Genomic DNA, 994,271 nt, shown 5'->3' on the forward strand with positions numbered 1-994,271 from the left:
GTATGGGGCAGGAATTGGGACCAGAATCCTTTTCAGTTGGGGGCTTGTCCGCGATGGGCAGATGATATCACCGGTATTTTGTGAGTATTTCTGAATTTTTTCTGTTCTTTAATACTCACTGGGTAGTGGTGACCTGTACCCACCCTTTATTTTAAGTTCAAGCTTTGGGTTCTATTATGGAGTTTTTTTGGGAAAAATCTCGGGGTACTTTCGGTAAGCACCCCTCATAAATATAAGCAGCTGCCATTCTTTCGGGAAGAATGAAATTATTTATAGAACCCCCCTGCCCACTCTGTCATTTGTAAGGTTAAAACTTTTATAGAGTATAAGATTTTATTGTCTCTTATTACTGTACCTCGCTTATAAGGTAAGATAAGCGAATATTTTTGCATTGTTATATTGGGCTTTGTAATGAGTCATAAGGCACTTAGGTTACTCCTAGACAAATGAGACTTGTACGGCTGTGTGTATGTATGACATTTTTCCTTCAGCTCCCATCTTTCTGTGTCACCAATGTTTAATACTGAGGTAGGACATGCTGTTATGTGGAATGAATTGAAAGCGCTGGTTGAATCAGTCTAAGATCTTTCCCTTGTAGTTTGTACACAAGCACTATTTCTTGTCTTCCTTTTGATCCTGACTAATTTTGTGCATTTCTTCTACGGCTGCTTTCTTTGTGTTCTGTGCTGGATCATAAATAAAAAAAAAAAAGAAACAAGAAAAAGAAAAAATTCCGTTTTAGAGGTTTTCTTTCTTGTGCAGAGCAAAGCTAATCTGTTCTTTGCTTTCATTATCAGGATCCGTGTATGAATGTTTTTGTCCCTTCCCCCAGACTTCTCTGTTTGGGCTTCCACTGACCCCCTATAGTGCTTCTTTGAAGTTACTCATTCTTGGTTTTATCAAGCAGTAAGGTGAGATTCCACTGTTTGTCTCTTGACTTTTCTCCGGCATTATCAAAACCACCATCTCTTTTTATAATACGCCCATCGCTCTTGTTGTCAAAGCTGATGGCATTCCCCGTTTCGTGTTTTGGTAATTCTCATTGCACTTATGTTTCTTCCACCATTCCATCGGCAGCCAATGATTTTTTTCTGTCATTTTCCTAAAGAATGTTTTATTTTTAGTCCCTTTGGTGAGGCTGCCTTCACCTTTAAGCAACAGTATACCTAGTGTGGAATGTCCTTCGGGCTATTCTACAAGTCATGCACTGCCCCTCATGGTCCTATTCTTATTTTGTACAACTTTTTGTGTTCCATAATTCAGGAGACCTGTCAGGCTGATAGTTTGCACCTTTTATAATGGTTGTCTGTGTGTGGTCACAAGGTGTCACGAAATAAACTGCACTGGTGTACATCTGAAGTGAAATACCTGGGTTTTGTCCTGTCTCATGGTCAGAGGAAAATCTGCACTTTCTGCATTGCTGCTGTTCTGGGTCTGCCCCGCCCAGCTACCAAGAAAGACATGCTTACTTTTCTTGCTATGATTGGTCACTGCCGCCAATGGATCTCTGCTTGTTCCTTCTATGACCAGATTTTGAGACAGACCCTGGTTTCTGAAATGACTGCTCTTATCAGATGGACTTATGAAATGTTGGACATTTAAGATGTGCTTTGGTTTCTAGCTCAAGTTTGGGTTTTCCTGCTTATGCCCACATGTTTTATCTCTTTGTTTGGGACTATTGTAACACCATGAAGGGAGAACATGGCGGTAAGTTACGCTCTGTTGCCTTTTTTTTATAGTCACTCATGTTCAAGAAAGCCCTGGCTGCTTGTGCTATGGTGGTAGAGATGGTTACTTCTCTGACCCTAGGTCACCCCATTACCCTTCATACTCTTCACGATGTTCAAGCCCTTCTTTTAAATGGGCTTTTGGGTCTCACGGGTGAACAGGATTCTCTTCCTCTCTTTTTTCACAGCTTCCTCTGAATTTGATGCCTGGCATTTGGCAGGTGCCCAAAGCCGCCCTTTTAGACGGACTTTGGTGCAAAGAGGGGAAACCCTGGATACTAGCTGCTAGCTCTCCCTTATTCATTGCCCAATATCATGGTATTGGTTATCGTAGTGCTTGCTCGACATTTTAACTTCTTGCTAGTGATATCTTCATTCTTGACCTTTTGCTCCTTGATACAGAGATATATATAGCTCAATAATTACAGCTGGCATGGTTGTGAATTGAAAATAAATTGGAAAATACAATTCCTTTCTATTGTTTTAGCTGAAATTAGGATGTTGCTAATTTAAAATGTTTTTTCCAGATTTATACATAGCCATCCCAGATCAGTTTTGGCACAGATATTTCTAATGTTTTCCATGGGTCCTCTTTATCACTGCAGAGATAGAGACGCTCCAAAGAGACATTAGCTTTATGCCTTTTTCTAAATATGAGATGGTTATGATATACATTATTTGTTGTTTTGGTTTTTTTATATCAATGTGTTTATTTGCAGAGTTAAATTCAGCCCTGCACACTTGACAGATGGAGTAATAGCTCCACGCTTAAAACTTTATGTTTTGTCTGTGTCATGTCTACTTGTTTTAGTTTAGTGGGTACCCCAGGATACATAATATTGGCCATTTCTAGAGCTCTTTTTCCACTTCTTACTAGCCTAACTGCGCAATGTTCTTTTACTTTTAGCTTTTATATTCTGAATATAGTTTAGTTAGGGGTTATAAGAAAAAGCTTTATTTTATACAGCATTTATTTCGTGGTGTTGAAACTTTCAAGTATATTACTGGGCGTATAGTGGTGAAAGATGATATCTTCAGTCTTACGGGGCCCTCGGTAACCAGAGGACATTCGCTGAAAATCAGAGGAGGGAAATTTCAGGGTGATGCTAGGAAGTACTTCTTCACCGAGAGGGTGGTCGATCATTGGAACGAGCTGCCTCAGCGGGTGATTGAGGCCAGCAGCGTGTTAGATTTCAAGAGGAAATGGGATATTCATGTGGGATCTCTAGGAGAGTAAGAATCAGGGAGTGGGTCACTGGTATGGGCAGACTCGATGGGCTATGGCCCTTTTCTGCCGTCAATTTCTATGTTTCTATGTTTATTTCGTGGTGTTCCCTACATATGATCCATACATTTCTGAATACATTCAGTACATCAGTATGGTCTCTCTGAGGTGCATAATAGTTATATGCAGCACACAAAAACATATCCTTTTGGATTGTTCAATTAAGAACCTTAAGTAAGTGAGTATTGTCTCTCTTTTGCCATGGCTATGCTAAGTGAATGAATTGGTATTGTTGCATGTTGCCACGTTCAGTACAGGCAACATGGTTTCTCTTGTTTTCTATCTCTTATTTGGATCACATTGGAGTACAGCTGCTGAATGATATTTGGAATGCTTTTCAAGCATTTCTTTTCAAGTATCTCTTTCTGTATGCACAGACATCTGGATGCTCTCCCTTTGAGATTCTCACGGGATGACCTTTCCCCGCCCCATGGGTAGATTTTCCCTTGATACAGGAGGAATACGTCCAAAAGCTAATTGAAATATTAGGGCTTGTTCAAAGAAACGTGTCTTGCACTTCTCCTTTCTCTCCACAGATTCCTACCCATTTTTTCCAGCCTGGTGATTATCCAGCAGCTTTCCAAGGATCGGAAGCAGACGGATTTCCCCTTTGGCCTTCCCACTACTGTGATCGCTGTGACCAGGCCCGCTGCACTCACTGAGGAGTTTCCTGTTTGGATCCACGCAAGTCGCTTGAAGAGGGTTAACCTAAAACCCCAGAAGCAAGTCTTCCCTGCGCAGATTTCACCTCCTCCAGTGGAACAACATGATGATTTCATTGCAGCATTCTACCAACTTTATCATTCTCTTACTGGCACCGCTGCTGCTCGTTTTTCTCCCTGTATGGATCATTTCTAACTGGGTCTACAGGGATGATGTGTTCTGGGTCCACGACACTTTCTGCCCATACCCATCTGTAAATGACACTCCTGCTGTAAACAGCACCCCCGACACCTCTTTGCGAACACGATATCAAGCTGGACTACTCCCTCGCAAAGGCTGTCCTTCAATTGGAATCCAGAAAAGACCGATGCTACCCTTTGGTATAATTCCAGCAGTGTGCAAGTTGCCACCTTCTCCTTTGAGTATTGTGACATTGCGGACTGTTCATCAATTGATATCCCAAGGCTGTGCCATTGGTCCTCAGAGATTCCTAAAACTAAAGACATATATATATATATATGTTACTGACTCACGTTGGGGGGTTAAGTGTGCATTCTGGGGAGTGGTAGGGTGGAATATTTATACTGACTGGGTTTATAAACTAGAAAATACTCTGAAAAACAGTGGACCAAAATGGTAAATCACTGCTTACTTGTATGACCCTTCATAAGGTTGGACACTGTTATAGGAAAAGTGTTCCTGCACAAATTATTAAGCTTTCTCTTACTATTGACAACCCTAGACCTACTGATGAAGGTATGTACATTATGGACATGTGGTTTAAGGGTGGGTCTAGCTATCCGACCCATCAGTTTTCTTACGGGATCTATCTACCTCCACTCATCCTCTCCCGCCATTTTGTGGGGGCCCCAAAAAATACTAACCCACTGGCCCCTACATTCAATAAACTTACTGACATGATGGCTATTGCCAATCCCACTTTTGAAGATATTGTGGCTGTTAAGGTAGGGTTTTCAGAACGTAACCTTTGGTTAGAATGGATGAAATTCACTGCTGATCAACATAATAAGAGTAATTGTTACATATGTGCTCAAGCTAGACCCCATCTAGGAACCGTACCTCTGGACCTCCCTCCTGGTATCCAACCATGCTTTTTTGGGTTATTTACCAGTATCTCCTCTAATTTTACCTATCCTCTTTGTGCACTGTAGTGTTCTAAATACCCTTTGTTGCCAGGACAGCAAAAGCTTGATATTGCCGTTACCATCTATAAGGGCAATTACACATGTCATGTTTCTAATCTGACACAGAGTAGTTTTGTAGAGAATTTACCCCAGGTTATTGTTCTGTCTTGGCTCATAGGTATGCCCCATTGTTGCTGCATCAGATTTGATATTTACTGGCTTTATGGAGACTTTTGGCTCCCTGTTAAACTACCCAGCCAGTGGATAGGCCAGTGCACTTTAGTTAAGGTTACTATGCTTCTGCATATTCTTTCTGAAAGGCATCCTTCCTATTCACATGGTTTTTCCTTTTATTTGTCTTGATATAAATCTGATCACATGTATACTATAGGGGTCCCAAGAGGGGTCCCAGATGACTTTAAGGCCCGAGCTCAGGTTAAGGCTGGGTTTGAGTTCCTTATTCCCTTTATTACTATTAATAAGAATGTTGATTGGATTAGTTAAAATTATTATAATCAGCAACGCTTTGTGAACTATTCTAGGGACGCCTTGCAAGGTATTACTGATCAATTAGGCTCCACTTCTCAGATGGTTCTCAAAATCATATGGCCCTAGCTAGGATTCTAGCTGAAAAATTCTTCCCAGTATTTTATGCTGTTGTACTTTTCTTTTTGACAATATAGGTCCTACTATGGACATTCAGAAATTAGCAGACCTCTTTGCTGAGTTCAAATGTAACTCTGATTTATCTAATTCTTGGGATCAGCACTTTAGTTGAATGAAGGGTTGGAAAAAAAAACCTTTTTATTGTTATAATCTCTTATTATTTGCACTCTTGTCTTGACTGCTCATGTACTGTGTTATTCGTATTACAGCTCCTAAAAAGACCCCTCCTTGAGAGACATACCTAGGGTATCACTCCCTTCCAGCTCATGCTGTGTATTTGTGACGTCATTTACATGACGTAAGAGGGGAATTGAATGGACACGTATCAGAACTTTAGTAAGTGTCCTTAGGCATATGTTGTTTAAAGATGCAAAGGTAGGCCCTGTTTATCTTTCCCTTCTTTGAAGACGGTATAAGGACATGAATGTTTAAACAGAGTTGTAGTGAAGTAATTCAATTGTTTTGTTAAGCCGTATTTACAGACAGATTTAGATTAGGGTCTCTGCTGGTTAAGGCTTTTTCTGACCCTCTTTGGACTTCAATCTCCAGATAGGAAAAATGCTGATGTGTTTAAAGTTTCATGTGACCTTCCATATATGGTTTGTATTTACGTCACATGCTGACACATGCTGGCAAACCTGATTCGTATAAAAGATGTGAAACTCATAATAAACTTTGGACATGTTTTGGAAGACGATTTCTGGTCTTTAAGATGTGTCCCCAGGTACCTGACTTACAAATGACAGAGACAGAGAAAGTATGGGGCAGGAATTGGGACCTGAATCCTTTTCAGGGACGAATTACAGGACTCAACTAACCCAGAAGAGGAGGTTAGAAAGATTGTAGCAAAAGAGAAGACACTAAAGACCGAAGCACAGGGAAAGGAAATGAAGACAACAAAATGCCAGGATATAAATTGCATATATACTAATGTGTAAGGAGCCTAAGAAACAAAATGGGGGAACTAGAAGCCGTGGCTAATGCAGAGGACATAGACATCGTTGGAATCTCTGAAACATGGTGGAATGAGGAAAGCAAATGGGATACAGCGCTGCCGGGGTACAAGCTCTATTGCCAGGACAGGTCAGGACAGAAAGGAGGTGGAATAGCCCTATACATAAAAGAAAGCATACAATCGACAAGAATAGACACAGCGGAGACGACCAACAAGCTGGAATCGCTATGAGTTAAAATACCGGGTAGGAAAGGACATGAAATAAAGATGGGCCTATACTATCGTCCGGGCAAACCGGAGAAATCGATAAAGAAATGGAAGCTGAGATGAAGCGAGAATGCAAAAGCAGTTACACAGTTATTATGGGAGACTTCAACTACCCCGGGATAGACTGGAGTCTTGGAAGCTCAAGATGCGCTAGTGAGACAGAATTCCTGGTGGCTACACAAGATTGCTTCATGGAGCAGCTTGTTAGAGAACCGACAAGAGGAAATCTGGATCTAATCCTAAATGGGTTAATGGGACCTGCAAAGGAAGTGGAAGTAGTGGGACCATTGGGAAACAGCGGATCATAATATGATCAAGTTCAAGGTTGAAGTAGGAATATCGAAAGGAAAGAGAACCATAGCAACAACTTTCAACTTCAGGAAAGGAAACTATGAAGCAATGAGGGAAATGGTAAGAAAGAAACTTAGGAACACTTCCAAGAAATGCCATACGGTAGAACATGCCTGGTCTTTTTTCAAGGACATGGTGAGCGAGGCTCAAAATCTGTACATCCCCAGATTCAGAAAGGGGTCCAAAAAGAGTCGAACAAAAGACCCAGTATGAATCACTAAAATAGTGAAGGAAGCAATAGGTATTAAGAAAAATTCATTCAGGAAATGGAAAAAGGACAAAACTGAGGAGAACTGGAAAGAGCACAGGAAGTATCAAAGAATGTCACCGTGTGGTTCGTAAAGCCAAAAGAGAGTATGAAGAGAGGTTAGCCAGGGAGGCACAAAATTTCAAACTGTTCTTCAGATATATTAAAGGGAAACAGCCGGCTAGGGAGGAGGTGGGACCGCTGGACGACAGAGACAGGAAGGGAGTAGTGAAGGAGGAGAAAGAAGTCGCGGAAAGACTTAACATGTTCTTTTCGTCTGTATTTACGAACGAAGACACAACCAACATACTGGAACCTGAGCAATTCTTCAATGGAAATCAAGCAGAAAAATTAACATCCATGGAAGTGAGCCTTGAAGATGTGCGCAGGCAGATAGAAAAACTGACAAATCCCCGGGTCCGGCGGAATCCATCCAAGGGTTCTGAAAGAATGAAAGGAGGAGATAGCAGAACTACTGCAGCAAATTTGCAACCTATCCCTGAAAATAGGAGTGATTCCGGAGGATTGGAAGATAGCCAATAGAGAATGACACGGTGAAAAAATTGGTCCCCGTCACCGCCCCGTCCCCGTCTCACCATCCCCGTCACCGCCCCGTCCCCGTCTCACCATCCCCGTCACCACCCCGTCCCCGTCTCACCATCCTCTTCACCGCCCCGTCACCGCCACTGCAATCCCATTCACTTTTCTTTATTTACGTATAAAGGAAACATTCTTTAAAACTTTAAAACTTAGTTAAATATTAGTTAATAACTATACAAAAACAAAACACGCAGAGAAAAAATTAATTAATAAAAATTCTCAAAACTGACACATTTTGATCACTAAATTTAAAATAGTTATTTTTCATACAGTTTTTCAATCACTAATCTTCCACCACCCCTGGGGCTAGCAATGCAAAAACAAACACGACATGTACTTTAAATGCTGCCGTGATTAGCCTAGTGACCGCGGCTACGGCTGCAAGTCTCCCCTCCCCCCAGCGATCACGGCAGGAGGGCACCCAACCCCTCCTGTAGACCCCCCCAACGGCCCTCCCGACAATCGCAGCAGAAGGGTACCCAACCCCTCCTGCCGGTCCTCCCAATGGCCTCCCCTAAGATCGCCGGCAGGAGGGTACCCAACCCCTCCTGCTGGACCCCCCCCCAACGAACCCTCCCACCCCGGAACCCCCTTAGTCTTACTTTCCAAGTTGGACCGGACGGCTCCTCACACGTGTGGCCAGCAGGCTTGCCTCCGTCCAAATGAGGCGGGCCCGCCCCTACCCTGCCCAACCCACAGGATCCTAGGGCCTGATTGGTCTAGGCACCTAAAGCCACTCCCGCTATAGGAGGGGCCTTAGGTGCTTGGGCCAATCAGGCCCTAGGATCCTGTGGGTTAGGCAGGGGAGGGGAGGGGCGGGCCCGCCTCATTTGGACGGAGGCAGGCCTGCTGGCCAGACGAGCGAGGAGCTGTCCGGTCCAACTTGGAAAGTAAGACTAAGGGTGGTGTTTCGGGATGGCGGGGTTTGTTGGGGGAGGGACCGGCAGGAGGGGTTGGGCACCCTCCTATTGGCGATATAGGGGGCCGTTGGGGGTGCCGGCAGGAGGGGTTGGGCACCCTCCTACCAGTGAGGGCGATCGTCGGGGGGGGGGCGGGTTCTATTGGCAGGAAGGGTTGATATGACAAATGAGGAGCACGGTGAAAACACAGGTAAATTGCGGTTCCTAGAGGGGGGGACATTGGCCTGCGGGGACAAATCTATTCACCGTTTTTGTGGTCGGTGAAAGGATTTGTCCCCGCGTCTGCGGCGATTTGCTAATGAGGTCACCATAACCCGCAGCCAAACCGCAGCCACGCAGCGGTTCGCTGCGGGGATCGCTCCCCGTGTCATTCTCTAATAGCCAACGTCACGCCCATCTTTAAAAAAGGATCAAGAGGTGACCCGGGAAACTATAGACCGGTGAGTCTCACCTCGGTTCCGGGGAAAATGGCGGAAGCACTGATAAAAGAAAACATCGATGAACATTTGGAAAGAAACGAACTGAAAACAAGCCAACATGGTTTCTGCAGGGGGAGATCGTGCCTAACTAACTTATTGCACTTCTTCGAAGGAATTAACAAACAGATGGACAGAGGAGACCCCATAGACATCATATACCTTGATTTCCAAAAAGCCTTTGACAAGGTGTCTCACGAACGTCTACTCTGGAAACTGAAGAACCATGGGGTGGACGGAGACGTACATAGATAGATCAGAAACTGGTTGGCGGGTAGGAAGCAAAGGGTAGGAGTGAAGGGCCACTAAATTGACTGGATGAGGGTTACGAGTGGTGTTCCGCAGGGCTCAGTGCTCGGGCCGCTGCTATTTAATATATTCATAAATGATCTAGAAACAGGGACGAAGTGTGAGATAATAAAATTTGCAGACGACACCAAACTATTTAGTGAAGCTCGGACTAAAGAGGACTGCGAAGAATTGCAAAGGGACTTGAGCAAACTAGGGGAATGGGCAACGAGATGGCAGATGAAGTTCAACGTTGAGAAATGTAAAGTATTGCATCTGGGAAGCAGAAACCCGAGGTACAACTATACAATGGGAGGGATGTTAGTGAACGAGAGTACCCAAGAAAGGGACTTGGGGGTAATGGTGGACATGACAATAAAGCCGACTGCACAGTGCGCAGCGGCCGCTAAGAGAGCGAATAGAATGCTAGGTATAATCAAGAAGGGTAGTACAACCAGGACGAAAGAAGTTATCTTGCCGCTGTATCGGGTGATGGTGCGCCCGTATCTGGAATACTGCGTCCAATATTGGTCGCCATACCTTAAGAAGGATATGGCGTTACTCGAGAGGGTTCAGAGGAGAGCGAAACGTCTGATAAAAGGAATGGAAAACCTTTCATACGCTGAGAGATTGGAGAAACTGAGTCTCTTTTCCCTGGAGAAGAGGAGACTTAGAGGGGATATGATAGAGACTTACAAGATCATGAAGGGCATAGAGAGAGTAGAGAGGGACAGAAAGAGAGAGAGAAAGGGAGAGAGACAGAAAGAGAGATAGATAGAGAGAGATAGAAAGAAAGAGAGTGAGAGAAAGGGAGAGAGACAGAAATAGAGATAGATAGATAGAGAAAGACTGGAGAAATTGGGTCTCTTTTCCCTGGAGAAGAGGAGACTTAGAGGGGATATGATAGAGACTTACAAGATCATGAAGGGCACAGAGAGAGTGGAGAGGGACAGATTCTTCAAACTTTCAAAAAATATAAGAACAAGAGGGCATTTGGAAAAACTGAAAGGGGACAGATTCAAAACGAATGCTAGGAAGTTCTTCTTTACCCAACGTGTGGTGGACACCTGGAATGCACTTCCAGAGGACGTAATAGGGCAGAATACGGTATTGGGGTTTAAGAAAGGATTGGACAATTTCCTGCTGGAAAGGGGGATAGAAGGGTATAAATAGAGGATCACTGCACAGGTCCTGGACCTGTTGGGCCGCCGCGTGAGCGGGCTGCTGGGCACGATAGACCTCAGGTCTGACCCAGCAGAGACATTGCTTATGTTCTTATGGGGGAAAATGGGGAAAGAAATACAAGTTATTGATAGTAAATAAGACAAGTAAGGGAAAAAAACAATAGGAGGAGGAGAGCAGTGGGCTTCAAAAAAGTTAGGAAATAAGATTCAATTGAGGCTCCTAATCTAGCTTTCTAGCTGTCAAATGCATCTTTAAAAAGAAAGCATTTTAACTTGCTCTTGAATCTGTCTAAATTGCGTTCTTCCCGTATGTAAATAGAGAGGGAATTCCATATTTGGGGGGCTGTGACCGAAAAGATGAATTGCCGCCGTGTGTTAATGTTATTAATAGATGTTGGTCGTTAGACCTGAGTAATCTTGTGGAAGTATGGGGAATCAATAATCTATGAATAAATTTAATAATAATAAATGCTAATAATTTTATTATTGATTTATTTTTAGTATTTTTGTTTTTTTTAAATTGAAATTTTACATTTTAAACAAGCACTATTTTTAGTATTTATTTATTGAAAACGTTTCGAATCCGCCTTTATCCAAGGCGGCTCACAGTATCACAAACACAATTCAGGTTTGAATATCTTAAAAAGTCACATACGCCAGTAAAAATCACAAGATTATATCATGCTTCTCAGCCATTCATCGACTACCGTTGCTTCACAATAAAGCAAAACAGATCTAATTAGCTGCAAAAGAAGATGACATTCGGAAGATTGAATATTAACTTAAAAAAGCAGGATATTAGCTAAGAAAAGCCTGCACATACAGATGGGGCTTAAGCAGCTTTCTAAATTGCATTAGATTTTTACAAAACCGTAAGGTATCCGTCAACGCATTCCACATAAATGGTCCAGCTATAGAAAAACATGAATTCTTGGTTCGAACATGTCGTAAAATATTCCCCTTTGTTGTGTCTAACAACCAACAATTCTGTGACCTCAGCATCCTTGGCGGACTATATAGAATTAGGCATTTTGCCAAATAATTTGGCAGAAAGTCAGAAACACCTTGTTGGACAAGTTTTAAAACTTTGAATTGGATGCGAAATAATATCGGCAACCAATGCAATCTTTTTAAAATAGGTGTAATGTGTTCGTATCGAGATATTCCACCAATAACGGAGCAGCTGAATTTTGTATCAATTGTAACGCTTAAAGCGTACTTGAGGCAAACCTAGATAGATACCATTACAGTAATCTATCCCGATTTGACAAGATATTCTTCAAATGAGACAATTTTCGCATGATGAAGTAAGCAGACTTCACTACTTTTGAGATCTGTGCTTTAATAGATCTCCGCTGGTTCATTATGGAACAATTGTTTGATGATTACCAGGGGGACAAATTATCTTGGTTGCAACGGAGGGAACAGTATTGGATTTTTGAACTCCAAGCTTTGACCCCCAGTGGACTTAATGATTACATCGAATGGCAATATACCTACTAGTATAGGTTACTAAGGGGTTTAGTTTAGCTTGTGCTGTCCCTGTTATGGCAGATACTTACCCTCCCTTTTTCTAGTTTTCTTTTTCCAGTTTTCTTTTCACTAGTGTTTTTCCAGCGTATTTTCTTTATTCATTCATTTTTCTGAATAGATGTGGATCTGGCAAGTCAGCTGTTTTAGTCAGCTGACCTATTCAACCAATTATATTTGTGTCTGCAGTTTAAATCGGAGGCGTCCTCTTCAGTTGAGTGCCATTTTCTACCTTGCTCTCCAAGCTGTGTCGGAGGAATTGAGAGACTCAGCGCAGTCAAGTTGTTCCTGAAGAAGGGGGTGTGCACCCCCGAAACGGAGTCCCGTAGGACGAAGTCATCGTTTGCTGGCTGTTTTCACACGGAGAAGCTAAGTACTTCCAGATTGTGTTTGGCTTGGCTAGATTTGGACACTTGTTTTTCCTTTTGGCCCCCTGGTTAGGGGACAGAGACAAACTCAAACTTAGTTACCTGTGTGTGTTTTTTTTTATTTATTATATATTTTTTCGCACATTGCACGCGATTGTTGCACTTTATTTACTTATTCACGCGGAGAGAGCCCGGGGATGTTTCACAGTTAACACTCTTATAAGCACATAAGCACATAAGCATGGCCTCTGCCGAGTCAGACCATAGGTCCATCATGCCCAGCAGTCCGCTCCCGCGGCGGCCCCCCAGGTCAATGACCTGTAGTGATCTATTACTCAAGAGCATTTTGTCTTGTATAGTAACCCTCTAATTGTACCCCTGGATTCCCTTACCCCTCAGGAATTCGTCCAATCCCTTTTTGAAACCCAAAACCGTACTCTGCTCAACCACCCCCTCTGGAAGCGCATTCCAGGTGTCCACCACCCTCTGGGTAAAGAAGAACTTCCTAGCATTTGTTCTAAAACTATCTCCCTTCAATTTTTTTGAGTGTCCTCTAGTTCTTGTTGCCCCCGCCAGTCTGAAAAATCTGTCTCTCTCTACCTTCACTATACCCTTCATGATCTTATAAGTTTCTATCATATCCCCTCTAAGTCTCCTCTTTTCTAGGGAAAAGAGCCCCAACTTCTCCAGCCTCTCAGCATACGAGAGGTTTTCCATGCCCTTTATCATTTTTGTCGCTCTTCTCTGGACCCTCTCGAGTATCGCCATATCTTTCTTTAGGTACGGCGACCAGTACTGGACGCAGTACTCCAGATGCGGTCGCACCATTGCCCTGTACAGCGGGAGGATAACTTCCTTGGTTCTGGTAGTGATACCTTTTTTGATAATGCCCAACATTCTGTTCGCCTTTTTTGAGGCCGCTGCGCATTGTGCTGCCGGTTTCATTGTTTTATCCACCAAAACCCCCAAGTCCTTTTCTAGGTTGCCTTTTCCCAATGTCATCCCCCCCATCATGTAGTTGTACATCAGGTTCCCTTTCCCTATGTGCATAACTTTACATTTCTCCACATTAAAACTCATCTGCCATTTATCTGCCCACTCACTCAGTTTGTCCAGATCCCTTTGGAGTTTTTTACATTCCTCTACAGATCTAACCTTACCGGAGAGTTTTGTGTCATCCGCAAATTTTATAACTTCACACTTTGTCCCTGTTTCCAAGTCATTAATAAATATATTGAATAGCAGCGGTCCCAGCACTGACCCTTGTGGGACGCCACTTGTGACCCCTTTCCAGTCAGAATAGTGTCCCTTTACTCCTACCCTCTGTTTCCTGTTTGCCAACCAGTTTTTGATCCATCTGTGTATGTCCCCTTCCACCCCGTGGTTCCACAGTTTCCTTAGAAGGCGCTCATGAGGTACCTTGTCGAAGGCTTTCTGGAAGTCTAGGTATACTATATCTATGGGGTCACCTTTGTCCAAATGTCCGCTTATCCCCTCGAAGAAGTGCAGTAGGTTTGTTTGGCAGGATCTTCCAGTACAGAAACCATGCTGGCTTGTTCTCATCAGCTTATTTTTTTCTATGTGCTCACTGATACTGTTCTTGATCAATGATTCGGCCATCTTCCCCGGAACTGAGGTCAAGCTGACCGGTCTATAATTCCCCGGGTCGCCTCTGGTTCCTTTCTTGAAGATAGGTGTAACATTTGCTATCCTCCAGTCTTCCGGTATTACCCCTGTTTTCAGGGATAGGTTACAAATCTGTTGCAGTAACTCCACTATTTCGTTTCTAAGTTCTCTTAGTATTCTTGGGTGAATTCCGTCCGGGCCTGGCGATTTGTCAGTTTTTAGCCTATCTATCTGTTTGAGTACGTCTTCGAGGCTTACCTCCATGCACGATAATTTTTCCTCTTGGTCCCCCTTGAAGAATTTTTCCGGTTCCGGAACATTGGATGTGTCCTCTTTTGTGAAGACCGACGAGAAGAACGTGTTTAGTCTGTCCGCCACTTCCTTTTCCTCCTTTACCACTCCTTTCCTATCCCCCTCATCCAGGGGTCCCACTTCCTCCCTCGCCGGCTGTTTCCCTTTCACATATCGAAAGAAAGGTTTAAAGTTCCGTGCCTCCTTTGCAAGTTTCTCTTCATATTCTCTCTTTGCTGTTCTGACTACGCGGTGGCATTCTTTTTGGTGCTTCCTGTGCTTTTTCCAATTTTCCTCAGTTTTATCCTTTTTCCATGTCCTGAAGGATTTTTTCTTATCTCCTACCACCTTCTTAACTTCTCTTGTTAACCATGCTGGGTCCTTTGCTTGATTCTTTCTGCCCCCTTTTCTAAATCTGGGTATATATCGGCTTTGCGCCTCGTTCACTGTGTCCTTAAAAAGGGTCCAGGCTTGGTCCACCGTCAGTGCCTTTCTGGTGCTGTTCTTGAGTTTTCTCTTTACCATGTGTCTCATGGCATCATAGTTCCCTTTCTTGAAGTTGAACGTTGTTACAGTGGTTCTCTTCCCCTTTGGCATACTTAGTTCCACTTTGAATTGGATCGTGTTGTGGTCACTGTTCCCTAAAGGTCCCGCTACTTCCACTTCTTGGGCAGGTCCTCTCAGCCCATTAAGGATTAAATCCAGAATAGCTGCCCCTCTCGTTGGTTCTTTGACGAGCTGTTCCAAGTAACAGTCCCCTACAGCCTCTAGGAACTCCAATTCCTTTGAACAATTGGAAACTCCATGGCTCCAGTCTATCCCTGGGTAGTTGAAATCTCCCATAACTATGGTGTTAGCGTTTTTACATTCTCGCCTCAACTCAGCTCTCAGTTCTTCATCTATTGCTTCTGTTTGTCCGGGCGGGCGGTAGTACAGCCCCATCTTTATCTCGGTTCCCTTTCTTCCTGGTATTTTAACCCATATTGATTCCAGTTGTTCATTAATTGTTGGTGTGTCCACTCTGATCGATTGAATTGTATCCGTTACATAAAGTGCTATTCCTCCTCCTTTCTGATGTGTCCTGTCTCTTCGGTAGAGCTTGTACCCTGGTAGTGCTGTGTCCCATTTGTTGTCCTCGTTCCACCATGTTCTGGGTGTAAGCCCGTGACCGCCTTTCCCCTGGGAATTCCCAGTGGTGGCTGTGTGACTGAGGGCTCTCCCGCTCTAATAATTTATATTAAAGCTAGCTGAGTTCTTTGTTTGTCTTTGTCTCTTCCCCCTATCCATTTTCTATTCTTGGGGATTTGGGAGGTTTTTGCTTGTTTTTTAATAGATAGATGCACATCAACCATCGCGCCAAGTACTCTAATTTCTTTACTGATCTTAATCAAATGATCACAAACATTCATCTCGTTAGGTCACAGATGTTCATTTGCTTCACCACTTATAGCCTAAATGGTTTATATTCAGGTATTCAAGCAATTTCCCCTATCTGTCTCGGTGGGCTCACAATCTATCTAATGTACCTGGGCCATTGAGAAGATTCAGTGACTTCTCCAGGGTCACAAGGAGCAGAGTGGGTTTGAACCCACAACCTCAGGGTGCCGAGTCTGTAGCTCTAACCACTGCACCACACACTTAATTGTTTGTTAAAAAGCCAATTATTGAGCATAAGAACTGCCATCTCCGGATCAGACCTTTGGTGCATCAAGTCCGGCGATCCGCACACGCGGAGGCCCAGCCAGGTGTACACCTGGCGTAATTTTAGTCACCCATATATCCCTCTATGCTTCTCATAAGGAGATGTGCATCTAGTTTGCTTTTAAATCCGCAATAACCTCCTCTGGGAGAGCATTCCAGGTGTCCACCACTCGTTGCGTGAAGAGAATGTCCTGATATTTGTCCTGGACTTGTCCCCCCTTAGCTTCAGTCCATGTCCTCTTGTCTGTGTAACATTGGACATTGTAAATAATTTTTTTCCTGCTCTATTTTGTCGATTCCTTTCAGTATTTTGAAAGTCTCGATCATATCCCCTCGCAGTCTCCTTTTCTCAAGGGAGAACAATCCCAGTCTCTTAAGTCGTTCCTTGTATTCCAAGTTCTCCATACCTTTTACTAACTTCGTTGCTCGTCTCTGCACCCTCTCCAGCAATTTTATATCCTTCTTTAGGTTGAGAGACCAATGTTGTACACAGTATTCCAAGTGTGGTCTGACCATTGCTCTATAAAGCGGCATTATAACCCTCTCCGATCTACTCGTGATTCCTTTCTTTATCATTCCTAACATTCTATTTGCTTTCTTTGCCACTGCCGCGCATTGGCTCATTATTGAATTAAGCTGCTTGCAAAAATTAGGTGTGTGCCATTTGCCAATGTCCATGCATGCACAGACATGGTCCCGAGCTCAGGAAGGTTCGTGTGAGGGCGAGGCTGGGGGCAGAACAGGGCGAGACTGGGGGTAGAACAGGGTGGAACCAAGGTGTCTTCTTATTTTTTTTTTTTTTATAGAGGAAATCTGTCAACCCTACATTTATAGAATTCAAGAGTAACCCCCCAGATTCTGTAAAGAATCATGATCCTCAGATGCAACTAAACTGGGACATGACTTCCTGAAGTAGATGTAGTCTTGCGTTAGATGGAGTCTCTCTGGAAGAGACTTCCAGAGTGTGGGGCTACACTTGAGAAGACTTGTTGGTAGGTATCAAGTTGTTAGATATCACATCATGCTTGTAAACTACAATTTTCTACATTATGAAGCTCTGCTTTTTTATTTATTAAAAATGTTTTATTGAATTTTCATTTTTGCTAAGAGCAAGCAAGAATAATAAAGGAAACAAATTGCAACACCCATCCCACCCATGGAATATTGCTACACCTTGGGTTTTGGCCAGGTACTAGTGACCTGGATTGGCCACCGTGAGAACGGGCTACTGGGCTTGATGGACCATTGGTCTGACCCAGTAAGGCTATTCTTACGTTCTCCTCGCCCCCCTCAATCATTCAAACTCTTAAGGCAACCTCGAGACGTGGAGTACTCTTATCCAAATCTAGAGAAATCAGTGTTTGGGACCGAGACAACCCAAGATAGTCAACAATTAAAACTTCATAGCGGCTCACAAATTTTATTGAAATTTCTTCCTTCAGTTAGGATGGTTCCAACCTGCTTTACGGCACTCCAGAATTGTAACGGCATACCAAGTTCAACCTTTGTGTCACATTGGGAGCTGATTTACTCAGCCATTGTAAAGTATAGTGTGTTGTGGCAACAAAAACATATAGAACAATAAAACCTATTTAGCTCTATTTGGTTTAGAACAGACATGGGCAACTCTGGTCCTTGAGGGCCGGAATCCAATCAGATTTTCCCAATGAATATGCACTGAAAGCAGTGCATGCAAATAGATCTCATGCGTTTTCATTGGGGAAATCCTGAAAACCCAATTGGATTCCGGCCCTCGAGGACCGGAGTTGCCCATGTCTGGTTTAGAAGCTACAATAGTATAATCATCAAATAAGAAGACTTGTGGATGAAGAGATAAATGGAATTGAAAAATTTGTATTTTCATGGACATTTCAATCCAAAATTGCTAAATAACAGAGCAATGCCAGAACATACAGTATGTCCAAGAGTAACCTCCTGGATACTGCATTTTGTACATTGATTGGTTTGTACAACCCCACATAGAAAGCTCTTCTGGGCGAAATATATGTTCTATACAAAAATTTATAATGCTAGTCCTGATAAATCATGGAGGTAAGCATCACCAGCAATTTACAGAGCAATCTCTTCAACAGCTCTGTGGAAATCGCAACCCCCAAGTATTTAGACCAGGGGTGTCCAACCTTTTGGCTTACCTGGGCCGCATTGGCCGAAAAAAATGTTTCTGGGGCCGTGCAAACGCTGCAGCAAGACAGAGGAGGGAGCCAGCAAGACGGTAAACACCCGGGGGCAGCAGAGGAAAACACTGCATCGCCCTCGACTGGGGCCGCACAAAATACTTCACAGGGCCCTCAGGTTGGACACCCCTGATTTAGACCCTGCATCAGCTCTCTTCTGGAAGTTCTAAGGCGGCAAATCCACTCTCAGAACCTTATAATAAAAAGGACACTTGCGGTCTTACATCACTTCCTGATAGAAAGGTCTCTTTCACCTGCTCAGTCACATCTTCCTTAAGGGCTGAAGTTGACAATGAGGAAATGTAATGGCTCACTTGTGAATATGAAAACCAATCAGCTTGTAAAAGATGATATAAAGTCTGAAAATGATCTAAGGAGAGAGATCTACTGTCTCCTTTAATGCAATGTTTTAATATGGAGACACTCTTAGGTGCCCAAGTCTGAAAAGATTTTCTTGTGAGACCTGCCGAGAAATCTAAATGACCTTGCAGTGGTAACCAGGCAGTACTTCTCTTATTGAGTTGCTTCTTTTTACAAAACTTGCTCATGAGTGTTTGAAGTCACCTTGAGTTCAAGGTGCTTTAAAGTCAATGACTTTGCAGACCTCTTCATGTGTCCTCAAAAGCAATCACAGCATCTATGATACTAAAAGCAAATGAGAGAGAAAACGATGTAGGCTAGAAATGCAAATCAGCTAATAATGTATTCAAATTTGTTGAAGAGTCAAGAATTTCACATCAAGCATTTTATTTTAAAATGTTGTCAGTGTGTTTAACATGCCAGCGAGCTGAAAGTTAACTGATGTACCGTAATCAGTGGCTCAAGATTTTGCAGTGCATCGACTCCAGCAAGCAACAATCCTGAGAGCCTTTACCTGGAGTAGAAGTGTGCATTGGGAGGGACATAATCTGGTCCCTACCCCCACTCATCTGCAGTCAATTCTTTACCACCCCTACCCAACTTTGCCATATTGCTGGCATCCTTACACTTTTCTTTCCCATCCCTGTACCCATAGATGGCAGATAAAGGCCAAAAGGCCCGTCTAGTCTGCCCATCTGCAGTAACCATTATATCTTTCTCTCTCCAGGAAATTCCACATGCCTATCTCAGGCCCTTTTGAATTCAGACACAGTCTCTGTTTCCACCACCTCTTCCGGGAGACTGTTCCATGCATCTACCACCCTTTCTGAAAAAAGTATTTCCTTAGATTACTCCAGAGCCTGTCACCTCTTAACTTCATCCTATGCCCTCTCATTCCAGAGTTTCCTTTCAAATTAAAGAGACTCGACTCATGCGCATTTACATTACGTAGGTATTTAAACATCTCTATCATATCTCCCCTTTCCCGCCTTTCCTCCAAAGTATACAGATTGAGATCTTTAAGTCTGTCCCCATATGCCTTATGATGAAGACCACATACCATTTTAGTAGCCTTCCTCTGGATTGACTCCATCATTTTAATATTTTTTTGAAGGTGCGGCCTCCAGAATTGTACACAATATTCTAAATGAAGTCTCACCAGAGTCTTATACAGGGGCATCAATACCTCCTTTTTCCTAATGGCCATACCTCTTCCTATGCACCCTAGCATCCTTTTAGCTTTTGCCATCACCTTTTCAACCTGTTTGGCCACCTTAAGGTCATCACATACAATCACACCCAAGTTCCACTCTTCTGTCATGCACATAAGTTCTTCACCCCCTAAACTGTACCGTTCCCTTGGGTTTTTGTAGCCCAAATGCATGACTTTGCATTTCTTAGCATTAAATTTTAGCTGCCAAATTTCAGACCATTCTTCAAGCTTTGCCTGGTCTTTCTTCATGTTATTCACACCATCTGGTGTGTCTATTGCAGATTTTGGTATCATCCGCAATAGACAAATCTTACCCGACAACCCTTCAACAATATCGTTTATAAAAATGTTAAAAATAACAGGCCCAAGGAGAGAACCTTGAGGCACACCACTGGTAACATCCCTTTCCTCAGAGCGATCTCCATTGATCACTACCCTTCCACTCAACCAGTTCTTGACCCAGCCTGTCACTTTGGGACCCATCCCGAGGGCCCTCAGTTTATTTATTAGACATCTGTGTGGAACGCTATCAAAGGCTTTGCTAAAATCTAAATACACCACATCTAGCGTACATCCTCTATCCAATTCTCTGGTCACCCAGTCAAAGAAATTGATCAGATTTGTCTAAGACCTACCTCTAGTGCAGTGGTCTCAAACTTGCGGCCCAGGGACCACGTGCGGCCCGGCTGGTACTATTTTGAGGCCTTCTGTATGTTTATCATAATCACAAAAGTAAAATAAAACAGTTTCTTGATCATATGTCTCTTTAGCTATTGTTAAGACTTAGCCCAAAAGAAAGATTTATAAACTATGAAGAGTTTTACCTTATGCAAGGATCACATTTTTTAAAATAAGACATTAACTATTTTTTCTGAGGCCCTCCAAGTACCTACAAATCCAAAATGTGGCCCTGCAAAGGGTTTGAGTTGGACACCACTGCTCTAGTGAAACCAAAACAAGAAGAAAACTGCAGAACACTGTACAAGATGCAGGCAATGTTTATTACAATAAATAATTGGTTGTGCACAAGTGAACCACCTTAGGCAGACAAAGGGACTTAACAAGGTCCGTGTTTCGATCAACACTTCTTCATCGGGGGTCCCTAAGATGGTGGTAAAGAATGTATATATATGCAACGGTATTGCCTGTTGTATGGTGTGTGGAAAGTCGTGTCACCGCAGCCCATACAATAGGCAATACCGTTGCGTATATACATTCAGGAGCGATAAAGGGGAGGGAGATAAGAAAGCACCATTGTGTTAATGTTCAATATCGGTGGGAATACCGGTGTTTATGTTCCTCATTGGCCCACATTCTTTTTTTGCAATTATTTAGGTAAACCTTTTTATCAACCGTGTTCTTTTTAGAAGTTTCCTTGAGATTATTCTATTTAAAAATATTCAAATAAGTTATATACTTAGCTTAGCATGCTACTGGGTTACATGATCCGACATGTTTCGTAACAATATTGCTTTATCAAGGATCCCCCAGAGCCATTGTATCCGCCATCTTACTCAAAGTTTTTTTGTTAATGGACATAGCAATTTCCACATCTGCAGTGCTACCATAGAATACCCATGGATTTCTTCTTGTTCCTATCACTGTGCACACCTCTATCTGACACCAACAGTAGGGTCATTGAAACCATTAAATATGCAGCTGCACTTTGAATACTGTGTGCAATTCTGGTCACTGTATCTCAAAAAAGACGTAGCAGGATTAGAAAAGGTGCAGAGAAGAGGGGATGGGATGACTTCCCTGTGAGGAAAGGCTAAAGCACCTAGGATTCTTCAGGCTGGAGGATATTCGGCTCAGGGGGTGATATGATAGAGGTCTATAAAATGAGTGGAGTGGAAAGAGTAGATGTGAATCGATTGTTCAATCTTTCCAAAAATATTAGTACTAGGGGGGGGCATGTGATGAAGCTGCTGAGTAGTAAATTTAAAATGAACCGAAGAAAATATTTCTTCATTCAAGGTGTAATTAAACTCTGGAATTCATTGCTGGATAATGTGGTGAAAGTAGTTAGTTTAGCAGGGTTTAAAAAAGGTTTAGATACTTTCCTTTAAAAGGTCCATGAGCCATTATTAAAATGATTTGGGGAAATTTTGGGATTATTTCATTAACTGCCAATTTGCAGAAATGAAATTCTCTGTTTTGACATTGTTTCAGATCATTGATTGAACCATGTCCACGTCATTCTCTTCTTGGTTGGGCTGAGAACTTTTCAGCATTCCCTCATAAGACGGACTTGGGAACATCCACTTCTTATTCCTGGGATAAGCAACATAAAATCTGTTTTACTCTTTGGGATCTTTCCAGGCACTTGTGACCTCAATTGGTCACGGTTGGAATCAGGATATTGAGCTTGATGGACCTTTGGGTTGACCCACTTTAGCAATGCTTATGTTTTCATGTAACCCTGTAGACATAAATATATGTATTTATGACCGCTCCAGAGCAAGCAGAAATATACATTTATTCCTGCTGCTACCGGCTGCACATAAAAGTAATGATTCTAGATGCAGAAAGTGCATTTTCCCTTTCTGAAATCATGGCTTTATACAAATATCCCAGCTGCAACCACTTATGCTGCCGGTTCTAAAATCATCTCCCCAGTTTCTTTATGATTAAACCACATCAGAGAGGAAAGTGTTAATAGTTACCCATGCATCTTTTTCATGCCAATCCGATGTGCTTTAAAGCAACATACAGGTGCCAAAACATATGCATTTCTGTATAATAAGATAGACATGCAGTGGAGAGATGCAGGTGGTTTGAAGGTGATTTGTAAACAGTGGATATTTTGTGAGTAGAGCATTTCTCTCCTGTGACAGAAAAATTGCTGTTCATTTACCAGTTTACCGTCTACAGAGTGGAGAATCACAGCCAATATTCTGTGGGTTTTTGTAGAGGAAGAAGAAAATGATTTCAAGCAAGTTTCAGGTGGAATTATTAACTTCACTGTATTTTCTTCTGGTTCTTCTTCAGAAAATGTGCCCCATTTGTACTAACAGGAACACAAGACATATGAAATATGGCACCACCTAGCAACAGGAAGCCCAGAATGATCAACAGGAAGTGGTTCATTAACAACCAGAAATGGAATAACTAGGAAGTGCAGGCTATTATTGGCCACTGGTGCTATACATTGAACACCCTATTCCCAAAGAAAGGGAAACAGAGAAACATGACGCCAGATAAAGGCCAAATGGCATCCACTATCTTCTCCTCTCCCTAAGAGATCCCACAGTCTTTGTCTCCACCATCTCTTCTGGGAGACTGTTCCATGCATCTACCACCCTTTCTGTAAAAAAAAAAAAAAAATTTCCTTAGATTACTCCTGAGTCTATCATCACCTCTTAACCTCATTCTATTCCCCCTCACTCTGGAGTTTCCTTTCAAATGAAAGAGACTCGACTCATGTGCATTTACATCACGTAGGTATTTAAAGATCTCTATCATATCACCCCCCTCTCCTGCCCTTCCTCCAAACTATACAGATTGAGATCTTTAAGTCTGCCTCCACTCACCTTATTACAAAGATCATGCACCATTATAGTAGCCTTCCTCTGGACCGACTCCATCCTTTTTATATCTTTTTGAAGGTGAGGTCTCCAGAATTGTACACAATATTCTAAATGAGGTCTCACCAGAGTCTTATACAGGAGCATCAATGCTTCCTTTTTCCTACTGGCCATACCTCTCTCTAGCTTCTAATATTTGCTGTCGCCTTTTCACCCTGTTTGGCTATCTTAAGATCATCACAAACAATCACACCCAAGGCCTGCTCCACTTTCGTGTACAAAAGTTCTTCACCTCTTAAACTGTATCGTTCCCTCGGGTTTTTGCATCCGCTAAAAATCAGGGGCGGGAAATTTCATGGCGACATCAGGAAGTATTTCTTCACCGAAAGAGTGGTTGATCATTGGAATAGACTTCCTGTGCAGGTGGTCAAGGCCAGCAGTGTGCCAGATTTTAAGAATAAATGGATGTAACACAGGTATAGAAAGCTAACCAGGTAATAAGTATAGAAACCCAACAGGTCGTGCATGTGCAAGACCGGAGGGTTAGGACTACGATGGGAAGATAGGACTTCAATGAGAAACCAAGGTGGCAAGGGAGCCCCTTCTGGTGATTCAGACAGGTCGTGACCTGTTTGGGCCGCCGCGGGAGCGGACTGCCGGGCAGGATGGACCTATGGTCTGACCCGGCGGAGGCACTGCTTATGTTCTTATGTTCTTATGGGATGCGCATGTGGGATCTCTAAGAGGGTAAAAGTATGGGGAAGGTCATCAGAATAGGCAGACTTGACAAGATATAGGATATCTGGGAGGATAAATTTAGGGAAGTGGATCTTTAGTGTGGGCAGACTTGATGGGCTATGGCTCTTTTCTGCCCTCATTTTTCTATGTTTCTATGTTTATAAATGCATGACCTTGCATTTCTTACCATTAAATCTTAGCTGCCAAAATCCAGACATAGAAACATGATGGCAGATAAAGGCCAAATGGCCCATCTAGTCTGCCCATCCACAGTAACCATTATCTCTTTCTCTCCACGTGCCTATCCCAGGCCCTTTTGAATTCAGACACAGTCTCTATCTCCACCACCTCCTCCGGGAGACAGTCCTCAAGCTTCACTGGGTCCTTCCTCATGTTATTCACACCATCACGGGTGTCTACTCTATTGCAGATTTTGGTATCATCTGCAAAGAGGCAAATCATACCAGACAGTCCTTCAGCAATATCGCTTAGGCTACTTCCGAGTAATAACCCTTTTGAACCTCATTTCATGACTCATCATTTTAGAGTTTTCTTTCCATGGAGCTAAGATTGCCAACTTTCTGACAGAGAAAAACATGACACCTTCCCTGCCCCACACTCCCTTTCTCCCACCCATAACGCTCCTTTGTCTTCACCCATACCTCACCCCAAGTCCCTTGCTGCATCTACTGTTGTACCTCCTCCTCGAATGTAAAACCCAGCTGTCTCAATCTGTCCTCCTTTTTCTTGAGCTTTATGGTAACCCTACCCCTCCACAACCAATTGTCCATACTAGGACTGTCATCTCAAAAGAAAAAAAAATTTAAGTAGATTCTATGATTATTTCACAAACCCTGTCTGAAGTTATGACAAACTAAAATTACAAGTTTTGATGTCCCCTCGGTAAAGTCAATATATGATCTCTACAAGCTTGTGCAAAAACATATTCAGAACCTTACCATAACAGTGCTAACTCCCAGGACTCAAAGAGCAACAACCTTTTCCACCAATACACCATCTACTGAGAAAACAGAACTGCTACAAGATCTCGACACAGAAACTACATACTAGGGGAATACAGCACCTTGGTCACGCACAAGCAGATGCAAAGAATTACGGGGTTTGGGAGTGTCTAGTTTGCCACATTATTATAAAGCACCCCGAGTTTGGTAAATGTAGGACTGGAGGGCTGGTGAGTCTCACCAACCCTACACACAAATAGAACAGCATTATGTTCTGAGTTTTGCTTTAAATGACTTTCTGTGTCCTGTCATGTGATGGGGTGGCTTATAAAAGTATAAAACATTCTGCATCTATGGTAACACATTCAGGTAGGCAAAAGGGGGCACAATTGGAAATCAGGGTCACTAGCCTTGTCATGTGTTTTTGGACAGCCCACTGCGTTCTAAAAGGTACGAGGCTTCATAGAGAGCAAGCTAAAGGTCTTTCCTCAATTTTTCAGCTTTTTGGTAAATGGTCCCTATAATTTTTTGAATAATTACAGAGGGATTATGGGATTTTTATCTCTGCCTTCAGGTTAAGCAGGGGTTGCTACAGAGGGGGTAAAAAGATCATCTAAATAGTGCGTGACATCCCTTGGTGCAGTGATGGGTATAACAAACGGGATCCAAGTGGTTACCTCTGGATTCTCTAACTAGCGCTTATGTCTGCAGCCATCTTAAAAGTGGCAAAGATAGGCAGCTGAAATGTAGGCCGGAAAACCCTGGCTTACATTTCAGCCACCTATCTTTGCTGGGAGGATCCTCAAACTAGATAGCGGTTTGCCATCAGCTGATCGTGGCAGAGGAATTTCCCCCAATCAGCTGAGCCAGCAGAACACCCCGAAATCGTGACTTCAAGAAGTCCTGCCAGCTCAGCTGATCAGCGGAAATTCCCCTGCTATGATCAGCTCAGCCAGCTGAAAAAGACAAAAGACCCCCCCCCACACACACACACACACATTAGCAGGAGGGATGCCCACTCCCTCTTGCCTAAGGACCCCTCACATACACCTGAAATTGCCAGGAGGTATGCCCACTCCCTCCTGCCTGAAGACACTGTCCGATACCCCCTTATACCCGAAATTGGCAGGAAGGATGCCCACTCCCTCCTGCTGGCAGGCCTTCCCCTTCCTGGTGCATCCTGGGATGCACTTGGAAGGGCCTAAGGCCCTGATGGGCCCAGGTGTCTAAAGCACCTCCCCCTTAATATTTTCTTATATGCTACAATTAACATGTCACATTTGAGAAACTAAAATATGTGGCTGACTGAGAAACAGACTTGACATTAGACCTGGATATTAAATCGTGGGTAGTACTGTAGTGCCCTACTTATAAAATATCTCTACCTTCTCAATTAAAAGAGTATAATGTGGACATATTACTGTGTCTCCACTAAAACAGAGCTGCTCCAAGAACCCTGGGTGGCTCCTAAGCACCAAAAAGCCTCTACTAGGAACAAAAATGGACACTGCCAGACAATACCTCTGTACAGGCAAGATAATCCTGCTCATACATCTAGACCTCTCTGCAGCCTTCGACCTGGTAGATCACGACATTCTTCTACAAACTCTAGACTCCATAGAAATCTCAGGCAAAGTACTTGCATGGTTCAAAGGCTTCCTACAATCAAGTTTAAAACAATGCAAGAAAAATCAGAACCATGGTCCAACCCCTACGGAGTTCCCCAAGGATCACCCCTATCACCCACACTATTCAATATATACATACCTCCCTCAGCTCCTACCTAGACAAACATGGTATAACTTCATACAGCTATGCAGATGACATCACTATTCTCCTCCCCTTCGACCACCCAGAACCAACCATGACAAGCACAATACACAGAACACTCAAAACAGTAGCAACATGGATGACAGAGCACAAATTAAAACTTAACCCTGACAAAACAAACTTCATCCTCCTAGAAAACAACAAAACTCCAACCTTAACAAATCTAGTAATAAACTCGATCTCATACCCAATTCAACCCACACTAAAACTTCTGGGAGTTATAATTGACAGAGGCTGTACCATGCAACCACAAATCAACAAAGTAATAAAAGCATCGTTCATGACCATGAGAAATCTAAGACAAATCTGAAAATTCTTCGACAGGAAGCAATTCCTACTTTTGGTACAATCTCTTATCCTTGGACTAATAGACTACTGCAACATACTATACCTCCCATGCCCAGCGACCATGATAAAACAATTACAAACAATACAAAATACAGCCCTGAGACTTGTCTATTCACTGAAAAAATATGACCATATCACAGAGGCATACCATGACTCACACTGGTTTCCAATACAAGCAAGAGTACACTTCAAATTCTACTGCCCACTTTTCAAGGCTATTAACGGAGAAAATCCAACCTACTGGAATAACCGACTAACTCAATCCTCTTCAACCAGGCACAAGAGAACCCACTCACTATTCACACACCCATCATCCAAAAATGTCAAAAAAAACTAGATGACAACCTAATAGCCTCTAAAGCAGCTAAACTGGACAGACAAATCACCACTCTGTTATCATCGACCACAGACTACAAAACCTTCAAGAAAGATATTAAAACCACACTCTTCAAAAAATACATAAAACCCATCTAGCACGACCAGTCCCTACCCAATCCCCTCCAACCCTCTCTATACCCTTAATACACTCTAATGTGCTTCTAACTACCCAACAAAGTCTAAAATGATTCCAATTTACCCAACACTTATCACCTTAAGATCTCGACTTCTCTTTGGTAATTCTTAGTACCCAACATTTATCAACTTAAGATCTCGACAACTCTCTGGTACTTCTTAAGTAAATATTATGACATCGCTTATGCTATTCCTGCAAACTTTTAATGTAATTCTTAATAACTTTGATGTAATCCGCCTTGAACCGCAAGGCATTGGCAGAATAGAAATCACTAATGTAATGTAATGTAACAGTTAAATTTAAAACCATGGCAGGAAGTTGTTTAAAAATATAGGCGAAAAAAAGTTTAGACTATTTAAACAAGTTAGTAAAGAAGGTTTGCTTTTTAGGAAATTCGGACTAGGCCCTGCTCTGTGATTTACTGGCTATTTTTTACCGCTCTAGGCTGTAGCCATTAAGTTTAAAGCTATGGCACAATGTTTAAGCATCTATTTCAAATTCATAGGGCTAACCATGTATCAGCCCGATGAGAAAACTTACAAGTTTTCAATCATATTTCACAAACTCTGCAATAAGAACTGGATCCCAGAAATAAATGAGTTGACGGGAGATGGTGCGATCAAGTAGCTTCTTCATAGGCATCGGAAATTGGTGAAGCCACAGGTGCTATGGCCACGGAAACTTTTCTTCCTTCCCTCTACTGCTACGTGTTTGGGGGTCTTCCCTCCTTTCCCTCAAGGAAGCGGTGCTACAATCAGCATTAAAGACACATTTTGTGGCTGACCTGGCTAGGGACTGAGCATCCAGGTACGCTGAAGGACTGACAATTGCGACTCCCTCTTAAATAGGTTGTTGTTAGGTGCCATCGACTCATGTTCGAGTTCTGGCGACTTGATGAATTGCGGATCTAAAAGGACATCGGTTTTGTGCTAGTCTGGAAAGGTCCTCCAGCGTCATCCCCATGGTTGTTTTCAACGTATCCAACCATCTAATTGCAGGTCGCCCTTTTCGCCTGGTTCCTTCAATCTTCTCAAACATGATGTCCTTCTCCAGTGCTAAGAACATAAGAATAGCCTTACTGGGTCAGACCAATGGTCCATCAAGCCCAGTAGCCTGTTCTCACGGTGGCCAATCCAGGTCACTAGTATCTGGCCAAAACCCAAGGAGTAGCAATATTCCATGCTACCAATCCAGGGCAAGAAGTGGCTTCCCCCCATATCTTTCACAATAACAGACTGTGGACTTTTCCTCCAGGAACTTGTCCAAACCTTTCTTAAAACCAGCTATGCTATCCGCTCTTTCTCTTCTGATGGTGTGACCAAAATAAGACAGTCGTTTGGGCCTCGAGTGACATTGCCAGTTTAATCTCTTCCGAAATCGATTTGTTAGTTCTTCTGGTGGTCCACGGCATGCCTGAAATCCTTCTCCAGCACCAAAGCTCAAATGAGTCAATCTTTTTTCTGTCCCTTTAAATCCCATATTGCTTAGCATCTGTGAGGCAAAACTCCCAGAACACACATACTTAGAGAGCAAAAGGAAATGTCCCAATTACTGGGCATTTAGCCCTACGGCAGAGATTTCCACAGCCCAGCTTTTTTGGCAGTCATAGGACAGCTAGCAGGGCTCTGCACCCTAGTGAAAGTGTCTTGCTTCAGTAGCCCTTGGGATTCGCCTTCTGCTTCCCAAACAGTTCCCATCTCTTGCTTAGCTGACACAGTCAGTGATATTACGGCTAGGGTCATACTTATTGTTATGGTGCTCATTAAAGAAAAGAAAAAGATTCCCTTTCCTCTGCTCTATCTCTCAGCCAACTTCTGAAGAAAAGAGTAAATGTTTGTTCACAGCCAGACCATCCTCCTTCCTAGTGGCAGAGCTGAAACTGTTAGAACAAACAAACCTCCCCGCCGGGGCCTAGAAAGAGCTGGAACATGCAGTGTGAGTAATTAACAAATAAATGACCCAGCTTAAGTCCATATGGCCCAGCTGCTCCTGTCCTTCTGAAAGCTGCTCTGGCCCTGGCTGCCGCTCCATGAAATCTTCCCTGGCTGTTTCTGAGTTAACTAACGGGAACTCCCTCTTTTGGGCTAGAGGCACGGGAGCCAACTTTTCAAAACGAACGGAGGTGCTAAATGCAACAGAAATGATCGCTCTCTAGATTTAGCCCAGACCACATCACCGAGGCCTACCTCAACTCACACTGGCTCCCAATTCCGGCAAGAATACTATTCAAATTCTACTGTCTACTATTTAAAAACCATAAACGGCGACAGCCCGACCTACCTGAACAACCGCCTCATCCAAACTACATCAACTAGACGTAGGAAAACCCACCCTCCATTCACGCTCCCCCCCAATCAAAGAAGTCAAACGGAAAAGACTATACGATGGCCTCCTAGCCACACAAGCAGCAAAACTCGACAACCAAATCTCCAGTCTACTAATTATGACCCCAGACTACAAAACATTCAGAAAAGAAGACGCTACTTTTCAAGAAATTCCTGCAACCGACTTAATACCGCTACTTCCTTCCCACTTCCCAATACCTTCCCGATTCCCCAAAACAACCTCATCTACTCTTTATCTCCCCTATAAATTACCAGATATCTTCTTCGTGTAATACATTTTTTGTAATTCTTTTGTAATCCACCTTGAACCGCAAGGCAATGGCGGAATAGAAATCTCTAATGTAATGTAATGTAATTTAGGCAAGAGGTTTGTTCAATATTAAGGGTGCTCAAGCACCCCCACACCCAAAGAGCTGGCTCCTATAGCCACAGGCTGTATTTTTATGCCGTTTCGGGGAAACTCACTGCTTTCTTGCCTGCTCTCTGGCTCAGGTGCAAATGTTAATTACCTGTCCCTTTCTCCTATTGGAAATAAGCTTTTCCCCTCCCCTCCCCGCCCCCTCCCCCACCTCGCCTAGGGGTTCTATATTAAGAGTCAATATCCAGGAAAAGGATCCAGGTGTCATTGCTGAAGATACGTTGAAACCCTCAGCTCAATGTGCGGCAGCGGCTAAGGGAGCAAACAGAATGTTAGGAATTATCAAAAAAGGAATGGAAAACAAAGATGAAAACGTTATAACGCACTTGCATCGCTCTATGGTACGGCCGTACCTTGAATACGATGTGCAATTCTGGTCACTGTATCTCAAAAAAGATATAGTAGAATTAGAAAAGGTACAGAGAAGGGCAACGAAAATGATAAAAAGGATGGGATGATTTCCCTATGGAGAAAGGCAAAAGCGTCTAGGGCTTTTCAGCTTGGAGAAGAGACAACTCAGGGGTGATATGATAGAGGTCTATAAAATACTGAGTGGAGTGGAAAGGTTAGATGTGAATCGCTTGTTCACTCTTTCCAAAAACACTAGGACTAGGTGGCATGCGATGAAGCTACTAAGTAGTAGATTTAAAACAAACCGGAGAAAATATTTCTTCACACAATGTATAATTAAACTCCGGAATTCATTGCCAGAGAATGTGGTGAAATCAGTTAGCTTAGCGGGGTTTAAAAAAGGTTTGGATACATTTTGAAAAGGGAAGTTCAAAGGCCATTATTGAGATGGCTTGGGGAAATCGACTGCTTATTCTTAGGATAAGCAGGTACTTGGCTAGGTACTTGGGACCTGGGTTGGCCACTGTTGGAAATAGGATATTTGCTCTGTCCCTGGACGGCAATTCTGATGTTCTTATGAAAGAACTTCTGTTTAAACCCTGCTTTATGCTGACATGGTCTGTGAGCCTGTTGCCTCCACACTTGCTGTGTCAGGGAACAAAGGCCTCTATGCTCAAAGCTTACGCTGCTAGTAAGATTCTTTTTTTTTTAATCTTTATTGATTTTCAAACTTTGACAGTGCTAGTAAGATTCGATTTACACTGGCTGTAACCAGTCTAGGGTGCAATTATTTCAACCTCCAATTCCCAAAAGGGTTCTACCGTGAGGCACGTTCCTTCCCCTTTTACCACCGATACTCAACCCTAAAAGCGCACTTATAATTTGCAACATTGTTAAACGTTCAGCATTGCCTGGTAATTTAGAATTGCGGTAAAATCCGGTGGCTTCCAACGCAGTGCTGGGGTTCTGCACAGCGGGGCCAGAGTAAGCGCGGTGCTTTTCCCTGTCCGTGTAGGCAGACAACAGCGGTTTGTGATTTTCTCCCAGCAGTGAAAGTTGGCGGTTTGCTCGCCCCCATCCTTGCAGTTCCCTCGGTTCTAGATACCACCTTTCCTGGTTAACCGCTGACGGGATCACATGACAGCTGGTGGCGTTCGATCTCCTCTGCTGAATTCCGTCTTTCATTAATAACCTTTTCCTTTATCTCCTAGCATTTTATTCCATCAAAACCAACTCTGCATGTCTCCCAAACACCTGGGGGTGTTTCAGTCGCTTGACTTTTGTGCTGTGCGCTGCTAATTGTGAAAAATATATTAAAACCAACTCCTCACGAGAAAAGGAAAAAAAAAAGAGATGACATTCTGTTCCTGTGTTTGAGAGAAAAGGTGTAGGTGAACAATAAATCTTTACGTTGTCAATAGCGAGTATTTCATTCTGCGCTCGTACTGTTGTGTCTATTAAAGGCAGAAGTTTTTCCCACAAGCCGTTACTAAAAAAATGGATTTCCTGTCTAATTGTTTAATAATCCTGCGAGCCTGTAATTGAAAGGGAACAGGCTTGGCTTCAGAATGAATAGTGGCACCTGCTTTCCGAGGACTCTGAGCATATTTCTTCTGCCTGATTGAGTGATTTAGGAAGCTGGGTGTCCTGCTGTCCCTCCGTTACCCCTTCAGAACCCTATGGACATCTGCAGTCATAGTGCTGTATAGCCCCTCCTCCGCCCATAATCCGACATGATCACTGGAGGGTGAAATAGTGCCTTGGAAAAGGGATGTTCAGCTCATGAAGGCTTCTCAAGTGAAGTTGTTAACTGGTTACTAGATATATCTTAGTCATACATCAGCTGGAGCATAGAGAAGTGCTCATTTTAAGAAAGGTAATTAGAAAACTCAACAAAAGGATTTCACTTCAGGTTGATGTGGCAAGAGTTGGCCAAAGACAAATCAACCCTTCTGCAGGTAAAAGATGTAGGGGCTGATATTCGCAGGCACTTATCTGTTATTGAGAAAGACATGGGGGAAGCCACTGCTTGCCCTGGATTGGTAGCATGGAATGATGCTACACCTTGGGGTTCCGGAATCTTGCTATTCTTTGAGATTCTGCCTGGAATCTTGAGACTCTTTGGGGTTCTAGAATCTTTTGTTACTCTTTGAGATTCTGGAATGTTGCTACTCTTTGGGTTTTGGCCAGGTACTAGGGACCTGGATTAGCCACTGTGAGGACGGGCTACTGAGTAAGGCTATTCTTATGATGTTATAAGAACATAAGAATAGCCTTACTGGGTCAGACCAATGGTCCATCAAGCCCAGTAGCCCGTTCTCACAGTGGCTAATCCAGTTCCCTAGTATCTGGCCAAAACCCAAGGAGTAAGGATAAGTTCTGACCTAAGGGAAATTCCTCAATATTCAATAGATAGTTCTTCTGAATGCTTCCTTTGACCACCGCTGCACTATCTGGACGGGACCGGAGTCCATGGGTGGAGTTTGGGCAGAACCAAAGGTTATCATGATAATGACCATATTTAGATTGGATATTCTGTTTTGTTCTATTCGTATACTTTATATCACGCTCTATACACAAGGTTTACAATCAACCCTTCTCTTATGACGAATTTCACATATGATCAATGGTAGTAAAGAAAGAAAAACGAAACTAATAACAGTGGCCTTAAATACTGAAGAAAAAAAGCCAGGTTTTTAGATCTGCCAAAAAGTGAGATATACTAGTTCATCAGAAATTACTACCGATGGCAGAGTATTCCAGAAGAGAGGACCTACATATGAAAATGCCCTTTTGTCTGGTGTTTGTCAAGTGAATGCTCTGTAATGAAGGAAGCTCGAACAAGCTGTATTGAGAAGATTGCAACGCCCTATTCCGGTTTAATTCCTTCAACTTCTCCCTGACATAGCCTGGCCGTAAAAACCGAAATGCTTTGAAAACAAGACGCAATCATTTAAATGATATCCTTTCCTGAACTGGAAACCAACGCAAATCTTTCAAAATGGGAGTAATGCGATCTGTTTTCTTCTTGAATGTAATTGTTGTCCTTTTTTTGGACTAACTGAAGCCTTTTAAGATCGACTTTTGGAGGAGACATGATTGAGACGTTTAAATATATCACGGGCCGTATCGAGGTGGAAGATGATATCTTCTTTCTTAAAGGTCCCACGGCCACAAGAGGGCATCCGCTGAAAATCAGGGGCGGGAAATTTCATGGCGACATCAGGAAGTGTTTCTTCACCGAAAGGGTGGTTGATCATTGGAATGAACTTCCACTGCAGGTGATCGAGGCCAGCAGCGTACCAGATTTTAAGAGAAGATGGGATAGGCATGTGGGATCTCTTGGGGGTGAAGTTGGGGGGTGGGTCATTAGAGTGGGCAGGCTTGATGGGCCGAGGCCCTTTTCTGCCTTCATTTTCTATGTTTCTATGTACAATACATTACAGTAGTCTTTATACCCCTGGATTCTATCTAGGTCATCAAAATTTGGGTGCAGATCTCAGATCTGTACACAAACTAATTAATGAACCATTAACAATCAATAATGGTTGTTAATTGGCTCTCATTTGGGTTTATGTGTGGATCTTCTTGCGCCCTATTCTATAAAATACAAGCCTAAATTTTATACAGCAGAAACTAAAAGAGGGTGTGGCCATGGGAGGGGCCTGGGCAGGTCAGGGTAGGGTTACCAGATGTCTGGATTTACCTGGACATGTCGTCTTTTTAGAGGACTGTCTAGGCATCAGGACGGGGTTTCAAAACCCGGCACTTTATCTGGGTTTTGAAAACCATTGAGCTCACTTGTCTGGAAGGCAACTGCGCATGCGTGGATACAATGCAATGATGTCATACGCATGTGCATGATGTCATCACAACACATCTGAAAATGCCCTCCAGACGTGGTCCTGAAGAGATGAGGTTTGGGGGGGGGGGGCCAGGGCTATGGGCAGAAAGGGATGGGGCCATGGACAGAAGGGGCGGGACCGGGGCAGAATGGGGAAGGTACATATGTCCTTTTTTTTTTTTTTTTTTTACAAAATCTGGCACCCCAAGGTCAGGGCTACCTCCAGAATTTAGGTGCAATATTATCAACTAGGGTCATTTACGCTCCTAGCCTCCATTAGTTTCACACCAGCATTTACACTAGGTTTCAGGAGGCGCAAGTGCTTGCACCCAAGGTTAGGTGCAATCTGCTTTGTCGAGGGAGCTCTGTACAGATCAGCCTTTATAGAAAGTTTAGTGTGGATCTTCCCGGCACTTACTGTAGCTTTGGGTGCCATTTAAAGAATCCCCCCCTTCCTAGCTAACCAGTTAAAGTTAGGACTGCTAAAAGCTATCCTAGCTAGCTGGTTTACGAAGGCTTTGCCCCATTTTGTGCCTAGGAGGAAAAAGCCTAGGAGATTAGGCCTTAAGTTAGGAACCCAAAAGACTGGGGACGGCAATATTCAAAGCCATTTCTGTAGGTTAAACAGCCTTTTGCAAATTGCACTGTATCTACATATTTACCCCTAGGAACTGGAAACTGATAAATATGGGGAGAGCTTCCATTCCATGGAGAAATAGCGTTATTCATTGTGCATCTTTGCTTCTCCTCATGGGACTAGTACTTTTCATTTTTTCGGGTTCCATGCTCACATTGGGCATACTTCTAGCCAGTTGCCAGCTTGTCTACAATAAAATTGCAACCCTTGTTCTCTCAGCTTTAGTTAGTGGTTTTCAAGTAGATGTTATGAACACAGGCTCATATTCCCGTCTTTCAGGAGCTGGCTTGTCCTGTCCATCTTCTGCACGTTCTAGATCCTTGCCCTGGTAATGTTCTATTAGGTGGCGATCTACTAGAACAGTGTTCTTCAACCTTTTGACACCTATGGACCGGCGGAAATAAAATAATTATTTTGTGGACCGGCAAACTAATAAGACTGAAATTTTTAAAAAACCCATTGCCGCCCTGTCCCCTCAAGCTCGGTCCCGTTAACCATCTGATCCCATCCGCACAAGCCTCAAATAGTTATGATTTTATATTGAACATACTTTATTAAAGTATAAAAGAAACAATATTCTGTACAATTGTCATTTTATAAATATAAATAATACAGGGCAAGGATCAACAAAATTCCCGTCTCCCCTCCCCTTCACATATATCCCCTCTACTATCAAGAAAACTGAATAAGCCAAATTATTACAGAATGCTACACAAATATCATGCTAACAGAATACCGCAGTCACATATGGCAGGTATGGTGTTAGGGGGAGTGCAACTAGGGCAACTGCCTCCTGGTCAGAGAGAGCCCTAAGCCAGCTGGAAGCTAAAGACGCACTGCCTGGGCTTTGCACTCCCCAGTTATGTCTAACATCAGCTCTAGCAGGATACATATTTTAAATCTGATATATTCTAATCACAAGATAGAAATAAAATTATTTTTTTCTACCTTTTGTCGTCTCTGGTTTCTGCTTTCATCGTCTTTTCACTCTCTTCCATCCAGCGTCTTCCCTCTGTCTCTTCAATCCAGCATCTGCCTCTTCCATCCACTGTCTGCCCTCTACCCCTTCCCCTCCCATATGGTATCTGCGTTCTTTCTATGCCCCTCTCTCCTACACCAGATCTAGCATCTTTGTCTCTCTTTCCTTATTTTTCATCTGACCCCCCTTCCCAGCATCAATCTCTCTCTACCTTGTCATTCCTCTGTCTCTCCCCTTTCCCTCATCTGATCTCTCCATTCCATCCTGACTCCTTCCCCTCCTCTAATCTCCCTGCCAGCTGTTTCCTTCCAATGTTCCTCATCCCCTGTCCAGCAGTACCTTCTCCCTTTCTTCCTCCCCTTATCCAACAGTAACTCTCTTCCCTTCCCCTTCCCCTCCCTTATCCAGGAGTACCCCTTCTCCCTTTCCTCCTCCCCTTATCCAACAGTAATTCTCATCCCTTCCCTTTCCCTTCTCCCCTGTCAGCAGTAGCCTCTTCCCCTACCTTGTCCAGGAGTACCCCTTCTCCCTTCCCTCTCCAGAAAATGTTCCCTCTATGTAGGCTAGCAGTAGCTCTGTGTGCTTTTAACTTCGGCACACAGCTGCCCCTAGGCAGTATTTTAGCGCGGTTTCATGAGGCAGCCTCGGGGCCTTTGGTAGGCCGGCCCGCTTCGATGATGCGATGTGGGCCGGCCTATCAAAGGCCCCGAGGCTGCCTCATGAAACCGCGCTAAAATACTGCCTAGGGGCAGCTGTGTGCCGAAGTTAAAAGTACACAGACCTGCCACTGCTTTTCTGGGGGTGCGGAGACAAATGCGGCAGGAGTCGGTGGTGGCAGGCAGGAGTGCCGGCATAGCGACGGCAACAGGAAGTTGCACGTTAGCTGACGCCGGTACATTTTGCTGCGGCGGGGTCCTGAATCCTTCGCGGACCGGCAAGATTTTTTTGCGGACCGACACCAGTCCGCGGACCGGGGTTGAAGAACTGTGTACTAGAATATAGACCGTGGTAAGATTTGAAATCCTCAGCCCTAACCTAGCTGAGTGGTTTTAAATCTGATATCCCAACACTCTTCACTACCCTCCTGAAATGCAACCAGAATGCTGGTTCATTCCAGTTCAACTCCACTATCCTTCAACCCCCCAGCCCCCCTGGATTCCATCTAAGGCACCCAATTTCTACATGCAATTTACATGAGTAAGGATCTGGGATCTGTTAGCTTGCAATAATTTGGCACTTAGAACCAATTACAGTAAAATCCCAGTTAACCGGCACTCTCAACTAACCAAAAAAAAAAATTGGCCTCCCTCCAGCCTCCAAAAAAGCAGCAGCAGCTGGTCCTGACCCAACAATCCCCCTTTCCTCCTTCCCTCCCTCCAGCCCCTGAGGCAGCAGTGGCAATAGGCTGCTTACAGCCAGCCATGGCAGGGCTTTTCCTCTGCTGCGTCACTTCCAAAGCTGGCTGCAAGTTGCCTATTAACAGCACTGTCTCTGCTGCTTCGGGAGAGCAGGAGGTATGAGACACTAGCTCTACCTGTGTGGAGGGAGGGCAGACCTGGGATGGTGAGGTGGATTAAAAGTGTGTGTGTGTGTGTGGGGGGGGGGGGATGAAGGGACATGGATGCTGGACCTGCAGGGTGAAGGGGAGGGGAGATGGATGGATGCTGGACCCATACGTGGAGGGAGAGAAAGTGACCCAGACCAGAGAGGAGGGTGGGAAGGATGGAACAGATGCTGGACCTACAAGTGTGGGGGGGGAATGAAAGAGCGAGGAAGCAAAAGTGATCCTGACCAGAGAGAAGAATGTGAAGGGAGGAACAGATGCTGGACCTACAAGTGGGGGGGGGGGGGGGGAATGAAGAGAAAGTGACCCAGACCAGAGAGGAGAGTGGGAAGGGAGGAACAGTTGCTGGACCTATAAGTGAGGGGGGGGGGGGAGGAAAGAGCGAGGAAGAGAAAGTGACCCAGACCAGAGAGGAGGGTGGGAAGGGAGGAACAGATGCTGGACCTACAAGTGGTGGGGGGGGGGAATGAAAGAGCGAGGAAGAGTAAGTGACTCAGACCAGAAAGGTGAGGTGGGAAGGGAAACAAAATTATTTTTAATAGTAACTCTCAAGCAACCAGAAACTACATTTATCTGACATCTACCAATCTCCATGGGTGCCGGATAATAGAGTCTACTGTATTGCAGTTAATTGGCTACATTTAGGATATGTGCACGCATCTTGGTACATGCTATTCTATACAGATGCGCGTGCAGATCTTATAACGTGCAACTGAAAAGGGGGTTGGCTATGGGAAGGGCATGGATGGGTCAGAGCGTTTACTAAAGAGGCACATGGTATTATAGAATTTGGGGAATCTGTGCCTAATTTACGTGTGAGGATTTACACTGGGCTTCAGCTGGTGTAAATCTTTGTGCTGAAAGTTGGGTCTGGATTCTGGCATTCAACTTGGAACGCCATTTATAGAACAGAGCTTGGTGCACATTTTACCAGTACCCAAATCTGGCCGCCATTTACTGAATGTAGTCCCAAGTGACATTCCGAAACATATTCTGTAACTGTCCACCTTCATCCAGGTACTCTGTTTGCTATTAGGCTCATAACACATGGGATGCGGCAGAAATAAAGTGCCCCACATGATTTACAAGGGGACAGGTCTAGCAAGAGTGCAGCCCATTGTCAACACTTTGATTTTCAGGCCCACCTTAACTTTTGTCCCAGTCTCATGGAGAAAGTAACAAGGTTTAGGTCCAAATGGATCCTCAAGGAGTTCTCACTCAGGATGGGAATTAAGATTCACACTAAGGCTTCACGAGAAATATAGGGTCTTGAAGAGTTGTCCAAGCAAGAGTCGAAGAGACTAATGGCTGCGGAAAACAAGTGTCGTCTCAGGAGGAATTCTTAAAGAAGCGATATGCAGCAGAACCAGTGCTTGTGGTGGACTTTTATTTAGTATTTGTCTGTCCTGACCCAATCAGAATTCATCAGGGACATCTCAGTGATCTGGAGACATAATCAGTCCATTGTTGCAGTTGCTACCTCTCCATCAGCTTTAAGCTCAAGAGGCTACTTCCTCGGCTCAGAATCCTGACTGTGCTTCTTGAGGTGATAAACCGAGTTACTTTGATCCTGTTCCCATTGATTCCTCTGAGGATAGAAGGCACTTCTTGCCAAAAATGATCAATTATCCACTATCAAAATCTTCCACAACAGTAATATCATTTGATAATCATCATTTTCCAAACCCTTTAATTCTTTATCAAAAGGACCTCTCTCTTCAAACCAATATAAACAATTTATAAATTCATATAAGTAGGGGGCAGAAAGACTCCTACGGGACTCATTTAGCTCCAATTCCACAAATTATTCACATATTCTACAGCTTGTCTGCTTTATAATATAAATTTTCAGCACAGGCGTCTTCACATTTTAAGTTTACCCGTTCGTTAATTTGATTCTCAAAACTCGTCAGTGCTGTAGGCTCAAAACAGATATATTCAGGTGTAAAGAGCAGAGCTTCAGAATTCATGGAATCATTTTGAAAACTTCAAAGAAAAATCAAATGCCTTCAATTTCATGTCCATATATTTATCACAGCCTGATGTTCCCCCTTACCTTCAGCACATTAAGCACGGACAATGAGGCATTACTAATCAGTTCTTTATGGTTCAGAGCCAAAGAAAAGGTTTTGAGATGGTCAGGTGTAATTTGGACAACATGCTTGGACCTCACTGTTAATCTGTAATTCAGATGAGTAACTCCTCTGTTGCCCCTCCAAGGCAATTGTGAAATGCTATTTCAAACTTTCGAACAATAAAAGAACGAGAGGGCATTCGGAAAAGTTGAAAGGGGACAGATTCAAAACGAACGCTAGGAAGTTCTTGTTTACCCAACGTGTGGTGGACACCTGGAATGCGCTTCCAGAGGACGTAATAGGGCAGAGTACGGTACTGGGGTTCAAGAAAGGATTGGACAATTTCCTGCTGGAAAGGGGGATAGAGGGGTATAGATAGAGGATTACTGCACAGGTCCTGGACCTGTTGGGCCGCCACGTGAGCGGACTGCTGGTCACGATGGACCTCAGGTCTGACCCAGCAGAGGCATTGCTTATGTTCTTATGGGAGAGGAGGAGATAGTGGATGCTCTGGATGGGCCATTTGGCCTTTATCTGCCATCATGTTTCTATGTTACTAAAGTTCTGTGACATCACAATGCAGGTGCAAAGAGCCTTAGCCTATAGGAAGAGGAGATGCAAATGTTAAGAGCCTTAGCCAATAGGGAGAGGAGGAGATAGTGGATGCTCTGGATGGGCCATTTGGCCTTTATCTGCCATCATGTTTCTATGTTACTAAAGTTCTGTGACATCACAATGCAGGTGCAAAGAGCCTTAGCCTATAGGAAGAGGAGATGCAAATGTTAAGAGCCTTAGCCAATGCGCTTCCAGAGAGCGTAATAGGGCAGAGTACGGTACTGGGGTTCAAGAAAGGATTGGACAATTTCCTACTGGAAAAGGGGATAGAGGGGTATAGATAGAGGATTACTGCTCAGGTCCTGGACCTGTTGGGCCGCCACGTGAGCGGACTGCTGGGCGCGATGGACCTCAGGTCTGACCCAGCGGAGGCATTGCTTATGTTCTTATGGGAGAGGAGGAGATAGTGGATGCTCTGGATGGGCCATTTGGCCTTTATCTGCCATCATGTTTCTATGTTACTAAAGTTCTGTGACATCACAATGCAGGTGCAAAGAGCCTTAGCCTATAGGAAGAGGAGATGCAAATGTTAAGAGCCTTAGCCAATAGGGAGAGGAGGAGATAGTGGATGCTCTGGATGGGCCATTTGGCCTTTATCTGCCATCATGTTTCTATGTTACTAAAGTTCTGTGACATCACAATGCAGGTGCAAAGAGCCTTAGCCTATAGGAAGAGGAGATGCAAATGTTAAGAGCCTTAGCCAATAGGGAGAGGAGGAGATAGTGGATGCTCTGGATGGGCCATTTGGCCTTTATCTGCCATCAAGTTTCTATGTTACTAAAGTTCTGTGACATCACAATGCAGGTGCAAAGAGCCTTAGCCTATAGGAAGAGGAGATGCAAATGTTAAGAGCCTTAGCCAATGCGCTTCCAGAGGACGTAATAGGGCAGAGTACGGTACTGGGGTTCAAGAAAGGATTGGACAATTTCCTGCTGGAAAAGGGGATAGAAGGATATAGGTAGAGGATCACTGCACAGGTCCTGGACCTGTTGGGCCGCCACGTGAGCAGGCTGCTGGGTACGATGGACCTCAGGTCTGACCCGGCAGAGGCATTGCTTATGTTCTTATGTATTAAAAAGGACGTATAAAAGTAATTCCCAAAATGAATATTCTGTCTTTTTTTGTGTGAAAACTGCTTTATTGATTCCAACAATGCAATAACAGGCTGAATGCCAACATAAACTTACCATAGTATAAACAACCCATCCCCCCTACCCCATCCATCCCCTCCACCCAAAGCATATACCTCCAACTAGGAGAGGGTAACACCCAACAGTTTCCCTCCCGATACTGTAAGGAAACCACACTTGTCAAAATAAACCACATGAGTCTCTGTTGCTAGCAGTCAATTTAGACTTCAAGTAGATTTGGTCAAGCTTTGCGAGAAGTTGATCTCTGATAGGAACTTCCACACATTTCCAAAAAGAAGCCACACACAGTTGGCTGCATTGGCAACTATCGCCACCAGACGTCCCGCCAGTGCTCTATTTAAAAGAAAAATGTCCATCTTCAGCGGGATAGGGACCTTCAAGAAAGTCTCCAGTAGTTGCTGGACCATAATCAAATACTTTATAATATTCCCACAGTCCCACCAAACATACACTAATGTCCCCTCTCGCTCACACTCCCACCAGCACAGTCCTGAGCCAGAAGCAAACAATTTTTGTAGTCTTGACATGGGTGTAGCACCATTGAGACAACATCTTATAAGCCTCTTCAATCAAATTTGCTGTAAGGGAAACTTTTAAAAGGTTGACATTTATTTGACCCCACTGTTGCGGCAAAGGGAAAGTATATGTATATGAAAAATGAATGGAAAATGGCATTACAATTAGTACTATAATTATGGAGGTGGAGTCTGGGGAGGAGCTTTTGAGCACCTCCGATTACTTTGAAAAGTTGGCTTTTATAGGTTCAAGGGACCTATAGAGTTGGGTTGGGCGAGAGGGAGGGAATTAAAGTCTAAACTGTGCCTATTAGCTGTGCTCTATACTTATACTGTAGCAATTTAACAGAGTCTTTCTCTGCTTAAAATAAAATAAAGCCCCTGAGCTTACCTATTTAACTTTAAGTCTACCTTTCCCCAAGTTTACAAGCAATTTCCTTCTGTCTCTGGAGGACCCAGCAGCCCCCTCTAAAGGCTATGTTCTATGCTGGAAAGCCCCAAGTGACAGACCAGCAAGTGTAAAATGCTGAGCTTAAAGGAAAATTTGATATGGACCTTGGAAGACCATCATTTGACAAGTAGGGGAAGAGGTACAGAGGAAGCCCAATTCTCTTAATTAACAAAAGAGTACTTCATTCCACCTAGGAGCACTGTGGAAATATTTAGATGACAGTGACAGAGTTCAAAGAAGCGTGGGATGAACACAGAGGATCTAGAATCAGAAAATAATATTAAATATTGAACTAAGGCCAGTACTGCACGGTCTGTGTCTGTATATGGCCGTTTGGTGGAGGATGGTCTGGGGAGGGCTTCAATGGCTGGGAGGGTGTAGATGGACTGGAGTGAGCTTTGACGGAGACTTCAGTAGTTGGAACCTAAGCACAGGACCGGGCAGAGCTTTGGATTCTTGCCCAGAAATAGCTAACAAAAAAAAAAAAAATTTAAATTGAATCAGGTTGGGCAGACTGGATGGACCATTCGGGTCTTTATCTGCCATCATCTACTATGTTACTATGTTATGTATGAATCAACGCACTTTAGGAAATGCCCCTTCCTTGGACCCTTTACCAAAATATTTTTAAAATTTTATCAACATGAATACGTTAACCAAACTGAAAAAAGTCTGAAAATCAAGAAAAAAAGGCCAAACATAGGCCATCAGAGAACCCCCAGAAATTCTGCCATACACCCAGGGGTGAGAACTCATTTAGAATATTGGAAGCTGTACCAGTGAAAGGATATGGAACGAGAAGAATGGTCCAGAGTGAGATTACAGCAGTGGTGCAAGGTCTACACCAGATGCCTTAGGAAGAAGGACCTAATTATGTATATCCTGGAGAAACAGGGAACTTTCAAATATTTCAGAGGCAGGGTCGGCCCTACCATTAAGCCTGGCTGGTTTTTGTTCATGACCCTGTTTTTTCTTCATTCCCTACAAACTCATACAAATGAGGCTCCAAAATGGCTCTCTGCAGGTGGCCCTGCATCTCTTCATATTCTCCTCAGGCTGCCCCCTACTCATAAGAACATAAGAATAGCCTTACTGGGTCAGACCAATGGTCCATCTAGCCAGTATCCCATCTTCACAGAGGTCAGTCCAGGTCACAAGTAACTGGCAAAAGCCCAAGTAGTAGCAGCATTCCATGCTACCGATCCAGGGCAAGCAGTGGCTTCTCCCATGTCTGTCTCAACAGCAGTTTATGGACTTTTTCTCCAGGAACTTGTCCAAACCTTTTTAAAACCAGCTACGTTAACCGCTCTTACCCATCCTCTGGCAACGCATTCCAGAGCTTAGCTATTCTCTGAGTGAAAAATATTTTCTCCCATTGGATTTAAAAGTATTACTCTGTAACTTCAAGTACCCCCTAGTCTTTGTAAATCTTGATGCAGTAAAAAAAAAAAAAAATCGATCCACTTGTACCCATTCTATACCACTCAGGATTTTGTAGACTTCGATCCTATTTTCCCTCAGCCGTCTCTTTTCCAAGCTGAAGAGCCCCAGCCTCTTTAGTCTTTCGTCATACGAGAGGGGTTCCATCCTCTTTATCATCCTGGTCGCACTTCTTTGAACCTTTTCTAGTGCTTCTCTATCTTTTTCGAGATATATTTTCAGTGGTATAAATGCACAAGAAACAAACTTAGGAAAGAAAGCACTAGAACAGGGGTAGGGAACTCCGGTCCTCAAGAGCCGTATTCCAGTTGGGTTTTCAGGATTTCCCCAATGAATATGCATTGAAAGCAGTGCATGCAAATAGATCTCATGCATATTCATTGGGAAAATCCGACTGGAATACAACTCTCGAGGACCGGAGTTTCCTACCCCTGCACTAGAACAAGAAACATAGTATGAGGTATAACATCAGTGAATGCTTCTTCATGGAAAGCATTGTAGATAAAAAGAATGGATTCCCAGAGGAAGCGATGAAAACAAAAACTCTAACACAATTCGAGAACACTCAAGATAAGCACAGAGAATCGTGAGTAATTAACTGAAGGGAAAGCCATAAATTAACTGAGGACTGCGACACTACACCAGGAATAAAACTGAAGAGAGGCTAGAGGAGCTTCTCAGGTCTCAGTGATCATCGGATTCCCTTGACCGCGAGTGCACGCTGGGACACCCCCCTCGTGCATCGGGGACGAGCAACTGGGACACCATTGCAGGAAATACAGCATTGCAGCTCCCCTACGCTCCCTCAGAGGCAGCGGAAAATCTATATCTATATAGGCAATGCCTCGGACACCCCCGTCCTAGCTCCGGCCCTGGGCGGGATTCAGACCGTATGGTTCGTTAATGCATCCCAGTGCCATCACGTGTGGCCAGTTCTGAGTTCTGCAGCACATTAAACCCTCTGTTCTTATTGATCGTCCTCGTTTCAACACGGAGCTTTATTTGTTTTTCTAAATTATTCATGTGCTGAGTAAAAAGTATCAGTGGCAGGGCTGCTAGATCTCAGCCTTGCCGGTAGAAATATGGTTTCAAGTGAAAGGTGGCATTATGTAATTTATCCTTTGTTCTGAATTATTCATGGTTTCAACATCAAACATTTATTAGGGATCTCAGGACATCTTTGGGGGGGGGGGGGTATTTGGGATTACATTAAAACCTACGACTACAATTTATCATTTCTATAGCGCTGAAAGGCGTACACAGCACTGTACAGTTCCAGCTCAGAAGAGTCTACAATTTAATTTGGACAGACAGGACATATAGGGTTGGGGAGTTCTTGCAGAGCGAATGATAGGATGGACACAGGCAATTTTAATAATAATAATTTATTTTTATGTGCCGCCATGCCGGAAAGGTTCTAGGTGGCTTAGAACAAGAAAGGCAGTACACACAGTGCAGATAAAATACATCAGATTAAAATGGGAAGAACATGTGAAAAATTTGAAACAGAATGCAGCGAGTTGGAGTTAGGAGTCGAAAACCTTTTGCAGGGATTTGAAAACTGCTGGAGACGAGACCTGACATAATGACTCAGGCAGTCTGTTCCATGCATACGGTGCAGCAAGACAGAAGGACGGAGTCTGAAATTGGCAGTGGAGGAGAGGGGTATGGATAAGAGGGATTTGTCCGATGAACGGCGTTCACAGTGGGAGAGATACTGTACGTGTGGATAGATATTGAGAGGCTGCAGAGTGAGTGCACTTGTAGGTCAGTAAGAAAGTCTGAAATGGATGGGGAGCCAATGGAGTGACTTGAGTATGACGGCTCTCATGGAATATAAGTTGTGCGGCTGCAGCTTCGTCTTTGAAGGGATACTTAGCAGCGGGTGTCCCAGTGATCTTGTTCTGTCTTCTGGAAATTAAAGAGTGGCTTCTGTAGTTAGAATTTCTATTTAGACCAGTGTTTTTCAACCTTTTTACACCTATGGACCGGCAGAAATAAAAGAATTATTCTGTGGACCGGCATCGGTCTGTGGACCGGCGGTTGAAGAACACTGGGTTAAGTCGTGGGCCAGACCCCGACATCTCTACCCAATCTCCACCCCAGACCCCGCCCCCATAATAGTACTAATTGCACCTTGCACGTCCCTTGCCTCATCTGGAAGCCTTCCCTCTGACGTTGCAACGTTGCCCGTAGGAGCCACTGTCCGTGGCTTTGTGCACTGAATCAGTGAGGAAGAGGGAGCTGGCTCGAAGATGACACCGCATCGATTGCACCGTGGACCGGCGGTTGAAGAACACTGTTTTGGGCCTGATGCACATGCCGGCCCTATGGATCGGCAGGAAATTTCTGTGGACCGGCACTGGTCCATGGACCGGTGGTTGAAGAACACTGATTTAGACTACTCTGCTATTTAGCAGATTAGAAAAGGCCAACGTCCAAGGGTTTGGCTTCTGCAGGCCCTGCCCTTCTCCATTCCTCTACATTGAAGATGGCACCCACATAGCAAAACTGGTACAAAGCTTCTGGTTTCACTGGGGCAATTTCCAAAAGTAGTGCCTGGTCTCCCTTTGCTTTAGTAACTTTATAGATGGTTTCTAGTTTATTAAATTTGATACACTGCCCTTCCTGATCATGTAACAGGGCCGTTTGCAATTGAAAAGAAATGTTAACACATAAGACAGATGAAGACGCCTCCCCTTCTCCCCCACTGATGCTGCCTAATCTCCCCCCACTGCCCAAATGCTTCCTGCTGTGCCTCGACTCCCGTTAACCTATTTCCCGTCCACATGTGCCTCTCTCCTCAAGGTTTTCACTAGTGCTAACACATCTGCTCGGCTCCTCAAATCTACATGTCAGGGCTGGTATTTAAACAAGGTTGTAAATGCCAGCCACAGCACTTAAATTATACAAGTATATTCAGGACCCCTATCAGAATTTATGCTCAGAGCTATCTGGATAGAAACGATATTCAGTCTGCTATTTTCATGTTGGTTTGCTTGATATACAGTCTTTCGTACAAGGAACACCAATGCCATTTACGAAAGGTGAAAAATTCAACAAGAAACAGTCAATAAATAATGTACAATAATAACATCGGCGATAGTGTACAACATACACCAATGACATGGAAACAGTAAACAATATACAACAATAACATGAGGGAGAGCATTAGACGTGGTGTATTTAGATTTTAGGAACACCATTGATACTATTCCACATGAGCGTCTAATCAACTAAATGCCCTTGGCATGGATCCCAAAGTGACGGACTGGCTTAGGAACTGCTTGAGTGGAAGGCAATAGAGGGTACTAGCAAATGGGGATCATTCTGAGAAAAGGGATGTTACGAGTGTTGGGCCTCAAGGTTCAGTTCTTGGGCTTGTTCTATTGCTGAAGGGCTGTCCAGTAGGGTATGCTTCTTTGGGGATGATACCAAAATCTGCAATAAGGTAGACACCCCTCCCCTGATGGTGTGAAGAACATGAGGAAGAACCTAGCAAAGCTTGAAGAATGGTCCAGAATTTGGCAGCAAAGATGTAATCCGAAGGAATGGTATAATTTAGGGGGTGAAGAACTTTCGGGTATGAAAGAGGAGCGGGACTTGGGTGTGATAGTATATGATGATCTTAAGGTGGCCAAAAAAGTTGAAAAGGCAACGACAAAAGCTAGAAAGATACTAGGGTTCATAGGAAGAGGTATGGGTAATAGAAAAATGAGACATTGATGCCCCTGTATAAAACTGGTGAGACCTCATTTAGAATATTGCGTACAATTCGGGAGGCCGCACCTTCAAAAAGATATAAACAGGATGGAGTCAGTCCAGAGAAAGGCTTCGTCATATGGCGTTTGGGGACAGACTTAAAGATCTCAATATGTATACTTTCCTCAAGGCAGGATAGGGGAGATATGATAGATGTTTAAATAATTACATGGCATAAATGCTCATGAGGTGAGTCAATTGAAAGGAAACTCTGGAATGAGGGGGCACAGGATGAAAGTAAAAGGGGATAGATTAAGAAGTAGCCTCAGAAAATACATTTTCAAGGAAAGGGTAGTGAATGCATGGAACGACCTCCTGGTGGAGATGAAAAGTGTATCTGGATTCAAGAAAGCTTGGAATAAGTACATTGGATCTCTAAAGGAGCGGAAGGGATAGCAGATGGTATGGATAGGCAGACTAGATAGGCCATATGGTCTTTATCTGCCTTCATTTGTCTATGTTTCTGTTTCTATGGACAGCAAGGAAATTGACTCTGATTCCTCCACAAAGAAGACACGAGTCACCGACACACGACCAGGAAATAATCGGCTTGTGGAGAGTTGATGATGTGGATTATTTATTATTTGTTCTAATAAAGCCATCATCACAGGGAGAGATGTCAGACCTGGAGAAGGATGAAGGAAGAAGGGAGAGAAAGAGATGTCAGACCACTGGATGGGGAGGGGGAAGGGAAGGAGAGATAGATGCCAGACTAGGGAATTGAAGGGAAAGAGGGGAGAGAGATATGCCAGACTGTGGAAAGGAGAAGAGAGAGATGCCAGGCTGTGGAAAAGGAAGGAGAGAGATGTCAGACCACTGGGAGGAGGGAGGGAAGGAGAGAGATGCCAGACCATAGGAGAGGAGAGAGATAGGAAGGAAAGACGTGAAAAATTAGATTTTGAGAAGAAAGCAGAAAAATGGAAAAAATAATTGAATGTTAAAAGTTAATGCCAAAGATGGATGCAGGGCAGAAAGTGGAGAGAAAAACAATCAATGGCTAAGAAGGACCTGGAAACACAGTTAAGAGCACAGATAGAAGGAAGTGCAACCAGAGACTGGGAAAGGATGATTAGAAAAATAAAATCACCAGACAACAAAGGTAGGAAAAATGATTTTATTTTCAATTTAGTGATCGAAATGTGTAAGTTTTGAGAATTTATATCTGCTGTTTATATTTTGCATTATATTTGTCATCTTCCTTGACCTCTTTGCAATTAACATCTTCTCTGCGTACAGTGTGCTTTGTGTAGTTTAATTTTGTGGTTACCATTATGTATTGTTAATAAGATTATATTGCGTGTATATGAAAAAATGAATGGAAAAAATTGAAGTACAATTAGTAATGGGGGGGGGGGGGGGTCTTGGGCGGAGCTTGGGGGTACTCAGTTTATATTTGTTAGAGTTAGGGGGTACTTGGCTTGAAGAAGTTGAGCAACACTGCTCTAAAGAACTTCGGTGCCTGCAACATAGGCCAGTAAAACCCTGGCCTACTTTACCAGTGCCTAAGTTTTTTGTTAGGTGCCGTTAGGTATGATTCTGTAAACGGTACCTAAGCATGATTGACATGTAGGCTCATGCCATTTTTCTGGGCACTGGATGATTTAGACTCTGTTTAAGGATTCTGGCCTGCTGGATACTCCCTCACAAATGTGGCTCTTTTCTAGAGGGAAGTGACATGTGAGGGGAGGAGTCCAGGAAGCAGCTTCAAGGAAGTATAAGAGCCAGGACTGGAGCAAGGTTTAGAGAGCCCAGGGGAAAGGAGTGATTCCAACATAAGCCTTGACTATAACCACTAGACATCCCGCTTGGCTGAGGTAGTTTTGCTGAGGTACTGTGAACCATATTCTAGGATCTGGCTGGAGCCAAATCCCCAACCCGCTTGAGGACCCTCCACCTCCATCCTGTACCTTTTTGTCGAAAATCAGGCAGAAGGGATGCCCACTCTCTCCTGCCTTTAAGGGCCACCTCTTCAAAATGGCAGCTCTTACACCCTGCTGGTGCATCCTGGGATGCACTGGGAGGGGTCTAAAATCCTGATTGGCTCAGGTGCCTAAGGCCCCTCCCCATGGGATTTTGTTTTTGGGTGGTGGGAGTGGTTGGGGAGATCAGAAGGGGGGGGCTCGGTGTCATGGGGGTATCCTAATATGAGCGCCGGAGCAGTTACCGTCACTGTCAGTGCTAAAAAATATGCTATGCGTTTGTAAAGAAGGGGCTTATTGATTTATTCAGTTCCAAGGGGAGCTCAGAACGGCTTACGTGAATTTATTCAGGTACTCAAGCGTTTTTCCTTGTCTGTCCCAGCCGTCTCCTAGGATTAATTTCTTATAACACACGGAGTTGATTGTTTACATCCTATAAACTTGATCTGGTTATGTTTTATGGTTTATTGAGATTTTCTATACTGTTCCTCTCAAAAAGTAGCCCACAACAACACACTCCTGATTTGCCAAACAATCCTAAACTAGAAAAAACAAGGAAGGCAACCAAGTCACATCAAGGTCTGTGAGGGGGAAGCTCAAAGTGTCTAACTTGGCTCACAACTTACAAACCAAATATAATGTAATATGTCAAAGAACATGTCACATTATATGATGTTATAGGGCGCTCTCAGTGTGAACCCTCAGTGACAGGAGCTCAGCTCCGACACTTCACTTCTGGGTCAAGGCCATAAGCCTCCACCCGCACACCATCATCGAGCGCCCTGTGTGTGCAGAAATCAAACCAATCAACAATCAAAGTGAGTAAATGAAACTCAACACAAACAACCTGAGCGACCCCCACACAGACCCTGCCAGCCAAACCCCCTCAAAAAACTCACACCAAATCGCAAACAAAGTCAAAAACCATACCAAAAAGTGAAAATCATATCCAAAAGAAATGATACTTATCCAAAACTGTCACACCAAAGGAAAAACCGCGCCAGGAGGAAAGGTTCAACCGCGCTGGTTTCGGGAGGAGCCCTTCTTCAGGAACCTGGCCTCCAACAGAACACGAGCAGAGAGGAAGGCTGGAGTAGAACAGAGTGGTTTATGAGCGACTCAAGAAATTAGGAAAGGAATATGTTATAAGAACATAAGAAATGCCTTCACCGGATCAGACCGAGGTCCATCTTGTCCGGCGATCCACGCACGCGGTGGCCCATTTAAGTACACCTTTTAGGAGACCCGGATTTCCCGTATCCCTCAATATGGTTTTCAAGAAGAGGTGCAACCAACTTGCGCTTGAAACTCGGAACAATATTCTCCGCCACCACCTCCTCCGGGAGAGCGTTCCAAGCGCCAACCCCTCGCTGTGAGAAACAGAACTTCCTGACATGTGTCCTAAACCTGCTGCCACTCAGTTTCAGGCTATGACCCCGTGTCTGTGTCGCCTCCGAAAATGTTAGTAATGCTGTTTCCTGGTCTATTTTATCAAATCCTTTTAATATTTTAAAAGTCTCTATCAAATCCCCTCGCAGTCTTTTCTTCTCGAGGGTGAACAGTTCCAGTTTTCTGAGTCGTTCTTTGTGGCTCAAATTTTCCATACCTTTGACAAGTTTCGTGGCTCGCCTCTGCACCCTGTTCTTTTCCCCTTGGTTTTTGAAAATCAGAGGCTCTTGGGTCACTAATTCTGACACTCATTTAGTCATATTGCTTAACAAGCACACATTAAATTAACATGCAATTATTTTAATGAATATCTGAACTGCACTATCCAGTTACTCACCATTCCTGTGTAGGTGTGAAGTGGTGAGGTCAGAAGCCTGTGATTAGCTAAAGTAATAGTTGCTGCCAACGATGCCTCTTAGGACATACAACAGAAATGGACAGACGCTAGAAGGGATGTCTCCTGTGGAAATAAAGCTCAACATTGCAGAGCACAATTCTCAAAGCTGTTTGCCCTGGTTTAAAGCTATGCCCCTTGGAACAGCCGAAATAGGGGTGAGCTGCCCTGGCATCTGTTCTGGGATTCTCACTGTGCTGGCTGCGTTTCGAACTTATCACGCAGTGTTTTGGATCTCTTGGGGCTCAACCAGTACGGACCCCGGAAGAAGGTTGCTTTATACCGAAATACGGACCGTGTCAGGTCCATGCCACAAAACTTTCTACTGTGCATTATTTGGATGTGTCAAGTATATACAGCACTTTTACTTGTGAAGACTTTTTACAATAAACTGGTTATTGAGATCATCATTTTCACAGTTCTGTTTTGCTGCTGGGATAAAAAGGAGTATTTATTTATTTATTTATTGGGGGAGGGGGGAAGTGATTTTCAAATGTGCGTGCATTGTTTCACCCTGGATCAGCCACACATAGAAATAACATAACATAATGCTTTATTTACATCCCACTATAAGCTGTGACATAAGAACATAAGGATTGCCATACTGGGACAGACCGAAGGTCCATTAAGCCCAGTATCCTGTTTCCAACAGTGGCCACTCAGGTCCCAAGTACCAGGCAGAAACCCAAAGAGCAGCAACATTCCAGAGTTGAGATTGTGATGTCATAATGCCTCATTCAGCCAATGCCTAAGAGCCAACCTCACTAGTGATGTCACAATGGCTTCATTGTCCTATATTTGGATCACATGAGAACATAAGAGCTTCCATACTGGGACAGAGCAAAAGTCCATCAAGCCCAGTATCCTGTTTCCAACAGTGGCCAACCCATGTCCCAATTAATTGGCAGAAACCCAAAGAGTAGCAACATTCCAGAGCTGAGATTGTGATGTCATAATGCCTCATTCCATCAATGCCTAAGAGGCAACCTCACCAGTGATGTCACAATGGCTTCATTGTTCTATACTTGGCTCACAAAAGAATTGTGATATTGGGACAGTCCAAAGGTCCATCAAGCCCAGTATCCTGTTTCCAACAGTGGCCACCCAGGTCCCAAGTACCAGCCAGAAACCTAAAGAGTAGCAACATTGCAGAGCTGGTATTATGATGTCATAATGCCTCATTCTACCAATGCCTAAGAGCCAACCTCATCAGTGATGTCACAATGGCTTGAATGTTCTATACTTGGCTCACATAAGAATTGTGATATTGGGACAGACAAGGTCCATCAATCCCAGTATCCTGTTTCCAACAGTGGCCACCCAGGTCCCAAGTACCAGCCAGAAACCTAAAGAGTAGCAACATTCCAGAGCTGAGATTCTGATGTCATAATGCCTCATTCTACCAATGCCTAAGAGCTAACCTCACCAGTGATATCACAATGGCTTGACTGTCCTATACTTGGCTCACATAAGAACATCAGAATTACTGTACTGGGACAGAGCAAAGGTCCATCAAGCCCAAAATCCTGTTTCCAACAGTGGCCAACCCAGGTCCCAAGCAGTAGAACAGATTTTATGCTGCTTATCCTAGGAATAAGCAGTGGCTGCAAACTGATAACAAGAAAGCTCCGAGCGCCGTAAATTACAAATTTTCAGCCTTCATCCACTTTTTCTCGCTCTCTCAAACCCCCCCCCCCCCCTTCAGCTTTCACCCATTCTCTTTCACTGCCCCTCTTCGAAAGCAGTCCATTAGCACAGGGCTTCTCTACTGACATTCATCTCTCTATGTACCCATGAGCCACGCAGGAGTTGAAGTCGTGAGACTCCCCAGCTTCCTGCACCGTGAGAGAGCCAAATTGCGGTGGAAAATCACTGCACTAGTGCATAGCTTCTGAAAAGGGGGAGTCCTCAGCAGGCGGCGGTGGCAGAAGTGTGAGCGCTGCAGTGAAAGATCACTGGGGCTGTGTTTTGGAGACCTCGAATCGAGTGCTGCTCCTTGTGACCCTGGGCAAGCCACTTGCCCCAGGTATAATCTGTAGGGTTACCAGACGTCTGGGAAAATCCAGACATGTCCTCTTTTTTAGAGGACTGTCCGAGTGCCCAGACGGACTTTCCAAAAAACGGCAGTTTGTCTGGGTTTTGGAATGTTCTGGTCGCATCTGAAGGGCTTCTGGACATGTGCGATGTCCCTGGAGGTCAGGGATTACAAGAAGAGGCTTGCTGGGGGCGGGGTTAGAGGCGGAATGGGGCGGGACTGGAGCCTAAGAAGGCAGGGCTGGGGCAGAATTGGGTGTGGCCATGCATCTGGGATTTTTGGATGAAAAATCTCGTAACCCTAACAAAATAAGTAACTGTATATATGTAAACCGCTTTGAATGTGTAAGCGCAAAAAGGCAGTATATAAGTCCCATTCCACCCCCCCCCCACACTCTAGACCTTCCAGTTCTGCAAGAATCAGCCTCATCTATTAAACAGCAGGACAGAGGTTTGTTGAATGGGTTCATTGCTGCTTAAGGACAGCAAAGCAGAGCAACCCTGGTGGACTTCAAAACAGTCTTTGAGACAGACCCATCCAGTTAGATCAGGGGTCTCAAAGTCCCTCCTTGAGGGCCGCAATCCAGTCGGGTTTTCAGGATTTCCCCAATGAATATGCATGAGATCTATGTGCATGCACTGCTTTCAATGCATATTCATTGGGGTAATCCTGAAAACCCGACTGGACTGCAGCCCTCAAGGAGGGACTTTGAGATCCCTGAGTTAGATTATCCATAATGAATATGCATGAGAGAAATTTTCCTGCACTACTTCCACTGTATGCAAATCTGTCTCAAGCATAATCATTGAATCTGGTCTAAAAACTTTCATAGCCTTGCAAAGTGCTTTTTCAATTTCTGGGGAAAACCATCTGGGAAGCAGAATAGCAGGTATTAGAGACCCTCGCTGGCTCCATCCTTGAATACTTTGCTAGAAAGTGCCTTGGGGGTCAGTTCTCTCTCCAGGTTAATTTAATATTTATCTGTTCCCCTCGGGGAAAGTCACCAGAGAATTCAGCATTTCAGTTAAGATGTACGAGGATAATACACAGCTTCTGGTGTCTCTAGGATGGGATTCAGTGAATGCAGTTAAATTCATCTAAAAACCAAACTGGTCATTATCTGGCTGAGATCAAATAAACTGAGGCCTAATCTCTGCAAGTCTGAATTACTTTACTTGAGTGGAAGGAAGATTGCATCTATACTTTAATGTAACTACACACTTTGTTGGTATACCATTAATTTTTTTTGACCAGGAGTTCCCATTCTCCAGCTTTCCTAGATAAATATCTCATCCCCTACGCAACCTCACGGGCCCTGAGTTCTACTAACCAGAATTTGTTGACTGTTCCTCCAATTAAGGAACTTTTCTACACACATAACACCACCTTCTCTGCGACTGCCCCTGCTCTCTGGAACGCTCTGCCATCAGACATCCACCTTGAAGAATCCCTCGACAAATTTAAAAGTGGAGCGGGATGCGGCGGTGGGACTGTCCCTGGAGGGGAGAAGGAGACCTCCAACCCGATATCTCCGGCAACTCCTCCCACCGGCGAAAACTCAGGAATCCCTCCAGAGAATCGAGGACCTGCGGCGACATCGGCGAAATCCAAAATGGTATCCTGGTTTGGGGTAGAAGTCCTTGCCATGGATGGGTCAAGGTGGACACTAGTTTTCCTCTTAGAATGCGGCTTATTAGAGAAGGTAACTTTTCCACACGTTCAGAATTCCACGATGTGAACGCTGTTACCTAAGCTGCCACCATCTTTGAAGAAACGTTTAACTTTTTTTTAAGCCCAAAAGGGTCTTCTGTATAAGAACATAAGAATAGCTTTACTGGGTCAGACCAACGGTCCATCAAGCCCAGTAGCCCGTTCTCACGGTGGCCAATCCAGGTCACTAGTACCTGACCAAAACCCAAGGAGTAGCATTATTCCATGCTACCGATCCAGAGCAAGCAGTGGCTTCCCCCCTATCTTTGTCAATAACAGACTATGGACTATTTCTCCAGAAACTTGTCCAAAACTTTCTTAAAACCAGCTATGCTATCTGCTTTTACCACAACCTCTGGCAACACGTTCCAGAGCTTAACTATTCTCTGAATGAAAAAAACTTTCCTCCTATTGGTTTTAAAAGTACTTCGAGTGTCCCCCTAGTCTTTGTAATTTTTGACGGAGTAAAAAATCGATCCACTTGTACCCGTTCTACTCCACTCAGGATTTTGTAGACTTCAATCCTATCTCCCCTCAGCTGTCTCTTTTCCAAGCTGAAGAGCCCTAACCATTTTAGTCTTTCCTCATACCTGTTTACAAAGCACCTGCAAGTGAATCAAGGGGGATGCAAGATCCATAGTTCACCCAGAGTATTGTGACAAACCTGCTTTTAGTTCACCTAAAGCTTCAGAAGCTAAAAGACTACATTTCCCAGAAAGGCAGAGAACCAGAAGGAAGCTGACATGAGAGCAGTCACAGCTGCAGAGGGAGCTTTCTCCCTTCGCCCTATTCAGATCAGGGAGGGGTGGCCTGGAGCCAGTTAAAACGAGGCAACTCAGAACCATAGAGGAGGAGGAGCAAAGGGGGCTTGCCCTCCCAGCCGAATTCTGACAAGCTGGGCAAAGATTGGGAAATGGTGGACATTTCAGATGTGCCTGAGATTGCAGCTGAGAGGCAGCTAGAATGACATTAGTGTGCTGGTTATTCCTGGAGGGAAACTGGATGCAATGGACACAAGCTGAGAAAGGTTGGAAGTGTTTTTGCTATTTTTATTTCTTCCCTTTTTGCCTGAAAGTTTTGGGACTAAGTTTTAGCTGAATTGTTTGAACTTCCCAGAGCTAGGCTCTGAAGCACTCAAGTACCTGAACTGTTGCCTTGGATTTTGTAACATTTCAAACTAAGCAGCATTTGTGTTCTTCCCTCTCAGCTCAGCTGGAGGCTAATTAGCTGGAGATAACATACAGCAGGAATGTAAGACACAGAGGAGCTCCGTTTGAATGAGTTTCCTACCTGCAGGCATTCTGTGGGAGAGCTTCAAAGTTAGCAGTTTCCTTTTTGGTTTTGTAAAACTTTATTTTCCATACTGCCAGCATTTTGTCTGCTCCTCTCTCCTGGTGAGGGAGTAATACTGGGACTATCCTAATCTCATAGGGCTGGTGAAGAGGACTGAGATAGAAAGACTAAAGTCCAGCTAAAGTCTTGTATGATTTTTGTGTTGTTTGTGAAGCCAGTGTGGCCAGGTTGGCCCAGAGCTCTATGTTTTGGTTCTTATACAAAATGTATTGAAAAGTACTACAATCTGCTAATAATACCAGGGCAGTTTGACCAGAGGTCAAAAATCAAAGTACACCTTTATTTTTAGACATTCCTGGGAGTGTGCGTTTTTCCTTGCCTATTACCCTGTGGTCATTTATCTGACAATATTCACTCTAGGCTGGGGCCTAGGTGGAAGCCTGAAGGGTTCCTTAGTTGGAAGAAACACGCTGGGAGCAATATCGGTCTCAGAGGGCCCGGCTCGCTGCGCTTATCAGAAGCCGTGGTTGTGACAGTATCTCATAGCTTTGAACTGGCCCTGGAACTTGGACTTGCAACTATTTTGGGTCTCCTACATTCTTTGCCTGACTGCCATTGCTTATGCAGCATGAAATAGGAATGCTAAAGACTGTCCCAGAGTTCTCTCATTGAGAGGCAGTGTGGGGCAGCTCTGCTCCTTAGTACGCCATTATTTAGCTGCTTTGGGAAAGTGGCTGAATTTATTCCTTCAGGGTAATCAGCTGAAGGTCTTAAATTCGGGAGTTGCTATATTTACATGTTGGGATGATCATGAAGAAGGAAAGAAGGTGGATTTCTCTTCTTCTAACTCAGTGCACTCTCCTCCCACCGTAGCACTTGGGATTTGGGAACAGAGGCCCACTTCACTATCTGCAATGGTGAGAGCCTCTTTGTGGCCTACAATAGTGAGAGCCTCTTTGCAGCCTGTCTCCACAGGAATCTCATTGTACAGAGTAAAGAGGCATAAGAGGTATTTTTATATACAAGACGAGGAGAATAACACGAGAGACGAGAAAAGAAAGAGTTCCTTCAGGCAACAATTTATTCTGGGTCGGTGAGGTTAACCAGACAACAAAGGGGAGTGGAAAAAGCTAAAATTACAGAGAAATAAAAGACAAGTTTGTAAAGCTTTTTTTTTAAGAAGGGGAGAGAGCAAATAACCTGCTCACAGAAAGGAAAAACATGAGAGTGAAGAAATCATTGAATGGAAGGCAGCGGGCTGAAAAGGAAAGTGGCAGATGATATCCAGGACTGGTAGAAGCCGAACGGCCCATCGCAATACCAGCTATGCCAATGACAGTGCTCCATGCTGCCAGTCCAGAGACCTGGTTTCCATTCCTGACCCCCGTATCCAATCTCTTGCCTACGAAAGAGGACTGGACGCGTTTCTGGAGGCAAAGTCCATAAAAAGTTATTAGCTGGGAACACTTGAGACAACTATTGGTAATTCCAGGAAATAAACTATTTCTTTATTTGTTTGTTATAGTTTTATTCCACTCTTATCAACTAGTTTCTAGCTGGATTACAATTAAAACATATGTGAATCTCTATAATACAGTACAATTATAAATTAAAATCATAACATAAAACGTCATCACTCTGCCTTTAATTATCAGAGCTTCTAGGCCTCTCCATCCATATTGCCAGAATCATACAGAGATTAGAGTCTCAGCTGACCAAAGTTTAAACAGATCCTTAAATAAAATTGTTTTCAGCATTGCTTTAGAAGTTTTTAAACCCTTAACTACTGTCATCATTTCAGGAAGCGTATTCCACATATGAGTCCACCTAACATGAAAGATGGAATTTCTACATTCTTCTCCATGAATCAAACAAAAAGCAGGCCAAAGAGAGCTGAATATCAGCCTGCATATGGCTTATCCAAAGTCATAATGCCTTTGAACAGATCCATGGTGAGACCTCATCTGGAATATTGTGTACAATTCCGGAGGCCACATTATCAAAAAGATGTGCTGAGAACTGAGTCGGTTCAACGAATGGCCACCAGGATAGTCTCAGGGCTCAAGAATCTCCCATATGAGGAAAGACTGAATAAATTGCAGCTATACTCACTCGAGGAACATAGAGAGAGGGGGGGGCATGATTGAGACGTTTAAATATATCACGGGCCGTATCGAGGTGGAAGACGATATCTTCTTTCTTAAAGGACCCTCGACCACAAGAGGGCATCCGCTGAAAATCAGGGGCGGGCAATTTCATGACACCAGGAAGTATTTCTTCACCGAAAGGGTAGTCGATCATTGGAATGAACTTCCACTGCAGGTGATTAAGGCCAGCAGCGTGCTAGACTTTAAGATAAAATGGGATACGCATGTGGGATCTCTAGCGGGGTGAAGTTATGAGGGTGGGTCATTAGGGTGGGCAGACTTGATGGGCTGTGGCCCTTTTCTGCCATCATTTTCTATGTTACTATGTTATCTAGGCTGCCCTTTGGATTTTGCTGTGCACAGATCACATTGCTACCTTGAGACTCAGAAAAGAGACTAAGGTCTCCTTTTACGAAGCCGCAGTAGCGGCTTTAACGCATGCGACTTTTCATCACGCGCTAGCCGGAAAACTACCACCTGCTCAAGAGGAGGCGGTAGCGACTAGCGCGTGGTATTATGCACTTTAAACTGCTACTGGGCCTTCATAATAGGAGCCCTAAGGTGCGTTAGCGTTTTTAGCGCACACAGATTAGCGCGCGCTAACCCCACGCTACGCGGCTAGAACAACACCAGCTCGATGCTGGCATTAGCGTCTAGCGTGCGTGGCATTGTAGCGTGCGCTATTCTGTGCGTTAAACTGCTACCGAGCCTTCGTAAAAGGAACCCTAAGGTGCGTTAGCGTTTTTAGCGCACGCAGATTAGCGCACACTAACCCCGCGCTACGCGGCTAGAACTAATGCCAGCTCAATGCTGGCGTTAGCGTCTAATGCGCGCAGTATTGTAGCGTGCGCTATTCTGCGTGTTAAAGCCCTAACGCAGTTTAGTAAAATGAGCCCTAACTGTGGATTGAAAAAACAATAATAATGCACCACATGAGTCTGGGCTTTATATGAAAAAGTTCTTGGCTCGTCCCATAGATCTGCTTCGATGACCTTGACACACCAGACTCCGTGGAGCTGCCCTCTCCTCTGATACCCAAGATCCCTTTAAAATCTGAATTTATTGCCCTTATAATGAAAACATCAAAAATACATATAGCCTTTTGATTTCTTCTAAAAGTCCTTAAATAATTTAACCCATCTCACTGTGGCTGCTGCAAAGGTCTGTGTTTCCCGGTGCAGGTCTTGCTCTCAAAGACACTCACTGTAGCTCTACTTCCTCGAATGGTCCCCGGGGTCTGTGACTCCTGTTATCAAACTGTTAGAATTCAGCCGTCCCGGTGGAGAAATGATTTCTGCCTTCTTCAGCTGGAGAAATGCCCTTTTCCTAGACCAGGGGTGCCCACACTTTATGGGCTTGCGAGCTACTTTTATAATGACTAAGTCAAAATGATCTACCAACAATAAAATTTAAAAAAAACACAAAGCACACTGAAAGGCAGAGAAAATGTTAATTATTCATATTCCGGGTTTTTTCAAAGAGGTCACGGCAGATGACTCTATGCAATGTCACCTCAGTAACAAAATACAAAAATAGACAAATACACCCCCTCCCTTTTTACTAAACCACAATAGTAGGTTTTAGCACAGGGAGTTACGCTGAATGCCTCGCGCTGCTCTCAATGCTCATAGGCTCCCTGCGCTAAAAAACGATATTGCGGTTTAGTAAAAGGGAGCCATAGTGCAAAATATAGACAGCAGATATAAATTCTCAAAACCAACACATTTTGATCACTAAATTGAAAATAAAATCATTTTTCCTACCTTTGCTGTTTGGTGATTTCATGAGTCTCTGGTTGCACTTTCTTCTTCTGACTGTGCATCCAATCTTTTTCCTTTCTTTCAGCCTCCTGTATGTTTCCTCTCCTCCAGACCTCATTCTCTCCCCCAACTTTTTCTTTCTGTCTCCCTGTTCCCCCTTCTTTCTGTCTCCCTGTCTGCCCCTTTTCTTTCTTTCTCCGTGCCCTCCCCCAAGCCACTCGGTTTGCTGCCACCGCCATCGGGGAATAGCCCCCAAGCCACCGCTGTCCCAAGCTTTCCCTGCATAAGCGTCGTGCTGACCAGCATTCCGCTCCCTGACGTCAATTCTGACGTAGGAGAGGAAGTTCCGGGCCAACAAGGCATTTCTCCTCATTCCATCCAGCCTGAGCCCCATCTCTCCCTCATCCAGCATTTCCCTTCTGTGTCTGTCAGAATTACCATTCCACCTATTTTCCAGCATCACCCTTCTTTGTGTCCATCTCACCTATATCCCTATCTCACCACTTTTTCAGAATCTTCATTTGTCTCTGTCCTTGTCTTTACCCCATGTTCACCATTTGCCCTTTCAATGTCTTTATCTCCCCCCCCACACACACACTTTTTCAGCATTACTTCTATGTCTCTATTTCACCTCCTCTTCATGTCCCTTCTGTATCTCTATCCTTATTCAGTAGGTCCTGCTTACTCTTTCTCTTCTTTGTGTCACTATCTCCATTTTCAGCTTTCCCCCCTTTTCCTTTGTTACTGCACCCGGTAGCCAGAATCTTTACACCCTCCCTCCACTCCGGCCCAGCCCAGTATGAAATATTTCCTTTTGTTTCCCTCCCCTCTCTCTTTCTCTCTCTCTTCTGCTCCCTCACCCACGAGTCCTGCATCTGGCCCTCTCCCTTCTACCTGCACCTGGCAACACCCCCCTGCTCCGCGGCTCTCTTAAGCAACTCGTCAGCAGCAGTGATCAAGACAAGCTGCCGACATCGAGGCCTTCCCTCTACGAGTCCCGCCTTTGTGGAAAAAGGAAGTTGAAACAAGCGGGACTCGCAAAGGGTAGGCCCCGACATCAGAAGCTTGTGTCGATCGCTGCTGCTGAGTTGCCAAAGAGAGCCGCGGAGCAGGGGGTGTGGCCGGAAGCAGGTAGAAGGGAGAGGGAGATAGGAAGGCTGTAGAAGCTCCGGAGCATGACACCGATCCCGGCCAGGATGATTTCTTTTTCAGGCTGCTGCTGCCGCTGCCACCCCCCACCCGAAATGACAAAAACAGCCTAATGCCCGCGTCGGCGTCTTTGACGTCGGGGAGAGGAAGGCTGATAGGCCCGGTAGATCGGGACAGCAACACGAGTCTATCACTGAGCCCGGGATGGGCTCTGCGATCGACTCACGTTGCCTTCCTGAGCTACCGGTCGATCGCGATTGACATGTTGGGCACCCCTGTCCTAGACGTTGAACGCTGAAATTGAGTGGGCTTCCATATTCTGATTCCTCCAATAGGATCCATGAAACCTCAGCTGTTAAGATATGTCAGTATGTCGTATGCTGGAGTTTGTCCACGTCTTTGGGGCAGGAGGTGGGCCTTCCCAGTAATAGGCTTATCCATTTAGGGGTTGGCTTCTCAGCTGTTTAACTATAATTAATGAGCCCTAAGAACGCCGCCGCCATCTTACAAAAAAGTGAATGTATGGGTTGGATGATAGCGGCTAGAATTCTTTGAGACAGGTATGATTTTTTTGTATTATGGGAATGGAGGTATATTTAAGAGATTTTAATTACTGTGGCATTATTTATTATAGAGTGGATCCCTGACGAAGCTAAGGCGAAACATATTGGATCCAACCGCTTAGTCTACTGAATTGAGAAAATGGTCGACTATTACCAAGATAAGTACTATTATATAAAACGACAAAAAACTTTTTAAAAAACGAAGAGTTAAAATTAAAAATTTGATAAAATTGGGAGCCTAGACCAGTGAGTATTTAACACAATATTCTCCCCGGAAAATAATACCTGTAATGGGATGGAGGAGTGGTGTATTTGAAGTCTTTGGCTAAACACTCTATGTATGTGCTATATAAGTAAGAAAGTGGAAGAAATGAAGTGAGCATAAGCATCTTAGAACAATTCTTGCAGTGATTGTTGGTAATTCTAAGGGAAAATAGGAGCCATTGATACCTATTGTCTTCTCCTTGATATGACTGCAGGATCAGCTGTACGCTGCACGTAACTAAGGTCAGGGCTTTTCAGAATTTATTCTCACACTTACGATAATTTTTTTTACAGCTTTTTTTGTCCCCCGTGAAAGTATGTTTAACTTGCAGAAAAGGACTATTTCAAACTTATGTCACCATAGATGTATGGAAAAAGTGCTCACATGGGAAAAGTGTGCTTATATCTAAGTCAGGGGTTTCAAAGTCCCTCCTTGAGGGCTGCAATCCAGTTGGGTTTTCAGGATTTCCCTAATGAATATGCATGAGATCTATGTGCATGCACTGCTTTCATTGCATAATCTAGAGATTTTTTTTAAAAATTTTTTACCCCTGTGAGATAAACTATATTACAGTAATCCAAGTGCCCCAATATCAAGATTGGACTAGCAGTCTAAATGCGGTAATATCGAAGTAAGCCCTAACTGTCCGCAATTTCCATAAAGTATAGATAAGGTGACCATACGTCCCGTTTTCAACAGGACCATCCTGTTATTGGACCGACTGTCCCACTGTCCCACCCACTGCTTTGGGATGGTGAAATGTCCTGTTTTCAGGGACAGTGTCCCGAAGCTGTGTGCGGGGAGAACGGACCGGTGATCGCTTCCCCTCCCTGACTCGCTATTTAGGCTTTAAAGCCTGCCTCCCTCCCTCCAGCACTGATTCAAACCCCCCTCCCCGGGTCTGCCGGAGCCGCTGCTTCTTGCCGCCCAGAAGCCTTCTTCCCGACGTCAATTCTGACGTCGGAGAGGAAGTTCCAGGCCAGCCAATTGCTGCCTGGCTGGCCCGGAACTTCCTCTCCGACGTCAGAATTGACGTCGGGAAGAAGGCTTCTGGGTGGCAAGAAGCAGCGGCTCCGGCGGACCTGGGGGGTAGGGTTGAGTCGGTGCTGGAGGAAGGGAGGCAGGTTTTAGCGTGGCAGGGAGGGAGGGAGGGAGGCAGGCAACCAGGTAGGCTTAAGGGGAAGGGGTGGGACAAAGGCTGGAAGGCAGTGAGGGGGGACATAGGAAGGAGGCACTGAGGGCACTAAGGACATGGGAAGGAGGCACTGGGGGCACTAAGGATATGGAAAGGAGGCACTGAGGGCACTAAGGACACAGGAAGGGGCACTAAGGACATAGGAAGGAGGCACTGACAATTAAAAGATGTCCCATTTTGATGAAAAAAATTAATGGTCACGTTAAGTATAGAAGACCTTCTGGATTACTGTATCAACTCATATGCTTCATCCTTCACAATCGGGTTTCAAAAAGTTTCATTCTACTGAAACAATCATAGTTTCCCTTCTTAATGATTGCTGTGCTGCATTAGATCGGGGTAAATAAAGCTGTATTATCAATCTCCTTGGATCTTTCTGCAGCTTTTGATTTAGTTAGTCCTTCTCTTCTCTTCTCTCGTCTCGTCTTGAATCACTAGGCATTGCGGGTACTGTACTCAGTTGGCTTAAATCTTTTTTGACAGATAGAACATTTAAAGTTTCATTTGGTTCTACCTTTTCTTCATCTTGTCATCTTTCTCGTGGTGCTCCGCAAGGATCTATTCTGTCGCCTTTGTTATTTAATATATTCCTGAGCCCTCTTGCTTTAAGAATTCAAGAATATCAGATCAAGTGTTATATCTATGCTGATGATACTGTGTTAGTTTTCCCACAAAATCCATATAATCCCAATGTAAGTTCCATTCAGTCCTGTTTAGACACGATGGGTGGATGGACTTTACAAAATAAATTAGTTTGGAACCTTCACAAAACCACACGGGCTGTGGATTACCGGTTCTTTAAAATCTCAGACTATTGCCCCAGTTTTGCAGTCTCAACCTATTCAATTTCTGAATACTATGAAGTGCGTACTAGAGAATGACACAGGGAAAAAAATTTATCACTGTTCCCGCCCCGTCCCCTTGAGCTCAGTCCCCGTCTAGCAAACTGTCAGATCCCACCCACACAAGCTTCGAATAGTTATGATTTTATACTGAACTTATTAAAGTATAAAAAGAGACTATTCTGTACAATTCTCATTTTATAAACACAAATAATACCGAGCAAGGATCAACAAAACCCCTGTCTCCCCTCCCTTTCACAAATATCCCCTCCACTATTGTGAAAACTGAACAAACTAAATTACTACAGAATGCTACATAGAAAAATCAAGCTAAGAGAATACTTCAGTCACACATGACAGGAATAGTATTAGAGGAGTGCAACTAGGGCAACTGCCCCCTGGTCAGAGAGAGAGAGAGCCCTAAGCCAGCTGGAAGTTAAAGAAGCACAGCCTGGGCTTTGCGGTCTCCAGTTATGTCTAATACCAGCTCTAGCAGGATACATATTTCAAATCTGAAATATTCTAATCACAAAATATAAAATAAATTAATTTTTTTCTACCTTTTGTTGTCTGGTAATTTTATTCTTCAAATCACATTGGTCTCGGGCTTTGGTTTTGGGTTCCTTCTGTCTTCATTGTGGGATGGCTGGTTCTGAAGGTAAAATAGGCACAAGAGGAGCTGGGGAGGAGATGCTGAGACTGACACAGGCGCAATTTTTTTACCACAGGAGCAAGACTTTTCACCGCTTCCATGGGGCGGTGAAAGGTCTTATCTCCATTCCTGCAGTAAACCAGTTGCAAATGTCCCCATTACTGCGGTTTTACTGCAGTGACCATGGTTTACTGCAGTAAACAGTCCCCGTGTCATTCTCTAGTACGGTTAAGGGGCTGGAGGAGTTGCCGTACAATGAAAGATTACAGAAACTGGGCCTCTTCTCCCTCGAACAGAGGAGATTGAGAGGGGACATGATCGAAACATTCAAGGTACTGAAGGGAATAAACTTAGTAGATAAGGACAGGTTGTTCACCCTCTCCAAGGTTGGGAGAACGAGAGGGGATAGATTCTGTACAAACTTAAGGAAGTTCTTCTTCACCCAGAGAGTGGTAGAAAATTGGAACGCTCTTCCGGAGTCTGTTATAGGGGAAAACACCCTCCAGGGATTCAAGACAAAGTTGGACAAGTGCGCTGGTAGGGCTAGTCTCAGGGCTCTGATCTTTGACCAGAGGGCTGCCGCGTGAGCGGACTGCTGGGCACGATGGACCACGGGTCTGACCCAGCAGCGACAAATCTTATGTTCTTACGTACCTAGAAGTTCATTTAAACTCTGCACTAACATTTCATCTGCAATTGGTTTCTGTGGTCAGATCTTGTTTTTATTCTTTATGCAAGATCCATTCAATATGCTCATATATTGGTACTTCGTGTTGTGAATCTCTTATTTATGCATTAGTTACCTCGAAATTGGATTATTGTAACATCGTATACTCTGGATTACCACAGGTCTCTATCGAGAAATTGCAGATAGTTCAACATACCGCTATTAGGGTTCTTACAAATGCTCGGAGATACGATCACGTCTCTCTGTTATTTAAGCAGTATCATTACTGTTTAATGCGTAAAGCGTTAACTTTAACATTTAAAGTATTACACTGTGGGCAACCTGATTGCTTGGCAAAATTGCTTGTCCCATATACGGTAAATCTACTAGTACCTTACGCTCATCATCTTTAAACCAATTAGCCTGACCATCAATTCATCTGGTTAGACTAATGTCAACTGGTAATTTGGCTTAATTTGCTTATGTCCCAAATTTATGGAACTTTCTTCCAAACGAGTTACTTTGTGGATCTTCTTATTCTAAATTTAGAGCTTCATTGAAGACTTTATCTTTTTGGATTGGCATTCCCTTAATTTTATTGATTTCAGGTTTTTTTAAGTTATTTTTTTCTTTTTATCTGTTCTTTAAATATTGGCGTTCTTTTCCTTTTCTTAATTTTAATGTAAACCGCACTGATGTTATAACGAAGACCGCTGTATAAATACTAATAAACATAAACAACTTCCCTGGCCTGCTGCCCCCTGCTGGTCTTGCTCCCCTCTAAAATCACTTCCTGGTTGCAGGGCCAGGAAGTGACATCAGAGGGAAGGCCAACGTCGGTGCGAGCAGCAGGCCAGAGAAGCTGCTCGGGTTGGCGAAGATTTAAAGATGCATGGCGAGGAAGGGAGGGCGTGAGTGTGGCATTGGAAGTGTGGAAGGAGCAGGGGGAGTGTAAAAAGAGCGGAGAGGCAGAAAGGAGGGCACAGGGAATGTCCCCTCCCTCACCCCGGCCGCCTCCTCCTACCCTTGCTACGCCACTGGCTGGGCTGCCTTCCATGGGCTGAATATCAGGCCCTTACTGCATGAAGATCATTGAAACCAGAATACGACACTGTAACAGGGTTTGTCTGATCTAGCTGTCCCAGTTCAGCAGCAGAATGGGCTGCTAATTGCTTGAATGACCTCCATAGGAAAGGAAGGGACATGAATGCTGCTGCCGATGAACGTTGAACTGGATATCAAAAGAGTGATTTTTCAAGGCTGGAAGAAAGAAATGAGAACTGTGACCTTGCCGAACCATATTAAAGCCAATAATGAAGAGTTTCTCTCTAGGGGGGAGGGATTCAGAGGACCACCCAAGATGCCAAGGGCTATGGAACCAATAAAGCCAAACGTTTTACCTGGCTCGGGTACAAGAAAAGCAAGCCTTGAGACTTGTAGCATGTGGTTTGTGCGTGCAGGTTAGGAACGTGCCACAGGACACCCAAATGCGCCCCATGGTAAGCTCTTTTAAACTGCAATAAGCATATGCCAGCACTTAATGTAGCTTAGTAAAGGAACTCCTAAAGTTCTTGCTTTATCAGGAGGCTTGTCAGTGGCTTGGTAAGGGGAGTGGGGGGCGAACAGCCCCTGATGTCATCTTGGTGGGGGCACCGACACCTCTCCGCTTCCCACGCCAAGCCCATTCCCTCCCTGTACATCTTTAAATCTTTGCCAGCATGAGAAAATTCCCCAGCCTGCTGCTTGCGATGGCCTGGCTCCCCTCTGAAATCACTTCTGGGTCGCGGGGCCAGGAAGTGACATCAGAGGGAAAGCCAGCACGAGCTGCAAGCCAGAGAAGCTGCTCGCACTGGCAAAGATTTAAAGAGGTAACATAATGTAACAATCAGCTTGTATACCGCAGGACTGTGAAGTTCGATGCGGTTGACAAAAGGTTATAATAAAGAGTACAAATGAGTTGATTAAAAGTTGTGTAACCAAGAAAATAGGAAGTAATAACTAAACAAGATAAAAATGCTAAAATATAATATCCATAAACAGTACATAGATGAAAGCGCGTGGGACAATCATGCGCGGACAAAGGAGCTCAGACAAATGCGCGCCAGATTTAAAGCGCTTCGAAGGGGTGTCCCCCCCCCAGTTTACTTAGAAGTGTTGGCGCTGCTGTTTGGGGGTTCAGGGGGAGCCCCCCATTACAAAGGAAAGTGTAATTTTTCTGTTTTAGGGAACAATTACAGTTTCCTCACCCACCCCTTCGGAGCGCTTTAAATTTCACTTTTAATCCGGCACGCTGATGTCCTGTACGCATTTGTCTGAGCTCTTTTGTCCACGTGTGATTTTCTGGAACGCTTTAATCCCATCACCCCATAAACAGGGGGGAGGGAGGGTGCAAGTGTGGCGTAGGGGGTGGGGGGGGGGCATCTCCTACCCAGATGTCCGGATTTCCCCAGACATGTCCTCCTTTTGAGGGCATGTCCAGGGGTCTGGACGGCTTTTTGTCCAGGTTTTGAAAAGCCTCCCTCAAAATCGTCAGGAGGGCAATGCGATGACATCATGTGCATACATGTGCATGTGACATCATTGTGTCACATGCGTGGATGTGCGGATGCCCTCCTGCCCAACCAGAGCAGTCAGCAGGGGGCAGGGCTACGGCGAGGCTAGGGTGGGACTGGGGGGCGAGACTGGGGGCTTGATGAGGTGGGGATGGGTGGAACTCGGCGGGCCTGGGGGGCGGGTCTAAGGGATCCGGATTTTACGAATGGAAAATCTGGTAACCCTACTCCTACCCCACTGAAGCTTGTTAAGGTTAATCCCTTCCTAAGGTGACAAGGAGCTAAAAAGGCCATGTTTGTGGTCACAGGAAGTGAAAGCGGCAGGGGACAGACTACAGGCCCCAGATCCCCAGCCTTATCACTTGGGCGCTCTCTCTCCCATTACCTGCTACCTGAGGAAACCTTTTTATAAATCAGAGCCAAAGCAGCCAGCGATGTTTGCAGGAACATAACAGTGAAAAAGCAGAATATATTCAGTAGTCGGGAAAGAAGACGTACTCCATCAAAAAAGCGCTCCTGAATCAATCCTTCAGAGCTTGCAGTTTCCAATGAGTCATGTCACTCTGCAAGGTAGACATCCCTCAGGGGACAGATGCATTTTTAATGCCGGGCAACGTATCGTAGTGTCTGAAAGGAAGAAAAGAATAAAAAAAATAAAAATAAAAAAATGAAAAGGCGGCGAGGTGCCTGTGGAAATATTTTGATAAGTGAGTTGATAGCGATGATTGATAATATGCTTCACAATCAGATTGATGAGTGTGTATAAATAATTCTGTCCTGCCTGGGGCAGAGGGCCTCAACTAAGCACGTTCTCGCTCTGCTTTCTGAGAATCGGTACCCTTCCCAAAATATTTCTTCATGAAACGTGAAGAAAAGGTGACCTGATGCACACTGACTTGCTGGAGCAGAGATTTGGAAGGGAAAGGGCTGGGAGGGAGGTTGGACAGTGAGTTCCTGCTCCACTCTACATGGCCGCCCTCTGTTAGGAGAAAAGACACAGACCAGGGAAACCCTCCCCCCCCCATTTCCACACGATCTCAGAAGCCAGCAAGGGCTCCCTGAAAGGGAGAGAGGAATCGAGAAATGGGAGAAATACAGATGGAGAGAGTGATTGATCGAGCATTCGACAGATGATGGGATCACTGGGGAGAGACTACAGACAGGAAAGGAATGAGTTCACTGAGCCACAGATGAAGAAAGCACCTGTCATAACCTGAGGGCTAGCATGTGTCCCTCCACCACACTTGTCCCCCCCCCCTCCCTCATAGCCCCAGGAAGGATGTCACAAGCTTGAAAGCCCTGGCACTGGATGTATACAGCAGGTTAAGGGCAGCGACCGGCTCGGTAGCTACAGCCCGCCAGGCCTCGCACTGTCCTTACTGGACAGGTGATGACTTAGCGATGGGGGAATCTGCTCCATTTATAAAGCTATTCAAGTGTGCCCTACATTACCGTTTGCTGAAAAATTGGTCATTACTCGGGGGCCGCCTTCTGTCTGCAAAGGGCTTTTAATCCCGCATGCAGAAGACACGGCTGTTTCATAATTAGAGGCTGGAGTCATTAATTGCTTGTTAGTTGGTTCTTGAATTAATAAGACAGATGTGCACGGCTGATAGCTGCCGGTTTTCCCTTTCATGTCTAGCTGAAACAATGCACGCCGTTTCATCGCTTTCCCCTATGGTCATTAAACTCATTGTTCCCTCCCCCCCCCTCACTCGCTCTCCCTTTGCCGCGCACAGGTTGGCTTCATTAATATCAGGAACAGGGGTTGTTCTTTAATCCTGTGAAATGCTTTTGCTTTGGGGACCGTTGACAGCAAGTGATGCCGACTCACAGGAATTCTCCCGCCATGTGTCTCGGTGTGGTGCTTTAAAGCCGAGGCTTCTCTCTTCCCTCATGCCCAGGTCATTAGCTTCCCTTTCATTTCGTCTCCAGTTTGCCCTTGGGCTCCGTCCTTCACTACCCTACGCATTTTCTTGGCAGTGCTCCACAATAAAATGGCGCGACGAGAGAGGGTGAGTCCATTTTTTCACGCGAGCAATTGAATTCTGACCGCGGTTGCTCACGTAGGGACTTCTGAGGCCTTTTTTTTCCTCTCCATTTTTTTTTTTTTTTTGGTACAGTGGCCTTGAGCTCATCTCTGGTGACAGCATGTCTTTTAGGCCACACGCTGGTTTTTCGTTTTTTTTTTTTTCCCATGAAAGTTTATTAGTTTTTCAATAAACACAAAAACAAGAAAACAAAAACATATGATATAGAATACAGAGGCATATTGCATTGACAACAGTGAGTAATAAAATACAAAGCGATTCAATATTAGGTGCGAGCATCTTGTAAATATGAGGATAAAGGGGACCAAATTGTAGACATTTATTTGAATTGGCCTCTTTGTCTATATAACATTAATTCAAATCTATGATGTTGTAACACCGAATTCCACCAGTGATGAGTATTAAGTAGGTTCGAAGATTTCCAATTGGATAAGATCAATTTTTGTGCCAAAGTTATCAAAATGTCAAAAATTTTTTTTTAATTTATTTATAGAATTTTACAATATTACCAAGCATATACATCTTGTACAGTAAAGTGAGATCAAACAACATACTGAACTAAATTTCCAAAATTAAAATATACCACAATCATAATTCAGTTGAAAATAAAAATAGATAAATAAGGTAATAATGATCTAGCTGATCACACACTAGTCCTCCATATATTGGATCCAAGATTTAAAGAGTAGGACAAATATAAATCAAATTAATTAAAAGAAAATCCATGTCTTACTACAGTGAGGGGAGCTAACCTTCCATGGGCGCTGCTATTCCTTTTTCAAGACGTTTCGCTGAGAGAAAACTAATCAGTTGAGATGGTTCTGTAAAAATATACTTCAATGATAAATATCTAACCACACATTTACATGGATATCTCAGAAAGAAAATACCCCCTATTTGAGTCACTCCAGGTTTTAGAAGTAGAAATTTTTTTTATGTTGATCTATTATATTTATCTTAGGAGATTGTGATTTGAACATCACTATTGAGAAAGACAGGTCACAATTCAAGTGAAAAACATTTTGTATAACAGACCATACATCAGCCCAGAAAGAATAGACCATAGGGCATTCAAACATCTTATGTATAATGGAGCCTTTGCCCAATTCACAATTCCTGCACTTGCTGGATGGTAAGAAGCCAGTGACATGCAATTTATGGGGGGATCCAAACAACTTTATGATACAGAAAGTACATAGACTGTATTGCACTAGCTGATGATATAGCTCGCAGCGACTTAGACCATCACACGCTGGTTTTAATTTGCCCTCTCCGGGCCAGATTCTACCTAAAAAATCTGCGCCAAAAAGGACGGCACTTAGCGCAATTCTAAGAAATTGCCTCCGAAGTTATGCACAGTTTGTAGAATCACACGTAGGGCCAGATTCTGCAAACTGGTGGCTGCATGCAAAAACAGCGTCGATCTTACGTCGATCATACTTTGGTGCCGTTTGCAAAATCACGGCTACCGTTAAAGGTAGGTGCCTGTAATATAGGCCAGGGTTTTAAAGGCCTACATTACAAGAACATAAGAATAGCCTTACTGGGTCAGACCCAACGGTCCATCAAGCCCAGTAGCCCGTCTTCACAGTGGCCAATCCAAGTCACAAGTACCTGGCAAAAAAAAAAAAAAGTATCAACATTCCATACAGAACCTCAAAGAATAACAAGATTCCGGAATCTGAAATAGTAACAACATTCCATGTTACCGATCCAGGGCAAGCAGTGGCTTCCCCCAATGTCTTTCTCAATAACAGTCTATGGACTTTTCCTCCAGGAACTTGTCCAAACCTTTCTTAAAACCAGCTATGCTATCCGCTCTTACCACATCCTCTGGCAACGCGTTCCAGATCTTAACTATTCTCTGAGTGAAAAGAAATTTCCTCCTATTGGTTTTAAAAGTATTTCCCTGTAACTTCATCGAGTGTCCCCTAGTCTTTGTAATTTTTGACAGAGTGAAAAATCGATCCATTTGTACCCGTTCTACTCCACTCAGGATTTTGTAGACTTCAATCCTATCTCCCCTCAGCCGTCTCTTTTCCAAGCTGAACAGCCCTAACCATTTTAGTCTTTCCTTATACGAGAGGAGCTCCATCCCCTTAACCATCTTGGTCACTCTTCTTTGAACCTTTTCTAGTGCCGCTATATCTTTTTTTTAGATAAGGTGACCAGAATTGAACGCAATACTCAAATGTAATGTAATTTATTTCTTATATACCGCTACATCCGTTAGGTTCTAAGCGGTTTGAAGAAAATATACATTAAGATTATAAATGAGAAGTAAGAAGGTACTTAAAAAATTCCCTTACTGTCCCGAAGGCTCACAATCTAACTAAAGTACCTGGAAATTAATAAAGAAGAGAAAATAAAGATGGTTGAAAAAAGAAAAATTCTATGTGAACTTATAGGATGGAAATTAAACTGACAGTGAAGAACTGTATGAAAAATACATATGGAATGCGGTTAGAGAGGGTAGGTTACAATCTATTTATGGTATTTGTTTAATTGGACGGTGTTAACCCTTTCAGGACCATAAGGATCGTAGGCCAATTTTTGTGGTTTTGACGACATTTTTATGGTAAAAAGGGCTTGCAGATGCCAAAAAATTGATTTTTTTTGTGAAATATCATTATTTTTATTTAAAAAAAATCACACTTCTGGCTTATGGACAGTGTGGCAAGTGAATCTTCTCGTCAATCTGGCAACGACGCTAATGAATGAATGTCGGAACCAGTTTGTTTACATAAAGGCAGTATCGTATGGAATCCGTACATATCAAATTTAGAACTGTAGACTATCCCAATCAAAATTGATAGGATTTTAAAGTTATGGGACAAATATGTCCCTTGGTCCTGAAAGGGCTACGGTGGGTAATTTGGGGGAAGGTTATCTGAAGGTAGGTGAATCTTCTGGAGGTAAAAGAGGAGGGGTTAAGATATTTGGATGAATTTTTTGAAAAGCAGGGTTTTGATTTCTTTTCTGAATGTTTTGAAGTTGTCTGATATTGTCATGAGATTGGAGATGGAATGGTTGATTTTTGCTGCTTGTGTTGCCAGAAGGTTGTCAAACATTTTCTTGCGTTGTGTGCAAAGTAAGGTCGAACTATGGAGCGATACAGAGGCATTATAACATTCATGGTTTTATTTACCATCCCTTTTCTAACAATTCCTAGCATCTTGTTTGCTTTTTTGGCTGCCGCCACCGCCGCACATTGGGCACCTAAGGTCATTTCCAGCCTAAACCATGTCTACTTTGACCTCGGGCGCCACTAGGCAGCACCATAGATGCGATTCCAGCACCCTTTTTGAAGGCACTTGCGGGCGCCTACATTTGTAAAAATGAGATTTTAATTGCTTTTTAATCAGAGTAGTCAATTAGGGCCATATTCTATAAATGACATCCCAATTGTAGGCGGCGGTAGGCGGCTTATCGCTGCCTAACCAGCAAATCGGGATGCATGTTTTCTAAAAAAAACCCACAACCCACAACCAGAGGCAAGTCGCCTATACTGTAGGCTTCTGTCGCAATTGAGGGAGACGAGTAGGGACGCATAACCTCACCCAATGCTGAGCATGGGAGTAGTTTTGCCCAGAACAGGCCTTAGGCAAGCTTAAGCGGCCCTAGGCATCTCCCTAGGCCTGCGATAGGCACCTGAAATGTAGGCCATTGAAATGTTGGCCAACAAGAGGGCATCCATTGAAAATCAAGGGTGGGAGATTTCACGGTGACATCAGGAAGTATTTCTTCACCGAAAGGGCGGTTCATCGTTGGAATGATCTTCCACTTCAGGTAGTGGAGGCCAGCAACGTGCTTGATTTTAAGAAACAATGGGATATACATGTGGGTTTATTTTGAGGAAGTGCTTAGGGGAGGGTTCTTTGAGTGGGCAGACTTGTTGGGCTGATGGGCCTTTTCTGCCGTCATATTCTATGTTTCTATGTTACATTTCAATTAGACACAGCCGCTGAACTGATCGTGGCAAGGAAGTCTCCCTAGAAAATTGTGGCGAGTCAATGTCCACGCTGATGGTTTTATTGAAACAAACAAGTAATCCACATAAATACATCTAGGGCCGGAGCCTCTAGAAACATATGGACCTACACGGTCCATGTTTCGACACTATTGTCTTCTTCACGGGGCCCTGCTGGTCCTAAAAGTGAACTAGTGGATTAAAACAAAGGGTCTCTTCCTTGAAAGCGACACGCTCGAAACAACAGAGTTGTGCTCCAAGCTCCCAGGCTTGAAAATGAAAAGCTGAGCGGCCGTGGCAGGGAACCCCCGAACCCCACCGCAAGTTGGCCAGCAGGAGGAATACGCACTCCCTCCTGCTGCCACCCCCGAACCCCCCAAACTGTCTGTGGCAGAAGGGATGCCCACTCCCTCCTGCCGCAAACCGCAAAACAATCCCCGGCAGGAGGGATGCCCACTCCCTCCTGCTGGCACCCCTTAAAACCCATGACCCCCGAACCCGCCACTCCCCGAAACACAATTCTCTAAACAGCGTCTGTGACATGCACGCCGGTTAGAGAATCGGGGTGGTTAGGCGTGGTTAGGTGTCTGTCCATTAAGACAGATGCGATTCTGTTTAGGACCCCCGTGTGCGATTCTCAAAAGCCGATTAAACAACTGCTGAGTCTGGACATCCTATACAGAATCAGTCCCTTAGTGCTGGACTAACATTTAGGTAAACCTATTTCGGCCAATGAGAACCAAGCGTAGATATCTGTGCCTTTGTGTGTGAATGTGACATATTCCACGACAGTGTCCCTAATGTTTAGGAACACCCACAATCCACCCATGCTCTGTCCCTGGCAACGCTCCTTTTGAGATTCGCGCTCTTGAATTTACGTGAACCACTTTCAGGAGAGGCTTAGAAAGCTGTGCACGCAACTTCTCGCTAGTGCCAGTGATGACTTGTCAGTTATCCAGTTCGCTTGTTAAGCAATTACATTGCATGCAAAAATCGGCAACATGCACCGATTTTGCACATGCAAGCTTAGTCGCAGTAGACCAGGGGTGTCAAAGTCCCTCCTCGAGGGCCGCCATCCAGTGGGGTTTTCAGGATTTCCCCCATGAATATGCACGAGATCTATTTGCATGCACTGCTTTCATGGTATGCTAATAGACCTCATGCATGTTCATGGGGGAAATCCTGAAAACCCCACTGGATGGCGGCCCTCGAGGAGGGACTTTGACAGCCCTGTAGTAGACAGAATCCGAGGGTCTATGCACTGACTCCCTAATTCTGCCAACTTGCGCCTGCAATTGTAACTTTACCCCTGGATTCGATAAATGGCGCCAAAATTGGGAGGCCGAAAATTGCACACAAGCCTGAGATGTGTACACAAATAAATTAGTTAACAATCGCATACAGAAGGAAGAGCATATCCCCTTCCCAATGTGTTGACCTTTTACGTTCTCTCTTTCCTGTTATAAATTGTTCTTTCCCTTCACTCCAATTTGTATCTTGTAAGTCAGTAAAGTCTTGTTATTTGATGTCTTCCCCCTGATTTTAATAGTCTTACCATTGTACACCACTTTGACAATTTATTTAAAGCGGTATATCAAATTTTAAAGAAAACTTGAAACTTGAATTGGGTTTAGTCGGTATAAAGTCCTCATGCCCAAAGCTAGTCACAGAAATGTCTGCTTGAGTGCTGTGATCTAGGGTCAAATCTTAAATTTTGAGGACAGAACCTGCATATAATAGATAAAGACCTGAACGGTCCATCCAGTCTGCCCAAAAGTTATACCCACTGAAAAATAATACATGATTAAATTAACTTGTCTCGTCTTTGATATTTCTGGGCCATTGACTGTAAAGTCCGTTATTGTCCTAGGTTCCAAATGCTATATAAGAACCGCTTTGGTTGTACCTACCTTAAAGAGTCTCGGTCATGGCCTTGAATCCTCGCAGAGAGAGGGGAGACATGATCGAGACGTTCAAATATGTCACGGGCCGTATCGAGGTGGAAGAGGATCTCTTTTTCCTTAAAGGACCCACGGCAACAAGAGGGCATCCGTTGAAAATCAGGGGTGGGAAATTTCATGGCGACACCAGAAAATATTTCTTCACCGAAAGGGTGGTTGATCGCTGGAATAATCTTCCACAACAGGTAATTGAGGACAGCAGCGTGCCAGATTTTAAGAAAAGATGGGATTGGCATGTGGGATCTCTTCATGGAGGTAGTTAGGGGTTGGGCCATTAGTATGGGCAGACTAGATGGGCCATGGCCCTTTTCTGCCGTCATTTTCTATGTTTCTATGTCTTCAGTCCAAGCCTCTAATTTGATTTTCATCATCTGTCCCATCTTTCCATCTCACAGAAACAGAGTTATTTAGAACACATGGATAGACAAAGACCAAATGGCTCCCACTAATTTCTACCATCCCTTCCTCTCCCTCAGATCCTCCGTGTTGGTCACATGCTTTCTTGAATTCAGATACGATCCTCATCGCCGCAATATGCACTGGGCAGGACTGACTCTAGCACTAGGTAGACCAGGTGTCGGCTTCGGACGGCACACTGGCATGGCAGATGCCGATGCCAGGCCAGCCAAAGGAATCTGCCGCCAAGCTACTGCAGGAAACTGGAAGTGGGCAGGGTACCTCCAGCTGCCAACACCAGAACGCCTCAAACACGCTCCGTTCATGCAAGAATTGAGCACAGTCGAGGAGTAGTGAAATTTTATAGTTGGCGGGGCCCGGGCATCCCCGCCAGCAAAGAATTTCCGCTGCTGGGTCAGACCAGTGGTCCGTCGTGCCCAGAAGTCTGCTCCCACGGCAGCCCTTAGGTCAAAAACCAGTGCCCTAACTGAGTCTAGCCTTACCAGCGTACGTTCTGGTTCAGCAGGAACTTGTCTAACTTTGTCTTGAATCCCTGGAGGGTGTTTTCCCCTATGACTGACTCCGGAAGAGCGTTCCAGTTGTCTACCACTCTCTGGGTGAAGAAGAACTTCCTTACATTTGTATGGAATCTATCCCCTTATAGCTTTAGAGAGTGCCCTCTCGTTCTCTCTACCTTGGAGAGGGTGAACAACCTGTCCTTATCTACTAAGTCTATCCCCTTCAGTACCTTGAATGTTTCGATCATGTCCCTTCTCAGTCTCCTCTGCTCAAGGGAGAAGAGGCCCAGTTTCTCTAATCTCTCACTGTACGGCAACTCCTCCAGCCCCTTAGCCATCTTAGTCGCTCTCCTCTGGACTTTTTTTTAAATTAAATTAACACTTTTATTGAAAACAAATAAGCTCATAAAAGAGATCAAAGATCCAGAGCTCAACGAGCAGCCCAATCAAAAGGACAAAGCCCGTTCCAAGAGCGGCATACATTAAAACAGTCCCCCTCCCGTCCCACAGCAAAACCAGTCACTATAACCGACAATACCCAGCAAAAGGTACTTTAAACTTGCAGATTTAAATTCTTTGTTCCCTCCCTTACCACATTGTTCATCCCTTTCCCCAACCTTTCTTGGGCTCCTTTTACAAAGGTGCGATAGGGCCTTAACGCGCGTGGAATTGTGCACGCTAAAATGCCCTGCGCGCCAGCTGCTACCGCCTCCTCTTGAGCAGGTGGTAGTTTTTCGGCTAGCGCGCGCTAATCCAGGGGATGCACTAAAAACAGCGCACCTTCGTAAAAGGAGCCATTTTTATTTTGATTGTAATCCTTAAATCCCTCTTTCCCCATGTTCTCAGTTGTTTTCCGTGACGTTTTGTCTTCTTTCAGTTCTTACCCTAAATTTGTTTTTTTACATTTTTTTATTGTAAACCGCTTAGATTTGCCTTCTGTGATTATATTTGTGGTATATTGAATAAATTGAACTTGAACTGGGAATGCGTAACCCCCCCCCCCTGCCAGTCCACCCCTGGGTCTACCCAAGGTTGGCCACGTCCTTGGCTGCAACATGAGAGGAATAGCACGTGGCCAGCCCAACACTAGCCGCAGCCCCAGGGGCCACGTTCCACAGGCAGGAAAAATCATGACCTCTCTGGCTTACTCTGCCTTCACTTGACACTGCTCAGAGTCGCTGTACGAAATCGGAGTCATTTGGAGTCATTTCACAGACTTGAGATCCCGGTAATTTATAGTTTTACACATACTTATCCAGCAAAGTACTTTCCTTCCCGGGAGAGTCTGAAGAAAACGTTAAAGTGGTTACAGAGATTTTCAGAAAAGGATCTTGATCTTTTGAAAACTTGTTGAAAAACGCAGAGTAATTGCTACATAGAGGTACTTATAAGATATTAAGGCTTGTTACTCTTAAACCTTGTTAAAAAAAAATGAGATTCTCAGCAGAGATAAAGTGCAGGGATGGAAATGGATTAGGAAATAATAATAATAACTTTATTTTTCTATACCGCCATAATCTTGCGACTTCTAGGCGGTTCACAATGAAGAATAGCTGTACAGCAGCGAATTTGTGCTCTGTGGCTGCATATCTTTGGCAAGCGAATGTTCTTCAAACCCTGCTGTCTTTTGGGTTATCTTGATATCGTGATTTGAAACAGGATTCCGTCCTGCCACATTCTGGAAAGACTCAGCAAAAAAAGGAAAGGGAAACCCTGCCAATCGACGTCTACACTTTTAAGACTAACGAGCGGAGCTCAGATCCATAAGATGGTGTGGAAATCACAAACAGGGACAAGGCCTCAAATGTGTTTCACTAGGTCTATCATTGCTCCCTCTGGGGTTAGTTTAAAGGCGTTTCATATGATTTCAAAACTGGTTCAACTGCTCAAAAGTCCATATGAAAATCAGTAATGTATATTAGATTGTTTAAATAAGTGGGTTTTAAGATCTTTTCGAAACTGATAGCAAGTAAGAAATGGAGAAACGAGAAGATTCAAACATGAATTCATGAATCCTGCTTGGAATGCTAAGGGCCTATCCCAAAATTTTTTTGTAACGCCATGCGTTTGCTGAAGGGGAATAAAACCAACCAGATCCATGACTATTTTTCTTAGAAATAAAAAACTGAAATGAGAAACACGAGAAACAGAAATTCTGAGCGTTATTTTGCCACTATAGCTGAAAAGAGTGTTATCATATTTCATTAAACCTCCCCTCCCCCCCTTTACAAAAGCGTAGCCTGGATTTTAGCCCCAGCTGCTGCAGTAACAGCTCCGGTGCTCATAGAATTCCTATGAGCGTAGGAGCTGTTACCGCCACAGCTGGGGCTAAAATCCAGGCTACGCTTTTGTAAAAGGGTGGGTAAGTGTCAATTTGGAGAATAAAATGTCTCCTATACTTACCTCTCTGTTCAATTCCTTACAACCTAATTTGATTTCTAAGAGTCATTTCTTAGATGCTATAATTACAGTAATCCCTAAACCTAATGAAGATCCTCAATTGGTTCAAAATGACAGACCCATTTCACTATTAAACGCAGACTACGAAATGTATGCTACTATTCTCTCTTACAGGCTCAAAGGCCTTATTTGTCATATTATTTCCCCGCATCAAGTAGGTTTCATGCCTGGTAGGCTTACAACTGATCATTCGCCTCTCTTTTTCCTCCTGTCTTGCTCGTTCATTGGACGCAGAAAAAGCGTTCGACAGATTGGTGTACATTTGCTACGGTTCAATTTGACTTGTTATTCCTTCATCCGAATTAAGAACATAAGAAGTTGCCTCCACTGGGTCAGACCAGAGGTCCATCGCGCCCAGCAGTCCGCACCCGCGGCGGCCCATCAGGTCCATGACCTGTCAAGTGGTCCCTGACTCTTCCTATAACCTATCTCTACTTCTATCCGTACCCCTCAATCCCCTTATCCTTCAGGAATTTATCCAAACCTTCTTTGAATCCCTGTAGCGTGTTCTGCCCTATCACAACCTCCGGGAGTGCGTTCCATGTGTCCACCACTCTCTGGGTGAAGAAGAACTTCCTGGCATTGGTTCTGAATCTGTCCCCTCTCAATTTTTCCGAATGTCCTCTCGTTCTTGTAGTTTTTGAAAGTTTGAAGAGTCTGTCCCTCTTCACTTTCTCTATTCCCTTCATGATCTTGTAAGTCTCTATCATGTCCCCTCTAAGCCTCCGCTTTTCCAGGGAAAAGAGCTCCAGTTTCTCCAATCTTTCAGCATATGAAAGGTTTTCCATACCTTTTATCAATCTCGTCACTCTTTTCTGAACCCTCTCGAGTATCGCCATATCCTTCTTAAGGTACGGCGACCAATATTGGACGCTGTACTCTAGATGCGGGCGCACCATCGCCCAACACAATGGCAAGATAACTTCCTTCATTCTGGTTGTAACACCTTTCTTGATAATACCTAGCATTCTGTTCGCCTTCTTAGAGGCTGCTGCGCACTGTGCCGACGGTTACATTGTCTTGTCTACCAGCACCCCCAAGTCCTTCTCCAGGCTACTTTCTCCCATTACCAGCCCTTCCATCGTGTAGTTGTACCTCAGATTTTTGTTTCTTACATGCAAGACTTTACATTTCTCTACATTGAACTTCATCTGCCATCTCGTCACCCACTTCCCTAGTTTATTCAAGTCCCTATGTAAATCTTCACAGTCCTCTTTAGACCTGGCCCCATTAAATAGTTTGGTGTCGTCTGCGTATTGTATTACTTCGCACTTCGTCCCTGTTTCTAGATCATTTATAAATACATTGAATGCAGCGGTCCAAGCACCGACCCCTGTGTGATTCGTATTAGAGAATGACACTGTGACAAAATTCATCACTATTCCCGTCCCCGCGGATAACCGTGGGAAATAATCCCATGTCATTTTCTAGTGTCTATTTCAACCTCGGTCCTTCTACACCAGCATCCTTCAAAGCAAAGCTTGCGGGTCAGTGGTTGTGGCCATTCATACTCTGATTCTTATGGGAGCCAAGGATAATGAAGCCATTGTGACATCACTGATGTGATTGGCTCTTAGGCACTGGTGGAATGAGGCATTATGACATCACAATATCTGCTCTGGATACCAGAGACTGTCATTCTGTAGTGTCTGTTTCAACCTCAGTCCTTCTAACCGTGGGAAATAATCCCATGTCATTTTCTAGTGTCTATTTCAACCTCGGTCCTTCTACACCAGCATTTTTCAAAGCAAAGCTTGCGGGTCAGTGGTTGTGGCCATTCGTACTCTGATTCTTATGGGAGCCAAGGATAATGAAGCCATTGTAACATCACTGATGTGATTGGCTCTTAGGCACTGGTGGAATGAGGCATTATGACATCACAATATCTGCTCTGGATACCAGAGACTGTCATTCTGTAGTGTCTGTAGGGCAATGCAGTGTTTCCCTCTGCTGCCGCCAGGTTTTTATCGTCTTGCCGGCTCCTTCCTCTGTCTTGCTGCAGCGTTTGCATGTTTGTGCGACTCAAGAAACATTTTTTTCGGCCAATGCGGCCCAGTGAAGCCAAAAGGTTGGACACCCCTGCTGTAATCACACAATCCTCAGCCATTTATGATTTTAAAGTATTTGAGGCTTGTGCAGATGAAGACAGAACTTTCAGGAATGGGGCAGGGACAGGAAAAGAACTCGTGGGGACAGGACAGGAAAATGAGTTCCCGTGCGGATGGGGAAAAATTTGTCCCTGTCGGAACTCAATTTCCCCGCCCTGTCCCTGCCCCATTCCTCTAAGCTCTGCCTTAACCGCACTAGCCTCAAACACTTATGATTTTAAAGCGTTTGAGTCTTGTGCAGATGAGGATGGAGCTTAGGTATTGGTGGAATGAGGCATTATGACATCACAATCTGAGATCTAGGATGTTGCTACTTAGGACTTTCAAGTGTCTGAGGCTTGTGCAGATGAGGACGGAGCTTAGGCATTGGTGGAATGAGGCATTATGACATCACAATCTGAGCTCTAGAATGTTGCTACTTATGATAAAGTGTTTGAGGCTTGTGCAGATGAGGATGGAGCTTAGGTATTGGTGGAATGAGGCATTATGACATCACAATCTGAGTTCTAGAATGTTGCTACTTAGGATGTTAGAGTGTTTGAGGCTTTTGGTAGATGAAGTAAGAGCTTGCTGGGATGGGACAGGAAAACAAGTTCCCGCGGAGACGGTGAATAATTTGTCCCCGTGTCATTCTCTACCTGGGATGCATTGCTTTATCTCTATCTGCCTCAATTCTAATCCATGCTTCTGTCACTCATTTTCTGTGTGACCCTAGAGTGAGTTATTTGATCTCCCTTTGCCTCCGTTCTAATCCCCAGCTCTGTCACTGCCTCTGTGTGTGGCCCCGGAATGAGTCGCTTTATCTCTCCCTGCCTCAGTGCTAATCCTCAGCTGTGTCGCTCATTCTCTCCCTGTGAGTCTGGTGTGCATCACTTTATCTCTCTCTGCGTCAGTTCGAACCCCATCTCTGTCACTGAGCCTCTCTGTGTGACCCTGGGTTGCATCACTTTATCTCCCGGTGTCTCGGCACTACCACGGACCTGTTGAAAACAATATATATGGCTTTTCCAGTTAGGAGAATTGGAAGAGCCCAGACAGCTTGTCCAACATATCGTGCAACATCTGTTCCAAATACTCTACCCTCTACTTTGCATCATTTCGGTCGTAACTCACACCCAAAAAAATGCTCTCAAGGAATCAATTAGACACTAAACTGTTTTCATCAGTTCCCCTGAGCCTCTGCGAGCTGTCTGCTTAGGAAGAGGTATGCATTACCTCTAACACCTTACATCTGATGGTCCGTATACTGTTGCGATGTCACAAATAATATATCCGGTATGTGTGTGTCTCCTGAAAGAAAATAAACGGTGATAAGAACAGTGCTCTGCTCTTCAGAGAAAAATACAGAATCAGTAAAAATGTGTGCTCAGAAATCACAGGATGAAATTATGTCATTTCAAAAATAAACCATATTTTCTTCAATTTCAAAAAACCCCTTCTAAATGCCTGGCCACATGGGAAAATAATTTTTTTTTTTAAAATAACTTTTATTGTTAGTGCAATCAACAGCTTAACAGGAAACAAAAGCCATCTCACAAAATAGGCTATAACGGAGCAAACTGTCCATGGAGGAGAACAGAAGAATCAACCACTTGAGTACAGAAATAAAATATCCGCGAAGGTGGCCTGTACAGAAGATAAAGATGGGTCGGCTCAGCCGATTCCTAGAGACGCAACGCTTGCCACTTAGGAGAGCAGGGTGGAGATGCAGGAAGAAAAATAATTCTTATGTATTTTTGGATCCGTCAGCTAGAATCTTTTCTTTTGAATAAACCTGAGAAAAAAAAAATCAGTTTAATTTGTTCCATAAGATAAAATGGGATAATTATATATTTGATTTCCAGCCAAAGTTGCGATTTAGGCCTCCTTTTATTAAACTGTGCTAGCAGTTTTCAGCGCGGGGAGCTGCTTCATGTGGCTCACGACGCGAATAGGAACTCTATGAGCGTTGGGAGCATCTTGGGGCATTAAAACTGCTAGCACAGTTTAATAAAAGGGGGTATTATTTTCCTTGTATTTTCTCCTCCTTCCCTCCCCATGACGTGGGCCTGATGGGATGATTGACTTATGTTACTTAAATGTGGTGATTTTCTTTTATGCCAATTACCTGATTTCTAATATTGTATTGTATTAAGAAATTTCTATAAATTTAAAAAAAACACCTTGCTACCTTTCTTAGAGCAAGTTTTTAAACTTTTTTTATTAATTTTTTCTTTTCCGCAGAAGCCACCAAACATTGAACAAAAAAAAATCTTTAATCTTTTGTGTTTACGTTATTGTGTTTGTTGAAGTGTGCCTTTTCTGCTTTCAATAAAGATATTAAAAAAAAAACAACAACCACCAAACTAAAAGCAGACATCTGTGCCTTCTCTTCCGCGCTTATATATGAGCCTTGCAAAAAAATGTCCGTGTGCTATTTGATATTTGTAAGACTCTGATTTAGGCCCATAGGTGCTGACATTTCCATTTTTTTACAGAAAGGGTGGTAGATGCATGGAATAGGGAGAGGAGGAGATAGTGGATGCTGCAGATGGGCCATTTGGCCTTTTTCTGCCATCATGTTTCTAGAACCATAAAGTTCTATGACATCACAATGCAGGTGTAAAGAGCCTTAGCCTATAGGAAGAGGAGATGCAAATGTTACGAGCCTTAGCCAATAGGGAGAGGAGGAGATAGTGGATGCTGCAGATGGGCCCTTTGGCCTTTATTTGCCATCATGTTTCTAAAACCATAAAGCTCTATGACCTCACAATGCAGGTGTAAAGAGCTTTAGCCAATAGGAAGAGGAGATGCAAATGTTACGAGCTTTAGCCAATAGGGAGAGGAGGAGATAGTGGATTCTTTGAGCCATTTGGCCTTTATCTGCCATCATCTTTCTCTGCTTGTTTCATTTAATGGAGTTCCTTCTCTTCCCTCTTCTTATCCAATCCCTCTCTCCTCTCTCTATCATTTGTTTATCGCCCAGAAGCGATTTGATGGAGGGTATAGCAAATCTTAAATAAACTTGAAACTTGATAGTGGAATTAGAAAAGGTACAAAGAAGGGTGATGAAAATGAGAAAAGGAATAGGACGACTTCCCTTTGAGGAAAGGCTAAATTGTCATACCACCACTGACTCCTTCTACTGCGCATGTCTGACACGAAAGCACACATCATGAATTCAGGGATCACGGCTTTGTAGGTGCACATGTGCACTTAGGGTTTTAGGATAAGAGTTGCCATACTGGGACCGACCAAAGCTGGCAAGATTCCAAGGAGTAAAACAGATTTTATTCTGCTTATCCTAGGAATAAGCAGTGGAGTTCCCCAATTCAATCTTGATAATGGCATATGGACTTTTCTTTTAGGAAATTATCCAAACCTTTTTTTAAACCCTTCTAAGCTAACTGCTTTCACCATATTCTTAATTTTCTATACTATTCTCCCAGGGGAGCTCAGAACGGTTTACATTAATGTATTCAGGTACTCAAGCATTTTTCCCTCTCTGTTCCGGTAGGCTCACAATCTATCTATTGTGCCTGGGGCAACGGGGGGATTAAGTGACTTGCCCAGGGTCACAAGGAGCAGCGTAGGTTTGAACCCACAATCCCAGGGTACTCAGGCTGTAGCTTTAAGAACTGCGCCACACTCTCCCTGGCAATGAATTCCTGAGTTTAATTACATGTTGACAGAAGAAACATTTTCTCCACTTTGTTTAGATTGTAAGCTCCTTCGAGCAGGGACTGTCTATTTCGTGTCTGTACAGCACCGCGTACATCTGGTAGCACTATAGAAATAATCAATAGTAGTTTAATTAGTAGTAATAGTTTTAAATCTCCTGCTTAGTAGCTTCATCGCATGCCCCTTAGTCCTAGAATAAAATAGTGATTCAAATCTACCCTTTCCACTCCACTCCACTCAGTATTTTATAGACGTCTATCATTCCTCCCCTGAGCTGTCTCTACTCCAGGCTGAAGAGCTTAGACAATTTTTTTTTTTAAATTATGGACCGCATAATGTAAACTGATTAACAGAGAAGTGATTTGATCATATACTTTAGCCTTGAATAGAAGCCTAGCTGCTGGATTCTGTAATATCTGTAGCCTACATAAAAGTGCTGCATTGATTCCACACTATACTGAATTACAATAAACTAACCTTGATATTACAAAAGCATGAATGGAGTCAAAGTCTAGGGCCTTACTGACTGAACAAATACGTCTAAGCCTTTAACAACCTTTTTTAAATATCTGACCTATTTGCCGTTCAAAGGAGAGTTTACTGTCAAAAAGGATTCCTAGACAATGAAATGCCTTTACTGCAATCAAATCAACGTCTACATTTGATAGAATCTGGGGGTGCAGGAACCATTCCACTAATCCAACAGATGGTGGTGGTTCGGATTAATAACCAGACCATGAAAAGAGAACCAATCTGCAACAAGATTGAAGAGGGCCTAAATCTATATTATGTGGAGCAACTGGAAAGATCAGTAGGAAGTCATCTGCGAAAACAAATGCCTTAACACTCTTTTTCTTGGATTATAATCTAATCTATTCTTCATTTTATAGACCGAATCTACTCCCTAAAGAGCTCGACTCGGTTTACAGTTCGTTAAAAAAATGAAACATAACAAGTAAAAACTGTGGGATAAAACCAGAAATTGGTTAGATTAGATGGATGGAAAAAGTTAGAAAAAAGTATGTTGAATTGCTTAAAATTAGTATACGACAGCTAGAATCAAATTAACTATTGTGAAAACAACCAGGTTTTTTAACTTTTTTGACATTGAGGTTTCCATATCACATACATAAAACCTTGTTTCCCTACGATTATCACATATAACATAGACATGTCTAAACAACATCATGAATTGTCCCTATTATAAACAGGGATAGAGCGCAAATTCAATTAATTAAAAAATACAAGCAAGCTTTAAATCATACAGTGGAATATTGGAGGCAAAAGTGAGCCCTGAGGGACTCCACAGATCAGCCTAAAGCAGTGGTCTCAAACTCGCGGCCCGGGGGCCACATGTGGCCCGCCAGGTACTATTTTCAGGCCCTTGGCATGTTTATCATAATCAGAAAAGTAAAACAAAACAGTTTCTTGATCATCTGTCTCTTTAGCTATAAATGGCAATATTATTATTAAGACTTAGCCAAAAGGAAAGATTTATAAACTATAAAGAGTTTTTACCTCATGCAAAATTGTCATTTCTTTAATAAGACATTAACTCTTTTTTTCTGAGGCCTACAAATCCTCAAGGTGGCCCTGCAAAGGGTTTGCGTTGGAGACCACTGGCCTAAATGGAGCTGAAATAGATGTAGACAAAGTAGAAACCTTAAATGTCTTATCGTACGGGCCCTTTTACTAAGGTGCAGCACATGCCAACTGATTTAGCGTATGCTAAACGCTAACGCATCCATAGACTATAACCCTTAGCGCGCCTTTGTAAAAAAGGGGGTTAGAGAACTTTAAATAAATAACTCTCACATTAAATTTTCGGTTGGTTTTTGCAATTTTATAATGTCTAATATTGCCAAGAAAAACATTTGCTCGATGTAGTGTGCCGGAGCTAAAAGCCAAAAAGTTTGAGAGACACTGCCCTACTGGCTGGTTGCATCCGGAGGACTGGATTGAGAACAGGAGAGCCAGCATCACAGGAACGGACAAAGTTAGCTGCATAACTCCAATCAGATCTGAGAGAGGGTTTTGGGGGTTCTCCTGGACTAAACCACCTGTCACAGAACAGGGATTCCACAGAATTTGTAGTGCTATATTTTTTTTAACCACAACATAGAACATCATATTATTAGGCTTTTTTTATCCAGAGAATTCAACATTGGGAACATAAGAATATACTTGCTGAGTCAGACTAATGGTCCATCTAACTCAGTAGCCCGTCCTCACGGTGGCCAATGCAGGTCCCTAGTACCTGGCCAAAACCCAAGGAGCAGCAACGTTCCATGCTACCGATCCAGGGCAAGCAGTGGCTTCCCCCAAGTCTGCCTCAATAACAGACTATGGACTTTTCCTCCAGGAATTTGTCTAAACCTTTCTTAAAACCAGCTACGCTATCAGAGCTTAACTCTTTTCTGAGTGAAAAAATATTTCTTCCTATTGGTTTTAAAAATATGTATTTTGAGTATAGAAGCCCACCTGAACAGTCAGTGCTTGGCTGATGGGCCCCTGGGTGAGAGAGCTTCATCTCAGCTAGAACCTGCAAGCCACTTTGCTGTGCCTTAAATCTCCAATTCTTCTTTTTATCCCCAAGCCTCCTTTTATTAAGCCTTAACAGGTGGCATGTTGCATGTATCAGAGAGAAGGCTGCATTGAGTTTTGAAGAAGATCCATTCTTTAGCTGTTTGTGTTTTATTCATGCTCCATCTGTATCTGTGAAAGACATACATAGGGCTCTGGTGAGTCGGCTGTCTATGCTGTATTACTTTATTATTCTTATGTGCACAACAGAAGAGCAGGACTTGGGTGTGATTGTATGTGATGATCTTAAGGTGGCCAAACAGGTTGAAAAGTTGATGGCGAAAGCGAGAAGGATGCTGGGTTGCATAGGGAGAGGTATGGCCAGTAAGAAAAAGGAGGTATTGATCCCTCTGTATAACACTCTGGTGAGACCTCATTTAGAATATTGTATACAATTCTGGAGGCCGCACTTTCAAAAAGATATACAGTGGTACCTTGGATTACGAGCATAATCCATTCCAGGAGCATGCTCGTAATCCAAAATGCTTGTTTATCAAAGCGAGTTTCCCCATAGAAAATAATGGAAACTCGCTTTGATATGTTCCCCCTCCCCCCCCCCCGATAATCAGCATCGCTCCCCCCCACTCGCAAAGGCCCCCTTGCTCCAACCGCCCCCCCCCCGTGCGAACCAGCCCCCCCCCCCGCCCGAACAACTTAAACTTCCCCCTCCCCCCGTCTCGGCAAGAGGGAGAATTAGAAGTCCTTGAGCATGCACAGATGCATGCTCAAGGCAGGCAGGCAGAAGCCGGAAGCCAGAAGATCTTCTAGGCACACGATCTGTGCCTGCGCTAGATGGGGGGGGGAAGTTTAAGTTGTTCGGGCAGGGGGGGGCGGTTCGCATGGGGGGGGTACCGGTTGGAGCGAGGGGGCCTTTGCGAGCGGGGGGGAGCGATGCCGGTTATCGGGGGGGGGGGGGGGATGCTCGCAAAAGTTTGCTGAGTGTTTTGCTCGCTTGCAAAACACTTGCAAACCGGGTTACTCGCAAACCGAGGTTTGACTGTATAAAGGATGGAGTCGGTCCAGAGGAAGGCTACTAAAATGGTGTGTAGTCTTCGTCATAAGGCATATGGGGACAGACTTAAAGATTTCAATCTGTAAACTTTGGAGGAAAGGTGGGAGAGGGGAGATATGATAGAGACGGTTACATATCTATGTGGCGTAAAAGCGCATGAGTCGAGTCTCTTTCATTTGAAAGGAAGCTCTGGAATGAGAGGAAATAGGATGAAATTAAGAGGTGACAGGCTCTGGAGTAATCTAAGGAAATGCTTTTTTACGGAAAGGGTGGTAGATGCATTGAACAGTCTCCCGGAAGAGTTGGTAGAGACAGAGACTGTGTCTGAATTCAAGAAAGCCTGGGATAAGAACGTGGAATCTCTTAGAGAGAAGAAGAGATAATGGTTACTGTGGATGGGCAGACTGGATGGGCCATTTGGCCTTTATCTGCCATCAGGCTTCTATGTTTCTATTTATTACTTGCATATCAACCATCTATGCAGATAACGATACATACATACATAATAAAACAGAACCTAGCCAATTGTTAAAATAACAGCATAGAATAAAAAAAACTTACACGTGTGCCTTAAAATAAATAGCAAAGCGATTACAAGATTACAAAGTAGCCAAATTTGAAAAGGCAAGTAAAAAAATTAAAAAAAAGGCTTTCAAACTTTTCCAAAAGGCCCAAAAATCAGAGATCACCATCTCAGCTGTCCTCTATGTGTAGCAGTGAGAGATCCGCCCAGGGTGTTGATGAAAATCAGCTCCTCAGCTGTCCATGCTTTGTGTATGTTAATGTGACACTTGCGTAGGACTGATTTACAGCAGTCCTTCAGCTGCCTATGTGGAGTTCATGATTACACCTGTCAGTGTGATGTTGCAGGAAACGCTGGAAAAGATTTGCTTTTCAGCCGTCCGTGCTGTATTCATACTTTATACATGCCAGTGTTAGGTTTCTATGGGGCTCTGAGTGGGATCGTCACAGCTGAAGCCCTGGTTTGCTGAGCTTCCTCATGAGGAGAACAGATGAGGAAGGCTCCAGTGAGATGAGTATAGCTGTTCTCACTGGCAACATATTTGATATTTTTTTATGTTCAAACCTATTTTGGGACCTGTCATTTTCTCTGGAGGGCACCAGTCTTTGTTTTGCAGTCCAAGACAATAAGCTCTGGGCCTAGAGAATGACCCCTAAGGGATCTCTCTATCCCTGCCCCATCCCTGCAAGCTCTGTTCTCATTTGCACAAGCCCCAAACACTTTAAAATCATAAGTGTTGGAGTAGGGTTACCGTATTTTGAGCCGCAAAACTCCGGACACAAGGCCCCACCCTGTTGCACCTCTGTCCCCGTCCCGTTCTTCCCAGTGACGCATCGACATTGTGGAGGTCAACGGCATGCCGACAATCCCGCACTGAAATTTGAGCGCAGGAGAAAGCGTGCCGCAGCTTCCATCACTTTGAGGCCTTCCCTTTTGCACTCTAAGGAGGGTGTGGGGGGGGACCCCCCTCTACACTGAAAACTCCCAAAGAGCAAAAACGGGAAGGAGAACGGGAGTTTTCAGTATACTAGGGAGGTTCCCCCAGAACCCCCCAATAGGAGCGCAAGGACTTCTAAGTGTAGTTGAGGGGTTCCCCCCCCACACATACCCTCAGAGTGTATAATGGAATGCCTCAAAGCGGCGGCAGCAGTGGCGCACTTTTCTCCTGCGCTCAGATGTCGGCGCGCCATTGTCCTCCACGCTTATGACAGTGTACCGTTCCGCCCAGTTCTGCCCCCACAAACCCTCCTCCCTTCGTCCCTGAGGAGCCCTGGCCGCGTCTGGAGGGCCTGGAGCATACGCGGATGTGTGTGATGTCATTCGTGCCTGCCCAGAGGCCCTCCGGACGCGGCCGGAGCTCATCGGGGCTTTCCAAAACCTGGACAAACTGCCAGGTTTCGCAAAGTCCATCCAGCCACCTGGATAGTCCTCTAACAAGAAGACATGTTTGTAACCCTATGTTCGAGGCTTGTGCGGTTAAGGCACGGGACAGGGAGAGAACTCGCAGGGAAGGGATAGGGATATTGAGATCCAGTGGGACAGTGGAAAAGTGAAAAAGACCTCGTCTCTTTTAAGAAAATTTTAAAAACATATTTATTTCAAGACGCATTTGATTCATGAAACATAACATCCTAGGTTTTCTCATTATTTCTTTTTTTTTTTTTTTCTCTTCTCGCCCCATTATTACCTAATGTGTTCTCCTTTTGATGTAAAATTTTAACAAATAACGAAATTGTAACTTTCCCCTTCCTTCCCACTATCTCCCGTTTGTCCAATTTGTTTGTCTATTGTCTACCCTATTTAAACTAAATGTATTACCACATTCTGATGGTTTTTAAACTGTACATCGCTTAGATATTGTTATAAGCGATTCATCAAATGAAATTAAACTTGAAACTTGACACTTGACACTCTCTAGCCTCCACCCTGTCTGCCCCACTGGAGGAAACCCTGGTCAAGTCCCTGATGTGCCCACCAGTCCGATACGGATGTGGAAGAGGGTTATATTAGCATCATGATTTTGGATTAGGACTATCTGAGAGTGGGAAAGGGGCAATTCCAATCCCTGAAATTACAGCTTTCTGGTATTTTGAATCAGCTCTGCGGTTATTCAGCTGGGGTAGCACAAGAGTGCCGAACATTGATCTAACGAGGAAAAAAGTGGCAGTAATCAGAGGGCTCGCAGTTTGATGAATGCGCTTTTTGTAACAGAAGCGATCTAAGCTTCCTCACTCTTGTGATCCGGATTTCTAATGGGTCTTCAAAGCTAGGACTGGTTTCCGTCTGTACGACCAGTACATCCATTTCAGCCGGGGGCTTCATACATTTCCAGGCATTAATAGGTGTAGGGCTTAATTTATTCACCCTCCTCCACTGGTGTATAGGAAGGTTCTCCAGAGAGGGGTTCAATGTCTACAGTGAAAGAGGAAGGGACTTGTACTGCCTCCTAAGTCCTGACCTATAACTTCAGTGTTATAACCTTGCAGCCCGATAAGTGGAACAACACAACCCCCATAGATATTTCAGGGCTCAACCGGGCGCATAGTAGCATGATTGCTCTAGGCTGGAGTGTCTTGGTTCAAGTGTTGACCTAAACCCATCGGTACTGATCAAGGTAAAACATTTGGAAAACAATTCATCAGCTCATGAAGGCAAGAACCTTGGTGTACATCTGAAACTGAACATTAAAATGAGACAGCTCCGCCTGGAAATTTGCACCTGTGAATAATACAGAGATGCTGAGTTACCAGTTCTAGGTTCAACATTTTGGGACTGTCCTGGTGTTGAACTTACATCCATTGGTGTACCATGGATGGGGTGGGGGTGGGGGTCCACTCTGGGTGCAGGGAGCTTGGGGTTGCAGGTCTGCAGTCAGCCTGCAGGTGCCCATCGGCTCTGCAGGCCCCCGCCCCCTCTGATGTCAACTTTGGGGTTAGAGGAGTTCCAAGAAAGAGGAATGAAGGGAGGGAGAATACCGTGTAGGATCTTGAAAGTGAGGCAGGCACATTTGAAGTGGACTCTGGAGATAATCGGAAGCCAGTGGAGCTTGGATAAAAGCGGTGAGACGTGGTCGAATTTGCTTTTTGCGAAGATAAGCTTAGCAGCGGTATTCTGAATCCGCTGGAGTCTTTGAAGGTTTTTCTTTGTTAGGCTAAGGTAGATAGAGTTGCAGTAGTCCAGTCTGGAAAGGATGGTGGATTGGACAAGGACGGCAAAGTGTTTTTGATGGAAACAGGATCTCACTTTTCTCAGCATGTGAAGGCTGAAGAAACATTTTTTTACTAGGGAGTTGAGGTGGTCGTTGAAGGAAAGTGTAGAGTCAATGATGACTCCCAGAACTTTACTAGAATATTCAAGATGCAGAGTGGGGCCAGAGGACAGTGGGATGGAGGTGGGCAGTTGGTCCAATTTGGGGCCGAGCCAGAGAAGTTTTGTTTTAGATTCGTAAAGCCTCAGCAACCTGAAGTTATAGATTCAAACCCCACACTACTCCCAATAACATAAGAATAACCTTACTGGATCAGACCAATGGTCCATCAAGCCCATCTTCAAGGTGACCAATTCAGGTAACTAGTCCTGGCAAAATCCACAACATTCCATGCAAGCCGTGGCTTCCCCCATGTCTGTCTCAGTAACAGACTATGGACTTTTCCTCCATAAACTTGTCCACAGGGCTTCATGCGCATTTATATCTTTCTTCCAAAGTATACATATTGAGGTCTATAATTCTGTCTCTATATGCTTCATGATAAAGACCAATGACCAGTTTACTGCCTTCTGGCCGACTCCATCCCGATTATATCATTTTGAAGGTGGGGTCTCCAGAATTGTACACAATATTGTAATGGGGCCTCAGCAGAGACTTAGAGGCACTGCCACCTCCATTCCTCTAACTATGCACCCAAGCATCCTTCTGGTTTTGGTCCTCGCCTTTTCTACCTGTTTGGCCACCTTAACTTCATAGTAACATAGTAAATGACAGCAGCGACAGATCCATCCAGTCTGACCAACATTTACACTTGTTTAAACATTCATGGTTAAATTGCCTTTTCTATAATATTTCTGGGAAATAGATCATAGAAGTCCACTCAGTACAGTCTATAGTTTCAGTTCTGACTACTAAGGGCTAGATTCACGAACTTGCCCGATCGGGGCAGGTCCGATGAATTCAGGAAACTTCAATATGCAGATGGGGGCGATCGGAGGAACGCCCCCATCTGCCGGCATGGATCGCAGGTTTGCAATCCAAACGCATGTGCAGACCATCTGTAGATGGTCTGCGCATGCGTCTAGGCCCGTCCAGCCGCGACTTCTTTTTTTAAAAAAACTTTACTGCACGCGCCCTCCTGCTCTCCCCTTCTAAACCCTGCTCTTGCCGCCCAGACTCTCCTGTTCTCTGCCGCCTTTCCTGCAATGCGAGCCCGCGGGTTTTACAGGAGACAATTCCGGTAACCCTAGCCACATAAAGGTTGGCAAACTCCTTCCATAGCTCTCTAGCTCACCTAGATCCTTCCTCAAGCTACCACAGTCTAAAATCCTCTGGAAACAGTGGTTGCAGGCAGCATTCGTACTCTAAAGCAGTGTTCTTCAACCACCGGTCCATGGCCCAGTGCCGGTCCACAGAAATTTCCTGCCGGTCCACAGGGCCAGCACGTGCATCAGGCCGAAACAGTGTTCTTCAACCGCCGGTCCACCGTGCGATATCTTCGAGCCAGCTCCCTCTTCCTAACTGATTCAGCGCACAAAGCCACGGGCAGTGGCTCCTACGGGCGTCCTGCGCCTGAACCGGAAGCCTTCGCTCTGACGTTGCAACATCAGAGGGAAGGCTTCCAGATGAGGCACGGGACGTGCAAGGTGCAATTAGTACTATTATGGGGGCGGGGTCTGGGGTGGAGATTGGGTAGAGATGGGCGGGGTCTGGCCTACGACTTAGCCCAGTGTTCTTCAACCGCCGGTCCACGGACTGATGCCGGTCCACAGAATATTTCTTTTATTTCTGCCGGTCCATAGGTGTGAAAAGGTTGAAAAACACTGCTCTAAATGATGTCATTTTGAATGGGAAAATGATAGATTTATTAGTTACAACCATCATTTAATATTTCAAAATCTCAAGGTTATAAATGGTTGCAGCTGAAGCAGGTCATTTAGAAGGGGTTCCCTGACTGGCGCAATTTTAAAAATTAGTATAGCTTGCCGGGCCTATGTTTCCAGACAGATTTTCAAGGGCATCAGGCCGCCACGTGGCATAAATTTATATCTCAATATTTGGCGAAAAAACCTAAAACAAGCTTAAGAGACATTTGGAGTATAGAAACAAAGCAGCATATTTCTGCTACGCAATGGCCACGGATTTGGACTTGGAGAATGAGATGTACAGCGTCAGCATCTATGAGACAAACTTGGTTCTTTTTGTTATATAGAATTTTTTGGACCCCCCAGTTCGTTTGCAAAGTCTAATAGATGCTGGCACTGCCATCTTGAAGTAGGGACACTGGATCATCTTTTATTTTATTGTCCCTTGATACTCAATTTTTGGAAGTCAATTTGGGGTAAAAATTAATAGGGTATTAGGTGTGTCTATTCCATTGTCGTGTGATATGGTTTTATTTGGGACACTGTTGAAATCAAAATAGACTTTTTCTTATTATGACTGGGGTGGCCATGCAATTAATAACTAGGAATTGGAAAAACTTGGTTTCTGGAAATCAATTTGGGAACAAATAAATCTCAATCTTGGGTCATCTGTCCCCTTATCCTATGAGGCTGTAATTTGGGTTCATAGACAACGGCGCGAAAGACAAAGGCGCACCCAGACAATTGAGTGCAGTGCAGAGGTGCGCGCCGCTCAAAATTACTGTTTTTAGGGGCTCCGACGGGGGGTTTTGTTGGGGAACCCCTCCACTTTACTTAATAGACATCGTGCCGGCGTTATGGGGGGTTTGGGGGGTTGTAACCCTCCACATTTTACTGTAAACTTAACTTTTTCCCTAAAAACAGGTTTCAGTAAAATGTGGGGGTTACAACCCCCCACACCCCTGACAAAGCGGCACGATGTCTATTAAGTAAAGTGGGGGGGTTCCCCCCCATGCCCCCCCGTCGGAGCCCTAAAAACATTAATTTTGAGCGGCGTGCACCTCCGCACTGCGCTCAATTGTCTGGGCGCGCCTTTGTCCCGGCGCGCTTTTGACCTGACATCGTAATTTGTGGTACATTACTTCGTGTTAAGCCTACTTTAGACAAAGTATAAAAGTCGCCTTTTCCTGATCATGACAGGAATAGGTGTTCAACTGATCACACTTAATTGGAAGAACCATGACAGGATTAATTTTACTTTTTGGTGGGTAAATGTGTGAACCACATATAAGTATGAAAGAATGATGGCGGAACATTTGGAGACTAGGAAGTCTTTTAATGATGTCTGGAGTCCGTTGACTACTTTTGTTTCTTCCCTTTTCATTAGATTTCTTTACACATCCAGGGAGGAGGGAAATGTACTTTGAGGAGTTAAATTATTTAATTATAATATTGAAATCACATCATATGTTTTATTGTATTAATAATTAAGAAGAGGATGGGAGTAAATGACTGTTTAATGGAATAATTGTATAGTTATTAGTGCGTTCTATGCAGTATTTTATGATTTACCAATTGTATTGCACGATCAAAATTTGAAAATCAATAAAGATTTAAACAAAACAAAAAAATAGACTTTTTCTTATTATGACTGGGGTGGTCATGCAATTAATAACTAGGAATTGGAAAAATTGGGACAGGTTGAATTTTTCTTTTTGGTGGGAAACACTTTGGGCTCCTTTCACTAAGCTTCGATAGCGGTTTTAGCGTGCGCTGAATTGCCGTGCGCGCGAGACGCTAGTGCCAGCATTGAGCTGGCATTGGTTCTAGCTGTGTAGCATGGGTTTAGCGTGCGCTAAAAATGCTCTTGCAGCTTCGTAAAAAGAGCCCTTTGTTCGTACTATAGATACGAAAGGATGTTTGCAGAACAATCTGGAAAGAGTAAGAGGTTCAAAGGGATTTGGAGTCCATTGGAGGCATTTGTCAAGCAGCAGAATGATTGAATCCTTAATTCCTGGATTTTCTAACACATCCAGGTAGGGAGGGAGGGAAACGGGGTGAGATGGGTTAATGGGTTTCAGTTGTTTGCAAGAATATGTTTTTGTTCAATATTTTTATAAACGATCTTGAGGAGGAAACAAGTAATATAATAAAGTTCGCCGATGATACAAAATTATGTCGGGCAGTTGGCTCTCAAAGGGACTGCGAGGAGCTTCAGAAGGATCTGAGACAGCTGGAAACATGGGCGACAAAGTGGCAGATGAATTTTAACATTAATAAATGCAAGGTGGTGCATCTAGGAAAAAAGAATAAAGAACACGAGTACAGAATGTTTGGGGTAACATTAGCAAAATGCGAACACGAAAGGGATTTGGGGGTACTGATTGACAGAACCTTGAAGCCATCGGCACAATGTGCGGCTGCGGCGAAGAGAGCAAACAGGATGTTGGGCATAATTAGGAACGGGATCACGAGTAGATCGGAAGAAGTCATAATGCTGCTTTATAGAGCAATGGTCAGACCACACTTGGAATACTGTGTCCAACACTGGTCTCCTTATCTTAAGAAAGACATAACTCTGTTGGAGAAGGTGCAAAGGCGAGCCACGAAACTAGTCAAAGGAATGAAAAATTTGAGCTATGAAGAACGCCTCAGGAAACTGGGACTGTTCACACTCGAGAGGAGAAGACTGAGAGGCGATTTGATAGAGACTTTTAAAATATTAAAAGGATTTGATGAAATAGACCAAGAAGCAGCATTACTAAGATTTTCAGATGTGACACGGACAAGAGGTCATAGCCTGAAACTGGGTGGCAGCAGGTTCAGGACGAATGCCAGGAAGTTCTGTTTCTCACAACGAGTGGTGGGCGCTTGGAATTCTCTTCCTGAGGGTGTTGTGGTGGAGACAACTCTTCGGGGTTTCAAGCACAAGTTGGATATACACCTTCTTGCAAATCATATTGAGGGATACGGTAATTTCAGGTTTTCATAATAGAGAACCTAAATGGGCCGCCGCGTGAGCGGATCGCTGGACTTGATGGACCTCGGTCTGATCCAGTGAAGGCATTTCTTATGTTCTTATGTAATATAAGTGCTGTTAGTTGATATTATTGACTGTATACTTGTTGAACTTTTTATAAGTTTTGAAAATCAATAAAGATTAAAAAAAAAAAAAAAAAAAAGCTACCAGAGAATGAGGGGATTCGAAACCCAGAGTGGATTCCTTCTGCACGACCCGCGGACACTGAGATATAACCCGTCCATCCAGAATGACACACCTACCTACAAGAAAAGATATTAGCAAGGTAGGACCTAATCTCTTCCTCTTTCTAGATGTATAACCTTGGGACGCTGAAAAATTGTACTCTATGGCCTTAATTCCACTCTTCTTCATGGCTCACCCTTGGTCTCTCTGGGTACATGATGGCTAAATTAAACATTTGGTAACTCAAGAGCGTTGTGTGTCGTGGAAGGGAAAGAAGACAGCTGTAACTGCTCCGGAGGCACCTACCGGCATCCTTTTTGACCTTGAACGTGAAGGGCCTTTCAAGTTGCCCAAAAATGCCATTTTGATGGAGGCCAATGATGGACAGATTCCAGGAAAAGGAAAAGAAAGGCAACATATACAATGAAGGAACTCAGCTATCTGCTCTAGGAAGAAAAGAAGAGGTGAAGATAGTTCTAGCTGAATAAGCACTTACAGTGTATGCAGAGACCCGGATATTGTATAGGACGCTCGGTCTCAGAAGCCGACAGGCGTCCTATATAGAATCATGCCTAAGCCCGCCTAAAAAGGACCTGATTCTCTAACCGACATCCAAGTTACAGACGCCGGTTACAGAATCGGGTTGCCGCTGAGCTTATCATGGCAAGGGATCTCCCTCCCGTGATAAGTTTAGCGGCAACCTGTCCCCACCCCCCGCGAAGACTACCGGCAGGAGGGATGCCCAATCCCTCCTGCCGGAACACCTCCGCTCCCCCACGTAGATCACCAGCAGGAGGGATGCCCAATCCCTCCTGCTGGAACTCCTCCCCCTGGAGATCGCTGGCAGGAGGGATGCTCAATCTCTCCTGCCAGAACTCCCCACCCCCCTGGAGATCGCAGGCAGGAGGGTTGCCCATGTGCCTAAGGCCCCACCCATAAGACTGTGCATCCCTCCTGCCGCGAACATTGAACGGGGTCGGGTGGCCGCGGTCGTGGCCGCTAAACTTATTGCAGCAGGGAGATCCCTTGCCTAGATCCTTTGCGATAAGCTCAGCGGCCGCATCTACTTACAATGTAGGCCAGCATTTTGCTATCCTACATTGTACGTGTCTCCCGCTAGCCTAAGGAGATGCGTACAGCCGCTTGAGGCTACTTCCAGGCCAAATCACGTCCACAACTAGCCTTAGGCAGGCTTGCGTGCCTCCCTAGGCTCCTGGAGGCGCCTCCAATGTAGGCGGCCTGCCTCGAGAGTTTAAAAAAAAAAAAGTGCATCCCGATTGGCTGGTTAGACAGTGCTATGACGCCTACCACTGCCTACAATCGGGACACCATTTATAGAATCTGGGCCAGAATGTCCAGAGCTGCTCTTATAGTGCCACCTAGTGGCAGACCAAATAATTTGCAACTGTGGTAGTGCATCTTCCTGGCTCAAGCCACTAGAGGTTGCTGGAGTGAAGATCAAAGGAGGAAAATACAGTAGGTAAGGATGCATGTGACAGAGCCCTGGTAAGGAAAGAGACAATATTAGAAGATTTAAGGAAATAAATTATAATAGAAAAATTTGGAGAGCTTGATTGCTATTAAGTCGGTGTTAAAAACCTTTCCATAGCAGGCAGGCTTCAGAGGTAAGCAGCAGACTCCCCTACAGCTCTTTTCCCATTTATAGCTGATTTGCTGAAGAAATTGAATATGTCAGACTGAGAACAAGGATCTGAAAATGTATTTACACTTGCTGGGCCTGTGCTTCTGACCTGGGAGTAATGAGGCCACCCCATTTTAGGTGGCTGAAGTCTGCGCTCCGAGCGTTGCCATGATACTCAACATCTGAGGCTTCCAGCGCCTGCCCCAGCAGGGGCTCAATGCAGCGTTTGCCGCCTGTGTAAAGCAGCTCTGATCCAGGCACTGATTCGGCAAAGGCCCAGGAAGGCACGGAGCTCGGCTCACAGTAATCTTACTCCATTCAGAGCAAAGAACTGTCCTGGCAAAGTGTCTGAGGCTTGTGCGATGAGGACAGAATTCGCAGGGACGGAGAAAGAGACAAATTTGTCCCCGCGTTCAGACCTCAACTGCTCCTTGGCCCGAAGAGCTACTGAGTGAGGATCTGCTAAGAGGAAGAAAAATTCCATTGGAATATTTTACCTGCTGGCATTCAAACTTGGGAAAAGGTAAACTTGGGCTTCAGTAGGTTATTTCATTATCCTTTTCTTTTACTTTTTCGTTCGGTACTCTGCTTTTTCAGCAAAATCCATTTTTATTCATTTTTTCTATCCCGTTCTCCCCAAAGAGCTCAGCACGGGTTACAGGCCAACATACATAATATACAGTTTACAGGTTGCAATTTGCCACCGTTACAATGCAAGGTTTTCAAGACAAGTTTTTATCCCAACGCGACACATACTGAGGGTCTTGTATCAATATATATTTCTTTGTAATCTATCAGTCGTGGGGGGAGGGAGTTAGGTGAGGAGGTCTGTTTTTCTTGCTTTCCTAAAGTTGAGGAGTCCTTTGAGGGATCTAATCTGTGGGGGACAGTTGATTCTAGTGAGTTGGTTTGAAGAGGGAGTATGAATGATCCAATAGGCAAACAGGGGGCTGGTAACTTTTAAAATGCACTAGTATTTAAACCCCGGGGTGAGACGCGCCGCCATCTTTCTCTCCTAAGCAGCACAGAGAGTCGGATGACAGTGACGCCCTCGGTAAGGATTTATTTAAAAGATTAGAGGGTTAAAGAATTGGGGATTTATAGAATAAGGAAGGTTAATGTTTTACAAGATAGTTGAAATGTTTTTCCTTCTGTTTTCAGGGAGACCCTTGATAAAGCACAGGTGTGCGAAACATGTCGGGCCGCCTCTCCCGAGTCATGTTGGCCTAACGATAAGTGGCTTAAGTTCTTATATAATGATTACACTGGATTTTTATTAGAGTTGAGGAATAATATTAAAGAGAATTATTAAATAATTGAAAATTAGAACTACGGGTGTGAAAGCCAGTGATGAGAGCAATGTAAGTCTTCCTGCCGTCAAAACTCATTACAGCGGTGGAGCGGTGGGGCTGAGGCTTTTGTACAAACCTAAAGAAAAGTTGAATATTGGACTTTGAATTCGGGACCCAAATATCTGGGGCCATAGAAAAATAATGGCAGATAAAGGCTAAATGGCTCATCCAATCTACCCATCCACAGCATCCACTATCCCCTGCTCTCCCTAAGAGATCCCACGTGCCTGTCCCACGCTTTTCTGAATTCAGCCCATAGTCTTTGTCGCCACCACCTCTATTGGGAGACAATTCCAAGCATCTACCACCCTTTCAGGCTGCTCTTGAAGTGGAGAAGATGAGAGGATCCCAGGGAGAGGAAAGATCAAAGCTTGATAGCCCCAAACTTGCTGGATCCATGACCACTAGGAAGCAAAAGGTAGTGCTAGTTGGTTCTGAGGGGTACAGAGGGGTCCATCTGTAGACCAGACATGATGTCCCATGAGGTGTACTGTCTGCCTGGTGCCAAAATTCAAGAGGTTACGGAGAGCTTGCCTAGACTCATCAAGCCTAATGACTATTATCTGATGCTGCTCATTCATGTTGGCACTTATGGAACTGCAAGGTAACCCTCTGAATGTATCAAAAGTGACTTTGAGGTTCTGGAAGAGAAGGTGAAGCAATTGGTGTTCTCATCGATCCTCCCTGTAAAAGCTAGGGCAGAGAAGCTCGCATCCTGGAGATGAATGCGTGGCTGCGCAGATGGCATCAAGAGTGTTTTGGCTTCCTGGACCATGGGATGATTCCAAGAGTTGCTGAGCAGGGATGGGGGTGCATCTATCGAAGAAGTGTCTTCAGCAGAAGACTGGCTAACCTCCTGACTTTAGAAGTGTTGGGGCAGGGGGTTCATAGTCTTAAGCGCGCCGACAAATGGGACCAATTGAGCGCAAGACTTCAGCGCGCCGCACTAAAACTACGAGCCACAACTTCAACGTGTTCCTTGTGACCGCGCCAGCTCTCCCGCTGACGTCACTTCCGGGTACCGTGCACAGGAAGTGACATCGGAGGGAGAGCTGCTGGGGTTGCAAGGAGTGCATTAAAGGGTTGAACAACTAGAGATACGAGGGAAAAGAAGAGGGGGGGGAGGCGGCAGAGATGAGGGGGGGGAGGGGCGCCTCTTACCCTCGCTACGCCACTGCCTCATGGGTCTTTCCAGGTTCATGTTTATATATCCATTATACTTCTTCAGAATCATGATTCTGGCAGCTTCGGAGTCCCGCTTGGGAGAATATTATGCCCACTTATCCTTGGAGAAAGCAAAGCTACTTCCCTTCGAGAACAGGAGGCATAAATTCTCATAACCCGCCCACCTCTCCCAGTTGGCTTCTTAGCTTTCTTCCTGAACTGATGATCCTGCGAGCTGACGTCGGGTGGAAAGGCACCAGCACCCCCATGGAATCGGCACGGCCTAAAGATTTAAAGTGCACTTGGTAGTATCCATGCCAGGTTCCATAGATGACCTCGCCCACACGTCCTTGGGGAACACCTTTGCTTGATCTCCTGGTGCTTTGGTTCTAATCCCCGACTCTGTCACGGACTCTCTGTGTGACCTTGAAGTGAGTCCTGGTGCCCGAGTTCTAATCCCAGCTCTGTCACTGACTATGCCACTTTGGATTGAGCCACCTTATCTCCCCATTACTCCATTCCCCTCCTAAGCTGTAATTTCTTCTCTGACCTTCTTTTTACCATCTTTCTCTGAATGGTTTGATGTCTAGATGCATGCTCCAACCACTCAGCCCAGATATACATGCTTTCATGTTTCTGGAGCACATTAATTGCAGAGGACATCTAGAATTATGTATGAGTCATGATATTTAATCTCTCCGCGCTCTGTACAGAAAGAAAATTCCTTTTCTTTAACTCAGAGACCTTTGGTTAAGGAGTTTAAGGATGGAGAGTGACCTTTTGATATTAAAGTCTGTTGTATGTAAATTGAAACCTATAGCTGTATCTGCTCCGAGAGAGCTAATGGAGTTTGATTTTCTCTGGTGACACCAGCAAGGTTTGAGCTCAGTTAGTGGTTTTCTTTCTGCGGGAATCGACAGAGGGGCCCCTCTAACTAAGCTGCGTTAGGCGTTAATCCACATCTAATGCAGCAAAAATAGTCTAACTTAGGATGTTTCAAGTGGATCGATTTTTTTTAACTTCATCAAGATTTACAAAGACTAGGGGACACTCAATGAAATTACTGGGAAATACTTTTAAAACCAATAGGAGGAAATATTTTTTCACTCAGAGACTAGTTAAGCTCTGGAATGTGTTGCCAGAGGATGTGGTAAAGGCGGATGCGTAGCTGGTTTTAAGAAAGGTTTGGACAAGTTCCTGGAGGAAAAGTCCATAGTCTGCTATTGAGACAGACATAGGGTAAGCTTGCCCTGGATCAGAGGCATGGAATGCTGCTACTATTTGAGGTTTTTGCCAGGTACTTGTGACTTGGATTGGCCTCCGTGAAGGCGGGATACAGGGCTAGATGGACCATTGATCTGGCCCAGTAAGGCTGTTCTTATGTTCTTAGTTTTATCATCTGTGTGTATTAACTGTGCGGTAATTATTTTTTTGGTAGGGGCATGTCAAGTGTAGAGAATGCCAAAAAACAATCTTAAAGGCCAAACACCCTTCCACAAAACTAGCACTAGTAAACACACAAAGTTGGAAGTGGAACGAATCAAAATGGCAACAAAGATTTATAACACAATTAAGTGCTCAGAGAAATAGTTGTCAGACTGCGGGACGAACCCGCATGATGGAGCGCCTGAACCGGTGATTCTCTACGTGGTATATATATTTTTATATTTTTTAACCGTGCAAATCAAAAAAAGTGAGGTGAGCTGTAAGGGGATCAGAAACATGTTGTAGGTTCTGACGCGTTTCGCCAAGAAGCCATACTGCAGCGCTCAGATGTGATTCTGCCGCACAGAGCCACTTATCTTTTCTTTCAAACCTTATCTCAGGCTTTCAAACCTGAGAAGAGATAAGTGGCTGTGTGCGGCAGAATCACATCTGAGCGCTGCAGTATGGCTTCTTGGCGAAATGCGTCAGAACCTACAACGTGTTTCTGATCACCTTACAGCTCACCTCTCAGATTAGTTTATTTTACTTTTTTGATTTGCACTTGTTTTGCAATTATGTCCAATTGTAACCTGTCAACTATATAATATGTATGTTTAACCTATAAGCCATTCTGAGCAAATTAAATAAATAAATAACTTAGGGACATCCATTGCTTATTTTCAGGAAAAGCAGCATAAAATCTGGTTTAGTCTTTGGGTTTCTACCTGGGACCTGGGTTGGCCACTGTTGGAAACAGGATACTGGGCTCGAGGGACCATCAATCTGTCCCAGTACGGCAGCTCTTATGTTCTTACTATCTTTAAGCCCGTTACATTAACGGGTGCTAAAACAGATGTGTCTGACTGTCTTTCTTTCTTTCTCTCTCTCTCTCCTTGGCCGCTTTCTGTCTGTCTTTCTTTCTCTCTCTCTCTCCTTGGCCGCTTTCTGTCTGTCTTTCTTTCTGTCTCTCTCTCTCTCTCCCTGGCTGCTTTCCATCTGTCTGTCTTTTTCTGTCTCTTTCTCTCTTTGGCCACTGTCTTTCTATCTGTCTCTGGCATTCTTTCTCTCTGTGTCTCTCCCTGGCCCCCTGTCTGTCTGTCTTTCTTTCTGTCTCTCTCTCTCCTTGGCTGCTTTCTGTCTGTCTGTCTTTTTCTGTCTCTTTCTCTCCTTGGCTGCTTTCTGTCTGTCTGTCTTTTTATGTCTCTTTCTTTCTGTCTCTCTCTCTCTCCTTGGCTGCTTTCTGTCTGTCTGTCTTTTTCTGTCTCTTTCTCTCTTTGGCCGCTGTCTGTCTTTCTATCTGTCTCTCTGGCATTCTTTCTCTCTGTGTCTCTCCCTGGCCCCCTGTCTGTCTGTCTTTCTTTCTCTCTCTCTCTCTCTCCTTGGCCGCTTTCTGTCTGTCTTTCTTTCTTTCTCTCTCTCTCTCCTTGGCTGCTTTCTGTCTGTCTGTCTTTTTATGTCTCTTTCTTTCTGTCTCTCTCTCTCTCCTTGGCTGCTTTCTGTCTGTCTGTCTTTTTCTGTCTCTTTCTCTCTTTGGCCGCTGTCTGTCTTTCTATCTGTCTCTCTGGCATTCTTTCTCTCTGTGTCTCTCCCTGGCCTCCTGTCTGTCTGTCTTTCTTTATTTCTCTCTCTCTCCTTGGCCGCTGTCTGTCTGTCTTTTTTTCTTTGTCTCTCTCTCTTTGGCCGCTGTCTGTCTTTCTGTCTCTCTGACCCCCCCTGTCTGTTTGTCTTTCTTTTTGTCTGTCTCTCTCCCTGACTCCTGCCTGCTTATCTCTCTCTGTTGCGTCATGCCTGCCTGTCTCTCCATGGCCCCCTACTGTCTCTCCCCCCCCCCCGAGCAAACCAAGATTGCTGCCTGCCCCCCAGCACACCCCTCCCCCCAAAGCAGCCCCCTTTCCCTCTCCCCTTCCACTTCCCTGTGCAGCAGTAGCAGCTGGACGCCTCGCAGCACCCGCACCCTGTCCGCTTCATCCAGGCCCAAGGACACCCTCCTGCCGTTGCTCAATCCGCTGCACACGCCGCAAGCCGACACACGCCGCATGCCACACGCGACGTAAATTGAGCATGGCCATGGAAGCACATAGCATGGCAGCAGGGATCACGGCCTCCGAAGTGCGCATGCGCACTTAGGGTTTTATTATAGAAGATATAAGCCAAGTTTAGGATAATCAAGCCATTGTAATATCACTGCTGAGGTTGACTCAGGCATTGGTGGAATGAGGCATTATGACATCACAATCTCAGCTCTGGAATGTTGTTATGAGAGGGTGCTGAAAAGTTCTCAGCCCAACCAATGATGTGGATATAAAAGGTTCAATCAATGATCTGAAACAATGTCACCACAGAGAATTTTATGTCTGCAAATTGGCACTTAACGAAATAAGATAACGCTCTTTTCAGCTACAGTGGCAAAACAACGCTCAGAATTTAGGAAGTAATAAAAGTGAGCCAAGTATAGGACAATCAGGTCATTGTGACATCACTGATGAGGTTGGCTCTTAGGCATTGGTGGAATGAGGCATTATGACATCATAATCTCAACTCTGGAATGTTGCTACTCTATGGGTTTTTGCCTGGTCTTGGGACTTGGTTTGGCCAAGTTTGGAAACAGGATACTGGGCTTCAATCTGTCCCAGTATGGTGACTCTTATGTTCATTGGGTGTCTCTTAGTCCTTGTATTTTTGGAAAGAGTAAACAAACAATTTGCATGTACCCATTCCACTCTTTCGATGCCCTGCACCCCTGCAGCATTCCTGGTCCTTCCCTTTTAGTTCCACCCTTTATCCAATAGGAACTTTGAATCCAGAACAATCCTGAGAACATAAGACTAGCCATACTGGGTCAGGCCAATGTCTTTTTTTTATGGCTTAGGGTTTTTTTTTATTTATATTTTTATTTATAATACACCTTTCACAAAGCGGAGACATCATCACAGACGCAATAAATCTGCACAAATAACATTTCAATCATTATACAAAAAAAAAAAAAATTCTACATAGCCATTAAACATAAAAATCACAAACACAAGAACGATAATATTACCTAAACACCACTCTTTTCCTACTGTTGTCTACCCCAATAATTCTAAAGCAAATCAACTCTTCTCCACCCACCAACTCAACCTTTTTATTCCATACAACAGAACAGATGGCGTTTTAGCAGGTTTTTTTTTAAAGTCCATCTAGCCCCATACCCTGCTTCCACAGTGGCCAATCCATGTCAACTTTGCAAGCTACCGATCCAGGTCAAGCAGTGGCTTCCCCCATGTCTGTCTCAATAGCAGACTATGAACTTGCCCCAAATGTTTTTAAACCCAGCTACACTAACCACTGTTGCCACATCCTCTGGTAACAAGTTCCAGAGCTTAATTATTCTCTGAGTGAAAAAATATATCCTCCTTGTTTTACAAGTACTGTATTTCCATGCCATTTCAATGAGTGTCCCCTGGTTTTTGCACTTTTTGAAAGGGTGAAAAATCCATTCACTTTTAGCTGGTTTAAACCACCCAGGCTGAAGAGTCCCTCCTCATACGAGAGGAGTTCCATCCTCTTTACCATCCTGGTCGCTCTTCTTGGAACCTCTTCTAGTTCCGCTATATCTTTTTTCAGATAAGGCGACCAGAACGGTGCATAATATTCAAGGTGAACTTGCACCATGGAGTGACACAGAAGCATTACCCATGTGGGATCCCTACGAGGGTCAAGATAAGGAAATTGGGTCATTAGGGCATAGACAGGGGGTGGGTAAGCAGAGTGGGCAGACTTGATGGGCTGTAGCCCTTTTCTGCCGTCATCTTCTATGTTTCTATGTTTCATTATAATATCCCTGGTCTTATTCCTAGCGTCCGGTTTGCTTTTTTGGCTGGGCAGATTTCAGCGTACCGTCTACAATGACACCCAGATTTTTTTCTTGGGCGCTGACTCCAAAGGTGGGCCCAAGCATAAGCTAACTACGATTCGGATTATTTCTCCACAGTTTAATTTCATTTGCCTTTTGATGCAGGCAGTCAGATATTTAAACTGGATCCTCAAAACCTCTTATTGGAAGTATTTTTTTAACTCATTCCAAAGAGGATGTAAGTAATAGCTTTGGCTATTTTGAGCTGAGTACGAGGGGGGAAAAATACTTTGTCCACGCATCTACTGCCCACATCTCCCTCCCTCCGTCCCTCCCCTCTCCATCTTCCACCTCGCTCTTTCCTCAGTCTGAGCCATTCACCTCTGACTACTCTCAGCATCCTCTCCTCCTGTCCAGGTCCCCATTTCCCTCCTTCTATCCCCTTCCCCCATGCCTCACCCTCTCCTCTCCAAGCGTTCATCCTCTGCTCAGCACCGCTACACTCTTTACAAGTTTCAAGTTTACACTTCTCCCTCCGTATTCGCTGTGATAGGGGATTAACAGAACTGCAAATACAGAAAAACTGCAAATAACCTTTTCTTATGTTATTCGCTGTTTTCGATTAAAAATCATCGTGAACATGGTGAAACCGCGTATAACATGGTGGGAGACCTGGCCTGTTCCTGAAGGAGAGGCAAAACACGGTGAAGAAAGTGCTGGGAATCAGCGATTGTCTCTGGAAACACTTGGAATCGGCGATTTCTCTATGCAAGCTGATGTAATTTTGGGGGAGGAGCCAGCAAGCTAAAAACCGCGAATAATCGAAACCGCAAATACGGAGGGAGAAGTGTATTACAAATTTGATTAATCGCTTAGCATAATTTATAGGCGATGCGCAATAAAATACAGGGGAAGACATGCAATTATAAAAGATGAAAAAACACACTTTTTTTTTTCTATTTTGTTCCCGGTATCATTCGGAGGCCATCAGCAAAAGATTAAGCCTCATATAGAATACTGAGTACACTTCTAAGAGACTGCACCTTCAAAAAGATATACATAGGATGGAGTCGATCCATAGGACAGCTACTAAAAAGTCTGTGTTCTTTTTTTATAATGTGTACGGAGACAGACTTAGAAATTTCAATATGTATATTTTGGAAGAAAAGCAGGAAAGGGTTGATATGATAGAGACATTTAAATACCTCCATGTGATAAATGCATGAGGTACGTCTCTTTCAATTGAAAGGAAGGTCAGGAATGAGAGTGCATAGGATGAAGGTGAAAGATGGTAGACTCGGGAGTATTCTAAGGAAATACTTTTTTACAGAAAGGATGGTGGATGTGTGGAATGGCCTTCTGGTGGAGGTGGTAAGACACTGACAATGAGACAAGGACTGCATTTGGCTTCAAGAAGGCACAGCACAAGCACACAGGATCTCTAATGGATAGGAAGGGATAGTAGATGGCATGAATGGGCTGTCACAGCTTGAGGAAAGAAAACGCACGGCCTGCAGCGAGGTCGGGGAAGAGATGTCGCAAAACGTTGGAGAGGCTCGCGTCCGAAGGTGAATGAAAGTTGTCGAAGGTATACAACTGGTCTTCGAGGCGTTGCAACGTGATGGCAGGCCTAGCAAGTAAAATTGCAACGACTCTTGTGGTGGACACCTGGAATGCGCTTCCAGAGAACGTAACAGGGCAGAGTCCGGTACTGGGGTTCAAGAAAGGATTGGACAATTTCCTACTGGAAAAGGGGATAGAGGGGTATAGATAGAGGATTACTGCTCAGGTCCTGGACCTGTTGGGCCGCCACGTGAGCGGACTGCTGGGCGCGATGGACCTCAGGTCTGACCCAGCGGAGGCATTGCTTATGTTCTTATGGGAGAGGAGGAGATAGTGGATGCTCTGGATGGGCCATTTGGCCTTTATCTGCCATCATGTTTCTATGTTACTAAAGTTCTGTGACATCACAATGCAGGTGCAAAGAGCCTTAGCCTATAGGAAGAGGAGATGCAAATGTTAAGAGCCTTAGCCAATGCGCTTCCAGAGAGCGTAATAGGGCAGAGTACGGTACTGGGGTTCAAGAAAGGATTGGACAATTTCCTACTGGAAAAGGGGATAGAGGGGTATAGATAGAGGATTACTGCTCAGGTCCTGGACCTGTTGGGCCGCCACGTGAGCGGACTGCTGGGCGCGATGGACCTCAGGTCTGACCCAGCGGAGGCATTGCTTATGTTCTTATGGGAGAGGAGGAGATAGTGGATGCTCTGGATGGGCCATTTGGCCTTTATCTGCCATCATGTTTCTATGTTACTAAAGTTCTGTGACATCACAATGCAGGTGCAAAGAGCCTTAGCCTATAGGAAGAGGAGATGCAAATGTTAAGAGCCTTAGCCAATGCGCTTCCAGAGAGCGTAATAGGGCAGAGTACGGTACTGGGGTTCAAGAAAGGATTGGACAATTTCCTACTGGAAAAGGGGATAGAGGGGTATAGATAGAGGATTACTGCTCAGGTCCTGGACCTGTTGGGCCGCCACGTGAGCGGACTGCTGGGCGCGATGGACCTCAGGTCTGACCCAGCGGAGGCATTGCTTATGTTCTTATGGGAGAGGAGGAGATAGTGGATGCTCTGGATGGGCCATTTGGCCTTTATCTGCCATCATGTTTCTATGTTACTAAAGTTCTGTGACATCACAATGCAGGTGCAAAGAGCCTTAGCCTATAGGAAGAGGAGATGCAAATGTTAAGAGCCTTAGCCAATAGGGAGAGGAGGAGATAGTGGATGCTCTGGATGGGCCATTAGGCCTTTATCTGCCATCATGTTTCTATGTTACTAAAGTTCTGTGACATCACAATGCAGGTGCAAAGAGCCTTAGCCTATAGGAAGAGGAGATGCAAATGTTAAGAGCCTTAGCCAATAGGGAGAGGAGGAGATAGTGGATGCTCTGGATGGGCCATTTGGCCTTTATCTGCCATCATGTTTCTATGTTACTAAAGTTCTGTGACATCACAATGCAGGTGCAAAGAGCCTTAGCCTATAGGAAGAGGAGATGCAAATGTTAAGAGCCTTAGCCAATAGGGAGAGGAGGAGATAGTGGATGCTCTGGATGGGCCATTTGGCCTTTATCTGCCATCATGTTTCTATGTTACTAAAGTTCTGTGACATCACAATGCAGGTGCAAAGAGCCTTAGCCTATAGGAAGAGGAGATGCAAATGTTAAGAGCCTTAGCCAATAGGGAGAGGAGGAGATAGTGGATGCTCTGGATGGGCCATTTGGCCTTTATCTGCCATCATGTTTCTATGTTACTAAAGTTCTGTGACATCACAATGCAGGTGCAAAGAGCCTTAGCCTATAGGAAGAGGAGATGCAAATGTTAAGAGCCTTAGCCAATAGGGAGAGGAGGAGATAGTGGATGCTCTGGATGGGCCATTTGGCCTTTATCTGCCATCATGTTTCTATGTTACTAAAGTTCTGTGACATCACAATGCAGGTGCAAAGAGCCTTAGCCTATAGGAAGAGGAGATGCAAATGTTAAGAGCCTTAGCCAATAGGGAGAGGAGGAGATAGTGGATGCTCTGGATGGGCCATTTGGCCTTTATCTGCCATCATGTTTCTATGTTACTAAAGTTCTGTGACATCACAATGCAGGTGCAAAGAGCCTTAGCCTATAGGAAGAGGAGATGCAAATGTTAAGAGCCTTAGCCAATAGGGAGAGGAGGAGATAGTGGATGCTCTAGATGGGCCATTTGGCCTTTATCTGCCATCATGTTTCTATGTTACTAAAGTTCTGTGACATCACAATGCAGGTGCAAAGAGCCTTAGCCTATAAGAAGAGGAGATGCAAATGTTAAGAGCCTTAGCCAATAGGGAGAGGAGGAGATAGTGGATGCTCTGGATGGGCCATTTGGCCTTTATCTGCCATCATGTTTCTATGTTACTAAAGTTCTGTGACATCACAATGCAGGTGCAAAGAGCCTTAGCCTATAGGAAGAGGAGATGCAAATGTTAAGAGCCTTAGCCAATAGGGAGAGGAGGAGATAGTGGATGCTCTGGATGGGCCATTAGGCCTTTATCTGCCATCAAGTTTCTATGTTACTAAAGTTCTGTGACATCACAATGCAGGTGCAAAGAGCCTTAGCCTATAGGAAGAGGAGATGCAAATGTTAAGAGCCTTAGCCAATGCGCTTCCAGAGAGCGTAATAGGGCAGAGTACGGTACTGGGGTTCAAGAAAGGATTGGACAATTTCCTACTGGAAAAGGGGATAGAGGGGTATAGATAGAGGATTACTGCTCAGGTCCTGGACCTGTTGGGCCGCGACGTGAGCGGACTGCTGGGCGCGATGGACCTCAGGTCTGACCCAGCGGAGGCATTGCTTATGTTCTTATGGGAGAGGAGGAGATAGTGGATGCTCTGGATGGGCCATTTGGCCTTTATCTGCCATCATGTTTCTATGTTACTAAAGTTCTGTGACATCACAATGCAGGTGCAAAGAGCCTTAGCCTATAGGAAGAGGAGATGCAAATGTTAAGAGCCTTAGCCAATAGGGAGAGGAGGAGATAGTGGATGCTCTGGATGGGCCATTTGGCCTTTATCTGCCATCATGTTTCTATGTTACTAAAGTTCTGTGACATCACAATACAGGTGCAAAGAGCCTTAGCCTATAGGAAGAGGAGATGCAAATGTTAAGAGCCTTAGCCAATAGGGAGAGGAGGAGATAGTGGATGCTCTGGATGGGCCATTTGGCCTTTATCTGCCATCATGTTTCTATGTTACTAAAGTTCTGTGACATCACAATGCAGGTGCAAAGAGCCTTAGCCTATAGGAAGAGGAGATGCAAATGTTAAGAGCCTTAGCCAATAGGGAGAGGAGGAGATAGTGGATGCTCTGGATGGGCCATTTGGCCTTTATCTGCCATCAAGTTTCTATGTTACTAAAGTTCTGTGACATCACAATGCAGGTGCAAAGAGCCTTAGCCTATAGGAAGAGGAGATGCAAATGTTAAGAGCCTTAGCCAATGCGCTTCCAGAGAGCGTAATAGGGCAGAGTACGGTACTGGGGTTCAAGAAAGGATTGGACAATTTCCTGCTGGAAAAGGGGATAGAAGGATATAGGTAGAGGATTACTGCTCAGGTCCTGGACCTGTTGGGCCACCGCGTGAGCGGACTTCTGGGCACGATGGACCTCAGGTCTGACCCAGCGGAGGCATTGCTTATGTTCTTATGTCGATGCTAAGAATTTGAATAAAGTCTTCATATTAATACTTCATATTAAACTGCGGTAAGCCGCGCTGAATGGCCTGCTCAGCTCCCGGTGCTCATAGAATTCCTATGAGCGTCGGGAGCAGCACGGGCCATTCAGCGCGGTTCTCTGCGCTAAAAACTGCTACCGCAGTTTGATAGAAGAGGCCTTCAGTTTCTTGCGTAATTTTTAAGAATTTCTAAAAAGTGTGTAGTGACTTTTGGGACACTCTACCCCTGCTCTGCCTCGTACCTTCTTCATGCCACCTCCTCACTTCCCAGACTTTCTCCCCACCCCTTACTCGCTTCCTCATATCCTCAGTGCCCTCCATCCAAAACCTACGTCAAGCAACATGCAGGTCTGGGGTGTCATTCCATGGGACGGGGTGGCAGAACCAGGGGAAGAGGAGAAGCAGTAATAAGTCTCACGTGCACGCAAAGTTAGCTTCCAGAATCTTCCTTTCTCCTCCTTCACAGAGCTGGCTTTAACCCTGAGGTAGAATAGGCAGTCACACTTAGGGTGGCAGCTTGTGTGTGTGGAGGGGGGGGGGGGGGGGTGGAGAGAGCAGCAGAAAGAAATGGTTCACAGTCATAAGCGCGTGGAACAAAGCCGCGCCGACATTAGAGAGCAGACAATTGAGCGCAAGACTGCAGTGCTCTGCCATAAAAGTTTATTTTAAAGAGCTCTGGGGGGGTGAGTTTACTTAGCAGTGTTTACGCTGCCATTGGGGGGAGGGTTTGGGGGATTGTAACCCCTCATTATAGAGGAAACTTAACTTTTTCCCTATTTTTTAGGGGAAAAGTTAAGTTTTCTGTATAATATGGGGGGGGGGTTACACCCCCCCACACCCCCAATGGCAGCGCGAACACTATTAAGTAAACTGGGGGGTTCCCTCCCACACCCCCCGTCGGAGCTCTTTAAAATAAACTTTTACGGCAGGGCGCTGGAGTCTTGCGCGCAATTCTTTGCTCTGTACTGGCGGCGCGGCTTTGTCCGTCACGCTTTTGTCCCGTCACCGCAAGATATAGATCCTGACAGGGCACACAAACACAGTGAACCCTCAACGCACACTTTTAAGCCCTTTTACAGTGGCCATAATTATTGAATTTGATTATTAAAAGGTTGGCAGGGACTGGGGGCTTTGCCTCAGAGTCTAATAACTTTGCATCGTCCTTGCTTCTTCACTCTATTTCCACTCGTCTTTGCTTTGGCCCACACCCCATAGCCTTTGGGGTTTCAGGCGACGTCAGTCCCAGCGTCCCCATTTGGTTCCAGATAGAGCATCAGGGTTCCCGTCACATTCACGGCTCCCAGATTACCTCTGAATTTGGGACCCACCTGTTTGTACTGGGCAATCTTAGGAAGTCGGCAGCCCCGGATGTCAGCCAAACTTTCATAGGAGCTGCGAGGGCCTATTCTGGACATGCGATGAGGGCGAATTCACTGGAAAAGGTGGTGCTATTCGGAATGGCCAGAGGTAAACGGAAACAGTAGGAGGCCAAAGGCCCGTTGGCTGGATACCATCAAGAACGACGCGGGAATGAACATTGAGCGACCGAAAGCAGGCGTGGAAAACTGGGAAGCGTGGCGAGGACTGGCCTACAGAGCGTCCGAGGGTCGGACACGACTGGATGGACGGTAGAAGTGGTGAGGGGAAGTCGAAAGAGATCTGCTCGCGGAGGTTCTTGCTGCCATGGGATTTGGGTGCATTTGCCCGCAAAGACCAGCTCGTTTGACATCCCCGACCTCAGCAGACATGAGACGTCTCTCTCAGCGGATTTCCCAGCCAAGCGAAGGACTGGGTTGCAACAGAAGAGGAGGGTAACACAGGGGGAGTGAGGGAGAGTTAAGAGTCTATCACACACCCCTCCCCCACCCCGGTGCTGTATCCCAATAAAGGGAGCGGCTGGTTCTAATTTATCTAATCTAATATTTTTACATCGTGCAAACCTAAACAGGCTCCGGGCGACCTGCAGTGGGAAAAGGGTGTTTTGGGGCATAAAGGGAGGGAAGAGTACGGTACTGGAGTTCAAGAAAGGATTGGACAATTTCCTGCTGGAAAAGGGGATAGAGGGGTATAGATAGAGGATTACTGCACAGGTCCTGGACCTGTTGGGCCGCCGCGTGAGCGGACTGCTGGGCATGATGGACCTCAGGTCTGACCCAGTAGAGGCACTGCTTATGTTCTTATGAAGGGGAAGGAGGAGGAAAGAAGAAGGAAGTAAGCAAAACAAAAAAAAAAAAGGTACAGGTGGAGATATTAGTTAACAAAGAGTAGAGTTTTTCGTTTCCTCGGGAATGGGGCGTGCTTGGGTTGGGTTCTAACTGTCTCTGTGAGGCTATTCCAGAGTTTGACTCCCAGGAAGGCGAGCACGGATTGGAAAATTCTTCTCTACTTGAGGGTTTTGGGTTTTTTGTTGTTTTTTTTTGTCGAGGAGTGGCTTAGCTGAATTCTGTTAAGAGTTTATCATTGATGCAGGAAGCTGCGTTCCCACGGAAAGGGGGGGAAAGATGAAATCTAAGCAAGAACTAAAAGCAGACCTCGTGACGAAGAGAGAGAGAAGACACAGAAACACATTCGACACAACCGCCAATTGCGTGCCCACAAATCAAACCAAAGGTTCTCCGCAAACTATTCACACGGCTTCATCGACACTGATGTATGTACAACGGAGACTCCATCCACACTGGACCAAAACCACTGTATAAGTAAAGACGCACAACGAAGACGCCCTTGCCAGGCACGCTGGACCAAGCCTAATGACCACAGCGATTGGACCGAGAAAGACACACATTGTCCAGACCGCACCGACTCGACGCACAGAACCGGAGGCAGAGCGAAAGGCACGCTGCCACTGTGCCCACACGCCGAAGTCTCCAGTGACACACACATGCCCCCCGCCCCCACCCCCCCGGTAACCACCGAACCCAAGCACATCACACGCACGGGCACAGTCTCATGCATCAGGATCTGTCCAGCACAGCCCAGCAGGCACAGACTGTCACTCCTCTCCACGTTCGCACGGGCAGGCGCTGCCTCCCGCGCTGCCCGAGCCCCCCCCCCCCTTCCTCATTTCCGAGCGCCGGAGCCCACCTTGGGCTCCAAGTCCGGAGGATGAATGGACGCTGGCCTCGCGTCTCGACAGCCCCTTGCCGGGGTGGAGAGGGAGGGGAAGGGGGCAGGCAGATCTTTTCTCTCCTCCAGCCCCCTGTTTGGTTTCTCTAATTGGTCCTGAGGGAGGGCAGGGAAAATGGGCAGGAGGCTGGACTCTGTCTGAGCCCCTTTCTTTTAATTGGCTCTGCTTGGAATTTTTTTTTATAACTGGCTGGGAATCAAACAGTGGTGAGAAAATAAAAGCTGAAGAAATAAAGAAAAAAAAAAAAAAGAGAGAGAACTTGCTGAGGTCTTGGAGGATTATAAATTCAGAGCGGTAGGAAGGGCATTGGAGGAGCTTCTGTGCTCCATATGTGGGCACAGGTGGAGACAGAGCCAGGGGGGGCTTCAGGAACAGGGTGCATAGGAACAGGGGCGGTGATCAGCAGAGGACAAGAGAGGCATAGGGAGGGAAAGTGGGCGCCAGGAACAAGGTGAGCATCAGGAATAGGGTAGACAAAGGGTGGAGGTTTCGGCGCCGGAGAGGAAGAAGCTTCTTCTTTTCAAGGGAGGGGGGGCGACCCCCTCCCCCACCGCCCAGGCGCAGGAGCCGAACTTTCGCCGCAAAGTTGGGCAGGAGCCGCCATGCCCGCCTAGCCGGGCCCGGACCGCCCTCCCCCCCTCCGGAGCTGAGGGAGTCGGTGCCAAGCTGCGGTACTTTTTTGGGGTTGCCACCGCCTTTTGCCTTCCGCCGGGGGTCGCGGGGGGCAGGACCGGACTGCCATCGCTGCTCCCCCCCCCCCAAATTTCCTTTCCTCTCTGTGTGGATTATTCTCGGCTGGTCTCCCCCCCCTCTCTTCGCTTCCTGGGCTGGATCTGAAGCAGCAGCGCCGAAGAGGATGCAAATGCTCTCCCTCCTCCTCCTGGCTTTGCTGCCCCGCTGCCCCCGGGCACAGGGAGTTTACGGTAAGAGTGATGGCCCGGCCGGGCAATGGTGGGGGGGGGGGCCTTGCAGACGGGCCCAGCCAGGGTTAGACCCAGGGGAGGGCACATGCCCAGCCCTCTCCCCTGGCTGGGCTACCAATTAAGGATGCCGAACTCCACCAGTCCCTCCTGCAGCTGAGCTGGAAATTGCACCTTCTTTTCTGGGGGGGGGGGGGGCAGCCAGCCAGACCTTTGCCCTCTGCCCCTTTTCTCTCAAATTGTGCTTTTCGGGAAGTTTGCTGGAGAGGGGCTGCTGGTTTGCTCAAGACAGACCAGTAGTGCCAAATCTGTCCCAATGGGGGGGGGGGGGAGAGACTCTGGGGGTGAAGAGGGTACAGGGGGGGGGGAAGGGGCAGAGGCAGCGCTGGTCTCACTGGGGAGGGGGGAAAGCTTGGTGTGGCGTGAAAAGTTCCCTGCAGGACTTTGTATTTTAACAACAGAGTCACAACCCCCAGGCTTCTCCCCCTCCCCCCCCAAAAAAATATATATATATGTAGGTAACATGTGGCTGAACTTGTATTTGAATTCCGCCCCCCCCCTGCATTTTGTGCTCAAAGTTGCCCTGTGTTTATTGTGGTTTTACAAACACTGAATATCTGAAGAAAGAAATGTTTTCTACTGGCTTCAGAGGGGTGGGGGGATGGGGTAAGGAGCTGGGCTTGCGTTTCCAGGGACCAGGATTTAGGAGCCTGAATGGGGAAAGTCTCTCCAAGCATCTGGTTCAAAGCTCACGGCGGACCGCTTCAGGTCTCTCTGCCCTCCTGTGAAAACAAAAAAAGTGTGCCCTAGTTTTTCAACCCACAGACAGACAAAGTGCCCTGTCCGCAGCCGTCCCAAAGGCCTTCCTATTCTGGGTTAGATCTGAGCCAGGAGCGCCCAGCCCTTACAAAGTCCCCGCCGCGATTGGACTCGGCTTTCCCCGCGCAGACCGTGCTGTCTTGTGCTGGGAACGCTCAGCCCCTGGAGGGAGTCACGCCGCTCTTTTGCGGCGGATCCGTGAGGCAGCGTGCTCTAGCGGGAAGGCTTTGCCCGGGGCTGAGGGAGGCATTGTCTGCCCTCACAAACGGCTCCTTTCAGTTCCCCTGTGGCTTTTTTTTTTCTTTCAGTGACATGCCGGACTCTAGCCCTGCAGAGGGGAGACCGTGCACCCCTCGGAGCGCAGCACAAACTGTTTCACACAACCCCATTCAGCGCAGCCTGTTCCGTCAGAGGATCGTTGATGCAAGAATGCCAATAGGGACCCCCCTCTCCCCCATTTCAGACTACAAGTGCAGCGAGGAGCTTGTCTGCTTAAGGAGCGATGGCAGAAGAGTTCCCAAACCCTCTGGCCTGGAAGCTGAGAAATTTGGGAAAAAAAATCATGCAAAGAAGTCGTTCCCCCTGACCCCCCCCAGCTCAATATCTTTTTCTGCAGCGTGAGACCAAATGCTAGGGGGTGATTGACTCCAGATATCTGGCTATTTACGCAGCTCAGGAATTTTGTGGAGGAGGGGAATCGGGACGTGCCAACATCGTGGCGCCACTGTCCACTGCTGCCCGGCTCTCTCCGGTGGGTTCTATGTAATTAGGTCCAAACTCCCTGCCTTCGGTTCAAAAAGCCTGTCATCCCCTCCCAGTGATTGCGCTCCCTATTTTCTTGCAAATATGGCGAACGTGGCCCCCGTCATATCTAGCCTGTGCCCCCAGACATTACATTTCTAGACCGCAAAACCTTGCGGGTCGATGCGGTTCACAAAAATTGAAAACTGGACGTTCCCCGCGAACTACAAAGTAGACCTCAATCAATTCAATTCTCTAAAAATTTTTACAAACGAGACTGATTTCGGTAACTTTCTATAATGTATCTAAGAGCAAGACCTTCGCAGTGTTTCTGCCTGGAAACTTCTCCTCAGATCTAGAACTGGGGGGGGGGGGGGGGTCAACATTGATCAGCCTCCAGATCTGCCTGAAGACATTGTTATTGTATCTCTCTCCCCCCCCCCCTTCCTTCCACTATCATTTGGTGTGAAAGCTGGTGGGATTGTGTCACAGGCTTTGTGGAATGTCCCCTGATTTCCTGAGAGCTCTTTTGGTTCGGAAGCCCTTCCGATTGGTCTAGAACAGGGGTGTCCAACCTGCAGCCCGAGGGCCACACGTGGCCCCGTGAAGTATTTTGTGCGGCCCCGGTCGAGGGCGATGCAGTGTTTTCCTCTTCTGCCCCCGGGTGTTTACCATCTTGCCGGCTCCCTCCTCTGTCTTGCTGCAGCGTTTGCGCATTTGTGCGGCCCCAGAAACATTTTTTTCGGCCAATGCGGCCCAGGGAAGCCAAAAGGTTGGACGCCCCTGGTCTAGAACTTTCCTGCAGCTCCGAATAGTGACTCTCGATGCTGCATCTTGAGGGTCAGGAATAATAATTAGAATTTAATCAATGTGTTTTATCTCGGCTCACTTTGGGCTCCTTTTACAAAAGTGCGTTAGGGCCTTAACACGCGGAATAGCGCACGCTAGCCGCTGCCGCCTCCCCTTGAGCAGGCGGTAGTTTTTCGGGTAGCGTGCGCTAAGAACGCTAGCGCACCTTTGTAAAAGGGAGCCCAGGTGATAATAAAACCTTTGGATGTAGCGAGCCCAACATTTTTTTTTTTTAAATCCTGGAAACTGTCTGCACTGATCAGATTCGGCCTTTGGGGCGTCGGTACTCCAGGACCTTGTCCAGAATTAGAGGACCTTGTTCTAGCCACTTGAGACCACGCAAGCTCATTTTTCCCATAAAAATATTTCAGGACATAGGACTGTCCTAAGTCCATATTAGGATTGTTGATACCGGCAGGGTAAATCAGAAGGTCATCTTGAATCTATGTGGCATTGCCCGTGATAACTTCATCGAATTGATTTTTATGTTGAAATAAACAAAATCTTTATGTCTAGGTAGGGTTCAGTTTTTGAAAGTGTCTCTCATTTAATAAACACCTGTCACCACGAATCAGAGTGGATGGTGCGCTGCTGTTCTGTCTGTCATCAGCAGCCTCCAGGTAGGCATCATACTGATACAGCTAAAGCATAATGACACAGTTTGGTTCAATTCCTGCTCTCTGGGTAGGGGGGTGTTTTTGTTCATAAGACTTTTGGGTTACAGTGCCAGATTATTTGATCCAGCACCTGTTTTTCTTGGAGTCTCAAAGAAATTCTCGAGCTGTCTTGTTAGACTTTCTGTAACTGGTCTTAAGTATAAGAAAATTTGGGATTGCCTATTCAGTTTTCAAGCGATAAGAACATGAACTAGTTTGCCCAGGGCCATTAGGACAGCTTCTTCTCCTGCTGTTTGTAGGCATCGGCTGAAACCTTTTTCTATTTGATACATTTTGGAGTGTTTAAGGTAGAATTTTAATTTTTCTGAGTTACGATTCTATTATGTATTGTTCTAAAAAAACCTCTTTTCATTGTCATTCTTCGGCGAGTGGCTGGTTTTCTGGGATCTGCTTTGATCCCTGATTTGGGCGAGGATATAAGTACGCTGGTTGGATTGGGTGGGGACAGCCACTAGGCAACGGTGACTCCTAGTGGACAGATTTAAGGTGACTGGTTACAGCTCAGGATTATCACTGCAGTGACTGAGCTAAGTTGGGGGTGGGGTGGGGGTGTTATAAACTAGGAGGTTTTTATGTAGAGAGAAACTCATTTACGAAACAGTTGAAAACTTACCTGTTAAATCATTTTATTAGTTTTGAAGAGAAATGTATTTTGTAGTTCATATGGGGTGAAATTTTTATTAGCATTACGCTATTTTTAATGATATTTGGAAGGCATGGATAGTTTGTGTTTGTTATCCTATGTTTGAGTAAGTTTTGAATATGTAAGTTTTCTATTTTAACCCACGTAGGAGATAGGCGGAGAATAAATTTTTTTTAAAAAATAAATAAGTAATTGTGATACCAGATCCCAGCCCTGGTTTTAACTGAGCCTGAGATCGAAAGGGCGAAGGGAATCTGGAATGGAGAGCTGAAGGCTGGGAGCAAGGAGCCAGATTTATTAAAAACTCAGGCAGTGTAGCCATAATAGAAAACGCCTGCAATGAAGTGACCACATGTGAGACAATCGAAGAAATGACATATAGGAGAACAGGAATAAGACCAGACATGTTACTCGTCGAGCCAATTGCCATGGAAAGTAGAATTCTAGGATGCAGAGAAATAATGGTAGATGAAGGAGGCAGATAGGATAAGGCCCGGGAACATTCAAGAGCACTCGGGGTCCCTTCTGCAGACGTCAGGAGCCTCTGCAGTCCCTAAAGCTCAACTGCAGCTGCGTCTTCGGATCATTCCGACATGTCTTCAATTGCTGACTGCAAAGAATAGAATTTTCCCTTCTGAGGAGCTTTTTCCTCCCCCACATAAACAGTTCAGAAAGCCCAATATTCAGGACTCAGCTCCGCATCTCCGTTAATCTGAGTGTGATAGTCGCTGGAAAGTTCTCAGCCCAACCAAGAAGAGAATGATGTGGAGCCACGCAACTTACAAGTGATTCCACACTTTTCTTGACACTTTTTTTGTTTCAGTGAGGCAAATGCATCTAATAAATGGGCACAAGTATAGGGAAACCAAGCCATTGTGACATCACCGATGAGGCTGGCTCTTAGGCATTGGTGGAATGAGGCATCATGACATCACAATACGAGGGGCCGCCGAAAAGTTCTCAGCCCAACCAAGAAGAGAATGATACGGAGCCAGGAAACTTACAAGTTATTCTACACCTTTTGTTTCATTTTATATCATTGAAGTGAAAAATGTCCCAAAAAAGTGTGGAATAACTTGTAAGTTTCCTGGCTCCCCATCATTCTCACCTTGGTTGGGCTGAGAACTTTTCGGCGGCCGCTGAAAAAACAGCTTCAGAAAAAAACAGGGCAAAAGGGATATGCAATTCATTAGGGTTTATTGGCCATACTTGCCTTTAGGAATAGAAAAATGACCAAATGCCAACTAATTGTGAAATGATTCTTACTCCTAATTAAGTTGGAGCCACATTTATTTCATTCAGGTCCACCTGAACAGGTTAATCCTGGCCTGGGTTTTGTCCCATTACATGCAGGGATTTGTGGACTTGAGTTCCCCAGTAAAGAACAAGCCTGGACTACAAATCCTTCCGTGCTATGGGGCAAACCAGGCCTGGATCAGCCTCTTTGGCCTGAACTGAATGAGGAAAGCACGGAATCGGAGCAGTTCATTAAAGGCTGTCCCAGACTTGAATGATCTCGTTGTTTACGATGTGAACTGGCAGCTTTGGGACGATGTGAGCTGACGGAAAATGCGCCGCTTTCCCTTGAGGTTTTCATCTAAACATCAGAACCGGGTCTTGGACAAGTTTTCCTGGGCACCTTTTTGTTCCCATTCCCAGAAGTGGCGGGGGGGAACTGAATGCCCAGAGGAACTGCCTTGCAAATTCCTCACTGAACGGACTGGCTGGCCTTTTGCACGGTCTGTAAATCTCACCCGTCGCCTTTTCACATAGCCCTGGACAGAAGTCCCATCCTCCCGTTTTCTGCTCCTTGCCAAGGGAGCGCTCCGAGCTGCCCTGGCCTCCCTTCAGACAGAAGAAGTACCCTTTTCATTCATTGCCACTGAAGCACAAGCAAATGTAGGCTTATAGCCTGGCAGGAGAAATGTTAAAATTCTCCTCCCCACCCTAACATCCCAGTTCTAGATCTGCTCCCTTCTCTGCCAGCTGTGCCTTCTTAATCCAGACAAGCGGATGCAGAGACACCAGTCACCAGCACGATCTGTGAGATCCTCTGGGATAGAAAATGCTTGCTCAGGATTCACCCTCCCAACCTTCCTCCAGCTCATCCAAATTCTGCAAGGCAGCGATCCAGTGAGAAAAAGAAAAAAAAAATCCCGGTTTTCCCTTACTGCATCGTCTTGAATGTTTTCTGCCCAATAAATCTGGTTATTAGCCTTTCGGCACAGTGTGGCTGGCTCTTCCCAAGTCTCCTTCTGAACCGGTGATCGGATCCGTGGCTGTCGTCCGTCGGGCACTGTCACCCCAGGATCACTAAGCCTCCAGCTCTGAGGGGTCTTAACAGGATGACAAAGGATACCCTGATTGCTGATTATTCAGAGGGTGGGTTTGGACGGGGGGAGGGGAGGATATAACCAGTCAAAACTTTAGCTATATAGCTGTCCATTCCCAGGACCATAAGCATTTGTAATCTTTGGGATCCAAACTGAGCCTTACATGTAAGAGCCAGCTTCCTTGTTTTAAAATTCATAAGTCTTTTGACTCAGACTTGAAATTTGTACGGTTTCTGGATGGGGCGAAATTCCCCAGCAGAAAACATAGCCAAATATAAAGATCCATAGGTCGTCCCCCCCCCCCCCCCTTGCCCCCAAGTTCTCCATCACCAGAATAAACCCAAACACTGCTGTGGGGAGCAAATTTGCCTTTGATGTAGGGGGCTTCTGCACACTTTTTGATACAAGGGTTATTGTGGAAATATTTAAATTCTGCAGGGTTACGGGAATTGGACAACGCATGGGCGGGAGGGAGGTGTTCTTCTTATACTAACCTAGCAAACGAGAGCCCACCCCGTTTGCCCAATAAAGATTTGTCCTTTTGGCAGATGTGTATAGAAAATTTCTAAATGGAACAGAGCGCAAACTCTTCTCCTGCATGTCGTATCTCTCCTAAGTGTGGCAGTTACATTGGCTACCGATGGAAGCACGCATAAAGTTTAAATTCGCCTGCTTCTGCTTTAAAGCGCGAAACGGACTTGCCCCTAAATACATAATTGACCTTTTCTCCTTCTCTGCCAACAGACACAAGAGAAGCTCTCATTCCTACTTCGTTTCCCCCCCAGTCAGAGGTTGTAAACTGAAAAAACTCCATGAACACCTTCTTTCACATCAAGCAGCATTGTGGGGTAAAGACCTGGATCAACTGCTTTCGCCCACTACTTATGAGGAATTCAGAAAACGTCTAAAACTCAACTGTTCCTAAAGTATCTAGACAACTGACCCTCTCATCTTCTTTCTCCTCCATAGTGATTCCTCTGTCCTATTAATCTCTTTCTCCTCAACAACGCATTTCCGGTCCTATTAACAATAGTGATTTACAATAGTGATACAATAGTGATTTACAATAGTGACACCATGAACACCTTCTTTCACATCAAGCAGCATTGTGGGGTAAAGACCTAGATCAACTGCTTTCGCTCACTACTTATGAGGAATTAAGAAAACGTCTAAAAACTCAACTGTTCCTAAAGTATCTAGACAATTGACCCACTTCTTCTTCTTTCTCCTCCATAGTGATTCCTCTGTCCTATTAATCTCTTTCTCCTCAACAACGCATTTCCGGTCCTATTAACAATAGTGATTTACAATAGTGATACAATAGTGATTTACAATAGTGACACCATGAACACCTTCTTTCACATCAAGCAGCATTTTGGGGTAAAGACCTAAATCAACTGCTTTCGCCCACTACTTATGAGGAATTCAGAAAACATCTAAAAACTCAACTGTTCCTAAAGTATCTAGACAACTGACCCACTCATCTTCTTTCTCCTCCTATTAATCTCTTTCTCCTCAACAACGCATTTCCGGTCCTATTAACTCTCCTCTTCCCCCCTCTTAAATTCAATCAATTTGTACCTCGCTTAATCTATTGTAAACCGCATAGAACTTAACGGTATCGCGGTATATAAACTGTTATTATTATTTTTATTAAAGTCCTTCACAGCGTGGGTTTAGGTTTTTTTTAAAAAAAAGTCCTCGCGCTATCGTTCCAGCGCTGTTTCCGGTTGTAATTCCTGCTCAGTGCAGGCCTGGTTTGTGTCCTCCTTCTTGTCAATATGGAGCCTCCTATCTTATCGCACTGTTTTTGAATTCTGCTCCTATGATTTTCTCTACCACCTCCCCCGGGACAGGGCAGTCCCGGCATCCAGCAGCTTTCTGTGAAACAAATGCCTCTATTTCTGCATTCTGCCCATTCGTGGCTTCACCTCGTGACCTCTAGTTCTAGAACTGCCCGTCTTGTGATACAGGTTTGCGCATTAATATCTCTCAGGTATTTAAGGGTCTCCACCTTATCCTCCTCTTCTCTAGGGTAAACATACGTAGACCCTTTAGGGCTGATATCGAGACTGCAGGAGGGAGGCTGGCTAACTCCCGTGGTCGGCACTGAGCCTGGATATTCAATGCCTGGCTGTTTCCGGTGACCGGTGTGGTCAATATTAAGCGCTGGCCGGTTAAATTATAGTGACCAAAGATAAACCAGCTAGTTGGGTGGCCCATCTCCCGCCGAATGTTACCACATAAATGCTATTTAAGTGGCCAGGAGCCATTCCTAGCCAGTTAAATAACAGTGAATATTGGGGCAGTTTGTTTTTATCTCCTATAACTTTGAAGCACCAGTATGCCGAGTTTCTGCTGGACTGTCTCGAGTTTTCGATTGTTTCGAAGATAGGAGCCTCCAGATCTGACCTTAGTAGTCCCAATGAGGCTTCTTCGCCTCTTCTTTATTTTTTTTGCCTAATTCCTTGGTCAGAATCTGCGGAGTAAAATCAACCTCCTAACGATTTCTCCTCAAGGTTCTTTTCTCCAGCTTCTTGATTTTAAAAAATCATTCTCTAATTTCCCTGCGCGAGATAATAGAATTATTTCACCCCGTCCAACCTCCAAGGGTAGGACACGCTGCCACACACAGGTTGACATCCTCACAGTCTCCCAGACGAATGTCGGAGCAGCCAGAGAGGTCCTTCTCACTGGCAGTGGCGTCAGGATAAGATAGCCAGTATTAACAACATTATTGCTGTTGGTGAGTGGTTTCCGTGTGGAGCTCCGTATTTCAGGGTCGGATCTCCAGAAGCAACACCTTTGTTTAAACGCACGATATATTGCGGATCCTAAATTTGGGCGTATTTCACCAGCACTGGACAGCTACATTGGTTGCCACTTGCTTTTAGGGTACGAGATAAGATTTTGTCACTTGGTCATCAAATAGTATGCAACCGCTCCATGGTGTCTATCGCGGGTTGTGCAGTTATATGAACTGGGCAGGCAGTTGAGATCTGAGCACGCAAAGCGATTATCCGTTCCAGTATTGAAGAACATCCACCATGTTGAGGCTAGGGAGACATCATTTACAGTTGCCGGCCCTTTAATGTGGAATGAGTTGACTGGGTATCTTTACCCCAGTCTTAGAAAAATCTGAAGACACCTTTTTTTTTTTTCCCAGGCATTTTTAGCATCGTTTAATTTTTTTATATGGCATCAGTGAAGATCACACGGCTTTAGAGGTTAGGAAGATGTGTTACGTGGTTTTATAGATCTCATGCGTATTCTTTGGGGAAATCCTGAAATCCCGACTGGATTGCGACCCTCAAGGAGGGACTTTGAGACCCCTGTTATAGACCATACAAGCGAACTTAAATTGAGTTCTTTTCTTCATTGATAGCCAGTGTAGTCCCTTAATAGAGGGCTTGCTCTCTCAAAGTGACATAATCAAAAGAGCAATCTGGCTGCCATGTTTTGGAGTAGTTTTAGTCTTTTGAAATCTTTCTCCATGATGCCAATATATAGAGAGTTGCAGTAATCTAAATATGGGAGTAGAACTGCCTGAACAATTCCCCTAAAGCTAATCTGACTTAAGACTGGTCAAAGTGCTTTTAGTTGCCTAAGTTGGAAGAACTTTATCACCAAGGAGTCGATTTGGGTTTCAAAGGTTAGGGAGGAGTCTAGAAAGACTCCCAAAACTTTAAATGCTTTCTCAATCTTAAAATGTTCTCCTGTAGTCAGAACCAGCTCTTTATGTGGTAATGAGTTGTAGTTACCAAACCAGAGGACTTTGGTATTTTGTTTATTAAACTTGAGGAAGTTCTTCTGTGTTCATGTACTCAAGTCTTCAATCTTTGTCAAATGTTGTAATGTATTGTCAAAAGAGTCTTTGGCTGGACAGAAGAGGAAAATGTCTTCTGCGTAAGACAATGCATGGATTTCTGGAATATATTTTAGATTGAGTTGGGGAGGCAGCAGAGAGGACATTTTGTGTTTCCCATTTTCCCCATAGACCTACCCAAACTTTGCCATCTTACTATGTTATTGTTCTGAATAATGGCCCTGGATCTGATTGAGCTGGAATACTGTATATACTCGAATATAAGACAATCCGAATATAAGTCGAGGTACCCTTTTTCTTCCCAAAAGGAAGAAAAAATGTTGACGAATACAGGCTGGGGAGGGGAGGGTGGTGGTGGTTAATATTCATGTGCCCTGCCAGGATCTGCACCCAGCCCCCTCACTCCCTACCCTGCCAGGTTCTCCACCCTGTCCCCCCTCCCTCTCTATCAGGCTGTGTGCCTGGTACTACCTCCCTGCCCTGTACCCTGCCTCCCTCTCTCCCGATGTCATGCAGGCCTCCACTGGGCCTGCCATATAACTTGGTGGGCCAGTGGTGGGACAGGGCAGGAGGGGTCCCTCCCGCCTCCTGTCCTGGCCGAATCTGCCTCCCCCTGCGTATCTTTTTGAATCCCTGTTGGTCCAACAGCGTACCAGGTAGGAACAAGCTTTCTGTGCTCCTGCCCCGCCCTGAGTCCCTCCCTGAATGGCTGCCTCGAGTTCTCATGGCCCAGCGGTGTACTGGGCATGAGCGAGCTTTTGTGCTCCTGCCCGGCCCTGAGCTGCTCCCTGAATAGCTGCCACAAGTTCTCATGAGTCCCGCAAGAACTCGTGGCAGCCATTCAGTGAGCAGCTCAGCGCCGTGCTGGAGAGCAGAAGGCTCACTCCTACCCAGTACACAGCTGGACCGCAAGAACTCGCAGCAGCCATTCTGAGGGGCTCATTGTGGGACAGGAGTGTGAAAAATTTGCTCCTGCCGGTACACCACTGAACCACCAGGGATTCAAAAAGGTATGCAGGGAGGGAGGTAAAAAAATTGTAAGAGTTGGCCAGGACAGGAGATGGGAGGGATCCCTCCTGTTCTGGCCCACCAGGTCATATGACAGGCCTGGTGGAGGCCTACAAGAAGTCTGGGAGAGGGCGGGTGGGTGCTGACCCGAATATAAGATAAGTCCCCCATTTTGGGGAAATTTTTTTGGCCCCAAAATGTTGTCTTACATTTCAGCATATACAGGGTTTAGCTGTTAGAACAAAATGGAAATTACAGGGTGGTTCCTATTCTTTGAAAAAATACGACCACATCACAGAGGCGTACCACGACTCACACTGGCGCCCAATACAAGCCAGAGTACACTTCAAATTCCACTGCCTACTATTCAAAGCTATAAACGGAGACAGCCCAACCTACCGGAACAATCGATTAACTCAATCCGCCTGAACCAGACACAGGAGAACCCACACACCCACCAAGCAAAAATGTCAAACGAAGAAAAATGTACGACAACCTACTGGCTACCAGAGCAGCGAAAATGGACCGACAACTCACCAATCTGCTGACGTCGACCACAGACTACAAAGCCTTCAAAAAAGAAACAAAAGCCCTACTCTTCAAACAATACATAAAACCATACTCCAAACTCCTCCTGCAATACCAACTACTCATTAGCAAACCAGAAAATGTTCAAACTATTCCCCAAGTACTTCTTAACATCTTAACAATTCTTATGTAATCCGCCTTGAACCGCAAGGTAACGGCGGAATAGAAATCACTAATGTAATGTTCCCTGAATGTTTCAGTCAGAGAAACACTGTAGACTGATTTACTGGGCCTACTTTCAGTTCCAACAAATATTTATGAATTCAAAATATTCACAAATAGTGTGAACCTCTGAATATTTAGAAAGTTAATGAGAACCTGTGAACAGTCACAGCTTCCCTCCGAGCCAGGGAATGCAGAAATCCAGACTGAAGCAGCAGCAGCAGCTTTGTACGGGGCCCGGTTCAGTTTCTTTGCGCCTTCTCCTAGTGTCGCTCTGAAACGGGCCTCCGTCACCTGGTTTAAGTGGGAAAATGGAAGCTCAGCCCTGCATCAGTGGCAGGGGCGATCGACGCTGCTTGTAGTTACTTGCCCTTAGCCCCTGTATGAAAGATTCATCTCGTCCCTCTTCCTCACGCTCTTTCCAGCCACGCAGAGTAGAGATTTCGTTCTTATCAGGGCTGCTTAACTCATTTCTAGAACGCAATACGAGTGAGCCGTGGCCTGGCTTAACTAAAAACGCCAGGTTGCTTTACTTGTCCTTGTTACAAAAGGCATATAGAAACATAGAAGATAACGGCAGAAAAGGGCTACAACCCATAAAGTCTGCCCACTCTGCTTATCCACCCCCTGTCTATGCCCTAATGACCCAATTTCCTTATCTTGACCCTCGTAGGGATCCCACATGGGAGCATACGGCTCATTATTTCAGCTAGGAAATATGAAAGACTATCGCTAACATCCGTCTGCTATAAAGATTTTAAAAAAAAGGATAGAAGAAACTGGTAAACCTCGGATTCTTTATACAGTAGGAAGGGGCAGGATCGTTCGTAGGATTAACAGAATAGTGTTATTTCTGTGGCCAACTGCCTTTAGCTGCATGCCAGGATTTAGACCAGGCCTAAGCCAGCCTAAGTACGGTACCCAGAGTTAGGCGTGAGATCTGCGCTAAGGCAGAATCCAGTAGTGAGTGCTCTGTGCAGAATGCATTTTATGCTGGCATAACGCGGATCTGCCACCGCCTAACCTTGGGCGCCGCTTGCTGATCCCCCCTCCCCCGCTCTTAACCTTGGGCCTTAAATTGGAAGTGCCTGCGCCTACTTCAGTCCCCAGAGCTGCAGGATGAAGGGGGTTGTCCAAGACCAAATGAACCCAAATTCAGCTGCGCCAGAATATGGCTATTAAGTTCTTACTGACCCCGTTTGGAGTTTTTGATTGAATTCATACATCATACTTACAAATACGATCACAAAGTGCCTTTACAAGTTACCAGCAGCGTGCTGTATTGCATTTAAAATTCTGCCTGTGGTCTTTTGTGCGTCACCCGTGAAAGCACCTATTGTGTGCCTGATTTGTTAATCCAAGGTTTAATTTCTGGGGAAAGTTCTGCCGCTTCTTTCCAGACTTGTGGCAGTGTGTGGTGTCGTGGTTAGAGCTACAGCCTCGACACCCTGAGGTGGTGGGCTTGAATCCCGCGCTGCTCCTTGTGACCCTGGGCAAGTCACTTAATCCCCCCATTGCCCCAGGTGCATGTAAACCATTCTGAGTTCCCCTGGGAGAACAGTATAGAAAATTAAATAAATAGTGCGAAAAGTTTCAGCCTCTGATAACCAGAGCTGAGATTGTGATGTCATAATGGCTCATTCCACCAATAAGAGCTAAAACCTCATCAGTGATGTCACAATGGCTGGGAGATCCTAGACTTGGCTCACTTTTACTACATTTTGATTTCTAGAGTGGGGCAGTGGTTAAAGCTACAGCCTCAGCACCCTGAGGTTCTGGGTTCAAACCCATGCTGCTCCTTGTGACCCTGGGCAAATCACTTAATCCCCCCATTGCCCCAGGTACATTAGCTAGATTGTGAGCCCACAGGGACAGACAGGGAAAAATGTTTGAGTACCTGAATAAATTCATACAAACTATTCTGAGCTCCCCTGGGAGAACGGTAAAGAAAATTGAATAAATAGTATGAAAAGTTTCTGGTAACCAGAGCTGGTATTGTGACATCATAATGCCTCATTCCACCAATAAGAGCCAACCTCATCAGTGATGTCACAATGGCTGGATTGTCCTTTACTTGGCTCACTTCTTATACATTTTGATTTCGAGAGTGGCGCAGTGGTTAAAGGTACAGCCTCAACACCCTGAGGTCGTGGGTTCAAATCCTTCCTGTGACCCTGGGCAAGTCACTTAATCCCCCCATTGCCCCAGGTACACTAGATAGAGTGTGAGCCCACTGGGACAGTTAGGGAATAATGCTTGAGGGTCTGAATCATTTGTAACCCACGTGGAATCTAAATTATTTTAAAAAAATTTCAGCAGCAGGAAAGGGTGAGCCTAGGGCAGAGCAAAGTCATGCTCTGTCTCTTCTCCCGCTGCTTCGACCCCCAGTTCCATTTGCCTTTTGTGTACAAATTAAGGCCTATGTTAATCCCTTGTGTTCTTTGGTGCTTTCTGCCTTCACCTAATCAGAGGGTTAGTAACTGTTCTCCCCAGATATCCAAAATGCAGCTACGTGGCACCTTTATTATGCTTACGACCTTTAAGGTTGAATCTGGCACGCTGCTTGCCTCAATTACCTGTTGATCGCTGGAATAATCTTCCACAACAAGTAATTGAGGCCAGCAGCGTGCCAGATTTTAAGAAAAAATGGGATTGGCATGTGGGATCTCTTCATGGCGGTAGTTGGGGGGTGGGCCATTAGGGTGGGCAGACTAGATGGGCCGTGACCCTTTCTGCCATCATGTTCTATGTTTCTATTTGGCATGTGGGATCTCTTCATGGAGGTAGTTAGGGAGTGGGCCATTAGGGTGGGCAGACTAGATGGGCCGTGGCCCTTTTCTGCCGTCATGTTCTATGTTTCTATTTGGCATGTGGGATCTCTTCGTGGAGGTAGTTGGGGGGTGGGCCATTAGGGTGGGCAGACTAGATGGGCCGTGGCCCTTTTCTGCCGTCATATTCTATGTTTCTATTTGGCATGTGGGATCTCTTCATGGAGGTAGTTGGGGTGTGGGCCATTAGGGTGGGCAGACTAGATGGGCCGTGGCCCTTTTCTGCCGTCATGTTCTATGTTTCTATGATTGCTCCGTTTTAAGGCCAAGTCAAAAGCTTTCAGGTAAGCTGAGTCTTTGGCAGCTGGCGTGATGGTTTGGCCTTGAAAATTTCCAGTGTTTGTTGTAAACCTTGCTTTTTTCAGATTTGTTTGTTATGGCTGATGCCACTTTAATTTGTTTATACATTGGGTTTATTTTTAATAATTGTTTGCATCGTTTATAAGTCTTGTAAACTGCTTCGATATTAGTTTGAAAGGTGGTACAGAAAGTTCTTTAAACTAAACCAAACGAAGGCTGTGAGTTAGAATCTAATTGGCTGCTCTGAAAAGGCTTCAGACTTTTCCAAAACACCGATCGTGCGTGGGGGCCCCCTTTCGAGAGAGCGCCACCAGTTACTGGTGATCTACGGAGTGAAATTTGGAAGTTCTCTTTCTCCCATTTTGCATTGCCAGCTCCCCTTCCTGGGTGCCGATTCCAAAATCATCTTCTCGCCTTCTACGATCTCAAGGCCACAAATCCCTGGCTTTTCTTCTACCAGCTGGAAACTCTTGTCTCTGCCTTTTTCTGGCCTCATTGTTAGGAACTTTGATCCTAAAGTATCAGCCTACCGAGGCTTCTTTGCCTATATTAGTGTCTCTCAAACTTTTTTTTTAGCTCTGGCACACTAAACGGAGCAAATGTTTTTCGTGGCGCATTATAATTGAAATTCTAAAATTGCAAAACCAACAAAAAATTAAATTTGAGAGTTATTTGTTTAAAGTGTTTTAAGCTATGTATGGGTAATTGTAACAATAGTGAACCATTCCTCTTAACTGCATCCTGTTTGTCTGTCTTGGAGCTCTTTGGAGCAGGGACTGTCTTCTTTATGACTCTGTACATCACTGCGTGCGTCTGATAGCCCTATAGAAACCATTCATAGTAGTAGTGTGAAGAGTTTCAGTCTTTGTGAATCTCAGTGATGTCACAATGCCTCATTCCACCAATAAGAGCCAACCTCATCAGTGATGTCACAATGGCTTCATTGTCCTGTTCAACCCAGCCAGCAGATTAACCCTTCCCCTTAACTGTATCCATGACATCCTGTTTGTCTGTCATGGCTGTTTAGATAGTAAGCTCTTTCGAGCAGGGACTGGTCTCCTTTGTGACTCTGTACAGCGCTGCGTACGTCTGGTAGCGCTCTAGAAATAATTAATAGCAGTAGTAGTAAACTAAGGTAGAGAGAATAGAATTGCTAATCAATGCGTTGGATGTGCTTGTTTTTGAGTGCAAATTAACTCAAAATGCGGCTCGATAGTCGACAAGCAAACCCACATTTCATCATCTACCATCTGAAGTCTTTCTCTTCTTTTTCAATTTAATTTCTCTCAGACCTGAAAGTTCACAACGATCAGAAGATCCAAACGGTAACAAAGCCTTGATTGCTTTGTTGCTCAAGTTACGATAACTATTGCATGAAAAATACAACTAATACGACTTGCCATTAGTTATCAAGGACCAATCGCGTCAAAGAATGATGCTTGCCTGGGCGGTTGTATCCTTACGCACACAGACGCTCATAACATTGACGGACTCTTGCGCACGTGACGTACGTGTCTTCTATTCTAGTGCCTCCTTATCAAGGGAATTTTTTTAAAATAAAGTAAAATTCTGGAATCTCTCGTGGTGCAAGTTTCAAGTTTCAAGTTTTATTAGTACATTTGATGAATCGCCTATTAAAATTGCTAAGCGATGTACAAAATCCAATAAAGAATAATAAAAAGAAACTAACATTTAACAATGTGGTTACATAAAATACAGACATGAGTCGGGAGGGAAAAAATTAAAAGTTACAATCTTAAATTTTTGGTAGAAAAAAGGAAAAAACAAAAAGTAAGGGGTAATTAATCCATAACACTGTTAAGAGCATCTCCAGAAAGTATAAAAGTTTCAGATATTAAAAGCATCATTAAATAGATAGGTTTTTAAGAATTTTTTAAATGTTGCGATGTCCTTTTCAATTCTAATGTATTGTGGCAAAGCATTCCACCATTGAGGTCCCATCACTGTGAACATATCTGATCTTCGTGTTCCTATGATTTTTAGAGAGGGCACTGAAAGCAGATTTTGACCAGATGAACGAAGTGGACATTGAGTACTATGTGGGATTAGATATCTAGATATAAATAGAGGTTCATTAGATGCTAGTGTTTTGAAAGTGAGCAACATTATTTTAAAGATAATCCTATGACCGATTGGCAGCCAGTGAGCGTCTATTAGTAATGGTGTGACATGATCACCTGAAATCTCTTTGGGGCACACGGTTTGAGAGACACCGGCCTAAATTCAAGGCAAGCCTTAGATAGGGTTACCGTGTGGCTCCAGAAATAGGAGGACGGATTGAGACAGGGTTGTACTTTTTTTTTTATTTTTATTTTTTTAAATAATTTATATTCTGCATATCCTACAATTCTATGCAGATTACAAATTATTCAGGTACTCAAACATTTTTCCCTAACTGTCCTGGTGGGCTCCCACTCTATCTAATGTACCTGGGGCAACGGGGATTAAGAGACTTGCCCAGGGTCACAAGGAGCAGTGTGGGATTTGAACCCACAACCTCAGAGTGCTGAGGCTGTAACTCTAACCACTGAGCAACATTCTCCTCCAATACAATATCAGAAGTGAGCCAAGTATAGAACAATGAAGTCATTGTGACATCACTGATGAGGTTGGCTCCTATTGGTGGAATGAGGCATTATGACATCAGGGAAAGGGGCTGGGACTTGTATACTGCTTTTTGCAGCTGTACAACCACATTCAAAATGGTTTACATTCAGGCACTCAAGCATTTTTCCCTGCCTGTCCCGATGGGCTCCCACTCTATCTAATGTACCTGGGGCAATGGGGATTAAGTGACTTGCTCAGGGTCACAAGGAGCAGCATGGGATTTGAACCCACAACTTCAGGGTGCCAAGGCGGTAGATCGACGCACTGCCCCACACACATTTTCCATTGCTTTCAAGGGAAGTGAAACCCGGATGTCTCAATCCGTCCTCCTTTTTCAGGAGCCATACGGTAACCCTATTTTTTCTCCCAAGCGTTTGGTGAAAGAGGGCCTCGATGCGACACTTGATTCTGGCACACTTTCAGTTGATCTTTGTCTGTATCTCGCTGTTTCCTTCTCCTTGATATCCTTTGATGTATATTTTTTTATTACAATCTATATAAACTGCTTTGATAGATCCACAAATGGCCATATATTAAATTAGGCCATAAACAGAAAACGGAGAGCGCAACTCAATCATATCAGCAGAACTGTAAGGAAAAAAAAAAAGGAGAGAAAGGAGAAATTCATGCACAAATGCACTCAAAGGGCAACCTGTTGTGTTAACGGCCACCCTGCAGTAGGAAAGTAATGAAGCACCACTGAAGGATGACAGCTTGGAAGGGGGGGAGGGGATCTGGCCCTAGCTTAGAGTTCAGCTTGGACGTGGAGATCCTGAGATTTCCAGGCCAGAGAAACGTTTGCTTCGTGCGCAGTAAGACGGGATTACTGAGAGGGTCTCCAGCGTGTCGTCTCTGTAATCTGGGACTGAAAAGGTTACTGGGTGGGAGTACCTTTTTCTTTTCTTTGAAAGCGGTCAGGCGGGCTCTCAAAAAGAGACCCTTTGGGGATCTCTGTCCTTTCTTTCCATTTCGTTCCATGATTGAAGTCTATAAAATCCGGAGTGGAGTAGAACGGGCACAAGTGGATCGATTTTTCACTCCGTCAAAAATTACAAAGACTAGGGGACACTCGATGAAGTTACAGGGAAATACTTTTAAAACCAATAGGAGGAAATATTTTTTGACTCAGAGAATAGTTAAGCACTGGAACGCATTGACAGAGGTTGTGGTAAGAGTGGATAGTGTAGCTGGTTTTAAGAAAGGTTTGGACAAGTTCCTGGAGGAAAAGTCCATAGTCTGTTATTGAGAAAGACATGGGGGAAGCTATTGCTTGCCCTGTATTGGCAGCATGGAATGTTGCTACTCCTTGGGGTTCTGGAATCTTTTGTTACTTTCTGGGATTCCGGAATCTTTGGGATTCTGTATGGAATGTTGCTACTTTTTGGGATTCTAGAATCTGGTTACTCTCTGGGATTCCGGAATCTTGCTATTCTTCGGTATTCTGTGTGGATTGTTGCTACTCTTTGGGTTTGGGCCAGGTATTTGTGACCTGGATTAGCCACTGTGAGAACGGGCTATTGGGGTCGATGGGCCATTGCTCTGACCCACTAAGGCTATTCTTATGTTCTTAGAAAGCCATGCTAGCATCTGCCGCGCGGCAAAACCCCCCAAAGCCCTTTAAATTCCTATGCGCTTCGGAGCAGTTACCGCAGTGGTCCGTGCTTTCGGGCTTTGTAAAAGAGGGAACAAGTGCTGAATATCACACTTAACAGCTAAGGGGTAGCCAGCTCCATAAATCCGATGCCGGTGCCTGGACATGGCCTGGAATTGAATTTATAGGCTTAACACTGGCGGGAGTCAACAAACCGCTGATCGCCGCCAGCTGAATTTCAGGCCCGTTTCAAGCTAAATAGGTGATTTTGTGCCTTCAGAAAGTTATTATGTGTGCGACTACAGCCTATGGTTTAAATTTGAGTTGTAATATGCGACTTCTGGCATCGGCGGTGCGGCGTCCTTTCATTTCTCGAGCCTCTTGCAAGCAAAGGACCCGGCCAGCATCCGACGGGGCTGAAGACGCCGCACGTGATCAGCTGAATTCCTGAACTGTTTGTCATCTGATGTGGGATTGCTGTGTTATTGTCCCCCTGGAGGGACAGAAGAAAGGAGGAAGGCTGAATGCAGACACTCAGTGTGACTCTTAACTCAACATGCGACCGATTGAACAGCCAAATCTGTTATAAATATAAAGCACCGTTTATTAGCTACCGTTTTAGGAGCAGTGTCCTCTGGAAATAAGAGAAAACCGTTCAGCAATTTTGATTAAAGAGCGGACTTCTCGGGAAAGAGCCAGAGCTGAATAGGGCACGCAGGGAGGCACAGCTAAAGGGCAAACCTCTAATCAAGGTGCCGTTGTTAACATGCCCCCTGTGCATATAAAAGTCTAGAGTATTTATTTAATTCATTCATTTTTTTAGCCCGTCCTCCCAAAGGAGCCCAGAACGGGTTACAAGAAAACATTCCCAGTATAAGCAGGACAAACTTTGCTGGGAAAAACAAACTTGGTGGACTTAGAGCAGTGGTCTCAAACACGCGGCCCGGGGGCCACATGCGGCCCGCCAGGTACTATTTTGAGGCCCTCAGTAGGTCTATCATAATTACAAAAGTAAAATAAAACAGTCTCTTTAGCTATAAATGACAATATTATTATTAAGACTTAGCCAAAAAGAAAGATTTATAAACTATAAAGAGTTTTACCTCATGCAAAATTGTCATTTCTTTAAGAAGACATTGGCTATTTTTTCTGAGGCCCTCCAAGGACCTAGAAATCCTGCAAAGGGTTTGCGTTGGAGACCACTGCCTTAACTGTATCCATGAATCAAATCCACGCACAAGTATTGAAATTGTTATCAAGGTGCCAAAACATTCAATTTCTAAATATAGCCAAAAATATAAATTTGTTTAAGGCTATGAAACCACCTTGTATATAATATTCAGAAAAAAATTTTTTTAGAATTTTTACCCGACCCTCAGTGGCACCACTCAGGACTCAAACTTCTCATTGTCCTGAGCTTTATGTGTCTGCTCGTCATCGGGACATTTTTCATAAAGCTTTCCAACTATTTCTATTTCTATTTATGTTGTTTTTTATATAAAGATAAATACTTAGCTTAAAATATGGCTAAGTCTTCCTGGTTAGAGATGTCAGCACTAATGAGGGATGTCAAAGCCGACATGTTTCGCCTCGCTTGCTTTTTCAAGGCTCAATCCCTGTAAATCACCAACAAAACCATAAATTAAAACCCATTTTAGTTCACCAGTGCAGTGCTTACCATAGAAAATGTATTTCAATACTATATTCTTTTAAAACTAACGCCTACTTAGGCTGAAAGCTTACACATTTTCTACTCACCATTAGTCATCTACCTCCGCTGTAACAATCTATCCTTTACAGCGGGGCCGACAGCGTTCTCTAGTTTAAATATCGTCAGAGCTCCAATCAGCCAGCTGATCAGTGATGACGTGTCAACTGACGTATCAGAGCTCTCATTACTGTAACTCATTTTTATTTTTCTCTTTCTCTCTTTCTCTTTTCCTTTTTCTAACTCCTCCTCATTTGTCAAGATCATAAATCAACCAGTTCCTTAGGGTTAGACGAGTCTCTTCAGATATTAAAGAATTTAAAACAGCGGCTAATGAGTTACAGCAAAGGTTTAAGGTGAGAGGTTATCCAGTAAAAGCTATCCGCCGCGCATATTTACGAGCTAAATATGCTAATAGAGATTTACTATTAACAGAAAATAGTCACCCAGAAGTGGAGGATAGACTTATTTGCGTACTTCCATATTCTGAAGCTGCTAAGGCACTGATACATCAGATAAAACGACATTGGCAGGTATTACAACTACATAATGTTTTTGCGGAACTTCCAATGTTTGCTTTTAGGAAAGGCAAATCAATAGGGCAAACCTTAATGCAACAAAAACTAGGCTGCAGATATGACACTACAGTGGGAAGTCATAGTAAATGTGGGAACTGTCAATGGTGTAATAGCGCCATAGAGGGTAGCACATGGACAGACCCTCAAACTAAGAGAACTATTACGGCATTTACTAATACCACCTGCCGGACGGAGAATGTAGTTTATATATTGATTTGTCCCTGCAACCTTGTTTATTTGGGACGGACATCCCGTCCGATTCATGTGCGATTAAATGAGCACAAGTCAAGGATAAAAACTAAAACGTTGCAAGCTCCGATAGTTGAACACTGCATACAATACCAGCATGATTCTAGCCATTTAAAATGGAGGGTGATTGATCATTGTGAAGAAAAAGAGGGGGAGGGGGTGGTTAACATGGAAGAAAAACTCAACTATAAGGAACAACGCTGGATCTATACATTGAATACAGTTACCCCTTTTGGACTTAATACAGAGCTTGAATGGCTATCTTTAGTCTGATTTATGATCTTGACAAATGAGGAGGAGTTAGAAAAAGGAAAAGAGAAAGAGAGAAAGAGAAAAATAAAAATGAGTTACAGTAATGAGAGCTCTGATACGTCAGTTGACACGTCATCACTGATCAGCTGGCTGATTGGAGCTCTGACGATATTTAAACTAGAGAACGCTGTCGGCCCCGCTGTAAAGGATAGATTGTTACAGCGGAGGTAGATGACTAATGGTGAGTAGAAAATGTGTAAGCTTTCAGCCTAAGTAGGCGTTAGTTTTAAAAGAATATAGTATTGAAATACATTTTCTATGGTAAGCACTGCACTGGTGAACTAAAATGGGTTTTAATTTATGGTTTTGTTGGTGATTTACAGGGATTGAGCCTTGAAAAAGCAAGCGAGGCGAAACATGTCGGCTTTGACATCCCTCATTAGTGCTGACATCTCTAACCAGGAAGACTTAGCCATATTTTAAGCTAAGTATTTATCTTTATATAAAAAACAACATAAATAGAAATAGAAATAGTTGGAAAGCTTTATGAAAAATGTCCCGATGACGAGCAGACACATAAAGCTCAGGACAATGAGAAGTTTGAGTCCTGAGTGGTGCCACTGAGGGTCGGGTAAAAATTCTAAAAAAATTTTTTTCTGAATATTATATACAAGGTGGTTTCATAGCCTTAAACAAATTTATATTTTTGGCTATATTTAGAAATTAACTGTATCCATGACATCCTGTTTGTCTTTGGGAAGCAGAGCTGAGATTGTGATGTCATAATGCCTCATTCCACCAATAAGAGCCAGTCTCATCAGTGATGTCACAATGGCTGGATTGTCCTGTTCTCCCCTCCAACCCAGTCAACAGATTAACTGTTCCCCTTAACTCAGTGGTCTCAAACTTGCGGCCCGCCAGGTCCTATTTTGAGGCCCTTGGTATGTTTATCATAATCTCAAAAGTAAAATAAAACAGTTTCTTGATCATAAATACAATATTATTATTAAGACTTAGCCAAAAGTAAAGATTTAGAAACTATGAAGAGTTTTACCTCATGCAAAATTGTCATTTCTTTAATAAGACATTAACTATTTTTTTCCTGAGGCCCTCCAAGTACCTACAAATCCAAAATGTGGCCCTGCAAAGGGTTGGAGTTTGAGACCACTGACATAGAGGTATAAATTTCAGCTTTTACCATACAGATTTGGAAACATAGGGTGTTTCAAATTGCAGCATTTTCTGAAAAGCCATAGCCTGTGGTGGTTTAAATTATATCATTTTTCGTATGGACAGAGCCTAACATAAAGTAAACTAGCTTTGTAGGATTGTGCGTCATTGAAGTATGGTGGGTTTTTGGTCCGGTGGTCCGATTTAAGGGTCAGTCAGGGATGCAGACGGAAGCTAAGGAGCTGGGTTTGTAAAGAGGAAGGTTTTCAAGGCCTTCTTGAAGTTCCGTAGACTGTTTAAAGATCTGACAGATTGGGAGGGGGGGATGATGTGCCATAATCTGGATATGAAATAGGAATAAGAGCGTTTCCGGGCTGTTTCAGATGTGAGCGAGTCGTTTTTCTGCTTGGGATCTCAGTGATCGGTTGGGGACATAAATTTGTAGTTTTGACGCTATGTAGATAGTTGGGACTTGATAGTCAAAGCGGTTTACTTTACATATTATATCCAGGTATTTTTATTTTGTATTTGGGGTAACGGAGGGTTAAGTGACTTGCCCAGAGTCACAAGGGGCTGCAGTGGGAATCGAACCCCCGTCTCCCCCGGTTCTCAGGTCTCTGCACTAATCACTAACAGAGAAACAGAAAAATGAAGGCAGAAGACCTCATGGCCAACCATGCCGGCCACTACCCCATTCTTCTCCTTTACAGATCTAATGTACTTGTCCCAAGCTTTCTTGAATTGAGATGCACTCTTTGTCTCCAGCACCTCCGCTGGGAGGCTGTTCCACGTATTCACCACCTGTTCCGTGAAAAAGTATTTTCTGAGGTTACTTCCGAATCTATCCTCTTTCACCATACTGGGACAGACCAAAGGTCCATCAAGCCCAGAATCCTGTTTCCAACAGTGGCCAACCCAGGTCCCAAGTACCTGGCAGAAACCCAAAGAGTAGCAACATTCCAGAGCTGAGATTGTGATGTCATAATGCCTCATTCCATCAATGCCTAAGAGCCAAGTTCATCAGTGATGTCACAATGGCTTCATTGTCCTAGACTTGGCTCACATAAGAACATCAGAATAGCCGTACTGGGTCAAACCGAAGGTCCATCTAGCCCAGTATCCTGTTTCCAAAAGTGGCCAATCCAGGTCCCAAGTACCTGCCAGAAATCCAAAGAGTAGCAACATTCCAGAGATGAGACTGTGATGTCATAATGCCTCATTCCACCAATGCCTAAGAGCCAACCTCATCAGTGATGTCACAATAGCTTCATTATCCTATACTAGGCTCATATAAGAATCAGAGGATGAATGGACACAACCACTGACCCTCAAGTCTTCTATTGAAGAATGGTGGTGTAGAAGGACTGAGGTTGAGAGAGACACTAATGAATGATATGGGATGGTTTCCCACGGTACTAGGACAGACCAAGAGTCCATCAAGCACAGCATCCTGTTTCCAATAGTAGCCAACCCAGGTCACAAGGTAGAAACCCAAAGAGTAGCAACATTCCAGAGCTGAGATTGTGATGTTATAATGCCTCATTCCACCAATGCCTAAGAGCCAACCTCGTCAGTGATGTAACAATGGCTGGATTGTCCTATACTTGGCTCACATAAGAATTGCCATATTGGGACAGACCAAAGGTCCATCAAGCCCAATATCCTGTATCCAACAGTGGCCAACCCAGGTCTCAAGTACCTGGCTAGATCCCAAGTAGTAAAACGGATTTTATGCTGCTTATCCTTGGAATAAGCAGTGGATTTCCTAAAGTCATCTCAATAATGGCCTATGGCGCAGCTGATCGGGGATTCCCTTGCCGCAATCAGCTGAGCCGGCAGCGGCATCTACTTTTAGGATGAGATGTAGGCCAGCATTTTGCAGGCCTACGTTTCAGGCATCTGTCGCTGCTCTAGGCCCCTGCTCTTAAGCACCTGTCTTACGCCTGTGGAGGCTTATATGGGGCACCTACAGACATCTCTAAGGCTGGCGAGGACACAGTTTGTGCCGGAAGTGACCTTAGGCATCTGTAGGCATTCCTATGCGTCTCCATAGGCGTAAGACCGACGCTTTAAATGTAGGCTTTTAAAATGCTGGCCTACATTTAAGGTGTCTATGTTAAAGACGCAATTTTGGACGCGGTGCCTGCTGGTGATTGACACACGGCAGGCGCTGCTTACAAAATCAGGCCCTCTTGCACTTAGGCACCACCTTATAGAATAGGGCCTAGTGCACCTAGGCGCTCATCAATGAATGACACTTTGACGCTCATAGCGTGTACCTCTAGGCGCCAGTTTATAGAACTGCCTTCCAATTTGCATAAGGCAGTAGAGTGAAATGACTTTCCCAAGGAGTGTTGGTGGGAGAAGTGGGATTTGTGCTATTGTTTTATGTAGGCCCAGCTTCTCCACTCACTAGGAATGATATTCCTCAGTTTCTCGAAGTTAACACCAGAGAGTTCTCCTGAATAAGAAGATGGTGGTACTAGGGACCAGTGGTGTAGCAAGGGTGATTGGCGCCCTTCCCCCATCCTCCACCCTCCGCTCCTTGCCAACTCCCCCTTGCCGTGCATGTGTCCCCCCCTTTCCCACTACCTCTTTCATTTTTCCAGCAAGAGCAGCATTACGAACATGCTGCCCGCATCGCGTCGGCTCTCCCTCTGATGTCCCTTCCTAGGTGACGTCAGAGAGAGCCGACGCTGGTGCGGGCAACAAGTTTGCGATACTGCTCACGCCGGGAAAAATGAAAGAGGTACAAGGGAAAGGGGCGCGGCAGGGGGGTAGGGAAGGAGTGTGTGGGCGGAGGGGAAGATGGTTGCCGGTGCCTGAGATGGACCAGCCCCCTTTACTACGCCTCTGCAAGGGGCAGACCGGAAGCTCAGCCTAGGGGTAACCCTAGTAGCCAGAGCCCAGGTGAGCTCAGAGGCTGCCATGGTAAGGTCATCACTTGTCGGTCTCTTTCTGCAAACTTCTGCCCCTCTGCTCTTTGGAGTGAAACTTTGAGAGGTCTCCAGCACACTAACTGGGGTCTTCCGTGGACATCCGTACGCGACTTCCGTTGCGCCGGGGCTTCCTGTGTGTCTTCAGACCAATGGTATCCTTCTTGGACCATTTGCCGCACTGTGACCCGGTGCTTTCCTGGATTCTAATTTTCTGTTGCTTTTTTAATGCAAGTTTTTATTGAGGTCATGTAAACATTACAGAGCAAAAAAAAAAAAAATTATAAAATAATGAGTCGTATCGTTATCCTAAACAGGACGCAGTTTTTCACTGTTTACACAAAACTAACAACAGTGGCCCGAGGTTTTTTCGTTGACAGGACCAAGATGATCTCAAACACTGACACTCTCATTTCCTTCTGTCAGAGGTGTTAAGGCCATGGGATATATTTCCCGTTCTTTTACATATATTTTTGCGACTATTTGGAATACACTTTCTTATGAAATCAGATCTGTTACCTCTCTTCATCTATTTAGGAAATCCCTGAAAACTTTTCTCTTTCGGCAGGCCTTAGATGGGCACATAAATTAATCGAAATTAGTATTATGAGTGCCAATAAATTTGGACTCCTTTTCTGCCCTGTTGTTCCTGGCTTTATAACAATAATATAAACCGAATCGAGGCCCAGTATCTGGGGATGATTCGGTATATAAATGTAGGGATTGGATTGGATAAATTCCCATCCCAGCTGCAGGTATCTACACCACCCGAATAACTGTAAAGCCAGCGTCCCTACGAGCGGTACATTAGAATGACCACATTCAGCCTGTCATCTGACGAGTTCTTGTGCCATACTGTGAAAAGGTGCTGGAGACTTTCCTCGGGATGGGTCGATGCAGGTGAGCCCGTGAGATATACGGGACAATCTCCTCTGGATAGGTTGAGGTGGGCAAGCCAGCTGTGTTCTCTGTCACCGATTGCAACCTCAGGATTCTTCCCTGGCTGACCAGAACCTTCTTCAGCGTCTCCATAACAGAGCCAGGAATCTTTCTCTCCCAGAAAAAGTGAGGATTAGTAAAGGAAAGCTTAGAGCTTAAATAGCCAGTGCCCTTCGTCCTCCTTAACCGTTCCAAGATCTTTTCCTCTAAAGTTTGGGTCTGTATCCTGTGGCCTTACACTGCAGAAGTGGGGATGGAAGTGTATACATCAACCGGAGATAAAGAAAACTTAAATATAAAGGTTTTATGAGAATACATGAAACATTCTATGCTTGAAGTAATGGATCAGACCCGACACGGTCCGTGTTTCGGCTCAAAAGCCTGCTTCAGGATCAGAAAATAGTAAATATTGAAGAACCAAGGCCAGGACTGGGCAGACTTGCACAGTCTGTGTCTGTATATGGCCGTTTGGTGGAGGATGGCCCGGGGAGGGCTTCAGTGGCTGGGAGGGTGTAGATGGGCTGGAGTGAGCTCTGACGGAGACTTCAGGTATTGGAACTGGGCAGAGCTTTGGATTCTTGCCTAGAAATAGCTAAGAAGAAAAATAATATTTTTTTTTTTTTAGATTGAATCAGGTTGGGCAGACTAGATGGCCCATTCGGGTCTTTATCTGCCGTCATCTACTATGTTACTATGTTCAGGGGTTACATAGATCAGTGTTTCTCAACTCGGTCCCGGAGTCCCCCCTTGCCAGTCAGATTTTCAAGGTATCCGCAATGAATATGCATGAAAGACATTTGCATAGAATGGAGGCAGTGTATGCAAATCAAGCTTATTCAAATTCGATGTGGATAGCCTGAAAACCTGACTGGCAAGGGGGGACTCCGGGACCGAGTTGAGAAACGCTGATTATCATCCAGTGAACGGTGGTCTTGGAAGAACAGTAAATAGTTCACTGCGACTTCGAGAAACGAGACGCGCAGTATTACTTGCAAGCCGCCCTTATCGCACCAGAATTGCGATTACGTTTTATTTATCCCCACTTTTTAAAAACCTTTGTTGCCTTTTGTGGGGATTCTGTTTCCTTGTTTTTCCTTCCACTGTAGAGCAGTGTGTTTGACTGTGAAGATGACCCTTTGCTAATTAGTTTTTAAATGGCATTTAGAATTAGCTTTGGAATTACTGCTTTTACTCAGCTGCAGGTGTTACCATATTTCCCCCCCCCCCATTTCCAGCAGGTTCTTTCCTCTCTGCTCTTTCACGGCATACACCCCTCCCTCCTCTTTCCTGGTCCTCTTTCCACTCTCTCTTCTTGGGTTCCGGAGCATTAGCTCGCAAAGCTTCTTAATCCTGTTTGTTTTGTGCCGGTTGCAGCTGCGAAATCCTCTTCAGGGTTTCACTTCAGTCCCACACATTCTCTGCTCTTTAATCAGCAGGTGCTGTGCAGAACTGCGGGGAGGGAAACGATCTCGGGGAACCTGCCCGGCCCTGCCACAATGCCAATCAAGGGTGTGCATGAGTTGAGTGTCATCGGAAGGCACAGCCCTTTGGAAGTAAATGATACTCTCGCACGGAGGGCTTGATTGATTCATGGTCTAGAAACGGATGCGTCCTAGCCAGTCGAGATTTTAGAATTGCCGTAACAAATATGTACGAGATAAATTTGCGGAACGCCGACAAATCCGCGCAGGGCAATCGCGCCCTGACAATTGCACGCAGGGACAAGTGCGTGCACGACAATGGCACCCCGTCAATTGCGCCCCCGTGACTGAATCTGCCATAAGCGGTTATCTGGAAGGCCCTGATTTGCTCAGACACCTCAGGCCTCGTCCCTTGGGAGGGGTTTGAGGCGCCTCAAGCCCCTCCCACAGGATGGGGCCTGAGGAGTCTGAGCAAATCAGGGTCTTCCAGATAAACTTTACCCTAACACTTTTGTCATGCGTGCATTGGATGGGTCACATAAATTTGCATATGTTAGAGACCTAGGACCTGAGTCTCTAAAGCATGCCGATCACATGCCAATCATGTATTGACGTCTTTTACAGAATTGCTTCTTTTTTTTTTCTAACATACGCCTTAAATATAGGCCAGCATTTTACAGGTCTACATGTAAGGCGTTTGTCTTACGCCTATGGAGATGCATAGGGATGCTTACGGACACCCAAGGCCACTTCCGGTAGAAACCACGCCCACGCCGACCTTGGACGTACATTAGCGTCCCTATGCGCCGCCGCAGGCACGAGACAGACAACTACAATATAGGCATCGTTCGCCACCTTTCTATTTTTTTTTTTTTTTTTTACGTGCATCCCGATTGGCTGGTGAGATAGAGGTAAGACACTGTTTGTAGAATCAACCCCCCCCCCCCCCCGCCCCAGTGCATGCCAATGTGTTTCATGAGTATTCATTATGGGTTTCCTGAAACCAGGCTGGTTAGGGATGCCTCCAGAACAGAGTGTGGGAGTGTGTGGTGCAGTGGTTAGAGCTACAGTCTCGACACCCTGAGATTGTGGATTCAAATCCTGCACTGCTCCTTGTGACCCTGGGCAAGTTACTTAATCCCCATTGCCCCAGGTCCATTAGATAGATTGTGAGCCCACAAGGACAGACAGGGAAAAATGCTTGAGGACCTGAATGTAAACCACTTTGAATGTGGTTGTACAGCTGCAAAAAGCAGCATACAAATCCCAGCCCCTTTCCCTGATGTCATAATGCCTCATTCCACCAATAGGAGCCAACCTCATCAGTGATGTCACAATGGCTTCATTGTTCTATTCTTGGCTCACTTCTGATCTTGTATTAGAGGAGAGTGTGGCTCAGTAGTTAGAGTTACAGCCTCAGCACTCTGAGGTTGTGGGTTCAAATCCCACACTGATCCTTGTGACCCTGGGCAAGTCACTTAACCCCCAGGTTGCCCCAGGTCCATTAGATAGAGTGGGAGCCCACCAGGACAGTTAGGGAAAAATGTTTGAGTACCTGACTAATTTGTAATCCGCATAGAATTATAGGACATGCGGAATATAAGTTATTTAAAAAAAAAAAAAAAGTACAACCCTGTCTCAATCCGTCCTCCTATTGCTGAAGAGTTGTCGGGTAAGATTTGCCTCTTTGCGGATGATACCAAAATCTGCAATAGAGGAAACACCCAAGATGGCGAAACTTGAAGAATGGTCTGAAATTTGGGAGCTAAAATTTAATGATAAGAAATGCAAGGCCATGCATTTGAGCTGCAAAAACCTGAGGGAACAGTACAGTTTAGGGGGTGAAGAACTTATGTGCACGACAGAAAAGCGGGACTTGGGTGTGATTGTATGTGATGATCTTAAGGTGGCCAAACAGGTTGAAAAGGTGTCGGCGAAAGCTAGAAGGATGCTAGGTGTCATAGCGAGAGGTATGGCCAGTAGGAAAAAGGAGGTATTGATGCCCCTGTATAAGACTCTAGTGAGACCTCATTTAGAATATTGTGTACAATTCTGGAGGCTTCACCTTCAAAAAGATATAAAAAGGATGGAGACAATCCAGAGGAAGGCTACTAAAATGGTGTGTGGTCTTCATCAATAGGCATATGGGGACAGATTTAAAGATTTCAAATGTATACTTTGGAGGAAAGGCGGGAGAGGGGAGATATGATAGAGTCGTTTAAATGCCTAAGTGATGTAAATGTGCATGAGTCGAGTCTCTTTCATTTGAAAGGAAACTCTGCAATGAGAGGGCATAAGATGAAGTAAAGAGGTGATAGGCTCCGGAGTAATCTAAGGAAATACTTTTTTTTAATAGAAAGGGTGGTAGATGCATGGAACAGTCTCCCGGAAGAGGTGGTGGAGACAGAGACTGTGTCTGAATTCAAGAGGGCCTAGGATGGGCATGTGAGATCTCTCGGAGAGAGAAAGAGATAATGATTACTGCAGATGAGCAGACTAGATGGGCCATTTGGTCTTTATCTGCCATCATGTTTCTAAATTGCTGGGTTTTGGAACCCAAACATCTGGTAACCCCACACAATACAAACGTTTTCAGTAAAAAGCCACGTTTTCAATAGCTTACGAAAACCCAAGGAACTTTCCATCAATTGCAATTGATCTGGCAGGTCCAGCAGAACAGAATGCTCTTTGCCACGTCCCAGTCAATCGCACTTTATCCAATGATGGTAATTGAAGCAAGTTCTTCTGAGATGAACAGAGAACATGTGTTGGAGCGTATTTTACTCAATTTATCTGACAAATACTCTGGGACATTCCACTTCAAAGCTTTAAACAACAAACATACAATTTTAAAAGTAATGAACCACTAGGTCTAGGGCGCTGATGAATCCAGGCCTGGTTTTACCCTTTGTATGCATGGCCACGGAGTTTTGAATTTCTCATTCGTTTCTTTTTAGAGAATCAGAAGTGCAGCTCCTCAGCAGGGAGGACTGGGCTATCCCAAATTCGGACTGTTGAATTCAGGGAGACTAGCAGGGGGCATGGAGCAAATGTTACATGTTGTTAAGCGCATCCAGCCCCACCCAATGAGCAGATCTGCACCGTGTCAGCTATTAATCATAGAAATAACACAGTCTACAAAGATGAGAGAGAAAGTCTGTTTTGAGAATGCCCACTTGGACGCTTTGACTAGTAAGACATCCACGTGCTGGTTTATGCTATTTTTTGGATGTCTGTCTTTTCTGAAAATGAGCTCCATAGCCTCTAAGTTATAGATTTTAAATATCTTGGGGCTAGATTCACTAACCTGCCCGATCGTGACCGATCTGTGTCTGATCCGGGCAGACCTCAAATACTCAAATATTAACCTCTAATATTCAAATGGGGGCGATTGGAGGAACGCCCCTATCTGCCGGCACGGATCGCTAGTGTGCAATCCTGACACATACGTAGACCATCTGTAGATGGTCTGCGCATGCGTTTAAGACCCGTCCAAGCCGTGATTTTTTTTTAAACTTTACTTTTTAGCCCAGCGAGCCCGTGGTTTTAACCCGCTTTAAACCCGCGTGTTAAAACCACGGGCTCGCAGTGCGGGGAAGGGCAGAAGAGATTCGGGGGGGGGGGGGGGGGGCAGGCAAGATAGATCCGGGGAAGAGCGTCGGAGTGGCAGGCAGCAGAGGGAAGGGCTTCAGTGTTGCTGGAGAGTCGGCAAGACGTTTGTGACTGGTCCCCAGCAGTCACTTCTTGGGTTGATCGGCCAGCCCAGTCGGTTTAAAAAATTTCTTTGGTGAATCGCGTCCCTGTATACTTTGCATACGTTTCCCCTCATTTGCATGCAAGGATCAGGAGGTTGGTGAATTGGGCAGGAGAGAAATCTGGTTGCAAAGGGGTCGCAAACTGATTGGTACACGATCGGTTTGCTTAGTGAATCTAACCCTTAGTAACTACTTGATCTCTGAACCGGTGACATTAACCTGAGGGCATTACATAGATCTGCTAAGACATAAGATCAAGACAAATGGCATCCCAATAACGGTTCATAGTCATTTGCGCGCGAGACGCCAGCACGCCGACAATCGAGCGCAGACAATTCGGCGCAAGACACTAGCGCGCTGCGGGAAAACTTACTTTTAAAGAGCTGGCGTTGGGGGGGGGGAGGTGGTTTGGGGGAGTTGGAACCTTCCATTATAGAGAAAACTGAACTTTTTTTGATTTTTTGGGGCAAAGTTCAGTTTTCTCTATAATGTGGGGGGGTTGCACCCCCCCCCCCAATGGCAGTGCGAACAGTAAGAAGTAAAGTGTGGGGGGTTCCCACCCACACCCCCCCCGTCGGAGCTCTTTAAAAGTAAATTTTCCCGCGGCGCGCTGGTGTCTTGCGCCAAATTGTCTGCGCTCGATTGTCGGCGTGCTGGTGTCTCGCGCGCTTTTGTCCTGTCACCCCAATAACATTACTCCAGTCACTGACTGTGGTCTCTCTCTAGGCTGGCTGTCTACTGTACAACAGACTCTGTAGAAGTGTCTATTCCCAGTTCCCCATCACATAGGGCTACCGGATTTACCCAAACATGTCTTCTTTTTAGAGAGCAGGTTGGGGCGTCCGGATGGCTTTTCAGAAACCCGGCACTTTGTTTGGGTTTTGAAAAGCTTCTTCTTTGGGACTGTGTCGGGAGGGCGTCCAGGCATTCAACCCGGTGATGTCATGCGGGCACGCGTCATCATGTGCGGATGCCCGACTGACCGAGGAGAACAGGTTGAGGGGGGGTGGAGCTGGGGCGTGATGTGGGCATAATGGGGCGGGCGGGGTGAGCCTGGGGGCAGGGCTGTGGGTCCAAATCACTGTTTATGATTGGGAAGACTGAGATTTTTTTCCAAGTTTATATCGTAAATGGTCTTTTAGGAATTGTGCTGAGGAAATTGGTTGGGCCTGACGTTGCGTTAATTGCGTTAAATTTAATTCTTGACAATTAGGGTCGTCCATCCCTAGTAAAAGTCAGCTAGGACCGAGTTAGGCTTCCAGAGCTAGTTGTATGTCAGGTTTCAGGTTTATTTAAAAATATGATATACCACCTTATTAAAAATTCAAAGCGGTTTTGCATAATATAAAAACAGAGTACAGTGGTGCCTCACACAACGAACTTAATTGGTTCCAGGAGCAAGTTTGTTATGCGAAAAGTTCGTTATGTGAAACGCGTTTTCCCATAACAATACATGTAAAAAAAAATAATTCGTTCTGTAGCATAAAATATGCTAAGATGACATAAAAAAAGATAAATTTACCTTGTTAGAGCTGTTAGCATGATATAGAGGGGATATATGTGAAGGGGAGGGGAGACAGGGGTTTTGTTGATCCTTGCTGTGTATTATAATCACCCCCCACATACTCCCCAGTACCTTTTTTAATTCCTCCCATCTTTCCCAGCCAGTGGCGTACAGGCCAGAAGCGCAGAGATCAGGAGCAATTCCTCTGCACGCCTGTGTGGGCCCATGCCGATCTCCGAATGGCTGCAGTTAGTTCTTGTGAGTCCCGCGAGAGCTGGCTGCAGCCATTCAGAGATCAGCGCAGGCCCAGGCGGCGGGGGGAAGTTTAAAAATATGCGGTGGCGGCGGGGGGAGGTTTAACAATATGCGGTGGCGGCGGGGGGAGGTTTAACAATATGCGGTGGCGGCGGGGGGAGGTTTAAAAATATGCGGTGGCGGCGGGGGGAGGTTTAACAATATGCGGTGGCGGCGGGGGGAGGTTTAACAATATGCGGTGGCGGCGGGGGGAGGTTTAACAATATGCGGTGGCGGCGGGGGGAGGTTTAAAAATATGCGGTGGCGGCGGGGGGAGGTTTGCGATGCAGCTCGGGCGACTTCGTTGTGTGAAACGAAGTCCGTTGTACGAATCAAGACAAGAAGTTCGTTGTGCGCAGCGTTCGCTGTGCGAGGCGGCCGTTATGCGAGGCACCACTGTATAATAAAAATGTACATTAAAAAAAATTACAAACAATCAAACGTACTGACGAACATAAACTTACCGATACAAGATGGAGAAGGGCAGAAATACAATTTGTACGAAAAGAAAGAGAGGGGAAGAGGGATCAAGACAAAGGGAAGGGGAACAAAGTATAAAAAGTCTAGAATTATGTAAAATAAGCTAAAATGATTAAAAGATGGCAAGGAACAGATTTCCATTACCGTCCGTAAAGGGACTATTTATTATACACCATATGCGTCTAAAAAGAAAAGCCTTCAGTAGGTTTGCATGACGTATTTGACCTTTTTCTTGTATTTTTCTTGGATGTTAGAACTGTTTAGTCTTAATTGCTGTGAACCACTTTGAGTTGCTCTGTGGTCCACAAAAGATGGCGGGTCAATATTTAGCTGGCAACAGCGAGAGTTTTGTTGATTCTGATGACAAAGGGCCTCTTCTATCAAACTGCGCCTGAGACACCCATGCCCAACAATTCTCCCTTTCTATTCCCTGCCCACTTCAGCATCTCTTTCCCTCACTTCCTCCATTCTTCCATCCTATGTCCCAAGTTCATGTTCCCCTCCCTCCCTCCATTCTGTGTCCCATGTTCATGCTCCCTCCCTCCTTTCTTCCATCCTTTGTCTGAAGTTTGTGCCCCTTCCATCCTTCTGTGTCCCAACGCAATCCTGCTTCTCCTTTCCTATGCCAATGCAGTCCCTCTTCCTCCCTTCCTGTCCCAACGCGACTCACCTCCTCCCTTCCGTGTTCCAACATGCCCCTCCGTTCTATGTCCCAAATTCGTGTCTCCCACATTTATCTCTTCTTTCTGGCTCTCTCCACCCAGCCGCACTTCTGTTGTCTGACACAGGGAAGGCTTCCAAGTCAGCGGGCTGCATGCATAAGCCACTGATTGTGACTTTGCAAGACCAGGAGCCCACATGCCGGAGCCGCCATTTGTGGCTTTGACTACAGAAGTACGGCTGGGAGAAGGGAGCCGGCAAGAAGAGGTAAAACACGGGAGGCATGAATTTGGGGCACGGAACAGAGGGGGTCGACGAGGGGCGCGTTGCAACATGGAAGGGAGGGGGTGAGTCATGTTGGGACAGGAAGGGAAGAAAAAGGGGCACGTTGGCACAGGAAGGGAGAGGCAGTATCCCAGTTTGTAAGTACAAGTTCGACGTATGTCGAGAGTTCTTAAACCGGGGACTGCCTGTAATCAAATCCCATTCCCTTTATTGGACTGGGCTTGGAATTAACCAAAAAAGATGCTGGTGTTGCTTTGGGCACTGGAAATCGTGTGCTGATCTACTCAAGTAGGTACAGTATCACAAGGAACAGTGTCTGAGACTAGGTAGACTGGATGGGCCATCTGCTCTTTTCCTGCCCTCATGATATAATATGTCAACTGTTGAGTTGACATGAATCAATTTCTCATGTGTATTAACATAGCTTCTCGGCTCAACAGTATTACTGTCAATCCATCTCATACACTGTTCAACACATGAGAGCAGCAGATTAATTGCTTATTTATGAGGAGAAAATGAAGGCAGATATAGGCCATATGGCCTATCCAATCTGCCCATCCATACTGTCTACTTTCCTGTCCTTACAGATCCTATGTATCTGTCCCAAGCTCCCTTTATTCAGTTACAGGTTTTCTCTCTACCACTGGGAGTTCATTCCACAAATGTACCACCCTTTCCATGAAGAAGTATTCCTTCAGGTTATTTCTGCATCTGTCTCCTTTTACCTTCATCCTATATTCCCTCATTCCAGAGCTTCCTTTCAGCTGAACCAGAACGTAAACAGGTAGGGCTGGTCTCGGTTAGGGCACTGGTCTTTGACCTAAGGGCCGCCGCGTGAGCGGACTGCTGGGCACGATGGACCACGGGTCTGACCCAGCAGCGGCAAATCTTATGTTCTTATGAAACATTCAAGGTACTGAAGGGGATAGACTTAGTAGATAAAGACAGGTTGTTCACCCTCTCCAAGGTAGAGTGAACGAGAGGGCACTCTCTAAAGTTGAAAGGGGATAGATTCCGTACAAATGTAAGGAAGTTCTTCTTCACCCAGAGAGTGGTAGAAAACTGGAACGTTCTTCTGAAGGCTGTTATAGGGGAAACATCGTCTAGGGATTCAAGCCAAAGTTAGACAAGTTCTTGCTGAACCAGAATGTATGCAGGTAAGGCTAGACTCAGTCAGGGCACTGGTTTTTGACTTAGGGGCCACCGCGTGAGCGGACTGCTGGACACGATGGACCATGGGTCTGACCCAGCAGAGGCCATTCTTATGTACCTTCCCAACCCTGAAGGGCTGTGTTTATAAGAGATTTCTTGATAGGACTTTATCCTTTCGAGCTGGAAAATGGAACCTCACTCTGAAAGCTTTAGAAGATCAGTTCAGAACAATCTATTTGATAAATTTGTTCAATTTTACACTCTTGCTAATGTATCTACCAGAATGTTTGATGTAATTTCACTGTTTGGATGCTGCCTCCTTTTGCTGTAAACCGCTCTGAACCGTCAGGGTATTGAGGTATATAAAGTTATTATTATTATTGTTAATTGGGGTTTTTTCTGTATTATTTTTGTAAGCTTTGAAGGAAGTTTGTAGCCTTAGGTGGGGAGGTAATTATTATTGTTAGTTTTAATGATGGTTTTATTTTTTATGTTTTTAATGATTTTATGTTGCATATTTTTGTAAGTTATTTTATCATGCATATTATGTTGTTACCCACGTAGAATTGTTGCATATGCAGGTTATAAATTTTTAAAGAAAATAAATACAGTGTTCCCCTGCGAATTTGCGGTTCGCAAATTGTGGACTCGCTCATTCGCAGTCTGCTCCGACCGCCTCTTCCTGTACTAAAGTCGGGCTACACCAATCAGGAGCTGCGTGTCAAAGCAGCTCCTGATTGGTGTAGCCCGACTTTACTACAGGAAGAGGCGGTCGGAGCAGACCACGAGTGATTTTCTTCACCCGCCGGTGCTCCAGCTGCCCTCTCCTGCCTCCCCTGCGGGGAGTACTGTAAATTGAATAGTAATCAGGTACTCTTAAGTATTTTCCCTATCTGTCCTGGTAGGTTCACAGTCTAACTGTGATACTTGGGGCACACGGAGGGTTTGATAATCCACACAGATGGTAAGTGAGATTCAAATGGAAACAGTCCAATAATAGCTATAATTATCTGCGTTTTTAAAGATAAGTGATTTATCTCCTTTGCTAAGATTTGAAGAAGAGTAAATAAAGAAATATTTCAGCATTAAAGGAGTTTAAAAAAAAAGGGGGGGGGGGAGGATTACAGGATCAATGATTGAAACTTGGGACCTGTCAGTCTTGGCTATATAGTAGATCAAATTTACATCCTCAGGGTGCTGAAGCAGCAGCTGTATCCATTGGGCCTCTCCCATTTCCTAGGGCAGGGGTAGGCAATTCCGGTCTTCGAGAGCCGGAGCCAGGTCAGGTTTTCAGGATCTCCACCATGAATAAGTACGAGATGGATTTGCATGCACTGCCTCCTTGAGATGCAAATCTATCTTGTGCATATTTATTGTGGAGATCCTGAAAACCTGACCTGGCTCTGGCTCTCGAGGACCGGAATTGCCTACCCCTGCCCTAGGCTATGTGTAGTGGGAATGAGGGACATGTCATCTTTTTTTTTTTTTTTTTAATTCTTTATTCATTTTTTAATCTTACAAGTGCACAAATAATAAAACATTTTAAATTAAATACATCACTTGAATTTCTTTCTAGTATAACATCAAATAAATAAATGTATTCCCTTCCCACCCACCCTTTCCTTTAGCATTCAATCAAAAATATACAAATATAAATATTCTTTACTATTGATTAAACCTATAGTAAAACTTTAATTCCCCCTCCTCCCCCCATGTCATCTAATAAAAGCCAAGAACCTGAGAGCAGTGGAAATGATCACAGAACTGGTAGGAAGAGAAAAATCTATTAAAGCATCTTGAAAAGCAGTTCAAATAGTAATCTTCTGAAGTGCAGCCCTTAAATAATTTTGTCAATAGCCAAAGATGTTTAAGTAATTCTGCCGTCATCACGTCATCCTGATTTTTAGGATAACACCACCTAAGAAAAGCCATACCATAGGAACAAGCAATCATAAAAATAAAATAAACCAAAAATTAATACATAAATTGATACGGTCATAAAATGAAGTATAACTGGCAGAGAATCAAAAAGTGTCCTCCCAAAGGGCCAATTTACGAAGCCGATTTTAAGCAACTAGTATGAGTTTTACTGCATAGTAGATATGAACACGAACGGGAGTGGGTGGGAGCTGAGCAGGATGTGGGAGAGTTGGGGGAGTGGCCAGCTATGGCAGCTAGTGTGTGGGTCAATATACCACATGCTAGCAGTTGACAGTGCACCTACGCTTACTGCCATCTCAGGTGGAGGTGGTAAGTGCAGCGGAGTTGCCAGCTGTTTGGTAGCATGAAGGTTGTCAAATCAAGTTACATGGTAGTCCATTGTTGGTTCATTCCCATACCTGTGCTTCTAGTCCTTATGCCAGACATTCCAATACCCCCGTTATGATCTCAACCATCACCCCTGTTAGAACCCCTATCACCCTGACACCCCCTGATCTGATCTCCGCCTGAAGTCACATTCTTCATTCCCCATGACCCCTCCGCCAATCCAATCCACCATGTAAAGTACCAAATCCTGCCCCTGAAGACAACAAATCTGCCCCAGACATAAGCATATCCCCCCCCTCAAGAACATGCTATCCTCAACCCCTGCCAACCAAGTTTGTCATTGGTAGTTCCAGTGGACCTGGGGTGCAGTAGTCCACCTCAGTTCCTGCTTGAGACTATGCCAGGACTCAGAAAGGCACCAATGTCCTCTAGTGGTAGTACTACTGTCTAGGAGGAATCCTTCCATATAAGGAGAAAAGCTCTATAACCATAGAGCAGGGAAGCTCTGTAGAATTCTGGAAAAACAGGAGCTGTAGTAGCAGAATAAGTTGCATCCTCAGCAGGGACATTACAGACCAGAAGCAGAACCTGGGATTTGTCTTTGTGCTAGGTAATTTTGTTTCATTATTAGGGACATAATCAAAAAACTAAAACGTCCAAAAACCACCTAAGTTGGCACTTGGACATCCTAATTGCTGGGACACCCAAGTGCTGTTAATCTAAACTGTTTTTTCTGGACATCTAGCGAGTCATTGCATCCGCTGTGCAACCAGTGTTCAAGGGGGTGTGTTTTGGGCGTGCTCTGGGCGTGCCAGACTTGGATGTCTTGCGGGGAAAAATCAAACTTTTTCCAAGACGTCCTGGACAGAACTTAGACTTTTGGGGCTAGACCTCTTTTGGAAGAATCTACGTGCCAAAAAAGATACCCAAACTGACCAGATGGCCACTGGAGGGATTAAATAATGAACCCCCAACACACTCCCCTAGTGGTCACTGACCCCCTCCCATCCCCCAAAACTCTGAATGAAACAGTACATACCTGTCTCTGGAACAGCAGCAACTGGTATGGGAGATCCTAGTAGAGCATCACACAAGTGTCTTAAGTAGCCAGGTAGGTGGGCTAGTGAACCATAGAGAGGAGGAGCCAGACCCATTTGACACTCTAACCCAAACATCTATGGTGTTAAGTATGAGCCCATCAAAACCCGCCAAAGCCCTACTATACTGCTAGATAGGTGCCACCTACAGCCATAAAGGCTATTGGGGTGGTAGACAGGTGGGCATAGTAGATGTTGGGGGAATTTTGGAGGGCTCACCATAAATTATAAGGGATGTATGATGGGTTGTATATCTGGCAGTGCTCTCTAAGGTAACCCATTCTCTGTCTTGTGGCTGCTCCATTAGAATGGTGGCCCCCCTCCTACGTCTAAATGGCGCTGATTTGGACATTTCTAACTTGACCATTTTTGTTGTCCTGGTGGTCTAGACGTTTTGGCAGCAAATACGTCCAAGTAGGTGATTTTCAAAAAAAGAAATTATTTGGACATCCCATTCGAAAATGGACGTTTCTGTACCACTGAAACCTCTGTACCGATGAAACCTTTCGCCCAATGTGCCTGCGGTGGCCAAAAAAGCAAACAGGATGCTAGGAATTATTTAAAAAGGGAGGTTTACAAGACGAAGAATGCTATAATGCTCCTGTATCGCTCCATGGTGCGACCTCATCTGGAGTATTGTGTTCAGTTCTGGTCTCCTTATCTCACGAAAGATATAGCGGCGCTAGGAAAGGTTCAAAGAAGAGTGATCAAGATGGTAAAGGGGATGGAACTCCTCTCCTATGAGGAAAGACTAAAATGGTTAGGGCTCTTCAGCTTGGAAAAGAGATGACAGAGGGGAGATAGGATTGAAGTCTACGAAATCCTGAGTGGAGTAGAACGGGAACAAATGGATCGATTTTTCGCTCCGTCAAACATTACAAAGACTAGGAGACACTCGATGAAGTTACAGGGAAATACTTTTAAAACCAATAGGAGGAAATATTTTTTCACTCAGAGAATAGTTAAGTTCTGGAATGCGTTGACGTAGCTGGTTTTACCTCATTTGGTTCCTTTCCTATTACATTTCTACCTTTCTTCCCTTCTGATCCTGTCAGTGGCAGTCTCGTCTTAGTTCTGTATGACTTAATGTATTTTAACCCTGATTGTAAATCGCTTAGAAATCTGTATAAGCGTTTAATCAAGGCCTCCTTTTACGAAGCCGCCTTAGCGGTTTCAGTGCACGCAGCTTTGTAGCGCACGCTAAACCCTCGCTACGCGGCTATAACTAATGCCAGCTCAATGCTGGTGTTAGCGTCTAGCGGGGCCGGCAGTTTAGCGCACGCTATTACGTGCGGCTTCGTAAAAGGAGCACCCAAATTTTAAATAAAACTTGGAAACTTATGTAAGCGTCCAAGTCGGACTTAGACATCCTTTTCGAAAATGCCCTTCCACATCTATTATGTCAATTTTTTTTCTTTCCACATCAGTTTAGCAACACAAATACAACCTGATGCCTGGAAGTATTGGCTCTGAATCTGACTGAGAAGGGAACATTTCCCCCCCCCCGCCCCAGCTGAGTGACTGTGATCAGAAATAGATATTATAGACGAGTCAGTCAGGAGCAGAGAGGCACTGGACGAGAAGCCGCAGCTTTGACGGTCTGGCGTGAAAGGCCTGCCTTCCGTATGCGTCTGCTGAACTGGAGTTATAGTGGCTCTACGGTGTATCTTGCTTTGTTGGCTTGTCAAGCTGATTTGACCGATGGGCAAAGAGGGACTTGCACGGTGATAGAGGGGGTTCATGAAACTGCTGTAAGTCAGGATAAGGCGAGATTGGATCATGTGCTTCGGCTAATTTTCTTCTGCAGCTATCGATCCGATCCTGGCTCTAGAGTATATTAGCGCTCAGCTAGAGGTAATATTTGCTGCCGAGGTCTCTGATCTAAGATGGGGACTGGGGAAGGGGGGGGGGGAATCCATAGATAGTTTTTCAAACGCAGGCATGAGTTTCCCTTCTGTTTGTTGCATGGTTTGTGCAGGGGTGGACTGACAATGATCTGGGATTAAAAGTCATGCCCACCCCCTCCAGCCTCCCATCCAACAAGTAGAATTTTGGCATATATTCGTGTGTGCACTGGGGATATTGTGAAGAAAGACAAAACCCTCCAATGCCACTCAGGACCTCTGCAGCAGCAAGTCCACCGTACGGCACTTTTCGGAAAGAAATTAAGACTGTACTATTTGATAGATTCATTTCCTAAATAGAAGTTACATGAATTGCAATAATTCTACTCTGATTATCCTTAAGAAATATATTGTACTGCTGGTAACCTGCTTAACTTGCAAGAGGAAGGCTCGTAATAAGTGGCCCAGGTGTGACTCAGGTTCACCTTTCTGCTTTCCTAAGAATGATTTAATAGTTATAAATATACCACCGATTTTTCTTTTGAGCTCTTCCTTTGATATAGTGCAATGTTTTTCAACCTTTTTACACCTCTGGACCGGCAGAAATAAAAGACTTATTCTGTGGACCAGCATTGGTCCGTGGACTGGCGGTTGAAGAACACGGGGCTAAGTCATGGGCCAGACCCCGCCCATCTCTAGCCTTCAGTAGTCGGGACTGCAGGAAGGGAAGGGGGGGGGGGCGGTAAGGGACTAAGGGAGCCAGCCAGACCGCGGGAAGGGAAAGGGGGGGTAGGGGAAACGCTGCTGCTGCACAGGGAAGTGGTGTGGGGGGAGGGAAATGGAGGGGGAGGGAATGCTGCTGTGGCTGCTGCACAGGGAAGTGGTGGGAGAGAAATGCTGCTGCATAGGAGGCAGGGAGAGAGACAGATAGACAGATAGATAGAAAGAAAAGAAGAAAGATACAGGGGCAGGGAGAGACACAGAAAGACAGACAGACAAAGGGGGCCAGGGAGAGAGAGAGACAGACAGCGGGAGGGAGAGAGAGACAGAAATAAAGACACAAAGACATATATTCTAGCACCCGTTAATGTAACAGGCTAAAATACTAGTTGAATAAATAAAATAGTGTGAAAAGTTTCAGCCTCTGATAACCAGAGCTGGTATTGTGATGTCATAAAGCCTCATTCCACCAATGCCTAAGAGCCAACCTCAGCAGCGATGTCACAATGGCTTGGTTGTTCTACACTTGGATCACTTTTACTAAATAATGATTTCTACAGTGGTGCAGTGGTTAAAGCTAATCTCAGCATCCTGAGGTTGTGGGTTCAGATCCCACGCTGCTCCTTGTGACCCTGGGCAAGTCACTTAATCCCCCCATTGCCCCAGGTACGTTAGATGGAGTGTGAGTCCACTGGGACAGACGGGGAAAAATGCTCGCGTACCTGAATGCGAACCACTTAGGGGCTCATAATCGAAACGGAAATACATCTAAAATCCCGTGTAATCGGTACTTGGACGATTAATAAGACAAGTCGTCCAAGTGCCGATAACCGAAACGGGTTTGAGACGTATTTAAAAACAGCTTAGGCCTCTTCAGTGCTGCTGTACGCCCAGAGCTGAAAGAGGCGTTATAGGAGGAGGGGTCAGGGCAGGACGTGGGCTGACCTAGACTTAGTCATGCTGTAAGTAGAACCGAAAGTGTAACGAGGCTGCCTGGACGGAACTTGTACGTTGTGACTTAGGTGATGTAAGAGCAGGTTTAAGTGCCTCACTACACCATAAAAATCGGAATAAAAACGTACATACCTGTCTCCAGAAGATCAGCACCTGGCATAGGAAAGCCTAGTAGAGCAGCACAGAGGAGGGCTTAAGTAGTCTGGGGCTATTGGGGTTGTAGACAGGTGGGTCTAATAGGTTTTGGGGGACTCACCATGACCTATATGGAAGTTATGGTGAGATATTTATATGGCACCCTTTTTGTGAAGTTCGCAGCAGTGTCCTGTAAGGTGCCCCCCTACTATGTTGCCATGTCTGGGTGTCCAGTCCATCTCTTTGCTGGCCCCTCCCATGTCCAAAAGGGCTTGTTCTAGGCGTTCTTGACTTGGATGAATTTTTGGACGAGAATGGGGTATAAAGATAGACGACTTAGCGGTCTGGCTGATCAAATGGCTGGATGTATAATTAGACAACTTTTCAAAAAAGAAATATTTTGGACGTATTTTTCGGGAATGGGCTTTAGACACTGCCAACTTTGGGCGACTAGCGATTTAGGCCCGAAACGGACTTAGACCTATCTTTTGATTCTGTCCCTTTTAGGCTATAAGTGGCATATAAATAACATAAATTGAGTATCCGAATAAATTCATGTAAACCGTTCTGAGCTCCCCTGGGAGAATGGTCTAGAAAATTGAATAAATAAATAGGTTATGGTGATGTGTACCCGGGACTTTCAAAGATGTCTTGGGATTTTGAAAGTGAACATTTTATCTACTGGACTTCTGGACAATTTTTCCCCAGTGTCTAAACTCGGATTTCCTTAGCAACAGCAGCAGATGAATCCAGAGACCAATGGGATGGCACACATCTACCAGCAGGCGGAGATAGAGAAACTGATTAACAGGTGGTCCTATTGGTTGGCACTCCTCCTGTATCTCCAGTATGCTCTATCTCCCAGCAGGTGATGGTCGCTATTCAAATAGCTCCTGGATTCTGGCTGTGACTGGAACTTTATTTTCTCCTGTTGAGGTTTCTCTTCAGTGAGACTGCCATTCTGTTTCTCCTGTTGAGCGTAATAGTGCGCGCTAAACTGCCGGCCGCACTAACCGCTACCGCCTCCTCTTGAGCAGGCGGTAGTTTTTCGGCTAGCGCAGGGGTTAGCGCACGATAGAAAGTCGCGTGCGGTAAAGCCGCTAACGCCGCTTCGTAAAAGGAGCCCTTGGAATCTCTGTGTTCTGTGCGAGTGGCGGAAGCCAAATATTCTGGTATCAAGGAGTTTCTGTGTAAGAATCTGTAGTAAATGGGCTTCTCCAGTTCCCCAGTAGCTGCCCTCGTAATCTAGGACCTACTGCATATTTATGGAGCTGCCTTTGACGAGGGTTACCATACGTCCGGGAAAACCTGGACATACCCTCATTTTTAGAGGACTGTCCGGGCACCCAGAGGGATTCCAAAACCCGGCAGTTTGTCCAGGTTTTGAAAATCCTGAGCTTGAAGATCGTGTCTGGAAGCCTTTGCGTCACCTTGATGACGTCATACACGCATGTGTGTGATGTCATTGCGTCGATGTCCGCGTATGCGTGAAGGCTTCCAAATGCGGCCTTCGAGCTCGGGAAGGTTCGTGTGGGGGCGGGGCTGGGGGCGGAGCCAGAGGTAGAATAGGGCAGAACAGGGCGGGGCCAGGCACCTTTTTTTTTTTTTTTTCAAAGAGGAAATCCGGCAACCCCTACCTTTGACTAGTTGAGGTCCATGTTATGTGAGTTTTAGAAGCTATGGCAGAATGGTAGATTTGGTCTAGGCCCTGAGTGAATTTTTGTACAGTTCTGTATTTTTTTTTTTTTTTAACAATATGCCTGGCATTGAGAGAGATTATGTTGCTGTTGTTGAGATTGTATTAGAAGCAAATATTTCTGGTACAGCATGTTTTAGCTCTGCTCTACAGCAATTGTCGAGGGAGGGACCGAGTGGTTCAGTGAATGCAAAATATATCTTTGGATTTCATACTGCATGGAGGAAGCCTATGCGTGTTGAGGGTCTATAAAGAGAGCTGTGGCTTATTGGGGGTTGAAGAGAGAACCTTTGGTACCACCTTCTCCCATCCCTCAATGTTCAGTCCTGCACTGCTGCCCTCACTTTTGGGAGTGGGATGGGGCAAGGGGGGTCGTTTTTATCTTTCAAAAAGTTGGCGACCCTAGACGTTCCGGTCATGGAGCTGGCAGGGACCTTTAAGCCCCACCAACTGAGGACATCTGCAAGCTGCCGAATCCCCACCCCCACCCTATCGAGAAACTGAGGCCGTCGGTGGTGCTGCTCCAAACTGCTGACACTGTGGGTAGGGTTACCAGAGTTTACGATGATAAAATCCGGACCCATAGCTCTGCCCCCAGGCCTGCCCCGTTCCGTCCCAGCCTCGCCCTCCCTTAGCCTGGTCTTGTGCTCGGAGCTGCGTTGTGAAGGCATCTGCGCCTGCGCAGGTGTGACGCGATGACATCACATGCACACGCATGACATCACTGCGTCGCATCCACGCATGCGCAGATGCCCTCTCGACGGCGATCCCGAGGTGGAAACTTTTCAAAACCCGGACAAAGTGCTGGGTTATGAAAAGCTGCCCGGACCCCCGTTCATGTCCTCTAAACAGAGGACATGTCTAGGTAACCCTAACATATTCAGTTCTCATTCATGTTCAGTTCATGTGTGAGAACGGAACATGGCTGGGGTTCCAGCAGGGCCTTAGCAAGCCATAACTGCGCCCCGTGTGATCGCACACCATGGTGCCGCCCCTTCCCCCAGCCACCCACAGGATCCCTTCCCATTTTCCTCCTGCCTTAGCCAAGCATACATTGCAGCATCTCCATCCTTCCCCCCCTTAGAAATCACCCCTTTCCAAACCCCTCACTTGAAAACAAAAGACTCCGCGGAGCCTCCCACTCAAGCACGTCCTGCCAATGCCAGGTCCTGACTACACAGCAACAGGAAGAGGAAGTGTGCATCAAAGGGGGGCGGGACTCAGTGCCTGGAATGCACCTGAGCACTGCCACACCCACAAAACATGGTCCCTTGGAAATCTCACAGAGAGGGAGGCGGCAGGAGAAGGCTAGGCAGAGACTCCACACTGTAGGCTAAGGAGGAGGGGCAGAAAGGAGGTAGCACCCAGTTTTGGCGCCCCTCCTCCACTGTACCCCGTGCGACTGCACTGCCCGCACGTACTGGTGTTGGTGGCTCAGAGCGCTGTCTTTGACTGCTGCACTTTTTAAAATATGGGTTGGCAAGTTGTTGGTCTCTTCAGCTAGTGGGGGTGGGAATCTTTATAAGTTAAGATATTTAATTTGTAAAGTTTGGGGGGGGGGAGGGTAAGGAAAGAGGACATGCATGCTCACCCAACCTATCCACAAGCCCACCTATAAGGTGAACATTTCTTGATTTGAGGATTGGGAATGTCCTTACAAGTTTCTAGTTTATGATTTGATATACCACGCATCAAATCTAATATCTAAGCAATTTATAGTTACAAATCAATAATTAATAACATAACTTAAGAACTTAAGGATTGCCATACTGGGACCGACCGAAGGTCCATCAAACCCAGCATCTTACTTCCAACAGTGGCCAACCCTGGTCCTAAGTACTTGACAGAACCCAAAGAGTAGCAACATTCCAGAGCTGAGATTGTGATGTCATAATGCCTCAGTCCACCAATGCCTAAGAGCCAAACTCATCAGTGATGTCACAATGGCTTAACTGTCCAATATTTGGATCACATAACATCAAAATTGCTGTACTGGGATAGACTGAAGGTCCATCAAGTCCAGTATCCTGGTTCCAACAGCGGCCAACCCAGGTCCCAAGTACCTGGCAGAAACCCAAAGAGTAGCAACATTCCAGAGCTGAAATTGTGACGTCATAATGCCTCATTCCACCAATGCCTAAGAGCCAACCTCATCAGTGATGTCACATTGGCTGGATTGTTCTATACTTGGCTCACATAAGGACATAAGAGCTGCCATATCCTGTTTCCAACAGTGGCCAATCCAGGTCCCAAGTACCTAGCTAGATCCCAAGTAGTAAAACAGATTTTATGCTGCTCATCCTACTCCATTTCATGTGTCAGTCCCAATCTCTCCATGTGTTCACCTACTCCCAGTAGCACACCACCAATTCCACTGAAACTAGTAATGGAAAGATTACAGGTCAGAAGTTCATGGGAAGAAATATGTTTGATGTCTGCTCTGAAATTTCTGAAAGGACGTCTCCAATGCCCAGGTAAATTGTTTCATAAAGCGGAGGCTATGACCGAAGCTCGTTCAGACCCTAGCTAGAGGGGTAAATCCCTCTCTCTGCCTTCAGCCCTTCATCTGTGCCTTAACCTTTGCTGTCGTTGGTACAAAGGGGAAACAAACTAAAAACAGAACAGAGTGTTGAATTTGAAGCCTGTTCAATTGCTTTACACCTAGAGGCTTGTTCTTGGCTTTGCGAAGCTTGTGAGGCGCTGGACTGGACTCCAGAGAGAGCTATAACCTACCTGGCTTCAAAGCTGAGCCTCTTTTTATGAGGTTTTAAACCAGTCAAGCAAATATCCCTCCAGGAACTGACTTGGGCAGTGGCAGTTTGCAAAGACTAATATTAGTACTTCTGGAGAGTGTGTAATGGGTTGAGCTCCGGGAATTCAATGACTGGTTTTTTTCTCATCAAATACCGGTATGAGTCTTTTTTTACCTGCTTTGAGGAAGGAAATATTAATATCCAGAGTCGACTGTACCATCTTTCTGAAACCCATCCTATCTTGCTCTGCACGGCCAGGCATCAAGGTGAGCGTTCAGGTCTGTGTGATGCCATTTCTGTCCGGCTTGAGTCTGTGGGGAGTGCGCTCAGTCAGGCTTCAAGTTCTCAGAGTCTGCTGCATCGTCGATGACTGGGATGAGGAATATGGCAGAGGTCAGACTGTCGAGTGGCATCCCAGTGCCCTGCAATCCCTTAGAGCAGTGATTCCCAACCCTGTCCTGGAGGAACACCAGGCCCATCGGGTTTTCAGGCTAGCCCTAATGAATATGCATGAGAGAGATTTGCATATGATGGAAGTGATAGGCATGCAAATTTGCTTCATGCATATTCATTAGGGCTAGCCTGAAAACCCGATGGGCCTGGTGTTCCTCCAGGACAGGGTTGGGAACCACTGCCTTAGAGCAAACAGAGAAACCTAGGTGAGGCATACATCGATTCACACTGGCTTCCAATCCAGGAAAGAATACAATTTAAATTCTACTGTATACTATTGAAAGCTATAAACGGGCAACCGCCTTATCCAAACTACCTCTACCAGGCATAGAAAAACACCCCCCCCCATTCACATACCCCCCAATCAAGGAAGTAAAACAGAAAAAAAACTATACAACGGCCTACTAGCCACTCAAGCAGCAAAACTAGATAACCAAATCTCCAACCTATTGATATCAACCCCAGACTACAAGATGTTCAGAAAGGAAATAAAAATTATACTCTTCAAGAAATCCCTGAATAAAGCTTAAGACCATGAAAAACCAGACTGAAGGGGACAACAAGTACGAGGGGGCATTCGGAGAAACTGAAGGGAGATAGGTTCAAAACAAATGCAAGGAAGTTTTTTTTCACCCAAAGGGTCGTGGACACTTGGAATGCGCTACCGGAGGAAGTGATCAGGCAGAGTACGGTACAGGGATTCAAACAGGGATTGGACGGATTCCTGAGGGATAAAGGGATCGTGGGATACTGAGAGAGGTGCTGGGATGTAACACAGGTATAGAAACCCAACAGGTCGTGCATGTGCAAGACCGGAGGGTTAGGACTACGATGGGAAGATAGGACTTCAATGAGAAACCAAGGTGGCAAGGGAGCCCCTTCTGGTGATTCAGACAGGTTGTGACCTGTTTGGGCCGCCGCGGGAGCGGACTGCCGGGCAGGATGGACCCATGGTCTGACCCGGCGGAGGCACTGCTTATGTTCTTAATACCTCCCTCTTACTACTCTCTTCCTAACCCCTGATCCTACCTAACCCTTTCTTGGAAACGATCTCTGTTCTAACTTTGTAATCCTCCCTCCGCAACTCTTTTTGTAATCCACTTTGAACTGAAAGGTAATGGCGGAATAGAAATCTGTAATGTAATGTAATTTGCACTAGCAGGGATGACAAGGTGTGTGACAAAAAGTAACATAGTAACATAGTAACATAGTAGATGACGGCAGATAAAGACCCGAATGGTCCATCCAGTCTGCCCAACCTGATTCAATTTAAAAATTTTTTATTTTTTATTTTTTTTTTTTCTTCTTAGCTATTTCTGGGCGAGAATCCAAAGCTTTACCCGGTACTGTGCTTGGGTTCCAACTGCCGAAATCTCTGTTAAGACTTACTCCAGCCCATCTACACCCTCCTAGCCATTGAAGCCCTCCCCTGCCCATCCTCCTCCAAACGGCCATACACAGACACAGACCGTACAAGTCTGCCCAGTAACTGGCCTAGTTCAATCTTTAATATTATTTTCTGATTCTAAATCTTCTGTGTTCATCCCACGCTTCTTTGAACTCAGTCACAGTTTTACTCTCCACCACCTTTCCCGGGAGCGCATTCCAGGCATCCACCACCCTCTCCGTAAAGTAGAATTTCCTAACATTGCCCCTGAATCTACCACCCCTCAACCTCAAATTATGTCCTCTGGTTTTACCATTTTCCTTTCTCTGGAAAAGATTTTGTTCTACGTTAATACCCTTTAAGTATTTGAACGTCTGAATCATATCTCCCCTGTCTCTCCTTTCCTCTAGGGTATACATATTCAGGGCTTCCAGTCTCTCCTCATATGTCTTCTGGTGCAAGCCTCCTATCATTTTCGTCGCCCTCCTCTGGACCGCCTCACGTCTTCTTACGTCTTTCGCCAGATACGGTCTCCAAAACTGAACACAATACTCCAAGTGGGGCCTCACCAATGACCTGTACAGGGGCATCAACACCTTCTTTCTTCTACTGACTACGCCTCTCTTTATACAGCCCAGAATCCTTCTGGCAGCAGCCACTGCCTTGTCACACTGTTTTTTCGCCTTTAGATCTTCGGACACTATCACCCCGAGGTCCCTCTCCCCGTCCGTGCATATCAGCTTCTCTCCTCCCAGCATATACGGTTCCTTCCTATTATTAATCCCCAAATGCATTACTCTGCATTTCTTTGCATTGAATTTTAGTTGCCAGGCATTAGACCATTCCTCTAACTTTTGCAGATCCTTTTTCATATTTTCCACTCCCTCTTCGGTGTCTACTCTGTTACAAATCTTGGTATCATCTGCAAAAAGGCACACTTTTCCTTCTAACCCTTCAGCAATGTCACTTACATACATATTGAACAGGATTGGCCCCAGCACCGAACCCTGAGGGACTCCACTAGTCACCTTTCCTTCCTTCGAGCGACTTCCATTAACCACCACCCTCTGGCGTCTGTCCGACAGCCAGTTTCTGACCCAGTTCACCACTTTGGGTCCTAACTTTAGCCCTTCAAGTTTGTTCAACAGCCTCCTATGAGGAACTGTATCAAAGGCTTTGCTGAAATCCAAATAAATTACATCTAGCATATGTCCTCGATCCAGCTCTCTGGTCACCCAATCAAAAAATTCAATCAGGTTCGTTTGGCACGATTTACCTTTTGTAAAGCCATGTTGCCTCGGATCCTGTAACCCATTAGATTCAAGGAAATACACTATCCTTTCTTTCAGCAACACTTCCATTATTTTTCCAACAACTGAAGTGAGGCTCACCGGCCTGTAGTTTCCTGCTTCATCCCTGTGACCACTTTTATGAATAGGGACCACATCCGCTCTCCTCCAATCCCCAGGAATCACTCCCGTCTCCAGAGATTTGTTGAACAAGTCTTTAATAGGACTCGCCAGAACCTCTCTGAGTTCCCTTAGTATCCTGGGATGGATCCCGTCTGGTCCCATCGCTTTGTCCACCTTCAGTTTTTCAAGTTGCTCATAAACACCCTCCTCCGTGAACGGCGCAGAATCTACTCCATTTTCTCGTGTAACTTTGCCGGACAATCTCGGTCCTTCTCCAGGATTTTCTTCTGTGAACACAGAACAGAAGTATTTGTTTAGCACATTTGCTTTCTCCTCATCACTCTCCACATATTTGTTCCCAGCATCTTTTAGCCTAGCAATTCCATTTTTTATCTTCCTCCTTTCACTAATATATCTGAAAAAATTTTTATCTCCCTTTTTTACATTTTTAGCCATTTGTTCTTCCGCCTGTGCCTTCGCCAAACGTATCTCTCTCTTGGCTTCTTTCAGTTTCACCCTGTAGTCCTTTCTGCTTTCCTCTTCTTGGGTTTTTTTATATTTCATGAACGCCAACTCTTTCGCCTTTATTTTCTCAGCCACTAGGTTGGAGAACCATATCGGCTTCCTTTTTCTTTTGTTTTTATTGATTTTCTTCACATAAAGGTCCGTAGCCATTTTTATCGCTCCTTTCAGCTTAGACCACTGTCTTTCCACTTCTCTTATGTCCTCCCATCCTAACAGCTCTTTCTTCAGGTACTTTCCCATTGCATTAAAGTCCGTACGTTTGAAATCTAGGACTTTAAGTATCGTGCGGCCGCTCTCCACTTTAGCCGTTATATCAAACCAAACCGTTTGATGATCGCTACTACCCAGGTGAGCACCCACTCGAACATTAGAGATACTCTCTCCATTTGTGAGGACCAGATCCAATATCGCTTTTTCCCTTGTGGGTTCCGTCACCATTTGTCTGAGCAGAGCCTCTTGAAAGGCATCCACAATCTCCCTACTTCTTTCCGATTCCGCAGACGGAACATTCCAGTCCGCATCCGGCAGGTTGAAATCTCCCAACAGCAGAACCTCCTCTTTCCTTCCAAACTTTTGGATATCCACAATCAGATCCTTATCAATTTGCTGCGATTGAGTCGGAGGTCTGTAGACTACACCCACGTAGATAGAAGTTCCATCTTCTCTTTTCAGAGCAATCCATATCGCTTCTTCCTCTCCCCAGGTCCCTTGCATTTCGGTCGCTTGGATATTGATCTTTACATAGAGAGCTACTCCTCCACCTTTATGACCATCTCTGTCCTTCCTAAAAAGATTATATCCCGGTATGTTTGCATCCCATCCATGTGATTCACTGAACCATGTCTCTGTGATAGCAACAATATCTAGATCTGCCTCTAATATCAGGGCTTGCAGATCATGAACTTTGTTGCTTAGACTGCGAGCATTTGTGGTCATCGCTTTCCAGCTATTTTTCAGCGATAATCTCCTTCTTCGTATGGATTTTTGTGTCGTTTCACTTTCCGTTGCAATACTAAGAAATGAGTTGCTGATATTGCTTATGTTGCAGCCTTTACTACTATCACATCTTTTCTTTTGCCGGGGGTGGTCTTTATAATTGTCCTTCGTACATACACCACCCCCACCTTCTAGTTTAAATGCCTGGAAAAATATTGTCTAAATTTCTCTGCAAGGTTTCTTTTTCCTGCTGTAGTAATATGTAGCCCATCAGTGCAATATAGCTTCTTGTCCTTCCATGTATTTCCCCATCCTCCTATGTACCTGAAGCCTTCTTGATGACACCAGGCTCTGAGCCATCTATTAAAGTCCTCTGTGTTTTTCACTCTTTGCTCTCCTTTTCCATATGCAGGCAGTATTTCAGAAAAAGCTAAAGTCTTTACAAAAGGTTTCACGCCCTCACCAAGCTCCCGAAAAGCTTTCTGTGCTGCAAGTGTGGAGTTGTTGGCCAGGTCATTTGTTCCCAGATGGATAACAACATCAGTGTTAAAATCCTTAGTTTCTTCCTTAACTATAGTCAGTATTTGCCTGGAACTCCTGGTAGCTGAGGATCCTGGAAGACATTTCACTATTTTGGACTCCTCGCCCTGTGTTCCAAGGTTAATGCCTCTGATGATGGAATCCCCCAACAGTAATAGTTTTCTGTTTTTGGCTTTTTTATTTGTACTTAGGGTGCTCTTGTTCTCTTGAGTTTCCTTCATTGGTTCCAGTCCCACCTCCCTTCTGTTTTCCTGAGTATCGCAGTGCACTAGTGGAGCGAAGGAATTCTGTAGAGGTAATATTAGTGAAGGTGGATGTTTCTGTGTTACATGTCGCAGTCTTCCTGAGCCTACTGTGACCCATTTATTCCTGGGCTGTTTTATTCTTTGAGGTAGAGGTGGTAAGTTGGTATGATTTTGTGGAGTGATGGAAGCTGCTTTAATTGTATTCAATTCCTGTTTAAGTTTGCAGAGCTCCTCCTTAATACTGGCAAGTTGAAGACAGATGGGGCAAGCCTTAAGCCTCCAAATAGTATGTCTTGGAATTAAAGCACCACAGTGATTGCATAGAATAAAGGTCATCTTGATTGGTTGTGAAGTCCTGATTATATGGGTCTCTATATATGAATAGTGGTCCCTGGGGTTGGTGGGACTATAAGTAAGACTACTAGTAAGGCAGAAATATAGGCTCTATACCACCTAAAACACAGTATTTTAAACAAAACTGCAGGAAGAAGAAATAAGATTTAACAGAGGAAAGAGAAGGATTTTTTTGTGCTTTTTTATATTTTTTTTTTAGTAAGAAACAGGGAGGAGAAGAGAAATTAAGCAGATATAATGCTGAAAACCAGTGAAAAGAGCAGAATATGAAATGGTAACTTAGCTTTTAGAAGTTCACAGGGCAGCCTTGTTTCAGCAAAGATACAAGAAACCACCTTTCTCCCTCAACTTTAAATCCAAGTTGCCCTTTTGAGGATATTATTGATAGATCAGAGTGGTTGGACCCTCTGCCCTCCCTCCTTGTGGGTTATAAGCTTATCACTTCTCAAACCCCTTCTTATGCTCAGCATGCCCTGCAAACACGCTGACAGCCTGATTCATCAAACTCCTTTCCCTGAGAAACGCCTCCTCTTTCTGCCATCTCAGCGGTTGGTTGCTGCATGATTGGCGCAGGAAAGAGAGAGAATGCAAGCGGGAGAGGAAATACATGAAGTCCCAAGTGCTACCACGCCAACAGACCTATAGCATTACATATAGAGAGAGGAACCTATAGAACAGTGTCTCGCAAATGTTTTGAAGCCGAGGCACCCTACACTCAGGGCCGCGTCTGGAGGGCGCAGATGTCGATGCCTGACATCATCATGTCGATGCCTGACATCATCATGTCTGCGCGTGCGCGGAGGCCCTCCAGATGGGGCTTTGAGCTTCCTGTTACTATGCCAGTGGGGAGGGGGGAGGGGGAAAGAGGAAGAGAGGCGACGGCAAGGAGGAAAGGCGCGGCCTGACTGCCTCTCGCCGCCACGTCCCTTCCACTTTCAGAGCTGGACAGCCATCTTTTGACCCCTACCTAGTCCCGCCCAAAACAAAACCAGACCACATCTTGCCGTATGGACATTCTGCAATATTAGATGTCCAGATCCCCGGCTTTATAAAATTAGAAATTGAATGGCCATATAGTATGGATGTGCAAATAGCGATGTTCAGACATCCAAAGCATGGCTAGAGCTTCTGAAAAAAAAAAAAAAAAAATCCACCATAATCCTCTTCTAAAATATTTATACGTGTAAAAGGCATAAACAGAGAAATATCTACATCTAGACGCGAGTTGAGATCTGCGTTCAATTAATGTACAGAGATTTTTGACTGCAGCTCTTTGACTCTGTTCTGAAGCTATGCAAGGAGTTTAAGTGGAGGAGGACTGTTTGATTAAATATGGCCCATGTTCCCCTCACATTACTATTACATAAGAACATAAGAATAGACCAATGATCCATCAGGCCCAGTAGCCCGTTCTCAGATGGCCAATCCAGGTCACTAGTACCTGGCCAAAACCCAAGGTGTATCAATATTCCATGCTACCGAACCAGGGCAAGCAGTGGCTTCCCCCGTGTCTTTCTCAATAATAGACTATGGACTTTTCCTCCAGGAACTTGTCCAAACCTTTCTTAAAACCAGCTACGCTATCCGCTCTTACCACATCCTCTGGCAACGCGTTCCAGAGCTTAACTATGAGTGTAAAAAAAACTATGAGTGTAAAAAAATTTCCTCCTATTGGTTTTAAGAGTATTTCCCTGTAACTTCATTGAGTGTCCCCTAGTCTTTGTCATTTTTGATGGCGTGAAAAATCGATCCACTGTGCATTACAGTATATCAAAATAGCACTTTACGCCTCAATTGCAGAAATGCTAACTTCTGTTTGTTTGTTTGGGGGGGGGGCAAATGGTGAATGGAAGCCAAATGGCCATCCTGTGGAGTGACTCCACACTATAGGCCCCCCGAAACAAGATTTGGCTTTAAATAAAAATGAAAAAAGTGGTGAAACCTCGCACATATAAACCCAGGAAACGTGAAGGAAGAGAAGGGCTCTAGGGGCCTATGATTAATAAAGGCCTCCATGGTAAAATTAGAAAAGCAGATGGATGATAAAAAGGCAACAGGTTACCCTTCCGACAAAGGCCATATCCAACCAGGAATATCTAGGGTTACCAGATTTTCCAAATGGAAAATCCGGACCCCTAGATCTGCTCCCATGTCCTCCTAGTTCCACCCATCCCCTTTTTCAAAATTAGCTTCTTTCTGGGGGGTGGGTGAGGGAGTGTCCAGGGGCGGGTTGAGTTTGTGGCCAAGGCAGGGTGGGCGGGATTAAATATTCTCTTTTTTTTTTTCATTAAAAAAATATGGTAACCCATTTGCTCTTAAATTCTTGCACGCTGTTTGCCTCGATCACCTGCACTGGGAGCTCGTTCCAAGGACCAACCACTCTCTCGGTGAAGAAATATTTCCGGGAAATTTCATGGCGACACCAGGAAATATTTCTTCACCGAGAGAGTAGTTGATCCTTGGAACGAGCTCCCCGTGCAGGTGATCGAGGCAAACAGCGTGCAAGAATTTAAGAGCAAATGGGATGCCCATGTGGGATCCCTTAGAGGGTTAAGCCAAGGGAACCTGTCACCAGGAGTGGGATCCCTAGGATAGTAGACTTGGGGGTGGGTCAGTAGAGGGGGCAGACCTGATGGGCTATGGCCCTTATCTGCCGTCATCTTCTATGTTTCTATGTCTATGTTTCTATGCAGGCCACTAATAGGCCCTGGACATCAATAATGCAAATACTGAATTTTTGAAGACAAAAGTAATTTAATGCTCATTTAGCACTGCATGACGGAGCTAAAATTTTAATGTTGCAAGTCTACTTGGCATTCAGATTGAAGAGCTATAGAGCAATGATGCCATATTGTATGCAGCTCCACAAGAGAGGGATCAGGTTTGTAACCAAAGAAACCAAACATTTGAAATCTTGCGAGAGCTGAAACTGTTTATGGATAGGCCCCTGAAGGAACAAAGGAGCAAATTCTCAAAATGGCGCTGTTAGGCAGGGATAGGGCGCTCTGCTTCCACCTAACTTAAGAACATAAGAAGTTGCCTCCGCTGAGGCAGACCAGAGGTCCATCTCACCCAGCGGTCCGCTCCCGCCCATTTGCCTGAGCAGTGGTCCCTGACTATCCCTATGACCTACCTCTACTCCTATCTGTACCCCTCAATTTCTTTATCCTCTAGGGACCTATCCAAACCTTCTTTGAAGCCCCACCCCCTTTTTTACAAAACCGTGCAAGTGTTTTTTAGCGTTGGCTGACATGATGACATGCTCTTCGCTGCTCCAGCGGTCATAGAGTTCCTTTGAGCATCGGAGCAGCGCAGAGCATTCAACGCACTGGCCAGTGCTAAAAACCTCTTGTGTGGTTTTGTATAAAAATGGGGGGATTTTACACTGTTGGATAACATCGGACCCACCAACATTGTCTCATTGGCGTACTCTAATGTTACAACACGCATCTATGGAGCGCCTTTGTGGTGCCCCTCAGGACTCCACTCCAGATTGTAAGTTTTCTGTTATTTGGGAACCTTTTTGGCTCACATTGACCAATAAGGCTCGTAGTCACCTGTTGAACCCTTGATTGGATAGCCATTTTGAACTCTGGACAATTGTACTTGTTGATTTTGTTTTGGGATGGGTGGGTGGACAGGTGGGGAGTGGGTGGGAGGGATAGTCTAGTTTAGTGATTGTATATTTCCGGTGTGCTTGCTGTTATTGCTTTTGTTATTGTTTGAAACTTTAATAAAAATATATATTTTTTTTAAATGGGGGGAGGTGTTAATCATTTTAATTGGTTTAATCAGTGCAGTAATTAACTGCGTTGATTAAAAGCCAATTGAAACATCATTTAAAAAAAAAATGGAGGACCCTCCAGACTCCAGAAACAGCGCCTTTATCCTGACTAAAGAGGTGCCTAATGGCGCCAACGGCCACTATAGACGCGGTTAACACCAGAAGTGGCCTTAGGCGCCTCTTTAGACGCGACTCTCATGGAAGGTAGGCGTCGGAAGTGTAGGTCTTTAAAACCCCGGCCTACGTTACCTTTCACCTAGCTCCGATTATCCAAGTGGCATCCTTGTGTGATTGACAAACGATCGGCAGCCATTTTGTAGGATGGCCATCGATAACGGCACTGTTTGCAGAATCCGGCCCAAAAAGAACAGGAATGACAGTAGTGTGAGTAAATTTTCAAATTTGTTGCTTGACCTTTAAAATATGACAGGAAGATGAGTGTGTTGCAGTGTACTTAAAAAAATCTGCTGTGATGATATTGACCCACAAGAAATCTGCATTCAGAGACCGTGTCCTTGTTAGACGTTCCAGACGATCGAGAGCCTGGAATATGGCGTTTTCTGCTACAGCTTCTAGTCTGCGGAATAAGTTAACCTTAGAGATTGAGACGGAATCAGATAAAAAGTGGTTTAAGAAAATGTTTAAAAATCCTTCTTTTTTACTGGAGCTCTTTCTTCATGTCGGAGGTAACATAGTAGATGACGGCAGATAAAGACCCGAATGGTCCATCCAGTCTGCCCAACCTGATTCAATTTAAATTTTTTAATTTTTTCTTCTTAGCTATTTCTGGGCAAGAATCCAAAGCTTTACCCTGTACTGTGTTTGGGTTCCAACTGCCAAAATCTCTGTTAAGACTTACTCTAGCCCATCTACACTCTCCCAGCCGTTGAAGCCCTCCCCAGCCCATCCTCCACCAAACGGCCATACACAGACACAGACCGTGCAAGTCTGCCCAGTACTGGCCTTAGTTCAATATTTAATCTTATTTTCTGATTCTAGACCCTTTGTGTTCATCCCACGCTTCTTTGAACTCAGTCACAGTTTTACTCTCCACCACCTCTCTCGGGAGCGCATTCCAGGCATCCACCACCCTCTCCGTAAAGTAGAATTTCCTAACATTGCCTTTGAATCTACCACCCCTCAACCTCAAATTATGTCCTCTGGTTTTATCATTTTCCTTTCTCTGAAAAAGATTTTGTTCTATGTTAATACCCTTCAAGTATTTGAACGTCTGAATCATATCTCCCCTGTCTCTCCTTTCCTCTAGGGTATACATATTCAGGGCTTCCAGTCTTTCCTCATACGTCTTCTGGCGCAAGCCTCCTTTCATTTTCGTCGCCCTCCTCTGGACCAGGTGACTGGTATATTGTTGCTATGCCAAGATAATGGGTGCGATTACCTCGTGAGATTTATCCGGGAACGGGATGCTTCTATCTGCTCACCAGGTCAGCACTGGATTTTCAATGGCACTTGCCTAGATGATGTTATCGAAAATCTGCTCTGACCACATCGGTATTGTCAAGGTAGTGCTGAGACAGTCCAGAAGCAGAGTTAAAGTGGCATCGGAAGATACCAGTGTAACTCCGGTGTTCACCACTGGTACCCAAAAACATCTGGACATATTAGGTCAATGCAATAATCATTCTAATTTGACCAGATAGTTCTTGGGGAGCCATCACTGAATATCAAAAGTGCCTGGATAGCTTCTGGCAGCTACCAAACTCCTGGATATCCAGCACTGAAATCCAACATGTAATTAAACTCTGGAATTCAATACCAGAGAATGTGGTGAAATCAGCTTAGCAGGGTTTTAAAAAGGTTTGGATAATTTCCTAAAAGAGAAGTCCATAGGCCATTATTCAGATGGCTTGGGGAAACCCACTGCTTATTCCTAGAATAAGCAGCATAAAATCTGTTTTACTACTTGGGATCTAGCTATGTACTTGGGACCTGGGTTGGCCACTGTTGGAAACAGGATACTGGGATTGATGGACCTTGTCTGTCCCAGTATCACAATTCTTATGTGGGCCAAGTATAAGACAGTCCAGCCATTGTGACATCACTGCTACGGTTGGCTCATAGGCATTGGTGGAATGAGGCATTATGACATCACAATCTCAGCTCTGGAATGTTGCTACTCTTTGGGTTTCTGCCAGGTACTTGGGACATGGGTTGGCCATTGTTGGAAACAGGTTACTGGACTTGATGGAGCTACAGTCTGTCCCAGTATGGCAATTCTTATGTTCTTATTAGTGAGTCCTTGAATATAGCAAAAGGCTTGATACCACCAATTGGGAAGTGGTTTTGTGGTGTGTTTTTTTACTCCTGGGGCAGGAATCTGTAGTAAACACGTAGTCAGCTAGAACTCCATCAGATGTATTTGCCGCACTTGAAAGTGATGAAGAATGTGAAAGAGCTACCTTGTTGGCGACTTTCATTTTTGAGTTGGAAAAGGAAAGGATTTTCTGACTGTTCTTAAGACTTAGAGGACAGAAGGCCAGAGTTTTTCCTGAGCTTTTCAAGGTTACCCAAGATGGGAGGGAGAACGTTTCTGGCCTTGCACAAAGAGGCTTTGGCTCTGGGCTTGCAAGTCTTTCTCTGGTTTCCTTGCAAATGCCTTGTGGTTTGTGAAAATCTGATGCGGTATGTTTTGAGCCAACTCAATTATGAGCATTTGGGAGGGGGGCAAGATGAGGAGCTCCTGAACCTTAGTGAGATAATTGTCCAGCTCTCACGACTTTGTTAACACGCAGTGGATTTTTTTTTGTGTGTAGGGGATGTGCTCTTTCCTTTGGGATTTCTCTTCACTTTTTGTCCCTGTTCTTCCTCACAAATTGTTCTCATGAGAACTGTCTTTTTTCCAGGCATATTTTGACCGGTTTGTCTCTTAATTCGCCAAATTGGTATGAATTTGATTATTTTGTAAAATTTATTTTAAAAAATTGTAAAATATTAATGACAATAAAATAAAATTAGAGAGTGCAGATGGGAGAATAAAAGGAGAGTCCAAGTGGTGGGGGGAGGGATGTCTCAGGAGTGGGGGAGGGGAGGTTAATTTTTTGTATTACCCAACAGAGCTTTCTATGGGCCGAGTAGTAATAAGAAGAGTGATGCTGATGAGAATTCAGGGGGAGGGGCAAATGCCCCTCTTCCCCCTTTTCCCTACACCTATGGACAGTCCCGAAGTTCTGCTTTTGTTCCATATTGTCCCCAGTCAGGTCACATTTCTTACCTGGTGGCTAGATACAACATATTCTGCTGTTTTTTTCCCCACATTCTCCCAGGATTATACAGATATTTTGCAACTCAATCTCTTCTAGAAGGTCAATGGCTCCAGGTCACCAAGGACTGAATGAGATAGTTCTGGTTTTATTCCCACCACACAATATCCCTTGCCTTTCTTTCTAATATCCATTTGTCCCCATCTCCGTGCCTGGAACTGTGGCAGCCCTAGGGGCTGGAGAGCTAATAGCTGTTGATTGGATGCATTAATTAGCTGCACTGGAAGAAGTTATATTTCTGGTCTTTGGCCAGAATGTATCTCATGAATCCCACATGAGAAAATCCCATTGGGTTGAAAGTCCTCCTTATCACTGATTATTGTGGTAGACTCAGAGGGCTAGATTCACTAAACCTTCCAATCCTGTACTGATGACTGCAAAACCCTGACCTGATTCACTAAACTGCTGCCCGATCAATCTCCGCTCTGATCTGATCCACCCATGCAAATTAGTAAAACCCCAAGCCAAATAGCCAAGCGATTGATGCACTAACAATTGCTTGGCTATTTTGAATCGGGTTTTACCATCCTAAAACCCGACGGCTGCAGACCTGTTGGTCTGCCTGTTCTTGGTTCATTTTTTTAATGGCACTGACATTTTGCATGTATTACACATGTAAAATATCTGGCCAATTAAAAAGAACCCCCCCCCCCCAAACGCAGCCCTGCGGGCCCCCTGAAGAAAAAGGCAGGAGGGATACAAACTTCCTCCTGCCATCGGCGCTCCTTCCTCCCAACCCCAAAACAAACGACAAGAGGGATGCCCACTCTATCCTTCCATCGGCACCCCCCACCGAACCCCCCCCAACTTAGATATGGCAAGAGGGATGCCAACTCCCTTCAGCCACCAGACACCCTCCCGCCGCCCGCCATCAAACTCATGGCAAGAGGGATGCCAACTCTCTCCTTCCATTGGCACCCCCCACTGAACCCCCCCCCCCAATTTAGATATGGCAGGAGGGATGCCATGCCAACTCCCTCTTATCGTTGGAACCCCCCCTACCGAATCCCCCTGAACTTACATGGCCCCCCCCCCCCGGTACCTTTAAGTTCGGAGCAGGAGGGGTGCTCAGTCCCTCCTGCTCCAGGCTTCCTCCAAAGGCGAATGTGGGCTTTAGGCCCTGCCCTGGTACATCGTGTGATTCATGGGGAGTGGCCTAAGGACCTGACTGGCTCAGGCGCCTCAGCTCCTCCCTTTGGGCCTCCTTAGGTAGCACATCATGGACTTCTGCGTTACAGAAAACGCACAAGGAGAAAGGGAAATGTTCAAGCATTGCATTACTTTGGCGGGTGGGGTTTTGGCATTCCCAGCAGCTGTTTAAGGGGGTGCTATAGGTTTGGAGGTGGCCTGAGCACAAGGTAAGGGGTCTAGGCCCCAAAGGCCCCCCTTGACGTGGCTACATGACTGCTTCAAACTTGCACAAGCTTCCTTCTACTCGTAAAAAAACAAAACCTGCAATTCATTGTGAAACACTGACAAGAAATCCTCTCTTCGAAACTTCTATGCTGCCCCTGATCTGGCATTACATTTTTAGCGCTCCCGAGAGAGGTGGTGGAGAGGAAAACGATGACTGAGTTCAAAGAAGCGCGGGATGAACACAGAGGATCTAGAATCAGAAAATAAGAGTAAATATTCAACTAAGGCCAGTACTGGGCAAACTTGCATGGTCTGTGTCTGTATATGGCCGTTTGGGGGAAGATGGGCTGGTGAGGGCTTCAATGGCTGGGAGGGTGTAGATAGGCTGGAGTATAGGTTTTGATGGAGATTTCGGCAGTTGGAACCCAAGCACAGTACTGGGTAGAGCTTTGGATTCTTGCCCAGAAATAGCTAAGAAGAAAAAATTAAAAAACTTTAAATTGAATCAGGTTGGGCAGACTGGATGGACCATTCGGGTCTTTATCTGCCGTCATCTACTATGTTAGCATTGTGACCCATCAATACACATCATTAACTTCAATTTCAATACTTTTTAGTACAAGTAGTGGCCCTCTTTACCGCACACATTAACGCCCGAGCTTGAGCCCTCTGAGCAGTTGGCATACATAGAAACCCTAATGCTGGTGATAGCTTGGAGTATCAGCCCCTGAATGATTCTCTGGCCAGCCCTGGGTTTGCTCCTGTGCATAAAAGGAGCCAGATTCTGCACACTGTATGCTCTCGCTTTTTGTTATAGGTCTGGCCCAAAGTCCTAAACAGTACAACTGAAAGATCTTGTACAAGTTCCTGGAGAAAAAGTCCAAAAACTTTTATTAAGGTGGACTTGGGGGGGAGGGGGAAATCCATTGTTTGTGTAATCCATGGAATTACTCTTTTGGGATCGGGACTGAAGGATCTCCCGTACGAAGAACGGTTAAATAAATTACAGCTATACTCGCTCGAGGAGCGCAGAGAGAGGGGAGACATGATCGAGACGTTCAAGTATCTCACGGGCCGCATCGATGCAGAGGAGGATATCTTCTTTTTCAAGGGTCCCATGGCAACAAGAGGACACCTGTGGAAAATCAGAGGCGGGAAACTGCGCTGTGACACCAGGAAATTAATTTTCACCGAAAGGGTGGTTGATCGCTGGAATGGTCTTCCACTTCAGGTGATTGAGGCCAGCAGTGTGCCTGATTTTAAGGCCAAATGGGATCGACACGTGGGATCTATTCGCAAAGTAAAGGCAGGGGAGGGTCATTAGGGTGGGCAGACTGGATGGACCGTGGCCCTTATCTGCCGTCAATTTCTATGTTTCTATGTTCAAGTATTTGTGGCCTGCATTGACCACTGTTGGAAATATGATATGTCCCAGTATGGCAATGCTTATGTACCTATATAGGAATGGGGAGAAGAAAGAGAGGGCAGAACAGATGTTGGGAAGGGTGAGAGATGTGGCAGATGCTGGATACAGAGAAGGAAGACAAGGAGGGAAAAGAGGCCGGCATGAGAAGCAACTTTCACTTGCTTGTGCCGACTTCAGCTTCCTTCTGATGTCACTCCCTGGTCATGGGACCAGGATGCGCCATTAGAAGGGAGGCTGATGGGTGGGGCTTAGACCAGGTTGATGTTAAATGTCCTGAGGCTGAGTAGATCAGGGAGATCCTGAGGCAAGAGGACCCCTGAGAGCAAGGATCCTCACAAGGTGATTTGGCTTAGGCTATAATACCCGGAGGAGTTCCAGGGAATAAAGGTGGCCCTAGACCAGATGCTGAGCAAGAAGTCTGAAGGAATTAAGTGCTTGTAAGAGAGACTTCCAAGGTAGGCTCAGAATCCCTTGGTTGATGAACTTTGCTTGTGAGTAATGAAGACATTGCACATGGAAGAGGTGGACTATTTAAAGTGAGATTGTGTTTGAGAGACAGACATGGGAGAAGCCACTGCTTGCCCTGGATCAGTGGCATGGAATGCTGCTACTATATGGGTTTTTGCCAGGTCCGTGTGACTTGGATTGGCTTCCATGAACACGGGATACTGGGCTAGATGGACCATTGGTCTGATCCAATAAGGCTATTCTTATGTTCTTATGATCCTGTGGCTTGTTTGTTTCCCGTGTAAATAGTAATACAATGTTCCCTTTTGACCTGACCCTGCCCTCTGATGTGTTTTCTGAGGGTTTCATGCCTCCCTGCCAAGCCACATTACCACAGTAGACAAGGAGTAAAAAGAGAATGCTCATGGACTGTGAGGCAGAAATATTAGGTTAAGATATGACAAGGTTGGACGGGAGGAGATGAAGCATAAAATCAAAGATGGGAAAGGGTGATAAAAGTGCAAGAGGGAGAGGGGAATAGCTGGCAGATGCAGATGAGAAGAGGTGACTGTAAGGAGATAATAATGAATGGGATGATTTGAGAGAGAGCATCATGGGGTATGAATAGATAAAGAATCTAAGAAGATAAAGAAAGAATAAAAAAATAAAAAGAGAACGATCAATGTCAGATGTAGGGGAGAAAAATCTAATCTAATCTTGAATTTATATACCGGGTCATCTCCCAACGGAGCTCGACTCGGTTCACATGTAATTAAGACTAGAGCACATAAGAAAGAGAGCATAGAGAAAAAAAGCTGGATTATCGTCAGTTCTTTGATACTATAGAGAAACATAGTCCACCGGCCCAACAAGTCTGCCCACTCGAATAACCCTCCCCCCTAAACACTCCCTCGAAGTGATCCCACATGTTTGTCCCATTTTTTCTTGAAATCGAGCACGTTGTTGGCCTCAACTACCTGAAGTGGAAGATCATTCCAACGATCAACCACCCTTTCGGTGAAGAAATACTTCTTGATGGCACCATGAAATCTCCCACCCTTGATTTCTAACGGATGCCATGAAATCTCCCACCCTTGATTTCTAACGGATGCATGAAATCTCCCACCCTTGATTTCTAACGGATGCCATGAAATCTCCCACCCTTGATTTCTAACGGATGCCATGAAATCTCCCACCCTTGATTTCTAACGGATGCCATGAAATCTCCCACCCTTGATTTCTAACGGATGCCATGAAATCTCCCACCCTTGATTTCTAACGGATGCCATGAAATCTCCCACCCTTGATTTTTAACGGATGCCCTCTTGTAGTCGTAGGTCCTGTGAGGAAAAAGTTGTCTTCTTCCATCTCAATACAGCCAGTAACATATTTGAACGTCTCTATCATGTCACTCCTCTCTCTGCGTTCCTCGAGAGTGTATAGCTGCAACTTACCTAGGCGTTCTTCATATGGGAGATCCTTGAGTCCTGAGACCATCCTAGTGGCCATTCGCTACTGATTCCATTCTCAGCACATCCTTTGAATGTGTGGCCTCCAAAATTGAACACAATATTCCAGATGGGGTCTCATCATGGACCTGTACAACAGCATTATAACTTCAGGCTTTTACATAAGAACATAAGAAGTTGCCTCTGCTGAGGCAGACCAGAGGTCCATCTCGCCCAGCGGTCCGCTCCCACGGCGGCCCATCAGGCTTATTGCCTGAGCAGTGGTCCCTGACTATTTCTATAACCTACCTCTACTCCTATCCCTATAACCTTCTTTGGATGCAACCAAGCATTTGTCTAGCCTTGGATGAAACTTTCTCCATTTGATTGGCAGTCTTCATATCTTCACTAATGATTACTCCCAGGTCCCGTTCTGTAAGAGTTCTTGTTAAGGTCTCACCATTTAGGGTGTAAGTTCTGCATGGGTTTCCACTACCAAGGTGCATAACCTTGCACTTTTTGGCATTAAAATTCAGTTGCCAAATATTAGACCATTTTTCCAGTAAAAGTAGGTCCTGCGTCATAGTGTCAGGCACGGTTACTCTGCCCACTACGTTGCACAGTTTAGCGTCATCGGCAAATAACGCAATTTTACCTCGAAGTCCCTGAGGCAGGTCCCGTACAAAGATATTAAATAGGATTGGACCCAAGACCGAGCCCTGCGGCACTCCACTGATCACTTCCTCCAGCCCCTTAACCATCTTAGTCGCTCTTCTTGGGACCCTTTCGAGTAGTACCGTGTCCTTCTTCATGTCAGGTGACCAGTGTTGGACGCAGTACTCCAGGTGAGGGCGCACCATGGCCCGGTACAGTGTTTATTCAGGTTCCTTTTGTCTAGAGTTGTCAGATTTCCTCTTTAAAAAAAAGAAGAGGACACCTGGCCCCGCCCCATTCGACCTCCAGCCCTGCCCCATTGAGCCTCCAGCTCCACCCTCTTCTGCCCACAGTCCCACACCCAGCTGAACCGCCTGTCTCCTTCCCCGAGATCTGGAGGCCCTCTGCACATAGAAACATTGAAACCTGATGGCAGATAAAGGCCAAGTGGCCCATCCAGTCTGCCCATCCGCAGTAACCATTATCTCTTCCTCTCCCTATTGGCTCTTAACACTTGCATTGTGATGTCATAGAACTTTCTGGTTATAGAAACATGATGGCGGATAAAGGCCAGATGGCCCATCCAGTCTGCCCATCCGCAGTAACCATTATCTCTTCCTCTCTCTAAGAGATCTCACGTGCTTACCCCAGGCATTATGGAAAGAAGAGAGGCCACGTGCAGGTTTTCCCGGATGTATTCTGTTTGGCTCTGACGGGATGACAAATAAATTTAAGTTCATTCTTTTTGATACTTACCTGTGTGGTGCCATTCTGTTAATTATCCACAAGGTACATTTGAGGAAGCACGCCAAGGCTATTTTGTATTTGTGTGCCGGTCCCTGCCTTACCTTAAGGGACGGCCATGCTACAATAGGTACTGAGGGGATTTTTTTTTAAATTTTTTTTTTTACAGTGCTGTATAAATAGAAACCGCCTGGCAATTGATGGAATTTGTGTGGCTTCTTCGAAAGTGACATCAGAATGTGAATACTTTTCATGGCGCGTTGAAAGGGGGCACACATCTATCTGTCCATTCTCTGCAATTCTGTCAGGACGCTGAGCCAAATGTTTGACTGCTATGGCGATGACAGGATGTGAGTGAACTATGCTAGCTTAGGATGCCTTTCCAGATCCAGGCTTGCTGGCTTTAGTCCTTAAGGACAGCGACACGCTATCTAGCATGATTCTCACAGTTGTAATTGGGACTGTCTTCTTACCCAGAGGACCTCGGTCTTTTACACATTTAAACTGAAGACAGACATTTAAAACACTTGCTGATTTCAACATGTCTGAGCCCAAGAGTATAAAAAAAACTGAACACCATCAGTATATATGTAATAAGATACTCCAAATTGCTTTATAACCTTGTCCAATGGATAAAAAAAATATATATTTAACAACATAGAGGACAGAACTGAGCCTTGTGGGCCTCCGGAACATAATGGCCAAGATTCAAACGAATTATCATAGTAGATGATGGCAGATAAAGACCCGAATGGTCCATCCGGTCTGCCCAACCTGAAATTTATTTTTCTTCTTACCTATTTCTGGGCAAGAATCCAAAGCTCTGCCCGGTCCTGTTCTTAGGTTCCAACTGCTGAAGTCTCCGTCAAAGCTCACTCCAGTCCATCTACACCCTCCCAGTCATTGAAGCCCTCTCCAGCCCAACCTCCCCCAAACGACCATATACAGACACAGACCGTGCAAGTCTGCACAGTACAGGCCTTAGTGCTTCACTATCTGCTCCCAGAACTTTCTAACATCTCCCCACAAAACAAACAAACGAACGAACAAAAAAACTGGAATCCGTTAAGAGCAGTGTCCCCCACTCCCAACCAAGCGCCTTGAAGCAAGAGTAACCCTCTCTTTTACAAAGCCACGCAACAACAGCCCCGAATCCCTTGAAATCTCTATGGGCTTCGGGGCCGTTACCACAGTGGCCCACGCTAAACAGCTTCGTAAAAGAGGCCCTAAAAGGCTGGAGTGGTCAAGGGTATTAAATGGCACTGCTCTATCAACCTCAAGATATTGTGCATTACCTAAGGACATCTACATATTGTTGCCTGCAGCAGTGTTTCTCAACTTCTTCAAGTCAAGTACCCCCTAAGTCTAACAAATATCAACCAAGTACCCCCACCCAAGCTCCGCCCCTGACTCCACCCCCATAATAATAGTACTAATTGTAATGCAATTTCTTCCATTCATTTTTCATATACACACAATATAATAATAATAATAATAATTTATTCTTATATACTGCCTGACCAGAGCTGAGCATGCAGCGAAAAAAATACAATTCATAATAGAAATACATCAAATTGTAAAATATAAGAAAAACATAATTATTTTAAAAAGCAAAAGAGTGCGTTAGGATCCAAACTTATCTTTAATAATTTTCTAAAATCGAAATAAGAAGAAGCTCCTAGCATGATTTTTCCAAACCAAACATTCAGGAGAGACTGGAAGCCCTGAATATGTATACCCTAGAGGAAAGGAGAGACAGGGGAGATATGATTCAGACGTTCAAATACTTGAAGGGTATTAACGTAGAACAAAATCTCTTCCAGAGAAAGGAAAATGGTAAAACCAGAGGACATAATTTGAGGTTGAGGGGTGGTAGATTCAAAGGCAATGTTAGGAAATTCTACTTTACGGAGAGGGTGGTGGATGCCTGGAATGTGCTCCCGAGAGAGGTGGTGGAGAGTAAAACTGTGACTGAGTTCAAAGAAGCGTGGGATGAACACAGAGGATCTAGAATCAGAAAATAAGATTAAATATTGAACTAGACTTGCACGGTCTGTGTCTGTGTATGGCCGTTTGGAGGAGGATGGGCAGGGGAGGGCTTCAATGGCTGGGAGGGTGTAGATGGGCTGGAGTAAGTCTTAACAGAGATTTCGGCAGTTGGAACCCAAGCACAGTACCGGGTAAAGCTTTGGATTCTTGCCCAGAAATAGCTAAGAAGAAAAAATTAAAAAATTTAAATTGAATCAGGTTGGGCAGACTGGATGGACCATTCGGGTCTTTATCTGCCGTCATCTACTATGTTACTATGTTTAGCGAGTTAAGGTTTGCGGGAGTGTTTTGCTAAGAAGAAAAAAAAAAAAAAAAAAAAAATTACATTTAAATTGAATCAGGTTTTTTATGTCAATTTAGCAGCCTGAAAAGAGAGGATTCTCTCAAGAAACCTCTTATAGCGACATAATTTAACAGAAGGGTATGTAAACAAATGAACTCTATGTGTAGGCTTATTTGAGTGGTTCAAAGAAAAGTGAGACACAAGGTAGCCTGGTGACATGCCAAAGATTGATTTATAACAAATGCATGTAAATTTAAACAAGATTCTGGCCTCAATCGGCAACCAGTGAAGTTTCTGATAGTAGGGAGTAATGTGCTACCATTTTTTTCAATATACAGTGGAACCTTGGTTTACGAGCATAATTCGTTCCAGAAGCATGCTCGTAAACCAAATTGCTCGTATATCAAAGTGAATTTCCCCATAGGAAGTAAGGGAAGCTCGCTTTGATTCGTTCCACCTCCTCCTCCCCCCTGAGGCTATCGGCGCTGCACCATCACCCCCCCCCCCCCCGCTCAAACCGGCATCGCACCCCCGTGCTGGAAGCGACATTCGCCCGCCTGCCCACCCAAACAAGCAGTGCTCAAGGCCCAGACCAGGCATGAGGCGGGATATTTCTTTAAATGGCACCGGCACGCAGCAGATGGGGTAAGGAGCTTGTTTGGGTGGGCGGGCGGATGCCGCTTCCAGCACGGGGTGCAATGCAGTTCTCGCGGGGGGTGAGTGGGGGTGCTCATTTAGCGGGACAGTGCTCGTTTTCAGAGAAAGGAAAATGGTAAAACCAGAGGACATAATTTGAGGTTGAGGGGTGGTAGAGTCAAAGGCAATGTTAGGAAATTCTACTTTACGGAGAGGGTAGTGGATGCCTGGAATTCGCTCCCGAGAGAGGTGGTGGAGAGTAAAACTGTGACTGAGTTCAAAGAAGCGTGGGATGAACACAAAGGATCTAGAATCAGAAAATAAGATTAAATATTGAACTAAGGCCAGTACTGGGCAGACTTGCACGGTCTGTGTCTGTATATGGATGTTTGGTGGAGGATGGGCTGGGGAGGGCTTCAATGGCTGGGATGGTTAGATGGGCTAGAGCGGGGGTCGGCAACCTGCGGCTCCAGAGCCGCATGCGGCTCTTTTCCACCTTTGCTGCGGCTCCGGTAGTGTGTCATGCAGGCATGCAGCTTACAAGTCCGGCGTCGCGGCGGGAAATAGCCATGCTGAGCAGTGAGCTCAGCACATACACAGATGAAAGCCTTGCTTGCTGATTGGTCCGGCGGCCCCGCCCCGCCATACCAATCAGCAAGCAAGGCTTTCATCTGTGTAGTGCTGAGCTCACTGCTCAGCATGGCTATTTCCCGCCGCGACGCTGGACTTGTAAGGTGCACGCCTGAAAAAGAAATCATCCTGGCCGGGGTCGGTGTCATGCTCCGGAGATCTACAGCCTTCCTATCTCCCTCTCCCTTCTACCTGCTTCCGGCCACATCCCCTGCTCCGCGGCTCTCTTCGGCAACTTAGCAGCAGCGATCGACACAAGCTTCTGACGTCGGGGCCTACCCTCTGCGAGTCCCGCTTGTTTCAACTTCCTTTTTCCACAAAGGCGGGACTCGTAGAGGGAAGGCCTCGATGTCGGCAGCTTGTCTTGATCACTGCTGCTGACGAGTTGCTGAAGAGAGCCGCGGAGCAGGGGGGTGTTGCCAGGTGCAGGTAGAAGGGAGAGGGCCAGATGCAGGACTCGTGGGTGAGGGAGGAGAAGAGAGAGAGAAAGAGAGAGGGGAGGGAAACAAAAGGAAATATTTCATACTGGGCTGGGCCGGAGTGGAGGGAGGGTGGAAAGATTCTAGCTACAGGGTGCAGTAACAAAGGAAAAGGGGGGAAAGCTGAAAATGGAGATAGTGACACAAAGAAGAGAAAGGGTAAGCAGGACCTACTGAATAAGGATAGAGATACAGAGGGGACATGAAGAGGAGGTGAAATAGAGACATAGAAGTAATGCTGAAAAAGTGTGTGGGGGGAGATAAAGACATTGAAAGGGCAAATGGTGAACATGGCGTAAAGATAAGGACAGAGACAAATGAAGATTCTGAAAAAGTGGTGAGATAGGGATATAGGTGAGATGGACACAAAGAAGGGTGATGCTGGAAAATAGGTGGAATGGTAATTCTGACAGACACAGAAGGGAAATGCTGGATCAAGGAGAGATGGGGCTCAGGCTGGGTGGAATGAGGAGAAATGCCTTGTTGGCCCGGAACTTCCTCTCCTACGTCAGAATTGACGTCAGGGAGCGGAATGCTGGTCAGCGCAACACTTCTGCAGGGAAAGCTTGGGACGGCGGTGGCTTGGGGGCTGTTCCCCGATTGCGGTGGCAGCAAACCGAGTAGCTTGGGGGACGGCACGGAGACAGAAAGAAGGGGGAACAGGGAGACAGAAAGAAAAAGTTGGGGGAGAGAATGAGGTCTGGAGGAGAGGAAACATACAGGAGGCTGAAAGAAAGGAAGAAAGATTGGATGCACAGTCAGAAGAAGAAAGTGCAACCAGAGACTCATGAAATCACCAAATAGCAAAGGTAGGAAAAATGATTTTATTTTCAATTTAGTGATCCTGTATATAGCATTAAGATAAGAAACAATATATGCAGTGTTAGATTTGTTTTATAATGGTTTTGCGGCTCCAAGTTTTTTTTTTCTTTTCGAAAACGGGTCCAAGTGGCTCTTTATGTCTTAAAGGTTGCAGACCCCTGGGCTAGAGTAAGTCTTTACAGAGATTTCGGCAATTGGAACCCAAGCACAGAACCGGGTAAAGCTTTGGATTCTTGCCCAGAAATAGCTAAGAAGAAAAAATCAAAAAATTTAAATTGAATCAGGTTGGGCAGACTGGATGGACCATTCGGGTCTTTATCTGCCATCATCTACTATGTTACTATGTTTAGCGAGTTAAGGTTTGCGGGAGTGTTTTGCTCATCTTGCAAAACACTCGCAAACCGGGTTACTCGCAAACCGAGGTTCCACTGTAATCTTATTAATACATAATGGTAACCACAAAAGTAAAAAAAAAAACAACCCCACAAAGCACACTGTATGCAAAGAAAATATGAATTATCATTTATATTTGGGTTTCTTTTTTCAAAGAGGTCAAGGCAATGTCACCTCAGTAGCAACTATGGAAAAATAGACAAATATAGGGCAAAATATAGACAGCACCAAACGGACACATTTTGATCCCATGTGAATAATTTAATGAGATAATAGCCTAAATACACATCATCTGGTCTGAATATTGACCTGCATGTTTCTGCAGGTCCAGAAAGAAACATAGTGATTTGGACAATGAACTCCATAATAGGGGGACCTGTCTTATAAATTTAGTCAGCAAAATATCTTTCACAGAAGGAACAACAAGAAACCCGGCATCTGTCGGATGCAGCGTCCAAGATGAAACACATTTGACCAACCCAGCTAGAAGATAATCGGGTCCAAATCCTCTTTGAATTCTAAAAGCTAGGACAAAAATTTAAATTTGACTTGGGAGGCAATCAGCAGCCAATGTAAATCATGAAACACTGCCAAAATGCTGCAACCATAAATCCAGCTAGTCAATAGTCTATCTGCCAAGTTCTGAAGCCTCTCCAAGAATTTCTTCAGCAGCGCCAAAAATACAACTATTACAGTCGTCTAAATGAGCCATGACTATAGCAAATAAGATACTTACAAAAGTCTTATGATGAAAATATGGGCAAATAAGATACTGTTCCTAATAACAACCATAACATCAGACTCGCAGGACCGAGCAGAGTCAAAAAGAACTCGAAGACTCAGTTCCTTTTCCTTTATTTGTAGTTGGGTTGGGTTGAGTTGACTCTATAGAACTTCGGTCTTACTCAAGTTCATTAAGCCCAAACACATCTAGGTAGCAAATTCCATGAAACACAAATTGAATAACGAGCACTTCTTCATGATGGCAGCCTAGAGGAACCATCTGCTGGATACCATCTGCATGAAAAGAAATGTTCAGTCTTCTGATGACATCAACCAAAAGCCAGATACATGTTTAAAATAATAGGGGAAATTAGCAGCGAGTCCTATGGCACATCTTGCTTCAATAACTGTAAATCAAAATGTTTTTTTCCTTATTATAATATACCAAGTTCTGTTGCATTAAAATGAAGCCGAACATAAGAATAGCCTTACTGGGTTAGATCAATAAGAACATAAGATTTGCCGCTTCTCGGTCAGACCACTGCTCCATCGTGCCCAGCAGTATCCCACCTTCACGGTGGCCAATCCAGGTCACAAGTACCAGAGTTCTCGCTCTCTCCGAGATTCTCGGAGATCTCCAAGAATCTCAGAGAAAGCGAGAATCAGAAGGCCTTGAGCATGCGCAGATGCTCAAGGCCCAGGCAAGAGGCAGGAACTTCTTTCACTGGCACCGACATGTCCTGTGGGCTGCTGGCCGGTGCCAGATGGGGGGTAAGACGGAATGCTGTTTGGGCGGGGGGGTGCTGGTTCGCGCGAGGGGGGGGGGGTTTCACTCGGGAGGAGCGTTCATGAGCTGGGGTGGGGGAGCTATGCCGGTTCTTGAGGGGAGGTGCTCGCAAATCGAATCAACACTCGGTTTGCGAGACAAGATTTGCGAGAATGTTTTGCTCGTCTTGCAAAACACTCGCAAACCACGTTACTCGCAAACCGAGGTTTGACTGTATTTGAATTCCAGACAGTCATATGATTATGTGGATTTACAGTATTATCTGCCTTTTCTTGAAGAAATTCAACCAAAGTGGTTTACAATACATTGAATTGTAATCAAATTCTCTTTGAGTATTTTCCTAGGCGTACCATATGTCCTTTTAGAGGACTGTCTACGGGTGCCCGGACAGTTTTTTTTTTTTTTTTTCCAAATGGAGGAGTCTGTCTGGGTTTAGCCAGCTCTCCCACTTACCTTCTCCCCGGCCGCTGCAATTTTGAATCTTTGGGCAACCGGCAGCGGCAATGAGGGAGCCTGCTGCCATCGGCCTGCCCCAGAATCTACCTCTCTACAGCAACTTCCTGTTCTCACATAGGCAGGACCTGCAGAGACGCTTCTTCCTTGGCAGGCCAACGGCAGCAGGCTCCCCTCTTTGCTACTGCCAGCTGCCTGAAGATTCAAAATTGCAGTGACTGGAGAGGAGGTAGGTGGGAGAGTCAAGAGCTGGAGAGAGAGGTCGTGAGGGGAAGCAATATCTGAGGGAGGGGGGCTGATGAATCAACATTGGGATAGGATATGAGGGATAGGAGCTGGAGAAACATGAAAGGAGGGCAAAGGGATGGAGAAGCATTATCAAAAGGAGAGAGTGCTGGAGAAAAGAGTGGAGTAATGTAGTGCTGGATGGGAGGGGAGAGACAGAAACAACAGGAGGGGAAGTTGGGAGGAGCGAGAGAAGGGAAAAAGAAGCACCCACAGGAGAGTGGGGTTGAAGGAAGAGAGGGCGAAGCACATGTGGGGGAGGAGGGTTGGAGGGAGATGTGGGTGGAGTCATGTGTCCTCTTTTTTTGTCTTCGTAAATATGGTAACCCAACATTTTCCTTATCTGTCCTAGCAGACTCATAATCTATCTGTGGTATGTGGGGCAATGGTGGGATTAAGTGACAAGGTCACAAAGAGTTGGCTGGGATCAAACTCAGAACCTCAGGCTGCTGAGGCAACAGCTCTAACCACTAGGCCAGCCCTCTACTCAGCCATCTTGTGAGGAGACGTACCAAAGAGGACTACTACTACTATTTATCACTTATATAGTGCTGAAAGCCGCTGTGCATTTTGACATTTAATAGATGGTCCCTGCTAGGAAGAGTTCACAATCTAACTTGAACAGACAAACATGATATATAGGACTGTGTCACATTTAATCCAATTCTAATCTGGATTACTGACTATACCCAAGATGAACTGAAAATATAGTGAATCCAGCTGGCCCAGGTAGTTCCAAGCAGTGGATGGAGGCCAGGTATACTCTGAGGTTTTCCCTGAAGTATAAATGGGAAAATGTAAAGAGGGTGTTGGCTGTTCTTTTGGGAATAAAATTAGACTGTTGTAGAAATTTGTCCTGAGATGCTGTTCTGCAGTGGCAACAAACCAGGCCCCTTCCACCATCCAACAGGCCATGCAAAGCGGGTCTCTAACAACTGGATAGTTTTGGGATCTAGCTAGGTGTTTGGGACCTGGGTGGCCACTGTTGGAAACAGGATACTGGGCTTGATGGACCTTCGGTCTGTCCCAGTATGGCAGCTCTTATGTTCTTATGTGAACCATGTATAGGATAATCAAGCCAATGTGACATCACTGACGAGGTTGGCTCTTAGGCATTGGTGGAATGAGGCATTGTGACATCACAATCTCAACTCTGGAATGTTGCTACTCTTTGGGTTTCTGCCAGATACTTGGGACCTGGGTTGGCCATTGTTGGAAACAGGATACTGGGCTTGATGGACCTTTGATCTGTCCCAGTATGGAAATTCATATGTTCTTATGGTCTAAAACAGTGTTCTTCAACCGCCGGTCCATGGACTGGTGCCAGTCCGCAGAAATTTTCTACCAGCCCGCAGGGCCAGCACGTCCAATCGGGCAGAAGACAATGTTCTTCAGCTGCCGGTCCATGGTGTGATCAACGTGGCATCTTCGGTCTGGCTCTCTGAGTCATGCAGTGCACAAAGCCATGGGAAAAGGCTCCTGTGCGCCCTGTGCCTGAACTGGAAGCCTTCTCTCTGCCGTCGCAACGTCAGAGGGAAGTCTTCCAGATGAGGCACAGAACGCATGTGAGGAGCTGCTGCCCACAGCTTTGCGCAATGCAGCACTCAGGGAGCCGGCCCGAAGACACCGTGTTGATCGCACCGTGGACCGGCCTGAAGATAACACCGGGGGGCAGGCCAGAAGGCAAGGCACATGGAGGGAGAGAGACAACAACGGTAGGGGGGGATGCTTTTATTTTTTTACTTAGTGATTGATTTGTCTGTTCAGGAAGAAATGCATTTGTTTCTTTTCCTCTGTGGTTGTACTGCTTGCAGAGTCTTGCATCTTAGGGTTTGCTTGTGAATATTAGTACTTTTAGTTTTTGGTCCTGCATTTGCATGGGGTTATCTGTTTTCTGGTAGGAATGAATGTTGAAAAGCATACAGTGTGCTTTGTGTATTTTAATTTTGTGGTTAACCATTATGTGTTGTTAATACGATTATATTGTGTGTGTATATATGAAAAATGAATGGATAAAATGGTGTTATAATTAGTACTATTATGGGGGCAGGGTCTGGGGTGGAGATGGGCACGACTTAGCCCAGTGTTCAACTGCCGGTCTGCGGACTGGTGGTGGTCCACAAAATAATTATTTTATTTCTGCCGGTCCATAGGTGTCAAAAGGTTGAAGAACACTGGTCTAAAATACAGAATGGCTAATGTATCAGTTAGTCTAAAATGCTTCTCGTTACTTTGGAAACTCAGAATCATCAGAAAATACTTTGATGCAGCATCTTTCCGCTTACTGGTTCAGTCTTCCATCTTGAGCATGCTCGATTATTGCTACATCATCTACCTGGGATCCTTCAAAAAAAACATTCTAAGACTCAGAGTCATTCAAAATGAAGCAGTTCGACTGATCTTTGGGCTGAAGAAATGGGAACACATAAGCCCCTATTATCAAAAACTCCATTGGCTGCTCCTAGAGGCGCGAATTCTGTTCAAGTTCTCTTGTCTGCGTTATAAATCAATATTTGGTCTGGCCCCCACTTACCTAGTTTCCCAATTTAACCTGGCAAGTTCTATTAGGCCCACACGAAGAACACATCTGTTCACCTATCCGACAATAAAGGCCTGCCACTACAAAAGATGCCTTCCAGGCAGGCAAATGGAACGATTGGCTGGGTAACGTTATCACGCACTCCTCAACCTACCTCAATGTTAGAAAACTGGTAAAAACGAGTTTGTTCAATCAATTTGTAAACTAAGAATTTTATAGCACTGCAAGTTCAACCATTAACCTTAAGAACTATATAGCTTTCTACTTCTTCCATTATATAAGAATGTATAGATGTATTTGAATTGTTGACCTCTTCGCTGATTATCCAGCGCTTCTTGTTGTAAACTGCCTTGAACTTTTCATGGCTTTGGCAGTATATAAAAATAAAATTATTATTATTATTATTATTAAAAGGCAATTGGTCTAATGGCTCAATTGGTCAATTAGGCGTTTCTTATGTTCTTATGCTGAGGGGCAGCAGACCCAGGACCAATGTCAGGAAGTTCTGTTTCGCACAGCGAGTGGTGGACGCTTGGAAAGCTCTCCTGGAGGAGGTTGTGATGGAGACTACCATTCTGGGATTCAAGCGCAAGTTGGGTGCACAGCTTCTTGCAAATCACATTGAGGGATACGGGTAATCAAGGTCTCCATCAGGGAGCACCTAGCTTGGCCACCGCGCGTGCGGGTCGCCGGACTAGATGGACCTAAGGTCTGATCCAGTGAAGACGTTTCTTATGTTCTTATGGTCTAAACAAAAGAGGAGACGGGATACTGATCAGTGTAAATTTCTAAGAGCAAACTACAGCAAGATACAGGTCTCAGTTCTTTCGATTTTCAGAAATTAAAGATTAGCACATGAACTTTATGATAGAAGTTAACCTTATAAGCTTGTATATATGAGTACAACATAAGAACATAAGAATTGCCGCTGCTGGGTCAGACCATATCATTGGACTGATTCAGGACTGAATTCTACTCATATATGCAGTGGCGCAGTGAAGGGGGAGGCAATTGGGGCGATGGCGCCCTCCTTCCACGCCAACTCCACCCGCCCCTTCTGCATCCCCACACCACACTTGCGCCCTCCCTTCCTACCCCCATACCTCTTTAAATCCGCCGGCACGAGCAGCTTCCCCAGCCGGCTTCTCGCGCTGGCATCGGCTTTCCCTCCTGACGCCATTTCATGGCCCTAACACCCAGAAGTGATGTCAGAGGGAGCCAGGCAGCAGGTTAGAGCAGTTGCTCAAGCTGGCGAGTATTGTGTAAGGGGGGGGGAGAGAGGTGCCAGCGCCCCCTCACCAAGATGGCACCTGGGGCGGTCCGCCCCCGCCTCCCCTTACTGCATATCTATTGCACCTAAAAACTTGGCGCCAAAACAGCCCTTTATCAATAGTTTCTAAAGTTAGGTGCTTATGCCCGGATATCGCGCCGAACGTTAGGTGTGAACATTTAGCAGCACTAATTGGCTCGTTATTCAATTAATTTGTTGGCATATCTCGAAGCACCATTTATAGAATTTGAGAGTACTGTATATTCCTCTACTATGCTGACGACCCCCGTTAGTCTCTTTTATTGAACCGCAAAGGAGTGGAATGGTCCAAAGGAGACTGGTGAACTCAAATGTGTTCCACAAATATCCTTTATTTCTTCAGTAAAAACATTTCAACGACTCGACATGTACATGTTTCGGCCAGAATGGCCTGCCTCAGGAGTCTTGCCAATCTTGTGTTGAAATGGAGAAACTCCACACATAAAAGTTCATTCAAGCTTTCACAAAATGAATTGATGGCACGGAGCAAAAACATCAAACGCCGTCACAAGTGCCCGCTCCACGCCATCAATTCATTTTGTGAAAGCTTGAATGAACTTTTATGTGTGGAGTTTTTCCATTTCAACACAAGATTGGCAAGACTCCTTAGGCCCGGAGGATTGGAAGATAGCTAATGTTACGCCCATCTTTAAAAAAGGATCGAGAGAGGTGACCTGGGGAACTACAGACCGGTAAGTTTGACTTCGGTTCCAGGGAAGATGGTGGACGCTTTGATAAAAGACAGCATCGATGAGCATCTAGAAAATAATAAGCTGATGAAAACAAGCCAACATGGCTTCTGCAAGGGAAGATCGTGCCTAATGAACTTATTGCACTTCTTCGAAGGAATAAACAAACGAATGGACAAAGGGGACCCCTTAGACATTGTATACTTAGATTTCCAAAAAGCCTTTGAGCGCTTATTACGGAAACTGAAGAACCATGGGGTGGAAAGAGACGTACATAGATGGATCAAAAATTGGTTGGCGGGTAGGAAGCAAAGGGTAGGAGTGAAGGGCCACTAAATTGACTGGAGGAGGGTCACGAGTGGTGTTCCGCAGGGGTCAGTACTCGGACCGCTGCTGTTCAATGTATTTATAAATGATCTAGAAACAGGGACGAAGTGCGAAGTAATAAAATTCACAGACGGCATCAAACTATTTAGTGGAGTTGGGACTAAAGAGGACTGCGAAGATTTACAAAGGGACATGAACAAGCTGGGAGAGTGGGCGAGGAGATGGCAGATGGAGTTTAATGTAGAGAAATGTAAAGTCTTGCATGTAGGAAACAGAAACCCGAAGTACAGCTATACTATGGGAGGGCTGGTAATGGGTGAAAGTACCCAAGAAAAGGACTTGGGGGTAATAGTGGACAAGACAATGAAGCCGTCGGCACAATGCGCAGCAGCCTCTAAGAAGGTGAGTAGAATGCGAGGTATAATCAAGAAAGGTATTACAACCAGAACGAAAGAAGTTATTCTGCCGCTGTATCGGGCGATGGTGCGCCCGCATATGGAGTACTGCGTCCAGTATTGGTCGCCGTACCTTAAGAAGGATATGATGATACTCGAGAGGGTTCAGAAAAGAGCAACGCGATTGATAAAAGGTATGGAAAACCTTTCATATGCTGAAAGATTAGAGAAACCGGGGCTCTTTTCTCTGGAAAAGCGGAGACTTAGAGGGGACATGATAGAGACTTACAAGATCATGAAGGGCATAGAGAAAGTGGAGAAGGACAGATTCTTCAAACTTTCAAGAACAAGAGGGCATTCGGAAAAATTAAGAGGGGAGAGATTCAGAACCAATGCTAGGAAGTTCTTCTTCACCCAGAGGGTGGTGGACACCTGGAATGCACTTCCAGAGGGTGTGATAGGACAGAGTACAGTATTGGGGTTCAAGATGGGATTGGATAATTTCCTAAATGAAAAGGGGATAGAAGGGTATATATAGAGGATTAATATAAAGGTCCTGGACCTGATGGGCCTCCGCGTGAGCGGACTGCTGGGCATGATGGACCTGTGGTCTGACCCAGCAGAGACACTGCTTATGCTCTTAGATCCTGGAAACTACAGACCGGTGAGTCTGACCTTGGTACCGTGAAAGATGGTAGAGGCGTTGACAAAGGATCGCATCATTGATCACCTTGATGGACACAATCTGATGAGGACCAGCCAGCATGGCTTCAGCAAGGGAAGATCTTGTTTGACAAACTTGCTACACTTCTTCGAGGGAGTAAACAGGCAGATAGACAAAGGTGAGCCGGTCTACATTGTATATCTGGATTTTCAGAAGGCGTTCGACAAGGTCCCGCAGGAAAGGCGGAGAGCTGAAGCCCGGATTCCTAGCCCATTCATTCAGGTAAAGAGGGATAGGTAGCACAGGTGGCTCTGCAGTCACAAAGAATAACACACAGGATGAGAGGCCAGGACTGCAGGCAGAAAATTGCTCTATTTGAGTCTTTAAACTTCGATGGCATTTCCAAACTCACAGCACTATTTTTAGTAAATTCCACCAGATTTATTAAAGCCACTGCGTTCTAAATTATTTCTCCAGTGAACTCTCTCCTGCTCCCCCTCTCCATTTCATGATTCTTTTGCAGAATGAAAAAAAAAAAAAAAAAAGTTCACGTTGCTTAGGATTTATGGCGTGGAAGGAAGAATTTTTATTAAAGTTAGATATCCTTATAATTGAGTTAAGGAAGAGAAAGGCAAGTACGATTTTTATGTTCACATATGAAGTGAAGCTGTAATGCTTTTGGAGAAATTACCCCATAATTAACTGCAAACAGACACAACCAGCTGCTCTAGCGACAACTCTTCCTATAGCTACGAGGCATGCCATCTATTTGACTAATCGAAACGTGTAGGGTACTGAGAGACTAGCGGGACGCTGAGTATGAATTTACTCTCTAACAAAATGCCTCATAGCTGCCATTAAATTACTATACTGACACTGCAGATAAGAGTAACACCGTACCGCAGCAGACCCATCCAGAGCATTACCACAGAGATATCAGACTGCACCGTATCACATCCAGAGCAATACCACAGAGCACTAGGCTGCAGTGTGCCATATCCAGAACGTTATCACAGGATTGACTGATTGCAGTATATCCTGTCCAGTGCATTACCACAGGAATACCAGACTGCACTGTGTCACATCAAGAGCATTACCGTGGGATTACCGCACTGCAGTGTATAACATCCAGAGCCCTAACCACAGGAAAACTAGACTGCAGTGTGTCACATCCAGAACATTATCACAAGATTAACCGATTGCAGTACAGTGGTACCTCGGTTTACGAGTGCACCGGTTTGCGAGTGTTTTGCAAGACGAGCAAAACATTCATAAGATTGGTGCCTCGCAAACCGAGCTTGCCTCGATGTACGAGCGCCTCCCCCCACGATCCGGCCCCCCTCCCGGTGATGCGGCACCCCCCATCGCGGTAATGCTCTTGATGTGACACAGTGCAGTCTGGTATTCCTGTGGTAATGCACTGGATAGGATATACAGTGGAACCTTGGTTTACGAGCATAATTCGTTCCAGAAGCATGCTCGTAATCCAAATTGCTCGTATATCAAAGCGAGTTTCCCATAGAAAGTAAGGGAAACTCGCTTGATTCGTTCCCACGCCCCCCCCCCCCCACCCCCTGAGGCCAGCAGCACTGCTCTATCCCCCCAAGAACCGACATTGCTCCCCCCGCTCAAGAAGGCCCCCCCCCCTGGTGTGATCTGGAATCCCCCCTGCCACGATCCGGCACCCCGCACCCACCCGAACACTTCGCTTACCCTCCATCTGGCACCCGCACCAGCACCAACGCATAGGACATGCTGGTGTCGGTGCCCGAAGATGTGCAGTCCTTTTTGCTAGGCCTTGAGCATCTGCGCATGCTCAAGGCCTTCGAGTTCCCGCTCTCTCCGAGATTCTCAGATCTCCGAGAATCTCGGAGAGACCGGGAACTCGAAGGCCTTGAGCATGCGCAGATGCTCAAGGCCCAGCAAAAAGGACTGCAGATCTTTGGGCACCGGCATGTCCTGTGCATTGGTGCTGGTGCTGGGTGCCAGGTGGAAGGTAAGCGAAGTGTTCGGGTGGGTGGGGGGTGCCGGATCGCGGCATGGGGGGATGCCGGATCGTGTGGGGGATGCCGGATCGTGGCAGGGGGGATTCCAGATCACGCCGGGGGGGGCCCTTCTTGAGCGGGGGGAGCAATGTCGGTTCTTGGGGGGATAGAGCAGTGCTGCTGGCCTCAGGGGGTGGGGGGAGGGGCGTGGGAACGAATCAAGCGAGTTTCCCTTACTTTCTATGGGAAACTCGCTTTGATATACGAGCAATTTGGTTTACGAGCATGCTTCTGGAACGAATTATGCTCGTAAACCAAGGTTCCACTGTATATCCTATCCAGTGCATTACCACAGGAATACCAGACTGCACTGCGTCACATCAAGAGCATTACCGCGAGATTATCGCACTGCAGTGTATAACATCCAGAGCCCTAACCACAGGAAAACTAGATTGCAGTGTGTCACATCCAGAACATTATCACAAGATTAACCGATTGCAGTATATCCTATCCAGTGCATTACCACAGGAATACCAGACTGCACTGTGTCACATCAAGAGTATTACCGTATTTTCACGCATATAACGCGCGCGTTATACGCGTTTTTACCTACCGCGCATACCCCTCGCGCGTTATACGCGTGAGCGCGGTATACAAAAATTTTTTTACATAGTTCCCACCCCGCCCGACGCCCGATTCACCCCCCCCAGCAGGACCGCTCGCACCCCCACCCCGAATGACCGCTCGCACGCGCTCCCACCCGCATCCGCATCCACGATCGGAGCAAGAGGGAGCCCAAGCCCTCTTGCCCGGCCGACTCCCCAACTCCCCGACAATATCGGGCCAGGAGGGAGCCCAAACCCTCCTGGCCACGGCGACCCCCTACCCCCACCCCGCACTACATTATGGGCAGGAGGGATCCCAGGCCCTCCTGCCCTCGACGCAAACCCCCCTCCCTCCAACGACCGCCCCCCCCAAGAGCCTCCGACCGCCCCCCCAGCCGACCCGCGCCCCCCCTGGCCGACCCCCTCGACACCCCCACCCCCCTTCCCCGTACCTTTGGTAGTTGGCCGGACAGACGGGAGCCAAACCCGCCTGTCCGGCAGGCAGCCAACGACGGAATGAGGCCGGATTGGCCCATCCGTCCCAAAGCTCCGCCTACTGGTGGGGCCTAAGGCGCGTGGGCCAATCAGAATAGTCCCTGGAGCCTTAGGTCCCACCTGGGGGCGCGGCCTGAGGCACATGGGCCCCACCCATGTTCAGGGAGGGTGAACGGAGAGTCGGGACAGCGCACGGAGAGTCGGGGCAGTGCACGGAAAGTCAGGGAGGGTGAACGGAGAGTCGGGACAGCGCACGGAGAGGCAGGGCAGTGCACGGAAAGTCAGGGAGGGTGAATGGATAGTCGGGGTGGCCAGAGGAGAGTCGGGGCGGGCGAAAGGACAGTCGGGGTGGCCAGAGGAGAGTCGGGGCGGGCGAAAGGACAGTCGGGCTGCATGCGCGGTATACCCGTGAGCGCGGTATACAAAAGTTTTTGTACATAAAATCGTGGTTTCTGCGCTTTATACCCGTGTGCGCGTTTTACACGGGTGCGCGTTATCTGCGTGAAAATACGGTACTGCGGAATTACCGCACTGTAGTGTATAATATCCAGAACCTAAACCACAGGAAAACTAGACTACGTATAGAAAAAGTGAACTGATCAAACCAGAGTTCCAGAATGCATAATCCTTATTGCAGTATGTTAACACTTCTTATGATCATGTTTCAGCAATATTTATTTATTCAATTTTCTATAGCATTCTGCCAAGGGAGTTTCAGAATGGTTTACATGAATTTATTCAGGTACTGAAGCATTTTTCCCTGCCTGTCCTGGTAGACTCACAATTTATCTAATGTACCTGGGGCAATGGGGGAAAGGTGTATATTGCCCTGGGTCACAAGGAGCAGGGTGGGTTTGAACCCATAACCTCTGGATGAAAAGGCTGTAGCTTTAACACTGCACCATTCTAGAAATCAAAATGTAGCAAAAGTGAGCCAAGTAAAGGACAGTCAAGCCATTGTGACATCACTGATGAGGTTGGCTCTTAGGCATTGGTGGAATGAGTCATTATGACATCACACTGGCCTACAACTCTTCCTGTTTGACCAATAGAAACCCACAGAGCCATTAAATACTACTGGGGCAGGATTATGAAATTATTCTCTTATAAAATGCAGTGGAAGGTTGATGTGAGGAGGCGTGGCCATGGTTTGCTGCTGTGGCAGAGAAAATGGAGCTTTATTGAATCTTTATCGAAGCTACTTTTAGATTTGGTTTTTCTGCTTACCAGTATACTTATAGAAACTTTTGAGCCGTTGATTCAGCCAAATATTGCCAAAACACAGCCATATTGGGTCACTGGAGGTGTTAAGCATATGATGTTCTGGAACTCTGGTCTCCTCAATCTCACCTTCTTGGTTGTCCCTGCTTTTCCTCTGCGCTGCTGACCTCTATTATTCGAGAGTGAGAAGACACCACTGTTACAGCTGAAACGATATTATGAGCCATACTCTGAGGAAGATTACATTGAAACGTACTGCTCTGTTGGGCAATCTTCACAGTAGAGGCTCCAGACAAGAGACTTTCAACGATTGGTGCTAACGACTGAAATAGTAAGACCTCTGGTTATCCACTGGTTGAAGAAGAGACACTCGCTTGCAATTTACATTTGAAATTTTGATACAGGAGATTGTCATGTTAAATATTCTACTTCATTAATCACATTTGGTACACTTTACTAGAGAGATCTAATGATGGATGCGGAGCTTTTCTGATTAGCCAATTATGTTAGCAATTTCATAGTACATTGCTCACAGGTCTATTGGAGTAGCCTCAGTTACTTCGAGTTCTTCCTCACACACCAAAATTATTTATAGACCTTTTATTTTTATACATCCCCCATATCATTATTTAGAAAGATTTTTGTATGGATTTTGTTGGTTACTTCCCCTACTTTTTTCGTGGTGGGGAGGAGGGTCGTTTGTTTTTATTTTGTGTCACATTTAGAGCATTTCCATAGGAATACCAGCTTCATCCTGTGCATTACCACAGGAATACCGCCTTCTTATGCCATATCCACTATATTACCACAGGAATACTGCCTTCTGATGCCATATCCACTACATTACCACAGGAATACTGCCTTCTGATGCCATATCCACGCAAGATTGTTGGCGGTATATAAGAATAAAGTTATTATTATTATTATTACCACAGGAATACTGCCTTCTTATGCCATATCCACTACATTACCACAGGAATACCGCCTTCTTATGCCATATCCACTACATTACCACAGGAATACTGCCTTCTGATGCCATATCCACTACATTACCACAGGAATACCGCCTTCTTATGCCATATCCACTACATTACCACAGGAATACCGCCTTCTGATGCCATATCCACTACATTACCACAGGAATACCACCTTCTGATGCCATATCCACTACATTACCACAGGAATACCGCCTTCTTATGCCATATCCACTACATTACCACAGGAATACTGCCTTCTGATGCCATATCCACTACATTACCACAGGAATACCGCCTTCTTATGCCATATCCACTACATTACCACAGGAATACTGCCTTCTGATGCCATATCCACTACATTACCACAGGAATACCGCCTTCTTATGCCATATCCACTACATTACCACAGGAATACTGCCTTCTGATGCCATATCCACTACATTACCACAGGAATACCGCCTTCTTATGCCATATCCACTACATTACCACAGGAATACTGCCTTCTGATGCCATATCCACTACATTACCACAGGAATACCGCCTTCTTATGCCATATCCACTACATTACCACAGGAATACCGCTTTCTTATGCCATATCCACTACATTATCACAGGAATACCAGTTTCATCCAGTGCATTACCACAGGAATACTGTTTGCTCCAATAGAACCTGGGGGGTCCCATACTCTTGCCTCATCTCTTAGACTTCAGAGCCCAAGGTGTGTCCAAAAAAAATAAAAAACAAACACAAGTTAGGATTTATAATAAAGTCACTGGAGCTCATAATTGAAACAGAAATATGACTAAAAACTGGCCTCAATCGGCACTTGGACAATCAGTAAGACAAGTTGTCCAAGTGCCGATAAACTGGGTTTTAGACGTATCTAAAAACGACTTAGGCCTTTTCAGTGCTGCTGTACGACCAGAGCTAAAAGGGGAGTTTTAGGAGGAGTGGTGAGGGCGGGATTTGGGCGGGACATGGGCTGATCTAAACTTAGTCACACTGCAAGTATAACCGAAAGTTTAACGAGGCTGCCTGGACGGAACTTGTATATTGTGACTTAGGCCATGTAAACCCAGGTCTAAGTGCCACAAAAGTATCCAAAGTGACCAGATAAGCACGGCAGACACAAAGTACAGACCCCCACATACTGCCCCAGTAATCACTGAACCCCCTCCCCCCACAACACTATAAAAATCAGAATAAAAACGTACATACCTGCCTCCAGAACATAATAATAATAACTTTATTTTTCTATACTGCCATAGTCAAGCGACTTCTAGGCGGTTCACATTGAAAGAAGGCTGGACAGTCAGCGAATAACAAGAAGCCTAAAATAGAAAAGTTACATACTAATTAGAGTTCCATGGGTAAAGAATACATGAAAATTGGAGCTTCCTGAGGGATTGAAATAGCGTTTACAGAGGGGAATATTATAGTGAGAGAGGGTGGACTGTTTTAGTCAATGAATATGTCGAATAGTAGAGCTGCACAAAAGTGGCTTAAGTAGTTTGGGGGGGTGGGCTAGTGAACCATAGAGAGGAGGACCCAGGCCCATAAGCCACTCTAACCACTGCATTCATGATGAAACAGGTGCACCCTCCGAAACCTCCCCAAACCCTACTGTACTGCCATATAGGTTCCACCTGCAGCCGTGAGGACTATTGGGGTGGTAGACGGGTGGGCCTAGAAGGTTTTGGAGGGCTCTCCATAACCTGTAAGGGAGTTATGGTGAGATATTTATGTAGCACCCTTTTTGTGAAGTTCACAGCAGTGCCCTGTAAGGTGCCCCACTACTCTGTCGCCATGTCTAGGTGTCCCAGTCCATTATTTTGCTGGCTCCTCCCACGCCCAAAAGGTCCTTTTCTAGGCGTTTTTGACTTGGTTGAATTTTTGGACGAGAATGGGGTATAAAGATAGACAACTTAGCGGTCTGGGCGATCAAACAGCTGGACGTACAGGTAGTTGACTCTTGAAAACCAAAATATTTTGGACGTGTTTGTTGAGAATGGACTTTAGACACTGCCAACTTTGGGCGACTCGCGACTTAGGCCCCAAACGGACTTAGACGTTTCTTTCGATTATGCCTCTCCGCCCCTTTAATTGGCAGATGGCGAAACGGCTGCTTTATGTAACTTGATGTTGAACGAGAGCAACAGTGCCAACGTAACAGGCATTTGGATGTGCATATCTCCCTTAAGAGCCATAGAAGACACATGTTGCTTTTGAGCTAAAAGAGGGAACAGCCTTGTCCAGCTCCTTCTCAGCCCCTGCTTCTTTGATTAAGCATTCTAGTGCATGATCGCAAAAGTTTTCATCAATATTATACGCCTTCCCTTTCTCACACATTCTTTCTAACATTTATAGCTAATGTTTTCTGTGTCCCCTTCCTTATTCTTTCTTTCGCACCCCGTATAGTACATAACTGGAGCCTACGCACAGTAGTTTTATCACAAACTCGAGTGATCAGCGTAGTAGCTTTGCTCCTTGCTCCAATCATTGGCCAAAAAGAACTAATACTGAAATTCTTATACCTTTAATAACTTAATTATTTAGTATTATTTTTAGAAGATTTTTTAAATTTTTTCAACATTTTAAAATATCTTTGCAGTTATGTGCAGCTATGTGCTATTTAGATGGCCGGGAGCCATTCCTGGCTAGAGTTACCATATGGCTCCAGAAAAAGGAGGACGGATTGAGACATCCAGGTTTTACTTCTATTGCTTTCAATGGAAGTAAATCCCGGACGTCTCAATCCGTCCTCCTTTTTTCTGGAGCCATATGGTATCCCTATTCCTGGCCTTCCAAAACATTATTTTTGTTTGAGTATATGCACTTCTCCGGGATTTTGAAAAAATTGACAAACTACTTATCTCAAACAGTGCTTGTCTCTGGATGTGCTTTTCAAGCAGGGCTCATGTATTACACATGCCGACGCGGCCAGCGTTTCGCGGACTCACTGCTTGTCCGCTGCTTCAGGGCCAGCACTGCGGCATCCAACTCTATAAATTAAAAAGCTAAATTAGCTCCTTATATAGCTAAACACACACAGTGTTACTTACATCACTCAATTCCGCCGTCAAGATTTTCAAACCAAACTAAAATGGCGACAGCGACTTCTACTTATACAGATTCACCACATAACATAACAACGTCAGAACTTCATGACTTAACTCCGCCCACCTCATTCATTCATAGGAGTTGTGAAGGGAACAGTCCACTTATATCAATAGAAGTGTTGCCACTCCATGTTTTTGTTTAAGCCCCTAGGGCTCAACGTATCCTACCTATGGATACAGCGCTGCTCGCGTTGGGCCAGGAAGCGCCTAAAGTCACCCCCTCGCACCCCATGTTTTACATAAGAGCATAAGGATTGCCGCTGCTGGGTCAGACCAGTGGTCCATCGTGCCCAGCAGTCCACTCTTGCGGTGGCCCCTAGGTCAAAGACCAGCGCCCTAACTGAGACCAGTCCTACCTGCGTACATTCCGGTTCAGCAGTAACTTGTCTAACTTTGTCTTGAATCCCTATAGGGTGTTTTCTCCTATAACAACCTCCGGATGAGCGTTCCAGTTTTCCACCACTCTCTGGGTGAAGAAGAACTTTCTTACATTCGTATGGAATCTATCCCCTTTCAACTTTAGAGAGTGCCCTCTCGTTCTCTCTACCTTGGAGAGGGTGAACAACCTGGCTTTATCTACTAAGTCTATTCCCTTCATTATCTTGAATGTTTCGATTATGTCCCTCTCAGTCTCCTCTTTTCAAGGGAGAAGAGGCCCAATTTTTCTAATCTCTCACTATACGGCAACTCCTCCAGCCCCTTAACCATTTTAGTTGCTCTTCTCTGGAACCTTTCGAGTAGTACCGTGTCCTTCATGTACGGCGACCAGTGCTGGACGCAGTATTCCAGGTGAGGGCGTACCATGGCCCGGTACAGCGGCATGATAACCTTCTCCGATCTGTTTGTGATCCCTTTTTTAATCATTCCTAGCATACTACAAGAATCTTCAAGGCATCCTGATTAGAACAGCGAGTCTAATTAATTATACCTTTCTTCACAGTTCATAACCCTCAAGGCTGCCATCTTCACTGTTTTTTCAGGCTCGTTCAACATGTGACTGACAAACTTTCCATCTCTCCCTTTGTATCCCACCAAGCCCTAATTCTCCCATTTTGCCCAGGATCCCTTTAGGACCCCCCCCCCCTTTGATTGTGTAGAATCACCCCCACACGGAGAGAAAGTTATAGCCTCATCAGAGACACTCTGCAGCACGATACCATTATAAACAGTAGGAGGGTTAGGAAACACATTATCAATCCTCCAAAGAGAACAAAAACACTGCAGATAGCAACACAGAATAATGAGCATAATTACGGAGCCTATTGCAACAAGAAGGAGACCACAAAGCCAAGTAATATTAGAAAACCATTCAGAAATACTTTAGAGGAAACTAGCTCCGTTCATTCAGTTTCTATACCATTCTCCCAAGGGAGCTCAGAATGGTTTATATGAATCTATTCAGGTACTCAAGCACTTTCTCCTATCTGTCCCAGTGGGGTGGGTTCACAATCTATCTAATGTACCTGGGGCAATGGGATTAAGTGACTTGCCCAGGGTCAGAAGGAAAAACGTGGATTTGAACCTACAACCTCGGGGTGCTGAGGCTGTAGTTTTAACCACTGCGCCACTCTCGAAATCAAAATGTATAAGAAGGGAGCCAAGTAAAGGACAATCAAGCCATTGTGACATCACTGATGAGGTTGGCTCTTATTGGTGGAATGAGGCATTATGATGTCACAATACCAGCTCTAGTTACCAGAAACTTTTCATACTATTTATTCAATTTTCTTTAGCGTTCTCCCAGGGGAGCTCAGAATGGTTTGTATGAATTTATTCAGGTACTCAAGTATTTTTCCCTGTCTGTCCTGGTGGGCTCACAATCTATCTAATGTACCTGGGGCAATGGGGGGATTAAGTGACTTACCCAGGGTCACAGGGAGGGTTTGAACCCACAATCTCATGGTGTTGAGACTGTACCTTTAACCACTGCGCCACTCTCGAAATAAAAATGTATAAGAAGGGAGCCAAGTAAAGGACAATCCAGCCATTGTGACATCACTGATGAGGTTGGCTCTTTATTGGTGGAATGAGGCATTATGATGTCACAATACCAGCTCTGGTTACCAGAAACTTTTCATACTATTTATTCAATTTTTTCTACCATTCTCACAGGGGAGCTCAGAATGGTTTACATGAACTTATTCAGGTACTCAAGCATTTTCCCCTCTGTCTGTCCAAGTGGGCTCACAATCTGTCTAATGTACCTGGGGCAAAGGGGGATTAAGGGACTTGCCCAGGGTCACAAGGAGCAGCGTGAGATTTGAACCCACAACCTCAGGAGGGCGAGGCTGTAGCTTTAACCACGGTGCCATCACTGGCAAAGCCATTGAGAGAAGCATGGAGTCATCTGGTGACCCACTTGGGGGGAACCCAAGAATGTGTTGTCTCCCCCCCAAATCAGAGGAAAGCTGAAGTTTCCACCAGGAATGGAGAACGAGTTTTTTTAAATACTGGGAGCAGTGGAGTGTTGAATCTTGCTAAGGTGCGCTATGCGTTTTATTAGCGCGCGCTAACCGCTAATATATAAACATAGAAGATGACGGCAGATAAGGGCCATAGCCCATCAGGTCTGCCCACTCTACTGACCCACCCCCAAGTCTACTATCCTAGGGATCCCACTCCTGGTGACAGGTTCCCTTGGCTTAACCCTCTAAGGGATCCCGCATGGGCATCCCATTTGCTCTTAAATTCTTGCACGCTGTTTGCCTCGATCACCTGCACCGGGAGCTCGTTCCAAGGATCAACCACTCTCTCGGTGAAGAACTATTTCCTGGTGTCGCCATGAAATTTCCCGCCCCTGAGTTTGAGCGGATGCCCTCTTGTGGCTGAGGGTCCTTTGAGAAAGAGAATCTCTTCTTCCATCTCGATACTTAAACGTCTCAATCTATAGACTAACATGCACGCGTTAGCATTTATAAATGCGCATAGCGCACGCTAAATACAACGCTTAGCCCACCGTAGTAAAAGGAGCCCTTAGACTTAGAAGAAAGGTTTATGGTTTATTAATCTTGTTATATCGCTTGTTCATTTTACTGGTCCAAACGGTTTACAAAATACAATGAAATAATAATAAAAAGAAGAAGAACCCCATTATTAAATAGAATAACTCAGTGGTCTCAAACTCACAGCCCGCCAGGTACTATTTTGAGGCCCTCGGCATGTTTATCATAATCACAAAAGTAAAATAAAACAGTCTCTTTAGCTATAAATGACAATATTATTATTAAGACTTAGCCAAAAGGAAAGAATTTTACCTCATGCAAAATTGTCATTTCTTTAACAAGACATTGGCTATTTTTTCTGAGGCCCTCCAAGTACCTAGAAATCCTGCAAAGGGTTTGCGTTGGAGACCACTGCCTTAACTGTGTCCATGACATCCTGTTTGTCTTTGGGAAGCAGAGCTGAGATTGTGATGTCATAATGCCTCATTCTACCAATAAGAGCCAGCCTCATCAGTGATGTCACAATGGCTGAAATGTCCTGTTCTCCGCTCTGCCGTCCAACCCAGTCAGAAGATTAACTGTTCCCCTTAACTCAGTGGTCTCAAACTTGCGGCCCGCCAGGTACTATTTTGAGGCCCTCGGTATGTTTATCATAATCCCAAAAGTAAAATAAAACCGTTTCTTGATCATATGTTTCTTTAGCTATAAATGACAATACAGTATTATTATTAAGACTTAGCCAAAAGGAAAGATTTATAAACTATAAAGAGTTTTACCTCAAGCAAAATTGTCATTTCTTTAATAAGACTAACTTTTTTCTGAGGCCCTCCAAATACCTACAAATCCACAATGTGGCCCTGCAAAGGGTTTGAGTTGGAGACCGCTGGACTAGACCTAACCCACACAAAGAACAAGCGTACAAGAAAACATTCACTCCTACATAAAACAATAATGTGATATTAAGATTTCTCAGGACTTCTGACTCAAGATCCAAAACACATTTCGAAAATAGGAGTAATTTCAGATTGATTCAAATGTTGTTCGAATGCTTCAACAAAGAAAAACATTAGCATCATTTTAAAAGATTGAAAATTTGCTTCTAATCGTTAGGGCTCTTCAGCTTGGAAAAGAGACGGCTGAGGGGAGATATGATTGAAGTCTACAAAATCCTGAGTGGAGTAGAACGGGTACAAATGGATCGATTTTTCACTCCATCAAAAATTACAAAGACTAGGGGACACTCGATGAAGTTACAGGGAAATATTTTTAAAACCAATAGGAGGAAAATTTTTTTCACTCAGAGAATAGTTAAGCTCTGGAACGCGTTGCCAGAGGATGTGGTATGAGCGGATAGCATAGCTGGTTTTAAGAAAGGTTTGGACAAGTTCCTGGAGGAAAAGTCCATAGTCTGTTATTGAGAAAGATATGGTGGAAGCCACTGCTTGCCCTTGATCGGTAGCATGGAATGTTGCTATTCCTTGGGTTTTGGCCAGGTACTAGGGACCTGGATTGGCCACCATAAGAATGGGCTACTGGACTTGAAGGACCATTGGTCTGACCTAGTAAGGCTATTCTTATGTTCTCATGTAACTCTTGCGGCAAATGATTTCATAAGTTTGGAGCTGCAAAAGAGAACGCTTTTTCGTGTAGACTCCCACCTAGCTCTATGCACAGAGGGTATTACTAACCTATTGTCTTAATAGATCTTAAAGTTCTTGATGGTGAATAAGGAATTAATAATCAGGCTATAAAGAGTAGAAGCAGTGGCGTACCTAGGGGGGGGGGGGGTGGGGGGGGGGGGGGGGGGGCGGGCCGCCCCGGGTACCAGCCCTAAGGGGGTGTTCCCGGCCTTGCCGTTCAGTCCCCCGCCACCCCCGAAGGACCGCTCGCCCCCCTGGCCTCCCCGCACCACCTATGAACAGCCGCAGCAGGATCGCGAAGTCAGCGTCAGCATCCCTGCGCTGCTTCCTACGACGCGATCCCGCCCCTCCTCTGACGTCAGAGGAGGGGCGGGACCGTGGCGCAGGAAGCAGCAGGGATCGCTGACGCTGACTTCGCGATCCTGCTGCGGCTGTTCATAGGTGGTGCGGGGAGGCCAGGGGGGCGAGCGGTCCTTCGGGGGTGGCGGGGGACTGAACGGCAAGGCCGGGAACACCCCCTTAGGGCTGGTACCCGACGCTGACTTCGCGATCCTGCTGCGGCTGTTCATAGGTGGTGCGGGGAGGCCAGGGGGGCGAGCGGTCCTTCGGGGTGGGTCGGGGCATCAGGCCTTCAGGGTGGGGCGGGCGGGCAGGCAAGCAGGCTTTCAAGGGGGAGGGGGGTGACAGGCAGGCAGGCAGGCCTTCAAGGGGGGACAGGCCTTCGGGGGGGGGTGCAGACATTCAAGGGGTGCAGGCCTTCAAGGGGGGCAGGCAGGCCTTCAGGGGGGTGCAGACCTTCGGGGGGGGGTGTAGGCCTTTGGGGGGGTGCAGACCTTCAAGGGGGTGCAGGCCTTCAAGGGGGGAAAGGCAGGCAGGCCTGCAAGGGGGGGGACAGGCCTACAAGGGGGGGGGGACAGGCCTACAAGGGGGGGGACAGGCCTACAAGGGGGGGGACAGGCCTTCAAGGGGGGGTGCAGGCCTTCAAGGGGGGGTGCAGGCCTTCAAGGGGGGTGCAGGCCTTCAAGGGGGAGACGCCTTCAAGGGGGGGAAAGGCAGGCAGGCAGGCCTTAAAGGGGGGACAGGCCTACAAGGGGGTGGGACAGGCCTTCAAGGGGGGGACAGGCCTTCGGGGGGGTGCAGACCTTCAAGGGATTGCAGGCCTTCGGGGGGGGGGTGCAGTCCTTCAGGGGTGGGGTTTAGGCCTTCAGAGGGGGACAGACCTTCGGGTGGGAGGTAAAGTCCTGCGGGGGGTGCAGGTCTTCAGGGGTGGGGTGTAGCCCTTCGGAGGGGGGACAGACCTTCGGGGGAGGGGGGTCCTGGTGTAAAAGTACACAGAGGGAGAGAGGGAAGGGGGGGTTCAAAGATACATGCATATGCCAGACTTTGGGGGTTAGAAATAATGGGTCTAAAAACAGAGGAGTGGGAGAGAGATGGTGCATAATGGGATTTAGGGAGGGAAGGAACAGAAAGGGAGAGAACTTGGAAACAGGGGATGGTGTGGAGGGGGGATAGAGATACTGGATAGGAGGATAGTTGGGAACAGAAAGGGAGAGATGGTGGATCCTGGGGTGGTGGGGAGTTGAGAAAAGGTGAATCTGTGGATGGAGACAAAAAAAAGGAAAGATGCCAGATCTCCGGGAGAGGGAAGGAAAACGGAAGGGGAGAACAGAGATGGCAGACGGATGGTTAGCACGGAGAAAGGAGACCCTGGCAAGCAAGACAACAAGAGCCTGGGACCAACAAGATTTGAATATTGATCAGAGAACAAAAGGTAGAAAAAATAATTTTATTTTCTGTTTTGTGATTACAATATGTTAGATTTGAAAAGTGTACATGAGACAGCTTGAAATGGGAACTTTTCTATTTTTGTGAATGGCAAGGCTGAGTTCAGTTAAAATATATGCTTTATAAGAAAATATAATAATGTGTTTTATAAAGTTTATAAGCATTGCTGGCATACTCGGTGAGGTGTTCCTAGTGTTGGTGGTGGTGGTAGCATGTCAGTGTGTTGAGAGGAAGAGGTAGTCTGGGAAATTCTGCTGAGCAAACTCTGGGTCCATTTCCACCCCCAGTTAGTCCACTCCACTCAACTGGTTCACACACTGAGTGGGTCTTTGGGTGTTATTTCTGGGTAGTTGTTTTAGAATCTCTTCCAGTGGTTTGTCAGTATCTCCTTCTGGTCCAAGGAAGGAAACTTTGTCAACCTTAGCATTGACCTTCAGAATATGTTTGTAACAGCGCTGCTTGTGTGGCATTAGGCTATGTAGTGATCGAAAGAAAAAAACAGACCTTTGCACATTTTTGCACTATATGGTGGGTGTATGAGGAGATTCATTTCCTGCACAGTTAAGTCCATTTTTTCTACTGAATAATAGTATAGGTACAATGAAAGTAAATAGCAAAAATGTTTGAGTAGATAATTAAGGAAATCTTTTTCATATTGCTTGCTTATGGACTGGGAAAAAAGACTGTTCAAGCAAATGTCTCCAGAACTGCTTTAATGGAAAAATGTGATTTTTTTTTTTTTTAAGTACTTTGTGAAATTTATTGTTGTTGTGAAATTTATTGTTATACTTTGTTTAAACTTAAAAAGCGGTGTCATTAACAGTGAATCTAATCGAAAAATCGATTCAACAGGGTGAATCGGATCGAATGAAATATTTTTCTCTGAATCGGGCAGCACTATTGGCTACCATGAGAATGGGCTACTGGGCATGATGGACCATTGGTGTGACCCAGTTAGGCTATTCTTATGTTATGTTCTCATCTGTAGGGGCCTTTGTTTTCACTTCTTATTTTAATGTATTTTTTTCCTGGGAACTTATCAGTGTTTTTTTATAATGGGAACAAAAATGGAAGAGAATTAATGTGTGTGGAATGGGGGGGGGTAACTAATTTCTTCAGCTAAATAATTCAATCCACTTCAAACAGACATAGGAGAACTCACACACCATTCACACACCCTCCAACCAAAAACGTCAAAAGAAAAAAACTGTTCGACAACCTCCTAGCCATTCGAGCTGCAACACTTGACCCCCAACTCTACAACCTATTGACCTCGACCACAAACTACAAAACCTTAAAAAAAGAAATAAAAACCCTTCTATTAAAAAAACACATAAAACCAAACTAACATAATCAGAACTGTCCCAAGCATCACCTGCAACTACTCCATATGTACTTCTGATGTCATGACAATTCAGACATAATTTATGTTATGTTATGTTTGGAATAATGGTTACATAAATGAGGTTCAATAAAAGAAAATTTTCTGTGGGAGCATTTGTTGGAACTTCTGTTATCCTGATTTCTTCTATCTGTGGGCTTTCTTTAGCTAACCTACTTATCTGGGGCTTTCCACTTCTGCAGCTGCCCTTTTCACGGTCCACTTTGCGCTTGCACTCTCTGGGGAGGGGGGGTTGGGTCTGGGCTTGGTGGGGTAGGTGTGTCTGGTAGTTTTGTCTGGGTGGTGGCTGGGTGTTTCTTGGGTGCTTGTTGTGCGGATTGGTGTGTCTGGTGAGCGGTCTGGGTGTTGTTGCTTGTGGGGGTTTTTTTCATTATAAAATATGGCTGAGGGTCTAGTCCGGCTTATTATTCTTGTGGGTTCTGGGGTGGGATTTGTTTGCTTGCCCCAAGTTTTGGCCTTTTGTTGTGTATTGCTATGCCTCTCATTGGCAATTTTCTCTTGGGAGAGGCTTGTTCATGCTTGTTGTTGCTGTTACTCTCATTCTGTGTTCTTTTTGATAATGTATAAGTTTCTGTACAGACCATGGTTGCTTGTCTGGACCTTTTGCCATTCTCAATAAAAATACTTTGGAAAAAAAAAAAAAAAAAAAAAAGAAAATTTTCACTGCCTGTTTCTATTCTGACCATTTATTCCATTTCATGGTTATTGCAAAAAAAAAAAAAAAAAAAATTTTACATGAGGGGGGGGGGGGGGGTGTCAAAAAATGATGGGCCCCGGGTGCCACATACCCTAGGTACGCCACTGAGTAGAAGGCTCGATGCGCAGGAGTTAAAGCTTTAAATCGAATTCTATAATAAACAAGTAGCCAATGATATTGCATATAAAGAGGTGTTAACCTATCAAATTTTTTCTTGAAGCCTAAAACTTTTATCGCAGAGTTGTGTATAGTTTGTCATCTTTTCAGATTCCTCTTTGATGTTCCCAAGTATACAATGTTGCAATAATCTAGTTTTGAGATTATGAAAGCATGAAGAAGGGTATGTAGATATTTCTCCGCAAATTCTCCTTTTATAGTCATCAAAGCTCTTAATGAATAAAATCCTTTTCGCAGATCTTTTGAGTTTTTGTTCAATCGGAGCATTATTGTACGTCAGATTGAAGCAACACATTCCCTCAAACTCCTCACGCCCGTGACTGACATAAAGGAGTAAGTAATCAATCACAAGGCAAGTCTACATTTCAGCTTTCTTAAACTATGGATTTCCTGGGTCAAAGCAACAATAAGAAATGAGGCGAGATTTTGCACTTGATAGTTATAGCTAAGGCACAAATGAGATTGGCCAACTCTACTGTATATGAACACATTTTGTAGCATTTTGATAAAATAATCAATCAGTTGCCGAAGTTATATTCAAAGGTGAAATACGAAATGGCTGATCATTGCTCCTAAGTTATAGAACACTCTAGAAATGAAATTCTTAAGAGTCATATTCCACAGAACAACCCCATGCTGCCCATCGTTGCATGGGTATATGACCTTAGCCCAATTATTGTTCAAATGACTCTTATAGAAAAAATATTTTTTTTTCATCTTAATCTGTTGTCAGACAATTCATGCTGTTATATCAAACATCAATGACATTAATGCATACAGATCAGCTGAAACAGCTGTTCATCCGGATAAAGCCATAATGTAATCACTGGTCCTCCTCCTCCTCCCAATTTCTAATGTGCAAAATTTTTAGTGTGCAAATTTAGCAATCGTAAAAAAAATTTTTATAATCAATCATATCAAAAATTAATTTGTAGGCCACTTATCTTAATATTTCATTGATTCTTGATTCTTCTCATCACATGTAATGGCAAGTCCCAGTAGGAAGACCAAAATGTTCTTCTGAAGCATGTCGTAGTTCCAGTACCATTGTAATCCACCCCTTTTATGAGGCAGGGGGGTGTATGACGGTGAGAGTGCCTTGCAAGGTCATCCTTCCATTCTCCAAGGATGACCTTGTGAGGCGCTCTCACCGTCATACACCCCTCTGCCTCATAAAAGGCTACTTATGATTTTAAAGTGTTTGAGGCTTGTGCAGATGAGGACGGAGCTTAGCCATTGGTGGAATGAGGCATTATGACATCACAGTCTGAGCTCTAGAATGTTGATACTTATGGTTTTAAAGTGTCTGAGGCTTGTGCAGATGAGGACGGAGCTTAGGCATTGGTGGAATGAGGCATTATGACATCACAATCTGCGCTCTAGAATGTTGCTACTTAGGACTTTAAAGTGTTTGAGGCTTGTGCAGATGAGGACGGAGCTCAGGCATTGGTGGAATGAGGCATTATGACATCACAATCTGAGCTCTAGAATGTTGTTACCTATGATTTTAAAGTGTTTGAGGCTTGTGCAGATGAGGACGGAGCTCAGGCATTGGTGGAATGAGGCATTATGACATCACAATCTGAGCTCTAGAATGTTGTTACCTATGATTTTAAAGTGTTTGAGGCTTGTGCAGATGAGGACGGAGCTTAGGCATTGGTGGAATGAGGCATTATGACATCACAGTCTGAGCTCTAGAATGTTGCTACTTAGGATCTGAAAGTGTTTGAGGCTTGTTACAGATGAGGACGGAGCTTGCAGGAATGGGGCAGGGAGAAGAAAAGAATTTGCGGGGACGGGATGGGAAAATGAGTTCCCGCGGGGTTGTCCCCATGTCATTCTCTAACCAGGACCAACCCAATTTGAAAATTAAAGAAAACAAGGAAGCAAATACATTTATTTGGGGTATTTAGAGAAAGATAACATCAGCTTTAAAAATGTGTACTTCTTGTATCTTGTATTGGTTTCTGTGGTGTTTTACTGCTCACAGCCTGGTTTCTTTTGTTTTCCATTTCACTTTTTTCCATTATATTTCTGCTCTATAATCTCATATTTTGCTGCTGAGTGATGGCCTGTTTTTTCCTTGTGGATTCAGTTGATATGTAGGTCCTGTATAGGAATCTGTGGCAGTCCATCTTTTCCATCGCCTCTTCTGCTTAATCAAAGACCTAGAGCCCTGCTCTCCGGAGGAGTGCCGGTGTTCTAAATCATTTGCAGGGCTAACTTTTTGCTGGCAGGGTTAGTGCAGTTCGAGTCCTTTATTTGATGCCAGTATGGTAAGCTTCTGAGTGTCTATTTGCAAAGTTTCGTCTTACTGTATATTACACAGTGTTTGGTAGTGGAGGGAGTTTGTGTCCATAGGCCATTATTGAGATGTCTTGGGGAAATCTACTTATTCCTAGGATACGCAGGATAAAATCTGTTTTTCTACTTGGGATCTGGGTTGGCCACTGTTGGAAACAGGATACTGGGCTTGATGGACCTTTGCTCTGTCCCAGTATGGCAGCTCTTATGTTCTCATGTGATCCAAATATAGGACAATGAAGCCATTGTGACATCACTAGTGAGGTTGGCTCTTAGGCATTGGCTGAATGAGGCATTATGACATCACAATCTCAACTCTGGAATGTTGCTACTCTTTGGGTTTCTGCCAATTAATTGGGACATGGGTTGGCCACTGTTGGAAACAGGATACTGGGCTTGATGGACTTTTGCTCTGTCCCAGTATGGAAGCTCTTATGTTCTCATGTGATCAAAATATAGGACAATGAAGCCATTGTGACATCACTAGTGAGGTTGGCTTTTAGGCATTGGCTGAATGAGGCATTACGACATCACAATCTCGGCTCTGGAATGTTGCTACTCCTTGGGTTTCTGCCAATTAATTGGGACATGGGTTGGCCACTGTTGGAAACAGGATATTCGGTTTGATGGGCCTTCAGTCTGCCCCAGTATGGCAATCCTTATGTTCTCATATGTTGCTCTCGCTGATTTGACACCAGAGTTTGTACGTTGAGCTGTAAAGTGAAATATTCTATTTCTGCTCTGTACCAGAGTTGTGTTGGTTGATCTGGGAACAATGCATGAATGATTAATTATACTCTACATAATTTACATACAATTGACTTCTCTCCGAGTACTTGGGCTCCTTGCCTCAGGCTTTAGAGGTGTGCAGCTTGGTCCTGGTGGCTGCCAGCACCAGAGGGCTCTCAACCTGGGTAGATGAATGAGACATCTTTCTTTTGTGTGTGATTTGACTTTTCAAGCTGTTCAGGGAACGTCTAGGTAAGTTGCATCTATATTCTCTTGAGGAACGCAGAGAGAGGGGAGACATGATAGAGACGTTCAAATATGTTACTGGCCGTATTGAGGTGGAAGAAGATATCTTTTTCCTTACAGGACTTACGGTAACAAGAGGGCATCTGTTAAAAATCAAGGGTGGGAGATTTCATGGTGATATTAGGAAGTATTTCTTCACTGAAAGGGTGGTTGATCATTGGAATGATCTTCCATTTCAGGTAGTTGAGGCCAGCAACGTGCTAGATTTTAAGAAAAGATGGGATAAACATGTGGGTTCAATTCGAGGAAGTGCTTAAGGGGGAGGGTTCTTGAGTGGGCAGTCTTGTTGGACCGAAGGCCCTTTTCTGCCGTCATATTCTATGTTTCTAGGGTGGGCCAAAAGTAGGTATACAGTATTGATTTCTTATTTTAGAGGTGTCACTGCTTTTACTTGATTATCATTATACCAGTGGTCCCCAACCCTGTCCTGGAGGACCACCAGGCCAATCGGGTTTTCAGGCTAGCCCTAATGAATATGCATGTGAGCGTCGGGAGCAGCTCGGGCATTCAGCGCAGCTCCCCACACTAAAAACCGCTAGTATGGTTTCATAGAAGAGGGGGTTAATGTAAATGCAAAGCAAGGCTGACTTTCTTCATGAAAAGGTTCCAATATTGGCAAAATGATGGAGTAGATCAGCAAAGCCAAGTCTTATTCCCTCCACAGCAGGCTTAGGGGAAGAATTCTGTCTTATCCAGGGTTTAAATGAGGTGGGATCAATTCAACCGCACGCAGACGGCACTGCTAGCTGTGCCATATTTGTACCTAGAGAGGCCCCTAAGTGAGTTGGCAATGCCTCACCTTCAGTTGCTGCTCCTTCAAAGGAAAAAGTGCACCTTGTGGCCTCAGGCTCTTACCAGAATATTTCAGCACAGGCTAGTTCTAAAAAGTCACATCCTAATAGATTAACAGGCAGGTTATGGCTCACCAAAAGGTCCAGACGATCTACCTTTTCTTCAGCGGTCATAGGCACTAGTGGTGAGGTATCTGAGGCCTGACAGTTCCTGTATACTTAACGTGACCATTTTTTTTTTTTCATCAAAAGGGGACATCTATTAATTGTCAGCCCCGCCTCCAGTCCCGCCCTAGCCCCACCCCAATCCTGCCCTAGCCCCGCCCCTATCCCACCCTATCCTCGCCCCCAATTTCTTCCATTCATTTCTCATGTACACATAATATCTTATTAATTCATAATGATAACCATAAAATTTAAAAAAACTACAAAGCTCACTAAATGCAGAGAAAATGTTAATTATCATTTATATTTGGGGGGTTTCACAGATGTCAAGGCAGATGACTTTAAAATATGCAATGTCACCTCAGTAACTATAGAAAAATAGACAAATATAGTGCAAAATATAGACAGCAGATATAAATTCTCAAAACTGACACATTTTGATCACTAAATTGAAAATAAAATCTTACCTTTGCTATCTGGCGATTTCATGAGTCTCTGGTTGCATTTCCTTCTGACTGTGCATCCTTTCTTTCATTTCTTTCTTTCTGCACTCAGGCCCAACAATTATACCTTTCTATTCACTCCCTTCTTCCTTCCTATGTCCTTAGTGCCCCTTCCTATGTCCTTAGTGCCCCCAGTGCTTCCTTCCCATGTCCTTAGTGCCCCCAGTGCCTCCTTCCTATGTCCTTAGTGCCCCTTCCTATGTCTTTAGTGCCCCCAGTGCCTCCTTCCCATGTCTTTAGTACCCCCAGTACCTCCTTTCCATGTCCTTAGTGCCCCCAGTGCCTCCTTTCCATATCCTTAGTGCCCCCAGTGCCTCCTTCCCATGTTCTTAGTGCCCTCAGTGCCTCCTTCCTATGTCCTTAGTGCCCTCAGTGCCTCCTTCCTATGTCCCTCTCATTGCCTTCCAGACTTTGTCCCACCCCTACCCCCGAAGCCAGTCTGCCTGCCTGCCTGTCTACCTTCCTCCCTCCCTCCCTGCCCAAAGCCAGCCTGTTTGCCTGCCTACCTCCTTCCCTCCCTACCGCACAAAAAAAAAAGCCTCCCTCCTTCCTTTCCCCTGATCTGCTGCTATCTTACCTCCCTGCTGTTGCTAATCGCTGACACAAAGTCTTCTTTTCGACGTCAATTCTAATGTCGGAGAGGACGTTCTGGGCCAGACATCGGAAAGAAGACTTTGTGTCGTCGATTAGCAGCAGCAGGGAGGTAAGATAGCAGCGGCCCGGGGGAAAGGAAGGAGGGAGGCTTTTTTTTTTTTTACGTGGCAGGTAGGGACAGAAAGTGATCGCCTGTCTCGTCATCCCTGAGCACAGCTTAGGGACACTGTCCCTGAAAATGGGACATTTCGGCATCCTAAAGCTGTGTGTGGGGACAATGGGACAGGGGATCTGAAAACGGGACAGTCCCATTCAAAATGAGACGTATGGTCACCTTATTCATACTGAATAACAATGCTGTAGGGACAGAAGCTACAAGCCACAGGGGTAAACTTTGAACAATGAGAGTGGTTCTATCACCTGAACTCAGTCCTGCTAGCTCTCCCGCAGAGGTCAGAGTGAAGGCAGGAAGTAACCATACAGTTTCAGCTATTCAGCCAGCGTCAATCACAGAGTTTTCCAACTGACACTATTTCAGGTGGCAAACCATGCACAAAACAGCCACCATACCTGCGGGTATCTCTGTTCCCTGGGTTCCTTAAAATCTTGGAAATTCTGGGCACATCTAGTGTAAAAAAACAAACAGTTAACACATTCGCCCTTCTCTTGTTTTAGGGGCATCAGCTTGCTCCAATCGCACACTGGCTTACACACCGTTAATACATTCCAGCAACTTAGGCCCTCTTTTACTAAGGTGCGCGAACCGATTAGCACGCGCTAAATGCTAACATGTGCATGCTAGTCTATGGACGCATTAGCGTTTAGTGCACGCTAATCGGTTAGCGCACCTTAGTAAAAGAGGGGGTTAGTTTTATCCGTAATACAGGCCAGGGTATCGGTAATTGGGTACCAGTGTCCGGAGACTGCAAGGGACCATGTGTAAGTTAATTCCAAGTGTCTGTTCTTACAGGGTGAGTAAACAACCTTGCTTATTTTGGCCCCAATGTTCTAAACTTCCTGTGTCTTTAACAATCGATGACAAACCAGTTCTAACGAGTTTAGTGTGACAGTATTTTAGCTTCTGATGCACACAATGACTCTGTGTGGTCTTTTCTGTGCTTCATAGCATCCTCTGATAATACAGTATTATGTAAGAGCTCCTTTTACAAAAGTGCGCTAGCGTTTTTAATGTGCATACTGGATTAGCACGTGCTGTAGCGCGCGCTAGCTGAAAATCTACCACCTGCTCAAAAGGAGGTGGTAGCGGCTAGCGTACATGGCAATTTAGCGTGCGCTATTCCACGCATTAAAGCTCTAGCGCACCTTTGTAAAAGGAGCCCTAAATGTAGTAAAATGAGGTAATTAATATTAAAATGAGCACTCCGGGTGATGCACAGACATTGCCTGGTTTATGGTTTATTATAATTAATATACTGCCCTTCCTTATGCAATAACAGAGTGGTTCGCATAATTTATAAAACTTACAATAAAATTAACTACGTCTCAAAAGAGAAAAAAGATTAAAAATCAAAAATTAAAAGTTAAAAATTGCAGGCTACAGTACTAGTAAATCTGAAGCGTGTCAGAGCCATTCAACGAAACAGAAAAAGCCTGTTGAAAAAGATGTCTTTAATAAAGTTCTAAATCTTAAATATGTAAGTTTGAGATGTACTGAGGATGGAAGAGAATTCCAAAGAGATGATGAAAGACAAAAAAACAGTCTCATTCTCTCTAGGAAGTTCATAATGAATTGAACGAGGAGAAGGAATATGAAGACGTTGATTGTTCAAAGAGCGTAAAACTTTTGTTGGACAATAAAGGCGAATAAGTAAAGAAAGATATGATGTATTGATTTAAAAGTCCAAATAAGAATTTTTAATTTAATACAAAACTGAATTGGAAGCCAATGAAATTGAAGATATAAGGGAGTAAGATGATCATAACATGATGCGTTAGAAAGAAGACGAATAGTTGCATTTTGAATAATGTGTAACCTTCAAATCTGAGTCTGAGTTAGACCTGCATAAATGTTATTGCAATAATCTAGTTTTGAAAGAATCAAAAATAGTGATGCGTTAAATGAAGCAAGTGCTCCAAAATTCCTGGCAGATCTGGAGGTGCTGGCTGTGTGTGAAAAGTGCATCTCAGGCACGGGCATCAAAAGTGTACACCGGCATGTCTGGGCTGCCAGTTGCATGAGAGATGAAGATGAATTTATCATACTCGTGTTCAAGGTGCGTCTCAGGCGTGTGTGTTAAAGGCGTGTCTCATGAGCGTTCGTCAAAAGTGTACATCAGCAAATCTGGGCTGCAGATTGCATGAGAAATGGAAGCTGAAGATACATTTATCATACTTGATGGGGTGGGGGTGGGAGGGGTGTCCATATATGCGTGTTTTTTTTTAGTTCAGTCTTTATTAAACTTTTAGCATCTTACACAATGGTGCAGAATTACAAATATTCAGTAACAGTAACAAAATGACATCATGAGAAGAGGTTTCACAATATACAATATCTTATCAAAGGAAGTTTAAATTGTAATTTTAATAAAGGGGTATAAACACCTCTAAAAATGTTATGGCGTTGGCGCCCTCCACTCCCTCCGGAAGTCCCAAAATACACACATTATTACAACTACATCTATTGTTGGCTTCCTCCAAATCTTTCCTCATTTGAGCTAGAGTTTTACGATCTGTCTGACAGTGCTGAAGTCCATCCTTGATCGCACAGACATGCAGTTCAAGATGATCTGTTCTATTATCACAGATCACAAGCTGCTGAGATAAATTTGTGACTTCCGCCTGTAGAGAGGTGATTTTACTTGTGCATTCTTGTATATAATTTTTAATAATTTGAAGTTCAGCAGTATCCCGTCCCGGCGATACTTTCAACGGTGTTGGAGGGTCCAGTTTACGCCTCTTAGCTCCTCTCACTGCAAAGGCCACTTCTAATTTACTTTGCTTTCCAGATGCCATTCACTCTAAAGTGCAGTTAATATACTCCTAAGATATCCACATTATAAGTACATTTTAAATACCCGTATTTTATATATGCAAATCTTATTAAAAGGGAAAAAATAAAAGCAGAGGGAGAGAGCCGTTAAATCAGGCCTCCATTCCACTCAGGCACCAAGCTCTGTTCCCATATATGCATGTGTTAAATGCGTGTCTCATGTGTGTATCTTAAAGGTGCATCTCATGTGTGTTCTGTGAAAGCATATGCCAGCAGGTCTGGGGCTGCCAACTGCATGAGAGGTGGAAGTTAAAAAAAATAAAATAAAAAAACATACAGGCGCAGCATATACAAGTGTCCTGCAGAAGCAATATAGAAAAAAGCATTTACATTGTTTGCTGGTAGTTCTCGACCCCTCCCCCCTGCCTATGGCATCAACGGACACTTATGATGTGCTCCAATGATGCACTACATTAAGGCACGCCTATGATTGACGCTCATGCATGCCTACAATGTAGAATTTCCTGGCTCATGAGCACCTTTTTGCCTCTTTCTGTGGACTATTCTGCACGTGTCAGTCGCTTTCTCTAATGATCGAGCGGATGGAATTTCTGTAGACCTCCGCAGAGCTCATTTGCATGTGAAGTTTCGGCAGCATCTTTTTGAAATCGGAAAATTTACCGGCCCACAGGATTTTAATGGTAAGTTAAGAAAATCAGGCCATTTATTATACAGCATGATAACATTCATTTTCTTCCTGTATATTTTCAAAAGCCGACTCTAGTGTTTGCCTGACCTCCTGTATCCCCTTCGATCCAATTTGTTTTTCCTTCAAAACGTTAGTTATTCCTTCTCTTGTTAACTGACTGTTCACAGTGCTATTTTTAACACAATGATAAATAAGTTCCTCATTACATGTACATTTTCTCATCCACTCAAACATCTCTGTAACCCTGAACCTTTAACATGCATGAGTTTCACTTCCAAGCCCTTCAGCCCCATGACACAACTCAAAACATAAGTTTAACCCTCTGACATTGTTTTCCCGAAAGGCTTCCATCGGCAGTTAGTGCTACCATGCTCTGTCAAGTAATTGTCCTGTCACTCATCTCTCTGGCTCTTACCAGCCCAAGAAGCAAAGCAAAGCCCTTATTAGTCACAGACAAGAAGATTCGGTGAAAACACACTATTTGCACACAAATACGATATTCTAAATTCCAAAGGTTCTTAGATGCAATCCTGTATTATTACAAGAAACAAGGGTTTCATTTAGGTTACTAGTACAATCTTCCATTCGGTCTGTTCTGAATTATTGCAATATAATATATTTGGGATCTCATAAAAAACTTCAAAAAAGACAAACTTATTCAGAACACGGCGGTTCGTTTGATTTATGGCCACCCCATTTTATCAACAGCTGCACTGGTTGCCTTTTGAGGCTAGAGTACTGTTTAGGTTCGGTTGTATTTGTTTTAAGGTCTTGTTTGGTATGGCTCCTACTTACCTGTCCTCATGCTTCGAACGATATAAACCTAATAGGATCACTCGAGGACATTATCTATTTGTTTACACAAAAATAAATCTTCTGTTATCCTATGTGAGGCTTCTGTACCTAGTATGGTCATTATCACTTGCAAGTTTGGCAGGCTCTGGTTGATTATGAGGAGAAGGCAGTGCAGAAAGTCCCACTGCTAAAAAAAGCACTTCGTCCTCATAAGCAAGTGGAGCTGTGGGGACTTCTAAATAAGAATTAATCCCCACTCCCCCTTGATTCATCTGTTTCTCAAGTACATGTACAGTATTCCTTAAGACCTGAATCTAATTTAATTTCAGCCTGGTGGTTCTCTCTGTGGATGCTATTATTCCATCAAAAGAAGACAATTCACTTATGACCAGTGTTTGGCCATCCTAAGTTGAACAAAGTCACCTGACTGCTCCAGTGCTTGCTTATTGTGGTAGAGACAGAGACTGTGTCTGAATTCAAGAAAGCCTGGGATAGGCATGTGGGATCTCTTAGAGCAGTGGTCTCAAACTCGCGGCCCGGGGGCCCACCAGGTACTATTTTGAGGCCCTCGGTATGTTTATCATAATCGCAAAAGTAAAATAAAACAGTTTCTTGATCATATGTCTCTTTATCTATAAATTACAATATTATTATTAAGACTTAGCCAAAAGGAAAGATTTATAAACTATAAAGAGTTTTGCCTGATGCAAAATTGTCATTTCTTTAATAAGACATTAACTATTTTTTTCTGAGGCCCTCCAAGTACCTAGAAATCCAAAATGTGGCCCTGCAAATGGTTTGAGTTTGAGACCACTGTCTTAGAGAGAGGAAGAGTTAATGCTTACTGCGGATGGGCAGACTGGATAGACCATTTGGCCTTTATCTGCCATCATGTTTCTATAACCATAAAGCTCTATGACCTCACAATGCAGGTGTAAAGAGCCTTAGCCTATAGGAAGAGGAGATGCAAATGTTAAGAGCCTTAGCCAATAGGGAGAGGAGGGGATAGTGGATGAGCCATTTGGCCTTTATCTGCCATCATGTTTCTATGTTACTAAAGTTCTGTGACATCACAATGCAGGTGCAAAGAGCCTTAGCCTATAGGAAGAGGAGATGCAAATGTTAAGAGCCTTAGCCAATAGGGAGAGGAGGAGATAGTGGATGCTGCATATGAACCATTTGGCCTTTATCTGCCATCATGTTTCTATACTTTCTACAAAAAAAGAATTAATATTTTTCAAACAATGCTTTAATTTAAATATTGATTAAAAACATCACAATTAATATACCATACAAACTCATAAACACAGGGGCTAAATGTGATAGGGGACTATTAAGGGAATGAGAGATATGATGGTTGGGTCAGTGTTCAAACATGGCTTCAAAAAAGAGGGTGTTTAGTCTGGCTTTGAATACCGCCAGAGACGGAGCCTGACGTAGCGAGCCAGGCAGGTTGTTCTAAGTATGAGGCACCGCAAGGTAAAAGGGACAAAGACGGAAGTTGGCGGTAGAGGAGAAGGGTACAGAGAGGAGGGACTTGTCTGATGAGTGCAGTTCCCAGAGGGGACCAAATGGTTTGCTCCATTACAACCTGAGAGGTCTCTTACCCTTACCTTGACTCTTTGACTTCAGAACCCAATGTGTGTCCCAAGAAAATATAATACAAGTCACTGGAGCTCCGGGGAGAACACCAAAAGAGGGAACAGCCTTGCTAAGCAGAACTCAAGCTCCTTCTCAGCCCCTGCTTCTTTGATTAAGCATGATCGCAAAGGTTTTGATCAATATACGCCTTCCCTTTCTCACACATTCAAGTTTCAAGTTTATTAAAAGTTTGTTGTACACGCAATGTCAAGTACTTCAATGCATATGACAATTTAAAATTGGGAGACAAAAATAAAACAATTTTATACAAATAAACGTACAATGTATACATACAAATAATTATCAATACAAAAGAAAAGAGGGGTGAACTGCAATCTTTTAAAGAAGATAAAGATACATTTAAGGAAGACACATCTGGAAGATGATGAAGAATAATTTAAAAAATATGGCTAAGTCTAAAGTAGAGGGTAGGGGAGATTATGACCTATACGTAAGGTCTAATTAAGATTAGGCATTGGAGCATAAGGATTGATAATAGATGAATTATCCTATCTATGTCGCAAACGTGTCTTTATACAAGTGACATTTTAATGAACTTTTAAATTTATCTAATGAGGATTCACCACATAAGTAAATTGTTCCAAAGTTGCGGTGCTATAACCGAAAAAATGGTAGATCTTCTAGTACCTATTACTTTTAAAGAAGGGATCGTCAGCAAATGCTGTTCTGTTGATCTAAGTGTCCTAGCTGGAGAATATGGTGTCAGGAAACGATCCAGAAATATTGGTGCGTTGGTTTGTTGGATTTTAAAGGTTAACAGTGCAATTTTATAAATTATTCTATGTCCGCAAGTCTTCGCCTATTGGAGTGCAGGGCCTCGAGAAGGGTCTTGATGGTAGTTACCTGCTTTCGCGTCTGACGTTGGGTGATCGATGCTATCTGTTACTTGTGGTTTATGGCCCTAACTCGTCGGAAACTGCCTTTTTACAAAAGTTGACCCAACTTTGCTCTAGGTACTCTGGGGCCACGCTTCTTATTGTGGGTGATTTTAATTTGGTGATGGACCCTGGCTCAGATAAATCCGGTACAACTGTTACATCTTTGGGGGCTAAGGGTCATCTTCTTTCTGACTTTTGTGATACTCTCTGTGTGGTAGACCCAAGGCGTCTTCTCCATCCTGAGTTCCATGTCTATACTCACCTATCTCGGGCCCACAATACTTGGTTCGGATCGACCATATTTTTGTATCCTTGACGTTGTTCTCTTCAGTCATTTCGGCTGAGATTGGTCCCCTGAATATCTCTGACCATACCCTGATTTGGTTAGACGTTTATTTAGATGCAGCTTACCTTCGCACTCCTTTTTGGCGTTTCCCATTCTGTTTTACTCAGGATAAGGAATTTCAAACTTTTTTGCAGGCCCAATGAGAGGATTATTCCACTAATAATGCTCCACATATGGATGATCCTATTCTGTTTTGGGAAGCCACCAAGATGGTGATTCGGGGCCATATCATTTCTTTTTTGATTGCTCGCAACAAACATATTCATGGAGGCATCCTTACCTTGGAACGGGCCTTACGAGTAGCTAAGCAGTTGTTTCATTCGAATCCCTCGAGGGAAACTCGGGACAGTTATTTGTCTATTCAAGAGGCTCTCAACTCTTTAATTCATTCACGTTCTCAAAAATGGGTAGCTTTTCATCAACATCGCTTCCAACGTTTTGGAAACAAGCCTGGGTGCCTTAGGGCACGTTTGGTTAAGGGTGAGACTTGCAGGAAACCGATCTTGTCTCTTCGGACCCAGGGTGGGGGTAGAGTGACCAGAATGGCTGATGTTTCTGCGGTCCTTTATGACTTTTTTAGACGCTTATATGCTTCACCAGATGACGTTTCTCTGGAAATGCTGACAGACTATCTTCAGTCCTCCGGACTTCCTCAATTACCGGAGGATGTAGTGTCTTCTCTTAATAGTCCATTTAGAGCGGCAGAATTGGAATCCGCTATCAAAGCTCTCCGTTCCGGCAAGGCCCCAGGTCCGGATGGATTTTTGGGAGACTTTTATTGTCTTCTCTCTTCTCATCTCTGCAGTCCCTTACTGGCTTACTTTAACTCTACTATTGCTAGGGAAACCGATCTTGTCTCTTCGGACCCAGGGTGGGGGTAGAGTGACCAGAATGGCTGATGTTTCTGCGGTCCTTTATGACTTTTTTAGACGCTTATATGCTTCACCAGATGACGTTTCTCTGGAAATGCTGACAGACTATCTTCAGTCCTCCGGACTTCCTCAATTACCGGAGGATGTAGTGTCTTCTCTTAATAGTCCATTTAGAGCGGCAGAATTGGAATCCGCTATCAAAGCTCTCCGTTCCGGCAAGGCCCCAGGTCCGGATGGATTTTTGGGAGACTTTTATTGTCTTCTCTCTTCTCATCTCTGCAGTCCCTTACTGGCTTACTTTAACTCTGCTATTGCTAGGGGATCGTTTCTGCGCTATGCTAATGAGGCCATTATTTCCTTGCTGCTGAAACCTGGTAAGGAGGCGGATGCACCGGGTTCTTGTCATCCTATCTCCTTGATCAACGTAGATCTTAACCTCCTCTCTCGCATGTTGGCCGATCGTCTTGCTCCGCATCTTCCTGCGGTCATTCATGGAGATCAAGTGGGGTTTGTCCGGGGACGTCAATCCGTTTGTAATGTTTGTAAGGTTTTCTTTGCACTAGCCCATTATCAATCTCATCGCATTCCAGCTTTGTTTGTCAGTTTAGATGCTTCAAAGGCCTTTGATAGTGTCCATTGGTCATTTTTGTTTCGCACCTTGGAACATGTTGGGTTGGATGGCTTTTATCTTAATGCTGTGCATTCTCTCTATTCTAACCCGAGGGCTTCTCTTCTGGTAAATGGGACACGAATGGATTCTTTTCCAATCCTTCGCGGTACTCGACAGGGTTGCCCCCTTTCCCCATTACTTTTTCTACTTTCTTTAGAATTGTTGCTTTGCACTCTTCGGGGGTTTGCTGAGGTGCGGGGCCTTCGTGTTGATGGGGTAGAGTTAAAGACCTTAGCATTTGCGGATGACATGTTTTTGATTCTTACTAGGCCTGAAGATTCCTTGCCAACAGCATTGGACCTCATTTCTGAATATGGGTTTTATTCTGGTCTTTCTCTTAATTTGGATAAGTCCATTGCCTTGTCTTTTCCCCCCGAGTTACACAAGACATGGAGGGGTGTATTCCCTCTTCGTTGGGCCAATTCTACATTGAAATATTTGGGGGTTACAATTCCATTGGACTTATCTAGTCTGTATCGTTTGAATGTGGACTCGTTGTTCCTGGCCCTTCAGAATAAACTACAGCTTTGGGGAACCCTTCCATTTTCACTTTTGGGTCAGGTGCATCTTTATAATATGCTTATTGTCCCTTGTTGGTTATATGTCTTTCAGGTCCTTCCTCTTTATTTAACCTCTCGGGATGAATGCCGACTGGAAAGCTTGGTTCTGAGCTTTCTTTGGGCTGGGAAGCGGCCTCGCCTGCCTTATAAATGGGCAGCGGCTCCGTGGTATAAGAGTGGCTTGGGTTTATTGAACCTTCGCTATCTGACTATTGACTGTGGAATGCGCCATATCAATGATCTTTTCAGGGGTACTTCTGCTTTCACCAACACCTCTTTGTAACTTTTCTGTTTTTGAACTACTCACTTTAGTGCATACCTTCACTCTATTCCTTCTTCCTTGCCTGAGTCTCTCCCTACTAGGGTGCCATACCGTCCCCTGCGGAGGGTTTGGCACTGGGTCTGTAAATATCACTCTATTTCTGCTTCTATAACTCCTTTTCTGCCTATCTGCTTTAATAGCTCATTTCTTCCCGAGGTCGATGGGCCGAGTTTTGCTCGATGGGAAACAAGGGGCATTCATTATGTGTTTCAGTTGGTTGATGATGATGGCCGCAAAATTAAGTCTTTTGCACAGCTGCGGGACGAATTGGATCTCCCACCCACTGATTATTTTGCTTATATGCAAATTCACCATTACATTTCTTCTTTACCCTCTAGTTCTTGTCAAGAGATGCTGTCTGAGGCTTTTACCATTGGTTCCCAACTCCCTGTTCCCCTTAAATTCCATCATCGCCATTTGAAGGATGAGTCCCCCTTGTTTGACCTTGCAGTGGAATTGCCTGATGATGTGCCTTTGCAGGCTGTCCGTAGGTTGCCTGTTTTTCGAAAATATACTACCTTTTGGGAGCAACACTATAAGTTAATCTTCCGTTTGTACATTTCTCCTAAGAGTGCTTATCTCTCTGGATTTCGTGAGACTGCTGCTTGTCTTCGATGCCAAGCCCCTGAAGCAGGCTTGGGACATATGTTCTGGACTTGCCCTGATATTCAATACTTTTGGACTGCCATTTTTCTTTTTGTTGAGCGCATTTGGAACATTACAATTCAACGCTCGCCTTTGCTCTTATTTGGAGCTGTTCCCCATTATTACCCTCGCACAAGGGGGGCTGCTGCTTTTCTTAAGTGGACTGTCCTCGTTGCCTTGAAATGTATCTTGCTGAAATGGCTTGAGGGTGAGGCGCCGGATTACTCGATCTGGCGATGCCAGATGATTACCCTCCTGATGTGGGAATGAAGAGGTGTGACGGACTTTTCTTCTCTCCCAGGGCGCATCTTTTTGGACTACCATGACTCCCTTGGCTCGTAGCCGATTGCTTAACTGTTGATTTCTTGTTCATTTGTATCATTCTATTCCAGTTGGTATGCCTGTATCATTTGTATTATATCTTTGCCTATGCTGGTGTTGTGTTTGGAAGGAGGACCTGGGGAGGTGGATTGGGGGGACTTGTTTGGGGAGCAGGGTGGTTACATAAGGGGGGAGAGTTGTAGGGGAGGGGGTTTACTCAGCAAAATTTGAGCTTGTTTGCGCTTCATCTTATGTACTTTCTTGCCTTTTTTGATGAGCTCAATAAAATATATCTGAGCATAAATTATTCTATGTGAGATTGGTAAACACTCTGTTTTTTGTAGAAGAGGTGTAACATTTATAGATAACGTTTTCTATGTGCCTTTCCTTATTCTTTCTCTCATATCCTGTATAGTACATTCAGCTTCATTAGTTACAAATCATATTCTCCAAGGCTTAGCATTTTTTTGCTACTTTAGCTTGTCTGCGGTGTTCTTTGCTCACACGTTTAAAGACAATAGATTGTTTTCAGTCCAATTCTTTATATGTGAGTTTGCAAACCATTGGACCCCTGAGGAAGGCGTGTTCGCCGAAACACGGACCGTGTAGTTTCAAGTTTCAAGTTTTATTTAAATTTGATGGTTCGCTTAATATTTCTAAGCGAATTACATAAAATGTACAATTGGAGTAAAACATTAAAAATATTAATAAAATTTCTACAATAAATAACACAGGGCAATTTCAGACTGACAATACTGACAGATACTACAAAACTGGAGTAAGGTGGAGAAAACGTGAGGGAAAAAGTTACAAAATTTTGATTCCTAGTGCGGAGAAAAAGAGGGTTGAAGGGGGGGTAAGAACATTAGGATTTGGGTACAAAAATACTGGAATTAAAATTTACATGGAAGGATAAGAATTTAGAGGTTAAATGCAGGGTCCGGGTGGATTTTTAACACCATATTTTTTAGCATTGTACTTTTTTAATTGAATTTTCATGTCAGTGTTTAATAAATTATCTCCAGAACATCTGTATCCACAATTTTTATTTTTGTTTTCATCGGTGGATTGTTTTCACTGTGGATCATCGGGTCTCCCCATTTTTCTTTGTTGTCTTGTTTGGTTAAATAATGCTGAATGGGTTGGGATCAGATATTCAGTGGCTCTTAACCAGAGAACTCCGATCAATAGCAACGCTCACTACCATAGCACTCTCCAGTTAGCTCTAGGATAGTCTGGGCACGCAGCTGAGCAGAATCAGAAGTTATCTAGTCCTGTATATATTCTATACTTGTGCCTAGATAACCTCATAAAAAAACAATCCTAACTATGCCTAATTAGTTATTCAGGAAGTAGCACTGAATGTCAGCCAGATTCTTATAACTTCTGGCAACTATGAAAGCTCCAGTTATTCACTGCTGGCTCCCGTCTGGCCTGGGACTAAATACCTGGGTCAAATTTAGTCTGGATCTCCGTTGCTTTAAAAAAATGCGGACCGCTGCAGGCGGAATCATCGTTATAGCTCTGCTGTACAGGGACGAAAGGTGTTTAGGTGCAGTGTGACCCTGCTCTAGAGAGCTTACAACCTGAGGGGTTTCCCGAGGCAGTGGGTGACAAGTTGACTTACCCAGGGGCAGAAACAGGATTTGAACCTTGACTTCCCTGATTCTTAGCCCATTTCTCTAAGTGCTAGACCACTTCCACATATGTGATTTTCAGAAACAAGCAATGCCACTCCCAGGTGAACAAGGCTAAAAATCTTTAATGGATTTTTTCCTCCAACCCACATAAACCTTACTGGCATCAAGAAGACAGAACAGGACAAGAAAAGAGCAACATATGGAACCAAGGACCAGTTGGCACTGAATAAGCCTCATAAACATCTGTACGAAAAATCAGAATCTCCGTATTAGCATAAGCTTTTCATAGCCTCCCACACTCTTGGATAACAAATTGCCTTGAAACGTACAGTGCAAAGCATGGACTGATTGAGGACATCATGTTTACATGAAAATGGCTGACTGCTTGCTGTGGCGAACTAGGACAATAAATCTGTCATTTGCCCCATCAAGAAGAGTAAGGAACGTTGGAGGGAGATTTCCAGGCACCACTGAGTCCTCTGAATCTCGGGGCTGTAGATTTCATCTTGATCCTAGAGACACCCTTTGTTTGCAAATGATTTGAAGCTTTGCAATTCTTGTGAACACGATTTGACACAACAGTTCAGAGTTGTAAGAAAACTTCTCAGAGGACATCGGGATGACCATAGCCTGAATGAATGTGCTAAGATGACCTTCCGTAAGGGAAAAATAAGCAGAACTAGACGAGCCGAAAATAGCTTGAGTACGGAAGAGTACAAGAAGGTGCAATGTCTATCTAGCACAAATTACCGAGAGAAAAGATCAGCAAAGGATATTACAGAAGGCATGAATTGATACTAAAAATGCTTTAACAGTGTGTGGCACAGTGGTTTGAGCTATAGCCTCAGTACCCTGAAGTTATGGGTTCAAATCCCTCGCTGCTCCTTGTGTCCCTGGGCAAGTCACTTAAATCCCCCCCCCCATTGTCTCAAGTACACTAGATAGTTTCCAAGTTTATGAAAAAGTTGTTATACTGCCAAATCAAAAATTCGTGGCGGTTTACAGAACATTAAAATGGCATAATGTGAGTAACAAAGCTAAAAACAGAAAGTAAAACCAGCAAATTGGTAACCAAACAGACAAAATCACAAAACAAAACAGGAACAAAAGGAATTAAGGTAGAACTACATTACTGATAGGAAAGAAAGGGGAGATTCTTTCGAAGAATAAAGGGATCAGAGTCTTTGCTTAAAGGAAAAAAGAGAAAGATCGTCCTTATGAGGACGGTCAGAGCTTGAGCCCACTCGGACAGACAGGGAAATATGATAAAGTACCTAAGTGTAAAATCAAATGGGATATAAGTTGTATATAAATAAATAAAAAGGAACGCAAGCCATCAATCAGCTTGCAATCCCTGTGCTGTCCTAGAGTTATGAATTTGTCCACTGGTTTCATTAAGGTTTGAACTCTTTCATGCCCACTAGATTCTCTATAAGACAAATCATGGGCTGCATACGAAGGGGTTTCGTCAGTCGTAAGGCGGAAGTCATTATGCCATTGTATAGATCCATGGTGAGGCCCCACCTGGAATACTGTGTGCAATTCTGGAGGCCGCATTATCACAAGGATGTGCTGAGACTGGAGTCGGTGCAGTGAATGGCCACCCGGATGGTCTCGGGACTCAAGGATCTTCCATACGAAGAACGGCTTGACAAATTACAGCTATACTCGCTCGAGGAGCGCAGAGAAAGGGGAGACATGATCGAGACGTTCAAGTATCTTACGGGCCGCATCGAGGCGGAGGAAGATATCTTCTTTTTCAAGGGTCCCACGACAACAAGAGGGCATCCGTGGAAAATCAGGGGCGGGAAACTACGAGGTGACACCAGGAAATTCTTTTTCACTGAAAGAGTGGTTGATCGCTGGAATAGTCTTCCACTGCAGGTGATTGAGGCCAGCAGCGTGCCTCATTTTAAGGCCAAATGGGATCGGCAGATGGGATCTATTCACAGGGCAAAGGTAGGGGAGGGACATTAGGGTGGGCAGACGATGGGCCGTGGCCCTTATCTGCCGTCTATTTCTGTTTCTATGTTTCTATAAGAACAAGTGTAAGCAGTAATTGCACCTATCAACAAATGAAGTCTGGATAGGTCTTGTAGAAGAAGCTCTGTACTTGTAATTTCTCTCATAGACATCAATAGATCCATGTACTCAAAAAGTGCTGAAGAATAAAATTGAACCGCCAATCTGTGGTATGTGAATGCAACTCGACTTGAGACTACTGAAAATATGTTGACTAAATCTAAATAAAATTAACAAAATTGATTTAATCCCTTAAATGTGAACAAGGATTCCAATGAATAGAAGGGATAAATGGGAATGCATCAGCAAATGAGGAAAAAGAAACATTTAAGCAGTCAGATTAGCACACAATGAAAAATAATTGTCTAATTCAGGAAATTCTCAAGTGGAGAATATCAAGGAGGGTGGCCAAAATCGAGAGATACCAATGGATAACTTTGAGTTTTCTACTTTCTTGGAAACTTCTATGTATATTATTACTGCCAGAGATATTCTCTTGATTATCTTTTCTCAAGCTTTGGATAAAAATGTGATTCCTATGGAATAGTTCAAGAATAAATAAATGAGGAGGGAGGGTGAGGGTGTCACAGAGCTCAGACCTCTACCAAGATGGCCGCCTAGGATGGTTGCCCACTTTTTTGATTTCAGATATTTGACTTTCTGCCTATGTTGGCGGATGGTTTTACTGGGACCATGTCGGGCACAATTAGAATTGACCCGAGACAGTGCTTTCTTGTACATAGGCCCTTCTCTCTAGATAGGTATGTGGCTTGACATGCATTCCAAAGGATCTCTCCTAAATTTGTAGACTCATTTGAAGACCTGGTCCTTTGAGCAAGCGTTTTCTCTCTGATCCTGTTTCTGGATTACCACCTGGCCATCCCCCACCTCCCTACAGGACTGTTTGGTTATTCGGTATGGCTGTTTCCTTTCCTGACAACCAACGGAGTTCTTTTCTGTTATTATTTCTAGTCATAGCAGTTTAGCAAGTTGTGAATGACTAAATAAATCAATCTGATCTTCTTTCAGAACCTAGTGCACCTAGACTCCCCAACCCCCCTGCCTCTCACACAGCCTGCGGTGTCTTTCTGTCTCCTCTATTAAGGTTGACTTGGCAGTCTGAGCACACTTTCTGGGAAGTTTACTGATGGAGGTGATAGTAGATAATTTTCACTAACCTGTAAATCTGTATCCACTCTGGGCTCTCGGGCAGGGAGAGAACACAGGCGGCGGTTACTGCTCACTTTCCAATGAAAAAAAGAGAAAACTGTCGGGATATTTATTTTAACGAGATTTAATACACTTCTTTGGACAAGTGAAAATCTCAATAGCCCCTTCCCCTAGCTGTCAACAGTACCCAGCAGTGATTTCCCTCCACCCCATGCCCTCTAACATTAGTTATTCCCTGGCGCGGTCTGCCATAGTGAAAGATTCTGGCCATTATTGCCTGAGAAATATTCTACTGAAATTTTGTGTTAAGCTTGCAAACTCACCAACACAGCAGTCCACAAATGCAAAAACTCTGTACATCACAGCCCAGAAAATTAAATGAGAACATGTCCCTCAATCTCTATTGGACGGTGTCAGGTCACAACCGCGGAAGACAAAGGCGCACGCCGACAACTGAGCGCAGCGCAGAGGTGCGCGCCGAAGAAAATAACTGTTTTTAGGGGCTCCGATGGGGGTGTGTGGGGGGGGAACCCCCCACTTTACTTTATACAGATCGCGCCGCGTTGTGGGGGGTTTGGGGGGTTGTAACCCCCCACATTTTACTGAAAACTTCACTTTTTCCCTAAAAACAGGGAAAACGTTAAGTTTACAGTATAATGAGGGGGGTTACAACCCCCCAAACCACCCACAACGCCGCCGCGATCTGTATTAAGTAAAGTGGGGGGGGTTCCACAACAAAACCCCCCGTCGGAGTCCCTAAAAACTGTCATTTTCTTCGGCGCGCGCCTCCGTCTTGCGCTCAGTTGTCGGCGCGCGCCTTTGTCTTCCGCGGTTTTGTCTATGAACCCTATTGGACTTCAGTGCCAGGCAAAATAGTGGAAACTCATAGGAAAAAAAATTATGGAACATGTGGACAGACATGGTTTAATGGGACAGAGCCAAGATGGGTTCAGCCAAGGGAGGGCTTGCCTCACCTATTTGCTTCATTTATTTGAAGGTGTGGATAAAGGTGAGCTGGTTGATGTAGTGGTCTCAAACTTGTGGCCCGCCAGGTCCTATTTTGAGGCCCTCGATCTGTTTATCATAATCACAAAAGTAAAATAAAAGAGTTTCTTGATCATATGTCTCTTTAGCTATAAAAGACTTAGCCAAAAGGAAAGATTTAGAAACTATAAAGAGTTTTACCTCATTTCTTTAAGAAGACATTAACTCTTTTTTTCTGAGGCCCTCCAAGTACCTACAAATCCAAAATGCAGAACCCAAGGTGAGAGGAGTTAGGAGTCAAAAGCATTCTCAAAGAGATGAGCTGACATAGATGGTCCCTGCTCAGAAGAGCTTACAATGTAACTTGGACAGACAGACATGATGCAGAGGGTTGGGGATGCAGAACCCAGGGTGAGAGGAGTTAGGAGTCGAAAGCACTATCAAAGAGGTGGGCTGACATTTATAGACAGTCCCTGCTAAGAAGAGCTTACAATCTAACTTGGACAGACAGACATGACATATAGGGTTGGGAATGCAAAACCCAAGGTGAGAGGAGTTAGGAGTCGAAAGCACTCTCAAAGAGGGGAGCTGACATTTATAGACGGTCCCTGCTCGGAAGAGCTTACAATCTAACTTGGACAGACAGACATGACATATAGTGTTGGGGATGTAGAACCCAAGGTAAGAGGAATTAGGAGTCAAAAGCACTCTCAAAGAGGTGGGCTTTTAACTGGGCCTTGAACACTGCCAGAGACAGAGCCCACTGTAGGGATTCGGGTAGCTTGTTCCAAGCATATGGCGCAGCAAGGCAGAAGGAACGGAGTCTGGAGTTGGAAGTTGAAGAGAAGGGCACAGAAAGGAGGGAGCTTACGGGAGGGATCATAGGGAGATATAGGGAAGAGAGATATGAGGGGCAGCTGAGTGAGTGCATTTGTAGGTCAGTAAGTGGAGTTTGAATTGTATTCGGAAACGGATGGGAAGCCAATGAAGTGACTTTAGGAGAGAGGTCACATGAGTATAGCGGCTCTCCCGGAATATAAGTTGTGCAGCTGAATTCTGGACAGATTGGAGGGGAGCGAGATGGCTAAGTGCAAGGCCTGAGCGTAGCGAGTTGCAGTCGTCCAAGTGTGAGGTGATGAGGGCTTGGATAAGTGTTTTGGTAGTGTGCTCAGAGAGGAAGGGTCAGATTTTTGATAATGTTATAGAGGAAGAAGCGGCAGGTTTTAACAATATGTTGTATCTGGCGGTGTCAAAGATGACCCCAAGATTACGAGCAGACAAAACAGGAAAGATGAGATGGAGAATGAGGGAAGTGGGGAGGTGGGTTTAGGCAGGAAGATGAGCAGCTTTGTTTCTGATATCTTAGAGGTAGATAGCTGGCAAAAGTTTCCCTTTTCTTCAGCCTTTTTGCGTTGTTCCTAAGTATTTAATACCGAGCCATGTACGGGCATTGGCATTGACTATCCGGGTTTATATGACTGTGCGTCTCTTACTCAATGAAATGCCCTATTCAACGCTTAACCCAATGAGCGACTCTGCATGAAGACATGACTGACTTTTATGCGGTCCGATTTAATCTCTAAAGTTAGGTGAATGTAGGGTTACCAGGCGTCTGGATTGTCCCGGACATGTTCTCCTTTTCGAGGACATATCCGGGGGTCCAGACGACTTTTCGAATCCCGGCACTTTGTTTGGGTTTTGAAAAGCTTCCTCGAAATCGCGTCGCATAGGAAGGCATCCGCACATGCACGGATGCATTGCGATGACATCACGTGCACGTTAGATTGGGGGTGGGACTAAAGCGTAACAGGGCGGGCCTGGGATAGGGCCTAGGGGTCCGGATTTTACTAAAGTAAAATATGGTAACCCTAGGTGAATGTTTGACCCCTTTTATTCATCGCAGACCTTCTCTTTCTCTGCATCTCTTTCCTCTTCTCTCCATTGTGCTCAGTTATTTATGTACTGGTTATTAATTCGATTATAAAAGGATGATTATGTTATACAGCAGGGGTGCCCACGCTTTTTCGGTTTGCGAGCTACTTTTAAAATGACCAAGTCAAAATAATCTACCAACAATAAAATTTTTTAAAAACACAAAGAAAATGTGAATTATCATTTATTTTCAGGGTTTTTTTTTTTCAAAGAGGTCAAGGCAGATGACTTTAAAATATGCAATGTCACCTCAGTAACAACTATACAAAACTAGACAAATATACCCCCTCCCCTTTAACTAAACCTCGATAGTGGTTTTTAGCGCAGGGAGCTACGCTGAATGCCCCGCGCTGCTCTTGGCACTCATAGGCTCCCTGCGCTAAAAACCACTGTTGCGGTATAGTGAAAGGGGGCCATAGTGCAAAATATAGACTGCAGATAAAAATTCTCAAAACGGACACATTTTGATCACTCAATTGAAAATAAAATCATTTTTCCTACCTTTGTTGTCTGGTGATTTCAAGAGTCTCTGGTTGCACTTTCTTCTTCTGACTATGCTTCCAATATTTCTTCCCTTCTTTCAGCCTGCTGTATGCTTCCAGACCTCATTCCCTCCGCCAACTTTTTCTTCCTCTCTCCCAGCCCCCTCCCCTTTCTTTCTTTCTGTCTCCCTGTCCCCCCCTTTATTTATTTGTTTCCCTTCTATCTTTCTGTCTCCCTGCGCCCCCTTCTTTCTGTCTGTCTTTCTCCATGCCCCCTTTCTTTCTGTCTCCCTGTCCCTCCTTTCTTTCTTTCTGTTCCCTTCTTTCTTTCTGTCTCCCTGCCCTCCCCCAAACCACTGCCGCTACCATCGGAGAAAAGGCCTCCAAACTACCGCCACCCCAATATCTTCCTGCTCGACCAGCATTCCTCTCCCTGACGTCAGTTCTAATGTCCGAGAGGAAGTTCCAGGCCAGCCAGCTTAAGCCTGGACATCTTAAGCGCTGAAGCTCCTCTCTCAGGCTCCTCAGCTCTAGCAAAAGGCTTTCATCTGGCTGTTCCATTCCTTCCGTCTGTGTGGAGACTGTAGACATCTTTGAGGGGATGGTCTTGGTCTGTACAGAGACCTCTGCCCTCCGTCCTGGCTTCCCTTCCATCTGTACGAAGACCGTAGCCATCCCCTGGGTACCTTCGGTGACTGGACTGCCTGTCTTGATAGAAGTCTTGCTGCTTCTAATTCTACCTGCCATTTACAAAAGTTGTTTTTTTAAAATTTTTTTTTTAATATTTGTTAGGATGGGGGCTGTTAGGTGTTGTCAGAATGTGTTGAGGTTGGAGGGATAGAGGTAGCTAGTTAGTTCTTGGGCTGGGAGATAGAGTAGTTAGTTAATTGTCAGTTAAGGTTGCCTGATTGTTAGTGTGCTAGTGAGGTCAGTCTGATTAAATGTTAGAGGATAGTGTGGTCTGCCTGTTAAAATGGTTTGGGGATAGAGTGATTGGTGTGGTCCGCCTGTTAAGTGTGAAAAGTTTGGTTGCTTGTTGGTTAGGTAGAAAGTTGAAAGTTGAAAGACTTGGAAGAAAGTTGAAGAAAGACTGAAGTCAATTGGTTAATTAGCTAGTTGTACAAGTTAAGAGACCAGCTAAAGTTGATAGCCCTTCCTTGATGCCCTTCTTGAGGCCCTTCGCAAAGGCGCTCTCGCTAAGGCGAGCGCCTTTGCCGCGCGCCGAACGGCTGCGTGCCGTTGGCTCGCCCCTTTTATGGGGGGAGTTTGGTTAAGATGGCTTAAGATGGCTGGCCCAGAACTTCCTCTCTGACGTCAGAATTGACGTCAAGTGGGGAAGGTTGGTCGGCTCAGCACTTCTGCGTCGGGAAGCAAGTAGAACGCGAAGGCAACGCGATCGACTAATGTTACCTTCGCGATCGACCTTTTGGGCACCCCTGTTATACTGTAACTCTTCCCTCCCGTGTTGCTATGAGTTGTTCATTGTTGTAGTTTGTTCTGCAACTTTTATTCTTTCTTGGGTTACCAGACATCCGGATTTCCCCGGACATATTCTCCTTTATCAGGGACATTTTCGGGGGTCCAGATGGCTTTTCAAAACCAGCCACTTTGTCCGGGTTTTCAAAAGCTTCCAGCTAGCAGCGACATCAGGACAGCGTCTGTGCATGATGCGCATGCATGCATGCATGTGCCATCATCCGCATCACACCAGCGCATGCGCAGATGCCCTCCCGACAAGCGAACAGATTGAGGCGATGGGGTGGAACTTGGTGGACCTGGGGGCGGGGCCATGGGTCCAGATTTTCATTACAGAAGATCTGGTAACCCTACATTTGGCAGTATAACAAATGTTTAAATAAAGAAAGAACCTTAGGAGGTTAAGTGCCGACTCCAACCACAGGTCGCCCACAAAATAACCAGCTTTCACTTTAGTGGTCTCTGGTGATATTTGGTGGCATTAACAAGTGCCACTCAATATCAATGGAAAGCTCCAGAAATGCAATTTGAGCAGCCTGGAGCTATTTCTGGCTGGCTAAATTGCTTTGACTATCGTTTCTGTCTCTGTTTCCCTGCGTTGCGTTGTAGTGCAGGGAGAGTCCAGCTTCTTCAGATTTCCAATTCTGCTTTTGGTTATTTATTCTGCAGCTGGTAAGGATCTATCTGTATTTTGCAGCTGGGACCGAGGTGAGGGATTTTGTGGTCCTGGTTTCTGAATATTGTATATTGCTTATCCAGGATGTACTGTACCAACTCTAGTGTCACCATAGCAAAGGGAGAGCTTGGGGCGGCGGTGGTTTGGAGGCCTGTTCCCCGATGGCAGCGGCAGTGGTTTGAGGGAGGGCAGGGAGAAAGAAAGAAAGGGGGGAGAAGGAGACAGAAAGAAAGGGGGCATGGAGAAAGAAAGACAGACAGAAAGAAGGGGGAGCAGGGAGACAGGCTAATTATTGGAAGAGAAAGGAACGCCATAAACAAGAGAGGACAGAGAAATGAAAAGGGGAGAGAAACAGGAAGGAGTATCAGATTAGCAGCTGGAAAGTGAATCGCACAGCAAGCAGTGCAAAACTAGGCCAGGCCCACCAAGGTCAGGGTTACCATATGTCTGGGAAAATCTGGACATGTCCACTTTTCAGAGGACTGTCCAGATTGTTTTTTTCAAATGGGGGAGTCTGTCTAGCTTTAGATGGCCCTCCTGACTTGCCCACCTACCTCTTCCCCGGCCGCTGCAATTGTGAATCTTTGGGCAGCTGGCAGCTGCAACAAGGGAAGCCAGCTGCCGTTGGCCTGTCCCGGAAGATGCCTCTCTGCTGCGACTTCTTGTTCAAGCGTAGACTGGACCTGCAGAGAGGCGGCTTCTGGGACAGGCCAACGGCAGTAGGCTCACCTTGCTGCTGCTGCTGCTGGCTGCCTGAAGATTAAATTACAGTGGCCGGGCCCAGGGAGGAAGTAGGTTGAGGAGTCGGAAGCTGGAGAGAGAGATCATGAGGGGAACCAGCATCTGAGGTCAGAGGAGGGAGGGCTGAAGAATCGACATCAGGACAGGGCGAGAGGGGAGGGGGCTAGAGAAACAGCATGGAAGGAGGACTGGAGAAGCATTATGGAAAGGAGAGAGTACTGGAGGAAAGAGCATGGTGTAGGGTAGTGCTGGATGGGAGGGGAGAGACAGAAACAGCAAGAGAGGAAGCTGGAAGGAGAGAGAGAGAGATAGGGGCTCACCTGGAGGAGGAGGGTTGGAAGGAGAGAGAGAGAGATAGGGGCTCACCTGGAGGAGGAGGGTTGGAAGGAGAGAGGGAGAGAGAATGAAGTACTAAAAGGGTACAGAGGATGGAAAGGAGGACCAAGAAAATGGGTGAAAGGTGGAGGGCATTGGGTGGAGTGCAAGTAGGGCTGGGGTGGAATGTTGGCGGGGCCATGTGTCCTCTTTTATGTCTTCACAAATATGGTAACCCTAAACAAGGTCTACTCAGTTACTAGAAAAGTGCAGGCACATAAGTGAGGCTTGAAACTGGCTCTAAACATAGTATAAGTAGGGTTACCAGATGTCCAGGAAAACCCGGACATGTCCTCTTTTAGAGGACTGTCTGAGTGCCCGGACGGACTTTCCAAAACCTGGCAGTTGGAAAGCCCCGACACATCTGGAAGGCCTCTGAGCGTGCGCGGTTGATGTCACACGCACCCGCATATGCTCGGAGGCCCTCCAGTCTTGGCAGGAAAGAAGAGATGTGGCTTGGGGGTGGGGCTGGAGCAGAATGGGGCAGGGTTTGAGGCAGAACGGGGTAAGGCTGGAGGCGGAACAGGGCGTGGCTATGTGTCAAGGATTTTACCGTTTGAAATATGGTAGCCCTAAGTAAAAAAGAATTCAGCATTAGCAGTGGTATAGCCAGAGGGGCTATTTTGAGTGGACATGCAATTCCCCCCACCCCACCCCACCCCTGCACCAGCAACCTCAAACAAATAATAAATACCTAAATTGGCCACTGTTGGAAACAGAATACTGGGCTTAATGGACTTTTGGTCTGTCCCAGTATGGCATCTCTTATGTTCTTATGTGAGCCAAGTATAGGACAATGAAGCCATTGTGACATCTCCGCTGAGGTTGGCTCTTAAGCATTGGTGGAATGAGGCATTATGACATCACAGTCTCAGCTCTGGAATGTTATTACTCTTTGGGCTTCTGCCAGGTACTTGGGACCTGGGTTGGCCACTGTTGGAAACAGGATACTGGGCTTGATGGACCTTTGATCTTCCTCAGTATGGCAGTTCTTGTCTCCTCAAGGCCCTCCAGCTGAGGAATTCTTAGGGTGGACAGAACAGTTCATTCATTTTCTCACTTCAGCCAGTGGTCATCATGATGACCCCCTCTGCGCATGCTTGATTTTTATGCAAACTGAGCGTGTGTAAAAAATGGGCAAGCGCTGGCGTTGGCACAGCAGCAGCACATTGACAGTGCCGTCAGCGGCAGCAACTTGAGGAATGAACTGTTCTGGCTGCTGGAGGAACTCTTTCAATTGGCAGGGCTCAGGGATCCCCACCAGCCATGACAATGGTGCCAGAATTTTGGGTGGGGCTGAGCCTAGGGTTACCAGACACCCGGATGTACCCGGACATGTCCTCTTTTCAGAGGACTGTCCGGGCGTCCGGATGACTTTGGCCAGGTTTTGAAAAGCTGTTGTGATCGGGCCTGAGTCTGAAGTGCATCTGAGGATGTGATGCAGTCATGTCAAGATGCATGCGTGCAGCAGCACCGCGTCGCATCCGTGCATGCGTAAATGCACTCCAGACTCGGCCTGAAGAGATGAGGTTTGCGTTGTGCTGGGGTCGGGGGATGGAATAGGGTGGGCCCGGGGGTAGAATGGGTGCCCAGGGTCATAACGGGGTGAAACCACGCAACCTCTTTTTCCACATACAAGATCTGGTAACCCTACCTCAGCCCAACGTAGAATGTAAAGTAGACAGGAATGAGTTCTGTAATAAGAGAGCGATAAATAAAAGAAGTGGAAGAATGAGTTGGGTCAAATTGTGCACAGGCAGAGCGAACTCACGAAGTGCTCTATCAAATAACATGAACCTTGTTCCTCACCGCTGTTAGATCTAAGGAAACGGCTAAGGTCATTATATTAGAGTGAAAGGTGCTGTGTAATTCACTCAGTAAGGCAGCGATGATAGCTTCAGTGCTGTAGGCCTGACCTGAATCCAGATGGTCTCAGCTAAAGACTCTGGATCTGCTCAACAGATTGCGAAAGCTGCTGAAACGCTGGTTTCTCGAATATTTGTGATAGGCGCACCGAGTTGGACGCAGGGAGAGGGAAAGACAGGCAGCCTTTTTGAGAAGGAGATGGATAAAGGCCTCCTTTCTGGCAGAAGATCTAAGACTAGAGGTAATTAATCTAATCGAATGCACGATCCATTAATGGTTCAGGGCAATTTATATCCAAAGAAGCCGTAAAATCTACATGAACCTGTCAGGACTTCTGCTTTCTCAGGGAAAGGTCCACCGCTTTGGAAGTCGATGCCTTTGGCTCTCCGATTTCTGAGTTCAACCGATGACTGTGAAGCAGGGTTTAAAACCTTTCTTTTCTGCAGATGCTTATCACAACAAATAGTGGCTTTCGGCTTTTGAGAGCTTTTTGCAAGACGTTTTAACCTAATGTATTTTCCCTGCTACTTTTCTATAACAATTGTACTTCTGCTTTTAAGCTCATTCTATGTTGTATGTGATTAAGTTTGATTTGATTTTGAATTGTAAGCCACCCAGACAGTTTTTACCCTTCTTGCGGGATAGTAAGACATAAATAAATTTGGAAAGGCAGTGATTAATTAAAATATCATCATAACATTAATAGACAAACGAAACCTTAAGTAATTGAGATCAGTCCTAATGTGAACAGGTAAATTATTCCAAATTGTAATGGCAGCGGAAGCAAAAGAGGAGTTGAGATGTCGTTTATAACGCACTTCTCTAATCCATGACCCTTCACCCTACCTTTTTACTGTGGGTTTACAGGGAGTTCTGGTTGACACAGCAGGGGAGGGGGGAGGTGGACTGCCCCTGGCGCCATCTTGGTTGTGGCACTTGTATCTCTTCACCTCTCCACGCCAGGTTCATGCCCCCCGTACCTCTTAAAAACCTTCGCCAGGGCGAGCAACTACTGTAGCCTGCTGCTTGCACCAGCTTGGCTCCCTCTGAAATCACTTCCGAGTCAAGGGGCCAGGAAGTGACGTCAGAGGGAAAGCCAGGGCAAGCAGCAGGCCAGAGAAGCTGCTCGTGTTGATAAAGACTTAAAGAGGCACAGGGATGGGAAGAGAGGGCAGGAGTGCGGCGAGGTGTGGAAGGAGTTGGGAGAGGGTTGGTGCAGAAGGTGAGGAGGGCATGGGGGACATCATTGATCTGGGTGCCTCCTACCCTTGCTACGCCACTGGGGGGGTCATTATTTGAGTGTAGTCCCCTCAATATTATTTAGGTTGTCACTTTATTGAGGCTAACCCAACACTCTTGCTAATGGTATTGAGATATGGCGGGGGGCGGAGAGGTAGGAGTAATGAAAGAATGAGGCTTAGATGGGTGTACAGCAATCCTGGGGGAATAAAGTTTGATAGACTGGAAGAAGTTGGCAGGAGAGTATCTTTGCGGAATAAGCTGATTGGAGCAGAGGTAGACTGTTGCTGCAATCAACTTTGAACAGTTTGTGGAGCTGAAGATATTTTTGACGGGAATGAATTTGGCTGAAATATTTGTGGTGTTGGGAGGGCTTCAGCCTTAAGTAGATGAGCCTTAAGTAAGAAAGAAGGGGAAGCTTGGGGGTTTTGACAGGTAATTGTAACTGATGAGTTGAGTTGGAAGTGGTGAAGAGGAAATGGGGAGGAGGGAGGGAGGGCAAATGAAGGATCTTGTGTTACCACAGATCCTGTCATTGAGGGGATTTTAATTTCCAGTTAAATATTGCTTAGTTAATTCCTGACTAACTACAAAATGCTAAATGATGAGTTGTATGTTACCGTTCGGCATAATTGATGGGATCTTGTTAATCAATAAAGCTGCGACCGTTTGTGTTAGTTATTGGTCTGGCTGGCTTATTTTGGTTTGATAAGGAGAGAGGAGTGGAACGCAAGTGCCTTGATTAGGAAGTTCTTCTGCAGTCTCCTGTTCTAACAGTTTTGCCGTGTGAGACACTACCTTGGATTCAAAAGCCTAGGCCGAGCTATAGGGGTCAGAGAGGGAAGAAACTGGGTGCATAAGGTAGAAAGACAGGAGAGTACAGTCAGAGGGTTTTTATGTGCAGTTAAGATATAGGTAAGAAGTGGTAAGCCTTTGTCCTGGTAGCCAATGATCATGCCTTTTTCAATGTCTGATAAATCATGCTTTTTCCCCATGACAGCTACGGTTGCTATATTGGCAACTTGCTGACATGCCACCTTATATACCCACGAAGTCTGTGTGCAACCTGTTCGTTCGTTCATTGGCAGTACGTCCCTGACGTCAGAGGTAGGCGGCGGTCATAATAACGTGACTCGACCATGTAGAAAGTATGAAATGGCTAGCGCAGAGCTTCCATTTACTTTGAAAGAGCAAAGCTTTGTTTGTATTTTTTGCTCCATAAGACGCACCTGACCATAAGACGCACCTTAGATTTAGAGGAGGAAAACAAGAAAAAAAAATCCATTCTGAACCAAATTCTCCCTTCCAGGCTCTGCACCCAACCCCACACTCTTTTCCAGGCTCTGCTCCCTGTCCTGTACCCTGTAGCCCCTCTGGTGGTTTAGTGGTAGGCCAGGACAGTGTGGTAGGCAGTCCCAGAACTTGTTTTTTGTTGTTGTTGGGGGGGGGGGATTTAAAGAAATGTATAAATTTCCCTAAAACTGCCCTCCGTTGGGGGTGGGCGATGGTATAAAGCAAATCAAAGGATGCTGAAGTGAGTGTGTTTTTAGACGGCTCTTCTCAACAAGTAAACTGTGCACATCTTGCTTCTCATACACCCTGGGTGCCCCTCTGAGCCATCCTCCAGCAGGGTTCTCAGAGCACCAGACCATCCTCTGGGGAAGGAAAAAGCCACTGCACTGAACAGAAAAAGAAAAGTCCAGAGCCAAAATCCCATGCCGAACAGATAGTTCTGCGAGATGCTCAATGGATCCCCTGACAGGCAGCTGCCGCCTCTCGCTCGCATCCCTTTCCACTCCTGTCTGGGTAGCGGGAAGAAGGGAGGCACATGGCGGTTCTCCTCAGCATACCCGTTTGTAGCTTTACCGCGGTGCTGTAATGAGGATGCATTGGACTTGCAAGGGAGTCGGTTCACCTGCGGCAGCCAACACAGCCAATCAGGAAGACAGCCCCACCTGGTGAGGCAATTAAACAGACACTTGGACAGACGAAAAGTAGGCAAGAAACCTATTCCTGTTCTTAGAGTTGGCCAAAAGAGGAAAGCCAATTAGGAGGACAGCCCCAAGCTTCCCAGCAAGCGCTCATCACCTGAGAGCCACTGCGTGCCTCCCCGGGTCAGTTCAGTTACGCGGTGCCGTCAGCTGCTGTTCCCAGAGCTGGCCAAAGGAGGCCAACCAATCAGGAGGACAGCCCCACACTTCCCAGCGAGCGAGCGCCACCCGAAAGCCACTGCGAGCCTCCCCGGGTCAGCTCAGTCGCGCAATGCAGAGACGGCTACAGCAGCTGACGGCACCGCACGATTGAGCTGACCTGGGGAGGCTCGCAGTGGCTGTCAGGCAGCGCATGCTCATGGGGAAGTGTGGGGAGGATGGAGGGAAGGGAGAGATGGATGGGCCTAAGTTTTTCAACTCGGTCGTTTGGCAGCGGAAAGAAGGAGGGTGCACGGTGCTTCTCAGCATGCCCGTTCTCAGCTTCCCCGTGGGATGCATTGGCCTTGCAAGGGAGTCGAGTCACTTGGGGAGGCTCTGCAGTGGCTCTCGGGCAGCGCTCGCTCACTGGGAAGCGTGGGCGGGGAAGTGAGGGGAAATAGAGGGAAGGGAGAGAGAAAGAGGCAGAGCCGTTGTCTGGTATATTCGCTCCATAAAACGCACTGTTATTTTAAAAATTTACACACCGCTTAAATCTAAGCGGTTTACATAAGAACGTAAATAACGTCAAAACGAACGACATTTAGCTCAAATTTTAACAAAAACAGGAATGTTTACGTTTCTTATTAGCATGAAGTTATAAAGTTAACTATATTAAATTCAAAATCCTCCGTTTTATTTATATCTCTTAGTCTCAGTATCATAGCCATATCGAGGTCAATGTCCTTGCATCATGTATACTTTGGAAGAAAGGCGGGAGAGGGGGGATATGATAGAGACGTGATGTAAATACGCATGAGTCATTTGAAAGGAAACTCTGCAATGAGAGGCCATAGGATGAAGTTAAGAGGTGACAGGCTCCGGCGTAATCTGAGGAAAGACTTTTTTACAGAAAGGGTGGTAGATGCTTGGAACAGTCTCCCGGAAGAAGCGGTGGAGACAGAGACTGTCTGATTTCAAGAAAGCCTGGAATAGGCACGTGGGAACTCTTAGAGAGAGGAAGAGATAGTGGTTACTGTGGATGGACAGACTGGTTGGGCTCTTTGGCCTTTATCTGCCGTCAAGTTTCTATGAAAGCATCCACAAATAATTGAGTTTTCAGCATTTTCATAAAGGTCAAGCGATCTATACATACACCCCCATAGCGATAAAACCCCCGCTATGCGTTCGTAAAGAGGGGGATAGTCTGTATATATGTTTGACAGATTGGACTTCTCTCTGGATCTGTCCTCCACTTTTGATTTGATTGATCATAAACTCCTTTTTTTTTTTCAGGAATCAGGAATCGCAGGTTCTGGTGGACCTGGTTCCACATTTACCTTTTAATATATATTATGTAGGTTACCTGTAAACCCGTTCTGAGCTCATGTTATACAGCCCAACGAGGATAACTAGGAATTCCAATCTATTTGCCTAGCCAAAAATGACTGGCTGCAGATACAAGACTTTTTTTGGATAGGACTCTTGCATTTCAAGCAAGTAAGCCGCAGTCCTGGGGGGGTCATTGTATTGGCGGAGTTATGCTGTCTTATGGTGCATTTCGAAAAGTAATTAAGCCAGCGTTGTTTGATAAATGCATTTCCTAAATGTGGCTATTACTGTTAACAAAATTTGACTTTGAACATATTTAAGAAACTTGTTGTATTTTAATTATTTGTATTGTATTTCGCTGATTGTCCGGCCTTCTTTTGTGTAAACCGCCTAGAAATTGTTTGATGATGGCGGTATAGAAGAATAAACTTATGTTATATTATGTATCGGGATAGAAAACGAATGAAATAAATAAATAAAATTATTTAGCAGATAAGAAGGATCGTATGGATTCAGGGCAGTGGTGGGTTCTAGGGACTGGGCTGTGGCTCTTGGGTGGGGTGTCTGCACTTTTGTTTTTTTTTTTGCTAGAAAAAAAAAGTTTTCCAAAAGAATGTAATAAGTTCTCAGAATGAAACCTTTCAGCATTGCCTGCCTCGCTAACACATTTACAAACATTTCTCGCTGGGTTGGATCGGCTTCGGCTTCTCTGCTGCTTTGCTTAATAAGATGAGCAGTCTGGAAAAGTGATAATCTATCTTCCTCTTTTAGGAGGTGATATTAGAAGAGTTAGGCACCAATTACAGGTGTAAGAAAAAGCTGATTTACATTTGCAATCGGCAAACGCGTAATTAGTGATTTTAGAAAAGGTGCCATTTGCATGTGGAAGGCACAGCATGACGGGGGCGTGGCCTGGATGGTCCTTCAGTGCGTGTGTGTGTGTGCCGTGTTTTGCAACAGCAGTGCACATGTGTGATGGAAGAATTAGATGCCAGCCTTTAGCCATGGCTAACTGCTCATTTGGACGAACTCTAAAAGGGGAATTATTGTATTATTTATTTTTACATTCAGGCCCTCGAGCATCTTTCCCTGTCTGTCCTGGTGGGCTAACACTCTACTTAATGTACCTGGGGCAATGGGGGGGGGGATTAAGTGACTTGCCCACAACCTCAGGGTGCTGAGGCTGTATCTTTAACCACTGCACCACTCTATAAATCAGAATGTAGTAAAAGTGATCCAAGTGTAGAACAATTAAGCCATTGTGACATCACTGATGAAGTTGGCTCTTAGGCATTGGTGGAATGAGGCATTATGACATCATAATACCAGCTCTGGTTATCAGAGGCTGAGACTTTTTCACACTATTCTGGGCAGCTCAGAACGGTTGGATTCAGGTACTCAAGCATTTTTTCCTGTTTGTCCCGGTGGGCTCACAATGTATCTGATGTATCTGGGACTTGCCCAGGGTCACAAGGAGCAGCGTGGGATTTGAACCCACAACCTCAGGGAGCTGAGGCTGTTGCTCTAACCACTGCGACACACACTCCCACTTACCACGCTTGCGTTTCATAGTGATGCTTACGTGTAAGTTATGCAGCTTAGACACACACACAGAACTGCTTATGTGTGTTCATAGTGCTAGTTGCATGTGTAGATTTGCTTACATGTCTACATTGTGCTGCTTACATGTGTATGGATTGCTGCTTATACATGTATGTAGTACGGCTTACACGTATGCATTGAGCTGATTGCCGAGGAGACTTAATTTACATATTTTCTAGCTTCAGCTAAAGAAGGAGCTGACTTAATGTGTAGACCGCACTGCATGCTGGGAAAGCTGGTTTTTGTTGCTCTGTAGGCTCGAAGTAGGAGAATATACTTAATCCACATATAAAGTCCACAAGGAAGAAGTGATTGTGACACTCTCACAAAGCTACTGTTCCATAATGGAGATATTGCTATATCTTTCTCACCCTGAGTGTACAAGATACGAAGAAGAAGGACCTGTCCAGTATTGAGACAGGAGGCGCAGTAGCCCCAGATATTGTCCTTGTAAAGGATGTGCCTTTCTTTCTTCGTAACATGACACGTGCTGTTGCTCTGGCCTGGATGCCACTTACCCTCTCTATGAACAAACCACAGTGGAGATATGTAGTAATGTTGGTGTGCAGTTTATTCATGAAATATAAACGTATGTGCACATACGTGTTTCGGCCAATATCTTTCTCCCGGTTTATTTGACCATTTACCCTCACGACGCCACTGCAGCTTACTCTATTTTTCAGTGCTTGCTCTATTTCTTTTTTTTTTTTTTTAAATAGCTTCTTTGGTTTTGTACGCTTTTAAATAGAAATGTTTTGACTTCTACGTGCATTTGATAAAAGACCTTACATTTAGCTTTCCAAGTTGTTGGGGTTTTTTACATGCACAGATCTAAACATCCATTATCCCAGGACAAGCAGGCATGATATTCTCACATGTGGGTGACGTCATCTACGGAGCCCCGGCGCGGACAGCTTTTCAAGCAAACTTGATTGAAGTTTCAAGTTTGCACACTGCACCACGCATGTGCGTGCCTTCTCGCCCACTAGAGGGCGCATCCCACCTCGTGGTCCTCAGTTCAAATTTTTCCGCGGAGCAAGAAAGCCCTGTGGATCTGAGCTCCAGTGTTTTTGCCTTCTAGCTGCCGCGTTTAGTTTGTTTTTCCCTTCGAACTAGTTCGCGGTACTCTTTTCCTTTCGTTTCTTTTCAAAAAAAAAAAAAAAAAAAAAAGTCTTTCGTTTTTCGTCGGGTTCCGGGGGCTCCCGGAAGCCGTGGCCGCGGGACGTCGGTACGTTCCCGGCCTTCTTCTTTTTCTTCGTGGATGTCCCGTCCTGTTACGGGATTCAAAAAGTGCAGCCGGTGTGAGAGGTTGCTTTCCATCACTGACCCTCACCGGTGGTGCATTGTCTGTCTTGGGCCCGAACATCCGACAGACTCGTGTGATCGCTGTGCTACCTTCCAAAACAGGGCCCTCCGTCGCCGTAAGGCAAGAATGGCCGAATTGTTCGCCGTCGACGCGCCGCCTAAGGCCTCGACGTCGGCCTCGGCTTCGGCCCCGGCCTTGACCTCGGCCTCGGCGTCCTCGGGGGCCTCGGCCTCGCCTCGGCCCTCTTCCTCGAAGGCGTCGTCAGTGAAGCAAGCTTCGGGTAAGCCCTCTGTTCCATCCCCTTCAGCAAAGAAGCCATCCTCGAGTCAGGCCAAGGCGGGTGGGTCGACCCCGGCCCCGCATCGGACCTCGACTCCGCACACCCCGAGGGAATACTCGAGACCGAGGTCGCCCTCCAGGGAGTGTGCCCCGGACTCGGAACTCCCCACCTTCGTGGGGATTCCGGCTTTCCAGGATCTCCTCCGAGCACTGATCTCATCGGAGCTGTCGGGAGCCCTGGAAGTGTTGCAGCGTGCTGCGGTTCCGGCGGCCTCGACCTCGGCCTGGACGCCTTCGGTCTCGGAGGCCCCGGCCTCGGCTCCCTCGGGAGCCCCGGCCTCGGCGACCTCGGTCTCGGGTACTGGGACCCCGTTCACCTCGGTCTCGGTCCCGCCCCGGACCTCGACCTCGGGGGAACCCCCTGAGCGGAGTGTAAGGCCCAAAGAAAAGTTGCGCAGAGTGCGCCGTCTTTCCTCCTCTTCCTCCGGGTCTTCCAGACACGCCTCGCCCTCGACGTGACCTCGGACGGGGCGTCGATCGAGGAAGTCTAAGCGGCCCCGAGGCTCGCCTCGGCGCGACCGTTCCTCGTCGTTCGGGGGCGAGGCGTTGCAGGTGTCGGAGTTGCGCCTCGACAACCCGAGGCTCCTCCGCTCACCCCATGGGAAGTCTTCCCGGGCCGCCTCGCCGAGGAAACGGGAGAGTGTCCCACGAACCCCGGGGTCCTCACCCAAGGGTTCTGCGAGGAGGATAACTTCCCCTTCCCCCTCGAGGGCCCTCGAGAGGGGATCCTGGGATTCGGGATCGGTTAGGGATCCTCATTATTCCCATGAGGCCTCTCCCCTCTCCTCGGTGGGGCGGTCGAGAACCCCCTCTCCCCAGGCTAGGCCGTCCTCATTTTCATCCTTCGTTCAGGACATGGCCCAAGCCCTGGGGATTGACCTGATGGTAGGCTCTCGGTATTCCAAAGAATTTTTGGAGGAACAGGACCTCCCCATTCTTCCTAGGGAGGTGCCTAGACTCCCTCTCAACAGTGTCCTTCTGCAAACCTGGCTGAAGAACTTGTCAAACCCTCTTACAGTCACGTCTGTGCCTTCAAAAATGGAATCGAAGTATAGGACGATTCCCCCTAAAGGGTTCGATAAGGCGCAGCTCTCACACCAGTCTCTTCTGGTGGAGTCTGCTCTTAAAAAAATCACAGCCCTCACGGGTTTCTGCGGCGGTTCCACCAGGCAGGGAGGGGCGGACCCTAGACAAGTTTGGCCGTCGCCTCTATTCAAATTCCCTGATGGCCACCAGGGTTCTAAATTACGCCTTCACCTTCTCCTCCTTTTTGCGTGGGATGGTGAAGGACCTTCCTCAATATCGAAACTCGTTACCGGACTCCCAAAGAGCAGGATTCGACAAGTTTATGTCCAACCTGTCTCAATTGCGGTTGTACCTATTCCATGCAGTGTACGACGCCTTTGAGCTGGTTTCGAGGGTGTCGGCCCTCGCGGTGGCCATGCGCCGCTTGGCCTGGCTTCGCACCCTCGACATGGACCCAAACCTGCAGGAACGCCTGGCAGACTTGCCTTGTGTGGGGTCCGAGTTATTCGACGAGTCATTGGATGCGGCGACCAAGCGCTTGTCGGAACAGGAGCGCTCTCTAGCATCCCTGGTCCGCCCCAAACCTAGGCCCCCGCCGCAGAAACCCTTTCGGTCTCCGCCGCGCCGATACCCTCAGAAGTCGACCCCGGCTTTCTCGAGACCGCCTCCGAGACGTCCGTCTCAGCGAGGCAGAGGGGGACAACCCCAAGCCCCTGCGCAGGGCCCTTCTAAGCCAGCGCCTTCCTTTTGACGGGCTGAGCGGACGGGGCGGGTTCCCCTCCGCACTTTCTCAGGAACCCCTTCCTATCGGGGGCCGTCTTCGGTTCTTCCGGGAGGCATGGACCGGGATTACCTCAGACGCTTGGGTGCTCCGGATCGTCTCCGAGGGCTACTCGCTCAACTTTGTGTCCTCGCCGCCGGACAGTCCCCCAAGTTTAGTCCCCTGCAACCGTTCGCAGCTACCGACCCTTATAACCGAAGCCAAAGCCCTCTTGAAGCTTCGGGCGGTCGAGCCGGTCCCCAAGGACCAGTGGGGTACGGGGTTTTACTCCCGCTACTTTTTGGTCCCCAAAAAGACCGGGGACCTGCGCCCCATACTGGACCTCAGGAAGCTCAACAAATTCCTGGCCCGGGAGAAGTTTCGAATGCTATCTCTCCCGGTTCTGTACCCCCTCTTGGGGGAAGGGGACTGGATGTGCTCCCTCGACCTGAAGGAAGCATACACCCATGTTCCGGTGCACCCCGCCTGTCGAAGATTCTTACGATTCCAGGTGGGGGACCTCCACCTCCAGTACAGGGTACTGCCCTTCGGCCTGGCCGCGTCCCCACGAGTATTCACGAAGTGCATGGTGGTGGTTGCAGCAGCCCTCAGGTCACGTGGACTCCATGTGTTCCCTTACCTGGACGATTGGCTCATCAAAGCCCCGACCAGGGAGGGGGTTATCTCAGCGACCCGACAGTCTATTGCCTTCCTGCAAACTCTCGGGTTCGAGATAAACTTTCCAAAGTCTCAGTTGAGACCGTCGCAGTCTCTTCAATTCATAGGTGCGGTGCTGGACACGGTGCGCCTACGCTCCTACCTGCCGACCCAGCGGGTGGAAACCTTGGTACGGATGAGCCGCCAGGTCTCCCAACTATCGAGGGTGTCGGCCAAGCGCATGATGATGCTGCTGGGCCATATGGCCTCGACGGTACATGTCACGCCGTTTGCGAGGCTACACCTGAGGATCCCTCAGTGGACCCTCGCGTCCCAGTGGCGCCAGGAGTGCGACCCGGTGTCTCGCCTCATTTCGGTAACTCCGCCCTTGCGGAAATCGCTGCGTTGGTGGACAGACTCTTCAAATCTGTCCATGGGGCTATTGTTTCGCACTCCGCCTTTTCGCAAGGTCCTGACCACGGACTCCTCGGAGTACGCGTGGGGAGCCCATCTCGACGGTCTTCGCACGCAGGGCCTGTGGTCGTCAGAAGACCGTCAGTGTCATATCAACGTGCTAGAGCTGCGAGCCATCTTCCTAGCACTTCGAGCCTTCGTTCACATAGTGCAGGACCAGGTGGTCCTCGTCCGCACGGACAATCAGGTGGCAATGTATTATGTGAACAAGCAGGGAGGAACAGGGTCATGGCCCCTCTGCTCCGAAGCTCTTCGCCTCTGGGAGTGGGCGGCCTCCCGGAACATCTTCCTCCGGGCGGTCTACATCCAAGGAGAACGGAATTGCCTGGCGGACAAACTGAGTCGACTTCTGCAACCGCACGAGTGGACTCTACACTCAGCAGTTCTACGCGAGGTCTTCGCTCGCTGGGGAACGCCACAGGTGGATCTGTTTGCCTCTCCGGAGACACACAAACTACCACTATATTGTTCTCGGATGTACTCGCAGGACCGTCTGGAAGCGGATGCCTTCCTACTCGACTGGGAAGGGAGGTTCCTGTATGCATTCCCTCCGTTCCCTCTGATCATGCGAACGTTGGTACACCTAAAATCGTCCACGGCCACGATGATTCTCATAGCACCTCGGTGGCCGCGTCAGCACTGGTTCTCCCTGCTGCTCCAGCTCAGTGCCAGAGAGCCTCTTCCCCTGCCTGTCTCTCCTTCTCTGCTGTCTCAGAGTCAAGGATCCATGTTACATCCCAATCTGCAGTCATTGCACCTGACAGCCTGGTTTCTTGTTCCCTGACTCCTCCGGACCTGTCTCAATCGGTGAAGGAGGTGTTGGAAGCCTCCCGCAAGATCTCGACAAGGCTTTGCTATGCACAGAAATGGACCAGGTTTTCCACCTGGTGCTCGTCTTTTCACCTGGATCCGGTATCAGTCCCGGTATCCTCGGTTTTAGAATATTTGTTTCATTTGTCGCGCTCCGGCTTGAAAACCACTTCGGTGCGGGTTCATCTCAGTGCGATTTCTGCTTTCCACCAACCTCTGGAGGGACGCCCTCTGTCACTCCACCCCTTGGTGACACGCTTCATGAAAGGGTTACTCAGGGTTTGTCCCCCTCTTAAGCCTCCGTCTGTCGTGTGGAATTTGAATGTAGTTCTGGCTCAACTGATGAAACCCCCGTTTGAGCCACTCAACAAGTCCCTCTTGAAATTTCTGACTTGGAAGGCGGTGTTTCTAATTGCCCTCACCTCCGCCAGGCGGATCGGCGAGTTGCAAGCCTTGGTTGCGGACCCCCCTTTCACGGTCTTTCATCACGACAAGGTGGTTCTCCACACCCATCCTAAGTTTTTACCTAAAGTTGTTTCTGACTTCCACCTCAATCAGTCCATTGTCCTTCCTGTGTTCTTCCCGAAGCCCCACTCCCATCCTGGCGAGACGGCGCTTCACACGCTTGACTGTAAGAGGGCGTTGGCATTTTATCTTCAACGCACCAGGCCTCATCGGAAGGTTCCTCAATTGTTTTTGTCCTTCGATCCCAATCGATTAGGGCATCCAGTTTCCAAGCGCACTCTGTCTAACTGGTTGGCCGCTTGCATTTCCTTTTGCTACGCTCAGGCTGGCCTTCCTCCCCCGGGTCGAGTCACGGGGCACAAGGTCCGAGCGATGGCAGCTTCGATAGCTTTCCTCCGATCCACTCCGATGGAGGACATATGTAAGGCTGCCACTTGGTCTTCGGTTCATACATTCACCTCTCATTACTGTCTGGACACTTTATCCAGGAGTGACGGCCGGTTTGGCCAGTCAGTTTTGCAAAATCTGTTTTCCTAAATTGCCATCCTCCCACCTGCCCTTTTTTGGTTAGCTTGGAGGTCACCCACATGTGAGAATATCATGCCTGCTTGTCCTGGGATAAAGCACAGTTACTTACCGTAACAGGTGTTATCCAGGGACAGCAGGCATATATTCTCACAACCCGCCCGCCTCCCCAGGGATGGCTTCCTTGCTAGTTATGGAACTGAGGACCACGAGGTGGGATGCGCCCTCTAGTGGGCGAGAAGGCACGCACATGCGTGGTGCAGTGTGCAAACTTGAAACTTCAATCAAGTTTGCTTGAAAAGCTGTCCGCGCCGGGGCTCCGTAGATGACGTCACCCACATGTGAGAATATATGCCTGCTGTCCCTGGATAACACCTGTTACGGTAAGTAACTGTGCTTTTTCAGACCTTGAAGCCCTTTACGAAGTTTTCTTCTTAACGTAGAGTCCCCCTTTTCAGCTTGGGCTTTTGAAGAAAATAGTATTTTTTAAACATCTGTGGTTCTGATTACTTTGTCTTTTTATTTTTAAAGGTCACTGATGACATCCTTGCTGGAAATACCAGATTGCTTTTTAGATAACAAAGGAGATAAATTTGTTTTTAAGCCCCTGTCTGATGATATTACATCCCAGGCTCTAAATGCTAGATCCGTGAATGGGTTTAACCCCTTACTGATACCTCTTAAACCTTAGGGCATGGTGTTTGAGCTTCCTGGATTCATTAAATGGAAAATACAATTGTTTTTTGACTGAGGAGATTATAGCAATCACACACTGCTCTCAGCTGGCATGCCTAAAACCAACTTACTTACCTCTAGTAAATGTTCTCGGTGGACAGCAAGATATAAGTCCCCAGAAATGGATGATACCACCTGATGCAGTGGGGAACAGCCTTCCTGGCTTTAAAAATGGTGGAGGCCATGTAGACTCTCATGGTCTTGTTTTCTATGTTCACGCCGGACCACGTCTGTCTTTATAAAAGCTTAGACAGCAATGGAGTTGTGAGGATAAGATGCCAAATAATCAGCCACGGGAATACTCATCTGGAGTCGCTTTGGACACTTAAGATCATAAGAATAGCTTAACTGGGTCAGACCAATGGTCCATCAAGCTCAGTAGCCCGTTCTCACGGCGGCCAATCCAGGTCACTAGTACTTGGCCAAAACCCAGAGTAGCAACAATCCATGCTGCCGATCCAGGGCAAGCAGAGGCTTCCCCCATGACTTAATAACAGACTATGGACTTTTCCTCCAGGAACTTGTCCAAACCTTTCTTAAAACCAGCTACGCTATCCGCTCTTACCACAACCTCTGGCAAAACGTTCCAGAGCTTAACCATTCTCTGAGTAAAAAAAAAAAATGTCCTCCTATCGGTTTTAAAAGTATTTCCCTGTAACTTCATCGAGTGCCCCCTAGTCTTTGTAATCTTTGACGGAGTGAAAAATCGATCCACTTGTACCCGTTCTGCTCCACTCAGGATTTTGTAGACTTCAATCATATCTCCCCTCCACCGTCTTTTCCAAGCTGAAGAGCCCTAACTGTTTTAGTCTTTCCTCCAGATATTTCACTAGTGCTTCATTCATAGTGTCCTCGTGCACCGTGTCAACCCTTCAAGACTCTTGATAAAGGCACAGACGCCGAAACCCTTCCAGTGTCGAGTCTATGAGTTTTCATAGCATACCGGTATTTATCAGTAAAATGGCTGATTTCTTGACATCTTATCCTCACGACTCCATTGCTGTGTGTGTGTTTCCCTCGTCGTTGAGGCCTTTTGGCTTCTTCTCCAGGGTTTAAAAAGCCTAGAACAACAGAACTCCAAGGGGAAGGGAAGGGACTGCTGTCCACTGATAGCATTTGCTACAGGTAAGTAGCTGGATTTCCTCTGGTGGCAAGCAGGATGTCAAGTCTGAATAGATGCGACTGCCTTCAACAGAAAAAAAGGGGAAAATAGATATGGAAAGTGCTGGCAATGGACAGTCACGGCACACTGTTTTTGGTGACCGTGAGCCTTTTCAATTTTACATTACATTACATTGGTGACTTCTATTCTGCCTGTATCTTGCAGTTCTAAGCGGATTACAGTATAAGATAGCTGGACATTTCCAGGAAGTTACAATTTAGGGGGTGTTAACTAGTGGAGGCGAAGGGGAGAAAATTGAGGAAGGGGGAGAATTGAGGATTACTAGAAGGGAAGAGGAAGTTTAGGGTTGGTTACTTGATAGGGTCATTGGGGAGATATTAGTGGAGGGGTAGGAGGTCAGCGGTAGTTTGCGTAGAGGGGGGAGGGTGCGAGGGGGGGGGGATGTGAAGGTTGTATAGTCTTTTTGAATAGCAAAGTTTTGATTTCTTTTCGGAATGATTTAAAGTCACTTGAAGTTGTCAACAGGTTGGTAATGGAGGGGTCCAGCTTCGCTGCCTGCGTCGTTAGGAGGCCGTCGTACATTTTTTGATTTTTTTTTTTTTGGAAGGCAGCCTGGAAATTAAGAAAATGTGCCCTAGGGGGATTGTAGTCTGATTGTTAAGCCGGAGAGAGACATTCTGGAGGACGGACTGGCCAAACCTGCTGTTCCACGAGGAGTCCCCACTCCCCAGTCCGAACAGTGTGGACCGAAATCCATTTCACAGCACCGCAAATCTCCTCCATGGAGGCCAGCCTCAAACGGGCTACTGATGCAGCCACGCTGTAAAAGGCACGTCATTGAACCAGGGCAGTCATATCGACATGCCTAAATATTGAGAACAATGACATATTATTGCACTATTGTTTGCATTTCTAGTATCAAGAAAAACATGGCCAGATTAAGACTTATTCAGAATACCGTGGTGAGATTTATCGAGGGTCTGAAGAAGTTCGACTTCAAATTGCGTTGGCTTCCCAAGGAAGCTCGTATATACTCTTTCAATTGGGCTGTAATTATTACAAGGTCACCTTTGGTCAAGCCACACTTTGCTTAGTTGATGGATTCTCATTAGCTTCTCAAAGGAAAAATAGATCTCGTGCCCTTTTCGTATTTCCTCCCGTCAAGGGCTGTAAAAGTAAGAAATGCCATGATCGTACTCTCTCATTTCAGGCAGATTTCTATGATAAGGGTTTTCGACCATTAGGGCTCCTTTTACAAAGCTGTGCTAGCGGTTTTAGTGCCCGCTAATGCCAGCATTGAGCTGGCGTTAGTTCTAGCCGTGTAGCGCGGGTCTAGCACGCAAAAAAATTCTGCATGCGCTAAAAACGCTATTGCAGCTTTGTAAAAGGAACCGTTATTGTTTTCATTCCATTCTTAGGCCCATTTTAGAAAGCAACTGAAAACTTATCTGTTCTCAAAATACCTTGCTGATTAGACCTTCACTGCCGTCTTCCTCTGTTTATTACTTAATTTTTGGTAAACCGCATAGAACTCTATGGTTACGCGGTCTAGAAATTTGATATTGTGTTATGTTATTGAGATTCCTCAGGGCCAGTTCAAGGCATGGACCAGGTGAGTGCTGGTCAGGGCATCAAGCTTGGCAAACCTGCTCCCCTGCGGTGGCCCTTTCCATGTTCCTGGTTAGCGGCAGCACCTGCCAACTCCAGCATCTCTCCTTTCGACTCCACCCCAGGTCAGGCATCCTCTTTCGGCATCATGATTGTAGCAGGTTTCCGGGTTTTGCCGCGTCTGTGTAGAAAGAACCGACGTTTCAGCCATCATGCTCTGGCTTTCATCAGGGTATGCTGTGAGGTCTGCAGTGTGTCTATATAGAGTTCAGGTTCAGGAACCTGATCGAGAACAGGGCAGTCTGTGGGTCGAGAAATTTGAATTTTTTGGGCAGGAAAATTTGTTGGGCTGACCTGACTGAGAACAGGGTAGGCTGATGGTCATGAATTTGAATTGTGGCGGGAAAGTTCGTCGGAGGTCCAAGTTTGAATTTGAATTTTGGCAGGAAAGTTCGTTGGAAATCCAACCACCCTCCAATTTCCACCGGAGACTCTGGAAGGAGAGTTAAGAAAAGACAGGAAATCAGAAACCACAGACTAAGACCAACATGATTAGAAAAATTAAACGTCCAGACAACAAAAAAGATAGAAAAAAGTATTTATAATTCAGTGATTTGAAGTAGCCTAATGGTTAATGGAATGGCCTGGCGAACTGGGTTCAAGTCACACTGCAGTTCCTTGTGATTTGGGGCAAGTCACATAACACAAAAACAAAAACCTGTAAATGCCGATGTTCTGAAAATTATTTATTATACGCCTTTCACAACAACATAAAAATACATATGAAAAAGTCATATGAAAAATACATATGTTTCTGTTCTTGCTCTATGCCAGGGGTGTCAAAGTCCCTCCTCGAGGGCCGCAATCCAGTCGGGTTTTCAGAATTTCCCCAATGAATATGCATGAGATCTATTTGCATGCACTGCTTTCATTGCATGCTAATAGAGCTCATGCATATTCATTGGGGAAATCCTGAAAACCCAACACCCCTGCCATAGAGTGATTGACTTAATCACACCAGAAAGATGAGATAGATTTGCTCTGTGAAATCTGCATGGTGGTATTCAAATAAGCTACAGGAGTTAAAGTGAATGTGATGCAGATCACAGATAATTGATGAAAAAAATAAAAATTATATGGGCATAGAAACATAGAAATCGACGGCAGATAAGGGCCACGGCCCATCCAGTCTGCCCACCCTAGTGAGCTAAATATTAGGACGTAGTAGGTTATTTATATGAATGTCTTCATAGAACGGAAAAAAATGCATTATGCAGAACTCGTAAACTAAGAGAATTCTTTCAAAATATGAGGCAAATGTACTGAAAAGCCCGCAATTCGTTTGCAGGCTTATTTTTGGAGAGAAAACCGTGGATTTGGGGATAGCAGCCTCGTATGTGTGGCATGTATTTTCAAGACACTCCGTGTAAAAATAAGGGGTTCCCTTTCAGAGACTGCTCCATCTGGAGCTCAGGCTCTTGGGAAGGGGGCAGCGACAGCTGTGAGGCCACTTAAGAGATAATCACCCACTCAAACTCTTTGTACAGCAAAAAATAGTCCACACCTGGATGTGTTTCTTCCAGACTGAAAATAAGTTTACGGACAGAGGAAAAAGAAAAACCTCAGGAACAGAGTAGGAAAAATTCAGTAGATTGCAGAGAAAACAACGTATGTAAATGTCAGTCTAAATCTCAAGCTATTGTACAGAAAATCTACTTAAAATCCTGCTTCTTGAGCACCAGAGAAGGAAATTCAGGTCTCTGAAAATTCCCAGTGTGTTTTTTTTCTTATTTATTTGTTCAATTTTCTTTACCGTTCTCCCCAGGAGCTCGGAACAGTTTACGTGAATTTATTCAGGAACTCAAGCATTTTTCCCTGTCTGTCCCGGTGGGCTCACAATCTATCTAATGGACCTGGGGCATTGGGGGGATTAAGTGACTTGCCTAAGGTTACAAGGAGCAGTGCAGGATTTGAATCCACAATCTCAGGGTGTCGAGACTGTAGCTTTAACCGCTGCCCCACTCTAGAAATCAAAGTGTAGGACAATCCAGCCATTGTGACATCACTGATGAGGTTGGCTCTTATTGGTGGAATGAGGCATTATGATGTCACAATACCAGCTCTGGTTATCAGAGGCTGAAACTCTTCACACTATTTTATTTTATTCAGTTTTCTATACCATTTTCCCAAGGGAGTTCAGAACAGTTTACATGAATTTATTCAGAAACTCAAGCATTTTTCCCTGTCTGTCCCAGTGGACTCACAATCTATGTAATGGACCTGGGGCAATGGGGGGATTAAGTGTCACAAGGAGCAGCGTGGGTTTGAACCCACAACCCCAGGGTGCTAAGACTGTAGCTTTAACTACTGCATCACACACTCCCTTGACACCCAGGAAAACAGCAATAGTTCCTCCTGTGCAGAATTCCTCACCTTCTTAGGGCACCTGTTATTCAGAATTTAATGCAGACACAGGCAGTAGAGGAGGAAGCGGTCCGTTGCACAGCGGGTCATTTCCTCCTCCTGTGCTGGCTTAGACTCGAGTGTTAATGTGAACCGTCATCTGGCACTCGCAGAATTCTGCCAGGAGTACAAAGTTGTCGCCTCTGTACGGAAGACCAAAAAAAAAAAAATCACATGACACGGAGCCATTGCATCTACTTATAACAGTGGTCTCAAACTTGTGGCCCGGGGGCCACATGCGGCCCGCCAGGTACTATTTTGAGGCCCTCGGTCTGTTTATCATAATCACAAAAGTAAAATAAAACAGTCTCTTTAGCTATAAATGACAATATTATTATTAAGAGTTAGCTAAAAGGAAAGTTTTATAAACTATAAAGAGTTTTACCTCATGCAAAATTGTCATTTCTTTAATAAGACACTAACTCTTTTTTTCTGAGGCCCTCCAAATCCCAAATGTGGCCCTGCAAAGGGTTGGAGTTGGAGACCACTGACTTATAATATTAACAATCAGTCGCCTAGAATTCCAGTAACACTCCCCACTTCTAGGGTGACCAGATTTACCCAGATATGTCCTCTTTTTAGAAGACATGTCCGGGCGTCCGGGACAGCTTTTCAAAACCCGGCAGTATGTCCATGTTTTGAAATGCTTTCACCTTGGAACCGCGTCAGGTGGGCAACTACGCATACGTATGATGTAATCTGCAAGATACAGAGAAGGGCAACAAAAATGATAAAAGGGATGGAATGAGTTCCCTATGAGGAAAGGCTAAAGCAACTAGGGCTCTTCAGCCTAGAGAGGAGACGGCTCAGGGGAGACATGACAGAGGTCTATAAAATACTGAGTGGAGTGGAACAGGTAGATGTGAATCACTTTTTTATTCTTTCCAAAAGTACTAGTGCTAGGGGACATGCAATGAAACTAATAAGTAGTAGATTTGAAACAAACCGGAGAAAATATTTTTTCTCTCAGTGGGTAACTAAACTCTGGAATTCAATGCTGGAGAATGTAATGAAAGCAGTTAGCTTAGCAGGGTTTAAAAAAAAGAAAAAGGATTTGCTATTTTCCTAAAAGAGAAGTCCATAGGCCACTGGGATGGCCATTGCTGGAAACAGGATACTGGGCTTGTCTGTCCCAGAATGCAGCTCTTATGTTCTGCTGTTCTTTCGGAAATACTCGCCAAGTGTCACCCGTAAGCGATAACCCTGACTCTCATACTCCTGAGGAAATGTTGACCTGGGGCCCACCCTGGAGGCCATCTGCACATCAGTGGCCAGCACTTGCCACCTGAGCCTGTTTGTGCTCGTTCGTTAATGGTACTCTGGGTTTTATCGATTATGTTGATGTAATGGGCTGTATGTTTATTATTAGGCATTCTGTTCCTAGCTTGTTAGATGGATCTATTCTGTGATTGATGTTAGTTGCATTTTATTGTATTGAATGAGATGATGAAAATAGCCCGGGGAGTTTTTCTGGAAGCGAGTGATTGATACGCATGAAAATTAAATAAATAAGTACACTTTTACAATACATTACAATCCTCAACCCCCTCTGCAGCAGTAGGAATGAAACCAGGACGCTGGGAATTGTTACAGAGGGCTCTCGGAAACGGGATACAACTTAGGAAGTGCTCTTCCACAACACTTATACAAAAAGCTAGGGCTTTTCACTGGAAACAGGAATTTTATTCTGCCAAATTATAAACCGACTGCTACAGATTACACCCCCACCTACCTCCTACCCAGCCTGCATTCAGCGCAATTTAACTGGCCAGAAACCACACTGACACGTGTGTGACGTCAATCGCGCGTGCTCAGAGGCCCTCCAGATGCGGCCGGACCTCGTCAGGGCTTTCCAAAATCCCAGACAAACTGCCGTATTTTGGAAAGTCCGCCAGGCACCTAGACAGTCCTCTAAAAAAAGGGCATGTCAGGGTTTTCCTGGACATCTGGTGACCCAGACCAGAACTAGAGAGTTGCACGGGGACAGAAATCCCACCCGTCCCCGTCAGGATTCTCTCCGTCCCCACCCGTCCCCGTCAGGATCCTCTCCGTCCCCACCCGTCCCCGTCAGGATCCTCTCCGTCCCCACCCATCCCCACCAGGATTCTCTCCGTCCCCACCCGTCCCCGTCAGGATCCTCTCCGTCCCCACCCGTCCCCGTCAGGATCCTCTCCGTCCCCACCCGTCCCCGCCAGGATTCTCTCCGTCCCCACCCGTCCCCGTCAGGATCCTCTCCGTCCCCACCCGTCCCCGTCAGGATCCTCTCCGACCCCACCCGTCCCCGCCAGGATTCTCTCCGTCCCCACCCGTCCCCGTCAGGATCCTCTCCGTCCCCACCCGTCCCCGCCAGGATTCTCTCCGTCCCCACCCGTCCCCGTCAGGATCCTCTCCGTCCCCACCCGTCCCCGTCAGGATCCTCTCCGTCCCCACCCGTCCCCGCCAGGATTCTCTCCGTCCCCACCCGTCCCCGTCAGGATCCTCTCCGTCCCCACCCGTCCCCGTCAGGATCCTCTCCGTCCCCACCCATCCCCGCCCGTCTCCACCAGGATCCTCTCCGTCCCCACCCGTCCCCGTCAGGATCCTCTCCGTCCCCACCCATCCCCGCCAGGATTCTCTCCGTCCCCACCCGTCCCCGTCAGGATCCTCTCCGTCCCCACCCGTCCCCGTCAGGATCCTCTCCGTCCCCACCCGTCCCTGCAAGGAATTACCTCCATCCCCGCCCGTCCCCATAAAAAGCAGCAATTACTTCTGACAGGATCATCAATTCCACAGTTTCTTTTGCTGTTTTCCTTGTGGAATCTCTTTGGTGGAACCCTTTTTTGGTTTTCTGTTCAGGTAATTCACTTATAAACCCCCTCTTTTACTAAGGCTGACGTGTCCATTATATTATATGGACGAACCCTGCTTCCAAAGCCTTCCATCCCCATGGGAGCCTTGTTGGCTAGAGGGGAGTCCCGTGGGCCAGAGGGGGGTCCCCGTGGGAGTCCCGTGGTTTAGGGTGGGATTCCCACGGGAACCCTGCGGGACCCGCGGGATTCCCGCGATTCCCGTTCCCGTGCAGACCTCTAACCAGAACCTGTGCGGCTGGCCCTGCAGTATGGTGCAATTTGGAGAGATCAGGACAGTTACTGAGGGACTTGGGAGCATTTTGGTTTGAAAATGTGATATTTGTGAGTCAGGAGCTTGGGAAGAAGCAGGAGCTGCTCCCCCAAAACAGGAGGAGTTTTAAAGCAACATCAGGAACGTGTCATGGAAAAGACAGAATACACTCATGCCCCTTAGTTGCAAAACCTAGCCAGTTCCGTAAGGGTAGAAGTGAGAGTAAAATTAATGCTGAGATGGTACCACGAAATGGCAGGAGGATGGAGAGGCCAGGTAGGCCTCAGAGTCTTCACCTGCCACCACACTGTGAATTGATGCTGAGAACGGTTAAGGGGTGCAGTTTAGGGTTACCAGACGTACCAGACGTCCGGATTTCCCCGGACAGCTTTTTAAAACCCAGCACTTTGTCCGGGTTTCCAAAAGCCTCCTCTAAATCGTGTTGGGCAGGAGGCAACCTGCATGGATTGCCTCCTGCCCGACGAGAGCAGACAGAAGGGGGCGGGGCAGGGCTAGGGCATAACGGGGTAGGCCTGGGGTCCGGATTTTACTAGAGTAAAAATCTGGCAACCATAGTATAGTTTCAAGGTGCTGTAAAAGCCAGGCTTTTATGACACCTTGGAAATCAGCAACCGGCAGTGACTCAGTACCGCAGGCTCTCCAGACTAGAGAGTTGCACGGGGACAGAAATCCCACCCATCCCTGCCCGTCCCCATCAGGATCCTCCCCGTCCCCGCCAGGATCCTCTCTGTCTCCACCCGTCCACGTCAGGATCCTCTCCGTCCCCACCCATCCCCGCCCGTCTCCACCAGGATCCTCTCCGTCCCCACCCGTCCCCGTCAGGATCCTCTCCGTCCCCACCCGTCCCCGCAAGGAATTACCTCCATCCCCGCCCGTCCCCATAAAAAGTAGCAATTACTTCTGACAGGATCATCAATTCCACAGTTTCTTTTGTGTTTGCGCTGCTGTTTTCCTTGTGGAATCTCTTTGGTGGAACCCATTTTTTGTTTTCTGTTCAGGTAATTAACTTATAAACCCCTCTTTTACTAAGGCTGATGTGTCCATTATATTATATGCTTCCAAAGCCTTCCATCCCTGTGGGAGTCCTGTGGGCCAGAGAGGGGTCCCCATGGGAGTCCCGTGGGTTGGGGGGATTCCCGCGATCCCCGTTCCCGTGGAGACCTCTACTCCAGACGCGGCCAGACCTTGTCAAGGAAGAAGAGAGGAGACTTTGGGGTGGGACTGGAGGCAGAACATGGCACCCTGAAATACCCAGAAAATGAATATATCACATTTATAGTATTCCTTAGGCTGCTCTGTTGTCCGCTTTGAAATTTTATAACCAGGTGAGGTGATTGGAATTAAAATTAAAATAAACAGCTGAAGAGAGGCCACACAGGAAAGCAGCACTGCAAAACAGCCATAGTAAAGGTGCTAGATGTCAGTCCCTGAATGAAGAATCCTATTTTTTAAAAATCGCTTTACGCATTTCCTTCCATCAGGCAGCAGCGGTCAGCATGAATCTCTCAGTTCCTCCCTCAGCCACAGAGAGGACAGAAAGAACGAGAGCCAGCCAGAGAAACAATGAACATTGCAAGACAAACCTCACCGCCCACCCGCACCACCAAAAGTTCCTGCTCCCTGCTGGCCCTGCAGGAAGAACCTGGCGGACCCGTTTACTTCCGCTGGCCCTGTGTTCTCCCCTCCCTCCTGCTCCTACTGAAACTGGGAGCCCCACCCCACCCCCTATCCCGGGCAGAAGAATAATTGCCCCAGATTTACAACTACTTATCATTGCTATAGGGCTGTAGACATACACAGCGCTGTACATTAAAACATTCAAGAGACAGTCCCTGATCAGTAGAGCTTACAATCCAATCAGACGGACAATAGGACAAGTAGGGGGTTAGGGAGTTTCTCAGGCAGGGTGCTTTACAGGCGAGTGGGAGTTACGAGTTAAAAGCAACCTCGAAAAAGTAGGCTTTAAATCTGGGGCGGAGCTTGATGTATTGACGTATCGACTCAGGCAGTTTGTTCCAGGCGTATGGTGCAGTAAGGGAAAAAGAACATAGGCCGGGATTCACTAACCTGCCCGTTCGGGTCCAATCTGGGCAGGCCCGATGAACTCAGGAACGAAAAATATGCGATCGGAGGAACGCCCCCATCTGCCTGCACAGATCGCTCTATAGCGATCCCCGTGCATCTGTAGATGGTCTGCGCATGCCCATCTGAGACGCGACCTTTTAAATGTAAAACTTTTTTTGTTATTTAGCCCTGAGAGCCCGTGGTTTTAACCCGCTTTAAACCCACGGGTTAAAACCACGGGCTCGCTGGGCAGGGAAGGGCAGGAGAGCTTCGTGGAAGGGCAGGAGAACAGCGATGCGGCAGGAGAAATTAGGGGACGATCGAGGTAGAGCAGGGTGGCATTTGGGGCGAGCAGGCAGGAGAGATTGCAGGGCAGAGAGCAGGGCTTCCAGTCAGAAAGACGTTTTTGACTGGTCTCCAGCAGTCACTTCTTCAGGTGATCGGCCAGCCCAGTCGGATCGGAAATTTGGTGTTGTGAATCACGTCCCAGCCTACTTTGCATGCGTTTCACCTCATTTGCATGCACAGATTCAAAGCGGATCGCAGGAGCGGTAAGTGAATCAGGCCGGAGGGAAATTTGATAGTAAAGGGGTCGCAAACCGATCGGTACACAATCGGTTTGCTTTGTGAATCATAGCCTGGAGTTGGCAGTAGAGGCCGGAGGGAAATTTGATAGTAAAGGGGTCGCAAACCGATCGGTACACAATCGGTTTGCTTTGTGAATCATAGCCTGGAGTTGGCAGTAGAGGGGAAGTGTACAGACAAGAGCGACTTGCCCAATGGAGTTTCTGGGGGGGGGGGGGAAGAGTATCAGGATAGAGCAGAGCAGGATCTAATGAATGGTCCCGGGGCTGCCTATACAGTTTTGTCATTCTTCTAAACCAAGGGCAATGCTAAATACAGCAGGAATTCCCATTGACTGGTTGGTCAGATCCCGCATTGCATTTTCTAAATCAAGCCAGAACCCGGTAGTGTCTGAGGTGAGCGGAGAATTACCAGCAGTTTGGCAGCTGTCACTTGGGAAAGTGATTTCAACGGCTGTGAGATGAGGGATTGAGATTAGCTGTAGGGATGACCTCTGACCTGAAGAAGGAAAGCGGTGAAACCGTCAGACAGATGAGATGTTAGGAGCAGACACACGGGCACAGTAAATTCTAGAAGTCCCTGTGGCACTGCGACGGTGGTATCCATCAGTGAGCTGTCATCATCGCTTTCTCAAGAATCAAAGGCAGGAAACAGCAGTATCTAAACCAGGGGTGTCCAACCTTTTGGCTTCCCTGGGCCGCATTGGCCGAAAAAAATGTTTCTGGGGCTGCACAAACGCTGCAGCAAGACAGAAGAGGGAGCCAGCAGGACGGTAAACACCCGGGGGCAGCAGAGGAAAACACTGCATCGCCCTCGACCGGGGCCGCACAAAATACTTCATGGGGCCGCATGGGGCTCTCAGGCCACAGGTTGGACACAACTGATATAAACAGTGGGTATCTAAATAGTGTGCCCAGCCCATGCCACAGCTGAGGCAGGAAGTATAGCTACTGATCTGCATAAACAATTCAACTGGAAAACAAGAAAAATTGTTACTGACAACTTGAAAAATAAGGCACAGGGAGATAAAGGACATCGCTTCAGATTCCCACAGAGAGCATTCGTGACAGAGCCGGGATTAGAGCCAAGGCACAGATAGATAAAGGAACTCGCTTCAGGGTCACACAGAGAGCATTCGTGACAGAGCCGGGATTAGAACCAAGGCACAGAGAGATAAAGGAACTGACCTCAAATTCGCACAGAGAACATTAGTGACAGAGCCAGGATTAGAACCAAGGCACAGGAAGAGAAAGGAACTTGCCTTAAATTCACACAGAGAGCATTAGTGACAGAGCCTGGATTAGAACCAAGGTACAGGAAGAGAAAGGACCTCACCTCAGTGTCACACAGAGAGCATTCGTGTCAGAGCCGGGATTAGAACCAAGGCACAGGGAGATAAAGGAACTCGCCTCAGGGTCACACAGAGAGCATTAGTGACAGAGCCGGGATTAGAACCAAGACATAGGGAGATAAAGGAACTCGCCTCAAATTCACACAGAGAGCATTCGTGACAGAGCCGGGATTAGAACCAAGGCACAGAGAGATAAAGGAACTCGCCTCAGGATCACACAGAGAGCATTAGTGACAGAGCTGGGATTAGAATCAAGGCACAGGGAGATAAAGGACCTCACCTCAAAGTCACACAGAGAGTATTAGTGACAGAGCCAGGATTAGAACCAAGGCACAGGGAGATAAAGGAACTGATCTCAAATTCGCACAGAGAACATTAGTGACAGAGCCGGGATTAGAACCAAGGCACAGGGAGATAAAGGAACTGACCTCAAATTCGCACAGAGAACAGTAGTGACAGAGCCGGGATTAGAACCAAGGCACATGGGGGGGGGAACCTGAGTCAGTTTTCCCAAGATATGCCTTCTTTTTCAAACAGAGGGTACATGTATTCTGTTCTTTTTCCTAGAGACAGCAAAGAGCTTTTTGCCTGAAAAATGTTTCCAAGTCCCAAGAGGGGTGGAGGGGGCTTAGTTGAACCCTGCACTGTTTGTCTGGCCCCTGTGAAAAGATACCGAAGACCTGTCAGAGCGGGTGAAATCTGAGTGCCCTAAGAGGACAGCTCCAGAGCAAAAACAACCCGGCTCGGCAGAAAATCTTGCTTAGCAAAGTCCTTTTTCATGCCTTTTTTTTTTCTCTTCTTCTGAGGCATGAATATTTTAAGAAAAGGTTGATGTGGTTTTAATTTATCGGCCACGTAAAGGAAGATAATTGGCGCCGTTAATTAGAACAAAGGGGGCATCGAGGTCCGCTGGTGCTGTCATGTTGTTTCATTAATGATAATAAAAGGAAGATAAAGAAAATGTTTTTGAAATATTAATTTGCGACATCAGGTCATTAGTGGCCCAGATCTTGTCTGTAATTCTTCCAGCAAGTATTTTTTTTATCGAGAGGGGGAATCTGCCACAGATCCTATTCTTCTCAGACTTCCTCCTCATCAGGTGTACTACAGACACATGTCCCTACTCACTCCCCCCACCAATCCTATGTATTACATAATTTAGCAGGGCCGTTGAAAGACTAATAAAGTCTGCTTGGTATTCCCCGGCCTCTCTGCTTCAGATTTAGGTTTGATCCTTGAGGGTGCTGTAAAGGAGGTTTTTAGACCACTTTGGGACTTGCTCAAGATGGATTTTAACTAGTGTCGACCATCCTGATGTGACTGAGTAGGAGCAACCCAGGAGACTCTTCAAGGAAAGGGACTTGTATGCTGATTTTTTTGTGGTTACATTCAGAACGGTTTACATGAATTTATTCAGGTACTTGAGCATTTTCCCCTGTCTGTCCTGGCAGGCTCACAATCTATCTAATGTACCTGGGGCAAAGGGGGGATTAAGTGACTTGCCCAGGGTCACAAAGAGCCGTGCGGGTTTGAGCCCACAACCGGAATTGCCTACCCCTGGACTAGAGGAAGAGGTGGGCAAGGTGAGCAGTCATTCCAGGCAACAGGCCCTGGGGATGCCAGTCAGCCATGATGGAGGAAGGTGGCATCTGCGGCCATGACAACACGTTGCCCTTCTGCGCTATGAAACAGTTTCATAAAATGGTGCTTAGCTAGAGGTGCCTAAAGGATGCTTGGTCGCAGTGGTGTAGCGAGGCGAGAGGCGCCTGGGGCGGTTGTGTCCCTCCCTGCCCTCTTTCTACGCCCCACCACCTCCACACGCTCCTTCCCTGCCCCCTCCTGCCGCGCGCTCCGCTTCCCTCCCCCTGTACCTCTGTAACGTTTCTGGCATGAGCAGTGACCGCCCCCGAGCTGCTGTCGTGCCAGCGTCAGCTCTTCCTCTGATGTCACTTCCTAGGTGCGGGTCCAGGAAGTGACATCAGAGGAAGAGCCAACGCTGGCGTGATAGCAGATTAGGGGTTTCTGCTCGCACCAGGAAACTTTCAGAGGTACGGAGGAAGGGAAGGAGCCTTTCCTATAAGAGAACATAGGTACCTGCTTTCCTCTATGAAGTGGTAGCATACCAGGGCCAATATATACGGTATCTATATTTTGGGCATAAGCTTTAGAGCCAGTGTAAGTGGACTGTGAAAATTGCAGGGAGACCTTAGGAAGCATAAGAATAGCCGCTGTTGGGCCAGACCAGTGGTCTATCATGCCCAGCAGTCCGCTCCCGCTGCGGCCCTTAGGTCAAAGACCAGCGCCCTAACTGAGATCAGCCCTACCTGAATACGTTCTGGTTCAGCAGGAACTCGTCTAACTTTGTCTTGAATCCCTGGAGGGTGTTTTCCCCTATTTGAATCCCTGGAGGGTGTTTTCCCCTATTTGAACCCCTGGAGGGTGTTTTCCCCTATTTGAATCCCTGGAGGGTGTTTTCCCCTATTTGAACCCCTGGAGGGTGTTTTCCCCTATTTGAATCCCTGGAGGGTGTTTTCCTCTATTTGAACCCCTGGAGGGTGTTTTCCCCTATTTGAATCCCTGGAGGGTGTTTTCCCCTATTTGAACCCCTGGAGGGTGTTTTCCCCTATTTGAACCCCTGGAGGGTGTTTTCCCCTATTTGAATCCCTGGAGGGTGTTTTCCCCTATTTGAATCCCTGGAGGGTGTTTTCCCCTATTTGAATCCCTGGAGGGTGTTTTCCCCTTTGACAGACTCTGGAAGAGCGTTCCAGTTTTCTACCACTCTCTGGGTGAAGAAGAACTTCCTTACGTTCGTACGGAATCTATCTCCTTTCAACTTTAGAGAGTGCCCTCACATTCTCCCTTCCTTGGAGAGGGTGAACAACCTGTCTTTATCTGCTAAGTCTATCCCCTTCAGTAACTTAGATGTTTCGAAATTGGAAGACTGGGCATCCAAATGGCAGATGAAATCTATGCAAAGTGATGACCATTGCGAAAAATAATCCAAATGATGCTATGGTCCACCTTAGGAGTCAACGCCCAAGACAAAGATCTGGGTGTCCTATGCTAAAATTGTCTGCCCAATGTGTGACAGCAGCCAAAAAACCAAACGGGATGCTTGGAATTATTAGGAAAGAGATGGTAAATAAAACCAAGAATAGTGTAATAGCTCCATGGCGTGACCTCACTTTGAATATTGCGTTCAGTTCTGGTCGCTGTAGCGCAAAAAAACATATACAGTGAAATGAATCCAACCGGTCCGCCATCTCTTCCCGCTTTGTGCTGAGCTCGACTATTTCTTGCCTCAAATCTTGGATCGCTTGGGTGCGATTTATTATCTCTCATCAGCTCCATAAGACTCTCCGGAGCTGACATAGCCGACACCCCATCCTCCAGCCCTTTCGTTGCGTTGCCGCCGCATGGTGTGGCCGCTCCTCCGCCAGCCGCCGCCATCTTACTCCCACCCGAAGGGCCGGCCGAGTGATCGGGAGACTCACCAATCTTACTCCCGGCAAATTTATATGCCTCTAACTTGCGCTGGTAATGGCTTTCGGTCGCTGGAGCGTGAGTGCTAAATCAGCAGTTTAGTAACTTGTGGAGAGGGTATTTTATTCAATATTGCATTGGCCCCATCGGAGCTTCAGACTAGAGCGTCCTGCCACATCAGTGACGTCACTTCCTCCCCCATATAGTGAAATTAAAAAAGGTTCAAAGGAGAGCAGCCAAATCTTGTACTATAACAATGGCAAGTTGTAACCTGTTAACTGTATTTTGTGTATGTTGACCTGTAACCTGTCCTGGGCTCTTTGTATGGGGACTCTAACGTGTCTTTGGGGAGGACAGGATAGACAACAAATTGAATAAATAAATAAACTCCTCTCATATGAGGAAAGCCCACGGCTCTTCAGCTTGCTGAGGGGAAATATGATAGAAGTCTAAAAAGTTCTCAGTGGTGTAGAATGGGTAATATTGAATCGATTTTTTTCACTCTTTCAAAAATTACAAAGGCTAGGGGACACTCAATGAAGTTACATGGAAATACTTTAAAAAACAAATAGGAGGAAATATTTTTTTCACTCCACAAATAGTCAAGTTCTGGAATACACTGCCAGAGGATGCAGTAAAAGTGGTTAGCGCAGCTGGGTTTAAAAAAAGTTTTGGATAAGTTCCTGGAGGAAAATTCCGTAGTCTTCTATTGAGACAGACATGGGAGAAGCCACTGTTTGCCCTGGATCAGTATCATGGAATGTTGCTACTATTTGGGTTTCTGGAATTTTGCTAATCTTTGGGATTCTGCCAGGTATTTGTGACCTGTATTGGCCACTGTTGGAAGCAGGATTCTGGGAATAGACTGACCATCAGTCTGATCCAGTATGACTTTTATTATGTTTTTAAGTGCTCATGCTTCATGTGAAAGATACATGTGTATCTTACAGTATTCTATAGCTGTGTGCCCAGTCCAGACTCCAGCTATATAAATGCCCACCTTGCACTTACATGCTATAGGGCTGCCCAAGTCCGGTCCTCGAGATCTACTGGCAGGCCAGGTTTTCTGAATATCTGCAATGAACATGCATGAGAGAAATTTGCATACCAAGAAGGCAGTGCGGGCAAATCTCTCTCATGCATATTCATTGTGGATATCCTAAAAACCTGGCCTGCCAGTAGATCTCGAGGACCGGACTTGGACAGCCCTGCATAGGGGATACATCTGTAGTTGCAGAATAGCATGCAAATCACTTACACTGCATCCATGCATGCATGTGCACATATATGTAAGTAAACATCAATATTCTATATCTCATGTGTATATGGCGCCTATGCAGAGCTGCTCATTTTCAACGCTGCCAAACGTCTCTTTTATTTTTGAAAATGAGCTAGGTATAAGTTTTGGTCCTTATTGATGTCTGCCTTTTTTTTTTTTGCCCATTTTCAAAAATAAAAATGTACAAAAGCAAGTTATGTAGAAGTACCCATCAACCACCTTGTCTGATAGTGGCAGAAGGAATCCCTATTAGCTGAGCCAGTTTCGGGGATTCCTGGCTGCTCAGCTGATGGGGATTCCCCCTTCCAGGATCAGCTGAGCCTAGAGCCCTACATCCCTCTGACATCCTGTACCTCATCTGATATCTCAGTCCCCTCCTCCATATCCTCCCAACATTGCTGCCCCCCCCCTTATCCGTGGAATCCCCCGTACCTTCAGAAGAACAAACGACAGGAGGGAAGCTCATTCCCTCCTGCCTACAGGCCCGTGTGCTGCAAATAACAGGGCTTCCACCTCCCAATGCATCTTGAGATGCATTGGGAGGGGCCAAAGGCCCTGATTGACTCAAAAAGGTGATCCCAAGATGCATTGGGAGGGGGAAGCTCCATCATTTACAGTACGCGGCCCTGTAGGCAGGAGGGAGTGAGCTTTCCTCCTGCCATTTGCTCTTCTGAAGGTATGGGAGGGGATCTGGGGATGTGGGAGGAGGGCCTAGGAATGTTGGGGTGGGGGTCCAGGGATGTGGAAGCGGGGCCCAGGAATGTTGGGAGGATGTGGGGGGGGGTAGCAGACATGTCAGGGGAGGTATGGGATATCAGGCAGAGAGGTGTAGGGCTCCGTGGCTCAGCTGATCCTGGTAGGAGGAATGCCCATCAGCTGAGCCACCAGGAATCCCCGAAACTGGCTCAGCTAATAGGGATTCCTCTGCCATGATCAGCTGATGGGAAGCCTACGTTTTTTGGATTTTTTTTTGGGGGGGGGGTTCGCTCTTTGGGTGGTGGTTTTCTTGTCAATCTGGCCACTTTGTAGAACTTTGACACTTAGAGGTCTAACTACTAGTGTCTAAGTTCCCTCTAGGAAAGCTTTGATTATGGCTGGGGTATGCCCAGGTTGAAGTCCGCCCGATTCCCGCCCATAACACACCTCCCAACAAGCCCCTTTGCTCGCTGTACGCACGGCAGCTTAGAAGTGCAGCTGCACTTCCAGAAAGTTGGTTTTGATTATCGGTACTTGGACTTCCAAGTGCCAACTTAGGGGCTGGGTTTTGGACGTTTAAAAAAGTTTTGATTGTGAGCCCCATAGTATCTGGAAAAAACATGATCGCCCCCAAAATGTTTTTACTGCAGCAGAAATATCTGCCTGAAATGCGAGACAATTCCGAGTACTTTATTTTTCAACAGGACGAAGCTCCGGTCCATTGAGCTTCCGAAACAGTGGAGCTCTTAATGAACGAAACCTGTCATAATTAAGAGAGACAGGATCCAGCCTTTTTCCAAGACAAATGCCAAAGCCCCCCTACCACTTTCAAAACTACTCAGAAGGACGAACCCCCCCAAACGACAGTCGGCATGGTTAACAAGTGAGGTGAAAGATGCTATTAGAGCTAAAAAAAAAAAGTCCTTCAGAAAGTAGAAGAAGGATCCGACTGAAAATAATAGGAAGCCGCATAAGGCATAGCAAGTCATATGCAAGGTGCTGATAAGGAAGCAAAGAGAGACCTTGAAAAGAAGATTGCATTGGAGGCAAAAACACAGAATCAAACTTTTTTTTGTAGGTATATTAAAAGCAAGAAGCCAGGAAAAGGACCAGTAGGACCACTAGATGACCGAGGGTAAATGGGCACTTGGGGAAAACAAGGCCAGAGCAGAGAGATTAAATGAATTATTTGCTTCTGTCTTCTATTTAAATACCTACGTGGCATAAATACGGATGAAGCCAGTCTCTTACAACTGGAAGGAAACTCCAGAGGGAGAGGGCATGGGATGAGGTTAAGAGGTGATAGACTCCGGAATAATCTAAAGAAATACGTTTTACAGAAAGGGTGGTAAATGCATGGAATAGTCTCCCAGTAGAGGTGGTAGAGACAATGGGGGCCTTTTACTAATGCTATGGTGCCCTAATGGGTGCCATTGCATTTAGCACGCACTTAATTGATTTGCATGCGCTAAATTGGTTAGTGTGCCTTGTGTCTGAATTCAAAGAAAACATTGGACAGGCACATGGGAACTCTTAGGGAGAGGAGGATATAATGGATGCTGCGGATGGGCAGACTGGATGGGCCATTTGGCCTTTATCTGCCGCCATGTTTCTATAATCAAAAAGCTCTATGACCTCACAATGCAGGTGTAAAAAGCCCTAGCCAATAGGAAGAGGAGATGCAAATGTTAACAGTCTTAGCCAATAGGGAGAGGAGGAGATAGTGGCTGCTGCAGATGGGCAGACTGGATGGGCCATTTGGCCTTTATCTGCCACCATGTTTCTATAATCAAAAAGCTCTATGACCTCACAATGCAGGTGTAAAAAGCCCTAGCCAATAGGAAGAGGAGATGCAAATGTTAACAGTCTTAGCCAATAGGGAGAGGAGGAGATAGTGGCTGCTGCAGATGGGCAGACTGGATGGGCCAATTGGCCTTTGCCGCCATGTTTCTATAATCAAAAAGCTCTATGACCTCACAATGCAGGTGTAAAAAGCCCTAGCCAATAGGAAGAGGAGATGCAAATGTTAACAGTCTTAGCCAATAGGGAGAGGAGGAGATAGTGGCTGCTGCAGATGGGCAGACTGGATGGGCCAATTGGCCTTTGCCGCCATGTTTCTATAATCAAAAAGCTCTATGACCTCACAATGCAGGTGTAAAAAGCCCTAGCCAATAGGAAGAGGAGATGCAAATGTTAAGAGCCTTAGCCAATAGGGAGAGGAGGAGATAGTGGCTGCTGCAGATGGGCAGACTGGATGGGCCAATTGGCCTTTGCCGCCATGTTTCTATAATCAAAAAGCTCTATGACCTCACAATGCAGGTGTAAAAAGCCCTAGCCAATAGGAAGAGGAGATGCAAATGTTAAGAGCCTTAGCCAATAGGGAGAGGAGGAGATAGTGGCTGCTGCAGATGGGCAGACTGGATGGGCCAATTGGCCTTTGCCGCCATGTTTCTATAATCAAAAAGCTCTATGACCTCACAATGCAGGTGTAAAAAGCCCTAGCCAATAGGAAGAGGAGATGCAAATGTTAAGAGCCTTAGCCAATAGGGAGAGGAGGAGATAGTGGCTGCTGCAGATGGGCAGACTGGATGGGCCAATTGGCCTTTATCTGCCGTCATGTTTCTATATCTATCTTTAAAATCCAGTGTGGTACTGGAAGACTGGAGGGTGACCACTGTAATGCTGATTCTTAAAAAAGGGTTAAAGAGGTGATCTGGGAAATGATAGACCAGTGAGTCTGATGTTGGTGCTGAGAGCATGTACATAAGCATGGACTAATGTGACAAAGCCAAGGGAAGTCTTGCCTCACCAATCTACTACATATCTTGAAAGGGGTGAATAAACATGTGGACAAAGGTGAGCCTGTTGATATTGTGTATTTGTCATCATCGATGACAAATTTTCTTACCATGAGCATATAAGTAACATCGTAAAATCTTGTTTCTATAGATTACGAATGATCCACTCAATCTCTAAGGGCTCCTTTTATCAAGGCGCGCTACGGGGGTTAGCGCGTCGGACATTTCATTACGTGCTAACCCCCGCGTGATGAAACTAATGCCTCGTCAATGGAGGCTAGCGCGGCAGGCGGTTGAACGCGCGGTATTCCGCGAGTTAACCACCTACCGCAGCTTGATAAAAGGAGCCCTAAGTTTCTAGAGCCAAAATCTTTAAATATACTAATTAATTCTTTAATTATTGCCAAACTTGATTATTTTAACTTATTATTAATAAATATTACGCAAAAGGAAAAGAAGCGATTACAAATCGTCCAGAACACCGCCGTTAAACTTATTCGTAATGGAAAAAAATCTGATCACGTGACTCCTTTTCTGACCAAATCTCACTGGTTTCCCCTTAATCACCGCATCACTTTTAAAATTTTATTAATAGTATTCAAAACCCTTTTCACTAATGAACCCCAATTTATCAATAAAGCACTTATTCCTTATAGTGCGTCACGTTCCCTTTGGTCTACTAACCAAAAACTCTTAGTGGTTCCCTCCCTGAAAATTATTGGAACTCGAGGACAAGACATGTTTTCGGTGATGGCTCCACAACTTTGGAACACTTTTCCTCAGCAATTGAGAGAGGAAAATAATTTGAGTCATTTTAAAAGTAACTTAAAAGCTTTCTTTTTAAAGACGCTTTTAATCTATAAATTATGTTCAAAAATTTTATATTACCTTCTAGGTTTTCACCTTCCCCCTCTTTTTTCCATTTATGGTTCTCTTCTGTACCCTAAAAATATTGAATTGTAGTTCTGCCTTTTTTTTTACCTAGTGTCTCAGTTGCTCTGTAAATCTGTTGGTCTTAACTATTGTTTTAAAATTTTTAAAAGTTATATTAAAATAAATGTTATTTATTTATTTTTTTTCAATGTGGTAACTCGCGTAGTAAAAATTAAATTAAGCGACTCATCGAATTAAAATAAACTTGAACTTGAAACTATTTGGATTTTTCAAAGGCCATTTGACAAAGAACATCATGAAAGACTTCTGAGGAAATTAGAAAGTCATTGGATAGGAGATAAACCACTATTATTGATTAAGAACTGGTTAAAATATACAAGGGGTGCTGAAACGTTCTCAGCCCAACCAACTATCTAAATTCTGAGCGTTATTTTTGTTAATTTATTTTGCAAAGTGCCAATATGCAGAATCGTATCGCTATGTTTTCCACATTCACGTTTCATGCTTATTACAATTTCATGCAAACGCTTATAACGTCGTTTCAGAGCGAAGTACAAATATAAAAAAGTAAAAAGGGGTAACAGGCACATTTCATGCATACGTCGACAAAAACAGACAGACTTACAGACAACAATGGGAGAGGGGGGGGGGTGGAACGCCCAAATATGTTTAGAAAAAGAAAACAATAAAGGGTCACGTAATAGGGAGGGTCTAAAAGCAGAAGCAAAATTATTTCAAAGCAAAAGATTTACAAAACTAAGTTTGATCGATGAATTTTAATTATCGAAAGCATCTCTCTGCAGGAAACTCCCCAACCGCTATATGTCCTGTCTGTCAGTCCACATTAGGGGCTCCTTTTACTAAGCCGCGTTAGGGCATTCACGTGCGGAATAGTGCACGCTAGACCTTAACGCCAGCATTGAGCTGGCGTTAGTTCTAGGAGCGTAGCTCGTGGTAATTTCCTGCGCACGCTAAAAACGCTAGCGTACCTTAGTAAAAGGAGCCCTAAATTATAAGCTCTGAGGAGCAGGGACCGTTTATTACATGTTAAATGTACAGCGCTGTGTACACCTTTCAGCGCTACAGTAGTAGTAGTTACATGTGGAAGTTGTAAACTCAAACGGCCACAACAAAAAAGCGCCAATGGATTCCACAGAAGATGTAGGGAAACCCCAAAACAAAAGAGTACTATGGAAACAAAAGTTCTTGATGTCAAAAAACTTAAATAGCAGTTGTGGAGGAAGGCGTGGCCTAGTGGTTAAAGCTACAGCCTCAGCACCCTGAGGTTGTGGGTTCAAATCCCTCCCTGTGACCTTGGGCAAGTCACTTAATCCCCCCTATTGCCCCCAGGTACATTAGATTGTGAGCCCACTGGGTCAGATAGGGAAAATGTTTTGAGTAGCTGATTGTAAAACACTTTGATAGGCGGTATATAAATACCCCAAATAAATATATAAATAAATAAATTCTTCACATGTAGAAATAAAGAGAAACCCAAGTGATGCAGTCAAAATAGAGACGGTACATGTTTATACACCACAAAAAATTGTGGTGCGGACCCAACACAGTCTGTGTTTTGGTTATAAACACCTTCTCCTGGGGTCCGAATATTGAATACCAGAACATTTCGTTAAGTGGAAAAGCATTATAAAAATTGCCATCCTGGGACAGTTTGAAAGTCCATCAAACCCAGAATCCTGTTTCCAACAGTGGCCAACCCAGGTCCCAAGTGCCCAAAGCATTCCAGAGCTGAGATTCTGATGTCACAATACCTCATTCCACCAATGCCTGAGAGCCAACCTCATCAGTGATGTCACAATGGCTTGATTGTCCTATACTTGGCTCACATAAGAATTGTGATACTGGGACAGATCGAAGGTTTCCAACAGCGACCAACCCAGGTCAGAAGTACCTAGCTAGATCCCAAGTAGTAAAACAGATTTTATGCTGCTTATCCTAGGAATAAGCAGTAGATTTCCCCAAGCCTTCTCAATAATGGCCTATGGATTTCCCTTGTAGGAATGTAGCCAAATCATTTTTAAACCCTGCTAAGCTAACTGATTTCACCACATTCTCCGGCAACGAATTTCAGAGTTTAATTACACTGCACATAAATCCTCAGGTTTCTCGTACTCATATTTATGTGCAGTGCGCACTACCGCTGTCAGTTTCTGGCGTTCGTAAGCCCACATCATTGGATGCTTTCCCCCATAACTACATTTTGTGGTATTTGATATCCGGACCCCAGGAGAAAGTGTTTATAACTGAATCACGGACCGTGCTGGGTCCGCACCACAAGTTTTTGTTATGTATAAACATGTACTGTTTCTATTTTGACTGCATTGATTGGTTTTATCTTTATTTTTTACCTGTGAAGAATTGGTGCTATTAAAATTTTTGCTTTTGAAGTTGTAAACTTGCCATTTCTTTTTAATTCAAAGATTTTATTGTTTTTTTTTTTTTTTTTTTACAAAAGTAGAGTACACAAATGGTGGCAAGGACATGATACAACCTAATTACAACTTCTCATTGTGGTACTTCCCTATTGACCACTCCATAAAAATTCTGGGAGTGTCTCTGGACCGCCAACTTACTCTAAATGCTCACACAGATTTATTGATTGAAAAATGCTTCTCGTTACTATGGAAACTCAGAACCATCAGAAAATACTTTGATGCAGCATCTTTCCGCTTACTGGTTCAGTCTTCCATCTTGAGCTTGCTCGATTATTGCAACATCATTTACTTGGGATCCTTCAAAAAAAAAACCTTCTAAGACTCAGAGTCATTCAAAATTCAGCAGTTTGACTGATTTTTGGGCTGAAGAAATGGGATCACATAAGTCCCTATTATCAAAAACCCCATTGGCTGCTCCTGGAGGCGCAAATTCTGTTCATGTTCTCTTGTCTGCGTTATAAATAAATATTTGGTCTGGCCCCCACTTACCTAGTTTCCCAATTTAACCTGGCAAGTTCTATTAGGCCCACACGAAGAACACATCTGTTCACCTATCCGACAATAAAGGCCTGCCACTACAAAAGATGCCTTCCAGGCAGGCAAATGGAACGATTGGCTGGGTAACGTTATCACGCACTCCTCAACCTACCTCAAATTTTAGAAAATTGATAAAAACGAGTTTGTTCAATCGATTTGTAAATGAAGGAATTTTTATAGCTCTGCAAATTCAACACGTAACCTTAAGATCTATATAGCTTTCCACTTCTTCCATTATGTAAGATTGCATAGATCAGTGTTCTTCAACCTTTATACACCTATGGACCGGCAGAAATAAAATAATTATTTTATGGACCGGCAGTTGAAGAATACTGGGCTAAGTTATGGGCTAGACCCCACCCATCTCTACCCCAGGCCCCGCCCTCATAATAATACTAATTGAAACACTATTTTTTCCATTCATTTTTCATAGATATACAGAATATAATCTTATTAACAACACATAATGGTTAACCACAAAATTAAACTGCAGAAAGCACACTGACAGCAGATGTAAATTCTCAGACTTGACCTAATTCAATCATTAAATTCAAAAATAAAATCATTCCTCCCCCCCTATCTTTGTTGTCTCCCTCCCTCCATGCAATGCCTTACCCTCTGGCCTGCTCCCGCGTGGCCATTTTATGCCGCCCCCGGTGTTATCTTCAGGCTGGCTCCCTCTTCCTCACTGATGAAGTGCACAAAGCTGCGGGCAGCGGCTTCTTGTGTGTCCCGTGCCTCATCTGGAAGCCTTCCCTCTGACATTGCAACGTCAGAGCGAAGGCTTCCAGTTCAGGCACAGAACGCACGTAGGAGCCACTGCCCGTGGCTTTGTGCACTGAATCAGTGAGGAAGAGGGAACTGGCTCGAAGATAACGCCGCATCGATCGCACCGTAGACCAGCGGCTGAAGAACACTGTTTTGAGCCCTGTGGACCGGCAGGAAATTTCTGTGGACCGGCACAGGTCCATGGACTGGTGGTTGAAGAACACTGACATAGATGACTTTGAGAATCTTTTCTTCCATTCCGTAAGATTGTATTGACGACTTTGAATTGTGACCTCTTCGCTGATTGTCCAGCGCTTCTTGTTGTAAACCGCCTCGAACTTTCATGGCTTTGGTGGTATATAAGAATAAAATTATTATTATTATTACCATCTTCTCGTGAGCTCACTTCTTCCCATTATGCTCAGTATTATTGCTGAGACTTGTGCCGGTTTCTTCATTCACCATAACATGGATTTTGGTAAACTCGCCCTTTCCGCTAGGAAGTGCAGGACTCCTCCGTGTGGAAGCTGCCGAGCCCGTGACGTTCACTTCTAAAACGTGTGCATTTGTAAAACGGTCTACTCCTGCAGGCATTTTAGAAAAAGCTGTGCGTCGGCAAATCCTTTTTGAAACGTACCTCCATAATTGAGCATGTCCCGACCTGGATGTCTAAATTCCAGCGTCTGTGTTCAGCGCAAAATGGGGATCGTAAACTCGCTAAATAAATGTCAGTCTCAGTCAGTTGCTAGACGGAGATCCGGCAAATGAACTGAATTGCTTTCCCTCCCTTAAACATAAATGTCAGCAGTCAATCACACAGCCTCGAGCATAACATTAAATCATAACTCCTTCCATAAAGCCCAAACTCAGAGCCTTAAATTCCAGCGCTTTCACAAATACAACACGGAGCACCCGGCTACATAAAATCAGGCCAACAGATAAATCTAGAGCTAAGCCCCTTGCAAACTTAACGGACAGACAGCTAGCCAGTGCACGAGATCCGAGATCAAATCGTTCCCCCTGCATCTCAGCAATTATGAACCCTCCAAGCAAACTCACTCTATACAGATGCCTAATTCCCAAAGAGCCTGCACAGAGTCAAGCTCTCAACACATAACTGAATAAACAGCCAGGCATCAAACGAAGAAGGTCTTTCGGCTGGGTTCTGCAAATTCTCGGCGCGGCGCAGTCCAACGCTGTGCCTTGTGTTCTAACTTTAGCCTGTTCAACAGCTGGAATGACTAACAAGCTATCCTCCGTAGACGGTGAAGGGCCGGCGTGAATCCCATCACAGGAGATTCTAAAAGATAAGATTGATTACAGCTTTGGAGAGCTCCAAATGTTAAAATCATAAGCTTGAAAATTATGCTCTGATGTGCAGGAAGCCGGCGCAGTTGCCTGTCAGCAGAATATAGTCTCGTCAGCTTTAATCCAAAGAGTGAGGGCGCTGCCACGTTTTGAGCTGACTGTACTCGTCACACTCCTTTCCAGCAACATAAACTTCTCCCTCCGCATTCGTTGTGATAGGGGATTAACAGATCCGCGAATACAGAAGAAGCACGAATAACTTTCTCTATGTTATTCGCTGTTTTCTATTAAAAAAACATCGTGAATAGGGTGAAACCGCAAATAACATGGTGGGAGACCTGGCCTGTTCCTGAAGGAGAGGCAAAACACGGTGAAGAAAGTGCTGAGAATTGGCAGTTTTATCTGTAAACGCTTGGACTCAGCGATTTCTCTGGGCAAACTAACCGCGATGGCTGAAACCGCAAATATGGAGGGAGAAGTGTATTAGAATAGGAATTTAAAGTAGAGAAAAAATAATGTTTGAATCAGGACTGCCTATGGGGGTCAAACCCTAAAAAGATTACCAATCACTGCACCTCACGTGACCTTTGAACTGAATTTTTATACGCTTCTCTCCTCCCTCAGCTCCCAATGGCTATGCCACAGGATGAGGGTGGAGTTCTTGGTGACCTGGGCCCCCTCAGATTGGGCTCAGGGCCCCCTCCAAAGTTGCAACAACCATGGCAGAGACTGCCAGCTGCTCTCTGTTATCCGTTCTCTTATTCTTGACCCTGTCCGATATTACTTCCCCTTCCTCTCCCCCCCTCACCCTCAACTTGGGTTTGACGTATCTCTCTGCTGCCCACCACACGGTGCTCCAGAGTTCCGGCAGACAACCGGCACAGGCATTGAAACAGACGTCTATGGCTGGTCCTGCTGGTGCCTTTGCTCCGTTGTGTCCAGCCCCCCTATTATGAAATTTCCTGTGGGCAGATGCGACAGAGGAAAAGAACCAGCCACAGAAGGTTGTTTCACGGCTTGTGTTGGTCAGGACTAGGGTTACCAGATTTTGCATCTGGACAAAAGAGGACGTGTGGCCCCGCCCAGTTCTGCCTCCAGGCCTTCCCTGTTCTGTCCCCCAACCCCCGCCTCATGCAAACCTTGCCTCTTCGGGCCGAGTCTGGAGAGCGTTTGCACATGCGCGCATGCGCGTGACATCATCGTGTCACATCCACAGCCTTTGTGACAGAGCAGTGACACGAGGCAGGAAGTGGGGTTCACTTATGCCGCCATAGAAACGACTATCCCTTCAGGGATTGCTAAGCTCGGGCCTATAGATGGTTCCACGGGATAGGGATGTGGCAGAGAGTGATTGCGAAGCAGGGGGAGGGGGGAATTTCAGCTTCAGCCCAAAATGCAAAGGGCAGTTAACTTATTCTGAATATCGGCCCCAGAGTGTGCTTAGATTCCATTTTAAAATGCTGGTATATCCTGGTTTCGGTGGGGCCGATATTGAGACCGCAGGACATAGAAACATAAAAAAAGACGGCAGATAAGGGCCGCGGCCCATCTAGTCTGCCCACCCTAATGACCCTCCCCTATTTATCTCTGTGCAGAGATCCCACGTGATGATCCCATTTCTTCTTAAAATCAGGCACGCTGCTTGCCTCGATCACCTGAAGTGGAAGACTATTCCAGCGATCAACCACTCTTTCGATGAAAAAGTATTTCCTGGTGTCGCCGTGCAATTTCCCGCCCCTGATTTTCCATGGATGTCCTCTTGTCGCCGTCGGACCCCTGAAAAAGAAGATTTCTTCTTCCACCTCGACACGGCCCGTGAGGTATTTGAACGTCTCGATCATGTCTCCCCTCTCTCTGCGTTCCTCGAGTGAGTACAGCCGTAATTTATCCAGCCGTTCCTCGTACGGGAGATCCTTGAGTCCTGAGACAATCCGGGTAGCCATTCGCTGGACTGACTCAAGCCTCAGTACATCCTTGCGGTAATGAGGCCTCCAGAATTGTACGCAGTATTCCAGATGGGGCCTCACCATGGATCTATACAATGGCATAATGACTTCAGGCTAGACATCCTATGATCTGTCTAGCCTTAGATGAAGCCCGCTCCACTTGATTGGCAGTCTTCATGTCTTCACTGATGATTACCTCCAAGTCCCGTTCTGCAACAGTCCTTGCTAGGATCTCGCCATTTAGGGTGTAAGTCTCGCATGGATTTTGACTGCCAAGGTGCATGACTTTGCATTTCTTGGCATTGAAACTCAGTTGCCAGGTCCTAGACCATTGCTCCAATAGGAGTAGGTCGTGTTTCATATTGTCCGTTGTGCTCTTGCTTGTTATGTTACACAGTTTGGCGTCATCGGCAAATAACGTTGGCCAACTAACTCCCGTAGTCAGCACTGAGCACCAGTATTCAGTGGTGGGCACTGGGCAGTGTTCGGGCTACTGCTGGGCTATTTCTATAAATATTGCACTCCCAATTTGAAGTAATTGAATCATGAGCCCTTTGGCACTGATAATTGCGTATCAGTTGTGTAGGAAGTTGATAAATTGTGGAATAATTTACCAGATCAAATAACCTCAGTGAGTAATTTTAAAAAGTTTGAAAAGGGTTTTGAAAACTCATTTGCTATAGTGAGCCTATGTTAAAGGAGCAGTGAAATTTGGCCCCCTCTTACCAAGCCGCGTTAGGGTATTTTTATCGCCGGCCGCTGCGGTTAAAGCTCCGACACGCATAGAATTCCCATGAGCGTCGGAGCTTTTACCGCAGCGGCCGGCGATAAGAAACCCTAGCTCCTCTTGATTAAAGGGGGGCCTTTATGCGGATTTTAATTTTGTAACTCTGGATACTGTCTCCGCTTCTTGTCATTTGCAAACCGCAATGAACTTTTTCAAGCTGTTTGCGGTACATAAATAAATGTATTGGATTGTATTATAAGGAACTATTGTCACTATTAGAATGAATTAAAATTTAAACACACTTGAAAACTTAAATGTAAATTTTATGCATGGTTCGAAAAAGGGGGCAAGACTGTGGAGACCGTATCTGGCGAAGGACATAAGAAAACTTGAGGCGGTCCAGAGGAGGGCGACGAAAATGATAGGAGGCTTGCGCCAGAAGACGTATGAGGAGAGACTGGAAGCCCTGAATATGTATACCCTAGAGGAAAGGAGAGACAGGGGAGATATGATTCAGATGTTCAAATTCTTGAAGGGTATTAACGTAGAACAAAATCTTTTCCACAGAAAGGAAAATGGTAAAACCAGAGGACATAATTTGAGGTTGAGGGGTGGTAGATTCAGGGGCAATGTTAGGAAATTCTACTTTACGGAGAGGGTAGTGGATGCCTGGAATGCGCTCCGAGAGAGGTGGTGGGAGAGGAAAACGGTGACTGAGTTCAAAGAAATCATGGGATGAACACAGAGGATCTATAATCAGAAAATAATAGTAAATATTGAACTAGGCCAGTACTGGGCAGACTTGCAGGTCTGTGTCTGTGTATGGCCGTTTGGTGGAGGATGGGCAGGGGAGGGCTTCAAAGGCTGGGAGGGTGTAGATGGGCTGGAGTAAGTCTTAACAGAGATTTCGGCAGTTGGAACCCAAGCATAGTACCGGGTAAAGCTTTGGATTCTTGCCCAGAAATAGCTAAGAAGAAAAAATTTAACAAAAAAAAAAAAAATTTAAATTGAATCAGGTTGGGCAGACTGGATGGACCATTCGGGTCTTTATCTGCCGTCATCTACTATGTTACTATGTTACTATGTGGGAGGGTCGGGGGCAGATTATGGCTGTTCCTCTGACTCGTGCTTGAGTCCTAGCAACTTGATAAATTGCGGGTCTAAAAAGAAATCATTTTCGTGCTAGTCCGGAAAGGTCCTTCACAGTCATCCCCGTGGTTGTTTTCAACGTGTCCAGCCATATGTTTGCAGGTCGCCCTCTTCTCCTGGTTCCTTCGATCTTCCCAAACATGATGTCCTTCTCCAGTGACCTTTCTCTTCTGACGGTGTGACCAAAATAAGACAGTCGTAACTTCATCATTTGGGCTTCCAGTGACAAAGCCGCTTTGATCTCTTCCAGAATCGATTGGTTAGTTCTTCTGGTGGGGTCCACGGCACGCATAAAATCCTTCTCCAACACCAAAGTTCAAATGAGTCCATCTTCTTTCTGTCTTGTTTCCGTAGCGTCCAGCTTTCGCATCCGTAACTGACCACTGAGAAAGTGAGTGCATGGACAAGTCTGATCTTCGTTTGGTGTGTTGTCTCCTTGCCTTTGAATACTATGTGGAGAGCCTTCTTTGAAGGGCGACCAAGTGCGATTCTCCGGAGTATCCTCCTCCCTGCTAGTTGCTTCTTTGTTCGCAAAAGAGATCGGAAGATTGAGATCCTTTACAACTTCTGTTCTGTTGCCTTCAAGCTCAAAATCTTCATCACTTAGGCATGAGGAATTTGAAGTGCGTATAAGGAAGTTTAAACTGCTAAATCTTAAAGTTAGGCGTGATTCCTGGTGCCAAGCAATTCTATAAATGATGCCTAACTGTCAGTGCCGTTTATAGACTAGCCCTGAGCACCGGGGGTTTTTTTTTTTCAGTGCTGTTTATAAAATTTGCAGAATAATGCTCAGGTAGCATTTGCGCATGGGTACAATTACATATCTGAATTGGTTAATATTCCAAACATTTTCCTGGATACGGGGCCAATTTTCAGACCACGGGAGGCAGCCTGGCTACTTCCTGCGGCCAACATCAAACCGTAAATTTAATGCCAGGGCTGTATCCAGCAACCAGCATTGAATTTTTGGTCTATTTTCAACCGTATTTGACATAGCCGACCAAGCCGATATTCATCTGCTTACCATCTTAAGCCAGTGTATCGCAAACCGTGTGCCACGGCCAGATTCCGGGTGTGCCGCGAGACGCCGGTGAGAAGAAGAGGCACTGGCGCCAGCAGGACGTGCCTCTCGCAGTTGGCCGGCGCCAGCACCTCTCCTGCTTGTCGGTGCCTCTCTTCCGCACCTGTCCTCCTCTCCGCACACTTCCCCCCCCACCTCCCCCACCGGTTTACCAATTTCAGGGTTAGCAAGCCCCATCTAGAGGGTCTCGTGGGTGTCGACATGACGACGTCACACATGCGCATGACATCATCACGTCTACATCCGCGCATGCCCGGCGGCCACGTTTAGCGTGCCACGGCTTGACACCGGGCTATGTCATAGCAGCCAAAGACAGACCTGCTGTAAATACTGGTGCTGACCGGCTGTGTCGGCAAACATAGCCGGTGACTGGGCTTACCTCTGACCGGGACATTCAGCGGAAGATAACTGGCTATCTCTCGCTGAATATGGGCTAGAAGCTGTTCCTGGCTGCTAAATCACGCCAAATATCAGGCGTGATTTCTTTTGCTTTCTTTTTCTATATGTCTGGCCTGTTTCATAGCAGTTAGTTTGCGGCATTTCGTTGCCTCGTAGGCTGGATCCGTTGCCCTTGCTCGATCCACCGCTGTTGTCACCTCATTTAAAAACTCAATCAGGTTTTCCTGACAGGATCTTTGCCTTTGTGAAATCATGTTGTCTGAGCTCCTATTATCTGCTTGTTTCGAGGCGCTGCGTTATCTCTTTTCTGTAGCGGTGTTTTCATATTTTTTTGTCTGCCGCTGAAGTCAAACTGACAGGTCCTGTAGTAACTCCACCGAACATAATATAAGCCTTCCTTTCTGTGAAAACGCCGCTTCAGTGCTGAATACAAAGAAGGTTCTCATCGCTGGCTGTGAGCCTGAAAACACAACGCCTTCTGGCGCTCACGCACTTGGCACATCCTCAGCCCGGAGCAGGGAATTTAAAAAAATGAATTTTTTCCCCCAAAGTGTCTCTAAGAACCGGCATACATAAGAAAGAACCCAGAAAGAGTTCTACGGGAGTTTATTAACTAGTCTGAGAGAAATAATAAACAAGGACAATTTTATTCTTTTTTTTTTTCTGATGTAAATTGAGATGAAAATGATTTCTTTTTTTTCCCCCTTTGGTGGTTCGTGAAAATGTTACACTGAGGGGGCCAGAGAGCGGCCAGCTCAGTCTAATTAAAAAAGAGAACCTTTTAATATTTTAAACTCCCATTAACTGGCTTGAATGATAAAATATTAATTTGCCTTGCATGTGTCCAGCAATCGATGAATAGAAGAAGAAACGGCTGAAAGAAGGTGAGAGAGATGTGGACTTAAGTTTACTGTTTGGAACAGCCATTAATTATGGGGTAGCTAAGAGGGGAAAGGCATCCAGGGCTTCAATAAGCAATTTCAGTTTCTGGGGCATTATCTTCTTTTTCTTTTGGCTACTTTTCTGGAGGTTCCATCTGTGTTTGGAAAGATGTCCTGGAATCACAGGACCCCAATTACATTTTGCCGTCGTAACTCTGATCATTTCGTTTTAGCTTTTGGGCCACTGCACGACCTGTGGTGCAGAGCTCCCCACTCAACCAGCTCAGAAATTGATTGGAACCTCTGATAAAGATACCCAAAGTTTTGGGGCCTGGGCTCAAATCGCTGCAGAGGTCGGGGCCCCTTTATTTGGACCACGCTTTTGTATCCGCAGAAGATGTCAAATGGGGACGGACCCTCCTTGAAATTGGACCAGTTGACGCAGACGTACCCTTTTCCATCTTTGAAAGGTGTCACTGCAAATCATTTAACTATCAAAGAGAACAGAACAAGACATTTCTATACCGCATAACCGATAAGTTCGATGCGGTTTACAAAATTTAACAAATAATACCAAACTAAAGAGAATTGATTAATTTGCAAACAAGTGTGCCTTCAGTTGCTTTTGAAAATGCTTTTAAGACATGGAACTCAATAACAAAGGTTTCAGTTCCTTGTCCCAGAGAGCCGCCAGATATGAAAGCAAAGATTGGTGGTATTTTGTGTAACGACAGCCTTTGACAGATGGAAAAGTAAAAAGGCCGTGTGAACTGTGTGAATGCTTGTATTGAGAAAAGAGAAATAATTCAGTGGGCGCCATGCCAAAGAGGACTTTGTAACAAAGGCAACCAAATTTAAATTGAATTCGAGCCTCCACAGGAAGCCAGTGCAATTCTCGATAGTAAGGACTCGCGTGATTGAACTTTTTCAATCCATAGATCAGGCGAACTGCTGCATTCTGGACTATGCGCAGCCTAGATAGATTATATTGGGAACCTGCCAAGTAAATTATATTGCGATAGTCCAGTTGGCTCAACACCAACGACTGAACCAGTAGTTTGAATGATGTGGTGTCAAAATAAGATCTTAACTGCAAAAATTTAAAATTTACTTCCTACAGAGATTCGAATTAGAGAATGACACGGAGACAAATTTTTCCCCATTCCCGCGGGAACTAATTTTCCCATCCCGTCCCGGCGGGTTCTTTTCCTGCCCCTGCCTCGTTCCTGCAAGCTCCGTCCTCATCTGCACAAGCCTCAAACACTTAAAAATCATTTATGTTCGAGGCTTGTGCAGTTAAGGCAGAGCTTACGGGAATGGGGACGGGACAAGGACGGTGACAAAATTTGCGGGGACAGGATGAGGAAATTGAGCTCCTGCAGGGGACGGTGAAAAATTTTTCCCCGTGTCATTCTCTACTTCGAATTACCACTATGTATGCTTTGTTTTGCAAAAATCTGAAAACATGGCTTTTTTCAGAAGTTTTTTTTTTTTAGGGGTTTAGTTTGGCTCGATTTTGCATTATATGTTTATTGCTGTTTACTGGTTACAATTTGCCAAAGTTATCCTAATGGTGCAAGGTTTTCAATACAAGTTTTAACTTAATTTGACACACAGAAAGTTCCAGTGTATGATTCAAGTTATCCTTATGTGACACATACTGGTTCTGGTTCAACCCATCTAAACCATCCCATCCGTCGAAGCCCTCCCCAGCCCATCCTCAACTGAACGGCCATATACAGAATACAGACCGTGCAAGTCTGCCCAGTACTGGCCTTGGTTCTTCAATATATACCATTATTTTCAGATTAGAGATCCTTTGTGTTCATCCCATGCTTTTTTGAACTCTGTCACCGTTTTCTTCTCCACCACCTCCCTTGGGAGCATATTCCAGGCGTCAACCAACTATATATGAAACTAACTTATCTCTGAAAATTGCTAATGTAAGATGAGCTATCCGTAGCTTATATATCCTCACTTGGTATCTGCTCATTTAGGATGAACATAAGAATAACCTAACTGGGTCAGACCATTGGTCCATCAAGCCCAGTAGCCTGTTCTCACGGTGGCCAATCCAGTTCCCTAGTACTTGGCCAAAACCCAAAGAGTAGCAACATTCCATGCTACCGATCCAGGGCAAGCAGTGGCTTCCCCCATGTCTTTCTCAATAACAGACTATGGACTTTTCCTCCAGGAACTTGGCCAAACCTTTCTTAAAACCAGCTACGCTATCCGCTCTTACCACATCCTCTGGCAATGCATTCTAGAGCTTAACTATTCTCTGAGTAAAAAAAAATATTTCCTCCTATTGGTTTTAAGAGTATTTTCCTGTAACTTCATCGAGTGTCCCCTAGTGTTTGTCATTTTTGACGGAGTGAAAAATCGATCCACTTGTACCCGTTCCACTCAGGATTTTGTACCCGTTCCACTCAGGATTTTGTAGACTTCAGTCATATCTCCTCTCAGCCGTAGCCCATATTACCTTAATTGTCTGTATTTTGTTTGTTTAATTATTATGCACTGACTGCTGAGCCACGACAGGTTTCCCTGTTTAATTATTATGTATGTTACCTTGTAACCCGTTCTGTACTCTCTGGGTAGGACAGGATATAAACCAAAATCAATAAGATGCGGTCCCATCACTGACAATGACCAGTGTTTCGCCTCTGAGCTGCATCAGGATGTTAGAGGACCATATCTGAAACCAAAATGGAAAATCAAGTAAAATACTTTCCCAAACTTAACATCCATTCACGTCTTCCAGCAAACTCACTCTTCAGTGGCATGCACTGGTGTTCCAGGCTTTGCAAAGATGGCTGCCCGCTTCAAACTACTGTTCTTATACTTCCGTTTTAATGTTGTACCGTCACTTCTGACTCAAATCCAGGCAAGTTCAAAGGTTACATGCACACGTTCACAGTGCGACTGTTGAAAAAACCTGAAAAAGAATCCACATGATGCCTTCAGAAAAAAATGACACCATTCTATTTTAGGGTTCAATCCATTCGGTTCTTCACTGTCGAAGCGGAGGGGAAATACGATCGAAGTCTACAAAATCCTGAGTGGTGTAGAACGGGTACAAGTGGATCGACTTTTTGCTGCCTCAAGATTTGCAAAGACTAGGGGACACTCGATGAAGTTACAGGGAAATACTTTTAAAACCAATGGGAGGAAATAGTTGAGCTCTGGGACGCATTGCCAGAGGATGCAGTAAGAGCAGTTAGTGTAGCTGGTTAAAAAAAAAAGTTTGGACAAGTTCCTGGAGGAAAAGTCCATAGTCTGTTTTTGACAAAGACAGGGGAAATTCCACTGCTTGCCTTGGACAAGTTCCTGGAGGAAAAGTCCATAGTCTGTTTTTGACAAAGACAGGGGAAATTCCACTGCTTGCCTTGGACAAGTTCCTGGAGGAAAAGTCCTTAGTCTGTTTTTGACAAAAGACAGGGGAAATTCCACTGCTTGCCCTGGATCGGTAGCATAGAATATTGCTACTCCTTGGGTTTTGGCCAGGCACTAGTGCAGGGGTCTGCAACCTTTAAGACATAAAGAGCCACTTGGACCCATTTTCGAAAAGAAAAAAAAACTTGGAGCCGCAAAACCATTATAAAACAAATCTAACACTGCATATATTGTTTCTTATCTTAATGCTATATACAGGATCACTAAATTGAAAATAAAATCATTTTTCCTACCTTTGCTATTTGGTGATTTCATGAGTCTCTGGTTGCACTTTCTTCTTCTGACTGTGTATCCAATCTTTCTTCCTTTCTTTCAGCCTCCTGTATGTTTCCTCTCCTCCAGACCTCATTCTCTCCCCCAACTTTTTCTTTCTGTCTCCCTGTTCCCCCTTCTTTCTGTCTCCGTGCCGTCCCCCAAGCCACTCGGTTTGCTGCCACCGCAATCGGGGAACAGCCCCCAAGCCACCGCCGTCCCAAGCTTTCCCTGCAGAAGTGTCGCGCTGACCAGCATTCCGCTCCCTGACGTCAATTCTGATGTAGGAGAGGAAGTTCCGGGCCAACAAGGCATTTCTCCTCATTCCATCCAGCCTGAGCCCCATCTCTCCCTGATCCAGCATTTCCCTTCTGTGTCTGTCAGAATTACCATTCCACCTATTTTCCAGCATCCCCCTTCTTTGTGTCCATCTCACCTATATCCCTATCTCACCACTTTTTCAGAATCTTCATTTGTCTCTGTCCTTGTCTTTACCCCATGTTCACCATTTGCCCTTTCAATGTCTTTATCTCCCCCCCACACACACACTTTTTCAGCATTACTTCTATGTCTCTATTTCACCTCCACTTCATGTCCCCTCTGTATCTCTTTCCTTATTCAGTAGGTCCTGCTTACCCTTTCTCTTCTTTGTGTCACTATCTCCATTTTCAGCTTTCCCCCCTTTTCCTTTGTTACTGCACCCTGTAGCTAGAATCTTTCCACCCTCCCTCCACTCCGGCCCAGCCCAGTATGAAATATTTCCTTTTGTTTCCCTCCCCTCTCTCTTTCTTTCTCTCTTCTGCTCCCTCACCCACGAGTCCTGCATCTGGCCCTCTCCCTTCTACCTGCACCTGGCAACATCCCCCTGCTCCGCGGCTCTCTTCAGCAACTCGTCAGCAACTCGTGATCAAGACAAGCTGCCGACATCGAGGCCTTCCCTCTACGAGTCCCGCCTTTGTGGAAAAAGGAAGTTGAAACAAGCGGGACTCGCAGAGGGTAGGCCCCGACGTCAGAAGCTTGTGTCGATCGCTGCTGCTGAGTTGCCGAAGAGAGCCGCGGAGCAGGGGATGTGGCCGGAAGCAGGTAGAAGGGAGAGGGAGATAGGAAGGCTGTAGATCTCCGGAGCATGACACCGACCCCGGCCAGGATGATTTCTTTTTCAGGCACCTTACAAGTCCAGCGTCGCGGCGGGAAATAGCCACGCTGAGCAGTGAGCTCAGCACTACACAGATGAAAGCCTTGCTTGCTGATTGGTCCGGCGGCACGGCGGGGCGGGGCCGCCGGACCAATCAGCAAGCAAGGCTTTCATCTGTGTGTGCTGAGCTCACTGCTCAGCATGGCTATTTCCCGCCGCGACGCCGGACTTGTAAGCTGCATTCCTGCGTGACACACTACCGGAGCCGCAGCAGAGGTGGAAAAGAGCCGCATGCGGCTCTGGAGCCGCGGGTTGCTGACCCCCGCACTAGTGACTTGGATTGGCCTCCGTGAAGATGGGATACTGGGCTAGATGGACCATTGGTCTGAACCAGTAAGGTTATTCCTATGCTTGTTCTTTTCGAAGCAAGTGTGTCTGTTCCCACCCCATTGTGTGGGAGGGCCATGATCAAGGGAGTGTGTGTCGCAGTGTTTAAAGCTATAGCCTCAGCCCCCTGCAGTTGAGGGTTCAAATCCCTCTCTGCTCCTTGTGACCCTGGGCAAATCACTTAATCCCCCCATTGCCCCAGGTACACTAGGTAGAGTTTGAGCTCACCGGGACAGATAGGGAAATATGATTAAGTACTTGAATGTAAAACCACTTAAGATATAGAAATACATTTCAAAACCTGCAGTACATAATGTTCCTTAATCCAGTGTTGAGCTACTGGTTCTTCAATTTTACAGTGCAGTCTGCTGCTTCTATGTTCTCCTAAATGCATCCTAAAAGGAAGCAGTCTGCCGTACATCCTACTTTGCATGATTTGAAATGATGTACAGCTGGTCCTTAAGACCTGTGAGGAGTAACTATGGGGAGCAAAACATGCATATTTCAAGGAGAAAAGGCAAAAGAGGACTTGATAAATACATTCAGATAGCTCAGGGGAGAAATACGTCTAAGGAAGCAAACATCTTTTAAAGAACAGAATGTTCTAGAGCAAGCGGGCGCAATGCAACAGACTCATGAGAACCAAGCAAAATGTTCCTTTACAAACAGGGTGATAGATGCGGGGAACAGCATCCCAGGGATAGTGGTGGAAGCGATGACAGAAAGAATATAGAAAAGTCTGAGATAAGTACAGAGGATGACGGATGGCAAGTAGGAGTACGGCCTGAGGTAGGAGGCTTTTGATTCTTTCAGCATTTTAACAAGAAATAAATGGGACAGCCTCAAAGCACGGCAAGGAATTTCATCACCTTAACTCAGTGGTCTCCAACTCAAACCCTTTGCAGGGCCACATTTTGGATTTTTAGGTACTTGGAGGGCCGCAGAAAAAAAATACTTTATGTCTTATTAAAGAAATGACAATTTTGCATGAGGTAAAACTCTTTATAGCTTATAAATCTTTCCTTTTGGCCAAGTCTTAATAATAATATTGTCATTTATAGCTAAAGAGACATATGATCAAGAAATAGTTTCCAACTGTTTTAGTTTACTTTTGTGATTATGATAAACATACTGAGGGCCTCAAAATAGTACCTGGCGGGCCGCATGTGGCCCCTGGGCCACGAGTTTAAGACCACTGCCTTAACTTGTCTGCATAACTTCTGTTTCTCGGTTTAATACAGGAACAGGTGATACTGGCACTGTGGAAGCATGAGTTAAGCAAACCTGTATATGGGATTGCTGGATCTGCCAGGGGATGGACTGGGTGACCCTCTCTCGCTGTAGTTATGTGACCTAGGTGTGCAAGGACTGTGCATGCTTCTCAGATACGTACCCAAAGCTTCCCACTAGAAGCAGAAAGAATGGTGGCCACTGCTGCGCGACTCACTTTCTACCAACCTTGCTACGCTCATGTCACTTCACTGGCTCCCTATCTGCCATTGCATACAGTTCAAGATTTTATGGTTCATTCTGCTGCCCCTCTCCTCGCTTCTCTCTCCTTATACACCTCCCAGAGAACTTCGTTCCTCAGATAAGTCGCTCTTAGCGTTACTCTTCTCTTCCACTGCCAATATCAGACTTTGCTCCTTTCATCTAGCTGCCCCCTATTCCTGGAATAAATTACCCGAGTTTGTCCGTCAAGCCCCTTCCCTTGTTTAAAAGCAGACTGAAAACCCACCTTTTTGATATAGCTTTCAATCCTTAATCCTACCCCTCTGCCCGCCAACCCAGCCCGCTGATTAACCCTTCCCCTTAACTGTATCCATGTCATCCTGTTTGTCTGTTTAGATTGTAAGCTCTTTGGAGCAGGGACTGTCTTCTTTGTGACTCTACAGCGCTGCATGCGTCTGGTAGCCCTAAAAAAATAATTCCTAGTAGTAGTGTGAAGAGTTTCAGTCTTTGGGAAGCAGAGCTGAAATTGTGATGTCATAATGACTCATTCCACCAATGAGAGCCAACCTCATCAGTGATGTCACAATGGCTTGATTGTCCTGCACTCCCCTTACCCTCCAACCCAGCTAGCTGATTAACCCTACCCCTTAACTGTATCCATGACATCCTGTTTGTCTGTCTTGCCTGTTTAGATTGTAAGCTCTTTGGAGCAGGGACTGTTTTCTTCTTTTGTGACTCTGTGCAGCGCTGCGTGCTTCTGGTAGCGCTATAGAAATAATTAATAGTAGTAGTAGGAGATAGGGAAGGGAGTGGGGACTTGTATACTGCCTTTTTGTGGCCTTGGTGTTTCAGAGCTGACATTCAAGGTGGTGGGCACTAGAGGATTGAGTTACAAGGAACAGCACTGGGATTTGATCTCACAACCACTGGGTGCAGAGGCCAGCAGCTCGACCAGTGAGCCACATGTTCAGTCTGTCCCCAGTATGGCAATTCTTATGTGAGCTGAGTCTGGGACAGTCAAGCCATTGTGACATCACTGATAAAGTTGGCTCATAGGCATAGGTGGAATGAGGCCTTGTGACATCACAATCTCAGCTCTGGAATGTTCCTACTTCTCACCTGGGTTGGCCGCTGTTGGAAGCAGGATACTAGGCTTGATGAAAGGGAATGGGGACTTGTATACTGTTTCAAAGCTGAGATCCAAGGTGGTGGGCACTGGAGGATTAAGTGACTTGCCCAGGGTCACAAGAGGCAGCACCGGGAATTGATCTCACAACCTCTGGGTGCAGAGGCAACCACTCTACTACTTTCCCCATTCCCTGGATGTGGTCATTCTCCAGTCATTGGTCTATTATCGATTGGAAGCCTCCCAGACCATGTTAAGGGAGGGTGATCACAGATTAGCATTCCCACAATCAGACACGTTCCGGTCAGAACTTCCTCCTGCAAGAGCTCCAGCAAGGTTGCTTCGTGGCATTAGGAAGGGAAATGCTGTTCCGATATGGTTTGCTTTAATGTATCCGTCAGGCGTCGTTCCCTACATAAATCAAGACTTCTAACCAAATAATTCAAAAAAAAAAATGCCACTTCACCTGTCTTTCAGAAAGAACTTAGGTGGTACCCTAGATCAGCTGGCGACAGAGCGGTTCTGGAAACTTAGTCCCTGTGGGCAGAGATCTTCCAGTAACAATATCCAACGTGTCCAAAATGCAGCTATCCGCCTCCTACACAACCTCAACTACCATGATCCCGTCTCCCCAGCACTCCGCGCTGAACACTGGCTCCCAATTAGCCAGCGCTGTGCTTTCAAGGCCCTAGCAGTAGCCCACAAGAGAGTTTATACCACCACCCCCTCCTACATAAAATCTAAGCTTCCCATCTACACCCCCACTCGCACCCTCCGCTCAAAATCGGAAATACGCCTATGCATTCCCCCTGGAAGGTCCCTCCTCTCAGAAACTGCCCGCAAACGATCCTACAGCCACTTCATCCCACATCTCTGGAATAAACTCCCCCCCCAACTCAGGCAACAGAACTCTTTATTGACATTCCGTAAAATGGTAAAGACCCTCCTCTTCAACTAAAGATCTCCCTCAGTCTACACCCCCCTTAAACCCCACCTCTCTCTTCTCTCCCCTATTTAACTTCTCCTAAATTTCAGTATAGTCCTCTCTTAGTCTGTACTCTGATAAATTGTCTGTACTCTGAAAAATTGTTTGTACCCTGATAAATACTGCACAATCTTGTATGTCCAAGCATCTAAACCTATTGTACATCTTATTTGCCTAATTACTTCTACTGTGTATGTTTACTTGTAGACCGTTCTGAGCTACCGGGAGAACGGGATATAAATCTAAATAAATAAATAAATAAAATAAATAAATATTCCTTGACCTATAATGTGCATTTGAGCCCAGGGAGATTCTGTGACACATTTGAGGTGATGAAGTGCAATGTAGGACCAGCTATAAAGTGTGGAACTCGCTTCCCATCGAAATTTGCACAACCATAGTATACACACTGTTTTGGGGAAAAAAAAAAAATCTAGAAATGTGTATTTTGAAGAAATCCCTACCAGGGGTCCAAAAAGACTCAGATTAATAATACAAGAAACCAGAAATACAAACAGTGTTAATGGTCAGCTGCTATCTTTCATCTGTATGCACAATTTGATTTTTATTTACACTTCTCCCTCCGTATTCGCGGTTTCAGCAATTGTGGTTTCGATTATTCGCGGTTTTTAACTTGCTGGCTCCTCACCTCCAAATGACATCAGCTTGCATAGAGAAATCGCAGATTCCAAGCGTTTAGAGAGAAAAATCGCTCATTCCCGGCATTTTCTTCACCGTGTTTTGCCTCTCCTTCAGGAACAGGCCAGGTCTCCCACCGTGTTATTCGCGGTTTCACCCTATTCACGACGGTTTTTAATAGAAAACAGCGAATAACATATGAAAAAGTTATTTGTGGTTTTTCTGTATTTGCGGGTCTTATAGAATTTCCTCTTTGATCTGATTTAAGGCTCATTCAAGTGACAAAACGCCTCCTCTTCATAGTCCTTCCCGTTCAAAACCACCACATCCCTGCCTTTGTCAGCTTTTATCATAACAACTAGTCTTATAGCCCGTTACATTAATGGGTGCTAGAATATATGTGTGTGTGTCTGTCTTTCTTTTTCCTTGACTGTCCACTATCATCCCGCACCCCTCCTGACCCGACTCCCGCTGTCTTTCTTTCTGTCTGTCTCTGTCCCCCTTTGTCTGTTTGTCTTTCTGTATATGTCCCTGGCCCTGTGTCTTTCTTCTTTTCTTTCTGTCTCCCTCCCTCTGTCTGTCTGTCAAAAGCAGCATTCCCTCCCCCTCTATTTCCCTCCCCCCACACCAGTTCCCTGTGCACCTGCCCCTGTGTCTTTCTTATCTTTCTTATCTTTCTGTCTCCCTTCCTCCCTCTGTCTGTGCAAAGCAGCATTCCCTCCCCCTCTATTTCCCTCCCCCCACACCAGTTCCCTGTGCACCTGCCCCTGTGTCTTTCTTCTTGTCTTTCTGTCTCCCTTCCTCCCTCTGTCTGTGCAAAGCAGCATTCCCTCCCCCTTCCATTTCTCTCCCCCCACACCAGTTCCCTGTACAGCAGCATTAACGTTTCCTCTACCCCAGGGGTGTCCAATGTCGGTCCTCGAGGGCCGCAATCCAGTCGGGTTTTCAGGATTTCCCCAATGAATATGCATTGAAAGCAGTGCATGCACATAGATCTCATGCATATTCATTGGGGAAATCCTGAAAACCCGACTGGATTGCAGCCCTCGAGGACCGACATTGGACACCCCTGCTCTACCCTCTTTCCCTTCCCACAGTGGCGACTACAAACGCGAGTCCGAGTCATTTGCCGCCCCCCCCCCTTCCGTTCCCGCGGGCCCGACTGGCGATTTAAGCAGTGTGTGCATCAGTGTTCACACGCTGCTTCGGGTCCTTCTACTGCCCTGATTTATTCAGGCACGTCCGGAGCAAATCAGGGAAGTAGAAGGGCCCGAAGCAGCGTGTGAAGACTGATGCATACGCTGCTTAAATCGCCAGTCGGGTCCGCGGGAGCGGAAGGGGTGGACGGCGGCAAATGACTCGGGTCCCGGGCAGCGGAAAGTTGCTGTGCTCCGTAGGCCTCCCCGCCCCACCATCCTAACGTCAAACTGATGCCTGAGGCCGGCCACCACCACCACCACCACTTCCGCAGCTCGCTCACGCTTCAGCCGGTAGGTGGAGAGCAGGGAAGCTTTTGTGATGCGCGAACACGCAGCAGCAGGACGGACCAGAAGCCGCGCATGCGCACTTCCTATGTGTCGCTACAGCTCACGGAAAAGCGGCACACACTTAGCAACTGCGCATGCGCGGCCTAGCATTTTATTATATTAGATAAAGCTGTCGTTTTTTAAATTATATAGAGCTGTTTGTTCATTTTTCCTTATTCTCCATCTTAGTTTGTCTAGAATACCAGTCATGAAAATCCTGTAATACTAATTGAAGGGCTTATTTCCAAAACCCACTAAGACCATATTAGTTGCATTGGACTTAGAGGGTTTTGGAAATAAGCTCTTCAGTTTGTTCTTGTTGAAGGATTCTGGGTCTTGCTAAGTCCTCTCAGGTAGAACCAATGTTTCAGACCTGTGGCTTTCTTCAGGGTATGCTGTGAGGTCTGCAGTTTGTCTGTACACTTCTCCCTCCGTATTCGCTGTGATAGGAGATTAACAGACCCGCGAATACAGAAAAACCGCGAATAACCTTTTCATACGTTATTCGCTGTTTTCTATTAAAAACCATTGTGAATATGTGAAACCGCGAATAACATGGTGGGAGACCTGGCCAGTTCCTGAAAGAGAGGCAAAACACAGTGAAGAAAGTGCCGGGAATCAGCGATTTTTCTCTGTAAACACTTGAAATCGGCGATTTCTCTATGCAAGCTGATGTAATTGGGGGGAGGAGCCAGCAAGTTAAAAACCACAAACAATCGAAACCGTGAATGCTGAAACCGCAAATACGGAGGGAGAAATGTATATAGTAGGTCCTCAAACCTGATTTTTTTGGGGCCATGAGGTGAATGAGGCAGGAAAGTCCTTTGATCGCCAATTTGAATTTTGGTGGGAAAATGAGTTGGTCTTTTTTTCCCATGGGATGGAAAAGTCTAAGTTTCCAAGTTTATTCACTATTTGATATACCAATCATCGACTAGAATCTGGTCGGTTTAAAATGCTAAAAATTAGGATAAAAATAAAAAGCAAAAGGGGGCTGTATATAAATAACATAGGTATTAGACAAGACATAGACAAATTTGACACGAAAGGGACTGGGGTAAGGGTAAAAGTTTTAATTACATCGAAGTTAAAATAAAATTTAAAAGGAAGGTAAGAAGGGGAAGTAAGGGGGGAGGGGGGAATCGCTTCTTAAAAGCTGTTCTCTTTCATCGTTGATGTGTGTGGGAAAAGGATCTTATCTTATGTTTTGACATACATCCTGAAATAGAAAGGTTTTGAGTTTGTTTTTAAATTTGTCGAGGGATTCTTCAAGGCAAAGTGTTCCAGAGAGCAGGGGTTATAGCGGAAAAAGTGGTGTTACGTGTATAGAAAAGTTCCTTGATTGGAGGCATAGTCAGCAGATTCTGATTGGTGGATCTCAGGGCTCATAAGGATGCCTAAGGAATGAGATATTTGTCTAAGAAGGCTGGGAAGTAAGTAAGTTTAATTTTGAAGGTTGTTCGATGGCAAACTGGTAACCAATGAGCTTCACGGAGTAGCGGAGTGACGTGGTCATATTTTTTTTTGCCTTGAGAATAAGTTTGATGGCTGTGATATGGCGATACTCGAGAGGGTACAGAAAAGAGTGACGTGATTGATAAAAGATATGGAAACCTTGCATATGCTGAAAGATTAGAGAAACTGGGGCTCTTTTCCCTGGAAAAGCGGAAGCTTAGAGGGGACATGATAAAGACTTACAAAATCATGAAGGACATAGAGAAAGTGGAGAGGGACAGATTCTTCAAACTTTCGAAAATTACAAGAACGAGAGAGCATTCGGAAAAATTAAGAGGGGACAAATTCAGAACCAATGCTAGGAAGTTCTTTTTCACCTGGAATGTGCTTCCAGAGGGTGTGATAGGACAGAGTACGTTATCGGGGTTCAAGAAGGGATTGGATGATTTCCTGAAGGAAAAAGGGATAGAAAGGTATAGATAGAGGATTACTATACAGGTCCTGGACCTGATGGGCCGCCGCGTGAGCGGACTGCTGGGCCTGATGGACCTCTGCTCTGATCCAACAGAGGCACTGCTTATGTTCTTATGTGTTTTGGACCAGTTGTAGTCAACAAATTTCTTTTTGAGTTATGCCATGATATAGTGAGTTGCAGTAATCAATGTACAAGATGATCAGGGAGTGAATTAGAGTGTGAATAGAGGAGGGCTCAACAACGGATGTTATCGAACGAATTAGTCTGAGTTTGTAAAAGCATTTTTGAGTCAGTGAACTGATTTGGTCGTGATAATTGAGATCTTTGTCTAGGATGATTCCTAGGAGTTCGATTTTGGGTTCGATTTGGACAAGACAGGATTCAATACATATTAGTCCTTTTTCTTTGTTTTTAGCCGGGAACATTATGCCTCGGGATTTGGCTATGTTAAGAGATAGTCTATTGATTCGGAGCCATGAGCTAATTTTATCCAGTTTGGTGTTAATTTCTTGAATTTCATTGATGTTTGTGGGTTTGATAGGGTGCAGTAGTTGGATATTGTCGGCATAGGTGAGACCCTGAGAGAACGTATAGGTTCTTCAGTTGTTTGAATGGGTTATTAACTGAACTAAGAGGGAATGGAGGTGTCCATGTTGATTTATTTGATTTATTTTTTCACAAAAGAATGCTTCAAATCGTGCAGTTTTGAATCAAAAAGCACTTTAAGCTGTAAAGATCTAATGAATCACTCAAGGTCAATATGGAATGGAACAAATCAAATTGTCATGATAGTACAAAGTATGATCCATGAGCCAAAAGTCTGATTTCAGTTGGCGTTAATTCTTCAGAAGACAGATTGATTACTGCTTACTCCTTCTCCCATTGGTCTCTGGTTTTTAGCGTGACCTCTGGAGTCCTCTTGGCCCTCGGTTCCTCCTGTAATTATGATTTCTTGCGTCCCCAAAAATTCTTTCGCTGAATCACTGCTTCTAGCTGAGCTTTGAGAAGAAAAATCATTAAAAGATACATTGCTACCACTTTCATCTTTTTCTTTATCAATATACTTGCACATCCAAAACTATACTTTATTATTTATATAATCCTTTTCATCACAAATGCTTTTTTTCTCTTCATTTTCTGCTTTCAATATTTCTCTGCAGTTGTATATATTTCTCTATACCGCAGTTCGAACTGTTCTTCACCTAAATCCGTCATTGCTTTCCATTCTTCATCCAGACTTCTTTTTTCTACTGATAACCACCTTCTTGTTCCTTTCTATGACTAACAACGTCAAATCAAAGGCGCATTTGTTTATTATTCTATTCCTCCTCTTTGAACATACTTGTATGTGGTTTTGTATATCCTAAGACCCCTAGGGATCTGTTCAACTTTTCAACATTTGACCAGAGCACATTCAGAGTGAGAGGGCTTAGGGTGAAGTTAAGAGGTGATCGAAGGAAATACTTGCGTGGAAAAGTCTCCCAGCAGAGGTAGTGGAGACAAAGATTGTGTCTGAATTCAAGAAAGCGTGGGATAGGCACATGAGATCTCTTAGGGAGAGGAAGAGATCATGGTTACTGTGGATGGACAGAGTGGATGGGCCATTTGGCCTTTATTTGTCATCATGTTTGTATAAACCAAAAAATAGAGAGATATAAAAAAATATAAATATAGAATTCTCACACAATAAAGATACTACAACTCAAGAGAATTCAAATAAACCACTCTATCATCTACTAAATAGTGTTAATTGTGCTCAGTGACCAACATACGAACATAGGAATAGCTTTACCGGGTCAGACCAATGGCCCAGTAGCTTGTTCTCACAGTGGCCAATCCAGGTCCCTAGTATCTGGCCAAAACCCAAGGAGTAGCAACATTCCATTCAGAATCCTAAAGGATAGCAAGATTCTAGAATCCCAAAGAGTAGCAACATTCCATGCTACCGATCCAGGACAAGCAGTGGCTTCCCCATGTCTTTCTCAATAACAGACTATGGACTTTTCCTCCAGGAACTTGTCCAAACCATTCTTAAAACCAGCTACGCTATCCTCTGGCAACGCATTCCAGAGCTTAACTATTCTCTGAGTGAAAAAAAAGTTCCTCCAATTGGTTTTAAAAGTATTTCCTTGTAACTTCATCGAGTGCCCCCTAGTCTTTGTCATTTTTGACGGAGTGAAAAATCAATCCACTTGTACCCAATCTACTCCACTCAGGATTTTTTAGACTTCAATCATATCTCTCCTCAGCTGCCTCTTTTCAAAACTGAAGAGCCCTAACCGTTTTAGTCTTTCCTTATACGAGAGGAGTTCCATCCCCTTTACCAACTTGGTCGCTCTTCTTTGAACCTTTTCTAGCACCACTATAGAAGAGATGGTAAAGGGGATGGAACCAAACACCATGGCATAGTCCAGCAGCTAGGGGTCAAAAATCTGTGTGTTCCCAATCTCGCGTGTATAAAAAAAAAATCCAAAAACAAAAAGACAAACATCACCAAAAAAAATATCACAATCCATAAAATCAAGCATAGATGGAACTCTTCACTAACTTAAAATCTTCCAATGAATCCACTTCCCCAACACAGATCGTGTTTCATTTCCTTTCTTCAAGAGGAAGACATCAAACGCTGGGAAAAAGGAACACGTATTTCTTTCAAGCACATCACAATCAAAAAGTCACCAGCAATCAAATAATATACAAAAAACAATATCCAAGAAACGCTTTGCAACCATATCAGATCGGGAGCCAGATCCGAGTACAGATATCAGTTTGTGCTTGTATTTACGCCTGCTGAAACTTGGTGTAAATACTGGCACCTAATTTGGGGGAGTTATGCGTGCAGATGGGTGACCCGTCAAATGCGCGCAGGACAATTTGCGCTCCGACAATTGCGTGTACGACAAATGTGCGCACTGAATGTGAGGGAACCCGTCAAATACGCTCCACCAATTGGTTGCTATTTTGTCTTTTTGAGGGTTACAAAGTAACCCTCTTTTTTGAGGGGGGGTGGATCCCCCCACTACACTTAAAAGATTCACTTGGTATCTAGTGTTAGGGTATGGTTTACATGATGATAATGGGAACCCTTTACATAATTGGATATTTAGAAGGCCCTGATTTGCTCAGACTCCTCAGGCCCCGTCCCTTGGGAGGGGCTTGAGGCGCCTCAGATGCCTCAAGCCCCTCCCAAGGGACGGGGCCTGAGGAATCTGAGCAAATCGGGGCCTTCCAGATACCCCTTATGCAAGATTTCACGGGGCACAATTGACGGGGCGGTATTGTCGTGCGCACACTTGACCGTGCGCATAATTGTCGTGCGCGGATTTGTCGGTGTGCCGAGCAGATGACATTACTCTAGAACATCATGCCTAACTTCAAGGAACGTCCTTTATCTGCCCATATCCCTCCCCGTTGGAGTTGCGCACTAGAAAATTCAGGCGCTGAGGTTATAGAATAAGGCGGAGGCACTAATGCTAATTGTTGCCAATTAACGCCAATAATCGATAGTTAGAGGCTTGCTAATTCATTAATTTGCATGTGCATGTGTCCTCCATGCTCAAATTAGGGCGTGCAAATTTGGGTGACCTCTGTAGAATCCAGGAGACAATTATGTGTGTAAATGATAGATTGAAATGTTTTTGAACATTCCCGCATGCCCATTTGCAATCTAGGTTGGGTCTGAATGATAGGCATGTATTTTACCTCTTACAGAAGGTGCTGTCAGGGGCGTAGCAAGAGAGGGAGGTACTCCCTTCCCTTTCTCTGCCCTGCCCTGTGACCAGGAAGTGACTTCAGAGGGCGAGCCGAAGCCGGCACATGTAGCGGGACGGAGCTGCTGCTTGCGCCAGTGAAGAGTTGGAAGCATGGTGGGGGTGGAGGGGGAAGGCATGTGTGAGATGGGGGAGGGGATGAGGAAAGACCAGGCAGTGGAGAGGTGCCGATGCTCTCACCAAGATGGCACCTGAGGCAGCCGTCCCCTCCCTTACTATGCCACTGGGTGCTACTTTCCTTTATAGGCTCCAAATAGTTCCTAAATATAAGTGTCCCACTACAGAATTGCTTCCCTTGCAGTTATAACGCTCACACCTTTATAGAATAGCACTTGGGGTGTTTCCATGAAGAATGACTAATTTTTTTGTGAATTTACACGTACCAGTTGCCCTTCATACGTTTAGGAAAGCCTGTGCGTGGACCATATTTTATGCACGGATGCTGACTCCCATGGTCTACCATCTCGCCTGTGCCCGGAGTCACTGCTCGTTGCTATTGGCCAAAGTCTCCTCTTGACAGCCCTTCTCCCATTCACCCTCTGACCTGCTCTTCTCACCTTCACAATATACACTATTCTAGTCCAGTAGCTCTCAAACTTGTCCTAGGGGACCACCAGGCAGTTGAGGTTTCAAGATATCCCTAATGATTATGCATGAGAGAGAATTGCTTAGAATGGAGGTGGCAGGCATGCAAATTGGTCTCATGCATATTCAGTAGGAGTATCTTGAAAACCCAACTAGCTTGTGGTCCTTCAGGACCGATTTGAAAACCGCTGATTTAGTCCTAAGCGCGCCAGGGTCCAGGCGGTCTGGGCATAGGCCTCCCTGAGCTGCAGAGCGTGTCAGCTGCTGAAGGAAAACTGAGGCTGGTTCTGGGTTCTAGAATGTAGGATTTCCAATCCATGTTTCTATGATACATTTATTTATTAATCTTGCAGGTACTTTATCATATTTCCCTATCTGTCCAAGTGGGCTCAAACTCTATCTAGTGTACCTGGGGCAATGGGGGGATTAAGTGACTTGCCCAGGGTCACAAGGAGCATTGAGGGATTTGACCCCACAACTCAGGCGAAGGCTGTAACTCTAACCACTGCACCACACACTCAAAGCTTAGCAGTACTCCAGGTACCAGAATCCGTTAAGAGGGTGTGGCCAAAGGACAATATTCTCTGAGGGTCTTTCCAGGAATGAATCCTTTGGAAACTCTGGTCTCCCCTACTGCATAGCATAGTGGTTCAGTGGCAAGGTCATTAGCTAGTGGTATTCAATGTTTTTGTCATATTCCTGATGGGTTATTTTTCTAATTTACAGCTCCAGCACAGGCTCAGATCATTCATGCAGGACAGGCCTGTGTGGTAAAGGAAGACAACATCAGTGAACGTGTGTATACCATTCGGGAAGGCGACGTCCTGGTTCTGCAGTGCCTGGTGACGGGACACCCGCGACCACAGGTAATCCTCAGCAAGAGGGGCCAGCTTTTTTGCCCCTGGAGCTGATGTGCTGTGGCATTTAGCATACACCTTAATTAGGTATTTTTTTAATGAGCAATCGCCCTCCATTTCAGGCTCTACCAGCAGGGGTCACTGCTGCAGATCTTGGAACTAAGACTAAGCCCCATGAAACCCGAGAAGAACTCACTGTGGCTGAGCCTCAGATCCAGGCTCTGAAATGGCATTTTCATAAAGTATTTCTCATGGCCCCCTTCTTTTGGGGGATCCTCTAGGATAAAAAGCATATGGTAAATACTGAGCAGGAATTTATGTATGTGATGAATGAGTGTGTTTGGGGGGGGGAGGGGAATAAAGTGCCAGAGTTTGTATTGGGGGAGGGGTAGAGGTTTAGGGATCTCCATCAACCACAATTTTGGGAGGGCCTCGGCCCACCCAAGCTCTCCTGTGGCTATACTATAGCATTAGGGAAAGGGACTGGGACTTGTATACCACCTTCATTTTCCCTATCTGTTCCAGTGAATTCACAATCTATCTAATGTACCTGGAGCAATAGAGGATTAGGTGACTTGCCCAGGTCACAGGGAGCAGTATAGGGTTTGAACCCACAACCTTAGGGTGATAAGGCTGTAGCTCTAACCACTCTCCCTGAGAAAACTACTCCTTTCAAAAGAAACTTTTAAGAATATAGCAAATTTGGTGACAATTTCCTAACTCATTAAGACAGAGACAAAGAAAAACTTACACATTAGAGGTCACAGAAGGAGTTTTCTGAGTTATTGGCCCAACCCTCATGTTGCTAAGAAAGAGTTCAAGTTCAATTTATTTAACATACTGCAAATACTCAAAAGACATTTGTTCTGTCAGATGAAATAGTTTCCAAGTTTATTAGTTTTTAATATACCGACCATCAAACAAATGTCTGGCCGGTTAACAATAAAATTTAAAATATAGGAGAAACAAAAATATACAGTGATAGACATTTAAATAAAAGAAGTGAACATAGATGACAATAACTGGACAAACTTGAAGGTGAGGGTGGGGGGGAAGGGAGGGTAAAAGTTACATAATTGAGAAGAGGGGGAGATAGTGGGTTTGGGATAGAACATAATGGATAGGGTCGCTTTGTTGAGCCAAATGGTAGCATGGAGTATAGAAGAAGTAAGAAGAGAAGAAAGGAGAGAAAAAAAAAAGAAAATGTAGAGAGAAAGAGAAGAATTGAAATATGATTAATCTAATTACTGTTGAATGCATCGCGGAATAGAAAAGTCTTTAAGCTAATTTTAAATTTTATTAGCTGTTGTTCATCGCGGAGGTGTTGTGGTAGGGAATTCCATAACGTAGGGGCAGTTACTGCGAAATTTATTTTCCGAGAATAGTAAGAATCTTTTAGGGAAGGGATGAAGAGAAGTTTTTGATCTGTTGATCTTAGAGTGCGTGGGGAACATTGTGGAATGAGAAGTTTATCAAGAAATGAGGGTTGGTGAGAGAGTTTTATTTTAAAGGAGAGTAAGATGATTTTGTAGGTGATACGGTTAGTGATAGGGAGCCAATGAGCCTCTTTTAGAAGAGGGGTGACGTTCGAATTTGCCTAATTTGTAAATAAGTTTTATTGCAGTGTTTTGTATCAGTTGTAGACGTCGGATTTCTTTTAGGGGGAGGCTGTTAAAAAGAGAATTACAGTAATCTAAGTGAGAAATAACTAGGGAATGAATCAGAATATTAATTGAATCAGTTTCTAGGATGGAGATTAGTGACCGGATGATACGGAGTTTAAAGAAGCAGATTTTTACGACCGAACTAATGTGATCATGAAAAGTGAGATCCCTATCAATGATGATACCTAAGAGTTTTATTTTGGTTTCCATTTGTAATGGGATTGATTTAATAGAGATTGTTCCCAATAATGATTCAGATGTTTTGATAGGAAGAAGGAGTCCACGGGATTTATCAATATTGAGGGAAAGTTTATTTGAGTATAGCCAATCATTTATGATGTCCAATTTATTGTTTATATCTTTTATGTCTGAAATGTTTGAAGTATTGATTGGGTGAAGTAATTGTATATCGTCTGCGTATGCAAAGATAGTAAATCCGATAGATTGTGCTAAAGTAAGAAAAGGTGACAGAAAAATATTAAATAGTAATGGGGATAGAATAGAACCTTGTGGGACTCCGTAAGTTTGAGATATGGTTGAAGAAGTTTCATTTTTTACATGAACTTTAGAGTTACGTTCATGAAAGTAAGATATAAACCACGAAAGAGCTGAACCTGTAATACCGCAGTCTTTGAGTCTGTTAATAAGAAGAGAGTGGTCTATAGTGTCAAAGGCTGCAGATAGGTCGAGGGAAATAAGAAGAACTGATTTTTGGTGATCATGGTAGTAGTGGATAGTTGTGATAAGGCCTAATAGTGATAGTTCTGTAGAGTGTGAAGAACGAAAACCGGTTTGGCATGGGTGTAAAGCATGGGTTTTGTCAATGAATTCTGAAAGTTGGGAGTGGATGATTTTTTCCGTAAGTTTAGAAAGTAAGGGTAGATTAGCAATAGGGCGGTAGTTTTTAGGTAAGGAGGAATCTAGGTTGTGTTGTTTGAGTTTTGGGAAGATGAGAGCTGTTTTCCAAGCAGTGGGAACTTGGCTGTCAGAAAGAGATTTGGAAATCATTTCCCAAATGTAAGGGCCAAAAAAAGAAAAATTTTTTTTAAGGAGCATAGGGGGAATGCTTTCCAGTAGATTATTGGGGGAGTTTAGAAATTGTAAGATGAGAGACAGATTTGTTAGTGTAGGCATTTTGAAATTAGAACAGGTACTGAAAGGTAATTGGGTCGAATCATTAAGATTTTGAGAGGAGGAGATGGGTAAAGAAGGTCCAAGATGTGATCTGATATCTTTGATTTTAGTATCGAAGAATAGAGATAATTCATCTGCTGATGGTAGGGTAGAGGTAGGCAGGTTTTTTAATTGGAATATTTTGAAAGTGATTGAGCAAGACTAAAGAGGGTAGAAGAGTTACGGGTAGAGGCGATAAGTTTAGAGTAGTAATCTTTTTTTGTTTGTTGAATGACTTTTTTGTAATGAGAGGCTTTTTCTTTGAAAAGAATAAGGAAACTATTAAGGTGTGTTTTACGCCATTTGTTTTCTATCGACCGAAGTTGTCGACGGAGAAGAACCAGTTTGTCGTTGTACCAAGGTTGTTGTTTTTTTTGAGTCTGATTTGAGGTGGGTTTAGTTCCTACTTTGGGAGGGGGAGAGAATCTAATAAGGATTTTGTTGATGTATCCCAGAGAGAGAATTGTTCAGTAATAGAAAGAGACGAAAAATCCTGTATATTTAGGTCAAAAGAGGTCTGAATAGAAGAAAGTGTTATATTTTTAATATTGCGGGTGAAAGAGGAATTTTTATGTTGGATAGGACTTGAATGTACTGGGAAATCAAGTTGCCAGGTAATTAGAGTGTGATCTGACCAAGGTATTGAGTGGAATAGGAAGTTTTGAAAGAGATGAGTAATAGAAGTTGGACAGAAAATCATTTCTAAAGTATTACCGGCGGAGTGTGTAGGTACAGAGATAAGGGGAGATAGTGATAAATCAGAAATTAAGGTTAAGAGTTCGGAGGTCTGAGATGGTTTAATATAGGGTCTGAGATGGTTTAAATGTGGAGGAGTGGAGACTGTTGATTGCAAGGTGCTGGTCACTAATGTATTCTATGGTCAGGACTGTTTTATGGCTGTAGTGATGATTGTTGTTGATGCGACCTGTGTGTCACTCTTATGCCCTGGATAAGAGTGGGGGATAAATAAATAAAGCAGTTTACAATAAAAGATTAAAATTTAAAATAAACAAATTTTTTTCGCTCCATAAGACACACCTGACCATAAGACGCATCCTAGATTTAGAGGAGGAAAACAAGAAAAAAAACATTCTGAACCAAATTCTCCCTTCCAGGCTCTGTACCCAACCCCATATTCCTTGTCAGGCACTGCACCTTGTCCCCCCTCCTTGGCAGGCTCTGTACCCTGTTCCCCCTCTGGTGGTCTAGTGGTAGGCTGAGACAGGGCACAGGGCAGGCAGGGACAGGGCAGGCAGGCCTAGTGGCCTAGTGACAGGCAGACTGGCCTAGTGGCCTAATGGCAGGCAGGCTGGCCTAGTGGCCTAATGGCAGGCAGGCAGGCCTAGTGGCATAGTGGCAGGCAGGCAGGCAGGCTCCATACTCCCACGTACCCTAAATCATCCCCCAAACCCCCCAGTACCTTAAATCTTCTCCCCATACCCCCTACATACCCCCAGTACCTTTTTGAATCACAAACCCCCCTGTACCTTTAAAAATCCCTCCCTTCGTAGACGGCTGTCTTGCTATTTAAACATCCCCCCACCCCAAGGTACCTTTTAAAATCCCTTCCACGCTCGCTAGCTGACTCCTCTTCTTATTTCCCAGCCAGCAGCTGTCTCAGATTATTCTTCCTCAGCTGATTTTCAAAACTCTCCATTTTTCTAGCCGTATAAGTTCTTTTTACGAAATCAAGTCTCTTGTCCTGGTCCATTGCAGTCAAGTTTACTCAGAAAAGTTTATTAACCTTATCTTCCATCAAATGAAATTTATCAGTAGGTACTTTTCCCAAATTATAAATAGATAACCACAGCTTCCCAGGAATTATTTGTAAGCTTTGATTCACTCCAAAATGAAATTTTAAAAGAAGACTCTACTGTACAGGACTCACATTTGCAGACTCTCGCTGTTATTTTCCTAAGGGAGGGAAAACACTGGCACTGCTGCACCCAGGTAGTTAGATCCCATCTTCACTTGATGCTCACCTTCCAGGGATGCAACTCCTGGTCGAGGACACCGGGGTGGCATTCTATACTGCTCAGTTGATAAAGATGTTTCCAGTGCCAAGGGGAAGACCGTCTTTCACATTAGAAGCTCACCCCCAAGTAGCAATTTCTCCAAAGTGATTTCAGGGGGTTGTCTGAGACGGGTAAAGGAATCGATTGGGCCAATCGCCCTAGAAACCGGAGGCTTGCTTGCTGGAAATGCCTTTCGTTTTCTGCCCCATCTTGGGTAGGAAAGGTGGAATCAAAGGTAAAGGTTCATACTCCTCTTGCTGTAGCTGCCATCTTGTTCTGCCCCCTTTTCTTCGTAATGTCCAGAACAGGTATAAGTATGTGCGTGTTGGCATTGAATAACAGGAATAGGCACCTAAATTAACTTTATTAAACAGGCTTCTTTTTGACTTCTCTTGTAGAAGTTCTGGTGTAACATTTCCCCGTTAGAGATCAAGTGGGTGTGCAGCAAAGGTATGTCCCCTTGCTACTGTGCTTTTGATCTTTAGGCCGAGGACTTTGTATTTGGAAGGAGCTTGAGGTTGCAGAGTGAAAACTCTTTAGTAGCATGACATAAGAACATAAGCATTGCCTCTGCCAGGTCAGACCAGGGGTCCATCATGCCCAGCAGTCCGCTCCCGCGGCGGCCCCCCAGATCCATCATAAATAAAGGACGATTGTGAACAGGTACTGAAAGAGAGAGCATAAGCAGTGTGTCTGCTTTCCTCATCTTCTCGTCACTCTCTTCCTTCCATCCACTGTCTGCCCTTTCTACATGGCATCTTCTCTCCTTGTATGCCCCTTACAGAAACTGTCTGCCTCTCCCTTCCTTCTCTCCATCCACCCCCAATGGTCTGGCATCTCTCTCCTCTCCTTCCCTTCCTTCTCTCACACCCCACCCTCATCGTCAAGCATTTCACTCTCTCCTCTCCCGTCCCTTTCCTTTTCTTCCCTTGTCTTCCTTCTCAATTTATTTTCTGCATCTGTCTAGATTAAATTCTTACTATCCAGTCCTCAATTCCTCTTTTCACTGTGTCTGCCTATAGCTTGCCAACGCTTTCCCTCACCCCTCCAGTATATTTCACTAACTCTATCCTCTTCCCCTCCTTCCACCATGTGCCCTCTTTCTCTACCCCTTCCATCCAGCATCTTCTCCTCTCTCTGTTCACTTCCATCCAGCATCTTCCTCCTCTCTCCATTTCCAATCAGTGTATGCTCCCCTCTTTCTCTCCTCCTCACTTCCTTCCTACATCTGCTTCCTTCTTTCTCTCCTCCCCACATCCAACCAGCATCTGCTCCCTTCTCTCTCCCATCCCCACTTCCATCCATCATAGGCTCCCCCTCTCCACTCTTCACTAACATCCGATGTCTGCCCTTTGTCTCTCTCCATCCACCCCTCTTCCATCAGCATCTGCCCCTTTGCTCTTCCTTCATCCCACTTCCATCTGCATCTGCCCCCTTTCTCTCCCTCCACCACCCTTCCATACCGGTATCCTGATCCCTTCTCTCTCCTTCCACCCCAATGCCTTCCAGTACCTTGCCCCTCGTCTCCCCACAGCTGCTGTATACATTATGAACCAGCAGCAGTGGCTGTAAACTTAAATGCAATCTTCACGAGACTTTGCCGCACCTCCCCATGGCTACCTGCTTTGCTCCAAAACAAGGAGATGATGTCAGAGGGGGTGGACCAGCAGCCACAGGGAGGTGCAGGAAGGTCCTACAATGACAGAATTTAAAGTTTACTGCCGCTGCTGCTGGTTCAGGAAAGCAGCAGTGGCAGAGTAGGGCAGGAGGTTCTGGACCTGGTGTGCCAGCTGTGCACTCACTTAGAGCATACACTCAAGGTGGACTGCCCCCGTCTCCTGCTTGGTACGCCACCGATCCCCTACCCCAAAAATGTTCAAGACAGAAAAACCTACAGGCAAAGTCATGGCAAAGTTATCTTCTGGGATAATGAAGGATTTTTGCTTCTGGAGCTCTTGCCACACAAGATGACCATAACCAGGGAGAGTTACACCAACACAATGATCACTTTGCGGGAGTCAATAAAGGAGGAAATATGAGGAAACTCACAACAGGCATGCTGCTTCTTCATGACAATGCTCTGGTGCCTATGTCACAACAATCACAGGCTGCCATCCGAGAACGTGGGTTTCAGCAGCTGGACCATCCGCCTTACAGTCCTGACCTTGCTCCCTTGGATTGTTTCCTGTTCCGAGTTTTGAAGAAATCTCTCCGTGGACAGCGGTTTTCAAGTAATGAAGATGTCAAGGATGCTGTGACTTCCTAGTTTGAAGGTCAAACAGAAAAAAATATTTTCAAAGGGGTTAAAGTCATTGCAGGAAAAGTGGATGAAGTGTATGGAGCCATCAGGGAACTATATTGAAAAATAAAACACATTGATAAATTATTGAATGCCCGCGTATGTGCGAATAAGCTATGGAAAATGATACGTTACTGACAGAGTGAGTTCCAAATTTCAGAGGCCATCAGGAGTTTGACTCTGTGCTTCCTTCCTTTGACATTTCACCGAGTGCATCTTAATTTGTTTTGCTTGGAACAACAAAACAGGGCATTCACCGTCTGGGCTGAGCTTTGAAGGAATTACACGAAATCTGCCCAGACTCAACATGCTCTAATGCTCACTGATCCAAGGTATTACCTTAGGACTTTAAGGGGGATTTATAAATGGAACGAAAAGATCCGCTTTAATCCTTAATCTTCTAGTGATCTACACCTTCCAGAATTACCAGCTTTAAATAGTTCACTGGCAGGCTTGAACTCCATGAATTCAGGTTTTAAGGAGTAGAAAAAGACAGGCCAAAGCTCACAGCTGGTCCTTGCGATGGCTCTGATTGGCTTGGCCTCTTGCACCATGTGAAAAAGCTGTGTTTTAGTAATAATAATTTATAACTCACTATACCTTAACAGTTCAGAGTGGTGGACAACAAAGAGAATCTGCCAAACGCAGATGAATACATATCGAATTATATAACTTGCATGGTTGGGTTTCTTAAGGCAAGATTATCTTGCTTCTGTAATAATCAGTTTGGCATGGTTATCGCGTGTCTCTCTGATGTTATTTTCAAAAGGGTATCGCAATCACAGAGACGCAGAGATGGTGATCAGGAAAGAGGATCTGCAAATAAACATATCAGGGAAGCCAAGCAGGCAGCTTCCATGGAAATCTAAGGAGTGCATTGTGCTTCATAACAAGAGAGATTCACTGGGTTTAAAACTTGCAGTTCAGACATATGGGGGTAAATTCTCAAAATATCACTGAAATTTTTGGGGGGCTAGTGAGCTGCAATGAGACGGCAGCTTGAAGTTTCTGCTCCCGTGGACTTTATTGTTAATTAACTAATCAAACTTCACCTTTAATCCTATTTTGGGGGATTTTTAGTAAACAGCAGCTGTAAGTATGTCTGGCAGACCAGGAAAACGCAGAAATGTGAACTCTCCTACCAAACAGATGGAGAAAATTGGATGAGGAGACTTTAGCTATTCTAACAAAACTGAGAGGAATACATGAGCTCCTGACAGATACTAAGAAAGAGGTTGAGGAGATTAAAGAAGAGATTGTATCTATGAAAGCTGAGTTGTTATCTTTTAGCTTATGTTTGCATAATACAGAAAATAGAGTGGAAATAGTGGGAAATAATATCAAAAGCGTGGAAGGGAATTTAAAAAAGACTTAACTCCTTAGAGCGGGAACTGGAAGAGATACTTAATCGGGAAAGGAAAAACAATTTCCATCTTCTTGGCTTGCCTGAAGGGAAAGATATAATTAAGTTCTTGATAAATGTCATCCTGAAATTTAAGGTAAGGTCAGGGTGTAATCATTGAAAGCGTGAGAAAGACAATTGTTCAAAATATCCAATCTATAGCCTTTCGGTGGAATAACAAAGGAACATTTCAAAATGTATAGGTACACATCTATAAGTGATTTATTATCTTCCCATATATACTCAGAAATGGAAAGTTGGAAGCAGGACGCGCTAAAGCACGGATCTCTCTGTGATCTCTTTAAATCTCTGCAATCGATATTAAAACTCTGCTAGTTTTCTGGCATTCAGCTACTTTTCTCAGTCATTTGGAGACGCCATCCTCAGGTCCCCTGAGGAAGTTATTGAAACGGGGCCACGTCAGGACCCCCCAAACTCACATTTGAGATAAGTTTGCATTTTTTTAATGCACTCAATATATAAAAAATGAACAAAAAATTGAAAGCCACATGCAACGATTGAATGTATGAGCCTTAAAAGGGAGCTTGTCTCCACTGGGTTCTTTATTTCTGAGCATATATGAAGATAATAAATCACTTTTAGATGTGTACCTATACATTTTGAAATATTCCTTTGTTATTCCAAGGAAAGACTATAGATTGGATATCCTGAAATGTAGGCACCAGGATGATATGCACTAAGGTCCAGAGTCTATAAAAGGTGCAGTTGACGGCTGCCACCTTAAAAATGGCCAATGTCATTCATGCCGTTTATAGCATTGCAACTTTGAGAAAGGTAGGCGCTGGAAATGTAGGCCAAGGATTTCAAGGCCTACATTTCTGATGCCCGTCTTTCAGATGAATCACGCATACAGAGGCTCTTTAAGGCGCCTAACACCACTTCTGGCATTAACCACGCCTAAAGTGGCATTAGACGGTCATAAAGCGCCTCTGTAGCCTCCATGCAGGTGACGTTTCTAAAGGCACTGGTAGGTGCCTACATTTTTTGTTTTGAAATGCTTTTAATTTTTCTATAAACTGCATTTTCAACTTAAGTTAGCCACCAGTAGGGCACCTACCGAAGCCTAACAAGGCGCTGTTTATAGAATATGGGCCTAAGTGTGAATTTTTTAATAGCAGTTATTCTAGAATACTAACATAAGTTATGGAATACTAGTGTATGTATCCACTTAACGTGCTAAATTGCTAGTGTAATGCTGACTCCTAGGCACATAAATTACAGTATTTTATAACCTGTGAGCATAAAGTCTTTCCTTTTTGTCTACACACTAGGAAGAATCTTGGTTCCCTTATATTTATTTGTAAATTTAAGGTGCAGGGAAGGGGGGGATTTTATTATTACATGTTTTATATGAGAATGGAATTTATGGGAGGAAGGGTTGGGATAGGGATGGGGATAAGAATTTGTGAGATGTGTCATTGATTATTTCTAAGTGATATATTTATTGTTTATGTGATTGAATATATTTTAACACTTAATGTAATCTTGAAAATGAATAAAGAATATTAAAAAAAAAAAAAAAAAGAAGCAGATCTCAGACTGAGAGAGTCCTTCTTTTCGAGTCCTTTTTCCCTCAAGGTGAAATTCACCAGTCTTCAGGGCAGGAGCATAAAAGTATTTAATAATAATTAACACACTAGAACAGTACTCTTCTTAGACCAAATACCAAGAAGTTTGTTTATTTTCCCAGAAGTCTATAAATATGGAAATGAATTTCTGCCATTAATGATAGGTAAATTATATGCAAATCAATTCTAGTTTTTAAAGTTTTTAAATAGCAGCTAGACTTCATTATCCCTTTGTTCCACTGGGGGGTCAGTAGTGAAACAAAGAGAAGGTCCCAGCTGAAACTTTTCTTTTTAAGGAACCCTCCCACTTTGACCTTCTCTGGGAGCAACAACCAAATAATATATAATTCTTTTTTCTTCTCAGTGAGTGTAAGGGAACAGAGTACCTTCTGGGACATGTAGTTTCTGGCTCTCCTTGCTACAGTGACAAGTGACAGCTGCTTACTTGCCACAGCGCAAAACTTGTAGAGTAGTAACTAAGGGCAGTTATGTGCGTAACTGCTAATTGGTACCAATTAGCATCAGTTAAGGCCAATCATAGCCAATAACTGGCTGTTAATTCCAAAGAATAGTCAATTATTGAATTAAGTTACAAGTACCATTGACCATAGTCTATAAGTTGCGTGTGCAAATTTAAACTTCTGTGGAATTGCTTCAGAATAAAATGTACTAACCAGGAATAAAAAATGCTGACACCTTCTTTTGCTATTCACGGGATGTTCTTGTCCAGTGTGTGTTTGCAAAGCTTTTATCCCTGACGATGATACATGAACAAATATTAACTGGTTAATGATAACTGAATATAGAAGTGAGTTTGACGACAAACTTGAACTAATAAAAAACTGGTTAATTAACAATAAGCTATCCTTGAATGCTCAAAAAACTAAAACAATGCTCTTTACATGGAAAGGTGACATAACTCTAAAAACTCCATTCTTACTTGATGACTCTCCTCTTGAATCTGTTTCACAAATGAAAATTCTCGGGGTAATAATCGACACGGATCTCTCATTTCATTATCATATCAGCGAAACAGTTAAATCCTGTTTTTACAGACTCGGTCTTCTACGCTCAATTTCCACTTTCTTAAATCCAAAATCTATAAACATTTTGGTTCATTCACTAATTATTTCAAAATTAGATTACTGTAATTCTCTCCTAATAAACATATCTCAGAAAGAAAGGAGACGACTACAAATCATACAAAATACCGCAGTTAAATTAATTCACAAAGCTAAAAAATATGATCATGTTACCCCTTTACTCATCAAATCTCACTGGCTTCCAATCTCTCACCGAATCACTTTTAAAACTTTATTCCTAGTTTATAAAACTTTAATTTCAAACGAACCCCTTTTCATATCAAAAATGATAGTCCCATATAATCCTCCGCGATCCTTAAGATCATCTTTATCTAACCAGCTTTCAGTCCCTTCATTAAGAATAATTGGCACTAGACGTAAAGATATGTTTTCAGTGGTAGCCCCCTCATTGTGGAACTCTCTCCCAAACTTTATTAAAAATGAAAAAGATCTTATCTCTTTTAAAAAATTGTTAAAAACTTACTTGTTTCAAGATGCATTTGACTTATGAAATGATCTTTTTTTATAATCTCATATGTTTTTAAGATTCTCTTTTCCTGTTTTTTTCTAATTATACCTATTGTATTCTCCCCTCCATGTAAATTTTAACAAATAATGCAATTGTAACTTTCCCCTTCCTTCCTTTTCAATCATGTTTGTCCAATTTGTCTTGTCAATTGTCTAATTTAGCAATATTTTATGTATTACCACAATCTGCTGGTTTTTAATTGTACATCGCTTAGAAATTTGTAATAAGCGATACATCAAATGTAAATAAACTTGAAACTTGACTTCTGATACATCTAGGGTTGCCAGATTTCCTCTATATAGAAAGAGGACACCTTCAGCCCCATCCCATTCCACCCTCAGCCCTGACATGAACCTCTCCGAGCTCAGGACCGCATCTGCGCATGTATGGATGTAAATGCAACGATATCATACGTCTCGGCGTCAACGTCCGCACAGACGCCCTCCAGATGCGGTCCTGAGGTTGGGGACTTCTAAAACCCAGACAAACTGCTGGGTTTTGGAAATCCTTTTGGGTACCTGGATGGTCCTCTAAAAAGAGGACATCAGGTTTCCCTGAACGTTTGGTAACCCTAGATACATCCTAGAACAGGGCTTCCTAAACCTATCCTGGGCACCTGAGAGCCAGTTGGATTTTTGGGAGACTGAGCATATGTAAATTTTTCTCATGAATATTCAGCATGGATATCCTGAAAACCTGGTTAGTTGCAAGGTAAGAACCAGTGACCCCATCTCACTGAAGTAGAGAGCTAAAGAAGAAATATTTAGTTGGGGAATGGGAGAAGAAAGACTAGATCACTGGTCCCCAACCCTGTCCTGGAGGACCACCAGGCCAATTGGGTTTTCAGACTAGCCCTGATGAATATGCATGAGAGATTTGTATATATGGAAGTGACAGGCATGCAAATCTGCTCCATGCATATTCATTAGGGCTATCCTGAAAACCCGATTGGCCTGGTGGTTCTCCAAGACAGAGTTGGGGATCACTGGACTAGATTATACCCTATCCGAGGAAAGAAACCCTGTTCTGTCCCAGAGAAATAAAAAGACTCCAAGGCAGTGACATAGTAAGGGGTGGGGGGGAGAGTGGCCCGCCCTGGGCACCATGTTGTTGGGGGTGCCGGTACCGCTCAGCCCCTTGTGCCTCCCTCTTCCCCCCTTAAGTTCAAGCTGGGATGTTTTTGCTTTAAGGTACTATCCAGTTTAGCCCCTAAATATATAACTGACCTCTTCTCCTTCTCAACCAATAGACATAAGAGAAGCTCACACCTGAAGTTCGTCTCCTCACCGGTTAGAGGAGGTAAATTTAAAAGACACATCAACATCTTCTCTCTTATTAAGCAGCATTATGGGGCAAAGACCTGGAAAAATTACTTATGCACGCAAATAACTGGTGAATTTAGGAAACACCTAAAAACATATCTGTTCTTGAAGTACCTAGGTAACGAATCTGTACAATCTCTCCCATCACAATCTCTCATCTCAATATCTCCCATAACAACTGATCCCTTAAACTGTCGGCCATTAATCGTGTCTGTTAGCCACTAATCTCCAACTATGTTCCACTCAGTTTGTAGCATCTTTCTAATCATTGTAAACCGCACAGAATTTTCACGGTCCTGTGATATATAAACTGTTATTATTATTAATTCATTAAATGTTTGCCAGTACAAGCAACTTCTCTGGCTTGCCGCTTGCGCCGGCCTGGCTCCCCTCTGAAATCACTTCCGGGCCATGGGGGCCAGGAAATGACATCAGAGAGAAAGTCAACGCTGGTGCGAGCAGCGGGCTGGAGAAGCTGCTCATGCTAGTGAAGATTTGGAAGTACACGAGGGAGGAAGGGAGGACGTGAGTGTAGCATGGGGGCAGGGAAGGAGCGGAGGGTAGAGAGGGTGTGGGGGGAGGGGTCGCCACCGCCTCGGGCATCGCCTATCCTCACTATGCTACTTCTCCAGGAGATTCTGTCTCTAAAGCCTGGCATGGGTGTAAAACAAATAGTATCGTTTAGACTAGAGAGACTTTGAGACCCTGGGAAGCCCGTGAGAAAAGCAGACCTGGATTCCATAGTAATAATAATAATAAATGTATTCTTCTATACCGCCATTACCCAAGAGTTCTAGGTGGTTTACAGTGTAAGAAACTGAACAATCAGTGAAGTACATACATATCATAGGATTAAAAAAAAACAAGATTAAAAATAGTTAAATAATTACAGTGTTAAGAAGGCCTAATTATGTGATAAATTTGTCAAACAAAGCAGACTTTACTAATTTTCGAAAAGAACAGTAAGACACGGCTTGATGAAGACATTCACCGAGCCAACATTGAAGTTTGCCTACCTGAAATGCTAAGGTCCTTTCAAAAAAGGTATTATATTTGACACCATTTGGCTTAGGATAGGCAAATAAGTTAGAGCTTCTCGTAATCCTTGATGGTCTATAAAATTCAAAGTGAGGGAACAAATAAATTGGAGACTCTCCTGAAATCAGCTTAAAACAAATACAAGAAAACTTAAATAGTATTCTTGCTTCCAACACTAGCCAATGCAATAATTGATAATATGGACTAATGTGGTCATTTTTCATCAGACCAAATATCAATCGAACCACAGCATTTTGAACTATTCTCAATCTTCTTAAAATCTTTTGGGAAGATCCTAAATAAATGATGTTACAATAATCCAGAATGGGTAGGATCAATGATTGTACCAGTAATCTAAAAGACACTGGATCAAAGTATTTTATTAGTGGTCTGTAATTTCCACAATGTATAGAAATATTTTTGTACTACCAAGTTTGTATGATTGATCCAAATCAGTTGGCGGTCAAGCGTGATACCCAAGATTTTTATGGAATTGGTTATTGGATAGACATGTAAGAGTAAGAGAGGGGAGGGGAGGGGAATCTTCTACCTCAGAAGCAGGACCAATCACTTGAGGGCAAAGACATACTTATTCCTTCTTGGGAGCAAAATGAAGGGCAGCTGAGCTCAACAGTGGAAGAAGTGGTGCCCATGGAAGTAGAAGGGGAAATGCTAAAGCAGAGAGTTCCAGGAAGAAGGGAATCAAAGAGGAACCGGACAGGAAGGAAGTCTCTGGAGGAGCCTTAACCTATGGATATTCAAGATCCAGAGGGAGACATAAAAAGCTGGAGAATTTCTGCTGGAAAGCTTTCCTATGGAATGGGAAGAACAAATGCCGAACTAAGAGGTCCTTGTGTGGGGAGGGGTTTTTTTTCTCCTTTTTGCTTGTGGATTGGGTTTTGTTTGTCTTGGGGGTTTTTGAGCAATAAGAACATAAGAATTGCCACTGCTGGGTCAGACCAGTGATCCATCAAGCCCAGCAGTCCGCTCACACGGCAGCCCTCTGGTCAAAGACTGGCGCCTTAACTGAGACTAACCCTACCTGTGTATGCTCTTGATCACCAGGAACTTGTCTAACTTTGTCTTAAATCCCTGGAGGGTGTTTTCCCCTATGACTAACTCCGGAAGAGTGTTCCAGTTTTCTACCACTCTCTGGGTGAAGAATTTCCTTATGTTTGTACGGAATCTATCCCCTTTCAACTTTAGAGAGTGCCCTCACTTTCTCCCTACCTTGGAGAGGGTGAACAACCTGTCTTTGTCTACTAAGTCTATTCTCTTCAGTACCTTGAATGTTTCGATCATGTCCCCTCTCAATCGCCTCTGCTCGAGGGAGAAGAGGCCCAGTTTCTCTAATCTTTTGCTGTACGGCAACTCCTCCAGCCCCTTAACCATCTTAGTCGCTCTTCTCTGGACCCTCTCGAGTAGTACCGTGTCCTTCTTCATGTACGGCGACCAGTGCTGTACGCAGTACTCCAGGTGAGGGCGCACCATGGCCTGGCATGATAACCTTCTCCGATCTGTTCATGATCCCCTTCTTTATCATACCTAGTATTCTGTTTGCCCTTTTCGCAGCCGCCACAAGAGAAAGGCGTTCACAGCCAGAAGTTCACGGCAGCCACACCTTAGTAAAGTTATATTAAACCACGTAAGAAGCCAGCAGCAGGGAGAAGGTGGGAGGGCCTATGAAGTATAGGATGTGGGTGAAACCCTCCATCCTCCACCTTCACTTTGTGCCTTGCTGAAGGAGGAGGGCTAATATTTAAAGGTAGCAGGACAATTTTTGGCTTGTTTGGACTGAACCAACTTTATAGCAATAAACTGGTGTCTCTCAAACTATTTTTTTTAGTTCTGGCACACTAAATGGAGCAAATGTTTTTCGTGGCACATTATAATTGAAATTATAAAATTGCAAAACCAACAAAAAATAAAATTTGAGAGATATTTATTTAAAGTTCTTTAAGCTAGATAGATTTGAATTACTAATCAATGTGATAGATGTGTTTGTTTTTGAGTGCAAATTAACTCAAAACACAGCTCGATAGTCAACAAGCAAACACACATTTCATCATCCACCATCTGCAGTCGCTCTTTTTTTCGATTTAATTTGTATCAGAGCTGAAAATCCAAGTTTGCAAAGATAAGAAGATCCAAACGGTAACAAAGCCTTGATTGCTTTGCTGCTCACGTTAGGATAACTAGTACATAAAAAATAAAAATAAAATTACTTACTCATAGTTTTCAAGGACCAATCACGTCAAATTATGATGCTTGTCTGGGCAGTTGTATCCATACGCACACAGACGCTCATAACATTCACAGACTCCTGCGTACACGACATGCATGTCATCTATTCTAGTGTATACTTATGAAGGGAAATTTTAAAAATAAAGTAAAATTCTGGAATCTCTCGTAGCACACAGTTTGAGAGACACTGCAATAAAATATATTTGGAAGAATTCTTTATCGTTGAAACTTGATTCCACAAATATATCCCTGGCAATTGGGTACTGTTCCATCCCCACTTTTTGGACTTTGTTTTTCGTGGGGTTTTTGTTTCCTTGTGTTTTGGTGGATTGGATGCTTGGAATGGCCAAGAAGATCCTTAATCACAACAGAGAGAAAGGAAAGCCAGAGTCTGTGGCATTGCACTGAGAATAAATTAAGCAGACTGGATGTGCTTACACAGTCTGTATCCAATGTCTGTTTTCATATTTTTATGTTGTGTGGCTGATGATGACTTCTATTGTTTTGACCTAAATAAATTCATCATCGACCATTCAATGCAAAAAATATTTTCTGGGTGAAAGAGAGGGGAATCGGAGAAGGAAAAGAAACAAAGATGATGAGAGGTTGACAGATGTTACAAGAGGTGAGAGACAAGGACTTGATATGTTGCAGCGAGAACTGCAGAATAGTTGTCTTCCAAGAGAGATCCCGATGCTTCTTGAGCCGACATAGCAAGCAACATTCAGATCAGAGAAGAGATGGTTGATGGGGAAGAAGGAAAAGGGTGACTTGATGATGATTAGAACAAATCTAGAGACCAGGTGGGACAGAAAGTTGGAAGCTGCAGTAGACCAGCATAGGCGCAAGGATCCAAAAGAAGTTTGGACATTGCTATCTTAGTATCTACCTTGGTGACTCTTAAACTCTTTGAGCATTATACATCTTAGACTAAAACAATTAGGGCTCTTCAGCTTGGAAAAGAGACGGCTGAGGGGAGATAGGATTGAAGTCTACAAAATCCTGAGTGGATCAATTTTTTTTGCTCGGTCAAAAATTACAAAGACTAGGGGACACTTGATAAAGTTACAGGGAAATACTTTTAAAATCAATAGGAGGAAATATTTTTTCACTCAGAGAATAGTTGAGGTTGTGGTAAGAGCAGATAGTTTAGCTGGTTTTAGGAAGGGTTTGGACAATTTCCTGGAGGAAAAGTCCATAGTCTGTTATTGAGAAAGACATGGGGGAAGACAATGCATGCCCTGGATCAGTAGCATGGAATGTTGCTACTCCTTGGGTTTTGGCCAGTAACTAGTAAACTGGATTGACCACCATGAGAACAGGCTTTTGATCTTGATGGACCATTGGTCTGACCCAGTAAGGCTATTCTTATGTACTTATAATACAACACAATTCATGTTTGATTGCTTAAGACTTCTTCTGCTCATGAGTTTAAGGATGCATGATCTATTGAAGTGCATTACTAATCATTTCTCTCGCTCAGAGGGGCAAAAGGCAGGATTTGGGGCAGACACAAATTGAATTCTGGCGGACCCTGGCATCTGATGATTTCTGTGGAGAGAGTGAACAGGGCCAGCCCCTCCCTCTCAGTAGTGAAAGCACAGGTGCCAAAGCTAGTGCAAAAAAGGAAAAGTGTAGCCGAATTTGTAATGAAGAAGTGGAGAGCTAGAGAAGGAGAACTGAAGTGCTGGAAGTGAAAACTGCCTTAATTAGCATTCTCATTCTGGAACACAGAGTTAAAATCGCTGGGAAAAAGCAGTCAGCAGGGGATTCTTCCTGGTCTTTGCAACTCAGACTGGCCACTCTCAGAGACCGGATTCTGAATGTGGCCAACCTTGGTCTGAAAGCTTAAGCAAAGAGTTGACCCTTGTTGCTCCACAGAAAAGAAATCTGACAGAAACAAGAGTCTGTGGAGAGTTGATGTTCCAGATGTAGACTTTATGAAAAGTTCAACTTAATAAAAAGTTTTTCTTCACCCAGAGAGTGGTAGAAATCTGGAACGCTCTTCCGGAGGCTGTTATAGGGGAAAACACCCTCCAGGGATTCAAGACAAGGATGGATAGGTTCCTACTGGAACAGAAGATACGCAAGTAAGGCTAGACTCAAGTAGGGTACTGGTCTTTGACCTAAGGGCCGCCGCATGAGCGGACTGCTGGGTACGATGGACCACTGGTCTGACCCAGCAGCGGCAATTCTTATGTTCTTAGAATCCACATAAAAGTACAGTAAAACCTTGGTTTGCGAGCATAATTTGTTCCAGAAGAATGCTTGTAATCCAAAGCCCTCATATATCAAAGCGAATTTCCCCATAGGAAATAATGGAAACTCAGACGATTCGTTCCACAACCCAAAAACTTTAATTCAAAATACATACGTACTTATATTGCAAGACCTTGCTCGTTTAGAACAATCACTACACTCCCGCAGCGTCAGAGAGAGAAGAACCGTTGGCTCAGTTGTGATGATGTGACGGGTGTATACTGTATGTACTCGTATTGCAAGGCCTCGCTCATTTAGAACAATCACTACACTTCCGCAGCGTCAGAGAGAGAAGAACCGTTGGCTCAGTTGTGATGATGTGACGCGTGTATACTGTATGTACTCGTATTGCAAGGCCTCGCTCATTTAGAACAATCACTACACTTCCGCAGCGTCAGAGAGAGAAGAACCGTTGGCTCAGTTGTGATGATGTGACGCGTGTATACTGTATGTACTCGTATTGCAAGGCCTCGCTCATTTAGAACAGTCACTACACTCCCGCAGTGTCAGAGATAGAAGAACCGTTGGCTCAGTTGTGATGATGTGACGCGTGTATACTGTATGTACTCGTATTGCAAGGCCTCGCTCATTTAGAACAGTCACTACACTCCCGCAGTGTCAGAGATAGAAGAACCGTTGGCTCAGTTGTGATGATGTGACGCGTGTATACTGTATGTACTCGTATTGCAAGGCCTCGCTCATTTAGAACAGTCACTACACTCCCGCAGCGTCAGAGAGAGAAGAACCATCGGCTCAGTTGTGATATGTGTATACTGTATATACTTGTATTGCAAGACATTACTTGTAAATCAAGTTAAAATTTAATAAAATGTTTTGCGTGTCTTGCAAAACACTTGCAAACCAAGTTACTTGCAATCCAAGGTTTTACTGTATCTAGGACCCAATACATTGGGAATAATGGACCCAACACGGTCTGTGTTTCGACAATACAATCTTCTTCAGGGGTCCCTGGAGGTCCTAAGAGGAACACTCATGGATTAAAAACAAATTCTGAAAAATCTGCGCTGGTGAGAAGTTCTCAGGAGCAGGAGAAAAACCTTAGCCTGATACAGCATGGCTTTGCATATGTTCAGGTTAGATTAAGGTTATCAGATTTTCCATTTGGAAAATCTAGCCTCCTAGACCCACCCCTTGGCCTGCCCAGTTCGACCCATCCCTAGCCTCGCCCCCGCTGACTGCGCGGATGCCCACCTGCTTGACGGCGATTTGATATAAGCTTTTCAAAACCCAGACAAAGTGCCGGGTTTTGAAAAGCCGTCCGGGGAAATCTGGACGTGTGGTAACCAGTGTTCCCGCTAAGCTGCGCTCTTGTGCGCTGGCGCACAAAATATTACCTCGCAGCGCACAAGTTTCTCGTCACAGCGCACGGCGTACGGCAGATGGCAGGGCGGCGAGAGGAGAATCGGGCGAGTTGGCTCATAACTTGCTGGCGCCCGATATTTTTAGCGCACAGCGAAAAAAGTTTGCTCACAACACCCGCCCGCTTAGAGGGAGCACTGGTGGTAACCCTAGGTTAGACCTACGGGGGATTTTAAATTAAGAGTAGAAGACTGAATCCAGTGACAGGTTTAGCGATGTCTAGCCCTGAAAAACAAGCCCACAAGGAGGGTCCACAGCAAGTGAGTAACATTCCATATCAGTGGCAGAAAGTGAGAGAAGTCCTGAAGCCAGGGCTAAGGGCTTGCAATGCTCTGAGCCATCCATTGTCAGAACAGATTGCGGCTATACTCTCTCGAAAAACGCAAGGAGAAGGGGGACATGATCGAGACATTTAAGTATATCACTGGTTGTGTAGAGGTGGAAGATGATATTTTCTTTCTTAAAGGAACCTCGGCCACAAGAGGGCATCCGCTGAAACTCAGGGGCGGGAAATTTCATGGCGACACCAGGAAGTATTTCTTCACAGAGAGAGTGGGTGACCATTGGAACAAGCTCCCAGAGCAGGTGATCATGGCCAATGGCGTGCCTGATTTCAAGAATAAGTGGGATGCCCACGTCGGATCTCTACGAGGGAAGTGTAAAGGCATCGCCACCTGAGTGTGATCTCTAGGAGGGTAGTTAGGGAGGGTCAGTAGAGTGGGCAGACTTGATGGGCTATAGCCCTTTTCTGCCGTCATTTTCTATGTTTCTATGAGGCCTGCCAATGGGAAGCCCTTGATACCTGAGCTTTCGGCTCACTTTACCAGCTGACTGACTGTGTGCATGCATGCCTGCAAGAATTGCACTTTCCAAGGGAGAAATCATGTGCAAGAAAGATTTGTTTTTTCGTAATGGACTTCTATTATTGATAACCCCACTGCTGTTCATTCATCATCAGCAAAATACCGCAGAATGGATTGCAGAGGCGGCGGCGGTAGTGGATTGGGAGCCGAAGGGGTCTCCGCGCATTTACAGCAGGGCTACGCAAGGGGTTTCATCAGCTGCAGGAAGCCCGAGACCCTCTGCATCCCATTAGATGAATGCCTGGGACTCAGGAGAGGGAACAAGTATTAAACCCATATCCAGCCCTCTCTCCAGATATACAGAAGTGAAACAGATGGAGGCGTGTTCCAGTAATCTTCTGGCTGGAATGCAGGCTGGGATTTTGCAAGAAGAAGCACGTCTGCTTGGTGGGTGCACAGCAGGGAGTGCAGCTGTAAATGAGATATCTCCTCACCCACAGCAAAGGGGTTAAAATATTCATGAATTATTTGGAGCTGGTGAAAGAGGAACGGCTTCCATCTGCACTGAAAGCACTGAATTGTATGGCAACCATTGTTACTCATCCTGCAACAGAGCCTGGCAGTTCTGGAAAGGGAAGGAGACCTCAGGGAATGGACCCAGGGAAACGGGGCCTATTGCCTGTAGGACTGGAAGGCTGAGGGGGATGGACACAGGAAAACAACCTGTCGCCCTTAAGGTTTGTTCATGTACATTCTGCTTATAATTAAGCGGAGAACAAAACCAACATATGTAATCATAACATGAATAGTTAACAAAACCGCAAAACAATAAAACAGAAAATAAGCAACACATTAACATACATCATCACAGTATAATATTATAAACCACGCAGATATCCGCAGTCTTTCACAGTAGTCTTGCTTCATTCCCCAACGGCTTGGAATAACAGATGTCTTTTTAATAGTGTTTTGGATTTTGGTAGATCCATAGTTATTACTACTAGTATTTAACACTTCTATAGCGCTGAAGGGTGTAAGCAGCACTGTACATTTTGACATTAAATAAACAGTCCCTGCTCGGAAGAGCTTACAATCTAATTTACACAGACAAACATGATATAGAGCAGTGTTTTTCAACCTTTTTTGGGCAAAGGCACACTTGTTTCATGAAAAAAATCACGAGGCACACCACCATTAGAAAATGTTAAAAAATGTTAAAAAATCTGTGCCTATATTGACTATATATAAAGTAATTCTCTTGAATAGGAATCAAATAAACACAAAGAAAGTATTTTATAATGCTGCCACAGCCAACAACACCGTTGGCGGCAGTGGCACTCAAGTGGCTAAAGAGCCGCAGTTTGCCGGCCTAGGGACAACACTGGAGGGTGGCCAGCTGTGCACCCCCTTGGGATGTAAACCCGGGGTGGGGCAGACCGCCCCCCCCCACCCTGGTATGCCACTATCTGTACCTCACTCCCTCCCTATGACCAAAAATTCTCCTTTCTTCTATTCCCCGTGTACACAACCATCTCTTTCCCTCCCTTCCTCTCTCCAAAGTCCATGCCTTCTGTGTCCAAACATTCATTCCCTCCCCCACCTCAGCATCTCTTTCCCTCCATTCCTCTCTCCCAAGTCCATTTCTTCTGTGTCCAAAAACGCATTCCCTCCCCCACCTCAGCATCTCTTTCCCTCCCTTCCTCTCTCCAAAGTCCATGCCTTCTGTGTCCAAACACTCATTCCCTCCCCCACCTCAGCATGTCTTTCCCTCCCTTCCTCTCTCCCAAGTCCATTTCTTCTGTGTCCAAAAACGCATTCCCTCCCCCACCTCAGCATCTCTTTCCCTCCCTTCCTCTCTCCCAAGTCCATTTCTTCTGTGTCCAAAAATGCATTCCCTCCCCCACCTCAGCATCTCTTTCCCTCCCTTCCTCTCTCCCAAGTCCATTTCTTCTGTGTCCAAAAAACGCATTCCCTCCCCCACCTCAGCATCTCTTTCCCTCCCTTCCTCTCTCCCAAGTTCATGCCTTGTGTCCAAAACGCACTCCCTCCCCCTTTTGTGTTCCGTGTTTGCCTCCCAGCCCATCTTTGCAACTTTCTCAGCAAAACGAAGCTCAAGCCGCAAGGCTTGTCTTTTGCTTCCTGCCTACCCTGCCGCGCACAAATAGCCGAACGGAAGTATCCTCCGACGTCAGCGCTGACGTCGGAGGGCAGGCTTTGCTTAAGCCCTCCCTCCGACGTCAGCGCTGACATCGGGGAACGCTTGCGATCGGCTATATGTTAGCTGCAGGGCAGGCAGGAACAGAAGACGAGCCTCGCGGCTCGAGATGTATTGAACTCCGCGGGTCCCCCGTCCAGCGCTCTCCTGTCCACGTGGGGCGGACCGCCCCTCTCCCTAGACTGGTGGTACTGCCCTGATCGTACGGCACACCAGGCAACATCTCGCGGCACACTAGTGTGCCGCGGAACAGCGGTTGAAAAACACTGATATAGAGGGTTGGGGATGCAGAACCCAAGGTGAGAGGAGTTAGGAGTTGAAAGCACTCTCCAAGAGGTGGGCTGATATTTACAGACAGTCCCTGCTCAGAAGAGCTTACAATCTAACTTGGACAGACAGACATGACATATAGGTTTGGAGATGCAGAACCCAAGGTGAGAGGAGTTAGGAGTCAAAAGCACTCTCCAAAGAGGTGGGCTGACATTTATAGACGGTCCCTGCTCAGAAGAGCTTACAGTCTAACTTAGTAGACATGACATATAGGGTTGGGGATGCAGAACCCAAGGTGAGAGGAGTTAGGAATCGAAAGCACTCTCCAAGAGGTGGGCTGATATTTATAGATGGTCTCTGCTCAGAAGAGCTTACAATCTAACTTGGATAGATAGACATGACATATAGGGTTGGGGGATGCAGAACCTAAGGTGAGAGGAGTTGAAAGCAGTCTCGAAGAGTTGAAAGCAGTCTTGAAGAGGTGGGCTTTTAAGTTGGACTTGAACACTTCCAGAGCCGGAGCCGCTGTAGGGATTCAGGCAGTGTGTTCCAAGCATATGGCGAAGCAAAACAGAAAAGACGGAGTCTGGAGTTGGCAGAGGAAGAGAAGAGCACAGATAGGAGGGACTTACCAGCTGAGTGGAGCTCACAGCGGAAAACATACAGGGAGAGAAGTGAAGAGAGATAATACTCAGGCTTCTGATTCCAGGTCACTGGTCTGCCAGCTGAGAAACATTCTTTGTGTTTTCTCAAAATGCTTTTTTTCTCAGCACTGGAATAGATTATATGTCTTTTCAGACATAAAATCACAATTAGTAACATATATTTTAAGAACAGAGATAAGATGATGTGCAGACTCATTTTTTTAAATACCTTATGAGGGCTCAAAAGATGTGTGCAGGCATGGAGGTAGACGGCATAAGGGGAATTAACCCATTACAGTGGTGCCTCGCATAACGGACGCCTCGCACAGCGAACGCTGCGCACAACGAACTTCAGGTCTTGCTTCCCACAACGAACTTCGTTTCACACAACGAAGTCGCCCGAGCTGCATCCTTCCGCGCAGGCACTGCGCTTAACTGCCCTCTCTCCGCCTGGCTCCCTGTGCAGTGGCGCTACATATTTTAAACCCCCCTGCCACCGCTGCTGCATATTTTTAAGCCTCTGCCGCCACCGCATATTTTTAAACCTCCCCCCGCCGCCACATATTTTTTTTAAAAAAGCCACCACTGCTGCAACTTTAATCTCACCCGCTCACTCGTAACTGGTGGTCTAGCAAATTTCCCAGCCAGAAGCGCAGAGATCAAGAGCAAGCCTTCTGTGCTACTGCCTGGGCCTGCGCTGATCTCTGAATGGCTGCAGTCAGCTCTCGCGGGACTCACAAGAACTAACAGCAGCCATTCGGAGATCGGCATGGGCCCACACAGGCGTGCAGAGGAATTGCTCCTGATCTCTGCGCTTCTGGCCTGTACGCCACTGGCTGGGAAAGATGGGAGGAATTAAAAAAGGTACCGAGGGGGGATGATTAAAAAGGTACTGGGGAGTATGTGGGGGGTGATTATAATACACAGCAAGGATCAACAAAACCCCTGTCTCCCCTCCCCTTCACATATATCCCCTCTATATCATGCTAACAGAATACCACAGTCACACATAGCAGGAATAGGGTTAGGGTAGTGCAACTAGGGCAACTGTCCCCCCTGGTCAAAGAGAGCCGTAAGCCTCTGCCTGGACTTTGCAGTCCCCAGTTGTGTCTAACACCAGCTCTAACAAGATAAATTTATCTTTTTTTATGTCATCTTAGCATATTTTATGCTACAGAACGAATTATTTTTTTTAACATGTATTGTTATGGGAAAACGCGTTTCACATAACGAACTTTTCGCATAACAAACTTGCTCCTGGAACCAATTAAGTTCGTTGTGTGAGGCACCACTGTATCTCTAACCCGCCACCAGTTAGCCATGTTTTCAGTGCCAACAGCCATGTCTAGGAACCGGCATGCTTCGGCGTTTCAATTTATCCGGGTTCTGGATGATATTCCGTTGGCCTGGATAAGACACTTGTCTGGCCCAGCTGAATATTAGATGGGACCCAGATAAAGGGGCTTCTCACATGAGTTGCCCCCTCCCCCCACTGACACACAGTCGTCGTCCCCAGTACACACATGCTAATGCAATCCCCACTCTGACACCCCTCTCCCCTTCCCCCACCCTCTGACACACATTAAAGCAACCCCATTTTAATCCCCTCTACCCCCCTGCCCATCAGACCCACCTTAAGGCAACATTGTCTTTCAATGGAAGGCTGTCTCCTATGCTAAGGGGTCATCACTGTAGAGAATGATACAGTGACAAAATTTGTCACTATTCCTGTCCCCACGGATAACCGCGGAAAATAATCTCCATGTCATTCTTTAAGGAGCGAGGGAAGAATCAGAGTATGAATGGGCCTGGCCACTAACCGTCAAGCCTTGCATTGAAGAATGTTGGTGTAGAAGGACTGAGGTTGAGATAGACACTAAAGAATGACAGTCTCTGGTATCCAGAGCAGATATTGTGATGTCATAATACCTCATTCCACCAATGCCTAAGAGCCAACCTCATCAGTGATGTCACAATGGCTTCATTATCCTTTATTTAGCTCACATAAGAATCAGAGTATGAATGGGCTCAGCCACTGACCCTCAAGCCTTGCAATGAAGAATGTTGGTGTAGAACAGGGGTGCCCACACTTTATGGGCTTGCGAGCTACTTTTATAATGACTAAGTCAAAATGATCTACCAACAATAAGATTTAAAAAAAACACAAAGCACAATGAAAGGCAGAGAAAATGTTAATTATTTATATTCCGGGTTTTTTCAAAGAGGTCACAGCAGATGACTCTATGCAATGTCACCTCAGTAACAAAATACAAAAATAGACAAATACACCCCCTCCCTTTTTACTAAACCACAATAGTAGGTTTTAGCACAGGGAGTTACGCTGAATGCCTCGCGCTGCTCTCAATGCTCATAGGCTCCCTGCGCTAAAAAACGATATTGCGGTTTAGTAAAAGGGAGCCATAGTGCAAAATATAAACAGCAGATATAAATTCTCAAAACCGACACATTTTGATCACTAAATTGAAAATAAAATCATTTTTCCTACCTTTGCTGTTTGATGATTTCATGAGTCTCTGGTTGCACTTTCTTCTTCTGACTGTGCATCCAATCTTTTTCCTTTCTTTCAGCCTCCTGTATGTTTCCTCTCCTCCAGACCTCATTCTCTCCCCCAACTTTTTCTTTCTGTCTCCCTGTTCCCCCTTCTTTCTGTCTCCCTGTCTGCCCCCTTTCTTTCTTTCTCCGTGCCCTCCCCCAAGCCACTCGGTTTGCTGCCACCGCCATCGGGGAATAGCCCCCAAGCCACCGCCGTCCCAAGCTTTCCCTGCAGAAGCGTCGCGCTGACCAGCATTCCGCTCCCTGATGTCAATTCTGACGTAGGAGAGGAAGTTCCGGGCCAACAAGGCATTTCTCCTCATTCCATCCAGCCTGAGCCCCATCTCTCCTTGATCCAGCATTTCCCTTCTGTGTTTGTCAGAATTACCATTCCACTTATTTTCCAGCATCACCCTTCTTTGTGTCCATCTCACCTATATCCCTATCTCACCACTTTTTCAGAATCTTCATTTGTCTCTGTCCTTGTCTTTACCCCATGTTCACCATTTGCCCTTTCAATGTCTTTATCTCCCCCCCCCCCCCACTTTTTCAGCATTACTTCTGTCTCTATTTCACCTCCTCTTCAAGTCCCCTCTGTATCTCTATCCTTATTCAGTAGGCCCTGCTTACCCTTTCTCTTCTTTGTGTCACTATCTCCATTTTCAGCTTTCCCCCCTTTTCCTTTGTTACTGCACCCGGTAGCCAGAATCTTTCCACCCTCCCTCCACTCCGGCCCAGCCCAGTATGAAATATTTCCTTTTGTTTCCCTCCCCTCTCTCTTTCTCTCTCTCTCTTCTCCTCCCTCACCCACGAGTCCTGCATCTGGCTCTCTCCCTTCTACCTGCACCTGGCAACACCCCCCTGCTCCGCGGCTCTCTTCAGCAACTCGTCAGCAGCGGTGATCAAGACAAGCTGCCGACATCGAGGCCTTCCCTCTACGAGTCCCGCCTTTGTGGAAAAAGGAAGTTGAAACAAGCGGGACTCGCAGAGCGTAGGCCCCGACGTCAGAAGCTTGTGTCGATCGCTGCTGCTGAGTTGCCGAAGAGAGCCGCGGAGCAGGGGGTGTGGCCGGAAGCAGGTAGAAGGGAGAGGGAGATAGGAAGGCTGTAGAAGCTCTGGAGCATGACACTGACCCAGGCCAGGATGATTTCTTTTTCAGGCTGCTGCCGCTGCCACGTTCTCCCCCCCTCGAAATGACAAAAACAGCCTAATGCCCGTGTCGGCATCTTTGACGTCGGGGAGAGGAAGGCTGATAGGCCCGGTAGATCGGGACGGCAACACAAGTCTATCATGGAGCCCGGGATTGGCTCTGCGATCGACTCACGTTGCCTTCCTGAGCTACCGGTCGATCGCGGTCGACGTGTTGGGCACCCCTGGTGTAGAAGGACTGAGGTTGAGAGAGACACTAAAGAAGGATATGGGATTGTTTATCCACGGGGTTGAGAACGGTGATGAATTTTGTCACCATGTCATTCTCACTCATACAGAGCAGGAGGTGGCTGCTCTTGCCCTGCCCACTAGATTACCCCTCCTAGTAAATCCCTGAGGGAGAAGGGGTCTGAGAGAGTGAACAAGAAAGGATTGGATCTGGGCCTGCCTCAATGTTGTCAGATTGCGGGGGGGGGGGGGGGGGGGGGGGGGGGGGGGGGAGGGGAAGAAGGGATCAGAGCCTCTCTGAGAGGAGAAGGGAGGGGGGTGGAGCTGCTTTAAGTCTGGGCCCATCTAAAACTCAACAGGGACCTGGATAGGCTTAACCAGCAACATTAGGGCTGCTTTTTATGTAGTCCTATTTGCCCGGTTTACCTATCCGGGTCCTGGCTGAAAGTCAGCTGCACCTCAGGACCACCCACGCAATATCTTAACTTCGGAAAACTAGTTAAAACCAACCTGTTAACCGATTTGTAACCAAAGCCTTACCCCTCTATTCTACTTAAATGTACTCGATTTCCCTATATTGCGATTTTTACTCTGTCTCTCTCCCTCCCTACAAATATTAATGTATTCAAAGACTTCATGTTATTTTCTTCGCTGACTGTCCAGCTCTTCTTATTGTAAACTGCCTCGAACTACTATGGCTTTGGCGGTATATAAAAAATAAAATTATTATTATTATTATCTAGTTGGAGAGGATATTCAATGGCATGATCCGGGCAAGTGCCATGGAATATTTAGAAACATAACATAGAAACATAACATAGAACATGACGGCAGAAAAGGGCCACCCTGCCCAACAAGTCTGCCCACTCTAAGGACCCTCCCCCATAAGCACTTCCTCGAAGTGAACCCACATGCTTATCCCATTTTTTCTTAAAATCGAGCACCTTGCTGGCCTCAATTACCTGAAGTGGAAGATCATTCCAACGATCAACTACCCTTTCGGTGAAGAAATACTCTGGTTCAGCTCAGTGCCAGTTAAGAGGCAAATATAGTATAGTAGAGTGAGATAGAAAAGGTGACAGTATGACAAAATGTGGCAAAAAAAAAAAAAAAAAGGATAACATAATATATTGTTTGCTGTACCATTTATTTATTTAAAAATTTCTATACCGTTTTATTCCAAAACGGTTTACAAAATGGTTACATACATAAAATATTAAAATAGGTCAGAACAAATAACAGAACCAGAAAGATTCAACCCTTATAAAAAAAAATATGCTCAGAAAAATGCATCGAAAAATAGTTGTGTTTTTAACAATTTCCTGAATGAGCTCCTATCGCTGCATTGACGAATTTGACCCACAAGGCGATTCCACAAGTTCTATGATTGACGGTCAACATTTAGGGCTCCTTTTGCGAAGCTGCGTTAGCGGTTTTAGCGCATGCAGATTTTTAGCGCGCGCTAAACCCGCGCTACGCGGCTAGAACTAACGCCAGCACGCGCTATTAGGCGCGTTAAACCTCTAACGTAAAAGGCTTCGTAAAAGGAACCCTTAGAGTATTTGTGGAATCGCTATTTTGGGCTTCACTCTTCTGTAGTGGCATCTTGGTACCCAGGTGTCATTATAGAACCAGCGCTAAGCACTTGGCATTGGCAGGTGTACCTCAAGGCACCCTGGTATAGAATTGACCCCTTACTATTTTAGACAGACTTTTCTGTTTCTCGCTTCCCCTTGGGTTGCCCAGTTCATGGGTTGGCCACAGAATGGCCTTACGTCATCAATGGTCTACCTTCCTTCCTCTTGTAGACTGTACTTTTGGTTAAGGTGATAAAACGTAACATCAGTTCCTTTTGTTTTGTCCTTACTTGTCACCTGCTTGTATTTCTGTCACTGTTTTCTCTATGTAGCCCAGAACATTGTAAACCACTGAGATTTCTACAATGATTTGAAATCTATCAAATATGAATGAAGAATGAATGTTGTCATATGGGACAGGAAACAACTGTGTGTTAAAGATTCCAGATCCAGAGGTTGATTTGAGTTGAATTGACAGCTGGGAGACTCCCTCCTTCTGGTTTTCTTGGCGTGATACAGATTTGCCGTTTCCACTTCGTACCGAGCCACTGGAACCAACATCCCCCTGCAGATCAGATCCCTTGAAGGACTCCTCAGCTTTAGCAAAGCAATAAAACCATTCCTCTTCACCTAACTCCCCTGCCCATGACCGATATATTACAAGGAAACGTATATTGGTACTAGATCCCAGTAGGTATCACGTTAGAAAAAACAAAAACTAGTATTGAAACATCTTCCTCTGTAACTATGTCAAATGTAATTCTGAGCTCCCTCGAATTAAATAAATATTGGTATTAGATCCCTAATGTGTGTCTAATTAGGATAAAAACTTGTATTGAAAAACTTACACCGTTGAGGATAGCCACGACAAACTTTAACCTCTGAACTCCATTTTATGATTATTGGTATTAGACCCCCTAGGAGGTGTGGATTTGGACACAACCTTGTATCGTAAAATTGCTCTGAAAATGTCATATTATAACCTGTTAACTGTATGTATGTTTAACTTGTAACCCGTTCTGGGCTCCCTAGGGAAAACGGGATAGTGTATGAAATAAATAAATAAATAGAAACATGGAAACATAGAAACATGATGGCAGATAAAGGCCAAATGGTCCATCTAGTCTGCCCATCCACAGTAACCATTATCTCTTTCTCTTTCTGAGAGATCCCACGTGACTATCCCAGGCTTTCTTGAATTCAGACACAGTCTCTGTCTCCGCCACCTCTTCCAGGAGATTGTTCCATGCATCTACCACCCTTTCTGTAAAAAAGTATTTCCTTAGATTACTCCGGAGCCTATCACCTTTTAACTTCATCCTATGCCCTCTCATTGTAGAGTTTCCTTTCAAATGAAAGAGACTCGACTCATGCACATTTACATTACGTAGGTATTTAAACGTCTCTATCATATCTCCCCTCTCCTTCCTTTCCTCCAAAATATACATATTGAGATCTTTAAGTCTGTCCCCATATGCCTATTGATGAAGACCACATACCATTTTAGTGGCCTTCCTCTGGACCAACTCCATCCTTTTTATATCTTTTTGAAAGTGCGGCCTCCGGAATTGTACACAATATTCTAAATGAGGTCTCACTAGAGTCTTATACAGGGGCATCAATACCTCCTTTTTCCTACTAGCCAAACCTCTCCCTATGCACCCTAGCATCCTTCTAGCTTTTGACATCACCTTTTCAATCTGTTTGGCCACCTTAAGATCATCACATACAATCACACCCAAGTCCCGCTCTTCTGTTGTGCACATAAGTTCTTCACACCCTAAACTGTACCGTTCCCTTGGGTTTTTGTAGCCCAAATGCATGACCTTGCTTTTCTTAGCATTAAATTTTAGCTGCCAAATTTCAAACCATTCTTCATGCTTTGCAAGGTCTTTCTTCATGTTATTCAAACCATCCGGCGTGTCTAATCCATTGCAGATTTTGGAATCATCCGCAGAGGCAAATCTTACCCAACCCTTCAGAAATATCGTTTATAAAAATGTTAAAAAGAACAGGCCCAATAACAGAACCTTGAGGCACACCATTGGTAACATCCCTTTCCTCAGAGCGATCTCCACTGATCACTACCCTCTGTCGCCTTCCACTCAACCAGTTCTTGACCCAGCCCGTCACTTTGGGACCCATCCCGAGGGCACTCAGTTTATTTATTAGATGACCCAAATAAATAAATATTGGTGCTGCCCAACACAGGACTGGTAATACTGCCAGAACTTGCCCAGCATCTGTCCCAAGGAGGTTTAAGTGACTTCCCCGAGGTCGCAGGAAATTTGCAGTTGGATTTGAACCTGGATCTTCTGGTTCCCTGCCCACCACTTTAACCATTAACCTTCCTCTCCTTCTGAAGGATTAGAGTAGTTGATCACGCAAAATGTGTTAATTTATTTATTTTGTTTTAATTTCTTATAGATGGCTTGCAAGGCTGAAAGCTATCAAACTGATGTACATTTAGGTACTATAAGTATTTTATCCTTAAAAAATAAGGCAGCACGAGGGAGAATTTCCAGGGAATAGTTGAACTGGATAATGTTGTCCGTATAACTTTGATTGGACAAATGGCTGTTCTAAATTTATCCAGATTGCTTTAAATTTTGCAGCACACTCAACATCTGGATAAATTTCCTGCCATAGAGGTTATTTATTTATTCAATTTTCTATACCGTTCTCCCAAGGGAGTTTAGAACGGTTTACATTAATTTATGCAGGACCTCAAGCGGTTTTCCCCGTCTGTCCCAGCGGACTCACAATCTATCTAATGGACCTGGGGCAATGGGAGAATTAAGGCCCAAATTCTGTAACCAGCGCCTAAAGTTGAGCACCTATTTCGGAGGCGCCTATCAAAATTGAAGAACGAGCTCAATTAAGCTTTTTAATCAGCGCAGATTGAAACCTAGGCGCCTCTCAAGAAAGCGTGATTCTGTACCAAGACACCTCTAAAAATGTAGGCGGCCTTCAAAAAAATAGGCGCTATGCATGTTAGGCGTGGGCGTGGCTACATGTTAGGCTCTTAAGCGCGCTTAAGCGCTCGCATGGGCGCCTAACTTTGAGTTGTGCCTAGAGCTGGCCTATTTCTTGGGCGCCTCCAAAACAGCACCCAATTTGACTTGAACTGCGCTGAACAGTGCCTAAGTAGGCGCCTAACTTTTGGGCGCTTCTTATAGAATTTGTCCTTAAGTGACTTGCCCAGGGTCACAAGGAGCAGCATGGGTTTGAACCCACAACCTCAGGGTGTCGAGGCTGGAGCTTTAACCACTGCCCCACTCTAGAAATCAAAGTGTAGGACAATCCGGCCATTGTGACATCACTGATGAGGTTGGCTCTTATTGGTGGAATGAGGCATTATGATGTCACAATACCAGCTCTGGTTACCGGAGGCTGAAACTTTTCACACTATTTTATTTATTCAGTTTTCTATACCATTCTCTCAGGGGAGCTCAGAACGGTTTACGTGAATTTATTCAGGTACTCAAGCATTTTTCCCTGTCTGTCCCAGTGGACTCGCAATCTATCTAATGGACCTGGGGCAATGGGGGGATTAAGTGACTTGCCTAAGGTCACAAGGAGCAGCGTGGGTTTGAACCCACAACCTCAGGGTGCTGAGGCTGTAGCTTTAACCATTACGCCACACACTCTAAATGTCTCCTTGCCTCTTCTCTTTGTCCACTCCCTTGTGTTACACTTGTTACACAGATGTTGTTGCTCTATCCTCCTTAGAGAAGGTTGCCTGTGTGTTTCTGAAAATGCTAGAGACTTTTGTAAAGCACACTGATATCGTGCCCGGACGAGAGTTGTGATATAAACTCACGTTGATTCATTTTTGTTTCTGCAGGTCAGGTGGACAAAGACTGCCGGCAGTGCCTCGGACAAATTCCAGGAAACCTCCATCTTCAACGAGACCCTTCGGATCGAGAACATTCAGCGGATGCAGGGAGGGCGTTACTACTGTAAAGCTGAGAATGGGGTTGGGGTCCCTGCCATCAAGTCCATTCGAGTAGATGTGCAGTGTAAGTCATTGAAGGCAGCCCAAGTATTGCCACAGTTCTACCGTCAGTCCATCTGTCTTCTCATCTAGCCAGAACTCTGCTTTATCTTATCTGTGCCTACCTTCAGAGAAAAGGGACGCTACCCTTACATACTGTATGCGTCACCTTCAAGCTTCTTTTTATCAAAATGGTCTCCTGAAGTGATAGTTAAGCACACACACTTAAACAGCTCTTCACACTCACAGTGGTAGATCTTGTCTCATCTTCTAAGCCAAGGTATTCATAATTTCCATAATGAGTGTATTAATTATCCAAATAACATTTTTATAAATGATATTTCTGAAGGGTTGTCGGATAAGATTTGCCTCTTTGCGAATGGTACCAAAATCTGCAATAGAGTAGACACACCGGATGGTGTGAATAACATGAAGAATGGTCTGAAATTTGGCAGCTAAAATCTAATGCTAAGAAATGCAAGGTCATGCATTTGGGCTGCAAAAACCAGAAGGAATGGTACAGTTTAGGGGGTGAAGAGCTTCTGTGCACAACGGAAGAGCGGAACTTGGGCGGGATTGTATGTGATGATCTTAAGGTGGCCAAACAGGTTGAAAAGGTGACGGTGAAAGCTAGAAGGATCCTAGGTTGCATAGCGAGAGGTATGGCTGTAGGATAAAGGAGGTATTGATGCCCCTGTATAAGACTTTGGTGAGACCTCATTTAGAATATTGTGTACAATTCTGGAGGCCAAACCTTCAAAAAGATATAAAAAGGATGGAGTCGGTCCAGAGGAAGGCCACTAAAATGGTATGTGGTCTTCGTCATGAGATGTATGGGGACAGACTTAAAAATCTCAATCTGTATACTTTGAAGGAAAAACGGGAGAGGGGAGATTTGATAGATTTAAATACCTACATGGTGTAAATGCGCATGAGTCGAGTCTCTTTCATTTGAAAGGAAGCTCTGGAATGAGACAGCATAGGATGAAGTTAAGAGGTGGTAGATGCGTGGAACAGTCTCGCGGAAATGGTGGTGGAGACAGAGACTTTGTCTGAATTCAAGAAGGCGTGGGACAGGTGTGTGGGATCTCTTAGAGAGAGGAAGAGATAATAGTTACTGTGGATGGGCAGACTGGATGGGCCATTTGGCCTTTATCTGCCATCATTTTTCTATCGAATGAAAGACCTGATTGGATTGTGGCCATTAAGGACAGAGGTTGTTCACCCCTGTACTAAGCTTCCTTTTAATATCTCACTTGTAAGACTTGAATATGGTGGGAATCCCATATTTGCGTCTTACCATCCTGCACCTGTGGTTTGATTGGTAGAATATGAGTATGGCGGAAGCTGTTGTGTGGCCTCCACCTGTCTGAACGGTAGATTGTAAACAGGTTTAGACTTATTAAAATTTGTTATTCTGCTAAATAGAAAAATATCAAAGTGATTTGCAAAACAGTAAATCATACAGAAAAGAATGGTATGGTGTGATCCACAGTTCAGTGTTTTGAATATAGTTTCCAAGTTTATTTCATACTTGATATGCCTCTATTGATAATTACCTAGATGGTTTACAAAACTAAATTTTTAAAAAAAGAAAAAAGGGAGGCATTCATAGTTAAAATATTGAAGACAGATCAAAGACATATGGTAACAAAGGGGTCCGTGGATAAGGAGGAGTAAAATACATCGAGATAAAATAAATTAAAAGGGAGGTCAAAAGGGGGTGGAGCTAACAACAGGGTGGGGATAGCACTTCTTAGTTACGACTCTGGTGGGTTAAATGGCAATGAGTGGCCTCTACTGGATAAAAGTATGGTGTGCTCTTGTAGATTTAACTTCTACTGGCTTGGATACAAGAGGTACATATAATGTGATCTCATGTTTGGACTTCATTGGTTTGGTGGTAGGATGTGAGAGTGAAGGGATTCTATAATTCACTTGTTTGGATGGTAGGGTGTCAGTGAGATGGAATCCCATGTTTGGCTCCAGCACTGAAGACTAAGCTGATATTTAGGGACTGATAGGACCAGGCCAAGAAAAGGAAGAAACTTATTAGTTTCTGATTTTCAATGTTGATAAAAATTGTAGATCTGAAGATGCTCATTCAGAAATTGGAAGTTACACTTCCCCCTCAATGTTCCAGGGGTTAGGGGCAGAGTCAGCCCGCGAATAGGAAAAATCGCAAATAATTTTTTTGAGCTAAACTAACTAAACTAAACTAAACCTTAGGTTTGTTTACCGCATCATCTCTACATTCGCAAAGCTCGACACAGTTAACAGGAGTTAGGGTAGAAAGGAACTCCAGGAGGGAAGGATGAAGAGGAAATGTAGAGGACTAGCATAATCAGAGAGGGAGGAAAAGTTACATTTTTGAGAATAACCAGGTTTTCAGATGTTTACGGAAGAGTTGGAGGGAGCTCAGATTCCTAAGAGGGGAGGTAAGGTTGTTCCAGAGCTCAGTGATTCTGAAAGGGAGGGAAGAACCTAGTTTTCCTACAAGTGAAACGCCTTTTAGAGAGGGAAAGGAAAGTTTCAATTTTTGGGTGGATCTGGTGGAATTGGGCTAAGAGGAGTTCCAAGAAAGAGGAATAAAGGGGGGGAGGATGCCGTGTAGGATCTTGAAAGTAAGGCAGGCACATTTGAATTTGCTTTTTGCGAAGATAAGCTTAGCAGCGGCATTCTGAATCCGCTGGAGTCTTTGAAGGTTTTTCTTTGTTAGGCTTAGGTAGATAGAGTTGCAATAGTCCAGTCTGGAAAGGATGGTGGATTGGACAAGGAGCTGGTTCTGACCCTACTGCGTCCCTGACTTTAACTGGTGGTCTAGCGGCGACGCGGGGCAAGATCAATCATCCTACGCTCCTGCCCCTTGCAGAGCCGTCATCAAAATGGCTGCCATGAGTTCCCATTGTAGTCTTGAGACTACAACGAGAACTCACAGCAGCCAGGTAAGGTCTGGGGAAGGTCTGGGATGCAATGTTTCTTCCCCCCCCAGAAAAATTATAACTAACCGAATCCGTGGGTACTGAAACCGCGGATTCGAAGGGAGGAAGTGTATATTGACAAAAGGGAGACACCTCTACACAACAGCTAAGCTCATGACCATATATACTCGAATATAAACTGATCTGAATATAAACCGAGGTAACCTTTTTCCTCCAAAAGAAACGGTTGACTCGAAAATATAAACAACAGATGTAAATTTTCAGAGTTGACATATTTCAATCACTAAATTGAAAATTAAAAACATTTCTCCTTCCTTTGTGATCTGGCAATTTTATTTGTCTGATTGCATTTGCTGTTTCTTTCCTCTCCTTCTTCACCTCTTACACTTCCATCCATCTTTGGCACCAATTTTCATATTCAGTTTTCTTCCAATTTTCTGCCTCCATCTCAAATCTATCTTTCCAACTCTTCCCCTTCCTTTCGTTCATGTGCACCTCCTCTTCCGCTTCCTTTCATCCATCCATGTGCATCATTTCTTCCCTTCTCTTCCACTTTCCTCCATCCATGTGCCCCATCTCTTCCCTCCATCCATGTTCCCCCATTCTTCTCTCTGCCCCTCCCATTCAGTATCTCTCCCTTCTTCCTCCCTGCCACCCTCCGGTCCCACCAACTGTTCTTCCCACCCGGTTCCGAAGCCCCCCTCACCAAGAAAACTTCAAAGAGGTAGCTAGCGCGGGAGTGATTCTCTTGCACTACCGATGGCCTTCTCTGTACCATTCTTTTCCTGCAGACCGCCCAAGCAGAAACAGGAAGTCGTTTCAGAGGTGGGTGGACCGTGGCAAAAGAAATGTACGGAGGAGGCCACCGGCAGTGCTGGACAATCAAAGAACTGGCTTAGGCACTCCTATCCTCCACTGCCTTCTCCTCCCTGCCCCAGTCCCGACATCGCACTTACAGTCCCAATACTCTGGAAGCCGACACTCTGTGCTGGACTGAAGGACCTTGAGCATATGCATATGCTCAAGGCTTGCTGGACTCCCTTCGAGAATCCTGGAGAAGAGATATAGAGATATATATATATATATATTTAGATATAGATATAGGGGATATAGATATAATGTATATATTTTTAGATATAGACATATATAAAGATGAGTCAAGCCTCAGTGTTAACCCACAAATTAAATTTCCTGTTTTCCTCTTGAGTTCCCTTTGCTCTGGGGGTAAGTGTCCTAGATAAAGCTGAGTCCTGGGACTGTCGGACATTTCTTTGACCTTTAGAACTATGGGACCAATGCAGTGGCTGGAGGGTGAGCAATACTGACATCCACTCTCCACATGGACTTGGTAACACATCTTCCTCCTGTTCAGATGTTTTCTATGTTCACAGTGTATCTATCCATTTCCAGGGTTGTCATTGAGAACTGGTTTAACTGATGGTTTCCCAAATGCTTACAAATGGCTTGTAATATTTCATGGGATTTTGGTCTAAATGATACCTATTGATACTTGATATTATTCTATTGCTGATATTAAGAGGATTAAAAAGAGGAAAAGGAGCAGGATGTGAAGAAGGTTACAGTAGAGGCAGGGCTATTGCACGCCAAAAATGCAATGTGGGCAACTTGTCCATGGCTACTCCCTCCCCAAACCCTCCCCTTCCCCCCCCCCCCGCAGAACATCCCTAACCCTCCTGAAAGTGTGTCCTTCCCCCACCAAAGGAAGAATACCTCCAAGCTCACATACACCTTCCTATTCCACCCCCCCACCCCCGACCAACCTGACTGATCCCCTGGTGGTCTAAGGCAGGATAGGCAGCAATGATTCCCATTCACTGCTGCCTGTACCAGCTCTGGATTCAAAATGGCGGTCAACTATTGCCAGATGCTGTAGAGTTTTAGTTGGTGCTTTTCTTGGATGGACAGTTAATTTATATCATAATCGTGACAATTTCCATCAAGATGAGGGGAGCAGAGAACTCGGTTGCCTTGAATAGTGAGCACAAAAATGACCTTAGCCCAGTGGAATAGCCAGAACTGAGTTTTGGTGGAGCCTGAAGTTAACTCAGGCAGGCACAAAGCAATATAGACATGAATGTTGCCTCCAGTTCTTTTCTTGTTGATATGTGCTTCTGACTCGATAGGTTGGACTCCGAAGTAGGGATGGGGAGTTGTGGCTGACCCCTTGGCTATGCCTCTATCGTTGCACAAGCTTAAGAGTGTCTAGAGTATATATACTGTTGTCACTGTTTGGACCGGACCAGAACCAGAATCTGCTCACAGAGTTCTTGGACACAGAGAGAGAGCCTAGAACAGTGTCATACCCAACACTGGATTTTGAGGACTTGCTAATTGCAAAATTCAGTCCACCGCTGTCTCTTCTTTAGATGATAGGTTCATTCAGTGTGATACAATGCGAGGTCTCAACTGGGTCAGCTGCTGGAATTGAAACTTTCCGTAACTCCACAGTTTGAAAACAATTTTCATGTCTTTTGCATGCTGACCGTTCCATATCATTCAGAACATTTACATCTTCAAGCGGATAGCATAGTTGATTTTAAGAAAGGTTTGGACATATTCCTGGAGAAAAAGTCCATAGTCTGTTATTAAGACATAGGGGAAGCCTCTGCTTGCCCTGGATCAGTAGCATGGAATGTTGCTACTCCTTGGGTTTTGGCCAAGTACTAGTGACCTGGATTGGCCACCATGAGAATGGGCTACTGGGCTTGATGGACCAATGGTCTGACCCAGTATTACTGTTCTTATGTTCTTATGTGAGCCAAGTATAGGACAATTAAGCCATTGTAACATCACTGATGAGGTTGGCTTTGAGGCATTGTGGAATGATGCATTATGACATCACAATCTCAGCTCTGGAATGTTGCTCTCGTTGGGATTCCGGAATCTTGCTATTCTTTGAGATGCTGGGATGTTGCTACTCTTTGGATTTTGGCCAGGTACTAGTGACCTGGATTGGCCACCGTGAGAACGGGCTACTGGGCTTGATGGACCTTTGGTCTGACCCAGTATGGCTATTCTTATGTTCTTAAGTTTTTGCACCCTCTGGAACTCTGTCTCTTCCCACAGTATAGCCACCTAGCCCTAGAGCTGTCTCTAAACAGGTGCAAATCCACATCAGTTTCAAGCTTGATCCAAGTGTCATTGTGCCACTGCTCTCAAGCTAAGAAATCAGGGGTTGCATTAAAAGTGCCATCAGATTATTAAGCCTATGTTCAGATGTTAGCAAACATATCTGCCAGGAAACATTTGATTAAATGTCAGTTGTGCCCTGTAGAATTCAGCTTAACTCTGCTTCCATGGGGTAGGGAGGGATCCAGACCAGTTCTTCTCTACCATATATCCTGAGCCTTCTTTATATACAGTCATGTGAAAAAACTAGGACACCCCATGAAATACTCAGTTCTTTCTTAGGAAATGTTCACATATCGATGTCAAATCTTTTTTTTATATATATATATGCAATGTAATTGCATAGAATCAACAAAAAGTTTCCTTGATTTATTCATGAAACAAAAGATATCCACAAAAATGTGTATTTTAACTGAGGAATAAATTAGGACACCCTACCCCCTACTTCTAGTCATGAGCACACCAAACTAAATGTCTGAGGTTTAAGTAAGGCAAACCTTCTTCAAAATGGTGAGTAATGATGTTCTAATCATGTGCACCTGATGTGATACACCCAGGGCCGGATTAACGCGTAGGCCAAGTAGACACATGCCTAGGGTCCGAACTTGTCAGGGGGGCCCGCTGAAGGAGGGCAAACAACAAATTCCGTACCTTTTTAAAATTCCGGCAGGGCCCCACCCCGTCCCCCGTACCTTTTTGTAACTCCTTCCTTACCTTTTCTTAAATTCTTCCCTCCCATACCTTTTTAAAACTCCTCCTGATCTCTTCTGGCAGAACGGCGCACAATAATAATAATAATAATTATTATATTCTTATATACTGCCAAAGCCATGGAAGTTCGAGGCGGTTTACAACAAGAAGCGCTGGACAATCAGCGAAGAGGTCACAATCAAGTCATCAATACAGTCTTACATAATGAAAGAAGTGGAAAGCTATATAATTCTTAAGGTTACTGGTTGAATTAGCAGAGCTGTATAGATTCTTAGTTTACAAAACGATTGAACAAACTCGTTTTTACCAATTTTCTAACATTGAAGTAGGATGAGGAGTCCCGTGAGAACTGATGGCAGCCATTCAGGGAAAGGCACGGGACCAGGAAGCGCACGCCTGCCTTGTGCGCCACTCTGCCGCTTCCGGAAGAGATCAGGAGGAGTTTATAAAAGGTACCGGGGGGGGGGAGGGGGCTGCCGGAATTTAAGAAAAAGGTAAGGGAGGAGTTACAAAAAGGTACGAGGGTCGGAGTGGGGGGCTCTGCCGGAATTTTAAAAAGACTGGATGATTGCACTTGGGAAGTTAAGTATGCATGCTTTCCTCTATATAAGCCAAGAATTACAGGCATAAGCGAAGCCATATTTTAAAAGTGTCTGGGGTTTATTGGATTCTTATTGTCAGTCTGCTGTATAAGTTTGTTGAGACTTATCTGTTGTTGGTGCCCTGTTGTGATTGCGGTGTTTTTGTAGTTTGTTAAAAAAAAAGGTAGCGAGGATGGGGGGACCCTGCCTGCCTGCCTGCCTTGTGTCTTGTCCCAGCCTGCTACTAGATCTGCCCTGTCTCCAGGGCAGCATTAATTCGTCGAGGGCCCCTAGGCACACAAGGGCCCCCTGCCCCGCCCCACCCCACCATGCGCCCAGGCGGAAACAGGAAGCTGCGTCAGACTGGATGGACCATTCGGGTCTTTATCTGCCGTCATCTACTATGTTACTATATGTCAGAGGGAAGCTTTGGGCAAGCAGCACCGCTTGCACAATTACAGTTCCCGTTGCCTTTCTTACCCGCGTTGCTTGCTTGTCTTACTTTCTGTCGATGGGGGGGGGGCCCGCGTTGCCAATCGGGGTGGGGCCCGCATTGCAGATCGGGGGGGGGGGCCCGCGTTACCAATCGATGCTGGAGGGGCCCATCGCCGTTTGGAATAAGCAATGTTGATGACCTTCATCGGGCCCCCCTGACCATTTCGGGCCCTAGACACGTGCCTACTGGCCTCTTGGTTAATCCTGCCCTGCCTGTCTCCTGTCCCGGCAGATGATGGATGTGGGGAGAATTTGTGCCGTCAGTGTCAGGCGCATATGGGAAAGCAGCAGCAGCAGCGATGAGGGGCCCTCACCACTGATGTCCCACTTGCTGGATGGGGGGAAGGGGGCAGATGACGGAAGTGGGGAGAACTTGTGCCGTCAGCGTCATGCTTCATCGACTAAAGCAAAGCTTTTGACTGCGTGGATTTCAATAATCTATGGAGAACACTAGTGCAAATGGGAAGACCCAAACACATAATTCACCTGATAGAGAGCTAGATGAAAATCAAGATGACAAAGGTAGAAAAAAAAATTCGATTTTTTAATTTTTTTGCTTTAGGATAAAGTAGTATTGTAGCTATGTTGATAAATAGAAAATGGAAATATGGTGATCGTTTTATTGGACTAATTTTAATACTTTCAGAGACCAAATTCTTCTTCCACAGGTCAGGACAGGATGCTGTAACAGCAGTACACTTTACTGACCTAAGGAAAGAGGGTTTGACCTCTGAAAGCTAATTTAAAAATGTATTAGTCCCAAAAAATAGAACTAAAACTGTACACTGGCACTGGTATGATAATCTTTGGGTTTTTTAAAATTTTAGAAAAAAAGAAATACAAGTGGAAATAAATATGTAAATAAGAAAACAGGGCAGGGCTAGGGAGCCCAGTGTACTTGTGTGCCTAGGGGCCCTGGATACACCTGTGTGTGATTTGAGCCACTTTAAGTGGGAGGATATGTGGGGGGGGGGGGTCCTAATTTAATCCTCAGAGTACACATTTTTGTTTCAATGAGTAAATCAAGGAAAATTTTTGTTGTTTCCCTGCAATTACATCATGTCCTTTTCCAGAGATAAATGATAAAAAAAAAAGATTTGACATCGATGTGTGAACATTTCTTAAGAAAGAACTGAATATTTCATGGGGTGCCCTAATTTCTTCACATGACTATAGGTTCTGCAAGGAAAGGAAGACTGTCTCACCCTTACACACCCTCCTGCTTCCTGGCTTGCACCTCTCTTGATTTCTTCTGTTGCCGAGACGTTTAACATCTCTTTGCTCGGTGCTGTCCGCTGCAGTCTCTCTCTCGGTGCCCTGTTTGTTTACTTTTTATGTCTTTGTAAATGAAGAAGTTACATTTTAATGCTCTCCTCCGCTGACAGAAGTGACCACGTAAGCTTGTGTTGCCACCCTGTCTTACAACTCTTCGGGGAAAGAGTTTTGCACGGTTGAGAGCACCGAGCGGGATTGTTTGATAGAAGGTTTCTGTTCTTCGCCGAATGAGAGAGGGGATGGATGACGTTATTGAACCTCCGAACCACGGATTTCATCCCAGGAGACATTAAGCAGCGCCAGGCACTGTCTGACATTTTTGGCATCGCTTTTTTTTCCCCTGCTATGCCGTTATCAATCAGTGCTTGCAGTGACGGATGCGTCATACGGTGTAAGATAATACCTGGCGCTGACTCCACCAGGCTCATAAGTTCACTGGGCCTCAGCCAGCAAGAGATGACATCTTATCTTATAAGAGCCAATACCTGTGTCACCTGTCAATCTAAAATGGTTAAAAACACCAATTTTTGGAGTGCTTTATAATCCTGGCTTTTCTCAATTTCCCGGCCAGAGGGGATCTTCAAATGTGGTGATTTCCTGGATTCCTGTTTCATCGTGCCTTTTCTTACATCTAAGAGGAAGCAGCTCTATTCCTTCAAGCTAAGGTTGAGTTCGTTTCGGGAGTTGGCTGGGGGGTTCTCAGAGAGCTTTCTGTGTGATTTCACTCGTGTGACAATTTAATGATTCATTATTTATTGTTCACCTTTATTCACATTATATCTATTATGCACACGTGAGGTGTGCTGGTAGGGGTTTGCTGCCCTCACCTTGTTGCTTTCTGCGCTGGAGGTTTTTCTCTTTGGCGGACCTCCCACACTGAGGATACCCCGTCTCACAAAAAAATCTTTATTACTTCAATATTGCTTTATTTAATAAGTTATTGAGTGTTTATTGTCATCCTGAGTGTTTATCTCCAGAATATCTCTCTTGGAATCCATTGACTTTTACTGCCTTTTTTTTTTTTTGCGTCTTTTAAGTTCTCCTGGCAGTTTTTGGAGTTTTTTGGTGTGATTTTCTCAATTTCCAGCATAAAGCTCTGCCAAAACTAAATGAAACAAGAAACCCTAATAAAATTTCCTATTGTAAAGACAGAATGGAGGCAAAACAGATTACATTTTGGCTTGCTTTTTTCTTTCCTTTCCTTTGAGAAAGAAAAGCTCATGCCGTTGGAAATTTGGTTGGCCCTGCCTGTTTTGTTTCCCTAGTAGATTCATTCTCTTGCCCGCATCGGTCCCTTCATGCTCAGCAATGCAAAACACATTGGCACTGGCCCGCAGCACGCCGAGGTTCCCCAGGAGAGAGATGGGCGTGTGCAGGCTCAGGGTGTGCGCTTCTTCCAGTGACATGTTTTACTAGCTTGGGAGCTCAGGGCAGTCGTCAAAACACTGCGGACGTGATTTTACCCAATGAAAGCTACAGTAAATTTATGTCTCTGCATTCTGTGCATCTTCAATCAGTTCTTCTATGACAGGGGTGTCAAAGTCCCTCCTCGAGGGCCGCAATCCAGTCGGGTTTTCAGGATTTCCCCAATGAATATGCATGAGGTCTATTAGCATACAATGAAAGCAGTGCATGCAAATAGATCTCATGCATATTCATTGAGGAAATCCTGAAAACTTGACTGGATTGCGGCCCTCGAGGAGGGACTTTGACACCCCTGATATAGAACCTGAGAGGCTGCGCAAGTCAGGGCTGCCTATCCTGAAGCGAGGGACCTAGATCCTGACACAGAACACACTTTTGACCAGGAACCTGCCAGGAAATCAGTCTCCCCTAGAAGGCTCAGTCAGTTCCCAAGCTGTAATTTTCCAAGTGAACTGAGAGGGAGCCAGAGAGCAGAGAAACCTGTGCCCCAGCCACACCAGGTTAGACCGCAGGGGTGGGCAACGAGGAACAGTCGGGTTTTCAGGATTTCCCCAATTAATATGCATGAGGTCTATTAGCATACAATGAAAGCAGTGCATGCAAATAGATCTCATGCATATTCATTGGGGAAATCCTGGAAACCCAACTGGATTGCGGCCCTCGAGGAGGGACTTTGACACCCCTGTTCTATGAGTAATGATTTGTTAGAAACAGATAATTCAAATAATAACATTCAACAGGTGTCTCTCCATTTCTACAAGAAAATTCAGGGTTCAAAGGAATAGGTAACAGATTAGGTAGATTGACTATGAAAACGTATACTCTGATTTGGAAATGTAAATTCACATTGTCCCTAAAATTAGTACAGCATGCTTTTTGTCACCCATAAAAACTATCAAAAGAAGAATTAAAAACTCAGATCAAAAACTGCGTGTTCTGGAGATATTTTGAACCCAAGATAGGCAAAGCATAACAAATAAGCCAATGCTTTTTTTCACAAATTAAAAACTAAAACAATATTTGTAAAAGCTCTCGAGATTAGTTAAAATGAAAACCACAATTGTGCCTACAATGGGGCACACTAAGGGATATTACACGCCCCTTAGGCATGCCCCCTTCGGCGACACACCTCAAAGGTGGAGCGCTTTCAACTTGGGAGTTTTCACAGGTGATGATGTCACAGAGGTGAGTGGGGCCAATCGCCCCACCCTCAATGCACACTGCTTGGCTTAGATGTTTAAATCAGAAAGTTACCGGGATAGAGCAGTGGCTGGAGAGACAAAGATATAAATGCCAGACTATCTATTGTATGTTAAAATGTACAGCGCTGTGTACACCTTTTCAGCACTATAGAAATAATAAATAGTAGCAATATAAAGACCAGCAAGGGCTGGGCAATTCTCCAGTCTCTTCTCCTTCCTGCTTGCCCCAAGCATAATTTTACAGTATGCAGGCTGCATGCCTGCCCTAGGAATATACAGGAATTTATTTATTTGGAGCGAAGAGCGTTGTCCAGTAGATACAGCATGACAAACTAAGCATTATTGCAATTTAGATTTACAGCATGTGATATGCAGCTTAATACTTGAGTTTTAAAGCTTGCAGTATCTGAGCTGCACCTGTGGCTTTAAGGTTGGGAGCAATGATTAAAGGTCAAATTCTTGCATGTACTGTATGAATTTAAAATCCACATTATCTGCGCCACTTCAGTGGTTCTGAAACATAGAAACATAGAAAGATGACGGCAGAAAAGGGCTATAGCCCATCAAGTCTGCCCATTCTTCTGACCCACCCCATTAAATCTGAGTGCTAATGACCTAGTTCCTTAACTCTACCCTCGTAGGGATCCCACGTGTATGTCCCATTTATTCTTAAAGTCAAGCACGCTGGTGGCCTTGATCACCTGTTCTGGAAGCTTGTTCCAGTGATCTACTACCCTTTCTGTGAAGAAATACTTCCTGGTGTCACCATTAAATTTCCCTCCACTGAGTTTGAGCGGGTGCCCCCTTGTGACCGAGGGTCCTTTGGGAAAGAAGATGTCGTCTTCCACCTCGACACGTCCTGTGATGTATTTAAATGTCTCAATCATGTCCCCCCTTTCCCTGCGTTCCTCTAGAATGTAGAGCTGCAATTTGTTTAGTCTTTCTTCGTACAAGAGACCCTTAAGCCCGGAGATCATCCTAGTGGCCATCCGCTGAACCGACAAACATGTGGCATGCCTGTTGCATTCACGGATTTAAATCTTGTAGTACGAATGCTTCATGCGTGGATATCTGTAGGAGATGTTTTCTCCAGGGCCAGTGCGGATCTTGCGATGCGGCTTGGAAGTCCTGTATACGCTTTCTGCGAATCTGCCAGGCTTAAAGAAGGCGTATTTCTGTTGTGTGCAATTCAGGATTGACAGAATGGAGGAGAAACGGATCCCATTTTGGTTTGCGTTTTTTCTTTCCTTTCCTTTGAGAAAGGAAAGCTCGTGCCACTCTCGCTAAGAAGCTTAGGCCCCTCCTTATCTTTCAGGAAGACTCTGAAGACAGTCTTGTTCGCCAAACATTTTGGAAATTACTGTAATTACTCTACTTTTTCCAAATTCGATTTCTTTTGTTCTATTCTTACGGCCTCATTTACAAAGCCACGCTAACAGCTGCGCTGCGCTAACGGCCCCGAAGCCCATAGAGATTTAAAGGGCTTCGGGGCTGTTGCCACGCGGCAGCCGCTAGCGCGGTTTTTTTTAAAGACACCGTTAATGTTAATCGAGTCGAGCTCCAAATTGGTTAATGACCCGGTGTATAAAGTTTTAGTTCAGGATAGCGGGTTGAACTTCCTCTTAGGAATAAAACCCTCTGTCCCTAGAGGCAGCATTTGGGAAACAAGCAGCAGCAGAGAGTTCTGGACTTCTTTGAAAACCTTCCCGAGAGATGTTAGGGGTCTCTGGGCCTGACCTTGCGCAAAGTATTTTCCTGTGTCAAGATCTGGACACATTGCGGGTCAGGTGGTAAAGCGGAGCCCTTCTCCTCTTTCAGGATCCTCAGGAAGCAGCGGTTACTCCAATAGGACAACTGGTACCTGCCATCACTTCTGTGCATTTGTCATTACATCCCACAACCTTGAGAGTTTCAGCAAACCAGGGATGGTCTCGGAGAGTTTTCTGCTTTCTAATTTTGACAGCAGTTAACAGGGTGGGGCAGTCAGTTGATTAACAAACAGAACAGACAGCTGTTGGCCACAAGTTGTCTCTGACCCCCATCATTCATCCGAGAGGAGGAAGAAGGATCATTATGCCATGAGGAAGAGGAAGGGGACAAGAGAGAGTTTTCATTTTCATCTTGAAGGAAAGGGTTTAAGGAATGCCACTGCTGCAGAGTGACATCTTTAGCATCTCCAAAAAGTCATCCCGTCATCCAGAGCTTACTTTTAAACCTGTCGTCTCTCTTATGTTCTACTGTAACTGTTCTATATTTTTTGTGATTTGTATACCATTCGGAGCTCTGTTCTTTGCGGGGGGAGCACTGGAGAGGTCTCATCACACAGAGATAGCCAAAGAGCCTAACCCCAACCTTTCCTTGCCTATATGCCAGTGAACTAAGCTCTGGTAGGAGGCAAGAAACATCTACCCAATGCCTGCCAGTTCAGTGTCTCTGCATTTTGGGCTGTTCTTGACTTTTCTGACTGTTTTCTACTGTAATCTTCTTATAAACAGGTAGCTAGCTGGGCTGAAGCAGGAACTCAGCACTCCAGCACAGCCCAAGCCTCCTGGAGTGGGCTGGGCCATCCCTGGACGTGCGCCCTTGTATTCATGGGCTTACAGACCTGCCGTTCTCCATCTACAAGTCCAAAGATACAATGGGCCAAAAATGAAGACCCTCCTGTCATTATAAAGCACTGTTTCTTGGGTATTGTTGTTCCTGCTCACAGATTCAGGATTTCAATTTCATGGACCATCAGTGGTTTCACTTGTTCCTGTTAATTAGGGATATGAGGTTCTTTCCCACTCCTCCATTCAATCTATTTTGTCACCAGGCTCTGTTTGAACAGTCTCTGTATAAAGTCAGTTTATCATCTTGTTCGTGAATGTATAGGGGTTTGCTTTCTTCTCCCCCATTTCTCTTCCATTTCGACCCCCCACCTCAGCTGTGATCTCTTCCCAGAGTCTCTGTAATTCCAACTGCAGGCCCTCCCTTCCAGATCTAGATGAACCCATCCTAACAGTGCATCAAACCATCAGCGATGTGCGGGGGAGCTTTTACCAGGAGAAGACCGTCTTCCTGCGCTGTACTGTGAACTCCAACCCACCCGCTCGCTTCATCTGGAAACGGGGGACTGAGACCCTTTCCCACAACCAGGACAATGGCGTGGACATTTATGAGCCTCTATACACACAGGTAAGATGCAAAGACATCATCCCTACTAGTGAGGTGGGGCGGGCATCGATGGGAACTCCACTAACTTGGAACATGAGGATGTTACTGGTCAGACTTTATGGTAGATAACCTGCAAACAACAGGATGGTTGGATAGGATGGAGTGAGCTTGGATGGAAAACTTCAGTATTTGGAACCCAGATTTTGGAACGCCCCAACTAATGGCCGCCTCTGGAGGGCCTCTGAGCATGCACAGATGATGTCACTTGCATGCACGCATGCTCGGAGGTCCTTCAGATGTGGCTTGGAGGTTGGAGAAGAAAGATGAGGCTTTGTGGGGGGCGGGGCTGGAGGCAGAACAGGCGGGGCCATGTACCTGGGTTTCTACTTCTGAAAATCTGGTAACCTTACCCTTCAGAGCAGCAGCCCTGCTGAGGTCCTGCAAACATTTCCCGTCCCCTGTGTACTCCTGTCCTGCCTATACAGTATACGTTTGAGCTACATTTGCACTAGGGCTGCCAGATGGCTCCTGTTCACGCTGATTCAGTCTTGGTTTTGCCCCCTTTCTGAGGGAACATAGCTCTACAGGTCGGTACGTGCCTTGGGGTTGACTGAGACTGGGAAGGCCACAAAGGCAGCACCCACTGTTCCCGTGTCCACATTTGGAAGCCAGGATCACAGAGTTGCAGAAAACATTGCAACGTGTGGCCTCAGCTGAGAACCACAGCTGCAGTAATCAGAATAAAGCTAAATTGGGATTATACAGGAGGGGAAAGAAAATCCCGGGTTTATCATAAATTTTACTTCCGCTTGTGAGCGTCCCTGAGTCTGGGGCTGAGCTGGACAGGCTCTGTTGGTCCCTTTTATGCTTGGCACCCGGTGCCTTCAGCTGGGGAACAAAGGTGTTGGTTGATAGGATTTCCCTTCCTTTTAACCCCCCCCCCAATAAAAATCATAAAGACCACTGTGAGCAAGGTTGACTGAGCAATTAAACAGTTTATTTAACTAATGCTTTCTCACTCTATGGAAACTTTGTACCATTAAACAATACTTCGATTTCTTTTCCTTTCGACTGCTGGTTCAATCCTTGATCTTAAGTAGCTTAGACTACTGCAATATTATATACTTGGGATCTCTCAAGAAAACCATCAAATGACTGAGATTTGTCCAGAATGCTGCAGTCCTTCTCATTTATGGCCTCAAGAAATCAGACCATGTAAGCCCATATTACAAAAAGCTACACTGGCTGCCTGTGGAAGCAAGGGTCATTTTTAAGTTTGCTTGCCTTTGCTTCAAAACCATGACAGGTTCATCCCCAACCTATCTGTCTCACCAATTCGAATTCCCAGGCACAACTAATACACTCAGAACCTACTTGTTCGCTTTTCCATCCCTACAAGAGATACCTCGATAGAACACTATCATTCCAAGCAGGCAAATGGAGCAAATGTTTAACCAACTTCATCTCAAATGCACTTTCGTACCAAACATTTAGAAAGTCAATAAAAACTTATCTCTTTGAAGAATTTCTCTAACCCCCACCTCAACCTGATGTACTTCCAAAAAACCTGACTAAATTTAACATGCCAATGTAATTTCGAAAGTTCTCTGTAATGTCGCTGTCTATAGGCAGTCTCTTCCCTTGTAAACCGCTTTGAACTGTTTGTGGTATGGCAGTATATAAAAATAAAGTTATTATTATTAATTACAACTTATGTTACATTTGAACAGTAGCAATAACCTTATGAAACATATTTAGCAGACAGCTTATTAAACATCTTATTAAACAATCTTCACTTGTAGAACTAATCAGTTACTTTATGTGTCTTTACTAATGTGGGCAGTGTTAATTAAATCCCAGGGTCCTTCTACCTCCAGCAGGTGACGAGTGTCAACAATACTTCCAGATCTAGTCTGCCAGCGGACTCTGAGCCCAATTGCACTTCCAGGGGCCTTCCTGCACCACCTATGCTCTCAGGCAGTGCCTCTTGCCCTCCCTTCCCCCCCCCACCCCGTACCTCTTTATATTTTTGCAAGTGTGAACAACTTCTCAGGCCTACCGCTTCTGCTAGCCTGGCTCCCCTCTGAAATCACTTCCGGGTTGTAGGGACAAGAAGCGACAGAGGGAAAGCTAACACTGGCGCGAGGAGCATCCTGGAGAAGCTGGTCATGCTGGTGGAGATTTAATGAGAAATGGGGGGAAGGGAGGGAGCGGAAGGAGTGGAGGTGGGGTGGGGTGGATATGGGGCACCACCACCTCAGATGCCTCCTACCCTTGCTATGCCACTGCTCTCAGGGTTCCTGATCTTAAGGGCCTTTCTGTCATTGGGATTGTGCTCCCAAGAGCCTAGTCTCCTTCAGCTAATCTTCCTCTTCTGGAGAAGTTTCCATCCCTCTGGGTCACTTCCCTGCTATGTCCACTGCCCTTTACAGATTAAGTGGTTTCTGCCCGATATTAACAGTATTTAGCTGGCTGGGAACGGCTCCCAACCAGGCTGAGTAACTGCAAATATTCAGCAGGAGATAGCGGCTATTTCCCACAAAATATCCCAGTCAGTGGATTGGCTGGTGACCGGCTATGTTGATTGACATAGCCAGTCGCTGCCAATATTCCCTGACTGACTGGCTCAGCCTAGCGACCAGATAGACCCACCTAAAAAGCATATCTAGCTTTGCCTAGCCCATGAATACGGGCTTGGCTGGCTAAGTGTTCAGCAGCTATATTTAAGCCGGGAATTCGATGCCGATGCTCAGATACGGCCCCTGGCATTGAATATTAGGGGGTTTCTGCCAACCACAGAAGGTAGCCAGGCTACCCCCCGCTGTCTGAATATCAGCCCATTTGTGATTCTAGATCAGAGCCTGGAGCCTGCAGCTGAGTGTAAGAACATAAAAATTGTTGCTGTTGGGTCAGACCAGTGGTCCATTATGCCCAGCAGTCCGCTCCCACGGCGGTCCCTAGGTCAAAGACCAGCACCCTATCTGAGACTAGTCCTACCAGCGTATCTCCTTGTTCATTATGAACTTGTCTAACTTTGTCTTGAATCCCTGGAGGGTGTTTTCCCCTATAACAGCCTCCGGAAGAGCGTTCCAGTTTTCTACCACTCTCTGGGTGAAGAAGAACTTCCTTACGTTCGTAAGTACGGAATCTATCCCTTTTCAATTTTAGAGAGTGCCCTCTCATTCTCCCTACCTTGGAGAGGGTGAACAACCTGTCCTTATCTACTAATTCTATCCCCTTCAGTACCTTGAATGTTTCAATCATGTCCCCTCTCAATCTCCTCTGTTCGAGGGAGAAGAGGCCCAGTTTCTCTAATCTTTCGCTGTACGGCAGCTCCTCCAACCCCTTAACCATCTTAGTCACTCTTCTCTGGACCCTTTCGAGTAGTACCGTGTCCTTCTTCATGTACGGCAACCAGTGCTGGACGCAGTACTCCAGGTGAGGGCACACCATGGCCCGGTACAGCAGCATGATAACCTTCTGTCAGTGAAAAGGTTTAGTGGCCATGTTAGTCCACTCTTCAAGGCAATATGTAGAAATAAAACAGAAACATAACGGAAAAAAAAATATACCCCCTTTTTTATTGTGGGGGAAGGTGTCTCGAACATCCCCTCCTGGGTAGGGTTACCATATGTCCAGGAAAACCCAGACAGGTCCTCTTTTAAATACTCTCCAGGAAGGATATCTCCATGCTTATTGGGGAACTACAGTCAGTGTTTCTCAACGTGGTCCTGGAGTATCCCCTTGCCAGTTGGGTTTTCAGGATACCCACAATGAATATGCCTGAAAGAAATTTGCATATAATGGAGGCAGTCTATGCAAATTAAGTTTATGCATATTCATTGTGGATATCCTGAAAGTCCAACTGGCAAGGGAGTACTCCAGGACCGAGGTGAGAAATACTGAACTACTCTGTTCTTGCCCCTCTAAGCCAGGGGTGTCAAAGTCCCTCCTCGAGGGCCGCAATCCAGTCGGGTTTTCAGGATTTCTGCAATGAATATGCATGAGATCTATTAGCATACAATAAAAGCAGTGCATGCAAATAGATCTAATGTGTATTCATTGGGGAAATCCTGAAAACCCGAGTGGATTGCGGCCCTCGAGGAGGGACTTTGACACCCCTGCTCTAAGCCAGGTAAGGTTACCAACTAGATCCAGATTCACCCAGTAGGGTTAGTTCAGTCCTGGGTTTACTGCCATTACATTCCCTAAGAAAAGCAAGAGTTGACTCCCTGCTTGAAATGAGATAAACTGAGGACCGGATCGAGCCTGGTGGGAGAATCTGGATTCAGGAGGTTTCTACAGCAGCGGCTCTGGACTCTGGTCTTCCACAGATGACCAAATCACAGGTTTGATTTGTGAAGCTGAGCTCATAAACATACTTTAGAGCAGCGGTCTCAAACACGCGGCCCACAGGCCGCATGTGGCTCTCCAGGTGTTATTTGCGGCCCGCGGTCTGGATGCGATCAACAGCATTTCTCTTCCCCTTTCCCTTCCTTTTGGTGCAGCAACGTGTCTGGCCGGCTTGTTCCGTTCAAAGCTGCAGGTTGGCGGCTCCTCGCGCTATCCACTCCTGCGTCAGAAGCCTCTCTGACATCACAACATCAGAAAGGTTTCAGACGCGACGCAGATCTCGCCAGGAGCCGCCACCTGCTGCTTTGAACAGAACGAGCCGGCCAGACACGCTGCTGCTCCACAAGGAAGAGAACGGAAGGGGAAGGGAAAGAGAAATGCTTCTGCTACATAGGAAAGGGGGACCCTAGGGAAATGCTGCTGCTGCTGTACAGGGAAAGGGAGAAGGAGGGAAAGGGGAAGAGAAATGCCTCTCCTGCACAGGAAAGGGGGAAGGGAAATGCTGCTTCTGTTGCTGCTGCACCCAATTGGAGAAAGAGAGGGAAGGAAGGAGAAGGGAGAGGAGAGGAACAAGAGAAGAAGCCAAGTTCATGGGAGGGAGGGAAGGAAAGGAGATATCAGAACATGGAGGGGGAGGGAGAGAAGCCAGGGCATGGGGGAAGGGAAGGAGACAGATGCCAGACCAGGGGAAAGGAAGGAAGGAGGGAGGGAGAGAAAGGAAAGAAAGAGATGCCAGACCATGGAAATAGGACGGAAGAAGAGAGAGATAGGAAGGGAAGGTAAGACATGGAAACATAGATTTTAAAAAGAAAGCAGAAAAATTGAACATTAAGTTAATGCCAAAGATGGATGCAAGGCAGAACGTGAAGACGGAGAGAAAAACAGTCAAAGGACAAGAAGGCCCTGGAAACATAGGTGAAAGCACAGAAAAATAAAGTCACCAGACAACAAAGGTAGGGAAAAGAGTTTTACCTCATGCAAAATTGTCATTTCTTTAATAAGACATTAACTATTTTTTCTGCGGCCCTCCAAGTACCTACAAATCCAAAATGTGGCCCCGCAAAGGGTTTGAGTTTGAGACCACTGCTTTAGAGGAAAAAGGTCTTAGCAAGCAGGTGCTCTGTAGAAGACCGTGGTTGCTATTGCAGGTGTATGCAAATGCGGCTCATGAATATTCTGTGCACATATTTTTGACAAGCAGAGCAGTTTGGGGGATGGAGCCTTTTTCTCTGGGGTCTCTTGTCGGATTTCTTTGGAGTCTGAACGAAATCTTGAAACGTTCAGCTGAGGAGTGAAGACATGTGAAAAGCTAACTGCTCCATTTCATGTGTGGCTTTTTGAAAAACTGCCTGGCATGTGGTTAGATGATGGATGATTTAAAATAAGGACCTATTTAGAAGTCTTGCAGAATCAGAGGACTGTCCGGGCGCCTGGAGGGATTTCCAATAACCCAGCAGTTGGTCTGGGTTTTGGAAGTCCCCGAGCTCAGGGCTGCATCTGGAGGGCGTCTGCGCCTGTGGGGACGTTGCATTGATGATGTCACACCCATGCACACATGCATGTGATGTCATTGCCTCAACATCCACGCATGCGTAGATGCCCTCCAGACGTGGCTGCTGAGCTCAGGGAAGGAGGCGTGAGGTTTGTTTGGGGGCCGAGCAGGGACAGAATGGGGTGGGACTGGGGCAGAAAGGGCAGGACTGGGGTGGAATGGGGCAGGACTGGGGTAGAATGGAACGGGGCTGGATGGGGCAGGAACAGGGTGGAATGGGGTGGGACTGGGGTAGAATGGAGCGGGACTGGGATTGAATGGGGCGGGACTGGAGCGGGATAGGGCAGAAACAGGGTGGAATGGGGTGGGACTGTGGTAGAACGGGGCAGGACTGGGGTGCAACGGGGCAGGAATGGGGCAGGACTGGAGTGGAACAGGGCAGGACTAGGGTGGAACAGGACAGGACTAGGACAGAATGGGGAGGGACTTGGGTGGAATGGGGAGGGACTAGGGCGGAATGGGGCATGACTTGGGCGGAATGGGGTGGGACTGGGGTAGAATGGAGCGGGACTGGGATGGAATGGGGCAGGACTGGGACAGAACGGGGAAGGACTGGGGCGGGATGGGGCAGGAACAGGGTGGAATGGGGTGGGACTAGGGTAGAATGGGGCGGGAATGGGGTGGAACGGGGCAGGACTGGAGCGGAATGGGGAAGGACTTGGGCGGAATGGGGTGGGATTGGGGCAGAACAGGGCAGGACTTGGGTGGAATGGGGCAGGACTGGGGTAGAATGGAGCGGGGCCTGGGATTGAATGGGGCAGGAGTGGAACAGAATGGGGCGGGACTGGGGCGGGATGGGGCAGGAACAGGGTGGAATGGGGTGGGACTGGGGTACAATGGGGCAGGAATGGGGCAGGACTGGGGTGGAACAGGGCAGGACTAGGGTGGAACAGGACAGGACTAGGACAGAATGGGGCGGGACTTGGGTGGAATGGGGAGGGAGTGGGGCGGAATGGGGCATGACTTGGGCGGAATGGGGCGGGACTAGGGTAGAATGGAGCGGGACTGGGATGGAATGAGGCAGGACTGGGACAGAACGGGGAAGGACTGGGGCGGGATGGGACAGGAACAGGGTGGAATGGGGTGGGACTTGGGTAGAATGGGGTGGGAATGGGGCAGGACTGGGGTGGAACAGGGCAGGACTGGGGTGGAATGGGGCAGGACTGGGGCAGAATGGGGCAGGACTGGAACAGAATGGGGTGGGACTTCGGTGGAATGGGGCGGGACTGAGGCAGAATGGGGCAGGACTTGGGCGGAATGGGGCGGGACTGGGACAGAATGGGGCAGGATGGGGCAGGAACAGGGTGGAATGGGGTGGGAATGGGGTAGAATGGGGCAGGATTGGGGTGGAACGGGGTGGGACTGGGGCGGAATGGGGCAGGACTTGGGCGGAATGGGGTGGGACTGGGGTAGAATGAGGCAGGACTGGAGTTGGACTACTTTGAACCCAATATTCAAAAAAAGCTGGTCTTGGTGATGTAGTCGCAAGGGAGGCCTTGAGGTCATGGCCCCCTCCCCTTCAACTTGGGCCCCCGTCTGCTTTCATAGCCAGGCACCACCAGTTGACGATGTCTCCTGCCCAGTCCTTAATCCACTGGGGTACACTTGATTCGTCAATGCCAGCTCTCTTGTGCACACTTAGTCCAGGTCTAACTAAGGATGTGTGAGAGAGCCGACATTAGCAGCCAAAGCACGTCCGAGTGAATTAACTGCTGCTCGTTCAGCACAGGCGTGACTCGGGCAGAAATCATCTTTGGCAGTCGTGCCTGAGTGGAGGGGGAGGAGGAGAGAATATCAGGACCCTTCAGTCCACTTTTGGACCAAAATGGGCTTCTGGCTACCCCCCTGCTCTGTTTTCAGCTGAAAATTCATCTTCCTTTAGGACCTTAAGATGTGCTTTTAAATCTTCATTTCTGAGCATATAGGGAGTTTACACGTGGGCATGGCTCCTGGTTACATGCGTAGTTGCCAGACGTCTTTATTTATTTATTCCATTTTCTATACCGTTCTCCCAGGGGAGCTCTGAACGGTTTACATGAATTTATTCAGGTCCTCAAGCATTTTTCCCTGTCTGTCCCGGTGGGTTCACAATCTAGCTAATGTACCTGGGGCAAAGGGGGGATTAAGTGACTTGCTCAGGGTCACAAGGAGCAGCGTGGGATTGAACCCACAACCTCAGGGTGCTGAGGCTGTAGCTTTAACCACTGCGCTATAGGCATCACTAAGCGTTGCTAGACCTGGGCACCAGAAATGTAGGCCTTTAAAAAGCCTGGCCTAAATTACCACCGGCACCTGAATGCGCTTGACACGCGGCCGACACCATTTTTCTAGGCACCTACCGTTTTAGGCGCCACTTACAGAATCAGCCCCTAACGCCTCCCGCGCTCACCCCATGGTAACCAATTAGCACACAGCCTACTTCAAAAAAAATCATTAAAAAACATTTTTAGTGAAACTTGGTACATTGACCTGGGATGCCCGTGCATGTCTCGTGGTTTCCGTGCTCCTGCCTCTCCTCTCTCGTGCCACATCTTTTGGCAGTCAGGGCTCATCCCAGAGCAGCCCCAGGCAGTGGCATAGCCAAGCAGCCAACGCGGGGCAGGTCTGAGCCCAAAGTGGGCCGACATCTCTATCTTTCGCTCCCTTCCCACCCACCCCAGTTCGTGCTGCAGGTTCTCTCTCCGTCCATCTCTCTCCCCCCACCCAGTGTACCATTCCATCGTTACACTGACAAATGAGTGCAGGACAATGGCGCCCCGTCATATGCAGGTACCGACAAGTGCGCCCATGCGATGTTGCCCCGTCAATTGCGCTAGTGTTAGGGTAAGGTTTAGATGAGGATTCCAAGTGAATATTTTAAGTGTGTGTGTGTGGGGGGGTTGTCCCCCCTGCAAAAAAGAGGGTTACTTTGTAACCCTCAAAAAGACAAAATAGTATCCGCTGCATGGAGCGCAGGGGACAGGGCGCCATTGCCCTGCACGCATTTGTCGGGCTACGATTCCATCAGCTCGCTGGCAGCGGTTCCTACAGGCTGCCGACGGCTGAACCAGAAGCCTCCCCTGGGCAGCGTGTGCAAACCGCGGCCGGTGGCCTTGCCAAGCCTGAAACCAAACTGGCCGGGCCTCAGGTCCGAGTTATCAAAGCGTGCTCCTGTGCCGTATTTAGTAACTCTCTTCTCGCATTGCACGCAGGGTGAAACAAAAGTTCTGAAGGTGAAGAACTTGAGGCCCCAGGACTACGCCAGTTACAGCTGCCAAGTGTCCGTCAGGAACGTCTGTGGGATTCCTGATAAATCAATCACCTTCCAGCTGACTAATAACACAGGTAAGGAACCGCCTGTACTGCCACTGAAGGTTGCAAGGTACCGGAGTCAACCCTGCAAATGAAATGCACAGTTAAGTCTGATGAGGAATCTTTCAGAGCAGTTTACATGTGTTACGTATAAAGAGAGAAAAGAAGGGATATATATTTGTAAATAGGACAGGAAGAGGGAGAGAGCTACCGTAAGGCAAACCCACCTACTGGGTCCCTAAATCTGCCCTCGGTATTCGGGACTCAGGAGGGAAGCGCATAAGAATTTAGTTGGTGAATGCATCTTGGAGAAGACCGTCTTTCAAATTCCAGTCCCATTATGTAATGTGAGGTCCTTTTAATGCCGATTTCTGGAAGTTCCTGCAGGATCGCAGAGTACAGGGTGCAGGTGGGTTGGGTAACTTGCACTGTCTTAGCTACATCAGCACCGGGTTTGTGGCTGGGATGTTTCCTCTCTGGGTCTACAGTTTGGTCTTTTAGGGTCTCCCAAACGTGCAGCTCGTCGTACTGAAACCCTCCTGGCTTTCTATCCGAATGGAGTCGTTCCGTTTTTCCGGCTTGTTTCTCATTCAGAGTCGGAGAGCAGGCTCTTTAGCAAGGTTTCCGGGCTCTGATGCCACGCAAGCGTCTGGCACGTCCCTCTGCATTTAAGCGACTCGTTGCTCGGCCTATGCGTGCTACGGCGTCTTGCCCCCTTGCCTGTCATTGTCCAGGTCTCGCACAGAAGCGGTCCTCGCTCTAGCCAAGGGATGAGAATTCACCACGACATAATGCAGCTGACAAAGATCTCTTGGCCCACCCGTCTGCTCGGTTCTTTCTCTCTGTCGTGGCACTGGAGACCTCACTCGGCTTCGCCTGCCATGACCACTGCCTTTTGCTATCTGACCCTAGCATGCTGCTGCTGGTGGCTCTTCCTGGCATCCACCACCTTCTTGGACTTTTTTATGTTTTGGAACTCTCCATCTACCCCCTTTCCACTTCCCGTCCCCTGCCTTTGAGATACTATGCCAGTAACCACTCAGAGCAAAAAGACTCTAATCCGTGACATTTCCAAGTGCACAAATGTTTTTTTTATGAACAAAGATGCTGATCTATCAGATTTCACCTCACGTATTGCCAGCTGGAGAATTCAGCCAGGCATGACTGGGCATCTTTAATGCTCTTTACTAGAATACCCAGTAACGCCTCTGGATTGGAACCAGAGAGACTGAGGGTCTTTGCAAAGTCCTGATGCCCCAGAGAGGGCATGTGAGCTTCCTGCAGCACTTCCAGCTAACTAATAACACAGATACATAAAGAACAGTTCCCTAGCGTCGGTACCTGCAGGGAATAGCCGAAATGCTCTGACATGTACAACATCTGGAACTAGGGTTACAAGATGTCTGGGAAGACCTGGACATGTCCTCTTTTTAGAGGCCTGTCTGAGTGCCTGATGGATTTTCAAAACCCGGCAGTTTGTCTTGGTTTTGGAAGGCCCCCAAGCTCGGGGCCGCATCTAGAGGACCTCTGAGCATGTTATAATGCCTCTGTATCGCTCCATGGTGTGATCTCACCTGGAGTATTGCGTTCAATTCTGGTTGCCTCATCTCAAGAAAGATATAGCGGCGCTAGAAAAGGTTCAAAGAAGAGCGACCAAGATGGTAAAGGGGATGGAATTCCTCTCGTATGAGGAAAGACTAAAACGGTCAGGGCTCTTCAGCTTGGAAAAGAGATGGCTGAGGGGAGATAGGATTGAAGTCTACAAAATCCTGAGTGGAGTAGAACGGGTACAAGCGGATCGACTAGGGGACACTCAAATACTTTTAAAACCAATAGGAAATGTTTTTTCACTCAGAGAATAGTTAAGCTCTGGAACGAATTGTCAGAGGTTGTGGTAAGAGCGGATAGTGTAGCTGGTTTTAAGAAAGGTTTGGAAAAGTTCCTGGAGGAAAAGTCCATAGTCTGTTATTAAGACATGGGGAAGCCACTGCTTGCCCTGGAATGCTGCTATTCTTTGGGTTTTTGCCACCGTATACTTGTGACTTGGATTGGCCTCCATGAAGACGGGATACTGAGCTTGATGGACCATTGGTCTGACCCAGTAAGGCTATTCTTATTTTCTTATGATGTCACACACATACATGCATGCGTGTGACATCATCGCAAGACATTCTCGCATGCTCAGAGGCCCTCCAGACACGGCCTGGACTCAGGAAGAAGATAAGAGGTTTGTGCGGGGGTGGAATGGGGAGGGGCCACATGTTCTCTTTTTTTCCACAAACAAATCTGGTAACCCTATGTGGAACAAATCATGCACACATCAGACCTTGGCATGCAATACGCACGGATCCTGCCTTACACACACACACAGTACAAGCACTTCCCAGGTGTCTCTTCCTGCCGTCGTTTTTTCTTCAATTTCGTTTCCAGTCATAAACCCCCAACCCCTCATGGGGTTCAGTCAATGCTCCCCCCCCTCTTTTTTCTGATGCTATGTTTGGCTCCTGTTGTAGCATTGGTGGCTCATTTCAGAATAAAAGATCTGCCCGTGTCTCTTCTCAGGGGAAATGGCCCATGCAGAGCAGTCACAGGATGAAATAAGATGGAGGGCAAGAGGGAATTAAAGACGGGGGGGGGGGGGGCGGCAAGCCCTGTGCTCTGAGCAGTGAAAGGAAACCAGACTTAGATGTGATAGGCAGATTTGGGTTTCAAGTGGCAAATATCTTTTTTTTTTTTTTCTAATTATGGACAGTCTTTTAGGTGTAAGGATTCTCTGAAGTACACACAAATATATGATGTATCTTCCTTTCTATAAGGAGTAAAACCATGATATAACCTGAAACCTTACGAAAGAACAAGCCGTTTTTTAAACGTGGGGGGAGGGCAGCAGGAAGCAGTATTATAGCGTTAAAAGTAACCAGCTTGAAGTTTACCAACCCGAGTGGTATAAATATTCAATATAACATAATATACTATAATCCACTCAATCAGGAAAGTGCATATACCATTCCTACATTAATGCGCCATCTCTTTTCAGGGACAAAGGCCTCAGAATTGGAGCCTACGCACAGTCTTATCTATGATAAGATATCTATGATAAGACTGTGCGGAGGCTCCAATTCCAAGGCCTTTTTCCCTGAAAAGAGATGGCACATTAATGTAGGAATGGTATATGCACTTTCCTGATTGAGTGGATTATAGTATTATAGCGTTAAAAGTAAGCCATACTGCTCTGTCTACATTAATGTTAACTGTGGCAGTACCACTGGGGTAATGTGGCAGCCTTATAGAATTATAGCATAATACATTGCTGCCGTCTGCATTAATACTGACTGTGGCAGTTCCACTGGGGTGACATAGCAGGATGCTCTGCTGCTGATTTGTTGCAGGTGTCCAGGTTGTGCTGTCTCTGGGTAGGAAGCCCCAGCGTTTCAGCCGTCCTGCGGTGCCTTTCTTCAGAGTGTACTGTCAGGCCTGCAGTTTGTCTATATATATAGTGGGTCCTCCAATCTGATTGGCTAGGGCTTGAGGTGACTGAGGCAGGAGTATCCGTTGGCCGTGAATTTGAATGTTGGCGGGAAAGTCCGTTGGTCACAAATCTGAATTTTGGCGGGAAAAGCAAATTCAAATTGGTGGCCAACAGGCTTTCCCGACTAGGGCTACCAGATTTCCGCTTGAAAAAAAGAGGGTGCCTGGTCACACCCCATTCCCTGAGCCCTGCCCTGTTTCTCCCCCAGCCCTGCCTCGTTCTCTCCAAGCTCTGCCCCCATCCAAACCTCACATCTCCTTCCCTGAGCTCGGGTCCATGTGCATGCGTGGACATCTATGTGATAACATCACGCACATCCGCGCCTGCACAGACGCCCTCCAGATGCAGCCCCGAGCTCAGGGACTTCCAAAACCCAGACAAACTGCTGGGTTTTGGAAATCCCTCGGGACCTGGACAGTCCTCTAAAAAAAGGACATGCCCAGGTTTTCCAGGACGTCTGGTAACCCTGTTCCTACCAAAATTTAGATTTGTGACCTTTGAACTTTCCTGCTAAAATCCAGATTCATGACCAACGGGTGTTCCTGCCTTAGTCACCTCAAGCCCAAGCCAATCAGGTTTGAGGACCCAATATATATAAAGACAAGCTGCAGACCTCCCAGCACGCCCTGAAGAAAGCCACAGCGTGATGGCTGAAACTTCGGTTCTACCTGCCCAGACGCGGCGAGTCCCGAGCAACTGCGACAGTCACGATGCCAGCCGTGGAAACCTACGAAAACCATACTCTGCTGTAGTCTGCATTAATACTGACTCTGGCAGTGCCGCTGTGGTGACGTGGCAGCCTTCGAGACGCTGGAATAGGGATTTCATTGCTGCTCTCTCTGTTCAGGGGCAGCTCGGGCACGAAGGAGTGGGGAGAATCGGGTCTATAGAAGCAAGAATGAGAACCAGTCCCCTATGTCCAGCAAAGCAGAGTCGGGTCAGTGTGTGCTCTGTTCTCTTAACCTAGATAAGGGGATTAAGCTTGTGTGTGCCTGGTAAGACCCACTAGTCTGCCTTTAAGCAGGGCTTTGCACTTTGTTTGCTATAGGGTAATAAGCACATTTCTATAAAGTACTCCTTTAAAAACGGGTCGCAATATTTCCCCCATCTCCCTGTTGCTCCCTGGCCCACCACAGCTCTTCTGCTGAACCCAGTCCTTTACCAGACAGCAGAGGGAGAACGGAAAAATTAAACAATATACTATATAGTCCTTTCCAATTTTATTTCTTACCTATAGAGTTTTAGTGGCATAATTGAATCCTTAAAAAAAATGTTCTTCCTTTGAGCTGCTGGGTTAAAAATTTTTTTTTTACATTTAAAGTGTTTTCTCTGGTAGATGAATCGAAGAAGAGTGTCTCAAAAAAAGTCGTGCCATGAAGTGAATCCCTGTTCATTTGTTCATAATATTATGGGTGGCAGATTCTTCATTTTTAGTATCATCCCTGCTCTTCCTCCTTTTTCTTCCTCACACACTATAGTTTATTGTTTAAGCTTTTGTGCAAAGAGAAATGTGTACAGTTTACCAGGGTCCCCTGCTTTTAAAATTCTCCTTTTCTGTCTGTGTTGCATGCCTCAATGAAATGTTGTCAGAATGATGCCTGAGGGGTCTCTGATGAAAATCCATTTTCAGCTGTTCATGCTGTATTCATGTTTTATGTGTCGTCAGTTTGATTTCTACCCAAGACTGTAATGAGGAGTTGCTCTTCAGCTCTCTGTGCTGTGTTCATACCTTACATGGATGTGCATGGGGTTCTGATGAAGAGCTGCTGTTCCATTGTCTGTGCTGTATTCATACCTTCTATGAATTAGGGTGATACTGACATGGGATTTGGATAAAGAGGTGCTGTTCAGCTGTCTGTGCTGTATTCACACCTTACAACAATAGTCTGGTAGCCCTACTCTCACCTTACTCTGCCCTCTTCCCTCCATGGCATGCTCACCTTCTGCTGCCCCCTCCCACCCTCCCCCCATAGCACACTCACCTTGCTGTCCCCCTCATGTCACAATCATATTTCTTTACCCTCCCTCCCATGGCACACTCAGCTGCCAAGCATTAGCAGCTCTCCCCCCTTTCTTGCAGAGATCATGTGGCAAGAGGAGGAGGAAAGGACCCTGCTTCGTTTCTGCCAGCTTAGACCCAACTATCTGAACCACACACCCCTCCCTACCTAGGGTTGCCACATTGTCCAATCGGAAAATCTGGACCCCCCCCTAGACCAGGGGTGGGCAACTCCGGTCCTCGAGGGCAGGAATCCAGTTGGATGTTCAGGATTTCTCCAATGAATATGCATTGAAAGCAATGCATGCAAATAGATCTCATGCATATTCATTGGGGAAATCCTGAACACCCAACTGGATTCCGGCCCTCAAGGACCGGAGTTGCCCACCCCTGCTCTAGACCCTCCCCCAGTCCCACCCAGTTCCACCCATCCCTGCCATGTAACGCCCCAACCCCACCCCCAACCCGGTCCCAGCCCACCCCTCACCCCCGCAGCATGCTCTTGTCGGACAGGAGGAAATCCTTACATGTGCGGATGTCACATGATGACTCTTCAAAGCTTTTCAAAACCCGGACAAAGAAACCCGGTGTTTTGAAAAGCCGTCCGGACATGTCCGGTGAAATCCGGACGTCTAGCAACCCTGTTTCTAAAGCCCCACATTTCACACGAACAGCGGAGGAGAGGGAAGTGACCCAGTGTGCAGCAGGTCACTTCATCCTTGTTCTGCCCTGTGATCTCTCCAGGGGAGGGGAAGAAATCCGCTGATGCCCGCAGCTTCACAGAGCAATTCTTTGCCAAGTCTGTCCTGCGCAGAATGCCCCCAGCAGTAACATACAGACAAATATGAGAGTAACAAGCGTTAGATAGAAAAAGAGGGGGCTAACTTTGAGAAAAACGACACGTGAGGTCAGAAAAGATGCTTGAAAATGATTTCAGCTAGAATAGGAGAGGAAAAATAAATCCTGCTTGGGTATGTACAGCCAGTATCAGTCTTTGTACAGGTCTGAGGGTTGCCAGTGGTGAATAAAAGGCATCTGGGTATACTGGAGTGATTTTGGGGGGATCCTATTGGGTGCTGTGGGTAACATTAATTTATAATATTTTATTGAAGGAATCAAACAAGTATACAATAAAATAATACAAAGAGATATTCAAAACAATTAGATTCACAATAATAATAGTTCCATACATATTTCTATCAATCCTCCAAAAGAGGGGTCCCCAAAGTCCCTCCTTGAGGGCTGAATCCAGTCGGGTTTTCAGGATTTCCCCAATGAATATGCATGAGATCTAAGTGCATGCATTGCTTTCAATGCATATTCATTGGGAAATCCTGAAAACCCGACTGGATTCGGCCCTCAAGGAGGTACTATGGGGACACCCTGCTCCAAAATATATTTCCATACGACCTACACCAGGGGTAGGCAATTCCGGTCCTCGAGAGCCGGAGCCAGGTCAGGTTTTCAGGATATCCACAATAAATATGCATGAGATAGATTTGCATCTCAAGGAGGCAGTGCATGCAAATCCATCTGATACATATTCATGTGGAGATCCTGAAAACCTGGCCTGGCTCCGGCTCTCGAGAACGCCGAACCTCCCACATTAATTCCATCTCCAATGGGGGCTCCTTCTCCTGTGCTCTTCAAACATCCTGTGTCATGACACATCCAATTCCTTTTATTTGGTCTTCTTTTGTGACCGTTTTTAATTTGTAACATTTTATTGAAGGAATCAAATAAAAATACAATAATATAATACAAATAGATATTCACAATTCTAATTTTCCATACATATTTTATCATTCTTCCAAAATATATTTCCATATAACCAATTTCATACCTCTATACACTCCCCTTGTTCCTTTCCCCCTTCCCTTCCCTCCCCCCATTGTTTTATGTTCAAACATTTTATTGAAGTAAAAATACATAGAAAATATACAGAAAGATATTTTTTACAAATGATTTCACAAATGTTAAAATTCAAATATATATTATGTAAAATTCATATATAAAATCATATATAAAATCATATATTATATAAAATTTTATCATTTCTGCAAACATTTTATATAATTTTCTCCAAACATTTTATATAATAAACCATAATCCCCCCTATGCATTCCCCGGATGAAAGTTGTGACTGTTTTTAATCCTGATTTTTGCACTCCGTCTTCCAAAGTCAAAAAAAATAAATATACTGGTACTCACTGGAATTAGTAAGTGAGTAGGGTTTTTTTTTCAAGCAATTTCCTTAGAAGAGGTACTTGAAGGTTTTTTTTTCGCTCTCTATGTCTTTGTATTGATAAACAAACAGAATTTGTCCTCTTGGCAAGCGCAATGCTGATTTTTGTGAAGGCGAGAGAGTTTTTCTGAAATAGTATCACAGTGTGACCCATGGATCGGACTGAGTAAAAGGACGGGCTGAAAGATACTAGGCTCTGGAGGAGGGGTTCCTTCATTTTCGCATTACACTTCTCGCTCCGTATTCGCTGTGATAGGGGATTAACAGACCCGCGAATACAGAAAAACCGCAAATAACTTTTTCATATGTTATTCGCCGTTTTCTGTTAAAAACCATCGTGAATAGGGTGAAACCGCGAATAACATGGTGGGAGACCTGGCCTGTTCCTGAAGGAGAGGCAAAACACGGTGAAGAAAATGCCGGGAATCAGCGATTTTCTCTGTAAACCCTTGGAATCGGCGATTTCTCTATGCAGGCTGATGTAATTTTGGGGGGAGGAGCCAGCAAGTTAAAAACCGCGAATAGTCGAAACCGTGATTGCTGAAACCGCGAATACGGAGGGAGAAGTGTATTTGGGAAGGCAGCAGAATCGCCGTAAAGTACCGGATCTCTAAATCTAGGGGGGGCCCCAAGTTCAGATCCGGCACACTTCCAGCTATGGCAACGGCTGTTCAGATTGTCTCAGTCGTTTCATTCCCGTTGCTTTCAGGAGCTTGGAGCGGAGTCAGCTTGAAGCACAGAGTTGGGGAAGATAATGAATGATCTGATTAACCTGTCTCTATTAAATTGTCAAGTGCACTCAGGCTGCAGATACAGTTAAGTGGGAAGAAAAGCCTTGTTACCTGCCAGGGAGCTCTCGTGCAGCTGCTGCCGTCTCACCACTCCGCAGCACTGGAAAGAGGGGAGGGGTGGTCGGTGCTTTCACCTGCGCTAACTCTCCTCTTGCGTTTGCTTGTGACCCTTGCAGGGCCTTACTTCCACGGCAGTGTCCAGTGTCCTACCTGCTGCTATTTTGGCATGAGAAGGCATTTGAGATGTTCCTCTGACCCATTCTCCCTAGTTGGCAAACTCTGAAATTCGGTGGAGAAGGGCAAAGGCACAGGGGATCATTCGTGATGAGAAAGTATTGGGCAAAGCCAGAAAGCAGGTTAAGTCTCTGCTATTACAGCAGGGATAGTTGACAGAATAGATGGGGGCTGGAAATCTTTCTCCGACATCATATTCTCTCTTTCTATGTCTGGCTTAATGCATTTGTTTATTTATTTATTCAATTTTCTCTACCATTCTCCCAGGGGAGCTCAGAACGGTTTACATGAACTTATTCAGGTACTCAAGCATTTTCCCCTCTGTCTATCTAATGGACCTGGGGCAATGGGGGGATTAAGTGACTTGCCCAGGGTCACAAGGAGCAACGTGGATTTGAACCTACAACCTCAGGGTGCCGAGTCTGTAGCTCTAACCACTGCACCACTCTAGAAATTAAAATGTAGTAAAAGTGAGCCAAGTAAAGGACAATCGAGCCATTGTGACATCACTGATGAGGTTGGCTCTTATTGGTGGAATGAGGCATTATGATGTCACAATACCAGCTCTGGTTACCAGAAACTTTTCATACTATTTATTCAATTTTTTCTACCATTCTCACAGGGGAGCTCAGAACAGTTTATATGAATTTATTCAGGTACTCAAGCATTTTTCCCTGTCTGTCCTGGTGGGCTCGCAATCTTTGTAATGGGTGGGATTAAGTGACATGCCCATGGTCACAGGGAGCAGCGTGGATTTGAACCCACAACCTCAGGGTGCTGAGGCTGTAGCAATTTGTTAACTTTCAAATCGCTGCTCTAGAAAGCCCTAGCGGTCATTGATAGAGTTCTGATACCCTACTTTCTTACCAGAACACTTTGTTCAAATGGTCAACATTTATTGACCGTTCCTTCACGTAAATCTATTAATACGTGTAGACAATATTTTTTTCAGTTACGGCCTCTCAACTATGGAATTCCTTACCTATTTATCTAAGGGAAGAAAGACATGTGATAGATTCAAGGTCAAGTTAAAATGTTTTCTTTTTAAAGATGCTTTTGACTGACAGATCCCTTAGTCGACTGCACAACTCACTTGTGATTTCTGATTTTTAATTTTTAGCCCAAATTTAGTTCTCTGACTTCTTTTCAAGTTTTATCTCGTATTTGATAAAATCGCTTTTTTCAAAGATTACAAAGCGATGAACAATAAACAAAAAAATCTGGTAAAAGAGGGAGACATACAATATAGGGATAGACAGACGTACATTTCATAGGGAAATCGGGGAAGAACAACAATTTGATATAGGAAAGAGAACAAATAAGGATAAAATAATAGGAGTTATATTTTATTAGATCAGTACTTTTAAAAAAAATCATTTACCGGTATATACCACTTATATCCTACTTGGTTTACATTCAGGTACTTTATCATAAGAACATAAGAACATAAGAAGTTGCCTCCGCTGAGGCAGACCAGAGGTCCATCTCGCCCAGCGGTCCGCTCCCGCGGCGGCCCATCAGGCCCATTGCCTGAGCAGTGGTCCCAGACTATCCCTATAACCTACCGCTACTCTTATCTGTACCCCTCAATTCCTTTATCCTCTAGGAACCTATCCAAACCTTCTTTGAAGCCTTGTAACATGCTCCGGCCTATCACAGCCTCCGGAAGCGCGTTCCATGTGTCTACCACTCTCTGGGTGAAAAAGAACTTTCTGGCATTTGTTTTAAACCTGTCTCCTTTTAATTTTTCCGAGTGCCCCCTTGTACTTGTGGTTCCCCATAATCTGAAAAATCTGTCCCTGTCTACTTTTTCTATACCCTTCAGGATCTTGAAGGTTTCTATCATGTCTCCTCTAAGTCTCCGCTTTTCCAGGGAGAACAGCCCCAGCTTTTTCAGTCTGTCTGTATATGAGAGGTTTTCCATACCTCTTATCAGTTTAGTTGCTCTTCTCTGGACTCCCTCAAGTACCGCCATGTCCTTTTTGAGGTACGGCAACCAATATTGGACACAGTACTCCAGATGCGGTCGCACCATTGCACGATACAGTGCATATATCCCTATCTGTCCCGGTGGACTCAAACTCTATCTAGTGTACCTGGGGCAATGAGGGGATTAAGTGACTTGCCCAGGGACACAAGGAACAGCGAGGGATTTGAACCCACAACCTCAGTGTGCTAAGGCTGTAACTCTAACCACTGCGCCACACACTCAAATGGAAATAGTAACTCAACTAAAGGCAAATTCATTAGAAGCGTTTTAGTTCTGGTTTAAATTTTTTGAGGTTCTTTTCTTCTCTTACCTAAGCTGGTAGTAGGTTCCACGTTTGGGGAGCAGTGACAGAGAAGAGTGTGGTATGTCTAGTATTTATAATTCGTAGGGATGGAGTAGTAAGTAGATTTTTGTCCTCGGATCGTAAGGAGCGGGAAGGAGAATACGGAACAATGACTCGGTCTAGAAATAGCGGCGCGTTGAATTGTAAAACTTAAAATCTGATGAGCGCCTGTTTATAAGTTATTCTATGGTTGATAGGAAGCCAGTGTGCGTTCTTTAGTAATGGGGTGACGTGGCCAAATTTTCTTTTACCTGTGATGATTTTTATTGCAGTATTTTGTATTAATTGTAATCTAATTTCCTTTTGTGTGATTCCTCCCTTTTGTTGTTTTCCCTAATTGTTGCACTTGCTATTAAGAATTGTATTTCTATCCCTGCCTTTGCTAATGGTTTCGTGAGTCCTCTAAGTCATGTGTGTAGCTTTGTACGATACCCTTAGTTGTTGTTATAAAGTATTTTAGTATTGCACTTCGCCTTGAATATATAATTAGGCGATTAATCAAATCTTTAAATAAACTTCATACCATACCACACCATTCAATTTCTTATATCCTGCAAATTTCGACACATTGCCGCTTACAATAAGATCCCTAAAATTTACAGTACAGATACAGTAGTACAATTTTCTGTAAACCGCTTAGAATCCTAACGGAGTTTAGCGGTATATAAGAAATAAATTACATTACATTACATTACATTACAATTGAATGTCGGTCATGCAAATTATAAGGAGAAGAGGTATCGTGATATATTCATGACATTCACTTTTCTAGGTAACCACAGTAGACCTCGACAGGTCGCCAGATAGATTGAACTGTGGCCAAAGACATAGTTTGTTGTTTTTTTGTTTTTTTTTTTAATTTTTATTGAGAATGGCAAACGGCTCATACAAAAAAGTACACACATCAAAATGGTAATACAGGAGGAACAGGAACAACAAGGATGAAAGAACAAGTAGGATGTCTCCCCAAAGGAAAAGAGAGTCCACGTGGAGGCGGGTCAAAGTCCTTGTTTGCTTAAAAACCCAGTTCTCTCCGCTGCAGGAAGTTCGTATTTAGGAATGATGCAGACCGTATGCCACCAGGCGGAGTAGGATAGAGATGATGGCGTTGTCCAATGAGTGAGAATAGATTTGATGGTGATCAAAAGCAGGGGTTTTAGCAATCGACCTAGAGAAACTGGTAGAGTGGCCTGGAGACCCTGGAGTCCATATAGAATTGTTGCCAGAGATGGGAATGATTTGGCATATTTGAAACCAGTCGTGTGGATATCGTGAATGTATCACGATGGTTGCATTAACATCTGTATTTGTTTTATTTAGAGCTGAACCGTCAATTCTCTTAGAACTGTTTTCATGTTCTTTCTTTGCTTTCTTATCAGGCAGCTTTCTGGGACAGGGAATTGAAACCTTTGCTATTGAGTTCCATGTCTCATAATCATTTTCGAAAGCAATTGTAGACACATCTGTTTGCCAATTAATTAATTTTTTCTAGCCTGTATTATTTGTTAAATTTTGTAAACCGTTTCAGAGCTTAACTATTTTTCACTCAGAGAATAGTTAAGCTCTGGAACGCATTGCCAGAGGTTGTGGTAAGAGCGAATAGCGTAGCTGGTTTTAAGAAAGGTTTGGACACGTTCCTGGAGGAAAAGTCCATAATCTGTTATTGAGAGAGACATGGGGGAAGTCGCTGCTTGCCCTGGATCGGTAGCATGGAATGTTGCTACTCCTTGGGTTTTGGCCAGATACTAGGGACCTGGATTGGCCACCATGAGAACAAGCTACTGGGCTTGATGGGCCATTGGTGTGACCCAGTAAGGCTATTCTTATGTTCTTATGTAGCCAAGTATAGGAGAATTAAGCCATTGTAACATCGCTGATGAGGTTGGCTCTGAGGCACTGTGGAATGAGGCATTATGACATCACAATCTCAGCTCCGGAATGTTGCTCTGATTGGGGTTCCGGAATCTTGGTTTTCTTTGAGATTCTATGTGGAATGTTGCTACTCCTTGGGTTTTGGCCAGGTACTAGTGACCTGGATTGGCCACTGTGAGAACGGGCTACTGGGCTTGATGGACCATTGGTCTGACCCAGTGAGGCTATTCTTATGTATTCTTATATTATAAACTTACCAGTTATGCGGTATAGAAATGACTTGTATGTTATGTTGCTCCTCTTGCTTTATTACTGGCTTACTTTGTTTTCTTGTATTATACTTATTTTTTCAACATGGAAGTCTCTTTAAGAATCGGAACATACGTATAGGTCTTAGTTTTTTCCATCACTGATCTGGCCATTTCTGGTTTTTGTAATGTTTATTGAAAATTGCAATAAATCTTTTGAACAAAAAAAGGAGAAAAAGTATGCCTAACATTTTCCTTAAATGGTAGCAAGAGACCTGACGCAGATCTGTGCTGGGACCGCTGCATTCTAACATATTTATCAATGATCTAGAGATGTAATGTAATGTAATTTATTTCTTATATACGGCCAAACTCCGTTAGGAATCTAAGCGGTTTACAGAAAATAGACAATAGGGTGCATTAAAATTATAAGTAATATAGGTTTACAGAGAAATATACATTAAAGGATACAATAAAAATAAGATAAATAAATAAAGAATAGGTACTTTGAAATTCCCTTACTGTCCCGAAGGCTCACAATCTAACTAAGGTACCTAAGAACAAACAAATTAGTAAAATAATAGAGAAGAAAATAAAGATAGAGGAAAAAATGAGATACGAAGCATCCTAACAAGAATACATTGAACTCTCAATACCATACTGTTAAAAACAAAACGTACATTCCAAAATAATAATGTAATGGAAAGAAACTAATTAAATAGAAAATAATTTAAAGAATTAAATCAAATATAGAAATGTAAAAAGAAAAATAAACATTAGAAGTGAGGAAAAAAGAAAAGGTAGAGGAAGGCATATGAATAGAATGGAAAGAGAAACAGTTAAACAATTGAATTCTAAGAAATTTTAAATGAAAACTAAACAAATAGACATGTAAATCTGTCTTGGGGGGGTTTAAGTGTGCTTCGCCCACCCCCCTTTTTTTAGCAGATGCTAGAGCTGTTGGTTTTATTCAGGGGGGGTTTGGAGGGGCCCTACTCCTTGGGGACGGTCTCTCTTCTCCTGTGCAGGGCCGGGCTCCAGCGGCCGGGCATGTCGATCTGCTGCAGTAGCTGCCGGAAGACCTCCAGCATCTGCCGGTTCTCCTTGGCCGAGGCTTCCACGTGGCGGCCGCCCCACTCTCCCTCCACCGTGGCCAACGCTTGCTGGGCCGAGACCTTCCTCTCCGCCTCCCGGTCCGCCTTGTTTCCCATCACCACGATGGGGGGCAGCCGGTCCTCCCGCAGGGCCGTGATCTCTGCCCGCAAGCTCCGGACGCTCTCCAGGGACTCGTCGTCTTCGACCGAGTAGACCAGGGCGAAAGCGTCGCCGCGGCGGATGGAGAGCTTCCGCATGGCCGGGAACAAGTAGCTGCCGCAGGTGTCCAGGATCTCCAGGCAGACCTTCGGGCCCCTGCGCTCCTCGTACTCCAGGCAGTGAAGCTCCTCCACCGTCCTCCGGTGCTCGGGATCGAAGGCGTCGAGCAGGAAGCGACGGATCAGGGACGTCTTGCCCACCCCGGCCGCCCCCAGGAACACCAGTCACACCTGCTGCTTCTCGGGCACCGCTAGCGACATGTCACTAGGCGGGCGAGCGAACAGATGGACAGCGGATGTAAAAGTAGATAATAAAACCAAATTAAAATAATAAAAGAACAAAAAACAAAAACAAAACATAAACATAAACAAAGAAAAATGGCGGGAGGTACTATAACTGCAACCTAACCTGGCGCCATCTTGAAAGAAAAAAAAAAATGAGATGAGAATAGCTAGTGAGATAATTAAATTTGCTGATGACACAAAATTGTTCAGAGTTGTTAAATCATAAGAGGATTAAAATTGCAAGAGGACCTTGTGAGACTGGGCGTCAAAATGGCAGTTGACGTTTAATGCGAGCAAGTGCAAAGTGGGAAAGAGGAACCCGAACTATAGCTACATGATGCTGGGTTCTGTGTTATTAGTCACTGCCCAGGAAAAGGATCTAGGTATCATTGTTGAGGATACGTTGAAAGAGGAAGACAGGCAAAAATATCTGGAAAAGTTAAGACAGGCTGGTCAAGTAGTCAGGAAAGCAAAGATGCAAATGGAAGAAAAATAGCTGACACGGTAAAACGAGGAGACAAGACATTTTTTAGATATATCAGTGATAGGAAGAAGTGCAAAAGTGGCATTGTGAGACTCGAAGGTGAAGGGGAGGAATATGCAGAAGCTGAAAAAGAAAAGGCTGAATTGCTTAACAAATATTTCTGTTCTGTGTTCATGGCTGAAGTGCCGGGAGTAGGACCACAGGAGACAAACCCAAATAGGGATGGAGGACTGGTAGGTCGATTTTCAGAGGGTTGTGTTTGTGAGGAGCTAGAACAATTAAAGGTGGACAAAAAAAATGGGGCTGGATGGTGTACATTCGAGGGTGCTGAAGGAACTTAGGGAAGTTCTGGTGACTCTGCTGAATGACCTTTTCAATGCTGCTCTAGAATATTGTGTGCAATTCTGGAGGCCGCACTTTCAAAAAGATATAAAAAGATGGAGTCAGTCCAGAGGAAGGCTACTAAAATGGTGCATGGGCTTCGTCAACAGGCTTAAAGATCTCAATCTGTATACTTTGGAGGAAAGGCGGGAGAGGGGAGATATGATAGAGACATTTAAATGCCTACGTGGTGTAAATGTGCATGAGTCGAGTCTCTTTCATTTGAAAGGAAACTGCAATGAGAGGGACTAGGATGAAGTTAAGAGGTGAAAGGCTCCGGAGTAATCTGAGGAAATACTTTTTACAGAAATGATGTTAGATACATGGAACAGTCTCCTGGAAGAGATGGTGGAGATGGAGACTGTCTGAATTCAAGAAAGCTTGGGATAGGTATATGGGATCTCTTAGAGAGATAATGGTTACTGCGGATGGGCAGACTGGATGGGCCATTTAGCCTTTATCTGCCATGTTTTTAATGTGCAGCTAAGAAAGCAAACAGATTGTTACATAGGAATTATCAGGAAAGGAGTGGAAAACAAAGATGAAAATGTTATAATCTAAACTAAACTAAACCTTAGGTTTATATACCGCATCATCTCCACAATCGTAGAGCTTGGCACGGTTTACAAGAGTTGAGAGAGAAAGGAACTCCAATGAGGTTAAAGGGTATAGTGAGAAGGATATTTGGGGGGCTTAGGATGCCAAAGATGGGGTAGGTATTCGCTCCATGGTATGGCTGTGTGTAATTCTGTGTCACTGTGTCTCCTAGCGGAAATAGAAAAGGTACAGAGAAGGGCGACACAAATGATAAAAGAGATGGGATAACTTCCCTATGAGGAAAGGCTAAAGCGGTTAGTGGTCTTCAGCTTGGAGAAGAGATGGGTCGGGGTGATATGAAAGAGGTCTATAAAATACTGATTTGAGTGGAAAGGGTAGTTGTGAATTGCTTGTCTACTCTTTCCAAAAATACTAGGAGTAGGGGACTTGCGATGAAGTTACTAAGTAGATTTAAAACAAAGCAGAGAAAATATTTCTTCACACAATATGTAATTAAACTCTGCAACTCATTGCCACAGAATGTGGTGAAATCAGTTAGAATCTTCTTCTTAGGTGCCATCGACTCTTGCTCGAGTCCTGGAGACTTGATGAATTACAGATCTAAAAAGAAACCGTTTTTGTGCTAGTCCGGTAAGGTCCTCCAGCATCATTCCTGTGGTTGCAAGTCGTCCTCTTTGCCTGGTTCCTTTGATCTTCCCAAACATATGATCTTTCTCTTCTGACAGTGACCAAGACAATACGGTCGTAACGTCATCATTTGGGCTTCTAGTGACATAGACGGTTTGTTCTCTTTCAGAATCGATTTGCTAGTTCTTCTGGTGGTCCACGCACACATAAAATCCTTCTCCAACACCTAAGTTCAAATGAGTCAATCTTCTCTCTGCCTTGTTTCCGTAGTGTCCAGCTTTCGCATCTGTAATTGACCACTGAGAAAATGAATGGGTGGACAAGACTTTTTTTTTATTTTTTTAATAATTCTTTATTCATTTTATAACTTACATCAAGTACATCAACATTGGTATTAACATTTTAACATAGATATATCACTTGAAATTCTACAATTAATCTTATCAATTAATTGTACAATTAATTCTACAATTAATCTTATCAAATTAAATTTATCCCCTTTCCCTCCCATCCTTTTATATTTCATAAAAACATTTTCCAATAATAAATACCCCCCGCCCAATTTCCATGTGTACTAATCAGGGAAGAAAAATATATAGTCATTCTTTACAATAATCTGAAATTTATTAAAGTTCCCTTTTTGAATGGCTAATGTTCTTTCCATTTTATAAATATGGCATACTGAATTCCACCAAAAACTAAAGTTCAATCTATTCCAACTTTTCAAATTAAGTGTTATTTGTTGTATGGCAACTCCTGTCAAAATGAGCAATAATTTATTATTTGTAGAGGATATTTGACTCTTAGCTCTCATCTCCATGCCAAATAATATTGTATCATAGGATAATGCCACATGATTTTCTAATAAACAATTTATTTGACTCCAAATTGATTTCCAAAATTCCATAATAAATGGACAATAGAACAATAAGTGGTCTAAAGTCCCTGCTTCAAGATGACAATGCCAACATCTATCAGACTTAGAGCTATCTAATTTTTGTAAACGAACAGGGGTCCAGAAGGCTCTATGCAACAGGAAGAACCATGTTTGTCTCATAGATGCCGACATTGTACATCTCATCCTCCAAGACCAAATGCGTGGCCACTGAGATGCAGTAATTGGATACTTAATCTCAATGCTCCAAATGTCTCTAAAACCATTCTTTGGTTTTTAAATAATTAATCCAGATATTAATTTCTACCACTTTGCGGCCTGGTGTCCCAGAAAGTCCGTCTGAAAGCATAAGAACTCTAAACTATATTGATTATTAAGATTTTTCCATTCAGAGAACCCCGCCTGAATGGCCTGCTTCAGTTGCAACCATTTATAATTTTGCGATTTATCAAGACCAAATTTGTGTGGCAACTGTGAAAACTCAAGCAGTTTACCATTAGATATAACATCATCTAATGTAATGTAATGTAATGTAATTTATTTCTTATATACCGCTACATCCGTTAGGTTCTAAGCGGTTTACAGAAAATATACATTAAGATTAGAAATAAGAAAGGTACTTGAAAAATTCCCTTACTGTCCCGAAGGCTCACAATCTAACTAAAGTACCTGGAGGGTAATAGAGAAGTGAAAAGTAGAGTTAGAGGAAAAATAAAAATAAAATAAACATTTTAACAAGACAGCATTGATCTAAATACTTTGGAAGGTAGAAGAGAGGAGAGAAAGGAATAGAAGCAGAAGGGGGAGCCGTTGAACAGTAGAATTCTGGAGAAATTTAAATGAAAGAAATAGAACAAAACAAAGACAAAAGGCAAAACAATAGATAAGATTAAAGATAAATCATAAGCTGGAAAGAAAAATAAAATAAATACATACATATTCCTGCTATTACCCAATGCTTCCAAACGACCTTAAATCCGCCTATTTTGATCTTGGCGTTAAGCCATATAGTTTGATTTGTGGACAAGTCTTATCTTCGTTTGGGGTGTTATTTTCTTGCCTTGGAATACTTTGTCGAGAGACTTTATTGAAGAGTTACTTCAAGTGCTATTCTGCAAAGTATTTCCTCCCTGCTGGTTGCGTGTTCTTACTGAGGTTGTTTTTCCAGCTGTTTATTATGGATGTTTGATTGTTTTCTACCCTATCTCTATGGCTGTTTAGTGGTCTAGAAGTTCTCTAAATAAATTAGTGTCACGCATACTTTCTGAAGCCACAGCTGTGTGGCTGGAAAGCATTCGGAAATACGCGGATGTTGACATAGTGATGTCACGCATATGTGTGACATCATCACGTCGACATCCGTGCCTGTGCAGAGCCTGCTATTACTACATTGGAGGAGAAGGAGTGCCAGTGAGGAAGAGAGGCGTCGGTGCTGGCTGACTGCCTGCAGGACGTGCCTCTGGCCTATCCAGAATCTCACTACGGCCCACCGTTTGCCATACACTGGAATAAATGAATACAGGTACTGTATGTTGTTCCTTTCAGGATAGATGACCTCTCTAACCGTAGTCTCCGATTTCTTGCGCCTTATAGCAGTAGAAGCAGCTTTAGAACTCTCCAAACCGGTTTCGTATCCAGAACAACGCAAATGTGGGTTCAGCTGGATTACTTGAAGCCTGTTTTGGGGGTGGGAGGGGTGCACCTGTTTTTGAGGTGGGAGGGTGGCGTATTGGACATGTCACCCATCCTCCCTTTACTAGCAGAGGTCAATAACAAAAGGCTCACATCACAGGGGGACGCTTGCATTGATAAACGGTCAGCATTCTCGTTTTAATTGTGTAGGTCGTTTCCGGAGCAGCGTGGACAGGTTGCAGAATTCAAGCGATTTGGCTAGTGTGAGCCCTGAGGGGATCGTCGTAAACATTACTGTGTGCTAAAAGCCATCAATTCACAGAGACAAAATAAAAACCATACGTTTTCTATTTGATGGCGGTTGCCCATTGCCGAGATTTCTGCAGACATACAGCTCTGTAAAATTGGCCTCTTCCAGGCAGGTTAGTGCTCCAGAAAGCTGCACTGCTATCTCTTCAGGGAATATAGAGATAAACTGCTGCATTAACTCCAGAGAAAATGCTGATACCAGGTACCCCAGACGCAGGTTAATTGTGCTTTCACCGAATGGCCTGATGCGGTGGTTCTGAAAGTCCGCATTGAAGCACATTCTATGCAGTGCCTATGGAATATTCTCAGAGGGTTATAAAGCTTAATAATGCCATCGCTTGTCATCCTGCTAGACCAGTCCAGACTTATGGGTTATGTCCCTCTGTCAGCAGGTGGAAGCAGACTTAAAGATTCTGATGACATCATCAGTATAACAGGTGACCCAGCAAGGAGCATTGCAGTATTTCTCTGTCTCCAGCAAATGGTGCACGTTTGACTGCTGCAGTGGGATATTTCATCTGAGTAGCCCTGTCTCCGAAGGGTGTAGTCCATGACCTACATCCCTTGACCTAAGGTGTATTTCCCAAGAACTGGTCCACAGACCTTCCTTTGATCAACTTTGAAGTGAATATCCCTCCAGGGCCACAAGTTTTAGCCCATTGGTTTCACATTTTGAAGCCTGTTGGCGTTGAACCCAAGGGCCTTGTCTGGTGGAGCCGAGTAGCTTCCCCCTCCCTCCCTCTCACTCTCTTATTCTCTGTAGACTTTTAAAAAAAAAAAAATTGAGGCGGAAACTTGTCTTTAAATATGTTTCTTCTGTGTGTTTTTGTTCTGTCAGCAGTTGAGTAATTTAATAAGGGTTTTCCCTAGCGTGTTGAGTACGCAAGCAAATACTGAGTAAGGCAGGCCCGTGTGAGGCTCCAGGGGCAGTTTTTATGCCGGGATACAAGAAATTGCTTCAAATCCCGGGCAGAGTGTGTTGAAAGTTTCGCAGTGAGAATCGTTATCACTCAATCCTGATACCTCTGCTAGTCCTGCCAGTCTTGTTTTTTCTAAGAACTTTAAGCAAATTTACAGTTTAACAACAGTTAAAGAGAAGGGCAGGATGGGGAGCGTGAGCCAGTGAATGGCCACTAGGATGATCTCGGGGCTCAAGGGTCTCTCGTACGAGGAGAGACTGAACAAATTGCAGCTCTACACTCTAGAAGAAAGCAGGGAGAGGGGAGACATGATTGAGACATTTAAATACATCACAGGACGTGTCGAGGTGGAAGATGACATCTTCTTTCTCAAAGGACCCTCGGCCACAAGAGGGCATCCGCTCAAACTCAAAGGGGGGAAATTTAATAGTGACACCAGGAAGTATTTCTTCATGGAAAGAGTGGTAGATCACTTGAACAAGCTTCCAGTGCAGGTGGTCAAGGCCACCATCGTGCTTGACTTTAAGAATAAATGGGACATCTACGTGGGATCCCTACGAAGGTCGAGTTAAGGAACTGGGTCGTTAGCATTCAGACTTATTGGGGTGGGTCAGTAGAGTGGGCAGACTTGATGGGCTATATCCCTTTTCTGCCGTCATCTTTCTATGTTTCTATGTTTCTAGTGTGATTGTTAAAAGATTTTACGACACACGAGGATCTGAGGCTCTGCCCCTTTGATAATAACTGAAAATGATTAAGGTGTTTAGGAGTTTTTCACAGTAGAATAAATTAGATTAAGATTTTTGAAGTTGTTTCTGAGAAGGGTATTTTTCTCATCCTGTATACAATTTTGGTGTAAATAGTGGGGTTCCCCAGGGGTCTGTGCTGGGACCGCTGCTTTTTAACATATTTATCAATGATCTAGAGGTGGGCATAACTAGTGAGAGAATTAAATTTGCTGATGGCACAAAGTTGTGAAATCGCAAGAGGATTGTGAAAAATTGGAAGAGGACTATGTGAGACTGGGCATCAAGATGGCAGATCACGTTTAAGGAAGTCATCATGCCGCTGTATCGTGCAATGGTGCGCCCGCACCTGGAGTACTGTGTCCAGTACTGGTCGCCATACCTCAAGAAGGACATGGCAGTACTTGAGGTGGTCCGGAGAAGAGCGACTAAACTGATAAAAGGTATGGAAAAACATTTCATACGCTGACAGGTTGAAAATGCTGGGGCTGTTCTCCCTAGAGAAGAGGAGACTTAGAGGAGACATGATAGAAACCTTCAAAATCCTGAAGGGCATAGAGAAAGTAGACAGGGACAGATTCTTCAGACTGTGGGGAACCACAAGTACTAGGGGTCACTCGGAAAAATTGAAAGGGGACAGGTTTAGAACAAATGCTAGGAAGTTCTTTTTTACCCAGAGGGTGGTGGACACATGGAACGCGCTTCCAGAGGTTGTGATAGGCCAGAGCACAGTACAGGGGTTCAAGGAAGGTTTAGATAGGTTCCTAAAGGATAAGGGGATTGAGGGGTACAGATAGAAGCAGAGGTAGTTTATAGAAATGGTCAGAAACCACTTCACAGGTCATAGACCTGATGGGCCACTACGGGAGCGGACCGCTGGGTGCGATAGACCTCTGGTCTGACCCAATGGAGGCAACTTCTTATGTTTTTATGTTCTTAATATAACCAAATGCAAAATGACGTATGTGGGAAAGAGGAACCCAAATCATAGCTAAGTGATGCTGGGTTCTGTGTTAGGAGTCACCGGCCAGGAAAAGGATCTGGGTACCATTGTTGAGGATACGTTGAAACCCTCAACTCAATGTGTGGCAGTGGCTCAGGAAGCAAATAGAATACAGTGGTACCTCGGTTTGCGAGTGTTTTGCAAGACGAGCAAAACATTCACAAAATTGGTGCCTTGGAAACCGAGCGTGCCTCGATTTACGAGCGCCCTCCCGCGATCCGGCACCTCCCCCCCCCCCCCCGCGATCCGGCTCCCTCCCCCCGCGATCGACACCCTCCGCTCGTATCGCACCCCCTCCCCGCCGCGATCCGGCATCCCCCAGGCATCCACCCACCCACCCGATCACATTTCTTACCCCCGTTTGACACCGGCACCAACGCACAGGACATGCCGGTGCCGATGCCCGAAGATCTGCCTCCTTCGCGCTGGGCCTTGAGCATCTGCGCATGCTCAAGGCCTTCGGGTTCCCGTTCTCTCCGAGATTCTCCAACGCCTATGAGCAGCATACATTCTGTTTTACTCTTTGGGAACTTGTCTGGTACTTGTGACTTGGCTTGGCCACTTTTGGAAACAGGATACTGGGCTTGATAGCCCTTTGGTCTGTCCCAGTATGTTTTAAAGTTCTAACAAGGAACAGAATTTGAAAAATAAGCATCCACCCGCTAGAAGTTCTGAAGACTCAATGACCCAGTAAGCAGAACCCCAATACAATACTCTCATCTAAGAGATATGTTATGCTTCTCGTATTTTTTTTAATAGTTTAGGGAACTTACTAGTTATAAAATCCTTACTGTGCTGGCAGAACATGGTATTTGCCTGTCAATTTGTGTTGTGCCACAGGAAAGTTCAGAATCAGGGCCAGTCAAGAGGCCCGGAATAAGCTTGGAGGAAGATGTAACTTGCAAGGAAGAAAATGTGTAGATGAGCTACTTAGAGTAGATTATGAATAGCTACAGGGAGGAGATGAAGTAAGGTCATTATAGAGGAAAAAGAAGGCACAGAGAAGTCCAGGGAAGATGAAGAGCAGAGGAGCCATGAGGGAAGAGCGTACATGGAGGGACAGAAGAGCCATAGGGAAAAGAGGAAGATCAGTGGAGCCACAGGAATAAGAGAAGAAGATGAGGAGACACAGGAGAAGGAGGAGGATCCAAGGAGTCATAGAGAAAGAGCAGAAGTGAAGGAGCAGAGAAGCCTTGGAGGGAGGAGGTGGAATAGGGGACCTCAGGAACAAGAGAAGAAGAGCAGAGGAGCCATGGAGGAAGGAGGAGCAGCATCAGGGTGCCTGTGAGAAGAGATAATCAGAGGAGCCATGGAGGAATAGATAAACTATGAGATGAGGAACATCAGAGGAGCCAAAACGGAAAGAAGAGGATTATAAGAGCCATAAGGGAGGAGCAGTGGTGCTGTGGAGAAGAATCAGAAGACCTCAGGAGGAAGAGCAGAAGAGCCATGGGGGAGGAAGGAGGATCAGGGGCTTTGCGAGAAGAGAGCCATGGAGGAGATGAACTATGGGATGGGAGCAGCAGAGGAGCCAAGCTGTGGGGAGGGAGAGGAGGCAGAGTGTGGGGGAGCAGTAGCAGTGAATGCTATAGAGAGAGATTGCTTTTTTTCAATGTAGCTGGTGATACCTGGTCCAGGTACATTTGAGAAGTCATGAGCGATGATAATTGCTTGTTTGGGAATACAGTGCAGTTCTGGTTGCTCATTTATGATGCTTTTAGCTCAACAAAATGCTGATTGCTGCCAGCTAAATATTAGGTCCTATTTGCCAGATTCTATAAAGGATAGAAACATAGAAACATGATGGCAGATAAATACCAAATAGCCCATCCAGTCTGCCCATTCGCAGTAACCATTATTTCTTCCTCTCTCTGAGATCCCATATGCCTATACCATGCTTCTTTAATTCAAACAGTCTTTGTCTCCGCCACCTCTTCCGGGAGACTGTTCCACGTACCTACCACCCTTTCTGTAAAAAGTGTTTTCTTAGATTACTCTTGAGTCTATCACCTCTTAACTTTATTCTATGCCCTTTCATGCAGAGTTTCCATTTACGCCATGTAGGTATTTAAACATCTCTATCATATCTCCCCTCTCCCACCTTTCCTCCAAAGTATACATATTGAGATCTTTAAGTCTGTCCCCATATGCCTTATGATGAAGACCACATACCATTTTAGTGGCCTTCCTCTGGACCAACTCCATCCTTTTTATATCTTTTTGAAAGTGCGGCCTCCGGAATTGTACACAATATTCTAAATGAGGTCTCACCAGAGTCTTATACAGGGGCATCAATACCTCCTTTTTCCTACTGGCCATACCTCTCACTATGCACCTTAGCATCCTTCTAGCTTTCACCGTCACCTGTTCAACCTGTTTGGCCACCTTAAGATCATCATATACAATCCCACCCAAGTTCCACTCTTATGTCGTGCTCATAAGCTCATCATCCCCTAAACTGTACCTTCAGGTTTTTGCAGCCCAAATGCATGACCTTGCATTTCTTAGCATTCAATTTTAGCTGCCTATGTTAGAAGCCACTAAGCTCCTAAATCAACGCTTTTATTAATTACCTAAATGAGCTTTAACAATGTCATAATTGGGGCAAAAATAATTGGCCAATAGGCACCTACCCAATTCTATAAACGGTAGGTGTCTATCCCATGGGGCCTAGTAATGCCTAAATGGGCGTGTTTGGGGGCAGAGACAGAGATAGGTGCCGTTAGGTGCGATTCTGCATTGTAGGTCACTAAAACCAGCGCCTAAGTTCTGTGATAGGCGTCAAAAATTGTGATTCCGTAAACGGTGCCTAAGCGTGATTGATACGCACCTGGTGCCTTTTTCCAAGGCACCTGCTGATTTAGGCACTGTTTATAGGATCTGGCCCTATACGAGGGGGTTTTGTAAAATTCTCAGCCCAACCAACCAACTGTCTAAATTCTGAGGGTTATTTTGCCACTGAAGCTGAAAAGAGTGTTATTTTATGTCGTTATGTGCCAATTTGAAGAAAATAAATTCTATGTTTTTTGGCATTATTTCAGATCATTGACTGAACCGTATCCACGTCATTCTCTTCTTGGTTGGGCTGAGAACTTTTCAGCACCCCCTTGTACTGTGAAGCATTTCAGAGCTGAGATTGTGATGTCATAATACCTCATTCCACCAATAAGAGCCAACCTCATCAGTGATGTCACAATAGCTTGATTGTCCTAGACTTGGCTCACTTTTCTTACATACAAGGGGGTGTTGAAAGGTTCTCAGCCCAACCAACCAACTTCCTAAATTCTGAGCGTTATTTTGCCACCGTAGCTGAAAAGAGTGTTATCGTATTTTGATAAATGCCTATTTGCAGAAACGAAATTCTATGTTTTGGTCTTGTATTGATTGAACCATATCTCCGTCATTCTCTTCTTGGTTGGGCTGAGAACTTTTCAGCACCCCCTTGTACTGTGAAGCGTTTCAGAGCTGAGATTGTGATGTCATAATACCTCATTCCACCAATAAGAGCCAGCCTCATCAGTGATGTCACAATGGCTTGATTATCCTATACTTGGCTAACTTTTATTACATACAAGGGGGTGTTGAAAGGTTCTCAGCCCAACCAACCAACTTCCTAAATTCTGAGTGTTATTTTGCCACCGTAGCTGAAAAAGAGTGTTTTCTTATTTCGTTAATGTGCTAAGTTGTAGAAACAAAATTCTATATTTTGACATTGATTCAGATCATTGATTGAACTGTATCCACGTCATTCTCGTGGTTGGGCTGAGAACGTTTCAGCACCTCCTCATAGTGTGAAGAGTTTCAGAGCTGAGATTGTGATGTCATAATGCTTCATTCCACCAATAAGAGCCAGCCTCATCAGTGATGTCACAATGGCTTGATTATCCTATACTTGGCTCACTTTTATTACATACAAGGGGGTGTTGAAAGGTTCTCAGCCCAACCAACCAACTTCCTAAATTCTGAGCGTTATTTTCCCTCTGTAGCTGAAAAGAGTGTTATCGTATTTTGATAAATGCCTATTTGCAGAAACGAAATTCTATGTTTTTGACATCGTTTCTAATCATTGATTGAACCGTATCCATGTCATTCTCTTCTTGCTTGGGCTGAGAACTTTTCAGCGGCCCTTTGTATGTTTGAAATGCCATTCAGCACCATTATCTGGACAGCTCCGCCAACCATATAAATAGGCGAACAATCAAAATGGATGCTTTAAATGCGATACAAAACACATTCAGTAATGGTATTTGTGCACAAGGAAAACATGTATTTCAACTCATTCGTAAAACACACCAAATGTCATCACAGAATTCATTCAGTTCATCTTGAAATGAAAAGGGATTAAGTCAAGCGTGCTATCGAGTGTTGGCTTGAGATATGAAATATACAAAAGCTGTTCAAGCACAATTGAAAAGGTTTCAGATGACTAGAAGGAATTTGTAGAGCAAATTCTTTCGTCCTTCTTCGTACGAGAGGAGTTCCATCTCCTTTATCATCTCGGTCGCTCTTCTTTGAACCTTTTCTATATCTTTTTTGAGATAAGGAGAACAGAACTTAACACAGTACTCTAGGTGAGTAGGTGAGGTTGCAACATCGAGCCATACAGAGGCATTATAACATTCCTAGCCTTGTTTGCCGTCCCTTTTCTAATCATTCCTGGCATCTTGTTTGCTTTCTTGGCCGCTGCCGCACATCGGGCAGAAGGTTTCAGAGTATTGGCCACACAGCCAGATCTTTTTTTCTTGAGCGCTGACCCCCAAAGTGGACCCTAGCATCTGGTAACTATGTCCCCGCAGAATCTCAGTATCCCCATTCTGTCCCCACGAGTTCTGGCCCTGTCCTTGTCCCATTCCTGCAAGCGTCAAAACTGGAACGCTCTTCTGGAGTCTGTTATAGGGGAAAACACCCTCCAGGAATTCAAGACAAAGTTGGACAAGTTCCTGCTAAACTGGAACGTACGCAGGTGAGGCTGGACTCATTTAGAGCACTGGTCTTTGACCTGGGGGCCACAGTGTGAGTGGACTGCCAGGCAGGATGGACCACTGGTCTGACCCAGCTGCGGCAATTCTTATGTTCTTAAAGTGTTCGAGGCTCGTGCGGATGAGGACAGAGCTTGCAGGATTGGGGCAGGGACAGGAACATAGCTCGCGGGGATGGGATGGGGATAGAGAGATCCTGCAGGCATGGGGAAAATTTGTCCCTGTGTCATTCTCTAGGCCACAGGTGTCAAAGTCGGTCCTCGAGGGCCGTAATCCAGTCGGGTTTTCAGGATTTTCCCAATGAATATGCATGAGATCTATGTGCATGCACTGCTTTCAATGCATATTCATTGGGGAAATCCTGAAAACCCGACTGGATTACGGCCCTCGAGGAGGGACTTTGACACCCCTGCCCTAGGCAAAAGTCTACCTGGCACTGGCTCTATTTCCCAATTACTGGAGTTTCTGTCAAGGCACCACTAAGGCCCTCTTTTATGAAGGTTGCGCTAATGATTAGCACGCGTTAATCGGTTAGGTCACCTTAGCAAAAGAGGGGGTAAGTTTTGTGTTGCTTCTATATTTTGTACATGAAACTGCTTTAGAAAGTGACTCACAATGGCGATAACTTGGGTAGTAAGCCTATCCTATGGACACATGTATTATTATAGACTATTTACCTGGTTAACATCACCATGCCTACATGTCGTCACTCCCCCTCTCGCTACATCAATGGCTGGGATTAATGCGGGGCCTAAATGTGGCAGTTTTGCATGGACCTTTCAGTATTCTGTACATTATACACATAAGTGCGAGCTCTGCCTATCCCCTGCCTATTCTCCTCCCCAATAAAAGCCCCCTTGCACTAAAGCCTGGATTATCCAACTGGTGCTGATTTTTAGGTGCCCAGGCTCAGTAGAAAAAGCCATTTAAACAACATTTTTAACTGAATTTTAAGGTGACTTCTGGCACCTGAAAAAATTAGCGCCAGAATCGCGCCTCCTTTGGTACTTTAGAGCACCTAACAATACTTTGGGTATGGCTAATGCCGGAAGTGGCATTAGTCTGCCTAAAGCGCCTGTGTAGGCATGATTCATGGCAAAGATTGGCACCAGACACGTAGGCCTGGAAAACCCTGGCCTACATGTCTGGCACCTATCTTTCCCAGAGACACGATTCTCTGCACGGCGCCATTGTGAGATTGACACACAATCGGTGACTGATTTTTAGGTAGGCGCCAATATTGGCGCCATATGGAGAATCTGGGCCTAACATAATTGTGTGTGAGTAATTGAGAGAACATCGCTGAGCTCACTGCGTGTGCGTGCACTTTCACCCCACAAAACTGTTAGCATTCTAGAAATTTAATAGTGCGTTTGGAGGGAATTCTATAAATCGCTCTCAAAAATAGGTAGCGCAAAGATTGGCTCTGAGCATGATACTTCAAAAAAGCACGCATCCTCTGTAGAATTGTGCTTGGAGCCCATTCCTGAGCCTAAACTTTAGGCACAAAGAAACAAGATGGCCGACGGTCTACTAGATCCACCGTGAGGAGTAGCAACAAAGCAGATCGAACAGAATTCAAAACCACAGTCTTTATTAGCCTTGCAATTGCAACGGACACAAGCACATATGAGTAATCTTGACCAAATGTATTTCTTATTTGCACTACTTGTAAAAGTTTCTTATACTTTGGGTTTGATTTTGTGGCTGATTTGTTAGGCCCAGCCTTCCTTGGTACTGTATTGGAGGCGTAGTTTATGCCTACAGTGGAAGATAACTGGATACATGACATGATAAAAAGACAAACCTCTGTAGGCTTCTTATTGATCTATTTAATTTTTAGATAGTCTACCCCGTGGAAATGTTATTTTGAAGGTTCAGTCTGTATATTCTAAATCTGAACTGCTCTAATCAGTTATTTTGCAGCTGAGGTGTTTTCGTTGTGTCATTCACCAGCTGGGTAAGCTCCACTTTTTTTTTGACTGACTTTTTATTCAGATTGATATGTTTATTTTCCTTTCAGCTATTCACTTCCATGTATTTTATCATGAATAACTTGGGCCCTCGTTTACTAAGCAACGGTAGATGCTTTTACCGTGGCCCAGCGCGCTAAATGGTCCAACGCTGCTCTGACGCTCGTAGGAATTCTATGAGCGTCAGAGCATTTTGCACTTCGGGCCGCAGTAGAAACATCTACGGTGGTTTACCCCTCTTCTACGAAACCGTGCTAGCGTTTTTTAGCACAGAGAGCCGCGCTGAATGGAACTCAATGAGCGTCGGGAGCAGAACGGGCCATTCAACGTGGCTCTCTGCGCTAAAAAACGCTAGCGCGGTTTCGTAGAAGAGGGGGTTAGTAAAAAAGGGGTTATTGATGTGGGGATTTTATATAACCACAGGTTTATGAGATAATGTTTTTTTTGTGAATGTTTTATTTTGCTGTATGTGGTACTTATCATTGTCCTCTATAGATATTGTTTTAGTGAAAGTCTGCCCCTGACGCAGCCATTTTGGTGAAACGCAGGCCACGTTGGGCACATTTTGTATTCTGTTTGGTCTGCTTTTATTTTTTTTTTTTATTACTTCCCAATTTTAGGCGCCAGACGTACGCCTGCTCAAACATGGCATACATTCTGGCGCCCAAGATGAGTATGCTGACCCCCATATTCTAAAAGTGCGTGTGGTACCCCTAAAATGCTCGTGCCCTTCCCGTGCCCATACTGCATTTTCAGAGATGCAGTATAGGAGTTAGGCACCCCGCTTTATACAATCGTGTGCAGCCAGATGTACGTGCAAATTCTAATGGATGCCAATTAACCCCAAATCTAGGTGCAAATCTAGGTGCCATATATAGAATCTGGAGGATGGTGCTTAAATTTAGGTTGTGTCCTTGTTGAACTGAGGGGTTTACGAATAGGCGCTGCTTTGTTGATATACGGGCCAGGGCGGGCAACTTTGTGCAAAAGATGTTGCATAGGCATAACTACTCGCAAGCTCATTTTAATGATCGATCTTGAGTAATGTAAATTTTGAGAACTCGTAATGAGCTTATCTTCTTCTCTCTTCCAGCTCCTCCCAGTCTAAAGATGTCTGTCAATGAAACCCTGGTAGTGAACCCTGACGATAATGTCACCATCCAGTGTTCACTGACGGGGGGTGACCCCACACCCCAAGTGATCTGGTCTCATTCTCCCAACCCCATGCCTCAGAACAGCTTCACCCAAGGGGGGAACCTCACGATCTGGAGGATCCGGACCGAAGACTCTGGATATTACAATTGCACTGCCATCAACAATGTGGGGAACCCTGCCAAGAAAATGGTCAACATTCTTGTTCGATGTACGTCGTTCCACATTCGCTTGACCACTTTGGGCATCATTAAAGCCTCTTTCCTTTCCAGCATAATGTAATTCATACAGATCGCTTTCACACAAGAGCTGGGAAGCTGCCATATATCACTCCACTCTCAGAGTGCAGGCTAAGGTTAACACCCAAAAGATAAGGAAGAAGGGACTCTTGCAGTAACAAACTCTTGTGTTCTTCTGGGTTCATGATAGGTTAGTTGGCCACCAGAGTCCCAACAAACATTCATACCCCTCACTGTTTCTGGCAAAGTCCTGTTCCCATGCATGAGGACCAGGAAGCACTTTTGTAAAACCCCTTCTGCTTTCCTGCATTACAGGGGCATAGCTAGATGCCAGTTTTGGGTGGGCCTAAGCCCAAAGTGGATGGGCATGAGAGCCCTGCCCCTACCTGACATCTCTCCCTTCTTCCCAGGTGATCAAGAGCTTCTTAACTGTACTCCTCACGGTATCTTTTAAGTCCTTTAGTTGTTCACCAGCAGCGAGCAGTGATGATTACCTTCTCCTCTTGCTGGCCCTGAGTCTTCCTTCTGATGTGCCTGGTCCTGTGAACAGGAAGTTCTGTCAGAAAGAAGCTCAGGGCCAGCAGTGAGTAGCAGGTAAGAGTCACTCCTCACTGCTAGCAAAGAACTAAAGGTACCAGGAAGGGGGGGTTAGGGGAGTGCAGTAAAGAGACCTCAGATCGAATGGGGAAGGGAGGAAGTAATGCCAGGAGTCTTCAGCTGATGGGGCTGTCCTGAGTTCAAAGTGGGTGGTCCTGTGCCCACCAGGACCTACCTGTGCCTACACTGCTGTTGTATTCCTGCTCTTCAGTGGCCTGACACAAACTAGAAGACCAGCAACTTGCTCCCCTTACTCTTTCTATCGTGCAATCCATGTGAACCAACGTCTACTTTTACTCAATAGGTTCACGACCATATGTTGATACCACTTGAAAGATAACCACCTTGATAACTGGCAGCCAGAATAACAGACCAAAAATGCTGAGGAGGACTTGTGGAAAGTGGTGTTATGCCATCACCTCATTGCTGCTGCTTATGCTGCATCCATTGCTCTTGCCTTGGCACATCCATAATTCAGGAAGCATTTTATCATGACTTGCTCACAATAGCTGCTAGATTGCAAACATCTCTAAAATTTTCTTACAAAAATATCTTATAATGTCTTTCAGCATGAAAAATCTACCTTTACAGCAGTTGATTTTTCTAACGCATTGCCTGTTGTATCTTTTCAGCCATGAAGAATATCACCTTCCAGATCACCCCAGACATAATTAAGGAAAGTGAGAGCATTCAGCTGGGACAAGACCTGAAGCTCTCATGTCACGTGGATGCGGTGCCCCAGGAAAAAGTTGTATATTCCTGGTACAAGAACGGCAAGCCTGCCAAGATCTCTGACCGTCTGCTTATCACCAGGAACGATCCAGAGCTGCCAGCCATCACCAGCAGCCTGGAGATCATGGACTTGCGCTTCACTGACTATGGCACTTATCTATGTGTGGCATCCTTCCAGGGAGCACCCATTCCCGATTTAATTGTGGAAGTGAACATCTCCTCTGAAACAGGTGGGCCATGCTGCTTGCTGGGTATGAGGGAAGTAGAGTGTGTGTACTTGAACTATCCGAGCCAGACGCTTAGCTTCCTCCAAGGGGGTGATGAAAAATTCTCAGTCCAACCAAGAAGGGAATGACGTGGAGCTGTGAAACTTACAAGTTACTCCACATTCGTGTCCGAGGTTTCTGTAACCTTTCCAAAAACATACTCAGAGATCTGGTCACTGAAATACTCTTCCACTGCTGCAATCACCTTCAAACCTCTCCAACATTGTTGTCCTTTCAAACTCTTTTGAGGTGAGGCTGGACTCATTTAGAGCACTGGTCTTTGACCTGGGGGGCTGCCGCATGAGCGGACTGCTGGGCATGATGGACCACTGGTTTGACCCAGCAGCGGCAATTCTTATGTTCTTATGTTTGGAAACAGAAAATAGTCAGATGGAGCAAGATCTGGTGAGTAGGGTGGACGGTCTATGCACTGAAACCCCAACTGCATCAAAACATCCATTGTCTTGCAAAAAGATGGCTCCTTTCTGCCACTTCCCTCTCCTTTTTTCTTTTAGTGCCTTATTTAATCAGCACAGTAAGTTACAGTAGTATTCTGCATTAGCTGTTTGGCCCTTGGAAGATAGTCAGTCATTACAACGCCTTCCTGATCCCAAAACAATGTGGCCATGACCTTTCCTGCTGATGTTTAGGTCTTGAATTTCATTGGCCTTGGAGAACCTGAGTGCCGCCGTTGTATGGACTGTTGTTTTGTCTCAGGATCATAATGGTGTAACCATATTTCATGCCAAAAGGTTGGCACCAGTTATGCTGCAAAATCAACTTGGAAGTGTCCACTCGATGTTGTTTCTCATCAACATTCAAACATTTGGGCACCCAGTTGGCTGACACCTTCTGCATAACCAGCCGCTCATGGATTATACACCCATGTTCCTTGGATATCTGTACTGTCTCAGCGATTATTTTAGCCGATATTCTCTGATCTGCCAAGATCGGGTCATGGACATGGTCAACAATTTCGGGAGTTGACACTCCCAGACCTTGTTTCATGTTCAGTCTCAAACTCTCTACGCTGAAAGTTTTCACTTCTTCACTGTGGAGTTTGACGGGCATTTGTCTCTCAATGTTTGCATCATACATTCATGGATTTCCTTTGGAATTTTCTTCTGCACGAATAGGAACTCCATGATGGCTCGGAATTCCCCACTTTTTGTTGACATGGTTCAATGAATGATCTGAAACAATGTCAAAACATAGCAGTACGATTCTGCAAATTGACTCTTCAATTACAATGGCAAAATAATGCTCAGAATTCAGGTAGTTGGTTGGGCTGAGAACTTTTCAGTAACTCCTTGTATGAGAGTCCATATGTCTTTTGAGGTATTTTGTTTGACTTATCAGTCTTCGTACAGTCTGACTTCTGTGTTTTTTGATCAACTTAATAATTAAGTTACAGCCTAGGCCTATCTTTCGTCTTGACGATCAATTATTATTGTTAAAGGTTTGCGCTTAAAGCGCATGATTATTTTCTATTTTCCTTTTCAGTTGACTTCTTTTTGGAATGGCTTACCTATATCTATCAGACTCGAACCAAATTATTTATCATTTTGGAAAAAGCTGAAAACTTTATTACTTGATACAATTTCATTGTTAGAAACATAGAAGATGATGGCAGAAAAGGGCTATAGCCCATCAAGTCTGCCCACTCTAACAACCCCACCCCCTTGAATTTACCCCCCTAGAGATCCCACATGTGTATCCCATTTCCTTTTCAAATCCGGCACCCTGCTGGCCTGAATCACCTGAAGCGGAAGTTCATTCCAACGATCGACCACTCTTTTGGTGAAGAAGAACTTCCTGGTGTCACCATGAAATTTCCCACCCCTGTTAGGCGCCGATTTCATGCCAATCATACGTAGGCGTCCGTCACAGAATTGTGCCTAAATATAGAAGCCTACAATGTAGGCCAGGGTTTTAAAAGCCTACATTATCGGTGCTTAAGTACTTTAGAGACTCACACGCATGTTTTTATCCGCTGTTAGGCGCCTAAATTATGTAGAATCGCACCTAAGAAGATAGGCATCAATCACCCAATTGATTTTTCTTTTTTCCAGTTATCAGCTTATTAAAGCTCATAATTGAAGCCGATATACGAGTTAAGCTCCCCCTTTTACAAAACTGTAGCATGGTTTTAGTGCTGGCTGCGGCGGTAACAGCGCTGACTCTCATAGAATTCCTATGAGCGTCAGAGCTGTTAATGCCATGGCCGGCTCTAAAAACTGCGCTATGATTTTGTAAAAGGGGGGGGGGGGTAAATTAGGCGTCTGTCTTTAGGTGCCTTGTATAGAATTTCCCTCTACGTGCCTGTCTGAATCCACATTGAAATGGATGCAGGCAGAAGATAAAAACGACAGACTGTGGATGTGGATGTTCTGAAAGATGATTTTTATTCGCTCTTCATGATAAAAATACAAATAAAAGTCTGAATAAGTAATGCCCGAATGATTGTCCTGATGGACCCTACACGGTCCGTGTTTCGGCGAGACCGCCTTCCTAAGGGGTCCGGATGGAACATAGAAACATAGAAGATGACGGCAGAAAAGGGCCATAGCCCATCAAGTCTGCCCACTCTAATGACCCACGCCCCCCCCCCCCTGGCTTTACACCCTTAGAGACCCCACGTGAATATCCCATTCTCTCTTAAATTCTGACACGCTGTTGGCCTCGATCACCTGCAGAGGGAGTTTGTTCCAGTGATCGACCACTCTTTCGGTGAAGAAATACTTTCTGGAATCACCATGAAATTTACCTCCCCTGATTTTCAAAGGATGCCCTCTGGTAGACGAGGGGCCTATAAGGTGGAAAATATCATCTTCCACCTCGATACGACCTGTGATATATTTAAACGTCTCAATCATGTCTCCTCTCTCTCTTCGTTCCTCAAGTGAGTACAGCTGCAATTTATTTAGCCTTTCTTCATACGGGAGATCCTTGAGACCTGAAACCATCCTGGTGGCCATTCACTGAACCGACTCAATTCTCAGCACATCTTGCAGGGTACAAAGATAAAAATATGAGCAAAACAATGTATGTGCCTTTGAGCATAAAACCTGAAAACAACTTGAAACAAGCAGCCCACATCCTCAACAAATGCAGATATCTGTGTCAAATTGTGTGGAATTCCAGGCCTCTGGTTGGCCTCACACAAGCTTTGAACCTGAATATCGTCGTATCTTTGGTCATACAAGCAGGCAGATGGACTGAATTACGGCATATGTTTCTATGAAGCATTGAAGATGATCCTGCAGGATCCTGTAACAATACAACAAAAATAACTCTCGAAAGGAACACTAGAAGGGAATCTCAACACACTCCAAATCGATACGAGGGCAAATGAAAAATTAAAGCCGGAACAGAGCTAGCGAAGTGCAACATATGTACTCGTATATTGCTCGTTGGATAGCTTGTCCACGTACAGTGTAGCGCTCGGCCTTTAGTCGTGTGGCAGCCACGAGGTCAGAAACATGGAGACTTTATTGCAAGATTGCACCATCGAAGAACGACGTGCAGTAGTGCGCTTTCTTTGGGCCGAGGGAGTGAAACCTGTGGAAGTTCACCATCGGATAATGACTCAGTATGGACATAACACCATAAATCAGTGAAAGGTTTATGAGCGTTAGTGCATTTTTCTAGGAACTGATCTTTGCGAATGTTCTTTTGATGGGCACTTTACGTGATTTGCTGATGATTATATGTTAATGCTTGTTTGATTTTAGTTTGTCTTACTGAATAATGTTTGTAACGCTATGTAAACCGTTTAGGTTTAAACGGTATATAAATTTTTAAAATAAATAAAAAGGTTTAAAGCGCGAAGAACAGGTGTGACCAACGAAGGTCGCTCTGCTCACCCGTCAAGATTGCGCACACAAAAGCAGATGCCTTGATTAGAGAAGACCAATGGATAACATGGCTCAATTGGCTGCATATTTGGATATTAGAAACATAGAAACATGACGGCAGAAAAGGGCCAAAGCCCATTAAGTCTGCCCACTCTAGTGACCCTTCGCCTTGAATTTGTTCACCACCCCCTGCCTTTACATCATTAGAGATCCCACGTGAATATCCCATTTATTTTTAAAATCTGCCACGCTGTTGGCCTCAATCACCTGCAGTGGGAGTTCGTTCCAATGATCGACCACCCTCTCGGTGAAGAAATACTTTCTGAAGTCACCATGAAATTTTCCTCCCCCAATTTTCAGCGGATGCCCTCTGGTGGACGAAGGTCCTATAAGACGGAAGATATCCTCTTCCACCTCGATACAGCCCGTGATATATTTAAAGGTTTCAATCATGTCCCCTCTCTCTCTTCATTCCTCAAGTGAGTACAGCTGCAATTTTTCCAGCCTTACTTCATACGGGAGATCCTTGAGCCCCGAGACCATCCTGGTGGCCATCCGCTGAACTGACTCTATTCTCAGCACATCTTTCCGGTAATGTGGTCTCCAGAATTGAACACAATATTCCAAATGAGGTCTCACCATGGATCTGTACAGTGGCATTATGACTTCTGGCATCCTGCTGATAAAACCTCTAAGGATGCAACCCATCATTTGCCTTGCCTTGGAGGAAGCCTTTTCCACTTGATTGGCAGTTTGCATGTCATCACTAAATCCCGTTGTTCCGTGGTCCTAGCTAAGGTCTCACCATTTAACATGTAAGTCCTGCATAGATTGGCTATGGATCTGTGGTTGCCATAATGCACGATGACTTGGGATACAGGAAAAGCTGCGCACGTTGGGTTCCCAAACAGCTGACTGATCTGCTCAAGCCACAGCGTGCGAAGGCTGCGACCCAGTTCCTGCAACGGTACGAAGAAGATCCCAGTATTCGGGAGAGAGTTGCCACAGGCGACGAGACATGGCTGCCTCCCTGCGACCCAGAGAGCAAAAGACGAAGCCTGATGAAGTAAAGGAAGCGGAGCTCACCTGGCCTCGGCAAGAAAGCAGACGTTAGTTGAACGATACAACAAATGCGTCGTCTTGCAGTGGGACTATGTGGAAAAGTGATATGTTCAGCTGCTCATGGTTACTTCCATTAAAGCCGTTAAGTGTGTTTTGCCTTTCGTTTTTGATTTTCCGTCATATTTTTTTAGGGGGGGAAAGAGGAGGTATCAGTGAATGTGGTACATATCAGCGCCCTCTGACGATGACAAATTGTGAGCTCAAAAGCTCTTATTCACATCATTCTGCTCCTCGAGCACTTTGAAATATATGCATTAAAATGAATCTGAAGTTCTAGTACAACGGAGGTGAGGAGCGGCCTAGTGGTAGAGCTGCTGTCTCAGCACCCTGAGGTCGTGCGATCAAATCCCAGCACTGCTCCTTGTGACCCTTGGCAAGTCAGTTACTCCTCTATTGCCCACCGCTTTGACTGTGTAACCGCAAAAAGGCAAGTATACAAGTCCCATTCTCCTTCCCTCCCCCGTTCTTTCTGACTAGGGGGGGGACACTCGATGAAGTTACAGGGAAATACTCTTAAAACCAATAGGGGGAAATATTTTTTCACTCTGAGAATAGTTAAGCTCTGGAACGCGTTGCCAGAGGATGTAGTAAGAGTGGATAGCGTATCTGGTTTTAAGAAAGGTTTAGACAAGTTCCTGGAGGAAAAGTCCATAGTCTGTTATTGAGAAAGACATGGGGGAAGCCACTGGAATGTTGCTACTTCTTGGGTTTTGGCCAGGTACTGGATTGGCCACTGTGAGAACGGGCTACTGGGCTAGATAGACCAATGGTTTGAGCCAGTACGGCTATTCGTATATGAGCCAAACATAGGACAATCCAGCCATTGTGACATCACTTCTGAGGTTGGCTCTTAGGCATTGGTGGAATGAGGCATTATGACATCACAGTCTCAGCTCTGGAATGTTCCTCTCTATGGGGTTCTGGAATCTTGTTATTCTTTGGGATTCTGGAATGTTGCTACTCCTTGGGTTTTGGCCAGGTACTAGGGACCTGGATTGGCCACCGTGAGAACGGGCCATTGGTCTGACCCAGTAAGGCTGTTCTTATGTTCTTATATTCTTATGATTGTTGAGTGGATCCTGTAACAATAGCAGCGGGTCCTTCTCCCAGCCCCGAGCCAGGGCTGTTTACTTAAGCAGCTGTGTAATAATAATATTAATTATCATTATCACTGGCCTGATCATTGAGGGTTCTCCCGGTGGGCACCAAATGAAAAGAAACCCTTTCCCTCGTCACTCTTTAAGAAAAGAAACTCAACCAGCCCCATAAAATTTAGAAACAGCTCAATCCCTTGTAGGTTTCATAAAGCCACGCTGTTAATTTTTGTGTGCAGGCCATTAAAGTTGCTGTGCTTGGTTAGCCAGCTCATAAAGATGGAAGCCGTGGGTTTCATATCAATCAGGCGGACTAAACATCGCCCTGCCTTTCCTCATAATTGTTGGGGGGGGGAGGGGAAAATCCCCATGAATCATTTTCTGATTGGAAAACAAATAGAAGACATTTTCCACATTTGGTTTGAAGTTAATCTTATGATAGGCCTTCCTATCTTGGTCAGAGCATAGGTTGCTCTCGTTTTCAAAGGGAAAGTATACACAACATTTCCCTTGGAAAGTTATTCTGGGAAAAGTGCACGTGTGCGGTCACCTCCGCTCTTTCGTGCAGAGGTTTCCCAGCTGCTTTTATAAAGTGTGAGTGGAAATGCGAATCCTCCCCCAGCCTGACCTTGGGAAGGTGACTGCTCGGTATGGATAAACTGATGCACGCGCTTCCGTCTGCGTACAGCGTGGAGCAATTTTAAAAGAAGTGTAAATAGCAGAGATATAGTGAAAATCAAACATCAAAACAACAAAGCTACAGCACGAGCCAAAAATAAACCCAAACGGGAGAAAAAAGCCTCAGAAAATGACCTTCCCACCACCACAAATGTAGCTTAAGGTGTTCAGGCAAAACCCTCATAGGCATAAAAAAAAACATAAGAACATAAGAAGTTGCCTCCGCTGAGGCAGACCAGAGGTCCATCTTGCCCGCAGCGGCCCATCAGGCCCATTTGCCTGATCAGTGGTCCCCGACTATTCCTATAAATTGCCTCTCACTCCTATCCCTATAACCTTCCTCTACTCCTATCTGTACCCCTCAATCCCTTTGTCCTCTAGGAACCTATCCAAACCTTCTTTGAAGCCCTGCAACGTGCTTCTGCCTATCACAGCCTCTGGAAGCGCGTTCCATGTGCCCACCACTCTCTGGGTGAAAAAGAACTTCCTAGCGTTTGTTCTAAATCTGTCCCCTTTTAACTTCTCCGAGTGCCCCCTTGTACTTGTGGTCCCCCATAATTTGAAAAATCTGTCCCTGTCTACTTTTTCTATGCCCTTCATGATCTTGAAGGTTTCTATCATGTCTCCTCTAAGTCTCCGCTTCTCCAGGGAGAACAGCCCCAGCTCTTTCAGCCTGTCAGGATATGAGAGGTTTTCCATACCCTTTATTAGCTTTGTTGCTCTTCTCTGGACTCCCTCCAGCACTGCCATGTCCTTCTTGAGGTACGGCGACCAGTACTGGACACAGTATTCTAGATGCGGGCGCACCATAGCACGATACAGTGGTAGGATGACTTCTTTCGTCCTGCCTATGCTCCTTAAGCTACATTTGTGGCAGTGGGAGGGTCATTTTCTGAGGCTTTTTCCTCCTGTTTGGGTTTACCGTGTTTCCCCGAAAATAAGCCCTAGTCGTTGGCAGCAGCAGCACCTCCGACCCATCTCTTCCTCCCATCCGAACCGCAAGGCTTATAACAAACCGGCAGCAATCTAGACAGGCTCCTTTGCGGCCTGGGCTGTTCCTCCCCCGCGTTGCTGATGATGTCATCAGTGATGCGGCAGAGGAACGGCCCAGGCCGCAAAGGAGCCTGTCTAGATTGCTGCCGGTTTGTTATAAGCCTCGCGGTTCGGATGGGAGGGACAGATGGGTCGGCAGGGGGGGTGCACAGTGGGGGGGGGGGGGTAGAAAGATGCTACACGGGGAGATGGGAGGAATGGACGGATAGAAGCGGCAAGGGATGGGAGGGAGGGACAGAAAGATACTGCACAAGGGAATGAGTGAGAGGGGAGGAAAGATCCTGCACATGTGGGGGAGAAAAAGAAAATAGAAAGAATTGGGGTGAAGGAGAGGAAGGAAGAGATGATCATTGTACATTAAAAAAAATAAGACATCCCTGAAAATAAGACCTAGAGCCTTTTTTTGGGCCCAAAATTAATATAAAACAGTGTCTTATTTTCGGGGAAACATGGTATTTTTGGCTTGTGCTGTAGCTTTGTTTCCTTACAATGCATTGTCTATGTGAAAGTATTATTCATTTTGCAATTTTAAACGAAGCCATTTTTCTGCAGAAACCTCCACCTTGCCAATTTATTTCTGTAGGCAGTTAATGAAACATATTAAACCTGAACTTTTTATAAATCTTTGCTAGGGTTGCCAGATTTCCTCTTTAAAAAGAAAGGACACCTGGCCCTGCCCCTTTCTGCCTCAAGCTCCACCCTGTTCTGCCCTCAGCCCCTCCCTCAGGTGAGGTCTGGAGGCCCTGTGCGCATGCGCAGATATTGACGCAATCATGTCACGCTCATGCACATAAGAATATGAACATGAGAATAGCCGTACTGGGTCAGGCCAATCAAGCCCAGTATAACATCGGGTTGACATCTGCGCATGTACAGAAGGCCTCCAGATGCGTCTCCGAGCTGGGGACTTCCAAAGCCCGAACCATACATAAGAGCATAAAACTAACCTTACTGGGTCAGACCAATGGTCCATCTAGTCCAATATCCTTTCTTCACGGAGGCCAATCCGAGTCACAAGCACCTGGCAAAAACTCAAATACTAGCAACAGGGCAAGCAGTGGCTTCCCCCATATCTTTCTCAATAACAGACTATGGACTTTTCTTCCAGGAACTTGTCCAAACCTTTCTTAAAACCAGCTACGCTATCCGCTCTTACCACAACCTCTGGCATTTTGTTCCAGAGCTTAACTATTCTCTGAGTGAAAAAATATTTTCTCCTATTGGTTTTAAAAGTATTTCCCTGTAACTTCATTGAGTGTCCCCTAGTCTTTGTCATTTTTGAAGGAGCGAAAAATCAATCCAATTGTGCCCGTTCTACTCCACTCCGGATTTTGTAGACTTCAGTCCTATCTCCCCTCAGCCATCTCTTTTCCAAGCTGAAGAGCCCCAACTTTTTTAGTCTTTCCTCATTTGAGAGGAGTTCCATCTCCTTTACCATCTTGGTCGCTCTTCTTTGAACCTTTTCTAGTACCGCTATATCTTTCTTGAGATAAGGAGACCACATCTGAGCATAATACTCAAGGTGAGGTCACACCATTGAGCGAAACAGAGGCATTATAACATCCTTAGTCTTGTTTACCATCCCTTTTTTAATAATTCCTAGCATCTCGTTTGCTTTTTTGGCCGCTGCCACACATTGGGCAGAAGGTTTCAGCGTATTGTCTACGATGACACTCGGATCTTTCCATGGTCGCTCAGAAAAATACTGACCCGACCTGACTTTCAAACAAAATCAAACTATAAGAAAGTAATTAAGTTGAAATAAATCAGTTACCATGTGGTCCCTTTGCTATGGATGCGTTAGCATTTAGCACACCCTAAAATACTGAAAGGAATTGACAAAATAGAGCAGGAAAAAAAATTATTTGCAATGTCCAATGTGACACAGACTGGACTGAAGCTGAGGGGGGACAAGTCCAGGACAAATATCAGGAAGTTCTGCTTCACGCAACGAGTGGTGGACACCTGGAATGCTCTCCCGGAGGAGGTTATTGTGGAATCCACCGTTCTAGGATTTAAAAGCAAACTAGATGCACATCTCCTTACGAGAGGCATAGAGGGATATGGGTGACTAAAATTACACCAGGTGTACACCTGGCTGGGCCTCCGCATGTGCGGATCGCCGGACTTGATGGACCGAAGGTCTGATCCGGAGATGGCGCTTCTTATGTTCTTATGAATAGCAAGATTCCGGAATCCCAGAGAGTAACAAGATTCTAGAATCCCAAGGAGTAGCAACATTCTATACATAATCTCGAGAGACATAGAGGGTAAGGGTGACTAAAATTACGCCAGGTGTACACCTGGCTGGGCCTCCGCATGTGCGGATCGCCGGATTTGATGGACCGAAGGTCTGCTCCAGAGAGGGCGCTTCTTATGTTCTTGTAATGCCTCATTCCACAGTGCCTCAGAGCCAACCTCATCAGTGATGTTCCAATGGAGTAGCAACATTCCAGAATCAAAAGATTCTAGAACCCCAAACAGTATCAAGATTCCAGGCAGAATCTCAAAGAATAGCAAGATTCCAGAACCCCAAAGAGTAGCAACATTCCAGAGCTGAGATTGTGACACGGACAAGAGGACATGGACTGAAGCTAAGGGGGGCCAAGTCCAGGACAAATATCAGGAAGTTCTGCTTCACGCAACGAGTGGTGGACACCTGGAATGCTCTCCCAGAGGAGGTTATTGCGGAATCCACCGTTCTAGGATTTCAAAGCAAACTAGATGCACATAGAGGGATATGGGTGACTACAATTACGTCAGGTGTACACCTGGCTGGGCCTCTGCGTGTGCGGATCGCCGGACTTGATGGACCGAAGGTCTGATCCGGAGATGGCAGTTCTTATGTTCTTATGTAGCATGCCTTAGTAAAAGGACTCCCATATGTGTAATGGTTTTAGTACCATATACTGAAATGCTTTGCTAATATTGGGATAAAATATTGTTGGTTTTAGAACTGGTCACTCACAAGAAAAAAAAACCCCAACTTGCATGCGCCCAGCTCCTCCATAGAGGGAGCACTGACCCTAATTAGACACAGGGTTACCAGATGTCCAGGGAAACCCGGACAGGTCCTCTTTTAAGAGGACGCTCCGGGGTCCCGGATGGATTTTCCAAAACCCGGCAGTTTGTCCGGGTTTTGGAAACCCCTGAGCTCTGTCCGCGTCTGGGGGGGCCTTCAACAAGCATGCGCGGATGATATGACGCGCTTCCACGCACGCTGGAGGCCCTTCAGACATGGCCTGGAGGTCAGGAAAGAAGAGACACACTTTTGGAGGGCGGTGCTGGAGGCGGGTCGGAGGGAAAACAAGGCAGGGCTGGGGGTGGAATGGGGCGGGGCCTTGTCCATCATCAAATATGGTAACCCTAATCAGCCACCATATCTAACCTGAAATAAATGAATAGCTAAAGAGCAGAAAGAACTGGGGCCAGTTTATGGATTGTTATGGACCACGTCATCTCTGCTGCTCAGTGTGGCACATGTGCATTCGGGAGGGGATCTGCCAGTCAGATGCCTTCACTAGTAATGTAATGTAATGTAATTTATTTCTTATATACCGCTACACCCGTTAGGTTCTAAGCGGTTTACAGAAAATATACATTAAGATTAGAAATAAGAAAGGTACTTGAAAAATTCCCTAACTGTCCCGAAGGCTCACAATCTAACTAAAGTACCTGGAGGGTAATAGAGAATAGTCTGTCTTTACCGAGATGTATCTGCTGACCCTGTTATATAGAACTTCCTGCAAAATGCAAAACTTGGTTTCTTTGGTTTTTGTTTCCCTGCAGTTCCTCCAACCGTCAGCGTACCTAAGGGACGGTCCATAATCACAGTTCAAGAAGGGTCAAGGGCGGAGCTGCAGTGCGAGGTACGAGGGAAGCCCAGGCCCCCCGTTCTTTGGTCCCGGGTAGACAAGGAGGCTCCCATGCCCTCTGGTGCCATGCTGACAGAGACCTATGATGGAAAGTTGCAGCTGGATAACGTGAACCGTGAGATGAGTGGGACGTACAAGTGCCAGACAGCCAGATACAACGGTTTCAACATAAGAGCTCGGGAAGCTTTGGTGCAGCTCAACGTGCAGTGTGAGTACCTTTCCAGATCGTCTCCGGCAGAGGCTCCCAAACATCTTAGAACATAAGAACATCAATCCCAGTCTCCTATTTCCAACAGCGGCCAACCCAGGTCCCAAGTACCTGGCAGAAACCCAAAGAGTAGCAACATTCCAGAGCTGAGATTGTGATGTCATAATGCCTCATTCCACCAATGCCTAAGAGCCAAACTTATCTGTGATGTCACAATGCCTTGATTGTCCTGTACTTGGCTCATATAAGAATTGTGATACTGGGACAGATTGAAGGTCCATCAAGCCCAGTATCCTGTTTCCAACAGTGGCCAATCCAGGTCCCAAGTACCTAGCTAGATCCCAAGTAGGAAAACAGATTTTATGCTGCTTATCCTAGGAATAAGCAGTGGATTGACCCAAGCCATCTCAATAATGGCCTATGGACTTTTCTTTTAGGAAATTATCCAAACCTGTTTTTTTTTTTTGTTTGTTTGTTTGTTTTTTAAACCCTGCTATGCTAACTGGTTTCACCACATTCTCTGGCAACAAATTCCAGAGTTTAATTATACGTTGAGTGAATAAATATTTTCTGCAGTTTGTTTTAATTCTACTACTTAGTAACTTCATTGTATGCCCCCTAGTCCTAGTATTTTTGGAGACAGTATAAACAGTTCTCCTGTCAGCTTCTGGCTGGTTGTATGCACAGAAACCGCAAAACAATGACTTCCTGAGTTCTAGTCAGTGCAGCAAGCAGCTGTTAGCCAGCAAAACTGCCTGTTGCTACTCACTTACCCCCTTCTTAGCATTCATTCATTATCAATTATCAAAACCTTATTCAATCTTTAGATTCTAATTTCTGTTCGAGTCCCGGTAGGGAGTAGCACAGATCAGGTTATAAAACATTACAACATCTTGCATTAACTTGGAAGGCAGAGAGAGTAATTGCTCTGAATTTATTGCTTATGAACACAAATTACTGTACAGCTCTGCTTTGCGTTAGACTGATGGGACTGCGCCCGCCTCTCTGAACTAATTGAGACTCCAAATTATGGTATTAAAATAAAGATCTGGATTGTAATTAGACACCTGTGGGCTCTGATGGACCTGGCCATATTTTCTTCTGTCTTAGGCTTATATAATGCTTTCCTTCCCAAATGAGGACCCAGAGCCGTTTGCATAAAGGGCACCGATGTGATACTATCCCACTAACCCAGGGGTTGGCAACTCCGGTCCTCGAGGGCTGGAATCCAATTGGGTTTTTCAGTATTTCCTCAATGAAGATGCATTGAAAGCAGTGCATGCAAATAGATCTCATGTATCTTCATTGGGGAAAACCTGATTGGATTCTGGCCCTCGTGGACCGGGATTGCCCTTGTCTGCACTAACCTAATATTTCAATGTAACAATCAGTGGCAAGGGGGGGCCATCATGGTTGGGACACCAACACCCCTCCTCCTCCGCGACACGCCTCGTCCCACTTCTCCCCCCGCATCATGCATGCCCCCACCTTCCCTTCCCCCGCACCTATGGTTGTTCTCCGCCGCGACCAATAATGTCAACGTGCTCCTCGCGACCGCGTCAGCTCCCGCTGGCATCACTTCCAGGTGCCGCGCATAAGAAGTGACATCAGAGGGAGAAGATGCAGTCGTGAGGAGCGGGGAAGGAAAGAGGGGGGAGCCTGTGGCATGGGGGTCGGGGAAAGAGCTGATGAGGGTGGAGATGAGGATGGGGGAGGGGCGCCACCACCCCCTGGGCATCTTTCATTCTCGCTACGCCACTGGTAACAATAACAAAACAAATAATAATACTTTAGCAACCATTGATAAAACTATGATGATATTCTTTGGTTTTCTAATTGGGAGGTTGTGGGTAGTGGCTTCTGTTTTGGACTATTTATTTGTTTATTTTTATAATTTCTATACTGTTTTATTCCAAAACGGTTTACAAATAGTTACATAAAATCTTATAAAATTCAGAACAAGATAAGAACAAGACAATCAGATTCAATCCTTACATAGAGTCAATTTCTCAAAGAAATGCATCTACAAATAATTGTGTTTTCAGCATTTTCCTACATGAGCTCTTAGCTCTACATTTTCGGATTTGACCAACCAGGCTATTCCACAACTTAACCCCTGCACGTGTAAAAGTCATGGCATCCGTTTCCACGTATTTAGGGTTAGCCTTTGTTTTCAGCAATTCTGAACTTTCGGAGCGCAATGATCTTAACGGTTGATACTCAGACATCAAACCCTTAAAAAATTCAGGGATCATGCAATGTTTTGTTTTGTAATTTTATAAGGTTATTGCACTTTGAGTTTGATTTCTGATGTCATTTTTACTTTACTTTGTATGTGTTTATGAAATTGTATATTTTTTATGCATTATAAGCCATTTTGGGCAGCCTTTAAAAAAACTGAAAAAACAGGACAGTGGAAAAGAATATATATAGTCTGCTATTGAGATCGAAATGGGGAAAGTCACTGCTGCTCTGCCATCGGTAGCATGGAATCTTTCCACTCTTTGGAATTCCGGAATCTTGCCATTCTTTGGGATTCCAGAATCTTGCTACTCTTGGGATACTGGAATCTTGTTACTCTTCAGATTTTGCAATCTTGCCATTCTTTGGAATTCTAGAATCTTGCCATTCTTTGGGATTTCGGAATCTTGCTACTCTTGGGATACTGGAATCTTGTTACTCTTGAGATTTTGGAATCTTGCCATTCTTTGGAATTCCAGAATCTTGTCACTCTTTGGGATTTCAGAATCTTGCTACTCTTGGGATCCTGGAATCTTGTTACTCTTGGGATTCTGGAATCTTGTTACTCTTGGGATTCTGGAATCTTGCTACGCTTGGGATTCTGGAATCTTGTTACTCTTGGGATTCTGGAATCTTGCTACTCTTGGGATTCTGGAATCTTGTTACTCTTGGGATTCTGGAATCTTGTTACTCTTCAGATTTTGCAATCTTGCCATTCTTTGGAATTCTAGAATCTTGCCACTCTTTGGGATTTCAGAATCTTGTTACTCTTGGGATCCTGGAATCTTGTTACTCTTGGGATTCTGGAATCTTGTTACTCTTGGGATTCTGGAATCTTGCTACTCTTGGGATTCTGGAATCTTGTTACTCTTCAGATTTTGCAATCTTGCCATTCTTTGGAATTCTAGAATCTTGCCACTCTTTGGGATTTCAGAATCTTGTTACTCTTGGGATCCTGGAATCTTGTTACTCTTGGGATTCTGGAATCTTGTTACTCTTGGGATTCTGGAATCTTGTTACTCTTCAGATTTTGCAATCTTGCCATTCTTTGGAATTCTAGAATCTTGCCACTCTTTGGGATTTTGGAATCTTGCTACTCTTGGGATCCTGGAATCTTGTTACTCTTGAGATTTTGGAATCTTGCCATTCTTTGGAATTCCGGAATCTTGTTACTCTTGGGATTTTAGAATCTTGTTACTCTTGGGATTCTGGAATCTTGTTACTCTTCAGATTTTGCAATCTTGCCATTCTTTGGAATTCTAGAATCTTGCCACTCTTTGGGATTTCAGAATCTTGCTACTCTTGGGATCCTGGAATCTTGTTACTCTTGAGATTTTGGAATCTTGCCATTCTTTGGAATTCCGGAATCTTGTTACTCTTGGGATTTTGGAATCTTGCCATTCTTTGGAATTCCGGAATCTTGTTACTCTTGAGATTTTGGAATCTTGCCATTCTTTGGAATTCCGGAATCTTGTTACTCTTGGGATTTTGGAATCTTGTTACTCTTTGGGATTCTACCAGGTACTTGTGACCTGGATTGGCCACTGCTGGAAGCAGGATTCTGGGCTAGATGGACCTTCAATCTGCCCCAGTATGGCTATTCTTATGTTCTGTGGCCAATCCCGGTGTCTGCTCACCCAGTGCTAGAACAAGAGCTTGGGAACGCTGCTATAGTATCTGCACAATAAAGTTCAACCCAAAGTGGTTTCCACCAAAGAATACTACAGGATTCAGATTTGTGATAAAAGCAGCAAGAAAGGTCATCTCCTCACCTAGGCTAGAGAGAGGGAGAGAGAGGAACATTCTAGATGTCTTTAGTCCTGATGCTGTAGGAGGGGATTTTCTGGTCCCCACCAAGGAGCCGATGTTCAAAGCCTAACGCCAGCAGTAAAAGGGGTTAGCACCTGCACGTTATTGTGCGTGAAATGCGGGTGTTAAAATGCGGGCTAAACTTTGCCACAGATTGTATTGAAATGCATTTAAATAGAGGCAAATGAGGTCAGGTAGTGTCAAAGGTCAGACGGCAACACTGCAATGTGCAGAAGGAAAAAAGGTGACCTTTAATGCTGGAAACTTACCACCAGCTCAGGGATAACGTTGAAGGTTTTCAAGGAAGATTTCTTAAACTGTGGGTTTTGTCCTCTTTAGCAAAAGGGAGGACACCTGAGCAGATTTTAAATGCCGAAACTGAGAAACAAGCACGTGAGGCTTTCAAAATTTTAAGTGCAAACAGATTTTGGATGGCTCATATTTAAAGGCACAGAAGAACAACACCTAGGGTTACCATACGTCCAGGAAAACCCCGGACATGCCCTCTTGTTAGAGGATTGTCCGGACGACTTTTCTGAACAGAGCAGTCTGTCCGGGTTTAGCCGGCCCACAAGCTCATCAAGTTTAAGTTTCAAGTTTATTAAATTGTTTGATTAAACGCTTTTCCAATTTCAAAGCGTTTTACATAAAATAAAACAGAATTTAAAATACACATTTTATACATGACATTCTACTAAACGAACAGGGGATACATCTTTGGACAAGAAAAAAACAAAAAAACAAAAAAAAAACTATAAACAACGGGAAAGCGGGGAAGAAATACAATATTGGTTAAAAGAGTACATTAAAGGGAGACAAAATGGGGAAATAAGGGGAAAAATTGAGAGATCAAAAAAAAAAAAGGTCATAAGAATGAGTAATAATAGTCTATATTTAAGAGAAAAGAAATTAGCTGATATTGTTATAAAAGTGAACTGTCAGTTAAAGGCTTCTTTAAAAAGAAGACATTTTAAGTTCTTTTTAAATATTTGCAAATCTTGTTCTAATCTTAAGTACAAAGGGAGAGAGTTCCATAACAATGGTGCAGTAACGGAGAAAATTGAAGCACGGCGGGTTCCGATAATTTTTAAAGAGGGAACATTTAAAGTAGATTGTCTTACACCCCCGGACTCCGATATGGCTCACCGCTCTCCCGACTCTCCCACCCACCTGCTCCCCGACTGCTGCAAGTTTGAATCTCCAGGCAGCCGGCAGTGGCAACGAGGTGAGCCTGCCGCCATCTGCCTGCCCCTGGAAGCCTTCATTCTGCAGTGTCACGCCTACACGTGAACAGGAAGTCGCTGCAGAATGAAGGCTTCTGGGGCAGGCCGACGGCAGCAGGCTCATCTCATTGCCATTGCTGGCTGCCTTAATATTCAAAATTGCAGCGGCCAGGGAGAAGGTAGAGCCCTCCCCAAGTTCTTCTTTCCTTTTTCAGTATCTGTCTCCCCAGGCTTTCTCCTGTCCTATTTCTTTCCCTCTGCACATTAGACTCTATTTGTACTGTTGGACCAGACCAGATGCATTAATGGTGGGACTGGGAGTGGTGGGAGGCAAGGGCAGGGCATGGTGGAGGGCAGGGTGTGGGTGGGGCTGGGTCATGTGTCCTCTTTTTTGTCTTATCAGGGCATGCGTTCAAGGGCCGTGCTTACATAGTAACATAGTAGATGAGGGCAGATAAAGACCCGAATGGTCCATCCAGTCTGCCCAACCTGATTCAATTTAAATTTTTTAATTTTTTCTTCTTAGCTATTTCTGGGCAAGAATCCAAAGCTTTACCCGGTACTGTGCTTGGGTTCCAACTGCCGAAATCTCTGTTAAGACTTACTCCAGCCCATCTACACCCTCCCAGTCATTGAAGCCCTCCCCTGCCCATCCTCCACCAAACGGCCATACACAGACACAGACCGTGCAAGTCTAGTTCAATATTTAATATTATTTTCTGATTCTAAATCTTCTGTGTTCATCCCACGCTTCTTTGAACTCAGTCACAGTTTTACTCTCCACCACCTCTCTCGGTGCACGTGTGCACTCTGTGCACGTGTGCCTGGCATGTTCCTCCCCCTACTTTCGGGGGAGGAACATGTACATATCATTTGCATACTAATTCCTTCAAGCATCCCTGAGTTATTTTGGGGGGCATTGTTCCATTGTGAGCTTTAACCAGCCCCCAGATTTGTTAATTGAAAAGGAGGGACCCTGATTATTTCCTTTTCCAGTGGTTTCTTTTCCCGGGCCTGTCTGCCCAGCAGTTTTTAGTGAGGAAAATCCATCAGAAACTCCTCGACGAAGGCATCCCATTAAGCTCATTGCGCCCTTTTGCAAGGTCACGCCCTTGAATGCAAGGCACAGTCATCAATTCCATTCATAATCAAGAGGTGCCATTATGCGCATGCCCTGTGGGAATACCATTGTGCCGCTGACCCACCGATGACTGCGCCTTGTTCCAAACTTTCGCAGTCCGTCAGCATAGTTTTGGTACAGGGGGGTCAGGGTAAACATGAGAGGGTCTCTTTGAGCTGCGCACGAACGAGTGACCGAGGATGGCCTTCTCTGTGAAAGAAACGGAACTTCCCCCCGTTTATTTTCTAGGCGAGGAATGAATTCTTCAGGAAAGACACCGAGCGTAATGTACTTTAACAAGTGAGCAGTTGCCTTCCATGAACCTGTGTAGATAAGATCCCCCCAGGTCAATTCCTTACACTTGGCAGAAATTGTTCTCACTTGGACGGCTTTCAGATCCAATTAGTGGATTTGAAAAATAGCTTTCCCAGCAGGGGCTGTAGGAGGAGAGAGAGCCAGGAAAGCCTAATGTGGACGGCTTCATGTTCCTACATCCTCAGTAACGAAGGCGGGAGAAAAAAAAACCCCAGTAGAATCAGAGGCAATTAGAACTTCTGCATCACGCAAGAAGAAAAAGAATTCGACCTCGGGGTGAGCTGAACAATGTACAATCCAGTCCTGAATCCGATCGTACCATAGTGCCTGGGCGGTGGTGTAATTTTGGGCATCGCATTGAAATTATTCCATAATGTGACAATGTCAGACTTTTATTAAATTTGAAACTTGTACCTTTATCTAATCCAGGTCTAAGATTTGCAAGAGCTTCGGGGAGAAAGGAGGATCAGATGGGGTAAGAACAGCGAAAGTTTCAAGTTTAATTAATTTTAATATACTGACTATCGACTTGCACCTGGCCAGTTTGCAATGCTAAAAATGAAAGGTTAAAATAAATTTTTATAGAGGAGGGAAAATGTGAATATTAAGTGGACAAATTACAGATACGAACATGAGCTTGAGGGTGATGGTGGAGGGGAAAGTTAATAATTACATCATTAAAAAGAAATTAAAAAAGGGAAGGGGAGGATATAATATCAGGAAAGGGGATCACTTCTTAAAATTTTATTTATTTTTTATTTTATTTATTCAATTTTCTATACCATTCTCCCAAGGGAGCTCAGAACGGTTTACATTAATTTATTCAGGTACTTGAGCATTTTTCCCTGTCTGTCCCGGTGGGCTCACAATCTATCTAATGGACCTGGGGCAATGGGGGGATTAAGTGACTTGCCCAGGGTCACAAGGAGCAGCGTGGGTTTGAACCCACAACCTCAGGGTGTTGAGGCTGTAGCTTTAACCACTGCCCCACTCTAGAAATCAAAGTGTAGGACAATCCAGCCATTGTGACATCACTGATGAGGTTGGCTCTTATTGGTGGAATGAGGCATTATGATGTCACAATACCAGCTCTGGTTACCGGAGGCTGAAACTTTTCACACTATTTTATTTACTCAATTTTCTATACCATTCTCTCAGGGGAGGTCAGAACGGTTTACATTCATTTATTCAGGTACTCAAGCATTTTTCCCTGTCTGTCCTGATGGGCTCACAATCTATCTAATGGACCTACGGGTCACAGGGAGGGTTTGAACCCACAACCTCAGGGTGCTGAGGCTGTAGCATTAACCACTGTGCCTAGTAAAAGTGAGCCAAGTCTAGGACAATCAAGCCATTGTGACATCACTGATGAGGTGGGCTCTTATTGGTGGAATGAGGCATTATGATGTCACAATACCAGCTCTGGTTATCAGAGGCTGAAGCTTTTCACACTATTTTATTTATTCAGTTTTCTATACCATTCTCTCAGGGGAGCTCAGAACGGTTTACATTCATTTATTCAGGTACTCAAGCATTTTTCCATGTCTGTCCCGGCGGGGTTCACAAGCGGTTCATATTTATTTTGCTAACTGTTGGAAGGAAATATTTAGATGCTATGGTATGCGTCTTGGAATAAGAACGTTTTTAGTTTGCCATCTCTAGAGCAGTGGTTCTTAAACCGGTCCTGGGGGGACCCCCCTCAGACAGTCAGGTTTTCAAGATATCCCTAATGAATATGCATGACTTATATACCATAGAAAAAGCTATTTACTTCAAAAAATATTTTTATTACAAACTTTGCAGACAATCTTATAATAAATATCAATCACATAATACAAATTTTATTATCACCAATCGTACAAATAACAAGGAACCCTCCCTGTCTCTCGACAATTATAAATTCACCTTAAAATGTACTGAACTGGGAGGGGGCTGGCTGATGATCCAGGGTTTGGGGACCCCATCCCTGATGCCGCCATTGATAGATTCGACTTTTGAATGAAGTAAGAAAGAGGAGCCCTTGCCTGCCTAAGCTCCTGAAGACGCTTTTTAGCGAAACGCAGTCAAGCGTAGCTGATCATAGAACTGCTTCCAGAGCTTGGCCGATTACTGAACTAGAGTGATCTGCGACAAGTTATTATGAAAGACTTGTAAAATGGTGGTCTATTGAGTGAAAATAAGATTAGATATCCAACTGGACACTTTAGGGTGAATTTATTGTCGAGAGACAGGGAGGGTTCCTTGTTATTTGTACGATTGGTGATAGTAAAATTTGTATTATGTGATTGATATTTATTATAAGATTGTCTGCAGAGTTTGTAATAAAAATATTTTTTGAAGTAAATAGCTTTTTCTATGGTATATAAATTCTGTGTATTTCAAGGCTATTTTAATGAATTGAGAAGTCCTGTTGTGTTAGTAAGTAATGAATATGCATGAGGCAGATTTGCATATAATAGAGGTGACAGGCATGCAAATCTGCCTCATCTTACACCAAAATATTTTTTCAGAAAAGTCTGTCCAGTCCTGGTTTTACCTCTCGCCCTCATGCAGAGACGGACTTGCCTTGCTTTTTTTTTTTTTTTTAAATCATCAATTTAAATGATTCTTTCTGTGTACACATGCTGGAAAGAAGGCCCTGTGGACTACGGAAAATGGCAGCTGCGGCTATCGCAAGGCACAGCAAGAAAGGAAGAAGGTACAGTAAGAGACTTAAGACAGAGATCAATTTCCAGATACAAGAACTAAGGGAGTGGTTCTCGGAAGTAAAACTCAAATTTGGAGCAGATAACAAAAGATCCCATTGCGCACGGAGCAACTGCTCGGATGCTATGGATATCGAGAATAATAATAATAATAATAATTTATTTTTGTATACCGCCATACCCAGGGAGTTCTAGGCGGTTCACAACAAATAGATGAGTTACATACAGTGCAATTGAAAAAAGAAGAACATAACAAGGCAATCGAAGGGTCAAACTAGTTTACATTGACAATTTAAGTGAAGGAAGGGCTAATACAGAGCGCATACGGTATGTACTGTAAGAGAGTACAATTGAATTTATGAGAGGGGGGAACAGAGCATATTATATGAGAGGGAGGGGGCAGGGATCTTGGTAGGGGGGGGAGGAGGGGGGAAAAGTAAAGAAAGGTGGGCAGTGTTGAGGGGGGGAGAGTTAAGGATTTGGTCTGATGCAAAGAAGAGTGTTCGATCTGTTTTCTAATATGGAGAGGGGGAGCGTTAAAGCGGAAGAGGGGAGCATTAAGGATTTGGTCCATTGAAAAGTAGAGTTTTGAGCTTTTTTCTAAAGTAGAGGTATGAAGAGGCATCAAGTATAATTTGGGCGAGCCATGAGTTTAGTTTGGCCGCTTGAAAAGAGAAGGTTCGTTCGAGGAATCTTTTAAGATGACACGATTTCAGTGAGGGAAAAGTGAACATAGTTATTCTGCGGGAGCTCTTATTATTATAGTTCAGGTTGAAGTGGGGGTAAAGATAGTCTGGTGACATACCAGATACGGTTTTGTAGCAGATGCAAGAGAACTTAAATAGGACTCTGGATTCGAATGGCAGCCAGTGCAACTTGTGGTAGAAAGGGGATATGTGTTCCCATTTCTTCAGGCCAAAGATAAGGCGGATGGCGGTGTTTTGGACCAATCTCAGCTTCTTGGTGACTTTCTTGAAGGCGCCTAGATAAATGATGTTACAGTAGTCCAGGACACTAAGAATAGAAGCTTGGACCAGCAGACGAAAGGAGGTGTCGTCAAAGAGAAGACATTGGCGAGCAGAGTGAGGAACTGGAAACATCCACAAAGGAGTCGAAGCGTCGGATCAAACCTATCCAAGACTAGTGGACAAAATGGAGGACTTAGAAAATGGGTCTAGGAGACGCAGGATTACAGACGTCCGGATTTCCCTGGGAATGTCCTCCTTTTGAGGACATGTCTGGGCAATTTGTCCAGGTTTTGAAAAGCTTCCCTCAAAATCGCCGTCGGGCAGGAGGCCAACGCGATGATGTCACGCATACATGCATGACATCATCGCGTCGCATGCGCACATGTCCTCCTGCCCGACCAGTCAAAGTAATGTTATACCTAAATCGATTGTGGCTTTGCGATTTTTAGAGATTTGTTGCCGATGAAAAAAAGCAGTCTCCAATTCGCGTCGCCTTATGAGAAAGACCACCAACCACGGTATAACCGTTTTGCTCCTTACCGGGCATTTGTACGATCTGTAGGGCCTAGCCCTTCACATTAGACCAATCAGTGCCTCTGTCCAGAATCTAATGAGGAAAACAGTTTCCTAGTTTGCACCTTCCGTTTGAAGATGCGCTGTGAGTGGCCGTGCAAGTGGGCTCTTGCTGTGAAGCCACTTTCACCAGGAAAGCTGGGTTTAGTTGTTTTGCTGATCTGTTCCAGAGCTAAAGTTACAAAATCAATACAGCAGATGCGATTAGATTTCAGGCCTTGTTGCTCTGCCTCTTTTCTATTTGGGGGACCTCTTCTGGTTTATTTTGTTTTGCTTTTTGTAATTTTCAGTAATGAGCCAGGAGACCAGACTCGCAGACAGAGGCTTTGGAAATACAATACTTGCAGTCATAGCTCTCTGCAGACCCTGGGGCTGATGCCGAAGCCACCGCAAACCTAAATTACGCAATTACTGCAGGGTGTGCACGCACATTATTAGAATGCAGACAGGGGTTCAGCTCACAAGTTAACTTGCACAGAATACATAGCCACGAGCTGTATTAAAAGGTGAGGTTATGAGCTTGTTTAAGTATTCCAAGCAATAGAGCAGGGCTGCCCAAGTCCGGTCCTCGAGATCTACTGGCAGGCCAGGTTTTCAGGATATCCGCAATAAATATGCATGAGAGAGATTTGCCTGCACTGCCTTCTTGGTATGCAAATCTCTCTCTCATGCATATTCATTGTGGATATCCTGAAAACCTGGCCTGCCAGTAGATCTCGAGGACCGGACTTGGGCAGCCCTGCAATAGAGCATTGTACATGTCCACAATGTGAGAAATTTTTCACGTATCTGAGGCCCCGGAGAGGGTTTTGTAGAGAGAATTTTATGCCGGTTTTGATCTTCTTTTGCAACCAGAAGGAAATGCCTTAAAATGTTCAAAAGAAGATGAGACGTTACAGATGTGGGCACGTGTCTGAATATAACTGAAAGTAAAAGTGCATATCGGGGCTTGCTTTTCAGCGCTTAAACACAAGGGGGTGCTGAAAAGTTCTCAGCCCGCCAAGAAGCCATTGACATGGGAATGGTTCGATCAATGATCTACAACAATGTCAAAACGGAGAATTTTGTTTCTGCAGATTGGCACTTAACAAAATAAGAAAACACTCTTTTCAGCTCCAGGGGCAAAATAACGCTCGGAATTTAGAAAGTTGGTTGGTTGGGCTGAAAACTTTTCAGCACCCCTACATAGAAAGATGACGGCAGAAAAGGGCTACAGCCCATCAAGTCTGCCCACTCTACTGTCCCACCCCATTAAGTCAGAGTGCTGCTCGACCCACGTAGAGATCCCACGTGGATGTCCCATTTATTCTTAAAGTCGAGCACGCTAGTGGCCTTGATCACCTGCGCCGGTAGTTTGTTCCAGTGAGCCAAGTAATTTTTCCATTCAGGGAAGCCACTCCGAATGGCCTGCTTCAGCTGCAACCATCTATATTGTTGAGACCTCAGAATGCCAAAATGATTGTTGTAGTTGTGAAAAATCCAGCAGTTTTCCATTAGATATAACATCATCCAATGTTCGAATACCTGTCTGCATCCAATTCTTCCAGGAGATCCCAGCACTGCCCACTTGTATCTTGGACTGAAAAGTAGATTTTATTATAGGAATATCTGTTAATTTATCAATAAAATTAATTGTTTTCCATGTGTCCAATATTATCATGTTGTCTTTAGCATATCTAGGTATTCTGATACTTAATACATGAGATAATTTCATGGGAGACATAATTTTCCATTCTAGATATAGCCAATCTGGATGATGTTCCATGAGCTCGGGGAGGATCCAATACATTCCCTGGCGCATTATATTATTCTATTCCTTCAAATATTGAATGTAATTTTTCTTTTAGTTTGGATGTAATCCGTCTTGAACCGCAAGGTAATGGCGGAATAGAAATCACTAATGTAATGTAATGTAATTATATAGGCCTATATATATATTATATATATATATATAAGGAAAATTTACCCCACCCTCCACAATTGGTTTTTGCAAAGATACTAAAGCAATTCTTGCATTTTTCCCCAGCCAAATACATTTTGTAAGAATACTATTTAGTGTCTTATAAAAGGACACCTGAGAATAAACTGGTATCATACCCATTTGATAGCAAACCACAGGCAAAATCATCATTTTTGGAGGTTGAAGTGTACAAGGTCAGCATCTAGGAGACAAACTTGGTTATTTTTATTGCATAGAATTTTCTGGACCCCAGTTCATTTACAAAAGTTAGATAATTCCAGGTCTAATAGATGTTGGCATTGTCATAATGATATAGGGACTTTGGATCATCTGTTATATTATTGGTTTGATACTTAATTTCTGGAAATCAATTTGGAGACAAATTAATCTTATTCTTGATTCAGCAATTCCCCTAACATATGAAGCCATAATCTGGGGTACGCTTTTACATGTCAAGCCTTCTTTGGACTAATATAAAAGTCAACTTTTTATGATAATGACGGGAATAGCTATCCAGTTGATTACACATAATTGGAAGAGGTATGAAAAGACTAAATTACACGTTTTGGTGGACAAATGTTTGTACCATGTCAAAATATGAAAAAATGAATGCAGAGTGTTTGGGGTTTAGCAGTGCATTGATTATATTTGTAACATCATAATAATTGTAATGTATTTATTTATTTTATTTTATTTTTTGAGGTTGGTAGAATTCCTTACACATCCAGGGAGGAAGGGGGGAGGGAAAGATATTTTGTTTATTAAAATACTTAATTATAATATTATAATTACATAATTTGTCTTATTGTAGTAATTTGGTAAGGGGGAGAAAATGATTGTTCTAAGTATAAATTGTATGTTTAATAATGCGTTTTATGAAATATTTATGTTCAGATAATTGTATTGCATTGTCAAAGTTTAAAAATTAATAAAGATTAAAAAAAAAAAAAAAGTGAGCCAAGTATAGGACAATCCAGCCATTGTGACATCACTGATGAGGTTGGGTCTTAGGCATTGGTGGAATGAGGCATTATGACATCACAATCTGAGCTCTAGAATGTTGCTACGAGGGGGTGCTGAAAAGTTCTCAGCCCAACCACGAAGAGAATGACGTGGATATGGTTCAATCAATGATCTGAAACAAGGTCAAAACACAGAATTTTGTTTCTGCAAATTGGCATTTAATGAAATAAGAAAACACAGAATTTAGGAACTTTTTAGCACCCCCTCGTATGAGTGTCACGAAAATTTTGTGTGCAACAAATGTTTGCAAAGCTCACTTTAGGTGCAAAAGGTGCTGACAGGGGCTGGCACTTCTGTTTTCGCTGGTTGCGAGAAGCTTTTCAAAACCCAGACAGAGGAGGACGGATTGAGACATCCAGGTTTTACTTCCACTGAAAGCAATGGAAGTAAAACCCGGATGTCTTAATCAAGGGGTGTCAAAGTTCCTCCTCAAGGGCTGCAATCCAGTCGGGTTTTCAGGATTTCCCCAATGAATATGCATGAGATCTCTTTGCATGCACTGCTTTCGTTGTATGCTAATAGATCTCATGCATATTCATTGGGGAAATCCTGAAAACCCGACTGGATTGCGGCCCTCGAGGAGGGACTTTGACACCCCTGGCTTAATCTGTCCTCCTTTTTCTGGAGCCATATGCTAACCCTACAAAAGGAAAAAGTCACAAACAGCAACGTCCAGTGATCTCAGGGGCCACTTGAAGACCACCTGGTCATTTTGTTGCGTTGCGTTGCCTGAAGGTTGTAACTTCTGCACAATTGCAGCTTATAAGGGCGAAAGTGCAAGTGATTGTGTAAATGTGCTTTTGGGGACTTGTATTTGCTGTCATCTAATTTATAAACATATTCCAATAAGTTTTGATTTTGTAACCATTTAAAATCAAGGAGTGTTTTTGTGGGCACCCTGTACATATATTTAATTCATGTATTGTAACACCTTTACTGAAGCTCATGAATTGTAACACCTGCACGGAAGCTCATGCAGACCGCTCTGAGTTGACTCCCCAGTCATTAGTAGCGGTAGAGAATCTTCCAATAAACAAAGAGAAAAGCAGGACTACAGATCCCAAAATGCTCTGGGCCGCATATTCACCAATCAAAAGAGGACTGGAGTCTCCCTCCAAATACCAGGTGGCTTAGCAGCCTGGATTAAGGGGGTCAGAGATTGTGGCAGGCCCTGGTGGTACTCTGGACATTAATCAAATGTTGTATTAAAAAAAAAGACAAAACCCAGAAAACCTTTCTTCTAAATCTTAAGAAGGTAATAGGAGTAAATCCCCAGGCCAGCTTTTGGAGTTAACAAAGCTGAATCACCAGGATTTCGTCTTGATTAACTGTAAAATTATTACCTAAAATGGTTGAAACTGGCCTAGAGACCAAATCCGGGAGCGAGTTTCTAGTTTTGAGTGACCAGGAAATGAACAAGAAGCTTGTGTCTGAGGGACACTTCAAGTTTCAAGTTTATTTATTATTTGATTAATCGCCTATTCCAAATTCTAAGCGATGTACATGCTATGACTGGGGCCCCGTGGCAGGGGGGAGCAGGCAGCCTGGGGGTGTCTTGAAGGAACTGAGAGTCGATGGTACAGACGGGCAGAAAACAGCCATACTAATTATTTAGTTATTCATTCATTTTATTTGACATGTAGATGGCCACATCAGTCGAACGCTCCAGGCAATGTATAATGAAAGTTAAAACATACGATTAAAATCTTATCCATTTTCAGCAATCCATTAATGAGAGGGTGTCAAGTGCTTTGGAGCCGTGAATGGATGCTTTCCCTATCCTTGACACGCCACTAACCTGTTATCCAAGGCTAAGGGAAATCTCCCGACTACTGAAGATAGCAAAACCCCGCAGAAACCTGCTTTCAAAGTATACAACAAAGTCTCTTTGTAGACGCTCCCTCCGCAGTACCAAAAAGGTCACGCCGCTTCTGTTTTAGGCTGTGATCTTGATGCTGGCATTGGAGACCTGACAGATCAGTCTGGACTGAACAGGACAAAAAGATCATTTACTTTTTGAGACAGCCTTCAACTTATAACCCTAATCCCTCTGCTCACCACCCTAGCCAGCAATTTAACCATCTCCTCTAACTGTAACCCCTACCCTGGCATCCTGTTTGTCTGTCTTGATTGTTTAGATTGTAAGCTCACTCAAGCAGGGACTGTCTCCTTTGTGACTCTGTACAGTCCTGAGTGCATCTGGTAGTGCTCTAGAAATAATTAATAGTAGTACCGTGTTTCGCAAAAAATAAGCCCTAGCATGATTTTTAAAAATGCTCCTATTATAAGCCCTACCCCAAAAATAAGCCCTAGTTACATCGACCCCCGAAGCACCTCCCGAATGTCCCCAACAATCCCTGACTTTATCCCTGACAATACTTAGAAATCCCCCACTTTACTTAGAAATATTGCCGCTTCCATTGGGGACCCCCCTATTACAGAGCAAACAGTAATTTTTCCCTAAAAAACAGGGAAAAACGCTTTTTTTTTACCCCCCCCCCCCACCCCTTCACAGCGCTTTAAAATAGTGTTGAAATCCAGTGCGCTGACATCCTGCGTGTGATTGTCTGGGCGCAATTGCCTTGCGCGGTTTCATCTACGAGCTGGTGAGAATAGCCCCAAGGTCCCATCACACATCTAAGGGAAAAAAAATGAGAGTTCAGATAACAAGAAATGCTCCATAGGGGGTTTTGCACAGTCCTGCTTCAGTTTGGGATATTAAATCCCTTTGCTTGATGGCAACGGGCGCTTGTACAGGTCGTCGGTTCCTGTGCGATTAAGCTGATTCGAGATCCCCTGAGAGGTTTTACTTTTAGGAATAACAGTCTTGAAATCTGACATTGACAGAGCCTGGAAATCAACCTGTCAGTATGACTTCTTTTTGACGAGGCTCGCGGACTATAAGTGTCTGCCACCGAGAGTCCAGACAGCGGGAGTCGGAACGACATGTTGAACTGGGGAAGTAATGGGAGGCGGCAGCCAGCCAGGGCCCAGCTCACTCTGAATGACTGCCAAGCTAATAGCAGAGCTTTGGCACATGGGATGACGCAGGTAGCTGGAAGAGGCCCGCCAAAGCTCTCCTGTCACTAGTTACTTAATGTACTCTGGAGACGTAGGAGAATAAATGCAGCACAGCGGTTTCATCTGAGCAATATCAGCCCAGAGCGGTTTTCATGCTGCCTGAGGCTTATGGGAGCTGGGGGAACACTAGAAACATAGAAAGATGACGGCAGAAAAGGGCCACAGCTCATCAAGTCTGCCCACTCTATTGACCCACCCCCAATGACCTAGTTCCTTAACTCGACCCTCGTAGGGATCCCACGTGGATGTCCCATTTAGTCTTAAAGTCGAGCACGCTGGTGGCCTCGATCACCTGCACCGGAAGTCTGTTCCAGTGATCTACCACCCTTTCCGTGAAGAAATACTTCCTGGTGTCACCACTAAATTTCCCTCCTCTGAGTTTGAGCGGGTGCCCCCTTGTGACCGAGGGTCCCTTGGGAAAGAATATATCGTTTTCCACCTCGACACGACCCGTGACGTACTTAAATGTCTCAATCATGTCACCTCTTTCCCTGCACTCCTCTAGGGTATAGAGCTGCAGTTTGCCCAGTCTTTCTTCGTATGAGAGACCCTTGAGCCCCGAGACCATCCTAGTGGCCATCCTCTGGACCGACTCAGCTCGAAGCACATCTTTCCGGTACTGTGGCCTCCAGAATTGCACACAGTATTCCAGATGGGGTCTCACCATGGTTCTGTAGAGTGGCATTATGACTTCAGGTTTACGGCTGACGAAGCTTCTATTGATACATCCCATCATTTGCCTTGCCTTTGATGAGGCCTTCTCTACTTGTTTGGCAGCTATGTCATTTGGTTGTAAATGGAAAGGAGCATCTTTGGGCTGCTGGTAGAGAGATATGTCATGCATCCTTCCAGTGGATAGGGGACGCCCAGGGTGTTGTTGCCGTCCACACCCCTTCCTTGCCCCCCACCCCATACTCGCACCCTTCCATCCCCCTGTACCTTGTTAAATCTTTGCCAGCACAAGCAGCTGCTCCGGCCTGCTGCTCGCGCCGGCGTTGGCTTTCCCTCCGATGTCACTTCCTGGCCTGTGACCCAGAAGTGATTTCAGAAGGGAGCCAGACCGGCGTGAACATCAGAAGTTGCTCGCGCTGGCGGGGGTGGGCGGGAGGGAGAGTGTGAGTGTAGCGCAGGGGGGGGGGGGCATCGAGGTGTCGACGCCCCACCAAGACGGCACCCGGGGCATTCTGCCTCCACCCTTTTTTCTACGCCGTTGCACCCTTCATCCTTGGATATGCAAAGAATTTGGGAAGTATGGACACTGGTCAGCCAGGTCTGGGTTCTATAAATGGCGTGGACATTTCTGCGCGCAAAATTGAGCACTATCCTGAGATGCATGCACAACTACTGTAAATTGGTTAACAAGCTGATTGGTCTTAACTGAGTGCTAACAATCGATTATTGGCGTTAATTTGCAACCATTTGGATTTGTGGGTGCATCGTGTACAGTCAAGTTTCAAGTTTATTAGATTTTAATATACCGACCATCAAACAAATATCTGGCCGGTTTATATTAAATTTTAAAAAAGTAAAGAAATACTAAATAATTAGAAGTGCATATAGTGGACATTAAAGACATTAACAAGACAAACTTGGCAGTGAGGATAAAAGGGAATGGGAGGGTATAGTTACATTGTAGAGAGAAAAGGGAGAAAGGGGAATTGGGAATAAAACATGTTGGGTGGGGAAAATTCTTTAAGAGAGATATAAAGTATTAAATAAATTAAAAAAAACAAACAAAAAAACAGTAGAAAGTAATGTAAATGTGTCCTGCGTGTGGCGAGAGACAAGAGTGGCCATATCCAGCATGGGGGGAATGGAGTCCGGTGCCGGAGAGGCCCAACAGTGTGTTGATCACTTTGTTGTCACATACTCCGAGTGGGGGGGTCTGTGCAACCCAGGAGGGAGGGGAAGGCATCTGCACAGGTAAGTTGAACACTGTCAGCATCGTGACTTCAGAGCCAGCATATATAAATGGGTGTCCCGGGCCTACATGGAGTGGTGGGCGAGGCTCTGGTCACCTTGGTGGGCAGACTGGATGGATCGTGTGGTCTTTTTCTGCCGTCATTTGCTGTGTTACTGTGCTATTCTGTTAGTGTCTATATGTCTAATGTGACCATACCTCCCGTTTTGAACGGGACCGTCCCATTTTTAGATCCCCTGTCCCGTTATCCCCATGCACAGCTTCGGGACACTGAAATGTCCTGTTTTCAGAGAGAGCATCCCGAAGCTGTGCGTGGGGACAACGGGATAGGCAAATGCAGAGAATGGTCTCTCTCACTCCTTTCCCGCCTGCCACCGCTGGAACTGCAGGAAAGGAAGGTCCAGGAAGCAGCCCACAAGCCTTCTCCCCAACGTCAATTCTGATGTCGGAGAGGAAGTTCTGGGCCAACCATTCAACGATTGGCTGGCCCGGACCTTCTCTCCGACGTCAGAATTGATGTCGGGGGAAGGCTTATGGGCCGGTGCTTGGACCTTCCTTTCCTGCAATTGTGGCAGTGGCAGGTGGGAAGCAGCAGCGGGCAGTGGCAGACCGGGGGGTGGGGGTGGTTGTAAGCATGCTTCGGCGCTGGAGGGAGACAGACAGGCAGGCTTGGCTTCGGGGGAGGGGGGGGTGGGACAAAGGCTAGAAAGAAGTGAGGGGGACAGAGGAAGGAGGGAGGGAGGCAGAGAAGGGGGGGGGGGTTGTAAGTAGATGAAAGACTAGAGAGAGAAAGGCCTGGGCCAAAGGGGAAAGACAGGAGGCAGATGCTGGACCATGGGAGGTGCAGACACAGGGGGAGAGACCCTGAGGAAGAACATAACAGGAGAGAGAGAGAGGGAGACCTGGAACATAGGTGGGGGTAGGTACAAAGGAGAACTGACACTGGATCTTGGGAGGATAACAGAGAGAGAGAGACCTGGACCCAAAGGGTGAAAGAAATGTTGGATGAGAAAGAAAGAGGCAGTGTATGTAACGCAGTGTCCGTGCAGTAAGTGTCTTCCCTGTGCAGTAAATGCAGGGTGGATGCTGGACACAACCCCTGCATTTACCACGATAGCTTTGCACCTCTCATGTGCGAGATTTTGCAACTAACGCAAAGTAAGTAACTTGCTATGTGTCGGGTTACCAGACGTCCGGATTTCCCCTGGCATGTCCTCCTTTTCGAGAACATGTCTGGGTGACAAGACGCTTTTCAAAACCCTGCACTTTGTCCGGGTTTTGAAAAGCTTCCTTGAAATCGCGTCGGGCAGGAGGAAATGCGCGTATGATGTCATCGCTTTGCAACCGCACATGCGCGGATTTCCTCCTGCCCGACGAGAGCGGGGGGCGGGGCTAGGGTGGGATTGGGGGCGGGACTGGGGCATAACGGGGCAGGGAAGGGTGGAACTGGGCAGGCCTGGGAGCGCGTCTAGGGGTCTGGATTTTACTAAATTAAAATCTGGTAACCCTCCCTATATGCAGTTCTGTGTCACATCTGGGCCTTCTCTTAGTGGTGTGGTTGCCTATATGGCATTCAGACTGCCAGGGGCTTTATTTTATTTATTTTCATTAGTTTTATATCCCGTCCTTCCCAATGAGCTAAGAATGGGTAACAAGATTGACAAGACAAAAGAAGACCCAATAATCCACAGTAAAATCAATCCAACGAGATAAACCAAAAAGACTGTGGATATAGATGTTCTGAAAATGATTGATTATACACTCTGCTTGTCTCCAGTCATTCCCGGCTATCTGCTCAAAGACAAGCATTTTTTATATATGTTTTCTGTGTATCTAACATCAACTGGACCCCTGAGGAAGGCGTGTTCGCCGAAACACGGACCGTGTAGGGTCCGGTTGGACTATTACAGTTGAATTTTTATGGTTTTATTGTGAAAAGTGTATAATAAATCATTTTCAGAACATCTATATCCACAGTCTTTTTTTGTTTTTCTCGTTGTTCCAACAAGGTTGACATACATAAAGCATAGACAAACAGATTATGAATTTGCTTGTGTACAGTAATATTAGATATACAGCGAGTCAAGTTTAGCATTCATTTTGGTCATTTTAAGTTAACACAGCTATATTCCAACTTCAGTTAACGACCAGAGTGGATCTAGTTCAGCGTACATTAGAATACATATAGTTAGAAGGGAATGACTGGATTTATGGAAAGAGGTAAGTTAGTATTGCTTTCTTGAAGTTCAGAAGCCCTTTGAGGGATCTGATGTGAGGTGGAAGACGATTCCAATAGCTTGGTAGGAAGTGGGAGTAGGAACGGCGTCTGGCGCTCTGGAGCTGGAGGGCGTGACCGGGAAGTATCTGCAGATGTGTTTCCTCCTGGGAGCGGAGTGGTCTGTGTGGGACGGATGAAGGAAGTTCAGTTGATATGTAGCTAGGCGCCATGTTGTGTAGCGACTTGTATGTTATTACTAGGCCCTTGAAGATACGTTTGGTAATGGGTAGCTAGTGGGCTGATGATAGTGCTTCTGAGATAGAGTCACGGGCGTGGAGGTTTTATAGGGTTCTAACTGCCGCGTTTTGTACGTGTTGTAGGTGCTGGAGATTTTTTGCTGTCAGTCTGTTGAATAGTCCACGCAGGACAGGACAAAGGCATAGAGAAGTTGGGTGAAGTCAGTTTCGGAGAAGTAGCTTCTTATTTTCCGGAGCTGTCGGAGGAGAGTACCTGGTTTCTAATCAGTAATGATGGTAATGTATGAGAGTCAGGGCCTGTACACCTAGGACTGTGTTTATCAAGAGATTTGAGGTTCCAGAAGTCAGAGCGTAACAAATCCAAAATCAACACCTGAACCTCATTCCTCCTTTCAATCCCAGTCTGTTGGGAGGTTTCCATTCTTCTTCACAGTAATAACTCGGGCCTAGTGGCTCAAAAATTGTTTTTCCCCCCCTCTGTCACAGTGCAAACATTTCTTATTGCTTTCACAGCAAGACGTTCCTCCCCTCCTAGCTCTGTGGTGTTTAGCCATATACATGGTTCATATGTTCACCGATTTCCTCCCTTTGTCTCGCCAAGAAGGGGGTCCAAACGAGCTATAAATTTCTATTTACTTCAGAGGCTGACTCTGTTGGAATCCTCCCCCTCCCCCATCAAGACATTAGTAATAAACACTTTATGTGATGCAGGTTATTGAGCTTTAGCTGGGCTGGAGGCCAAAAGGAGAGGTGAACGAGAAGCACATTTGAAGTGTATGTCATCCTGTCTAAGGGAATGAAACGTGAAATCTAATTTTTGTGTGTAGATTGACTGATATACGAGCTGATGTGAGATCTGGTAGTTGAATAAGCAGACAGCGGAGGCTGCTCTGAGAGATGACTTTGTGGCATCCCTAGTAGGGAAATGTCTGGGCTGTATGGCTGCGTGGAGCTGATGCCCTGCCTTTGACCTCCCTGATGGAGGTGGGGGAAGTCTCCAGCTTCACTGAGGGCCATTGAGAACTAGCTCAGACTGAATGGTGCTATTTTTGGACACTGTGTCTCCACTTGGCTAGTCATTTGCATTCCGTCTTGGAATCTTTTACCCCTTTGTAAAACGGTTTACATATCTGAAAGTATCTCTAGCCAGTCGGGAGCCTAAAAAGCAGCCAGAAGGCACCGTATCGCATTAACGTACCATCACGAGAAAGGGAAAACAATGCCACGACTGTACAGCAATGCACCAGTAATAGGATTGCAGTCTGACCCAAGTCAAATCAGGAGATGCATCTATGAATTTGTAATCCCAGTTTTCTAAGACAGTCAAGCCTACAAGATACTATGGACCAAGGTCACAACTGGATCAACCCATGAGAATAGGAGCCAGCGATGGGGGTGCCAGTAGGTGCTGAGCAGCTCCAGTATTGGTCAAGCTCCTTCACTGTGTCTACAGAGGGTTAGTGCCTATGGTGTTTGGCTCCCTCAGTCACTGAGAGTTGACAGTCGGAAGGCAGTCCCAGAGACTGAGGTGAACACTCCATGCCTGTGAGATTCTGTTTGGATAAACTGAAAATATGGTTCCCCATCTTATCAGTACAATAAGGTAATCCTGGTGCTTAGCAGAACTGGGTGTGTTGGAAAGAACATAATGTTACATTCCAGGAAAATGCAGTGCTCACCATAAGTAGGGTCAAGAAGAGATTTTTGTCATCACTATAGAAACCATTCATAAACCTGTGAAGGGTAATTTCATAACAGGGTACTTAGGTTGGGAAGGCTGAGGAGTGACTCAGAAAGAAAATTTGGGGGGAGAGCAGTAAGTGCCCTCAAAATGCCACTCCTGTGGCAGCCTCGGTTTGCTTCATCAGGCTCCTCAACAGGACTCAGAAGAAGTAGAAGCAAAAGAAAATGATAGTGTGAGGCCAAGGTGTCCATGAGCACTCACTCAGCATCTGCCAGTCCCTCCCAATCCAATATAGAGGTGGCTGATGCTGAGTGCATGCAAATGGGCTCCAAGGCCCTGAACTGCCTTTTTCTTTTACTTCAGCACATAGCAGTAGTGTGGGAAAGGAATGCAAATGGGAGATGCTGGGAGGAAGTGATGACAGAAATGGGAAAAGTAAAGAGGGGTGGAAGAGAAATTCTGTACATTGGTAGGGGGAGACAGGGAGAGATTCTAGATAGGAGGTGAAAGAGAAGATCAGAGGAGATGCTGTATATTGGTAGGCAGTGGAAGATGCTAAGGGGATATGCTGAACTTAGGAAGTGGAATGGAAGATCTGGAGTGGAAGGTGGAAGAGAAGCTCAGTAGAGATCGTGGACATGGGGAAGATGAGATCATGGGAGATACTTAACATTGAGGTGAAAGGGAAGCTCAGTGGAGTGAAGATGCTGGACATGGAGGGGTTAGAAGGAAAGATCAGGGAAGGTGTTGGCTTGGCATGGATGGAGGAGAAGCTCAGGGGAGATAATGGATGGGGGGAAAAGGTAGAAGCAGAGCCAGTACAAGGATATTGGGAGTCCTAGGCCCTAGGCAACCCTTCAGGTTTTTACTTTACTAAATTAACTTTGAGGATCCTAGGCTGCACCCCTCCCCCCAGAGATATTGACAAATTAAACAAAAACCATCATGATCATCATTCAAAAATCCTGTAAAAATAAAAGTTAAAGTAAATACTGACAATTCTTTGAATTTGTATTGCTATCATGACCTTTTTTTTGCTTTGATATACAGGTTTTTCTGCCACCAAGAAGCTGCTGCCTTAGGCTACTGCCTAGTCTTGCCTAATGTTTGGGCTGGCTATGAGTGAAAAGGGAAAACAGGAGAGATGATGGGCAGTGGAGATGTAAGGGGAAAAAAAGAAAATACTGGATATGAAAGAGGAAGGAAAGAAAGGCTTCATTGGAGGGGAGGGACTGGGCAAGGCAAGAGGAGATGGTCATAGAATGGGGGAGAGTGGGAGATGATGGACATGGATGGAGGGGAAGCGAAGAGAAAAAACCATGAAAACATAAGGGTTTCCTTTCTGGGTCAGACCAAAATCCATCTAGCTCAGTGTCCTGTTTCTAAAAGTGGACAATTCAAGTCATAAGTATGTGGCAGAATCCCCAAAAGAAGCAAGAGTCCATTCTACTTGCCCCAAGAGACAACCTAGCTTGTCCATGATTTCCATTAATAATGGTTAATGGACTTCCTCTCCAAGTATTTGTGCAGGTAATGACTATATTAACTGCTTTTACCATATTTTCTAGCAACAAGTTCCAGAGCTTCATTATGATTGAGTGAAAAATATTTTCTCCTATCTGTTTAAAACGTGTTACTTTCTAACTTCATGGATGGTCAACTAGTCTTTGTATTTAAACCAATTCTTGTTTACCTGTAGATCTCTACCCTATCTCCCCTTAGACATTTCTTCTCCAAGCTGAAGAGCCCTAACCACTTTAGGTTCTTCTCATAAGAGTTGTTCCATCCCCTGGATCGGTAGCATGGAATGTTGCTACTCTTTGGGTTTTGGCCAGACACAAGTGACCTGGATTGGCCACCCTGAGAATGGGCTACTGGGCTTGATGGACCATTGGTCTGATCTAGTAAGGCTATTCTTATGTTCTTACGTGAGCCAACTATAGGACAATTAAGCCATTGTAACATCGCTGATGAGGTTGGCTCCGAGGCACTGTTGAGTGAGGCATTATGACATCACAATCTCAGCTGAGGAATGTTGCTCTCATTGGGGTTCCGGAATCTTGTTATTCTTTGAGATTTTGGAATGTTGCTACTCCTTGGGTTTTGGCCAGGTATTAGGGACCTGGATTGGCCACCGTAAAAATGAGCTACTGGACTTGATGGACCATTGGTCTGACCCAGTATGGCTATTCTTATGTGAGCCAAGTATAGGACAATTAAGCCATTGTAACATCACTGATGAAGTTGGCTCTGAGGCATTGTTGAATGAGGCATTATGACATCACAGTGTCAGCTCTGGAATGTTGCTCTCATTGAGGTTCCGGAATCTTGCTCTTCCTTGAGATGCTGGACTGTTGCTACTCCTTGGGTTTTGGCCAGGTATTAGGGACCTGGATTGGCCACCGTGAGAACGGGCTACTGGGCTTGATGGACCATTGGTCTGACCCAGTATGGCTATTCTTAGGTTCTAACGTTTCTGATCTTCTCTAATTCCGTGATATCTTTTTTGAGATGTGGTAATCAGAATTGCACCCAATACTCAAGATGTAGTCATACTATGGATAGAGAGGAACTGTGATATTCCTTTGTTTTGTTCTCTATTCATTTCTTAATAATTCCTAACATTCTGTTTGCTTTTTCTGGTCACTGAAAAGATTTTTCCACATTGTCAATGATGACACTGGGTCGTGATTGCTAATATAGAACGTAGCCATCATGTAGCTATTATTTGGGTTATTCTTCCAAATACGAATCACTTTGCATTTGTCCGCATTAAGAGGTCCTTTTACTAAGACGCTAACGCGTCTATTATATCCTATGGATACATTAGCGTTTAGCGTCTTAGCAAAAGGCCCCCTAAATTTCATCTGCCATTTGGATGCTCAGTCTTCTAAGATCTTCCTGCAATTTATTACAGTCTGCCTGCGATTTAAAAACTTTTTCATAATTTTGTGTCACCTACAAATTTAGGATTCTTTATACAAAACTATGGTAGAAGGTTCTACCTGGGGCTGGAGAGGTGCATACATGGTCATAAGAATTCTACGAGCATCTGAGCATTTATCTTGCCGGCCCGTGGCAAGAACCCCTACTGCGGCTTTGTAAAAGCTGTCGTTAGGGCCCCTTTCACAAAGCTGCGGTAGCGATGCTGCCGAGGTAAATGCCCATAGCAATGGGCTTCGGCGCATTTACCGTGCCAGCATCACTAGCGTGGCTTTGTGAAAAAAAAAAACCTTAATCGCTTCACTTGTTATTCCCGTCTCCAAATCATATTAATGTGTTAAAAAGCACCAGTCCATTACAGATTCTTCTGTTATTCCACCACCCTCCGTCCTTCGTTGGGCTTTTACCTCAATGGTAAAAGCATCTTTTAAAATGATCGTGTAGCCTTCCTTATCAATGCTTTATTTATTTATTATTATTTTTTAAAAATATATTCCACTCTTATCAACATTTCTAAGTGGATTCCAACAAACATACATGTTTATGTTTATTAAAAACGTTATATACCGCATAGCAGCCTAAAAAATCTAAGCGGTTTACAATATAGAGCTCACATTCATCAAGAAAAGAACTCCATTAAAAATAGAAAAAGAAAGATTAAGAACAAAAGTTAAAATTTTTTATTATTTTTTCATAAAATATTATAACAAACAACATCCCAATAATAACAATTCTAATGGTAAAACAATAAAACAATCAAATCTCAATGAACCATAATTAATGCATACAGCTAAAACTTTCCCCTTACAAAAGTAATAATTACATAAACACAGATCACAGTCCCAAGCCAATTGGGAAAAATGTGCTTTTAAAAATGTCTTTTAAAACCCCAGTCAAGTCTATGGGCAAGTTATTCCATAACCACGGAACAAAATTAAAAAATGCACAATCTCTAGTTGACACAAGATTTGCCTTTGAAATGTGAGGAACGACTTCACCTATTGTCATTCAAAGATCGTAATAAATGCCTTGAGGCGTAAAATAGCTCCAAGTTAGACAAATACAGTGGATCCTTGGTTTACGAGCATAATTCGTTCCAGAAGCATGCTCGTAAATCAAGTTACTCGTATATCAAAGCGAGTTTCCCCATAGGAATGAATGGAAACTCGCTTTGATTCGTTCCACCAACCCCCCCCCCGAGGCTACCAGCGCTGCTCCATCACCCCCTCCCCCGCTCTAACTGGCATCGTACCCCCCCCCCGCGAACGCCCCCCCCCCGTGAGAACATCAAAGCACCCCCGTGCTGAAAGCGGCATCCACCCGCCCTTCCTCCCAAACATGGTCCTTACTCCTTCTGCTCGTTGTAAGGGTGAATGCGAGCTCCCGCCTCTTGCCTGGGCTGGGCCTTGAGCATCTATGCATGCTCAAGGCCTTCTGGCTCTTGTTCTCTCGGGGGGGGGGGGGTCGTTCGCGGGGAGGGTTGCGATGCCGGTTAGAGTGGGGGGGGAGGTGCTCGGTTTGTGAGGCAAAAGTTTGCAGAGTGTTTTGCTTGTCTCGCAAACCAGGTTACTCGCATACCGAGGTTCCACTGTAAATTAAAACTGCAATTACTTAATAAACTTAAAAACACTTTAAAAAAAACAAATCTTGAAAATCAGCCTTGATATACCTCCCTAAACCAAAGCGTTTTCAACAGAATCTTGAAACAGTCAACATGACCAAGCCCTCGCAGCTGTCCACGCACGTAGAATATAGATTCCCTATAGTCCTCGCAGTGAATTTCACAAACGGATGGGACCACCAGGGCATTACTTTTGATTCTAAGGGCTTTGTATCACTAACCTGCCTGATCGGTGTCCAATTCGGGCAGGTCCGATGGATTAACAAACCAGCAATATTCAAATGGAGGCGATCGGAGGAACGCCCCCATCTGCCGACACGGATTGCAAGTGTGCGATCCACACGCATGCGCAGACCATCTGCTTTCCCTGTAGATGGTCTGCGCATGCGTTCTTGCTCATTTCTGCTCCTGTTTTGTTTTTTGGGGCGATCCCCGGCGGCAGCAGTCTTAAACTCACTGGTCCTGACCTGCTCTCTGCCGCCTTCTCTGCAGTGCGAGCCCGCAGGTTTAAAGTGGGGCTGCACTGCGTTGTGCAGCCCCGCTTTAAACATGTGGGCTCGCACTGCGGGGAAGGAGGCAGAGAACAGGGGTGTCGGGGCGGCAGAAAGCAGGGGGGAGTTTTTGTATTCGGGGCAGAGGGCAGGACAGCGAGTCGGGGGCAGAAAGCAGGATGGCAAGAGGAGAGTCGGGATGGCAGGGTTGAAAGGCAGGAGAAGGGCAGAGAGCAGGGTGGCAAGAGGAGTAAAGGCAGCGAGATCGGGGCAGCAGAGAACAGGGCGGCAGTGGACTAGGAGAGTCGGAAAGGACGTTTGAGACTGGTCCCCAGCAGTAGCTTCTTGAGTTGATTGGCCAGCCCAGTCAGTTCGAAAAAATTTGGTTTGTGAATGGCGTCCCTGCCTACTTTGCATGCCGTTCCCCTCATTTGCATGCGTGGATCAGAATCGGATCAGCAGAGAGAAGTAAGTTAATCGGGCCGGAGTAAAATTGGGTCGCAAACCGATCGGTACACGGTCGGTTTGCTTTGCGAATCTAGCCCTGAGCCCTTTTCACCAAGAACAATTAAATTTAAACCAATGCCAAATAAGTTAAGACTAGATAAGCTATCTAATACCTACCTAGGGCTAAAACAATTAAATTCAACCTAAGGCAAAATAATTTTATACTGTTTAAGCAAGGTAATTCCTACGTTTGCCTTTTTAATTAAATTACAACAGATTTTATCAATGTCTCTCAAAACTCCCTCTGAAAAGAAGGTTCTGCTTCTAGGGGGAATGCTTCCGACAGCCCCTCTGACGATTAACACAGTAATTAGTCTGCCAAAGAGACTTTTTTCCATCTATTCTGCCTTCCTAACAATAATTCAGCTCAATAGCACAAGCTGTCTCACTTTTGGCAAAAGAACAGGAAAGCGCCCTTTCTGTTTTAAGGAACCTAGGGCTAGATTCACTAACCTGCCAATCGTGCCCAATCCGCGGCAGGCCGACTGATCCGCAACGGGTCAGTATTTAAATGAGGGCGATCACCTCTGACCCACACGGATCGCTAGTGAGCGATCCTGAAGCATGCGCAGACCATCTTCTTTGCCTGTAGATGACCTGCGCATGCTTACAAAAACCACGGGCTTGCACTACAGGGAAGGGCAGGAGAGTTGGGGCAGAGAACAGGAAAATCGGGGCTGAACAGGAGGGCAAAAAGGCAGGAGAAGTTGGGCTGAACAGGGCGCCAAAAAGCAGGAGAATCGGGGCTGAGCAGGGCAGCAAAAGGCAGGAGAATCGGCTGAGCAGGGCGGCAAAAAGGCAGGAGAATTGGGGCTGAGCAAGGCGGCAAAAAGACAGGCGAATCGAGGCTAGATTCGCTAAGGACACTAATCGTGTCCTGACCACTTTGTGACCCCAACCCGATTCACTAACCTTCCTCCTGCACCCGATCCGGTCTGTGCATGCAAATGAAGGGGAATGGCATGCAAATGTAGGCAGGCAGTGATTCACTAAAAAAAATGAGGAACACCGACTGGGCTGGCCGATCCCAAAACAAGCGACTGCTGAGGACTGGTCACACATGTCCCTGCCAATTCTTCTCCATGCCGCCCTGACATCCCAGCCTACTTCCACCAGCCCTGCTCCATTTAGCTCTCTGCTCTCTCCCTGCTCTCTGCCACGCTCCTGCTCTGCCGACAGCTCTGCTCCCTGCTCAAAAAGCTCTCTGCTCCCTCCTTGCTCTCTGCCACGCTCCTGCTCTGCCAACAGCTCTGCTCCCTGCTCAAAAAGCTCTCCTCCCTCCCTGCTCTCTGCCACGCTCCTGCTCTGCCGACAGCTCTGCTCCCTGCTCAAAAAGCTCTCTGCTCCCTCCTTGCTCTCTGCCACGCTCCTGCTCTGCCAACAGCTCTGCTCCCTGCTCAAAAAGCTCTCTGCTCCCTCCCTGATCTCTGCCACACTCCTGCTCTGCCAACAGCTCTGCTCCCTGCTCAAAAAGCTCTGCTCCCTCCCTGCTCTCTGCCGCGATTCTCCTGCTCTGCCGAAAAGTTCCTGTTTGCCGCCCTTCCCTGCAGTGCAAGCCCGTGGTGTTAATCCGCTTTAAACCCATGGGTTAAAACCACAGACTCGAACTGCAAGGAAGGGTGGCAGAGAGCAGGAGGGTTGGGGCGAGTAAAAAATAAATTTGAAAACAAAAACGGACAGGAAACGCATGCGCAAACCATCTACAGGCAAAGTAGATGGTCTGCGCAAGCGTTGGGATCGCTCTCCAGCGATACATTTCGTCGGGGAGGGGCCCCCATCTGCATGAAGATGGTTGGTGAATCGGTCGGCCTGCCTCAGATCGCCCATGGATCGGGTAAGATCGGTGGGCTCAGTGAATCTAGGCCCTAAACAATTAGGACTGTCTCGCTGTTAAAAATTTTAGTTGTGATTAATTGTTTGATTAAAAGTTTTAATTGCGATTAATCATGCAATTAAAGGACTAATATCACAAGCAAGTCAAGAGAACTAACAGTATTGTCTTTATTAATCATAACAAGAACAGCTAAGGAGCACACTCAGCGTATTTTTAAAAATTTATTTATATACTACTTGTATCCTAAGGCCTAGATCGGGGGTATCAAAGTCCCTCCTCGAGGACCGCAATCCAGTCAGGTTTTCAGGATTTCCCCAATGAATATGCATGAGATCTATTAGCATACAATGAAAGCAGTGCACGCAAATAGATCTCATGCATATTCATTGGGGAAATCCTGAAAACCCGACTGGATTGCGGCCCTCAAGGAGGGACTTTGACACCCCTGGCCTAGATTCACTGAACTTACCGATCCAATCCGTGGGCAATCCGGGGCCGAGTCTTCACAGGCGACCAATTCACTACAAATCATCGTGTAAATTAATTTGATCGGAGGCACGCCCCACAGTAACCCTAAGGATCGCTGCAGAGCGATCCTGACGCATATGCAGATCATCTTCTTCGTGCAAACAAGGTCAAAACAAGGAAGGGCGGAAGAGAGCAGGAGAGTCAGCAAGGACGTGAGCGACTGGTCCTCAGCAATTGCTTCTTTTTGGATTGGCCAGCTCAATCGGTCTTCCTTCGTTGGCTTAATGAATCGCTGCGTTCCTACTCTGCATGCCATTTCCCCTCATTTGCATGTGTGGATCGGGTCGGAGAAGGTTTGCAAAGCTTAGTGAATCTGGCCCTAAGTGGTTTACATTCAGGAACTTTATCATATTTCCCTATCTGTTCCGGTGGGCTTAAACTCTATCTAGTGTACCTGGGGCAATGGGGGGATTAAGTGACTTGCCCAGGGTCACAAGGAGCAGTGAGGGATTTGAACCCACAACCTCAGGTTGTTAAGGCTGTAGCTTTAACCACTGCACCACACTCTCCTCCAATGCAATATCAGAAGTGAGCCAGGTATAGGACAATCAAGCAATTGTGACCTCACTGATGAGTTTGGCTCGTAGGCACTGGTGGAATGAGGCATTATGACATCACAATATGAGCTCTGGAATGTTGCTGCTATTTGGGTTTCTGCCAGGCATTATGACATCAGGGAAATGGATTGGGACTTGTAGACTGCCTTTTTTTAGCATTTTCCCTGTCTGTCCCGGTGGGCAGTGTACCTGGGGCAATGAGGGGTCTAAGTGACTTGCCCAAGGTCACAAGGGGCAGCGAGGGATTTGAACCCACAACCTCAGCATGCGGAGGCTGTAGCTCTAACCCCTGCGCCACACACTCCCAAATGGCATATGATGTGGTGTAGCGAGGGAGATTAGTGCCTGGAGCAGTGGCATTCTGCTTCGCCACACTGTGTGCCCCCCCAACTCTTTCCATCGCTTGAGTGTCCCCTTCCACCCCTCCCCCCCATGTACCTCTTGAAACGTTTGCTGATGCAAGCAGCATCTTCCACCTGGTGCTCACGTCAGCCAAGGCTCCCTTCTGACATCCTGCCCTGGTCCCACAACCAGGAAGTGATATCAGAAGAGAGCCGAGGCTGGAACCAGCAGCAAATGGAAAATACTGCTTGTGCCGGTGACGGAGAGGAGGAGAGCAGTCGGTCGACGCCCATGAAGGTGGCACCTTGGGCGTTCCGCCCCCGCCTTTACTATGCCACTGAGCATATGGATAGTAAACATATATCGTCTTTCTGTCTGAGCCAACTACTGAACTGTGACTAGGGCCTAGATTCACTAAACGGACCTACTGAGCCAGGTCCTCGGGGCTGATTCACGACGCGTTCTCATGCAAATGAGGACGCTCAGAATCACGACCCCAATCGACTGCAGGGATCGCTGAATAGCGATCCCGACGCAATTGCAGACCATCTGTAGATGGTCTGTGCATGCTTACATAGCAGTGACCTTTTTTACTTCTCTTTTCTTCGCGAGCCCATGGTTTTAACTCGCTTTAAACCCACAGGTTAAAACCACAGGCTCGCAGTGCAGGGAAGGGCAGGAGAATCGGGGCAGCAGGAGAGATTCAGGGCAAGAGCAGGGTGGCGAATCGGGGCGGCAGGCAGGAGAGATTCGGGGAGAGTTGGAGTGGGAGTTGGGGCAGCAGGCAGGAGATATTTGGGGCGAGTCAGGGCGGCAGGCAGGCAGGCGAGATTCGAGGCGAGTCAGGGTGGCAGGAGAGATTCGGAGTGAGTCGAGGCACCAGGCAGGAGAGATTCAGGGCAAAAGAAGGGCACCGAGTCAGGGCGGCAGGAGAGATTGGGGGAGAGTCGGAGTGGCGAGTTGTGGTGGCAGGCAGGAGATATTCAGGTGAGAGCAGGGTGGCGAGTCGGGGTGGCAGGAGAGATTTGGGGCGGCAGGCAGGATAGATTCGGGGCAAAAGAAGGGCACCGAGTCAGGGCGGCAGGAGAGATTGGGGGAGAGTCGGAGTGGCGAGTTGTGGTGGCAGGCAGGAAAGATTCAGGGTGAGAGCAGGGTGGCGAGTCGGGGTGGCAAGAGAGATTTGGGGCGGCAGGCAGGAGAGATTCGGGGCAAAAGAAGGGCACCAAGTCAGGGCGGCAGGAGAGATTGGGGGAGAGTCGGAGTGGCGAGTTGTGGTGGCAGGCAGGAGAGATTCAGGGTGAGAGCAGGGTGGCGAGTCGGGGTGGCAGGAGAGATTTGGGGCGAGAGAAATGCCTCGGTTTTTTCATGAAAAGTGTCCACACAAAAAGGAACTGCAAATTTATATGGGGTTTGTCCAAATGAGAATACTCTGATTAGCTACTTCTTAATGTACAAACAATACTTATTAGCAGGTGTTGGTAAGGAGAGACAGCAAAATCTGCAGAATTTCGGGAAACCAGAGCCTTAACTACAAAGATATCATTCCGTTCCTCTTCCAGCACACAGAAAAGTCACCTCACATACATAAAGACATGAATCCCTCTTTTCTTTATCAGACAGGGGCGAGAGCAGGAGATGCAGTCGGAAAGCAGTAAGCAACTGGTCCGCAGTAGTCGCTTCTTTTGTTGATCAGCCAGCCCAGTCGGTGTTCCAGATTTATTTAGTGACTCGCTGCCTGCCTACATTTGAATGCCGTTCCCCCTCATTTGCATGCGCGGATCAGAGGATGATCAGGACAAAGGTTAGTGAATCGGGCCGGAGGAAAATCGGGTCGCTAAGTGGCCGAGACTTGATCGGTGGGCTTTGTGAATCTAGCCCTAGGAAAAAGAGGGGCTGATGCTGAAGCTTAATTCCTTGGATATTTGTATTTCCAAACTTGGTGATGGGTTTTCTACAATATCTGAGTTTAGAAAACTATGGGCTAGATTCACTAAACTCACCGTTCGTGTCCCGACCAGTTTGCGAGCGTTCCCCGACCCGATTCTCTAGCCTTCTGGCCGATCAATCTCCCACCCGATCCGATCCGCCCATGCAAATGAGGAGAAATGGCTTGAATAAGTAGGAAGCCCTCGATTCACTAAATGGAAGAAGGCTTGCCGATCCAAAATGAAGCGACTGCTGAGGACCTGTCGCTCACGTCCTTGCCGACTGTCCTGCTCTCTGCCGCCCTGAAATCCTAGTATCTAAAAAATAAAACCATCAAAATAAAACATGTTTGGAATGTCTTAAGACACGTCTCTCCCTTGTGCAAAAAGCGCGGTGTGAGCCCGTGGTTTTAACCCGCGGGTTTAAAGCGGAGCTAAGCAAGGCGGGTTCTGTTCTGTGTTGTTCCGTAGTCTGGCCGCAAAGCATGTTCTGTTCCATTCTGGCTGCACAAAAAATTGAAATGATTCCTGAAGTCCACTCGTGCGGTCAGTGAGTGCAGAGAGCAAGCGCCATGCGCGGATCGCATCTACAGGCAAAGAGGATGCGTCTGGATCGCTCTGTAGCGATCCATGGGGTCGCTGTGGGGTGTTCGTCCAATGAGGACTCTGCAATGAATCCGTCGCCCGGCAAGACTCGGCCACAGATCGCCCAACAACGGTGAGTTTTGTGAATCTAGGCCTTTCTCCTGGAAGTATCTCCCCCCTCCCCCCCCCCCATTTCTAGCATCTCTCTTTCCCCTCCGCCCCTGGGTTGGGTATCTCTGTTTCTGTCTTTCTCTCTTTTTCAACCTTCCATCACCACTGGTCTACCCACAAACCATTCACGCATCCCCCAATCAGAGACATAGAAACATAGAAATAGACGGCAGATAAGGGCCACGGCCCATCTAGTCTGCCCACCCCAAGGACCCTCCCCTACCTTTCTCTGTGAATAGATCCCACGTGTCTGTCCCATTTGGCCTTAAAATCAGGCACGCTGCTGGCCTCAATGACCTGGAGTGGAAGACTATTCCAGCGATCAACTACCCTTTCAGTAAAAAAGAATTTCCTGGTGTCCCCGTGCAGTTTCCCGCCCCTGATTTTCCACGGATGCCCTCTTGTTGCTGCAGGACCCTTGAAAAAGAAGATAACTTCTTCCACCTCGATGCGGCCCGTGAGATACTTGAATGTCTCAATCATGTCACCCCTCTCTCTGCGTTCCTCGAGAGAGTATAGCTTTAATTTATCCAGCCGTTCCTCATTCGGGAGATCCTTGAGTCCTGAGACCATCCTGATGGCCATTCTCTGGACCGACTCAAGTCTCCGCACATCCTTACGGTAATGCGGCCTCCAGAACTGTAATCAGTACTCCAGGTGGGGCCTCACCATGGATCTATACAATGGCATAATGACTTCAGGCTTACGGCTGACGAAACTCATGCGTATGCAACCTATGATTTGCCTTGCCTTGGATGAAGCTTGCTCCACTTGATTGGCAGTCTTCATGTTCTCACTGACGATCACCCCTAAGTCTCGTTCTGCTTCAGTTCTTGTTAGGATCTCACCTTTAAGGGTGTAAGTCTTGCATGGATTTTGGCTGCCCAGGTGCACGACTTTGCATTTTTTGGCATTGAAGCTGAGTTGCCAAATGAAAAATACTGCACGATGGCCTTCTAGCCACACAAGCAGCAAAACTGGACCACCAACTCTCCAATTTACTCAAAACGACCCCAGACTACAAATCGTTCAGAAAAGAAATAAAATCCATGCTATTCAAGACATCCTTGAAGACAAACTAACACTGCAAGACTCTTCCCAATTCTCTGAAGCAACTCGCTCTTCTCTTCAATTCCTCTGGAAATGGCCAGATAACTTCTTTTGTAATCCGCCTTGAACTGCAAGGTATTGGCGGAATAGAAATCACTAATCTAATATAATAAAATGGTAAGCCGCGCATGCGCACTTCCTAAGTGTGTGCCGGTTTTCCGTGAGCTGTAGTGACACATAGGAAGTGCGCATGCGCGGCTTACGATTCTTTGAAAGATGCGGCGGTGGCTTCTCTCACGATCCCCGCCTGCGTCGGACTTCCGACGCAGGTGGGGATCATGAGAGGAGCCACCACCGTGTCTTTCAACTAAAAATTAAAAAAAAACAAGGCGGATGTCGGCCCGATGGCTGGAGTTCACCGCTGAGTCCGGTGAGGAGTGCTTCCCTCAACAGGAACCGTCGGGTCTAATTCAAATACTCCCGGCAGGTCGGGAGGGGGCGGAGCAGACTCGCACACCTGGCAGGGACCGGACAGGAACAAGACTCCCTGCAGGAGCCAGCCTGATGGCTGGAGATCACCGGACTGGACAGGGGGAGCAGGTAAGGGGGTGCTGCAGTACAGGAGGAGCAGGGAAGAGGTGATTCTGGACAGGGGGGGAGGTAACAGGAAGGGAGGCCTACTGCTGGATAGGGGAAGCAGGGAAGAGGTGCTGCTAGACGGGTGGGGGGGGGAGGGGAGGTAAAAGGAAGGGAGAAGGGCTCCTGCAAAGGAGAAGAGCTACTGCTGGATATGGGGAGCTGGAAATGGGGTGATGCTGAACAGGGGGAGATAAAAGGAGAAGGGCTACTGCTATATAGGGGGAGCAGGGAATGGGTGGGGGTGCTGCTGGACAGGGAGGAGGTAAAAGTAAGGGAGAAGGGCTGCTAGCACCCGTTAATGTAACGGGCTAAACAACTAGTGTAATATAATGTAATAGTTCCCTTGCCTATGGTACCATGGCCACTGGCGGAAAATGCAAAATATGCCGAAGCCAAATACGGGATAACAGTAATTCTGATTGGAATAAAAATAAAAGAGAAAGGATGATCTTATCCAAAAGTGATCAATTGTTCACCCTTTAGCAATATATTGTGAGAAAACACCGGTGCCTTGTATTACCCCTAGGAAACAACATCAGAAGCACGGGAACCTCAAAGCATGCTGAGAAATGGAGTAGCCAGAACTAAATGCAAAATACCCATAATCTTTCAATAAAATACTTAACGAAAAAGTAGATGTTACATAAATTTAAAAACAAGTTATTTATGAAGTGGAACAAATATTAATCCCAATTAAAGAGGTGGAAAATCCATTTGCGTTTAAACACACTGACATCTAACGAAAAGAAAGAAACTGGTGAACTGACAAATGAATTGAAACTCAATATAGAGTACCAACAAAATGCTTGAGAGGAGGTATTACACTCCTCCCTCCGTATTTGTGGTTTAAACGATGCGAAGTCGAAGTAAGGGATGAATTTTTGCTCCCGTGTCACATCACAGGTCCTCCAGATATCTTTCAGGTTTGTTGATTCTCTGTAAATCTCAAAGAAATATTCCACAGTTGCGTATTCTCTCTCGGGAAGGAGCACTGCAGCAAATGAGACAGGCTTTTGCTTATTATGAACTGTAATTGTGGAATGAAATGCCACTGCCTTTCCGGTTGGAATATAATCATTTGGGTTTTTGAAGACTGGCAAAAGCTTGGCTGTTTTTACTGGCTGAATTATTTCAGCTATATTAAGGCTGTTTGTACAGGGATTTGATATAGTTTGTAGTTTATTTACCATATATATGCGAATATAAACCAGAATTTTTGGGCCTTAAAATGGGGGTCTCGGTTTATATTTGGGCCAGCATCCAGCGTGTCCCCCCCCTCCCGATTTTTTGCAGGTCTCTTCCGGGCCACCAGGCTCTGCACCCTGTGCCATCCCTCCCTGCTCATCGTACCTCCTCTGCCGCTGGAATCCCTGGCGGCCCAGCGGTGTAGCTGCAGGAGTGAGCTTTACACGCTCCTGCCCCGCTGCTTATCTGGTCAGTCTTGCTGCGAGTCCCGGCTGAGCGGTACTGAGCATGAGCACGCTTTGGCGCTGCTGGTCAGAACTAAGTAGCTTCCTGAATGGCTCCCTGAATCTTCTTATTCCGCCAGCCCCTTCTATTCAAAAAAGGAGCTGGGAGTCAGCCGCATAGTGAGGGTGACTGGCGCCCCCTCCCACCTTGCGTGCCTGTGTCCCTTCCCCATACCTTTTTAACTTCAGCGCGAGCAGCGAAGAACTTGCTGCCCGCGTCGGCTTCAGCGCTCTCTCTGATGTCACTTCCGGGCTTGCGCTGATGTTAAAAAGGTAAGGGGAATGGTCACAGGCACATGGCGAGGGGGGTAGTGTGAAGGGGGGGGGGCGAAGAGGAGGAGGAGGAGGTGCTGGTGCCCCGAGGAAGATCATGCCTGTGGTGGACCGCCTTCCTCACACCTCCCATACTATGCCACTGCTGGGAGTGTGTCCACACCTTGTGGAAATAACACTGTTCTCCAGACTTAGATATGAAACTAAGATGTGTTAGATTGTTAGAAATAAAGATGAAAATCTGGTAAGAGAACAATGCCAGTCTCAGGTTCTCATACAGACATGGCAACTGTTCTCTCTCGGACTGAAGAAGAAGGGCGGTCTTAAGCTCTGTGGATGCAGCCTAGCTCTCTAGGAGAATCAAAGCCCTCTTGGGATTTAAGTCCACAGAGCATACCTTACTAATACATCTTAACATAAACACGTGGAGAAACATAGAAACATAGAATATGACGGCAGAAAAGGGCCACTGGCCCAACAAGTCTGCCCACTCTAAGGACCCTCCCCCCTAAGCACTTCCACAAAGTGAACCCACATGCTTATCCCATTTTTTTCTTACAATCGAGCATGTTGCTTGCCTTAATTACCTGAAGTGGAAGATCATTCCAACGATCAACCACCCTTTCAGTGAAGAAATACTTCCTAGTGTTGCTATGAAATCTCCCACCCCTGAGTTTCAACGGATGCCCTCTTGTTGCCATAGGTCCTGTAAGAAAAAAGATATCTTCTTCTACCTCAATACGGCCAGTTACATATTTGAACATCTCTATCATATCTCCCCTCTCTCTGCGTTCCTCGAGAGAGTATAGCTGCAACTTACCTAGACGTTCCTCATATGGGAGATCCTTGAGTCCTGAGACCATCCTGGTGGCCATTCACTGAACCGACTCCATGTGGCCTCCAAAATTGAACACAAAATTCCAGATGAGGGGCATAATCGAAAGGGACGTCTAAGTCCGTTTATATCCATCTCGCAAGTCGTCCAAAGTAAAAAATAGCTTAAGACACATTTTCGAAAAATATGGCCACCTTTTTTTTCATTTCGAAAATCATCTAATTATACGTCCTGCTTATCTGATCATCCAAGCCGCTAAATCGTCCATCTTTATACCGCATTTTTGTCCAACTTTTCATCCAAGTGGACATGGGAGGGGTCTGCAAAGTGATGAACTGAACACCCAGACATGCCACCTAAATAGTGGGGTACCTTATAGGGCACTGCTGTGAACTTCACAAAAAGGGTGCCATGTCTTCTCTTCCCTACAGCTCCCTTATAGGTTATGGTGAGCCCCCAAAACCACCTCCAGAATCCCCTAGACCCACTTATCTACCACCCCAATAGCCCCTATGGCTGCAGGAGCCACTTATATGCCAGTAAAAAAAAGATTTGGGGGTGTATAGGGAAGTTGACATGTTTAAGTATCAATGCAGTGATTACAGGGGCTTATGGGCATGGGTCCTCCTCTCCATGGGTCCATAACCCACCCCCAAGACGACTTAAGCTGCCTCTGTGCTGGACGACTAGGCTTTTCCTATGACAGGCTGCCAGGTGATGATGGTCTGGAGGCTGAATTTTGAAGGTGTGATTAATGTTTTTATGGGGGTTGGGGGGGTCGGTGATCACTGGGGTAGTGTGTGTGTGGGGGGGGTCTGTTTTATGTATTTGCAGTGCTTATCTGGTGACTTTAGGTGGGTTTTTGTGACTTAGTCCATAGTCTGTTATTGAGAAAGACATGGGGGAAGCCACTGCTTACTCTGGATCAGTAGCATGGAATGTTGATACTCTTTGGGTTTTGGCCAGATAGGGACCTGGATTGGCCACTGTGAATACGGGCTACTGGGCTTGATGGATCAGTGTCCCAAACGCCTATACCTTATCACACTTTTACAATATACTTTGTGTATTTTAGTGGGCGTCCTCTCCTGAAGAAGCCAAAAAACATCAAAACTCAATTCATGTGGGGGGGGGGGGGGGGAGGAGGGAGGCTCCTTTGAGTCTTTGTGTTGCATGTCAAATAGGTTGTTAATGTTCAGATGGCAAGGCAAGCCGTGAAGTGGAAGAACCGCCAGTCACACTTTAGAGATAAGTACATTGTGTGTATATATAGATATCTACAGTGGTACCTCGGAATCCAAACTTAATCGGTTCCAGAACCCCGTTCAAGTTCCAAAATGTTTAGAGTTCCAAGACAATTTTTCCCATTGAAAATAATAGAAACTGGATTAATCCGTTCCTTGGTCCCACAAACTCAGATTTTCAGGAACAATGCACTGGTCTGACCCAGTAAGGCCATTCTTATGTTCTTACTTGACCGATTTTATTATATGAGTAGCAAGGCATCACCCTCTTCTAATTCTACACTGATCCAATAGCCTCTTCTTCCAGAACATCAGTAAAAGTGCTCAGCCATATCATTTGCTAAAACCAAAACTCATAATCAAAACTCTCGTCCTCCCCCCTTCCCCCTCCCAATATAAAATCCCCAGCCTACAAATGGAATAAATCGATCCGTCAGTCCAGTCCTGGTGTACAAGTACCCACAGTTCTGATTTCCCTATTGCACTGGCCGGGAAAACGGGCTGAAACCCTTTCATCTACACATATTACTCATTTCTTGTTTAAATTGAACTCAGGTGTCTGTCTTGCAAGTGAGTGCATGCGAAGATATTAAGGGAATGGGTAGATTTTCCACAGGGCTTCAGTAACTATCAGAAAATGAAACCCATAACCTGAGGCTAGAGCGAAATGGAAGGAAAAACGTTCCAGTCTATTAACTGAACACCTGCCTCCTCCAGTTTCAGGAATGACAGCTCTCTTTGAAGAGGCCCAAGTCCTGCGGCTGAGATAAAGTGAAACAGCCAGCCAGGGATGTGGAAGCTTCCCCTGGGCCCCAGGACAGAAGGTGTGCTGAGCCTCTCTGGGGATCTAGGCAATTGGTTTGATTTTTGTCAAGGTTACAAAATGAGAATGAGATTTTAAAAAAACAAGATAAGGCCCAGCTGGTTTGCCTGGCTAAATTCTTGTTGTGTAAGTCATTCACCTCACTCCTTGGGAGGGGGGAAAATTTACCATTTAATCCAGGGGTGTCCAACCTTTTGGCTTCCCTGGGCCGCATTGGCTGAAAAAAATGTTTCTGGGGCCGCGCAAACGCTGCAGCAAGACAGAGGAGGGAGCCGGCAAGACGGTAAATACCCGGGGGCAGCAGAGGTAAAACACTGCATCGCCCTCGACCAGGGCCACACAAAATACTTCACGGGGCCGCAGGTTGGACACCCCTGCTTCAATCCATCAATGTTATTTTTTCTTTTAGCTAGTTATGAACTCACTGTAAGACATTACCTCTTCATAAAGGACTCTCTGAATTGACTTCCGAAAATGCATAAACATTATCTAGGCTAGCTCTTATCTACATCTGTAGTTTACACCATCAATAAATTCCACTAGATCACTAAAGTAAGACCTCCCATTGCTGAACCCATGTTGGCTCCGCCCCAGTCAGCCATGTTTATTCCCATGACTACGAATGAAGCTCACCAGTGGTCCATCGTGCCCAGCAGTCCACTCACGCGGGGTCCCCCAGGTCAAAGACCAGTGCTTTAAATGAGTCCAGCCTCACCTGCGTATGTTCCAGTTTAGCAGGAACTTGTCCAACTTAGTCTTGAATCCCTGGAGGATGTTTCCCCCTATTTGAATCCCTGGAGAGTGTTTTCCCCTATGACAGACTCCAGAAGAGCGTTCCAGTTTTCTACCACTCTGGGTGAAGAAGAACTTCCTTACGTTTTACGGAATCTATCCCCTTTCAACTTCAGAGAGTGCCCTCTCGTTCTCCCTACCTTGGAGAGGGTGAACAACCTGTCTTTCTCTGCTAAGTCTATTCCCTTCAGTATTTTGAATGGTGATGGTGATAAAGAGATTGTAAAAGTGTGATAAGGTATAGGCGTTTGGGACACCGATGTGGCTTTGATGGTCCCCTTGTTATAGGGGAAAACACCCTCCAGGGATTCAAGATAAAGTTGGACAAGTTGCCGCTAAACTAGAACGTACGCAGGTGAGGCTGGACTCATTTAGAGCACTGGTCTTTGACCTGGGGGCTGCCGCGTGAGCGGACTACTGGGCACGATGGACCACGGGTCTGACCCAGCAGCAGCAGTTCTTATGTTCTTGCCTACCCTGTGGCATTTTGGTTATGGGTCCGAGCACATCATATTTAAAAAACAAGCAAATTATTTTTTCAAGATATTATTTTGAATGAGGAGTGAACTTGTGATTTCCTAGTGTGAATGATAATGAGTATGAACGAGAGAAATTTGCATGCCCACTAATCTACTTTATAGGCAAATGTCACTCATACATGTTCATTATGGATATCTTGAAAGCCCGAATGGCTGAGGGTCCCCCCAGGACAAGTTTAAGAACCACTGGTTTAATAAATAATGTCCGTTAGACCCTAACGTTTTCTCCTGCCATAGAGCTGGCAAAAGCCATCGCGCCTACTCGTAATTGCTGAGACATGCTACTGTTGTATTACAGATTAGGTGCACAGATTTGCTATTATAGAATACTTGCTTAGCACCCAGATTCTGGGCTTCTGACCAGTGGCACAGTAAGGGGGGGAAGCGGGGACCACCCTGGGTGCTGTCTTCACGGGGGCACCTCAACTTTCCACCCCTACATACCTCTTCAAATGTTCGCCGGTCCGAGCAGCGTCTTCCACCTGTTGATCGCACCAGCCCTCAGCTCCCTTCTGATGCCACTTCCTGGTCGCGGGACCATGATGTGACATGAGACGGAGAGTGGGCAGCAGGGTTGGAGACGCTGCTTGCGGTGGCGAAGAGTTAAAGAGGTACGTCAGAAAGGGAAGGCGTTCATGCATGGTGGAGGGTGGAGAAGAGGTTGGGGCCTCCTACCTTCGCTACGCCATGGGTCTCCTCCTACCAATATCTCACTTATCAGAAGAGCTTCCTTAGGAGTCTCTGCAATTCTAATTATATAAATCTCCTTAACCCCTACAAATGTTGGTTAATGTTTTTCTAACTAATATCCTAATTTCATTGTAGTTTTATAATAGTTTTACTTAATATTGGTTTGTTTGTACCATGATCTTTATTTCAAACTGGCTCTATCAACATTATCCCTTTACCAGATCTCATACTGCAGTGAGGAGTAGGTCTAAAATATTCCCCTCCCCCCTCCCCATCATCAGTTCCTGGAGTGTAGGCAATCCCCGGTTTAAGAATGCCCGACTTGCGTCAAACTTGTGCTTACAAACCGGGGTTCCGCCTCTTCTTTCCTGTGCCAATGCGTCCCTTCTCCCTTCCTGTCCAAACGTGACCCTCCTCCTCCCTTTCTGAAGGTCAGATTTTGAAGGATATGGTTGTCTATGTTGGGGAAGTTGTGTGAGTGGTTATTATCATGTTCTCCTATTGGTGGTATGTGTGTGGTTCACTCTTTGCAAGGGGTGACAGATGGGTATTTAGTTAATGCATTTCCACATAGGTGATGGTTGTTACAATTTTTCTGTACCCTGAGCATTTTACTTGGTTGAATTTCTGAAATATTTGATGTTCATAGATTTCTCCTGTTTGGAATTGTTACTATGTATTTCAAAATTTTAATAAATTTTGGAACTTTAATGTAGGCTTCCGCATGTGACTTATAGGGGGGCCCTGATACTCCGAGGGGTTTAATTGGGCAGCAGGGGCTCCTGCCCAGTTAAAACCCGTTGAACTGACGGACCACCAGAATTAAGCAGCACTTAAGCATTTAGGACTAGAGTCACTAAGCAAATCAATAGTGTACCGATCGGTGTGCGACCCCTTTGCGACCCGATTTCCCTCCGACCCGATTCACTAACCTTGTGGCCGATCATCTCCGATCCGCACATGCAAATGAGGGGAAACGGCATGCAAAGTAGGAAGGGCCGCGATTCACTAACAAAAAGCAGCCACACCGACCGGGCTGGCCGATCCAAAAATAAGCGACTTCTCAGGACCAGTCGCTTGTGTAAAAACCCTACTCTCTGCCCCGATTCTCCTGCTCTGGCCGCCCTGCTCTCTGCTCCCCTCTGCCCCGATCTCGTGCTCTAGCCGCCATGCTCTTGCCCCGGATCTCTCCTGCCCGCCCCAATTCTCCTGCCCATTCCCACACTGCAAGCAATCCCGGCAGACGGTTGGGGGACTGATTCTGATCGCCTTCATTTGTAGGAGGGCGATTTGTGGATCAGCCCCCGGACACTGATCGGATCAGATCGCTCATAATAATAATAATAATAAACTTTATTTTTCTATACCGCCATAGTCAAACTGACTTCTAGGCGGTTCACATAGAAAGAAGGCTGGACAATCAGCGAATTACACAATGCAAGAAGAAGGGAGTTACATGATGATTAGGGAAGCATAGGGAAGGAATACATGAGAGAAAGAAGTTACATAATACATTGGGGTTATAAGGGGAAAGAATACCTGAGAGAGATCATCTGATTAGGCAAGGAATTTGTCAAATAGAGCGGTTTTAATTGATTTTCGGAATGCGTTGTAGGTCTGTCTGGCTTTGTTTATGTGGTTTCCCAGCCAGGATTGCTGTCTGTTTGCTTGGAACACGAAGGTTCTGTCTAGGAAGGATTTGTATTTGCAGCCTGTGATCTTTGGGTATGTAAAGATGTTTTTGTTTCTGGTTGTGCGTTTGGGGTTGTGCAGAGTGAAGTTTCAAGTTTCAAGTTTATTATATTATTTGATTAAACGCTTTTCAGGATACAAAGCGTTTTACAAAGAAATAAAATTGGATTTCTAAAATCACGAATACATTGTAATTAAAATTAACTACTTTAAAATTTAAAAAATTTAAAAAAATTAAAAAAAATTTTAAAAAAAAGTGTGTTTGCAGGTAGGAAGGTGCTAGGCCCCAGACTTGCTTGAAGCAGATACAAGCAAATTTGAACAGTATTGGCGCCTTCATTGGTAGCCAGTGTAATTTTTTGTAATAGGGGCTGATGTGGTCTTTTTTCTTCAGTCCGAAGATCAAGCGAACTGCAGTGTTTTGAACTAATCTTAATTTTTGTACTGTTTTTTTGGGGATACCCAGGTGGGCGATGTTGCAGTAATCTAGGGTAGATAGGATCAGCGATTGCACCAGTAATCTAAAGGATGTTGTGTCAAAGTATCCGATCCATGGCCTTAGTGAATCTAGCCCTTAGTGCCGCTGAATATCTTCACTAACTGACCATTCCCTAACCAGCTAGATTAGAGGGGGGCCTGGGGGGGGGGGTGTAGTTCAGCTGGAGCCACAGCTTCGCCAGTTAGCGGTGATTTTCAGTCTGCTAACCGTCTATGAAAGCGCTAAGATAGGCCAGCAAAAAAATACCCTAACTTTATGCTCTGAATTAACCAAACACCGATCTGAATATCGGTCAATGGCCAGGATGCCACATACTAAGCGAAAAGGGGTGGGAAAAAAACTGTTCCCTCCAAGGCCAGTTCACTGCCCCTGGCTCAGCAGACAATAGAACGTTTTACCGTGGGAACCTTGCCGAAGTTCAGAGAGGCTGTTCCCGTTTCGAGGGAGGAAGGACATAGTCCTTTCTCGCTGGGGCTTGAAACATCTTTGTCGCCCCCCGACAACAGAAGGCCCTCTGTCCAGCATCAGTGGCTGTTTGGGCTGCATGTGGTGCGACCAAGGAGGGTGCCAGGATGGAAGGCCCTTCGCCTGATGAAATTGCAGAAGAGGTAACGGTTCAGCAGCTCCCCCTCCCTGTGAAGGTGACACTCAAAACAATTTGGACTGTGTTCCAAAAACTTGACAATGTAACAACAAATATTTCTGGAGTGGTAATTGTTCTGGGGAAGAAAATGGAGGACTTGACTAAACATTAGAGTTTATTAAATTGGATTTTAAAAATCAACTTGCTCAGATACAAGCTGAAGTAAAATCTTTTCAAGGCTTTAAGAATACCAGCATTAAAGATAATTTTGCCGTACACAGAAGAACTGAGAATATTGAAAATTATAATTGCAGACTGAATCTTCAGCTACTTAATTTTCCAAAGTCTCCGGGGGGAGTATCGCCACTTGATAGGTTTAAAAGATACTTGACAGAGATATTAAACTATTCCTCAGAAGCTTTGACTCTTGTAAATAAAATATATTATTTGCCTGTTTCTTCAAGAGTATCCCAAGGAGACGTAGAGGGCGATCGTAGTTTGCAGACTCAACTAGATGTGAATAATACATCAGCCATTGTAGAAGAATCTTTATCAGAATCCTCCATCAGAGTTACGTTATTAGTGTCTTAGGTATTTGAGGAAGATTTAAATGCTATCATGAGACTTTATTTTCGTCATTCGTCTGAGTTATTCTATGGGAAAAAAGATATGGATATCTCCGGATGTGACAAAAAAGATACTCGGGAAAGGAGGAAATGATTTCTTGCGATGAGGCAGGAAACAAGATTATTAGGGCTTCCATTTTTATTAGCTTACCCGTGTAAATGTAAAGTCAAATTTGCTGGTTTCAAATATGTTTTCTTTGCCCCAGAACAGTTAAGAGCCTTTCTAGAGTCGAAAAAAAATTGCTTGAGTGGTTTCTGACTGATTAACCCCACCCCGAACCCTTTTACAAAACCGTTGCGCAGTTTCTAGTGCCAGCTACGGCGGTAATAATTCCGACGCTCCTGGAATTCCTATGAGTGTCAGAGCTGTTACCGCCACAGCGCTAAAAACAGCGCTACGGTTTTGTAAACAGAAAGGGTTTCAGTGTTCTAGCCTTATGCGCTCTTTCAGTGAGTTAAAATGATTTTATTTTTTTCTCCTCTGTTTTTCTTACGAATCCTCCCCCTGTTTATAATTTCTGGTCTAAGGAAGAATTGAAAAGTTTTCCTCATTTGTTTCCATTTAGATTCGGTTATGTTTAGGTCGTTTCTTTCTGAATTACTATAGCAAGAGTTGTCTTGTAAGATTTATGTAAAATGATAAATAACCCCATCCCCTTTTTACAAAACCGCTGAATGCTCTGCGCTGCTCCCAACGCTCATAGGAACTCTGTGAGAGTCGGAGCTTTTACCGCCCCGATCAGTAGCAAAAAACGCTAACGTGGCTTCATAAAAGGGGGGAGGAGGGGGTTAAATAGAGAAATATCAACCAGTGACTACACTTCCCCCCTCCTGATTTGCGGTTTTAGGACTCGCGATTTCGATTATTCGCGATTTCCTAAAACCGGAATCACCCCCACCTCCCTCCCGCCTCCCGGACCTCCACAGATCTTACCTGGTGGTGCAGCGGTCTTTCGGGGCAGGAACGATCTTCCTACGCTCCTGCCCTGTGCAGATGCTCATCCAAAATGGCTGCCGTGAGTTCCCGTCGTCGTCTCGAGAGACGACGGGAAGTCACGGCAGCCATTTTGAATGAGTGACCTGCACGGGGCAGGAGCGTAGGAAGATCGCTCCTGCCCCGAAAGACCGCTAGACCGCCAGAAAAGGTCCAGGATGCCGAGGGGAAGGCAGGAGGGAAACAGGGGTCGGTCAGAGTCGACCCAAAAGTTATTCACAAATTTTCACTCTTCGCTGGCCGGCTCTGTCCCTAACCCCTGCGAATATTGAGGGAGGAGTGTAGTTAACGTCCAGGTCAAACTACGTACTCAAATATTCCGTGCCAGGAACCACGTCTACCTCAGGGTTAAATAACTGAAGTTAGTGCAGCCCTGGATGTGAGCAGCTCATAAGCCGTCTATCGCCAGAGGCTGAATATTACCCCCTTAGTCTATAGATGTACAGTGGTGCCTCACACAACGAACTTAATCCGTTCCAGGAGCAAGTTTGTTATGTGAAACGTTCGTTGTGTGAAACGCGTTTTCCCATAAGAATACATGTAAAACAAAATAATTCGTTCTGCAGCCCTGTTTTCCCATAAGAATACATGTAAAAGAAAATAATTCGTTCTGCAGCCCTACATTTCCCTCCCTCCACCTCACCTTATATGCAGAGTTTGCCAGCTTTCTTTTTCACCCAGCCGCACGCTTTCAAAAAGCTGTGCACGCGCAGCTGCTGAAGTTGATCAATGTTCTCCTCTCCTGCAACTTCCGGTTTCCGGTTGCGTCAGAGGAGAAGATTGAACAACAGAGCATGCGCGCATGTGCTGCTCTTTGAAAGTGTGTGGCTGGCCGAAAAAGAAAGCCGGAAAACTCGGCATCTAAGGTAAGGTGGAGGGAGATGATGGAACACTGCATTCAGACAGGAGGGTGCTGCTGTTCCCGGCTTCGGCGAGAGTAGTTCCGCCCCCCCCCCGGGCCCCTCGGGCGACTTCGTTGTGTGAAACGAAGTTCGTTATAGGGAGCAAGACAAAAAGTTCGTTATGCGCAGCGTTCGCTGTGCGAGGCGTCCGTTATGCGAGGCACCACTGTATATAAAATCGGATGTGTGTGTGTTCCAGCATAACTCTGAAACGCATGGAGAGATTTCAACCAAACTTAGTATAAATATGACTTACTATCTGGGAAAAAAAACTGTGGGGTGGGAAGGGGGTGACATGTAAAAATGATCGAAAACGACCGATATTAGAGTCTAACCCTTAGTTTTCGGGCTCACTGAGATGAATACTGGCACTCCCAATGCCATTTAAGTCCAAGTTGAGCCCCACAGAGAGGGTCATTCTTGCTGCTAAAAATGAAGATGTCCACGATACCTTTTCCTCTCTAACAGAAGATTGGGATAAATAAATACCCGGGCGACGCCGGGTGATCAGCTAGTCTCTAGGTTACAGTGGCAAGTCAAATGCACGCAAGACAAAAGTGCGCGGACAATTGCGCGAACACAATTGAGCGCAAGACAATTGAGCGTAACCACAATTGAGCGGAAGACATTTGAGCGTAACCACAATTGAGCGCAAGACAATTGCGCGAACACAATTGAGCGCAAGACAATTGAGCGTAACCACAATTGAGCGGAAGACATTTGAGCGTAACCACAATTGAGCGGAAGACATTTGAGCGTAACCACAATTGAGCGCAAGACAATTGCGCGAACACAATTGAGCGCAAGACAATTGAGCGTAACCACAATTGAGCGGAAGACATTTGAGCGTAACCACAATTGAGCGCAAGACATTTGAGCGTAACCACAATTGAGCGCAAGACAATTGCGCGAACACAATTGAGCGCAAGACAATTGAGCGTAACCACAATTGAGCGGAAGACATTTGCGTGCAAGATAACTCAGCGCAAGACAACTTTGCTCAGGACAATTGTACGCAGTGAACTATAACACATTACGCGCTCCGTTGTCTTTGCGCCGTTGTCTGCGGGCTTTTGTCTTGTGCGCATTTGATTATGAACCAAAGTTCTGCACACTATTGCCTTGCGCTATAAAGTCCTGCGTGCTATTGTCTCACGCTCAGTTGTCTTGCGCTCAGTTGTCTTTGCGCAATTTTCCGCGCGCTTTTGTCTTGTGCGCATTTGACTATGAACCAAAGTCCTGCGCTATTGTCTCACGCTCAGTTGTCTCGCGCTCAGTTGTCTTGTGCGCATTTCACTATGAACCATAAGTTACACTTGCAAGTATGTGCCCCACTCGGGCCCCACCTTTGCAGTTATGCGCAAATAGCGCCTAGGCACCAAGTTACGCAATACCGTCTTAAGTGCTTTGCTGCTGATTCAGACACCATGCAGCATATCATATCTGCATCCATTGTGCTAACTGCATGCCAAATCGTTGCCCAGTTGTGCATGACAGATTATAGACTGGGGGGAATGTATATACCAGTCAGTTGAAGTTCTTGGGGGGGGGGAGAACCCCACGGTCCGTGTTGCAGCACTGCAAACGCACTAGAGCTCCAGTTCCTCACGATGCCGGCAGCCATCTGCCCAGCACTAACCTTTCACTCTTCAAAGAGCCACTTTCTCATCTAGACTCCAGCCTTCCTGTTTGTTTTCACCGGCAGAACTGGTGCTCAAGAGCAGAGCTTGATATTCCTCTGAGCCGAGCATGTTCTACAAAATCTGTTTTTCTTCTGCGGTGACAATTGTCTGAAACGATGAAAAGTGGGTTTTGATAAGAGGTGATTATGGCCTGACCGCTGTGCAGTGCGAGGGCGTCCTGAAGCTATTATGGGTATTGCTTGTATTTTTTTTTTGTTATTATTTTCCATTTTTCCACTTCTTTCAAATTGGTGCTGCTTTTGCATGATTTTTATTTTGGTCTGAAGAGTCTTCTCTTCTTCCAGTGATATCTTGAGCACTGAACATGTTCCTGTAAATGGAGCTGATTTTCAAAGGACAGATTATCCCCAAACATCCTTTAACTTCTGCTCTCTGCAAAGAATCCCTCTGTTAGAGCTGAGCAACCTAAATATTTTTAGACATTTAAGGCATGTCCTTGGGCATGAATTGAAAAGTATGAAAACTACACCGCCTCTGGCAGCAGACATTTCTAAACAAGGGTCTAAAAATCCAGCTGCAACAGCAGGAAATGTTCCTTCATGGAGGCTCCATTTACCGTACTCAGGAAATGAGCCTTGCTCTGAGCAGTACTGCCTTTCTGCCACTAGGAGGAAACAGCACAGAAATCTTTCTTTATCCTAAGAAAAGGTGAGGGGGTGAAAAGATTTGCAGAGCAGAACAATTTTAACAGCCTTTCTTCCTCTCGGACCCTAGGCCCTCCTGCTTATAAAGATCTGTTGTGTCTCCTACATATAAAAATCACATGACATTATAAGGATTAGTACTAACCGGATTAGAGCCATCTTTAGATATGAAAGGGGTCTGGAATAGAAAATGACACAGGGACAAATTTGTCCTCATCTGTACAGGAACTCAGTTTCCCCCATCCCGTCCCCGCAAGTTTTGTCGCTGTCGCTGCCCCATTCCTGTAAGCTCTGCCTTAACCGCACAAGCCTCAAACACTTATGATTTTAAAGTGTTTGAGGCTTGTGCAGATGAGGACGGAGCTTAGGCATTGGTGGAATGAGGCATTGTGACATCACAGTCTGAGCTCTTATGATTTTAAAGCGTTTGAGGCTTGTGCAGATGAGGACGGAGCTTAGGCATTGGTGGAATGAGGCATTATGACATCACAATCTGAGCTCTCGAATGTTGCTACTTAGGATTTTAAAGTGTCTGAGGCTTGTGCAGATGAGGACGGAGCTTAGGCATTGGTGGAATGAGGCATTGTGACATCACAGTCTGAGCTCTTATGATTTTAAAGCGTTTGAGGCTTGTGCAGATGAGGACGGAGCTTAGGCATTGGTGGAATGAGGCATTATGACATCACAATCTGAGCTCTCGAATGTTGCTACTTAGGATTTTAAAGTGTCTGAGGCTTGTGCAGATGAGTACGGAGCTTAGGCATTGGTGGAATCAGGCATTATGACATCACAATCTGAGCTCTAGAATGTTTGAGGCTTGAGCAGATGAGGATGGATCTTAGGTATTGGTGGAATGAGGCATTATGACATCACAATCTGAGCTCTAGAATGTTTGAGGCTTGAGCAGATGAGGACGGAGCTTAGGCATTGGTGGTATGAGGCATTATGACATCACAATATGAGCTCTAGAATGTTGCTACTTAGGACTTTTAAGTGTTTGAGGCTTGTGCAGATGAGTACGGAGCTTAGGCATTGGTGGAATGAGGCATTATGACATCACAATCTGAGCTCTAGAATGTTTGAGGCTTGAGCAGATGAGGACGGAGCTTAGGCATTGGTGGTATGAGGCATTATGACATCACAATCTGAGCTCTAGAATGTTGCTACTTAGGACTTTTAAGTGTTTGAGGCTTGTGCAGATGAGTACGGAGCTTAGGCATTGGTGGAATGAGGCATTATGACATCACAATCTGAGCTCTAGAATGTTTGAGGCTTGAGCAGATGAGGACGGAGCTTAGGCATCGGTGGTATGAGGCATTATGACATCACAATATGAGCTCTAGAATGTTGCTACTTAGGACTTTTAAGTGTTTGAGGCTTGAGCAGATGAGGACGGAGCTTAGGCATTGGTGGTATGAGGCATTATGACATCACAATATGAGCTCTAGAATGTTAATACTTAGGATTTTAAAGTGTTCGAGGCTTGTGCAGATGAGGATGGAGCTTTCAGGAATGGGAAAATGAGTTCCCGTGGGGACGAGGAAAAATTTGTCCCTGTGTCATTCTCTAGTCTGGAGCCTCTGTTTCCTTCTTATTCTTTTCCTCATTTGCCTCCTCTTCTTTTCCCATTTCTCTTTCCCTCCCTCTGCTTGCAGGAGCAGATCAGGAGGAAGCTCTTTTCTTCTCCTCCCATCTGCTGAGACTCATCAGTTTTGCTAAGCAGTCTGCCCCTCTGAGCTAGGAGGGAAGCAGCAAAATACTGTCATCAGAAGTGGTTCTTTCCTGTCTGGCCCCAGCAATGAATACACAGAGGGGAAAAAAGGAAGCCATACTGGAGGATGACATGGGGATCTGCACAATGACTAACTGTCAATTTTCTTGGCCCCCTCTTTGTTTCTACTGGATCCAGATCAGGGTTAGCTGTTACGTATGGTGCCACCGATGCTACAGGGCCATCTTTGGTTCTGCGCATATATGACTGCCGTGATGCCCTCCAGTTGCAGGGTCTGGTGCTTTTACATTGACATCTGCTTAAAGATGCCCCAGAACTAGTGGGGGTGGGGGTAAACCACTCTGAAAGGCGGCCTAAAGCTATCTCAGGTTGCTTCAGTAAAAAGGAGTCCGTTACCATTTCTCTCCAGGCTTTCTTGTTACACTCTGAAACCTAGCTCTCTGTTTGTGTTGCTTTTAAAGGTTTTGGATGTTATAAATAAAGACCATTAAGAAAAAGTTAGTCTAATATCAGAATGGAGCCTTTTCAGCACGTATCCATTGATCCTTATAGCTGCCATTTTGGAAATAGTTACTAGGGTCACGAACATGCCTGGGATGACGAAAGCCTCTCTGATTTTTTTCCTTTTTTGCTTTCTCTTGCTTCTTCCAGTTCCCCCAGTGGTGGAGCCGACGTTGGAGGATATCCGTCAGGGCCTGGGGCGCAGCATCGTGATGAGGTGCACCATGCTGAAAGGGAGCCCCATGAAGGTGGCCGCTGCCATCTGGAGGTTCAACAAGAACCTCTTGACGGTGCCCCTCCTGGACCAGCTGGAGTACTCGGAGCTGAAAATAGAGAGCCTGAGCCGAGAGACCAGCGGCACGTATGAATGCAGCATCTCCAACCATGTGGGTTCCTCGACCTGTGTCTTTCAGGTCTCTGGTGAGTCTTACAGAATAGGGGTGTTCAGCCCATCTAGTCTGCCCAGGTTCCTTCTTGTTATAGTGTCTTATACCCTTTTCAATAGGCCTCATATAGTGATGTTCATTCCCTGTACACGTGCATAGGGTTACCAGACGTGTCCTCTTGCTCCTGGACGGGTTTTCCCAAACCCAGCGTTTGTCTGGGTTTTCGAAAAGCCCCTACAAGCTCCAGCCACATCTGGAGGGCCTCTGAGCATGCACGGATGACATCACACACCTCCGCACAAACTCCAGGCCCTCCAGGTGCGTCGTCGTAGATAAGCCACCCCATTGGAAGATCAGCCGCGGAGTCCCCCGTACCGGCAGCTCCCTCCTGGATGGCTGCCGGCTGCCTCCTGCCTCGTCGCGGCCAGCGGTGCAGGGCAGGAGCGATCCTGTCAGCATCCAGCCGGCCCCGCGCTTGCTTCCTCAATGCCTGCGCCAGTTTTCGCGGCACTCGGCGCAGGCATTGAGGAAGCAGCACGGGGCCGGCTGGATGCTGACAGGACCGCTCCTGCCCTGCACCGCTGGCCATGACGAGGCAAGAGGCAGCCGGCGAAGGTATTTACCAGGGCTGAGGGATGTAAAGGCCGCCCCAGCCGCCCCATTGCATAGGCTGTTTTAGGTTTTAAAACGCTTAGATAAGCCGCGGCTAGTAACATGGAGCGGCTTATCTAAGTGTTTTAAAACCTAAATCTGCATTTCCTGCAGCCTATACACGGGGAAATACGGTACAGAAGCTCATAAACTGTACCTTAGTTATAGTAACACCATTATAGAAGCTAATGTAAAACGCTGTGAATTGACTACCCAGTCATTAGCAGCAGCATAGAAGTTTTTCAATAAACAATTTAAAAAATGGCGAAGAAATATATGCAATTCATACGTAAGAGAGGGCCAGGGACTACAGAGGAGATGATAGACCCATATGGTGCTTTAGAAGTCGGTGGGGTTAGGATTTATACGCAGCTTCGAAAAAGCGGGCCTGTAGCCTGGATTTGAATACCGCCAGAGGCGGAGCCCAGCGCACCGAGTCAGGCAGGTTTTTCCAGGCCTACGACGCAGCAAGGCAGAAGGGATGGAGTCGGGCGTTGGCAGTAGAGGAGAAGGGAGAAGGCAAGAGAGACTTGGAGTGGACTTCCACGGTATCGATGAAATATCGATGAAATATCGATGAAAGACAGTTTAATCATGAATTCATAAATTCGTGGGACTGTTGGGCAGACTAGGTCGACACATTTCCTGTGTTACATTCCTTTTGAGAAAAGTCAGTCCCCGGTCCACCCTGGTGATAACATGCATGAGTGAAATAGATAAGATGTTATCAATGAAACTTTACTTTAAAAATAGGTTAATGAAATTTTGTGGAGCTTTGGTTAAGATTTTTCCGGATGTCTCTAGAACAACTCAAATGAGAAGAAAATAATTTTTGAAGTTAAAAGCTAGAGTTTTGGCTCTAGAGGCATCTTTTTACCTGAAATTTCCTTGTAAATGTTTGGTTAAGTTGCAAGATATTGAGTATGTTTTTTGGGACCCCCATACAATTACAGCAATTTTTAGTAGCGAGAGAACAGAAATGATTTTGTTTCATCTGTAGAGAATAAGAGGAGAAATTAGAATCCCTATTAGTAAAGAATGATTCAAGGTTCGCTAATACGAACTGAGAATCTTTGTCCTTAATCTTTTCCTTTAAACTTGTTTGTTTAGAAATTGTAACATGTTTCCCCATAATGTGGGCTTAAAAAGAATTTTGTATGAATGAATGATTATGAATTGTTTTGAGAGATTTTTCTTTTTTCCTTGAATTATTGGATATTGTAAATGTATTCAAAAGTATAAATAAAGAAAAAAAGTCAATCCCATGCAGACATATAGATTTACAATAGAAGCCCCTCAACGTCAGACTTTCTGTGGGTGCTTACCCAGGCATTGAAGTTCCTTACACTACTTCTGCGCACAGTAGGGGTGTCAAAGTCCCTCCTCGAGGGCCGCAATCCAGTCGGATTTTCAGGATTTCCCCAATGAATATGCATGAGATCTATTTGCATACAAGGAAAGCATATTCATTGGGGAAACCCTGAAAACCTGACTGGATTGCGGCCCTCGAGGAGGGACTTTGACACCCCTGGTGGAGAGTAAGGGAGAGCATTGACCGTACTGGGATTTGAATTCATAGGCAGCCTGGGCTTATCCTTTTGACTTAGGGCTACCCGATTTTGCCGGACATGACCTCCTTTTGAAGACATGTCCGGGGGTCCAGATGGCTTTTCAAACCCCAGCACTTTGTCTGAGTTTTGGAAAAGCCCCCTCTCAATTGCGTGGGGCAGGAGGCAATCCACGCATGTGCGGATTGCCTCCGGCCCAACCAAAGCAGGCAACGGGGGGGGGGGGGGGGGGGGGGGGGGGGGGGGGGCGGAGCTAGGGCGGGTCTAGAGTATCCGGATTTTACAATCGTAAAATCTGGCATCCCTATTTTAACTTAATCTCTATAGTGATGATCTGCGTCTTTCTGCCTGTTTCTCTTTGCGCTAGTAGAAGCCAAGCACTGGTTTACCAGTCCATGCTGGGATTCCCTCCGATTCCTCTTTCCCTTGTGATTCTGGGCTGGGCGTCACAGCTGATTCTCTCAGGTCAGATATTGTTGGGAATCGCTCTTGATTCCCGATTGAGGGAGAGAGACGGTAGAGATTTAGGAGCTTTGTGACAGGGTCTGGACCCCACCCTGAGGTTTCCAGGATCAGCCTGGTTCTGATTTGGCTCCGGGCCATCTGTGGCTATAGAGCAATCAGAACGACACCGGCACATGGTATGCTGCTTTTAAAAAGTCGCCGAGAGATAGGGTGAAAGAAGGGGGCATTAAGGCTGGCTGTAGGCTGCTCCTGTCCGGCTGACGTGGTGTCAGTTAACAACCCTGGCTTTGTGTCGCTCATCCATCGCTCATCCTGAGCAGCACGAGATGGGAGAAAATCACTGACCTGTAGCAATCTGTGCGCCTGAAACAGTTAATCCCTCTGCTTCAGCTGTGTCTGGTGACTCCATGCAGTGGGAAGCTGGTGTGACTGCCCAGCCTGCAGGTGGCGCTCATGCTCCCCACTGGCTGATTGGTATGCGCTGCTGGTATGACTGAATTTTAGAGATTCTTTGTCTTTTCTCCTTTCCCTTCCTTTTGTTGTCTCAGCCCGTCTCACTCGCTCATCCTATCGCCTATCTAACTTTTTCTCCCATTTCCTGTCTTTCCTCCCTCCTTTCCACCTGCAGGGAGAGCTTACAGCCCTGAGTTCTACTTTGACACTCCCAACCCGGTAAAAGCACAGAAGCAGGCCAAGAACTACTCATACGTGCTGCAGTGGACGCAGAGGGAGCCCGACGCGGTGGACCCCGTGACGAGCTACAGGCTGGACATCCAGCAGGTGAGACACGAACCGCGCCGGGATGCATTACTTCAAGTCTGTGGTCAGAGGGGTGCCTGGGTTACTCCGCAGAAGAGAAAAGCTTCGCAGTTTCCCTCCGACAATGGAGCGATTCTCGAGGTTTTCAAGTTGAGTCCGTGGCTACTCCACTTTTGACTGGCATAGAGTTACACTCCTCAGTCTGAGCTAAGGAGGTGACGTCCGTGGATATAAGCAGCCCACTGGCCGGTCTTTTAAAATTCACAGAGAATTACGTTACATTACAGATTTCTATTCCGCCATTACCTTTCGGTTCAAAGCGTATTACAAAAAGAGTTATGGAAGAAGGGTTACAACGTTAGATCAGAGAAGGTTTCCAAAAGAGGGAAAAGTAGGATCTGGGGTTAGGGAGGGGATGGTAAGAGGGGGGTTAAGCTTTATCATGGTATTAAGCTTTATTAAGGGATTTCTTGAAGAGTATAAGTTTTTATTTCCTTTCTGAACATCTTGTAGTCTGGGGTTGTTGTCAATAGGTTGGAGACTTGGTTGTCTATCTTCGCTGCCTGAGTGGCCAGTAGTCCGTTGTATAGTTTTTTCCGTTTTACTTCTTTGATTGGGGGGTAAGTGAATGGGGGTGTGTGTTTTTCTATGCCTGGTAGAGGTGTTTTGGATGAGAATTGTGTTGAAAAGAGGGGTTTATCGAGTGTGGAGGTGGTCTGAGTGCCCTTACATGTTCACTTGAAGGTGTGAGAAATTGTGAGGCCAGAGAGCAGCTAGTTGGGATTGACAGTTGGTGGAAACTTCTGTCTGGTCAGTGGGGGTGCAGTCAGGGCCTTCAGGGGATTTGCTCCACCCCCGAAAGGCCCTGGTCGAGCAGGCAACAGGCAGATTTATTTATCACTCAAGCATTTTTCCCCTGTTCGTCCCAGTGGGCTCACACTCTATCTAATGTGCCTGGGGCAGTGGAGGATTAAGCAACTTGCCCAGGGCCTCAGGGCACTGAGGCTGTAGCTCTAACCACTGTGCCACACACTCCCTGCTCAGCCAATCAAAATCCAGATCAGCACTGTCAGGGCCTTCAGAGGGTTAGGAGAATCCCCAGCCCGAGAGCCCTGCTTTTTTGGGGTTCTGTCATCCTGTTCATATGCGCAATGTCATCAAAGTCGCATCCGCACATGCTTGGATGCTTTGGGGATGGGGGCGGGACGTGGGCAGAACTGGGGGCGTGGCCATGGGTCAGGAAAATCTGGTAAAGCTAGGTATTATCTCAGGTAAGCTCAGAGAGTATCACTGGCCCTGTCTGTTGAGCATCATTAACCCAGTGAGCGCATTACTTCACTGAGGACTTTTTAGTACATTGGATAGCCTGAAGCAGCCAGGCTTTGACTCTGTAAAACGTAGAGGTGTATACAGGGGCAAATCTCTGTAGGTCTTCACACATCTTCACACATTCACCCTTTTAAAGTACTAAGAGTGTAGTTTAGCGAGTCTCTTGGTTTTAGAAATTACCCCTCTGACAGGCTGGAGTCTGGGGGGAGCCCGCAGCTCAGAGACAGATGGCTCTCGCATTAAGGGCAAAGCGCTTACCTCTTTCTCAGCCTTTGCTTTTTGATCTTGCTGACCAGGCGAAAGAAATGATAAAACGTGCTTTGTGATTTCAGATTTGGCCACTGACTGTCCCAAAATCTGAGTCCAAGAGTGTTACATTCAGGTACTCCATGTATTTCCATCCTCAAGATAATTTGCAGTGTAGTTTTCTGGGCCTGAGGAAGTGGCAAGGGCCGCCGTGGGAGCGGACTGCTGGGCACGATGGCCACTGGTCTGACCCAGCAGCGGCAATTTTTATGTTCTTAATGTGCTCCAGGAGGGTCTGCGGGACATATGACATTAGGTTCTCTGGATTCCCTGGTAGAGGGAACGGGGATCGCGGGATTCCCGCGGGTCCCGCAGGAGTCACGCAGGAATCCCCCCCTAACCCATGGGACTCCCACAAGGACCCCCCTCTGGCCCACGGGACTCCCACGGGGATGGAAGGCTTTGGAAGCAGGGTTCGTCCATATAATAGTTTCAAGTTTCAAGTTTATTAGATGACTTGATTAACCGTTTAATCCAAGTTTCTAAGCGGTGTACACTTAAAATTTACATATGTTAGGGAACAAAACAGTCCATACAATTAATAAATAAGCTTAATATACTAAAAATTAACATTGCTAAACAATAGGTAAGGAGGGATGAAATACAATTCGTAAAGAAAAGGAGAGACATCGAGGGAAAATACAAAAGGGTAACAAGACATATGAGGGGAATAAAATAAACCAAAGCAATAAGATAAAAGATTAATTTGCGAATGCATCTTTAAAAAGAAAAGTTTTTAACTCATTTTTAAATTTCGCAAACTCCTTCTCCTCCCGTAAAAACATAGGGAGGGCGTTCCAAGTCTGCGGTGCTGTACAAGAGAAGATAAATTGTCTCCTCGTATTAATAATTTTTAGTGAGGGAATCGATAAAAGATTCTGTTCGCTAGATCGTAAAATTCTCTTTGCAGAATAAGGGATAAGTAACCTAAATAAAAATGCTGGGGTCTTATTATATAAGGTTTTAAAAATAACTGTACATAATTTATGAGTAATTCCATATATGACTGGAAGCCAATGAGCCTTTTTGAGGAGTGGTGTTACATGATCAAACTTTTTGGATTTAGTTATTAATTTAATTGATGCATTTTGAATAATTTGTAATCGTTTTATTTCTTGTAAAGCAATTCCTTTAAACAGGGAATAATATAATGGACACGTCAGCCTTAGTAAAAGAGGGGGTTTATAAGTGAATTACCTGAACAGAAAACCAAAAAAGGGTTCCACCAAAGAGATTCCACAAGGAAAACAGCAAAAGAAACTGTGGAATCGATGATCCTGTCAGAAGTAATTGCTGCTTTTTATGGGGACAGGCGGGGGCGGAGAGGATCCTGACGGGGATGGGTGGGATTTCTGTCCCCGTGCAACTCTCTATTCCCTGGTTCACAGTTCGCTGCTGTAACCACTGGGCTACCCCAGATCAGTGTCCAATATTGGGTCGATACTTATGCAGTTTGCTTCTTAGCTCGAAAGGTTTAGGCAGGGTTGTCAGCAGCATATTTGGTTAATTTGGTTCAGCTGATTAGAGCAGCCAGTCATGGTTGTACTAAGGATTGTCTAGACAGGATGTTCCGTCTGCAAGAACAATATTTGTTTAAAGTCTTTGGGGTCCTTTTATTAAGGTGTGTTAACCGATTTAGCCCGCGTTAAGTGCTACGGCGCCAGCTCGCGCTAATCTTTAGTGCGTCTTAAGAAAAGGACCCCTTTCTTTGGTGAATCTTTTTCCTTCCCATACGCTTTACGCCTCAGTAGGGATTATTTGGTGCTTCTGAAAACTTGTTAAGGCTCATTGCAGCTAGTTGTTTGATGTGGAGGGGAATTTTCGATATAACGTCTAAATCATTGTGCAGACCACGCCCAAAAATCCAGCAGTGAATGTGACTATTTTCAAAGCTGCAAAGCATCTGTCTTGGTTTTGGGGTTTTCCAAGATAGTTTATTGAAATTTTGAAGACAAAATAACTGATTCCAGTTACATATTTGAATGTCAAGTAGTAAAATGAAAATACAGCACGTGGTTGGTTTGTTTTTTTCCGAAAATGTGCTCTGTGTACGAGGGGCCGCTGAAAAGTGTGGAATAACTCGGAAGTTTCATGATACCACATCATTCTTTTCTCGGTTGGGCTGAGAACTTTACAGCTGCCCCTCGTGTCTATCCTCTGTGCATCTATCTTTTTGAACCATTTTGGGGAAAAAAAAGCACATCCAACCGATAAAAAGCACAGAACGAGCCATTGGGATGTAGGTTGGGCCAGCATTTGTATCACACTGGCCTCACAGACATTCCAGCAAAGTGGTGGGACATGACAGGGGGCACTATAGTGAAGTTCACATAAAAAGTCCTAGGTACCCATCTCACCATACCCCCCTTGTGCATGGTGAGCCCTCTAAAGTCCCCCCAAGACCTACAGGGCCCAACTATACGTCACCCCAATAGCCCTTATGCTTTCAGGTAGGGTTACCAGACGTCCGGATTTCCCCCTTAAATGTCCTCCTTTTGCGGACATGTCCAGGAGTCTGGACAGCTTTTCAAAATCCCGGCACTTTGTCCGGGTTTTGGAAAACCTGCTCAAATTGCTTTGGGCAGGGAGGAAGTCTGCGTGTTCTCAGACGGCACGCGCATGTGTGCGTGACATCATCACATGGCGTCTGCGCACTTGCGGACTTCCTCCATGCCCGAGAAGAGCAGGCAGTGAGGGCGGGACTGGGGGGGGGGGATTAGGGCATTTACAGGGCAGGGATGAGCGGACGTGGGCGGGTCTGGAGGCGGGTTTAGGGGGGGGTCTACTTTCGGGTTTGGGTTTGGGGTGGATTTTTGAAGGCTCACAGATTCCACCTTAAGTGTAGTGGTCAGAGTGGGATATGGGCCCGAGTCCCCATATCTCTCTGGTTGACCACATCACTCACAAGCATTACTCCAGGAACCTTCTTGCTGCTCTGCAAGGACTGGCCATAACATCTGAAGCTGTCGTACGGGCAAGTATGTACTGTTTCATTCACATCTTTGGGTGGGAGGGGGGGGTCACTGGGGGAGTGTGGGGGCTCATGCTTACGGCCTTCTAATGGTTTGGACCTTTTTGGCACATATTCATTATTTAAACAGGTCTAGTCTCAAATGTCTTGAGACCTGAATGTATTCTTAAGTGTTCGATAATGGCATCAAAACGTCCAAGTCACAAGCCTGCCCTAGTCCCGCCCAAACCACGCCTCTAACACGCCCCCCTTGAGATTTAGATGAACTGCATAGATATTCGTCGGGAATGTAGGTTTCGAAAATAGCGAATTGGAAAGAGTTGGTGCGAAAAACATCCATCAGCCTCTGTGTGCCACTTGTGGGACATTTACCTTTTTTTTTTTTTAAATGACACCTTGTGCTTGTTACCCACTTTGAACCTTTCTAGGGATTAGTCAGGATATAAGTCTGTCTATAACAGGGGTGGGCAACTCCGGTCCTCGAGGGCCGGAATCCAGTCGGGTTTTCAGGATTTCCCCAATGAATATGCATTGAAAGCAGTGCATGCAAATAGATCTCATGCGTATTCATTGTGGAAATCCTGAAAACCCGACTGGATTGCGGCCCTCGAGGACCGGATTTGCCCATGTCTGATCTATAACATAACAGCAGACCATTCCTACAAACATGTCCAGTCCGGCAGTCTTATGCTTTCCTTATCTAAATACAAGAAACTGTAGGCTGTGTTGGTTGAAAACACAGTGGTATCACATGTCCTCATCTGTAGAGGGATATTCCTGTTGTATTCCAATGGTGACCCTGCGCTCACAATTAAATTGAATAATAATGCTCTTGATATGCAGCACTGCAGTTTGGCATTCCTGTGTTGATGCTGTGGATATGATGCAATAGAAACAGAAACATGATGGCAGATAAAAGCCAAATGGCCCATCCAGTCTGTCCAACTGCAGCATTCACTATGTCCTCCTCTCCCTATTGGCTAAGACTCTTAACATTTGCATCTCCTCTTTACACCTGCATTATGAGGTCATAGAGTTTTTTAATTATAGAAACATAGAAACATGACGGCAGATAAAGGCCAAATGGCCCATCTACTCTGACCATCTACTGCATCCACTGTCGACTCCTCTCCCTATTGGTTAAGGCTCTTTATACCTGCATTGTGATGTCATAGAACTTTAGTAACATAGAAACAAATGGCCCATCCAGTCTCCCATCTGCAGCAGCCACTATCTCCTCCCTCTCCCTATTGGCTAAGACTCTTAACATTTGCATCTCCTCTTCCTATTGGCTAAGGCTCTTTACACCTACATTGTGAGGTCATAGAGCTGCCCAACCGCAGTAACCTTTTTCTCTTTCTCTCTCCGAGAGATCCCACGTGCCTATCCCAGGCTCTCTTGAATTCAGACACAGTCTCTGTCTCCACCACCTCTTCCAGAAGACTGTTCCACGCATCTACCACCCTTTCTGTAAAATAGTATTTCCTTAGATTACTCCGGAGCCTATCACCTCTTAACTTCATCCTATGGCCTCTCATTCCAGAGCTTCCTTTCAAATGAAAGAGACTCAATTCATGCGTATTTACATTATGTAGGTATTTAAACATCTCTATCATATCTCCCCTCTTCCGCCTTTCCTCCAAGTATACAGCTTGAGATCTTTAAGTCTGTCCCCAAATGCCTTATGACGAAGACCACACACCATTTTAGTAGCCTTCCTCCGGACCGACTTCTATCTTTTTGAAGGTGTGTTTTTGGTATTCCTGGCATATCGTGCTGGATGTGTCACAGTGCAGTAGTGATTCGTGTGATTAGGTTGTGTATTTTGTACACTGCAGTCTGGCACAATATATGACAATGATGAACCTCTTTCGTGACGACAGTGGCCTATCCTCAAGGAATACAGAGGTTAATTCGGCAATAAATAGTAGCGGATGAGCCGGAGTCCAGCTAAAACACCTAATGTGTGATAGATTGGGGAAATGATTCCATTAGCACAGACTAAACTCCATTACTGTCAATCTTCCGCCTTCCTTCCCAGGGCTGTTTGTTTAATTAGTTACGCAGGTTGTCCTCTTGGTGTAATTGATGCCCAAAATCCTGGTGTGATTTTAATGAGAGTAATCCTGTGGTGAGGATGGTGGGGGGACGTTTTATTGCCTTAGATTTTCAGACTTTCAGCATCACATCAGCGGGGGCACAGCACGGACCTCAGCCACTGCCACTGCTGGGAGTTCCTGCCATTAAAGCGCCTGAGGTGGGGGGCGGAGGGGGGTAGTGGGATGTGTGCTGACCATGCTGGGAGGGAATTGATGGGACGTCTGCAGTGTTATTAACACGTTTGGAAATCAAGTCAGTGGGCTGAGGAGCTGCAGCTGTTAATGAGATCCTAGTTTACTGTTCGCGTGAGTGGAAGCGCTGGTTGCCTCGGTGCTGGGCTTGCTGTTTCACGTTTTTTAATACTACTGTGTTTCCCTGAAAATAAGACAGTGTCTTGTATGAATTTTGGGACCAAAAAATACATTAGGGTTATTTTCAGGAATGTCTTATATTCATGTTGAACAATCCTCTCTCCCTTCCTCTCCTCTACCCCAATTCTTCCTCTTTCCTTTCCCTCCCCCCCCCCAAGTTCAGCATCTTTCCTTCCCTCTCACCCATCCCCCTGTGCGGCATCTTTCTATACCTCCCTCCCATCCCCCTGTACAGCAGAACCCCACCGACCCACCCACCGTGAGACTCACATACCTCCATTCCGAGGCCTCCAAAAACAGCGGCGGCGGCAGCGCTCTCAACAGACTGCTTCACGGTCTTCCCTGCCGGGGCCGGGCCTTCCCTCTGCAGCATCTTTCTATCCCTCCCTTCCATCCCCCTGTGCAGCAGAACCCCATGAAGCAGCCCGTTCAGAGCACTGCCGCTGCTACTGCTTTAGAAGGCCTTGCAGCGGAGGTATGTCAGGTCTCACCAGAGTGGGGGGGTCGCTGAATTGACGAATCCGAGTCAGGGATGGAGTCGGAGAGTGTCAGGGACAACCGGGGGGGGTGGGGGGGGGAGGAGGGGTTGGGCTTCGGAGGTCAATCTTAAGTAGGGCTTATTTTCAGGGAAACATGGTATGCATTACATTTTTAATTTTATATGGGGTTTTAGTGATCTTTTTTAAAATAGAGATGGTGTAAACTCTGCTGCGTGACTCACTTTCTACCAGCCTCGCTACGCTCATGTCACCCCTCTCCTTAAGTCACTTCATTGGCTCCCTATCTGCCATCGCATACAGTTCAAGATCTGATTGCTGACCTACTTGGAAAAGCGACGACTCAGGGGAGACATGATAGAAACCTTCAAGGTCATGAAGGGCATAGAAAAAGTGGACAGGGACAGATTTTTCAAACTAAGGGGAACCACAAGTACAAGGGGGCACTCGGAGAAATTGAAAGGGGAGAGGTTTAGAACAAACGCCAGGAAGTTCTTTTTCACCCAGAGGGTGGTGGATACATGGAACGCACTACCGGAGGAAGTGATAAGCAGAACAACGCTACAGGGCTTCAAAGAAGGTCTGGACAGGTACCTGGAGGACAAAGGGATTGAGGGGTACAGATAGGAGCAGAGGTAAGGTTATAGGGACAAGATTAGAGGTAAATTATAAAATTAGTCAGAGACCACTGTTCAGGCAGTGGGCCTGATGGGCCGCCGTGGGAGCAGACCGCTGGGCGAGATGGACCTCTGGTCTGCCCCAGCGGAGGCAACTTCTTATGTTCTTATGTTCCTTCTGCTGCCCCTCAATCTCTCTCCTCGCTTTTTGCTCCTTATCCACCTCCCAGAGAGCTCCGTTCCTCAGATAAGCCGCTCTTAGCGTTACCCTTCTCCTCCACTGCCAGTTCCAGACTTTGTTCCATTCATCTAGCTGGAATGGATGACCCGAGTTTGTCCGTCCAGCCCTTTCCCTTGTTTAAAAGCAGACTGAAAAGCCACCTTTTTGATATGGCTTTCACTCCTCTGCCCTCCAACCCAGCCTGCTGAGTCACCGTTCCCTTTAACTGTATCCATGACATTCTGTTAAACTAAATTACATTTAAATTTGAATTTTATCATATTTTATTTGTTTTTATCTGTCTAAAATGTAATTTTGCACGTTCCTTTATTAGACCTTCAAATTTCACTCTTTTTAAAACTTTTATATTAAATGTAAATCGCATAGATGTATTTCTTAATGCAAAATAAACTCGGACACACTTGGGCTGTTTGACGCATTCCCGTACTTTCTTTTATTTCTTTTATTCAATTTTCTCTACCGTTCTCCCAGGGGAGCTCAGAATGATTTAATGAATTTATTCAGGTACTCAAGCATTTTTCCCTGTCTGTCCTAGTGGGCTAATGTACCTGGAGCAATGAGGTGGGGGGGGGGGGGGGTTAAGTGACTTGTCCATGGTCAAAAGGAGCAGCGTGGGTTTGAACCCACAACCTCAGGGTGCTGAGGCTGCCGCTTTAACCACTGCGCCACTCTAGAAATCAAAATGTAGCAAAAGTGTTCCAAGTGTAGGACAATCACTGATGAGGTTGGCTCTTATTGGCGGAATGAGGCATTATGATGTCACAATACCAGCTCTGGTTACCAGAAACTTTTCATACTATTTATTCAATTTTCTCCCAGAGGAGCTCAGAACGGTTTACATGAATTTATTCAGGTACTCAAGCATTTTCCCCTAACTGTCCTGGTGGGTTCCTACTCTATCTAATGTACCTGGGCAATGGGGATTAAGTGATTTGCCCAGGTCACAAGAAGCAGTGAGGGATTTGAACCCACAACCTCAGGGTGCCGAGGCTATAGTTCTAACCACTGCACCACACCCTCCCTCTGGACTGACTCCATTCTATTTTTATCTTTTTGGAAGTGCAGTATCCAGAATTGTACACGATATTCTAAATGAAGTCTTAATAGAACATACGAACATAAGAATAGCCTTACTGGGTCAGACCAATGGTCCAGTAGCCCATTCTCACCAAAACCCAAGGAGTAGCAACATTCCATGCTACCGATCCAGGGCAAGTAGTGGCTTTCCCTCATGTCTTTCTCAATAACAGACTATGGACTTTTCCTCCAGGAACTTGTCCAAACCTTCCTTAAAACCAGCTACGCTATCCGTTCTTACCACATCCTCTGGCAACGCGTTCCAGAGCTTAACTATTCTCTGAGTGAAAAAATATTTCCTCCTATTGGTTTTAAGAGTATTTCCCTGTGACTTCATCGAGTGTCCCCTAGTCTTTGCCATTTTTGACAGAGTGAAAAAATCGATCCACTTATACCCGTTCTACTCCACTCAGGATTTTATAGACTTCAATCCTATCTCCCCCTCAGCCATCTCTTTTCCAAGCTGAAGAGTCCTGACCGTTTCAATATTTCCTTATACGAGAGGAATTCCATCCCCTTTACTATCTTAGTCGCTCTTCTTTGAACCGTTTCTACCGCCACTATATCTTTCATGAGATAAGGAGACCAGAATTGAATGCAATACTCCAGATGAGGTCGTACCATGGAGTGATACAGGGGTATTATAACATTCTTAGTCTTATTAATGAAGTGAAAGGCTGCTACTTTTCCTCACTGGGAGTGTCCGATGTGATGGAAAAAAAACAAAAAATAAAAATAAAAACCAACAAGATTACAATGTATATTCCAAAGCAAATAACTTTTTATTCTAGTAATAAGTATTATAGCAGCATTTGACAAATCAGAAATAAATCAGTTTGGACATATACAATGGAGAGAAAAAAAACCTCATACGAACAGTGCCGGCATCTGTAAGCATGGTGCAGTCTCTCTGCCACAGCATGGGGGTTTTATACAGAAAGTATCTTTTTCTCAGATCCTTCCCCTGGCTGGGAATATGTATCACCCCACTGGATAAACCAAATGCCTATCAAACCCTCTCCTAGTCTACGCCTCCATTCTCCCTGGGGGGCCCTGGACAGGCACAGCTTCTAGAACTTTCTTCTGAAGTTTCCGTTCTTCACACGGATACAGCATCACTTTATCAATTCTTAGGTTTCTCGGATGATGGAGTGTCTCGCTGACTTGCATTTTCCTTTCTGTACTGTTCATTGTCTTTCCAGCACTGGTTGGTGTCCTTGAGAATACACACTCACATGCCACACATTAGCATCTCAGCGTCTGAACTGAAACCAGTTTGCACAAGCCTGTGACTTCAGCAAAATGTAGGAATAGGTCTCACAACCTGTAAAAGTCTCCCATAGGCTCCTGTCATCTGTCTCATTAACTATCCCTTTTTTAATAATAATAAAGTCGTATGGACATCAATGCCTCCTTTTTCCGGTTCATAGACAACGGCGCGAAAGACAAAGGCGCGCCCGGACAATTGAGCGCAGCGCGGAGGCGCGCGCCGCTCAAAATTACAGTTTTTAGGGGCTCCGACGGGGTTTTTTGGGGGGGTACCCCCCCACTTTACTTAATAGACATCGCGCGGCGTTATGGGGGGTTTGGGGAGGTTGTAACCCTCCACATTTTACTGTAAACTTAACTTTTTCCCTAAAAACAGGGAAAAAGTGAAGTTTTCAGTAAAATGTGGGGGGTTAGAACCCCCCAACGCCCCCACAATGCGGCGCGATGTCTATTAAGTAAAGTGCCCACGCCCCCCCGTTGGAGCCCTAAAAACAGTAATTTTGAGCGGCGTGCGCCTCCGCGCTGCGCTCAATTGTCTGGCCGCGCCTTTGCCCCGGCGCGCTTTTGACCTGACACCCCTTTTTCCTACTGACCATACCTCTTCCTAAGCTCCCTAGCATCCTTCTAGCATACGCCGTCGCCATTTCAACCTGTTTGGCTACCTTTAGATCATCACATACTATCACACCCAAGTCCCACTCCTCTTTTGTGCACAAAAGTTCTTCACCCCCTAAATTGTACTGTTCCCTTGGGTTTTTGCAGTCCAAAAGCATAACCTTGAATTTCTTAGCATTGAATTTTAGTTGCCAAATTTCAGACCATGCTTCAAGCTTTGTTAGGTCCTTCCTCATGTTATCCACACCATCAGATGTGGTTGTTGCGCCGGCCACGGTGGATAGTCTCCACTCCGCCCACACAGTCTTCCACGTCATTGACCCCCATCTAATTTCCCTTGGAGTTTCTCCAATCTGGCGTTAATAAGCAGGATTCTTTTATATAATATAGTTTCCAGGGCCGCAGTGGCTTCAGCGGTGATCTCCGCCACCCAAGTGCAAGTGATAGAAGGGCCCGCTGGGCTTAGGGCAGTCGCCATCTTGTCCTCCACAGCCCAGCTCCACTCCTTGTCCTTGTGCACCATTTTCGTTTCCATAACCCGCATCAAAAGCTCAACAATTCGTAGCCAGCGTTGCAGGGACCAGAATGCAAAAAAGAAACCCTCTCGGAGGAGTAAGAAGCTAGTAAAATTAGGTTTTATTTGGACAGGCAGCAGGAGGGGCAGAACTCAGCATTCTCTCCTGAGCATAGCATCATGTGACCTCCAAACTTAGAAGATATAATAGCCCATCGGGAGAAACAGCATAAGGAAAGGAAAGAGGACAAGGAAATTGCTTTGGGTTGGACCAAGATTAGAAAAACTTCCTACTTATGTTATACTGAATACAGGTATCTCATTGCACATAGATTTTTCCTCTAGAGTATTGGGTATTATCCTTGATTCATCACTTTCGTTTCACGAACAGATAAATTCTTTGACAAAAAAATGTTTTTTTTAGCCTACGTATGTTGAGGAAAGTTAGATCATTGTTCCATCAAGAACATTTTTCAGTATTGGTACAATTCACAATGCTTGCATTAAGCAGGGCAGTCTAAAACGAGTTCAGCTGATACAAAATAGGGAAATAAGCTTATATTCGGGAAGCGAAAGTACGATCATGTCTCTCCTTTGCTGAGAAAGCTTCACTGGCTTCCAGTCTGCTTCAGGATTCAATTTAAATGTGCATGTATTATCTTTAAGCTTCTCTATGGAATATTTGATCCTTTAGTTCCCTTATATTGGAACCCCTTCAGATCTTGCCATTTGAGGATTACACAGAGATATATATAATCTATCTTTCCCTTCTTTTAAGGGTATTAAATCTATAGGAAAGCTTAGTCAATCTGGTAGAGATGTGGAATGGACTTCCTGACTCCATTAGACTGATAGGCCAGCTACTACAATTTCGTAAAGCCCTGAAAATGCTGCTGTTTACATAAAACTTAAATGGCTTAACTACAGTATCAAAGAACTGACGATAATCCAGCTTTTTTATTCTCTATGCTCTTTCTTATGGGCTCTAGTCTTAATTACATGTGAACCGAGTCGAGCTCCGTTGGGAGATGACCCGGTATATAAATTGAAGACTAGATTAGATTAGATTAGAAAACGTACAAGTGGTTATTGGAGGCTAGGAGGAACCTGAATGCTATTTATTCTGAAAGACTGAAATTTATATTGGGTTCAGCAAAGGTGTTTGAATTCAATGATATGACAAGGAAATTATTAGTGCACAAATTGAAATGTCAAGAAACCCAAAATAACATTGTGGAAATACAAGGGTCAGAGGGGAGATTAATATTGGAAGATGCTGTCTGGGTGCTTGACAACCCTAACGTATAAAGGGGTGCAGACTGTTCCAAATCCCTACCCACAAACCGTAAACCAGCAGAATCCCTAACCTTTGTCCCAGAGGCAGAGTACAAACAGACCCCCAACAAATAAAGAATACGTGACCACAGATTAGAAATAGGGACGGATACGAACTGGCCTGGAAACCCCAAGAAGCCAGACTCTGCATGCAGTGTCACACCAGATATATAGAAACAGTATTTACTCCTACTGTGCAAAATATGAAGAAACGTTCTTCCGAGTGCACTGTGCAAAATAGAAAGGCATTACAGATATACATTTCCTGAAACTAGCAGAGAAAATCAAATAACGAGCGGGAAAAATGCTGTATAATCTGGAGAAATAGAAACGGAAATGGTAATTACTCTTGTACTGTGAAAAAGAGAAAGAGCTGATGTGAGACTGGGGAGGGTTCAAAGATAGGTGCAACCGAAAACAAAAAGGAAACTGCGGAAGTGATGTAGGGGTTTATTGAGTCAATCCAAAAATGCAAACATAGAGTCAATCAGCAGAATCTACATTGGGAAATGTGCTATCCGATTTAAAATTGAAATCATATCTAGACGCGGATGACATCACAAGAATTATTCCCAAAACCTCACTGACCCAAAAGGCAAAACTATTCATCGGTGTCAGGCCAAAAGCGCGCCGGGACAAAGGCGCGCCCAGACAATTGAGCGCAGCGCGGGGGGGTGCGCCGCAGAAAATTACTGTTTTTAGGGCTCCGACGGGGGGGCATGGGGGGGAACCCCCCCCACTTTACTTAATAGAGATCGCGCCGCGTTGTGGGGGCGTTGTGGGGGGTTTGGGGGGTTGTAACCCCCCACATTTTACTGAAAACTTCACTTTTTCCCTGTTTTTAGGGAAAAAGTTAAGTTTACAGTAAAATGTGGACGGTTACAACCCCCCAAACCCCCCATAATGCCGGCGCGATCTCTATTAAGTAAACTGGGGGGGCTCCCCAACAAAACCCCCCGTCGGATCCCCTAAAAACTGTAATTTTCTTCGGCGCGCGCCTCCGTCTTGTGCTCAGTTGTCGGCGCGCGCCTTTGTCTTTCGCGGGGTTGTCTATGAACCCTATTCATCTCATCTGTCTGTACCAATGGACTATACAATTTAAACTAAAACTGAATTTGGAAAAAAAACGAATCCCCTCTTTTACAAAGGTGCACTAAGCTTTTCAGTGCGCGCTAAACGCTAACACGAGCATGTTATCCTATGGGCGCATTAGCGGTTAGTGCACGCATTGATTTAGCGTGCGCTAAATCTGCGCTAAAACCCTTAGCACGCCTCTGTAAAAGAGGGCCTAAGTATTTTTTGGCAAGTCCCAGTAACAGGATCATGAACACCTCTCTACCCAATTGACTCTACATTCAAAATCCTTGGAGTCATCTTGGACCGAAGCCTGACTTTTGACGATCACACCAACGCTCAGGTTAAAAAAATGTCTTTTCACCCTATGGAAACTTCGTACCATTAAACATTACGTTGATTTCCTCTCTTTTCGACTACTGGTTCAATCTTTGATCTTAAGTACCCTAGACTATTGCAATATCATATACTTGGGATCTTGGGAATCAAAAAATTCAATCAGGTTCGTTTGGCACGATTTACCTTTTGTAAAGCCATGTTGCCTCGGATCCTGTAACCCATTAGATTCAAGGAAATACACTATCCTTTCTTTCAGCAACACTTCCATTATTTTTCCAACAACTGAAGTGAGGCTCACCAGTCTATAGTTTCCTGCTTCATCCCTGTGACCACTTTTATGAATAGGGACCACATCCGCTCTCCTCCAATCCCCAGGAATCACTCCCGTCTCCAGAGATTTGTTGAAGAAGTCTTTAATAGGACTCGCCAGAACCTCTCTGAGTTCCCTTAGTATCCTGGGATGGATCCCGTCTGGTCCCATCACTTTGTCCACCTTCAGTTTTTCAAGTTGCTCATAAACACCCTCCTCCGTGAACGGCGCAGAATCTACTCCATTTTCTCGTGTAACTTTGCCAGACAATCTCGGTCCTTCTCCAGGATTTTCTTCTGTGAACACAGAACAGAAGTATTTGTTTAGCACATTTGCTTTCTCCTCATCACTCTCCACATATTGGTCCCCAGCATCTTTTAGCCTAGCAATTCCATTTTTTATCTTCTTCCTTTCACTAATATATCTGAAAAAATTTTTATCTCCCTTTTTTACATTTTTAGCCATTTGTTCTTCCGCCTGTGCCTTCGCCAAACGTATTTCTCTCTTGGCTTCTTTCAGTTTCACCCTGTAGTCCTTTCTGCTCTCCTCTTCTTGGGTTTTTTTATATTTCATGAACTCCAACTCTTTCGCCTTTATTTTCTCAGCCACTAGGTTGGAGAACCATATCGGCTTCCTTTTTCTCTTGTTTTTATTGATTTTCTTCACATAAAGGTCCGTAGCCATTTTTATCGCTCCTTTCAGCTTAGACCACTGTCTTTCCACTTCTCTTATGTCCTCCCATCCTAACAGCTCTTTCTTCAGGTATGTATGGCCGTTTGGAGGAGGATGGGCAGGGGAGGGCTTCAATGGCTGGGAGGGTGTAGATGGGCTGGAGTAAGTCTTAACAGAGATTTCGGCAGTTGGAACCCAAGCACAGTACCGGGTAAAGCTTTGGATTCTCGTCCAGAAATAGCTAAGAAGAAAAAAAAAAAAAATTTAAATTGAATCAGGTTGGGCAGACTGGATGGACCATTCGGGTCTTTATCTGCCGTCATCTACTATGTTACTATGTTTTTAAGAAAACCATCAAACGACTGAGAAATGTCCAGAATGCTGAAGTCCGTCTCATCTTTGGCCTCAGGAAATCGGATCATGTAAGCTCTTATTACAAAAAAACGACTCTGGCTGCCTATGGAAGCAAGGGTCATCTTTGTTTGCCTGCCTTTGCTTCAAAACCAATCTACCTGTCTCACCATTTCGAATTTCCAGGCACAACCTGTACACGTAACGCTTACTTGTTCACCTTCCCATCCTTGAAAGGCTGCATCTACAAGAGATTCCTTGATCGAACACTATCATTCCAAGCAGGCAAATGGAAGAAACGTTTAACCAACTTTATTTCAAACCCCTCTTTTTATCAAACTTTCAGGAAGTCAATCAAAACTTATCTCTTTGACAAATTTCTCTGACTCCACTTCTGCCCTGATGCATTCCTAAAACACTCCCAGATAAACTCGATTAATATTAACATGCTAATGTAATTTCGAAAGTTTTTTGTATTATCGCTGCCTGTATACAGTCTCGTCCTCTGTAAACCACTCTGAACTATTTGTGGTATTGTGGTATATAAAAATAAAGTTAGTATTATTATTATAAACTTTGGGAGATACGGACCCAACAGGGGCTGTGTTTCAACTAAACTGTCTTCCTCAGGGGTCCTAAAATTTGACGTAAACAGATTTTTTAAAAAGTATAAAAATGAACGAAGGTAATAAGAATTGGAGAAAAAGTGATTATGGGTGAATGTGAATGAAAAAGAGTGAGGTAGTTTTGGTGAGAAGAATAGAATATGTGAAAAGGATGGTGAGTGCTGTGAAAATGAATGGTGTAAAAAAGCTAAAATAAAAAGGATGAGTGAACTGAATTAAACATAGGTAAATCTAAGTGCTCTTTTATAAAAACTAAACTAAAGCTTAACTTTGTCTACCGAGTCATCATTCTGAGAAGGCTCGACTCGGTTTACAGCAATTAAATAAACAGGGAATGATTTACAAATGATAAATAGAAGATAATAGCAAAATTTCTAAAGAACTAATTTTCAAAATGTTTGGCAAATAGAGTAGTTTTTAAAGATTTACGGAAAATTTGAAACGAACTAGAACTCCTAAAAAAAAAAAAAAAAAAGGGGGAGGTCATTCCAGAATTGAGAGAATTTAAAGACCAAAGATTGACTGAAGATCTTGACTCCTTTAGTCCCTTTTTTAGAAGGAAGGGAGAGTTTCAATGGTTGGATACCTCTTGCGAAGGAGAATCGGTAAACGTTCCAAAATAAAGGAATGAGAGGATTCAAGATACCATGTAGAATTCTAAAAGAAATTGAATTCTAAACTAAACCGGGAGCCAATGAAGACTCTGAAGCAAAGGGGTCACATGGTCAAATTTACGTTTCCAAAGATCAGCTTCGCAGCAGTATTCTGCGAATAAGGTGTGTGTGATAAAAAGATAAATACGTACCTAAGGTATGAAGGTTGAGATAAGAAGGCAAATGTGGAAACTAGCAAAAATTGCAAGAGAGTCCTTAAAAATGAAATAAAAAGTGATTATTTGTGAATAGGCATCAAAACATAAAATAATAAAAAAAATATGAAAGTAGGAACTGGAATGTGGAATCAAGATGACGCCGGGAGCAGACGCGCGTGCTGAGCTGCGCCACTAAGCTCCTCTAGAACGGACCAAACTCCAAACTTACCCATTCGCGCAGCTTCCATCGCAATGGGAAAGGATCTTTGCAGTCAGTACCTCCAGCAACCGCAGCTCCGAGTCGGTTAGTTCAGACGACTCTGGAGGGCTTGACTCGATGCGCAACTCAGGAGGTTCTTAGCATTGAAGGGGCTTCATTTAGCCCCGAAGTGAGACAGGCACCCTTCTAGCCCGGAGGTTCCAGCCCTGTGCTGCAGGCAACACTGAGGTCCCTGGAAGTGTGGAGCCCTGGGGGAGCGGCTGGCAGACCCCATCGGGTCGAAGTACAAGCCAGAGATTTAACAACTATCTCCAGCATAGAGATTGGAGAAGGAAAACCCGGGGAAGAAATACCATCATCTTTTGGAAGGTTGGAAAAACCAGCTGTCGTCAAATTAGAAGATATTTGGAGGGCAATAGAGGTAATGGACTCTAACCTTAACAAAGCAGTTGAAGTTTTAAGGAAGGATTGCGGTAGTATCAGTGCTAAAGTGGAACACCATAGGGAGATCCTGAGGGAATATGGTGAGACGATTCAGAAGCATGAGAGGCAGATTTCTCAGCTGAATGATCTTCAAGTAGACATAGTTAAGGAGAGATCTGTCATTCAAAAAAAAAAAATAGAGTACATTGATAATTATCAAAGAAAAAATAATTTGTGAATTTTTAATTTTCCAAGGTCACCAGTAATCTCAGCTGTTGAAATGGTCCGTAAATATATGCGTGAAATTTTGCTTCTGCCTGGAGAAAACCTACCACCAATAGTGAGAGCACAAAATTTGGCCATTAAAGCTAAGCCAATTAGCTCTACAGCAATGGAAACTGAGATTCCTGGAGCTGAAATTAACTTAAACTTTTTGGAAAATTCTTTGGACGTTATAATGGAAAGGACTACTCTTGGGGTGACTTTTGCGCTTGAGTTTGACAGAGACTTAAGACTTATTTCCGGCATATTAATAACCAATTTATGGGCTCAAAAATACTTATATTTCCTGATCTTTCACAAATATTGCAACGTAGAAGAAGGGACTTTCTGGTCTATCGACCGAGAGTCACTTCATTAGGTGCTATGTTTGAACTTAAATATCCTTCAAAATGTTGTATTACTTATTTGGGTAAAAATTTTCTTTTCTTTGAGCCCAAACAATTGTTAGAATTTATTGTGGCTAGAGAAGGTGGGAAGATCATAATTGACTCTGTTCCCATTCCAAAAGAGTAACGTGAACTGGCTGCTGACGGTGCCCTCTTTGTAATGCTCCCATGTAATGAGATTGTTTTCTCTATTATTCTTTTTTATTTCTAGTTCTTGACTCCCAAAATATTTGTGGACTAAATAATGATAGTTTTCTTTCTTATTTTTTTATAATGTTAGGGATTAATTTCCCTATTTAATTTGGTGAATCTGTATTCAAGTGTGTAAATGATACTTGTTTGATTAATTAAAAAAATGATAAATAAATAATTTTTAAAAATGTGAAAGTAAAAAAGTGTGGAAATAAAAAAAATGTAGAGATAAAAATTTTTTAAAAATAAAAGTGATAATAAAAAAGAACACCAGATTCACCTGGTGTGATATAACATTAGCTGAGCTGATGTCACCTGCTAGTAATATTTATTGGATGGTGGTGTGGGTAAAATTGGGGAGGGGGGCAGAGGGTGAGGGGAATATATGAGGTAATGTCAAGGGCCTGTAGAATAAGGATTGACAAGTTTATAAGAGGAGTTAAAGGGTTAACAGAGCTTGTAAGAAATAAAAAGAAGTGGGGAGGTTTTTGAGGTGATGGGGTGGAGCAGTCACGGGACTGGTCAGATGTTTGTGGCAGGTTGGAGGGAGTTCTGTGAGGAAAAGGGAAGAGAAGCCAAGTCTCTTCAGGAAAAAATTATTCTCTTCAGGGTATATTAATTCTTCCTAAAAATATTATTCTTCATTGGGACTTAAATGTTAGGAGGTCTGGGGAATATGGGAATTGGGGGGTAGTTCTGACAACTCTGCTGGCAGACCTTCTCACTACTTCTTTAGAGTTGGGAGTGAGTAATGCAGGACTAGAGCAAGGAGGATGTGGTTTCTCTCCACAACAAATGGAGGGAAGGCAGCAGTAGGGATATACAGGCCAGTAAGTGGGTTTGGTTAGACAAATCTGTTTACTTTCTTTGGGTGATCTTGGCATTAGATAGTGGTATATTTCGAGGAGTTGGGGTTGAGTGTGATGGTATGTGATGATATTCAGGAGGCAACCAGGTTGTAACGGTGCTAGCAAAAGCTAGGCAGAAGTTTGGGTGCACGGGGAGCGGTATGGCCATCAGGAAAAGGGAGGTTCGCTGCCCCTCTCTAAGATTTTGGTGAATTTTGTGTACACTTAGGTTCGTTTCAGAGAAAGGCTACTACAAGGGCTGGTGCTCTATGTCCTGTAGGCATATGGAGACTAAGTTCATGATCTGGGAAGGTTATCATGCCGCTGTACTGAGCCATGGTGCGCCCTCACCTGGAGTACTGAGTCCAGCACTGGTTGCCGTACATGAAGAAGGACACGGTATCGCTCAAAAAGGGCCAGAAAAGAGCGACTAAGATGGTTAAGAGGTTGGAGGAGCTGCCGTACAGCGAAAGATTAGAGAAACTGGACCTTTTCTCCCTCTAACAGGGGAGATTGAGAGGGGACATGATTGAAACATTCAAGGTACTGAAGGGTATAGACTTAGTAGATAAGGCCAGGTTGTTCACCCTCTCCAAGGTAGGGAGAACGAGAGGGCACCCTCTAAAGTTGAAAGGGGATAGATTCCAAAAGGAAGTTCTTCTTCACCCAGAGTGGTAGAAAACTGGAAAGCTCTTCCGGAGCCTGTCATAGGGGAAACCACCCTCCAGGGATTCAAGACAAAGTTAGACAAGTTCCTGCTGAACCGGAACGTACTCAGGTAGGGCTAGTCTCAGTTAGGGTGCTGGTCTTTGACCAGAGGGCTGCCGCGTGAGAGGACTGCTGGGCAAGATGGACCACTGGTCTGACCCAGCAGCAGCAGTTCTTATATCTGTATACTTTAAGGAAGGGCAGGAGAAGGAAGATAATAGTGATGTTTAAATACTTATGTGGCCTAAGTACCCATGAGATGAGTCTTCTTTTATTAGACAGCAATTCCAGAGTAAGAGGGCAGGGGACGCAGTGCAGCAGTGCTGGGCTCTGCAGTACCGTATGGTACTACGTGATTACAGAAGGCGAGGTAGATGTGTGAAATAGTTTTGGAATTCCAGTAGGTGTAGGAGTAGTAGACGCGTGGAATCGTTTCTGAATTTACATCTGTTAATGAGTTTTGTATGTATTACCCTACATTGTAATCATTTTACCTTTGTACGCCGCTTAGAAATTTGATAGGCGTGATATCAAAATTTAATAAACTTGAAACGTGACAGGCATTTGGGATCTCTGGGAGAGAGGAAGAGTTAGTTGTTGTTGTGGAGGGGTCTACTGGCTGGGCCTTTTGGTCTTTATCTGCCCTTATGTTTTTCTAGGTGGCTTTGCTTGTGTCCTCAGACTGAGTTACAAGGAACTGCGAGGCGCTGGCTAGGAGCCAGGAGACAAACTGCTTTGTTTGACTCATTTTCTGAAATTTTGGGTGCCAGAGGTGAGTTGCTCCTTTCTCCTACGGAGCAGCCATTTTGCTCTATTAGTACTGTATGGTTTGTTTGTAGGATGATTTTTGGGGATGGTTCACCGGACGTTTGCTTGTGAGGGAATTTTATTGAAGTTGCGAGGGTATGCGGTACTGAAGTTGGTTGTGGGTACGTGTGATCCGGTGTCCTGGTGCAGGGTTTACTTGTTTTTTTGTACGAGGGTCTGGTGACGTTTGTTTGCAGTACTGCCTGATGTGTGCACTTCATGGTTTGTAGTGGTGTTCTGGTGGTTAGTCCTTTTGCGGCACTTGGCAGCTTGTTGAGTGGCTGAGCTGGCGCCTTCTCGATCTGCTATTGTGTTCACAGGGTAGCTGCCGGGAGAGGTTGGGTTGAGTGCAGGTTAAGTGCAATTGCATATTGGAAGGATCAGGGATTGGGGGTTCTTATGTACGTGTGTGCAGAGTAACGGGATTGTGCAGTTTCTTGTGGACCGTTCTATTGGGCTGGTAAGGATTGTCTTAGCTGTTTCTGATTCTAGTGGGGCATGGACTATGGATTGTATGGTTGGGTATCCGGAGCATTTGTTGGGAGCGACTTTTGCTAATCCTTTTTCCAGCAAAGGCATTTTCCTCCTCTGCTTTACTTCTTGTTCTTTTGGTGGGTTGTGACATTTGTTCAGCAAAGGGAGAGGATTCCATATTGCCCATGAGGCGAGATCTGTTGTCTGCTGTCTGTGTTTTCCCTAATGCCCTCCTCCATTTTTGATTGGTCCTCTATCTTTCCTTCACAGAGTGCGTAAGGAAGATTGGGACATGGTTGCTTTTGATCGGTTGCGTAGATGGGTTAATACTGAGCTTTTGGAGGTTTACTGATATCCCATGAGTTCGTGAGAGCTGTTTTCCCAGGACGTTATTGTCCTGACGCTGTCTATCTTTCAGACATAGGTTTGACCAATTTTATTTGGGTACTCTTTAGGACTTGGAGAATTGTTTTAAAGCTGTTGGCTTTAAAACAGCCTGAAGCTGTCACCGCTTGTGGCAGAAAATGGGGTTTGGCCCAGTTGGAACTGGGAGATGAGCAGTTAATAAATGCAACACTTGTATGCGACCCCACTGCGAGGGGAAGCATGGCCTGGCGTCACCGTGGCTCATGTTTGGGGGAACGTTATAAGTTTAAAGACTTAACGGGGGCTAGTTTCGACACCAAATAGCTCCCTGGGGGTGTGTGTGAAATATGCGTTGGGGGTTTGTTGGTTTTGGACACGAATTGTATTGTAAGTGGAGATAATATTCAGATAGATTATAAAGCTGCGGCCAAATATTTATTCCAATAAAATTGAGTCGTGTTATTGATGGATGGTGTTGAGCTTTCAGTTGCAGGTGACGGAGTGTGAATGCTAATGTTATGATAACAATGAAATATAAAAGAGAGGCACCTAAAAATGTACAATGAAAAGACTAGATTGACAGATAAAACAATGTATATGAATATTTAAATGGTGATAAAACATTTTAAAATACTGGCTTAAAGGTCTAGTAAAAATGGAATGTATTGAGCAAAGAACGGCTCAGGCAAGGTGGACGTTGAACGTTTCAAATGTTTCAAATGTGAATGAACACTGACGTTAATTTGGTTCACAACTGTTTATAGAAGTTTTTTTTAAAACAATTAACCCTCCCCCCCTCCTTTTAATAATAATAATAGCTTTATTTATATCCCGTCATACCGGTATACAGTAAAGTAGAAATACAGTGTGGATACCGCAGGCTTCGATTCAAGAGATTACAGCATTGGTTTGGTGGGAGAAGCTGGGTTGCCAGATGGTAGGGGGTGCGTGTTGGGAGAGGGGTTAGAATGGATGGCTTTGAAGGCTCAGATAAGCTTGTCAAATAAGTGGGTTTTCAGAGTTTTTCCAAAGGATTGGTATGATGGAGAATTCAGGAAAAGGGGGCTTAGGGTGTTCTTCCATAGTAACATAGTAGATGACGGCAGATAAAGACCTGAATGGTCCATCCAACCTGATTCAAATTAATTTTTTTTAAATTTTTTCTTCTTAGCTGTTTCTGGGCAAGAATCCAAAGCTCTACCCGGTACTGTGCTTGGGTTCCACCTGCCGAAATCTCTGTTAAGACTTACTCCAGCCCATCTACACCCTCCCAGCCATTGAAGCCCTCCCCAGCCCATCCCCCACCAAACGGCCATATACAGACACAGACCGTGCAAGTCTGCCCAGTACTGGCCTTAGTTCAATATTTAATATTATTTTCTGATTCTAGATCCTTTGTGTTCATCCCACACTTCTTTGAACTCCGTCACAGTTTTACTCTCCACCACTTCTCTCGGGAGCGCATTCCAGGCATCCACCACCCTCTCCGTAAAGTAGAATTTCCTAACATTGCCCCTGAATCTACCACCCCTCAACCTCAAATTATGTCCTCTGGTTTTACCATTTTCCTTTCTCTGGAAAAGATTTTGTTCTACGTTAATACCCTTCAAGTATTTGAACGTCTGAATCATATCTCCCCTGTCCCTCCTTTCCTCTAGGGTATACATATTCAGGGCTTCCAGTCTCTCCTCGTACGTCTTCCGGCGCAAGCCTCCTATCATTTTCGTCGCCCTCCTCTGGACCGCCTCAAGTCTTCCAGATGCCTGCCTGAAACTGTAGTGTGGTTTTAAGCGCTATCTGTGGCGGTAACAGCTCCAAAGTCAGAGCTGGTACTGCCACAGCCGGCACTAAAAACCATGGTACAGTTTTATTTTAAAAAAGGGGGGGAGGGAAGTTAGGCAGTGATAGGGTGCCTACCACTGCTTAACTTACCGTGTTGTTTGCAGAATATGGCCCTAACTGTCCAACTCTGAGTTACCTATATAGAGGTTAGAGTACCTGAGTTTTAAAAAGATTTGGACAAGTTCTTGAAGAAAAAGTCTATTGAGAAAGACATAAGAACATAGGAATAGCCTTAATGGGTCAGACCAATGGTCCATGTAGCCCAGTATCCTGTCTTCATGGTGGCCAATCCAGGTCACAATCTGGTAAAAAAAAAACCAAATAGTAGCAGCTTCCGTGCTACCAATCCAGGGCAAGCCATGTCTGTCTCAAAAGCAGACTATGGACTTTCCCTCCAGGAACTTGTCCAACCTTTTTTAAAAAAAAACTAGCTACATTAACTGCTCTTACCACAACCTTTGGCAACGAGTTCCAGAGCTCAACTATTCTCTGATTGAAAAAATATTTCCTCCTATTAGTTTTGAAAGTTATTCCCTGAAACATCAAGTGTCCCTTAGTCTTTGTAATATTTGATGGAGTAAAAAATAGATCTACTTGTACACCACTCAAGACTTTGTAGACTTCAATCGCTCCCATCTCCCCTCAGCTGTCTCTTTTCCAAGCCGAAGAGCCCTATCTTCTTTGGACTTTCCTCACACGAGAGGTTCCATCCCCTTTATCATCCTGGTCGCTCTTCTTTGAACCCAATACTCAAGGTGAGGTCGCACCATGGAGCGATACAGATGCATTAAAACATTCTTAGTCTTGTTTACCATCCCTTTTCTAATAATTCCTGGCATCTTGTTTGCTTTTTTGGCCACCACCGCACATAGGTGCGGAAGGTTTCACGTATTGTCTACAATGACATCCAGATCTTTTCTTGGGTGCTGACCCCCAAAGTAGATTCTGGTAACTGGTAACTATAATTTGGGTTATTCTTCCCAATGTGCTTCACTTTGCATTTGTCCACATTAAATTTCATCTGCCACTTTGATGTCGAGTCTTCCAATTTCCTAAAATCTGCTTGCAATTTTTCACAGTTTGCATGTGTTTTAACAACTTTGAACAGTTTACTGTCATCTGTAAATTTAATCATCTCACTCATCGTTCCAATTTCCAGATCATTTATAAATATGTTAAATAGCACTGGCCCCAGTCCAGATCCCTCTCCTCCACTGAGAAAAATGGCCCTTTAACCCTACCGTATGTTTGCTGTCTGATAACCAATTCTTAATTCACAACTAAACTTTGCCTCTTATCCCATGACTCTTTAATTTTCTCAGAAGCCTCTCAAGAGGAACTTTGTCAAAAGCTTTCTGAAAATCTAGATATACTGCACCAACCAGCTCATATTTATCCACGTTTATTCACACTTTCAAAGAAGTCAAGCAAATTGGCGAAGCAAGACCTCCCTTGGCTGAACCCATGCTGACTCTGTTCCATTAAATCAGTGGTCTCAAACTCGTGGGCCCAGGGGCCACATGCGGCCCGCCAGATACTATTTTGAGGCCCTCAATATGTTTATCATAATCACAAAAGTAAAATAAAACAGTTTCTTGATCATATATCTCTTTAGCTACAAATTACAATATTATTATTAAGACTTAGCCAAAAGGAAAGATTTATAAACTATAAAGAGTTTTACCTCGTGCAAAGTTGTCATTTCTGTAATAAGACATTAACTATTTTTTCTGCGGCCCTCCAAGTACCAACAAATCCAAAATGTGGCCCTGCAAAGGTTTGAGTTTGAGACCACTGCAATAAATCGTATTTGTCTCTGTGTTCTACAATTGTTTCCACTATTTTGCCTAGCATTGAAGTCAGGCTAACCAGTCTGGAATTTCCCGGATCTTCCCTGGAACCATTTTTAAAAAGACAGATCGTCCAAGTACTGATAATCAAAGTTGGTTTTAGACGTATCTAAAACCAGCTTAGGCCTTTATCCTGCCTCTGTGAACGCCTAGAGTGAAAAGAGGTGTTTTTGGAGGAGGGGAAAGGGCGGGAGCTGGGCCCACCTAGACTTTGTCATCTGGCAGCCATAACCAAAAAGGGTTGACAGGTTGCCAGATGGAACTTATATGTTTTAACTTAGACCAAGTCGAAACAGGTATAAGTTCCAGCCCAGGCAATCTGTCCACCCCCCACTGCAACGATCGCAGCAGGAGAGATGCCTATGCTCTCCTGCCGCGATCACGATCACCCATGAACTGCCGCGATCCAGCAGAAAAGATGCCCAATCTCTCCTGCCGACACCCCCCCTGACAAATCTGAATACTGGCAGAAACGAGCCCAGGCCCTCCTGCCAAAGGCCACCCCCCGAAAACCCCAAATACCAGCAGAAAGGAGCCCAGGCCCTCTTGCCGAAAGCGTACCCCTCCCCCGAATACCAGAGGTGGGATCCCAAGCCCTCCTGCCGAAGGCGCACTCCTGAACCCCTGAATGCCCCCCAAATCCTTGGTTGGCCCATGTGCCTAAAGCCCCGCCCATAGGAGGGGCCTTAGGCAACTGGCCCAATTCCGGTTGGCCCAGGTGCCTCAGGCCCTTCCTATGGGTGGGCCTTAGGTGCCTGTGCCAATCAGGCCCTAGGCCCCTCCCACCGAGGATGGCGGGCCTGCTGGCCGGATGGACAGGGGACCCATCTGTCAGGCTAACTTTAAGGTTAGTTAGAGGGGGTTTACGGGGTAGTGGAGGGGATCGGGGTAATGGGGGGCATTTGGGGGTTTGGAAGGGTTCATGGGGGTGTGCCTTCGGCAGGAGGGCTTGGGATCCCTCCTGCTGGTATTCTGGGGGGGGTGCACCTTCGGCAGGAGTGCCTGGGATCCTTCTTGCTGGAATTTGGGTTTGTCGGCAGGAGAAATTGGGCATCTCTCCTGCCGGTTCACGGCAGTTCGGGGGAGGGGGGAATCGCGATCGTTGCAGTGGGGTCTCCAGGATTCTTTAACCGATGTTGTTTTTGACAGACACCGGTTACAGAATCCTGTTTTTAGGCAAAGGACTGACCCCTCCTTCGCCTAAAAGGTCTTGTTTTGAGCGTTTAGGGACTTAGGCAAAAAGGGACTTAGATTTTTTTTTTATTATGCCCTTCCACACGATTTACAAAGAGAACGCACATAATCAAGACTAATAAAACACTGACTCATTACAATTAAAACTAGCCCAAAACTAGTAAAACTTCAATGAAATAGGGTATTAAAAACTGACCTCCAGTAAAACAGACTATCAGAATCTAACCTAGGAAACAGATGTGTTTTTAATTGCTTCTTAAAAGACGTCTTGTTCTTACATAGCCTCAAACATCCTGGCAGAGCGTTCCATTACAAAGGACCCCCCCCCCCAGAAATGGCCGTTGCTTGCGTCTTCTTGCAGTGGGTTTCACCAAGCGCCTCTATTGATAGCCTCATGGCAGATTCAGATCTTTTTTTTTTTTTTTGTAATTCTTTATTAATTTTCAAACTTACAATAAGTGTGACATAAGGTCAAACAAATTAACAATAAATACATCACTTAATAATCATCATTGGTACAATTCATTAGCTCTTATCACCTCCCCTTCCCACCCTTTCCTACCATATAATCAAATAACATATAGAATATGTAATAATAAAATAACCCCCTCTCCCCTCACTATTAAACTTGAATTTGTAAATTTAAGGGAAACAAATTCATCTAAACAGTACAATACTTTGTTAATGGCTCCCACACATCTTGAAATTTTCTGAAACATCCCCGCTGTACTGCAATAAATCTCTCCATTTTATAAACATGACATAAAGAATTCCACCAGAAATTATAATTTAATCTACTCCAGTCTTTCCAATCTATAATAATAAAACCTACCACAATCGCAGGCTGCTTTGAAGAGGAGCAGGCCAGAAGACGCCGGGATGGAGGGAGGGTAAGAAGGGGATCAATACCGGGAGCCAGGGGGAGAGGGAAAGGGAAAGGGGGCTGCTTTGGGGGGAGGGGTGTGCTGGGGGGAGACAGAAGGGACTATGGATAGGCAGAGGGAAAGGGGGTTGCTTTGGGGGGAGGTGTGCTGGGGATAGACAGCTTTGCTCTGGGGGGAAGTCAGAAGGGGCCATGGAGAGACAGGGAGAGGGAAAGGGAGCTGCTTTGGGGGGGAGGTGTGCTGGGGACAGACAGCTTTGCTCTGGGAGGAGACAGAAGGGGCTATGGAGAGATAGGGAGAGGGAAAAGGGGCTGCTTTGGGGGGAGGTGTGCTGGGGACAGACAGCTTTGCTCTGGAGGGGAAGACAGAAGGGGCCCTGGAGAGACAGGGAGAGGGAGAGGGGGCTGCTTTGGGGGGAGAAGTGTGCTGGGGGGGAGACAGAAGGGGCCATGGAGAGATAGGGAGACGGAAAGGGGGCTGCTTTGGGGGGAGGTGTGCTGGGAACAGAGAGCTTTGCGCTGGGGGGGAAGTCAGAAGAGGGCCAAGGAGAGACAGCAGAGGGAAAGGGGGCTGCTTTGTGGGGGAGGTGTGTGCTGGGGGCAGACAGCTTTGCTCGGGGGGAGGAGACAGAAGGATACAGACAGCGGCCAAGGAGAGAGAGATAAAGAAACACAGACAGACAGACAGACACATCTATTCTAGCACCCGTTAATGTAACGGGCTTAAAGACTAGTTATACATAATTTGTTGAATGGCAAATATCTTCTTAAAAGAGGACATGTCCGGAGAAATTCGAACGGCTGGTAACCCTAGGTTTAGCCATATAAAAATGTCTGATATTGCTCTCTTGCTTTGACACAGATGGCACATGTATTTTCAGTGCATGTAACAGCAAATCACATCAAGAACATAGAATTAATAGTATGGCACAGCAAATATACACAGACACACATTCCCGTGCGCAAACACACAAAGGACCGAGACATGAGCGACGGCCATATAATCTCTAAATGACTGCATTGGATGCTCACCAATAAATGTCAGTGTAGATCTTTGCATATTAGCGCACCAGAAAGACATTCCATACGAAGGCAAACGTGTAACCACTTAGCAGCAGACGTAAGCAAGGAAAAATCGTGCTAGAGTGGCCATGTAGGCCTTCGGACCCCTGGGGCTCTTCTGGGCTTTTCAAGTGTTTTCTTTCATTGCTGATTTCGGTCCAGCTGTGCTTGAGCTCTGGAATGAACTGGATATCCCAACATGCTGGTCTTCCAAGGTGATTCCGCGTTGTCCTGAAGCAGAACTGCAATTCCCAGAATGCACTAAGCATAGACGTGATACGTCACTCATCGTTGCTTTCAGTGATTCTCAGATTAGGGCCCCGGGTTGTTTTATTAGAGAAATGAGAATGACAAGTTATGCCCGCACCGGGGTTAAAAACTGGATTGGATTCCTACAATAAACAGGTCTGGTTTTCAGGCTAACTTAGTAAGTTCATAACTTGACTATAAATTTGAGCTATTGATTAGAAATAAATCTTTTGAATATTTCCTGAGGCTAGCCTGAAAACCAGACGAATTTGCTGTCCCCTTTTTCCTGCTTGCAAAAGAGTGATGGATTCCCTCATTTTCCAATTGTGTACATCATAACAACTGGTCTCCAGATCGTTAGGGCAGCCATTTTCCTAATGAGCTGCCTGTCTGTCCTGCCACCTGCATCAGGCCTGTATCCCATCACCTCCCAATCCTGAGCCTGCTGTGATGCGAGACGGGTAGAAAAAGCCTAAAAGTTCAAATACATGACCTGATTCAGCCTCTCATGTTTCAGTCCCGAGTCTTGCTGCCTTAAAAGAAATCAGTATTTGCACACCGTAATGTGCAAATTAGCTTTGCTGATACATTTAGGCAGAAATAGGCCAAGGTCTGTCACTGACTTGCATTCTAAGATTCGGGGAACGTCTTGCTGCTTGAACTCGGCGTGTTGGATTTATTTTCTTTCCTCTACCATAGGCCGAGTTTGGTGATTAACCTATGTCGGGGGGTGTGGAACTGCAATCCTGGAGGGCTACGGTATCCCTAATGAATATTCATGAGAGCCATTTGCATGCATTGCCACCACCGTATGCAAATATATTCTCATGCATCTTCGTTAAGGATTTCCTAGAAACCTGCCTGGGATCGAAGTTTGACACTGCTGACCTGTCCAATTTTTGCAGTTCACACGTCCCAGTCTTCCCTCTCTCTTCCTCCCTCCTCCTCCTCCCCCTATCCTTAGTAATTGCTGCACACATAAAACTAAAAAGTATTGAATATAATGGCAGATACAAACCTCCAGATCCACACACTCTTCACATTCCCTACCAGGTGTATAACCATGGATTCTGGTTGATATCTGCAGTACTTTTGCCTGTCACAATGAATCCCCTCAGTGCTCCGAGAATACACTCTTGAATGTTGATGTGTGGCCATCTTTCTGCTATTTCCCTGTCCCTGTCTTCCTTCCTCCCCGCACGCTCCCCCCCTCTATCCCACACATTTCTACAGAATCAAGCTGGGTTGGAGTTTACCGTTAGACTCGTGGACTATGAATGTTCATTAATTCACTAAATATGAAACTACTTTAACTGCACCCGCACTGAATCTCCGTGTGTGGAGAAAGTGTTTAGAAAAGCCATTTCAAATTAAATTAAACTGTTACAGATAGTGGAAGACTTTGCCAAATTAATTTGTTTCTACGGAAGTTATCAGGAATGGAGATTAGAGAATGACACGGGGACAAATCTTTCACCGTCCCTGCAGGAACTCAATTTCCCCGTTCTGTCGCTGTCCCTGTCCCATTCCTGTAACCTCTGCCTTAAACCGCACAAGTCGCGAACACTTGTGATTTTAAAAGTATTTAAGGCTTGTGCAGATGAGGACAGAGCTTACAGGAATGGGGAAGAGACAGGAAAAGAAATCTCCGGGACGAGATGGGAAAATGGGTTCCCGTGGGGACGGGAAAAAAATGGTCCCCATGTCATTCTCTAATAGAGATTTCATTGCTAGGAAAAGGGAGCACTGTTCATCTTGAGCATTCTGCTAGCCAACATGGTCATCTGTTCTGCCTGTATAATAGGGCCAGTCCTAATACCAGGGCAATGAGTTAGCATTGGTTGAGCGAGAAGAGCGAGCTGTGCTAGGACCCTGGGTTAGTACTGGTCCAAAGGAAGGCGTGTCCTCTAAAATCATGCTGGGACACAGGTCATGATCGGAAGTTTCTTGAAAGACCACTGTTGAAGTACTCCCATGAGCAGAGCTAAATGACCTAGAAATAACATTAGAAGTATTCAAGCTATCAAATAATTCCAGAGATGATTCAACCACAGTGATGCCTTGGAATCTGAACTTAATACGTTCCAGAACCCCCCCCCCCCCCCCCCCCCCCGTTCGAGTTCCAAGACAATTTTTCCCATTGAAAATAATGGAAACTGGATTAATTTGTTCCTGGGTCCCACAAACTCAAATTTTAACAGGAAATATAGTGGATTTTAAGGTAAAATATTAAATATTCCAAAGCAGAGTTCGGATTCTGGGGCAAAATTTACTACAAAAAAAAGTTCGGATTCCAAAGCGATCGAGTTCTGGGGCGTTCGGATTCCGAGGTACCACTGTAATAATTCCTCCTTTAAAGTTGAATTTGAAGTAATATATCTTTAAAATATTTGTCCAGAAAATCCTTTGGAGTCATGCCGTCTTGTTTTGGGAAATTCACAAACCTCAGATTCTTAGACCTGGATAAGTTCTCTTAAATTCCCAATTTTCTTTGGATTGCTATGTTATCGTGAGCAATCGCTGTTTCCAAACTTTCCCGCCTAGATAACCTCAGTCCTTTAATTCTCTGTTTGTGTTCAGCAGACTTGTTAGTAGGAGACTGCACAGTTTCAGAAGTCTTTTGTAGATCAACATTCTGTCCCTGAAATCGATCCAACAATAAACTCTTCACTTTATCAAGAGCCAACCATAAGGGGCTCCTTTTACTAAGTTGCATTAGGGCTTTAACGTGCGGAATAGCGCTCTACATTGTCGCATGCGCTAGACCAGGGGTGTCCAACCTGTGGCCCGAGGGCCGCATGCGGCCCCGTGAACTATTTTGTGCGGCCCCGGTCGAGGGCGATGCAGTGTTTCCTCTGCTGCCCCCTGGTGTTTACTGTCTTGTTGGCTTCCTCGTCTGTCTTGCTGCAGCGTTTGCACGGCCCCAGAAACATTTTTTCTGGCCAATGCGGCCCAGGGAAGCCAAAAGGTTGGACACCCCTGCGCTAGACCTTAATGCCAGCATTGAGCTGGCGTTAGTTCTAAAAGCGTAGCGCACGGTAATTTCCTGCCTGCGCTAAAAACGCTAGCGCAGCTTGGTAAAAGGAGCCCAAAGTTTCTAAAGTGGATATTTACGGTTTCTCGGTAGTTATGACAGGAAGTGCTGCTGTTTGAAAAGATGTTTCAATTTTACCAGGGTCTCTACTTTCGATACTGTTGTCGCTGTTCCTCCGCTTCAAGGCTCATTATTGAGAGAGATCTGTTCTGTTGTTATTGCTACAGACCCAGAATCCCACCACAGGTCATCAGAAGAACCTCTCTGCCTCTACCCAAAACCTCAGTAAGATAGAATGTTTACCTGTGCTCTTCGGGGCTGCGGGTGATCTCGAATGCCTGGGAAGAGACTGAGCCTCCTTACTGAAAGGAAAAGATAGGTTTTCTGTCTCTGTCTATGAAAGGACACATTTTAAGTTTTCTGTCTCTGTCCATGCTGGAAGTAATCAAATGTAGAATGTTGGGTGTTTACTCTCTTAATGGTTTGGGAAGAGGTCATTTAATTTATGTTAACTAGGTTAGTTGTCTGAGACATGAAGGCTCAACCCCCCACAGCTCTTAACACCTTTAAGATTTAAACAATGAAGTACATATCCTGCTCACACACCCCCTCCCCTCTCTTGTCCATCCCCCTTTTCCTGTAATGGTTACCACTGACCCATGTGAAAAGATATATAACTGGATGTATTCTGAAAATTAAACAGGTAATTTCTTTGGGCCTTCTGTGAATCCTTCTTACCTAAGGAAATTGCCTCTGGACGTCTGTAATAGATGATAGAATGTTTTTGCAGAACGATTTCGGGACCAAAAAACGGATCCTGTTCGTTTCACTTACAAGATCATGAAGGGCATAGAGAGAGTAGAGAGGGACAGATTCTTCAAACTTTCGAATAATAAAAGAACAAGAGGGCATTCAGAAAAGTTTAAAGGGGACAGATTAATGCTAGGAAGTTTTTCTTTACCCAACGTGTGGTGGACACCTGGAATGCGCTTCCAGAGAGCGTAATAGGGCAGAGTACGGTACTGGGGTTTAAGAAAGGATTGGACAATTTCCTGCTGGAAAAGGGGATAGAGGGGTATAGATAGAGGATTACTGCTCAGGTCCTGGACCTGTTGGGCCGCCACGTGAGCGGACTGCTGGGCGCGATGGACCTCAGGTCTGACCCAGCGGAGGCATTGCTTATGTTCTTATGGGAGAGGAGGAGATAGTGGATGCTCTGGATGGGCCATTTGGCCTTTATCTGCCATCATGTTTCTATGTTACTAAAGTTCTGTGACATCACAATGCAGGTGCAAAGAGCCTTAGCCTATAGGAAGAGGAGATGCAAATGTTAAGAGCCTTAGCCAATAGGGAGAGGAGGAGATAGTGGATGCTCTGGATGGGCCATTTGGCCTTTATCTGCCATCATGTTTCTATGTTACTAAAGTTCTGTGACATCACAATGCAGGTGCAAAGAGCCTTAGCCTATAGGAAGAGGAGATGCAAATGTTAAGAGCCTTAGCCAATGCGCTTCCAGAGAGCGTAATAGGGCAGAGTACGGTACTGGGGTTCAAGAAAGGATTGGACAATTTCCTGCTGGAAAAGGGGATAGAAGGATATAGGTAGAGGATTACTGCTCAGGTCCTGGACCTGTTGGGCCACCGCGTGAGCGGACTGCTGGGCACGATGGACCTCAGGTCTGACCCAGCAGAGGCATTACTTATGTTCTTATGTTTAGCAGTACGAGGAGGGTGTTGAAAATTCTCAGCCCAACCAACTTCCTAAAATTCTGAGCATTGTTATGCCACTGTAGCAGAAAAGAGTGTTATTTTATTTTGCAAAGTTCCAATTTGCAGAATCGTAACGTAATGCTTTGACATTGTTTCAGATCATTGATTGAACCATGTCAACGAAAAGTGTATCATTTTCAAGCGTGGACCTCCAAGCCGTCAAGAAGTTCCTATTCCTGCAGAAGAAAACTCCAAAGGAAATCCATGAATGTTTGATGCAAACATCGAGTGACAAATGCCCATAATGTTCCACAGTGAAGAAGTGGTGTGCAAAATTTCAGCGTGGAGATTTAAAGACCGAAGATGCAGCAAGGTTTGGGAGGACTCAAATGGTATCAGCTCTTGAAACTGTTGACCATGTCCATGACCTGATTTTTGCAGATCAGCAAATATTGGCTAAAACAATTACTGAAACACTACAGATATCCTAGGAACATGGGTATATAATCCACAAGCATCTGGTCAGACAGAAGCTGTCAACCAAGTGGATGCCCAAAGGTTTGAATCCTGATGAGAAATGACGTCGCTGGACACTTCTAAGTTGATTTTGCAGCATTTTCAGTAAGCTGGTGCCAACTTTTTTTTTAAACCCTACTAAATTAATTGATTTTACCACATTCTCCAGCAATGAATTCCAGAGTTTGGTGTGAAGAAATATTTTCTCCAGTTTGTTTTAAATCTACTACTTAGTAGCTTCATCATACAACCCCCTAGTCCTAGTATTTTTGGAAAGAGTAAACAAGCGATTCACATCTACCCTTTTCCACTATACTCACTATTTTATAGACGTCTATCATATCACCCCTGAGCTGTATCTTCTCCAAGCTGAAGAGCCCTAGCTGCTTTAGCCTTTCCTCATAGGGAAGTCATCCCATCCCTTTTATAATTTTCATCACCCTTCTCTGTACCTTTACTAATTCCACTATCTTTTTTGAGATATGACAACCATGTTTCAAGTAAGTAAACAGCAGTCCTGGTTTGGTAATTACATTAGTGGAGCCAGGCTGACCTACGGCGCTTTTCGGAAAGAAATTAAAACTGTACTATTTGATAGATTTATTTCCTAAATAGAAATTACAAAATGTAATAATTCTTTAATAATTGCAATAATTCTACTCTGACTATCCTTAAGAAATATATTGTACTTTTGCTATTGATATTTTGTACTTCGCTGATTGTCCAGCTCTCTTCGATGTAAACCGCCGAGAAGTCGTCAGATTGTGGCGGTATAGAAGAATAAAGTTGTTATTATTATTATTATAGAGCGATAGATACAAGGGCTTTATCACATTTTCCTCTTTGTTTTCCATTCTTTTCCTGAGAATTCCTAACATTCTATTTGCTTTCTTAGCCACCTCAAGTTTATTCAAGTTTATTTAAAATATTTGATATAATCGCAGTATCCAAATCCAATGCGATTTACAAAATTAAAAATAGAAAAAATAAAAAATTTCCAACAAACAGTTATGACGTAAAAACACTGATGAAGAGGAGGGGGGAAAAAATGAATTAAATACAATTTGAAAATAAATAAAAAGGAAGGGTAAGGAAGCAAAAGGTTGGGGAACGGTACCCACTTAATTTCTACTTAACAGTGTTCCTTGTCCAGATAAGTTCCAGGGAATGAGATAATGTGATTATGAAAAGGGTCAGTTAAAGGCATCCTTAAACAGCCAACTTTTTAGTAGGCCTTTGAACTGAGGGTATCAACGATGACACCTAGATCCTTTTCCTGGGCAGTGACTCCTACCACAGAACCCAACATCACGTAGCTATAGTTCGGGTTCCTCTTTCCCACATGCATCACTTTGCTCTTGCTCACATTCAACGTCATCTGCCATTTTGACGCCCTGTCTTCCGGTCTCGCAAGGTCCTCTTGCAATTTAACAACTTTGAACAACTTTGTGTCATCAGCTAATTTAGAGGTCCTTTCAGTAAGGCATGCTAATTGCTTTAGCGCTTGCTAAACACTAATGCGTCCATTATAGTCTACGGACGCGTTAGCATTTAGCGCCCGCTATTTAGTGCTTGCTATTCCCATCTCTAGATCATTGATAAATATGTTAAAAAGCAGCGGTCCCAGCACAGGCCCCTGGGGAAACCCACTATTTTCTCCATTGAGAATATTGATCATTTAAACCAGTGGTCTCAAACTCAAACCCTTTGCTGGGCCACATTTTGTACTTGGAGAGCCGCAGAAAAAATAGTTAATGTCTTATTAAAGAAATGACAATTTTGCATGAGGTAAAACTCTTTATAGTTTATAAAACTTTCCTTTAACAGTTAAAAGGAAAGATATATAAACTATAAAGAGTTTTACCTCATGCAAAATTGTCATTTCTTTAATAAGACATTAACTATTTTTTTCTGCGGCCCCCCTCCTTTCTTTCTTCCTTTCTTCCTTCCTCCATGCTCCATTTTTTGCTTTTTTTCTGGCTCCCTGTCCCCACCCCACCTTCTTTTTTTCTTTCTTCTTTCCTTCCTTCCTGCCCTCCCCCATGCCACCGCCGCCGCAGAATAGGCTGCTGCCGCTGCCGCTATCTGGAACAGGCCGCGATCTCCCTGCTTCTCTTCTGCACGGGGCCGACCAACTCTCCCTGCCCGATGTCAATTCTAACGTCAGAAAGGACGTTCCGGGCAGCCAGGCAGTGATTGGCTAGCCAGAACGTCCTCTCGACGTCAGAATTGACGTCGGGCCGCCAGAATTGGTCGGCCCCACAGGAAAGAGAAGCAGGGAGATCAAAGAACATGGTGCCGGCCTGATCCCTGATGGCAGCAGTGAGAAGGGAAGGGAAGCAGGTTGGGCACCACTGCTCTAGACGAGCCGCAAGCCGCACTCTAGGGAGAACAGTGGACTGCCCCCCCCTTGGTACGCCACGGGAGCAGCAGCGTGTATGGCCGGCTCGGTCGTTCAAAGCCGCGGGTGGCGGCTCCTTGCGAGATCCGTGCCTGCGTCTGAAGCCTCTCTGATGTTGTGAAATCAGAAAGGTTTCCGATGCAGGAGTGGATAGCGCAAGGAGCTGCCAACCCGCGGCTTTGAACGAACGAGCCGGCTGCTGCTCCAAAAGGAAGAGAATGATTCCTCTAGACCACAGGCCGCAAATAAAACCTGGAGAGCCACATGCGGCCCATGGGCCGCGTGTTTGAGACCGCTGATTTAAACCTACTCTCTGTTTTCTGTCCTTCATCTAGTTCTTAATCCATAATAGCTAAACTAGACAGACAAATCACCAATCTGCTATCTACGACCACAGACTACAAAACCTTCAAAAAAGAAACTAAAACCCTACTCTTCAAAAAACATATAAAACCTGTTTAACATGACCAGCTCCTTCCCAAACTCCACCTACCACACACTCCACCCATATCTAACTAGAATGTCTCTAATTACCCAACATGTTGCTCCTTAAGTTCTCGACAATTCTTATGTAATTCTTAAGTTCTCGACAATTCTTATGAAATGCTTATGACAATTCTTATGTAATGTTACAATTCTTGTAACCTCCTGACAACTCTTGTGTAATCCACCTTGAACCGCAAGGTAATGGCAGAATAGAAAACACTAATGTAATGTAATGTAATGAAATGACCTCCTATCCCATAACTCTCTAATTTCCTCAGAAGTCTTTCATGAGGTACTTTGTCAAATGCCTTTTGAAAATCCAAATACATGATATTACCGGGCTCATCTTTATCCACATGTTCATTCACCCCTTCAAAAATGTTCAGTAGATTGATGAGGCAAGATTTCCCTTGACTAAACCCATGTTGGCTTTCTCTCATTAATCCATGCTTACGTATATGTTCTGTCATATTATTCTTTATAATAGTCTCTACTGTTTTGCCTGGCACGGACGCCAGACTCATTGGTCTATAATTTCCCGGATCACCTCTGGAACACTTTTTAAAATTATGAATGTGCTGAAAACCTGAGTGTGGCTTTAGTGTCAAGAAGAAAGCAATCCAAGAAAAAGCAAGGTAGATGTCTACTCAACCAATGGGTACAACATTATTTAAATATGATTTAATTCCTAGTTATAGTCCCAACTAGGATCCAAGTTTTGGCATGGTTGAAACGCCTTCCTCAGGGGACACTTGAATATGAGCGCAGAGAGGAGCTGACGCGCGTACTCCACGCTGCGAAAACGAAAGTAAAAAGTGTCAAGAAGGCCAGCATTTCTCCAGAAATGATCACTCACTTAACATGTTCACGATCCACATAATATTTGAAACTAAGAGGATCAAGAACTTTCAAACAAAACAAAAAGGCTTAATGAAGACATTGGCTTTCTCTTCTTACTTATCTGGAATAAGCTTTTCTGTTTCTTTTGCGTCTTTCCTCACCATCGATGCATGACATTTGTCTGCAGAGTCCCTCAGGGTTCTGCGTTGGCACCGCTTCTCTTTAATATTTTCATTAGCCCTCTCACAGCATTGATTCATAACTTAAGCATCTCTGCTGTCTTTCTACGCAGATGACATTTGATTAATTTGCTCTACTGATTCCCTTTTTCAGATATTTCACACTGCCAAGCTGGTTTAGATACCGTCTCCACCTGGCTATTCAGTAATAAAGATGGGCATTTTCAATAGGACATCTAAGTCTATAAGAACATAAGAATAGCTTTACTGGGTCAGACCAATGGTCCATCAAGCCCAGTAGCCTGTTCTCACGGTGGCCAATCCAAGTCCCTAGTACCTGGCCAAAACCCAAGGAGTAGCAATATTCAAGCTACCAATCCAGTGCAAGCAGTGACTTCCCCCATGTCTTTCTCAATAACAGACTATGGACTTTCCTCCAGGAACTTGTCCAAATCTTTCTTAAAACCAGCTACGCTATCTCCTCTTACCACATCCTCTGGTAACGCATTCCAGAGCTGAACTATTCTCAGAGTGAAAAAATATTTCCTCCTATTGGTTTTAAAAGTATTTCCCTGTAACTTCATCAAACATGGAACAGGTTGCCGGAATCAATACGTCGTGCTCCGTCCCTGGCAGCGTTCAAATCCAAGCTAAAGGCCCACTTTCATCTCTTAACTCCCCCTCACTGCTGTCAGATGCCTAGACCCACTATAACCTCCCCAACCCTGTAATGTTCTGTCTAAATTAGATTGCAAGTTCTTATGAGCAGGGACTGTCTTTAGAGAGTTGCGCGGAGACAGAAATCCCACCTGTCCCCACCCGTCCCCGTGAGGAATCCCTCCATCCCCACCCGTCCCCGCAAGGAATCCCTCCGTCCCCACCCATCCCCGTGAGGAATCCCCTCCGTCCCCACCCATCCCCGAAAGGAATCCCCTTCGTCCCCGCCCGTCCCTATAAACTTCAGAAATAGTTATTTCATTTAATTATGCTACTGAATTAAAGGCTCTGGTAGAGACCCATTTACAAATAAGCAAAGACACTTTATTCATTTGGAAATATTAATTGGGAAGAATACTTACTTTGTAAACGGGTTTCTACCAGAGCCTCTAATGTAAATATAAATACTCAGCTGATAAGAACCCCCAAGCTGTCAGCTGAGGACTTCCTTTGCAGTTGGCCGTGGGTCCCTCTTGCCAAACTTGGCAGGCAGCAGTAGCTTCCCTGAGTCACAGATACTGGCACCTCAGTGGCTCATGGATGTTGCCAGCGACTGCTGTGCTTGGTGGAGGGGAGTTCTGGCCGTCTCTAGAGGAGGTCCTCTGCTGGTGGTGCTTGGGGATCCCCACCAGCCACAGCAAGGGTCAGCAAGTACTTCAACACTGTAGAAATAAAACCAGAAATGCATTTCCTTTTCTTTTAAATACAATGCAAAGACATCTGCTATATACATTTCCCAAAGCTAACATATTTTAGTCAATAAATTCTGTTTTTTACCTTTGTTGTCTGGAGACTTATTTTTCCATAAAGTTGGTCCCAGTTTCTTTTTTCCGCTTTCCCATCTTCTGTAAATTCTTCTATTGCTGTCCATTGGTTCCTCCTACCATGGTCCAGCATTTATCCCTTTCTCATCTTTCGTGCCTGCCCACCAGCCCCATGACCAACATTTTTCCTTCTATCACCCCTCTCCAGCACCATGCCACATCTCTTCCTCCATTCCCTTCACCACTATGTCCAACATTCCTCCCTCTTGCATCCATTTCAATCTGTCCGTTCCACCACAATATTTCTCTCTCAACTGTATCTCACTCCCTCCCTATGACCAAAAATTCTCCTCTCTTCCATTCCCCGTGTACACAACCATCTCTTTCCCTCCCTTCCTCATCTGCCAGCAAACTACCATCCAAATATAGTAATAACAGTTTATATACTGCAGGACTGTGAAGTTCTGTGCAGTTTACAATGGTTAAAAGATGTTAGAAATTAAGTAGAATTAACAAGGTTAGAAGCTAGTTATTAACAGCGCTAGAGATCAGTTATTGTGGAGTAGGAGACTACAGGTTAGTTGCCTAAATACTTGGAACAGATATGTTTTTAGGTGTTTTCTAAATTACCCATAAGTAGTAGGCATGAGCAATTGTTCCAGATCTTTGCCCCATAATGCCACTTGATCATAGTTGCAATTTCATTGGAAAGAAAAGCAAAAACAGTATCATATCAGCATATACATTACATAATCAAGTCAGTATGAAATGACTTCTAAAAGGGAATGTTTACCCAATATTTTTAGGTATATATTTAAAAAAAAAAAAAATTACTTCTGGTATAATGTCAACATTTTGCATGCTGTCAAAAATGAAATAATTTAAAAACACACTTTGCCAGTTAAAAGTTTCTGTTTAATCCATTAAAGAGATCAGCCAACGTACAGTATATATAGCTCTGCAATACTGTTTTTCACGTTCCATCATGCTGTATGCCACGTCACAGCTTTCGCTCTTTACACTCTACAGAACTATCTTTATTAGGCCTTACTTCCACTATACAATACTACCATGATCATCAAAAATCTGCTATTCTAGTTTCTCTTGACTTATCCGCAGCCTTTGATACTATTGACCACCCTCTTCTTATCACAAGACTTAAAGACTGCGGCATTACTGGTTCTGCACTTTCTTGGTTTATATCCTACTTTCACAATCGCTGCTCTAAAGTTCACCTTAAAAACGAAACTTCGCCAAACCTACCACAAACTTTCGGAGTCCCTCAAGGGTCAATTCTATCCCCTTTGCTATTTAATATATTTCTTTCCCCCCTTCTTACATTAGCCCAATCAATAGGATTTACGATTTTTGCATACGCAGACGATATACAACTCCTTCATCCAATCAACACCACCAACATTTCAGAAATAAAAGATATAAACAATAAATTAGATAACATATATGATTGGCTCTACACAAACAAGCTTTCTCTCAACATCGAGAAATCCTGTGGTCTCCTTCTTCCAATTAAAACTTCTGAATCTCTATTAGGAACTATCTCTATTAAATCTATTCCACTTCCCATGGAAAGTAAAATTAAACTTTTAGGTGTTATTATTGATAGAGATCTTACTTACCATGATCATGTCAGTTCAATCGTTAAAGTCTGCTTCTTCAAAATGCGCATTATTCGATCCCTACTTCCTATCTTAGACACTGACTCTATTACTGTATTGACTCATTCTTTAGTAATCTCCCACCTAGATTATTGTAACTCCCTTCTCAATGGCCTTCCCCAAAAAGAATTACGTCGCCTTCAATTACTTCAAAATACTGCAATAAAACTTATTTATAAAAAAGGCCGATTTGACCATGTTACTCCACTCTTAAAAGAAGCTCACTGGCTCCCTATCACCCACCGTATCACCTATAAAATCATCTTACTCTGCTTTAAAATTAAACAATCTCATCAACCTTCATTCCTTGACAAACTCCTGATACCTCAATGCTCCACCCGCACTCTAAGATCCTCTGATCAAAAACTTATTTTCATCCCCCCTCTAAAAGATTTCTATTATACTCGTAAAACAAATTTTGCTGTAACTGCCCCTACATTATGGAACTCCTTGCCACAATACCTCCGCGACGAACAACAACTTGTTAAATTTAAATCTTGTCTAAAGACTTTCTTATTTCATGACGCTTTTAACCTAACCTAGATTTTCTACTATCTATCTTCTCTCTCTTCTCTTTTATTTCTATTTTCTCTCCTCTTGCAAGCAATTACTACTACAATATGCCCTCACCTTCACGTTTTTTCCCTACCCATTCTTCCCTTTTCTTCTTATTAAATGTAACTTTTTCCCCTCCTCCCTTACTATCCTCACAGTCAAGTCTGTCTGGTATTTGTCATTTATGTCCCACTTAAATATTTTATCCATTCTTCCCTTTTTATTCCCTCTTTTAAATTATATTGTTAACCGGCCAGATATTTGTTTTATGGTCGGGATATTAAAAACTAATAAACTTGGAAACTTGGAAAGGAACATCTGTGATTTTCAAATACAGCTGTGTGACCTTGAGTAAGAACTGGCAAGACTCAAGGGACCCTCGGCCACAAGAGGGCACCCGCTCAAACTCAGGGGCGGAAAATTTCATGGCGACACCAGAAAGTATTTCTTCACAGAGAGAGTGGTTGATCATTGGAACAAGCTTCCAGTGCAGGTGATCGAGGCAGACAGCGTGCCAGACTTTAAGAATAAATGGGATACCCATGTGGGATCCCTACGAGGGTCAAGATAAGGAAATTGGGTCATTAGGGCATAGACAGGGGGTGGGTAAGCAGAGTGGGCAGACTTGATGGGCTGTAGCCCTTTTCTGCCGTCATCTTCTATGTTTCTATGTAACTCATTGCTGTTATATTAAAAAAGCTATTAGGTTTATATTTCTTGATACATATCAAAGCCAAGCACAATCAATCTATCTTTGGTTACCACTATGTGCCTTTCTAAATGCTTTCTCATTTCAACCTTGCTTGTAAAGCTCTCGCCTCCAAAATAGGAGTGTTTGGTGGGATTTTTCTTTTAGATAGGACCTGCCGTATTTCTGCGGGCAGGTGTTGCACCATGCTGGGAAAAGCAAGTGGTTTCAAATGTAACATTGCGCCTTGTAGTTGTTGCTGCTGCTGTAGGGGTACCAAGCCGTCGCTGCGAAGAACTCTGACCAGGGGCCCGTACCACAGTTTCCCGCCGTTTCACAATTGCTAGCACCGGACATGGTAAAATACCAGAAAAGTAAATGCAAGGAGAGGCTCATCTTCTATTTCCTGCCTGCACTGCCGCAGCACATAGCCCACCGGAAGTCTTGCCCGACATCAGCGCTGACGTCGGGGAAGACTTCCGGTGGGCTATGTGTGCGGGGGCAGGGCAGGTAAGAAAAGAAGACGAGCCTTGCGGCTCGAGATGCAACGAGCCCCGCAGGATCCCCGCGATCCTAGGGGGCGTCCCCATGGGATCCCCGCCACCCGAAGGGGGAACCCGCAGGATTCCCGTTGTTCCCGTGCAGCTCTCTACTGTCCATTGTAAGTTCAAATGCACAGCGCTGCGTACGCCTTTCAGTGCTATAGAAATAATAATAGTCATTTTTGACGGAGTGAAAAATCGATCCGCGTGTACCCGTTCTACTCCACTCAGGATTCTGTAGACTTCAATCCTATCTCCCCTCAGCCGTCCTTTTTCCAAGCTGAAGAGCCCTAACCGACTTTGAACGTTTCCCACAAGATGTCCAACGTCGAGGGCGAAGAAAAGGCTATTTTTGAAACCAGTGAAACCTCAAGACGTGCAAATTTTTATTCGAAAATTGTCTCTCTAGATGTCTTGGCCATCAGGACATCCAGCCTTAAGATGTTTAACTTTTGGGGGGTCATTTTTACCACAAAAACGGCCAAGTTCAAAATGTACAAATCCAGACCATTTGGACTTGGTAGGGCCCAGCATTGTACTAGACCGGCCACAAAGACAACAGAGCAGCGGAGCACCTTAAAGGGCAATGCTGTGAACTCCACAGAAAAGGTGGCAGAAGTACATCTCACAATAATCCCCTTATAATTTATGCTGAGCCCTCCAAAACTACCCCCAAAACCTACTATACTTACCTGTCTACCATCCCAGTAGCCCTTATGGCTACTGATGGCAACTATATGGCAGTATAGTGGGGTTTTTGTAGGTTTCATGGGCTCACACTCTTCACCAGGGCCTGGCTCCTCCTCTCTATGGTTCACTAGTCCTCTCACCAGGTTACCTAAGACTCCTGTGTGTTGTTTTAGGTTTTCCCATACCAGATCTTGCTGTTCGAGAGACAGGTATGTACTGTTTCATTCAGATCTTTGTAGGGTAGAGGGTATTACATTACATTACATTACATTAGGGATTTCTATTCCGCCTGTGCCTTGCGGTTCTAGGCGGATTACAATATAGAAATATCTGGGATATTCCAGTAGAGTTACATTTCAGGATAAGAGTAAGTTACAGGAACAGTAATGAGTTATGATACTACAATTTCACAGAAGATAATACTTGTTACAGAAGATAATACATATAACGGAAGATAATGCATTTAACAGAGGTAATACATGTTAACTTGATCGGTTGAATCGGGTGTAGTGTTGCAGAATTACAGTACATTCTAGATCGCAGATAAAAAGATAATATAGGTGGGTATTTCCGAAGTCGTTGATTGGGAGGTCATTGGGTGGTGGTTAGAGTGATGGGATATATTTTTTGAACAGTAATGTTTTTATTTCTTTGCGGAACTCTTTTATGTCTGTTGTTTTGGTCAGTAATTTTGAGATGTCAGAGTCTATTTTAGCTGCTTGTGTCCCCAGGAGGTTGTCGTAAAGTTTCTTACGACGAGTACCGTTGAGTGGTGGGTAGGTGAAAAGGTTCTGTGTTCTCCTTCTTCTTGGTGGGAGGTAGTGGTGAAAACGGTTATTTAGGTAACTGGGTGCCGTACCGTGGGTTACTTTGAAAATGAGACAGTAGAGTTTGAATTGTGTTCTTGCTTTTATTGGTAGCCGCTGGGGGAGTCATCAATTAATCTCTCCTGTGGTTATCTGATCAGTTCAGGTACCTTTTTGGCACTTAAGTGCTTTTAAAACATGTCTAGCTCCATAGAAACATAGAAACATAGAAAGATGACGGCAGAAAAGGGCTACAGCCCATCAAGTCTGCCCACTCTACTGACCCACCCCATTAAGTCTGGGTGCTAATGACTTAGTTCTTTAGCTCGACCCTCGTAGTGATCCTACGTGGATGTCCCATTTATTCTTAAAGTCGAGCACGCTGGTGGCCTTGATCACCTGCATCGGAAGTTTGTTCCAGTGATCCACCACCCTTTCTGTGAAGAAGTACTTCCTGGTGTCACCATTAAAGTTCCCTCCTCTGAGTTTGAGTTCGTGCCCTCTTGTGACCGATGGTCCTTTGAGAAGGAAGATGTCGTTTTCCACCTCGACACGTCCTGTGACATATTTAAATGTCTCAATCATGTCCCCCCTTTCCCTGCGCTCCTCTAGAGTATAGAGCTGCAATTTGCCCAGTCTTTCTTCGTATGAGAGACCCTTGAGTCCGGAGACCATTCTAGTGGCCATCCGCTGGACCGACTCGGCTGGAAGCACATCTTTACGGTAATGTGGCCTCCAGAATTGCACACAGTACTCCAGATGAGGTCTCACCATGGCTCTGTAAAGTGGCATTATGACTTCAGGCTTGCGGCTGACGAAGCTTCTCTTGATACATCCCATCATTTGCCTTGCCTTGGATGAGGCCTTCTCCACTTGTTTGGCCGCCTTCATGTCTGCACTGATGATTACTCCCAAATCCCGTTCTTCTGAAGTCCTAGCTAGTGCTACTCCATTCAAGGTGTATGTTCTGCATGGATTTCTGCTGCCGAGATGCATGACTTTACACTTCTTAGCGTTGAAGCCCAGCTGCCATGTTGAGGACCAGTTTTCCAACATGATCAGATCCTGCGTCATACTACCCTTGAGACTGCTTTCACTTACTATATTACACAGTTTGGTGTCGTCGGCGAACAGTGCTACCTTACCCTGAAGCCCCCAGGTTAAATCCCTTATGAATATGTTGAAAAGAGATGGTCCCAGGACTGATCCTTGCGGCACTCCGCTAGTCACCTCCGATGTCTCAGAGAGGGTGCCATTGACCACCACCCTCTGAAGTCTTCCACTCAGCCAATCATTGACCCATGCAGTTAGTTTCTCACCTAACCCCATCGATTTCATCTTGTTTAATAGTCTACGGTGCGGGACACTGTCAAAAGCTTTACTGAAATCCAAGTATACCACGTCCAGAGACTCTCCCGAGTCTAGCTTTCCTGTCACCCAGTCAAAGAAGCTGATAAGATTGGATTGGCATGACCTGCCCCTAGTGAATCCATGTTGACAGGGATCCCTCAGATTTTCCTCATCCAATATCATGTCCAATTTACCTTTAAGTAAAGTTTCCATAAGTTTACACACAATTGATGTGAGACTCACCGGTCTGTAATTCGCAGCCTCTGCTCTGCAACCCTTTTTGTGCAGAGGGACAACGTTGGCTGTTTTCCAGTCCAGGGGGACTCTCCCCGTACTTAGAGAGAGATTGAAGAGCATGGCTAACGGTTCTGCCAGAACATCGCATAGCTCTCTGAGCACTCTTGGGTGCAAATTGTCCAGTCCCATGGCTTTGTTCACCTTGAGTTTTGACAGTTCTCTGTAAACATCAGCTGGTGTGAACTCAAAATTCTGAAATGGGTCTTCCATGCTTTGCTTTGCTTCCAGACGTGGCCCGTGCCCTGGTGCCTCGCATGTAAAGACTGAACAGAAGTAATCATTTAGTAGTTTGGCCTTATCGGAATCTGTTTCCAGATAGTTCCCTTCTGGCGTTCTAAGACGTGCTATCCCATTTGCGTTCTTTTTCCTGTCGCTAATGTATCTGAAGAAAGATTTGTCTCCTTTCTTAATGTTCTTCGCTAGAGTTTCTTCCATTTGAAGTTTGGCCTCCCTGACTGCTGTTTTGACCACTGCAGACTTTGTCCTGTATTCAATGTTTGCTTCTTTTTCCCCCATGCGTTTGTATGAGAGAAATGCTCTTTTCTTCTCTTTGACGAGGTGCGAGATCTCATCAGTGAACCATTGGGGTTTCTTTTTTCTTTGCTGTTTGGTTACTGATTTAATGTAGCGTTTAGTTGCCTCATAAAGAGTTGATTTCAAGGTTGACCACATAGCTTCCACATTATCAGTTACTTCTTGAACCTGGAGCGTCTGATGGACGAAATTTCCCATGCGTGTGAAGTCGGTGCCCCGGAAATTGAGTACCTTTGTTTTTGTTTGTGACCTAGGGAAGCCTTTCTTAAGGTTAAACCATACCATGTTATGGTCACTGGTGGCTAGCGTTTCTCCCACCGAGACTCCCGAGACGCTTTCCCCGTTCGTAAGTACCAGGTCCAGGATGGCCTGGGCCCTAGTGGGTTGTAGTACCATTTGTTTGAGCCGTACTCCCTTCATGGACGTTAATATCCTTCTGCTATCACAAGTTGTCGCTGAGAGTGTGTTCCAGTCTACATCAGGCATGTTGAAGTCTCCTAACAGAACAACGTCTCCCCGTAGGGTGATATTCTCAATGTCTTCAATTAATTCTGCATCCTTGTCCTCCGATTGTCTTGGAGGTCTGTATACCACACCAAGGTACAGGCATTTTTCTCCACTTCTGGCCAGGTTTACCCAGATGGATTCCCCAGTATACTTGACATCCGTGATCCTGGTTGTCTTGATGTTCTCTTTGATATAGAGTGCTACCCCTCCTCCTAACTTACCCTCTCTATCTTGTCGAAGCAGGTTGTATCCTGGTATAGTTATATCCCACCCATGAGAGTCTTTGAACCATGTTTCGGATATTGCTACTACGTCTAGGTCTGCATTAACTATTTCTGTTTCTAGTTCTAGAAATTTATTCCCTAGGCTGTGTGCGTTAACATACATAGCTCTCCACTCTTTCTGTTTACTAATCTCCTGTAGTGAGCTACCCATTTGAATTAAAGTGTCACCTAGCGATTCTTTTGCAATAAGGGTACTTACCTCAGACTTAGAAGTGGAGTTTGGATTCGTCCCATCAGGATTGTTACTTACTGCTCTGGTGTAAAAGTGGGTACCCACCCCCGACTTACCTAGTTTAAAGCCCTTCGAAGTAGGTGGGCCAGTCTGCGTCCGAAGACATTCTTACCTCTGTTGGTCAGGTGGAGTCCGTCTGGTCCCTGTAGTCCCTGTAGTGCCTCTCCGTGATTCAGGAATCCGAAGTTCATTTCCAGGCACCATCGTTGTAGCCACTCATTCGTCTTCAGGATATGTTCGTCCCTGTCCTTTCCTCTGCCCCTAACAGGAAGAATTGAAGAGAATACTACCTGTGCACCTGTCTGCTTCAGCCTCCTTCCCAGAGCTCCAAAATCCATAGCTATGTCCTCCAGGTTGTTCTTGGCAGTGTCGTTCGTCCCGACGTGGATGAGCAGCATGGGGAAGTGGTCCTGGGGCCTGAGAAGTCTATCAAGACAGTTGGTCACATCTCGTATCCTGGCTCCAGGTAGACAGCAGACCTCCCTCGACTGCACATCCGGTCTGCATATTGGTCCCTCGGTGCCCCTCAACATGGAATCCCCAATGACTATCACTCTACGCTTCTTTTGGGGGTGTCGATCCATCGTCCCCGGAGATGGAGAAGTGTGTTGATCTTGGTCCACGTTGGTAGTCTCTTCCTGCAAGACCTGGAATCTGTTCTTCAGGCTCAGCTGTGGAGTCGGTGTGGAGCTGCCCTGGTGAGAGAAAGAGTGAGAAGGTGACGAGATTGTAAATGGGGGGGGGGGGGGGGTCTCCTACGTTTACCTGTGGAGGAGGTCACTAACTGCCAGGAGTCAGTGTCTCCATCCATCTCCTGAACTGCAATAGTTGGTTTCTTTGTCTGCGGCCCTGGAGTCATCATGGGTGAACTGTCACGGGCCCGCTCTGTGATTTGGGATAGTTCCTGCACTATCCCATCGATATAGGCCTCATCCTCTCTAATGCCTCTCAGACGTTTCACCTCCTCCCTAAGGCTTCTAAGTTCCTGCATGATGTTTTCATCCCACTGACCGACCTCCTCCGTCTGTGTAGAGACCGTGATGTACTGCTGTGGGATGGCCTCGGTCTGCGTGGAGACGTCCTTTCCCGGGTCTGTGTTTTCCTCCGTCTGTGTGTAGGCTGAGTTCATCTCTTCAGTGCAGGGGATGTCAACCTTGCATGTAGTTTTCACACTCCTCGTCCGCCCTGCCATAACAAAAGGGAGAGAGTAAATGAGAGAGAGTAAATGTATGTATGAGTATAAGAGAGTAAGAGTATGAGAGAGATTATGAGAGAAGAATAAATTTTTTTTTTTTTTTTTTTTTTTTTTTTATAGCTCCAGACGTCTAAGTTCCATCGTGAACGTCTTAGGAAAGGTTTGATTATCACTACAAGATGTTCTGTGTCATTCTAATAGCAGAACCTTGTAACGGAGCGCTGATCTCTGACCCCTTATCCCATTCTGTAGGTCTGAGGCCTACGCTGCTGACAGAGGCAAACACACACACTGAGCAGGAGTTCCCGGTCCCGGATCACGCGTAGCGGGAACACGTCTGAGTGAGCAAAATCCCTCTCCTCCCCCTTTGTCTAATACTAGGGCTTTTGTAGCTCTGAGTGACGTGCTTCCAAGCCTAGGGATCCCTACATAATCTAAGTAATGACAGGCCAGTTATTAAAGTGTACGAGCTTTTTGGCAACTTCAATTTGATAAATGGAACCCCCCCCAAAAAAAAACAACAATTCCTCCTAACACTAGCGAGCTGTATGCAGTCGTTCGGTACATATGCGTTGTATCCTCACACCACGGGAAAAGACGTGAGAGGGAGAGAGGGAGGATGTAAACCTTCAAAGATTACATCCGAAAGTAGCCGAGGCAGAATGCATCTGTGCTCCTTCCCTTTGATAACTTCAAGGCTGACATGTCGGCTCTTCATTCTCTCTGATGGCCACTCGCTGTTAGGGGAACTGTGGATGTGATGTTGCATAATAATCTCCTGTTCCTCGTGCATTTATCAACATGCATATCCATTTTTTTTAACTCTTTACTTTGTAAGAATCACATCGGGATCACTGCACACACAGTGCATCAAAAAAGCACAAGCAGTTGTTGAGAAAGGGCAGCCAGACCCCTGCCACATAGGAGTGGAAGAAGAGGCAAAAGAGGGAATGAGAACCAGAGAATGACACGGTGACAAAATTCATCACCGTTCCCGTCCCCGCGGATAACCGCGGGAAATAATCCCATGTCATTTTCTAGTGTCTATTTCAACCTCAGTCCTTCTACACCAGCATTCTTCAAAGCAAAGCTTGAGGGTCAGTGGTTGTGGCCATTCATACTCTGATTCTTATGTGAGCCAAGGATAATGAAGCCATTGTGACATCACTGAGGTGATTGGCTCTTAGGCACTGGTGGAATGAGGCATTATGACATCACAATATCTGCTCTGGATACCAGAGACTGTCATTCTGTAGTGTCTGTTTCAACCTCGGTCCTTCTACACCAGCATTCTTCAAAGCAAAGCTTGAGGGTCAGTGGTTGTGGCCATTCATACTCTGATTCTTATGGGAGCCAAGGATAATGAAGCCATTGTGACATCACTGAGGTGATTGGCTCTTAGGCACTGGTGGAATGAGGCATTATGACATCACAATATCTGCTCTGGATACCAGAGACTGTCATTCTGTAGTGTCTGTTTCAACCTCGGTCCTTCTACACCAGCATTCTTCAAAGCAAAGCTTGAGGGTCAGTGGTTGTGGCCATTCATACTCTGATTCTTATGGGAGCCAAGGATAATGAAGCCATTGTGACATCACTGAGGTGATTGGCTCTTAGGCACTGGTGGAATGAGGCATTATGACATCACAATATCTGCTCTGGATACCAGAGACTGTCATTCTGTAGTGTCTGTTTCAACCTCGGTCCTTCTACACCAGCATTCTTCAAAGCAAAGCTTGAGGGTCAGTGGTTGTGGCCATTCATACTCTGATTCTTATGGGAGCCAAGGATAATGAAGCCATTGTGACATCACTGATGTGATTGGCTCTTAGGCACTGGTGGAATGAGGCATTATGACATCACAATATCTGCTCTGGATACCAGAGACTGTCATTCTGTAGTGTCTGTTTCAACCTCGGTCCTTCTACATCAGCATTCTTCAAAGCAAAGCTTGCGGGTCAGTGGTTGTGGCCATTCGTACTCCGATTCTTCCCTCTCTCCTTAAAGAATGACATGAAGATGGTTTCCCGCGGTTATCCGGGAACGGTGATGAATTTTGTCACAGTGTCATTCTCTAATGTGAACCTTGAACTCAAGTTGATTATATAATTGTGGTATAGCGGTATACAAAAATAAAGTTATTATTATTATTATCATATAGAAGCCTGATGGCAGATAAAGGCCAAATGGCCCATCCAGTCTGCCCATCCACAGTAACCATTATCTCTTTCTCTCTCTAAGAGATTCCACGTGCCTATCCCAGGCCCTCTTGAATTCAGACACCGTCTCTGTCTCCACCACCTCTTCCGGGAGACTGTTCCACGCATCTACCACCCTTTCTCCTGTTCCCAATCCTCTAGTCCAGTTTCCATACCATTGTTTCAGCAGCTCCTCCTCCTACCAGCCTACGTGCCTAGAATTAAATTTGGCCTTATACACTTATCGGCTATCAAATCCACTGCTTCTATGTCTCCGTTTGAGTGAAGGAAAGACAACCTATCCCACAGCAGGAAGATAACATATTGGAGATGAAAGATTTCCTGCATATATTTGCCAGAGGGATTTCTGCTGCTGGGCCACGGAGGCACTTTTTGTTCAAAGGAGATTTTTTTATTCACTAGGAAGAAGCCAGTTCTCTGGGGGGGAAGAAGGGGGAGTTAAGATAAGTGGAAATGTTAGACTCAGGGAACACTTTCCCCTCTCATATATTACTGTAATATATCATGTCATTGTAGGAAACAAACAGAGTTCAGGGGAATTACAGAAAGGTGCGTTAACGGTGGGAAATGCAGGCTCCTCGATAGTCTGGGTTGGGGGTTTTTTTTGCCCTGAATGTGCTGTCTGTCATTTCTCACTTATTGGACCTGACGCTGCTCCGCTTGGAAAAGGATTAGGCGAGAGAGTGAACGCAGCCCAGGATTTCAAAATGGTGGTTTTAAAGAACACCAAATAAGTCTGGTTTTCGGGGTAACCGATGTACACAAATCAGCTTGTTAAGCACTGCAAACCCATCTCTCTTATGATCCTACAGATATCCTAAAATTACGGAAATAGGGTGTAAGATGAGCGAACACTGCAGGAAGGTCATTTCTAGCACTTTTAAAACTAATTGGAGGAAATATTTTTTCACCCAATACACAATTAAGCTGTGCCATTTGTTATCGGAAGATGTGGTAGAAGGCTGTTAACATAGTTGGGTTTTAAAAGGCTTCAGATAAGTTCCTGGAAGAAAAGTCAATAAACCGTTTTTAGTCATGCACACTTGGGAAAGCCTCTGCTTATCACTGGGTGTAAGTAACAAGGAAGAAGCTGGCTGATATCATGTATTTGGATTTTCAAAAGGCATTTGACAAAGTACCCCATGAAAGACTTCTGAGGAAATTAGAAAGTCATGAGATAGGAGGTCGTGTCCAATTATGGATTAGGAACTGGTTGAAAGGCAGAAAACAGAGAGTGGGTTTAATTAAATGGTCAATATTCTCAGTGGAGAAGGGTAATTAGTGGGGTTCAAACTACCAAAAATAGAACTGAAAGAGAAAACTGAAAGCAGAATTGTAATCGGAGGAAAAGCCTCAGAACCCTGTTAGGGCTTAGGAAAAACCTCCTTTGACTGGAGAGGGTAAATCACTTCATCGGCATAGAAACCTCTAGTGCGGGCCTTTGTAGATTTGTTCCCCATTCTGGCTGAGGCTTAAGGCCTAGTCCTGTTAAGGCCCTGAAGCAGCCACAAGGCGAAACGCTTGGCCATCACCGTCTGGGCTTGTTTTGCTCCACACATCTTTAAAAATAGTTTTCTTGTGAATGACTAGCCATAGCAGGATATGGCATAACTTTGCTTTTGGAGGTTTTTAGTAAAATACTGTGCTCCAGTTCTAGTGCATTAATCTGAAAGGGGGGCTTCTTGGCCAGGGGAGGAGCACCTTTATAGAATGTGCCCAATGCACAAGTTAGGTGCAGCTATTTAAGCCTGGTTACCTCTTCGTTGTTGTATTAAATGTAAAATTTAGAAAGTTGTCCAACAGGGTATTGATGACACCTTGCCGGACTATTTGGCAAAGTGTCTGTTATTATACAAACCATCCAGAGCACCGAGATCTGATGCTTCTCTACTGCGGGGCCTGTCTAATGGAATGCTGTAGCAAGAAAGAAACCCAGTAAGAGGAGTATTGGAAATATATCTAGAGAACAAGTCTCTCCTGACCCAAAATAAGGGGGTGAGGGGAAGAGACAGCCCAACAAAAGCAACCTCCCATGGTTCCCCATTGTGTGCAATATCATCACATTTTTACAGATTTACGATGGGGTATTATTGAGCAGGCTCCCGAGGACTTTGATGGTGACAAACTGACTTTTATAGAGCGGAGGGAACAATACTGGGTTTTCGAGCTTCAATCAATGCACCCGCTGGGGGTTAAATGAGTTCATCGAATGGCATTGTGCCTAGAGAATGACACGGTGACCAACAAAAGGTCACTGCAAGATCGGGGACAAGGCCATTCACCGCCCCGTGGAGCGGTGAATGCTTAGCACGCGCGGTGAACGAGCATTTGATCCGCAACTCGACTCGACTTCAAGGCTCCGGCTGTAATACAGTGCATAGCCTTATAGAAATCGCCAGTTTCAACAAGAGAAGGTAAGGCAAAGGGAGGGAGGGAGGGAGGGAAATGCACGGCTGGCCGGCAGGAGGGAGCTGCTGGACCGCGTGAAGGGTGCTGGGGGTGGGGGTATGAAGAGGAGAAGACACTGAAGGCGGGGATGGGGCGGTGAAAGGGACATCGGGGACGGTGACGGGGCGGTGAAAGGGATGGCAGAGACGGGGACGGGGCGGTGAAGGGGACGGCGGGGACGGGGCGGTGACGGGGACATAATTTTTCCCCGTGTCATTCTCTAATTATTTGTGCCATCTGATTGGTTCTTTGGGACTTAATGATAATTCCTCTACAAGTATTCACTTATGTTACTCATTGTGCCCTTTTCAAAAAAAACCTTTTTCTTTTGTTTGGTTTCGCTGGGTTGTTATTTCTCCCCGGTGTATTTTAAATTTCCCAGTTTCAGTATCGCGTGGCATTTTTACGTCTGACGTTAGACGTTCTACAGTTTCAATTTTTTGAGGCATTCCTCTCTGGCCAGTGCCATTTTCAACTTGCCTGACTACGCTTGCTGTTTGTTTTGAGAGCGTACAGTAATAGCAGAGCTGGTTCATAAGAAGCGCCATCCCCGGATCAGACCTTCGGTCTATCAAGTCTGGTGATCCGCACACGCGGAGGCCCTGTCAGGTGTACACCTGGCGTCATTTTTAATCACCCATATCCCTCTATGTGCATCTAGTGTGCTTTTGAATCCTAGGACGGTTGATTCCGCAATAATCTCCTCTGGGAGAGCATTCCAGGTGTCCACCACTCTCTGAGTGAAGCAGAACTTCCTGATATTAGTCCTGAACTTGTCCCCCCCTTAGCTTCATTTCGTGTCCTCTTGTCCGTGTCAAATTGGACAATGTAAATAGTTTTTTCTGCTCTATTTTGTCGATTCCTTTCAGTATTTTGAAGGTCTCGATCATATCCCCTCGCAGTCTCCTTTTCTCAAGGGAGAACAATCCCAGTCTCTTAAGTCGATCCTCGTATTCCATTTCTCCATCCCTTTTACTAGTTTTGTTCCTGAGGAAGGGGGTTTTCCCCTCAAAACGGAGCCCCGTTGGACGGGTTCAATTTATGCTGGCTACTCATTTACTTACTCCAGGTTGCTACGGGGAAGCTAATTACCTGTCAACTTTATGTTCAGCTCGTGAATGTGCTGGCTTGGCTGACTTTGGATGCTGGATGAGGGGCAGAGACAGCCTAACTAGCTTATAGATTTTTTTTCATTGCATTATTTAATTCATTTTCACTTTTTTAGCACATTTATTTGTGCACTAGTTATTTACGTTAAATTTGCGCTTGGGTTAGCTTGGGATGCATGACTGTGACAGCTGGTGCATTTGGGGCTTGTTCCCACTGCAGGCTGTGAGACCGAGGGCTTCCCATTCACCTAAAAAACTTGGTAGGTTGCTTTTGTTGGGCTCTCTCTTCCCCTCACCCCCTTTTTTGGGGTCAGGGGAGACCTGTTCTCTTGATAATGGAATGCTGTGGCAGGCACTTTTAAGATTTTGTGGGAATCTGTTGCATTTTAGAAAGCTGTGGAAGGCCTTTCTCTTCGCACAAGCATTTTTGCTGTTTTTAGTTTTGTTACGACCATGTTGCCCTTCTCTAAGATAAACTAAACTAAACCTTAAGTTTATATACCATAAAGATAGAACTCGGCACGGTTTACAGGTAATTCAATAAATGAGGGAAGGACATGATAAGAAATTAAAGGTTATGAAGAGGATAGCTAGCTTTACATTTTAAAGAGATAGCTTTCGGAATAATTGGAATGAGCCTAGGTTCAGCAGCGGGGCAGGGAGGTTGTTCAAAAGCTCTGTGAATTTGAAGAAAAGGGATTTCCCTAATTTACCTGTGTACAAGACGCCTTTTAATGAGAATGAGAAAGAGAGAAAAAAGAAGAGAGAGAAAAAAGAGAGGAAGAGAGAGAAAAAAAGAGACAGAGAGAGAGAAGAGAGAAAAAAGAAGAGAGAGAAAAAAGGAGAAAGAGAGAGGAAAAAAAAGAGAGGAAGAGAGAGAGAGAAAAAAGAGACAGAGAGAAGAGAGAGAGAAAAAAAAGGAGAAAGAGAGAGGAAAAAAAAGAGAGGAAGAGAGAGAGAGAAAAAAGAGGAGAGAGAGAGGGAGAGAGAGAGAGAAAAAAAAAAAGAGAGAGGAAGAGAAACTAAACTAAACCTTAAGTTTGTATATTGCATCATTTCCATAAAGATAGAGCTCGACACTGTTTACAAGTAATTCAATAAATGAGGGAAGGACATAATAAGAAATTAGAGGTTATGAAGAGGATAGCTAGCTTTACATTTTAAAGAGATAGCTTTACGTTTTGGAGAAAAGCCAGGTTTTCAGATGCTTGCGGAATAATTAGAATGAGCCTAGGTTCAGCAGCTGGGCAGGGAGGTTGTTCCAAAGCTCAGTGAATTTGAAGAAAAGGGATTTCCCTAATTTACCTGCGTACAAGACGCCTTTTAATGAGAATGAGAAAGAGAGAAAAAAAGAAGAGAGAAAAAAGAGAGGGAGAGAGAGAAAAAAAGAGACAGAGAGAGAGAAGAGAGAAAAAAAAGAAGAAAGAGAGAGAAAAAAAAGAGAGGAAGAGAGAGAGAGAAAAAAGAGGAGAGAGAGAGGGAGAGAGAGAAAAAAAAAAAAAGAGAGAGGAAGAGAAACTAAACTAAACCTTAAGTTTGCATATCGCATCATCTCCATAAAGATAGAGCTCGGCACGGTTTACAGGTAATTCAATAAATGAGGGAAGGACATAATAAGAAATTCGAGGTTATGAAGAGGATAGCTAGCTTTACATTTTAAAGAGATCGCTTTACGTTTTGGAGAAAAGCCAGGTTGTCAGATGCTTTCGGAGTAATTGTAATGAGCCGAGGTTCAGTACGATATCATGTTTATATTTTGCCCTCTGCTTTTTCTTTCTCTTGTCTGCTATGTGGATTTTTAAAACTTGTACGTGATTAAAGTTATGTATGTTAATTGGGAGTCGCTTTGGTTTAAAGCGAAATATAAATGTTTGAATAAATAAATAGTATTAACTTGTAGCCAATTGTAAGATACTGAATCAATTCATACCTTCAAACACAAATCTATCATTGATTCTTTTATCTTTTAATCTTATTCTAAGGTCCTCAGAAGTGCCAAGTGCTTTCAATGGCTAAAGATATTTGTTTGGCATTGGCTTCCTCATTAGACCCAAGAAGGGTAAACGTAAGTTAAATTTTAGTGAACAACATTGGATCTATGGGGGGGGGGGGGGGCTTAAATCAGGAAATAGAGTGGATGTCATTAGTGTCATTCCTGATTTGCTGCTGAGTATCTCTGACGTCAGGGAAGTGGGAGGATTTAATGTAGAACAAAAAAACGCCGCAGCCATCTTGGTTTACAAGCAGTTCTCAGATCGGGATGGTGCAGAGAAAATAGAGAAGGGGTAAATACAGTACAGAGTTGTACATTATTTTTTTAGCTGGTTTGCTCCTATACTAAGAGAATAAGTAGTCATTTGAAGTGAATTAAAATTTGTGTTGTAGGGGACTTTTCTTGAAACAGCCTTCGGGCAAAACATGTCGAAATGACAGGTCCCTTCCCGATATCAACAGCAAAACAAAAAGATAAGGGCTCCTTTTATCAAGGCATGTTGGACACTTCATCACGCTAACCCCCGCGGCAGCCTTAAACCCTAATGCCTCATCAATGGAAGCATTAGGTACTAGCGCGGCAGGCGGTTTAACACATGATATTCCATGCGTTAAAACCACTACCGCGCCTTTGTAAAAGGACCCCTCAGTGTTTTTTTTACTAAAGTTATTTAATGAAAGAGAGCACTGAGCACTTTTGGGAGACTGAAAAATTGTTTAAAAAAAATATAATACCCCCAACCCCCAGAAACAACCTACTCTACTCTCTATTTCCCCTGAAAATGACCAGACATCTTTTGTAACCCACAATCTGCCTTGAACCGCAAGGTAATGGCGGAATAGAAATCCCTCAGGTGATGTAATAAATAAAATTAACGGGTCTAATGAGGAGGCCAAAGCCATATAAATATCTTTAGCCATTGAAAACACTTGGGGCTCCTTTCACTAAGGTGCGCTGGCGTTTTTAGCGCACGCAGCCGATTAGCGCGTGCTCACCCCGCGCTACGTGGCTAGAACTAAGGCCAGCTCAATGCTGGCGGGTTGGTGTCTAGCGCGCGTGGCATTGTAGCGTTCGCTATTCCACGTGTTAATGCCCTAACGCAGCTTAGTAAAAGGAGCCCTTGGCTAAGACCTTAGAATAAGATTAAAAGAAAAAAGATAAAAGAAACAATGATACGGATTTGTAAAAAAATAAATAAACATTGTGCCTTTCAAAGAATTGTGTTGAGCGCCGTTTGAGTCGTCGTAAGTGTGGGTGGGCATACTGTATGCTTGGACATTTCAACTTCATGCATCCTATTGAAAACAACGTCACTCATACGGGATCAATGCTACATTAGGTCCAATTTTCAGTTGCAAAAATATATATACAGTATATTTATTTCTTTGGATTTATTAACCGCCTTTGTGAAGAGATCCACCCAAGTTGGTCTGCAGCGAGTACAATTCAACATAAAATTTACAATTATGTTAAGAGCATAACAGTATTTAAAACAGCTCATATGTGTCTTCTAATGAAGCAGTAATTGAGATCATCACCTGCATATGAATATTGAGTTATCCCTAATTTTTCTAACAGTAAAGGCCATAAGCTGCAAATATACATTAAGTGGGGATCTCACAGTCTAGAATTCATTCTTTAGAAAAACTTGCTCCAACACATTTTCTATCTTTAAAACAAGCAACCCCCCCCCATACACACACAATTAAACACTTGTCCCAATAAACCTCTTTAGCCAGCCATAGGTCATATTGTACTAGACCAGGGTAGGCAATTCCGGTCCTCGAGAGTCACAGGAGTTCAGGTTTTCAGGATATCCACAATGAATATGTATGAGATGGATTTGCATGCACTGCCTCCTTGAGATGCAAATCTATCTCATGCATATTTATTGTTGATATCCTGAAAACCTGACCTGCCTGTGGCTCTCAAGGACTGGAATTGCCTGCCTCTGTACCAGATCATCTGCATTTTTGCTTTCCTGACTTCTCTACCAACTTCTTTTTGCTTTTCCAGATATTGTTGCTTGTCTTTCTCTTTCTGCAATCCCTTGTAGTTTATGAAGACTATCCTCTTTAAGAACATGAGTTGCCACACTGTGACAGACCAAAGGTCCATGAAGTCCAGCGTCCTGTCTCCAACAGTGGTCAATCCAGGTTACATGTACCTGGGAAGATCCTAAAACAGTAAACCAGATTTTATGCTTCTTATCCTAGAAATAAGCAATGGATTTTCCCAAGTCTGTCTTAATAATAGCTTATAGATGTTTTATTTTAGGAAATTAGCCAAACCTTTTTTAAACCTTGTTAAGCTAACTGCTTTCACCAAATTCCAGAGTTTAATTACATGTTAAACCAGAGAAAATATTTCTTCACTTGTTTTAAATGTACTACTTAGTAGCTTCTTTGCATGCCCCCTAGTCCAGGTATGTCTTTATCTGTTTTTAAGTCCATTATTCTAATTTGTATTTTATCTGTATCCCACGTATTAGCTCACCTTGTTGTGAACGGTCTATAAGAAAAAAAATTATTATTATGTTTTGAAAGAGTAAACGAGCGATTCACTCCTCTCCGTATTTTATAGACTTCTATCATATCTCCAGGTTGAAGAGCCCTAACCGCTTTAGCCTTTCCTCATAGGGAACTTGTCCCATTCCCTTGATCACTTTTTTCTCTCTTTTCTCTATCTTTTCTAATTCTGCTATATCTGCAGTGACCAGAATTGCACAGAGTATTTGAGGTGTGGTCACACCATGGAGTGACACAAGGGCATTATAACATTTTCATCTTTGTTTTCCATTCCTTTCCTGATAATACCTAACACTCTATTTGCTTTCTTAGCCACTGCCGCGCACTGAGCTGGGGGTTTCATCCCCAACGATGACATCTAAATCCTTTTGACACGGGGACAAATTTGTCCCTGTCCCATTCCTGTAAGCTCTGCCTTAACCACACAAGTCTTGAACACTTGTGATTTTAAAGTGTTTGAGGCTTGCACAGATGAGGACGGAGCTTAGGCATTGGTGGAATGAGGCATTATGACATCACAATCTGAGCTCTAGAATGTTGCTACTTAGGATGTTAAAGTGTTTGAGGCTTGTGCAGATGAGGACGGAGCTTAGGCATTGGTGGAATGAGGCATTATGACATCACAATCTGAGCTTTAGAATGTTGCTACTTAGGACTTTCAAGTGTTTGAGGCTTGTGCAGATGAGGACGGAGCTTAGGCATTGGTGGAATGAGGCATTATGACATCACAATCTGAGCTCTAGAATGTTGCTACTCAGGATTTTAAAGTGTTTGAGGCTTGTGCAGATGAGGACGGAGCTTAGGCATTGGTGGAATGAGGCATTATGACATCACAATCTGAGCTTTAGAATGTTGCTACTTAGGACTTTCAAGTGTTTGAGGCTTGTGCAGATGAGGACGGAGCTTAGGCATTGGTGGAATGAGGCATTATGACATCACAATCTGAGCTCTAGGATGTTGCTACTTAGGACTTTTAAGTGTTTGAGGCTTGTGCAGATGAGTACGGAGCTTATAGTAATAGGGCAGGGACAAGAAAAGAACTCACTGCGACGGGAAAATTAGTTCCCGCGGGGACGGGGAAAAATTTGTCCCCGTGTCATTCTCTACCCAGCATTACCAAGCTATAGTTCGGGTTCCTCTTTCCCATATGCACCACTTTGCAGTTGATCACATTAAACGTCATCTGCCAGGCCTTAACTTTTGAGCTGATTTTTTTTTTTTTTTTTTTCAGAAAACCATGGCAACAACCTCTTCTTCCTCCTACTTTTTCATTACTTTCCTAACAGAAGGTTTGTTGTCCTTAAAAGAGTGACTTTCAGTTTTTCCCACTGCTTCTCTGCTTGCTTTTCATATCAACACTGTCCAATTAAAGTTGTCAGTGGCTCCAGCATACATCTGACACCGCCTCACATTCAATCGGATAACTTCTGGCCTGGCGTTGGGTTGTCTAGGACGGTGAAAGATATTAAGCTGGTGGAACAGGATATTCAAACTACTTCTACGGATACCAACGCATCCCTGGATTTTCAGTGACATCATCTAGAATCCCTATAGGCCAGTGGTCTCAAACACGCGCCCCGGGAGAGGCCACATGTGGCCCGCCAGGTCCTATTTTGAGGCCCTCGGCATGTTTATCATAATCACAAAAGTAAAATAAAACAGTCTCTTTAGCTATAAATGACAATATTATTATTAAGACTTAGCCAAAAGGAAAGATTGATAAACTATAAAGAGTTTTTACCTCATGCAAAATTGTCATTTCTTTAACAAGACATTAGCTATTTTTTCTGAGGCCCTCCAAGGACCTAGAAATCCTGCAAAGGGTTTGCGTTGGAGACCACTGCCTTAACTGTTTCCATGACATCCTGTTTGTCTTTGGGAAGCAGAGCTGAGATTGTGATGTCATAATGCCTCATTCCACCAATAAGAGCCAGCCTCATCAGTGATGTCACAATGGCTGGATTGTCCTGTTCTCCCCTCCAACCCAGTCAACAGATTAACTGTTCCCCTTAACTCAGTGGTCTCAAACTTGCGACCCGCCAGGTACTATTTTGAGGCCCTCGGTATGTTTATCAGAATCACAAAAGTAAAATAAAACAGTTTCTTGATCATACGTCTCTTTAGCTATAAATGACAATATTATTATTAAGACTTAGCCAAAAGGAAAGATTTAGAAACCATAAAGAGTTTTACCTCGTGCAAAATTGTAATTTCTTTAAGAAGACATTAACTATTTTTTCTGAGGCCCTCCAAGGACCTACAAATCCACAAGGTGGCCCTGCAAAGGGTTGGAGTTGGAGACCACTGCTATAGACCATCCTGGAACTATCCAGACAGCACCGGGACAGTCCGAAGGTAGAACCACTGACCCTAAAAGTTCCATCTCACCCTGGCTTTGGCCTGTTACCTCCCGAAGCAACTCTCAAATATTGACCCCCAATAGCAAGAAACTGAGAAGTGCAGCTCATCAGTGAAAAGACCTCACAGCTACGAGATCTTCTGATCAAATATTGTGCGCTATTTCTTTCGCCCTCCATAGAACAGCTCACAGCCCCTCTTTTTCATGCTGTCCTGCCTTTGTCTGATGTGGCCTCCCGTTTTTATTTCCCTGAGTCATTTCTTGAATTCCTCTCCCCCCCCTCCCCCCCATTGTCTCTCTCAGCAGTCTCCATGCTGTTCCTCCTTGAGACAGCAAATCCGACCCTTGCACACTCAAGGATTGCACCGCTCCCCCACCTCTTTGGCTCACTTCCTGCTTTCTGGAAGGACAACTCAAGCCATAGAGGCAGACCAGAATATTCAGGGTGCCCACAAAAACATTGCTTGATTTTAAATGGCTACAAAACCAAAACTTATTGGAATAGGTTTATAAATAAGATGACAGCAAATACAAGTCCCCAAAAGCACATTTACACAATCGCTTGCACTTTCGCCCTTATAAGCTGCAATTGGTGCAGAAGTTACACCTTCAGACAATGCAAAATGACCAGGTGTTGCTCAAGTGGCCCCCGAGATCACCGGACGTTGCTGTTTGTGACTTTTTCCTTTGGGGGTACATGAAAGACAGTGTACGTATATGCTTTAGAGCAGTGGTCTCCAACTCCAACCCTTTGCAGGGACACATTTGGGATTTGTAGGTACTTGGAAGGCCTGAGAAAAAAAATAGTTAATGTCTTATTAAAGAAATGACAATTTTGCACGAGGTAAAACTCTTTATGGTTTCTAAATCTTTGCTTTTGGCTAAGTCGTAATAATAATATTGTAATTTATAGCTAAAGAGACATATGATCAAGAAACGGTTTTATTTTACTTTTGTGATTATGATAAACATACCGAGGGCCTCATAATAGTACATGGCGGGCCGCATGTGCCCCCCCCCCCCCCGGGTCGTGAGTTTGAAACCACTGCTTTAGAGAGTCTGGTCCGGGCTCAATTATCACATTGATATTTGCCGAGTAACAGGTGGCGCGCACATCGAGTGTATATAATCAACAGATACCATATGAAACTTTATGAGTTGATGAATCTGTAGCCTCAAAAGTGAAAGAATATTCCAATCAATTTTGGGTTTGTAACTATTTAAAAGGAGAGTTTTTGTGGGCACCCTGTATATTTTTTCAACTCTATGTTGAAACCAGTGGCGCAAACCCACATTCTCGAACTTCCAGTCTGTCTTCTTTTTCAGACAGGTCAATTTAAACTTTTACCGGTACAAAACAAGGTCTGAAAGCAATCTATAATTTGAGCGAGCCATGCCAGAACACGCTGACATGCTCCATTTTTCTATTTCTCAGTGCAGTCTTTCTGGAGTTGAAGTGATAATGTGCACTGCTTCGATAGATAGCAGCTGTGTAGATGAAATTAAAATAAATAAAAATAGAAACCCGAATCAAGCACTAAATGGTCTGGTCCCTTGCAGTCCCATGATAGTATATCCCACATTCACATCTTTTTTCCCAGACTTATTCTAGGTAAATTGAAGATTCCATTTTTAAATGACTCCTGCCCTAATCACTACTTCAGCCGTCCGTGCTGTTCCTATGTGAGTCACTCTGACACCTGCACAGGACTCTGATAAAGATCTGCTTTTTAGCTGTCCGTGCTGAATTCAGTGTGATGCCTGCATAGAGCTGATAGACCTGTCTACGCTCTATTCATGCTTTATGTTCATCAGTGTGACACATTCCTGGAGCTGTGACAGAGATCTACTCTTCACCTATCCGTGCTGTATTCATACTTAATGTTTATCAGTGTGATGCCTGCATAGAGCTCTGATAGACCTGTCTATGCTGTATTCATGCTTTATGTTCATCAGTGTGACACCTGTCTGGAGCTGTGACAGAGATCTACTCTTCACCTGTCCGTGCTGTATTCATGCTTAATGTTTATCAGTGTGATGCCTGCATAGAGCTCTGATAAACCTGTCTACGCTGTATTCATGCTTTATGTTCACCAGTGTGACACCTTCCTGGAGCTGTGAAAGAGATCTACGGCTACGCTTCACCTGTCCGTGCTGTATTCATGCTTAATGTTTATCAGTGTGATCTCTATATGGGGCTGTTTTAAAGATCTGCTGTTCAACCATAATTGCTCTGTTTATGCTGTAGTTTATCAGTGTGACACCTTCATCAGTTCAACCAAAATAGATCCAGCTCTTCACCTATTTGTCTAGTGTTCATGCTTTTCAGCATTAGCGGAATGCCTGTATGCTATTTCGAAATGTTTGAACGTGTATATCATAAAAATCAGTGAAATAATCATGTGTGTTATACACTATCCCAGACATTGTTTGTTGAGACTGCTTTGGAAAAGATTTGTAAGGATAAATCCTTAGAATCTCCAGAGGTCACCCTGGGCAGGGAGTCATGAGCTGAGGAAGCCATTCTTTGGTGCTTATTAACGGAGTGTGTCACATCAGAATTCAATAACTCTACAGTGAGGTTGTGTTAAATCGGAGCGTGTCTGACGTGGCTCTTGTGTGTACAGAGGTTCAGTAAGCATTAACCATGTGGTTGGCAAAATCTAGGCATTATTTTTATTACTTCTAAATATTTGATAAAGTTCCCTTGCTGTATAAATCTTGGTTAAGAAGTCTTGCAGTTGAGACTTTGGCCTGATCAGCTGACCTTCATTAAGCTGCAGACCGCAGACACAAGCTAGCTGCAACTTTTGCTGCAGAGGTAAGATACGGGTACAGAAGAAATCCTCAGAGAAAGGGGGAAGATTAGACCTTGTATGGAAGGGAGTTTAGGCTAAAGGATGACATTCTTATTTTTTCTCCTCAAGCCCCTGTAGTGAAAGACATTATTGAATCTGAAGCTCCAGCCACTGTGTTTCACAGCACTGGCCGTTTAGTCCCCATGAGAAGTCTAGATCAACAGCACTACCAGTTGAAAATGAGTAAGGGCAGATAAGAACATAAGACTAGCCTTACTGGGTCGGACCAATGGTCCATGAAGCCCAGTAGCCCGTTCTCACGGTGGCCAAACCAGGTCACTAGTACCTGACCAAAACCCAAGGACAAGCAATAGTCCATTATCTCAGAGTAAGCAAGATTCCGGAACCCCCAAAGAATGCAACATTCCATGCTACTGACCCAGGGCAAGCAGAGGCTTCCCCCATGTTTGCTCTCAATAACAGACTATGGACTTTTCCTCCAGGAATTTGTCCAAACCTTTCTTAAAACCAGCTACGCTATCCACTTTTACCACAACCTCTGGCAACGCGTTCCAGAGCTTAACTATTCTCTGAGCGATAAAATATTTCCTCTTATTGCTTTAAAAAGTATTTCCCTATACTTTCATCGCCTGTCCCCTAGTCTTTGTCATTTTCGGCAGAGTGAAAAATCGACCCACTTGTACCCAGTTCTACTCCACTCAGGATTTTTTAGACTTCAATCCTATCTCCCCTCAGCTGTCTCTTATGCAAGCTGAAGAGCCCTAACCTTTTTAGTCTTTCCTCATTCCAGAGGACTTCCATCCCCTTTATCATCTTGGCTGCTCTTCTTTGAACCTTTTCTAGTCCCGCTACAGTGTATTCTCGTTATAACGGACTTCAAGGGACCTGGAAAAACGGTCCATTATATCCAGAGTCCGTTATATCCAGAGTTGCATTTTATAAAATCTTTATTTAGGTCAACTTGAAACAACGTTCAATCAATGAACAACCATGTCAGCAACATCAATAACAAAACTCAGCAAAACATTGGTATGGCCCAAAATGATTGCAAAACCAGAACCCTAAAAGATGTTCTAAAGCATTATGTCCCATTTTACTGGAAAGAAAATTACTCTGTCATTTTCTTCTGGGCTGCATTATGATACCACATCACCGGCATGCCACGCACCTTGTAGGCAGAGCCTGCATGTCCATTATAGCTGAAGAAAATTACAGCTAAAAGTGGCTCTCGGGACCAAAATAGTTGTCCGTTATATCCAAAAGTCCGTTATATGCGAGTCTGCTATATCCAATGATTTTCTGTATGTTTATAATGGCGCTCAGCCGGGGCCAGCGGACCTCGTCTGCTATAGGTGAGGTTCTGTAATAAGCGAGTCCATTATAAACGAGATTATATTGTATATCTTTTTTGAGAGAAGGAGACCAGAATTGAATGCAATAGTCCATGGAGCGATACAGAGGCATCCTTTTTTTAATAATTCCTAGCATCATGTTTGCTTTTTTGGCTGCCGCCGCACATTGGGTGAAAGGTTTCATCGTATTGTCTAGAATCGACTTAACCCCATGTTTGGGTTGGAAAGGGCCATCAGGTACTGCAAGGTCACTAAGGATTGTGATACTTCTTAAAACTGCCTATGATGGGGTAGTATGCTAATAGGGAAGAGAATGTATGGAACAGTCTCCTGGACAGGTTAAACCTAGGGTTACCATATGGCTCCAGAAAAAGGAGGATGGATTGAGACATCCGGGTTTTACTTCCAAGCAATGGAAGTAAAATCCAGATGTATCAATCTGCCCTCCTTTTTCTGGAGCTGTATGGTGACCCGAGTTAAACCCAGTAACAGAAATGAAAAGAGCACAGGACAAAGAGGATCCTTAGCTGCAGGGAAGTGAGGTAAAGCAGGTCATTGAGTGAGGTCTCTAGCGATCTTTTTGTGCCCTCATAATCCATGTGTAACTCCCTTTTTGCTGAGGGTTCAGTGAAAAGACAAGGAATACACTGTTTGAGACTGCTGAGTCCTGAAAACTCATTGCAGTATCTGGAATATGGATTCAACTGTGGGGTCCTAAGGAGTTCAGTCACTTGGCCTCTTCATTTAAAAAAAAAATATATATATATATATATCCTACACATACTCCAAACCAGAAAGTAATGTTCATTGAATGAAAATTCAGCAAAAAACTATACAAAAAATTCCAACCCTGCACAGCTGCAGCCCCTCCCTATCTCCCTCTTCACCACCCTGGCGAGTAGCAGCTCCTGAACCCCCCTCTCAGCACCCTGGAGAGCTCAGGCCCCTCTTTGTCTCCGCTCTCAGCACTAGGGAGAGCAACAGTCATCATCTTCCACCTTTCAGAACCCTGGAGAGCTCCAGCTCCTTACCATCTTTCTCTCTCTCATCCTGGAAAGCTACAGTTCCTCACTACCTCCCCCAGATCCTTTCAATAATAATAATAATAATAATAATTTTATTCTTATATACCGCCAAAGCCATGGAAGTTCCAGGCGGTTTACAGCAAGAAGCGCTGGACAATCAGCGAAGAGGTTACAATCAAAGTCAACAGTGCAATCTTACATAATGAAAGAATTGGAAAGCTATATAGTTCTTAGCAGAGCTGTGTAGATTCTTAGTTTACAAATCAATTGAACAAACTCAAAAAACGTTGTCTGCGGTGTTCTTTGCTCACATGTTTAAAGACAATAGACTGTTTTCAGTCCAATTCTTTATATGTGAGTTTGCAAACCATTGGACCTTTGAGGAAGGCGTGTTCGCCGAAACACAGACCGTGTAGGGTCCGGTTGGATTTTTATCACTGTATTTTTTATCATTGTACTTTTTAAATTGAATTTTCATGTTTTTATATGTCAGTGTTTAATAAATTTTCTCCAGAACATCTGTATCCACAGTTTTTTGTTTTTGTTTTCATTGGAGGATTGTTTCCACTGGATCATTGGGTCTCCCCATTTTTCTTTGTAGTGCTGCAAAAATAAAGTGCCTACTGGCACCTACATAAAAGGCACTAGAATCATGCCTATATAAGTGCTTTACAGCGCTTAACGCCTCTATGGGCGTTGCTGATGCCAGAAGTGATGTTAGGTGCTGCAAAATGCCTACATAGGCGCTATTCACGGTATAGATAGGTGCTAGAAATGTAGGCTTAGAAAACCCTGGCTTACATTTCTGGCACTTATCTGTCCCAGATGCGTGATTATCTCTAGGGCATCATCGCGTGATTGAAATGGCCGCCGATATCAGCACCCTACCCGGATCAGAATCCGGGCCCTAGGCGCTGATGTATAAATACACGGAGATCTGGAATGAAATTCCATCTTCTGTCAGAAACCTTACTTCTCGGAAGTCTACGAAAACACTTCCATTCCAACTATATTTAGACAACTGTCATAGGGCATATAAATATCTTCTGCATATCGTCAATAGTGAACTTTATTTATCAGATGGCAGGAATTCTTTGGATTAATAAATGATATCTTTATATTCAATTCAAATAACACTAATTTTGTCAGCTACTTACTTGTTAACCGAATTGAGCTCTTTTTAGGAGATGATGTGGTATAGAAACTTATGTTTTAGATTAGATTTGATGTAGATTAAATGTAGCCTGACGCTAACTGCTGGTTAGTCCCTGTTTGGGCACCTGCCTTCTGTTTGAGCATCTAAAGTTAAATACCTAATTGACATCCAACTTGTGATGCACCATATAAAAATACAGAGTTACTTTGTTATTCCCCTTGTCTTGTAGGGTCATGAAATGGTTAACTGTTGTTTAAAATATTGCTCTGGCCTACATAGCTGAAAACAGTGTACAATCTATTGACCTCATCTGCCTAAAATGTATGTCCCTGCCTTACCACATTGTAAGCTAAATAGATAAGAGTTTGAGCCATGATGTACCCTGCCCTTCTGTACATTTAACATTTAGACCTGTAAGATTTAAATAAGCAGAGAAATGAGCTAGTTCCCTATAGGACTATAAGTTGTAGCCCTGAACCTATCATAAGTGCTGGCTTAGGACCAATAATAATTGTAGAAAAGTTATAGAAGTAACAAATGAAAATTGTAGTTTTTGCATATATTAGTTTGCAAAAAGGGCATAAAAGTCCGTGTATTTCCTGTTTCTGACACTCTAGTAGGCAGGCTATTAACTGCACTAGAGTCCGGTATACCGTAATAAATCTCTTGTACTTTCTTCACGCCTCTGACTTTGTGTGTCCAAGTGACCTTTCAGTCTGTCCATCTCTGCCCAAAAGGTACGACTTACAAAGCAGAAAGGTGCTGTTCGGGGGCCCTGGAAGCAGCCTGCAAAGGAGGTTTTGCACTGCTTGCAGAAGTATGGACAAGGGTCGTTTGCTAAACAGCTGGACATAACACCATTGGTGGGAAACTAAGGAATTAGGAATATTTGCTGCAGAGAGGGGGGTGGGAGGGCGCCATGGCTCATGCTGGAGGAAGAAGTAAGAGTGAATGCAATATCTTGTCCCTGGTAGAGACTGGAGTCTATATGTTAATGCCGACTGAATACTCTTAATTGAGGAATTTTTCAAACAAATCCCACGGAGGTTCTTTAACCTGCCCCAGGAAATAACGCTGATAATTTATCACTAATATACAACACTTCAAATAGCTCCCCTAATTATTATAACGAGACAATGAAAACCAGCATTCAGTGTTTAAATGTGTAAGACGTGCTAAACAAATATGATGTATAACGAACGGGAAACCTTTAGCAAAGAGCTATTACTGGCAGTGTTTGTATAATTGGACAGCTCAATAGCCCTTCACGAACTGCCAGAGTGCCACGAAATGAGTCTAAAGATTATCTCACTATTGGCATCAATTAGCATCGCATCATAGGTCGGCCATTCACTGTTCCGTTCAACCTGAAGGGCTGGATTCTCTGAACAGCACCTAATAACGACGCCTATATTTGTAAGTGCTACTGAGCGTGGTTGTCAATCAACCGCTAGGCGCCATTTTTAAAATCATGCCCAGCGGCTCCCGAGTAAAACACGGGTGTCGCTAGGCATCCTAGACAAAAGCACCGCTCCATTAAGCCAGCTTTTCTCCTCTCTTAATTTGGCAGCGCCCGTGTCGGGATGCCTAACTCAGCCAGGCCTCTTCTTTACCACTAGCCACGCCTACTTTTCCAGTCAGGCATCCTTAGGTGTGAGAGGGCGGCTCCACTTAGGCATTGCTAGGCATCCCAAGCGTTTGGTGCTGAACTCTTGAACTGATTAATGTTTTTGTTGGGGTTTTTTTTTTCGATTGGCTGAAAACCAGTGCAATCAATTGCCATGCCGATTAAGCCAATGGAAAAAAATATAGGCATGGATCCTGAACGTATGCGTCACTCGAAGGCTGCAATTACGCGGCCTAGTGGCATCCAATACAGGCATCCTACATAGAATCGGGGTCAAAGTGTGCAGACACATGTACTGAAATTTCCAAAACAATATAAATTTGCTCTCAGTGGCTCAAGATTGGCTCCAGGAAAGCCAGGTTTCGAATCCCACTGCAAGTCACTTAATTCTCCATTGTCTCAGATCGTAAACCCTTTGGGATCAATAAAATACCTTTTTTACCGAATATAACTCAACTGGAGCTGTTACTGAAAAAAGCATCCTCTTCTACCACTGTTCTATTTTCAGTTGACTTGGTTAAGTACTTTATTCTAGTCTCTCCTCTCTCTACCTTCATTTTCCTGGCATTCTTATGTCTTTTCACCACCTTCTGTGCCTTCCCTGCAGCAGAAATCTCATAACAGTTTAGTCCAAAATCTGTTTATTCCTCTGATATCATTGCCTGGATGATTGAAGCCTACAAAATTCTGAGTGCAGTAGAACAGGTACAAGTGGATCGATTTTTTCACTCCGTCAAAAATTAGAAAGACTAGGGGACACTCAATGAAGTTACAGGGAAATACTTTTAAAACAAAATTGGAGGACATTTTTTTTCACTCAGAGAATAGTTAAGCCAGAGGATGTGTTAAGAGCGGATAACGTAACTGGTTTTAAGAAAGGTTTGGACAAGTTCCTGGAGGAAAAGTCCATAGTCTGTTATTGAGAAAGACATGGAGGAAGCCACTACTTGCCCTCTATTGGTAGCATGGAACATTGCTACACCTTTGGGTTTTGGGACCTGGATTGGCCACCTTGAGAATGGGCTACTGGGCTTGATGGACCATTGTTCTGACCCAGTAAGGCTATTCTTATGTTCTTAAGTGCACCACAGATCTAACATGGCCAAGAGAGAACTTCTTATCTTTCGGAAGAGACATATCTGCATGGCATTTATGAGACCTGTTATTTATTCAGGGGGCTATATCTAACAATCTGAAGACTGTTTATACCTATAGCCAATATTAAACCAAATTGAGACTAGAAAGAACTGACAACAAGAAGACGAAGAACTGAAGCAAAATGTAGCCAGTGCATTGCGTAAATGAAAATCTTGCTCATTAACAATGATCAGCCCGGGCTTTGGGCTGGACTGAAAGGATACTGAAGAGTTGAGAGACGATGGGCAGCATGCCAGCGTAATGAGCCTCAATTACTGGAAAGCTGGGGATCTAGACTGTGTCACCTAATAAATAAGAATCTGATCAATAACCATACTCATATCATAAAAGATTATACTTAGCTTTTTAAAAATTATATCACTCTGTCTCTCAGTTGCATACTGTAATACACTTATCTCAATTCAACTGTGACCTCAGCGGCTACACTCGAACATCATATTTCATGTAAAGTTTGAGTATCCCGTAGCCAGCCTCCTCATCAGTCACTTCTATATGTGTTCATAAATAATCTTGTAAATAGCACAACTTAATGCCAATAATAACTTAATGGGGTTCCGACGTGAATTCACGTGTCGCAAAGCAGCTGTCTCAAGGAGTGTTCCATTTAGAGCAGGGGTGTCCAACCTTTTGGCTTCCCTGGGCTGCATTGGCCGAAAAAAATGTTTCTGGGGCTGCACAAATGGGCAAACGCTGCAGCAAGACAGAGGAGGGAGCCGGCAAGACAGTAAACACCCGGGGGCAGCAGAGGAAAACACTGCATCACGCTCGACCAGGGACGCACAAAATACTTCACTGGGCCGCAGGTTGGACACCCCTGATTTAGAGCATAACACCACTGTCTCCGTGCCATTCAGTTTGCTAATTAAGATAAGTTATTTATGGCATTAAGTTGCGCTATTTATAGGATTATTATATAACGTAGGCTTTACTCAGAAGATACATTTTATCTGAAAGTTAAAATATGGTGATTACCTAATAAATAAGAACATAACAATAGCCTTAATGGGTCAGAGCAATGGTCCATCTAGCCTAGTATCCCATCTTCACCAAGGCCAATCCAAGGTACAAATACCAGGCAGAAACCCATTCCAGAACTGATATTGTGATGTCATAATGCCTCATTCCTCTAATGCCTAAGAGCCAACCCCCAGCACAGACGGAAGAAGCAGACGCAGCAATGAAAGAGGAAATCAACCATGAATGTAGAACAGTTAACGTAACGATCATGGGAGACTTCAACTTTCCGGGGATAAACTGGAACCTAGGAACCTCAAACTGCGGCAGGGAAACAAAGTTCCTGGAATTAATAGGAGACTGCTTCCTAGAACAAATGGTGGGAGAACCGACAAGAGGAACCGCAACCTTGGTCTTGGTCCTAAATGGCATAACTGGAAGGACAACAGACGTGGAAGTCACGGTCCCGCTAGGGACGAGCAATCACAACATGATCAATTTTAAAATCGGTATCGGAAAGCGGAAACGAATCAAGACTCAAACCACAACCTTTAACTTCAGCAAAGGGAATTACAACAGCATGAGAGCCATGGTTAAAAAACGACTCAAGAAAAGGACAGCCGAAATCAAAACTGTCGATCAAGCATGGTCCCTACTAAAAACTACCATCACCGAAGCGCAGAATCTCTACATTCCGCAGATAGCCAAAGGAAGGAAAAATATGAACAAAGGAGAACCAGCTTGGCTAACTAAAGGGGTGAAGGATGCGGTAAGGGAAAAGAGGAACTCGTTTAAAAAATGGAAACGCGAACGAATGACAGAGGCCTGGAACAGTCACAAGGCCGACCAGAAGAAGTGTCACAAGGCGGTAAGAGACGCCAAAAAGGTCTATGAGGAAAAGATAGCGCAAGAAGCCAAAAACTTCAAGACCTTTTTCAGATATATAAAAGGGAAAAAAACAGCAAAGGAGGCAGTAGGCCCTCTCGATGATCAGGGAAGAAAAGGGTGCATCAAGGAAGACAAAAAGATTGCCGATAGGCTAAATTCATTCTTCGCGTCTGTCTTTACCAAGGAGGACATTGCATCAATGCCCGAACCAGGGAAAGTATTCAAGGGAGAAATCAAGGATAGCCTCACCACAGTGAATGTGGACCTGGACATGATATACTATCAGATCGATAGACTAAAAAGTGACAAGTCCCCTGGACCGGACGGAATTCACCCGAGAGTGCTAAAGGAACTTAAGATAGAAATCGGAGAGCTCTTACAATCCCTAGCTATTTTGTCAATCAGAACCGGGCGAATACCAGACGACTGGAAGATAGCGAATGTCATTCCAATCTACAAAAACGGATCGAGAGGAGAACCAGGCAACTATAGACCTGTGAGTCTTACGTCAGTTCCTGGGAAGATGGTTAAAGCACTAATCAAGGACAGCATAGTGCAGCACCTGGAAAATCACGACCTGATGAGAGACAGTCAACACGGATTCAGGAAGAGGAAGTCATGTCTGACGAATTTACTTCAATTTTTTGAGAAGGTGAACAAACAAATCGATAGCGGAGACCCGGTGGATATAAATACTTGGACTTCCAGAAGGCATTCGACAAGGTTCCACACGCTAGGCTTCGGAGGAAACTACAAAGCCATGGAATTGAAGGGGATATACTAAGATGGATAGCCAATTGGCTGGAGAGCAGATTGCAGAGGGTAAGCATAAATGGGAAGTTCTCGGACTGGGAAAAGGTGACAAGCCCCAGGGCTCGGCCCTTGGGCCTATCTTATTCAATATATTCATAAATGACCTGGAAGAGGAAACAACGAGTAATATAATCAAGTTTGCAGATGACACAAAACTATGTCGGTCAGTTGGATCACAAATGGATAGTGAAGAACTCCAGAGAGATTTGAACCAGCTAGAGAAATGGGCGGGAAAGTGGCAGATGAAGTTCAATATAGAAAAATGCAAAGTGATGCACCTGGGCACGAAAAACAAGGAACATGAATATAAAATGTTAGGTGTGACATTGAGCAAGAGCGAACAGGAAAGGGACCTGGGAGTACTGATAGACGGGACCCTGAAACCGTCGGCACAATGCACAGCGGCTGCAAAGAAAGCAAACAGTATGTTGGGCATAATAAAGAAGGGAATCACAAGTAGATCGGCTAACGTCATAATGACGCTTTACAGAGCAATGGCCAGGCCACACCTGGAGTATTGTATCCAACACTGGTCTCCCTACCTAAAGAAGGATATAACCCTGCTGGAGAGGGTGCAGAGGCGAGCCACAAAGCTAGTAAAAAGTATGGGAAATTTGAGCTACAAAGAACACCTCAGAAAACTGAGCTTGTTCACCCTTGAGAAGAGAAGACTGCGTGGGGATATGATAGAGACATTTAAAATACTAAAAGGATTTGACAAAATCCAGCAAGAAGCATCGTTATTCACGTTGTCAAATGTGACTCGGACGAGAGGTCATGGACTGAAATTGAGAGGCGACAGGCCCAAGACAAATGTCAGGAAGTTCTGTTTCACACAGCGAGTTGTGGACGCTTGGAACGCTCTCTCGGAGGAGGTTGTGATGGAGACCTCCATTTTGGGATTCAAGGGCAAGTTGGATGCACATCTCCTTGCAAATCACATTGAGGGATACAGGTAAACAAGGTCTCATCTGGGAACACCTAGGTCTTCATCAGGAAGCACCTAGTTAGGCCTCCGCGTGTGCGGGTCACCGGACTAGATGGACCAAGGGTCTGATTTGGTGAAGGCATTTCTTATGTTTCTCAGTGATGTCACAGTGGCTTCATTGTCCTATACTTGGCTCACATAAGAAGATAAGAATAGTCATAGTGGATCAAACTAATGGTCCATCTAGCCCAGTATCCCGACTTCACGAAGTCCAATCCGAGTCACAAGTACCTGGCAGAAACCCAAATAGTAGCAGCATTCCATGCTGTGGTAAGATCTGGGGCTCATTCTGGACACATCCATATGTCATCTCCACCAGTTTCAGCCCCCTTACTCTGCATTTTCCTGGAGTCTATGGCATTTTTTTGATCCTGCATTCTTTATCTTCCTGGTAACTCAGATATGTTGAACCTCCATGTTTTACCTTTATGTTAAAACAGCAAATATACATCATTCATTCAAGATGATACATAACAGCACTTTTATTTGCTTGAACCATGAAAGATCATGGTGGACGCTTTGGTACGGAGGGGTTTCCACACATTGTGGAAATGAAGCACCATTAAAGCATATTTTGACGTCTCATCTTTTAGATTATTGGTTCAGCCATTGATTCTGAGTCAGTTGGATTATTGTAATATTGTCTACTTTGCCGGTTACCAAAAAAAAATCTCTGTAGATCGCACATTATTCAGAATGCTGCCAATCGACTGTGAAAGTTTGTTCACATCACCCCATTTTTCCATGAATTGCATTCGTTGCCAGTCCAGGCTCATGCGAAATTTAAATTTCCTTGCACCTAATTATCTTGTGGATTCGTTCACATTTGTAAATTCAAAGCACTCTCGACACACGCATGCTCTATTTACCTTTCACTGTCGAGTGCATTTTTCACAGCGTAGAAGTTTTGCGTTTATTATTTGGTCCACACGCCTGCCTTTAAGACCACATAGGAGGTACCCATGAGGAAGACTATTTTGCCGAAACACGGACTGTGTTGGGTCCATGTGTTTCCCAGAGGTTCAGGCCCTAGACATTTGTATGTGGATTATTTATTTGTTTGATGAAGCTTTCATCTTGGACATCGACTCTCCCCGACTTTTTTGTTCCTTCGATTTTTCCTTCAGGGTCAATTTTCTTGTTGTTCTGAGGTATTTACCTTTCCTTCAGTCAAAGGTTGTCATCGTCTTCTGTCGTTTCAAGCTGCAATATGGGATAAAGGATTGACTTCCCTCTTGCTCATATCAACATTTTAGGAGACAACCAAAAACATATTGGTTTACAAGATTTTTAGGAAATTAATGTATGACATTCTTTTTTTTTTTTAAACTGCCTAGAACTTAGGGCTACTTTAACTAAGTTGCGTTAGGGCTTTAACATGCAGAATAGCACGTGCTAAATTGCCGCCCACGCTAGACCTTAACACCAGCATTGAGCTTGCGTTAGTTCTAACGGCGTAGCACGGTTTAGCACGCGCTAAAATGCTGCGTGCGCTAAAAACGCTAAAGTGGCTTAGTAAAAGGAGCCCATGATGGTATTGCGGTATAGAAATGAATGTTTGTTATGTTATGAACAATACAGATCTCCTCATCTCATGTTTGTAATTTTTAATTGTTCCAATTTAAGACACATATTCAAGCGTTGCTTCATTTTAACTTTTAAAAATATGTTTATTTTAAATACTGATGTCATTTACTAACATATTCATTATATATCGATGTTTTTAATATTTATGTTTATCATATCCATTGATGTTATTTTTAAATATTATTGTTTTGTTTTAAGTTTGTTTTTTTTTTTCATTTTATTCTGTAGACTCCTGAAGCAGGCCATAGGGCCGAAACAGGTACATGTCGAGTCCAAATAGATATAATTAAGAGATTGAGCACCTAAGGTTGCCTTCACTGTCCCCAAAACACCGGTTGGGAGAGATAAGTCTGCCCGCAAAACAGAGGCCCCAAACGAGGAGTTCTCCTGTGCCACCATAACCACCCTACAAAATTTGGTGAAGGTATGAAGAGACTACCAAGTCACCGCCCGTGTAAAAAAACGCAAAAAGCTCGCAAAAAACCGAAAAAGAAACCAAGCAGATCAAAGTTGCTCCTGCAGGTTCGCTTGTAGAAGAAACAACTGACAGGGGGCAGCAGAGAGCAAGGGGGAAGGAGGAGGTGCTAAAAACTGATCAGAATCACCTACAATAGACTTGCGGGAGCATATGGAAAACCCTGGGTTCAGCATACTATCCCTATTGCACTGGAAAGGGTTTTTCTTGAGGGGGGTGTTGTTATTTCTTTAGGTTGGTTTTTTGAGGGGGAGCCTCTCCTATGAATAATGGAGTTCCTTTTCTGTTAAGTTTTAATTGTACACTGCTGGATTTGCTTTGAGTTACTAGGCAGTATATTAAGATGAATAAACCTTCCACCCTATGTAGATCTCCATTGAGTGCCCCATTCCATGTAAAGATCCTCTTCCTGTTCCTGCACCACCCTGTGAAGATCTCTTCTCCCCATTACCCCTTCCTGCAAAGTAGTTTTTCTCCCTGTATCCCCACTCCATGAGATACAAGTCTTCCTTTGTCATCTCCCCCCACCATCTTATGTAAGTCTCCCTCTTCCCATCCTTGTCCCTCCCTGGTTAATAAGAAGAGGTGAACTAAAACCCAAGGATGAGAGATTGACAGTTGCAGTCCAGTCCAGAACAGTGAAATATGGATGAAATGGCTCATAGCAAATATTGAAAACAGACCGGCCATACAGACATCTATAGCTCCTGTAAGAAAGAGCTGGACACGGTTACTCTATAATTTAAAGAATAGGAAATTCCCTATCAACAAAGGTTATATTATAATCACTCCAATCCCTAAAAATCCTAAAGAATCATTTGGTGGAGGATGGGCTAGGGAGGGCTTCAGTGGCTGGGAGGGTGTAGATGGGCTGGAGTAGATTTTGACGGAGATTTCGGCAGTTGGAACCCAAGCACAGTAGCGGGTAAAGCTTTGGATTCTTGCCCAGAAATAGCTAAGAAGAAAAAATTTAAAAAATTTAAATTGAAACAGGTTGGGCAGACTGGATGGACCATTCGGGTCTTTATCTGCCGTCATCTACTATGTTACTATATATTGGCATTGCTCACCAATTATAGACCAGTAGCATCCATTCCATTTTTCAAAAAAAATCATGGAAGGATTGGTCCATTCTCAATTAATGGAATATCTTGATCACTTCTCTCTCTTGCATGAATCTCAGTCAGGTTTTAGACCTTTATTTAGCACCAAAGCAGTACTTGCGGCTATTTTGGACAACCTATATTCCTTTTTCAGTAAAGATCTTAATGCCTTGATCATGCAATTTGACATGAGTTCTGCGTTTGATGTAGTGGACCATGGGAAGCCGTTGAAATGCTTGGACGCTATTGGTATTAGAGGAGAAGTGTTAGAATGGTTTCGGGATTTTCTCATGTTTCACACCTATCGGGTTCGCTTCAATGATGATCTCTCAGCATTTGGAATAATTCATCTGGCGTTCCGCAGGGTTCACCCTTGTCCCCACTGCTTTTTAATGTTTATATGGCATCACTGGGTGCGCAACTGTCCCAATTGGAGATAAAACTGTTTAGCTATGCAGATGATTTTACGATCATTATTCCATTTACTAATTCTCTTTCAGAAGTCATCCCTATGGCAACAGAAGTATTAGGTCTAATGGAACAATGGATGACTAAATTTAAACTAAAGCTCAACTCAGGAAAAACGAAGTTTTATGTAGCCTTTGCCATGCCCATACGATACTAAGACATCTTTGATCATAAATAAATTCAGTTACCCTGTCCAATCTACCATTAAGATTTTGGGTATAATACTAGATCAGGGTTGGATTCTTTAGTTAGAAAAGGTTTCTTTACCCTCTGGAAGCTTCGCTCCATTAGGGCCCATTTCGATATTTCATCATTTAGAATTCTGGTGCGGTTTCTTATACTTAGCTTGATTACTGTAATATTGCCTATTTGGCAATATCTCAGAGGAATATTACATTACATTAGAGATTTCTAATCCGCCATTACCTTGCAGTTCAAGGCGGATTACAAAATAATTAAGGTTGGTCAGTTACATAAAGAGAACAGTGGTCTGTTATAAGAAGAGATCAGCGGTCATGACTAGTGAAGAGGGCGGGTATTCTCAGGGAGTTAAGAAGCTAGGAGGAATGATGGAATCGTGGTGTTAAGACTTAAGCAGGGATTTCTTGAAGAGTAAGGTCTTTATTTCTTTTCTGAATAGCTTGTAGTCCGTGGTTGTAATTAGCAGATTGGAGATTTGGTTATCCAGTTTCGCTGCTTGGATGGCTAGGAGTCCGTCGTAAAGTTTTTTCCGTTTAACTTCTTTGATTGGCGGGTGTGTGAATGGGGGTGTGAGATTTTCTATGTCTGGTTGAGGTATTATGGATGAGTCGGTTGTTCAGGTAGGTTGGGCTGTCACCATTTATGGTTTTAAATATGCAGCGACCGCGCATGGTTCAAAATGCGGCGGTCAGGTTGATTTTTGAATTGAAGAAATATGGTATCGGATACTGCGTTGGTTGCCAATGGAGGCGCGGCTGAGGTTCAAGTTTGGTTGCATTTGCTTCAAGGCTCCGTTTGGTCTATCTCCCAAATGTACAACCAATAAACACAGGAGAAATGTGCATTTGAATTTTGTTTTTTCCGCCTGTTAGGGGCTGCAAATTTAAAAAAACATCATCAATATGTTCTGGAACATCTGATTATGCTTTCTGATTCCTAGGTGGAATTTAGGAGAGATTTAAAGACATATTTGTTCTGGAAACATTTCAGCAACTAACTGGCATGGATATTGTAATGAACCAAGATTATTATAGTATTATTTCTAATTATTTGATTATCTAACTTTTTCTCCTAATTCTAATTTTTTTAATTTTTTGTGAACCGCATAGAACTTTACAGCCCTGCGGTATATAAATTGATTATTATTGTTATTATATCTTGTAGCTGGCTGTGAAAGTCTGAGGGGAGAAAAGGAGAGGGGGGCATAGCGGTTAGAGCCACAGCCGCAGCACCCTGAGGTTGTGGGTTCAAATCCCGCCCTGCTCCTTGGGCTCCTTTTACGAAAGCGCGTTAGGGCCTTAACGCGCGGAATAGCGCACGCTAGCCGCTGCCGCCTCCTTTTGAGCAGGCGGTAGATTTTCGGCTAGCGCTCGCTAATCCGGGGCTTGCGCTAAAACTCTTAGCGCAGCTTCGTAAAAAGGAGCCCCTTGTAACCCTGGGCAAATCACTCAATCCTCCATTGCTCCAGGTCCATTAGATAGAGTGTGAGTGCATGCTTGAGGACCTGAATGTACACCACTCAGGAGATAAGTGGGATTTAAAAATAAATGAATTCTCTTATTTATAACCCTAGACCAGGGATCTCAAAGTCCCTCCTCGAGGGCCGCAATCCAGTCGGGTTTTCAGGATTTCCCCCATGAATATACATTGAAAGCGTTGTATGTACATAGATCTCATGCATAGTCATGGGGGAAATCCTGAAAACCCGACTGGATTGCGGCCCTCGAGGAGGGACTTTGAGACTCCTGCCCTAGACTGTGCCAGGTCCATACCACACTTTTTTTTTCTGTGCATCCATTCCTTCTGTTTTTTTATTTTTGGTCAGTGGGGAAATCATGTTACCGCCATGGTAACAGCGCTCCAATTAACTCTAAAGGTAAAGGGACAGATGAATGAACTTGGACGTGACAGAAGGCACCGAGCCCAGGCCAATCAAAGTAGCATTTGCGAGGAGGTGAGGAGGCCACTTTTCCATAAACCCTTTGCCACTTCTCCCAAGCGCACTTAATGCAAACTGGACAGTGATTTTCTGCCTTGCCTTTTGTACACAGCTCATTGCACCACCTGGCTCCAGGTGCCCTTTGGAGTGGCGGTTAACTCTCCCATCTGCGTCAATCGCGCATAATCGTGTGTAATAATGACATCTGTAAACAAAGAGGTCACTTCTGCGGCCCTGGGCAGCTGCAATTGCTAAACAGGAGGACGTCCTGAAGCATAATTCTGTTAAATGTCTCTCTTAAGCACTTTCTACTTGCTGGGTTTCAGAGCCGCTTAGCATTATTTTTGCTGGTGCACTTGGCCTGCTTACAAATGATTTTGTGGTCTCTAGGAGAAGCAGGGCTCCTCGGACAGCATACATTAATTACAGGCTGGAGTTACAATTTGGATTCGCCTGGCTGCTGCTGTGACTTGTTTCTTCCTGTACTTGTGTGTGTGTTCTCTAGAAATCTGGGTCGAGAGAGAAAAAGCTCACAGCGGTGACCTTTTTTTCTGAGCCGATTTATTACTCCGTAGGATCATGATGGAATACAAATTCACTTTGTGTCTCGGAAGAGTTACTCCGGGGTGCTGGCTCTGACTGGTCTCGGGACTGGGTTCTGTGGGCTCTCTTTTCGCTCCTTCTTCCCGTTGTCTTTCATTATCTTTTCCTTCTATTTTATTCATTTTGGTTTCTTCTTTTTTTTTTTTTATCATCGTTCACTTCTTTCCTCTCCCTCCTCATTTCAACATTATCCTTTCCTTCGCTGTTCCAATTCTTGGTTTTCTTTGCTTCGCTCCCCTGTAATTAGTATTTCAAGACCACCTTTAAGCAGGTTACAATATTTTTTTTCCAGTTATGATGACTCCCAGCTTGTTGTAATGAGTACCTGAGATAAAGTGATATACCCGAGATCATAAGGACGCTGCCATGGGTAGAAATGGGATCTGAAACCTGTTTGTAGGCCGCTGGCTTTGTTCTTCACTCTCTCTTCCTTTTATCTGTATTCGTGTCGATTGTCTCTTTCTTCCTTTCCTCTTGCCTTTCTTTTGTCCTGGGAGCAGGACAAGAGAAAAGTGGGTGGACATGTCTCTTAACGTTAATCCTATAAATGATAACGGTATCACCGCAGTGATGGTAGGGGATAGCCTGGGGTCCAGCAATCACATACTGCTTGGTTCAATCAATTTAAATACTGGATCAGAACCAAACTGTACTAGGCCAAAAGTGTTTAGATTCCCGAAGGGTTGATGTTAAGAAAACGAACGGCTCCATTAGGGATTTCTCATCGAGAGGAGAGATTGTAAGAGAGACTGAGAAGCTATGGACCGCAATAAAAGGAAGCATTAAAACAGCGGCAAATCATTGTGTTAGATGGCTCAGTACAGGGAAAAGAATGAAGCGGCCAGTGCTGTAGTAGTTTACCAAACAGGTAGGAGAAAAGGCGAGAGCCAAAGGACTGTTTTATTCATTTGGATCATGACTTTTTCAGTTGTAGTTCAAAGTGAGCTACATACAAGGACAGTAGGTATGTCTTGTCCCCGGAGGAATCACAAACTATATTTGTAGAAGCTAAGGCAACGGAAGACTGCGACTTACCTAAGGTTACAAGGTACCACGGTGGGAATTAAACCCATCTTCTATGCTCACAGCCTTTAAGCTACTCCTCTATTCAGGAAATAGAAAAGAGACATGGCAGTCAATGATTTTTTTTTTCCACCGCCACTGGCTTTGTGGCCAGATATTAGAGAATGACACGTGGTTACTCATTTTCCCATCCCGTTGAGTTCTTTTTCCTGTCCCTGCCCCATTCCTGCAAGCTCCGTCCTCGTCTGCACAACCTTCAAACACTTTAAAATCATAAGTGTTTGAGGTTTGTGTAGTTGAGAGAGAACTTATAGGAAAGGGGCAGGGACAGTGCCAAAACTCATGGGGACGAGAGGGGGAAATTGAGTTCCTGTGGGGACAGGGAACAATTGTTCCTGTGTCATACTCTACCATAAGAACATAAGAACAGCCTTACTGGGTCAGACCAATGGTCCATCAAGCACAGTAGCCCGTTCTCATGGTGGCCAAAACCCAAGGTGTAGCAACATTCCATGCTACCAATCCAGGGCAAGCAGTGGCGTTCTCAATAACAGACTATGGACTTTTCCTCCAGGAACTTGTCCAAACCTTTCTTAAAACCAGCTACGCTATCCGTTCTTACCACATCCTCTGGCAACGCGTTCCAGAGCTTAACTATTCTCTGAGTGAAAAAATTTCCTCCGATTGGTTTTAAAAATATTTCCCCTGTAACTCCTAGTCTTTGTAATTTTTGACGGAGTCTTCACTACTCTGAATAACTTTGTATCGTCTGCAAATTTAATCACCTCACTCGTCGTACCAATTTCCAAGTCATTTATAAATGTTGAAGAGCACAGGTCCGAGCACCACCCTGTGGCACCCCACTCGTGACACTTTTCCAGTCCGAGTATTGTCCATTTAACCCCACTCTCTGTTTTAGTTTGAGACTGCTGCTTATAAGGGGTGTCTACTCTATTGATGATTTTGGTATCATCCACAAAGAGGCACAACTTACTAGTCAGCCCTTCAGCAATATCATTTACCAAAATGTTAAAAAGAACAAACCCAAGAACTGAACCTTGAGGCACATCCTTTTTCTCAGAGCAATCTCCATTGACCACTACCATAGTAACCATAGATGATGGCAGATAAAGACCTGTACAGTCCATCCAGTCTGCCCAAAATGATAAACTCATAATATGAGATATGAAGCAATGCTACATATGTATACTAGAGTTAGACTAATTCAGAACATGGCAGTTAAATTGATTTATGGTTTGAGAAAATGTGACCCTGTGATGCAATTTTATCATGAATTGCACTGGCTTTCAGTGGGGGCTCGCGTTTTGTTTAAGTTGGGTTGTCTTTGTTGTAAAGTTGTGTATGGTGTTGCTCCAATCTATAGGACTGATAGATTTCTTATAGCATCTTATAAACATAGAAGAGGATCCCATGCTTTGTTTGGTTTTCCATCTGTTCAGGGCTGTAAAAGCAAGAAATCTTTGGATCATACGCCAGCATTTCAGGCTGCTTTTTACGATAAGGAATTTCGACCTTTGTTACGTAATTGAGAATGACATGGTGACAAAATTCATCACCGTTCCCATCCCTGCGGATAACCACGGTAAACCATCTTCATGTCATTCTTTAAGGAGAGAGGGAAGAATCAGAGTATGAATGGCCACAACCACTGACCCGCAAGCTTTGCTTTGAAGAATGCTGGTGTAGAAGGACTGAGGTTGAAACAGACACTACAGAATGACAGTCTCTGGTATCCAGAGCAGATATTGTGATGTCATAATGCCTCATTCCACCAGTGCCTAAGAGCCAATCACATCAGTGATGTCACAATGGCTTCATTATCCTTGACTCCCATAAGAATCAGAGTATGAATGGCCACAACCACTGACCCGCAAGCTTTGCTTTGAAGAATGCTGGTGTAGAAGGACCGAGGTTGAAACAGACGCTAGAAAATGACATGGGATTATTTCCCGCGGTTATCCGCGGGGATGGGAACGGTGATGAATTTTGTCACCGTGTCTTTCTCTATTACGTAATGCTTACTCTTTTAAACATTTTAGAACCGAACTGAAAACTTTTCTTTTCTCAAAGTATTTGGCCAAACAATTCTTACGTTATTTGAATTATTAATCTTTTGTTAACGAGTCTGTGTTGTGATATTAAGAAATAGAGGAAGGTTGTTTGCGAAACATCTGGAGCTCACCACTCCTTTTGTGTCTACATCTTGTGATTGTGGATTTGATTCTCCTGTGTTACTCCGTCCATTTGTCCTTGCCATTTTCAGGACAGTAATGTAGGGCTACCAGATTTTCCCAAAGGAAAATCCAGACCCACGGCCATGCCCACAGGTCCGCCCAGTTCCGACTGCATCATGCCCTGTTCTGCCCTCAGCCCCGATGCCCCCTCTCGACCCGATTTTTACAGGAATCTTTTCAAAACCCAGACAAAGTGCCGGATTTTGAAAAGCCGTCCGGACGTGTCCTCGAAAAAGATGACATGTCCAGGGAAGTCCGGACGTCTGGCAACCCTACAGTAGCGCCCCTGGAGAGATTAAGTCAGGGATGAGTCTATTGTCCCTGTAAAATTGAACCAGCCAAGCCACATCGGGTGCAATAATATATAGAACACTAGTGGTTAAGCCCGTTAAAATAACGGGTGCTAGAGTAGATGTCTGTATGTGTTTTTTTGTTTTTTATTTGTCTCTCTCTCTCTCTCCCTGGACGCTGTCTGTCTGTCATTCTTTGTGTCTGTGTCTGTTGTGCCATGCCTGCCTGCTCCGTGGCCCTCTTCTGTTCCCCCCATGATTGCTGTCGGCCCCCAGCACAACCATTCCCCCAAAGCAGCCCCCTTTGCCTCTGCCCCTGCCTGCCTGCTTCATGCACTCAGCACAACCCTCCCACCAAAACAGCTCCCTTTTCTGCCTGCTCCATAGCCCTTTTTTGGCTTCCCCTCCCGTTCTTACCTCCGTCCATCCATCCATGGTTCCTGCCGCTGCTGCCGCTCCTGTTCCTGTTCAAAGCGGCCTGATGAGGTTCGCGGCCGGCTGTATTGAACCTCGCAGGCCACTCTCCATATGGTTGCATGTTCCTTCTGACGCGATCGCGTCAGAGGGAACGTGCTTCATGTGGAGAGCGGCCTGCGAGGTTCAATACAGCCGGCCGCGAAGCTCATCATTAGGCCGCTTCAAACAGGAGCGGCAGCGGTTGGTGCGGGAGGGGGGGGGAGTCGTCAGGCTGTGGAGGCGATGGTTGGCTGGCTGCGGTCCCGACTTGGAGAGGGCAGGGGTTGTCTGTCCAGCGTCTTCCGATTTGTGTTGCCGCCGCATCCGCACTCTTGCTGGCCAAGTAAGGCTGGGGAGTCGCGCATGCGCACTCCTGCAAGGCCACGGACCTACATGTCGGATCAGGGAAAACGGAAGCACGCAGTTGAGTGCGCATGCACGGCTAGCGTTTTATTATTTCAGATAAGAACATAAGAAATGCCTTCACCGGATCAGACCTTAGGGCCATCTAGTCCGGCAACCCGCACACGCGGAGGCCAAGCGAGGTGCTCCCTGAACTGCTGCAAGGTGAATCTTGTAGCATGATATGTGGAGTAGTGAAATGCTGGCTTCAGTACAGAGGGTCCACTTTGCTTTAGAGCAGTTTATTAACATAGTCAGCTTTTGAAAAGCCCCTAATTAAGTCTGATAGACAGCTGCATAAGGCCACTTGAGTGATTAGATGCATTGTTTTCAAATCTGACTAGCAAAATGATTTATAACTGCTTGACTTAATCATGATAGGTGTTTGAATGCGGAGGGCAGCTGAAGGTGACCTAAAAAGGTGCATGTTTACCAGTACCTTATCCCTAGAGCTGCAACAGACGTCTGTAATTTAGGCCATTAAAATGCTGGCCTAGATTTCAAATAGACCAGGCCGCTGAGCCGATCTTCGGAAGGAAATCTCTCTGCCGCGAACACCTGAACAGCCACGGCTGGAACCCCTCTACACAGTCGACCGGCATATGCCCACTCCCTCTCGCCAGAACCTTTGAACCCCGCTCTCCACCCCCGCAAAGTTGGCCAGCAGGAGGGATGCCCACTCTCTCCTGCTGGAAACCCTGAACCCCACCCATGAAGTCAGCTGGCAGGAGGGTTGCCCATGCTCTGTTTTCTATTAAAAGCCATCGTGAATAGGGTGAAACCGTGAAAAACATGGCGGGAGAACTGGCCTGTTCCTGAAGGAGAGGCAAAACACGGTGAAGAAAGTGCCGGGAATCAGCGATTTTCTCTGTAAACGCTTGGAATCAGCGATTTCTCTATGCAAGCTGATGTCATTTGGGGGGGAGGAGCCAGCAAGATAAAAACCGTGCATAATTGAAACCGCGACTGCTGAACCAGTGAAATGCAGTGTCAGCTCCCCTCCATTTATCCCATTTCTCTCTTCTCCAACCTGGCCAACCACTCATCCCTCCCTCTCCTTTTCAACAAAATATCTTTCCTCCCAGCTGCCTTATCGCCCCGTCCTTCCCAAAGCCGCTAAATCTAGCAACCTGGTTTCACTCGGCAGCTCGATTTTGCCCGCTCAAGCCCAGCTGGCTAAAAGGCATCTTTTTGAAAATCAGCTCCTGTGTGTTTCAGAGTGTGTGTGTGTGTGCTAACGAGGCCTGTTTGAAACTGAGGTGTGGGCAGGTGTTTTTGATTTTCCTACCCTCTGTTCCTGCTAATATTCCTGCCCCAGTGCAGTTTCCAATATCAGCCGAGCACAATGAAACCGTGTTAATGTAATGTAATGTAATGTAATTTATTTCTTATATACCGCTACATCCGTTAGGTTCTAAGCGGTTTGAAGAAAATATACATTAAGATTATAAATGAGAAGTAAGAAGGTACTTAAAAAATTCCCTTACTGTCCCGAAGGCTCACAATCTAACTAAAGTACCTGGAAATTAATAAAGAAGAGAAAATAAAGATGGTTGAAAAAAGAAAAATTCTATGTGAACTTATAGGATGGAAATTAAACTGACAGTGAAGAACTGTATGAAAAATACATATGGAATGCAGTTAGAGAGGGTAGGTTACAATCTATTGATGGTATTTGTTTAATTGGAAGGTGTTAAGGTGGGTAATTTGGGGGAAGGTTATCTGAAGGTAGGTGAATCTTCTGGAGGTAAAAGAGGAGGGGTTAAGATATTTGGATGAATTTTTTGAAAAGCAGGGTTTTGATTTCTTTTCTGAATGTTTTGAAGTTGTCTGATATTGTCATAAGATTGGAGATGGAATGGTTGATTTTTGCTGCTTGTGTTGCCAGAAGGTTGTCAAACATTTTCTTGCGTTGTGTGCCTTTGAGTGGGGGGAAGGCGAAAGGGTTCGAGGTTCTTCTGTGTCTTGAGGTGGAGATTTGGTTTAAGCGGTTAATACGCAGCTGATGCATTCCAGGGTTTGGAGCGAGGCATGCCCAGAACGCCTCATTAAAATGTCCATTTGCGCTCTATTGGCTTCTGTTTCAGTCTCCTGTGTAGACTCTGCTCCAGCACAGAATAGCAAATATGTTTATTCTCCAGCCTGCTCGACCACCTTTCTGACCCCTAGATTCTTGAGGTCTAGGCATGACGGGAAAGGAGGTGATTTGATTTATCATCTGGGTCTCATAGTCCCAAGAAAAACCCCTGTTCCCATCTGTTGTGCTTCTGCCTGGCTTGTCCTGATTGGGGTTTGAATGAGGAGATAGAGGGAATGATACAAATAAGCCTTCCTGTGCTATTTGCCTCTCTCTAGGATAGCGGTTCTCTACCAGTGTGTCAGGACACACTGATTTAGCCCCCTTCCCTAATCTGTCTGAGGAAAAGGTCAACGCTGGTGTCTTCGTCGGACCCCAGATAAAGAAGAATTTTCCAAGAAGCTAACAAGGAAGGAGGAAGAAACTTGGGACAGCTTTGGCACAGTGGTTCGAGACTTCCTGGGTTGAAACGACGTGGAACTGGTCGAGAATCTAAGAACCTAAGAATAGCCTTACTGGGTCAGACCAATGGTCCATCAAGCCCAGTAGCCCGTTCTCACGGTGGCCAACCAGGTCCCTAGTACCTGGCCAAAACCCAAGGAGTTGCAAAATTCCATCATCTCAAAGAATAGCAAGAGTCCGGAACTCCAAAGAGTGCAACATTCCATACAGAGTCCCCAAAGAGTAGCAACATTCCACATAGAATCTCAAAGAATAGCAAGATTCCGGAATCCCAGACAGTAACAAGATTCTTGAATCCGAAAGAGTAGCAAGTTTCAAGTTTCAAGTTTCAAGTTTATTTAGGTCTTGATAAATCGCCTATTACAGAAATTCTAGGCGATGTACATAATATAATAAAACAGGTTTAAACTTATTAATCCAATAATAACTAACATGACAAGAAGGAAAGGGGGTGAAGTTACAATTAGGGAATGTGAAAGAGGAAAAAACAAAAGGTAGGGTAAAAATCGCAAAGCACTTTTGTGAATATTAATTAAAACAAAATAAATAATTTAAAATTCTTAAAGGTCATAGGCATCCTTAAACAAATAAGATTTTAAAAGTTTTTTAAAGGTTAAAATATCTTGTTCTATTCTTATATATTGGGGAAGAGAGTTCCACCATTTTGGACCTGCTACAGTGAAGATGTCCGCTCTTCGAGTTCCGATAACTTTTAATGAAGGGACTGATAATAAATTTAACTCAGATGAACGTAAAGATCTCTGGGGATTATATGGGATCAATGATTTAGATATGAATAGTGGTTCACTGGATTTGAGGGTCTTAAAAATTAAGAACATCAATTTATACAGGATTCTGTGGCTAACAGGCAACCAATGTGCGTCTATCAATAAAGGTGATACATGATCAAATTTTTTACTGTTATAGATAAGTTTTATTGCGGTGTTTTGGACAATTTGGAGTCTCCTTTTTTCTTTTTGGGTAATGTTTAAGAATAGAGCATTACAGTAGTCTATTTTTGCGATGATAAATGAATGTATCAGGATTTTTAAAGAAGAAGGATAAAGGAATTTGGCAATGGCTCTAATCTGACGTAATTTAAAGAAACAGTTTTTGACGATAGAAGAAACATGTTCGTGGTAAGAGAGGTTTTCGTCGAATATTACCCCCAGAATTTTAATTGAAGATTCCATACTGATAGGTATGTTATGGAGAAGGAATGGGTTTATGAGAGAGATGTCTTTTTTCCAATTAAATAAAATGGATTTAGTCTTATTGATGTTTAGTGCTAATTTATTCGAATTTAACCAATTATATACTTTTTCTAATTTATGATTTATAGTGGTGATGTCTGTACTGCTTTCGGGATTCAAAGGGTGAAGTAATTGAATGTCGTCGGCATAGGAGAATGGAATGAAACCTATGGCCTGACAGATTTCCAATAGTGGCGATAAAAAAATATTAAATAATAGTGGAGAGAGGATGGATCCTTGAGGGATGCCGAATGTAGATGAAAAAATAGTGGAATCTTCGTTATTAAATCTCACAGATGAGGTGCGGTTGTTAAGATAAGATTTAAACCAATCTAAGACTTTACCGCATATTCCTTTTTCTTCTAATCTATTTAGGAGTAAGTCATGATCGATGGTGTCGAATGCAGCGGATATATCTAAAGAAAAGAGAATAACCGATTTATGGTGGTCGAGATAGTATTGGATGTTAGTGGTTAAACCTATTAATGAATATTCTGTACTATGATTTTTTCTGAATCCAGTTTGGTGTGGGTGTAGAGCATTAGTTTTTTCAAAGAAATCTGACAGCTGGTTGAAAATTAATTTTTCGGTAAGTTTGGCCAGAAATGTAACATTCGCAATCGGTCGGTAATTTGATAACTCGTTAATACTAATTTTGTGATTTTTAATAATAGGAGTAATTGATGCGAACTTCCATTGTGATGGAACTGTGGAAGTAGAAAGACTGTTTTGAATAATGGACAAAATGAAAGGGCCAAAATGTGAAAAGTATTTTCACATTCCATGCTACCGATCCAGGGCAAGCAGTGGCTTCCCCCATGTCTTTCTCAATAACAGACTATGGACTTTTCCTCCAGGAACTTGACCAACTCTTTCTTAAAACCAACTACGCTATCCGCTCTTACCATATCTTCTTGGAACGCATTCCAAAGCTTAACTATTCTCTGAGTGAAAAAATATTTCCTCCAATTGGTTTTAATCTGGTGAAGAATTAGAGTAAAATGGGATATAGAATGTCTCTCAAAGTCCATCTCCTTGATGCTCATCTTGAGACATTCAAGCAGAATGTGGGACAACACTCAAAAGAGCAAGGTGAGCACTTCCATCGTGATATACTGGACTTCAAGCACCACTACCAAGGACAATATAATGAGAACTTGATAGAAAAATCTGGGGGCTGATTCGTGAAGGTGACTTACAATATAATCACAAGTGGATTGATTTTTCACTCCATCAAAAATGACAAAGACTAGGGGGCACTCGATGAAGTGACAGGGAAATACTTTTAAAACCAACAGGAGGAGATTTTTTTTCATTCAGAGAATAGTTAAGCTCTGGAACGCATTGCCAGAGGATGTGGTAAGAGCGGATAGCGTAGCTGGTTTTAAGAAAGGTTTGGACAAGTTCCTGGAAGAAAAGTCCATAGTCTGTTATTGAGAAAGACATGGGGGAAGCTACTGCTTGCCCTGGATTGGTAGCATGGAATGTTGCTACTCCTCGGGTTTTGGCCAGGTACTAGGGACCTGGATTGGCCGCCGTGAGAACGGGCTACAGGGCTTATGTGGTTAGCTTTGTTTAACTTCAATATCAATACATGTTAATTGTGATTCATATGTTGCTTTTTATGACTTTATAAGAATGAAAAGATGAAAATTCATCATTTTCACATTTTAAACAGGTAAATTGCAAAATTTGACTATCCTGGTCAGAAAATCAAAGTTTTATGGAAATAACAAACATTTTCTATACTTTTTAGGTTTGAGCAGGTTTCAGGTTTTATTAAAATTTGATAAAAACGCTTTTATAATGAATTCAAAGCGATGTACCTAAAATAAAAATTTTATACATATTAAGACGTTCAATGGACACCATACATGGAGATGGAAGGGTCTGAGTGTATCTGAGGGAGAAGGAGTGATGACTCTTGAGGGCTGAGTGCTGGTCATGAATGGTTTGAGAGTCTGGTTTGTTTTATTTGGTTTATCGATGCCTGTTATTGAGGCAACTTATATGACTTATGGAATTTTATATTTTGATAGATGTGGGTTTGGTCAGTTTTGGCCTTAAAAGATGTCCGTTGTTGATACGACATGTTTGTTATATGTAATTGAATTTGATATGTAAGTATGTATTTTATTATAGTGTGTCTCTGAAGTGTTTTGTATGATAAATGTAAATCTTTTATTTTCTACTTGCTTTTTATCCCGTTACATATGCAAACTTTTAGCACAATGGGGCCCCGAGGCCTTTCTTTCTTAATTTCTTTCTCTTTCTTTCTTTGCTTCCTGCTCCCCCTGTCCAGTTGTAGCCCTTCTCCCTTCCTTTTACCTCCCCCTGTCCAGCAGCACCCCTTCCCTGCTCCCCCTGTCCAGCAGTAGCCCTTCTCCCTTCCTTTTACCTCCCCCTGTCCAGCAGCACCCCTTCCCTGCTCCCCCTGTCCAGCTGTAGCCCTTCTCCCTTCCTTTTACCTCCCCCTGTCCAGCAGCACCCCTTCCCTGTTCCCCTGTCCAGCTGTAGCCCTTCTCCTTTCCTTTTACCTCCCCCTGTCCAGCAGCACCCCTTCCCTGCTCCCACTGTCCAGCAGTAGCACTTCTCCCTTCCTTTTACCTCCCCCTGTCCAGCAGCACCCCTTCCCTGCTCTCCCTATCCAGCTGTAGCCCTTCTCCCTTCCTTTTACCTCCCCCTGTCCAGCAGAACCCCTTCCCTGCTCCCCCTGTCCAGCAGTAGCCCTTCTCCCTTCCTTTTACCTCCCCCTGTCCAGCAGCACCCCTTCCCTGCTCCCCCTGTCCAGCAGTAGCCCTTCTCCCTTCCTTTTACCTCCCCATGTCCAGCAGCACACCTTCCCTGCTCCCCCTGTCCAGCAATAGCCCTTCTCCCTTCCTTTTACCTCCCCCCTGTCCAGCAGCACCCCTTCCCTGCTCCCCCTGTCCAGCAGGAGCCCTTCTCTCTTCCTTTTACCTCCCCCCTGTCCAGCAGCACCCCTTCCCTGCTCCCCCTGTCCAGCAGTAGCCCTTTTACCTCCCCCCTATCCAGCAGCACTCTTTCCCTGCTCTTATCTGATAAGTCTCCTGTGTTTTCTGAAGCAGCTCTGCCAGGACCCACCGCAAGCTCCTTGTAGCGATAGTTAAACCGCCGCATGTAAACCGCCACAGGCTTCTTATTCAGCTGGCTCCTTTTTCAACTGGAGAAACCACCGCACACATCGCAAACCACCACCGCCGCTGGGGAAACCGCCACACGCGTCGCAAATCACCACAGGCTCCTTCTACTGCGCATGCGGCGGCACGGAGCCATGGATCACAGACGCATGGAGTTTGAAGTGTGCATGCGCGCTAAGGGTTTTATTATAGCGGACGTTAATATGAAACTCGCCCTGGATAAGGGCGGGTGAGAAATAAAGAAACAAACAAATTGGTAGAACTACAATTTTTTTTCAGAAAAGGGCAATTAAGGAAAAAAAAACCATGAAGGATGGGGGAGCAATTAGGAAATTCCATTTACTGCCCAGGAACAAAAGTCGTGCCTCACAGTGACAAGAAAGACATGTAGTCAGGGTGAAATGAATTTCCCAGAAAGTGTCCCCAGTTCCCCATTTCATTTTCATATCAGCATCCCAGTTTGAAGGGTCTTAAAGCAGCAAGCAGGCTGTGAGATTTTTCTCATGCACTGCAGGAACGATCTGAGCGTTAGGGGTCCTTTTCTGTTCTGTGCAGCTGGAGGCTGCAAAAGTAATGGAAAATTTTCCAGTAAAAGAGTGGACACTACAGGGAGCTTCTCGTGAAGGTGCCCTTCAACCATGCTAAGCAATATTTCTCTAGATTGAAAAGGTTCTTAGAAGCAGTAGCATTGGGAGGGCGGGGGGGGGGGGAATAATAATAAAAAAAAGCATGTTACATCCTTCCATTCAAACAAACACAATTATTTCTGGGTTGTATTTCTATCCCGAGGTGATATTAGTACTCAAGCGATCCTGGTTATTTTTTCCACTTAATCACCTCCACTGCTGTGAATCTGAACAACTCAGAACTCGTATTAGACCTTGTCAGAGCTCTTCGTAGGTATCACATTGATACATGTAAAGCATGAATACAGCACGGACAGCTGAAGAGCAAATTCTTATTAGATAAATACAGCATGGAAAACTGAAGAGCAGATATTTATGAGATACCCTTGCAGATGCCACACTGATGTTTGAATACTGCACTGGTACCTTAAGTGCAGATCTTTGTTTCAAGCCCTGGGAAGGAATTGTATTAATGCACAGGAAGACAGAATATTTTCCATGGACAGGTAAAGGGGCAGCTTTTCATCAGAGCCCAGGGCAGGTGCTGTACCATGCAAGATGAGTACAGCACGGATGACTGATCTTGGCCACAGCCCCATTCACTTCTGTATCCCACCCTAAATAAGATGACGCATTTTTTAATTCAAACATTGTGGTCATTTGTTTTATCTTTTATTTTTTATTATTAATAGCATGACACATCACATCTTTTCCTGTATACATATATACATACATATATGGGGTTTTTTGCATATTTTTTGAGGCCTCTTGAGGAAGGCATTTACTGCTGAAACACAGATTGTGTTGGGTCCTGCTCCACAATATTTTTTTACATCTACATGTGAGAATTGCTCCGCTTTACTCACGTGGCTCCAGAAAAAGAAGGACAGATTGAGACATCCAGGTTTTACTTCCACTAAAAGCAATGGTGGTTAGGAGGACGGATTGAGACATCCAGGTTTTACTTCCACTAAAAGCAATGGTGGGTAGGAGGACGGATTGAGACATCCAGGTTTTACTTCCACTAAAAGCAATGGTGGGTAGGAGGACGGATTGAGACATCCAGGTTTTACTTCCACTAAAAGCAATGGTGGTTAGGAGGACGGATTGAGACATCCAGGTTTTACTTCCACTAAAAGCAATGGTGGTTAGGAGGACGGATTGAGACATCCAGGTTTTACTTCCACTAAAAGCAATGGTGGTTAGGAGGACGGATTGAGACATCCAGGTTTTACTTCCACTAAAAGCAATGGTGGTTAGGAGGACGGATTGAGACATCCAGGTTTTACTTCCACTAAAAGCAATGGTGGGTAGGAGGACGGATTGAGACATCCAGGTTTTACTTCCATTAAAAGCAATGGTGGTTAGGAGGACGGATTGAGACATCCAGGTTTTACTTCCATTAAAAGCAATGGTGGTTAGGAGAACGGATTGAGACATCCAGGTTTTACTTCCACTAAAAGCAATGGTGGTTAGGAGGACGGATTGAGACATCCAGGTTTTACTTCCACTAAAAGCAATGGTGGTTAGGAAGACGGATTGAGACATCCAGGTTTTACTTCTATTGCTTTGAATGGAAGGAAAACCCATGTCTCAATCCATCCTCCCTTTTCTGGAGCCATAGAGTAACCCTAGGAAAGAGTAAACAAGCGAATCATGTCTTCTGATTCCACTCCATAATATCTTTCCTCAGCCTTCTCTTCTCCAAGCTAAACTCTTTAGCTTTTCCTCATAGGAGAGTAGTACCATCCCCTTTATTATTTTGGTCACTATACTGGCTTCTCAAGGCTCCATTGCATCTGTCCTGTTGACTATACTGGGGGAAGAATAAATGAAGGAATTTAAGGAAAGAGTGAGAGAAGAATAAATGAGTGAGGGGCTGGGGGATGTGGCGAGTAAGTTGATTGAAATGGCTGAGTGTTGCATAGGGGCAAGTGGAAAAGCGCTACAGGTCTTGAATAAAGGAACTGGAAGGACCATGAGGTATGAGAGAGGACCCTGGTGAGGGCAGGCTATGAGAGAGCCCATTGGAAGGTGAATGGGATACAGGAGAAATAAGGTGAAAGGAAGGTAAGAGAGGACAGCTTCTGTCCCCCTGAAAAAGGCAAAGAGCAGGCTGTGCTTTAGATTTCAGGGTCCCCTTCTCCCTCCATCTGAGGAGGCCGAGGAAAGCAGGCAGAGATGAAGTAGCTGATTCCAACCCGAAGGGGAGGCCTGAGCATAACTGTCTAACAAAGGAATAGGAGAAAAGTTCTTGGAAAGGGTAATATTCTGAAGGGGGGGGTGAGGACTATTTTTCAGTATGGGGGGCTCGAGGACCACCTGGGATGACTTGGGGACTCGAGGACCCCTGAGGAAATCATGTAGGACACCTCTAAGCTGAGTGGGAGTCCTCCAACGACTTTGCAGCTTAAAACTTACTTCTTTGTGCAAGCTTTGTAAGCCATACCTCTCTGCTAATGATAATGTTCCCTTTTTATTTTAAAGTAGGGATTGGATCTGTTCAGGTTATTTTTAACCGTATGTTTTGATATTTTAAGAGTGATGCCATTTGGTAAATGGATGTAGTGGTTTGATGCTGTAGCTGTTAAGATATTTTTATTGAGGAATGGTTTGTTGTTGTTTTTTTATAATGTTGTAAATTGGAATTATGTATGTGTACTTTTTGAGCTGCCTTGGACACAGATTTATAAATATTTATAATAAAATAAATTAACATTGTATTTTCAACCGCTAAGGAAAGGCAGGTTCCCTGGAGTCCTGCAGAGCTTGCCTGTCCCTCACTACTGAAAATGTGATAGTGAAACAGCACCACCTACTGGTAAGACTGTAGCTGGAGGAGTCCCCCTTAGAGGGAACAGTAATGCAAGGGGCTTGGGATGGGGGAGAAAGAAGGTAGAAGACAGTGCCCTATTCTCTCTGTTCTCCTCTTCATCTATATCCCAGTGATCTTCCCTAGAGTTGGCAAGTAGACTGCCTAGTGGTTAGTGCAGTGGCCCGAGAACCAGGGAAACTGAGTTTGATTTCTACTGCAGCTCTTTGTGACTCTGAGCAAGTTACTTAACCCTCCGTTGACCCAAGTATCTGCTATAATAAAACCCTTAGCGCGCATGTGCACTTCAAACTCCATGCGTCCGTGGCTCCGTGACGCCTCATGCCCAGTAGAAGGAGCCTGTAGTGATTTGCGATGCATGGGGCGGTTTCCCCAGCGGCGGTGGTGGTTTGTGACGCGTGCGGCGGTTTCCCCAGCTGAAAAAGGAGCCAGCTGAATAAGTAGCCTGCGGCGATTTGCATGCAGCGGTTTCCCTATCACTACAAGGAGCCTGCGGCGGGTCCTGGCAGAGCTGCTTCAGAAAACATGGGAGACTTATCAGATAAGAGCAGGGATGGGATGCTGCTGGACAAGGGGGGGAGGTAAAAGGAAGGGAGAAGGGCTACTGCTGGACAGGGGGAGCACGGAAGGGATACTGCTGGACAGGGGGGAGGTAAAAGGAAGGGAGAAGGGCTACTGCTGGACAGGGGGAGCACGGAAGGGGTACTGCTGGACAGGGGGGGAGGTAAAAGGAAGGGAGAAGGGCTACTGCTGGACAGGGGGAGCACGGAAGGGGTACTGCTGGACAGGGGGGAGGTAAAAGGAAGGGAGAAGGGCTACTGCTGGACAGGGGGAGCAGGAAGCAAAGAAAGAAAGAGAAAGAAAGAAAGGCCTCAGGACCCCATTGTGCTAAAAGTTTACACATCTATTCTAATGTAACGGGCTTAAACTCTAGTCTGTATATAATATGTAAACCGCTTTGATTGTAACCACAGAAAGGTGGAGTGACAGCTTCTTCTCCCACCAGTTCCACTTCCTGGTTATCCTAGATAGGCTGGACCACTAGGCAAAGAAAGTATCTGTCCGGGGCAGCAGAATTTAGGAAGTAGCATCGATGCAGTAGTCGGCTTGTCTAAAGAAAGACTGGTTTGTGCATGTTCATGTCCCTCCCCAACTTCCTGTTTCAGAGGGGGCAGGAGCCAGTAGGTCTTAAGCATGCACAGAGCCTAAAGACCCCCTGATGGCCGTAGCCTAGACACGCTGACTGTTGTGCCCATGCTGCCCTAGATATTTGTATGTGTTAACTCCACTGCATGCAAATCTCCTTGTGGATGTTCTGAAAAGCTGGACCAGGCTTGGCAATCTCTGCATCAACGTATTATTGGGTTGAACAGTGTGACAATTGGCCTCATATATCCTGAACGAGGACTGTGGTGACTCAGGTGTCATTTCTGACTGCAGGTGAACCTCCGGAGCTCTTTCAGTAAATCCTTCCCAGCACGTGGCTTGCAGAAGGGACTACTACAGGACTATGTCCTCCAGGATCTCAAGGTGCCTCAGAGCTACGAGGTGCGCCTTACGCCCATCACCATCTTTGGACCCGGGGACTCGGCCGCCCGCATCATTCGATACTCTCAACGTGAGTAAAGTGTTCCCAGGTCAGCCCAGGCAGATTTGGGGCTCAGGTGTGCGTCTCCTACCTCCTTTACCCCTTTACCTCTTTGCTTTATAGGTGACTTCCTCAGTATTTGCAGTGTGATCTTGAGCAGAAGTGATTCTCAGCCCAGTCCTTGGAATACACCTAGCCAGGTGAGACTGTATGCAAATCTGTCTCGTGCGTATTCATTTCAGACGTTCTGGAAACCCATCTGGCTGGGCATGTCCCAAAGACTGGCTTGAGATCTCCTGGTACAGAGCTGGTGTTGGGTTATGAGCATGGTGCAGCCTCCTAGAGGAACAAAACCAGTAACAGGGTTCAAGAATACCTGGAATAAGCACGACAGATCCTTAATGGCCGGGGGAAGCCATGGATCAGCTGGGCTCTGTAGCTTTGCAGGAATAAATAATAATAATAATTTTATTTTTATTACCACCAAAACCAAAGTGATTTGAGGCGGTTTACAAAAAGATGAGCTGGACATTCAGCGAAAAAAAATAAACAATGAAGTATTAGAATTCGTGTAAGTAGAGTGCAGGGAAAAGGTATTATGAGTTCTTGGTTACAAATCGGTTAAACAGGTTGGTTTTAAATAGTTTTCTGAAGTTGAGGTAGGATGAGGAGTGTTTGATGATGATACCTAGCCAGCTGTTCTGTTGACTTGCTTGGAAAGCAAGAGTTCTTTCAAGGAATCTTTTGTATCGGCAGGTTTTTATAGTAGGGTATAAATAAGTCTTCTGGGCTTCCTCTGTCTTCATATTCAAAGTTTCAAGCAGTCTTCACTTCTTCCTCATCACTCATCCTCACACCTTCAGAGGAGCAGTGACTGCAGCACCAGTTGTGGGGCAAGATGAGAGAGGGGATTGATCCCCTTATCCAGTGACCGATATTGAATTTCTGGTTTAGATTTGGCCAGCCAAGACATAGGCAGCTAAGCCAAAATTCAGTAGTTGGCTGACTAAGTCGTAGCAGCCCAAAATAGACCTGATGTTTAGGGAGTTGATCTGGCCACTGAATTGAGCGGGTGAGCTGCTGAAAAATGTCAGCCACACAGCCATTCACTGTGCTACCCGCAGGGGGAGATAGCTGATGATCTTCTGTTGAATCTTGGCAAATAGCTAGTTGTGTGCTATTTAGCCAGCCTGGAGCCATTCCCGGCCTGGAAGATCAGAATTAAAAGCAGTGGAGTAGCGAGGAGAGGAGGCACCTGGGACTGTGGCGCCGCCCCCCCCCCCTCCATGTTCTCCTCTCTGCCCCCTGCTCCTTCTGCACACCCCCATGCCACACCCACACCATCCCTTTCCCCTGTACCTCTTTAAATTTTAAACAACGTGAGTAGCTTCTCCAGACTGCTGCTTGAGCTGGCATTGGCTTTCCCTCTGATGTCACTTCCTGGCCTCTTGACCCAGAAGTGATTCAGAGGGGAGCTAGGCTGGTGCAAGCAGTAGGCTGGAAAAGTTGCTCGCGCTGGCAAAGATTTAAAGAGGGGAAGGGAGGGTGTGAGCATGGCCTGGGGGCGGCAGAGAGGTGCTGGTGCCCCCACCAAGATGGCGCCTGGAGCGGTCTGCCCCCCCCACCCCCCTTAGTACGCCACTGATTAAAAGGGCATCTAGGTCACTAAACTGCCTTTTAAACTTCTCCTTCCTTCTTTAATCTTTTCCCCATCCCCTTGGTCTATTTTGGCATCCATTGCAAGAGCCTATGATTGATAAAGCTGCTGGGAGGGACATTAGAGCTTGCCATGTGGGGGAACCTGGATCTCCCTGGCTGGGTGGAGAGGAACTTTTTAGAAGTTTCCGGAAGAGTTGGAAGAAACTGGGACACCTCAAAATTAGGGGAAGTTCATTCCATAGTTGGGGCAATTTAAACGCCAGAGAGCTGCTAACGTTCTTAACTCCTTGAATGTCTTTCCTAGAAGGAAGAGAAAGTTCAAATCGATGAATGCCTCTCGCATAGGAAAATCTATAAACATTCCATAGCAGAGGAACAAGAGGAGAAAAGATACCGTGTAAAATCTTAAAAACAATACATAAGCACTTAAACTGAGTTCTGAAATAACCGGGAGCCAATGGAGAGAGAAAAGCAAAGGAGTCACATGGTTAAATTTGCTCTTTCCATAGATCAACTTTGTGGCATTATTCTGAATCAATTGTAGTCTTTGAGGGCAGTTCTTAGTGATGCCAAGATAAATGGCATTACAATAATCTAACCGGGATAATATAATCGATTGGACCAAAACAGAAAAATGACATTGATGGAAAAGAGATCTGACCTTCCTCAACATTCGTAAGCTGAAAAAACATTTCTTAACCGGAGAGTTTATTTGAACCTTAAAAGTAAGAGAAGAATCAAAAAGTATTCCCCAAATCTTAGAGGAGAACTCAATTCGTAGGGAGGCTCCAGAATCCAAAAGTACAGTGGAAGGAAGATGATCCAATTTGGGGCCTAACCCCAGAAGTTTAGTTTTAGCTGCATTTAGCTTCATCTGGACAGACATAGCCCAAGTTTGAAGTTTAGAGATACAGTGATTTATTTTAAAAGTAAAATTGGTAATATTTGGGTCAATCTCAATCAGTATAAAAACGTCATCCGCATAAGTAAAAAGCGTTTCCCACGCTGACCGCTTATAAATATGCAAGAAGTTTCCAAGTTTATTTAAAATTTGTTATACCGCTTATCTTAATCCTAAGCGATGTACAAGTATCATAAAAAAGGGGTTTATAATTACAATTATAAACGGAGAACATACAAGAGACTAACGGACATACAGCAAACAGAAGGATAGGGGGAGAACTCCACAGAATCGATAGGATAGTAAGACGGTAAAGGATTGAACAACAGGGAATAGGAATCGTATCTGAAGATGTTTAATAAGGAAGAGTATTAATTGTCAAAAGCATCTTTGAATAGAAAGGATTTCAGTTTTGACTTGAAACGATCAAGTAGGGGGTTCTTCTCTAATGTAGATAGGGATAGAGTCCCAGAGTGAAGGGATGTAAGGGACGGTTTGGCAGTGAAACTAGTTGGTTGGGCCATAATGAAAAGCTTTACAGGCCAGAACGAGGATTTAAAATGTATTTCTAGATTGCTTGCCCTGGGATTAGTAGCATGGAATGTTATTATGATTTGAGTTTCTGCCAGTTGTTTGTGACCTAGATTGGTCTCTGTTGGCAACAGGATACTGGGCTAGATGTTAAATCACAAGAGGATCGTGAAAAATCGCAAGAGGACCTTGGGAGACTGAGCTTCCAAATGTCAGATAACGTTTAATGCGAGCAAGTTCAAAGTGATGCACGTGGGAAAGAGGAACCCGAACTATAGCTATGTGATGCTGGGTTCTGTGTTAGGAGTCACTGCCCAGAAAAAGGATCTGGGTGTCATCATTGAGGATACGTTGAAACCCTCAGCTCAATGTGTGGCGGCTGCTAAGAAAGCAAATAGAATGTTAGGAATTATCAGAAAAGGAATGGAAAACAAAGATGCCCTTCTATCGCTCTATGATATGGTCACATCTGAAAAAAGAACGAGAAAAGGTACAAAGGGCAATGAAAATGATAAAAAGGTTGGGACAGCTTCCCTATGAGGAAAGGCTAAAGCAGCTTGGAGAAGAAATGGCTCAGGGTGATAGGACAGAGATCTATAAAATGAATCGCTTGTTTACTCTATCGAAAAAAAATATTAGGACTAGGGGGCATGCAATGAAGCTACGAAGTAGTAGATTTAAAATAAATCCAAAGAAAATACTTCTTCACACAATGTGTAATTGAGCTCTGGAATTCATTGCCAGCAAATGTGCCGAAAACAGTTAGCATAGCAGGGTTTAAAAAAGGTTTGGCTCATTTCCTAAAACAAAAGTCTATAAGACATTATTAAGATGAACTTGGGAAAATCCACTGCTCATTTCTAGGATAAGCAGCATAAAATCTGTTTTACTCTTTTGGGATCTTGCCAGGTATTTGTGACCTGGTTTGGCCACTGTTAGAAACAGGATACTGGGCTTGATGGACCTTCGATCTTCTTATGTTCTTATTTAATGCCAGGCCATGTCTGTGCACCAGCATTGAATATGGCCAGCTATCACTTATGAACATTAAGTGTAATATATAGCATTTAACCATATAAGTTGAACACTTAAAAGGTAGGGCCATTATATACAGCACAAATTATACAGTTAAGTGCTGAATATTGGTACATAACCTCATATGTGTGACGGTGGCTGTAACCAGATGGATGCTAAGCTATATAGAAAGAGGAGTAACCAGTAGAAGAAGGGAGGTGTTGATGCCCCTCTACAGGTTCTTGGTAAGGCTACGCTTGGAGTATTGTATTCAGTTTTGGAGGCCATATATGGCAAAGGATATAAGAAGACTAGAATTGCTCCAGAAGAAGGCGATGAAAATTGAAGGGGGTTTGCATCAAAAGACTTACCTTTATTTAATATACGTACAATATCTATATATACTGTATATATGAGTGAATTAGGAACAATCTTTTCAAAAGTTAGATTGCACAATATATACTTATGCAGATGATATATTTCTACTCTGCCCACTCAAGGAAGCAACTCTAAATGTTCCTGAATATATCAGTCACATTATAGATAAAACTAGCAATTGGGCTAGGAAAAACCTTTGTAAAATTGAATACCGCTAAGGCTGGCTTTGGAAATTTATGAGAGTATCTGTATGAATGAAGTAAAGTTAATAGCTGGTGAGGTTCTGAGAATTTTAGTGTAATCCTAGATTCTTATTTAGAATTAAATCACCCTATGAGAATGCTCTCCAAAAAATTATTTTTCTGTCTTCAACAACTGAGGACTATAAGATCTATCTTGTCACAATCTAGTTTTCGAGTACTTTGCCAATCAATATTAGTACCATATTTGGACTACTGCAATTCTATTTACTGTGGAACATCTGAAAAGGTTCTTATTAGATTACAGTTGTTTCAAAATACAGCTGCTAGACTAATTTAGTGCCCCCTCTGGAATAATATTCCAAATTACTTACGTCAAAAAATCAACTCTTGCCAACTTCAAGGTGAAGTTTCTCTTTCACGATGTTTTTGTAACATAAACTGTCCTTTTAAGGGCGACTTAGATCCAAGAAAGGTTTTTACCTTCAAGCCCCTCTTCCCTTTTGTTATTCTTCCCCTTGCATGTTCTCCTTCTCTCTATCAACTGTAGTTCTAACCCTTCCTTCCCTTTTGTTCCCGTTTGCCAACGTCTTTAACAATTGTTACTCCCGGTTTGTTTATGTTTGAAATGTATTTTATTAAGCACATTAGGTGGTATAAGAGATTTTAAATAAACTTGAAACTTAGGGCTCCTTTAACAAAGCTGCGATAGCGTTTTTAGAGCGCACAGAATTTTCGCGTGCGCTAAACCCGCGCTATGCTGCTAGAAGTAACGACAGCTCGATGCTGGCAAACCGCTATTGCAGCTTTGTAAAAGGAGCCCCTAATTATGTATTTCGGCTAGAAAATTTGAAAGGATTTTACCGCTTATGTGTAAATTGCATTGGCTTCCAATTAGATACAGGATTAAGTGTAAGGTATCTTGTCTAGTACATAAGACTTTATATGGTAATGCTCCAAAACAATTAACATCACTTTTATGCAGGGATGCCCACACATTTTTGACTCGCGAGCTACTTTTAAAATGACCGTCAAAATGATCTACCAACAATAAAATTTAAAAAACACACAAAGCACACTGTACGCATAGAAAATGTTAATTATCATTCCTATTCCAGGGTTTTTCAAAGAGGTCAAAGCAGATGACTCTATGCACTGTCACCTCACTAACAACCATACAAAAATAGACAAATATATCCCCCTCCCTTTTTACTAAACCACGATAGCAGTTTTTAAGTGCAGGGAGCTGCGCTGAATGCCCAGCGCTGCTCTCGACGCTCATAGGCTCCCTGTGCTAAAAACCACTATTGCGGTTTAGTAAAAGGGGACCATAGTGTAAAATATAGACAGCAGATATAAATTCAGACACATTTTGATCACTAAATTTAAAATAAAATCATTTTTCCTACCTTGTCTGGTGATTTTTCCTACCTTGTCTGGTGATTTCATGAGTCTCTGGTTGCACTTTCTTCTTCTGACTGTGCATCCAATCATTCTTTCAGCCTAAATGCTTCCTCTCCTCCACACCTCATTCCCTCCCCCAACTTTTTCTTCCTCTCTCCCTGACCTTTCTTTCTTTCTTTCTTTCTCTCTTCATGCCCCCTTTCTTTTTTTCTGTTTCTCTTCTTTCCTTCTGTCTCCCTGCCTGCCCCCTTTCTTTCTTTCTCCCTGTCCTTCCCCAAGCCACTAACACTGCCGCTGCCATCGGGGAACAGGACCCAAACCGCCACCAATGGATAACAGGCCCCAAAGCCGACACCGACGCCGACTTCGCCCCATGCTCTCCCTGCTTCGGCCGACCAGCATTCCTCTCCCCGACGTCAATTCTGCCGTCGGAGAGGAAGTTCCGCCCAGCCAGGCAGCGATTGGCTGGCCCGAACTTCCTCTCCGACAGCAGAATTGACGTCGGGGAGAGGAAGACTGATCGGCCCGATAGATCGCCAAGGCAAAGTGAGTCCTAGGTGAACGACTCACTTTGCCTTGGCGAGCTACCCGTCGATCGCGATCGACCTATTTGGCACCCCTGCTTTTATGTATTCCTGCTCATTTGTTACTACACAGAGTAACTGTAGCTTTAAACTTCCATTTCTAACTGGTTTTGAGAGTAAATAGGAAGAGTCAACTGGTACGATCATTTTCTTATCAGGTTGTTCAGATGTGGAACAGTCTTCCAATAGAAATGAGAATCTTAGATTGGTATATTATTTTTCGTAAAGTTTTAAAGACCTACTCTTGACTTTAACATTTTGTTTAATTATTTTTTAAGTATATGTGCTCCCCTTATGTAGTCTTTTTTATGTTGTTGTAATCTGCTCTGAATCTGAATTGAAAAGCAACAGAATATAAGATTACTGATTAGATTAGACCTGAATATGGAGCAGAGGAGAGACAGGGGAGATATGATAGAAACATTTAAATGCTTGAAAGGTATTAATATAAAACTAAATATTTTGCAGAGAAGGGAAAATGGTAAAAACTATAGGACATACATTGAGTTTCTGGAGTGGAGACTTAGATGTAATGTTAAGAAATTCTTTTTCATGAAGAGGGTGGTGGATGCTTGGAATGCTCTTCCGAGGGAGGTAGTGGAGAGGAAAATGATGATGTAATTCAAAAAAGCGTGGGATAAACCCAGAGGATCTCTAATTAGAAAATGAATGGTATAAATTGAAGAACTAAGGCCAGTTCTGGGCACACTTGCACGGTCTGTGATCCATATATGACAATTCAACAAAGGATGGTCTGGGGAGAGCATCGATGGGAACGCCACTGAGGACATTGCTGGGCAGACTTTACAGTATGTATCCTGCAAACGACAAGACGGTTGGATAGGCTGGAGTGAGCTTCGATGGCAACTCCAGGAGTTGAAACCTAAGGACACTATCGATTGGACTTTACTGTCTATGGCCCAGAAATATCAAAGAAAAAAGACAATTGAATCAGGAGTTATAATGCGTGTAACTAATGGGCAGACTAGATGGATCATTCAGGTCTTTATCTGCTGTCATTTGCTAAGTACAGTGGTGCCTCGCACAGCGAACGCCTCGCACAGCGAACGCTGCGCACAACGAACTTTATGTCTTGATTCGTACAACGGACTTCGTTTCACACAACGAAGTCCGGGGTTCCTGCGGGGTTGGATCGCAGCGGGGTTGGTCGAGCCGCGAGGGTAGTCTCCTTCTCCTTACCTGCCCTGTCGCAGCACACAGCCGAACGGAAATCTTCCCGATGTCAGCGCTGACGTCGGAGGGAGGGCTTAAGCAAAGCCCTCCCTTCCTCCGACGTCAGCGCTGACATCAGGAAGACTTCCGTTCGGCTGTGTGCGGCTGCGGCAGGGCAGGTAGGAAGAAGGCAATGGCGAACGAAAGAGGGGGGAGGGGGCGGTCCGCCCCGAAGAATGTGCACAGCTGGTCAGGTCCCCCGATCGACCGACAACAGGCCCGGCCGACAAACCTCCCTGCCCTGTAGCCGCGAATCTAAATTACCTCTTACAGCAGCTTCAATAATCCAGCTGCTGTAAGAAGGTAATTTAGATTCGCGGCTACAGGACAGGGAGATTTGTCCGACCGGGCCTGTTCTGTTGTCGGTCGGGTGCAAAAGCGCCACAAAGGTGGAGGCAGGGAGGGAGGAAAGGTGGAGTGGAGAAGAAAAGACGCTTAAGGGGGGAGAAGGCCGCTGAAAGCACATGTTGGAGCAGGGGATGAGAGGGAGGGAGAGAAGGGGAAATATTGGACAAGGGCAGAAGGGATGCTAAATCATAGGGTGACAGGCAGAGAGAACAAGGAAAAAGAGTGGAAGCAATCTTGAACCCTGAGGGTGAGGGCAGAGAGAGGTGGTGAGATGATTGATCATGGGGAGAGGGACAAAAGGGAATAGAGATGGGATAGGAAGATAGTGGAAGTAAAAGGACAGGGAGATGTATGTTTTTAGATGTATCTAAATAAAAATAATAACAAAAAATTTATCTTTTTTATGTCATCTTAGCATATTTTATGCTGCAGAACGAATTATTTTTTTTTACATGTATTCCTATGGGAAAACGCGTTTCACATAACGAACGTTTCACATAACAAACTTGCTCCTGGAACCAATTAAGTTCGTTGTGTGAGGCACCACTGTAACTCTTCCCTGGACCACCCACAAGGTTTCGACTGATGTTCAGCTGCACTATCTAGCCAAGTGCCATTGAATATTTGTGGTTAGCCCCAGACAAGCAAGTTAAATGCTCAGGAACCTCTCCTAGCCGTTTAAATCACTTTGAATATCGACCGGATCATATATGTTACAGACTTCTCCTAACCCAGTCAGTATTATATCTGGAGCCAGACCTCAGAGGCAGTAGGATATAGAATAATATAACAACCAGGTGTGGTTTGGAAAAGGTATAATATATAGAAATAGTCTTATTGTAAATGTACAGAAAGGATATTTGGTTACAGAGCTGTTTTCTCTGTGTATGTGGGTACAGAAATGTGTTACTTATTTGCTGTGTGTATAAGTGTCCTTCCTTCCTGAATGAATAAATGTGGGTGGGGATCAGAATGTGTTTGTTTGAATGGTTGGGTGTGGAGCTGTGGAGCGGTCAAAGGAGAAAGAGAAAAGAAGCAAGAGATGGGGCTGAAACCAGTCTCTTTATAGATCTGAATTTCCTTGTTCCACCATTTTCAAGCATCTTTTGTGCCACCATTTGGTATTTGTACCAAATGGTGGCACACGGACAGGGAGAGGGATCTTGGGGTGGTAGTATCCGAAGATCTAAAGGTGAAAAAACAGTGTGACAAGGTGGCTGCTGCCAGAAGGATTCTGGGCTGTATAAAGAGAGGCGTAGTCAGTAGAAGGAAGAAGGTGTTGATGCCCCTGTACAGGTCATTGGTGAGGCCCCACTTGGAGTATTGTGTTCAATTTTGGAGACCGTATCTGGCGAAAGACGTAAGAAGAGTTGAGGCGGTCCAGAGGAGGGCGACGAAAATGATAGGAGGCTTGCGCCAGAAGACGTATGAGGAGAGACTGGAAGCCCTGAATATGTATACCCTAGAGGAAAGGAGAGACAGAGGAGATGTGATTCAGACGTTCAAATACTTGAAGGGTATTAACGTAGAACAAAATCTTTTCCAGAGAAAGGAAAATGGTAAAACCAGAGGATATAATTTGAGGTTGAGGGATGGTAGATTGAATAGCAATGTTATGAAATTCTACTTTACGGAGAGGGTGGTGGATGCCTGGAATGCGCTCCTGAGAGAGGTGGTGGAGAGGAAAATGGTGACAGAGTTCAAAGAAGCTTGGGATGAACACAGAGGATCTAGAATCAGAAAAGAATAGTAAATATTGAACTAAGGCTAGTACTGGGCAGATTGCACGGTCTGTGTCTGTATATGGCCGTTTGGGGGAGGATGGGCTAGAAAGGGCTTCAATGGCTGGGAGGGTGTAGATGGGCTGGAGTAGGTTTTGACGGAGATTTCGACGGTTGGAACCCAAGCACAGTACTGAGTAGAGCTTTGGATTCTTGCCCAGAAATAGCTAAGAAGAAAAAATTTTAAAAATGTAAATTGAATCAGGTTGGGCACCCTGGATGGACTATTTGGGTCTTTATCTGCCGTCATCTATGATCTGATGTCTCCTAACTACCCAGGAGGTGTGAACTCCTTTGGAGATCTGGTTCAAAGAGCCAGGTTGTGTGGGTCCTTTTATCTGTCCCAAGTATTAAGCCCAAAGGTCTTTTGTGTTGGTAAACTATGTCCCCAAAAGGTGGGAGCCATCTGGTCTACCAAGATCTTGGTCTTTCAAGATCAGTTTTCTTTTCGTAAAGAAATCAAAACCCAACCATTCAAAAAATTTATCCAGATGTCCTAACTCTAACCCTGGAGTCCCCCTCCCCCCCCCCCCATGTAATTCCCTCAACTGTAATTCCCTCAACTGTATTTCACCAATATTCTTGTAATTCTCCTGGAAATGTCCAGATGTCTCTTTTGTAATCCGCCCAGAACTGCAAGGTACGGGCGGAATAGAAGTCAGTAATGTAATGTAATGTAATATAATATCTCAGAGGCCTTTGCTGACATTCTGGATAGGCCAGCACACTGCAATGCTGATATTTTCCACACTTTTTTAAAAAATTCATTCTTTATGTTTTAAGTGTGTGTGAGAAAAGACAGAGGCAAGCTTGTGGTATCTGTCCATGTTACATTCACTCCTGCAACTGCTTTATACACAGCAGTGGTCAGTAGGCCATTTTCTGATGCCTTTCATACCTCCAATAGTACATATCCTGCTATATAAGCAGGTCCCCTGTTCTACACAGTATTGGCTCCATGGCTACGGAGATAAGCAATTCCCATTATGAGTTCAAACCTTGTATCTTAGGTAGGGCAGCCGCTATTGGCTGGAGAAACCCAATATTCCACCTCCGTGCCCATCATAGAGAGATTGAAAAGTGCATAAGTGTTGCAGGAAATTTCTGAGGAGGTTAAGGCCTAAAGGAACCAGGATGCCATGGGGGGGGGGGGGGGCGGTATGAGAGTGTGGGAAGAAACCATATACTACAGCTGACCCTGGGGTGCAATGCAGTAGACAATGCCAGATTCGCCAAATTATCACATTGCAATGCTGACAATATCCATATAATTGTATAAAATATGTGGATTAGCAAGTTATTCATACTCCACTGGCAATATCTCACTTGCTTTGAAACTCAACCCGATTTGTTTTCATACAAGGTCTTTTCTCTGACCCTCTGTGAGCAGTTTATGTCTCACCATCAGTGAAAACACGGCCACGTCATTCCTACTAAGCGTGCAACAATGTCGACATATTAGTTTGTGGGAAGAGGGAGGTCAGATTTGTGGAGGGGTGAGCTTCCTTTCCCCTCCCTCCCATCAGATGGACATGGATTAGCAGGGAAGATGCCAATTTTTGCTTCCCACCTTAAACTCTCTATCATTCGCTCCCTCCCCTCATCCTAGGCCCAACCCTACTGACCTCAACCCTCTTCTATAGATCTGCAGAGGCTGGCTGGCTATTTGCTGCCTTGCCAGACTGAATTAAAGTATTGGTTTCAGAAAGACTTTTATTGGACAGCTAAAAGCAGATGGTCCATGGATGTTGCTGTAAATGAGCTTTGGGGGCATCAGAAATCCCTTCTACAGATGTCTCTTCTGGTCCGAGAGAGAAGAGAGCTCTTAAGAACATTTTTCATTTCATTAGCATATGAAGATGGTTAATTACATGAAAAATGTGTTTAGTCTTAAGAGTACAAATGTGTCTTTCTTCTCAGAGCTGCAGCGATGTCTGAAAACGAGGTCTCTGAGGCCTCTTCATAGATTTCACAAACAGTTGTGTCTATTGGGTTTGGCCATCTGCTGTTTGTCTCGAGTTGTCTGGCCCTACTAAGTGGCTTAGGATAGCAAACCTGTAAATCAGAAAGGACTATTTCTCAAGGAAGGGGACACCAACCTGTCTCCTACTGTGTGTTGGGGGTGGAACAACCATTTTTAGGTCCCATCTCCTCTTGCAGTTGACACTAGGAACAAATCTTGAAACCATAATAACACATCTTTTTGTAGTGAAAAGGAAGTTCTGGAACAAAGGAGCATAGGATAAAGGTGAAAGGGGATAGAATCAAGAGTAATCTATGGAATACTTCTTTCCAGAAAGAGTGGTGGATGTTTGGAATAAACTCTCATTGCACATAGAAACATAGAAACATAGAAATAGACGGCAGATAAGGGCCCACGGCCCATCTAGTCTGCCCACCTTAATGTCCCTCCCCTACCTTTGCCCTGTGAATAGATCCCATGTGCCGATCCCATTTGGCCTTAAAATCAGGCACGCTGCTGGCCTCAATCACCTGTAGTGGAAGACTATTCCAGCGATCAACCACTCTTTCAGTGAAAAAGAATTTCCTGGTGTCACCTCGTAGTTTCCCGCCCCTGATTTTCAACGGATGCCCTCTTGTTGTCGTGGGACCCTTGAAAAAGAAGATATCTTCCTCCGCCTCGATGCGGCCCGTAAGATACTTGAACGTCTCGATCATGTCCCCCCTCTCTCTGCGCTCCTCGAGTGAGTATAGCTGTAATTTGTCAAGCCGTTTTTGTATGGTAGATCCTTGAGTCCCGAGACCATCCGGGTGGCCATTCTTTGCACCGACTCCAGTCTCAGCACATCCTTACGATAATGCGGCCTCCAGAATTGCACACAGTATTCCAGGTGGGGCCTCACCATGGATCTATACAATGGCATAATGACTTCCGCCTTACGACTGACGAAACCCCTTCGTATGCAGCCCATGATTTGTCTTGCCTTGGACGAAGCCTGCTCCACTTGATTGGCAGACTTCATGTCCTCACTGACGATTACCCCCAAGTCTCGTTCTGCTACCGTTTTTGCTAGGATCTCGCCATTAAGGGTATAAGACTTGCATGGATTCTGGCTGCCCAGGTGCATAACTTTGCATTTTTTGGCATTGAAGTTGAGTTGCCATGTCCTAGACCATCGCTCCAGTAGGAGTAGGTCGTGCATCATGTTGTCGGGCACTGAATCTTCGTCTGTTGTGCATTTGGTGCATATGGTGGAAACGAGTTGGTTAGGACTCAATCCATATAGAATTTTAAAAATGAAAGTTAGGATCTTAAATTCTATCCTTGCCTGTATAGGCAGCCATTGCAATTCACGTTGAAAAGGGGGTGGCATGATTAATTTTGTTCCCACCCAAAACCAATTTGGCCGCTACATTTTGTGAAACTTGTAGTTGTTTAGCTGGTAATCCCAGTAGGCAAATATTACAATAATCCAAAGATGCAGATATAATGCCTGAATAATAACAAAAATAATGTCATAAGAACATAAGAATTTGCCGCTGCTGGGTCAGACCAGTGGTCCATCATGCCCAGCAGTCCGCTCCCACGGTGGCCACCAGGTCAAAGACCAGCCCTACTTGCTTACGTACTGGTTCAACAGGAACCCGTCCAACTTTATCTTAAATCCCTGGAGGGTGTTTTCCCCTATTTCAGTTTATGTAACAACTTCAATTTAAACAAAAGCTTTTGAACCAAATTGTAAACATGGGGTTCCAAAGTCGAGCCTAGCCAGGATATTTCTTTTTTCAAATAAATATCAAGGGTTCATTTCCCCCAAAAGATAGACATCCAAAAGATGGCATACACCAGAACTTGGAAGTCTCAGTAGTCCAAATGTCCAAGTGGGCATTTTCAAAACTGACCTCTTAGATGTCATTCCAGTCGTTTTGTCTCAGTGTGTCTAAATCTTAAGGAGGCGTGTTTTGGGCAGGCTCAGCACTTTTACAGCGATAATCAAACATTTTACAAAACTTTAGTGCATAATTTGGACATTTTGGACTAGTCCTGTTTTTAAAACAATGGCCCAAAAGGTACCCAAACTGACCAGAAGACTACTGGTATGAGAGGTATGAAAATATGGCCCCTCCTCCAATTATCTGCATGAAACAGTCCATATCTGTCTCTATGACAGCTGCAGATACTATGACCAGTTCTAGCAGAGCTGCATGTAGATCTCGGGAATAGCCTGGTGGGCAGTGCAGTGGACTTCCGAGAAGGGGACCCAGGCCCATCTGCCACCCTTGTGGTGGAAAGTGTGAGCCCACCAAAATCCACTGTAGTGCCCTAAAGGTGACACCTGTAGGCATAAGGGCTATTGGGGTAGTAGACAGATAGGTACAGTAGGTTTTGGGACATTTTGGAGGGTTCACCATATAATGTATGGGGGGGGGGGTTAATAATGGCAAAAATAATTAGATGTCTAGTTAGACAAAACATCTAGCTGGGCCATTAAAAAAAAAAAAAAGAGAGACATTTTGCGGTTTCGAAAATGGACATTTTCTCAACCCGATTTTTGGACTTTTTCTCAAAACGTCCAAGGTTGTACTTAGACATCCTATTGAAAATGACCCTCTCAGCTGCACTACATCCAATGATGGAGCCATTTGCTGTTGTATGCTCAATGATTGATCTGACTGATGAGATCTAACCCATAAAACATTCATTTTATCAGTGTTAATCTTTAAAAAGTGCTGAGACATCCAAACAAAGATTCCCTCCCTTAGGTTCAGCATACCTCCATCTCCCTTCCCCAGGTTCAGCATGCTTCTGTCTCCCTCCCCCCTTTCCCAGGGTTAGCACACCTCCATTCCTTCTCCACCTTCCCAAAGAACAGCATATCTCTGTCTCTCTCTTCTCCCTCCTTCTCCCACCTTCTCCCCAAGGGGCTAACATTTCTCCCTCTCCATCCCACTTCACAGGTCCAACACTTCTCTCTCACCTCCCCCTACCCCCTTGTGATTCTTATGGCTATCCCTCACTTCTCTTCCTCACAGGTCCTTCAAGCTTGTCTCAAATCGCTGGCAATAGCAGCAATTAAGACAGATTGCATCAGAGCAGACAGGGCCCCTTAGAGGGAAAGCCCTGATACTGGCAGAGGCAATGTCCTCTTTCCTATCAGGTGCAACATCCTAGTGATTCTCAAATCTATCCTGTAGTAACCTCTTTGCTTTTAAATTAACCGAATTCTAGAATGCTTTACCGCTTACATTAAGAAGTTTAGGTTCTTTTGCTTTATTCCGGAAAGTTCTGAAAACTTTTTTGTTTGCTAAACATTTTGAAAATTAACTATTTCAGTCTACTTTTTCTTGTCAAATTTATGTATTATGTTTTATATTATTGTAAACCGAGTCGAGCTCCTCTTGGTTGATGACTCAGTCTATAAAACTACCTTTTAGTTTAGTTTAGACAGCCACAATGAATATTCTTGAGATCAGTTTGCATGCACTGCCTCTGTGGTATGTAAATCTATCTCATGCATATTCAATGTGGCTATCCTGAAAACAGAACGGATTGGAACAGAAACTTGCTCAACTCTAATCCAAATATCATGTGTGCACTGAGACAAGGGTAGCAAAACCAGATATACTGATATCACTGAAGTTAAGTGCTTTTATTTACAGTCTGACTATTGGGATTTGGCCAGCATTTATTTATTTTTTTAATAAATCTATATTCATTTTAAAGCCAAAAATAAGTGCAACATATTATACAATCATTTCATACTTTAACAGCACTTAAAATCAATCAAAATGATATTCTATGACAAATACATATTTCACCTCCCTCCCCCACTACATATCCAACAATTTGCACTCAAATTAAAAATATATCTTCCCTCCCACCCTGGACGTGTATTATCAAAGGGCAAAATCATCGCTCCTTACAGAATTTTGTCAATGGCTCCCAAATATCCATAAACTTCCTATAATGTCCCTGTTGTATGGCCACCATATGTTCCATTTTAAAAGTGTGACATAGAGATTCCCACCAAACAGTATAACTTAATCAACCCCAGTTTTTCCAGTTCCTCAAAAGGATGGTATCGTACGTCAGTGCCACTGGATTTTCCAATATTTTGTTCACTTGACCCCAGATGGATCTCCAAAATGTAAGTATCAAGGGACAATAGTATAATAGATGATCCAATGTCTGGCCAGCATTTATTAATTAATGAGCCTGACATGGGTTTTCTGTGAATTGGTGATGATATTCGTACCCCATGAGGCGTCATCTGTCAGTTGGGGTGTCTGGGTGTTTGAAATTCACAGATCCCTGTTTTGAGTGATATCAGCATATCTGATTTTGGTACACTTGTCTCAGGGATTCACTAACCTGCCCGATCTGGGCAGGTCCGACAAATTCAGCAAACTCCAACATGCAGATGAGGGCGATCGGAGGAACACCCCCATCTTCAGGCGATCCTCGTGCATGCACAGACCCTCTGTAGATGGTCTGGGCATGTGCGGGACCTCCGGGCCGTCGGAGTTGTTTTTTTGTTGTTTTCTTCTTCTTCTATTTGAGCGTAGCCAGGGAACCTGAAAAGTGCTGGACCTCAGGGCCAGCATAGATTTTTTTTTTTAATAGGCGATTGAGGAACTTTTGGGAGCCCATGGTTTTAACCCGCTTAAGCCCACGGGTTAAGACCACGGGCTTGCAGTGCGGGGAAAGGGTGGGAGAGTTGGGGCAGGCAGGCAGGGTGTTCGGGTTCGGGGCTGCAGAAGGCAGGGCAGTCGCAAAGGGCTTCAGCGACTGGTTCTCAGAAGTCGCTTTTTTCTTTGATCGTCCAGCCCCGTCGGTGTTGCAGGGTTTTGTTTAGTGAATCGCGTCCCTGCCTACTTTGCATGCCGTTGCCCTCACTTGCATGCGCGGATTGGAGGATGGTCGGAAGACAGGGAAGTGAATCAGGCCGGGGTTGCAAACCAATCGGTACACGATCGAATTGCTTTGTGAATCTAGCCCTTTGTTGGAGAAATGTCCTAGCTCGGGGGAGGTTGGATTTTTGTGGATGCAAAGCGTGTTTACACTTAATTTATAAAAATGGCTATACTGTGTCGGACCAAAGGTCCTTGAAACATTTAAATTACATTTATTTATTCAATTTTTTATACCATTCTCCCAGGGGAGTTCAGAACGGTTTACATGCATCTATTCAGATACTCAAGCATTATCCCAGAGGGCTCACAATCTATTTAATGGACCTGGGGCAATGGGGGGGTTAAGTGACTTGCCCAGGGTCACACGGAGCAGTGTGGGTTTGAACCCACAACCTCAGGGTGCTGAGGCTGTAGCTTTAACCACTGCCCCACTCTCTCCCCCTTCAGATTCTTTTATTTTCCATGCCTGTATCCTATATATGAAATTGGCCAATATGGAATTTTTGTTTTCAGTATTTGTAAATGAAAAAATATTACGCACAGCTTTTTCCTTTGTTGCATAATTTAACGTGAGCCGACTTCATGATAATTTGTGCAGTTCGTTTTTTCCCTGATTATATATTTATTTTAAGTATCTGCATGTTTGCAGAGATACAGGGGTTGCATTTATATAAAAGCTCCATCCCCACCTGACTCCTCCGTGTCACCCAGCTGACAAAAGCTTCGGGGGCGAACGCTGCAGGAGATTAAAAAGCAGTGGTGTGTGTTGAGGGCTTTCGGAGGATTCAATATATGATGTGGAGGTTTTTTACCTATGAAAAATGACAGGTTTCAGTTGTTCGTTGCTCTTTTGCAATTGGGTTGACTTATAAATGGTGAGAGGTGTCTCAAAAACCTTAGGATATGTGCTTTGAGTTGGTGTGATTTAGTCCATCCACAGCCTGATTTTTTTATGGGGGGGTACTTTTTGTTTGATGCAGTTTGATCTGTTGAGTATTAACCCCCCCCTCCAAAAAAAAAGCAGGGCTCTTGGGCTGGGGATTCTCCAAACCCCCTGAAGGCCCTAATAGTACTGATCTGAATTTGATTGGCTGAGCAGCATCTGCCTGTTGCCTTTTCAACCAATCAAATTCAGAGCAGTGTCCTCAGGGTCTATAAGGGGTGGGGTGAATCACCCAAGGCCCTGACCGCATGCCACTGTTAAAGAGATACCAGCTCAAAATGCACACACACACACACACACGTACGTTAGTTCACATTCATCCCATCCCATTACTCATGGTGATGGCACACGGCTGGGTCACCAGATCTGGTTGACTTTGGTGCACAAAGCAAGAGGAAGTGTCATTTGGCTGTTCAGGTCATTAAATAAACCTTGACTCCCAGCCACCAAACTGACCCTAGCAGGCCTGTTGCTTCTCCCAAGCCTAATCTGTGATCACGCCTCTGACCTTATCTTGACTCAAGTGGTCCACAGTCAGCACTCAGCATTCCAAGTTACTCCGGACACAGTGATCATAAGCACCAAGTTTGGGGGATATGAAGACCCAAGAAAATTGATATAATGAACCATTCTAGTGGTATAGAGTAAAAAGTGCCTCCCAAAGATGGTGTTTTATCGGTGAAGCAGGGCAAGAGCGATCTTCCTAAGCTCCTGCCCCATGCAGAGCCATGAACAAAAATGGCTGCTGTGAGTTTCTTTGGTCTCATGAGACTACAGCAGGAACTCACAGCAGCCATTTTTATTCACAGCTCTGCACGGGGCAGAAGCGTAGGAAGATCGTTCCTGCCCTGCTTCACCACTAGACCACCAGGCACAGTGTGGAGAGGTCTGGGAGGTAGGAGGGAGGCAGGGGTGGATCAGGGTTTCGAAACTCACGAATAATCGAAGGTGTGTGTCCTAAACCCACAAATTTGAAGGGAGAAGTGCATATGAGGTTTCTTCCTCTCGTAATCTTTTCTCCTTGTGTTTGCTTTATTGTCCACTGCTATTCTAACTTGATCATTTTAATCTGCTGGCCCCTTTTATGGAGGAAGAAAAACCTCTTAGGACTCCATTTCTATGAAGAATGTGAGAACAGTTGGCCCATTTAGGATTAGAATCAGTGATTTAATTCAAAGACAGAGCCGCTCCTTTAGGCCAAGCAAGGGAATCATAGCCTTCTGCCAACCTTCTTCACCATTAGACCACCAGGTAAGATGTGGAGAGATCTGGGAAGTGGGAGGGAGGTGGGGTGGGTCAGAGTCAGCCCTAAAGTTATTCGTGCTTTTTCCATATTTGTGGGCTGACTCTGCCTCTAATCTTCACAAATTTGGAGGGGGAAGTATACTATGCATTATAAGACCAGAAGAAATTAACCCTCCTCCAATATCTACTCGTGCTTTTGAAGTAGACCTTGCCAATGACCCTACAACAGCAATAAGGAGGAAGTGAATAGCCATTGCTTGCCCAACTGTAGGTTAGGAGTCACCCCAGCCCGCCATACCTCCCTCTGAAGTAGGGTTACTAAGTTCTTCCCTGTCTTGTGAATGTGCTGGGCCGGTCCGGGCTTTACTTCCTGGTACCTCCAGCAGGACTACAAGTCAAGAGACAGATGGACTAAAACCAGGCAAGAGGGAAAAATAAAAAGAAGAAAAATCCTTACTCAAAATGTAAGAAAAAGGCAAAAAGTAGGTGTGGCCCAAGAACGTTCTAGGATCAGCTTGATCTACCTCTGTCTGATCTGGAACCATCCTATATCCCAAGTACAGAGACAGAAGCAGCAGTGACTGCGAGGAGTCGTGTTGCACAGCGAAGCTTCAGGGGACAGCGGATTTTCCGATGGTTGAACATACAGTAGAGCAGTTACATTTATTTTCAGCTTGAACTTTTTTTCCTTATTTTTCAACAGTTTCCAGTCCATTTCACACTTGGTTTTTTTTAGTGTACATTAAAACCTTTTAAAAGTGCTAATCAACTTCATATATGTGAATTACCAGTTAATGAACATTAAATCGATTCAGCGTCATGTCTGATATCACTTCATTGAGAGGTGTGCAATTGCAAAGAGCGTGGGAACCTTTTTTTGTACCACTTTCACACTCCTGGCAAGAAGCAGGATCTTGAATCGGCATTCATTCTGTTGTGTTTGCGTCTCCCGTAAGTTGTTGGCATTTTGCGACCATGTTGGCAGTTTGCGCTTCTGGATGATGACGTAAAAGAAAACAACAAACGAAGAAGAGCAAAGGTGGACAAACTCCGCACAAAGTCAATCAGCCCAAAACAAGCAGAGATGGCAAACCCTTTAATAGGCAATTTGCATGGAACACACTTCAAATGAACCCGACATGGACTGTATCTCAACAAATGTCTGCTTCAGGGGTTCATAATCTCCTTAAAGTGAGCCCCACCCTACTGTTTCCACCCCTCCCCACTCTTCTCTCCCTCTTGTGGTTTCTTTTAACCTAGTTGTAATTATCTTCTTTCCTGTTCCCTTCTTTAACCATTTGTTCTACCGTGTTTCCCCGAAAATAAGCCTCATTACCGCAAGGATGTGCTGAGACTTGAGTTAGTCCAGCGAATGGCCACCCGGATGGTCTCAGGACTCAAGGATCTCCCGTACGAGGAACGGCTGGATAAATTACGGCTATACTCACTCGAGGAACGCAGAGAGAGGGGAGATATGATCGAGACGTTCAAATATCTCACGGGCCGTATTGAGGTAGAAGAAGATATCTTCCATCTCAAAGGTCCAACGACAACAAGAGGACATCCATGGAAAATCAGGGGCGGGAAATTGCATGGTTGATCGCTGGAATAATCTTCCACTTCAGGTGATCGAGGCAAGCAGCGTGCCTGATTTTAAGAAGAAATGGGATCGTCAGTGGGATCTCTTCACAGAGTTAAGTAGGGGAGGGTCATTAGGGTGGGCAGACTAGATGGGCCGTGGCCCTTATCTGCCGTCTATTTCTATGTTTCTAGCATGATTTTTAAAGATGCTCCTAATATAAGCCCTATGCCAAAATAAGCTCTAGTTAAGATCGACCTCCGAAGTCCCCCCCACACACACACACAAATGTCCCCAACACTCCCTGACTCCACCCCAGACGCTAGTGCTGCCTGATTTGCTGAAAAAATTGGACTCATTGATTCAGCAACCCCCACCGCTCCTGTTTTTGGAGGCCTTGGAGCGGAGATATGTTAGTCTCATGGTGGGAGGGTCAGTGGGGTTCTGCTGCACAGGGGGATGGGAGGGAGGGATAGAAAGATGCTGCACAAGGAGATGGGTGAGAGGGAAGGAAAATGCTGCACATGGGGGGGGGAGAAAGAAAGATGAAGACATGGGATAGAGGAGAGTAAGGGAGAGATAATTATTGTACTTGAAAAATATAAGACATTTCTGAAAATAAGCCCTAGTGCATTTTTTGGACCCCAAATTAATATAAGACACTGTCTTATTATCAGGGAAACACAGTAGTTTGTTTGCTCTCCCTCTTAACAATTTTTATTTTTTTTTAATTAACACTATTTATTGTAAATTGTTTAGGGACATATTTGATAAATGGTTTATCAAAGAATAAAGAAATTTGGAAATTTAAACTGTAATACTGTATAAAGTCCATTATTTAAATCACTGTATCGCAAACTGTGTGCCACCTGAGATTTCAGATGTGCCACGAGATGCTGGGGAGGAGGAGAGGCGCTGGAGCTGGCTCACGGCGAGAGGCACATCCTGTAGGCAATCAGCCGGCACCAGCGTCTCTTCTCTCCATGCGTCTTCCCTGCCGGCACCCCTGCTGGTGGCTCAGGACCTGACTGTATGGCCTTCATGCCCGCACGGACATCGATGTGATGACATCATGCATGTATGTGATGCCATTGCGTTGACGTCTGCAGCTCGGCAAAGTTTGCGGGACACTGATTAAAGTGCTCGAGTACCCGAATAAGTTCATGTAAACCATTCTGAGCTCCTTTGGGAGAACGTCATAGAAAATGGAATAAATCAATAACTTTTAGAATGCGTACCAATGAATAAGCAGAGCCAGCACCTCAAAGTGAAAGTGAAAGCTGGCTCTTGCTCGTTCTGGGCTGGTAAAAGAAAATAGTACATGTGTTCAGTGTCACCTTTCATGTTTGAGCTAACAGAGATAATGTTAAATATAAATCGATTCGGTGTGCAAAAAGTTAAGCGCCTAGACTGGCGCGCCCAACTGATCTAGGTGCATAACTTTTAATTTTTCAATTAGCTTAATTGGTGCCGTTAAGGAGCAGTAACGAGCTCATAATTGGCAAAAAAGTAAAATTAATTGGGTGGTTGGCATCTAACTCAGTAAGTGCCTGCGACTTTCAAGTAGACGCCTAGTCCAAGGCGCCTACCAGAAAGTGGGCATGGTCGAGGGCGGATCATGGGCAGCTCTTGGGCGTGTTTTGTGTCTAGGTCAAGAAAGCCTTGGAATAACTAGGGGGCACCTACGATTTTGATGCCGGCCGGCACCTAAGTCCAAATTCGGCAGTGCTAGACGAGGTTCCATAAATGGCGCCCGACTGAAGATTGACCAGTGTTATGTGCTGCGTTCCTCTGTGTCTATCTTTTAGGAGCCATGTATAGAATTGGGGCCACAATTCTTACTGCACACTAGTGAACGGAATGCATGGCATAAGTGCACGCCCCGAGCCACATCCTGTCCTTTGTAGGGTCCTCCAGTGTCTTACAAAATATCACCGTTCACTTCGTCTTTGTGCTGAATAAGCTCTTACATTGTACTTTTCTTTGTCTTGCAGCTGTCAGTTACCCGAACCCATCAGGTAAGAAGAGAATTCACGTTGCTCTTTGGTAGCCATTTGTAAGAAGTGTAAAGTTCGGATTACCAGATTTTACATCAGTAAAATCTGGGCTCCCTAGACCCCCCCCCCCCCAGGCCCACCCAGTTCCACCCATCCCCGCACCCTGCTGCCTGTTCGTCAAGCAGAAATCTGAACGTCTGGTAACCCTAGGTAACAATTTTAGTAGCTGATAGAAAGCAGCATACCGTGGAATGACTGTGCATTGCAAGAGGCTCCTCAAATCGGCCAAACCAGGGTTGTTGTCATGGGTAGGCCTGGCCCACCCACCCAGGAGCAGAGGACTTTGGCATCACAGGCTGCCGACAGTAGTTCCAACACGCTGCTGGTGGTTGACCTGGAAGACTTCTCTCTGACACGTTTGTGTTTTGCGTCAGAGGGAAGGCTTCCAGGTCAGCCGCTGACAACCATAGGAAAAATAACCCAGTTGCTCAACTATCACTAAAAACTGTCCTTTTTACCAAATCAGGAGGAGGAATTATCTTAATGCCCATTCTCAAGAACCCAAAACTCAGCCCTCCTGACATAACCAATTATCAAAGTGGAAATGTCCAATCAGAATGGTGCACAAAAAAGTGTCTTTCAACTCATCTGATAAATCCAATGATCTTTATTCATCCAAACCAATTCAAACATCCAAAGCAACTCAATGACTCGACATGATCATGTTTCGGCCATCCGGCCTGCATCAGGAGTCTTAGGAGTCTTTGGGTATCAAATGGTCTTTAAAATAACAAGTGGACTAAAGTCAAATGTTCATGCCGTTGCTCCAAATCTATAGCACTGCAAAACAACTCGGATGGCCGAAACATGATCATGTCGAGTCATTGAGTTGCTTTGGATGCTTGAATTGGTTTGGATGAGTAAAGATCATTGGATTTATCAGATGAGTTGAAAGACACTTTTTTGTGCACCATTCTGATTGGACATTTCCACTTTGCTCTTGCTTGTTCGATTTTTGTGGAATTGGTTCCCCTGTTTTATTATAACCAATTATCAGCCAGAACAACTCGAATGCAACCTACAACGCTTCAATATCCTCCACCCTTCACAATTGGCATTCAAGAAAAATCAGAGACGGTGGTCGCAGCACTAGTAACATACCACCTATTCAAAAAGAGCCACATATAATCAATAATAAAACAAATCTTTCTTTGTGATAAGAAAACTAAGATCCATCAGAAAATACTTTGAAAAAGAAGCTTTTCAAATTTTAGTGCAATCCCTAATCCTAGCTCAACTAGACTACTGTAATGTAATTCTAGTTCTTTGCTCTAAAACATCATTATCATGACAACAACTAATTCAAAATGCAGCAGTGAGATTTATATACGGACTATGGAAATCAGAACACCTACATCCCTACTATACAAAACTATATTGGCTGCCCATAACCGCAAGGATCAAGTTTAAATTAGGCATCACTGCCTTTAAGTTCCTGAGAGGGAATGCCCATGAATACTTCACAGAGTTGGCCATTCTACTCCAGGGTGCATCCAACAGAAATTCCACCAGAAATATTTTCCACTTAAAATTCCCAGCATGCAACAATATAAAGTCTATCAGACCAATTAGCTTACCCATCAAATATCAATTAGCAAAATGCTGGAACCAACTACTACTTACACTATGATCTTTTGACCATTATCTCAGGTTCAGAAAACTCTAAAAAGCATTTCTGTACCAAGAAAGGAAGCCAACCTTGAAGTAGCTGAAATGGTAATTGTAAGAGCCCATTTCTAAACTGTCTAAGGCAACTTTTGCGACATAACGATGAGCCAACGATGACCTTCTTGAACTTGTAACTTTGCAATTGTAACTGTGACCCAACTGTATTAATAACTGTACTGATCTACCAGCTCTATTGAATGTACGTGTCAAACTGTCCATTGTAACTTCCTGGGTAACTGGTTCAACCTCTTGTAATATTATCCGACCTTGAACTGAATAGGTAAGGGCAGAATAGGAAACCTGATTAATATAACATAACTGCCTGTGGCCAGTTGAACATTGGACAACTGAACACGACCAACTCACGCAAGCCAACTGAACGCGGAGCAGCTCGGGTTTTTTGATCTAGATGCCTTTATCTCATCATTTTGTTTTAATATTATGTCCTATTATGCCCATAAATTAAATGTTTGTATCTCATAATTGATTTCTTTGCATTTACGTCATCATTCCCTTTAATATTATCTCCATGCTCTTCAGCGAGCCAAACTGTCCTAGACCCATTTCTTCATGCGTATAAAATGGAACGATGAGATAGGCGCAACTAAATCTAGGCATTCAGTCGTCTCATGGTGAGTCAGCTGCGGTCAGTTGTCCCATTCCAATGTTTGGGGGCTTTTCTCCCACCTGTGTTTTAATGTGTGGGAAATTGTGAGCATAGGGAGGGAACAGATGGCGGGATTTGAGGTTATAAGACAATTTTGTCCTTACATGTCAACAGACCTAATTTTCCTGTAACTGCAAATCCCACCGTCTGCCCTTTTCCTTGGCCTCTCTTGCTCTCTTCATAATTTTATCATACATTCACATGAACATAGTGATTAAATGCTTTCTCTTCTTTACTTATTTTACCCCCATCCTTTCGCTCATGCATTGAAGGATTTCTAAAAGCAAAGTCTGATGTTTGAAATATGCCAACAGTTTACCATTGAAAGCTAATCATAAACTACATTTAGTCCAATAAAAATAGGTATTTTTTTTTGCCTTTTTGGTTTTGTTTTATTTCTACATATTACCTTGAAGAGTGGACTGACACGGCCTTCACACTATTTCACTGCTGTTTTCAGAAATACCATCCCTTTTCCTGGATATATTTGGGTCTTTTCCAGTGTTTTTTTGCTCTGTACCATATCTGAGCAGCTCATTGGGCTCTTAATGGTTCCTCTAATACAGAGGTTCTCAACATGCGGTACGTGTACCCCAAGGGGTACGCGGTGCAGTGCTGTAAGTCTCCCACCCTCCTTCTGCCATCACTTATTTTATCAGCATTGTCTTCTCTCCCCAGCCCTTCCAAACTAGCAACAGCAGCTCACTGTGCTCTTAACTTCCCCACACAGCTGCCGCTAGTGTTACTTTAGCAATTCCATCAGGCAGCCTCAGGGCCTTTACTAGCGGCCTGCCTCCAATGATGCAACCTCCTTTTTTCTCAGAGGCGGCTGGCCTAGCAAAGGCCCCGAGGCTACCTGATAGAATCAATTTCCAGGCCCCAACCCTTTAATCTCCCTCCCAACCCCACGATTCCCCACCCCCACCCCGAGGTCTTTGTGGCAGAAGCACAGCCCTCTTACTCCTGCCTCTTCGTGACTGCCTTCTAAAATAGCTGCGGTGCCCTCTCTCAACTGCTTGCAGCATTTCCTGTAGTATCGCGAGCTGCCACAGCCCTTTTAGAAGGCAGCCGTGAGGAGGCAGGAGCGAGAGGACCACACTCCTGCCACAAAGACTCTCACTGGACCACCAGGTACCTCAGTAGGTACCTGGTGGGGAGGGAATCGTGGGGTTGTAAGGGAGATTAAAGGGTCAGGGTCTGGAAAGAGGAGATAAATTTGGTCATGGGTTGGGGGAGGGGGATGGGGAGAGAGGGAGGAATGAGAGGGGCAGAGACTTGCGAGAGGTTGAAGAGGAAAGATATGTCAGACCAGTGTAAGGGAGAGGGAAGGAGAGAGATGCCAGACTTTGGGAAGGGGGGAAAGGAAGGAGAGAGATGTCGGACCACTGGGCGGAGGGAGGGGAGAGAGATGCCTGACCAGGGAATGGAAGGGAAGGAGGGGAGAGAGAGATACCAGACTGCAGGAAGGAGAGGAGAGTGTTCATAAATAACAATTTTTCAAACTAGATTGAGCTGTTTGGAGACCCACTTCAGATATATGGGGGAAGGTCATTCCAGAGCTTAGGTGCAAGGAAATGAAAAGCTGAATGCATTGCAGGACTGGAAAGCACTAAATGATAAGAGATACTTGAGATCATGAATTTGATTGCTTAGGAATCTAAGGGATAGTATGTACCACGGATTTTCAACACGGAAAATCTGGTAACCCTAATGCCAGATATCCAAAGAAGGGGTTGGGGGCTGGTTAAAAATCAAGAGGTGTAAAGAAATAGAAGGGAAGGGATTGGGTCATGTATGCTGCCTTTTTAAAATTTTACAAGCACACTCAAAGCAGTTTACATACAGGTACTTCAAGCATTTTCCCTGTCTGTTCCAGTGGGCTCGCAATCTACCTGGGGCAGTGGAGGATTGACTTGCCCAGGGTCACAAGGAGCTGTGCAGGGTTTGAACCCACAATTAGAGAATGACACGGGGACAAAGTCTCCGCAGGAACTCAATTTCCCCCATCCCAGCTCCGTGAGTTTTGTCGCTGTCGTTGCCCCGTTCCTGGAAACTCTGACTTAACCGCTCAGTCCTCCAACGCTTATGGTTTTCAAGTGTTTGAGGCTTGTGCAGATGAGGACGGAGCTTGCAGGAATGGGGCAGGCACAGGAAAAGAACTCGTGAGGAATGGGATGGGAAAATGAGCTCCCACAGGGACAGGAAAACATTTGTCCCTGTGTCGTTCTCTACCCACAATTCCGAGGTACTAAGGCTGTAGTTCTAACCATTGTAAAAAAACAAAAGGAATTGACCCAAAAATAGCCACAAAGAAGAAAATCCAGAGAAAACCAAAAAAAAACTCTGTGGAGTGACAATGTTCCTAAATGGACTTTATTTGAAAGTGTCAAAGTTCCAAAGGTCCACTGAAATCATCCACATAAAAATAAATTCATCTACATAAAAGTAAATCATCCACATAAAAGCCTTAAAGGACCTAGTCCGCTAGGGATACAGGACCCAACACGGTCCGAGTTTCAACAAAAAGTCTTCTTCAGGGGTCCCTGGGGGTCCTATAAAGGTGAGTACATGGGGAAACAATTGTGTGGTGAGCCGGAAGTGAGACACTGCTTGCATTTGCAATAGAAAGGGGACAGTGTTGGATCCTGTATCCTTAGCGGACTAGGTCCTTTAAGGCTTTTATGTGGATGAAATTATTTTATGTGGATGGTTTCAGTGTACCTTTGGAACTTTGACACTTTCAAATAAAGTCCATTTAGGAACATCGTCAATCCACACAGTTTTTTTGGTGTTCTAACCACTGTGCCACTCAGTAAGACTAGGGAGAGGGCAGAATAGCAACTGCTCCTCCATCACATTTTAGGGGATCAGATGGAATGGGAAACTTGACTTCCACCAGGCCTAGACGTTTGGTTTTAACCATGCCAAACCCCAAACTCTATAAATGTGACATAATCTAAGAAAAGGGACCACAAAATCAAGAAGGAGGCACTGAAAGGGATAGGCCTCTTCTCCAACACACAAGAAGCAAAGAATGTCCGAGTATCGAGCAAGAGGCTATTCCCAAAAAGATTTCACAGGGATGAAATGTCAGTTTAAATACCCCAAGGAGATCGGGGAAGGGGGAAATTAGCGAGGTAACATACCTGAGGTGGAGAGGGGGAAGATAAACTGGGAATTCCAAACCACTGATCTAGGGTGCGAGCTAGGATCTGTAGACGTGAACTGGGCCGAGTCCAATCACAGACGCTAACTTGTGTAGTAAAAATATCGAAAGAGAATAAACTTGCCCGGCTCAAACTAAATTTCACTTTGTAAGCCTCAAGAGTGGCCGTTTCGTTCACAATTAGGTGACCTACAGAAAATTACGGTGACCCCCCTTTAGTGAAAATATTCCACAGCAGGTCAGTAATCATCTGAAGTCTTTTGGGTAACTTTGTCACTTGTTGCTGGTGACTGTCTGGTACCGTCAGATAGGACAGAGAGGGAGAATGGGAAGGCTGCCAGAGACCAGCCCAAAACCCGGCAGTTTAATAGCAGATATTATGTAAAGGCTGCCAGCCCCCCCCCCCCCCCATACTTCCACTATTGAAGAGAATTTGGAGCTGTTTCAAAACGGCCAGGGAGAAGAGAAAGCGAAGCAGTGTGAGGCCGTGTCTTGCAATATTCTTCCAGAAATTAAATGGCATTGTGAACACCAGATGTCTCATTGTTCCACCACTAAATGTTCATTGATTAACTTCCTGGAACGGATTGACTTTGCAGATACGCTGGGCATGTATCTCCACTGGGGTTTGTAGAGTCTGGATACAGGGAGAGGCGTGGGAGGGGGGATGCTGGGCCCCTAGCAGCAGGAGACTGGGAGGAAGGTACGAGTGTGGGTGGGAAGAGGCTGAATGGCTGGGAGGGAATAGGGCGGAGCGGGTGTGGTGGGAGGGTCTGTAGCAACATGACTGGAGGGAAGGGGGAGGGAAAGCCACTGTGCTTTTAGCAGCATGGCTAGAAGAGAGTCTGGGGAAGGAGGGAATGGGAAGCCAATGTGCGTGCAGGAGAGAATGAGGTGGGGACAAGTTTGTCCCTGCCCCATTCAAGTTTATTAGGTTTTTATATGCCGCCTATCAAGGTTATCTAAATGGTTTTATAATCAGATACTGAAGCATTTTCCCTCTCTGTCCCGGTGGGCTCATAATCTATCTAATGTACCTGGGGCTATGACTTGCCCAGGGTCACAAGGAGCAGCACTGGATTTGAACCCAGAACCCCAGGATGCTGAGGCCGGAGCTCCAACCACTGCACCACATGCTCCTCCTTACCAGCTCTGCCCTCATCGGCACCTAAAATGTTCAAGGCTTGTGCAGATGAGGACAGAGCTTGCAGGGCAGGGAAGGGACAGGAACAGAACTCGCAGGGGCGGGATGGGGATGGAGAGAGATCGCGCGGGCATGGGGGACAAGCCCCCGTGTCATGCTCTAGCCTGAGGCAGAATCCAGTGATAGAGGTGCACTAGGAAAATACCAGTTGACACAGCTCTGACCTTCCTCCCCCTGCTCAGATAACACCTGCCGCTTTGAGGATGAGAAGATCTGTGGGTTTGTGCAGGATCGGATGGACAACTTTGACTGGACACGACAGAACGCCCTGACTCAGAATCCCAAGCGGTCAGCTAATACTGGCCCAAGCAGAGATCTCAGTGAGACATCAGAAGGTGAGACTTCGCTTCCTTGCAGCTGATTGTTCTAGAGAGGGATCCAGAAAGTCTTCTGTTACCGGACCATAATGATGTTTCTGTGATGTAACATTATGGCACTATTGTAGGGACCGGACTGGCTTAATTATTTATTTAAAATTCTTACTTACTGCCTACTCTTTAAATCAAAGCAGTTCTTCAAAATGAAAAGACATCATATTATTCCTGTCTCCCCAAACTCCAACAACGTTAATGCATTAAATAATTTTAAAAATGATTTTAAAATAAGAAAAAGCAATAGGAGGAAACATTTTTTCACTCAGAGAATAGTTAAGCTCTGGAACGCATTGCCAGAGTGGATAGCGTAGCTGGTTTTAAGAAAGGTTTGGACAAGTTCCTGGAGGAAAAGTCCATAGTCTGTTATTGAGAGTGACATGGGGGAAGCCACTACTTGCCCTGGATCGGTAGCATGGAATGTTGCTAATCCTGGGGGTTCTGGAATCTTTTGTTCCTCTTTGGGATTCTGGAATCTTGCTATTCTTTGAGATTCTACGTAGAATGTTGCTACTCTTTGGGTTTTGGCCAGGTACTAGTGACCTGGATTGGCCACCATGAGAACGGGCTACTGAGCTTGATGGACCATTGGTCTGACCCAGTGAGGCTATTCTTTTGTTCTCTTTTTGTGGCTGCTCCCAAATTCCTCCCTCCTTTGGCTGGATGGTGTCCTCTGGTCCTTGCACTGCCACATTCTGCTGATTCACTTTCTTTGGGCTCTGTCCACAAGGGTGGGTTAGTCTGTCATTCAATGAAAAGCTCTTATTTTGTTCTGTCCCACAAAGTGAATTTAAGCAGAGCAGCATACATCCGTGAGACTTCCTAATACAGTGTTTTTCAACCTTTTTACATTCGTTCAGCAAAGAGTAGAAGGGGGAAGATGTAAATGAAAGCAGGTCTTTGTAGGGTTGCCATATGGCTCCAGAAAAAGAAGGATGGATTGAGACATTTGGGTTTTACTGCCATTGCTTTCAGTGGAAGTAAAACCCAGACGTCTCAATCCATCCTCTTTTTTCCTGGAGCCATATGATAATCCTAGGTTTTTGGAAAAGGAGGTGCGGGCCTGGCAATCCTATTCCCCTTCCACACATGAAGGTGGTTCAAGCACCATATTCCTCTTCACAATTTCCAAGGGGTTAGGAGCAGTTTTCGAATCTGTACCATCTGCTCAGTTGGGAGTTGCTTTTCCTCCTGTCCACAGTTCATGGACTCACTTTCTCTTCTCTAGAAACGATTATTTATTTATTCATATTTATATCCATCCTCCCCAGGAGCCCAGAACGGGATACAAGGATACATACACAGAGTTTTCAGGAAGAGAGATACATACTCTACGGAGTCAATAACATTCCACAGGATCAAAACACAAAGCTGTAGAATCAATAACTTACAGCTTATAGAGCATATGACTAAGAACACATGCTTTACAGAATCTAAGAAAATAAATAATTAGTAATAGGTAACCACTTTTCATCCTATCCAGAAGCTTGGGAGGTGCTTCCCTTCTCATGAATGGGACTGGATGTAGAGCTAGGGTTACTAAATGGCTCAAGAAAAAGGAGGGTGGATTGAGACATCCGGGTTTTACTTCCATTGCTTTCAGTGGAAGAATCCGTCCTCCTTCTGTCACAACTCAGGGTGCCACTTCCTGTTATTCACAAGGGTTCAAAACTACAGTCCCTCCCATGGCTGCAACCTACTTTCTTTTCTGCCCACAGGACAGAAAACTGCTTTCCTATACTGTACATGTATGGGTGAGAGTAGGGTTACCCATGGTCCTATCCCCAGGCCCACCCTTCTGCTCGTCCGAGTCACGCCCTATTCTGCCCCCAGGCCCACCCCACTCAACCTGTTCACTTGTCGGGAGGGCATCTGCGCATGCGCTGGTGTGACACAATGAAGTGACACGCATGCAAGCATGCATGTGATGTCACCGCATTGTATCCACGCATGTTGTCGCACTCTCGGTACTGGGTCCTCAGTCAGTGAACTCTCAGGCCTTGAGCATGCGCACATGCTCAAGGCCCAGCACAGGAGGCAGATCTTCGGGCACCAACAGGACATGCTGGTTCTGGTGCCGGTGCGGAGGCTACACTGAAGTAAGAAGAGGGTTCGGGTGGGTTGGGGGCCTCAGGTCGCGGCAGCGGCGGGGGGGGGGGCGCTCGCAAATCGTTGCGCGCTCGGTTTCCGAGGCGCCAATTTTGCGAATGTTTTGCTCATCTTGCAAAACACTCGCAAACCGGTGCACTCGTAAACCAAGATACCACTGTATATGCAAAATAAGGAAAAACCAACTCAAACAGTTCACTTATTCTGGCTTTCAGCCCTGCAGTCCTGCTGACTGCCAGGTCTGCACAAGGCTGGCCACACCCTTGTTTCAAGCAAAAAGAAAAACACAGTCCTGCAAAAATTAACTTGTCCTAGTAAAGCACACTGTGCCGGCCTAAGTTTAATCAGGCTTTCCCCCTACCAACCCTAGTAAGTTGGTGGGGGTGGGGAATTGTTGAATCCACTCTTCAATAACAGCCTAATAGGCACCTGCAATTCCAACCCAGTGGATCTTGTGTGGATTCTGCCCCTCAATCCCCACTGTGTCTATCAGTGGCTTTAACTTTTCAAAACAGGAGAGAAAAAAAAAACACAGTCCAAAGTCCTTTTCAGGCAGGGCAGCCTTTCCCTGTAATGTGCTTTTAAATTCTCCCATTCTCCCAGCAAACGTACAGTTCCTTTTCCAATAACATAGTACAGTTGAAAGCATAAAAGAGCAAACTTAACTCTCATCCATTCTGTCCTCAACAGGTTCCAATGAAATGTCCATGGCTTCCTCCGGCCTCAGGCAGTCTGGCTGGTTTACCAGTAAGGATTCCTCTGAATCCTGCATCTCCACTTCATTTCCCTGCCTAACCTCTGGAGCACCTAACCATTCGTCTGCTTCCTCTGGTGGCTCTCCCTGACTTGCACTGCTCCACCTGTCTTGCTCTGTGAGAGCCATGCCCCAGCCTGTGTGGGGAAAGGGCAGGTTTCAGCTTTCCCTAAGCTTTCTCCTGCTCTTCAATTAACCTAAGCAGTTGTGTGCCTAAAGGGTTTAGAGCCTGTTTTCAAAGCTGAGTCTTTCCAGAGCCTGGTCTAGGTTTAAAGGAGTGCTTGTCCTCATTCTGTTCCAACTCCTCCCAGGGATCCTGCTCTTGGGAAACCTCCCCAGAATCAGAGTGCTGCTAAACTAAACTAAACTAAACTAAACTAAACCTTAGGTTTGTATACCGCACCATCTCCGCATGCGCAGCGCTCGGCATGGTTTACAGAGGTTGAGAGGAAAGGAACTACAAAGAAGGGATATAGGAGAGGGACTGAGAAGATAGAGAGGGACAGGGTACTAGAGAACGGGAGGTGATTAGATTTTTGAGAAGAGCCAAGTTTTCAAGTGTTTACGGAAGGATTGGAAGGAGCTATAATTTCTGAGCGGGGATGAGAAGTTGTTCCAGAGTTCTGTGGTTCTAAAGGGGAGGGATGTTCCAAGTTTTCCTGCGCGAGATATACCTTTTATAGATGGGAAAGATAGTTTCAGTTTTTGGGAGGGTCTTGAAGAGAGCGGGTTTGAGGAATTCCAGAAGAGTGGGATAACGGGAGGAAGGACGCCATGTAGAATCTTGAAGGCTATGCAGGCACATTTATAGAGGACTCTGGAGTATACTGGGAGCCAGTGAAGCTTGGAGAGGAGTGGGGAAACGTGATCGAACTTGCCTTTTGCGAAAATAAGCTTGGCCGCGGCGTTCTGAATTAGCTGAAGTCTATGGAGGTTTTTCTTAGTTAGGCTTATATAGATGGAGTTGCAGTAGTCCAGTCTAGAGAGGATGGTGGATTGAACGAGGATGGCGAAATGAGAATGATGAAAGCAAGATCTTACTTTCCTCAACATGTGGAGGCTAAAGAAGCATTTTTTTACCAGGGAGTTGAGGTGATCGTTGAAGGAGAGAGAGGAGTCCAAGATGATGCCTAGGACTTTGCTTGAGAACTCAAGCTGAAGAGTGGGGCCGGAAGGTAGAGGGATGGAGGTGGGTAAATGATCTGAAATTGGGCCGAGCCAAAGTAGTTTGGTTTTGGACTCATTCAGTTTCATTTGTACAGATTGGGCCCAGGATTGGAGGTTCGTAATACATGTGGAGATGTTCTCAGCGAGGTTAGAGAGGTTCGAGTCGGTTTCGAGGAGGATGAGGATGTCATCAGCGTAGGAGTAGAGAGTTTCTAGGGGGGATAGATGAATGAGTTTCAGAGAGGACATGTAGATGTTGAAAAGGATAGGGGAGAGGGGTGAGCCTTGCGGGACTCCACATTTTGGCTTCCAGGCGGGGGATGAGGTACCGTTTGTGTAAACGGTGTAGGAGCGGAAGCGTAGGAATTTCGAGAACCAATCAAGGACTGTGGAGCTTATGCCTATTTCGGAGAGTTGGAAGATTAGGATGTCGTGGTGAACGACATCGAAGGCTGCGGAGAGGTCGAATTGAAGAAGAACAGCGAATTTGTTGCGAGAATGGAGTTGTTGCACCTTAGAGATTAGTGAGGCCAAGAGGGATTCGGTGATGAAGTTGGGTCTGAAGCCGAATTGGTGGGGGTAGGAGGATAGAGAATCGTTCTAGGTAGGATGAAAGTTGGGTGGATATGATGGATTCTAATAACTTGGTTAGGAGAGGGATATTTGCTATAGGACGGTAGTTAGATGGAATGGAAGGATCAAGGTCGGCCTTTTTCAGTAGAGGGGACAATGAAATGTGTCCCATGTCGGGGGAGAAAAGGCCCGATGTTAGGGCAGAGTTTATAAGGTCGGTGAGGGAAGCAATGGCCTGTGTAGGGATATTCTCGAATAGATAGGAGGGGAAAGGATCCAAAATGCACTTGCAAGTTTTTAGTTTGAGGCAGAGTTTGGAGACTTGCGGTTCAGAGACAAGCTCGAAGGCGGTCCAGGATCTGTCGGCAGGAATGGGGGTGGATACAGGTAAGATAGGGTTGAGATCAATAGAGGTCAGGGAATTGTAGGAGACTGTGGGAGGGAAGGAGCATCTTAGAGTGGTAACCTTTTCATTAAAGAAATTTGCAAGGGCATCGGCTGATAGAGATGGTTGAAGCAAAGGTGGGTCTTTTTTTGTAGTTAGGGAGCGCCAGATGTTGAACAGCACACTGATCTGGTTGTTGGATCTAGAGATCTTGTCTCCAAAGAAGTTTTTCCTGGCTTTTTTTAATGTTGAATTGTAAAATTGTTTATCAGAGGGGGATTTAGATTTTTTCCATTTGCGCTCCAAAGCGCGACATTTCTGTTTCAATTCTCTGTGAAAAGGTAGGTACCAGGGGGCCTTTCGGGGGTAGGAGATGGTTTTGGTGGTTAATGGAGCAAGGGAGTGGTAAGTGGACTCAGAGAGGGCGGTCCAGTTGTGCCAATGTGATTCAGGGTCTGTAGGTCTAGGGTTGGAGGAGAGTTTGTTGAGGAGTTTGGACCAGAACAGATTGCTCGAGGTTTTTTTGCTGAAGGTTATGGAATGAGAGGAGTGGGGTGGGGAGTCAAGATGTGACATGAAGACGGGGAGACAGGTAGTCCTTAAGAAGTGATCTGACCAAGGGACTTGTTCCCAGCGAGTGTCGTCGGTTGAGGTTTTGAAGGCGGTAAGATCAATGAAGGTGGTGAAGTCTAGAGTATGCCCTTTTTCGTGGGTTGGGGATGGGGTGGGTGAGGGAAAACCTAGAGAGGTAAGGAAGTTGTTGAATTCGGATGTATCATTGTTATTTGTGTCGTCGAGGTGGAGATTGATATCACCAACAATCAGAAGTCTTTGGAATTTAAGGAAGGCATTTGTTATGGTCTCATAAACGAGATTGGAAGATTTGGTCCAAGGGGTGGGTGGTCGGTATAGTATTAGGATGCCCAATGGGTGGGTGCGGAGTTCGTCATTGACCGAGGCAAGCAAATATTCTAGAGAAGCATGGGTGCCCGTCTCAAGGAGCTGGACGTCGAAGAAAGATTTGTAGAGGAGTGCCAGACCACCTCCTTTCGGTTGGGTCTGGGGGAGAAGAGGCCTTGGTAACCATGGGGGAGGAATTCATTTTGTGTGAATAGGTCGTGTTTGGCGATCCATGATTCTGTGATGCACAGGAATCCAGGGTTGAGCTCGTCTAGAAGGTCTTTCAAGATTTGGGTCTTATTGCATGCGGATCTGGCGTTGCAGTAAAGTGTCGGGACTGGGGTGAGAGAGTCCGGGACAGTGTTGGGAAGATTGGCAGGGGGCAGGGGCTTTAGAGAATCTTGGTTGACTTTTCGGGGGGTTTTCTTGGGAGGGGAATTTCTGGTGCGTATCAGTGTGAGGATTCTGAGACCGGGGCAGATGGTATTGGTGTTGGCGGGGTCGAGTAGGTTGGGGGAGGGAGGTTTCAGACAGAGGGAAGGATAGAGAGGTGAGCAGAGTAGGAGGAGAAGGATCCAGAAGGATGGATTCATGGCGGGGTGGTTGGTGTGTGAGAGTCTGCAGCAAGGGGGTGTAGGGTTGGTTGAGGAAGGAGCAGGGGAACTTAAATTAAGCTGGCTAAGTACGGGGCCGAGAGAAGGGAGGAGAGACTTTTTTTTTTTAGGACTAAAGGGGGGCTATATCAGTGAGGACAATTAGCGGCTAAGCGCTTTCCATGTGGTGCCTAGAGCGGAGAGACTTGGGGCAGTAAATGGGTAACAGGGGGATTGCACGATTAAGGTATGTGTGTAGCCCAGGATGTGCTAGGGGAAACGGGGCAACCGAAAAGTGAGAGACTGGTAAAAAAACCTTTGGCAGAGAGTACAGTTTGGAGCAGAACTGAGCAAAAAAAAACAGAAAAAGTTTAGCATCAAAACATGAGCAAATACAATAGTAAAATATGGTGCAGAAACAGGGGTATAAACAGTGGTAAACTTTGACAACGGGCAGAGTCCGGGTTGGGTAAGGGGAGCTGAGAGTCTGGAGGCCCTCAGTGGACCTTTATAGGCCGAGGAGGGGGGAGGGCGGTGAGGTGAGGTGAGGTGAGGCAGAGAGGAGCCCAAGTTGCAGGGGCTTCGGCAGCTCTTGGGTGGGCTGTGGGGGCAGAGTTTCTATTGAAGAGCAGGTCCGCACACTCCTGCAAGAGTGGCGTCGGGTGGAGAAAGGAGGAACAAGATGGAGGAAGCTTCCTCCTTCCTCTGCCTTGAAGTCGCTGGAGCGGAGAGAAAGCTTTCGGCGGCCCACAGTGGGCTGAAGAGGAGCCGGGACACGCTGGCCTTTAGCAGCCCTCGGATGGGCTGGAGAAGAGCAGGCTAGCAAGTCAGCAGGGCAGGGCAGATCCCTCCTGCACGAGTGGCGTCGGGCGGAGGAAGGAGGGACAAGATGGAAGAAGCTTCCTCCTTCCTCTGCCTTGAAGTCGCTGGAGCGGAGAGAAAGCTTTCGGCGGCCCGCAGTGGGCTGAAGAGGAGCCGGGACACGCTGGCCTTTAGCAGCCCTCGGATGGGCTGGAGAAGAGCAGGCTAGCAAGTCAGCAGGGCAGGGCAGATCCCTCCTGCACGAGTGGCGTCGGGCGGAGGAAGGAGGGACAAGATGGAAGAAGCTTCCTCCTTCCTCTGCCTTGAAGTCGCTGGAGCGGAGAGAAAGCTTTCGGCGGCCCACAGTGGGTTGAAGAGGAGCCGGGACACGCTGGCCTTTAGCAGCCCTCGGATGGGCTGGAGAAGAGCAGGCTAGCAAGTCAGCAGGGCAGGGCAGATCCCTCCTGCACGAGTGGCGTTGGGCGGAGGAAGGAGGGACAAGATGGAGGAAGCTTCCTCCTTCCTCTGCCTTGAAGTCTCTGGAGCGGAGACAAAGCTTTCGGCGGCCCGCAGTGGGCTGAAGAGGAGCCGGGACACGCTGGCCTTTAGCAGCCCTCGGATGGGCTGGAGAAGAGCAGGCTAGCAAGTCAGCAGGGCAGGGCAGATCCCTCCTGCACGAGTGGCGTTGGGCGGAGGAAGGAGGGACAAGATGGAGGAAGCTTCCTCCTTCCTCTGCCTTGAAGTCGCTGGAGCGGAGAAAAAGCTTTCGGCGGCCCGCAGTGGGCTGAAGAGGAGCCGGGACACGCTGGCCTTTAGCAGCCCTCGGATGGGCTGGAGAAGAGCAGGCTAGCAAGTCAGCAGGGCAGGGCAGATCCCTCCTGCACGAGTGGCGTCGGGCAGAGGAAGGAGGGACCATCTCACAAGGGCTTGAATGGTGCCCCCATGCTGCTCCATGCTAATTGGAGAACTGCCGCACTGATCGGCTCTCTTAAGCTTCAGGGCTAAGTTCCTCTGCTTTCTAGCTGGAACAAGGCTAGCTGTAGTGCTGGGCTTGTGACAATGTGCAGATTCCGCCCCGACATCACGCCTAGCTAGGGTTACCATATAACTCCAGAAAAAGGAGGATGCATGGAGACATCCGGATTTTACTTCCATGGAAGTAAAACCCGGATGACTCCATGCATCCTTCTTTTTCTGGAGCCATATGGTAACCCTACTCCTAAGTGAAAGCTTTTCAAAACCCGGACAAAATGCCGGGTTTTGAAAAGCCGTCCAGGTAAATCCGGATGTCTGGTGAGAGACCAGGAGCCACTTTCACTCCAAGCTGCATCCCAGTCAGTGGCAGTGCCATGGGCCAGGGAGAAGAGAGCTGAAGGCTTTCAACATTCACACTGTCCAATGCTCACCCATTTAAACACTGGGCTCATCAGAGAAATCAGTCCAGGCTATAGCGTTGCATGCCCTCAGGGCTGGAAATCGCTTTTGTTCCAGTGCGTAAACTGGTGCATGCTTGATCACTTGTGGACCGAGTTGCCAGGCAGGAAATAGTGATTGCCATAGCAACTCAACACCTGGGATTTCAGCAGCCCTAATCTAGGCCCATTGTTTATAGTACCGGTTGTAGCTTTGAATCATCTGTTGCTGAGAAGATCTGAATATTTTTGCAGTTATTATTTTCCTGCAGTGCGGCTGCAGTTTGTTAGCTGAGAAAGTTCCTCTGGTAGGAAGAGTGAGTGATGCATCTCTCCAGTAAAAGGATTCTCTCATTAAAATGTGGCCCAGACTGGTTGATGTCAGAGACGGGTTGCTGGGCCCGATGGCCAGTTGATCTGGTGCAGCCCAGCACTCCTTATGTCCTTGCTACCACCCTTTTCACTAAGACCACACTTCTCGGAACTGCAATGTGGAGCGTATTCCAATTGAGAGGCGATTCCTCGCACAGTCTGTGCTTGGGAACCAGGAAGAGACGCTGCACCAAAAAAAAACAAAAAACCAGGTCCATTAACTTGGATGTTCCCAAATGTTGGGACATCACACATCAGAGGGGGCCTATAAATCTCAAAGTGGAGTCACAAGGTGAAGCTCCATCATGATCGCTCATCCAGGAGATTCAACGAGCGTGCTGCCTCGGAGTTAATGCAAACGTGAAGCATCTGTCATGCCACAGAAACAAGTTACAGCATTGAATCTTGCTTTATTCATCAACAGTCCAGAATGCAATCCTTACTCAAATAACTTCTTTGCACACAAGTCCTCCAAGCTTAAACCCCCATCTCCTTTCCTTCCAGCCAGACCCCCCTTTCCCCTTTTGGGGACCACAGCAGGCTGAGCTCTAGCCTTCTATATCTCTCAGTCCCAAGCGCAGTCTATATGATTCAAACAAAGCAAACTCTTAAGAGCTTCTGCCTTCCCCCCCCCCAACCACTGTTGAGGTAAACCAAAAAGTATGAATCCAGTGCTTTAAGACTGGTTGTCTTCCTCAGCCATAGGACAACCAGTTTTGGCAGTGAGTGGGTGACCCTCCCTCCTCCCCCTGACACACACACTTGCAGCAGAAGCTACTTTCTTTGCTAACTGTCCCCCCCCCAAGTCCACAGAGCAGAAAAAAATCTACAAAGCTGGGGGGGGGGGGGGAAGTTCCAAAGTAACCTTTCCCTTTGCAAGAGCAGTCGGTCCCTATTCCATGAATTCCACAAAGCAGGCGTTCTGCCCAGGGTTTGGGGGGTGGGGGGGGGGGAAGCCTCTTTGGTAATTCCATGGGTTCAACTGCTGTTCTGGGGTCGTTACTAGACTACACCCACCCCCACCATCCCTAATGGAATCTAACCCATACCCACCTGTACCTGCTAAGAATCATTCCATCCCCACAATGGATCTCCTCCATCCCCACAGGCGTCCAGCCAGTCTCTAGTGGTTGTTGGTGTTAGGTGCCACTGACTCGTGCTCAAGTCCTAGCAACTTGATGAATTGAGGATCTACAGCAAAAAGAAACTGTGCTAGTCCCAAAAGGTCCTCCGGCATCATCCCCATGGTGGTTTTCAATGTGTCTAGCCATCTTGATTGCAGGTCGCCCTCTTCGCCTGGTTCCTTCGATCTTCCAAAACATGATGTCCATCTCCAGTGATCCCTCTCTTCTGATGGTGTGACCAAAATAAGACAGTCTCTAATGGTGAAAGGTCACTTTGGGCAGCCAAAAAAACCTAGAGACTTGAAGAAGGCACAGATGGTTTATTAGCATACGTATGCGACTCCCGAGCTCCAAGCTGGCTTCAGAAGTGCCGAAACCAGGACCATACAGAGATATTTTTACATTCTTCTGGCTATACAACTGAATTCTAGAAAAAACTTTTCACAAGTTACTTTTCTTAACAATCATTGGTGCTAAGCTCCCACTAGCAGGTCATTAACAGGTCACTTATCTAGGCCCTGCAGTCTTTCTGTTGCAAGTCGTTTATGCTGAGATAGCCATAAGAAGTTAGAATGTCCAAGCTAACACCCAGTACAGGCAGGCTAGAACATGAGATAAGTTAGGTCTGCAGCCAAACATAATTCAGCATTTTATTACAGAGAAAACTTAGTTCAACGCTTTAGGAAAACCAGTTCCAGACTCCTTCAATGGTACCCTGCTCCAAATCTGTTGTTCCGAATCCTCTTAAAGGGACAGAGAGCTTTCTTTCTAGCCTTTTAACAACATATTATTCTCTTACCTCCTCTGGTGGGGCTCTCTGGGGTATGTTCTCTCTCATACACTTCTTAAGAGTTATGAAAAACTGCCCCTATTAAAAAATGGCTTTGGAAGTGCTTTTGATGATATCAGTTGTAAATGGGATCCAAAAGGAAACTGTTTAGGATAAGGGAAGGGGGAGGGGGAGCTTCCCATGTTAAGCTGCTCCCTCTCTCTCCCCTGACCACAGTTCTAAGCAGACCTTAACTCCTTGCAGAAGCTGAAGTGGCTGTTGCCTGAATTGATCTACTCATTCTATCATGTTTATGATGTGCTCAATTTCCATAGGAACCTCTGATCAAATTGCATGAGATTTCCTCTCCATGATCTCTTCACCATTCTCCTTGCCCCCCTCCCACCCACCCACCTACCCAACTGAGGGGCTACAGTCACTGGTGCCACATCATCCCTACCCTTGTGTGGTGACATAGATCTGTAACCAGGTTTGGAAACCTCAGAATTACGACCAAAGGGTTGGAATAAAAAAAACCAAACACTTTTATTGTATTTTCAAGGATACAAGCCTGTCTAGCTCGCCGACTGGACAAAAGCAATGTCTCTTTAATTTCCTACAGCCTTAACATAAGAACATAAGAATTGCCGCTGCTGGGTCAGACCAGTGGTCCGCTCACGTGGCGGCCTTCTGATCAAAGACCAGCGCCCTAACTGAGACTAGCCCTACCAGCCTACGTCCTTCCTATGGTTCTGTCCCTGATGGGCTCCACATTAATCATACTCAGGGTTTGCTGTAATCTTCTTCACGGCCCAGTCCCTGACAGGCTCCACATTAATCATACTCAGGCCTGCTTCTAACTTGTCAGAAAATCTGATCAATTTCTTTGACTGGGTGACCAGAGAATTGGATAGAGGATGTGGTGTATTTAGATTTTAATAAAGTCTTTGAAAGTGTTACACACAGGCGTCTAATAATTGAACTAAGTGCCCTCGGGATGGGCCCCAAAGTGATGGGCTGGGTTAGGACTGGTTGAGTGGAAGGCGACAGAGAGTGGTGGTCAACGGAGCTCACTCTGAGGAAAGAGATGTTACAAGCGGTGTGCGCACAGCTCAGCTCTTGGGTCTGTTCTTTTTAATATTTTGTAAGCAATATTGCTGAAGGACTGTCTGGTAAGTTTAGCCTCTTTATGGATGATACCAAAACCTGCAATCGAGTAGATACCCCCCGATGGTGTGGATAGGCTTACCACATTTGTGAAGATAAAAAAAGAGGACACATGACCCCACCCTAGGGTTGCCCGATTTTCCTTTTGGAAAATCTGGACCCCCTCCTAGCCCCTCCCAGTTACGCCCACATCCGCCCTAATCCCGACCCCAAGCCTGCCCTAGCCCCGCCCAGTTACGCCCACATCCACCCTAATCCCGACTCCAAGCCCGCCCTAGCCCTGCCCAGTTACACCCACATCCACCCTAATCTTGACCCCAAGCCCGCCCCAGTCCCGCCCAGTCCCGCCCACCTCCACCCTAATCCCGACCCCAAGCCCGCCCTAGCCCCGCCCAGTTACGCCCACATCCGGCCTAATCTTTACCCATAGCCCCGCCCAGTTACACCCACCTGTGCCGTAATCCCGACCCCAAGCCCCGCCCAGTTATGCCCACATCCGCCCTAATCCCGACCCCAAGCCTGCCATAGCCCCGCCCAGTTATGCACACATCCACCCTAATCCTGACCCCAAGACCGCCCTAGCCCCGCCCAGTTACGCCCAAGCCCGCCATAGCCCCGCCCCTGCTGCTTGCTCTTGTTGGGCAGAGAGGAAGTCCGCGGATGCTACGTGATGACGTCACACGCGCCTTTGCATGATGTCATCAAGTGACGGCCGCTCATGCGTGGACTTCCTACCCGACACAGTTTTTCAAAACCCGGACAAAGTGCTGGGTTTTGAAAAACCATCCAGACCCCCAGACATGTCCTCAAAAGGAGGGCATGTCCAGAGAAATCGGACATCTGGTAACCCTACTTAAGGAGGACAGGAGGTGAGCAGGGGGCCAAACGCTCATGTGATCTGCGGCTATCTGCTGGCTGTTTGTCTCTCCATTGCCACCTTTGTATCTTCTTACCTTTCGCTTATCTTGCCAGCTACTTGATGAGGCTAAAACATCGGAGGTGACCAGTGGAGTGCCGCAGGGTTCGGTCCTGGGTCCACTCCTTTTCAACATATTCATAGGGGATCTGACTCAAGGGCTTCAAGGTAAAATAACACTATTCGCCGATGACGCTAAACTATGTAATATAGTAAGTGAATGCAGTTTACAGAATTATATGGCGCAGGACCTGCTTACATTGGAAAGTTGGTCCTCAACCTGGCAGCTAGGCTTCAATGCTAAGAAATGTAAGGTCATGTACCTCGGAAGCGGAAATCCATGCAGGACGTACTTCTTGAACGGAGAAACTTTAACTAGGACTTCAGCAGAACGAGATTTAGGAGTAATCATCAGTGCAGACATGAAAACTGCCAATCAAGTGGAGAAGGCTTCATCTAAGGCAAGGCAGATATTGGGTTGTATCAATAGAAGTTTCGTCAGCCGAAAGCCTGAAGTCATAATGCCGTTGTACAGGGCCATGGTGAGACCTCATCTGGAGTACTGTGTGCAATTCTGGAGGCCACATTACAGTAAAGATGTGCGCAGAATTGAATCGGTTCAACGGACGGCCACCAGGATGATCTCGGGGCTCAAGGGTCTCTCGTACGAAGAGAGACTGAACAAATTGCAGCTCTACACTCTTGAGGAACGTAGGAAGAGGGGAGACATGATCGAAACATTTAAGTACCTCATGGGACGTGTCGAAGTGGAAGATGATATTTTCTTTCTCAAGGGACCCTCGGCCACAAGAGGGCACCCGCTCAAACTCAGGGGCGGAAAATTTCATGGCGACACCAGAAAGTATTTCTTCACAGAGAGAGTGGTTGATCATTGGAACAAGCTTCCAGTGCAGGTGATCGAGGCAGACAGCGTGCCAGACTTTAAGAATAAATGGGATACCCATGTGGGATCCCTACGAGGGTCAAGATAAGGCTTTTCTGCCGTCATCTTCTATGTTTCTATGGAATTATTCTAAAATTCTCAGCCAGCAGTTAGGCGGGAGTTTTTAACAAGGCAAATGATTTTCTGGTAGAGACGCGTCTTTAAAAAGCATAGGACTGTGATATTTTTCCCCTACTACTACTATTAATTATTTCTATAGGGCTACCAGACATAAGCAGCGATGAACAGAGTCAAAAAGGGGACAGTCCCTGCTCAAAAGAGCTTACAATCTAAACAGACAAGGCAGGTAAACAGGATGCCAGAGTGGGGTATACAGTTAGGAGGGGGGATGGTTAATCTGCTGGCTAGGATGGAGAGCAGCGGAGAATAGGATTACGGATTGAAGGCTAAATCAAAAAGGTGGGTTTTCAGTCTGCTTTTAAACAAAGGAAGGGGCTTGGAGGACAAACTCAGGTAGGTTATTCCAGGCATACTGGGCAGCTAGATGAAAGGAACGAAGTCCGGAATTGGCAGTGGAGGAGAAGGGTACAGATAAAAGCAGCTTATCTGAGCAATGGAGTTGTCAGGGAGCATATAGGGAGAGATACTGAGGGGCTGCGGCATGAGCACGCTGATGGGTTAGTAATAGGAGTTTGAACTGTGTGCGGAGGTGGATAGGAAGCCAGTGAAGTCATTTGAGGAGAAGGGTAAGGTGAGTGTAGCGAGGTTGGCAGTAGATAAGCGCTGCACCGATGGCAGGGGGGGGGGGGAGAGGCAGTTCAGCAGGTGACCTGTTAGAAGCGCATTGCTGTAGTCTAAGCGAGAGGTTACAAGAGTGTGGACGAGGGTCTGGGTAGTGTGCTCAGAGAGGAAGGGGCGATTTTTGGCAATGAAGACATAGAAGCGACGTGCTTTAGCAGTCTGTTGTTTTAGTTTTCCTCTAGGAGAAATAACAGTGGTGTTGCCTTGGTAGCAACCAAGAGTGAGTCGACTGATGTAAAGGGATATTTGTCTCTCAAGGCATGGGGAAGGTGGTTTCCGTGCCTGGCTCTTGTCATATAACTGGCCTTTGGCAGGTTACAGTGACCCATATAGGTGTATGATTAGCTGAAAGGAGGAGGATACTTCTGTACATCCGCTGAAACTTGTTTTAAACTGAGGGTGCTTTGATTTTATTTTTTCCTCCGAGTATTTGACCTGGCTTCCTGTGAGAACAAAAATGGGTAATTTTTGAAATATTTTTTGAAAAAAAAAAAAATACGACCACATCATAGAAGCATACCACGACTCACACTGGCTCCCAATACAAGCAAGAGTACACTTCAAATTCCACTGCCTACTATTTAAAGCTGTAAACGGAGACAGCACAACCTACTGGAACAACCGACTAACTCAATCCGCCTCAACCAGACCCAGGAGAACCCACACACCCACCAACCAAAAATGTCAAACGAAGAAAAATGTACGACAACCTACTGGCCACCAGAGCAGCAAAGCTGGACAAGCAACTCACAAATCTGCTATCCTCGACCACAGACTACAAAACCTTCAAAAAAGAAACAAAATCCCTACTCTTCAAAAAATACATTAAACCAGACCCGCCCCAAGCGTCACCCAAAACACTATCTACATAGCAAATCAAAAAAATATTCAAAACACTCATTAGGCATTTATTAGTAAATTAGAGAATGACGCGGTGACAAAATTCATCACCGTTCCCGTCCCCGCGGATAACCGCGGGAAATAATCCCATGTCATTTTCTATTGTCTATTTCAACCTCAGTCCTTCTACACCAGCATTCTTCAAAGCAAAGCTTGCGGGTCAGTGGTTGTGGCCATTCATACTCTCATTCTTCCCTCTCTCCTTAAAGAATGACATGAAGATGGTTTCCCGCGGTTATCCACGGGGACGGGAACGGTGATGAATTTTGTCACCGTGTCATTCTCTAATTAGTATCTTGACAATTGTCTTGTAATCCATCAAATGTATTTCATAGCATTACATTACATTAGTGATTTCTATTCCGCCAATACTTTGCGGTTCAAGGCGGATTACATAAAAGTTTTCAGAAATTACATAAAAGTTTACAGAAATAGCATAAGAGATGTCATAAGAGTTACATAAGAATTGCCAAAGAGTTGTCGAGATCTTAAGGTGGTAAGTGTTGGTTAAATAGAGGCATTTTAGCATTAGTTGGGTAGTTAGAAGCATATTAGAGTATATTAAGGGTAAAGAGTGGGTAGGTGCGGTTTGGGTAGGAACAATTCTTATGTAATCCACCTTGAACCGTAAGGTAACGGCAGAATAGAAATTGCTGATGTAATGTAAATATGGCGTCTACGGTTATTGTTGAGTGCACGCTTTGTATGCTACGCTTGCAAACTGCAAATGTTGGAAGTGTACTGTTTAATATACTGCCTAAAAGTTGGATTCCCCACCCAGGACCTCTATTCCGCATCCGTTTTTTTTAACTCGGTCACTATTTTTGCCTCCACCACCTCCATAGGGAGGGAATTCCAGGCATCCACCATCCTCTCTATGAAAAAGTATTTCCTGGTATTACTCCTAAAGCTATCACCCCACATCCCATGGTCCAATATCCTGTTTCCAACAGTAGCTAATCCTCAGTACCTGGCAGAAACTCAAATGGTAGCAACATTCATGCTACAATCAGAAGGAAAAAGAGACTGGGGGGCAGCAACCTCCTCTCCCCTACAGCAGCAGCTAATACAGCCGACAGATCCCTGCAAGCTGGATTTTAGGTGACAAAAATAACACAGACTGAGGTGTGCAGGTGTTCTGCTTCTCCAGAGTATGTTTACTCATGCCAGTCTGCATCAGGAGGGGTGTTATGCTAAAACCATGCGGCCAGCCAAGCTCCGTGGAAGCACACCTCTGAATAAGACGGCGTCCCCCCCGTGAGTCTACCGCGAGGGAGTCACAGCCGCCAGTAATTCAACCGCAAGATACAGCCATTAAGGAGCTCACCTGCACTTTAGCTAGATGACAAATTATCCAAAGTGCATGCCGCCCTGGGTGAGCTGAAGGAAAGTGTGGCAGGGCACGCGGTGCGCATTCAGCAGGCGGAGGAACGGGTTGAGCGGCAGGAGGATGTGTCTACAGCACTTACTCTGAAAGAGATGGAGGGGAATTTCATTTGAGAAAAAAGTTAAGAAACCCGGTTTTGGCCATGTTGAGTTTAAGGTGCTCATGGTGGAAATGCCGAAAGCTAGGCCTGTCTGAGAACTCCTGCGTCAAACACAAGCTTCTTCATTCTAGTCCCTTGAATTCTGCTCTCTGTTATATGAGCCATGGGCTGCTGTCTCTCCTTCCTTCCATCCTTTGTCCAAAGTTTGTGCTCCCTCCCAGTCTCTCCCTTCCTTCTGTGTCCCAACTCGACCCTCTTGAAGCCCCTTGAACTCTGCTCTCTGTTATATGAGCCATGGGCTGCTGTCTCTCCTTCCTTCCTTCCTTCCTTCCTTTGTCCAAAGTTTGTGCTCCCTCCCAGTCCCTCCCTTCCTTCTATGTCCCAACTCGACCCTCTTGAAGCCCCTTGAACTCTGCTCTCTGTTATATGAGCCATGGGCTTCTATCTCTCCTTCCTTCCATCCTTTGTCCAGAGTTTGTGCTCCCTCCCAGTCCCTCCCTTCCTTCTGTGTCCCAACTCGACCCTCTTGAAGCCCCTTGAACTCTGCTCTCTGTTATATGAGCCATGGGCTGCTGTCTCTCCTTCCTTCCTTCCTTTGTCCAAAGTTTGTGCTCCCTCCCAATCCCTCCCTTCCTTCTATGTCCCAACTCGACCCTCTTGAAGCCCCTTGAACTCTGCTCTCTGTTATGTGAGCCAGATTAGAACCACCGGCTGCTGTCACTTAGCGCCACCTTCTGGTTGTGTTGAACAGTGGTAGTTCATGGTAACCTTGCCATCAAGTATGAAAGGCGATCTCTTACACCCGCAATTCAAGGCTTAACCCCTGGTGACAGTAGCCTTAAGCCGAGAAAAAGTTTTTAGGCCCGTGTAAACCTGAGTTTGCTGATCTTGGAGTTCTTGTTAAATGCTGAATGGGAAAGTGTACATGCTTTCGGTGGGTTTAATATGTGCATGTCGGGGCTGGGAGAAATCCTCCATCACAGCCCTGGCTCTGGGCGAGCTGGTTCTCTTTTCACCATTCTGTCTCGTTTATATTCCACTCTCGGGAACACTGGGGAGAAGCATAAAACAGGGAAAGCTGACAGCAATTAATGTTTTCTCCCTTCCTTCCTTCCTGAGATATCTTTTTTTCTGGCGGACACAAAGCGGAATGCTTAATATCTGGAACCAGCTTTTTAAAGTATTAAAATGTAATTTATTTTGCAGTAAGCTATTTGTTTTTCTTTGATGCAGTCATATGTTTTGGCTCTCCGTAATCTCACCAAATCCTTCTGTAGAGCTCCATGCATCCGTTATCCCCTCTCCATCCCCTCCCCTATAGCAAACTAAAATTCTGGAGTCTAGCTGCAAACCCAAATTTTTTAGTAGAGGAATCCAATCTTTTGAACGAAAAAAAAAAAAAAAATTGAGCATCCCCTAGGAAAAGAGAAAACACCTGTATATAATATGTAAACCGCTTTGATTGTACCACAGAAAGGCAGTAAATGAAATCCATGACCCTTCTTATAAATAAAGAGGTCATTGTCACGCTGTACCCTGGGGTTCAGTTTCCTAAAGTCAATTACTGTGACGCTGTAGTTTGGGAGATGGTTCCCCGGGGTCAGTCACTGTTGAGCTGCATCTGTAAGATCAGTTCCCAAATTCACTTATTGTGAGGCTGCGTCTTGCAGTTCAATTGCCCAGAATCAGTCAGTGTTAATAACTGTCTTTTGTCCTGCCCCATTCCCTCCTGCTCCTATGGGTTTCCAGCTCAGTCAGAAACAGGTTGTGGGGTTAGAGAACCACAAACCTCCATGTGCAACTGCCTGGAGTTTTCCTGTCCTTATATAATCTTCCCCCGTCCACTTCAATACCAGTTCTGTCGGGTTGGGCAGGGGCACAGGCTGCAGCTCCATCTGTAGCCCAGTGGATGCACTCCCTAACTCCAGCCAGTGGGTGCTGCTGTGGAGCCATAACCAAAGCAAACAAACAAACAAAAAAAAACAACCAGTGGAGACCGATGTTCCTGATTAGGACTTTTTATTCAAGTAGAACAGGAGTAAAATATGTCCACAACTTGGAATGGGGGATCCAACACAGTCCATGTTTTGACCTAAGTGTCTTCCTCAGGGGTCCTAGGGATATAAATGAGTATGGTTGAGTATGTATGGAGATAGAGTATAATGTTCCGATGAAAACAAAAACAAAAACTGTGGATACAGATGTTCTGGAGATAATTTATTAAACACTGACATATAAAACCATGAAAATTCAATTTAAAAAGTACAATGATAAAAAATACTGTGATGAAAATCCAAGCGGACCCTACACGGTCCGTGTTTCGGCAAACACGCCTTCCTCAGGGGTCTAATGGTTTTCAAACTCACATCTAAAGAATTGGACTGAAAACAGTCTATTGTCTTTAAACCTGTGAGCAAAGAACACCACAGACAAGCTGAAGGAGCAAAAAAAATGCTAAGGGGACAGAGTATAATGTTCTATAAGTGTGATATGGGGTGCTATAAGAGTGATTAAAGTTACGCGATTAAGTGTGACCTAAGCATATTGGTCCATGCACTTTAATTCTGATTTTTGACTGTACCAGCAGCTCCTGTGCTAGCCCCAGTGGCTCAGTCGACTGCAAGAGCCACCGCTGCAGATCGACACAGCGCATCGACGTGTCTGCGCCTCTTGGGTCGGCAGCCAGGCTCGCGACCTTTCTTCGGAACAGCTTTGAAAAGATTTCTCCCTCATGTGCTTTCCTCCGTCTCTCTTTCTTGTCAGGTTACTACATGTTCATTGAAGCCTCCCGGCCGCGGGTGCAAGGAGACAAGGCACGGCTGATCAGTCCCCTGTACAACGTCACCGCCAAATCCCCTTCCTACAGGACCTCCTACTGCATCTCCTTCTACTATCATATGTACGGGAAGCACATCGGTGAGTGCCTGCACGCTTCTGTACCACACACCCTTTGCGGGTGCTCTTGGCAGTCTACTTAGAGATACATACAGTAGGTAGGAAACAGCTCACTTCAACCCTGCTGCAAGTAACAAGGGTAACTGTGGGATAGTGTGGCGCAGTGGTTAGAGCTACAGCCTCGGCACCCTGAGGTTGTGGGTTCGAATCCCGCACTGCTCCTTGTGACCCTGGACAAGTTGCTTAATCCCCCCATTGCCCCAGGTACATTAGATAGAGCGGGAGCCCACCGGAACAGACAGGGAGAAATGCTTGAGTACCTGAATGTAAACCATTTTGAATGTGGTTGTAAAGCTGCAAAAAGCAGTATACAAGTCCCACCCCCTTTCCCTGATGTCATAATGGCTCATTCCACCAATAGGAGCCAACCTCATCAGTGATGTCACAATGGCTTCATTGTTCTATACTTGGCTCACTTCTGATATTGCATTGGAGGAGAATGTGGCTCAGTGGTTAGAGTTACAGCCTCAGCACTCTGAGGTTGTGGGTTCAAATCCCACACTGCTCCTTGTGACCCTGGGCAAGTCTCTTAATCCCCGTTGCCCCAGGTACATTAGATAGAGTGGGAGCCCACCAGGACAGTTAGAGAAAAATGTTTGAGTACCTGAATAATTTGTAATCCACATAGAACTGTAGGATATGCGGAATATAAATTATTTTTAAAAACTGATGCTGGATTACAAGTCCGTGAACAGAGTTGGAGTCCACCCGAGAACTGAGCTTATGCTCCCATGAGAGGGAGTGCACAGGTTGGGCAGCCAAACCTCCCTGGAACTGAGTGTTAGCTGAACTGATCCGGGAGGGGGGGGCAGAGGTCTGCGTAAGGAAAGGTGTCATGTTTCTGCTTGGTGAGAAAGCAGCACACGGCACTGAGGTCTGCGCACCGAAGTAGCAGTGGCATAGCCAGACACCCAGTTAGGGGGAGGACACAAGAACCCTATCCTACTACTTCTTATCATTTCCATAGCACTACCGGATGTACACAGCACTGTACACTAAACACATATGAGATGGTCCCTGCTCAACAGAGCTTATGCTTCCACCTGCTATCTCTTCCCCCCATCTCGCAGGCGATCTGGCATATCTCGACCTTCTCTCTGATGCTGCTTCTTGTCTTCGCATAGACGGAGCCATATCACAGGAAAGGCTCTGGGCCCAGCACAGCAGCGTGTTTGAGTCACTACCTGTGAAGAATTGAAGTGTTTAAAAAGTACACTGCCGGGGGGGGGAGGGGGGAGGGGAATGTTGAGAGACGCGGAATCGCCTGTGAGGAGGCAAGAGAGAGATGCCAGGGGTCTTGAGCAGGAAGGGCTTGGGGATCTCCAGCAGCCACATCACTGGTGCAACGCTGCTAGGAGAGCCTGTGTCCAAAGTGAGTGGGCCTTGTGGCTAGGCCACGTCATGACAGTTTAGGCCGGTTCATGTTTTCTGATTCTTCTCATCCTCCGTTTGACAGGGGAAGCAGAACACATTTTTGTTTAGAGGGGGCCAAATAAATCAATCTCTGGTCCTGATCCCAAACTCCATAATTGCCAGTGCATTGTTAGATAAACTTTTGGCAGCCTCCTGGATCCAATTGCCTACCCCACTCCACTGCCTATACCATCTGGTCTTGGGGTTCCTCAGTACCTCCCATTCTAGCACAATGACAAAGATTCGGGTCTGATTTTTTTGAGTTCTGCTGTCTGTCCAGCTGCATGGTAAGGACAGGGCCTCTGGAGTTTGGTAAGGGTTAAGGTCATAGGGAGAGGGTTTCCTGTTGTGGGAGGCTCAAAGCTGGCAGAAGCAGAGCTGGTTCTTGGTGTGCTGAGTCCTAGGACAGAAACTTGAAAAGGAATCCCAAAGCCGACCGTAGGTTGTGTCTCCATCAGCTATAGGTAGGTCTGCTAAGTCCCAGGACAGAAACCCGAAAAGGAGTCCCAAAGCCAACCGTAGGTTGTGTCTCCATCAGCTGTAGGTAGGCCTGCTGAGTCCCAGGACAGAAACCCAAAAAGGAGTCCCAAAGCCAACAGTAGGTTGTATCTCCATCAGCTGTAGGTAGGTCTGCTGAGTCCTAGGACAGAAACCCGAAAAGGAGTCCCAAAGCCAACCGTAGGTTGTGTCTCCATCAGCTGTAGGTAGGCCTGCTGAGTCCCAGGACAGAAACCCAAAAAGGAGTCCCAAAGCCAACAGTAGGTTGTATTTCCATCAGCTGTAGGTAGGTCTGCTGAGTCCTAGGACAGAAACCCGAAAAGGAGTCCCAAAGCCAACCGTAGGTTGTGTCTCCATAAGCTGTAGGTAGGCCTGCTGAGTCCCAGGACAGAAACCCAAAAAGGAGTCCCAAAGCCAACAGTAGGTTGTATCTCCATCTGCTGTAGGTAGGTCTGCTGAGTCCCAGGACAGAAACCCGAAAAGAAGTCCCAAAGCCAACCGTAGGTTGTGTCTCCATCAGCTGTAGGTAGGCCTGCTGAGTCCCAGGACAGAAACCCAAAAAGGAGTCCCAAAGCCAACAGTAGGTTGTATCTCCATCAGCTGTAGGTAGGTCTGCTGAGTCCCAGGACAGAAACCCGAAAAGGAGTCCCAAAGCCAACCGTAGGTTGTGTCTCCATCAGCTGTAGGTAGGCCTGCTGAGTCCCAGGACAGAAACCCAAAAAGGAGTCCCAAAGCCAACAGTAGGTTGTATTTCCATCAGCTGTAGGTAGGTCTGCTGAGTCCCAGGACAGAAACCCGAAAAGGAGTCCCAAAGCCAACCGTAGGTTGTGTCTCCATCAGCTGTAGGTAGGCCTGCTGAGTCCCAGGACAGAAACCCAAAAAGGAGTCCCAAAGCCAACAGTACGTTGTATCTCCATCTGCTGTAGGTAGGTCTGCTGAGTCCCAGGACAGAAACCCGAAAAGAAGTCCCAAAGCCAACCGTAGGTTGTGTCTCCATCAGCTGTAGGTAGGCCTGCTGAGTCCCAGGACAGAAACCCAAAAAGGAGTCCCAAAGCCAACAGTAGGTTGTATCTCCATCAGCTGTGGGTAGGTCTGCTGAGTCCCAGGACAGAAACCCGAAAAGGAGTCCCAAAGCCAACCGTAGGTTGTGTCTCCATCAGCTGTAGGTAGGCCTGCTGAGTCCCAGGACAGAAACCCAAAAAGGAGTCCCAAAGCCAACAGTAGGTTGTATCTCCATCAGCTGTAGGTAGGTCTGCTGAGTCCCAGGACAGAAACCCAAAAAGGAGTCCCAAAGCCAACAGTAGGTTGTATCTCCATCAGCTGTAGGTAGGTCTGCTGAGTCCCAGGACAGAAACCCGAAAAGGAGTCCCAAAGCCAACCGTAGGTTGTGTCTCCATCAGCTGTAGGTAGGCCTGCTGAGTCCCAGGACAGAAACCCAAAAAGGAGTCCCAAAGCCAACAGTAGGTTGCATCTCCATCAGCTGTAGGAAGGCCTGCTGAGTCCCAGGACAGAAACCCGAAAAGAAGTCCCAAAGCCAACCGTAGATTGTGTCTCCATCAGCTGTAGGTAGGTCTGCTGAGTCCCAGGATAGAAACCCGAAAAGGAGTCCCAAAGCCAACCGTAGGATGTGTCTCCATCAGCTGTAGGTAGGCCTGCTGAGTCCTAGGACAGAAACCTGAAAAGGAGTCCCAAAGCCAACCGTAGGATGTGTCTCCATCAGCTGTAGGTAGGCCTGCTGAGTCCTAGGACAGAAACCCGAAAAGAAGTCCCAAAGCCAACCGTAGGTTGCGTCTCCATCAGCTGTAGGTAGGCCTGCTGAGTCCCAACACAGAAACCCAAAAAGGAGTCCCAAAGCCAACATTAGGTTGTATTTCCATCAGCTGTAGGTAGGCCTGCTGAGTCCCAGGACAGAAACCCGAAAAAAAGTCCCAAAGCCAACCGTAGGTTGTGTCTCCATCAGCTGTAGGTAGGCCTGCTGAGTCCTAGGACAGAAACCCAAAAAGGAGTCCCAAAGCCAACCGTAGGTTGTGTCTCCATCAGCTGTAGGTAGGCCTGCTGAGTCCTAGGACAGAAACCCGAAAAGGAGTCCCAAAGCCAACCGTAGGTTGTGTCTCCATCAGCTGTAGGTAGGTCTGCTGAGTCCCAGGACAGAAACCCGAAAAGGAGTCCCAAAGCCAACCGTAGGTTGTGTCTCTATCAGCTGTAGGTAGGCCTGCTGAGTCCTAGGACAGAAACCCGAAAAGGAGTCCCAAAACCAACCGTAGGTTGTGTCTCCATCAGCTGTAGGTAGGCCTGCTGAGTCCCAGGACAGAAATCCGAAAAGAAGTCCCAAAGCCAACCGTAGATTGTGTCTCCATCAGCTGTAGGTAGGTCTGCTGAGTCCCAGGACAGAAACCCGAAAAGGAGTCCCAAAGCCAACCGTAGGATGTGTCTCCATCAGCTGTAGGTAGGCCTGCTGAGTCCTAGGACAGAAACCCAAAAAGGAGTCCCAAAGCCAACCGTAGGTTGTGTCTCCATCAGCTGTAGGTAGGCCTGCTGAGTCCTAGGACAGAAACCCGAAAAGAAGTCCCAAAGCCAACCGTAGGTTGTGTCTCCATCAGCTGTAGGTAGGCCTGCTGAGTCCCAGGACAGAAACCCGAAAAGAAGTCCCAAAGCCAACCGTAGGTTGTGTCCCCATCAGCTGTAGGTAGGTCTACTGAGTCCCAGGACAGAAACCCGAAAAAGAGTCCCAAAGCCATCCGTAGGATGTGTCTCCATCAGCTGTAGGTAGGCCTGCTGAGTCCTAGGACAGAAACCCGAAAAGGAGTCCCAAAGCCAACCGTAGGTTGTGTCTCCATCAGCTGTAGGTAGGCCTGCTGAGTCCTAGGACAGAAACCCGAAAAGGAGTCCCAAAGCCAACCGTAGGTTGTGTCTCTATCAGCTGTAGGTAGGTCTGCTGAGTCCCAGGACAGAAACCCGAAAAGGAGTCCCAAAGCCAACCGTAGGTTGTGTCTCTATCAGCTGTAGGTTGGCCTGTTGAGTCCTAGGACAGAAACCCGAAAAGGAGTCCCAAAACCAACCGTAGGTTGTGTCTCCATCAGCTGTAGGTAGGCCTGCTGAGTCCTAGGACAGAAATCCGAAAAGGATTCCCAAAGCCAACCGTAGGTTGTATCTCCATCAGCTGTAGGTCAGCCTGGGGACCCCTGTGACAGTTTGCTCTCATTGCCCTTCCTGCAACACCTGCCCTAGACAGAAGGCAGTGTTCCAGTGATGTGCACAGATACCTCCGTAGGACTCTTAATGAGACACTTTTGCACAAATTAAGACTTTAATTAAACTACAAGTGACACCTAACACACTGTCAGACTGTGTTTCCTGGAGGCTGGTGCGCTGTTAACGTTACCCACATAGAAGAGCTTGATAGTCACACTCTTTTCGAGCCACGAAACTTGCTGAAGCCATAAGACTGAGTAGTGTGCGTTTAAAGTTTATTAAAAATTGGATTAATCGCTTATCGAAACTTCTAGGCGATGTACATTTTTAAAAAACAAACAAACCCTAAGAGGAATACATGTAGTTTTATTAAGCAAACGCTGTATGTACTAAGACGAAGATGATAACAGACATATTAGCATGCATGTGTTTTTTTAGAATGACTCGCCTTTTTGAAATCACTACAATAATGGCTGCTACAGTGACTCATCGATTTTTTTTTACCATGATGTTTTGAGAATCTAGCCCTTGGTACCCACATCAATAATTACCTTCCCAAGGGTAGTGGTGGAGAGGAAAACGGTGATGGAATTTTAAAAAGCGTGGGATAAACAGAGGATTTCTAATTAGAAAACAAAGAATGTAAATGAAAGAGCTAAGGCCGGTATTGGACAGACTTGCACGGTCTGTGTCCCATATGTGGTGATTTGGTGTAGGATGGGCTGGGGAGGGCATCGATGGGAACTCCACTAACTTGGAACATGAGGATGTTACTGGCCAGACTTTATGGTAGATATCCTGCAAACAGGATGGCTGGATAGGCTGGAGTGAGCGTGGACGGCAACTTCAGCATTTGGAACCGAAGACAACACCAGGTGGACTTTACAGTCTATGACCCAGAAATATCAAAGAAGAGACAAATTGATTTAATCATGTATTTTTAATGGGTATAACTAATGAGCAGACTGGATGGACCGTTCAGGTCTTTATCTGCCATCATTTACTATGTTACTGAAAACATAGTGGGAGAGGAGTGAGCTACAATAAAGTCCCTATGGAAAGCTGTATTTGTGCTGTCATGCTCTGGCTGTGTCTGCTCCAATAAAAACTAATATTAAAAAAAAATTAAAGAAAAGTAAGCATAAAAAGGTTATAACAAGAGGAAGGGGAAGGTAGTTTAAGATTCTTTAAGAGTAAGGCGAGAAGCATAAGCGAACTAAAGCCACGAGGCAAGGAAGGGTAGCTACAGTTTGCAGCTCAAAAGCATCTTTGAATGGAAAACTTTTTAGGAGTCCTTTGAATTTGCCTAGATCTTTTTTTCTTCCCTCAAGTGAGCCGGTAAAGAATTCCATATTAGGGGGTGCTGTAACTGTGAGCGTGGTTCAGGGTTTGCGGTGGTTCCCAGCGCAGCTGGTGACTCTAGGCCAGGGGTGTCACCTGAGGACTCTGGATTATCGGGAACAACTTGATCTGATCCAGAAGCAGCCCTTCGAGGCCATAGCTGGAATGAGAGAAAACCGGGATCAGCAGGGCAGGATTAATTCTTCGAGGGCCCCTAGGCACACAAGTACACTGGGCCTCCTTCCCTGTTCTGACGCGCCCCGGCGGAAACAGGAAGCTGGGTCAAAGGGAAGCTTTGGGCAAGCAGCACCGCTTGGAAAATTACAGCTGGTGTTGCCTTTCTTACCCGCGTTCCTTGCTCATCTTATTTTCCATTGATGGGGGAGGAGGGTCCGTTGCCGATCGGTCCATTGATGGGGGGCCCGCGTTGCTGATCCGGGGGTGGACACGTTGCCAATCGATGCTGGGGGGGCCCATCACCGTTTGGAAAAAAAAAAAAAATACTCTCTTTCATCAGGCCCCCCTGACCATTTTGGGCCCTAGGCACGTGCCTACTGGGTCTATTCGTTGCCCTGGGATGTGTAACCATCCCTATTCGTTGCCCCGGGATGTGTAACCATTGTAAACGGGTCAAGAAGCTAAAACTTAATTGGGAAGGATGCAAGGGTGCTCGCGCCGGTGTTGGCTTTCCCTCTGAGGTCACTTCCTGGCCCCGTGACCAGGAAGTGATTTCAAAGGGGCGCCAGACCAGTGTTAAGTCGTGCAGTTACAGGTAATATGTCAGAGCAGATAGGCTTCAGACTCTGTAACACCTCTGTTTCATAAATGGTTGGTCTCTGGATCTTCCCTTTTAATGCTACAAAAAAAAAGAAAGGTTCGGGGGAGGTTTAAATTTCTGAGCTGGAGGATCGCTTTTGAAATGTTAATGTCAGGTGCTGATTTCCCTGGAGGACAGCTGCGGCTGGAGCCACTGAATTATTTAAAAGTGAAAGAGACAGATAGAGACTGTCCAGGGAGTGTCCTTTCCTCCTGGTCTAGCAGTCTATAAATCGGATGTTCTGGAACTTTCTCCTTCCACTGTCGGTCTTTTCTCCAGGGAGTGTGAATAAGGATGTTTCTGTGGCTGTTCACTCCTTATGGCTTACCTAATACTGTAGCCCTGTTTCCTGAATTCCTTTTACTTCATTTCTAGTACCTTGGGCAGAAATGTCTCTATGAATTTGGGGGGATCCTTGCCTTCCATTCCTGCTGAAATTTCCAAAATTATATTAAAACATTTATATCCCGCACATAACTGTAGCTTCACAAGTTAGACAACTAGGACTACCGGGGAATTAACAGCTTCTTTCAGTCTTCCCACAAATGTAAGGCATGTGTAATATAAATTTCTGGAATAAAAATGTTTTTAGGAATTTGCAGAACACTTTATAGTGGAACCTTTGTCACGAAGTCATTGAGTAACATATTGCAGTGTTTCTCAACTTCTTCAAGCCAGGTACCCCCTAAGTCTAACAAATATTAATCGAGTACTCCCACCTAAGCTCCGCCCCAGACCCCACCCCCATAATAATAGTACTAACTGTAATGCAATTTCTTCCATTCATTTTTCATATACACACAATATAATCTTATTAACAATACATAAGGGTAACCACACAATTAAAAAACACAAAGCACACTGTATGCAGGGAAAATGTTTCAAAGAGGTCAAGGCAAATGACTTTAAAATATACAATGTCACCTCAAGAACAGGTGTAAAAAAAAAATAGACAAATATAGTGCAAAATATAGACAGCAGATATAAATTCTCAAAACAGACACATTTCAATCACTAAGTTGAAAATAAAATAATTTTTCATACCTTTGGTGATTTTATGAGTCTCTGGTTGCACTTCCTTCTGACTGTGCATCCAATATTTCTTTCTTTCTGCCTCCTGCAGGCTTCCTCTCCTCGGGCCTCATTCCCTTCCCCAACCAACATCTCTCTCTGTCCCTCCATGAGTGCAACTTTTCTTCCTCTCTCCTCCACCCCTATTGGTGACATGTTTCCCTCTCTCTCTCATTGTCCATCTGTCTTTCTCTCTTTCCTCCCTTGCTGCAAAGGGAGTGGGGAAAGAGAGAGATATATCCAGGGTGCATCTCTCCCACTTCCTCTACTGCCACGTCCAATATTTCTACCTCTCTCATCCCCCGGATCATGTGCAGCATCTTTCACCACTGCCCAATAGTCCCATGCCCAACATTTCTCCTTCTATCACCCTTCTCCAGCACATGCCATCTCTCTCTCCATTCCCTCCACCACTATGTTCAACATTCCTCCCCCTTGCATTCCTTTCAATATGTCCCACTGTTCTCTCCATGACCATATCCAACATTTCTCCCTCTCATCCTTCTCTTCGCCAAGCATCTCTACCTCATTCTTCCCTCTCTATGCCCAACAATTTTCCTCTTTCTTCCTTTCCCCATGTGTACCATCTCTTTCCCTCTCACTCACACACTCATGCCCCACAATTCTCCCTTTCTAGTCTCTCCCTCCCTTCTGTATCCCAAATTCATGCCCCTCCATTCCTCCATCCACATGCATCTTTTCTCCTCTTCCTTTTCCCTTCCAGCCATGTGCATCTCCTCTCTCTATTTCCTTCCATTCCACTTTATCCATATGCTCCTCCTTTCTCTCTCTTCTTTTCCTCTTCATCCATGTGCATTTCCTCCTCTTTCTTCCATTCCTCTCCATCCCATAAGAAGCACATCCCTTCTCCCATTCTTCTCCATCCATGTTCAGCATTTTTCCACACCCATCCAGCTAGCCAGTGAACCAGCCAGCCTTACCAGCTCTTTCCTAAGGCCGCCTAACTTTGGGATGCCGTAAGAAGAATTTGAGCTAGAGTGTCTATCTTCAAGGGAGGGTGTACCCGTCGATGGACCCATGGACATGTCTCCCAGTTGCACACAAAGTGACGAACTGGGTCAGGAACTGGTAGTGATCAATGGAGATTGCTCTGAGGAAAGGGATGTAACCAGTGGTGGGCCTCAAGGTTCAGTTTTCAGGCCTATTCTTTTTAACATTTTTTTAAACAATATAGCTGAAGGGCTATTGGGTAAGATTTGCCTCTTTGCAAACTGCAATAGAGTAGACACCCCTGATGGTATAAATAACATGAGGAAGGACCTGGCGAAGCTTGAAGAATGGTCTGAAATTTGACAGCTAAGATTTAATGCTGCCAAAAATAAGGTCATGCATTTGGGCTTTCAAAAACCTGAGGAAATGGTATAATTTGGTGTGTGAAGAACTTTTTTGTGCAAAAAAGGAGTGGGACTTGGGAGTGATAGCATGTGATGGTCTTAAGGTGGACATACAAGTCAAAAAGGTGATGGCAAAAGCTAGAACGATGCTAAGGTGCATAGGGAGAGGTATTTCCAGCAGGAAAAAGGAAGTATTAATGCCCCTGTATAAGACTCCGGTGAGACCTCATTTAGAATAGTGTGTACAATTCTGGAGACCACACCTTCAAAAAGATATAAACAGGATGGAGTCAGTCCAGAGGTAGCCCCTCCAAAAGCTCAAACTCAGATGTAATTAAGCCATTTTTTTCTGAAAAGACCAATTCAGGTTTAATTGGCACTTTTTCTGGAACAGGTGTCTAGAATGTTCTTCCTTGCAATGCAAAAGAAAGAACATTTTGGCAACCTGCTACATCCCCTATCCTGGATTCATGCACCTGGCATGTGGAACGCCATTTGTGAAAGCTGATTCTAGGAGTCCATAACGGTTTGTCTGGGTAAATCAGTTCTCTGAAACTCTCTGTCGGTCTTGCTAAATATGAAGGGAAGTTTTAGGCTCAGTTTGGGAAGTCATTCCCAGGGGCATGGTATGAGTCAAATTAGTAAATAATGCATGGAGGCTGTATTGGCGTGTTTTATTTCTATTAACATCTGAACACACAGAAAGCAGGTGGAAAAGTCTGTCCATGGCAGTTTTGATAGGGAAAGCAAACACACAGACACACGAGCACACTTGCGCACACACACACACGGGTTACGAGACGTCCGGATTTACCCAGACATGTCCTCTTTTTAGTGGACTGTCCGGGCGTCTCGATGGCTTTTGAAAACCCGGCACTTTGTCAGGGTTTTGAAAAGCTGTCGAGATCAGGGCCAAGTCGAGGTTTGAGTGGGGCTGGGATTGGGGGGCAGAATGGGGAGGGGTCAGGGGTGGAACAGGGCGTGGCTGGGGTAGAAGAGGGCAGGCCCGGGGCAGAATGGGGCGGAGCCACACATTCTCTTTTTCCAGATGCAAAATCTGGTAACGCTAACATACACACACACACTCACATAAGAAGACAATTTGACACCAGCTCCCACGGAGAGACCTTAGCTTATAAAGTTACTCTGTAAAGTTTAGGAAAGCAGATTTTATCAGGACGTTTCCATGATCAAAGTCAGGGTTGTCAAACCGAGTCCTCAGGGGGACAAATTTTTCACCGACTCCACAGGAACTCAACTTCCCCGTCCATGCAAGTTTTGTTTCTGTCCCTGTCCCTGCCTCATTCCTGTAAGCTCAGCCTTAACTGCAGGCAGCGAAAATTGACCCAACCATCACCAAACTAATGATCAAAACAACAGACATCAAAGTGTTTCGAAAAGATATCAAAACATTTCTATTCAAAAAACACGACCCTACTAACTAATCTCCTCCCCTTTCGCACAAGCTCTCCCTCTCGTGAATAACACTTTAGTCAACTCCTAGAACCTTACCTTCCAAAAATATTCTGATTCCTAAATAAGCATCTACCTCACTATCCAACAAACTTCTTACGTCATTGTTTAGGTAATTTCTCTTCTGTAACCCGTATATACTGATATTCTCCACTGTATCCTGTTATCACTTGATTCTCTGCTATGTAATTCTTTCGGAAAAATCCAGATATCTTATAATTGAATCCTCTACCACACCATGTAAAGTACATGAATCACTGTTATCTAATTCTCTAGGTAATCATTGTTACGTAATTTTTTTCGGTAATGTCCAGATCTCTTCTAATTTGTAATCCGCCTAGAACCGTGAGGCACAGGCGGAATAGAAATCACTAATGTAATGTAAAGAATTTGAGGCTTGTGCAGGTGAGAACGGAGCTTAGGCATTGGTGGAATGAGGCATTATGACATCACAATCTGAGCTCTAGAATGTTGGGACTTAGGATTTTAAAGTGTTTGAGGCTTGTGCAGATGAGGACGAAGCTTGCAGGGATGGGGCAGGGACAGGAAAATGAGTTCCTGCGGGGACAGGAAAAAATTGTCCCCATGTCATTCTCTACTTAGGAGTTGCAAAGAGGCTGGGTTTTCAGGTAATCCCTAATGAATATATCTGAAAGAGATTAGACAGTGGCGTAGTAAGGGTGAGCACCGGCTGGGGCGGTAGCACCCTTCCCCCGTCCTCTTCCCCGTGCCCCCCTCTGGCGTGAGCAGCATGCCCACGTCGGTGTCAGTTTGTCCTTTGATGTCACTTCCTAGGTGCAGGGGAGAGTGATGCCAGACTGTGGGAAGGAGAGGAGAAAGATGTCAGACCACTAGAGGGGGGAGAGAGGGAGGATATTCTGCATAGGGATACAGAGAAAGGGGAGAGAGAGGGAGGAAATGTACCGAAATGGGAGAAGTGGGAAAGGGAAGAGATGGAAAAATGCTATTTAAGAAAAGATGGGAATAGGGGAGAAGAAAAAAAGGGAAGATGGTACACATGTATGGAGGGGAAAGGCAGAGAGAGGGAGGAGATGGTACATGTGGATAGATGGGAAGGGAAGACAGAGAACAGTAGATAGAATTGAGAAGGAAGAAGAAAACTTAAACAAAGTTAAATATTAAAAGCCAAAGATGGATGTAGGGCCGAAAGTGAAAAAGGAGAGAAAAACAGCAAATGGATAAGGTGGCCCTGGAAACACAGTTAAGAGCACAGACAGAAGAAAGTACAACCAGAGACTGGAAAAAGATGTGAGAAAAATAAAATCACCAGGCAACAAAGGTAGGAAAAATGATTTTATTTTCAATTTAATGATTGAAATATGTTGGTTTTAAGAATTTACATCTGCTGTCTATATTGTGCACTGTTCAGGAAGAGAAGCAGTTGTTTCTATTTCTCTGGTGTTACACTGCATGCATGCAGAGTCTGGCATTAGGGTTTCATTTGTGTTTCTTAAGACTTTAGTTTGTGGTCCTGTATTTGCGTGGAGGGGCATAATCAAAAGATACGTCTAAGTCTGTTTCGGGCCTAAATCGCTAGTCGCCCTAAAGTTGGCAGTGTCTAAAGCCCATTCCCGAAAAATACGTCCAAAATATTTCTTTTTTCAAAAATCGTCTAATTATACGTCCAGCTGTTTGGTCGGCCAGACCGCTAAGTCGTCTATCTTTATACCCCATTCTTATCCAAAAATTTATCCAAGTCAAGAACGCCTAGAACAAGCCCTTTTGGACATGGGAGGGGCCAGCAAAGAGATGGACTGGACACCCAGACATGGCAACATAGTAGGGGGATACCTTACAGGACACTGCTGCGAACTTCACAAAAAGGGTGCCATATAAGTATCTCACCATAACTTCCATATACCTATATGGTGAGTCCCCCAAAACCTATTAGACCCACCTGTCTACAACCCCAATAGCCCCAGACTACTTAAGCCCTCCTCTGTGCTGTTCTACTAGGCTTTCCTATGCCAGGTGCTGATGTTCTGGAGACAGATATGTACGTTTTTATTCCGATTTTTATGGTGTAGTGAGGGGGTCAGTGATCACTGGGGGAGTGTTTGGGGGTCTGTACTTTGTGTCTGCAGTGGTTATCCAGTCACTTTGGATACCTTCTGGGCACTTAAACCTGCTTTTACATCACCTAAGTCACAACGTACAAGTTCCATCCAGGCAGCCTCATTACACTTTCGGTTCTACTTACAGTATGACTAAGTCTAGGTCAGCCCACGTCCTGCCCAGACCCTTCCTCCTAAAACGCCTCTTTCAGCTCTGGGCGTACAGCAGCACTGAAGAGACCTAAGCTGTTTTTAAATACGTCTCAAACCCGTTTCGGTTATCGGCACTTGGACGACTTGTCTTATTAATCGTCCAAGTACCGATTACACGGGATTTTAGATGTATTTCCGTTTCGATTATGAGCCCCTTAGGGTTTATCTGCATGTGTGATCAAGACCAGGAGTTCTTGTAGGAATGAATGTTGAGAAACTAAACTAAACTAAACCTTGGGTTTATATACCGCATCTTCTCCACAACGTGGAGCTCGGCACGGTTTACAGGAGTTGGGAAAAGAACGGAACTCCAATGGAATTATAGAAATAAGTATGAAGAGAGGTTAGAGGGCTTAGTGTACCAGAGAGGGAAAGAAAAGTTACATTTTAAAGAATAGCCAAGTTTTCAGATGCTTACGGAATAGTTGAAGGGAGCTCAAGTTACGAAGTGGGGAGGTAAGATTATTCCAGAGCTCCGAGAAGTATTATTGGTGTTATGGCGCAAAATAGGGACATATTTATCAGCTCTCCTTCACCCCTTTTGAACCCAAAATGGCCTCGCTTTATGGAGGAGAGAGGGGGCAGATGCAGGATGGCATTTTGCACAGTACACACACACACATTTCTTTCTCTTTTTCTGGTGTCAAAAACTATTCTGTGCAGTGTGACACATTTATGTAGCTTTTAAATTTTCTTTTTAGTTCAATAGAAATAATCTGTCTTCTCAACTTTTAAAATATAATTTGACATAATTTTCAAAGATTGCTTGCCTTTGTGCCCCACCCTTTAACCCTGCTCACCACATGCCAGCCTAGCCCAAAACCAACCGCTGCTCAGAACACATCATGACTTCCACAGACACAGACGGATGGCAGACAGCCAGGCCGAGCAGGGATGGAGGGAGGAATGATGTATGGATGGCACAGGAAAGAGGACAATGGTATAACAATAGGCGGGCACCTGTCCCCTCTCCACATCAGTGTCGGGGAAGCAGGTTTGGTCCTGTGGTCCAATGGATCAGCCAGCGGCAGCAACTGCTACAGGCTGGCATCCATTAACCCAGAAGCCTCTCCTCTGCCACAACTTTCTGTTTCTGCCGGGGCAGGACGCGGTAGAGAGGCATCTGTTGTAGCAGCCTGTAGCGACTGCTGCTGCCGACTCTGACCCATTGAAGCCGGAGACTGGAGAGGGGGAGGTGCAGGAGCCAGCAAGAGAGGCAGAGTTAGCCGTAAGTGTGGTGGGGGAGGGATAGGAAAGAAAGATGCTGCACCGGGTTGAAATGACAAGAGAAGAAGGATTTTAGGACTTGGGATGGAAGGGAGGAAGTGATAGGTATTGCAAAGGGGTGGAGAGGGGCATAAAAATGAAAATGTCACATATGTGGTAAAGGGGATACTGCAAGGAGAGGGACAAGAGAGAGAGAGAACTGGGGAATATGGGTGCATGGGGAGAGGAAGAAATGTAAAAATTTATGGTGGAAGGAAGAGATGTTTGACCCAGGGCACAAAAGAGAGGGAGAGAGATGCTGGATAAGAACATAAGAATATCTTTACTGGGTCAGACCAAAGGTCCATCATGCCCAGTAGCCCGTTCTCACGGTGGTCAATCTAGGTCACTAGTACCTGGCCAAAACCCAAGGTGTAGCAACTTTCCAGAATCTCAAAGAATAGCAAGATTCCGGAACCCTAAATAGTAGCAACATTCCATGCGGAATCCCAAGGAATAGCAAGATTCCTGAATCCCAGAGAGTAACAAGATTCTAGAATCCCAAAGAGTAGCAACATTCCATGCTACCGATCCAGGGCAAGCAGTGGCTTCCCCCATGTCTTTCTCAATAACAGACTATGGATTTTTCCTCCAGGAACTTGTCCAAACCTTTCTTTAAACCATGGGAGAGAGGCAGAGGGAGGAGCGAGAGATGTTGAACATAGGGATGTATGAGAAGGAGGGAGAGAATGATACAAGTGTTAACTTTTAATGTAGTGAATGTAATATGTTAGTTTTGGAAATTTATGTCTATTATCTCTATATTTTGCACAGTACAGGGACTATCACTTTTTCTCTTTCTCTGGTGTTGCATTGTGGCTGCTTGGGGATTCAATTGAATATTTTTCTACGTGTTTCTATTTTTAATTTGTGGTAGTTATTCTATACTATTTCAGGGTCTGTCTATGTTCTGTGCATATGAAAGAGACATGGTTTTCTGTTAGCATTAACTTTGCAGGAGAGATCTGTACTTCTTTCCAAGTATCCAAGTTTATTCGTATTTGCTTTACCATCTGAATAGCTAAACGGTTTCCAATAAGTATTGTATAAAACTCATAACTATCACGCAAAAAGAAAAGAAGCGCGTTCAGATAATCCAGAATACTGCCGTCAAACTCATTCATAACGGTAAAAAATATGATCATGTCACTCCCCTTTCTGATTAAATCTCACTGGCTCCCAATTAACCATCGTATTACTTTTAAAATTTTACTCTTAGTATTTAAAACCCTTTCCACTAATGAACCTCAATTCATTAATAAATTACTTATCCCTTATCGTAAGTCGCGTTCTCTCCGGTCCACTAATCAAAAGCTCATAGTGCTCCCCTCTCTGAAAGTTATCGGAACTCGACGACATGATATGTTTTCAGTGACGGCTCTGCAACTTTGGAACACTTTGGGCTCCTTTTATCAAGGCGCGCTACGGGGGTTATCGCGTCGGACATTTCATCACACGCTAACCACGCGGCAGCCTAAAATCGTAACGCCTCGTCAATGGAGGCATTAGGTACTAGCGCGGCAGGCGGTTTAATGCGCGGTATTCCATGCGTTAAACCGCTACCACGCCTTTGTAAAAGGATCCCTTTGCCTCAGCATGTAAGAGAGGAAAATAATTTGAGTCGTTTTACTCTAGCGATTTTTACTATTCAAAATGACTCTCGGCGTGACATAACATCAGTTTGGCTTTATTATATACTTTTCAACATTTGTTGGGACACATGTTTTTTCCTTTTTCTACCATGGACCCCTGATGAAGGTTGTCCGAAACACAGACCGTGTTGGGTCCCCTGTGTGGTAAAAAGGTTTTAATACATAGTTTTGGTTGTCACAATAAATTTTGCCTACATCGTTGTACATATCTGCAGTTTTGGCTTGTTTCTTCCTGGTTGGTTTTTTCACTGCAGACAAGGTTCCTATCACTCACCGTATAACTTATAAAATTATTCTCCTCTCTTTCAAAATTAAAATCTCTCATTTACCTCTATTTCTTGATAAATTATTAATACCCCAAAGTTCACCTCGTTCTTTAAGATCTACTGATCAAAAACTTTTCTATATACCATCCTTAAAAGAATCCTATTACACTAGAAAAACTAATTTCGCAATAACAGCACCCACCTTATGGAATTCTCTCCCTCAATATCTTCGTGATGAACTACAACTACCAAAATTTAAGGTTAATCTCAAAACTTTCCTTTTTCAAGATGCATACGATAAATCCTAATCTTAAAATTATTATTTTTTTTTTTTATTTTTTTTTTTTTTTAGAGCAGTCCACCTTCTTCTTTATTATGCCCCCACCCCTTATGTGTCATCCCCTTTTTCCTCTATATCCTTTTTTCTTCTATAATTATGTAACTTTTCCCACCTCCCCATCTTTCCTCACTTTCTAGTTTGTCTGTAAATGTCATATTTGTTCACTCTATCTACTTTTTACACTCTTTTTTATTTCTCTCTACTCTATATTAAATTTTTTTATAATTGTAAACCGGTCAGATATTCATTTTATGATCGGGATATTAAAAACTAATAAACTTGGAAACTTGGAAGGTTGGACTCCCCCCTTTTCGTTCCTATTACCTCCATTATATGCACATCTCTCTCATGCATATTCATTAGGACTATCCTGAAAACCCGACTGGCCTGGGGGTCCTCCAGGACAGGTTTGGGAACCACTGGTCTAACCCATTATTTTAAATTTTAAATGATATGTTTAAATATATGCTTATATTTTTTATTAATGTTGTATCTCGCATAGTAAAACTAAATAAGCGATTCATCAAAGTAAAATAAAACTTGAAACATACAGTATAAGGTAAAATAAAACAATGACTATTAAAATTATGTATGGGGTGGGATTACAAGACTGACAGAACTCACCAGACAAGAGGAAAAGGACATAAGTGTGTAAAAAAAAATATTAAGATAAAAATTAATGCAAATGGGAGCGAGAGGTTAGTGGAACGTTCAAGAGGTAGGGGGGGTCGCTTTGAGGAAGCGTTTGTTTTCCTATCCTGAAAGGATCATTTTCTACTAGGTTGATTGATGTTCTAGCCCGCACTGTAGTGTTTGGTGCTGCGTTTTCATAAGTAGGTCCTTGTTACGTCCCTTGTGGACGTTCCTGCTATTAGGGTACGGTAGACTTGCGAATCCAGCAAAAACAAAAACTCTGTGGAGATGGCTTTATTAAGAAATATACAAATTCATAGTCCACATAAAATAATAATAATAATCATTTTATTTTTTATCTACTGCCTAACCAGGAATGGTTCTAGGTGGTTCACAACAAATAAAAACTGATCATACAGCGAAGAATATAATTTAAAATGGAAATACATCAGATAATAAAACATAAGGGCCCAGAAGATAGTATTCTCAGAGATTCTACCGGTACCGAGGGCAGATGTGAAAAGGCAGGAAGAACTACAATCAATAAATGCGTGGATGAGGAGATGGTGTGAGGAAGAAGGATTCCTCTTCGTGAGAAACTGGACAACGTTCTGGGGCAAGAGCAAGCTCTACAGGAGAGATGGACTGCACCTGAGCGCGGCGGGAACAAGACTTCTAGCAAACAACGTCAAGAGAGGAATAGAACAGGCTTTAAACTAAGAGAAAGGGGAAAGCCGACAGTCGACCTAGCGTCGATGATTCGGAAGAAGGTATCCCGTGAAGATACTGAGGGGAAAAAAGGCAGGGAAGAAACAAGAGACAAATTACAGGAGTCAACTAACCCAGAAGAGGAGGTTAGAAAGATTGTAGCAAAAGAGAAGACACCAAAGACTGAAGCACAGGGAAAAGAAATGAAGACAACAAAATGCCAGGATCTAAACTGCATATATACTAATGCAAGGAGTTTAAGAAACAAAATGGGGGAGCTAGAAGCCATGGCCAATGCAGAGGACATAGACATCATTGGAATCTCTGAAACGTGCTGGAATGAGGAAAACAAATGGGATACAGCACTGCCGGGGTACAAGCTCTATCGCCGGGATAGGTCAGGTCAGAAAGGAGGAGGAATAGCCCTATACGTAAAAGAAAGCATACAATCGACAAGAATGGACACAGCGGAGATGATCAACAAACTGGAATCGCTATGGGTTAAAATACCGGGTAGGAAAGGGCATGAAATAAAGATGGGCCTATACTATCGTCCACCCAGGCAAACCGGAGATAGCGATAAAGAAATGGATGCCGAGATGAAGCGAGAATGCAAAAGCGGTTACACAGTTGTTATGGGAGACTTCAACTATCCTGGGATAGACTGGAGTCTTGGAAGCTCAAGATGCGCTAGGGAGACAGAATTCCTGGAGGCTATACAAGATTGCTTCATGGAGCAGCTTGTTAGAGAACCGACGAGAGGAAATGCCACTCTGGATTTAATCCTAAATGGACTAAGGGGACCTGCAAAGGAAGTGGAAGTAGTGGGACCGTTGGGAAACAGTGATCATAATATGATCAAGTTCAAGGTTGAAGTAGGCATACCGAACGGAAAGAGAACCATAGCGACATCTTTCAACTTCAGGAAGGGAAACTATGAAGCAATGAGGGAAATGGTAAGGAAGAAACTTAGGAACACTTCCAAAAAATGGCAAACAGTAGAACATGCCTGGTCTGTTTTCAAAGACACAGTGAGCGAGGCACAAAAACTGCACATCCCCAGATTCAGAAAGGGGTGCAAAAAGGGTCGAACAAAAGACCCAGTATGGATGACTAAAATAGTGAAGGAAGCGATAGGCAATAAGAAAAATTCATTCAGGGAATGGAAAAAGGACAAAACTGAAGGGAAACAGAAGGAGCACAGGAAGTATCAAAAAGAATGTCACCGTGTGGTTCGAAAAGCCAAAAGAGAGTATGAAGAGAGGCTAGCCAGGGAGGCACGAAATTTCAAACCGTTCTTCAGATATGTTAAAGGGAAACAGCCAGCTAGGGAGGAGGTAGGACCGCTGGACGAAGGAGACAGGAAGGGAGCGGTGAAGGAGGAGAAAGAAGTCGCAGAAAGACTCAACATGTTCTTCTCGTCTGTATTTACAAACGAAGACATAACCAACATACCGGAACCTGAACAAATCTTCAATGGAAATCAAGCAGAAAAATTAACATCCATGGAAGTGAGTCTTGATGATGTACACAGGCAGATAGAAAAACTTAAAACTGACAAATCCCCGGGTCCGGATGGAATCCATCCCAGGGTTCTGAAGGAATTAAAGGAGGAGATAGCGGAACTACTGCAGCAAATTTGCAACCTATCCTTGAAAACAGGCATGATCCCGGAGGATTGGAAGATAGCCAATGTCACGCCCATCTTTAAAAAGGGATCAAGAGGTGACCCGGGAAACTACAGACCAGTGAGTTTGACCTCGGTTCCGGGGAAACTGACGGAAGCACTGATTAAAGAACACATCGATGAACATCTGGAAAGAAACGAACTTTTGAAAACAACCCAACATGGTTTCTGCAGGGGGAGATCGTGCCTAACGAACTTATTGCACTTCTTCGAAGGAATTAACAAACGGATGGACAGAGGAGACCCCATAGACATCATATACCTTGATTTCCAAAAAGCCTTTGACAAGGTGCCTCACGAACGTCTACTCCGGAAACTGAAGAACCATGGAGTGGACGGAGACGTACATAGATGGATCAGAAACTGGTTGGCGGGTAGGAAACAGAGGGTAGGGGTGAAGGGCCACTACTCGGACTGGATGGGGGTCACGAGTGGTGTTCCGCAGGGCTCATTGCTCGGGCCGCTGCTATTTAATATATTCATAAATGATCTAGAAACAGGCACGAAGTGTGAGATAATAAAATTTGCGGACAATACAAAACTATTTAGTGGAGCTGGGACTAAAGAGGAATGCGAAGAATTGCAAAGGGACTTGAACAAATTGGGGGAATGGGCGGCGAGATGGCAGATGAAGTTCAACGTTGAGAAATGTAAAGTATTGCATGTTGGAAACAGAAACCCGAGGTACAACTATACGATGGGAGGGATATTATTGAATGAGAGCAACCAAGAAAGGGACTTGGGGGTAATGGTGGACATGACAATGAAGCCGACGGCACAGTGCGCAACAGCCGCTAAGAAAGCAAATAGAATGCTAGGCATAATCAAGAAGGGTATTACAACAAGGACAAAAGAAGTTATCCTGCCATTGTATCGGGCGATGGTGCGCCCGCATCTGGAATACTGCGTCCAATATTGGTCTCCGTACCTTAGGAAGGATATGGCGTTACTCGAGAGGGTTCAGAGGAGAGCGACACGCTTGATAAAAGGGATGGAAAACCTCTCATACGCTGAGAGATTGGAGAAACTGGGTCTCTTTTCCCTGGAGAAGAGGAGACTTAGAGGGGATATGATAGAGACTTATAAGATCATGAAGGGCATAGAGAGAGTAGAGAAGGACAGATTCTTCAAACTTTCGAAAAATAAAAGAACAAGAGGACACTTGGAAAAGTTGAAAGGGGACAGATTTAAAACGAATGCTAGGAAGTTCTTCTTTACCCAACGAGTGGTGGACACCTGGAATGCGCTTCCAGAGGGAGTAATAGGGCAGAGTACAGTACAGGGGTTTAAGAAAGGATTGGACAATTTCCTGCTGGAAAAGGGGATAGAGGGGTATAAATAGAGGATTACTGCACAGGTCCTGGACCTGTTGGGCCGCCGCGTGAGCGGACTGCTGGGCATGATGGACCTCAGGTCTGACCCAGCAGAGGCATTGCTTATGTTCTTATGTTCTTATAAGAAATGCATAAAATTTTAAAAAGACGACAGAATACAATTAGGATACAAATTTATTAAATTAATGCGTCTTCAATAATTTTCTTTTTTTTTTTTTAATATTAAACTAAACTAAGCCTTAAGTTTATATACCGCATCATCTCCACGGAAGTGGAGCTCGACACGGTTTACAAAGTTTAAAAATATAGGAAGAGAGAGGAGAAAGATTTATAAGAGGATGTGAATAGAGGAGGAAGTGGACAGGGGAAGAGATGTTAGATGTTAGAGAAAAGCCAGGTTTTCAGTTGTTTTCGGAAAAGTTGGAGGGAGCCCAGGTTCCGGAGCGGGATAGTGAGATCATTCCAAAGGCCTGTGATTTTGGAGAGAAGGGATTTTCCCAGTTTGCCAGCGTAGATGATGCCGTGTAGAGAGGGGAAGGATAGTTTATATCTGTGAGCGGATCTGGTGGTAGCAGGCATCTGGACGAGGAAGGATAGAGGGATTAGGGGCGGAAGGATGCCGTGAATGATCTTGAAGGCCAGGCAGGAGCATTTGAAATGAATTCTGGAGAGTACAGGGAGACAATGGAGTTTGGTAAGTAGAGGGGAGACATGATCAAATTTGCGTTTAGCAAAAATCAGCTTGGCTGCAGTATTCTGGATAAGTTGGAGTCTGCGAAGACTTTTTTTTGTTAGTCCTAAATAAATGGCGTTACAATAATCGAGTTTGGATAGGATGATGGATTGTACAAGGACGGTGAAATGTTGTTGGTGAAAGTAAGATCTTACTTTCCTCAGCATGTGGAGGCTGAAAAAACATGATTTTGCCAGGGAATTCAGGTGATCGTTGAGGGAGAGGGAGGAATCGATAGTGATGCCGAGGACCTTGCTTGAGAATTCAAGGTGCAGAGCAGGGCCTGTGGGCAATGTGAAGAGGGTGGGCAGGTGTAATAATTTTGGGCCGAGCCAGAGTAATTTTGTTTTAGATTCATTTAATTTCATCTGTACAGAGAGGGACCAGGCGTGAAGTCTCATTATGCATGAAGTGATATTCTCTTGGAGATTTGTGAGGTTCTGGTCAGTTTCAAGGAGGATAAATATATCGTCTGCGTATGTGTATATTGTTTCAAGGGGGTTAATTTGAGGAGCTTCAGGGAGGTCATGTACATGTTGAAGAGAATAGGGGATAGGGGGGAGCCCTGTGGGACACCACAGGATGGTGACCACGGAGCGGATTTGGAGCCGTTTGTGTTGACAATGTAAGAACGCGCGCGAAGGAAGTTTGAGAACCACTTTAGGACAAAGGAGTCTATTCCTATCTCAGAAAGTTGGTAGAGTAATATGTCATGGTGCACGACGTCGAAAGCCGCAGAGAGATCGAACTGTAGAAGAACAGCAAATTTGTTTCGGGCGTGTAATTGTTGCACCTTTGAAATTAAGGAGACTAGGAGGGACTCGGTGCTGAAATTGGGTCTAAATCAGTATTGGTAGTGTTGGAGAATGGAGAATCTTTCTAGGTAAGAGGAAAGCTGAGTAGCGACTATGGTCTCTAGAAGTTTTGTTAAAAGAGGGATGTTTGCTATGGGGCGGTAGTTCGATGGTAAGGAGGGGTCGAGATTGGCTTTCTTCAGAAGAGGGGATAAGGCAATGTGTCCCATTTCTGTGGAGAACAGGCCCGATAGTAAAACTTTATTTATAAGATTAGTGAGGAAAGAGATGGCCTGCACAGGGATGTTTTCATAAAGGTAGGATGGGAAAGGGTCTAAGATGCACTTGCAGGATTTAAGTTTGAGGCAGAGTTTAGAGATCTGGGTTATGGATACGGGTTTGAAAGTGGTCCATGATCTGTCAGCGGGGATAGGGTCGGAGTCATTTGGAGGAAGAGAGTTGTACGAGATAGTTGGGGGGAACAAACTCTTTATGGTAGAGATCTTATCGTTGAAGAATTTGGCTAGGTCGTTTGGAGATGGGAGGGAGGGGGAGGGGGAGGAGACGTTTTTTGAAGTTAGGTTTCGCCAGATGTGGAACAGTGTACTGTTTTGGTTTTTTGACCTGGAGATTTTATCTCCATAGAAATTCTTCCTAGCTTTTTTTAGTATGGAGTTGTAGAATTTGATGTTTTCTCTCCAGGATTTTCTATCTGAAGGGGATTTCGATTTTTTCCATTTTCGTTCCATGGCTCGACATTTCTGTTTTAATTCCCTGTGGTATGGGAGATACCAGGGAGCCTTATGGGAGTAGGAGATGGGTTTAGTGGGTGGGGGCAAGGGCATGGTACGTGGTTTCGGAAAGAGTCACCCAGTTGTGCCAGATTGAGTCTGGGTCCGTGTGATTGGGAAGCGGGGGGAGATTGTTGAGAAACTGGGACCAGAACAGTTCGCTTGTGATTTTTTTGCGGTAGGTGATAGAGTATGTGGCACGGGTTGGGGTTCCAAGGTTTGACATGAAGATAGGGAGGCAGAATGAGCCTAGGAGGTGATCAGACCAGGGAACATGTTCCCAATGGGTCTCGTCAGTGGAGGTTTTATACTCAGTCAGGTCAAGAAAGCTGATGATATCAATGGAGTGCCCCTTTTCATGGGTAGGGGTGGGAGGTGGGGCAGTGAAGCCTAAGGAAGTGAGGAAGTCTTTGAAATCAGTTGGGTCCTTGTTGGTGTTGTCATCTAGGTGAAGGTTTATGTCACCAATGATCAGTAGTAATATTCTTTATTCATTTTCAAAATTACATTAAGTGTAAAATATATTCATTCACAGTAACAATAAATATATCACTTATAAACAATCATTGGTACATTATATAAATTTTTATCCCTTCCCCTTTCCCATCCCTCCCATCCATATCTTCCATTATTATATAATATATGTAATAATAAAAATATCTTTTATCTTCAATAATTTTCTAAAATCAAGATAGGAGGAAGCTCCTAGCCTAATTTTTCCAAACCAACCATTCAATTTAGCAGCCTGAAACGAGAGTTCTCTCAAGAAATCTTTTAAAACACAATTTAACAGAAGGAAATGTAACCAAACAAACTCTACGTGTGGACTTATTTGAGTGGTTCAAAGAAAAATGGGAAAGAAGGTAGCCAGGTGATAAGCCAAAGATTGATTTATAACAAATACAAGCAAACTTAATTTATCTAGGACCCAAACCTTTGGGTCCGTGTTTCGACAATACTGTCTTCCTCAGGAGTCCCTAAAAGTTCTGATATAAAAGCACGTGGATTAAACACTGAAAACTCGTAACTGCGCGAATGAGGATTTCACAGTTACGACTCAGTATTGTTTTCAGTGATTAATCCACGCGTTATGTCAAGACTTTTAGGGACGCCTGAGGAAGACAGCATTGTCGAAACACAGACCGTGTTGGGTCCTAGCTCTATTTTATGTGGATTATGAATTTGTATATTTCTTAATAAAGCCTGCATCCTGAACCGCACCATCTCCACAGAGTTTTTGTTTTTGCTGGATTTGCATTTTCTGTGGGATTAAGGGTCAACCTTTTGCTTGTTTTCATGGTAGATTTGCTCTTCAGGTCCTGGGTGACATTTGTAGTGTTCTGTATTACTTCACAGTTTGGGGTTGTGATTTGGATTTCGATCACGCCTTTCTCAGTAATAGCTCAAGTCAGGGGTAGGCAATTCTGGTCCGCGAGAGCCGGAGCCAGGTCAGGTTTTCAGGATCTCCACAAATGAATATGTATGAGATAGATTTGCGTGCACTGCCTCCTTGAGATGCAAATCTATCTCATGCATATTCATTGTGCATATCCTGAAAACCTGAGCTGGCTCCGGCTCTCGAGGACCGGAATTGCCTATCCCTGGCTTAAGGTAAGTTTCGTTCAGGTACTGTATGTATTTTCATCATCCTGGAGGCTTTGTTCCTGATTCAGTGGATGGTTGAGTGACTTGTTCAAGATTTCAAGGAGCAACAGTGACATCCCTGGTTCTTGACTTGCAACTCTATGAGGCATAGCTTATACCAGTGGTCTCCAACTCAAACCCTTTGCAGGGCCACATTTTGGATTTGTCGGTACTTGGAGGGCCTCAGAAAAAAGAATTAATGTCTTATTAAAGAAATGACAATTTTGCATGAGGTAAAACTCTTTATAGTTTCTTAATCTTTCCTTTTGGCTAAGTCTTAATAATAATATTGTCATTTATAGCTAAAGAGACATATGATCAAGAAACGGTTTTATTTTACTTTTGTGATTATGATAAACATACCGAGGGCCTCAAAATAGTACCTGGCGGGCCGCGAGTTTGAGACCACTGGCTTATACAGATAGCACATATTATCTTTATTATCTGTATTTAATCTTTGGTAACTCAACCTCGTACTAAAGGCTAGCAGAGTTGAAGCCTGGTGGCCATTTGGTAACCTACCAAAATCACTAAGGTTGCTGGTAACCTCAGGATTTTTGATTAGTGCTGCCGAAATATCACTGTTTACATGGCAACAGGAAGATGCTGGACTGGCCAGCTAAGTATTCAAATATTCCCATATATTTCCAGAATACTACAAATGCTATTCTGGTGAGTCTGTTGTTTTTCTGGACATTGTTTTGAATTTTTTTTTGTTATATAATTCCCTGGAGTGCATACACTGTGCATAAAACAATTGGTGCTTAAACAGGGGAGAGCAATATTCTTTTTAAGCTGCACTCAGGGCCGGATTAATGAATAGGCCCAGGAGGCACGTGCCTAGGGCCCGAAATTTCAGGGGCGGGGGCCCGCTAAAGGAGGACAAACAAAGAGCAGCTGCCCTACCATCTCCCTATACCTCGCCTTTTTTTTTTTTTTAATGGTCTCCCCCCCCTCCCGCAGGCAGTTAAGATCGGCTATGGGCCCCCCCACTTAAGATTGGCTACACCCCCCCTCCCTCTGGCATCAACTGCACTTATAAGATCAGCAACGGGCTCCCCAGTATCAGCAACAAGTAAGATTGGCAATGCGGTGCTCAGCCCAAAGCTTCCCTCTGACACAGCTTCCTGTTTCCACCCGGGCAGTTCGTGTCAGAGGGGAAGCTTTGTGTTTATAGCTAAAGAGACATATGATCAAGAAGCTGTTTTATTTTACTTTTCTGATTATGATAAACATACCGAGAGCCTCAAAATAGTACCTGGTGGGCCACGAGTTTGAGACCACTGACATATATAGTGACAATGAAGCAGCTGTCACCATTCTTAAGCCAAGGAACTTGCCCATTTAACTCTGTTTCTAGTGCTAAGGTCAGATAGGCAGGCCAGAACAGAGAGGGAATGGCAGAGAGAAACAGTATTCCTGCCACAGTCCCCTATAATGCCTTTTATAAATCCCCTGACGGCTCGCAGGTTAGATCTCAAGTCAGACACTCTCACCCAGCAGGGGTTAAAGAAAGGGGTGGGGCTGGAAGGTAAGACATAGAAACATAGAAAGATGACGGCAGAAAAGGGCTATAGCCCATCAAGTCTGCCCACTCTACTGACCCACCCCATTAAGTCTGAGTACTAATGACCTAGTTCCTTAACTCGACCCTCGTAAGGATCCTACTAGGGCATCCCATTTATTCTTAAAGTCAATAACGCTGGTGGCCTTGATCACCTGCTCTGGAAGCTTGTTCCAGTGATCTACAACCCTTTCTGTGAAGAAATACTTCCTTATGTCACTATCGAATTTCCCTCCTCTGAGTTTGAATGGATGCCCCCTTGTGACCGAGGGTCCCCTGAGAAAGAAGATGTCTTCTTCCACCTCGACACGTCCCGTGATGTATTTAAATGTCTCAATCAAGACCTGCTCAGAGCACAAGTGAAGATTGCACAGCAGCAGAGGAGAGTGTATGCCCTGTTTCAGAGGGTGAGGAATCCTTTATGGAGACAGAGGACGATGCCTCTGAGAGAAATGAGATAGAGAATGAAATGGGGTGGAGCCCAGAAGCCCTAGCGTATATGTCTGAATTAAGCATGAAAACGCAAACAAAAGAAAAATCCAACAGGAACTGCAGCAAAGCAAAAAACCAAAAACAACTGCAGACTATGTACAAGATGCAGGCACTGTTTATTTCAAACTTTAATGGTATGTACAACCTTATTACCAAACAAGGGACCCGACACGGTCCGTGTTTCGGACAACACGCCTTCTTCAGGGGTCCGTGGTAGATAAGATGTTATGACAAACAGCGTTAAAAGGAACAAACAAGTGCCCAGAAAAGTGTAGTGCTGGATTATAAAAAAAACGTTGCATAGTCTGCAGTTGTTTTTGGTTTCTTGAATTAAGCATGAGTCAGTAAGGTACGGGGAGGGGGATAGTGGAAGGGAATTAAGCTTATTTTCTAAAACAGTTGTTGGTCTAAAGTATTGTAAAGAAACAGTTATGTCCTTATGAAGGAGTGATTAATGAGTGAATGGTAGAGGTTTGAAGGTGAGGTTTTCTTCGTAGAAGAAATAAAGCCGGAATCCCTGTGTGCAAGTAAAGCTGAAAGGGAAGAAACCCTAGGTTAGTTCAGTGACTGACATTCCACACACCTGAGAGAGGGACCAATTTGGGTGGGATCGTAGACCATCAGATCAAAGGGTGGATCAGTGCCAAGCCCCACTGGCCAGAGTATAGGATGGGTCAGTGGGGAATCTGCGAGTCAGGTGGGAAAAGATTCCTGAACAAACTCTTAACTAAAACACAGTAGTTGTGCCAGAGGCCACCAGGGCTAGCTCTGGACCTCGGAGGCTCCTGGATATAGGTTCTTAGAACCAGAAAGTTGCAGAGACTGAGCTAAGAATGGCAGCTGGACTGTGGTAAAGAGACCTTGTGTAAAGGGGAATATTTTTGTTTTCCTGTGTGACTGATGAAAGAAGTTGCTGTAAAAGTGAACTGTGTTTGAATTAAGTACATCTCCAAAATCATAGAAAGCCAGTGTAGCTGCAACCAAAACCAGTACAATTTGAACTGGACAATAAAGTTTGGAACTATGAAATGTTACTGGGAGTTTTTTTGTCCTGTTTTCCTTCTGTTGTCATTTCATAGTGGTCCTCCAGGGAGCGCTGGTCCTTGTGTCTGGGCTGGAAGCTGGGTTGCTGGTGCTAGGCATATCCCTGGCCCCATCACTAGATAGAGAGAGAGAGAGTGAGAGAATTAAAATGTTTATTTGTAATGCTTTAGGCTCATAAAATTGCATAAAATCATGTTTCTATTTTGAGCAGGGAAGAAAATTAAGACTGAGGGGATGGGGGTGAAAACATTGGGGATAGGGAAGGGACGGGGAGGGGCAGAGATGAATTTTTGTTCCCGCGTCACTCTCTAGACTGAGTAGATTGGATCTGCGTCGCGGAAACTGGCATTCACATGTAAGAAGAGAATTGAATGAACAGAATGCCTTTAGAGTTAAAAAGCAAAAAGGGTCTTTTTTGCTGTTGACCCTAAAATCTTCCACTTAGGGATTAATATTGAAAAGCTCCTGCCTTATTAAACCCTACTGCCCTGTCTTATAGGCACTTAACCAGATAATAGTGTTCATGATCTCTTCTGACCACCAAAGTGTTAACGGACTAGGCCAGGGGTGGCCAACTCCGGTCCTCGAGGGCCGGAATCCAGTCGGGTTTTCAGGATTTCCCCAATGCATGGGCATGAGATCTATTTGCATGCACTGCTTTCAATGAATATTCATTGGGGAAATCCTGAAAACCCAACTGGATTCCGGCCCTCGAGGACCGGAGTTGCCCACCCCTGGACTAGGCTAAGGCTGATCTGGAGGCAGAACCAGCTCTTAATCAGATATCGCTACTGATTATCCCCTCTGATGACCAAAGCGCTAATGGCTTAGCCCAGCGTATCGCAAATCCCGTGCTGTGGCGCACTAGTGTACCACACAAGATTTCAGGTGTGCCGCGAGACACCGGAGAGAATGAGAGGGGCCAGTGCAGGCTGACTGCCTACAGGACATGTCTCTCGCAGCAAGAGGCACATCCTGTAGGCAGTCAGCTTCCGCCAGCGCCTGTCCGCCTCCTTGGCGTTCTCCTCCTCTCCGTGATGCTTCTTTGTCAGCGCCCTCCACTGGTGGCTCAAGGCGCAAACGTCAACCTGATGACATCACGCATGCACGCAGCGACATCTGCGTGCTTCTGGGGGCCCTCGAGCCACAGCCGCCAGTTTAGATACCACGGCTCATAAAGTTTGCGAGACACTGGCTTAGCCTAAGGGTGGTATTCATAGAACATGCCTCCAATTAGATTACAATTTTACACTAGAGCAGGGGTAGGGAACTCCGGTCCTCAAGAGCCCTATTCCAGTCGGGTTTTCAGGATTTCCCCAATGACTAAGCATTGAAAGCAGTGCATGCAAATAGATCTCATGCATATTCATTGGGGAAATCCTGAAAACCCAACTGGAATACAGCTCTCGAGGACCGGAGTTCCTTACCCCTGCACTAGAGGGTTTTTTTTTATCTACTGCCTTTTCATGAAGAGATTCTGTGATATTTTCCCTATCTGTCCCGACTGAAGACTTAAGCGGCTTGCTCAGAGTTCCAGGGATCAAACTCACAACCTGAGGATGCTGAGTCAGCAGCTCTAACCACTAGGCCACTCCTCCCGTCGCACCTATGCATAGGATTGGTGCCATTAAATGACTCAAATGAGCGTACGTGCTTGGCACTCTTCTAGAAAACTGGCATGCAACTTGCATAGCGCGTAACCGAAAGTGGGCCTCACCTGTGGGCAAAGCCAGGCATGTCACCATGTGACATTTGTAACTTCTAGAATGCTGTTAGTTGTGCACACAACACACGCCAGCCATGGACTTGCCGTAAACGGCCGCACATACATTTCAGCGCTCGTATTCGTGCGCCTCAGCGCTGTTGCGGAACTGGCACATGTACCGTGGGCAGGGTTTCCAGACGTCCGGGAAAACTCGGACACATCCTCGTTGTAGAGGAGTGTCCGGGTTGCCAGCTGGACTCTCCAAAACCCGGCAGTTGCTCCGGGTTTTGGAAAGCCCCGACGAGCTCCAGCCGCATCTGGAGGGCCTCTGAGCACGCGCGGATGATGGCGGACACATCCGCGCACGCTCGGGACCCTCCAGACCTGGCTGGATATCGAGGAAGAACAGAGGGCGTTGTGGGGGCGGGTCAGAAGGCGGAACAGGGTGGGGCTGGAGGCGAACAGGGCAGGGCTAGGGCGGAACAGGGCGGGGCCATATGTCTGAGCTTTGTGCTCTTAAAATATGGTAACCCTAACCATGGGGCACCTTATTGTAGACGCCACTGCACAGAACTGCTGCACTGCCTAGAAAAGCTAGCAGAAATATATTAATCCAATAAATAACACATTCAGTTTGTTTTCCTTTCCTTTGATTTCTAATTATTACCTTTAATGTTAAGGAAAGAGCTGCTTAATAATAACTTACCAATCTAGACTTTGGGGGGAGGGGGATCTTGTTCTATACCTCACCCCTTCCTCCTAGGATTAGCAGAAAAGAAAAGAGAATTATTTGTAAAGATGTGCAACGAAGGCAAAAGGTTAACAACATGAGCAGAGCCCTAGCGACAATAATGAATAATGAATGATAAATGAAAGGGATTTGGACAGGCGGCTTTGGGATTTGGGGGGGGGGGTGTTGGTTGTTGGGGAGAGTGATTCACTCTGCTCCACACACACGGGACAAAGCCTGAGCTTGCTGGTGAGGGATTCCCGAAAGGGTGGACAGTCACCTCTCGGCAGGGAGGTGGTCATTGATCGATGAGACGTGCAAAACGCTCTGCGCTCCTCCAGCCTCGGCAGGTCACTCCGGTTCCCAAGCTAGCGGTGAGCGCAGCTGTCCACTAATTATGTTCGGCAGGAAGCGCCCTGATCTGGAAGCTGCTACATGGCATTTAAAAAAAAAATTATTTCAGCTGCTTCCCCATGGAGCCCATCGCGGTTAGGGAAACTAAAAAACCCCACTGCAAACGCTTTTTAATTCCAGTCCAAGAAAAGGGCTGACTGCGATATCTGCTTCCTCATTCAATTTTGAGATTAAGCTGTTATCATCATTCTCGCTCCCAGGCATTCTTAGAGCTGTTGAAGCTGTCCTCTTCCCCCCCCCCCCCCCCCAATACAGAAATGCATGAATTCAGGTTCTAGGGTTTCAGTTCAGACTTAGGAGTAACGTTAGGAAATTCTTTTCCACGGGGGGGGGGGGGGGGGAGGGAAGTGGTTAAGATGAAAATGGTGACGGAATTCAAAAAAGAGTGGCACAAACAGAGAGGATCTCTAATTAGAAGATGAATGGTTTAAAACAAACTGGGCAATCCTGCATGGTCTGTGTCCCTCTTTAATTTTCTCAGGAGCCTCTCATGAGGAATTTTATCAAAAGCTTAATGGGGTTTAACTGTGCAGGAGCTCTTCTGTCCAGCTAAACATCTTTGAATATTACCCCAAAAAGCTGCTGCAAGAGGCTTACACAAGAACATAAGATTTGCCTACATAGAGAATGACACGGGGACGGTTGTCCCCTTGGTTAACAGTGGGAAGCCATCCCCGTGTCATTCTTTAAGGAGAGAGGGAAGAATCAGAGTCTGAATGGGCCCAACCACTGACCCTCAAGCCTTGCATTGAAGAATGCTGGTGTAGAAGGACTGAGGTTGAGATGGACACTAAAGAAGGACACGGGATGGTTTCCCATGGTACTGGGACAGACCAAAGGTCCATCAAGCCCAGCATCCTGTTTCCAGCAGTGGCCAGCCTAGGTCAAAAGTACCTGGCAGAAACCCAAAGAGTAGAAACATTCCAGAGCTAGTATTGTGATGTCATAATGCCTCATTCCACCAATGCCTAAGAGCCAACCTCAGCAGTGATGTCACAATGGCAGAAACCCAAAGAGTAGCAACATTCCAGAGCTGACATTGTGATGTCATAATGCCTCATTCCACCAATGCCTAAGAGCCAACCTCAGCAGTGATGTCACAATGGCAGAAACCCAAAGAGTAGCAACATTCCAGAGCTGACATTGTGATGTCATAATGCCTCATTCCACCAATGCCTAAGAGCCAACCTCAGCAGTGATGTCACAATGGCTGGATTGTCCTAGACTTGGCTCATAAGAACAGCCATACTGGGTTAGACCATTGGTCCCTCTAGCCCACTATTTTGTTTCCAACAGTGACCAATCCAGGTCACAAGTACCTGGCAGAAACCCAAATAGTACAAGGGGGTGCTAAAAAGTTCTCAACCCAAGTGACCAACTTCCTAAATTCTGGGCATTATTTTGCCACTGTAGCTGAAAAGAGCGTTCTCTTATTTCATTAAGTGCCAATTTGCAGAAACGAAATTCTCTGTTTTGACCTTGTTTCAGATCATTGATTGAACCGTTATCCACGTCATTCTCTTCTTGGTTGGGCTGAGACCTTTCCAGCGCTCCCTCTCAATGTACCACAGACTTCAAACTGAAGCTCAATTCAGAGAAAACTAAATTCTTTATAGCCTCGCCACAGGCACATAACACGACAAAATCACTACACATTAACAATCTTAAATACCCTATTCAACCAACGATGAAGGTCCTGGGAGTAATGCTGGACCAAGGTCTAACCATGAAAGACCATATAGACTCCCTAATCAAAAAAGGGTTTTTCACCCTCTGGAAACTTAGGTCTATTAAGGCTTACTTCCACACTTCAGCCTTCAGAATTCTAGTACAATCCCTTATACTAAGCCACCTGGATTATTGCAACATCACCCATCTGACAATCCCCCAGAAGCAAATGCAAAGACTACAACTCATACAAAACGCAGCAGTCAGGATGATTTTTGGGTTGAAGAAGTACGACCACATAACCCCTTCCTACAGACTCCTACACTGGCTGCCGATGAAGGCACGCACGAAGTTCAAGCTAGGATGTCTCTGTTTCAAGGTATTAAACGGTCTAGCCCCTAAATACATCACAGACCTCTTCTCATTCCCAACCAACAGACATGAAAGAAAAACACACCTGAAATTTGTCTCCCCACCGGCTAGAGGGTGTAAATATAAGAGATACCATCAACAACTGTTATCGTACCAAGCAGCCACATGGGGCAAAGACTTAGAAAAACTAATTGCATATACAACCAATTATGGTGAATTTAGGAAACACCTAAAAACATACCTGTTCTTGAAATACTTAGATAACGAACCAGAACATCAGCCCCCTTTATAATACCACAACATACCCAAATCATTAAATTATAAACCCCAACCCAATCACCAACCATGAACACTATATTCAATTTAAGGAACATTTCTAATCATGTGTAAGCAGCACGGCACACAAACTGCTGTTAATATTTATTAATGTTGGAACTACCAGATGTACAATGTTATACCCTTTAATCCGCTGTATGTACAGTCTCTCTTTATTGTAACTACAGTTTATCTATATTGTAACTACAGTTTCTCTATATTGTAAACCACTCCTCTTTATTGTAAACCGCCTAGAAGTCGCAAGATAGTTGGCGGTATATAAAAATAAAGTTATTATTATTATTATTATTAATGTACCTCCTATCGTACTTTTCTCATGAAATGACAGCCAATGATGCACTGTGTCAGTAGCAACCTTAAAAATCTAATTGAACAAAGGGAAATGAATGCAGAATGAGCATGAATTTTTTTAAAAAGGAAGACATCTCCCTTTCATAAGAAGGACTACGCTACAGGATATTGTTTGATTGATAACAGTTCCTGTAATAAATAAGTAAAATTTACAACTTAAAACATGAATGAATTACAGTATTAAAATCGATTCAACATAAAAACATCAAACATTTAATATATGGTATGGAAGATGTGTTAAAAGACAACCATATATTATTGCATTCTTATATTTAAAAAAAAACCCATGGTTGAAACAGCTCAATCAAGTGTTTCTTGAATACCTAAGTTAAAAGAATGCCTTATCTTATAATTCCGAAGAATGCCAGCAATGTACTTCATGAACTAAGAACAGCTATTGACTTTCAAATAGTTTATCGATAAATACAATTGATGTGTGGCAACACAAAATGTTCTTGCTAAGTGCAGTCGTACAAACGGCACTGATAAATTAGCCAAACCTGGCATCTACTCCATTTAATGTCCATTAAAAGCCAGAGCATAAAGGTACCTCCAACCGTTGTGAGCAGTGAAACCAAACAGAATGCTATTCCGTCCAATGAATTCTTCAGCAAAGTTCCGGCAGACTTTTGGAGCTCTTATTTTAAGGAGCGGTTCCTCGTTCTCGATCACTGTGGCAACTGTGATCATACGCTTGTCATAAAGTAGGCTGAAAATATTTCTTTTAATTAATGCCGTTGTATTACTGAAAAACCCTAGGAATAATAATAATAATAATTTCTTATATACCGCCAAAGCCATGGAAGTTCGAGGCGGTTTACAGCAAGAAGCGCTGGACAATCAGCGAAGAGGTTACAGTCAAAGTCAACAATACAATCTTACATAATGAAAGAATTGGAAAACTATATAGTTCTTAGGGTTACTGGTTGAATAAGCAGAGCAGTATAGAATCTTAGTTTACAAATCGATTGAACAAACTCGTTTTTACCAATTTTCTAACATTGAGGTAGATTGAGGAATGCGTGATGATGGAAGGCAAGAGTTCTGTCCAAGAATCTTTTGTAGTGGCAGGCCTTTATTGTTGGGTAGGTGAACAGATGTGTTCTTTGTGTGGGCCTAATAGAACTTGCCAGGTTAAATTAGGAACCTAGGTAAGTGGGGGCCAGACCAAATATTGATTTATAACGCAGACAAGAGAACTTAAACAGGATTTGCGCCTCCAGGGGCAACCAATGGAGTTTTTGATAGTAGGGGCTTAAGTGTTCCCATTTCTTCAGTCCAAAGATCAGTCGAACTGTCGAATTTTGAATGACTCTGAGTCTTAGAATGGTTTTTTTTTTTAAGGATCCCAAGTAAATGATGTTGCAATAATCGAGCAAGCTTAGGATGGAAGATTGAACCCGTAAGCGGAAGGATGCGAAACAAATTTTAACTATTTTTCTGGGGCAAGAAGGAAAAGAGGTTTACTTTATAGAATTTGACCTCCTGTCAAATTGAAAATAGTCTCAATTTTCTCCTATCACATATAGTTTTTGAGCAAATCGCAAATATTTATAGCCTGAGAAGTCATAATGTAGCGCATTGCGCCGATTTGAAAGTTCCTATAAATATTATTTTCTAGAATCGTTTTGCTGTTGAAGTGCGTTTCTAAACGAGATTAGGAGCATCTCCGATTAATGTCCAACAATCGTCATCCAGCATTGATGAATTCCATCTGCCCTGATATCGTGGTCTCCATTGTAGCAATGTCCTGGTGAAACCTTTCCCCCGTGCTCATCACTAACGCTACCAAGGTTATGGGGGAAAAAAAAAATCCAGATGCGAGTGGAGAAAATGAATGACAGAATGCTTGAAGCGTCATCTCCACCATTTGGACATAGTCTGGTCCCTTCCTATTCCCCAAAAAATTTTCAATTACATTCTTCAGTGCTATCCATGCACTTTTCTCACATCCTTGCAAGACTTCATCAAAGGCAACCTGTTTTAATATTTCAGAGATTGTTATAACATTTGCTCCAAGCATTAGAAAATATAGTGAAAATGTTCATTTTTGCATTATAATGCTCTTCTGCCAAAAATCAGAGGGTTATACCGAAAAATTAAGGTCAGTTTTGAATTCAGCGACCCCAAATCACTATAGAACACCCACTACAATTCATGCCCCCAAACCTCTGTTGCACAGTGTAACCAGAGCTGGTATTGTGACATCATAATGCCTCATTCCACCAATAAGAGCCAACCTCATCAGTGATGTCACAATGGCTGGATTGTCCGACTCACTTTTGCTACATTTTGATTTCTAGAGTGGTGCAGTGGTTAAAACTACAGCCTCAGCACCCAGAGGATTATACCAAAAAATTAAGGTCAGTTTTGAATTCAGCGACCCCAAATCACTATAGAACACCCACTACAATTCATGCCCCAAAACCTCTGTTGCACAGTGAAATTAAAGGACACGTTTCTTTAAATGGTTCCTAACTCCAAGGCGTGCTCGGTGTGGTTGTCAATCTGCATGGGTCCGTTCCGATCCGATTTTTGGCCGATTTGAAAAGAGTTATTGATGCACTACAAATTTTGCATGCAAATGATTCACGCGTAGGTTCGTCCTAATCCCCGTCTCTTCCGTCCGATTGATCGCTGTGAATGTGACTCCACACATGCGCAGAGCCAGCAGGGGAAGCTCGAACAGCCGAGAGGCAGGGGAAGCCCCGAAAGCAGCTGTTTGGGGCAGGAAACCTTTTTTTTTTTTTCTTTTTTTATTGGGCACAGATATCTCTATGTTACATATGCACAAAATCTGCCCCATTTAAAAAAGAAAAAACCCACCCCGTCACTTTTTTTAATCACTTTTTTGGTATGCATCAATCGCTCAGGTAGTTTACATGGGATTTTAATATTAAATAGCTAATTTGCATGGTTGGATCAGAAAATGGGCGATCGAGGGGAAAAAGACGTAGTGATCCGTTTTGTGCTTCGGGTTGGCAAATGCCAGTCGTCGCTAAAGCAGTCAAAAGTGGTTTTGCAACGATCGCTGCCTTTAGTGCATCTAGGTCTTGGTGCTCTTTACAGAATCACGCCTAGCAGCACTTAAGCTTTCTTAGGTGTCGGTAGGTGTCCTGGGTTGACCACTGTCGCAAACAGGATACTGGGCTTGATGGACTTTCAGTCTGTCCCAGTATGGCAATGAATGGGACTGTTGAGCAGACTGCATGGACCAGCAGGTCTTTATCTGCCGTCATTTACATCATATCATTTACTATGTAACGTTTAGGAATGCCTACGATCCGCCCATGCTCCCTTTTGAGATTCATGCGCTGGAACTGATACGCAACACTTTGTAGAATGGGCTAACAAGAGGGTTGTCCAGAAAAACTATGCAAATTGAAGTTTTCCCCGTGAATTTGATTGTGCTTGATCAGAAAATAATTTATATCTCTCTCCTAGCCTCAACTGGGCAACGTAGGGATTGGGGAGGGGGGGATGCGTGAGTGGAGTGAACGGTGTGTGTCTGGTGGTGCGTCTTGGGTTTTTCTTTTACTTTTGTCGATTAGGGAATGAATGAGGGGGTGCTGAGTGGTTCTTAGCCTGGGTTGGGTTCTTGAAAATGCGCTGCCAGTTTGCCATGGTGCGGCTGAGCGCTGGTTCTTCTTCCTTTGATTGGACCTCTTGTGTTTACTTCTGTTCTGGATTCTTGTCTTTTTCTTCGGAGAGCATGTATTTGTTGCGCTTTGGCTATACTGTTTGCTCCAATAAAGATTTTATAAAAATAAAAATTTTAAGCTCCGTTTTTCTTAAAATTTGTATTATTTTTGCTTAATGGAGCAACTTTCTTGGTATTACTTTTATGTTTTCACACTCAGCAATGATACATTGATAAAAAAAAACATTTTATGCAAAACCCCTAGCAGTATTTTATTAAATGAACCTTCAATAGCTGCACTTTATGGCGGAAAATAACAGAAATTTAAGATACTTCGCTAATAGCTAAACACATGTACTTTGGTGTAGTCATCTACCAATGGCGTTCCAAACACGAAAGCATTCAATGTCTTCTTGAGATAGTCAAGATAAAGCCTGCGATGCTGTTCAGCTCCATGCAACAAGGCCTCACGCTAGTGCTGCCCGATTCGCGATTCGAATCGATTCACCGATTCACTTTGGGTGAATCGATTCGAATCGATTTGTATTTTTTAAAAATCGGCATTGCCGATTCGGGGCCCAACCCTCCTCCCCGTGCCGCTAACCTAAAACTGCTCTTGGACAGTTTGTCTTTGAGGCGGGAGACTGTGTTTCAGCGCTATAAGTAGTAGTAGTAGAGACGCGGCAAAATCCGCACCAACCATCCGTCCCGCTCACCGGAAGTAGACGCCTGCCGACGGGAAGTCAGGGAAGGCTCAGATCCGCTCACGGACGAATTTCAACTTCTGCTCTGAACTCCTTCTGCTCGTGTCTGCGTGCGAGGAAACACCTGCACTGCCGCGAAGGAAGCTAGAGTCCGGGGATGCAAGCACGTAGACAAGATCAAAGAGAAGGGGCGGTGTGCAAACGAATGTAGACTCTAGCGCGGCCGCGACGTCAAAGCTAATAGGCTAAAGAGCAGAGAGGAGGGATGTCTAAAACCGAGCCACCAAAGCACTCAAGTGCAGCAAGCAGAGGCTTTCTGACCTCTTTACGTCCTAAAGCAGTGTGTGACTTGGTCCTTTGACATCAGTGCACCCAATCCTATAATGCATCAGAAAGACAGGACTGGTTTACAATCTCCCCCCCTGCAGCTGGGTAACTTGGAAGCTCTGATACTTTCTTATTACATACCATAAGAACATAGGAGTTGCCATACTGGGACAGACCGCAGGTCCCTTAAGCCCAGTATCCTGTTGCCAATAATGGCCAACCCAGGTTACAAGTACCTGGCAACATAGGCACCAGCTCTGTGGGTGCTTGAGCACCCCCAATAATTTGGGGACCTCACATGACTAGGGCATCTCTTCCCTTTCTGTCCCTCTACCTCCCTTCCCAGACTTGTTTGGAGAGGCCCCGGTGGGGCAGCCATTCTCCCAAGCTGCCGGCGCTGCCCCGAAGCTTTACCTCTGCTGTGATCTACCCAGGCAGAAATAGGGAAGTTGAGTCAGGGAGAGGGTGGATCACAGCAGAGGGAAAGCTTCAGGGCAGCGCTGGCAGCTTGTGAGAATGACTACCACGCTGGAGGCCCCTCTGAACAAGAAGAGTGAAAGGAGACCAGGAAGGTGAGGGGAACAGAGGGAGAGGGACAGAAGAGGGAGAGATGCCCGGACTGTGAGGCCCCCTGGAGATGTTTTAAGTTAGCCCGAGGGGGATGATAGAGATACTGGATAGGATGATAGTTGGGAAGAGAAAGGGAGAGCTGGTTGACCCTGAGGTGGTAGGGAAGGAGAGAGAGATGCTGGATGAAAGGGTAGTTGAGAAAAGGAGAGATGGTGGATCTGGGGATGGTGGGGTCCATCGCTGCAGCTGCGGGGATGGAGACAAAAAAAGGAAAGATGCCAGACCTCTGGGGGAGGGAAGGGAAACAGAAGGGGAGGACAGAGATGAATGGTTACAATGGAGAAAGAAGGAGACCCTGGCAAGCGAGTTATCAGAAGACAACCAGAGCCTTGGACCAACAAGATTTGAAAAATAACCAGACAACAAAAGATAGAAAAACTAATTTTATTTTCTGTTTTGTGATTACAATATGTCAGATTTGAAATGTGTATCCTGCCAGAGTTGGTGTTAGACGGCAAACATGAGCTAGGATTTAACAGAGAGAGGAAAAGTCTTTTTCGTTTGTTTTGTTTACACCACAGCGCCAGTGTGGTTAGGAGAAGGCAAAGGGGGTGAAGAGGCTATAAAATAAACCCACCAGGATGTTTGAAAAAAACAAAACAAAACACCCAATTGGGCAGGAAATCGAATCGAATCGAAATTTTTTTCCTGAATCGGGCAGCACTACCTCACACTGCACTGTTTGATTTCTGTATGTCTAATGTCAGATTTATTTATATTTACATGTTTAATCTACGTTCATAGCATAATTATAGTACTATCACCTGTTTATTGCAAGGTTATCGGCCAATTTTAAAGAAAAGAACACATTTTGGTGGTGCTTTATATTCATTGGCTTTGAGTGACCCCAGGATGGACCTAAAAAATTGTACAAAAAAATATTTTCTGATTAAGCAGAATAAATTCATGGCACAAAATTCAATTCACACAGTTTTGCCAACTTTAGGTTTTTTCTGGTCAGCCCTTGCCTACCAAGTTGTGTGCCTGTCCCTTTGTCCATCAAAGAAGGTTTGGATAGGTTCCTAGAGGACAAAGGGATTGAGGGGTACAGATAAGAGTAGACTTGGGTTATAGGGATAGGAGTAGAGGTAGGTTATAGAAATAGTCAGGGACCACTGCTCAGGCAATGGGCCTGATGGGCCGCCGCGGGAGTGGACCGCTGGGTGAGATGGACCTCTGGTCTGCCTCAGCGGAGGCAACTTCTTATGTTCTTATGTTCATCCCCTGAGCTCCCCAGTCCTAGAGGTGACAGGCTCTGTATCCCTATGTCTGTCTCCTGATCCCTCAAGTTCTACAGCTGACAGACCCTGTATCCATCTCCTGAGTTCTCTAGACCTGGAGATAAGATAATAATAATAATAACAGTTTATATACCGCAATACCGTGAAGTTCTATGCGGTTTACAAAAGATTAAGAGAAGGTACAAAATGATTGAACATAGGAGAAGAGAACGAGAGAGGGTAAAAGGTCTAGAAAACTGATATTGAGGAGAGGGAGATAAACATTGTGAGAGAGAGTGTGATAACAGATATATACCATAGTGTCCATCATGTGTTTATATTATTCTTCCCACAGTCCTGAGTTTGATTCCAGTCATCCAACTCACTAGCTCTTGCTTTCATGATTAATTAGCTAAAATGCTTGTCTGTAAGTGCCCAGTTATTTCTGGCACAATTTTTCAAAAATGTTTATAAATAATGATAGGCAGAATATATCAAAAAGAAATATTACAGCTTTCAGAGATGAAAGGCCATGGTGTTGGGACCAGTAGAATTCCTGGCTGCTGCTCATAAAGAGACGACCTCTGTTAGAGGGTTATGGATGGTGGAACTAAACACCTGTGCTGTTTGCAGGAAGTTATACTTTACAGCAAACCCAGTGCAGGGACCAGTGCAAGGGATACTGGGCACTCTAGACCAATCAACCTTACACCCACCCTGCCCCACTGACTCACTGATTTGCCCCTCCTTCCTCTTCCTTATGGCCGATACCACTGAGTAGAGTTACCAGACGTCCTCTTTTTAAAGGATTCTCCGGATGGCTTTACAAAAACCCGGCACTTTGTTGGGTTTTTACATAGTAATATAGTAGATGACGGCAGATAAAGACCCCTCCAGTCTGCCCAACCTGATTCAATTTAAATTTTTTTCAATTTTTTCTTCTTAGCTATTTCTGGGCAAGAATCCAAAGCTCTACCCAGTACTGTGGTTGGGTTCCAACTGCCGAAATCTCCATTAAAACCTACTCCATCCCATCTAAACCCTCCCAGTCATTGAAGCCCTCCCCAGCCCATCCTCCACCAAACGGCCATATACAATTCTGCCCAGTACTGGCCTTAGTTCTTCACTTTATACCATTCATTATCTAATTAGAGATCCTATTAGTTCATCCCATCAACCACCTTTCTCTGTGAAAAAGAATTACCTAACATCATTATAAGTTTACTCCCCACATTTTAACTTCTTGCACTTTTGCTTTTTGAAAAGCTTCCAGCTCAGGACCACTTTGGGAGGGCATCTGCGCATGCATACCTGTAACATCATTGTGTCATATCTGTGCATGCATAGATGTCTTCCTGACGCAGCTCTGAATATGAGACGAGGTCGGGGCGGGGCTTGGGCGGAACAGGATGGCGCTGGGTAAAACTTGGCGGGCCTGTGGGCAGCGCCATGGGCCCAGATTATATAGGATCATAACATCTGGTAACCCTACCAATGAGCATGTGGAAAGTATGTTCCTGCTGATGATCTCATGGTGCCCAAAGTCACAGGAAGGGCTTACCCCTTGTCCATGGAGGGAGGGAGAGGGATGGGGATCCACAACACAGGCTCCCATCGCACTGCTTGGCCAGCTCAATTCTCTAGGCAGATGGCAGGATCATAAGGATCTCTGCCAACTATGTTGCTCCATGTAGCTGGCTTCATAGCCTATTTTGCCACCTTGCCTCTCTCCCCCCTCCCACTCCCCCCAAAGAATTCTGGTGACTTAGGCAACTGCCTAGGTGTGCCTAGTTGCACCAGCCTTACAGATTCACATTTTACATTGTATCTTTAAACCACTAAGTTAGAAGATAAAACAGTTTACAATAAAAAAATCTTTTGAAAGGGGGGAGGGCAGAAAACAAAATGGAAGACAAACGGAGGGTGAAGTTACAACAAAATACACTTGCAAATTCTTTCAAGTAATAAAAAGGTTCTAAAAGAATACAAGAGGAGGGTAGGTTACATTAAATTTACAAGACAGGAAGTCACAGTTCCCGATAGCAACAAGCAGAGACAATAAGAACAGAAGCCAACCATGCACAATTCCGGAAGAAACTGAAAACTCTACTCTTTGACAATTAAATTTACAAGATCGTCCTACGCACCTATTCTTTTGCATAGTACGGTTAGGTTTTTCTCCTCCTCCCCTCCTTTCTTCATTACTTCCCCCTCTTTGCCCAATCTGCCCTTTTCCTTCTTCAAGTCGCCTAGAGCCTGTTTAGGTTTGTGCGACTCACATATATGAGATTAGATTAGATAATGGGTTTTCAGAGCTTTTAAATTTCTTGAGTAAAGTCTTCAAATGAATGCCCAAAGATGTAGGTGCCCATAATACGGACACTGGAGATCTCTGGCGTGATCAAGGAGACAACCAAGAGATTTCATACGAGGAATGTGGAATTTGAGCTGGAGGATATGGTGAACCAGAACTGACAAAATTGTTAGCTGACGTTGTGTGGGTGTATGTGGAGTTTTGTATGTCCTTCCTGAGATTTTTTTGGGTAGAACCCCCAAGAAACCCAAGGGTAGGAAGAGGGGATTTATTTAAGCAGTGTATTATCGATCAACATCTGACTTTGAAAAAGCAAATAGATACTGTGGTACAAAAGGGTTATTATACCTTATGGAAATTGCGTACCATAAAACCGTATTTTGAGTTTTCTGCTTTCAGACTTCTAGTTCAATCATTGTTGTTGAGTCTTCTAGACTACTGCAACATAGTTTATTTAACATGCACTAAGAAAGAAATGGCTAGGCTTAGATTAATTCAGAATACGGCAGTCAAATTGATTTATGGTTTGACGAAGTATGACATGCGACACCTTTCTACCATGAGTTGCATTGGCTTCCGATGGAAGCTCGCGTTTTGTTGGGTTGTCTTTGCTATAAAGTTGTGTATGGTATTGCTCCAATTTATATGACTGATAGATTCCTTATAGCATCTTATAAATATAGAACAGGATCACATGCTCTGTTCATTTTTCCATCTGCTCATGGTTATAAAAGTAAGAAATCTTTGGATCATACACTAGCGTTTCAGGCAGCTTCCTACGATAAAGAATTTCGACCGTTGTTGCGTAGTGCTTGTTCTTACAAACAGTTTAGAACCCAGTTGAAAACTTACCTTTTCTCAAAGTACCTGGCCAAATAGTTTCATGTGTCTCTTATGGTTTTTTTAAATTAATCTTTTGTTAACCGCGTTGAACTTATGGTTACGCGGTTTCTAAGCACGATGTTATGTTATGTGCATTTCCGTCCAGACTACAACCCTTTTCCAGCCGAGGGACTGGTTACATCTCAGACAGAGGGAGGTTGTATTTTATTGTTCCAGCTAAGTGAAAGACAGGTAACAGATCATTTACCTTGGACTATTTGGGGAGTTTTCATTAAGTTGGTCGTGTGTTCCATCAAGGTACTATGTTTATTGGAGACTGAGTGCGGTGACTAACCCGGGATTTGTAACCCTCTGGCCCTGGCCTGCACCCAGCTCATGTGAATGTAATTATTCACCACACTTATAAATTACTTTTTATGAGCCCTGGTCGTGGGTGACCTGACCCCAGAGAAGTGGCCAGAGCCAGGGTTACACCTACTTAGGGTTACCAGATGGCTGGAAAAACCTGGACCTGTCCACTACAAGCTCCAGCCACATCTGGAGGGCCTCTGAGCATGAGCATATAATGTCACACGCATCCACACATGCTCCAGGCCCTCCAGATGCAGCCGGAGCTCCTCGCAAAGGGAGGAGGCTTTTGGTGGGGGGGGGGGGGCTGGAGGGCAGAATGTGGCGGGCTAAAGGTAGAACTGGGCATGGCTGGGGCAGAATGGGTTGGGGCTGGAGGCAGAACAGGACGGGGTCATGTGTCTGGCATTTTCTTTTTTTAAATATGGTAACCGTACACCTACTGTACGTGTTCATAACTATTCCTGAGAATTCGCGGGAGCCGTTCAGGAAGCCGCTCAGCGCCAAACAGCAGTGCCAAAGTGCGCTCCTGCTCGGTTCCGCTCAGTAGCTGAACCAACCGAGTTAGCAGCGGTGCAGGAGGTGGAATTTTCACCCCTGCCCATGACACCTCTGTACCACCTGGGATTCCAGCAGTAGAGGAGGTAAGATGGACAGGGCAGAGAGGGGGGACAAGATGGCGAGCCAAGGAGGGAGGGAGGGTGGGGAAGGGTGCTGGGTGCAGTGCCTGACAGGCAAGGGAGGGGCGCTGGGTGCAGATCCTGGCAGGGCTGGGCGCTTGAATATTAAGCCGCCCGACTTATATTCGAGTCAACCATTTTTTCCCTCCCTTGGGGGGGGGGGGAAATGGGGGTCTCGACTTGTATTCGGATTGACTTATATTTGAGTATATACAGTAGTTGCTGGCTGAAAACACTTTTCTTCAGATCTTTTGTGAAATAAAAAATGGTGTTGCTTCCGAGCTCCTGTGCCTGGCACTCCCTCTATCTGCTTTCACCGCTCTCTGTTTCAGCCATCTCCTCATGTCTCCCTTATTCCCCATCAAATTATTTTACGTGCCTTTCTAATTGCTTTTTATATAAACAGGTGGGAGATTATGCTTGACATTTTCTGGACTTCTGAATCGGTTTCTCCCCTCCCCTCGGTGGCACCTTTCCTTCTGTCTCTCTTTTCTTTCACAAACATGCCTAAATGTTCTGGTATCATCCAGGGGAGTTAGATGGAAGGCCATTGCCTTTCTCCGGACTTTGACCGGTTCCTCCGCTCTGGTCCCCTCCCATCTTGGCTCCCTGGCTGGAAGCTAAAAGGCTGCTGAATCTTTTATCAGTACAAATAGGAAGAGACAGGAAGAACAAACTGAGCCCAGCCATCTCATTTATCTCTTGTTCGGTTCACTGCCAAATATGAATGATTTACTGGGCCTGTTATTGCTGCATCCTAGAGCGTGTGGGCTGGGGAAGGAGGGGTCACTCATCGTCCCGTGCATCCCAGAGCGCCGGGAGTTAAGAAGAGAGACACATTGTGCTCTGTGACCTAAAGAGAGCTGGGAGAGGAGAGAGCTGGGTAGGCTGTTGCCAGAGAGTCTCTTCTCCAGGAAAAGTGAAACCCAGATGTCTCAACCTGTTCTCCTTTTTCTGGAGCCGCTTTTCCCTTTCAATAGCTGCTCGTTTAGTTAGAAAGGCAAGCCTCTTCCCTTTTCTGTAACGCTGCAATGGCCAGAGAAGCCGGAACCAAAGACAAGAAACTACCCCTGGTCTTGGTATTTAGGATACCGGAGTTTTTCCCTCCAAGGGGTGACTCCTCGTTAGGGTTACCAGGCGTCCTTATTTCCCCGGACGGCTTTTCAAAAGCCGGCACTTTGAAAAGCTTCTTGTCAAAATCACGTCGGTAAGAGGCATCCGTTTATGCTTCGCATGCATGGATGCCGTCTGGGGGCAGAACGGGGCATGACATAGGCAGAACAGGGTAGAACTGGGTTGGCCTGGGGGGCGTGGCCATGGGTCTGAAGTTTCTTTGGGGAAAATCTGGTAACTCTATTCCTCCTACCACTGTCAGTCCAATCAGAAGGGCCATCCTTTTTTCCAGAATAGTTAGGGTAAGAACAGAGATGCCAAGTTGCCCAGTGTCAGGCTGGAGATTTTTTGGCCAGTCCTGATATTGAGCATAACATCCCAAATCAGTGAGGGATGTGTAGTGCCCGATCCTGCCTACTGAAATCAGTTTTACAAGCTCCAGGATGGGGTGGTTAGAAATCCAAGACTGTCCCAAAACCTCCACCTAGAACTGGGTAAGAAAAAGGTCAGCTGCAATATACTGATCAAGCCACTAGAGGTCTCTGCAAATTCTTAATGGAGCAGAACCTGAGTGCCACTACACAGGCATGGGAGCCTTGAAAAGGACTTGTAGAGATCAATTATTTTCAACCTGCTTTTCTAGTTCAAAGTGGCAACTAGAATAACAAAACCAAACTAGTAGTGAAGTTAAGAATTTCCTACCTCAGCTATGGAACCGACTACCCACACAGATCAGGTCACTAGACTCACTAATGGCCTTCCGCAGAGCAGTAAAGGCCTTCCTCTTCCGCCAATCGGGCCATTAAAATCTGCCTCCTCAATATACTCCTAGTACTCTTTGCTATGACTAGTCTGGTCTCTAGAATATGCTCTGTTATTGTCTACTGTAACCTATTTGTTGTCATGACTAGTCTGTTTTCAAATGATTGTGAATATCTACTTGTACCCGTTCTGAGCTTCTGGGAGAACGGGATAGAAATCGAAATGAATAAATAAATAAACTTCTAGACCAGGGTTGTCCAACATCGGTCCTCAAATGCCGCAATTCAGTCGAGTTTTCAGGATTTCCCCAATGAATTTGCATGAGATCTATTTACATGCTCTGCTTCCACTGTATGCAGATATATCTCATGCATATTCACTGGAGAAATCCTGAAAACCCGACCTGGCGAGGGCCGAGGTTGGACACCCCTGTAACAGTCCGTAAAGAGAGAAGATAGAGAGAGGCATAAGATAAAAGAGATCCTAAGAAACCACACGGTAAAGGGATGCTTGCCTTATCAGAGTTGCTCTCAGGGCGCTAAGAACAGATTCTACGAACAGAAGACTAGGTACATGAAACAAACTTCTTATTCAGTTCATTTCAGACAGGACGTACCAGAAGCATAGCGAGAAAAGAAAAAGGTGGTTTCTTTCAAGATGGCGCAGTTCAGGACAAGAGAAAAATCTGGAACCTGATCCTGTAAAATTATGATTTTATGCGTATGTCTTCTTCAGTATTACCTTTGTGAAAGGGATGAGGCTCATCAGAGCAGTTGTGCTTGGGTGCACTGACTTATCTGCAACTCGAAGGTGCCCAGGATCAAGTAAGGGTTGGGGGACCTGAAAGCCCTCCAGTCCTGAAAGACAAGGCATGAGTGATCTAAGGAGTGGTTTTGGGCATGCCTGGCATCAGATTGTATCACCTCAAAATATTTATATTCCGAATCACCTGTCCGGGTTGGTATTGAATGGAACAGAGACAGAGAGGGGAGGTACGTCCTAGTGGTTAGAGTTGCATGATCCTGACCTCCACTACCCCAGGTACCGCAGTCATATTGCGAGCCTGATGGGATGGGCAGGGATAATATCTGAGTACCTGATTACCATTCAGTGTATTGTAAACGGCTGTGGGCGAATCTCTTCACGAAAAAGGCAGTTAATAAACCTGAATAAATATGAGTGGAAAAACCAGTTGAGCGCACATCAATTCCAAAGCATGGGATGGGATTTCTGAACGCTGCTCATGCTTCCGCTTTAAGCAAGACAGTGACAAAGCATTTGTTTTCAGGTCTTCATTGATGCAGAGAAAGCGGGAGATGAACAGCAGAAAAATGAAGAAACTGCCTGCTTGGGATTTGTAGGAAGCGGGGGGGGGAGGGGGGGGAGGGGATGGTACATTCTGGACTGTTTTTCTGGGTTGGACGGGGCTTGCTCTCCTCTCACCTGTTTAATTAGAGCATAAGACTCACCTTGGGCCAGGCAGGGCTGCGAAGGCCGGGCACCCCGGGGCTTGGGAGTTGGAGTGCACAGGTTACTCAGGCTCACCCTTCCTAGGAAAAGAGACAATGACCTTTGTAATGGACTGGGTAAAGAGGTAGTTGAGTGGTTGTACTGATAAGCGGCATCCATTCTGGTGAATGCTAAGAGATCAGTGGGGTGTCTCAGAGCTCGATATCAGGACTGGTTTGAATAGGGTTACCAGACGTCTGGATTTCCCCGGACATGCCCTCCTTTCCGAGGATATATCCGTGAGTCCGGACGGCTTTTCAAAACCCGTCACTTCGAATTCGCGTCGGGCAAGAGGGTATCTGTGCCTGTGCAGATGCCACTTGATGGCGTGACATCATTGTGTCGCATGCGTGGATGCCCTCCTACCTGCCGAGAGCAGGCAGCGGTGGGTGAGACTGGGGCGTAATGGGGCGGGGGATGGGTGGAACTTGGCGGGCCTGGGGTGGGTCTAGCGGGTCCGGATTTTACTAAAGTAAAATCTGGTAACCCTAGGTTTGAATCACTCTTTGTGTTGGCAACACTGCAAAGGAACATAAGAACTGGGCTTGCCGTGTAACTGAATATGGTGTCCAGTGATCTATAGGTAGCAAGACAGTGAGACAAGATGGCGGCTATTGCCAGAGGGATGCTGCAGTGATTTCAAGTTTTATTAAGGTTTGTTGTACACGCAATGTCAAATACTTCAATGCGTAGAACATTTTAAAAATAGGGGACAAAACAGAACAGTTTTATACAATTTTTTTTTTAATTCTTTATTCATTTTCACTCTTACAAAACATTAAAATTAAATACATCACTTGACATTCTTTCCAACTATCATTAAATATGTTAATTGTCCTCCCTTCCCCCCTCCCTACTCCCTTCCATTTATCCTAATATCATTTATATAAAAGTATAACATTTCCTTTTAACCAATCAAATCTTAATATCCTTTAAATCCCTCCCCCACCCCTCTACATTTACAGATGTATCTTTCATTGGAAAATGGCATCTGTTCATTACAATAAGTTGTTTATGGCTCCCAAATTTTATTAAATTTATTATAATTTCCTTGTACAGCAATTGTTCTTTCCATTTTGTAAATGTGTCATAATGAATTCCACCAGAAATTATAGCTGAGTTTAGCATAATTCTTCCAATTATTAGTGATATGTTGTACGGCGACTCCTGTCACGATTAATAAAAGTTTATTATTGCGTGATGATATTTGGCGCTGTTTCCTCAGTTTTATACAATTAAATACAAAGTATCTACGTAGAAATAAAGAACCAGTACAGAAGATGAAGGGGATGAACTACAATCTTTAAAGAAAGAGAAGAAACATTTAGGGAAAAACACATCTGGTAGGTAACAACAAAAAAAAAAGATATAAAAGCAAAAATAAGCCTAGGGAAGAAGGAAGATAAGTTTGCGACCTATGCGTAGGTCGAATCAAAATTTAAGTTTTAGATCAAGAGATTTAATGATTGGTAAGTTATACTATCTATATGTCAAATGCATCCTTATACAGGAAACTTTTTAAAGAACGTTTAAATTTTTCCAAAGAGGATTCATTGCGTAAGTAAATTGTTCCAGAGCTGGGATGCTATAACCCGAGAAAATAGTCGATCTCCTGGTCCCTATTACTTTTAAATGCTGTTCTGCTGATCTAAGTGCCCTGAATGGAGAATACGGTATCAAGAGCCGATCCAAAACTATCGGGGCATTAGACTGTTGAATTTTAAATGTTAACAGTATAATTTTAAAAGTTATTCTATGTGGAATTGGTAACCAGTGCGCTGCTTGTAGAAGTGGTATGACGTGATCATTTTTTTTTTTTAAATTAATAAAAGAACAGCACAAATTCATTACATGTTTAATTTTTACATTTTAATGCATGCAAATTTATGTCAGGATTTTTTTTTTTTTTGGGGGGGGGGGTTTGCATAAATATGTACAAGTAAACATCTCTTTTCCTATACAGCAGAGTTTTGCACTTGTCCCCATCAGGAGAGCGTTGATCCAACATGAATTCACCGTTCGATAAAAGCGCTTCAGGGATAGTCTCCTGATAAAAATCAGGTCTGCTCACGTTTTAGTTTGCAAATGTATCTCATGCGTATTGATCGTGGCTCTCCAGAACACCCAATAGGCTCTGCTGTGGGGTCCCAGGACAGATTTGGGAGACAGAAGGGCATATGACAAAAGATATTTAAATACCTGACTGTATTAATTATTCTCGAGAAGCAAAAAAAAAAAAAAATGTTGTAAACAATCTAGAAATACAAAATATGATTATGATGGGCTGGTTTTAACAAAGGTTTGGACAAGTTCCTGGAGGAAAAGTCCATAGTCTGTTATTGACAAAGACAGGGGGGAAGCTACTGCTTGCTCTGGATTGGTAGCATGGAATATTAACAGGCTACTGGGCTTGATGGACCATTGGTCTGACCTAATTATGCTATTCTTATGTTCTTAAGCTTCAGTGTTTAAAGTGTAATGTTATGCTTTTAGGTGGTCAAATCTGATTTGTGGGGGGAATTGGTTCCAGAGATGGGGGATGAAGTGGCTGAAGGAGCATTTGTGGGCGGTTTCTGACAGGAGAGACCTTCCAGGGGGGATACATAGGCGTTTCTCCGTTTCAGAGTGGAGGAGGCGGGTGGGGGTATACAGGGTTAGCTTGGATCCTATGTAGGCTCGGATGGTGGCGTAGATTCTTTTATGTGCTATCACCAGGGCCTTGAAAGCACAGCGTTGCTTGATCAGGAGCCAGTGCTCTGCGCGGAGGGCTGGGGAGATAGGGGTATGGTAGTTGAGGTTGTGTAGGAGGCGGATTGCTGCGTTTTGTACGGGCTGGAGGCGTCTGAGATCTTTTTTGGCCATTCCATTAAATAGGGAGTTACAGTAATCCATCCTACAGAGAACATAGGCGTAGAGGAGTTGGGCTAGGTCAGGTTTGGAGATGTAAGGTTTAATTCTTCTCAGTTGGCGGAGGTAGTAGAAGGAGGTGGAGGATATTTGAGATATGTGGGTGGACAGGGACAGGTGGCCGTCTAATGTTACTCCTAGGGCTGTGTACCTGATCTGCTGCTTTTAGTGAGGTGGAGTCCCATGATAGAGTTGGGTGTATGTATTTGGCACTTTTTTTCCTAATCCATAAGAGTTCGGTTTTGGAGGCGTTCAGCTGTAGTTTGTTATTTGACATCCAGGTTTTCATGTCAAAGAGGCAGAGTTGGAGTTATCAATTTGGGATGATCGGTTTTCGCCTAATGGGAGGAGCAGCTGGATGTCATCGGCATAAGAGTGAATTTTGATGTTGTACTTCTGGGCTATATCTAGGACAGGTCTGATGTAGAGGTTAAAAAGGAGGGGGAATAGAAGGGCGCCTCGGGGAACACCGTATTTGATAGGTTTGGGGTCAGATTTGGTCGGCCCTAGTAGGACTGTTTGGGTGCTTTGGTGAAGGAAGGAGGTGAACCACTGGAGGGCTGAGTCCTTGATTCTGAGGTCACAGAGTCTGGATAAGAGGAGGTCATGGTCGAGTAAGACCAGTAGGGCATCGCTGCATTTGTCGAGTATTGACCAAATGTCATCTATGATATCCAGGAGTACTGACTTTGTGCTGTGGCCTTTTCGGAAGCCAGATTGTGCGGGAAACATGGCCACAGGTTCTTCTATGAAAGGGTGTAAGCGGCGGAGCACTATTCGTTCTAGGAGTTTGGAGACAAATGGGAGGTTATAGACTGGTTGGTAGTTGCCGGGTTCGTTGGGTTCGAGGGTGGGTTTCTTGAATGTGGGTTTGATAATAGCCGACTTTCAGCTGAGTGGTACTATCCCCATGGAGAGGGAGGAGTTAATGATGGGGAGGTTAGATTTGCCATGGCGTCTTCTGTGGATAGTAGGAGACTGGATGGGTAGGGGTCAAGGATGGTGCTGGAGGGCTTGAGTTCTCTCAGGGTTTCAAGAACTTCTGCATGGGTGGCCATGTGAAATTGGGATAGGGTGGTAGAGGATGGAATATTGGGGTTAGGTTGGGGGTATGCTGGTAGGGGTGGTCGTGATGGTGATGGTATCAAGATTATTGCAGATGGTTTGTACCTTGGACTGGAAGAAATCCGAGAGAGCCTCACTATCAAGTTCAGTTGGATTGTTTTGTTTTTTTCCTTGGGCGTTGGTGAAGAGTTGGTTTGTAAGGGCGCAGTGGCGTACCAAGGGGGGGCGGGAGGGGCGGTCCGCCCCGGGTGCCAGCCCTGAAGGGGTGCTCCCGGCCTTGCCGTTCAGTCCCCCCACACCCCCGAAGGACCGCTCGCCCCACTGACCTTCCTGCACCACCTGTGAAGCAGCAAGCAGCAGGATCGCGAGGTCAGCTATCCCTGAGATGCTTGGGCGCTTGTTCCTGCCCCGCGGTCCCGCCCCTCCTCTGACGTCAGAGGAGGGGCGGGAACGCGGCGCAGGAAGCAGCGCCTAAGCAGCGCAGGGATAGCTGACGTCGCGTTCCTGCTACGGCTGCTTCATAGGTGGTGCAGGAAGGTCAGTGGGGCGAGCAGTCCTTCGGGGGTGGTGGTGGTGGTGGGGACTGAACGGCAAGGCCGGGAGCATAAGTAGTGCTGCTTCATAGGTGGTGCGGGGAGGCCAGGGGGGCGAGCGGTCCTTCGGGGTGGGGCGGGTGGGCAGGCAGGCAGGCATTCAAGTGGGAGGGGGGTGACAGGCAGGCAGGCCTTCAAGGGGGGGGACAGGCCTTCGGGGGGGGGGTGTGCAGACCTTCAAGGGGGGGGGCAGGCAGGCCTTCAAGGGGGGACAGGTCTACAAGGGGGGACAGGTCTACAAGGGGGTGGGCAGGCCTACAAGGGGGTGGGACAGGCCTTCAAGGGGGATGCAGGCCTTCAGGGGGGGTGCAGGCCTTCAAGGGGGAGACAGGCCTTCAAGGGGGGGGACAGGCCTTCAAGGGGGGGACAGGCAGGCAGGCCTTCAAGGGGGGGACAGGCCTACAAGGGGGGGACAGGCCTACAAGGGGGTGGGACAGGCCTTCAAGGGGGGGACAGGCCTTCAGGGGGGTGCAGGTCTTCGAGGGGGTGCAGACCTTCATGGGGGGGGACAGGCCTTCAAGGGGGGGACAGGCAGGCAGGTCTTCAAGGTGGGGGGACAGGCCTACAAGGGGGAGGGACAGGCCTTCAAGGGGGGGGACAGGCCTACAAGGGGGAGGGACAGGCCTTCAAGGGGGGGACAGGCCTACAAGGGGGTGGGACAGGCCTTCAAGGGGGGTGCAGGCCTTCAAGGGAGGACAGGCAGACCTTTAAGGGGGGACAGGCCTTTGGGGGGGACCCTGGTTTAGAAGTACACGGAGGGAAGGGGGGTGTTCAAAGAGACGTGCATATGCCAAACTTTGGGGGGGATGAAGAAATAATGGGTCTGAAAATAGAGGAGAGGGAGAGAAATGATGGACCATGGGATTTAGGGAGGGAAGGAACTGAAAGGGAGAGAAATTGGACACAAGGGATGGTGTGGAGGAGGGATAGAGATACTGGATCGGAGGGTAATTGTGAAAAGAAAGGGAGAGATGGTGGACTCTGGGGTGGTGGGGAAGGAGGGAGAGATGCCGGATGAAAGGGTAGTTAAGAAAAGGTGGATCTGTGGAGGGAGATGAAAAAAAGGAAAGATACCAGACTTCCTGGGGAGGGAAGGGAAATGGAAAGGGAGGACAGAGTTGGCAGATGGATGGTTAGCACGCTGAAAGAAGAAAGAAGGAGACCCTGGCAAGCAAGTTATCAGAAGAAAACCAGAGCCTTGGACCAACAAGATTTGAAATATAACCAGACAACAAAAGGTAGAAAAATTAATTTTATTTTCTGTTTTGTGATTATAATATGTCAGATTTGAAATGTGTATCCTGACAGAGCTAGTGTTGGACTGCAAACGTGAGCTAGGATTTAACAGAGAGAGGAAAAGTGTTGAGAGGAAGAGGTGGTCTGGGAAATTCTGCTGAGCAAACTCCGGGCCCATTTCCACCCCCCCAGTTAGTCCACTCCACTCAATTGGTTCACACACTGAGTGGGTCTTTGGGTGTTGTGTTGGGATCTCTTCCAGTGGTTTATCAGTATCTCCTTCTGGTCCAAGGAAGGAAACTTTGTTATCCTTAGCATTGACCTACAGAATATGTTTGTAACAGCGCTGCTTGTGTGGCATTAGGCTATGTAGTGATCGAAAGAAAAAAACAGACCTTTGCACATTTTTGCACTATATGGTGGGTGTATGAGGAGATTCACATTTCCTGCACAGCTAAGTCCATGTGAAGTTACCTTGTGCTGTATTTGACATCTAGCAAGGTCTCTGTTTGAAAGGAAAGATCTAAACTTAAAAATGAAGTGGCCAGAAGTTATGGTAAAAGCAGAAAGTGTAGCTGGTTTTAAGAAAGATTTGGACAAATTCCTGGAGGAAAAGTCCATAATCTGTTATTAAGACATGGGGGAAGTGTCTGCTTGCCCTGGATCGGTAGCATGGAATGTTGCTACTCTTTGGGTTTTGACCAGGTATTAGTGTCCTGGATTGGCTACCATGAGAATGGGCTACTGGGCATGATGGACCATTGGTCTGACCCAGTTAGGCTATTCTTATGTTATGTTCTCATCTGTAGTGGCCTTTGTTTTCACTTCTTATTTTAATGTATTTTTTTTTCTGGGAACTTATCAGTGTTTTTTATAATGGGAACAAAAATGGAAGAGAATTAATGTGTGTGGGATGAGGGGGTAACTAATTTCTTCAGCTAAATAATTCAATCCACTTCAAACAGACATAGGAGAACTCACGCACCATTCACACACCCTCCAACCAAAAACGTCAAAAGAAAAAAACTGTTCGACAACCTCCTAGCCATTCGAGCTGCAACACTCGACCCCCAACCCTACAACCAATTGATATCAACCACAGACTGCAAAACCTTCAAAAAGAAATAAAAACCCTTCTATTCAAAAAACACATAAAACCGAACTAACACAATCAGAACTGTCCCAAGCATCACCTGCAACTACTCCATATGTACTTCTGATGTCATGACAATTCAGACATAATTTATGTTATGTTATGTTTGGAATATAAGAAAATTTTCACTGCCTGTTTCTATTCTGACCATTTATTCCGTTTCATGGTCATTACAAAAAATATTTTTTTACATGGGGGGGGGTCAAAAAATGATGGGCCCCGGGTGCCACATACCCTAGGTACGCCACTGTAAGGGCGAATAGTTGTTTGGACCTGGCTGGAACTTTTTGTAGGACATGAGAGTAGAAGGCTTTCTTTGCTTCTAGGATGGCGGCTTTGTAGGTAGTGGCTGTGTTTTCCCAGCGAGTTTTGGATTCTGAATTTGGGTGTTTGATCCACGTTCTTTCTGCTTTCCTCAGTGATCTCTTTATGGATCGGAGGTCGCTGGTGTACCAGGGGGCAAGTGTTTTGTGTGATCCACACATCATACGCGTATACACCTTGCAGTTCAAGAATACTGACTTTATTATTCACTCGTCATCTGCTCTGAATATACGACCAATTAGCCTAATTTCCCCAAGTGGGAACTCCAGATTTTCTTTTCCAGTATCTGCTGTTATGTTCCCACACCGCTCTATGCCAGAATGTTCCTGGAATGCTGTTCTCTGTTTTCATTCTGCCTCATGTGGTTCCTGCCCCAGGAGGAGGTGGTGTTTGATCTGCCAAGCACTGAAAGTGGTGAGCCTGTTTCCAAATATTCTGCCTGATATTTAAATGCACTTGGAGGAATGTAAGTTCCAGCAGCCTGCTTCTTTCACTGTTCCCATGAAGAAATGTGACGCAGGAATCTTACTGAAATAAGCAAGAGATAATAGGGATTACTCCCCATGGGTATGCTTGCTTTTCTTAGAGGGGTTTGTCAATGCAAAGTGCCTATTGACAGTCGGTCTACTCTATCCTAACGCATGTTGCATTGTGATACTGATAGAGAAGTCCCACCAATGATGTTCCTCCTTCCAGGCCAAAGGATAGTGGTTCTAATGAGCCGGTTTCTATTTTTGTGGAGTACCACAAGCTCCTAGGTGGCGTGCTGCTCACCTTCCCTTGTGCCCGTAAATTTGATCACATCCGTCCATTATCAGTCCAGTTACATTGGTTACCTATTAAAATCCATTTTCAATGCAAATTACTTCTATTGACCTTTAATGCTTTCCGTGATCGTTTACTTAGTAACTTGGCCTCTTTAACTGTCCCATATGTTCCCACACGGACTCTGCGTTCTCGTAACAACTATCGTTTGGTTTTCCCTCCCGCTTTGTTAACACGGTTTGTTGTTGCCTTTTATTTTTTTTAGCATCACATTTATGAAACAATCTCCCTAAACTGTCATCTAACCATGATAGAACATACTGATTCGGTGATTAAAAAAATGCTTTTTGTGCACTATGGAAATTAAAGAGCATAAAAAAATATTTTGACCCTCTATATTTTAGATTATTGGTGCAGGCATTAGTTTTATCCATACTGGATTATTGTAATGTCTATTTGGGAGCTCCAAAGAAAGTACTGAGAAATTTGAGAATAGTGCAGAATACGGCTGTCCGACTGATAAGAACATAAGATTTGCCGCTGCTGGGTCAGACCAGTGGTCCATCGTGCCCAGAAGTCCACTCACGCGGCGGCCCTTAGGTCAAAGACCAGTACCCTACTTGAGTCTAGCCTTACTTGCGTATGTTCTGTTCCAGTAGGAACTTATCCAACCTTGTCTTGAATCTCTGGAGGGTGCTTTCCCCTATAACAGCCTCCGGAAGAGCGTTCCAGTTTTCTCTGGGTGAAGAAGAACTTTCTTCCGTTCGTATGGAATCTATTCCCTTTCAATTTTAGAGGGTGCCCTCTCGTTCTCCCTTCCTTGGAGAGGGTGAACAACCTGCCCTTATCTATTTGGATTGAAGAAAAATGACCATATTTGAATTGAAGAAATATGACCATATTAATCCTTACTACCGATTGCTGCATTGGCTGCCGGTGGAGGCACGAGTACTATTCAAATGTTCTTGTATCTGTTTTAAGTTGATTTGGGGATTGGCCCTAACTTATCTTTTATCTCATTTTGTGTTGTACAGCCCAACGAGGAAAACTAGGAGTTTACATTTATTTGCATATCCAAAAATTACTGGTTGCAGATACAAGACTTTTTGGGATAAGACTCTCGCATTTCAAGTGGGTAAACAGCAGTCCTGGTTGGGTAAATGCATTGGTCGAGCTATGTTGTCTTATGGTGCATTTCGAAAAGAAATTAAGTCAGCGCTCTTTGATAAATTTATTTCCTAAATATAGAAACATAGAAGATGACGGCAGAAAAGGGCTCCAGCCCATCAAGTCTGCCCACTCTGCTTACCCACCCCTTTTCTATGCCCTAATGACCCAATTTCCTTATCTTGACCCTCGTAGGGATCCCACATGGGTATCCCATTTATTCTTAAAGTCTGGCACGCTGTCTGCCTCGATCACCTGCACTGGAAGCTTGTTCCAATGATCAACCACTCTCTCTGTGAAGAAATACTTTCTGGTGTCGCCATGAAATTTTCCGCTCCTGAGTTTGAGCGGGTGCCCTCTTGTGGCCGAGGGTCCCTTGAGAAAGAAAGAAAGACCAGTGGGTACTATTGTTGGTAAAACTCTACACTGACTATATTTAAGAAACTTGTTGTATTTCACTGATTGTCCAGCCTTCTTCTGTGTAAACTGCCTCGAAATCGTTTGGTTGTGGCGGTATAGAAGAATAAAGTTATGTTATGTTATGAAAACATTTAAGAGAAAAAGCTTCAATTTACCACTTTTAAATGGTCACTGAAAACCCGTTTATTTCACCAGGCCTGCATGGAATGGGAGTTGGCTTCCGGTGATGGACTTGGTTTGTGTGTATAAGGGGGGGTTCTTCTGTTGGTGATTCAAGACAAGGCTAGACAAGTTTCTGCTGAACCGGAATGTACGCAGGTGAGGCCGGTCTTGGTTAGGGCACTGGCCTTTGACCTGGGGGCCGCCGCATGAGCGGACTGTTTGGCACGATGTACCACAGGTCTGACCCAGCAGCAGCAATTCTTATGTTCTCTAATATTGCAGTTCTTTTCTTGTTTGTATTTTGTAAAGTAAACTGCTTTAATCTGTGACACGATAATGACGGCAGATCGAGAATAAGTAACCTCATCTAACCTATGTGTTTTGGGATCCTATTCAGACAAAGGGACTCTTGCAAATGCAAAACACTGAGCATTACTGGGTGAACTTTGACCCCTATGCTTATAATGGGCATTCTGAACCAGTGGCGTAGCTCTATGACTAGTGAGTAGGGCAGACTGGAAAACAGACCATACTGGACTGCTACAGCTGGGGACCCATCTTTCCTCACCTGGTCTTCCTCTACTCCAGGGTCTCATTTTCTCTCACAAGAGAGGACAGACTCTGCCTCTTTGGTCCTATAATTAAGGAACAATAGGGTGCACTTCTCCCTCCATATTTGCGGATTATCTCGGAGAAAGCGAGACCAGAAGGCTTTGAGCATGCGCAAATGCTCAAAGCCTAGTCCAGCCCGGCGCAGGAAGAAGGAGGATCTCTCCCGCACTGCACCGCCCAGCCCAGCCCAGCCCAAACCAACGAGGGAGGATCTTCGGGCACTGGCACATCCTGTGCATTGGTGCTGGTGCCCAATCGGGTAAGAGATGTTTTGCGGTGCTGGGGGGGATGTAGGATCGCGGGGGAGGGGGGGGGTGACGCGAGCAGGGGGGGGAGGATGCCGGTTCGCAGGGGGGATGCCGATCGGATTGAAAAAAATAAAGTTGTAAAACGCGCTCAAACGTATAACGCGCTATGCACGGTTTGTAAAATCATGTATAACGCGCGCTTTATATGCGTGAAAATACGGTAACCGTTCCCCTTAACTGTATCTATGACATCCTGTTTGGCTGTCTTGTCTGTTTAGATTGTAAGCTCTTTGGAGCAGGGACTCTCTTGGGACTCTGTACAGTGCTGCGTGCAGGTGGTAGTGCTATAGAAATAATTCATAGTAGTAGTGTGAAGAGTTTCAGTCTTTGGGAAGCAGAGCTGAGCTTGTGATGTCATAATGCCTCATTCCACCAATAAGAGCCAACCTCATCAGTGATGTCACAATGGGTTCATTGTCCTGTTCAACCCAGCCAGCAGATTAACCGTTCCCCTTAACTGAATCCATGACATCCTGTTTGTCTGTTTAGATTGTAAGCTCTTTGGAGCAGGGACTGTCTTCTTTGTGACTCTGTACAGCGCTGCGTGCGTCTGGTAGCGCTTTAGAAGTAATTCATAGTAGTAGTGTGAAGAGTTTCAGTCTTTGGGAAGCAGAGTTGAGCTTGTGATGTCATAATGCCTTATTCCACCAATAAAAGCCAACCTCATCAGTGATGTCACAATGGCTCGATTGTCCTGTACTCCCCTCTGTTCTCCAACCCAGCCAGCAGATTAACTGTATCCATGACATCTTGCTTGTCTGTCTTGTCTGTTTAGATTGTAAGCTCTTTGGAGCATGGACTGTCTCCTTCGTGACTCCGTACAGTGCCACGTACGTCTCATGGAGCTCTAGAAACAATTCATAGTAGTAGTGTGAAGAGTTTCAGTCTTTGGGAAGAGAGCTGAGCTTGTGATGTCATAATGCCTCATTCCACCAATAAGAGCCAACCTCATCAGTGATGTCACAATGGCTCGATTGTCCTGTACTCCCCTCTGTCCTCCAACCCAGCCAGCAGATTAACTGTATCCATGACATCCTGTTTGTCTTGTCTGTTTAGATTGTAAGCTCTTTTGAACAGGGACTGTCTTCTTTGTGACTCTGTACAGCTCTGTGTATGTCTAATAGTGCTAAAGAAATAATTAATAATAGTAGTAGTCAAAATAAATCTATAGCTGGGAATTTTTATGTGAAATTCACTGCAGTAACCCTTAGAATGCCGCTCTGGGCTCAGAATGATGTCTGTGTGAAAATCTGAAGTTGTAGGAGGGGGTGCTGAAAAGTTCTCAGCCCAACCAAGACAAGAATGACGTAGCTATGGTTCAACCAATGAGCTGAAACAAGGTCAAAGCACAGAATTTTGTTTCTGCAAATTGTCATTTAATGAAATAAGAAAACCCTCTTTTCAGCTACAGGGCAAAATAACGCTCAGAATTTAGGAAGGTTGATTGGGCTGAGAACTTTTCAGCACCACTTCATATGTAATAAAAGTGAGCCAAGTCTAGGACAATCCAGCCATTGTGACATCACTGCTGAGGTTGGCTCTTATTGGTGGAATGAGGCATTATGACATCACAATACCAGATCTGGTTACTACAGGCTGAAAGTCTTCATACTATGAGGAGGTGCTGAAAAGTTCTCAGCTCAACCAAGAAGAGAATGACATGGATATGGTCCAATCAATGATCTGAAACAAGGTCAAAGCACAGAATTTTGTTTCTGCAAATTGTACAGCGGCAAAATAACGCCCAGAATTTAGGAAGGTTGATTGGGCTGAGAACTTTTCAGCACCACTTCATATGTAATAAAAGTGAGCCAAGTATAGGACAATCCAGCCATTGTGACATCACTGATGAGGTTGGCTCTTATTGGTGGAATGAGGTATTATGACATCACAATCTCAGCTCTGAAACTCTTCACACTACCAGGGGGTGCTGAAAAGTTCTCAGCCCAACCAAGAAGAGAATGACGTGGATATGGTTCAATCAAAACAAGGCAAAAACTTAGAATTTTGTTTCTGCAAATTGGCACTTTAACGAAATAAGATAACGCTCTTTTCAGCTACGGTGGCAAAATAACACTCAGAATTCAGGAAGTTGGTTGGTTGGGCTGAGAACTTTTCAGCACCTCCTCGTAACACAGGCTAGAATGTACTGTTTTTTTCACATCTTTTGGTGGTGGGAGGACCTTGGTGACCAATGGAGGAGTAAAGGGGGGGGTCTTCCCTTAATCCCTCCAGTGGTCATCTGACCAGTTTGGCTACCTTTTTAGCATTTAGAGACTTTAAAAACAGGTCTAGTTCCAAACGTCTTAAAAAAAAAAAAAGCTCAGGACATTTTGTTAAAGGTTTGGTTATGCCTGGAAGCGTCCAAGTCCTAAACCCACCCTAATCTAAGCCCAAAACATGCCCCCTTATGATTTGGACGCAGCGGAGGCAAAATGACCAGAAAGACGTCTAGAAAGTCTATGTTGAGAATGCCCACTAGGACATTGTAGGGCAAATTCGATAAGAAGTTAGGCCCCTAATTAGGCCCTGTTCAGCGCGATTCAAGTAAAAGTGGGCGCTGTTTAATGAATCACGCTGAGCGGAACCTATTTTGGAGACGCCCGAGAAATAGGCCAGCTCTAGGCACAACTAAAAGTCAGGCGCCCGTGCGAGCGCTTAAGCGCGCTTAAGAGCAGCGATTCCGCAACAAGGCGCCTACCACGGAGCCACGCCCACGCCTAACATGCATAACGCCTATTTTTATGAAGACCGCCTAAATTTCTAGAGGCGCCTTGTTACAGAATCGCACTTTCTCGAGAGGCGCCTAGGTTTCAATCTGCGCTGATTAAAAAGCGTAATCTTGCAGCAGTCGCCCCGACGTTGTGGAACGCTCCGCCACAGCAACTTCGAGATGAACAACATCTAGACAAATTCAAGATAAGCCCGAAGACTTTTTTGTTTCGTGACGCCTTCACTCGTGTTTAGAGGTATCTTCTCTTCTTCTTGCCTTTTTTTTTTTTCCTTCTATTTTCTGTTCCTCTCTTTTGCAACCCACCGCTTTAAAAAAAGCGACCCCACCCAATATGTTTTACCCCACTCCCACTTTCTCCTTCTCTTCTCAAAATATGTAACTTTTCCCCTCCGTTCCCTTCTACCCTCACTTCCAAGTCTGTCCAGTTAATGTCTTTGATGTTCACTCTAATCATTTTTAAATATTTATTATTTTATTTTATTTTTTTATTTTTTTTCTCTCTCTTTTTAAAATTTTACTGTTAACCGGCCAGATACTTGTTGATGGTCGGTATATTAAAAAGTTAATAAACTTGAAACTTGAGCTTGTTATTCAATTTCGATGGGTGCCTCCACAATAGGTGTCTAACTTTAGGCACTGGTTCCAGAATTTGGGCCTTTAACTACTAAGACATCCAAGTGCTGGTTTATGCTCTCTTTTTTGGAAATAAGCCCCATAATAAGTAGTAGCAGTAGGCAGTGAAGTGCTCTAGACAAGACGGCACATTCCTTCTCCCTCTTTAAATGAATAATAATGATAATAATAATAATTTTATTCTTATATACCGCCATACCCAGCGAGTTCTAGGCGGTTCACATCAATTAGATTAGGATCTGCATTGACATGCAGATTTACAACAATTTATCAGATTTACAACAAATTTAACCGAACTTGACAGATGATGAAGGAAAAAGGGTAAAAGATAGGGAAGAGAGAGGCTATCATGAAGGAGGAGGAGAGCAGTGCGAGGGGCGAGGTGTTATTGTGGGAGGGGGGGACGGTTAAGGGTCTTGTTTGCTGAATAGGTAGGTTTTGAGTAATTTTCTGAAGCCGAGGTAAGTGGGGGCCTCGAATATCATTTGGGCAAGCCATGGGTTCAGCTTAGCTGCTTGGAAGGCGAAGGTTTTGTCTAGGAATCTTTTGAGATGACAGAGTTTTAGCGAAGGGAAGGCGAACAGCTGAATTCTGCGGGATTTCGTGTCGGTGCAATAAAGGTTTAAGTGGGGATTGATGTATCTTGGCGAAGAACCATTTACCGATTTGTAGCAGAAGCATTGCGAACTGGAACTCCAACTCCACCTTCAGCTTCGGTTCTCCGTCCTTTCCCTTCGTAACACGGCATCTAAGACATACTCAGCTCGTGTCCCAAGTCCCATGCACCCACGAAACGGAAATTCCCAGGACTCTAGTTGAGAGAGGCATCTTCTAGTTAGGCAGCTCAGTGGATTCCCTGGTACCAGAACGTTCTAGGTTGGGTTCTGTTGGTCTGTGTTGAGTGTGTTTTTCCTGAATTTTGTCGGGAGTAGGGAGATTCTGCATTGCCGTTAATGAAGCGACGTCGGAATTTGAATGTTCTGCTTCCATGGTACATAAGAGGTGGAAGTGTCTAGTCCTGCTCTGAATGCTTCTATTTATACAAATAGAAGTATTCAGAGCAGGATTTTCCAGACATGCACACGGTAAACGTTTCCTGGTCCTTGAAGCTTACAATATAATGAAGACCTACAAGAAAGAGGCAAAGTAAATTGTGTGTGTGTGTGTGGAGGGGGGGGGAGAGGGTGGTTCTCTTTCATTTAATATAAGCGGACTAAGAGTGAGGCCTGCTATGGGCAAGGTGAGGAGACAATGCACAGAAACAATTAGATGTCTCATGTTGTAAAAGCAGCCTCAAAGAGGTGTATTGTAACTTGAAATTGAGTCTGGCAATTGAGGGAGCACAGTGCAATTATTCAGAAAAGCCATTTCAGGCACTTGACACATCAAGCCGGTAGGCGCAGCGTTGAACTTTGTGTGGCTTTCTGTAAGATCTATTTGCAGAACGGGGAGAGTTTCAAGAGCAGAGTTTCTGGTGAGGTTAATGAGAGACCTCAGACTTCCATATATTAGGATTGATTAAATGCCATTACATAGTTGTATTTGGGGACTGGAGCTTGTTCGTCAAGCTCTGTCTCTAGCAGAATTCAAATCCAAGCGAAAAATCCATTTTTCCAACGCCTACAGTAACTCCCACCGACCATAAGATATGTCCATCCTATCATCCTCTCTGCAAGAAACTCCCCAACCCTACACGTCCTGTCTGTCTGTCCAAATTAGATTGTAAGTTCTACTGAGCAGGGACTGTCTATTGTTTCTTAAATGTACAGCGCTGCGTACGCCCTTCAGTGCTATAGTAACATAGTAGATGACGGCAGATAAAGACCCGAATGGTCCATCCAGTCTGCCCAACCTGATTCAATTTAAATTTTTTTTTTTTTTCTTCTTAGCTATTTCTGGGCAAGAATCCAAAGCTTTACCCGGTTCTGAGCTTGGGTTCCAACTGCCGAAATCTCTGTTAAGACTTACTCCAGCCCATCTACACCCTCCCAGCCATTGAAGCCCTCCCCTGCCCATCCTCCACCAAACGGCTATACACAGACACAGACCGTGCAAGTCTGCCCAGTAACTGGCCTAGTTCAATATTTAATATTATTTTCTGATTCTAAATCTTCTGTGTTCATCCCACGCTTCTTTGAACTCAGTTACAGTTTTACTCTCGGGAGCGCATTCCAGACATCCACTGCCTTCTCCGTAAAGTAGAATTTCCTAACATTGCCCCTGAATCTACCACCCCTCAACCTCAAAGTATGTCCTCTGGTTTTACCATTTTCCTTTCTCTGGAAAAGATTTTGTTCTACGTTAATACCCTTCAAGTATTTTAACATCTGAATCATATCTCCCCTGTCTCTCCTTTCCTCTAGGGTATACATATTCAGGGCTTCCAGTCTCTCCTCATACGTCTTCTGGCGCAAGCCTCCTATCATTTTCATCGCCCTCCTCTGGACCGCCTCAAGTCTTCTTACGTCCTTCGCCAGATACGGTCTCCAAAACTGAACACAATACTCCAAGTGGGGCCTCACCAATGACCTGTACAGGGGCATCAACACCTTCTTCCTTCTACTGACTACGCCTCTCTTTATACAGCCCAGCATCCTTCTGGCAGCAGCCACTGCCTTGTCACACTGTTTTTTCATCTTTAGATCTTCGGACACTATCACCCCAAGGTCCCTCTCCCCGTCCGTGCATATCAGCTTCTCTCCGCCCAGCATATACGGTTCCTTCCTATTATTAATCCCCAAATGCATTACTCTGCATTTCTTTGCATTGAATTTTAGTTGCCAGGCATTAGACCATTCTTCTAACTTTTGCAGATCCTTTTTCATATTTTCCACTCCCTCTTCGGTGTCTACTCTGTTACAAATCTTGGTATCATCTGCAAAAAGGCACATTTTTCCTTCTAATCCTTCAGCAATGTCACTCACAAACATATTGAACAGGATTGGCCCCAGCACCGAACCCTGAGAGACTTCACTACTCACCTTTCCTTCCTCCGAGCGACTTCCATTAACCACCACTCTCTGGCGTCTGTCCGACAGCCAGTTTCTGACCCAGTTCACCACTTTGGGTCCTAACTTCAGCCCTTCAAGTTTGTTCAACAGCCTCCTATGAGGAACTGTATCAAAGGCTTTGCTGAAATCCAAGTAAATTACATCTAGCATATGTCCTCGATCCAGCTCTCTGGTCACCCAATCAAAAAATTCAATCAGGTTCGTTTGGCACGATTTACCTTTTGTAAAGCCATGTTGCCTCGGATCCTGTAACTCATTAGATTCAAGGAAGTACACTATCCTTTCTTTCAGCAAAACTTCCATTATTTTTCCAACAACTGAAGTGAGGCTCACCGGCCTGTAGTTTACTGCTTCATCCCTGTGACCACTTTTATGAATAGGGACCACATCCGCTCTCCTCTAATCCCCAGGAATCACTCCCGTCTCCAGAGATTTGTTGAACAAGTCTTTAATAGGACTCGCCAGAACCTCTCTGAGCTCCCTTAGTATCCTGGGATGGATCCCGTCTGGTCCCATCGCTTTGTCCACCTTCAGTTTTTCAAGTTGCTCATAAACACCCTCCTCCGTGAACGGCGCAGAATCTACTCCATTTTTTCGTGTAACTTTGCCAGACAATCTCGGTCTTTCTCCAGGATTTTCTTCTGTGAACACAGAACAGAAGTATTTGTTTAGCACATTTGCTTTCTCCTCATCACTCTCCACATATTGGTTCCCAGCATCTTTTAGCCTAGCAATTCCATTTTTTATCTTCCTCTTTTCACTAATATATCTGAAAAAAATTTGATCTCCCTTTTTTACATTTTTTAGCCATTTGTTCTTCTGCCTGTGCTTTCGCCAGACGTATCTCTCTCTTGGCTTCTTTCAGTTTCACCCTGTAATCCTTTTTGCTATCCTCTTCTTGGATTTTTTTATATTTCACGAACGCCAACTCTTTCGCCTTTATTTTCTCAGCCACTAGGTTGGAGAACCATATCGGCTTCCTTTTTCTCTTGTTTTTATTGATTTTCTTCACATAAAGGTCAGTAGCCATAAGTAGAAGTGGCTCTTTTTGGGTTTCTACAGCCGGTTTAACCCATTGACATGTGGTTATTCAAGACGCGATACACTCTTCTTTGTAACAATTTCCATAACATTTGAGTTTGTGTTGAAGTTTTTGTCTTCTTACGGTAGATCATAGGGGGTCGATATTCAACCTGATTTAACCAGTGAAAAACAGCTCCTGGCCCTTCATTTTTAGGAGAACTTTACCATGACTGAAAATAACCGGTTAGCACCGAACTGGCAGGAGCGTTCCAAGGCAGAGGCAGCACTTGGCCAGCTAAATGCCGATATTCAGTACTTAATTGGCCCAGTTAATCACTTAAATAGGATCCCATAAAAGTCAGTCCTAGATGGTTAAGTGCTGAATTTGATATTTAATCAGAAATTCAGGTCCAAAGCTTAGACACAACCCAACACTGAAGTGCCAGTGGCAGTCGGTAAAATAGTGATCTTTGTCAGGTCCCATCATTTGTAATGTTAGTGCAAGAAAGCTTGTGTTATTTATCCCAAGCCCCTAAGGGGTCTAGCCACATTTTCCTCTCTTAAAACGATAATGCACCTTTCAAGAACAGGGGTCTCGGCGATAAAAACGATAGAACAAATTAATTACATTATAATGAAATTAGAGAGAGGGCACCAACAAGGACAGTTTCCTGGTTCTGGTCCATACTGCCTACTCCATATTCTGCCAGGACGCTGTTTGCCCGCTGGCAAGATTCGACCAATTTTGCTGCTCCAGCTGCAGTTTCTGCTCTGTCCCGGCATTGTAGAGAGCTTTTCCTGCTCAGTTTTGCATTTTCTCTTAGTTTTAAGAAATGTGTATCTCCAGTGGCATAGCGAGGGTGAGAGGCTCCCGGGCCCGTCTCACCCTCCCTCCCCCCTCGGTCCTTCCTCCCCGATCTTGCCTGCCGTGCACAAACCCCCCCCAGCGGCTCCTTGTGACTACATTGGCTCTCCCTCTGACATCACTTCCTGTGCACGGCACCTGGATGTGACGTCAGGAAGAGAGCCGATAGAGTCGCAAATAGCCCGTTGTTGACTGCCACAAACAACTTCAGCTCGAGATATGGGGGAAGAGAAGGGGGGTGCACGTGTGGAGGAGAGGCATGGAAAGAGGCAGGGGGCGGAGAGGAGGAGGGGGGCTGGCGCCCCCACCATAGCGCCCAGGGCAGACTGCCCCCCTTACTACGTAACTGTGTATCTCCGATCTCTTTGAGCTCCTTTTACAGAGGTTTCTACCGTGGGCCAGTGAGGTAAATCCTCCAATGCTCTTAGGAATTCTATGAACGTTGGCGCATTTTCCTCGCCAGCCCACAGTAGAAACCTCTGCCACAGCTTTGTAAAAGCCAGCGTTTGTTTTTCACACAGTGCAGGAGGAAATGCATTTCTAGCTCTTCTCTTTCCCCCGGGATTATGCCGTTTTTCCTGAGTTTCGGGGAATGTGCATCTCTGGTTATTTTGTATTTTTCACCATACAGGAGGAAATGCATTTCGGTTTCTCTAGTGTTGTTCTAAAGGCAAAGTCTGGCTTGTTGGAATTTCCACTTGAGTTTTTGCTTCCACGCTTTCGTTTCTATTTTACGGTCGCTCTATTGCTGGTGAGGATTAGTTTCTGTCTCTCCCACCTCTAGGGTTACCATATGGCTCCAGAAAAAGGAGGACGGATTGAAACATCCGGGTTTTACTTCCATTGCGTTCAATGTCTCAATCCATCCTCCTTTTTCTGGAGCCATATGGTAACCCTACGGACCTCTTTCCCTCCCCATCCACCCTGTTCTCTTCCTGTCTTTCTCTCTCACAGATACACACACGTACCTTGCTGAGTTCGTTACTAGTTCAATCTTCCTGATGTGTATAAATGGCTCTAGGTTGAAAGCATAGCTAGCATTCTTCAGGCCAATTAGACGGAGACTGATCTAAGGTTCAGAGCCTAGTAATGAGGATGTTGGGGTTATTGTGGACCCTCTTCTGATAGGCAGAGACTCCATTTCTTCCAGGAAATTTCAGCTCCTCAGTCTAGTGCATTCTTCAGGGTCCTGACAGACAGATACAAACGAGCCCGGTAATCTTCATTTTGAGATCTTTATTTGAGCAAACACTGCATCCCCTGGCACACACCAGCAACTGCATTCCCCGACTCTTTCACATACAGATAAAGGTCAGCAAACAGTTTGCAGATGCTGCTATTATGGGATCAGGTTAATCCATTTGTGATGGTCTTCTGGGAGTTGCGGCTTTTGAATCAGTCTGGTCGTAGGACAAGTTCATTGGCCAACTTACATTCCTGGAACACACGGACATACCCTCTGAATTCACGCGCGCAGCCAAAGCGGACGTACGACCATGCCTGCATTTGAACAAAGCGAAAAGAGAACGCTCAGATCCTGACGGGCACTGCAGGGGCGATTTTACAAATCATTTTCATGCCTGTGTGAGGTATTAGAAAATACGGCCGGGCGTAAAAGTTCGCACTATGGCCATAATGACATGTATTTTTCTGGTAGGCATGTACGAGGCATGGGCGGAGCGCACGTACGCATCTAGGCGCACACTTAAAAATGATAGGTGTGTTCATTTACACCTGTTCTAAAGCAGCTGACACTGTCCATGCTTGCAATGTAGGGGCGATTTCTGGCCCTAATGGTAGGTACCAACTTGTCGTTACAAAATTGAGTTCCAATTGATGGATAAAAATGAGCTTACACTAGATGTCCCTTATAAAATGACTCTCAGCGTGCTACTTCTGGTCACTGGAAAACTCTGTCTCAGTGTCAGATGGTGGTAACTCCACTGCCAATTCCAGACTCCATTTCATTCATCTAGTTGCCCCCTATGCCTGGAATAAATTACCCAAATTTGTCCACCAAACCCCTTCCCTTGTTTAAAAGCCACCTTTTTTATATACCCTTCAATCCATAACCCTACTCCTCAGTGCCCACCACCCCAGCCAGCAGATTAACCATCCCCCCTAACGTAAAATCCAGATCCATGGCAGTTCCACCCAGCCCCACCCTGCTCCACCCAAGTCATGCCTCATTCCAGCCTCCCCCCCCCCCCCATCTCTTCTCAAACTTGGAGCCATATCAGATGGACTCAACATTGAAAACATCGGCACAATGTGCGACAGCCTCAAAGAAATCGAACAGAATGTTGGGCATCATTAAAAAGGGTATCACAACCAGGACGAAGGAAGTCATCATGCCGCTGTATCGTGCAATGGTGCGCCCACATCTGGAATACTGTGTCCATTACTGGTCGCCGCACCTCAAGAAGGACATGGCAGTACTTGAGGGGGTCCAGAGAAGAGCAACTAAACTGATAAAAGATATGGAAAATTATTCATACGCAGACAGGTTGAAAATGCTGGGGTTGTTCTCCCTGGAAAAGCGGAGACTTAGAGGAGACATGATGGAAACCTTCAAAATCCTAAAGGGCATAGAGAAGGTAGACAGGGACAGATTCTTCAGACTGTGGGGAACCACAAGTACTAGGGGTCACTCGGATAAATTGAAAGGGGACGGGTTTAGAACAAATGCTAGGTAGTTCTTTTTTACCCAGAGGGTGGTGGACACATGGAACGCGCTTCCGGAGGTTGTGATAGGCCAGAGCACGCTACAGGGGTTCAAGGAGGGTCTGGATAGGTTCCTGAAAGAAAAGGGGATTGAGGGGTACAGATAGAAGTAGAGGTAGGTTATAGAAATGGTCAGGAACCACTTCACAGGTCATAGACCTGATGGGCCGCCGCGGGAGCGGACCGCTGGGCGCGATGGACCTCTGGTCTGATCCAGTGGAGGCAACTTCTTATGTTCTTATGCATCTACGCATGCGCAGATGTGATGCGATGATGTCACATGCCTGCATGTGTGTGACATCCATGCATGCGCAGATGCCCTTCCGACACGGTCCCAGACAAAGTGCCGGGTTTTGAAAAGCCGTCCAGATGCCTGGACGATCCTCTAAAAAGAGGGCATGTCTGGGTAAATCTGGAGGTCTGGTAACCCTATCCCTGTTTGTCTCTTTAGATTGTAAGGCCTTTCGGGTAGGGTCTGTCTCCATCATGACTCTGTACAGCGCTGCGTACATCTGATAGTGCTATAGAAATAATTAATAGTAGTATTAGTAGTGGTAACAGTGTCCTGGAGGCAGCCTGCCCCAACCGAGAAAGGTTTGGACAATTTCCTGGAGGAAAAGTCCATAATCTGTTATTGAGACCAACATGGGAGAAGCTGCTGCTTGCCCTGCATCGGTACCATGGAATGATGCTGCTATTTGGGGATTCTGAATGGAATGTTGCTACTATTTGGGGTTCCGGAATTGTGGTACTCTTTGAGATTCTGGAATGTTGCTACTCTGTGGGTATTTGCTAGGTACTAGTGACCTGGATTGGCCACTGTGAGGATGGGCCCAGTAAGGCTATTCTTATGTTCTTATGACCTAGAAAGAAAATGAAGGAAAAATATTTTAGTCCACATATAAAAATAAACATCTAACTTTACTATATCTTATAGAACTTCTTGTTGTATCATAGCTGCCATATAGCCATGGGTAAAAAGGGCACATGGTTGATGCCTAATTCCATCTCCACCCCATCTCCTCCCTACCGCATTTCATAAAATTCTACATCAAATATTGCAGCAGAAAGGAAAATCCTTATGCGGCCATCAGTAGGACATACCAACGGAGTTCCTCCAGATTTATATAGTGGTCCGTAGATTATTAGCCAATAAAATGGAGACAGAAAAGATGACAGCAGATGATGACCACATGTTCTATTTATCTGTCCATCCAGACCAGCTTGTAAGCTTTATAATTCTGTCATCTCTATTGGAGATCCTCTGTGCATGAATTCAACTACAATCCTTGCTCCACCACTTCTACTGGGAGACTGTTCCATCCAACCGCTACCTTTCCTCAGATTACACTTTCATCTTTGTCTCCTCATTCCAGAGCTTCCTATCAAGTGAAAGAGACTCGCCTCCAGTACATTTGAACAACTCTATCATTTCTCCCTTCTCCAAAGTGTACATATTCAGATCTTTCCCCATATGCTTTATCATGAAGACCGCGGACCATTTTAGTAGCCACCCTTTGGAGCAACTAGGGTCTCCTTAAATGTACCCAGTTCTCCAAATGAAGTCTCACCAGAAGCCTTATTGCTTCCTCTCACTGAGCTACTCCTTGATGTGCTATCCTCATTTGGGTTTCAGGCTCTTGATTCTCTTCTTAGCAATTATCTCATTTTATTTTTAGTGCGTGCCCTGATGTATCCTCCTTCACTGCTATGTCACTATCAATCCATGTGACTCAGAGCTCTGTTTTGGACTCTTTTATATATATATATATATATATATCTGTTCCTTTAGTGCTCTAATTTCCTCTCATAGACAGAAACACTTTGCTGAAATATGATAGAACCAGTAGCGTGCGGTCAGGGCCTTCAGGGGATTCTCCCCACCCCCTAAAAGCCCTGAGGGCGCAGGTCTAAATTGTATTGGTTGAGCAGGCATCAGGCAGCTGCTGCTCAGCCAATCACATTCGGATCAGTACTGTCAGTGACTTCAGGGGGGGGTTCGGAGAATCTGCAGTCCAAGAACCCTGCTTTTGTGTGGGGTGGGGGGTTACTTTTTGTTTGATGCAATTTGACTGGTTGAGCAGGCTTCCTACTCAACAAATCAAACTGCATCAAACAATAAAATTTAAAAAAGCAGGACCGTAGAGCTGGAGATTCACTGAATCCCCTGAAATCCCTCACCACAAGTCAGTGGATAGTATGCATCATTGTTATACAAACAATAGTCCTTTCTCAATTGTCACATTTTTTCGGCAAGTAATTTTGTAGATAAGTTGACAGACAGAGGTTATCCTAGGAAGATTAAAAAATGCATACAAATGAGCTTTCTTTAATAACAGAGACATGTTGCTACAATCAAGTTCCCAGACTGTATCTACATCTACGATAGATTGTGTGTTGAAATATACACCAGGGTGTCTGCAAAAATTGCCAGTTCTATAAAGAACTAACAAATTTCTGGGATACAATCGTAATGACTAATAAATGTATATTGATACGTATTGTAGAATATAGTTACTCACAGGGATTCATTCAGGCCACGTACATAAACAAAGTTGACATAACATAACAAAAAAGTATTAAATCGGAGAAAAATAAACCTCAATTGTGAGAGGTTGGGACTACACAAGTACCCAGCCCTCAACACATCATCACGGGTTTATAAAAAAACTCCGCATACATAGAAATAAATCGGGCTTCCATTCATATCAAGTTACATTTTTTTCAAGAACTTTTTTGTAGCTATAAACACCCAATTCTATGTGTTATGTATGTCAATAATTCGTGACCCGAACCCCAAGTTTGACTATAGAAGCAATGAAGGCTACAGCTCCGTTTCAGTTATGTAAGTCGTTTTGGAGGTACAGAGTATAACAATCACAGTTAAGGAAGAAGTACACTCATCTGAACGTATGACATTTCAACAAGGGCTTTCAACTCGTAGTCCCGACAGAAAAGACTTTCTGTTTCGCCCCAGAACGGGCTACTTCAGGGGATATATGCCATCTTCGAATGTCTCCTTGCTTCTTACAATCCGATGGAAATGAAGCCGGCTCCTCTCAAAATGGAGTTAGGACTGTGAGACGCGCCCGGCTCGAAATAAAAAACGAACCGGGCGTCATAACGTCATCACAAAACGTGATGCATGATAGGCTAAGCGTCGGCAAATACTTCAATCAACCAAAAACTAAATACTGGTGCTTTAATTCAAAAAAAACGGTTTTTTAGGAAATTCCAATCCTTTTTTAAACCCCACTAAGCTAATTGATTTCAATGAATATGAGTTGCTGGATGATGCCCAGATCTCTTGGTCTTTTAAGACTAGAATGATTGCATATCGTCATTGTGTGAAGACTAGGAAGCAGGAAGCCCCCATACTTCATCATTGTATGAGGCTGTGCCACAAGTTTCAGGAACTCCATTATATGATCACTGATCAACTACATGTTTCTTTGAAAGTTACATCAATGAGAACGATGGATTTATAGATTAGATACTATGGAACCGAATTGTCTAAATGGTCTAAAGTTAAAAGGGGATAGATTCCATACAAACGTAAGGAAGTTCTTCTTCACCCAGAGAGTGGTGGAAAACTGGAACGCTCTTCCGGAGGCTGTTATAGGGGAAAACACCCTCCAGGGATTCAAGACACAGTTAGACAAGTTCCTGCTGAACCAGAACATACGCAGGTAAGGCGTAATCTCAGTTAGGACACTGGTCTTTGACCTAATGGCCGCCGCGTGAGTGGACTGTTGGCCACGATGGACCACTGGTCTGACCCAGTAGTGGCAATTCTTATGTTCTTAGTGCATTTTTTATTCTATTTTCTTTAAATTATGAGAGAGATTTTGATTGGCTAACGTTGAGTCAGCATTTTGAACCCCTGGTTGGCATGATAGAGTTTTTGATTAGCTATTTACGAGTCGGCATCTCGTTGCCATTTTGTTGCCTCACATTATGTGAAAGTTCCACCTCCTGAAGCAACAGATTGCAAAACAAGTGGCCCTTTTTGGGTATGGTCATTTTTCCTGTACTGTATTATTATTATCTAATCTAATCTAAGGCTTGGCTTTATATACCGAGACATCTTTCCAAGAAAGCTTGACTCGGTTTACAGTAGTTAACTTAACAAATAAAAACCATAAAGAATAAAACTAAGTTTCGGAAGATTAATTTTCAAAGTGTTTAGCAAATAAAATGGTTTTTAAAGATTTACAAAAAAAGTTGAAATGAACTCCTTAAAAGGAATTGAAGATCATTCCAAAGTTGAGAAAACTTAAAAATCAGAGATTGACTAAAAAATCTCGACTCCTTTAATCCCTTTCTGGGAAGGAAGAGATCATTTAAATTGTTGATTACCTCATGCAAAGGAGAATCTGTAAACGTTCCAAGATAAAGGAAGGAGAGGAGTAAAGATACCATATAGGATTTTAAAAACAACACAAGCACATTTGAATTGAACTCTAAAATAAACCGGGAGCCAATGGAGACTCTGGAGCAATGGAGTCACGTGTTCAAATTTACGTTTCCCTAAGATCAATTTCGCAGCAGCATTTTGAATCTCGTGTTCTAATTCAAGCTCTGATTTTTGGACACATGGCGTCGCTTCTGATGCGAGATTTTGAACTGGAAAGATAACGCTTCTGAAAGTGACGGTGAACTTCTTGCTGAGATCAACAAGGGTGGACTATTGAAATATAAAAGACCGCTGTTAGATAAGCACTTTTGAGTCTCAGTTTCTTTTCTTTTTTTTTTAAATACCGTATGTGCCTAGTTATTTTGAATTTTGGAACTTTATTATTATGCTTTTGGACACCCAAGGTATGATGTATATTTCCTTTTTGATGTTTTGGAGTTCCACAGGGTAATGTTTTATGGAATTTTTTCCTGTTGTACTTTTTTCTCTGTTGTTTTTTGTCTATTAAGGATTATCGCATGTGAGGAAGATGCCCTGAAACCAGAGCTACTGCCTTTTACATTGCAGGTATTAAACTATGGAATGCATTGGTGGAACAGTTATGGCTCCGTTCTGACTACTTATGATTCGACTTGGGCGCTAAACAGACATTTTCAGCTCAGTTAGCCTCAGACAGGCAATTGAACCAACCAGGAGCTTCTTCTGGCTGTTTAAATCATTAGGCACACAATCTACTATAATAAAACGCTAAGCGCGCATGCGCACTCTTACCTGCGTGATCCATGATCTGTAGGTCCGTGGCTGGCAGGAGTGCACATGCGTGCATACAGCGGTCCTTGCAGTCTTGCCGGCTCCCTTACACTTCACGCCCGGCGCGGCTCCCCCCTCACTCACTGAAGCCACCGTCTCCAAACCATGCCATCCACAATGCAAGAGGATCGGCGAAGAAAAAAAAAAAAAGCAAATCCAGGTAGGTGAAGGCGGGATGGCGCAGGGAAGCATTACATCTCGATGCTCTCCGGCTGCAACCTAACAAATCCCTGCATGTCTCTCTAGTGCCCGAGCTTGCAACCAGCTTACGAGGAGGCTGCGATCAGCGGCAGCTGCTGCCGCTCCTCCAGCCGCCTAGCTCCTCTCCACCGGCCCCGGCCGGCGTCCCCCTCCGCCCCGTCCTCTCTGCTCCGGTGGCCCGCGCAGGAGAAGGAGCGGATGAAGCAAGATCACAGCACGAGGGAGACCGTGCAAAGGGAAATGCAAGGGGGGTTGAAAAAGCGAAAGGTGGGAGGGGAAGGGAAAAGGGAGGGGGAGGAAGCCTACAACGAAAAAACCCCCAAAGCTTTATATAGGAAGAGGAGGCTCTAGCACCCGTTAATGTGACGGGCTAAAACATCTAGTAAAATATATTCTTCTAAGCTAAGATGTTTGATGTGGAAATTGACTGAATGGTATAATTAAGGTGAAATACCTTGATAAAGCCCCTTGGGCGAAACCTAGGGCTCCTTTTACTAAGCTGCACGCGCTAAACCAGCGCTACGTGGCTAGAACTAACGGCAGCTCAATGCTGGCGTTAAGGTCTAGCTCGCACGGCAAAGCCCTAACGCGGCTTAGTAAAAGGAGCCCATGGTATATGTTGGACGAAGATCCCCTGCTATGCTTCTTAAAGGGTCCATAGCCAGTCACGCGCGAGACACCAGCGCGCCAACAATCGATCATTGACAATTCGGCGCAAGAAAGAAGCGCGCCACGGGAAAACTTAGTTTCAAAGAGCTCCGAACCCCCACTTTACTGTATAGTGTTCACGCTGCTGTTGGGGGGGGGGCTTGGGGGGGGTTGGAACCCTCCTTTATAGAGAAAACTGAACTTTTTCTGATTTTTTTCGGGAAAAGTTCCATTTTCTCTATAATGTGGGGGGTTGCACCCCCAACACCCCCCCCCAACGGCAGTGTGAACACTATGCAGTAAAGTGGGCCCCAACCCCCACACCCCCTATCGGAACTCTTTAAAACTAAGTTTTCCCGTGGCGCATTTCTTTCTTGCGACGAATTGTCAGCGCTCGAATGTCGGCGCGCAGGTGTCTGGCACGCGATTATCCTATTACCTCTTAAGGAGATGAGTATTTGAATATTGATACTGATAAATGAAAATCTAAAATAAAAAATATAGACCGACGAAGATTTTGGTGCTGTCGGATCTGAGTACGAAAATTGGCACACGGCTGCATCGCTGAGGTCATGAAATGGTTCAGAACTGGAATATCTAAGGTGGTGGTTTCTCGATACTGTTTAAATCATTTACGTATCTGGCCCATACTAAGGGCTCCTTTTACAAAGGTACGCTAGCGTTTTTAACGCACGCACCAGATTAGCACACGCTAGCCAAAAATCTACTGCCTACGTAGGGAGAGAGGAGACATGATCGAGACGTTTAGGTATATTACCGGCCGTATCGAGATGGAAGAAGAGATTCTCTTTCTCAAAGAACCCTCAGCCACAAGAGGGCATCCGCTCAAACTCAGGGGCGGGAAATTTCATGGCGACACCAGGAAATAGTTCTTCACCGAGAGAGTGGTTGATCCTTGGAACGAGCTCCCGATGCAGGTGATCGAGGCAAACAGCGTGCAAGAATTTAAGAGCAAATGGGATGCCCATGTGGGATCCCTTAGAGCAGTGTTTTTCAACCGCTGTTCCGCGGCACACTAGTGTGCCGCGAGATGTTGCCTGGTGTGCCGTACGGTCAGGGCCGCCATCAGGGCAGTACCACCAGTCTAGGGAGAGGGGCGGTCCGCCCCACGTGGACAGGAGAGAGCTGGACGGGGGACCCGCCGAGTTCAATACATCTCGAGCCGCGAGGCTCGTCTTCTGTTCCTGCCCGCCCTGCAGCTAACATATAGCCGATCGCAAGCGTTCCCCGATGTCAGCGCTGACGTCGGAGGGAGGGCTTAAGCAAAGCCTGCCCTCCGACGTCAGCACTGACGTCGGAGAATACTTCCGTTCGGCTATTTGTGCGCGGCAGGGCAGGCAGGAAGCAGAAGACAAGCCTTGCGGCTTGAGCTTCGTTTAAGTTGCAAAGATGGGCTGGGAGGCAAACACGGAACACAAAAGGGGGGAGGGAGTGCGTTTTGGACACAAGGCATGAACTTGGGAGAGAGGAAGGGAGGGAAAGATGCTGAGGTGGGGGAGGGAATGGGTTTTTGGACACAGAAGGCATGGACTTGGGAGAGAGGAAGGGAGGGAAAGAGATGCTGAGGTGGGGGAGGGAATGGGTTTTTGGACACAGAAGGCATGGACTTGGGAGAGAGGAAGGGAGGGAAAGAGATGCTGAGGTGGGGGAGGGAATGCGTTTTTGGACACAGAAGAAATGGACTTGGGAGAGAGGAAGGGAGGGAAAGAGATGCTGAGGTGGGGGAGGGAATGCGTTTTTGGACACAGAAGAAATGGACTTGGGAGAGAGGAAGGGAGGGAAAGAGATGCTGAGGTGGGGGAGGGAATGCGTTTTTGGACACAGAAGAAATGGACTTGGGAGAGAGGAAGGGAGGGAAAGAGATGCTGAGGTGGGGGAGGGAATGCGTTTTTGGACACAGAAGAAATGGACTTGGGAGAGAGGAAGGGAGGGAAAGAGATGCTGAGGTGGGGGAGGGAATGAGTGTTTGGACACAGAAGGCATGGACTTTGGAGAGAGGAAGGGAGGGAAAGAGATGGTTGTGTACACGGGGAATAGAAGAAAGGAGAATTTTTGGTCATAGGGAGGGAGTGAGGTACAGATAGTGACATACCAGGGTGGGGGGGGCGGTCTGCCCCACCCCGGGTTTACGTCCCAAGGGGGTGCACAGCTGGCCACCCTCCAGTGTTGTCCCTAGGCCGGCAAACTGTGGCTCTTTAGCCACTTGAGTGCCACCGCCGCCAACGGTGTTGTTGGCGGTGGCAGCATTATAAAATACTTTCTTTGTGTTTATTTGATTCCTATTCAAGAGAATTACTTTATATATAGTCAATATAGGCACAGAGTTAAATTTTTTAACATTTTCTAATGGTGGTGTGCCTCGTGATTTTTTTCATGAAACAAGTGTGCCTTTGCCCAAAAAAGGTTGAAAAACACTGCCTTAGAGGGTTAAGCCAAGGGAACCTGTCACCAGGAGTGGGATCCCTAGGATAGTAGACTTGGGGGTGGGTCAGTAGAGTGGGCAGACCTGATGGGCTATGGCCCTTATCTGCCATCATCTTCTATGTTTCTCAACAGGAGGTGGTAGCGGCTATCGCGCAGGGCAATTTATCGTGCGCTATTCCACACGTTAAGGCCCTAGCGCGGCTTTGTAAAAGGATCCCTAAATTAGCCAAATCTCTCTATAATTATAGATGTAGCTATAACTGTTTGTGGTTTATAAATGTTCCTAATATCGGCAAAAGTCAGAATGTGAGTGGATTTGGACGGACTGTGTATATATGAAACTTTCCAGGGCAGGATGCATCTAAACATTACATAAATCTATCCACACAGCACATCAGTGATATTTAATAATAAAAATGATATCTAAGTAATTGTCCAGCAATGCCAGCCCGTCCGGTCTATCACAGGCCTGAAAAGTGAGCCAGGGGACTGTGGATACCAATGTCCTGTTACGAGCCGTTGCTTCTGCTGTGCTCTGAAGGCGACTGCCTCTCGGCCGGCACATTCAGACCGTCGGAGAGGCGATGCCGCTTAGGTGCCGGCAGCACCAGGGTTTCCCGCCGTGCTCTTTCGGAACGCGGCGGAGCTGCGCCGACCCAACCCACGGGTCTGCGAGGCTGTCCCTGACCTTCAGGAGGGCAACGCGGCTCGGTTTCAGAAATGAAAGCAACCTTTCCATGCTGGGAAAGGTAGCCTTTACCAGCGTTCCCAGGGGTGGCTGTATCTGTCGACACAGCTGGTGATCTTTTATGTCTCCGCGTGAGCGTGAGCTTCTGAAATGCCAGCTTCAGGCTTCAGGAGACGGCAGACGGTGTGATGCATTCACACAGCAATTGATTTTTCATCACTTATCACAGGCTTTTATTCCCCCTTGATTGGTGAGAAATAAATTAAAATGAATAAACTGGTATCTCAAGGAAAAAAGGCTCAGTTTGCCTGACGCTTCCTGACAGCTCAGTGGCCTTTGTTTTATGGCAGTCAACTGGCTGCTTCCTTCTCTATACTCCCATGCAACTAGGAGAGCAGCCTGCAGCCATTGACCTAGTATAATAGAGGAGTCTCATAGAGACCCCAGACCGTGGTGTTTCACATCCAGAGCATCACCACAGGAATACCAGACTGCAGCGTTCCACATCCATGCATTGCCACATTACCAGGCAATCCCATGAGAGAGGTTAGCTTCTGCAGAGCCTGTGAGCATTTGCTGGATCACAGACCCCGTGCTGGCTTCTTTTACCTGTTTCTCATTTTTCAGTTAGTTCCTGTAAATCACAACCAACTAGGATTTGATTCGGGGTCTGGTTTTGTTTGGATTTTTTTTTTTTTTTTGCAACCAAGTGCAAGTTGGAAGGAAAACACAACAGGGGTACATAAGAACATAAGAGTTGCCTCTGCCGGGTCAGACCGGAGGTCCATCGCGCCCAGCAGCCCGTACCCGCGGCGGCCCATCAGGTCCATGACCTGTTAAGTGACCCTGTCTTTCCTGTACCTATCTCTATGTTTATCTGTACCCCTCAATCCCCTTATCCTGTAGGTATTTATCCAAACCTTCTTTGAACCCCTGTAGCGTGCCCTGCTCTACCACAGCCTCCGGGAGTGCGTTCCATGTGTCCACCACCCTCTGAGTAAAGAAGAACTTCCTAGCATTTGTTCTAAACCTGTCTGTCTGCCCATTTGCCTGGGAGCAAAAATAATGCTCTGAAAAATGTCACTTAACCTCCCTTTTACAAAACTGTGATAAAGTTCCTACGAGCGTCGGGAGCAGCGCAGAGCATTCAGCTCTCCAGCCTGTGCTAAAAAAAACACTATTGCGGTTATGTATTAAAGCAGTGAAAATTGGCATGTTGGTGGAAAAGTGATTCAAAGTCACATTGATTTCAAAGCAGTCTTGACTGGACCAGGGGCTCCAGAGAAATAAGTTCCCCAAAGAAATTGCAGAGTGTATTTTTCCAATGTCTTTGAAACCGTCAGTGATTATGCCTCTCCTGTAAAGGCTTCATGTGTTAACAAGGGTATAGGAGTTCTTGGATCCTTTTGCAGTACGACTGTGGCTTCTTGTACCTTGGTGCGATAGCGTGAGTGAGGGTTAGGCGTGAGCTTGTGAACTCACAGACAGACATAGTCACAAAGGAAAACAAAAACTCTTTATTAGCTCAAAAGGATAAAGAATGTTACTTCCTAGGTTTAGGATTGAAGGTCTAAAGTCTCTTTATTCTCAAAGAAATTTGAGGTGGGGCCTTTGGCTATCAGGCTCCACATATAGGTTACAGTCTCAACATTAGTCTGGCTCTAACCAGACCACAGTCTCTTTCTTCAGTAGTTAAATCAAGAATCGACTTACCTCAGCCAAATTGTGGTACTTACAGGTGAAGGCACATGCTGGGGATCCACTTCATCCTTCCCTGGGCCTCCTTAACCCAACTCTGGTCCTACATTTTATACTTCCTGGCTCCACCCTCCCGTGTCACCCACTCTCCTCCCCTTGGGAGGAGTTGACATTGTGAGGGAGTATTCAGCAGAGGGAATGGTAGCATCCTATAGACTCCCTCACACATGGCTACAAGCCTGTGGTTTTCCGTCAGATGGTCTTACTTTGGGTTACCTGGCTCATACCTACATTGGAATAATAAAGTCTCAAAGTCCCATAATGATCCATCTTGTCTCCGGTTCTATTTAATCTGTATGGTAATCTCTTATGAAACTCTTTGAGGAGGCTAGAATAAATTCATGTTATATGATATGCAGATTTACTGTGAACTGAGTAATAATTGAGATGAAACATGTTGGTGGGGGGTAATTTTAAGCAGCAAAAACCACATGTAACATTTATTCATTTAATTATCTGGCCGTTTATGTGCCTATGTAGATATCTGCATAGATAGCTATTATCTGTCAATGTGGTATTCTGTAAGAATGCTTCAGAGTTCAATAGTGTGTACTCTACTGATAGGAGTTCCCATCGATGAAGTTTGGGTAGAGCTTGGGTTTTGCACACACTTAAGCACCTATCTCCCGATATTCATTGCTGGGCCATGTCCAGGTTCCGGCACAAAATACTGGGGGATAATTTCAGATGGGTTGGATGCTGGAGCTTGTGTGGACCATGACTGAAAACAGCCAGGATCCGCATAACTAATTTGGTCCAGGAAAGCCCCCTGATCTTCTTCAAGGCCACCCTCCGTCTTACCCCCTCAGCCTATGGGAAGGAAAGCCCCCCTTCCCTTCCTCTGGAACGAGCCCTCTCCCACCATCAACACCTGTTGTCCTTGATGGTCCATGAGGGTTGTTGGGGGAAGCAGCAAAGGTGAACCACTGCCACAAGTCAGTAAAGATGGTTTGTGGGATCAATCGGAACCAATCCACAAGAAATCCCACGTCAGGGTATTTAAGGTAAGAAAGGAGAATTAAAGGTCTCAGAAACCTGCTTGGATCTGGGTAAACTTACCATATGCCAAGGCTGACTGGTTCACAATTTTTAGGAAGACCCTCGATCCACCCAAGCCATGCCCACTTTTCAAATTCACACACCAGAACTAGCACGTACTTTTTATAGAATCGTGCTTTCCGAGTTGTGTGTGTAACTTTTAATTAGTGTTAATTAGCATCAATTACTGCGTGTAACTCCTAATTACTGCCTGCTAAGTGCTTGTTAGCACTAGTTATTGATTGATAGCGGGGATTCCATAGCCTGCAAAATTACTAGAATTCTGTGTAAGCACTCAACTAACTTCATAGACCAAACAGATGGATTCCACAAATTGCAACATGGCTTAAGACCAAGGCACAGCACCGAATCCTTGTTACTCAAACTAATGTCCAAAATAAGAAATCAACTCAGCAGAGGCAAACAATCTATACTATTATAATTTGATATCTTTGCAGCATTTGATGCAGTAGACTACTCTCTCATACTCCTCAAATTAAACAAACTATGAGTACAAGGTATGGGGCTACAATGGTTTTCACAGTTCTTGAGAAATAAAACATGAAGTCTGGAAGGAAGACAAGAGATCCCAACCATAGAAGGGATGGAAGGACAATTGCAGTGTCCCACAAGGCTCACCAATAACACGTGCACTATTTAACATCTACCTAAGAGCACTGGGAAATAACCTACTCTCAACCCAGGCTCGCATCTTCTATGCAGATGACATCTTCATTCTCTGTATAGCCAAAGAGTTCTTCACTAGCAGCCTAAATTACCTGAAAACCACTATTGATGACCTAAATACATGGTCAATGAGCATCTTCCTCAAACTAAACAAATCTAAAACAAAAATATTGTGGTTTGAAAATTATAATTCACTACCAGTAACCAAGTCAAGAGCTAGAGCTATCTAGAGGTAAAAAGCTGAAGATAGAAAATTCCTCCAATGTACTTGAGTCAAACCTAACCTACAACATACATATCACCTCTCTAGTGAAAAAATTATTCTTTGAGATGAGACAACTGAGGACAATCAGACCAGTCCTAACGGAGCCCAGTTTCAGGACAGTAGCACAGTCTGTCCTAATACTCCACCTGGACTACTGCAACTCACCATACAATGGCGTTAAAGAAAAAGAACGCAAGAGACTCTAACTACTACAAAACACAGATGCAAGACTAATCCTTAAAAAGAATCGATATGATAGGGAAGTCCATTATTAGAACAACTGCATTGGCTACCAATAAACAAGAGAATCCAATTCAAGATAGCCTGCATGGTTCATAAAGCGTTCTATGGAGAAAACTCAGAGGGACTAACATCTGATACCAAAGTCCAACATTCCTTCTTCAATTCACGTGTGTCATAGTGCTTCAAACTACCCCTCCCATCACCTCAAAAAATATGGCAGAAGAAGATGTTTGAAGCGACCTTCGAATACCAAGCTCCCCACCTTTGGAACAAACTGCCAGTACAACTAAGACAACCCTCCACATACTTTGACTTCAGGAAGAAACTAAAGACATACCTCTTCATTCCCTTATCTACACCCCTTTCTACCAGCAATCACCTCCACTCTAAAAATGTAACTTCCAAAACTGGATCTAACTTTTATGATGAACTGCATAGATTCCTTGCAGAGAACTGCGGTATACAAGACACTGTGTTGTATTGTTAGTGTATAATTCATTAGTTCATGTGCGGAATTGTGATCTGCACCCAAATACGTGCATCCAGCTTTGGGCAACCTATATGGAATCCAGTGGTAAACATGAAATCGTGCTTTCAAGCTTCTAGAATGAGTACATTAGATCAGTATCTGACAGAAGCGACGCAATGGTGAACATGGCATAAACAGTCAAAAACAGAAAGGTCAGGAGGCCATACATGGAGTTTCCACAATCAAAACTAGCCTTTCTATTACTAATCATTTCTGTAGCACTATTTAGTTATTCATTCATTCATTTATTTAGCCCTTCCTCCCAAAGGAGCCCAGAGCAGGTTACAAAGGTACATTCACAATATAGAAGGACAAAATTATTGAAAGACATTTTTGTCAGACATAGATTAGAAGAATTTATGGTATTCATAGAAGATATTACATGGCATAGTATAGATTTAGGACAGCATTCACTGTACTAACAGAACAGAACACAATTGTAACGTTGTAAGCGAGTACATGATTGGTGGTCGGCAGTTTAGGTCCCGTGAGTAGCGTTGGTCATTATGGAGCTCGTGAGTAGCATTGGACATTAAGGAGCTCATGAGTAGCGTTGGCCATTAAGGAGCTGGATTTGTGAAGAGGAAGGTTTTCATGGCTTTCCTGAAGTTCCATAGATTGTCTAGCGATCTAATGGATGTGGGGATGATGTGGGTATAAATTGTGAATAAGAGCGTTTGCGGGCTGTTTCAGTTTTGAGTGAATGACCAGGTGGTAGTATGAGCCGTCTCTCTGTTTGAGATCTCAGTGATCTGTTTGGGATGTAAATTTGTAGTTTTGATGTCATGCAGTTCGGTGTCAGCTTGTGGAAGGTCTTGAAGGCTAGGACCAAGGCTTTAAAGGCTTAAAGGCTTTAAAGGTTTTTGGATAGGTAACCAATGCATTGATGTAAGTGCTGGGGTGACATGGTCTCGGAAGCCTAGGTTTTTCAGGAGACGAATGGCTGCATTTTGTACACCTTGGAGGCGGGAGAGGGTTTTTGTGGGTAAGCCCAATAGTAGTGTGTTGCAATAGTTTAAGCGGGATAATACAAACGCAAGTAGTAGTTGGGCAAAATCGGTTTCTGAAAAGTAAGGATGGATGCATTTCAGTTGACGGAGGTAGTAGAAGGATGAAGACACTACGTTTGATACATGATTTGATAGTGATAGATTTGAGTCCAGGATCACTCCTAGGCTGCAGACTTTAAGTGTGTCGTTTCCCCAGGAAAAGGATGGGCGGGGGTATGTGCAGGTGTCTTTGTGTATCCAGAGGAGTTCAGTCTTTGAGGCATTAAGTTGTAGTTTGTTTGCAGTCATCCAGTTCTTTATTTCAGTTAGGCAGCTATGGAGTTTTATGATTTGTGCATCTCGGTGTTGGCCTAAGGGAAGGTAGAGCTGTATATCATCTGCGAATGGATTTTGCTGCGATTTCGAGTACTGGTCTGACATAAAGGTTGAAGAGGAGTGGGGATAACAATGCGCCTTGGGGCACTCTGTAGCGGAGTGGCTTTGGCTGTACACATGATATGCAGGCACTTTCTCACAATCTGTTTTAGTACCTGGGGCAATGAAGGGTCAAGTGACTTGCAGGAGCTGCAGGGGGAACGGAACCCAGTTCCCCAGGATCACAGGCCACTGCACTAACCCAGTGGTTCTTAAACCTGTCCTGGAACCGCTGTTATAGCAAGGGGTGGGGAGTGGAAGGGCAGTTCGCCCCAGGCATCCATCCTCTTCTCCACCCACCCCTCCGTTCCTTCCTAACCCCCACTGCCATGCTTGCATGCCTCTTCCCATCCCCCATACCTCTGTAATGTTCCTGGCGCGAGCGGCAACGCTCAATCTGCTGTCACGCCAGCGTCAGCTGTTTCTCTTACGTCACTTCCTGGACCAGTGCCCAGGAAATGATGTCAGAAGAAGAGCTGACGGTGACAGACAGCAGCTTTGGGGCTGCAGCTCGCGCCAGAAACATTACAGAGGTACGGGGGAAGGGAAGCGGCAGGAGAGGGCGGGAAAGGAGCGTGAGGAGGGGAGGGGCACCACTCACCCTTGCTACACCACAGCCAGTTGGGATTTGAAGATATTCCTAATGAATATGCATGAGGCAGATTTGCATGCCTGTCACCACTATTATATGCAAATCTGCCTCATGCATATTCATTAGGAATATCTTGAAAACCCGACTGACTTGGGGTCCCCCAGGACAGGTTTAAGAACCAGTGTCACAGGGCCTTGGCAATGTAATTCTAATTTCAGGTGATGTGGCATTTGCATAGGTTCCAAAGAAGCAGATTTTGTCCATGGGTCCGTCTTGTGTCTTTCACCCTTGGAATATTAGACCTCTAGTAATATAGTAACATAGTAGATGACAGCAGATAAAGACCCAAATGGTCCATCCAGTCTACCCAACCTGATTCAGTTTAAATTTTTTTAATTTTTTCTTGTTAGCTATTTCTGGGCAAGAATACAAAGCTCTACCCGGTATTGTGCTTGGGTTCCAACTGCTGAAGTCTCCGTCAAAGCTCACTCCAGTCCATCTAAACCAGGGGTAGAGAACTCCGGTCCTTGAGAGCCGTATTCCAGTCGGGTTTTCAGGATTTCCCCAATGAATATGCATTGAAAGCAGTGCATGCAAATAGATCTCATGCATATTCATTGAGGAAATCCTGAAAACCCGACTGGAATACGGCTCTCGAGGACTGGAGTTCCCTACCCCTGATCTAAACCCTCCCAGCCTTTGAAGCCCTCCCCTGCCCATCCTCCACCAAACGGCCATACACAGACACAGACCGTGCAAGTCTGCCCAGTACTGGCCTTAGTTCAATTTTTACTATTATTTTCTGATTCTAGAACCTCTGTGTTCATCCCACGCTTCTTTGAACTCAGTCACAGTTTTACTCTCCACCACCTCTCTTGGGAGCACATTCCAGGCATCCACTACCCTCTCCATAAAGTAGAATTTCCTAACATTGCCCCTGAATCTACCACCCCTCAACCTCAAATTATGTCCTCTGGTTTTACCATTTTCCTTTCTCTGGAAAAGATTTTGTTCTACGTCAATACCCTTCAAGTATTTGAACGTCTGAATCATATCTCCCCTGTCCCTCCTTTCCTCTAGGGCAGTGGTTCCCAAACCTGTCCTGGGGGACCCCCAGCCAGTCAGGTTTTCAAGATAACCCTAATGAATATGCATGAGAGAGATTTGCATACCTGTCACTTCCATTATATGCAAATCTCTCTCAAGCATATTCATTAGGGATATCTTGAAAACCTGACTGGCTGGGGGGGGTCCCCCAGGACAGGTTTGGGAACCACTGCTCTAGGGTATACATATTCAGGGCTTCCAGTCTCTCCTCATACGTCTTCTGGCGCAAACCTACTATCATTTTTGTCGTTGTCTGCATTCCTATTTATCACAGCAAGGCCTATGCTTTGATTATATTGTAAATTATTGTGCAAAGGTTCACTGAAGGTAGAGATACACAGATAACGAGTACAGAACACGGCTGCTCGCTTATGATGCGGAGTTAAGACTTACGATCATGAGAAAACAGCACTTGAGATGTTCCACTAGTTGCCCATTTGTCAGCGTACAAGAATTTAAAATACTGTTTCTGATGCTTTAAGATAAATCAACAGTCCGCCCTCTCTTACTTGTGTTCCTGCATCCTTAAATATGTACCGGAGCGCAGTTTGAGATTGATGAATGAAAACCCCCTTTTCCAAATCCCAGAGGTGTTAACGTAAACACTGGTTCCGATAGGACTTTTTCCAGGAAGGGGCCGACCCTCTGGAATCGAATTCCTGTGGAGCTGAAAGACTGAAGCAACTGTAAGGCTTGGTTATTTGAAATTGCTTCTTGGGGGCTGAAGGTTTTATGGAAGAGCGTTGCTGTATTTTACGCGTACTGTAAGCTGACTCAATTTATAATTGTATATTTATGAATATGTAATTTTTTTTATTTATGAATATGTAATTTTTTTTATTTATGTAATTTTTTTTATTTATGAATATGTAATTTTTTTTATTTATGAATATGTAATTTTTTTTATTTATGAATATGTAACACTGTATTTTATGTTTATTGCTGTAAACCACCTTTACCCTTAGGAAGGGGTGATTTATAAATCAGATAAATTAATAAATAACATTTTCTGCGGTAGAAGGAGTTCCAGCTTCTGCAATAAAGAACCGAACAGTGAAATACAGCAGTTGGCGATTCCACCTTTCAAACTGCCTCTCCCAATTTTCTTCTCTCTCTCAACACTCCCTCCAAAACTACTACCTGCATCTGCCCTGCCATGCAAAAACTTAGGACCCTGTCACGCCATTATTTATCAAGGCCCACTGGCTTCCCATAGCCTACAAAATCCTTCTGTTAGCGTTTAAAATCCGTTCTTCCAATACCCCTGATTTCTTGACTAAAGTACATGATCCCCAAAGAACCCTTCGCTCCATTTCCCAAAATCTTTTCGCTGTACCTTCCCTGAGACATATTAACACAATGCGACCGTACATTTTTTTTCAATTACCGCTCCCGCTTTGTGGAATTCCGCTCCAAAGTATTTAAGAGAAGACATGACTAAGTCTAATCTCAAAACCTATCTATTCAAGGACGCTTTTAATGTTTAACCATCCTGTTAAGGACGCTTTCTTTCTCTCTGAACCTGAATGATTCATGTGATCTCTGCTCCCTTCCTATTGTCCGTTCCACTTGTTCTTTTTCTTAAAATAATGTAGTTCTATCGCCTCCCTTCTGTACCAGTTTGTCTGTCAGTTTTGTACTGTTAAGTCTTTGTACGATATACTTTGTTGTACCCTGTATTTTTAAACACTTATATTTTAATATGATATGTACACCGTCTTGAAGTCTGATTTGGCGGTATAATAAGATTTTAATAAACCATAAACCAGTGTTCTTCAACCTTTTTACATCTATGGGCCGGCAGAAATAAAATAATTATTTTGTGGACCGACAAACTACAAAGACTGAAATAAAAACCAATGTAGATAGTATTTTTATTTATTAATTAAATAACAATTTAAATTTATAGTAATTGATATTATTTAAATGTCCTACATATCATTCCAATGTATATCTTCCCTCTGCATCTCTATCTATCCTGTCTAGCATCTACCCTCTGCATCCTTGTGATCAGTATTGCCCTTCTCTGTCCTCATCCCTTCTCCATCCAGCATCCCCCCTCTGTGTCTGTCCCTATTCTCTATGCACAGCATCTGTTCTCTGGGCATCATCTCTCTATTCTTTCCTACCTGGAGCCCAGGCCCTCCACCCTAAGGCTTATATGCCCTCCTTGCTCTCCCCCTGTTGTTAGCATCTCTCCCTCCATGAGTCCACTGTCCTCCATCCACCAATTCACTCTCTCTGTCCCCTTCTCCACAGTCCTCCCCACAGTCCAGCAGCATCTCCCCGTCTCCCTCCCTCCCAGTCCAGTAGCAGCTCTCCCTTTCTTTTCCTCTGTCCAGCAGCAGCTCCCCCTCACTATCCTCCATTTCCTGTCCAGTGTGGCAACTCCCCTGACCAGCAGCAGTGCCTCCTTGCCCCCCAACCAGCTCGAGCTCCCCCTTCTCCTTTCAACCCTAACATCAGCAACTCCCCCTTCTCCATCCTCCATTTCCAGTCCAGTGTGGCAACTCCCCTGACCAGCAGAAGCAGTGCCCCTTCCCCCCAACCACCTCTAGCTCTCCTTTCCCCTTTCACGCTACCAGCAACAGCTCCCCTTTCCACTTCCAACTGGTGACAACAGCACCTTCCCTTACCCAGACTAGCAGCAGCTCAGTGTTTTAACGTGCCTGCAGCAGTGTCAGTAACGTCAGCACAATGATTCACTTAGGCAGCCTTGGGTCCTTTGATGGGTTGAGCCCACCTCTGAGGAAAGAGGAAGTTGCATCATCAGAGGTGGGCCGTGACTCAGCAAAAGCCCCAAAGCTGCCTAAGTGAATCGCTGCTCTGATGCTACTGGCACTGCTGCAGGCAAGTTAGAATACTGAGAGCTGCTTGGAGGGGAGGGGGAGGAAGTCCAGGGCGGGGGGAGAGGGAGACACGTGGGTACCCAGCTCATCGGGCCACGGACCAGCAGGGAATTTATGCGGACCGGCGGTTGAGCTACCCATAAACTACCCTTGCATCTGCCCCCACACCTCAAGATGTTCTGAAACCAAAAAACTACTCCTCTGCAACTGTCCCTCCTCTTTTCAAAACGACATAACTCCTAATCTACCCCATACCTATGCCACTGTCCCCTAAACTGCTCCATCGCCAAAACTATCCTTTCAAATTTTCCCCTACTCTCCTAAAATACCCCTCACAACTCCCACTAAATTACCCCTCTACCTCAAACTGCTCTAATCCCTCCACACACAAATAGATATGCTTGTATACATATTCAGTGGGGTTTGAAAGAATTCCATGCTTCACATGCTTTCCCCTCTGGCTTCAGTTACACTCCAGGGCCAGGACCAGACGGCAGCAAACCACCTTCAAGATTTAGCACCATCATGGTTGCTTAGGTTGCTTCTACCAACATCTGGGCCTGGATATCTTGCTTTTTGTCCCAGCAACCTTCCCTTTTACCTCTCACTTTAAGCAGGTTTCTCTGCCTCCTTGCCCTCAGCCTCAGACTGCATTCTGGTGCACAGATATTATAACAATGGGCGTTAACTTGTTCAGAGCTGTGTACACTGCTGGAAGTAGAAAGGGCTTTCCATCCGTTCCTGTGCATTTCATTTCATCAGGAAGAATGCCTAAACATCTCATTCCAGGTTTCCTGTTTAGACAAGGAACTTCTTGCAGAAATCTTTCGACTGCAGTTCTGGGGATTCTACAAAAGGTCGAATTCCTAAGGGCAGGCTTTTAAATTTAGGCCTGCCATTTATTTGATTAGGAGCCTAATTGTAGGTCCACTGTGTTGAATTCGTTCAGTTTTGTAAAACTGTTGCTCTTATACATTTTTAAAAAGGGTTTGTGCTTGTCAAAGCCATTGGTAAAGCATTCAGGAAATGGGAACATCCTGAACTGGACATCCCATTTCCCTCGTTCAGCCTCTCTATAAAATGGGGCATCACCTCTTACCTCTTTACCTTAGAAGCCTAAACTCTTAAAGTGATCTCTATAATCTGTAAATGGCAAAAACAGATCCGGATCCAAGCAGGAGTGGGTTTCAGCAGCACCTCCAGTAGTTGGGAAGTAGGACTGGCTCCAGGCAGACTTCTACGGACTGTGCAGCAAGATTGGCCGGAAGAGATGGAGATTAACCCCCCCCCCCCACCTCTTCTATGAAACTGCGATAGCAGTTTCTAGCACGGGGAGCCACGCTGAATGCCCGTGCTGCTCCCGACGCTCATAGGAACTCAGTGAGCATCGGGAGCAGCCCAGGATATTCAGCACGGCTCTCTGCACTAAAAAACACTTGCGCGGTTTTGTAGAAGAGGGGGTAAGTATTTTATTATTTATTCAATTTTCTATACTGCATTTTTCCTTGTCTGTCCCAGTGGGCTCTATCTAATGTGCCTGGGGCAGTTAAGTGATTTGCCCAGGGTCACAAGGAGCAGTGTGGGTTTGAACCCACAACCCCAGGGGCCTGAGGATGTAGCATTAACCACTGCGACATAATAATAATAATAATAATAACTTTTATTTGTATACTGCAATACCACAAGCAGTTCAGAGCGGTTTACACTCCCCAGTGTTTAATTTTAAAGAAGTGGACCAGTGTAGAGTGCCAGATTCAACTCTGGCCACCTTGAAAAGCAGACTGGACGGACCGCGCAGGTCTTTATCTGCCAACATTTACTGTTAGTATGTAAGACAAAATGCTGGGCTTCCCTAGGGTATCATGAAGTGATTGGTATCCTTTGATGCACATCCAGGGACCAGCTGAACAATCCCGCTCTCCATGGTGCTGAAACAAAAACAGATTTAGGAAAGTTCCAGGAAATGAGCACTGGGGTGGTTTGTTTGTTTTTTACAGTACAAACACTATTTATTTATTCATTCAATTTTCTATACTGTTCTCCCAAGACAGCTCAGAACTGTTTACATAAATGTATTCAGGTACTCAAGCATTTTTTCCTGTCTGTCACAATCTCTCTAACATACCTGGGACAATGGGGGGATTAAGTGACTTGTCCAGGGCCACAAGGAGCAGCGCGGGTTTGAGTCCACAACCTCAGGATGTAGCTTTAACCACTGTGCCACGCTCTGCTTAGAATCACAGAATAACTGAAAGTGGTCCAAGAGGTCATCTAATCCATGACCTGCCTCTTGACAGGATCTGCTGTTCCTAGAAACGTGTACCAGTGCCTGGATTTCCCACATTAGGAAGCTCTTTTTGGACCAGTTCAGTAGCCATGCAGAGGGTCTTTAGTTTGATTCTGAAATTGGATTTTCTGCAATGGTAGCCAGACCTAGGGATATTATAACAGCAGTGTTTAGAGCCCATGGTGGGGAGAGAGGAATAATAATTGTGGCCAAATTCAGAGCTTATAATAGAGTACTCCCGCAGAATTTTCAGGGATTCTGTTCCAGGAACCCCCATGAATTTCAAAAAACCACGAATGCGTATTTTCACCTGTCAAGAGGCAGGCTAGGGCAGCTGGAGTGCCAGCGGGTGAAGAAAATCACTCGCGGTCTGCTCCGACCGCCTCTTCCTATAGTAAAGTCGGGCTACACCAATCAGGAGCTTCTTTGACATGCAGCTCCTGATTGGTGTAGCCCGACTTTACTACAGGAAGAGGCGGTCGGAGCAGACCACGAATGAGCAAGTCCGCGATTCGCAAACCGCGAATTCGCGGGGGAACACTTAGTACAGGGTTATAGAATGGTAATGATGCTTGAATTCCACCAAATCCCTGGAGCCAGGTTCAAATGGATGACACAAAATAAAACAGGCAAACAATAAAATGATAAAACCTAAAAATAAATAAGTTTTCAATTTTTTATGAAACAACAGATGAGATTAAATCATTCTCAATTCAATTGGCAGAGAGCATCAAACAGTGACTGCTTGATATGGAAATCCTATTATATAAGTGAGTAAGCTCTGACTGTGATCTTGAAAAAGGCTCTAAGGATTTTGATGAAATTGTGTCAGTTTTCAGTGTGAAAAAGCGATTTAGCTAGGTCTGGGGCTCGGCAAAATTCATTTGGGGGTCAAATGGGGGATTTTTCAGGTGTTCCCGCCTCCCTCTGCAATCCATTGGTTAGACAAGGAAGCTTAGCCAGCCAATAGGCTCCAGGCAAAAGCAGGACTGAAGGATGATGTATCTTAACTTATTGCTCCTGTCTCCTGTGCAGCTTATTGGCTGGCTAAGGAAGAAAACCTGCAGTATAGCTAAGGGCTTCTGAGGGAAACATAGGCTGAGGGAACAGATATATAGGGTGGGCCATGGAAAAGTAGCCCGCCTCTAAGAACGGTGCCAGAAAGATGGTGTTCTCCCTGGAGCAGCGAAGAGTGATTATGGCAGGTACATAGACATGAACAGGGACCACTTTCAACACCTGTTGTAACTTCTTCGTTCATCTTATCATACTATTGCCGGGGGGTGGGCTACTTTTCCGTGGCCCACCCTGTAGAATGCAAAAGGGAGAACACAGATAAAGCTAATAGAAGCTAGGGGGAAACTGATACAAAGATACTGCAGCTTATTGGTCAGACATTGCGAAGGAAGTGTAGCCAGCCAATAGGCTGCAGGAAAAAAAACCATTTTGTCTCTGTAGCAACAACTCCTGCCTCCCCCTCCCCTGCAGGGCATTGGTCAGCCATTCCTAAGGAAGCTTAGTCAGCCAGTAGGCTGCAGAGAAAACCGGGACTAACGGTTGATGTCTCATAACCTAAAGCAGTGGTTCCCAACCCTGTCCTGGAGGACCACCAGCCAGTCAGGTTTTCAGGATAGCCCTAATGAATATGCATGGGGCAGATTTGCATGCCTATCTTCTCCATTATATGCACATCTCTCTCATGCATATTCATTAGGCTATCCTAAAAACCTGACTGGCTGGGGGGGGGGGGTCCTCCAGGACAGGGTTGAGAACCACTGGCATAAAAGACAACCCCCATCACCATCACACGACCCACCTTCCCAAGCGAAGCTCAGTGTTCCAGGTACTGATGTCGTGAGCAGAATATGAACGGTGGAAGGTTCTGTTAAAATGGGGGCAAAGCTCCTGGCGCTGGAATCCCAGCACCGTTGAAGAAAGGAGGAAGCTCCTAGTGCAGTGGTCTCAAACTCAAAGCCTTTGCAGGGCCACATTTTGGATTTGTTGGTACTTGGAGGGCCTAAAAAAAAAAAGTTAATGTCTTATTAAAGAAATGACAATTTTGCATGAGGTAAAACTCTTGCTAAATCTTTCCTTTTGGCTAAGTTTTAGTAATAATACTGTAATTTATAGCTAAAGTTTCAAGTTTATTATGTTTCTATATACCGCCTATCAAGGTTATCTAAGCGGTTTTACAATCAGGTACTTGAGTATTTTTCTCTCTGTCCCGGTGGACTCACGATCGATCTAACGTACCTGGGGCTACGGAGGACTGAGTGACTTGCCCAGGGTCACAAGGAGCAGCAGGGGGTTTGAACCCACAACCCCAGGGTGCTGAGGCTGTAGCTCCAAACAGATGATCAAGAAACTAATTTATTTTACTTTTGTGATTATGAGAAACATACCGAGGGCCTCAAAATAGGACCTGGCGGGCTGCATGTGGCCCCTGGGCCGCGAGTTTGAGACCACTGTCCTAGTGTAACCTAAATCGCTTGATTTTTTTTATTTTTTTTTTTGCCCTCTCTTCTGTGGAGAGCAAGAAAAGTCAGTGGTCATCCTGATTGTAAACCCTCCCCATTTAAACGTTGATATAAAGCCGCCCCTTAGCTTTCTCATCTCTAGTTGAACTAAGCTCATTTTCCTACCTGTCTTTATGGGCCTCTGTTCTTTTCTGTATCCGACCTCTCCCTCCCCTCTCCCCCTTCCTCCTCCCTCCATAACCCAACCACCAGCTACCCCTCCTCCTTTGGCTTCTTTATTATTCCTGTCTGCTGTTGACTTACCATCATTTCATGAACAGCATCATTAATCTGGCCAAACCGTAACTGTTTTTCATGTTATATTATTCTATCATTTTGTTCTACATTGCCTTTAGCAATTTTTGATGGTACCGGAAAAGTGATTCATATAATATATTAGTTTAAAGAAACAAGCACCCCCCCCCCCCTTGCATTCTGAAGAAGGAATACAATGGAGGAAGGAGTCGAGATTATAATCAGTCTGTGTCAGGGTTAGAGCTGTGACTGAGATCAGAGCTGATTATGGGTTTGATGAGGTTGTTGCAGGATGTGATCAAGTAGGAGGATCAGCGGTCTGTAAGGGGGGATAGAAAATGACACGGGGACAAATTTTTCCCTGTCACCTCAGGAACTCGATTTCTCCGTCCCATCCCCGTGAGTTTTGGTGCTGTCCCTGTCTCTACCCCATTCCTCTATGCTCTGCCTTAACCGCACAAGCCTCAATCACTTATGATTTTAAAGTGTTTGAGGCTTGTGCAGATGAGGACGGAGCTTAGGCATTGGTGGAATGAGGCATTGTGACATCACAATCTGAGCTCTAGAATGTTGCTACTCAGGATTTTAAAGTGTCTGAGGCTTGTGCAGATGAGGACGGAGCTTAGGCATTGGTGGAATGAGGTATTGTGACATCAATCTGAGTTCTAGAATGTTGCTACTTATGATTTTAAAGTGTTTGAGGCTTGTGCAGATGAGGACAGAGCTTAGGCATTGGTGGAATGAGGCGTTATGACATCACAATCTGAGCTCTAGAATGTTGCTACTTAGGATTTTAAAGGGGTTGAGGCTTGTGCAGATGAGGACGGAGCTTGCAGAAATGGGGCAGGGACAGGAAAAGAATTCTTGGGGATGGATGGGAAAATGAATTCCCGCGGGACGGGAAAAATCTGTCCCTGTGTCATCCCCTAATGGGGGAGAAGTGAAGAGACTGTTTGTCTAGGCTGTCACTAGAATTCTTCCACACACTAATTGGTCCTGTTACTTTGGACTGGTTAACTGAAACATCAAGGGGAGACCCCTTAGACTGAGCTCCCGACCTCAAAGTCAGAACTAGATCTTGTATACAGAGGTCAGATTCTTGATTTTCTAAACATGCCCTCTATTGCCAGCTAGAGATACCATGGTGGGTAAAATAATAACTTTAATCTTTTATACCGCCATAACCAAAAGTTCTAGGCGGTTTACACTAAAAAGAGCTGGACAATCAGCAAAATATAATAATACAGTAAAAAATACAAATATTTGTAAAATAGAATTTCAATAATAAAACTCACTAAGTAATAAATTTATTTAACAAAGTGGTCTTAATTAATTTCCGATAACATAGCTTGCTGAATACATTTACCTAACCAAGATTGTTGCCAGGGTCCTATCGAAGAAGGTCTTATATGTACACCAGGGGTTTCAAAGTCCCTCCTTGAGGGCCGCAAGCCAGTCGGGTTTTCAGGATTTCCCCAATGAATATGCATGAGATCTATGTGCATGCACTGCTTTCAATGCATATTCATTGGGGAAATCCTGAAAACCCGACTGGATTGCGACCCTCAAGGAGGGACTTTGAGATCCCTGATCTACACTCATTAATTTTTGGATAAGCAAATAAGTAGAAGTTTCTAGTTTCTCTTGATGGTCTATGCAACAAAAAATGAGGATAAAGGTAAGCTGGAGACAATCCCGATATTAGCTTAAAGCAGGTACAGGAAAATTTGAATAATACTCTTGCCTCCAAAGGCAGCCAATGAAGGAAACGATAATATGGATTAATATTCTGTTTCAAGAAAATGAATGTGAAAGAGCAAACCAGTGGCCAAGTAAAGAAGTGCCACGTCTCCATCAGGCAGCAGTCAAACAGAGCGGAAAGGAACAGGAAAACGCCCTTGTCAGGCATCATAGAAACATAGAAACATAGAAATAGACGGCAGATAAGGGCCCACGGCCCATCTAGTCTGCCCACCTTAATGTCCCTCCCCTACCTTTGCCCTGTGAATAGATCCCATGTGCCGATCCCATTTGGCCTTAAAATCAGGCACGCTGCTGGCCTCAATCACCTGTAGTGGAAGACTATTCCAACGATCAACCACTCTTTCAGTGAAAAAGAATTTCCTGGTGTCACCTCGTAGTTTCCCTCCCCTGATTTTCAACGGATGCCCTCTTGTTGTCGTGGGACCTTTGAAAAAGAAGATATCTTCCTCCGCCTCGATGCGGCCCGTAAGATACTTGAACGTCTCAATCATGTCTCCCCTCTCTCTGCGCTCCTCGAGCGAGTATAGCTGTAATTTGTCAAGCCGTTTTTCGTATGGTAGATCCTTGAGTCCCGAGACCATCCGGGTGGCCATTCTTTGCACCGACTCCAGTCTCAGCACATCCTTGCGATAATGCGGCCTCCAGAATTGCACACAGTATTCCAGGTGGGGCCTCACCATGGATCTATACAATGGCATAATGACTTCCGCCTTACGACTGACGAAACCCCTTCGTATGCAGCCCATGATTTGTCTTGCCTTGGACGAAGCCTGCTCCACTTGATTGGCATCCAACAATTTAAACTTTCCCTTCTAGAAAAGGGATTAAAGGAGTCAAGATTTCGAGTCAATCTTTGGTTTTTAAATTCTCTCAACTTTGGAATGATCTCCCTTTTATTTTAAGGAGTTCTGGTTCGCTTCAAATTTTTCGTAAATCTTTAAAAACCACTCTATTTGCTAAACACTTTGAAAATTAACTTTTTTGAAATTTCGTCATTATGGTTTCTATCAGTTAAGTTAACTACTGTAAACTGAGTCGAGCTTTCTTAGAATGTTGACTTGGTATATAAAGTTAAGCCTTAGATTAGATTAGATTAGATTAAGCTGAGGAAACATTTACAGTATATGCCGGTGACATCTGAACCGTTTCAGAAAGCAGGTGTAAATCTCTGCCATCCTCAAATGAAAGACTCACTCAAGTACAGAGGAGTGAAGTCTATCCTAACATATTCCATTCCTATGCTTCCTGCAACGGTGCCACTCTTCAATGATCCATCCTTCAAAGGAAAAGTTACAGCATGCGAAGGCTTAGAACATCCATTTATACGCAAAACATTGACCAAAAGTCAGGGTGGTAGATGTGTGAAATAGTTCCCCAAGGGAGGTGGTGGAGACAAAGACTGTCTGAATTCAAGAAACCATGGGGCAGGCATGTGGGATTTCTTAGGGAGAGGAGGAGATAGTGGATGCTGCGGATGGGCAGACTGGATGGGCCATTTGGCCTTTATCTGCCATCATGTTTCTGTCTTTGATGCTGTCCTGTTTTGTCTTATATTACATTATTATTTTAAATTGCCTTTCTCTAAACAATTTGACTCAAACCCCCGGATATTCAGTGCTATTGAACATGCCAGAAACAGGTCCTTTCCTGTTAAAGAGCCGGCTAACCACTAACATAGTAACATAGTAGATGACGGCAGATAAAGACCCGAATGGTCCATCCAGTCTGCTCAACCTGATTCAATTTAAATTTTTTTTATTTTTTCTTCTTAGCTATTTCTGGGCAAGAATCCAAAGCTTTACCCGGTACTGCGCTTGGGTTCCAACTGCTGAAATCTCTGTTAAGACTTACTCCAGCCCATCTACACCCTCCCAGCCATTAAAGCCCTCCCCAGCTCATCCTCCCCCAAATATTCAGTGCAAGTTAACCAGTTAAACACAAATATTCAGCCCAAAACCAGTTAAGTTTATTGTTTAAGATGGGCCTGCCATTTATATAGCCTGCCTCTAACTTAAGCAGCGCTGAATCTTAATTTAAGCAATTAAGATGCCACAGACAAAACTGAAACCGGATAGTCACTGGGTAAGGCCCAGCATGGAATATCCGAGGTCAGCGCATTGCCTGCCGCCAGCAGAAAATCGAGCCCAAAGGGTATTCCGCCAGGGTCGTTATGCTCACGTTACCCCTCTCTACAAGTCGCTTCATTGGCTCCCCGTCCGCTTCCGCATACAGTTCAAACTCCTTTTACTGATCTATGAGTGTACCAATTCTGCGGATCCTCAATATCTCTCCTCTCTTATCTGTCCCTACACCCCACCCCAGGAATTCCGTACTTTGGGTAAGTTTCTCTTGTCTGTACCCTTCTCCTCTGCTGCCAGCTCCCGACTCTGCTCCCTCTGCGTTGCTGCGGTTTGCCTGGAACAACCTGCCTGAAACGGTGCACCAGGCTCCATCCCCACCTACTTTTTCGAAGCTGCATTTAGGTCCTAACCCTTTCAACTTGTTCAACACTATGGGCTAGATTCATTAACCTGCCTGAATCGGAACAATCCATTTCCAATTCAGGCAGGTGTGACGAATTCACTAACCTAAAATATGCAGATGGGGGCGATCGGAGGAACGCCCCCATCTGCGTGCATGGATCGCGCATGGGCAGACCCGTCCTAGCTGTGACTTTTTTTTTTTTAACTTTAAACTTTTGTGAGCCCGTGGGTTTAACCCACTTTGGGTTAAAACCATGAGCTTGCCCAGGCAGTCGGGGCAGGCATGTTCGGTGCCCAACTTTCCTGCTCCTATGTGGCGGCAGCAGCAGCCTCTTCTTCCTTCCCTTCAGTGCGAGCCTGCGGATTTAAAGCTGGCGCTGCACTGCGGTGTGCAGCCCCACTTTAAAACCACAGGCTTGCACTGCGGAGAAAGGCGGCAGAGAGCAGGAGAGTCGGGGCAAGTAGGCAGGCGTGTTCGGGGCAGGCAGGCAGGCTCGTTCAGAGTTGCAGGAGATGAGGCTGACAGATTAGAAAGCAGAAGGCAGTGCAGTCGCAAAGGGCTTCAGCGAGCCCAGTCGGATCGAAAAAAAGTTTAGTGAACCACGTCCCTGCCTACTTTGCATGCAGTTCCCCTCATTTGCATGCGCGCACCGGAAGCGGATCGCTACACAGGTTAGTGAATACTGCAGGAGGGAAATCTGGTCGCTAAAGGGCTCGCAAACAGATCGGTACACGATCGGTTTGCTTAGTGAATCTAGCCCTATATCTGTTTTTCATTCCCTCTGTAGCCCCTACCCTCTCTACCTCTTCATCCCTTTGCATGGCCCTTCACGCTAGGGTTACCGGAAGTCCGGATTTCCTCAGACGGCTTTTCAGATCACCATAGGGCAGGAGCAAGGGGGCAAGGCTAGGGTGGGATTGGGGACAGGACTCGTGCGTGACTGGGTGGGCCTGGGGGGCGGGTTTAGAGGTCTGGATTTTCCAAATGGAAAATCTAGTAACCCTACTTCATGCACACCATATATTGAGCCACCCTGTGTCCTGTGTGTCTGTCATAACTTAGATTGTAAGCTATTTTGAGCAGGGACCGTTTCTTGCATGTTTAATGTATAGTGCTGCGTGCATCTGGTAGAACTCTAGAAATAATAAATAGCAGTGGTAGTAAATGAGAGATTTTGTCTAGTTGCCACTGGCTTTATGCCTCAATTTTAAAGGCCGGGCCATATTGGACACAGCATTGAATATACAGGTGTGGGTGGACAGCGTTCAAGCAGGCTGGAAGACTTGAACATCGAAGCCAAAAGAATTGCCAGAATGGATTCTCTCTCCCACATGATTGGGCTAGAGACTCCGTTCTGTGAATTCAAATAACAGACGAGGAAAAGCCATGTGAAAAACAAATAGGTTTTATTGACAGAGCTCCTGTGGTCTGGGAAGAGCAAGCCCTCAGAATTTCGGTGCTCTTCAAAGAGAGAAAACAAGGCAAACAGATTTATACCCTATGTGACATCATTTGTAATAATTATCACGCACGGTTGATCACACAACTTCCTTTCCAAAAATGCCTTACGTCAGTCAATGTTAACATTAAAAGTCTATTCTGTTAAGTTTTTAAGCCCAGCAGGTGGCAGTGTTTCACTTTTTCTTTCTAAATCACTTTTTGATCTCTGACCTTTTCAAATATCAGTCATGTCAGTAAATAGCCCTACTTCCTGCAGATTCTAATCTACAAGAAACAGATTCTCTGTAAAACACCCAAATTTCCTGTTCCTCTGAGAACCTTATCCCCTTGGATGTATATGAAGAATGGTACATAAATCTATGTCTCTTAAGAGTCACAAAATCAACCTTCTGAACTTCCTAGCATTAGCTAGGACGGGGGTCGGCAACCCGCGGCTCCAGAGCCGCATGCGGCTCTTTTCCACCTCTGCTGCGGCTCCGGTAGTGTGTCACGCAGGAATGCAGCTTACAAGTCCGGCGTCGCGGCGGGAAATAGCCATGCTGAGCAGTGAGCTCAGCACACACAGATGAAAGCCTTGCTTGCTGATTGGTCCGGCGGCCCCGCCCCGCCGTGCCGCCGGACCAATCAGCAAGCAAGGCTTTCATCTGTGTAGTGCTGAGCTCACTGCTCAGCGTGGCTATTTCCCACCGCGACGCTGGACTTGTAAGGTGCCTGAAAAAGAAATCATCCTGGCCGGGGTCGGTGTCATGCTCCGGAGCTTCTACAGCCTTCCTATCTCCCTCTCCCTTCTACCTGCTTCCGGCCACATCCCCTGCTCCGCGGCTCTCTTCGGCAACTCAGCAGCAGCTTCTGACGTCGGGGCCTACCCTTTGCGAGTCCCGCTTGTTTCAACTTCCTTTTTCCACAAAGGCGGGACTCGTAGAGGGAAGGCCTCGATGTCGGCAGCTTGTCTTGATCACTGCTGCTGACGAGTTGCTGAAGAGAGCCGCGGAGCAAGGGGGGTGTTGCCAGGTGCAGGTAGAAGGGAGAGGGCCAGATGCAGGACTCGTGGGTGAGGGAGGAGAAGAGAGAGAGAAAGAGAGAGGGGAGGGAAACAAAAGGAAATATTTCATACTGGGCTGGGCCGGAGTGGAGGGAGGGTGGAAAGATTCTAGCTACAGGGTGCAGTAACAAAGGAAAAGGGGGGAAAGCTGAAAATGGAGATAGTGACACAAAGAAGAGAAAGGGTAAGCAGGACCTACTGAATAAGGATAGAGATACAGAGGGGACATGAAGAGGAGGTGAAATAGAGACATAGAAGTAATGCTGAAAAAGTGTGTGGGGGGAGATAAAGACATTGAAAGGGCAAATGGTGAACATGGCGTAAAGATAAGGACAGAGATAAATGAAGATTCTGAAAAAGTGGTGAGATAGGGATATAGATGAGATGGACACAAAGAAGGGTGATGCTGGAAAATAGGTGGAATGGTAATTCTGACAAACACAGAAGAGAAATGCTGGATCAAGGAGAGATGGGGCTCAGGCTGGATGGAATGAGGAGAAATGCCTTGTTGGCCCGGAACTTCCTCTCCTACGTCAGAATTGATGTCAGGGAGCGGAATGCTGGTCAGCACGATGCTTCTGCAGGGAAAGCTTGGGACGGCGGTGGCTTGGGGGCTGTTCCCCGATGGCAGTGGCAGCAAACCGAGTGGCTTGGGGGAGAGCACAGAGAAAGAAAGAAAGGGGGCAGACAGGGAGACAGAAAGAAGGGGGAACAGGGAGACAGAAAGAAAAAGTTGGGGGAGAGAATGAGGTATGGAGGAGAGGAAACATACAGGAGGCTGAAAGAAAGGAAGAAAGATTGGATGCACAGTTAGAAGAAGAAAGTGCAACCAGAGACTCATGAAATCACCAAATAGCAAAGGTAGGAAAAATGATTTTATTTTCAATTTAGTGATCCTGTATATAGCATTAAGATAAGAAACAATATATGCAGTGTTAGATTTGTTTTATAATGGTTTTGCGGCTCCAAGTTTTTTTTTCTTTTCGAAAACGGGTCCAAGTGGCTCTTTATGTCTTAAAGGTTGCAGACCCCTGAGCTAGGAAATGTAGAATCAGCAACTTAGACAGGGAATGCCAATCTGTGAGCTTAATCTCTTTATTACAAGGCCGAGTTTCCAATGTAATGTGCAGGTACTGTATTTTAATTTATTCACGTAATTTTGAGTCATTCACAATCTCAGTTTTCATATCAACACCTGTAAATTCCAGGAATCTTCAACAACAGATAGCTGGTTCATAGACAAAACCGCCAAAGACAAAGGCACGCACCGACAACTGAGCGCAAGATGGAAGCACACGCCGAAGAAAAAGATTGTTTTTAGTGGCTCCGACGGGGGTTTTTGTTACTTAATAGAGATCGCGGCGGCGTTGTGGGGGGTTTGGGGGGTTGTAACCGCCCTCATTATACTGGAAACTTAACTGTTTCCCTGTTTTTTAGGGAAAAAGTGAAGTTTTCAGTAAAATGTGGGGGGTTACAACCCCCCAAAACCCCCACAACGCGGCGCGATCTGTACACCCCCCGTCGGAGCCCTTTAAAACAGTCATTTTCTTCGGCGCGTGCCTCCATGTTGCGCTCAGTTGTCTGCACGCACCTTTGTTCCTGCGTGCTTTTGACCTGACACCCAGATAGCTATTATCCAGTTAAGGCCAATTATTCAGCCTTTAACTGGCTAAGTTCAATTAGACAAAGATAGGACTGTTTTATGTGGTCCAATTTGTCTGGCTACCTTCTCTGGTTAAGTGTTGAATAAGGGCATTTAACCACACAGGTGCCGACTCTGCACCCAGGTCACCACAATGTAGCTGGTTTTGGTTTAGGCAGTGGTTAAGGGCTAGTGAATAGCTCCCAAAAACTCCACACAGGCGATTTAACCAGGCAGGATCCTGGTTAAATCGCTTTGGTGAAAAGGGCAAATAGAATGCTAGGAATGATTAAGAAGGGGATCACGAACAGATCTGAAAAGGGGATCACGCAGACCTGGAATACTGCGTCCAATGTTGGTTGCCGTACATTAAAAAGGACATAGTACTACTTGAAAGGGTCCAGACAAGAGCGACAAAAATGGTTAAGGGACTGGGGGAGTTGCCGTACAAGAGGCTAGAGAAATTGGGCCTCTTCTCCCTTGAAAAGAGAAGACTGAGAGGGGACATGATCGAAACATTCAAGATATTGAAGGGAATTGACTTAGTAGATAAAGACAGGTTGTTCAACCTCTCCAAGGTAGAGAGAACGAGAGGACACTCTCTACAGTTAAAAGGGGATAGATTCCGTACAAACGTAAGGAATTTCTTCTTCATCCAGAGAGTGGTAGAAAACTGGAGCTCTCTTCCGGAGGCTGTTATAGGGGGAAACACCCTCCAGGGATTCAAGACAAAGTAGATAAAGACAGACTGTTCACCCTCTCCAAGGTAGAGAGAACGAGAGGGCACTCTCTAAAGTTAAAAGGGGATAGATTCCGTACAAACGTAAGGAAGTTCTTCTTCACCCAGAGAGTGGTGGAAAACTGGAACTCTCTTCCGGAGGCTTTTATAGGGGGAAACACCCTCCAGGGATTCAAGACAAAGTAGATAAAGACAGACTGTTCACCCTCTCCAAGGTAGAGAGAACGAGAGGGCACTCTCTAAAGTTAAAAGGGGATAGATTCCGTACAAACGTAAGGAAGTTCTTCTTCACCCAGAGAGTGGTGGAAAACTGGAACGCTCTTCCGGAGGCTGTCATAGGGGGAAACACCCTCCAGGGATTCAAGACAAAGTTAGACAAGTTCCTGCTAAACCAGAACGTACGCAGGTAAGGCTAGTCTCAGTTAGGGCACTGGTCTTTGACCTAAGGGCCAACGCATGAGCAGACTGATCCACTGGTCTGACCGAGCAGTGGCAAATCTTATGTTCTTATGGCTGTCAATCCCATAGTTCTCAAATTTAGCATAAACTATAAATACATCAATAATGCAACCATAAAAAAATAGGTACAGAGCATCAGTCAACTTAATGAGTATATTTTTGTTTCCCATTGACATGGAGTGGTAGAAATAATGAATATACAGTAGTTTGAAGTGGTGAGTGGCCCGAAACCCTTTCAGCCCTGTCCAGTGTAAGGCCTTAGCCAAGCAGAATTCTGTTCTCATTCAACTCAACCCAAGCACCTACCAGCACGGTTGATTTCTTTTGGGAGGTGGGCGGTTGCCTCTGGCCTACCTTGAATTTCGGTGTGTGCCGTCTACATAGTATTTGAATTCTGGTTGCATTATTTGTTCATCACTAGTTTAGCTTTGTGTCTCTTTCAGCTCCTCACTTTCGGCAGGCGTTAGCCACGGCAGATAGCTCTAGTAATGGGCTTTTCCCCTTGACAGTAATTCCTTCAGACAGATTGGATCTATAAACCGAACAAGGGGAAAACAACCTTATCTTAATTAGAAACAGGGTTCTTCTACCCAAGTACCTGATGCTTGAAAGTTTCTATATATTTGTTTTCTTTTCTTTTGCCACCTCATTTATCCCCTCCCCCTTACAAAAATATGCAAGAGGTTTTTAGCGCTGGCCGGCGCGTTTTACGCGCTGTGCTGCTCCGACGGTCATAGAGTTCCTATGAATATCGAAGAAGCACAGAGCATTCAGTGCGCCAGTGCTAAAAACCTCTTGCACAGTTTTGTAAAAGGGGGGGAGGGGGAGTTAATGCTACTACTACTAGGAATTAGTTCTATAGCGCTACCAAATGCACGCAGCGCTGTACAGAGTCACAAAGAGTAAGAAAACAGTCCCTGCTCGAGAGAGCTTACAATCTAAACAGACAAGACAAACAGGATGTCATGGATACAGTTAATCTGCTGGCTGGGTTGGAGAACAGAGGGGAGGGAGTACAGGACAATCGAGCCATTGTGACATCACTGATGAGGTTGGCTTTTATTGGTGGAATAAGGCATTATGACATCACAAGCTCAACTCTGCTTCCCAAAGACTCAAACTCTTCACACTACTACTATGAATTACTTCTAAAGCGCTACCAGACGCACGCAGCGCTGTACAGAGTCACAAAGAAGACAGTCCCTGCTCCAAAGAGCTTACAATCTAAACAGACAAGACAGACAAACAGGATATCATCTATGCAGTTAAGGGGAAGGGCTGGCTGGGTTGAACAGAACAATGAAGCCATTGTGACATCACTGATGAGGTTGGCTCTTATTGGTGGAATGAGGCATTATGACATCACAATCTCAGCTCTGCTTCCCAAAGACTGAAACTCTTCACACTACTACTATGAATTATTTCTAAAGCACTACCAGATGCACGCAGCACTGTACAGAGTCACGAACAAGACGGTCCCTACCCAAAAGAGCTTCCAATCTAAACAGACAAGATGTCATGGATACAGTTAAGGGGAACAGTTAATCTGCTGGCTGGGTTGGAGGGCAGAGGAGTGTGTTGAGGATTGAAAGCTATAGCAAAAAGGTGGGTTTTCAGTCTGCTTTTAAACAAGGGAAGGGGCTTGACGGACAAACTCGGGTCATTTATTCCAGGCCTAGGGGGCAGCTAGATGAATGGAACAAAGTCTGGAACTGGCAGTGGAGGAGAAGGGTAACGCTAAGAGCGACTTATCTGAGGAACGGGCTTGCAAAAGAAAAAGTTTCCTACTGAAAGCACGCGCAGAACCTCTAGCAATCCATGCGGTGGGTGGGTTGCATGCCAGCGATCATCCCCATTTGCCTGCAGGCCTTTAGTGAATTTGTCGGCCTTCATGCAATCGGGAACGGATTGGAAACGGAAAGGAGGTTAGTGAATCTAGCCCTATATTACTAGACAGTGACATTATTCCCCCTCCCTGACGTTCAGCTAATGGCAGTCAGCTTTTTAACTATGCTGACCACTGCATTCTCTGTTTGGACTCAGCACGGAATATCCAGGACCTCAGCAGCGGCCAGAGTTTATCTGGCTATAGCCAGTATTCAGTGCTGTACCCAAAGAGCTACGTGAGCATAGTTAGAACTGCATTTTATTTATTTATCCAGTTTTCTCTACCGTTCTCCCAGGGGAGCTCAGAATGGTTTACACTAATGTAATCAGGTACTCAAGCATTTTTCCTTGTCTGTTGAATGGATTAATGGAATTCATTTTTCATGACTATACAGCCTCATAGTGCATAACGAGTAAACAAGTTTCAAGTTTATTCGTTCTTAATGAATCACTTGTTTAGATTGCTAAGCGATGTACCACATAATATAAATGTACAGATAAAATATTAGTGCTGACGTACAAAATGACTTTTATATTGTGGGTTAAAACTTACAAGAATTGTGTGGGAAAATGGGGAGAAAGTTACAATGTTTAAATAGGAGAGAAAGAAGAACATAAAAGGAATGAACAAAAAGGAGGGGGGTAATTTTGTCTACTTAAATAAAAATTGTTAATTAGAAAGCTAGGAATCATATGCATCTTTAGAAAGATATGTTTTTAAGGTTTTTTTAAATAAGGTTAAATCTTTTAATTCTCTAATGTATTGAGGTAGGAGGTTCTATGATTGGGGGGCCATTACAGAAAACATGTCGTGCCGTCTAATTCCTATAACTTTCATCGAGGGAACGGAAAGAAGATTGTGGGAAGTCGAGCGGAGAGATCATGAAGTGCTGTATGGGATTAACCACCTGTTAATAAATTGTGGTTCATTATAACTCAAGACTTTAAAAACTAAAAACAGTAATTTAAAAGTAATGCGGTGGCTTACCGGAAGCCAATGGGATTTCATCAACAGAGGGGTAACATGATCATATTTTTTCGCATTGTGGATCAGTTTCACGGCAGTATTTTTTCAAAACATAAGAATAGCCTTACTGGGTCAGACCAATGGTCCATCCAGCCAGTATCCCGTCTTCACAGAGGCCAATGCAAGTCACAAGTACCTGGCAAAAGCCCAAATAGTAGCAGCATTCCATGCCACTGATCCAGGGCAAGCTGTGGTTTCTTCCATGTCTGTCTCAACAGCAGTTTATGGACTTTTCTTCCAGGAACTTGTCCAAACCTTTATTTTTAAACCAGCTACATTAACCACGCTTACCAAATCCTCTGGCAACACATTCCAGAACTTAACTATTCATGATGAATAATTTATCTTAAATAAAAAAAACTAATAATTTAAATTTAAAAACTGATTTTTTTAAATTAAAAAAATATCATTGATTTTTTTTTTATCCAGCCTGGTCTGTGTGTCGTACAACAATTACTTGTGTAAACAGCAGCATTGCAATATCAGCATTTACACATGCATACAATCTACATGTGTAAATGATGCTATGTAAGCTTCTAAATGCCCTGTAAGGCTTCTAAAATGATCTTTTTTAGCTGATTGAATGCTTTCTACATTTCACTAATGCAAAAGAATGGGTTACTGTAAAACAGTGAGAACATATTTTTAGACTGTTCCTTCTTACCTGGAAAGAAACACCGATCCCTGGCAGCAGCCGAGGAGCAGAGGAGAGCATGGGAGAGCACTGAGCCCTGCCCCCCTGGGGCTAAGAACGCTATGTAACATCTAGGCTCAATCAGTGGAGCTTGATGAATGAAAGTAGGAAAAAAGAGGTATTGATGCCCCTGTATAAGACTCTAGTGAGACCTCATTTAGAATATTGCGTACAATTCTGGAGGCCGCACCTTCCAAAAGATATAAAAAGGATGGAGTTGGTCCAGTGGAAGGCTACTAAAATGACGTGTGGTCTTCGTCATAAGGTGTGTAGGGACAGACTAAAGATCTCAATCTGTATACTTTGAAGGAAAGGTGGGAGGGGGGAGATATGATAGAGATGTTTAAATACTTATGTGGTGTAAATGCGCATGAGTCGAGTCTCTTTCATTTGAAAGGAAACTCTGCAATGAGAGGGCATAGGATGAAGTTAAGAGGTGATAGGCTCCGGAGTAATCTAAGGAAATACTTTTTTTTAATAGAAAGGGTGGTAGATGCATGGAACAGTCTCCCGGAAGAGGTGGTGGAGACAGAATTCAAGAGGGCCTAGGATGGGCATGTGGGATCTCTCGGACAGAAGAAGAGATAATGGTTACTGCGGATGGACAGACTAGTTGGGCCATTTAGCCTTTATCTGCCATTATGTTTCTATGAAAGTGTGTAAGTCACATATCAAAGGAAGTGTCACCAAGCTTTTTCCACCTTCTTCACCCATCAAGATGGGCTCTGCTATATCTGAGGTCCTACATACCCAATTAACTGTCCATGGGTCAGCATTGAATAACTTAAATGTCCATATAATTTCTAGGCCAATCCAGACCAGTCCAGCACTAACCCGATAGTGTCACAGTGGCCTGTTCAGAAATTCACTAACCAAATGCCCGATATTCAGAGCTATTTGGACTAGATAAACTGATGAGCTGATGACGGGAGTTACAGCCGATCGCTGGGTCCCCCTTCTCCTCTCGACCTGCTGCCTGCCTCCGGGATCTTCTTCTTTCTTGCCTGACTTTTGCTTCTGCGATCTGCTGCTCCTGGGGATCTTCTCGCAGAGAATCGTCGGGAGCCGGAGACGGTTTGATGAGGCCTGAGTGGCCTGACAGCGGGAGACCTCCTGTGGCCTCTCTGATCCTCCAGCTCTCCTTGGCATGATGTCTTCGGCTGTTGGGACCCTCCTGCCTCTTCTACCCTGACTTCGATGGAGCCGATATTTGCTCCAGTTGTCTATTGCCTTTGACTGCTCCTTCTTTTCTGCCTACAATCTTTGACTGTTGGCTTGGCTCTTGCAGTGGGGATCCTGAGATCGTCTTTGGCCAATGATGGATTGACATCAAAAAATTATCTCGGCTATTGTGTCCTGCTGTTGCCTTGCACTGGACTGAGCCCAATTGGGCCTTTCTTTCACTTCAGCTTAATTTCTATTTTTAAATTTCTAATTTTCTTAAATTTACTTTATTTTTATTTTTACAGTAATTTTTGTTTTCACCCGTAATGAATACTTGTTAGGGTATGTATATATCTTGTATCTTTTTCTGTCTCTACCTTTCCTTTCTGAATATGGTCTATGGAGTTCCTTTCAGTATTCAATTTTTACATTGTAAACCGCTTAGGTCAATAAAATGTGGGAACGATATATCAAATTGTTAATAAACTTATAGAGCGCTAAGCCGGCTAGCCACTAATATTCAGTGGGAGATAGATAGCTAAAATATAAGAATAGCCTTACTGGGTCAGACCAATGGTCCATCAAGCCCAGTAGCCCGTTCTCATGGTGGCCAATCCAGGTCACTAGTACCTGGCCAAAACCAAAAGAGTAGCAACATTCCATGCTACCCATCCAAGGCAAGCAGTGGCTTCCCCCGTGTTTTCTCAATAACAGACTATGGACTTTTCCTCCGGAAACCTGTCCAAAACTTTCTTAAAACCAGCTACATTATCCGCTCTTACAACAACCTCTGGCAACGCGTTCCAGAGCTTAACTATTCACTGAGTGAAAAAATATTTCCTCCTATTAGTTTTTAAAGTATTTTCCTGTAACTTCATCGAGTGTCTCCTAGGCTTTGTAATTTTTGATGGAGTGAAAAATCAATCACTTGTACCCGTTCTACTCCACTCAGGAATCCTATCTCCCCTCAACCATCTCTTTTCCAAGCTGAAAAGCCCTAACCTCTTTAGTCTTTCCTCATCCGAGAGGAGTTCCATCCCCTTTATCAACTTGGTCGCTCTTTGAACCTTTTCTAGTGCCGCTATATCTTTCTTGAGCTAAGGAGATCAGAACTGAACGCAGTACTCTAGGTGAGTTTGCACCATGGAGCGATACAGAGGAATTATAATATTCTTAGTCTTGTTAACCATCCCTTTTTTAATCATTCCGAGTCTGCCTCCAGTGGTCTGAAAATTGGCCCCTAAATGTTTTGCTTTAGTCCAGTCAGCACAATTTAACAAGTCAGGAACCAAGAGAGGAGGTGAATCTTAGCCTTCGAGGTGTTACTTATATGATTGAAAGCTTCTTAGACGAGAAGGATAGGATTAACCTTTTGGTAGGCCCTATAAAAATAAACATAGTGGTCCCATGGAAAATGCAATGAGAATTATCCTGTTGAAGTCCAGGGCTATGACCTTAGTGTGATCCATCTCTGCCTTGGCTCTTCTGTTAAATCATGCTGTCTGCTCATCTTTGGAGCTTAGCTGATCACCAACCATGCTGCAGAAACCCTTTCCCAGTGGCAAACCAAAAGACGCTGGGAGTTAAAGCCTTAAATTGCTCTTGAAGACTGTGATCGGCTGACAACTCTATGCTAGTTTCTTGACAGATGCGAAACTTTCCTGTTTCTCTCAAAGTGATTCCAGATTTCATATGTTTACGGGCAGCCCAAGAAATAGTCAGAAGAATAGCCATATTGGGTCAGATCAATGGTCCATCTTTCCAACAGTGGCCAACCCAGGTCCCAAATACCTGGCAGAAACCCAAAAAGAAGCAACATTCCAGAGCTGAGATTGTGATGCCATAAAGCCTCATTCCACCAATGCCTGAGAGCCAAACTCATCAGTGATTTCACAATGGCTTGATTGTTCAATACTTGGCTCACACAAGAACATAAGAGCTGCCATACTGGGATAGATCGAAGGTCCATGAAGCCCAGTATCCAGGTCACAAGTACCTGGCAGAAATCCAAATAGTAGCAATATTCCATGCTACCGATCCCAGGGCAAGCAGTGGCTTCCCCTTGTCTGTCTCAGTAGCAGACTATGGACTTTTCCTCCAGGAACGTGTCTAAGTCTTTTCTAGACTCAGCTATACTAACAGCTATTACTACATCCTGTAGCAACAAGTTCCAGAACATAACTATTCATTGAATGAAAAGTATTTCCTCCAATTTGTTTTAAAAGTATTTCTATGTCATTTCTTTGAGTTTTCCATGGTTTTTGCACTCGATTCACTTTTCCAAGTTGAAAAGCTCTAACCTTTTTAGTCTTTCTTCATATAAGAGGAAAGTAAGATTTTGGTTGCTTTTTTTTTTTTTTTAACGTTTTCAATTCCTTGATATCTTTTTTTGAGATACAACAACCAGATTTGAACACTGTATTCAAGGTGACAAGTTGAACGAAAATGTCATCAATTAGATTCTGATTCACTTCAATTTCTTCAACAAACTTGCTGAGACGTGCAAGGATTTCACAGTTTCTGTTTTACAGCTTACTATTCCAAAATTTGATTTGTCTTTAAAATGCCAACACTTCCTCCTAGAGCAATTTAAATATAGAGAAGACATATAGACATGTCCTAATTAAATTCATAATACAAACACATAAAGGGAATTCTGTAACTCAGAGCATGTAGTAATGTGCATCATAAGTGTGCAAGTGTCAAAATGGCCGACATAGCAGAATTAGAAAAGCTTTGACGGCAACTCCAGCAGTTTATCCTTTCTAAAAATACTAGGACATCTGATGAAGCTACTAAGTAGTAGATTTAAAACAGACCTGAGAAAATATTTCTTCACACAATGTGTAATTAAACTCTAGAATTCATTGCGGGAGAATATGATGAGATCACTTAGCTTTGCAGGGTTTTAAAAAGGATAATTTCCTAGAAGAGAAGTCCATAGGCCATTATTGAGATGGCTTGGGGAAATCCACTACTTATTCCTAGAATAAAGCAGTATAAAATCTGTTTTACTACTTGGGATCTAGCTAGGTACTTGGGACTTGGGTTAGCCACTGTTTGAAATAGGATACTGGGCTTGATGGACCTTCAGTCTGTCCCAGTACAGCAACTCTTATGTGAGCCAAGCCTAGGACAATCAAGCCATTGTGACATCACTGTTGAGGTTGGCTCTCAGGCATTGGTGGAATGAGGCATTATGACATCACAGTCTCAGCTCTGGAATGTTGCTACTCTTTGGGTTTCGGCCTGGTACTTGGGACCTGGGTTGGCCACTGTTGGAAACAGGATGCTGGGCTTGATGGATCTTCGGTCTGTCCCAATATGGCAATTCTTACGTGAGCCAAGTATAGGACAGTCAAGCCATTGTGACATCACTGATGAGTTTGGCTCTCAGGCATTGGTGGAATGAGGTATTGTGACATCAGAATCTCAGCTCTGGAATGTTGCTACTCTTTGGGTTTCTGCCAGGTACTTGGGACCTGGGTTGGCCAATGTTGGAAACAGGATACTGGGCTTGATGAAAGGAAAAGGGAATGGGGACTTTTTTGTTGCTTTGGCATTTGAAGGAGGATTAAGCGACTTGCCCAGGGTCAAGGAACAGCACTGGGATTTGATCTCCCAACCTCTACCTCTACCAGTGAGCCACACCTTCAGTCTGTCCCAGTATGGCAATTCTTATGTGAGCCGAGTATAGGACAATCAAGCCATTGTGACATCACTGTTGAGGTTGGCTCTCAGGCATTGGTGGAATGAGGCATTATGACATCACAGTCTCAACTCTGGAATGTTGCTACTCTTTGGGTACTTGGGTTGGGTTGGTACTCTTTGGGTACTTGGGACCTGGGTTGGCCACTGTTGGAAACAGGATACTGGGCTTGATGGAACTTTGGTATGTCCCAGTATGGCAAGCCTTATGTTTTTTTATGTTCTGTGGTCTGTGTCCCCTATATGGCAAGACAGATCAGGAAGGGCTGAAGATAGCTTTGACGGCACCTCAATGGCTGAGGAAGTAGGGCCAGTGCAGGGCACTGAAATGGCAAGGATGGATCAGAAGCAAGTATCGTCTGAGAGCAGGTCTTGCATATCTTGGGAGGTTGGGGAAGACATCTCATAGTGGAACTTAAGAAGTAAAGTGTAATAATATACTGGATTGTTGATAGTGAATGTGACTGCTGGGCAGGTCTTTATTTGCCCTCATTTACTCTACAGAGCGGAGTGGAGGAGTGGCCTAGTGGTTGGAACCCCTGCCTCAGCACCCGGAGGTTGTGGGTTCAATCCCAGCACTGCTCCTTGTGACTCTGGACAAGTCACTTAACACTCCATTGTGAGCCCACCTGTAACAGGTGGTATCCAGAGACAGCAAGCAGACATTCTCACAGATGGGTAACATCATCCAGAGAAGAGTGCTAAAGTGTACTGTCACTTTAAGCTTTAACATAGCTTTGAGACTGCCTGCACCGCGCATGCGCCTTCCCGCCCAATGGTACTCAAGTACTTCTCCCTAGCTGTCTCAGTGGGCTCACAATCTAATATACCTGGGGCAGTGGAGTGTCTGGCACAGGGAGCAGTGCCGGGCTTGAACCTGCAGCCTCAGGGTGCCGAGGCTGCAGCCGTAACCACTAGGCCACTCCCCCACATTCCATATGTCCAGCTGCGCGGACAGGAAACCATGAGGTAGCGCTGTGCATAGCGACTGGGTCCCTGGCTCCATAGGATTCAAATTCAACAATGGTCTTCTCTCTCGTAGGGTCACTGAATCTTCTCGTGCGGGTCCGAAACATCGGCTCCACGGACACTCAAGTGTGGACCCTGAGCGGCAACAGAGGAAACATGTGGCGGCAAGCAAACGTCCCCATTAACCCACCGGGGCCCTTCCAGGTGAGCTTCTCGTAAGCCACGCCCTGCGTGGAGTCCGCCGCTCCGCCGCCAGAAGAAAGTGAGAGCCAGGCGCTGTGGTCAAATATCAGAAAGAAGGCGAATCAGCAAAGATAGGAAGGAAAAGGGATGCTTGTCATTTTGGAAATGTTCAGCATTTGCCCTCGCATTTTTGCTGACCGCTGCCGGAATTTTCCCCAGGTTCTGGCACTGAATTACTGGAAATATGGAGCCAGCAAAATCATACTTGGTTGCATGTAATATTCAGCACTTATCTGGCTATGGCGAACTGCGTCAAGATAGAACCGACTGTATGCCATTGTATTTACGTAGTTACCTTAGCCAGTTAACTGGCCAAGTGCTGGCTTCTCCCCCCCCCCCCCCCCCCCCCGGGAACACCCACAAAATAGCTCATTTCATGTCAGGGCGCCAACTGGACATTATCAACAGCACTAACCAGTTAAAAGGGTACTTAATATGACCAGTTAATTTAATTTAAATTTTATTTTATTTCTTGTATACCGCTATACCGTGAGGTTCAAAGCGGTTTACAGTAAAGATGCATTAAAGATACAAATAAAATAAAAATAAGTAAGATAGGTACTTGGAAGTTCTCTAACTGTCCCGAAGGCTCACAATCTAGCTAAAGTACCTGAGAAAAACAATTATTAAAATGGTAAAGAAAGAAAAAATAAAAACAAAGATAGAGACAAGGTATTAACACGAGAAAGCGATTTAAGCCAGTCAGGTTTTCAGATAGCCCTAAGGAATATGCGTGGAGCAGATTTGCATACCTTTCACCTCCATTATATGCAAATCTCCTGAAAACCTGACTGGCTGGTGGCCCTCCAGGACAGGGCTAGGGACCACTGGTTTAAATGGCCAGGAACTGTTTCTGGCCAGTGACATCACTTTGAATTTCGACCCCAATGTAAAAACGGAGGTGGAGGCACTGGCACAGCGAGGGTGGGAGGCGTCTGGAACACTGGCGCCCCCCTTTGCCCTCTTCTTCCCCCCCTCTCCCGCCATGCATGCGCCCCTTCCCTTCCCCCCTACCTCTTCACTTTCCCTGGAGCAAGCAGCATCTCCAACTTGCTGCCCGCTCCGACTTCGGCTCTCCCTCTGACGTCACTTCTTAGTACTCGGGACGCAGAAGTAACGTCAGAGGGGGCACCGAGGGCCTGGCAAAGAGCTACAGGTACGGTGGGGGGGAGGTGAAGGAGTGTGGCGGGGGAGAGGTGGGAAAGAGTGGAGGGGCGGAGAGGAGGAGAGATGCCGGCACCCCCACCAAAACGGCACCGGGGACGGACCGCAGCCCCCTTACTGCACCACTGGGTGGAGGAGGATAGGCACAATTATTGGCTAAAATAAAAGATGGCACGAAAAGCAGTTAGACAAGCAGAGCCTTAAAAGGAGAAGCGTCTATCCAGTCGATAAAAGGAAGATGTAAGTGGATTTGTGGCCTTAGGGGGTGATTATGCGCACGGTGTTGGAAAAAGAGAGATTCTGATTGTTGGTGAAGCAAATGAACATCTGCCGCCTAAAGACATCAATGTTGGTGATCATTTGATTAAGATCAGTGAAAAAATTAGAGTACTTGGTGCGATGGTTGATGCCCATCTTACTTCACCATGCGAAAATTGTCTCATTTGAAGAATATCTTGTCAAATTGGGATTTGACACAAGTACCGTATTTTCACGCAGATAACGCGCACCCGTGTAAAATGCGCACACGGGTATAGCGCGCAGAAACCACGATTTTATGTACAAAAACTTTTGTATACCGCGCTCACGGGTATACCGCGCATGCTGCCCGACTGTCCTTTCACCCGCCCCGACTCTCCTCTGGCCACCCCGACTCGCCTTTCGCCCTCCCCAACTCTCCGTGCACTGTCCCGACTATCCTTTCACCCTCCCTGACTTTCCGTGCACTGCCCCGCCTCTCCGTGCGCTGTCCCGACTCTCCGTTCACCCTCCCTGACTTTCCGTGCACTGCCCCGACTCTCCGTGCGCTGTCTCGACTCTCCGTTCACCCTCCCTGACTTTCCGTGCACTGCCCCGACTCTCCGTGCGCTGTCCCGACTCTCCGTTCACCCTCGGGTTGGGCCCATGTGCCTCAGGCCGCGCCCCCAGGTGGGACCTAAGGCTCCAGGGCCTATTCTGATTGGCCCACGCGCCTTAGGCCCCACCAGTAGGCGGAGCTTTGGGACGGATGGGCCAATCCGGCCACATTCCGTCGTTGGCTGCCTGCCGGACAGGCGGGTTTGGCTCCCGTCTGTCCGGCCAACTACCAAAGGTACGGGGAAGGGGGGGTGGGGGTGTCGTGGGGGTCGGCCAGGGGGTCGCGGGTCGGCTGGGGGGGCGGTCGGAGGTTCTTGGGGGGGGGCGGTCGTTGGAGGGAGGGGGGTTTGCGTCGAGGGCAGGAGGGCCTGGGATCCCTCCTGCCCGTAATGTAGTGCGGGGTGGGGGTAGGGGGTCGCCGTGGCCAGGAGGGTTTGGGCTCCCTCCTGGCCCGATATTGTCGGGGAGTTGGGGAGTCGGCCGGGCAAGAGGGCTTGGGCTCCCTCTTGCTCCGATCGTGGATGCGGGTGCGGGTGGGAGCGCGTGCGAGCGGTCGTTCGGGGTGGGGGTGCGAGCGGTCCTGCTGGGGGGGGTGAATCGGGCGTCGGGCGGGGTGGGAACTATGTAAAAAAATTTTTGTATACCGCACTCATGCACGAGGGGTATGCACGGTAGGTAAAAACGCGTATAACGCGCGCGTTATATGCGTGAAAATACGGTACTTCACAGCTAGATTACTGTAATGGTATCTATCTCGGCTTAAGTGCAACACAACAAAACAAAAAGGGAGACCCAATGTTCCACAGTAACAACAATCCAAAGATAACAACGACAGACTGTGGATGTGGATGTTCTGAAAGATGATTTTTTTTTAGATTTATGTTAGAATATACACTTTCACCAAAACAATATGATAAATGTCGCAAAAAATATATATAAACAGTACTTCTGCAGTTCTTTTGATCATGAGATGCGGGTTTGCGTCCTGTTTAAAGTTTGATCGGATCGTTTTACACCCTGAGGCAGCAGATATGTGAAACGCTGGCCACTGTTGGTGTACCGATCAACCGATAAGATAAGTGGCTATTTCCTCTATCTTTTTACACAACACAGCCCTGCTTTAAGTTTACAATTTGTGGGAGTAAGTTTGGAGGTTTTTTACCAGTGAGGTGTTCGCCCAACCACCTTGGACCACCATTGTGGTGGTGGAAGGGTTCCAGTCTGAGGCTTTTTCCTCCATTCATTTGAAACTTCCTTCATTGAAACTGCAGCAGTACTGTTTATATATATTTTTTGCGACATTTATCATATTGTTTTGGTGAAAGTGTATATTCTAACATTATTGATTTTTCACACATCCGAGTTGTTTTTTTTTTTTTTAATTTATAACATTTTATTGAAGGAAATAATAGAATACAAATAGATTTCATTTCAATTAAAATTACAAATATCATATTTACATAAATATTTCTAGCATTCCTTCAAAATAAATTTTCATATGATCCCAATCAACCCCCCTACTACCCCTCACCTCCCTTCCCCTCTTCCCCTCATTCCCTCCCTTTTCCCCTCCCCTTTTCAATGTATAACATTTTATTAAAGGAATTATACAAATTTACAAAAATATGATACATATTAACTCATAACAATTAAATTCATGAAAATATATGTCAAATGTTGTTCTATTATTCCTCTAAAATATAATTTCTGCTATAAACCTCAATACATTCTCAAATTTAAACCCCTTTTTAATTCCTCAATTCCCTCCTCCTCGCTTCCCAACCCCCCTTTAATTGTGTGTAAACCTTTTATCAAAGAAATAAAATAATCTAAAAACTAACCCCCCCCCCCCGACACATATGGAAGTTGACAAAAATAAAGACTAATAAAATAATGAACTGGAAATTTAAATAAATCGTCATAGTTTCAATGTAAATCATTAAGAATTAAACTTCTTACCTTAGGTGAAAGATTCTGAATATACGGATCCCAAATTTCCATAAACATATGAATTTTCCTAGCCGAACACCTAATTTCCCAAGTCTCAAATAATAAAAGCCGGTGAAATTGGTTCCTCCAGTGCCAGAAACCAGGCGCTTCTTTTGATAACCAAAATTGCATTATACATTTATATCCAATCATACATGCCTTTTGAAATAAGAGACATTTTCGTTTTCCAAAAATACCACAAGCCGCAACTTTTCCAAAAATTACTCCCCTTGATGAATCTACAACAGAACTATCCCATAATGAGAACAAAAATAACAAGATGGCAGACCAGAATGACCTAATTAAAGATGATTTTTATTCGCTCTTCACAATAAAAATACAAATAAAAGTCTGAATAAGTAATCTAATATAATAAAGCCCTAAGTGCGCATGTGCACTCCCACCTGTGTGCTCCCGTTTTCCGTGCGCTGTAGGGACCCGCAGGTAGGAGTGCGCATGCGCGGAGCCTGTCGGCCAGAACCCACGCTGGCAGCAGCAGAAAGAAGAGGCCGTACAGTACAGCATCTCCCACGGCTTCGGAGTGTGAACTGGCCAGGGCAATGTCAGCTGGAAGGGAGAGGAGCTGCTCTCCTCCCTCCTCCTCTCCCCCAACGGACTTTAATTTCTGCCTCCCAGGCTTCTCCTCCTGCTCCGGCTTGGCCCGTGTAAAAAACCCCAAAACCCCCAGAGGTCGCTTCGGGTCCGGCAAGGGTTGCGGGTCCTGAAACCTTCCGATTCAAGCAGCGTCTGCAGCACTCTACACACGCTGCGGCAAATCTTATGCTCTTATGACTCATGCAAGGTCACAACGTGACCGAGCCGAGAATTAGCACTGAGGCACAAGGACATAAAGGAGTTCACCCCAAGGTCACATAGTAACAGAGCTAGGGATTAAAACTGCAGGACAAACCTTTCTTAAACCCTGTTAAGCTCACTGTTTTCACCATTCTCTGGCAATGAATTCCAGAATTTAATTATACATTAACACACACACACACACACACACACCCTCTTTTTACAAAACTGCTTCAGCTCAGAGCATTCAGCGCCTGGCCTGCGCTAAAAACCACTTTCGAGATCTTATAAAAGGGGAGGTAAGTGAAGAAATAGTGTCTCCAATTTGTTGTAAATTTACTTTATTGCATGCCCCCAAGTCCTTGTATTTTTGGAATAAGTAAACCCATTCCACTCCACTCACTATTTTATAGACCCAATGGCGTAAGAAGGGGAGGGGTGGACCGCCCCCTGCCCCCCATGCCATGCTTGCGCCTTCCCTTCCCCGACCCATGTAACTCCTTAAGATCTTTGCCAGTCTGAGCAACTATTCTAGCCTGAGAGATGCAGAGATCTACAAGGGCTTGGAGGAGAGAAAAGCTACACCTTGTGGCTTTTTTATAAATCTTGGGTCAAACATTTTGAATAAAATGACTCTTTGCTCTAAGAAGGTTGTACTGTGTGTTGTGATGACTTAGGTACAAGTTCTTTAGTGAAAATACCATATATACTCGAATATAAACCGGGATTTTTAGGCTTATATTCGGGCCAGCGCCCCCCCTCCCAGAATTATTGCAGGCCGCCGCCAGGCTCTGCACCCTTGCCCCCACCCCTCCCTGCCCTGTCCTCCTACCTCTTCTGCCGATCCCTGGTGGTCCAAAGGTGCAGCGGGCAGGAGCGAGCTTTCCGCACTCCTGCCACACTGCTAATCCGGTCAGTGGTGACTGCCGTGGGATCCGGTTTCTTTTGCTGCTGAGCGACAATGAACAGGAGTACGCTTTGGCGCTCCTACTCGGCACTGAGCGGCTTCTTGATTAGCTCCTGTGAATTCTCGCGATGGGAAGCGGGCTGGGTGCAGTGCCTGACAGGGAGGGAGGGAGGGAAGACGGCTGGGTGCAGTGCCTGTCAGGGACAGAGCAGGGCATTTGAACATTAAGCCGCCCAACTTATATTCAAGTCAACCATTTTTCCTCCTTTGGGGGGGGGGAATGGGGGTCTCAACTTATATTCGGATTGACTTATATTCGAGTATATACGGTAATCATGCCTACCATAATAGAATTTCTTTTCCAGGGGCTCCTAGTAAAACCATGAAGAATCTGGTCCCTATAGATACATATGTGTCCAGAGATGTGCAGTATCACAGTCCTGGGTTTTCTGCCTACAGATCATTTTTGAAGGGGTGCGTGGCTCTGGCTATGAAGGAGACATCGCCATCGATGATGTCACGGTGAAAAAAGGGGACTGTCCGAGGAAGCTGGATTCTACAAACAAGGGTAAGAAAATGTTCTGGGGTTGAATTCATGATACGCCTGTCCCGACTTTGGAACTGTAAGAGATGTTTAGAGCGTGGATAAATATGCACCTGCTGAATGATTTCTAGCCTACGTTTTGTTACAAGGTCATGCCACCCTCATCTGCTGCAGACGCGTATGAGGTCGTGCGAGATTTATGGTTGCCCCAGCATTCCTGGGTAATTAGTCCATTCTCGCTTTCATACACACTTCCATGCACAGCTGTTGGAAATCAGCTCTCGTTCGCAGGGAGCCTCGGCGTGCAGAGCTGCCGTAACACAGTAACCCGGCGATATGGTAGTTATCAGCAAAAAGGTACCATTGGACCCAGCCAAACTCCCGGATCGCTCCCATCTGTTCTTCTCTGGCTAAGGCTATAATAATAATAGTAATAATTTATTTTTTAATATACCGCCATACCAAAAATGTTCAAAGCGGTTCACAACAGGAAAAGTTGGTACATACAATGCAAATGGATAACATACAGATAAAACAGGCAGATATTATTAGAATACATCAATTAAAAGGCGAGATAGTTAAAACAGAATACATTAAGATATCAACCTATCAAACAGATGTGTTTTTAACCGTTTTCTAAAATCAAAATAGGAAGGAGCCCCTTGCATAGTTTTACCGAGCCACATGTTCAGTTTCGCAGCCTGAAATGAGAAAGTTCTCTCAAAGAACTTCTTATAATGGCAAGATTTTATAGAGGGGTAGTTGAACAAATTTATCCTACGTGTATTCTTGATGGAGTGACTCAGAGAAAAGGTGGGGGGCAAAGTAGCCAGGTAGCATATCTCCCAGCTGTCAGTCATGCACACTTCACTGCCTTCTGAGGGTATTTGTATAACGGGGTCATAAGAAGGGCTACAAAGACACCTACCTAGGCGCGGGTTGGTATAAATGAAGGTATTTCATAGGCCTGGGGTAGGCAATTCCGGTCCTCGAGAGCCGGACCCAGGTCAGGTTTTCAGGATCTCCACAATCAATATGCATGAGATAGATTTGCATCTCAAGGAGGCAGTGCATGCAAATCCATCTCGTACATATTCATGTTGGAGATCCTGAAAACCTGACCTGGCTCCGGCTCTCGAGGACCGGAATTGCCTACCCCTGTCATAGTCTATGTTCTCCATCCAAACTCTGTACCTGTGCACATCCACCAGCAAAGTATACACCAGTGGTTCCCAACCCTGTCCTGGAGGACCACTAGGCCATTCGGGTTTTCAGACTAGCCCTAATGAATATGCATGAGAGAGAATTGCATATAATGGAAGTGAGAGGCATGCAAATCTGCTCCATGCATATTCATGAGGGCTAGCCTGAAACCCCGATTGGCCTGGTGTCCTCCACCACTGGTCTGACCCAGCAGCGGCAATTCTTATGTTCTTATGTTAATTAAATAAATAGGTGGCCGATTGTATGCAAATCCCTCTCACGCACATTCATTGTGGTAATCCTGAAATCCTGACCGGCTGGATGTGTCTCCGGAGAGGATTTAATAATCAAATTTATATCCTGCCTTATCAAAGTTATATAAGCGGGTTTAAAAAAAACCCCCACACAAATACCCCATCATAAAATACATGATCAATATTTCTTTCAAAATAAGACCATACATTTGTTTACATTATTGAATTAATCTCATCAAAAAAAATCCTTCACAGAACAAATATATCATTAGCTGTCTTTTAAAGACAGATAAGAAAAGTAATCTGATGTAATTCCAGAGCGGGATCATTTCACATGGTTGGTCCTTCCATGGGCCCTTTCCCTGCCAGGCACCACACCCAGCCCTCTTCCCCTGGACTGGTGTGCCAAAATGAAGGAACCACAGCTTGGTAAAAGGACCCTTCGTCATCTGTTTCCAACACAGATCGTGTTGGGTCTCCCGTTTCTCTAAAAACAAGGTGAATTTTTCTTTTTCGTTTTTTTTGTAAACCAACGTTTGATTGACTCAATAAAGTCCCTATATCAAGTACATTTGTTCTACAGTTTTCTTTTGTGGTTTCCTTGGATATTTGCCATCTGGCCCCATCACTTTTTTAACCTTTGTTAACTTTTGTTAACCTTTAACTAGCTCTTCACAAACATAGAGGTCGGTATTTAAACAACACGTACACATTTTACACCATGCTAAATATAAAAATAAAGTACCTGGAGGCTATCATTGCCATCAAAGTCCAACCCTCAGGGTCCATACATCTGGTCTCTGGAACCAGTCTCCTCTGTCATCAGCCATCTTTGTCTGTTGAGAAGTCCATCCAAGCAAGACCCTCCCCTAGAGCCTAAGAGCTCCCTTTAGGGATCTGGCTCCCTTCTAATTCCTCTCTGTAGACCTCCTTCTCACTCAAGGCGAAATGGTAAAAGCCAACATGAAAAACCTAGCAGTGGCCCACCCCTTTCCTATTGAGAAGATGAAAGAGCCAAGGTATGAGGATAATCCCCAGGTACCTCCATCTCCATGGGGGTCTTCTCTCCCCCCCTGAAATACCCCCTACCAAGGGCCATTTCCACACTACCCCTAAAAGGGCACCCAGTATTGCTGTTGAACCCATGGGGGTTCATCCTCACCAGAGTTCCTATCCATGGCATGGTCCTCCTCCTCCCTGTCCTTAACTTGCTGTTACTCTCCAAGGAACTACTGGACTCCCTTGGAGAGTCAGAGGTCCTAGAAAGAGCATCCATGTTGCTATATAACCTCTCTGCCAGATGTACCACCTGGTAATAGAAGGCTTGCAAAGCCAAATACCACCTTGTCAATCTACTATTACGGTTTTGCATCTGCTGGAAACATTTTAAAGCAGCATGGGAGGGGTCTAAGACTCTGATTGGTTCATATATCTATGGGAGGTCACGGGGGGCCCCTGGTAGCAGGAGGGAGTGTGCATCTCTCCTGCTAATCTTCAATTTAAAGGTGGGGGATTCGCGAGGAGCCTCAGCAGCAGGAGGGAGTGAACATCCATCCTGTCAATATTCAATTTCAAGATGGTGGGGTTGAGGGCGTGGGGAGTCCCGGTGGCTGAGGCAGGAGGGAGTGAGCTTCCCTCCTGCTGATTTTTTTTTTTTTTTAGTTTGAGGGTTATGGGCCCTTATTGGACGTAGAGGGGTCCAAGCACAACTTTTTTTTTTATAATGGGGTCAGAAATTGTGCATGTGTACCACACACACACAACATCTATGTTCATTAAAAAAAGAAAGAGCTGGCTTTGTAACACTATCGGCACCTCCAGACCTGTTGGAGAATGGGCATTGATCAGAGTGCTCATTTTAATATTGATGAGATCATCATAATCCATTTACATATGATTATCGGAGGCTACTAGAAACCACAGAAAAGACCGCAATTAGCCATTTGGGCATCAAAAGCTGAAATACTGGTTTAGCATCGATCATTAAAGGCACGGTGAGTTTGAAGATATGGGCCACTAGCCTTTTGGGTTCCAGCAAGTAATGGGAGCCTCAAGGAAATATGAGAACTCAAGCCAGCCTGGAGGAGTCTTAAGCCCTGGTTTGGGGCGGGAAGTATCTTTTGGGAGAACAAACCAATTGATCGCACTATGAACTACAGTTAGGCAAGAAACAGTTACTGTTCCAAGCGTATTACCTCTTCTGTGTTCCAAGAAGTAACGGTTTGAGTTTCTCAGCAACTTACTTGTGTAACCAATGGCGTAGCTAACCATGTATCCTTGGTCCCAAAAACCCTCTTGTTTTATATAAATTCAATGTGCTTAGTTGTGGAAACGTGAAAATTCACTTTCAAAATTATTTTCAATTCTTTTTGCTTATTTTTATAAAACATTCTCAAAAGTCAACTTTTATCAGGCGTAAGAGCTACAGTCAGTAGTAAAGTAGCTGTTCCAGATGTTTCCAAGAAGGTTGATATGTTCATAGGCTCCCGATTTGTCCCTTGGTGATTATTCTGCATCTTGCTTCCTAGGTTATAAGATACAAATGTTCCCAGATTTAGCAAGGGATACACAAAGGCGTAGAAGAGAAGTTCTATTACTAAAACCTGGTGTTTTGGCCTTAGGGACTACTTTTTTCTTCGTCATCCGTGCAAGTGTGTAATTCAATATAAAACTCAGAAATTTGTCTTCTTTGAGCCTCTCCAATTGACGACATTCCTGTCCCTATCTCGTCTGGAGAAGGACAATGCTCAATGAAAATTAGATGCCCTAACCTTTTGTTAGCTAATCGATTCTTATAAGAAGTACACACAATTCTGAATCTGGGTCAGGCATAAACTGTAGTTCTGGGTATGGGGAGTCCGGGAAAGGTGCACGTTGCAGCTCTGAGTCTAGGAAGAGTACGAGACATGCAAATAAAGCTAAAAGTGGCCTAGTTGCTATAGCAGGAATGTCCCCACTGAGACATAACAAACATACAACATGGAGGGCTATGTACGTCAACGCCCACAGTCTGGGAAACAAGATCCTGGAACTGGAAACAGAAATGATAAATGCCGACTTGGATGTGGTGGCGATATCTGAGACCTGGCTCACAGACTCCCACGGGTGGGACATGGTCATACCGGGTTACAACTTGCTTCGCCGGGACAGGGAGGGCAAAATGGGAGGAGGTGTAGCATTATATACTAAAGATGACATTAAAGTCACCAGAATCACAGATGTACGGTACACTGGGGAATCCCTTTGGGTAAATTTGGCCAGAGGGAAGGACAAATGCCTGTATCTTGGCGTAGTATACAGACCCCCAAGACAACAGGATGACCAAGATATGGAATTAATCGGAGATATAGAGAATATCACCTTGCGTGGGGACACAGTATTGTTAGGTGACTTCAACATGCCTGATGTGGATTGGGTCACGCTTTCCTCTGCTTCATGCAGCAGCAGGAGGCTATTGAATTCCTTGAAGGGAGCAAGTCTAAGGCAACTAGTGTTGGAACCAACAAGGGATCAGGCAATCCTAGACCTGATACTTACCAATGGAGAAAGTGTCACAGAGGTCTCGGTGGGCGACACATTGGCCTCCAGCGACCACAACATGGTATGGTTCAATCTCAGAAAAGGTTTCACTAAATCTACAACACTGACCAAGGTCCTTAAATTCAAGGACACAAACTTCAAAGAAATGGGAGACTTCGTTCACCAGGTGCTACAAAGCCAAACAGAAACCGATAACGTGGAAGAAATGTGGTCAACTATGAAAGCCACCATACAGGAAGCAACAAACTGCTATGTTAAATCGGTAAGTAAACGGAGTAGGAACAATAAGCCACAATGGTTCTCTACGGAGATCTCGGACCTCATCAAGGAGAAGAAAAAAGCATTCATCTCTTACAAACAATCAGGGAAACAGGACTCCAGGGAAATCTATCTGACCAAGTCAAAAAACAGTCAAAACAGCAGTTAGGGAGGCCAAATTCCGAATGGAGGAGTCTTTAGCAAGGAACATAAAGAGAGGAGATAAATCCTTTTCAGGTATATCAGTGACAGGAACAAGAACTCAGGTGGGATAGTACGCCTCAGGAAACCAGGGGGAGACTATGCAGAAACGGACTCGGAGAAAGCCCAACTGTTAAATGAATACTTCTGCTCAGTCTTCACCCGCGAGGCGCCGGGACTTGGTCCTCAGCTGCAGACAAGGGTTGACTTAGCTGATCCATTTAGTAATTTTGAGTTTACGCCCAGCAGTGTCTACTGCGAGCTGTCAAAACTCAAGGTTAACAAGGCAATGGGGCCTGACAACCTACACCCCAGGGTGCTCAGGGAGTTGTGTGATGTCTTGGCGGAACCGCTATCCGCACTCTTCAATCTCTCCCTTAGTACAGGTGACGTCCCGTTGGACTGGAAAATGGCTAACGTCATTCCACTTCATAAGAAAGGCTCCAAGATGGAAACAGCAAACTACAGACCGGTGAGTCTCACATCAATAGTGAGCAAACTAATGGAAACTCTAATCAAACGCCAATTGGATACGATCATGAACGAGGAGAATCTACGTGATCCCCGTCAACATGGATTTACTAAGGGGAGATCCTGCCAATCCAACCTGATCGGCTTCTTTGACTGGGTGACGAGAAAGCTGGATGTTGGGGAGTCCCTGGACATCGTATACCTGGACTTCAGCAAAGCATTCGATAGTGTACCACACCGCAGGTTGCTGAGCAAAATGAGTTCTATAGGATTGGGCGACACGCTGACGAAATGGATTGGGAACTGGCTTGAGGGTAGGCTTCAGAGGGTAATGGTGAATGGCACCCCCTCCGAAACGACGGAGGTGATCAGTGGAGTGCCACAGGGCTCCGTCCTGGGCCCGATCCTGTTCAACATCTACATAAGAGACTTGGCAGAAGGTCTCCGAGGTAAAATAACATTATTCGCTGATGACGCCAAACTAAGCAATGTAGTGGCCAAGAGTACAACAGACAAAAACTCAATGCCCGACAACATGATGCACGACCTACTACTACTGGAGCGCTGGTCTAGGTCCTGGCAACTCAGCTTCAATGCCAAAAAATGCAAAGTCATGCACCTGGGCAGCCATAATCCATGCAAGACTTACACCCTAAATGGCGAGATCCTAACAAGAACTGAAGCAGAGCGTGACCTAGGGGTGATCGTCAGTGAGGACATGAAGGCTGCCAATCAAGTGGAGCAAGCTTCCTCCAAAGCAAGGCAAATCATAGGTTGCATACGCAGGAGTTTCGTCAGCCGTAAGCCTGAAGTCGTTATGCCATTGTATAGATCCATGGTGAGACCACACCTGGAGTACTGTGTGCAATTTTGGAGGCCGCATTACCGAAAAGATGTGCTGAGACTAGAGTCGGTGCAGAGAATGGCAACCCGGATGATCGCGGGTTTCAAGGATCTCCCTTACGAGGAAAGGCTGGATAAGTTACAGCTCTACTCACTCGAGGAACGCAGAGAGAGGGGAGACATGATCGAGACGTTCAAGTATCTCACGGGTCGCATCGAAGCGGAAGAAGATATCTTCCTTCTCAAGGGTCCCACAGCAACCAGGGGGCACCCGTGGAAAATCAGGGGAGGGAAACTGCACAGTGACACCAGGAAATTATTTTTCACTGAGAGAGTGGTTGACCGCTGGAATAATCTTCCACTACAGGTCACTGAGGCCAGCAGCGTGCCTGATTTTAAGGCCAAATGGGATATATACGTGGGATCTATTCACTGAGTTAGGTGGGGAAGGGTCATTGCAGTGGGCAGACTGGATGGGCCGTGGCCCTTATCTGCCGTCTATTTCTATGTTTCTATGTTTCTATTTTCTTTCTATCTCCCTCTTAATTCACAATTTGGATCCTTTTGAGGACTCGAGAACATTTAGGTTAATTATTTCTTATTGCTTTGAAAGGATTGATGTCTATAATAGTCTTTTCTTTGTCTTGATCCTTCTTTCTGTACAAGTTAAATCTTGAATTTATAATTTGAAAACTTATAAATAAAATCAAAATTATTTTCAAAAATGCACTTCAAAAAGTCCATCAATGCAACAGGGCCTGTGTCACCCTTACTGACGGGCTCCATCAGGGAAAACATTCACGTGCTCATAGCGTTCTCCGGAACTTCTCCACTACCAGCACCTAAATGTGGAAGCCTATAAAGTGTGCATAACAATCCTGGGAACGTCCGTGCCTCTTTCAGGTGAACGCCTCCTTTCCGGTTATAGAAGAGCACCTAAGTGCATTTACACACCTAATTGCTGTTTCACTCTCATTTTAGTCCTTAACTTCTGTTTAGGGTTACAAATGTAAAATCTGGACCCATAGACCCGCCCCCAGGCCCACCCAGTCCCACCCCATTACGCCCACACCACACCCCAGCCATGTCACTAGCCCCGCCCCTAGCCCCACCCTCTCAGCCTGCTCGTCTCCGTTTGGAGGGAATCAGCGCATGCGGAGGTGCCCCTCCTAACACGATCTGCTTTTCAAAACCCGGATAAAGTGCCGGGTTTTGAAAAGCCAGGACATGCCCTCTAAAAAAGTAAATCTGGTAACCCTATTTCGGTTGTTTGCCATTATCATGACACGCTATGCAGCGCACACAGTAAACACGGCGGTAGCACAGTAAATGACGGCAGAGAAAGACCCTCATGGTCCATTCAGTCTGCCCAACAAAGTGACCAGAGCCCTGCCCACCACTCCGCCTAGGCCCAGGTCAGCCAACTTTAAATGCTGACTGTGAAGTCACCACCATGCCAACCATATATGCAGCCAAATGATATGTGGTGTAGTTCTGACAGCATTCAACTTACCAATCAAGATACCTTCCCCTCCCTCCTAAGCCGCACAGTTGCCCCACAATAAAATAATCCACTCAAAACTGGCTCTTCACTGAAAAATACTCAGAAGTAGAATATTATAATAAAGCTAAACTCACCATTCCTACTTTCAAATTTATCTACAGATTCTAAATGATTCTAATCCTCAGAAACCTCAGCGATACCACCTTAATTGGCTCAAAATTTCATTGCCAATAAAGAATTAAGTATTTACTTGTCACTGGTCTTACTTCATTAACATTAAGCTCGAAAAACTTCTCATTATTTCATTATCAAACTTTCATGAAATCAGCTTATAAAAACTTTTCTCTCACTTATCTTCCAACTTATTGTAGCGTTTATCTTCACACTTGTTATAACAGGAAGCCTCGATAGGAAAGACTTCAATGAGTGATAGTCCAATCGGGGGTCAAGCCACCGCTGAAATCCCCTCTTCTTACTCAGCCAAGCAGAGAATCTAAGGGTTGTAGTTTAGATGCAAACGGGGCTCACTTGTTCTTCCTTCTCTCCCCCTGGGACTCTGAATTCAGTTAGGGCCCACAGACATTGATTACTGGAGTTGTTGAACTTTCACGGTTCATGTGGAGGCGGGACTGAGGGCGGAGTAGGGCTGGGGGCAGAGGAGATCTGGTAACCTAATCAAAGCAGCTTCCAGGACATTGAATAGTAATCAGGTATTCTAAATATTTTCCCTGCCTGTCCCAGGGGGCATGGAGGGTTAAGTGACTTGCCCAAGGTCACAAGGAACAGTGCTTGAACTTATAATCTCAGGGCACTGAGGCAGCAGTTCTAACTACTAGGCCACTCAGTTTTGTAGCATTTGTTACTGCTAATTAAGTTTCAGGGTTGTATATGTTATGATTTTCTAAAGAGACTTTTGTGCTTTTGTTATATGGAGTATTTTTAGGATCCATGATGGTGGTGGGACTCCGAATTCAATTAGAGCTCACAAGCTTTGACACTGAGGTCCTTTTTTCTCCCTTCATAAGATTGTGGAGTTTGCCTGGTGACTCTTCAACTTTATGGAGATGGGTTTCTAAACAGTGATCAAGATATTCTCTACATTCTAATGCAGGGCTGCCCAAGTCCGATCCTCGAGATCTACTGGCAGGCCAGGTTTTCAGGATATCCACAATGAATATGCATTGAAAGCAGTGCATGCAAATAGATGTAATGCATATTCATTGGGGAAATCCTGAAAGCCCGACTGGATTCCGGCCCTCAAGGACCGGAGTTGCCCACCTTTGCCCTAGACCAGGGCTGCACAAGTGCAGTCCTCGAGATCTACTGGCAGGCCAGGTTTTCAGGATATCCACAATGAATATGCATTGAAAGCAGTGCATGCAAATAGATGTCATGCATATTCATTGGGGAAATCCTGAAAGCCCGACTGGATTCCGGCCCTCAAGGATCGGAGTTGCCCACCTTTGCCCTAGACCAGGGCTGCACAAGTCCAGTCCTCGAGATCTACTGGCAGGCCAGGTTTTCAGGATATCCACAATGAATATGCATTGAAAGCAGTGCATGCAAATAGATCTCATGCATATTCATTGGGGAAATCCTGAAAGCCCGACTGGATTCCGGCCCTCAAGGACCGGAGTTGCCCACCTTTGCCCTAGACCAGGGTTCACAAGTCCAGTCCTCGAGGTCTACTGGCAGGCCAGGTTTTCAGGATATCCACAATGAATAGGCATGAGAGAGATTTGCCTGTACTGCCTTCTTGGTATGCAAATCTCTCTCATGCATGTTCATTGTGGATATCCTGAAAACATGGCCTGGCAGTAGATCTCGAGGACCGGACTTGGACAGCCTTGTTCTAATGTATGTGGTCCTACAGATGATAAATGTCACTTCTGGTTGTTTTGTCTTTTATACAGCTGTGGCTCCTCCTGGGAGCGGTGCTTCCCACCTCTTTCGCACTGCTGCCTATGGCCCTTTGACAATAGTCCTGTACATGCTCCTCAGATGATAAGAAGCTGTCATTCCTGTCTCTCATCAGGAGGTGCCAAATCCCTGCACCCCCCTCTCTATCCCACTCCCCCTACCCTCCCACTCTCCTCCTTACCGGCACACCAAAGTGTCCACAATTCTACCAAAGACCAGTGTGACTGCACAAAAAGAAACCCGCTCCGACCCAGAGGCATTCATTGTGGAAAACGGCAGCGTCTAGAGGACAGAAAACAAGAGTGGGAAAGAGGAGAGAGAAACAAGGGAGAAAGGCAAAGACTATAAGAGCATTTTTAAAACAGCAGACTGGACTTCCATAAGGAAGTGTAAGAAAAAAAGAATATTTGCTTTAAAAAAAACAAAAACCCAACAACAAGAAAAAGCACAAATTTATACAAGAACTTTTATCTTCATGACTGCAGGCGCCATTGCGCTACCCGGCAGATCCTCAGTGATGGACTGTATCGAACACTGCGGTGACATAGTTTTAGTACTGTAATTGACATGGTTCTGCTGTACTCTCACCATTTTTTTTAATATGTAGAGCTGCTGACTGTCATATCAAGTCACTTCCAGCTGCATGTGCTTCCATTCACATACTCCAGAGTGTCATGTTACTGCAATATCCAGGTTTTCTCTTTATTTGTTCATTAATCTTCGTTGCAAGAGAGAGGTAGCACCATCTTAAAGATTAGTAGGGGGGGCAGACGTTTTCTAGAGTTTGTCAGATTTGTTTCCTGTTTTACTTTGTTCCCGTTTTGTCCCATTGTCCAGCGTGTGAAGGCTACTGCAAGGACTTCCTCCTGGTTTACACACCAGAGCAGCAGACAGAAATCTTCACAGCGATGGGGGGGGGGGCAGCTTGGTGGAAAATTACACAGTAACAGCTGTTGTCTATTAACACCTGCGGAGGTGTGAGCTGAATCCAGGCATTGTAGGCTTTGCCCTGCTCTTCAACTCTTTATTTACCCATCCTCAATGTTACATGCTTTAAAAATAAGAGAATAAAGAGAGAAATGAGAAGATCAATGTCTGCAGCTACTGTTGTTCCCTGGGGCATTGATGTCACAGTCAAGCACACAAGCATTATTAGCAGAGCAGAAAAATGCAGCTGCTACCGTTTGGGTTCACAGGTGGCCCAGCCACTGTTCAGCAACAAGATAAAATCAGGAAAGGGAGCTGAGTTAACAAACAAAGGAGCATGTGCTAAAGATCGCAAGCGATATAAAAAGAAGTGACTTCATCTTTGTTACCAAGGATGAAAACATCAAAAATGAGCATCACAAGGAAATGTGTTTCTTGCATTTCAGAGTTTTTAACTGTGTGTGGTGAGTATGATGATTCATTCAAATGACTCAAGAACGTCAGTCCTAGGATGAATCCTCACCTTCTTATATCCTAACCATGAATCAGGTGATTGGATGATACTGATTGTCAGGTTTTATCACAAGTAAATAAAAGAAATAAATGCAGTGATGCATTGTAATGGGAATTTAGATCATTGGATGTTAAATTGCTACAGTACTCCTGGTGAATGGGAAATACAGCAGGCCCTGAAGTTGCTTTTCTGGGTATGAGATGTTCACAATAAGGAGGCATTTTTCTCTGCCTTTTGCTCTGGCAATGACTCCTATTAATGCCGTAGCCATATCTCATTTCCTGGGGATCTGTGAGAGGGTAAATCTGTCAGTGGAAACCCATGGAGGCAAATGGCATCCTGTGGAACAAGAACAGTTTCCTTTGCTGAGGGATTGCAGATTTAAAACAAACTGGAGAAAATATTTCATCACACAATGTGTAATTAAACTCTGAAATTTGTTGCCAGAGGATGTAGTGAAATCAGTTAGCTTAGCAGGGTTTAAAAAAGGCTTGGATAATTTCCTAAAAGAGAAGTCTATAGGCCATTATTGAGATGGCTTGGGGAAATCCACTGCTTATTCCTAGGATAAGCAGTATAAAATCTGTTTTACTACTTTGGATCTAGCTAGGTACTTGGGACCTGAGTTGGCCACTGTTGAAAATAAGACACTGGGTTGATGGACCTTCGGTCTGTCCCAGTATTGCAATTCTTATGTTCTTAATATTGACTCCTAAAAGCCCATTTCTATGAGTCAAATACTTTTTATCCACAAAAGATAGCCTTGAAAATTACACTCTTACCACGTCTGTGTTTGGGAGCGAGAAGAATGAACACATCTGGATAAGTAGTTTTGAAGCAGTGAGCTCTTATACAATAAGATGTGCATAGTTCTAGATGTGATAAGTAAATATGAACTCTATCCATGTTATACTTCTAGGACTTTTATTATAAGTAAGATTATTTTTTTATTCTAAAGGTACTTTGGAAGAGGGCCCTTAACCAATCAGTAACTGCCTTTCCATATATAGCACAACCTCCCTTGCCTTTTCTCCAGTAATATTTCTTAGGTGTGGTATATCTACTACAACTATTGCTACTCAACTTCAGAACCAAGATATGTCATATAGAGTCAAACCAAAGGTCTAGCTTCCTGTTCAGCTTATGCCCAGGATAAAACCGTGGGTTTTCCTAAGTTTACAAGGCTAATAAATTGACTAAATCCTTTTTTAAACCCTGCTGTGCTAATTGCCTTGATCTTTTCAGAACTGCCAAGGCCTCACTGAAGCTATTGTGATATCACTAACAATCAGACCCTTCCACATTATTAATTTGATACCACTTCAGGCCATGACTGTATTCAATCCTAAAGTTGATTACAAAACCATTCATGTCCATTAAATCTAGCATTTGTTACTTGGGGTAACACTACCTTCTTAAGAGGAAATGTATACCTCAGCTTGCCTTCCAATCACCTTCTAACTTGAGTATAACCAACATCAGGCTTAGAGTGCAATACATATCCTCTAGTGAATTACAGGCAGGTGAAATCAGTGTTATAATCGGTAACCCAAGTGTGAAAAGATCTGTATGGGTGGGATAGCTTACTGTAGGATTTGTGCACGATTTATTATCCAGTCTCATTCCAGTATAAACAGAAATGGCAGTCAGTATGAATTTACTACCAGATTAGAAGAACTCCATTCCTCAAATCAGCTGCTCTTAGCTGTACCCTTCTCCTCCACTGCTAATTCCAGACTTCGTTCCTTTCATCTAGCTGCCCCCTATACCTGGAATAAATTACCCATTTGTCCACCAAGCCCCTTCCCTTGTTTAAAAGCAGACCAAAAACCACTTTTTTGATACAGCCTTCAATCCATAACCCTACTCCTCACTGCCCACCATCCCAGCCAGCAGATTAACCATCCCCCTAACTAGGGTTACCAGATTTTAAGATCATAAAATCTGGACCCATGGCCTGTCCAGTTCCACCCAGCCCACCCTATTCTGCCCACGTCATGCCTTGTTCCACCCCATCTCCGACCCCCCCCCCCCCCCAATCTCTTCTCATGCTTGAAGCCGCGCCGGGAAGGAATCTGCGTAGATGTGATGTGATGATGTCCTTCCGACACGGTCCCAAGCTGGAAGCTTTTCAAAACCCAGACAAAGTGCCGGGTTTTGAAAAGCTGTCCGGATGCCGGACAGTCCACTAAAAAGAGGACCTGTCTGGATAACCCTACCCCTAACTGTATCCCCACCCTGGCATCCTGTTAGTCTGTTTAGATTGTAAGGTCTTTCAAGCTGGGTCTGTCGCCATCGTGACGCTGTACAGCGCTCCGTACGTCTTGCAGCGCTCTACAAATAATTAATCGTAGTAGTAGAAGGGTCTGCAAAGCCTTAGTCAAACAAAAGTGTCCAGCTCTAGTCCACTTACAGCTCCAAAAGCACTGAGCAAAATCGAGAAAAAAAAAAGGATTAAAGACCGATGCTCTTTCCAGGATTAAGACGTTTCTCTTGAGTCCTGTGAGCCAGCAGGAATGTGCTAGGGGCAAGATTCAATAACGACATAAAGACCTTAAACAGATTTAGCTGAAGGATTGTCCTAAGGGCAATCAGCAGGAGGAACCAGGGGGAAAAAAACGGAAAGTACTTCAGACATCTGGAAACCACATGAGCCCTATTTTGGTTGCTATAACCAGAGACACCCCCCCCCCCAAAAAAAAAAAAAAAAAGACTTCAGACTCAGATCATATTCAGTAGAGAAAAGGATAAATATGAATTCAAGGAATGTGGTATCCAAGTGTAACATGAAATGACATTCAAATATTTAACAGACTTCAATACATTACAAAATGGTGACATTTTCCACAGAAAGTAATTTCAAGGCGAAATGGTCAGGATATGAAATTGGAGGCTGGAAGGATCCAGGGTTGTGTAGCCAGGGAAATTCTCAGCAGAGGAAAAAAGCATATGGAAGCTAAATATTGTTGGGGGGGGGGGGGTATGTCTGATAACTGTGTTATATGGCTCTGTTACTATAAAAATAAATTCAGTCTCTGAGAACATCACCAGAATGCTATAATAGGGCGAACCTGAAGTATGTTATTTGGGCCTGCTTGCTTGGCATATGTTGCGAAGGGCACGCAGTCAGGCTGCCGCTTATTGTGTTTTTCAATTGATTCAGTTCAGCTGAAATGTACCGCCGCCTCCTTCACAAGAATCGGGATTGCTGCGGATCATTCTTACACATTGAGCACGCTGGGGGGGGGGTCCCCCATCCACTTTTCTGGGGCTCTCTCCGTTCTGCAAGAAGGAAAGTCCAATGGGCTCAGTGTTCACAGACACTGGCCTCGCGTAAAGACAAGCAGATAGGTTATTCGCTTATTTTTATATCCAATATTCAGACGCAAGATGGCTTAGATGTACTAAATGACTCCGAAAAGTAGGCGCTGGGGAAAAAAAATTTTACGCTCAGCGCTGTTCTATAAAGGGCACTCTGGGCTGCTTACAGAATAGCGCTTAGGGTCTGATTCTATAAATGCTGTCTAGTCAAATCTAGGCGCAAAAAAATTTGTCTTTCTTATGTTGAAATGATTTTTATGATTCCAGCAGTAAGAAGCAAATACAAACAGTAATACCATTCAGGAAATAACATTTTCAACAATATAATCAGTTCCCCTCCCATCCCTCCCTCCCCTCCCCTCTCTCCCTCCTCTCCCCTCCCTCCCTCCCCTCCCCTCCCCAAGAATCCATGGCCAGTCCAACAGTTGAGAGTGGGAATAAAATCTTAAAGATTCAAAAGTCTACTGCGAGCACGCGGTTTGAGGTCCTGCCAGAAGTGCTCCCACACCTGACAAAATTTGCGACCCGGGCCAAGAGTCAAGTCTCCCACCATGCGTCTCTCCAGTGTTGCGTGCACTATCATTAGGGATCTCCATTGTGCTTATGATGGGGGATCACGGGAGAGCCAGTTGGTGAGGATGGCTTTTTTCCCCATCAAAAGGGCTCTGGAGATAAATGCTGACATTCCCTGGGTTTGGGTGAGGCTATATTATAAAATCCAAATAAAGCCATCGCCTTCCCCAAAGCGATGTGGTATATAGGCCCAGATGTCTCCAAAACTGTTGAATTGCGGGGCAGGCCCAAAACATGTGACTCAAAGATGCGTGAGCCTGATTGCATTTCGGGCAAGAATGCGACGCAGTAATCCCCATCCGGGCTGCACGTTCCGGTGGAATGTAAAGTCTAAGAACAATTTTCAATTGCATTTCCCATATGATCTTGTAATTCATTTGTTTTATAACTAAACACAAAATTAGGACTGCAAAATAGGACCTCAGTATTCACAACCAGTGTCAGAAAGAATACATATTCTCAGAGTTGGAAGCTTGTAATAACCCAGCAGGGTACATTAAGCGATACATCCTTGGACCTTGTGCTTTGTGCTGTATGTGCATGCGAAATCAACACAACTCAAAAAGGAACAATATAATCTTTACCAAATGAAGTTTCTCACAGAATTGTCGAAAATTATTATCAAAAAGAGGTCCAGCCCCCTAATCCAACACCCATAAATAAGGGAGAAGTCATCTCTAGTTCATAGAGTAACAGAGTGGCACTTATCTCCGTTAGCATATTAGTATGCGTTGTAAGTTTGCCAGTCAAAGTCCGTGCTGTGTATTCAGCTCTACAGAGCTCCGTTTCGGAAGCAACGGCCTCCTTCTTCGGGAACAACGCACTGAGAAAAAGATGTTGACACCGGGAGAGAAGGAGCTCCAGTTGAAACTCAAGCATGATGGCTCTGTAGAGCCAAATGCACAGCGGGCGAATTAGAGAATGACACGGTGACAAAATTCATCACCGTCCCCATCCCCGCGGATAACCGCAGGAAACCATCTTCATGTCATTCCTTTAAGGAGAGAGGGAATCAGAGTATGAAAGGCCACAACCACTGACCCGCAAGCTTTGCTTTGAAGAATGCTGGTGTAGAAGGATTGAGGTTAAAATAGACACTAGAAAATGACATAGGATTATTTCCCGCGGTTATCCGCGGGGACGGGAACGGTGATGAATTTTGTCACCGTGTCATTCTCTAGTGCGAATGTCTATATTCTGAAATCTTCACATAGATGTTCTGTCTGTTGGGCTTTCAGCATTCAAGTTCTGAATCTTCACCATCTCTTGATGGATGTTCAGTCCTGCAACTATCTTAGAAAAGGATCCTTTTCGGAAACTGACAGAGCTGTAGACATTCCGCCCTGGACATCTCTATTCTAGTTTGGACATTCTTTCTAAAGTTTGTCTCCACATTTAAGCCCCACCCTTGGTTAATTTCTGTGCACTCCTTTTTTGTAAACTGATAAACTTTGCATTGGTTTTGAGTTGTCCATTCAAACTATATTCCACTGTCCACCATATGAATGCTTTATAATACTGACCAGAAAAGATTCAACAAGTCACTTCCACTTCTATTAACTCTTTTATCGAAGAAGATCTGAATCTACAGTACCTGCACACAAGCTATAGAAGCATATTTTCTTCTTCTTTCTTCTTATATTGTCTAGCCTAGCAACTCATGTCCCACTCCTCATCGTTGAAAAGTGAAAGAATTCCTGATGATGCCCCCTCTCAACTTTAGTTCATGTGGACGGGAAGAAGGTTCAAGATATCACCAGTGTCACAAATCGTAAGGATTTCACATTTCCTAGAAACATGATGGCAGATAAAGGCCAAATGGCCCATCCAGTCTGCCCATCCACTGCATCCACTATCTCCTTCTCTCCCTATTGGCTAAGACTCTTTACACCTGCATTGTGAGGGCATAGAGCTTTTTGGTTATAGAAACATGATGGCAGATAAAGGCCAAATGGCCCATCCAGTCTGCCCATCCACTATCTCCTTTTCTCCCTATTGGCTAAGACTCTTTACACCTGCATTGTGAGGTCATAGAGCTTTTTGGTTATAGAAACATGATGGCAGATAAAGGCCAAATGGCCCATCCAGTCTGCCCATCCACTGCATCCACTATCTCCTTCTCTCCCTATTGGCTAAGACTCTTTACACCTGCATTGTGAGGTCATAGAGATTTTTGGTTATAGAAACATGATGGCAGATAAAGGCCAAATGGCCCATCCAGTCTGCCCATCCACTATCTCCTTCTCTCCCTATTGGATAAGACTCTTTACACCTGTATTGTGAGGTCATAAAGCATTAGTGTTATAAGCTCACAGCTCTTAACTCTTGTATTGTAAGGTCATAGAGCTTTTTGGTTATAGAAACATGAGAGCAGATAAAGGCCAAATGGCCCATCCAGTCTGCCCATCCGCAGCATCCATTAACTCCTCTCCTAAATAGATCCCATGTGCATGTCCCAGGCTTCCTGCAACACCTTGCACTGTTTTTGGTTTTTTCCAACCAGGGAGCTTGGAGTATGAGCATCCAACATCCTAGTTCCAGAGCAAGGATTCAGCTAATACAGAGCAAACGATGCCCATCTGACTGCAGTGCCAAAAGGAAAACCACTACCTATAGCAGTGTGGTCACTCATTTATGTGTTCCTACTACACGGTGTCTGGAAAAACCAGGACCCCTTACATGGTTTTTAAACATTTGGTACAGCCTTTGAAGATACATTAGAATATTGGGGGGAGGGGAGGGTCTTAGTTAATTCATAAATTGTGTTCAAGTGTCCTCCTTCAACCTTTGCGCCTACTCAAACACGTCAATGCCACTGAGCTGTTGGCTCGATGAAGTCTGGATTTTCATTCATTACGTTTCGTGAAGCTGATCTGCCAGAGCTTCGTTCTGTTGAAAAATAAAGTACTCGGAAACGTCTCGAATTTCAGGCAGAAATTTCTGCCGCAGTAGGACATCTTCGTATTATTTGGGAAACTGTTGGGAGTCCCTTTTTTTCTTCAGTCACTGTGTACATCACTAATCCTATGTGAGTCCCAAATCCCAGACCATTAAAACAGAACCCAAAACACTCACAAACCTAATTTTGAAAGTTTGGTTCCTATATTTGCTCTTTGAAAATTTGCTAAGGCTAAGTTCCTAAATTTATACTTAAACCCTAATGAACTGCCAGGACACAGTCCTAATAAGAGAGAAAAAGGATTCAGAGAGCGTTAGAGAGTCTTCATACGAGTGTAACCCAGTAGCAAGAGAAGGGCCTCAGAGACTATGTGAGATTGAGACACATAGCAACAGAACCAAAAAGAGGAAGGTCCAATCTTATCTGCAGTAAAAAAAAACAACCAGGAACAAACAAACCAAAACTGCAGATGTGTATTATTGTGACAAATAAACTATATATAAAACCTTTTTACCAAACAGGGGACCCAACACGGTCCGTGTTTCGGACAACCTTCATCAGGGGTCCAATGTAAGTAAAGGTAAAAACATATGTCACAACAAATATTGAAAAGAATAATATAAAACCAAACAGATGATGTGTCACGCCGAGAGTCTCTGCAAGCAGTTTGGTAAAAAGGTTTTATATATAGTTTGTTTATCACAATAAAATTCGCCTACATCGTTGTACACATCTGCAGTTTTGGTTTGTTTGTTCCAGATTGAGAAACATTCCTCATAAGTGAGAGAGGGGACCCAGAGAATGAGAAAGCCTTCAAATGGATGAGACACTTTCCTAAGGAATGAGAAAAGGAGCTCACAAGGTGTTAGAGTGCCATCTTGGTGGAGGCACCGGCACCTCTCCGCCCTCCCCCCATGCCATGCCATGCTCCCACCCTCACTTCCCCCACTACTGGACCTCTTTAAATCTTCGCCAGCGCGAGCTACTTCTCCAGCCCGCTGTTTGTGCTGGCCTGGCTCCCCTCCGAAATCACTTCCGGGTCACGAGGCCAGGAGGTGACGTCAGAGGGAAATCAAATGCCGGCGCGAGCAGCAGGCCGAAGAAGCTGCCTGGGCTGGCAAAGATTGAAAGAGGTCCTGGGGGAAGAGAGAGAGCGAGTGTGGCATGGGGATTAGGGAAGTTGCCGGAGGGGTGGGGGGGGGCCATCGCCCAGACCAGGGGTGCCCACACTTTTTGGGCTTGCGAGCTACTTTTAAAATGACCAAGTCAAAATGATCTACCAACAATAAAAATGCTAAACATATATATATATATTTATTTATTTATTTATATATATATACACACCGAGTGTACTTTGTATTTATGTTCAAATATTTTTTTATTATACAGCCCCCCTCCCCCGAAGGCCTGACCCCCCTGAAGGTCTGCACATTCCCCCTCAAAGGTTGACTCCCCCGCTGAAGGCCTGCACTCCCCCCCCCGAAGGCCTACCCTCCCCACATCCATTTACCTAATTCCAGCAGGGAGCAGTCTGCAGAGAGGATCGCTGGTACTTTAGCGATCCTTGCAGGTTGCCATAGGCCTCAGGAGCTGTCTTCCCTCTGCCCCAAGCCTGTCTCTGACTTAGAGGAGGGGCAGGACCACGGCAGAGGGAAGACAGCTCCTGAGGCCTATGGCAACCTGTAAGAATTGCTAAAGTACCACCTGCCACCGGCCGTCTCCCATTCGTCCCCTTTGGAGATCTCCACAGGAATAAGGAAGTTAAATTAATAGAATACTTAGGCACAGAAAAACAAAGAAATACTTCCAAGAACTGCCCCATAAGAACTGCCTGTCACAATGCTCATTAGTTGAACTGAATAAAAGACAAGTGGATTTAGAAGGGGGACGATCCGCCCGGGTGCACGGCTTGGAGGGGTGCACAGCCGGCCAGGTCCGGGTCATTCTGCCTTTCTTTTCCTCCGGTCCGCGCTCGGGGCTTGCGCCTGCCTGGTCCCGCTCCGACGCTCGAATGGTGCCGTCAACTCCCGCGAGTCTCGCGATAACCAACAGCACCATTTGGGCGGCGGGTGGAGCCCCATGCGCAGACCGGTGGAAAGGAAGGGCAGGAGGACCCAGACGGCTGTGCATCCCTCCAAGCCGTGCACCCGGGGCGGGGGCGGACCGCCCCACCTCGGTACGCCACTGATTGGGAGGCCGATTTTGGGGTTTTTTAAATTGTATATCGGGCAGCATTAGGCCTCGCTCTTACCTCAATCATTACAGGCGCTTCTATTTCTTGTGATGCGCTGAGCTCCGTCCCCCACCGACCTTCACCCCGCCCTTCCAGCACTCTGATTGGCCAGCGTTCTTTAAGAGGCGGGCCAGTCAGGAGGGGAAAAAAAGAGAAGGGAAGAAGGGAACCTGCTGTGCGATCGACTGGGGTCGCCTGAGCGAACGACCTGTCGATCGCGATCGACGCGTTGGGCACCCCTGGCCCAGACCCTAAACTAAATTAAACCTTAAGTTTATATACCGCATTCTCTCCATAAAGATGGAGCTCAGCACGGTTTACAGGAACTTTAATATACTGAGTCTATGTCAATCCATAGGTTTCACAATTTACACTTACGCAGACGATATTCAACTGTCTCATCCTTTAAATCCAGAAAATTTAGAAGAAATAAACCAGATTAACTAAAAATTAGAAATAATCAAAAATTGGCTGAAATCTAACAGATTATCGTTAAATATTAAAAAAACAAAAGCCATGCTCTTTCCATATAAACAAGGAACAAAGTTGTGCTCTCCCTTCAACATTAATAATACTCCTATCATTATCTCATCATTAAAATTACTTGGAGTCACCATCGATGATAATTTCTCCTATCATGAGCACATAAGTAACATAGTTAAATTTTGTTTTTATCGATTACGTCTGATCCACTCTATTTCCAAGTTCTTGGAACCAAAATCCCTGAACATACTTATGCATTCACTTATTATCTCTAAGCTAGACTACTGCAATTCATTACTACTAAACATTACTCAAAAAGAAAAGAAACGTCTACAGATAATTCAAAATCTTGCCGTTAAACTTATTCACAATGGGAAAAAATATGACCATGTAACCCCCTTCCTAGTTGCCTCTCACTGGCTTCCCATTAACCATCGCATTTAAAATTCTACTTTTAGTATTTAAAACTTTATCCACAAACGAACCGCAATTTATAAACAGGATACTTATTCCATATAACTCTTCTCGCCCCCTTCGTTTTTCGACCCAAGGTCTCCTGGTAGTCCCTTCTTTAAAAGTGATCGGCACTAGACGACATGATATATTTTCAATAGTAGCCCCCCCAAGTCTGGAATTCTCTTCCTCAATATATAAGAGACGAAAAAGATATTAGCCGGTTTAAAAATAACCTAAAAACTTTCTTGTTTAAAGATGCTTTTACTCTCTGAATGGAATAGTTACAGTGCAGTAGACTCTATAAAAAAAAATAATAATAATAATAAAAAAGATACCCTTCCTAATGTTTTTTCCCTTTATTGTTTCCCTCTTTTTAAAATTATTAACATTGTAACTTTATCCCTTCATCCCTCCACATCCAATTATGTCTGTTGGTCTAACCCCTTTTCTGATTTGTTATTATTATTTTTTTTGTATTTTAATATATGCATAAATTTGGATTTTAATGTAATTCGCTTAGTATTTCACGTATAAGCGATTCATCAAATTTCTAATAAACTTGAAACTTTCTAATAATAAGGAAGGAAAAACATAACAAGAATTAGTGATTATAAAGAGGGTAGCGAGATTTACATTTTGGAGAATATCCAAGCTTTCAGATGCTTTTGGAATAATTGGAGGGAGACCAGATTTCGCAGCAGGAAGGTTATTCCAAAGCTCAGTAATTTTGAAGAAAAGAGATTTCCCTAGTTTTCCCGCATAAATAACGCCTTTTAACGAGGGGTAAGATAGTTTAAGTTTTTGGGTGGATCTGGTAAAGTCAGGTCTCGAAGAATTCCAAGATCATGGAATTAGAGGAGGAAGAACGCCATGTAGGATCTTGAATGTTAGGCAGGTACATATAGAGATCACTGGAAGCCACCTCGCTATGCCACTGAGTGAGAGAGATTTGAAATGAGTGTGACACCCCGCTAAAGAGATCATGAGCACATTGTCCTGAGATAGGCCTAGAGTATTCGAAATCTGCTTTCCAGGAACATGTGTTCTAGAACTTCACATCACATTAGGGGCTATCGATGTGATGTGGCTGGTTGCCATGGAGATTTGGTGAAACTATGCTTTCAAAAGTGGCAAAAATGTCTACCGAGTCTGGAGATGTTTTGCACCGCATTAGGAATACTTTATTTCAGATTACCATCACTTAACTCTGGGGACCTCTCTGCATGCATTTTTCGGCTTCTCAGTGTCTACAATGGAGCTGCTCATAAGGGCTGGGGCTTAATTTTACTCCCGGGGGAATTCTGTGCGACTGCATAATTCAGAATTTGCGCAGCGCTCCACCTGCACAGAATTCTGCGCAGGCACCAGCACGGGCAGCTCTCATTTACCTTCCCCCCCTCTCTGCCCCGACTGTGTGAGAAAAGGAGGAGGTGCCCACTGCACAATCAGGCTGCATCCTCCTGCTCTGCTTTCCTAGGACTGTTTCTTTGACTCATGTGGGCCACCGTATAGTAACACAGTTCAGCCGAGCAGTTGGGCCTAAGATGGTGGAAAAGAAGAATGTGGCCCACTGTGCAGCTGTTCACGTCCTCCTCCTCTTGCTGTTCAATCAATTTTGGAAGGAAGGACAGACCGGGTTGTCTAAGTGCTGGGGCTGAGGGGTGTTAGGGCAGGATCCCATGGGGGCATACTTAAAGATGTACCATATAGATGGGTCATTCCAAGACGCAAGAGAAACACCTTCACAGAAGTGTCAAACACAAAGAAAAACGTTGAAGATGACCGGTGATGCTGTCAAAGTATTTATTTCTAGACTAGTCTATAAGCCCGTTACATTAACAGGTGCTAGAATAGATGTGTTTGTCTGTCTTTCTTTCTGTCTCTTTGTCTCAGCCGCTGTCTGTCTTTCTTTCTTTCTGTCTCTCTCTCCTTGGCCTCTGTCTCTCTGTCTGTCTTTCTGTCTATCTGGCCCCCTGTCTGTCTGTAATTCTTTCTGTCTGTCTTTCTTTCTCGTTCCTTGGCCGCCCACTGTCTGTCTGTTTGTCATTCTTTCTATCTGTGTCTCTCCCTGGCCCCTTGCCTGTCTTTCTTTCTTTCTTTCTTTCTCCTTCCCTCCTTGGCTGCTGGCTGTCTGTCTCTCTGACCCCCCTTGTCTGTCTGTCTTTCTTTCTGTCTGTCTCTCTCTCTGGCCCCCCAAGCAAACCAAGATGACCTGACACGTACGTGTTTCAGCCCTATGGCCTGTATTAGGGGTCTTATCTTTTGTTAAATGAAATAATTGTCATCGTTGATTCACAAAGGATCAATTTTTATGATTTTACTAGCTGATGCCCCGGCGTTGCACGGGTATTTAATTATAGCACTAACACTGTAAATGGATTCAAATAAAGATACTTTATAGTAGTGAATGAAATTATTTTTTTACAGCTTTATAAAAAGTACAATATTCAAATTATAATGTGAAATAGTTGACAAAATGAATACAATACAACTAACACAAAACTTGATTATAAACAACATTTTTAGTTTCACCTCCAGGAGCAAGAACATATAAATTCTTGGGTGAAGAGACCCCCCAGAACATATCACCCCAGTTAGTGAGGGATCTGCATACCAAGTTTCGTTCAAATCGGTCAAGCCGTTTTAGATTTACTGTGAGAATGGCAGCTGTTTACATTTTTTCCATTAACATGAATGGGTGAAATCTGATGTTCTATTTGTAGCTCCGCCCACGTGTGCAGGTGGGCCGCGAGACCCCCAGGACATATCACCCCAGGTAGTTGGAATTACTGTGAGAATGGCAGCTTTTTACATTTTTTTCCATTGACATGAATGGGTGAAATCTGATTTTCTGTTTGTAGCTCCGCCCACGTGTGCAGGGATTTTCAAAGGGAATACATTTATTTAAAAATAGCAGGCATAAAATGTTAAACAAACATACATAGTTCAATTATTGCAGAGCAAAACTCCTAAAATATGACCAATAAGCACCAGAAAATTTTCAAATCCAGTTTGAATATAAAATTTCAACTCAAAAAAGCGTTCACAAACTGTTGGGTTTTTAACATTTTCTTAAAATTCATTCTAGCAGTACAAAAATGCAAAATTCCTGGCAGGGTATTCCACAGCTTTATACCCACTACTGACAACATGATTGCGCCAATCTTGATGTGGGATATTAGCATCTTACCCTCTGAACAGTTTCATGCTGAACAGTTTTTTTATCTCAAATTTCTTTTAGGCTGATAATTTAAATTTAAAAAAAAAAACAGCAGGAGAGACTTGGTACAAAGTCTGATGAATTATGGAAAGAATTTTGAATTGGACATTTTTGTGGGAGTAATGCATTTGGGGATTAATAATCGGAAGGAGCCGTATATGCTGGAAGGTGAAAGGCTGATATGCACGGACAGGGAGAGGTACCTTGGGGTGATAGTGTCCGTAGATCTAAAGGCGAAAAAACAGTGTGACAAGGTGGCTGCTGCCAGAAGGATGCTGGGCTGTATAAAGAGAGGCGTAGCCAATAGAAGGAAGAAAGTGTTGATGCCCCTGTACAGGTCATTGGTGAGGCCCCACTTGGAGTATTGTGTTCAGTTTTGGAGACTGTATCTGGCGAAGGACTGTAAGAAGACTTGAAGCGGTCCAGAGGAGGGTGACAAAAATGATAGGAGGCTTGCGCCAGAAGACGTATGAGGAGAGACTGGAAGCCCTGAATATGTATACCCTAGAGGAAAGGAGGGACAGGGGAGATATGATTCAGACGTTCAAATACTTGAAGGGTATTAACGTAGAACAAAATCTTTTCCAGAGAAAGGAAAATGGTAAAACCAGAGAACATAGTTTGAGGTTGAGGGGTGAGAGATTCAAGAGCAATGTTAGGAAATTCTACTTTACAGAGAGGGTAGTGGATGCCTGGAATGCGCTCCCGAGAGAGGTGGTGGAGAGGAAAACGGTGACAGAGTTCAAAGAAGCGTGGTATGAACACAGAGGATCTAGAATCAGAAAATAATAGTAAATATTGAACTAAGGCCAATACTGGGCAGACTTGCACAGTTTGTGTCTGTATATGGCCTTTTGGTTGAGGATGGGCTGGGGAGGGTTTCAATTGTTGGGAGGGTGTAGATTTGACGGGGACTTCGGCAGTTGGAACCCAAGCACAGTACCAGGTAGAGCTTTGGATTCTTGCCCAGAAATAGCTATGAAGAAAAAATGTAAATTCAATCAGGTTGGGCAGACTGGATGGACCATTCGGGTCTTTAACTGCCGTCATCTACTATGTTACTATGAGTAAATCAAGGAAACATTTTGCTGTTTACCTGCAATTACATCACTTTCTTTTCCAGAGATAAATAAAAATAAGAATCGACATCGATATGTGAACATGTCCTAATTTTTTCACATGACTTACTGTCTTCAAAATGTTCCAAATTTAAAATACCGAGCCTAAAGGAGATTGAACTTATTCTAAAAACTCTGAACATCAAGGGTTCCAAGGCTGATCAAATACCACCACTAATTCTTAAACAATATTTTGACATCTTTGGACCTAAGATTCACGTACTAGTTACAGAAAGTTTAAACCAACACACAGTGCCATTAGATTGGAAAAAATCATATATTCGACCAATTATGAAAACAAAAAATATTAGTCCAACTGATCTAACTAATTTTAGACCTATTTCAAACATTACATTTTTGGCAAAATTAACTGAAAAAATTGTTTTCAACCAAATTTCAGAGTTTATAGAACAAACCAATGTGTTACATCCAAATCAAACAGGTTTTAGACAACACCATAGTACGGAACACTCTCTTATCGGTATGACAACTTCTATTCAATACTTTTTAGATCATCATCAATCGGTGCTATTAACCTCGCTCGATCTTTCAGCAGCGTTTGATACGATTGATCACCACTTACTCCTTGATAGACTTCACTCTGTGGGGATTACAGACGAAGTTCTAGCTTGGTTTACATCATACTTTAAGGATCGCACATCCACAGTTATTTTCAATGAATCTTCATCCTCACCCTCACATATTACACATGGGGTTCCTCAGGGGTCTATTCTTTCACCTTTGCTTTTTAATATTTTTTTGGCTCCATTACTGACACTGTGCCAATCCATTGGATTTCACGTTTTTGCCTATGCCGATGATATACAATTATTGCACCCATTAGTTAATAATAACATAAATGAAATTTCGGCTATTAATGAAAAACTAGATCAAGTGCATCATTGGCTTGACAAAAACAGACTCGCTCTTAACATTAAAAAATCTAATGTCATGCTTTTTCCCTGGAAAGATAGTTTTTCTCTTATTACTCCTATTTCAATCTCAAATGTTCCCCTTCAATTAGTTAAAAATATTAAAATTTTAGGAGTAATTTTTGACAATAAACTCAACTTTCACGATCATATCAGTAGCATTGTGAAAACTACCTTTTACAGATTGCGGAAAATTCGTTCTGTTTCTAAATTTCTCTGTCCTAAATCACTAAATATACTTATTCATTCTCTGGTGATATCTAAAATCGATTATTGCAATTCCCTATTTAAAGGAATTGCTTTACAAGAAATAAAACGTCTACAAATTATTCAGAATGCATCAATTAAATTAATAACTAAATCCAAAAAGTTTGATCATGTAACACCACTCCTTAAAAAGGCTCACTGGCTTCCTGTTTTACACAGAATCACTTATAAATTATGCACAATTATTTTTAAAACTTTATATTATAAGTCCCCGGCATTTCTATTTAGACTACTTATCCCTTATTCTACAAAGAGAACCCTGAGATCAAGCGAACAAAATCTTTTGTCTATTCCTTCTCTAAAAATTATCAATACTAGGAGACAATATATCTTCTCTTGTACGGCACCGCAGACATGGAACGCCCTCCCTATGTTTTTACGGGAGGAGAAAGAGTTTCTAAAATTTAAAAACGAATTAAAGACTTTCCTTTTTAGAGATGCATTTGCAAGTTAATTTTAATCTTATTACTTTGCTTATTTTAATTCCCCTTTAATGTCTTATTACCCTTTTGTACTTTCCTTTGATGTTTCCTCTTTACTTTACAAATTGTATTTCATCCCTTCTTACCTTGTGTTTACAATGTTAATTTTTAGTTTTTTTTAAGTTTATTTATTAATTGTATGGACTGTTTTGTTACCTAATCTATGTAATTTTTTTAAATGTTCACCGCTTAGAAACTTTGTCTAAGGCGGTTAATCAAGCCATCTAATAAACTTGAAACTTGAAACTTGAAACTAAATATCTTTATTCATTTTGAAGCCAAAAATAAGTGCAACATATTACACTATAATAGCACCTAAAGTCAGTCAAAATTGTAATCCATGACAAATACATATATCACTCCCCCATCTTCATATTTAAAAATTGCACTCAAATTAAAAATATTTTCCAGCCCCCCTCCCAAATTCAACAATCACTCTTTGCAAAATTTTGTCAATGGCTCCCAAATATCCAGAAACGTCTTATAATGCCCCTGTTGTATAGCCATAATGCGTTACATTTTAAAGACATGATTTATGTTATATTACCATAGGTTACGATGAACAAATGAAAGTAAGAAAGCCTTTTCATCAAGCACTTTGGTTAATTTCCATGTAAATGATATGAGCTTGCCATCCAGAGATAAAGTGAGAAAATCAGGAGTGGCTAATCACATTGAGAGGCAAAGTTCCCTTTATCGAGGTCCCAATAATGTTATTTTAGGATAGACACAGGGGAGAAGAGGGGCCAGGCCTGAAATTACTGTTCAGTTTAAAAATGCTCAGACCAAAACAGGGGAGTAGCAGCCAAGGACATGAATGGGAGGTCAAAATCATGATTTCCTCATCAGTGATGTCACATTAGATTATCAAAGGAAAAGTGAACTTAACAGGAAAAATAATTAAAACATGGTATTTGACATTATAGAAACAGAGAAACATGATGGCAGATAAAGGCCAAATGGCCCATCCGCAGCATCCACTATCTCCTCCTCTCCCTATTGGCTAAGGCTCTTAACATTTGCATCTCCTCTTCCTATAGGCTAAGGCTCTTTACACCTGCATTGTGAGGTCATAGAGCTTTATGGTTAGAGAAACATGATGGCAGATAAAGGCCAAATGGCCCATCCGCAGCATCCACTATCTCCTCCTCTCTCTATTGGCTAAGGCTCTTAACATTTGCATCTCCTCTTCCTATAGGCTAAGGTCTTTACATCTGCATTGTGAGGTCATAGAGCTATAGAAACATGATGGCAGATAAAGGCCAAATGGCCCATCCGCAGCATCCACTGTCTCCTCCTCTCCCTATTGGCTAAGGCTCTTAACATTTGCATCTCCTCTTCCTATAGGCTAAGGTCTTTACATCTGCATTGTGAGGTCATAGAGCTATAGAAACATGATGGCAGATAAAGGCCAAATGGCCCATCCGCAGCATCCACTGTCTCCTCCTCTCCCTATTGGCTAAGGCTCTTAACATTTGCATCTCCTCTTCCTATAGGCTAAGGTCTTTACATCTGCATTGTGAGGTCATAGAGCTATAGAAACATGATGGCAGATAAAGGACAAATGGCCATCCGCAGCATCCATTATCTCCTTCTCTCCCACTAGGCTAAGGGGCTCATAATCGAAACGGAAATACATCTAAAAACCAGCCTAAATCGACACTTGGACAATCAGTGAGACAAGTCGTCCAAGTGCCGATAATTGAACCGGGTTTTAGACTTATATAAAAACGACTTAAGCCTTCACAGTGCTGCAGTACGCCCAAAGCAAAAAGAGACTTTTTAGGAGGAATGGTGAGGGTGGGATTTGGGCGGGAAATGGGCCATCCTAGACTTAGTCGTACAGCATGTATGGCCAAAAGTTTAACAACACTGCCTAGACGAAACTTGAACGTTGTGACTTAGGCCATCTAAAACCAAGTCTAAGTCACAAGAAGGTATCCAAAGAGACCAGATAACTACTGCAGGGACAAACTACAGACCCCTACACACTCCCCCAGTGATCACTGATACCCCCCTCCCCACCAAAATCGTAATAAAAATGTCACATATCTGCCTCCAGAACATCAGCACCTGGCAGCCTGGCATAGGAAAGCCTAGTAGAGCTGAACAGAGGTAGTTTAAGTTCTCTGGGGGGTGAGCTAGTGAACCGTGGAGAGGAGGACCCAGGCCCATAAGCCACTCTAACCACTGCCTGCATGGTGAAACATGTGCACTCCCCCCAAACCCTTATATACTGCCATATAAGTGGCACCTGCAGCCATAAGGACTATTGGGGTGGTAGACAGGTGGATCTAGTAGGTTCTGGGGGTGTTTTGGGGGGCTCACCATGAACTATAAGGTTGTTATGGAGAGATGTATGTGGCACCCTTTTTGTGAAGTTCACAGCAGTGCCCTGTAAGGTACCCCACTACTCTGGTACAATGTTTGGGTGTTCAGTCTATCACTTTGCTGACCCCGCCCACATCCAAAAGGTCTGGGCGTTTTTGACTTGGACGAATTTTTGGATGAGAATGGGGTATAAAGATAGATGACTTAGCAGCAGTGTCCCCTCTAAGCGGGCGGGTGGTGTGAGCAAAAATATCGGGCGCCAGCACCAACTCGCCCGATTCTCCTCTCGCCGCGGCCTGCCATCTCCGTACGCCGTGCGCTGTGACGTGACATTGTGCGCTGCGAGGCAATATTTTGTGCGCCAGCGCACGCCAGCGCAGCTTAGAGGGAACACTGCTTAGCAGTCTGGGTAATCAAACGGCTTGATGTACAGTTAGACGATTCTCAAAAAAAAAAAATTTTGGACGTATTTTTCAGGAATGGACATTTTACTTGGTCGACTTTGGGCAACAAGTGATTTAGGCAAAAAACAGACTTAGACATTTCTTTTGATTATGCCCCTCCAAGGCTCTTTACACCTGCATTGTAAGGTCAGGGAGCAATATGGTTATAGAAACACAGACACATGATGGCAAATAAAGACCAAATGGCCCATCCAGTCTGCCCATCCGCAGCATCCACTATCTCCTCTCTCCCCTAGAGATCTTACATGCCTGTCCCATACTATCTTGAATTCAGACACAGTATTTCTCTCCATCACCTCTACCAGGAGACTCTTCCACGCATCTACCACCCTTTCTGTAAAGAAGTATGTTCTTACATTACTCCTAAACCTATTACCTCTGAACTTCATCCTATGCCCTCTTCTTCCAGAGTTTTCCTTCATTTGAAAAAGACTTGCCTCCTGTACATTAACCCCATGGAGATATTTAAACGTCTCTATCAAATCCCCTCTCTCCTGTCTTTCCTCAAGAGTATTCATATTAAGGTCTGTCCCCATACGACTTATGACAAAGACCACTAACCAATTTTTAGCAGCCCTCTGGTCCGACTCCATCCTCTTTATATCTTTTTGAAGGTGGGGTCTTCAGAACTGCACATAGTATTCCAAATGGGGCCTCACCAGAGACTTATACAAAGGCATTATCACCTCCTTTTTTCTACTGTCCATTCCTTTCCTTATGAACCCAAGCATCTTCCTGGCTTTGACCATCACTTTTTCTACCTATTATGCCACCCTGAGATCATCAGACACAATCCCTCCCCCACGTCCCGCTCATCTTCCGCACACAGGAATATTTTGCCTTTGATGCTGCACTATTCTCCTGGATTTTTGCATCCCAAGTGCATGACCTTGCATTTTTTAGCATTAAATCTTAGTTGCTAGTTACCAGACCATTCTTCAAGCTTTGCCAGATCCTGCCTTGTGTTATCTACATCCTCTGGAGTGTCTACTCTATTACACAGCTTGGTATCATCTGCAAAAAGACAATACATAATAACATAAGAATAGACATAGTGGATCAGACCAATGGTCCATCAAGCCCAGTAGCCCCTTCTCACGGTGGCCAATCCAGGTCACTAGTACCTGGCCAAAACCCAAGGAGGTTTTCAAAATGAGGATAAGATTCCCTTACACACAGAACCCATGTGCATAATCCTATGTGATTTGGAAATAATTACTGCACTCAATATTCAGCCCACACTGCTAAGCGACATCTGAGCTGCTGATGGCCACGGGCTGAACTGACCCTGGATATCCAATGATGGGCATTGAATATCTGGGTACCAGTGGTGACCTGGAAATGTGTGGTGGCCCCGTGGTAGTGCTTTGTAATATGCAATAAACCTACATGACTGCTTACCTTGGTTTAGTAAAAGGGATCCTTTGCTTGGCAATCTAACAGGATTACTTCAAGACTACCACTAGGGGGCTCAAAAGGTGCCAATTGGATAAGGAAAGATCAACTAGGGATCTTGGCTCCAAACTCTAGATCAGTGGTCCTCAACCCTATCCTGGAGGACCACCAACCAGTCAGGTTTTCAGGCTAGCCCTAATGAATATGCATGGAGTAGATTTATATGCCAATCACCTCCATTATATGCAAATCTCTCTTATGCATACTTATTAGGGCTATCCCAAAAACCCGAGTGGCTGGTGGTCGACAGGTTTATGGACCACTGCTCTAGATCATTCCTCAACCTTTACTAGACCCCTCCTCATGTTTTCCACAGCTTCAAGGGTGTCTACCCTGCTCTACCTTTTGATTTCATCAGCAAAAGGCAACCTCCCTGATAACCATTCCATCACCATCATAAAATCTGGAGTAGGTTTTATATGACAAAAGAGGGATTACCAATAGTGGTGTCCCAGGGATTGGTTCTTGATCTAGTTCTATTCAACAGCAGCCTAAGAACAGCCATACTGAGACAGACAGAAGGTCCATCCTCTTTCCAATTGTGGCCAACTGAGGTCCCAAGCACCTAGCTAGATCCCAAGTAGTAAAACGGATTTCTGCTGCTTATCCTAGGAATAAGCAGTGGATTTCCCCAAACCATCTGAATAATGGCCTATGGACTTCTCTTATAGGAAATTATCCAAGCCTTTTTTAAACCCCGCTAAGCTAACTACTTTCACCACATTCTCTGGCAATGAATTCCAGAATTTAATTACACATGGTGTGAAGGAATATTTTCTCCAGTTTGTTTTAAATCTACTACTTAGTAGTTTCATCACATGCCTCTTAGTCCTAGTATTTTTTTGGAAAGAGTGAACAAGTGATTCACATCTACCCTTTCCACTCCACTCAGTATTTTAAACATCACTATCATATTACCCCCTGAGCCATCTCTTAGCCAAGCTGAGGAGCCCTAGCCACTTTAGCCTCTCCTCATAGGGAAGCAATGTTGTTGAAGGATTGTCACATGAAGAGAAATGATATTATTGTCACGTTTGCACAGATTGTTAAATAGACAGGGAATGTTACATTCCAGGGCCTTTCCTCTGCTCCTCTCTCTCTGAGTTTTACCCTTAACACAGATTTCACCTCCTGCGCCCTGCTGCTTTATTACCACCCTGCACACAATAATAAATGTATTTATTCAGCTTTTTCCGTCTCCCTTGGAAACAAGAAAGGCAATTCTTATAAGGAAAATAACTCAACTTTACTGAACTTTGGAAGGATTAAATAACTTTAATAGTGACATGCTTTCAGAGGTACCAAAACAAATAGATGAATAAAGATCTGAAACAGGGTAAAGAGTGGATAAAAAAAACAAAACCTCTGTCCCTAGTGCGGAGAAAAAATACACTGTTCTAATAAGCTCAGAAAAAATGTGAACAGTCACAGTTCACTGGTAATAGTGCATGCAAGGCCAGTGTTAGACATGCTGGGGCCTAGGGCAGAAATTAAGGAGGCGATCCCCAATTCCTCTCCTCCCTCCCCCACCCCCCCAGGTCCACCACATGCCCTTCCATCCAGCATTCCTCCCTTCATTTAAAACTCAGCTGCTCCTGAGGGCCCCCGTGGGCAAGGATATCCTTCCCTTCCCCCCACCCTGTTCCAAAGCCCCCCTCACCTTTTAAAATGCAAAGGAGTCACAGGCACAGCAACAATTCTTTGGCGCTGCTCCTAACTAAAGAATGTCACGGGGACAAATTTTTCCCCATCACTGCAGGAACTCATTTTCCGGTCCCGTCCTGTCCCTGCCCCATTCCTGTAAGCTCCGTCCTCATCTGCACAAGCCTCAAACACTTTCAAATCCTAAGTAGCAACATTCTAGAGCTCAGATTGTGATGTCATAATGCCTCATTCCACCAATGCCTAAGCTCCGTCCTCATCTGCACAAGCCTCAAACATTCTAGAGCTCAGATTGTGATGTCATAATGCCTCATTCCACCAATGCCTAAGTTCCGTCCTCATCCGCACAAGCCTCAAACGCTTTAAAATCCTAAGTAGCAACATTCTAGAGCTCAGACTGTGATGTCATAATGCCTCATTCCACCAATGCCTAAGCTCCGTCCTCATTTGCACAAGCCTCAAACACTTTAAAATCATAAATGTTCGAGGCTTATGAGTTTAAGGCAGAGCTCGAAATTACAGAAATGGGACAGGGACAGGGACAAAACTCGTCAGCTGTGTAATACCGACCCTGTGGAATGCTCTTCCTTCAGGACTTCGTGAAGGGCCCTCATTGGAAATTAAAATCTGGATTAAAAACACGCCAGACGATTTTCAGCTGATGGTGGGCAGTGTGGCAATCACCCTCTGGCGGTGGAGACACTGGATATTCCATGCCAGGCCGTATCTGGGTTTTCACTGGCCGGCTAGTGCAAGCCTGGTTAAGACGATATTCAGCGTTAACCAGGCATCGGTTGGCATGTAAAGATCGAACAGCAATGTAATTGTTACAAAATCACAATGTATTTTCAACAGCGTGATAAAAAAAAAAAATGTCCTGCACTTAGTCTAAAATGCAAAAAGACAAATGCTTATAAGATAAGATAAGAAGATAAGAAGTTGCCTCCACTGGGTCAGACCGAGGTCCATCTCGCCCAGCGGTCCGCTCCCGCGGCAGCCCATCAGGTCCGCGACCTGTGAAGTGGTTTCTGACCACTTCTGTAACCTACCTCAAGTTATATCTGTACCCTTCAATCCCCCTATCCTCCAGGAACCTATCCAAACCCTCCTTGAACCCCTGTACAGAGTTCTGGCCTATCACATCCTCCGGAAGCACGTTCCATGTGTCCACCACCCTCTGCGTAAAAAAGAACTTTCTAGCATTTGTCCCCTTTCAATTTCTCCGAGTGACCCCTAGTTCTTGTGGCTCCCCACAGTTTGAAGAATCTGTCCTTATTCACTTTCTCTATGCCCTTTAGGATTTTGAAGGTTTCTATCATGTCCCCTCTAAGTCTCCTCTTCTCCAGGGAGAACAGCCCCAGCATTTTTAACCTGTCGGCGTATGCAAAATTTTCCATACCTTTTATCAGTTTAGTCGCCCTCCTCTGCACTCCCTCGAGTACCGCCATGTCCCTCTTGAGGTACGGCGACCAGTATTGAACACAGTACTCCAGGTGCGGGCGCACCATTGCGCGATACAGCGGCATGATGACTTCCTTCGTCCTGGTTGTGATACCCTTTTTGATGATGCCCAGCATTCTGTTTGCTTTCTTTGAGGCTGTCGCACATTGCGCCGATGGTTTCAGTGATGTGTCGACCATCACCCCCAGGTCCCTTTCAAGGGTACTCACCCCTAGCAGTGTTCCCCCCATTTTGTAGCTGAACATAGGGTTCTTTTTCCCTACATGCCATCACTCTTTTCTCCATGTACAGCAATGTATCATATTATGTGGCTTCCACACTTTACATTATTTGATCTGTGGTCTCTAAAACCCAACTCTTGTGCTGACTTTCATATCTATATGCTCAACGTGAAAGCATGCATTGTGCACTGAGACACAGCCTTTAAATTACCGTGGTATATCATCTCAGCTCCAGATTATCTTGCTCCTCGTTTTCTCTTGAGTCATTCTAACAAGAGCTTACGTAGGATTAACCTGTTTAACTATCCCTCTATTAAATCCTGTCAATACAAGAAGTTTCTTGAGAGAACGTTTGCTTTCCAGGCCGCTAAATTGAATACGGCTTGGAAAAACTATGTTGGAAGCTACTGCTAAAGACCCATCTGACGCCTTAATGCGTTCCGTGTTTTTACATAAAATCTCCTGTTTTAATTGAGCTATTCCAATTTTATTTGCTTATTTTATCTCTTATGTAATTCCTATTCACACAGTATGTATTAATTGTCCTTGTTGTAAACCGCTTCAAATTTTTTGGTATAGCGGTATATAAAAAATAAATTTAAAAAAAAACAACCCAGAAAACAAACAGTAGATACAAGATCTTTCAGGAAATTTCACGGGGCAAATGATACAACCCATGAATTCAAGAGATTTCTTGTCAAATCACATTTTTCCACCTTGGCATATAACTTCTGCTTCCTCATTTGCATCGGTACTTGGCAAACCGTGAACTCGTGGCCTGCTGGGTCTTCAGAGGTCATCAAGGTATCTCGCTATGCATTGATGCACAATCTCTTATTGATCAGACGTCCACAGGTTCACCGAGATTTCTTTCAGTTCCTCTGCATCATCAACCTTGAAAGCTATTTCCAGTTCAGGTACAAGGGGGCATTGGGGGAAATTGAAAGGGGACAGGTTTAGAACAAACGCTAGGAAGTACTTTTTCACTCAGAGGGTGGTAGATACATGGAACGCGCTTCCAGAGGCTGTTGTGGACAAGAAAACACTAAATGGATTCAAAGAAGGTTTGGATAGATTCCTAGAAGAAAAAGGGATTGGGGGGTACAGATAGGTATAGACCATTGCTCAGGCAATGGGCCTGATGGGCCGCCGCGGGAGCGGACCACTGAGCAGGATGGACCTATGGTCTGCCTCAGCGGAGGCAACTTCTTATGTTCTTATGTTCTTAGGTAGATCTAAAAAAAACCAAACAAACCCAGAGATATTGAAGCACTTTATCATTAGGCATTTCAACTTGTTTGTATTACTTGGCTCCTGAAGAAACAGTCTCACTGCCGAAACACAGTTCTGTGTTGAGTCATTGATTATATGCGATCTTCAGTAAATTGTTTCTGATTGTGAAAGCCCTAAACCCTACTCCTTTCTCTTGTGGGTCCCCCCTCTAATAATAGGACTACCATGAAATAGTATCAGAAATATATACACATTTAATAGCACTGAAATTCAAATAGCAGAGATATAATACGATGTCAGCATAATACCTATGAAACATCTAATAAAGCACACATTAGAAAATTCATATAACATAGATATGATACTACTGCTTTTCTACACTAGAGCTCACTGTGTAGCTGAGGGGCCAAATGCAGATATGGGTAGTCCAGAGATAAATAGATGGGTGGCTGAACTCAAGGTACGAGGGGGTGCTGAAAAGTTCTCAGCCCAACCAAGAAGCGAAAGACATGGATAGGGTTCACTCAATGACCTGAAACAATGTGAAAACATAGAATTTTGTTTCTGCAAATTGCCATTTAACGAAATAAGACAACACTCTTTTCAGCTACGGCGGCAAAATAACACTCAGAATTTAGGAAGTTGGTTGGTTGGGCTGAGAACCTTTCAACACCCCCTTGTATGTAATAAAAGTGAGCCAAGTATAGGACAATCAAGCCACTGTGACATCACTGATGAGGTTGATTCTTATTGGTGGAATGAGGCATTATGACGTCACAATCTCAGCTCTGGAATGTTGCTATGAGGAGGTGCTGAAAGTTCTCAGCCCAACCAAGAGAATGACGTAGATATGGTTCAATCAATACAAGGCCAAAACATAGAATTTCGTTTCTGTAAATTGGCACTTAACGAAATAAAATAACCCTCTTTTCAGCTTCGGTGGCAAAATAACGCCCAGAATTTAGGAAGGTTGATTGGGCTGAGAACTTTTCAGCACCCCTTCCTATGTACAGTACAGTTAAACAAGATATGAGGACCAGGTCTAAGTGCCAGTGGGTGTGTAGGAAGCTAGTCCAGTGGCAGTCAGTGGGTTTTCAAGGCTTGGGAGCAAGGCCCAACATTGACTATCTGGGCATAATTTTAGTGGCGGCAGACAGCCAGTGTTTAAAAAAAATCTCCAACTACCTCGGTCTGAATATTTACCCCGTAGATTTGTACAATTTGCAGTCGTTTTGAAGACGAGATTGGTGGCACACCGGCCTTAATCTTCCGTACCCCTGGTGGGAGTGAGATGTTTGCCGAGAGTCATGTAGGACTCAAAACAAACATGCGTAGAGCTGCCTGAACCCCATCAAACCTCATCAAAAACAGACCTTCCACCCCATCACACGTTCCACGTATCACCCTCTCAAAACCGCTTCCATAAATCACCTAGAAGATGACCCATTTTCAGAACTTTATAGAATTCGCCTCCAGCTGTAATAAAGAATTCCACAGCTGTGAACCAAAGCCAGCAAATGTACTGTGTCTCAAGCAGTGGAGCTGAATCGGACCAGGAAGAGACAATGGCAGCTGTCGGGAGCAATGCAGAGAAAAGCAACTGGAACAGCTGTTAGAAATTGTGACCTTTGAAAATGCGCTGCTCCCATGAACCATACATAAGCTTGCTAAAATCCTGATTGTTGCAGCTGTCCGGGTCTCGCCACATCTCCAAAGTCTCTTATTGTTCTTTGTCGCGTCAAATTCTTTGATGTCATGAATAATCTCCCATTTACCTAACAAAATTCAATGCAAAAAAAATCTTTCAAGTCTACTCACATAACAGAAGAGACTTGGTCACCTTAGAACATGAGGCTGGGAACCAGAAAACTTGGGATCCGAACTAGAGAGTTGCACGGGGACAGAAATCCCATCCATCCCCGCCCGTCCCTGCCAGGATCCTCTCCGTCCCCACCCGTCCCCATCAGGATCCTCTCCGTCCCCACCCGTCCTCGCCAGGATCCTCTCCGTCCCCACCCGTCCTCGCCAGGATCCTCTCCGTCCCCACCCGTCCTCGCCAGGATCCTCTCCGTCCCCACCCGTCCTCGCCAGGATCCTCTCCGTCCCCACCCGTCCTCGCCAGGATCCTCTCTGTCTCCACCCGTCCCTGCAAGGAATTACCTCCATCCCAGCCCGTCCCCATAAAAAGCAGCAATTACTTCTGATAGGATCATCAATTCCACAGTTTCTTTTGCTGTTTTCCTTGTGGAATCTCTTTGGTGGAACCCTTTTTTTGTTTTCTGTTCAGGTAATTAACTTATAAACCCCCTCTTTTACTAAGGCTGATGTGTCCATTATATTATGTGGATGAACCCGGCTTCCAAAGCCTTCCATCCCCGTGGGAGTCCTGTGGGCCAGAGGGGGTTCCCCTGGGGTCCCCGTGGTTAGGGGGGATTCCCGTGGGACCCCCGCGGAACCCGCAGGATTTCCACGATCCCCGTTCCCGTGCAGACCTCTAATCCCAACCTACTTCCGTCAAAGATACTTGGGGCTCCTTTTACTAAGGTGTGCTCATGTTTTTAGCGCACGCACAAAATTACCACGCGCTAAACCGTGCAGTACGCGTCTAGAATAACGCCAGCTCAATGCTGGCGTTAAGGTCTAGCATTCGTGGCAATTTAGCGCGCATTATGGCCCTAACGCACCTTAGTAAAAGGAGCCCTTCATGTGACTTTAAGAATTGGAGGATAGTGACATGCTCAAAGATCCTTTTAAAATACTGAATTAAATTGTAGCCTTTTGTTGAACACCTGGTTTGAGGCACTATATTGATGCAGAAATGAATATAACCACCCCAGCCATAACTCCATTTGCGTATCAGTACTCTGCCTTGCACTCAACTGCTATCTCAAGCCTAATTTGTTGCTCTCTCACCAGCTTTCCTGAACCGAAGCATTTTTGGAAACAGGCTTTCTCCTTTTGGATGGCTGGAAACACTGAAAACAGAACACAAACAGTGGTCCTGGACTGTAGACCACAGGGGAGCTTCTGTAAGACTTGAAGTCTACAAAATCCTGAGGGGAGCAGAACGGGTACAAGTGGATCGATTTTCCACTCCGTCAAAAATGACAAAGACTAGGGGGCACTCGATGAAGTTCCAGGGAAATACTTTGAAAACCAATAGGAGGAAATATTTTTTCACTCAGAGACAGGGGAGATATTATACAGATAAGAACATAAGAATCGCCGCTGTTGGGTCAGACCAGTGGTCCATCGTGCCCGCAGTCTGCTCCCGCGGTGGCCCCTAGGTCAAGGACCTGAGCCCTAACTGAGTCCAGCCTTACCTGCGTACGTTCTGGTTTAGCAGGAACTTGTCTAACTTTATCTTGAATCCCTGGAGGGTGTTTTCCCCTATAACAGCCTCCGGAAGAGCGTTCCAATTTTCCACCACTCTCTGGGTGATGAAGAACTTCCTTACGTTCATACGGAATCTATCCCCTTTCAATTTTAGAGAGTGCCCTCTCGTTCTCCCTACCTTGCCCAGCCAAGGGCAGTTCTCCCCTTTTATCCCAAAGGCCGTAAGAATTGCCACTGTTGGGTCAGGCCAGTGGTTCATCGTGTCCAGCAGTCCGCTCACGCGGCAGCCCCCAGGTCAAAGACCAGTGCTCTAAATGAGTCCAGCCTCACCTGTGTACATTCTGGTTCACCAGGAACTTGTCTAATTTTGTCTTGAATCCCTGGAGGGTGTTTCCCCTATAACAGCCTCCGGAAGAGCGTTCCAGTTTTCTACCACTCTCTGGGTGAAGAAGAAATTCCTTATGTTTGTACGGAATCGATCCCCTTTTAATTTTAGAGAGTGCTCTCTCGTTGTCTCTACCTTGGAGAGGGTGAACAACCTGTCCTCATCTACTAAGTCTATTCCCTTCATTATCTGGAATGTTTCGATCATGTCCCAGTTTCTCTAATCTCTCGATCTACGACAACTCCTCCAGCCCCTTAACCATCTTAGTTGCTCTTCTCTAGACCCTTTCGAGTAGCACCGTGTCCTTCTTCATGTACAGCGACCAGTGCTGGACGCAGTACTCCACTGGTCACCGTACATGAAGGACACGGTACAACTTGAAAGGGTCCAGAGAAGAGCGAGTAAGATGGTTAAGGTAATATAGAACCAAATCTTTTCCAGAGGGCATAACTTGAAGGTTGCAGGGAGGAGCGTTAGGAAATTCGTTTTCATGCAGAGGTTGATGCCTGGAATGTCCTCCCGAGGGAGGTGGTAAAAAAGTTATACAAAAGATGGAGTCGGTCCAGAGGAAGGCTACTAAAATGGTGTGTGGTCTTCGTGATAAGGCGTATGGGGATAGACTTAAAGATCTCAATCTGCATACTTTGGAGGAAAGATGGGAGAGTGGAGATAGGATAGAGATGTTTAAATACCAATCTATAATAATAATACCTTAGTTAGTGCATGCGCATTTCGATTGAAACTCCGTGCCTCCGTGCCACATTAAAACGCATGCACAGTACAGTAGAACCGCCGAGCAGGGAAGCGTCTCAGCGCACAATATGCTGTCAGTATTCCAGAGGGATTGGGGACTGATTTCATTGGACCAGGGGCCAAGCCACACTTCAGAGGCAAAAGGGGTCAAATAGGAGAAGGGAACTAGGGGCTGAAAAAAAGGGGTAGGTGGGAGAAGGGGGCTGGAGCTGGGGGCCACCGCGGGTGCCGCAGGTGCGGGCTGCTGGGTGCGATGGACCTCTGGTCTGACCCAGCGGAGGCAACTTCTTATGTCTTATGTTCTTATGAGGCATAGAAGAATATGGGTGACTAAAAATGACGCCAGGTGTACACCTGGCAGGGCCTCCGCATGTGCGGATCGCTAGACTAGATGGACCGAAGGTCTGATCCAGAGATGGCGCTTCTTATGTTCTTATGTTAGAGAAGGGGGCTGGGGCAGAAAAGGGGATATGTGTGAGAAGGAGGCTGCAAAAGGGACGTGTGAAAAAACAGGGCTGGGGCTGGAGGCTGAAAGGGAAAAGATGGGAGAAGAGGGCTGGGGGGACTGAAAAGGGGTTTGGAGCTGGGGCTGAATAAAGGGGACATGTGAGGGAAGGAGGGGGGTTCTTGGGAAAAGAGACCAGGTGTAGGAGGCTGTTAAAAGAAGACAGTTCGGAGAAGAGGGCTGGAGCTTGGGTGAGTTGTGAGAGAAGGGTTCTGGGTCTGTATTTGGGGGCTGAAAAGGAAGACAGGTGTGATAAGGAGACGGGGGCTGGAACAGCAGGTATGAGAAGGGGGTTAGGGTTGGGGCCTATAAAAGGGGAATGAGTGAGAGAAGGGAGCTGGGGATTAAAAAAGGGGGGGGAGAAGGGGGATACAAAAGGGGGTATGTGAGAGAAAGGGGCTGAAGATAGGAGCTGGAAGAATAAGTGAAGGTCAATGGGGAAAGGGGGAATGGAGAGGGAGTTCTATAGAGGTGAAGGACAGAGAAAGGGGACAGATTTTGAAGGTGGTGGAAAAAGGTGGAAATAGGGAAGGTAAAAGGGGAAATGGAAGCCTGGATATGGGGGTAAGACATAAAAAGAATAGCCATACTGGATCAGACTACAGTACCGTATTTTCACGCAGATAACGCGCACCCGTGTAAAACGCGCACACGGGTATAGCGCGCAGAAACCACGATTTTATGTACAAAAACTTTTGTATACTGCGCTCACGGGTATACCGCGCATGCAGCCCGACTGTCCTTTCGCCCGCCCCGACTCTCCTCTGGCCACCCCGACTCTCCTTTCGCCCTCCCTGACTTTCCGTGCACTGCCCCGCCTCTCCGTGCGCTGTCCCGACTCTCCGTTCACCCTCCCTGACTTTCCGTGCACTGCCCCGCCTCTCCGTGCGCTGTCCCGAATCTCCGTTCACGGTCGGGTTGGGCCCATGTGCCTCAGGCCGCGCCCCCAGGTGGGACCTAAGGCTCCAGGGCCTATTCTGATTGGCCTACGCGCCTTAGGCCCCACCAGTAGGCGGAGCTTTGGGACGGATGGGCCAATCCGGCCTCATTCCGTCGTTGGCTGCCTGCCGGACAGGCGGGTTTGGCTCCCGTCTGTCCGGCCAACTACCAAAGGTACGGGGAAGGGGGGTGGGGGTGTCGTGGGGGTCGGCCAGGGGGGTCGCGGGTCGGCTGGGGGGGCGGTCGGAGGTTCTTGGGGGGGGGGCGGTCGTTGGAGGGAGGGGGGTTTGCGTCGAGGGCAGGAGGGCCTGGGATCCCTCCTGCCCGTAATGTAGTGCGGGGTGGGGGTAGGGGGTCACCGTGGCCAGGAGGGTTTGGGCTCCCTCCTGGCCCGATATTGTCGGGGAGTTGGGGAGTCGGCCGGGCAAGAGGGCTTGGGCTCCCTCTTGCTCCGATCGTGGATGCGGGTGCGGGTGGGAGCGCGTGCGAGCGGTCGTTCGGGGTGGGGGTGCAAGCGGTCCTGCTGGGGGGGGTGAATCGGGCGTCGGGCGGGGTGGGAACTATGTAAAAAAAATTTTGTATACCGCGCTCACGCGTATAACGCGCGAGGGGTATGCGCGGTAGGTAAAAACGCGTATAACGTGCGCGTTATATGCGTGAAAATACGGTAATCTATTCTAGCAACCATTAATGCAACAGGCTTAAACACTAGTGTGATATAAATGTGCATGAGTCGAGTCTCTTTCATTTGAAAGGAAACTCTGCAATGAGAAGGCATAGGATGAAGTTAAGGGGTAATCGAAGGAAATACTTTTTTACAGAAAGAGTGGTAGATGGTGGAACAGTCTCCCGGAAGAGGTGGTGGAGACAGAGACTGTTTCTGAATTCAAGAAAACCTGTGATAGGAAGAGATAATGGTTACTGCGGGTGGGCAGACTGGATGGGCCATTTGTTTCTAAGTAGCTAGTGAGAGAAGTTTTACCTCACACAAAAAAAAAGCTTAATTACAAATGCAAAAGAACATGTCTGTGTGATACCGGCATGAACACTGCATGCGTGCTGTTTGAAACGCTGGTGTCAAGGTAAAAAAGCTAGGGACCTAAAATTGGAAAGACACGTTTCTATCGATAACCCTTTGCCTGCCAAAGCTTCCTTGTAGAAAATGATTACAGCTCGGCTTAATTAGGATGTGGATCAGAGAGCGGTAATTAACATGCGGAATTATCACTGCTGCACCTCATTCTGCACAAGTTTGGCTGTTAATTTATTTTTTTTTTCTCTTCACAGTGTCTAGCTAATTACTTCTTGCCACCGAGCCTTGTTTTTTTTTTTTTTTTAGCTCTTGAAGAGTACAGAATTTCTCTCTCATCTGGTCCCCCCTGGAGTGGAAGGATTTAGAACATCTTTTGAGGTTTGATATTTAGGCATCTTTACAGGTTACAGCATTCTAGTTAGAAGCTCCACCGATGTTTTTTGGATTTTCCGGTGAATCGTACCATAACAGCCTAATTTGTGAACGTTCACTTGGCACAAGTGTTAGCCCGATTTTAGTACAACAGCAGACAAAAAGAAGACCCAAAAATCCACAGTAAAATCAATCCAATGATAAAACCTAAAAAGACGGTGGATATAGATGTTCTGAAAGATGATTTATTATACGCTCTTCACCATAAAACCATCAAACTGTTCACTGAGGAAACACGACCACATCACGGCGGCATACCTAGATTCACACTGGCTCCCAATACAAGCAAGAGTGCAATTCAAATTCTACTGTTTACTATTTAAAACCATACATGGAGACAGCTCAGCCTACCTAAACAACCGCCTAAGCCAAACTACCTCAAACAGACATAGGAGAGCTCATCCCCCAATCGGAGACGTCAAAAGAAAAAAACTGTCCGATGGCCTTCTAGCCACACAAGCGGCAAAACTAGACTACCAACTCTCCAATTTACTGATAACGACCCCAGACTACAAATCGTTCAGAAAAGAAATAAAAACCATCCAATTCAAGACATCCTTGAAGATAAACTAACACCGCAAGACTCATCCCAATTCTCTGTAGCAAATCGCTTTACTATTCAATTCCTCTGGAAATGGCCAGATAACTTCTTTTGTAATCCGCCTTGAACTGCAAGGTATTGGCGGAATAGAAATCACTAATGTAATGTAATGTAATTAAAATGCAAAACATAATAGTCCAAGCGGACCCTACACGGTCCGTGTTTCGGCGAACACGCCTTCCTCAGGGGGCCAGTTGATGTAAGGTACACAAATAAAAATTGAAATGGCTGAAACAAGCAAAGTAGGTCGAAAAATTGCTAGGAGTATAACTGCCATCTAGTGGCCTAACCATTACGCCCCCTGAGGCAGGCTTCTGTTTGGAGGCAGAAACACGCACCATGTCAGACAAGGGACATTGTATTTATGTATCGATATATATGTATTCAGTTTTTATTTGTATAAATAAATCTTGTTATCTCCAAGGTTGATGTGTACTGTCCCACTCCCCACTCAGTTTCTTTCTCAGCAACACCAATGTCATTTCTACCTTTAAAGGGCTGATGATGTTAGAGGTGAATTTCACTGATTTCAAATATGAAGTTGAGCTTTTGTGTTCTGGACCCTTGTTTTGAGAGTAAGCAAACGATGACCTGATCTAGAAAAACTGGGGGGGGGATGGGAGCTCCCAGATCCCATGAAGTCAGAAGCCACGGTAGAGGTCTCTACCACAGCCTGGAATAATTCTATGCGTGTTGGAACAGCGTTGGAACATTTAGCCACATTTTGGCAAACACCTGCACTAGGTGAATTGCAATCCCCATCCAAAAACATAAATCATTAACCTGAATCTGCTTAATTTTTTTTTTATACAAAAATATATACGCTACTGATTTTAAAATCTGATTGAAATGACCATACTGGTATGGTGCATGAAAACAGATTATACAGGCTAATTACAAATGTCTTCTGGAATATTAAAAAGGAGATTGGATCAAAGAAACGTGACGGCAGATAAAGGCCGAATGGCCCAACCAGTCTGCCCATCCTCAGCATCCACTATCTCCTCCTCTCCCTAAGAGATCCCAAATGCCTGTCCCAAGATATCTTGAATTCAGATAGAGTCTTCATCTCCACCACCTTCCACGCATCTACCACCCTTTCTGTACAGAAGTATTTTCTTACGTTACTCCTGAGCCCATCACCTCTTAACTTCATCCAATGCCCTCTCCATCCAGAGTTTTCCTTCATTCATTAACATCACAGATATATTTAAACGTCTCTATCATATCCCCTCTCTCCTGTCTTTCTTCCAGAGTATACATATTAAGTTTTCTAAGTCTGTCCCCATAAGATTTATGACAAAGCCACCAACCAATTTTGTAGCAGCCCTCTGGACCAACTCCATCCTATTTTTATATTTTTGAAGGTGGGGTATCCAAAATTGCACAGAGTATTCCAAGTGGGGCTTCACCAGAGACATATATAATGGCATTATCACCTCCCTTTTCCTACTGGCCATTCCTCTCCTTAGGCACCCAAACATCTTCCTGGCTTTGACCGTCGCCTTTTCTACTTGTTTTGCCACTCTGAGATCATCAGACACAATCACCCCCTAGTCCCACTCTTCTTCCACACACAGAAGTTCTTCGCCACCTAGACTATAGCGCTCTCCTGGATTTTTGCAGTCCAAGTGTATGGCCCTGCATTGTTTAGCATGAAATCTTAGTTGCCAATTGCCTGACCATTCTTCAAGCTTCACCAGTTCCCACCTCATGTTATCCACATCCTCCAAGGTGTTTACCCTATTACAGAGCTTGGTATCAACCACAAAAAGACAAACTTTGCTAGACAGTCCTTCCGCAACATCACGCAGAAAGATGTTAAATAGAACCAGCCCGAGGACAAATCCCTGCGGCACTCCACTAATAACATCCTTATCCTCCATTTACGACTATCCTTTGTCTCCTTCCACTTAAACAGCTTTCAATCCATTTTGTCACTTTAGGGTCCATATGACATACATTCACTTTATTTATCAATCGCCTTTGCAACATGGTGTCGAAGGCTTTGCTAAACTCCAAGTATACCACATCTAGCACCCCTCCCATACCCAACTATTTGGTCACCCACTCCAGTCAAAGAAATCAAGCAGATTTGTCTGACAAGACCTTCCTCTTGTAAAACCATGCTGCCTCGGGTCTTGCAATCCATTCAGTTCTAGAAAACTCACTATCCTCTGCTTAAGAAGCCTTTCCATTTGTTTACTTACTATCGAGTTTAGACTAACCGGCCTATAATCCATAACCTCCTCCTTACTTCCGCTCATGTGCAGAGGGACCACATCCGCCCTTCTCCAGTCCTCCAGATCACACCGGACTAAGGAAGCATTGAAAAGATAAGACAATGGAGCCACCAGATTGAGTACCCTGGGTTGTTTTCCATCAGGCCCCATTGCTTTGTCTATTTTTAATTTAGCTAGCTCCTCGCAAACACGGTCTTCTGAGAATCTCTCCAGATCTGCTACACTAGTAATAGATAATGAATCTAAATTGTCTTGCATCTTAAAACACAATAAACAAAAAGATTAACAACATTATCAATTCTTCATTTAATTAAACTATTATTTCATAAATTAAATGGAAATAAAATTCAATCCATTACAAATAGTTTAAATAAAACAATATGTAGTCCTTGCAGAGAAATGTTTTATATCCCATGATTAATTCAAAACAAAACCGACGTCGGATGTCTTTGAAAATAGATTGCCGATGCAACGCACACATTTTGAACTGCTGAATAAATAATCTAACAAAACACAAAATGAATTGTGATATGACATCCTATAACAGAAAGGAAAATATGTACGAGTATATCCCAGGCTGCAATTGACCATTAGAAGCTTCAATCTGGAAAAAATAAAGGATTTCATTGCCAACGTTGCCAGCTGTTGTTATTAAAAAAATAAACCAAAGTGCAAAATGAATGCGTTTCCATATCAACAAGTGTGTGTAAAAAAAATGATGCTCACGAAGATCCATATAATGTTCAAAAATTCATTAAACTTGTACACGAATACAGCATGTCTGGTGCAGTACTAGGAGAGACCCCGCAGGAAAGAGACTTGGGAGTACTGGTTGACAAGTCGATGAAGCCGTCCGCACAATGTGGGGCGGCGGCGAAAAGGGTGAACAGAATGCTTGGAATGATTAAGAAGGGGATCACAAACAGATCGGAGAAGGTTATCATGCCGCTGTACCGGGCCATGGTGCAACCCCACTTGGAATACTGCGTCTAGCACTGGTTGCCGGACTTGAAGAAGGACATGATACTACTCAAAAGGGTTCAGAGAAGCGCGACTAAAATGGTTAAGGGGCTGGAGGAGTTGTCGTACATCGAGAGATTAGAGAAACTGGGCCTCTTCTCCCTTGAAAAGAGGAGACTGAGAGGGGACATGATTGAAACCTTCAAGATAATGAAGAGAATAGACTTAGTAGATAAGGACAGGCTGTTCACCCTCTCCAAGGTAGGGAGAACGAGAGGGCACTCTCTAAAGTTAAAAGGGGATCGATTCCGTACGAACGTAAGGAAGTTCTTTTTCACCCAGACAGTGGTAGAAATCTGGAATGTTCTGGTCTGACCCAGCAGCGGCAATTCTTATGTTCTTATGGCTGAAACGTATTGCACTGCAACAGTAAGAAAAACTGAGGGCATGATATTCAAATCCACAGAAACGGTTGGGAGAGGCTCCTGGCCATCTAATTATGGAATGCCCTGCCTGGTATCTTGCGATTTTGTACGGGGAGGATGAATTTTAAGAAAATGCTGAAAATGCAATTATTTGCTAATGCTTATTCCATCTGATTTAGATTTCACTGACAGTAATGTATGATTTAAAGCCTGTTTGTCTTTCACTTGCTTTGCATGCAAATGTGAATTGGTTTGGCTATTTTGGAATTGATCATTTGATCTGACGTCTTTTGTGGGGGTTTTTTAATTGGTGAATTTTGTTTTGATGTGATATACTGATACTTTATTTTGGGGGGATGTTTATGATGTTGTCCAGACATATGTCTACGTTATATGTGGAAATTGCAGGGAAATAAGATTTTACGGAAACCACATGGTTGTATGCGGTTTATAAATTTTTAAATAAATAAGTGGCTGCCATGGCCACTGTTCCCTCTAAGCTGAGCGGAATTCCTAGTTCAATTTCAGTGTTGCCGGGGTGGGGGAGGGTAGTGAGGGGGGGGGGGCTTCAATACAGTATTGTGTTTTCAATTTGCTGGACTCTTGCACAGCTTGCTTGTCTGACTATTGGAAATGTGAAACAGCACCCCCGCTGGTAGGACTGTACGTGGAGGACCCCTGCTCAGCTTAGAGCAGGGGTGGACAATGAGGGCCGGAATCCAGTTGGGTTTTCAGCATTTCCTCCATGAATATGCATGAGATCTATTTGCATGCACTGCCTCCCCTTTTATGCAAATGGATCTCATGCGTATTCATTGCGGAAATCCCAAAAACCCGACTGGATTCCAGCCCTTGTTGCCCACCCCTGGCTTAGAGGGAATAGTGGCCAGGGATATTCCGTGACACTTCACCCGGCCGGGCCTTGGGTGGAACACATAGCGCTGCTTAGCAGTGATTTTCAGCCTGCCAACCAACTAACTAACCACAAAAGGCTGTCCTAACGCTCCCCCGCCCCCTTTTTTACAAAACCGTAGCACGTTTTTTTGGCGTCAGCTGCAGCGGTAACAGCTCCAACCTTCACAAGAATTCTTTGAGCGTCCGAACTGTTACCCCCGCCGTGGCCGGCGCTAAAAACCACACTTGTAAAAGGGGGGTTTAGGCGGCGAAGTTAACCTGGTGCCAGTCTGAATACCAGCCAGTGCCCAATTCACTGATTCCCAGCGTTCCAGCATTGAATATCCGAGGTCCGCTCAGATGCCACTTATCACTGGGGGGCTGAACATTAGACAGTAGCATTTTGTTTATTAGATTCTTAATATTCTGCCTTTCTGTGACACAAGCAAAGCAGGTACTTTCTCTATAGCTAAGTTATGTACCTGAGATAACGGAGAATTAAATGACTTGCCCAGTGTGAATCATCCTTGAAAGAACCATGCTACAGGACTGGCTTTGTTTAATCTATCTATCCGTATACCTATATCCTGTCAATATTCCGTCAGCAGCAGTCAGTGCCAGTGCAGTATGTCCGGACAGCAGCACTGATTATCCAGGGCTAATTGTGATTGTCCTGGCTACCACATTTCATAGGGCTCCTGGCCAATATTCAGTTAAATAACAGCTGGGACCTGCATAACTTATGAAATTCCGTTCCTCCCCTCCGATCCACCTCCCAAGAGTCCTGTCCCTACTGGACCACCAGGGACCTTAGGTAGGGATATGGGGAAGCAGTAGTGACAAAGGAACCGGGAGGGTGGTTCTCTCCTTCCTAGGGGGTGGGTATCAGGAGTAGGGCTGTTTTAGGTGGGTGGGAGGGAGATTATAGGGGCTGAACACAATTTCAAAAGTTATATGGGTCCCAGTCAACTGCCCTAAATTCAACTGGTTAGCTATGTGGGTGATGGGACCGAATAATGCTGGCACCCACATAATTCCTGGCTCTTCCCCAGCTCCACCCACTGTACTGCACCTGATCCGCCCGCTTCAAAGGCGGCGGGTCGGAGCTGAAACTCAGCGACACTGCCTGCTTAACGGTCACTGCCTTCTATTAAATTCTGAATAATATCATACCAGTCAATATTCATAGAAACAGAGAAACATTATGGTAGATAAAGGCCAAATGGCCCATTCGGTCTACCCATCAGATGCTGTTTTACATGTTGACTACTGCATGAGAATTAGATCCCAGTATTCAGTGTGGACCATGTCCAGGCACTGGCACTGCATATGCCACTGGGATTTATGTGGGTCCCAGATGAATTTTGGTTGGGACTCACATAATGATATTGTTCAGGTTTTGATCCTATCCCTCCCCCCCGGAAGCAGTACAAGTCTTCCCCCTTTCCGATTCCCCTCCCTCCTGTCCTACAAAGAGGACTGAGACCACGACAAGAGCAACTCCACCCCCCAAGGCCCCCCCGAGCCTATCTTAACAACCTCTCATGGTCTAGGATCCTATAGGCAAAAGTGATACCCACTCGCATCAATCCATTACGGCTACGGCTGCAAAATGGCTGCTGTGAGCTCAAGGGGCGGCCTTAAGATACTACCACTAGTACTATGGAAGGCCTCTAGAGGTAAAGACAGCCATTTTGGGCTTGTAATGGGATTATTAAGGTAAGCCAAGAGAGGCCTATAGAAGTTGAGGAAGTTCTTATTTGGGGCCTGATGTTCTTTGTGGGAGGTTGGGAAGGGGAGGAGATCAGAACAGAAGAGGTGGCTTTCATTGCTCCTGAGCTGATGAGAGGGAGGGGAAATCAGAATGGGGGAAAGCTTTCATTGCTCTTTGGAAGAGGGCAGAAAGGGTGTCGACCGACGTGCTGCTACCCACAAAGCGAAAGTAGAGACTGCTTTTTATGAGGCCTGTCTTGCTGCCTAGCCATACGAACACTGGCACCAGAAATGCTCATGCCTGCGTAACTGCCAACTGCTCCCCAACTCTTCTCCTAGACTTGACATCAGCAGTCTCCAGGAATATTCACTGGCACTGACCCCACACAATACGATTTAAGCAGGCCAGAAGGAAGAGGGGAGGAGGAGGGTGAGGGAAAGGAAGGGGGTAGTAGGTGGAAGGAGAAAGGCAGCCCCAAAATTTTCATGTCATCAGGAGAGTGCTTTCTTTGCAAAGGTGGCACACTCGTTTTTCAATGGTGCGTTCATACCAAGCATCCGGATTTCCTCAGACATGCCCTCCTTTTCAAGGACATGTCCAGGGGTCCGGACAGCTTTTCAAAATCCGGCGCTTTGAAAAGCTCCCCGTCACAATTGCATCGAGAAGGGGCATCCGCACATGGATGCCACACGGTGACATCACACGCATGCGCACATGACATCATTCAATCACATCTGTGCATGTGCGGATGCCGTCTGGGGCGGGGATGAGGGGCAGAATGGGGCATAAGAACATAAGGATTACTGCTGCTGGGTGAGACCAGTGGTCCATCGTAGAGAATGACACGGTGAAAAAATTCATCACTGTTCCCGTCCCCGCGGATAACCGCGGGAAACCATCTTCATGTCATTCTTTAAGGAGAGAGGGAAGAATCAGAGTATAATTGGGCACAACCACTGACCCGCAAGCTTTGCTTTGAAGAATGCTGGTGTAGAAGGACTGAGGTTGAAACAGACACTACAGAATGACAGTCTCTGGTATCCAGAGCAGATATTGTGATGTCATAATGCCTCATTCCACCAGTGCCTAAGAGCCAATCACATCAGTGATGTCACAATGGCTTCATTATCCTTGGCTCCCATAAGAATCAGAGTATGAATGGCCACAACCACTGACCCGCAAGCTTTGCTTTGAAGAATGCTGGTGTAGAAGGACTGAGGTTGAAACAGACACTACAGAATGACAGTCTCTGGTATCCAGAGCAGATATTGTGATGTCATAATGCCTCATTCCACCAGTGCCTAAGAGCCAATCACATCAGTGATGTCACAATGGCTTCATTATCCTTGGCTCACTTAAGAATCAGAGTATGAATGGCCACAACCACTGACCCTCAAGCTTTGCTTTGAAGAATGCTGGTGTAGAAGGACTGAGGTTGAAACAGACACTAAAGAATGACAGTCTCTGGTATCCAGAGCAGATATTGTGATGTCATAATGCCTCATTCCACCAGTGCCTAAGAGCCAATCACATCAGTGATGTCACAATGGCTTCATTATCCTTGGCTCACTTAAGAATCAGAGTATGAATGGCCACAACCACTGACCCGCAAGCTTTGCTTTGAAGAATGCTGGTGTAGAAGGACCGAGGTTGAAAGAGACACTAGAAAATGACATGGGATTATTTCCTGCGGTTATCCGCGGGGACGGGAACGGTGATGAATTTTGTCACCGTGTCATTCTCTAGTCCATCGTGCCCAGCGGTTTGCTCACGCGGACAAAGGCAGAACAGGGTAGAACTGGGTGGGCCTGGGGACGTGGCCATGAGTCCGGATTTTCCTTTGGAAAAATCTGGCAACCATATTCATACATGAACCATCACATGTGTGCACATTTGTTAAGAAGAGTACACCCTCTTTACACATAGTGCGTAGTCTTTAAGACCAATGCACATTTTTATCAGCGAGCTACACTTCATCGCAAAGGGCAGCCCATCCCTAGTATCAAAATTTCCCTAGCTAGCAGAAATTGTACTCTTTAATAAGTCTTTGTTTCTCGCTGTGTTCTATCACAGTGATAGAACACAGTTAAACCAGATTCCCACATTCACCGGGAGACGCATTTCTTTGTTCCAACAGTTTTTTAATGCAAGTAAACAAGCAATTACTTACTTAATGAAGACATAGCTGAACCATAGAAGTCTGCCAGGCAGGAAGAGCCTATGTGAATCGCTTCATTCCAGTACAGTCAGACTAGAGGGGCTGTGAAATCAGCTACTGGATTGTAGAAATGTCGGCGAATGTACGTAATTATGGACAGCTGCCGCTGAATGACTGATTGTGGCTGAGTCGTGAAAAGGCAACCTTAAGAGAATAGAGAAAGGTGAGGAGCAGAACAGTTTGCTAGCCTCAGGTGAAAAATGGGAGACCTTCTTATCTCCTTGCACAAGACGGGAACGGAAAGCAGCTCGCCAAAAGGCAAGGAGGCCAGAGACCAGGACAACGAAGAAGATTATTGCCAGCAGGTACAGGTGTGTATAAAGATTGTGCACTGAAAGGCTGGCACCATTGCCTGCAGGAAACCAGCATTTGTATGAAGGGAGTCCAAGCATTACATTACATTACATTAGGGATTTCTATTCCGCCATTACCTTGCGGCTCAAGGCGGATTACAAATGGATCGTCCGGAGATTAGAAGTATTTAGGGAGTAGTATGTACATTTCTTTGAGTTGTTAAGGATTACATCTGAGTTCTCATGATATTGGAAGTTCATATGTAGTAGTTGTAGGTGATGCTTGGGACATTTCTGATTGAGTTAGTTCAGTTTTATGTGTTTTTATTTCTTTTTTGAAGGTTTTGTAGTCTGTGGTCGAGGTCAATAGGTTGTAGAGTTGTGGGTCAAGTTTTGCAGCTCTAGTTGCTAGGAAGTTGTCGTACAGTTTTTTTCTTTTGACGTTTTTGGTTGCAGGGTGTGTGGGTTCTCCTATGTCTGGTTGAGGTGGATTGAACTAGTCGATTGTTCCAATAGGCTGGGCTGTCTCCGTTTATTGCTTTAAATAGTAGGCAGGAAAATTTGAAGTGTATTCTCGCTTGCATTGGGAGCCAATGTGAGTTGTAGTTTGCCTCTGTGATGTGGTCGAATTTCTTCAATGAGTAGACCAGTCTTGGGGCTGTGTTTTGTATTGTTTGTAGTTGTTTTTATCATGGTTGCTGTGCTAAGCATGCAGTCAAGAGTGACTAGGCCTCCATACAACTGCCCCAGAGAGTTCCACCAAGGAGACTGCTCTTCAAGATACTATGGCGGTTATTTTAGAAGCTCTATCTGTCTTGTAGATGCCTGAAAACTAGCATTTAGAAGTCCATATTGCAGGGACGTCCACATCCCGATTCTATAAAGCTAGGATAAGTACGTCTAAAAGTGCACTATGTCCATATGGCAAGGAGAGTGTGATCTGGGTATGTTTTGGGCAGGAATAGAGAGAGTGCAACTAACCAAATGAATAGGAGTTAAATAGCAAATACCTGCGATACATATAATACCAACACTTAAAACACAGTTATATAAATATACTACTAATCAAATATTTGTGAAATGCTCAGACCCGCAACCAAAAAAGTGCGTGAGTATTTAATAAACAAAGCAAAGGTTGCCGTTAGGACCATCATCGCAATCACTGTCCTACTGCCACTTATAAATAATAATAATAACTTTATTTTTGTATACCGCAGTACCAGAATAGTTCAGAGCAGTTTACATGACAAGAAACTGTACATCTACAGCGAAGTTACAGATAAGTCAATCAATCAATATAGCTTAGCGAGTCGGGAGCAGGCAAGAAGCAGATAGCGAGGTTATGAACAAGTCAATCAGCGTAGCTTAGGAAGTCGGGTGCAGGTAGGTAGGAGGCAGGTAGGTGGGAGGTACAAGGCATAGTTAAAGGTAGAGTTACAAGGAGGGCGGGAGTCAGAGATATTTGTCAAAGAGATAAGTTTTGATTGATTTCCTGAAAGTTTGGTAGGAGGGAGAATTAGAGGTGAGAGTGGAACGCCAGGGATCTGTCAAGGAATCTCTTGTAGATGCAGCATTTTAGGGATGGGAAGGCAAACATGTGGGCGTTACGTGTGCAGGTGGGGCCAGGACGGACAAAGTGATCTGACAGGTAGATTGGAGACGAGCCTGTTAGGGTTTTGAAGCAGAGGCAAGCAAATTTGAAGATAATCCTTGCCTCCATTGGCAGCCAGTGCAGTTTTACTGCCATAACTAGTAATACGCAAGCATTAGAATGATTTTGACTTATCTGAATGTTTGTGGCGAGACAGCGTAAGTCCTGCAAAACCAGCACACCCTTGTGCAAACACACAAGAGCTGAACTCCTGAAGGCTTTGTTCTCAAGCCAACCCTCCCAAAAGATGTACTCCAACTCTGATTGTAAGAGGGGAAGCATTGTCCGCGTCCAATTGAGCAGTTCTCCATTATGGAATAAGAGAAGTTCCCTGAAGGGAACAGAAAAGAACACACTCCAAAGAGCTACAGTGGATTTGGACCTGAAGCCTCCGGATCTCTGCTTTGGCTCTTAGCCAACCACTCTAACCATTATGCTCCATATGGCTCTTTTTGTGGTCATTGTGTACATTGGCAAGAATAACCTGAATCACAGTTACCGGATGTTAGGGTCCACCTTGGGGGTTAGCGCCCGAGAAAAGGATCTGGGTATCATTGTAGACAATACGGTGACACCTTCCGCCCAATGTGCGGCGGTGGCCAAAAAAGCAAACAGGATGCTGGGAATTATTTAAAAAGGGAAGGTTAACAAGACTAAGAATGTTATAATGCCCCAGTAACGCTCCATGGTGCGACCTCATTTGGAGTATTGCGTACAATTCTGGTCTCCTTATTTCAAGAAAGATATAATGGCGCTAGAAAAGGTTCAAAGAAGAACGACCAAGATGGTAAAGGGGATGGAACTCTTCTCGTATGAGGAAAGACTAAAACGGTTAGAGCTCTTCAGTTTGGAAAAGAGATGGCTGAGGGGAGATAGGATTGAAGTCTACAAAATCCTGAGTGGAATAGAACGGGTACAAGTGGATCGATTTATTGCTCCATCAAAAATGACAAAGACTAGGGGACACTCGATGAAGTTACAGGGAAATACTTTTAAAACCAATAGGAGGAAATTTTTTTTCACTCTGAAATATGTTGCCAGAGGATGTGGTAAGAGTGAATAGCGTAGCTGGTTTTAAGAAAGGTTTGGACAAGTTCCTGGAGGAAAAGTCCATAGTCTGTTATTGAGAAAGACATGGGGAAGCCACTGCTTGCCCTGAATCAGTAGCATGGAACATTGCTACACCTTGGGTTTTGGCAGGTATTAGAGACCTGGATTGGCCACCTACTGGGCTTGATGGACCATTGGTCAGACCCAGTAAGGCTATTCTTATGTTCTTATGGATGTTCCTATTTTGCCATGGAGATGTTCATGTCCCTCGTTTTATGCCATTCGCAGTTTGGACTTTTCAGTTTATAAAATGGGTGTTTGGGTATCTCAGCAGATCCTCTTTTAAAATACATGAGAAATGGGCTTCAATGTGCGATGGTTAGACCTGGACGTCCTTATTCTGAATTGGACGCCTTTTCTAGAATCCCGCTCTATAGCTCATTAACTAAATGCAAAAGTTCTATTGGCCATCAAGGGAGGAGAGACAGTGGGCCATATTATGTTTAAAATGATAACATTGCTTTATTAATACAGTAATAAAATACAGCCATTCGCAACTCAGTCCTCAGGTTTTCAGGATATCCACAATGAATATGCATAAGAGAGATTAGCATGCACGACCTTGATTGCATGCGGACTGGGTTGAGAATGGCTGCTGTAATATGTAAGTATTAATTTAAGAGAATTATGTTGAATTGTAATAAAAACAAAGTTTACTTGATATAATATACAAAAAGAAAAAAAAAATCATAAAATCTTTACAAAAACTGTTGAACCAACATTTTCATGGATTCCTTCTTGTCCTTGCTTTTTAACCCTTTCAGGATCATAAGGATCGTAGGCCAATTTTTGTGGTTTTGACGACATTTTTATGGTAAAAAGGGCTTGCAGATGCCAAAAAATTGATTTTTTTTTGTGAAATATCATTATTTTTATTTAAAAAAATCACACTTCTGGCTTATGGACAGTGTGGCAAGTGAATCTTCTCGTCAATCTAGCAACGACGCTAATGAATGAATGTCGGAACCAGTTTGTTTACATAAAGGCAGTATCATATGGAATCCGTACATATCAAATTTAGAACTGTAGACTATCCCAATCAAAATTTATAGGATTTTAAAGTTATGGGACAAATATGTCCCTTGGTCCTGAAAGGGTTAAGGCACAGTTGGATTTGATTATTGAAGAATATGACCCTTGAAACTGCCTCACACATGGGAGTAATCAGACAAGGGATTATATAGGGATGACTTAACTGCTGCTGGACTGGAGTGTAAATTAAAGGGAAAAGCCACCCTTTTGCTCATAGGGGTCCTGCTATAAATATATCAAGAAGGTCTCTAAGAATGAAAAAGTTCCCCATGAAAGTGAAAATACATAATTTTTCTTCTGGTATAAGTCGTAGTGCAGAGATTAAGCAAAAAATCTCCATCCAGGAAATAATGGTAGGAGTATGATTGATTTAGGATTCAAGTCTTTAACCTTTGCTCATCAGTGCTGAAGGTGATATTTGTTGATATGTGTGATGGAAGAGCATCTAGTCTGGATTCAAGCAAAGTAATCCTTGTAGCCATGGATTTTTAGAGGATGTGGTACGTCCTTCTAGCAACTGTTTGAAATTACATATTGTTGGTAGGTGCCATCAACTCATGCTCGAGTCCTAGCAATCTGCGGATCTAAAAAGAAGTCGGTTTTGTGCTAGTCCGGAAAGGTCCTCCAGCGTCACCCCGTGGTTGTTTTCAACGTGTCCAGCCATCTGATTGCAGGTCACCCTCTTTGCCTGGTTCCTTCAATCTTCCCAAACATAATGTCCTTCTCCAGTGATCTTTCTCTTCTGACAGTGTGGCCAAAATAAGACACTCGTAACTTCATCATTTGGGCTTCGAGTGACATATCCTGGCATTCATGGGAGCATTCGTGGAAGACTTCAGAGGGTGGTGGTCAACGGCACCCTCTCTGAGACATCGGAGGTGACTAGCGGAGTACCGCAGGGCTCAGTCCTGGGACCATCCCTTTTCAACATATTCATAAGGGACTTGACCCGAGGGCTTCAGGGTAAAGTAACACTGTTCGACGACGACGCCAAACTATGTAATATAGTAAGTGAAAGCAATCTCAAGGATAGTATGACGCAGGATCTGATCACGTTGGAAAACTGGTCCTCGACATGGCAGCTGGGCTTCAACGCTAAGAAATGTAAGGTCATGCATCTTGGCAGCAGAAATCCATGCAGAATTTACACCTTGAATGGAGAAACACTAGCTAGGACTTCAGAAGAACGGGACTTGGGAGTAATCATCAGTGCAGACATGAAGGCTGCCAAACAGGTGGAGCGGGCCTCATCCAAGGCAAGGCAAATGTTGGGATGTATCAATAGAAGCTTCATCAGCCGCAAACCTGAAGTCATAATGCCACTGTACAGAACCATGGTGAAATCTCACCTGGAATACTGTGTGCAATTTTGAAGACCACATTACCGTAAAGATGTGCTTCGAGCTGAGTCGGTCCAGCGAATGGCCACTAGAATGGTCTCCGGACTCAAGAGTCTCTCATACGAAGAAAGACTAGGAAAATTACAGCTCTACACTCTTGAGGAGCGCAGAGAAAGGGGAGACATGATTGAGACATTTAAGTACATCACAGGTCGTGTCGAGGCGGAAAGCGATATATTCTTCCCCAGGGGACCCTCGGTCACAAGGGGGCACCCGCTCAAACTCAGAGGAGGGAAATTTTATGGTGACACCAGGTAGTATTTCTTCACAGAAAGGGTAGTAGATCACTGGAACAAACTTCCGGTGCAGGTGGTCAAGGCCACCAGCGTGCTCGACTTTAAGAATAAATGGGACATCCACGTGGGATCCCTACGGGGGTCGAGTTAAGGAACTGGGTCATTAGCACTCAGACTTGATGGGGTGGGTCAGAAGAGTGGGCAGACTTGATGGGCTATAGCCCTTTTCTGCCGTCATCTTTCTATGTTTCTATATGTGAGTATCCTAGTTTGGGTAAATTGTGTGCCAAGGATTAAAATTTTTCTGTAGGCACAATTTGCTTGAGATTTGTACTGATTAGTTCCAGATAAATGGATTTTCGCTTCTTCATCCAGACATCTTTGTAGAATGAAAATGTATCTGCTTGTTATTACACTGGATTTCTCAGGACTGCACACTAAGACCTGTGTACTAAACCCGATCTGGGTGACATGAGGAGCTGAAGGTCCTAAGCTGGTCCCTTAGAGATTTTCCCAGTTCATCGGGAATATATTTGGTACATGGTTTTGAGGACAAAACAAAATGGCACCCTAGTGGGTCCCCATTTCTTTCATGGGGCAGGAACAGTACTGAGACCTTGGGAATCTTGCAATAGAGGAATGTGCAGTGAATTCCAGCAGAGGCAGTATAATTTTGACTTTATAGTGCCATCACTAGTTGCTGGGTAGCAGCCATACTCCTGCACGATACAAATTCTAGAAAGTAGGAGTGACCCCTGTGTCCAGCCTTCTAATCAGGGGAGGAAATTAGTGCTAGAGTATAAAATTTTGTGCAAGATTCAAATCTGTGTTTTTGGTTTGCCTCCCAGCCTATGGTCACACAAGTGAAAAAAGACCCCCGGGCCTAGCCAATTAAGTCTATGCAATTTAGGATGTAGAGATACATGATTAGGGTTACCAGGCGTTTGGGAAAATCCGGACATGTCTTCTTTTTAGAGGACTGTCCGGGGTCCCGGAAGGACTTTCCAAAACCCAGCAGTTTGTCCGGGTTTTGGAAAGCCCTGACGAGCTCCAGATGCATCTGGAGGGCATCCGAACATGCGCGGATGACGTCACACACATCCGCGCGTGCTCCGGGCCCTCCAGACGCGGCCGGAGCTTGTCAGGGAAGAGAGGAGGTTTGTGGAGCTGGGGATGGATGCTGAACATGGAGAGGCTGGGGCGGGACGGGGTGGAGCTGAAGATGGAACCGGATGGGGCGGAGCAGAATGGGGCGGGGCCACATGTCTGGATTTTTGCGGCCCGAAAAATGGTAATCCTACACATGATTACCCTGTTCAGGAAAGTTTGTAAGCTGAAGTGTAGGAGCAGATACAGTTGTCAGAAGCCATTTAAGCTCTGCGTTGGTCTTGGGCAGTAGGAACAACAACCTGCTGCACCCACTCTTAAGACGTAAGAATAAGTGAGGTGGGGCTTCTTGTGTAACACGGTAAATGACAGCAGATAAAGACCGGCACAATCCATCCAGTATAATTCCAACTGAGCACTTAGAGCCTTCCAAACTTACACGTAAGGTCCTGAAATAACGGTGACGGGACAATTACGCGCCAGACACCAGCGCGCTGACAATCGAGCGCTGACAATTCAGCGCAAGACACCAGCGCGCCGCGGGAAAACTGTTTTAAAGAGCTCTGTCGACCGGTGTGGGGGGGAACCCCCCCCCCCACTTTACTGCAGACCCTGCAGACTGTTCGCGCTGCCATTGGGGGTGTGTGGGGGGGCTGTGGGGGGTGCAATCCCCAACATTATAAGAAAACGGAACTTTTCCTGAAAAAAATCGGAAAAAGTTCTGTTTTCTCTATAATGGAGGGTTCTAACCCCCAAACTCCCCCCTCCCCAACAGCAGCGCGAACACTATGCAGTAAAGTTCCCCCCCCCCACAGATCCCATCGGAGCTCTTTAAAACTAAGTTTTCCCGCGGCGCACTGGTGTCTTGCGTTGAATTGTCAGCGCTCGATTGTCGGTGCGCTGGTGTCTCGCGCGCAACTGACATTTTGTAGTCGCAGCCCACTGAACTCTGGGCTGCAGCTACAAATGCACAGACGTCAACGCAATGATGTCACGTGCATGTGTGATGTCATCACATTGACGTTCATGCATACGTGGAGGCCCTCCAAATGGGGTCCTGAGCCTGATATCACTATGCCGATGGGGGGGGGGGTGCTGAAGGAGGAGAGGTCTCGGACAGACTTTTCAAAAACCAGCGGTTTGTCTGGGTTTTGGAAAGCCCCGATGAGCTCCTGCCGCATCTGGAGGGCATCTGAGCATACACGGATGTTGTCACACACATCCGCACATGCTCCAGGCCCTCCAGATGCGGCTGGAGCTTGTCAGGGAAGAAGACACGAGGTTTGTGGGGATGGGACTGGAGGCTGAAGTGGGAGGGGCTGGGGCAGAACAGGGCGTGGCCATGTGTCCGGATTTTCACGGCCTGAGAAATGGTAACCCTAGTCCTATGCCCAGGTCCCAGCTGCACCAGAGGAGTAGTCTAGTAGGTAGTATGCTATGTTTGACATCTAAGGGTGTCCAGTTCAAATCTCACTGCTGCTCCTTGTGATTTTGGGCAAGTCACCTTAGTCTCCATTGCCTGAGGGAGAAAATGAGATTGTGAGCCCTCCAGGGACAGAGAAATACGAAGGAGTGTGTGGCACAGGGGTTGGATCTACAGCCTAGGCACCCTGGGGTTGTGGGTTCAAACCCCGTGCTGCTCCTTGTGACCCTGGGCAAGTCACTCAGTCCTCCGTAGCCCCAGGTACGTTAGATAGATTGTGAGCCCACCGGGACAGACAGGGAAAATGCTTGAGTACCTGATTGTAAAATCCGCTTAGATAACCTTGATAGGCGGTATATAAAATCCTAATAAACTTGAAACTTGAAGTGGGCCTCAATGCCTTGAGCTACCACTTAAAAACGTGCGAGTCAAATTCAAATAAATCTGGTATTTTTATGTAGAGTTTGATCTGATCCCAGGCCCATACTAGGCCACGGCCTAAGTGAATATGAAAAGCCTGGCTTGAAATTTGTTCACAGTCCCACTAATTTCATTAGGTCTCAGGCTGACTGTTTTATTCAGTTAGTGGACTTTATGGGCTCCAGTTGAGTCCTAACTAAGCTGAGTGAATGTTTACACAGAGGCTACTGGTCCTGGAGCAGAGGCTGAAACTAAACCTGCAACTTGGAGGCCCTTTGGATTTCACACAGGAAAAATGTTTTAAGATTACTACGACTATTGCACTGCTCTTTATTATTTCTAAAGCGCTACCAGACGAACGCAGTGCTGTACATGAACCACTCAAGAGAAGGTCCCTGCTCAAAAGAGCTTACAATCTAATTGTGACAGACCTACAGAGCAAAAGTGAATTCATACATATGTGGGACTTAAGAGATGGAGGGGGCAGGGTAGTACGAGATATGGGCGCTTTAAGACTGTATTCACAGCTCACACAAAACTGATTGCTCATTTTGGAGTCTGGCTTGCTTCCAGTACAGATATCTTCTGCTGTGCCTTCGGCGTTAGCGTCCTGGCATTATTTATGGCAATTACACCCATATGGGGGGACATGGAGATTGAGGCGCATTCGCTCATTTGTGACAAAGAAATCCGATTATTGCAATTTGTTTTTATTTGGGTTTGCCACTCACTAGCTTGAAGAAAAGTCAAATGTTGTAATGTAATGGAAAAGTATGAACGTGTAACACTGGCGATGCCAGTACTGATCTTTGAGACTGCCCACCTGATATTCATAAGGGTTTAATCAGGTAGGAGAAGCTCTGCCCGCTTAAATCCTGCTGAGTGAGCCAGTGGCTGAGTGAACCGGTTACTGCCCTTGAATATCGCAACTAACCGGGAAAACCTGGACACGTCCTATTTGTCCTAATTTGTCCTATTTGTCCTAATCTGCTAACGATCCCATCATTAAAAATTATTAATACAAGGAGACAATTTATTTTTTCCTGTATGGCACCGCAAACCTGGAACGCTCTTCCTATCGTTTTACGGGATGAGAAAGACCTGGGAAAATTTAAAACTGCGTTAAAAACTTTCCTTTTTAAAGACGCCTTTTCTACATAATTTTTATATTTTATGAATTATGTTTATTTGGTTAATCCTGTTTTAATTATATCCCTTTTGTGTTTTCCTTCAATGTCTCTTCTTTACTTTAAAATTGTATTTCATCCCTCCTTTCCTCTTGTTTAAGAATGTTTAAATTTAAAGTTTTTTAGTTATTAGTTAAACATTGTATGTATTGTAATGTTTTGTACTGTTATTGTTTTCCATATTTATATTGTATATTTTAAATGTACATCGCTTAGAATATTCGATTAAGCGATTTATCAAGTCCCATAATAAACTTGAAACTTGAAACTTTTAGAGGATTGTCCGGGTGCCCAGAGGGATTTCCAAAACCCGGCAGTTTGTCTGGGTTTTGGAAGTCCTCGAGCTTGGAGCCACGTCTGGAGGCCCTCTGCGCATGCACATACGTTGGCATCATGATGTCATATGCACGTGCACGAGTGTGATGTCATAGCGTCGATATCCACGCATGGGCAGATGACCTCCAGACTTCGGGGAAGGAGACAGGAGGTTTGGCTGGGGGTGAGGCTAGGGGGTGGAGCTTCAGATGGAATGGGGTGAGGCTGGGGGGGGTGGAGCTGAGACAGAATGGGGCGGGGCTGGGAGGCAGAAAGGGGAGGTGCCAGGTGTCTTCTTTTTTTAAAGAGGAACTCTGGCAACCCTGACTGTGTGGTGCAGTGGTTAGAGCACAACAAAGGAATCGTGAGGATGAGACGTCAATAATTCAGCCACAGGTATAAAGTTCAAAGTTCACTTTATTGATAGTAGCACTGCAAGAAGTCGAAGGCTCGACACTGCCAGTTTTTCAGCATCTGTGCCTTTGTCAAGAGTATTGAGCCATGACAAGTTAAAAACAATAATAAAAATAATGCGAAGCACATAATAGAAATTAATAAAATCATAACTAATAAAATCACATCAAGCAAAAAATATATGCATTATTAAACAGAAAAGATAAAACCAATTAGCAAAGACAAATAGACCAATATATTGAAATCTTGAAAACAAGATATAATTAAACATATTGTTAGACATTTATAATTAGATAAACATCTATTAGAAGTACACAAGTAATAAAGAATAATTATAAAGATAAATAATGATACACTTAAAGATAAACAACCAAGATGGCAAAGGGGATGGAACTCCTCTCGTACAAATTGTTACAATGCGTAGACACAATTGGCATCAGAGGAGAGGTAATAGGATGGTTCCGAGGTTTCCTTATGTCCCGCACATATTAAGTATGTTTCAATTGCGACTTCTCTAATACCTGGAGAAACCCACCTGGCGTTCCACAGGGGTCACCATTATCCCCACCGCTCTTCAATGTTTACATGTCATCATTAGGTGCGCAATTGGCCCAGCGGGGGATAAAATTATTCAGTTACGCAGATGACTTTACAATCATTATCCCATTCGCTACTTCTTTCTCTGAAACTACCCACATGGCAACAGAAGCACAATGGACAACAGAATTCAGACTGAAGCTTAATTCAGAAAAAACAAAATTCTTTGTAGCCTCGCCACACCCACTTGTCACTACAACACCCTATGCATCAACAAACTCAGTTAACCTATTCAACCTACAATGAAGGTTCTGGGGGTAATACTGGACCAAGGCCTAACCATGAAAGACCAAGTGGACTGCTTGGTTAGAAAGGGCTTTTTTACTCTCTGGAAGCTTCGGTCCATTAGGGCATACTTTGACACTTCATCATTCAGGATTCTGGTACAATCCCTTATACTAAGCCATCTCGATTACTGTAATATCGCCCATCTGGCAATCTCCCAGAAGAACATGCAGAGACTACAACTGGTCAGGTTGATTTTCGGGTTGAAGAAGTCCGATCACATAACCCCTTCCTACCGACTCCTGCACTGGCCTGCCGATGGAAGCACGTGTGAAGTTCAAGCTGGGATGTTTTTGCTTTAAGGTACTATCTTGTTTAGCCCCTAAATATATAACTGACCTCTTCTCCTTCTCAACCAATAGACATAAGAGAAGCTCACACCTGAAGTTCGTCTCCTCACCGGTTAGAGGAGGTAAATTTAAAAGACACATCAACATCTTCTCTCTTATCAAGCAGCATTATGGGGCAAAGACCTGTAAAAATTACTTATGCACGCAAATAACTGGTGAATTTAGGAAACACCTAAAAACATACCTGTTCTTGAAGTACCTAGATAGCTGATCTGTACAATCTCTCCCACAACAACTGATCTCATAAACTCTTAGTCACTAATCTCCAACTATGTATTTTTTCAATCCGCGTGAGCGGACTGCTGGGCAGGATGGACCATTGGTCTGACCCAGCAGCGGCAATTATGATGTTCTTATTGTAAACCTCATAGAATTTCACGGTCCTGTTATTATTATTATTTAAAAGGTTAGGGCTCTTCAGCTGGAAAAGAGACGGCTGAGGAGAGATATGATCGAAGTCTACAAAATCCTGAGTGGAGTAGAACGGGTACAAGTGGATCGATTTTTCACTCTGTCAAAAATGACAAAGACACTCGATGAAGTTACAGGGAAATACTTTTAAAACCAATTGTAGGAAATTTTCTCTCTCAAATAATAGTTAAGCTCTGGAACGCGTTGACAGAGGTTGTGGTAAGAGCGGATAGCGTAGCTGGTTTTAAGAAAGGTTTGGACATGTTCCTGGAGGAAAAGTCCATAGTCTGTTATTGAGAAAGACATGGGGGAAGCCACTGCTTGCCCTGGATCGGTAGCATAGAATGTTGCTATTCTTTGGGGTTCTCGAATCTTGTTACTCTCTGGGATTCCGGAATCTTGCTCTTCTTTGAGATTCTGTATGGAATGTTGCTACTCTTTGGGTTTTGGCCAGGTACTAGGGACCTGGATTGGCCACCATGAGAATAGGCTACTGGACTTGATGGACCACTGGTCTGACCCAGTAAGGTGATTCTTAGGTTCTTATACTGACTGAAAATAAAGTGAAACTAGAAAGCAGAAGGGCAGAAAAGAACGGAACCATTCAATAGGAGAAAAGGCAGCAGGAATGTGAACAAAACGTGATTTGAAACAAAGCCAAGAGTCCTGAAATAATGGATAATTAAACAGTAAAAGAACCCTAATTCAAGTACAAACTGTGCTTTTGGGTAAGTTCCTGGAAGAAAAGTCTGTAAACTACTGTTAAGGTAGATAGAGGAAAGCCACTGTTTATCCCTTGGGTCAGTAGCATGGAATCGTTCTGCTTCTTGGGATTCTGTAGGTACCTGTAACCTGGATTGACTACACTTGGATGCAGGATATTGTGGCAATTCTTACATTCAATGTATAAAGTGGTATGGTATTGAATTTTCTTCCTTTAGCAATAAGGATAGAAGGTTCTTTATAGAGAGTGACACGGGGATAGGCTTTTCCCTGTCCCCACGGGAACTCATTTTCCCATACCGGTGAGTTCATTTCTTGTCCCTTCCCCATTCTCCATCCCTCATTTGCAGAAGCCTGGTCGACAAGTCGATGAAGCTGTCCGCGCAATGTGCGGCGGCGGCAAAAAGGGAGAACAGATGGCTAGGAATGATTAAGAAGGGGATCACGAACAGATCGGAGAAGGTTATCATGCCATTGTACCGGGCCATGGTATACCCTCACCTGGAATACTGTGTCCAGCACTGGTTGCTGTACATGAAGAGAGACACGGTACTACTCGAAAGGGTCCAGAGAAGAGCGACTAAAATGGTTAAGGGGCTGGAGGAGTTGTCGTACAGCGAGAGATTAGAGAAACTGGGCCTCTTCTCCCTCGAACAGAGGAGATTGAGAGGGGACTTGATCGAAACATTCAAGGTACTGAAGGGAATAGACTTAGTAGATAAGGACAGGTTGTTCACACTCTCCAAGGTAGAGAGAACGAGAGGGCGCTCTCTAAAGTTAAAAGGAGATAGATTCTGTACAAACGAAAGGAAGTTCTTCTTCACCCAGAGAGTGGTGGAAAACTGGAACGCTCTTCCAGAGGCTGTTGTAGGGGGAAACACCCTCCAGGGATTCAAGACAAAGTAGATAAAGACAGGTTGTTCACCCTCTCCAAGGTGGAGAGAACAAGAGAGCACTCTCTAAAGTTAAAAGGGGATTGATTCCGTACAAACGTAAGGAAGTTCTTCTTCACCCAGAGAGTGGTGGAAAACTGGAACGCTCTTCTGGAAGCTGTCGTAGGGGAAAACACCCTCCAGGGATTCAAGACAAAGTTAGACAAGTTCCTGCTGAACCAAAACGTACGCAGGTAAAGCTAGTCTTAGTTAGGGCACTGGTCTTTGACCAAAGGGCCACCACATGAGCGGACTGCTGGGCACGATGGACCACGGGTCTGACCCAGCAGCGGCAATTCTTAGGTTCTTACAAGGACTTAGAAAACAAGGACTTTAAAAGAGGGAATGATTAGGGCACAAGCGTGCCATGGCCAGAAAAGTAAGGCAAAGATCACGTGAACCTTAAAGATATGTGCAATTGTTCATAAACGGAGTCGTAATGTAAAAAACTGGACACATGACAGCTATGAGTTGTTTGTCAAAACATCAATATGAACTCAGAGCGGGATACAAGTTAAATAGCGGTTGGACGGCGGAGATAGCTGGCAATCTCTGGTGAATATTAGCGCTCAGTGGCTAAATCTTAGCTGGCTCATTTGAAGCGCTGAGCAGCCAGATTCAGTGGCCAAATTGGGCCATGCAAATAGATGGTCTATCGTTGGCCGCTATAAATTAATAACGACTTGAATGACAGATCTAAAAAGAAATCGGTTTTGTGCTTGTCCGGAAAGGTCCTCCAGCGTCATCTCCATGGTTGTTTCCAACGTTTCCAGCCATTTGACTGCAGGTCGCCCTCTTCGCCTGGTTCCTTCGATCTTCCCAAACACGATGTCCTTCTCCCGCGATCTCTCTCTTCTCATGGTGTGACCAAAATAAAACAGTCAGTTAAATTTCAGCCAGCCTAAAATAGACCGGATATTCCGTGCCAGTCACTGGAAACGACCCAGCTTTGAGCATCCAGGCTCAGGACTGGCCACGGGGGTTAGCCATCATCCCTCCTGCAGTCTCAATATCAGCCCCTCTGTATGTAATATTAAAGTTAGTGCCTATGTTATATTATTGCCCCCAAGGCAGTGGCGTAGTAAGAGGCCAGGCACCGTCTTGATGAGGGCGCAAGCACCCACCCTCCTCTCCGCCCCCTCCCGTTCCTTTCCCACCTCCACCATCCCCACCACTGTCACACGTGCATGCTGCTTCCCTTCTCTTCCCACTGATGTCACTTCCTGGACCTTCACCTAGGAAGTGACATCAGGGGAAGAGCTTTGCTAGCACGATAGCAACTTGGGGGTTGCTGCTCACGCCAGAAGCATTACAGAGGTACGGGGAAAGGGAAGTGGCGCGTTCACCACTGGGGCGTGGGGGGGGGGGCGGAGAACAAACATAGAAACATGACGGCAGATAAAGGCAAAATGGCCCATCTAGTCTGCCCATCCACAGTAACCAGAGGGTGGGGGAGATGTGCCACCGCTTCAGACGCCTCTCACTCTTGCTACGCCACTGCCCCAAGGCCCTCCCCTCCCTAAATGTAGGAACAGATGTGTGCAGTAAGTCTACTTACTATGGCTGAGATTTTTCTCTCACTGAATCTACCCCCCCCCCCCACCTACCTAGCCATTGCAGTTCTGGTACTTAGCCCAGACAACGGCTCCCTTCTGCCAGTGACTGCCAGGTCCCTCTCCCTGGGAGCTTACGGGCAGTGCCCTACGTGAGGTATTTAGAACACATCGATCCCTTCTCCAGCCGCGATGGAAGAGTTATTTAAAAAAACAATGTCTGCCATTTGTACGTTCCAAACCATTTAGCTGACATGTTCCCAAATCATTTTCAACTTTTTTTTAAATTGAGAAATGCTTGCCTGCTAAAATTAGCCCTTGTCATTTACCAAAGCTCTGGAAGCGACCTTAGCAACGCTATGGAATGTGCTGAAAGATTTGATCAGCTTGATAGGGTTTTTATGTCGAAATCATTGCCCTTTAGCTCATTAGCGACCATTTACAGTTCGAAGGGAATGTGAAGCTCATTTCTGGCAGATGTTGTGCTTTTCAGGGGGCTCTTGCCGTCTCTGTGCTCAGAAACCTACCGTGCTTTCCTGTAGTGTTTCCACAAGCGCACCTTCCATCACAGAGTTTTCGCACGTCATTATTTTAATGCTTCCGAGGCAAAATGATTGATTGAGGTCTTTACCTGTAAAACGCAGAATGTGTGATAAGCATGTCCAGATAAGCAGAGAGAACATACCTTGCGCAGTTTTCCAAGAAAACTCAAAACACAATCCTAAAGTCTCTCTTGGACCAGAATCTCAACCCATAAACCTCACTCCTAAGTCAGGGTTCCCTCCGACATGTACTGTAGCATTCAGACTCAAATCTGAACAGTGCCAAAGAGAGCTGCCCCTTTCTGCAGGCTGCAAGAGGTAATGTGTATGGAAATCCTTTTTACCCAGGTCGTTAGTGACCAATTATTCATGCGAATTGTCTAATTATTCAATTAAACTGCACATGCAAATCGGGTGCACCCTTCCACATTTCTCCACACAACCGGAAGGGTTGAAGGGCGATTCCATAACTTCGGTGACTGCACCAATAAATTGGCGCTCAGGCAGGGAAGTGCCCTGTGGGCCATTCTGTAAGGTAGCTCAGAAGTGCCTTCACGTGTAATTGCAAGGGGGGTGGGGCTCCAACTTACATGCGCAATTTACAGAATACTCTGAGCTTTGCGTGTTGCATGCTACACCTTGCCCTTCGCTCAGTGGAAATGATCGTGCCTACAAGTCGGCATGCCAATTCAGGCTTATACTAGAAGTGTATAATGGCGTCTTGGCACACTGCACACGGCACTGGCGCATCCAACTGAAAGATGCCAAGTTCTAGAATTGACCCCGTTTGGATTGCAGTTATAGTGTGGACCCCGGTGGAACACCGAGTCTCTCGGCGCTGGGAAGGGGACAATTTAGGAGGACATCAAAACGGCTGAGATCTCTGGAACAAGGATCGCAGAGTGACAGGGACTCATCTCAGGGATCCTCCAATTCTCATTGAACTGTTGGCACACTGAAATATCAAATTTTTGCACTCCCAGCTCCTAGCATGGATTCTGATGCATTGTGCCAATTTGGAAAACAGGCTGCCAAAAGCAGAGGGTGACAAGATGGATCCTTGCCTGATGCCATGTTTTATTGGAAACCAATCAATGTTGCCATATTCAGCTGCAGTGGGAACTGAATACGGCAACACTGATTGGTTTCCAATAAAACTTGGCGTCAGGCAAGGACGCATCTTGTCACTTTACCTGTTCAACCTGTACGGTGAAACCATCTTCAGAAAAGCAAATTTGGAAGAAGAGAGTGTCGGTTTCAAAGTTGGTGGCCGAAATATAAACAACCTGCGATATGCAGATTATACAATGCTCATCACCAGCAGCAAAGAAGACATGATGCATCTACTGAGAAAAATCAAAGCCGAAAGTCATAACACGGGATTAGAACTGAACATAAACAAAATGAAGACCATGAACATGGAAAAGATGAAGATTTTGAGCTTGAAGGTAATAGAATAGAAGTCGTAAAGAATTTCAATCTCCTGGGAAACTAGTAGGGAGGAAATACTCTGCAGAATAGCACTTGGTCACTCTTCAATGAAGGCTCTCGACAAAGTATTCAAAGGCAAGGAGGTAACATCCAAACAAAGATCAGACTTGTCCACACACTCATTTTCTCAGTGGTCAGTTACGGATGCGAAAGCTGGACACCAAGGAAACAAGACAGAGAGAAGATCGAATCATTTGAGCTTTGGGGCTTGAGAAGGGTTCTAGGTGTGCCATGGACTGCCAGAAGAACTAACAAATCAATTCTCGAAGCCCAAATGATGAATTTACGACTGTCTTACTTTGGTCACACCATCAGAAGAGAGAGATCACTGGAAAAGGACATCATGTTTGGGAAGGTCAAAGGAACCAGGCGAAGAGAGCGACCTGCAATCAGATGGCTGGACATGTTGAAAACAACCACAGGGATGACGCTGGAGGACTTTTCTGGAGTAGCACAAAGCCGATTTCTTTCTAGATCTTCAATTCATCAAGTCGCTACTCAAGGACGAGTCAGTGGCACCTAATAACAACAACCTCTTTAAATTCAGGCAGGCTTGTACTAATGGAATCTAAAGGATAGGTTTTCAGCCTGATACTCAAAATCTACTCTTAGGCAAATTATATGTTCACCTGCTGAGACACCCATATATAAGCCTGCCTGGATCTAAAAACGACCCTCTGCCTGTTTTTCCAAATTGGCCCAATGCATCAGAATCCATGCTAGGAGCTGGGAGCAAGTTCAGTGCAAACATCTGAGGTTTCTGTATGCCAGCCATTCAATGAGAATTGGAGGATATCCACCAGAAAGAACCTGAGAAGGGTCCCCTCGATTCCGCAATTCTTGCTTCAGTATGGAAAGAAGCCTTCCTACATGTTATAAGATCTGTGTCGCATCAGCATGTAACTTATAGAATAGTGCTTATGGGCCCAGCTGGCACTTTCACAAGTGGGCACGTCCGTGCATAGCAATAGTGGTCTAAACATTTACAAGCTCAAAGAACACATAAAGTGGGGGCCTAAATTATAGAATTGCCCTTACACCACCAACCCAGAGACAGAAAAAGGAACTGTATATAATAAATGTAAACCGCTTTGATTGTGCCACAAAAAAAGCCCTATATCAAATCCCATCAGAAAATGAGAGTTACCATACTAGGACAGACCGAAGTTCCATCAAGCCCTGGCAAGATCCCAAAGTGTAAAACAGATTTTATTCTGCTTATCCTAGGAATAAGCAATGGATTTCCCTAAGCCATCTCAATAATGGCCTATGAACTTCACTTTTAGGAAGTTATCCATAGAAATATAGAAACATGATGGCAGATAAAGGCCAAATGGCCTATCCAGTCTATCCATCTGTAACATCTACAATCTCCTCCTCTCCCTATTGGTCAAGGCTCTTAACATTTGCATCTCCTCCTATAGGCTAAGGCTCTTTACACCTGCATTGTGAGTCATAGAGCTTTATGGTTCTAGAAACATGATGGCAGACAAAGGCTGAATGGCCCATCCAGCCTGCCCATCTGCAGTAACCATTATCTCTTTCTCTCTCCGAGAGACCCCACGTACCTATCCCAGGCTTTCTTGAATTCAGACATAGTCTTTGTCTCCACCACCTCTACCAGGAGATTATTCCACACATCTCCCACCCTTTCTGTAAAAAAGTATTTCCTTAGATTACTCCTGAGCCTATCACCTCTTAACTTCATCCTATGCCCTCTCATTGCAGAGTTTCCTTTCAAATGAAAGAATTTGACTCATGCGTTTTTACGCCAAGTAAGTATTTCAACGTGTTTATCATAACTCTCCTCTCTCACCTTTCCTCCAAAGTATACATATTGATATCTTTGAGTCTTTCTGCAAAGACCTTATGACACAGACCACCAATCATTTTAGCTGCCTTCCTCTGGACAGAATCCATCCTGTTTATATCTTTTTCAAGGTGTGGTCTCCAGAATTGCCCACAATATTTTAAATGAGGTCTCACTGGAGTTTTATACAGGGCCATCAATACCTCCCTTTTCCTACTGGCCATACCTCTTCCTATGCCCCCTAGCATCCTTCACCCTGTCGCTGTCGCCTTTTCAATCATTTGGCAAAGATACACACTTCAATGATCAGAGATTATAAAAGTTCAGCTGCTCACATATCACCGTAGCGTCTCTCTTACCGAAAGGCTGCCCGTACTCTATTCAATGGTGTCATGGATCGGTGAACAGGGCTGCGAAAGTAGGGGTGATGAAGGTCCCAAAGCCCACCAGCAGGTTATATTTCCTTCAGCTTCAAGTAGGTATTGGGGCATGTCTGCACCCCCTTAATACTGGACCTCTCTGTGATGACTTGGTATGATGCTTGTCCTCGGAGAACCTTAGCTACAGCTGTATAGACTGGAATAACCGGGTGGACTGAAGGAACCAACGGATGCCCCTCTGCCATTATCTACACTGCTGTTATGACAGTAGCTAACAGAGACCCATTAGATTTATGAAGCTGTGTGGGAATGTATGGATTCTATTAAGATCAATGGATCTCACTGATAGCAGTAGACTGTCCTACTCAGTAGAGGCCCAATGAAATAAAGCTGGAATTAAAAAAAAATGTTGCCTGTTAATGCAATAGATTAATGATATGCAAAAGGCTGAAGCAGTAGGGGAAAAAATAGTGTACTAAACTAAATATGTCCTAAAATGCCAGTAAGGTTTAAAAGCATCACTAATTTTAATATAGTCACTGTACTCCAATCGAAATGATGCCAACACAGCGTCTTCCCAGGTCTTCATTACTGAGAGAACCCTTTCAGATCATTAGTTATTGATCTAGCTTCCAACTCGGTCAGCACCACAAGCCTTCACTTGCAGCTACCCAGGAGACTTCCTCATAAGAACAGAAGAATAGCCTTACTGGGCCAGACCATTGGTCCGTCTAGCTCAGTATCCCGTCTTCACAGAGGCCAATCCAAGTCAGAAGTACCTGGTAGAAACCCAGTTAGTAGTAGCATTCCATGCCACCGATCCAGGGCAAACAGTGGCTTCTCCCATGTCTGTCTCAACAGCAGTTTATGGACTTTTCCTCCAGGAACTTATCCAAACCTTTTTTTAAAACCCGCTACATTAACCGCTCTTACCAAATCCTCTGACAACGGCATTTCCAGAGCTTAACTCTCCTTCATGCCCAGCCAGTGCAGTGAAAGTCCCTGGCCAGGAGCCATAGACTGGTTCATCCAGGAATACAGCTATTAACACTGAGCAATGACTTGGGAATTGAACTCAGGTCCCCCACACCTCAGTGTACTTGAGATCTGGCCTAGAATGGAGCTCAGTGTTGTCACATTACCCAGTCTCTGTAGGGAGACTTTTATTGGTGCAACTGGGTTTATAACTCATACCCAAGTGCACTGTTCCCTCTAAGCTATGTAGGAGTCCTCCACATACAGTCCTGCCAGTGGAGGGTGCTGTTTCACTATCACATTTTCAATGACAGGCGGGCAAGCTCTGCAGGTCTCCAGGAAACTTGACTGTCCCTAGCAGTTGAAAATACAATATTGAAGCTTCGCCTCCCATTGACGACAAAGCAGTTGGAGGACTCCCACTCAGCTTGGAGGGAACAGTGTCCCAGTGCATTGTGAGATTATTCGCTCTGATTCTTCCATCTGCTATCAGAGTGCATCAGAAGGCCAGAATGTCAAATATCCAGACTATGGAGGTAGACTGTGGACTGGTGACTCAATTTCTGGGTCTGGCTTGTGCTCACATGTTGAAGAAAAAAAATATTTTAAAAAATGTTTTTGCTAGCACTGGACAGTGCATCACACTTTCAGGAGTTTGGGGGGTGTCTGGCAGGAGAGATTGGGCATTTCTCCTGCTGGTGATCATTGCAGGGGGGTCGCGGCAGGTTCCGGCAGGAAGGACTGGGCATCCCTCCTGCCGCGATAGTTGCAGGGGGATGATTCCACAATTCCCTAACCGGCACTTATGACAAACGCCGGTCAGAGAATCATGGTTTTAGGCGAAAGACTGGTCCCTTCCACGTCTAAAAGTCTTGTTTTGGGCATATGGGACTTGATTGAATTTTTGTTCGAGAATAGGGTTTTAAGATAGACGTAGTGGCGGTCTGGGCAATTAAACACCTGAATGTACAGGTAGGCCCACATTTGGGACGTTTTTTTCGAGAATGGACATTTCCCTGCTGCCTACTTTGGGCGTCTAGCACCTTAGGCCAAAAAGGGACTTAGACGTTTTTTTCGATTATGCCCTTCCACATATTGTGCCTATATGAATAAGAGGATGTGAATTTATACAAGTGATGTTTCAGTATTTAAAAGTATGTGGTATTCTGGGATTAATTAAGAGCATTATGCTCGCTAGCCCAGAAGGGACTGAGATGCTGCAAAAGCACTGAACATGGCTTCTGGTGGAGGTGGGGGGAAATCCCAGTCATTGTGCAACAGTGACACCTAGTGATCAAACTCTAGATCCACATGTACTAGTGGTGAATGATGTGGTTTGTCCATTGGTGCTTTTTTACACACCCTCAGAGCAGATAGAGGGTGTGTAAAATATCTTAAAATATTAAAAAAACTTTCACCGAGGAAACCAAGCCGGGCAGGAATAGGAGAAGGCTAAAACTAAAGGTAAGAGCCCCAGCTAGTCACAGCAGAAGGATCATGGCATCATAGCCAAACCGAAACTGGTTCTGACTGAGCCTAAGCTTTTGCATTCCAAGTTTCCAAGTTTATTTTTAAAAAATTCTATACCACTCAATCAGACTTCTGAGCGTTGTACAATAAAATAGCATTACAATGATAAAAGTAATGTAAAATTTGACAATAAATGAACAGGGGGGGAAAAAAAAAGAAATATTCTGACTAAAGACGAACAGAAACAGAGGGAAAAAGGGGAAGAATTACAATATTTTTGAGAAAAGAGAACAGTCAAGGGGTAACAGTAGGGAGGGGATTTCATAAAAATGTCAATAAGTATTTAGCCTTTATATGGGCAGTTAAGTTTCAAAAGCGTCTTGCAACAGGAATGTTTTCAGCCTGGAATAAAGTCTTTTTCCATCTATCCCTGACCCTGCAGGGTGGAAAGAGTAAAGGACCCAATTAGTGTCTAAAGAGTCTCACAGACTGTTCCACTGATCTGCATTAAACCAAATCTTTATCCTAATTGTCAGGGAGAAAAATGAGATTTTTATAGGCTTTGAACTGAACAGTGACCTACTGCATCCCCCCAAATGCCACCCTCTCCACGTGGTGGAGGAGAATCAGTTCTACTCAGGAAATAATCTCTCATGTAAAAATTGCTCCCTAATTGCTTCTTTTACTTTTCTGACATTTTCCCAGAGCCGGACTGCAAACTTCTTTTAATAATTGGTGTGACAGGGAGGAGAGCTGAGGGATCGTGGAGGCAAGCTGTACCTGACAGAGGAGGCAGCAAGACTGGAAAGGCAGGAAAAGGGGAGGAGAAGAGTGAAAAAGAATGGGATCAAATGGACTGGGGGGAGGGTGAAGCATGAGAGAGAGAGGGAGGGGTGGCGTTTGCAGTGCTGCATGTAATAAAAGAGAGAGACGGTGAGAGGGTGATGCAGAGAGAGTGGGAAGGAGGTGGGGTTCATAGACAACCCCGCGAAAGACAAAGGCGCGCACCGACAACTGAGCGCAAGACGGAGGCGCGCGCCGAAGAAAATTACAGTTTTTAGGGGCTCCGACGGGGGGTTTTGTTGGGGAGCCCCCCCCCCCCAGTTAACTTAATAGAGATCGCGCCGGCGTTGTGGGGGGTTTGGGGGGTTGTAACCCTCCACATTTTACTGTAAACTTAACTTTTTCCCTAAAAACAGGGAAAAAGTGAAGTTTTCAGTAAAATGTGGGGGGTTACAACCCCCCAAAACCCCCACAACGCCCCCACAACGCGGCGCGATCTCTATTAAGTAAAGTGGGGGGGTTCCCCACCCCCCCCCCTGGAGCCCTAAAAACAGTAATTTTCTGCGGCGCGCACCTCCACGCTACGCTCAATTGTCTGCGCACGCCTTTGTCCCGGCGCACTTTTGACCTGACACCAGGAGGTGGGATACGTCAGAAGCAGAATATCAGAGAGAGAGGTGGCATGAGAAGGGCTGACTGGTGAAATGAGGAGAGGGGGGATAGGAATACAGAGAAGAACAGGCGAGGAAGGAAGAGGTGGAAAGAGAGTTGAGGAGAAGGAAAGAATGCAGCAGAGAGAAGGAATGTAGTGCCAGGATAAGAGGAGGTGAGGACAGGGGTGAGATGGGAAGGACTGGGGTGAGAGTACTGGCAAGGAGGCAGGTTAAAACTCCGTATCTAAGGTTATCAGACGTCCGGACCGCTTTTCAAAACCCGGGACTTTGTCCGGGTTTTGAAAAGCTGATTGTGTCGGGAGGGGCATCGGCACATGCAACGTGGGGATGTCACACGGACACGCGTGCACGATGTCATCGCACCGCATGCGCGGATGCCCTCCTGAGTGAGACGAGCAGGCTGTGGGGGGGGGGGGGCGAGGCGGGGCTTGGGTGGAACTGGGGGGCGGGCCTATTGGTCCGGATTTTACACACGTAAAATCTGTTAACCCTATCCCTATCTGCGTATGGGCTGCTAAACTCCTGGGAGCCTGAATTCCCAATCTGAGGGCCTGATATTCTCAGTATCCCTCCAGCAGAGGACCAAGCCACTCCTTAAGGGACTGCGGTGGGAAAACATTCCTTGTAGACCAGGCAGTGGCTAATAGAGATGAAGGGAATGAGTTGTAAATCAGAGACCTGCAAGCCAAAATGTTATCATTCATCTCCCCTCCATGATGTCCTTCTCCCTTTCCACAAATATGCTGCCCGTTTCCCTTCTTCCATGACGCTGCCATCCCTGCCATGATTCCCTCCTACTCTGGCCCCACAGCTTGCTCAGATAACTCTGCCTATCCAAACACAGCAAGGCTTGGTCTGGGGTAGGTGACACCCTGGGTGATGGTATCAATGGTACTCCCCACACTGGAAAGAGGGTGTCTGCCAATGGCACTGTATGCTATGTTACAATTTCAATAAATGATAAAGTGATAAACGATAAAGCAATTTAATAGACAGCACAGAGTACGAGACCAAGATTCTCTGGTTTGGTAACCCTTAACTCTCTACCATGAACAGAAATCGAATTCACTTCAGGAAAGAAGAACTTCCAAAGTACTGGGCATCATTCTGGACTCTTCCTTAACCTATAAAGCCCAAATCAATGCAGTAGAAAACAAAGATGAAAATGTTACATATGCCCTTTTATCGAATACTGTGTGCAGTTCTGATCACCATATCTCAACAAAGATATAGCGGAATTAGAAAAGGTACAGGGAAGGGCGACAAAAATGGTAAAAGGGATGGAACGACTTCCCGATGAGGAAAGGCTAAAGCGGCCAGGGCTCTTCAGCTTGGAGAAGAGATGGCTCAGGGGCGATATAGAAACACAGAAACATGATGGCAGATAAAGGCCAAACGGCCCATCCAGTCTGTTCATCCGCAGTAACCATTATCTCTTCCTCTCTCTAAGAGATCCCACATGCCTATCCAATGCCTTCTTGAATTCAGACACAGTCTCTGTCTCCACCACCTCTTCTGGGAGACTGTTCCACGCATATACCACCCTTTCTGTGGAGTGGAAAGGGTACATGCAAATCGTTTGTTCACTATTTCCCAAAATACTAGGACTAGGGGGCATGCGATGAAGCTACTAAGTAGTAGATTTAAAACAAACTGGAGAAAATATTTCTTCACACAACGTGCAATTAAACTCTGGAATTCATTACCAAAGAATGTAGTGAAATCAGTTAGCTTAGCGGGGTTTAAAAAAGGCTTGGATAATTTCCTTAAAGAGAAGTCCATAAGCCCTTATTGAGATGGCTTGGGGAAACCCACTGCTTATTTCTAGGATAAGCAGCATAAAATCTGTTTACTACTTGGGATCTAGCGAGGTACTTGGGACCTAAGTCGGCCACTGTTGGAAACAGGATACTGGGCTTGATGGACCTTCAGTTCATAATAATCAGGCCGGTCCTTATGCAAAGTAACTTTAGGATAATCAGTCAAGCAATACTACTACCATACCTCTATATACTGGTATCGCAAAAAAGGAACTCAAAAGACTGCAGATATTTTAGAATACAGCAGCCAGACTGATGCTCAGAGCCAGAAAAATGGACAGGCCTTCCCCCACCCCCCACCCCACATACACATCTACTTCTAAAAGGATTACAATGGCTACCAATAAACCAAAGAATACAGTTCAAGATGGCATGCATGATCCACAAAGCTATGTATACGGCAAAAACTCCCATGGACTTACCACAAGCATCAACGTTACACCCTCCTTCCTCAGCTCATGACCAACACAACGGTTCAAGATCTCCTTCCCATCTGCTCAACAAGTCCACATTCGCATTCCAAGCTCCATACATTTAGAATAAGCTACCAACATCTCTACGACGGGTCTCCTCTTGCTTCCTCTTCCGGAAGACACTTAAGACATATCTCTTCTCCACATAAGATAAGATGACTCTAGCCAGTATATCTGTCTCCACTGATCTCTCTTGCCTCATTCACAATTCCTAATATTAAAGGCTGTACAAAGTCTTTTGTTAGCCACATTGAATCCTTGTTGAAAAATTGCGGGATACAGTACCGTACTCCCCCAGAACCCCTGCAAATCTTGAAAAACCGCGAATACCGGGGGAGACAGGAGAAGGCAGCCGGAGAGGCAGGAGAGAACACCCGGAGCGCTGGCGAGTGAAGGAAATCTCTCACGGTATGCTCTGACCGCCTCTTCCTGCATTAAAGTCGGGCCTCGCCAATCAGGAGCTGCTTTGACACGTGTGTATGACTAGCATGTTAGCCGTTGCTTCCATTACAGGCCTGGTTGAAGAGCCAAGCTTCCGCCTGCTTCCTGAAGTAGAGAGAGTCTTGTGTTAAGCGAAGCCTTTCGGGGAGTGGGGGGTATCGCATCGTTTGATGTAAAGGAGATCACTTTCTTCTGCTCAGATTTGGAAAAGGCAAACAATTAAATTTAAAATGCAATCATTCTGAGTGAGGGCAGGCCCGAGTCCCTTAACAGCTGCTCGAAGGGATATCTCAGTGGCACTGCAGACCGGAATAAGTGGGCAGAGTGCATAGACTAATTGGTCATTATCCTCAATTAGCTACTGTGAAGAGTTTTTGTCATAAATGCAGCTTGGCAATGATATCTTAATGATCATGATAGAAACAAATGAAAACAATCTGACTAAAGTATATGTGGAGAGAGTTGATTCAGGTATCTAATTAAGCTAAGCACATTTATGGATTATTAATATATTTTGAATAGATTTCACTAATTTCTCTCCTTCCGAGCCGCATAATGCACCAGCCTTGGCTCTTAGAGCTGTACGATTCTAGTCACGTGGTTCTGACACATTTGGCAGGGAAGTGAGAGAATCCATTTGTAAATTGCAGCTGTGTTAAGATGTGGGCTGAGGTCTGCCAGCTCTCCTTTATCGATCGGGAGTCTCCACTTATAAGGGGGGTCAATTTTTACAGCTGCCTACATGGTGTAAAGCAGGCTTGTCCAACCTTTTTCTCTCAGGGGCCACATTTTACATTTTGTAGGGTCAAAACACGCACGGTAGTATTTTGCCACATGTTTCGTCAAATAGCGGATTGGAGGATTAGCCTGGAGGCTGGTGCAGTGGCTTGACAGCCTGGGGACCTGGATTCGATTCCCACTGCAGCTCCTGTGATTCTGGGCAAGCCGCTTAACCCTGCAGCGTCCCAGGTACAAAATAAAAACCTATATACAGGGCCGCCGAGACATGTTTAAGGCCAGTATCTGAAATGAAATATAGAACATAGAAATTTGCCGTATTGCTAGCGAGAATTTTGTTCGTGGTTCTAGTTAGGACAATATTGCTATTGTCTTTCCACTAACCGTCAAGCCGTTTATAGTCTCGAATCTCTTGATAACGTAGACAAAAGGTACTCAATGCCAGTAGGTCCTGTGGAATTATTTCTTCCTTCGCTCTCCTGTAAAGTCTTCTAATAATGACAGGGGTTGCCATTCAACAAATCACATATAATTGGAAAGACTGGAGGAGATTAAATTATAACTTTTGGTGGAACTCTTTATGCCATATCTATAAAATGGAAAGATTTATTGCTTTACAAAAGGGATATTTTAAGAAATTTCAGGATGTGTGGAAACCATTAACAAAATATTGTCAGGATTAAGTAAAATTATTTCCCTTATGTTTATCAGTTTATGAGGTAGGGAGGGGGGTATTTTATTATTACATATATCATACAATAATGGAGTATATGGTTGGGAGGGATGGGCGAGGGGTAGGGATAAGAATCTATGTAATATACCAATGATTGTTTATAAGTGATGTGTTTATTGTTACTGTGAATGAAAATATTTAACACTTAATGTAATTTTTGAAAATGAATAAAGAATTAGAAAAAAAAAAAAAGTCTTCTTTGCAGTCTACGATGAATCGAGCGTGGCTCGTGTCCCCTTTTCTTCTTCCTCCCGGGATTCGGTGGGAAAGCAAGGAGGAGTAATCCGAGCAATAAGTTTGAAGCAAGGAATGAACCCGTGAGAACACGCGTTGATAGTCACTTCCACAAGATTTTCTTCGTTGAATCTTGAATGCACTGTATTATGTCACTCAAAAGTATTTTAAGTTTCAAGTTTTATTTTAATTTGATGAGTCGCTTAATTTAATTTTCACTAAGTGAGTTACAACATAGAAAAAAAATAACATTTGTTTTAACACAATGTTTAAAAATTTTAAAACAATAGTTAAGACCAACAGATTTACAGAGCAACTGAGACACTAGGTAAAAAACAGAGCAGAACTATAATTCAATATTTTTAGGGTACAGAAGAGAACCATAAATGGAAAAAAGAGGGGGAAGGTGAAAACCTAGAGGGTAATGTAAAATTTTTTGAACATAATTTATAGATTAAAAGTGTCTTTAAAAAGAAAGCTTTTTAAGTTACTTTTAAAATGACTCAAATTATTTTCCTCTCTCAATTGCTGAGGAAAAGTGTTCCAAAGTTGTGGAGCCATCACCGAAAACATATCTTGTCCTCGAGTTCCAATCATTTTCAGGGAGGGAACCACTAAGAGTTTTTGGTTAGTGGACCGAAGGGAACGTGACGCACTATAAGGAATAAGTGCTTTATTGATAAATTGGGGTTCATTAGTGAAAAGGGTTTTGAATACTATTAATAAAATTTTAAAAGTGATGCGGTGATTAATAGGAAGCCAGTGAGATTTGGTCAGAAAAGGAGTAACGTGATCAGATTTTTTTCCATTATGAATAAGTTTAACGGCGGTGTTCTGGGTGATTTGTAATCGCTTCTTTTCCTTTTGCGTAATATTTATTAATAATAAGTTAAAATAATCAAGTTTGGCAATAATTAAAGAATGAATTAGTATATTTAAAGATTTTGGCTCTAGAAACTTAAGAGATTGACCGGATCATTCGTAATCTGTAAAAGCAAGATTTTACGATGTTACTTATATGCTCATGGTAAGAAAGTTTGTCATCGATGATGACACCAAGTATCATTTTTATCATTGTCCCGGCCTTCTATTGCTTCGTGCTCACTCAACACTTTGTGATCTTGTACGCAAAAGTTCTCACGCGTTCTTTGTCTTAGTTTGTAAGGACGTCTCCTTCTCGAGACAATGACACGTTTCGATTTTCATGATGTTTCTTGGGCTTCATTGGGCCCCCTTGAGCTTCGTAGGCCCCAGAGCGATGTAGTGGCTACACCTGCTCTCCTCAGACCTGCCTATATATAATATGTAAACTGCTTTGATTGTAACCACATAAAGGTAATTTCAAAAGTGCATCCATTAGTTTCCATGGAACAAGTGCTCACTCAAGTAGCAGGTGCACAGTTCTGAACAGACATTATTGAGTCAATTTTTTAAAGAGAAAAACTTTCCCTTTGAAAATTGATATAACTTTCCAGTTAAAAATTACTCACTGACTTTACACACAACCCTTCCCCCCTCCCCCCGATCCTATATGCGGTTCCCAAAGATGCACATTGAAATTTGGATGTGCATCCAAGTTGCCCACGCAACTTAATCGATCAATGAGCCTGTGCTGGATTCTCCAGGGGATCCCAGACAGATAAACTCATTAAATACGTAGCCAGTAATATTACCAGGCTGGATTCTGTGGTTCCTTGATATTAAAGAAACAAAGGAATAAACAATCTTACAGTTCAGTTGCTTTCAGTTCAGATTTTTTTCTTCCACAGAATCCACACTCAACCAGCACCTCCTGAAGATAGAGCAAACTGGGAATGTAGATCACACACTTTCTGATATATATATACTATATATACTGTGCTCCAGCCTTTCTCACCAAGCTGTATTTCAACAAACTAGGCCTAAATATGATGCCCAAATGTCAGACGCCAGATCCACGCCAAACGCTATTCTGTAAAAGGCGCACTTCCTTTATAGAATTGCACTTAGCGCTCAATTTTTTTCAGTTGCATAGTTTGGGGTACCATTTATTGAATTCTCTCCAATGTTTGAAATCTGCTCCCTTAGTTCTTAGTATAACACATTCACCTACTGTAGATCTTGTGACTGTCAGCCTACAGACGTAAATCAGTCCAAAGAAAAGAAGTAAATCACTACTTATCACTTATATAGCGCTGAAAGGCTTGTGCAGCACTGTACATTTTGATATTTATAGACGGTCCCTGCTCGGAAGAGCTTCCAATCTAACTCGGATAGACAGACACGACATATAGGGTTGGGGATGCAGAACCCAAGGTGAGAGGAGTTAGGAGGCAAAAATACTCCAGAGGTGGGCTGACATTTACAGACAGTCCCTGCTCAGAAGAGCTTACAATCTTACTTGGACAGAGAGACATGACATATGGGGTTGGGGGATGCAAAACCCATGGTGAGAGGAGTTAGGAGGCGAAAGCACTCTCAAAGAAGTGGGCTGACATTTACAGACGGTCCCTGCTCAGAAGAATTTATAATCTAACTTGGACAGACAGACATGACATATAGGGTTGGGGATGCAGAACCCAAGGTGAGAGGAATTAGGAGGCGAAAGCACTCTCAAAGAAGTGGGCTGACATTTACAGACGGTCCCTGCTCAGAAGAGCTTACAATCTAACTTGGACAGACAGACATGATATATGGGGTTGGGGGATGCAAAACCCATGGTGAGAGGAGTTAGGAGGCGAAAGTACTCTCAAAGAAGTGGGCTGACATTTACAGACGGTCCCTGCTCAGAAGAACTTACAATCTAACTTGGACAGACAGACATGACATATAGGGTTGGGGATGCAGAACCCAAGGTGAGAGGAGTTAGGAGTCGAAAGCACTCTGCAAGAGGTGGGCTGACATTTATAGACGGTCCCTGCTCGGAAGAGCTTACAATCTAACTTGGACAGACAGACATGACATATAGGGTTGGGGATGCAGAACCCAAGGTGAGAGGAGTTAGGAGTCGAAAGCACTCTCCAAGAGGTGGGCTGACATTTATAGATGGTCCTTGCTCAGAAGAGCTTACAATCTAACTTGGACAGACAGACATGACATATAGGGTTGGAGATGCAGAACCCAAGGTGAGAGGAGTTTGGAGTCGAAAGCACTCTCCAAGAGGTGGGCTTTTAACTGGGCCTTGAACACTGCCAGAGACGGATCCCGCCGTAGGGATTCAGGCATCTTGTTCCAAGCGTACGTAAATCAAAGTAAATCAGCCCAAATAACAAGCAGACCGATTTATGATATCAATGACCTGACAAGGCCACATTTTGCATCAGGGGCAGTGTTTGCAGGGGTAAAGAAGAAGAAATAAACCCCTGCTAATCAGCACTTCTGTATCACAGCGCAAATCAAAACTTCTTGTTTAAAATGGCAGCAGCTCTTGCTCAAAGGTGCGTTTGATCTGTGACCGATCCATGCCTCTTATTTGTGATATAGTCTACATATGTATACATGATTTCTCTTGTTCTCACTTACCTCTCTTTCTACTCCTCCTATGTATCCATCTCACTCTTCCCTCATACCTTCCCCGTGCCTTTTTCTGCCTTGGACCCAGATTCGGAAAATGTGATTGTCTACACCATTACTGTATGTGTTTCAAAAAAATAAAAGAAAACAGCATAGTTAAATTATTCAAATGTGGTTTCCATATTCTGCCTGTTCGTTAAAGGTTTCTTGAACGTAAACAGCATTCTACGTAGGCAGGATGAGATTTTCTCATTTCAGTTTTGATAGAAGCTAAATGAACAGTTAGTGAAAGAGGAAGGCTGTAAATTTAAGCCCTGGAGTCAATATTAAAATCACATTTTATGATGGAGAATGAAACGCCAAAAGAACTAAGACATTGTCAAAACTGGGAAAGATGGCAACGATTTCAAGCGCGGCAAGAATGCAGAAAATTGAAATAGCAGAAGATTAGATGCAGAAAGCCATGTGAGAAAGCACGCGAAAGAAAGTCGGAAATAAACTTTCAAAGATGATTAGAGCGTCTACCATACGTTGTTCAAACAGAATTGGAAATGAGACTCAGGAATAAAAACCTGAATAACATAGATGATTAAATGTGACAGGTCTTGCAGAGAGATGAGAAAATGAAAGGCAGACAAGAATGTCAGAGACAGTCGGATATTGCCATGAAGAAGCAAGACACATTGATGTTGAACAAGTGAATTTTCAAGCTTGATCCAAGTGATGGACAAAGAGAAGTGAGTGTACTGAAAATTTTCTCAATTTCTTCTTGAATTTCTTAACATACCATAACCCTTCTGGACTGTGGACACCTGAACCTACTACGGAAAGGTCATGAACTCAAGCAGTAGTGTCCAGTGGCCCAAGAGACAGGTGGACCAGAGGGTTTGACACCCTCTTCATTGCAGCATCTCATGGTTCTCTTCTATTCCTTCCATCCAGCATTGCCCCTTCTCCCCTCCCTCCCCTCCCCCCAGTCCAGCATTTCCTCTTAACTCTTCACTTCCACCAACTTACCTGGATAAATAGGGTAAGAGAAGGTGGATGAAGTGTGGGGAAAGGTTGAGACTTAAAGGAAATGACCTCAAGTATGGAAAGAAGATGAGAGTTTCTCCTCACACTTGCTTACCTCCCTCCTTTCTGCTGTTGCCACCATTGCTGTGCTTCCAGGCAGCAAGCAAACTACCAGTATTTGCAAGAGAGCCGTCCAGTCCAGGTGCTTGCAACAAGCAAAGGCCCTACTGGACTGAATTTAAAAGGGCCTCGGAGAGAGAAAGAGATCATGGTTACTGCGGATGGGCAGACTAGATGGGCCATTTGGCCTTTATCTGCCGTCATGTTTCTATGGACCCAACCCTTCTTTTATATTATTATTATTCATTCTTAACATTCAGCGTATTATCAAGGACAATTTTTGTGGTTCACTTGCAATTACCTCACTTATAAATTTAAAAAAAAGATTTGACATCGATATGTGAACATTTCTTAAAAAAGAACTGAACATTTCATGGGGTGTCCTCATTGTTTCACATGACTGTAGATCTGCATATTCATTATGGAAATCTTGAAAACACGAATATATTGTGGTTCTCAAGGATCGTGGCTGCTCACCATTGTGCTAACAGGATCCTTTACCTCAGTCACATGTGCAGAATATGGACAGACCCTCACACAGTGGCATAGTAAGGGGGGTGGGGCAAACCGTCTTCTCCTCTACTCCCCCACCCCCATGTTCCTCCTTAAATGTTCTTCTGCTTGCTGTTCGCACCTGTCTTGGCTCCCTTCTGATATCACTTCCTGGTTGCAGGACCAGGACGTGACATCGGAAGGGAGCCAAGGCCTACACAAGCAGCAGATGGAAGATGTCAAGAAGTACACGGGGCAACACTTAAGTGACAGAAAGAGTAGGGGTGCATGGCTCAGTGATGCAGGGTGCCCCCCCCCCCCCGGCACTAACCTCTCTCGCTATACCACTGCCCTCAGATAATACAAAATAAAAATAGACCAATCACAAAAAAACAGGAAGACAAAAAACAAAACAGAAACAAAACTACATTTTCTATAGTACTGTGCAAAATTCAAAAATAGAAAAGATCTGTATTTCCAAAAGCAGATATTAACCCAGTCCTTAATAATATTAAACAATATTTTTCATCCGTGCCCTACCTCTGTGATACAACTTTTTGTTTCCACAAGGGTAGAACGGCACTGACAGAAAGCCCTCTGGGCCAGCCAAAGGCAGCCTGCTCGTGTCACTGAGACCACAGGGAGCCCAGGCAAGTTTGGAGGACTATTAGAGGAGGAGGAGAGAAGGGAGAGAGAGATGCCAGATCAAGCATAAGGGGAGTTTGAAGGAGAGAGCAAGACGCCAGACCTCATGGGGTAAATGGGAGCATGAAAAGCCGACCCACATGAGCTGGGAAATGACTGGTAACACAGTTTGCAGCAGCTTTTGCTCTCTTCCAAAGCCTGGCCCATGCCATGCTTAGTCAACATGCCAGGCTGCGTTCGCCTTGACTAAGTGGTCTCCGACTCAAACCCTTTGCAAGGCCACATTTTGGGTTTTGTAGGTCCTTGGAGGGCCTCAAAAAAAATGTCTTATTAAAGAAATGGCAATTTTGCATGAGGTAAAACTCTTTATAGTTTATAAATCTTTCCTTTTGGCCAAGTCTTAATAATAATATTGTCATTTATAGCTAAAGAGACATATTTTACTTTTGTGATTATGATAAACATACCGAGGGCCTCAAAATAGGCCTTGACTGGAGAGCTCCCAGGAGTTGAATGCCACCCTGAGCCTGCACCAACGAATGCATCCGATACAATCGCAGGCTTCCTCTCTTAGAGATGCAAGCGCTGTGGCAATCAAGTGCCGAAGTGGTTCTGCTGGGCCAGCCCCAGGAAATGGAAGGCCGCAATCTATCCCATATGAGGTTGAAACTGTTTGAGGAAGACAGTCTTATTCTAATGGCGTCTATTTCTGGCTCAGCTTGAGTTTCTTCAGCTGCAGTCTGACCAAGTTGCTTTTCTGTGTTTTTTTTTCTCTCCAGCACCCAAAACAGTTTGCTTTAGTGTTCATTTGAACTCAATTGTAGAACTGGGTCAGGCTCTGTGTCTCCAAATTAAATGTGATTTCCATGACTGTTTCAGAGCATGAGACCAAAGGGTAACGTAGCTGAAGAGAGTGAATTAAAACAATCTTTGGAGGATCGTAAATCAAAAATAAGAGCTTTACAAGATGTTGTTGCTGCTGTGAAACCTAAAGTGGAAACATTAGAAAATCAAAGAGGAGCTTTTAACCTGGGCTTGTTAAAGTTTCCTAAATTACTATTAAAATCACCTTGAGAGACCTGTAAAAAGTACTTGAATGAAATATCGAAGGCAACGCCAGAAAATGTGTCTCCAGTTACACAAATATGTTATTTACATAAGAATGGCCATGCTGGGACAGACCAAAGGTCCATCAAGCCCAGCAGGCTATTTTAAGCAGATGCAAATCAAGGCCACAAGAACGCGGCAAGATCCCAAAAGAATAGAACAGACTTTTCGCTGCTGATCCTAGAAATAAGCAGTAGATTTTCCCAAGTCCATCTCAATAATGGCTGGTGGACGTTTCTTTCAGGAAATGGACCACTTTATTTTTAAACCCTGCTAAGCTAACTGCTTTCTCTGGCAATGAATTCTAGAGTTTTATTACCCTTTGAGTGAAGAAATATTTTCTCCGGTTTGTTTTAAAATTTAATACTTGGCTTCATTGCGTGCCCCCCTTGTATTTTGGGAGTGAGTAAGCAAGCGATTCATGCCTGCCTGTTCCACTCTACTCAGTATTTTATAGTCCTCTATCATGTCTCCCCTTAGCTGTCTCTTTTCCAAGCAGAAGAGCCCTGGCTGCTTTAGCCTTTCCTCATAGGGAAGTAATCATACCTAAAGTTTGGTGTGTAACTGTGGACTGATGTTAGTAATCTAGAACAAATCAGTGCCCGGTTTTTTGGCGCATAACTTTTTTTTTTTACCACCGTTTATACAATTCCCTTTAGGTGCAAGTCACTCTGCACCTAGAACCTTTGCCCTCCTTGACTCTTTCAATTGAAAGGAAACCCTGGAATGAGGGAGCATAGGGTGAAGGTGAAAGGGGATAGATTCAGAAAATACTTTTTCATGGAAAGGGTGGTGAATGCTTAGAACGGCCTATCGGTTGAGGTAGTGGAGACGAAAAGTGTATCTGAATTCAAGAAAGCTTGGGACAAGTCTGTTGGATCTCTACCAAAAAGTTGTCTGCTTAGGTTTAGTTGGGCAGTGCTGATATATGACACTGTTTGGTTAACATATACTCTGCGCCCTGGGAATGATTCCAGCAATATCTCCTTAACCAGAAAAATCGTAGGCCCGGATGCACCACACACTCTGATCGTCTAGCGATCATCGCTAACTAGTTTAACAATGACTTAATTTGTTGACCCGATCTACACAATGATTCACTGCATGCTTTTCCATGCGTTCGTACATTCTCCAACTCTCCCGTGCAAACAAACTCATTAGTATTAAAATTAGGTCATTAATATTAAAAGAAGCATTCCATTCGATGGCCTATCACCACTAAGGCATGCACTAATAACGACCCTGACAGGTCTGTGGGAATAGCCTTAGGTATCTGAACCAATTGGAGTCTTAGGTCTCTCCCAGTTATTCCCAGAATGGGAAGGTGAAGGCCCGCCAGTTTGAAGAGGTGGACCTGCTGGCAAGAGGGGGTGGGCATCCCTCTTGCCGGTTTTCTTCAACAAGGTGCATGGGGGATTTGGGGGGTTTGGAGAGGTGTCCTCCAGCTGAGGGGGTTCTGACCTGACCCCCTTCCCCAGTCCACCAGACCATTAGGGCCTTCTCTCGGGGACTTGGTAGATGGTGGGAGGAAGTGTTGGCAAGGTGTGGGTGTGGTCCAGGTGACTGAGGCAGGAGGGAATGGGCATTCCTCCTACTGACTTTTTTTTAAGTTATTAGGGAAGGGGGCTATTGTTGGGGTATGTGGGGGGGCCAGGTGGCCAAGGCAGGAGGGAATGGGCATCTTTACTGCCTCTCTTTTTTTGGAGGCCGTCATCAGGGGGGGCTGTTGTCAGGGAGTGGCCATCTTTGAGGGGGGCAGCTGTCTCAGGGGGGCAGCATGACTTTTTTTTTTTAATGTGGACAGATATTTTAAAAAATGGGGGGAAAAAAGTCTTCTTGCTCCAAACAGCTGAATGGCAGGAGGCTGCTTTGGGGCTTCTCCTGCTGTTCGGGTTTCCACAATCGGCTCTGTGCATGTGTGAAAATTGTTTTTCCAGCAACTGGTGGGGTGAAATTACAGTCGACATCTGTGAAACTAATTTGCATGCAAAGTCAGTCATACATTGATCACCATTTTAAAACCAGACAATGAATCGGCTTAAAGCAGGGGTCTCAAAGTCCCTCCTTGAGGGCCGCAATCCAGTTGGGTTTTCAGGATTTCCCCAATGAATATGCATGAGATCTATGTGCATGCACTGCTTTCAATGCATATTCATTGGGGAATGAATATGCATTGAATTCATTGGGGAAAACCCAACTGGATTGCGGCCCTCAAAGAGGGACTTTGAGATCCCTGGCCTAAAGCGACCCGCTCGGCTAGAGGGACCATTTTTAGTGCATCCGGATCTTAGTCAGCAGGAAGGAAGGGAGATTTCAAACAGCAAAGATGGGTTCTAGCAACACCCAATGTTACCCAAATAAAAATGTTGAAAATCAACCCTATAAAAACATGAGGGAGAAAAAGATACCATCTAGGGCAGGGGTAGGGAACTCCGGTCCGCGAGAGCCATATTCCAGTCGGGTTTTCAGGATTTCCCCAATGAATATGCATTGAAAGCAGTGCATGCAAATAGATCTCATGCATATTCATTGGGGAAATCCTGAAAACCCGACTGGAATACGGCTCTCGAGGACCAGAGTTCCCTACCCCTGATCTAGGATCTGTAGATAACAAAAGATGAAGGAAATCAATGGGAGTTGAGGATGAGGAGCTGGAGTGGGGTAGTGTCAGAAACCATGCCGCAGAAATAAAGCTTCGATCCTTACACGTCAAAAACGCACCAGCTGCTATGCAATATAATTACAAACATACTGGACTTGTTAAATCGATTCCATTTCAGCAATATAACTAATTACTCTAGGTGTTCCAATTATAATTAAATTAAAACTATCTTTTCCTTATGCTTGCTATATAAAATTACTCTTTAAAGCAGCAATTTCAGAATGTTTTCAATGTATGCGTATAGAAGAAAAAAAAAAAAATCAGGGTGCAGAGCAAGGGCAAATATAAGTTTTGTATTTGAAATTGATGTTGAAGGAATGAGAAAATTAAAACCTGAAGACAGTGGAAAGCCCAGAAAGAGAAAGTGTCTGAGAGTGCCAAGGTGACGGCTGACTAAAGGTTTCCAGAGAGAGACTGGCAGGGTGAGAAGCCTGTTATAAGAACTGAGGACCTGGAGGTTAAAGGTGCTGGCTAATAATAATAATAATAATAATAACTTTATTCTTCTATACCGCCACAATCTTGCGACTTCTAGGCGGTTTACAATCAAGGGAGCTGGACGTCCAGTGAGTTACAATATGTAGATGATCAGAGGAAATACAGAGTGCAGATATTTTAAGAAAGCAAAAATATAAATATACAGTTTGCTGAGCGAGAATATAAGATATACAGTTTGCTAAGAAATTTCCGAGAGGACCTGATAGGAAAAGGTCACGCATTTCAAAAAATACAGCGAAAATTACAATATGATAATAATAACAGTTTATATATATCGCTGAACAGTACAGTTCTATATGGACTTATGAGGGGAGAGAGGGAATGGGTAAGAGGTTGGGAGAACCTTTATTGTGGAGAGGGAGAAGAGTGGGTCAGTTGTCTAGGTATTTCAGGAACAGGTATGTTTTTAGGCGCTTCCTAAATTCCTCATAAGTAGTCGGTGAAAGCAATTGATCTAGGTCTTTACCCCATATAGCTGCTTGGTGTGAGAGAAGGTATTCGTGATGTTTTTTTCAGTTTGCAACCTCTAACTGGGGGGGGGGGGGGAACGAAGTTTGAATGTGTGCTTCTCTTGCGTCTGTTGGTGGAAAAGGAGGAAAGGTCCGTTATGTATTTGGGGGCTAGTCCATATAGTACTTTGAAGCAAAGGCAGGCGAATTTAAACTTTACGCGTGCTTCTGTCGGCAGCCAGTGCAATTGCCGGTAGTAAGGTGAATTTCTTCAGCCCGAAGATAAGTCTGACCGCTGCATTTTGCTAAGGTAAGCCAGTCTGTTATATTGCATATATGTGGACTTTGGTCTGGCGTCCGGCTCTGACTAGATCACAATACTTGCCTTTGAAATTGAGAGACTACTTTTCTTTCCCTGAACCTGTGAATTAACAGGGCTCAGGTTTATGCAGTAATAACGAGTTTTGTTGCACCTTTTAAAGTGGTTTTTCTTGTGTGTGTGAATGTCTGACTGAATGTGCACAGAGTCTAGGAAAGCCCGGACTGGACTCTATCACAAGCACCAAAACTTAGGAGCTGAAACATCTGGCACTCTGCTGGTATTCTATAAAGGGCCCCCAATCTTGATAGCATGTGCCTAACTCTGAGCCCTATAGAAACACATGTAAGTCCAGCACCCAAAGGGACAAAGCCATGATAGCAATTCCCCTATGGCAAAGTAGCCCGTTTGCATAGGGTTACCAGATTTTCTATTTAAAAAATTCGGACCTCCTAGACCCGCCCCCCCAGGCCCGCCCAGTTTCACCCAGCCCCGCCCCAACACACCCCAGCCCCGCCCCCCAAAGGAGGGCGTGTCCGGGGAGATCTGGACGGCTGCTAACCCTACTGTACGCATATGACGCGTCGGGATTTGCTACCGTGGCTTTGCAAAAGGGGCCCAAAGTTAGGTGCAGATTTCCAAATTCTATAACTTGGTGCCCAGCTTTTGGGAACGCCCATGACCCACCCACATGCTCCCCTCATGGCCACGCCCTCTTTTTGAGAACAGTTAGGCACCGAGTTGGTGGAAACAGAGACCGTGTCTGAATTCAAGAGGGCCTGGGATAGGCACGTGGGATCTCTCAGAGAGAGAAAGAGATAATGGTTACTGCGGATGGGCAGACTGGATGGGCCATTTGGCCTTTATCTGCCATCATGTTTCTATGTTTCTAAGTTAGGTGCTTCGATCGGTGCCTAACGTAATTTGCTTGATTTGTGCCATTAATTTAAAGTGCCGTTACAAAAACAATTAAAAATAATTAATTTGCTGGTAGGCCCCTAACTCTGTATGTGCCTACCACTTCATGGTAGGTGTCTACTCCGAAGAGCCTAGCAGCAGGTAGGGGTGGATTCTGGGCGTGGTTTGACTTAACTGCTGGTGAGGGTCTAACTTAGCATTTTTTTTGCTACTTCAGCTTATCTGCGGTGTTCTTTGCTCATAGGTTTAAAGATAATAGACTGTTTTCAGTCCAATTCTTTATATGTGAGTTTGCAAACTATTGGACCCCTGAGGAAGGCGTGTTCGCCGAAACACGGACTGTGTAGGGTCCGGGTGGATTTTTATCACTGTATTTTTTTAGCATTGTACTTTTTTAATTGAATTTTCATGTTTTTATATGTCAGTGTATAATAAATTATCTCCAGAACATCTATATCCACAGTTTTTGTTTTCATTGGTGGATCATCGGGTCTCCCCATTTTTCTTTGTTGAGTGTCTAACTTACACACACTTATTTAAACCAAGAAAACCCTGGCCTAAATGGGAGTGCGCCTACGGTTTCAACGCCCACCGGAACCTGAGACCACTTAAGCTTCTACGAACGGCACCCAGTGGATGATTGGCAATTGCCCTCAACGGCGACTAGGAATTAGTCACTGTTTATAGAATCGGGGCCTTGGCGCTTCTTACCTTGTTATGTTGCGTGTAGATCTCGGATCCACATGCAAATCCGGCCCCTAATGCTTGGCGCTATATGTAGAGTCCGAGGGTAGGTGTGCCAACGTTTAATTTTACCAGACTACAGGGCAAGATGTGGATTTCTTTCCTCAGTCATTCGTCATCTGTGCTTACAAAATATTTTCTATCAGTCATTGGAATGCTTTCGTCTGGAGGTTAACATAAATCAGGAAATTTTAAATTTAAATATTGGAAAGTGTAGGTTTTAATATCATTTGAGCTGGAAACAAACTGGCATTAAGTACCGTGGAATCTCAGTGGAGAGGTGTTAGAATGTAATCATGATTCTCGGCGGAGCTCTGAACGGGAACGAAATGGCAAAATGACTGAAGACTCTCAGCTGCTCTTTGAAAAGTCTTTTAAGAGTCGCACCGAACTACTTTCCTTTATGTACACTTCCCCCTCCGTATTTGTGTTTCCGTATCTACGGATTCACTTATTCACCATTTTAAACCTAAAATTCCCGGGCTATTTTAAGTATTGTAAGCCCCCCGTAAGCCTTACCTGGTGGTCTAGCGGGTTTTCGGGGCAGGAGCGATCTTCCCACGCTCCTGCCCCGTGCAGATCGCTCGCAGGAAATGGCTCGAGAGACGACGGGAGCTCAAGGCAGCCATTTCCTGCGAGCGATCTGCACGGGGCAGGAGCGTGGGAAGATCGCTCCTGCCCCGAAAACCCGCTAGACCACCAGGTAAGGCTTAAGGGGGGCTTTCAGGGCTTAAAATAGCCGGGGAAAGCAGGGATTAGGGGCAGAACCGGCCCGAATATTAGTCGCGTTTTTTTAATATTCACGGGCCGGCTCTGTCCCTAACCACCGCGAATACGGAGGGGGAAGTGTAGCTCCAGTAGAGCAGGTTGAAGGTATTAGTATAAAGCCTGATGAGAGTCCATAGTTCTGCTGCCTCTAGTAAGAACATTTATTTTATTTATTTATTTAAAACATTTGTCGCCCGCATATCAAACGTCTATGCGGATAACACCGTTACATGCATAGTAAAACTTAAACAGATCAAAATAAAACATCTCCATGCAATATACGATTCAAAGACATCTACAAATGAATAAACTATAAAATACCCAGGTCTGAAAATGCCAGTCGAAAAAAGTGAGTTTTCAAACATAAGAATAGTCTTACTGGGTCAGACCAGTGGTCCATCTAACCCAATAGCCTGTCCTCACGGAGGCCAATCGAAGTCAGAAGTACCTGGCAAAATAGTAGCAGCATTCAATATAGCCTTCAATCCATAACCCTGCTCCCCTCTGCCCTCCAACCTAGTCAGCAGATTAACCGTTCCCTTAACTGTATCCATGACATCCTGTCTGTTTAGATTGTAAGCTCTTTGGAGCAGGGACTGTCTTCTTTGTGACTCTACAGCGCTAGAAATAATTCCTAGTAGTAGTGTGAAGAGTTTCAGTCTTTGGGAAGCAGAGCTGAGATTGTGATGTCATAATGCCTCATTCCACCAATAAGAGCCATGCTCATCAGTGATGTCACAATGGCTCGATTGTCCTGTACTCCCCTCTGCCATCCAACCTAGCCAGCAGATTAACCGTTCCCTTAACTGTATCCATGACATCCTGTCTGTTTAGATTGTAAGCTCTTTGGAGCAGGGACTGTCTTCTTTGTAACTCTACAGCGCTAGAAATAATTCCTAGTAGTAGTGTGAAGAGTTTCAGTCTTTGGGAAGCAGAGCTGAGATTGTGATGTCATAATGCCTCATTCTACCAATAAGAGCCATGCTCATCAGTGATGTCACAATGGCTCGATTGTCCTGTACTCCCCTCTGCCATCCAACCTAGCCAGCAGATTAACCGTTCCCTTAACTGTATCCATGACATCCTGTCTGTTTAGATTGTAAGCTCTTTGGAGCAGGGACTGTCTTCTTTGTGACTCTACAGCGCTAGAAATAATTCCTAGTAGTAGTGTGAAGAGTTTCAGTCTTTGGGAAGCAGAGCTGAGATTGTGATGTCATAATGCCTCATTCCACCAATAAGAGCCATGCTCATCAGTGATGTCACAATGGCTCGATTGTCCTGTACTCCCCTCTGTCCTCCAACCCAGCATTCAGATTAACCATTCCCCTTAACTGTATCCATGACATCCTGTTTGTCTTGCCTGTACAGATTGTAAGCTCTTTGGAGCAGGGACTGTCTCCTTTGTGACTCTGTACAGCACTGCGTATGTATAGAAATAACTCATAGTAGAAGTAGTAGCAACATTCCATGCTACTGATCCAGGACAAGCAGAGGCTGCCCCCATGTCTGTCTCAATAGCAGACTATGGACTTTTCCTCCAGGAACTTGTCCAAACCTTTTCTAAAACCAGCTACATTAACCGATCTCACCGCATCCTCTGGCAACGCATTCCAGAGCTTAACTAGTCTCTCAGTGAAAACAATATTTCCTCCTACTGACCATTACTACTAATAACCATTTCTAGACAATGAAGTAGCGAGGGATGGAGGCAGCAGTGGCGCAGCGTGCTCCCCCTACTTTTTCCGCCACTCAAGCAACACCCCCCACCCCCCGTGTTTCTCTTGAAATGATCGCTGGTTGCGAGCAGCACCTTCCACCTCCTGCTCGCGTTGGCCTCAGCAAACTTCTGATGTCATATCCTGGTCCCACAACCAGGAAGTAACATCAGAAGGGAACATTTCAAGAAGTACACGGGAGGGGGGTGGAGGGGAGGGAACAGAGAGGAGGAGAGGCTCCAGCGCCCCTGCCAACACAGTGCCCAGGACAGTCTGCATCAGGGCCCCCTCCCCCCCTATGCCACTGGGCTTGATGGACCTTCAGTCTGTCCCAGTATGGCAGCTTTTATGTACTACTAGACTGTACACGAAATATGTAAGAGACAGTCCCTGCTTGATAGAGCTTACAATCTAATCAAGAAAAGCAGGACAAATAAGGGATTAGGGAGTTACTTACAGTGGGAATGATTGAAACAGACATGGTTACTGAACAAGTGAATAGGAGTTTAAAGCAGCCTCAAGAAAGTGGGCTTTTAGCTTAGATTTGAATACAACCAGGAATGGAGCTTGATGTACTGACTCAGGAATAGGGTTACCCATGGCCACGCCCCCAGGACCGCCCTGTCCCGCCTCTGCCACTCCCTGTTCCACCTCCCAGCCCCGCTCCCAGATGGCATCCATGCATGCGCAAATGCCCCTTCCCGACGCAATTTTGTTGGGAAGCTTTTCAAAACCCGGACAAAAGTGCCAGGTTTTGGAAAGTTGTCCGGGTAAATCCGGGCTTACAATGCAGCAAGATAGAAGGCACAGGGTCTGAAATTGGCAGTAGAGGAGAAGGGTACAGATAAGAGACACTTACTCGATGAATGGAGTTCATAGATACTGAGGAGCTGCAGTGAATGCATTGCAAATAAATAAGAGGAGTTTGAACTGTATGCTGAAATGGATAAGGAGCTAATGTGAGTGTAACAACACTGGTGGACTATGAGTCGTGCAGCAGATACCAAGAGGAGTGGAAACGGTGGATGTGAATTACTTGTTCACTCTTTCCAAAAATATTAGGACTAGGGGGCATGCGATGAAGCTACTAAGTAGTAGATTTAAACAAACCGGAAAACTCTGGAATTTGTTGCTGGAGAATGTGGTGAAATCAGTCAGCTTAACGGGGTTTAAAAAAGGCCATTATTGAGATGGTTTGGGGAAATCCACCACTCATTCCTAGGATAAGCAGCATAAAACAGACATTTAGACTTGGCTGGGTTTTTATACCAGTAGTTTTGCTGCAAGGTGTGTCTCTCACAGCTTTGCCAGTTGTAGATCAGGAAAGGCATCCCGTTGTCCTGGAAGCTGTGGGGCTATGCAAAAAGTTAAAATCCATTTACCCTGAAAGAACCACTCCTGAGTGGAGCAGGTCTCTGGGGTCTCTACATTAATATAAAGACTTGTTCAACGAGTTACAGGTCGTCCCGCATTTGAAAGGGTCACCGTGGGACGTGTGATGGAGTTGCATGGTACATTTGCCAGTTTGAACTTGTATAACTCATGGCAATTAAACCTTTTTTTTATTTTATGGAAGGGGCAAGCTGAGGGGAGGGAGAGTGGGTGTGACACATCGCCGCACGCTAATTGACCAGCATGGGGTTAGCTCGGAGGTCCTTACCATCTATAAGATAGGTGCTGTGAGGGACTCACACAGTAAGTTTTTTAAAATGGAAAAATTTGGAAAATGAGAAAATTAGCCATTTTCTGGCCGTGGCAAAACGTGGCCTTAGTGTGTGTGAGGGGCCCAGGTATGGAGCGCAATTAGGCCACTTTTGCCCCGGCTTTAGTAAAAGGACCCTTAGAGCATTAGATTAATTGCATTTAATTCTTAGAATGATGTTATCCTCTAGAGCAGTGGTCTCAAACTCCTGGCCCGGGAGCCACATGCGGCCCCGCCAGGCCCTATTTTGAGGCCCTCGGTATGTTTATCATGATCACAAAAGTAAAATAAAATTGTTTCTTGATCATATGTTTCTTTAGCTATAAATGACAATATTATTATTAAGACTTAGCCAAAAGGAAAGATTTATAAACTATAAAGAGTTTTACCTCATTTCTTTAATAAGACATTAACTATTTTTTCCTGAGGCCCTCCAAGGACCTACAAATCCTGCAAAGGGTTTGCGTTGGAGACCACTGCCTTAACTGTATCCATGACATCCTGTTTGTCTTTGGGAAGCAGAGCTGAGATTGTGATGTCATAATGCCTCATTCCACCAATAAGAGCCAGCCTCATCAGTGATGTCACAATGGCTGGATTGTCCTGTTCTCCCCTCCAACCCAGTCAACAGATTAACTGTTCCCCTTAACTCAGTGGTCTCAAACTTGCGACCCGCCAGGTACTATTTTGAGGCCCTCGGTATGTTTATCATAATCACAAAAGTAAAATAAAACCGTTTCTTGATCATATGTTTCTTTAGCTATAAATGACAATATTATTATTAAGACTTAGCCAAAAGAAGATTTATAAACTATAAAGAGTTTTACCTCATTTCTTTAATAAGACATTAACTCTTTTTTTCTGAGGCCCTCCAAGTACCTACAAATCCAAACTGTGGCCCTGCAAAGGGTCTGAGTTGGAGACCACTGCTCTACAGGGTAATTCCTCAATTATATTTTTGTATTTGGACCTTGTAAATGTTTATATTGTAAATCATCTAATCGAAACAGAATATACTGCTGTATTAATCGTACTTTGAAATTTAAAAAAAAAAAACAATCTCGTCTCTTGGGCTGAGAAGATCCTTCCCATCCTTTTATGTATCCAGCTGTATTCCTAGGTGGGTTGCAATGTTTCCTGGATCTTTTGTCTTGAAATCTTGGGTTTGTACTTTAATTATTCTGTGTTCATCCCCCTCGTGTTCACAGCACAGCACCAGGACATCAACATGTATTATTAAAAAAGTCTGTCATCCAGGCTCTTTGAATGCAGATGAGGGTCTGTCTTGCTTCATGTCAAGTGTTCTTTTGGGATCGCGTTCTTTCCTTTGCCTCCTATGATCTTACAGCTTCCTTGATCCATACGAGGGGGTGCTGGAAAGTTCTCAGCCCAATCAACCAACTTCCTAAATTCTGGGCATTATTTTGCCACCGTAGCTGAAAAGAGGGTTATCTTATTTCGTTAAAGAGCCAATTTGCAGAAACAAAATTCTAAGTTTTGGCCTTGTATTGGTTGAACCAAATCTATGTCATTCTCTTGGTTGGGCTGAGAACTTTTCGGCACCCCCTCATAGCAACATTCCAGAGCTGAGATTGTGATGTCATAATGCTTCAATCCACCAATAAGAGCCAACCTCATCAGTGATGTCACAATGGCTGGATTGTCCTATAAGAACATAAGAAGTTGCCTCCGCTGGGTCAGACCAAAGGTCCATCGCTCCCAGCAGCCCACGGCGGCCCATCAGGTCTATGACCTGTCAGGTATTCCTTGACTTAGCCCTATAATCCCCCTTTTTCTTCTATCTATACTCTTCCTAACCTATCTCTACTTTTATCTGTACCCCTCAATCCCCCTATCCTTCAGGAATTTATCCAATCCTTCTTTCAATCCCCTAGCGTACTCTGCCCTGGCTCACTTTTATTACATACGAGGGGGTGCTGGAAAGTTCTCAGTCCAACCAACCAACTTCCTAAATTCTGAGCGTTATTTTGCCACCGTAGCTGAAAAGAGGGTTATCTTATTTCCTTAAGTGCCAATTTGCAGAAACAAAATTCTGTGTTTTGCCCCGTTTCAGATCACTGATTGAACCCTATCCACATCATTCTCTTCTTCGTTGGGCTGAGAACTTTTCAGCACCCCCTCAAAGTGTGAAGAGTTTCATTCTCTGGTAACCAAAGCTGGTATTGTGACATCATAATTCCTCATTCCACCAATAAGAGCCAACCTCATCAGTGATGTCACAATAGCTGGATTGTCCTGCACTTGGCTCACTTTTATTACATACAAGGGGGCACTGAAAAGTCCTCAGCCCAACCAACCAAATTCTGAGCGTTATTTTACCACTGTAGCTGACATTATCTTATTTCATTAAGTGCCAATTTGCAGAAACGAAATTCTCTGTTTTGACATTGATTCAGATCATTGATTGAGTCATATCTATGTCATTCTCTTCTTGGTTGGGCTGAGAACTTTTCAACACCCCCTGGTAGTGTGGAGTTTCAGTCTCTGGTAACCAGAGCTGAGATTGTGATGTCATAATACCTCATTCCACCAATAAGAGCCAACCTCATCAGTGATGTCACAATGGCTTGAATGTCCTATACTTGGCTCACTTTTATTACATAGAAGGGGGCGCTGAAAAGTCCTCAGCCCAACCAACCAAATTCTGAGCGTTATTTTCCCTCTGTAGCTGAAAAGAGTGTTATCTTATTTCGTTAAGTGCCAGTTTGCAGAAACGAAATTCTCTGTTTTGACATTGATTCAGATCACTGATTGATCCCTATCCACAACATTCTCATCTTAAGGCCAGTATTGGGCAGACTTACACGGTCTGTGTCCCGTATATGGCCGTTGGTTGAGGATGGGCTGGGGAGGGCTTCGACAGAGACTCCAGTAGATGGAACCTAAGCACAGTACCGGGCAGAGCTCTGGGTTTCTGGCCCAGAAATATCCAAGAAAAAGGACCATTTAAATGAAATGATTAATTCATAGAGCATGTATGGTTGGGAAGACTAGATGGTCCATTCGGGACGTTATTTGTCGTCATGTACTATGTTTTTTTAATGTGTTCCCCCGCCCCCCCCCCCCCAGCCCTATAAATGTATGACGAAAGTATCCCGTACTTTTTTTTTTGAACGTCCACCTTTCATGCAATTGGCAGCCCCAGACCTGCCAGTATTCTCTTTAAACAAACGCGGTTCAACGCTACTGACACCTCCAGACCTGCCGGTCATTTTGTAGTGTTAAAAGGCAGCACTTCATTTGTGCATCACCCGGCATCGTCTGGGCATTGCCTGGAGTGTTCATTTTAATATTAACGAGCTTTGTCTTACTACATTTCCAGACTATTCTCGGAGGCTGCTACAGGGCCCGGAAAAGACCACGCAAAGCTATTTTGTGGACTGCAAGCTACGATGCTTATATGCTAAACTGGTTAGAACTGGTTTAGCGACAAATGTTAAAGGCATGGTACGTTTAGAGCAGGGGTGTCCAACCTGCGGCCCCCTGAAGTATTTTGTGCGGCCCCGGTGTTTTCCTCTGCTGCCCCCTGGTGTTTACTGTCTTGCCGGCTCCCTCCTCTGTCTTGCTGCAGCGTTTGTGCGGCCCCAGAAAATTTTTTTCGGCCAAAAGGTTTAGAGCATCGGGGGCCTAAGCCCAGTATGGTCCCAATGTGGGTTCCATTACCAGCTGCTGGAACAGTCCTCCTTGAAGATCATCCAGGGTCTCCCTACTTTTAGGAGACCCCGCAATAGGGATACCCCAATAACATCTGGCATATTAAAATTGCCTATTAGTAGTACTTCACCTTTCACAGCTCTATTTTGAATGTCTCCAATTCAATTTCTGTCCACTTCTTCCGTCTTTGAAGGAGGCTTGTGTCTCTCTATCCCCGTCCCGTCCTCGCGAGCTCTGTCCTTGCTCCGTTCCTGCAAGCTCCATCCTCATCTGTACAAGCCTCGGACACGTTAAAATCATACGTGCTTGAGGCTTGTGCGGTGAAGGCAGAACTCGCAGGGACGGGAACCAATTTGGCTCTGTGTCATTCTCTAACTGTATAGCACACCGATGTAAATACATTTTCCTTTCCCTCTTTCCAGATTGACCCCCCAGTGCCTCTTCCTTTTACCCTGTAGATCCTGCAATCGTGTGGCTTTAATATGATCTTTAACATATAACAATTCCCCTTCCTTTTCTTCCTACCCTGTCTTCCCTGAACAGATTATAGCCTGGTATAATTATATCCCAGTCATGGTTCGCCACAAACCACGTCTCCCTGATCACCACTACATCAAAATCAGCCTCTAGATAATAATAATAATAATAATAACAACAGCTTATATACCGCAATACCATGAAGTTCTATCCAAAACTTTATTTCCCATAGTGCCGGCATTAGTATATACTGCTTTCCAGATGTTGTGTAGGGGTGTTTAAGGCTTCGGAGACAGGAAGAGGCATTCTTAGCGTCTTCACAAACCTCTGGAAATAAAACAGAGAATGAGATGCAAGCTATTGATTTAAACATATGTAGCAACATTATGCCTCCTGTATTGAAATATAAAATTCATTTCCCCTCTCCTTGTTCCCCGTGTCTCTTGTAACGATGAGCTGCAGGCTACTCCCTCACTAATGAGCAGAAGTAAAGGCAGGTCTGCTTCACCCCCAGGAGTCTCGCAGGTGGAGGGCAGTCGAGGCCCGGTCAGATAATGAGACCAGCCGGTGTTCAGTCATGGCTCAGATCTCCAAAGAGAAGCTGAAATGAGGAGTGTGTGACTGGTATCAACTCCAATGATTTGCAGAGATGCCTCAATCGAGACGCAAGATGAAAAGCCGCTCATGCACTTCCGTTGCAGACAAAGGCTAGAGCAGCCTCAGGGGGTCATCGCGCCAACCGTAATCGCCCCTTGTCACCCCTCTTTTCTCAGGGCTCAGACACTGCTCCAGATAGCACCTTCTACACTTATGTTTCAGACTCTGCTAGGGTCCAGAGAAGAGCAACTAAAATAGTTAAGGGGCTGGAGAAGTTGCTATACAGTGAGAGATTTGAGAAACTGGGCCTCTTCTCTCTTGAAAAGAGGGGACATGATCGAAACATTCAAGATAATGAAGGGAATAGACTTAGTAAATAGAGACAGGTTGTTGACCCTCTCCAAGGTAGGGAGAACGAGAGGCCACTCTCTAAAGTTGAAAGGGGATCAATTCCGTACAAACGTAAGGCAGTTCTTCTTCACCCAGAGAGTGGTGGAAAACTGGAACGCTCTTCCGGAATCTGTTATAGGGGAAAACACCCTCCAGGGATTCAAGACAAAGTTAGACAAGTTCCTGCTGAACCAGAACGTACGCAGGTAGGGCTGGTCTTTGACCTAGGGACTGCCGCGGGAGCGGACTGCTGGGCACGATGGACCACTGGTCTGACCTAGCTATGGCCCTGCCTGCCTAACCACTCACACCCGTAACCCTTTTCACGCCCTCTTATACATTCCTTTACTCCTAACCCCTCCACTTCCTTCCTTTGCTTCTAACCCTCTCTTGTCATGGCTCCGAGATTCCCGCAGAAATCTCCTCTAACTAACCTTTTCACTCCCACGGGTGGTTTTTTTTCCATCTTACCTCTCCTGTCCCCTTCCATCACATCTACCCTTTCAAATTCAAGTTCAAGTTATTTGATATTCTGCCTATATATCTGGGGAAATCTAATAATAATAACGGTTTATATACCGCAGGACCGTGAAGTTCTATGCGGTTTACAATGGTTAAAAGAAGTTACAAATTAAGTAGAATTTACCACTAAGAACTAATAAGAAAAATAATAACTTGGGGCTAGAGTGAGGTTTATATCCCTGTACGCCTCTAAAGCTCGGCAAGTCACTTGGTCCCCCATTGCCCCAGGTCCATTAAATAGATTGTGAGCCCTCCAGGACAGACTGAGAAAAATGCTTGCGTACCTGAATAAATCCATGTAAACCATTCTGAGCACTGGGAGAACTGTATAGAAAATTGAATAAATAAATAGTGTGAAAAGTTTCAGCCTCTGATAACCAGAGCTGGTATTGTGACGTCATAATGCCTCATTCCACCAATAAGAGCCAACCTCATCAGTGATGTCACAATGGCTGGATTGTCCTACACTTACATCACTTTTACTGCATTTTGATTTCTAGAGTGGCGCAGTGGTTAAAGCTATAACCTAGGTACCCTGAGGTTGTGGGTTCAAACCCACGCTGCTCCTTGTAACCCTGGGCAGGTCACTTTGTCCCCCCTTTGCCCCAGGTACATTAGAAAGATTGTGAGCCCACTGGGACAGACAGGGAAAAATGCTTGAGAACCTGAATAAATTCATATAAACCGTTCTGAGTTCCCCTGGGAGAACAGTAGAGAAAACTGAATAATGGAGCAGATCCAACTGTGAACATATTCAAAAAGGAGGTTTACAATATCCTGGGAGAGTTGGGTGAGGGGACAATACGAGGGGAGTTCAGGAACTCTCAACACTGCATAGAGGCAACCAGATGAATTTGTTACCCGTTGAGGATTATTCGGTAATCAAAGTTTGAAAAGTGATAGAAAAGTCGAACTCTTTCAACAAGGCCTTCCATTTGTTTTCAGAAATTTCAATCTAAGATACAGAGGGAGATTATATCAAAGGGTAAGAACAACCATGCCGAAACAAGAAGTCCTGATGGTATCTACATGTAAATGGGATGGTCAGAAAACGCTTCTCAAGGCTCAGAGACTCCAACGGAAATCTCCCCTACCTACGTCTTCTACTTCCCCAAATTTGTTGGAACTTGAAGCCCTTCTCAAACTATTCTGCTCCTCAGAGCTTATCAACTTATCTGCCCCTCTCACTCCCTGCCACATCACATCCTTCCACGTCTACTACTACTACGTATCATTTCTATAGTGCAATGGTGTAGATTTCACATTCAGTAGGCGGTCACTGCTCAGAAGAGCTTACAATCTAATTTGGACAGACAGATAGGACATCTCAGGGTTGAGGAGTTTCTGGTAGAAGGAATGATGCAATGGGTAAAGGTAGGGCTACTAGATGTCCGGATTTCCCCAGACATGCCCTCTTTTTGAGGACATGTCCAGGGGTCCAGACATCTTTTCAAAACCCAGCACTTTGTCCAGGTTTTGAAAAGCTTCCTTATCAGCCCCTATTACCAAAAATTACACTGGTTGCCGATGGAGGCAAGAGTCCTGCTCAAATTTGCCTGTACAATGCTCCCATGGTCATTCGCAGTCGGCGATTCACGGTCCCAGTCATTCGTGGTATTTTCCAACCGCGAATAACCGGGTAGGAGAGAGCAGCCGGAGCGCCGGCGAGTGAAGGAAATCACTCGCGGTATGCTCAGACCGCCTTTTCCTGCACTAAAGTCGGGCCTCACCAATCAGGAGCAGCGTGTCAAAGCAGCTCCTGATTGGTGAGGCCCAACTTTACTGCAGGAAGAGGCGGTTGGAGCATACCGCGAGTGATTTCCTTCACTCGCCGGCACTCCCGCTGCCCTCTCCTGTCTCTCCTGCTAAAAACCGTATTCACGGCTTTTCAAGATTCGCGGGGGTTCCTGGAATGGAACCCCCGCGAAGATCAGGGGAGTACTGTATTTGTTCTAAATCAATCTTTGGTATGTCTCCAGTCTCCCATGTCTCCCATTTCTTCCTGGATTATTCCAACAAGCCCAAGCGTAGAGTTCATTTATTTGCATATCCTACTATCAAATCCTGTCATTTTAAGAGATTTCTTGCTTCAGGCAGCCAAAATGAATGATTGGCTTGGTAAAATTATTCCATGTGTTTCATCTTACTACTCTTTCAGCAAATTAGTAAAGACGCAATTATTTGATAGATTTGTAACCTAAGGGGCTCATAATCGAAAGAGAAAAATGTCCAAAAAACGGCCTAAGTCGGCACTTGGACGAACATCTCTCAAATACGTCCAAGTGCTGATAATAAAAACGTATTTTGGACGTATTTCTAAACGACCCAGGCCTTCATAGTGCCGCTGAACGACCAAAGCTAAACGGGGCGTTTCGGGAGGCGTGTCGAGGGTGGGAGTTGGGCGGGACATGGGCCGGCTTAGACTTAGTCATACAGCATGTATAACCTAAAGCAGTGATTCCCAACCCTGTCCTGGAGGAACACCAGGCCAATCGGGTTTTCAGGCTAGCCCTAATGAATATGCATGAGAGAGATTTGCATATGATGGAAGTGATAGGCATGCAAATTTGCTTCATGCATATTCATTAGGGCTAGCCTGAAAACCCAATTGGCCTGGTGTTCCTCCAGGACAGGGTTGGAAATCACTGACCTAAAGTTATATAGCCCACGATCGATGTAACTTGGACGTTGTGACTTAGACCATGTAAAACATGGTCTAAGTCACAATAAAACACCTAAGGTCACCAGATACGCACTGCAAACACATAAAACAGACCCCCCCACACACTACCCCAGTGATCCCCGACCCCCACCTCATAAAAATATTAATCACATCTTTAAAATTCAGCCTCCAGACCATCATCACCTGGCCACCTGGCATAGGAAAGCTTAGTCGTCCTGCCCAGAGGCAGCTTAAGTCGTCTTGGGGGTGGGCTAGGGACCCATGCCCATAAGCCCCTGTAATCACTGCATAGATCCTTAAACATGTACACTCCCCTATATACCCCAAAACCCTTTTGTACTGGCATATAAGTGGCTCCTGCAGCCATAAGGGCTATTAGGGTGGTAGATAAGTGGGTCTAGGGGAATCTGGAGGTGGTTTGGGGGGTTCACTGTGACCTATAAGGGAGCTGTAGTGAGGAGAAGACATAGCACCCTTTTTGTGAAGTTCACAGCAGTGCCCTGTAAGGTACCCCACTATTTAGGTGGCATGTCTGGGTGTTCATGCCATCACTTTGCAGACCCCTCCCACGTCCAACAGGGCTTGTTCTAGATATTTTTGACTTGGACGAAAAGTTGGATGAAAATGTGGTATAAAGATGGATGATTTAGCGACTTGGATGATCAGATCGGCAGGACGTATAATTAGACGATTTTCGAAAGAAAAAAAATTTTGGACATATTTTTCGAAAATGTGTCCTAGGCTGTTTTTTACTTTGGACGACTTGCGACTTAGACGCAAATTGACTTAGAAGTCCCTTTCGATTATGTCCCTCTACGTTTTTACTGTTTTAGTTCATTTGTTCATTATGTATTTTTTTACAAGTCACTGACTGTTCAGTTTCTCTTATTGTAAACCGCCTAGAACTGTCATGGTCTGGCGATATATAAGAATAAAGTTTATTTATTTATCATTATTTAGGGCTCTTTTTATGAAGGCGCATATTTTTTCAGCTAGCGCACGCTATAGCGTGTGCTAAAAAGTTAGCTCACCTTCGTAAAAGGAGCCCTTAGAATCGCATCGGGAAGGGGCATCCACGCATGCACGGACGCAACATGGTGAGGTCACGCGCACGTGCATGTGACGTCATTGCGTGTTCGTGCATGTGCAGATGCTGGGGGGGGGGGCGGGACAGGGCAAGAAAGAGGCAGTCCTGGGGGTGTGGCCATGGGTCCAGATTTCCCCGAAGGAAAATCTGGTGACCCTAGGTAAAGATATCTGACAGTGAGTGGGAGTTCAGAGCTGAGAGCGGCTTCAAAAAAGTGGGCTTTTGGCTCGGATTCGAAGACTGCTAGAGACGGAGCCGGACGTACTTCCCAGATCCATCCTTCCATGCTTATCCCATTCCGTTCTCTAGCTACGTCAGTAGTTGTCAGAAAAGTTTCGTTTTGTGTTCCTTCTATGTCATTTCTGGGAATGCTCATTTTATCTGGGTTTTGTTGACCATTTTGTCATTATTTATTTATTTAAAATATTTCTTATTCGCCTAAAAAAGCCGAGATGACTTACAATAAAAACATCAGCCACAATATCAACACTTCCTTAAGATCAAATTACGCAGAACATAAGAACATAAGCAATGCCTCCGCTGGGTCAGACCTGAGGCCCATCGTGCCCAGCAGTCCGCTCACGCGGCGGCCCAACAGGTCCAGGACCTGTGCAGTAATCCTCTATCTATACCCCTCTGTCCCCTTTTCCAGCAGGAAATTGTCCAATCCTATCTTGAACCCCAGTACCGTACTCTGCCCTATTACGCCCTCTGGAAGCGCATTCCAGGTGTCCACCACACGCTGGGTAAAGAAGAACTTCCTACCATTCCTTTTGAATCTGTCTCCTTTCAACTTTTCCGAATGCCCTCTTGTTCTTTTATTATTCGAAAGTTTGAAGAATCTGTCCCTCTACTCTCTCTATGCCCTTCATGATCTTGTAAGTCTGTATCATATCCCATCTAAGTCTCCTCTTCTCCAGGGAAAAGAGACCCAGTTTCTCCAAACTTTTTCTCTCTCTCTCTCTCTCTCTCTCTCTATTTCTCTATGTCTCCCTTTCTCTCTCTCTTTCTCTCTGTCTCCCTTTCTCTCTCTCTTTCTGTCCCTCTCTACTCTCTCTATGCCCTTCATGATCTTGTAAGTCTCTATCATATCCCCTCTAAGTCTCCTCTTCTCAAGGGAAAAGAGTCCCAGTTTTTCCAATCTCTCAGTGTATGAAAGGTTTTCCAAACCTTTTATCAGACGTGTCGCTCTCCTCTGAACCCTCTCAAGTATCGCCATATCCTTCTTAAGGTACGGCGACCAATATTGGACGCAGTACTCCAGATGCGGACGCACCATCGCCCAATACAACGGCAGGATAACTTCTTTCATTCTGGTTGTAATACCCTTCTTGATTATGCCTAGCATTCTATTTGCCTTCTTAGCGGCCGCAGTGCACTGTGCCGTTGGCTTCATTGTCATGCAATGTTATGAAGGGTACGCCCTGTCTGCAAAGCGCGCAAATAATTATCAGGAAATGAAAAAAGCATAAAATGGGTCCGATATTGAGCCTGCAGGAGGGAGGTTGGCTAACTCCCATGGTCAGCACTGGCCATCGATATTCAATAGTAGGCTCTTTCTTGCGGCCAGTATTGAATATCCAGTCTATCTTTGGCTGGCTCAAAGTCCATTTTAAGTACTGGTCAGTTAAAGTTATTGCAGCCAAAGATAGGCTTGTTTTTTGCATGGCCTGATTAGGTCACTAAACTTGTTCAGTCAATGCTTAAAATTGGTGGCTATTGTACCATAGAGCTGACCCAGTTTAAGCCGCTAGCTGCTAATATTCAGTGGAGACAGCCAGAGCTATCTTCTGCTAATATTAGCGACAAGCCAACCAAATGCTATTTAACCGGATAGGAGCTTTTCCTGGCCGGTGAAATAGTGCTGAAAAACGGGAAGAATGGGCTTCCCCTGCTCATTTGTTAAGGATGTGGGATCTGTGGTTGACATTTTCCAGGTCCTTGCAAAGGAGGTGGAGCTCCCTCTAGTGTCCAACATATACCTCATGCAGTCTGTTACGATGTTTTATTGCTTATCAAGTTGACGTTATAAGGAAGAGGGATTGGGACTTGTACACTGCCTTTTTGTAGTTAGACAATCCACCTTCAAAGCAGCTTATATACAGGTATTTCAAGCAATTTCCTTCAATGTCCCAGTGGGCTCACAACCTGTACTGCCATTGAAAACGGTTGCCAGATTTTCCAATCGGAAAATCTGGACCCCTAGACCTGCCCGGTTCCACCCTGTAATGTCCTAATCCTGCCCTCAGTCCTGCCCTATCCGTGCATGCGCATAGGCCCTCCAGACGGTAGGGGGGTGCTGGAGAAGGAGCGGCGCTGGCAAGGAGGAGAGGCTCCGGCGCCAACAGATTGACTACAGGACTTGCCTCCCGCCACAAGAGGCGCGTCAGCCAGCGCCAGCACCTCCTTGCTGGTGTCTTGCGGCACACCCAGAATCTCACCGCAGCACACAGTTTGCGATACAGTGGTCTAGATTCTTCTTCCTTTATAGAGAGCCACCCAGATTTGGCTGGGTGGCAGATAACTTTGGGCGAAGGACAGCCAGAGGGCGGGTAGCAAGGAAAGGAGCTGAGGTAGGAAGGGTTAGGATTGGTGGAGGAATAAGAAGAGGGAGGAGATGGGAGGTATAAGGTTAGCTGATTGGATGGAGGTAAAGACTAGGGTGGAATCAGACAGGTTGGAAGGGGAGAGGGTTTGTGTGGAGAATTTGGTGGGCAGGAAGAAGAGAGTTGAGAGAGTAGGAGAAGAGGAAGGTTGGGAGCAGGGAGCAGAGTTTCCCTCCCGCCCTCCCTGGGTGCGGTTGTTATTAGGTTTTGGGTGGGGGTGGGGTGGGTCTGAGGTCGGTTGCAGTTTTTAGGTGCTGGGGCCTAGATATGAACATTTATTTTGGAAGGGGAAAAGTGAAGACATGACATGGGAATAATTGATATATGGACTCGTGGGCGACACCGCCGCGAGTTAAGGTGGCTTGATAGCACCGTAAGTCACAAAATGTTATAAAGTAATTTATTGTATACTGGAGCTAGTTTCGTTGCCGAATGGCTCCAGTGAGTATCCAATAATTTACAAGTTTGTAGTTGATATATGCTGAAATTTGTTATCAGCTATTGAAATTGGTTATGGAATTTAATGGGTTAATATAAATAAAGCTCCAGCCAATGTTATGCCAACAATTCTAAGTGTAATGGAGTTATTTGATGTGAAGTAGGATTTGAATGTATGGATGATATCTGAGTCCCAATGTTAAGCTTTTGGGGTACTATAAGATCTCTAAGAGAAAGGAAGGTATAGTGGATGGTATGGATGGGCAGATTGGATTGACCTTCACGTTCTTATTTGCCATTGTGTTCTATGTTCCGCCACAGTGTGCGTTTCTTTTAAAACTAACAGTAAGAGGCAACAAATGAAGACTTTTTGTTAAGATTTTGAAATATTTCATTCTAAAAGAAGCATCGAAAAGAAAGCAGAACTTCGATTTGACCGAGAAAACAACCCTAATTATGCAATCAAAATATCGAGGCCACATAACAAGGAGAGAATGGAGCACGGGAAAAAGAAAGCACAGGTTGCGATTTTGGGTGGGCAAAGGGGCGGTTAGATAGATCGGGATCACGTAGATTTAACTGAACCAGGCAACCGTTTCTGACATCGTTGCAGTGGTCTGAATCTAGTTTGCGAAGGGGAAAAAGAAGAAGAACTTGAGTCAGCAATCAGGTTGCAAATTTTGAAGAGTAACCAAATCAGCCCTATTCCTTCCTCACTTCTCCTGAATCTCTTGGCTGATGATGTCACCAGCTCAGCATGAAACTGAAAGCACCAACAATTCAGCACTATTACGTATTTATTTTATGTAGAAAAGTCCACAGCAACAAGATCCGCAGGAAAAAACGGAAAACAAAAAAACAAGAGAAATTGTGGAGACGGTGTTCTTGATTGAAAAGTTTTAATACCAAATGTTCTTTACAAACAAAAGCGATGCAGTCAAAGTAAGGTCAATCCATATAACGCACAGCGAAGAGTAGTGGTGTGGGCCCAACATGGTCCGTGTTTCGGTAAAAAACAACCTTCTTCTGGGGTCCAATCGAAATACACCACAAGATTTAAATATGCATGGATGCATCCAGTTGCGTGTGAGGCGACCACCGTCCCAGATGCTGGAGAACCCGTGTTAGCTCTCTTTCCACCTGTGGTACGGCACTGTGAAGAGGGCCAGAATCTGGGATCGCAGTTGCCTCACACACAACTGGATGCATCCACGCATGTTTAAATCTTGTGGTGTGTTTCGATTGGACCCCAGAAGAAGGTTGTTTTGTTACCGAAACACGGACCGTGTCGGGTCCACACCCCAACTCTGCTGTGCGTTATATGGATTGACCTTGTTTTGACTTCATCGCTTTTATTTGTGAAGAGCGTTTGGTGTTAAAACTTTTAAATCAAGAACATCGTCTCCACGGTTTCTCTTGTTTTTATTTTATGTACAAAATATTTAAATCACGGAGCAACAGAACCAAAAGAAGGGAGGTCCAACCTTGACTGCAGTAAAAAAACCAACCAGGAACAAACAAACCAAAACTGCAGATATGTACAACGATGTAGGCAAATTTTATTGTAACAAGCAAACTATATATTAAAACTTTTTTACCAAACAGGGGACCCAACACGGTCCGTGTTTCGGACAACCTTCATCAGAGGTCCATGGTAGAAAAAGGAAAAAACATATATCACAACAAATGTTGAAAAAGATAATATAAAACCAAACAGATGATGTGTCACGCCGAGAATCACTGCAAATAGTAAAAATCGCTAGTGATTCTCGGCGTGACACATCAACTTTGGTTTTATATTATCTTTTTCAACATTTGTTGTGACATATGTTTTTTCCTTTTTCTACCATGGACCCCTGATGAAGGTTGTCTGAAACACGGACCGTGTTGGGTCCCTTGATTGGTAAAAGGGTTTGCATATAATTATTTTGTCACAATAAATTTTGCCTACGTCTTGTACAGATCTGCAGTTCTGTTTTGTTTCCTCTCGGTTATTATTTACTGCAGTTTAGGTTGGAACCTTTTTTCTCTTTGTTTTGTTGCTTGTGTGAGAGTGTCCATTTCCAGAGCCCCCGTGTGGTCGTGCAGGAGAAGACAGGGCAGTGCTGCTTTTTGCCCATTCTGTGCCCTGGATCGTGTGAAGATGGTTCCCAACTATAGAACGAGTGGGGAGTGGGTCCAACACGTCAACCTACGAACTCAAAATAAATTACATGCAGAAACACATGAATAAAACGTCCTATAAACATCTATGAAAGATGTATTTAAAGGAAACATCTTTCATAGACCTGGTTTTATGTCTATCATGCTTATTAAGTTTTCACGGTCTGATGGTTTTACTTGAATGTCACTTAGTGATGTTTTTATTTTCATGCCATTTGATATGATTTATAGGCCTTTGATTTTATTTATGTGGTATTGTATTTTATTCACGCAGACTTGATTTTTATTCACGTCGAGTGTATTCCTTTTAGACCAATAGCCGCACCCCTGAGGCAGGCCTCCGCCTGGAGTCCGAAACACGGACCGTGTGGGGTCATCAACCGGATCCTTTCACCACAAGGACATCACGTTTATAGGACTTTTTATTCACGTGTTTCTGCCTGTAATTTATTTTGAGTTCATAGGTTGACGTGTTCTATCCCACTCCCCACATGTTCTCTTTTCATTGGATTTTACGTGGGGTTTCCGTTCTACACCTTTATTCCTCCCTACAATTCCAGGGGAAGATATTCGGCGTGCGTTAACCAGGCAAAAGCAGCTCTTACCCAGTTCCGCTAAGCGGGTCCTGGACTGTTCAGTATATGTCCTGCACACAAATGTCACCGTGGGATTGTCGGCGTGCCAAAGTCCAGTGCGCTTTTGATGGTGTACCACTTTTTATCTTCCAGGTTCTCCAGATATTAGCACAAGCCCAGAATCTCAATTAGGTAAAGTATGCCTTTCTGTCTCTCCCTTGTCTCTTTATTCACCCAAATACCTCAGTTATATTGTCACAGTCCAATTCTCTGTTGCAAGGTTTCTTGGCCACCTTTGAAAGTCTTAGGCGTCACCGATCTGATCTTCTTCTGTCCCAATCTTTACAAATTCAAAAATAAAGCCTAATCCTTACCTAGGCCTGCACAGGTGATATTTCCCCCCCCCCCCCCCCCCCCCCCAAACGCTCAGTTTATTTTTCCTGTCTAACGTTCTCCAAAAAAGAAACAGAATAATTAGTAACCCTGCCTGAACCAGTTCCATATGTTCTTTCACTCCACAGACACTTGATCTAATATTAGCTGAAACTTCATAGTTATGCGTGCATACTCACCATTACTGTTAGCATGTAATTGCCGCCCATCAAATGAACCCCAAACATTACCTTATCAAAACGATCACATTTCTGAACAAGCACAAAACTATTTTTTCCTCCTTTCCACAGAGAAAAGCCTCTCACGCGCATCCTCTCATCAGCTCAGCTCCCTCCCAGAAGTCTGTTTAGAAGCAGCATTAGAATGTTTCCCCTGTAGCTAAACAACCCTTAACTCCATCCATGACACCCTGCTTGTCTGTCTTGCCTGTTTAGATTGTAAGCTCTTTGGAGCAGGGACTGTTTTCTTACTCTTTGTGACTCTGTACAGCGCTGCGTACGTCTTGTAGCGCTCTAGAAATAATTCCTAGTAGTAGTGTGAAGAGTTTCAGTCTTTGGGAAGCAGAGCTGAGATTGTGATGTCATAATGCCTCATTCCACCAATAAGGGCCAACCTCATCAGTGATGTCACAATGGCTTGATTGTCCTGTACTCCCCTCTGTTCTCCAACCCAGCCAGCAGATTAACCGTTCCCCTTAACTGTATCCATGACATCCTGTTTGTCTGTTTAGATTGTAAGCTCTTTGGAGCAGGGACTGTCTTCTTTGTGTCTCTGTACAGCGCTGCATAGGTCTGATAGCGCTCTAGAAATAATTAATAGTAGCTGGGCCTGCCTGTATCCTCTCGTTGTCCCTTCAGCCTCCGGGAGCCACACCACTCTCTCTTTCCCTATGCAACCTTCTTTTTTAACTGGCAGCCCAGTGCTGAAGCCAAAGGTTAAAAAAAAAAAGTAACATTGAACTCTTTGGCTTACACTAGAAATCCTCTCATGCCTGTAATAATATTTAATTTCTCATTTTTCATTTTGCTAACATTTCAGTCAGCATTATTCAGAATGACCATGTGCTATATTTGAAGGAGAAGTCCATTGTGGAAGGGCCGGTTGGCGTTTTCTGTCGGCTACTGCGATGAGGGTGAGGTGAATTCCCTCTAGTAAGCCATGGAAAGTTTAGACGAATTTGAAGTAAGAAGAAATTAAGAATATAGGAGTTATATAGATGAGGTTGTTTCTTTTCATTTTACACATAAGAAGCCGATTACGGCGAGACTGAGATCCCAGTTGGGTTTTGTATGGTGATACAATGGTGAATATTTAATGGACTTTTTTTTTTTTTACTATAAGAAGCTTTTCAGAAGACAACGCAGAATCTCATTCCAAGCAATAAAGAGAAAGGAAGAAAGGAAAAACTTACACTTCTCCCTCCCTATATGTGGTTTCAGCGATCGCGGTTTCAACTATTTGTGATTTTTCCCCCCCCCCCCCCCAATAGAGAATCACTCGGAGGCAGCCCGCATCGACCAGAACTAGCCCCGGGACTTGGATCGGGGCGAGGAGGAGGAGGAGGCGATCGGAGGCGAGCAGCTGCCCCAGGAGCACAGCCCTCAGCGGTGGACGCAGCTCCGGTGGCAACTTCGTGCACGGACCTTACCTGGTGGTGTGGCGGTGATGCGGACGGAAGCGATCTTCCTACATTTCTGCCCCGTGCAGAGCCGGCATCAAAAGTGGCTGCTGTGAGTTAATCTTGGCCTCGCGAGACTACAACGGGAACTCACGGCAGCCATTTTCAATGACGGCTCTGCACGGGGCAGGAGCATAGGAAAATCGCTCCTGCCCTGCCTCACCGCTAGACCACCAGGTAAGGACTGGGGTGGGTAGGAACTTTGAAGAAGTATATCATGGACTAGTGCGATGACTGAAAATGGGTGTGCTTCCCCACTTTAACCCCTTTTACAAAACCGTGGAAGCGGTTATTACACCGGCTGGCACGCTGAATGCTCTGCGCTGCTCCCGACGCTCATAGAGTTCTATGAGCGGCGGGAGCAGTGTAGAGCATTCAGCGTGCCAGCAGGCGCTAAAAAACGCTTTCGCAGTTTTGTAAAAGGTGGTATTTGATAGACAAATAAGCACAGATATCCGAGCTACGTTGGTAGCCATTTTCTGAGGCCCCACCTGGAATACTGTGTGCAATTCTGGAGGCCACATTATCGCAAGGATGTGCTGAGACTGGAGTCGGTTCAGAGAATGGCCACCCGGATGGTCTCGGGACTCAAGGATCGAAGAACCGTACGAAGAACGGTTAGACAAATTACAGCTATACTCGCTCGAGGAGCGCAGAGAGAGGGGGGACATGATCGAGACGTTCAAGTATCTTACGGGCCGCATCGAGGCGGAGGAAGATATCTTCTTTTTCAAGGGTCCCACGACAACAAGAGGGCATCCGTTGAAAATCAGGGGCGGGAAACTACGAGGTGACACCAGGAAATTCTTTTTCACTGAAAGAGTGGTTGATCGCTGGAATAGTCTTCCACTACAGGTGATTGAGGCCAGCAGCGTGCCTGATTTTAAGGCCAAATGGGATCGGCACATGGGATCTATTCACAGGGCAAAGGTAGGGGAGGGACATTAAGGTGGGCAGACTAGATGGGCCGTGGGCCCTTATCTGCCGTCTATTTCTATGTTTCTATGTTTATACCCGATCGTAGAGTATAAGTTTTTAATTTAATTTTTTTTTTTCATTTTGAAATGTTAGTCAAATGAAAAATGAGACATAAAATATTATTCCAGGCATGAAAGGTTTGCTATTAAATTAGCCTGGAAATATTCACTTTTCTTCCCGTTTTGGATATTCGTTACGCTAGCATAAGAGATGGAAGACCATCGAAATCCCTAGACAAAGCTGTAAAAAAGGAATGATGATGATGACTGGAGAATGACACGGGGACAAAGTTGTTCCTGTCCCCGCAGGAACTCAGTTTCTCCGTTCCATCCCCACAAGTTTTGTCGCTTTCCCTGTCTCTTTCCTGAAAGCTCTGCCTTAGCCACACAAGTTTTGAACACTTGTTATTTTAAAGTGTTTGAGCCTTTTGCAAATGAGGACAGAGCTTTGAAGGATGGAGCAGGGACAGGAAAATGAGTTCCTGCGGGGACGGGAAAAAATTTGTCCCTCCAAAGAGGTGCAGAAAACATTTCTCACCAAGAGTGAATTACAACCGGGAAATCCACAGAGCAGCTTCGGCTTTAAGGAAGTGAATCGTGACTAGGATGGGGCTCGGACTTTAGTTAATAATCCTTACAGCAGAGGACAGGGAACTTGCAAAAGGTCAGAGAGATGCCGAGGGATTTTGAACAGAGGGTTCATAGATTGAGACAGATCAGTGCTCAGGCCGCTGCCTTGTTCTCTTGGAGCTCAGCCTGCAAGGATGGAATTTCTGCTCCATCAATGCTGAAGAGGCATCTCCTACCACCTCAGGGGAGACAGGAGCCAGACCAGCAAAATTGGATACATTGGGGACATGGTAGAAAGGACGGGGTGAGGTTTCAGGCAAAATAAACCTGCTGGCCATGAGTCAGTCTCTTCGTGCACTCCGAGTCACCTTCATGTCCTTGAGGATGTGCCAGGCTGATGCTGCAGTATTAAGGCAAGGTCAGTTTGCTTAATATAACACTGCACAATGCACCATAAATCAATACCTACTCGGCACTTATGTACTTAGACCCCCCCCCCCCCCCTATTGGTGGGAGAATAGAATGACACGTGCTAATACCCCTTATCATTTCTATAGGACTACTAGATGTACACAGCTCTGTACAAATGTACATAAAAAGCCGTCTCTGCTCAACAGAACTTGCGATCTGATTATTCATATGAAGAACAAATCAGAGGCTTCAGGAAATGTATTTCAGAAAATTGGTTAAAACCAACAAGATTATGACCAGGAGAGTGTGATGCAATGGTTAAAGCTACAGCCTCAGCATCATGGGGTTGTGGGTTCAAATCCACGTTGACTCTGTGCAAGTCACGTAATCCCCCCATTGCCCCAGGTCCATTAGATAGATTGTGAGCCTGCTGGGACAGACGGGGAAAAAAAGCTTGAGTACCTGAATAAATTTATGTAAATCATTTTGAGTTCCCCCTGGGCAAACAGTATAGAAAATTGAAGAAATAAATAAACCAGGACTTAAAGGCAGCTGAAAAAAGAGTTTTAGATTGGTTTTGAATTAGACTAGAGAGAGGAAGTGTGATGCACCAAGTCTATTCCAAGCATCCGGCAGAGCAGGGTGAAAAATAGAGAACCGGGAGATGGGCATAGATAAAAGAAATTTACCCGATGAATGGATTTCCTAGGGAGGGGTGTAAGGATGGATCAGAGAGCAGAAAGACTGAGGAGATGCAAAATGAAAGCACTTGTAAGCTAACAAGAGGAGTATGAACTGTATACAGAGAAGCTAATGAACTGATTAGAAGAGAGGGGTTAAGTGAGCATAGCAATACGGGTTGGAAGATAAGTCGTGCAACAGACTGGAGTACAGGGAGAAGGTTCACTGGAGACCTGTAAGGAGCAGGTACAGTAGTTTCAGTGGAGGTGGATGTTGCTGATTGGACAGGTTTAGTTGGAGGGTATTACTACTTGTTGTAAGGCAGTGAAGGCCTCGGCCTACTAGGACCCATTGTTTCTTGGAAGCAACCTCCATGAAAGGATAAAGAGACCCAGCTGCGGTTACACTTTGCATTGAGTGAAAAGCTGTGGTGATCGTGTTAGTCCATTCTTCAAGGTTATATGTCAAAATAAAACAAAAAACATAAAGGGAAAAAAACCAAACCTTTTTTATTGGACTAACATAATGTAGTATATGTTTAACTTTCGAAGGTAATCCCTTCTTCAGATTTGAGGAAGAAAGGATTTCCTTCGAAAGCTAATTATAAACTACATTATGTTAGTCCAATAAAAAAGATATTTTTTTCCTTTGTTTTTATTTCTACATATTACTTTGCATAGAAACAGATGAGTTAAAGAACACCCCAAGGCTACAGGTTGGAAGAATGACTGTCTGGCCTCTTCTTTCATGAATGCATATTTCTTGTGTACAGATACTGAGAGTGTTTCTTTAAGGCAAGCTTCCACAGCGCACTGCTGTTCTTGTGTGAGGAGATAGCTGACTCCATTGTAGAGCTGCACATGGCTAGAGAAAGTCCTGATCCCCTTCTGATTTTTGACCTTTGGATTTTACTAGCTGAAATACAGCTTAGTGAGAGAAGCTGGAACATACTAGTATGAACCATATATAATCTCTACTGTTCTTTGCTTGGAAGCAATTTATATTGTATATATAAAGCACTGTTGTACTGTGGACTATAAGTTCCTGAAGCTTTATAGTTTTCTGTCATTGGGCCTTTCTGAGCACATGTGTTCTGCTCCCAGTGTCTTGTTCTGCTCCCAGGCCTTCCCCATTGGCTTGCCCTGCTTCTAGGCATGCTGGGTAAGAAGCTGTTCCTCATGTCCAAAACAAACAGCATGTTTCTCTGAGCCAAGTCCTTATGAAGTCATTGAGTTTTCGCCATAAGAGTAGCCTTACTGGGTCAGACCAATGGTCAATCAAGCCCAGTAGCCCGTTCTCACGGTGGCCAATCCAGGTCACTAGTACCTGGCCAAAACCCAAAGAATAGCAACATTCCATTATCTCAGAGTAAGCAAGATTCCAGAACCCCAAAGAGTAGCAACATTCCATGCTACCGATCCAGGGCAAGCAGTGGCTTGGACTATGGACTTTTCCTCCAGGAATTTGCCCAAACCTTTCTTAAAACCAGCTACCCTATCTGTTCTTACCACAACCTCTGGCAACACATTCCAGAGCTTAACTATTCTCTGAGTGAAAAAATATTTCCCCCTATTGGTTTTAAAAGTATTTTCCTGTAACTTCATTGAGTATCCCCTAGTCAAACAAATTGCTAAGGCAAGATCTCCCTCGGCTGAACCCATGCTGACTCTATCTCATTAAATCATGTTTGTCAATGAAGTCAGGCTTACCGGTCTGTAATTTCCCAGATCTTCCCTGGAATCCTTTTAAAAAATCAGTGTAACGTTGTCTATCCTCCAATATTCAGGTACTACAGACGATTTTAGCAACAGGTTACAGATCACTAACAGCAGGTCAGCAATTTTATGTTTGAGTTCTTTTAGTACCCTGGGATATATACCATTCAGTTCAGGTGATTTATCACTTTTTAACTTGTATGTATTGACAGCATTGACATACATTGTGTAGCTGATTTTCCAGCCCCCTCTTTCCTGGAGAGGGCTGGTTACAAAATTCTTATTCCAGTACATCTCAATAGTTTTTCTTTGATTTTGATTAACTACGTTAAAAAAGAATTGGATTACGAGTGATATTGAATACAAGGTTTAGCTGTATGTCAAAACACTGTCAGAAACCTTTTTGGCAACAGAGCATGTCTTATGAACAACAAGGAATTATTCTTCCAGGCTCTTGTACCCTACATTGATCTCTATTGAAGGCACAATACTAAGCTTCATGGACCTAGTAGGGCAATTCGTATGTTCTTATTATGGTTCTGACAGTAGCCAATCTTGGTCGCAAGAATCCAGTGGAATCCCAAAGTATCATTCCATTCCTTCTTGCGTACTTCATGATGTAAGTGATAACTTTCCCAAGTCTGGCTGGCTAATAATAATCGCTTCAAGTTTGATAAAAATTTGATAAAATCGCAATTTCAAAAATTCAAAGCGATGTATCGTAAAATGTGGGGAAGCTTCTGAACTTTTCCTCCAGAAACTTGTCTAAACCGTTTTCAGAAAAGCAGTAGCCCCAAACCTATTTCCCACTTACCCCCTTCCCTCTATTTGTTGATATGACTGGGAAATGTGTATTTATATGAATGATGGGGAGGGGGGCACTAGCAGGCCAGAGATTACTAGTGCTTTATTTATAACAAAAAGTGCTGGCATTCGTATGCACAGCTGTACTAAGAGGGCAGGAAGACCACCCAAAGCCCCACCCTCTGTAATCAGTGGCAGAGGTCATAAAAAGGCAGAATTTCAAATATTGCAGCAGTGTGAGATTAGAGCAATCAGTCGCCTTATTGAGGGAAGCAGCACTGCTAAAGATCTCTATACAGACATATGAACAGATCTTCCCCTAATAAGGTCCAGAAATTAGAAACAAACAATTGGACAAAACTTGGAAACTCCGAGCGATGCAAATTGCCAGAACAAAAGCACATTTCTGCCCATAGGGAGCAAAATGCAAAACATTCTGAAAATAGAAGGTATTTTGCTTTTTAATCCGTTTGGTTGTGTTTTCTTTCGGTCTTCTACCTGGTTCATTTCTACAGTCTCTTTTGCATTTTCTGTTTCTTCTCTTTTACCATTTGACCAGATTATTAACCTTCTTCCAGCACTACCCTAACCCCTATTCCATTCTCCCCTGTCCTCCAGGTCTTCCAAAGCATCTCTTAGCCCATCTTCATCCTTTCTCTTAACATATCATACCCTAATAAACACTACCAGTCCATATATCACCCCCCCATACCTCTACCCAATATCTAAGCCCCCCCCATGTCTCCCCAAATTCCTCATCCGTATTTATATCAGTTCTCCCCTTCCCAAAGTGCCTGCTGTACCCCTCATTCTCAGTCTGCCTCAAAGTCTTCAGTCTTCTCCAGTCCCAGAGTACATGCCTTTCCCCAGTCTCTGTTTGCCTGGTTTCTCCCAATTCCAGTCCCTGAATCTAATCTGAGTCCCTCCCACACCTCCAGTCATGTTCTCTCTCCTCTGCTCTTTGTAAGTCCTTTCCTTCCTCCTCTTTCCTAGGGCTTTGACCTGCAACTCATTTCATTGCAGGAAAGAGGTAAAACCCAGATCCTCCATACCCCACGCTTTCATCCTAAAACACTGGACTTGGGGCTAGATTCATGAAGCAAACCGATCATGTACCGATCGGTTTGCGAGCCTTTTACAATCCGATTTCCCTCCGACCCGATTCACTAACCTCTCCTCCGGATCCAATCCCGATCCGTGCATGCAAATGAGAGGAATCGGCATGCAAAGCAGGAAAGACGCGATTCACTAAACTTATCGACTGGCTTGCTGATCAAAAAAACTAACGACTGGTGAGGACCAGTTGCTTGTGCTAAACCCTCCGATTCTCCTGTTCTGGCCGCCGTGTTCTCCGCTCTCAGCCCCGATCTGCATCCTGCCGCAATCGCCTGCTCTCAGCCCCGAATCTCTCCTGCCGCCCCGACTCTCCTGCCCTTCCCTGTAGTGCAGGCCTGTGCTTTCAACCCACAGGCTTAAAGTGGATTAAAACCATGGGCTTGCAAAAAAAAAAAAAAGATTCCTACTGAGAGCATGCACAGACCGTCTACAGGCAAGGAAGATGGTCTGCGCATGCTCAAGGATCGCTCAATAGCGATCCGTGCGGTGGGGGGGGGGGGGGCGTGCCAACGATCGTCCCCATCTGCATGCAGGCCTTTAGTGAATTTGCATGCATTCGAGCACGGGTTGGACATGGAAAGGAGGTTAGTGGATCTAGCGCCTGGTTTTTATTTGATTGATATCTGTGCAAAGAAAAACTCTTGCAGGATAATATTTATTTATTTATTCAATTTTTTTAGCCCGTCCTCCCAAAGGAGCCCAGAACGGTTACAAAGTACATCCATAATAATCCAGACAGAGCAGAGATGACATAGTTTACATAAATTACAATATAGACATGACAATAAAACATATGTACTAAGTAGCATCTGGTGAAATTAAGTGACAAAGGTGAGTTGACTGGGTGGCATTTCAGGGTGAATGACTTTAAGGCGCTGGGTTAGTAAAGAGGAAGGTTCCTTCCTGAAGTTCCAGAGTCCATCTAGTGATCTGACAGATGGAGGGATTGTGTGCCAAAGTTTGGGTATGAAATGTGAGTAGGAGTGTTTGAGGGCGGTTTCAGTTTTGAGGGAGCAGCCGGGACGTATGGTCAGTCGTTTTTCTCCTTGGGACCTCAGTGGTGGTTTGGGGAAGTAGATTTGTAGTTTAGTTTTCATGTAGTACAGAATCGTTTCATGGAAGATTTTGAAAGCGAGGAGCAGGGCCTTTGACTTGCTTCTTCTTGGTGCATATCTCATCAACTAGTTTCCCTTCACCTGGGGGCTCCTCAGGCTGCCAGTTCTTAACGCATCAAACTGACGCTCCCCACTGCCACTTCCTCTCTTCCCCCTCCCCTGTTTAAACAGTGGGGCACCCAGTAGGTACGGAGCCCTGTGCTTGCAAGGTACTTTTACACTGGTGCTTCATCCTATTTAGACTCAGGTCCGGTATAGGGAAAATGAGAAGTGCTATGATGGCCAAAAATATGATCTCAATAGTAAACAGTGTTTCAACTGGCTATTTATCCTTTACCTCGGACAGTGAGAGACAGCAAAGGAGACTGAGACCAGCTGAGATTAGCTCCATTTTGAAAAAATGCTTCTACAGATTACGGATGATCCGATCGATATCCAATCCACTAGAACCCTCATCTTTAATCACAGAGCAAGCCAAAGAGGATGAAGAAGAGGAGTTGGAGCATGGGGGGGGGGGGGGGGTTCCTTATTCTTTCGCAGTGGCCAGGGCAGCACGGGGGTGAAGGGCTGCTTAAAGTGTATAAGCGTGCAATCTGCACCTTGAATGCTGTGTGTAGTTCAGATCGTGTGTCTCCAAAAAGATCTAGAGAAATTAGAAAAGGTACAAAGGCGTTCATGAAATATAAAAAAATCCAAGAAGAGGATAGCAAAAAGGACTACAGGGTGAAACTGAAAGAAGCCAAGAGAGAGATACGTTTGGCGAAGGCACAGGCGGAAGAACAAATGGCTAAAAATGTAAAAAAGGGAGATAAAAATTTTTTCAGATATATTAGTGAAAGGAAGAAGATAAAAAATGGAATTGCTAGGCTAAAAGATGCTGGGAACAAATATGTGGAGAGTGATGAGGAGAAAGCAAATGTGCTAAACAAATACTTCTGTTCTGTGTTCACAGAAGAAAATCCTGGAGAAGGACCGAGATTGTCCGGCAAAGTTACACGAGAAAATGGAGTAGATTCTGCGCCGTTCACGGAGGAGGGTGTTTATGAGCAACTTGAAAAACTGAAGGTGGACAAAGCGATGGGACCAGACGGGATCCATCCCAGGATACTAAGGGAGCTCAGAGAGGTTCTGGCGAGTCCTATTAAAGACTTGTTCAACAAATCTCTGGAGACGGGAGTGATTCCTGGGGATTGGAGGAGAGCGGATGTGGTCCCTATTCATAAAAGTGGTCACAGGGATGAAGCAGGAAACTACAGGCCGGTGAGCCTCACTTCAGTTGTTGGAAAAATAATGGAAGTGTTGCTGAAAGAAAGGATAGTGTACTTCCTTGAATCTAATGGGTTGCAGGATCCGAGGCAACATGGCTTTACAAAAGGTAAATCGTGCCAAACGAACCTGATTGAATTTTTTGATTGGGTGACCAGAGAGCTGGATCGAGGACATATGCTAGATGTAATTTACTTGGATTTCAGCAAAGCCTTTGATACAGTTCCTCATAGGAGGCTGTTGAACAAACTTGAAGGGCTGAAGTTAGATCCCAAAGTGGTGAACTGGGTCAGAAACTGGCTGTCGGACAGACACCAGAGGGTGGTGGTTAATGGAAGTCGCTCGGAGGAAGGAAAGGTGACTAGTGGAGTCCCTCAGGGTTCGGGGAAATTTGAGTTCCTATGGGGAAAAATTTGTCCCGTGTCATTCTCTAATTCTAAGCATGCAAGTTAAAGAGAAAAGGAGCCTGGGGTATCTTCATGGGTCCTAGTCACATGAAGAGCTTGTTTGCCAAGTCAGGTGGCACTCAAACTGAATCCAGCAGGAAAAAGCATGACGTGGAAGGAGGAGTGTCCTGGTCAACCAGGCAAGGCTGTCATGAAGCCAACAGTTGCAGTAATTGTTGGCAGCGGAGTTAGCCACGGCCACTTAGTGCTGCGGAAATGGTATAAAAAGCGTGTGGCAGCCAGAAGAAAGGATGATGAGTAGTATGCACTGATCCTCTGGGGACATGAAGAAAGAACGGAGTTAATTACACACTGCCGCACATATAATCTGGGTTAGAGCTGTAATATGAGAAATAGTGATTACAAGGAAAACTATACCTCTCTCTCTGTGGATGAAAAAACATCTGTCAGCAGATAAAGAAAATGTATTTAGATGAAGGCAATTAGGCTCCTCTACTCTCTGCCCAGTTTTGTTCCTGGTGAAGTACAAGCGAGCCCAAAGAATCTCTGAGTCTCCCCTCACTGTTTCACCACTGTCAAAACACCACAAAGTGAACCGGCAACTTTCAGCACCAGAGACAGCTCCTTAAGCATGTCATCGAAAGACACCTGACAGCGCACCGACTCTGGATATTTTCTGGTACAACCGAGGACCTCAGTTCCTTACCCATTCCTGGTACTGTGACTCACTTTCAGTGGGGACTTCTGATCCCAACTTTGCCTCTACCCTGGAACCAGGAAGCCTTGACCCCAGTCCTGGCTGAGGCTTAGATCCACTCCCGGACTCAGGCCTCTCAAGTATGCTGCCGGGACCAGCCTGCATTTCAGCTAAAATGCATTGCCTCTTAAATGCGCCAATTACAGAATATGGCCATGAGTGTCTATGTCCAACAAGTGCAGGGAGCATCAGCATTCACCAGCCACAGACACATGCTTATATATCTCTCTAACACGGGGGCTCATAGTGGCCTCCTCATATAAGATGCGAGATGGGCAGAGGAGATGAATTCTCAATCACCTCCAGCAGTTTATAGAAGACACATGTAGACAGAAGAGGATCCACGTGTCATGCAACACTTTTCACAGATATTATTCTGGTACATTTTAAATTTTATCCTGAATGCCAGCATCAATATTGCTGCAGCTGGTGGCATATTACAGAAGGTTATAAGTTATGATCTTCAAATTATACAGGGGGAGAAAAGTTAACGCAAGAGCTCCAGCCACAATGAAACTCTGTATTGTTAGATAATTCAAGATTATTATTTTAATGCTGGGACAGAGAAGGGGGATGGTTGTTTCAAGAAGACAGGTCAGTGATTGCTATATGCATGCATAAGGAATCCACATTAATCTCAGAAAAAAAAAAATCTGAAGATCTGCTATACAGTCAGCAGAGGGGAGGCACCGAGGAGCAGAAGAGATTGAGGCAGAGTCAGGAAGAACAGAAAGGACCATCAAGAGAGCGGCAGGGAGAGACAGGCTGAGGCTGCAGAGAACTGCAGGGGGAGATGGATGGAGGAAGAATATTCAAGACATCTCTAGGAAAAGACAGGTTGATTCTGCACACAGGCTTTGCTGAGGCTGAAGGTGATCAGATTCTCAGAGGACCTTGCTGTGGAAGAGAGCGCTAGAGCTCCACTACATGGGGGAACCAAAAAGTAGCAGGGTTAAGCAGAGGTCAATCAGCAGAAGCAATAGATAGATTTTGGGGCCTGCCAATTCCAAGCTCTCTTGTTCACGCCTTTCTTCAGCAATCAGGCAGAGAGGCTTAAACCTTCACTTTTCACCTGCACATCTCACATAGTAACTAAAAAAACTCAAGGGAAGCTTCACACTAGAAACTAAACCCTCAGCCAGGACTGGGGTCAAGGCTTCCTGGTTCCAGGTAGAGGCAAAGTTAGGAACAGAAGTCCCCACTGAAAGTTTCCAAGTTTCCAAGTTTATTGGTTTTTAATATCCCGACCATCAAACAATTGTCTGGCCGGTTTACAATAAAATTATAAAAAAAAGCGTTAAATGTAGCAGTATGTGCAAAAAGATGTCTTAAGTTAAACATAAATGACAAAGACTTGACGAACTGGAGTGTGAGGGCAGTAAATGTGGAAGGGGAAAAAGTTACATTGTATAGATGAAAAGGAGAGAGTGGGGGGGAGGATTGAACAAAAGGAAGGGGAACATTAAGATAATGGAAGTTTGCTGGCCGAAGGAAGAGAGAGAAGATGCTTTTAGGTTTGATTAAAAGCATCTCGAAATAAGAAAGTCTTTAGATTGATCTTGAATTTGACTAGTTGTGGTTCGTCGCGGAGGTGTTGTGGAAGTGAGTTCCATAAGGTAGGGGCTGTTATAGCGAAGTTTGTTTTGCGAGTATAATAAAAATCTTTAAGAGATGGAATATAGAGAAGTTTTTGGTCAGATGATCTTAATGTACGAGTGGAACTTTGAGGAATAAGAAGTTTATCGAGGAATGTAGGTTGATGTAAGAGTTTGATTTTGAAAGTGAGTAGAATAATTTTGTAAGTGATACGATAAGAAATTGGAAGCCAGTGGGCTTCCTTTAAGAGAGGAGTGACATGATCGTATTTGGTTTTTTTGTAGATAAGTTTTATTGCGGTATTTTGTGAGTCACAATACCAGGAATGGGTAAGAAACTGAGCCCTAAACATACTCTACGTCTTTCAGCAACCCACCAACAGAAATCCCACCCTAGGGACCTCTGGTTTATATAAGGGCAGCCAGAACCATTGCAGTATCTTAGTAGGGGATGCTGTAGAAGAGGGTGTCAGGTCAAAAGCGCGCCGGGACAAAGGCGCACGCAGACAATTGAGTGCAGCGTGGAAGTGCGCGCCGCAGAAAATTACTGTTTTTAGGGCTCCAACGGGGGGTGTGTGTGGGGGGAACTCCCCCACTTTACTTAATAGAGATCACGCCGCATTGTGGGGGCGTTGTGGGGGGTTTGGGGGTTGTAACCCCCCACATTTTACTGAAAACTTCACTTTTTCCCTGTTTTTAGGGAAAAAGTTAAGTTTACAGTAAAATGTGGAGTTTTACAACCCCCCAAACCCCCCACAATGCCGGCGCAATCTCTATTAAGTAAACTGGGGGGGGCTCCCCAACAAAACCCCCCATCGGAGCCCCTAAAAACTGTAATTTTCTTCGGCGCGCACCTCCGTCTTGCGCTCAGTTGTCGGCGCACGCCTTTGTCTTTCGCAGGGTTGTCTATGAACCGTAGAAGAGTGGTGCACACCTCCTCACTGCACTGAGATGGTATGGTCCTGAAATCAGATGTTTAGAGGTAGATTCAAAAGAATATAAGAGTTTTCCTTACAAGACAGACTGTAGATACGTCAAGCCCAGTATCCTGTTTCCAACAGTGGCCAATCCAGGTCACAAGTACCTGCCAGAAACCCAAAGAGTAGCAACATTCCAGAGATGAGACTGTGATGTCATAATGCCTCATTCCACCAATGCCTATGAGCCAACCTCTTCAGTGATGTCACAATGGTTATACTTGACTCACATAAGAACATCAGAATTGCCATACGGGACAGACCAAATGTCCATCTAGCCCAGTATCCTGTTTCCAAAAGTGGCCAATCCAGGTCCCAAGTACCTGCCAGAAACCCAAAAAGGAGCAACATTCCAGAGCTGAGATTGTGATGTCATAATGCCTCTTTCCACCAATGCCTACGAGCCAACCTCAGCAGTGTTGGCACTATGGCTTGATTGTCCTAGACTTGGCTCGTATAAGAACATAAGAGCTGCCATATCCTGTTTCCAACAGTGGCCAATCCAGGTCCCAAGTACCTGGCGAGATCTCATAGAGTCAAAGAATGCTAAAATGTAGATGCCAGGATGGTGCATGCCAAACAAATTCCACCAGTCTGTAGTTCTGCACCTACAGTTAGGCTGTTGACAGTTAGGTGTGTAACTCCTTGTATTCTATAACATGCCCATCTAACTCCTAGGCACACCCCTGACTTGCACATGCTCCTCCCACCTCTACTCCCCACAGAAGTTGCGAGTAATGAAATCAGAACACACAGCTTATAGAATAGCAACTTAGCGCAGTTATATGGGCAAATGCTATTTGATGCCAATTAACACCAATTTAAGCAACTAATTGCCTGTCAACTCCACTTAATAGCCAATTATTAAATTAAGTTGCACAACTGCCCTTATTCTAGAACTTATGTGTGCAAATTTGCACGCTACGCATACATTTGGGAGTGCAAGTTTATAGAATCCAGGGGATAACGGGCTCGTGAAAGTCCTGGGAGGATTCTTATATCAATGCATGTCTACTGGGGATATCCCCAATAAAATCAACCCATTTTCATGAATACCAGAGTCCTAGACCAGGGCTGCCCAAGTCCGGTCCTCGAGATCTACTGGCAGGCCAGGTTTTCAGGATATCCACAATGAATATGCATGAGAGAGATTTGCATACCAAGAAGGCAGTGCAGGCAAATCTCTCTCATGCATATTCATTGCAGATATCCAGAAAACCTGGCTTGCCATTAGATCTCGAGGACCAGACTTGGGCAGCCCTGGTCTAGACAGTGTTCCATCACCCACTGCCTTTCCCCCTTCTCTTTACCTTACCGTCTCAGGATAACAAACTAACAGCTCTATAATTTCCATTTGACCACCGTGTTTCCTACTTAGCTGAACCTCCTGAATTTAAAGCTTGCTGAGGTAGCTAACAGTGGCATGTGACAGAAAGCATCCCTTGCTGATATCGGGATTTAAGCTCATTTATGAATACGAGTCTTGCCAAGATTGATCTGTCTTTGCGAGATGCTTCTGACTGACATCACAGACAGATTATTTAATGATCTAAAGATTATTAATGTCAACGTATAGCCAGCTGGGAAAATGAGCAGCCCAGGACTCTTGGCGAGGTAGTTATGAGAGAAAAGAGCAACAGATCATTAGGCGTACCAGACCTTACACCATTAATTTTACATCCCAGGACTGAGAACTCCTGCAAGGATGTCGAGCTAAATTGAAGGAACACTGGAGCAGAGTGAAGAAAGCAAAAACCATGCTACCGAGGAAAGTTAGGTCAAACTCAAGGCTCAAACAGTCAAAGGTCAATGTGTGCCAAAGATCTGGCAGTCTTTTTTTTGGCTGGAATCAGCCTCGGTGCCCATCTCTCTTGTCACTCACGCTGAATGACCTTGCTTTCCAGCTGTCTTCAAGTAAAAACGGTCTGGTCTGTTGTCAGAAGGGACAGTCAGTGCCACATTCCATAAAAGGCACCTTACCCGGTAGGCGTCTAGCAAAAGCAACGTCAACCACATGTCAATCAAAGGCGCTGTTTGTAGAATCACGCCCAGCGGCACCTAAATTAACTTAAGCGCCCGGAGACATCATAATGTAACAGCGCCTACGGTAGACGCCTACTGGCACCTAACTCAATCCACATGAAACTCCGCCCCCCTAATCACGCCTACTTCAGTGCAGATGCCTGCCAAGTTAAGACTTACTGGCTAATTAATTATTTTTTTTAATTGGTTTTTAGTGGCGCTTTCAATTAACAGCACAAATTATGACAATTAAAAAAAATTACTAAGGTGCGCTAGCAGATTCAGTGTACGCTAAATATTAGCGTGCACCAAACGCTAACGCACCCATTATATTCTACGGATGCTAAATCGTCTAGCGCACCTTAGTAAGAGAGGGGGTAAGTTAGGCTCCTAAATTGGCAGCCGCCACCAAAGGCGCTGTTTTTAGAATCAGGGCCTCAGTGTGTACTTTAAACACTACCCACGAGGTTCCCCAAAATATGCATCTTCAGCGCCTCAGTGCCTGTGGTCCAAAGTGCAGAATGTTCATATTCCTTATTGACCGCTGGCCAATTCTATGCCAGGGTTTCCACTTTCCTTCAGAGAAAGGCTAGAGTGGCTGGGGGCTGTTCAGTTTGGAGAAAAGACAGCTCAGGCGTGACATAAAATACTGAGTGGAGTGGAAAGGGTCGATGTGAATCGCTTGTTCGCGCTTCCCAAAATACTAGGATTCGAGGGCATGCAACGAAGCCACCAAACAAACTGGAGAAAATATTTAATGTGCAGTTAAGCGCTGGAGCTCATTGCCAGAGAATGTGGTGAAATCAGCTTAGCGGGGTTTAAAAAAAAAAAGGTTTGGCTCAATCCCTAAAAAGGAAGTCCGTAGGCCATTATTGGGGTGAAAGCCCCCTGTCACCATCACTATTATATAATATAGATTCAGCTTTTCAGCAAAAATGTTTGTGGAGTCAATACAGCCATCCAAAGTAAGGAAGACCAGTTGGAGCGCTGATGAGGCGAAACGTTCCATGACAAACAGAAGCATCAAATCTTGTTAAATTTTGGTGACAGATCAGTGCCGGGCTCTCCTATCGCCTGCTCTCCACAGCCTTATTGTCTGCCACTTGAAATGTGCATTATGTGAGGGAAGTGAACAGCTGACGCTCATGATTCTGTCTTAATTGTCATATTATCTGCTATTATTTTCAGATGAATGGTGGGTTTGGATCTCCCACAAGAAACAAACGGTTAGAGCACTGAATGTTTTATTGTTCTTCTTGTATTATTTTATTAGTCTGACTGAGTAATATCTCATATGGTTCTTCACAACTATTTCTTTTGATATAATTAATTAAACTTGCATAAAACTTATCAAGAAGAAAACAAGAAACGGGGACGTGTGCGACAGCAGACAGAGTCGTGTAAGGGAAGTGCTGGATCCTAAAGCTTTTATCATTTCAATGTAGGAGCCAGTGAGGCAGATTCTGAAATCACATATCTGAAAGTCAGAGTAAATCATTGCTAACTACCAGAAACGGCTTCTGACTTCTTGAATCGCTTGTTCTGGGTTATCCACGGATATACAGCGGCATTTAACCAGTTAATGCCACTGAATATTACCACAGACCGCTAAACTCAAAGCCAGCTAGTTTGGGGGCAAAGTAAGTGCCGATATTTGCACTTAAGTTTAGCGATTAAATCACACTGCAAAAAAAGTCAGTCCTTGGGGCTCAAGGATCTATCGTACGAGGAAAGGCTGAAAAATTTGCGGCTGTACTCACTCGAGGAACGTAGGGAGAGAGGAGACATGATCGAGACGTTTAGGTATATTACCGGCCGTATCGAGATGGAAGAAGAGATTCTCTTTCTCAAAGGACCCTCAGCCACAAGAGGGCATCCGTTCAAACTCAGGGGCGGGAAATTTCATGGCGACACCAGGAAATATTTTTTCACCGAGAGAGTGGTTGATCCTTGGAACGAGCTCCCGGTGCAGGTGATCGAGGCAAACAGCGTGCAAGAATTTAAGAGCAAATGGGATGCCCATGTGAGATCCCTTAGAGCAGTGGTTCCCAAACCTGTCCTGGAGGACCCCCAGCCAGTCAGGTTTTCAAGATATCCCTAATGAATATGCATGAGAGAGATTTGCATACCTGTCACTTCCATTATATGCAAATCTCTCTCATGCAGGGATATCTTGAAAACCTGACTGGCTGGGGGTCCCCCAGGACAGGTTTGGGAACCACTGCTTTAGAGGGTTAAGCCAAGGAAACCTGTCACCAGGAGTGGGATCCCTAGGATAGTAGACTTGGGGGTAGGTCAGTAGAGTGGGCAGACCTGATGGGCTATGGCCCTTATCTGCCGTCATCTTCTATGTTTCTATCTTTATGCAGTGTTACTGGACAGTTAACTGTTGAGTACTGCAGTTAACGGCGTAAGAGAGAGCCGGCGGCATAAGCCCAGAGAGTCAATGTTTGTGCCTGGACATGGCCTATATTGACTATCCAGGAATAACACTACTGCCGGCTGTGATTAATGCTCTTGATAAGGCCAGGAGATGCAATTTGAGACAGTTAACGGAAAGAGTGGGATAGAGCTGAAGAGAAGATTTGGAGCTGCTACAGCACAAGGAGATATCCGTAGAAAGGAGGAGAGAGACCTCATGCTGCTAGGGCATGAAAGGCCTTGCCTGATAAGCAGGAGGCGATCAGGGGGAGAAGCGTAAGGGAGCCAGAGAAAGGCTGGAGCTACAGGGTGAGCGCACTTGTAGGTGGCCAGTAGAAACAGATGGGGGCCAATGTACAGCAATGAGAAGAGGATTAACATGGTCATAACTAGGGTTGGCTCTAGGACAACTGGCACCCTCTCTCCCAGGCCCTTGGTATGGATTAACGGAGCGGGGGCATAAACAAGTTTTCTCATAGGTGGCAAAATGGGTTGTCCACAGGAGCTCTGGTCAGATCAGCGACTAGGAAGCCTTGACTCTCCAGCCAAAATGTTGTTCCACTGGCATGGGATGAGAAGAAGCAGGCTTTCCTTTTGCCCCACCAGCTCGCAAACCCCCCTCTCTCATATGCACTCTCTCAGCTCCTTCTCTCTACACTGCAATCACATTTCCGAGTCCAGATCTCGCTCCTCATCCCATGTTATTGTTTCTCTAGATGGGGTGGGGGTAAGATAGGTATGAAAAAGGACAAATCCAACGTGTGGTGGACACCTGGAATGCGCTTCCAGAGAGCGTAATAGGGCAGAGTACGGTACTGGGATTCAAGAAAGGATTGGACAATTTCCTGCTGGAAAAGGGGATAGAAGGATATAGGTAGAGGATTACTGCTCAGGTCCTGGACCTGTTGGGCCACCGCGTGAGCGGACTGCTGGGCACGATGGACCTCAAGTCTGACCCAGCAGAGGCATTGCTTATGTTCTTAGGTCACACAGCCCAGCCCCCACAATCCCTTCAAAATAGCTATAATACCAATACAAGAAAAGCCCAGAGGCCCCAGTAAGAGCATTAAATTATTTGATAGCATCATTCAACCAATTCCACTTTAATGGACTAGTCCACAGCTGATACAAGAGAGGCAGCATTGCAAAATTAAATTCTTCATTTCCAGTTCCCCGAAGAGAAGCCAGGACATTTCTCTTACAGCTGAGCATTCAACATGGCTGCTTCATCAGTGTGCTTGGCGACTCCGTGAGCTGCGTGTCTCTGTCTTGCAGCCGCTTATAGATTGTGCATCTGAGGCCCGGACTGTGATGGGAGGCATCAGAGATATTCCACACCACTCCTCCTAACTCCATGATTCTCCCTCTTTTCCACCACCTCCCATATTCCACCCTCAAATCTTTCATCCGCCTTTCTTCCCCCTCACGCTCCTTCAGACTCCCACTTGCTTTCCCATCGCACCCTCCATTACGCCCACATTTTTCTACTCGGCCATCCCTCACCTAGAAACACAGAAACATGACAGCAGCTGAAGGCCAAGTGGCCCATCCTGTACTCCTCCCCTGTCCCTATGCCACCATTTCCTCTTTCCCCACATGACATTCACCGCCATGTTCTCTTTCCCCATCGCTTCCTGCTTCTCACTCTCTCTCCCACTCATCTCCTCAAAGTTTCAAGTTTTCAAGTTCAAGTTTTATTAAATTTGATAAATCGCTTATTACATGCTAAGCGAGTAACAATTAAAAGTATATTGTATACAACCTTAAAAAGGGGGGTAAGAAATCACTAACTGACAATACAGACGAACTTAGGTGCATAAGGGAGGAACAAAGGTGGGCAAAAGTTACAAAATTGCTATTTTTCAGAAGAAAAGAAAAAGAAAAAGGGAAAAACATTAGGATTGGGATTAAAAAGAATTATTTTAAAAATTAAAAGAAGCTTCCCCTTTCAACTCCCCGACTGTGAACAACCTTTCCCCCCCATCCCACGCTCCCCTTCTGGATTCAGAGTTATGTCTTCATGTGTGGGGTCTGAGGATAACCACTGGGACTTTCCTCCAAGGTGCTGGGCCTCTGGGTCTTCCCCAGCGAGGCCTAGGGATCTCTCTGGCTCTTCTGAATCACCGGGAAAGGTTTGAGGATCACTGCAGTCCTTTCCTTTGGCTGGTGGGGCCCAGGATCACTGCGGGCAATCGTGTTTCTCAGGTACAAATCTAGACTGTAACTTCTCTGGAGGAGAGGAACATCACCTGCTTGTATCTGAAAGTAACTCATCTTGAACTTCAGAGAAAGGCATGAGACAGACTGAAAAAGCTGGGGCTTTTCTCCCTGGAAAAGCGGAGACTTAGAGGAGACATGATAGAAACTGAATTTTCTTTCTTTCCAGTACTCTGATGGCTTTGGGCTGATTTGGTGAAGCGAATTATCAAATACTGAAAAGTGAGTGCCCGTTTTCTGCCCTGGCACATATTACCTCACGCCCTCCCCCCTCCCCCTCCCCACGCAAAGGGTGAGCTCACCCTTCCCTTCCTGCTGCACTTATCACTGTCAAAAAATGGCCTACAGAAGTGTAGCCCTAGGACCTCCCTTCCCCCCCGGCCTCTCCCTCCTATCCGAAACATTTGCTTCTAACTACTTTCAACTGGTGATTTTACGTAGATAGTTAGTAAAATCATTTGAAAACTGTGAGGTCGCAGTTCAAAAGAGGCCCTTGTGCCACTGAGCTGGCTCTGTCCATATATTCATCAGCAGTTAACTGGAAAGTGTCACTAAGGGGTCCTTTCACTAAGGAGCACTATCCGACTTAGCACACGCTAAATGCTAATGCGTTAATTATATTCTATGGGAGCGTTAGCATTTGGCATGCGCTAAATCAGATAGCGCGCCTTCGTATAAGAGGGGGTAAAATATCTGACTGCCAAAACACTCACCGGCTAGGTTAAGGGCAGTCCAGAGGCAGAGAGCGGGCGGAGGAGTCAGCACTTACGTCACATGATTTGCTCATTCGCTTCAGCAAAACAGCCCGAAGCAAATTACCATTTAGACATTGAAAAATACACACAATCTGGTACAGTTTATTGGCCAAGCTGACTGCACATCGGTCTGACTATTGCCTCACTGAGCTGGATATTCGGTGACAGAGGCTGGGCACGGCTCAGCACTGCATATTCAGGGTTAACTCAGCCTCCGGTGAGCGGCTTGCATTCCCCTTTTCGCCGTGGGAGGAATCAGCATTAAACCTGGATATTCAATGCCAGGCCATTTCTGGCCACCCACAGTCAAAATAAAGTGTGAATCATATATCACTCAGTACTAAATAAGATTTAGATATGCTGATAGATCAGCTCTTTGCAAAGAACGACCACGAAGTTGCAAAGAACTAGTGGTCATCTCTGGTATTCTAATCAGTGCACCAAAAAGTGCTTAATATCCCACATGGTTCAAAAAATGCAGTTAACGTGATAAAAGGTACGGAAAACCTTTCATATGCTGAAAGATTGGAGAAACTGGGGCTCTTTTCCCTGGAGAAGCGGAGACTTAGATGGGACATGATAGAGACTTACAAGATCATGAAAGGCATAGAGAAAGTGAAGAGGGACAGATTCTTCAAACCTTCGAAGACTACAAGAACAAGAGGGCATTCGGATAAATTAAAAGGGGACATATTCAGAACCAATGCTAGGAAGTTCTTCTTCACCCAGAGGGTGGTGGCCACCTGGAATGCGCTTCCAGAGGGTGTGATAGGACAGAGTATGGTTTTGGGGTTCAAGAAGGGATTGGATGATTTCCTGAAGGAAAAAGGGATAGAAGGGTATAGATAGAGGATTACTATACAGGCCCTGGACCTAATGGGCCGCCGTGTGAGCGGACTGCTGGGTATGATGGACCTCTGGTCTGACCCAGCAGAGGCACTGCTTATGTTCTTATGTGTTATTTATCTGACTTTGTTGATGGTTAAACAATTTTACAATATTGGACTCAGGAGGGGTCTATTCCCTGGGACAGTTGGCTCCGTCAGATGACTGAGCTGGCACATTTTGAACTTTGCTATCATAAACGCTCCACCAACCCCGAGATGCTGGCCTACTTGGCCTTGTGGAGGGTGTTCCTGCGGTTACCTCTGGTCTCTTGACTTGGGGGGAGGTAGTTGGGGGGGAGATTGAATGGGGAGTGTGCATAGAGTATGACTGATAGTTTGACTGGTTGCGTTGCCTGGTGTGCGTGTTGCCCTTGCGTAGGGGATTCTTGGAGATGGGCATAACATATTGAAAATTTATGAAGCCGATGATGGAAGTGGGCTGTTCCTGCCCTTGGATAGTCATGCGTCTTCCTTGTACACTTTGTATTCTTGTTGCTGGCTGTTGTGTTCTTTTTATCTATTTGCATATTTCATCCTTGTACCATGCTTGCTTCTCATGTTGACTCTTTAATAAAAATGATATTAAAATAAAAAAATAATTTTGTGCAATGATTAGAACATCAGCGATGACCACTAATTGTTTGCAACTTCGTGGTCGTTCTTTGCAAAGAGCTGATCTATCAGCATATCTAAATCTTATTTAGTATTGAGCTAATAAAGGATATGGAGGACCTCTCATATACTGACAGACTGATAAAGCTGGGGCTTTTCTCCCTGGAAAAGCGGAGACTTAGAGGAGACATGATAGAAACCTTCAAGATCTTGAAGGGCATAGAAAGAGTAGATAGGGACAGATTTTTCAAATTATGGGGAACCACAAGTACAAGGGGGCACTCAGAGAAATTGAAAGGGGGAAGGTTTAGAACAAATGCCAGGAAGTTCTTTTTCACCCAGAGGGTGGTGGATACATGGAACGCGCTACCGGAGGATGTGATAAGCAGGAGTACGCTACAGGGCTTCAAAGAAGGTTTAGATAGGTACCTGGAAGACCAAGGGATTGAGGGGTATAGATAGGAGTAGAGGTAGGTTATAGGGATAGGATTAGAGACAGTACAGAATTAGTCAGGGACACTGTTCAGGCAACTAGGCCTGATGGGCCGCTGAGCGAGATGGACCTCTGGTCTGACTCGGCGGAGGCAACCTCTTATGTTCTTATGTAAATGATTCACACTTTATTTTGATTGTGGGATTTTTTTTTGTTTTTGAAAATGTAGTTTACTATTTCCTTCCAGACTGGACTTGATGAGTTGTAGTCTGTGAATTTTGCCCTTTTTTTTTGTGTTCGATCATTTCTGGCAACCGCCATTGAATATTTAGGGATTTCTGGATGCTAAACGCTTTACAGTGGCTGACCAGTTAAGCTATAAGGATTGTTATTTATGTGGCCCAATTTAACCGCTAATCTTATCCGGTCTGGCACTGAGGGCCAAATTTTCCAAACGGTGTCCTGAAGTTAGGTGTCAGTAGGCATCCCACCGCCATCTAACAAACCAATCGGGATGTACTTAAAAAAAAAGAAAAGAAAAGCAGGCACTGTTCTTAGGAGCCTGTCTCACGCCTACGGAGGCGCATAGGGAAGCCTAAGGCCGATGTGGGCGTGGTCATGGTTTGTGTTGGAAATGGCCTATGCACATCTGTAGGTGCGAAACCGGCCCCTTAAATGTAGGCCTTTAAAATGTTGGTGAACATTTAAGGTGCCTAAGTTTAAAAAAAAAAAAATTGCAATTCTGGACACAGCTTCTGCCAATGAATGACAAGCAGCAGGCACTGCTTCCAGAATCAGGCCCTGAAAATCTGTGCCTATTTATTTTTCATTCATTCAGTTTTCTCTACCGTTCTCCCAGGGGAGCTCAGAATGGTTTACATGAATTTATTCAGCTACTCAAGCATTTTTCCCTGTCTGTCCTGTTGGGCTCACAACCTATCTTATGTGCCTGGGGCAATGGGGGGATTAAGTGACTTGCCCAAGGTCGAGTGTGGGTTTGAACCCAGAACTGCCAGATGCAAAGACTGCAGCTTTAACCACTGCGCCACTCTAGAAATCCAGATGTAGTAAAAGTGAGCCAAATATAGGATGATGAAGCCATTGTGACATCACTGCTGAAGTTCGCTCTTAAGCATTGGTGGAATGAGGCATTATGATGTCACAATACCAGCTGAAACATTTCACACTATTTATTTATTCAATTTTCTCTACTGTTTTCCCAGGGGAGCTCAGAATGGTTTACATGAATTTATTCAGCTACTCAAGCATTTTCCCCTGTCTGTTCCGGTGGGCTCACAGTCTGTCTAATGCGCCTGGGGCAATGGGGGGATTAAGTGACTTGCTCAGGATCACAAGGGGCAGCGTGGGTTTGAACCCACAACCTCAGGGTACTGAGGCTGCAGCTTTAACCACTGCGCCACACTCTCCCCTAACCGCATAAGTCATGTGGCACAGCCAGCTTAGCGATACACACTAACCGTGAATATTCAGTGGAGATACTTATCCCTCCCATTGAATTTAACTGGTCAGCGGCTATTTCCGACTGGTTAGATAGTGTTGAATATCATGGGGCGGGGGAGGGGACTGACACGATTGCTCTAATAAAATAAACTACCGAAACAAGAATGTTTTTAACATGCTGCTGAAACTTAACTAGCTCGTAAAAGCCCTAATAAAAATGGGTAAAGAGTTCAAATGGACAACGTCAATGAGGCGTTCAACAGCTAATCTTTTTTTCGGCTGGATAGTGGAAGAAAACTGAATTCTGCGTACAAAGTTACTTGCCTCCATGCAGGAGATGCACCGACTCATTCATACAAGGAGGCAGCTCAACAGAGAGAATTAAAAAAAATCATTCTACTCATTTTAAAATCCTTCCCTGGCTTCTAAAGTCCTGTTTCACGTGATTCGCTCATCGTTCTGACACACGCAACCCATTCCTTACGGATTAGTTCCAGGATGGTTACTTTATTTCAAATATATTAGTTTTGGAATACTGCGTTCAATATTGGTCGCCGTACCTCAAGAAGGACATGGCGGTACTTGAGAGAGTCCAAAGGAGAGCAACGAAGCTGGTAAAAGGGCTGGAACACTGCCCATACGCCGAGAGGTTGGATAGGCTGGGGCTCTTCTCTCTGGAAAAAAGGAGGCTCAGGGGAGATATGATAGAGACCTTCAAGATCATGAGGGGCATAGAGAGGGTGGATAGGGACAGATTCTTCAGGCTGAAGGGGACAACAGGTATGAGGGGGCATTCGGAGAAACTGAAGGGAGATAGGTTCAGAACAAATGCAAGGAAGTTTTTTTTCACCCAAAGGGTCGTGAACACTTGGAATGCGCTACCGGAGGAAGTGATCAGGCAGAGTATGGTACAGGGATTCAAACAGGGATTGGACGGATTCCTGAGGGATAGGGGGATCGTGGGATACTGAGAGAGGTGCTGGGATGTAACACAGGTATAGAAAGCAAACCAAGTAATAAGTATAGAAATCCAACCAGGTCGTGCATGTGCAAGACCGGAGGGTTAGGACTTCGATGGGAAGATAGGACTCAATGGGAAACCAAGGTGGCAAGGGGGCCCCTTCTGGTGACTCAGACAGGCCGTGACCTGTTCGGGCCGCCGCGGGAGCGGACTGCTGGGCGGGATGGACCTATGGTCTGACCCGGCGGAGGCACTGCTTATGTTCTTATGTTCTTATGTTGATGGTTGGGTCCAAGTCAGGCCAGTGTCCCGAGGGGTCTATTGGCATAAACGCACAGTGGAAGATACGCACCTTTTTACAGAATTACGCTGGGAGGCATTTTTTGCATTCGTGCGTGTATGTGCACACGTTCACTAATATATGCTAGTCTATACATAGAAACTTAGAAAATGACGGCAGAAAAGGGCCATAGCCCATCAAGTCTGCCCACTCCAACAACCCTCCCCCAATCTACACGCTATCAATCGTCCTCAAGCTGCCCTCCTCTATGCTACCCTCGTAGGGATCCAACGTGGGCATCCCATTTATTCTTAAAATCTTGTATGCTGCTGGCTACGATCACATGTTCCAGGAGCTCGTTCCAATGGTCCACCACTCTTTCAGTGAAGAAGTACTTCCTGGTATCCCCATGAAATTTCCCCCCCCCCTGATTTTCAGCGGATGTCCCCTTGTGGACGAGGGTCCTTTTAGAAGGAAAACATCGTCTTCCACCTCTATGCGACCAGTGATGTACTTAAATGTCTCTATCATATCTCCCCTCTCCCTATGTTCTTCGAGAGAGTATAGCCGCAACTTGTGCAGCCTGTCTTCATACGAGAAATCCTTGAGCCCCAGGATCATCCTGGTGGCCATTCGCTGAACCGACTCGACTCTCAGCACATAAGCATGTAACTGGTATGTAGAGTAATCTATACTATCCACTAGCACTTTATAACTCAGTTCTAAACCAAAAGTTGACTTAAAAATAGCCTTTAAGCCAAAAAAAGAAAAATAATCACTCAACAATTAGGCAGAGAGCAAAAAGAATTACTCTAATAGCAGCCAACCGTTTTCTCCTTCAGGGCCCTCCAGATCCTAATAGACGCTTCTTCCAGCTTTCTACTCCTGTGAACCAGAGTTGGTTGAACCCCAGGCTTGGGAGTCACTGCTGTCTGTTGCTCTATTACTTGGCTCGTCTTCCTCAGGGCCCCTGTTTCGTTCCTCTTTTTCTCCATAGAAGGAGCAGTGGGCTGCTTCCCTATTCCAGCGTGTACCTTCAAGGGACTTGTATACTGTCTTTGGCATTTCAAAGCTGACATTCAAAGTGGTGGACACCGGAGGATTAAGGGACTTGCCCGGGGTCACAAGGAGCAGCACAACATCTCTACCCGTGAGTCACACCTTCAGTCTGTCCTAGTACGGCGATTCTTATGCGAATTGAGTATAGGACAATCAGGCCATTGTGACATCACTGACAAGGTTGGCTCTTAGGCATTGGTGGAATGAGGCATTATGACATCAAAGTCCGGAATGTTGCTACCCTTTGGGTTTCTGCCAGGTACTTGGGACCTGGGTTGGCCACAGGATACTGGGCTTGATGAAGGGTAAAGGGAGTGGGGACTTATATACTGCCTTTTTGTGGCTTTAGCATTTGAAAGCTGACATTCAAAGCGGTGGGTACTGGGGGATTAAGTGACTTGCCCAGGGTCACAAGGAGCAGCACCGGGATTTGATCTTACAACCTCTGGGTGCAGATGCAGCAGCTCTACCAGTGAGCAGAAGTGTCAGTGCTCACCACTTCTTTACTTGCTATCGCTGGGCTAGCCAAAGTCTTTCATTCCTTCCAGTAACTTGATACAGTGGCCAGAAATTCAGAGCCAAAGGCCCTTCCCCTTATTCTGAGGTACACGGCCATGGCAACAGAAGCCAAAGACAAAACTGCCCAATATACGGTGCTATCTAGCTAGCCAGGAACGGCTCCTGGCCGGCTAAGCAGGCTAACCACTAATATTCACCAGGAGATAGTGGGCTATATCCCACTGAATATCCTGGTCAACAACTAGCCTGGTCACTGGCTATGTCACAAGACATAGCTATTTAGTGCCAATACTCATTGGCCAACTGGCTACGTTTAGCAGCCAGATAGAGCCACCTAAATTGCACCTCTATATTTGGCCGCTATGACTTAGCCAGTCTGCAGATGAATACTGACATGGCTAAAAAAAAGACTGGAAATTCAATGCTGGTTGTCGAATATTCCCTGGCCTTGAATTTCCAGGTTCACTGCTGACCACAGGAGGTAGCCATGCTGCCTCCCATGGTCTGAAAATTGGCCCCAGAGAATTCAAATAGGGCTGGAGTTTTTATTGCAATCAGAGTAGGAGGAGACCCTCCAGAAGGGTCTCCTCCTACTTCACTGGTAAGGAGAGCCCTCTGTGCTTTCTTGAAACTGTGAGGTAATTCATAAGTCAGAGTACAGCATTTTAGTATAGCCACTAGAGGTCTCTGCTGCCTTCATAATGCAGAACCTTAGAAGTCTCTACACCCATAAATACAGCCTACCTGAATGTGTACCTTTTCTTCAAGCATTTCTTTTCCAGCTGCTCCTCCCAAACTCTGGAGGTGAACCCATTCTATTTAAACAACAAGCTCAAGGGGTGGAATTGCATGGAGATGGGTCCCTGACAGGAACAGAAAATCATTCAATTAAACACCTTCTAAGAACATCAGAGACACCCAGAGGCCCAGGAGCAGGCGGCTTCTGTACATTTGTAGTATACTAATCATATCATTGGAGGATCTTAACAGGGTATTGTTTCCTCAACTCTCCGCATTTCATTATATATGAAAAAACAATGGCCATTCATCTCGAGCTTCGAGTCACTTCCAACCACCTCTCCACGTAACTTCTGTCAGCCTACTAGAAATATGTCCCATCCTCTAGATGATCTAAACCCCCTTCCGCATGATATCGTAGAGAAGGGGCTATTGCTGAAACAAAGCCACCATTTAGCATAAAAGACCCATTGAAGGCGTCATGACACCTATTATAAATGGATCACGGTCATTTGTGGGCATCTGATCCTGGCCTGTGGCCACCTTGAAAGGCCTCTTATGCCAAGGCTTAGGGAGCTCCTGCTACAATCCTACATAGGAAAAGAGAGTTTTCGGAATGGATTTACCTCAGCTTGTTCTAGAGAATGACACAGGGACAAATTTGTCCCCGTAGGATCTCTCTTTGCCTGTCCCTGTGAGCTCTGTCCTTGTCCCTGCCCCATTCCTGCAAGCTCTCTCCTCATCTGTACAAGCCTCGAACACTAAAATCATAAGTGCTCAAGGTTTGTGCAGATGAGGACAGGGCTTGCAGGAAAGGGGCGGGGGACAGGGAAAGAGAGATCCCGCAGGGACAGGGACAAATTTGTCCCAATGTCATTCTCTAGATTTTGTCCCAATGACTTGATATAGAGATAAACCTTGTTTCACAACATTCTACAATTTTCAGCTCATAAAATATACCCAAATTACTCTTGACTTTGTCTGCGCACATAATTTATTGTTATTCTCAAAGGAGAAAACATACTACAGAATTTGCAAATTTTTATTAATGTGGATAGAACAACCAGACCGTCTAATGCCAGACTGCGAGAGCATTTCAAGACCAATTAAAAGGCAAGACGAATAGCATAGAATTTCAAGTACAAAATTCAAGGGGAGCCAGCAGGATAGAACCTAGAAAAGAATAAATTCAAGTGTGCTTCAGAGGGAAAAAGGAAACCGGTTTAGTTTTTACGCTCTGAAAACCTAAAGTCCGAGTGGAGTGCATGAAGAGAAGGGCTTTTATTGGCATGGGATAGGCACAGAGAGGCTGACATTCAAAGAAAGCCAAGCCCCTGGCTGAGGTGCTTCAGTTTCTGAGAGCTAAAGTTATGCAGAGAGGGTGGTGGATGCCTGGAATGTGCTCCCGAGAGAGGTGGTGGAGAGGAAAACGGTGACAGAGTTCAAAGAAGCGTGGGATGAACACAGAGGATCTAGAATCAGAAAATAATAGTAAATATTGAAGAACCAAGGCCAGGACTGGGCAGACTTCCACGGTCCGTGTCTGTATATGGCCGTTTGGTTGAAGATGGGCTGGGGAAGGCTTCAATGGCTGGGAGGGAGATGGACTGGAGTGAGCTTTGACGGAGACTTCATCAGTTGGAACCTAAGAACAGTATTGGGCAGAGCTTTGAATTCTTGCCCAGAAATAGCTTAGAAAAATTTTTTTTTAATTGAATCAGGTTGGGCAGACTGGATGGACCATTCGGCTCGTTATCTGCCATCATCTACTATGTTGCTATGTTACATTTGAACAGACTTGTGGACAGAAATCCTTCGCAGTAATGAGAAACCTAAGACAAGTCAGGAAATTCTTCGAAAAAACACAATTCCAGCTTATAGTACAATCCCTAATCCTAAATCTACTAGATTACTGCAACATCCTCTACCTCCCTTGCCCTGCTACAATGACTAAACAACTACAAACAATTCAAAATACTCATTCAAAATACTCATCTACTCATTGAGAAAACACGACCATATTACAGAAGCATACATCAACTCACATTGGCTACCAATCCAAGAAATAATACTATTTAAATTCTACTGTATGTTATTTAAAGCCTTAAACGGAGACAGCCCAACCTACCTGAACAACCGCCTCATCCAAACCACCTCAATCAGACATAGAAAAACACACACCCCATTCACACACCCCTCGATCAAAGAAGTAAAATGGAAAAAACTATACGATGGCCTCCTGGCCACTCAAGCAGCTAAACTAGATAACCAAATCTCCAATCTACTGATATCGACCCCAGACTACAAGATGTTCAGAAAAGAAATAAAAACTATACTTTCAAGAAATTCCTGAAACAGTCCTAACATCATACTTACCGTCCTTCCTCCCTCCCTCTTCCCGCCACACAGAAACTACATGACCTACTCTTTACCTCTTTAGAAATGACAAACGATCTTCCGTTGTAACCACCTCTTTTAACTCTTTTGTAATCCTCCTTGAATCGCAAGGTAATGGTGGAATAAAAATCTCTAATATGTAATGTAATAATTGTCCTAACTTTTGACCCACAAAACAATGGCATCTACATGGGGGCTTCCTATGTATTTTGTGACATGTGGCTCCTGGTGCCCCAAATCAGGGCTAGATGCCTGACTTCCTCCCTGTGGCCCCACCCATGATTCATCCATTTAGGGTTCAACTCAGCAGGGAGATCTAAAAAGTGCCTGAATCCTTAAGGTCCAGATTTTATATAACACTGCTAATGAACTAGACTTAACTCTTACTTTTCACCCCCCTCTCCCTCCCCTTTTGTAGGTCAGTCTAAGTCAACACTTATGTGCGTATATCTCCTGATTTTATATTTATGGACTCCGCTTAGAAATATGACCAGCGGAATAACAAATTTTAAATAAACTTGGAAACTTGGATCCACCCCCCAGCTCTCCTGGAAACCCAGACTCAGGCAGCCCAGCGCACACACACACGCCAGAAGCCCACCCTCCAACTTGTATTGTAAAATCTTGTACTGTAACTTTGGCAAATCTAACCTGCAATCTGTCTGTTTGTCCCTTACGATAAGACTTGCACTGTAAGGATAACTAGGGCAAATTGTAACCATAGACTGTATCTTATGTGCATTAATATTAGACCCTTAGTACATGTCAAGTTAGGATAAAAACTTGTATCATAAACTTGAACTGAAATTATGGCAAATCCAGTGCAAATCGTAGCCTGTTAACTGTGTCCCATGTATGCTTAACTTGTAACCTCTTCTGAGCTCTTTGGGGACGGCGGAATAGAAAAAAAATTAATTAAATAAATAACTGCAGAACACAGCACCAACAATTCTAAACTGCAAACCCCACCCAACCTCCACACCACTCACCCGCCATCATGGGGAACACACGCACCACTCCCCTCCTCCTGCGCACGCAGTCATGGGGAACACACGCACCACTCCCTTCCTCCTGCACACGCAGTCATGGGGAACACACGCACCACTCCCCTCCTCCTGCGCACGCAGTCATGGGGAACACACGCACCACTCCCCTCCTCCTGCGCACGCAGTCATGGGGAACACACGCACCACCCCCCTCCTCCTGCGCACGCAGTCATGGGGAACACACGCACCACTCCCCTCCTCCTGCGCACGCAGTCATGGGGAACACACGCACCACTCCCCTCCTCCTGCGCACGCAGTCATGGGGAACACACGCACCACTCCCCTCCTCCTGCGCACGCAGTCACGGGGAACACACGCACCACTCCCCTCCTCCTGCGCACGCAGTCATGGGGAACACACGCACCACTCCCCTCCTCCTGCGCACGCAGTCATGGGGAACACACGCACCACTCCCCTCCTCCTGCGCACGCAGTCATGGGGAACACATGCACCACTCCCCTCCTCCTGCGCACGCAGTCACGGGGAACACACGCACCACTCCCCTCCTCCTGCGCACGCAGTCATGGGGAACACACGCACCACTCCCCTCCTCCTGCGCACGCAGTCATGGGGAGCACACGCACCACTCCCCTCCTCCTGCACACGCAGTCATGGGGAACACACGCACCACTCCCCTCCTCCTGCGCACGCAGTCATGGGGAACACACGCACCACTCCCCTCCTCCTGCGCACGCAGTCACGGGGAACACACGCACCACTCCCCTCCTCCTGCGCACGCAGTCATGGGGAACACACGCACCACTCCCCTCCTCCTGCGCACGCAGTCATGGGGAACACACGCACCACTCCCCTCCTCCTGCGCACGCAGTCATGGGGAACACACGCACCACTCCCCTCCTCCTGCGCACGCAGTCACGGGGAACACACGCACCACTCCCCTCCTCCTGCGCACGCAGTCATGGGGAACACACGCACCACTCCCCTCCTCCTGCGCACGCAGTCACGGGGAACACACGCACCACTCCCCTCCTCCTGCGCACGCAGTCATGGGGAACACACGCACCACTCCCCTCCTCCTGCGCACGCAGTCACGGGGAACACACGCACCACTCCCCTCCTCCTGCGCACGCAGTCACGGGGAACACACGCACCACTCCCCTCTTCCTGCGCACGCAGTCATGGGGAACACACGCACCACTCCCCTCCTCCTGCGCACGCAGTCACGGGGAACACACGTACCACTCCCCTCCTCCTGCACACGCAGTCATGGGGAACACACGCACCACTCCCCTCCTCCTGCGCACGCAGTCACGGGGAACACACGCACCACTCCCCTCCTCCTGCCCACAGTACTCACCTAGGACTACACGAAGAATGTGGAAAGAGTTATAATGCGGAGCGTCCTAGAATGAAAAAAAGAGAAGGGACTGAAAACGCAGAAAGGGATATGTCTCTGAAACCTGATGGCACTAGATCTGAAGGGCAGAGCAAGTCACTGGAAAGCAAATCAGAGCTGGAGAAAATGACAACACTGATTGTGTCCCAAGCTTAGGCAATTTCTGGCAGCTATTAGCAGAGATGTTAAGTCTTGCTCACTCGGAGTGTGTCCCTCATTTGGAAGCTTTCTCACTCTTATTCCCCTTGAGCCCTGTTTCTCCCTTATCAGAGGTTCAGCATCAGTGCGCTAATCTGGATCGCTGTTTCACGAGAGGGAAGTTTTAGAGAGGTAAACCAAGTGGTCCGACCAGAAGGAGCACAAAAATATCTCTATGTAAGACCTAGTGGTTCAAATCCCAAGATGAAAACAAGAGAATTGACCCAATGATCACCACAGAGAAATCCAAGAAGAAACAAAAAACAATGTGGAGAAATGATGTTCCTGAGATGGGCTTTATTAATATTAAAACTTGGCAAACCACATAAAAACTTCTAGGACGCATTTCTCTGAAAAGCTTTGAACCCTGGACCCAACACGGCCCATGTTTCGACAGAATGTCTTTTTCAGGGAGCCCTATAAAATCCTATGGTAAAAGTACATGAAAAGCTTTTCACTGGACTTTTTGAGCCCCTGTCCTGCACACAGCTTTTACGGATCAGTTTATTTTCGACTGGCATTTTTAGCCACACATCTTTACCATAGGACAGGGGTGCCCAAAAGGTCGATCGCGATCGACCAGTAGATCACAAAGGCAATGTGAGTCGATCGCGGAGCCCATCCCAGGCTCTGTGATAGACTCGCATTGCTTTCCGTTCTACCTGCTTCCCGACCCTGTAAAGAGGACGTTAGAATTGGCATCAGGTGGGGAAGGTTGGTCGACCCGGCGCTTCAATGTCCTCTTTACGGCGGTGGCCTGGTCCCCTATGGCGGCATCGGTGGCTTGGGGGAGGACAGGAAGACAGACAGAAAGGGGACATAGAGAGAGAAAGACAGGGAGACAGATAGAAAGGGCATGGAGAGAGAAAGAAAGACGGAGAAAAAGAAAGAAAGGGGAGGAGGGCAGGGAGAGAGAAAGAAAAATTGGGGGATGGAATGAGGTCTGGAGGAGAGGAAGCATACAGGAGGCTGAAAGAAGGGAAGAAATATTGGATGCACAATCTGAAGGAGAAAGTGCAACCAGAGACTCGTGAAATCACCAGACAACAAAGGCAGGAAAAATGATTTTATTTTCAATTTAGTGATCAAAATGTGCCCATTTTGAGAATTTTAATCTGCTGTCTATATTTTGCACTATGGCCCCTTTTACTAAACCGCAATAGCGGTTTTTAGCGCAGGGAGCCTATAAGCGCTGGGAGCAGCCAGGGCATTCAGCGCAGCTCCCTGCGCTAAAAACCGCTATCATGGTTTAGTAACAGGGGAGGGGGTATATTTGTCTAATTTTCTATAGTTGTTCCCGAGGTGACATTGCATAAAGTCATCTGCCTCAACCTCTTTTGAAACCCGCAGAATATAAATGATAATTAACATTTTCTCTGCGTACAGTGTGCTTTGTGTTTTTTAAAATTTTATTGTTGGTTCATCATTTTGACTTGGTCATTTTAAAAATAGCTCGCAAGCCCAAAAAGTGTGGGCACCCCTGCCATAGGACTTCATAGGGACCCCTGAAGAAGACATTCCCTCAAATCCCAAGATGACATCACTAGGAGGAAATCTGCCACCTCTTCCTGCCCTATTTTGAAACCCATGTGCATACTTTTCACTACAGGGCGGAAGACAATTTTCAGCTCAAAGAGTACCCAAATTGCTCCCCATTTTGTCTGAATTCTTTCAGAGGCTCCAAAGAAAAAACCTATTCCCCCCCCCCTTTTACGAAACCGCGCTAGGCATTTGTATCTTCCGCCGTGGCAGTAAAAGCACTGACGCTTATGGGATTCCTATGAGTGGCGGAGCTAATACTGCCATGGCCGGCAATGAAAAAAGGCTAATGCGGCTTCGTGAAAGGGGGCTACAATTATTTAATGCCGCCTTGATTCATCTGAAAAGCAATACCGCGCTTACTCCCACTTTTACAAAACTGTAGCACAGTTTTTAGCGCCGGGCGCGGCGGTTACAGTTCCGACGCTCATGAGCATCGGAGCTGTTACCGCCACACCCGGCACTTAAAACCGTGCTACAGTTTGCAAAAGCAGGTGGGGGGGGGGGGTTTAAATCATTCTAGATATCTTCGATTTCTAATTTAAGTTCAACCATCGGCTGTTGATTTTGCTTTGTTTTTTTCAATCTAAAGAAAAAATAAATAAGGGATACATTTGAGGTTAATTCCTCTAATTATGTATTGTATGATTCTCTGGAAAAACAGCTGATTAATGATGTACCGGGAGACAGTTTGTGGGATAAGTTTACTTTGATGTCAGTTAAGCTTGTTAAAGAACTCAAGAAGCCCTCAAAAACCTTGTTGTTTAGAGATTTGTCCTTATTATTTAGTAGATACAATTTTGGAAAAAGCTATTTTATGGTGAACTACTTTTGCTAGTCGCGCATTAGAGGAGGGCGTATGTCCTGATAATATTGCAGAGATCGGTTTGGCAACCCTCCCTACTTCAGTGGTTGCGCTGATCTTACGTGGCATTCCAGGGCTTGCTAAGCTTTTAGAGTTTGAGGTGTATAGACAGTTCTCTGCATTTTTATCTCGGCACGAGGTTTTGCTTTTTACGCAGCATGGATTTCGTTTAATACACAGCGCCGAGGCATTGTTGCTGACTTGGTAACAGAGGAAGGGATATGATATTGCTTCGGTTTGATACTTCTGCTGTATTTGAAGCGACTGAGCAGAATTTAATGGTATTTAGTCAGCGAAATAGGTATTTCAGGCAGAGTTCTCAGGTGGTTTGAGGAATTTTTATGCAAAAGGTCATATAAGAAGAAGAATGTTACCTTCTCAATTCCTTGGCACCCATACGGCTCACCTGTCTCCCTTGTTATTTAAAATCTACGAAGATGGTTTTCAAATTTATTTATAACCCGCTATACCTTGACAGTTCAAAGCGGTTTACAGCAAAGAGGACCTACCAGACACAGATGAATTACATATCGGATTATATTAATTGCGTGGCTGAGATACATTTGGTATGATAGTGAGTTCACAAATTGACCACTTAAGGTGTTGCTCCACGTACTGGCCTGGTAAGATAAAGTTTTACAATACACCCTTTTAGCGTAGGGAAAGAGAACAAAGGGATTTTCCGCCTCGGAGAGAACGCGAACTCGCAGGCCTTGAGCATGCGCAGATGCTCAAGGCCCAGCAAGAGGAGGCCAATCTTCGGGCACCGGCAACCAACTCTATGTACTTGTATTGCAAGGCCTCGCTCATTTAGAACAGTCACTACACTCCCGCAGCGTCGGAGAAAGAAGAACCATCGGCTCAGTTGTGACGATGTGACGCGTGTATATTGTATGTACTTGGATTGCAAGACATTGCTTGTATATCAAGTTAAAATTTAATCAAATGTTTTGCTTGTCTTGCAATCCAAGTACTAGGGATTATCTTGGACATCAAACTATCGATGATGATCAAATAAATTCTCTTGTTAAAAAATGTTTTCTAAATTGTGGAAATTAAGAACTTTCTATAAGCCCTGTAACATAGCCATTCTGTTGCCACAAATGCCAGTTTGGTGATAATTTGATCTCCAAATGTTTTTGTAGCAGGAGGGTGACATTAAGGCCCCCCCTCCTTGCCTTTAATTATTCTCCCTTCTTATTGGGCCTAAATAAAACCTTTCCAACAGATAAGCTTCCAAGATCAGCAAGCCCCTTTCTCTTTCTTTATTGGCAATGATAAATCTAAGCACTTGTTTGGAAGGATCTTTCTTTAATAAGTACATCTGTGCCCTCACGTTCCAGTATTACTTGAGCAGTAATCAAACGGCTGCACCTGAAAGGCAACCTGTGAGAGAGGAGTGATGAACCGCTTCTCTCCGCCCTGTGTTCAATTATGCAGATTTTTTTGATGAATTAAGTGTACATCCAGCACCTTAATGATACCTCCATCTTGCTTATTTTAATCAATCAGACGGCCACGTTTCTTCTTCTTCTGTCACTCCTTCCCCTGAAATCTCAAGATAGCAGGGTTAATTATGAGGCCTTCTTTCTCTGTATCTAGGTCATATGCCATTCTGTAAATGTGTGGCAGCAAATTAATTCTGGATGAAGCCCCCTACACAAGAAACTGTTTTCTAATTCCTGTAAAGTATGTCCGTCCCCAGCCCAGCTCTGCTTCCCCCATACAATTATGCTTATGATTAAGGTCAGACTTCAGGCATTTCAGCTCTTCCCTGGCACCTAGAACAAGTGAAAGGCTAACAGGGCAGTTGCATCTTTTCAAGAGATGGAAACAAAGTTTTCTCAATGAAACCACCATTCGTTCTTCCTTTGGTTTTCTCTTCTCTCTAGTCATCTTAATATTTCCACAGTGGACAGTCAAAGGAAAGGCAATGGAGTTCCCAATCCTAATTTAGCCTGTCTAAAGCAGGGGTTCTCAAGCCAGTCCTCGGGACACAGTGAGCCAGTCAGGGGAGTGTGGCGCAGTGGTTAAAGCTATAGCCTCAGCACCCTGAGGTTGCGGGTTCAAACCCACACTGCTCCTTGTGACCCTAGGGAAGTCACTTAGTCCCCCCATTGCCCTAGGTCAGGGGTAGGGAACTCCGGTCCTCGAGAGCCGCATTCCAGTCGGGTTTTCAGGATTTCCCCAATGAATAAGCAATGAAAGCAGTGCATGCAAATAGATCTCATGCATAGTCATTGGGGAAATCCTGAAAACCCGATTGGAATATGGCTCTTGAAAACCAGAATTCTCTACCCTTGCCTAGGTATATTATATAGATTGTGAGCCCACTGGGAAAAATGCTTGAGTACCTGAATAAATCCATGTAAACTGTTCTGAGCCCCTCTGGGAGAATAATATAGAAAATTGAATAAATAGTGTGACAAGTTTCAGCCTCCAATAACCAGAGCTGGTATTGTGACATCATAATGCCTCATTCCACCAATGCCTAAGAGCCAACCTCACCAGTGATGTCACAATGGCTTAACTGTCCTACACTTGGACCACTTTTACTACACTTTGATTTCTAGAGTGGTGCACTGGTTAAAGGTTGTGGGTTCAAACACACACTGCTCCTTGTGACCCTGGGCAGGTCACTTAATCCCCCCATTGGCCCAGGTCCATTAAATAAATTGTGAGCCCACCAGGACAGACAGGAGAAAATGCTTGAGGACCTGAATAAATTCATGGAAACCGTTCTGAGCTCATTTAGGAGAACGATATAGAAAACTGAATAAATAAATATCCACAATGAATATGTATTTGGCCTGTGTGGCAGAGCTGCTCTATAGATAGCACTACTGCATATACAATATATGGATAATTTGAACATTTCAAAACCACTATGGGCTCCTTTTACTAAACGGCATTAGGGCTTTAACGCACGGAATAGCGCGCACTAAACGCTAACGCCGGCTTTGAGCACGCACTAATCTGCTGCATGCACTAAAAACGCTAGTGCACCTTCGTTAAAGGAGCCCTATGTTTCACATCAATTATTCTCAAGATGAATTTTTAGTACCTGTCTAGGTCCTGATTTAGGGAGGAGAATGGTCCTGTCGTTTAAACTGCATAGAATTAAAAAATCCCAACCTAGAAATGTTTTTTTCTAAATAATACTATCTTTTCTTTTATGGCAACATTTCCCACAATTACCAATGAAACAGATAAGGAAATTACAAAGGTGAAAAAGCAAATAATCCCAATGAACAGAAATTTATTACAATTAACAGCTGCTTCTTCTTAGGATGAGGCATAAAGTCTGTTTTACTCTTTTGAGATCTAGCCAGGTACTTGAGACCTGGGTTGGCCACTGTTGGAAACGGGATAGTAGACTTGATGGACTTTCGGTCTGTCCCAGTATGGCTGTTCTTATGTGAGCCAAGTATAGAACAATCAAGCCACTGTGACATCACTGATGAGATTGGCTCTTAGGCATTGGTGGAATGAGGCTGTATGACATCACAATCTCAGCTCTGGAATGTTGCTATCTTTGGGTTTTTCTCAGGTACTTGGGTCCTGGATTGACCACTGTGGAAACAGGATACTGGACTTGATGGACCTTCGGTCTGCCCCAGTATGGCAGCTCTTATGTTCTTATTGAACCAAGTATAGGATAATCAAGCCATTGTGATATCACTGATGAGGTTGGCTTTGAGGCATTGGTGGAATGAGGCATTATGACATCACAAACTCAGCGCTGGAATGGTGCTAGTCTTTGGGTAGATGTGCCTTGAAGATAGGATTGAGAACCACTGGTCTACGTTACTCTCATGCCTGCTTTTTCATCAAGGTTGTTCTCCTGCTCTCTCTTTCACAGTGATTCTTCTCGTAGCATTAGAGATCAACTGGTGCCATTTTCCAAGATGGTGTCAGGAGGACTGGAGTATATGTGAATGGCCATTGGCTCCTGCTCCCTAATAGAATGATATTTGGATGATGGTGGATAGGTGGAAAAGGTGAGGAATTGGAGCTGGCAGAGGGGCTCGCCAGGAACTTGATCTTCATGGATTTTTAAAGGGTGGGATTTCCTAATGGGGCAAGGCCCTAGGCTGATGAGGTTCCTGACACCCAGCTATTCCATCAGGGATTTATATAGCAAGGGGACTTTGAGAGGGGTTGTGTGTCCCTTTTAAAGCCTTCATCTTTCACCAGGGTCATAGTTATGGGGATGCCTGGAGAGGCACAGGCCCCTCTATGTTTGACTCAGGCCTTTTCAATGTAGTGTAGCAGTATCACTTGCAGTGGCTCAAGGAAATCCCAATGGCAGGAGGAGCAACAGTGAAAAGCCTTATCACTTTTACCAAATTCAGCCTGAGTAGCATATACCATATCTGATCTAAATTCTGGTGCACCCCCCCCCCCCACCCCTTTGCATACTGGGAATGGCATTGGGTCACAGAAGAATTATGTTGGACAGGTCAAGAATAAGGACACAGAGATGGGAGATGTTTAACTTGGTGAAAAGACAGGGATGATGTTAGGTCAGATAGATAGGGATGAAGAGAGAAGATGGATGGTGGACATGAAGAGAAAAGAAGACTCTGCAAGATAGTTAAAAGAAGAAAGAGGAAAGCAGAAACCAGAGACTAAGACCAACACAATAAGAAAAACAGTAAGAATTTTTTATTTCTATAGCGCAATACATGGCAAAACATTCCAATAAACATCAAAGGGTGGAAGCAAAGGTGGAACTTAGTAGCAGGAGTAAGAAAATAAGGGACTAATTTAAAGAAAGTTGCACAGGAGGTCAGAATGGTGCTTGAAAATTATCTTCGCTGGGGTAAGAGTGAATACACATGTCCAGCTATATGTAGCTGGTTTTAAGAAAGGTTTGGACAAGTTCCTGGAGGAAAAGTCCATAGTCTGTTATTGAGACAGACACGGGGGAAGCCACTGCTTGTCCTGGATCGGTAACTTGGAATGTTGCTACTCTTTGGGGATTCCACATGGAATGTTGCTACTCTTTGGGGTTCTGGAATCTTGATACTCTGAGATTCTGGAATGTTGCTACTCTTTGGGGTTCTGGAATCTTGCTTACTCTGTGATTCTGGAATGTTGCTACTCTTTGGGGTTCCGGAATCTTGCTTACTCTGAGATTCTGGAATGTTGCTACTCTTGGGGGTTCCAGAATCTTGCTTACTCTGAGATTCTGGAATGTTGCTACTCTTTGGGGTTCTGGAATCTTGATACTCTGAGATTCTGGAATGTTGCTACTCTTTGGGGTTCTGGAATCTTGATACTCTGAGATTCTGGAATGTTGCTACTCTTTGGGGTTCCAGAATCTTGCTTATTCTGAGATTCTGGAATGTTGCTACTCTTCGGGGTTCTGGAATCTTGAGATTCTGAGATTCTGGAATGTTGCTACTCTTTGGGGATTCCACATGGAATGTTGCTACTATTTGGGGGTCTGGAATCTTGATACTCTGAGATTCTGGAATGTTGCTACCCTTTGGGGTTCTGGAATCTTGATACTCTGTGATTCTGGAATGTTGCTACTCTTTGGGGATTCCACATGGAATGTTGCTACTCTTTGGGGGGTCTGGAATCTTGATACTCTGAGATTCTGGAATGTTGCTAGCCTTTGGGGTTCTGGAATCTTGATACTCTGAGATTTTGGAATATTGCTACTCTTTGGGATTCTGGAATCTTGATACTGTGAGATTCTGGAATGTTGCTATTTGGGGTTTTGCCAGGTACTAGTGACCTGGATTGGCCACTGTGAAGATGGGCTACTGGGCTAAATGGACCATTGGTCTGACCCAGTGAGGCTATTCTTATGTTCTTATGGTGTCACGCCATGTGTATGACTAGCATGTTAGCTGTTACTTCCATTAAAGGCCTGGTTGAAGAGCCAAGCTTCCACCTGCTTCCTGAAGTAGAGAGGAGGAAGGATTAACACATCTGGATTTTACTTCCATACTCAGCACTGTACATCAAAACGCAGACGAGAGAGTCCCTGCTCAAAAGAGCTTACAAGAGAAACTGGACAAGAAGGTGCATCAATACACACTGCTCAGGAGGGAGAATTACAGAGGGAACGAGATGACAGATATTGGTGCTTAGCAGGTGGGCTGGAGTCTGAGTGTCTCAGGCTGTCCTCTTTACTTCCAATGTCTCTGGTAAGTCCTGTCATTTTGATTTCAAAGATCTTGCGTTCCTGGATTGTCTTAAAATTTCTTTTTAGTATCATTACCATAAAATCACTGATGCAGTGTTGTGGTTTTCTGAAATGTTGTCCCAGAGGTGATATCCTAGTTGGCATTATATGATATCTGTGTAAATTAATCTTAGTCTTTAGCATCTGGCCTGTTTCTCCAATGTAGCATCCTTCTCTACACCTTTTGCACTGAATGATACATGAGCATGTGAAGGAGCCCCTTATGTGGAATGTTTTCCCATGTAGGGTCTGGTTGGCATGGTGGCAGGGATATGCGCCATTCTCTTCCTTGTGTGTAGGAAGTGTGTTCTTCGCTAGTTTCTGTGTCACATTGGATTTTATTCTCGCATTGCAAAACATAATTTTCACTGCTGTGACACCTTATCACCCTTCCTTATCTCCCTGTCTCCCACCCTCCCCTCCCCTCCCTCTTCCTGTGAGACTGGATTAGGAGTCACAGCATTAGGGCATAATACTCAGCCAGGTAAAAATACTACTGCCGCGACTCCTAAATCTGGCCTTGGATAACCCCAGCCAGTCAGGATATCCACACTAAATATACATGAGCTTTGCAGTGTATGCAAATTGATCTCATTTATATTCATTGCCGATATCCTAAAAACCTGGCTGGCTGGGATGCCCCCATTACAGGTCTGGGAATCACTGATCTAATGGAGGGAAATCTTTTTAGCCACTCTCCTGTTCTGACATATTGACCTCAGCTGCGGCCATATTACCGACATAGTGTGGGTCGCCAAGGCCGCTCCTCGAAGAGCTTCAAGAATTTGAGAAGTGACTTGCCAAAGGACGTTTGTGACATAAATTCAAGCCCTGAAAGCTTCATTTTCTTTGTTAAGTAAACAAGAGAGGACTTAAGCAGAGCCTCTCACGGTTGCTCAGCTTCCAGCAATCCTAAGACAGCAAGAGCTGTGGTAACAGAGTGGGATGTAACTGGAAGGAACAGAGAGAGGTACGTTTTCCTTTTACCGTTAGCCTTGCAGAGGCAAAATCCCTCCCTGGGCCCTTAAACTCTTCCTGTGCAGATGGTAAAGGAACCTGCTCAGAAGCCCTGACAGAGGTTTAAAAAGAATCGAGGCATGACAATTACATTACTAGACCAGTGGTAATTAAGAACAAAGCAGCCAGAATGAATAAGAGAGTACAATATGCTAATCAGCAGCTGCCTTTAAGGGCCAGAGAAGCTATTATAGCAAATTACTTTCCATCTAAACTTCTTGGAAGAATAATTTTGGAAGTGTGATTGTATTTGGCAGCGTAGCCTGCCTGATCCTCAGCTCTTCCTGCGGGGCGGCTGAAGGAAAGGTTGCCCATAGGTTCCAGGCCATCGGCTCCAGAGAAAGGAGGACGGACTGAGACATCCGGGTTTTACTTCCATTGCAAAGCCCGGATGTCTCCGTCTGACCTCCATACTTTTATTTATTTGGGTTTACATCCTGTCCTCCCCGGAGAGCGCAGAACGGGTTACAAGTTTACATACATGAAGTGAATTTATGCGAAGTGATGGCAAACATGGCAAAACTCTTAAAGCGTGGTAAAACATAATGGGACAAAAATGGCATGCAAGACATAGCATGACGAGCATTGTGTATGGCAAATTATAGCATGACAAACATAGTATCACAAGTGTGGCTAACAGCGTGGCAACCAGCAGGCTACCCCCCACTTGGGACACGAAAGGGTGAACTCACAAATAATACCAAGACAGACGAGTATATGACAATACAGAAACAATAATTATAGTATATGTATACAGATGGTATAAATAGGTAAGATACACATATATTTTATCTCATGTATTGTAACTGGAGCTCATGCAAACTGCTCTGAATTGACTCCCCAGTCAGTAGGAACGTTCTAGAAGCTTCCAATAATCAAACAATAGCATGACATTCATAGCATAGCAAACATAGCATGGTAGACGTGGTGTACAAGTATGGCTAACTTAGTATGATATGTAACATAGTAGAACCTAGCGCGGTAGACGTAGGATGGCAACTATTGTGTAGTGGGCATAGCATGAGAATTTGTAGCGCAGTAGACAAAGTGTGGCAAATATAGTATGAAAGATGCAATGCATAGTCTCGTACAGTGACAAAATGTGGCAAAGCATTGCATGGAAAAAATTGAAGGTGGACAAAGCAAAGGGACCGGACGGGATCCATCCCAGGATATTGAGGGAGCTCAGAGAGGTTCTGGCGGGTCCTGTTAAAGATTTGTTCAACACATGGAGACGGGAGCGGTTCCCGGGGATTGGAGAAGAGCAGATGTGGTGCCGATTCACAAAAGTGGTCGCAGAGATGAAGCGGGAAACTACAGGCCGGTGAGCCTCACTTCAGTTATTGGAAAAATAATGGAAGCGTTGCTGAAAGGAAGGATAGTGAAATTCCTTGAATCAAATGGGTTACAGGATCCAAGGCAACATGGCTTTACTAAAGATAAGTGGTGCCAAACAAATCTGATTGAATTTTTTGATTGGGTGACTGGAGAATTGGATCAAGGGCATATGCTAGATGTAATTTATTTAGATTTCAGCAAAGCCTTTCATACGGTTCCTCATAGAAGGCTCTTGAACAAACTTGATGGGCTGAACTTAGGACTCAAAGTGGTGATCTGAATTAGAAACTGGTTGTAGGGCAGACACCAGAGGGTGGTGGTTAATGGAATTCGCTTAGAGGAGGGAAAGGTGAGTAGTGGAGTCCCTCAGGGATATGTTTGTGAGCGACATTGCCAAAGGGTTAGAAGAGGGGTGTCCAACCTTTTGGCTTCCCTGGGCCGCACTGGCCGAAAAAAATATTTCTGGGGCCGCACAAACACTGCAGCAAGGCAGAGGAGGGAGCCGACAAGACGGTAAACACCCTGGGGCAGCGGAGGAAAACACTGCATCGCCCTCGACCAGGGCCACACAAAATACTTCACGGGGCCGCAGGTTGGACACCCCTTGGTTAGAAGGAAAGGTTTGATTTTTTGCAGATGATACCAAGATTTGTAACAGAGTAGACACCAAGAACAGAGTGGAAAACATGAAAAAGGATCTGCAAAAGTTAGAGGAATGGTTTAATATCTGACAACTAATATTCAATGCAAAGAAGTCCAGATTAATGCATTTGGGGTGTAGAAATCGGAAGGAGCCATATGTGCTGGGAGGTGAGAGACTGATGTGCACGGATGGGGAGAGGGACCTTGGAGTGATAATGTCTGAAGACCTATATGCGAAAAAACAGTGTGACAAGGCGGTGGCTGTTGCCAGAAGGATGCTAGGCATGACCAGTAGAAGAAAGAAGGTATTGATGCCTCTGTACAGGTCAATGGTGAGGCCCCACTTGGAGTATTGTGTTCAATTTTGGAGACCGTATCTAGCGAAGGACATCAAAAAGACTTGAAGCGGTCCAGAGGAAGGCAATGAAAATGGTAGGAGGTTTGCACCAGAAAACGTATGAGGAGAGACTGGAAACCCTGAATATGTATACCCTAGAGCAGGGCTGCCCAAGTCCGGTCCTTGAGATCTACTGGCAGGCCAGGTTTTCTGCATATCCACAATGAATATGCTTGAGAAAGATCTGCCTACATTGCCTTCTTGGTATGCAAATCTCTCTTATGCATATTCATTGTGGATATCCTGAAAACCTGGCCTGCCAGTAGATCTCGAGGACTGGACTTGGGCAGCCCAGCCCTAGAGGAAAGGAGGGATAGGGGAGATATGATTCAGATGTTCAAATATTTGAAAAGTATTAAGGTAGAACTAAATCTATTCCGGAGAAAGGAAAATGATAAAACCAGAGGGCATAATTTGAAGTTGAAGGGTGGTAGATTCAAGAGTAATGTCAAGGAATTCTTCTTTATGGAGAGGGTGGTTGATCTGTGGAATGCGCTCCCGACGGAGGTGGTGGAGAAGAAAACGGTGACAGAGTTCAAACAAGCATGGGATGAACACAGAGGATCTCGAATCAGAAAATATTGGGTATATATTGAAGGAACTAGGGTTAGTACTGGGCAGTCTAGTATGGTATGTGTCCCGTATGTGGATATATTCAGTTGATGGCGGGCTGGGGAGGGCTTTGATGGCTGAAATGGTTAAGATGGGCTGGGGTAAGCTTTGATGGAAACTCCAGTAGATAGAACCTAAGCACACTGCCGGGCAGGGCTCTGTGTCTCTGGCCCAGAAATATCTAAGAAAAGGACAATTTTAATTAAATGACTGATTTCTATGGAGCATGTAGGGTTGGGCAGACTGGATGGACCATGCGGGTCTTTATCTGCCGTCATTTACTATGTTACTTTGTAAAATAAAACATGGTATGGTCGGACACAGTAGATAGTACGGTGGGATCTTGCACAGTGGGGCTATATATTATACTACGGGAGGTGACTTGGTAGGTTAGAGAACATAAGAACATAAGCCTCCGGAAGCGCATTCCATGTATCCACCACCCTCTGTGTGAAAAAGAACTTTCTGGCATTTGTTCTAAACCTGTCCCCTTTTAATTTCTCTGAGTGCCCCCTTGTACTTGTGGTTCCCCATAATCTGAAAAATCTGTCCCTGTCTACCCTTTCTATACCCTTCAGGATCTTGAAGGTTTCTATCATGTCTCCTCTAAGTCTCTGCTTTTCCAGGGAGAACAGCACCAGCTTTTTCAGTCTGTCAGTATATGAGAGGTTTTCCATACCCTTTATCAGTTTAGTTGCTCTTCTCTGGACTCCCTCAAGTACCGCCATGTCCTTCTTGAGGTACGGTGACCAGGACTGGACACAGTATTCCAGATGCGGGCGCACCATTGCACGATACAGTGGCAAGATGACCTCCTTTGTCCTGGTCGTGATACCCTTCTTAATGATACCCAACATTTTGTTTGCTTTTCTTGAGGCTGTGGCGCACTGTGCCGACACTCTGTCTCTGCGGTATAATTTGTATCCCGGTAGCACAGTGTCCCAGATGTTTTCCTCAGTCCACCATGTTTCTGTGATGCCTATGATGTCAACGTTATCATTTTGTGCGAAAGTTCATGGCACAGTGGGTGAAGCGCTTTAACTGATCTCAATGGAAGAAAAATCCCGATGACTCAGTCCGTCCTCCTTTTTCTGGAGCCATTTGGTAACCCTAGCTTTGGCTGCTTCAATCCTAGTTTTAGCCTGGCACAATTAGATACACTTTCTCCAAGACAGCAGGATTGCAAGGCCAGGAATGCACTGTGGTAAAACCTGGGCTGGATGAACTTGTGCCGAGATGCTACTTGGCACGCTTCTCAACCTTCTCCTGGAGGTGCACCTAGCCAGTCAGGTTTCCAGGATTACCACGTTGAATATGCATGGGAGCTCTAAATGCCAGTTCCATGTTATGCAAATTTAGCTCATCGTAGATACCCTGAGGACATGTAACAAGAGTCTGTTCTATAACAATATCTGGTCGCCATATTCTGTCAAAACCCGGCATCGGAGCACCTGCCATTTATGTAGATACATCAGACATATAAGAGCCATAGGGACACACCTAGGGCTACCAGACATCCGGATTTCCCCAGACAGCTTTTCAAAACCCAGCACTTTGTCCAGGTTTTAAAAAACTTCCAGCTAGGAGCGATGTTGAGACGGCATTTGCGCATGCACGGACGCAACGCGGTGACGACACACCAGCGAATGCGCAGATGCCCTCCCGACACGTGAACAGGTTGATGGGGCGGGGCAGAACTGGGCGGGCCTGGGGCGGGGCCCTGGGTCCAGATTTTAGTTCTGGAAAATCCGGTAACCCTAGACCAGGGGGAGGCAATTCCGGTCCTCGAGAGCCGGAGCCAGGTCAGGTTTTCAGGATATTCTCAACGAATATGCATCTCAAGGAGGCAGTGCATGCAAATCCATCCCATACATGTTCATTGTGGATATCCTGAAAACCTGGCCTGGCTCTGGCTCTCGAGGACTGGAATTGCCTACCTCTGCCCTAGACGCATGTAACTTATAAAATAACGTGTGCAGTGAGGGAGCACAGAGTGAAGGAGAAAGGGAACATAGGCGTAAAGAAATACTTTATGGAAAGGGTGATGGATGTGTGCAACAAGCTCTGGTGGAGACAAAGACTGAGCCTGAGATCGAGAAAGCATGGGGGATCAGTAGAAATCTGGAACGCTCTTCCGGAGGCTGTTATAGGGGAAAACACCCTCCAGGGATTCAAGACAAAGTTAGACAAGTTCCTGCTGAACCAGAACATACGCAGGTAGGGTTGGTCTCAGTTAGGGCGATGGTCTTTGACCTAGGGGCCGCCGTGGGAGCGGACTGCTGGGCACGATGGACCACGGGTCTGACCCAGCAGTGGCAATTCTTATGTTCTTATGGTTAAGGGGCTGGAGGAGTTGCCGTACAGTGAGAGATTAGAGAAACTGAGAAAAAGGGGAGACTGAGAGGGGACATGATCGAAGCATTCAAGATACTGAAGGGAATAGACTTAGTAGATAAAGACAGGTTGTTCACCCTCTCCAAGGTAGGGAGAACGAGAGGGCACTCTCTAAAGTTAAAAGGGGATCGATTCCGTACAAACGTAAGGAAGTTGTTCTTCACCCAGAGAGTGGTGGAAAACTGGAACGATCTTCCGGAGGCTGTTATAGGGTAAAACACCCTCCAGGGATTCAAGACAAAGTTAGACAACTTCCTGCTGAATCGGAACATACTCAGGTAACATAGTAACATAGTAGATGACGTCAGATAAAGACCCGAATGGTCCATCCAGTCTGGTCTTTGACCTAGGGGCCGCCGCGGGAGCGGACCGCTGGGCAGGATGGACCTCTGGTCTGCCCCAGCGGAGGCAACTTCTTATGTTCTTAGTAAGGGAAAGAAAGGGATAATAGAAATTGGTAGATGGTATGGATGGCCAGACCGGTCATTATCTGCTGTCATTTTCTATATTTCTTTGCAAATGACTATTTTCCCGCTGCACGCTTTTCTCTAACTACATGACAATATTTGAGGGTGCTTACCTTGCAGGTGGGAATTCACATGGAACGCACTTTAAACGTGCAAAGATGATAGTTCAGTAGTAGAATCCCCAAAGGGGATTTGGTAAAGCTGCTGCTTGTGGGGTATATGTTTTATGTTTTTATTTTTATTTATTCAGGCGCTCAAGCATTTTTCCCTGTCTGTCCCGGTGGGCTCACAATCTTCCTAATGTACCTGGGGCAATGGGAGATGCCTTTTATTTAAAAAAACATGTATGATAGGCCATAAATGTATTTTGCAATATTGGTAACAGAAAGAACCTCCTAGTTTTTGGCATTGGAGGAACCAATTACATCGTTTACTTTTATTCGAGGTTTGGGAGGTTCGTAGATTTCCTAGACAAACTCATCTCTTTATGCAAATTTGGGCTCCTAAATTCAAAAACTTTCTTCTAGAGCACGTGGTATGATTCTTAATGAATTACATTGAAGCTTTTGAAACCTTCATTGTATCCCAAGACCTGGTAATCTATGTCGCCTTCCATCCAGGGAGGGGGATAAGGGAAGGGGGGGAAGGGGGGGGAGGGGGGGTGAAAAGGTGGGATAGGGTAGGTCATATAAAAATTTTTGGAGGAATGATTGTAATATGTATGGAAATATCAGAATTGTGACAGACTGAAGAAGTTGGGGCTTTTCTCCCTGGAAAAGCGGAGACTTAGAGGAGACATGATAGAAACCTTCAAGATCATGAAGGGTGTAGAAAAAGTAGACAGGGACAGATTTTTCAAATTAAGGGGAACCACAAGTACAAGGGGGCACTCAGAGAAATTGAAAGGGGGAAGGTTTAGAACAAACGCCAGGAAGTTCTTTTTCACCCAGAGGGAGGTGGAACGCGCTACCGGAGGATGTGATAAGCATGAGCACGCTACAGGGCTTCAAAGAGGGTCTGGACAGGTACCTGGAGGACAAAGGGATTGAGGGGTACAGATAGGAGTAGAGGTAGGTAATAGGGATAGGATTGGAGGGTTAGTGGCAGTTACAAAATTAGTCAGGGACACTGTTCAGGCAATTAGGCCTGATGGGCCGCCAAGAGAGCGGACCGCTGGGCAGGATGGACCTCTGGTCTGACTCAGCGGAGGCAACTTCTTATGTTCTTTGTATTTTAAGTTATTGCATAATTACTTGATTCCTTCAATAAAATGTTATAACATAAACGTGCCTAGATTACCAGCGCGTGTCTTCACAATCCAGCTCTATGGGTGGTGTGAGTGATCATACATTAGTATTCCATAAAGAAAAGTAATGACCCACTTATAAAATAACCCTCATGCAGTGGAATGAGGAAACAATATTTGAACGAACAAACCCGATTTGGAGCGCACCAAAGGAGCTTGCTTAAGTAGCAGGTCCAGCTCCTTAGCGCGCTCCTTTGTGCACACCTGGGTACACACATTATATCTGTTGATATTCTTTTATAAATCTTAAAATGCTTTTTATATTCTTTTTAGTTCTATGTGTTATGGAGCCGGGTTATCCAATCCCAGTTTTTAGGGGACATCGACCACAGCAAAATAATGAGCAGGTAAGATATTTGAAAAATATCCCTGCATCTCATTTAAATTTAGACTTCGCATCAAACACATTTTATCTCTATTGGTCGTCTTGATTGTCGGTCATGACAAAATAAGCATAACCTTGTCCATGATCTAATAATAAACCTTCTGTTACATCCCTTTCGGATTCAATACACTAGGGCAGTGGTTCTTAACCTTGTTGGAGGTACTGAACCCCACCAGTTTCATATGCGTGTTCACCGAACCCTTCTTTATTGGAAAAATAAAATATGATTTTTACAAATTCAAAACATAGGTATACAGTGAGGGAAAAAATAATATCAATTTTGCAAACAAAAAAATTCTCCTATATTTCGAATAATAATAACATAATAATGAAATTTACTGCACATCAGTGTGACTTCTGCTGTTGCCTCTCAGAGACCAGTTCAGAAATGCGCGGCTTTACCTTGGCAAGTGCCACTCTCATGTCATTTTCGCAACAAAGTCTGTTCCTTTTCTTCGTTTTTATGTCCAGCATCCTCGAAAAGGATTGCGCGCTATATGAGTCGGAGGTGTGTTTTGACCTCCGCCGAACCCGCGAGACTGACTCACCGAACCCTGGGGTTCGGTCGAACTCAGGTTAAGAACCACTGCACTAGGGTGTTCAATCCCAATCCACAATCCAAGAGTGCAGAAATCCAACACTTTTCTGAGCACATGCTCCACCCCCTTAGCCTGAGAGCTAACAAACATATCCAGTTACAGTTTCTGCAAGCAATCCGTGCAGAAGTCTTTTGCAGTGGCTCTGCATCTTTTCTTGCTTTTTTTCTGCTTAAAGTTCGCTTTCTCAGTGGCTCCAGTGCCTTGAAACCCCTTCCAGGTGGTCCCCTATCAGAGGAAAGGACACAGTCCCCGCGGTGCCGAATTGCTGCTTCACAGAGAAACTCTGGTGGATCTGTGGAGACAGCCTGCTGTTTGCCGCCCTTACCAAACTTGGGGCCCCTTCCCCCTAGGCGTTTGCTTGCCAAGTGACCTCGTCACAGGTTTTATGCGCAGGCTGTATGCATCTGGAGTGAAACCCACCCGGGTTTCAAGATAACATAAGAACATAAGAAGTTGCCTCCGCTGAGTCAGACCAGAGTTCCATCGCACCCAGCGGTCCACTCCCGCGGCGGCCCATCAGGCCCACTGCTTGAGCAGTGGCCCTTGATTTTTCTCTAACCTATCTCTACTCCTATCCCTATATCCTAACCTCAGTCTTTATCTGTACCCTTCAATTCCCTTGTCTTCCAGGAACCTAACCAAACCTTCTTTGAAGCCCTGTAGCATGTTCTGGCCTATCACATCCTCTGGAAGTGCGTTCCACGTATCCACCACCTTCTGGGTGAAGAAGTGCTTCCCAGCGTTTGTTCTAAGCCTGTCTCCTTTTAATTTCTCTGAGTGCCCCCTTGTACTTGTGTTTCCCCGTAATCTGAAAAATCTGTCCCTGTCCACTTTTTCTATGCCTTTCATGATCTTGAAGGTTTCTATCATGTCTCCTCTAAGTCTCCGCTTCTCAAGGGAGAATAGCCCCAGCTTTTTTAGCCTGTCAGTATATGAGAGGTTTTCCATACCCTTTATCAGTTTAGTCACTCTTCTCTGGACTCCCTCCCTCCCTTTCCCGTCCCCAACTACATGGCAAAGACACTGCCCAAAAGAGAGACTCAGAAGAAAAGAGACTGATCCTGGATCTGAAGTCAGTCAATGCAACCTTGAAAGTGTCACGCTTCTACATGGAGACCATTTGTCAGTCGTTGTGGTGGTCACAACAGGGGAGTTTCTGGCATCCTTGGAGTTGACGGAAGCCTGTCTCCATATTCCAATTTATCCACCTCAGAGGAGATTCTTAAGATTCCTTTAAGCTGGGGAGACGCTTCCAGTTCTCCACCCTTCCATTCATGTTGGCAACACCACCGCACAACTTCACCAAGGTAATGTGGTGGCAGCGGCCCATCTCCAAAAGAAGGAAAATTCAAGTGCATCCCTATATGGACAATTGGCTGATCAGGGTTCTTTACAAAATAGAAAGAGAGAGTGTGGTGACTCAAGTGGTCCAGCTGTTGCAGGACCTGGGTTGGATCATCAAATTCCACACTTAGAGCTAGTTCAACAATTGGAGTAATTGGGGATATGGTAGAAGGCCAAGTCTTTCATCCCAAGCCATGCAAATGGAAGCTTGTGAAACAGATCTCAGACTTCTTGACGATTCCATTATCTCCAGATACCAAGTGGCATGACAGCAACCATAGGAAGTGATCCCTTGGGTGAGAGCTCATATTTTATTCATTTATTCAATTTTCTATACTGTTCTCCTAGGGGAGCTCAGAAAGGTTTACATGAATTTGTTCAGGTACTCAAGCATTTTTTCCCTGTCTGTCCCAGTGGGCTCACAATCTATCTAATGGGGGGATTAAGTGACTTGCTCAGGATCACAAGGAACAGCATGGGTTTGAACCGACAACCTCTGGATGCAAAGGCTGTAGCTTCAACCACTGCACCACTCTAGAAACCATAATGTAGTGACAGTGAGCCAAGTCTAGGACAATGAAGCCATTGTGACATCACTGATGAGGTTGGCTCTTAGGCACTAGTGGAATGAGGCATTATGATGTCACAATACCTGCTCTGGTTATCAGAGGCTGAAATTTTTCACACTATTTATTTATTCAATTTTCTATACTGTTCTCCCAGGGGAGATTAAAATGGTTTACATGAATTTGTTCAGGTACTCAACCATTTTTCCCCTGTCTGTCCCACTGGACTCACAATCTATCTAATGTACCTGGGGCAATGGGGGGAGTAAGTGTCTTGCCCAGGGACGCAAAGAGCAGTATGAGTTTGAACCCACAACCTCACACTCTCACCTCCAGCATGTTCTGTTGTCCAGCCATTCCCCATAGACGGATTCGCTCCAGAAGCCACTGGAATGGATAGTAGAAACTCAGCGGAGCTTACATTGGTGTCAGACTGGTTTCTCTAGCAGATGACACAAAACTATGTCGGGTAGTTGGGTCACAAAAGGACAGAGAAGAACTTCAGAGAGATTTGAACCAGCTAGAGAAATGGGCAGAAAAGTGGCAGATGAAGTTTAACATAGAAAAATGCAAAGTGATGCACCTGGGTAAGAAAAACAAGGAACATGAATATAAAATGTTAGGTGTGACATTGGGCAAGACCGAACAAGAAAGGGACCTGGGGGTACTGATAGACAGGACCCTGAAGCCGTTGGCTCAATGCGCAGCGGCAGAAAAGAAAGCAAACAGGATGTTGGGCTATGATAAAGAAGGGAAACACAAGTAGATCGGCGGACATCATAATGCCGCTATACAGAGCAATGGTCAGACCACACTTGGAGTACTGTGTCCAACACTGGTCTCCCTACCTAAAGAAGGATATAACCCTACTGGAGAGGGTGCAAAGGCTAGTAAAGGTATCGAGAAATTGAGCTACAAAGAACGCCTCGGAAAACTGGGATTGTTCACCCTCGAGAAGAGAAGACTGCGAGGAGACATGATAGAGACTTTTAAAATACTAAAAGGATTTGACAAAATAGAGCAAGAAACATCGTTATTCACATTGTCAAATGTGACTTGGACAAGAGGTCATGGATTGAAGCTAGGGGCACCAGGCCCAGGACAAATATCAGGAAATTCTGTTTCGCACAACGAGTGGTGGACGCTTGGAACGCTCTCCCTGAGGAGGTCGTGAAGGAGACCAACATTCTGGGATTCAAGAGCAAGTTGGATGCACACCTTCTTGCAAATCACATTGGGGGACACGAGTAAACAAGGTTTCTCAGCAGGGAACACCTGGCTTGGCCTCTGCGGGTGCGGGTCGCCGGACTGGATGGACCTAGAGTGTGATCCGGCGAAGCCATTTCTTATGTTCTTATGACTTTAATGACCGATGCCAGTCTCTGCAGCTGGGTAGGACATTGTTGTTGGCATGCAGTGTAACACCAATGAACTCTCACAGAAGAAGTGGTTGATAAATTGTCTGGAGCTATGGGCTATTTGGCTCACCTTGTAAACTCTGGAGAAACACCTGGAAGACAAAGCAGGCAGGGTGTTACTTAGAAACATAGATACATGAAGGCAGATAAAGGCCAAATGGCCCATCCAGTCTGCCTATTCACAGCACCCGCTATCTCCTCCTCTCTCTGAGATCCCACGTGCTTGTCCCACGCTTTCTTAAATTCAAATACAGTCTATGTCTCCACCACCTCTACCCGGAGACTATTCCATGCATCTACCACCCTTTCTGTAAAAAGTATTTCCTTAGATTACTCCTGAGCTTACCATCTCTTAACTTCAAGTTTCAAGTTTATAAAATTTTTTGTTATGTACGCAATATCAAAAGCTTCAAAGCATATAACATTTTAAAAATGGAGGAGTAGAACAAAAAACTCTTTAACATAATTACAATCAAATTCTATCCATTCTAATACATAACTGGTACGGAAGGTGAAAGGGATGAACTACAATCTTTAAAGAGAGAAAGAAAACATTTAGCGGGGAACATATTTGGTAGGTAGCACAAAAAGGAGAAAAAAAAAGAAGAGTAAGATGAATCTATAATCTATACAGAAATCTAATTTAGATCTAAGAAGTTTGGTGATTTGTGAAATTGTGTTGTCTATTTTTTCAAAAGCGTCCTTGAACAAAAATCTTTTTAAGGAACGCTTGAATTTTTCTAAAGAAGATTCATTACGAATATAAATTGGTAAATTGTTCCAAAGCTGGGGTGCTATAACTGAGAAAATGGTAGATCTTCTGGTTCCTGTTATCTTTAATGAAGGAATAGTCAAGAGCTGTTGTTGTATTGATCTCAATGCCTTGGATGGAGAATACGGTGTTAAGAAACGATGTAGAAAAGTTGGAGCATGAGTTTGTTGAATTTTAAGAGTTAACAGTAAAATTTTAAAGGTTATTCTATGTGTGATTGGTCGCCAATGAGCTGCTTGTAGAAGTGATGTAACGTGATCGTATTTTTTGGAGTTAGTGATAATTTTTATTGCTGTGTTTTGTATTATCTATAATCTTCTTATTTCTTTTTGTGTTATGCCCTGATATAAAGAGTTGCAATAATCGAGCCTTGAAATGATTAATGAATGTATTAGAATTTTAAGGACCTCGGGCTTTAAGACTTTTGATAAGGATCTAATGAGACGTAATTTATAAAAACAATTTTTAACCATTGAACCAATCTGGTCATGATAGGTAAGTTCCTGATCTAATGTTACTCCCAATATTTTTGTTGTGGTTACTTTTTGAAGAGGGGTATTGTCTACGAGAATCAGTGATGAAAGTGGGAAAAACATTATGGAAGATTTGGTTGCGTTCAATGCCAACATATTATCCTTTAGCCATTGGCTTATTTGTTTTAGTTTGTTGTTTATGGCTGTTATCTCATTGAGATCTGCTGTATTTAAGGGGTACAGGAGCTGAATATCATCTGCATATGCATAGGAGGAGAATCCTATAGATTGACTGAGGGTTAAGAGAGGTGATAGAAAGATATTAAATAAAAGTGAACCTTAAGGAATCCATATGAACTGGTGAAAGTGTTTGATGATGAGCTATTAAAAATAACTTTAGCTGAACGATATTGAAAGTATGATTTGAACTAGAGAATGACAGGGTAACAAAATTCATCACAGTTCCCGTCCCCGCGGATAACCACGGGAAATAATCCCATGTCATTTTCTAGTGTCTATTTCAACCTCGGTCCTTCTACACCAGCATTCTTCAAAGCAAAGCTTGCGGGTCAGTGGTTGTGGCCATTCATACTCTGATTCTTATGGGAGCCAAGGATAATGAAGCCATTGTGACATCACTGATGTGATTGGCTCTTAGGCACTGGTGGAAAGAGGCATTATGACATCACAATATCTGCTCTGGATACCAGAGACTGTCATTCTGTAGTGTCTGTTTCAGCCTCGGTCCTTCTACACCAGCATTCTTCAAAGCAAAGCTTGCGGATCAGTGGTTGTGGCCATTCATACTCTGATTGTTCCCTCTCTCCTTAAAGAATGACATGGAGATGGTTTCCCGCGGTTATCCATGGGGACAGGAACGGTGATGAATTTTGTCACCGTGTCATTCTCTAATTTGAACCAGTTTAGTACTTGGTCAGAGATTCCAATTGAGGATAGTCTTCATCCAATGCCCTCTCATTCCAGAGCTTCCTTTCAAATGAAAGAGATTTGCCTCACGTGCATTTATGCAACGTAGGTATTTAAACATCTTCATTATAGCTCCCCTCTCCCACATTTCCTCCAAATATACATATTGTCACCAGGTGTTGCCAGGTGTCACCAGGTTGGTCTGGCCTGGAGTGCCCAGAACACACAGAACTGACAGAGCGGATGATCAGCTGTGTGAGTGGTGGTGGATCAAATGGATTGCACTTAGTTTCAGTTTTCAGGTTCATAATAAAGTTTTTATTATTCAGGTAATTCAGTTCAAGCCAACAAAAATATCAAGGTTGCAAATACTTCTCAGTGATACACTGCTTCCAAAATAATCAGGTAACCAAACTCACAATTCAAAAGAATAGGCAAGCTTCTGCATTTCATATAAGTTCCTTTCGTCTCAAAAGGCATTCAAACTTTAGCAGTGATCAGTTTCAGTTTCAACATTTCAACTGTCGAAAACAAGAACAGAAAAATATATTTTTCACCGAGTAAATGGCCTCAACAGGCCTGAGGCCTACCAAAAGTAGGACTCCAGTTTAGTCTTACTCCTTTTAGAGCTAAACCTTCCAAACAGGGAAATCTTCTCATAACAAATGCAAAACCATGGGCTGGTAAGTAAATGAATGGAAATGCTTTTAAAACAGAAAATAGTGACGTTTCTGAAATCCAGTGGAAGGGCTCCTTTTTCTACTATCTGGCCTGAATGCTGGACAAGCACAAGACAATGGAGTCTCTGATCTCTGGGAAGGGGAGACAAAAGAAAATGACTGGAGGGGCTCCTGGGGAGGCCCCCCTCAAATCTACGCTGAGGAGAGGAAGGACCATTGGAACCTCAGGTGGGCTCAGTTTCCAGGAGAAATTCTTGCCACCCACAAGGGAAGGAGATCCTCTACCAACTAACTCAACTAGGATCCCGGAAAGGAGTGAGTGAGAGCAGTGCAAGGGAGAATTGAGTCCTTTTCAGGAGAAGAGTAAAGTCATTGTTTTAGACACCGCTGTGAATCTGTAGAAGAAACTGAAACAGATCCAATGAAATAAGCAATCAGTGGTATTTCTTCTTGTTGATTGGAGGATATTAGCACTGCAGGTGCTTTACTGATATGGTCTCAGTCTGATTTGCAGGGTAGGGTTTGTGCTTTTCGCTGGCAAAATACTGTTTTCAGATTGTTTCCTTTGAAGTTTGGTGTGCCTGGGGGTTCGTTTCTTGTGCCTCTGTTTTTTAAATATTTATAAGGCTTTTCTTGCATTATTAATACAGTCCCTGGGTTTGTCACCATTTATGTTTGCTGATGATATCTGGGTGTTGATAAAGTTGAATCCTCAAAACCAATTAGATTTTTTCAATTGATAAATCAGAAGCCTGTGCAAATATCAGCTTGGATACTAGCTCACAAACTCAAATTGAATCCAGAAAAGACAAAGGCATTACTTTTCTGGGGGAAGGAATTACCTGTCCCAGTGATTCCTCATTCCATTTCTAGAATAAATTGAAGGTAAGTAGATTCCCAATTATTCAACATAAAGGGATTGACAAGTTGTCAGATAACCAAAAATGGTGACTAATCAGGACACATTGGGGTACCACCATCACCAAACACAGCGCATCCCTCCCTTCTCCCAAACAGTAGAAATCACACCTACCAGAACTCTCTAAAGCAGTGGTTCCCAACCCTGTCCTGGAGGACCACCAGGCTAATCGAGTTTTCAGGCTAGCCCTAATGAACTTGCATGAGAGAGATTTGCATATAATGGAAGTGGCATGCATGCAAATCTGCTCCATGCATATTCATTAGGGCTATCCTGAAAACCCGATTGGCCTGGTGGTCCTCCAGGACAGGGTTGGGAACCACTGCTCTAAAGTACCTCCACATGTCTTGCGCCCCCCCCCCAAATGAATCCTCCCATAGCCCCTTCCTGGCTTATCTTGAAATCCCTGATGAAGTTGATGCAGAAGTGATTCTGTTACTCCTGCCCATGCTGGCTCCACTTTCAAAATGGCTGCTGCAACCTCTAGTGGCAGTTTGCTAGAGGTCACAGTAGCCATTTTAAAAGTGGAACCAGCTTGCGCAGGACTAACTGGGGATCACTCCTGCCCCAGCTTCACCACTAGAGCACCAGGGTCTGTAAGGTAGTTCTGTGGAAGGGCCCCACAGGTCAGGCATTTGGGCTGCAAAGACCTGAAGGAACGGAACAGTTTAGGGCAGGGATCTCAAAGTCCCTCCTTGAGGGCCGCAATCCAGTCGGGTTTTCAGGATTTCCCCAATGAATATCCATTGAAAGCAGTGCATCCACATAGATCTCATGCATATTCATTGGGGAAATCCTGAAAACCCGACTGGATTCCGGCCCTCAAGGAGGGACTTTGAGACCCCTGGTTTAGCGGGTGAAGAACTTATGTGCACCACAGAAAAACGGGACTTGGGTGTGATTGTATGTGATGATCTTAAGGTGGCCAAACAGGTTGACAAGTTGACGGCGAAAGCTAGAAGGATGCTAGGGTGTATATGAAGAGGTATGGCCAGTAGGAAAAAGGAGGTATTGATGCCCATGTATAAGACGCTGGTGAGGCCTCATTTAGAATATTGTGTACAATTCTAGAGGCCACATCTTCAAAAAGATATAAAAAGGATGGAGTCAGTCCAGAGGAAGGCCACTAAAATGGTGTGTGGTCTTCATCATAAGGCGTATGGGGACAGACTTAAAGATCTCAATCTGTATACTTTGGAGGAAAGGTGGGGAAGAGAGATATGATAGAAATATTTAAATATCTACATGGCCTAAATGCACATGAGTCAAGTCTCTTTCGTTTGAAAGGAAGCTCTGGAGTGAGAGGGCATAGGATGAAGTTAAGAGGTGATAGGCTCAGGAGTAATCTAAGGAAATACTTTTTTACAGAAAGGGTGGAAGATGTGTGGAATGTTCTCCTGGAAGAGGTTGTAGAGATGGAGACTGTGTCTGAATTCAAGAAAGCCTGGGATAGGCACGTAGGATCTCTTAGAGAGAGGAAGAGTTAATGGTTACTGCAGATGGGCAGACTAGATGGGCCATTTGACCTTTATCTGCCATCATGTTTCTATGTTAACTTTGTGCATTTCAGATTTCTGCTGACCTCTTTCCAGTTTCCTCTTTCACTTGTAAAACAAGACTACTATACCCACTTGACTAATTCTCTTGGATCTTTTTGCCACACTCAACTATCTACTCAATGTGCCCTCACTTCCCTCTCCTCTTTCTCCCTAAACTATGGCTGAGTCCACAACAAGATTCACAAGATTAACCTTGAGTTCTTGACCAATTCACTTCCATCTCTGCCTCCTCCGGTCCGCTCTGCCAACCATCCATTGACATCTACTGCCTTATCATCTTTCTCTGAAATCACTGGAGGAAACTGAACATTTTCTTTCCTCCTCCATGCTCACTACTTGTTCCTCAGATCCCATCCCCACCCGTCAGCTGAAAGCTTCCGCTCTATGGCTGGTGGAGCCTTTTCTCTGCCACTTTGATGCAACTTGCTACTCTGATGCAACTTCCTCTGGGCAGATACGGCAGAGAAAAGGCTTCACCAGCCAGAGTGAGGCAGCTTTCAGCAATCTCTCTGTCATGATCTGCTACAGAGTGTCGAGGATTCTCGGGGGAGGGGGGAGGGAGAGCTGCAGCGACGATGACACAGGCATGAAGAGAGGGAACTGGAGTGCTTCACCCCAGCTACTGTTACACATACAGGGGACCAAGGCAGAAGTTGGGGAGGGTACATTAAAGCATATGTGCAATGGAAGGGGGACAGGAAGGGAGAAATACCTGATCCAGGCTCAGGGGGGATACAGAGATACTGAACTGGCCAGTGTGGGGGGAGGGGGAGCAGATGCTAGACCTGGAGGGGTTGAAAGAGAAAGACAGGACCAAGGAAGAGAGGGTACAGATGTTGGAACTAACAGAAGGAGAGTAGGATGCTAAATACAGATAGTGGGGGGTGCAGGAAGAAGAGGAGAGAGAGCCTGGACATGAAGAAGATCAGGGACACAGAAGAGCTGCTGACCCTGGTGGAAACATAGGGAGAGAGTCACAGAGGGGCAATGCTAGACACAAGTGGAAGGATAGGAATACAGAAAGGAGACGCTGGACAAGGTGGATAGGGACATAGGGAAAAGATGAATGACGGACACTGAGAAAGAAGAGATGTCAAAAGGACAGGAACCCTGGAGAGAGTTAGGAAAGACACAGAGAAAAGCAAAAGAGAGGCACTTGAGAGCAAATCAAGGCTCAGACAACAAAGATAGGGAAAAAGAATACACTAATTTATTATTAATTTATTACTATGTTAACTGTGGGAAATGGCAAACCAAACAAAAGGGAGGGGGAAGGTTTTGCATTGTAATTTCATTTGGGGAATACCGGTATGGAAGGTGTCCTGTAGGTATGTAATTTTTTTGATTATTTGGTGGGGGGGGGGGATAGTTGTGCATTAATGTTTATAGGTTTAATGTGCATTTCGTGTAAACTTATGTATATTGAAATTGTTTGTTTGCACTATGGTAGTTTGGAAATTTAATAAAGATTTACAAAAAAAAACAACCCCAAGCTCGTATGTTTGCAATCTCTATTGGACAATGATTGCCTTGCTATTTTCTACCATGCTATGTCTGAGAGTGTGGTGCAGGGGTTATAACTACAGCCTCGGCACCCTGTGATGGTGGGTTCATAGAAACATAGAAATAGACGGCAGATAAGGGCCACGGCCCATCTAGTCTGCCCACCCCAATGACCCTCCCCTACCTTTCTCTGTGAATAGATCCCACTGTCTATCCCATTTGGCCTTAAAATCAGGCACGCTGCTGGCCTCAATAACCTGAAGTGGAAGACTATTCCAGCGACCAACCACCCTTTCAGTGAAAAAGAATTTCCTGGTTGTCCCCGTGCAGTTTCCTGCCCCTGATTTTCCACGGATGCCCCCTTGTTGCCATTGTCCCCTGTGACCCTGGGTGGGCCACCTGGTTCCCAGGTACATTAGGTAGATTGTGAGCCCATGGGACAGATAGGAAAAAATGCTTGAAAACCTGAATAAATTAATGTAAACTGTTCTGAGCTCTGGGAGAATGGTATAGAAAATCGAATAAATACATACATTTTCCTATGGGCGTGTCGCGGCAGAGGAAAGGCCTTGCCAGAAAGAGAACAGCCTTCAGCACTGTCTCTGCTGTGACCAGTCCACAGGGTTTGCTGGAGCGGCGTGGAAGAGGGCTACAGGGGTCAGATCCACACAAGGAGGGTTGTGGAGAGACCCCTGGACCCAGATATGGGGAGAAGAGAGTAGCTCAATCAACACTGGACTGTGTAGAAGGAGGAGGGGAAAGAAGAGGAGAGATACTGGATGGGGGACAGTGGGAATAGAGAGAGTGAGAGAGGCAGGGAGCAAAAAGGGAGGCAGAAGAGCAGTGAGAGATGCTGGATGGGGAGGGGGAAGCTGAGAGGATAGTGAGAGAGAGAATTGGACCAAAGGGGAGGGGCAGATGCTAGACTGGGGGTGGGGGGGAAGAGCGGAAAGAGAGAGAAGGGGAAAGACACTGACCACGGGAGGGGGGGGGGAGAGGGTTGCCAGACCACAGAGAGGGGGAGGAGGGGGGAAGGATGAAGGGAAGAGAAGAGAGAAGTTGAACTTGAGAAGGAGCAGGGATCCAAAAGAGTCCAGAGGTCTGGAGGGAATATAGGGTCAGAGACACAGAGGGCAGATGCTGGATAGGACAGACAGAGACACAAAAGGAAGATGGATGGTAAATGCCCAAAAGACAGAAGACCCTGAGAAGATTTTTTAAAAACACAAACAGAAAGCTAGAAGAGAGAGACTAGGACCGAAGCAACACTCAGGCAATAAAGGTATTAATGTATTAATTGTAATATTTCAGCTTTAAGAAATGTGCATCTTCACTCCTCCCACCCACTACCTAGGAAGTGATGGAGTTATGAGAGGGGCCCATTCAGTCTGAGCTACACCACTGCTGCAAGTTGATTGAAAATCGATTGACGGGCTGCTACCATGAGGCAGCAACACACCCTGTCTACAGGTTCAAAATACGTGAGGGGGTGACCCATCAAAAGCGCACCGGACATTGGCACGCTGACAATCCTGCGGTAACATTTGCTTCTGCCGGTTTCAGGCCTTCAGGTTTGCGCTCTGAGGGGGGGTGGAGGGGGAACCCCCCCACTAAGAAGTCCTGGTGCTCTTGTTGAGGGGTGGGTGGGGGTAATTCCCCCCACTACACTGAAAACTCCCGTTCTCATATCTTCAGGAGGGTTTTCAGGGAGTTTTCACTGTAGTGGGGGGGATTCCCCACCCCAAACCACCCCCCCAACGGGAGTGCCAGGACTTCTAAGTGTACTGGGGGGGTTCCCCTCCAACACCCCCCTCCCCTCAGAGTGAAAACCTGAAGGCCTGAAACCAGCAGAAGTGGCAGCACGCATCAGTCCTGCACGTAAATGTCGCCACGGGTTTGTCAGCACGCCAATGTCCGGCGCACTTTAGTTATGATACCGAGGATTTTGAAATGAACCTTCTGAATATACTTCAGTCGGCTCACCCTAACCCCAACCCCAACTTCAGTACTCTGCCTCATCCCCGTGGTGGATGGGAAGCAATTTTCAAAGTTATTTTGCCACAGATAAGGCCCTTTGAAAACTGCTCCCTAGCTGCGTCTCCTCCTGAATCCACTGTCACGTGTTGGTTTCCCTCTATGGTGTGGAAGCACAGCTAGGCAAAAAGAGCTGCATTCTAGTTGCCATTCCGACGATTTGCATATCTCTGCCGTTGTACCCTGCATGTCTAAACCATAATACCAACACTGTCCCTTTAAGAGCAGATTTTTATCAACATCTATATACATTCTTAATATACGGTACTTCTATATTCTGTAACATCACTTCTTCCCTTTGGCTCAGATTAGCACGCTGAGCAGATCGAGTTTACAGAATAAAAACACCCCAGAGCCATCAACTTTCCTGGCTACGGTGGGCTATAAACCTTTCGCAGCTGCATGTTTTATGGACAGACTGGTAATTCATAGAGTCCTTGAAAGAAGCTCAAGCACTGCTTTGTGCTTAGTGACTGGAAAAATGCAATAATACTACACGGAGAAAACAAACTAAGCTATACTCTGCAACTGGTCAGAACACAACCTCACAAATCTCCCTACAACTACACAAGCTTCCCTTGCGCCCCACCCCAGACATTTACACATCTCCTATCCAAACACAACCTCGTACATAGTAGATAGATAGTTCTGATCGACAAGTCGATGAAGCCAAAAGGGCGAACAGAATGCTAGGAATGATAAAGAAGGGGATCACAAACAGATCGGAGAAGGTTATCATGCCGCTGTACCGGGCCATGGTGCGCCCTCACCTGGAGTACTGCGTTCAGCACTGGTCGCCATACATGAAGAAAGACACGGTACTACTCGAAAAGGGCCAGAGAAGAGCGACTGAAATGGTTAAGGGGCTGGAGGAGTTGCTGTACAGTGAGAGATTAGAGAAACTGGGCCTCTTCGCCCTTGAAAAGAAGAGGCTGAGAGGGGACATGATCGAAACATTCAAGATAATGAAGGGAATAGACTTAGTAGATAAAGACAGGTTGTTCACCCTCTCCAAGGTAGAGAGAACGAGAGGGCACTCTCTAAAGTTGAAAGGGGACAGATTCCGTACAAACGTAAGGAAGTTCTTCTTCACCCAGAGAGTGGTAGACAACTGGAACGCTCTTCCGGAGTCTGTCGTAGGGGAAAACACCCTCCAGGGATTCAAGACAAAGTTAGACAAGTTCCTGCTGAACCGGAATGTACACAGGTAAGGCTAGTCTCAGTTAGGGCACTGGTCTTTGACCTATGGGCCGCTGTGGGAACAGACTGCTGGGCACGATAGACCACTCGTCTGACCCAGCAGCAGCAATTCTTATGTTCTTATGGTTAAGGGGCTGGAGGAGTTGCCGTACAGTGAGAGATTAGAGAAACTGAGAAAAAGAGGAGACTGAGAGGGGACATGATCGAAGCATTCAAGATATTGAAGGGAATAGACTTAGTAGATAAGGACAGGTTGTTCCAAGGTAGAGAGAACGAGAGGGCGCTCTCTAAAGTTGAAAGGGGATAGATTCGGTTCAAACGTAAGGAAGTTCTTCTTCACCCAGAGAGTGGTAGAAAACTGGAACGGTTTTCCGGAGGCTGTTATAGGGGAAAACACCCTCCAGGGACAAGTTCCTGCTGAACCGGAAAGTATACAGGTAGGGCTGGTCTTGGTTAGGGAACTGGTCTTTGACCTAGGAGCTGCCGCATGAGTGGACTGCTGGGCACGATGGGCCACTGGTCTGACCCAGCAGCAGCAATTCTTATGTTCTTATGTTTATGTTATCTTCACACACAACTTTCCACATCCTATACAACTACTCCTGAAAACTACCCAGGGGTCACATGCTATTGGGTGTGAGACGAGACATGAACTAGAATTAGGGTTACCAGACATCTGGGAAAACCCGGACATTTCCTCTTTTTAGAGAACTGTCTGGATGCCCAGACGGGTTTTCCAAAACCCAGTAGTTTGTCCAGGTTTTGGAAAGCTCCGACCTCTAGGCTACTTTAGCGGGCCTCTAATTATGTGCCGATGATGTCACATAGATCTGCACATGCTCAGAGGCCTTCCAGACACAGTCTGGAGGTTGGAGAAGAAAGATGAGGCTTTGTGGGGCAGGGCTGGAGGCAGAACAGGGCCAGGCTGGGGGAAGAACAGGGTAGGGCCAAGTGTACGGGTTTCTACCTCTGAAAATCTGGCAACCCTAACTAGAACATCTCCTGCAGATTCTTCCTTAAACCCTCAAAGTAGGCCTGAATAGGTTGGACAGAGCAATTGAGACCCCAAAGCCAGAGTGACAAGTGGAGGAGGTTGGTGAAGATGTGTAAAGCACATTACTAAAACCCTTATCTACTCATGCTTAGATTACTGTAACTTGCTTCTCACAGGTCTTCCACAAAACCATCTTCGCTTCAATCTGTTCAAAATTCTGCCACTGTTGCTATGATCACATGACCTCTCCTCAAGTCACCTCTCGTTGGCTCCCTATCCATGAGCTTCTCTTATGCCTGTTGGCTGAGCAGGAGAAAAGGTCAGTTATGTATTTAGGGGCTAGTCCGTGTAGTACTTTATAGAAACATAGAAACATAGAAAGATGACGGCAGAAAAGGGCTATAGCCCATTAAGTCTGAGTACTAATGACCTATTTCCTTAACTCGACCCTCGTAAGGATCCCACTAGGGCATCCCATTTATTCTTAAAGTCAAGCACGCTGGTGGCCTTGATCACCTGCTCTGGAAGCTTGTTCCAGTGATCTACAACCCTTTCTGTGAAGAAATACTTCCTTATGTCACTATCGAATTTCCCTCCTCTGAGTTTGAGCGGATACCCCCTTGTGACCGAGGGTCCCTTGAGAAAGAAGATGTCTTCTTCCACCTCGACACGTCCCGTGATGTATTTAAATGTCTCAATCATGTCCCCCCCCTCTCCCTGCTTTCCTCTAGAGTGTAGAGCTGCAATTTGTTTAGTCTTTCTTCGTACGAGAGACCCTTGAGCCCCGAGATCATCCTAGTGGCCATCCGCTGAACCGACTCAACTCTAAGCACGTCTTTACGGTAATGTGGCCTCCAGAATTGCACACAGCACTCCAGATGAGGTCTCACCATGGTTCTGTACAGTGGCATTATGACTTCAGATTACTATAAAGCAGAGGCAGGCGGACGTAAACTTTACGTGTGCTTCCAAATGAGTACTTAAAGTCAAGTTTAAGTGGACGCTGACTTGAGTAAAGAGGCAACAATGTCGATTGGGTTCTATTTATCAGATACAACAATTTGTTAATTGAAACGGTCGATCTCTGGCAAATGAAATGATAGAAAGATGTGGTTTATTGCATTTGAATCAGCATCTTCCTGGTTACTTAGTCAGCTGAATTTCTAAGAGCTGGTCCCTTTTCTTGGATTATGACACAAATAGGGCTCCTTTTACAAAGCCGCGCTAGGGCCTTAACGTGAATAGCGCGTGCTTTATCGCCGTGCACGCTAGCCACTACCATCTCCTTTTGAGCAGGTGGTAGATTTCTGGCTAGCACACGCTATAGCGCGCGCTAATCCGGTGCGTGCATTAAAAATGCTAGCGCACCTTTGTAAAAGGAGCCTATAGTGCTACTCCCATATTACATCTGTACTAGCTGATTTTCACTGGTTGGAAAATATAATTCAAGATATTAACATTGGTATTGAAATCTGTACGTGACTTATTGCCTAAGGCGATCGCTTCTTTCTGGCAGCTACGTGCGCCTTCTCGTTCTTTAAGATCACAAGGCAGAGACTATTTGGTTAGTCCTTCAATCCACTTTGTGACCAAAATTGCCAGTCCTGCTCGCATGTTTCAAGTAGCCGGACCATCATTGTGGAACCCAGTCCCAGCCTGTATTGGTTTGATCACTGATTTTTGGGCCTTTCGAAATAGTTTGAAAGCCCACTTTTTTTGACTGGCATTTTCTGATTTTTTTTAGTTTTGCTATTATTTTGTTTAATTATTTGCAGATGTTTTTTTTAATTGTATATTGCATGATGATGTTTTATTTTGATCTGTCTATGTCTGTCTAGTTTTATTATGCATATAACGGTGTTATCCACATAGATGTTTGATATGCGGGCTACAAATGTTTTAAACAAATTAATATAGAACCTAGTAAGCCAGAATGTGAAAAGAATCTAAGATACCAAGACGTACAAGTGGGGATGTAACTGTACGCCTCAAGCGGTCACCATTTTCACAGGCTTTTCCAGTGAGTGCTCATTTTGCTGCTTATCACGGCGGAGGGATACCCTCTTTCTAGGACTGTATCTGACTCATTCCTAAAGATTTCACATGGTTTGTTTCCATTGAGGTCACGAGTGCGCCACCTGCTGGATGTCGATCACACTCCGAGGCAGGCTCAAACGCTGAAACACGGACCGTGTCGGGTCCACAACATTCAGTGAATATACTACAGAGGCTTTTATATTAACATTTTAATAAATATTTACTCATTCAATTTATCCCTGGTTGATGTGTACAGTTCCATCCCCACCTGTATGTCTTGGAATTGTTTCTCATGGGGTTTATTTCCTTGTTTTCTGCTCTACAAGAATCTAAGATAGCCATTTTTAATTATGCTGAATTTTGTGAGCAATGTTCCATAAAGCACTCGTGTGCTTATTTGAGGAAAGTTCTTTAAACCCTGTGTTGATGGTTGCCATAGTTTCAATGCAAAGTGGTAATAATTTGCACTACACAATTTATAATTGAATATCATACTTGTTTTAACAGTTGATTGTTACATCTTGTCAACTTATAAGCACTGATGAAATTCTATACTTAATTACAAAGTCAACAATAAAGCAAATGTATTTTCTTTGGTTGGTATTGAATCTAAATGGGGAAACCAGCCATAACACATTTATCAACATCCCAAATTGTGCAAATCCATACTCTGCCACTAGAGGGTGGTCACACTACAGTTGGGCATGAGCATTCATACCAGCCATTGAGCAAGCACCTAGTTAGCTGTGTAACTTTGGATTTACACCAGTATTAAATAATGATAGTTATGCATATAACTGCCATTATAAACTCACGACTAAGGGGCTGATTCTATAAAGGATGACTAAAGTTAGGGGCCTACCTAGGGTTACCAGATTTTACTATTGTAAAATCCAAACCCATGGCCCCACCTCAAGGCCCGCCCCATTCCGCCCAAGTCTTGCCCTGCCCCCCTCAACCTATTCTTGTGCTCAGAGCCGTGTCAGAAGGGCATCTGTGCATGCTAATGTGCACATGCATGTGATGAAGTCACATGTATGTGCACATGAGCATGATAACCACATTGCATCCTTTTATGCGCAGATGCCCTCCCGACGCAGTCCCTAGCTGGAAGCTTTTCAAAGCCCGGACAAAGTGCCGGGTTTTGAAAAGCCTTCCGGACGCCCGGACACGTCCTCTAAAACAGTGTTTTTCAACCGCTGTTCCGCGGCACACTAGTGTGCCGCGAGATGTTGCCTGGTGTGCCGTACGGTCAGGGCCGCCATCAGGGCAGTACCACCAGTCCTGCATTCAGGGGCCCCGGGCTCCCCCAGGGTCCTAGGCCACAGTCTAGGGAGAGGGGCGATCCGCCCCACGTGGACAGGAGAGAGCTGGACGGGGGACCCGCGGAGTTCAATACCTCTCGAGCCGCGAGGCTCGTCTTCTGTTCCTGCCTGCCCTGCAGCTAACATATAGCCGATCGCAAGCGTTCCCCGATGTCAGCGCTGACGTCGGAGGGAGGGCTTAAGCAAAGCCTGCCCTCCGACGTCAGCGCTGACGTCGGAGAATACTTCCGTTCGGCTATTTGTGCGCGGCAGGGCAGGCAGGAAGCAGAAGACAAGCCTCGCGGCTTGAGCTTCGTTTTGCTGAGAAAGTTGCAAAGATGGGCTGGGAGGCAAACACGGAACACAAAAGGGGGGAGGGAGTGCGTTTTGGACACAAGGCATGAACTTGGGAGAGAGGAAGGGAGGGAAAGAGAGGCTGAGGGGGGGGAGGGAATGGGGTTTTGGACACAGAAGAAATGGACTTGGGAGAGAGGAAGGGAGGGAAAGAGATGCTGAGGTGGGGGAGGGAATGCGTTTTTGGACACAGAAGAAATGGACTTGGAACAGAGGAAGGGAGGGAAAGAGATGCTGAGGTGGGGGAGAGAATGAGTGTTTGGACACAGAAGGCATGGACTTTGGAGAGAGGAAGGGAGGGAAAGAGATGGTTGTGTACACGGGGAATAGAAGAAAGGAGAATTTTTGGTCATAGGGAGGGAGTGAGGTACAGATAGTGGCATACCAGGGTGGGGGGGGCGGTCTGCCCCACCCCGGGTTTACGTCCCAAGGGGGTGCACAGCTGGCCACCCTCCAGTGTTGTCCCTAGGCCGGCAAACTGCGGCTCTTTAGCCACTTGAGTGCCACCGCCGCCATCGGGAACAGGCCGGTGCCAAGTTCTCCCTGCTTTTCCCTGTGGGGCCGGCCAACTCTCGCCACTCGCGTCAATTCTGACGTTGGAGAGGACGTTCTGGGCCAGCCAATCGCTGCCTGGCTGGCCTAGAACGTCCTCTCCGACGTTAGAATTGACGACGGGTGGCGAGAGTTGGTCGGCCCCGCGGGGAAGAGAAGCAGGGAGAACTTGGCGACGGCCTGTTCCTGATGGCGGCGGTGGCACTCAAGTGAATTACTTTATATATAGTCAATATAGGCACAGAGTTAAATTTTTTAACATTTTGTAATGGTGGTGTGCCTCGTGATTTTTTTCATGAAACAAGTGTGTCTTTGCCCAAAAAAGGTTGAAAAACACTGCTCTAAAATATCCGGATAAATCCGGATGTCTGGTAACCCTAGACCAAGGATGTCAAAGTCCCTCCTTGAGGGCCGCAATCCAGTCGGGTTTTCAGGATTTCCCCAATGAATATGCATTGAAAGCAGTGCATGCACAAAGATCTCATGCATATTCATTGGGGAAATCCTGAAAACCCGACTGGATTCGGCTCTCAAGGAGGGACTTTGGGGACCCCTGCTTGAAGTGTGTAACCCAGGGGTGGGCAACTCCGGTCCTCGAGGGTCAGAATCCAGTCGGGTTTTCAGGATTTCCCCAATGAATATGCATTGAAAGCAGTGCATGCACATAGATCTCATGCATATTCATTGGGGAAATCCTGAAAACCCGACTGGATTGCGGCCCTCAAGGAGGGACTATGAGACCCCTGCCCTAGATCTACCTCACTTAATTGGCAAAATATCCTTAATAGCCTTATTGTTTAAAAAAATTTAATTGGGCAACAGGTGCCAATCGCATGGCACTTAGCAGTACCTAACGCCTATGTGGGCATTTCTATGGGCGAGCATGACTTAGGCATTGTTAAGCGCAATTCTCCAAAAACTTAGGCGCTTGAAACGGAGGCCTTTAAAAGCCTGGCCTATATGTCAGGCACCTAAGATTTTATATAGACGATTCTGTCAATGGCACCTAAAGGCTCCTTTTACAAAGATGCGCTAGCGTTTTTAGTGCACGCAACGGATTAGTGTGCTACCCGAAAAGTTTAATGTGCATTTCATGTAAACTTATGTATATTGAAATTGTTTGTTTGCACTATGGTAGTTTAGAAATTTAATAAAGATTTACAACCCCCCCCCCAAAACTTGTATGTTTGCCATCTCTATTAGACAATGATTGCCTTGCTATTTTCTACCATGCTATGTCTGAGAGTGGGTTGCAGGGGTTATAACTACAGCCTCGGCTCAAGAGGAGGTGGTAGCAGCTAGCGTGTGCTATTCCATGCGTTAAGGCCCTAACGCACCTTTGTAAAAGGAGCCCTAAGTGTGACTGACTCACAGCCAGAGTCATTTTTCTAGGCGACAGCCATTTTAGGCATTAGCTGTGATGAAACATCCCATCCTCCTGCTTCGTCTCTTTACTGCTCTCTCGCTTATCCTCGTTGGCCAGAACTCTTCTCGGTGGGGAATACAGATGGGGTTCTTCCAGGGGGATAGATCAGCTTCCTCATCCCAGAGGGGGGGGGGGCGGAGAGGCAGAGAGCTCAAGAAAGTCCGGACTCCTTTTCACTGGGAGTACTAATGAGCTTCTTCCAGGGGTAAGGTTACCAAATGTCTGGATTTTCTTGGACATGTCCTCCTTTTGAAGACACGTCCAGGGGTCTGGACGGCTTTTCAAAACCCAGAACTTTGTCCAGGTTTTGAAAAGCTTCCCCTACAATTCCTCATCGGGAAGGGGCATGCATGGATGCCATCTGGGGGCTGGGGGGACGGAAAAGGGCGTGACTGAGGCGGTCCTGCGGGGTGTGGCCATGAGTCCGGATTTTCCCAAAGGAAAACCTGGTAACCCTATCTGGGGGGTATGGATCAGCTTCCTCTTCCGGGAGGAGCAGAAGTGACAGCATAAAGCCGCCAGCAGCTAGGGCCGCAGGCACATGGAAAGATTAATTTCAGGGGGAGGGCACTTCCCCCCCCCCCCCAAATGTTGAATCAGATTCATCGCGGCCAGTTCATCGCGCTGAAACAGCTGTGATAAACTCTCCTAGACACCCCTCTTTCATGAGGTGGAAACAGGGATCACCAAAGACATTATCTTCTTTTTTTTCTACTCATTGCTCTGTTCCTAAATCATCCCAGCATTTCATGGTAGAAAATACATTGGGGGGGGGTTTCGAGATGCAATTTTCTGTTGATAAATAAATAGCTAATTCTTTAACCTGACAGGTAATTAAGTGGAAGGAAAAGAAATTAAATCAGTGGACTATGCAGTATTAAGAACATATGGATGCTTATATATTTATTCATGCGCATAGAATTAGTTTCAAAATTAATTTAATTTAATAAATTCTTTCAATGAAATTTTGCCAGAGGTAGCCCCTTTCACTTTTGCATGTTGTTAAATACTTTTTTTTTCTGGTTTGACAGGGCTAATGATGGAGATTTATTCCACATGAGTTCATGCTAGTGAGATGGAATAAGGGTCGTACTCTGGGTCCTGATCAGCTAACGTTAATCCCAAAGGTGGGGCGGGAAGGAAGGAAATTCATGGAATTCCTTCCCAGAGGAGATCCTAGAGACAAAAAACAGTAGAAGAATTCAAACAAGTGGAGAGAGCATGCAGAGCAGGGCTTATGAAACTCTTTCCAACCGTGCTGTGTGCGAACTTAAACATCCTTGACCTGGTGGAGAGAGGGGTTGCATGTTTTGAATGGGGCAGAATCCAAACTTTCCATTGGTTTGGAAAAAATAAGATTCAAGGTTCAATTTATTTGACTGACCGCTTAAGGGAACACCATCAAAGTGGTATACGGTAAAATCACATAAAATCACATAGAAAGGAAAATACAATATTGGATAGGGGAGTAAAATTAAGAGCATCTTCCTACTGTGTCTCCACGCACCCAACAACCAAAGCCTGCTAGGCAGCACTGGCCAGAAGAGCACAACTACACATTGAAGGCTTTCTGAAACAAATATGTCTTCAGGATGGAAGTGAACTTTGGACAACTTCCTGGAGGAAAAGTCCATAGTCTGTTATTGAGAAAGACATGGGGAAGCCACTGCTTGCCCTGGATCTATAGCATGGAATATTGCTACTCCTTGGGTTTTGGCCAAGTACTATTGACCTAGATTGGCCACCGTGAGCTACTGGGCTTGATGGACCTTTGGTAAGGGCGTTCCACAATGTCAATCCCACAACATGTAACACTGAGTTGCAGCAATACTTGTCCAAAAACCAGGTCTGATAGATTGAATATTGAAAAGATGCTGTTGACCCAATCACAGGGCTTGAGCAGGAACATATAGAGCCAAATAGGAAAACAATAATTGGGGAAATCTAGTATGGTAGACTTTATGGCCAACACTAAGGCCAGGATTTTCAAAAAGCGACCGTCTGCTAACACAGCCATTTTGATATCAAATCTAAAAACCCGAGACATTCTTAAAAAAATCATGCATGCAAATAAGATCGGCAGACAGCAGCAAAGATTTCCTACATTTGCATGTGCCCATCCTTGATAGGCACATGCGCAGAATAAACACCGTTAAACACCCCCCCCCCCCCTAAACACACTGTCCCATTGCCATTTTTTAATGCTTGGCATTTTTTAAGAATCCACCAGAGTGCTCATGTCAATGTAGAAGAGTCCATTTGCATGTCAGTGTCGGAGGCTGCTAGAAACCTCACTAAAGATGGAGATACGCAGTTTTGATAGTTCGCCACTAAACAGCGTACAGGCTAAACCGCCAGAAAACAGTTTAGGGATGGCGTTAAATTTTTGAGAATCAGTTTTCAAGATCTTATCATTTATCCAATAATCCACTGGGAGCCAGTGTTTAGAATGCAGTAGTGGGGTCACATGATCAAATTTCTTGGCCTTAACAGTCTCATCAACACAACATAAGAGAAGAGGGACTAAAATGGTTAAGGGGCTGGAGGAGTTGCTGTACAGTGAGAGATTGGAGAAACTGGGCCTCTTCTCCCTTAAAAAGAGGAGACTGAGAGGGGACATGATCGAAACGTTCAAGATAATGAAGGGAATAGACTTAGTAGATAAAGACAGGTTGTTCATCCTCTCCAAGGTAGAGAGAACGAGAGGGCACTCTCTACAGTTCAAAGGGAATAAATTCCGTACAAACGTAAGGAAGTTCTTCTTCACCCAGAGAGTGGTAGAAAACTGGAACGCTCTTCTGGAGGCTGTTATAGGGGAAAACACCCTCCAGGGATTCAAGACAAAGTTAGACAAGTTCCTGCTGAACCAGAACGTACGCAGGTAGTGTTGATCTCTGTTAGGGCTCTGGTCTTTGACCTGGGGCCGCCGCGTGAGCGGACAGCTGGGCGCGATGGACCCAGCAGCAGCAATTCTTATGTTCTTATAATGCACCACTGAATTTTCTCTGACAAACGCCTTTAAGTAGTGCATTGCAGTAGTCTAGACATGCTCAGTACCCAAAACATGTACAGAGAAATTTCTACTTTGCTTTTCCTCCTTAAATTTGTTGTTCTGTATATCTGTTGTATGTGAAGTTGTAATCTTGTTGCTAAACCTCTATTGTGTTTGTACACTTGTAACCCGTTCTGGGCTCTTCTGGGAGGGAGGGCTAGAAATTTGACTAAATTAATTAATTAAAAGAGTTTGACTATTTTGAAGGGCCTGTTGGTCAAATAGATGCACAGCAATTGATTTAGGCACAGTTTGAAAAAGCATCCACTAACAACTGAGGAAACATGATCTCAAAAGGATAGTTTGGAATCAATAATTATGCCCAGGACTTTCATTGTATCACTCGCCGTAATTATCAAGCTCCCAAATAGGAGAGATGGTGATGGTGCAGGTGACTGACCCTTATGGAAAACTTGAAATTTTCCCCCTCTTTTACAAAGGTAGGCTAAGCTAAATGCTAACGCGTGTGTGTTATCCTATAGACACATTAGCGGTTGGCGCATGTGTTGATTGAGCATGTGCTAAATCCGCGCTAAAATGCTTAGCGCACCTTTGAAAAAAAGAGGGCCTTTGTCTTCTGTATCTTAACTTGTATTTTATTACTCCTAAGCCAAGCTGCAAAGGAAGAACTATCTAATATCCAATGAAGCTAGGATTTGTACATCGGCATATATATATATATGTACGGTATTATATATGGTATCAGCCCCGAGGATTGTATCAAGAATGCTAGTGGGGCATAAACATTAAACAAAGAGCAAGAAATGAACCTTGGGGTACACTTAGGCCCTGATTCTCCAAAAGTGCGTCCCGATTTTAGGCAGCTGTAGACGTCCTACAGCTGTCTAATCAGCCAATCGGGATGCACGTTTTTTTTTTAAAAAAATGCTCCCCAGGCAGGCCTGAAGGCGCCTCCGGGAGCCTAGGGAGACCCGCAAGATGCCTAAGCTCGCCTACAGGCCTTAGGCGAACTTAGGCGGCCCTACGCGTCTCCCTAGTAGAGGAAGAGACACTTAAAATGTAGGCCAGCAAAATGCTGGTCTACATTGTAAGTAGACGCGGCCGCTATACTGATCGCGGCAAGGGATTTCCCTGCTGCAATAAAGTATAGCGGCCGCGGCCGCCTGTCCCATCACTGACAGGAGGATGCCTAACTCCTCCTATCGGAACCCCGAACCCCGGAACCCCCTCCCCCCCCAAACTCGTAATCGCCGACAGGAGGATGCCCAACTCCTCCTGTCGGAACCCCAGAACCCCCTCCCCCCAAACTCGTAATCGCCGACAGGAGGATGCCCAACTCCTCCTGTCGGAACCCCAGAACCCCCTCCCCCCCCCAAACTCGTAATCGCCGACAGGAGGATGCCCAACTCCTCCTGCCGGAAAGCCCAACGACCCCCCGCCCCAACTAATCTCCCTCCCCCAACTAACCTTTCAATGTTGGTCAGCTGGACGGGTCTTGCTGCCGACAAGCCGACGGGTTTGCCTCGTGGAAATGAGACGGCACGCCCCTTCCCGGCCCATCCCCGCTAAATCTAAGGCCTGATTGGCCCAGGCTGTAGAAGCCTGGACCAATCAGGCCTTAGGCATAGCGGGTCCGCCCATCCCCACTAATCCTAAGGCCTGATTGGCCAAGGTGCCTAGCCTGGGCCAATCAGGCCTTAGATTTAGCGGGGATGGGCCGGGAAGGGGCGTGCCGTCTCATTTCCACAAGGCAGACCCGTCGGCTGGACGGCAGCAAGACCCGGCCAGCTGACCAACATTGAAAGGTTAGTTGGGGGAGGGAGATTAGTTGGGGCGGGGGGTCGTTGGGCTTTCCGGCAGGAGGAGTTGGGCATCCTCCTGTCGGCGATTACGAGTTTGGGGGGGGAGGGGGTTCCGGGGTTCTGACAGGAGGAGTTGGGCATCCTCCTGTCGGCGATTACAAGTTTGGGGGGGGAGGGGGTTCCGGGGTTCCGACAGGAGGAGTTGGGCATCCTCCTGTCGGCGATTACGAGTTTGGGGGGGAGGGGGCTCGGGGTTCCGACAGGAGGAGTTAGGCATTCTCCTGTCGGTGATGGGACAGGCGGCCGCAACAACTGCAGCCGCTATACATATTGCAGCAGGGAGATCCCTTGCTGCCATAAGTATAGCGGCCGCGTCTAATTTAACCCGATTCTCTAAAGACGCCGGTTACAGAATCGGCGTTTAGTATAGGACGCCTCTCCCGGGCGGCCTGCCTGGGGAGCATTTTTTTTAAAAAAACATGCATCCCGATTGGCTGATTAGACAGCTGTAGGACGTCTACAGCTGCCTAAAATCGGGACGCACTTTTGGAGAATCAGGGCCTTAGGGCGGATTAACCAATAAGCCAAGTAGGCACGTGCCTAGGGCCCGAAATGGTCAGGGGGGCCCGATGAAGGAGGGCATCAACATTGTTTTTTCCAAACAGCGATGGGCCCCTCCAGCATCGATCGGCAACGCAGCCCCCCCCCCCCCCAATCAACGGAAAGTAAGACAAACAAGCAACGTGGGTAAGAAAGGCAACGGGAACTGCAATTGTGCAAGTGGTGCTGCTTGCCCAGAGGAGTGTGTGGCGTAGTGGTTGAAGCTACAGCCTCAGCACCCTGGGGTTGGGGGTTCAAACCCCGCGCTGCTCCTTGTGACCCTGGGCAAGTCACTTAATCCTCCATAGCCCCAGGTACGTTAGACAGATTGTGAGCCCACCGGGACAGAGAGGAAAAATGCTTGAGTACCTGATTGTAAAAACCGCTTAGATAACCTTGATAGGCAGTATATAAAATCCGAATAAAACTTGAACATGAAACTTGAACTTCCCTCTGACACAGCTTCCTGTTTCCGCCTGGGCGCATGGTGGGGTGGGGCGGGGCAGGGGGCCCAGTGTACTTGTGTGCCTAGGGGCCCTCGACAAATTAATCCTGCCCTGGGTACACTATAAGGAGTCAAAAAAGGGTCTGATAACTTTTCCTGCCATAGAAAATGAAATGTTCTGCCAGAGAGATAGGAGCGAAGCCATTGCCGAACCTGAGCTGCTAACCATAGAGCTGCCTATAACACAGCCGTTAGATCTAATCAGATTAAGATAACAGTCTTATTGCTGGACAGAGCTGCTTGTAAGCACACGTAGTAAAGCTAGTTCTGTAGCAAATCATTTGCATGCAAAAAAAGATAGTGAATCAATCGCTGTTTAAAAATCAGCCAGAGTATCAGCCAAAAGCAATTGAATCACCATCTTTAGCGAATCTGGGTCTTAGTCTTGACAAAGTTTCTGAACAGCAGGTCTTTATTTCTCGTCAGAAGGTTTTATAATCAGGCATTGAATGTGACCGAGTTGGGGGTCTAATTTAGCTGCTTGAGTTACTAGCAATCCATCGTACATCATCTTGTTTTGTGTGCCTTTAATTGGGGGGTGAGCGAAAGGAGTTTGGGTTCTCCTTGGCCTGGTTGTGTTGTTCCGGAGAAAGCGATCGTTCCGGTAGGAAGGGGTGGCGCCATTCAGGCCTTTGAATAGTAAACAGCATTTTCTGTGGGACAATTCTCTCCAAAACCTGAAGCCGAAAGAAAAACATATTCTTTACAGTTAGCATAGCTACTGTAGTTGTAGTAAAAACTCTGATGGAACACTGTGTGATCTTGGATCGACTCCAAAATTTCATGGATAAGATCTAGAGCAGCATTCTGCAGAGTTCTTGAAAAGAAAGCAAAAGAATTATCTTTCAATATCACTGGGACTAGATTGTCCAACTCTCCTGTATTTCTGTCTAGACTGTGTAAAAAGTGAGTAGAAACAGAACATGATGGCAGAAAAGGGCCACAGCCCATCTAGTCTGCCCACACTAATGGCCCACCCCCTAACTACCTCCATGAAGAGATCCCACATGCCAATCCCATCTTTTCTTAAAATCTGGCACGCTCCTGGCCTCGATTACCTGTAGTGGAAGATTATTCCAGCGGTCAACCACCCTTTCGGTGAAGAAATATTTTCTGGTGTCGCCATGAAATTTCCCACCCCTGATTTTCAACGGATGCCCTCTTGTTGCCGTGGGTCCTTTAAGGAAAAAGAGATCCTCTTCCACCTCGATACGGCCCGTGACATATTTGAATGTCTCGATCATGTCTCCCCTCTCTCTGCGTTCCTCGAGTGAGTACAGCTGCAACTTACCTAGTCGTTCCTCATGCGGGAGATCCTTGAGTAGTGTTTGGAATGTTTGAAGGTGACTTGTACACAAAGGCCTGGATTCTCTAAAAGGTGCTGGGTTTTTTTAGGCACTGATAGGGGCCCAAGCTCGGTGAAAAATACAATTTAAATGACGTTTTTCACTGATTTTCAAGGTGCCTACCGGTGGCTAACCCCGGATGGGGCATTAGGTGCTGTAAAGCGCCAACGGAGGTGCAATTCACACCAAAGGTAGGCTCTGGAAATGTAGGACTGGAAAACCCTGGCCTACTTTTCCCAGAGGCGTGATTCTCTATCTGGCACCGATGCATGACTGACGCTCTATCGGCAGCTGCTGACGAGGGCCAGATTCTCAAAACTACGCTGTGGTAGACACCCCACCGCCGCCTAACTTAATATATTTAATTGGTGATAAATGGCACAGTAATTAACCGCGTTGTTTAAAACCAATTAAAAAATATTTTTAAGAAAAATGTAGGCGCCTCCAGGCACCTATAGAGAACACTGTCCATGGCCCATCTATAAAGCGTCTACGGGTGCTTACGTCAAAAGTAGGCCTGGTTTGCACCGGAAGTGGATATAGATCCGATTCTCATCACAGGTAGGCACCATAAATGTAGGCCAGACATTCGGATTCCCCCGGACAGGTCCTCCTTTTTCAGGACGTGTCTGTGGGAATCCAGACCTAATTTTGACGCAAGCACCCGTAGACGCTTTATAGATGGGCCATGGACAGTGTTCTCTATAGGTGCCTGGAGGTGCCTACATTTTTCTTAAAATGATTTTTTAATTGGTTTTAAACAACGCGGTTAATTACTGTGCCATTTATCACCAATTAAATATATTAAGTTAGGCGGCGGTGGGGTGTCTAGCACAGCGTAGTTTTGAGAATCTGGCTTTTCAAAATCTGGCCCTTTGTCCGGGTTTTGAAAAGCCTCTAGCAACAGCCTATGTTGGGACGCCATCTGCGCATGTGCGAATGCAAGGCGGTGATGTCACGCGCATGCAGGCGACGTCATCGGGTCACACCAGCGCATGCGCAGATGCCATCCTGACGAGCAAACAGGTTGAAGGGGGCGGGGCTGGGTAGAATGGGGTGGGCCTAACCCAACCCTGGCCTACATTTCCGGTGCCTACTTTTGACGTGGCCATGATTCTGCAAATGGCGTTGTAGAGCAATTGACACGCAAACAGAGCTGCCAATAACGGCTCCATTTTATTTATTTCTTTATTCAATTTTCTCTACCGTTCTCCCAGGGGAGCTCAGAATGGTTTACATGAATTTATTCAGGTACACAAGCATTTTCCTCTGTCTGTCCCAGAGGACTCACAATCTAATGTACCTGGGGCAATAGGGGGGGATTAAGTGACTTGCCCAGGGTCACAAGGTGCAGCGTGGGTTTAAAATAGCACATTTCACATAATGCACAATGAATGTACACGGAAATCTTGCACACAGAGGTGATAAAAGGTCAACAGCACAACAGTTCATCACCAGCGGACAATTAGTACATAGCACATATCACATAGGAGGGGTTGGGAAGATGGAAACAAGGTGAGGGGAGGTAGTTGAAACAGGAAAGAGAATCAGGGGTGGGCGGCTTGTTTGTGTTTACTGAGGCTCATGTTTAGGTGCAAAAGAATAGGTGCCAATGTGTGCTGCCACTTCTACTTTCCTTTGGACATGCACAGAAAGAAACGGTGGTTACTGGCATGCCCCCCCCCCCCCCTCATTTGCTGCAGGTTTTCCATGCATATAATTTGAATACATTTAGCTTGAATATATGATAAAGTGTTGCATGGGAGAACAGTATAGAAAATTTAATAAATTGTGTGAAAAGTTTCTCTCTCTGGTACCAGAGCTGGTATTATGATGTCATAATGCCTCATTCCACCAATAAGAACCAACCTCATCAGTGATGTCACAATGGCTTCATTGTCCTAGACTTGGCTCACTTTTACTACATTATGATTTCTAGTGTGGTGTAGTGGTTAAAGCTACAGCCTTTGCATCCAGAGGTTGTGGATTCAAACCCACACTGTTCCTTGTGACCCTGGGCAAGTCACTTAACCATCCCATTGCCCCAGGTACATTAGACAGATTGTGAGCCCACCAGGACAGACAGGGGAAAATGCTTGAGTACCTGAATAAATTCATGTAAACTGTTCTGAGCTCCCCTGGGAGAACAGTAGAGAAAATTGAATGAATAATTAAAAAAATAAATGTAAGTATCATAGTAACATATAGTAACATAGTAGATGACGGCAGATAAAGACCCGAATGGTCCATCCAGTCTGCCCAACCTGATTCAATTTAAATTATTATTTTTTTTTTTTCTTCTTAGCTATTTCTGGGCGAGAATCCAAAGCTTTACCCGGTACTGTGCTTGGGTTCCAACTGCCGAAATCTCTGTTAAGACTTACTCCAGCCCATCTACACCCTCCCAGCCATTGAAGCCCTCCCCTGCCCATCCTCCTCCAAACGGCCATACACAGACACAGACCGTACAAGTCTGCCCAGTAACTGGCCTAGTTCAATATTTAATATTATTTTCTGATTCTAAATCTTCTGTGTTCATCCCACGCTTCTTTGAACTCAGTCACAGTTTTACTCTCCACCACCTCTCTCGGGAGCGCATTCCAGGCATCCACCACCCTCTCCGTAAAGTAGAATTTCCTAACATTGCCCCTGAATCTACCACTCCTCAACCTCAAATTATGTCCTCTGGTTTTACCATTTTCCTGTCTCTGGAAAAGATTTTGTTCTACGTTAATACCCTTCAAGTATTTGAACGTCTGAATCATATCTCCCCTGTCTCTCCTTTCCTCTAGGGTATACATATTCAGGGCTTCCAGTCTCTCCTCATACGTCTTCTGGCGCAAGCCTCCTATCATTTTCGTCGCCCTCCTCTGGACCGCCTCAAGTCTTCTTACGTCTTTCGCCAGATACGGTCTCCAAAACTGAACACAATACTCCAAGTGGGGCCTCACCAATGACCTGTACAGGGGCATCAACACCTTCTTCCTTCTACTGACTACGCCTCTCTTCATACAGCCCAGAATCCTTCTGGCAGCAGCCACTGCCTTGTCACACTGTTTTTTCGCCTTTAGATCTTCGGACACTATCACCCCAAGGTCCCTCTCCCCGTCCGTGCATATCAGCTTCTCTCCTCCCAGTATATATGGTTCCTTCCTATTATTAATCCCCAAATGCATTACTCTGCATTTCTTTGCATTGAATTTTAGTTGCCAGGCATTAGACCATTCCTCTAACTTTTGCAGATCCTTTTTCATATTTTCCACTCCCTCTTCGGTGTCTACTCTGTTACAAATCTTGGTATCATCTGCAAAAAGGCACACTTTTCCTTCTAACCCTTCAGCAATGTCACTCACAAACATATTAAACAGGATTGGCCCCAGCACCGAACCCTGAGAGACTTCACTACTCACCTTTCCTTTCTTCGAGCGACTTCCATTAACCACCACTCTCTAGCGTCTGTCCGACAGCCAGTTTCTGACCCAGTTCACCACTTTGGGTCCTAACTTCAGCCCTTCAAGTTTGTTCAACAGCCTCCTATGAAGAACTGTATCAAAGGCTTTGCTGAAATCCAAGTAAATTACATCTAGCATATATCCTCGATCCAGCTCTCTGGTCACCCAATCAAAAAATTCAATCAGGTTCGTTTGGCACGATTTACCTTTTGTAAAGCCATGTTGCCTCGGATCCTGTAACCCATTAGATTCAAGGAAGTACACTATCCTTTCTTTCAGCAACACTTCCATTATTTTTCCAACAACTGAAGTGAGGCTCACCAGTCTATAGTTTCCTGCTTCATCCCTGTGACCACTTTTATGAATAGGGACCACATCCGCTCTCCTCCAATCCCCAGGAATCACTCCTGTCTCCAGAGATTTGTTGAACAAGTCTTTAATAGGACTCGCCAGAACCTCTCTGAGCTCCCTTAGTATCCTGGGATGGATCCCGTCTGGTCCCATCGCTTTGTCCACCTTCAGTTTTTCAAGTTGCTCATAAACACCCTCCTCCGTGAACGGCACAGAATCTACTCCATTTTCTCGTGTAACTTTGCCAGACAATCTCGGTCCTTCTCCAGGATTTTCTTGAGTAAATTTAGCTTTCTATGCATGATAAAGTGTCAGGTGACGAATCAGGGCTCATATCTGGGCAACAAAGAACAAGTGTGGATGTGTGCTGGACGTACACCCAGGACTGCTCCTTGTGACCCTGGGCAAGTCACTTAATCCCCCCCCCCTTCCCCCAGGTGCACAATAACTACCTGTAGATATTGAAATCACTTTGAGTGTGGAATGAAAATCTGGACCCAAGGCCTCATCCCCAGCCTCAGCCCTTCAATCTGTTCACTTGTCAAGAGGGCATCTGCGCATGCACTGGTATGACGCATTGACATCACATACATGTGTGCATGCGCTCGACGTCACCGCATTGTATCCACACATGCGTAGGTGCTGTGCCGACGTTGCTGCTAGCTGGAAGCTTTTCAAAACCTGGACAAAGTGCCGGGTTTTGAAAAGCTATCTGGACCCCCGGATATGTCCTCGAAAAGGAGAATATGTCCGTGGAAATCTGGACATGTGGTATACAAGTTCCAATTCTTTTCCCTCTGTTTGCCACAGGTTTTCAGTGATAAAATGTCACACGATGAACTGGCTTTGTGATGAACCAACCCACTCAGTGCATCCCAGACCTATGTTTTTTTCTAATCTGATTTTAGAACTTGCTAAAACAGAGACACCCCCCTAAACCTGTCTGCTTGTGGCTCACCATCATCACTGAAGCTCTTTCTAATGCCTCTGCTAAATCTGTTCTGGTGCTATTTAGGGCTGTTCCTTCTTGTCCTTTCCCCAGTAAAGATGGAGAACTGGCCCCCCTCCACTTTATAAGATACTATGAATCTGGGATTTACCATATTTTTCACTCCATAAGACGCACCTGATCATAAGACGCACCCAACTCTAGAGAAGAAAAAACCAAGAAAAAAAATTCTGAACCAAATGGTGTGCCCTGTACCCTGTTCCCCCTCTGGTGGTAGGCCAGGACAAGATTACAGGTCACATCTAGTGGTGGGCACGTCTAATTGTAGGCAGCCCCAAGCCAGCCTGCCCCAAGCCAGCCAGCCCCAGGCCACCCAGCCAGCCAGCCCCTGGCCTGCCAGCCCCCCTGTACCTTTTTTAATCCTGTCCCCTGCTTGTGGGTCCGTCAGCTCCAGCCCACCTCCCTTGCTCATGGGTCCAGCAGCTCCAGCCGGCTTCCCTCCCTCCCTGCCGCAGCCTACTGAGCAGTTGGTGTCCGGGGGCTTCTCCTGCGAGAACCTATGGCAGCCATTCGGAAAGCAGTGCAGGGCCGAGCAGGAGAACGTAAAGCTTGCTCCTGACGTCCGTGCTGCTGATCTCTGCGCTGCAGGTCAGGAAAAAAGCGAAGGATACACGCTGGACCACCAGGTTAAAAAGATGGGACAATGATGACAGGGGGGGAGGGGATGTTTTTAAAAAATTGGTGCGGTGACGGCGGCAGCAGGTGGGCGGGGTGTTTAAAAAAAAAAGGTGGTGTAGTGGCAGCAGAGGGCGGGGGTGTTTTAAAATAAAGGTGGTGTGGAAAAGGTGGTGCGGCAGGGTAACAAAACTTGTACTTTTGCTTCATAAGTTGCACCGAGATTTCCACCCACTTTTGGGTGGAAAGAAAAGTGTGTCTTATGGAGCGAAAAATACAGTATATGTTATCACTACGACACAACTGCCTTACTGCCCTGAGATAATGGAGAATCTTGCCCCAGGGTTGCTAGGGAACCGTAACCACAGCAGCACCACTTCCCAAGTGACAACTGGGCCTCTCAGTGGTTAACCCTGGAAAGAGGAAAATAAAAATCCGAAGCCAGAAATGCAGAGGGCATCAACTGCAGGCAAAACACCAGGGAGATTTTATCTTTTGGAGACTATTTGCATAACACTGGATGTGTCATTAATACCCTGAAAATTTAGCGAAAAATTTCAAGGCCTCCTGTGGCTCTCATTAAACATCTACAGAACAGAGCCGTAAAGACACTGGGACCCTCACTGTGGAGTTAATCAAAGGATGGCAATGGTATGCAGAACTACATGTATTTTGTACATGTGTATATTACTTTATTAGAGAGAGAAAAAAACCCTAATAAAAAAGAATTACTGGAAAGTGACATGTAGGGGCTTGAAACCGAGTGGAACATTTCATCTTAAATTACTTTTTCAACAGCGTCCCCAATATATTCTCCTTCGTTGCCTTACATGACCTGGTACTATTTGGCTTAAATAACATTTTGCTGATTTCTTCCAGAGCCATCGCCATTACATGGAAGGCAGAGGCTGCTGGCTTGTGAGGGGTCTTACCTCAGGGAGGGAGATCACTCTAGGGCAATTCTATCTCCTCTGAATCATTTGCTTCCACACAACCTCTCCCAGATCAGATGCCCTGCCAAGGTAAGAGGTATCTTTTGAGCAAGCTGGAAGACCTGAGGGAGTAGGCATTCCTCCTGCCATATGTTTAAACGTGGGTTGGGTGTTCAGCAGGAGGGCAAGCGGGGGAGGATGGCGCCAATGGCAGGAGGGACCGGGCATCCCGCCTGCCATTTGTGAGTCACGGGAGGGGGGGGGTGTTTGACAGGTCTCTACCTGTCTTTTATTCATTATTTTTTTTATGGGACAGATATTTTGCGTGTGTAACACACACAAAATATCTGTGCCATGGAAAAAAAATGACTAAAAGAGACAGGCAGGCCTGTCAAAAAACTGGCAGACGTGTCGGTAACACAGTTACCGACAGGTCTGCAGCAGTCGAGTTTTAGGATAGTAAAACCCAATTCAAAATAGCCAAGCAATTGTTAGGGAATCAATCGCTTGGTTATTTTGCATGGGGTTTTACTCATTTGCATGGGTGGATCGGATCTGAGAGGAAACTCATCGGACAGCAGTTTAGTGAATCGGGTCGGAGAACATGAATGGTTTTGCGACCATCGTTACAGGATCTGTAAGTTTAGTCAATCTAGACCTAACTGACTAATTTCAAAATTTCACATTCAAACTCGTGACAGAAGATCAATTTCCATAATGGTATTGCCGTGGGATATCTGACTGCCCCTAGAATCTTCTAATTCCTCGGGGGATCAATTCCTCATGCATCCCCATCTGGCAATCCTATTTTAGTTATCTTTTTTATACATATCTTTTTTCTTGTTGTTTTTGTACTTTTTATCTTTTTTTCTTTTTTCAATTTCTGAAAAGCTAAGTTATTTAAATTATTATCTTAAGCTATGAAAGGAAATGCGCTGAAATGGATAAATTATTTAAATTATTAAGAAATTGAAAAAAGAAAAAAAGTACAAAAACAACAAGAAAATAAAATATATATAAAAAAGATAACTAAAATAGGATTGCTAGATGGGGATGCATGAGGAATTGATCCCCCGAAGAATTAGAAGATTCTAGGGGCAATCTGATATCCCATGGCAATACCATTATAGAAATTGATATTTTGTCACATTTGAATATGAAGTTTTGAAATTAATTGGATATAGTACAAATTTAAGTTAGATAAGATGGCTAACTGACTAATGCCATCCCTCATTTCAGTACAGACAGTCTTGTAATTAGAACTTAATCCTGTAATTCTCCTGAAAATGTCCATCTTACCTCTTTTCTAATCCACCTAGAACTGCAAGGTTAAGGCGGAATGCAATGTACTCATAAGCAATTCCACTTTCCTGTGACAGATCCTGGCTCCTCCTGGTTTCTTAGCTTCCTTATGGAAGAACCAGTTATCCTTCCATTCATGTTCCCATCTCTTTAGTGCGTTAGTTTTTGTCATCTTCCAGTTCTCCTGTTTAATTGACCTTCAGCCTGTCCTTGGTTGGTCGTCATATGCCTCTAGCAGCTTTTCATTACTGAGTAGACTTGCTTAATAGTTGTTGGAGTCTAATGAACTGCACAACAGACTAATAATAATACAAATTGTCAGGACTGGCTGACTGCCTGTACGACACGAGCACTGTTTTCCACATGCCTAAGCATGGACAACAGGCTAAATTTCTCCCTTTAATGGCTGAGTGCCTTGCTGTTATAGCTAGAGTACAGTCTGAGATAAAATATCCTGCTCCAAACCTATCTAATGAATCGAGCAATTTGAATCTTTTAGTATTTGCAGCTAAGTGTTTTTGACGGGGCTGTTGGCTGCTAAAGATGAGTTGGATGACTTTGCTAGAACTCAACAAGCAGCAACTCTTCTAGACTTCCAACCATCAATCAAGAGTGTGTGATGTGCAACAGCTGCAGACTGAAGAAACGAGGCAGAAACATGAGCAGAGGAAGTGGGTGTCAGGTCAAAAGCGCGCCAGGACAAAGGCGCGCGCAGACAATTGAGCGCAGCGCGGAGGCGCGTGCCGCAGAAAATTACTGTTTTTAGGGCTCCGACGGGGGGGCATGGGGGAACCCCCCACTTTACTTAATAGAGATCGCGCCGCGTTGTGGGGGCATTGTGGGGGTTTTTAAAAATTGAAAAATGTAACTGCAGCCCTCCAAGTACTCCACATTTTACTGAAAACTTCACTTTTTCCCTGTTTTTAGGGAAAAAGTTAAGTTTACAGTAAAATGTGGAGGGTTACAACCCCCCAAACCCCCCACAATGCCGGCGCGATCTCTATTAAGTAAACTGGGGGGCTCCCCAACAAAAACCCCCGTTGGAGCCCCTAAAAACTGTAATTTTCTTTGGCGTGCGCCTCCATCTTGCACTCAGTTGTCGGCGCGCGCCTTTGTCTTTCGCGGGGTTGTCTATGAACCGAGGAAGTGTATAAAGACGGAAAGAGAAAACTGGAGGGAGAGAGAGATGTTTCAAGTTTATTAAGATTTGATATACCGCTTATAAATTGTCTAAGCGGTTAAAATATAAAATTTTGGGGAGATCACAGAGACAAAGACATACACACATAGTCGAGGAGAGGTAGGGGAAGAAATATAATATTCGGTAGGAAAGAGAGACCACAGAGGGGGAAATACAAGGGGGGAGGGGAAGTTAGAATCTTGCCTGCAGGTAAAAGTTTAGGGGAAACACAGGCCTGGGGGGAAATTAGCAGTCAAAGTCATCTTTAAACAGAAATGTTTAAGGGAATTTACACAGAAGAACAGAAAAGAGAAAGAAGAGGAGGGAAAGAAGAGAGACCGCAACATTTAGATAACAATGGGGTGTGGAGGGGAAGGAAAAGCCAGAAAAGAAGGAGAAAGGAGAACGAGACCAAACAGGAACAAAGAGGTTTTGACAGAGAATTCTGGAGGATTCTGTTGCAAGGTTATTTCAACCAGATTGTTAGCTCTAGAGCAGTGGTCTCAAACCCATGGCCCAGGGGCCGCATGCAGCCCACCAGGTACCATTTTGAGGCCCTCGGTATTATAAAGAATGATTCTTTATGGAAAACTTGTGCCTTAAGTGTCCGGCGGTCGCTGTAACCTCACGCCATCTGTACGCTACTGTGAGGTGGAATCCAATCGCGTGCAGACGCAGGAAAGCGCTTGCGTGAGGTTACAGCAGTGAGGCGGGCAACGTTTCAGAATGTAAGGTAACCATTGGAGGCAGTGCAACTTGTGCGTGTGTCCGGTGCTGGAGGAGGTGAGGGCCAAAGGCGGTTGCAGACGCGACTGCCGGACACTTAAGGCCCAAGTTTTCCATAAAGAATCATTCTTTATAATACCGAGGGCCTCAAAATAGTTGGTCCAAAATCTTGTCTCTTGCAGTTGATAGTTTGATAGTTTTTCACTTTCTGCATGTTGCACTGCTTTCAGCTGTGTATAGCTGCAATGATCAGAAGCAATTAAGGAAAGATTTATAAACTATAAAGAGTTTTACCTTATGCAAAGTTGTCATTTCTTTAATAAGACATTAACTATTTTTTCTGCGGCCCTCCAAGTACTTCCAAATCCAAAATGTGGCCCTGCAAAGGGTTTGAGTTTGAGACCACTGCTCTAGAGGGAAGTGTGTTGCTGATTCACCCTTCGTCCAAGGCAAGACAAATCATGGGCTGCATACGAAGGGGTTTCGTCAGTCGTAAGGCGGAAGTCATTATGCCATTGTATAGATCCATGGTGAGGCCCCACCTGGAATACTGTGTGCAATTCTGGAGGCCGCATTATCGCAAGGATGTGCTGAGACTGGAATCGGTGCAAAGAATGGCCACCCGGATGGTCTCGGGACTCAAGGATCTACCATACGAAAAACGGCTTGACAAATTACAGCTATACTCGCTCGAGGAGCGCAGAGGGAGGGGGGACATGATCGAGACGTTCAAGTATCTTACGGGCCGCATCGAGGCGGAGGAAGATATCTTCTTTTTCAAGGGACCCACGGCAACAAGGGGGCATCCGTTGAAAATCAGGGGCGGGAAACTACGAGGTGACACCAGGAAATTCTTTTTCACTGAAAGAGTGGTTGATCGCTGGAATAGTCTTCCACTACAGGTGATTGAGGCCAGCAGCGTGCCTGATTTTAAGGCCAAATGGGATCGGCACATGGGATCTCTTCACAGGGCAAAGGTAGGGGAGGGACATTAAGGTGGGCAGACTAGATGGGCCGTGGGCCCTTATCTGCCGTCTATTTCTATGTTTCTATGTTTCTATGAATGCAATTTTTTTTTAAAAAAAGTTGGGGACATCCCAATGTGCCACATTAAATCTGCAGCTACCCTGTGGTAAAATCCCACAATAAGGCACGGTAGCTTCAAATTTTACTGTGGTTTATTAAGAGGGCACCTAAAAAGATATAACGGAATTAGATAAGGGACAGAGAAGGGCGACAAAATGATAAAGGGGTGGGATGACTTTTCTATGAGGAAACGCTTGTGGTTTACTCTTTCCAAAAATACTAGGATTACGGGACTTGCGATGAAGCTACTAAGTAGCAGATTTAAAACAAACTGGAGAAAATATTTCTTCATTCACCCCATATTCTATAGGTAGTGCCTTACGTTGTATATGTATATTGATTGTACACAGTTGATTTACACACAACTTAATTGTTTAATAAGTCTAATTGGTGCCAATAATAGGCAATTAACACTTCGTATTTGATGGTAATTGGCACTAATTAACTTACATGCACAATTTGGTAGGTGTATTCCATAAAGTGCTGCACACCAGTTCTAGTGCGTGAATCTGAAAAGGGGGCAGGCTAGGGGGAAGGGTGTGAGTAGATTGTGGGCTTTCCTAGAATTTATGCACACTGTTATAGAATACACCTGATACGCGCATAAGTTAGGTGCAAGAATTTAGGCCGCAAAGTTGTGATGCACCAATTTATTTTGCCACCAGATATAGAATATGGCCCTTAATGTGTAATTAAACTCCAAAACTCATTGCTAGATAATGTAGTGAAAGCAGTTAGCTTAGCAGGGTTTAAAAAGGTTTGGATAATTCCTACAAGAAAGTTCCATAAACCATTATTAAGATGGACTTGGGGAAATCCGCTGCTTATTCCTAGGATTAGCAGTAAAGAATGACGAGGGGGAAAAAAATCGTCCCCCGTCCCCACCCTGTCCCCATGAGCTCTGTCCCTATCTCCGCCCCATCCCTGTGAACTCTGTCTGATCCCATCCGCACAAGTCTTGAATATATACGATTTTATACTGAAATCATTTTACTAAGGTATAAAAAGAAACAATATTCTGTACAACTATCATATTATAAATCACAAATACAGAAAAGGATCAACAAAACCCATCTCCCCTCAAAATATCCCTCCACTATTAGGAAAACTGAATGCTACATAGAAAACTTAGAATAAGTTGGTCACCTTGGTCACACACACAGAACACAAATAGCAAATACATAAGAGCTGACCAAAAATCATAAACATGAACCAAAATCCCAAGAAACCACACCGTCCATGAAGTACAACACCAAAGAAATCGATCCATTCCTCCATACTGTGCAAAATATAAAGATCTCACATGCCAGGGCAATTAGGGCAACTACTCCCTGGCTAGAGAAAGCCCTAAGCCTGCTGGAAGCTGAAGATGAACTAGCAAAATGGGGGTCTAAAGGATAACTTATAATACCTTTATTCAACAGTTTCAACAGTTTCTCTTTTGCACAAAAAGTGCTTTAAATTATGAATGGTTTAACCCATTTATTTTGAATTTGAAGATAGAACTCATCCCCAAAATCTATAATGAGGTTGAAGTATCATAAATATGCCTAATTCTCAGTAGAGACCTCTTATAACTTAGATGTTATTTCAAGTCCTCATTTTGAATGCATGTGATGTAATCATTTACTTTTCAACCTCCTTCCTATTCACAATTTTGATTATATTCTTTATAAATTTATTTATTGAAAATTTTATTAGCAGAGAAGTTAAAAAACTAACTAACTAACTGGGGAGTACAGATTTTTTTTTTTTTAAATTTATGTTAATTATTTAATTTCATCAATTGTATGGTAATCCAAATCTATATTTTATACAAGAGCAACAACACTTATCTTAGTGGCTTTCCAGCCGGAGCCAAAGTTGGGGAACCATGAACTGCCCGATGCTCTCACTAAATTTAGAGCGTTTCAGCTAATTAAATAGCCTTCTTCGGGGGACAATATCACTATTGTGCCACTTGCTTTCCGAATTTATGAACCTTGGGTAAAAAGGTTCATAAATTTGAAAAGCAAGTGTGGGTTGGATAATCTCTAAATTGATCCGTGTATGTAATTTGAGAAGCTGAAGATGACACAGGCTAGTAGTGGGCTTTGGGGCCCCCTCCCAAATTTCTGTCCTGGCAGGATAAACATTTCAGTTCTCATATTTTCTAATCACAAAATAGAAAATAAAATGATTTTTTCTACCTTTTCTTGTCTGGTCATTTTATTTTTCAAGTCATGTTGGTCCCAGGCTCTGATTTCTCTTTCCCTCTGTCTTCTCTTAACTCACTCGCCAGGGTCTCCTATTCATTTGACATTTCTTCTTATCTGTGCTCATCATCCATCTTCCATCTTTGTATACCTATATTTTCCTTCTATGTGTCCCCTATACTTCCCTGTCCAGCATCTCCCCTGTGTCTATCTCCCTATATTTATCATCACTACTCTACGCCCTGCATTACTCATCTCCCTTCTGTGTTCCTATTCTCTCTCACAGTACTTTCCCTCTATGTCCATATACCCCCTCCCATGTCTGGCATTGACCCTCTCTGTCCATGTACTATTCCCATGCAGCAATCTCCCTTTGTGTCCTTGTCCCTATTCTCCTCTAAATGCCCATTATTTTTCCCCTCTGTTTCTGATATCTCCTTGAATCTCTCCCTCTCTCTGCTGTATTCAGTATTTCATTCCCTATTCCTTCATCCACTTAGTATGGCATCTTTTTCTCTTCTCTTCTCTTCAGCCCCTCTTCCACAGGTGCAGCACCTCTCCCTCTTCCCTCCAGCTTCCCCTCCTGCAGGTCCTGTAGCTTTCTCCCTTCCCTTCAGTTCCAGCCTTCCCCTCCATAGGTCAAGCACCTCTCTCTCTCTCGTACCTTCAGCTCCAGCCCCTTTCTCTGCTCTTCCCTCCAGACACAGCTCCCCTCCTGTGTCCTTTCCTCTAACCCCAGCTCCCCCTCTTGTGCCCTTTCCTCCAGCCGCAAACCCCTTTTCTCCTGCCCCAGTCCTTTTGCCTGTGCCCTTTCATTGTATCACTAGCATCTGCTTTGCCCTTGCATTCCTTCTCTCTCTTACTTGGGGCCGACTGCTCCAGCTCCCCCCTCGAGGGTTCGGCAAGTCGAGCCTACCTCTCTCCCTTCTTGCTGCTGGCACATGCCTTGTAGAAGAGCGAGCCAATCTCTATCCAGGCCTTTTCAATGGTTCTTATGGCCTTCCTGTTGTCAGGCTCCTCCTTATGATGGAAGTTGCAGAAGCCCGGCAGAAGGAAGGCTACAAGCACTGCCAAGCTCTTTTACAAAGTGTATGCGGTAAAAAGTTTTGTTCCAGCACCTGCGGTACACAGAGCTAAATTTTATCCGTTCCTGCAAATGCTGCGGATTAACGGCGGGAAACAGGCACTGTGTCATTTTCTAATAAGCTCAAAACCTTTGATCATTTAGTGTATCACACAAATTATCCCAATACCTATAGGCTGTTGCCAACTTGAAAAAACTCTACTATGTATATATATATAGACCATGGAACTCAAGTGTCTGCTGGTATCACCTTTAGAACTAGTCTTTGTGAACACCCACTTTGTCTATTTTACAAAATTTTCTTTTAAATTCTCTTTTTTCTTTTTGAACAACTTTTTTTCTTATTTATAAGTACATGAAAGGTAATGTCATGCATCCATAGATGGTACGTAATCTACAGCATATTACTTAGCTTTACTATAGCTTCTTAACCAGCCACTCTGAGCTGTTGTTACGACGGAGGAACGGAATTGGGTTAATAAGAGCTTCTTCAGGAACTTAAAGTTTAGCTGTAATCTTCACTATAAGTATAAAAGAGAAACTGGTTATGAATTGCTGTTATGTTTATATTATCATCTCTCATGTATTATATTTCTTAAACCCATTTTTAACTTATCTTTACAAAAACCTAGATTTAACAAATTGGCATTTCTAGAAAACTCCTCGGGAACCCAATATTGAATTTGGGACGTACTGTGGACTTAAAGACACTGCATTAAGTAAACTAATGCTAGCATATTTTAACCATTTTTCTATAATTAAGAACTTAAGGCATAAACCTTAAAACTTAAATACCTACGGAGTTAAAAATAGAAGTTTCACCGCTTACCTTTTGTTACTCCTCGGCATTCTTTTTCTTTTAGTTAACGCTGCTGAAGAATAGTTAAGCTCTGGAACGCATTGCCAGAGGTTGTGGTAAGTGCGGATAGCGTAGCTGGTTTTAAGAAAGTTTGGACAAGTTCCTGGAGGAAAAATCCATAGACTGTTATTGAGAAAGACATGGGGGATGCCACTGCTTGCCCTGGAACGGTAGCATGGAATGTTGCTACTCCTTGGGTTTTGGCCAGGTACTAGTGACCTAGATTGGCCATCGTGAGAACGGGCTACTGGGCTTGATGGACCATTGGTCTGACCCAGTAAGGCTATTCTTATGTTCTTACTCTTTGGGATCTTGCCAGGTACTTGTAACCTGGGCTGGCCACTGTTGGAAACAGGATACTGGGCTTAATGGACCTTTGCTCTGTCCCAGTACAGCAATTCTTATGTTCTTATGTGAGCCAAGTCTAGGACAATCAAGCCATTGTGACATCACTGATGAGGTTGGCTCTCAGGCATTGGTGGAATGAGGCATTATGACATCACAATCTCAGCTCTGGAATGTTGCTACTCTTTGAGTTTCTGACAGGTACTTGGGACCTGGGTTGGTTGGAAAGAGGATACTGGTTTGATGAAGCTTCGGTATGGCAGTTCTTATGTTCTATCGCAACCCAGCTCTCTATTTTTATTTTTTATTTTTTTTAATCAGGCTGTTTTTGTTTGCTTGTTGTGGTTTTGCTGTTTTTATGGCAAGTGCCCCCCAGTCAGAGGTGCGCATGGTTCATGGTCTGGATTTCAGAAGAATTTTAGTATTGAGATTGTTCTTTGCTTGCACAAATCAGATGGCACCTGACAGAAAGAAAAAGGCTATTCATTATGCCGTTTGATCTCTTGAGTGCTTTTGATGTTGTGGATCATAAATTATTGTTGTATATTTTAAATACTAATGGTCTGATTGATAATGTGTTGAAGTGGTTCAAGGGTTTTCTTACTAATTGGTCCTGTATGGTGAAGATGAGAGGAATTCTCTCACAGAAGTGGTCTGAAAGTTGTGGTGAGCCCCTAGGCTCACCGTTGACTCCTACTGACTTTAATATTTTCCTGTCTTCATTGGGTTTTGTGTTGGAAAGTCATGGCTTTAAAACTTTCATTTACACTGATGACATTATGGTTCTAATCCCTACTTTGCCTGATGTGTCAGAGATAATTCCTAAAATTGAGAATTGTTTTTCTGTAATTGTCAAACCATTGCTTGAAATTAAATAGCAAAAAAACATAAGATTTCTTATGATTCAGGCAAAAGAACCAGTGGAACAAGTTATATCTTTTTTTTTATAATGCTAAGTATAAGAACATAAGAATAGCCTCACTGGGTCAAAGCAATGGTCCATCAAGCCCAGTATCCTGCCTTCACGGAGGCCAATCCAGGTCACAAGTACCTGGCAAAAACCCAAATAGTAGCAGCATTCCGTGCCACTGATCACTTCCCCCATGTCTGTCTCAACAGCAGTTTATGGACATTTCCTCCAGGAACTTGTCCAAACCTTTTTTTTTTTTTAAATTAAAACCAGCTATATTAACCGCTATTACCACATTCTCTGGCAATGCATTCCAGAGCTTAACTATTCTCTGAATGAAAAAATATTTTCTCCTATTGGTTTTAAAAGTGTTACTCTGCAACTTCATCGAGTGTCCCCCCCAATCAAAGGCATGCAAAGCAAAAAAATATATGACCGTCTACTAGCCACCAGAGCAGCAAAAATAGACCAGCACCTCTCAAATCTGCTGACCACGACGCCCAACTACAAAACATTCAGGAAAGAACTGAAAACCATACTATTCAAGAAATTTGTCAAATGATCTAACCAAACCGTATCGACCCTTCCCAGATCCTGACGCATACTATAGCTATCAACCGTGTAATCTCCCTGGGAATGCCCAGGCTAATTTCTTGTTGTAAACCACCTAGAACTGAAAGGTATTGGCGGAATAGAAGACATCAATGTAATGTAATATAATCTTTGTACATCTTGTTGCAGTAAAAAATGGAATTTTCGTTAAAAATATTGATTAGAAGTTGGTTTGGGATCTTACAGAACTTCAGAAGACTTGGGAAGTTTTTTCATCAGGACAAATTTGGGTTAATAGTGTAAGTACTGGTGCTTTGGTTAAGAAGGGATTTAAAATTTTTATTGTAATATTTCTGATGTTAATAGTGTATTTTCATATAATTGGTTTTTTGGGGTTTTTTTTCGATTTTTCAAATGTATACATTGTCAAGTTCAAAATATCAATAAAGAAATTAAAAAAAAAAAAAAAAGATAATTGCAACATTATATCTAGGCTGTAACCAGCAATTACTGAAAAGATTGCAGACAGTGCAGAAAATAGATATTGGATTAATTTGTTCCAGGGAGTTAAAAATCAGTGATTTTGTTTAAATCAATAATATATATATATATTTTTTTTTAATCAGATATTTTTATTTCAATTGGATTTTTTTTTTTAAATAAAATGCTTTTTGGAGGAAAAATCTAGATAGTTTTCTATTTAAGATACATTCTAGTCCAAAAGTCATTCATCTTGAAATGTTTTCCTTTTTAATCACGTAGCATGAGGCTGTATGTTCACGCAATGTTTAAATTTTATGATAAATTAATTCCATTAAGCCATTCATAATGACACAGTCTCTTTTCTGTTTTTATAAGTTTTAGGGCTCCTTTTAGAAAGCCGCGCTACCGGTTTTAGCGCACGCTTCCGGATTAGCACGCGCGTGCTAGCCGAAAATCTACCACCTGCTCAAAAGGAGGCGGTAGCGGCTAGCGTGCGCTATTCTGCGTGTTAGGGCCCCAGCGTGGCTTTGAAAAAGGAGCCCTTAGTGTCTATGTGGCTCTTGGTTGTCTTTCAGAAACTATGACAGGTGTAATAAATATTTAATAGTTTCTAGTTCATTTCTTTTCTTCTTTTTTGACCCAAGGCTATTACAGGAAAGCCCTGTTACGATGAGGTTTCCGTTTGAGCTTTTTTGATACTGTTTTTAGTTGTGAGGGCTGTCTTCTTTTGAGGCCTGGTACTACATGGCCCCTGTGCTGACCAAATAAATATTTGAAAAGAAATTGTGGTCGTTCTATTATTAAATTTGGTGATTTTATTCATTGGGCTGCATTGGCTTCTGGTCGAGGCCCGGGTGATCTTTAAGTTGGGATGCTTATACTATAAAGTTGCTTTTGATGTTACCCCATTATACCTTGCAGACAGATTTGCTATTGTGGTGCAGAATAATAATAGAAAATCTCACGCCCTCTTTACGTTCCCTTCAGCCAAGGGCTGTAAATGTAAGAAACATCCTAGGCATTGTCTTTCCTACCAAGCAGCTTACTATGATAAAGATTTCCGTCATTAATTAGATCCACGTCTTATGTACATTTCAGAAAACTGTTGAAAAAACTTTTCTTTTTTCTAAATTTCTGATCAATTAAACTAAACTCAAGCTTAACTTTGTCTACCGAGTCATCATTCTGAGAAGGCTCGACTCGGTTTACAGCAATTAAATAAATAGAGAATGATTTACAAATGATAAATAGAAGATAAGAGCAAAATTTCAAAAGAATTAATTTTCAAAATATTTGGCAAATAGAGTAGTTTTTAAAGATTTATGGAAAAATTGAAACGAACTGGAATTCCTTAAAAAAAGGGGGAGATCATTCCAGAGTTGAGAGAATTTAAAGACCAAAGATTGACTGAAGATCTTGACTCCTTTAATCCCTTTTTTAGAAGGAAGGGAGAGTTTCAATGGTTGGATACCTCTTGCGAAGGAGAATCGGTAAACGTTCCAAAATAAAGGAATAAGAGGATTCAAGATACCATGTAGAATTCTAAAAGCATAATCTTTTGTTAACCGCATTGAACTATGCGGTCTAGAAATCTGCTATTATGTTATGTTATATTGATATGACACATTTATCCTTCTTAAAAACTGGCATAGTTTGAGATGAAGGCAAGGGCAGCACAAAACCTTGTGTGCTCAGTGTGCTCCCTCCCTTTTGTTGTAATCCCGAAATATAGAATTTGATTCAGAATGTAACCCTTTAAATATAGTTTTCCTAGTGTTTCATGATTGTAAGTTTTGTAATTATGTAATATTATTTGTCTATGTAATAATTACCCCAAGTTTTTATTTATTCATTAATGATTGTATATCGCCTAGAATGTAGAATAGGCGATTAATCAAATTGCATAATAAACTTAAACTTGATATTCAACCACCGGGCTTATATCTGTCAAAGTGCTGATTGGTACACCATAACTTTTAAACGTGAAATGCACCATTTAAATGTACAAGGGCAAATCAAAAAGTAAAGGCATTTGTTAAATTACGTGATAACCGGAACAGAGCTAGCGAAATGCAACATATGTACTCATATATTGCTTGTTGGATAGTTCGTCCACGCACAGCGCAACACTCGACCTTTAGCTGTGTGGTAGCCATGAGATCAGAGGATGTGGTAAGAGCGGATAGCGTAGCTGGTTTTAAGGAAGGATTGGACAAGTTCCTGAAGGAAAAGTCCATAGTCTGTTATTGAGAAAGACATGGGGGAAGCCACTGCTTGCCCTGTGTTGCTACTCTTTGGGTTTTGGCCAGGTACTAGTGACCTGGATTGGCCACCGTGTGAACGGGCTACTGGGCTTGATGGACCATTGGTCTGACCCAGTAAGCCTATTCTTATGTTCTTATGTACAACAAAGGAGTCATAAGGATGCGATATCACATACATAGAGCATTCAATACAGGTCAAATTTAGAAGCGAGCAGGTCACGAGCTTAGGGTCACGAGTGAAAGAGAGCAAGACAATTTGTTGTACGTATTTATGTGATAGAACTATCAGCCAAAGGCATAGATGCCGAGACCCTGTCAGTGTCGAGTCTTCGAGTCCCCGCAGTGCCACTTTCAATAAAGTGAACTTTGAACTCTACACTCATGAATGAATTGTTCACATCTCATCCTCGCGACTCCTTTATTGTGCCTTGATCATCTCGTCATTGAGGCCCCCTTGTGCTCTCTTTTTGGTATAGCCATTAGATCAGAAACATGGATGCTCCTTTGCAAGATTGCACCATCAAAGAACGTGCAGTAGTGAACATTCTTTGGGCAGAGGGAGTGAAACCTATGGAAATTCACCGTCAGATATTGACTCAGTTTGGACTTAGCAACATGAATCAACAAAAGGTTTATGAGTGGGTAAAAAAGTTTAAAGCAGGAAGAACAGATGCAACTGATGAAGGTCGCTCTGGTCACCCATCAACATCAAGCACACAAGAGCGCACTGACAGGGTGGATCCTTAATTAGAGAATACAGACTGTTAACAGTGTCTCAATTGGCTGCAAATGTGGATATCGGCTATGGATCTGCATTTGCCATAATGCATGATGACTTGGGATACAGGAAAGTCTGCACATGATGGGTTCCCAAACAGCTTACTGATCTGCACAAGCAACAGCATGTGGAGGTTGCAACCCACTCTTTGAGACGGTATGAAGAAAATCCAAGTATTCTGGAGAGAATTGTCATTGGTGACGAGACATGGCTGCATCCCTGCGACCCAGAGAGCAAAAGACAAAGCACGATGAAGTAAAGGAAGCGGTGCTCACCTGGCTTCGGCAGCAGCCGAAAAACATCTTCTCTGCAGGAATGCAGAAGCTAGTTGAATGATACACTTCCCCCTTCGAATCCGCAGTTTCAGCATCCGCAGATTTGGTTATTCGCAATTTATTTTAGGGGGGGAACCCTTCGTTTCGGACCTTCCCCGCCTCCCTCCCGCCTTCCCCCCAGCATCCCGGCCTTACCTGGTGGTCTAGTGGGCTTTCAGGGCAGGAGTGATCTTTCTTCGTTCCTGCCCCATGCAGATCGCCAATAGGAAATGGCTGCCGTGAGCTCTCCGTCGTAGTCTCGAGAGACTACAGGAGCTCACGGCAGCCATTTCCTATTGGCGATCTGCACGGGGCAGGAACGAAGAAAGATCGCTCTTCCCCCGAAAGCCCACTAGACTACCAGATAAAGCCAGCACAGGCTGCCCAGACAGGAACGATCTTCGCTCTGTCTCCACCATCTCTTCTGGGAGACTGTTCCACACATCTACCACCCTTTCTGTAAAGAAGTATTTCCTCAGATTACTCCGGAGCTTTTCACCTCTTTACTTCATCCTATGTCCTCTCATTCCAGAGCTTCCTTTCAAATGAAAGAGACTCAACTCATGCGCACTTACATCACGTAGGCATTTAAACGTCTCTATCATATCTCCCCTCTCCCGCCTTTCCTCTAAAGTATACAGATTGAAATCTTTAATCTGTCCCCATACTCCTTATCACGAAGACCACACACCATTTTAGTAGCCTTCCTCTGGACCAACTCCATCCTGTTTATATCTTTTTGAAGGTGAGGCCTCCAGAATTATACACAATATTCTAAATGAGGTCTTACCAGAGTCTTATACAGGGGCATCAATACCTCCTTTTTCCTACTGGCCATATCTCTCCCTATGCAACCTAGGATCCTTCTAACTTTCGCCGTCACTTTTCCAACCTGTTTGTTCACCTTAAGATCATCACATACAATCACACCCAAGCCTCGCTCTAAATTCTTCACCCCCTAAACTGTACCATTTCCTCGGGTTTTTGCAGCCCAAATGCATGACTTTGCATTTCTTAGCATTAAATTTTAGCTGCCAAATTTTAGACCATTCTTCAAGCTTTGCCAAGTCTTTCTTCATGTTATTCACACCATCCGGACTCTTTGCGGATGATACCAAAATCTGCAATAGAGTAGACATGCCGGATGGTGTGAATAACATGCAGAAAGACCTGGCGAAGCTTGAAGAATGTAGTAGAAAACAAACCTAAATACTGCTAATAACCAGCAATGCACATAGGTGTAGTTAGCCCAACAAATATGAAGGACTATGGCCTCAGAATCGGAGCCTACGCACAGCAGTGTGAATCACAGACTGAGAATGATCTGCATAGTGAAATTGCTCCTGCTCCAATCATTGGCCAACACGCATTAATTTTTTTAGGAAATTTTTCAAAAGCATTTAAAAAAACTATAAATCCAACCTCTACAGGGTTACATTGTGTAAGTGCAAGCCAGAGTATGAAAAACATAGACCAAAAGAAGACTTAGCTTTGTAGCTGACTTGTCTTTACAGGAAAATATAGTCACTAGTGTTTGTTACTATATTTTTATATACTGCTGGGGTGATTAGTTTTAGGTTATACACTAGAAGCTTGAAGAATGATCTGAAAATTGGCAGCTAAAATTTATCATTTGTTATAATGTGCCGGGAAAAACAATTGCTCCATTTAGTGTGCCAGAGCTTTAAAAGTTAGAGAGACACTGTTCTAGCACCTAAAATGGCACTGCACACGTTTAAAATCAAACTGGAGCTGCACTGCTGAATATCACGCTCGATAAATGCAGTCTTTGGGTCTGGGTAACAGCAGTGGCATTACCACATCAGCACAACGAATCCAGTCTCCAGAGCCTTCCACGTTGCCATTAAAAATAAAAAGAGAAAAATGTAATTAGTACTGAAATATATTTTAAAGATGCTATTTAGGCTCTCGTCTCACGGAATAATGGCGCTCGGAGCAAAATCAGACATGCATTTTATCATCTAGAAGAGAAAGTTCCAAGATCAAATTTGCTGAAAGTGAGAGCAAAGCACTGGACAGAAGCCGATAATGTGTTTACTGTTTTGAGGGAAAGTCTGCATGTCTGACTGGCTGGGGTAGTACATTTTTAATAGCATTTCTTGTTAAGATTTAATTAGGGGAAACTGTATTTGCTTAATCACTGAAGACTCGGCAAGCTTACAAAGGAATTAAAGGAAAAATGGTTAATTCTCTTTCCAGCTGATTAATTCCTAAGGGTATTTCTTGTCATCCAATCTGTCTTAGTGTACACCGGAGGTAAGCTTCATATCAGAATATGATACTTCTATGATATTTTTCTGGATGTGCCTGGTAGCTTTATTTACTCATCACTGTTATTTTCATTTCACTGGACTTAGTTCCCTATTCCACAACTCATTTCTGTCATTTGCAGGACACAGACTGTAGAAATGTGTCCGGTGCTGGGCTCAGGCCCCGATGCGCAAATGATCGGACACCACGGTATAAAATACCGTGAAGGGAGTGATTTGTTTTTACTGGGTGATGTTCGGAACAATAGCATGCAAATTATATACATACAGTGGTACCTCGGTTTACTCGGTGAGTGTTTTGCAAGATGAGCAAAACATTTGCAAAATCGGCACCTCGGAAACCGAGCATGGCTCGATTTACAAGCGCCCCCTCCCCCGCAATCCTTCACCCTCCCCCTGTCGTGATCCGGTACCACCCCCAACACGATTGGACACCCCCCACCGCAATCCGGTACCCCCCCTACACGATCGGGCACCCCCCCCCCCCCCGCTGCGATTGGGCACCCCTCCCCCGCCGCTTCATACCATCATCTGGGCACCGGCATGTCCTGTGCTTGGTGCTGGTACCCGAAGATCGGCCTCCTCTTCTGCTGGGCCTTGAGCATCTGCGAGTTCATGTTCAACCTTGTTATTAGCTATTCAACAGGCAGAGGAGATTCAGGGTATTCCTTATCCAGGTTGGGAATACAAAGTTTCTGCGTATGCAGATGATGTCTTGCTTCATTTGAGAAATCCTGAAACAACCATTCCACATTTACTGGATTTGATAGAGAAATTTCTGAAATTTTCAGGATTTAAGATAAATTGGAGTAAATCAGTGGTTCTTCCGCTTAATGTACATTGTGCAAAAGGTTTATTTGATTCATTCCCCTTTCTTTGGAAGGAAGAGGGGATAAAATATCCAGATATTTGGTAAAAGGTACAGATGATGCGCCGTTGAAAATAACCTTGGATGATCTGTCTGAAAAATAAGAAAAGAACCAGTCCATAACTTGGTCAGATAAACCGATTTCATGAAGTCACGTTAGTAACAGGTTATGGTCAATGGTATCGAAAGCAGAGGAGAGGTCTAAGGAAATAAGCAGTACCGACTGGTGATAATCAAGATGGTAAAGTATTTTTGTAGTAAGTCCTAACAGGGAAAGTTCTGTAGAGTGGTAATGACGAAAACCGGTTTGGTTAGGCTGAAGTACCTTTGTTTTCTCAACAAATTCAGAGATTTGATGAAAGACTATTTTTTTCGGTAAGTTTTGCTATAAATGGTATGTTTGCTATAGGTCGGTAATTTGACATGTCCTGAGTGCTAATGTTTTGATCCTTAATGATTGGATAAATAATCGACCGTTTCCAGATCTTGGACAAAGATCCTGATGATAAACTGAAAGTCTTTGATGTAAGGGCCAAAAATAGAAAAAAAATCATTTTAAAAGGAAAGGAGGAATGATGACCTGTGCGCTAGTCCCTTTTATGTTATGCATCTTTGAATTTCCTGCAAAGTAGGAAGAGTGAAACAGGAACATTTTGAAAAGGACAGATTAATAGAGGTATTTGAATCCGCATGATCTTCAGAGTAGCTAGAGATAGAGGTAAGCGAAAAAGTGTCTCTAATTTTCTGTACTTTGTCAATGAAGTAAGTGGATTTGTTCATTTCTTTTTTCTTTGTTGTTAGAGATTTAACTATTGTATATAAAGTAGAAGAATTTATAGCCTTCTTAATTTGTTTAATATTCTTTTTTGGTTCTATTAATTTCAGATCTATGATATGCATCATGTTCCTTAAATTTATTAAGATTGATGAGTGTTTTATTGTGCCTCCATTTTCGTTCAAGGGAGCGTAGTTGTTTTTTAAATAGATTCAGGTTTGCTGAGTACCATGGATTTGGATTTGGCAATTTCCCCGAAGAATATGCAACGATTGCGAATAGTACAAAATGCAGCGGTCAGGCTGATTTTTAGGTTGAAGAAATACGCTCGCGTAACACCCTCCTATCGAGTACTGCATTGGCTGCCAATGGAGGCGCGGGTGAAGTTTAAGTTCGGTGGCTTCTGCTTTAAGGCTTAGTTTGGTTTAGCTCCCAAATCTAGAATTGAGCTTTTCTCTTTTGCAACCAACAGACATAAGAGAAACTCACATCTGAATTTTGTTTTTCCGCCTGTTAGAGGATGTAAACTTCAAAAAACATCATCAAAATCTTTTTTCATATCAAGCAGCGTTATGGGGTCAGGATTTAGAGCAATTGCTTTTGCTTACTGACACTTATGGGGAATTTAGGAGATATCTAAAAACATCTGTTTTCCAAAGTATTTAGGCAGCTAATTAGTAAAAATTTCATTGTGCACTATTTTGATCATTTTAGGGCTCCTTTTACTAAGGTGCACTAGCGTTTTTAGCGTGAGCTACACGGAAAATACAAATGCAAGCTCTATGGAGGATCCCACGTGCCTATCCCTTCCAGAATCCCTCCCCTTCCTACAATTTGCCCTTCCAGGGTGCTCAAAGATTGAATAACCTAAAAATTACTCATATATTCAGTAATGCACTAAGAGCCTCATTCTATAAAGCGCGCCGACCAGTAGGCGCTTAGCTAGGAGCCTACCTTAATCGGTTAATTGGCTCTGATAATTGAAGGCACCGTTAAAAACTGATCAAAAACAATTTTAAAATAAATGAGCTGGGAGGCCCTACTAGCTTGTGGTAGGTGTCTACATCGAGGCACCTACCTGAAAAGTAGGCATGGTTAGGGGTGAAGTTTGGGCATACTTGGAATTAGCACCAGTAGAAATCTGGTAGGTGCTGGTTTATTACACCAGGAAAACCCTGGCTTGATATACAGGTTGCTAATATTATGATGCCTACCAGTGCCTGTTGATTTAGGCATCGCAAGATGAGATTCTACAAACGGTGTCTAGCTTTGATTGGCATGTGCTTGGTACTGCTTTGCTAGACGCCTACTGAGTTAGATGCCATTTATAGCATCTAGCTCTGAAGTCTTGCATCTCACACTGGGGACCAGATTGCCTGAAATAAAGTCCATATTGTAGGTGTAGCATTTTTTTTGCATCTGATCTCACCATTTTTTTAATATATATATATATCTTTATTAACAATTGCGAAGTGAACATACAACCAGTAGTGAAGAGAGCATAGAAAACAGAACGAGTAGTGAAACAGCCATTAATAGATTGTAAAGCTCATTCGTTTCTGTGCTGTTTTCTGAGTGAATACATAATCACCTCATTTGAATCCATTTCGATACAATCTGCATTGATCTTCAGTGCACAGATTAGCACGTGCGCTGGAAGGTTTTGTGCATAGTAAGAACATTAACATGTGCACTGTTACGGCGCTAATTGCTCCTAGCGTTGGTGATAGATTTTGAACATCTGGACTAAGGAATAGCAGTGGGGTTTGAACCCTGGTTCACAGCCTGCTGCTCCTCCACAAACCTGGCCATAGAAGTCTCACATTGACGATGGAATTGTGTCCTTTCAGCCGATCGTCTTCTAATTGGTTTTCTTGCACTTTGATTAGGGAACTTCATTCCACTGGGATCCAGCTAAAGAGAGTACAGTGCATGTGGGAGTTAATCTAAATAAAATTAAATTATTAGCTGCGATAATGAGAGTAAAATGAGTTAATAAAAATATTCTTTACCACCACCTGATCTTGTGAAATATGTTTATCTTTACTGTTGTAATAAGATTTCGGAATAAGTTTTGTAAGAGCATAAAAACGCAACTATAGGGACATTAAAAAAAAAAAATTCCAGAACAGATTTTTTTTTTTTTGCCTATTTCTTCTTGTATTGCTCTGAAAATGGATAAAGAAGTGCTTCTTATCAGGAATTCAAGAGAAAGAAAAGTGCTGTGGCCTTCAGTTTACCTTCAAGTTCAACACTTCTGCTAGGCTTGAGAGCTCCTCCGTGACCCTCCCTCAGGACAATGTCTAGCTGACAGAGATCACGTCAGCAGAAGCAGCTGCTTTCGCTCCCTTCTCAGCTCTACCCAGGCTAGGGCTCATTAGGGCCAATATTCACAGTGATTTAAGTGGGCACGTAAGGAAATTCTTCTTCACCCAGAGAGTGGTAGAAAACTGGAACGCTCTTCCGGAGTCTGTCATAGGGGAAAACACCCTCCAGGGATTCAATACAAAGTAGATGAAGACAGATTGTTCACCCTCTCCAAGGTAGGGAGAACAAGAGGGCACTCTCTAAAGTTGAAAGGGGATAGATTCTGTATGAATGTAAGGAAGTTCTTCTTCACCCAGAGAGTGGTAGAAAACTGGAACGCTCTTCTGGAGTCTGTCATAGGGGAAAACACCCTCCAGGGATTCAATACAAAGTAGATGAAGACAGATTGTTCACCCTCTCCAAGGTAGGGAGAACAAGAGGGCACTCTCTAAAGTTGAAAGGGGATAGATTCTGTATGAATGTAAGGAAGTTCTTCTTCACCCAGAGAGTGGTAGAAAACTGGAACGCTCTTCCGGAGGCTGTCATAGGGGAAAACACCCTCCAGGGATTCAAGACAAAGTTAGACAAGTTCCTGCTGAACCAGAACGTACACAGGTAAGGCTAGACTCAGTTAGGGTGCTGGTATTTGACCTAAGGGCTGCCACGGGAGCGGACTGCTGGGCACGATGGACCACTAATGCTCATTTGATAAGACTAGTAACATGGAGTAGTAGTGTTCAATTTGCTTATAGTACAACAGATGTTTACTTGGGATGCTCCATCCCCTTCTGTTTCATTTGATGAAAAGAACCACCCCAGACACAAGTCTAATAACTGACCTACATAAGAACATAAGAGCTGCCATACTGGGACAGACTGCAGGTCCATCAAACCCAGTATCCTGGTTCCAATAGTAGCCAACCAAGTCACAAGTACCTGGCAAGATCCTAAGGAGAAAACCAGATTTTATGCTGCTTAACCTAGTGGATTTCCCAAAGCCATCTCAATAACGGCTGATGGACTTTTGTTTTAGGAAATCATCCAAACCTTTTTTAAACCCTGCTAAGTTAACTGCTTTCACCACATTCTCCAGCAACGCATTCCAGAGTTTAATTACATGATGAGTGAAGAGATTAGTTTCTCCAGATTTGTTTTAAATCTACTGCTTGGTAGCTTCAATACATGCCCTCTAGTCCTAGAATTTTTAGGAAGAGTAAACAAGCAGCTCACATCTACCCGCTCCACTAAGCTCAGTATTTTATAGACCTCTATCATATCCCCCCTGAGCCGTCTCTTCTCCAAGCTGAAGAGCCCTAGCCATTTTATCCTTTCTCCATAGGAAAGCTGTCTCATTTCTTTTACCATTGTCATCATCCTTCTCTGTACCTTATCTAATTCCACTATATCTTTCTCGAGATGCGGTGAACAGAGTTGCATACAGTATTCGAGGTACGGCCGCACCATGATGCGACACAGAGGCATTACAACATTTTCATCCTTGTTTTCCAGTCTTTTTCTGATCACTCCTGACATTGTAGCTGCCGCCACCATACACCGAGCTGAGGGCTTCATCGTATCCTCACCAATGACACTTAGATCCTTTTCCTGGGTAGTGACTCCTAACTTGGAATCCTGCATAACATAGCTAGAGTTCGGGTTCCTCCTTCCCTTTCCTAATAATTCCTAGCATCCTCTTTGTTTTTTCTCTATCCTCCCAAGTCCATCAGCTTGTTTCTACCCCTTTGTGTCCAGCATGAGCGTTCTATAACAGTGGTTCCCAACCCTGTCCTGGAGGACCACCAGGCCAGTCGGGTTTTCAGGATAGCCCTAATGAATATTCATGGAGCAGATTTGCATGCCTGGCACCTCCATTATATGCAGATCTCTCTCATGAATATTCATTAGGGCTAGCCTGAAAACCTGGTGGTCCTCCAGGACAGGGTTGGTAACCACTGTTCTATAACGTTGTCCCTCCATTCTGTGGTCAGCATCAGCCCTATATCCCTGTTTGGTCCTATGCACTCCCTCATGTTCAGCATCTCCCTCTGGGGTGATATCCTCCCCCCAAAAAAATCCTTTTCATTGAGGAAAACTAGCAATGAATATGTTAAGGTTAGACAAACATAATGTGTTATTCACTGAACTATGTACAAATGTTGCAGTCTAAATATTTTTACGGCTGCAGCCAGGAAATATATGCAATTCTGTAAAAGGTAATTATCCTATTTCTTGGCCTTTCTTCCATCCAGCACTGACTGATCTTACTTAATATCCTAAACCTTAATTAGAGTAATTTCAGAACAGTTGCCTATGTGGGAAGGGCAAGTGGGCTATCTATTTTATTAAAAAAAACATAGACACCTATCTTTATACACTGCTAGCAGAGACCCTGCAGAAATAGCAGCTAAGCCAACCTGCATCGATTTACACCAGCTCCAAAGCAGGTGCAAATGTTCCTATGTATAACATGTTATGTTTTACTAAGTGCATGTGAATCGTGACTGCCCAAGCTTCATTCACAGTCTGCTTGTCTTAGGGCTTACTGGTGCATGTGCATACTCTTGGAAGAGGCATTTTATGCAAGCATATGTGCTAAAATCCTTTATTAGATGCTCCCATCATTTAACTTAAAGCACTAAGGAAAGAATGCAGAGGAAACCCCTACCTTGTCCATGTAAGGCCTCGCACCCTCTGGGAACTTCTCATCCACTATCCGCTTTGTGGCACCTGCAGCTTCAAGCAAAACTCCAATAACATACTACCCTGCATGCTCTTTTCCATTCCTTTTTCACGCTGGCTTCACCCCCACCTGCAGCTTTGGGCTAAGAGCCAATGTGCTCCATGGACAAGCAGGCAAGTGTGGGGAATGGCCTGGTGGTGGAAATGGAAAGTGTATTTGAATTTAGGAAAGCTTGAGACAAGTACATACAAGGCCACCAACTGGATCCAGATTGGCAGGACAGAGTTGTTCCAGTCTTGGGTTTATCCAATTGAATGCAGAGACTTGTAGTTCTGATTTGGTCAGAAAGGGTTTTTTTACTCTCTGGAAGCTTCGGTCCATTAGAGCATATTTTGATGTTTCATCATTCAGAATTCTGGTACAATCCCTTATACCGAGCCAATTTGACTATTGTAATATAGCCTACCTGGCAATTTCCCAGAAGAACTTACAACGATTACTACTGGTGCAAAATGCGGCAGTCGGGCTGGTTTTTGGGCTGAAGAAGTTCAACCATATAACCCCTTCCTACCGACTCCTGCATTGGCTGCCGATGGAGGCACGTGTGAAGTTCAAATTCGGATGTTTCTGCTTCAAGGTACTTTTCGGCCTAGCCCCCAGATATATAACTGACCTTTTCTCGTTCTCAACCAATCGACTTAAGAGAAGCTCAAACTTGAATTTTGTTTCTCCACCGGTTAAAGGATGTGCGAATACTTGTGGGGAATTTAGGAAACACCTAAAGACATATTTGTTCCTAAAGTAATTAGTCAGCTACACTGAACAATCTCTCCCCACAATAACTGACCACTAAATCTTAACTCTGTTAGTACTACTCAATCTGTAACTTCTAATCATTGTAAACCGCATAGAACTTCGGTTATTATTATTTCCCCGTTGTGAAGTGCCACTGTCCTCGTGATACGGAGGGCTCCCAACTGTTATTACTGCCTCACTACCCCAGAACAGAGGAGAATTTCAAAGGAGCAGCAGCGAGATTGCACTGCAGACTGGAATATACTCATGTTTCTTCCCTGGCCAGAGAAGGACCATGTCCCATTTCTCCTGCATGCTTGGATGGGTTTCTCATAGCGCCATCCTTTCTCCAGCCTCCCTGACCCCCAGCACGCTTGGATCCGAACCAGTAAACGCAGCACTGGGAGCTGTCAGTCATGTACAAACTATATTAGTGTATTGTGCTGGATGATTAAACTGAAGCTAATTAGTTTTTCATGTAATTAAGAACAAAAAAACCCCATAATTTTATTGTGCAGTTGGGAATCTGGTGACATTTCATCTGAAATGAGCTTCTAAGATGCCTGTTCTTCATCCAGGAACGAAGGTGGCCTTGGAAGCAAAAGAGAATTGTTCTTTGGAAATTGTTCAGTGCAGGGAGAGGCTGTTGTCCATGGAAGACTGGTTTTTTATTGTCATCTTTATTAGTTTATTTAGGCTTTAAGTGCCTTTGCTGGGTTTCCTGCCATTTTGTTAGTGAATAAAGTCAGCCATTAATTGGGTAATTAACTTAGGTATCTGCTCTAATTCCTGGCTTGGTGTGACAGATAAAGTTTGGCTGATTTTCTAGATGTTTCTCCGTGTTCCTGCATAATGGCAGATGCCATGCTTGTTCATCTTGCCCCAGCTGGTACTTTCATGAGCCCCTTCTGCAGATGACACCCGTCCACAGTAGGGGAGGTATTGGACTAGTGAACGAAGATGTGTATCATAGTGCAGAATGCATAGGTTACCCAGTTCCGGGTTTGGCGAGTCTTGGTTTTAGATTATATCCCAAAGCACTGTGGGAGTTGTAGTCCCTGATTCTATCGCTTGAAACCAGTGCCGCAGGTCCTATAATACATTAGGACAGTGGTCTCAAACTCAAATCCTTTGCAGGGCCACATTTTGGATTTGTAGGTACTTGGAGGGCCTCAGTTAATGTCTTATTAAAGAAATGACAATTGTACTCTTTTTAGTTTATGAATCTTTCCTTTTGGCTAAGTCTTAATAATAATATTGTAATTTATAGCTAAAAAGACATGATCAAGAAACTGTTTTATTTTACTTTTGTAATTATGATAAACATACCGAGGGCCTCAAAATAGTACCTGGTGGGCTGCATGTGGCCCCTGGGCCGTGAGTTTGAGACCACTGGTTTATGATGAGAATGTCAGAAATCTTGCACCGGCTCCAAATCTCCCTCCTGATAACTTGTCAGCTCTACAGAGTGATTGTAAAAGTGGCCGTCTAAACCAAAGATCTCAAATGCTGGTTCTTGAGAGTTGCAAACTGGTCAAGTTTTCAGAGTATCCCTATTGAATATGTATAAGAGACATTTGCATGCCCACCTCCTCCATTGTGTGCATATTCATTGGGGATGTCCTGAAAACCCAGCTAGTTTGCAGGCCTTGAGCAGCCTGTGATGGATATGGGGTTCTATTTACATACGACAGCGGGTACTGAAAAACGAGACCAAGATGTGGGGGTTATGCGTGAAACACACAATTGCCCAAAATATGTTTATCCCGCCCATCCCAAAATCTGATTTTAAGGCCAAATGGGATCGACACGTGGGATCTATTCGCAAAGTAAAGGCAGGGGAGGGTCATTAGGGTGGGCAGACTGGATGGGCCGTGGCCCTTATCTGCTGTCAATTTCTATGTTACATCAAAACACACATAATCCAAAGCAAGTTATAAAACGCATAACAATAAACATTAATCAAAGAACATATTATGTATCTGGAAAGGCTTCTTGAAAATAGTAAGTCTTCAAACGTTTGCGGAAAATAGTAATGAGTCAACGTGAGGGAATGATTCTGGAAGATCATTCCACAATTGCAGACCTACCGCACAAAATACCCAAGAATGAACGGACACCTTGTGTATCTGCTGAAAGGAAGGAATTGCCAACAACAGCTTATTTTGTGAACGCAATGAACGAGAGGGCACATAAGGTATAATTGAGCCCGCCACAGTTATAGGGTAATTTTGATGCAATGCTTTAAAAACTAAAACCATAATCTTAAATTTTATTCTCCAAACCACTGGAATTCAATGTAAATCAATAATGGGGGTACATGTTCTCTTCCAATCTCAGACCTGTGTAGGGGCATTCTAAAGCAGGGCATACATACTCGAATACAAACCAACCCGAATATAAACAGAGGTAACCTTTTTTTCCACCCCAGAAAGGAGGAAAAAAGGTTAACTCGAATATAAACTGGGGGAAGGAGGTTTATATTCAAGTGCTCAGCCATGCCAGGCTCTGCACACAGCCCCCCTCTCTCCCTCCCTCCCCTGCCCGGCTCTGCACCCTGTGCCCCCTCTCTCCTGATGCCTTGCAGGCCTCCACCAGGCCTTTCATAAGACCTGGTGATTCAGCAGTAGGCTGATACAGGAGAGATTGCTTCCACCTCCTGTCCCGGCTGATTTTAACAATATTAATCGCCTTCCCGCCTCCCCAATTAGTAAAAAGCATACCTTTAAATTGTCTGGTGGGCCGAGACAGGAGGGATCCCTTCCGCCTCCTTTCCTGGCCGACTCTTAACAACTCTCACCTCCTTCCCGCCTCCCCAATTAGTAAAAAATGTACCTTTAAAATCTCTGGTGGTCCAGCGGTGAACCGGGGCAGGAGTGATCTTCCTACATTCCTGCCCCTTGCAGAGCCATAGCTACCGTGAGTTAAGAGTCGGCTGGGAAAGGAGGCGGGAAAGATCCCTCCTGTTCTGGCCCACTGATGGACCACAAGGTCTTACGTCAGGCTCGAAGGAGGCCTGCATCAGATCTTGGGGGGGGGGGGGGGGGCACTGACCCGAATATAAACTGAGACCCCCATTTTTGGCCATTTTTTGGCCCAAAAATCTTGGTTTATATTCAAGTATATACAGTATGTCCACACCAATCTGTTTTACTCATAGTTCCCATAAAATCATTACGGAACTGCTTATCTAAAGTGACTATCCATAAACAAATTGCTACTCAATCAAGATGCTGGATTTCTGGGGATCTTCCTTTCTCTTCTTCATTTCTTCAGTTATTTGGTTTACCCATCATCCCATCCCCTTCCTTTTTCTCGACTATCTTTCCACTTACATATTTTTAACGTTGTAAAGACAGGTTCCTATATACTTGAACTTCCAGGTAGAGAATGACACGGTGACAAAATTCATCACCGTCCTCGTCCCCGCGGATAACCGCGGGAAATAATCCCATGTCATTTTCTAGTGTCTATTTCAACCTTGGTCCTTCTACACCAGCATTCTTCAGAGCAAAGCTTGCGAGTCAGTGGTTGTGGCCATTCATACTCTGATTCTTTCCTCTCTCCTTAAAGAATGACATGAAGATGGTTTCCCGTGGGACGGAAACGGTGATGAATTTTGTCACCGTGTCATTCTCTACTTCCAGGCTCTTCAAACTTTAGTCCTGCCTCAACTATTGCAATGTTATCTACGCAGGTCTTCCTCAGTCTCAGCTGAAACATATTCAAAGCCTTCAGGACACAGCTGCATGTCTTTCATTCAGGCAAGTCTCTTTTGTCTGTACCCCTCTCCTCTACTGCCAACTCCCGACTCTGTCCCTTCTGCCTTTCTGCGCCGCATGCCTGAAACAACCTGCCTGACTCGATACGTTGGACTTCATCTCTGGCGGTATCCAAACCCAAGCTGAAAACCCATTTTTTTGAAGCTGCGTTTAAGTCTTAACCCTACCAACTGGTAAAGCACCATATTTGTTTATCTTTCCCTCTATAGCCCTTCATCTCTTTGTATTTCCCTACATGAGCAGTTTATATTGATTCACCATTTTGTCATAATTAGATTGTGAGCTCTTTCAAGCAGGGACTGTCTCATGCATGTTTGATGTACAGCGCTGCGTGAATAGACCACCACCTCTCAAACATATTGACAACTACGTCCGACTACAAAATATTCTGAAGGGAAATCAAAACCCTGCTATTCAGAAAATTTATCAAGAAAAACCAAAACTTCTCCTTATTGCTCCCAATCCTGTAATTTTCCAAGTAATCTCTCAATCATGTAATTAGCACTGTTTCCTGTAACCTTCCTGGAAATGTCCAGTTATCTTCTTTTGTAATCCGCCTTGAACTACAAGGTATACGCGGAATAGAAGTCACTAATGTAATGAATCTGGTAGCGTTATAGAAATAATAAAATAAAGAACAAGCTCCTATCCCGTTTAGGGAGGAGCGTGGCCAAATCGGCCGAAGTCGTTGCGCTGGGGGGCGAGAAGAAGGGCTAGGGCAGAGAGGGCAGAAATAGGGATAGGAGAGGGCCAACAAAGATGGCCAATCAGGGAGGAGTAGGGGCAAGGAAGGGGAGATAGCTTAGTTGGGCGGGAGAGAGGTCGCCCCCCCTTTTGAATCGGCGAGCCGAATACCAGTTTAAGATACCACTCCTAACTCATAAGACAAATTATACTAACTCCCTTCCTTCCTTAGATTCTCTAATCCTTCCTTGTACTACGTTCCTTGGACTCCTTAAGGCTTATCCTTCCCTCTCATAAACTTGCTTGCTGGATGGGAGTCCACACATCACTCAGGTTTTTTCTTCTTAGCACTTTCACTGTGGAATTACTTCTCCCCAGTTTATGCTCCGAACATCACCCAAAAACTTTAAAGTCACAATCAGATCAGAGAAGGTTATCATGCCGCTGTACTTGGCCATGGTGCGCCCACACCTGGAGTACTGCGTCCTGCTCTGGTCGCCGTACATGAAGAAGGACACGGTACTACTCAAAAGTGTCCAGAGAAGAGTGACTAAGATGGTTAAGGGGCTGGAGGAGTTGTCGTACAGTGAGAGATTAGAGAAACTGGGCCTCTTCTCCCTTGAAAAGAGGAGACTGAGAGGGGACATGATCGAAACATTCAAAATACTGAAGGGAATAGACTTAGTAGATAAAGACAGACTGTTCACACGAGACAGCACTCTCTAAAGTTAAAAGGGGATAGATTCCGTACAAACATAAGGAAGTTCTTCTTCACCCAGAGAGTGGTAGAAAACTGGAACGCTCTTCCGGAGTCTATCATAGGGGAAAACACCCTCCAGGGATTCAGGACAAAGTTAGACAAGTTCCTGCTGAACCGGAACTTACGCAGCTGAGGCTGGACTCATTTAGAGCACTGGTCTTTGACCTGGGGGCCGCCGTGTGAACGGACTGCTGGGCACGATGGACCACTTATGTTCTTATGAACACATATTTCTTTGAATTTGCTTACGGTTCCACACCGTCTGGTGCAAATCTGTTGCCCTACCCCTCCCTCGCGTCTCCCTGTTTCTTCCCCGAATGAATGACCCTTTACGATTATTTTATGGCATTCCTTTCCTTGCTTGTATGGCATATGTACAGTATGTATTCCACGATTAGCTCAAGCGGTAAAACAAGTATCAATAAACCGACCTTTGAAAGCCAAATGTACTCCTCGGTCTTCTAATGACTTGGCATACAACTGAGAGAAATCAATAGCCCAAAATTTCAAAAATCAGGTGGGGCTGTTCAGTAGTGAGGAGGTACTGGATGGAGATCTTTGATATGCTTGTTTCCATTTTGGGGCGGCGGGTAGATCCTCGGCCTTCTCTGCTGTTTCTGCATCTTTATCATTTGGAGTGTACTGAAGACGAGGTGATTTTCTGTAAGTTATTTTTGACTGCTGCCTGGATTGATTAACCGTTCCACTTAACTGTATCCATGACTTCTTGCTTGTCTGTCTTGTCTGTCTTGTCTGTTTAGATTGTAAGCTCTTTGGAGCAGGGACTGTCTCCTTCGTGACTCCGTACAGTGCCACGTACGTCTCGTGGAGCTCTAGAAACAATTCATAGTAGTAGTGTGAAGAGTTTCAGTCTTTGGGAAGCAGAGCTGAGCTTGTGATGTCATAATGCCTCATTCCACCAATAAGAGCCAACCTCATCAGTGATGTCACAATGGCTCGATTGTCCTGTACTCCCTCCCCTCTGTCCTCCAACCCAGCCAGCAGATTAACTGTATCCATGACATCCTGTTTGTCTGTCTTGCCTGTTTATATTGTAAGCTCTTTTGAGCAGGGACTGTTTTCTTACTCTTTGTTACTCTGTACAGCACTGCATGTGTCTAGGTAGCGCTATAGAAATAATTAATAGTAGTAGTACCACTATTTGACTGCACGTAAACATGAAAAAAATGGGGCGGTTTGTCTATCTCTGGCGTAGTTTTGAACATCGAAAGTCAGCCCATGCTATGTCTGGGTGATGGGGGGAGGGGATTTCTTCTGTACTGTATGAGTTTCTGTATTGGTAGGCAGTGAGCACTTCGGAAACCCTTGTTGTGCTATTGATGCCTGAACATTTGATGTTTTAGTTTCTAAATAAAAGTTATTAATTAAAAATAAAAAATTACAACACCAAAGTGCTCCATGAGGCGTCTCTCGTGGGGAAGCAGTTCTTATGTAGTTCTGTGCTTGGTCCCTAGGTGCCGCTGTGACAGCACTGCCTAGTGGACCCCCTCCCTTTCAGGCGTAGCTCCCAGGTTAAGAATTTGAATGCGTTATTCTACTAATGCCTGCTTGATGATCACTTTCAGATTGAGGGAGTTGAGCAGAAGCTGGAGGATGTGGATTTACCAAAAGAGACCTGCTCTCAAATGACACAGGGAGGCTCATAATAATAATAATACATTTTATTTTCATACCACGGTACCTCTCAGTTCGGTGCGGTTAACAATAATGAAAAGCTGAACAAAATAGCGAAGGCATTAAAATTCGTAATAACAGCCGGCAAATTTATCAAAAGGATAAGTTTAACATTTTTCCTTGTATATATACATCCTTTTAAGGATGGAAAAGAGAAAAAAGAACAGTCACATGTGCGACATTCATTACCTGAAAGTCTGAAATGTAATTTGGAGGCTGGTGGTCCAGCACCTACTGACAAACCCTCCCCTCTCTAATGTATATATCCAGAGGGGTAGGGTTACCATATTTGTGAAGACAAAAAAAAGAGGACACGTCCCCACCTCAAATTCCTTGATTCCTCTTCCCATCTTCTGGACCCTCTTAGTGCTTCTCTCTCTCCCTTCTTCCAACCCTCATGCCCCACAGGTGCTTCTTTCATTCTCTCCTTCCACCCCCCCTCCCTTTACAGGTGTCCCTCTCTCTCCTTCTAACCTCCTCTCCTGCTGTTTATGTCTCTCCCCTCCCAGCCAGCACTACTCTACTCCATGCTCTTTTCTCCTGCACTCTTTCCTTTTCATAATGCTTCTCCAGCCCCCCCTTCCCTCTATGCTGTTTCTCCAGCCTCATCCTTACTGTTCTCCTTCCCTCTCTCTCTCTCTCTATCCATGCTGTTTTTCCCTCCCTCCATGCTGTTTCTACTGCCCCCTCTATGCTGTTTCTCCCTTTTTCTCTCCCTCCATCCATGCTGTTTCACTCTCCTTCTCTCCCTCCATACATGCTGTTTCTCCAGCCCCATCCATACTGTTTCTCCCTCCTTCTTTCTCTCTATCCATGCTGTTTCTACTGCCCCCTCTATGCTGTTTCTCCCTCCTCTTCCTGCCCCCCTCTATGCTGTTTCTCCCTTCTTCTCTCCCTCTATATAATAATAATAATAATAACTTTATTCTTGTATCCCGCAATACCATGGAAGTTCAATGCGGTTAACAATAGAAGAGACTGTACATTTACAGCGATGATACATATTACAGTGTTATTACATTTACAAAGATGTTACATAAATAGCAGTAATAAAAAGGCATATACTAAAGAAGAGACTGTACGTATACAGCGATGTTCCATGTTAAAGCGGTGGTACATTTACAGTGATGTTAAATATGAGGCTATGAAAAGGCAGGGCAATTAGATAAAACAGAGCTTGAGAGAGGCCATAGTGGCTTGGGAGGGGGGCGTAGTCAGAGGGAATGGAGGCATGTCGAGGTCAGGAGGGTGCAGGGAAGGGGGGAAGGCAGCGTTAGCGGAATTTGTCGAAGAGGTAGGTTTTTAGTGACTTCCTGAACAGGTGGTAGGGTGGAGAGTTGGAGATGAGGGCGGTAAGGCAATATATATGCTGTTTCTCCCTTTCTCTTTCCCTCCATCTATGCTGTTTCTTCCTCCTCTCCTTCCATACATGCTGTTTCTCCAGCCCCATCCATACTGTTTCTCCCTCCTTCTCTCCCTCTATCCATTCTGTTTCTGCAGCCCTCATTCCCTCCCTCCATGCTGTTTCTTCAGCCCCCTCCCATCCCTTCATCCCTCCCTCCATGCTGTTTCTCCATCCCCTCTTTCTCTCCCTCTATCCATGCTGTTTCTGCAGTCCTCATGCCCTTCCTCCATGCTGCTTCTTCAGCCCCCTCCCCTCCCTTTCCTCCATCCTTCCCTTCATGCTGTTTTTTCCATCCCCTCCTTCCTCCGACACTGCTCTCTAGCTCCCAACTCCCCCAACTACCTCTTCCCCAGGCCAGCTGCTATAATTTAATCTTCAGGCAGCTGGCATTAGCAACCAGGTAATCCTGCTGCCACCGGCCTGCCCCTGAAGCCACTTCTCTGCAAGTCCCGTCTATGCAGGAGCAGGAAGTCGCTGCAGAGAGGCGGCTTCTGGGACAGGCCGGCAGCAGCAGGATTACCTGGTTGCTAATGACGGCTGCCTATAGATTCAATTACAGCAGCTGGGCCCAGGGAGGAAGTAGTGGGGGTGTCGGGAGAACTGGCTAAACCCAGACAAATCCCCCCCCCCACCCACCTTTTTAAAAACTGTTTGGGCACCCATACAATCCTCGAAAAATAGGACTTGTTCGTGTTTTCCCAGACGTCTGGTAATCGCAGTGGTAACAGGAACCTTTGGTCTTGGAAAATCAGCTGTATGAATGAACTACTTTTCTGATTATTTGCAGAAAGTCTTTGGAGAAAGAAAAAGATATTCTAACGTCCAAAATCTTCAATTATGGTAAGCAATTCAGCTCACCATAGCAGTTCTGTTCATTTGATGCCTGAAACACATTTCCCTGGCAGGTCTCAACTGCTTATTTCTCAGGATTTTGATGGTGCCAGAGTGCCCTCTGCTGGTAAAAGTTGAGTCTTGCAGATTTTTTTATCAGATTGTGTATTCACAATAATGTAATGTTCAGTATTATAATTATTACCTGCTTTCTGTTACATCAACGCATGAGTCTGTACCTTAGGTGTTGTCCATCTATAGTCACAAACTGTGCATAAGGATGTCAATTTCATCTTTCAGTTCCTCCCCTCATCCTGTAAAGTATAGTGCTCTCTCCACTTTTTCCTTCTGCAAGAGAACTGAGAAGGTGTGTTCTGCTCTGCTCGGTTTTTATTTTTGGGCATTTTCTGCTTTTTTGGGGTGACGCCAGAAGCTCCTCATTTTTCTGGTCTACTCCACTTGGGAGAGGATGCGGACCTAGGGTTGCCATATTTTCCAATTGGAAAATCTGAATCCCTAAACCCGCCCCCAGTCCCGCCCCTGCTCTTGTCCATAAATCGCATCAGGCAGGGAGGAAGTCCGCGCATGTGCGGATGTCACGCAATGATATCACGCGCGCATGACATCACAGCATGATATCTGGACTTCCTCCCTGCCCAACGTGATTTGAGGAGGCTTTTCAAAACCCAGACAAAAGCCGTCTGGACCCCCAGACATGTCCTCAAAAGGAGGAGATGTCCGGGGAAATCCATACGTCTAGTAACCTTATGCGGACCTGCAAGGTTGGGCTGCTGCTCAAAGGGCAACCCTAGGTGTACCTGTGGAGCTAGCCTGTTTTGTGATCCATCGAGGCTCGAGGTCTGTTCCCCTGGGAGCCCACTCACCTGCTGATTTATCCGAGGCTTGAGTACAGGTTTTGGAACCCTTGTATAACAACCCATTGGATATCAGGGAGCTGGCCACGTGTTAAATCTCCCCCTGTCGCTTTGCGTAGTTCCCTGGGGGTAGAGTACTCAGTTGGTGTCTGTTCAACTGGCAGCCCGAAGATTTCAGTGGAGGGCAGTGTCCATCAGGAATTTAAAGCAGAAGAGTCCTTACTTTCAGGCAGGCTGCAGCAAAGCTAACTCAGACAGGCACAGCAGAATCCACAGTGAGTATAGCCCATTATTCCGTATGGGGAAAATTGGGGGGAGGAGGAGAGGGTCTATAAAAGTCAAATCTAAGGGTTTCTGGGACCAGGGTTAGGTTCCCCCACCTCCAAAATCCCTTTCCCTGAAATTTTTTAAACTTCAGGGAAGCCTCCACAGGCCATTTCTGGTGGTAGCCATCTTGGATTTTTTGAACAATCATAAGAATAGCCTTACAGGATCAGACTAATGGTCCATCTAGCTCAATATTCTGTCTTCATGGAGGTCAAGCCAAGTCACAAGTACCTGGCAAAAACCTAAATAGTACCTAACTTCACATTACATCAATAAGGTTGAGAAATTGAATCATGGCACAGCAACCATATTGTCCCCCGATGAAGGCTAGTTAATAGCTGAAACGCTCTAAAACAGTTTGAGCGTCGGGTAGTTCACAACCCACCAACATAGGTTTTGGCTGGGAAGCCACTAAGATAAGTGTTGCTGTTCTTCCTTTTTTGATATATTGCAATACATTTTTGATGAATTGAATTGAATTTTTAGATAAAATTTATATTAACCACAATATTGATAAGTTAAATAAAGTGATTTTAAGTTAAGATATTAAATTATATTAAATTACATTAACAACACAAATTTATTGATGAATTAAATGAAAGATAGGTCTACACTCTTAATTAGTTAGTTGATAGTTTTCTAATTAATTAATTAATTAAATTAATAAAAATATTTGAGGTAGGAAGGAGGCTTGAAGTAAATGATTACACTACATGCATTCAGGATGAAGACTTGAAATAACATCCAAGTTATATGAGGTCTCTTTACTGAGAACAATGCATCCTTTATGATACTTCAGCCTCTTAATTTATTCACACATTAGGGTAAGTGTGGGCCCAAAATTAGCTTTTCTATATGATAAAATTTGGGTTATTAGTAATAATAGATTCTCTCATGAAAAAGAAATTAGATACTAATAAAAATTTATTAAACTAGATTTTATATTAATTATCCTTTATACCCCCTTTTTTCTTGATTGACAATTTTTGTGGATTGGATAATAAGAACATAAGAACATAAGAACTGCCATCTCCGGATCAGACCTTCGGTCCATCAAGTCCGGCGATCCGCACACGCGGAGGCCCTGGCAGGTGTACACCTGTCGTAATTTATAGTCCACCATATCCTTACATGCCTCTCTTAAGGAGATATGCATCTAGTTTGCTCTTGAAGCCTAGGACGGTCGATTCCGCAATAATCTCATCTGGGAGGGCATTCCAGGTGTCAACCACTCTCTGAGTGAAGCAGAACTTCCTGACATTAGTCCTGAACCTGTCCCCCCTTAGCTTCATTTCATGTCCTCTAGTCCGTGTCAAATTGGACAATGTAAATAATCTTCTTTGCTCTATTTTGTCGATTCCTTTCAGTATTTTGAAGGTCTCGATCATATCCCCACGCAGTCTCCTTTTCTCAAGGGAGAACAATCCTAGTGTTATAAGTCTGTCCTCGTATTCCAGTTTCTCCATACCCTTCACCAGTTTTGTTGCTCGTCTCTGCACCCTCTCCAGCAGTTTTATATCCTTCTTTAGGTAGGGAGACCAATGTTGGACGCAGTATTCCAAGTGTGGTCTGACCATTGCCCTATAAAGCAGCATTATAACTTTCTCCGATCTACTCGAGATTCCTTTCTTTATCATGCCCAACATTCTATTTGCCTTCTTTGCCGCTGCCGCGCATTGTGCCGACGGCTTCAGGGTCCTATCTATCATTACACCCAGGTCCTTTTCTTGTTCACTCTTCCCCAGAGTTGCACCTGACATTGTATACTCGTATTCCTTATTCTTATTGCCTAAATGCATTACCTTGCATTTCTCCACATTGAACTTCATCTGCCATTTCTCCGCCCATGTTTCTAACCGACACAAGTCGCTCTGGAGTTTCTCTCTATCCTCCTGCGATCTGATCGCCCGGCATAGTTTTGTATCGTCTGCAAACTTGATGATCTCACTGGATGTTCCTTCCTCCAGGTCATTGATATAAATATTAAAAAGGATCGGCCCAAGTACCGAGCCCTGGGGTACACCACTAGTCACTTTCTCCCAGTCGGAGAACTTCCCATTTATGCCCACTCTCTGCTTTCGGTTTTCCAGCCATTTGCCTATCCATCTTTGTATATCCCCCTCTATGCCATGGCTTTGTAGTTTCCTGAGAAGTCTTTCGTGTGGAACTTTGTCGAACGCTTTCTGGAAGTCCAAGTATATTATGTCCACCGGCTTCCCACTATCAATTTGCTCGTTCACGGTCTCAAAAAATTGGAGTAAATTCGTCAAACATGATTTCCCTTTCCTGAATCCATGTTGACTGGGTTTCATCAAGTCGTGTGCGTCCAAGTGCCGGACCATGCTATCCTTGATCAGTGCTTCAACCATCTTGCCGGGGACAGACGTAAGACTCACAGGTCTATAGTTGCCCGGTTCCCCTCTCGATCCTTTTTTGAAAATTGGGGTGACGTTCGCTATCCTCCAGTCATCCGGTATCTGTCCAGTTCTGATTGTCAGGTTTGCAAGTTTTTGCAATAACTCTCCGATTTCAACCTTCAATTCCTTTAAGACTCTCGGGTGAATTCCATCCGGTCCAGGGGATTTGTCACTTTTAAGTTTGTCGATCTGATAGTATATCTGGTCTAAGTCCACTTCAACTGTGGTGAGGCTGTCTTCTATTTCTCCTGCAAACACTTTCTCCGCTTCAGGTATTGTTGAGGTGTCCTCCTTCGTAAAGACGGACGCAAAGAAAGAATTTAGTTTGTCTGCGATTTGTTTATCTTCCTTGATGTACCCTTTTCTTCCCTGGTCGTCCAAGGGTCCGACTGCCTCTTTTGCAGGTTTTTTCCCTTTCACGTATCTAAAGAAGGGCTTGAAGTTTTTGGCCTTCTGGGCTATTTTTTCCTCATATTCCTGTTTTGCATCCCTCACCGCCTTGTGACATTTCTTCTGATCATCTTTATGTTTGTTCCAGGCTTCGGTTGTCTTTATGTATTTCCATTTTTTGAAAGAGTCCTTCTTTTCTTTTATGGCTTCCTTCACCTGTTTGGTAAGCCATGCCGGTTCTCTTTTGCTCTTTGATCTCCGATCTTTGGAAATCCTCGGAATGTAGAGATCTTGTGCTTCTGTGATAGTATTTTTCAGTAGGGACCATGCCTGATCTACCGTTTCAAGTTTGTCCACCTTCTTTTCGAGTCGTTTTTCTACCATGGCTCTCATGTGATCGTATTTACCCTTTTTAAAGTTCAAGGTGGTGGTTAAGGTTTTGGCATGTTTCCCTTTCCCGATGTCAAGTTTAAAGTTAATTACATTGTGATCACTCGTTCCCAGTGGAACCATGACTTCCACTTCTGTTATCGGTCCCGTGAGGCCATTTAGGACCAAGTCCAAGGTGGCGTTGCCTCTTGTCGGCTCTTTTACCATTTGTTCCAGGAAGCAATCCCCTAGCACCTCCAGGAACTTGGCCTCCTTGCCGCAGTTGGAGGTTGCTAGTTTCCAGTCTATCCCTGGGAAATTGAAGTCTCCCAATATAATTATATTGCCTGTCTTGCATTCTTGTTTGATTTCCTCCATCATTTCTGAGTCAGTTTCCTCCGCCTGTCCTGGGGGACGATAGTAAAGGCCAATTTTCGTATCTGCGCCATATTGACCAGGAATCTTGATCCAGAGTGACTCAAGCTTCTCTTTCATTTCTGTTGTAACCATTTCAACAGACTCTATTCCCTCCTTAACATATAGAGCAATACCTCCACCTTTCTGCCCTACTCGATCTCTTCTATACAGCTTGTATCCCTGTAGTACTGTGTCCCATTTGTTTTCTTCATTCCACCATGTTTCTGTTATGCCGATGATATCCAATATGTCATGTCTTGCTATTGTCTCTAGTTCCCCCATTTTGTTACCTAGACTTCTAGCATTCGTATACATACATCTAAGTTCCCTTCGCGTTACCTTTTTGGACCTTCTACTCTTGGCCGTCCCTGTAGTTTCAATTACGGTATCCTTTACTGCTCCTGTGTTATCACCCTTGTTTGCTGTGTGGTCGTCCCCTCCTGTGTCTGAATTGTCCCTTCCTGCTTTTTCTCCCTTATTTGCCATGAGGTCGTCTTCTCTTGTGTAGGAGTAGTTTTCCTTGGCTTCTTCGTCGGGGCATCCTGCTATCCGTGCCATCGACCGGTGGTCGACTGTCGGCTTTCCCCTATCTTTCAGTTTAAAGCCTTCTCGATTGCCTTCTTCATGTTGCCTGGGAAATGATCCGCTTGTTTGTTAGTAAAAACCAAATAGTAGCAGCGTTCCATGCCACTGACCCAGGGCAAGCAGTAGCTTCTCCCATGTCTGTCTCAACAGCAGACTATGGACTTTTCCTCCAGGACATGTGAGGAAGTGGCAGGAGCTTCAGGCTCAGCCTCCTTTGAGTCCTTCAGGAAACAGAGAGTGGGGGTAAATGGACAATAGTCAGACTGGAAAAGCGTCACGAGTAAAGTGCCGCAGGGTTCGGTGCTCAGGCCCGTGCTCTTCAACATATTTATAAACGACCTAGATATTTGTACGACGAGCGAGGTGATTAAATTTGCAGACGATACAAAGCTATTCAGAGTAGTGACGGCACAGAAGGATTGCGAATACCTACAACGAGACATAAACACACTCAAGGAATGGGCCATAAAATGGCAAATGAGGTTCAACGTGGATAAGTGCAAGGTGATGCATGTTGGTAACAAAAATATGCACGAATACAGGATGTCTAGTGCTGTACTTGGAGAGAGCCCCAGGAAAGAGATTTGGGACTACTTGTAGACATGACAAAGGAACCATCCGCGCAATGTGCGTCAGCGGCGATGGAAGGGCGAACAGAATTTTAGAAATGATTAAGAAGGGGATCACAAACAGATCGGAGAAGGTTATCATACCACTGTACTGGACCATGGTGCGTCCCCACCTGGAGTACTGCATCCAACACTGGTCGCCGTACATGAAAAAGGACATAGTATTGCTTGAAAGGGTCCAGAGAAGAGCAACAAAAATGGTTAAGGGACCTGAGGAGTTGCCGTACAATGAGAGGCTAGAGAAACTGGGCCTCTTCTCCATTGAGAAGAGGAGACTGAGAGGGGACATGATCAAAACATCCAAGATATTGAAGGGAATTGACTTAGTAGAGAAAGAGAGATTGTTTACCCTCTCCAAGGTGGAGAAAACGAGATGGCACTCTCTAAAGTTAAAAGGGGATAGACTCCGTACAAACGTAAGGAAGTTCTTCACCCAGAGAGTGGTAGAAATCTGGAACGCTCTTCCAGAGGCTGTTATAGGGGAAAACATCCTACAGGGATTCAAGAAAAGTTTAGTTAAGTTCCTGCTGGACCAGAACATACGCAAGTATGGCTAGACTCTAATAGGGCACAGCGAAGGTGCAAAACGCAATCAAGTGGAAGCAGCAGAGACCAAGAAACCTCAGTCAGAGGTCCTGCAGGGGTCCTCAGTGGCATTCTGAACCATAGTATGGCGCTGGGGCCGGCCCTGCTTCAACCTCATGGCCATGACAAAGAACAAAAAGGGGATTGTTTCTTCAGTCAAAGATCTGAGCTCAGAAACAAGGGTCTCGACGCTCTAGTGTAGCCTTGGCCTCGGGAGCTTCTCCTGGATGTTTTTCCTCCCTGACCCATGATAGGCTGAGTCATTCAACGGATCATGGCCTGTCATTCTGTTGGCTCCAGATTAGCCTCACAGACTGTGGTACGCAGATCTGATGCATCTTTGCAAGGGTTGCAGCCTTCGACTGAGCGCCCATCCGGACCTTTCTTAGGTAGGTTGGTTCTTGCGTGCGCAGCCTTAGAGCACAAAGGCTATTCTGATGTGGTCATTGCCACTCTTCTCAATTCTAAGAAATTGTCTACAGTTTTTGCTTACGCTAAGGTGTGAAAGCTTTCCAACATTGGTATGCTCAGGACCAGATGGAGTCTTATTCAGCTCCGATCTCCGTGATTCTTGCTTTTCTTCAGGCTGGTCTTGATAAAGGCCTCACTGTGGCATGCATCTCTTTGGGTCTAGGTGACTGGGCTGTCTTGTTTTAGAGCCCAGGATCATCATTCCTCTTTGGAGTCTCATCCTGATATTGCTAGATTTCTGAAGGGAGCTCTTTGCATCAGACTGCCAGTTAAGTTGCCGTTTCCTTCCTGGGATCTTAACCTAGTGCTGTCTAGCCTCACCAAGGCTCCCTTTGAGCCCCTTCGGGATGCTTCCCTCTTGGACTGGGCACTCAAGACCATGTTTCTAGTCGCTATTACCTCAGCACGGCATGCCAGTCTCGGAATGCCAGGCTCTTTCTTGTTAGGACCTATTCTTCCGCATCTCAGAGACTGGTGTTTCTCTACGTACGGTTCTTTCTTTCCTGCTGAAGGTGATTTTGGCTTTCCATGTTAATCAAGAGGTGTGTTTGCCTGTTTTTCAGTCTACTGGTTCCAGGATTGCCTATTGAAGAAACTTGATGTGCGCAGAGTGCTTCTTCGCTATCTGGAGGTCACCAATGAATTTCATCTCTCTAACCATCTGTTTGTGCTGACTCATTCAATTAAACGGGGTGTTCTCACTTCCAAGGCAACGATTTTCAGATGGATCCGTAGGGTCATTTTGTCAGCCTATATTCTTTCTGGGAAACAGCCTCTCGTTTCCATCAAGGTGCATTCTGCCAAGAGTGTAGCTTCTTCATTGTTCGAAGCTAGAGCTGTCTCCCCTGAGGAGATCTGCAGGGCAGTAACGTGTTCCTCTCTACACACATTTGCCAAGTTTTATAGAGTGGATGTGGTGGCGAGACAGGACTCTGCCTTTGGGCCCTCGGTCTTACAGGCTGGCACAGCTAGCCACCCTAGCTTTTTGGGGACTGCTTTTGTATGTCTCATCTGTCTAGAATGTCTCAACTATTGCACTGGAAAAAGAGATTACAGTCAAACCTCGGTTTGCGAGTAATGCAGTTTGAGAGTGTTTTGCAAGACGAATAAAACACTCAGCAAACTTTTGTCTTGCAAACCGAGCACCGCCCCGATAAACGAGCACTTAGAGCTGCAGACAGCGCCGCTTCAAGGAGATGCCTCTTCCATCCGCCAGCCAGCCTTCCACACCACGTTGGAGAACCCCCGAGCCCACGTAGTCGAGCGCCATCTCGCATGTGCGTTACGTATAATCACATACAATGTCAATCATACGTTCTCCAACGTGGTGCAGAAGGCACTTGGTGCGGAAGGCTGGCTGGCTGGCGGACGGAAGAGGCATTTCCTTGAAGCAGTGCTTCCTGCAGCTGTACAAGGACCCCGATGGTTGCGCGCAGCTGGAACGAATTATGCTCGTAAACCAAGGTACCGCTGTATTTACTTACCCTGGTAAGCTCTTTTCCGGTAGATAGGTGAGACATTCTAGACTCCCGCCCTGTCCTTCCTGCGCCTGCCTACCATCTCAGTCTGTTTATGTTTCTCCAAGTTGCTTCTTGGATGCCTGTCAGCCCTTGGGGGCTGGGAAGAATACTGTATATATGTTACTCTGTTCTGCGGGAGTAGTTTCTGAATTTCTTTGAGGCCTTTGTTGGCTGTTTGCAGTTAATGTTCTCATGTTACTTCTTGAGCAGAACAGTTGTTTCTGAACTTGATTGCTGTGGGTGTCTCTATTCCACGTTTCTTTAGTGGCTCTCGGTGCTTGGGTACTAACTGTAGGTGGAACTAGAGAGCACAGTAAAGTACAGAAGAGGCACAGAGAAAAAAATCCAGAGTGGATTCTTTCTGAAGATGGCATAGGGCCTTTGGGACACAACCCATCTGTCTAGAATGTCTCACCTATAATAAGTCATAATCTCTTTTTCTTTTATACTTTAATAAAATGATTTCAATATAAAATCATAACTATTCAAGGCTTCTGCAGATGGGATCTGACAGAGTTTTCGAAGACAAGGCAGGGGCAGGGACATAGACAGAGTTCATGGGGACATAGACAGAGTTCACCAGGACAGGGACAATTTTTCCCCCTGCATCATTCTCTGGTTAGCATAAGAGGTTGACTTACCTCAGCCAAGTAGAATGTCTAGTGGTTGTATCATATATACTTGAATATAAACCGAGATTTGGGGGCCCAAAAATAGGGGTCTTGATTTATGTTCGAGGTCTCTGGTCTGCGCCCCCCCCCCCCCCCACCCAGACCCATTGCAGGCCTCCCTTGGGCCTGCCTTAAGCCCTAGTGATCTAGTGGTGAGCCCAAGCAGACTTGCGAGTTGCCAGGAACTCATGGCAGCCATTTTTGATCATGGCTCTTCATGGGTCAGGAGCTTAGGAAGATCACTTCTGCCCTTCTTTACCGCTAGATCATCAGGGCTTTAGAGGTAAAGTCTAGAGAGCGAGGGGAGGCAGTATGCTTTAGAGTCAGCCGGGAAAGGACACAGACAGGATCGCTCGTGTCTCAGCTCACTGCTGGAACACCAGGAAAGGAGGGCAGGACACTTGAATATAAACCCCTTGGTTTATATTTGAGGCAACTTTTTTCCCCCGTTTTGGGAGAAAAAAGGTTACATTGGTTTATATTTGAGTATATATGGTAGTTAAGGCATATCCTGGAGCCACTTCATCCTCCTCCATCCCCTGAGCCTCCTTAATCTCTGACCCTGCCTCTTCCTGGTAACTGCTTTCCTGACTCCTTCCCGTATCTCTTCCCCTTAAGGAGGAGTTCTCTGTTAAGGTGGCTCTGACATTGTGAGGAAGTATCCACCAGGGGGAGCTGTAGCATCCTATACAGAGGAAAAGAGGATAGATTGGCTGAGGGCAGGTGGAATGCTTGAGGTCGCTTTTTTCAATCCATGCATTGACGTTTCCATTGCTTAATGTTCTTGCCATGTAACTTTTATTACATTTAGATATTACCTGCAGCTGTTTTGCAGATCTTTCTTTCAGCATGTTGTCAGATGCAGTTGTGGGCTCAGATCTCACCCTGGCCCCACCCACGTTAGCCTCCCCAAATAACTGAGCCTATGCAGGTTTTCATACATTACAAATTGCGCTTTTGAGGAATCCTCATCCACGCAGAGTTACGACTCAGTATTGCTTTTGGTGTTTAATCCATGTGTTTTCATATCGGAACTTTTAGGGACCCCTGAGGAAGACAGCATTGTCTAAACACGGACTGTGTTGAATCCACATTTCTCAATGGTTTAGGTCCTAGATATATTTTATGTGGATTATCCAATTGTACATTTTTAATAAAGCCTGCATCTTGAACATCACCATCTTCACAGAGTTTTTCATTTTCGCTGGATGTCTAGAGAGAGCAGGAGATGGACCTGCCATAGACCCTATCTGAGTGTTTCCTAATCTTGCCAGGTTTTTTTTAAATAGCCATATTCAAACCATGGAGAATATATCCCGGATGGACTTTATGATAATGGCTATTTAGGACTATTCAAGTTTCAAGTTTATTTATGCTTGGTATATCACTTTAATTACCAAAGCAGTGTACATTGTACACAATTTATAATAAAGGAAAAATTTAAAAATATAAGTAACATAGGGGAAAGACAGCATAAAATACAACAATACATTAGTGATTTTTATTCCGCCATTACCTTTTGGTTCAAGGCGGATTGCACAAGAGGTTATCTGGACATTTCCAGGAGAGTTACAAAGTAGAGTGGGTTACTTTGGGGGAGATCTGGACATTATATCAGGGCATTATATCACAAGCTAGATAATTTGGGATCTGGGGGAAATTGAAATGCTTCCTGCGGTGTTAGTTTGTCTTGATGGATTTCTTGAATAGCAGGGTTTTGATTTTTCTCCTGAAAGTTTTGTAGTCTGGTGTCGTGATCAGTAGACTGGAGAGTTGGTGGTCTAGGGCCATTGTATATTTTTTTGTGTTTGATGCCTCTGATTGAGGGGTGAGTGCAGGGCCAGATTAAGACCCTTAGATGCCCTAAGCACTAACTAATTTTGGTGCCCCCTTAATTCAAAATATTAATTCAAAATATTAAAACAATAATAATTCAAAATATTAAAACAATAATAAACCATAAAATAAAATTTTATTTATCAAAAATTCAAAATTAAACAAAACTTATAGTAAGAAGGAAAATAATATTGATTTCTGTATGCTTCCATTTTATTTATGGCTTAATAATTTTCTCCTACTTTTTTTTCTTGCAAAGTCTTTGATCAGATCTTCATAATCAATCTTACGTAACACATCTGCTTCTATTCATAATAGAGATAAGGCATCCAGCCTGCCTTGTTGCGTGGTTGTTCTGAGGGGATTTTTAATATATTTCAACTGAGAAAATGAATGCTCAGCTGAGCAGTTTGTGACCATTAATGTTAAAAATATACAAAATGCAATGTCTACATTTGGAAAGGCACACTCAATATTGTCTTCAAAAATTATTTTATAAAGTTCAGCGTGACAATCTTAATTTTACATTTTCTGTTGCACTGAACTTATGGTGCACATCTAAATGAAACTGCTGAAGTTCAGCCGAGAAATTACTGTTGAAGTCCTCTGGGTAAGCATCAATCAGCTTTTTGCAGCGTCTAGACTTGTTCAAAATTTGTATAGCTTTCAATCTGCAAACACAGTGCACAGTGCAGGATAAACATGATGACACAAGAGAGAACGCTTTATAAACAGAACTTATCCGGCTATGAACAATTTCTGTGGTGCCCCCCTTCCCTTGATGCCCTAAGCACGTGCTTACTTTGCTTATAGGGTTAATCCAGCACCGGGTGCGTGAATGGTGTCTGGATTCTCCTTTGCCTGTTTGTGGTAGTTCGGAGAAGGCGGTTGTTCAAGCCGGCTGGGCTGTCTCCATTCATGGCTTTGAATAGTAGACAGTAAAATTTGAATGGAATTCTTGCTTGTTTTGGGAACCAGTGCGAGTCAAGGTATGCGGCGGTGATGTGGTCGTATTTCTTCAGCAAATAGATCAGTCTCAGAGCTGCGTTTTGTACTGTTTGTAGTTGTTTTATCAGGACTGTGGGGCAGGGGAGATAGAGGATGTTGCTAAATGCTGCAAAAGGGAAATGAATGGGATCCATTTCATAAAAATGAAAGGAGGGGGGAATGGAAGAACGAAAGGGAGAGGGGAATTATCTAATATGTGTCCGTTTTCTAAGTCTCATATGCATTTAGTCCTAGCTATAAATCTCATGAACATCTTTAAAAAGAAAAGTTTTGAGGCTGGATTATCTGAAGCTAGAATATTCCAGTATGTGTCGCTGTTTATCTAAAGACAGGGTGAAGTGACCCCCCCAAGGATGGGCAAGAGTGAGAGAAGAAGGGAGCGGAAAGTCCAGCACATTTCACAAATATAGAAAGAAGCAGTCATGCGTTGGCTGAAAGAAAGATTCTTTATTTGGATTTAATTCACACCTTTTCATTGGTACCTAAGGTGATTTCCATGCAGACGTAGGAAAGGGGTTTGGATTTAGCTCAGGCCCTTTTCAGCTGCAGATCAAGGTTAGTTACATTCAGGTGCAATAGATGATTCCCTATCCTTTGCCTGAGGTAGTAGGCCAGGTTTTCAGGCTATCCCTAATGAATATGCATAAGAAAGATTTGCATGCCTACTAAATCCACTCTATGGAAATCTCATGCATATTTATTAAGCATAGCCTGAAAACTTACAGTAGTCTGGACCACCATAACTCTGTTATTCTTCAATCTCTAGATCTGTCTAGAGTAAAGACCACTCTTCTCAATAGACTAGCTTCTATTGGAATTAGTGATCAAGTATTAAGTTGGTTTCAATCCTATTTCTCAGAACGCTCATCCAAGGTAAGCTTTAATAACTCTACTTCTGATTCTTTCTCTGTTAACTATGGTATCCCACAGGGTTCAATTCTCTCTAACATTTTTCTCTCTCCTCTGATCACGTTGGGGCAATCCATTGGATTTACAACCTATGCATATGCCGATGACATCCAGCTCCTTCACCCACTTAATACAGAGCATCCAAATGATCTTCAAGAAATAACCGAAAAATTGATCAATGGTTGAGGAACAATATGCTTTCCTTGAACCTCATGAAATCTCAAACTATTTTGTTTCCTAAAATTTCCCTTAAAAATAAATAATATGCCCCTCGAAGAAGTCACAAACATCAAAATTCTGGGAGTTACTTTGGATCAGAAACTATCATAACAGGACCATATTAGCCAAGTGGTCAAAAACTGTTTATTCAAACTCCGCATGATTAGATCATTGGCAAAAGTACTTGACCCCTCAGCACTCAATATTCTCATTCATTCCCTTATCATTTCTAAGTTGGACTATTGCAACTCTCTCTTCAAAGGTATCATGCAGAAACAAATAAGACACCTACAACTTATACAAAATTCTGCTATCAAAATTATAACAAACTCCAAGAAATATGACCTCTCTGTCCCCCCTTCCAGTCCAGCATCTCCTCCCCTCTCTTCCCTTCCAGTCCAGCAATTCTACCCTTCTTCTGACTCAGATCAGCATCTTCTCTCTTTCCTCCCTCTCCCCCAACTCGGTGCTACATATCCTCTCAGAGCTACTTCTCCGCAGTGGCTTTCCTATGCCAGACTTGGGCTGCACTAAGAGAACCTTCAAGGTGTCCAATAAAGGCTTTCAGTGCTTCCCTCAACGTGGTTCTGCCAGTATCCCGCTCTCTGATGTATCCTTCCTATTGCTATAGGGGCAGGACTCCCAGAGTCTTGTTGAGTGCAGGGGCTGGAAGCCTTTGTGAGGTTTTTTAATGCTTCTCTTTCTGCTGTTTTTGCTACTGCAACCTGGCTAAATAAAAGAGCTAATATTTACAAGAGCTAATAAGTCCTACTAGTAAGGGGGCTGTTCTAAATCAGATGACTGGACAGAGTCAGGGTGGGTGGGTGGGTCACTTTAAAATGTGGGCATTGCTCAGTATGTAACAACATGCAGGAGGGTTTATCTTTTATTAACCCATCAGATACGTCCTGTGACCCTAGTGGGATAATTTATGCTATTAGTTGTCCCTGTAATTTACTATATATTGGGAAGACCTCACAACAATTTAGAACTAGAGTTATTGAACATAGGTCTTGTTTGACCTGTGGCAAAGTAGAGGCACCTATGGTGCAGCACTGCCTAGATACCAATCATAAATTTTCGGATATGCGCTGCTGGATCATAGAAAAGTTATATCCTTCCGAGAAGGGGGGTGATTTCAAAGTCTATCTTAGACAAAAAGAACAAAAATGGATTTTTAGACTGAAAACCTGTATTCCATATGGCTTAAATGCTAGGATAGAGTGGCGCGCGTTTTTTTAAAGGGAAAACCGGAAGTAACGATGATTGGTCACTTCTTCCGTGTTTCCCAGTCTAAGATTGGTGCGGTGCTCTTTCTTGATTCCCTTATAAACCCAGTAGAACGCCGAGCCGCCATTCCTTTAGGAGAGAATCATTGAAGCGGTGGCTCATAACGTAAAGTAAGTAGTTTTAAAGTATCTATTTTTGAAAATCATTAAGTGTATTTTGTCTCTTTAGATAATCTCCTGATGCAGCTGAAGAGCGAAACAGGGCCTGTCAGGATATCTCTGTGTTAAATGAGATTGAACTTAATTTTCCAAGTGTGGTAGATCAGTACTGCACTGGACCCTTAATTGCATACTGCGGTGATTTTGCACTATCGGAAGAAAATATTGAGATAAGTGCTTATTTTTCACTAAGCTTTGAAAAACATAATATAAGAATTACTTCAAAAAATAGATAAAAAAGAAAATAGTGAAAACAGTGAATTTAAAATAGTGCTATATGAGACCAAGGATGTATTTCTCTATGACAATATTGTTGTTGCCATAGATGGTTTCACAGGAACTCTCCTGAGAAACACTGAGGTTTCTTCCGCTTTTCTAAATCACTTGATTTCTGATAGTATGAATGTATGAATATCATTTTGGTGTGTTTATAACTAAAAGAGCCACCATAGAGAGGGAGTTTTGGCACCACAGGGGGTCATGGTGAAGGGGATAAATGAATTGGGGATGTGTGGCGCAGTAGTTAAAGCTACAGCCTCAGCACCCTGAGATTGTGGGTTCAAACCTTGTCACCTAATCCCCCCATTTCCCCAGATACATTAGTTAGATTGTGAGCCCACTGGGACAGACAAGGAAAAATGCATGAGTACCTGAATAAATTAATGTAAACGGTATAGAAAATGAAATAAATAAGATACTTATCCTTTGTGGAGTTAGGGACATCATGTCAAAATAAAGGACAATCCTGGGAAATTGCTGATATCTGGTAACCTTAGAGCAGGGACCTGTTAGGACCTTGAGCATGCTAATGCAGTAGTTCGCAGCCCTTTCCTGGGGGACCACCAGCCAGTCAGGTTCTTGAGCTAGCCCTAATGAATATGCATGAGACAGATTTGCATATAACAGAGGTGACAGTCATGCAAATCTGCCCCATGCATATTCATTAGGGCTATCCTAAAAACCTGACTGGCTGGTTGGGAACCACTATGCTAATGACTCAAAGGCTTTTTGCTTACTTTGTTGTCAGGCCCTGTAGCATCTGCCTCTTCCCCCAGGTTTCCATAGTAATGGGAAGGTTGGGCTACCACAGGACCTGTCAGAGTGCCAAGGCCTAAGAACTATCATACAGCATCTCTTCCACCCCACCCCATGTCCAGCAGTTCTCTCTTCCTTGTGTTACAGTTCAAACATCTTTCTTCCTTCACCTCCTCATGCAGCATCTCTATTTCTCCTTCTCTTGCCCCTCATGCAGAATCTCTCCCTCCCACCTTCTCACCTTCTAATCCATATGGCATCTCCCTCCCATCTTCCTCCAATCCATACGGCATCTCTCTCCACCTTCCTCCAGTCCATATGGCATCTCTCCCTCCCACCCTACCCCAATCCATACGGCATCTCTCCCTTCTACCTTCCTCCAATCCATATGGCATCTCTCCCTCCCACCCTATCCCAATCCATATGGCATCTTTCCCTCCCACCATATCCCAATCCATACGGCATCTCTCTCTTCCACCCTCCCTCAATCCATACGGCATCTCTCCCTTCTACCTTCCTCCAATTCATATGGCATCTCTCCCTCCCACCCTACCCCAATCCATACGGCATCTCTCCCTTCCTCCAATCCATATGGCATCTCTCCCTCCCACCCTATCCCAATCCATATGGCATCTTTCCCTCCCACCATATCCCAATCCATACGGCATCTCTCTCTTCCACCCTCCCTCAATCCATATGGCATCTCTCCCTACCCTATGACCAGCAATTCTTCCTCTGTCTTCCCCTATACCCCATATATTATCTCTCCCTCTCCATGCCCAGCAATTCTCTCGATCTCAATCCACCCCATGTCCAGCAATCCTCCCTTTTTCTTTCTTCCCCCACACGCAGCACCTCTTTCCTTCTCTTTTATGCATTCTCAGCCAATCTGATCCTTATTCCCCACAAATGCTTCTGTCAAACGGTTGCCAGCAGCAACAGTGATTTTCAAACACTGCCTGCAGCTAGCCCGTACTGCTGCCTCGTTCTACCCAAAAAGTAGGAAGTTGTGGCCAGGGCAGGATTAATTCTTCGAGGGCCTCTAGGCACACAAATACACTGGGCCTCCTAGTCCAGCCCCACCCACAAACTAAACCCCTTTTTTTTTTTTTTACAAAAGCACAGAAGAGGTTTTTAGCGCTGGCTGGCGGGCTGAATGTTCTGCGCTGTTCTGATGATCATAAGAATTCTATGACCATCGGAGCAGTGCAGAGCATTCAGCATGCTGGCTTGTGCTACAAACCGAAGGAACGGTACAGTTTAGGGGATGAAGAAACAATGGTGCATATCCCTCAATACTGAACAAAATATAAAGATAGCAGATGTAAATTTGAAAAAAGAGAAATAACAAATCATTTTACAAATTAACAAATAAAAATAAAACAAAAAATGGAAAACAAGTGATACCATTTTATTGAACTAATACATTTTTTAAATCAGCTTTCAGAGGTTAAAACCTCTTTCCTTACCTGATCTGAGGAAGAATTTGGTCTCTGAAAGTTAATCAAAAATGTATAAAAATTAGTCCAATAAAAGGATCACTATTTCTATTTCTAAACATTTATCAACACAGCTACAATACTACTTTATCCTAAAGAAAAAAAAAATAGAATTTTTTTTTCTACCTTTGTCATGTGGTTTCTGCTTTCATCTTCTTGTCATTCTCTTCCATCCATTTTCTGCTCCTTCCAGAAAATGTCTGTGTCCCTCTGCCATCTCTGCTCCTGTCCCCTCCCCCCCCCCCCTTGGTCTGGCATCCATCACCTTCCCTCTGTTCCCCTCATAGTCTGGCATCTCTCTCCTTCACTCCCCCTCCTGTGGTTTTTAGCATCTCTCTCTCTTCTCATTTCCTTCACTCGAATCTGATATCTCTGTGACCTTCCCCGTTATTTGGCATCTCTCTCGTCTCTTCTCTTTCCTTTTCTTCTCTGATCTTCCTTCTCTATTTTCTGCCTCTGTCTAAATTAAATTCTTTCTTACTATTCAGCCCTCAGTTTCCCTCTTTTCACTGTGTCTACTTACAGCTTGCCACCCCTTTCCTTCACCCCTCTACTATTTCACTATCATCTCCCCCCCCCCCCCCATCTAGCATGTGGGAAATCAGCAGCAGTGGTGAGGAGATGTGGACTGGGCACAAGTTCTCCCCACTTCCATCCTCTTCCCTGCCTTGCCCTGCTCCCTTCTGTCCCCCTTCTCCCCACTTCCATCATCTGTCCTCCACCCCAGGCCCCTCTCACTACTCACCTTTCACTCTATTATTATTTTTTTTTTTTAGAACTGTGACCCCCCCCCCATCGACAGACTGATTGGCAACAGACCTCCACTCTCCCATCGACAGAAAGTATGACAAGTAAGCAACGCGGGTAAGAAAGGCAATGGGAACTGTAATTTTGCAAGCGGTGCTGCTTTCCCAAAGCTTCCCTCTAACGCGCCCAGGTGGAAACAGGAAGCTGCGTCAGAGGGAAGCTTTGGGCAAGTAGCACCGCTTGCAAAATTACAGTTCCCATTTCCTTTCTTACCCATGTTGCTTGCTTGTCATATTTTCTGTCGATGGGGGGTGGGGGGGGGAGGGCTGTGTTGTCGATCGATGCTGGAGAGGCCCATTGCTATTTGGAAAAAAACAACATTGATGCCCTCCTTCATCGGGCTCCCCTGACCATTTCGGGCCCTAGGCATGTGCCTACTGGGACTATTGGTTAATCCGGCCCTGGTTGTTTCAGAGGGAAGATCTCTGGGTTAGTCATGAGCAGTGTGTTGGAATCGCTGCTGCTCCTGCTGCCCTTTGAAGAGAGGGAGGGAGGGCAATGCAGGATGGGAATCAGCTTGCTCCCCCAATGTCAGCGGTGTCTAAAGTGCAAAACTGCTGGGTGAGCCTGAGCCCAAAGTGGGTAGGTCCACCCACCAATAGCAAGTCACTTAACCCTCCATCGTCCCAGGTCCAAAATCAGTGGCTGTATATATGTAAACTGCTTTGATTGGAACCACAGAAAGGCTGTTATCAAATCCCATCCCCTACATAATTCACTACTGCCATGAGCAGAAGTTGCAATGCTCCGATGCCTATCAAAATGTGTTGTCCGAGTGCAGGAATCTGTAATGTGTAGGCATAAGAGCGAGATATGCACACCTGCTATCTTTATTGGCTGCAGGGTTTAGATCACTGTTCTCCTTTTTTATCTGTCTTAATATTTCTTCAGCCTTTGACTCGGTAAATCATGCTACTTAATGATCAAGACTTGTTGCTGTAGGCTTGTTGGTAATTAAATTAGATTGGTTTCGATCCTACTTAACTGAGCAAATATATCAGATCTGAGTTGCTGATATGGTACCAACACTTTATTCTTTGAAAGCAGAAGTACCACAAATATCTACTTTGTTGGCAATTTTATTTAATCTATGTTGAATCTTTCATAGACATCATATACCTGGCAGGAAAATAAATCACCCCAGAAGAGAGGCTCAGTCTGTTCCTGAATGATCCCCCCCGCAGCAAGTGATCCTTAGTTCTGTAGCAGGAACAAGAATCCTAAATGAAAATTTCAAGCAATATTTGGATAGGCATTTAGGGCTCCTTTTACAGAGGTGCACTAGGGCCTTAACACACGCAATAGCGCACATTAAATTCCTGAGCACGCTAGCCACTACCGCCTCCTTTTTAGGAGGCAGTAGATTTTCGGCTACCACACACTATAGCACGCAGTAATTTTGTGCGTGCGCTAAAAACCCTAGCGCACCTTCATAAAAGGAGCCCTTCATAAAAAGGGTACCAGATGAAAAAAAGCTTTCTGAATAAACGAGAGATGATTTGAACACACTTAGCAGTAGCAAAAGGAAAGACCAGACCAAAATAAAACTATACTAAATACACGCAGACCACCCAAAAACAGGCAGAAGGTCTATGAGCACAAATGCTCAGTCTAGGCCAGTGTCTCTCAAACTTTTTTTTAGCCCTGGCACACTATAATTGAAATTATAAAATTGCAAAACCAACAAAAAATTAATTTTGAGAGTTATTTATTTAAAGTTCTTTAAGCTATGTATTGGTAACTGTAATAATGGTGAAACTAAAGTACCATATTTTTCGCTCCATAAGATGCACCTGACCATAAGACGCACCCTAGATTTAGAGGAGGAAAGCAAGAAAAAAACCCATTCTAAATCAAATTCTTCCTGCCAGGCTCTCCACTCAACCCCATACTCCTTGCCAGGCTCTGCACCCTGTCCCCCCCTCTGGTGGTCTAGTGGTAGGCTGGGACAGGGCGGGCAGAGACAGGGCACAGATATCAAAGCAGATAACTTTTTAAAATATGCAATGTCACCTTAGTAACAACTATAGAAAAATAGACAAATATAGTGCAAAATATAGACAGCAGATATAAATTCTCCAAACTGACACATTTTGATCACTAAATTGAAAATAAAATCATTTTTCCTACCTTTGATGTCTGGTGATTATTCTTTCTTTCCTCAGGCCCAACAATTGTCCCTTCTTCCCTCCCTCCTTCCTATGTCCCCCCTCTTCCTCACCCCATTATCTGGTGATTTCTTTCTTTCCTTTCTCAGGCCCAAAAATTGTCCCTCCCTCCCTCCTCTGATCTCCTCACTGCCTTCCAGCCTGTCCTCTTCTACCCCCCCAAGCCTTCCCACCCGCTCGCTGGTTTTAATTGCCTCCCGCTGCTGCCGCTGTGAGGACACCCACAAAGCAGCAGCGGCTGGGAGGGGGGGAACTCAGCAGCGGCCCTGAGAGCGGCCTGAGAGCGAGGGATGAGCGGGGACCCAGCAGCGCTTCACTCCCTCCAAATGAAACAAATTTGGGAAGGGTCAGGCGGTTGCAGTGTTTGAACGGCCCCGGCCCAGAAGCCTTACCCCCAATGCCATTGGCTGGCCCGGACTATCTGTCCGATGTCAAAATTAACGTCGAGGGTAAGGCTTCTGGGTCGGTGGAGTGCAATCGCTGCACCCACCTGGCCCTTCCCTTCCTCTACTTGCAGCGAGCAACCATTAGAAGCAGCGTGCGAGGGACAGATGCCGAACTAAATAAGGTAATGGGCGGGGGGGGGGGGGGTTGGGTATTCGCTCCATAGGATGCACCCTTTTTTCCACTCACTTTTTTGGGGAAAAAAGTGCATCTTATGGAGCGAAAAATACGGTAGAGAATTCCTAATCAATGTGATGGATGTGCTTGTTTTTGAGTGCAAATTAACTCAAAACACAGCTCGGTGGTTGACAAGCAAACAGCTATAAAACTAAAACCCTAAAGACAATCTTGTTGCCAATAATATCCAGTCTAGTATCCAAACCGTAATTACGGTTTGGATATTTGACAAACAAACACACATTTCATCATCCACCATCTACAATCGTTCTCTTTTTTTTTTTTTTTTTTCCAATTTTTGTCAAAGCTGAAAATCCAGGTTTGCAAAGATAAGATCCAAACTGTAACAAAGCCTTTGATTGCTTTGTTGCTCAAGCTAGGATAACTACTGCATAAAAAATAAAACTACTTGCCATTAGTTTTCAAGGACCAATCACGTCAAAGAATGATACTTGTCTGGGCGCTCATAACTGACAGACTTTTGCATACGTGACATACATGTCATCTATTCTAGTGTATACTTATGAAGGGAATTTCTTAAAATAAGGTAAAATTCTGGAATCTCTCATGGCACACCTGGATTCTCTTTGGGGCACACCATTGTGCCAGGGTGCACAATTTGAGAGACATTGGTCTAGGCAATAAAATTCCTGATCTGGAAGTCCTAAAGGTGGAAATGGAAAAGACTTGCATTGTGGCTATTACAGAAACGTGGAAGGGCATAATCGAAAGAAATGTCTAAGTCCGTTTGGTGCCTAAGTCGTGAATCGCCCAAAGTCGGCAGTGTCTAAAGTCCATTCTCGAAAAATATATCCAAAATATTTTGTTTTTTTTTCGAGAGTCTAACTGTTCGGCCAGCTGTTTAATCACCCAGACTGCTAAGTCGTCTATCTTTATACCCCATTCTCGTCCAAAAATTCATCCAAGTCAAAAACGCCTAGAAAAGGACCTTTTGGATGTGGGAGGGGCCAGCAAAGTAATGGACTGGACACCTAGACGTAGCAACAGAGTAGTGGGGCACCTTACAGGGCACTGTAGCGAAAAGGGTGCCACTTAAACATCTCACTATAACTCCCTTATAGGTCATGGTGAGCCCCCCAAAACCTCCTAGACCCACCTGTCTACCACCCCAATAGTCCTCACTGCTGCAGGTGGCACCTATATGGCAGTACAGTAGGGTTGGGGGGGTTTGAGGGGTGCACATGTTCCACCATAAATGCAGTGGTTAGAGTGGCTTATGGGTCTGGGTCCTTCTCTATGGTTCACTAGCCCACCCTCCACACTACTTAAGCCACCTCTGTGCTGCTCTACTAGGCTTTGCTATGCCAGGTGCTGGTGTTCTGGAGGCAGGTATGTACATTTTTATTCCTATTTTTGTGTGTGTGTGTGTGTGTGGGGGGGGGGGGGGGGTTCAGTGATTACTGGGGCAGTGTGTGTGGGTCTGTACTTTGTGTCTGCAGTGCTTATCTGGTCACTTTGGATACCTTTTTGGCACTTAGACCTGGTTTTACATGGCCTAAGTCACAATGTACAAGTTCCATCCAGGCAGCTTCGTTAAACTTTTGGTTATACTTGCAGTATGACTAAGTTTAGATCAGCCCACATCCCGCCCAAATCCCACCCTCACCACTCCTCCCAAAATGCCCTTTAGCTCTGGTTGTACAGCAGCACTAAAAAGGCCTAAGTGGTTTTTAGATACATCTAAAACCCGGTTTGATTATTGGCACTTGGACAACTTGTCTTACTGATCGTCCAAGTGCCGATTTAGGCCGGTTTTTAGATGTATTCTGTTTCAATTAAGAGCCCCATAGTTCATAGTTCACCATTTCCGGCTGTAGGGGGTACCTTGCTGTCAAAAACAGTATTAAAGCAGCTGAAATACAAGCGGAGTTGGGTAAAGAGGAAGCCCTGTGGATTGTCTTAGAAAGGATGCTCTGGAATGAGAGGACATAGGATGAAGTTAAGAGATGATAGGCTCAGGAGTAATGTAAGGAAATACTTTTTTACAGAAAGGGTGGTAGATGTGTGGATCAGTCTCCCGGTAGAGGTGGTGGGGACAAACTGTTTCTGAAATTCAAGAAAGCCTGGGATAGGCACATCAAGGCTAGATTATTGTAATTCATATATTTGTGTGTGAGACAAATGATAAATAAAAATTCTCTTTCTGTGCAATTGTGTCTCAGCTGTATATGTTCTGACCTCTCTGGGCTAGCTAGCCAAACCAGGCTAGTCTTCCACATGCAATTTATAGCGAAGTGTGCAAGAACTATCCTGAAATGGTCCTGTGACATCGAGTGCACTGCTTGAAGCTGATAGGCACTTTGGACATGGAAGGAAAAATTGTGGACACAAGATCAAAGGACTCAATGGTCTGGGGAGGTAAAAAATGAGTTGACACTCCCAGCCTGAGAAGAGGCTGAAAAGCGCCTGCAGGCCCAAAACAAAAAAGTAGTCAAAAATAAAAAAGTTTAAATATGTCATGAAAGAAAATGGAAATAAATGACTTCTTCTGAAATCCCATGCTATCTCAGAGTGAGCTGGCAGAACTGGAACATTTGGTTCCAGCCTTTCAGGAGTAGGGAAATTGAAGCGGAATCGCTTTTGTGGTACTGGCTCGATTGGGGACATGGAATTAGAAGCTGACTGAGATTGAGGGGGTTAATTTTTATTTTATTTTTAATTTCCTTTTTGCTTTATTTTTGTTGGACTTGTTTAATTTTGCTATTTATTTTTAGGACTTTTTATTTTTGGGAGGGCGCAATCTTCAATATTGAAGTTTTCCTTTCTGTTGTACCTTTTATGCACCTATAGTATTGAATTTATCATATTATCTTTTCCCTCTTCCTTCTTTTTATATAGGTAAATGTAAGTAATTATTTCTTTCATAGGTACTATAGTTAGATTGTGAGCCCATTGGGACAGAGAGAAATTCAAAGTACCTGATTAGGTTTTTGGCCATTACTGTAAACGTGCTTTAGCTTTCTACTTGCAGCGCACTCAACCTCAAAGAACTGCTGTTCAACTCTTCATATCCTTCGGTCCAAATAAGTTAGGGCATCCTGTTTCCAAGCGAACCATCTCCAACTGGATGGCTGCTTGCATCTTTTTCTGATGTGCTCGGGCTGGTCTCCCTCTGCAGGGTCGAGACACAGGCCATAGAGCGATGGTGGCATCTGTAGTTTTCCTCAGATCAACTCCTATTGAGGAAATCTGCAAGGCTGCCACTTGGTCCTCAGTTCATACATTCATCTCTCATTATTGGCTGGATACTTTTTCCAGAAGAGATGGCCATTTTGGCCAGTCAGTTTTACATTTATTCTCCTAAATTGCCAATACTCCCACCATCCCATTCTGGTTAGCTCGGAGGTCACCCACATGTTGAGAATATGCTGCCTGCTTGGCCTGGGATAAAGCAAAATTACTTACCGTAACAGTTGCTATCCAGGGACAGCAGGCAGATATTCTCACAACCCACCCACCTCCCTGGTTGGCTTCTTAGCTAGCTATCTGATCTGAGGACATGCTGAGGAGACGCGGGACCTGACTCGGGCGGGAAGACACTCGCGCATGCATGGTGCAGCACTCGTGAGCTCTTAAAAAGATCTTCAAGCAAGTCTGCTTGCGAGGCTGTCCCCTGCGGGGCTCCGTGGATGATGTCACCCACATGTTGAGAATATGCTGCCTGCTTGGCCTGGGATAATAAGCTCTGCACAAGACAAAAACATAATCGGGGAAAAACCCCTGGCAGCCCAATGGGACTCTGCCAAAGCAGAGAACCCAGCAGAACCCTGCCCATCTTTCCAAGATAGGGGCAGAGGGGGAAGGTCACTTGAGGCTGCAGACAAAATGGAGTGGATCCCACCAAAAAGACCCATCCAATGCCTGTAGCAGCTGAGAAGCCTGAACTGTCCCAGCCACTAAAGCAGGCAAGCCAGCAGCTGCGGTAAGAGAATCCCCAGCTGAGGAAATCCCTGGGTGGGCAACAAGGGAAGTCTAGGCTTCCCCACTGTCAGCTGCCAGCATGCAAGGCACTTGCAAAGGGGATTCCTGGACACTGGCACCCGATGACGATTCCCCTTTGTGGTAGCCTGCATACTGCGTACACAGGCTGGCCGCAGCTGCCTTGCATCATTGCGCAATACGCAACCTAGCTGAACTAAAAGTGCCGGTTAACCAAAAAAAGCAATAACCGACAAGGGAAGACTCCTTTCAGATGGGCACTGCCTTGGGATTTTTTTTTCTGAACAAACTCCACTATATGTCTTGCCAGTATCAGTGGCAAGACTTACAGCTGAGGCACCTCTACAAAATTTGGGGAAGGTGGAAGAAGTGGGGGAGGAACTCAACTCATGACCAATCGAGTGTGACACCCCCAAGGTAGGACAGGGCCCCTCCAAGCTCAGTCCGGCACCAGAATGGGGACAAGGAGCACTAAACAAATTCCAACCGCTGGTACAGCTCACCTACCATCTGCTAGAGACTGAGAGAAGACTGTTAGATAGTGGGTGGGACAGCTATAACCAAAAGTTTTGTATCAGTCTCCACCTGCTGGTCATAGTGAGGTATTACCCGGCAGTGAAGGTTGTACCGGTCTGGAGAGTTAACAAAGAATTGACATTAGCCATCATGCCCAGATCTGGCTGTCCAAATTGACCACCAGAGCAGACCTCAAGATGCTAAAAGAAGTCTCCAAAAACCCTAAAATGTCATCACGGGATCTACAGCAGGCTCTTATTACTGTTGATGTGAAAGTGCATGCCTCTACAATCAGAAAGAGACTGCACAAATTTAACTTGCATGAGAGGTGTGTAAGGAGGAAACCTTTGCTCTCTAAGAGAAACATTAAGGCCAGACTGAATTTTGTCAGAGAGAATGTAGACAAACACCAGGACTTCTGGAATAGTGTTCTATGGACAGATGAGTCTAAAATTGAATTATTTAGACATGTTTGGTGTAAACCAAATACAGCATTCCAGGAAAAAAAACCCTCATACCAACTGTGAAGCATGGAAGTGGAAGTGTCATGGTTTGGGGATGCTTTGCTGCAGCAGGACCTGGCCAGCTCACCATCATAGAATCCACTATGAATTGTACTGTGTATCAGAGGGTGCTTGAGGAACATGTGATACCATCTGTAAGAGAATTAAAGCTGAAGCGAAACTGGACCCTGCAACACAACAATGACCCAAAATATACCAGTAAGTCCCCGAGTCAAAACCCTGATCTTAATCCCATTGAGATGCTGTGGGGTGATTTGAAATGGGCTGTATATGCAAGAAGCCGCTTACACCTCTCACAGCTGAAAGAATCCTGCTTTGAGGAGTGGACCAAACTTTTCTCAGACCAATGTCAGAGACTGGTAGATGGCTACAAGCATCTCACTGCAGTTATTTCAGCCAAAGGGAGTAACACTAGCTATTAGGGTGTAGGGTGTCCTAATTTATTCCTCAGTTAGAATAGACTTTTTTGTGAAAATCTTTTGTTTCTTCAGTAAATCAAGGAAAATTTTTGTTGTTTACCTGCAATTACATCACTTTCTTTTCCAGAGATTAAAAAAAAAAATAAAAAATAGATTTGACATTGATATGTGAACATTTCTTAAGAACTGAATATTTCATGGGGTGTTTATCCTATTTTTTCACGACTGTATATCCTCTATAAGAAAACCCTAAGCGCGCATGCACACTTAGGAGGCCGCGATCCCTGCTGCCATGTGTGCTTCCGTGGATTATTCATAACTAATAGTTGCTGGTTTTCATAGTTGCCCCTTGACAAATTTGTTAAACATCCTGAGGGGTGTAGAACAGGTAAAAGTAAATTGATTTTTTATTTTTCTCAAAAAAAACAAAGGCTGGAGGGGGGGGGGGGGACACAATGAAGTCACATGGCAATACATTTAAAACAAAAAAAGAGGAAATATTTTTTCTCTCAATGAATAGTTAAGCTCTGGGAACTTATTGCCAGAGGATGTGGTAACAGCATATCTGGGTTTTAAGCCATTATTAAGATAGACTTGGGATAAGCAGTATAAAATTTACTCTTTTGGGATCTTGCCAGGTACTTGTGACCTGGATTGGCCACTGTTAGAAACAGGATACTGGGCTAGATGGCCCACTGATCTGATCCAGTATGGCTATTATGTTTTTAAATGAGGTGGATCAGAAAGTAGTGAAACAGATAGAAAAGACTCGTTGGCTACTGTCACTAACATTGGAGTTGATGCCTTCTAAAGCTAGATTGGTTAATTGCTCCATTGGGGAGAGCTGCATCTCAAATCGGACAGCAATGGGACACCTACACTGTTGGTGCAAAATAAAACTTGCACTGAAGCAGCTTAGCCATTGTGTATCTGTGCTAAGGATGTCTCTTTGACAGTGGCACAAGTCTGCACCTAGGGGAAGGTCCTTGAGACATCAGCACCATGTCTGCATTTCTCCAGTGACTTGGAAGGCAGCGTCAAGGATGCCTTTCTCCTTAGGCCCACGTGAGCATTTAGAGGACGCATAACTAGGCTAAGAAAAAAAACAAGTATTTTTGCAGCAACTTGGTTAATTCCAGGATGTAGATTAAAACTTCTTCCAAGGAAAATCTGCTAGAATGAGCAATCGGTTGATTTCTGTACAGGAGATGCCTTTGTTTTCTCTTTAGAGGCAGGTGGAAGCCTCTTCCCTGCTTCACCGACACTGCAGAACTGGTTTAGGTGGTCTTTTCAGGATCTTGGCACTCTGTTCACTATGTTTGCAGGTAGCCTGGTTATGGTTAGAGCTCACATAAATAAGGCATTGTTTGGGTGGATAGTGAAGTTCTGGATCTTTCTTTTTTCAGAAAAGAATGATGAAATATAACACTGGAACACAGACTAAAAACTTCTCAAGTATGGAAGAGCTTTGTTTTTTGCAACCATTCAGCAGCACAGACAAAACTAAGGGGACCGAGGACAACATTGCATGTGGAAAAGAACCACCTATTCTCAAATCTTTAAACTAGTTCTGAACTTTGGGACACCTGTTTTATCTCATCCATCATCCATACACGTGTCTGACCGAATTTGGTTTGTTGGCAGAAACCACCACTTATCTTCCAAAAGTGAGATTGCAACCTTGGGGCATGGAGATTTAGCTCAAGGGAACAAGACAAATCTTACAACTGCAATGGTGGTTCTATGGCATGCTCTCCTGCTAGGGCCATCTTTGCAGAAACATGGAGGTCAAAGCCTATTTTAGACAAGGAGCATATTGGTGCCAGCACACACCAAGGCACTCTTAAAGACCTGACAACGGCAGCAGAAAGGACACAAAATAGATTTGCTTGCTGATTTTTTTTTGTTGTTTTTTACATTTGATAATTTGAAAACCCATACTGAATGATTGCTGCAGTTCCCCGAGGAAGCAATTACAAAATGCATATCAGAGAAGTGCTTTTGTCACCATCTTAAAAGCACATAACTTTGAACATACTTCTGTTATATCAAGCCTAGGACACCTGCACTTATCTCTGAGGCTTTGTAGCTGAGTTACTGATGAATTGACTTGCAGTTTGTGTGCAAAAGTTCAGGCACCCTGGTAAAACTATAAATTTTACTGAATCCCTATGTAAGCAGAAACTAAAAACTTCTGCATGGTATAGAGTTAAACATGACATCTTTCTGCAAATCTCTGAATACATAATTATTTGCAGGTTATTCAAAATAAGAAAATATGGCAGATGCAATATATTTACACCATTACAGTCTGTATGTAACATCTCCCTTGGCAGAAATAAAAGCACCCAAATATTGCCTGTAGCCAATCTTTTTATTCCTGCTTTTCATATTTTTCCCACCTCTTCTAGCTCAAATATTTTTAGGTCTCCTTAGAGGCACTGCATGTTTGAAATGATCTTCTAAAACTTTCATCTTTGTTTCCTGGAAGTGCTCCGTGTTTGACTTTGAGATATGTTATGGATCATTGACTTGCTGAAGTACTTGGGTTCTTTCCAGCTGCAATTTCTTCTCTGACTGTAAGACATTAGCTTCCAGATCATGTCCACTCTTCCTTTGAGCTGGACCATGCTTCCTGTACCACTCGTCGTAATACAACCCCAAAGTGTAATAGAGCCATCTCTTTACTTATCAGTTGGCAAGGTGTTCTACTCTTCAAATAGATCTGAGTTATGGTCCCATCAATTATGGCCCACAAACAGTTCAATTTTCATTGTATCAATCCAAAGAAATCTTTTTCATACTTAGCTTTTATGATGAGATCGAGAAAAAGTTTCCTTCTGATAATGCTGTATAAGCACTGGCTATACTATGAACCTGTAAACAGTTACTCCAGTGTCAGCTAAACTTTTTAAACAAATCATTTGTAGTAATCTGCAGGTTCTGTTTTTAAAGATCTGTCCAGTTTTCAGATCTTACCTTGACTTCAACAGTCCAATGTAACTTCAATTTCTGAACAAAAAACGATTTGGGAGAAAACCATTTTAAATAATACCCATTAAGAATTTTCCCAAATTTTGTTCAAAAATGCATTTGGTTTGATTGGAGCGATTGTTTTTAACCCACCCTTATCCAGGGCAGGAGACAAGCAAAACACACATAACCATAACTACAAACAATACAAAAATAGAAAAATAATTCTCCAAAGAAAAAAATCTGA

General features: G+C 44.8%; 1 protein-coding gene and 1 pseudogene across 4 annotated transcripts; one reads left to right on the forward strand and one right to left on the reverse strand.

Moving 5' to 3' along the window:
* The first annotated feature begins 116,309 nt into the window (after nt 1-116,309).
* MDGA1 (MAM domain containing glycosylphosphatidylinositol anchor 1) lies at nt 116,310-745,388 on the forward strand. Of its 4 annotated transcripts, none has more exons than XM_033939535.1 (18): nt 116,310-116,955; nt 307,864-308,003; nt 341,277-341,451; nt 356,188-356,384; nt 365,460-365,592; nt 369,936-370,025; nt 396,009-396,278; nt 397,536-397,865; nt 409,495-409,788; nt 462,771-463,040; nt 466,319-466,470; nt 563,750-563,927; nt 586,568-586,591; nt 593,518-593,670; nt 613,604-613,756; nt 727,432-727,562; nt 733,771-733,879; nt 744,043-745,388. In XM_033939535.1, exons 1-18 carry the CDS (start codon nt 116,889-116,891, stop codon nt 744,132-744,134), a joined length of 2,958 nt encoding a protein of 985 aa, XP_033795426.1. In that variant the 5' UTR covers nt 116,310-116,888; the 3' UTR covers nt 744,135-745,388. The 4 variants fall into 4 exon arrangements, with proteins under 4 accessions (XP_033795426.1, XP_033795429.1, XP_033795430.1 ...); XM_033939539.1 differs by lacking the exon at nt 116,310-116,955 and adding an exon at nt 217,481-217,581; XM_033939536.1 differs by lacking the exon at nt 116,310-116,955 and adding an exon at nt 243,954-244,023.
* Nucleotides 379,803-380,384, reverse strand: LOC117358081 (annotated as a pseudogene).
* Nucleotides 745,389-994,271: the final 248,883 nt, after the last annotated feature.

This window comes from Geotrypetes seraphini, chromosome 3 (assembly GCF_902459505.1).
Source record: "Geotrypetes seraphini chromosome 3, aGeoSer1.1, whole genome shotgun sequence".
Classification (NCBI taxonomy): Eukaryota; Metazoa; Chordata; class Amphibia; order Gymnophiona; family Dermophiidae; genus Geotrypetes; species Geotrypetes seraphini.

Bases quoted from the DNA above. Each gene is read 5' to 3' on its own strand.
- MDGA1 (XM_033939535.1), top strand. From the start codon at position 116,889: ATGCAAATGCTCTCCCTCCTCCTCCTGGCTTTGCTGCCCCGCTGCCCC. The intron at 397,866-409,494 runs GTGGGCCATGCT...GTTTCCCTGCAG, and splicing joins GAACATCTCCTCTGAAACAG to TTCCTCCAACCGTCAGCGTA. The intron at 586,592-593,517 runs GTAAGAAGAGAA...CCCCCTGCTCAG, and splicing joins CAGTTACCCGAACCCATCAG to ATAACACCTGCCGCTTTGAG.